Source organism: Phyllobates terribilis, unplaced genomic scaffold (assembly GCF_046119375.1).
Source record: "Phyllobates terribilis strain yellow unplaced genomic scaffold, ASM4611937v1 Scaffold_1__5_contigs__length_1240528914, whole genome shotgun sequence".
In the NCBI taxonomy this organism is placed as follows: domain Eukaryota; kingdom Metazoa; phylum Chordata; class Amphibia; order Anura; family Dendrobatidae; genus Phyllobates; species Phyllobates terribilis.
The window spans coordinates 1,071,580,130-1,072,733,562 of record NW_027362761.1 but is presented as its reverse complement, the minus strand read 5'-3'; the positions used below and the strand labels follow the sequence as shown (position 1 = coordinate 1,072,733,562).

The following is a 1,153,433-nucleotide window of genomic DNA, read 5'->3' as shown; positions in this document are numbered from 1 at the left end:
CAGTTTGTCCTGACAGCAGAGGTGGTGCTAGAGAGCAGGACTGAGAAAATTTTGGTGTTTGTAGACAGTGGAGCTGGAGTCAGCATGGTTGATGCTGAGTTTGTGAGAACTCATGGGCTTGCTTGCTGTACTTTAGCTAAGCCCATTCCTATTTATGCCATCGACTCAGCGCCACTTGCACAGAAACCTCTGACTCAGATTGTACATAATCTGAGACTGAGGGTAGGGTCTTTTCATTATAAGATAATTCTTTGTTATGTCCTGGAGGGTTTTCCCACTCCGATTGTATTGGGTCTACCCTGGTTGGTGAAACATAATCCGACAGTGGATTGGCAATCCAGAGAGATTGTTGAGTGGGGAGATTACTGCCATGAGAACTTCTTAAACATTTCCGTTTCTGCACTCTCTACAGAGACCTTACCTGTGTTTTTGTCTGGTTTTGAGGACGTATTTTCTGAGAAGGGGTGGCAGGATTTGCCTTCTCATCGTGCATATGGCTGTCCTATTAACCTGACCCCCAGAGCTAAACTACCAAAATCCAGACTATATAATCTTTCTGGCACTGAGAGACAAGCCATGAAGGATTTCATTGTGGAGAGTCTGGAGAAGGGACATATTAGACCCTCATCTTCGCCCATGGCGGCAGGGTTCTTCTTCGTGAAGAAGAAAGATGGCGGTGTCCGTCCCTGTTTAGATTTCCGGGAATTGAATCAAATTACCATCCGAGATCAATACCCTCTTCCTCTAATTCCAGATTTGCTCAGCCAGGTTGTGGGAGCTAAGGTCTTCTCCAAGTTGGATTTAAGGGGAGCCTACAATCTGGTTAGAATCAGAGAAGGGGATGAATAGAAAATGGCATTGAATACCCCTGAGAGGCATTCCGAGAGTCTGGTTATGCCTTTCGTTCTGACCAGTGCTCCCGTGCTGTTCCAGCATTTCATAAGTTATATTTTCCATCATTTGGTGTGCAGGTTTGTGGTGGTCTGTCTGGATGATATTTTGGTTTACTCACCTGGTTTTGAGACACATCGGGGGCATGTTAAACAGGTGTTTCAGATATTAAGGGATAACAAACGATATGCCAAACTTGAGAAATGTGTTTTCGCCGTTCAGGAGGTGCAGTTTTTGGGGTACCTGTTTTCATCTTCGGGTTTTCGGATGGATCCGGAGAAGGTTTGTGCTGTCTTTGATTGGGACCGTCCCAAGAACCTGAAGGCTTTACAGCGTTTTCTGGGCTTTACTAATTTTTACCCGAAATTCATCCAAAATTATTCGGTAATTGTGAAACTCCTCACTGACATGACAAGGAAGGGGTCTAATTTTTCAAAAGGGTCGAATTCCACTCAAGAGGCTTTTTCCTCCCTAAAGAGTTGTTTTCTCACAGCACCAATACTCAGTCAGCCCAATATTTCTCAATCTTTTATCGTTGAAGTTGATGGTCGGAGGTGGGGGTTGGGGCTGTGTTGTCTCAGGGTCCGTCCCCTGGTAAATGGCATCCATGCGCTTTATTTTCCAATAAATTATCTTCGATTGAGAGAAATTATGACGTGGGTAATAGGGAGCTTTTGGTGATTAAATTGGCATTCGAAAAAAGGCGACATTGGTTGGAGGGGCTGTCCATCCTATTACAGTTATCACAGACCATAAAAACCTGTCATATCTTCAATCTGCTAAATGTCTCAACCCTAGGCAAGCTAGATCGTCCCTTTTTTTGCTAGGTTCAATTTTGTTGTCACCTTCCGTCCAGGGGTCAAAAACATCAAAGCTGATGCTTTGTCCCGGAGCTTCCCTAGTGGTGATGACCATGAGAACCCCGCCCCGATTTTGCAGAAGGGGGTAGTCATTTTTGTTCGCCTCTTCCTCCTGCCCTTCGGGGAGGTTATTTGTACCATCTAATCTGCACCGTAAAATAATTAGGGAACATCAGAACTCAGTGCTTGCTGGACATCCAGGTGGTAAGGCAACTGCGGACCTCTTTTCTCGTCGTTTTTGGTGGCCGGGATTGCATCAGGATGTGCTTGAACATGTGTCTGCTTGTAGTATTTGTGCACGTTCTAAAGTATCGCATACCTGTCCATCTGGTCCTCTTCTTCCACTACCTATTTCTAGAAGGCCATGGACACACGTGTCCATGGATTTTATTACTGACCTACCTGTATCTGCAGGCGAGACTTTGGTCCTGGTGGTTGTAGATAGGTTCAGTAAAATGGTTCACTTCGTCGCATTACCGGCACTACCGAATGCAAGAACTATGGCTCAGGTATTTATAAATGAGAATGTGAAGCTTCACGGGGTTCCCTCCAATGTGGTGTTAGATCGGGAACCCAGTTTGTTTCTAAGTTCTGGAAAGCTTTCTGTACTGAACTGGGGTTGCAGCTGTCCTTTTCCTCTGCCTTCCATCCTCAGTCGAATGGACAGACCGAGCACATTAATTAGAATTTAGAGACTTACCTCAAGTGTTTTGTCTCCAAGAACCAGGAGGATTGGGTATCTTACCTACCGTTGGCCGAGTTTCCTATTAATAATCATCGCCAGGAGTCTATCGGCAGGTCACCGTTCTTTGGTGCATACGGTTTCCATCCACAGTTTGGTACTTTTAGTGGGGGAGGGACTTTGGGAGTTCTTGAGGAGGAACGTTTTGCTTTGTCGCTCTCCTCTGTGTGGTGGGGGGTTCAGAATAATTTGAAGATCATGGGAGACAGGTACAAATGTATGGCTGACAGGAAACGCTCGTCAGGTCCGGACCTAAGTGTGAATGGCTTTGTGTGGTTTCCTACCAGGAATATCAAGTTGAAGGTTCCTTCCTGGATCTGGGACCTAGATTTATTGGTCCCTATAAAATAATCGCCGTCAATAACTCAGCAGCATTTCGTCTTGAGCTACCTCAGGCTCTTCAGATCGACAATGTGTTTCACAGGTCTCTGCTCAAGAAGTATGTGGAACCTCTTGAGTACTCTCCCCTGCCGCAATCCCTAATCATGGTTGATGGTAATTTGGAGTTTCAAATTTCGAGGATTGTGGATTCTTGTCTCCAGCGTCGTTCCCTACAGTACTTGGTGCACTGGAGGGGTTATGGTCCAGAGGAAAGGATGTGGGTTTTGGAATCAGAGGTGAATGCCCCTAGGCTGGTTCATTTATTCCACACCTCTCATCCTGAGAAACCTGGTCCTGAGTGTCCGGAGTCCACTTGTAGAAGGGGGGGTACTGTCACGGGTGTATCAAGTGTTATAGACAGTCGCTCTGGATCCGGCTGTAGAAGGTCACTGCGCTTGGCATTGCAGACACCTTCTTGATCCTCTCATCTCTGTAGTGTAGTGATATCCTTCTTCCTTTAGGACCCAGCAGCGACCTCCACCTTCTGCTGCTAATTGACACACCCTTGTTTGGTAGTTAAAAATTCTCAGTGTCTCCAGAGAGTCATCGGTGAGAGTTCTATGTTCTTCTGTCCATGCTTGGAGTACTAGTAGTCGGCTAGATTCTTCTTGAACTTCCCTTGGAGGACAGTTTGCACTATCTCTTTGGTGTCTTCTCAAGCTAAGTGTATCCCCTTTGTTTGTTTACCTTGTTGTCTTTAGTTACAGTGGGGCCTGACTAGAGTTCACCCCATGCCCTCCCATGCCCTCCCTACCTAGGGCCAAGCTATAGTGACATTCAGGGATTAGGTTTTCATCTTGGCAATAGGGACGATAGGGTAGTCAGGGTGATATTAGATCTGCCTAGGGGTCTCCACTCCCTCTTTCCCTAGTTGTTGGGCTCCCTTCCCCCTCTTACCGTTGTTGTATACTTGTTCCTTCTCTCACCTTGCGTGATACCGCACCATTGATCTCTGCTCTTCACAATCACCCGTCCGGTCCTCATCGCATCTTCTAATTTTCGCTGCTTGCGCTGAAATCCTGGGCCTCTTACTCTGAGCCTAGACTTTCAGCTCTAATGAGGCCTTGGAGGGTATGGCACACACAAGGTCACAACATCATGACATGCACTGTCCTGCTCCTCATCAGAGCCTGAAGTCCCAACTGTTGAGAGGTCTAAGCATTTCAGGTCAAGCGGCAGGGATCAGAAGATGATATGACGACCAGACAGATGTTGGTGAGGAGCGGAGGGGCCAGAGAGGTGAACAGTAAAGTGAGCATAAACTTTTTTTTTAATCTTTTGATGGCTCTTTATGGCTCAGCAACAGGGCGGCCACTGGCACAGATGCGAATTAGAAAAAATTTTGCATTTTGGAATATGCAGATTTTTGTAAAATTCGAATAGAATTCAATTCCACTCACATTTATTCACTCATCTCCAGTAACAAGGCATGGCTATTGTGTGTGAGCGCAACATTAAACCTTTAAATCCATTACCTTTTTCACACAGCCAAGCTAGACAACTATTGTCTAATAAAATGCCTCCAATAAGGGAGGAGGAACATGGGGCTGTTAACTTCAATTCCCGGCAATCGGCTCACCTGTACCAATCATCCATTAAGATATCAACTGTACAAGCGACTACAACGTTTCAGATGTTTCCAGATTTCCAGATTTTATTTTAGTCACTTACCGTATATAGCACCATTATATTTCATACCACTTTACAGATATTATAATCACTGTCCCTATTGGGGCTCACAATCTACATTCCCTATCAGTATTTCTATGGAGTGTGGGAGGAAACCGGAGAACCCGGAGGAAACCCACGCAAACACGGGGAGAACATGCAAACTCCTTGCAGATGTTGTCCTTGGTGGAATACGAGCCCAGGACCCCAGTGCTGTAAAGTAACAGTGCTAACTACTCTACGGACACCATCAATGACGTCCAAATGAAGAATCATGTAATATGAAGAAAAATTGTATGGATATAAATGGATATAATAGGAAGAAAATATAAAGAAAAAGTTGACTGACGTGGTAGAAGATACATTTATATAAATGTGTTGCAGAATTTAGGGATTGGAATGATTAATTTAATATCCTATCATTAATATCAATAAATCCAGTTCTGTTTTTGACATTAGATCATGTTTGTTTTCCAAAAAGTTCCTTTATGTATTTATGCAATTTCTGGTTACAGTGAACAGAATGTCTCATAGCAATGTCATTGACTTCACCTCCGAGTATTTCGCTCTATGGTTTCCCATATGCCGTCACATAGTGGTTTAAATTAAACACGTCTGTTAAGAGAAAGTAGGGCACTAGAGAAGAATGTAAACTGGAGCGTAATGAGAACAACGTGTCCATACAAACATCAACGCAAAAATAAACACAATTACAGTACAGCAGGCCAATGCCAAGTCACCAATTAATCTGACAAGTTGTATACTATGTCCTGTCCCCTTGGAACGCATAGACCAGCGCTCACATCTTGTGACTCTCCAGATATTGTCAAAAATAAGGGCAAAGAGTGGACATAGGGAATGTAAAAAAACATTCATATGTGGTATTGTCGAGCTCAAAAAAGTCAGATCTATCAAAATATAAAAATAATTAACCCGATTGGTAAACACCGTAAACGTTAAAAATTCAAGAGTACCAAAATTACATTTTTTTGGTCGCTGCAAGACCACAAAAAATGCTGTAACAAGCATTCAAAATGTCACATCTATCCCAAAATAGTATCAATAAAAACGTCATTTCGCCCTACAAAAAAAGCCATCAGACAACTCAATCGACCAAAAAATGAAAACGTTATGAGTCTTGGAAAATGGTGACAAAGTACAAAATTATTATTTTTTTAAAAAACTTTCGCGATGTAATCATGTAACTGATGAACAGAATCATATTGTGAGGTCATTTTTACCGTAAAATGTACACTGTAAAAACAATTCTCAAAAAACAATGTCAGAATTGCTTTTTTCTTTCATACTTTCACCACACTTGCAATTTTTTTCCCTTTTTTCCAGTACACTATGTGGTAAATTGAATGGTCTCATTCAAAAGTACAACTAGTCTATATGGCATTTAAAATAATTTATGTATTCAATGGCTACATAAATCTTAGCGCACACAAAGTGCTGGTAGATAGATAGATAGATAGATAGATAGATAGATAGATAGATAGATAGATAGATACAGTAGATGATAGATAGATAGATCGATAGATTGTAGGTACATGAGCTGACAATGAACAGGTTATAGCACATCTACATGTGAACAATGAAGTGACTTTCAAGAAGCTGCTGGATCAGACTAGATAGTCTTCCCAGAGCTGCTGTAGTGTAAAATGTTTGTCTTAGTGGTCGTCTTAGCGGAAAACCTTCAAGTGGGGTGATGTACTCTCAGCTGGGTGAGACTGGATTGGCCTGACATGTTATTATTACATCGAGGGCTGGAAAATTTGAGGCCTGTGCTTAGTAGTGAATGCGAAGAATGCGGATGTGATGCTCAGAATATATATAAGAGGCTGAGATTGCCGGGCATCCACCATCTGGGAGCAATAATGCAGTGAATAGCACGGCTGAGTGATGTATACTGCTGTGTAACAAGCGGTCTCTATGGGCCAGGCGATTTTCACCTTACTGACCTGTATCATCACCATGACTATCAATATAAATGCACCAAATAAAGAGAAGCCCAGTGGCCACTAATTCAAACCATGACGGGGCGCAGCCAGAGGTTAAACTGATACATTTTATCCAGATCTGTGCTCCCTATGAAGCTTATTAAACCCGTAGACTGGTAGTGCTGAATACAATGATGCCGCCGTTCTCTTTTTAAGTGTAGTAAACCTTACTGACTTGCTTATTAAATGGAGACTTAGTGAAGACGTTATTCCAATGGCAAATGTAGATCAGTTACAAAGTTCTGTTTTTGTTCTATTCAATATATATCATTTCCAATTATAGATAATGTGCAGATAAATGGTATATATATTACACCTATGCATATAGTGTAAAAGGATCCAGGTGTTGAAAGCATATCAGTCTTAGAACTTGGACCATATTCTTGTTACATCCAAAAGATATCAGGAATTTTATCATTGTGTTTTCACTGAAATTGTTGCACAAATAGTAAGTTTTTATTGTCGTACATGCCTAAAGCAAGTTTATCAATGTTTTACACCAATTATAAAACAATAACATGGATTTTTAGTACATGGGCCACAAAGCAAAAATGCTGAGAAAAATGGACGCGGTTCACCTTTTGACATGAAGTATGAAATATTTATGATTGCATGCCTACATAAAAGTCTCAAAAAAATATCCGTTTATATTCTGGACAGTTCATAGCTGTCTTAAAAACGTCATGGGACAAATAAATTTATGTTGCCAACATTTTAACTTGCATAAAAGGGTTGAAACTTGCACAAAAATTCAAACCAAAGTGATTCTCCAAGAATATAATAAAATGGCCGATGTCACATAATTCAATCAGGAGGCAGGGTCGCTGCTTCAGGAGGCAAGCGCCGTCAGGAGCGGGGCGATGCTGCGGTGCTGCGGTGCCTGGGCTCTCAGAAGATGTCTGCGCTGGTGAGAGGAGTCCCCAGCTTTCGGTGCCGGGGAACAGCGCGACCAGTACCACTGATTCCCAGGTGTCGGTACTTGTGAGACTGACGTGGCACATGGGCGGCACACGATTGCCACACGTATGCCACACAGGTACACACAGATATCTCCAATACTGTTTTTTCCAGTACTGGAAATATCAGGACGTGTGAAAAAGGCCTAAAACACAGGTCTCAGGAGCAGTGTTTCTTCAGACTATAGCAGATCCTGACACGTGATTAGGATGGGCTACTGTTTGAACTATGTGATGGGGGCCGTTTTATTACATTCTTGGAGAGCCCTATTTAATATGCCACATTTGACACATTGGTCTCTTGCTCTTTTTTAATATTGGAAAATGTACCAACTAATATGAATGAAAAGTAACAATTTGCCTAAAATTTTGCATTAAATTGTAAAATTTTACTCAATGGCCTCAGGCTCTCATCTGCCTTCTCTAAAAAGTTACACTAATGTAATTTTCACCAAATATTTGGCTTTAGCCAACAATTTTAATATAGTAGCTTAAAAAAGTATTCACCCCGCTTGGCATTTTACATTTTTTGCTACTCACAATCTGGAATTTTACTGTATTTTTTAGGGTTTGCCTCAGGAACATGCCTACAACTGTGAAGATTTGGATTTCTTTTTGTTGTGAAGCAAACAACAAATAGAACAAAATGACTGAAAATTTCAGTGTGCATATTCACTCCCCTAAAGTCAGTACTTTGGAGAGCCTCCTTTTGTGGCAATTACAGCTGCCAGCTCATCAAGAGAATGCCAAGAGTGTGCAAAGCAGTCATCAAAGCAAAAGGTGGCTACTTTGAAGAACCTGGAATATAAGACATATTTTCAGTTGTTTCACACTTTTTTGTTAAGTATATAATTCCACATGTGTTATTCATAGTTTTGATGCCTTCAGTGTGAATGTACAATTTTCATAGTCATGAAAATACAGAAAAATCTTTAAATGAGAAGGTTTGTCCAAACTTTTGGTCTGTACTGTACATGTAATGAATTCAAACAGGTGCAATTATTACATGTAATGAGTGCAGAGTAGGAGGGCTTCTTAAAGAAAAACTAACAGGTCTGTGAGAGCCAGAATTCTTGCTAGCTGGTAGGTGATCAAATACTTATTTCATGCAATAAAATCCAGTTTAATTATTTAAAAATCATGCAATGTGATTTTCTGGGTTTCATTTTTAGATTCTGTCTCTCACAGTTGAAGTGTACCTATGGTAAAAATTACAGACCTCTACATTCTTTATAGGTGGGAAAACTTGCAAAATCAGCAGTGTATCAAATACTTATTTTCCCCACTGTACATATATATATATATATTCAATGCCTTGGAATCAGAGGTGTATATACCATATGCTCACTGTGAGTTCCCCAATTACCGGCCTAGTAATAGAAGAAGTCGCGGACTCGTCCATCACTCGTCAGTTGCGGAATTGTCCTGACGATTGGAGGTAGCGGAGGTGCATTCCCTAACAAAGTGGTGGCAGCGGAAGTATCTGTGCAATCCCCCAGTGTCCTGCATGACAAACTGGTGGCAGTGGTGGGATCTATGTGAACCCCCTGGTGTCCTCTGTGACATTAGCAATTTCACATCAATTTACATGTAGTGGTAAGTTACTTCAGCACATTCCTGACCCAAGAGGTGGCCATTACACAGAGAAAAGCCTAGGATTGGCCAAGATTCACTCCGTTTGTTTGAATCTCTTTTGTGCCAGGCAATAGCACAGTTTTGAGCTTTTCAACAAGGACATGTCTTTAAAGGGAATCTGTCAGCAGGTTTGTGCTATGTAATCAGAAGACAGCAGGAGATAGTGATTGATACACAGAATTCAGGGATGTGTCACTTGTCAAAGTGTGTGCTGCGGTTTACTAACTGTGAAGGATTTATCACTAAGAGATTAACATTGCCGGACTAGTCCGGCAACACCCCCCTCCTGTGATAAACACCTCACTGTGCATGGACTTTGTACATACAGAGCCTGGTGTGGGTGGGGTTAGCTTTCTCAGCTCTGCTTCATTCTAAATCTAAAAACTCTGATTGTGTCACAATTGCTGTAACCCATGAGACGGGGCATTATCATGCATGAAATGATCTCGATGGTCCAAATTGATGGAGTGGAGGATGGCTGGTTGATGGACACCCCATGCAAACATGGCTACGGTGCTAACAAAGAGGAGGTGGAGTAATGTTTTGGGCTGGAATCATAGGGAGAGAGATTGTCGGCCCTTTTAGGATCCCTGAAGGGGTAAAGATGAACTCCATAATGTATGTTGAGTTTCTCAAACAGCACTTCCTTCCATGGTTCAAGAAGAAGAACTGTGCATTCCACAGCAAGATCATTTTCATGCATGATAATGCCCCGTCTCATGCTGCACATAACACATCTGCATCTCTGGCTGCTATGGGCATAAAAGGGGACAAACTTATGGTGTGGCACCCATGCTCCCCTGACCTCAACCCCATTGAGAACCTCTGGAGCATCATCAAAAGGAGTGTCTATGATGGCGGGAGGCAGTTCACATCTAAGCAACAGCTCTGGGAGGGTATTCTGTCCTCATGCAAAACAATTGAAGCAGAAACCATCCATAACCTGACAAATTCAATGGACGAGAGAGTTCAGAAGCTCCTTTCGAACAAGGGGTCCTATGTGCAAATGTAACATCACCTAGAATAAAGTTTTGAGTTGAAAACTGTTTGATTTCAGTTTGTAATAACCTGCTAATGCTTATAATTTCAAAAATGACCATTTTTTGTTCTTTATTAAAATGAAAAGGTTGAAAACTCTGCTGTGCATAATAATTTATTTGGAACATGCATTTTGAGTGCAGTTTGAGTTTTTTATTTTTTTAAAAATATACTGTTATCATAGGCAGTTTGTACAAAAACCTTTCAATTGTACTCTAATAGTTATTTGACTGGAAAATTACAATGACTGCAATTCATATAGGTAATTTGGGAAAATCTGAAAAAATATTATTTGCATAATAATTTGGAACACAGTGTAGTCACATGACCGCCAATCATGAAATGCCGAAGGTCATACTGGTGGCTTATCGGCGCATGCGTCGGGAGTCCCGCCATACGAGCCCAATCCGTCACGCCATCAGCGCGTGTCCAGGAGTGCGTCCAATGACACGGCAGCCGGGAACATGCCGAGGGCAGGAAGACGGCCAGGCCCACGTACAAGGGAGCGGAAAATTACGGCGCATGCGCACAGCCTCCGGCAGGTGAGTATATCGGAAAACACAAAGACAGAAGCCACTCAGGATTGTTACAATAATATAAGGGACCTAGATAGTTAATAAGAACAGCTAAGAGATGATGCATATCTTCATTCCCAAAAAGGGGGGACTCAAAATACATGGGTGGACAGTATACAGATATAAAAATAGAACATTGACATCCCCGGAAACACTAGTCACGTTTCAATCAAAGTGTAGGAAATGAAGATGAGCGTATAGAGTTAAGTCCATCAAATCAGAACCAAATGCATCAGGCAGAGACTTATTCAAATCCTTTCTTGGTGACAATCAAGTCGTGACTTTCAAAATCCGGAGTAATCCTGGTCAGAGGTCGGGCAAAGAGAGGTTCACTGTTATTACAGGCACTAAATGGAAGGAATATAAAAGCAGTTAATAAAATAAGCACTAAACACTAAAAACAGGCGCAACCGGATCTAAAACCCGGAACAGGATCGGCAGGAGAGCATCTCGGATTATCCCCAAATCAAAGAAAGGATGAGAACCCCAAACTCTCGTTTAGGCCGCGCGGAGCCACGGTGTCCAAATTAACAATCCATCTGGCCTCTTTTACGGCCAGAAGTTATTTAGTATTCCCCCCCCCGGGAGCCCAAATGTGCCACATCAATGCCACACACGTTCAGGGTGTTCGGGTCACAATTGTGAAGTGGCATGGTAGGGTCTTGAGCTCGCGGGGGTCGGCCACCGCCCTAGCCGGGCCAATGTCTCACACATGCTCCCGCACTCTAATCCTCAGCATAAAACTTTGTGGAGACCATAAAAGGAGTATTGATCAGTGTGAAACATTATGGGGCTTCATTAGAGGCACTATTTTGTATAGTCGCCCAAAAAATGACTAGACGGTTTAAGTATGAGACTTGTCGGTCCCTTTTTTCCTGGCCTTCCAAGTTGGGAGGTATGGGTCCCATGAATGAGAAAAAATCCATATGATTGGTACATTGGAGATTTTAGAAAACTGTCTAAAAGAAAAACTGTCACTGTTGCCCATAACAACCAATCTCAGTGCAGCTTTCATTTTTTAAGAACATTATAGTAAATGTAAACTGTGCTGTGATTGGTTGTTATAAGCGACCAAGGCAGTTTTGCTTTTAGACAATTTTTAAACTTTTATGTCTGGCCATCATGAGCAACTCCCATTGTGTTGCTGACAGTAAAATAATAAAATTTGTGTAGTCTTTTCCTTTATGTGTAGAAATCCTACGGGGGCTTGTATTATGGTCGCTCATTTATTTTATGAGTGCACAGTAAACTGGGTCTGGAATCTACTTATACAGAAAGGACATTAAATCATCTGATACATGAAACCAAAAAAGTTACAAGTCAATGCACATAAAGCACTGAAATTAGCTTAATCAGTGCAGTCTCACTGAACTCAGACTTTACAAGTCAGCAGTGTAATCAAGTCAGCATTTTGTTTCTAGGATCAATTATTCAGGGGTTTAAGTAGTGTATAAAGAATTATGCTGATTATTGCAATAACCTTTTCCTACCCTTGGTAAACTTAAAGGAAATCTGTCACCAAGTTTTTGCTACCACATCTGAGTGCAGCATGATGTACGGGCATAGATCTTGATTCCAGCAATGTATATGTATCACTTACTAGGCTGCTTGCTTCAGTTTTGATCAAATCATTGTTTTATCTACTGCAGACCTAGCAGTTCTGTGAATGCTGAACTCTGCACACATGCACTGAGCATAGGCAGAAAACGGGGGGGGGGGGGAGTTTACTAGTCTTCTAGGGATAATTTCCTACTGATAAGTGATTTTTATCAAAACTACAGAAAGCAAATCAGTAAGTGACACATGACTTGAATCAGGCTCTCTGTCTTTACATTATGCTGCTCTAAGTAGCAAAAACTTGGCAACAGATTCCCTTTAAAGGAGTTGTTCAGTGAAAACAAGTTATCACCTGCGCACAGGAAAACTGATAACTTGTTGATCGGCGGGGGAACTGCTGTGAACAGGAAATTTTTATCCACATTAGAATGGAGCGGCAACGCACTGCTCCATTCATCCTCTATGGGGCTGCTGGGTGCTGTGCTAGTTTTTTTTTCTGGCAGACCCATAGCCAGTGGCATATTCGAAATTCGGTGCCTATAGCAACAATTTAAGTCAAGCCCATCGCCCCAGCCCCCTCCCCCAAAAAATAAAAATATTTGGTGGAGTAGGTGAGGTCATATCTTCCAGCTTTTATAAACAGGGAAGGACATGTATTGCGGCATGTGCACAGTAATTATGCCCCCATTGAAGCCCCAAAGTATTCTCACCCATGATACTCCTTCCTTGAGTTTAATGCTCCCAAAAATCCCCCACCCACACAGTGTATGATATCCCCACAGTGAATTCCTCCCCATTTTCCTCCACTGTCCCCTCACACATACAATATGATGTATCCACTGTGCCTCCAGCTCAGTATGATATCCCCACAGTGTCCCCAACACAATATAATACCCCCACAACATGATGCCTCTAAAATGCACGCCCCACTTTATGATGTATCCATAATTCCCCCACACACAGTATCATGGCCCCCACACAGTGTGATGACTTGTCAATATGTGCCCCACATACAATATCATAAACCCCACAGTCCCCATACAGTATGATGGCCCTTTTAGTATGATGCTCCCACATGCCGTACTCAGTATGATGGCCCCCATTTAGTATGATCCCCAAACAGCCCTCAATTAGTTTGATCAACCCCCCTCAGTATGATACCCCCACAGTCCACCACACAGTATCATGGCCCTCACAGCTCCCCACACAGTATGATTGCCCCTTAGTATGATGCTCAGACAGCCCCTTACTCAGTACAATGGCCCACATAGTCCTCTACTCTGTATGATGCCCTTCACAGACCCTCACTCAATATAATGCACCCCAAAGCCTTCTCATTATGATACACCCCACAGCCCCCACTCAGTATGGTGGCCCACACAGCCAACCACCCACTCAGTGTAATGTCCCCACAGCCCCCAACTTGGTATGATGGTCCCACAACTCCCAGTTAGTATGATGGAACCCACAGTCCCCCATTCAGTATGATACACCCACAGTTTCCACTCTGTGTGATGGCCCCCACAGCCCACCACCCACTTAGTAGGATGTCTCCACAGCCTACTTCTCAGTATGAGGGCCCCCATAGTCCCTACTCAGTATGATGGCCCCGCAACCCACACACTCAGAATAATGGTGACACAGTCCCCCATTCAGTATGATGGCTACCACAGCCCCACGCTTAGTTTGAGGGTTTCCACAGCTCCGCCACTCAGTATAACGATCCCCTCGGCCCCCACTCAATATGATATCCCGACTGCCCCCTCTGTCAGTGTGAGGGTCCCCACAGCTACTGACATTTAAAAAAAAAAAAGAACCACTAATCTACACTGGAAGTGAGATGGAGTGATGTTGTTGCACCTGCAGTGCATGGAGTTTCAGACTCACAGGCTCAGGATTAAAGGTGGATCACTCAACCTTTAGCGCCCTGATCTATCATTCTATACAATGGTATCGACATCCTGAGGATGTGGACTCAGCTGAAATTTTGATGACGGGTGGAAAGAAAGGCCCAGTTGCTGAGCGACACTGGCCCCCCTAGCTTATGGGCCCCATGGGATCCGCATGGTTTGCAGCTATGGGCTGTACGCTCCTTCTCATAGGGTATAAATGGAACTGCAGTCGAGGGACCTGCTCCATTTTGCAATGGGGCTTAAAGTTTCCTGATATACCGATCAGTGTGGGTCCCAGAGGCGGGACAATCACCGATCAGCAGATGCAGATAGATGATTACTTCTTTTCACTGGCAAACCCCTTTAAGGTTTTCAACCAAAGATCCCTGTATGCCTCTATTACATTGCCGCTTAACACAAGTAAATTCAAAGTACGCTGACAAGCAAGTCACAAATAATCCAATTGGTTCTGACCTTTTGTGACTTGCTTGTCTTTGTCGTACTGCATTGCTGGTCACAATGCAACCCCTTTAACTAGCATTATGCTGTGATATAGCAGTGGTAGATAGCAATCTTTAGCCATGTGACCTGTATCATGGGCAAAGTTGCCATGTCATCACATCCTAAATTTTCCTACTTTTGATTTCCGCGAATACAATTTTTGCAAATCACATTGTTGAAAAATGTCAAAGTGTTGCATAACACTCTGTCGTATCCTAGGTGTGTATTGAACCTGTTTTGAGCTGTATAATGCAGACATAGCCTTATTAATGTCCAAGTGACCTCAACCTAACACAGTATCAGATGTTAGGCTAATTTAATTGTAAAAACGGTCCAAAAATTATCTGTACCAGGGGATAGTGCAAATAGAAGAAGCTGTGGCTTTTTCACACAGGAAGTGCTAAATTATTCTTGTTTGGAGAGTATCAAGAGCTTTGCTTTTTGCCAAATTAAAAAGCAACAGCTTTTTCACAAGCCATCAAAAATTATCCCTTTCTTTAGGGAGACAAAACAGTTGCACTGCATTGAAAGAGGTTGTCCACTACTTTAACATTAATGTCCTAAGTAGTCCTATCTTTAGGATAGGGCGTCGATGTCTGGTCGGTGGGGGTGTGCCGGCAGCGGCCGGAAGTGCTCAATTATGGAGCTGCTCCGCGGCCGGGTACTGCACATCCACCGCTTATTGAGTTGAATCACCCTGTTGCGACAGTTGGTTGTCATGGATCATGTCATCATCATCATTCTCACTTTGACTGTCTGCCTCATCCCCTGTCTTTGTCAAGTCTATAGTCTATGTCCCCCTCCACATCCGCCTGCTGAAGCTTTTTTTGGCATTAAATTATACCAGGTGCGTGTTCTGTCCATAAGAATCACAGAACATTTACATGAATGGGACCCATGCTGAGTTCAGATGAGCATAATTTCTATCTGTGTGCACGATGTGCTGCACATGGACAGAACTTAGATCAATGTAATTCAATGGCACAAATCAGACAAATATTTTTCCACATGGACACCATGGCTGTGTGAAAACATCTACAGCAAATACAGGTCATCTTTAATTTCTGGAAAAGGCTGACCCAACTCCATGAGTGCATACACAAAAAAAAGGACCATGTAAAACACTGTCTGTGTGTCATTCTTTTTTTATGATTCCACTGCAGAAATGAAACAGCGAATTTTCATTTTTTTGTGCTGTTGTAAAAAAACAGATGTACTATAGATGTAAAAAATGGACCACATACGGATATGATATTAGCAGCACATACGGAGCACCATATGGACAAATAACCGTCTGTTCAGTATCCTGAAAACATGACAATTTTTCATACTCTTGTCTATTCTTAACACATACTATCCATCTTCTCTGCCCCCAGATCCTTCAGCTGATGCATTACCATAGCAACATTGTTAACAAAAACTTGAATGAAATAATATGAAATAATCTTTCTGCCATTTCAGCTTGTGCAGTAAAAATAAATTTGCAGGGATGTATTCCTTAACATTCATCATTAATACTGGATTTTTACACTGACAACGGAAAAAAAGAAAGAATGATTAAATATTTGCTCCTGTAAAAGAAAGATAATAGATCACAGTAATATAATAACCCAAACATCAGATAAAATGTAGCATTCAATGAGGCACAATACAGTAGTGTCGTCCTCTTAATGCTATGACAACATACAACACAATTATGAGTCGTCGGAGTTAGAATTATACATTCATCAGTAGTGTTGAGCGATACCTTCCGATATCAGGAAATATCGTATCGGATTGGATCGGACCGATACTCAAAAAGTATCGGATATCGCCGATTCCGATACCGGAAACCAATGCGAGTCAATGGGACACTAATATCGGAATGAAAATAAACCCTTTCTTTCCTTGTAGGTTAATTCTACATGAAGTAAAACAACTAAGAATAATGTAGAATGTATTATGCGAAAAGCCGGCAATTCATCAGCGCATACACCGGTACCCGACAATTTACAACAGAAAAAATAGAGCTTCACACATAGATTAGATAGATAGAAACATGTCAGTCACATATATATGAAGTACAGTGACAGTGTTGCTTACTGTACTTGTCATTTAGTGTAAAGGATTTATTAAAAAAAATAATAGCAGTGGGCAGCAACCAACAGAATGGTTTTTAACAGGGAAAAATGCAAAGTACTACATCTGGGCAATAAAAATGAAAAAAGCATATACAGAATGGGAGGAATAGAGCTAAGCAACAGTACATGTGAAAAAGACTTAGGTATACTAATAGATCATAGACTGAACATGAGTCAACAGTGTGATGCAGCAGCAAAAAAGGCAAATACAATTCTGGGATGTATTAACAGAAGCATACAGTCTAGATCACGTGAAGTCATTATCGGTCTTTACTCCTCTTTGGTCAGACCTCATCTGGAATACTGTGTACAGTTTTGGGCACCACATTTTAAAAAAGACATAGACAAACTGGAGCAAGTTCAGAGAAGAGCGACCAGAATGGTGACTGGTCTGCAAACCATGTCCTATGAGGAACGGTTGCAGGATTTGGGAATGTTTAGCTTGCAAAAAAGAAGACTGAGAGGAGACTTAATAGCTGTCTACAAATATGTCAAGGGCTGTCACATTGTAGAAGGATCATCTTTATTCTCATTTGCACAAGGAAAGACTAGAAGCAATGGGATGAAACTAAATGGAAGGAGACACAGATTAGATATTAGAAAAAACTTTTTGACAGTTAGGGTGATTAATGAGTGGAACAGGCTGCCACGAGAGGTGGTGAGTTCCCCTTCAATGGACGTCTTCAAACAGAGGCTGGACAGACATCTGTCTGAGATGATCTAGTGAATCCTGCTTTGAGCAGGGGATTGGACCAGATGACCCAGGAGGTCCCTTCCAACTCTACCATTCTATGATTCTATGATTCTATGTACTTGTCATTTAGTGTAAAGGATTTATTTAAAAAAATAATAGTGTTTTCATGCACCGTCTCTTTAAAAAAGCCGGCCGGCAATTCAGCATCTGTACCCGACAATTTAGAATAGAAGGAATAGAGAATCATACATAGATTAGATAGATAGAAACATGTCAGTCACATATATATGAAGTACAGTGACAGTGTTGGTTACTGTACTTGTCATTTAGTGTAAAGGATTTATTTAAAAAAATATTAGTGTTTTCATGCACTGTCTCTTTAAGAAAGCCGGCCGGCAATTCAGCATCTGTACCCGACAATTTAGAATAGAAGGAATAGAGAATCATACATAGATTAGATAGATAGAAACATGTCAGTCACATATATATGAAGTACAGTGACAGTGTTGATTACTGTACTTGTCATTTAGTGTTAAAATAAAGGATTTATTTAAAAAAAAATTGGCGTGGGGTTCCCCATAATTATAGTCTCTAGCGGAGGTTAAGCAGACGGCTGGGGCAGATGTTTGAAGCCTGGGAAGGGGGTAATACCCACGGAGCTTCCCAGGCTACTAATATCAGCCCCCAGCTGAATACATAGCCTTTACTAGCTATTAAAATGGGGGACCCCCCCAAAAAAATGACGTGGGGTCCCCCCTAATTTAATAGCTAGCAAAGGCTAGGCAGACAGCTGGGGGCTGATATTAATAGCCCAGGAAGGGTGCCATGAATATTGGCCCCCTCCCAGGCTAGAAACACCAGCCGTCAGCCGCCCCAGAAATGGCGCATCCATAGGATGCGCCAATTCTGGCACTTAGCCTCGCTCTTCCCACTGCCCTGTAGCGGTGGCAGTGGGGTAATAGGGCTGGGGTTGATGTCAGCTTATAATGCCAGCTGACATCAAGCCCAGGTTAGTAATGGAGAGGCGTCTATAAGACACCCCCATTACTAATCCCATAGTGAAAGTTACAAAAAAAAACACAAACACCCAGAATAAAGTCCTTTAATTGAAATAAACACACAATTCTTTATTGTTCTAAATTAAACCATACTTACCATCACGCCCATTCCAGCTGAAGCCAACGATCTGCAATAAAAGAAAAATAATAAAGCAACCTCATCCTTACCTTTCGATGGTTCCCAGGACAGCTCCAGCTCTGCTACATCGAGATGACAGGCTGGACCGCAGCAGAACGCTGCCATCCAGCCTGTCATCCCGCGGACACTGAGAAGCGCAGGCATGCTTGCGCTCCTCAGTGTCTCTCTGTGACGGCATCCAGATGAGCCGACAATGAACTCGGCTCACCTCATGCACGTCACTGACAGCGTGGGAGAATTCTCACGCTGAAGTGCTGAGTGCAGGAGAATTCTCCCACGCTGTCAGTGACGTGCATGAGGTGAGCCGAGTTCATTGGACATGACCTCACCTCATGCACGTCACTGACAGCGTGGGAAAATTCTCCTGCACTCAGCGCTTCAGCGTGAGAATTTTCTCACGCTGTCAGTGACGTGCATGAGGTGAGCCGAGTTCATTGGACATGACCTCGGCTCATCTGGATGCCGTCACAGAGAGACACTGAGGAGCGCAAGCATGCCTGCGCTTCTCAGTGTCTGCGGGATGACAGGCTGGATGGCAGCGTTCTGCTGCGGTCCAGCCTGTCATCTCGATGTAGCAGAGCTGAAGCTGTCGTGGGAACCATGGAAAGGTAAGGATGATGTTGGTTTATTATTTTTCTTTTATTGCAGGAGATCGTTGGCTTCAGCTGGAATGGGCGTGAAGGTAAGTATAGTTTAATTTAGAACAATAAAGAATTGTGTCTTTATTTCAATTAAAGGACTTTATTCTGGGTGTTGTGTTTTTTTAAAATACTTTACTAGAAATTCATGGTGGTCATGTCTAATATTGGCGTGACCCCATGAATTTCGGGCTTAGGGCCAGCTGATAATGCCAAGCTGGCCTTAACCCCTTTATTACCCAGTGAGCCACCGCACCAGGGCCCTGGATGAGTTGGGTACAGCGCCAAAAGATGGCGCTTCTATGAATGCGCCATTTTCCGGGGTGGCTGCAGACTGCAATTTGCAGCGGGGGTGGCCCAGAAAGCTTGGGTCTCCCTGCGCTGCAGATTCCAGCCCCCAGCTGCCTAGTTGTACCTGGCTGGACACAAAAATAGGGCGAAGCTCCACGTATTTTTTTTTTTAATTATTTCATGAAATTCATGAAATAATTAAGAAAAAAAGGGCTTCCCTATATTGTTGTGTCCGGCCAGGTACAAATAGGCAGCTGGTGGTTGGGGCAGCCCGTTCCTGCCTGCTGTACCTGGCTGGACCCAAATATAGTGCGAAGCTCCACGTCAATTTTTTTTTAATTATTTCATGAAATAATTTTTTAAAAAAAGGGCTTCCCTATATTGTTGTGTCCGGCCAGGTACAAATAGGCAGCTGGTGGTTGGGGGCAGTCCATTCCTGCCTGCTGTACCTGGCTGTACACAAATATAGGGCGAAGCCCCACATCAATTTTTTTTTAATTATTTCATGAATCTCATGAAATAATTTAAAAAAAAAGTACGTGGGGCTTCTCCCTATTTTTGTGTCCAGCCAGGTACAACTAGGCAGCTGGGGGATGGAATCTGCAGCGCAGAGAGGCCCAAGCTTTCTGGGCCCCCCCCGCTGCAAATTGCAGTCCGCAGCCACCCCGGAAAATGGCGCGTTCATAGAAGCTGGATGCTGTACCTGGCTGGCATACAAAAATATAGCAAAGCCCACGTCAAAATTTTTCGGAAAAATTAATTCAAAAATAAATAATAATTTAGGGACTGCATCTTTATTAACTCCTCAAATGTCATTTAGTGTTAAAATAAAGGATTTATTTAAAAAAAAAATTGGCGTGGGATCCCCCATAATTTTAGTCTCTAGCGGAGGTTAAGCAGACAGCTGGGGAAGATGTTTGAAGCCTGGGAAGGGGGTAATACCCACGGAGCTTCCCAGACTACTAATATCAGCCCCCAGCTGAATACCTAGCCTTTACTAGCTATTAAAATGGGGGATCCCCCCAAAAAAATGACGTGGGGTCCCCCCTATTTTAATAGCTAGCAAAGGCTAGGCAGACAGCTGGGGGCTGATATTAATAGCCCAGGAAGGGTGCCATGAATATTGGCCCCCTCCCAGGCTAGAAACACCAGCCGTCAGCCGCCCCAGAAATGGCGCATCCATAGAATGCGCCAACTCTGGCACTTAGCCTCGCTCTTCCACGCTGCCCTGGTGCGGTGGCAGGGGGTAATAGGGCTGGGGTTCATGTCAGCGCCAGCTGCCGTGAAGCCCAGGTTAGTAATGATGGGCGTCTATAAGACACCCCCATTACTAACCTACAAAGTGTTAAAAAGAAAAAACACACACTACACCCAGAAAAAAATAATTTACTTGAAATAAAACACACCATTTTATTTAATTCTTAGTTTACTAAAAAAAAAAAATAGTTACCTGTCCACGTTCCTGCGCTGATCTCCCATGCACAGCTGTCACATCTGGAGATGGTGACAGCTGTGCATGGCTGCTGTAAGCTCACGCTGCCGGGAACACGTCCGCTCCCGGCAGCGGGAGCCACAGACTGAGGTCACCGGAGTGCATTCAGGCAGCGCAGCTCCGGAGACCTCCTTTACGGCACTGCTGTACCGTGGGAATTTCTCACGGTACAGCAGGGCCGTAAAGGAGCTGACCGGAGCAGCGCTGCCTGAACTCCGGCGAACCCGCTTATGCAATGACGGGGCTGCTTTACGGCCCCATCATTCTAGCGGCGGCAGCGGTTCAGAGCGGTCACATTCTATGTGGCCGCTCTGAACTGGAGATCTTCGTGGGACACTCGTGGACTGCTACGGAGGGGTAAGGATAAGGTTGTGGTTTATTATTTTATATTTTATTACAGGAGATCGATGGCTTCGGGGAATTAGGTGTCTAGGTGAGTATAGGTGTAGTTTTTTATTTTTTACTTTACTTTAGGTGGCGATCGGCGGGGACAGGTAATGTATGAACTAATTTATTGTAGGTAACCACTGGCCACCAATGACATGTATTTAACATTTATTGGGGACACAGTAGGGCAATTTAAATAGCAGGATCAGGCTGATGGGAACTACTGCTCCCATCGAGCTGATCCTGCTGGCACGAGTGGACGGGGGACAGACATAGGCCGATGGGAGTAGTAGTGTCACATCGGCCTATGTCTGCCTGCACGCACACACCCGCACACATCGCACAGACACAGCGCACACCCGCACACACTCGCACACATCGCACAGACATCGCGCACACCCGCACACATCGCACAGACATCGCGCACACCCGCACACATCGCACAGACACCCACACACACCAATCATGACGGGCTGATGGTCTGGGAGGTGAGGCTGACCTGTGTGGCCGTGGGAAAGTTCATGTGAGTTCATGCAATGCAGTCAAGCATGAACTCACATAAACCCTCTGAGGGCACCGCGGCTACTTCAAATGAACAGCTGATCAGCATCACCTGATACCTCAGCTGTTCATTTGAAATACCCGGCGGGAAAGCGCAGCACAGAACGGGAAAGCCGGCGGTGAAGTCTTTTCACTGCCGGCTTCCCCGCCCGGGTCCTTCGCTCCCCGCTCCTTGGTGCTGTGCTCCCCGCCCGGTCCTAACTTACGATCGGGATAGGAGGTGGCGAGGGGAGCGGAGGATCGGGGTGGGAGGCTGCGGGGAAGCAGTATGGGGCCGTGTGATTGTTTAAAAGCCGGCGGCTTTTTACCGCCCGCCGGCTTTTAACACAATCAGGAGAATTCTCCCACGCTGGGATGGCATTCTGATGACATTCTGGATCTCAGCTGAGCGCTGCCATCCAGCTTGTCATCGTTCAGAGACACTGCAGAGCGCAGGCATTATGGGAACTTCCGATTCCGGTATTCGATATTGTAAAAGTATCGGAATTAAGTATCGGAATTCCGATACCGCGAATATCGGCCGATACCCGATATTTCAGTATCGGAATGCTCAACACTATTCATCAGCTATAACAAATCAGCCATATAACATCCTTACTTGCTGATTTTCTGCTCTCATTGTTTTCTTGCTATCTCTGAAGAATAATTGAGGGCTTTTATGAAAAATAGTGCAAATGGAAATGGTGAGGTGAACCAGCCTCAGGCAGTACTTCACATTGTCTCATATCAAGCACAATTGTGCACCTTTCCCATATACAAAAACTAAAGCTGGGGCACCATATTACTTTTTGTCTCAGGCAGCAGATACGCTATAGGATAAGCACCCATGATGAGCCTGACTCAAGACACATGGTCAGTGCTACATACATATCTAAGGCTTTCTTATAATATAAATCAGAACATTGAAATTGCAGCACAAAGAAGGAAAAGTTGTGGAATTATGGAAATCACAGGATGGATGGACATTTTAATGATATGCAAATGATGAGAAAATGGAAACAAATTTTTTCAGACATCTCAATTTCTTCAGTATCAAGCATGAGAGCTACAGTGCTGGCCAAAAGTATTGGCACCCCTGCAATTCAGTCAGATAATACTCAGTTTCTTCCTGAAAATGATTGCAATCACAAATTCTTTGGTATTATTCTCTTCATTTAATTTGTCTTCAAAGAAAAAAACACAAAAAGAATTGTCCTAAAGCCAAATTGGATATAATTCCACACCAAACCTAAAAAAGGGGTGGACAAAAGTATTGGCACTGTTTGAAAAATCATGTGATGCTTCTCTAATTCGTGTAATTAACAGCACCTGTAACTTACCTGTGGCACCTAACAGGTGTTGGCAATAACTAAATCACACTTGCAGCCAGTTAACATGGATTAAAGTTGACTCAACCTCTGTCCTGTGTCCTTGTGTGTACCACATTGAGCATGGAGAAAAGAAAGAAGACCAAAGAACTGTCTGAGGACTTGAGAAACCAAATTGTGAGGAAGCATGAGCAATCTCAAGGCTACAAGTCCATCTCCAAAGACCTGAATGTTCCTGTGTCTTCCGTGCACAGTGTCATCAAGAAGTTTGAAGCCCATGGCACTGTGGCTAACCTCCCTAGATGTGGACGGAAAGGAAAAATTGACGAGAGATTTCAATGCAAGATTGTGCGGAGGGTGGATAAAGAACCTCGACTAACATCCAAACAAGTTCAAGCTGCCCTGCAGGCCGAGGGTACAACAGTGTCAACCCGTACTATCCGTCGGCGTCTGAATGAAAAGGGACTGTATGGTAGGATACCCAGGAAGACCCCACTTCTTACCCCAAGACATAAAAAAGCCAGGCTGGACTTTGCCAAAACTTACCTGAGAAAGCCTAAAACGTTTTGGAAGAATGTTCTCTGGTCAGATGAGACAAAAGTAGAGCTTTTTGGGAAAAAGCATCAACATAGAGTGTACAGGAAAAAAAAAAGAGGCATTCAAAGAAAAGAACACGGTCCCTACAGTCAAACATGGCGGAGGTTCCCTGATGTTTTGGGGTTGCTTTGCTGCCTCTGGCACTGGACTACTTGACCGTGTGCATGGCATTATGAAGTCTGAAGACTACCAACAAATTTTGCAGCATAATGTAGGGCCCAGTGTGAGAAAGCTGGGTCTCCCTCAGAGGTCATGGGTCTTCCAGCAGGACAATGCCCCAAAACACACTTCCAAAAGCACTATAAAATGGTTTGAGAGAAAGCACTGGAGACTTCTAAGGTGGCCAGCAATGAGTCCAGACCTGAATCCCATAGAACACCTGTGGAGAGATCTCAAAATGGCAGTTTGGAGAAGGCACCCTTCAAATATCAGGGACCTGGAGCAGTTTGCCAAAGAAGAATGGTCTACAATTCCAGCAGAGCATTGTAAGAAACTCATTGATGGGTACGGGAAGCGGTTGTTCGCAGTTATTTTGGCTAAAGGTTGTGCAACCAAGTATTAGTCTGAGGGTGCCAATACTTTTGTCCGGCCCTTTTTTGGAGTTTTGTGTGAAATGATCAATGATTTGATTTTTGCTTCATTCTCTTTTGTGTTTTTTCCTTGCAAGCAAATTAAATGAAGAGAATAATACCAAAGAATTTGTGATTGCAATCATTTTCAGGAAGAAACTGAGTATTATCTGACAGAATTGCAGGGGTGCCAATACTTTTGGCCAGCACTGTACATGCACAAATTCCCACACTTACATATCTTGGCTGCCATCAATGAGGTTATTAATCATTGAGAAATGTTCAGCAACGCTGAATGCACATGGGTGCTTAAATCGTCAAAATCTGCTGCTGGCAGCTCCAAGCTGCCATGAAGAAGGATCATAATTTATCTGAAACTATGGGCGTGGCCATGCTCGTGTTCTGAGAGGACATGTTTATGTTGAGCTTCTGGAATCCTGAGAAGTTATCCTTCAAAAAATACTATATTTCTTCCTTTGCTTTGTTTCTCTATCTCTCCTGGACAGTGAGAGAAGCCTATGGTACAGTTTGGGTCTGTTGCGGTGCCTGTGGTCTCTCCAGAGAGAGTGCGAAGAACTCAGCCTGTCACATGCTGTATGAGGAAGGGGCAGCCATCTTGTGTGCTCTGGCAGTGAGTTGAGAGAGGAACAGAAAAGAGGCGGAGCGAGTATGTGGAAAACATACTTACCAGCAATGCTGCACATCCTCCTGCATCAGTCGTGTCGTGGTTGTTGGTCCTTTCACTGCGCTGACTGTTCTGGAGTCCCATGTAACAATAAGTGCCCCCCTTGTAACAATAGGCAGCCACTCGTCAGTGTCTGTAACCGGCGCCTCTGCAAATACAGAGGTGTAGGAGGTCCCCGGTGACATACGTGTCCAGATCCAGAGTGGTTGTGATACATGGACACGAGAAAAAGATGGGGAAAGAAGATGGAGGGACACAGGCAGGTGTCGAAGATGGCGCCGGCGCGTCCTGTGGAAGGAGACAGAAGGATGTCAATGGGGACATTGCTGCTCGATTAGAGCAATATGCTCACAGATCACCTGCTGATACCTTTGTGCCAAAGGTCATTGATAAATGCACAGGGTTCCCAGAATATGTCCCCTACAGGGTCTCCCCACTCGGCCCTCGCCGTGGAGGAACAGGAGCTCCTGAAATTAACTCTGTATTACAAGAGCCCTCTGAGAAGAGAGGGTCCCCCAAGGGAAAAGAATACCCCCCACCCCAGAGAAAAAACCTCAGGGAAATCTCCATCTTTGATTGATGTGTGGCGCCCCTGTGGGTTCAGTCGCCACAGAGGTACTGCATCTCACCCAGAGGTGTGGTGTCTCACTCTCAGGTAAGGATGGAGTATTGCCCGGCACTCAAACACCTGCATCCAACACTACACTACTCCAGATCAGCAGGAGGGGCAAGATGCATTGCTGCGCTGCTGAGCCCTGTCCCTGGCTGGAGTGGGGGGAACCAAGAGAGGGAGAACCATGTAGTGGGTGTGGGTGGAGGAAGGAGCTCAGGGGAGCACTTGAAAGGAGGATATAAAAAGAGAAGCCATCCTGTGAGTCCAGTCCAGTCTGAGGAGAACAGACAGTCAGTCAGTCAGAATAGTCTGAGTACTCAGTAGGAGGGCCTAGTGAGAGAGGCCCAGGACAGACTGAAGAGAGGAGAGGAGCAGGAAGAAAGGCTCCAGTAAGAACAGAAAGGATTCCAGGGCACGGGCAGCGCAGATGCCACCCGTGCACCCGAACCCACCAGGAGTGGAAGGATCAGGCCGCAGAGAGGGGACCGGCCCCTAAACTAGCAGAGTTCTTCAAGTCTCAACTAGATAACCGGAGGGTGCAACATTTCAGGTGCTGCAGCCAACAGCCACATCTAACTCACCAAAAAGGTGGCCATAGAGGACTCAGGGGACAGAGAAAATGTCGACCGACAAGGTCCACGGTCACTGGCTTGGGACACTGGGTGTGAGGTGCAGGGAGACGGCCAGAAGGAACTCACAGAACGGGGTCCCGCTAAGTACTCTGGAATTGCCTGAGGGTTTGCTGAACCCCTCCCTGAGTAAGCACAGGACGGTGTGGGAAGTTACCCTGGCCCTGTTAGCTTGGAGTCTAAAAATCGTGAGTAAAACCCTGAAGACTGCACCCCACTGTCTCTGCGAATTATTACTACGTCATCATCCCCTGCACAACCCTACACACCTACTTCATCTATAACATCCCTGCAATGCCCTGAAGCTAAGCTCTACCTGTGGAGAGCTAAACCAACTCTGCTGCACTAACATCAGCTCCAGAGAACCTGCTCCGCAGCAGCGGCTTTGCCGCATACCACAGGTGGCGTCACGAACATTAAATACAAAAACTATAAATTCCCCTTTTATTTACCGCCCTGGGTCACAGATCAGGTCACCGCCACTGTGACATCTCCCCTAGCAATGACCGGCCCAGCTATCGAGTACCCCACGGCTCAGGGAGTGCGTCAGATGTCTTTACTGCTGTTAATGTATGCAACTCCACACTTACTACACTGACATGCCATATTCAGGAAACAATATCTATAATCCGGCATGATGTCTAAAAAGTGTCGGAACGCACCACGGCTGGAGAGGGATGAGTTCGTGAGCTGTAAGATGCCTTTGCCCCTATTTGCAGTGATCCTCAAAGTCATACACAGGCTGTGGTGGTACTAGTACTCGCTAAGGTGGATGATCTGGAATATAGCCAAGGACGTAACAACATTATGCTGGTCTGAGTACCAAAGAAGGTGGAAGGGGGAGACCCAGACAGCTTCTTTGAGAAATGGCTCTTAGACTCCTTTGGTAAAGAATTTCTCAGTCCTTTGTTTGCAGTAGAGAAGGCACACAGAGTGCTTATGAGACCAGGGCCGATAAGCAGACCTCCCAGACCCATATTGATTAAAATCCTTCAATACAAGTTACAGAACATTATACTAAGGAAAGTCTGAGAGAAGAATGACATTAGCTTTGGTGGGTAAAATATGTCATTTTTTCTAGATTTCTCAGGGGATGTTCAACGCAAAAGGGCTATGTTCTTGGACATTAAAAGAAGAATGAGAGTGCTGGGATTACACATTCCTCCTCTCAATCATCAGGATGGTCAATGGCCAACTTCAAATGGGCTGGACATGTGCTGGTGTGAGCAAGGGGACCTTGCGTGCCCTGCAGGATCTTAATCCATGACAGCGTAGTGTGTTACTAACAGTAATGTTTGAGACTGTGGTCCCAGCTTTCTTCATGTCATTGGCCAGGTCCTCCCGTGTAGGTCTGGGCTGATTCCTGACCTTTCTCAGAATCATTCCCCCACAAGGGGAAATCTTGCATAGAGCCCCAGACCGAGGAAGATTGACAGTCATCTGGTGTTTCATCCATTTTCTAATAATTGTGCAAACAGTTGCCTTCTCACCAAGATGCTCGCCTATTGTCCTGTAACCCATCCCAGCCTTGTGCAGGTCTACAAATTTGTTCCTGGTGTCCTTAGACAGCTCTTTGGTCTTGGCCATGGTGGAGAGGATGGACTTTGATTGATTGAGTGTGTGGATGGTTTCTTTTATACAGGTAATGAGTTCAAATAGGTGCAATTAATACAGTTAATGAGTGCAGAGTAGGAGCGCTTCTTAAATAAAAATGTACAGGCCTGTGAGAGCCAGAATTATTGCTGGTTGGTAGGTGATCAACTACTTATTTCATGTAATAAAATGCAATTTAATTATTTAAAAATCATACAATGTGATTTTCTTGTTTTTAGTTTTTGATTCTGTCGCTCACAGGTGAAGTGTACCTGCGTTTAAACTTACAGACCTCTCCATTCTTTGTAGGTGAGAAAACTTGGAAAATCATCAGTGTGTCAAATACTCATTTTCCCCATTGTATCAGTGGGCTAGTCCCGGCTGTACTTAGCATGCATCAGTTGTTGATTCCGATGTATGCTTAATAGTATCAGTAAATTTGATCAGAAGTAACAAGTCGGCAAGAGAGCGCAATGTCAGTGGCGTGTAGGAAAAGCAAAGACCAACGCTGCCCCCCACAAATGACGTCAATTACGGGAGCTGAGCTGGTTTCTGCTTTTCCTGTACGCTGGGTTTTCTATTTACAATGCACTTTGACAGTGCACTCTCTTGCCGTCGTGTCTCTTCTTATCAGTACCAGAGAGCGAGTGAACTGTCACTGGACATACTGCACAGTGGCAAGATCCTACTGAGCATATGTTGAAATTGACAGCTGACACATGCTCAGTAGAGCAGGGACTAGCCTAGCCCCTGACACAGACGTCAGTGATGATGCTTCGACCCCTCATGACAGCTTGTTTGAGAATCCCAGCATGCACTGGGGGGTTCTCAAACAAATCGTCATCGAACAGGAAGTAAAAATAAATAAAGCAGTTGAAGAGAGTCTGGAGGGAATGATAGGCAATTTTTAATTAAAGTATATTAGAAAAGAGATTAGATTATTACATTAGACATTTAGGATTAAAGGTTAGGTTAATTTCAGACTACCCCCTTAATTTAGTGATATGAAAAATACATTTGAAATAAAGAACCAAATCAATAAATTTAGAGAAAAATGTTTCAAATAAAAACTTTTAATTAAACAATAAGTCATTTTCTCTATGAAACATTCTCTTTAAAATAGGCCAGTGTTGATCTGGTCCTTATCTGACTCAGATCTGAAGTTGTCCTATGTTTATATCCAAACAATTGCAAACGTCCACAAAAATACAAGAAAAAACATCTGTTTTTCAGGCTCAACCAGGTCCTAAACCATTAGGAGGCTGAGACAGTTTGTTTTGCCAGTAATTTTGTGTTGGAGTTATTTATTTTATTATTTGATTTCACTTCTATTCATAGAATCCTATAATGATGCTCAGATGTGTTGCTTGTTTTGTGACAATATGGGCTTGTTTTTGTGTTTTATTGTGTACTTTGGGCTAAGTCATTGCATATTGTTTTTTAGAAAGAAGCAATCAATCTTTTCATTACAATTCTTAGTAAAGGGGCACTTTGGTATCTCTCAACCTGTTTGTTCATAGGAGCCCATTTTGATCCTGCCTTTGGACACTTTCTCATAATCTACTCTTGTCACATTAAGCATAACCAGTAGAAATGGCAATATCACCCACATGCAGGTGCGCAAAAGTTGCTGACATTTCTCAGATTTAGAGATTATAGCAATCATGGGGGCACATATGTTTGTGGACTTTCAGTCCGTAATCCAATTGAAACTCCTTAACACAGCCCATAAAAAAACTAATTTCAGTATCGTTGATGGGAAAAGAAACACAAATGCTGATATAAATTAAATTAACAGAATTTCGTTTTTATTTAGTGGGTTTTTTTTTGGGCTATACTGAATCGAAAGTCGGTACTCACTTAAATATCACGTGATCTACCCATTTAGAAATGTTTAACCTATATTTATTGACTTGCCCACCAAAGAAGTAGCAAATGCTAAGGTGGGCATGTTACTTTGTCACCTCTACAGCAAGTGATTGGCTTCAGTTGGCTAGACTTGTTTGTCCACATGGAGCAAGAAGTGTGGGGACCAGAGAGGGACACGATTGGCATCGGAATGGTTGGCACTGTATTATTTAACTTTATTCAGATTGATTATAATGAATGGAACAGGGATTATAATGAGTGGAACAGTCTGCCATGGGAGGTGGTGAGTTCTTCTTCAACGGAAATCTTCAATCAGAGGCTGGACAGACATCTGTCTGAGATGGATTAGTGAATCCTGCATTGAGCAGGTGGTTGGACATGATGACCCTGGAGGTCCCTTCCACTTCTACATTGTATGATTCTATAATCAATAATAATAAATATTTTCACATTTTCATTGAACGTGCAACCCCTTAAGGCGGTGATAAGACTGCATGATTCCTCTAGTCCCCGTCTTGCCTGCCGCACTACAATGTAAAGCGTTTGTAGATGTCATACTGTCCAAAAAGATCTGCAAACTTTATGATTTTATATATACCAACTCCAGACCCATTGGTATGGTACCCGTTACTGTTAATAAGATTATAGGTCATCAGAAAACACTCGGTACCATACTGAGAAGAGTATATGACAAACAATGTGTAAGGTTGATTTCCCGCTACAGAGGATGTATGTTATCGGAAAGCTTCTGGAGCAGGAGAGATTTATACAGGAAACCACAGTGTGATTTTTCCCATTAATTTTATGATATCCATGATGAATCCATCCCTCTAACAGTAAACGCAATAAACTTTTAATTCGAGCAATAACCATGCTTGCATACATTGACAGCAGCCGTCCACATGGCGCTATTAATTTAATCACTGAGAGGACCCTATCCTACTGTAAATTATGGTCCATAGCAAGGGTTCAGACCCTAGAGATGAACATATTGCGGCAAGATGAAATTGTGTTCCAACTCAATGCGCACTGATGAGCACCATCCTCTTTACAGTAATCTGATGTTTGTACTGAACATTGTGTCTGCTTTTGATAATAGACATATCACCATGTAATCCATGTTTATTGAATTTCCTAACTTTAAGAGGCCAGAAGCATCATTGCATTGCTTCTTATTGGAAAATGATTTAGAGGCTTATTCCCAAGTGTGTTTTTGAGCTTGAATTAATTTGTGATGAGTCACAGAACATCCTCATTTCAGAACATGGGTAAACAGTGTAAACACGGTGTCACAATAAACTAGCGCATGGCTAATGCAACTTCCACATAATTGATTTTTTGTCCTTTCGGAATATTAGAATTTCATTTTTTTCTTAATCAAAGTTGAACTCCCAGAATCAAACTCAAAGTGGTACAAAAGCAAAATTGGTGCCATTGTGTGTACATGGTAAAGTGGTATTATATAGGCAATATGTGACTTATTTGTATGGGCAGCATCCGAAGCTGATATACCACTGGTGCAACCAGGGGCCCAAGAGGTAAAGGGGTACACAACCACCTCCAAAGCTGGAGAAATTGTGCTTTATGATGAGCTATTGGACTTCAAAGGGCCCACATATTGTTCTTGCACAGGGGTCCTCTTCTGCCTGTGTCTGCCCATGGGCAGTATATGACATGATTTTGTATAGACAAAAACTAGGAGGAAAAGGACAGCACAATAGGGTTTTATCTAAGGGAGATAAAGGTGTTTAACTAAAGGCCCCGTCACATTTAGCGACGCTGCAACGATCCCGACAATGATACGACCTGTCAGGGATCGTTGCTGCGTCGCTATGTGGTCGCTGGTGAGCTGTCAAACAGGCAGGCTCACCAACGATCAGGGGAGCAGCGACATCGTGGAAAGAATCTTTCCACGATGTCCTGCTCCTGGTTACGAGCCTGCTGAAGCAGGAGCAGGCTGGTAACTATGGTAAACATCGGGTTACTAGGGGCACACGCGCACCTAGTAACCCGTTGTTTATCATGGTTACCACTCTGCTACAGTGAGCGGGAGGTTACCGCTCACTTTAGCAGGCTCGTAACCATGATAAACAGCGGGTTACTAGGGGCACGTGTGCCCCTAGTAACCCGATGTTTACCATAGTTACCAGCCTGATCGCTGCTCCCGCTGGTCACACACAGCGATGTGTGCTGACCAGCGGGAGAGCAATGACCAAAAAATGGTCCAGGACACTTTGCAGCGATCAGCGACCTCACAGCAGGGGCCTGATCGTTGCAAAGTGTCACACATAGCGACATCGCTGGTGAGGTCGCTGTTGCGTCACCAAAACCGTGACACAGCAGCGATCTCGCTAGCGATCTCGCTATGTGAGACGGGGGCTTAAGGTTATACTAACCTAATTTAGTTGTTCATGCACAGCATTTCAATCACTTATAAATCCTGCTACTGCAGGTCCAACGGGTCATCAGACCGGGAAAACACAGATAAGAAGAATTTGTGGATAATCTGCGCTGCTGGTAACCCATATAATAAATCCAACTCCAGACTGAAAGTACATGCATTTTTTTCTTTATTTAGTCAACACGTTTTGAAGCACTACAGACTTCTTCATCAGGACAAGAAAAGCATCAAGTACTTCAAAACGCGTTGACTAAACAAAGAATAACCGCATGTACTTTCGGTCTGGAGTTGGATTTACTATATGGGATACCAACAGCGCAGATTATCCGCAAATTCTTCTTATGTATGATTTTGTGTCGGAGCATTATTTGGAAACTGTATGACTCTATAGCAGTATTGTGTGGACATTGTATTTCTATGTTATTTCATGTTTTGTTTTTAACTTCACCCCTCTTTGGAGATCCTCACCATGAGTAATCAATCTGTAATGCCACTCCATACCAATCAGAGTGCCCTGCTCGCAAGCTTACAATCTATGAGGAAATAAGGGAGACACGAAAGATGGATGGTAACAATTGCTTGTATTGTACGGTCAACCATCAATATAATAAATAGGGTAATCACCTAATGCTAAATGAACCAGTCACCAATCAGTATGTGAACAAGTACGGACACATAAGTCTATTTAGTACATGGGAGTGTGTGAACAGATGATACGAGGGACCTGGTTTGGAAGGAAATTTTTTATGGGGGGTAGAGGAGGGATAGTTAGGTAAGGGAGGTGGGGCAATAGGCCAGTCTGAAGAAATGTGTTTATAGGGCACTCTTAAAACTGTGGGTATTGGAGGTTAAGCGAAGAGTCCTTGGTAGTGTGTGCCAAAGAATTGACGCAGCACGTGAGAAGTTTTGGAGACGGGAGTGGGTGGTCCGGATTATTGAGGATGTTAGTCTTAGGTCATTAGCAGAACGGAGGGTACGGGTAGGGTGGTAGACTGAGACGAGAGAGGAGATGTAGGGCAGTGCTGAAGCATGGAGCGCTTTGTGGGTGAGGGTGATGAGTTTATATTGAACTCTGTAGCGGATGGGTAACTAGTGCAACGAGTGGCACAGGGTGGAGGCATCAGTGTCTAGTGGTTGGCGAGGAATATGATTTTGGCTGCTGCATTTAGGACGGATTGGAGAGGGGAGAGTTTAGTAAGAGGAAGGCTGATTAGTAGAGAGTTGCAGTAGTCCAGACAAGAATTAATCAAAGCGACAGTAAGAGTTATTGCAGAGTCAAAGGTAAGAAAAGGTCGAATTCTAGAAATGGTTTTGAGGTGTAGCTGACATGAGCGGGTGAGTGATTGAATCTGGGGAGAGAAGGAAAGATCTGAATCAAGTATAACCCCAAGACAGCGGGCTTGTTGCTGGGGAGTAATGGTGAAGCCACACACAGAGATGGCAATGTTGGGCATAGGTAGGTTAGTGGAGGGAGGAAACACAAGAAGTTCAGTTTTTGATGGATTCAGTTTCAGTTTTCACTGGTGTTTTGTAATAATTCAGGGGTGAGGTCAGGATGCTATGTGCATAATTGGGTGTCATCATCATAGAGAAAAACCAAATCTACTGATTGTTTGTCCAATAGGGGTGGTGTATAAGGAGAAGAGGAGGGGGCCTAGACCGATCCTTGAGGAGCCCCGACAGTAAGGGGAAAAGGGGAGGAAGAGGAGCCAGCAAAAGATACAGTGAAGGAGCGGTCAGATAGGAAGGGGTAGAACCAGTATAGAACAGTGTCCTTGAGGCCAATAGAGCGGAGGATAGTGAGTAGGAGCTGGTGATCCACAATGTCGAATGCAGCAGAGAGATCCAGGAGAATCAACAAGGAGTAGTGACCATTAGATTTAGCTGTTAGTAGATCATTAGAGACTTTAGTGAGGGCAGTTTCAGTGGCGTGTAAAGAGCGGAAGCCGGATTGTAGAGGGTCAAGAAGAGAGTTATCTGAAAGATAGCGGATGAGGCGGGAGTAGACCAAGCGTTCCAGGAGTTTACAGATGAAGGGAAGATTAGACACAGGTCTGTAGTTAGCAGCACAGTTTTGGTCGAGGGATGTTTTTTTAAATAATGGATGTATGCTGGAGGGTTTAAATGAGGAGGGAAAGATACCGGATGAGAGAGAGAGATTAAATATTTTAGTTAGGTGAGTGGTGACAGCCGGGGAAAGGGACTGAAGGAGATGTGAGGGAATAGGGTCACTGGTGCAGGTAGTAGGGCGAGAATATGCAAGGAGCCTGATCACTTCTTCTTCTGTAACTGGTTCAAAGACAGAGAGTGAGCTAGATGCAATGGGAGAGGGAAGACCATGCATGGTATTAGGGGATTGGGAGAAAATTTCCTGTCTGATATGGTCAATTTTTTCTTTTAAATAATTAGCCAGATTGTCAGCGCTGAGGTCGGTAGTCAGGGCTTTTACTCTTGGATGGAGGAGGGAATGAAAAGTGTCAAAGTGGCGTTTAGAATTTTTGGAAAGTGAGGTGATGAGGGTATTGATATAGGCTCATTTGGAGATGTGAAGGGCGGAGTTGTATGTTTTAAGCATAAACTTATAATGGATGAAATCTTCAGCCAGATTGGATTTTTGCCACAGACGTTCAGCGCACCTGGAGCACCGCTGGAGAAAACGTGTTTGTAGCGTGTGCCATGGTTGTAGCCGTCTGTGCCGAGTTGTTCTGTGTGTAGGAAGTGCAGCTTCATCCAGGGAACTCTGCAATGTATCATTATAATGTTTCAGTGCAGAGTCAGGACAAGAGAGGAAGGAGATCGGGGCTAATGATGACTGCAATTTCTTCAGAAGTTTCTGGGTGTTAATGGCACGTATATTTCTATAAGTGTGGTAAGTGGGGGTGTCCTAAGCAGAGCAACAGTTACTGACAGAGAATGACAGAAGGTTGTGGTTAGAGAGCGGGAGAGGGGAGTTAGTAAAATCATGCACTGAGCAGAGTCAGGAGAAGATCAGGTCCAGCATGTTTCCATCTTTGTGAGTAGGAGAGTTAGTAAGCTGTGAAAGGCCGAAGGAGGAGGTTAGAGATAAAAGGTGGGAGGCAGGTGGGGAGAGTGGATTACTGATGGGGATGTTGAAGTCCCCCATGATGAGGGTAGGGATGTCACAGGATAGAAAGTGAGGAAGCCAGCTGGCAAAGTGATCCAAGAACTGATGGGAGGGGCCCAGAGAGTGATATACAACCGCCACTCGCAGGGAGAATGGCTGGTAGAGTCTGACAGTGTGGTCCTCAAAAGAAGGGAAGACAAGTGAGGGTACTGGGGGGATAACCTGAAAAGTACATTGTGCTGATAAGAGCAGACCAACACCTCCACCTTGTCTGCTTTCAGAGCTGGAGGTATTTAAAGACTGTGGGCCACCATATGAGAGAGCAGCAGCGACGGTGGTGTCCGACTGCTGGATCCAGGTTTCAGTAAGTGCCAGAAGGTTAAGGGAATTTGAAAGGAAAAAGTCATGGATGTAGGAGAGTTTGTTACATACCAAGTTTGTTACATACTAAGACTCTCCCACATTCAAGTCCCCTAGACAATAAAATATTTCCTTGCAAATATTGGGGTTGTTCATTTTAGGACATATAGACATCTTAAAGTGGGCTTCCCTGCTTTATCTGAATATCCACTATGGAAACGTTAGGCTGGTCACAGCTTCCATCTACAAATTCAGCTGTTTGCCAACAATGTTGAAACTAGGACCTATGATGATCAACTGGATCACCCCTGGGATACATTCTGGTAAGTGTTTTCTCAAGATTATTATGCAACTGAGTCCTTATAGGGAATGTGTTATCAGAAAATGACATATTGTTTAAAGAGGTTGTCTAGTTTCAGGAAAGTAGATCCCAAACATTGTGAGATTCCTAAAATAACAAACACAGCAGGCACTCTCCTCTCTGGGTCCATTGCCAGTCGCCGTTGCTGCTCCATTATCAAAGTTTTGGTTGAAATGGTGATGTAAAGTCAACACTGTGCGTCACCACTGCAGCCTATCACTAAGCTCAGCGGTTCATGCTGTCTGTTTTGGCACGGTCACTGAGTTCAGTGATTAGCTACAGCATGTATGCTTGCTGAGGCCATGAAGTCAGAGAAACAGCCAAAACACTGAGGAAGACATATTGGACAGACCCGGCGCTGGTCCTGGAAAGGACCAGCTGTATTGCTATTTTAGGCATTCAACAGCATTTGGGGTCCACTTTCCTGATAGTGGAAAACCCCTTATTTTATTTTAGATTTGACTTTTTTTTTTTTTAATTATTTTTATTTTTAGCATCCCTACAATACTCTGTCAGGCTAGGTGCACACAACCGTTTTCTCTCCATCTGAGAAAAATGGTCCGATTATTCTGATCAGAGTTTGATCGGAGTGTGATAAGAGTGGCATCAGTTTTTGTCTGAGGTGGAGGGAAAAAAAAAAGTTTCTCCACCTTCCCTTGCATTGTCGATTTTGATCCAACACTCGGATCAAAATTGGACGTGTCTCCGATTTTCCTTCGGACCAAAATCGCCCTACAGAATAACATGGATATGAGAGCTATCCGTGAAAAACACGTATAGCACTTATCTGATATAATCAATCATGTGCATGAGCTGTTTTAGATGTTAATGCTGCTAAAAGAAACTCTGTGAAGATGGCCAACCCCATCATGGTACAAAGAAAATGAAATAAAAATTCACAAAACAGAAAAAAAGTATATTTGGTTTTAAATATTAAAAATATTAAAAATGCAATATGTGATATATTATCTTTCAATTGGAAAATGATTATATATAATTGTATAAAGATTGTGAAAATTTTCCTAGCCTCGCTGGTTTACCACTAGTACAAATCCTATGTTGTTAATTAGCTCAATATAATTGCATAAGGACAATATGTGTTTTCATATTTTTAGAAATCTGCTCCAGTGAAGGAAAGTTTAGGTCAGAAACTGAAATATAAAAATCCTGCCAAAACTTTGGGAAATTTTATCCAAAGTATAAGCAAACCATATTTACTGCACTCAACAGAAACGCTCAGTCCAACATTTTGTGCATATGAATTTTACATAGCGACATCCAGCCTGAACAATCCCATTATTCATTGCTGATGTGACCGCTCGCTCCAAACAATGCAGCTCTTTCTAGGCTAAACTTTCTATACAGCTGACATTGCGATGACTATAGAGAGCTCAGCCTTACATCTGTGCTAGTTCATACTAATGAATGATAATATAATTCATATTATACATATATTATTGCTATCTAGGCTGAAAGAATAGAGGTATTATTCCTGACCCTGTATGCCATTAACTGTTGATCATTTCATTTTCTGCCACAGATATTTAAAAAAGAAAAAGGAAGAAGAGAGGGGGTGTTAGACGATGGGTGGGGGCCAACAGGATACAATGCAACACAAGTACAAGGTTGTTGCCTGAAATGTGAACTAATCTAACCTTTCTATTTAGTATGTGAGAGAAGGTGAACCAGGTGGAATAATAATGGCTATGAGGCAGAGGCGTAGCTAGGGCTTCAGCTCATGTAGGGGGGAATATCTGATTGGGCCCCTAACCCCATATTACAAATATGGTGGCTCACCCTAATAGTGGGTATTGAGGAACCTCAGCAGATGACCCTGCTGTAACTGAAAAAAATCTCCCCAAATTCCAACACTGATATTACTGCCATACGGTGACCATATAGTGGTAGATACCAGTGCTACAGAACATATAAGAGATTACAGTAGAGTTACAGGTAATGACTTACAGTGGACGAACTTTCTGATGGAGTCGTTCACTTTTCCACCTTGACCCGACCGACATGACAACTTCTCCAGCCAGGACTGGTCTGCAGAGATTACAACAAAGACACATCTGACTTTCTCACATTTCCAGCTCCGTCCCCATCTATTCCCAACCAGCACAACCTCCTCATCCTGCTGATACCCCAATACTGAGCCACTGCTGCTGTATATGTCTCTATTACTGCTACTGCTGTGTGGTACAAAAGCAGGGTTCCTCTTACTGCCCCACGTACTAATGTCACGACTGTGCCCCTTACATAGCAAAATGTCTCCTTTGTGACATCCCAGTAGCCCCCACACTCTTTAATGGTCCCCACTGTAGCTTCCACACTGTATAAAGACCCCCACACTGTTTAAAAAGTCCCCATAGTTTATGACAGTTTCCCACAGTAGCTTCCACACTGTATAATGGTCCCCACAGGAGCCTTCAAACTATATAATGGCCCTCGCATTAGCTTCAACACTGTATAATGGCCCCTGCAATAGTTATCACACTTTATAATAGCCTCCCAATAGTTATCACACTGTATAATGGCCCCCCAATAGTTATCACACTGTATAATGGCCCCCCAAAAGTTATCACACTGTATAATGGCACCCCAATAGTTATCACACTGTATAATGGCCCCCGCATTAGGTCCCACGCTGTATACTGGCCCCTGCATTAGCTCCCACACTGTATAATGGCCCCCGCATTAGCTCCCATGGTGTATAATGTCCCCCACATTAGCTCCCATGCTGTATAATGGACCCCACATTAGCTCCCACACTGTATAATGGCCCCCGCATTAGGTCCCTCACTGTATAATAACCCCCGCATTAGCTCCCATGGTGTATAATGACCCCCACATTAGGTCCCACGCTGTATAATTGCCCTCACATTATGTACCACGCTGTATAATAGCCCCCACATTAGCTCCCACTGTGTATAATGAACCCCACATTAGATCCCACCCCACATTAGATCCCACACTGTATAATGACCACCACATTAGGTCCCATGCTGTATAATGACCCCCACATTAGCTCCCACGGTGTATAATGCCCCCCGCATTAGCTCCCATGTTGTATAATTACACTTCATTAGCTCCCACGCTGTATAATGGCCCCCACATTAGCTCCCACACTGTATAATGGCCCCCTGCATTAGGTCCCACACTTTTGATTCTGGTCTCTATCTGTCCCTATCTGTGGGTTGCAACTTTCACAGCCCTGATATATGACAAAGAGCTCAACAGAAGAAAACAGAAACAGCCAGTAGGTGCATATAGAGTCCAGCATATGGGTATAGCTCTCTGAATGTATCCAGAAAACTCTAAAAGGAATACTCTTATCTGGACAAAACCCAAAAGAGGGGAACAGAAAGAAAGAGGGAATCAGAAGAGGGGGAGGTAGAAATTTACACATGTAAAGAAGAAAGTGCGCCCCCCTGGTACGTCTTCTCCTCTCTTTTTCCCATTTGGGGGTCTTGTTATTCAGACTGAGTATATGTTCAGGGACCTGCACCTATATGTGATTATCTATATGCACCTACTGGCTGTTTCTATTTTCTTCTGTTTGGCTATTTATCATACATATTCATCCTCAATTTTATGGGGATTTTTTTTAATAAAAGGTTTGTCACCCTGAATTTACAATTTGAGATAATACAGACTCTGCACTGATAGGACCCTGGCCCCAGCTACAGGACTACTTCACATGGTATATACAGGTGCTTCTCACAAAATTAGAATATCATGAAAAAGTTAATTTATTTCAGTTCTTCAATGCAAAAAAGTGAAACTCATATATTATATAGAGTCATTACAAACAGAGTGATCTATTTCAAGTGTTTATTTCTGTTAATGTTCACAATACACAATATTGATGCAATTGGTGTCTTCACGGAAATGAATGCGACAGTGATTGTCTACGCCTCTTACACTGGGACTTTATGTGCCTCTGTATGGTCTCTGTGCTGGAACTCCATGTGCCTCTGTATGGTCTCTGTGTTGGGACTCCATGTGCCTCTGTATGGTCTCTGTGCTGGAACTCCATGTGCCTCTGTATGGTCTCTGTGCTTGAACTCCATGTGCCTCTGTATGGTCTCCATGCTGGAACTCCATGTGCCTCTGTATGGTCTCCATGCTGGGATTCCATGTGCCTCTGTTTGGTGTCTGTGTTGGGACTCCATGTGCCTCTGCATGGTCTCTGTGCTGGGACTCCATGTGCCCCTGTATAGTCTCTGTGCCAGGACTTCAAGTGCCTCTGTGTGATCTCTGTGTTGGGACTCCATGTGCCTCTGTATGGCCTCTGTGATGGGACTCCATGTATTTCTGTATGGTCTCTGTGCCGGGACTCCATGTGCCTCTGTATGGTCTCTGTGCTGGGACTCCATGTGCTTCTCTATGGTCTCTGTGCTGTGACTTTATATGGCTCTGTATGGTCTCTCTCCAAGGACACCATGTTCCTCTGTATGGTCTCTGTGCTGAGACTCCATGTCCCTCTGTATGGTCTCTGTGCTGGGACTCCATGTGCCTCTGTATGGTCTCTGTGCTGGGACTCCATGTGCCTCTGTATGGTCACTGTGCTGGGACTCCATGCGCCTCTGTATGGTCTCTGTGCCAGGAGTCCATGTGCCTCTATATGGTCCCTGTGTTGGGACTCCATGTGCCTCTGTATGGTCTCTGTGCTGGAACTCCATGTGCCTCTGTATGGTCTCGGTCCTGGAACTCCTTGTGCCTCAGTATGGTCTCTGTGTTGGGACTCCATGTGTACAGTGTCCATTTTAGGACATGATCAGATATCAAAATCAAACATCAGAATGATGTCAGTTTGAGGCTAAATACCCTGTCTGAGAACTGATTCTGACAAGTGATTCTGACAAGTGACTTTTACAACTGTAATAATAATAAAAAAAAAACCGCTGTTCGCTGATGGGACTTGAACTCAAAACTCTATGTATAGAAGCCATTGCACTAACCACTGAGCTATAAACTCAGGAGACCTATGAGTTCTATTTGGTTATACGATTTTCAATGCAAACCTTGTCTGAAACTGATTGAGACTTTCAGAAATACCTCCCTCAAGCCAAATTCAAATGATGTTTGATTTTGATGTGTGAGTCTGATGTGTGACTTCTTCAAACATCAGAATCAGAATCACAATGACTTTTAGTTACCCTGAGTATTTTCATGGTTGATCTTATAAGACAAGAAAAGCTGCCAGTTACTATCACTTGACTGGATAGCTGAATGGTAAGGCATCAGCCTCTGAAAATACAATGTCTGGGTTCAAATCCTGTTGGGAATGTTATTTTTTTTTGTAATTATGCCTATTTAGCACACAAACTACAGGGGTGTTTTACTTTTAAGTCCCATCAGCGAACAGTGAATTTTTTTTTATTATTATTACAGTTGTAAAAGTCACTTGTCAGAATCACTTATCAAAATCACTTGTCAGGATCACTTGTCAGAATCACTTGTCAGAATCACTCATCAAAATCACTTGTCAGAATCACTCATCAAAATCACTTGTCAGAATCACTTATCAAAATCACTTGTCAGAATCACTTGTCAGAATCACTCATCAAAATCACTTGTCAGAATCACTCATCAAAATCACTTGTCAGAATCACTTGTCAGGATCACTTGTCAGAATCACTTATCAAAATCAGTTCTCAGACAGGGCATTTAGCCTCAAACTGACATCATTCTGATGTTTGATTTTGATATCTGATCATGTCCTAAAATGGACACTGTACATTTGCCTCTGTATGGTCTCTGTGCCAGAACACCATGTGCCCATGTATAGTCTCTGTGCCGGGACTTCATGTACCTCTGTATGTGCCGGGACTGCATGTGTTCTGTATGGTCTCTGTGCTGGGACTCCACGTGCCTCTGTATGGTCTCTGTGTTGGGACTCCATGTGCCTCTGTATGGTCTCTGTGTTGGGACTCCATGTGCCTCTGTATGGTCTCTGTGTTGGTACTTCATGTGCCTCTGTATGGTCTCTGTGCCGGAACTCCATGTGCCTCTGTATGGTCTCTGTGCTGGAACTCCATGTACCTCTGTATAGTTTCTGAGCTGGGACTGCATGTTCCTCTGTATGGTCTCTGTCCAAGGACACCATGTGCCTCTGTAGGGTCTCTGTCCAAGGACACCATGTGCCTCTGTAGGGTCTCTGTGTCAGGACACCATGTGCCTCCGTATGTCCTAAATGTTTTAAAGGGCTTATTTTACTTATTTTATTTTTAAGATGAAAGGATTGGGTCTGGGTAATATAAAGTAAGTAAATGCACGGTTGATGGAAAAGAGTCCAATTACTTCTTCAGACACAAATTGTTAAAATCTGCCACTGGTTGCCTATAAATGAATCTTTTAAAGGTCATTGAACAGTACTATTTTGCTGGCAGACATTCAGTGCTTAGATATTCCACCTCACATTGTACAGGTTATAGCTTTGTGGATTTGGGAGTCTTTCATGTGAGTTGAATAAAATTCCCTGCTGTCAACTTTGCAGACAAAAAAATATACCTCTCCATAACCCTTCAGTTTTTCTTGGCAGCTAAACCTGTAGATATTGTAGCAGAAAAACCCACTTAGAGCGGAGAGAAGGAAAGTAATAATGGTAATGAATCGCAGGTTTCCTGTTACATTTGAAACAGAATTTAGAAATAATTATTGAAAATGGATTGCAGGTTGTAGACTGTATCCAGAAGAAGAAAGTGAGCTTTGAAAATATGGGAGGCCCGTTTGTTTTATTTTCCATGTGTGTACAAGACGCACCCTGATCACACACCTTTTTAAAATATGAGGTTTGAGAACCCGGTGTTCCTTTCTGTACTTATGAGAGTTATACCGCCGGTTTTGGGGACAGGGTCATGCTGCAATTCAATCAGTAAGAGTATCGAGAACCAGTGAAAAAGTTCTACTATAAGACATAAGTGAAGCATAACATTCCCTATGTGTCCTATGTTAAAATTTGGTCTCCTGTCCTGTGGTAGCTTGCCTGGCACATTTCACACACTTCATTCAGTATATATCTACAGCTCAGGTTGGAGCTTTTCTTGCTCTACTTTGATCCTATCTGCGTCCTGTGGTGGCGCACGTTAATAGTGAGTGCTTACTCACCCCCAATACTAGCTTCCTAATGGTGTTGTTGTTTCTCCAGCGCAACCTCCTGTCATGATCCCATCACTCACTGTGTCCTAGAGACGAAGTAAGTGACAGCTCAGCCGTCCTATGGATTGCAGGGGCATGCAGGGCTGTCAGCATTGTGATTGACAGCTCAGCTATTATATAGTATGCAGAAACCTGACGGGCTGTCAGTTTTGTGTATGGGATTTCCTTGCAGCACAATTAGACGAGGCCTGCTGGAAATCCTCCAGGTGTTGCCCTTGCAGGGTGATTCCTTGGCAATTTAACTGGCTGGCTATGCTGGGATTATTGCCAGTCATAGCTCTCAGATTAGTAGTGAGTTTGCTCTGTACTCTGATATTCTGATCTTTGTTGCCGGACCTTGGATTTGCCTTTTGACTACCAGTTTGTATTACCCCTTTTGCCTTGACACACTCTGACCTTGAATTCGGACACCAGACTGTGACCTGACTATACCATTATCTCTACTCTCTGTTTATGATGTACCCTCCTGGCTCTTGACCTCGGACTCCCTGACTTCCCCGACTCACTATAATCTTTGAATCTGTTCTCTGACAGGAAAGTCCCTCCTTTTATGCTCTTTTGGATGGCCCTCAGAGTAAAGTGTGGATGCATGCTTAATTGACTCTAAGCTAATTCATTACCCAGCCATTAACTCCACGTTTAACTTTAAAGAAGCAATCCGATCAAAATTTTTATCCTCTTAATGTATTGCAGTCATATTATATAGCACTGTATAATTACAATTGCTCATTTTGCCTTTCTAGCTAATTCTCCTCTTTTCCATTAGGTCTATGACATTACGTGATTAAAAACTGAGTAGCTGAATCCTTCTAAGCTCTATGTAGAAACAGGAAATCTCTTTTTCCTGCATGAGTCATCACTGCAAATGTCCCTGGCAGGGGGAGGAGCGGAGCTGGGTCAGGAATTGAAGAGGGGGATGACTCATGCAGGGAAAGAGAGGCTCTCTTTTTCTACATAGAGTAGAGAAAAGAGAAGAATTAACTGGGTAGAAGGGCAAAACGAGCAATTATAAGTACACAGCACTATATAATATGACTGCAATATATTAAGAATATAAAAACTTTGATGGGAGGAGTGCTTCTTTAAGGACCCAGTGCTCAGACTTTCCATCTTGCATGGGAGCTTCTTGACCTGGTTACATGTCTCCCCTAACTCCAACTATTACATATTTCTTCAATTGCATCACACATTTGTTGCAACTGAACAAAGTTACATTGGCTATGCATCAATATAGCTGTGCTGCAAAAGAAAGTTGTATTAGTTAGATGTAAGCTAGTGGCAGTATGTTGCTGGCGGTACAAAGCACAATATAGTGTGGAAATAACATTATCTGACACAGCATTATAATGACATTTTGATAGCATTGGGATAAGTTAAGTAACCCAGTAATATTTATACTGCTGAAGGGCCAACAATAACCCATAGATACCATTAAAGGATATAGCAGTCCTAAATATTATAGTGGTGGCAATTTATGTAATGTAGAACTCTTTTTGTAAGAAAGTCAAATAACTTCCTTCAACCCCCTTACAAGCTGTCTCATAGATTGTAAGTGTTTTTCAGTGCTGTTATATTGATGACCTTTTTTAAGGTATTGCCTGTTACTTTAATATTGATCCTATTCTTAGGTCAGGTCATCAATGTCAGATCCATAGGGATATGACATTCGGCATCCCCTCTGATCAGCTGTTCTTGGTGACGCTGGTACCCGGATGTGATCCGTCAATTACACAGTGGCCACGGAGGTTGTAGTGCACATACACCTCTATTCAAATGAATTGGGGTGGATCAGCAGAACCTCACTGTGGCCATATAGTAAATTGTCTTTCTCTAAAATTTTCACATGTCCACATTTTTGACTGTTGGGGATCCAAATACTGAGTCTGCACTTACTGGGTTTAAAATATATACAGGGTGGTCCAAAAGTAGGTGGACAGAAAGTGTAATAAGGTTATGAAGGGGGAGATTAATCAAACACTAAATTGCAGCCGCCTGTCTGGATCATCCTCAAATAAACCATGAATTAGACGTGGACGATAAGCTTTCCACCCAATAGATTTCAGGATTCGCATGATAGAAGCTCGTGACATTCCCAATTCCAAAGAGGCTCTTCTGGTGGACTGTTTTGGACTCTGAACAAATGTTTCAGCAACAAGTTGTTTATTATCTTCTGGACAGACTGTTTTGGGTCGACCAGTTTTTGGAGCATTAAGGATTGAGCCAGTGGCATTGAATTTGTCACGAATGCGGTAAATGGTTTGTCTCTTTGGGGCTTGAGTACCAAATGTTTCAACCCAATTTGCTCTAACGGTTTCAGCATTTTGAGATTTCCAATACTCTGTTAAAATCCATTTTCTTTGATCTGTATTTAAATTATTTGCCATTATGTGTTATCTGAATTATCTGAAAAGAAAACAGATTTGGGGGAGATCTATCTGTGAAAACTAGATCTGTGAAACTGGCTCAGTTGCCCTTAGCAACCAATCAGATTCCACCTTTCATTTTCCAAAGAGTCTGTGAGGAATGAAAAGTGGAATCTGATTGGTTGCTAAGGGCAACTGAGCCAGTTTCACTTTACACCATGTTTGATAAATCTCCCCCTTCATAACCTTATTACACTTTCTGTCCACTTACTTTTGGACCACCCTGCATATAGCTATAGACTTTCTATGGTTCCAGACATTGGACTGAGCTGATGGGCTACATTGCTCAGTGTCTTAGTTCGTTTTATGGGTTCCTCAGCATCCGATATCTAGCATGTCACAATGGTTTGGAAATATATTTTAGTCAGGGGCGGAACTACCGACTGTGCAGCCGGTTCATTGAACGGGGGCCCCGAGGGAGAGGGGGCCCCTCCAGCCTCCAGCAGGGCCGCCATCAGGGCATGACTGCCCTGACTCCAGTATGGGGCCCGGCCGGCAGGGGCCCCCTCGGAGCCCCCCCTCTTGTGCGTCTCTCTCCTCATGGGGCCCCCGGCCCCATGCTAAGCGCCGGGTCCGGGACATCTCAGCGCTGCGCTGCTCTGCTGCGGCAGCGCCTTTATGATTCCCCTGACTTCCGGTCATGTGACCGCGCCGTCACATGACCGGAAGTCAGGAGAACCTGGTGTCAGCGATTTGGACGAGCGCCAGGATTCTGCAGGGATCGCATGGGGGTAAGTATAACAAGTTTTATTTTTTTTTTTAAATACAATTAACTAGGAGTGGGGGGAAATGGGAGATGCACATGGGGGGGAAGGGGAATGGGAGATGCACATGGGGGGGAATGGGAGATGCACATGGGGGGGAATGGGAGATGCATATATGGGGGGGGGATAGGAGATGCACATGGGGGGGAAATGGGAGATGCACATGGGGGGGAAATGGGAGATGCACATGGGGGGGGAAATGGGAGATGCACATGGGGGGGAAATGGGAGATGCACATGGGGGGGATGGGAGATGCACATGGTGGGGGGAATGGGAGATGCACATGGGGGGGAATGGGAGATGCACATGGGGGGGAATGGGAGATGCACATGCGGGGGGGAATGGGAGATGCACATGCGGGGGGGAATGGGAGATGCACATGGGGGGGATGGGAGATGCACATGGGGGGTAGGGGGATAAGAGAGGTGTACATGGGGGGAATGGGAGATGCACATGGGGGGGAGGGGGATGAGAGAGGTGCACGTGGGGGAGGGGGATGAGAGAGGTGCACATGTGGGGGAGGGGGATGAGAGAGGTGCACATGGGGTGGTGGTGAGAGCTGCACATGTGGGGGGATAAGAGATGCACATGGGGTGGGATGAGAGAGGGGCACATGTGGGGGAGGAGGATGAGAGATGTGCACATGGGGGGATGAGAGCTGCACATGGGGGAATTGGGAGAAAATGAGCTGCACATGGGGGAATTGGGAGTAGGGGGATAATGAGCTGCACATAATGAATGTGGGGTGGGGGAGAGTAAATGATGATGGGGTGGGGTGAGCACGGACATGATATAATGAATTGGGGCAGGGGGTGCATGTAAATAATGAATGCGGGGAGCAGGAAGTATAGAGTAGGGGGCGTTGCGGATGCAGGAGTGTAACTGGTAACAAATTGGTGGAAAGAGTAGAGGTTCTAATTAAATTATATATTAAGTGCCTATTTACAGTTAATGGGGGCACTGTGATGGATTACAATTTATATTTGGAATGGTGGGTTGCATAATAACTATATATTAATGGTGGGTGCACGTCTGTATTCAGCTGCGTAATGTAGAAGTTGGGGAATGTGCTCTAGATAACTGTGTTATTTTATGCAGAGACGAGTCCTGGCTGGAAGACGTGATGGCGGTCTGTGCTGGATGAAGGAGAAAAGCGTAGCTGAAGGACTTCACCTAGAGACGTCACCAGTGAGTCAGTGTATTACATGTACACTTACACTATATACTATGTACCGGGCTCCTGTGTATAATGTCACTGGTGATCACTGTATTACCTGTACACTGACACTATATACAGAGCTCCTGTGTATAATGTCACTGGTGATCACTAGATTACCTGGACACTTAAATTATACATACCATGTATAGAGCTCCCGTGTATAATGACACTTATGGTAATATTAGTAATGTGGTGGTAATATTAGTAATGTGGTGGTAATATGTGGTCTGGTCATGGTGTGGCAGTTTTTCTTCCTTCTGTGTGGTATTATTCGGTCACTATGTTGTGGTAATATGTGGTCTGGTCATGGTGTGGCGGTATTCCCTGTATGTGGTATTATTGGTCATTTAAAAAAAAAATGTATATGACACATTCCCTTAAAGAAAACGAAATAAAAATATATCTAAAAAGAGTATTGGATATTTTAAGAAAATTTTAATAGGTTAGAGTAGGGCCCGGCCAGAAGAGTCTACCTTATCGTGGTGGCGGCTTTAAAAATCTTTTGGCCAAAACAAAAGCTGCTGGCTATGTATGTGGCGCCATCACATGGCCGAACGTCAGGAGAACCTGGTGGCAGCGACGTGGACGAGCGCCAGGATTCTGCAGGGATCGCATGGGGGTAAGTATAACAAGTTTTATTTTTTTTAAATACAATTAATTAACTAGGAGTGGGGGGAATCAGAGATGCACGGGGGGGATGAGATGCACGGGGGGGGATGAGATACATGGGGGGGGATGAGAGATGCACATGGGGGGGATGAGAGATACATATGGGGGGGGATGAGAGATGCACATGGGGGGGATGAGAGATGCACATGGGGGGATGAGAGATGCACATGGGGGGGATGAGAGATGCACATGGGGGGGATGAGAGATGCACATGGGGGGGATGAGAGATGCACATGGGGGGGTGAGATATGCACATGGGGGGGTTATGTTTACATAACTTTGTTGCCTTATGAAGGGCAGGGGGGGGGCCCCAAAAATTTCTTGCACAGGGGCCCACTACAGTCTGTGTCCGCCCCTGATTTTAGTCAGATATGTGCCTAAAGGAACCTCAATACAAATTATAGTCACATTGTTAGTATTTCCTGATGTATTTCATAAGTGTTAGGACAAAACAATATATTAATTCTCAAGAATAAACTAGATTTCCTAATTGATACAAAACTATTTACAGATGTTTTTGTATTTTAGTAAAAATAAATCAAACACTGAACTAAATATAAACACACAATGTGTCAGGAGTCAGGACCATGTATCATTTTCTTTTCAATTTAATTGTTTAAGATTATGTATCATTCTGAGCAGAATACAGAATCCTGTACCTCTTCGTTATCATCTCAGCTGAATGAGTCCACTAGAGTCATTACTTGACCTTTCCTACCCCCTTAGCTCTGGTGGAGAATAATGAACTCCAGTATCCCGCATTCATTTTTCTATGACTGGACTCTTTGTCCTTAAAGGGACTTGCAAAGTTACACTTAACAAGAGCTTTACTATACCATCCAATTCAAAGCCATTAACTTTTGATCTTTTTTTCCCTTTCACTTTTGATGCTTTCTGTATTATTAGCACAGACATTTGTTTCTAAGAAACCATCAATGAATTATACATAATATATGCATACATATACTGTATATATATATATATATATATATATATATATATATATATATATATATATATTAATACTTTTATCTCTTAGTAAAACTTAACCTATGTAGGTATATGTCTATTTAAAAAGCCATCACCTGCAATAGTGCAATGTATTGTTGTGGCATATTCAGTGGCATGTAAAAGTTTGGGCACCCCTGGTCAAAATTGCTGTTATTCTGAACAGTTAAGCAACTTGAAGATGAACTGATCTCCAAAAGGACTAAAGTTAAAGATGACACATTTCCTTTGTATTTTAGCAAATATATGTATACACTGCTCAAAAAAATAAAGGGAACACTTAAACAACAGAATATAACTCCAAGTGAATCAAACTTCTGTGAAATCAAACTGTCCACTTAGGAAGCAACACTGATTGACAATTAATTTCACATGCTGCTGTGCAAATGGAATAGACAATAGATGGAAATTATTGGCAATTATCAAGATACTCTCAATAAAGGAGTGGTTCTGCAGGTAGGGACCACAGACCACATCTCAGTACCAATGCTTTCTGGCTGAGGTTTTGGTCATTTTTGAATGTTGGTTGTGCTTTCACACTCATGGTAGCATAAGATGGACTCTACAACACACAGAAGTTGCTCAGGTAGTGCAGCTCATCCAGGATGGCACATCAATGCGAGCTGTGGCAAGAAGGTTTGCTGTGTCTGTCAGCGAAGTGTCCAGAGACTGGAGGCGCTACCAGGAGACAGGCCAGTACACCAGGAGACGTGGAGGGGGCCGTAGGAGGGCAACAACCCAGCAGCAAGGCCGCTACCTCCGCCTTTGTGCAAGGAGGAACAGGAGGAGCACTGCCAGAGCCCTGCAAAATGACCTCCAGCTGGCCACAAATGTGCATGTGTATGCACAAACGGTTAGAAACCGACTCCATGAGGGTGGTATGAGGGCCTGACGTCCACAAATGGGGTTTGTGCTCACAGCCCAACACCGTGCAGGACGCTTGGCATTTGCCACAGAACACCAGGATTGGCAAAGTCGCCACTGGCTCCCTGTGTTCTTCACAGATGAAAGCAGGTTCACACTGAACACATATGACAGACGTGACAGAGTCTGGAGACGCTGTGGAGAGCGATCTGCTGCCTGCAACATCCTTCAGCATGACCGGTTTGGCAGTGGGTCAGTAATGGTGTGGGGTGGCATTTCTTTGGAGGGCCGCACAGCCCTCCATGTGCTCGCCAGAGGTAGCCTGACTGCCATTAGGTACCGAGATGAGATCCTCAGACCCCTTGTGAGACCATATGCTGGTGCGGTTGGCCTTGGGTTCCTACTAATGCAGGACAATGCCAGACCTCATGTGGCTGGAGTGTGTCAGCAGTTCCTGCAAGATGAAGGCATTGAAGCTATGGACTGGCCCGCCCACTCCCCAGACCTTAACCCGATTGAGCACATCTGGGACATCATGTCTCGCTCCATCCACCAACGTCACGTTGCACCACAGACTGTCCAGGATTTGGTGGATGCTTTAGTCCAGGTCTGGGAGGAGATCCCACAGGAGACCATCCGCAACCTCATCAGGAGCATGCCCAGGTGTTGTAGGGAGGTCATACAGGCACGTGGAGGCCACACACAATACTGAGCCTCATTTTGACTTGTTTTAAGGACATTACATCAAAGTTGGATCAGCCTGCAGTGTGTTTTTCCACTTTAATTTTGGGGGTGACTCCAAATCCAGGCCTCCATTGGTTAATAAATTTGATTTACATTGATGATTTGTGTGTGATTTTGTTGTCAGCACATTCAACTTTGTACAGAACAAAGTATTCAATGAGAATACTTCATTCATTCAGATCTAGGATGTGTTATTTGAGTGTTCCCTTTATTTTTTTGAGCAGTGTATATATATACAGTACAGACCAAAAGTTTGGACACACCATCTCATTTAAAGATTTTTCTGTATTTTCATGACTATGAAAATTGTACATTCACACTGAAGGCATCAAAACTATGAATTAACACATGTGGAATTACATACTTAACAAAAAAGTGTGAAACAACTAAAAATATGTCTTATATTCTAGGTTCTTCAAAGTAGCCATCTTTTGCTTTGATGACTGCTTTGCACACTCTTGGCATTCTCTTGATGAGCTTCAAGAGGTAGTCACCGGAAATGGTTTTCACTTCACAGGTGTGCCCTGTCAGGTTTAATAAGTGGGATTTCTTGCCTTATAGATGGGGTTGGGATTATCAGTTGTGTTGTGCAGAAGTCAGGTGGATACACAGCTGATAGTCCTACTGAATAGACTGTTAGAATTTGTATTATGGCAAGAAAAAAGCAGCTAAGTAAAGAAAGACGAGTGGCCATCATTACTTTAAGAAATGAAGGTCAGTCAGTGCGAAAAATTGGGAAAACTTTGAAAGTGTCCCCAAGTGCAGTTGCAAAAACCATCAAGCGCTACAAAGAAACTGGCTCACATGAGGACCGCCCCAGGAAAGGAAGACCAAGAGTCACATCTGCTTCTGAGGATAAGTTTATCCGAGTCACCAGCCTCAGAAATCGCAGGTTAACAGCAGCTCAGATTAGAGACCAGGTCAATGCCACACACAGTTCTAGCAGCAGACACATCTCTTCAACAACTGTTAAGAGGAGACTTTGTGCAGCAGGCCTTCATGGTAAAATAGCTGCTAGGAAACCACTGCTAAGGACAGGCAACAAGCAGAAGAGACTTGTTTGGGCTAAAGAACACAAGGAATGGACATTAGACCAGTGGATATCTGTGCTTTGGTCTGATGAGTCCAAATTTGAGATCTTTGGTTCCAAGTGTGTCTTTGTGCGACGCAGAAAAGGTGAACGGATGGACTCTACATGCCTGGTTCCCACCGTGAAGCATGGAGGAGGAGGTGTGATGGTGTGGGGGTGCTTTGCTGGTGAAACTGTTGTGGATTTATTCAAAATTGAAGGCATACTGAACCAGCATGGCTACCACAGCATCTTGCAGCTGCATGCTATTTCATCCGGTTTGCGTTTAGTTGGACCATCATTTATTTTTCAACAGGATGACCCCAAACACACCTCCAGGCTGTGTAAGGGCTATTTGACCAAGAAGGAGAGTGATGGGATGCTACGCCAGAAGACCTGGCCTCCACAGTCACCAGACCTGAACCCAATCGAGATGGTTTGGGGTGAGCTGGACCACAGAGTGAAGGCAAAAGGGCCAACAAGTGCTAAGCATCTCTGGGAGCTCCTTCAAGATTGTTGGAAGACCAATTCCGGTGACTACCTCTTGAAACTCATCAAGAGAATGCCAAGAGTGTGCAAAGCAGTCATCAAAGCTAAAGGTGGCTACATTGAAGAACCTAGAATATAAGACATATTTTCAGTTGTTTCACACTTTTTTGTTAAGTATATAATTCCACATGTGTTAATTCATAGTTTTGATGCCTTCAGTGTGAATGTACAATTTTCATAGTCATGAAAATACAGAAAAATCTTTAAATGAGAAGGTGTGTCCAAACTTTTGGTCTGTACTATATATATATATATATATATATATATATATATATATATGTATATATATCTATCTATATAGTGTAAGGTAGCGCTAATGATCATGTTGAGGGGCACTCACTTCACATCACATCATAAACTGCTTATAACATAGTCCATCTCAGTGGCTAGCAGGAATGTTATAATATAAGAAATAAACTTCGGCCCTCCGGTATGTGTAATATGCAAAAAAGATTTTTTATTAATCACATGTGCCCCTTGTTTCACAAAATAGGGCATAAGCCCGTAATATAGACCAACGTTTCGACCTTTGGATCGGTCTTTTTCAAGGTCATCACTAAATACAAACAAACAAATAATTAATTACTGAAATTATACATAAATAAATCTAGTATTGTAACATGATATGTCATCAGGTAATAGGAAACAAGAAAGAGGTTAAGTAGTAACGTTAATATATTTATACAAGTAAAGGAGTGGTGTTAAGAGGATAACTGAATAGATAGAGGAGACCGTAAATTTAAAGCATGTTCACCATGAGAAGCCAGAAAATCTCCCAATATAAAATTAACAGGATTCATATTACCAGTTTGGAAATGCTGCTAAAAGCAGAATTGGAGTTAAGGGGAACTCGTTGATTCCAATATGATATTGGAAACGTTTCATTGATGATATTTTTTTCATTTGGACGGGCACTAACAGTGAATTACACTCTTTCTTTGGATACCTTAATACATGTATTCCTGATTTGACCTTCACAATGCATTACGATTTGCATTCAATTCATTTTTTAGACACCTTGATCACTGTAACCGAGACAGGCTCACTTGAGAGTGACCTCTATGTTAAACCTACTGACAAAAATAGTTTACTATTATACTCTAGCTGCCACCCACGGCACATTAAAAAGTCTCTCCCTAGGTCTCAACATCATAGAGTTGAACGCATAGCATCAAATAATAAACTTAGGGGCACTAGGCATATGGAAATGAATCGCAAATTCCAACAACGAGGTTACCCTGAGCATACTTTAAAACAAGACTATTCCCGTTTTCCTATACGTGAAAAGACCCAAAGGATAGCTTTTGTAAACAATGTACCATCCCTTTGGCAATGCTATTCAACAGTGTATACGACGACATTGGGCACTATTGGCGAAGTCATATCAGATAATACCTGAATTTGCTAATAAACCGTTGATATGTAATAAACGCCCACGCAATATACGCGACCACCTTGTCAAAGCGGACGTAGGCCCTATAAAAACAGGACCGGTACAGCGTACTCTAATAACACCACGTCGAGGCACTTTTCCATTCTTGGGGTGCCTCCAATGCTCCAATATCATGAAAGGCGACTCATTCACACATCCCCTTTCTGGCAAAAGATACCCAATTCTGGGATACTTTACATGCGAATCTACATATGTGATATATCTTATTAAGTGTCCATGCGGTCTCGGGTATGTTGGAGAAACCACCCAGCATATCCGCGACCGCATTTCCCAACACAAATCAGCCATCAGATGCAAACGTACTTTGCTGCCCATACCTGCTCATTTCATAGACAGATCCCACACCATTTCTCAATTGAGATACCAAGTGATAGATCACGTACCATTTGCCCGCAGAGGTGGCAATCGCATAAAAAGGCTGAAGGAACGTGAATCCTTTTGGATCCACACCCTTCAGACCTTACATCCCAAAGGTCTGAATAGGGAATACGAAATATTGTCTTGACTATTATGATTTACATATGTTTATAACCAATGTGTTTATACCATTGTTTGTTCCATTAGTACATTATCTATATTGGAGCTCTATTTGTGGATTTATTATATTCATTATATTTAATATGTTTATTTGATGCATCTCTCATCAGTTTCCTCTTATCTCTGTTCTCCCGTTTCAGGTCACCAACTAGCACTAGCATCATTCCGTCTCACTGCACCTCAGGATGCTTGATCACTAGCGGACTCTCACTTATCCATCAAAGGAGGACCACAGTATTATTGATCACTAGTGTATTATCCTAATCACAGTAGCCAGTTCCTGACTTTCCGGACCATACTATGCACACTTGCACATCTTTTTAATTACCCAGGAGATCTCCTCACTTATCCTTGTCACAGCGCAGGGTAACAGGGAAGTCACTGGTCATGTGACAGGAAGTTGCGGCACATGTGATCTGCAGGACCTGCAGGTCCTTCAGGCAATAGCATGGAGTACTCCACCAACATAGAGCACGCCTCCACTGGAATCACCAATAATACTGCGCGGCATGATATATAAGGGGGCAGCTGCACATGTCTTCCCACACCATGTGTAGCCCAGTTCATTTCCATCCCAGGCACAGGTATGAGATCTGGAGTGAGCTAATGGGACCACATGCTTGTATGTAATTGCACTGACTATATATGTTGTTTTGAAGTATAATCCTTATCCTTTATCATATAAGAAGCAACGAGTTCCCCTTAACTCCAATTCTGCTTTTAGCAGCATTTCCAAACTGGTAATATGAATCCTGTTAATTTTATATTGGGAGATTTTCTGACTTCTCATGGTGAACATGCTTTAAATTTACGGTCTCCTCTATCTATTCAGTTATCCTCTTTAATACCACTTCTTTACTTGTATAAATATATTAAAGTTTTGGTGCACCATTATATGGAGACACCACCAAACGTTACTACTTAACCTCTTTCTTGTTTCCTATTACCTGATGACATATCATGTTACAATACTAGATTTATTTATGTATAATTTCAGTAATTAATTATTTGTTTGTTTGTATTTAGTGATGACCTTGAAAAAGACCGATCCAAAGGTCGAAACGTTGGTCTATATTACGGGCTATGCCCTATTTTGTGAAACAAGGGGCACATGTGATTAATAAAAAATCTTTTTTGCATATTACACATACCGGAGTGTCGAAGTTTATTTCTTATAGTATATTTCGATTTCTTCTGAGCACCCATTATAACAGTGAGCGACCCCTCATTCTTTTGCTAGCAGGAATGTTACACATGTAATATCCTAGAGCCTTTTCAGTGGCAGCTATGCCCGCTTGGCTTCAGATACAGACTTCAGCAAGGTACAACATCAATATTCATTTAAAGCACCGATTTACCTTTGCTGGGTCTTAGCTGCTTCTATCAGCTCTGCTCTGCCACAGCTGTGGATTAAGGCTCCCGAGACGTTGACTCCAGGCCACGTGCCTTCCAGGGCCAACGGTGTCCCAGACACAGGGATCAGGCCTCTTGCCTTCCAAGTCTACTGGTGTCCCAGACACAGGGACTAGGCCTCTTGCCTCTCAAGGTTAATGGTGTCCCAGACACAGGGACCATGCCTCTTGCCTCTCCAGGCTAATGGTGTCCCAGACACAGGGACCAGGCTTCTCTCCTGTTTCAAAAAACCACCAGGATTTATATATCCTTCTGTGCGCACAGGACCTGTGATGATGTCACAGTCATGTGATCAGTCACCTGAAGGGGAGGTATGTGGTCAGCCAAAACACACCCCCTGGACATTTTAGTAATGCAGCAAGCCACTGCATTACATATCCCCCCCTCTGTTCAAACTAGTGGGGTTGAACACATGATATACACAATCACATTATAACCCACAGTTCACACAGAGACCATGTACTTGACATTTGCACTGCTCAGTCCCTGGAACATTAGTCATCAACATTAGCCCATTCCTTAGGTACCTACCATCCGTCATTGTTTCCAACTTCGTCAAGTCACATTTCCTAGCCGTAACCTTGTCAGACCTCCCCCGTTCCCAGCGGTCAATACAGCAGTGCGACTCACTTGCGCTTGTATCTAAGGTCCGGTCCGACTTCGAACTGTCTCGTACTCTATTGGGCTGTTTGAGTGGGCCTCTCAGACCTGAGTTACTGGAGGTCTCACTACCTCTAAACCCACGCCTATTCCCACCAGGACATCATGAAACTTCTCTAACTTCAGCTGTAGCTGTTCTATTATTTAGGGGGCCCTTTCTCTGTCTGGTCTCACAATTTATAGACGGCTGCCATCTTCTGCTGCTCAGGCGACGCTGTCTTTCTATTTTTCTATTCGCAGTCTGGCAAGATTCAACTGTTCTACCTCTCACAGGTAGGTCACTCGGTACTCTATCAGCATTCGTATATATGCAAGATTTTCTTCCGTGCCTAACACAGAGAATGACACCATGCCGTCTTCATCCAGTATCCAGTACTGATGATCACATGGACTGCTTATTTTTATCACACCAGACTTCTTTACCATCATTTGCATAGTTCGGCCATTTCTCCCAATGAGCTTTCTTACCAGAGCATGAGGCAACTGGATGACTTCTTCCCGCAGACTTTGAGCTTTTCTCATAAGCTCCAGTTGTCTAATGGCTTGTTCCGTCTTCAACCGGACAAACCGCTTCGTGCGAACACATCGCCAGTGCATGTCACTTAGGATAGCCACCCTCTTCACTGTTACTTCGGTTGTGGACAGGACCACCAGCTGTTTAGCTTCTGAGGTCGAGTACACCTTACAGGCTCCCACGGCCTTCTTAAACTCTTCATGCACTGACTCTCTGGTGCATTCTTCTCTCAAATCTTCGGGTACATCTATGAGGCACTTGTACCGAGACGTTTCTGTCTCACCAGTGGTTTCCAAACGATCATCTGGCTCAGGTTTCAGGGACAGCTGACTTTTAGCTTCTTCACCCTGTATGCTTCCCCTGAGCTGACTCACAGCTATGAACTCAAGAATTCTCATCTTGACAACTTCCATTCCATACTTATCTTCTTTTAACACTCTCTCAGCTCTCCTCAGGTCCACCTTCTCATGGTTTAAAGGATTAAGTGCAATTTGTTTGCCCTTCTCCTTCTCCAAGGAGGCCTCGTTCACTGATTGGTACTTTGCCAGGTGACCTTTGAGCTCGACAACTTCTTCCTCTAGCTCAGCTACTCGCCTCTCAGCAACCCATCTCTGAAGCTATTCCTGCTTCAACTGCTCCTTTATCAGCAGAATTCTCTCAGACCTCTCTGTCTCCAATGCGCCTACTCGGCTCTCGACAGCCAGTCTCTCAAGCTTCTCTTGCTTCAAATGGCTTGTAGCGCCTCCTTGAGCTCCTTAATCTCGGCTCTGACATCCACCAAATCATCCAAGCTCGAATTATTCGAGGAGGCATTTGCTTTATACCTCCTTTCTCCGATAGACTCCTCCATCTTTTTCCGCTCAGCTTTCACCCTGCCGATTCTATCCTTAAGGCACGTCTCTGCCCTCTGGAGATCATCACATAACATCTTCAGCTCCTTCACCTGAGCTTCCAGTCCTAGGATCTTTCTGCGGAGATCATCATTCTCATCACAGGTGTCCTGTAGAGTGGCCTTAATCACTTGGCACATGTGCTCTGCATCCGCCTTATCATCCTCTAGTTTTTCCTTAACCTTGAAGAGATCCTCATAGTCTCTCTTGGTTTGTTGCAGTTCCCTATTGAATTTTTCATGCATCTTTTCTGCCTCACGGGCGTGACCAGACACTTCATCTTTTAATGCCCCTTTCAGGGCGGAAAGCTCCCGGTCTCGCTGGTACAGAGCGTCCTCCAGCCACTCCTTCTCCTGCATTAGAGACTTTACTTGGTCTTGGAATTGCTGCAGCTCCTTCATGTGTTCATCATACTTGGTTTCTTGGTTTCACACAGCTCCCGGTTGAATTGTTTGCGCAGTTGTTCTAGGTCTTGATCACGTCCAGAAACTTCATCCTTCAGCGCCCCTTTTAAGGCAGATAGCTCCCTATCCCTCTGGTGTAGACCCTCATCCAGCCTTTGCTTCTCCTGCATCAGCTCTGACTGCACCAGGGAGAGACAATTTTTCATCTTGTACAGCTCATCTTCATACTCCACTTTCTCAAGCTTCAACTGAAAAACCTCCTCTTTGGTTTGCGGAGGTCCTCGTTATTTTTCTGGAACATTTCCTTCCATTTGTTGATTTCCTCGCTGCTTTCCTCCAGTTCTCGCTGCAAGTTCCTCACAACGTGGTTTATTTTCTGCCGTTCAGACTCCAGATTCAGCTGGTCCTGGGACACGTTCTCCATGTTTTTCCTTAGTTGCTGCACATCACTCTGATACTGCTGCCTGATAGGCTCCAGCTCTTGGTCATGATTGGCCACCTCCTCTTTCAGGGCTGTCGGTTCCTGATCCTTCTGTCTCAGTAGATCATCCTGCTTGTAACGAATCTGCAGAACTGCATCCAACTCTTCCACCTGATCTTCTTTGTTGTCTGATACTGTACCGGAGGTTGCTACTGACAACGTCACCTCCTCTTCCATCCTGATCTCCTCTGCTTCTAAAGGAGGATCCACACTCAGAATAAAGGCACACAGCATTGCATTTTCTTTATTTATCCTTTCAGCAAAGGCTACAGGAGCAACTTTTTTGTGGCCCTTGCGCCTTCGACGACGAGAGGGGGACTTTCTCACCTCGTTTAGCTCCTCCTGACTGAACTGTCTTTCTACTTTCGTAGTGTCACCGTGAATTGTGGGGTCTGTGTCACTCCCCATGGTGTTGTGGACAAACAAGTCACCCCCCACGTTGATGTCAACCCCTTCTACTGGAGCTACCCAGCTATCAACGGTTGAATTGTCATTTTTAGACGGTACCAACACACGATCAGTAACCAACTTTGGTATTCTATGCTCCACCCTCTTTTGAGACTCCGCCCCTTTTGGACAACCACACGTGTAGACGTTTTTTTAAAAAAAAAAACACGCGATAGTCTTAGGACCCAGTTCACAACATTTCTTACCACCTCCCCGGGCACTCTGGGACAGCATCGGTGCCGCCGGAGAACTCAAGGAGTGGTCCGCTGCCGCCCTTCTGTCCAACAGCTCCTGCCGTTCCTGCAGCAAGTCCTGATGTCGTTTCTCAAATGCCTGCTGCGAGTCATGTTGCTGTTTCTCAAATGCCTGCTGCTGCGCTTTTGACAGGCACTTTAATCGCTCAATAGCTACAGTCTCATTAGCTGCTCCTTTCACAGCCAGCTTTATCTGCTCCTGCATTTTTTTAGGACACTCCATTTTGCTGAAGAGCGAGTGCACCCAGTCATCCAACCACTTCTCCATTCCGTTTGGGGATACTGCTCCATTCATAGCCAATCACGGTATGCTGTTCACACTAGACACTACACACCGCTCTCCCCGGAAATTTTCGTGGCCCCACCAAGCCGCAGCAAACCAGGTTGGAGTGCGACGACAATTTTCGTAACCCCGCCGAGTTACAGCCAGATGCTTTAATCTTCATGGCCCCGCCGAGCCACAGCAAACCAGGTTTGAGTGTGATGACAATTTTCGTAACCCCGCCGAGTTACAGACAGATGCTTGCATCCACGTTCATCATCCTGTGCCGTTACCCCTTGCAACCAGGCTGCAGTTGCCCTCATTCTCCAACCAATTGTAAGGTAGCGCTAATGATCATGTTGAGGGGCATTCACTTCACCGGGTCAATTATAGCACACATGCAATGTTTTTCCGGTAATATGAAGTCCAGCAGTTTATTACATATCATAAACTGCTTATAACATAGTCCATCTCAGTGGCTAGCAGGAATGTTACACATGTTGTATCCTAGAGCCTTTCCAGTGACAGCTATGCCCGCTTGGCTTCAGATACAGACTTCAGCAAGGTACAACATCAATATTCATTTAAAGCACCGATTTACCTTTGCCGGGTCTTAGCTGCTTCTATCAGCTCTGTTCTGCCACAGTTGTGGATTAAGACTCCCTAGACGTGGCCTCCAGGCCATGTGCCTTCCAGGGCCAACGGTGTCCCAGACACAGGGATCAGGCCTCTTGCCTTCCTAGGCTACTGGTGTCCCAGACACAGGGACCAGGCCTCTTGGCTCTCCAGGCTAATGGTGTCCCAGACACAGGGACCAGGCTTCTCTCCTGTTTCAAAAAACCACCAGGATTTATATATCCTTCTGTGCGCACAGGACCTGTGATGATGTCACAGTCATGTGATCAGTCACCTGAAGGGGAGGTACGTGGTCAGCCAAAACACACCCCCTGGACATTTTAGTAATGCAGCAAGCCACTGCATTACAATAGTCATTTTTTACATTTTAAAAATTACAAAAAGGAAAATGGGCAGATGCAAAAGTTTGGGCACACTGCCTGGTTAGTAGCTAGTAGCACCCCCTTTTGCAAGTATCACAGCTAGTAAACACTTTTTGTAGCCAGCCAAGAGTCTTTCAATTCTTATTTGTGGGATTTTCATCCATTCTTCCTTGGAAAATTCTTCCAGTTCTTTGAGATTCCTGGGTCGTCTTGCATGCACTGCTATTTTGAGGTCTAGCCACAGATTTTTAATGATGTTCAGATCAGGGGATTGTGAGGACCATTGTAAAACCTTTAGCTTGCACCTTTTGAAGTAGTCTATTGTGGATTTTGAGGAATGTTTAGGATCATTATCCATTTGTACAAGCCATCCTCTTTTCAACTTCAGCTTTTTCAGCTGCACTCTACCATATCATGTGATAGCTGCAAGTCATTATGGGGAGACCGCGCTGATGTGCCTGAGTTTACGTAAACCCGTGGCTGATGCAATTTTTTGTAATATGTAAAATGGCGGTGGGCATTTTTTTTTAAACCATTCACGTACATCAAATATCAAATTATTCAAAGTAACCAAGACTTGCGAATTTCCTAAAATTCAGCACAAATTCAATTTGCACCAAATCGATTTGCGCATCTATAATCATTAGTACAATTATTATTCTTACGTTTTATCAAATGTAGGTTGCGTCCACATTGGATGTATCTGCTGTGCAATTTTCATTCCAGCAAACTGTATTAAATTAAATGTTGAGGTTGAGGGCTCTTGAAATTTTATCCACACAATACAGAAAAAATCTGAAGAGTGGATATGTCCAATGTGAATCTAATGGTTCAGTAATCCTGATAATCTGACATCCAACAAAATTGTTATCAATAAAGATTTAATGGTTCCAATATTTTAAAGGTCTTACATGCCTTGTATCATTCAGGTCTATCAATCAAATTTAACAAAGAGCAAATAGTGAATTGAATTCCAAAATTTGTGTAGGTTTCCTCAAGGTACTTCACTTCCTCTAAAAAAGGTGTGTGAATACCCGGGGTCTTCTGTGGGCATAATACTACTCAGACAACACAAGGTGATAGTAAAACAGTGTGGCAATATTTTATTGAACCACCAAACAGACAATAAACAGATAGAACAGTCCCAGCAAATACCCAAGATGGTGCAAAATTACACAGTCTCACCTTTCCGCTGGTCCGCCGAGAATAGAACAGCTGTGACTTTGGGACTTCCAGGGCCAACTACCTCAACCAGTGGTCCCCCGCTTTTGGCGGGCCCCCACAGAGACAAGGTAGCGGCAAGCTTAGGAAGCTGACAGTCCATCGAGCTACAAGGCCAGGAGACCCTAAGGTCCCACCCTGGCTTTTCCGAGAGTTTCCATGGGGCCAGATGACCAGCATCCCAATCTGGCATCTCCAAATGTCTCCATGGGTTCCAAGCGACCAGTGGGTCCCACCTGGCAACCCCAAACAACATACCCATGGGGCAAGGTGACTTCATTATCCAAACCTGGTTTCCCCAAATGTATCCATTAGTTCTCTGATGGTCAATGGAGCAGATCTGTATCCTTCCAGTCAGGGCCGGATACCCTTAGGCTGGAAACCTGTACCATCCAAATCTGTGTCTCTGGATGGAGCCATGCTATCCATCTGCTGTCCTGAAGAATGTGTCTCTGATTCTCCTTGATTCTCCTTGCAGCAGGATAGAAAACCCTTTTTATATTTACATATGTGGCTAAGGTCATTAATCACAGGTTGGGGAGAAAGGTGCAGAGCTCAGGTCTGATTGTTTTGAGCTAATGCTCTTGTAAATAAACTAGCTGGCTTAGTACAATATGCAATTAGCATAGTGACAAACATCATTGTTCCCAAACACTGAGTCACTGTCCTTCTTAACCAGCCAAAGAAACACATACATTCAAAAGTCAACAAATATAATAGTGTATTTCTCCTGGCTTAACAAATCTAAAAGTCTAGCTGATTAAGATTAGAAGCTGTGTCCTCACAAGGTGTGTTTGACATAGGGAATTACATTGTGACTTCTTTTTGGTATAGGGACGGATGTGAAACATGTCAATCTCTGTACTGTGCTGCTGTATATGCTGGTGCAATCTAAGCAACTGGAAATACATAAATGTAGCACCTTATTTAGCAGTTCTCATCTTCCAGCTCTTTGAAACATTGTGCATTTTTGAAGCTGTGCCAAGTAGGCATGTTTATAGAGAAGTCAAGGGTAATAGCTGTCAACCAAGTAACAGGGTACAATGTCTGTAGCTGCCTATAGTATCTGTCCAATAATCTGGCAAATTTTACATTCCGCAGATCAGGAAGATACATCTAGTCTGGCATGTCCTATTATTTATAAAATGTACTTGACATTTGTTTCCAGAAATGTAATAGATGGCTGTGAGACGAGGAAAGGCTCCGGCTAATTCTAGTTATTTCCCTCCTTAGAAAGTCTGTTCTAGACAAACTGGCTAATGTATCAGGGAGAAGCATGAAGCACAAAAGCCCAGTGTTTCAGCTGCACATATACAGCACTTTGTGCAGAGAGCTGATCTTCCAGACAGTCATAAACTCTTAGTGCCCCAAGTTTGGTTTTGTGTTAAGTTCACCACTTTACCCAAGGGAGCGATCACAGCGGAGAAAGCATTTCATGTAACAAGGCTTATGTAAAAGAGCGCTGTGATAGCAACATTTTACAGCCTTCCCTTACACAAACAACCATTTCTTTCCATAACCTTTTCTTATATTGTTCCTGGCTTTTTTATACACATATCGTTTGCGTATTATTCCCCCGTACCACCAACTAATAGACGTGTGAGATCCCTAAAGAAGGCTGGAGCTGGACATGTTAGTTGGGATTGGCAGGCAAACAAAGCATCTTAAGAAATCCAGAGGATGAACTTGACGTCTGTGGTACCTGTTAGTGGTCCTTGGAGGGTTCTCTATTAGTTTGAAGTTCAGCTATGTTATATACACCGAGGTGGGATGTGGGTAAATCGTAGATGGTCCTGAACTATCAATAGGCTGTTAATCATTACTGAGCCCCAACATCATGACGTACGTCTATATTAACATGTATTTTGTATGTTTCTCAAGATTATTTTATAATATTTAATGCCTATTTTTGCATTGGTATGATTTATTTCACATTATTATTTGGCATGAGTCTTGACATTTGTGTGAACAGGGCATTTGTGTTTGGAAAGGTTTACTTTAAAGGGGTATTTGTAAGTTTGGAAGTTATGACCCTATCCACAGGATAGGGGATAACTTCACGATCGCTGAGGGTATGACCACTAGGATTGACCACTGCTCCAGAGACATGGGGCTCTTCAGAACTCCTATTGTTGGAATTGATGGGTTCCCAGTGGTCAGACTCTGAATGATCAGGATTCCCCTATCACATAGATAGGGGATAACTTCCATACTTGAGAGTACCTTTAAAGGGATTGTTAAAGCACCACTCCAGCGTTTTTTTTTATTATATCACTGGATTGGCGCTACTAACATAAGCTCCCTGCACTTAGTATTATACTTACCTGTTTCCATCTACACCTTCTATCACCGCTAGTAACGAACTAGCACTAAAATGCTCAGGTACTCGTTGCTCAGGTCGAACAAATTGCAATGCTCAAGTGTTCGGTCCGAGCAACAAGCCCATTGTAAGTCTATGGGAAACTAGAGCATTTTTCCGGTGCCCCCCCCCCGGTGGTCTGCAGAGGGCCTAAAAATTGCCAAAATCGATGGGAACAGTGCTCAAATGACATGGGAACAGCATGAGGAAGACCCCTGGAAGTATTTCTGACTCTAAGGTCACTGCTGTCAACAATATTGTCAGAGGTATTATGCCACTTTTACGGACTCACAATAAAACATACAAAAACAAAACCAAAATGGATTTTCCTGGGAAATATGTTAAGAAACATCCTTTCCAGGGTAATGACTTGTATATAAGGCAAAATAAGTAACCAAAAACAAAAATGCTCCGCCACATCTTGGGCTATGTTCACACGTAGCGTTTTTGATGCGTTTTTGCACTTTTGCATTGCTTTCAACAGTGAAAAATGCATTCACCGGAAAATGTCATTTTAACATTTTACAACCTTATCTGGCCATGTGGTGTGTGACATGGGAACAGCATGGGGAAGGCCCCTGGAAGCATCTCTGACTCCCAGGGCACAGCCTAAAACTGTGGTCATCTCATTAGACATGATCCTATATTACTGCGGTAATAATACAGACATTTTTGTCAACATGACAATTCTTAAACTCCATTTAAAATGGGCAAGGTGTGTGTTAAGGGACGGGGAAGTGGACGTTATGTTGATGGTGATAGTGTACGCAGAGGCCGTGGGCAAGATCAAACTGTGCCTGCTGAGGGAGCACAACAAACACCCACGTCATGTCGGACTTCCTGTCCCAATTTCTAGGGGGCCACGGAACACCACTATTGAAGCCAGAGCAGTGTGAAAAGGTTGTTGGTTGGATAGCAGATAAAGTTTCTAGTCAGTTTGCCACCACCACCACCCTGTGTTCCAAATGGTCCAGTAGATGTGAGTCTGGACCACATTATTATTATTACTTTATCGCCATTTATTCCATGGCGCTTTATATGTGAAAAAGGGGTATACATCGCAAAATCAATTACAATAATCTTGAACAAAAATGTGACAGCGAATGGTACAGGAGAGGAGAGGATCCTGTCTGCGAGGGCTCACAGTCTACAAGGGATGGGTGAGGATACAGTGGGTGAGGATAGAGCTGGTCGTGCAGCGGTATGGTGGAGCGAGGATTACGGCAGATTGTACGTATGTCGCAACAGGTGGGTCTTCAGGTGCTTTTTGAAGGTTTCAACAGTATGCGAGACTCAGAAATGGTAGGGTAGAGTGTTCCAGAGAAAGGGGGATGCACGGGAGAAATCTTGTATGCGATTGTGGGAAGAGGAGATAAGAGGGGAGTAGGGAAGGAGATCTTGTGAGGATTGGAGGTTGCCTGCAGGTAAGTAAAAGGAGACTAGGTCACAGATATGTGGAGGAGACAGGTTGTGGATAGCTTTGAATGCCAAGGTTAGGCTTTTGAACTGGAGCCAGTGAAGGGATTGACAGAGAGGAGAGGCCAGGGAATAGCGAGGGGACAGGTGCATTAGTCAGGCAACAGAGTTTAGGATAGATTGGAGGAATGCGAGAGTGTTAGAAGGGATGCCACAGAGCAGGAGGTTGCAGTCGTCGAGAAGGGAGATGATGAGTGCATGCACTAGTGTTTTTGTAGATTCGTGGTTGAGGAATGTGCGGATTCGGGAGATTTTTTTTTACTTGGAGTCGGCATCTTCCTCACCCTGATCCTCCTTCCTCCCACCATTCCGAGTGTCCTGAGACAACTGATTCCACACTTGGGCACTCCGAAAAGCAGTTTTGTTCATCTTTCCATTTATAGATTCTGGCCTCTCACTTGATCTGCTCGGAAGTGGAAGAAGATTGGATATGTGGTTTGAAGGAGAGATTAGAGTCCAGAGTTACCCCAAGAGCTGTTCACTTTTCCATCGATAAATTTGGGTCTCTCGACAGGCCAGTTTCAAGCAGGGCAGCAAAAAAATCACATGTAGAGATTTGAGCAGCCATGGTCACCCGAAGGTGATGGTGGGAAAGTGCAATTACTGTCGCAAGAGGTGGATAATGATGAGACACAATGGACAGAAAGTCAGGAGGAGTACCAGGGTGCGGAAGTGGAAAACTGAGCGGTGGACGATGAAGTCACTAACTCAACCCGGCAAGGGGACATGTAGAGCGAGGACAGCAACACACAGGGGGAGGGAGGCGTAGCACCACAACAGGCAGGAACAAGCAGTGTGGTGGCCACAGACACAAGGCGGGCAACTGCTCCCCGGTACGCCAACACGACGGAAGTTGCTAGTACAACTGTTAGGTCTTCCCGAGTCTAGTTCTTTTTTAAAGACTGTTTAGATAACCCCAAAAAGGCCATTTGCAACATCTGCCAGGCCAGCATCAGCAAGAGCACCAAAACTACCAGCCAAACCACTACCAGCATGCTCAGGCACATGACAGCAAAGCACCTGACTAGCTGGGCTGAACACCAAGGTCCAGAAACAGTGTCTGTGGGTGACACCACTGCCTCTTCCACTGTTATGCGTGCACGCCAATCCCCTGTCCATGGCGCATGCGAAGATGCCTCCTGCCTTGCACCTGTCATTGCAGACTTGCAACCATCACCGTCCACGTCCTTGTCCCTTTGCAGCATTCAGTTGTCCATACCACAGTCCTTGGAATGCAAGTGCAAGTATGCAGCCAGACACCCACCGGCCGCAATACTAAACATCCACATTTCTGGACTGCTTGCACTTGAAATGTTGCCTTTTAAACTCGTGGAGGTGGAAGCTTTCCACAACCTCATGGCGGCGGATAGGTGTCCATACTAGGTCCCCAGCCGCCACTATTTCCCCATGTATCATTTCCGCCTTCCATAAGCGCAGGTCCCAGAACATTACCCGTGCACTCCCCAGTGCACATAAGTGGGAAGGACCACCTAACCACAAACACGTGGACAAGTTAAAGTGGCCAGGCATGGTTCACCTCACTGACGCATTCCACTGGGTTAATATTGTGGAAGCTGGGACCCAGTGATACCCTGGGACGGAACACATCCTCCCGATGCAGAAGATTGCGGACCCTGGGCCATTCAGGGTTACCCCTACATTCTACAGCTCCTGCACCAGCTCCTCCTTCTCTTCTTCAGCCTCCATCTCCATCACTTGATTCATTTTTTCAGGACATATTCCAGATTATTTACGCAAACTTCGTGTGTACCAATAACTATAAGCAGGACTGTATGCTTAGGTGACAAATCACACACCATTGCAGAGTTGTTGAAAGCTGTATCAGAGAACATGGTGGTGGCTCTGAAGCTAGGTAAGCTCACATATGTACCATGCCTGTACCATGCCTGGCCCATGTGCTCAACTTAGTGGTTCTGCAGTTTCTCAAAATCTACACGGATCTGCCAGAGCTGCTTGTGAAAGTACGCCGCATGTGTGCCCATTTCAGCAAGTCAGCTACAGCTTCCGCCGCCCTGGCAGGGCTTCAGCAGCATTTGCAGCTTCCAGCTCACCGACTGGTGTGCGATGTGACTACACGTTGGAAATCAACATTGCAGATGTATGGAATGAGTTTGAGCAGCATAGAGCAGTTGTTGAGTACCAGCTTCAACACGTCCGTCCGCATTCAGGGCAGCCTCTGCACATAAGAGCTGATGAGTGGGCATGGACATCTGACATCTGTGCCCTCCTCCAAAAATTTGAGGTCTCCACCAAGATGGTGAGTGGCGATGACGCCATAATTAGCGCCACTATCCCGCTTTTCTGTCTACTGAAACGCTCGCTGCTCACAATTAAAGAGGAGGCATTGCAGGCGGAGCAAGAAACTATACAGGGTGATGCTACCCAGTCCAGCCTCATCTCATCTCAACGCGGATTGGGTGATAATGAGAAGGAGGAAGAGAACATAGTCAGCCGAACTCTTGGTGAGAACAGGGAAGTCTTGGCAGTCTGGCACACAAGGCCAACTTTATGTTCCCTGGCCTTTACCGTGACCATCACGTTGTACGCATTTTGGACATTACAGAAAACTGGCACATCACAAGAGAATTCTTGGAGACGGAGTTGTGAGGTTCTGATTAAGGAGGATGTCTGTCTTAGATCATTTGCAGAACAGAGGGCACAGGAGGGGTGATACACAGAAATGAGGGAAGAGATATAGGCCGGTGCAGAACTGTGGACAGCTTGGTGGGTGAGAGAGATGAGTTTGTATTGTATTCTGTAGTCACTGTTTAACCTAACTGGTGCAATGACTGGCACAGAGTAGAGATGTCAGTGAAGTGGCTACGACCCTTGCTGCTGCATTCAGAAGGGATTGGAGAGAAAACAGTTTGTTTAGAGGGAGACCGCTTAGAAGAGAGTTGCACTAGTGAATAAGAGTGACAGTAAGAGTTTTTGCAGTATCAAAGGTGAGAAAAGGTCAACTTCTGGAGAAGTTTTTAAGGTGCAGGTGACATGAGCAAGTGAGTGATTTTCCACGTTGAATAAAAGGAAAGTTGTGTGCCAAATATGACTCAATGACAGCAGGCGTGCCGAGTGGGAGTTATGGTGGCACCACCTAAAGGAAATTGCAAAGTCAAGTATAGATAGGTTAGTGGAGGGAGGAAACTGAAGGAGTTCATTTTTGGAGATATTAACTTCTGGCTCTTGTTGAAGAATTATAACAAAAAAAAAATTCCCATCTTACAACGCTGGCGGCAGAGGTCACAGTCAGACAGTTCATTGGACAACCAAGGAGTACAAGCGAGGGAGACACAAACCAGATGCGGCAGAGGCAGGAGAACAGTGTCGAAGGTCTGGGACAGTTTTCTCAGACCCTCCCAGCACCCAGGCCCTGATACACGGAGTACTCTGACAAGTAGGGAAAAGTTTTGGAAGATGCAAGCTGGACACTTGGCATGAACTGTCTTTCTACACCTGGGAGGTCCTGGCCGCTAGCGTTTTGTCAGAGATGGTTTTTAGTGCCGCCGGGGGCATTATAACTTATAAAACTGATAGGCGTATCCGCCTGTCAACTGAAAATGCTGACAGGCAGACTCTTATAAAAATGAACAAGGGCTGAATTGGTCCAGACTTCTCAACACCACTAAATGATATCAGCAAACATAAACTCAAATCCAGTGGTTATTTTTTGGTAGCGACGCCGTCCACAATTTCCTTTTCTTCTGCCCAAATACATTAGTTTCTCAAAAAGGAGCTGAAGATACGGAGTGGCAGTAGGTGCAAGTTTCTCCAGCATGTTAGACATCAGACTGAGAACAGAGAGAGCAGTACAGTGGCTCAATGGTCACCACTGAAACCTTGCAGTGCTGGGGTCCTGGGTTTAAATCCCATCCCATCTGCAAGGATTTTGTATGTCTTCCCCGTGCTTGTGTGGGTTTCCTCCTCAGTAAAAAAGCAGCCATAGACTGTCCAGGAACCTTCCCAAACACTTTTCTTAGCCAGGGCTGCTTCTCGGCAGGGTTGGACGGGCCCACTGGAGAATCCTCAGGTAGGCCCTGGCCTCTCCATCAGGAGAGTTCATGATAGTGCAAACTTTGCAGCTGCTATGGGGCTCTTGAGCGGGGGAAAAAGGTGGGCCCTCAGAATCAAATCCTCTGGTGGGCCCAATGTTTTTCAGTCTGACACTGCTTCTCTGTGAGAGTTGTATTTCGCCACAGCAATATTCGTTAGCTTGGTGAAAGGACTGGCATAGAGGGAAACCGTATCTACTCCGGCTGTCATTTCTCCGCCACCAGGTTCCGCCCATTGTCACACACGACCATGCCTCGTTGTATGTTCAGCGGTGAGAGCCACAGATCAGGCTGCTGTGTTACAGCTTTCAACAACTCTGCAGCGGTGGGCGGTTTGTCACCTAAGCATTAAGCATATTATCTTCAGCACAGCCTGTTACCACTTGGCCAATGCAATGCTGCAGTGCTTCCAGCTTGTGACTGATGTGGTCATTTCGGAGATGGAGACCGAACTGAGGGAGGAGGTGCAGGAGCTGAACAATGTGATTACATTGAGGTTACATTGGCGAGTCTGGTTTTCATACTAAAAAAAGATCCTACTGTGTTTTTTTTTTTGTTTTTTTACATCTCTTCAAATATGTATTAGAGTGCGTCCTAATTTTTGGCAGCCCTTGAAATTGTTGCATATGCAATATCAGTATAGGAGACACACTCCTTAATAATGGGAAGGACAATTCAAATAGATTCTATATTCTAGAATATTAACTGTCTTATTTGAAATTCTTTTATGGGTGAGGTATCGCAGTATGGATAGCGTATTACACCAATCCAGCCAGGTATTATTGCCTTATACTGCGTGCTGTTGGTGCTGCCCAAAAATTTTTAAAATCTATTCTATTCCCTAGCGATAACGCTATTAGATGCATTTACAATAGGTACAGGTGCTGCTAGGTGTTATCATCACCAGCTACAGATGAGTGTTCATTCTGGTCACATAAATGTCTTCCACAGTCCATAACTTTATTTTTTTTATTTCTTTGACCTTATATACAAGTCATTACCCTGGAAAGAATGTTTCTTAACATTTATTCCATTTTAGCTTGTTTTTTGTATGTTTTTTTTTGTCAGTCTGCAAAAGTGGCGTAATACTCTGACAACATTGTTCACAGATATGCTATTTGTCAGCGGCCAACTGAGAATAGGTTTGAACCCACAACTGCAATACTTTAAATGGAGTGTAATATTTGACACACTCATAATAATTGCTGGATTATTAGGGCTGTCATATGGGATGACGTCTGAAGGCCATGGTTTCAGGCAGTTGCCTAATAGTATGGTATTTGTCAGTGACCAAGTGTCAATTGGTTCAACAAACCACAAGTGGCTGACTTTAAATGGAGTGGAATATTTGCCACGCTCCACAAAATTTCTGTATTATTATGGCAGTCATATGGATCACGTGCTCTAAGATGTGATCCTGTAGTAATCTATTTGTAGTATGCAGGATCAACTCTCCCCTTGAGAAAGCCCATCAGAGTGCGAAACGCGCGTCGGGGTGTATGCTGTGGTGATGGTCTGGGCATAACAGGATTATAAATGGGTAAGTCCTGATCGATAATGATCTCCCCCTTATGAACATGGGGTATTACTTTGGTGCGATGTTTCCCTTTTCTGCTAAAGAAAATTTTCCCATCCCTCAATAAGTGTGAGAAATGGGTGTCATTTATCCTTATGGCATTTTTCTTTCCCCTTTTTTGTGATCCTGCATACTACAAATAGATTACTACAGGATCACATCTTAGACCACTTTTTCCACAACTTCTTGAATCCCCTTTTTAACCTATTTGTAGAATTGCTATTTGTGTTTTTAAAAAAATCTTTTGAATAAAAATCTGTTTTATATTATTGAAAGTAGTTTTTGGATTTTTTCATCCAAGTATAGGTTGCCTACATGTAGATCCACTGCATTGTTTTGTCTATTTTCAAATAATGGGGAGATATGAACCTTTAAAAAATCTCCAGCCATGATGATTTATTTATGCTTTTGGAATATTTTTCTTCATATGGATCACGTGCGTCTGATCATTGAAAAAAGTTCCTCTGCTTCCACAATACAGTAATAGGAATAAAACTTAAAAAATCTGTCTGTATTCTGCGAACAAGCAAATGGAGCTGTAAAATAGTGTACATTGACACACTGCTACAATCTATAAATGGAAGACAATATTTTCCACGTTCACTACAAGTGGCTGGATTTGAACCGCAGTTATATGTGATACGTCTGACAGAGAACCACGTTTTTAAATAGCAGGCCTGTAGTTTACTAATACTATTCTTCAGAGACCTAGTGTGAATAGATTGACTGACACATTGCAGCGAAATCGAAGGCAGAAATGGTTGATTTTGGAACACTGTTATATGTGATATGTCTGACAGAGAACCATGGTTTAAATAGCAAGCCTGTAATTTACTAATATTATTCTACACAGAGACCTAGTGTGAATAGCTTGACCGACACACTGCAACGAAATGGAAGACAGAAATGGCTGATTTTGGAACACTCTTATAGGTGATATGTCTGACAGAGAACAATGGTTTTAAATAGCAGGCCTGTAATTTACTAATATTATTCTACACAGAGACCTAGTATAAATAGCTTGACCAACACACTGCAACAGAATGGAAAAGGAGGCCAATATTTTCCAGGTTCAGTTAAAATTTCTGGATTTTTATCGCTGAAATATGGAACAGATCTGGTTGTATTCTGCAGTGCTAACAAGGAAATGGAGCAGAAAAATGGTGTACGCTGGATTGCTTTTTTAGCAAATAACCAGGATTAAGATAAAAAAAAAATTGCCCTGGCCCTTGATGCATGGGGCTATGTCTACAGATATTTGTAACAGCAGGATCACTGAGAAGTTGAACATGCCATGGACCCTCTTGTGCTGTATCATGCACTGCAGTCTGTCATATACCCTGCTTGCCTTGGTTTTTAAGCAAATAACCAGGATTAAGATAAAAAAAAATTTCCCTGTCCCCTGATACCTGGGGCTATATCTACAAATATCTGTAAGAACAGCAGCAGCAGGAATGTGCTATGGACCCTCTTGCACTATATGCACTGCAGTCTGCCACATACACTGCCTGCCTGCCTAACTCCTGCTATCACCACTGAATATATGCAGCTGGATTAGTCCTCAGAAGGACTGTTAGTTCAGATGGATATATACAGTCATATGAAAAAGTTTGGGCACCCCTATTATTCTTAAGCTTAATGTTTTATAAAAATTGGTGTTTTTGCAACAGCTATTTCAGTTTGATATATGTAATAACTGTTGGACACAGTAATGTTTCTGCCTTGAAATGAGGTTTATTGTACTAACAGAAAATGTGCAATCTGCATTCAAACAAAATTTGACAGGTGCATAAGTATGGGCACCCTTATCATTTTCTTGTTTTAAATACTCCTACCTACTTTTTACTGACTTACTAAAGCACTTTTTTGGGTTTTGTAACCTCATTGAGCTTTGAACTTCATAGCCAGGTGTATGCAATCATGAGAAAAGCTACTTAAAGTGGCCACTTGCAAGTTGTTCTCCTGTTTGAAGCTCCACTGAAGAGTGCCATCATGGGCTCCTCAAAACAACTGTCAAATGATCTGAAAACAAAGATTATTCAACATAGTTGTTCAGGGGAAGGATACAAAAAGCTGTCTCAGAGATTTAACCTGTCAGTTTCCACTGTGAGGAACATAGTAAGGAAATGGAAGAACACAGGGACAGTTCTTGTTAAGGCCAGAAGTGGCAGGCCAAGAAAAACTTCAGAAAGGCAGAGAAGAAGAATGGTGAGATCAGTCAAGGACAATCCTCAGACCACCTCCAGAGAGCTGCAGCATCAACTTGCTGCAGATGGTGTCACTGTGCATCGGTCAACTATACAACGCACTTTGCACAAGGAGAAGCTGTATGGGAAAGTGATGCGAAAGAAGCCGTTTCTGCAAGCACGCCACAAACAGAGTCGGCTGAGGTATGCAAAAGCACATTTGGAGAAGCCAATTTCTTTTTGGAAGAAGGTCCTATGGACTGATGAAACCAAGATTGAGTTGTTTGGTCATACAAAAAGGCGTTATGCATAGTGGCAAAAAAACACAGCATTCCAAGAAAAACACTTGCTACCCACAGTAAAATTTGGTGGAGGTTCCATCATGCTTTGGGGCTGTGTGGCCAATGCCGGCACCGGGAATCTTGTTAAAGTTGAGGGACGCATGGATTCCACTCAGTATCAGCAGATTCTTGACAATAATTTTCAAGAATCAGTGATAAAGTTGAAGTTACGCAGGGGATGGATCTTTCAGCAAGACAATGATCCAAAACACCGCTCCAAATCTACTCAGGCATTCATGCAGAGGAACAACTACAATGTTCTGGAATGGCCATCCCAGTCCCCAGACCTGAATATCATTGAACATCTGTGGGATCATTTGAAGAGGGCTGTCCATGCTCGGCGACCATCAAACTTAACTGAACTGGAATTGTTTTGTAAAGAGGAATGGTCAAAAATACCTTCATCCAGGATCCAGGAACTCATTAAAAGCTACAGGAAGCGACTAGAGGCTGTTATTTTTGCAAAAGGAGGATCTACTAAATATTAATGTCACTTTTCTGGTGAGGTGCCCATATTTATGCACCTGTCAAATTTTGTTTGAATACAGATTGCACATTTTCTGTTAGTACAATAAACCTCATTTCAAGGCAGAAACATTACTGTGTCCAACAGTTATTACATATATCAAACTGAAATAGCTGTTGCAAAAACACCAATTTTTATAAAACATTAAGCTTAAGATTAATAGGGGTGCCCAAACTTTTTCATATGACTGTAGATATGCTGTAGAATACTTTTACTAACTATAAACAAGCAAATCTCTCCCTGACTCAGCTGCAGCTCTCCCTATTCTGCCTGATTCCGGGGTAAACTGTGACGAACATAGCGGCGCCAGGTCTTATATAGACCTGATGATGCTGTGTGGCCAGCCTATCACTGTAATGCCCACAACCAACATGGCTATGGCATTACAGTGTGTGGCAGACAATCCCTGCATGTTCATTGGCTCTTTAAAGAGCGCCAAACATGCAGGGTGAGGACCCAAGTTCCCGCCCAAGCAACCAGGAAATACTCGCCAAGCTTGTCAAGCACCGTGATGCTCGGGCGAGTATCGAGCAGTGGGGAGCACATTCGCTCATCACTAATCACTGCCTCTCTGGTCCATCTTCAGAAGTCTAAGATCTGCTGGATTGTTCCAATGTTTACTGGGTGAGTCAGAGGTCAGTTTTCAATGCAAATCTATGAGCGCATCCTTTGGGCTCTCATAGACTTACATTGAAGGTAATCAATGTACTGTTAATCAACGGTACAAAAATATAAAAAATAATACACATGTAGAATGTTACGTGTTTCAAATCCTAGTCCATGGGTTAATCATTACTCCCTTCAGATCAGTATTTTGGCAGATTGGTGGGGTATCAGCATAAGGACCCTCACGATCAGTAACACTATTCAGCACCAATAATATATCAAAAGTTTTACAAAATGAGTTACACTTTAAGTTATGTAAAATGTGATTTTCATGTTTCTTGTAATTTTTATTTTAAAAAAGCAACTAAAGTACCACATGTTAACATAGCTTTAATTGTAGTGCCACGGTTTAGAAGACATGAATATCATTTTCCACTTATAGCTTTGTGTGTGATTTCTTCTTACAGATCTGTAGCATATCAGCGCTTCCCCTAAGATTTGTGTTCTTGGCAACATGTAAAGTGTTCTTACAAAATCACATTTAACTGTGCAAAAATCAAGGTAGTGCTTTGACATTAAACTTGTCCTTGGCTGCAAGTTTTAATAAGTGCCTAATCCCAAACCAGCCAAGGCCAAGTGCTGTGTCTGGTCAAGGGCCTGTTAATTACGGTAAATCTGGCCAGCCACTTTCCTACATGTGTCTGCGAGGGAACGGCTGTATGCTTGATGCAGAGCAATCTGCTGAAGACATTTTGCTCCATCCAAGGAGAACTCAATGGTTTTGGTCAGTATACAAGAATAACTGATCTGCATATAAAGAGAGTAAGATTGATTAGACTAAAAGACAAGGAAAAAATCTCAGCAGATGAAAGATTCTGTGAACCATTTTACACACAATAGTACCTAAATAGTTGTCACTGCTGCAGCCATATCAACAATGACCAGGGGCAGTAGCAGAGGGCCACCGCTAGAACATCAGAGGGAACGTAACCATATTAGCCGGAAACATTACACCGACATTGTTTTCGTAGTAAAGCTAATTTTACTACAATGAAAAACAAAATTTTTGATAGTTTGGTGAGTGAGAAACAGAAGGAAAATGAGTTAGGAGAATACTCTATTATATGCATATGGTTTTAAAATACCTAAAAGATGTAATTTATTAAAGACGCCATTGAGCCAGAATCTCCGTCGCAAATTTATTGAAGTCCTGAAGACTGTCTTTGGAATCACACTGTGCACGCGCCGTCCAGTCCAATGACAGTGGTGGCAGCGTGGAATTTCAAAAAACAAACAAGTCACTGAATAATCAGTGACCTGTAAAAAATCTATTTAACTCCTTAGATATGGAGCCAATTATGTCCTTAATGACCAAGCCAAATTTTACAATTCTAACCACTGTCACTTTATGAGGTAATTACTCTGGAACGCTTCAATGGATCCCACTGATTCTGAGATCGTTTTTTCGTGACATATTGTACTTCATGATAGTGGTAAAATTTCTTCGATATGACTTGCGTTTATTTGTGAATAAAAAGGAAATTTAGCAAAAACGTAGAAAATTTTGCAAATTTTTAAACTTTGAATTTTTATGCCCTTAAATCAGAGAGATATGTCACACAATATAGTTAATAAATAACATTTCCCACATGTCTACTTTACATCAGCACAATTTCTGCAACAAAATTTTTTTTTGTAAGGAAGTTAGAGGGGTTAAAATTTGACCAGCGATTGCTCATTTTTGCAACAAAATTTACAAAACCATTTTTTTAAGGGACCACATCACATTTGAAGTGATTTTGAGGGGCCTTTATGACAGAAAATAACCAAAAGTGACACCATTCTAAAAACTGCATCCCTCAAGGTGATCAAAATCACATTCAAGAAGTTTATTAACCCTTCACGTGCTTCACAGGAACTGAACCAATGTGGAAGGAAAAAATGAACATTTAACTTTTTTCACAAAAATTTTACTTCATGCCCCAATTTTTTTATTTTCACAAGGGTAATAGGAGAAAGTGGACCATAAAATTTGTCGTTCAATTTCTCCTGAGTACACCGATACCCCATACAATTAAAAAAAAATAAAAATACACATATTTGATATTGCTGCATTCAGAAATGTCCGATCTATCAAAATATAAACTAAATTAATCAGTTCGGTAAACAGTGCAACGAGAAAAAATTGAAAAGCCAGAATTAAGTTTTTTTGGCCGCTGCAACATTGCAATAAAATGCAATAACAGGAGTTCAAAACATCTTATATACCCCAAAATGGTATTAATAAAAACTTCAGCTCGGGGAGCAAAAGATAAGCCATTACCCAGGCCCAGATCATGAAAAATGGGTCTCGGAAAATGGCAGCATAAGCTAATTTTTATTTTCTTACAAATTTCGGGAAAAAAACTGTCACCACTTAAATAAAAAAGAACCTATACATGTTTGATATCTACACACTCAAACTGACCTGGGGAATAATATTGCCAGGTCAGTAAACAGATAATTATTCAGATGTATTCATGTACTGACAATGGTTCTGGTGATGCATTCATGTACTGGTTCTGGCTCTGTGAGGAATTCATGTACTGATGGTGGTTCTGGTGCTGTATTCATATACTCATGGTTTTGATGTTTTATTTATGTGTTGATTATAGTTTTGGTGATATATTCATGTACTGATGGTGTTTCTGGCGCTGTATTCATGTACTGATGGTGGTTTTGGTGATGTTTTCATATACTGATGATGGTTCTGGTGATGTATTCACGAACCAATGATGGTTCTGGTACTGTATTTATGTGCTGATTATGGTTTTGATTATGTACATGAGTACACTGATGGTGGTTCAGATGATGAATTGATGTTGATTGTCCTAATACTATATTAATGTAGATACCGTTCTGTTCCTACTTTCTAATGGTACGTCACCCAAGCTACACCAGCTACCCCCCACTTTCATTTATGACCTTGTTTACTCAGTCCTTGAGTATCCAGCATCTGGTTCAATCTAATCAGCTGATCAAGATGAGCACAGACCACTCCCCTCTGGTTCACAGCTGAATGCATTCTGTTACAAATATATTGTGGGCCAGGAATCTGTTAGACTTTAGTCTGTGTCCATCACCTTAAGTGTCCATTAGCTGAAGTGTCTGAAATTTGAATTAATCCTGAATTGAACCTGAAGAGAACTGAAGGTAACTGGATACTTTGTCACAGTAAACAATGTTTGTGTTTGTTTTCACTCTCACCCCCTTAGTCCTTCACTTCTTACAACCACCCCTAATCCCTACACCTAGTAATGAACTCTTCATCTCTCCCTCCATTCTCCCCACCCGTCTCACCTCCTCCTCAGAGCTATTCCTCAAAATACAATCCTTTGCCTCCAAACACAGACAGCCACCTCATGCCCTCTCCTGCTCCCACCTACTAATGCTTTCTCTGCTCCTCCTTACTGCCGGCGACATCTCTCCACATCCCAGTCCTCCTCACCACATCCCTAACTCACTTCCACCTCCTACCCACGATCTATCCCAAACTCTCGTAACCCTTATAACCTTATACCCATCCGCCCAGTCCCCGCTTCCCCAGTCCCACTAATAGGAGCTCTATGGAACGCTCGCTCAGTCTGCAACAAACTTTCCTACATTCACGATCTCTTCATCACTAACAAGCTTTCCTTCCTCGGCATCACTGAAACCTGGCTCACCCCCTCCGACACAGCCTCTCCTGCTGCACTTTCGTATGGCGGATTCCACCTCTCCCATACCCCCCGCCCCACCGGCAAGCACGGTGGAGGAATAGGTTTCCTCCTCTCAGAAAACTGCTCCTTCACCCATATCCCACTGCCGCCCTCAATTACTCTCCCCTCTTTTGAAGTGCACTGCGTGCGCATCTACTCCCCATCCAACCTCCAACTGGCTGTCATCTACCACCCCCCAGGATCAACCACCACTTTCTTTGACCACTTCACCACTTGGCTACTTCATTTCCTCTCCGTTGACATCCCCACTATCCTCATGGGCGATTTTAACATCCCCATTGACACTTCCCTCTCAGCTGCCTCTAAGCTTCTATCCCTCACTTCCTCCTTTGGTCTTACTCAGTGTTCTTCCACACCCACCCACAAAGACGGCCACACACTGGACCTCATCTTCACCCGCCTCTGTTCCCTATCTAACCTCTCTAACTCACCTCTCCCTCTTTCTGACCACAACCTACTCACATTCTCTTCTCTCTCCTCCCCGGGGCAACAATCCCCACTCCACAAACTTGCATACCCTCGCAGAAATCTCAAACACCTTGACCTACACTCTATCTCTGAATCCCTCCTCCCTCTTACAGACATTAGTTCCTTACATGATGCAGATGTTGCTGCCACTTTATACAACACCACAACCGCTGCAGCTCTCGATTCGGTCGCTCCCCTCACACATACCAAGGCTCGCACAATCAACAGACAACCCTGGCACACCAGCCTAACTAAAGAACTGCGACGGGCCTCCAGGATTGCTGAGCGTAGATGGAAAAGGTCCCACTCCCATGAGCACTTCATCGCATTCAAACAGTCCCTCATTACCTTCAAGTCCACACTCACTGCAGCAAAACAAACATACTTCTCATCTCTCATATCCTCCCTGTCTCACAACCCCAAACAACTATTCAACACCTTCAATTCTCTCCTCCGTCCCCAGTGCCTCCTCCCTCTCCTCTTATTTCAGCCGAAGACTTTGCCTCATTCTTCTAGCAGAAGATTGACACCATCAGAAAAAGCTTTTGCCTAAAGCCCCCACAGCCCCTCCCCATACCTACTCAACCCTCTTCCTCCAAAACCACCTTCTCCACCATTTCTGAAGATCAACTTTCCTTCTTACTCTCCAAATCACACCTCACCACTTGTAAACTTGACCTAATCCCGTCCCACCTCATTCCAAACCTTACCACTATCTTCATCCCAGCTCTAGCCCACCTCTTCAACCTGTCACTAACAACTGGTGTCTTCCCCTCATGCTTCAATCATGTCTCAATCACACCCATCCTCTAAAAGCCCTCCCTTGACCGATCCTCTGTGTCTAGCTATCGCCCCATATCACTTCTTCCCTATGCCTCAAAACTACTGGAACAACACGTCCATTCTGAACTGTCCTCCCACCTCTCCTCCTGCTCCCTCTTTGACCGCCTACAATCTGGTTTCCGACAGCACCATTCTACTGAAACTGCACTGACTAAAGTCACCAACGACCTACTAACCGCCAAATCTAAGCGACACTACTCTGTCCTCCTCCTCCTAGACCTGTCATCTGCCTTTGACACAGTGGACCATTCCCTCTTACTACAGACTCTCTCATCTATCGGCATCACAGACTTGGCCCTATCCTTGATCTCCTCATACCTAACAGACCGGATATTCAGTGTCTCCCACTCACACACCACTTCCTCATCTCGCCCCCTATCTGTCGGTGTCCCCCAAGGTTCAGTTCTAGGACCGCTGCTCTTCTCCATCTACACCTTCGGCCTGGGACAGCTCATAGAGTCTCACGGCTTTTATTATCACCTCTATGCTGATGACACACAGATCTACCTCTCTGGACCCGATATCACCTCCTTACTAACCAAAATCCCACAATGTCTGTCTGCTATTTCATCCTTCTTCTCTGCCAGATTTCTAAAAGTTAACATGGACAAAACAGAATTCATCATCTTTCCGCCATCTCATTCAACCCCCCCCAACTGACCTATCTATCAACGTCAATGGCTGCCCACTCTCCCCAGTCCCTCAAGCTCGCTGCCTTGGGGTAACCCTGGACTCGGAACTCTCCTTCAAACCACATATCCAAGCCCTTTCCACTTCCTGCCGACTCCAACTCAAAAATATCTCCCGAATCCGCACATTCCTCAACCATTAATCTGCAAAAACACTAGTGCACGCCCTCATCATCTCCCGCCTTGACTACTGCAACCTCCTGCTCTGTGGCCTCCCCTCTAACACTCTCGCACCCCTCCAATCTATCCTAAACTCTGCTGCTTGACTAATCAACCTGTCCCCCCGCTATTCCCCGGTCTCTCCTCTCTGTCAATCTCTTCACTGGTTCCCCATTGCTCAGAGACTCCAGTTCAAAACCCTAACCATGACACACAAAGCCATTCACAACCTGTCTCCTCCATATATTTCTGACCTAGTCTCCCGTTACATACCCGCACGCAACCTCCGATCCTCACAAGATCTCCTTCTCTACTCCCCTCTTATCTCCTCCTCCCACAATCGCATACAAGACTTCTCCCGTGCTTCCCCCCTACTCTGTAACTCTCTACCCCAACGTATCAGACTCTCGCTTACCGTGGAAACCTTCAAAAGGAACCTGAAGACCCACCTCTTCCGACAAGCCTACAACCTGCTGTAACCACCGCTCCACCATACCGCTGCATGACCAGCTCTACCCTCACCTACTGTATTCTCACCCATCCCTTGTAGATTGTGAGCCCTCGCGGGCAGGGTCCTCGCTCCTCCTGTACCAGTCGTTGTCACATTGTGTTCAAGATTATTGTAATTGTTCTTGTATTATACCCCTTTTTCACATGTAAAGCACCATGGAGTAAATGGCGCTATAATAATAAATAATAATAATAATAATGTAGTCATCTTTCATTTATTAGATTTGATACTAAATAATTATAGGGTAAGTGTGCTGTCCATTGTATACATGGACAACACAATGACTTAAAACACCACTCTGAATGATACCATATATGTCAGCTGAACAAGTGTTTGACTAAAGCCCCCATGCGCTTTAGATAAAAGACTGAACATATGCACAGCAAGTCATTTTTACATTGCATTGCATATGTTCATTCTTTTTAAGCATTTATTTAGAGCTTTTTCTGGCGGGTTACGGAGTAAATCTACCTAAAAAAAACATAGTGTGCACACACCCTTAGCATGACCATTTAAAGTGCCTAGTGCAGCAAGAATGCAAAACACGGCCCTAGAGGTTGACACTAAATAAGTTCAATCTGTACAACGTTGCATTCACTAAACAAGGTCATTCTGTATTTAAAAAATATATATTTAGCATTAATTTAGCAAATTATCCAGCACATTCCAATACATCATGTGGAGTGCCAGCTCAGCAGAAAATTAAATGAGATAATGTATTCATGCAATAAAAAAAATAATCAGACTGAAAAATGGCATATGGCATGAGAGCCTCAGACTAACAAGGAACATTGTGTTCCTATGTATACACTTCATAGGAGCAGCGACACTTATTCATGGAAGTTAAAGAGAAATAGCTATAAAAAAAAAACCTCATAACATATTGTCTCTCATGCCAAAGTCTGCACAACAATATTCTGGATGACACAATGCAAAGTGTGTTATCAATTACAAAATCAGTGATATAGCTCAATTCCAAGGATATTTCATAGCTAAAACTATACTAACGATATCTTTGTCTAAACGCAACTAATTGTATATATTCGTGCAACTATTTTCTGGGATTAAATCTCAATTTCTTGATATAAATTTTTATTTGACCCCTTCCCCACTGGATGTTTTTTTGTTTTTGTGCTTTTGTTTTTTTTCCAACAGCCATAACATACCATGTAACTTACTGAAAAGCATGAAAAAAATCCAAGTGGGTTGAAATGGTGAGAAAAATATCATTTTACACTTGCTTTTTGGATTTTACCTTTTGCAGTGTTCATTGCATGCTAAAAATGACCTGGCAACATGATTCTTCACGAGTCAGTACAATTACGATGATACCAACCTTTTTTTTTATATTATTTTAATAGTTAAAAAAATTCTGAACTTTGCAAAAAAAAATTAAACAACTGTGGTTTGTGTTGGCATTTTCTGAAAGCAGAACCATAACTTTTATATTTTCTGTGAGTGGAGCAGTGTGAGACCTGATTTTTTTCGCGGCAAGCTGGTGTTTTCACTGGGGTGCATACAACATTTTGATAACTTTTTATTGCATTTTTAGGTGAAGTGCAATGACGGAAAAAATGTCAATTCGGGGGTTTTATTTATTATTTTTGCTTTAATGTGTTTAATATACTGGATAAATAAATTTTATTTTTTGAAATGTCTTTATTTTTAAATTGGGAAAAAAGGAGTGATTTAAGCTTCCCTATTTTTTTTACTTTTTAAAACTACTTTTGTTATTCTTTTAATTCTTCTACGGTACTTGAACATCGTTTGCAGCTTTTAGCTGAAGGTGCTAGCTCAGCTTCTGCGCTCACTCCACACACTCACACCTGACTTAGGACATACCAGTACTTCTTATGTCAAGAAGGACCGGTCATAAAAATACTTTTATTCCCCATAAAATATCAATTCCGAATCATCCTCTCTTCTCTTTATTTCCTCTTCTAGGCTTCATTCACATGTTCTTTTTTTGTATGAGAAGAAACAGACTGTTTTTCATCAGTGTGCTGGATCAGATTTTCATCCATTTCAATCCATGTGTCCATTTTTACCATGAGTGTGGCGTCCGTTTTTATCGTATGCTAAAAAATTAGAAAAATTACATGCTCCTCCTACCCATTGGACAGTAGAAAGCAGACAGCACTCGGATGACACAAGGGTGGCATCAGAGTGTTGTCCATTCTTTTGTCATATCTATTAACTTGAATAGGACAGTTTGATCCGCAAATTGGATCCAAAACAGACGTGTCTCCATTTTTTGGACAGACAATACGTCAATAAGCAAGCAAAACCTTAGACTATTTAGTAATGGTGATGTATTCTATCCACGAAAAACAGATTGAACAAACAAGTGAATCATGGACATCTGAACGAGGCCTTACTCCTCCAGGACATGTTTGTTTAAATTGACAACGGCGTACTAAGATCACACTTGTCTATGGAGTACATCTTCCCCCATGTTATATAGGTAGTCAATTCTGACTTTGTCAGTAGAGTTGACAGATACTTTTTAAAGTTAATTCCCATTAAAAAAATTAAATATGAAATTATGAATTAATAGATGAGGTCCTGGTGCAGAAAATAAACAGAAAATAGTTTTGAGACATTACAGGAATAGTTTTATTCATGGTACTGTTTATCTGATAATTTATTGGCACAAGTATAATTATTACATTATTCTTATGTACAGTAGTTATACTATAAATATATAAATATACTGTATATACTTATATGCTGTAAATTAAACTATATACAGTACAGAACAAAAGTTTGGACACACCTTCTCATTTAAAGATTTTTCTGTAATTTCATGACTTTGAAAATTTTACATTCACACTGAAGGCATCAATGAATGCCTATGAATTAACACATGTGGAATTATATACTTAACAAAAAAGTGTGAAACAACTGAGAATATGTCTTATATTCTAGGTTCTTCAAAGTAACCACCTTTTTCTTTGATGACTGCTTTGCACACTCTTGGCATTCTCTTGATGAGCTTCAAGAGGTAGTCACCGGAAATGGTCTTCCAACAAGCTTGAAGGAGTTCCCAGAGATGCTTAGCACTTGTTGGCCCTTTTGCCTTCACTCTGCGGTCCAGCTCACCCCAAACCATCTCGATTGGGTTCAGGTCTGGTGACTGTGGAGGCCAGGTCATCTGGCGTAGCACCCCATCACTCTCCTTCTTGGTCAAATAGCCCTTACACAGCCTGGAGGTGTGTTTGGGGTCATTGTCCTGTTGAAAAATAAATGATGGTCCAACTAAACGCAAACCGGATGGAATAGCATGCCGCTGCAAGATGCTGTGGTAGCCATGCTGGTTCAGTATGCTTTCAATTTTGAATAAATCCCCAACAGTGTCACCAGCAAAGCACCCCGACACCATCACACCTCCTCCTCCATGCTTCACAGTGGGAACCAGGCATGTAGAGTCCATCTGTTCACCTTTTCTGCGTTGCTCAAAGACACCGTGGTTGGAACCAAAGATCTCAAATTTGGACTCATCAGACCAAAGCACAGATTTCCACTGGTCTAATGTTCATTCCTTGTGTTCTTTAGCCCAAACAAGTCTCTTCTGCTTGTTGCCTGTCCTTAGCAGTGGTTTCCTAGCAGATATTTTACCATGAAGGCCTGCTGCACAAAGTCTCCTCTTAACAGTTGTTGTAGAGATGTGTCTTGCTGCTGGAACTCTGTGTGGCATTGACCTGGTCTCTAATCTGAGCTGCTGTTAACCTGCGATTTCTGAGGCTGGTGACTCGGATAAACTTATCCTCAGAAGCAGATGTGACTCTTGGTCTTCCTTTCCTGGGGCAGTCTTCATGTGAGCCAGTTTCTTTGTAGCGCTTGATGGTTTTTGCAACTGCACTTTCAAAGTTTACCCAATTTTTCGGACTGACTGACCTTCATTTCTTAAAGTAATGATGGCCACTTGTTTTTCTTTACTTAGCTACTTTATTCTTGCCATAATACAAATTCGAACAGTCTATTCAGTAGGACTATCAGCTGTGTATCCACCTGACTTCTGCACAACACAACTGATGGTCCCAACCCCATTTATAAGGCAAGAAATCCCACTTATTAAACCTGACAGGGCACACCTGTGAAGTGAAAACCATTTCCGGTGACTACCTCTTGAAGCTCATCAAGAGAATGCCAAGAGTGTGCAAAGCAGTCATCAAAGCAAAAGGTGGCTACTTTGAAGAACCTAGAATATAAGACATATTTTCAGTTGTTTCACACTTTTTTGATAAGTATATAATTCCACATGTGTTAATTCATAGTTTTGATGCCTTCAGTGTGAATGTACAATTTTCAAAGTCATGAAAATACAGAAAAATCTTTAAATGAGGTGTGTCCAAACTTTTGGTCTGTACTGTATATTTCATTAGATTTGTTACTTTTCATTAATCTTAATCATAAGTAAATTGTGTAACTTTTTTTGCTCTAATCTCATTAATGGGCTTTTGATGTAACACGGGGTCTCTAATGGTGACATAATCAGAGACAACTCTAGAAAGTTTTCTGAATATTGATGTGTACAAAACAGAAGCTTAATTAAAAGATGTTCTGTACTGTAAATTGTGCATTGTAGCTGTAAGTAGTGCATGAAAACAGTTACTTTCCCGTGGAGAATACCATTGTACGGTACTGCACGCCCTGCGATCCGCAGTAGGCATTCTATGCAGACTGTGCTCAACATTTCTATAGCTCTATATAATTTCTTTTACTTTTTTAAATTAGTTTTGTATTAGTTTTAACCTGATACAGATCTCTAGATACATCGATGGGTAGATAGATAAATATGTAATAGATCGATAGATTGATACTGTTGTTATAATAGAACTAGATAGAAGATAGATAAATATAGTAGATGATAGATAAATATGAGATAGATAGATAGATAGATAGATAGATAGATAGATAGATAGATAAACAGACAGATAGATAAAGGGATAGATTAGATACAAAATTGGCAGCACTCCATGTTGGATTCTTGTAAAAAACGGGTAGTTTAATGGCCCACATGAACAGGTGGGAACATTTTGGCTAAGATATAACAATTCTCTGTTGTATTAGAGCTGAGTCATTGCCACCTGCTTACATGGGCCATAAAATTACTTGTTTTTTGCATGGAATTTGGTGTGCAGTGCTGGCTATATTTTGGAGTTAGCATGTAATTTAAATTATCTGGTTAAACCCTGTGAGCTGGCACCAAACACTATCCATAAGCTTGTGTGCATACTTTTAGATAGGTAGATACAATATATACAATAGATATGAGATTAGATAGATAGATAGATAGATAGATAGATAGATAGATAGATAGATAGATAGATAGATAGATAGATAGATAGATAGGTAAAAATAAGAAAAAGCAGGCAGCAATCCAAAAAATAAATATGAAAAAAGTGGACTTTATTAGCCCATCTGGTGGGCTAAGAAAGGTTGTTCACAGCCGAAACATTGCCACACCAGATGGGCTATTAAAGTCCACTTTTTTCATATTTATTTTTTGGAGTGCTGCCTGCTTTTTCTTATTTTTACCTATGCTACAACAAGATAATTGTCTGGGAGACATGCTGTTCCTACATCTTTTTTTCTACATAGATAGATGATAGAGATGCACATCCATGTCTCATGGTTCCTACCCCTTGGTGTCTAATTCACATATTCTGAATCCCCTGGTCGGCATTTGCACCATAAACCCTGTGGATTTTACACAATATTATTTTTTTTATAGGGATTTAGCTTTGGGTGTCATATATACCTTTTGGAGATTATGGTTGTCAGCTGCATATCCTTATTTTGGGTGGCACCAGGTAGTATCGATATCAAGAAGATACTTTTTGTACTTATTTGTACTTATTTTAAATGTTTCACTACGGTCTATGGTTGTTTTCATATGTTAATAACATTTTTTTAACATGATTTATACATCTGCAGTTCTTTTGTGCTTGTTCACACTGCTGTTTCCTTTTGGTGTGCAGCAACAATGTGTTACAATTGTGCTGTTAGCGGTGACATCCTAGTTCTTGGTAAGTATATAAAAAGTCTTTCAAACTTTGCTTCAAATGCTTAAACAAACCTATGTAGAAGAAATAGGACGACCCTTTCAATCAGAGCAACAATTTAAAGAAGCAAAAGTACAGATAAACCACGATGAACTTGGCCATGAACTCTCTGATCTCCGACATGCACATACAATGATAGCTTCCAGAGTTTAGATTTTAAAAAGTCGATCTTCCTTGCAGTCCTATGTAAATATAGCAGTAATCTATATAGACAATGTGGTACTTCTTTAGAGTGAGCTACGTAAATGACAGAGAAGTAATTCAGAGCATTAGGTATGGGATTTAATACAAGCTAGTGGACCAGGAGCTCCTCACCGGTGGTCAGCTCTCCAGCCAGGTCTCTGTATTGTTCATGAATTTTCATCTCTAGAGCAGGAATGTTTAATATTTGACCCACAGCATGGGGTAGAAAATGTCCTCAGCTTCCAGCAGTAAAATTGCACATTATAAGAGATCTTCATGGTTGATACCAGCTTAAACTGGTTCAGTGCTGAAACTTTGTATACCTTAGCTTGAAATCCCAGTAGCACTGGGTAGATTTACATTCCTGGTGAAATATGATTTACATTCCTGGTGAAATATGATTGGTTTTGTCCCTGCAATCTCTGTGGAGATGCCCCTGCATTCCAACCTTTGTACCTTCATAGCCTGGAGTTTCTAACCTGGAGAATTTCACCCCCAGTATGTTCTATTTCTGGAAGTGTTCTTAATTTAGAGTTTTGTACTATTTGGGTACTTGGGAGATATGAGTCAGTAGGCGGCTTTTTTACATTCCAGCGCTGTGTTTATGTTTTTTACATGATTACATGTGATCAGGATCGGAGCCTCTTGTGCTGGACTCCTACAAAACGCTCAGTTTCCTCCTTCTTCCTAGTAATCTGCATTCATTTCGAGACATTCCTTGGTTGAGCCGTGGGATTGCAGTGTGTTCCTCATTATCTGGAATACTCCAGTCGTTCAGTGGAGAGGGGCCTACTTCTCATGTACTAGAATGTTATGCAAAATGCAAACAGATGGAACAAGGAAACATAATGATGGAATATCGGATATGTGAAGCGTTATCAATCTGTGCCGTTACATAAAAGAACATGGAGGATTATCCATAAACCATTTGGTGTTTACGCCTAGACGCCAGTCAAGAAACAAACAGAGCTTCTAGAATTAATGGCCTAGTTCTCTGCTGTGTCTTATATATGAAGCTGCAGGGTGAAAAGCAATAAAACTATTTATTTGCAAGGAGGAATTCCAGGAAAGACAACATTAAAACAATCATCTAGTCAAGCATGCCATTAGGCTCCATGATGGAAACGCAGCCGAGGTTCATAACATGGTATTAACAAGCTTATTTAGTCTTGACTTTCTGCACTCATCTACTTATCTCAGTTCTGATAATTCATACAGATGTAGCACAGGCATGTTTGTCTCTGGTAGAGATCAGGGTCTTGTGAATTTCCTCGGCTGCCACGCTAATGCTGGCATCCTGGAAGCCTCTAATAATAATTAATAATTTTATTTATATAGTGCCAACATATTCAATCAAGCAGGGATATGTACAGACAATGGAGACATCACAAAGTAACACATATGACGCGCCCCCTGGGGCCGTTGGGTACTCGGTAGCCGGGCCAGTCCTGTATTGGGGTAGTCACGGTGGCAGTGACCCGGTCCGTGGCCAAGAGCGGTCAAATAAAGAACAGTCGATTGGGGAAATAAAGATTTGGGGATAATGTTCGTGACGCCACCCGTGGTATGCGGCTATATGGGGCCGCCGCTGCGGTGCAGATCCACTGGGGCCGTTGGTGATGCAGCAAAGATAGTTTAGCTCTCCACGGGCAGAGCTAAGCTCCAGGGCAGTATATGGTGATTTGAAAAGGTAGATGTTGTCGGCAGGGACAGTGTAGTGCAGGGCTGAGGGCGCAGATAATGACCAGACAACACAAGAATGGCAGTTTCCTCTACCTTTACTTGAGGTTTGATTGTGCAGACCGGGGCACTGGTAATAGCTGGTGATGGAGATCCGGGTGGCCTAGAAGCAATTTGGGGATCCACCTTGCCAGGTGGAGTTGTAGGCCTTCCCTCTGTTCTATCCTCTTTTGCCCTGCTGCTTAAAGCTGTGCTGCGGCCCTCGTTCCTGAGCAATGGTTTATTCCTCGCCCGTATGGCATGCAGCTCGAGCCCTTTTCAGGTGTCACTCCTTTGTGGCTGTGCCGGGCCCTAGTATACTGCTGAGCCGCCGGGTGTTTGGTGGGGCCAAGAGACCTGCAGTCTCCTGCCCTCCGGATTTAGCTGTTGGAACTTTAGTACCCGAACAACCACGGACTCTGGTGTCCTGTTTCTTGCGCTTTTCTCTGGGGCGAGCTTAGTCACAGCTCTCTTCCCCAGGTTCTCCCTCATCACTCTCCTGTCTCCAACTGACTTTCTTTTTTTTAAACCCCACGTCCAGGCTTTAATATAAAGGGGAGGAGCTCCCCCTTCTGGTCTGGAGCTGAGAAAAGTGTTGGATGCTGGTGTTACAATTAAGGGGACCCCTCCTTGCTTCTAGGCATGGCATCACCCCCTGTGAGGGAGGCAATGCCAATGTGGCATCTGGACTCCTGGGGTGCCACACATAGTTCACCAGTTACAGGAGGAGTGAGGGTCCTGCTTGCAGGATTACAATCTATGAGGAAATAGGGGGGACACAATAGGTAAAAAGTGCTTGTCATGTATGGTCCATCCATCATTATAATAAATAGGGGTTATGATAAAAAGCTGCATGATCCGGTCATCAGTCAGTATCTGTCTAACTACAGTTACCAAGTGTTATTAGGTGCATGGAGTATGTGGAGACAGATGAGTAGGAGGGATTCTGAGGAAAATTTCTAAAATGGGATCAGGGTTGAGTTAGGTTACTGAGTTGAGGTGATAGGCCTGTCTAAAGAGATGGGTTTTTAAAGTGGGCTTAAAGACGGGAGTGCTAGATATTACTCAGGTCGTTTGGGGTTGTGCATTCCAGAAAACTGGCACAGCACGAGAGAAGTCTTGGAGATGGAATTGGGAGGTTCGGATTATGAAGGATGTTAGTTTTAGATCAGTTGCAAAACGGAGAGCATGGGTAGGGTGATAGAGATGAGGGAGGAGATGTAGCGTGGTGCAGAACTGTGGAGAACTTTGTGAATGAGAGAGATAAGTTTGCAATGACTGACACAGGGTGGAGGCATCAGTGAAGCAGCTGGACAGAAACATGACCCTGGCTGATGCATTGAGGATGGATTGGAGAGGAGAAAGTTGGGTTAGATGGAGACCGATCAGTAAAGAGTTGCTGTAGTCCAGACGAGAATGAAAAAGAGCGACAATAAGAGTTTTTGAAGTTTCAAAGGTGAGAAAAGGTCGGATTCTGGAGATGTTTATACGATGTAGGTAACATGAGTGAGCGATTGGATATAGGCAATAAAGGAAAGTTCTGTGTCAAGCGTGCTGCTTGGGAGTTATGGTTGAACCACTCAAGGCAATTGAAATATCGGGTATAAGCCTCTGAGCATTGGTGCAGCCTCCAAAGCAGAAAGCAGCTGCAGTCACAGACACATAAAGGGGGGCATTGTGATGAGCTATTGGACTGCAAGAGGGCTTATATACTGTTCTTGCACAGGAGCCATCTTCTGTCTGTGTCTGCCTCTTACTCTAACATTTACAAGTTCCCACGACATCATGATGTTGTGATGCGATGTTGATGCACTAGTCCTTGCGACATTGCAGGGGCCTTGTAAATGCCAGAGGTGCTTAGGATATCGGCATCCAAATGCTCGCCATAGAAGTTGGCAAACCCGATGGAGTACCAATGTGGATGCCAGACCATGATGCTGCAAATTTTTTTGCTCATCTCTACTGCTGAGTTAAATGCAAAATTATCTGGTAAATTATAAATTCAATATTGTTATTTCTACCTCTATAATGCAATAAAAATTGTCACTGGGGAATGTATTGACCTAGCAGTGGTATAAGTGTCAGGTATAGAATGAAAACAGTTTAAGGGTATGTGCCTACGTAGCGTTTTTCAAGCGTATATGCTGCGGAATTTCCGCAGCGTAAATGCTTGTGAAACGCTATGTAATCCGCCCCCCATGGCCCCCAAGGGGATTCCGCAAGTTCAATGCCCATGCTGCGTATTTTTCCGCAGCGTTTATGATTTCTGCTTCATTTCCGCAGCGTGGGCACATAGCCTTAGGCTGTGTTCACATGCTGTGTTCATATGTAATGGTTTGGGCTATTTTTTTGCTGTGAATAGCAGCAGACACCATCAAAGTTGGTTACATCACTTATTGCTGTACATTCAATACAAAACAAAGTATTTATGTCAACTATTCTATTAAAGCAATTTCTTTTAAAATATTATTTTGACATTTTAGTTGGGTAAAACTCAATTGCGCCATGTCTTTAGGATATTAAATGTACTTTGATTGGTTACTTTAGTGTTTCCAAGTAACAAATTATCCAGTGCTAGAAAAGTGCAGTCAGTAAAAGCAGATACATTGCAGAACATAATAAATATTAATCCATACATTTATTTAACTCACCTTGGTAAGATATTAGAAAGACAATTACTGTACAATATATCAGCGCTGAAGCTGGACAGCTATGCTTGTCTGCTCTTAGAATAATTTTTTCATTTAAGGAATGCACATTCCTCAACAAGTACAAGAGCACATCCTTGTCCCACTTATTGCCTGGGTGACATTGCAGACATCTTGCTGGAGCCTCAGTCATTTACCATGTGAGGTTTGCTTATATTGGAATGTCAACCCATTAATCTGAGAGGTCACCCCTGTCTGGCTGTATGACGTATGAAAGATATAACACCAACAATATGGGATCATGTTCTTATCATATATTTTGTTTGTCACTTACCAAATATGAAACTAATTGCTTAATGGAGTTGTACTATGATCTAAGTAGATTTTTATTAATAGATTTTGGAATAATAATACATTCCACAATTAAATGTATTAGAAAAATGTCCCTGTGCTGAGCTAATCTTATAAATGTGACTCTGCTATGTACTGTGTAATGGCTCTGTTGGAGCATGCAGAGATGCTCCAGTTCATGGTTGGCACATACCACAGCTCCTTATCATATATCATATTTTTTGGACCATAAGATGCACTTTTTTCCCCCCAAATTTGGGAGGAAAATGGGGGATGCGTCTTATGGTTCGAGGCGTTGCAGTGGTGGAGCGGGATCGCAGGAAGCAGGGCCCCTCCCTCAGGAATCCAGCAGCGGAAACAGTGAGATGCTGTGGGGGCGGTGTCGGCAGTGAGGCGGAGGGGCGTACACTGATTTTCTGGTGGACGCGGCCATCTTCCTGAAGCAGTGACCTACAGGGAAATTTCCCTGAGGCCCACAGCTTCAGGAAGATGGCCGCTGAGATCCCAGTCTGCTCATGCGCCTGCTCGGGCGGCCATTTCCCTGTAGATCATGGCTTCAGGAAATGGCCGCAGCCGCCAGAAAAGCAATGTACACTGCTCTGCCTGACTGCCAACACTGGCCCCCGAGGATCTCACCGTTTCTGCTGCTGCCAGCGGTTTCCTACGGGAGGGACCCTGCTTCCTGCGATTCGGCTCCACCACCACCACAACCCCCCACTGAACTAAGTACATTTTTATTAAAATATTTTGGAATAATAATACATTCCACAATTGGATGTGTTAGAAAAATGTTTGTGTGCTGCGCTAATCTTATAAATGTGCCTCTGCTATGCACTGTGTAATGGCTGTGTCCGACTATGAAGAGTTACTTCAGTACATGTTTTGCACATACCACAGTTCCTTATGATAAAGGGGTATGCAGACGAAACAGCAGCAGCTCACAGCTGCAGCTTTCTGAGGTAACAAATTTCACTCTCTGTTTTATCACAGGAGTGAGTGTTTCTGATACATCACTAGTCCTGTGAGCTCATCATATCATATCATGACATATCAGCAACTGCTAGAGTTCCTACTTCACTAACTTGATTTATAATGAGGACTTGATGTGCAGCAGAAACACTCACTTCTGTGTTACCTCAGGCAGGGAAATGTGAGCACCTGCTGTTTCATCTGTATACTCACTTATCAAAAGTAACTTGTGATTTCCTCCCCCCAGCCACAAGCTGCAGTATATTCCAACCCTGAACTGGAGCAACTCTGCATGGTCAGACACAGCCATCACACAGTACATATCAGGGTCCTCTTCAACTAGAACGCTATTCAGAAATATGCCAAGTTACTAATCAAAAATGTTTATGCGAAGATCAGAAGCCATCAACGTAATAGAAACATATTGTTCATGAGACCATCTTGTCATATTTATCCATGTGTGACACTAATAGGTTCAGTGGTGTGAGTAGTAGTGTTGAGGTTTGAACAATGAGTTCATAGTTAATAGTTTAGCTCAAATTGGGAATAGAAAGAAGAATAAGTAGAAAATCATTCGTTTTTCCATTACTTTTTACTTAAATATATTTATTAATTTTAGGTTTTTGACACGGTAATTTTTCTTTTAATGTTATTCATTCAGCACTTTTCTTGCATTTGTACAAAGTCTACAAAGGTTGAGTGAATATTTTAGACATATTCTTTACCCAGGATACATCTGCATTTAGTAAAGAGGTGAACACTAGCCTTTGTATGGGCACAGCTGTGTCACATATGACCCAAGAAGTGACCTTAACAAAGCATGGTCTGACCCTCCGACTCCTCTGAAAGGTTCCAGTGACCTTCATGAAAAGCAAGTGAAACAGTAAGAAGTTCAGTGTGATGAAACTTTGATGTGGATTACTGCCCAAAAAGTGATGCTTCTGACATTCCCTAAAGATGGAGAGCTGTGTCCCAAAAATGTAACATATTTTATATTTTCATTAGAGTCATTGCAGTCAGTGTTGTAAATATGTTGTAAATATGATGGAAAAGGTCCCACTCCAATGAGCACTTCATCGCATTCAAACAGACCCTCACTACCTTCAAGTCCACACTCACTGCAGCAAAACAAACATACTTCTCATCTCTCATTTCCTCCCTGTCTCACAACCCCAAACAACTATTCAACACCTTCAATTCTCTCCTCCGTCCCCCAGTGCCTCCTTCCTCTCCTCTTATTTCAGCCAAAGACTTTGCTTCATTCTTCAAACAGAAGATTGACACCATCAGACAAAGCTTTTGCCTAAAGTCCCCACAGCCCCTCCTCACACCTACTCAACCCTCTTACTCTAAAACCACCTTCTCCACCATTTCTGAAGATCAACTTTCCTCTTTATTCTCCAAATCACACCTCACCACCTGCAAACTTGACCCAATCCCGTCCCACCTCATCCCAAACCTTACCACTATCTTCATCCCAGCCCTAGCCCACCTCTTCAACCTGTCACTAACAACTGGGGTCTTCCCCTCATGCTTCAAACATGCCTCAATCACACCCATCCTCAAAAAGCCCTCCCTTGACCCATCCTCTCTGACTAGCTATCGCTCCATATCACTTCTCCCCTATGCCTCCAAACTACTGGAATAACATGTCCATTCTGAGCTGTCCTCCCACCTCTCCTCCTGCTCCCTCTTCGACCTCCTACAATCTGGTTTCCGACCGTACCATTCTACTGAAACTGCACTGACCAAAGTTACCAACGACCTACTAACCGCCAAATCTAAGCGACACTATTCTGTCCTCCTCCTTCTAGACCTGTCATCTGCCTTCGAGACAGTGGACCATTCCCTCTTACTGCAGACTCTCTCATCTCTCGGCATCACATTTTTGAAGTTGCCTTCCCTCTCTCCATGTGACTCTGATGTAGCTCTGATGTCAGTAACCCCTCCCTTCTTCTTCCTTACTCACAGTGTGTCAGCCATCTTAGTAGCTCATGTTTTTGCATCTCTGGTCCAGAAAAGTATTTTTTACCTGCTGTATATGTGCATAACTACAAGAATTCAGCTGGAAAATAAACCTTCATCTGGAATCTTCATACATGCCTCCTGCAGTCGAGTCAAGCTATCTGATGATGTTTCTACGTTTGAGTAACTGTTAGAACCCTCCTGTTTGTTTTTTCCATCTTGTGTTTTGCGGTCACGTGACCATCTGCCTTTATATTCCAGCTCCGTCCTTATGGCTGTGCTGGACTTCAGTGTTTGACTGTTTCTCTAGCCTGGTGCTTCGGTGCCTATCTCTGTCAGTTCGCTTGGTCCTCAGGGACCTCTAGTACATTTTTGTCAGTTTGTCTTTTTGTGTTCTGCAACAACTTCTCTGTTTAGGAGGTGTCCCATTTTTGTCCCAGTCCTTAGTTCTTTTAGGGACCCCTCCCTTAATTCTATAGGTCTTCGTTCAGACTTGCCGAGGACTAAGGCGGGTCTGTTCTCTAGGAACAGGCTGCCCGCTACATCGCAGGGATTCAGCTTAGTCTTACTGTAGGGACAGCTTTTCCCTATCTTTCCTTACTACATGTTGCAGATCATAACAGTAAGTCCAGCCGAAAAAACTAAAAGGAAAGAAATTCGGTATCAGTATGGTTTCCGTCCAGGATTTGTCTCAACGCCTGCAGGGATTGTCTCTGGAGGTGGCCGATCTACAGCAACACGTGAGTAGGTGTTCTGGAGCGCATTTTGTCGAACCCAAGGTAGGACTGCCTGATGTTTTTTATGGTAAACAGCAAGATTTTTTTTCCTTTAAAAATGCTTGTTTGTTATATTTTCGTTTGAGACCAAGGTCCTCTGGGAATGAATCACAGCACATTGGTTTTATTATGTCACTTTTGCACAATGAACCACAGGGGTGGGCCTTTTCTCTCCAGCCTAATGATCCGTGTTTAAGGTCTGTTGAAGATTTTTTTTCTGCTATGGGGCTATTATATGACGATCCTGATCGAATCTCATCTGCTGAATCAGACCTTAGACGTTTGAATCAGGGGTCAGATGATGTTGAAAATTATTGTACACACTTCAGGAGATGGGCTTCAGAAGTTAAGTGGAATGATCCTGCGCTGAGATGTTTATTTCTTGCTGGTCTGAGTGAAAGGGTTAAGGATTTGCTAATTGCATTCCCTGCACCTGAGACTCTGCAGGATGCTATGCAGTTAGCTGTTCGTATAGACAGGAGACTGAGGTGCAGGCTTAATGAGGTAAAGACTCCTGTAATGTCAGGTCCTAGTCCCCAGAAAATCTGCTCTGACGGCGGAGAACCGATGGAGGTTGGGGGGATGTCACTCCGCTCTCAGGAAAGAGACCGGAGGTTTACCGAGGGAATGTGTCTTTATTGTGGTAAAGCTGACCATTTGATTAAGTATTGTGAGCGTCGTTTAAGTAAAGAAAAAAAAAAGGTCAGTTACGCCCATATAGCTTGTTTACGCTCTGCAGGAGTGTTTCTTTCTGGGAGTACTACTTTGCAGGGAGATTTGATTGAATTTCAGGTATTTGTGGATTGTGGTTCACCGCTTAATGTGATTGATAAAGGGTTTTTGGAAAACCTTAAATTGAAATCCAAACCTTTGTCATCACCTATTTCTGTGATTGCAATTGATAACACTCCTTTGAAATGTATTACTCACAAGACTGCTGCATTTCCCCTCACTATCAATGGAGTTCACCAAGAAATTTTGGACTTGGTTGTTTTGGATAATTTGCCCTCTCCAGTTGTTCTAGGATTGCCTTGGTTAAAACTGCACAATCCTTTATTGGACTGGTCTACTAATGTGATTTAGGCTATGTGCACACGATACGTATTTCATGCGTATTTTGTGCGGAAAATTCCGCAGCGTAAACGCATGAATTACGCATGTTAGCCTTCTGCCATGGTCCCCTATGGCATTCCGCAATTGTAATGCCCACGATGCGGAATTTTCCGCAGCGTTTTGTTGTGCGGAAAATTCCGCAGCATGTCAATTCTTTGTGCGTTTACGCATGCGGAATTGCCATCTACAATGCAGTAGAAAACGCAAGGCAATTCCGCATGTGCAAAACGCGCGAATTACGCGCGAAAAACGCATGACAAATTCCGCATGCGTTTTCCAGGAAAAAGGACATGCGGAAATGAAGTGGAAATTTCCGCTTCAAATACGCATCGTGTGCACTTAGCCTTAGTCTTGGAGTCCGAAGTGCTATGATAAATGTTGTAATGGTCGCATTGCGGCTGTGGAAAAAGGGGAATTACCGGTACCTATTCAAGATTTTTGGAGGGTTTTTTCGGAGGAGTCGCAAGTTTTACCTCCTCATAGGGATTATGATTGCGCCATTGAGTTTGTTCCGGGTGCTACTCTTCCCAAAAGTCGCTTGTTTAATCTGACTATTCCTGAAAGAAAGGCCTTGGAGGAATACATAGAGACTAGCCTAGCGAGGGGTTTGAGATGGACCCTGTGAAGGTTCAGGCTGTGCAGGAATGGCCTAGGCCTATTGGTTTGAAATCTATACAGAGATTTTTGGGTTTTGCCAATTATTACAGGAAATTCATTAAGAATTTTTCTGTAATTGTTAAACCTCTAACCAATCTCACCAGGAAAGGTGCGAATACGGCCCAGTGGACTACTGAGGCCATTGAATTGTTTGAGTATCTCAAAGAGAGGTTCAGTTCTGCCCCTATCCTTATGCAGCCTGATGAGAACAAACATTTTTTGGTCGAGGTCGATGCTTCATCGGTGGGGGTCGGAGCAGTTTTGTCTCAGGAGAACAAGGGTGGAGTACATTCTTGTGCCTTCTTTTGAAAAAAATTTTGGAAACCGAACTGAATTATGATGTTGGAAATCGGGAGTTGCTGGCTATTAAACTTGCATTTGAACATTGGCATCATTTTTTGGAAGGTGCTAGATTTTCTATTCAGGTTTTCACAGATCATAAGAATTTGATCTGTCTGGATGCTGCCAAGCGCTTGAATGCCCGTCAAGCTAGGTGGGCACTTTTTTTTTCTTGGTTTCATTTTTCTGTTACCTATATCCCTGGTACTAAGAATGTTAAAGCCAATGCTTTATGACGCGCCCCCTGGGCCTGTGCTGTGCAGGGGGATACCCGGAGCCGGATCGCTGGAAGATGCTGGGGGTTGTAGTCTCCGTGTGGCGGCGAGCCGGTCCGTGCCCAGGGTGGTCAAACCAGTGGCAGTCTATTGGTATTGTAATTGTCCGACTACGCCACCCGTGGATTGCGGTCAGTGGGGACCGCCGCTGCGCTGCAGACCACTGAGCCTGATGTTGTTTGCGCAGCCGAGTATGGGATAACTCCCCACGGGAGAAGTATTGCCTAAGGGCAGCTTATGTGGATGATGGGAGTGATGGTGTGAGCGTCCCAGTACTGATGGTGCTGGTGCGGCGATGAAACACAGAGACTTGTAATTGCAGTTTCCAATGCTTTACTCACAGTTGTTATTCTGGTCACTTGTGCACATGAGGGACCGCCTGAGCCGTGCTGCGTTCACCAGGCAAGGGACTCGACCAACTCCCAGGCAATTCCAGAGCGTGGCACAGGGCTCCCTTCCTTTCCTTTCTCTGGCCGTCCCCACCAGTGACCCACCTTTGTCCAGCTCCCTCGGGCCTTCTCTTGGCGGAACCTATCTCCGGTTTCCCTGACCCTATGCGGTATGCTTTCCTGGTGGATGTAGTGAGGGGTCGCACCAAGATGTGGTAACAACCTCCGGTCTTTGGCTGAGGAATCTGTTGCCTCCACCAATTTGGGTTCCGGTACCCTGTTCTGCCAACCCTTCACCCTGTATCTCCTGGGCATATGGGGTTCCTTCTGTCCTCGTGCCTCTGGGCCTTTCTCTGTGTTCCTTGCTTCCTTTCTCCTCTGTTCCAGTTCCTTTCTTACTTTCCTTTCCGTTCCTTCTCCTCTCTCTTTCTGCTGTTTCTGGCCTCCACTCCAGGCCTGCCTCTGGAGCTGGGCCCAGACTGAGCCACAGCTCTCTGTCAGCCCTCTCTGGCTGAACTCCTCTCTGAACTGGCTCAACTCGCTCAACTTCTAAGATGGTGCCCACCTTATATACCTCCTTCTAACACCCGAGTCCAGGTGACTAGCAACCAATGGGCTCCTACCTATGCCCAGAAACCCACCCCAATCTGCTCCTACACCACTTGGTATTCCACCCCCCGCCCCACTCCAGCCAGGGACAGATGCTGTCGTGCCTGCACTTCTGTCTAGTGGGAGCACCGTTGACCTGTCCCTTGGAAATGGGGTGTGTGTGGTGCATGCAGCTAAACGAGTCCTGGTCCACACTCCATCCTTACCCGGGAGTGGAATATCACACCTCTGGTTTGAGGTACAATACCCCTGTAGCAGCCGAGCCCTCGGGGTGCTACATTTATCTCGCAGCTTCTCTCCTTCGGTCGGTGCCTAAGAGGAGGAGAGCATTTTACAGAAAAGAGGCGGCTTTGGACTCCGTTTTGGAGAATGGGATTCTGAAAGCTCAAGATGATGCTCCATCTAACACACCTCATGGGAGGTTGTTCGTGCCTAGAGCCTTTAGGAGAGATTTGTTTGTGGAGTGTCATGAGTCTCGGTTGGCAGGTCATCCAGGAATTTCGGAGACTAAGAGACTTATCAGTCGCAGTTTTTGGTGGCCTGGGTGGCAGAAGGAAGTCATCAAGTGGGTGCGTCAGTGTACTGTGTGTGCTAGGTCAAAGGCTTCACATACTCCAGCTGCAGGGTTGCTTTGCCCTCTGGAGGTTCCTAGTGCGCCTTGGACGCATCTCACAATGGATTGTATTACTGATCTTCCTGTGTCCGAGGGTTTTACTGTCATCTGGGTGGTCGTGGACCGTTTTAGTAAGATGTGTCATTTGGTTCCAATCATTAAGTTGCCCTGCGCCAAGACACCTGCTAAGGCGTTTGTTAAGGAGATTGTCAAGCTCCATGGCGTTCCCACGGATATTGTTTCTGATAGAGGACCTCAGTTTGTGGCTCGCTTTTGGCGTGCTTTTTGTGACAGGTTAGGAGTCCATTTGTCATTTTCATCTGGTTATCATCCTGAGTCTAATGGACAGACTGAAAGAAAGAACCAGGATGTTGAACAGTTTTTGCGTTGTTTTGTGGCGGACAATCAAGAGGTGTGGTCTGAGTTTCTGCCTCTCGCAGTATTTGCTCTTAACAATCATACATCCTCCTCTGCTGGGTGTTCTCCTTTTTTTTGTTGTACTGGGAGACATCCGTCTTTTGGTTCGTTCTCCAAATTGGGGTCGGCGGTGCCGGAGGAGGAGAATTTTTCCGGTGATTTGGAGAGAGTTTGGACTAATGTACGTTGCAACCTTCAAGAGGCTAACAAGAAGTCCAAAAAGTATTTTGACAGGAAACGTAAGAAGGTTTTGTTTACTGTGGGTGACATGGTTTGGTTGTCCTCGAAGAACCTGCGGTTGAGGATTCCCTCTAAAAAACTGGGTCCTAAGTTTGTGGGTCCATTTAAAGTGCTTCAGGTTGTTAACCCGTCTGCTGTTAGGTTGGATGTCCCTACTTCCTGGAAGATTAATCCTGTGTTTCATGTTTCCTTGTTGAAAAAGGCTGATGTGTCAGATAGGGACGTCACTGTCACAGTTCCTCCTGTGGTGGAAGACGGCGAATATGAAATTTCTCGTATCTTGAATTCTAGATGGCATAGAGGGAGATTACAGTATCTTGTCTCCTGGAAGGGTTTCGGTCACGAAGACAACTCCTAGGTAAGGACGGATGATGTCTCTGCTCCTAGGCTTCTTAAAGCTTTCCACAGGAGGTTTCCAGATAGGCCTGGGCCTGGAGGATCCGGAGGATCCTCATAAAAGAGGGGGTACTGTTAGAACCCTCCTGTTTGTTTTTTCCATCTTGTGTTTTGCGGTCACGTGACCATCTGCCTTTATATTCCAGCTCCGCCCTTATGGCTGTGCTGGACTTCAGTGTTTGACTGTTTCTCTAGCAAGGTGCTTCGGTGCCTATCTCTGTCAGTTCGCTTGGACCTCTGGGACCTCTAGTACATTTTTGTCAGTTTGTCTTTTTGTGTTCTGCAACAACTTCTCTGTTTAGCAGGTGTCCCATTTTTGTCCCAGTCCTTAGTTCTTTTAGGGACCCCTCCCTTAATTCTATAGGTCTTCGTTCAGACTAGCCGAGGACTAAGGCGGGTCTGTTCACTAGGAACAGGCTGCCCGCTACATCGCAGGGATTCAGCTTAGTCTTACTGTAGGGACAGCTTTCCCCTATCTTTCCTTAGTACATGTTGCAGATCATAACAGTAACGGTACATAGAGACACCCATAGAAACGCTGTCTCAAGCACCCTACACTTGCAGCCTAGTTATGGAGTCAGAATAGTTTCTCAAAGCACAAATAAGACATTAAGATCATATGAGCTGTGTGTACAAGGAAACAGCAACATCTACAATAGACTTGTTCTGTACAGCTGACGAGGAGCCCTCAGAATAATTTCCTTTTGTAGGTCCACACTAAACACTGGTTTTAAATGGACAATATTGTATATGTCCCAAGAAAACAAAGCTAATAGCAGTTTGTATTCACAATAGTAATAGAGTAATTTCAATAGAAGATTAATTCCCCCAAAACAAGTGTCTAGTAACGTCAGACTACAGTTGTAATTGGACCGATGTCTTCTTAATCTTACTATTATTATATACTGTTATAGGACACATTGTACACATACATCAGCCTCTGTGGGTTTCCAATATAATTTCTCGATCTTACACACATACATTCTGGGGCTGAGGTTTACAGTAAATCAAATATCAGGATGTTTTTGGACTTTTAAGGCTGTTTTCACACAGTGTGCGCACTGTGGGTTTTTTTTCTCTCTGTGTTTTTTTGTGCAGAAAATCTAATGCATTTACCAGTTCAGTCAAAGTGGATGTGTTTTTATGAAAACTCATGCTCTATACATCTAAAGACGCTGTTGATCTGTACTTTTTTAGTGCATTAGGCTTCTACAGGGAGTTTACAGAAATGCATGTAAAAAAATATCATTGTGTTTTTAAATGCAGAATCACAGGGTTTCTGCACTAAAAAAATGCATAAAGAAAAACACTGATAAATATGCATCAAAACACATTTAAAAGGAAAAATGCAGCAAAAACACAATAATCAGAGCATATTGCTCTTGCGTATTTTGGTGCATACACCTGCAAAAAAAACACAGCTGAAAAATGAAGAGTTTTCAAATGTGGGATCGTGACCTGATACTTTGCTGATTGGGTGAATTTCTGTCACCAGCTATTAAAAAATGGATCTGTCACTGGATTTTACAGTATAAACTACAGTATATACATTTTAAATAGATCTCTTAAACCTGATGGTACTGGTGTACTTTTTTGAAAATGCATATCAGAATGTCTGTATCCATGGATATTACTTTTGTAAAAGTTTCCCGGCCTAATATTATAATGAGCATTTTATGAATTCAGCTGGAGCTAGACTCAAAGTAAGTATACCAGGCCCATCAGGTCTATGATATCTATTTAGTAACATTTGCAGCTTGTGTTGTAATCTGGTTATAGATCCGTTTTAAAGTAGCAGACAGTAGCATAATCATTTAAAGAAAATACTAAAAAGCTTCCTAGTGTAGTCTCATTTGCTCCCAAGTCACATATGCCATCAGTAAAGTGAGTAAAAAATGTACAAAGTGATTGCTTAAATTAATCCAGAATATATTTTTCCAGTACTGTGCAGAACAATGAATACGCAGATGTGAATATACAGATTTATGTGTTCAATGAGTTATATGTACTACATAAGTAATTGTCTCCTATGATAGTTGCTTCTATCCGTGTACACATACTGAAACAGGGTCATTGATCAAATGAAGTTGTGTGGTCTGTATTTACTCCTAAAATTACCTGATGATTCTTATAGGTTGAAACTTAGCAGCTGTCTATAAAGAGATCAACTGTATTTGTAATATTGATATAGTCACAAAAAAAAAAATAAAAGATCATTACAGCCTAAATTTCAGGAGCAAATATGCAAAATAAAAATTGCAGACAGATGCATATAGATACCAGGGAGGAATAGAGCACCTAATTACCTCTATACAACTGTGAAATGGGGAGGACAAAGCAATTGAAAGGGATTCAGAGGCTACTAAGCTTTGATCTGAGGTCTGGGTTAATCACAAACAAAACCTATTGTCCCCACAGGCCATCAGATGTGCTCCCAGAATGATCACAAGACACATGGCTCTCATCAAGGAAACTTTCAAGTTTAATCCACATAAAGATTCTTTGGTGATCATAGATATTTTTACATTAAAGTACATGAGAATAAATGATGAGTATCAATCATGACTCATTGTTGCCTAAAATCATGAAATCAAATATTACATGTCACAGAGTTATTACATAGGATTCCAATGATGGATATGTAAACATTAAGAGAATATAAAATATTTAGCTGTGTCCCCTGCCATGTAGGAGACACAGCTAGCACGTGGAAAAAGGTAGCATAATAAATTTTTGGTCTAAATGCAAAATGCTGTGAGGTAGAAAACTAACACTGCACATCACCCTGAAAACACCATCCCCACTGTCAAACATGGTGGCGGTTGCATTCAGTGGGGATGCTTTTCTTCAACATTGACAGGGAAGCTGGTCAAAGTTGATGAGAAGATGGATGACGCTAAATACAGGGCAAACCTGGAGGAAAATCTGTTAGAGGCTGTAAAAAAACGTGAGCCTGGGATGTAGGTTCGCCTTCCAGCAGGACAACGACCCTAAACATACTGCCAGAGCCACAATGGATGGTTTAAATCAAAGCATATTCATGTGTGTGAATGGCCCAGTCACAGTCCAGACCTAAATCCTATTGAGAATCTGTGGCAAGTGAAATTTGATGTTCACAGACGTCTCCATCCAATCTCACTGAGCTAGAACTAGTATGCAAAGCAGAATGGGAAAAATGTCATCCTCTAGATATGCAAAGCTGATAGAGAGATTGCTCTCAAAAGAATAATCTTGTAGTTATGATACCTTTTAATGGCTAACAACAATAAAAAAATGATGTTACAAAGCAAGCTTTCGAGACTTCTTAGGTCTCAACAGCTGGTAGAGACATACCCCAAAAGACTTGCAGCAGTAATTGCTGCAAAAGGTGGTCCTTCAAACTACTGACTAAATGGGGGCTGAATACAAATGTACATCACAATTTTCAGATTTGTATTTTTTAAATAATTAGAAAGCCATGTATCATTTCCTTTACACTTCACAAATACTTGATGTTTAGTGTTGGTATATCACATACAATCCCGATAAAATGCATTTAAGTTTGTGGGTGTAACATGAAAAATTGTGGAGAAGTTCAGAGGGTGTGAATACTTTTTCAAGAAACCGTGCACACTATACGGATATATAATACGTATATATATATCTATATAGATATAGATATAGATAGATATATATATATATATATATATAGTAAGGCAGCGCTAGTCATCATGCTGGGGGACACTCGCTGCCCCGGGTCAATTAAAGCACACCAGCCACGTTTTCCAGTATTTCACAATCCAGCAGTTTATTACACTTCATAACTGCTTATCACACAGTCCATCTCAGTGGCTCACCGGCATGTTTACACACATAACATCCAGGAGCCTTTCAAGTGGCAGACAGGCCCACTTGGCTACAGTTACAGCCTTCAGCAAAGTCACTTATATCAATGTTCATATATCGCAGCGTTTTTACCTTTGCCGGGTCGTAGCTGCTTCAGTCAGCTTTGTTCTGCCACAGCTGTGGCTCTAAGGCTTACCAAACGTGGTCTCCAGCCCTTTTGCCCTCCAAGGCTACTGGCATCTCTCACACACAATGATCCAGCCTCTGCCTTTCAGGACTCTTGTCTTCCAAGCCTCTGGCCCTCCAAGGCTACTGGCATCTCTTACACACAAGTATCCAGCATCTGCCTTTCAGGCTTTACCAGGCTTCACCAGGCCTCTCTAGGCCTCACTAAGCCTCTCCAGGCTAACCGTGTCCCACACACGGGAACAGGCCTCACGCCTTTCACCCCCTGTCTCAAATCTACCAGGGTTTATATATCCTCCAGTGCACACACAGGACCTGTGCTGATGTCACAGTAATGTGATCAGACCTTCTGTGTGCACAGGACCTGTGCGATGTCACAGTCATGTGACCAGTCACCTGGGGGGGAGGTACATGGTCAGGCAAAACACACCCTGGGCCAATACAGTATTGCCGCAAGCCGCTGCATTACAATATATATATGCAGTCGTGTCCAAAAGTTTTGAGATGGACACACATTTTGCTTTCACAGTTTGCTGCTTCAGTGTTTTTAGATCTTTTAGTCTGATGTTTCTATGGTTACTGAAGTACAATTATAAGCATTTTAGCATTTTTTTAAACTTTTATTGGCAAATATATCACGTTTATGTAAAGAATTAATATTTACATTGTTGTCCCTCATTTTTCAAAACTTCTAGTAAACTAATTAATGGGTTGATGGCTAGGAAACTGCCCAGATCACAATCCCATTGAGAAAGTGTGGTCAATTCTTAAAAAGTATGAACAAGCAACAACACAGAAATTGTAAACTCCAAGCACTGATTAGACAAGAATGGGTTGTTATCAGTCAGGATTTGGCCCAGAAGCCGATATCCAGCTGCCAGGTTGAAGTGCATAAGTCTTGAAAAATAAGAGACAACACTGCAAATATTGAGTCTTTGTATAAACTTGATTATTTGTTAATAAAAGTGTAAAAACTTATGAAATGCTAATTGTACTACAGTAAACATAGACATGTCTGACTAAATGATCTAAAAACACTGAAGCAGAAAACTATATGAAAACCAAAATTTGTGTCAGTCTCAAAACTTTTGGCCAAGACTCTATATATACCATGCTGCAGCGTAAGAATGCTTTCAAATATAAGGCTTAATAGATTAAGAAGTGTGTGAACAAAAGATAAATTTAAATCAAATATTATAATAGTATATCACTATTTGGTGTGAACGCCCTTTGCCTTCAAAATAACATCAATTGTTCTAGCATACAGTTTTTGAAGGAGCTCAGTAGGGAGGTTGTACCAAACATCTTGGAGAACTAACCTTAGATCTTCTGTGGATGTAGACTTGACCAAATCCTTCTGTCTCTAAATGTAATTACAGACAGACTTGATGATGCTGTTAGCACCATTTCATCACTTCCAGGACTCCTTGATTTTCTTTACTCTGAAAATAGTTCTTAATAACATTGGCTGTATGTTTGGGGCCATTTTCCTGCTGCAGAATAAATTTGGTGCCAATCAGACACCTCCCAGATGGTATTGTATAATGAATAAGTATCTGCTGTATTTCTCAACATTGCACAGTACTGTAAAAGTGCTCTTTAAGTGAAGTTGGGTCTTCAAATCATCCCTTTCTCCCTAGTACTTATATAATACAGGATGTTTGAAGCACTGAAGATGTAATAGATATAATACAATCATACATCAATGTGAAAACTAATGTCACTCCATTCATATAACAGCTAATGTAGTTATTTTTGCTTCCAGTCTATTAAGTAACAGTCACATAAAATAACTGTCTCCAAAATTCACAATGGAAGTGATACAGCTTATGATATAATTACACACATTGCGTCATTCACACTGAATTAATTCACACGTGTAAAGAGACCCATAAATGTCAACAACCTCCTACAAATAGCACAGATATGCAAAATTTGGGTTTATGAAAACTGTTTCAAATCCAATGATGGATTCTTATGTTTTCTTATGCCCTGATTTAAAAAAAACACTTATTTTTAACCATCAAATATGGATTTGTATAAAACGTGTGTGAAATTACATTCAAGCGAGATGAACAAGAAAAATGTTTATTGTAGCCAAAAATGTACACAATATTAAGTATAAAAATTTATTGAACATTCATTCTGCAACTTTATTAGAAATAAATTCTTGCGCCTTTTCCTTTTCTCTTCAAAGCTTCTCCTAATACCTTTTCTCTTATAGAAGGCCTGCAGATCTTCTTTGTGTGTGTGTTGTAGTCCCACATCATGTTCACGTTCTATCTACCTTGGTATCGTCGCTCCATCTCCTTGATATCCTGATGAAATCTTTTTCCTTGCTCTTCACTAGAGATGAGCGTTGTTCTACTCGAACTGTTCGCCAATCTCAAATTCGAGCTGTTTTGGGCGGTGTTCGAGCCGTTCGGCGAACACGAACGATTTGAGAAAAATTCGGCTGTTCGAGGTTATGTTCGTGCACCAAAATCATAACTGGATTTTTTCTCAGTAATGATGAAAATTAATGTTAATACGCAGTTTGAGTGTACAGCGGGGTGGGGGGAGGGGCAGGGGATGGATCTCTGCAGGAATAATGAAGATCTCCATTTTTTTTTCTCTTTTCCACATTTACAGTGGGGAGGTGCAATCTGTCAGCCTATCAGCAGCGCACACACGGAGCGAAGTGCTTTTTTCACACAAGCAAGGGCATGTGTCATTGGCAGTGTATGTCACATGTCCTTGCCCTATAAGACCAAGCCATTTTCCCCGTCGCCACCATTTTCTCACTGCTGCAGCTGCGTGTTAGACGGCACCGCTGTTGCTGTGTGCGCTATACCTTGTTAATTTCAAGCCAATTTTCGCACAAATCTACAGATAGCTTGGGAGTAGGGAATAGTTGTGATTGCAGTCCTTTTAAGGACTAGGTTACAGCATTTCCTACGACTTTTATCAGGCAGGTCTGTGCTCTTAAATAGATAGATTGTGGGAGTAAAGACTAATTGTAATTGCAGTCCTTTTCAGGACTAGGTTACATCAGTTCCTATCAGTTTTTGCCAGGCAGGTCTGTGCCAGTGCTGTGCAAGTTTTTTTCACAGCATTTGGCTGAATCTAGCAAAGCTAATCCTTTTTGACCTATTGCAGAGTGTGTTAGTCAGTGGAGTAGCCTATCTGTGTTGCAAGATATACCACCTGTGTATAGAATACCATTTTTTTTACTGCACCTAGTGAAGTAAAATCTTTTGGGCATAGCATCATTCTATTAGTCCATCTATACTGACCTCCATCAGGTTGCAAATTGAATATAATTTTTTTCTGCATCTAGCTCTGAAAAAATATTTGGGCTTCTAGCAGTGTGTGGGACTTGTTCTATTAGTCCATCTATACTGACCTCCATCAGGTTGCAAACTGAATATATTTTTTTTCTGCATCTAGCTCTGAAAAAATATTTGGCCTTCTAGTGTGACACCCCAGGGGTCTGGTTGCCACAGTGATAGAGATATTACGTCTGAGAGCAGGTGGGAGGTCTCTTGGTCAGGAATCCTATGCATGCCACACCTCCTGCCCAGTCCTGGGAGGGGAAGAACTTCCCCTGTAAAAACCTAGGGCTGAGGCAGGGTGAGAGAGTTCAGAGGGAGAGTGCAGCCAGGAGGGCTGACAGGGAGCTGTGGCTCCGGCTGGGCCCAGCTCCTGGGCCATGCCAGAAGTAGAGAAGAGAAGCAGCATAGGAAGAAACAACAGGAGCTCTGTGGGAGCAGTGCTACAAGGAGTCAGGGGCTGGCAGCTGCAGAGCTCGCCCTGACTGAGAAGATTTCTTACCGGACCCGGAGTCCGAGGCTGTGGGGACTAACTCCTACCCAGCAGCAGAATCCGTCAGGCAGGGGATTTCAGGTCCTCTGGCCAAGAAACCCGAAGGCACGGTCACACGCATGGGACCAGCACCGCCGTCATGGAGCGGAAGCTACTAGAAGGCCCCGAGTCACCGGCCATACGGGTGAGCACCACACGGTACACTCAGGGACGTGGGCTACTTATACCCGCCTCTAGCAAGGTAGCCAGAAGAGTACAGTCAGTTTGGGAGGCCTACAACTCCGCCTGGCCAGGGGAGATCCCATCTGCTCAAGGACTGACCAGGCCCCGATCGCTAGCCAGTACTCCGGGAGGGTCTATCTTTGTCACCAGTAAAGACCCTGAATCACACTGCAGCGTCTCTGAGTGATTCCTGCTACCCCCATCATCCACGTCGGCTGCCCTGAGGCCATACCCCTCCCGTTGGGGGTTATACCATCTACGCTGCACTATCCTACCACCGGCCTCAGCGGTCTGCCCTGCAGCGGCAGCTCCATAGCTGCATTCAACGGGTGGCGTAGTCGTCCTACATCTACCGCTGATACAGCGCCACTTAGTCTGACTCCCTGGGCACGGACCGGGTCACCGCCACGAGACTACAACCCTCAACAGATCCGGCTCCGGGTAAGCTCCCGCCTGCGCAACGCAGCGCGACACAGGCCCAGGGGCGCGTCAACTTTTGGCGTAGTCGGCAGGATTTCGTGCCCGCAACCACCGGGTACTGCGTGCCTGAAAAAGACTGTTCAAACTTACCAGTGGTGAAGATTCCCGCCATCCGTGGAGGTTTCCCGCCATCCAGCGCCATCTTCTACCTTCTTCCCGCCATCCGCGAAGTTTTCCCGCCATCCGGCGCCATCTTCTGCCTTCTTCCCGCCATCCGTGGAGTTTTCCCGCCGTTGGACGCCATCTTGAAGACGCCGCGCGGGAAGAAGAGGGGCGTGGACTCCGAAAGCGCGCGAGAACTGAAGCCCCGCCTCACGTCCGGACGTTGCGTAAGGTCCTGGAAGGAGCCCAGCAGACGCCGACATCACAGGAGCGCGACGGAAGGTCCTCAACCCTGACGATCCACTGCGGAGCCGCGGCCTACGGAAGAGGATCATCGCAAGGTAGGCCACGGTCCACTAGGGGGGAGGAAGATGTCGGATACGGAGGAGAGCTTCACTGCCTCAACCCCCGCCAGCGCCACCGCTGCTGCAGTCATGCCTTTCACCATGCCCTATATCCCGGGAGCGGCCTGGCTACCCCAGTACTCAGGGGAGTCACATACTCTGCATGACTTTAGAGAAAAGCTGGATAGCCTCTTCCAGGTGTACCCCCTCACAGAGGAGCAAAAAGTGAGCATCCTGGTGGCCCAATTAACCGGGGCAGCCCAAAGGGAGGTAAAGTCCTGGCCACCTGGGAGGAGGACTGTCGCAGAGATACTAACCCAGCTAACCGAGGAGGAGCTGCAGTACTACCAATACGAGGAAAGCCAAGAGGACCCGGACGGGTCTGAGGACTACCCTCAGGAGGGAGCACAAAGAGGACATAGCTACTGAAGGGAAGTAGCGTGAATAAAGAGCTGTAAATAGTTACCCGTGAAGGTACAATAACTGTTGCCAGTAAGATATAGTCCCCGTTGGGACCAGTGAACTGTTCCAGCGTGTCCCATCTCCCCACAGGCTGAGGACTGTGAGCAGCCATTCCTTATCCCCACTGACCGAGGACTGAGAGCGGCCATATCCTGTAAATAATTATGTGTTTCTAGTAATTTATAGGAGTCTTTGGTGGATTTACCGGGAATCCTGTGTACATAGTTGAAGCGTAACCCAGGACGGACTAAAGACTGTTAAGGACTCGGGGCAGGACAGACCCCTACCTGGTTACGTCTCCCTGTTTTGGTGAAATGGACACCTTGCTTTTCTTCAAAACTGCACCCGGTTGCGGACACGCCGTAACCATCTTTATGTGTTTTTCTTATTGTATTATTATTGTTTATACCTTGTTATGTTTTTCTAAAAATATGTTTAGTCCCGGAGTACTAAATTTCACTAGGGGGGAATGTGACACCCCAGGGGTCTGGTTGCCACAGTGATAGAGATATTACGTCTGAGAGCAGGTGGGAGGTCTCTTGGTCAGGAATCCTATGCATGCCACACCTCCTGCCCAGTCCTGGGAGGGGAAGAACTTCCCCTGTAAAAACCTAGGGCTGAGGCAGGGTGAGAGAGTTCAGAGGGAGAGTGCAGCCAGGAGGGCTGACAGGGAGCTGTGGCTCCGGCTGGGCCCAGCTCCTGGGCCATGCCAGAAGTAGAGAAGAGAAGCAGCATAGGAAGAAACAACAGGAGCTCTGTGGGAGCAGTGCTACAAGGAGTCAGGGGCTGGCAGCTGCAGAGCTCGCCCTGACTGAGAAGATTTCTTACCGGACCCGGAGTCCGAGGCTGTGGGGACTAACTCCTACCCAGCAGCAGAATCCGTCAGGCAGGGGATTTCAGGTCCTCTGGCCAAGAAACCCGAAGGCACGGTCACACGCATGGGACCAGCACCGCCGTCATGGAGCGGAAGCTACTAGAAGGCCCCGAGTCACCGGCCATACGGGTGAGCACCACACGGTACACTCAGGGACGTGGGCTACTTATACCCGCCTCTAGCAAGGTAGCCAGAAGAGTACAGTCAGTTTGGGAGGCCTACAACTCCGCCTGGCCAGGGGAGATCCCATCTGCTCAAGGACTGACCAGGCCCCGATCGCTAGCCAGTACTCCGGGAGGGTCTATCTTTGTCACCAGTAAAGACCCTGAATCACACCGCAGCGTCTCTGAGTGATTCCTGCTACCCCCATCATCCACGTCGGCTGCCCTGAGGCCATACCCCTCCCGTTGGGGGTTATACCATCTACGCTGCACTATCCTACCACCGGCCTCAGCGGTCTGCTCTGCAGCGGCAGCTCCATAGCTGCATTCAACGGGTGGAGTAGTCGTCCTACATCTACCGCTGATACAGCGCCACTTAGTCTGACTCCCTGGGCACGGACCGGGTCACCGCCACGAGACTACAACCCTCAACAGATCCGGCTCCGGGTAAGCTCCCGCCTGCGCAACGCAGCGCGACACAGGCCCAGGGGCGCGTCACTAGCAGTGTGTGGGACTTTCTCTATTAGTCCATCTATACTGACCTCCATCAGGTTGCAAACTGAATATATTTTTTTTCTGCATCTACCTCTGAAAAAATATTGGGCTTCTAGCTGTGTGTGGGACTTGTTCTATTAATCCATCTATACAGACCTCCATCAGGTTGCAAACTGAATATAATTTTTTTCTGCATCTACCTCTGAAAAAATATTTGGGCTTCTAGCAGTGTGTGGGACTTGTTCTATTAGTCCATCTATACTGACCTCCATCAGGTTGCAAACTGAATATATTTTTTTTCTGCATCTACCTCTGAAAAAATATTGGGCTTCTAGCTGTGTGTGGGACTTGTTCTATTAATCCATCTATACAGACCTCCATCAGGTTGCAAACTGAATATAATTTTTTTCTGCATCTACCTCTGAAAAAATATTTGGGCTTCTAGCTGTGTGTGGGACTTGTTCTATTAGTCCATCTATACTGACCTCCATCAGGTTGCAAACTGAAAATAATTTTTTGTCTGCATCTAGCTCTGAAAAAAATATTTGGCCTTCTAGCAGTGTGTGGGACTTTCTCTATTAGTCCATCTATACTGACCTCCATCAGGTTGCAAATTAAAAATAATTTTTATCTGCATCTACCTCTGAAAAAATATTTGGGCTTCTAGCTGTGTGTGGGACTTGTTCTATTAGTCCATCTATACTGACCTCCATCAGGTTGCAAATTAAAATAATTTTTTGTCTGCATCTAGCTCTGAAAAAATATTTGGCCTTCTAGCAGTGTGTGGGACTTTCTCTATTAGTCCATCTATACTGACCTCCATCAGGTTGCAAACTGAATATATTTTTTTTCTGCATCTACCTCTGAAAAAATATTGGGCTTCTAGCTGTGTGTGGGACTTGTTCTATTAATCCATCTATACAGACCTCCATCAGGTTGCAAACTGAATATAATTTTTTTCTGCATCTACCTCTGAAAAAATATTTGGGCTTCTAGCTGTGTGTGGGACTTGTTCTATTAGTCCATCTATACTGACCTCCATCAGGTTGCAAACTGAAAATAATTTTTATCTGCATCTACCTCTGAAAAAATATTTGGGCTTCTAGCTGTGTGTGGGACTTGTCCTATTAGTCCATCTATACTGACCTCCATCAGGTTGCAAACTTAATATATAATTTTTTTCTGCATCTAGCTCTGAAAAAATATTTGGGCTTCTAGCTGTGTGTGGGACTTGTTCTATTAGTCCATCTATACTGACCTCCATCAGGTTGCAAATTAAAATAATTTTTTGTCTGCATCTAGCTCTGAAAAAATATTTGGCCTTCTAGCAGTGTGTGGGACTTTCTCTATTAGTCCATCTATACTGACCTCCATCAGGTTGCAAACTGAATATATTTTTTTTCTGCATCTACCTCTGAAAAAATATTGGGCTTCTAGCTGTGTGTGGGACTTGTTCTATTAATCCATCTATACAGACCTCCATCAGGTTGCAAACTGAATATAATTTTTTTCTGCATCTACCTCTGAAAAAATATTTGGGCTTCTAGCTGTGTGTGGGACTTGTTCTATTAGTCCATCTATACTGACCTCCATCAGGTTGCAAACTGAAAATAATTTTTATCTGCATCTACCTCTGAAAAAATATTTGGGCTTCTAGCTGTGTGTGGGACTTGTCCTATTAGTCCATCTATACTGACCTCCATCAGGTTGCAAACTTAATATATAATTTTTTTCTGCATCTAGCTCTGAAAAAATATTTGGCCTTCTAGCAGTGTGTGGGACTTTCTCTATTAGTCCATCTATACTGACCTCCATCAGGTTGCAAATTAAAAATAATTTTTATCTGCATCCAGCTCTGAAAAAATATTTGGCCTTCTAGCAGTGTGTGGGACTTTCTCTATTAGTCCATCTATACTGACCTCCATCAGGTTGCAAATTAAAAATAATTTTTATCTGCATCCAGCTCTGAAAAAATATTTGGCCTTCTAGCAGTGTGTGGGACTTTCTCTATTAGTCCATCTATACTGACCTCCATCAGGTTGCAAATTAAAAATATTTTTTTGTCTGCATCTAGCTCTGAAAAAATATTTGGCCTTCTAGCAGTGTGTGGGACTTTCTCTATTAGTCCATCTATACTGACCTCCATCAGGTTGCAAACTGAATATATTTTTTTTCTGCATCTACCTCTGAAAAAATATTTGGGCTTCTAGCTGTGTGTGGGACTTTCTCTATTAGTCCATCTATACTGACCTCCATCAGGTTGCAAATTGAATATAATTTTTTTCTGCATCTAACCCAGCCAATAGTTTTGGCCTAATACCACAGTTTGGCCACTCAGCTCTGCTCGGTTCCCATCCATTGTTTTTTTGTGCAAACAACTCCAGAGTTGTGAATTAGTTAACCACCAAAATGAGTGGAAAAAGGCCTGCTGCTGGTGGAAAGGGGAATAGGCGTGTTGGGAAGGGGAAAAAAGGTTGTGTCCGTGGGGTAGGTGTTAAAGCAACAGTAACATCTGCAGAAGAAAGACCATCTTCCAGCCAAACTAAAATGTCTACTTCTTTTAGCGGACAATGTGATATGATCCCTTTCTTATGGCCACGCCAATCGCTACAAATTCCAGATGAGGCACAAAAACAGCAGGTGCTTCAACGGATATCAAGTGCTCCTTTAAGTGGGCTCTCCTCCACATCAACTTCAACATCACAAATACTCCAGTCCTCAAAGGTGTCACCCCAATCGCACTTGCTTCCTCACAGCTCCCAAATCTCCAGCTGCCCGTCTGAGTATGAGGTAGAACAGATGGTTGAGTCTGCAGAGCTGTTTACTCATACTATAGCCTGGGAATCAGAGGTCGACTCCAGCGCTTCTGTGAATCCAGACGAGGAAATGATCTGCACTGATGCCCAGAATCTTTATGAATCGGATCCAGGACCAGACGCAGAAGGTTCTGACCATAATGTAGACCCTCATTCCCAAACTGTAACTCCTGTTGGTGGAGACAATGAGGAAGACGATGATGAGACTCAAATACCTGATTGGAGCGACAACTTTAGTTTTTTGTCAGGGCAGGAACAGGTTGGCTCTGAGGACGACGGGTGTGATAACGCACAGGGTGATGATGATGAGGTTGGAGATCCCACTTACTGTCAACCCACAGTCAGCCAAGAGATGAGGTCAGCAGAGGAGGTGGAGGAAGATGCTAGTGACGACAAGGTCAGGTTGCGCCTTCCTGGACAGATACATAGTACTGGAAGCACATCAACAACTGCATCCTCAAACACAACTCTGCCTCTCACCACAAGTCGTGGTGGCTCTTCAGGTCGCATGGGTGCTAAGCCTTGCATAGCCTGGGCATTTTTTCAGATCGATAAAGATGACCAACTCGTGTTATCTGTAACATTTGTCAGCAAAAGCTAAGTAGAGGCCAAAAAATACATAGTTTGAGTACTTCATGCATGAACCGGCACATGGACATGAAGCATAAGTTGCAGTGGGAAGCTCAGTGTGCTACAATGCGGCCTAGCCGGCCGGGCCAGCCACCGTCTGCCATATCTTGTGCATCCGCGGCCTCTTCATCCTCTGTGACTGGGGGGACAGCAGTCACACCTGTTTTGGGGCGCAGACCTGCCACCTCTTTACCCGCAACAGCCAGCGTGATTGGCAGGTCATCATTTTCTTTGGAGGTGGTAACACCAGCTGGTGTTGAGCGCTGTCCGACATCGATAGCACCACCTTTGGATCAAGGCAACCTAACATGTCCGCCTGCATCTTCCTCACAGACCGGCAGTTTGCCGGGGACACCCTTATCAACCCCGTCTAAGCACAATAGCCAGCCCTCGGTCCATCAGATGTGGACAAGTAAAAGACCATTTCCTCCTAGCCATGAGAAAGCTAAGAGGTTGAATTTCACCATCTGCAAGCTCTTGGCTACAGAAATGCTGCCTTTCCGCCTGGTGGACACAGAGGATTTTCGAGACCTTATGTCCGTCGCAGTGCCCCAGTACCAGATGCCCAGTCGGCACTACTTCTCAAAGAAAGGTGTGCCTGCGCTCCACCAGCATGTCGCACACAACATCACCGCTTCTTTGAGAAACTCTGTGTGTGACAGGGTGCATTTCACCACAGACACTTGGATGAGTAGGCATGGACAGGGGCGTTACATGTCGCTGACTGGGCACTGGGTAACTATGGTGACAGCAGGACAAGGGGCTGCTGTCCAAGTCTTGCCGTCCCCTCGAGTTGTGCGTCAATCCTCTTTATGTCAAAGTTCCTCCACTGCTTCTGCCTCCTCAACCTCCTCTCGGTCTTCCACCTGCACCCAAAGCCTGTCTGGTCATGCCACAAGCTTTCTAACTGCGCAGAAGGGATCCTGCACACCTCCTTACTATGCTGGCAGTAGGGCTCAACGTCATCAGGCGGTTTTTACTTTGAAATGTCTGGGAAATGTGAGTCACACAGCTGAGGAGTTGTGGTCAGCTCTGGAGAACCAATTTCATGAATGGTTGTCTCCACTGGACCTGAAACCAGGGAAGGCCGTGTGCGACAATGCTGCAAACCTGGGTGCGGCCCTTCGCCGGGGCAATGTCACACACGTGCCTTGTATGGCTCACGTGTTGAACCTGGTTGTCCAGCAATTTTTAGCCCACTATCCCAGACTAGATGGCCTTCTGCAGAGGGCACGGTCACTGTGTGCTCACTTCCGCCGTTCGCATCCCGCAGCTCAGCGACTTACATCTCTACATAAGTCGTTGGGCCTGCCACTTCACCGGCTAAAATGCGATGTGCCTACCCGGTGGAATTCAACTCTGCACATGTTGCAGCAACTGTGGCAGCACCGACAAGCCCTGGTGCAATACGTTCTGACGTATAGCCTGGGCCAACGAGGTCCGGAGGTGGGGCAAATCACGCTGGAGGAATGGTCTCAGATCAGGGACCTATGCACCCTTCTGCACAGTTTTGAAATGGCGACGAAGATGTTTAGTGCTGATGATGCCATTATCAGCATGACTATTCCGGTGATTTACATGCTGGAGCACATGTTAAACAGAATTCGGAGTCAGGTGGTGGCACAAGAGGAGGTGGAGGAAGTAGAGGAGGAGGAGTTGTATGCGGAAGGGCTAACATCTGCAAGGTCCAGACGGTCGGCAGCACCAAGGCGGCAGGCATGTGAGGGTGGGGGAGATGGTTTTACCAGGGTGCATGGTAGCAGCCAAACTAGTGAGGAAGGTGCAGGAGCCCAGGAAGAAGTGGAGGACGAACTGATGGAAGACTCATCAGATGAGGGAGACCTTGATCACATTTCTGTTGTGCAAGGTTGGGGGGAGAGGACAGAGGAAGGAAGCATGATTGTTACCTCGCCACCAACACAACAGGAACTTGGTGCTCCTGGATGCGCAACACACATGAGTGCCTTCTTGCTGCACTACCTGCAACATGACCCTCGAATTGTGAGAATTAGAAATAATGCTGACTACTGGGTTGCCACACTGTTAGATCCCCGGTACAAAAGTAAATTTGCAGAAATTATTCCTGCCATAGAAAGGGATGCACGCATGCAGGAGTATCAGCAGAGACTGTTGCAGAATCTTACATGTGCTTTTCCACAAAACACCAGTGGTGCACGCAGTGAATCTCACAGTTCCAACTTGCCAACCGTAGGACCGTCAAGTGTTCAGCACTCAAACCGTAACAGAACCACAGTATCTGCTGGTAACATCAATTTTGCGGAATCATTTCACCACTTTTTTAGCCCATCCTTTGCAAGGCCACAGGAGACAAGAAGTCTGACACATAGTCAACGCCTAGAGACGATGGTACAGGAGTATCTCCAAGTAAACATTGAAGCCATGACTGTGTCACTGGACCCTTGCTCTTTTTGGGCTTCCAATCTGGATAAATGGCCGGAGCTAGCCACTTACGCCTTGGAGATCTTGTCATGCCCCGCAGCCAGCGTTCTGTCTGAACGTGTGTTCAGCGCTGCTGGTGGTGTGCTGACAGATAAGCGCACGCGGCTCTCCACTGATAATGTAGACAGACTCACGTTCATAAAGATGAACAAATCATGGATCCGAAACGACTTTTCTACCCCTGTGTCATCCTGGGGAGAGTAAAAGCTTGATGATTGGTTAAAATCACCCTACCAACCATTTTAAGCTTTCAAATTACTAATCATGTTTATCTGTATCTTGACTGGAAAATAATTTGGGCTTTGTAGCAGTGTGCAGCACTGATCCTATTAGGCCATCTATACTAAGCTCCACCAGATTTAAAATTAATAATAATTTTTAGCTGCATCTAGCCCGGAAAATAATTTTGGGGCTCCGAGATGCGCAAGACACATAAGTGCCTTCTTGCTGCACTACCTGCAACATGACCCTCATATTGTCAGAATTCGAAGTAATCATGACTACTGGGTTGCCACACTCTTAGATCCCCCAAACTTTTCGATCAACCTTTTCATTTTAATAAAGACCAAAAAAATGGTCATTTTTGAAATTGTAAGCATTAGCAGGTTATTAGAAACTGAAATCAAACAGTTTTCAACTCAAAACTTTATTCTAGGTGATGTTACATTTTCACATAGGACCCCTTGTTCGAAAGGAGCTTCTGAACTCTCTCGTCCATTGAATTTGTCAGGTTTTGGATGGTTTCTGCTTCAATTGTTTTGCATGAGGACAGAATACCTTCCCAGAGCTGTTGCTTAGATGTGAACTGCCTCCCGCCATCATAGACACTCCTTTTGATGATGCTCCAGAGGTTCTGAATGGGGTAGAGGTCAGGGGAGCATGGGGGTCACACCATAAGTTTGTCCCCTTTTATGCCCATATCAGCCAGAGATGCAGATGTTTTATGTGCAGCATGAGATGGTGCATTATCATGCAAAAAAATGATCTTGCTGTGAAATACATGGTTCTTCTTCTTGAACCATGGCAGGAAGTGCTGTTTGAGAAAATCCACATACATTATGGAGCTCATCTTTAGCGCCTTCAGGGATCCTAAAGGGGCCTACAATCTCTCTCCCCATGATTCCAGACCAAAACATTACTCCACCTCCTCCTTGTTGGCGCTGTAGCCGTGTTTGCGTGGGGTGTCCATCAACCAGCCATCCTCCACTCCATCCATCTGGACCATCGAGCGCTGCACGGCACTCATCCGTGAACAAAACAGTTTTGAAATCAGTCTTCATGTAATGTTTGGCCCACTGGAGCCATTTCTGCTTGTGTGAAGTGGATAGAGGAGGTCGACAGGATGGCATATGCACAGCTGCAAACCTCTGAAGGACCCTGCATCTTGTTGTTCGGGGGACGTTGGAGGCACCAGCAGCTTCAAAAACTTGTCAGCTGCTATGACAAGGCTTTTTTCCGTTGCTCTTTTAACCTGACGTAATTGCCTGTAGGAAAGAGTCCTCAATTTGCCCTTATCAGCACGCACACGTGTGTACTGTGAATCAGCTACATACTTCTTGATTGCCAAGACACTTCATCCTGATCATCGCACAATGTTGATTGTAGTCATGCCTTGACCTAAACACTCCACAATTTGTTGCTTCTCAGCAGCCGACACATCCTTTTTCTTTCCCATTTTGGCAGAAAATGTAGGCTGCTTAATAATGTGAGACAGCCTTCTTAAGTAGTCTTGCCTTTCATTGGACACACCTGCCAAACTAATTAGCACAGGTGTCTGCAATTGCTTACAGTGATATAAAGAGCCCTGACACACATCACCATCAATGAGTTTAACTGACAAACAAACAAATTCTTCCCTTATCACTCCTAAACACTTTTTGTATAATAATTTGGAACACAGTGTACATGTGCTTTTCCACAAAACACCAGTGGTTCACGTAGTGAATCTTACAGTTCTAACTTGCCAACCGTGGTCTGTATGGAGTTGTTCAATAAAGGGCCCAAAATTAAGATAACATAGATGGGAGAGGTCTCTATGAATAGGAATTCCTAAGTATTTGATACCCTGTGAGGGCCAGGCAAAGGGAAAGTTGGACTGGATGGAATCCTATATGGATTTGGGGAGGGAGACATCGAGGGCCTCAGACTTCGCTGCATTGATTTTAAAATTTGACCATGTAACAAAGTGATCTATTTCAGCCATAACAGCATGGATGGATATATGTGATTGAGTGATATATACTAGTACATCATCAGCAAATAGAGAGCACTTGTACTCGGTGCCTCCCACCTCAATCCACCTAATATTGGGGTTATGGCGAATTGATGAGAGCAGGTGCTCCGTCACTAGGATGTATAAGAGAGGGGACAGAGGACATCCCTGCCTTGTCCCATTGGTGATTGTGAAAGGTGATGAAAATGTTCTGATGCACCCCCTGGGCCTTGGGACACCCGGAGCCGGACCCTTTTTGGTGGATGCTGGTGGTTGTAGTCTTCGTGGCGGCGACCCGGTTCCGTGGCTCAGGGTGGTCAAACCAGTGGCGGAACTATTTATGTGGTTTTGATGTTTAAATGTCCGACTACGCCACCCGTGGATTGCGGTCAGAGTGAACCGCCGCTGCAGGGCAGACCGCTGAGGCTGGTGTTGTGGGTGCAGCAGAGCGTAGTATAGCCTCAGGGCAGTGTATGCGGAGGATGGGGGTGATGGTGCAGGGCAGCAGCAGTAACGACACGGAGTCAGTGATGCAGTCCAGGGCCTTTACTCACAGTTCTTATTATCCAGACCACGTCTGCAGGTAACGGCTGCCCACGTCGTACTGTGCTCACCAGGTGAGGGGCTCAGACAACTCCCAGATAACTTTGGAGCGCTTCACAGGACCCCCTTTGTGTGTCCTTTGTCTGGCCTTTCTTACCAACCCTTCTGTCCGGCTGCCTCGGGCCTCCTCTTGGTAAACTTGGCGCCAGTTTCCCTGACCCTATGTGCTGCCCTCCTAGCGGGTGTAGCGAGGGGCTGCGCCACATAAAATGTCACAGCCTCCGGTTTCTAGCTGAGGGTCGTTTCCTGCCTCCACTAGTTTCGGGGACCGGTCTCCCCCTTTGGCCTGACCCCTCCATGCAGGTGGATTCGGGCGTGCGGTGGCGACTCGCCCGTCCGCACCCCTGGGATCCCTTCGTTCCTCGTTCCTGGAGCCTTCTCCGCTCCTCTTCCTTCCTTCTCCCTCTTCCAGGCCTGGGCCTCTGTTACTAGGCCCGCCTCCGGAGCAGAGCTCATGCAGAGCCCCTGCTCCCTGCCACTTCTGCTCAGACTTCTCTGCACTGAACTAAGATGGTGCCCACCTTTTATACTCCCTTCTCAATGCACCCAGGAACTGCTTCCTCCCTGCTCCTGCACTACAGGGTTCCCCTTCCTCAGTGTTCCCTCCCCCCACTCCAGCCAGGGACAGGGACTGTCGTGCCCATCTCAGGGGCATATTGGTCGCCCTGCCCCACGGCAATGTGGTGTAATGCATGCAGGTGTCGGGTCCTGATCCACACTCCATCCTTACCTGAGAGTGAGATATCACACCTCTGGGTGAGGTGCAATACCTCTGTAGCAACCGAGCCCTCAGGGTGCTACAGTTCCATTTATCTTCAGCCTAGGTGACGTATTGCGATACAGGGCCGTGATTTTGGCTATAAAAGGGTCCCCTAGACCCCTACCCCAAGCTTTTTAAGAGAATCATAAAAAGGAGACTCTATGGAATGCTTTCTCAGCATCCAACGAGAGTATCTAATTACAAATTTTTAACTGCATCTAGCCCAGGAAATACTTTGTGCCTAGTAGCAGTGTCTGCTAGTCAGCGGATTATCCCGGCTGTTAAGCAAGCTACACCACCTGTAGTTTGGACACTTAATTTTTTCAAAGGAAATGCTTCGGGACCACGGGATACTCAGTGAAGAGCATCAGGAGGCACCCCAAGGCATAGGGGCTGGGACTGGCAGTAGGATGCCTTGCGGTGGACAGCCGAGCTCGATCCTTATAAAAGCTTTTTAACTGCAGCAGCTTTAGTGGACGCTACTGGAGCTGGAATTACGCGGCTGCTGGCATGAGACTTGCCCTCCAACAGATCCTTGTAAATGGATTTAAAGTGTATTCATTCAAATTAGAGAGACAATTTAAATTAAAAAGCTTAGAGCTGCCTCCACCACAGGGGGGCTCGCTCGACCCACCAGCGGACAGGCACCAGTATTGGGAGAGGGGGGCTGGCCGTCAGGGTTCACCGCGGCTCTGGCACAAACCCGGCGACACGGAGGTGGCACGGTCAGGAGCGGACTGAACGTGTCGGCTTCTCACTTTTTGGATTTTAGAAGGGCATGACATGCCTATATCTGTGTCTCCCCCTCCTTTTACTCCTCCACCTCTTTTCTTTTCGCATGACTATATGTACTTGTCACTTTTCCATGTGTTAGTTGTGTCTTCTGAGCAGTTTGTCAGCTTTTGGACACCTTTGAAGGTGTTTTCTATGTGTTTCTATGTGTTTTTGTTTGCCTGCCATTGGTTTTAACGGTGTTCGAAGGTGTTCGACGAACAGTTCGACGAACAGTTCGGCGAACACACGGGTGTTCGACGAACCGAACCGAACTCGAACACTACGGGGGTGGCTCAACACTACTCTTCACTAACAGCACGAAGTTTTTCAGGAAAATAGTCCAAATAGGAATGTAAAAAATGTAACTTCAAATTCATCAGACAACCCAAGGCTTTGAAATGTTTCAGCATGTTCTCCACGATGGACTTACATTTTGGATCTTTGTTGTTACCTAGAAAGTTCTTCATGACTTATTTAAAAGAATCCCAAGCCCTTTTCGCAACAGCTTTCCTTTTTGTTTTGAACACATTGTCCTTCATGAGTTTATGTATATTCGAACCCACAAAAATTACTTCCTTCAGTTTTGCTTTCAGACAGTCCCTGAAACACAGGTACTTAAGTCTCTCCTTCTTTCGGTAGAGCTTTCACAAACTGCTTCATCAGTCCAAGCTTAATGTGGAGTGATGGCAGGAGAACTTTAGTGGGATCAACTAAACTTTCCGCAACTATGTTCTTGAGTCCAGGTTGCAAAGGTTTTCTCATTGGCCAACATTTTTGGCTCCAATGATGAGTCTTATCCCGCCTGTCCCATTCACACAAAAAGCATAAGTACTTTGTGTATTATCCCAGCTGCCCAAGGAGCAAAGACACAACTTTCAGATCACCACATATTGACCATCCTTGATCGTCTTAGTTAAGTTTCTTGAGAATAAAGTCTAAATTATCATAGCTTTCCTTCAAGTGCACAGAATGCCCTACAGGAACTGAAGCATACTTGCTGCCATTGTGCCGTACATAGGCGGATTATAATGAGGGCAATCTGGGCTACCGCCCGGGGCGCTGGGACTCCAGGGGGCCCGGGACTCCGGGGGATCCATGGCCAGATTGCCCTCATTATAATATGTGTGGCGCCGTGGCACATACCGGCAGTCAGAGGCGGGGGGGTCCCCGGACCGCTCCCCCAGCAGCGGCGCACTGCCGCTGCTTCTTCTTCGACCGGGCCAGCACTGCACCTGTTAACTTTCCTGTGTGCTGGCCCGGCCGCGTTACAGTTAGGAGACACGGCCCAGTGCGCGGCCGTGTCTGCTAGTGTTACGTCACGCAGTGCGTGCTGCACTGCTGCACCGTAGAGGAGCTGGAGGACTGGAGCCGAGCCGGGGGATGGTGAGTGTGTGTGTGTGAGTGTGTGTGAGTGTGTGTGTGAGAGTGTGTGTGAGTGTGTGTGAGTGATTGAGTGAGCGAGTGTGTGTGTGTGTGCAGGCAGATATCATTGTGTGATGTCTGTTTATATATATTCTTGTGTTTATGCGTGTATGTATATGTCTGTATATGTTTGTGTGTGTGCGTGACTGTGTGCGGCCTCCTGCTGTGCATAGATGGCGCCATGCGGCCTCCTGCTGCGTATAGATGGCTACGTGCGGCCTCCTGCTGTGTATAGATGGCACCGTTCGGCCTCCCGCTGTGTATAGATGGCTACGTGCGGCCTCCTGCTGTGTATAGATGGCGCCATGCGGCCCCCCGCTGTGTATAGAGGGCTATGTGCGGCCTCCTGCTGTGTATAGATGGCGCTGTGCGGCCTCCTGCTGTGTATAGATGGCTACGTGCGGCCTCCCGCTGTGTATAGATGGCTACGTGTGGCCTCCTGCTGTGTATAGATGGCTACGTGTGGACTCCAGCTGTGTATAAATGGCTACATGCGGCCTCCCGCTGTGTATAGATGGCTACGAGCGGCCTCCTGCTGTGTATAGATGGCTATGTGTGGCCTCCCGCTGTGTATAAATGGCTACGTGGGGCCTCCCGCTGTGTATAGATGGCTACGTGCAGCCTCCAGCTGTGTATAGATGGCTACGTGTGGCCTCCCGCTGTGTATAGATGGCTATGTGCGGCCTCCTGCTGTGTATAAATGGCTACGTGCGGCCTCCCGCTGTGTATAAATGGCTACGTGCGGCCTCCAGCTGTGTATAGATGGCTACGTGCGGCCTCCCGCTGTATATAAATGGCTACGTGCGGCCTCCCGCTGTGTATAGATGGCTACGTGTGGCCTCCCGCTGTGTATAGATGGCGTCGTGCGGCCTCCTGCTGTGTATAGATGGCTACGTGCGACCTCCTGCTGTGTATAGATGGCTGCTCAATATTAAGCCATACAATTAATGTAAGGCTATGTGCCAACGATGCAGAAATGCTCCGGATTTTTTTTAAGCGTTTCTGCATCTCCCTGGCAGAAAAAAACGCATGCGGATTGTACATGAGTTTTTCCTGCCAGGGACAAGGGGATGTGAAGCGTTCTTCACATGCATTTCCGCATGCGGGTTGTCAAGCGCTTTCCAAGCGATTTTAGCATCACTTGGAAAAGTGCTTGACAACTTGGTCACACTATATAAATCCATGCAACCGGCATGGATTTATATAGTGTGACCGTAAAAGAATGGTAAAAAATAAAAAATAAATATATACCTACCTTCTGATGGCCTGCCGATGTCAGCGGTCGCGTGACCCGTCACATGACTAAATGACGTCACCACAGGTCCTTTAGTCTACCGCGAGCTGCCGGCAAGCCAGGATGCATCGGATAAAGACACAGGGGGCCATCAGAAGGTAAGTATAATATTTATTTTTTATTTTATTCCTTTTTTTTACAGGTTCTATGGTACCCGGGTCCAGAGGAGAGTCTCCTCTTCTCCAGACCTGGGTACCATCGGCACATTGAAACGCATGGAATCCGCATGTACAGATGCAGTGATGTGGATTCCATGCGTTCCAATGCAAGTCAATGGCGGCGAAAACGCAGCACTTCCGCAAAATAATTGGTAGTGCTGCAGATTTTTCTGCAATGATAATCCGCAGCGGAAATTTCCGCAGCATGTGCACAGCACATGCGGATTATCATTAGGGAACATGGCAGACCTTCTACCAAGCGTTTTTTAAGCGTTTCTGCAGCGGAATTGCTGCTGCGGAAACGCTTAAAAAACGCATAGTGGGCACACAGCCTAAAAAAAATTATTATAATTAATATATTAATATTGTGCCAAATTAATTTCACGTGAACTATCACATGATCTATCACAGGGGATCATGTGACATGTGATACATCGTGTGTTTGTGTGGGGGGGAGCCTGCACCTTCTAAACTGCCCGGGGCCCTTTCTACTCTTAATCCACCCCTGGTGCCGTAACACAGCTTTCAGACTTTTTCCATGAGCCAAGGAACATCTAACAATACAATAGAGCACCCTCTTAAGAAAAGTTCCTGTTCTCTGCTTCTGTACCATGAAAAGCAGGTACTAGGAGCTAGCAGGTTCTTTTTCTTTAGTCTAGAACCTGAAAGTTCTGCAGAACATTGTCATGCTAAGTATGGGAAGGACTCAGCGTACGACAATGGGAAAAGGGGGGAAACCCAGCAGCGCAAATGAATGCACGCAAATACTGCAAGCAGACACATGTTCAACCACATCCAGATGCAACCCCGGCCATCAAAAACGACGAGAAAAGAGATCCGCAGTTACCTTTACCACCTGGATGACCAGCAAGCACCGAGTTGTGATGGCGCAAATTAGATGGTACAAATAACCTCCCCGAAGGCCATGTGGCAGGGACGTCCCCCTGAGCCTCCAACACCTCTCCTTCCAAGTCAGGGTACAAAGCCAAAATGACTACCCCCTTCTGCAAAATAGGGACAGAGTTCTCATGGTCACCACCACCAGGGAAGCTCCAGGACAAAGAATCAGCCTTGATGTTTTTAACACCTGGCGGAAAGTGACAACAAAATTTAACCTAGTAAAAAACAGGGACCATCTAGCCTGCTTAGGGTTGAGACGTTTAGCAGACTGAAGATATGACAGGTTCTTATGGTTTGTGATAACAGTAATAGGATGGACTGCCCCCTCCAACCAATGTTGCCATTCTTCGAACTCCAATTTAATCGCCAAAAGCTCCCTATTACCCACATCATAATTTCTCTCAGCCGAAGATAATTTCTTGGAAAAGAAAGCGCATGGGCACCATTTACCAGGGGATGGACCCTGAGACAGCACAGCGCCAACTCCCACCTCCGACGCATCAACTTTTACGATAAAAGATTGAGAAACATCGGGCTTACTGAGTATAGGTGCTGTGGCAAAACATCTTTTTACGGAGGAAAAAGCCTGCTGGGCGGCATTCGACCATTTAGAAAGATCAGACCCCTTTCTTGTCATGTCAGTGAGGGGTTTCACAATTACCAAATCATTTTGGATAAATTTACGGTAAAAATTTGTAAATCCCAGAAAGTTCTTACAAATTAAGTACAGCATGGATCTTCTCCAGATCCATCCGAAAACCCGATCATGGCAACAAGTACCCCAAAAACTGCACCTCCTGGATGGCAAAAACACATTTCTCTAGTTTGGCATAGTTTGTTATCCCTTAATATCTGTAGTACCTTTTTAACATGACCCTGATGCATCTCAAAATCAGGTGAGAAAACCAAAATATCATCCAGATAGACCACCACAAACCTGCCTACTAAATGATGGAAAACATTGTTTATGAAATGCTGAAACACCGCAGGTGCATTGGTCAGACCAAAAGGCATAACCAGACTCTCGAAATGCCCCTCAGGGATATAGAAAGCCATTTTCCATTCATCCCCCTCTCTGATTCTAACCAGATTGTAGGCTCCCCTTAAATCCAACCTGGTTGAATAAATCTGGAATCAGAGGAAGAGGATACAGATCTTGGACGGTAATTTGATTCAATTCCTGGAAATCTAAACAGGGACGGAGACCTACATCTTGCTTCTTAACGAAGAAGAACCCTGCCGCCACGGGCGAAGATGAGCGTCTAATATGTCCCTTCTCCAGACTCTTAGCAATGAAATCCTTCATGGCTTGTCTCTCAGGACCAGAAAGATTATACAGTCTGGACTTGAGTAGTTTAGCTCCAGGAGCCAGGTTAATAGGACAGTCGTATGCACGATGTGGAGGCAAATCCCGACACCCTCCCCCCTCAGAAAATATGTCCTCAAAACCAGACAAAAATGCAGGTAAGGTCTCTGTAGAGACTGCAGAAAGAGAAATGTTTAAACTGTTCTCATGGCAGTAATCTCCCAATTCAATGATCGCTCTGGATTGCCAATCCAGTATCTGACTATGTTTCACCAACCAGGGTAGACCCAGTACAATCGGAGTGGGAAGGCCCTCCAGGAATTACCTCATAATGAAAAGACCCCACCCTCAATCTTATATTATGTACAATCTGAGTCAGAGATCTCTGTGCAAGTGGCGCTGAGTCAATGGAATAAATAGGGATGGGCTTAGTTAACATACAGCAAGTAAGACCAGGAGTTCTGACAAACCCAGCATCAACCATGCTGACTCCAGCTCCATTGTCCACAGAAATTTTCTCTGTCTTGCTCTCTAGCACCACCTCTGCTGTCAGAACAAACTGAGAACTTCATGTTGAAGACACACCCCCTGATTATCCAGCTTCACACTACCAAAGGTTAATCGAGTTTCTTTTTGCTTAGGAATCGAGTGACAGGCCCCAATATAATGTCCCTTTTTACCACAAAAAAACACACCCCCTTTCTCTTGCGGATTTCAGGGGAAATATACGATGCAGAAGCACCCCTAACTGCATGGGTTTCTCCAACTCCATAAGTACAGATTCACCCTAAGACCAAAAGGGGTGGGAAAAGGGGTGTTGCCCTGAAAAGCTGGCTCAGGAGAAGGTGGCCTCACCCACCTATTCCGATGGCGTCTATCCACGCGTATAGCCAATGATATCGCAGCCTCCAAGGACCATGGAGTTTCGTAAACTGCCAAGGCATTCTTCAACTTTTCTGTAAGGCCATGACAAAATTGGCTTCTAAGAGCCATTCCTTTTGGTATCGGTTGCCCATCTACGGAATTCGGAAGGCGACGCAGCCTGGATTCAGCCAAGAAGATTCGGTCAGAATCGTCATAAATGAGGGCCAGAGCCCCAAAAAATCCTTCAACTGACTGGAGACAAACACAACCCTGTGGCAAAGATAAAGTTCAGGATTGAGGATATCCTTGCAACAGTGAGATCACAATCCCCACTCGCTGCTCCTCATCTCCAGAGGTGTAAGGTCAAAGTTTAAAATACAACTTACAAGCTTCTTTAAACACAAAAAACTTGTCTCTACCTCCTTAAAACCTGTCTGGGAGGGCAATTTTGGGTTCAAGCTAGAGCGGCCTACCCGCAGAGTTCCCAGCATTAGGAGTCTGCAGCCGCCGCCATTGCTGCTGAACCTCAAATCGAAGGTCAGTCACCTCCAGTGACAAACTCCGAAGCTGCTCTGCCAGCACTGAAACGGGATCCATAAATCCAGAAAAAGAAGGAGAAAAAAACACCCCCAAAAGTCAGTGGTTTTTTTTTGTTTTTTGTTGTTTTTTTTTACTTTTTAAATGGCCGGTGATAATGTCATGCTAGGTATGGGAAGGACCCTGCGTATGACGATGGGAAAAGGGGGGAGGCACAGCAACTAGGGAAAGGGAGAGTGGAGACCCCTAGGCAAATCTAACAACACCCTGACTCGCCTATCGTCCCTAAATAGGTTCCACACCTATCACTGATCAGATACCTTAGCCCCGACTGACGCTAGTGCTAGGCCCAAGGTAGGGAGGGGGGGGAGCCCTAGTCAGCCCCACTGCAACTAAAGACAAACAGGGGAAACAGACAATGGGAAACGCTTACCTTTGAGAAGACACCAGAGTGATCACGACTACAATCCTCAAAAGGAACTCCAAGATGAATCTAGCCAACTGCTAGCACACCAGAGCTGAACGGAGGAATTTATTCTATCACCAGCGACTCTCTGGAGACACTGAGGGTATTTAAAGATCAAGCCAGGGTGTGTTAATTAGCAGCAGAAGGTGAGATCACCGCTGGGTCCTAGAGAGGGAAGGATGATGAAAGGATCAAGAAGATGTCTGCAAGGCCGAGTGCAGCGACCTTCTACAGCTGGATCCAGAACGACTGTCTGTCAAACCTGATACACCCGTGACAAATGTTTAGAAAGGTCCAAGTCCCTGACTAAATCATTTAATTCGAGCTGTCAAAAAAGCTGTGGCTCATTGGGACTAGCATGAAAGTCTTCATCAGAATCCTGCTCTTCGTGTTTTGTATCTTCAAGTTTCTCCGGAGGTGAAGGGACAGGTATTCCTGGACCTTTAGGCGCAGGGCAAATCACTGACGGGAGGTTTGGGTATATAATTTCCTTCTTATTTTTAAGTTGAATCCCTCCACATTGCACATACAAAAGTAGCAATCATCACTATGATTTTGCGATTCCATCCAGATTGTAGGCACGCCAAAAGAAAAACTATCTTTCTTCCCTTTAGACCTCTGTCGTAGCTTTTCTATACAAACAGAACACACTACATGTGGAGCCCTCAATTTGTCCTAATCACCTAGTTTTACACCAAAGTACGCATAATACACTTTTCTAACAAAGTCTGTAATCTTCCTTCACTACAAAACAACAACAAATATAGCAAGAGTTGACGGGTGAATTACAACACCCCCTTGTAGCCATTTCGATCTCGTTGTTAGAAACAAGCTTAATCCACCACAACCACTAAATACTTAAAGGAATCGTGGTAAGCAGCGCACCACCACACTCTGATGAACTCTGTCTAAAAAAAAAAAAACGGCTTTACTACCCATAACAACCAATCATAAGCAGCTTTTATTTTTTATACTGCTGAAGAAAAATGAAAGCTGTGCTCTGATTGGATGCTATTGACACCACCAAACTCTTTAAAAGCTGAGTTAAGAAAATCTTCTCTCCACACAGCAGCTAATCGCAGCACAGCGTTCATTAAATTCTAACCAATCTAATGACACCAAAATCATCCATCAAAAGTCATGCAAAGGGGTCAAAGTATGGTGCAAGAAAAAGCTCACAAAGTCAGAGTTTGTGAAAAAATTGTACGTGATGGAATTTTTTCGATATTTTTACTGAGTTTAGCGATCTCACCTCTTACTTTTCAGTTTGACCCTTGCGGACTTGTGTAATTTATCAATGAACTACAATACTTCCTAATTGGACTGACCATCGATAGTAACTTCTCAGTGGCCCTCCACCCCTGAGATCTCTCCCTGCTAAGTACAAGCTGCAGCTGTCAGTCATGCTGGCTGGGCAGAGACTGAATACACTTTTGAGAGTCAGAGGAGGAGCCGTGTTCTCCTGAACAAAGAACATGAGAAAACCCCGTTAAAACTGGCCTTTTTCCTAAGCGTTTCTGCATCTCCCTGGCAGAAAAAACACATGCGGATTGTACATGCGGATTGTACATGCGTTTTTCCTGCCAGGGACATGCGGATGTGAAGCGTTCCTCACATGCATTTCCGCATGCGGGTTGTCAAGCGCTTTCCAAGCGATTTTAGCATCACTTGGAAAGTGCTTGACAACTTGGTCACACTATATAAATCCATGCAAACAGCATGGATTTATATAGTGTGACCTAAAGAATGGTAAAAAATAAATATTATACTTACCTTCTGATGGCCCCGGTGTCCTTGTCTCGGCTTTTTTTTTATAGGTACCATGGTACCCGGGTCTGGAGGAGAGTCTCCTCTTCTCCAAACCCGGGTACCATCCGCACATTGAAATGCATGGAATCTGCATGTACAGATCCAGTGATGCAGATGACATGCGTTCCAATGCAAGTCAATGGCGGCGAAAAAGCCGCGCTTCCGCAAAATAATTGGAAGTGCTGCGTATTTTTCCGCAACGATAATCCGCAGTAGAAATTTCCGCAGCATGTGCACAGCACATGCAGATTATCATTGGGGAACATGGCAGACCTTCTACCAAGCATTTTTTGAGCATTTCTGCAGCGGAATTGCCGCTGCGGAAACACTTAAAAAAACGCATAGTGGGCACACAGCCTTAGAGTAGTGGTTTTAGCCTGCTGTAACAACAGATTCAGACCACTTTCACATGTTTGTAGACTGTGTCCAATCTATGTGCAAAACAGAGAGCATTCTTGTTTTCCATTTAAGGTGGGAATATCTGAACATGCAATAAAACTTTTCCTTACAGTAAGGCCTCAGTCAGACTTCCATGATTTTTCACATATGCAAAATCGGCCCAAGTGTCATCAGTGTTTTTCATCTGAGTTCAATAAGTACGTTTTTTAGTGCACACACAGTCTGCAAACAAGCACAGACATGTGCATAGTTCCACAGACTTTAATGGGTATGTGTTCTATCTGCAATAAACACAGATAGAACACGTGCATGAAAACGGACTGACGCGCCCCCTGGGCCGTGGGGTACTCAGTAGCAGGGCCGGTCGAGGCTGGGGGATTTCACAGTGGCAGTGACCCGGTCCGTGACCCAGGGCGGTCAATAAAAGGGGATTTTATAGTTTTTATAGTTTAATGTTCGTGACACCACCTGTGGTATGCGGCTATATGGAACCGCCGCTGCGGTGCCGATCCCTTGGAGCTGATGGTGACACAGCAGAGTTGGTTCAGCTCTCCACAGGCAGAGCTAAGCTCCAGGGCAGTGCAGTGATGATTAATGAGGTAGATGTTGGTGTGCAGTGTAGTGCAGGGAATGGCGCAGATAATAATTCTAGGACACAGTGGGGTGCAGTCTTCAAGGTTTACTCACAATTGTTTAAGACTCCAGGTTACCAAGGCCAGTGTGTAACTTCCCACGTCGTCCTGCGTTCACCAAGGAAGGGGTTCAGTAATCCCTCAGGTAATTCAAGAGTTCTTAATGGGACCCCATTCTGTGTGCCTTCCTGCACTGGCTCTCACCCTCCTGCCCTGCGCCTCACAATCAGTGTCCCAAGCTGGTAGCCTCGGATCTTGTCGGGCGACCTGCAGTTCCCTGGACCCTCTGTGGCCACCTTTTCGGCAATGTAATTGCGGTGGTTGGCAGCTGCACCTTGCAAGTACAGCAGCCTCCAGTTTCTAGCTGAGCCTTGTAGTTCTCCACTAGTTAGGGGCCGGTCCCCTCTGCGGCCTGATCCCTCCACGTCCTGGTAGATTTGGGCACACGGGTGGCATCCGCACTTCCCGTGCCCCTGGGATACCCTCACTCCTGGAACCTTCCCTCTGCTCCCGTCCTCTTGCAGCCTTTCCTTCTGGGCCTCTCAACCAAGGCCCGCTCCTCTGAGTAGAGATCCTACAGAGCTCCTGCTCCCACTACTTCTCCTCAGACTGAACTGAACTCCTTCTAGATGGTTCCTTGCTTTCTTATACTCCTACTGAAGTGCTCCCCTAAACTATTTCCTCCACCCACACCCAATACATGGTTCCACCCTCCAGCTAGGGACCAGGGACTGTGCTCTCCCTCAGGAGCAATCTCGCCCTTCCCTCTGAAGTGGAGCATAATGGATGCAAGTGGGTGGATCCCGAGTAGTACTCCATCCTTACCTGAGAGTGGGGTACCACACCTCTGGGTGAGATGCAGTACCTCTGTGGCGACTGAACCCGCAGGGGCGCCACATCCCCCCCCTGGTAAAACACAGCACGTCCGTGGGCTGGAACAGAGTAAAAACAAGTTGTTTTAGACATGCACAATTTTAGAATGCATACACAACTTTTTCTTCCCTTTATGGGAGGCTCTTTTTCTTGAACGTTACATGTTACTATTTCAGCTTACAAAACATTATAAAACTTTTTCCAATAAAATTCTCTTCACATTAAAAAACATTTTTCACATTAAACAATTTTCAGCTCAATACAGTGAGATCCATATCCGGGTGTCCATCTCACTGAAGAAGGTGCAATTTGAGGGACCCGCCCGAAAACCCTCAACGTAGGCCCTGGACGTGGTTGCAGGGCATAGGTGATCCAGCTGTTGGACCACGTCTTCGGCCATGCCAAACGGGTTTTTGTTCTGCGGTCTGCATAGAACCAATAAAAAGCACTTTAAGAAGTGCAAACTATTTACAGTTTAAAAGTTTTTGGCTGCTCACAGTCCTCAGCCTGTCAGTTTTTATACCCTTACCGGGTAACTAAGTAAACACACACAAACTTTTCCAGTTCACTCAACAATGATGTACCCTTCCGGGTAACTATATACAGTTTAGTTTTTAAAGCAAACAGTTCAGTAGTGGGGTCCCCCCCGGGGGAACATTGGCCCGCCACTAGATGGCCCAGCAGGGTCATCTTCTTCAGGTGGCAAGGGTACACTCTCCTCCTCCACCACCCTGTGAAAATGGACAGGGATGCTGCTCCTACCTGCTCCCGCGGTCGCTCCGGCACTATCCGTCGCCTCCCGTTCCAGGAGGGGCTCTGCCAGGGCTGGGGCACTGCTGATGGAACTCAGCGCTGACTCCTGCCGGGTCACCAATCTCTCCAGCAACTTGCTTCTCCATATAGCGACGGCAGCTTGCTGGGCCTCCTACATCCGCCGGCCCAGCTCTTGTACCTCATCACGGAGGAATCCTGTATCCTCCAGGGACAGTTTAGCCACGACTCCCTCCAGGTTGAGGGATACTGCTCCAGGCGGCAGGCCACAGGCCGGAGTTTGAGGCTGGTCTCCGTCCATGTTGCCTGCCGGGTGTGGTCTGGCTGCTCTGCTGGAGACTCTGCCCTGTCTCCAAGGTTTCTTCTCTCCTCTCCCTTTTCTGGGGCGGTCCCATGGCTGCTTGCTGTCGGCCACACCTTGGGACGGCCTCCCCAGACTGATGGACAGGTCTAGGTATATGGCCACAGGCGCATGGGGTGGGCTGCACTTTTGGCGCCATTCTGGGACCCGGCCCACGATGGGAGGTTCCTTGTTGTCTTTTACCACGCACATAATGGCGCCCGTTCTTCTGGGGCGGGCGCCACATTCAGCATACAAAACAGTCTCTAGGCGCACAATACCCGGTTATAACAGGTTGATTCATATCCTGTTCGTGACTCCAAGATATGAAGCGCCCCCTGGGTTGTGGGGTACTCGGTAGCCGGGCCGATCGAGGCTGGGGGATGTCACAGTGGCAGTGACCCGGTCCGTGAGCCAGGGCGGTCAATAAAAGGGGATTTTATAGTTTTTATAGTTTAATGTTTGTGACGCCACCTGTGGTATGCGGCTATATGGAGCCGCCGCTGCAGTGCCGATCCCTCGGAGCTGATGGTGACACAGCAGAGTTGGTTCAGCTCTCCACAGGTGTGCAGTGTAGTGCAGGGGATGGCACAGATAATAATTCTAGGCACAATGGGGTGCAGTCTTCAAGGTTTACTCAGAGTGAAGAATAGCAGCATGTATCAGCTGACTGGTTCCCTTTAAATCTATTGACATTACACAATAGTGGTATTAATCCAAAGAAACAGTATATGATTTAACCTATGTTATGTAACCATAAGATAATAGTAATGCCTACAGCAATAATCCGATAAAATAATAACAAATTTTAATAAGTCATAAAACAAACAATAAAGATAAGGAATGAATAAACAGGTGGTAAAAAGAGGCAGGGGACAAATCGAGCTCAATCACATGATACAAATGTAATGCATAAACGTTAAATCTGGATTAAAGTGCATGTAGTGACGTAGTGGTATTACGTCCAACCAATTCATAGGTATAGAGGAAAACATAATAGTTTCCACATATAATAATTATCAAGAGTTAAGCTATATTAGCTAGTAAGGTACTAAAGTGACATGTATCAGTAACTCATAGATAATGTGTCAGTACCCACAAATAATAATTATCAAATCTAAAGATAAATTAGCTGACAGGGTAGTAAAGTGACAGTGCATGAGAGTAATAATACATCAGCAATAAAAGTACAAATACTAAGAAGGGGTTAAAGTTGCATACCGCGGTTCAGAGCTTTGGAAATGTCCATGCTACCTTCCCAAAGCGCGTTTCACCAACTGGGCTCTGACCCATCTATATTATAGGCAGGCTCGGACTGGCCTGGCGGGGTGCCGGGAAATTTCCCGGTGGGCCCCGGGCTCCCTGCAGAGAAGACAGAGGAGAATAAAAAATAAAAAAAAAATAAAAAAAGTGGTCGCGGGCCCTTTAAGGGCGCACGCACACACTCTCACCGCCGCGATGCCCAGGACAGTAGCGGGAGGGGCCTGAGAGCAGGAGAGCCGAAGAGCAGAGCAAGGGCTGCACTGCAGCATCACACTAAGCAGACAGGGCCGCACGTCTGCTGAAAGTGACGTCACAGCGCGCCCTGCACTGCAGTCTCCCGCCTTAGGAGCACTTCTGTACTGTACAGGTAGTGTAATACTTGTACGTGTTTGTATGAATTTGATGAATTTGTGTGTATATGCTGCCTGCATGTGTGTGTATATATGCCTGTGTGTGTGTATATATGTCTGTGTGTGTGTGTATATGCGTGTGTGTGTGTGTATGCTGCCTGCATATGTGTGTGTGTGTGTATATGCCTGTGTGTATATGCCTGCATGTGTTTGTGTGTATGTATTTGAGTGCCTGCATGTCTACGTGTGTATATGTGTCTTCACACGTGTGTGCTTGCTTCCCTGCGTGTCTGCATTTTTGTGTGTGATTGTCTGAGTGTGTCTGTGCATGACTGCGTGTGCATTTCTGTGTGTGCTTGCCTGTATGTGTACGTGTCCCCATTTCTGTGAGTATCTGTATCTGCGTGTGTATATTAGGGCTCTTTCACATGTCCTGATATTTACGGGACTGGAGATATCCGTGTCCACCTGTGTGTCATCCGTGTGACACGTACCGGCGCTTGGGAATCAGTGTACAGTTAGCGCTGTTCCCAAGAGCCGGGTGCTGAGCGCTGCCCACATCATAGATCCCAGCCGATGCTGCGATCAGCAGCAGCAGGGTCAATGATAAGAGTAGTAGTCTACTCCCGCCGTGTCCAACTGTAAAAATAGGAATAAAATAAAAAAATCCTTATACTCACCTTTCCTAAGTGTCGCCCGCTGTAATCCGTGCGAGTGCTCACGCCGAGGGGAATGACTCCTGCAGCGAGCGGGCCCCAGAGCTGCGCTCAGTGATTTGACAGGGCACCGCTTGTTGAGCGCAGCTCCGGGGTCCACTCGCTGCAGGAGTTATTCTCCTCGGCGTGAGCGCTCGCACGGATTACAGCGGGTGACACTTAGGAGAGGTGAGTATAAGGATTTTTTTATTTTATTCCTATTTTTACAGTTGGACACGGCGGGAGTAGACTACTACTCTCATCATTGACCCTGCTGCTGGTGATCGCAGCGCCGGCAGGGATCTATGATGTGGGCAGCGCTCAGCACCCGGTGCTTGGGAACAGCGCTAACTGTCATCAGTGTGCGGGACGTTTTGCGGGAGGTGCAGCAGGTAAAAAACAGACATGTCAGCGTGTTTTGCCCATGGACACCACATGGTCTGTCTATGGAAAGTGGGCACACACTGACATGTGCACATTCATTTGAATGGGTCTGCGTGTACCAATGTCTCTGGTACGTGTGGAAACTGTCACCGCACGTACTGACGTGTGAAAGAGCCCTTAGCATGTGTCCGTGCGCGCTTGTTTTCGTGTGTGTCAGCGCGCTTCTGCATGTCTGTGTGCTCTTCCGAAGATTTATTATATTTGGGGAGAGATGGGAGAGAAATTTTAGGAGACATAATGGGGAGATGTGTGAAGAAACAGTATGGTGAATTAGGGGAGGGGTGGGAATGGGTGCGGGAACAGAATGGGGATGTATGAGGAAACAGTACGGAGAGTAGGGGAATAGTGTGAAGAGACAGTATGGAGGGAGAAAAGTGTGAGGTGACACAGCACAGAGACTAGGTAGTGTGGGGGAAGGTACAGAGATGCGGCAGTATGGGGGGAACAGTGTGAGGGCACAGCAAGGAGGGAACAGTATGCTGAGGAGGGGGAGTGTGATGAAGGGGCACAGTATAGAGACTGGGCAGTATAGGGGGGACACAGTGTGAGAGGACAGTGTGAAGAGGGGGCCCAGTATGGTAAGGAGAGGACAGTGTGGAGAGCAGGTACCATAAGAGGGGTAGAGTGTATGTCATGTTTTGTGCAGGGAGCATTGTAAGAGTTAGGTTTATTCAGGGGCTCAGTGTAGATATTTTTATTCAGGAGCATTGTAATGACACTGCTATCTTTAAGGGTATCGTGTCAGGATGTGCTGCAGAAGACCGGAGAAGATGGAAGTCTGCAGAGACGAGCTGTGGATGACAAAAGTCATCATGGAGACTGGACAAAAGGAAGAACAGAAAGAGAACGACTCTAATCAGAGAAGCCGTCTCAGGTAAGATACCTGGATGTAAATGTTCATTTGTGATCCTGCCTGTGTCTCATCAGTACTGTGCTTCCTGTATGGTCCGCAGTCTGACGATGACTGATAACAACTCCCAGTATCTCTATTGTTAATTACATACTGGGAGTTGTAGGTTTATGCGATACAAAGATATATGGGGCTGACCTGACATTACAAATGGTGGTGGTTCAGATGATGTATTCATGTACTGATGTATTTGTGCGCTTCTGCGTGTTTGTGTACGTCTGCGTGTTTGTGCGCTTCTGCGTGTTTGTGCGCTTCTGCGTGTTTGTGCGCGTCAGCATGTTTGTGCGCGTCTGTGTGTTTGTGCACGTCTGCGTGTTTGCGCGCTTCTGCGTGTTTGTGCGCTTCTGCGTGTTTGTGCGCGTCTGCGTATCTGGAATAATATGTATTTTTGTAAGATGCGTGTATGTAACTGTGCATTGTGGTGTGTAATAACATTCATATGCTTGAGGCACCTTTACTAAATCTATTAGGTCTCTTTCACATGTGTTAGGGAATTCCATTTGTCTTTCCACATTTAGGAAAAGACAAGTGAAATTTGCTAACCTTGTCATAACTGTCACCATTGGGATGTGCTTGTATGAAGCGGGTTCAGGAGCTGAGCCTGCTCTATACCGGGCAGATGTCGGCTGTGTTACATAGCCGGCGTCTGCCTGTAACAGCAGTGATCAGAGCTCGCCTTGATTGCTGATGTTTTGAGTATTTAAGTGCCCTTGTCAATCACTGACAGCGGCATTTAGATAGCACAATGGCCGGTGCATGCAGTCACCTGTTCCCTTCTGCCCCCTGTGACACAGTTGCAGGTTGCTGATGGGTTGCCAGTAGTGCTGAGTGAGCGTGGTCGGATAAGAGACATTACAGTCACCGCGAACTACAAAGTGAGCGTGCTGCAATAACGTCCGGCACCTTGATTGTGACACGTCCATGAAGCCCAACCTCAGGCTGAGCTTCATTGAATGACTAACATGGCAGCAGCACCTGGCAACTAGTGCTGAGCGAGCGTGGTTGGATAAGGTGTGATCCCAGCATGCTCGGGTGTTATCTGAGTATCTTGTAGTGCTCTGCTAATATGCTCGAGTCCCCGGGGTAGCATGTTTTGCGGCGATAGACAGAAGCAACACATGCAGGGATTACCTAACAAACAGGCAAACAGGATTACCCCTATATCTGCAGATAAATAGCGTTTTTCAAGGTGACAAGTTACCATTAAAGGGACTCTGGCAGTATGGAATGACTGTTCGAACAAAGTCCTGCCGCTCAGTGCTTCACAGCGCGGCCAATCATGTAACTATAGTGCATTATAGAAAAGCATAACAAGTAATAAAACCGTTTATGGTGGGCTGTAGTGTGGGCCCCTAGAGTCAGTTCCCCTGGTGGGCCCTAGGCACCCCAGTCCGACCCTGATTATAGGTCCACCCTGCTTGTATTACAGCTGCATGAGTTACATCTAAACTTCTTCCTGTGGCTGCTCTTGTATGTACAGATGGGAGCTATAGCTGATAAAAGACTTCATACAGTATTCAATAAAATATCTACAGATCCTTAAAGGGAATCTGTAACCCCCTGGGACTTTTCAGACCTCTAACATGGGCATACTGGTGATAGAAATGTGAATCTATACATACATATGTCCCATATTAGAGGTTTGCTTGCTTTGAAATTGCTTATTAAATTAGTTTAGACATGCTTCCCGTCCGGGGGATGTGAAGAAATCTCTGTCTATTAACTTAATTTCCATATCTCCCCCGCTCCCTCACGTCACAAGGCCCTGTGATGTGTAGTTCCCATGGCCGGATCCCGCAGGAAGGCAGAGTTACTCACAGGCGCCTGCGCACAAATTTCCTGCTCCACAAGGCTACACAGATTACTGCGCCTTGCGTACAAGGTAAATTGCGCAGGCGCGGGATCCAGCCATGGGAACTGCACGTCACAGGGCACTGTGATGTGCAGGGGAGGGGGAAATACGGAAATTAAGTAAGTAGGCGGGGATTTCTTCGCGTCCCCTGGACAGGAAGCATGTCAAAACAAATTTAATAAAAAGTAATTTCAAAGCAATCAGATCTCTAATATGGGACATACAGGTATGTATAGATTTCTATTTCTATCACCTGTATGCCCATATTAGAGGTCTGAAAAGTCCCAGGCGGTGAAAGATTCCCTTTAAGATGGTATGTGCAGTTGCAGGGGAAGCAATTGTTACCAGGTCTTGTGCTGCAAAATCAGTACAGTTCCAAGCATGCTTGTGTATGGAGAGGATGAGAGAGCTTGAATGTTTGGCCAAGCACTATCTATGGAGTTTGAGCACTCTAAGAATTGCGCTACAATCTATCTCACCTAAAACTCATATCATATTGATGCGCTGCAGCAGCACATCAGGGTCTTGATTCTAGCTCTAGCATTACCATGGTGTCACGGGCGTGTCAGAGGTGACAGACAGTCGCCCTGCAGTGGGTTGCAGGAGATCTCTACGTTTGGCATTGCAGACAGCTTCTTAGATAAAAGGCTGTCTTTAGGACCGAGCGGCTACCTCTCTCTTGCTAATTAACCCTCTGGCCTCGGTGTACATATACCTGGTGTATCTGAGAGGGAGTCGCTGGCTATATCCATTTCTACTTGTGAAGCTTAGCAGGAGCAGTACTTCGTCCTCTCTGGAGCTTGATGCCGTGTGCTTATTTGGAGTTCATCTAAAGCTAAGCCATTTCCCCTGTTTTGTCCACACTTGTTGTCTATAGAGTTTAGTGGAGGCTGACTAGTGCTCATCTCCTTCCATCAATAGCCGTAGCCATACACCAGGGAGAGTAGGGCGAGGCACGAGTGCGGCGATTGCTGAGGAGGCAATATAGGGACGGTAGCTAAGACAGGGTGACGCTAGACTAGACTAGGAGGTCTCCACTTTCCCCCTTTCCCTAGTGTCTGGGCTCGCTTTCCCTTTTCCCTCTGTGTTTCACTGGGTCTTTCCCACACCTGGCATGACATTATAGCCGGCCGAGCACATTTTGAAAAGAAAAAAAAAGGAAACTGATATTTTGTGTTCTTTTTTCTTTGTGTGTTTTTGGGCGTGCACTTTTTTTCCCTTTCTCCCTTGGGTATGGGTTCAGTTGCAGAGCTTGGAGAACGGCTGCACAGGCTGTCTCTGGAGGTGAATGACCTTCGTGGTGAGGTACAGCAGCAGCAGCAGCGATTACAGGTCATCAATATGGGGGTCACTGCAGGTAGGCCTGTCCAGTCTGAACCCAAGGTTGCCCTTCCGGACAGGTTTTCAGGCAGTAGGGACAAGTTTTTTGTGTTTAAGGAGGCATGCAAATTGTATTTTAAACTTCATCCCTACTCCTCTGGTAATGAGGAACAACGGTTTGATATTGTGATCTCTCTATTGCAGGGCGATCCTCAGTCATGGGCGTTTTCGTTACCGCAGGACTTGGTTTGTCTCTAATCTGTGGAGGGGTTTTTCGGAGCTCTGACCCTCATCTATGATGACCCTGACTGAGTCGCCTTGGCAAAGTCTAGACTACGTCGCCTTCAGCAGGGGATTCAGTCAGTGGAAACATACAATTCGGAATTCTGTAGATGGGCAACGGATTCCAAATGGAATGACTCAGCCCTTAAAAGTCAATTTTGTGAGGGGCTTACTGAAAGGTTGAAAGATGCCTTGGCTGTATATGAAACTCCTCAGTCCTTGGACGATGCCATGTCTTTGGCCAAACGTCTTGATAGACGCCTTCGGGATAGACGGGTGCGACCACCTTCTCCGGGGCCTTCTTGCCGGGGTTGTGTACCTCTGCCTGGGGAGCGGTCTGGGGGTGAACCAGTACTGGGGGAGGTGGAGGAACCCATGCAGTTAGGGGGTGTCTCTATGATGCGCCCCCTGGGCCGTGGTGTACTCGGTAGCCGGGGCGGTCGATTCTGGGGGTGTCACGGTAGCAGTGACCCGGTCCGTGGCCCAGGGCGGTCAATTAAAGGGAAAGGTAGAAGGGGAATAAAGTTTTTATAGAGATAAGGTTCGTGACACCACCTGTGGTATGCGGCTATAGGGGGCCGCCGCTGCGGTGCAGATCCTCTGGAGGTGGTGGTGACGCAGCAGAGTTGGTTCAGCTCTCCACAGGTAGAGCTTAGCTCCAGGGCAGGATATAGTGATACTATAGGGTAGATGTTGTTGGTGCGGTGTAGTGCAGGTGATGGCGCAGATAATGACCAGTCCACAGCTTAATGGCGGTTTCCTCTCATCTTTACTTGTGGTTGTTAAGCAGTCCGGAGCACGGGTACTTGCTGGTAGTAGAGGTCCGGGCGGCCTGAGAGCAAGTTGGGGATCCACCTCGCCAGGTGAAGTTGTAGGCCTTCCTTCTGCGCTAATCTCTTTTGGCCCTGCTGCTTGTAGCTATGCTGCGGCCCTCGTCCCTGAGTAAAACGTCTGTTCCCGTATGGCAGGCTGCTCGGGTCTTCCTTATGTGTCACTCCCACGTGGCGGTTCTGGGCCCTAAGGTGCTGCTGTGTCGCCGGGCGTCTGATGGGGCCAGGAGACCTGCAGTCTCCTGCCCTCCGGTTTCTGGTGGGCCTTCAGTGCCCCACAACCTCGGACTCCGGTGTCCGGTTCTTCTGCGCTTCTCTCCTCTGGGGTGAGCTGGCTTACAGCTCCACTCCCCAGGTCCTTCCTCTTCGCTGTCCGGTCTTCAACTCCTCTCTCTATCTCTAACTAACCCCGCCTCCAGATTCCAGTTACTAAAGGGAGGCGCTCCCTTTCTGGTCTGGAGTCAGGAATGTGTTGTATGCTGGTAAACCTGATTAGGGGACCCCTCCTTGCTTCCAGGTATGGCATCACCCCTTGTAAGGGAGGCAATGCCACTGTGGCAACCGGACCCCTGGGGTGCCACATCTACATCATACATCTCCCTGGAGAGTCGCAAGAATAAAGGCATATTTTTTTTTGTGGCAAAAAGGGACACTTTGTTGGGACCTGTCCTTCAATTCGTAAACAAAAGGAGACTCGATTAACTCTCGGAAGTCTGGAGTTGGATAAACAAGGGGTGCATTTGTGGCCAAACTGCAGTTCCCGCTTTGTCATGACAGCAGAGTTGGTGCTAGAGAGCAAAACCGAAAAAAATTCTGTGTTTGCTGACAGTGGAGCTGGAGTCAGCATGGTTGATCCTGAGTTTGTGAAAACTCATGGTCTTGCTTGCTGTGCTTTAGGTGAAGCTATTCCCATCTTTGCCATTGACTCAGCGCCATTTGCACAGAAAGCATTTACACAGATTATACATAATGTGAATCTGAGGGTGGGGTCAGTTCATTGTGAAATCATCCCTTACTATGTTCTGGACAATCTTCCTACTCCGATTGTCTTGGGTATACCTTGGCTTGTTAAACATAATCCGTTGGTGGACTGGCAAGCCGGGGAGATTATTGAATGGGGAGATTACTGCCATGAGAACTGTCTAGATATTTCCATTGCTACTGTCTCTACGGAAATATTACCAGCTTTTCTGTCTGGTTTTGAGGACGTTTTTTCTGAGAAGGGGTGTAAGGATTTGCCTCCTCATCGTGCTTATGACTGTCCTATTAACCTGACCCCCGGAGCCAAACTACCGAAGTCCAGACTGTATAATCTTTCTGGTCCTGAGAGACAAGCCATGAAGGATTTCATTGTGGAAAGTCTGGAGAAGGGACATATCAGACCCTCATCTTCGCCCGTGGCGGCAGGTTTCTTCTTTGTGAAGAAAAAAGATGGCGGTCTACATCCCTGTTCCATACCCTCTTCCTCTGATTCCTGATTTGTTCAGCCAGATTGTGGGAGCTAAGGTATTCTCCAAGTTGGATTTAAGGGGAGCCTACAATCTGGTTAGAATCAGAGAAGGGGACGAATGGGAGACAGCATTCAGTACTCTGGAAGGACATTTCGAGAGTCTGGTTATGCCTTTTGGTTTGACCAATGCACCTGCCGTATTCCAGCATTTCATAAATGATATTTTCGATCATTTGGTGGGGAGGTTTGTGGTGGTCTATCTGGACGATAGTTTGTTTTAGTCACCTGATTTTAAGACTCATCGGGGGCATGTTAAGCAGGTGCTTCAGATATTAAGGGATAACAAACTTTATGCCAAACTAGAAAAATGTGTTTTCACTGTTCAGGAGGTGCAGTTTTTGGGGTACTTGTTGTCATCTTCAGGTTTTTGGATGGATTCGGAGAAGAGCCATGCAGTTCTTGACTGGGAATGTCCCGAGAACCTGAAGGCTCTACAACATTTTCTGGGCTTTACTAATTTTTACAGGAAATTCATCCAAAATTACTGTTATAATGAAACCCCTTTACTGACATGACTAAGGGGTCTGATTTTTCCAAATAGTCGGATGCTTCTGTAATAGCGGGGAAGGGCGTAGCCTTCCCTTGGTACTGAGATAGTTAAAGGAAGTGTTCCTGAAGTCAGACCTCTCTGAACTGTTGGTAGACCAAGCTAAGGGGTTAGCTTTAGTGGTCCAGTCAGTAGAGTAAAGGGGGAACTTAGTGCCCGGAACAAGCCTTGAGTGATATAGAGCTTGTTCCTGGCATAATTCATTGTGGGCTGCAGTACCTGTAAACAGCCACAAGATGCCACTGTCCTGGGTGCAGATGTCAGGTTGAGTCTGCTTGCAGGGTTACAGGCAGTGATGAGTTAATGCTGTGTGATGACAGCTCACCGAGGGTGGGCACTTTGGGAAAATTCCTGCTTAAGTTTCCAGAAAGCCGGAGGAGTCACTCAGTAAGAGATAGTACAGTGAATCGTTCGGGCAGCCTGAATATAGTGGCTGCTAGGGTAGACGGGAGCTCCATACCCTCTGACAGTGGGATCCCCAGTGTGCAAGTCTCCCTACACAAGAGCACGAGTCCTGTTAGACGGCCAGAGAAACTCATCAGAGGTAGTGAGGACCCGAAGCACTTCTAGTCTGCAGGAAGCAGAGGAAGAGGAATAGGACTCCAGGCTAAGACGTGGGGGAGAGATTGGATCCAGATTACTGTCAGTATTACAGAAGAGTCTCTTGAGCTGGAGATAGAGTCACAGAGATGCTTCATTTAAAGAGGGAACCAGGGCTGAAGATGTTGCCAGCGCCTGTGAGAGAGATGATAGCCTGTCGGGCCTTATCCATTATATCTGCCTGTAAATACTGTATATATTCCTCTTCCCCAAGTAAAGTTCAAGTTCTGGTTAAGAACCTCGTGTCCTCTGAATTTATTGCTACCCTGGTCCCAGAAGAGAAATGCCTGGAGACAGCCGCGATCGGATGGCTTGAAGTAAGTGAAGAGCACCACATACACAGCCACACTGCAGAGGGAGGACACGTATTGTCTGTAGGGTGCCATAGTGAGTGGGGACTACAGCTCGCCCACGACTACCTCGCTGGGGCACCTTACATTTGGCGTAGTCGGCAGGATGCGAGCTCCTCGCATGAAGAAAGCGGGGAAGAGCCGACGCAGAACACTGAGGAGAAAGTGTTGGAAGGCATGCGGCCCAAGATGGCGGCCCGAAGCATGGATTCCAAGATGGTGACAATGGCGGTAAAGTCTGGGAGAAGAACCGGCTATCGTGGGAGTGGACGGCGCCGGAGAGCGCAAAAAGATGTCCAGCCCCTACGAGTTCCGGCCCGAAGAAGGATGGGCCCAGCGGTGAAGATGCGTCCCAGGATGGGACGTCCAGTGAGGAAGAGGGCGCGGCGTAAAGTGAAGTCCGGCCCCGTGAGTATCAGCGCGCACAGAGAAGGGGCGCGGCTGAAGGCGGATCGGCCGAGAGTGACGAGTGACGCGGCGGTCGCGTCAGAAGGTCGGCCCAGGAAGAGGCGGAGCTGGACGCGCAGGATGAGCGTCACCGGTAAGCGACCGGCGCCATTTTCTGTCCGGCACGCAAGGAGAAGGAGGTACGGTAGCGGACGTCCTGAGAGGATGGCAGAAGCGGTGAGGAGGAACTCCTGGAGATCACCACCCCAGGGACAGCGGCTGGGAGCCATTCGCCGGCGGGCGCTGCCCGCGAACCGTTGCCCTTACCCCCAGTGGCTGTCCAGTGGGCCACTAGGCCTGATCCGGAGCTGGGCCTGCTAGTCCACGAGCTTTGCCTGTGGTGCTGGAGTCGGATGCCGGAGGAAACGACTGCAGAGGGGGGACACGTATTGTCTGTAGGGTGCCATAGTGAGTGGGGACTACAGCTCGCCCATGACTACCTCGCTGGGGCACCTTACACTTCCCTCCAGGCTTTTTCTTCCTTAAAGAATCATTTTGCCACTGCACCTATTCTCAGTCAACCCGATGTTTCTCAAAACTTTATTGTGTAGGTCGATGCTTCGGATGTCGGGGGTGGGGCTATGTTGTCTCAGGGTTCGTCCCCTGGTAAATGGCATCCATGCGCCTTCTTTTCTAAAAAATTGTCTTCGGCTGAGAGAGATGATGACGTGGGTAATAGGTAACTTTGGCGATCAAATTGGCGTTCGAGGAATGGCGACATTGGGTGGAGGGGGCTGTCCATCCTATTACTGTTACTGACCTTAAGAACCTGTCTTATCTACAGTCAGCTAAACGCCTCAAGTCTAGGCAAGCCAGATGGTCCCTGTTTTTTACTAGGTTCAATTTTGTTGTCATTTTTCCGCCCAAGGGTCAAAAATGTCAAGGCTGATGCTTTGTCCTGGAGCTTCCCTGGTGGTGGTGACCATGAGAACCCTGCCGTGATATTATAGAAAGGGGTAGTCATTTCGACTCTTTATCCTGAACTGGAGGGTGAGGTGTTGGAGGCTCAGGGGGACACCCCTGCCTCCTGCCCTTCAGGAAAGTTATTTGTACAATCTGATCTGCGCCGCAAAGTAATCAAGGAACATCATAACTCTGTGCTTGTTGGGAATCCAGGTGGTAAGGCAACCATGAACCTCCTCTCTCGTCGTTTTAGGTGGCCAGGGTTGCATCGGGATGTAATTGAACACGTAGCTGCTTTTAGTACTTGCGCGCGTTCTAAGGTTTCGCATACCCGTGCGCCTGGTACTCTTCTTCCGCTACCTATCCTTAGTAGGCCATGGACACACTTGTCCATGGATTATATTACTGACCAACCGGTTTCTGCAGGCAAAACGGTGGTTTTGGTGGTAGTAGATTCATTCATTCAGTTAAATGGTTCACTTCGTCGCATTACCTGCACTTCCTAATGCCAAGACACTTGCTCAGGTGCTCATAAATGAGATTGTGAAGCTTCACGGGGTTCCCTCCGATGTAGTGTCTGATTGGGGGACCCAGTTTGTTTCCAAGTTCTGGAGGGTATTCTGTTCTTGATTGGAGGTGCAGCTGTCCTTTTCCTCTTCCTTCCACCCTCAGTCGAATGGTCAGACCAAGCATGTCAATCAGAACTTGGAGACATACCTCAGGTGTTTTGTCTCCGAAAATCAGGAGGATTAGGCATCCTACTTACCGCTGGCAGAATTTGGCATTAATAATCATCATCAAGAATCCACTGGCAGGTTACCGTTCTTCGGTGCATACGGTTATCATCCACAGTTTGGTACCTTCAGTGGGTGAGGAGCTTCAGGAGTTCCTGAGGAGGAACAGTTTGCTTCGTCGCTCTTCTAGGTATGGCAGGGTGTTCTGTGTAATTTAAAGACCATGGGAGACAGGTATAAACGTACGGCTGACAGAAAACGCTTGTCAGGTCCGGATCTGAATGTGAATGACTTTGTGTGGTTGTCTAACAGGAATATAACATGGAAAGTTCCTTCTTGGAAGCTGGGACCTAGGTTTATTGGTCCTTATAAAATAACCGCCGTCATTAACCCAGGAGCGTTTCGTCTTGAATAGAGATGAGCGTTGTTCTACTCGAACTGTTCGCCAATCTCAAATTCGAGCTGTTTTGGGCGGTGTTCGAGCCGTTCGGCGAACACGAACAATTTGATAAAAATTCGGCTGTTCGAGGTTATGTTCGATAACTGTTCGTGCACCAAAATCATAACTGGATTTTTTCTCAGTAATGATGAAAATTAATGTTAATACGCAGTTTGAGTGTACAGCGGGGTGGGGGGAGGGGCAGGGGATGGATCTCTGCAGGAACAATGAAGATCTCCATTTTTTTTTCTCTTTCCCGCATTTGCAGTGGGGAGGTGCAATCTGTCAGCCTATCAGCAGCGCACACACGGAGCGAAGTGCTTTTTTTCACACAAGCAAGGGCATGTGTCATTGGCAGTGTATGTCACATGTCCTTGCCCTATAAGACCAAGCCATTTTCCCCGTCGCCACCATTTTCTCACTGCTGCAGCTGCGTGTTACACGGCACCGCTGTTGCTGTGTGCGCTATACCTTGTTAATTTCAAGCCAATTTTCGCACAAATATACAGATAGCTTGGGAGTAGGGAATAGTTGTGATTGCAGTCCTTTTAAGGACTAGGTTACAGCATTTCCTACGACTTTTATCAGGGAGGTCTGTGCTCTTAAATAGATAGGTTGTCGGAGTAAAGACTAATTGTAATTGGAGTCCTTTTCAGGACTAGGTTACATCAGTTCCTATCAGTTTTTGCCAGGCAGGTCTGTGCCAGTGCTGTGCAAGTTTTTTTCACAGCATTTGGCTGAATCTAGCAAAGCTAATCCTTTTTGGCCTATTGCAGAGTGTGTTAGTCAGTGGAGTAGCCTATCTGTGCTGCAAGATATACCACCTGTGTATAGAATACCAATTTTTTTACTGCACCTAGTGAAGTAAAATCTTTTGGGCATAGCATCATTCTATTAGTCCATCTATACTGACCTCCATCAGGTTGCAAATTAAAACTAATTTTTATCTGCATCTACAGTACCTCTGAAAAGATATTTGGGCTTCTAGCTGTGTGTGGGACTTGTTGTATTAGTCCATCTATACTGACCTCCATCAGGTTGCAAACTGAATATATTTTTTTCTGCATCTACCTCTGAAAAAATATTTGGGCTTCTAGCTGTGTGTGGGTCTTGTTCTATTAATCCATCTATACTGACCTCCATCAGGTTGCAAACTGAATATAATTTTTTTCTGCATCTAGCTCTGAAAAAATATTTGGCCTTCTAGCAGTGTGTCGGACTTTCTCTATTAGTCCATCTATACTGACCTCCATCAGGTTGCAAATTAAAAATAATTTTTATCTGCATCAACAGTACCTCTGAAAAAATATTTGGGCTTCTAGCTGTGTGTGGGACTTGTTGTATTAGTCCATCTATACTGACCTCCATCAGGTTGCAAACTGAATATATTTTTTTCTGCATCTACCTCTGAAAAAATATTTGGGCTTCTAGCTGTGTGTGGGACTTGTTGTATTAGTCCATCTATACTGACCTCCATCAGGTTGCAAATTAAAAATAATTTGTATCTGCATCTACAGTACCTCTGAAAAAATATTTGGGCTTCTAGCTGTGTGTGGGACTTGTTGTATTAGTCAATCTATACTGACCTCCATCAGGTTGCAAATTAAAAATAATTTTTATCTGCATCTACAGTACCTCTGAAAAAATATTTGGGCTTCTAGCTGTGTGTGGGACTTGTTGTATTAGTCCATCTATACTGACCTCCATCAGGTTGCAAACTGAATATATTTTTTTCTGCATCTACCTCTGAAAAAATATTGGGCTTCTAGCTGTGTGTGGGTCTTGTTCTATTAATCCATCTATACTGACCTCCATCAGGTTGCAAACTGAATATAATTTTTTTCTCCATCTAGCTCTGAAAAAATATTTGGCCTTCTAGCAGTGTGTCGGACTTTCTCTATTAGTCCATCTATACTGACCTCCATCAGGTTGCAAATTAAAAATAATTTTTATCTGCATCTACAGTACCTCTGAAAAAATATTTGGGCTTCTAGCTGTGTGTGGGACTTGTTGTATTAGTCCATCTATACTGACCTCCATCAGGTTGCAAATTAAAAATAATTTGTATCTGCATCTACAGTACCTCTGAAAAAATATTTGGGCTTCTAGCTGTGTGTGGGACTTGTTGTATTAGTCCATCTATACTGACCTCCATCAGGTTGCAAACTGAATATATTTTTTTCTGCATCTAACCCAGCCAATAGTTTTGGCCTAATACCACAGTTTGGCCACTCAGCTCTGCTCGCTTACCATCCATTGTTTTTTTGTGCAAACAACTCCAGAGTTGTGAATTAGTTAACCACCAAAATGAGTGGAAAAAGGCCTGCTGCTGGTGGAAAGGGGAATAGGCGTGTTGGGAAGGGGAAAAAAGGTTGTGTCCGTGGGGTAGGTGTTAAAGCAACAGTAACATCTGCAGAAGAAAGACCATCTTCCAGCCAAACTAAAATGTCTACTTCTTTTAGCGGACAATGTGATAAGATCCCTTTCTTACGGCCACGCCAATCGCTACAAATTCCAGATGAGGCACAAAAACAGCAGGTGCTTCAACGGATATCAAGTGCTCCTTTAAGTGGGCTCTCCTCCACATCAACTTCAACATCACAAATACTCCAGTCCTCAAAGGTGTCACCCAAATCGCACTTGCTTCCTCACAGCTCCCAAATCTCCAGCTGCCCGTCTGAGTATGAGGTAGAACAGATGGTTGAGTCTGCAGAGCTGTTTACTCATACTATAGCCTGGGAATCAGAGGTCGACTCCAGCGCTTCTGTGAATCCAGACGAGGAAATGATCTGCACTGATGCCCAGAATCTTTATGAGTCGGATCCAGGACCAGACGCAGAAGGTTCTGACCATAATGTAGACCCTCATTCCCAAACTGTAACTCCTGTTGGTGGAGACAATGAGGAAGACGATGATAAGACTCAAATACCTGATTGGAGCGACAACTTTAGTTTTTTGTCAGGGCAGGAACAGGTTGGCTCTGAGGACGACGGGTGTGATAACACACAGGGTGATGATGATGAGGTTGGAGATCCCACTTACTGTCAACCCACAGTCAGCCAAGAGATGAGGTCAGCAGAGGAGGTGGAGGAAGATGCTAGTGACGACGAGGTCAGGTTGCGCCTTCCTGGACAGAGACGTAGTACTGGAAGCACGTCAACAACTGCATCCTCAAACACAACTCTGCCTCTCACCACAAGTCGTGGTGGCTCTTCAGGTCGCATGGGTGCTAAGCCTTGCATAGCCTGGGCATTTTTTCAGATCGATAAAGATGACCCAACTCGTGTTATCTGTAACATTTGTCAGCAAAAGCTAAGTAGAGGCCAAAAAATACATAGTTTGAGTACTTCATGCATGAACCGGCACATGGACATGAAGCATAAGTTGCAGTGGGAAGCTCAGTGTGCTACAATGCGGCCTAGCCGGCCGGGCCAACCACCGTCTGCCATATCTTGTGCATCCGCGGCCTCTTCATCCTCTGTGACTGGGGGGACAGCAGTCACACCTGTTTTGGGGCGCAGACCTGCCACCTCTTTACCCGCAACAGCCAGCGTGATTGGCAGGTCATCATTTTCTTTGGAGGTGGTAACAGCAGCTGGTGTTGAGCGCTGTCCGACATCGATAGCACCACCTTTGGATCAAGGCAACCTAACATGTCCGCCTGCATCTTCCTCACAGACCGGCAGTTTGCCGGGGACACCCTTATCAACCCCGTCTAAGCACAATAGCCAGCCCTCGGTCCCTCAGATGTGGACAAGTAAAAGACCATTTCCTCCTAGCCATGAGAAAGCTAAGAGGTTGAATTTCACCATCTGCAAGCTCTTGGCTACAGAAATGCTGCCTTTCCGCCTGGTGGACACAGAGGATTTTCGAGACCTTATGTCCGTCGCAGTGCCCCAGTACCAGATGCCCAGTCGGCACTACTTCTCAAAGAAAGGTGTGCCTGCGCTCCACCAGCATGTCGCACACAACATCACCGCTTCTTTGAGAAACTCTGTGTGTGACAGGGTGCATTTCACCACAGACACTTGGACGAGTAGGCATGGACAGGGGCGTTACATGTCGCTGACTGGGCACTGGGTAACTATGGTGACAGCAGGACAAGGGGCTGCTGTCCAAGTCTTGCCGTCCCCACGAGTTGTGCGTCAATCCTCTTTATGTCAAAGTTCCTCCACTGCTTCTGCCTCCTCAACCTCCTCTCGGTCTTCCACCTGCACCCAAAGCCTGTCTGGTCATGCCACAAGCTTTCTAACTGCGCAGAAGGGATCCTGCACACCTCCTTACTATGCTGGCAGTAGGGCTCAACGTCATCAGGCGGTTTTTACACTGAAATGTCTGGGAAATGTGAGTCACACAGCTGAAGAGTTGTGGTCAGCTCTGGAGAACCAATTTCATGAATGGTTGTCTCCACTGGACCTGAAACCAGGGAAGGCCGTGTGCGACAATGCAGCAAACCTGGGTGCGGCCCTTCGCCGGGGCAATGTCACACACGTGCCTTGTATGGCTCACGTGTTGAACCTGGTTGTCCAGCAATTTTTAGCCCACTATCCCAGACTAGATGGCCTTCTGCAGAGGGCACGGTCGCTGTGTGCTCACTTCCGCCGTTCGCATCCCGCAGCTCAGCGACTTACATCTCTACAGAAGTCGTTGGGCCTGCCACTTCACCGGCTAAAATGCGATGTGCCTACCCGGTGGAATTCAACTCTGCACATGTTGCAGCGACTGTGGTAGCACCGACAAGCCCTGGTGCAATACGTTCTGACGTATAGCCTGGGCCAACGAGATTCAGAGGTGGGGCAAATCACGCTGGAGGAGTGGTCTCAGATCAGGGACCTATGCACCCTTCTGCACAGTTTTGAAATGGCGACGAAGATGTTTAGTGCTGACGATGCCATTATCAGCATGACTATTCCGGTGATTTACATGCTGGAGCACATGTTAAACAGAATTCGGAGTCAGGTGGTGGCACAAGAGGAGGTGGAGGAAGTAGAGGAGGAGGAGTTGTATGCGGAAGGGCTAACATCTGCAAGGTCCAGACGGTCGGCAGCACCAAGGCGGCAGGCATGTGAGGGTGGGGGAGATGGTTTTACCAGGGCGCATGGTAGCAGCCAAACTAGTGAGGAAGGTGCAGGAGCCCAGGAAGAAGTGGAGGACGAACTGATGGAAGACTCATCAGATGAGGGAGACCTTGATCACATTTCTGTTGTGCGAGGTTGGGGGGAGAGGACAGAGGAAGGAAGCATGATTGTTACCTCGCCACCAACACAACAGGGACTTGGTGCTCCTGGATGCGCAACACACATGAGTGCCTTCTTGCTGCACTACCTGCAACATGACCCTCGAATTGTGAGAATTAGAAATAATCCTGACTACTGGGTTGCCACACTGTTAGATCCCCGGTACAAAAGTAAATTTGCAGAAATTATTCCTGCCATAGAAAGGGATGCACGCATGCAGGAGTATCAGCAGAGACTGTTGCAGAATCTTACATGTGCTTTTCCACAAAATACCAGTGGTGCACGTAGTGAATCTCACAGTTCCAACTTGCCAACCGTGGGACCGTCAAGTGTTCAGCACTCAAACCGTAACAGAACCACAGTATCTGGTGGTAACATCAATTTTGCGGAATCATTTCACCACTTTTTTAGCCCATCCTTTGCAAGGCCACAGGAGACAAGAAGTCTGACACATAGTCAACGCCTAGAGACGATGGTACAGGAGTATCTCCAAGTAAACATTGAAGCCACGACTGTGTCACTGGACCCTTGCTCTTTTTGGGCTTCCAATCTGGATAAATGGCCGGAGCTAGCCACTTACGCCTTGGAGATCTTGTCATGCCCCGCAGCCAGCGTTCTGTCTGAACGTGTGTTCAGCGCTGCTGGTGGTGTGCTGACAGATAAGCGCACGCGGCTCTCCACTGATAATGTAGACAGACTCACGTTCATAAAGATGAACAAATCATGGATCCGAAACGACTTTTCTACCCCTGTGTCATCCTGGGGAGAGTAAAAGTTTGATGATTGTTTAAAATCACCCTACCAACCGTTTTAAGCTTTCAAATTACTAATCATGTTTATCTGTATCTTGACTGGAAAATAATTTGGGCTTTGTAGCAGTGTGCAAAACTGATCCTATTAGGCCATCTATAATAAGCTCCACCAGATTTAAAATTAAAAATAATTTTTAGCTGCATCTAGCCCGGAAAATAATTTTGGGGCTCCGAGATGCGCAAGACACATAAGTGCCTTCTTGCTGCACTACCTGCAGCATGACCCTCATATTGTCAGAATTCGAAGTAATCATGACTACTGGGTTGCCACACTCTTAGATCCCCCAAACTTTTCGATCAACCTTCTCATTTTAATAAAGACCAAAAAAATGGTCATTTTTGAAATTATAAGCATTAGCAGGTTGTTAGAAACTGAAATCAAACAGTTTTCAACTCAAAACTTTATTCTAGGTGATGTTACATTTTCACATAGGACCCCTTGTTCGAAAGGAGCTTCTGAACTCTCTCGTCCATTGAATTTGTCAGGTTTTGGATGGTTTCTGCTTCAATTGTTTTGCATGAGGACAGAATACCCTCCCAGAGCTGTTGCTTAGATGTGAACTGCCTCCCGCCATCATAGACACTCCTTTTAATGATGCTCCAAAGGTTCTGAATGGGGTAGAGGTCAGGGGAGCATGGGGGTCACACCATAAGTTTGTCCCCTTTTATGCCCATATCAGCCAGAGATGCAGATGTTTTATGTGCAGCATGAGATGGTGCATTATCATGCAGAAAAATGATCTTGCTGTGAAATACACGGTTCTTCTTCTTGAACCATGGCAGGAAGTGCTGTTTGAGAAAATCCACATACATTATGGAGTTCATCTTTAGCGCCTTCAGGGATCCTAAAGGGGCCAACAATCTCTCTCCCCATGATTCCAGCCCAAAACATTACTCCACCTCCTCCTTGTTGGCGCTGTAGCCGTGTTTGTGTGGGGTGTCCATCAACCAGCCATCCTCCACTCCATCCATCTGGACCATCGAGCGCTGCACGGCACTCATCCGTGAACAAAACAGTTTTGAAATCAGTCTTCATGTAATGTTTGGCCCACTGGAGCCGTTTCTGCTTGTGTGAAGTGGATAGAGGAGGTCGACAGGATGGCGTATGCACAGCTGCAAACCTCTGAAGGACCCTGCATCTTGTTGTTCGGGGGACGTTGGAGGCACAAGCAGCTTCAAAAACTTGTCTGCTGCTATGACAAGGCTTTTTTGCCGCTGCTCTTTCAACCTGATGTAATTGCCTGTAGGAAAGAGTCCTCAATTTGCCCTTATCAGCACGCACACGTGTGTACTGTGAATCAGCTACATACTTCTTGATTGCCAAGACACTTCATCCTGATCATCGCACAATGTTGATTGTAGTCATGCCTTGACCTAAACACTCCACAATTTGTTGCTTCTCAGCAGCCGACACATCCTTTTTCTTTCCCATTTTGGCAGAAAATGTAGGCTGCTGAATAATGTGAGAGAGCCTTCTTAAGTAGTCTTGCCTTTCATTGGACACACCTGACAAACTAATTAGCACTGGTGTCTGCAATTGCTTACAGTGATATAAAGAGCCCTGACACACATCACCATCAATGAGTTTAACTGACAAACAAACAAATTCTTCCCTTATCACTCCTAATCACTTTTTGCATAATAATTTGGAACACAGTGTACATGTGCTTTTCCACAAAACACCAGTGGTTCACGTAGTGAATCTTACAGTTCTAACTTGCCAACCGTGGTCTGTATGGAGTTGTTCAATAAAGGGCCCAAAATTAAGATAACATAGATGGGAGAGGTCTCTATGAATAGGAATTCCTAAGTATTTGATACCCTGTGAGGGCCAGGCAAAGGGAAAGTTGGACTGGATGGAATCCTATATTGATTTGGGGAGGGAGACATCGAGGGCCTCAGACTTCGCTGCATTGATTTTAAAATTTGACCATGTAACAAAGTGATCTATTTCAGCCATAACAGCATGGATGGATATATGTGATTGAGTGATATATACTAGGACATCATCAGCAAATAGAGAGCACTTGTACTCGGTGCCTCCCACCTCAATCCACCTAATATTGGGGTTATGGCGAATTGATGAGAGCAGGTGCTCCGTCACTAGGATGTATAAGAGAGGGGACAGAGAACATCCCTGCCTTGTCCCATTGGTGATTGTGAAAGGTGATGAAAATGTTCTGACGCGCCCCCTGGGCCTTGGGACACCCGGAGCCGGACCCTTTTTGGTGGATGCTGGTGGTTGTAGTCTCCGTGGCGGCAACCCGGTTCCGTGGCTCAGGGCGGTCAAACCAGTGGCGGAACTATTTATGTGGTTTTGATGTTTAAATGTCCGACTACGCCACCCGTGGATTGCGGTCAGAGTGAACCGCCGCTCCAGGGCAGACCGCTGAGGCTGGTGTTGTGGGTGCAGCAGAGCGTAGCATAACTCCCCACGGGAGGAGTATAGCCTCAGGGCAGTGTATGCGGAGGATGGGGGTGATGGTGCAGGGCAGCAGCAGTAATGACACGGAGTCAGTGATGCAGTCCAGGGCCTTTACTCACAGTTCTTATTATCCAGACCACGTCTGCAGGTAACGGCTGCCCACGTCGTACTGTGCTCACCAGGTGAGGGGCTCAGGCAACTCCCAGATAACTTTGGAGCGCTTCACAGGACCCCCTTTGTGTGTCCTTTGTCTGGCCTTTCTTACCAACCCTTCTGTCCGGCTGCCTCGGGCCTCCTCTTGGTAAACTTGGCGCCAGTTTCCCTGACCCTATGTGGTGCCTTCCTAGCGGGTGTAGCGAGGGGCTGCGCCACATAAAATGTCACAGCCTCCTGTTTCTAGCTGAGGGTCGTTTCCTGCCTCCACTAGTTTCGGGGACCGGTCTCCCCCTTTGGCCTGACCCCTCCACGCAGGTGGATTCTGGCGTGCGGTGGCGACTCGCCCGTCCGCACCCCTGAGATCCCTTCGTTCCTCGTTCCTGGAGCCTTCTCCGCTCCTCTTCCTTCCTTCTCCCTCTTCCAGGCCTGGGCCTCTGTTACTAGGCCCGCCTCCGGAGCAGAGCTCATGCAGAGCCCCTGCTCCCTGCCACTTCTGCTCAGACTTCTCTGCACTGAACTAAGATGGTGCCCACCTTTTATACTCCCTTCTCAATGCACCCAGGAACTGCTTCCTCCCTGCTCCTGCACTACAGGGTTCCCCTTCCTCAGTGTTCCCTCCCCCCACTCCAGCCAGGGACAGGGACTGTCGTGCCCATCTCAGGGGCATATTGGTCGCCCTGCCCCACGGCAATGTGGTGTAATGCATGCAGGTGTCGGGTCCTGATCCACACTACATCCTTACCTGAGAGTGAGATATCACACCTCTGGGTGAGGTGCAATACCTCTGTAGCAACCGAGCCCTCAGGGTGCTACAGTTCCATTTATCTTCAGCCTAGGTGACGTATTGCGATACAGGGCCGTGATTTTGGCTATAAAAGGGTCCCCTAGACCCCTACCCCAAGCTTTTTAAGAGAATCATATATGGCGTGCCAGGAGACTCTATGGAATGCTTTCTCAGCATCCAACGAGAGTATCTAATTACAAATTTTTAACTGCATCTAGCCCAGGAAATACTTTGTGCCTAGTAGCAGGGTCTGCTAGTCAGCGGATTATCCCGGCTGTTAAGCAAGCTACACCACCTGTAGTTTGGACACTTCATTTTTTCAAAGGAAATGCTTCGGGACCACGGGATACTCAGTGAAGAGCATCAGGAGGCACCCCAAGGCATAGGGGCTGGGACTGGCAGTAGGATGCCTTGCGGTGGACAGCCGAGCTCGATCCTTATAAAAGCTTTTTAACTGCAGCAGCTTTAGTGGACGCTACTGGAGCTGGAATTACGCGGCTGCTGGCATGAGACTTGCCCTCCAATAGATCCTTGTAAATGGATTTAAAGTGTATTCATTCAAATTAGAGAGACAATTTAAATTAAAAAGCTTAGAGCTGCCTCCACCACAGGGGGGCTCGCTCGACCCACCAGCGGACAGGCACCAGTATTGGGAGAGGGGGGCTGGCCATCAGGGTTCACCGCGGCTCTGGCACAAACCCGGCGACATGGAGGTGGCACGGGCAGGAGCGGACTGGCCGTGTCGGCTTCTCACTTTTTGGATTTTAGAAGGGCATGACATGCCTATATCTGTGTCTCCCCCTCCTTTTACTCCTCCACCTCTTTTATTTTCGCATGACTATATGTACTTGTCACTTTTCCATGTGTTAGTTATGTCTTCTGAGCAGTTTGTCAGCTTTTGGCCACCTTTGAAGGTGTTTTCTATGTGTTTCTATGTGTTTTTGTTTGCCTGCCATTGGTTTTAACGGTGTTCGAAGGTGTTCGACGAACAGTTCGACGAACAGTTCGGCGAACACACGGGTGTTCGACGAACCGAACCGAACTCGAACACTACGGGGGTGGCTCAACACTAGTCTTGAACTTCCTCAGGCCCTTAAGGTCCACAATGTGTTCCACAGGTACTTACTCAAAAGGTATGTGGAACCTCTTGAGCTCTCACCTCTACCACCGCCCCCAGTAATGGCTGATGGTAATCTGAAGTTCCAGATTTCGAGGATTGTAATTCTCGCCTCCAACATCATTCTCTACAATACTTGGTGCACTGGAAAGGCTATGTTCCAGAGGAGAGGATGTGGGTTTCAGCGTCACAGGTGAACGCTCCCAGATTGGTTCGCTCATTCCACACCTGTTTTCCTGAGAAACCCGGTCCTGAGTGTCCGGAGGCCACTCGTAGAGGAAGGGGTACTGTCACAGGTGTGTCAGAGGTGACAGACAGTCGCCCTGCAGTGGGTTGCAGGAGATCTCTAAGTTTGGCATTGCAGACAGCTTCTTAGATAAAAAGCTGTCTTTAGGACCGAGCGGCTACCTCTCTCTTGCTAATTAGCCCTCTGGCCTGGGTGTACATATATCTCGTGTATCTGAGAGGGAGTCACCGGCTATATCCATTTCTACTTGTGAAGTTTAGCAGGAGCAGTATTTTGTCCTCTCTGGAGCTTGATGCCATGTGCTTATTTGGAGTTCGTATAAAGCTAAGCCATTTCCCCTGTTTTGTCCACTCTTGTTGTCTATACAGTTTAGTGGAGGTTGACTAGTGCTCATCTTCTTCCATCCCCAGCAGTAGCCGTACGCCAGGGAGAGTAGGGCGCAGCATGCGTGCGGCGATTGCTGAGGAGGCAATATAGGGACGGTAGTTGAGACAGGGTGAGGCTAGACTAGACTAGGAGGTCTCCACTTTCCCCCTTTTCCTAGTGTCTGGGCTCCCTTTCCCTTTTCCCTCTGTGTTGCACTAGGTTTTTCCCACACCTGGCGTGACACATGGGTTGTGGATCATCAGATGATTAGATGTTGTTCCATGCTGGAGTGTAAAGAAGTGAAGGACCCCACTTGTTACTACTGAATTCCATTTATATCACCATATGGTTCAATGATAACAATTTGTTTCAGTTTAGGTTTGTTTTGTTGGAACCAAGCAAAGTCTGAAATGGATCTTGATAACACATTTTTACATCCTATATTGAGTGTGTTGTTGCAATGAATTAGAGTAATACTACAGTATTACTCTGATGGCGCAGGCAGAGGGGTTGTACCAGAAACTGGCAGCAATATACAACATGGCTCCTACCTGTTTCGTGGAGATTGCTCTTCTGTAGTTATGTTATAATCAGTAAAATGAGAGGTAACACCTATACGCAGAAAAACAGACACAGTTCACAATAGGTGATAGTTACAGTTCACCTCCTCTTCCTTCCTGCACAGTGACCTCTGCACATGCCACAGAAAATGCCTAAAAAGCCATTCTATAAAATTCATTGAACATCTCCATGCCAGTATCTGCTATGGCTCCTGAGGCTGCTGTAAAACTTTAAATGCTGTAAGCTGCTCAGGCAAGGCGCCCCTCTAAAATCTTGTACAAATAGTAGAATAAAAAAAAAAATCACAATTAGAAAGTAAAAGTATATTAGAAAAAAAGAACACATATCCGTGTCAGGGCTCTTCTCCTCACAGGAACCTTAATGCCAGAACCCATCAGAGAATCATGATATATAATCTTCCACAAGATATAAGAACAGGGCAAAGAAAGCAACAGGTCCCTTTGTTGATGTGAGAATGTCTCATTGTACACAAAAAAAGAGACATATCCTACTTTGATCTGTAATGAGGATAAACTCGCCCATGCAAGTCAATGGTCTTGTGAAAATAAAGGATAGCACACAAAATGGGGACTGTGCGCTGTCCGTATTTTACTGTTTAATTTGCACAAGATATTTTTTTTTTAATACGAGAAAAATTGATGCAACAATTGAATAGCTGACACAGATCAATAATGGATCCAGCACACTGAAAAAATAACACAAATGAGGAAAAACTGACATGCAAAACCAGTCTAATGCAGAAGCTTTTAAGAAACTGGCTCACATGAGGACCGCCCCAGGAAAGGAAGACCAAGAGTCACCTCTGCTTCTGAGGATAAGTTTATCCGAGTCACCAGCCTCAGAAATCGCAGGTTAACAGCAGCTCAGATTAGAGACCAGGTCAATGCCACACAGAGTTCTAGCAGCAGACACATCTCTACAACAACTGTTAAGAGGAGACTTTGTGCAGCAGGCCTTCATCGTAAAATAGCTGCTAGGAAACCACTGCTAAGGACAGGCAACAAGCAGAAGAGACAAATTTGGGCTAAAGAACACAAGGAATGGACATTAGACCAGTGGAAATCTGTGCTTTGGTCTTATGAGTTCAAATTTGAGATCTTTGGTTCCAACCACCGTGTCTTTGTGCGACGCAGAAAAGGTGAACGGATGGACTCTACATGCCTGGTTCCCACCGTGAAGCATGGAGGAGGAGGTGTGATGGTGTGGGGGTGCTTTGCTGGTGACACTGTTGGGGATTTATTCAAAATTGAAGGCATACTGAACCAGCATGGCTACTACAGCATCTTGCAGCGGCATGCTATTCCATCCGGTTTGCGTTTAGTTGGACCATCATTTATTTTTCAACAGGACAATGACCACAAACACACCTCCAGGCTGTGTAAGGGCTATTTGACCAAGAAGGAGAGTGATGGGGTGCTACGCCAGATGACCTGGCCTCCACAGTCAGCAGACCTGAACCCAATCGAGATGGTTTGGGGTAAGTTGGACCGCAGAGTAAAGGCAAAAGGGCCAACAAGTGCTAAGCATCTCTGGGAACTCCTTCAAGATTGTTGGAAGACCATTTCCGGTGACTACCACTTGAAGCTCATCAAGAGTATGCCAAGAGTGTGCAAAGCAGTCATCAAAGCAAAAGGTGGCTACTTTGAAGAACCTAGAATATAAGACATATTTTCAGTTGTTTCACACTTTTTTGTTAAGTATATAATTCCACATGTGTTAATTCATGGTTTTGATGCCTTCGGTGTGAATGTATAATTTTCAAAGTCATGAAAATACAGAAAAATCTTTAAATGAGAAGGTGTGTCCAAACTTTTGGTCTGTACTGTAGATCCAGCCCTAGCGAGCGTTTCCTGTCAGCCATACATTTGTACCTGTCTCCCATGATCTTCAAATTACTCTGAACCCCCCTGCCATACAGAGGAGAGCGACGAAGCAAAACCTTCCTCCTCAGGAACTCCCGAAGCCCCTCCCCCACTAATAGTACCAAACTGTGGATGAAAACCGTATGCACCAAAGAATGGTGACCTGCCGGTAGATTCTTGGTGATGATTATTAATAGCAAACTCGGCCAACGGTAAGTAAGATGTCCAATCCTCATGGTTCTCGGAGACAAAACACCTGAGATAAGTCTCTAAATTCTGATTAATGCGCTCGGTCTGTCCATTCGACTGAGGATGGAAGTGTTAGAACCCTCCTGTTTGTTTTTTCCATCTTGTGTTTTGCGGTCACGTGACCATCTGACTTTATATTCCAGTTCCGCCCTTCTGGCTGTGCTGGACTTCAGTGTTTTACTGTTTCTCTAGCCTGGTGCTTCGGTGCCTTTCTCTGTCAGTTCGCTTGGTCCTCTGGGACCTCTAGTACCTTTTGTCAGTTTGTCTTCTTGTGTTCTGCAACAACTTCTCTGTTTAGGAGGTGTCCCATTTTTGTCCCAGTCCTTAGTTCTTTTAGGGACCCCTCCCTTAATGCTATATGTCTTCATTCAGACTAGCCGAGGACTAAGGCGGGTCTGTTCGCTAGGAAAAGGCAGCCCGCTACATCGTAGGGATTCAGCTTAGTTTTACTGTAGGGACAGTTTTCCCTTATCTTTCCTTAGTACATGTTGCAGATCATAACAGTAAGTCCAGCCCAAAAAACTAAAAGGAAAGAAATTCGGGGATCAGTATGGTTTCCGCCAAGGATTTGGGTCAACGCCTGCAGGGATTGTCTCTGGAGGTGGCCGAGCTTCAGCAACACGTGAGTAGCTGTTCTGAAGCGCATTTTGTCGAACCCAAGGTAGGACTGCGTGATGTTTTCTATGGTAAACAGCAAGATTTTTTTTCCTTTAAAAATGCTTGTTTGTTATATTTTCGTTTGAGACCAAGGTCCTCTGGGAATGAATCACAGCATATTATTATGTCACTTTTGCGCAAAGAACCACAGGGGTGGGCCTTTTCTCTCCAACCTAATGATCCATGTTTAAGGTCTGTTGAAGAATTTTTTTCTGCTATGGGGCTATTATATGACGATCCTGATCGAATCTCATCTGCTGAGGCAGAACTCAAGCGTTTGAATCTGGGGTCAGGTGATGTTGAAAATTATAGCACACACTTCAGGAGATGGGCTTCAGAAGTTAAATGGAATGATCCTGCGCTGAAATGTTTATTTCTTACTGGTCTGAGTGAAAGGGTTAAGGATCTGCTAATTGCATTCCCTGCACCTGAGACTCTGCAGGATGCCATGCAATTAGCTGTTCGTGTGGACAGGAGGCTGGGGTGCAGGCTGAATGAGGTAAAGACTCCTGTAATGTAAGTTCCTAGTCCCCAGAAAACCTGCTAAGACGGCGGAGAACCGATGGAGGTTGGGGCGATGTCTCTCAGGAAAGAGACCGGAGGTTCGCGAAGGGATTGTGTCTTTATTGTGGCAAAGCTGACCATTTGATTAAGTATTGTGAGCGTCGTTTAAGTAAAGATAAAAAAAAGGTCAGTTACGCCCGTATAGCTTGTTTACGCTCTGCAGGAGTATTTCTTTCTGGGAGTACTACTTTGCAGGAAAATTTGATTGAATTTCAGGTATTTGTGGATTGTGGTTCAACACTTAAAGTGATTGATAAAGGGTTTTTGGAAAACCTTAAATTGAAATCCAAACCTTTGTCATCACCTATTTCTGTGATTGCAATTGATAACACTCCCTTACTTACTCACAAGGTTGCTGCATTTCCCCTCACTATCAATGGAGTTTGGACTTGGTTGTTTTAGATAATTTACCCTCTCCGGTTGTTCTACAATTGCCTTGGACAAAACTGCACAATCCTTTACTGGACTGGTCTACTAGTGTGATTAAGTCTTGGAGTCCGAAGTGCTATGATAAATGTTGTAATGGTCGCATTGCGGCTGTAGAAAAAGGGGAATTACTTGTACCTATTCAAGATTTTTGGAGGGTTTTTTCAGATTGCGCCATTGAGTTTGTTCCGGGAGCTACTCTTCCCAAGAGTCGCTTGTTTAATCTGACTATCCCTGAAAGAAAGGCTTTGGAGAAATACATACAGACTAGCCTGGCTGCTGGTCACATTAGACCTTCTAAGTCGCCAGTGGCAGTTGGATTTTTCTTGGTTAAAAAAAAGGACGGGGGTTTACGTCCATGTCTGGATTTTCATGAAATTAATAATATTACTGTACGCAATTCCTACCCATTGCCGTTAATTCCTGACTTGTTTAACCAGTTAGTGGAGGCCAAGTGGTTCTCTAAAATTGATCTCCGGGGGGCATACAATTTGTTACGAGTGAAGGAGGGTGATGAATGGAAAACTGCTTTTAACACTCCGGTAGGTCATTTTGAGAATCTGGTGATGCCTTTTGGTCTTACCAATGCACCTGCATTTTTTCAGAACCTTATTAATGACATCCTGAGACCTTTGATTGGTAAGAATGTGGTTGTGTATTTGGATGACATTTTGATTTACTCACCAGATCTAGAGTCCCATTGGCTGAGTGTACGTGAAGTTTTGCAGTTATTGAGTGATAATTCACTCTTTGCGAACCTGGAGAAATGTGAGTTCGCTGTGCAGAAAATTAGTTTTTTGGGCTACATTGTCTCCAGCGAGGGCTTTGAGATGGACCCTGTGAAGGTTCAGGCTGTGCAGGAATGGCCTAGGCGTATTGGTTTGAAATCTATACAGAGATTTTTGGGTTTTGCCAATTATTACAGGAAATTCATTAAGAATTTTTCTGTAATTGTTAAACCTCTAACCGATCTCACCATGAAAGGTGCGAATACGGCCCAGTGGACTACTGAGGCCATTGAAGTGTTTGGGTATCTCAAAGAGAGGTTCAGTTCTGCCCCTATCCTTATGCAGCCTGATGAGACCAAGCCTTTTTTGGTCGAGGTCGATGCTTCATCGGTGGGGGTCGGAGCAGTTTTGTCTCAGGAGAACAAGGGTGGAGTACATCCTTGTGCCTTCTTTTTGGAAAATTTTTCGGAAACCGAACTGAATTATGATGTTGGAAATCGGGAGTTGCTGGCTATTAAACTCGCGTTTGAACATTGGCGTCATTTTTTGGAAGGCGCTAGATTTCCTATTCAGGTTTTCACAGATCATAAGAATTTGATCTATCTGGATGCTGCCAAGTGCTTGAATGCCCGTCAAGCTAGGTGGGCACTTTTTTTTTCATTTTTATGTTACCTATATCCCTGGTACTAAGAATGTTAAAGTCGATGCTTTATCTCGCAGCTTCTCTCCTACGGTCGGTGCCGAGGAGGAGGAGAGCATTTTACAGAAAGAAGTTGTGGTGGCGGCATTGGACTCCGTTTTGGAGAATGGGATTCTGAAAGCTCAAGATGATGCTCATTCTGACACTCCCCATGGTAGGTTGTTCGTGCCTAGAGCCTTTAGGAGAGATTTGTTTGTGGAGTGTCATGAGTCTCGGTTGGCAGGTCATCCAGGAATTTCGGAGACTAAGAGACTTATCAGTCGCAGTTTTTGGTGGCCTGGATGGCATAAGGAAGTCATCAAGTGGGTGTGTAATGCAGGTGCTGGAATGCAACGCAAAGAGACACAAGGCGAGAACAGTCAGAGATGGATATAAACAGTTTATATATATATATATATATATATATATATATAACAGGTATTCTGAAGAAGGGATTGGCAAAAAGGGTAATGAAGAGTAATTTGAAATGTTAGCAAAATACGAAGTCTCTCAAAGTGATGTGTTGCCCTAAATCATGGGAGACACCACGTGAGTCCTTTTTTAACTCTGCATATGGCCCTAGCGGTTGTCACCGGTTATTCCTGTTAGTTCGAAAGTGTTTTCTGGACAAATTCAATTAGATCACGTTGAGCTTCCTTAGCCCCAACCGTTCCCCTCCCAACCTGAGTACCTAAACCCAATTGGCCCCAATACCGTGAGTGAACAGTAGAAGTGACGGCCCTGTTCACGTATGCAGCTCCTTTGCCTTCACTGGTGTGACTTTCCTGGGGCAGCCGTCTCTCAACTCCTCTCTGCTTGACTGTTGGAGGCAATCTCTCAAGCCTTGGGTAGGGGGGTCCAGACCTGGTCTGTCGGCAGGCGACGTCGGGTTCCGCGAACTCACTCAGCACCGCAAGCAGGTTCCGAGTCTCCGCAGCAGGCACAGCACTCGGTTCACATCTGTAAGGGATCCGGAGCTCTTCCACTGGCGCCCGGCTGTGGCACCTCACAGGCCTCTGGCTTAGGCCCGCCACGCGGGGCTTCTCAGCACGCAGAGAACACGTCTGATCCTCTCTGCTGCTTGGCGCCAAAAACTCCTCAGGTTTGGCGCGCTGGCCTCTTATCTCCAGGAACTCCTTCCTGGAAGTCACCTGACCGGGTCCAGCGTCTAAATCTACTCTCCCTTCAACTTCTCTTGTATATGTTGGCTCCGTTTGACTGTGTCTGGCCAGCAGATGGCAGTCTCTCTCCATCTTTGAAGCATCATGTAAGAGTTCTCTTAAAGGCTTTCTCGCCTCTACTACAGGTGCGTCAGTGTACTGTGTGTGCTAGGTCAAAGGCTTCAAATACTCCTGCTGCGGGGTTGCTTTTCCCTCAGGAGGTTCCTAGTGCGCCTTGGACCCATCTCACAATGGATTTTATTACTGATCTTACTGTGTCCGAGGGTTTTACTGTCATCTGGGTGGTCGTGGACCGTTTTAGTAAGATGTGTCATTTGGTTCCATTCATTAAGTTGCCCTGCGCCAAGACACTCGCTAAGGCGTTTGTTAAGGAGATTGTCAAGCTCCATGGCGTTACCATGGATATTGTTTCTGATAGAGGACCTCAGTTTGTGGCTCGCTTTTGGCGTGCTTTTTGTGACAGGTTGGGAGTCCATTTGTCATTTTCGTTTGGTTATCATCCTGAGTCTAATGGACAGACTGAAAGAAAAAAACAGGATGTTGAACAGTTTTTGCGTTGTTTTTTGGCGGACAATCAAGAGGTGTGGTCTGAGTTTCTGCCTCTCGCAGAATTTGCTCTTAACAATCATACATCCTCCTCTGCTGGGTGTTCTCCTTTTTGTTGTTGTATTGGGAGACATCTGTCTTTTGGTTCGTTCTCCAAATTGAGGTCGGCGGTGCCGGAGGAGGAGAATTTTTCTGGTGATTTGAGAGAGTTTGGACTAATGTACATAGCAACCTTCAAGAGGCTAACAAGAAGTCCAAGAAGTATTTTGACAGGAAACGTAAAGAGGTTTTGTTTACTGTGGGTGACATGGTTTGGTTGTCCTCGAAGAACCTGTGGTTGAGGATTCCCTCTAAAAAACTGGGTCCTAAGTTTGTGGGTCCATTTAAAGTGCTTCAGGTTGTTAACCCATCTGCTGTTAGGTTGGATGTCCCTACTTCCTGGAAGATTAATCCTGTGTTTCATGTTTCCTTGCTGAAAAAGGCTGATGTATCTGATAGGGACGCCACTGTCACAGTTCCTCCTGTGGTGGAAGACGGCGAAAATGAAATTTCTCGTATCTTGAATTCTAGATGGCATAGAGGGAGATTACAGTATCTCGTCTCCTGGAAGGGCTTCGGTCCCGAAGACAACTCCTGGGTAAGGACGGATGATGTCTCTGCTCCTAGGCTTGTTAAAGCTTTCCACAGGAGGTTTCCGGATAGGCCTGGGCCTGGAGGATCCGGAGGATCCTCATAAAAGAGGGGGTACTGTTAGAACCCTCCTGTTTGTTTTTTCCATCTTGTGTTTTGCGGTCACGTGACCATCTGCCTTTATATTCCAGCTCCGCCCTTCTGGCTGTGCTGAACTTCAGTGTTTTACTGTTTCTCTAGCCTGGTGATTCGGTGCCTTTCTCTGGCAGAGGAAAAGGACAGCTGCACCCCCAGTTGAGTACAGAAAGCTTTCCAGAACTTAGAAACAAACTGGGTTCCCAGATCTGACACCACATCGGAAGGAACCCAGTGAAGCTTCACGATCTCATTTATAAATACCTGAGCAAGAGTCTTGGCATTCGGAAGTGCCGGTAATGCAACGAAGTGAACCATTTTACTGAACCTATCTACAACCACCAGAACCACAGTCTTGCCTGTAGATACCGGTAGATCAGTAATAAAATCCATGGACAAGTGTGTCCATGGCCTGCTAGAAATAGGTAGCGGAAGAAGAGGACCAGACGGATGGGTATGCAATACTTTAGAACGTGCGCAAATACTACAAGCAGACACATGTTCAACCACATCCTTATACAACCCCGGCCACCAACAATGAGTAGGAAGGAGATCTGCTATCGCCTTACCCCCTGGATGACCAGCAAGCATCGATATATGATGTTCCCTAATTACTTTACGGTGCAGATTAGATGCTACAAACAACCTCCCCTAAGGGCAAGAAGCAGGGGTGTCCCGCTGAGGCTCAAACACCTCACCCTCCAGGTCAGGGTATAACGCTGAAAAGACTACCCCCTTCTGCAAAATAGGGGCAGGGTTCACACGGTCACCACCACTAGGGAAGCTCTGGGATAAAGCATCAGCCTTGATGTTTTTGACCCCTGGACGGAAAGTGACAACAAAATTGAACCTAGTAAAAAATAAGGACCATCTAGCTTGCCAAGGGTTGAGACGTTTAGCAGATTGAATATATGACAGGTTCTTATCGTCCGTGATAACAGTAATAGGATGGACAGCCCCCTCCAACTAATGTCTCCATTCTTCGAACGCCAGTTTAATCGCCAAAAGTTCTCTATTTCCCACGTCATAATTTATTTCAGCCGAAGATAATATTTTGGAAGAGAAAGAGCATGAACGACATTTACCAGGGGACGGAGACGGAGACAACACAGCCCCAACCCCCACCTCCGACACATCAACTTCAATGATAACAGATTGAGAAACATCGGGTTGACTGAGTATGGGTTCTGTGGCAAAACAACTCTTTAGAGAGGATAAAACCTGCTGGGTGGCATTCGACCATTTCGAAAAATCAGACCCCTTCCTTGTCATGTCAGTGAGGGGTTTTACAATTTCGGAATAATTTTTGATGAATTTTTGGTAAAAATTAGTAAAGCCCAGAAAACGCTGAAAAGCCTTCAGGTTCTTGGGACGGTCCCAATCAAGGACAGCACGGATCTTATCTGGATCCATCCGAAAACCCAAAGATGACAACAGGTTGACCAAAAACTGCACCTCTTAGATGGCAAAAAAACATTTCTCTAGTTTGGCATATAGTTTGTTATCCGTTAATATCTGGAGCACGTGTTTAACATGCCCCCAATGTGTCTCAAAATCAGGTGAGTAAACCAAAATATCATCCAGATAGACCACCACAAACTTGCCCACCAAATGATGGAAAATATAATTTATAAAATGCTGGAACACCGCAGGAGCATTGGTCAAACAGAAAGGCATAACCAGACTCTCAAAATGCCCCTCAGGGGTATTGAACTCCATTTTCCATTCATTCCCTTCTCTGATTCTAACCAGATTGTAGGCTCCCCTTAAATCCAACTTGGAGAACTCCTTAGCTCCCACAACCTGGCTGAACAAATCTGGAATCAGAGGAAGAGGGTATGGATCTCGGATGGTAATTTGATTCAATTCCTTGAAATTTAAACAGGGACGGAAACCGCCATCTTTCTTCGTCACGAAGAAGAACCCCGCCGCCACGGGCGAAGATGAGGGTCTGATATGTCCCTTCTCCAGACTCTCCACAATAAAATCCTTCATGGCTTGTCTCTCAGGGCCAGAAAGATTATACAGTCTGGACTTTGGTAGTTTGGCTCCTGGGGTCAGGTTAATAGGACAGTGATATGCACAATGAGGATTTAAATCATGACACCCATTCTCAGAAAAAACGTCCTCAATACCAGACAAGAACGCAGGTAAGGTCTCTGTAAAGACTGCAGAAAGGGAAATGTTTAGGCAGTTCTCATGGCAGTAATCTCCCCATTCAACAATCTCTCTGGATTGCATGGGCTCATCCAACTTCACAAGTACTGGTTCACCTCCAGACCGCCCCCTCGGCAAAGGGTCGTTACCCCAAAAGGACCCTTGGTCTCACCCACCTATTCCGAAGGCATCTATCAGCACGTATAGCCAATGACATGGCAGCCTCCAAGGACTCCGGGGTTTTATACACTGCCAAGGCATCTTTCAACCTTTCAGTAAGGCCCTGACAAAATTGGCTTCTAAGAGCCAGGTCATTCCATTTGGTATCGGTTGCCCATCTAGAGAATTCGGATCTATATGTCTCCACTGACCAATTCCCCTGCTGAAGGCGACGTAGCCTGGACTCAGCCAAAAAGATTCGGTCAGGATCATCATAGATGAGGGCTAGAGCCCAGAAAAACCCCTCTACTGACTGGAGAAAAACAGAACCCTGTGGCAAAGAAAAAGCCCAGGATTAAGGATCTCCTTGCAACAGTGAGATCACAATCCCCACTCGCTGCTCCTCATCTCCAGAGGAGTAAGGACGAAGTCTAAAATATAATTTGCAAGCTTCTTTGAGTACAAAAAAACTTGTCCCTACCTCCTGAAAACGTGTCCGGGAGGGTAATTTTGGGTTCAGGCTGGACCGGCCTACTCCAACATTAGGAGTCTGCAGACGCTGCAGTTGCTGCTGAATCTCAGAGTGAAGGTCAGTCACCTCCAGTGACAGCCTGGGCAGCTGCTCTGCCAGCATTGCAATGGGATCCATAAACCAAGGGAGAGAGAAAAAAAAAACACACAAAAAAAACCACGTGTCAGTTTTGGTTTTTTTTATGTACGGCCGGTGATAATGTCATGCAAGGTTAGGGAAGGAACAAGTATACAACGACGGGAAGAGGAGGAAAGGAGCCCAACAACAAGGGAACGGGGGATTGGAGACCCCTAGGCAGATCTAATATCACCCTGACTACTCTATCGTCCCTATATAGGTTCCGCACCTATCGCCGAGCAGGAAACCTAATCCCTGAATGTCCCTAGAGCTTTGGCCCTAGGTAATGAGGGGACGGGGTGAACACTAGTCAGGCCTCACTGTAACTAAAGACAATAAGGTAAACAAATAAAGGGGATACACTTAGCTTGAGAAGACACCAGAGAGATAACGCAAACTGTCCTCCAAGGGAAGTCCAAGAAGAAACTAGCTAGTACTCCATGCTTGGACAGAGGAAACATAGAACTATCACCGACGACTCTCTGGAGACACTGAGAGTTTAAACTACCAAGCAAGGGTGTGTCAATCAGCAGCAGCAGGTGGAGGTCGCTGCTGGGTCCTAAAGGAAGAAAGATATCACTACACTATGTAATGCACACGCCCGGGCTGAGTGGCGTGTGCGTGTGTATGTAGTGATTCCACTGTGCCATGAACCGGAGAGTGCCTGGAGGGGCGTAACTAAGTATCTGCCCGATCCGACCAAAGTCGCACGACGGCATACGACGCCAGTGCACCAGGGAGGAACCGAGCAGAGGGACCAGGGTTTACTCCAGGTCAGACTCCGGACACGGCTGTTGACCCACACCGGGGAATACAGGAACAGGCAGACTAGAGCACAGGCTGGGTGGGGTCCAGTACAGACTGGGAGACAAATTCGAAACCGCAGACGCGGTGGACAGGGCTGAGCAAAGCGGGAGGGGAGTAGAGACTCGGGGTTAACTACCGCTTTGAGGTACCCATTGTCAGGCTCACAGGACGGAGCAGACGAAGTATCGGATACCGGGTGTAGGGAAGTCTCTCTCCATTTGTTATCAGGTGGTATCCCGGAGGATTCAGGAGGCAACAGGGGGTCCTCCGCCAGGTAGTAGAGATGCACAGACTCGGAGGTAATCACTGCTTCAGAGTACCCTGGGACAGGCTCACCGGTTAAAGTGGGTGAAGCATCAGATACCGGGTGCAGGAAATCCTCCAGTGTGGATTCTGGGTAGGCAGTAGTCTCTTCGGGCAGGAGAACTGGTGCGCTACCCACGCACATTGCCCGTCGAGGCTGCTCCGGGATACTGGGAAATGAAGCTTCAGCAGGAACCTCAAGGTTGGAATCAGGAGGTCTTTGGGAGAACAGACCTTGGCGTGACGGCTTGCCTCTACGCCTAGCACGTCTGGACTGCCTCTTGAGGTCGTGAGAAGTATTCCGGAGAGCGTAGTCATCCTGTGTGGATTCTGGGTGGGCAGTAGTCTCTTCGGGCAGGAGGACTAGTGCGCTACCCACACACATTACCGGTCGGGGCTGCTCCGGGATATTGGGAAGTGAAGCTTCAGCAGTGGCATCAGGGTTAGGGTCCTCAAAGACCATACGAAAGGCCACCAGGAAGGCCTGCAGGTCAAGGATGACAGGATCCCATGCTTCCCATAGGGGGGTGACCCATTTCAAGGCATCACCCGCTAGGTAGTCAATCATAAAGGCCACTTTAGCCCAATCGGAAGGAAAATAGAGAGGGTAGGCCTTAAAATGTAGCATGCATTGCTCCACAAATGCACGACTCTGTCTTGGATCCCCATAGTACCGTGGCGGATCCGCAGGAACGAGTGCAGAAAGATCCATCTGGACGGGTGCGTAATTCGCCTGGAACTCAGCTAAAGAAAAGAAAAATAATAAAAAATAAAAAAATAATAATAAATATATATATTTTTTTATTTATTTTTAATGCACGTATTAGCTGGAAAACGTCTCAGAGAGCGAAGGCCATGGGACTCAACGGGAACCAAGGCCTGAGCATGCTGTAATGCACACGCCCGGGCTGAGTGGCGTGTGCGTGTGTATGTAGTGATTCCACTGTGCCATGAACCGGAGAGTGCCTGGAGGGGCGTAACTAAGTATCTGCCCGATCCGACCAAGGTCGCACGACGGCATACGACGCCAGTGCACCAGGGAGGAACCGAGCAGAGGGACCAGGGTCTACTCCAGGTCAGACTCCGGACACGGCTGTTAACCCACACCGGGGAATACAGGAACAGGCAGACTAGAGCGCCGACTGGGTAGGGTCCAGTACAGACTGGGAGGCAAATTCAAAACCGCAGACGCGGTGGACAGGGCAGAGCAAAGCGAAACCGCAGACGCGGTGGACAGGGCTGAGCAAAGCGAAAACCGCAAACGCGGTGGACAGGGCTGAGCAAAGCGAAATCCGCAGACGCGGTGGACAGGGCTGAGCAAAGTGAAAACCGCAGACGCAGTGGACAGAGCTGAGCAAAGCGAAACCGCAGACGCGGTGGACAGAGCTGAGAAAAGCGAAACCGCAGACGAGGTGGACAGGGCTGAGCAAAGCGAAACCGCAGACGCGGTGGACAAGGCTGAGCAAAGCGAAAACCGCAAACGCGGTGGACAGGGCTGAGCAAAGCGAAATCCGCAGACACGGTGGACAGGGCTGAGCAAAGCGAAAACCGCAGACGCAGTGGACAGAGCTGAGCAAAGCGAAACCGCAGACGCGGTGGACAGAGCTGAGAAAAGCGAAACCGCAGACGAGGTGGACAGGGCTGAGCAAAGCGAAACCGCAGACGCGGTGGACAGGGCTGAGCAAAGCGAAACCGCAGATGCGGTGGACAGGGCTGAGCAAAGCGAAACCGCAGATGCGGTGGACAGGGCTGAGCAAAGCGAAACCGCAGACGCGGTGGACAGGGCTGAGCAAAGCGAAACCGCAGACGAGGTGGACAGGGCTGAGCAAAGCGAAACCGCAGACGAGGTGGACAGGGCTGAGCAAAGCGAAACCGCAGACGCGGTGGACAGGGCTGAGCAAAGCGAAACCGCAGACGCGGTGGACAGGGCTGAGCAAAGCGAAACCGCAGACGCGGTGGACAGGGCTGAGCAAAGCGAAACCGCAGACGCGGTGGACAGGGCTGAGCAAAGCGAAACCGCAGACGCGGTGGACAGGGCAGAGCAAAGCGAAACCGCAGACGCGGTGGACAGAGCTGAGCAAAGCGAAACTGCAGACGCGGAGGGGACAGGGCTCTGTTCACACGGAACAGACTAGAAGGGAAATGCAGAACGAGATACCCACAGGGTACTTGCAGAGAAGTAGCGAGTGGACCACAAACTCACAAATGGAAGTACAGTGACAACGAGCAGGAGTTAGGTACGAGTTCAGACTCTGCATAAAAAGGGAAGGTACGGACATAGAGAAAAACAAAACAGGCTAGGAGAGTATTCAGACAAGAACAGACACAGCAGCAAGATACAGGAGCGGGTCTAAGTATGCTGTCCCTAGAAGGCGGAACGAACAGGCAGGAGCGAGTTCACACAGGCCTGGAAATACAGTCTCCAGGATAGGCAGAAGACAACAGGCTAGAAGATAATACTGACAGGACACAGTTCAGACACGGGAACTGATACCGAAGGCAGGAAACATAAACGGGACCTGGCATATCAGTGACCAAAGGCCAACTGACAGAACACAATGCTCAGGCAGGGATTCATTGGAGCAGCTGGGTTAAATACCAGATGACAGACAGCAATAGGCTGAGGACGCACAAGGGGTGTGCCTGCAGCAGGTACAAAAAGCAGGAAGTGATCGGGCGCCGCCCTTAAGCAGCAGACACAGAGGCAAACAGACAGCATGGAGGGAAGCCAGGCTAGCAGACTGGACTGGAGATCAAGTGCACGCTCTTGCACAGTGGGAGATGGACCACTATGCAAGGACGCCGCCAGGTATGTTACACACTACAGAGATGAGAGGATCAAGAATGCATCTGCAATGCCAAGTACAGTGGACTTCTACATCTGGATCCAGAGCGACTGTCTGTCACACTTAATACACCCGTGACACATACCTCACATCCTGCCTATATTACTGGGAGAGAAAATCCAAGAAGAGACAAATCTCAAACTTGGATCAGGCTGCAAACTGCATACTGGGGTCTGAAAATGACTAAAGGTAAAAACATTGCAGACTGAAACTTAGCACAATTTTATAATCAAAAAGTAACCACTAACATATGGAAACATATTTGTTTCCAAAGTCAATGTAGTTCATAGCCTTTTAAGCATAGAAACTTGATATGGAAAGACTGTACTGAGTATTGAATAAAGTTATATAAGCAACATAAACTAGCCAAACCGAACAATCTTACTGTGTGATTGGTTGCAGCGGTCTCATGGGACTAGGAGTCGTCACAAGAGGCTCACTGGAATCTGATAGGTAAGGAAGCCATGGAAATGTAACAACGCTTTATATTTGTTATGACTGTATATGAACATTCACCCAGGTAACGTACAAACCAGGAGAGACAAACACCTGAACCCAACAGATCCCTGTTCAGACGAGGAAAGTCCGTAATCTGACCCTGATTTGTCCCTGCCTGACCGCGAAGGCTGGCACCCTAAGTATACGTAATGGCGCCCCCACTCAACATCGACTTACCCTGAACAAACGGAATATGTGGAAAACTTCCCAGACCCCAAACATAAAAGAAAGGAAAGGGTACTGGGGAGGAAGAAACACAAACAAACCGTAGGAAAAGCAACAGAGATTAACCAGGTAAAATAATCCCTAGCTGAGGAGGTGGATCTCCAAACATCATCAGTCTTGAAATATAGCCAGCAAACACTGCATGTTCCAGGAGAGTATAAATAGCCTCTCCCAAGATGTGATAGGGCAAACCAAAGCGGAAGTGAAAACACCTGCACAAAAGCAAAACAGCAAAGCAAAAGGAAGACAAGAGCTTTATCAGCAGTTGGACAGAGACAACACAGGCTGTGGTCCAACAGAGAGGGAAACCAACCACACAGCCAGATGTCACCAGATTGAGCTCCGGAGTCGAGCCATGACAATATTGCTGTATTTTGGGGACTACATGGCCAGATTTCAAGGAACCACAATTGCATAACCTTGTTAAACAGCATGCTGACATATGACACATAATGGCCATGAGGCTATGAACATTTAGGCATAGATTTTGCACCAAGGCCAAAAGCTTCAAGCTGCTTCACTACATTTATGCCCTCTCATCTGTATCAGTTTCTTCTGCATCACTATTAGTAATATGAATTAGAAATCTTAGTTCTATCCTTTGTAGCGTCGGCATCTCTGCCTCCTGCCGGGCAGATTCCGTTCCGTTCCCCTCACCGTCGCGGTCCTGGTCTGGCGTCCTCCAGCTCCTCTGGTGCTGCTGTTGCGCGCACCACGCGCAGCTTCCCGGGCACTGTGCTTAGGGCGCGCACGCGCTCCCTCCCTCTTAAAGGGGCCGCTCGTGCCTTCCTAAAGAGTCCCAGGCCAATGGCCGGAGGACCACTCCTATATAAAGCACCTCCTCCAAAATGGAGGTGCCTTTGCAAGGTTGTTGTTTGTGTGCTAACACTCTCCTCAGCCCTCAGGTTCCAGTACCTGCCAGCCTGTCTGTTAGCCGTGCCCGCCAGCCAGTCTATCAGCCGTGCCCGCCAGCCTGTCTATCTGCCGTGCCTGCCAGCCTGTTTGTCAGCCGTGCCCGCCTGCCTGTCTACCCGGATCACCTGTCAGGCCACCTGCCGTGTCCATCTGCCTATCTACCTGGATCACCTGTCAGGCCACCTGCCGTGTTCGCCTGCTAGCCTACCTGGATCACCTCTCTGGCTACCCGGCGAGCCCGCCTGCCTGCCTACCCGGACCACCCGTCAAGCTACCTGCCGTGCTCATTCGCTGTACCGGTCAGCTTCAGCCATCTGACCCGTGGGAGTCGCCTGCTCTCACACAAGGTCGGTCCCAGAGTGGCACCTGGTCCCTCCCTGATTCACGGAGTCGATTAACCCGCCGTATGGCCAGAGTCGGTCCGAGTCGGCACTTAGTTATGCCCCTCTGATCCCTTCTTGCATCTCAGCACAGAGGTTCCACCACCCGGACCTGTAACAGTTTGCACAGGCCATGGAACCGGGTGGCTCCCAGGCTCCTTCGCTCTCTGCCCAGTAGGAGGCAAAGACCCCGACGCTACATCCTTCAAGGATGGTACATCTGTTACCCTATGTATTCAAGCTGTTCAGTTTTCTTTGATGCAATACACAGTCAAAAAGCTGCCTAGAGATAATAGGCATACACTTTAATCATAATGTTTAATCACTGAACGCAGTAAAGAGACTTTACTAATTTTGGTGGATTGATTGCTCTCAGATGTTAGCATATTACTACAGGAAAGTTCTATAATCTGGATAATTATCAATGTTCTTTTTGGAAGAGTACACTGATTAAATTGTTCAATGCCTCAATTATAGATCAAACAAGTCAATTCATGTTAACATTTTAAATGCTGGAATAAAGGCTGAACTGGTCCAAATTGTTCTGGGACAGGTGATGATGCCTCACATCTGTGCCTTATATCAAACCCCTCAGCACCAGTTGTTTATCTGCTTCCTTTAGAACGGGTAACAGCACCAGTCAGAGCTATCCATCCTATTTCCATAGTTGTTATGGAAGATCTAATAGTCTCCATTTGCAAAAGTGCTAAAATACAGGGCCTGCAAATCAATAACCTGCATTTCGAGCACTTGGATTTTAAGGATGACTTCCGTATTTATTTTGAACATCTGTGTACGTTCCTGCTGACTTCTATGTGAGCAGTTTGAGATTTTAGCAATTTCTTTTATTAGAAGGGAGTGTTGCTCTCAATATCTTCCTAGACCCACAAAGAGTTTAACTAATGCCCAGTAACTTTCCACTTACTTGGAAACCCATATCTGAGAGTACAAATACCCAACTGAAATACAGTGCTCAGCATAAATGAGTTACACCACTTTAAAAAGTAAGATTTTAATCAATATCTCACTGAACACATAAACAATTTCCAAAAATTTGACAAGACTGAGTTTCAAAGAGCATTTTTTCAACCCATAACATGAAAGTAAGGTTAGTAATATAAGTTTTATTACAAAATCTTCAGTTTTACTCAAATTATTTGATGCAAAAATGAAACACATCCCACATCAAAAAATACCAGATTTAGTATTTTGTATGACCTCCATGATTTTTAAAGATAGCACCAAGTCTTCTAGGCATGGAATGAACTAGTTGGCGACATATTGAAACATCTATCTTTTTCAATATAGAGCAGTACATCTGTGAATTCATGATGCCATCAATGAAATGTAGCTACAGACACCAACAGAACTCATGTAGCCCCACATAAGGACACTGCCACCACCATGTTTCACTGTAGGCACCATGCTTTTTTCTATGTACTCCTCACCTTTGCAATACCATACAGTTTTGAAGCCTATAGTTCCAAAAACATTTATCTTGGTGTCATCACTCCAGAGTAAAGAGTCTATATTTGTCAGCATGGGCCCTGGCAAATTGTAGGCCAGCTTTTTTGTGCATGGACATTAGTAAAGGCTTCCTTTGTGGATGACACCCATGCATGCCATTCCTGTGCAGGGTACGTTGCCTTGTGTCAAGGGAAAAACTCACCCCAGTTTGGCTTTCTACTTCTTCAGGTAACTGCACTAAACTTGCATGTCGATTTTCTTCAACCCTTCTCATCAGAAGATGCTCCTGTTTAAATGTTAACTTCTAACATAGAGATGTCAGTCTGGACATCTCTATGAGATGATTGTAGCTCCATCTTTGTAAAATGTTTATATCCTGGCTAATAAGTAAAGATTTGCTGATCTTCTATTAGATTTGACCTTTTCTTGTGGAAAGAAATTATTTTCTCTCTCAGGCCTTGGGACATCTTCTATGTGGTGCCATTGCTGACAGCATGAAATGGGAGGAGAAGTTTTCATTGTTAAGTAATGAACTTTTATAGTCAACTGTCTGCTGGACACCTGTTTAACCTCTTCATGACCTTAGATGTATCCATACGTCCAGCTTGGGAAGCACTTCCCGACCTTGGACGTATGGATACGTCCAGTCAATTTTGAGTGCACAGGAGCTGTGCGAGCGCGATCACTGCCGCGAGTTCAGCTGACCCCTGGCACTCACTGACAGGAGCGGTGCCCACACCGCTCCTGGGAGTTTAACCCTCTAAATGCTGCAATTAATATCGATCGCCGCATTTAGAAGGCAGGGAGAGTGAGGGTGCTCCCTCTGCCGTTTGATCAACGTCATCGCGAGGGGCTGATTGTTGCCATGGTGACCCGATGTCATGATGAAATTCGGCTCACCAGGGCTAGCAAGTTAGATAGATCATGCACAGTGCATGATCTAACTAACTTGTGTCAGTGCAGCACTGACAGCTATAAAACATAGCAATGCTCCTACAAAACGAAAACGTGCGTTGAGGCACGGAGGTCTCCACTCCACACAGTACATTTTGATTGTAAGTGGCCTTTTTCCTGTGACATTATGGAGTAAAAGTCATATTGCTATTAAGGTACACCTATAGGGCGGAATCTGATACGGTACCTGTCAACTTATGATGCATTGATCTATGAATTACCTCTACCCTGATCCTTATTTAAATGCACTTGTCACTTTACACATCTTTATTATGGACTTAGGATCATTGTTTATGTAGCGAGCAGTACATCAGACTATAGTACTTATATGCATTGACTTTTGTTCAAGCATGTTTTTCCCTGCTTGTTATGGCACTTGGCACTTTTTGGAAGTAACTAAATATGACTTATAACTACATATGATCAATTCGGCCTAATACCTGTCTATATAATATATGATTTATTACTACGCTTAATTTCTTTTAATGTAATAATTCAGCCATTTGGCATGTTGTGGAGTGGTTGTCCTCCCTTTTGTGGTACTGTGTTGTTTTTAATCTTTTTCACTTGTGTATAGTAAAGGATAATTTTTGTTCATCAATAACTCTGGTCTCCTGGACCCCTTTTTTGATTCATGGGCCCAACTGGTTGTGTTATCTATAAAACATAGCAATGCTCCTACAAAACGAGGTAAAAAATTATGCTTTTTCATCATACTGCCAAACAAAAAGTGGACTAAAATGTGATGTAAAAGATGAAGGTAAATAAAAATGGCATAGCTGAAAACGTCTTATTAAGAAAAGAAGCCACCATAAGCTCCATAAGCAGAAAAATAAAAAAGTTCTAACTCTTAGAATAAAGCGATGCAAAAATATTTATTTTTCTATAAAATAGTTTTTATTGCGTAAAGAGCCAAAGCATAAAAAACTATATAAATGTAGTATTGCTGTAATCGTACTGACCCGAAGAATAACTGTGCCTCATCAATTTCACCAAACGCGGAACAGCATAAAAAAAATCCCCAAAAAAACAATTCCTGAATTGTTGGTTTTTGTTCATTCTGCTTCCCAAAAATTGGAATAGAAAGTGATCAAAAAATGTCATGTGCCCGAAAATGGTACCAATAAAAATGTTAACTTGTCCCGCAAAAAACAAGCCGTCACATGACTCTGTATAAAAGGCCTCTGTAAAGGATGTAGCCTTTGTGTAACGGGTCTGGGAGGCGGAACCTCTGAGCAACTATACAAGGGGGCGGTCCTTGTAAGGAAGCGGGTGGCTCCCAGGGAAGACGGGCAGGTAGTCACGGCAAGTGACAGGGACAGTCTCTGGGTAGAAGGGCAGGTAGTCACGGCAAGTGACAGGGACAGTCTCTGGGTAGACTAGCAGGCAGGTAGCAGGTGGACGCTCCCAGGTGAGCGGGCAAGAGTCTCTGGACGGGCAGGTGGTCACAGCAAGTGACGGCAGAGCCTCCAGGTAGGCTAGCAGGCAGGTAGCAGGTGAGCGCTCCCAGGTGAGCGGGCAAGAGTCTCTGGACAGGCAGGTGGTCACGGCAAGTGAAGGCAGAGCCTCCAGGTAGGCTAGCAGGCAGGTAGCAGGTGAGCGCTATCAGGTGAGCGGGCAAGAGTCTCTGGACTGGCAGGTGGTCACGGCGAGTGACGGCAGAGCCTCCAGGTAGGCTAGCAGGCAGGTAGCAGGTGAGCGCTCCCAGGTGAGCGGGCAAGAGTCTCTGGACAGGCAGGTGGTCACGGCAAGTGACGGCAGAGCCTCCAGGTAGACTAGCAGGCTGGTCCATAGACAGACTGACAGGTGTCGGAAGGTAGACCGTCGGACCGCAGACTTGCAAGCAGGTAAGCGGATATCAGGCAGGTATCAAGCAGGAATCTGGCAGGTGACTGGCAGGTAACTGGTAATGGGACCTGAGGGCTGAAGCAGAGTGAAGGCATTTCAACAACATTGCTCGGGCACCTCCATTTTGGAGGAGGTGCCTTATATATGGTGAGGTCCTCCGGCCATTGGACTCCTTAGGACGGCGCGCGCGGCCCCTTTAAGAGAGGGGGAGCGCGCGCGCCCTAAGCACAGTGGCCGGGAAGCAGCGCGCGCTGCCAGCAGAGCGGGAGGAGGACGCCGGGCACGGAGCGGAGAGGTGAGGGGAACAGCGTCCCTGCCTAGCAGGAGGCAGGGACGCCGACGCTACAGTACCCCCCCCTTTAGGCCCCCCCTTTTTTAGGCCAGACAGAAATTTATCAAGGATGAGAGGGGTATGGATGTTCTCCCGGGGCTCCCACGTTCTCTCCTCAGGACCAAACCCCTTCCAATCTACCAGAAAAAAGGTTTTTCCTCTTACCCTTTTGGTGGCCAGAATGTTCTCTACCTCAAACTCGTTTTCAGCGGAAACCGGAGCAGGAGGCGTACCTGTAGACTTGGAAAAATAGTTAAGTACCACGGGTTTGAGGAGAGATACATGGAAGGAGTTAGGGATCCGCAAGTTGGCCGGGAGTTTCAATTTATAGGCCACTGGGTTGATTTGTTTGATAACGTCAAGTGGGCCGATGAACCGAGGCCCTAACTTGTAGGAAGGAATCTTGAGCCGGACATACTTGGACGAGAGCCAGACCTTATCTCCAGGACGGAATTGCGGAGGATCCAGGCGTCTTTTGTCAGCGTGTTTTTTCATCCGCTCGGACGACTGAAGGAGTGCGGATCGGGTACTCTCCCAAATGGAGGAAAATTTGCTAACGAGAGATTCCGCAGCCGGATTGTCCACCGAGGTGGAGACGGGAAAAGGGATCCGAGGATGCTGACCGAAGACTACAAAAAACGGGGATTTGGAGGAAGATTCGCTCTCGTGATTATTGTAAGAGAATTCGGCCCATGGCAGGAGATCCACCCAGTCTGAATGGTGGGCCTTAACGAAGTGCCGGAGGTAACTGGTCAGGATCTGATTGATCCGCTCCACTTGACCATTGGACTGTGGGTGGTATGCGGAGGAGAAGTCCAGGGTGACGTCTAGCAGCTTACATGTGGCTCTCCAGAAGTGTGAGGTGAACTGAACCCCACGATCCGACACGATGTGGAGGGGCAGGCCATGGAGATGGAAGATGTGGCAGATAAAGTCTTTAGCCAGCTCGGGTGCAGATGGGAGGCCAGGCAGGGGAATGAAATGAGCCATTTTGGAAAAGCGGTCAGCGACCACCCAAATGACCGTACAACCGGCAGAGACATGGAGATCTGTTATGAAGTCCATAGCTATATGCTGCCAGGGGGCAGCAGGTACTGGAAGAGGAAGGAGGCGACCGGCTGGCAGGTGTCTCGGAACCTTGTTGTGGGCGCAGGACTCACAGGCAGAAACAAAGTCTATTACGTCCTTGTGCAGGGTAGGCCACCAGTAGTGCCGGGTGATAAGCTGGAGGGTCTTTTTCTGACCGGCATGGCCAGCAAGCTTAGACGAGTGACCCCAGTGTAGGATCCTCTCCCGATCAGGTACCGTTACGAACGTCTTTCCGGGAGGGAGACGATTTAGACTCACGGGGGCCACCTGCATTACTCTGGCGGGATCGATGATGTGTTTAGGTTCCTCCTCAAGATCAGACACCAGGAAGGATCGGGACAAGGCGTCAGCTTTGATGTTTTTGTCAGCCGGGCGAAAATGAAGAACAAAATCAAAGCGAGCAAAAAACAAGGACCACCGGGCTTGGCGCGGGTTAAGTCTCTGGGCACTCTGGAGGTAAGCCAAGTTCTTGTGGTCCGTGTAAATTATTACCGGGTGAAGAGCCCCCTCGAGCAGGTAACGCCACTCCTCCAATGCCAGCTTGATGGCCAATAACTCTCGGTCTCCTATAGAATAGTTGCGCTCGGAAGAGGAGAAGAGTTTGGAGAAGAAGCCGCAAGTTACCATTCTCCCGGAAGACGATTTTTGGGTAAGTACCGCTCCGGCTCCAGAGGAGGAGGCGTCAACTTCCAGGAAGAATTGTTTGTTGCCGTCCGGGCGATGCAGCACCGGGGCGGAAGAGAAAGCCTGTTTTAAGGAAAGAGAGGCTTCCTCAGCTTCGGGCGGCCATTCTCTGGGATTAGTGCCCTTACGGGTGAGCGCAGAGATTGGGGCAGTCCGGGAAGAGAAGTGCGGTATGAAGAGGCGGTAGTAGTTGGCGAAGCCCAGGAACCGCTGAATAGCCTTCAACCCCTCTGGTCAAGGCCACTTCTCGATGGCAGACAGTTTCTCAGGATCCATTCGTAGGCCGGTCTGAGAAATTATGTAGCCCAAAAACGGAAGCGAGGTCTGCTCAAAGAGGCACTTCTCATATTTAGCGTAGAGGTGGTTCTGCCTGAGCCTGAGCAGAACCTGACGAACATCCCTCCGGTGTGTGGGGAGATCCGGAGAGAAGACCAAGATGTCGTCCAGGTACACCACTACGCAGGAGTAGAGAAGGTCCCGGAAGATGTCATTGACCAACTCTTGAAAGACGGCGGGAGCGTTACAGAGACCGAAGGGCATTACCAGGTATTCATCGTGGCCGTCCCGGGTGTTGAATGCCGTCTTCCATTCATCCCCCTGACAGATACGGACCAGGTTATACGCCCCACGGAGGTCCAGCTTGGTGAAGATTCTAGCCCCCCTCAGACGGTCAAATAATTCCGGAATGAGAGGAAGGGGGTATTTATTCTTCACCGTGATCTGGTTAAGGCCTCTATAGTCTATACAGGGACGGAGTGAGCCGTCCTTCTTTTTGACGAAGAAGAAACCTGCTCCCGCCGGGGAAGTAGATTTCCGGATGAATCCCCGGGCCAGATTCTCCTCAATATATTCTGACATGGATCGGGTCTCAGCAGCGGACAAAGGGTAAATGCGCCCACGGGGAGGAGTAGCGCCGGGCATCAGGTCGATTGGGCAGTCGTATGGTCTATGAGGGGGTAATGTCTCTGCCTCCTTTTTATTAAAGACGCCCGCATACGACCAATAAGGAGCCGGAAGACCAGGTAGATTGGCTGGAGTAGGAGAAGGATGGACAGGATGGACGGGAACTAAACAAGTCTTATGGCAGTCCTGTCCCCAGCGAAGGACTTCTCCGGTCTGCCAATCAAGCACGGGTGCATGTCTCTGAAGCCAAGGTAGGCCCAGTAAGAGGGCGTGAGAGAGTCCAGGCAGAACATGAAAGAAGATGCTCTCAGAGTGCAGCATTCCCACCTGCAGGGTTATGGATTCGGTGATGAGTTGGATGGGATGTGGTAAGAGGCCCCCATCCACGGCAGCGACAGATAAGGGTACAGCTAGAAGTTTGGTGGGAATGCGGTATTTCTCTACTAGAGACTGAGAAATGAGATTTTCGGCAGCTCCAGAGTCAAGTTGGGCTAGTTCAAAATAACGGTTCTCCCCGCAGATGATAGAGACCGACAGCAACAGAGATGGAGAGGGTTTACTCTTGTCTAGGACGACCTCTCTGAGCGATCCTAGACACAGGCGTTTCCCGACCTCTCCGGGCAGGAACAGATCCGGTGCTCCTTACTGCCACAGTAGAAGCAGCTCCCCTCGGCACGGCGTAACTCCTGACGAGTTTTGACCATCTTGGTCTGGTCGACCTGCATAGGCTCGGGTGAGAGCGCCTGGGGAGTAGCGGGAGAAGTGACAGGTTTCTGAAAGGTAGAGGCTAGACGTGGAAACCTCCTCTCACGGGTGACCTCTTTGGCGCGTTCCTGGAACCGGATGTCAATCCGGGTGGCAAGAGTTATTAAGTCGTCGAGAGTGGTAGGTACAGTATGTCCCGACCGGCGAGTTCATCTTTAATACGGCGGGACAGACCCTCCCAAAAGACAGACACCAGGGCGTCGTTATCCCAGGCCAGCTCCGAAGCAAGGGTACGGAACCGTATGGCATATTGGCCCACGGTGAGATTTCCTTGATGGAGGCGTAGCAGAGATGATGCGGATGAGGTCTTCCGTCCGGGTTCGTCGAAGACTTTCCGGAAAGCCGTGAGAAAGGCTGGCAGGTTGGACACCAGGGGGTCTCCTCTCTCCCATAGAGGATTTAGCCAAGCCAGTGCCTCCCCCGTGAGATGGAACATGATGAAGGCTACTTTGGCCTGGTCGGAGATAAACTGGTGGGACAGGAGTTCAAAGTGCAGGGTGCACTGGTTTATGAAGCCCCGAGCTTGAGCGGGGTCGCCTCCGAAGCGAGGAGGTGAAGAAAGCCGGGGTCCAGGGCAGGATGCCATGGTATTGGTGGGCAGCGGCGCTGCCGGGCTGCGAGTCATGACACTAGTGGTGGTTGCTGATGGAGCAGTCAGAGTGTCCAGGCGAGAGTTGACATTCCGCAGATGACTCAGGATGGACTCCTGTTGGGACCTCTGACGGGACAGTTCATGACATAGGTCCGAGAGCGAGGGAGCTTGGGTGCCACCGGGTTCCATGGCCCGAGCAAACTGTAACGGGTCTGGGAGGCGGAACCTCTGAGCAACTATACAAAGGGGCGGTCCTTGTAAGGAAGCGGGTGGCTCTCAGGGAAGACGGGCAGGTAGTCACGGCAAGTGACAGGGACAGTCTCTGGGTAGAAGGGCAGGTAGTCACGGCAAGTGACAGGGACAGTCTCTGGGTAGACTAGCAGACAGGTAGCAGGTGGACGCTCCCAGGTGAGCGGGCAAGAGTCTCTTGACGGGCAGGTGGTCACAGCAAGTGACGGCAGAGCCTCCAGGTATTCTAGCAGGCAGGTAGCAGGTGAGCGCTCCCAGGTGAGCGGGCAAGAGTCTCTGGACAGGCAGGTGGTCACGGCAAGTGACGGCAGAGCCTCCAGGTAGACTAGCAGGCAGGTAGCAGGTGAGCGCTCCCAGGTGAGCGGGCAAGAGTCTCTGGACTGGCAGGTGGTTACGGCGAGTGACGGCAGAGCCTCCAGGTAGGCTAGCAGGCAGGTAGCAGGTGAGCGCTCCCAGGTGAGCGGGCAAGAGTCTCTGGACTGGCAGGTGGTCACGGCAAGTGACGGCAGAGCCTCCAGGTAGGCTAGCAGGCAGGTAGCAGGTGAGCGCTCCCAGGTGAGCGGGCAAGAGTCTCTGGACTGGCAGGTGGTCACGGCAAGTGACCGCAGAGCCTCCAGGTAGGCTAGCAGGCAGGTAGCAGGTGAGCGCTCCCAGGTGAGCGGGCAAGAGTCTCTGGACTGGCAGGTGGTCACGGCAAGTGACGGCAGAGCCTCCAGGTAGACTAGCAGGCAGGTAGCAGGTGAGCGCTCCCAGGTGAGCGGGCAGGCTGGTCCATAGACAGACTGACAGGTGTCGGAAGGCAGACCGTCGGACCGCAGACTTGCAAGCAGGTAAGCGGATATCAGGCAGGTATCAAGCAGGAATCTGGCAGGTGACTGGCAGGTAACTGGTAACGGGACCTGAGGGCTGAAGCAGAGTGAGGGCTTTGCAACAACATTGCTCGGGCACCTCCATTTTGGAGGAGGTGCCTTATATATGGTGAGGTCCTCCGGCCATTGGCCGGGGACTCCTTAGGACGGCGCGCGCGGCCCCTTTAAGAGAGGGGGAGCGCGCGCCCTAAGCACAGTGGCCGGGAAGCAGCGCGCGCTGCCAGCAGAGCGGGAGGAGGACGCCGGGCACGGAGCGGAGAGGTGAGGGGAACAGCGTCCCTGCCTAGCAGGAGGCAGGGACGCCGACGCTACACTTTGCAATCATGAAGATCAAAAGACTGGTGGCTGCCCCAGCTCAGGATGTGTGGTGTTATAATAGATCAGGCTCTCTGGTGCTGTACTTGTTTGAAATTGATTAATTAGGAGTAGCACATGCATGAAGAATTTTAGTACTTGAATTATTAAAATTGAAGCAAGTTTAAAGTCCCTAGAAGCAAAGCATGTGCATATTTTAACAGAGCCCTAAAGGGGTTGTCGAAGACCATTTTATTTTTTTTACGATGGACCTAAAAACTAACAGGCAAGTAGTTCCTAACAAAGGCAACTACCTGCCTGTTCATCCCGAAGCCGGCTCAAAGCAGTCACCGACCACTCCTGTAGTTGATTCAGCTGCTCCACATCAACAGAGCAGCTCTTCTTCTTTCAAGTCGCTCTGTTGATGGGGCATGACTGCCGATGTCATGCTGAGTGACAGCTGGCTCTCCGCAGTTAGGCAATGGGGAGCTGGCTGTCAATCAGCATGACATCAGCAGTCATGCCCAGTCAACAAAGCAAGGTGGATGAAAAGCTGCTGCTCTTTCACTGTGACGTCAGCGGAAGTCGCTAAATTGCCGACAGGAACAGTCTACGACTGCTCTGTGCCGGCAGAGATCAGTGCCGGGCACAGCAGACAGGTAGTTAGACTACCTGCCTGTTAGTTCTTTGGCCCATAGTGAAATAAGTATTGAACACATCATAAATTTTCTAAAGATGCTGTTGGCATGAAATTCTCATAAGATGTTGGTAACAACCCATCCTATCCACACAGGCAAAGAATCAAACCATAGATGTCTATAAATTAAGTTATGTGTAGTAATGAGAAATTACATATGGAAAAAATATTGAACACATGAAGAAAGAGGTACTAAATACCATGGAAAGTCATGACACCAGCTGAAATCTATCAGTAATTAGAAAGCAATCCTGCCACTTAGTGAAAAAAAATATCAGCTGGTTCAACTGAAAAACCTTTAAAAAGGTGTCTTATTACCAAGGTGCCACACAAGAAACATCACATTATGGCTAAAACCAGTGAGCTGTTTCAAGACCTTCACAACCTTATTGTTGCAATACATACTGATCGCATTGGTTACAGAAGAATTTATATTCTTCTGAAGCTTCCAGTGAGTACTGTTGTTTCTTAATCTAGAAGTAGAAAGAACATCATTTCACCATAAACTGGCCATGACCAGGTGATTTCAGGCAGAGGAGTGAAAAGAATTATCAGAAGAGTTGTCCAAGAGCCAAGGACCACCCGTGGAGAGTTACAGAAAGATCTGGAATCAGCAGGTACAATTGTTTAAAAGAAAACTATAAGTAATGCACTTAAATTCCATGGCCTGCATGCACGATCACCACGCAAGACTCCATTGCTGAACAAAAAACATATTTAAGCACGTTTAAAGTTTGCTTAACAACATTTAGACAGGCCTGTGAGATACTGGGAGAATATAGTCTGGTCAAATGAGACCAAAATTGAACTCTTTGGATGCCATAATACACACCACGTTTGGAGGCCAAAAGGCACTGCATGTCACTCCAAAACACCATACCAACAGTGAAGTTTGGAGGTGAAAACATCATTGTGTGGGGCTGATTTTCAGCATACAGCACTGGCAAACTTCATATAATTAAAGGAAGGATGAATGGACAAATGTACTGAGACATTCTTGATAAAAATCAGCTGCCATCCACCAGGATGATGAATATGAAATGAGGATGGACATTTTAGCAAGACAATTGTGGCACCCCAGGGGTCTGGTTGCCACAGTAATAGAAATATTACGTCTGAGAGCAAGTGGGAGGTTTCCTGGTCAGGAGCCCTTAAACATGCAACACCTCCTGTCCCAGACCAGATAGGGGAGGAACCTGCCCTATATAAACTGGATCTGGGGCGGGGTTAAGTCAGTCAGAGCCTGGAGTGAAGTTCCAGACACAGGGAAAGCAACAGCTAGGAGCTCTGTAGGAGCAGGAGCTGAGTGCCAGAGACTGGAAATTGATATTGCTCGTCCCGGCTGAAGACACTACGACCGGACAACAGGAGTCCGAGGCTGTGGGGACTTATATATCCAACAGCAGAAACCAGCCGGCAGGGGATTTCAGGTCCTCTGGCCATAGGAAGCCCAGAGGCTCAGTCACACACAAGGGACCGGTACCGCCATCGAGGAGCGGAAGCTACCAGAGGGTCCAAGTCACCAGCCATACGGGTGAGCACCACACGGTATACTCAGGGACGTGGGCTACTTCCACTCGCTTACAGCAAGGTAGCCAGGAAGAGTGCAGATAGACGGGGAGGCCTACAACTCCACCTGGCCAGGGGAACTCCTGTTTGTTCACAGACTGACCAGGCCCCTTATGCTAGCCAATACTCCCGGGAGGGTCTGCCTTATCATCATCAGTAAAGACCCTGAACTGCACTGCAAAGACTCTGAGTCATTCCTGCTTCACCAGTGCACCATCACTCCCATCATCCACACTCGAGTGCCCCACGGCCCAGGGGGCGAGTCAGCTTTTTGGCGTAGTCGGCAGGATTGTGACCAACCCGCCGCCACAAACGGGTATTGCGTGCCTGGAAAAGACTTTGTACTTACCTGAGCGAAGTTTCCCGCCATCCTGAGGCGTTTCCCGCCATCTTCAGTCCTCTCCCGCCATCTTCAGTCGTTTCCCGCCGTCTTCAGCCGTTTTCCCGCCATCGGACGCCATCTTCAGGACGCCGCACGGGAAGAAGAGGGGCGTGGACGTCCAAACCGGGCGAGACCCGAAGCTCCGCCCCACGCACCGACGCTGCGCAAGGTCTTGGAAAGGAGAAAGAGCGACGCTGACGTCACCAGGACACAACGCAAGGTCCTCGTCCGGAGCAGCACCAGCGGAGCCGCGGCCTACAGAAGAGGATCGTCGGAAGGTAGGCCACGCTTAACTAGGGGGGAGGAAGATGACGGACGCGGACGGACCTTCTACCACCAGCGCCGCTGCAGCAGCGGTGATGCCATTTACAATGCCTTATATCCCTGGAGCGGCCTGGCTGCCCCAATACTCAGGGGAGTCGCATACCCTAAGCGACTTTAAAGAGAAACTGTACAGCCTATCTAAAGTGTACCCCCTGACGGAGGGACAAAAAGTGAGCATATTGGTAGGCCAGCTAACCGGCGCAGCCCAACGTGAAGTAAAGTCTTGGTCAGTCAGGGACAAGGAGACTGTGAAGGAGATCTTAGCCCGTCTGAAGGACACTTTTGATACCCATACCTCAGCAGAGATCAAAATGAGATTTTACGGGTGCAAGCAGCGGGCCCAAGACAGTATAAGAGACTATGCTTTGAATTTGCAGGAGGCCCTGGGAGCCATTAAACAGGCAGACCCTAACAGTGTGCGGAATGCAGATGAACTGTTAACTGAACAATTCATTGAGGGTCTGCTCAGTTCAATGACAGGGCCATCCGGGTGCTCCGAGAACCGGCACCGGGTAGCGCTGTAACCCACCGGTGCCCTGCTATTACCTTTCACCAGGAGGCGGCGCCCTTGTCTGCAGGGCCTGTGGGAGCTGGTGCGCAGGCTTTGGATAGAGACCCGGCTGCAGACCTGCACCATCAGGTCCAAGAACTGACCAAAAGTGTTGCCGCATTAACCAGGACTGTGCAGTCGCTACAGGTATCCTCCCCAGGAAGGATCAATCTGGCCACCAGTCCGGAGGACGTCCCGTGGCGTCGACAGAGGAGGATCCCATCGTCCAGAGGAAGACCCAGCGACAGATACAACGAAGACGGACAACCCATCTGCCGCCGCTGCAATCAACCCGGACATATGGCAAGGTACTGTCATTTAAACGGGCACAACCTGGGGCAGAGGGCCAATCCCCAGGCATAAGATCATCAGGCCCATCGAACTGGCATGATAAATACGTAGGGGGACGTCCAGTCTTGCCTGTGGTACTGGATGGCATTCCTATGAGTGCCCTACTAGACACCGGGTCACAGGTAACTACCATCCCTTATGTGCTCTTTAAGCGGTACTGGAATGACTCGGACATAACCCGCTACCCAGATGACGACCTGAGTATCATCGCCAGCAATGGTCAGCCCGTGCTGCAGGTGGGATTCAAAGAGGTGACCATTAAAATCGGTAAAGTTGAACTGGCGGCACAAGGACTGATTATTGTGGACATTGACCGTCGTGAGAGTCACCCTAAAATAACCTTGGGTACTAACGTGATTGAAAATGGTCTTGCAGAAATAATTGTTATATTACAGCAGGTTGCCATGAACGCCAGTTCCAGCCAGAAGCGTGTCCTACAAAAGGAGATCCGGGCACTGATGAAACGGCAACAGGTGGAACTCTCTGGTGGCGGGATTGGTAGCGTGAGAATGTGTGACCCGTTCCCTATTGCCATGCCCCCGAAAAGTGAGATGATGATATGGTGCCGGGCAGCTATTGGTCTAAGAGGTAGAGACTACCAAGCAATGATCGAACCAATCTACTCGGACAGTAGGCCCACCATTTTGACAGCACGGGGGGTGGTCGATGTATGCCATGGGAGGGTGCCCGTCCGCATCATAAATATCAGGGAGAGAAAAGTATACCTGCCCCGGTATGCCACGCTAGCCAAATTGTTCACCATAAGCCAAAATTCTGTAAAGGCCGTAGAACCCTTGCCTCCATCTCAACCAGAGGAAGGTAACGGCTCTAAGAAACAAATGGAGGACTGGTGTCAGCAGCTGCATTTGGGTACTGACTCCACTCCCTCACACCAAAAACAGGGAGTCTACCGGGTGGTTCAGGAGTACGAAAGAGTCTTTAGTAAACACCAGCTAGACTTCGGGCGAGTAAAAGGGGTAGAACATCACATCCCCACAGGAGACCATCCACCCATAAAGGAAAGATACCGACCTGTACCCCCTGCACACTATCAGCATGCAAAGGGGATGTTGCGAGACATGAAGGAGGCTGGGGTAATCAGGGACAGCTGTAGCCCCTGGGCAGCTCCACTAGTTCTAGTGAAAAAGAAAGACAACACCATGAGAATGTGTGTAGACTACAGAAAGGTCAACCGAATCACACACAAAGATGCGTACCCGTTACCTAGGATAGAAGAATCTTTAGCTGCATTAAAATCTGCTAACTTCTTCTCCACTTTGGATCTTACTAGCGGGTACTGGCAGGTTCCTGTTGCAGAGGCGGACAAGGAGAAGACTGCGTTCACCACCCCGATGGGTCTCAGCGAATTCAACTGTATGCCGTTCGGGCTCTGCAACGCACCAGGAACCTTCCAGCGGTTGATGGAATGCTGTCTGGGACACCGGAATTTCGAGACGGTCCTGTTATACCTGGACGATATCATCGTTTATTCCAAGACGTACGAGGACCATCTGAAACACCTGGCAGAAGTGTTTGACGCCCTGGCAAGCTACGGCCTAAAGGTGAAACCCTCCAAGTGTCATCTACTGAAACCAAAAGTACAGTACCTGGGACACGTGGTGAGTGCTGACGGAGTGGCTCCCGACCCCGATAAGATCACCGTGATTAAGGACTGGCCAAGACCCTCCAACATAAAGGAAGTGCAGCAGTTCCTCGGGTTGGTAGGCTACTACCGAAGATTCATTCCCTGTTTCACCAGAATGGCAGCTCCTATGCAGGACCTCCTGATAGGCCAGTCCAGGAAGTCCAAAAACCAGAAGCCACCCTTCAGGTGGGAAAAGCTGGAAGAGGAGTCCTTCCGCCAGCTGAAGATGGCCCTCACGGGGGATGAAATTCTGGCGTACCCTGACTACGGCCAGCCCTTTATCCTTCACACGGACGCAAGCAACATCGGGCTAGGAGCTGTACTGTCCCAGATCCAGCAGGGGAGAGAATGGGTAATCGCTTATGCCAGCCGAAAACTACGGCCCACAGAGAGAAACCCTGAGAATTATAGCTCATTCAAACTAGAGTTCCTGGCAGTGGTGTGGGCAGTGACGGAACGTTTCAAGCATTACCTTGCCTCCTCCAAGTTCACCGTGTACACGGACAACAACCCGTTGACACATCTGGACACTGCAAAACTTGGTGCCCTGGAGCAGAGATGGATGGCCCGCCTGTCCAACTATGAATTCACCATCAAATACCGGGCGGGACGCTCAAATGCCAACGCGGATGCCCTGTCCAGGATGCCGAACTTACCGGACGGAGGGGAAGATCCAGAGGAACTGGAAGAAATCGAACTCCCTGCGTTCCACCGTCATGGGATTACCCAGTATTCCCACCGTGTAAGGGACAGGCACTCTGCTACGTTCAATCCCTTACCCAACTGCAGCTGGGCAGAGACTCAAGACAGTGACCCCGCAGTCCATGTGGTGAAGGAAATGCTGACACAGGCTGATGCCCGCCTTGACCCAGAGGCCCTGGAGGAGACCAAACAGCTGTGGAAGGAGAAGAATAATCTGTTTCTCTACAAGGGGAAGCTGTGGCGGAGAACTGTCAACTCCCGGACACATGAGCTGACCTGGCAGGTAGTGGTCCCAAGACGGGACGCGGCTATGGTCCTGGAGGCATACCACGACGGAGCAGGGCACTTCGGATGGAAGAAGCTGGAGTTCCTGTTGCGTGACTGGTTCTTCTGGGTAAACATGAGAGGGGCCATTGAGAGATGGTGCAGAGACTGCGGCCCGTGCAACCTGAGGAGGAAGGACCGTGCCATCCAGAAGACCTCCCTGCAGCCCATCATCACGAAGCAACCACTAGAACTGGTAGCCCTGGACCATGTGAAGCTGGCTCCGAGTAGGTCCGGGTACGTCTACGCCCTCAACATCGTAGACCACTACTCCTGGTTCCTGGTGGTGGTCCCTGTCAAGGACTTAACGGCTCAAACAGCAGCTAGAGCCTTCCAGCAGCACTTCTGCCGTCCACACGGGTATCCGGTGCAAGTGTTGACTGACCAAGGTCCAGTCTTCGAAGCGGAGGTCTTCCAGGAGTTCTGCAACTTGTATGGCTGCAGGAAGATAAGGACAACGCCTTACCACCCCCAAACCAACGGGCTGTGTGAGAAAATGAACAATATCGTCATTGATCTCCTCAAGACATTGCCCCTGGAAGAACGCAGCCTGTGGCCGGAGAAGCTGCCAGACCTGATTGACTTGTACAACCATATCCTGGTGAATGCTACAAATTGCACCCCGGCTTACCTGATGCGTGCAAGACCAGGTAAGCTGCCAATTGACCTGGAGATGGGAGTCCTGACACCCGAGGACACCTCACCAGAAGCAGACTGGGACACGGAACGGCAGCAGCAGTACCGGAAAGTACAGGAGACTGTGGAGCGAAGTCTGTCTCAAGCAAGAGGATGGCAGGAGAGGACTTATAACCAACATGCTCCCGCTGCTCCCCTGGCACTTGGAGAGCAGGTCTTGAAGAGGAAGAGACGGCTCCACAAGTTGGATGACCAGTGGGAGAAGGACCCGTACACTGTACTGCCTTCACGCCATGAGAATCCAAAAGTCTGTATAATCAGTAAGGATGGAGGAGAGACCACAGCCACTGTCTCCAGAGACCACCTGAAGAAGTGTCCCGAGCAGCTACAAGGTGCTTAAGAAGACCAGGATATCCTTCAACCCGCAGAGGAAAAGGAAGAAATGATCAGTACCGTACTCGGAGACTTTCCCTGGTCCTGGACTCAAATCAACAACGCAGTCGTGGTACCCGTCCTCACCTTTCTCCAGCCAGCCCAGGAGGCAGAAGGATCCAGACAAGCAGCCCAGGAGAATCAACCCTCTGCTAGTAGTGAGCTTGTCGTGCCCCTAGTAAGCCAAAGAGTACTCAGAAAGCTGCCAGGCCTACCCGCAACACCTCCTACACCCTGTAGTGCAGAACCAGATAGTGGGTTACGTAGGTCCACCAGGAGCACTAGAGGACAGATGCCCGCTCGCTGGAGAATCTAGAATGTAATGTGAATTTGCCTGTAAATTGCCAATGCTGAAAATGGTTTATGTTTTTGTTGTCTGTTTATTGATTATGTTTCTCTAGTTACCCTGCAGGTTTATTTGGACTGACAGGTTATGGACGCTGAGTAACCAGAACTACATTGTAAATAGTTGCACTTAGTGCCTCTGGCGAAGACGGCCACGGAAGAAAAACCTGTCTGGCGTGGTCCCGTGTGGTCTAAAGTAGTTCGCTTCGCCTTGCAGCCACGCCCAGGGCCAACGCTTGGGGTTTGCTTTGGACAGGTCCCCTACTCTGTTCTAAAACTTCACCTTGGGTGATATGGACACCCGGTTACGGAAATGCCGTGACCATCAAGACAAGATGTACTTTCTCCTGTTATTGTTTATACCCTTGTATATGTGTTTTTCTTAAAAATGTGTTTAGTCCCGGAGTACTAAAATTCACTAGGGGGGAATGTGGCACCCTAGGGGTCTGGTTGCCACAGTAATAGAAATATTACGTCTGAGAGCAAGTGGGAGGTTTCCTGGTCAGGAGCCCTTAAACATGCAACACCTCCTGTCCCAGACCAGATAGGGGAGGAACCTGCCCTATATAAACTGGATCTGGGGTGGGGTTAAGTCAGTCAGAGCCTGGAGTGAAGTTCCAGACACAGGGAAAGCATCATCCACACTCACTGCCCTGAGGCTATACTCCTCCCGTGGGGAGTTGTCCCATCCTCTGCTGCGCACACCACACCAGCCTCAGTGGTCTGCCTCGCAGCGGCGGTACACCCTGACCGCAATCCACGGGTGGCGTAGTCGGATATTAAATCATAAAAACCCTATAAAAGACTGCCACTGGTCTGACCACCCTGAGCCACGGATCGGGTCGCCACTACTACTCCCAGCATTGCCCTGAAGCCCGGTCTCGAGTGCCCCACGGCCCAGGGGGCAAGTCACAATGATTTCAAACACACAGCCAAGGAAACTCTCAATTGGTTTCAGAGAAAGAAATTAAAGCTGCTAGAATAGCCCAGCCAATCATCTGACCTGAATCCAATAGAAAATTTATGTAAGGAGCTAAAGCTCAGAGTTCATAGAAGGAGCCCACGGGACCTTCAGGATTTGAAGAGTATTTGTGTGGAAGAATGGGCCAAAATCACACCTGAGCAATGTATGCAACTAGTTTCTCTATACAAGAGGCGTCTTGAAGTTGTTATCACCAACAAAGGCTTTTGTACGAAGTATTAAATGAATTTCAGTAAGCGTGTTCAATACTTTGTCCCTGTGTTATTTCTCATTATTAAATGATGCGCCCCCTGGGCCATATTCTTTAGGGGAATACCCGGAGCCGGATCAGATGGGGGTTGTAGTCTCCGAGTGGCTGTGACCCGGTCCGTGCCCAGGGTGTCAAGCTCAGAGTATGTGGCAGTCCTACAGATGTTACAAAGTTCGTTATGTCGACTACGCCACCCGTTGGATTGCGGTCACTACGGCCGCCGCTGCAGCAGGGTCCGCTGAGGCTGATGGTGTTGGTGCAGCTTTAGATAGTATAACCCCCAACGGGAGGGGTATAGCCTCAGGGGGTCAGGTGCAGAGGATGGGGGTTGTGGTGGTGCAGCGTAGATGATAATTAAAGACAGAGTCGGGTTGTGCAGTTCAGGGTGTTTACTTACTGCAGATATTCCGGTCACTCCGGCCTTGAGTGACCACCCGAGCCGTGCTGCGTCCACCAGGTCCTGGATTCAGCCAACCCCCAAGCAAGTCCGGAGCGTGTCCCTGAGCCCTCCTTCTTGTCCTTTCTTCTGGCCGTCCCCACCAGGGATCCACCTAGGTCCAGCTCCCTCGGGCCTTCTGTTGGGAGACCCTTGGCCTTGGGTTCCCTGACCCTACACGTGGTTTGCCTTCGGGGTGGATGTGGTGGGTGGCCGTGGCAGATCCTGCCCACGGCCTCCGGTCTCTGGCTGAGGTGTGCTTAAGCCCCCACCAGTTTGGGATCCGGTACCCTGCTGCCAACTCTTCACCCTTTGATTTAGTTTGGGTTCTCAGAGTTCCTTCTGTGTCCCCCTCTGGGTCTTTCTTTCTTCTCCTCTCTCACTCTGGGCCTTGGAGCTGCTCTTCTCCTCTGCTCTCTTCCTCTGCTCTGCTCTGACAAAAGGCTGACAGACTGACCCTGATCTTAGATGGTTCCCACCTTTTATACTCCCTCTATGTGTGAGCTCAGGTGACCAGCACCCAATGAGCTCCTAGCACTACCCAGACTGCTCCCCCTATCTGCCCCTACACTACTGGGATGGTCCACCCCCCTCCCACTCCAGCCAAGGACAGACTCGATCGTACCTGCACATTTCTAAGTGGGAGTACCGTTGGTCTGCCCTCCGGAAATGGGATGTGTGTAGTGCATGCAGCTAACTGAGCTCAGTTCCACACTCCATCCTTACCCGGGAGTGGAATATCACACCTCTGGGTTGAGGTGCAATACCCCTGTAGCAGCCGAATCCTCAGGGTGCTACATAAACATAACTTAATTTATGGACATCTATGGTTTGATTTCTTTGCCTGTTTGAATTTATTTCATCCACTTTATTAATATTGAATATTAACATTGTTGTGGTCGACTTCTCTTTGAGACAATCACAGCTTATTGTCTGGGGGGCAGAATTGGAATAATGTCTCAGTTAAGGCCCAGTAAACATCACCGTGACAGCGTTATGGATATTACTAATACATTTTCTATTTAGTTTAGGCCTCAATCTATGTAAATTACCCCCAGTAACCATGACCGTATTCATCCCCTCATGTCTCGAGTGACTTGACAACGAGCATTTACAATACATTCCTAGCAGTAGGCCTCCTTCAGCAGACGCTGGTTACACCTGTCTGAAAAGTGTTGTAAACCTCACACAAGGTCATAAATACTTGGTAACATGGGTCTGTCCGGGCTCACAAACACACGTGCAAGAGATGAGCAAGAAAAACGAACAGACAGATCCTATTCATTGTGTCAGACTTCTGGATCCAGTAAATCTGAACATGGCAACACATGGCGAGTGTCCAGATGGAAGGTCTCATGGAATCCTAACATACACAGTAAGGCAGCAAAGCCTGTGTGTATATTCAGCTGGCTAGCACAATGCCATACCTCAGGGACGCTCTTCTAGCCTTCTGTTAGGGGCACAAACACAAGTATGAGCAGGCGAAATCACAGGGTTACAATCACCAGGGTACGGCTTCAGCTACAGGTCAAGTGCTTGTGTGGTTTATATACACTATAAGGTCGGGCTCATGTGTTGCGCGACATTAAAATCACTGCGTCGTGTTGCAAGATTTAATTTTCTGATTTTCCTATGATGCTGAACTACAACCTATCTCAATACAAGAAACAGAAAACTGACCAAAGTATACAATTGGAGTTGGTGACTGCCTCCATATTTGGCTGAGCGTTCCTCGCATCAGCCTAAGGGCCACTGCAGAAGAGCATATGAGAAATCGCCCAAGTTTCATCCAGAAAAGTAGGACAATTTATTTTCTAGTTTTCATCTGATTTTCATCAGTGTGTCTGTTTTTTATCCCCTTATGCTGTTTATAATTCACGCTGGATCCTACCTGCCTTTTAAATTTGTAGGCTTTTAGCTCGGGAGAGGCATGTATGATAAATATTAGGTTTAGGGCTTCATCAAAGAAAGGTCACCTTGACATGGCTGGTGGGCTCACATGAATTGGCCAATTTGTGAGCTAAGTTCCTTCATTTTTATAACTATATTCTATATAGCAGTAATGTAGTTCAAACTTCATACATTTAATGTTTGCATATATCTTAGCGTTTACATAGTGCTGTTGTATCCTTTTGTTTCTCGACACAAGTATGTCATTCTCAATGTAATTTCACTAATAAAATGAACTATGGTGAGGTTTACAGAGCTGCTCATCCATTGCTTAGACATAGTAAAAGTTCAACCATTGTTCCATTATCCACACACAATCTTTACAAGAGTCATCTCGATATGTTGTGAGAAGCTAAAATTGGTTTACAACATGCTTAGTAAAACAACCCATTAGGTAATTCTGAATTAGTTATGGGGGTCTACTGTGGATGCCCCTCTCTTAGCAGCATCAGAAAAGAGCTACAAGAAGTGTCTTCCTCTCTCTCTGGAGGATCTGACATGGCCATGCGTTACACAGTCTGCCTGTTAGTTTCATTACAATGTGATATATTGAATTTGAGCTAAAGTTTACAGACGATCACTAGTAGACTCCATAATGGGTCAACCTGTTCAAAAGAAGACTACAGTAAAAAAAAATGCATTGTCGAAAGCAGATGACCCCCCTGCTCTCTAGTTGCAGTCACCTGAATACAAGAGCCAAAATGTTCTGCCATCTAGGTAGGACTACTGATAATCTGAAAATCTTGTGCTTGAGGTGCTAGCGTCTCTGCCAAGATGGATTGAGGATGTCCATGACACCCAGTGGGCTGTCATAAGAGCATCCAAGGTTAGACTAGTCTTGCAATTGCGATGCCCATCCGTACTAGTTCCTGCTCATTAGTATATGCCAAGCAGCACATTAAAACTTTAAAACTTCATTTTTAAAATACAGAAATGTTATTGTGCCATTTAATAGACCTTGTAAGAATACAGGTTGTGGCATATATATTGCTATTATAGCAGTGGTCTTGGAGTGTTGGACACTTAAGGGACCTGATAGGTTAGTTTTAGCTAAGGAATATAGCAGAATCCAATACGGCTGCCTCTCTATAGGTTAAAGAGTTGAATTGGGGGCAATGGTTGCCTGCACCATTAGAGTTGTTGGACCTGCTCATAGTAGGGACACTGTACACGCTGAACACTCATAAGGTTGGTTTTAAACAGGAATTTAGGTGGACATATTGGTTATCATCCAACACTAAGGAATATACCAATCAATCCCTTATTACTGTGCATTTATATCTGTTTTAGATGAAGTTGCTCTTTAAGAGAACAGTTGTTTATAGGCTTCAGCAGTGTAAATCCAGTGTTGGTGCCAGGACATGGCCTTAGTGTGACCGAAGATCATGCCAGGCTGTCCTGTCGGGGGCATAACTACAATAGGTGAGAGGGTTGAAATCTAATCTGAGCTCAGGAGTCTAAGGGACCTCAAAAGTCTCCTTGGTGTATATGAAAAGGCCAGTACTATTAAAGACTTTAAATAATTGGGGGCCTTGTTGGAGCTTTTGCATTTGGGCCCATGAGCTTAAAGTCGTGACTGAGCTGCTGTCCAGTTTTGCTCTGGCACTTTACAGTCAAGGGGTGTCCCAGTCCCAGTTCGCTGTAGGGTGTGGGGTGCATCACAGTCGCTTGTAGGCCGCAGGCCTCTGCTGCCTCCAGGCTTCCGTTCTCAGGAGCCGCTGAACACAATTCAGGGGACACCAGATTCTTTGTAACAGGCAAACATTTACTAAACAGTTCAAGTTCATCAGGTGGTGACTGGTGGGACAGGGTACAGAAATTCACATTTTCTTCCTCGTTAGCACAACTCCTCCTCAGTCCTGTCGCTAGCTCGTCCTGGACCACCCCCAAGCCCACTGATTCTGTCAGTCTCAGAGATTTCTGGTCCATCTCGGCAGAGCACCTGGGACCGGCCATCACCGTCCGTCTATGTGGGTCCCTGTCCATCTTCCACTGTACGCCGGGGGACACGTTGTGTCCGACAGCCCCTGTACCAGACCTAAGGCTTTGGACGTGACAGGAGCGACCGCTCGGGATCCCAGTAATGCCTCCCACTGCCTGGAACAAGTGACACATGCTGCCCCTAGCAGCCCACCGCACCTGAACTTAACCTTCACTGTGTATTTCACTAAATCTCTCCAAACCCCCACTACCAGGAAGTGCCCACCTTTTTAGTAATGCTAGTGCCCACCCACTGGGCTAGTTCTATCATTAACTATTTCCTTATCTCATATGCTATTGCTAAACCACTTACTGTATAAATTTGCTTATATTATCCAAGCAAATCCTGTACTATACTCTACCCACATTATGCCTTAACTCTTCACATGCTGTACATTACCATAATACATTACATAAGACGCACATCACTATTACGAATAAAACTGCACAACAGTATTCACACGGCGCATCTGTTGTCTTCAGAGGCAGGAACAGGGTAAGACAGTCCACCTCCCTAAATCTTATCCATAAAACCTTCAACTTGGCCCTGATAACAAGGTAACATCAGTAACTTACTAACATCAGGTAATATCAGTTACCGTACCTACTAACACACTTAACATTGACTGTGTGAGAGCGCAGGCGGCCGACATTCCTGGGACTAGCGTTTTAGCACCCTCTCTATGGACACAACTGTCCCTTCCACTAATAGTCGCCCTGTACATAGGTGAGGGGTTTAGCACCTTCCTACCAGGAGCAAGTTGTGAGGTGCGATTAGCAGTTAAATCCGGCTGACGTGCCATTAAATGCAGGTCTCTGCTGCGGAGCACACTTCAGAAATGGAGGCCACAGTATTTAGACAAGTTGAAATTTACGTTGTCATTAAAGTGTAACACCGCACAGGGCTTTATACCAGGGACTGGTCACGGGATCTACAAGCTCATGGCAGCTGTATGGGAACATTGTTCTGGAGTCAAACGGATGCAATAAATAAAAGGATATTAATCCCGTAGTAGGCAGTAAGTAAAAATAACACTGTAGGACAAATCCATTCACTGAATGAAGGCTTGTTACTAGAAAACCCAATGAATGTTCCAGTATACAGTAAAGTCCTTATTCTGCACAATAAAATACTATAGCGATGTGTGCAAAACCCACAGACTGTGGGTCACAGCTGATAGGGCATTTTTATATCTCCTCTTTCTATAATGGGCTTTATATAACAACTCCAGGTTATATCCAAGCAGAAAGAAAAGTACGCTGCATCTATATTTACTTACACAGACTTGTATATGGGCTCGTGGACACAAAGTTCTATAGTATTTAGTAGTATGGCGGTGATGACCAACATTAGTCTGGCAGATCAAATTCTAAAACAGGTCATACAAAAGATAGTTCTCAGATGAACTTTCATTCGGCAGACAGCTGTCGCTCCTCACCCATCATACACATGAGCGCTTGGCTGGGTGGACTGTTCATGAGTTTTCACCTGTAAAAGCGGAGAAAGCAGCTGCCACCATACCCATCAGATAATCAGCCAGTCTCACCAAAAGAGGGGGTTCGCCCAACTTAAATGTGTATGGGGGTCTTACGTTTGAGACTACTTTGCAGAGTTAAATGGGCTGATCAATATTAATATTCTCATCCTCTTCTCAGGCTGTGTCCATACTGCACTACTGTACTAGTACATTAGTCTACTTATAGGGATTAAATGATTTCTGAAAAAATAAATATTAAAAAGAACTAGAGATGTTCTAGAATGAAAAAACACCAGTCACCTCTGCAGTCCCCCGTCAGTCCAGCGCAGATGTCCCAGACAGTCATTGTTCACAGAATGCCAGCATGTAATCACTGTATAGTGTTCTGTGTCATCCTACCGGCATCAGCACTCAGCACTGATCCATGATGTCAGCCAGTGTGGCACGTGACCACTGCGGCCAATCACTGAACTGTTGTTGTCAGGGTCTCCCTATCACTGTTGGGTTCCCATTGAAATAATTGATCAGAATTTTTGATAAGTGCCTTCAAGTAAGTCCTCAGTCCGTTGTTCCGGTAAGATAGTGAAATGCAGAACTATGAAATTCTTTATATTAACTGTCAATCAGCATACCACTTTCTACTATGTTCTTCATTACCCTAAGGCCACGGACCCACTATCAGTATTCGGTCAGTATTTTTTCTCAGGAGTGGCAGCCAAAACCAGGAGTGGGTGATAAATGCAGAATTGGCGACTTGTTTCTATTATACCTTTTCTCTGATTGTTCCTCACTTTTGTCTCTCACTCCTGAGAAAAAATACTGACCAAATAATGATAGTGGGGTCGTGGCCTAATAATGTATTCAGGAAAGTGTATAATCGTTTACAGTGGCAACATTGTGAGCTCGGTGATTTTTTTTAGCTGCATATATGACTGACATAATATTATTATTTATGACTTGTAGATGCTAAAGAATAACAACAAAAATACCGAATTTATGATATAAGATAAAACTTCACATTCAATGTACCTTGCAGATGTGTAGATTGCAATAACTTTTGTTACAAAGTGATACCTGGCATGATGGACACATTTCATAGGAATATACTGGGTTGCACAATAACTGCTAAATCATTCTGCTAGGCATCAAGTGGCCCCAGCTCAAGTATTGGCAAGTTACCTGCAAAGCAGCTAATCACCAGTCACATCCCCTAAAATGAAAATTTACACTACAGTGATACTTATATATGACATTTCTATTGACTCCTAAAGGTAGGTTATAACTCCACTTACAGGAAAGTCATATCATGCATGTTGTGTAACGTTTTTAGTGCTAGTGGTTGAATAGCACAGGTCATGTCGGTTTCAATATTAGGCCACATTCACACTATCAGTATTTGGTCAGTATTTTACATCAGTATGTGTAAGCTAAAACCAGGAGTGGGTGATAAATACAGAAGTGGTGACGTGTTTCTATAATACTTTTCCTCTGATTTTTCCACTCCTGGTTGTGGTTTACAGATACTCATGTAAAATACTGACCAAATACTGAACGTGTGAACGTAGCCTTAGGCTCCCTGCACATATGCTGCATTGTTGTTTCCATCCAAATGGAAATGATGGAGGAATTGGACCCATTGTTTGCAATGAGATTGCTGTCACCTGTCAGCACATCAGTTGTTGCACCAGCCATGTGGCCGGATCACAACGCCTCATGTAATGTTGTTATCTAGCCCCAAACCATCTTCTCAGCATAAAATGGTGAGAAATCCTTCTGACAACTGACACATTTTCACATTAATTTTGCCATCAGTTCTGAGTTGCATCTGACTCAAAAACTGAGATTTATGCATTGGATATATTTGAAGCCAGCCTTAAACAGAATGAGCTTTACGGCAAGACTGTATAAATACAGTGCTGGAATTCTTAAGGAGACTCCTATGAGGGCTGAAGTCAGCCCGTAAGTGCCTGCTAGTAAACGCCTTGGGACAGGACTTATTGAGCAATCAATTACAGACAAGGACAAGCCTATATGTGGTGGGGGTAGTTGAGGCAACATGTGTAGTCATGATGGATGTAGTGAAGAGGGTCGGCGGGGACTGAACTCGTTTGGCTCTTACACCAATGACGCGGTGTTACTGCCAGTAATACATTATACAGTGGGTACGGAAACTATTCAGACCCCTTTAAATTTTTCACTCTTTGTTTCATTGCAGCCATTTGGTAAATTCTAAAAAGTTCATTTTTTTCACATTAAAGTACACTCTGCACCCCATCGTGACTGAAAAAAAAACAGAAATGTAGAAATTTGTGCAAATTTATTAAAAAAGAAAAACTGAAATATCACATGGTCATAAGTATTCAGACCCTTTGCTCAGGCACTCATATTTAAGTCACATGCTGTCCATTTCCTTGTGATCCTCCTTCAGATGGTTCTACTTCTTCATTGGAGTCCAGCTGTGTTTAATTAAACTGATAGGACTTGATTTGGAAAGACACACACCTGTCTATATAAGACCTCACAGCTCACAGTGCATGTCAGACCAAATGAGAATCATGAGCTCAAAGGAACTGCCCAAGGAGCTCAGAGACAGAATTGTGGCAAGACACAGATCTGGCCAAGGTTTCAAAAGAATTTCTGCAGTACTCAAGGTTCCTAAGAGCACAGTGGCCTCCATAATCCTTAAATGGAAGAAGTTTGGGACCACCAGAAGTCTTCCTAGACCTGGCCATATAGCCAAACTGAGCAATCGTGGGAGAAGAGCCTGGGTGAGAGAGGTAAAGAAGAACCCCAAGATCACTGTGGCTGAGCTCCAGAGATGCACTAGGGAGATGGGAGAAAGTTCCACAAAGTCAACTATCACGGCAGTACTCCACCAGTCAGGCCTTTATGGCAGAGTGGCCCGACGGAAGCCTCTCCTCAGTGCAAGACATATGAAAGCCCGCATAGAGTTTGCTCAAAAACACATGAAGGACTCCCAGACTATGAGAAATAAGATTCTCTGGTCTGATGAGATGAAGATAGAACTTTTTTGGTGATAATTCTAAGCGGTATGTGTGGAGAAAACCAGGCACTGCTCATCACCTGCCCAATACAATCCCAACAGTGAAACATGTTGGTGGTAGCATCATGCTATGGGGGTGTTTTTCAGCTGCAGGGACAGGACGACTGGTTGCAATTGAAGGAAACATGAATGCGGCCAAGTACAGAGATAACCTGGATGAAAACCTCTTCCAGAGTGCTCTGGACCTCAGACTTGGCCGAAGGTTCACCTTCCAACAACACAATGACCCTAAGGCTGTGTGCCCACTATGCGTTTTTAAAGCATTTTGATGCGGATTTTCCACAGCGTAAATGCTTGCAAAACGCTTTGTAATCCGTGCCCCATGATCCCCAATGAAAATCTGCATGTTCTGTGCCAATGCTGCGGAATTTTCCGCAGTGGATTTTCCTTGCAGAAAAATCCGCAGCATGTCCATTATTTGTGCGTTTCTGCATGCGGATTTGAGGTCCCAATGTACTTGAAAAACGCAAGTCAAACGTAATGTAAAAATGCTGCAAAAACGCGTGTAAAATCCATAAGCGTTTTTGACGGCCAAGAACATGCAGAAACGCTGCAGAAATTTTCTGCTTCATTTCTGCATCGTGGGCACATACCCTAATCACACAGCTAAAATAACAAATTAGTGGGTGGCTTCAGAAAAACTCTGTGACCATTCTTGACTGGCCCAGCCAGAGCCCTGACCTAAACCCAATTGGAGAGACCTGAAAATGGCTGTCCACCAACGTTCACCATCCAACCTGACAGAACTGGAGAGGATCTGCAAGGAATAATGGCAGAGGATCCCCAAATCCAGGTGTGAAAAACTTGTTGCATCATTCCCAAGAAGACTCATGGCTGTACTAGCTCAAAAGGGTGCTTCTACTCAATACTGAGCAAAGGGTCTGAATACTTATGACCATGTGATATTTCAGTTTTTCTTTTTTAATAAATTTGCAAAAATTTCTACATTTCTGTTTTTTTCAGTCAAGATGGGGTGCAGAGTGTACTTTAATGAGAAAAAAATGAACTTTTTAGAATTTACCTAATGGCTGCAATGAAACAAAGAGTGAATGAAAAAAATAATTGTCCTCTATCCTCAACATTAGCAATAGATGACACACTGTTTGGGTTCATGCTGACGACTGGTTTAATCGGACGTGTCCTATCCGTAGTTTTGACAGGTAGCACCTGTACCCATGTTATTTTATGGGGCCGTGCACGTATCAGATTTTTTTTCCTCAAAATGAATGTTCCAAGGAAAAAAATTGTAGGATGCACGATTTGCCTCCGAGAAACTGATGGGACTCGCCTATTCAACTCTACGGGTCAGTGAAAATCGGACTGCACTCATATCACACTCTGATTGGATGGAGAGAAAACGGTTGTCTGCACCTGTCTGAAATGTGAGACTAAACTTACAAAAATGACAAACTGCAAAGCAGGTTCACCAAATTTTGGCAAAAGTATGACAATATCTGACTCCCATTGTTTCAGTGTGAGTCCCTGGATCCAGAACCCAGGGCCGGCATCAGCACCCGGCATACCCGGGCAAGTGCCGGGGCCCTGGAAAATCAGAGGGGCCCACTCACTGTCGGGGTCCACCGCCCACTCACTGTCGGGGCCCACCGCCCACTCAATGTCGGGGCCCACCGCCCACTCACTGTTGGGGCCCACCGCCCACTCACTGTCGGGGCCCTGGCCACTTCCTCGGCACCTGTTCAGTGACGCAGGCGCTGCTTGATTGCCGGCACTCCCCCAGTCCCAGACATGGCCACGCGCTGTGCGGCTGTGTCTGCTAGTAATGACACGGAAGGGTCGACGGCACTGCACCTTTAATTGTGCTTGTGTCGCCCCTGCCGCTTCATTACTAGCAGACACAGCCGCACAGCGCGCGGCCATGTCTGGGAGAGTGCCGGCAATCAAGCACCGTCGGAGGTCCTGCACAGATGGGGGGGAGCGGCCCAGACCCGACCGCAAGTGGGCCCCTCTGATGGTCCAGGGCCATGATGTCTGTGACCCGCCGGGGGCCCTGCACTGCCCCATACCTGAGGAGCTGCTGGACAGGACACTGGACCGGGGACAGGTGAGTGAGGCTTCCCCAATCCCCACATTAAAAATATTTGTAATGGGTCTGTGTGAGTGCATGTATGTGAATGTCAGTGTGTATAACTGTGTATATATATTTGTCTGTTTTATATATGTTTTTAAGAATTTGTGTAAAAATGAGTGTATGTCTGTATGTGTACATATCTGTGTACCGTGTGTGCATGCATATGTGTGCGTACCGTGTGTGCATGCATATGTCTGCGTACCGTGTGTGCGTGCATATGTCTGCGTACCGTGTGTGCGTGCATGTCTGCATATGTGAAGGATGAGGTGGCAGGCTGGGCCCTGTGTACTATATATATATTTCTCTGCGGTATCTGTGCATCATGAATCGTGTATGTGTTAAAAGGGGCCCACTGAGACTCTTTCGTCCGGGGCCCAGAAAAACCTGGAGCCGGCCCTGCCAGAACCCCTCCAATCAAATCGTCTGACATGGTATTATAACATGCCAAAAGTTTATATAAAGTTTATATCTATGGGCATTCTACCTGTTCTTCATATGTCCATTACATTTGGGTTCTGTTGTGCCCCTGCCCTCCTATACTTCTTACGTATCATCATGTGTCAGCTGCTAAAAGCTCTGTATGTGGATTTTATTGTAATCCATTTTTGTAACTAGGAGCATTGGTGTGATTACATCTCCTGCAAAGTGGCAAGTCTAAAAATAAGTAGAAGGAGGGGGAGCGCGGCGGATGAAAAACTGTCAGCTTCAATTTATATGGAAAGAACAAAACTATTACCCTCAATTAATAGCACCAAATTAGAATTCCAGGGAAATGTACATGAAGTCGGGCAATTATGGTTCCTCTTAATGGATCCTAATAAATTATAATTAAAGGTCACAGGTAGCTAAACATTCCTCAAAGTACATTGATCTGTGGAAAACTGTATGTTGAGATCCATGGACTGGACAGGTGGAGAGGAGGCAGGTAGTGGGGTACAAGGTTAGGAGTTGAGAGGTCGCCCAGGAGCACAGAACATGCCTCTAATGATGACCGGGCAGTAAGTCACACATGTCAGTCCACACTACAACTCATAGGTAGCCCCAAGCTGACCACCAGGTAGGACTACGCTCCTCACTGGCAGCCGCAAAGGATTTATTGATTCGATGCAAATACTGCTGTACCTCTGTATAACAAAGGTTATGCTGCACTATAATTTACCTTTCACTATTTTTATTTTCCAGCTCTTGCTGGATTGTTCATATTCAGAAACTGAAGATCCTTCCTGACTGAGTGTTTCTCATGTAACTGTAAGTAAAAGTGATCGGCCTGGAGTCCAGATGTTAAGGTCACAGAGAATTGTCTTATCTGATACATAGTAACAAACTTTGTGAGGACTAGTCCTTTGATACACTATATGGACAAAAGTTTTGGGATGTCTTCATAATTTAATTCAACTTTTTCATTTAATACCATTATCACAGGTGTGCCCCTCGCCGTGCAGTCCGCCTTTACTAACATCTGTGAAAGAATGGGTCATTTTATAGAGCTCACTAATACTAGCGTGGTCCTGTAATAGGACGTCACCATAGTGCATAAAAATATGAAAATTAGTTCTTCTAGATGGATCACTCTTTTAGAAGAATCTTTCTTCCTTCTATAGGAAAACTAATTTGCATACATTTTTCCAATGAAGCATTGCCTCTGAAGAAGTTGTCATACACAACTGTGTCTGTTAAGTGAGAACCAGTAACTCCTTCCACCCTGGTATCCAATGCATCTCATCTAGTCAACCAGTTCCCCCTCTGCACTGATGATGGGCAAAAACAGTGAAACAGTTGTCTATAGATGGGCCTCCTCTCCTTTAGGGGGAGTGTCTAGTTTGACTGACAAATAGCATATCTTCATAGGAGATGTTACATTACAGGGAATTTGTCACCAGGTTTTCGCTGCCCCATCATAGAGTAGTCTGATGTAGGGGCAGATACTCTGATTCCAGTGATGTGTCACTTGCTGAGCTGCTTGCTGTAGTTTTGATTAAATCCCTGTTTTATCTACCAGTTTTCTGAATGCGCAGCTCTGTAAAACCCCGTCCATACCACTGATTGACAGCTTTCTGTGTACACCGTGTATAGGCAGACAGCTGCCAATCACTGGTGGTTGGACTACATTACAGCAGGTTTACCCGTCCTCTAGGCATAATCTCATACTGCTAAAATTGGGGTTTCTGCCCCTACATTATGCTGCGCTAAGATTAGGTGGCAAAAAGCTAGTAACAGATTCCCTTATCCATGTAGTATAGTATTAAGTAAAGCCAACTCAATAAAACTGAGGTTTTCGCTACAGATGGATAGGCAGAAGGTGATGACCTAAGAGTGCAGAGATCTGGAGTCAGTCTGATGTTGTGTATCATGGCGCAGGGTGGTAGCTGTGGGTGAGGCACTCATCTCTTGCGCATCGGCATGTCATATGAAGGTGCGGGTCCTGGCTGGGTGTGTGGACTTGTGCTGTGAGGGCGCTACACCTGTGCAGGCCGCATGTAACCAATGTTGTTGGTTTGCCAGGACCAGATGTTTCACAGTTCAATGAGGGAAACCACCATTCAAAAATAAACTCTTACTAAACGGCAACTTGGTAAGTGTTATATATTCCTTTGCAACATGAAGCATTTTCCACACAGTTTCCTTCCTTAGTAGCATACTTCAGGGATCTCTATGTCCGCTGTTTCTACCTACTTCGCCATTACCCAGCTTTACGGTTACAGTCCTGATCAACAAGTCTCCTTTACTTGTTCAGCGGTTCGGCTTCCTATTTCTTCCACTACTGGCGCCTTGGAACGTCCACTTGGCACCCTTCACTAGTCTCCGGTACTCAGTCCTGTTAGTGGGCTAGTCCCAAACATTAGCTCTAAACTTACCCTACACTCAACGATCTGCAAACACTACTCCATACATTACATTACTACACACCATACATTGCACAATATTTACACAAGATGCAAGACACAATTCACATAACACTTTACATAACATGATTGGTGTCTTCAGTCTTGTAGATTTGAACAATTACAGAGGCAGTAGCTGTAATAGTTGCAGTAGGTGTAAAAGGCTATTCTGAACCGGAGCTGCAAGACATGTGGCTTCTTAAGATGGCTGCGATACTCACAATGAGGAAAGAAAAGAAAGAGGGGTCACTGACATCAGAGCTAGAGAGGTGGACAGGGAAACCTTATTGCATAGCAACATAACAGCAACAATACTATTTGATTCCCAAGTCGTGGGACATGACAAGAAGAACAAAATGATCCTCCTTCTGTGGGAGAGCAGAGAAGCCCCCTCCTCTTTCAAAATTGAATCTGAAGGAAGCAATAGAAAAAAATGGAAAAAAAAGTGCTAGATAGGATGAGTACCTCAATTATAACACTAGTATAAGATAATGGAAAATATGGTGTGGATTCAAAATATAAGGGCAAAACCGAGGGAATCAAAAAAGCCAAAACGGAAGGTAGAACAGAGCAAATGAATCCATTGATAATTAATGTACAAAATTAATAAGTTAATTACAAATGTATATAAAGTGAAAATTTGTAAAATATGATAAAAATGGAGGATAAAATAAATGAATTGAAATAATAATTAGGACATTCAGGTGAATTTCTTTAATGGATATTTTTGCAGTCTGGGGATTAGATTAAGACCTCGTACAGACATCAGTGCTTTATGTGCGCCTTCTATCTCTATTATTGACTGATATAACATGCCTGTTATAGTTTATCGGGCAGCACACCTCTGTGGATTTTTTTGCAATTGAGTGTCCAAAAATAAGGGAGGAATGACTGATGTTTATTTTAGCCATAAATTAAAAATCTCACTTTCAAGTTTATGAGCCCATGAAAAACCTGGACAGTGCAGTGATGGCTTCCCGGTGCTGGCTGTTTCTCACTGATGGTTTGTTAGGAAAATCCTAAAATATTTCCATCAGGTTTTTTTTTTCTTGGATGCAAAAAAATAAATGATGAGACATTGATGGTAAAAACTGACACTGGCGAAACAGTGATGATCAAAAACACTGGTGAAAATCAGTCAGTTTTTTGTGTACTAGAAAAATCACTGACATCTGAATAAGCCCAAAGTGAGTTAAAACCCCCAGATATTGCACAAGTAAACAATCTGCTCTAATGTCTCAAGCATCTTTTGGGTAAGGTTTCTCTGACGATGACGTAGCACATTGCTGCCACTAGGTGGTACACTGAGCCTGGCACTATAGACCTGCAATCCTATCAGCAATGTGTGATCGATAATACAGGAGCTCTGCCCAGTGTCACATGTGAGTCCACGGGCAGCGGCAGGCACTCACTGTCCCTCTAGTGGTGCTGAAGAGAGTGGCATCTCCCATAGGAAGAGCTGGCCATGAATGGAATACCAGCGGGTCTATCTCTTCATTTATCAATTCTCATGAAGGGAATTGTGGATTCTTAATTGCAAAGTGCTACGGAATATGTTGGCGCTATATAAATAAAATTATTATTATTATAGGGGAATATGATCATGTTACAACTTGGCTTTAGAGCTGACACTCTAATTTTCTCTTTGTAGTTAATGTACACACCCGGTTCATGGTCGCACATGTCCATAATAAACAATGAACTCAGAGAAATGTTACACATATGAATTCTTTATATATAAATGTATACAGTGTAGCTATATATACATATAATATATATATATCCATATTTGTTATAGATACACGCGGTTTTTCTCTATAGTGTAAGCTCTTACTGGAGGAAAGGTTGTAGTTTCATAGTTTCCCTCTATGCCTCATGGATACTGCTGTGTGAACTGTTACTGATTTTATCTTTATTGAAATAAATCTTTTCCATGGATGAAGCGAGTGCTGGTCTCTTCCTGGATGTAAGCTCTTACACATTTCTATTATTGTTATTATAACCAGCAGTGACTATTTCATGGCTATTACCAGTCTCTTAGAATGGAGCCCGTTCCTTGTAGAACTACAGCTCCCAGCACAGCCTGGCCGGGACCAGCACTCACAGTCCGCGTGCACCAACATTACACAACAGAAGCCGACTAACACAGAACGGCGCCTTCTGATAGGGCGGAGGGTAGAAGGGGCGTGGCCGCATCTGTCAGTTTCCCTTGTTGATAGGCTGTGAGGATAGAAGGGGCGGTGACATATCGTGACCGCTCTGCAACAAAACAGCCGGCGCCGCGCTCTGCTCCTCACAATCTCCGGGAGTGTAACATACAGCGGAGCCGAATACTACACCAGGAGCTGCACATACACACACAGCTCTCCTCTGCAGCTGCACTAGTGTTCTCTTCATCTCCCCTCCAGTACCCGCAGCCATGCGCCTCATCCAGAACATGTGCACTATTAATGAGTGCCCCCCTGCCTCCAGCACTGAGAGTGCGGGCACTAGCAATGGTCCTGGGGGCAACAGCAGGGTCATCAAGATCGCTGTGGTGGGAGCCAGTGGAGTTGGCAAGACAGGTGAGTGATGTGGTTACTGTCTCTTTAAATCTTAGTATAGATTTTTTTTTTATAAAATAGTTCCTGTTATTTATGATTTATCTCTGAAAGATGTAAGTGGCAGGAAAGTTTACAGCTGTCATGTACTGTATGTAGCAGAGCTGAAATTGCAATTGGCACCTGATTAGATTAGAAATGGCCACATTCCTTCATGATACATTGAAGTTCTGGAAATCACTGTGTGATGGACTGGGAAGATCAGTTATCCCCTCTCTGATCACTACATCTGAACACTCCTCTACCTCCACCATAGCCGACACGGAGTATACCCCCTGTAACCAGTGCAGCCACTATCCTGTGTATATATTGCTTGTACCTGCGGTATACCCCCTGTAACCAGTGCAGCCACTATCCTGTGTATATATTGCTTGTACCTGCAGTATACCCCCTGTAACCAGTGCAGCCACTATCCTGTGTATATATTGCTTGTACCTGCGGTGTACCCCCTGTAACCAGTGCAGCCACTATCCTGTGTATATATTGCTTGTACCTGCGGCATACCCCCTGTAACCAGTGCAGCCACTATCCTGTGTATATATTGCTTGTACCTGCGGTATACCCCCTGTAACCAGTGCAGTCACTATCCCGTGTATATATTGCTTGTACCTGCTGTATACCCCCTGTATCAGTGCAGTCACTATCCCGTGTATATATTGCTTGTACCTGCTGTATACCCCCTGTATCAGTGCAGTCACTATCCCGTGTATATATTGCTTGTACCTGCTGTATACCCCCTGTATCAGTGCAGTCACTATCCCGTGTATATATTGCTTGTACCTGCTGTATACCCCCTGTATCAGTGCAGTCACTATCCCGTGTATATATTGCTTGTACCTGCTGTATACCCCCTGTATCAGTGCAGTCACTATCCCGTGTATATATTGCTTGTATCTGCTGTATCACTGTGCAGATTAGGGGGTCATTGTTGCAGGTTGGTTTCTACATAAGTGCATTGTAATGTAAATGCTCTGCACACTAGATGGCATCACTACCTGCTGCCACCCATGGTTCAGTGTGTATGCAGCTTTCTGATCATCTGTTCCCTTTCTCCCTGCAGCTCTGGTCGTCAGATTTCTCACCAAGCGTTTTATTGGAGACTATGAGAGGAATGCAGGTAAGAAAGTGTCATGTGCTGGAGACTCCGCGTCCCATGTCCTAGCAGCGCTCTGCACAGTGACTGTGCCGGCTCTATATGAATGAATTGTCTTATTGTTTCCCCAGGAAACCTGTACAGCAGACAGGTCCAGATCGATGGGATGACTTTGGCCATCCAGGTGCAGGACACGCCAGGTGTACAGGTGGGTGCATTCTCTGACGTGAACGCTGCTTCAGGCTAATGTTCTTGTAGATCATATTATAGTTTATAGTCAGGTCAGTGTTGTATTTTACCATTATTAATGGCATCATGGTGTATAATAAAGCTCCACGTGTTCTAGAGAACAGTCTTATACAGATGCAGCAGAGCTGTTTGTTATTGTGACATTACAATGTTGTTTTTTATAAAGGACTAGATTGCCCCAGAAGATGAACGACACGCTCACCTCTGCTACATCTGTAGGTCTCTGAACTATTGAACTACATCCAAGTGTTGTGGAGCCGGGGCTGGACACAGGCTCCTTCCCTCGCATTCAGTCTAGTACACATAAAGCTTCTAAGTGCTTGTCTGGTCCTCTTTGGGATTGGGCAGCTGTCCAGATGGAAATGCTTCCAGCTTCTATCTTCTTACTTTCCAGACTCTCTGTCTAGCCAGCTCATTTCCCTTTCTGCCCCACTACAAAGTCTTCCCTGCTCCTCGCTGTACATTCCACTGGAGAATTGAAGCCGCCACTGTATCTGATTCCAGATTCTGCAGCTGCATCAACATACATTAGGTTAGGGAGGTGAAGGAGCAGACAGATTGATCTAGCATACACTTAGGTTAAGTGTTCTCTAGAACTCGTGTCTTGGTGTGAGGCTGGAAAATCCATTTTCCTGTAAACCGTTTTAACATCACAACTGGAATTGCCTCGTCTTATATATTTATATTTTTTTTCCTTTGTCCCTTAGCTCCAAGAGCAGAGACTGGAGTGTAATGAGCAGCTTAACCGATCTATCAGATGGGCAGATGCAGTCGTCATCGTCTTCTCCATCACAGACTGTAAGAGCTATGAGCTTATCAATCACCTCCACCAACACGTGCGCCAGCTGCACCCCGATAACAGGGTTCCCATTGTCATCGTTGCCAACAAAGCGGACCTTCTGCACCTCAAGCAGGTGGAACCACAGCATGGACTTCAGCTGGCCAACGTACTGGGCTGTACCTTCTACGAAGTCAGCGTCAGCGAGAACTATATTGATGTGTACAACGCATTTCAAGTACTTTGTAAGGAGATCAGCAAACATCAAACCACCTGCATACCCGAGAAGAGGAAAAACTCCATCATCCCTCGACCAAAGTCTCCAAATATGCAGGACCTGAAGAGACGCTTTAAGCAGGTTCTGTCGGCAAAAGTGAGGACTGCCACCTCCGTCTGAAGAATCTACGCGGGGCGGTTGTTCTTTCTGTTCTTCCAAACAAGAGAGCTTGTGAGGTTGCAACCACGGGTTATGTTGGACATTGCTGGCTCAGAGGAGGCTCATGAGTGACATGAAGGCTTCTGAGGAACCGTTTTCTGCAGCACAGAGGAGTAAAGCTGACGGGATAAGTGGCCAATGGACACCAGACACATGATTGGTTGGAATTGCCTGGTCACTTGAAAAATGTGACTATTAATGGACACATTTGTGAACTCAAAATGTGGGATTCACACTAAATACTATGGGTGAAAGTTGGAGAATTTTTTTGAAGTAGTGGACATCCCCATTTTTGGTTTTCTTCTTACCACATTGTGCTTTTCATACACCATGACTTGCTATTGTTGGAGATCTCTATATGCACAGATCTTAGAGGAGATGATTCTGGTTCATAATACGCCGCTAAAAACTTCAGCTGTATCCGTATGACGTGGTCAGCTCGGTCTATCATAGAGCATTGTATAAATGGGCTTTGTAACGGCACTTTTCCTTACCATGGTAAACCTGAGTAATGTTTGGGGTGCTCTATCCTCCAGACATAAGGGGCGCTGGTTTCAGGTCTGAATTTAAAGAGACACACAGTTGATGATGGACTAAAATTTAAGTCTCTTCGAGCCTAAAAAATATCTGGCTAAGGCTGAATTGCACTTTAAAAGCCATTCGTGCTTTTTTACTTTGTAATTGTAAATTGTAACTTATTTATTTTTGTGTACAATAAATGCCTATGAGGCTGCCTTTTTAATCCACGTTTACTTGTCTTTTATTTGTTAAAATGTCTGTTTACTAAAATGAATGTAATTCCGCCCTTATAAATGCAACATTCAGGGTGAGGAGCTGCAACAGAAGTTTCATCACTGTAGATATCATGCGACACAAGGCAAACAATATTTAACACCCCTATGCTGAGCAATACTACTAAACGTCTTACTCTAGCATGCAAAATGGCTTTCTTCCAGAATGCAGGAAACGGATTCCTCAGTGCCACCTATAGGAGAACTGTGTTACAGCGCTTCCTGCTGGATTTACATTGCACATTTTGTGAAGTTATTTGTGCATTAGAAATAAACTTTGATACAATAGCAAATATTCATGGAGTTATCAAAGACCCAAAATGAAATATATTCGCACTATACATAGTATGGAAGCTGTGACCTACAAATGAGAGGACAGGCTTAAATGAGGCAAAGTCACTTTTAGAAATTGAGACAACAAAACTCTCAACAAAAGATGCTGGAAATTTACATAATTAAAAAAAACAAGTTCTACACTAAGTAAAAGGCCACGGCCCCACTATCAGTATTTGGTCAGTATTCGGTCAGTATTTTTCTCAGGAGTGGGAGACAAAACCAGGTGAGGAACAATCAGAGAAAAGGTATAATAGAAATAAGTCACCAATTCTGCATTTATCACCCACTCCTGTTTTTTTTTTTTTTTTTTTTTTTCCCCTCCCACTTGTGAGAAAAAATACTGATCAAATACTGATAGTGGGGCCATGGCCAAAGCGTTACTGTCCTGTTAGTCGTATTGGGCCATACAAGCAGTATATGACAATGCGTTCCTATGGGTTGTGCAAGTTTGTTCTTAGGCCATAATTCCCAATAGACTGGATCTTCAATAATCATAGACCTGGGAGAGACACTGGGGCACAGGTTATGGAATTAGTGTAAAGAACCAGTGACTCCATTACTTTTAGTACAACACAATGCCGATCATCAGATGGCGCTAAGAAGAAAGAACCCAAATTCTTTATGAAGTTTCTTGTAGAAAAATGTATCCATTATTGTAAAGTCTATGATATAAGGACTCCTCTTCCTGGGTGGATGTGAACATCAGCATCCTGCTGTATACACTACACACATTATACATGCATAAATACACACGCACACACATATATATATATATATATATACGCACATTCTTTTTCATATAGACACTATAAATTGCTAAGTCTGTGGCTAGTGAGACAGGACACAGGTTACTGTGAGTCTCCATCTTTGTGGTGGGGGGTGGAATGCAGACACATCATTTAACAATTATACAAAACATGATTAATGAGAACACCATCCATTAATCAATATTGGTCAAAATCCATTTTCGGGCTTTCATGGTAACATCTGTGCAGCAGGTGAATTTCTCCATGTGGCTGCACATTTCCTGCCTGCAGACATGTAGCAGAGTTCAGCGCTCGCCTTTGATGAAGTAACACTGAAATGATCAAGATGTTGCATCAAACAGTTACAGATCCACACATCACATGACTCGCCCCGATGTCTGAACCTTCACAGACTGTAAGAGAACAGCATATTCACACGCATATCCGAGAAATGGAAAGCAAATATGCATTTATGGACCCTTAATATGGTATAGAAAAGCTTTTCATCTGTCATTTATATATTCACCAGGGGCCAAATATTACATTTCTTGTAAAGTATATGGACTTTGTAACATGTTATGTAGAGGCAGCAGTGCCACCTAGGCCCTTCTGCTATACAGAAGACACCAGGATTATACATGGCACGAGTGGTAGGTGGCGGGCCCCATTACAGATTTTGCACTCAGGCCCAAGAGCTTCAATTTAGACCTTTGGAACTATGCACAGACATTTGGTCCCTTACAGACACAGAACATGTCCATATATGAGGAATTTTGCATTTATATGTCTGTATTTAAGAGGACCTGTAACGTTTAAAAAAAAATGGGTCTGTTGCCTTGTCCAAATTCCTGCTCTCCCCTGAACGTGCCGCTGTTTTCTGTTTGTCATTCCAGCCTTCTTTTGTGGAGATGTGTCCTTTTTCTTTTTTGGCGCCAAGCATGGTCCAAGACGGCATTTCATAAGAGTTTTCTCTCGCGGTGTGTAGTCCTCCCCTTTTATAATGCTGCCTAATCGACATTGGGCAGCATCTGAACCTGAATACGGCACAGGATCACACTGTTAATCCAGGTCCAGATACCGCTGAGCGGTGATTGGGCAGCATCATAGAGGAAGAGGAATACGGCACGAGATCACACTGTTCATCCAGGTCCAGATACCGCTGAGCGGTGATTGGGCAGCATCATAGAGGAAGAGGAATACGGCACGAGATCACACAGTTCATCCAGGTCCAGATACCGCTGAGCTGTGATTGGGCAGCATCATAGAGGAAGAGGAATACGGCACGAGATCACACTGTTCATCCAGGTCCAGATACCGCTGAGCGGTGATTGGGCAGCATCATAGAGGAAGAGGAATACGGCGCGAGATCACACTGTTCATCCAGGTCCAGATACCGCTGAGCTGTGATTGGGCAGCATCATAGAGGAAGAGGAATACCTCACGAGATCACACTGTTCATCCAGGTCCAGATACCGCTTAGCGGTGATTGGGCAGCATCATAGAGGAAGAGGAATACGGCGCGAGATCACACTGTTCATCCAGGTCCAGATACCGCTGAGCGGTGATTGGGCAGCATCATAGAGGAAGAGGAATACGGCACAAGATCACACTGTTCATACAGGTCCAGATACCGCTGAGCTGTGATTGGGCAGCATCATAGAGGAAGAGGAATACGGCGCGAGATCACACTGTTCATCCAGGTCCAGATACCGCTGAGCAGTGATTGGGCAGCATCATAGAGGAAGAGGAATACCTCACGAGATCACACTGTTCATCCAGGTCCAGATACCGCTGAGCAGTGATTGGGCAGCATCATAGAGGAAGGGGAATACGGCGCGAGATCACACTGTTCATCCAGGTCCAGATACCGCTGAGCGGTGATTGGGCAGCATCATAGAGGAAGAGGAATACCTCACGAGATCACACTGTTCATCCAGGTCCAGATACCGCTGAGCGGTGATTGGGCAGCATCATAGAGGAAGGGGAATACGGCGCAAGATCACACTGTTCATCCAGGTCCAGATACCACTGAGCAGTGATTGGGCGGCATTATACAGGAGAGAAAATTCTTGTGCAACAACTTCTTGGACCACAAGCATACTTAGCGCCAAAAGTAAATCGTGTACATCTCCATCCTGGAGGGGCGAAAATCACAAACAGAAAACATTAGCAGGTTCAGGGGAGCACAGGAATTTTTGCAAAGTAATAAAAATAATTTTTTTAGACACATGACAGGTCCTCCTTCGATGTGTATAGAAATGTGAGCAGATACTAGCAGAATCAAGCTGGATGGGGTATGTATATGTACAGTTTTTGTCAAACAATACAGCCATCTAAAATAGCCTGAAAATACAACCATGTGAATTGGCCCCACATTTTTGCTTGCTGTTAGTGACTGAAAGAGAAGTGGTTAATTACAAGCAAAGGAAGAACATCTTTGCTGCTATGAATCTGATATGATTGTATCTTGTGTAGGAAATTGACATATAGGCCCGATTCATCACTGATATTTTGTATACCAGTCTTGAAGAAGAGTGCACTGGAGTGAAATGCGCAAAATTCATTAACAACTTCAGTACATTTCCATTGTAATTTACTGAACTTTTGTGCTGTCAGATATGAATCTGTCGGCCACACGCATCTTGCTCTCTGCTAAGCTCTACCCACTAGACAAAAAATAGGCCGAGCTGGCCAGAATTGGCATAAAACGCCAAAAATTTTGCAATATTTCAGATAGTTTTATGCCAGAATTCTGTTTGATGAATCAGGCTTAATGAGTACATTATATGAATTTTTAACATAAAACCATTTTTGAAGGTTTAACAAGATCATGATAGGAATAATCTGGAGTCAAGGAGGTGGAGCCTCTGGAGGGAAGAGCCATGCTGTGCCTGCCCCAAACCCACCCATTCTGACTTTGTTCCTGAGAACAAAGGGCCTGATACATTAAGTCTTCACGATGGGGAGTGCAGACCACTTTGGTGGATCTGGTCAGGACATACGTGAAAACGTCAAATTTCGCAAAGTACTGTATGTGCACCATTTTGAAAAGTCGCAAAAGTTTTGCAACTTTTCAAAGTGTTTTACGCAAGAAATCTGGCAAAAACACTTGGATGAATCAGGGCCAATGTCTTATACAATCCAGTCCATACCCAGTTCTCTTCTAGTATAAGGAAACATGCAGTGAAGCTGGGTGTAGTGGTCACAGCGTCATAGAGGTACAGGGCAAATACACCCAGTGGCTCAGGCAAAGTAGCATAGGGATCAAAATACTGATAGTTCTTTGGCAAATAAGGTCACCTTTAGAAAGCACAGAAGGAAATCTAACACGTAATGGTTGGCAGATTGCAGAGGGAAGATCTTACAGATTTCCTTTAATTATAATCCTACTGGGCGCTACAATATTGCATAACTGCCCTGCATCCGGAACGTAAATGTCAGGCAGTGTTAAGATATTACATAATATTCAATAATACATTTATAAATGTTTTCAGAATTATAAATAACTACATCTTATTTTATCGTTATGCCGAGTGATTCTTATCAGCCTTTATGATTTGTTAATTCATCCTAGAGGAAAAAACAAACGTATTTGTGTGTAATGAAGTTTCATAGTCTTGCATCCAGTAGCATGCGGGCCACTAGGGGGAGCTGGGTTCAGTACAGGACACAGGTACATTTCCTCAGATGGCCTCATAGAGCCGAAATAGAAGTAATGACCATTCATTAGAGAATGTGTTCCTGCAAAAAGGTCACAAGCAGTTATGTGCAATCTGCAGAGCAATGTACTTACCTTCTCATTATTTTGTGGTTTAGACTTAGGATCCAGAAATCCAATGCAAGTAATATTTTTACAATACGCTTCAGGCCAATTATTGCATGGACTCCTTCCTTAATAGCCTCTGCTTAACGGTATGGATTCATTTTCTACAATCATCTGGAAATACAGTTTACATATAGAAGTAGTGGACTATGCATCTGCACTGCGGAGAAAGCAGGAGAACCTGGATTCCTCTCCTTGGCGTCAGTCATTAGGAGTAGCAATTGCCAGTGGCTTTCCACTGTGGCAAATACTTTTATTAGTTGGATCCCATGGAAAAGTTTTGCAGCCGTCTCCATGTGAATTTTAGGATGAAAGCACATGTACTGGCCAACTCCCAGCATGGCCTGACAATTGATCATCAGAGTACTGTGTCCCAAGGATACACCATGCCATACATCAGCCTCCAGAGACACTGCAGCCATATGTGTCTCCAGATATATACTGCAGGCATGGATGGCGAATGTTATCATGGTCACCATGTCATGTCGGCCAGAATGATGGGCGGCTGCCTAATTGAATAATGACTTTTCTAGTGATATGTGGGGCTTTGTCCTAACAACAGGTAAAGTAAAATAGAAATAGTTCATCACTTTCATTTTCCGAGCCGTTTAAGAGTGTAGGCTTGTCAGAAAGCAAATGCAATAACAATACATTATTCATAATGGCTGCTAATACTCTACAAGCTATACAACCTGATAGAGCATGGAGAGGCAGAGGCCTAGTGCAGCCAGCACAGGTACAGTACAGACTGAGGTCTAGTGCAGTCAGCACACATACAGTACAGAGGACAGGCAGAGGCCTAGCACAACTGTAAGAGGGTGTGCCACAAAGGATAATATTCCCCAGCGCTATGTGGCATTTGTGTCCGGAGACTGCCACCTGCTGCCCAATCGGAACCCTGTGGATCTAACAGGAAGAGGAACAGTTTTGGGGAGGAAGAGTCTAGACGGAGCACTGGGTCATGTGGCCTCGATGACGCAGTTCCCTGATATAAGGCAGAGGACAGGCAGAGGCCTAGTGCAGACAGTACAGGTACAGTACAGAGGACAGGCGGAGGCCTAGTGCAGACAGTACAGGTACAGTACAGAGGACAGGCGGAGGCCTAGTGCAGCCAGTACAGGTACAGTACAGAGGACAGGCGGAGGCCTAGTGCAGACAGTACAGGTACAGTACAGAGGACAGGCGGAGGCCTAGTGCAGACAGTACAGGTACAGCACAAAGGATAAGCAGAGGCCTAGTGCAGCCAGTACAGGTACAGTACAGAGGACAGGTGGAGGCCTAGTGCAGCCAGTACAGGTACAGTACAGAGGACAGGCAGAGGCCTAGTGCAGACAGTACAGGTACAGTACAGAGGACAGGCGGAGGCCTAGTGCAGCCAGTACAGGTACAGTACAGAGGACAGGCGGAGGCCTAGTGCAGACAGTACAGGTACAGTACAGAGGACAGGTGGAGGCCTAGTGGAGACAGTACAGGTACAGTACAGAGGACAGGCGGAGGCCTAGTGGAGACAGTACAGGTACAGTACAGAGGACAGGCGGAGGCCTAGTGCAGACAGTACAGGTACAGTACAGAGGACAGGCGGAGGCCTAGTGCAGCCAGTACAGGTACAGTACAGAGGACAGGTGGAGGCCTAGTGCAGCCAGTACAGGTACAGTACAGAGGACAGGTGGAGGCCTAGTGCAGCCAGTACAGGTACAGTACAGAGGACAGGTGGAGGCCTAGTGGAGACAGTACAGGTACAGTACAGAGGACAGGTGGAGGCCTAGTGGAGACAGTACAGGTACAGTACAGAGGACAGGCGGAGGCCTACTGCAGCCAGTACAGGTACAGTACAGAGGACAGGCGGAGGCCTAGTGCAGACAGTACAGGTACAGTACAGAGGACAGGTGGAGGCCTAGTGCAGCCAGTACAGGTACAGTACAGAGGACAGGTAGAGGCCTAGTGCAGACAGTACAGGTACAGCACAGAGGACAGGCAGAGGCCTAGTGCAGACAGTACAGGTACAGTACAGAGGACAGGCGGAGGCCTAGTGCAGCCAGTACAGGTACAGTACAGAGGACAGGCGGAGGCCTAGTGCAGACAGTACAGGTACAGTACAGAGGACAGGCGGAGGCCTAGTGCAGCCAGTACAGGTACAGTACAGAGGACAGGCGGAGGCCTAGTGCAGACAGTACAGGTACAGTACAGAGGACAGGTGGAGGCCTAGTGGAGACAGTACAGGTACAGTACAGAGGACAGGCGGAGGCCTAGTGGAGACAGTACAGGTACAGTACAGAGGACAGGCGGAGGCCTAGTGCAGACAGTACAGGTACAGTACAGAGGACAGGCGGAGGCCTAGTGCAGACAGTACAGGTACAGTACAGAGGACAGGTGGAGGCCTAGTGCAGCCAGTACAGGTACAGTACAGAGGACAGGTGGAGGCCTAGTGCAGCCAGTACAGGTACAGTACAGAGGACAGGTGGAGGCCTAGTGGAGACAGTACAGGTACAGTACAGAGGACAGGTGGAGGCCTAGTGGAGACAGTACAGGTACAGTACAGAGGACAGGCGGAGGCCTACTGCAGCCAGTACAGGTACAGTACAGAGGACAGGCGGAGGCCTAGTGCAGACAGTACAGGTACAGTACAGAGGACAGGTGGAGGCCTAGTGCAGCCAGTACAGGTACAGTACAGAGGACAGGTGGAGGCCTAGTGCAGACAGTACAGGTACAGCACAGAGGACAGGCAGAGGCCTAGTGCAGACAGTACAGGTACAGTACAGAGGACAGGCGGAGGCCTAGTGCAGCCAGTACAGGTACAGTACAGAGCACAGGTGGAGGCCTAATGCAGACAGTACAGGTACAGTACAGAGGACAGGCGGAGGCCTAGTGCAGCCAGTACAGGTACAGTACAGAGGACAGGTGGAGGCCTAGTGCAGACAGTACAGGTACAGTACAGAGGACAGGTGGAGGCCTAGTGCAGACAGTACAGGTACAGTACAGAGGATAGGCAGAGGCCTAGTGCAGCCAGTACAGGTACAGTACAGAGGACAGGTGGAGGCCTAGTGCAGACAGTACAGGTACAGTACAGAGGACAGGCAGAGGCCTAGTGCAGACAGTACAGGTACAGTACAGAGGACAGGCGGAGGCCTAGTGCAGCCAGTACAGGTACAGTACAGAGGACAGGTGGAGGCCTAGTGCAGACAGTACAGGTACAGTACAGAGGACAGGTGGAGGCCTAGTGCAGACAGTACAGGTACAGTACAGAGGACAGGCGGAGGCCTAGTGCAGCCAGTACAGGTACAGTACAGAGGACAGGTGGAGGCCTAGTGCAGACAGTACAGGTACAGTACAGAGGATAGGCAGAGGCCTAGTTCAGCCAGTACAGGTACAGTACAGAGGACAGGCAGAGGCCTAGTGCAGCCAGTACAGGTACAGTACAGAGGATAAGCAGAGGCCTAGTGCAGCCAGTACAGGTACAGTACAGAGGACAGGTGGAGGCCTAGTGCAGACAGTACAGGTACAGTACAGAGGATAGGCAGAGGCCTAGTGCAGACAGTACAGGTACAGTACAGAGGACAGGTGGAGGCCTAGTGCAGACAGTACAGGTACAGTACAGAGGATAGGCAGAGGCCTAGTGCAGCCAGTACAGGTACAGTACAGAGGACAGGTGGAGGCCTAGTGCAGACAGTACAGGTACAGTACAGAGGATAAGCAGAGGCCTAGTGCAGCCAGTACAGGTACAGTACAGAGGACAGGTGGAGGCCTAGTGCAGACAGTACAGGTACAGTACAGAGGATAGGCAGAGGCCTAGTGCAGCCAGTACAGGTACAGTACAGAGGACAGGTGGAGGCCTAGTGCAGCCAGTACAGGTACAGTACAGAGGACAGGCGGAGGCCTAGTGCAGACAGTACAGGTACAGTACAGAGGACAGGCGGAGGCCTAGTGCAGACAGTACAGGTACAGTACAGAGGACAGGTGGAGGCCTAGTGCAGCCAGTACAGGTACAGTACAGAGGACAGGTGGAGGCCTAGTGCAGCCAGTACAGGTACAGTACAGAGGACAGGTGGAGGCCTAGTGCAGACAGTACAGGTACAGTACAGAGGACAGGCGGAGGCCTAGTGCAGCCAGTACAGGTACAGTACAGAGGATAGGCAGAGGCCTAGTGCAGCCAGTACAGGTACAGTACAGAGGACAGGCAGAGGCCTAGTGCAGCCAGTACAGGTACAGTACAGAGGATAAGCAGAGGCCTAGTGCAGCCAGAACAGGTACAGTATGTAACGGGTCCGGGAGGCGGACTGTAACGGGTCCGGGAGGCGGAACCTCTGAGCTACTATACAAGGGGGCGGCCCTTGTAAGGGAGCGGGTGGCAGTCTCTGGGTGAACGGACAGGGAGTTACGGCAAGTGATCAGGGCAGTCTCTGGGTAAGGGGTAGGTACGACCTGTGATGGCAGAGCCTCCGGGTAGGCTAGCAGGCAGGTGGTAGATGTGTGCTCCCAGGTGAGCAAGCGAGAGTCTCTGGAATAGCTGATGGTCACCGCACGTGACAACGGGACCTCCGGGCTGGCAAGCAGGCAGGTAACGGAGATGCGCTCCCAGGTGAGCGGGCAAGAGTCTCTGGAATAGCTGATGGTCACCGCACGTGACAACGGGACCTCCGGGCTGGCAAGCAGGCAGGTAACGGAGATGCGCTCCCAGGTGAGCGGGCAAGAGTCTCTGAGATAGCTGGTGGTCACAGCACGTGACAACGGAGCCTCCGGGCTGGCAAGCAGGCAGATAACGGAGAAGCGCTCCCAGGTGAGCGGGCAAGCTGGTCCATAGACAGACTGACCGGAGTAGTAAGGCAGACCGTCGGACCTCAGGCAAGCAGGCAGGTAGCTGACATGCGCTCCCAGGTGAGCGGGCAGGCTGGTCCTTAGACAGACTGACAGGAGAAGTAAGGCAGACCGTCGGACCTCAGACTGGCAGACAGGTAACAAGTATTCAGGCAGGAATCAGGCAGGTAACTGGCAGGTACTGGCAGGTAACTAGCAGGAAACTGGCAGGTAACTGGCAACGGGACCTGAGGGCTGAAGCACAGGTGAGACACAGGTGCAAACAACATTGCTCGGGCACCTCCATTTTGGAGGAGGTGCCTTATATATGATGAAGTCCTCCGGCCATTGGCCGGGGACTCTTTAGGGCGGCGCGCGCGGCCCCTTTAAGAGGAGGGGAGCGCGCGCGCGCGCGCCCTAAGCACAGGGGCCGGGAAGGAGCGCGCGCTGAGAGCAGAGCAGGAGGAGGACGCCGGGACGGAGCGCGCGCTGACAGCAGAGCGGGGGAAGGAAGCCGGGCACGGAGCAGAGCGGTGAGAGGAGCAGCGTCCCTGCCTAGCAGAGGGCAGGGACGCCGGCACTACAGTACCCCCCCCTTTAGGCCCCCCCTTTTTTAGGCCAGACAGAAATTTAGCTAGGATGAGAGGGGCATGGATGTTCTCCCGGGGCTCCCACGTTCTCTCCTCAGGACCAAACCCCTTCCAATCTACCAGGAAAAAGGTCTTTCCTCTTACCCTTTTGGTGGCAAGAATGTTCTCTACCTCAAACTCGTCCACAGCAGAAACCGGAGCAGGAGGCGTACCTGTAGACTTGGAAAAAGAGTTAAGTACCACAGGTTTGAGGAGAGACACATGGAAGGAGTTAGGGATCCGTAAGTTGGCCGGGAGTTTCAATTTATAGGCCACCGGGTTGATCTGACTGATGACCTCCAGTGGGCCGATGAACCGAGGCCCTAACTTATAGGAAGGGATCTTGAGCCGGACATATTTGGACGAGAGCCAGACTTTATCCCCAGGGCGGAATTGAGGAGGGTCCAGACGTTTTTTGTCAGCGTGTCTTTTCATACGCTCGGATGACAGAAGAAGTGCGGACCGGGTACTCTCCCATATGGAGGAAAATTTGTTAACAAGAGATTCCGCAGCCGGATTGTCCGCCGAGGTGGAGACGGGAAACGGGATCCGAGGATGCTGACCGTAGACTACAAAAAACGGGGATTTGGAGGAAGACTCGCTCTCGTGATTGTTGTACGAGAATTCGGCCCATGGCAGGAGATCCACCCAGTCAGAATGGTGGGCATTAACGAAGTGCCGAAGGTAACTGGTCAGGTTCTGATTGATCCGCTCCACTTGACCATTAGACTGTGGGTGGTAAGCGGAGGAGAAGTCCAGGGTGACGTCCAGCAATTTACAAGTGGCTCTCCAGAAACGGGAAGTGAACTGTACCCCACGATCCGACACGATGTGACGGGGCAGGCCATGAAGACGGAAGATGTGGCGGATAAAGTCTTTAGCCAGCTCGGGTGCAGACGGAAGACCTGGCAGTGGAATGAAGTGAGCCATCTTGGAGAAGCGGTCAGCGACCACCCAAATGACCGTACAACCGGCAGAGACAGGCAGATCAGTAATGAAGTCCATCGCTATATGCTGCCAGGGGGCAGCAGGTACTGGCAGAGGTAGGAGGCGGCCGGCCGGCAGGTGTCTCGGAACTTTGTTGCGGGCGCAGGACACACAGGCAGAAACAAAGTCTATTACATCCTTGTGCAGGTTAGGCCACCAGTAGTGCCGGGTAATAAGCTGGAGGGTCTTTTTCTGACCGGCGTGGCCAGCTAATTTAGACGAATGACCCCAGTGTAGAATCTTCTCCCGATCAGGTACTGGTACGAACGTCTTACCAGGAGGAAGACGATTTAGACTCACGGGAGCCACCTGCATTACTCTGGCGGGATCGATGATATGTTTCGGATCCTCCTCGAGATCAGACACCAGAAAGGATCGAGACAAGGCATCCGCCTTGACGTTTTTGTCAGCCGGGCGAAAATGAAGGACAAAATCAAAACGAGCAAAAAACAAGGACCACCGGGCTTGGCGCGGGTTAAGTCTCTGGGCATGCTGGAGGTAAGCCAAGTTCTTGTGGTCAGTGTAAATTATTACCGGGTGAAGAGCCCCCTCGAGCAGGTAACGCCACTCCTCCAATGCCAGTTTGATGGCCAATAACTCTCGGTCTCCTATGGAATAGTTGCGCTCAGAGGAGGAGAAGAGTTTAGAGAAGAAGCCACAAGTTACCATCCTCCCGGAAGATGATTTTTGAGTAAGTACCGCTCCGGCTCCAGAGGAGGAGGCGTCAACTTCCAGGAAGAACTGCTTGTTGCCATCTGGGCGATGCAGCACCGGGGCGGAAGAGAAGGCCTGTTTAAGGGAAAGAAAGGCCTCCTCTGCTTCGGGTGGCCACTCTTTGGGATTAGTACCTTTACGGGTGAGCGCAGAAATTGGGGCCGTCCGGGAAGAGAAGTGTGGTATGAAGAGGCGGTAGTAGTTGGCGAAGCCCAGGAAACGCTGAATGGCCTTCAACCCCTCCGGTCGGGGCCATTTCTCGATGGCAGACAGTTTCTCAGGATCCATTTGAAGGCCGGTCTGAGAGATAATGTAGCCCAGAAACGGAAGCGAGGTCTGCTCAAAGAGGCACTTCTCAAATTTAGCGTAGAGATGGTTCTGCCTTAGCCTGAGCAGGACCTGACGAACGTCCCTCCGGTGAGTCTGGAGATCCGGAGAGAAGACCAAGATGTCGTCCAGGTACACCACTACGCAGGAGTAGAGAAGGTCCCGGAAGATGTCATTGACCAACTCTTGAAAGACGGCAGGAGCGTTACAGAGACCAAAGGGCATTACCAGGTATTCATAGTGGCCGTCCCGGGTGTTGAATGCCGTCTTCCATTCATCCCCCTGACGAATACGAACCAGGTTGTACGCCCCACGAAGGTCCAGTTTGGTGAAGATCCTAGCCCCCCTCAGACGATCAAATAATTCTGGAATGAGCGGAAGGGGGTACTTATTCTTCACCGTGATCAGGTTTAGGCCTCTATAGTCTATACAGGGACGGAGAGAGCCGTCCTTCTTTTTGACGAAAAAGAAGCCTGCTCCCGCCGGGGAGGTAGATTTCCGGATGAATCCTCTGGCCAGATTCTCCTCAATATATTCGGACATTGACCGGGTCTCAGCAGCGGATAAAGGATAGATACGCCCACGGGGAGGAGTAGTACCGGGTAGCAGATCGATGGGACAGTCGTATGGTCTATGTGGTGGTAATGTCTCTGCCTCCTTTTTATTAAAGACATCTGCATAAGACCAATAAGGAATCGGAAGTCCAGGTAGATTAGCTGGGGTAGGAGAGGGACGAACGGGATGGACGGGAACCAGGCAGGTCTTATGACAGTCTTGTCCCCAGCGAAGGACCTCTCCGGTTTGCCAGTCTAGCACGGGTGCATGTCTCTGGAGCCAGGGCAGACCTAGCAAGAGGGCGTGAGAGAGTCCAGGCAGAACATGAAAGGAGATACTTTCAGAATGCAGCATTCCCACCTGCAGGGTAATGGATTCGGTGATGAGTTGAATGGGGCGAGGTAAGAGGCCCCCATCCACGGCAGCGACAGACAAGGGTACAGCCAGAGGTTTGGTGGGGATGCGGTATTTCTCAACCAGGGACTGTGAAATAAGGTTCCCGGCTGCTCCAGAGTCAAGTTGGGCTAGTTCGAAATAACGGTTCTCCCCGTAGATGATCGAAACTGACAACAGCAGGGATGGAGAGGATTTATTCTTGTCTAGGTGGACCTCTCTGAGCGAACCTAGACACAGGCGTTTCCCGACCTCTCCGGGCAGGCACGGATCCGGTGCTCCTTACTGCCACAGTAGAAGCAGCTCCCCTCGGCACGGCGTGAGTCCTGACGGGTTTTGACCATCTTGGTCTGGTCGACCTGCATAGGCTCAGGAGAGTGTACCTGGGGAGAGATGGAGGGAATGACGGGTTTCTGGAAAGTAGGAGCTAAACGTGGAATCCTTCTCTCACGGGTGACCTCTTTGGCACGCTCCTGAAACCGTAGGTCAATTCGGGTGGCAAGAGTTATTAAGTCATCGAGAGTGGTAGGAATGTCCCGACCGGCAAGTTCATCTTTAATACGGCCGGACAGACCCTCCCAGAAGACGGAAACCAGAGCGTCGTTATCCCAGGCCAGCTCCGAGGCAAGGGTACGGAACCGTATGGCATATTGGCCCACGGTGAGACTCCCCTGACGGAGGCGTAGCAACGATGATGCAGATGAGGTCTTCCGTCCGGGTTCGTCGAAGACTTTCCGGAAAGCCGTGAGAAAAGCAGGCAAGTTGGACACCAGGGGGTCTCCTCTCTCCCATAGAGGATTCAGCCAGGCCAGGGCCTCCCCGGTGAGATGGGACATGATGAAGGCAATTTTGGCCCGGTCGGAGTTAAACTGGTAGGACAAAAGTTCAAAATGCAGGGTGCACTGATTCAAGAAGCCCCGAGCCTGGACGGGGTCGCCTCCGAAGCGAGGAGGTGCAGAAAGCCGGGGTCCGGGGTAGGATACCATAGTATTAGTGAGCAGCGGAGCCGCCGGATTGCAAGATATGGCACTAGCGGAGGTTGTTGGTGGATCAGACAGAGTGTTCAGGCGAGTATTAACATTCCGCAGGTGACCCAGGATGGCCTCCTGTTGGGACCTCTGACGGGACAGTTCAAGAGCGAGGTCCGAGAGCGAGGGAGCTTGGGTGCCACCGGGTTCCATGGCCCGAGCAAACTGTAACGGGTCCGGGAGGCGGACTGTAACGGGTCCGGGAGGCGGAACCTCTGAGCTACTATACAAGGGGGCGGCCCTTGTAAGGGAGCGGGTGGCAGTCTCTGGGTGAACGGACAGGGAGTTACGGCAAGTGATCAGGGCAGTCTCTGGGTAAGGGGTAGGTACGACCTGTGATGGCAGAGCCTCCGGGTAGGCTAGCAGGCAGGTGGTAGATGTGTGCTCCCAGGTGAGCAAGCGAGAGTCTCTGGAATAGCTGATGGTCACCGCACGTGACAACGGGACCTCCGGGCTGGCAAGCAGGCAGGTAACGGAGATGCGCTCCCAGGTGAGCGGGCAAGAGTCTCTGGAATAGCTGATGGTCACCGCACGTGACAACGGGACCTCCGGGCTGGCAAGCAGGCAGGTAACGGAGATGCGCTCCCAGGTGAGCGGGCAAGAGTCTCTGAGATAGCTGGTGGTCACAGCACGTGACAACGGAGCCTCCGGGCTGGCAAGCAGGCAGATAACGGAGAAGCGCTCCCAGGTGAGCGGGCAAGCTGGTCCATAGACAGACTGACCGGAGTAGTAAGGCAGACCGTCGGACCTCAGGCAAGCAGGCAGGTAGCTGACATGCGCTCCCAGGTGAGCGGGCAGGCTGGTCCTTAGACAGACTGACAGGAGAAGTAAGGCAGACCGTCGGACCTCAGACTGGCAGACAGGTAACAAGTATTCAGGCAGGAATCAGGCAGGTAACTGGCAGGTACTGGCAGGTAACTAGCAGGAAACTGGCAGGTAACTGGCAACGGGACCTGAGGGCTGAAGCACAGGTGAGACACAGGTGCAAACAACATTGCTCGGGCACCTCCATTTTGGAGGAGGTGCCTTATATATGATGAAGTCCTCCGGCCATTGGCCGGGGACTCTTTAGGGCGGCGCGCGCGGCCCCTTTAAGAGGAGGGGAGCGCGCGCGCGCGCGCCCTAAGCACAGGGGCCGGGAAGGAGCGCGCGCTGAGAGCAGAGCAGGAGGAGGACGCCGGGACGGAGCGCGCGCTGACAGCAGAGCGGGGGAAGGAAGCCGGGCACGGAGCAGAGCGGTGAGAGGAGCAGCGTCCCTGCCTAGCAGAGGGCAGGGACGCCGGCACTACACAGTACACAGGATAGGCAGAGGCCTAGTGCAGCCAGTACAGGTACAGCACAGAGGACAGGCAGAGGCCTAGTGCAGCCAGTACAGGTACAGCACAGAGGACAGGCAGAGGCCTAGTGCAGCCAGTACAGGTACAGTACAGAGGACAGGCAGAGGCCTAGTACTGCCAGTATAGGTACAGTACAGAGGATAAGCAGAGGCCTAGTGCAGCCAGTACAGGTACAGCACAGAGGACAGGCAGAGGCCTAGTGCTGCCAGTACAGGTACAGCACAGAGGACAGGCAGAGGCCTAGTGCAGCCAGTACAGGTACAGTACACAGGATAGGCAGAGGCCTAGTGCAGCCAGAACAGGTACAGCACAGAGGACAGGCAGAGGCCTAGTGCAGCCAGTACAGGTACAGCACAGAGGACAGGCAGAGGCCTAGTGCAGCCAGTACAGGTACAGCACAGAGGACAGTTGGAAGCCTAGTGCTGGCAGCACATGTACAGTACTGGGGACAGGCGGAGGCCTAGATCAGCCTGTACTAGTATAGTACAGAGGACAGGCAGAGGCCTAGTGCTGCCAGTACAGGTACAGTACAGAGGACAGGCAGAGGCCTAGTGCAGCCAGAACAGGTACAGCACAGAGGACAGGCAGAGGCCTAGTGCAACCAGTACAGGTACAGTACAGAGGATAAGCAGAGGCCTAGTGCAGCCAGTACAGGTACAGCACAAAGGATAAGCAGAAGCCTAGTGCAGCTAGAAAAGGTACAGCACAGAGGACAGTTGGAAGCCTAGTGCTGCCAGCACATATACAGTACTGGGGACAGGCGGAGGCCTAGATCAGCCTGTACTAGTATAGTACAGAGGACAGGCAGAGGCCTAGTACTGTCAGTACAGGTACAGTACAGAGGACAGGCAGAGGCCTAGGGCAGCCAGAACAGGTACAGCACAGAGGACAGGCAGAGGCCTAGTGCAATCAGTACAGGTACAGTACAGAGGATAAGCAGAGGCCTAGTGCAGCCAGTACAGGTACAGCACAAAGGATAAGCAGAGGCCTAGTGCAGCTAGTACAGGTACAGCACAGAGGACAGTTGGAAGCCTAGTGCTGCCAGCACATGTACAGTACTGGGGACAGGCGGAGGCCTAGATCAGCCTGTACTAGTATAGTACAGAGGACAGGCAGAGGCCTATTGCTGCCAGTACAGGTACAGTACAGAGGACAGGCAGAGACCTAGTGCAGCCACAACAGGTACAGCACAGAGGACAGGCAGAGGCCTAGTGCAACCAGTACAGGTACAGTACAGAGGATAAGCATAGGCCTAGTGCAGCCAGTACAGGTACAGTACAGAGGACAGGCAGAGGCCTAGTGCAGCCAGTACAGGTACAGCACAGAGGAGAGGCAGACGCCTAGTGCAGCCAGTACAGGTACAGCACAAAGGATAAGCAGAGGCCTAGTGCAGCCAGAACAGGTACAGCACAGAGGACAGGCAGAGGCCTAGTGCAACCAGTACAGGTACAGTACAGAGGACAGGCAGAGGCCTAGTGCAGCCAGTACAGGTACAGTACAGAGGATAGGCAGTGGCCTAGTGCAGCCAGAACAGGTACAGTACAAAGGATAGGCAGAGGCCCAGTGCAGCCAGTACAGGTACAGTACAGAGGATAGGCAGAGGCCTAGTGCAGCCAGTACAGGTACAGTACAGAGGACAGGCAGAGGCCTAGTGCAGCCAGTACAGGTACAGCACAGAGGATAAGCAGAGGCCTAGTGCAGCCAGTACAGGTACAGCACAGAGGATAGGCAGAGGCCTAGTGCTGCCAGTACAGGTACAGCACAGAGGACAGTTGGAAGCCTAGTGCTGCCAGCACATGTACAGTACTGGGGACAGGCGGAGGCCTAGATCAGCCTGTACTAGTATAGTACAGAGGACAGGCAGAGGCCTAGTGCTGCCAGTACAGGCACAGTACAGAGGACAGGCAGAGGCCTAGTGCAGCCAGAACAGGTACAGCACAGAGGACAAGCAGAGGCCTAGTGCAGCCAGTACAGGTACAGCACAAAGGATAAGCAGAGGCCTAGTGCAGCCAGAACAGGTACAGCACAGAGGACAGGCAGATGCCTAGTGCAGCCAGTACAGGTACAGTACAGAGGATAGGCAGTGGCCTAGTGCAGCCAGAACAGGTACAGTACAGAGGATAGGCAGAGGCCCAGTGCAGCCAGTACAGGTACAGTACAGAGGATAGGCAGAGGCCTAGTGCAGCCAGTACAGGTACAGTACAGAGGACAGGCAGAGGCCTAGTGGAGCCAGTACAGGTACAGCACAGAGGACAGGCAGAGGCCTAGTGCTGCCAGTACAGGTACAGCACAGAGGACAGTTGGAAGCCTAGTGCTGCCAGCACATGTACAGTACTGGGGACAGGCGGAGGCCTAGATCAGCCTGTACTAGTATAGTACAGAGGACAGGCAGAGGCCTAGTGCTGTCAGTACAGGTACAGTACAGAGGACAGGCAGAGGCCTAGTGCTGCCAGTACAGGTACAGTACAGAGGACTGGCAGAGGCCTAGTGCTGCCAGTACAGGTACAGTACAGAGGACAGGCAGAGGCCTAGTGCTGCCAGTACAGGTACAGTACAGAGGACAGGCAGAGGCCTAGTGCAGCCAGAACAGGTACAGCACAGAGGACAGGCAGAGGCCTAGTGCAACCAGTACAGGTACAGTACAGAGGATAAGCAGAGGCCTAGTGCAGCCAGTACAGGTACAGCACAAAGGATAAGCAGAGGCCTAGTGCAGCCAGAACAGGTACAGCACAGAGGACAGGCAGAGGCCTAGTGCAGCCAGTACAGGTACAGCACAGAGGATAAGCAGAGGCCTAGTGCAGCCAGTACAGGTACAGCACAGAGGATAGGCAGAGGCCTAGTGCTGCCAGTACAGGTACAGCACAGAGGACAGTTGGAAGCCTAGTGCTGCCAGCACATGTACAGTACTGGGGACAGGCGGAGGCCTAGATCAGCCTGTACTAGTATAGTACAGAGGACAGGCAGAGGCCTAGTGCTGCCAGTACAGGCACAGTACAGAGGACAGGCAGAGGCCTAGTGCAGCCAGAACAGGTACAGCACAGAGGACAAGCAGAGGCCTAGTGCAGCCAGTACAGGTACAGCACAAAGGATAAGCAGAGGCCTAGTGCAGCCAGAACAGGTACAGCACAGAGGACAGGCAGAGGCCTAGTGCAGCCAGTACAGGTACAGTACAGAGGATAGGCAGTGGCCTAGTGCAGCCAGAACAGGTACAGTACAGAGGATAGGCAGAGGCCCAGTGCAGCCAGTACAGGTACAGTACAGAGGATAGGCAGAGGCCTAGTGCAGCCAGTACAGGTACAGTACAGAGGACAGGCAGAGGCCTAGTGCAGCCAGTACAGGTACAGCACAGAGGACAGGCAGAGGCCTAGTGCTGCCAGTACAGGTACAGCACAGAGGACAGTTGGAAGCCTAGTGCTGCCAGCACATGTACAGTACTGGGGACAGGCGGAGGCCTAGATCAGCCTGTACTAGTATAGTACAGAGGACAGGCAGAGGCCTAGTGCTGTCAGTACAGGTACAGTACAGAGGACAGGCAGAGGCCTAGTGCTGCCAGTACAGGTACAGTACAGAGGACAGGCAGAGGCCTAGTGCAACCAGTACACGTACAGCACAGAGGACAGGCAGAGGCCTAGTGCAACCAGTACACGTACAGCACAGAGGACAGGCAGAGGCCTAGTGCAACCAGTACAGGTACAGTACAGAGGATAAGCAGAGGCCTAGTGCAGCCAGTACAGGTACAGCACAAAGGATAAGCAGAGGCCTAGTGCAGCCAGAACAGGTACAGCACAGAGGACAGGCAGAGGCCTAGTGCAGCCAGAACAGGTACAGCACAGAGGACAGGCAGAGGCCTACTGCTGCCAGCAGAGGTACAGCACAGAGGATAGTTGGAGGTTCTACTGCTGCCAGCAGAGGTACAGTACTGGGGACAGGCGGAGGGAGGCCTAAGACTGCCAGCACATGTACAGTACAAGCTACTTAAGAAGTTGGAGTACTGACAGATAGAAAATAGTAAACAAGTAGTAACCTGAGGGAAATAAACTGAAATGTACACAGGATTGCAACACTCTGCCAAGCTTCATTGATATAAACCTCCAATATAAATAGCTGGAGCTGAGCCCAAACAACTGGAGAATCAATTACTCAACAGCTATGAGATGAGAATACATGCCGATACAGGCCATTGGAGTAGTCATTTCCCATTCATATAGGTCGGGGTGCCAATATCTCTGCGTCAGAGACTACTTAGTCTTCAAAATTAAATAACATGAAAATCAGACACTTGTCATAGGGTTGCCAATTTAGGAAACCTATTCCATATACCCTATTATAGAAGTCAGAGGGAATAGAGGACAGAAGAGGTGCACAGTCTCTCACTCTGGAGGACCTGTCTGCCTCTACATTACACACACAGCCCATTGATTTGAATGGCCATTGTGTGACGCTTTATTTCCCCTGCGGTGGCGCTGCAGGGTACAGAGCACTTACTGACAAGTTTATAACGGATATCAGTTGATGATGCACTAACAGGGAAACACCGTGATCTGATTATTGTTAGCAGGTTATTCTAATGTTAATTGGAATAGCATATTAATACCAAGAGAATGGTGGACAATGAGAAATTAATCAAGTTTGAAATGTATTTACTACTTCTCCTGTTTTATCACTCCTTTTGTTTTTTAGCTTGTTGCCAAGGGGACCGTCCACCACTGTCTGCGAGTAGAACCTGAACATGCACACTTCATTTCTGGACAGCGTAGGCTATGTTCACATCACATTTTAGCCTACCGTCAGTGGGTCTGTCGGGGCTTACATCTGAAGCCCTGGAAAACAGGATTTGGATGTTTGCGCTGATGGGTCCATTGGCTTTAATAATGTAGATGGAGTCACATTGTGCTCTGTTGTACATCATGGCCAGCCTCAAATAGGCAGATCAAGCAGAAAATGATGTCCAACCGAGAACACAGTACCTCTGTCTCCATCATTAAAGTCAATGGCCCAGTCAGCGCAAACATCCGAATCCCCTTTACCAGGGTTTCAGATGTAAGACACTGATAGCAGGCTAAAATTCAATATGAACTTTACAATGAGACCGGCTGCGATCTTGATAGTATGCATTCTGGGCATGCGAGCCAGCTCCTGATGCAGCCAGATTTATTTATATAGACCTGGTTCTGAGGATCCACAGTAGCCCAGAAGCTACAGGACCGTCCTACCCACTCAAGTGAGTCAGGCCAATAGCACAATGACGCTGCTGGCCTCAACTGATCCCGAGGAGCAGCCGCCATCCGCAACCAGGAAAGCAGCAAGTTGAGGAGCAGGTTGTCCAAGTGGAGAATTCCATTCATGTAAAATAGATATAATTTATAAGTACATTGTAAGGTTTTGTATTTTTTTTATCCTTGCTCTATCTGTTTTGTTCTTGCTCACCAACATAGTGAAAAGGTGGTCAGACCCAGGTGCAAAATTCAGACCAGTAGCTCTTTCTGACATCTATTATCTACTGCGTCCCATATCAGAAGACCATAATCTGGAGCTTCTGTATGGAACAGCTATAACCACCACACAAAGGAATAATGCAATATGCATATCAAAGCCTATGGAAGTGCAGTGAGCTGGTGGTTGTCACCATCAATACCTTGTGCTGGAAAATTCCAATACAATCTGTTCATTTCAAGTTCTTCAAGGAACAGATGGACCAGGATCCCTGACCATGTATATTCATATGTTAGTGGATCCTGCTGAGCATGTATAGGGCACTAGCAGCATGAAATCTTCCTACAAGACCAACTGTATGACGAATAGGACAAAACATCATCAGTGATGTAAAAGAAAGTATCCAGTATGTTTTAGACTTTAGTGCATTATTGCCCATAAAGCACGGATCCTGCAGAGTTGTCATAATCTTGGCCTGTGAAACTTGTTCCTAATACTCAGCGTCTCAGAAGTCATTTATTGGTGGATAACATGTTAAGAGATTTCATTAAAGATTGGAGTCTAGGGACTGATCATTACTGGAAAGTTGGCTCTGAAGAACTTGTGCTGTGTTCTGTGTCACTATAATCTGAAGGGAGCACGCTGACTGTTCCATGAGACTAATGCAGCGCACTTACTTTATACACATTTTCTAACCTTGTCCTCTTCAGGACTCCTATTAATTACTGTTACAGAATAGACAGTCTTACTAAAATGGAGCCAAACACTAAAGCTGGAGCAGCGCTGTTCTGTGATGGATCAGACTGTATCCGCTACTGGTTTCCAGGATATCTGGCAGTACCAAGTATAGGACTTTTCTACTCTAGGGATTGTGTCTTACAGTACAGAGTACTTTAGGTTGTGTATACAAACCAAAAAAACAGGTATTCATTGGTTATGTGTTCACACCAAGATTTAACAGTTGGGTACCCAAATCCGTTTACCAATGTGTCCGTTACATTGATAGGGTACCTAATGAGCTTTTGCCAGGCTAAAAAAAAAGGTTTTGTACTTTCTTTAGGTTATGTGCACAGAGTGTCTTTTTCAGGCGGATTCAAGGTGGAATTCGCCTGCAAAAGAGCCCCATAAATGAACATAGTACACAGTCATGTCAAAACGACATTGCTGTGCACGTTCTGTCTTATGTCACTTCTTATAACTGCTTCAGGGTTTGAAAACCTTGAAGCGGTTAAAAGAAGTAACATGTTCATTCTTTTGGAGGCTTCAACTGAGAAACCGACCACAAGCTATACTTATAGTATAGAGTGAAAGCCGCAAGCGATGGAGCTGCCGTAACAACAAAGGCAAATCAACCGGCAAAGCTTCTTCAGGAAAAAGACCATTGGCGTTTTCCTGAAGCAGCTTTGCCTTGGAAAACTTGGCCACTGCCATTTTGGTCAGAAAATAACCTCAGTTATATGAAGGAGTCTAAAGTCACAAACCCTCTCATTATTTATATATATCACCCATAAGAAATGTAGTAATAAGCAATGCTGGTAAAAATATTGCTCGAGACTGGAAATCCACAAAAAAACAAGTGAAGTCTTTGGGAAAAGTGGTATCCCAAGTAAATGTGACAAAAAATGGTGATAAAGTACAGTCCAGTGGTTGCACTCCATAATCTTTAAAGAGATTTCCAGAATTTAAGACAAAAAAGTTTGTTTTTGCCCAACCAAATAGGGATGAGCAGCAATATCTGCTACAGATCATTGACAAGAGTGGCAATGTTTTTGAGAAAAAAAAGAGAACTTTTTTTTTCTGAACTGGGAGGCTTTTTTCTTTTTTTTTTTATCTGAAATACCTTTCTGTCCTTCTCCTCCATGGTCTTAGGACCCTCAACTCATCGTTGACAGGTGTACCACCCCAATCAAACTTCCCACCTTTCACTGTTTGTCAGCTTATCCCTGGATCCATGGCACACAAGGTGAATGAAGAGTTGCCTAGTTTTGCAAATGGCACCGGACAGTTGTAGTCTTCTAATCGGCTTGTTTTCCACTTTACATGGCCAGCACTAAAGCTCTATCCTGAGCTAACATCTGATATGAAATAACGAGACGTCCTTGGCAGGAGATGCACCAATCTTCCCTGGCTCATTGTGGTTGCAAACAATAAGTATTTTATTACAAAAATGGGTTTCTGGTCACTGGATGTAACAGTCATTAATGGTGCCATCTCATGTGATATCTCTACCAGAGGAAATAATATTTTCTGGGATGTGTAGAAAATCTGATTGCAAACTCCAAAAAATATTTTTAGCATTGAAAGCATGGATCCCTGACCGGCAGACCTTTTTTTTTAACATTGCTTTGTTCTGTTGTTTAGACATTTCCATTTCACTAATGGTGCCATTTAGACGTAATGAAACCTTACATATTAATGTAGAGCACTACAAGGCCATGGAAAAAATGCATATCTCTGATGACTTCACGCCTCCATTCACATTTAATAGCTGACTATTATTCGGCCGACAGCCATTGCCTCCAATTTCCCCATACATTGAAATGTTCAGCCAAGTGCTCCTATGTTCTCTGAGAACCGCTGCCAGACTTATCTTCTAGACAACAAAAAGAACCCCATTGGAAATCCAGCGTGCCAGATCCTTTTCTCTCCCAATATCATGTGTCGGGGGACAGTCGCAAAGCCCCCATAAACATTTGATTATTGACAGGTTTGGCCAAGTTTAGTCTTATTTGTATTATAGCCTTTACATTCATTGCGTAGTTCTAAGTTTTTGATATTTCAGATAGTAAAAATTTAAATGTGTCAGCTGTCAGTGTGTAAATGTTCCTGTGCTGGATCCACTCAGCAGCACAATAGATCAGTATGGCCGATGCGTGGTAAACCAACACCTCTGTCACATTTCTGACATTTCTTAAGGCGATGCATTAATTTGCCTGTCTGTACAACTACCCATGTTAACCTTTGCAAATAAATTAATAACTTTCAGGCAATTTTCCCCCCTGTAGAATCAAAGGTACAATGCAGTTACAGTTATATGAAAAAGTTTGGGCACCCTTATTAATCTTAAGCTTAATGTTTTATAAAAATTGGTGTTTTTGCAACAGCTATTTCAGTTTGATATATGTAATAACTGTTGGACACAGTAATGTTTCTGCCTTGAAATGAGGTTTATTGTACTAACAGAAAATGTGCAATCTGCATTCAAACAAAATTTGGCAGGTGCATAAGTATGGGCACCTCACCAGAAAAGTGACATTAATATTTAGTAGATCCTCCTTTTGCAAAAATAACAGCCTCTAGTCGCTTCCTGTAGCTTTTAATGATTTCCTGGATCCTGAATGAAGGTATTTTTGACCATTCCTCTTTGCAAAACAATTCCTGTTCAGTTAAGTTTGATGGTCGCCGAGCATGGACAGCCCTCTTCAAATGATCCCACAGACGTTCAATGATATTCAGGTCTGGGGACTGGGATGGCCATTCAAGAACATTGTAATTGTTCCACTGCATGAATGCCTGAGTAGATTTGGAGCGGTGTTTTGGATCATTGTCTTGCTGAAAGATCCATCCCCTGCGTAACTTCAACTTTGTCACTGATTCTTGAACATTATTGTCAAGAATCTGCTGATACTGAGTGGAATCCATGCGTCCCTCAACTTTAACAAGATTCCCGGTGCCGGCATTGGCCACACAGCCCCAAAGCATGATGGAACCTCCACCAAATTTTACTGTGGGTAGCAAGTGTTATTCTTGGAATGCTGTGTTTTTTTGCCGCCATGCATATCGCCTTTTTGTATGACCAAACAACTCAATCTTGGTTTCATCAGTCCACAGGACCTTCTTCCAAAAAGAAATTGGCTTCTCCAAGTGTGCTTTTGCATACCTCAGTCGACTCTGTTTGTGGCGTGCTTGCTGAAACGGCTTCTTTCGCATCACTCTCCCATACAGCTTCTCCTTGTGCAAAGTGCGTTGAATAGTTGACCGATGCACAGTGACACCATCTGCAGCAAGTTGATGCTGCAGCTCTCTGGAGGTGGTCTGAAGATTGTCCTTGACTGATCTCACCATTCTTCTTCTCTGCCTTTCTGATGTTTTCCTTGGCCTGCCACTTCTGGCTTTAACAAGAACTGTCCATGTGTTCTTCCATTTCCTTACTATGTTCCTCACAGTGGAAACTGACAGGTTAAATCTCTGAGACAGCATTTTGTATCCTTCCCCTGAACAACTATGTTGAATAATCTTTGTTTTCAGATCATTTGACAGTTGATTTGAGGAGCCCATGATGCCACTCTTCAGAGGAGATTCAAACAGGAGAACAACTTGCAAGTGGCCACTTTAAGTAGCTTTTCTCATGATTGCATACACCTGGCTATGAAGTTCAAAGCTCAATGAGGTTACAAAAACAAAAAAAGGGCTTTAGTAAGTCAGTAAAAAGTAGGTAGGAGTATTTAAAACAAGAAAATGATAAGGGTGCCCATACTTATGCACCTGTCAAATTTTGTTTTAATGCAGATTGCAAATTTTCTGTTAGTACAATAAACCTCATTTCAAGGCAGAAACATTACTGTGTCCAACAGTTATTACATATATCAAACTGAAATAGCTGATGCAAAAACACCAATTTTTATAAAACATTAAGCTTAAGATTAATAGGGGTGCCCAAACTTTTTCATATAACTGTATATTCTCCATCTCACCTCTGCAGTCAAAAAGGTCAAAAATCTGCAGTTTAAGCATAAACACATCAGATCAGATAAACCATGGAGAAGTCCTCTTGATGAGCATAGCGGCCAGTGTAACAGTAGATTGAGAAAACAGATGTAGCAGAGCTGAATTTTTAATGCTTCACGTGGCAAGAAAAAGTAATCTACTAATAAGCCTGGATGTCATACGAGCTTTTTGTTGCTTCTGAAAGGCTTATGGACCTCAGCAAGAAAGATGCTTGAAGAAAAGTTTTTCTACAGAAGGGAGAAAGTGGTGTTTCAAGTGCAAGAACCAACAATATTTTCACAGATCCACACAAGGATTAACGCCATTTAAAGTAACCACAGTGGCAATCAAAACTATTCAACCCCCATTGTAAATGTGATTTATTAGCAAAAAAGTACAAACTTTCTGCTGCTAGCAAGAAAATAATAAGAACAAATTAAATAGCTCAACACTACTTATGGATAACAAGTGGTTCTTCCAAATGCAACAAAAAATGTCACTTTTAATAACTAATGTAGTCATAGAATTATTCAAGCCCTTCATGACGAGCGTCTTCTTCACTTTTGTCTGTTAAGATCTGCGGCAAATGTGATGCATAACCAGAGTTTATCTTCTGGCATTGTTCCTGAGGAGTCTGCAGAAAGTTTGCAAACTTTCTTTCTAACCTTCAAAAGGTGTTAAATAATTTTGAATGAATCTGTATTCTGCATATGTCTATCATCCACAATTTCTGCGTTGAATCTGCTTCAATAAGTCACATGTCCCTTTTTGTTTCCTCAGCGCACATGTACAATATGAGTGAAATAAATGTTTGCTATTTTATTATTATTATTTATTATTATAGCGCCATTTATTCCATGGCGCTTTACATGTGAAAAAGGAGTATAATACAAGAACAATTACAATAATCTTGAACACAATGTGACAGCGACTGGTACAGGAGGAGCGAGGACCCTGCCCGCGAGGGCTCACAATCTACGAGGGATGGGTGAGGATACAGTAGGTGAGGGTAGAGCTGGTCGTGCAGCGGTATGGTGGAGCGGTGGTTACTGCAGGTTGTAGGCTTGTCGGAAGAGGTGGGTCTTCAGGTTCCTTTTGAAGGTTTCAACGGTAGGCGAGAGTATGATACGTTGGGGTAGAGAGTTCCAGAGTAGGGCGGAAGCACGGGAGAAATCTTGTATACGGTTGTGGGAGGAGGAGATGAGAGGGGAGTAGAGCAGGAGATCTTGTGAGGATCGGAGGTTGCGTGCAGGTATGTAACGGGAGACTAGGTCGGAGATATATGGAGGAGACAGGTTGTGAATGGCTTTGTATGTCATGGTTAGGGTTTTGAACTGGAGTCTCTGAGCAATGGGGAGCCAGTGAAGAGATTGACAGAGAGGAGAGGCCGGGGAATAGCGGGGGGACAGGTTGATTAGTCGAGCAGCAGAGTTTAGGATAGATTGGAGGGGTGCGAGAGTGTTAGAGGGGAGGCCACCGAGCAGGAGGTTGCAGTAGTCAAGGCGGGAGATGATGAGGGCGTGCACTAGTGTTTTTGCAGATTCATGGTTTAGGAATGTGTGGATCCGGGAGATATTTTTGAGTTGGAGTCGGCAGGAAGTGGAAAGGGCTTGGATATGTGGTTTGAAGGAGAGTTCCGAGTCCAGGGTTACCCCAAGGCAGCGAGATTGAGGGACTCAGGAGAGTGGGCAACCATTGACGTTGATAGATAGGTCAGTTGGGAGGGTTGAATGAGATGGCGGAGAGATGATGAACTCTGTTTTGTCCATGTTAAGTTTTAGAAATCTGGCAGAGAAGAAGGATGAAATAGCAGACAGACATTGTGGGATTTTGGTTAATAAGGAGGTGATATCGGGTCCAGAGAGGTAGATCTGTGTGTCATCAGCATAGAGGTGATAATGAAAGCCATGAGACTCTATGAGCTGTCCCAGGTCTAAGGAGTAGATGGAGAAGAGCAGGGGACCTAGAACTGAACCTTGGGGGACACCGACAGATAGGGGGCGAGATGAGGAGGTGGTGTGTGAGTGGGAGACTGACGGGGAGGCCTACAACTCCACCTGGCCAGGGGAACTCTTGCTTGCTCACAGACTGACCAGGCCTCTTATGCTAGCCAGTACTCCCGGGAGGGTCTACCTTATAATCATCAGTAAAGACCCTGAACTGCACTGCAAAGACTCTGAGTCATTCCTGCTGCGCTCGTGCACCATCACCCCCATCATCCACACTCACTGCCCTGAGGCTATACTCCTCCCGAGGGGAGTTATCCCATTTTATGCTGCGCACACAACACCAGCCTCAGCGGTCTGCCTCGCAGCGGTGGTACTCCCTGACCGCAATCCACGGGTGGCGCAGTCGGACAATTAACCTCAAAACCTAAGAAAGATTGCCACTGGTTTGACCAGCCTGAGCCACGGGACCGGGTCACCGCCACGGAGACTACAGACCCCAGAGACCCGGCACCGGGTATCCCACACACGTGTACACACGGCCCAGGGGGCGCGTCACATGCAGTACAGCATATTACAAACATAAGTCCCATTATTGGGGAGTGGGTGTCCCATAGTATTTGCTTATGCCTTGCAAGCAAAAGCTGCCAAAAATTAGGACGGAGCAACTTGCAATGCCCCTTACAAGAGCCATGCAGTACAGCATATTACAAACATAAGTCCCATTATTGGGGAGTGGGTCTCCCATAGTATTTGCTTATGCTTTCCCAGCAAAAGCTGCCAAAAATTAGGACGGAGCAACTTGCAATGCCCCTTACAAGAGCCATGCAGTACAGCATATTACAAACATAAGTCCCATTATTGGGGAGTGGGTCTCCCATAGTATTTGCTTATGCTTTCTCAGCAAAAGCTGCCAAAAATTAGGACGGAGCAACTTGCAATGCCCCTTACAAGAGCCATGCCCCTTACAAGAGCCATGCAGTACAGCATATTACAAACATAAGTCCCATTATTGGGGAGTGGGTCTCCCATAGTATTTGCTTATGCTTTCCCAGCAAAAGCTGCCAAAAATTAGGACGGAGCAACTTGCAATGCCCCTTACAAGAGCCATGCAGTACAGCATATTACAAACATAAGTCCCATTATTGGGGAGTGGGTGTCCCATGGTATTTGCTTATGCTTTCCAAGCAAAAGCTGCCAAAAATTAGGACGGAGGAACTTGCAATGCTGGCACCCTGGTGGTATAGTGGTGGTGGAGGCTGAGGATAAGGAGAAGAAGATTAAACAGCCGACACGAGGAAGCGTATACCCATGTGTGGGTGTGAAGCGGTGCATGTGAATACACCTCCCAAAATAACACAGTGGATTTGACTTTATGTTACTCTGCTGTCATTTGGTGGTGATGAGAAGTCTGGCCCAATCCAGCCCTTGTTCATTTTGATAAGGGTCAGCTTGTCAGCATTGTCAGTTGACAGGCGAGTGCGCTTATCAGTTATAATTCCCCCAGCGGCACTAAAAACACGCTCCGATAACACGCTAGCGGCAGGGCAGGCCAGGACCTCCAAGGCGTACAGAGCGAGTTCATTCCAAGTGTCCAGCTTGGATACCCAATAATTAAAAGGCACAGAGGAATCACGGAGGACGCTGGTACGATCGGCAAGGTACTCCCTCACCATCTTTTGAAACTTTCCACTCCTTGTGAGAGTACCCCGCGCCTCAGGGCCTGTAAGCTGGGCGGGTGTCAGAAAACTGTCCCAGAATGTTGACAGTGTTCCCCTGCCTCTGCTGGATTGGAGTTGCATCTCTCTCGCCTGTACGCCTTGGTTAGGCAACGAACTGTGACCTCTGCCGCTAGCGTGTTCAGATGGGAATTTTTTTAAGAGTTCTGCAGCAAGGGCCTTCTGGTATTGCCCCATTTTTGTAGACCTCTCCACCTCAGGAATAAGAGAGTGAAAGTTCTCCTTGTAGCGGGGGTCTACAAGTGTCACCAACCAGTAATGACTGTCACCCAACATTTTGACAACGCGAGGGTCACGGTTAAGGCAGCGTAACATAAAGTCAGCCATGCGTGCCAGACTGGTAATGGGCAAGATTTCCGCGTCCTCACCAAGATGACGACTGACCATGCTCTCCTCCTCCTCTTCCTCCTCCCCCCTGTCCTCAGGCCACCCACGCTGAACCAACGGTATGACACTTGTACAGGTACTACCGTCTACAACGCATGATAGCAGCTCCTGTTCTTCCTCCTCCTCCTCTCCCTCATTGTCCCCCAATGCACGTTGGGATGAGATGAGGCTGGGCTGTGTGTAATCGCCCACTACGGCTTCTTGATCCATCTCATCATACTCTGGCTGCAATGCCTCCTCTTTAATTCTCTGCAGAGAGCGTTGCAAAAGACAGACAAGTGGGATGCTGACACTAATGATGGCGTCATCGCCACTCACCATCTTGGTGGCCTCCTCAAAGTTTGTCAGGATGATACATATGTCAGACATCCAGGTCCACTCCTGAGGTCTTATGTGTGGAGTCTGACCTGAATATCGACGGCCTTGTTGCAGCTGGTACTCCACAACTGCTCTCTTCTGCTCACAAATCCTTTGCAACATGTGGAGGGTAGAGTTCCAACGTGTGGGGACATCACACACCAGTCGGTGTGCCGGAAGCTGCAAACGCTGCTGCAACACAGCAAGGGCGGCGGAAGCTGTAGCCGACTTGCGAAAATGAGCTGACAGGCGGCGTACTTTCACGAGCAGATCTGGCAACTCGGGGTACGATTTAAGAAACCGCTGAACCACGAGGTTAAGCACATGAGCCAGGCATGGTACGTGTGTGATCTCACCTCGCCTCAGAGCCGCCACCAGGTTACGGCTATTGTCACACACGACCATGCCGGGATGTAGGTTCAGCGGTCTCAGCCACAGATCTGCCTGCTCTTTCACAGCTGTCCACAACTCACAAGCAGTGTGAGGTTTATCACCTAAGCTTATGAGTTTCAGCACAGCCTGTTGCCGCTTGGCGGAGGCAGTACTGCAATGCTTCCAGCTTGTAACTGATGTGGTGATATCTGAGATGGAGGCTGAACATGAGGAGGAGGAGGAGGATGCGCAGGAGCTGTACACTGTGGGGGCAACGCTGACTGACATAGGGCCCGCAATCCTCGGTGTGGGGAGGATGTGTTCCGTCCCAAGGTCCGACTGGGTCCCGGCTTCCACTATGTTTACCCAGTGTGCCATCAGAGAAATTTACCGTCCCTGGCCACAAGCACTTGTCCACGTGTCCGTTGTCAGGTGGACTCTCCCAGTAACTGCGTTGTTGAGGGCACGGCAGATGCTTTGGGACACGTGCTTGTGTAGTGCGGGGATGGCACTCCGGGCAAAATAGTGTCAGCTGGGGACCGAGTACCGAGGGACGGCCACCGCCATAAGATTGCGGAAGGATTCCGTCTCCACCAGCCTAAAAGGCAGCATTTCCAATGCAAGCAGTCGTGAAATGTGCGAATTTAGGACTGTGGCCTGTGGGGCGTTAGCTACGAATTTCCGCTTTCGTTCAAAGGTCTGGGATATGGACAATTGAACGCTGCGATGGGACGTGGATGCTGTTTCTTGAGAAACTGCCATAAGTGAAGACTGAGAGGAGGGGGCATCTTTGCAGTATGGACAGGGGATTGCCACACAACAGGGGGTTCTATTGCACGCACAACAGTGGAAGAAGCAGTGGTGACACCCGCTGACACTGGTCGTGGGCCCTGGGTTTCGCCCCACAAAGTCGGGTGCTTTGCTGCCATGTGCCTGATCATGCTGGTGGTGGTCAGGCTGGTAGTTTTGTCACCCCTGCTGATGCTGGCATGGCAGGTGGAACATATGGCCATTTTGGGGCTATCAGCAGAGTCTTTAAAAAAATTCCAGACTCTGGAAGACCTACCGCTTGTACTGGCAACGTCCCTCGTGTTGGTGTTACGGGGAACGGTTGCCTGCCTTCTGTCTGCGGCCACCACACTGCTTCTTCCTGCCTGTTGGGGTACTCTGCCTCCCTCCCCCTGTGTGCTGCTGGCCTCACTCTGCATGTCCTCCTTCCACGTTGGGTCAGTTACTAGATCATCCACCACCTCCTCCTCTTCCACTTGCGCACCACAATCCTCCTCCTCACTTCCTGGCAATTGTGTCTCGTCATCGTCCACCTCTTGTGACAGATTGCCAACGTCGACTTCCTGTGGCCGTGGCTGTTCAAATATTTGGGCATCGCAACATGGGATCTCCTCTTCCACCACTTCAAGCGTATCAGGCGAGGGGCCCAAATATGGAAATGGACCAGTGAACAGCTCTTCAGAGTGTCCAAGTGTGGGATCACTTGCTGTCTGACGACACTTGGCATGGTGGGAGGAAGGAGCATCAGGGTGAGGAGGAGTATGCGGTCGAGACTCACGGCTACTAAGAGTTGACCGTGTGGAAGACAGACCGGAGGTGGTGGTGCCCAGGTAACTGGAAGTATTGTCTGCTATCCAATTAATAACCTGTTCACACTGATCAGTTCTCAATACTAGTGTTGTTCTGTGCTTCCCTAGTAATTCGGTCAAGAAGTGGGAGCGAGAAGATGTGGCTGTTGGTTGTGGCACATTTTCACCTTGGCCACCGCCCCGTCCTCTGCACGAACCATCGCCAGAACGTCCACTTCCACGTCCCTTGCCACGCGCCTTGCCCATTGTAAATGAAGTAAAATAGCTTACACTTGCACTATCAATGGAAAAAGGGTAATAAAGAGTAGATTAGAACCGTGGAAGAGGAAAACCACAGTTATTGTTTACTGGGGTATAACACACTTTTTTAAATAGAGATATTTGCGGCTGAACAGTGAGCGACACACTCAAACTGCTTTTTTTTTAGATACCAAAGGCCCAAAACTGGATAGTACAGCGATTTGACCCGTGGAACTGCGAAACCACACTGGGATGTCGGGCCTACACAAGACTATTTTCAACAGATATATTTTTGTGTCACAACAGTCAGGAGACACTACTGTTTTTCTTTACGGAAAAAACTACCAAAACCTGAATAATAGAGATTTTTTACCGTGGAACAGCAAAACCACAGTTATAATTTACTGGTGTATACCAGGCTTTTTAAAATATATATATATTTGCGGCTGAACAGTGAGCGACACACTCAAACTGTTTTTTTTAGATACAAATGGCCCAAAAGTGGATAATACAGAGGTTTGTACCGTGGAACTGCAAAACCACACTTGTATTTCTCGGGCCTACACCAGACTATTTTCAACAGATATATTTGTGTCTGAAAAATCAGGGAGACACTACTTTTTTTTTTTTTTTACAGCAAAAAATACAAAAAGCAGGATAATAGAGATTTTTTACCGTGGAACAGCAAAAGCACACTTCTGTCTCTCTGGCCTACACCAGACTATTTTCAACAGATATATTTGTGTCTGAAAAATCAGGGAGACACTATTATTATTTTTATACAGCAAAAAATGCCAAAAACAGGATAATAGAGATGTTTTACCGTGGAACATCAAAACCACAGTAATAATTTACTGGTGTATACCAGGCTTTTTAAAATATATATATATTTGCGGCTGAACAGTGAGCGACACACTCAAACTGTTTTTTTTTAGATACAAATGGCCCAAAAGTGGATAATACAGAGGTTTGTACAGTGGAACTGCAAAACCACACTTGTATTTCTCGGGCCTACACCAGACTATTTTCAACAGATATATTTGTGTCTGAAAAATCAGTGAGACACTATTTTTTTCTTTTTTTACAGCAAAAAATACAAAAAGCAGGATAATAGAGATTTTTTACCGTGGAACAGCAAAAGCACACTTCTGTCTCTCTGGCCTACACCAGTCTATTTTCAACAGATATATTTGTGTCTGAAAAATCAGGGAGACACTATTATTATTTTTATACAGCAAAAAATGCCAAAAACAGGATAATAGAGATGTTTTACCGTGGAACATCAAAACCACAGTAATAATTTACTGGTGTATACCAGGCTTTTTAAAATATATATATATTTGCGGCTGAACAGTGAGCGACACACTCAAACTGTTTTTTTTAGATACAAATGGCCCATAGAACTGCAAAACCACACTTCTATTCCTCTGGCCTACACCAGACTATTTTCAACAGATATATTTGTGTCTGAAAAATCAGGGAGACACTACTTTTTTTTTTTTTTTACAGCAAAAAATACAAAAAGCAGGATAATAGAGATTTTTTACCGTGGAACAGCAAAAGCACACTTCTGTCTCTCTGGCCTACACCAGACTATTTTCAACAGATATATTTGTGTCTGAAAAATCAGGGAGACACTATTATTATTTCTATACAGCAAAAAATGCCAAAAACAGGATAATAGTGATGTTTTACCGTGGAACATCAAAACCACAGTAATAATTTACTGGTGTATACCAGGCTTTTTAAAATATATATATATTTACGGCTGAACAGTGAGCGACACACTCAAACTGTTTTTTTTTAGATACAAATGGCCCATAGAACTGCAAAACCACACTTCTATTCCTCTGGCCTACACCAGACTATTTTCAACAGATATATTTGTGTCTGAAAAATCAGAGGCACACTTTTTTTTGGGGGGGGGGTAGGCACCAAAAGGTTAATAAGATGGGTATTTGTACATTGTGAAGGAGGAAAAAAAAAAAGAGGATTTAGATTAAAAAAAAGGATTTTTCCTGGCCCCCGGGTCCTGGAGCTAAGTCCAGCAATTTCAGCAACAGGAGCAGCACACAGGACTGTAATGCAGCGTTTGCTGGTATAACCACTGCGTCTCCTATACAGCCTGCCTGCCTGATATACCTGGGATGGATATTAGTCCTGAGGACTGTTTGTTTGATCTGGCAGCCTTTACAGACCCTACACTAACTATTTTGCAGGATATATCTCTCCCTAAATCAGCAGCGCTGTCCCTACACTGTCTGATCCGGAGCGACTGTGTCCAAGATGGCGGCGCCCGGTTTTAAATACTCGAGGTGACGCTGTGCGGCCAGCCAATCACTGTAATGCCCACAAACAACATGGCTGCGGCATTACAGTGACTGGCTGGCAATCCCTGCATGTTCATTGGCTCTGTAAAGAGCGCCAAACATGCAGGGCGGAGACCCGAGCTCCCGCCCGAGTAACCCGGAAATGCTCGGTGCTCGCCGAACATCCCGAGTAGCGTGATGCTCGGGCGAGTACCGAGCAGTGTCGAGCATGTTCGCTCAACACTAATGCCGAGGAAGGAAAGCTTGTTAGTGATGAAGAGATCGTGAATGTAGGAAAGTTTATTGCAGACAGAGCAAGCGTTCCATAGAGCTCCTGTTAGTGGAACTGGGGAAGCGGGGGCTGGGCGGATGGGTATAAGGTTAGAAGGGTTACGAGAGTTTGGGACAGATCGTGGGTAGGAGGTGGAAGTGATTGTAGGGATGTGGTGAGGAGGGCTGGGATTTGGAGAGATGTCGCCGGCAGTAAGGAGGAGCAGAGAAAGCGTTAGCAGGTGGGAGCAGGAGAGGGCATGAGGTGGCTGTCTGTGTTTGGAGACAAAGGATTGTATGTTGTGGAATAGCTCTGAGGAGGAGGTGAGATGGGTGGGGAGAATGGAGGGAGAGATGAAGAGTTCCTTACTAGGTGTAGGGATTAGGGGTGGTTGTAAGAAGTGAAGGATTAAGGGGGTGAGCGTTAAAACAAACACAAACATTGTTTACTGTGACTTGGTATCCAGTTACCTTCAGTTCACTTCAGATTCAATTCAGAATTAATTCACATTTCAGACACTTCAGCTAATGGACACTTAGGCTGCGTTCACACATTGCATATTTTCCTGCGTTTTTTTACGCTGCGTATTTTCCTGCTTTTTTTACCTGCGTTTTTTTACACAAGTAAAAAAAGCACCTCCATTCACACACTGCGTAAAAAAGCGCAGCAAAAAACGCAGTGTGAAATGAAGTGTGACATGTGTAATGTATGTGTCTGTGTGTCCTGTCTGTGTCTATGTGTCGTGTGTTTGAGTGTCCCCCTAGCAGTGAATGTACAGACAGCTTCTGGCTGCAGTACATACACTGCTTTAAAAGAAATAAACTATGGATACTCACCTATCCGATGGATGGGAGAGGCGTCCGCTCCGGTCCCGCGGCTTCCAGCATCTGCCGTGAAGCGATCAGCTGACTGTCACGTGACCGGCTTGTAAATCAGCTGACCGGAAGCCGGTTACAAGCCGGTTAGCTAACAGCTGATCGCTTCACCGGCAGATGCTGGAAGCGCGGGACCGGACCGGACGCTTCTCCCATCCATCGGATAGGTGAGTATCCATAGTTTCTCCTGCGCCTCCATAAAAAAGCGCTGGAATTACGCAGTGTGTGAACACCGCTGCGTAATTCCATCGCTTATAATGGGCACAATAGGAGAAAGCGCAGGACGCAGCTGCGTAAAGAATTGACTTGTCAATTCTTTACGCAGCTGCGCTTTCGTGCTGCATAAAATCACACAGTGTCTGAACGGCAAAGTGAATTTCCCATTCACTTTGCTGGCAGACACAAGGCACATTGCGTATTTTGAAAAAGCGCGTGCAAAAAAGCGCGCGAAAATACGCAATGTGTGAACGCAGCCTTAAGCTGAGGGACACAGACTGAAGTCTGACACAGACTCCTAGTTCTCAATATATGGGCTACAGAATGCATTCAGCTGTGAAGCAGATGAGAGTGGTCTGTGCTCATCTTGATCAGCTGATTAGATTGAACCAGATGCTGGATGCTCAAGACAGAGTAAACAAGGCAATAAATGAAAGTGGAGGGTGGCTGGGTCACATACCAGTAGGACATAGGGGTAGAGAAATATAGAGAAATCGGCATGGGAGTCAAGACGGAAAAGTTGGGTGACGTACCATTAGAGAATTGGAACAGAATGGTATAGGGAAGACAGCATGGAATTCAGCATGGGAAAAGTTGGGTGACGTACCTGTAAGAGGAATGGATAAACAGATGCTGATTGAATAACTACACAAAGTTACTATTGAAATCAATGGTAGGTGGTTTGTGGGTGGATTTCCCTCTATTTGTTCCTTTTACTACCTTGAAGAATGACTACAAAATACTGTAAGTACCTACCAAGAGCCATTTTCATAGAGCACATGCTTCGTTTGGGCCTCTGTGTACTCATTTTTAGAGCAGCTCAGTGAGTACTAGTGATGAGCGGGTATGTTCGGTTGACCCTTTCGGCGAGTATGCTCGGGCGAGGACCGAGTATCTTCAGTGTATTCACTGATATGTTTGAATCACTCCTGTGTGCATGATTTGCGACTGTTTGACAGCTTTAATACATTTGAGGAATGCTTAAGAAACAAGGATTCCTCACATATATTAAAGCTGTCTAACAGTCGCAAATCATGCACACGGGAGTGACTCAAACATAACACCGAGTACGCTGAAGATACTCGGTACTTGGCCGAGCATACTCGCCGAAAGGGTTAAAAGAACATACTCGCTCATCACTAGTGAGTACCATTTAAGAGCTTAGCATGGAAGGGTGTGAGCTTGTGAAGCATTTGCCCAAGGTGCCATAGGGAGTACACTGCAATAACCATAATATTCACATACAGAGAAAAGTCAGAAAAGTAAATCTTTGCCCTGGAGAGAGAAAACCTGTTATAAATGCATCTACTATATTATTTCTCTTTTAAAGAAGTTTGCCCTAGGGTATGTGCACACAACGTCTTTTTCAGGTGGCTCTACTGAGAAAACCACCTGAAAAAGCGCTAGCTAAAATTCCAAAAGAATGAACCTATGCATTTTTAAGTAAAAACGACCGGCTTTTAATATGTTCACTCTTCTGAACGTCTTTTAACAGCTTCAGGCTTCTAAAGATTCCAAGCCGTTAAAAGTAATGAGCTGACCATTCTTCAGGGGATTTATGCTGTGAAAACACTCTATGCGTTATAGATGCTTCAAATATAGAAGAAGTGGCACTCACCATCCATAAAAATTTCCTTTATTTGGGCATCGTTAATAACAGTTAAGGGAGGAAGCGGAATGCCCTGTGGATGAAGGCCGTTTCACATGTAATAACACTACTACGGGTCACAAAGAAAGAACCCATTGAAGTGCTGTTATATAGGAAATTGTTGTCATCCAGAGCACATCAAGGCCCCACGCTAAAATATGTTTTTAAAGATGCCCAAATAAAAGTAATTTTTATGGATGGTGAGTGCCACTTTTTCTATCTTTGGAAGATTCTATGTTCACACTATCAGTATTTGGTGAGTATTTCACATCAGTATTTAGAAACCAAAACCAGGAGTGAATGAAAAATACATAAGTGGTGACGTGTTTCTGTTATACTTTTCCTCTTCCATCAAGTTGAGCACCACAAGATCCATTTTGCCATATGGTATGTCCTACAAGTCGTATTTGAGGGGCTCTGATTGTGCCGCATCGTCTGTTTGGATGCTCTATATATTATAGTAGAAGTCAATGGGAAGATTCGAAAGATGCCCGGAGACGCCCATGCATCTTTTTGAGTGTTTTGCCAGTGTCTTTGCTTGAAGGACTAATACAGTCATAGCCAAAAGTTTTGAGAATGACACCAAAATTATATTTTCACATGATCTACTGGCCTCTGGTTTTTATTAGTGTTTGTCTGATGTTTATATCACATACAGAAATATAATTGCAATCATATTATGAGTACCAATAAGTTATATTGACAGTTAGAATGAGTTAATGCAGCAAGTCAATATTTGCAGTGTTGCCCCTTCTTCTTCAAGACCTCTGTAATTCTCCCTGGCATGCTCTCAATCAACTTTTGGACCAAATCCTGACTGATAGCAGTCCATTCTTGCATAATCAATGCTTGCATTTTGCCAGAATTTGTTGGTTTTTGTTTGTCCACCCGTCTCTTGATGATTGACCACAAGTTCTCAATGGGATTAAGATCTGGAGAGTTTCCAGGCCATGGACCCAAAATCTCTATGTTTTGTTCCATGAGCCATTTAGTTATCACCTTTGCTTTATGGCAAGGTGCTCCATCATGCTGGAAAAGGCATTGTTGGGCGCCAAACTGCTCTTGGACGGTTGGGAGAAGTTGCTCTTGGAGGACATTCTGGTACCATTCTTTATTCATGGATGTGTTTTTAGGCTAGACTGTGAGTGAGCCGATTCCCTTGGCTGAGAAGCAACCCCACACATGAATGGTTTCAGGATGCTTTACAGTTGGCATGAGACAAGACTGGTGGTAGCGCTCACCTCTTCTTCTCCGAATAAGCAGTTTTCCAGATGTTCCAAACAATCGAAAAGGGGATTCATCAGAGAAAATGACTTTGCCCCAGTCCTCAGCAGTCCACTCCCTGTACCTTTTGCAGAATATCAGTCGGTCTCTGATGTTTTTTCTGGAGAGAAGTGGCTTCTTTGCTGCCCTCCTTGAAACCAGCCCTTGCTCAAAGAGTCTCCGCCTCACAGTGCGTGCAGAAGCACTCACACCAGCCTGCTGCCATTCCTGAGCAAGCTCGGCACTGCTGGTAGTCCGATCCCGCAGCTGAAACAGAGCGGAGTGTATTACATAAGACGCTACACGCCCTTCATGTTGTCATACACTGTTGCTATTGACTCACCCATAAGCTTGTAAATAATACAAGAAAAATCCCAAGAATTCCAAAAGAAACAAATATAAATGTTTCTGACTTCTCTTTATCTGCTTAGGAAAGTCTAACAGAATTCATCAGTGTAAGAAATATGGAATGCAAATATATGCAGATAGAGGATGACAGCTAGAAAATGAGTTCAACGCCATTAACATTGCCACCATCCAGGAATTAAGACTGAGTGGTGTGTAAAGAGCGGTTCTTACTCTAGGAAAGCGGTACTGGGTATAAATAGTTACCCCATCATAACTCAATGGGTCAGTATTTTTTAAAACATCTGTAAGCAGCAAGGTGGGCACAGCAGAGGACGTCTAGTTTAGGCTGGGTTCAGACGTCTGTGTTTTATGGTCTGTATATGGACACCAATGCTTGCATTGATTGCAGAGCTTCTACCCTAAATTTCCAGCCTCATAGGCATGTATGGTGCAGAAAGTGGGGTCAAGAGACTCGCGGTCAGTCCAGGCGTCCAATCTACTCTGAAGAGAATGCAGCTGGCTTTTAATATCAGGATGACCTTGTGGACCAGTGGTGGTCCAGGTGTCATTTAACGTAACGTTTAGCAATATCTAGGAGTTTCTTAACTCTATAAATGCTATTTGCTGTTGTTCTTTTCATGTAAAAAGAACTAATAGTAAATCTCAGACTAAAATGTTCTTGGTGCCTTAGGCCTCATTCAGACAGTTTTTCTTGTATGAGTGCTATCTGTATTTTTTTTTTTTACAGATGGTGCTCGTACCTATGTATGACAGTCTGTGCAGCTGTTCACTTGGCCAATTTTCTCCTCAAATTAAGTGGTCCATGCAATATTGGGGGACGTGTCCAATACTGATCCAAGTGTTGGATCAAAATCAACAATGCAAATCCATGGATCCGTGAAAATATTGGACAGTACTCAGATCACATCCTTGTGCTGTCCATTTTTTCACTGACTGATAAGATATTAGAAGGTGGCAAAACTTTTAGATTTTTTCTCATCAGTCAAAAAAACTGATGAAACTCTGACCAAAATCACAAAAGAAATTTGGTCCGTTTTTCTTGTATGTGAAAAAAACGGACGTAAAAAAATGATGCGTTTTCTTGTGGAGATTTCCTTTCCTGAAGCAATTTTGAAGAGTTTTAGATATGTTTTGGATGAGTTTTTTTCCTGAAAGCATTTTTTACAGCCTTTTGACTGGGTAGTGTCTAGTTTTGAGCATTTTTCATCAAAAGCTGCATCAGGTAAGTGACATGAACATTTTATTCCCCGACCAAGAGCTTTTCAACACCTGAAGTCGAAAAACCCTCAACAGACTGAACATATGGCCAGCAAAAATGAATAGGAAAAGTCATTCAGGTGAATTTCGGGTGCTTTTATTGTACCGGATCCACTCAAAATACCTGCTAAAAAAAGTCTCTGTGTGCACACAGCATTACATAACCTTCTGATTACTTGTGAAGAGGCGTACGCCAGCTGTATGGAATAGGTCTAATGCAAGCGCCGATACCCGATTATATAAGGAGATTAATGGAGTACACCCAGAAGATGTTCCTCTCCTGTGGCCAGCCGTGCATTGTTGAATTCACCTTCCAGATAAAGCCAATCCCATGAATGTCCCTGCCCGGGAGCGCAGACTAGAACATTGCTCACTGTTATGTAACGTCATTAATCTCCCTACAGACAGGTGTTTATCGCCCCATTAATGCAATCAACGTATATTAGTCAAGTTTTATTATTGTCAGAACTTGCCAGCACCACAACAGCGCAAATAATGAGCAACGAGAGCAGATGAGGGAGGAAATGCAGAGACGAGAGCGGCAGAACCCCTACAAGGCACAAGGATAAAGCTTCTCCCGACAATTATCTGCTCAGAGACATATTTTAATGAATACAAAAACAAACAAACTCGTTAGAAATCTTCAGGCTCTTCAGCCTCGAATACACATTAGACGAGCGTAGCCCATCTTGTTGTGATTTTAACCCTGGATCGTCACTCATCTGGTGGAGAAACCAGTCAGATGCCGATGTCTGGGTGCAGACGGTCTGTTGCAAACAGCAAATCGGGAATGTCGAGCGGTTTCAGAAGTCTTGTGGACAGAACAACCACCTAAAATTAGAACAAAGACAAACTATAAAACACAAATACTATGTTGCAGGCTGTGGAGGCCACTACTCAGGGAAGCAAAGACAATGTATAATATAGCGAATGGCCTAGGACACCATGTTCTATTTTTATTTCATTTTTTTTTATACCCTTAGGCACGTTAAAACATTCAGTATTTGGTCAGTATTTTACATCAGTAAAGCCCAAACCAGGTGAGGAACAATCAGAGGAAAAGTATAATAGGAACACGTCACCATTTCTGCATTTATCATCCACTCCTGGTTTTGGCTTACACATACTGGTGTAAAAAACTCACTAAATACTGAACGTGTGAATGTGGCCTAAGGCTGTGAGCCCTCGAAGAGTTTTTATGTTATGTATTTTCGCTGAGTCAAAAACGGAGCATCTTACAATTCCAGCAAAATGGATGGGATTTATGGAAATCTCATAACAACTGTGAAAAACTCACACGGGGTGCGTGTGTCAAATACGCAACATGTCAATTTCTCTTGTGGGTATGTGCAGATTTTCTCCATAAACTTGTATTAGACGTGGAAAATCCGCAGGTAAAAAGCGTACATAGTGTGTTTCCTCGCCAGAAACGCATCAAGAATTGTACAAATCCTGTATGATGTATTTCTACGATTTTCCCATAATTTAACAATGCTCAGATGATCTTTGTTTTGTTCTCCCACTTCCTATCTTTTACTTACCCTTCCTTCTCCACTATTCCCTTATTATCCTTCCCCCCCTAACATTCTCCGATTCCTTCTCCTACTTACTATTCTATGCAGAATATTTTATTTTTTAATCAGTCTATATCCTCTACCTTCCCATTTTTCCTATAATTTCCCGTTATATTTTCATCATTATCTACCCCCTTCCCTTATATTGCAAAAATCCCCTTAATAAAAAGAATTTTGAAAGAAAAAAACGCATGTAATCCACACATGACTATCAATAAAGTTTTGTCAAGCAAAATACCAATTATAAACAACAAAACAGCTTTATTTAAAGCATGACACACCAAAAAGAGACAAAAAATGCAATGAAAATACTCAAGTAACCTAATTTACATAATAGGTGCAAAAATTGGGCTGAAAATCTGCAACAACAAAAACTCACCAAAAGCCATTCATGGGAAATTAGCCTAAGGGTACGTGCACATGACATATTTTAGATGCCGGCATATGCACATTGTTTTTGAAGCAGAAGACGCTTCGGGGAAATGCCGGCGGTGTTTTCCCTAAAGCTTCTTTTCCGACAGCTCTTTGGATAGTGGCTTCTTTTTCTAATTCCATATATAATAACTGAAGAATGAACCTACGGATAGTTCATCAATATCACACTGAGGCGGCACTTTCCCTGATCAGCTGATAGCGGCTCTGGGGGCAGCCGGATGTAAAGGATGTACGGAGCCAGAACTGATAAGGTGCAGTACCCAAGAGTGGCCACTAAACAATGTACGCAACTGCGCTGTTCTGGCTGCGTACATTGATGACACCCACAGAGCAGATATCAGCGGATTGGTGATTAGTGTAGGACCCCCGCCAATCTGATACTGATGACCTATCCCTTTAAAAGATCATCCAGAGCTTAGTCCTGGAAACCCCATAAAGCCCAGTGTTGGCAATGTCCTACAAACAGTAACACAGTCGCCATGAATAAGTAATATGCCAATTCAATGTGCAGGGCAACTTGACAGCGACTATTGGTGAAGTGTAACGCTGTCATTGTGTCTCAATGTCTGATACGTAGACGATGATACAGAGAAAGAAGCACTTATGGCACTATTCCTGAGATCGACTGGAACGAGCCGCCGCCGGCTGCTGCTGACCTGTGAAGTGTTCGTCTCAGGAAGCAGGAAACTGAAATAAATTGCTAACATTTACACCATTATAGTCAGGCGTGAGATTTGGAAGCGTGATGCAAATCTAACAGCCTGGCAGAAGCATAAAAGACACTGCACGTGTTATTACATGAGGACCAACCATTAACTCTATCCTTTATTATGTATCACTTTACCCCGCATTACAGATGCATCACTATATATACATGTATGTATTGTAGATGAAGACAGGGTCTGAAGGTATGTCATTCACATGGATATATATATATTTTTTTTTTTTTTTTAGATATAAAACTGTATCAGACTTGGAATAAAGTATTTATCCTACCATGATTAGGATTATTATTTTAGTGCCACATCGTCATATTGTCAATCATGATGGCATCATGGCCCAATGCTGCACCGGCTCCTGGGTTCCCATTCAAAGACAATAGTATCTAAAGCCCCCATACACATTAGATAGCTGTTGGCCAAATGATCATTGGGTTGACAGACATCTCTTCCGACTTCCCCATACACAGGGACGCTAGGCTTGGCCGAGCGCTCATGAGTTGGCTCAGAAAACCATTGCTGGACTCCTCTGGTGGCGGCTTATCTCCTCTCCAAACATAAGGTTGCAATTCAACAAGCCGGATGCTTGTCCTCCACAATATCTTCTGTCAGAGGCAAGTTCGGAGACTCTCAAACATTGGACTGTCTGCCGATCCAGCCAGTATGGGCAGCATCAGCCAACCTTAGACCAGTGTGTATAGGGGTCTTTAATATGCATGTACACGATGCTGTTATGCACACGTCCGGGCCGACGGGCGTGTGCGTGATTTAGTGATTCCACTGTGCCATGAACCAGAGAGTGCCTGGAGGGGCGTAACTAAGTATCAACCCGATTCGACCAAGGTCGCACGACGGCTAACGACGCTGTGCACCAGGGAGGAACCGAGCAGAGGGACCAGGTGCTACTCCAGGCCAGACCCCAGACACGGCTGTTGACCCACACCGGGGAATACAGGAACAGGCAGGATAGGCTGGCACACAGACAGGTGGGTATTGGCAGGCACGGCTGGCATGCAGACAGGTGGGCACTGGCAGGCACGGCTGGAGTGCAGACAGGAGAATACTGGCAGGCACGGCAGGTATGCAGACAGGGGGGTACTGACAAGTACGGCTGGCGTGCAGACGGGGAGGTACTAGCAGGTTGGAGCACAGGCTGGATAGTGTCCAGTACAGACTGGGATTCAGGAACAGAACCGCAGATGCGGTAGACAAGCAGAGCAGAGAGGTACCGCGCAAGCGGTGAGCAAGCAGAGCAGGGAGAAACCGTCGGAGCGGTGAGCAAGGCAGAGCAGGCTGGAACCGCTGGAGCGGTGAGCAAGGCAGAGCAGGCAGGAACCGCCGGAGCGGTGAGCAAGGCAGAGCAGGCAGGAACCGCCGGAGCGGTGAGCAAGGCAGAGCAGGCAGGAACCGCCGGAGCGGTGAGCAAGGCAGAGCAGGCAGGAACCGTCGGAGCGGTGAGAAAGGCAGAGCAGGAAGGAACCGCCGGAGCGGTGAGCAAGGCAGAGCAGGCAGGAACCGCCGGAGTGGTGAACAAGGCAAAGCAGAGAGGACAGGGCTCTGTTTACACTGAACAGACTGGAAGGGAAAAGCAGAACCAGATACACACAAGGTATTTGCAATGAAGTAGCGAGTGGACTCTAAACTCACAACAGAATTACAGAGACATCCAGTAGGAGTTAGGTGCAGGTTCAGAGACTGCAGGAAAAGGGAAGGTACAGACACAGAGACAAACAGGCTAGGAGAGTGTTAAGACAGGAACTGACACTGAAACAAGATACAGGAGCGAGTCTGGGTATACAGCCCCCAGAGAGGCGGACAAACAGGATAGGAGAGTGTTCAGACAGGAACTGACACTGAAACAAGATACAGGAGAGAGTCTGGGTATACAGCCCCCAGAGAGGCGGACAAACAGGATAGGAGAGTGTTCAGACAGGAACGGACACTGCAACAAGATACAGGAGCGTGTCTGGGTATACGGCCCCCAGAGAGGCGGACAAACGGGCTAAGAGATAGTTCAGACAGGCCTGGGAATACAGCCCCCAGGTTGGCGGACAGGCAAGAACAGGACGGGACACGACGGGACGCGACAGGACCTGGCACATCAGAGGCAAGAAGCCCTCTGAAGGTAAGAGTTGCTAAGGCACCAGCTTCAGGGTGGAGCTGGTTTAAATATCCAGTGACAGACAGCAATAGGCTGGAGACGTATTAGGGGTGTGCCCACAGCAGCTACAAGAAACAAGAAGTAACCGGGCCGCCGCCCTAAGCAGTCAGGACAGGGACAAGCAGACAGCAAGAACAGAAGCCAGGCTGGCAGACTGGACTGAAGATTAAGTTTGCGATCTTGCATAGTGGGAGATGGTGCACTATGCAAGTACGCCGCCAGGTATGTTACAGATGCATATTCATACTCTAATACAGAATAGTATGTGAAAAAATATGTGTATATAGTCACTGTAATACTAAATAGCACTGATAGAATATATGGTAATAACTGCAAACTGAAATAAAAAATAATAGAATAATAACCTAGAGAGAGATGAAGTTCAATAGCACACATGGGGCCCATGCCCATTTCCCACCATAAAAAGGGAGACGGCCATAGGACCAAAAGAAATGACAAGGAAGGTCATGTTATCAAAAAATACAGACCACTTTATTAATTATATATATATATACAAGGTTAATGGAAAGAGTGGTACCCTTGAGAAAGGCTTACACTGACACGCGCGTCGGGGGACGTGCGCAGCGCGGTTGTCCTAGTCATTATATTTCTGACAGGTGTGTGAATTGTTTGTTTATACCCACCTCTAAAGTTGATATCTTAGGAGCGTAGTATATTTACATTTATTATTGGTGAAATCTTCTGACTGGGCTTCCACTGCAATGTGCATTCATTTTGCTTTTAATGTGTATAATAGCCGAATGTATCCTCTTTCCATTAACCTTGTATATGTATAATTAATGAAGTGGTCTCTATATTTTGAAAATATGACCTTCCTTGTCGTTTCTTTTAGCCCTATGGCCATCTCCCTTTTTCAGAATTATATGACGACTGGTCTTATACTGGTTTGGGTATAGGCAGTAATATGGACATTTATGTGATATATTCTGTTATGATATTGCTGCTGTGTTCTTTAAGTCAATCATTATCCATTTCCCACCATGTTTATATCCCAAATCCTGCCCCTCCCACAAAAAATGCAATTGGTGATCCTGGTGCAGTTGGGCCTTATCTCAAGTTCTGCTATGAGGTCCTATGGTTACTGGCTGTGTCCCTGCCCCTTTGTTGAAAGGTAACTTGTCACCAGGTTTTTACCATATGAGATAAGACCACCACCTTTCAGCCCTGATATACACCATTCTATAATGCTGTATATATGCCCCCAACCTGGACTGCAACTAAAGAAAAACACCATTTATTATACTCACCTGTGGGGCGGTCCATTCCGGGGAGGGGCTCACTCGTGCCTCCCTTCTTCTTGCGATACTGTCCTCCTTCTTGCTTCGTGTGAATGACGCATCCTGTACATCATCCACACAGTCTCCCCGGCATCGCGCTCCTGCGCAGGCGTACTTCTCTGCCCTGACGAGGGCAGAGCACAGTACTGCAGTGCGCATGTGCCAGGAAAGGTCAAATAGCCCTAGCACATGCACACTGCAGTGCTTTACTCTGCCCTAGTCAGGACAGAGAAGTACGCCTGCGCAGGAGCGCGATGCCGGGGAGACAGTGTGGATTGTTTCACTAAGGTTTTCATTTTTTTATATTTTCATGTTTACATATAATTACCTTTATTTGAAATACCACCCCCCCTGAAATCTTGCAATTATCACTAAGCCAAATATTAAACCTATATATTTTACATAAACATAAGCAATGGACTGTCACAGGCCCAACTGACAAGAATAGAAGTTTTTCTGGACATGTTCTGATCTGGGCAAAAGACACTTAAGGGAGTGTTGATCCGTTATTATCTTCTGTATATATAGGTGTTACCTTTCATTGTAATCATGTCTATAATGATGAGACTGTAAAAAAGTCTTGTGTAACGAAAAGGAAGTGTGAGTCTAGTATAGGGTCCAATGGCCAGTGTGAAAATTACAAGATTTTTTAGCATAGACATTAATAGGGAAAATTGAAAAAAAAATTCTAAAAAAATAATTTAAAGGGGCATTCCCAAAGTATTAAGATATCTTTAATCTATAGTATAGAGGATAACTTAATGAACGCCGGTGGTCCAAACGCTGCACAAGCCTTTTTACGGGTTGAGCATGCCCCATTTAATAGGGTCTCGAGAGAGCCCAGTTCCTGGATTTCCAGTGGATAGAGGAAAACTTAAGCTCTGATTCGTCAGGATAGACGGCTTTCACACCGGTCTTGATGAAGGGGCATACTGGAGTTAGACGCTCCTGATTCATTAGAAATTGGTTTGAAAAGTAGTATGCATCTCGCCATACTCGGTGACTTGAGTAAGATTTGTGGGCCAGCAAACGCCGCTAAGTGGGGTGAGAACGCCCCTGTCCTGCCCCAGCTCCACCCACTGTCAGAGCTAGGCGTGAGAATGCAAAAAGTAGCAACATTTTAGCATAGCCTCTCATTGTGCCTAAACTTTGCGTCTTTTCAAAGCTTTTTACGCCACAAATCTGGCATAAAAGCTTTGAGGAATCGGGTCATTAATATTTTGGAAATAACCATTTAACATAAAAGCCTGATTTCAACAAATCATCATTTTCTGATGGCACATTCCCTGTAAGACACTCTGTACAGTGTTTAGGTATATGTGAGAGCATTATCACTAATGACTAATATCATTATACAGTATTCACACTGTTTTACCTATATTCTGGTTGCGCATGTCTGTGCTTAACAATGCATGAAATGTACCAAACAACAGAGTATGGTGACATGAGCCTTCTCTTCGCTGTGAAATCCTATTTGCTTTTGTATTTGAGCAAGGCGTCGTTTTATCTTTGCTATGTTGCTTTGGAGTTTAGGCTAATTAGTGTTTCTAATACGCAATATGTGCATTTTTATTGAATACAAAGACGAGTGTGACCTGTAACCCAAGTCAAGCTGATGCCCATCATACGCCAGCTGTGGTGTCACTGCTGTCAATGTGCCCTAGACAACGCGCCAACATTCCCGCAGCATACTTTTGAAACGTCTTTCTTATTAATGATGTGCTGATCGCTTGGGTCTTCATTACGGCCTCACCGAGGCGTCCGCACGAGCCTGTCTATCAGTACGGAACAATTGAATCACCGCTGAAGCTGGAGAAAGTATTTCTGCTGCTCTATTGGAAAGCGATGAATGAGAAGTGAAATGGGGAGAAGAATTTGTTTGGAATCGGGAGCACCAGAAAGACGTCTTTCACTTAACAGAACCATTGACGGGGCACAATGCTTAACTGAGCGCTAAATTGAGCAGAAAAAGTCGGCCTTAACACTTTCATTGCTAAATGTAAAAGCCTCTTAACCAGGCCAGAAAAACTCCCGGGAATTCACAATTGCCATCAATACTCGTGTTGGACAGAAAACCATTTTTTTTATCATTTATGGCTATTAAATATTTCCATCACTCTCTAGTTTTTTTTGGCACAGTCAACAGCAGAGAGGATCTTTGTCCACCTGTAAACCCAGTGTCAGACTGAAGAACATTGGCCCACCAGAGGATTTGATTCTGAGGGCCCACCTTTCTCCCACACTCAAGAGCCCCATAGCAGCTGCAAGGTTTGCACTATGAAATCTCCTGAAGGAGAAGCCAGGGCCCACCTGAGGATTCTCCGGTTCTCTAGTGCAGAGGTCCCCAACCGCCGGTCCGCGGACCAGGACCGGGCCGTTGGGGTTTTTCAGCCGGTCCGCGGGGAGAGGGGGCCCCTCCAGCCTCCAGCAGGGCCGCCATCAGGGCATGACTGCCCTGACTCCAGTATGGGGCCCGGCCGGTAGGAGCCCCCTCGGAGCCCCCCTCTTGTGCGTCTCTCTCCTCATGGGGCCCCCGGCCGCATGCTAAGCGCCGGGTCCGGGACATCTTAGCGCTGCGCTGCTGCGGCAGCACCTTCATGATTCCCCTGACTTACGGTCATGTGACGGCGCCGTCACATGGCCGGAAGTCAGGAGAACCTGGTGTCAGCGATTTGGACGAGCGCCAGGATTCTGCAGGGATCGCATGGGGGTAAGTATAACAAGTTTTATTTTTTTTTAAATACAATTAACTAGGAGTGGGGGGAATGGGAGATGCACATGGGGGGAGGGGAGAGATGAGAGATGCACATGGGGGAGGGGAGAGATGAGAGATGCACATGGGGGGGAGGGGAGAGATGAGAGATGCACATGGGGGAGGGGAGAGATGAGAGATCCACATGGGGGGGAGGGGAGAGATGAGAGATGCACATGGGGGAGGGGAGAGATGAGAGATCCACATGGGGGGGAGGGGAGAGATGAGAGATGCACATGGGGGAGGGGAGAGATGAGAGATCCACATGGGGGGGAGGGGAGAGATGAGAGATGCACATGGGAGGGAGGGGAGAGATGAGAGATGCACATGGGGGGAGGGGAGAGATGAGAGATGCACATGGGAGGGAGGGGAGAGATGAGAGATGCACGGGGGGGTGAGAGATGCACGGGGGGGTGAGAGATGCACGGGGGGGGTGAGAGATGCACGGGGGGGTGAGAGATGCACGGGGGGGTGAGAGATGCACGGGGGGGTGAGAGATGCACGGGGGGGATGAGAGATGCACGGGGGGGATGAGAGATGCACGGAGGGGATGAGAGATGCACGGAGGGGATGAGAGATGCACGGGGGGTGGATGAGAGATGCACGGAGGGGGATGAGAGATGCACGGAGGGGGATGAGAGATGCACGGGGGTGAGCTGCACATGGGGGGGTGAGAGATGCACATGGGGGGGTTATGTTTACATAACTTTGTTGCCTTATGAAGGGTGGGGGGGGCCCCCAAAAATTTCTTGCACAGGGGCCCACTACAGTCTGTGTCCGCCCCTGGGATGAAGTAAATGCAGCTGAGCAGCAGCTGTCAGGACAGCTGCCCTGTCCTGCTGCAGGGCGTGATGGGGCCTCAGTGATGCGGCTCCTGGCACAGCACATTATGTGGGGCTCCTGGCATAGCTCCTGGCGGGGACCTGGTCTACACTATATGATAAGTATGCACTAAACTCCAAATCCCTCCATTACCCCGCCCCCATATGACCAAAGCCCCGCCCACCCCACCCCCTCCTTGCTGGGCCATGGAAAAATGATCTTGCTTCAAGCCGGTCCCTGGTGCAAAAAAGGTTGGGGACCACTGCTCTAGTGGGCCAGTCCAGCCCTGTGTACACCAACTTTTACTACCTTCGTGGCACTAGATCTAACTCCATACACAGGGGACAATATCAGCGATTTTGGCCAAATTTACCACTGAATGTTACTTGCACACTCTGAAAGTTACATCCTCCATTAACCTCCAACCGTTCTGCTGCTACTGAACATTCAGATGGAAATTGCTTTTACAGTCAGCAGCTTCCCACATTGCCACCAGCAGTTTCACAGCTTCGTATGGGATCATTTCGACTCAATTTGATTTTCAATCTTGAAGACGCTTCACTGCTCATCCAGGTATCTTCCTCAATTTAACAAAACGCTAAGGAAATTTGACAGCGTACACCCTATGTGGTTAATTCATTCACCATCTGTGAGTCTCACTGCCATAATAGCTTGTCAGGGGTCTTAGACAAAGCCACAGGTGGAAGTGTTTGCTATAGAACTATTGAGGGAGAAAATGAGAAAACCATGTTAGCACAGGACATTACTCCGCGACTAATCCAGAAAAATATTCATCACTTTGGGATTTTGCACTAAGCCCATAATAGGGAAAAATAAATCCTTAATCACTGCAAAATAGTCATAGTAAAAACATACTCTGTGGTGCTCTCACAGACCAACATAGAAAAGGTACCCAGAAACATTACTAGAGAAGATCTGTCCAGCCCCAGGATAGTAAGTTCATATTTAGGAAAATAGAGATCTTTATATGAGGGAACAGAGGAATTATATTGGCACAACCATCCTGAGACAAAAGAAATACTTTATTGAAAAAATGTTTAAAAATTAGGAGGATCCATCAAGGATAGACATCTTAAGAAAAAAATTCAATAAATTATTTATTTTATCACCGGATGGTATGCCGATATAATTCCTCCTTTCCCTCATCGTATGCTGTGCTCAGCATCGGAACCGGCACCCAGCGGACACAGAGATCTTTATATGTTACCATACGAGTGTATGACTTGTAGGGGCAGCCCAGTGTTTTTCCAGCATGGATGAAGAAAGAAATAAATGACAAAGCTTCTCCTATACTTTACAATGTTAAACACAGACAGCACAGGATTACACACTGATGCCATCCGTGTGCTGTATGTGTTTTTCAGGAACCCAGAAACTGGTATTGACAATCGTCATCCGTGCTGCTGCTCAAAAGCAGACATGTCTCCTTGCGGTTTGCATGGACTCACGGTCTGTGTAAAACCAAAGACATTTGAGCAGCCCCATAGGTTATAATGGATTCATGTGGGATTTGTGAAAAAAAAAAAAAAAAGGATACCACAAGTACTAGAAACAAGGACGTGTGAAGGAGGCCCAACGGAGATCCGAGGCAGAATTGTTCCCTGCAGACCTAGCTGCTTTGAAGAACTTTTATTCCTGAGTGCTCTGTCCATCTACAATACTTGAGGGCAGTAGAAGACTACAATCCAATAGTCATAGAAGGCAGCAATGTGTGTACATAAATGCTTTATCAACACCAATTTGCAGAAATGTATTATTTTTTTTTTATCTCGATTCTTAGGATGGATATAGAGCTCAGAAGAAAACGTACATCAGAGAGGAACTTAGAATCATAGAAAGTTAGAGTTGGAAGGGACCTCCAGGGTCATCTGGTCCAACCCCCTGCTCAGTGCAGCATTCACTATACTATCTCATACAGATGTCTGTCCAACCTCTGTTTGAAGGAGAACTCACCAGCCTGTTCCACTCATTGATCGCTCTCACTGTCAACAAGTTTTTTCTAATATCTAATCTGTATCTTCTCCCTTTCAGTTTCATCCTATTGCTTCTTGTGTTTCCATGTGCAGATGAGAATAAAGGTGATCCCTCTACACTGTGACAGCCCTTCAGATATTTGTAGACAGCTATTTTTTTGGAAGGTAAACATTCCCAGGTCCTTTAACCGTTCCTTGTAGTACATACTTTGTAGTTCGCTCACCATCCTGGTAGCTCTTTGAACTTGCTCCAATTTTTCAATGTCTTTTTTAAAATGTAGTGCCCAGAACTGGACACAGTATTTCTGATGAGGTCTGACCAAGGAGGAGTAGAGGAGGATAATTACTTCACGTGATCTAGACTCTGTGCTTCTCTTAATACATCCCAAAACTGTTCGCCTTTGTTTGCTGCTGTATCACACTGTTGAGTCATGTGCAGTCTGTAACCTATTAGTATACCCAAGTCTTTGTCACACATGCTGTTGCTTAGTTCTATTCCTCCCATTCTGTAGATGTCATTTTCATTTTTCTTGCCCAGATGTAGAATCTTGCATTTCTCCGTTAAATACCATTCTATTAGTTGCTGCCCAGTGTTCAAGCTTATCTAGATCCTTCTGAATCCTTTCTCTGTCTTCTCTAGTGTTAGCTATCCCTCCTAGCTTTGCATCATCTGCAAATTTGATTGGTTTACCTTCAGTTCCCTTATCTAGATCATTTATAAAACATGTTGAACAACACAGGGGCCTTGCGGTACCCATCTTGAAATTTAAAGATTCTTCCAATTGGATATTTAACCATTTATTACCATTATTTGAGCACGATCACTGAGCCAGTTATAAATTCACCTAACCATAGTCTTGTCAATCCCATACTTGGTCATTTTTTTCAATAAGGGTAGTATGAGATACTTTTTATCAAATGCTTTGCTGATGTCGAGATATAAAATATCTACCGCATTTCCATGATCCACCCAAGTCAGTGATTCCATCATAGAAGGAAATTAGATTAGTCTGACATGACTTGTTTGTTACAAACCCATGATAGCTCTGGTTAATTTCTGTATTTGATCCAAGTACTTACATACATGCTGTTTAATAATTTGTTCAAAGACCTTTCTTCGTATAGAAGTAAGGCTCACTGGCCTGTAATTTCCTGTCTCCATCTTCATTTGCCCTTCTTAAATCTTCTGGGACTTCGCCTGTTCTTCAAGAATTTTCAAAAATTCTGGCTACTGGTACTGCAATTTCCTCAACTATCTCTTTCAGTACCCTAGGATGTAATGCATCTGGACCAGGCGATTTAAATTCATTTAAATTAGCTAAGTCTTTCCTCACCATCTCTGTTTATAGATAGTGTGGATTCTGTTATTCCTTCGATAGCACAGTGAAGATCAGTTGATGTTACATTTGCTTTCTTAGACAACGCAGATGCAAAATAGGAATTTAAAAGTTCAGCCTTGTCAACATCATTTTTGACCACTTCACCCTTTTCATCCTGTAAAAATCTTAGAGCATCTTTGACTTTTCTTTTGCTTTTGACATAACCCCCAAATCCTTTTTTATTGCATTTGGTCTCCCTTGCAAGCCTCATTTCATTACTGGCTTTAGCTCTTCTAACACTAGCCCTGCATTCCCTGCAGACCGCATTATATTCTTCTTTAGATATGCCCCCCCTCTTTCCATTTGATAAACATTTCTTTTTTCCTTTTTAGCAAGTGTTGCTTGCTAAAAAGTGAAATGCTTCCAATTCTTCCTTCTTTTCGGGATTGTTACGGATTGTGCAGCGAGAATATCATTTAGCAAAATCTCCCATCCTTCTTGGACATTTGTGTCCTTTAGAACATGCAACCATTGGACCTTTCTTACCCTCTTTCTGAGTCCATTAAAATCTGCCTTTCTGAAGTCTAACCTTAAAGTGTAACTTTTCACAACTATTAGTGGAGTCAAGATAAGACTGGTCTTCTGTTCATAACTGCCTTGTGTTCACATAGATGTGTACATTTCTGTATGTGTGGCCATACATTTTAGATAGATAGCTGCAGAATGAACACTTGTTTGGCTGGCCTCCATATGCATACACTGTTTCGCCGGGCATGCATGTGTTTTCACTGGGGTGAAGGCGATAACCTGCTGCCAGACACCTCAGGCAGTGACTTATTTTTTTTGACAAAAGAATTTGGCATGTTGAAATCCCATAAACCAGATTCTATCTTTCCCTGATACCTACTTTTAGGGAGAAAGTCTGTATACCTCCATACACATTAGTCTGTAGTGTAATGAGTATGGCCATCTTAAGCTCGGTGAATAGCCATGAAATCCCACAGCAGAACTTCAAAAACAATTCATAGATGGTTAAATACCAGATTTAATATGACACAGCTTTAATGTACAATTGTTGGGTAAAACTGTGTAATCTGCCTCGAGGGCATGTGAATTACCAGATTATATCATGTGTACATTACATGCATTCTTCCTACGGAAATATAACCCTGCATGACCTAGTGATGTACAGGCTTTGCTCTTCAAAGCAGAAAGTACAGTAGGTCAGTAATAATAAGGCTAAACCACAGTATATTTCTGGTCAACGTTCAACATATGGGGGATCTGCATATGTTCACATCTAACTCATTCATATAAGAGCCAAACGTCTGCCAGAATACTGCTCCATCGGGAGTCAAGAGCCTTGGAAAACTCATCAGCTCTCAAGGCTGCATTATAAACGGACACAATGACACTAGTCTGAACAGGACATAGCCGGATCGAAAATCAATGAACGCCAAGAAGCTCAACTGCACACAAGGATACAAATGACAGAAGTCTGTAGTGCGAGAAGTTTCTTAGGGTGGGTGATATACTTGGGTGTTTTTATTTTTTGGATCATGGTGGATTCTATTAATTTCTGCCAAAGTAAATCAGTTCAACAATGATCTTTTTTTAATTTTTAGTAAAAGGAAATGTGTTGTATATAAAAAGGTAATTCAAAAAAGCACAAGTGACTCAGCCTTTATCCAGCTATATATGTAGCGCCCCGAGGGTTCGGTTGCTACAGGGGTATTAAACCTCAACCAGAGGTGCGATATTCCACTCCCAGGTAAGGATGGAGTGTGGACCAGGGTTCAGTTAGCTGCATACATACACACACACTCACCCCATTTCCGGGGGAAAGCTCGACGGTGCTCCCATTTATGCAGGCACAACTGACCATGTCCCTGGCTGGAGTGGGGAGGGGGGAGAGAACCCAGAGATGTAGGAGCAGAGGGGACAGTTTCTGGAGCACAGGGAGGAGCTCATTGGGTGCAGGTCACCTGAGCTCAGACACAGAGAAGCAGATAAAAAGGTAGGGGCCATCTTAGGAGGGAGTTCTGTGAGAGGAGAAGGCAGGGAGCAGAGCTGCTGCATGGGCTCTGCTCCCTGGGCAGGCCTAGCACAAACGCCGGAGCCTGAAGGGAGAAGAGGAGAAGGAGAAGGAAGGAAAGAGGACAGACAGAGGAGTAGAAAGGCTCCAGAAACAAGAAGGCAGAAGGGACCCTAAGAGAGCAGAACTGACAGCAACTGTTGCAAGCCCGCGTTATATCGGGTGAAGGGTCAGGCTGTGGAAGGGTACCGGATTCCCAACTTGGTAGAGGTAAATCATCCCTCAGCCAAGAACCGGAGGTCGTGATCATTTATTGGTGCGACCCCTTGCTACACCCGCTAGGAAGGCACCACATAGGGTCAGGGAAACTGGCGCCAAGATTTATCAGAGAAGGCCCGAGGAAGCTGGACAGAAGCGTGGTCACTGGTGGGGCACGAGAGGCCAGAGAAAGAATAGAAGGGGGTCCTGTGCCATACTCCTGAACTGCCTGGGGGTTGACCGAGCTCCTCACCTGGTGGACGCAGCACGGCTTGGGCAGTCATTGCTGACAGAAGTGGCTTGGATTTCAACTGTGAGTAAAAGGCCTGAACTGCACCATTGGACTCTGTGTGATCTATGCTGCGCCTGCACCATCACCCCCAGCATCCTCCTACATTGCCCTGAGGCTACACTCTTCCCGTGGGGAGTTATCCTATCCCTGTGCTGCACACTAACACCAGCCTCAGCGGTCTGCCTTGCAGCGGTGGTCATCCTTGACCGCAATCCACGGGTGGCGTAGTCGGACATTCATAGCTCTACAAATAGACTGCCACAGCATTTGGTCTGACCACCCTGAGCCACGGGATCAGGTTGCCACTACTAACCCCAACATCGCATAGAACCCCTGTCTCGAGTGCCCCGCGGCCCAGGGGGCGAGTCATATACATTATACAATTTGTCCAAATTCATACATTTCAGTTGGATAAGATAATGAACTAGGTGTAACTGGGGAGTTTCTGACTGTACCCCAATGGTAGATGTTGGGGGCAGGAGGGATCAGGTACAGTATGCTGGATTTTCAATATGGCTGGCGTGTGTATTGGATAGTGCCCAGCACAGCACCTTCTATTACCTTCCCGTATACAGAATTAACCATACCATATATTGCCAAATAATGTAAGGAATAGTTCCATACATTGCCTAAAGCTGGCCATTAACTTTTAATAGCTGTTAACCAATGTGTTACTCAGTTTGATCAAGTGCTGAGTGATGACAATGGGGAGAGGGGAGTAAGCCCCCATAAGACAACTCTTAAAACAAATAATACAGCAAGTATGGGGCATATTACAATTCAACATGCCCAATTATTTTTTCCATTAGACATAGGCAGTGAACATCAGCCAAGCACCTCATGCACATAAGATGGTCAGCTGGTCCTGCTTAAATCAGGGGGCTTGGCTAATCTAAAATCTAATGAATATGGCAATGTGAAGTGCCAGACAGATAATACACCCTTCATGGAAATATGTGAGCAGTTTTTTTCTATGTGATTTGAGAGCACCATAATGTAGGAGCAGAAACCCTGATTACAGTGATGTGTCACTTACTGGGCTCTGATTTGTAGTTTCAATACAATCAGTGTTTTATCAGCAGGTGATTATCACAACAGGCATCATGCCTCTTCGTCCAACCACGCCCCCAGCACTGATCATCCGCTCTTTGTCACTATACAATGTACACAGAAAGCTGTGGTGTGGGCGGGTTATACACAGCTCGACAACTTGGCTCTGCTAGATCTGTCACAGAGAAAACTGTGACTATCATAACTGCTGCACCCAGTAAGCCAAGTGATACTTCGCTGGAATAAGGGTCTCTGTCCTTACCTCATGGTGCTATGTAATCTGAGAACAGCATAATTTATGGGCTGAAACCCTGATTTCAGTGATGTGTCACTCACTGCTCTGCATGCTGTCATCTTGATACAATCACTGTTTTCTCTACTGCAGATCTTGCAGAGCTCAGAATACTGAGCTGTGTATAACCCCGCCCACACCCTTGATTGGCAGGTTACTCTGCAGAATGTATATTTACGGAAAGCTGTTAATCAGTGCTGGCGGCAAGGCTGGATCAGGGTGCACGTGACATCTAGTCCTGTAGTGATAATCTCCTGCTTATAAAACACAGATTTTATTGAAACAACAGAACACAGCCTAGTAAGTGATAGATCACTGGAATCAGCTTCTCAGCACCTACATCTTACTACTCTCAGATTACATAGCAAAAGCCTGCTGACAGATTCCCTTTAAGGCTATCTTTCATTTCAAATGGCCTATTGTACAATCCCACAAGAAGAGAGACGTTATTTACCATTTCTCATTGAAATAACTCTGCCCCATCAGTCATTCTATATTGTTATTACATGAACACTTCATAGTAGAGTTGGGAAAAACAGCCACAGTCTGAACGGAAAGTAATCAGATCCCTTAAAATTTTTCACTCTTTGTTTCATTGCAGCCATTTGGTAAATTCTAAAAAGTTAATTTTTTTTCTCATTAAAGTACACTCTGCACCCCATCTTGACTGATAAAAAAAACAGAAATGTAGAAATTTTTGTAAATTTATTAAAAAAGAAAAACTGAAATATCACATGGTCATAAGTATTCAGACCTTTTGCTCAGTATTGAGTAGAAGCACCCTTTAAGCTAGTACAGCCATGAGTCTTCTTGGGAATGATGCAACAAGTTTTTCACACCTGGATTTGGGGATCCTCTGCCATTCTTGCAGATACTCTCCAGTCCCGTCAGGTTGGATGGTGAACGTTGGTGGACAGCAATTTTCTGGTCTCTCCAGAGATGCTCAATGGGGTTTAGGTCAGGGCTCTGGCTGGGCCAGTCAAGAATGGTCACAGAGTTGTTCTGAAGCCACGCCTTTGTTATTTTAGCTGAGTGCTTAGGGTCATTGCCTTGTTAGAAGGTGAACCTTCGGCCAAGTCTGAGGTCAGAGCACTCTGGAAGAGGTTTTCATCCAGGATATCTCTGTACTTGGCCGCATTCATGTATCCTTCAATTGCAACCAGTCGTCCTGTCCCTGCAGCTGAAAAACACCCCCAAAGCATGATGCTGCCACCACCATGTTTCACTGTTGGAATTGTATTGGGCAGGTGATGAGCAGTGCCTGGTTTTCTCCACACATACCGCTTAGAATTATCACCAAAACATTCTATCTTCGTCTCATCAGACCAGAGAATCTTATTTCTCATAGTCTGGGAGTCCTTCATGTGTTTTTGAGCAAACTCTATGCGAGCTTTCATAAGTCTTGCACTGAGGAGAGTCTTCCGTCGGGCCGCTCTGCCATAAAGGCCCGACTGGTGGAGGGCTGCAGTGATAGTTGACTTTGTGGAACTTTCTCCCATCTCCCTACTGCATCTATGGAGCTCAGCCACAGTGATCTTGGGGTTATTCTTTACCTATCTCACCTAGGCTCTTCTCCCACGATTACTCAGTTTGGCTGGACGGCCAGGTCTAGGAAGACTTCTGGTGGTCCCAAACTTTTTCCATTTAAGGATTATGGAGGCCACTGTGCTCTTAGGAACCTTGAGTAATGCAGAAATTCTTTTGTAACCTTGGCCAGATCTGTGCCTTGCCACAATTCTGTCTCTGAGCTCCTTTGGCAGTTGCTTTGAGCTCATGATTCTCATTTGGTCTGACATTCACTGTGAGCTCTTATATAGACAGGTGTGTGCCTTTCCAAATCAAGTCTTATCAGTTAAATTAAACACAGCTGGACTCCAATGAAGAAGTAGAACCATCTCAAGGAGGATCACAAGGAAATGGACAGCATGTGACTTAAATATGAGAGTCTGAGCAAAGGGTCTGAATACTTATGACCATGTGATATTTCAGTTTTTCTTTTTTATTAAATTTGCACAAATTTCTACATTTCTGTTTTTTTTTCAGTCAAGATGGGAGTGCAGAGTGTAGTTTAACCCCTTTCTGGCCCAGGGCGTACTAATACAGTACAGACCAAAAGTTTGGACACACCTTCTCATTTAAAGATTTTTCTGTATTTTCATGACTATGAAAAGTGTACATTCACACTGAAGGCATCAAAACTATGAATTAACACATTTGAAATTATATACTTAACCAAAAAGTGTGAAACAACTGAAAATATGTCTTATATTCTAGGTTCTTCAAAGTAGCCACCTTTTGCTTTGATGACTGCTTTGCACACTCTTGGCATTCTCTTGATGAGCTTCAAGAGGTAGTCACCGGAAAATCGTTTTCACTTCACAGGTGTGCCCTGTCAGGTTTAATAAGTGTGATTTCTTGCCTTATAAATGGGATTGGGACCATCAGTTGTGTTGTGCAGAAGTCTAGTGGATACACAGTTGATAGTCCTACTGAATAGACTGTTAGAATTTGTATTATGGCAAGAAAAAAGCAGCTAAGTAAAGAAAAACGAGTGGCTATTACTTTAAGAAATGAAGGTCAGTCAGTGCGAAAAATTGGGAAAACTTTGAAAGTGTCCCCAAGTGCAGTTGCAAAAACCATCAAGCGTTACAAAGAAACTGGCTCACATGAGGACCGCCCCAGGAAAGGAAGACCAAGAGTCACCTCTGCTTCTGAGGATAAGTTTATCCGAGTCACCAGCCTCAGAAATTGCAGGTTAACAGCAGCTCAGATTAGAGACCAGGTCAATGCCACACAGAGTTCTAGCAGCAGACACATCTCTACAACAACTGTTAAGAGGAGACTTTGCGCAGCAGGCCTTCATGGTAAAATAGCTGCTAGGAAACCACTGCTAAGGACAGGCAACAAGCAGAAGAGACTTGCTTGGGCTAAAGAACACAAGGAATGGACATTAGACCAGTGGAAATCTGTGCTTTGGTCTGATGAGTCCAAATTAGAGATATTTGGTTCCAACCACTGTGTCTTTGTGCGACGCAGAAAAGGTGAACGGATGGACTCTAGATGCCTGGTTCCCACCGTGAAGCATGGAGGAGGTGTGATGGTGTGGGGGTGCTTTGCTGGTGACACTGTTGGGGATTTATTCAAAATTGAAGGCATACTGAACCAGCATGGCTACCACAACATCTTGCAGCGGCATGCTATTCCTTCCGGTTTGCGTTTAGTTGGACCATGATTTATTTTTCAACATGACAATGACCCCAAACACACCTCCAGGCTGTGTAAGGGCTATTTGACCAAGAAGGAGAGTGATGGGGTGCTACGCCAGATGACCTGGCCTCCACAGTCACCAGACCTGAACCCAATCGAGATGGTTTGGGGTGAGCTGGACCGCAGAGTGAAGGCAAAAGGGCCAACAAGTGCTAAGCATCTCTGGGAACTCCTTCAAGATTGTTGGAAGACCATTTCCGGTGACTACCTCTTGAAGCTCATCAAGAGAATGCCAAGAGTGTGCAAAGCAGTCATCAAAGCAAAAGGTGGCTACTTTGAAGAACCTAGAATATAAGACATTTTCAGTTGTTTCACACTTTTTGGTTAAGTATATAATTCCACATGTGTTAATTCATAGTTTTGATGCCTTCAGTGTGAATGTACAATATTCATAGTCATGAAAATACAGAAAAATCTTTAAATGAAAAAGTGTGTCCAAACTTTTGGTCTGTACTGTACGCATCTGTGCCCTGGGCCTTATATGTATTAGTACACCTTGGCGATTTCGCCCGCACACAAGCGGTGCGGGCGAGATCGCCGCTGGGTGTCAGCTGATTGTTACAGCTGACACCCGATGCTATGTGCCAGGAGCGGTCCCGCAACGCTCCCGGCACTTTAACCCCGAAATCGATCGCAGCATTTCGGCGGCAAGAGGAAGTAAGCGCGATACTTACCTTCTCTGCCGGCGTCCCGCAACGTCTCAGTCCGGTCCCGGATGTTGCCTTGGTGACCCGATGTCATCATGACAACATCCGGGTCACCAGGAGGCAGGAAGTTGCTTTGGTCATGCGCAATGCGCGACCAAAGTAACTTCTCCCTGTGCAGCGCTGACAGGCTGCATAGCACAGGGATGGTTCTGCATTCCTGTGCTATACAGCCGATCAAGATGCAAAAAGTGAAAGTCCCATAGTGGGACAAAGTGTAAAAGTAAGAAAAATGTCAGAAAGTGGAAAAAAAAAATTTAAAAAAATTGTAAAAATATAAACAAAAAATGAAAAAAGTAATCCCCAAAAAATAAAAATATATTGCACCCATAAATAAATAATCTTATGAAAAAAAAAAAATAAACCACTAAAAGTACACATATTTGGTATCGCCGCGTCCGGAACGACCTGACCTATAAAACTGTCCTGCTAGTTAACCCCTTTAGTGAACACGATAAAAAATAAAAATAAAAAACGAAACATAAAACGATGTTTTATCATCATACTGCTAAACAAAAAATGGAATAAAACCCGATCAAAAAGAAGAATGTAAATAAAAATGGTACCGCTGAAAACGTCATCTTGTCCCGCAAAAAACAAGCCAAATACAGCTCCAACGGCCAAAAAATAAAAAAGTTATAGCTCTCAGAATAAAGCGATGCAAAAACAATTCTCTTTTTCTATAAAATAGTTTTTACTGTGTAAAAGCGCCAAATTATAAAAAAATATATAAATGCGGTACCACTGTAAACGTACTGACCCGAAGAATAAAGCTGCCTTATCAATTTTACCACACGCAGAACGGCATTAAAAAAAAAACAAAAAAACAATTGTTGTTTTTTGCTTATTCTGCCTTCTAAACATCAGAATAGAAAGCGATCAAAAAATGTCACGTGCCGGAAAATGGTACCAATAAAAACGTCAACTTGTCCCGCAAAAAACATGCCATCGCATGACTTTGTCAGCCGAAATATGGAAAAATTATAGCTCTCAAAATATGGCGATGCAAAAACTAGTCTTTGCAAAAAAAATGTTTTGTAAGGATATGTGCCCACGTAGCGTTTTACAAGCGTATTTGATGCGGAATTTCCGCAGCAGAAACGCTTGTAAAACGCTTGGTAATCCGCACCCCATAGTCCCCAATGAGAATCCGCAAGTTCTATGCACATGCTGCGGATTTTTCCGCAGCGTTTTTGATGCGCGCAAAAATCCGCAGCATGTTCAATTAATTTTGCGTTTCCGCATGCGGAATTGCCTTTCCAATGCAATAAAAAACGCAAGGCAATGCCGCATGTCGAAAACGCGCGAAAAACGCGCGATAAACACTTGTGAAATTCCGCATGCGTTTTTCCGGGAAAGGACATGCGGAAATGAAGCAGAAATTTTCTGCTTCATTTCCGCAACGTGGGCACATAGCCTAAGTGTATGCAGCTGTCAATCATAAAAACCCAATATGAATCTGGCATCGCTGTAATTGCACCGACCCGAAGAATAAAGATGTCTAATCACTTATACCACACGAGGAACGGCGTAAAAAATAAACTTTAGGGTTAGGGTTGTGCTAGGGTTAGGGCTGTGCTAGGGTTAGGGTTGGGCTAGGATTAGACAAGGGTTAGGCTAAGGTTAGGGTTGTGCTAGGGTTAGGGTTGAGCTTACGTTAGGGTTGGGGTTGGGATTTTTTCAGAACTGAAGAAGAAAAAATGATGACGATATGATGACTAATGTTGAGCGCAAGTGCTCGCTACTTGAGTTTGCTTCGGGTGCTCGGGTATGCACTGTGTATCGTGGGTGCTCAAGTGACATGCTCGAGTCTCCACCCCAAATATTTTGCAGCTGTTATACAGCCAAAAAAACCTCGCAGGGATTGCCTGCCAAACACGAGCGATCCACGCATGTTTTTTTTGGGTGTCTAATAACCGTGAAACATGCGGGGCAGGGACTCGAGCATGTCACTTGAGCACCCGCAATACTTGGTGCATACCTGAATACCCGATGCAAACTCAAATAGCGAGAACTTGCACCCAAGACTAATGACAACTTATTCAATATGATGACCTAATGTTATCAAATTCTGTGTCGTACCTCTGGGTTAAAAATATTCACTATACCCCTTGATAAAATCATGGAGGGGTGTAGTTTCCAAAATGGAGTCACCGTTTCCACTATTTAGGCACATCAGGGACTCCCCAAACGCAACATGGCGTCCTCTAATTATTATATAAATATTATATTATATAAATTTTACATTCAAAAAGTCAAATGGCGCGCCTTCCCTTCCAAACCCTGCCGTGCCCCCAAACAGTGGTTTTCCCCCACATATGGGGTATCGACTTATTTAGGAGAAATTGCACAACAAACTGCACGGTGCAATTTCTCCTGTTACCCTTATGAAAATGCAAAATTGGGGGCTGAAAAACATTTTTGTTGGAAAAATGTGAAAATTTTATTATTTTTATGGTTCAATGTTATAAACTTCTGTGAAGCACCTGGGGGTTTAGGGTGCTCACCACAAACCTAGATAAGTTCCCTGAGGGTCTAGTTTCCAAAATGGTGTCATCTGTGGGGGGTTTCCACTGTTTAGGCACATCAGAGGCTCCCCAAACGCAACATGGTGTCCGCTAATTATTCAAGCAAATTTTACATTCAAAAAGTCAAATGGCACTCCTTCCCTTCCAAACCCTGCCGTGCGCCCAAACAGTGTTTTTTCGTCACATATGGGGTATCTGCGTGCTCAGGGGAAATTGCACAACAAATTTTGGGGTACATTTTTTCCTGTTACCCCTGCGAAAATAAAAACTTTGGGTCTAAAGTAACATTTTTTTGAAAAAAGTTAAATGTTCATTTTTTTCTTCCACATTCTAAAAATTCCTGTGAAGCACCTGAAGGGTTAATAAACTTTTTGAATGCGGTTTTGAGCACGTTAAGGGGTGCAGTTTTTAGAATGGTGTCACTTTTGGGTATTTTCTGTCATAAAGGCCCATCAAAGTCACGTCAAATGTGATGTGGTCCCTAAAAAAATGGTTTTGTAAATTTTGTTGGAAAAATGAGAAATCGCTGGTCAACTTTTAACCCTTATAGCTCCCTACTAAAAAAAAATTTTGGTTCCAAAATTGTGCTAATGTAAAGTAGACATGTGGGAAATGTTATTAACTATTTTGTGTGACATATCTCTCTGATTTAAGGGCATGAAAATTCAAATTTTGAAAACTGCGATATTTTCAAAATTTGCGCCAAATTTCCGATTTTTCCACAAATAAACGCAAGTGATATTGAAGGAATTTTACAAATATCATGAAGTACAATATGTCACGAAAAAACAATCTCAGAATCAGGGGGATCCGTTGAAGCGTTCCAGAGTAATTACCTGATAAAGTGACAGTGGTCAGAATTGTAAAAATTGGCCTGGTCATTAAAGTGCAAACCACCCTCGGGGGTAAAGGGGTTAATGAAAAAAAAAATGAACTTTTTAGAATTTACCAAATGGCTGCAATGAAACAAAGAGTGAAAAATTTAAAGAGGTCTGAATACTTTCCATACCCACTGTATATCTGGTGTATGGCTAACTTTCATGATTCTAAACACATGGAAGTGTATGACTCGTTAATTCATTTGTGGCCTGAAACCTTACCAGGGTTAGAATTAGACTGGAATAAAAGGGATAATTTCCTCCTGGATATTAAAACAAGAACAGGCAAGTATTACATGTATTAGGCAGATCTGAGATAAGAAGAGCAAAGTGAATGCAAGAAAACCTGCACAAAGCGTTAATCATTAGGCTGCCGCGTCATATCTTGTCTGGGCCAAATCTGCGGCAGCGACAGATGTCAGTCCCACGTAATTTACAGAGAAAATATGGACCTGTAAGATAATCAGTATAAAGTAAACCACCTTCCATATAATGACAGGCTTATCAAGATTTCCCCCTGCGTCTTACATGGAGAGAAGCGGCGGCATTCTTGACAATACTAATGGGTTTTCATATCTTGACAAGGAATAAGAGCATTAATACATATCTAGGTAATGCCATTAAACCATCAGGGGAATTACGGCCTAAGCCCATAGACAGGAATAAGGACTAACATAAGCCGCACTCTTCCATCACAGACTGAGACGACCATTTCTTGACACCACGGGCAGACGTGTGAGGGTCACAGGCGGAGACGTCAGATAAAGCAACATCTTAGTATTCGAGAATTTCTATTTTTGGTCCATGGCATTATGGCAATCCTTAAATTAGTAGCTTCCATACACACATACATTTGTCACAAATGTCTTCTATGGAATTCATGAAACAAAAAAAAATGTTTCCAGCGTCTAATCCCATCAGAGATGTGAGGAGAAACCCTCCCCCCGAGCACAGGTCCAACTTAGCGATTAACATAGTGAAGGGGATTACGCACTACTTTTCTAGGGAACGTGACTGTTAAACATGGTGAACGTGTACAGAACAGACACCAAGTCAGAAGGTCCAAACTAAACCCATGAGTGGGATCAGATCCCCCACAAATGTGTGATGGACTGTAGCCATCCCTTCCCTGGAGAACATACAGCTCCGGGCAGCAGCCATTGTTTTTATTCTAATCAGGGACCTGAACAGATTAAGCTGGGGTTGTCCACTAGTAGACAACCAAATTACAATAAGCATTGTTGACAGCACATCTCTCCATTAATTTAGAGTAACTAATCTTTTTTTTTTTTTAATAATTTTGTCCAGCACAGAAAGTTAAGAAACTTTGCAAATCACTTTATATGGGGGTTTGTCTTCATTCCTGTAAATAAATGCATGTAAGTGGCTTCCATACCCCGGCTTTTCCCCCAATCGATTTGACTGCCATCAGCTGCACTGATATCAAAGCGTACTCATTTAGAGTACAGATGATGGCAGTGATGGGTCAGCTCAGCGCCGTTACATCATAAAGGTTAAGTGCAAACGGCCGTGTATTCGAGAGAATCGGGTTTAATATGCAAATGACACTCTGATCATAATGTGAGCCGATTTTGTCGGATGAGGAGAACATGTTGAAAAAAATGTCTCCATGTTCTCCATTCTGTCAGGCCGCAGAAATCAGACTGCACTCAGATGTCATCCGAGTGCAGTCCAATGTTTTTCAATGACTCACATGCCCTAACTCTGGAGATAAGCTGCTGCAGAAGATTGTTCGGATGAGCACAACATTCAGAGGAGGAGACAGTTGCTGACCATCACTGCCATTATTTGTACTCCAACATTCTGAACATGCAGCTGAAGGCAGACAAACAGACAAGCAGGGTTTTGAAAGTCACTTACTGAAATGAAGACAAACTTCCTAATAAAGTGAAAAGTTTCATAACTTTCCATGCTGGACAAAATGGTTAAAAAATATGTTTACTTACACATTAAAGATCATTCACTCTCCATCCAGTTGGCATCGGTCAATGTAGAGGGTCTCACTACAAGCAGAAATCTGTCCATAAGGGCTCGTTAGAATAAAACAACAAAGCTCACTAGATAATATGATACTATAATTCTGGTGGTTAAAGTGGTAACCTCATGCAGACAACCCCTTTTTTTGTTAAAGAAACAGCTGCAGCTTTTCTGGCCCCATGATCAGCTGTTATTGATGAAGGAAGTTGCATCTGCAGTGACCATGGCCGGGAAAATGTAACTTTACATGCCTCCCATCCACATACAGTACAGACCAAAAGTTTGTACACACCTTCTTATTTTAAGATTTTTCTGTATTTTCATGACTATGAAAATTGTACATTCACACTGAAGGCATCAAAACTATGAATTAACACATGTGGAATTATATACTTAACAAAAAAGTGTGAAACAACTGAAAATATGTCTTATATTCTAGGTTCTTCAAAGTAGCCACCTTTTGCTTTGATGACTGCTTTGGCTTTGCACACTCTTGGCATTCTCTTGATGAGCTTCAAGAGGTAGTCACCGGAAATGGTTTTCACTTCACAGGTGTGCCCTGTCAGGTTTAATAAGTGGGATTTCTTGCCTTATAAATGGGGTTGGGACCATCAGTTGTGTTGTGCAGAAGTCAGGTGGATACGCAGCTGATAGTCCTACTGAATAGACTGTTAGAATTTGTATTATGGCAAGAAAAAAAGCAGCTAAGTAAAGAAAAACGAGTGGCCATCATTACTTTAAGAAATGAAGGTCAGTCAGTCCGAAAAATTGGGCAAACTTTGAATGTGTCCCCAAGTGCAGTTGTAAAAACAATCAAGCGCTACAAAGAAACTGGCTCACATGAGGACCGCCCCAGGAAAGGAAGACCAAGAGTCACCTCTGCTTCTGAGGATAAGTTTATCCGAGTCACCAGCCTCAGAAATCGCAGGTTAACAGCAGCTCAGATTAGAGACCAGGTCAATGCCACACAGAGTTCTAGCACCAGACACATCTCTACAACAACTGTTAAGAGGAGACTTTGTGCAGCAGGCCTTCATGGTAAAATAGCTGCTAGGAAACCACTGCTAAGGACAGGCAACAAGCAGAAGAGACTTGTTTGGGCTAAAGAACACAAGGAATGGACATTAGACCAATGGAAATCTGTGCTTTGGTCTGATGAGTCCATATTTGAGATCTTTGGTTCCAACCACCGTGTCTTTGTGCGACGCAGAAAAGGTGAACGGATGGACTCTACATGCCTGGTTCCCACCGTGAAGCATGGAGGAGGAGGTGTGATGGTGTGGGGGTGCTTTGCTGGTGACTCTGTTGGGGTTTTATTCAAAATTGAAGGCATACTGAACCAGCATGGCTACCACAGCATCTTGCAGCGGCATGTTATTCCATCCGGTTTGCGTTTAGTTGGACCATCATTTATTTTTCAACAGGACAATGACCCCAAACACACCTCCAGGCTGTGTAAGGGCTATTTGACCAAGAGGGAGAGTGATGGGGTGCTATGCCAGATGACCTGGCCTCCACAGTCACCAGACCTGAACCCAATCGAGATGGTTTGGGGTGAGCTGGACTGCAGAGTGAAGGCAAAAGGGCCAACAAGTGCTAAGCATCTCTGGGAACTCCTTCAAGATTGTTGGAAGACCATTTCCGGTGACTACCTCTTGAAGCTCATCAAGAGAATGCCAAGAGTGTGCAAAGCAGTCATCAAAGCAAAAGGTGGCTACTTTGAAGAACCTAGAATATAACACACATTTTCAGTTGTTTCACACTTTTTTGTTAAGTATATAATTCCACATGTGTTAATTCATAGTTTTGATGCCTTGAGTGTGAATGTACAATTTTCATAGTTATGAAAATACAGAAAAATCTTTAAATGAGAAAGTGTGTCCAAACATTTGGTCTGTACTGTATGTACGTATGGATGTGCTGGGACCACCAGAGTGAGAGCTTCTCCGTCTTCTAGGACATAAAGGGGGTTCTGCGAAATGGACGCCCAGATAGTGGATATGAACAGGTTTTTTTTCTTGTGAGGCAAACAGATCTGCCAGCAGATTTCACTGTACATAGAGCAGATTTCATTACGTCAAATCTGATGAGACTGGTGCATGTGCCTTGAAAATCCATATAAGATGACTGTATAATCCCAAAGAAAGTTCCCCTGACTAAAATTAATATGAATATTTTGTCGTTCTGTCTCTATCTGAACTCATAAAATGGCCATTTTAATATTTAAGGGGAAAAATCTTTCAAAGGACGGTACAGCCAATGTGACATGGATTTAGTAAGTAAGAGATCTATTTACTCATGTATCACCCTAGCTTCATCAGGAAACGCCCCCTCCCCCCCCCCCGACACAGCTAAGGTGAAACGCGCGTTGGGGCACCATCCTATATCTTCATCACAAGGTGAAAGTGTTGCCTTCAGTATGAATTGCATATTGTTTTTGCATTGTCAACAGGGACATATTCTATATATACACTGGCTCATATACTATATAATTTACAACCTTCATTACTTTTACTACATATTGCATTGTGTGGTCCTCCATTGGGTTACTCTGCCCTTTAATTATTGGCAATTATTCATTTATTTTATTTACTTTAATAAAAGATGTAGTATTTTGAGACTTCAGTGCACTATTTTCTTTGGTTGGTATTATTTATCTTGTATATTTGATCAGCATTTTCATCAAATGTATGTTCTGGTTTGACAATGCACATTAGTTCTGAATTTTTGACAACAGAGACTTAGATGTGATGACATGTTAGTACCTGAACGCCAGGTTTGAGAGTTGATACAAGGTCTTTAACCATTCGCACTTCTGAAACAGTGACTCCACCGATCACAAACAAGATCAAGAGGGAAGAGTCTCCAGGATGCGGACGGCTCACCTGGATATGGAACAGAAAGAACAAGGTTACCTGCAGACACGCACCAGCACAACAGCTCTTAACAGTACTTATGTTACCAAAAAAAATATCCGTTAGTATGTGAACCCATTGCCAAGCCAACCACGACTAATTTAATTCGGTCTCTCATAATGGACATTTATCACCTCTCCATAGAATAGGTTATACATGCCTATTTTCAGAGGATCTCCCCGCTGGACCCTCACGATCTTTATTTAGGTGGAGGAGATTAACCACATACCCTACTGCTCTATTCAATGTCCATAGGGCTGAAGAAAGCTGCAAAGTGCTGTGTGTTCCTCAGTCCTATAGTCATTAAATGGAGTTGCTGAACACCTCCTTGCCCACTGCGGCCTTTAATCTCCTCCTTGCTGTGGTTGTACAGTGAAGAGGAATAGAGGGGTTGCGGTGGGACCCCCAGTGATCAGTCATTTACTAGCTATCCTGTGGACATGGAAGAAATAACCATTGTGGGAAAACCTCTTTAAGAAACCATTTAAAGACATTTAGAGATTGGTTCTCTTTACAGCATATGCCAAACGGAAAACTATAAGGGTGTGTGCACACATTGAGTATTTGCAGCAGAAATTTCTTGGCAGGAAAACCGCAGAGTAAAATACGCATGATGCATTTTTTACTCATTCATTTGTATGGGTGAAAACAGCTGGAAATATATTAAAAAAGTGACATGATGCAGATGTGAAACTGCTTCAAATCTGCAAGGAAAAAATAAGCAGAGTGCACGAGACTTCAGAAATCTCATTCATTTTGCTGGTGCTATAAAATGCAGTACTTTTAGTGCAGAAATTTCTGCTGCAAATACGTAACGTGTGCACATTCCCTAATTCTGCTAACGTAGTTCTCATCCACTCCCTCACCGAGGCGTAAAGTGACCAGCGCCACAGGTTTGACATCAGCAGCTCGTCACTTAATGCTGAGGACATTCATTTCAGGTTTAACATTTTGCAGAGCAAAGGATGAAGTCTGCGGTATATTCCCAACATTTGCGCAGTGGAAAATTTTTTCACAATTTAGTGTGGGAAATTTCAGCTTGAGGAGATTCCACAGCAAATACACTCCACCAATTATTGGCCATGTTGTACAATCGGTGGTGTCCCCTACCGACCAGCTAAATGAACGGTGCTGGGGTATTGCGGCACCTTCATTCCATGTTTAGGTACACTGTCAATTTTCATAGGTGTGCCTTTAATCAATTGATCCCATTGATTTAAAGGGGTTTTCCCACAAACAAAAGTTAATTTTATTCACTAGATCTTGGAATAAAAATAAGTTCCACAATTGGATGTGATTGAAACAAATGTTCCTGTGCTGAGATAATCTTATACATGTGCCCCTGCTGTGTACTGTGTAATGGCTGTGTCTGACCGTACAGGAACATGGTCTGATCATACCACAGCTCCTGGGCAGGGGAGGACGCAAAAGAATATACAGACATTACAGTATGGGATCGCAGCTGATTCTTTCTGTTAGGTAAAACATTGCTTAAAAACAGCAGAGATATGTTTTAACTCACAAAAAGAATCAGCTGTGATCTCGTGCTGTAATCTCTGTATACTCTTTTTCTACCTCCCCTACCCAGGAGATGTGGTATGATCAGACCATGTTCCTGTACGGTCAGACACAGCCATTACACAGTACACAGCAGGGGAACATTTATAAGATTATCTCAGCACAGGAACATTTTATTTAATCACTTCCTATTGTGAAACTTATTATTATTCCAAGATCTAGTGAATAAAATTAACTTTTGTTTGTGGGAAAACCCCTTTAAGTCAATGGTCAGCACAAGAAAATCATTGCATAATATCAGTGGCATCACTATTGACACTGAGTAGAGCTGGGCGCCGGTGATGGAACCCAGAGCTTTATCATGAGTATTTCCATATAATTATCAGCTTATTATTCTGCTCCGATCATCACATACCAATAAATTAGGAAATCACACAAGAAATACTTGGGTATCCTAATCCTCAGGCCGTGCAGACCCTCAGTAATAGGAGCAGGTGATATCTTTATTCTTCTGCTGCCAGCCTGGTATTGGTTCCTACTGGCAGGGAGCGTGCCTATTATGTCCTCGCACATTGTGGATACTTACAGAGACACTTTCCACTCAACTTATACAAAAGAAGGTCCATTGATTTCTTACAGGCAGCTGCTCCTGGCCAAGTTTCGATTATTTCATAGGAAACCAGGACGTAAAAGCAGGCGAGGATTGCATTTAGATCCTATCAGCAGATTTAACCCACAGATGGGAAAAAACGTGACTGCTCTACTAAAGATATATTAGATGCAGTTACATTGGTTTTGTCATGTTGATTGGTGACGTAGTCCAGTTTGAGCAAACTTTTGTCACTGTAGGGATTAACCATACCATCCGGCGCATTGCTATACACAGGAAGGACAATGCTCTCATCTCAGGCTAATAGTGGGGGATCCTGAACAATGGATCCATTCATGTGCTGTTATGACACATATCAAATGGGCTGCCCAAAGGAGAAATATATAAAGCTTCCAAAGGAATCAAACATGAGTTAAAGTGTATAAATGCATGGAGCTCACACATTGCAATCAAAAGAGAAGCATGGGACTAACATATTGATGGCCCATCCATAACAGCGCCACTGATCAGCTGTTGTCTGCTCTGTCAGTTGAGGCGGGCTCTATGCAATGTACGGATTTGGATGCCACAGCTCCATATGTTGTTCAGTGGTCGCACCTCAGTACTGCACCTCTTCTCCTAGTCAAGTGAATGGAAGATAGTGTACAGAATACGGAAGCAGCCACTAAGGAATATACAGAGCCGTCCTATTCCTTATATTATTTCCATGCAGCCACCGCCAGATTTGATGACAGCTGGTCATTGGGGTGCCAAGTGTCAGACCCCCACTGATCTGATACTGATGACCTATTGTATGGATTCTTTATATATGAATTTGTTAGGAAAAAAACATGATATGTTTTATAGTGGAGGTATTCCCATAAGAGAACATTTCCTCTAGCAATAGACAGGGGGCTTACAGATCCGTAATACAGAATTGTAAGTGAGCTGCTGCTCTGGCTCCATGCACACATGTTGCGAACTGATACTGAGATCTCGATGACTACAGCTATATGGAGGTGATACTAGATTGCATCTCCATGTCCACAGGACAGTACTCATATATACTAATATACGCCTCAACGTAGAAACTTCAACACCAAGAAGGAAAAGTCGTGGAATTATGGAAGTGACAGGATGGATAGACATGTTAATGATGTGAAAATAGCTTTTTGCAGGATGATTGGATCTTCTCCTGATGAACCACCACTAACGGGGAAACGCGTCGAGAAGTACTGGGGTAACCCAATACCTTTGCAAAGATAAGTGCATTTTTTTTAATTCCCTACATATTATGCTATTATTAGGTTATGACGGATGTGGCAGTGATATCCACCTGCTACTTGAAATACACTGTGATTCTACAAGTATAGGGAACCACAGGGCTAATGCATTCGAAGTAGGATGTATGAATAGTGTCTGAACTTATCTTGTGGGCTACACCCCTGTCATGTTGTTCTGTATCTTTGGTTTGGGGGAAAAGACTAGTAGGATTTATTAGTATCGGATATGTATCCCCCAACGGTATTTTTTCCTGCTGTTTTTAAATAAGTGATTTATGCATTTAGGGTTTAGACCTCACACTAAGATATTGTACACCCAGTGGCAAAAAATCTTATTTATCGCCTCTGGTGGAAGTGTGGGGGTGGGGATCACTTAGGGCCAATTTCCATATAACTACCTGCACTAAGTCACTTTTTTATGGGCACCTTTTTCATGTTGTATGTGTCTGGTTAGATTATTAAAGATTATCTTTTATGAACAAGGGTTATTTTGCGTTAATTGATGTGAAAATAATGAAAAAATGTAAACAAAACTTCAAAAACATCTCGATTTATTCAGTATCAAGTATGAGCACCACGCGCAGAAAAAAAACACACTTACTCGCCTTGGCTGCTATTAATAAAGTTATTAATGGTTGTCTGAGGAGTATTTTGTCACGCTGAATGCATTTGGGCACACAAATCATCAAGATCCCCTGCTGGCAGCTCTCTCTTTTACAATTGACGACCAATTATGTCCCAGATGGGAGACAATTCTGGAGACGCTGCAGACCATGGTACTACATTTAGGACACACAGACTGCTCAATGTAGCACGAGCAACATGTGCCCTGGTGTTATAGAGTTGAAAAACAGCTTTGGGGACACTTTGGAAAAATGACTGAGCTGTTATTGTACCAGGAATAAAAACTACGGGATATGGCTACCATACATTATGCCACCCATTACCATAATCCCGGGAATAGGAACAATGTGATCTTCTCCTGATGAACCACCACTAACGGGGAAACGCGTCGAGAAGTACTGGGGGTAACCCAATACCTTTGCAAAGATAAGTGCATTTTTTTAATTCCCTACATATTATGCTATTATTAGGTTATGACGGATGTGGCAGTGATATCCACCTGCTACTTGAAATACACTGTGATTCTACAAGTATAGGGAACCACAGGGCTAATGCATTCGAAGTAGGATGTATGAATAGTGTCTGAACTTATCTTGTGGTCTACACCCCTGTCATGTTGTTCTGTATCTTTGGTTTGGGGATTACCTGGTGAAGGCCTCTTCATGGTGTTGCTTACATACTTCAACTATAAATGCGTACAAGACAAAAGTGGGACTCATTTCTGAAGAGGATAGAACTCCATTCCAGACTCCATTTCTCCATTCAATTTTCCAGACAAGGGCAACACCATGAGGAGATTTTCACAAGGGGCCTTCACGAGGGAACGTCAAATTGGTCCTTCTCCCAGGATTATAGTGTGAGGTGAATAATGAACACTAGCTTGACCCCTCTAGACTTCATTCCATGTACACTAACAGCTCAAATTAGATTGATTTGGTTAACGAACCAGTGGTACGACCATTTCTCCAAAGTGTCCCAGGAACTGTGTTTCAACCAGATTTCATGTCGCTAATGCTACTACAGTGGGTGCGGAAAGTATTCAGACCCCTTTAAATTTTTCACTCTTTGTTTCATTGCAGCCATTTGGTAAATTCTAAAAAGTTCATTTTTTTCTCATTAAAGTACACTCTGCACCCCATCTTGACTGAAAAAAAACAGAAATGTAGAAATGTTTGCAAATTTATTAAAAAAGAAAAACTGAAATATCACATGGTCATAAGTATTCAGACCCTTTGCTCAGACACTCATATTTAAGTCACACGCTGTCCATTTCCTTGTGATCCTCCTTCAGATGGTCCTACTCCTTCATTGGAGTCCAGCTGTGTTTAATTAAACTGATAGGACTTGATTTGGAAAGGCACACACCTGTCTATATAAGACCTCACAGCTCACAGTGCATGTCAGACTAAATGAAAATCATGAGCTCAAAGGAACTGCCCAAGGAGCTCAGAGACAGAATTGTGGCAAGGCACAGATCTGGCCAAGGTTACAAAATAATTTCTGCATTACTCAAGGTATTTAAGAGCACAGTGGCCTCCATAATGCTTAAATGGAAGACGTTTGGGACCACCAAAAGTCTTCCTAGATCTGGCCGTCCAGCCAAACTGAGCAACCGTGGGAGAAGAGCCTTGGTGAGAGAGATAAAGAAGAACCCCAATATCACTGTGGCTGAGCTCCAGAGATGCAGTAGGGAGATGGGAGAAAGTTCCACAAAGTCAACTATCACTGCAGCCCTCCACCAGTCGGGCCTTTATGGCAGAGTGGCCCGACGGAAGCCTCTCCTCAGTGCAAGACATATGCAAGCTGTAGCGTCGGCGTCCCTGCCTCCTGCTAGGCAGGGACGCTGTTCCCCTCACCTCTCCGCTCTGTGCCCGGCGTCTTCCTCCCGCTCTGCTGGCAGCGCGCGCTGCTTCCCGGCCACGGTGCTTAGGGCGGGAAGCAAAGGGGCCGCGCGCGCCGTCCTAAGGAGTCCCCGGCCAATGGCCGGAGGACTTCACCATATATAAGGCACCTCCTCCAAAATGGAGGTGCCCGAGCAATGTTGTTGCAAAGCCTTCACTCTGCTTCAGCCCTCAGGTCCCGTTTCCAGTTACCTGCCAGTCACCTGCCAGATTCCTGCCTGTTACCTGCCAGTCACCTGCCAGATTCCTGCCTGTTACCTGCCAGTCACCTGCCAGATTCCTGCCTGTTACCTGCCAGTCACCTGCCAGATTCCTGCTTGATACCTGCCAGATATCCGTTTACCTGCTTGCAAGCCTGCGGTCCGACGGTCTGCCTTCCGACACCTGTCAGTCTGTCTATGGACCAGCCTGCCCGCTCACCTGGGAGCGCTCATCTGCTACCTGCCTGCTAGCCTACCTGGAGGCGACGCCGTCACTTGCCGTGACCACCTGCCTGTCCAGAGACTCTTGTCTGCTCACCTGGGAGCGCTCATCTGCTACCTGCCTGCTAGCCTACCTGGAGGCTCCGCCGTCACTTGCCGTGACCACCTGCCTGTCCAGAGACTGTCCCTGTCACTTGCCGTGAGTACCCGTCCTTCTACCCAGAGACTGTCCCTGTCACTTGCCGTGACTACCTGCCCTTCTACCCAGAGACTGTCCCTGTCACTTGCCGTGATTACCTGCCCGTCTTCCCTGGGAGCCACCCGCTTTCTTACAAGGACCGCCCCCTTGTATAGTTGCTCAGAGGTTCCGCCTCCCAGACCCGTTACACAAGCCCGCATAGAGTTTGCTCAAAAACACATGAAGGACTCCCAGACTATAAGAAATACGATTCTCTGGTCTGATGAAACGAAGATAGAACGTTTTGATGATAATTCTAAGCGGTATGTGTGGAGAACACCATCACTGCCCAATACAATCCCAACAGTGAAACATGGTGGTGGCAGCATCATGCTATGGGGGTGTTTTTCAGCTGCAAGAACAGGACGACTTGTTGCAATTAAAGGAAACATGAATGCGGCCAAGTACAGAGATATCCTGGATGAAAACCTCTTCCAGAGTGCTCTGGACCTCAGACTTGGCCGAAGGTTCACCTTCCAACAAGACAATGACCCTAATCACACAGCTAAAATAACAAATTAGTGGGTGGCTTCAGAAAAACTCTGTGACCATTCTTGACTGGCCCAGCCAGAGCCCTGACCTAAACCCAATTGAGCATCTCTGGAAAGACCTGAAAATGGCTGTCCACCAACAATCACCATCCAACCTGACGGAACTGGAGAGGATCTGGAAGGAAGAATAGCAGAGGATCCCCAAATACAGGTGTGAAAAACTTTTTGCTTCATTCCCAAGAAGACTCATGACTGTACTAGCTCAAAAGGGTGCTTCTACTCAATACTGAGCAAAGGGTCTGAATACTTATGACCATGTGATATTTCAGTTTTTCTTTTTAATAAATTTGCAAAAATTTCTACATGTCTGTTTTTTTTCAGTCAAGATGGGGTGCAGAGTGTACTTTAATGAGAAAAAAAATGAACTTTTTAGAATTTACCAAATGGCTGCAATGAAACAAAGAGTGAAAAATTTAAAGGGGTCTGAATACTTTCCATACCCTTAGTATGAGCAGCCTGTGTGACCTAAACGTGCCATCATGGTCTAGATGGTCTCCAGAATTGTCTCCCATCAAGCACATCTGGGATGTTATTGGTCAGCATGGAGGAGTGTATATACTGTATGTGTAGTTCCACTTAAATTAATACCCAGGAAATATTAAAGGGGTTGTCCAGTACTTTAGATTACCCCCCAATGTATCCCCACAGGGCCCCTAAGGATTTTTATAATTACCTTACGTTGCAGATACTGCCTGTGAGTGGCGCTATCGGTGGCCGCTCACAAGCATCACGTGACCCCCGGCTGCAGCCGGCGCTGGCATCCGCTAACGTCATGACAAGTTGCGACTGCAGCCGGGGGTCCCTCTTCCGCGTTCCACCGGTGGCTGCTGGGTTGTGGGCGGGGTTATTCCCCTGCCCTGCGTCAGACCCGGCATCCACCGGGCGCTCTCCCTGTCTTCATTCACTGTGAAAGTGCCGGGTGTGACACAGGGGAATAACGGCGCCCACAACCCAGCAGCCACCGCGGGGACCCCAGCGCTGAGTCACACCTCACTTGTTGTGACGTCAGGGCGGGGTCACGTGATGCCTGTGAGCGGCCAAGGATAGCGCCGCTCACAGGCAGTATCTGCAACGTAAGCTAATTACAAAAATCCTTAGGGGCCCCGGGGGATACATTAGGGGGGCAATCTAAAGTACTGGACAACTTCTTTAAGAAACAGACAAGGAAGCATTTGCACAGCTGGCAATGTACTCTCTTTTCTAAATTCTAGCACTTCTTCCTAAGAACAACTGGGATTAGAGGAACATCAACCAGGGCTGTAAAATAATATAGGCTGGGTGTCAATGTTCTGTCTGTGACTGTTCTTTACTGATTTTTGGCTTTTTAGCAGATGTAAGTACATGACTCACCCACACATAACTCACATTGCTAAATCAATGTTTGTTACATAATGAACACAGACTGTTCCTTGTCCAACCTCAGCTTGTGGGCAATGGTATATAGCTACGAGTAATGAAAGTCTCTGTGCTTCTCCAGGAAAGAAATGATGGCTTTTACTTTTAATACAGTTGTTTTTCCTTCTGGGGACAAACACAGTGAAAGATGTACAGTTGATGCAAAAAGTCTCTCCATTTCTATTAAAATGCCAAGTTTTTGTCATGTAAAAAAAATCATACCAAGAAGAATAATTTCAGAACTTTTTCCACCTTTAGGCGGCGTGCCCACGTAGCGTTTTTCAAGCGTTTATGCTGCGGAATTTCCGCAGCGTAAACGCTTGTTAAACCCTAGGTAATCCGCTCCCCATGGTCCCCAAGGGGATTCCGCATGTTCTATGCCCACGCTACGGATTTTTCTGCAGCGTTTATGCTGCGTTCAAAAATCCACAGCATGTTCATTAATTTTGCGTTTCCGCAAGTGGAATTGCCTTTTTCAATGCATTAAAAAACGCAAGGCAATTCCGCATGTGGAAATCGCGCGATAAACGCGTGCGGAATTCCGCATGTGTTTTTACTTGCAGAAATGAAGCAGAAATTTTCTGCTTCATTTCTGCATCGTGGGCACATAGCCTGAGGCTATGTGCCCACGATGCAGAAATGAAACAGAAAATTTCTGCAGCATTTTTGCATCTCCCTGGCAGAAAAAAACGCATGCGGATTGTACATGCGTTTTTCCTGCGTAATACATGCGGATTCACATGCGTTTCCGCATGCAGATTGACAAGCGCTTTCAAAGTGATTTTAGCATCACCTGGAAAGTGCTTGACAACTAGGTCACACTATATAAATCCATGCAAACGGCATGGATTTATATAGTGTGACCTTTAAATGGTTAAAAATAAAAAAATAAACCCGATACTTACCTTCCGATGGCCCGGGGTGTGCTGCTGCGCTCGTTCCTGGCTGCCGGGATATCGCGATGCCGTGTACTGAAGGACCTACCGTCACATGACTGTGATGTCACCGCAGGTCCTACAGTCCAACGCGATGTGCCAGCAAAGGAGAAGGAGCGCAGCGCGGGCCATCAGAAGGTAAGTATAATCTTTATTTTTTATTTTATTCTTTATTTTACAGTTTCTATGGTACCTGGGTGTGGAGGAGAGTCTTCTCTCCTCTACACCCGGGTACCATCCGCACATTAGAACGCGCCAATTACGCAAGTACAGATGCAGTCTTGCATTATTGGCTCGTTCTAATGCAAGTCAATGGCGGCGAAAACGCTGCGCTTCCGCAAAATTAATGGACATGCTGCGGATTTTTGAGCGCAGCATAAACGCTGCGGAAAAATCCGCAGCATGGGCATTGAAAGTGCGGAATTGCATAGCGGACCATGGCAGAAGGCTTACCATGCGTTTACGATGCGGAAATTTCCGCACCAAAAACGCATGAAATACGCATCGTTGGCACACAGCCTTAATGTCACCCATTCAGTTGAAAAATAAACTGGCATCTTTTCTGGTGGAAAAAGAAAAATAAAGAACTAAAACAATGTGGTTGCATAAATATGCACAGCTTTAAACTCATACTTTGTTGAAGCACTCTTTAAATTTATGACAGCATTCAGTCTTTTTGGTAGGGTTCATCAGCATGGAACATATGTACCTTAACTTGCAATTTTTGCTCACTATTCCTTGCAGTAGCACTCCAAACCTGTCAGATTGCAAGGGCATCTCCTGTGTACAGGTCAACTCACATATTTTCAATTGGATTCAGGTCTGGGATCTGGCTGGGCCATACCAAAACTTTGATCCTCTGCCGGAGAAGCCATTCTTTTGTTTACTTGGAGGTATGCTACGGGTCATTGCCGTGCTGAAAGGTAAAATTCATCTTTATCTTCAGATTTGTAGCAGAAGCCTGAAGGTTTTCTTGCAAAATTGACTGATATTTGAAACTGATCATAATTCCCTACACCTTTACTAATCCTTAGTTCCAGCTGCTGGACAACAACCCCAAAGCATAATGCTGTCTCTACCATGCTTCACTGTGGGTATGGAGTGTTTTGATAATGCGCAGTATTAGCTTTGCGACAAACATACCTTTTGGAAAAATGGTCAAATAGCACAACTTTGGTCTCCTCATAACATAACAAGTTTTCCCACACACTTTTGCCAGATTTTATGTAGGTTTTGGCAAAATATAGCTGGGCTTGGATGTTTTTCTTTGTAAGAAAAGGCTTCCATCTTGCCACCCTACACCACAGACAAGACATATGAAAAATATGGTAGATTGTCATCACATGCAGTACACAACCAGTACTTGCCAGAAATTCCTGCAGCTCTTTTAATGTTGCTGAAGGCATCTAGGCAACCCCCCAGACCAATTTTCTTCTTATATTTTAATCAATGTTTGAGGGAAGTCAAATTCTAGGCAATATCACTGTTGTACCAAATTTAAGCCACTTCTTTATGACCATCTTTACAGTGTTCCATGGTTTATCTTAGGCTTTGGAATTTTTTTATACCCTCATCCTGACTGATAACTTTAAATAATGAGGTCCCTTTGCAACCACAATATTTTAGTTTTGTTATTTTTATTACCCCCCCCCCCCCCCTCCAAAATTATTTCAGTTTGTTTCTCAATGGATTTGTACAGATTATAGGTGACATGAAATGTGGAAAAAGTTCTGGAGGATTCTTCTTTGTATGATTTTTTTTACATGACATAAACCTGGCATTCTGTAGACTTTTTATATCCACTGAAATCCTCATTTACACTGTTGTATAACGTGGATATGTTATATAATTGTATTTATTAAATATTTAATGTGTGTGCCTCGCTGAGGTCCTTGTTACATCACCGATGAAGGACATCTACCTTGTAAATTCACTGTGGCTTTCTATGACATTGGCCCTGTTATGTGTGAATTTGTATCTAAGATAGATAATGTTTGTAACAATCTGTCTAAATAAGTAATGATGATTTTCATAACCTGTCAATAGATATTCCTATCATTTTCAGTATGACAGTGACAAACAACCAGTTGAAGTGGGATCAGTATTTCTGGTACGTTCTGTACTGACACAATGTGTGAACGCTGACACTGATGGTTCCAGTTCTTTGTATCGAAATTACAAATCTCGTAGCAGAACAGAACACGTAAACAAAACTTCTGGAGAAGACTGAATTAATGAATGAATAAGTTTTGTTCTTATTTCTTGAAGTGCGGTAAGAGAAGGTGTAAACAGCCATAAAAAAGCAAAGCATGCAACGCAATTCATAATCTCCTAGAGAACACAGTGTATGTGCCATAAGGCTAGGTTCACACGAATACAGTGCTCTATACTGAGCACTACATCGGGGTCTATGAAATCCCTGAAAAACAGGATTCCGATAGGAACCCAGATGAAGTCATTCATAGACCAAGTTTTTTTACGTATCTTAAAAAGACAAACACTGCCTAGATGAAGGCCAGACATTGTACACAGTGATCTTGTCGGTTTCTTTGAAATGAATGGCTCAGTTGGGGCTCTGTTAGGGTTCCCATCGAAAATCTTGTTTTTCGTGGATTCTACCATAAATCCCGACTTATTGCTCAGCAGAAAGCACTATATTAGTGTGAACCAAACCTCAGATGGAGAAATATGGCAGCCCAAAACCAGAAAGTTTATAATTACTGGACTTCAGGAGATAGAATTGGTACCATGTTGGGACCTGTGCTTATAATATGGCCTAGCCAAAAAAAAATTACATTTTACAAGTAAAATAGCATGGGTTGCCAGCACCTAGAGCAAGGCAAGTATTTTACGCCACCCAATCATTGGGCTGTTAGCACTCCATGAGTCCCTTTTGCCAGTCCAGTGCTGGCTGAACCCTTTATTCCCCAATTCAAATACATTTTTGGTAGTCAAATATGTATCAGAGGGCTGAGATTTGTCTAATTAATCAACAGAATGAAGGACAATGTCACTTATACATAATGCTGTAGCTATGGATAGAACAGCTGCACCAAGCTGAAGTACCAGGCACAGTTACCTGTACGTATATGCCAGTGGAAAATGGCAAAAATATTTGACTCCCAAAATAATAAAATATTTAAGCTTTGGTAAACTATGGTCATTATCTCACTCATGGGCAAGACAACCTTAGTGACAGCAGCTGTCAAAGAGCCATCTCCATTCAAAGGTGAAATTTAAGATAATAAAGGGATAAAAGGAAGGGGGTAATGAGAAACTAAATCCAGATCCATGGAAAATAGAAAAAGACACATTTGATAGCGCTGATCACAATACTCATCATAAGTTTTCATGATTTAGTCAAAAAACTGGCTACTTTTGACCTGGTGACGTTTTCACTGTTTACCTGATTAATCCATCTTTTGTTCTTTTTGAATCCACTGTACAGTACTAGAGATATGTACCTTTTCTGTAGTGTGTCCAATATCCAAATTTTATGGTCTTTACCAATGGGGCATTACTCAAAGGGTAATTATGCAGACAGAGAAACATAAAGACACCCCCCTAGATATTCCTGAAACACCCCTTTGGAAAAGACTATAAAAATCAGCCAAATGAAATAAAAAGACCCATCTTGTCATGAGGGTGTCATGTCCCCCTGGGAGACCTGGAGTTAGAAGGTCACATCGGGTAATGAATCGTAGGTCCTCTTTAGAGACGCTGTGATTCGTGTCCTATTTTAAATGGATTTCCTTTCCATCAGTGCTGAAAGGGTTAAGGACTCTTTCCATGCTGGCTGGGACCCATACAGCGTGGTTGTTCTCAGCTGCAACTCTTTTATCCTTTTCTCCCTATATACAGTTGTGCTCAAAAGTTTACATACCCAGGCAGAATTTTTCCTTTCTTGGCCTTGTTTCAGAGAATATGAATGATAACAAAAAAAAACATTTTCTCCGCTCATGGTTATTGGTTGGGTGAAGCCATTTATTGTCAAACTACTGGGTTTTCTCTTTTTAAATCTTAATGACAACCAAAAACATCCAAATGACCCTGATCAAAAGTTCACATACCCTGGTAATTTTGGCCCGATAACATGCACAGAATTTGACACAAATAGATTTTAATGGCTACTAAAGGCAACAGCCTCATCTGTGACCTGTTTGCTTGTAATCAGTTTGCGTACATAAAAGCTGAGTGAGCTTCTGGGATCCAGACAGACTCTTGCATCTTTCATCCAGCCACTGACGTTTCTGGATTGTGAGTCATGGGGAAAGCAAGAGAATTGTCAATGGATCTACGGGAAAAGGATAGTTGAACTGTATAACACATGAAAGGGATACAAAAAAATATCCAAGGAATTGATAATGCCAGTCAGCAGCGTTCAAACTGTGATTAACAAATGGAAAATCAGGCGCTCTGGAAAAACCAAACCACGGTCAGGTAGACCAAAACAAATTTCGGCCACAACTGCCAGGAAAATTTAACGGGATGCAAAGAAAAACCCACAAATAACATCGTCTGAAATTCAGGACTCTCTGAAAACTAGCGGTGTGGCTGTTTCAAGATGCACAATAAGGAGGCACTTGGCTGCATGGTCGAGTCACCAGAAGAAAGCCATTACTTCGCAAATGCCACAAAGTATCTCGCCCACAATACGCCAAACAGCACAGAGACAAGCCTCAAAACTTCTGGAACAAGGTAATTTGGAGTGATGAGACCAAAATTGAACTTTTTGGCCACAACCATAAACGTTACATTTGGAGAGAGGTCAACAAGGCCTATGATGAAAGGAACACCTTTCCTACAGTAAAGCACGAAGGTGGATCGCTGATGTTTTGGGGATGTGTGAGCTACAAATGCACAGGAAACTTTGTAGAAGTTGAAGGAAAGATTAATGCAGCACGTTATTAGCAAACACTGGAGGCAAATTTGCACTGATCAGCCCGGAAGCTGCGTATGGGACGTACTTGGACGTTCCAACATGACAACGATCCAAAACACAAGGCCAGGTCGACCTGTCATTGGCTAGAGCAGAACAAAGTGAAGTTTCTGGAGTGGCCATCTCAGTCTCCTGACCTCAACATCATTGAGCCACTCTGGGGAGATCTCAATCGCGCAGTTCATGCTAGATAGCCCAGGAATTTACAGGAACTGGAGGCTTTTTACCAAGAAGAATAGGCAGCTTTACCATCTGAGAAATTAAAGAACCTCATTCACAAGTACCACAAAAGATTTCAAGCTGTCATTCATGTTAGAGGGGGCAATACACGGTATTAAGAACTGGGGTATGTGAACTTTTGATCAGGGTCATTTGGATGTTTTTGGTTGTCATTAAGATTTAAATAGAGAAAACACAGTAGTTTGACAATAAATGACTTCACCCAACCAATAACAATGAGTGGAGAAAACGTTTTATTGCCATCATTCATATTCTCTGAAACAAGGCCAAGAAAGGAAAAATTCTGCCGGGGTATGTAAATTTTTGAGCACAACTGTAAACTAGATCTGGGTGTTTCTTCCTGGCCAGTGAAAGAACCTTCTCCCTGGAAAGAGTTCAGATGTGTAATTTGGAGTAGTAGTTGTAGTGATCTGTGTGCAGTAGCAGTGTGAGTGTTTATCTCCTAGTCCTTATTCCTACTTCGTTTGTTGTCCCTCCCTTTCCCTAACCGCCTCCCTATTTTTGTTGAGTGTTTTTGTGTGATGGTGGTTTTCAGCTTTCCCTGTCTGTCTTTGTGTCTTGTTTCCCTTACATTTCTGTCCCATGCCTCATGGGGTGGGTGAGGGGACAGATTAAGGTTTAACAGGAGCATAGTAAGGTATGAGACCCAGGCCTCTCTACCATTAAGAGTACCCCTGGGACAGGGATGGTTAGGGTCCTAGTTTCAGGGACAGTTGTAGACCCCTCTCCCTTACTTCAAGTTGTCACATCGTGACCCATAACTTTGGAACCATATAATAGATTAAAAAAAATGCTTTACTTACATCAGCAGCAGAAATATTATAAGATCAAAATATGGCCTCTTTTGACCTGGTGACAGGTCCTAGTTAAACTCTTTTACTGCTGCAGGGTGTCTTAGTGGAGAGGACCCTACTTTGTTTTCAATGAGGCCTCATGATTATCTGCGCTTGCAGTTATGATGTTTCTAAATAACTAACAAAAGTTAGAGAATGTGATGGAGCTTAAAGGGAATCTGTCATCTGAAAAAGTGCTATTAACCTGTAGATATGAAGGTTAATCTGCAGTTAATAGCATTTTGAACCTGCCCGGCGCCCCTACATTTGGACCCCTGCTGCTGGGAGGAAATTAACTATATTCCCCCGGGCAGCATTCCAGTTTCAGTCACAGGGGCGCCACCGGTACCGGTTCAGTCACCACTCTATGTACAAAGAGTGGCAGCTGTAATCGCACCCCTTCCACCACTGACCGCTGACCCTAATGCTGATCCGCTGTCAATCAGAGCCGGGGTTGCGGTTATAGCCACAGCGCTCTATATGCTATTAACCCGATATCTGCAAGTTAATAGCATTTTTTCAGGTGACAGGTTCTCTAAGTAAATGACATCTTAGGTGTTTTTTATAAATTAGCATAAAAAAATCACACTGTTATCACATTTCTGACTTGTATGCCTTTTGCTTTTACGTGTAATTTCAAACGACCATCAAAAGAAAAGTGTCGGATGCGTGACATTAGCTATCTACAATCTGTGTATGCAGAAGATGTAGAATGAATTGCTCATCTCGATATACTACCTGTTCCTGTAGAAAAATGCGAAGATGTCAAGCAAATGTCACTAGCACAATTTTCAGTTATGATAAAACAAGTGTGTGGGCGACTGTCTTGACATGTGTACACAGTGAAGGCAAAAACAACCTTAGCAATAAAATATGAAATTAATAATATGTTTTCCTTCCCAACTAAATGTATTTTATTGTATTAAATATTATTAAAGGGGTTCCTACCATATTCCCCAGTGTAAAATATAAATAACAGATACTCACCTCCCGCACCGGCACCGCTCAAGCAATGTTGGCGACGGGTGTCTAGGGACATTCTTATGCCATGTGAGCACTGCAGCCAATCAACGGTTGCCGATGGGCTGCAACTAAAGTTCATCTGAAGGAAGTGGGAACTGTGCACTTCTACTATGTTGCAAAGGCCGAGCAGCATCAGAGAAGCGCAGCAGCAGAGGAGCGCAGCAGCAGAGGAGCGCAGCAGCAGTGAAGCTGGTTGGGATCTGAAACTAACAGTGAACTCCAGCGATCCCAGCCAACTTCAGAGCAGCACTTACAAGCTCTATTGGAAAAAGCTTGTGAACACTGCACATGTTCGGACGCCTCTGATAGACTGCAGCGGAGGCTGGCGACATTGGCAATTTGCCATGAACAATACAATGAAAAATCTCACTGATCTATAATAACAAGTAAATTGGAAAAGTTGCTTCTTCTTACATGCACTTTGCAATTTCCCCTTTGTAGAACCTGGGACTAATCTTTCAATTAATTATTTAGATTTTTAAAGATGTAGAGAAGTAGGAATTATAATTCATGCAATAACCAATGTTTCTGAATTTATATCAGCTTAATATATGCAAATTAATGAGAAATATGCAAATGATCCTACAGGTCTAAGTACAAGGTGTACAGCAGACCAAGCAAATCGAGATATCCAGCCGTTTGGAAATATAACTTCACCAATTTGTTAGTACTGGTTTAGGTTACAGGTACATTAAAAATATTGCATCACGGCAAAAACTGACGCGTTTTGGACATAAACCTGTCCCTTAGTCATGGTACAGTAGACCAGCCTGAAAACAGTACAGTCACAAAGTGAAGTGTGCAATCAGCAATATGGTAGGAGTCCAGTAATAATGAACACTATTGTAAAAGTGTCCTATGTACGAGCCCTCGTACAACCATTGCTACAGATAGATGCAAACCAGAGTAACAATGTATACAAGCCGATTCCATCTTACATATGCCCACATAAAAAATGGTTTAACAGCTGCTTCAAATTCAGCAGATGACCATCCACATCTGACTCATATTTCATGCCCCCAGTAGAAGCAAAGAGCGAAACGCGCGTCGGGATGAAGGGCTTGTTGATGCCATCCTAGGTAAAAACTAAAAGTTTTCCAACTTTTCCTTATGTTTAATGACTACACCTGACATCCATTTGAGCACCAAGATCATGAACTGCATTTAATTACCTTACTTTATATTTATACAGTACACTGGTACTATAAAGGTTAAAATTATGCTTGTTTCATAACAATTCCTATTCATTTATTGCATTATTCTACTTCCCTCTTTGGCACGAGGCACCTCATTTTATATATTTTCTCTGTTTCTAATATGATTAATCAATAAATATATTTTTTATTATCGTCTTTGTTTGCACACTTCTCACCTGAGATTTTCCTATCATTATTTTCCTAAGTGTTACCTTCCCATTGGTTAGGTATTTTTTTTTTTAGACAGTTATGTTTACACATACATTATAACATGTCAGCAATTTAGAAGAAAAGTTGTGTTCACACCTATGTAGGTTACATCCAGAAAATAAAGTTCAGCAATCCTGTAGTGTTTTTCTTCACAAGTACCAGAAGTAGAAGCCCTAATTTTCCCTTCAGTCAAAACAAGTCTGCGTGAAAAAAAGGAATCTGCAAGACGCTCCTTTATCGGATACAGGTCAAATTCCAAACCACAAATTACAATACCACTCATTCACAATGTCTCTTCTTATGTGGATGTATATTAAATGAAATTACAGTTTCAATGGAAATGTTCTGGAGACATGCGATCTGGTAATAGATGAAGAGTTTGGAAAAACTTGTTCTAAGGATCCGGCCGTGTAAGAGACCTTGGAGCCCCCGCCAAGGACCTTATTATATTTGGAATTTCCATTAATGTTTTTGCTGCCTAAAACTTTCCTTGAAATAAACTTAATGAGAAAAATACAGTGTACCCTGGCCAAGACTGTAGGGAAACACCCTACATTTACTGTTTTAAGGTGTGCCTTTATGAGGGGTGCAGCGGAGCACATTTTCTATGTAAGGAGCCAGATATAACTAAAAAGTAAACACAATACCAACATAATGAGACACCTACACTATATAGATAAAAGTATTGTGCTCCTTCCACATTACAACTACAGGAGCTTTCATGACCTGTAATTCTACAACCAGAGACATTAATATGGAGTTGGTCCTTTGTGGTTATAACAGCTCCCACTCTCCTGGGAACTTTTGCTCATTCGTCCAAAAGACCATTTGTGAGGTCAGACACTGATGTTGGACGAGAAGGTTGGGCTCACAATCTCCGATCTAGTTCATTCTAAAGGTATTCGACATGGTTGAGGTCAGGGCTCTGTGTAGGCCAGTGACCAACACCAAACTAAACAAACCATGCATTTTGCTTTGTACACTGAGGTACACTCATGCTGGAAAGAGAAAAAGGCCTTCCAGAAACATTTCCCACAAAGTTAGAAGCATAGAGTTGTCCAAAATGTGTTGGTATACTAAAGGAATAGTTCACTGGAACTAAGGCGCCCAAGGCCAACTCCTGAAAAATATGAAAAGTATCCCTGTAGTGTTCTTACTAGTGTTGAGCGAGTATGTTCTATTAACCCTTTCGCCGAGTATGCTCGGGCTGAGCTCCGAGTATTTACAGCTGCTCGGTGATATGGTTGAATCGCTCCCGTGTGCATGATTTACGACTTTTTGACAGTTTTATTACATGTGAGGAATGTCTATTTCTTACACATTCCTCACATGTAATAAAGCTGTCAAACAGTTGCAAATCATGCACACGGGAGCGATTCAACCATATCACCGAGCAGCTGTAAATACTCGGAGCTCGGCCCGAGCATACTCGGACAGAACATACTCGCTCAACCCTAGTTCTTACCACTCATCCATCCAACTTTACAGTTGACACAATGTAGTCAGGTAGGTAACATTCTTTTGGCCTCGCAAAATCCAAATTTGGCCATCAGATGCCAGATAGAGAAGCATGATTCGTCACTTGCATGCAGCTGTTCACCTATGGAAACCCATGCCATGAAGGTCCCTGGCACAGTTTTGTGCCGATGGTAATGCTAGAGAAGGTTTGGACTCTGCAGTTACTGAGTCAGCAGAGATTGGGAAACTTTTATGCACTATTTGCCTCAGTCCTCGGCGACCCCACAACTTTGCATGGTCTCCACTTTGTGGCTAGGTTGCTGTGGTTCCTAAACGCTTCCACCTTTCAATAATACCATCCAGAGTTAATTGTGGAATAATTAGGAGGGAAGAAATGTGGCTCCTTATTAGGAACTTGGATAAAACCCATGCCATATTCTATTTCAAGCAGCAATCTTGAAATCTTAGAAATAATAACTAATTGTACAAAAATTCAATTTTTAATTGGTTGTCTAATATGGAATCCTATTAGAGCCTGTTACATCTTCCCTATTGAAGCACATCAATGACACAAATCCAGTTCCTGGCTTGACCTGCTGCAAAGAGCAGTCCACAAGGCTCATCCAGCGATCACAGTTGTTTGCCAGCCAGGCTTTAATGTAAGATTGTCGTAATACAATAGCTCCTTTAAATTCTTGCAATTTTTATGAATAATTGTTATACGGACGGTTCACCATGCTCGGTTCGCTCATGCTCTATAGACCATATAGGTCACTTTGCCCCATAAAAACAGCAGACTATGCCTGTGACGTAGATAAATACATTTTTGCAAACTATCTTCATTGTGCTATCCGCCCACATTGTATCGACAGAATGTTAATTGAGATATCAACAATAGATTACATTTTTCAAGTCTAATTCAATTAAAATAAAGACTATTAAATTCTATCAAGCTCTTCTCCAATTTCAATTTAGGAGAATGAAACGTACACAGAGGAGGTACTCATTTCTGTGACAATGGGAGTCTTGCCTTGTGCCCTGCAGACTCACGTGGCCCAGTGTGAGACAGACACAAAAAACCCTTCACGTGTAGAAAAGCAAGACTATTATTATTTAGATGGAGTCGGAATGAACAAATACTCTCCTCCTACGTCGATAAGTCATGATAACGGCTACGTCCACTAAGCACATCCCCTGCACTTCCTCAGCTGCGGCGCCTGTCACAACACCGTGCCTTCTCCAACTCGGGGAATGTGATTTAAGAATGGCTATTCAGAGCGGCCTCTGTGGGGGAACACATGCAGAGACATGTGCCAGAGAGCCAGCCACTCACACCGGTGACTCAGAGGCTGGCTAGAGCCGGATAACACAATTACAGGAGAAAATATACTGGAGGACTAGAAATATGTTATTGAACACTGAAATCTCATCTTAAATAACCCGTGTTAACCCTTTAAGACCAGGCATTATTTTTTTATTCTACTTTTTAGTTTTTGCCCCTCCGCATTTCACTTGTATGGGCGAATGAGATCTTGCGTTATCTGTATTATTTTTTAGCACTGTTTAGGGGTATATGACACCAAAAATGATATTGTTAGATTGAATAGCCTCCTCTTCATGGCTCTGCCCAAGCATCACAGAAGTTGACATTATAGCTAATCAGTCTGTAAATTAATCTTTACTCAAATCTGCATGAAAAACAATTCACCCATAATTGGACAGATAAATAGTATCCATATTCTCAATACTGAGTGGGTTTGTAGAAATTCAGTTACAAAACGGGCAAATGTGTGTGTCCTCATGATCTGATAGGAGAACACTAGACATCAAATGACATTCATTTCCAAAAAACAGTATTTGTCAGCCTAGGACACTGTCACGGAGGTAACTCACATGCCTCCTCAGCGCCCCCTCTACTCACTGTGCAGTTTCTCCCTGCGCCAGGCCCTTCTGCTACTCTGTCTCATGCTGCTCTGCTGCATCTGCTTGCGCCATTCAGTTAGCCTTAGGGGAGCGTGGCCAGTCTCTGCAGGAATTTAACCCTGCTAGGTCCTGCAGAGATCAGGTTCCCCGGCCTATCCCGTGCTAGCTGTGTCTTTATTAGCCAGCTCCGCCTACCACTCCCCGCCCAAACGTTGGTTCCTACCTTGTAGCACAAGTTTATGCTTTCTCCTGTATTCCGCTTCCTGTTAACGACCCGGCCTGTTCATCCAGGATGACCTTTCTACTCCTGACTTCGGCTTCATTAACTGACCCTGTGCTTCCAGCCCTGACCTCGGACCGTCTGACTACGCCTCTGTCTTGCCCCTCTGATCTTCTGGTCAGCTGCTGCAGCCTCGGGGACTGCCTTGGAGTGGTATCTGGTGACTACTGGCGGCAAAGCCTATCCTCACCATCAGAGGCTCTAGTGAACACCCGATAGTAACTTAGTTATGCCCCTCTAAGGTGGCACAGTGGGTCCACACCCACCAGCGTTACAGACACGAAGTAATCACTTGCGGGGACTAAAGCCGTAATAACAACCTTAGGCATAATCATCCGTATGGTCCATCAGAAAATCAACAAAGGCTTGCATGAGCGGTATAGAGGGATATTGGGTCTGTCTTACCGCTTCTGTTATACCATTACCATGTAGGGTTCCAGTGTGCATCAAAGGTGGTCTTGTGTTAAAAGGATCAGCTCCTATCTCTTTTATAGCACTATTAAATTGTCCTTTCTTAAATTAACCCTTATTGCATAATATGCTATCCCAACATGACATGTTTCTGTCTGTGTAAAAGACTCATCAGGGAAATTAAAGGGAACCTGTCAGGTTTCTTGAGCCCCACAAACCGCCACCGTTACACTACATCACCCTATTCCTCCATTTTAATAAAGCCCTTCATGTCTCAAACAAATGTGAATTTCTGTGATAAAACAATGTTTAATGCACCGATCATTTTATGTTAATTAGATAGGACTAGTCCAGGTGGGCATCACTTCACCAAGACTAGTCCACTTCAGATGCTGTAATCATGCCCCCTAAACATCCTCCCCACCGGCCGCACCATCCCAGGAACGCCATCACTATGCGCTTCTGAGTTAGAGCAGTGCACTTATGAAGCCTTAGAGAGTATACCCGACTTCACTGCTCTTGCTCAGGAAGGCATAGTCATGGCGTTCATGAGATGGCACAGACGGTGGAGACGATGTTTAGGGGGCATGATTGCAGCATCTGAAGTGGACTAGTCTGGGTGAAGTGATGCCTAGTTGGACTAGTCCTTCATAATTAGCATAAAATGATTGGGCAATGTGAGCTGTTATTTTTCATGGACCCATAGACTAGTATAAGAAAAAATAAAGAAGCCAACATTTGAATGTGGCAAAAATCTATAGGTGCTTATTAAAGATATTATTAAAAATACATGATTCAAGACAGGAGTGAACCTTGCAGTGCATTCTGGAAATACAAGGTGAGCTGACAATTTATTTTTTCTACATAGATTTGTATAGGTAAGTCTGATCCATGATCAAAAACGGACATGTTTCCGAGTCTTTTTGCGAATCACAAACATGTGTACAGCTCCAAAGACTATAATAGGTGTGGGTCCGTGTTCTATCCATGAAATACAGATAGATTACATATGTGACTCAAGGATTTCTGAATGAGGCATAAAAAGGTACAAAAAAATAAAAAGTAAAAGTCACAAAGTCCCCCAGCGAAAAAAAAAAGAAAGACAAGACATAAAAATGACTTCACACCATAGATGAATTGGGGTTATTGTGATTGTGATTTTTTTTCAGTATCTACAGCAAAAAAGACATTTAAGCTTCTACACCAACCTTCATAAACATGCTGAATCCCGTCTTGAGGAGATCAGTGAGACCAGACGACATATGCTCGATATCTGCAGGTTCTGTATGATCAGGATGAAAAATTTCCTCCACAACCTGCTTCAGTAAAGGTTTGTACGAGGCCTGTGAAGAATAGGTTAAAATACTTAATAAAAAAAGATACTGTTTGATAATGATTAAATGATTGAGGCTGTGTGCCCACGATGCGTTTTTTAAGTGTTTCCACAGCAGCAAAAAGGCTGCAGAAACGCTTAAAAAACGCATGGTATAAGGTCTGCCATGTTCCCCAATGATAATCCACATGTGCTGTGCACATGCTGCGGAAATTTCCGCTGCGGGTTATCATTGCGGAAAAAAACGCAGCACTACCAATTATTTTGCGGAAGCGCTGCCATTGACTTGCATTGAAACGCATGGATTACGCATCACTGCATATGTAGATGCACATTCCATGCGTTTCAATGTGCGGATGGTACCCGGGTCTAGAGGACAGGAGACTCTCCTCCGGACCCGGGTACCATAGTATCTGTAAAAAAAAGAATAAAATAAAAAATAAATATTATACAGTGGTGGCCAAAAGTATTGGCACCCCTGCAATTCTGTCAGATAATACTCAGTTTCTTCCTGAAAATGATTGCAATCACAAATTCTTTGGTCTTATTATCTTCATTTAATTTGCTTGCAAGGAAAAAACACAAAAGAGAATGAAGCAAAAATCAAATCATTGATCATTTCACACAAAACTCCAAAAATGGGCCAGACAAAAGTATTGGCACCCTCAGCCTAATACTTGGTTGCACAACCTTTAGCCAAAATAACTGCGAACAACCGCTTCCGGTAACCATCAATGAGTTTCTTACAATGCTCTGCTGGAATTGTAGACCATTCTTCTTTGGCAAACTGCTCCAGGTCCCTGATATTTGAAGGGTGCCTTCTCCAAACTGCCATTTTGATATCTCTCCACAGGTGTTCTATGAGATTCAGGTCTGGACTCATTGCTGGCCACCTTAGAAGTCTCCAGTGCTTTCTCTCAAACCATTTTATAGTGCTTTTGGAAGTGTGTTTTGGGTCATTGTCCTGCTGGAAGACCCATGACCTCTGAGGGAGACCCAGCTTTCTCACACTGGGCCCTACATTATGCTGCAAAATTTGTTGGTAGTCTTCAGACTTCATAATGCCATGCACACGGTCAAGCAGTCCAGTGCCAGAGGCAGCAAAGCAACCCCAAAACATCAGGGAACCTCCGCCATGTTTGACTGTAGGGACCGTGTTCTTTTCTTTGAATGCCTCTTTTTTTTCCTGTACACTCTATGTTGATGCTTTTTCCCAAAAAGCTCTACCTTTGTCTCATCTGAACAGAGAACATTCTTCCAAAACGTTTTAGGCTTTCTCAGGTAAGTTTTGGCAAACTCCAGCCGGGCTTTTTTATGTCTCGGGGTAAGAAGTGGGATCTTCCTGGGTATCCTACCATACAGTCCCTTTTCATTCAGACGCTGACAGATAGTACGGGTTGACACTGTTGTACCCTCGGACTGCAGGGCAGCTTGAACTTGTTTGGATGTTAGTCGAGGTTCTTTATCCACCATCCGCACAATCTTGTGTTGAAATCTCTCGTCAATTTTTCTTTTCCGTCCACATCTAGGGAGGTTAGCCACAGTGCCATTGGCTTTAAACTTCTTGATGACACTGCGCACGGAAGACACAGGAACATTCAGGTCTTTGGAGATGGACTTGTAGCCTTGAGATTGCTCATGCTTCCTCACAATTTGGTTTCTCAAGTCCTCAGACAGTTCTTTGGTCTTCTTTCTTTTCTCCATGCTCAATGTGGTACACACAAGGACACAGGACAGAGGTTGAATCAACTTTAATCCATGTTAACTGGCTCCAAGTGTGATTTCGTTATTGCCAACACCTGTTAGGCGCCACAGGTACGTTACAGGTGCTGTTAATTACACAAATTAGAGAAGCATCACATGATTTTTCAAACAGTGCCCATACTTTTGTCCACCCCCTTTTTTAGGTTTGGTGTGGAATTATATCCAATTTGGCTTTAGGACAATTCTTTTTGTGTTTTTTCATTGAAGACAAATTAAATGAAGATAATAATACCAAAGAATTTGTGATTGCAATCATTTTCAGGAAGAAACTGAGTTTTATCTGACAGAATTGCAGGGGTGCCAATACTTTTGGCCACCACTGTATTTACCTTCTGATGGCCCCTGCTGCGCTTGTCCTCCCTTGCCGGCAACTCGCGATGGACTGAAGGACCTGCGCTGAAGTCATAGTCATGTGACGGCAGGTCCTTCAGTGGAGTATACCGCGAGCTGCCGGCAAGCCAGGACGGAGCGAAGCAAGACTCCGGGGGCCATCGGAAGGTAAGTATAGATTTATTTTTTTATTTTTAAACATTCTTTCGGTCACACTATATAAATCCATGCCGTTTGCATGGATTTATATAGTGTGACCAAGTTGACAAGCACTTTCCAAGTGATGCTAAAATCGCTTGGAAAGCGCATGTCAACCCGCATGCGGAAATGCATGTGAAGAACGCTTCACATCCGCATGTCCCTGGCAGGAAAAACGCATGTACAATCTGCATGCGTTTTTTCTGCCAGGGAGATGCAGAAATGCTCAGGAAAAAATCCTGAGCATTTCTGCATCGTGAGCACATAGCCTAATATCGATCCCTCTTCTACTTTAGCAAAGTGCAGACTTTGGTGGAGTTAATGTGACTATTAATGATCAATTCATTGCACAGCTGGAGCCCACCAGTAAACTAAAAACATGAGGAGCAGCGGAGAGGTGGTGCTGGAATTTTCAAGGATCACCGGACTGTTGACCAATTTATCCTGAAAGGCAATAAACCCTTTAGCAGAGGATAGTGGACAAAATGAAAAGAAAAATTTCTAGTGAATACCAGTTCGCTGGACAAAGATGACAGAGAAACCTTAGATCCAACACGTCTTGTTTCAATAGTTGCCGTTGGTGGTCGATAAAAAAGGTGGGAATGTTTTTTGACCTACATTATCCACCAAAAAATAAATGACACAATTATTTGAGCACTGTTTATCACTATGTACTTACTGTATTGGCAAAATCTAACCAATTACTTCAGAATACTACAATCCATTGCACTTCAACAAGAGCACAAAGCACGAGAACCACGCCAGGATTTGGACCAAGTGAAATATGTTAATATATAAACTTTGACCAATAAGTCTAGGTCTAGGGCCGGAATCACACATCTGGGCCCTCCATGGGTCTCCGGCCCATAAGGTTGCTGAGTTAAGGTCGGGAGATCCATGACCAGCCTGTGAATCACAGACAGTGACACATGGATGTGTAAATCATGGCCAAGATAAGGTATGTTCACCAGAACTCTTTGACATGAATTTTGAAGCTGATCTATTTCAAAATCCATATCAAAGCGTGTTTGAAGAGTTTTTGGGCTGGGTTTTAGAGTTAATCTGCTTCAAAATCCACATCAAAAACTCTATGTAAACCTACTCTATTGTTTCCAGTATCTTGTTGAATCCAGGCAAAAAATCTAAGCTCCTCAGATGCCAAAGTATTACAACTTACTACAAAAAGAAACCTAACAAAATAGTCTCATGACAGGAGGCACTACGCACAAAGCAAAAACTTTTTTCTTAATCTCAGACAGTAGCAGAAGCTTGGAAGCAGCAAACTTCTGAATCTTCTGACGTCAAGCGGCAAATAAATTACTAGATAATTATTGAGATATTGACGTCTGTCGTTATGGACTTTTAACCCCCACCAATACCCGTTAAAGCACCACTCTAGCAGGTTTTTTTTCACCGATGGAGTGGTGGTTTAAACTAAGGTTGGCTGAACCCGCCTATATCTATGGGTTCGGACTGTCAATCCTTTTGTACTTCCGGAGATAAGCCAGCTAGACATGTCTGGTAGCGGCTCTCTCATAGAGAACAAAGGAGCACTTGGCAGAATTAGTGCTTCTGTGTATGGGAGATCCGGACGAGATCGCTGCTGGCTGGACGATCGCTAAAATTATCATTCAGCCGACAGCCATCTAATGTGTATGGGGGGCTTTAAAGGGTTGTTGATGGCTCTATAGACGATGACTCCCTCTACATTTTGTTTTTGTCTTAGGTTTTGTCAATATAATTAGATAATTATAGAACATAAGACTAAACCTTCGACAATACTACGTTGCACAACATGATAACAGATTCTACATTTATCATGTGATTTTGTGGTTGAACCGTATAAAATAATCATTTAAATTTTTGTTACTCTGTTAGACTTGTTACGTGAGAATGTACATCCTGTCTTGAAGTGAACCAGTACTTTGACAATGCGTGACAGACATAAGATTTCTATACACCTACAACCATAGTACAATTTAAGAAAATATTTTCTTGCTACTTAATATGAATCACATATTTGTAGAAATGATAACCTGTACAGATGTACAAGGAAGTCACATTCCATCCATCCCATCAGTCTAGCACATGACACCTACGTTGGGAGGAAGTCTAAATATGGTTAGAATGGCTTCTGGGTGTTTGCTTTAGAGACAATTTTACTAAAAAAAAAAACCACAGTTTACAACTCTGATACACGATAATACATGCTACAACAACTGCTAGATTTACGGTGTATTTCTTATCACTGTCTATCACCTAGGAGTGTGCACGTACTGAGGCCTATTACTCCACAGACTAGATACATAGCAAAGATGCCTACTCATGTCCGATCAGAATATGGATAATTTACCATGAACGCTATCATATATGATAAGTATCTCATGTCACAGCAGTAGACTGCATGTGTTCTTATGTTCTCATAGCGCTTCACACATTTTCTTCTGATTCTTCAGCTTTTAGATTTTTTATTGACTCCTGAATACTTTTCTGCACTTTTGTCCATACCTCTAAGGCCTCATCCATAAGTCCATGTGTAAACACGTACATGAAAAAATAGTACCGGTATCATCAGCATTTTAGATCAGGGTACAGTCCGTGTGTCTGTTTTTACTATCAGTGTGTCATTAGTGTTTTCCACAGATGGATAAATAAATGATAAAGCTTCTCCTATTCATTACAATGCTAAATATGGACAGCAAGCGGATGGTACACTTATGCCAGACAGGTTTAGATAGGGAGTGTGGCGCCCACACTACTTTCGTCAGGTATTCACCGAAACATGCGTTGGGGTGGGTGGACCTCTCAAGATATTCTTTTCAATAATGATTCACATTAGAACCTTTGCTACCATTCACCTGTGATACACCCATTATACAGCTTTTGTTGCTATTAAAAGTGCACACCCTCTATACATCATTCAAGAGAAAGGAATATTTTGTCTGATATTACATTGTGCATATATATATATATACTCTCAATGTGATAGACATTTGCCAATTATTAGCATGTGCAATCACATACTTGGCATATATCTACTGTGACAAAGTCACTGGCAAAGTACTAGAGGGGAGATATGTAGCACTGAGATTGATAGCTGCAGTAATTGTACATAGGAAAAAGGTTTCAGCACACGAGTGCGTTAAACAGCCATCTTTGGTGCTGGGATGATGGAACACCTGTAGAGAGGGAGGAACTCAGAGGATAAATTCACAGCCTTTCAGAGCATTTGGTGTGGGGAGGTCCTGGAGGTGAAAGCTCTGAGCTGTTTTGTCATAAGAAGGAAAGACAAACCTGGGATTGCTTGTTCCTGAAGCGGGTGGTTATTCGTAGCAACAAGGACTGTGCCATAAGTTATAGTTATGTTTTGTTTTTCCTGTTAGGCCAGGAAGGCCGAGTTTGTTTCTGCTAATATTGCTGTAGTTTATGCAGTGCTCTTAATAAACTCAGCAGAAGATTTAAAGAGACAGTGTTCCTATGTACCTCTATGGGCAACCAAGTGAGCCGATCTACCACACTATTCATACATCATGTGCCACATACCTTCATATATAATTTGTTTTTCACTCTTGTCACATTGTGAAAGATAGAGAAATACTCATATCATTGGATTAATTGCATATCTAGTGTTTTTAATGAATTGACTACTTTTTCAATTACATTGTCCTCATTAGTGTACCCTCAACGTATAATTCTATATATATTCTGTAATTGTTGGTCCAGTCATACATGTAATTTTTATTATGTCTTTTTCACATGTTTTTAATATGGTATGTGCAACCATCTCCTACATGGCTACCACATAACCACTTGTATTCTCAATAAAGGTTTTTCTACATTCTTTAAGTCCTTTGATTTTTTTGACCAATTTGTTTGTTTTATCTTTATTGGTTTATGTTATTTCCCGAATGGTCTAGTGTATATTTCCAACAGATATAAGTATGGGTTTCTTTATACGTCTTATTATTTATACTTGTTTTACTTATACATATGAATATACTATTTGCGTAGTCTGTATCTTTTTGTTTTAATGGATACATGTTGTATCCGTGAAAAATTTGTATAGAACACATAAGGGAAGAAAAGACGTCTAAATGAAGCCTTAACTTGTCTCTTGATTCAAAACGTTGCACCCAGACGTTTGGTCTATAGAACATCTTCACCCAACAAAAGATCTTTTCATATAATATTCCGCAGCGCTGGAGAGACTGACCACAAATAGAGCACTTGACCATAGTCCTATTTCCAATTGTGTTCATAAAATAAACATGGCATCTAACTCGCATACAACGACACATGTCATAGGAAGGCAGTGAATCTAAAATGTGGTTTTGGCGTGAAAGATTGAACTGAAATACCCAAAGGAAAATAAACACAAGGGGCACATACAAACGCATGGTCTTATATGAACCTAGGACTCTAAGCTGCTAAAGCAACAATACTAACCAGTGAGCCACTATATATAAAAATACTAGATTGATTTTTACATCAAGAAGATAGCAAATTAAGACAAAGACCTTATTCTTGCCAAACATTAGACAGCTGTTTTCTAAACAACTTGGTGGTCCATGAAGGTAGTTGTTGCGGATGACAACTCTATATGTTAAAAGGGTTGTCCGATAAAAACAAGTTATCGTCTATCAAAGTGATAACTTGTCAATCGGTGGGGGTCCGACCACATTGATAGGCAGAAAGGGGAACTTTTATCCTTGTTAGAGTGGAGAGGCAGAGAACATACTCAACTGCTGCTCCATTTATTCCCTGTGGGGCTGCCGAGAGCTGAGCTTGACTTTTTTTTGGGAGCCCCATGGAGAATGAATGAATTGGAGATCAGGCATGCAAGCCGCCACTCCATTTTGTAAAGGGGATAAAAGCTCACCATTCTGCCAATCAATGCGGGGGCAGCAGTTGGACACTCTCCAAACATCAAGTTCACCTATCCTACAAATAGATGATAACTTGTTTTCACTGGACAGCCCCTTTAAATGAGAATCGGAAAACAATCTAGGGATTAAAATACTGATAGGCCTTTTATACTGGATCAGTGTGGGTCCTACTAACAGATATGCCCAGAATCAGATTCCCAATAATCTAATACCTATAGCCTATGCTAAGGATGGGCCATCAATATTCTAAACACAAAAAGACCCTTTAAGAGTAAACAATCTTGGCTTAGTTCAGCAACACGCAGAAAGTGACGAGACTGTGGTGCTGCGGTAGAGAGTGAAGAACAACACTAACATTATAAACCTAAAAATTATCCACTATACAATTAAATTTCTTTGTTGCAATGACAAACAACAGAGAAAAGGTTGAAAGCGGCGTCCCACATCTTGACAAATATTTACAGCAATCTTTTCTTTTCTGCTAGTGACGTCAAAAATACATGCAATATTCAAATCTCATGCTCAAGTAAAGAGGCCATAAAGGAAAAGCAAATATAATCGTCCTTTTGTATATAGTGTCTGAATGTCTCATGAATAAAAGAATATGCCGAGAAGTAGGATGGGAAATGAGATTCATCAATGTAAGAAGGGCTATAATTGTATTCAGTACTGCAGAGACTTTATCCAGGTGCCTATGGCATAATAACATGTTAACAATGGGATCCAAGAATTTTCATACACGCATTTTATATGAATCACTATTGTTTTTGCACCAGCTTTCTCCTTCCATTAAGGATCTAGCTACATATGAACACTGGCTATACATTCACCCTTTGCTCCTGACAAGTAGAATGTTACGCTGTGAGGAGCGTCAAACATAAGATGCCTACGTTGGAGGAATGATTATTTCTAGGACTATACTAGAAACAATAATTGTTGAATCTGTTGCCAAGAATAGCAAAGCCTACAAAGGAGACAGAAGCGGTTTCAGAAGACTGAAAGTAAGAATCAACCATTTCACACCAGAGCACCAGATCACTTCAATAGAGAAAGGGGCTGAATTATCAAAGTGTTTAAGTTTTCTTTTGTTTTTTTTACAATTTTTACAAAATTTTTACAACTTACACAGTTTTCACACCAGTCCCAGACAGCTCTGCCAAAGGGGCGGATCATGGATCGAGTAGAATGCCACGGTGCCCGTCAAATTCATAAAGCGTTATACCACTCCGATGAACATACATCATTAAATATCATGTGGCTCTTAATTAATTTGGTGCATATTACCCCACCACGCCCCTTCATTAAGACCAATAGGGTTACATGATAACATTTTGGCTGTAGGCAGTTACCACAAGATACTTCCTACTGTTTTATTATTGACTTCAGTTTATAAACAGTCTTAAACCTATAACTTCTTACTTTTCTGTCCAAGGAACTGAGTGAGGATTTGTTATTTTTCATGGCAAGCTGTAGTTTTTATTGGTGAAGACAGACATATATTGTTTTGAACACTTTTCATTCTTTTTTGGGGGGGATCGGTGAGGTAACTGAAAAATGCCAATTCTGGTGTTTTGATTTTGATTTGCTTTAGAGCCTTTACCACACTGGTTAAAACATTTCATATTTTGATAGACTGCACTATATTTTGAATGTGGTGATAGCAAATGTGTTTTTTTTTCAAATCTTTATAGTTTCTTTATTTTTAAATGAGGAAAAGAGGCAGGATTTGAATTTTTATGTGTTGGGGTTTTTTATTTGTCACTTTTCACTCTATTTTTTTAAGTTTTTATAGGAGACTTGAACCCGAGATTGTTTGATCACTTGTTCTATGTGTTGCTGTGCACAGTGAAAGCAATGGTCTCCTATGATGATGGCACACACAAACTCACAATCGTGCCTGACAGCATTTGAGCTGTTAGAGACTGACAACAGCATTTAAGTATTTAACAGCAGCTATCAGAGATAGATCCAATCACTGCTGTAAAGAGGCTTGTGCCAGCTGTATAATACAGCCAGTGAAGGGGGCTACTTATACCTGTACCCAACATATGACATAATAGTACATGCTATGTCAAAACAGTACATCTTATGTTGTCAAGGGGTTTAAATCCCCAATATGCTCCTTACCAGTTATTGTATACTCCACCTCCTGGTTTGTTTCTTACGTGGCTAGTTTCTGAGAACTCTATTGGATTTATCCCTGCACAGCCTGATCGCTCTCTCTGCCTATAGTTACTGCTTGCAAAAAAAAGAAGAAAAGAGAGGAGCCCCTGTGTATACCCGGTGATCTTTGAGGGGAGGAAAACGGGAAATAGAAATTTACTAACCTTGTGTGGTTGCACACCCCTGCACAACCACGGATTAAGCCAACCGCTTACCCAAAAGGGAATCAAGAATACAAAGTTGGTGCGGTTTTCAATGGGGTGCAAGGTAACAGTAGGCGAGTTGTTAGTCCATAATTTTCTTTATTAATCAAATGGTTTCACAACATGTTTCGGCTACTACCGCCTTCATCAGGACTATAGTTACTGCTTGATCTCCTGGACTTCTCTGAACTATGCTTTGGGTACCAATTTTGATCTTAACCCTGTCACTTTGGTATTGACCTGGTACATATGTTTTTCTCTTAATTCGCTACTCTGTGGACACAATCTGGGTCCCCCCTGTAATGTATACCATACCATAACCAAGGTGCTTCTGTGCTAGGAAGATTGGTTAGTGCAAAGTCTGTCTTGGGTAGAATCCTTGAGTGATGAGCCCTGAGAAATGCTATAGTGGTATACTACTGTATAGTATACAGAATATGTCATCTAAGATACAGCTAAATGGATTATATTAAAACACAATAGAAGAGGACAAATGAGTGATAATATCCCTATAGACCAGGTAACACATCAGACAGCTATCTTTCCCAACCACCCCATGCATCGAATGCATGGCCTGACCATTGTATATGTTTTCTCTATGTGGAAATTGCAGTAAGAATCATCCGGTCTCAGTTTATAAGCCTGGAGAACAAAAGAAATTGGTGAGTAAATTCAAATTGCCCGATTATGGGTGATTTTCCCTGATTATGGATGTCGGAAGAACCCATATAAATGAGATGATCGGCCGATCCCAACAAAATTGGCAGACTTTTATCTATTGTGCATGGGCGCCTTAAAGGGATTGTCCGGTCACAACATACTGAGGATACACTGGATACGTCATCAAGATCATATTGGTGGATGTCTGACACCCATCACCTCTGCAGATTAGCACCATTTAAAATAATAGGAGCTGTTCTGCAATACCCAGCAGCGACTACTACACATTCAATGGGGCTTGTAACAGCTGAAGACACCCAGAGCCCCCTTCAAGCAAGATGATGCAGCCCATAGATAAGACATCAATATGTTGTGACCAGACAACCCCCTTAAACCAAGAGACCTTTCTTTGAAATGTGATCTTTTGCTCTTCTAGCAGCCGCCATCTTCATCTACAGAGTATGTTATGTTCTATTCTTAGACGAAAAAAATAACAAATCTGTTTCTAGATGCGTGACAGATATCTAGCTGTTTGCTTAACAGGCTTAGGATAAAAGCCACCCATTGACATAACAATACAATATTTAATGCCGCTCCCTGAATACATTCTGTTCTCCCCAGATTTCCATGTGAATAACAAGTCCCCCCGACTTAATGATATAATTGGCGCACGTATACTGGTACAGTATGGGACAGCTGACAGCATGCAATCATATATAAAATCAATGCCTCCAGCCATAGAGACTACTGTGTATAAACATACGTTGTCCACAGCGGTGAGACGAGGCCGTTTTGTGCATAGTGTTTATTAGCACAATGCAAAAAGACTGCGTGGAAGATGAATGGCTTTCTAGGGTTATTTAGTCTAAAGAAGATATGTGCTATTGCAAAGTCCGATTCTTGCAAGCGCAACATCTGCTTCAGCATCCTAAGCCAAACAGGACTCAGGAATTTATATCCATTTATATAGATTATACACATCTATAAAGCAAGGAAAAATTTGTTCAGAGACAGTGGCCATAAATATGGAATATAGGTGTTGTAATGTGCTGTATGTGTGACACAATGGCACTGTAGCATCCATTGCCTGAGCTGTGAGCACTTCTGCAATTACATCCGCGGAGCCTATAGGAGAGGCAGTCCCATGGCTATGTCACCTATCCGCCGAGATAAAAGGATGCAGACCGGATTCCGCAGCAACTATGTCATCAAGAATTTAATCACTTCACCCTTATCAGGGGATATAACGATTTGTAGCGAACATCAGACACATTTATAATGTATTATAAATAATGGGGTTATTGCCTTTCTGTTGGGTCTTGCTTAAAACATCACATAGTAAGGCCTCATTCACACCTCTTTTTTTTTCCTCTGACCAATTTTCATCAGTTTTTGGTCAGTGTTTCTTGGTGTTTTTTTCTTTCAGTGTTTCATCAGTTTTGTTCTAATGCCAAAAAAAAAAAAAAGTTTCCGAAGATACTTCTACCCATTAGACTATGTTCAGACGAACATTTTTTCAACTTGTGCTCTGTCTCTTTGGAAAACAGGCTGTACGCGGGCCGGCGTTAATCAATATGGCTCACGTGAATGCTTTGCTTCATGTATCAACATTCACTTGAATGGGCAAGTTACTGTACATCAGAAAATCGGATCAAAAAGAGCCTCTATTGTTTGTTTTGTTGTGGCCTATCTTGATATGTGAACATCCACGTAGACTATAACTGGGTGCAAGTTCTATCCAAGAAAAAAAATGAGAAAACACAAATGTGATAATGGATGTCTGCATGAGGCCCAACACAGCCTGTAATGTTGTTAAAGGGAATCTGTCAGCAAATTTTTGCTATGTAATCTAACAGCACCATAATATAGGGCACAAGACCCTGATTCTAGGTATGTGTCACTTTTTCTTACTAGACTGTGTGTTGTAGTTTCAATACAATCAGTGTTTTATCAGAAGGAGATTATCACTAGAGGGCTTGGTCTAATGTGCAGACCAGTCCAGCTAATATGTGTAAGTCTGCCCCACCAATGATTAGCAGCTTACTGACAATTCACAGTGTACATAGGAAGCTGCCATTCAGTGATATGGACAGAGTTATACAGGGCTCAGCATTCAGAGAACTGCTAGATCTACAGCAGAGAACACTGGAACTCCATCAAATTGCAGCAATTAGTCCAGTACAGTATATGACACATCACTGTAATAAGGGTATCTGCCTCTACATCAGGCTGCTCTCAGATTACATAGCAAAAATCTGCTGACAGATTCCCTTTAATGCAGAATAAAACAAAAAATAAACCTCCGCTATGGATCTCACTGTTCTTACGTAAGGAAAAAAAATCCCCCCAACTTCAGATATAGCAGAATGAATATATACAATATGTGCGTACTGTATTTATTGTGTGTGACTGATTCCAGTTAATACGCTGTTTTCATTGGCGCTGCAGTAGGAACACAATGCCTGAAGCTTAACACACTGGAGCTTATGGAAATCCAGCGACTCTCTTGCTTGGACAGTGCTGTGTTTTCCTAGATAGGATCAGTGCAGGAATCAATTTGTACTTCATTTCTGAAGGGAAACATTTGCTGCTTCGGGACTTGCTTTTGATTAGGAGCGGACAGGCTGGTTTCGCTCCACATTGCTGTTTTGATTGTTAGTTTTTTACAGATGCGTCGGGGTCAGGGGACAGGGGCAGAGCAGATGAGCGCTGTGTTATGGATGTTCTCTCCTGAAACCGCAGTAATACGGATGATACAGTGTGGGTTACAGATCATTAAATGGCACAGTCATTTATCTGTTGCTCACAGTAAAATGTGTCTGTACTAATATGCTTTCTTCTCTGAACGGGTGAATTAGTAAGCCATTGTGCTGTCATTATAAATCTGGAACCGAGTGCCATACAAAATGCATGCATGTCATAACACGGCATAAGTGAGATGGGTGAAGGGGGCTAAGATCACTTGGGTATGTATTTAGTTTAATATTTTACAATAAACTGTCTATTAAGGAGGACCCACCTGCTCTCCTGACTTGTCTACATCAGTAAATACTTATATTCCTTATAAAAATCAGAACTCTAGAGCAGCTTTATTGACCACTGGGTGTCACCAGTCATGGTTGTGTCCCTGCACAGCCTGACATTGTCCAATAAGGGATGATAGTACTAGATTGTAAGGCGCCTTTGACAGTGGGAGTGGTAACAGCCAATTGTCCATTTATTCATACATTTTTTAGGAGGGATAACAGGGGAACGGAACAATGCAGCGTCATAAGAAAAGATGCTCCAGAAATGTTATGTCACTCCCTTACGGGATCTTCAAAATGCCAGATGAAGAGAGATATTCTACGCGTTTCAGAGGTAGCATTCTCCATCCTCAGGGAATCCATTGTGGATCTTTCACTATTCCTTCCCTCCCAGGAGCGGTCTCAGACTAATAGACATTTTAATAACATTCTATCCATGCAGAGTTTTTTCTGTTTTATCATAGGTGTGTGCAAAATTAGCGCAATTTCATATTTCATTTTTTTTTATAAAGTGAAATAATTTGTACAGTAACTTATGGACAATGCTAATTTCTCATTAAACATTCAAATTACTTTGCTTATGAAAAAATAGGTAAACCTTGATGCCAAATTAAAGATACAGATAGCTGACAAAGGCCAACAGAGGGTCTGCACTCTTGTAAAGATCCAGTAAAATGATAGCTGAAACTGGGGAACTGAAGACAAAAAGACATACTGGTACTTCTAATTTAATAGTGTTCTATGCAGTAGTGGCGTAACATAAAGCTCCTGGCCCTAATACAAAATCTGATAGAGGACCCCACCTACCAAATATTATACTGGGATCTTCTTAAGCGGGAGAGGGGTGTTTGAGTCCCTTTAAGAACTAGGAACTGGATAAAATTGCTACTGCTTTATCAATAGCTACGCACCTACATACTTTTACGCTTACTCTTTAAAGGGTTTATTCAGGACTATTTTTTTTTTACCCTGGGCCAAATAACTAACAGCTGCCTGTTCTACCCGATGCTGGCACAGAGTGGTCATTGATGGTTCCTGCTGGCGATTCAGCTGCTCAACGTCAAGCAGCTCTTTCTCTCTGGGCTGCTCTGTCGATGAGGTGTGACTGCCGACATCATACTGATTGACAGCCAGCTCCCTGCAGTTAGGCAGCGGGAGTCAGTCAGCATGACGTCAGCAGCCATGCCCCATCAATAGAGCAAAGCAGAAGAGAAGCTGCTGCTCTGTCGACGCGACGTCAGTGACAGCAGCTGAATCAGTGACAGGAACCATCTGTGACTGCTCTGTGCCCGCAGAGATTGGCGCCGGGCACAACAGGGAGATAGGTAGCAATTACCTGTCTGTTAGCTCTTTGGTCCGGATAACCCCTTTAAGGTCACTACAATCATGATCGTGACTTCTTAGGATCGCCCTCGCTGCTCTATATCGTGACGTCTGAGTTTTATTTTCTAGAGATTTCCTTTACAAATCTGAATCCATTGTTCTCGGCTTTTGTCGTCCATTAACAACATTAATGTTTTACTTTTTAATTTAATAGCGCTATGTTTCTTTATCCTGAATATCAAATATCCTTGAATAACAACCTTAAAAATCAATGCTTCTGTTTGGAAAAACAATCTCTCACTTGTATAAGCCAGCAAATAATAAGCAAAGATAACCCTAAAATGATTTAATGGAGACACAGATGGGACTTTCCAATGAACAAATAAGAACAAGGAGATTTACCACTGTTTCTTATTGATCACCGGATAGCAGATGCTCCTCCAATCTAACTGGTAATGAGCGACATTGTTCCTGACATCATTATTCAAGTCTTGCATACAGAGCTGGGATTTCCAGTAATCTGCTACAAGGTGCTGTTCCAAAATAGTTTAGGGCTAATGGGGCACTACAAACCTGTATGCACTGTGCCCTACTGCGTAGTACTGTATTCTCCTGTACAAGCATTACATATGACATGCAATGGGGCATGCTGCTATTTTTTTCCCAAAAGCAGAACACCATGCACACATCAGGTTTAAGAGTTTTTCTTCCAAGAGATTATATGGGTTGTCCACTACTTTTAATATTTAACCATTCTATTTTTATGTTGAAAATAAGTATCTTTGCAATTACCTTGCTTTGCAGTTAGTGCCTGTGAGCGTCGCTATCGCTGGCTGCTCACAGGCATCACGTGACCCCCCGCTGATGTCATGTCAAGCGAGGCGTGACATCAGTAACGCGGTCCCCGGAATGGATGCTGGGTGTGACGCGTGGGGTAACCCCGCCCACATCCCAGCATCCACCGTGGAACGCAGAAGTAAGAGTCAGAGTCGGCTGTAGCCGGGATCACGTGATGCCTGTGAGCGGCCAAGGATAGCGCCACTCACAGGCAGTAACTGCAAAGCAAGGTATTTACAAAGATACTTCTTTTCAACATAAAAATAGAATGGCCAATTATTAATAGTAGTGGACAACCCCTTTAAGTTTAAAGGGAACCTCACATCAGATCCATAAGTGCCCGAACAACCATGAATCAGAGACTGGCTGTGGCTTCTCCCCGTTCTGCTCCCCATAGGTGACTGGTCTATATCTTTACACACACATAGGCACTGAAGAGGAACAGAGCGGGGAAAGGCCACTGGGAACCTGCCTTTTAGGCTAGTCATCTGAGAGATGGACAGATTTTAAAAGTATGTTGTCTCTGAAATACTGCATTGTATCAAAGTACAATATATACAGGTGCATCTCACTAAATTAGAATATCATCAAAAAGTTAATTTATTTCAGTTCTTCAAAACAAAAAGTGACACTCATATTATATAGAGTCATTACACACAGAGTGATCTATTTCAAGTGTTTATTTCTGTTAATGTTGATGATTATGGCTTACAGCCAATGAAAACACAAAAGTCATTATCTCAGTAAATTAGAATAATTAAAGGGAATCTGTCTCCCCCTGGGCGATATCAGACCACTACTATGGCCATACAGGTGATAGAAAAGTAAATCTATACTTACCTGTATGGCCAATAGCAGTGGTCTGATTCCAGAGAAATCTTCTTTTATAAAGTTTCTTCTCCAGAGGCTTGGAGTCCGGGGGACGCCAAACAAACCCCTCCTATCTGCTTATTATGTAGCTAAATCCCGCCTCTGGGCTAAATTATCATCCCCCCTCCCTGGCACATCACAGGGCTCTGTGACTGCCCTGTGACGTGCCCTACTGTCTTCCCTGCCGCACATGCGCAAAGCGCCGCTCCCAATACAAGGGCTGCGGCGCAGTGTGGGCTGGGGAGAAACAAAGCGTGCTCCATGGGAGCGGCGCTTTGCACATGTGCGGCAGGGGAGACAGTAGGGCACGTCACAGAGCCCTGTGATGTGCCGGGGAGGGGGGGGGGGTGATAATTTAGCCCAGAGGTGGGGATTTAGCTGCATAATAAGCAGATAGGAGGGGTTTGCTAGGCGTCCCTCGGACGCCAAGCCTCTGGAGAATAAACTTTATAAAAGAAGATTTTTCTGGAATCAGACCACTGCTATTGGCCATACGGGTAAGTATAGATTTACTTTTCTATCATCTGTATACCCATAGTAGTGGTCTGATATTGCCCAGGCGGGTGACAGATTCCCTTTAACAAAAAACACCTGCAAAGGCTTCCTAAGTGCTTAAAAAGCTCCCTTAATCTGTTTCAGTAGGCTCCACAATGATGAGGAAGACTGCTGACTTGACAGATGTTCAGAAGGCAGTCATTGCCACTAAGTAAATGCAAAGTAAATTTTGCATTTCATTTGGAAATCAAGGTCCCAGAGTCTGGAGGAAGAGTGGAGAGGCCACAATCCAAGCTGCTTGAGGTCTAGTGTGAAGTTTCCACAATCAGTGATGGTTTGGGGAGCCATGTCATCTGCTGGTGTAGGTCCACTGTGTTTTATCAAGACTAAAGTCAGCGCAGCCGTCTACCAGGAAATTTTAGAGCACTTCATGCTTCCCTCTGCCAACAAGCTTTTTGGAGATGGAAATTTCATTCTCCAGCAGGACATGGCACCTGTCCGCACTGCCAAAAGTACCGATACCTGGTTTACACACAACAGTATCACTGTGCTTGAATGGCCAGCAAACTCGCCTGACCTTAATCCCATAGAGAATCTATGGGGTATTGTCAAGAGAAAGATGAGAGACACCAAACCCAACAATGCAGATGAGCTGAAGGCTGCTATCAAAGGAACCTGGTCTTCCATAACCCCTCAGAAGTGCCATAGGCTGATCGCCTCTATGCCACGCCGCATTGATGCAGTAATTGATGCAAAAGGAGTCCCGACCAAGTACTGAATGCATTTACTGAACATACATTTCAGTAGGCCAACATTTCGAATTTTAAAAACATTTTTTAAGCTGTTGTTATAAAGTATTGTAATTTATTGAGATAATGACTTTTGTGTTTTCATTGGCTGTAAGCCATAATCATCAACATTAACAGAAATAAACACTTGAAATAGATCACTCTGTTCTTTTTGGATTGAAGAACTGAAATAAATTAATTTTTTGATGATATTCTAATTTAGTGAGATGCACCTGTATGACTCCAATAATTAAGTCATTCCCTGATTCATGCTGTCAGTGGTGTGGGCAGAATGTATCTGCTGTCAGGTTCCCTTTAAAGAGGACCTTTCACTAGTTTAAGCATGATAAACTAGTCACAACATGGCATAGTAGCTGAAGAGCTGAGTAAAACTTAGTTTTAATTTCTGTTCTCCGCTGGAGACATTAGATTGTAAAGGTTATAGTTTATGTTATGGTTCAATTGAGCATTACTTGAAATTTCTCTCTAGGGGCGTGTACTTCTTCCACTGCATGAGGTTGACCAATCATAAGCAGGCAGTATCATGAAGGGGAGAAAAGAACACGCCCTCCTCTCCTCACTGATCTCTGCAGCTACTGTGTAGAGATCCAGCAGACCTAAGTAATATATCAGTACAAACCTCTCCAGATCACAGGGAGCTTATTTATTTATGTAAATTGTGTGTTACTGTGTAATTATGTTTTATAGGTCTCCACCCACCTTGCAGAATAGGATGTAATGAGGATTGGGTGGAGCTGAAAACAGCCTGGATGAAGCGCTTGGGAGCGTGAAACGTCTGTATCCTACACCCAGTATATAATAAAGGAATATATTTTTAGCCACGGGGTGAGTGCCACAGTTTTTCTCTATTCCTATAACAGATGCCGCTATGTGAGTCAGGTATGATTGAGTCACCTCTGCATGTAAACAAGAATGTCCCTATTCACTTACATAAAACAATGCTCTTGGTAAGAAAAGAAGACAAAGTATATTAGAAGATAGATTAATTTTTCATTACATAATAAATAAACCTTATTTACGTAAAATAATACATTAATTATGCAGTAAAGACTGAATAGAAATGTTCTGGCTGGCCTGCTTTATCTGTGTATATATACAGTAAATGGACACAGAATAAAGTGAACCCCAATAAAAAAAAAAAAGGTATTGGAAAATCATGGACAAATGGTCCGATAGGGGTTAATAAGTATAACAAAACAAAGAGGTCTTTGAAAAAAATGCAAACTCTACCAGAAATATAAACCGGCAGAGGAAAACCTTATTTTTGTGTACATTTGTGCCATTCTTTGAAGTTGATTGAAGGTCGTTCTCGCACATGTGCTTAGCATCCCGCGAACACAAGGCGACTGGCTGGGAGTTTGTGTAATGGAGCATTCCTCGGCCGCTCTCATATCCAGTCACGCAATATTTAACAGCCTGAACCTTGCTTTCCTAGCCTCAAATTTAGAATTCAAGCACCATCTGGTTAATATCCCCACCCTGCCAGGGATTAGTATAAATACGGCCGGGAAGTAGCGAGTATATAGGGTATATGACCCAATTATAAAATATGAAGGAGTTGATAATATAGACATGTACTTGTGTGACAGTGACTGTAGACGTCCAGCGCCAGCATAAAGCGGCATACTTCTATGCTTCAGCTCACCCACACAATACCTGTGTACTCTTCAGGACGGGAAGAGAAATAAATGGAATAATGGATACAGGAAACATCAGAATGTGTTTGCCTTCCATTGGGCTGCAGGTGTTTCATACAGTACTCAGCTACTGATCGCGGGGAGCAATGACACATTTCACAATCAAGAAGCCCAAATCTTTCAACACAATATCCATCCCCACCTTACCGTAGAGGAGACCGGGGCTCTTGTACAAAAGGACAGAGGCGGAGGCTAGAAATGCTTCTGTCTGGACCATACTGTGCACAATGAAGTGTTTAACGGTCGACACTGCAGAGATGAAACGTTTGGAACTACTATGGAATGTCTTTGTTTTTGTAGGACAAAGCATTATTAATCAGCCTTTATTCCCCATATCACTACTTATTCTCTTTTTATACCTGTTTGACTAAAATCTGCTATCTCCACTTTATTTCTGAAGGTAATTTGAAAGTCAGGACGTCTCTATTTGGTGGGTTTCGAGTCTCGACAACTTTTATCTTCTGAGAAAACAAATCATCAGTGTGCTGGATCCTATTTTCAGCCATTTTTGGTCCCTGTGTCCGTTTTTACCATTAGTGTAGAATCTGTTTTACCCATAGGCAAAAAAAAAAAAATCCAAGCTTCTCCTACCTATCAAACAGTAGAAATTGGACAACGCTTGGATGACACACAATCTGTGATGTTCCCGATGAGGAGTTTGATTTGTGACTCAGATTAAAAAACTGACTTGTCTCTGTTATATTTTGTGTAGCCACTCGGTCCACAAACCAACACGGACATATGCTCAGTCCCATAGACTGTAATGTGTTCGATCGGTGAAAAACATGGACAGAACACGTACTGTATGTGAAATATGGACGTCTACATGAGGCCTTAGATGTAGGCTTCAAATTAAGTTTGACTCATAATTAATATATTAGAAATGAACAGATTTTAAAATCAAGCAAAGGACTTTTTAGAGGAAAAACTCCTATTTTAACACATACCCGTTTTCAGCTGGGATCAACTTACCAGTCTCACCTAAACACGTTGCAAATGGCCAGTTTAGCCAATCACTAATAGCGAATTACTGGCTGACGGGGCATTTCTTGCCATTTTCAGTGTATTGAGACAGTACCAGAAAAAAGAAACCAAAAATAAAATTGTGTTGGACCATTAAGATAACTTTCTAGTTATTCTTACCCAGTGTACACATTTTTTAAAACAATTTTTAACCATTAGGCATCAACTTTAACTTTCTGTAGATTAGTGGGACAGCTCATCTTGGGATTAATATTATCACACCCGAGACTCAAAAACAACTAAAAGGAGTTGTCTGGGATTTGAAAAACATGGCAGCTTTCTTCAAGAACAGCATCATATCTGTCCATAAAGATATGAAAAAAGAAAATATCTAGCACTCAGAAACAAAGTAAAAGTAGAGTACCATAAAAACTGGATAAATTCAAGGCTGACTTCCTCCATTGTAGGGGGAGTACATACACTTTGCCTACCCCCTTACATCCACACCTGTCAATGGGCTGTATCTGGTATTGCAGCTCTGACCCATTGAAGAGAAAAAGGCTGGGCTGCAACACCACAGACAACCCATGGACAATTGTCATACCTTGATTCCTCAGTTGCGGGTTAAACAACTCCAAATGGTGAGCAATTCCTATACCTCTCACCTAGACCAATTTCTCCACCAGATAAGAACCTATTGCGCTTGGTGTCTCCCCCTTTCTGTCTTTGGTAGAACAAAGGCACATAAATGCCCGGCCAAGCGCCATGCCCGTCTGCTGTTGTCTGCATTTACTACCTTTGATAACAGCTTGTGTCTGCAGACAATACCCTGCTATATAGTAAAGCTTACAATGAGCTAGTAAATTTGGAAGACATGGCGATAAGTGAGTAATAAACATAATAAAACAGGACAGAACAAGAACATTACGAGCACCATGTTAGTGCAATGACTTTAGGCAGATGTTAATATAATAACTTCTCTGGGAGTTCCCGGACAATCTTCACAATCCTATCTCTGCCCTGTATCTAAATATTATTTCTCTTCCGCACCTGTGTCCCTTTCTTACTCTACACTTTTCTTTTGATTCTTTTCTATCTCTGATCTTCTGTTAGGTAACCTTATGGTGGTTCCTGTGAAGGCAGAGAAGATTACAGTAACATCATCCATGGAAAAGGGGATATTCTTCATTTTGCATATTTTGTAAGCCTTGGAATAAAAGGTAATACTAATCATCTATCCTACTTTGTCCCATGATCTTGTTTTCATATAAAAAGGGCACACGGAATTATTAAAGCACTTTTTTTATTGCAGCGCTGGAGTCGTGCTACTAATCTAAGGTCCCTGCACTTAGTCTTATACTCACCCCTGCCACTCCGGTCAGTCTCCAACAGTTTGTGGCCTGCCAGATCGTTCCAGTGTTCGGAAGTCACTTTTCAATGCAAGCCTATGAGTGCCTGGTTCTGGCTCTCATACTGTAGACTTTCATTGAGAGCTTGTGATCGTTACTTCTGATTTCCGGTCAGTCAGAAGTTGCGGTTACAAGATGGCGCCGCAGGTCCGGATGCGGTGCTGATAAAAGATGAAGACGGTGTCTGGTAAAGTATAAGATTAGGGGGTCATGGACCTTAGATTAGTAGCACCACTCCAGAGCTGGTAAAAAAAAAACCAACAGAACGCTGGAGTGGTGCTTAAACACCTCCCCAACTGAGCATTTTCCCATTTTTGCCTTTTTTTGTGTGTGTTTTCCTACCCTCCTGCCAAGAGACATAACTTTTTTTTATTTCTCCATGGTCGTATAAGGCCTTCATTTTTTTGCGGGACGAGTTATAGTCTTGAATGACACCATCCAATTCTGGACTGCCCATATGATGATGTCATGTGTTTGGAATCTTCTGATAATTTTTTTGCCAACATCTGAGTTAATTAGAGACACATCTGTGGATGTATTTTAATGCACACCAGAAACACACTGCTTCTTTGTGTAGCATCATGGGAAAGTCTAAAGAAATCAGCCAAGAAATCAGGAAGAGAATTGTGGACTTGTACAAGTCTGGCTCATCCTTGGGTACAATTTCAAGATACCTGAAGGTGCCTCCTTCATCTGTACAAACAAGTATATGCAAGTATAAACAAGATGGGAATGTCCAGCCATCATACCGCTCAGGAAGGAGACGGGTTCTGTGTCCCAGAGATGAATGTGTTTTGGTCCGACATGTGCATATCAACCCAAGGGCAAAAGCAAAAGACCTTGTGAAGATAATGGCGGAAGCTGGTAAGATTGTGTCAATAATCACAGTGAAACGAGTACTGTATCAACATGGGCGGAAAGGCCACTCTGCCAGGAAGAAGCCATTACTCCAAAAGGAACATAAAAAAGCCAGATTAATATTTGCAAATGCACACAGGAACAAAGACCTTAACTTTTGGAGACATGTCCTGTGGTCTGATGAAACTAAAATTGAACTTTTTGGGCACAGTGACCATTGTTACGTTTGGAGGAAAAACGGGAGAAGCTTGGAAGCCTAAGAACACCATCCCAACAGTGAAACACGGGGGTGGCAGCATCATGTTGTGGGGTTGTTTTGCCGCAAGCGGGACTGGTGCACTTCACAAAATAGATGGCATCATGAGAAAAGAAGATTATGTGGCAATTCTGAAACAACATCTCAAGACATCAGCCAGAAAGTAAAAGCTTGGTCAGAAATGGGTCTTCCAAATGGACAATGATCCAAAGCATACTGCCAAAATGGTAAAGTGGCTTAAGGATAATAAAGTCAATGTTTTGGAGTGGCCATCACAAAGCCCTGATCTCAATCCTATTGAAAATTTAGGGGCAAAGACGAAAAGGCAGGTGCGAGCAAGGCGACCTACAAATCTGGATCAATTACACCAGTTTTGTCAGGAGGAATGGGCTCAAATTCCGACCAACTATTGTGAGAAGCTTGTGGAAGGATATCCCTAACGTTTCACCCAAGTCATTCAGTTTAAGGGCAATGTTACCAAATACTAATGAAATGTATGTAAACTTTTGACATTGCAATAAGTAATAAAAATGCCTTAAAATGTTCTCTCTCTGTCTCTCATTATTTTGGCATTTGGCAAATATTAAAAATGATGGTAATCCTAACTGACCTAAAACGGGAAAGGTTTATTCTGATTTCATGTCAGATATTGAGAAAAACATTCATATGCGTCTTTTTATATAGTGTATGTAAACTTCTGGTTTCAATTGCACGAGCGTATTTCAGGACCACACAGTGATACTGTAACCCAACTGTCCAGTGTTCGCAGGCGTACCATATGGCCATCAGTATCAAGAAAAGATTTTGCTGTTTGTAAAAAAAAAATATGGTCTATAAAATGTAACCAGTAGAAAGATAGAAAGACAAAAGGATCAAACATTGTCAAAATAATGACTAGAAAGCTAGTCATCCCACTGCTTACATTGCAACTTGTTACTTACTGTAAAATATGAGACCCCAAAACTTGCATCATTCTATCACAGAAACGTTTTATACTGAAAATACAAATATTACAATTTTGTGTTTATTTAATCACACATGAAGAAGGCTCCGATTCCACATATAAGATCCATTTATTTACAGAGGATATTATGGCTGCAAAGTTAGCAGGAAATTTCTGGCTGAATATGTGGGTGAAAATAATAATAAAAAGAAAGACTTTCCTATTAGCATGTACCGGGCAGAAAAATAACATTACTGTATGGTCAGTGGTGAGTGCCAATTTACTTTTTGATACATAACTCCTTTATTTAGCTTTTATTTACTGGGGAAGATGGGCTACTATTGATTTATAATGTAGAAAAATAATAAGACTAAACATCTTTTGGTTATGGTTTATTAACTGGCTGACGCACGAGTAAATACAAATAAGTAGCAATCAGAAAAGTCAATATCGACCCTTTAACGAGCTTTGTTACCACAGAAATCCACTAAAACATATGTGAGTTTTTTACCTGTGGATTTTCTGCATCTAATGTAAGTCTTTGGGGAAAATCCGCACAGAAAACTCAGCGTATCCACAAGAGAAATTGACATGTTATGGATTTGAAACACGCCATGCAGGTCAGATTACACTAAGTAAAAAGAAGCGCAGTGGGCAGGAGATTTCTATTAATCCCATCCACTTTGCTGGAACTGTAAGACACTGTGTTTCTGACGCAGCAAAGATGAACAGTATCAAAAATTCATTGTGGGCACGCAGCCTCAGGCTCCAATTCATCAAAGCAATTAAGCCAGAATTCTGGCATAAATCGCTCTGAAAAGTAGCAAAAATGTTTGTGCAACAAGGATTTACACAAGAATTTTGTAACTTTTGATCATTTCGCCCAGCTTCGACAAAATAGGCAGAGCTGGGGCGTGACATGGCGTGATGCCACTGATCTTCTAATTCATGACGAGCTGTGGTGTTCATGATGAATCGGGACATTGAGTATATGCACACAGGTCATATTCCCCACAAAATCCTTAAAAACAAAAATCACTTGGACTACGGGGCAGAAATGAGGTGGATTAGCTGCACATTTTATCCTTTGCGTTCCAAATGGAGGAATCCATAGAGACAATCACAGTATACATAGACAGAATGCACATTTTTATTTTTTAAATTCTCATTTAGAACACTGCAAATGTTTTGTGTAGGGCATTTACACCCACACACCCATAGTGCAGCACTCACCTGCTGAATATTGCTGCCGGGTACATGAATGGAACTGAACAACTTCAAGTGGAAACGAATCCTGCTAAGATCCCTCAAAGTGGCAAACACTTTATCTACCACTGCTGTAGACTCCTCCAAGGTCAGCTCAGATGAACATTCACATCCTGTAAGAAAACAAAATTCTGTTATTCCCAGTTCCGTCCCATCACTGGTTGGCGCTTTTTAGAAATATATACGTCGGGTCATATTGATTACATTGAATTGGCTAAACATAGGAAAAGTATAGTCTGTCCCCGATCTCACTGAGAATCTGGCTCCAGAGCTAATTTTGAATGAAAGAGATAGTTACAATTGTGAGACATATAATGACTGACAGTCTGCTCTCCTGATCTACATGTCTCACACTGGTAATGCCTCCTTTCATTTAAAATTAGCTCATAGATTCTCAAGGAGAGCTATGTCCGGCCCATAGATCATAACAGCTCAATTACATATAAGAAAAAAGAGGATTTCTCTGGAGTAAACCATCAGATCACACATATCCAGGTATCATTCTATTCAATTTTCTATGATCTGCATTCCCATATAGACGGCTTAGGAGGGTTGATCCTACTGACAGATTCTCATTAAAGGGAACCTGTCATGTTGTACATACAGTCCTATCTGTGGACATTAAGATAGAGAGAAGGAGAAGCTGAGCAGAAAGATATAAAGGTTGGTGAGAAAAGATTAAGTATAACTTGCATTTTTTTCATTGAAATCCCTGATGCTTGTATACATATGAGTCCAGTGGGTGTTACAACTTGTGATTGACAGCTGTCTCTGCATGCACAATCATACAGTGAATACTGTCAATCTCTGATAGGACCACCCACTGGAATCAGATTTATAAAAATACCAATTAATAAAATGCCATATTTAATGAAACTTTTCCCACAAAAATATAAATTCAACTGATCAACTCCTCCTGCTCTATAACATCCTGCCTGCGGATTAGGTACCAAGACAGGTCCCCTTTAACAATAGAGAATATACATGAATATGTCAGCTTATACAGGGTTGTCTAGGTTCAACAAAAACTTAGCTGAAGTCAGTAAATACCATAAAATAACAAAATTACCATAACTTACATGAGGAATCCTATTTCTCGCGCATCACCACTCTTGTACTCTCTGTCAGTCTCTTTGAACTTCTCTGCAGTGATCTTGTGCCACCTACCAGTGTGACTTGTCCATCTGATCACTGCCTCAGTGGTAAAGCTGATGTAGACAGAACAATACCCTGATTGGCTGCAGTGGTCACATGGGAAAAAGGCATACGCTGTAGAGAGGTAAACAGAGACCGTCTGGGAGTACCTGAGTGACAGCACTGGAGCAACAATGGATTCATTAAGTCATTCATGGTTGTATTGGTATTTCATAACATTTACAGGCACAGGGCTGTCCAAAGCACCCCATTTTCGGGTGCCCATCCTTTCTGTCCTGTAGTTGTGGCCGGTCATAGCTGTCATTTTATGGCACGGCTATGGTGGCAGTGTGGCGGTCAATGTTTTAGTGCTGCTGTGGATGACACCTAGAGTAACACTCCGGTCCATTTTCTATTTCATGTGGTACTGTATATAGAGCTATATTCCCTGATGCCTTCTATTGTGGTTTTCTTGCCGATCATGTGGCCATTATCGCTAGCGAGTGCTGTGTCGGTAGACGTACAGAGGCTTGTGTATGTTAGTATCTTCTGTTCCTTCTGCCAAGGATCTACGTAACAAGCTCCAGAAACAGTAGACAGCACTTTCTTCATTCACATGTTGGTGGTAATTAATTATCGCCATGCAAAGAATTTCTATGAGTGCTGCCCTAGTTCCTGAGGCTGTCAGCACAGCAGCTTAGCGTAAACGGACACTAAGACTGTCTTGTGAAATCACCAGGGACGGCAGTGAGAATCTGCTATTTTTGTTTTACATTTGGACATGGGGAATTTGGGAAGTTGTTCTGGGTTCAAATTCCACCAAGGACAACATCAACAAGTTGTATGTTCTCCCGTGTTTGCGTGGGTTTCCTGTGGTTCCTACCCACAGTCCAAAGACATATTGATAGGGAATTTAGATTGTGAGCCCCAAAGGTGACAGTGATGATGTCTGTAAAGTGCTGTGGAATTTAATGGCGCTATATAAAAGCAAGAAAATAAATAAATGGTAGACAACCCCTTTAAAACAGAAGCATTTATGTGGGGATTTTGACCCTCGCAATGCATAGGGTGATATCTGTGAGTAATCTACATGTAACTCGTGGATTTTGTAGATGAGATTCATGTGGAATTGCTGTGAATGCACATACGATCACATGTATTGTATTTTATGAAAATACTAATGTAATTAGTTTGCCCTTTGACCCTCCAGTTACTTTCTTTGTTTTCTTTTTCTTGCCGAAATCCTATAAAAAGTCAAAAATGAAAAGTAGAGATGATTGAATCGATTCAACGTGAGTCGAAATGAGCTCATCGGCTTTTGCACTCTGCGTAGGCAGCGACAAATGACAAAGTGGAGCTTTTGTCATCTTGTGGCTACCTAAGGAGCAGGGCTGTGGAGTTGGAGTCGGAGCCCATTTTGGTGGAGTCGGAGTCGGTATAAAATGGACCGACTCCTAAAATCTAATATATAAAGCTGAATGTGTGTGTGTATGTATGTATGTGTGTAAGTCCGGGATTGGCATCTCCACCGTCGCAGCTACAGACACAAAATTTTGCACAGTCACACGTCTGGACCCCGAGAGCGTCATAGGCTATGTTGTGAGGCGAAATTTTAACCCAGCGCGTTCCAATTCACCAAACAATTTTGCCCCTATCTACGGGCGGCACGGTGGCACAGTGGTTAGCACCACTGCGCTGGGGTCCAGGGTTCAAATCCCACCAAGGACAACATCTGCAAGGAGTTTGTATGTTCTCCCCGTGTTTGCGTGGGTTTCCTCCGGGTTCTACGGTTTCCTCCCACACTCCAAAGACATACTGATAGGGAATCTAGATTGTGAGCCCTGATGGGGACAGCGACGATAATGTATGTAAAGCGCTGCGGAATATGTTAGTGCTATATAAAAATAAAGATTATTATTATAATGGGGAAAAAGTGAAAGTAAAAGTGTTGGAGGCAAATTGACAGCTGCCACATGTGAACAAGGGAGAATTAAAGAATGAGAGCGATGGCGCCAAAGAGTATATACCGTACAGTTGCTAAGGTGGAGCCCCGACATGGGATACTCATACTCACCACACACTGGGATATGAACACACACATAAAATGCGCCACACACTACCACGTGCTTGAACACATATACCACCCTCAGCACACACAAAACTCATCTCACAAAGATTTATCAAGCTGCCAATAGCAACCAATCACAGCTCAGCTTCTATTTATGTATGTAAGTACCTGGATAAGAATGAAGTGATTAACCAGAGTCAGCACGGGTTTGTAACTAACAAGTCATGTCAGACTAACTTAATTTCCTTCTATGACAGAATCACTGACTGGGTGGATCAGGGAAATGCTGTAGATATAGTATATCTTGACTTCAGCAAAGCATTTGACAAAGTATCTCACACCATCCTTACTGAAAAAATTACCAAGTACGGAATGGACAAGGCAACTGTTAGGTGGATTCATAACTGGCTTAGTGATCGGACTCAAAGAGTGGTCGTAAATGGCTTCACATCCAGTTGGATGAATGTCTCAAGTGGGGTACCACAGGGCTCTGTCCTGAGACCTGTATTGTTCAACATCTTTATCAATGATTTAGATGAAGGAATTGAGGGTAAACTGATTAAATTTGCTGATGACACAAAGCTAGGAGGGATAGCTAATACTAGAGAAGAGAGAGAGACGATTCAAAAAGACCTAAATAAACTGGAGCACTGGGCAGTAACTAACAGAATGGTTTTTAACAGGGAAAAATGCAAAGTACTACATCTGGGCAATAAAAATGAAAAAAGCATATACAAAATGGGAGGAATAGAGCTAAGCAACAGTACATGTGAAAAAGACTTAGGTATACTAATAGATCATAGACTGAACATGAGTCAACAGTGTGATGCAGCAGCAAAAAAGGCAAATAGAATTCTGGGAAGTATTAACAGAAGCATACAGTTTAGGTCATGTGAAGTCATTATCGGACTTTACTCCTCTTTGGTCAGACCTCATCTGGAATACTGCGTCCAGTTTTGGGCACCACATTTTAAAAAAAGACATCAACAAACTGGAGCAAGTTCAGAGAAGAGCGACCAGAATGGTGACCGGTCTGCAAACCATGTCCTATGAGGAACGGTTACAGGATTTGGGAATGTTTAGCTTGCAAAAAAGAAGACTGAGAGGAGACTTAATAGCTGTCTACAAATATCTCAAGGGCTGTCACATTGTAGAAGGATCATCTTTATTCTCATTTGCACAAGGAAAGACTAGAAGCAATGGGATGAAACTGAATGGGAGGAGACACAGATTAGATATTAGAAAAAACTTTTTGACAGTTAGAGTGATCAATGAGTGGAACAGGCTGCCACGAGAGGTGGCGAGTTCCCCTTCAATGGACGTCTTCAAACAGAGGCTGGACAGATATCTGTCTGAGATGATTTAGTGAATCCTGCTTTGAGCAGGAGGTTGGACCAGATGACCCAGGAGGTCCCCTCCAACTCTACCATTCTATCATTCTATGATTTTGCTACAGTTAATTAATCTGAGCTGTGATTGGTTAATATAGACAACAAAGGACATTCTCAGTATAACAAAGCTTGTGTAAGGTAATAATATGTCAGTTAGGGTGTGTTGGTGGAAAGGCTGATGTCAGTCACATTACTTCTATGTAAGAGGATATAGAAACTGCCAGTTACAGACTATTTTTACCACAATAATGCCTCATTAGAAAAGGAATTTCATGGCACGAATGTCAGTTGATCTGAAAAGAAAAGCTGCATTACGGGCCAATGAAAAATGTGAAGACGGAGAAACAAGGCTGACACACATGACAACAGCAGCTGCTTCCTCAAGAGCCAATGAACTTTCTGAGCAGAAGGAAGCGAGGCATAAGAACAAGACCTGCTTCCTTAAGGGCCAATGAACTTTCTGAGGAGAGGGAAGCGAGGCTTGCAGACATGAAAACAAGAGCTGCTTCCTCAAGGGCCAATGAACTTTCTGAGAAGAGGGAAGCGAGGCTTGCAGACAAGAGAACAAGAACTGCTTCCTCAAGAGCCAATGAACTTTCTATCTAATTGTTTTGTGTTTTTTGTGTGGAGAATAAATTTTTGTTAACACATTCTATTTTGCTAACAGCAGTTATTAACCCGGGCGAAGCCGGGTAGTACAGCTAGTATATAATAAATTGGGTACAGTAGTTCAATGCAGTTTGTGGGGAATATTTTTTCAGAAGAATTTGGGAAAGTTATGAAATGTCCTATAAATGTCTGTCCTACACCTGATCTACTTATTTTTAAATTATTTTTGGTACTTCATGTTTTACTGGGTAATCATAATATATCCTGGTAAAAAATTTTGTGTGGTAATACCTGATCTAAGAGTCTAGACTTTTAGCTGAGAAAAATGTGTCCTACCGTAAATTCATCACTTAAACATGGGCCATGTATGAGGGAGTCAGAGTCGGTGTCATGGAAATTGACGAGTCGGAGTCGAAGGTTTGGCTTACCGACTCCACAGCCCTGCTAAGGAGAGTGCATCAGTCATGATGAGTTTGTCATTAGCTGAAACACTCTGTATAAACAGCGACTGAGATGACATAACTCAGTTTATGATACTGTAAGTTTACCTCAGTTATTGCCTATGCAGAGATGACAAACTCTTCTTGACCGCTGTGCTATGCAAAGGAGCCTGCGGTGCAGAGACACTGACTTAGATTTCAATCTACTCATTTAGCTCGCTGACCGCTGGGCCAGGACTTAATGCCCCCTGTGCTGCTGCAAAAGTAGCGGTGCAGGGACACAGTAAGTGCACCTCCAGAGAATTTGACAGCTAGGTCACCGGTCCTGTGGCCCACTCTCCCCCATGCTCCTGCCACCTGACTACTCATGTCTTGGTCAGTATAGCTACAGTAAATCTGTTTATAGCATATTCTGCTTAATCACTGGCCGTTACAGATGCTGGAATGGAAATAAAGAACAATTAGAAACACAACGGGACATTTCACGTGGCCGTCTTCTCTTGTAAATCCTGTCCAGTGTGAGAATGGTCTGGACTGTACATCTGCCGGCACACGGGCACATGAAAGCAAAGTACAGAATGTACAGTCTGGACGTTGCACGGGTGAAGAATCCAAATTAAACCCATACTGTGGCTGTTAATGTAACAAGGCAGGAAGATACGTCTGTAGGAAACTTGTCTAGTGCCCTGAGATGTAATAAAGCGTGAGAGGGAAAACCAATACTGAAATTATTATTTTGAAGTCTGATTTGTTGCAAAATCGGCTCCTGGCCCAGACCTGGCTCATGAAATCCCAAAACAAATCCTCAGCTGAATTTCAGCTTCTAAAGAAATCAAAAGCCTCAACTTAAAAGCCACAAGGTGATGAAAGACCGCCACACCCTGTTATAAATGTCTCTTTCCAGACTATCTGGCACGGGAAGCAAGAAAAACTGAAAATGTGTTACCGTAAGCCAGTAATAGGTCTTATAGGATTCATACTGAAACACTGAATTCCCAAGACTGGAGGAGGGTCGCGTGAGACAGTCTTGGTTTGATTGAATCCTTGCCAAAACACACACGGTTCTAGCCGGGCCTGGTAGCGTGACCTACAGAGGCATACTATGATTTGATTACGCTGCAGCCTATGCATGTTGAGCCAGGTGTGGGCCTTACACAATGAAACGACTGCTCAAAAATGCTCCGAGCCCCCATTAAGACACGCTGATTTAATGCACAATGTCAATACACTTTGATAAAACACTACTCGAGCACTCTATGAAGACTTTCCTCTTCACCCAATGCATTTGAAAAGTAAAAGCCTTCATCCGCATCAGAATTACACATTCGTGTTGTGTTAAGTGGTAGCCTTCTACCAAATATAAATGACATGAGGAGGTTTCTAGGAGCACACGGGCAGCACAATAATCTCCATCATTTTTAATAGAAATCAGGAGACGGAGTTGTTTAGACAGATGCAGAGTTGTTTGGGTGCATTATATTTCCGTATATATATTACGAGCTACAGAAATAAACTGAATGTGCTAGTAGCGGAAATTTCAGGACATATTTTAATGGGAAAGCACGTGCTGGATGACTGTAAAATAATCAGCTGGTGACATTTAAAAGAATTGGTCACTTACTATAAGCTGTTCAAGTGGGGATATAAGTAATAAATCGCAATCACTATCTATCACAGGCCACAGGAAAACCTGGCTCAACTTAAACCTTCTCATCTGCACACCATCCTATCCACTGCAGGACAGTAGGCTGGCATGACCCTCCGGCAGCAATCATCGAATACTTTGTTAATGCTGCCGTTGTTGGAGAGAGAGGCATCTTTTCTTACATGATGCAGTATATTTTACTTTTCCTCCCTTTAAGGACTTATTCACACATCTGTTTCCATGTTTCATCCTTGAAAGAACAGGCCGATTTTATTTTTAATCTGTGTCATGGTCTGTTTTTGCTATCCCCGTTTCATCCATTTTTCTCATAGCATCCACATAAAGGTCATACATGTAATGTCCATTTTTTTCATAGACCCACTGACTTGAATAGGCAAGTTTTGTATTCAGAACACATTAAAGTGGGACATGTATCTGTCAGGGAAGGCTGACTGACAACCGGCCCTGACAGCTGCTGTCTGTCAGTGCGGGGGCGTGGTTGCCGCTACTGCTCACTGTTGCAACATGGCCAGCACCCCAGCATGGTGTCCCCTTCCTCCTCCATGCAGGGACACCAGCTTACTCACCGCCCTGGCCCTTCGGCGTGATCCCGGCATGCGTCCTGTCTTCTCCGGTACACGCCGCACTGCATCCTGGCAACGCGCACATGCTCCCCTGCTCTTAAAGGGGCAGCACACGTACATGGTAAATTCCCCCAACTAACAGCTGGGAAGCATTTAGTTAAAGTCTTCACCTGCAAGTTGTCTGCCAGCCAATAGCTGGGAGGCATCTTGTATAAAAGGCACCCAGCCTAATTCTAAGTCCACAGTATCCGCACCCCGTTGCCATATTGGTGGTACCTGAACTTGTCCCAGTGGCTGCCCTGTCTGCACAGTCTGATCCTATCCTTGTGGCCGCCCTGCCCTGTCTAGGAATCTGAATTAATGTCTCTTACCCTGGCATCTGCTACCGCCATATGCCACCCTAGAGTGGCAGCTATTTGTCGCACAAGCTTGACCTCACCACTAGAGGCCCAAGTGAACACCAAGGAAGCTGCTTAGTTATGCCCCTCCACGGTAAGTCCAGTTCGTGGTACAGTGGGTCCGTGAGCCACGTGAGCCACCTTTGGGTGTGACAGTTTGCTCAGGCCATGGATCCCGCTGATCTCAAGATTTCCCAGGCCTCGGACCTGTATTAAGAAATCTCCCGTCAGCGTGATCAGCAAGAAAATTTTTTGTCATATTTAAGGACTGTAAATATCCGGTTGGATGCTTTGACCACGGATGCTTCCTCCACTCCAGCTCAAGTTGCCAGTTACGGGCGAGTCTACTCTGCCTGCGACCTATGCTCCAAGAGTTAATCTTCGCTTAACGGCTCCACCACAGTTCAGCAGAGACCCTAAGCAATGCCGTGGATTCTTGAAACAGTGCACCCTACACTATGAACTTTTGGCCCATCAGTTCCCGACTGATTTGGTTAAGGTGGGATTCCTGATGTCCCACCTAGCAGAAGAAGCCTACAGGCCTTCCTGGTGGTCTTCAGAAAGATCTTTGACAAACCTGGTCATGCTTCCTCTACTGCATCATCCCTGCTCAGACTGCATCAGGGAGAATTGTCAGTCAGCCAGTATGCCGTCCGGTACCGCACCTTGTCTTCTGAACGTGGATGGAATGACTAAGCTTTGGTAGACGCCTTCTGGGATTGGTTATCCGGAAGGATCAAAAACGAGTTGGCTGGACATGACATTCCGGCCTCTATAGGCAAATTAATCTCAGGTGTCAAGAGCGTACCAAAGAGGTGAAGCGTGAAAGGAGACTGGCACATCTGGCTCCATCTTTCCAAAGACTGCTCTTTCCTCAACCTCCAGAAACAGTCGTCCTGGCTAAACCCATGCAGGTCGATCTTGTTAGGCTGGCAGTATGGCATTCAGAAAATGGTGGTACCAAAGGAGTGCGCTTTGGCTGCGGTAGTGAGGAACACTTTTTTCGTGACAGTCTGAAGAGGTCTAAACTCCTAAATTTAGGGCCTGTGGGTGAAGCTTCCCTAGGTAAGAGAGCAGATTCTTCATCACTGATTTTGAACGTTTCTGTGTCCTGTGGAGGAATCCGGTTCAATGAAACAGCCTTTCTTGACTATGGTTTGGGGGTAAATTTCTTACAGCAAGCTGTGGTGGATCGGTATCATATTCCCATCTGACACCTCCAGAATCCGCTGAGAGCGTCATCCATTGAAGGGAAGAATCTACTCAAAGTTGTCACTGAACATGTACAGCTCCAGATTAGAGCACTCCATTTGGAGAAGATTGCTTTCTACATGCTGGCTGATATTTTTCACCCCCTTCTGTTAGGTCTTCCATGGCTGAGAAATCATGAGCCTGTTCTAGATTGGAAGTTCGGTGAGGTGCTTCAATGGGATAGGTCATGTCACAAGGGGTGTCTGGTTCCTGTACTACCAGTTGGGCAGTCAGTGTTGCCATCTTCTCAGCCAGACGATTGTTCCAACGATCTGTTCCCTGAAAACACCCCTCCTCAAGGACATATCCTGGGTGAGACCTATGTGAAGATTGACCCTGAGAAGGTATCTTCTAGTTCCAGGATGACAACGTCAAGGAGGAAGTATGTTCCGAGTCTCTACTGTCCACCGGGCAGGAGGAGGAATCCCAGTCCATCTTCGTTTCTTCCAAAGGAGCAGTTATTCCTGCCGGACTAAGTGACACTCAGTAAATTAAGATCCCTGTTTCCAAATCTGCTACATTCTGCTCATAGGATGTCCACCAGGTGAGAGGCATTCTGGCCAAGAAGAAGGTGGAAGGTGTAACCTTTCTTCCAGTGGCTTGGAGAGAACGTGGTCCTGTTGAGAGGTCGTGGGAGTTCAGGAAAAAGAATCTGGCTGCATCTTCTCTGAAAGGAGTCAGCGGGAGCTTGAAGAAGAGAGGATGTAAAGGGGGCGGGTACTGTTGCACCATGGTCGGCACCCATTCATGGTGTCCCCTTTCCCCTCTATGCAGGGACGCCGGCTTACTCACTGCTCCAGTGCCCTGGTTTGGTCCCGGCGTGCTTCCTAACTTCTCCTGTTTCCTGGTGGAGTGCCTAGTGTGCACGCTCCGCTGCTCTTAAAGGGGAAGCATGCGCACATGGTAAATGCCCCCAGCTAACAGCTGGGAGACATTTAGTTAAAGTCTTCACCTGCAGGTTGTCTCCTAGTCAATAGCTATGAGGAATCTTGTATAAAAGGCACCCTCCCCAATTGGGAAGTGCCTGAGCAACCCCTATAGTTTAGTGTTAGGTGTTGGTGTGTGCATCTGTATGTTGCCAGGTCCCCCATCCCTAGTCTATTAGTAATTTTCCGTATCCTGTGTTCTCATTGTATATTTTAGAGATTCCCTATGCTGTACTGTCCCTGTAATCTTGTCTAGCTTACGTTACCCTGAAACCGGGTCCGCAGTATCCGTACCCTGTGACCGCATCAGCGGAACCTGAACCTGTCCCAGTGGCAGTCCAGTCTGCACAGTCTGAACCTGTCCAAGTGGCTGTCCTGTCTGCACAGGCTGTTCCTGTCCCAAGTGGCCGTCCTGCCCTGTCTAGCAATCTGAATTACATTTCTGACCTTTAGCGTCAGTTGTTACTGCCTGGGGAGGCACCTGGCAGCTACTTGACGCACAAGCCTTACCTCACCACTAGAGGCTCCAGTGAACACCAAGGTAGCTGCTTAGTTACGCCCCTCCAGTCCATTCTGTGGCACAGTGGGTCCACGAACCACGTACGCCACATGCGGGAGTGACACTCACTATACACAGAGTGGTTACTGAAACCGAAACTCTGCTGGGGAGAAAAAAAAAATTATTTTCTCTCGGCAGCGTGGGTCTAAGTGTTGGCGTCGGGAAGGTGTAGAATGCTATTCACCTGCAAATTAACCCCATATGTGCAGATTAATAGCGCTTTTCAGGTGACAGGTTCCCTCTGACATCATTCTCAGGTTAAGGTTTTATCTATTAATGGCTGCAATGTGAATGTGCCCCTACATATTGCATTTATACTAACAGGAAGGCTAGCCAATGGTTTCTGTTTAGCTTTAGTTTTTTGTATTCACTACATTTGGGGTGTGGCCGCCTCCCTTGGCTGTGCACCTATTTAGCTTTCTATAGGCAGGTGCAAATGTAAGGAAGTGGTGTCCACCATCCCCCTTGAAGATATGTGTTATGATATAATGGATAGCACAGTTTAAGGCTATGTGCTCACGATGCAGAAATGCTGCATGACAGGTCACATGACTCAATGACGTCAAGGCAGGTCCTTCACAACACCGCGACCCATACAGCAGACCAGACAGAGGGGAGAAAACACCGGGAGGACATCGGAAGGTGAGTATAATCTTTATTTTTTATTATTATTATTTATTTTTTTTACAGTTTCTATGGTACCCAGGTCTGGATGAGAGTCTCCTCTCCTCCAGACCTGGGTACCATCCGCACATTGAACCATGTGATATAAGCTTGTGCAGATGCAGTGATGCGCATGTCACGCGGTCCTATGCAAGTCAATGGCGGCGATTACGCTGCGTGTCCGCAAAATTAATGGACATACTGTATTTTTCCGCAATGATAATCCACAGCGGAAATTTCCACAGCATGTGCACAGCACATGCGGATTATCATTGGAGACCATGGGGCACGTATTACCAAGCGTTTTCGCTGTGGAAATTCCGAGGCAAAAACGCTTGAAAAACGCATAGTGGGCACGCAGCCTAAATGTGATTTTAGCTGTTTGACAGTTTGCATGCACTTAGTTGGAGAATAGATAGAATTAATAGTTGGGACTAGCCCAGAATGAGAGGGGCTATGTGGGAAGACAGAAGATGACTTCCTGATAGTGAGATAGATCGAGCCTAGTGTTCAGTAGAGATAGACCTAAGGTCTGGCAGTTAGCAGACTGACATGTTTCAGTGTGTTGTGTGCGAAGAGGGAGAACCACATCAGATAAAACGTCTTAAGGACCAAATGAACGAAAAAAGACATTTGCCAGATTGGAACGCAGGCCAGGGATGCCACCTAAATAGTACGGAACTGAACCCAAGGGGAAGTAGAAGGCCCACATAAAGGGGATTGATAACCGGGAAGGAATTATATTAGAAAGGGCTCTTAGTGAACAGTTATGTACGATGAAAGGAAGCTCAAGTGTGTATATTGGAAGGAAGCAATGGTCCCCATATTGGGACTTAAATTCTTCTACGGAGGGCAGTGAACTTTCGAGATTCAAGTGAGGAGTCGTACTGACGTATCTCAAGCAGTGGGGTCCTCATTAGTCAGTTGGGAAAGGAGAGTAACTGCTAGCGGCCATAGTGTTACTCCTTGACCTGTGCAGCCCTCACAAGGGAAGATGAAGTCTCCCATAATCGTTTGCTGCTTTGTATTAAGGCGCAAGAGTATGAAGTGCAAGGAAAATGACGTGTCATTAAATGTAACCGGGAAGTACCCATGTCTTCTTAATGCAAGAGAAACATTTGTGAAGAATTGTGCCTGATGTACATAGTTCTTATCAAGTTCATGTTCAGCAAAAAGCAGTTTATCGTTGGACTGGTCTCCCTCACTCATGCTTGCAATAGCTGGTCCTGGTCTGCCCGGTACAGCGGTGCCATGCCGTCTGCAGAGGCGTATCGCCCAGCTAACACGAGTACACATACCTAGCCAGGATCCGCATTTTCATGTTGCGTGCTGGGGCGTGAAACACTATCTATAGGGGGAGCAGGCGGGGCATGTGCCCCGGGCGCAGCCGGCAGGGGGGCGCTGTTGGGCCGCCTAATGCAGCAGTCCGAGGTGTCGCCCCCCCCCCCCGGTGGCTGCATTCTGCTGCCCCCCGGATCAGGATTCGGCCATTCTCTGAACCGACGCCAAACTGACAGCCCGCTCAGAGAAGCTGCAGCATGCTAGCTCCCAGTGTTCAATTGTACTTGTGTCTGAAGCTTTCACTGTCGGCTTAGAGTGACGCCAGCAGCATAACACCCTGGGTGGTAAGTGCTCCTGTGACTATGGAGCTGAAGACACCGAAGATTCAGCCGGGGGGGGCACATTTATTAACTGTGCAGGGGGCTATTAAGTCTATTAATTGTGCACAGGGGTTATTAATTGTGCAGGGGGCTATTTATTAATTGTGCAGGGGGCTATTAATTGTGCAGAGGGGTTATTAATTGTGCAGGGGGCTATTTATTAATTGTGCAGGTGGCTATTAATTGTGCAGAGGGGCTATTTATTAATTGTGCAGGGGGCTATTAATTGTGCAGAGGGGCTATTTATTAATTGTGCAGTGGGGCTATCAATTGTGCAGGGGCTATTAATTGTGCAGGAGGCTATTAGTTGTGCAGGGGGCTATTAATTGTGTAGGGGGCTATTTATTAATTGCGAGGGTGGCATATTTATTAATTGTGCAGGGGCATATTTATTCAGTGTGGAGGGGGGAGATTTTTCAGTGTGGAAGGGGGATTTATTCTGTGCGAAGGGGGAGATTTAATCTGTGGGGAGCGAGTGGGGGGTGGGTGCAGACACATTATTGGTAGCGAGGGTGATGGGATGCATGCGGACACAGTATGGGGAGTTGGGGGGATATGTGAGGATTAAATATGAGGTGGTAGGGGAAACGTGTTAGGAGACTTTTGAGGGGAATAGTGCGAGGAGACAGTATGGAGGAATAAAAGTGTGAGTGGGCACAGAATAGAGACTGAGTAGTGGGTGGGGGTGGCATGGGGGGGACAGTGTAAGGTCATAGCCAGGAGGGAACAGTATGCTAAAGAGGGGGAGTGTGATGAGGGGGCACAGTACAGAGACTGGGCCCTATAGGGGGGGACACAGTGTGAGAGGACAGTGTGAAGAGGGGGCAGTGTGAAGGGCATTTACCATAAGAGGGACAGTGTGGGGGTGATATTTTGTGCAGAGAATATAGTGAGGGGCAATTATTTATTCAGGGGCTCAGCGTAGGTCAGATATTTTTTTTCAGGAACATTATAATGACACTGCTATATTTAAGGGCATCGTGTGGGGATGTGCTGCACAAGACCGGAGAAGATGGAAGTCTGCAGAGACGAGCTGTGGATGAGAAAAGTCATCATAGTGTCTGGACAAGATGAAGAAAAGAAAGAACGACTCCAATGGCAGACAACATCATCTATAAAGCACCTGGATGTAAATGTTTTTCATGATGCTGACATTTTTATGTTTTTATTTATGTTAGGAGCATTAAAGATGTTGTTCACGTTAATGATGAGTCTGCAGTCATTCTATGTGACTGCAGACTTCTGAATTCTCACAGTGCGCACTGCACACTGTCAGGATTCTCTTGCGTGGGTGATTTGTATATATGCTGTCATGTGCTGACTAGACATGTGTGGCCTCACTCAATGAAAATGAATTGAGTGAGGTCGAACACGTCTAGTCGGAATGTGGCCAGAAGTATACAAATCCCATACTTGTGGTGACATGACCATCCACTCTTCCCACAGCAAGGGAGAATCCTAAAAGTGTGCAGTGCATGCGCTATAAGAATTCAGAAGCCTAAAGACACATAGAGTGACTGCAGACTTTCATCTCAAACCTGGACGAGCCCGTTAATTATAAAATAAAGCCCTGTAGTCAATCATAACAGCGTGTAATATCCTCACTATCGCATATGGGCTGGGGAAGTAGCGGGGAAAGAGGGGAGGGGGAGCCAAACTAATTTCTTGCCCCAGATGGTAGAGGACCTAGATACACCTCTGGCTACTGCTTTGTGCCATGTTACAGAAAACACAGTCAGGTCCAAGTTTTGCGCTGCCCTCATCTATTTTGAGGCCTGTTGGGGTATAGCAAGTTGAGTTACTAGCAATAGGGACCATTTTGATAGGATACATCTTGTCACGGTGGGATGCTTTTACTCTCTGTTGATCAAAATAGTGTTAACTAAGTACCCTATGAATTTTACATGCATTACTACTACTTATTTACTTGCTGCTTGGTATCTATTCATTGTTTTTATTCCAGGTTTTGTAAGTTGAAAAATGTTCTGAACTTGCACACAAGTCATGTCGGCAATTTGTGAGCATGACTGGCTCATTGTGCACCATGTGCTTGTCTGCATAGCGAACGAGTGCAGGGACTACCACTAGTGACAAGCAATAGCCTGGTCCACGAAATGGAGCAGACTACTGTGCATGCTGCCATTATTCTGACATGGTCCATCAGTCCATATGAAAAATTGTTTGTGTGCCCTGTGCCACAAGTTATGATTGGATCAGAGTGCTATTTGCAAAATGTTCAGAGAAAATTCCCAGTGCCCATGTTAACTGTGTCCATAGGCTCCCCAATCACCAAAAGGAGACCAAAACAGTGTCCTCTAGACAGGTAATATACAGCTCTGGCAAAAATTAAGAGACCACTGCAAAATGTTCATTTTCTCTGATTTTTCTCTTTATAGGTATATTTTTGAGGAAAAATGTACATTGTTGCTTTATTCTATAAACTACTGACAACATGTCTCCGAAATTCAAAGCTAAAAATGTTGTATTTATTTGCAGCAATTGAGAAATTGTCAAAATAATAAAAAAGAAATAGAGGACCTCAAATAATGAAAAGAAAACAAGTTCTTATTCATTTAGAAACAACAATACTCATGTTTTAACTCTGGAAGAGTTCAGAAATCAATATTTGGTGGAATAACCATGATATTTAATCACATCGTCTTGGCTTGCTTTCCACCAGTCTTTCACGCTGCTTTTGGGTGACCTTATGCCACTCCTGACACACAAATTAAAGCAGTTCTTCTTTGATGGCTTGTGACTATCCATCTTCCTCTTGATTACATTCCAGAGGTTTTCAATGGGGTTCAGGTCTGGAGATTGGGCTGGCCATGACAGGGTCTTGATGTGGTGCTCCTTCATCCACACATTAATTTGACCTAGCTGTGTGGCATGGAGCATTGTCCTGCTGGAAAAACAGTCCTCAGAGTTGGGGAACATTGCCTGAGCAGAAGGGAGCAAGTGTTTTTCAAGGATAACCTTGTATGCGGCTTGATTCATACGTCCTTCGCAAAGATTAACCTGCCCAATTCCAGCCTTGCTGAAGCATCCCCAGATAATCACCGATCCTCCACCAAATTTCACAGTGGGTGCAAGACACTGTGGCTTGTATGCCTCTCCAGGTCTCCATCTAGCCATTAGATGACCAGGTGTTGGGCAAAGCTGAAAATTAGGCTCATCAGAGAAGATTACCTTACTCCAGTCCTCTATGGTCCAATCCTTGTGGTCTTTGGCAAACTTCAGCCTGGCTCTCCTTTGCTTCTCATTGATGAAAGGCTTTTTTCTAGCTTTACATGACTTGAGGCCTCTAGCAGCCTGTTACGAACTGTTATTGCCGTGCACTTCACCCCAGTTGCCATTTGCCATTCCTTTTGTAGGTCACTTGATGTCATCCTGCGGTTGCTGAGTGACATTCGAATAAGATGACGGTCATCCAGGACAGTGGACAGCCACTTTCGCCCTCTGCCGGTCTGTAGCTTTGTTGTCCCCAATGTCTGCTGCGTGACCTTGTTGTAATGGACTGCCGTCTTCAAAATTTTAAGGATGGAGGCAACATGACGCTCACTGTATCCCTCTGCTAGTAAAGCCAGAATTGAGCCCTTCTTTTCCTCACTCAAGACTTTTCTTTTCAACTCCTTTGGCATGGTTAAAAGTTATTTTTTCATTCAAATTACTTTTGGGCTCTTCCTAGCACTTGTTTTGCCATCCAGCTTGTCCTACTGCAAGAGGATTGTGAAGACCACAGCAGTGTTTTTTATCCTTTCCCTCGTTACATAAGATTTGGTTCAGGTGATCACCTAATCAGAAGCACATTAAGTAGAATGAGGTGGACTGTGGTTGGAATGGCTGTCAGACATGTAGAGATTTTTAGAAAACTGTGCAGTGGTCTCTTCATTTTTGCCAGAGCTGTATACGGTGGTATATTGCAAGTCAGTTGCTGTAAAATGGTGGCCAGGTTTGTCTTTTGCAGTAATTGTAAAGTGGCCAATGACTTTGTTTTTGCATCATGGTGATGGGGCTTTTCACAACAATATTAATAATAATCTTTTCATATAGCGGTTACATATTCCGCAGCGCTTTACAATTCAGACAATGTACAGACATTATCGGTAATGTCCCCATTGGGGCTCACAATCTACATTCCCTATCAGTATGTCTTTGGAGTGTGGGAGGAAACCGGAGTACCCAGGGGAAACCCACGCAAACACAGGGAGAACAAGAACTCCTTGCAGATGTCGTCCTTAATGGGATTTGAACCCAGGACCCCAGCGATGCAAGGCTGCAGTGCTAACTTCTGAGCCACCGTGCTGCCAATGATTTAGAAACAGATGTTGCCATATAGTCTCATTTAGTGTTGAGCCACCCCCGTAGTGTTCGAGTTCGGTTCGGTTCGTCGAACACCCGTGTGTTCGCCGAACTGTTCGTCGAACTGTTCGTCGAACACCTTCGAACACCGTTAAAACCAATGGCAGGCAAACAAAAACACATAGAAACACATAGAAAACACCTTCAAAGGTGTCCAAAAGCTGACAAACTGCTCAGAAGACACAACTAACACATGGAAAAGTGACAAGTACATATAGTCATGCGAAAATAAAAGAGGTGGAGGAGTAAAAGGAGGGGGAGACACAGATATAGGCATGTCATGCCCTTCTAAGATCCAAAAAGTGAGAAGCCGACACGGCCAGTCCGCTCCTGCCCGTGCCACCTCCGTGTCGCCGGGTTTGTGCCAGAGCCGCGGTGAACCCTGACGGCCAGCCCCCCTCTCCCAATACTGGTGCCTGTCCGCTGGTGGGTCGAGCGAGCCCCCCTGTGGTGGAGGCAGCTCTAAGCTTTTTAATTTAAATTGTCTCTCTAATTTGAATGAATACACTTTAAATCCATTTACAAGGATCTATTGGAGGGCAAGTCTCATGCCAGCAGCCGCGGTAATTCCAGCTCCAGTAGCGTCCACTAAAGCTGCTGCAGTTAAAAAGCTTTTATAAGGATCAGCTCGGCTGTCCACCGCAAGGCATCCTACTGCCAGTCCCAGCCCCTATGCCTTGGGGTGCCTCCTGATGCTCTTCACTAAGTATCCCATGGTCCCGAAGCATTTCCTTTGAAAAAATTAAGTGTCTAAACTACAGGTGGTGCAGCTTGCTTAACAGCCGGGATAATCCGCTTACTAGCAGACACTGCTACTAGGCACAAAGTATTTCCTGGGCTAGATGCAGTTAAAAATTTGTAATTAGATACTCTCGTTGGATGCTGAGAAAGCATTCCATAGAGTCTCCTGGCACGCCATATATGATTCTCTTAAAAAGCTTGGGGTAGGGGTCTAGGGGACCCTTTTATAGCCAAAATCACGGCCCTGTATCGCAATACGTCACCTAGGCTGAAGATAAATGGAACTGTAGCACCCTGAGGGCTCGGTTGCTAAAGACGTATTGCACCTCACCCAGAGGTGTGATATCTCACTCTCAGGTAAGGATGGAGTGTGGATCAGGACCCGACACCTGCATGCATTACACCACATTGCCGTGGGGCAGGGCGACCAATATGCCCCTGAGATGGGCACGACAGTCCCTGTCCCTGGCTGGAGTGGGGGGAGGGAACACTGAGGAAGGGGAACCCTGTAGTGCAGGAGCAGGGAGGAAGCAGTTCCTGGGTGCATTGAGAAGGGAGTATAAAAGGTGGGCACCATCTTAGTTCAGTGCAGAGAAGTCTGAGCAGAAGTGGCAGGTAGCAGGGGCTCTGCATGAGCTCTGCTCCGGAGGCGGGCCTAGTAACAGAGGCCCAGGCCTGGAAGAGGGAGAAGGAAGGAAGAGGAGCGGAGAAGGCTCCAGGAACAAGGAATGAAGGGATCCCAGGGGTGCGGACGGGCGAGTCGCCACCGCACGCCCGAATCCACCTGCGTGGAGGGGTCAGGCCAAAGGGGGAGACCGGTCCCCGAACTAGTGGAGGCAGGAAACGACCCTCAGCTAGAAACCGGAGGCTCTGACATTTTATGTGGCGCAGCCCCTCGCTACACCCGCTAGGAAGGCACCACATAGGGTCAGGGAAACTGGCGCCAAGTTTACCAAGAGGAGGCCCGAGGCAGCCGGACAGAAGTGTTGGTAAGAAAGGCCAGACAAAGGACACACAAAGGGGGTCCTGTGAAGTGCTCCAAAGTTATCTGGGAGTTGTCTGAGCCCCTCACCTGGTGAGCACAGTACGACGTGGGCATCCGTTACCTGCAGACGTGGTCTGGATAATAAGAACTGTGAGTAAAGGCCCTGAACTGCATCACTGACTCCGTGTCGTTACTGCTGCTGCCCTGCACCATCACCCCCATCCTCCGCATACACTGCCCTGAGGCTATACTCCTCCCGTGGGGAGTTATGCTACGCTCTGCTGCACCCACAACACCAGCCTCAGTGGTCTGCCCTGTAGCGGCGGTTCACTCTGACCGCAATCCACGGGTGGCGTAGTCGGACATTTAAACATGAAAACCACATAAATAGTTCCGCCACTGGTTTGACCGCCCTGAGCCACGGAACTGGATCGCCGCCACGAAGACTACAACCACCAGCATCCACCAAAAAGGGTCCGGCTCCGGGTGTCCCAAGGCCCAGGGGGTGCGTCAGAACATTTTCATCACCTTTCACAATCACCAATGGGACAAGGCAGTGATGTCCTCTGTCCCCTCTCTTATACATCCTAGTGACGGAGCACCTGCTCTCATCAATTCGCCATAACCCCAATATTAGGTGGATTGAGGTGGGAGGCACCGAGTACAAGTGCTCTCTATTTGCTGATGATGTCCTAGTATATATCACTCAATCACATATATCCATCCATGCTGTTATGGCTGAAATAGATCACTTTGTTACATGGTAAAATTTTAAAATCAATGCAGCGAAGTCTGAGGCCCTCGATGTCTCCCTCCCCAAATCCATATAGGATTCCATCCAGTCCAACTTTCCCTTTGCCTGGCCCTCACAGGGTATCAAATACTTAGGAATTCCTATTCATAGAGACCTCTCCCATCTATGTTATCTTAATTTTGGGCCCTTTATTGAACAACTCCATACAGACCACGGTTGGCAAGTTAGAACTGTAAGATTCACTACGTGAACCACTGGTGTTTTGTGGAAAAGCACATGTACACTGCGTTCCAAATTATTATACAAAAAGTGTTTAGGAGTGATAAGGGAAGAATTTGTTTGTTTGTCAGTTAAACTCATTGATGGTGATGTGTGTCAGGGCTCTTTATATCACTGTAAGCAATTGCAGACACCTGTGCTAATTAGTTTGGCAGGTGTGTCCAATGAAAGGCAAGACTACTTAAGAAGGCTCTCTCACATTATTAAGCAGCCTACATTTTCTGCCAAAATGGGAAAGAAAAAGGATGTGTCGGCTGCTGAGAAGCAACAAATTGTGGAGTGTTTAGGTCAAGGCATGACTACAATCAACATTGTGCGATGATCAGGATGAAGTGTCTTGGCAATCAAGAAGTATGTAGCTGATTCACAGTACACACGTGTGCGTGCTGATAAGGGCAAATTGAGGACTCTTTCCTACAGGCAATTACGTCAGGTTGAAAGAGCAGCGGCAAAAAAGCCTTGTCATAGCAGCAGACAAGTTTTTGAAGCTGCTTGTGCCTCCAACGTCCCCCGAACAACAAGATGCAGGGTCCTTCAGAGGTTTGCAGCTGTGCATGCGCCATCCTGTCGACCTCCTCTATCCACTTCACACAAGCAGAAACGGCACCAGTGGGCCAAACATTACATGAAGACTGATTTCAAAACTGTTTTGTTCACGGATGAGTGCCGTGCAGCACTCGATGGTCCAGATGGATGGAGTGGAGGATGGCTGGTTGATGGACACCCCACGCAAACACGGCTACAGCGCCAACAAGGAGGAGGTGGAGTAATGTTTTGGGCTGGAATCATGGGGAGAGAGATTGTCGGCCCCTTTAGGATCCCTGAAGGCGCTAAAGATGAACTCCATAATGTATGTGGATTTTCTCAAACAGCACTTCCTGCCATGGTTCAAGAAGAAGAACCGTGTATTTCACAGCAAGATCATTTTTCTGCATGATAATGCACCATCTCATGCTGCACATAAAACATCTGCATCTCTGGCTGATATGGGCATAAAAGGGGACAAACTTATGGTGTGACCCCCATGCTCCCCTGACCTCTACCCCATTCAGAACCTTTGGAGCATCATTAAAAGGAGTGTCTATGATGGCGGGAGGCAGTTCACATCTAAGCAACAGCTCTGGGAGGGTATTCTGTCCTCATGCAAAACAATTGAAGCAGAAACCATCCAAAACCTGACAAATTCAATGGACGAGAGAGGTCAGAAGCTCCTTTCGAACAAGGGGTCCTATGTGAAAATGTAGCATCACCTAGAATAAAGTTTTGAGTTGAAAACTGTTTGATTTCAGTTTCTAACAACCTGCTAATGCTTATAATTTCAAAAATGACCATTTTTTTGGTCTTTATTAAAATGAAAAGGTTGATCGAAAAGTTTGGGGGATCTAAGAGTGTGGCAACCCAGTAGTCATGATTACTTCGAATTCTGACAATATGAGGGTCATGCTGCAGGTAGTGCAGCAAGAAGGCACTTATGTGCCTTGCGCATCTCGGAGCCCCAAAATTATTTTCCGGGCTAGATGCAGCTAAAAATTATTTTTAATTTTAAATCTGGTGAAGCTTTAGTATAGATGGCCTAATAGGATCAGTGCTGCACACTGCTACAAAGCCCAAATTATTTTCCAGTCAAGATACAGATAAACATGATTAGTAATTTGAAAGCTTAAAACGGTTGGTAGGGTGATTTTAACCAATCATCAAGCTTTTACTCTCCCCAGGATGACACAGGGGTAGAAAAGTCGTTTCGGATCCATGATTTGTTCATCTTTATGAATGTGAGTCTGTCTACATTATCAGTGGAGAGCCGCGTGCGCTTATCTGTCAGCACACCACCAGCAGCGCTGAACACACGTTCAGACAGAACGCTGGCTGCGGGGCATGACAAGATCTCCAAGGCGTAAGTGGCTAGCTCCGGCCATTTATCCAGATTGGAAGCCCAAAAAGAGCAAGGGTCCAGTGACACAGTCGTGGCTTCAATGTTTACTTGGAGATACTCCTGTACCATCGTCTCTAGGCGTTGACTATGTGTCAGACTTCTTGTCTCCTGTGGCCTTGCAAAGGATGGGCTAAAAAAGTGGTGAAATGATTCCGCAAAATTGATGTTACCAGCAGATACTGTGGTTCTGTCACGGTTTGAGTGCTGAACACTTGACGGTCCCACGGTTGGCAAGTTGGAACTGTGAGATTCACTACGTGCACCACTGGTATTTTGTGGAAAAGCACATGTAAGATTCTGCAACAGTCTCTGCTGATACTCCTGCATGCGTGCATCCCTTTCTATGGCAGGAATAATTTCTGCAAATTTACTTTTGTACCGGGGATCTAACAGTGTGGCAACCCAGTAGTCAGGATTATTTCTAATTCTCACAATTCGAGGGTCATGTTGCAGGTAGTGCAGCAAGAAGGCACTCATGTGTGTTGCGCATCCAGGAGCACCAAGTCCCTGTTGTGTTGGTGGCGAGGTAACAATCATGCTTCCTTCCTCTGTCCTCTCCCCCCAACCTCGCACAACAGAAATGTGATCAAGGTCTCCCTCATCTGATGAGTCTTCCATCAGTTCGTCCTCCACTTCTTCCTGGGCTCCTGCACCTTCCTCACTAGTTTGGCTGCTACCATGCGCCCTGGTAAAACCATCTCCCCCACCCTCACATGCCTGCCGCCTTGGTGCTGCCGACCGTCTGGACCTTGCAGATGTTAGCCCTTCCGCATACAACTCCTCCTCCTCTACTTCCTCCACCTCCTCTTGTGCCACCACCTGACTCCGAATTCTGTTTAACATGTGCTCCAGCATGTAAATCACCGGAATAGTCATGCTGATAATGGCATCGTCAGCACTAAACATCTTCGTCGCCATTTCAAAACTGTGCAGAAGGGTGCATAGGTCCCTGATCTGAGACCACTCCTCCAGTGTGATTTGCCCCACCTCTGAATCTCGTTGGCCCAGGCTATACGTCAGAACGTATTGCACCAGGGCTTGTCGGTGCTGCCACAGTCGCTGCAACATGTGCAGAGTTGAATTCCACCGGGTAGGCACATCGCATTTTAGCCAGTGAAGTGGCAGGCCCAACGACTTCTGTAGAGATGTAAGTCGCTGAGCTGCGGGATGCGAACGGCGGAAGTGAGCACACAGCGACCGTGCCCTCTGCAGAAGGCCATCTAGTCTGGGATAGTGGGCTAAAAATTGCTGGACAACCAGGTTCAACACGTGAGCCATACAAGGCACGTGTGTGACATTGCCCCGGCGAAGGGCCGCACCCAGGTTTGCAGCATTGTCGCACACGGCCTTCCCTGGTTTCAGGTCCAGTGGAGACAACCATTCATGAAATTGGTTCTCCAGAGCTGACCACAACTCCTCAGCTGTGTGACTCACATTTCCCAGACATTTCAATGTAAAAACCGCCTGATGACGTTGAGCCCTACTGCCAGCATAGTAAGGAGGTGTGCAGGATCCCTTCTGCGCAGTTAGAAAGCTTGTGGCATGACCAGACAGGCTTTGGGTGCAGGTGGAAGACCGAGAGGAGGTTGAGGAGGCAGAAGCAGTGGAGGAACTTTGACATAAAGAGGATTGACGCACAACTCGTGGGGACGGCAAGACTTGGACAGCAGCCCCTTGTCCTGCTGTCACCATAGTTACCCAGTGCCCAGTCAGCGACATGTAACGCCCCTGTCCATGCCTACTCGTCCAAGTGTCTGTGGTGAAATGCACCCTGTCACACACAGAGTTTCTCAAAGAAGCGGTGATGTTGTGTGCGACATGCTGGTGGAGCGCAGGCACACCTTTCTTTGAGAAGTAGTGCCGACTGGGCATCTGGTACTGGGGCACTGCGACGGACATAAGGTCTCGAAAATCCTCTGTGTCCACCAGGCGGAAAGGCAGCATTTCTGTAGCCAAGAGCTTGCAGATGGTGAAATTCAACCTCTTAGCTTTCTCATGGCTAGGAGGAAATGGTCTTTTACTTGTCCACATCTGAGGGACCGAGGGCTGGCTATTGTGCTTAGACGGGGTTGATAAGGGTGTCCCCGGCAAACTGCCGGTCTGTGAGGAAGATGCAGGCGGACATGTTAGGTTGCCTTGATCCAAAGGTGGTGCTATCGATGTCGGACAGCGCTCAACACCAGCTGGTGTTACCACCTCCAAAGAAAATGATGACCTGCCAATCACGCTGGCTGTTGCGGGTAAAGAGGTGGCAGGTCTGCGCCCCAAAACAGGTGTGACTGCTGTCCCCCCAGTCACAGAGGATGAAGAGGCCGCGGATGCACAAGATATGGCAGACGGTGATTGGCCCGGCCGGCTAGGCCGCATTGTAGCACACTGAGCTTCCCACTGCAACTTATGCTTCATGTCCATGTGCCGGTTCATGCATGAAGTACTCAAACTATGTATTTTTTGGCCTCTACTTAGCTTTTGCTGACAAATGTTACAGATAACACGAGTTGGGTCATCTTTATCGATCTGAAAAAATGCCCAGGCTATGCAAGGCTTAGCACCCATGCGACCTGAAGAGCCACCACGACTTGTGGTGAGAGGCAGAGTTGTGTTTGAGGATGCAGTTGTTGACGTGCTTCCAGTACTACGTCTCTGTCCAGGAAGGCGCAACCTGACCTCGTCGTCACTAGCATCTTCCTCCACCTCCTCTGCTGACCTCATCTCTTGGCTGACTGTGGGTTGACAGTAAGTGGGATCTCCGACCTCATCATCATCACCCTGTGCGTTATCACACCCGTCGTCCTCAGAGCCAACCTGTTCCTGCCCTGACAAAAAACTAAAGTTGTCGCTCCAATCAGGTATTTGAGTCTTATCATCGTCTTCCTCATTGTCTCCACCAACAGGAGTTACAGTTTGGGAATGAGGGTCTACATTATGGTCAGAACCTTCTGCGTCTGGTCCTGGATCCGACTCATAAAGATTCTGGGCATCAGTGCAGATCATTTCCTCGTCTGGATTCACAGAAGCGCTGGAGTCGACCTCTGATTCCCAGGCTATAGTATGAGTAAACAGCTCTGCAGACTCAACCATCTGTTCTACCTCATACTCAGACGGGCAGCTGGAGATTTGGGAGCTGTGAGGAAGCAAGTGCGATTTGGGTGACACCTTTGAGGACTGGAGTATTTGTGATGTTGAAGTTGATGTGGAGGAGAGACCACTTAAAGGAGCACTTGATATCCGTTGAAGCACCTGCTGTTTTTGTGCCTCATCTGGAATTTGTAGCGATTGGCGTGGCCGTAAGAAAGGGATCTTATCACATTGTCCGCTAAAAGAAGTAGACATTTTAGTTTGGCTGGAAGATGGTCTTTCTTCTGCAGATGTTACTGTTGCTTTAACACCTACCCCACGGACACAACCTTTTTTCCCCTTCCCAACACGCCTATTCCCCTTTCCACCAGCAGCAGGCCTTTTTCCACTCATTTTGGTGGTTAACTAATTCACAACTCTGGAGTTGTTTGCACAAAAAAACAATGGATGGTAACCGAGCAGAGCTGAGTGGCCAAACTGTGGTATTAGGCCAAAACTATTGGCTGGGTTAGATGCAGAAAAAAATTATTTTGAATTTGCAACCTGATGGAGGTCAGTATAGATGGACTAACACAAATAGTCCCACACACTGCTAGAAGCCCAAATATTTTTTCAGAGGTACTGTAGATGCAGATAAAAATTATTTTTAATTTGCAACCTGATGGAGGTCAGTATAGATGGACTAATAGACCAAGTCCCACAAACTGCTAGAAGCCCAAATATTTTTTCAGAGCTAGATGCAGAAAAAAATTATTTTTAATTTGCAACCTGATGGAGGTCAGTATAGATGGACTAATAGACCAAGTCCCACACACCGCTAGAAGCCCAACTATTTTTTCAGAGCTAGATGCAGAAAAAAATTATATTCAATTTGCAACCTGCTGGAGGTCAGTATAGAAGGACTAATAGAACAAGTCCCACACACTGCTAGAAGCCCAAATATTTTTTCAGAGCTAAATGAAGAAAAAAATTATTTTTAATTTGCAACCTGATGGAGGTCAGTATAGATGGACTAATAGACCAAGTCCCACACACTGCTAGAAGCCCAAATATTTTTTCAGAGCTAGATGCAGAAAAAAATTATTTTTAATTTGCAACCTGATGGAGGTCAGTATGGATGGACTAATAGACCAAGTCCCACACACCGCTAGAAGCCCAAATATTTTTTCAGAGCTAGATGCAGAAAAAAATTATTTTTAATTTGCAACCTGATGGAGGTCAGTATAGATGGACTAATAGACCAAGTCCCACACACCGCTAGAAGCCCAAATATTTTTTCAGAGCTAGATGCAGAAAAAAATTATTTTTAATTTGCAACCTGATGGAGGTCAGTATAGATGGACTAATAGACCAAGTCCCACACACCGCTAGAAGCCCAAATATTTTTTCAGAGCTAGATGCAGAAAAAAATTATTTTTAATTTGCAACCTGATGTAGGTCAGTATAGATGGACTAATAGACCAAGTCCCACACACTGCTAGAAGCCCAAATATTTTTTCAGAGCTAGATGCAGGAAAAAATTATTTTTAATTTGCAACCTGATGGAGGTCAGTATAGATGGACTAATAGTCCAAGTCCCACACACTGCTAGAAGCCCAAATATTTTTTCAGAGCTAGATGAAGAAAAAAATTATTTTTAATTTGCAACCTGATGGAGGTCAGTATAGATGGACTAATAGACCAAGTCCCACACACTGCTAGAAGCCCAAATATTTTTTCAGAGCTAGATGCAGGAAAAAATTATTTTTAATTTGCAACCTGATGGAGGTCAGTATAGATGGACTAATAGTCCAAGTCCCACACACTGCTAGAAGCCCAAATATTTTTTCAGAGCTAGATGCAGAAAAAAATTATTTTTAATTTGCAACCTGATGGAGGTCAGTATAGATGGACTAATAGACCAAGTCCCACACACCGCTAGAAGCCCAAATATTTTTTCAGAGCTAGATGCAGAAAAAAATTATTTTTAATTTGCAACCTGATGGAGGTCAGTATAGATGGACTAATAGACCAAGTCCCACACACTGCTAGAAGCCCAAATATTTTTTCAGAGCTAGATGCAGAAAAAAAATATTTTTAATTTGCAACCTGATGGAGGTCAGTATAGATGGACTAATAGACCAAGTCCCACACACTGCTAGAAGCCCAAATATTTTTTCAGAGCTAGATGCAGAAAAAAATTATTTTTAATTTGCAACCTGATGGAGGTCAGTATAGATGGACTAATAGACCAAGTCCCACACACCGCTAGAAGCCCAAATATTTTTTCAGAGCTAGATGCAGAAAAAAATTATATTCAATTTGCAACCTGATGGAGGTCAGTATAGATGGACTAATAGAATGATGCTATGCCCAAAAGATTTTACTTCACTAGGTGCAGTAAAAAAATTGGTATTCTATACACAGGTGTTATATCTTGCAACACAGATAGGCTACTCCACTGACTAACACACTCTGCAATAGGCCAAAAAGGATTAGCTTTGCTAGATTCAGCCAAATGCTGTGAAAAAAACTTGCACAGCACTGGCACAGACCTGCCTGGCAAAAACTGATAGGAACTCATGTAACCTAGTCCTGAAAAGGACTCCAATTACAATTAGTCTTTACTCCCACAACCTATCTATTTAAGAGCACAGACCTCCCTGATAAAAGTCGTAGGAAATGCTGTAACCTAGTCCTTAAAAGGACTGCAATCACAACTATTCCCTACTCCCAAGCTATCTGTATATTTGTGCGAAAATTGGCTTGAAATTAACAAGGTATAGCACACACAGCAACAGCGGTGCCGTCTAACACGCAGCTGCAGCAGTGAGAAAATGGTGGCGACGGGGAAAATGGCTTGGTCTTATAGGGCAAGGACATGTGACATACACTGCCAATCACACATGCCCTTGCTTGTGTGAAAAAAAGCACTTCGCTCCGTGTGTGCGCTGCTGATAGGCTGACAGATTGCACCTCCCCACTGCAAATGCGGGAAAGAGAAAAAAAAATGGAGATCTTCATTATTCCTGCAGAGATCCATCCCCTGCCCCTCCCCCCGCCCCGCTGTACACTCAAACTGCGTATTAACATTAATTTTCATCATTACTGAGAAAAAATCCAGTTATGATTTTGGTGCACGAACAGTTATCGAACATAACCTCGAACAGCCGAATTTTTCTCAAATTGTTCGTGTTCGCCGACCGGCTCGAACACCGCCCAAAACAGCTCGAATTTGAGATTGGCGAACAGTTCGAGTAGAACAACGCTCATCTCTAGTCTCATTATTCTATAGATAGCAACACTGGAATAGTGAAACAGAAAAAGAGTGTAATTCAGCACCAATCTTTTCATGCAATGTTATCTTAATTAAAATGAATCTTTTGTGACAAGATATTAACATGAAGTGTTATGAGTCATAATAACCTTTTGCAACACCAGTACAAACGTGGCCAAAAGTTTTGAGACTGGCACAAACATTTCAGTTTTCATAGAGTTTGCTGCTTTAGTGTTTTAGATTTTTCAGTTAAATGTTTCTACGGTTACAAAAGTACAGTTATAGGTATTTCTTAAGTTTTTAAACTTTTAGGCTATGATGAGCTTTTGGTAATTTTTTGATGTTGCAGGATTTGGCCCAGGAGCTGATATCCAGCAGCCAGAGCAAAGGGCAGAAGTCTTGAAAAATAAGGGTCAACACTAACTTTTGAGTTTTTACATAAACTTGATGTATTTATCAATAAAAGTTTAAGAAAGTTATGAAATACTCACAATTGTATTGTAGTAACCATAGAAACATCTGACTAAGGGTATGTACACTTGTTGCTGTTTTGTCACCTTTTTTTCTGCACAGATTTGTCACAAAACCTGGAGGATTTCCTAGTATCAGCAAAATGAAGAAGATTCCTGAAGTCTCATGCACACCTTGCTTATTTTTCCTTTGCAAATTTGCAGCAGATTTAAATCTGCAGCATATCAATTCTTTCAGCGTTATTGTTGCAGTTTTCACCCATGCTAATAAATGGGAAAAACCCATCAAAAATGCATGTATTTTATGCTGCGTTTATCCTGCCAACACATCAGTATTTGCAGCAGATTTGTGGGGTTCATGAATTTTGCACAAACTAAAAAATGGTGCAACGTTTTTTTTTGTTGCCTTAAACCATTTTTCTAACTTTTTAGAGCAAAAGTCTCATGTTTCGCAAAATGGTGCAAAGCACCAAAGTAGATGGCGAACATATAATCACATTTACAACAAATTTTGGCGACTTTTCGATTGAAAAGTCACAAATAATGAGTCATGTAAAAACATCTGGAAACCCTAAATGGTGAACATTTATAAAAAAAACAACAAAACCAGGTGGACACATATAAAATAGACTTTAAAATATGTGTAAATTAAAAGAATAAGGTGCAAATGAACAACAGGCGAAAAACACAAAAAAATAAACAAAATAACGCACATGTAATAATGAAATCGGGCCATATATATTTAATGGATAAGAGCAGAGCTTGTCTAACATTCCAGAAAGTCATTACCATTTCGGAATATACGATCAAGGAACATTACATATTAAATAACAGATAATAGCTGCTCAACTCTGTCCAGAAATTTCATGCTAGAGATTGTCCCTGGAAATTAACTTCAAATGACATGATTAAGCTGTGTACTCACATGCAACATCGCCCCATAATCATAATTTACTGTACTTTACAAAAGTGTTTCCTATAACCCTACAAGATATGGAATAACAACCAGAAACTGAGACATCCACTACGACACATACTGACATTGTGCAGCAGCGCTCAATCTGCTCCGCCATAAAGGAGGCTTTGTCTGGATTATGTCCGCCTCATTTTGCGACTGACTTTTCCTTATTTCTTTTAAACTATTAAGAGCTGGCTTGGAAAACAAGAACGCTCATTAGAGACTGAGTTTGCTTAGCTCATAAACTAAAATATAACATAAATGGCAAACTATCATGCAAACAATGTAATCCTCACTATCAGCTAAAAAGAAAAAAAAAACTAATTTATTTAATGCACACGAGTTCTTGATACAAAGAAAACGATCATTGAAATGTAATGTAGGCAGTGACCAGTGGAAGGAGTAAGAAATAAAAGTGTGAGAAATTAGGAAGCATAACTAAATGCAAAAATGGACTCACAATTTTTTCTTTGGGCTACTGAATGCCATTTTGTTAACTATTGCTGGAGCCATGAAAGATTTTGTTTCAATTAAGTTGCTTATAAAAATGTTGCAAAGTATTGTCAATATCAAGTTCTATAGAGTGGATATTTACTTCGGTATACATGCTTTATTTTGTTATAGCCAGATATATGCGCAGCTATAGTGGACTTCATGTATGCTGTTGCATATTTGTATATACCGTGCAAAAGTTTTAGGCAGGTGTGGAAAAATAATAAGAATGCTTTTAACAATAGAAGTGTTGATAAAAAATAAACTATCAATTAACAAAATGCAAAGTGATTGAGCAAAAGAGAAATCTAACACAAATCAATATCAAGATAATTTAACCACCCTTTGCCTTCAAAACAGCATTAAAATATCAGTCCTTCTAGGTACACTTGCACATAGTTTTTGAAATAACTCAGCATGGAGGTTGTTCCAAACATCTTGGAAAACTAAACATAGATGTTCTGGCGACGTAGGCTTGTGCTAGTTCTTCTGTCTCTTCATGTAATCCCAAAAGGACTCAATGATGTTGAGATCAGGGCTCTGTGGAGGCCATATCATCATTTTCAGGACTCCTTGTTCTTCTTTATGCTGAAGATAATTCTTTATGACATTGGCTGTATGGTTGTGGTCATGGTCCTGCTGCAGAATGAATTTGGAGCCAATCAGACGCCTCCTTGATGCATGATGGCTAAGTATGTGCCTATATTTCTCAGCCTTGAGGACACCATTAATACTGACCAAAGTCCCAATTAATTTACTGAAATGCTGCCCCAACCTTGCAAGGACCCTCCACCATGCTTCACTATTGCCTGGGCCGATGCCAGAGCTGTTCCAGCAGTGCTGGCATTGGCTATGCCGGGGTTCACATGACATTGTTACATTCCCTGTGGCCAATCAGCCCTGACTTGATTCTCCTCTCCTTCTGACAAATCAAGACATCTGGAGGAAATGAGCAAGCAAGCCAAAGATCTCACCTCCTCCAAATATCAATTACCTCCAGAGGAGAGGAGAGTAAAGTCAGCATTGATTGGCCACCGGGATTGCGTGACATTACCACATGCGAGCATTGGGAGAGCCAGTGCTGACATTGCTGGAACGAGGATGGAGGTGAGCATAAATGTTAATATTTTATTGGGGGAAAACATACGGATTCAAAAGGAGTTGTTCGAGTAGTGGACAACCACTTTAACACTCCCATTTTTGTAAGCATTCTTACTCTGCAGCATTCTTTCCTAAAAAAAATTCACAGTGCTATATGATTGTACTGAAACAAAAGCGTATATTCACCCGAGGATTTATTTTATACTACAAGAAGGGCTGGCGGATTTCTACATTTTTTGCATTGTGCAATTGGAGGGAGACCTTCAATCCATTTTCAATAGAACAACATACTGTATTGCTGCACCCTATTAGTCCATGGAGAGGTAAGTCAGTAGAGGAAGGTCCCATTTGAGAAGAGCTCACTTTACAAGGGCTTCTCACTAAATTAGAATATCATCAAAAAGTAAATTTATTTCAGTTCTTCAATACAAAAAGTGAAACTCATATTATATAGAGTCATTACAAACAGAGTGATCTATTTCAAGTGTTTATTTCTATTAATGTTGATGATTATGGCTTACAGCCAATGAAGACACAAAAGTCATTATCTCAGTAAATTAGAATAATTAACAAAAAACTCAATCAAATAATTAAAAATCACCACCCACTTGTGCTATACAATTGCTAGAAAAAATGCAGCTGCTGGTAGCAGAGCAGGTTTCATGTGATCACCTGCCTGTGGGAATAAATGTAGTGAATGAAGTATATACTACTGCGCTCGCAAACGTCAAAAATAAGTGTCTGAAAGAATCTAGAACACCAGTAATGACTCTATATAATATATGAGTTTCACTTTTTGCATTGAAGAATGGAAATAAATTAACTTTTTGATGATATTCTAATTTAGTGAGAAGCACTTGTATCTATGGAAAATAGGCTAATACAATATTTATTAAAACTGTAAACTAAATACCTGAAGTTTTGATGTGTGTAGCTATAGTTGAGTTCACTTATTTACTCGTGGAGTGCAGTTTCTTAGTGTTTCGTATATCAGCCACAGCGTACGTGCATCTGTATATTCATTTATTACTATAGGATGTGCTGGGCAATGTCTACATTTTCTGCATTTCCTTATACATGTCGTCATTAGAAAGATCAATATTAATACTGTAGTACACATCTCATCTTGGTACTGATGGATTGTATGGTTATACACAATGTGCCAACTCTGACCCTGCCCCCTTCTTGACATCCAGACTAATGTATACAAAATACTTGTTATTAGTGCCTCTATTATTGTTATTAGTGTATGCCTGGAGTCATTTGTTTCTGACACAGGAGCACAGTTTTTCTGTTCCAATAAGGGTATGTTCACATTGTACTAAAAAAAGAACTCTTGAAAAAATGCAAACTCTCCAGAAACCATGAGAAGTTCAAAAGTTTTGATTGGGGAGTTGGAGAGTTTCTGCTCCAAAAAATCTTGAAAAAAAACCTCAGTTTGAACAAAATCAAACAAAACAGTAAAACAGTGTGATCCTATAGTCTTAGAGCAGAAAATGTAGTAGAAAAAATAAAACAAGCAATACTCACGTAGTCGGTCCCCATTGCCCCACCAATCTTGCAGTGATGACATCCAGTCAAGCATACACATGACCACTGCAGCCAATCACTGGCTTCAGAAGTGAGGTTAGATGAAGTTGTCACGTTAGTAAAGTGACATCACGGTCGTGGGTTTGGTGGCACTGGGCAAGTGGCAAATGAATATGTGAGAATAGCTTATTTTTATATTATAACACATTTATTGGTTTCAGTTTATCTGCTTTTTTATTTCAATCTTTGAAGACAGATAACAAAAATTAAAAAAATAAAGGCAGCATTCAGGGGATATTCAAGTGAAAAATGGTGACTTTATTCACCTTGATGAACCATTTTTCACTGGAATATCCTGGTGTGATGCCTCTATTTTTTTTATTTTTGTTGGACTGAAGGAATCTCTCTGGCCATTTTTCTTAGAGGATTTTTGCATCAGAAGTGGCATAACTTTTCATGAATTAGACAGGTGAGTGTAGCCCATCCTGGCCCACCTTAATGAAGCAGGCCCTTTATCAGCTCAGTTACTGAACCTACCCTAAACAGAGTCCTAAATGTGTCTTTACGACATCCCCCCAGGCCGGCATACTTTAGTAAATTAACTATATTATTGTCCACCACTGTATGCAAATTTTCATGAAAAGTTCCAGTGGGATTTCCAGGACCATTGTTGGTGCCTCAAGCGGCAGAATACGACCCCCTTTTGCTTCTGGCTGATGTCAGTGGTGTCATTTTAGGAGACATCTTTACATGTCCTTTGCTTTGTATTGTGCAATATTTGCTTCCTTATCTTTGTAGTGGAGTTTCCCAGGGGAAAGGTTATCAGTGGGGAAAGTTTCAATGTGTCACTGCACTTATCTCATTATTAGCTCTGACTTACTTATAATTAGAGGTACTGTATGAGGCTATGTTATCATGGGTAGAAAGTAAGATAAAAATAAATACACAACCCGACATACAGAACTCCCAAACTCTTCATTTTGTTCTATCATTAGTATTATTAGTTACGTTTTCCATTTTATTTACTGGAAAGAATTTCTTTTTTTTTTCTGATGTGTTTTCCCAGTTTTCTGCATGGACTAAACATAAAAAGCTTGAAACTATTGTTGTGTATGAAGGAAATCTAGACATCAGAAATTACGGAGAGAACATAGACAAACCCTGTCCCTGGACCTATTATTATGTGACATATGTGGCATTACAGGTTGGGAATGGCAGTAATCAACAGGAGCACACCGATGGAGGAAGGGGGTGTCAAATGGGTCTGAAAATGTAAATAAGAGAAAGATGATAGAGTCAAAATTGATTTAAAGAAAATCTGTCACCAGGTTTTGCTACTTAATCTGAGAGCAGCATAATGTAGAGACAGAGACCCTGATTCCAGCGATGTGTCTCTTATTGGACTGCTAAGTGTAGATTTCATAAAATCACTGTTTTATCAGAAAGAGATTATCACTAGGACTAGTAAACCTGCTGCCATGTTGTCTTCCATACTCATGACCTCTGTATAAGCCCATCCCCCCCACCACTGAATGGTAGTTTTCTGTGTACACTGTGCATAAGCAGAAAGCTGCCAATCAGTGGTGGGGGCGGGGTTATTAGAGCTCAGCATTCAGAGAACTGCTAGATCTGCAGTAGAGAAAACAGGGATTGTACCAAAATGACAGCAAGCAGCCCAGTAAGTGATATATCATTGGAATCAGGGTCTCTGGCCCTATATTATGCTCCTCTTAGATAGAGTAGCAAAAAACTGGTTATAATTGCCCTTTGAAAAGTTATTCCCAATATCTGTGGTATAGGGATTAACTTACTGATACCTGGGGTCCGACCACTGGGTCTTCCAGTGATTTTGAGAACAGGGCCCTGGAAAGCGTCTATGCCAAGCCCATCCTGAATAGAGTGTAGGTGTGTAAGCTAAGCCATTCATTGTCTATGGGACTGCTAGAGAAAGAAAAGTACATCGCTCAGCTATTTCCAGCAGTCTCATTGGCAATGAATAGAACGGAGGTCAAGAATGCAAACCTCTTTTCTCTGCAGAGCCTGGTTCCTGGGTTAAATTCTGGGTGGACCCTGGCAATGGGGCCTTATTGTGGCCTGTAGCGGGCTGTGTAGGAGACTAGCACAGACAGAACCCGAAGCAGCAAGCTTAAGATACCATCAGAGTCCTTAATGAAGTAACACGATTTGCCGTCCCTTAGTGACTGGTGGATCAGTTGGCCCAACCTCAGCAAAAAAGTAGCCAGCCTGCTAGAAACATTCAATCCAAACGTATGAAAGCCATGAAACTGTCGGGCCATGTTGAAAACAACAACGCCAGACAATAAAGGTAAAGTCTACATCGTCAGATTACACAGTATAAGCCATTTAACCTCCCAGCAGAAATCTTTCCTTCAGACTTCCAACTCTACATTTAGTGTGCATGTATTTACAGAGACAATGCCACCATTGAATATTTAATATCCCGCCCCTGGGTTAAGTATCGGGCTAGCTTATATAAAGCATGACTTTATATCACTTCAGCATTCCTACTTAACTGAATGGGTTTGGACCTAACAAGTAAAATAAATAGGAATCCAGCAGTGTCCGTGTTCTAAGCCAAGAAAGGAAGTCGGGTGTTTCATTTCTTGGTGTGTTTGTGTTACGGCGAGTTACTGTAGATCAGCTGCTGTGTATGTCTTACAATATGGGCTCTCCATGCTGTGCGCCTGCTGCTTGCTGTTTGGATTAGAAAATACACTTATATATTCCAAGCATATTACGGAAGTATATACCACAGCGGAAGAAACATGGTTTTGGAGGGTTTCTCTCGATTCATCGCCAACTCCGCTGCTTCCTTTCCTTGCAGACGTAGTAAAAGCAAAAAAAAAAATAATGGAAAGCTAAACCGTTTATCCATTAATAAAACTTGCTTGCAGGATTTCAGTTAAAGAATACTTACTTTATATGTATTTTTTAAATTATTATACATGGCATCATCCCATAACGAGTCACCGGGCCAGTTTCTAGTGAAGAGCCTCTTGAACGCGCTAAAATAACGGAAAACTAAGTAAAGGGATAACTTAAATTACCGCCGCCTGCAGGACCCTGCGTCCCAGGGCCGCATCGGCTGAAGCACTTACGTCCACCTTATAAAACTTAGTAAAAGTGTGAACGGAGCGCCAGGTGGCCGCCCGGCAGAGCTGCGCTGCCGAGGCCCCCTGACAAAAAGCCCAAGATGAGCCAATGAGCTTTAACTTTAACCGGACAAGGCTCGCCCTTGAGCCGGTACGCTTCCAGGATAGCTGAACGGATCCACCGAGCTATCGTGTCTTTGGAAGCACGTTGACCATGCCGACGACCTGCCGGAATTATAAAAAGAGAGTCCGACTTCCGAAAACCTTGGGTGATCGTAAGATAGAACTTCAATGCCCGCACTAAGTCCAACGAGTGCAAGGCCCGCTCCCTTGGATTCTTAGGTCCTGGACAAAGAGAAGGCAACACAATGTCCTGATTAATGTGGAATTGTGACACTACCTTAGGCAAAAAATCTTCACAAGTACGAAGCACCACGCGATCCGGAAAAAATTCCAGAAAAGGAGGTGAGCAAGAAAGTGCTGCCAATTCCGATACCCTTCTCAAAGAGGTGACTGCCACCAAGAAGGCCACCTTCCAAGAAAGTAGTGAAAGTTTAGCAGAATCCATAGGCTCAAAAGGCCTATGCTGAAGGGCTTCCAGGACTAGATTAAGCCGCCATGGAGCCACAACTGCCCTCCGTGGCGGAAACTGACGTGCGACTCCGCGAAAAAAAGAGCGCACATCCCTACGAGAGGCAATAGCCTTCCTAAAAAGTGCGGAAAGAGCAGATACCTGTCCCCGCACCGTACTAACTGCCAAACCCCTGGCCAGACTAGATTGCAGAAAGGCCAAGAAGTTGGGGATGGAAAAAAACCCTTGGGTTTCTTGAGGATCCAGAACACCATGAATAGAAAGACTCCCAAGTTCTGTGATAAATCCTGGACGTAGCTGGACTCCGGGCCGCCCGCAAGGTAGCAATGACCTCGGGCGAAAAACCGCGACGGGTCAAGATCTCGGTCTCAAGAGCAACGCCGTCAAACGAAGGGACCTCAGGTCCGGATGACGAATGGGCCCCTGAGTGAGCAAGTCTGGGCGAAGGGGCAGCGGAAACGGAGGTGCCGGCTGAAGAGACACCAGCGTCGAATACCATGTCCTCCGCGGCCAGTCTGGTGCTATCAGAATTATTGATACCCTTTTCGAGTTTGATCCGTCGGATCACCAGAGGTAGTAAGGATATCGGCGGAAACGCATAGATCAGCTTGAACTGACCCCACGGGGCCACTAGAGCATCCACCGCCACCGCCTCCGGGTCCCTGTACCTGGACATGAACGTCGGAACCCTGGCGTTCAGCCTGGATGCCATCAAGTCCACCTGAGGAGTCCCCCAACGGGAACACAGCAGAGAAAACACTTCTGGATGGAGACTCCATTCCCCAGGGTCCACTTGCTCGCGACTGAGGAAGTCCGCCGAGATATTCAACACCCCTGGAATGTGAATTGCAGAGATTGCTGGAACTTTGGACTCGGCCCAGACCAGGATCCGAGAGACCTCCGACATGAGACTGGAACTCCTCGTCCCGCCTTGGTGGTTGATGTACGCGACAGCCGTAGCGTTGTCCGACTGGATCCGGACCGGTAGACCGCTCAATAAGACCGCCCAATGTTGGAGGCAGAGAAATATTGCTCTCAACTCCAAAATGTTGATCGGGAGAGACGACTCCTTTGGCGACCAGACTCCCTGAATCCAGAGGTTGTTCCAAACTCCCCCCCAGCCTGTCCGGCTGGCATCGGTTGTCACCACCGACCATCTCGGAGGAAGGAAGGATTTCCCCACGGATAGAGTCTGCGGACGTAACCACCATCCAAGAGATTCTCGCACCCTGCGGGAGATAATGACCGAGCGATCCAGAGAAGTTAGCGATCGATCCCAATGGGTCAGAATAAGGCTCTGGAGATCCCGGGAATGAAATTGTGCAAATGGTACTGCTTCCATAGTTGCCACCATTTGACCCAGAAGACGCATGCATTCCCGAAGGGACATTGACAGCGCCGACCTCATAGCCTGGACCAGAAGACGAAGGTTCGTCTGTTTGACAGGAGGCAGGGACACAACTGCCCGAACAGTATCGAACTGCATCCCCAGGAAAAGAATGGACTGTGCTGGCTCCAATGACGATTTCTTCCAATTGATCAGCCACCCGAAGTCCATCAGGTACTGAAGGGAGAGATCGCGAGCCGCTATTGCCTCCTCCGCTGTGGGTGACACTATGAACAGGTCGTCCAGGTAGGGGAGGATCGTAACCCCCTGTCTTCGAAGAAGCGCCATGAGAGGAGCCAGAATTTTTGTAAAAACCCTGGGAGCTGAGGCCAACCCGAAAGGCAGGGCCACAAACTGGTAATGGGTTTGACCTATAGCGAAACGCAAGAAACGCTGGTGAGCCCTGCCGATAGGGATATGCAAATAGGCGTCGCGGATGTCTATGGACACCAAGAAATTGTGCTGCGACAGGGTCGCTATCACCGATCGGAGAGACTCCATGCGGAACTTCCGCGTCCGGACGTAAATATTCAAATCCCTGAGATCCAGCACTGGACGAAACCTGTCCTCCTTTTTGGGGACCACAAAAAGGTTGGAATAAAAACCCTTTCCCTGGTCTTCCGGAGGAACCTGAACCACCACACCCTGCTGTAGGAAAGAGTCGACCTCCTGAAACAGTGCGGCAGCCAGTCTTGGCACGGACGGAACGCCCGTCAGACGAAACCTGTCTGGAGGCAGCGAATGAAACTCTATGAAATAGCCTGCCGACATAACCCGTGTCACCCAGGCGTCTGCTATGTGGGATGCCCAGATCGACCCGAATTGTAGCAGACGACCTCCCACCCGAGAGCCCTCGGGGGGATCCCTGGCGTCAGTCAGCCTTAGCGGACTTTTTATCAACCTCCCGTCTGTCCTGACGGGACCGTTGCTTCCAAGGAGTACAAGATTTCTGGGCGGATCTTACCCGGCTGAACGCCACAGGGATCCTCAGGGATGTGTGGTGCCATGGCCCTTTGCTCCCCCCTATGGCGGAGCACGCAGGGACCCTCTCAGATGTGTGGTGTGCGCCTCCGCCAGGGAGCACCCTGCATCCCCCGGGGCCGGCAGGCATAAGTGGGAACCTCCTCAAGGGGTACACAGAGCTGCCAGGGGAGGGTCAGGGGTCTCAGCAGCGCCGAGACCCCCAGAGACCTCTAGACCACGGGGGGTCCAGGACTCGCTGGATATAAAATAACAACTCTTCTGAGGAGCTGCCGAAGCAGCGACTATCCTCTGAGACCTCAGATAAAAAGACTGATGAACATGGGAGTAGGCGGAGCCTATATACTGGAGGGGCCGGTCATCTTTTTCCAATCTGAGGTGACTATCCTATGGGGCTCCGCCTACCCACGAAGTAGAGAATCTGTGTCTCCCTTCCTTCCCTTCTGCTGCTGAAAGAAATATGAGTCACACTATATGATTTGCAATGTCCGATCATTTTATTCTTTCTGTAGATAAGCTGCTTCATAGGTGTCTGGAAACGTCTTACTCCGCTTCCCCACAATCACTGAAAATACATGAACCCCAAGCATTAAATTTTGACTAAAGCGATGTTACTGTGGGTCAAACACTAGAGATTCACCTCTATGCTTCACAGTGGCCAGGTGTGTTTTACTCTGAAACGCTGTAGCTTTGTGTACACAGGGATAGACCTGTCAATCAACAAGAATGAAGTGGGGAGGAGCCGGATGGGGACTTTTCTCTGCCCCTATCAATTTGATTGACAGGTTTCTCTTTATGTATGCATTTTAGAATAAATCTTACCTGGCTGCAATCGTGCAGTAAGGCTCTACCCGTGGTTTAGACAACATGAATCTAATGACAGATTCCCTTTAACTGGCAACTTGATGCCCGTCTATTACTGATTTGGATGCCCATAGCCTCATTTACACCAGCCAAAGGGGACTCATTAATGAGAGCAGATTATTTCCTAATACCACTAAACTGGTAGTCCAAAAACCACAAAGGATTATCTTCTAAATCAGCTACATTTATGATCTGCTCTAATGTTGTGATTTTTCATTAAAAGTTCAATGAGAAAAATTGAAGAATTGGGAAAAAAAAAAAAAAAAACACCTGCTTAATAATGTGCAGGCATGCTGAGGCACAGACTCCACAAAACCTCTGTGTATTTAGTGGCATTAAGCATTAAAGGGTTATTCTCATCATTTTATTTCAGAGCACGCCTGCTTACTGGATTGTGCACATAGCTGCCTCTGCAGCATCGGAGGAGCACAGATGACTGAAGCTGGCCGGGATCATGAACCAAGAGTGTGCGTCAGCATGCCTGGCCAGGTTCAGAACAGTGTTTACAATCTCTATTGCAAAGAGCGTGTAAGCACTGCTCATGTTTGGCTATTGTTAAACTACTGCAGTGGTCGGCAACCTAGGCAAACGTGATTCATCAGACCAGACCACATTTTTCCATTGCTCCATGGTCCAATTCTCAGGCCTATTGAAGTCAATTTGGTGGTGGACCAGGGTCAAAAGGGCAAAATGACTGGTTTGCATTTAATCAGGCAAGCTGTGATGTACAACGTGTTCTAACATCATAGTCCACATTAACTTTTTGAACCATTTATGCAATAGTATTTTGGGACACGCTGGCCTTCCCCCTCTACGTGCATCAATGATCCTTGGGCACCTGATCAGGTCTTCATTTCACCAGGTGTCCTACATTCCTTATTAATACTAGCCACTGTCTAGAAGGAAAACCCACAAGACCTTCTGTACTGGAGATGCTCTGGCCCAGACATCTGGCTACCACAATTTGGCACTTCTCACGGTAGCTCAGATCTTTACACTTGCCAATTTTTCCTATTTCTAACAATCAACTTCTAAAAATTATTGTTCACTTTTCGGTCTAATAAATTCCACCTCTCGAAAGGTGTCATTATCATCAGATGATCAATGTCATTCACTTCACCTGTTCTTGGTTTAATTATTATCATTATTATTATGGCTGATCAGTTTATGCGCAGTATTTTTTGAGATTTTTGTTTACGAACTTAATACTTTTTAAGCATAGGGGTCAGATAACTATGTTATCTTCTAATTGTAAATCCATGATTACAATGATCATGAGTTTCCAGCTGTAATTTCAAGGTTTATTTTTCATCACGTTTCGGTCTAGCTGTGAACTGGGTTAATCCTGGTTCACAAGAGCTTGTAAATCCAAAATAAGAGAATCTCATGGCATGCTGAACGGCTGGCTTCATGCCATGCGGCTCTTCAACAAATAGCAAAGTATGCTGTCAGGGGTAGCTCAGCTGGTGGAACATTACGAACTTCCCCGCATATCATCAAACCATTAATGGGATCTGTTCTGCAGTTCTTCATACTTATCAGAGTACTTATGTCTCTACTACCCAGCTCATACAGAAGAGAAATGTTGATTGGGACCAGTTGATGTAATACCAAACTTCACTATTCGCATCTGCAAAGTCCTACAAGTGTGAATAAGAGTTGAGGCAAGGTATTAAACAGATTGAAGAAAGACATAATTTATAGAAATACTGATTGGCTGAGGATTTTATTACTCAAATGTTTAGCTGTGTACAAGAGATTGCTGTATAGACTTGAGTACAATATTGGGTAAAACACCAGATCACCGGCTAAAAACCACAGTATTTATATTTAACCAGTTTTATTAAACATCAATTAAACATTAATTATTAATCATTTTACAAATCAAGAAAAATATATTGAATTCAATTTTGAAAAAAATATAACAAAATAGAATTATAGAATTATCGAAAAATGTCCAAAGTTCAAATGCGGTCACTTTTTTCAAATAATTCAAATGGTAGTATATTGAACAATATAATATTTGTAAGGTAACCACCTATAAGAGAATCATATATGTTGAGGACAATTCTATATTATAACTAAAAAGCCCATATAAGAAGAAAAAAGAATGGAGAAAAGAGAGAAGAAAAGAAAAGGGTCAAGGGGGAGGTCCTTATGAGTGTGTGACTAATTCTGAACACAATCACATGTATCTGTTGAAACTATTAGAACAGGGTATGAAAATCAGGTGAGTCCTGGAACAGAATCCATCTGCTCCGAACCTTCTAAATTTATCATTGGTTCCATTACATTCTGCAGAAAACTCTTCTATTCTACATAGATTCACCATTTCCTTGTACCAATCTAATATGTTAGGGGTTTTTTTAAGTTTCCAAAACTGTGGAATTACCGTCCATGCCGCTGTTAAGCAAAATCGAAGTAAATCCTTCTTTTTTAAACCTATTGAGGAAGGGAGGATTGACAGAAGGGCTATTTGAGGAGACCCCAATACTCTGTTTCCTGTGATACGTTGGTAATTGTCAAATACCTTCTCCCAAAATGGTTTAATTTTAGAACACTGCCACCATATATGAATCATAGAACCCACTTCACTTTCACATCTCCAACATGTTTCCGAAACTGTAGGGAACATTGCATGTAGTTTAGATGGGTAGTGATACCATCGTGAAAGTATTTTATAGTTCTTTTCTTGTGCAGCCCCTGCATTAGTGAGCTTATGTGTGAAGAGGAACCCTTCTGCCCACTCAAGAGGGGATAAACTAACCCCCAAATCCCTCACCCATGCTCGCTGTATTGCCAGTTTCTTTGTTCCCTCCTCTCTGCCCAATCCCTCATATATCACAGAGATAGCATGAGTCGGGCCACTTTCCTGAAGGAACATGCTTTCAAAGAATGTGTAATTTGAGAATGAATTTAAGTTAGGATTGTGTGATACTAAAAAGGATCGCATTAGCAAATATTCAAACCACTTGATTTTAACATTTGGGTATTTTGTTTGTAAAGACACAAAAGTAGGTATCATGCCATTTTCCAAAACCTGAAACAATCGGGAGTCCCCCACTGCCCTCTGACCGAGGAAAGATCCAAGCAAATATCCGGGTAGAAAGGAAGGGTTATAGAATATTGATGTGAGTGTGCTAAAAGTTCTACCCGGAAACATATTTTTCCACAGAGAGTGCCATGTTTTAAGTGTTTCCCTAGTTAGATTGCATTTGGCCAAGGTTACTGAGTCTTCTTGGCACCATGGTAGATGTCGTAAAGGGACTTCTGAGTCCTCCTGTTCCACCCCTACCCACTGTTTAGGGCCCGCATGAAAGTGCAAATTTAAAATCCTCATCAAGGCAAAAGTCTGAAAGTACCTATAGAAATTCGGAAAGCCCGCTCGTCCTAATGATTTGTGACAAGAGAGAACCCATATGTTTATGTGGGGTTTAATCTTACCCCAAATTAATTTGATTAAAGCTGATCTTAGTTTACGAAAGAAGCTATGAGGTGGAGAGATTGGAACTGTTTGAAAGAAACCACACTATTTATGCCATTCTCTAACATGCCTTCTTTCTGTCTCGAAGACTTGTTTATATGAAGGTGACTCATATAGTGGGAATACATAAGGTTTATACTCATCTCTGGCCCCATCCGTTGTGTATACTTTTGCTGTGCACCAGGCAGCATGCCAAGAAATGGCAGACACATCTATAGGTGCAAAATGTTTTTACTGAGACGCTGTAGAAATAAATACAGAAAACAGCCTAAACGACGATGTAAGGCTCAATTATAAGTTCTTCTTCTGTAAACCTCCTACGCCCAAGAAAAAGAAAGCCTACCACTCTCCTATCAAGACAGACTCATAATAAGACCTTGTAAAATACCTATCTTATTACAGTGGTGTTAGAAAGTTTGTGAACCATTCAGAATTTTCCATATACCCCTCGTTTAATGAAAGAAAAACCCACAATGGTCACAGAAATAACTTTAATCTGACAAAAGTAATAATAAATAAAAAATCTATGAAAATGAACAAATGAAAGTCAGTGCTTTTCAACCCCGCTTCCACAGAATAAAAAAAAAAATTAAACTCATGAAATCGGCCTGGACAGAAATGATGGTACCCTTAACTTAATATTTTGTTGAGCAACCTTTTGAGGTAATTGCTGCAATCAAACGATTCCAGTAACTGTCAATGAGACTTCTGCACCTCTCGAAAATAATGTGACAAAAGGGACACGTTAAATCAAGTTGTGTCCACTAATTAGCATTACAGGTGTCTACAATCTTGTAATCAGTCAGTGGGCCTGTATATAGGGCTACAGATACCCACTGTGCTGTTTGGTGACATGGTGTGTACCACAGTCAACATGGACCAGAGGAAGCAAAGGAAAGAGTTGTCTCAGGAGATTAGAAAGAAAAGTGGACTTCATGGGAGATGACCAAGGAGAACACCATTGTTGAAAAAAAATCATAAAAAAGCCAGACTGGAGTTTGCCAAACTACATGTTGACAAGCCACAAAGCTTCAGGGAGAATGTCCTATGGACAGATGAGACAAAAATGGAAGTTTTTGGCAAGGCACATCAGCTCTATGTTCACAGATGTAAAAATTAAAAAGAAAAGAACACTGTCCCTACTGTGAAACATGGAGGAGGCTCTGTTATGTCCTGGGGTTGCTTTGCTGCATCTGGCACAGGGTGTCTTGAATCTGTGCAGGGTACAATAAAATCTCAAGACTATCAAGGGATTCTAGAGAGAAATGTGCTGCCCAGTGTCAGCTTGGTCTCAGTCGCAGGTCATGGGTCTTGCAACAGGATAATGACCCAAAACACACAGCTAAAAACACCCAAGAATGGCTAAGAGGAAAACACTGGACTATTCTGAAGTGGCCTCCTATTGAGCATCTATGGAAAGAGCTGAAACATACTGTCTGGCTGGAAACGGCAACCTTCAAACACGAGACAACTGGAGCAGTTTGCTCATGAGGAGTGGGCCAAAATACCTGTCGAGAGGTGCAGAAGTCTCATTGACAGTTACAGGAATCATTTGATTGCAGTGATTGCCTCAAAAGGTTGTTCAACAAAATATTAAGTTAAGGGTACCATCATTTCGGTCCAGGCCTATTTCATGAGTTTAATTTTTTTTTTTAAATTCTGTGGAAACAGGGTTGAAAAGCAATGTCTGACTTTCATTTGTTCATTTTCATAGATTTTTAATTTATTATTACTTTTGTCAGATTCAAGTTATTTCTGTGACCATTGTGGGTTTTTCTATCATTAAACGAGGGGTACTAACAATTTTGACCACGTGTGTATCTGCATAAATTTGACCTAAAACTACAAAAGATATTCACACAAGTCCTTAAAAGGGTGTCCGGCATTAGGCTACACGTCCGCAGTCACTTCATGTGACTGGAGACTTTCGAATCTTCACAGCATGCGCATCGGAAGCAGCGGGCGAGTGACTGCAAGTATATGATTTGCATACAAGTGTATTGAGCGAGGTCGGACATGTCTAGTCAGAATGTGGCCGCAAGTATGCAAACCACATGTATATGGTCACGTGAGATGAGAGCGGAGAATCCTCACAGTGCACCGTGCACGTGCTGTGAGGATTCACAGGTCTGTAGTCACAAAGTGACTGCACACTTGTAGCCTAAGGCCGGACAACCTCTTTAAAGTAGATAAAGAGAACCAAGTCAAGAAAAAGAGAACCAAGTCAAACAATGGAGTAAAAAAATATTAGACTTTCGCGATCCAATATCACATGTCTGTTATTGGCAAAAATATGTGAACCTTTGTTTTCAGTATCTGATGTGACACCCCTATGCAGAACAATTTGTATGCTTTGGGTTGTTGTCTTGTTGCAAGACCTGAATTCTCTCGAGATTCATCTCATAGACAGATGTCCTGATGTTTTCCTTTAGAATTTGCTAAAAAAAAAAATCAGAATCCATGTCTCCATCAATGATGGTAAGTTATTCTAGCCCATGTGCAGCAAAGTAGGCCTAAACAATGATATCTCCTCCACCGTGTGTCACACAATGGTATGAGGTTTTTATGCTGTAATGCAAGGTTTTTCTTTCTCCAAACATACGCTTCTCATTTAAACATAAGGCTAAGAGCCCATGATGCAGAAATGCTGCTGATTTTTTCTGCATCACCCTGGCAGGAAAAACGCATGTGGATTTTACATGCGTTTTTCCTGCCAGGTAGAAGCGTTTTTGCATGCATTTCTGTATGCGGATTGTCAAGCGCTTTTCCAAACGATTTTAGCATCACTTAGAAAAGTGCTTGACAGCTTGGTCACACTATATAAATCCATGCAACCGGCATGGATTTATATAGTGTGACCAAGTTAATAGTTAAAAAAAGAATAAAAATGGTAAAAAAAAACATTATTCTCACCTTCTGATGGCCCGTGGTCTTCTCTCCGGTGCGTCCGGTCTCTTGTACGGCTCGCGATGGTGTAAAAGGACCTTCCATGACGTCATTTAGTTATGTGACAGATCACGCGACCGCCGACGTCCGCGGTCGCGTGACATTCACATGACCAAATGACATCATGGAAGGTCCTTTTACACCGTCACAAGCCTGCCGGGGAGCCAGGACGCACCGTACCAGGAGACCGGGGGCCATCGGAAGGCGAGTAAAATGTATATTTTTTATTTTAAATTCTTTTTTAACAGGTACTATGGTACCCAGGTCTGGAAGAGAGTCTCCTCTTCTCCAGACCTGGGTACCATTAGCACATTGAATCGCTTAATATCTGCATGTGCACATGTAAGCGATTCAACGCAAGTCAATGGCGGCAATTATGCCGCATGTCCGCAAAAATAATGGACATGCTGCGGATTTTTCCGCAATGATAATCCGCAGCGGAAATTTCCGCAGCACGTGCACAGCACATGCGGATTATCATTGGGGACCATGGGGCACGTATTACTAAGCGTTTTCGCTGTGGAAATTCCGCGGCAAAAACGCTTGAAAAATGCATAGTGGGCACGCAGCCTTAAAGCTCTCTTTTGGTCTCATCTGTCCACAAATCACTGTTCCAGTAGCCTTCCGTCTTGTCCAGGAGATCTTTAGCAAGATACAGAAGGGAAGTAATGTTCTTTTTGGAGATCAGTGGCCATGCACACCATTGCTGTTCAGTGTCCTCCTGATAGTAGACTCAAAAACATGGGCTCATGAACATTAGCTAATGTGAAAGAGGCCCTTAGTTGCATAGAGGTTACCTTGGGTTCTTTTGTGACTTCATGGACTATTATTCGCCTTGCTCTAGAAGTGATCTTTGATGGTCCACTTCTTTTGAGGAGGATAATAATGGTCTTGAATTTCCCCCAATTGTAAACAATCTATCTGACTGTGGATTGGTGGAGTCCAAACTCTTTAGAGATGGTTTAGTAACATTTTCTAACCCAAAGTGTATCAAAAACATTTCTTCTGAGGTCCTCAGAAATCTCCTTTGTTCCGGTCATGATACACTTCCATGGACATATGTTGTGAAGATCAGACTTTGAGAATTCCCTGTTATTTAAATAAAAAAGGTCTCCCACTCACACCAGATTGTCATCCCACTGATTGTAAACATCAGACTTGAAGTTCACCTTCAAATTATCTCCTAATCCTAAAAGTTCACATACTTTTGCCACTCACAAACGTGATATTGGATCATTTTCCTCATTTAAAAAAATTACAATGTCTAATACTTTTGAATAATTTCTTTTATTTGGTTTTCTTAATCTATTTTTAAGATTTATGTGAAAATCTGATGTGGTTTTATGTTAAATGTATGCATTATTATAGAAAATTCTGAAATGTTTACAAACTTTCAAGCACAAATGTGCTTGAAATTATTTATGACAGCCCTATTCACATCAAAGTTTTGCATCTTTTTTGCCAACAGAAGAACAATTCATTAAGACATGATGCAATCATTCAATCAAATTAGTATTCCTAGAGATAACTGAAAACAACTGATTTAGTATTTTGGCTTTATTCTCTGCCGTCCCTCACTGCCCTTTTTCTACGCAGCCTTACCTTCTCTAAATGTGCGTAGAACCATAATTGTGTTGCATGTACAGTGCCTTGAAAAAGTATTCATACCCTGTGAACATTTCCACATTTTTTCACATTCCACCTACAAACTCAAATGTATTTCATTGTGATTTTATGTGATATATCAACACTATGTAACAAGGGTTTGTGAAGTGTAAAATAAATAATACATGGTTCTCTAATTATTTTGAAAATATATATATGAAAATTGTAATGTGCATTTGTATTCAGCCATCCTGAGTCAATACCTTTTGCTGTAATTACTGCTGAAGTCTTTTTGGGGTATGTTTCTACCAGCTATAGCTCAGTGCGACTGGATGGAGGCATCTGTGAAAAAAACTTTTCAACTCTTGCCACATATTCTCAATGGGGTTTAGGTCTGGACTGTGACTGTGGGCAATTCAAACACATGAATATGCTTTTATCGAGACCATTCCATTGTAGCTCTGGCAGTATGTTTAGGGTTGCTGTCCTGCTTTAAGATGAACCTATGCCCCAGTCTCAAGTCTTTTGCAGCATCTAACAGGTTTTCCTTCAGGATTGCCATGTATTTAGGTCCACCAATCTTTACATCAACTTTGACAAGCTTCCCTGTCCCTGCTGAAGAAAAGCATCACAACAGCATGATGCTGCTAGTGCTACCACCATGTTTGACAGAGGGGATGGTGTTTTCAGGATGATGCGCAGTATTAGTTTTCTGTCACACTTAGCATTTTGCAATTAGCCCAAAAAATTCTACTTTGGTCTCATATGACCAGAGCACCTTCTTCCACAAGCTAGCTGTGTCCCCTACATATCTTTTTGCAAACTGCAATTGTGACTTCTTATGGCATGCTTTAAAAAATGGCTTTCTTCTTGCCAAGCTTCTATAAAGACCAAATTTGTGAATTATATGACTAATAGTTGTCCTGCAGACAGATTCTCCCATTCGAGCTGTGGATCTCTGCAGCTCTTCCAGACTGACCATAGACCTCTTGGCTGCCTCTAATTAGTGCTCTCCTTGCTTGGGATGGCAGTTTAGGTGGACGGCCATGACTTGGTAGATTTGCAGTTGTGCCATACGCCTTCCATTTTTGGACGATGGATTCAACAATGCTCCGTAAGATGTTCCGAGCTTGGACTATTTTCTTTATAACCTAAACCTGCTTTACTCTTCTACACAGTTTTATCCCTGACCTGTCTGGTGTGTTCATTGGCTTTCACGATGCTGTTTGATCCCTAATGTTCTAAAACAAACCTCTGAGGCCTTCATAGAACAGCTGTAGTTATACTGAGAATAAATTATACACAGGTGGACTCAATTTGCTAATTATGTGACTTCTGGAGGCAATTGGTCACGTAAAGTTTTATTTAGGGGTATTAGACTACAGTGGGCTGAATACAAGTGCACATCACAATTTTCAGATTTATATTTTAAAAATATGTAGAAAACCATGTATCATTGCCTTTACAAATACTTGCAACTTTGTGTAGGTATATCACATAATATCCAAATAAAATACATTTAAGTTTTTCGGTGTAACATGAAAAAATGTGGAAAAGTTCACCGGGCCTGAATACTTTTTCAACTCACTGTAATTGACTACTTCTGGACGATCTTTTAAGGTGGTGAACCCACCATTCTTCTTCCACCTGTCTTAGGTTTGTACTTTCTAACCAGACGGGTCCAGATTTGAGTGTCATAAATTAAAGTTTGTATTTTAATCATATTTTATTGTAAAAATCCAAATTTTCCTTTAGGCCAACTTTACATTTTGCAGTTGCATACGTTTTTCCTGTATTTTTCTTCTATTGTTTTAAAAAAAAGCAGGTGTTAAACCTAAAAGGACATTGAAAGGTGATTGAGTCATCTCTTTTTGGATCCATTTGTTACTTTGACTACAGGAAATACTTTGAACAGGGATTAGACAACACTAAAAGTGGAGTCATTTTATGTGTGGAGCAACTTACCTGCAGACATTTCAACAACCATCTAACATACAGTACAATGCAAAGTAAGAATGCTTTCAAAAATGGTAGTTAATTGATAAGAATAAACAATTAATACTAAGTGCAAATTGATCAAAAGATAAATCAATAGTTGGTGTGAACACCTTTTGTCTTCAAAACAGTCCAATTCTTCTAGGTACACTTGTACACAGATTTTGAAGGAACTCAGCAGGGAGGTTATTACAAACATCTTAGAGAACTGATCATAGATCTTATGTGGATGGAGGCTTGCACAAATCTATCTGCCTTTTCAAGCATTCTCAGATAGACTCAATGATGTTGAGATCAGGGCTCTGTGGGGGCCATATCATCACTTTCTGGATTCCTTGTTCTTCTTTCATGTCACAGGTCATACAGCATGGCGAGGCTGAAAACAGCGACAAGACACCAGGTAGTTTTACTGCAATAGGAAAGTCCCTCCCATGGCCAAGATTTCACAGCAGACCGCTGTGCAAGGTCTTTTCAAAAAGCACCAAGAAATGGACGGGAACTTAGTGCAGCAGATAAGACACACAGTATGGACCAAAAGTTTGGACACACCTTCTCATTTAAAGATTTTTCTGTATTTTCATGACTATGAAAATTGTACATTCACACTGAAGGCATCAAAACTATGAATTAACACATGTGGAATTAAACACTTAACAAAAAAGTGTGAAACAACTGAAAACATGTCTTATATTCTAGGTTCTTCAAAGTAGCCACCTTTTGCTTTGATGACTGCTTTGCACACTCTTGGCATTCTCTTGATGAGCTTCAAAAGGTAGTCACCGGAAATAGTCTTCCAACAATCTTGAAGGAGTTCCCAGAGATGCTTAGCACTTGTTGGCCCTTTTGCCTTCACTCTGCGGTCCAGCTCACCCCAAACCATCTCGATTGGGTTCAGGTCTGGTGACTGTGGAGGCCTGGTCATCTGGCGTAGCACCCCATCACTCTCCTTCTTGGTCAAAAAGCCCTTACACAGCCCGGGGGTGTGTTTGGGGTCATTGTCCTGTTGAAAAATAAATGATGGTCCAACTAAACGCAAACCGGATGGAATAGCATGCCGCTGCAAGATGCTGTGGTAGCCATGCTGGTTCAGTATGCCTTCAATTTTTAATAAATCCCCAACAATGTCGCCAGCAAAGCACCCCCACACCATCACACCTCCTCCTCCATGCTTCACGGTGGGAACCAGGCATGTAGAGTCCATCCGTTCACCTTTTCTGCGTCGCACAAAGACACTGTGGTTGGAACCAAAGATCTCAAATTTGGACTCATCAGACCCAAGCACAGATTTCCACTGGTCTAATGTCCATTCCTTGTGTTCTTTAGCCCAAACAAGTCTCTTCTGCTTGTTGCCTGTCCTTAGCAGTGGTTTCCTAGCAGCTATTTTACCATGAAGGCCTGCTGCACAAAGTCTCCTCTTAACAGTTGTTGTAGAGATGTGTCTGCTGCTAGAACTCTGTGTGACATTGACCTGGTCTCTAATCTGAGCTGCTGTTAACCTGAGATTTCTGAGGCTGGTGACTCGGATAAACTTATCCTCAGAAGCAGAGGTGACTCTTGGTCTTCCTTTCCTGGGCGGTCCTCATGTGAGCCAGTTTCTTTGTAGCGCTTGATGGTTTTTGCAACTGCACTTGGGGACACTTTCAAAGTTTGTCCAATTTTTCGCACTGACTGACCTTCATTTCTTAAAGTAATGATGGCCACTCGTTTTTCTTTACTTAGCTGCTTTTTTCTTGCCATAATACAAATTCTAACAGTCTATTCAGTAGGACTATCAGCTGTGTATCTACCCGACTACTGCACAGCACACAACTGATGGTCCCAACCCCATTTATAAGGCAAGAAATCCCACTTATTAAACCTGACAGGGCACACCTGTGAAGTGAAAACCATTTCCGGTGACTACCTCTTGAAGCTCATCAAGAGAATGCCAAGAGTGTGTGTCAGGCAAAAGGTATTTTTGCCCGAGTTTTAAAAATGAGAGATGTTTTAAAAAGGAAAACCCCCACCCCCTATCCGTTTGTAAGAGAAGACATAGAACTCACTTTTGCTTTTCCCCAAACCAGGAATCTTTATGACCCGCCATAAAACCTCAGTCCAGGGCAAGCACTGGTACAAACCGGAAAATCCCTCCAAAAAATCCCATTGTTTAATTGTACAAACGTTTTATGCCAATTTTAATCACGCACAGGTCTGACAGAAACATCGAAACCACTTTTTTTGAATGCTTACCTTTTTCCCATTACAATAGTATAACTTGCATAACTGAGGAATGACCGGGAACTGAGATAATGGATTCTGAGCTTCTGAGCGTCATAGAGGTTTCATATTTAATATCTATCTTCATGAATATTGGTGACGGTCAAGATGATGTCTCCCTCTTGGATGTGGGACCCCCCCACACCAACATATGGAATCTGAAGGATTTTTTAGGTCTTCTGCAGCTGGGTGGGCTCGCAAAGCCGAGCCCCCTTGTAAGGTAAATAAGGGGTGTCTCCCAGAGTTTTGGCTGCTTGCTAAAAACCAGATCGGCCATTTTTCAAGCCATTCTTCTCAGGGACGTCGAACGCACGCACATCACGCGGCGTAAGAAGAATCACCTCTAATTTCCGGGGAGCCGTCCCCCCCCCACAGAATCTGAGACCATCACCTTGTGAAACAGGTTTTGCTATTACTTATCCCTTTTATTTTAATAACTGTTTATGCATACATGTAAATTGTCTCCTTTATAATATCTTGTATATATTTTGTGAACACTGCCCCCCTTTTGGGAGTAAATCATTAATTATTTACCAGTTTCGTCCTTCTTGTCCTATGTCGAGCAAACACGTTCCTCACCCGCTAATTCACGTTACCTACCAGGTACCCGATCCACCTGTTAAGCGATCGGTGGTGGCAGTATACCAGTATTTATGTGATATTGTGGTTTGAGGGTGGCTGGTCGGAGGTATATATACGTTCCTGGAAGGAACTGGTGGTATATATACGTCCTGTCACATCACGTGCCGCAATAGTCGACATAAATTAGAGCAGCTGCACCCGTGCTTATCCTCGGTCAATACCGTGTTTGACCAGCAGGATAAGGGGACGCCAGAGAGCTGCGAGGTCTGACCCAAGTGGGTGTTGTTTCCCTGACAGTGTGCAAAGCAGTCATCAAAGCAAAAGGTGGCTACTTTGAAGAACCTAGAATATAAGACATATTTTCAGTGGTTTCACACTTTTTTGTTAAGTGTATAATTCCACATGTGTTAATTCATAGTTTTGATGCCTTCAGTGTGAATGTACAATTTTCATAGTCATGAAAATACAGAAAAATCTTTAAATGAGAAGGTGTGTCCAAACTTTTGGTCTGTACTGTATATCATGCTGACTTCCTTTTGAAATTGGAAAATGTCAAGCAGTGCCAACAGCTCAGAATTGACAGAAACCAGTGGGACCCGGCTACACCCATCTACTGTTAGTAGAAGTCTGGCAAGAAGTGGTCTTCATGTTAGAATTGCAGCCAAAAATCCACACCTTCAAACTGGAAACAAGGCCAAATGACTCAACTGTGCATGAAAACATAGTGACTGAGGTGCAGAAAATTGGCAGCAGGTTCTCTGGACTAATGAATCAAATTTTGAAATACTTGTTTGAAACAGAAGGCAGTTTGTTTGCCGAAGGGTTGGAGAGCGGTACAATAATGAGTGTCTGCAGGCCACATGATGCATGGTGGGGGGGCTTTTCAAGTTTGGGGCTGCACTTTAAAAAAAAAAAAAAGAGTTGGGGATTTGGTCAGGATTATTGGTGTCCTTAATGATGAGAAATATAGGCAAAGACTTATCCATAATGCAACACTATCAGCGAGGCATCTGATTGGCTCCAAATTCATTGAGCAGCATGACAATGATCCAAAACTTACCACCTATGTCATTAAGAACTAGTGTATCTCCGAAGAAAAGGACACTGATGTTGGATTTGTGTGCGTGTTTTGCTATCTTTTTCCTCATTCATCCATCAGGTGTTTGATGGGGTTGAGGTTAGGGCTCTCTAATGACCAGTCAAGCTCTTCCAAACTCACCCAAACATGACTTCAAAGACCTTGCTTTGTGCACTCGGTCACAGTCATGTTGGAACAGAAGAGGGCCTTCCTTAAATCCTTAAACTGTACACACAAAATGTCTTGGTATGTTTAAGCATTAAAATTTCCCTTTACTCGAACCAAGGGTCCTAAGCCAACCCCTGAAAAATACAGTTGCACAAATGGAGGCTTGTTCACCAGACTGGCATATGAAGAAGCAGGGTTCATCACTTTACAGAACACAACGTTTCCATTGTTCCAGACTCCAGTGGCAACATGATTTACACTACTTCACCCGACGCTTTGGGAATGTGCTTGGTAATGTAAGACTTGCATGCAACTGCTTGACCATGGAAACTCATCAATGTCCTTGAGCTCAGTTTTCCTGCTGATGTTAATGTCAAAGGAGGTTTGGACTCTGCAGAGTGTTGGTGAAGCTTATGCACTATACGCCTATATAACATGGTTAGTACTTAAAGCAGGTTTACGGGAGCAGATTTCTGCCCATGTAGAGTGCTAATAAACAATATATCATGTAATTTAATACATGTTTTAATGCACTTTTAGATGAAAACTGTATGGGAACAAACCATCAAAGATTCTCATGAACACCCCAGTCAATTCCTGGTCTGTGTAAAAGGACTTTTGGACTTATTCTTGTAAGTTGTGGATTCTGCTATGGATATTTTTTTGCTAGAATAATAACTAAAGGAAAGTTACCTCTAGAATGACCGCGTCTTAACTATCGCTAAGATAAAAGCGAATACTGGTAGAAGGCAATGAATGCCAACCTGAGCACAAAGCAGAAGATCGCATTCACTCTCACAGGCCTGGCAGATGGATCAGAAAGCTGCTTTTCATCACTGTACAACCTGAAGTCATTCGTTCCGCTGCTCCATGCAACTATTTCAATTTCATTGTGTTAACAGCTGCATTGTGTGGAAGGGATCCCAAACTGTCATAAAGAATATGGTGGTGAAAAGCATTTATCTCCGGGTTGTGGCTGGGCATTTTTAATTAAGCAAAAAGCCCATTTTTTTCTTTCTTTTGGCATTACTTTCCAGGATGCCTAAGCATTTATGCCTGGAATATGGTAAATGCCACCTGCTAGACCTCATGCTGCAGAACAAGTAAAGGAAATCCAAGAGGATTCTGGCATTGACACAATAGAGCATTGCAATCTTATATTCACATGGTAAGAAAATCTCAAATGCAAAAGGTAAATGATTTTATTGCAATTAAAGGGCTAAAATACTTCATCTATATATACTATTGTTGAGGGGAAAAAATCAAACAATTGGATTTTAACCAGTCCAATCCATTATTTTTTTTGTAGGGGACTGAAATAAGAGCTTTGATGAGCTGAACATGAATGTTTATGGGTAAATTGGGGCAAATACCTGTTGGCCATGGGATCATTCAGCCAACCTATAGTATATATCAAGCGGACATACTTGGGTATTCTCTGTTCACAACAACTGGGGCAACCCCAATCAACAAGTGTGCCATAAATAAGACAATATCGCATTCCTCTGCCAGGTTCACAAGACTTTTACAAGCCTGAAGTTCCTCTTCTAGGCCCTCATAACATTTCTTGTCCTTTCTATTCTCTAGCTTTATTGGGTCTGCACCAATGTACACATCTTACTATATGCAGCAATCGAGCTTGTCATCTCTGTCCATCCACTACACCAATGTCTCCAACCTGTGCTACTCGCCGCATCCATACAGAGAACAATATAAACTCATCCCTCTCATCCAGAAAGCTCTCCACCGTGCTGCATCACCCTCCATCTACTGCCTCATTTCTGTATATCACCCTCATCTCCTGCCTCATCGCTGTATACCACCCTCCATCTCCTACCTCATCTCTGTATATCATCCTCATCTCTGTATACCACCCTCATCTCCTGCCTCATCTCTGTATACCACCCTCCATCTCCTACCTCATCTCTGTATACCACCCTCATCTCCTGCCTCACCTCTGTATACCACCCTCATCTCCTGCTTCATCTCTGTATACCACCCTCCATCTCCCACCTCATCGCTGTATACCACCCTCCATCTCCTGCCTCATCTCTGTATATCATCCTCATCTCCTACCTCATCTCTGTATACCACCCTCATCTCCTGCTTCATCTCTGTATACCACCCTCCATCTCCTACCTCATCGCTGTATACCACCCTCCATCTCCTGCCTCATCTCTGTATACCACCCTCCATCTCCTACCTCATCTCTGTATACCACCCTCATCTCCTGCCTCACCTCTGTATACTACCCTCATCTCCTGCTTCATCTCTGTATACCACCCTCCATCTCCCACCTCATCGCTGTATACCACCCTCCATCTCCTGCCTCATCTCTGTATATCATCCTCATCTCCTACCTCATCTCTGTATACCACCCTCATCTCCTGCTTCATCTCTGTATACCACCCTCCATCTCCTACCTCATCTCTGTATACCACCCTCCATCTCCTACCTCATCACTGTATACCACCCTCATCTCCTGCCTCATCTCTGTATACCACCCTCCATCTCCTGCCTCACCTCTGTATACCACCCTCATCTCCTGCCTCACCTCTGTATACCACCCTCATCTCCTGCTTCATCTCTGTATACCACCCTTCATCTCCTACCTCATCGCTGTATACCACCCTCCATCTCCTGCCTCATCTCTGTATATCATCCTCATCTCCTACCTCATCTCTGTATACCACCCTCTATCCCCTACCTCATCACTGTATACCACCCTCATCTCCTGCTTCATCTCTGTATACCACCCTCCATCTCCTACCTCATCTCAGTATACCACCCTCATCTCCTGCCTCACCTCTGTATACCACCCTCATCTCCTGCTTCATCTCTGTATACCACCCTCCATCTCCTACCTCATCTCTGTATACCACCCTCATCTCCTGCCTCACCTCTGTATACCACCCTCATCTCCTGCTTCATCTCTGTATACCACCCTCCATCCCCTACCTCATCACTGTATACCACCCTCATCTCCTGCTTCATCTCTGTATACCACCCTCCATCTCCTACCTCATCTCTGTATACCACCCTCATCTCCTGCCTCACCTCTGTATACCACCCTCATCTCCTGCTTCATCTCTGTATACCACCCTCCATCTCCTACCTCATCGCTGTATACCACCCTCCATCTCCTGCCTCATCTCTGTATATCATCCTCATCTCCTACCTCATCTCTGAATACCACCCTCCATCCCCTACCTCATCACTGTATACCACCCTCATCTCCTGCCTCATCTCTGTATATCACCCTCATCTCCTGCCTCATCTCTGTATACCACCCTCATCTCCTGCCTCATCTCTGTATACCACCCTCATCTCCTGCTTCATCTCTGTATACCACCCTCCATCTCCTGCCTCATCGCTGTATACCACCCTCCATCTCCTGCCTCATCTCTGTATATCATCCTCATCTCCTACCTCATCTCTGTATACCACCCTCATATCCTGCTTCATCTCTGTATACCACCCTCCATCTCCTACCTCATTTCTGTATACCAACCTCCATCTCCTGCCTCATCTCTGTATACCACCCTCCATCTCCTACCTCATCTCTGTATACCACCCTCAATCTCCTGCCTCACCTCTGTATACCACCCTCATCTCCTGCTTCATCTCTGTATACCACCCTTCATCTCCTACCTCATCGCTGTATACCACCCTCCATCTCCTGCCTCATCTCTGTATATCATCCTCATCTCCTACCTCATCTCTGTATACCACCCTCTATCCCCTACCTCATCACTGTATACCACCCTCATCTCCTGCTTCATCTCTGTATACCACCCTCCATCTCCTACCTCATCTCAGTATACCACCCTCATCTCCTGCCTCACCTCTGTATACCACCCTCATCTCCTGCTTCATCTCTGTATACCACCCTCCATCTCCTACCTCATCTCTGTATACCACCCTCATCTCCTGCCTCACCTCTGTATACCACCCTCATCTCCTGCTTCATCTCTGTATACCACCCTCCATCCCCTACCTCATCACTGTATACCACCCTCATCTCCTGCCTCACCTCTGTATACCACCCTCCATCTCCTGCCTCATCTCTGTATACCACCCTCATCTCCTGCCTCACCTCTGTATACCACCCTCATCTCCTGCCTCACCTCTGTATACCACCCTCATCTCCTGCCTCATCTCTATATACCACCCTCCATCTCCTGCCTCATCTCTGTATACCACCCTCCACCTCCTGCCTCATCTCTATATACCACCCTCCATCTCCTGCCTCATCTCTATATACCACCCTCCATCTCCTGCCTCATCTCTGGCTACCACCCTCATCTCCTGCCTCACCTCTGTATACCACCCTCATCTCCTGCCTCATCTCTGTATACCACCCTCCATCTCCTGCCTCACCTCTGTATACCACCCTCATCTCCTGCCTCATCTCTGTATACCACCCTCCACCTCCTGCCTCATCTCTATATACCACCCTCCATCTCCTGCCTCATCTCTGTATACCACCCTCCACCTCCTGCCTCATCTCTATATACCACCCTCCATCTCCTGCCTCATCTCTATATACCACCCTCCATCTCCTGCCTCATCTCTGGCTACCACCCTCATCTCCTGCCTCACCTCTGTATACCACCCTCATCTCCTGCCTCATCTCTGTATACCACCCTCCATCTCCTGCCTCACCTCTGTATACCACCCTCATCTCCTGCCTCATCTCTGTATACCACCCTCCACCTCCTGCCTCATCTCTATATACCACCCTCCATCTCCTGCCTCATCTCTGGCTACCACAGAGGTTTATTCTGATTTCATGTCAGATATTAAGAAAAACATATATACGTGTCTTTTTATATAGTGTATGTAAACTTCTGGTTTCAGCTGTATCGGGCGTAATTTACACATTTGTTGTGTGAATTTTGATGAATTTGGCAGGCGGGTTTAGCCATACCCTTCCCCAACTCAGTCCACTTTGGTATAAACATTGCAAAAATTCAGGTGAAAATTCATGGATGAATAGGGTCTAAATTAATAAATTGGGCTTAAGCCTATTTGCTTAGCTAACCAAACCAACTGTACAACCCACATTGAAAAAGAGGCGAGAGCAGTGTAAAAAAATGCAAAAAATTACCGCAAACTTTTTACATAAAAATGTAGTGTGTCAAAATTTGCCCCTTTTTAACACTAGAAAACTGGCACAAAGGTCTTCATAAATCCCCACCAGTGTTTGTTGACACTGTAATGTTTGAGTTAACAAGTGTTTTTACATATACAATAACATTTACATTGGATCTGTCACCAGATTTCACATTACAAAATGCATACATCATTAAACAGGTCTCTCAGACCTGAAGAGGGTGGTGTACTTACTTTGCTAATCCTTGCCAGAATGATTGTATAATCCTAAAATTGGACTCATAAAATATGTCAAGAGAGTAAACTTTCAAAAAGGATTACAAAGTGATTCTGATATTGATTTTCCAAGTAAGTACAACACCCTCATCAGGTCCAAGAGGCTTAAGTAATGTATGCAGTTTCTATTGTTAAATGTGGTGACAGGTCTGCTTTAATTACAATCCTTAGCCTGATGAAAATAGGTTGGTGAAACAAACTATAGTAAATTGTGATTATAGTCTTAGGGTGTCCGCTGCACGGTTTCTGATAAGGATCTAGGTGACCAACCCAAAGGGTAAAACAGATCTAATGTAAGTTCCAGTTAGTGTAAACTATCCATTCACTGTGTTGTGGGTCTTTAGGCTGTATGGCTTGACCTTGGTTCCTTACACAGGTACTGTAGGTATGTAAATCATGGTTTCCCTGAGAACAATGACCGTAGACTGAAACTGAATTCCAGGCTCATCATACCTCAGGGAAACACATTAGAATAACACTGCACATTTGTTCACCTTCCCATTTACAAGCTCTGAAATGTGAGGAATGTGACTATTATCAGTTTATCTCCATTGGCTGCTGTTTCCTCTGATAATATTCTGCTGGATTATTTGCAGCTGATAGCAGCATACCAGTAGCGTGGCTGGATATGTATGGTTCTGGTGAAACGCCAAGACATGGGGCTTTACAGGTATTTTCCCAACATAAAGTATAAAGAAACAAGGAAATAATAAAGAAAATGTTTAATTCTAATCAAAACCTCCCCGGTGGTCTAAGGAAGTGGAGTGAAGGTAGTCGCTAGCTCTGGTGGTCTAGGCTAGGAAAGGAGGTTCATATTTTATTCCCTGGTGGTCTAGGGTAGAAGATGAATTAATAGTTAATTCTTTAGTGTTCTAGGGTAAATGTGAGGCTTCATACCTGATATTCTGGGGAATATAAACTATTGTTCTCTTGTGGTCAAGTGTGAAATGTAGGTTTATCTCTGGTGGTTTCTTTAACTCTTTCGCGTCTAACCATGTTTTCGTTAGTTTTGGATAGGGAGATATTCATGTTTTGATATGAAAGCCAATTTTGCAAAAATGATAGGTCGTGTTGGTGACGCGCCCCCTGGGCCTGTGCTGTGCAGGGGATACCCGGAGCCGGGCCTCTGGTGGGATGTAGTCTCCGTGGCGTTGACCCGGTCCGTGCCCAGGGCGGTCAAACCGGTGGCAGTCTGAGTGTGATAACAAATGTCCGACTACGCCACCCGTGGATTGCGGTCAGTGGGGACCACTGCTGCGCTGCAGACCGCTGAGGCAAGTATGGGATAACTCCCCACGGGAGAAGTATAGCCTCAGGGCAGCTAGTGTGGATGATGGGAGTGATGGTGTGAGCGTCCCAGTACTGATGGTGCTGGTGCGGCGATGAAACACAGACGTGTGGTTGCAGTTTCCAATGCTTTACTCACAGTTGTTATTCGTGTCAATCCAGCAGGCGATGACTGCCCAAGCCATGCTGCGTCCACCAGGCAAGGGGCTCGACCAACTCCTAGGCAATTCCAGAGCGTGGCACAGGGCTCCCCTCTCTTCCTTTCTCTGGCCGTCCTCACCAGTGACCCACCCCTGTCCAGCTTCCTCGGGCCTTCTATTGGCGAAACCTATCTCCGGTTTCCTTGACCCTACGTGGTATGCTTTCCTGGTGGATGTAGTGAGGGGTCGCACCAAGATGTGGTCACAACCTCCGGTCTTTGGCTGAGGAATTTGTTGCCTCCACCAATTTGGGTTCCGGTACCCTGCTCTGCCAACCCGTCACCCGCAATCTCCTGGGTTCTTAGGGTTCCCTCTGTCCTCGTGTCTCTGGGCCTTTCTTGATATTCTTGTTCCTTTCTTACTTTCCTTTCTGTTCCTTCTTCTCTCTCTCTTTTGTTCCGGCCTCCTGACAAGGCCTGCCCGTGGAGCAGAGCCCCTGGAGCAGCTCTGCTCCCTGTCACTTCTCCTCAGACTGAACACTGTTCTAAGATGGTGCCCACCTTTTATACCTCCCTCTAGCACCCGAGCCCAGGTGACTAGCAACCAATGGGCTCCTACCTATGCCCAGAGACCCACCCCTATCTGCTCCTACACCACTGGGTTTTCCTCCCCCTCCCCACTCCAGCCAGGGACAGATGCTGTCGTGCCTGCACTTCTGTGGGAGCACCGTTGAGCTGTCCCTCGGAAATGGGGTGTGTGTGGTGCATGCAGCTAAACGAGTCCTGGTCCACACTCCATCCTTACCCGGGAGTGGAATATCACACCTCTGGTTTGAGGTGCAATACCCCTGTAGCAGCCGAGCCCTCGGGGTGCTACATTGGTTGCTATACTTTATCTAGGTTCCTGAAAAATGGTGGCAAAACAGTCATTTTGTCCATAACTTGGGTGGAAATTCAGTTTAAAAGATGCAAAAATCAGACACTGGCTGGCATGATGTCAGCTATTTATGTTTGACTCTGAAATGCTGAAGCGTTTCAGATATGAACATACTTTAAAAAAAAACCCAGGGGACTGTGCCGCACAGGAGACTAGTCAGACAGGTGGGGGTCCTCGCTCCTCCTTACCAGCTCCTCTGGAGTGACAGTTCTCTCCCTATACATGCATGAAAAAAGAGAACTGTCACTGCAGGGGATGCGGGTGGGGAGAAACCGCCTTAGACCCGTCTCTGCGACTAGTCTCATGCTGCTTGGTCCATTCGCAGCTTTTAAAGTATGTTTTCCTCTAAAACACTGCAGTGTTTCAGTGTCAAACATACATGGATGAGATCATACAGCCAGTGTCCGATGCATGCTGTCCGTGGATCGGGCAGCAAGTGTCCGGTTCCCTTTAATTGATTAGACATAAACATTTACCTAAGTACATTATATGTGTGGATTATGCCACAATATGTGGTCCAAAATTTCCACAAGAAAAGGTAAAAACCACTCAAAAGAAGCATAAAAAGAAAGGAGGAAAACTTGGGAATTTGAATGTTTAAAAAAGCATATTTTATTTCTACAAAACTGGTAATAGAATAATTAATTACATAGTACAAAAAAGACAGACAGGTAACAATTGTTGGTAAAAAATAGACGTATATGAGGTAGTTAGCATAGTGTACAAACTGGACAAGCGTGGAAGCTCCTAAAAGGATGACACACAATGGTCAAAAATACCCTCAATATTAGCAACACAATTAGTATTTATAATTCAAGGAGAGACCACCTTAACCATTAGTTGGATCAGCCTGACTTATTACCAAGAAAAAAATTAGGGTTTCCAACATGAGTTTCACTTGTTACATGACCTGCTTTTTCAAGAGAAGAAAGTTTTCCTCCTGTCTTATAATGTCCTTTAAATTATGTGTTGGCTATTTATGTGGTTTAGTGAAGCACAAGTAGATAGCAGAGTTACTTCATTAAAATGCAACTTTTACAAAGTTATTTTCTTCCAAATCACATCTCTATACAGTACAGACCAAAAGTTTGGACACACCTTCTCATTTAAAGATTTTTCTGTATTTTCATGACTTTGAAAATTGTACATTCACACTGAAGGCATCAAAACTATGAATTAACACATGTGGAATTATATACTTAACAAAAAAGTGTGAAACAACTGAAAATGTGTGTTATATTCTAGGTTCTTCAAAGTAGCCACCTTTTGCTTTGATGACTGCTTTGCACACTCTTGGCTTTTTCTCTTGATGAGCTTCAAGAGGTAGTCACCGGAAATGGTCTTCCAACAATCTTGAAGGAGTTCCCAGAGATGCTTAGCACTTGTTGGCCCTTTTGCCTTCACTCTGCGGTCCAGCTCACCCCAATCCATCTCAATTGGGTTCAAGTCTGGTGACTGTGGAGGCCAGGTCATCTGGCGTAGCACCCCATCACTCTCCTTCTTGGTCAAATAGCCCTTACACAGCCTGGAGGTGTGTTTGGGGTCATTGTCCTGTTTAAAAATAAATGATGGTCCAACTAATCACAAACCGGATGGAATAGCATGCCGCTGCAAGATGCTGTGGTAGCCATGCTGGTTCAGTATGCCTTCAATTTTGAATAAATCCCCAAACAGTGTCACCAGCAAAGCACCCCCACACCATCACACCTCCTCCTCCATGCTTCATGGTGGGAACCAGGCATGTAGAGTCCATCCGTTCACCTTTTCTGCGTCGCACAAAGACACGGTGGTTGGAACCAAAGATCTCAAATTTGGACTCATCAGACCAAAGAACAGATTTAAACTGGTCTAATGTCCATTCCTTGTGTTCTTTAGGCCAAACAAGTCTCTTCTGCATGCTGCCTGTCCTTAGCAGTGGTTTCCTAGCAGCTATTTTACCATGAAGGCCTGCTGCACAAAGTCTCCTCTTAACAGTTGTTGAAGAGATGTGTCTGCTGCTAGAACTCTGTGTGGCATTGACCTGGTGTCTAATCTGAGCTGCTGTTAACCTGCGATTTCTGAGGCTGGTGACTCGAATAAACTTATCCTCAGAAGCAGAGGTGACTCTTGGTCTTCCTTTCCTTGGGCGGCCCTCATGTGAGCCAGTTTCTTTTTTAGCGCTTGATGGTTTTTGCAACTGCACTTGGGGACACTTTCAAAGTTTGCCTAATTTTTCGGACTGACTGACCTTCATTTCTTAAAGTAATGATGGCCACTCGTTTTTCTTTACTTAGCTGCTTTTTTCTTGCCATAATACAAATTCTAACAGTCTATTCAGTAGGACTATCAGCTGTGTATCCACCAGACTTCTGTACAACACAACTGATGGCCCTAACCCCATTTATAAGGCAAGAAATCCCACTTATTAAACCTAACAGGGCACACCTGTGAAGTGAAAAACATTTCGGGTGACTACCTCTTGAAGCTCATCAAGAGAATGCCAAGAGTGTGCAAAGCAGTCATCAAAGCAAAAGGTGGCTACTTTGCAGAACCTAGAATATAAGACATATTTTCAGTTGTTTCATACTTTTTTGTTAAGTATATAATTCAACATGTGTTAATTCATAGTTTTGATGCCTTCAGTGTGAATGTACAATTTTAATAGTCATGAAAATACAGAAAAATCTTTAAATGAGAAGGTGTGTCCAAACTTTTGGTCTGTACTGTATGTATACAAACTATTAACAAAACAATCCAACTAGATAGATGTTCATATGCTGAATTCATACTAGACCATTATAATGACACCTACATCACAAGAACTAAAGTGAAGGCCATAGAGGGCCAAAATGAAAAATTTGGAGTTGCGAGCCAACCAGTATACAGTATAATGGGCCCCACATAGTCCTCCATACAGAATAATGGGCCCCACATAGCCCTCCATACAGTATAATGGGCCCCACATAGTCATTCATACAATATAATGGGCCTCACATAGTCCTCCATACAGTATAATGGACCCCACATAGCCCTTCATACAGTATAATGGGCCCCACATAGTCCACCATACAGTATAATGGGCCCCACATAGTCCTCCATACAAAATAATGGGCCCCACATAGTCCTCCATACAGTATAATGGGCCCCACATAGTCTTCCATACAGTATAAAGGGCCCCACATAGTCTTCCATACAGAATAATGGGCCTCACATAGTCCTTCATGTAGAATAATGGCCCCACATAGTCCTCCATACGGTATAATGGGCCTCACATAGTCCTCCATACAGTATAATGGGCCCCACATAGTCCTCCATATAGAGTAATGGACCCCACATAGTCCTCCATACAGTATAATGGGCCCCACATAATCCTCCATATACAGTAATGGACCCCACATAGTCCTCCATACAGTATAATGGGCCCCACATAGTCTTCCATACAGTATAAAGGGCCCCACATAGTCTTCCATACAGAATAATGGGCCTCACATAGTCCTTCATGTAGAATAATGGCCCCACATAGTCCTCCATACGGTATAATGGGCCTCACATAGTCCTCCATACAGTATAATGGGCCCCACATAGTCCTCCATATAGAGTAATGGACCCCACATAGTCCTCCATACAGTATAATGGGCCCCACATAGTCCTCCATATAGAGTAATGGACCCCACATAGTCCTCCATACAGTATAATGGGCCCCACATAGTCCTCCATACAGAATAATGGCCCCACATGGGGGTGGTGGTTCTGGTCTTGGGGGCCAAATATAACCACCGTGCGGGACAGATTTGATCCACTGGCTGGAGTTTGACACGTATGCTTTACAGCAATTCCATCATTTGTATCTTTTAGTGAAACAACAAACTATATTTAGGGTAAAGCATGGCTATGTTGCAATTTCTTCATCTTACAGGCAAACGTCTGTTTCACCTGCAAAACCGAGAGGTTGAGTAAAACAGCTGCTTTTCCTGTAAAATGAAGTGAGTTTAACAAGCAATTGAAAAAACGCAGTGGCGAGCATTGCAGCAGCATCGAGGACTCTCTATCTGGCACGTGTGAACATACGGCTAATAGCGCAGGTGGCCGCAAACTTAGAATGTCCACCGTGACCTTGATAATAACTGCATTTAAAGAAGCAACACTCCCCTGCAGATGGGTAAGTCAGTGATAACCCAAAGTTATATTCCAAGGGCTTAAAAGTAGAGATTAGAGAATTGATTTGATGCAAATAGAAATCATGACAAATTTGTACAAATAACAAAAAAAAAATGCCTGCAATCTTTTCACACATACTAAAAAATTGTATCAGCCACAGAAGGCTCACATGAGCTCAGGCTTGGTCACACGGGCTTCTCCATAATGCTTTGCAGCTAACATATCACATGGTGTAGTGCAGCCACTCAAGTGGAATTATCACAGCCTGTATAAAAGCCTAGGCTGGGAAGGTAGCAACCATTTTAGGGTGATTTAGGATGACAAAGCTCACGGCTCAGCAAGAAAGGAAGAGAAAGCCCTAAAACAATGAACAAACACTCCAGACAATAATGTGGCATACAACTTCTAATTGATAGGGTGAGAGATAGATAGTAGAGGTGCCAGTAGCAGTACAAGACTCAGTATGTTTGATCAAAGATATGCCATTGCTGTATGGTGTAGCTGGCATTTTTCCTGCTGCATTTGAGTTGCAATTACAGTTTTTTTTCAACATTCTTAATGCACCAAAAAGCAGCAGCAAGGCAACAGTTTTAACAAACATGAAAAGTCTACTACAGGGTACTACCTGTTTCTATGGTGAGGTCACTTTGGCATTACAAAAGGCTATGTTTGTGTTAAAGAGCTTGAAAGAGGTTGGATACAGTCCTTGGAGACTTCAGAGAGTTACACACGTCTTTTCAGGGCAATACAGTCTTGGAATTTGCGGAACATCAATATATTGTGAATCAGATTTTTAGCAAAAGGTCGTTGCATTGGTGAATTCAGATTTCAAAAGAAGTTCAGTGCACCTTCCCATCTACTTGTTTTCTATCTCTGCCCTCCTATATCTAGATTGACCGCTCTGGCATTACAGGAGCCAGAGGAACGTGGAGACAGATGGAAAACGAGTAGGTGAGAAGGTGCATTGAACTGTTTGGTGACACTGAAATTGCTAACAGTTCAATGAAATGATATACCTTTACTAAACTCTTTGAGTGAGACCACTGATCTCCTACATCTTCTACTAGCAGCATATCTTTGTCTAACCTTCACCCTGATCATCTACAGTTCTTCACCTATAGACCATTTGAATACCGGCAAAAGCTTGTAAGCAGCAGCTCCATGTATTTGTAAGGGGGAAGACCGGGGTGTAAGTGCTTTCAGAGCAAGGGATCTGGAACTGCCGGGGCCGTACCTCCTGTTGCAGGGGGGAGACAGACTGCGAGCACAGGAGTCATGTGACTGGGAAGTTGGCGGTGCGTCCAGAGACAGAGCTGGGAAGTCAGATGACCGGGGGACTACTGGTGTGACTAGAGAGAGGAAGAGACGAGTACGTTTTGTGTGGGAAAGTGGAGCTGGATCCGGCTCAGCAGAGCAGCATGAGAGGGTCCAGGCTCCTGGCTCCAGGACTGGGAGCAAGAGCCGAGTGCAGTGGACCGGAGGAGTCAGGCTGACTAGAGAAGAGACGCAGGATCGGTGGAGCCGGGCACGTGAGGTGCCGTGTTATGGACTAGGGGCTCAGCGGGTTAAACCAGAGACCCCCGCTGCCGCCAGAAGACAGAGCATTGTTTGGGCGGGGACGCCTGAAAAATCAACACCGGCATCAGCGTGCATCTGCCTTGTGAGGAGCGAGAGTCAGCTAAGTGAAAAAATAAATTTTGATTATAACCGGTTTGACTCTGCTACACCCAGTTAAACTGTGAACTGTCAGTGATAGACTTTTACCTGCTTTTCCCTTGTTTTTCCCCCATATTTTCCCCTGATACTCCCTGTGTGGAGATTTACCCTGTTATTATAAACTTCCCCTGTTTATTAACCCCGTATTGGCTGCTCTGTGTTTCTGTGTCACTGCATCTAAAGTACCCGTGTTACATATTTACCCAAGAGGCTGCTATGGGAGTTGTGTACTATACACAATACGATCAGGTGAGCAGGGACACACGGGGGGAGGGGGAAGGGGTCCGCAATACGTGAGTACATTTTCTGCACCCCTAGCTACCCTACTTGTTTCCCCATGAAGCACTCTTATTATTTCTCTAGGTTTTACATCTCCATCTTCTTCCTTTGTCCAGTCATTTTGTGCGATAGTCTACCTTTAAAAAGAAGCCAAGTTATCTACAGCTGTAGATAACACAGGACGTTCATTCATCTAATGAAATGTAAAAACTATTAAAAGGGAAAACTATTACTATTATTCCTTTCAATGGATAATTATATATTCTTCTTAAAATAATATAAAGGGTTGTCTTACGTTGATAACCAAACTTCACATATTTTATTAGAGCATTTAGATGTCAGATCAACACAAAGTCTCTTGCTCTGGTGGACTTCAACCTTTTATGTATCACTTATAATACTTCAGTTAGTGTCATCCCCATTGCGTGTTCTTAAATGCCTAGATACAGTTATATGAAAAAGTTTGGGCACCCCTATTAATCTTAAGCTTAATGTTTTATCAAAATTGGTGTTTTTGCAACAGCTATTTCAGTTTGATATATGGAATAACTGTTGGACACAGTAATGTTTCTGCCTTGAAATGAGGTTTATTGTACTAACAGAAAATGTGCAATCTGCATTCAAACAAAATTTGACAGGTGCATAAGTATGAGCACCCTTATCATTTTCTTGTTTTAAATACTCCTACCTACTTTTTACTGACTTACTAAAGCACTTTTTTTTGTTTTGTAACCTCATTGAGCTTTGAACTTCATAGCCAGGTGTATGCAATCATGAGAAAAGCTACTTAAAGTGGCCACTTGCAAGTTGTTCTCCTGTTTGAATCTCCTCTGAAGAGTGGCATCATGGGCTCCTCAAAACAACTGTCAAATGATCTGAAAACAAAGATTATTCAACATAGTTGTTCAGGGGAAGGATACAAAAAGCTGTCTCAGAGATTTAACCTGTCAGTTTCCACTGTGAGGAACATAGTAAGGAAATGGAAGAACACAGGGACAGTTCTTGTTAAGGCCAGAAGTGGCAGGACAAGAAAAACATCAGAAAGGCAGAGAAGAAGAATATTGAGATCAGTCAAGGACAATCCTCAGACCACCTCCAGAGAGCTGCAGCATCAACTTGCTGCAGATGGTGTCACTGTGCATCGGTCAACTATACAATGCACTTTGCACAAGGAGAAGCTGTATGGGAGAGTGATGCGAAAGAAGCCGTTTCTGCAAGCACGCCACAAACCGAGTCGGCTGAGGTATGCAAAAGCACATTTGGAGAAGCCAATTTCCTTTTGGAAGAAGGTCCTGTGGACTGATGAAACCAAGTTTGAGTTGTTTGGTCATACAAAAAGGCGTTATGCATGGCGGCAAAAAAACACAGCATTCCAAGAAAAACACTTGCTACCCACAGTAAAATTTGGTGGAGGTTCCATCATGCTTTGGGGCTGTGTGGCCAATGCCGGCACCGGGAATCTTGTTAAAGTTGAGGGACGCATGGATTCAGCTCAGTATCAGCAGATTCTTGACAATAATGTTCAAGAATCAGTGACAAAGTTGAAGTTACGCAGGGGATGGATCTTTCAGCAAGACAATGATCCAAAACACCGCTCCAAATCTACTCAGGCATTCATGCAGAGGAACAATTACAATGTTCTGGAATGGTCATCCCAGTCCCCAGACCTGAATATCATTGAACATCTGTGGGATCATTTGAAGAGGGCTGTCCATGCTCGGCGACCATCAAACTTGTTTTGTAAAGAGGAATGGTCAAAAATACCTTCATCCAGGATCCAGGAACTCATTAAAAGCTACAGGAAGCGACTAGAGGCTGTTATTTTTGCAAAAGGAGGATCTACTAAATATTAATGTCACTTTTCTGGTGAGGTGCCCATACTTATGCACCTGTCAAATTTTGTTTGAATGCAGATTGCACATTTTCTGTTAGTACAATAAACCTCATTTCAAGGCAGAAACATTACTGTGTCCAACAGTTATTACATATATCAAACTGAAATAGCTGTTGCAAAAACACCAATTTTTATAAAACATTAAGCTTAAGATTAATGGGGGTGCCCAAACTTTTTCATATGACTGTATATGGAGAATTTACAACATGAAAATGTTACGGCTCTTTAAGAATTAAAGCATCCTGCAGTGTATTAGTATTGTCACCTGGTGTTGGTAAGTAAGGCTGCCTTTTTTGTGATGCTTTTTATTTTATGTCATTTTCAGGGAGTTGCTATTAAATTTAGTGCAAGGACTTGCAAGACAATGAGGACCCTTGACGTGGGTTGCGAGATGGTGTAATTTGGATAAAATATCAACCAACACCTCAAGCAGTTTCTATATCTTTATCATCTTTTTTCTGTTGCAGATTTTTTCATCTTTTGAAAGGTGCAGCCAGGTCCTTAAGTGTTGGCTGGGTGAAGTGAAGTTTAGGTGCCTTTCCCGGTGGGGTGCACTTATATAGTACTGGGCAGCCCACCTGATCTCATAGTTTGAGTGGGACCAACAGGCTGTAAGTCAGGCACTGGGCATCACACGTACCTGTGTGACTGACGCCCTCTACAAGCCTTATCACTGTGCATTTATAGTATAAGGCACCAATCCCTCCATGAATGGTCGTTGAGTGAGTGGTTGTTCATCAGTATTTTGCACCTGTCCTGCCTCTGTCTTTATTATGGAGGCCTGATGCATCCTGCAGTGCTTTAGTATTGTGACTTAGTGTTTTTCTGTGATGTCCTTTAAGAAATAAAACAATAAAAAAACGAACTAATTTTACGTCACCAGTGCAACTAAACAGTTATCCTATATGTAGCACTTTTGTCAAAACTATGACATCCACTTGGCCATGAAGCAATATCAATACCAGTGCACCTCCATACCCCAATGATTGTTTTTTTCTTACAACCTAAAATGCATCGTGCTAGGGTTAGTGGTCACCAGTGGTAGAGACATGAGAAAGTGAAAGAGGTCGCTAATAATAACGGCAACCCACCGGCCTGGCATATGTCTCCTAACTCCAGGCGTGTATATGGAGGCTACTACTCTATGTACTGTAGACTGAGAAAATCCATTCATTTCCACATGTGTAAAGAGATATAAACTATGTATGAGATGTCATAATGTATTAAGTAAGAGCTTTCAGAACCCCGTCGTATAATAATGCCTCCTGTGATGACAGTTAACACCATTGTTCTTCTTTCCTGCTTTCTTGAGCCGCAAAGACTAATTACATATGCAATGTCTGATACGCGGATAGCAGCTCTTCTTCCCCGCAGCTGTAAACCCAATGCCCAGACACATGTATCCGCATATTATCTAAGGTCGGCAACACTATTTTTTTAATAGAATAATGTCAACTACTTAAACTGGTGATACAGAATCCATGAAAGTTTCAGCCCTTTTATTCCTTCAGGTAAGAAAGAAAGCGGCAGCGATTCTGATATGATTGTTCACGCTGTTATATTTCTCCTCTGATATTTTTCCATTTCCGTCGCTTCCCAGTTCCTGCTATTTATAATTCCATTTGAAGAATATCTTCTGTGCAAGTCAGACATGTGCAGAGCAAACCTGCCGCTATAACCCTCAACACGGCCGCCTTTCAGCTCAGCTCTGTGTGCCATGTAGAATGAAGAGTTTTCTATTCACGGATGCAAGGACAGCGCGCTGATTCTACATTCTCATGAACTTGCAGTCATGGCCTTCTTTGCTAAAGCGTAAACTTACAAAACGATACTGTGTCTGATAGCTGCCTTATACTGCGGTAACAATAAAACATAACGGAATATTAAAACTACGGGAAAACGTTCACGGGTCATACTGGGATATACTTACACAGAAGGATGTGAAAGAAGAGTTAGAAAGTTACAGAAAAACAAAAGGGAAAAACAACAAAATTTGTGACAAATTTAAAGTGTTCTTGAGGTTTCATGTATCTTTTCAGAAAAGCGGTCACGGGTTTACATGAGGAATAACATTATTTCTGGCCTTTATATCAGTTGTACCCTGCATATTTCACCCGATTCCCACTCTGAAGGCTCCCTCTCTGATTTTCAGTTGTCCCTGTGCTAGTGGATGGAAACAAGTTGCTATGATTGGCCTGAGGATGACAACATTTCAATATTAAAAGGCTTTGATCCTTTTATGTATCTTTTTTTTACTTATTTAGTTCAATACATTTTCTCTTCTTGAATATTACTTTTGTGCTTCTTTTAATCAGTAACACCATTTTTAACTGATTGACATTACATTGATCTACATGATCAACCGTAGAGAGTAAGTAGAAGTTGAAAATCAGACACATACTGCAAAAGAGTTGTGCCTAGTACTTGCACAGGTTTACAAGGAGAGTGCTTGACATGGTAACTTTCTCTTATCCCCTCAATTTACAGCGTGCAAAGAATCTGCTGCACTATGGAGCACTCTTTTCGTCTTTTAGTTATTACCAAATAGGATGCTTTCCATATATAGTACAGAAGTACTGAGAGAGGGATTCTTGCTCATTTTTCTCTGTTGCACTCAGATGCAAGCAGCAGCATGGAAAACAGTACACAGAAGTCCTAAGCAGTGTAGCTGTGAATCCAACACTAATGTGGAAAACATTTGCTAGAAGCTGCAGCATGATCTGCCTTGACTGACTGGTCTCTCACTCTGTAGACCAAAATGGATTGTAAGTTCAGGAGGCAGTGAGTAGTTGAAGAAGCGGTTTCATATATGCAGAAAGAAGCAGATATATCTGATAAGATTTATCACAAAGCTTTTTACATTCACGTGGACTATTGATTTATACAAAGTTTGTTCAAATGACAGTGAATGGGCTGTCTCTCCCAAAGAATAAGTTGTGAATATTATATAATGAACACTAAAAAATGTTTGCATTCCCCCAAATAAAAGGCAAAGGGGTCCTAATGAATGAACTTTCATTTTTCTAAGGTCATTGTCAAATTCTTGGAAGTAGTTTGAGATAGTGTTTCATGTTTTGGTGAGATATCTGTCACGCAAGATGTGGGAAAGACTAAGTGCAACACAAAGGGAAGAGGGGAAGGGAGCCCAGACCCTAGGGAAAGGGGGGAGTGGAGACCTCCTAGGCTGATCTCATATCACCCTGTCTCCCCTACCGTCCCTATATTAGTTCTTCACCAATCGCTGCACAGGAACCTATCTCTGCATTTCCCTAGTGCTTGGCCCTGGATAAGGAAGAGGGGATGAGCACTAGTTGAACCCCGCTAAGAACTAAAGACAACAAGGTAGACAGACACGGGGGAAAGATAACTTAGCTTGAGCCGACTTCACAGAGATAATACATATGTCCTCTTAGCACCAGAGAGGAAGTAAACAGACTGCACTAGCTCCAAGCTTTCACAAGGAAACATGTGAATATCACCGGCACCGCCCTGTAGCAAAGTGAAACTATTTAAACACCCAGGCAAGGGTGTCAATTAGAGCAGGAGGGAGGTAGCTGCTGGGTCCTAGAGTGAAACAGCTAAGAAGGTGTCTGTAATTCCAAACAAAGATCTTCTGCAACCAACTGCAGGGCGACTGTCTGTCACATCTGACACACCCGTGACAATATCATTACAGAAAGCAAGTGTTGGAATATTAGTAGACTTTGGCCATAAAGGTATAAACATGATACTGATAGTCTGCAGCATTTAGGTAATGTTCAGTTAGTATTAAAGGGGTTATGCCATTGAGGTAAATTATCTACAGTATTTATTAGGGTTCATGGACATTATAATAGGTAGTCACCAACTAAGAACCTCCAGTATAGATGGACACTAGAAAGAATGACTCCCACTCAGGTTTCCAAACTATTTCAATTCTGCCCTGTACAAATCTACATTTCTACACAGAAACTATTGGAGCAGAGAGCTTCCCCTGGAGATCAGCTGTCATTGATACTTTAATGGGCAATAACAGCTGATAATCAGGGCTTGATCATTGTGGTGGTGCCCATTTCTAATATGAGGTCTAATATGTGCCAAAAAACATCTACTGCACCACTACAGTACCATCATGAAGTTTACTCCATCCTTACTATTTGCACGATGCAGGAAAAGTTTTCAGACCAGACTATATTTATCCTGATCTTTAACATTTTGGCGAGTCTTTGACCAGTGTAGTCTCCGTTTCCTGTCCTTAGCTGGCTCGAATATTCTGGTAGCCTATCCATTGTTGGCTTGATGTGTTGCATGTTCTTCGGAAATACTCTTGTTCTAAGAATTCATCAGTAAGCTCGTCCTGATTTGGTATTTGTATCTCTTTTATCTGTCTTTTACGGAGCTCATCTTAGCTGATTTATGGCCACAAACCAGATCACAGGAGAGCTGAATTATCATGTAGTATCATGTAAACTATCATAAACTATCTTGTAGTATCATAAACCAACTGGGAGAAACTCATTAAAAAAAAACAACCAGATAAAACAGCTACAAACTCTCTGCCAGATGGAGCTTACTGACAAATTCTCAGTTAACTTATTCTGCAGCGAGTAATAGACGATGCAAAACACAAAGGCTACAGAAGGCAAACGGTGCAAAATTATTAATGAAACTCAAATGCAAAAATTATTTTTATCCCAAAATACATGAATTTAAGTAAAAAAAATACAATAAAAAATTTCCCTGATGGTGTCCACACCCTAAGGCTAAGTGCCCACGTTGTGTATTACAAGCGTATATGCTGCGGAATTTCCGCAGCGTAAACGCTTGTAAAACGCATGTATATCCGCACCCCATGGTCCCCAATGGCATTCCACAATGTCAATGCCCATGCTGCGGATTTTTCCGCAGCGTATATGCTGCGGTCAAAAATCCGCAGCATGTTCATTAATTTTGCGTTTCCGCATGCGCAATCAATGTGCGGATGGTACCCAAGTCTGGAGGAGAGGAGACTCTCATCCAGACCTGGGTACCAAAGAACCTGTAAAAAAAAGAAAAAATAAAGTTTATACTTATCTTCTGATGTTTTCCCTCCGTCGCGCTGTTGTCTGAAGGACCTGCCACGTCATTGAGTCATGTGACCCATCACATGACTCAATGACTTCACCGCAGGTCCTGCACACAACAGCGTGAGCCGCTCAAGACCCCGGACGGGGCAGAGAATGCATCAGAAGGTGAGTATAAACTTTATTTTTTTATTTTTTACCATTCTGATTCTTTTTTTTTAACTATTACTTGGTCACACTATATAAATCCATGCCGGTTGCATGGATTTATATAGAGTGAACAAGTTGTCAAGCACTTTTCCAAGTGATGCTTAAATCACTTGGAGAAGTGCTTGATAACCCGCATGCGGAAATGCATGCAAAGACGCTGCAAAGACGCTTCACAAACGCTTCTACCTGGCGGGAAAACCGCATGTAAAATCCACATGCGATTTTCCCGCCAGGGAGAAGCGTAAAAAATATGCTTCAGTTCCACAACGTGGGCACTTAGCCTTAAGATTAGCTTTCTGTGACTTTCCAAATTAACCTAAAGGCTAGTTCACATTTATCCTATGCTCTATGCCTGCATTCCTCAATTTAAGTCCTCAAAAGCAACTATCAGATGGTGGAATTATCACCTGAGCGGAGAGCGATACTAAGGAAATCCTGAAAATATGACCTGTTAGTGGCTCTTGAGGACTGGAGTTGGGGAACACTGTTCTACGCTGTGTACTTAAACCTGAATTTCCATCTAAAGCCCCCCAAAAACGGGATTGAGATGGAACACCCTTATGGAGCCATTGGGCCATTGGCATAATGGGACAAAGTCAACTTGGACTTCTTGACTTCTGTTTTGACGACGTCCGTTTATTTTAGTCGAAAAAAAAGTACTGAATGAATCTGTTGGGGGTTCAGTCTGAATCCCATTTTTGGGGATTTTGACAGCAATCCTGATCCAATGCCACTTTATAAATGGGAATCTAGCCTAACTGGCACCAGGACACACTCCATGGTCAAAGTCACTCATAACATTTCTTCCCTAGTTCATTGGCGTTATCCACATGCAAACCTCTTGACAATCTCTGGATGCTTCTATTCATTAAAGAGGTAGTCTGAAATGCAAATTAATTTTTATCCTAAATCTATGTCTATTTAATACCATAATCTAAACTATTTTCTAATATACTTTAAATAAAAAAATTACATAGTCTTCCTTGACTACACTATCTAACTGCTTTTCTTTTTTCATTCCTACTTCCTTTGTGATGACGCTTTGTTTGAGAATCCCTGTGAATGCTGGGCTACTCAAACGAATCATCATCCAAGGGCAGAAGCTGCAGTCCCTGCCCTCTCCTCGAAATGAAGCGTCATCATTGACGTCACTTGGGAGGCGGCGCTGGTCTCTGCACGCTGGGTATTCTGACAATGCGGATTCACTGACTGAGGACCAACAACTCAAAATATATTATAACCACCAAAAATACACAAAACTCACTGACTGAGGTGGAATAGCAATAATTAAAAAATGATACTTTATTATAAATATTTAAAATACTATGAACAAAACCACAGTACTGAATGCAGTCTATCCTGTATGTCCCCTATTTTATCACACGGGTCATACTCAGGATATTAATATTCACTAAAACCAATCAACCAATGTGTAATAACTAATGTCTAGACCAGACTTGGGCAAAGTGCGGCCCGCGGGCCACATTCGGCCCTCTGGCTGTTCCAGTCCGGCCCGTGGACCAAGACTGCCAAGGGGCTGATAACAGTGGCCCACGGGCCGCACTATGCCCTTCCCAGCTCATACACATGCCGTCACTGCCCGCCAACACGCCGTCACCGCTGTCTCAATCCGCGGTCTCAATCCGCTGTGAATGCATTGGTGGAGGAGGGGCCGCTACCTCGCTCTTCCATCAATCAGCATTAGAAACAGCTGACGCCTGTGCACTGCGGAGAGTCAGTGCTTCTCAGACAGGAGCGCCAGGGGAACAGGGAGTGAGGTAAGTATATGCTGGACATAGGGGGGGCTTTAATGATGGACACAGGGGGGGCACTCTCATGCTGGACGAAGGGGGGGCTTTAATGCTGGACACAGGGGGGGTACTCTCAGGCTGAACACAGGGGGGCTCTCATGCTGGACACAGGGAGGCTCTCATGCTGGACACAGGGGGGGGGCTCTCATGCTGGACACAGGGGGGGGGCTCTCATGCTGGACACAGGGGGGCTCTCATGCTGGACACAGAGGAGCTCTCATGCTGGACACAGAGGAGCTCTCATGCTGGACACAGAGGGGCTCTCATGCTGGACACAGGGGGGGCTGTCAGGCTGGACACAGGGGGGGCTGTCAGGCTGGACACAGGGGGGGCTGTCAGGCTGGACACAGGGGGGGCTGTCAGGCTGGACACAGGGGGGGCTGTCAGGCTGGACACAGGGGGGGCTGTCAGGCTGGACACAGGGGGGGCTGTCAGGCTGGACACAGGGGGGGCTGTCAGGCTGGACACAGGGGGGGCTGTCAGGCTGGAAACTGGGGAGGGCTGTCATGCTGGAGAAACTGGGGAGGGCTGTCATGCTGGACAATAAGGAGGGCTGTCATGCTGGACAATAAGGAGGGCTGTCATGCTGGACACAGGGGTGCTCTCATACTGGAAACTGGGGGGCTTTAATGCTGGGCACTGGGAGGCTTTAATGCTGGACACTAAGGAGGGCTGTCATACTGGAAACTAGGGAGAGCTGTCATGCTGGACACTGGGGAGGGCTGTCATGCTGGACACTGGGGAGGGCTGTCATGCTGGACACTGGGGAGGGCTGTCATGCTGGACACTGGGGAGGCTCTTGGGCTCTCATACTGGACATGAGGGGGCTGTGTGAGGCTCATGCTGGACATGAGGGGGCTGTGTGGGGCTCATGCTGGCCACGGGGGGGCTGTGTGGGGCTCATGCTGAACATAGGGGGGCTGTGTGGGGCTCATGCTGGCCTTGTGGGGCTGTGTGGGACTCATAATGGACATGGGGGGCTGTGTAGGGCTCATGCTGTATATAGAGAGGCTGTGTGGGGGCTCAAGCTGTATATAGGGGGATGTCAGCACACTTAATTCTGCTCAATATTAAGTTACACAATTCATATTTATGTAATCATTAATAATAATAATTAGAATTAATATGTTAATATTAATATTGAGCAGAATTAATTTCAGCCTATTGGTTCGGCCCTCCCCAACAGTCACAGTCTCTCATGTGGCCCCTCGGGAAAATTAATTGCCCACCCCTGGTCTAGACTATTCTGACAATGCGCACTGACAGTGCGCTCTGTTGCCGGCTCATTACTGCTGATCTGAGTCGTTGAGAGAGAACTGTCATTGTGCACATCGCATAGTGCACAGGGACTAGCCCAGCCCCTGAAACAAAGGTTACTGATAGCAGTCACTGCCACAGCCTCTGCTCCCTGATGACTCTTCGTTTTACTATACCAGCTTGCACTGGGATTCTCAAACGAAGCGCCATCAAAAAGGTAGTAGGAAAGAAAAAGCAGTCAGATAGTGTAATTAGGGAAGGATAGGGAAATTGTAATTAAGGTATATTAGAAAATAGATGAGATTATGGAATTAAACAGAGGGATTTAGGATGAAAATGAATTTAGATTTCGGACCACCCCTTCTAAGCTGCAGCAAAGTGATTGTCTGATTATAGATTGGCATTAATCAGATGCTATAAATGTTCATGTGAGTTATTTGTTAGTCTAGTCTAGTTCGCATAGTGGAAACGGTCATTACCAATATCTTGACTATGAAAGTTAATCTCCCTTCACTTCCTGTCAATTTGCCTGCAGACACATAAGTGGGAAGTCATACATTACATGAGCAAACAAGAGATCCGCTGGCAGGTCTCTACTACCTCGGGGCAACCACATGTCTCAATCCCGGGAACATCATTGACGAATGTATGTTCTGCTTAGCTACATCTAAAGTTACGGAGATATTAATTATGACACGGGTGAAATTAAATTCAGCAGGATGGGGTCTATGTAAGAAATATTTGTATATGTTTTCGGAAGTAGAGGTGTAAAAACAGAGGCAGCATAGTGTTTACTTCACTTCTCATGCTAAAGTAGGTATTATAATATACTTTATATAATGTTTACATCTGCCAATGACAAGACGCCCAACTAAATCATTGGCTACGACAAAAAACAACAACCAAGGGTTCTGAAACATCAATCCCACTAAATCTTTCAAGTTGTACCTGCCCCTCTTTTCCAGAAGACTTAGAGGAACATTACTTATGTATGTTTGCAGTAATCCGGTTAAGAACAGCTTACACCGGCTACAGCACAGTCTGGGTTCATAACATTTTCTTTTGACGAATGGCAAAAATAAGTGACGCGCCCCCTGGGCCTGTGTTGTGCAGGGGAACCCGGAACCGGACCTGTTGTAGAATGCTGGGGGTTGTAGTCTCCGTGTGGCGGTGACCCGGTCCGTGCCCAGGGTGGTCAAACCAGTGGCAGTCTTAATGTATAGCAAATGTCCGACTACGCCACCCGTGGATTGCGGTCAGTGGGGACCGCCGCTGCGCTGCAGACCGCTGAGGCTGATGTTGTAAGCACAGCCAAGTATGGGATAACTCCCCACGGGAGAAGTATTGCCTCAGGGCAGCTAATGTGGGAGATGATGGGAGTGATGGTGTGAGCGTCCCAGTGCTAATGGTGCTGGTGCGGCGAGGAACCACAGAGACATGCGGTTGCAGTTTTCAATGCTTTACTCACAGTTGTTGTTCATGTCAATGCTGCAGGCGATGACTGCCCGAGCCGTGCTGTGTCCACCAGGCAAGGGACTCTGTCAACTCCCAGGTAATTCCAGAGTGTGGTTCAGAGCTCCCCTCTCTACCTTTCTCTGGCCGTCCCCACCAGTGACCCACCTTTGTCCAGCTTCCTCAGGCCTTCTGTTGGCGAAACCTCTCCCGGTTTCCCTGACCCTATACGGTATGCCTTTCTGGTGAATGTAGTGAGGGGTCGCACCAAGATGTGGTAACAACCTCCGGTCTTTGGCTGAGGAATCTGTTGCCTCCACCAATTTGGGTTCCGGTACCCTGTTCTGCCAACCCTTCACCCTGTATCTCCTCTGGGCATATGGGGTTCCTTCTGTCCTCGTGTCTCTGGGCCTTTCTCTGTGTTCCTTGCTTCCTTTCTCCTCTGTTCCAGTTCCTTTCTTACTTTCCTTTCCGCTCCTTCTCCTCTCTCTTTCTGCTGTTTCTGGCCTCCACTCCAGGCCTGCCTCTGGAGCTGGGCCCAGACTGAGCCACAGCTCCCTGTCAGCCCTCTCTGGCTGAACTCCTGACTGAACTGAACCCTGTCCTAAGATGGTGCCCACCTTTTATACCTCCTTCTGACACCCGAGCCCAGGTGACTTGCAACCAATGGGCTCCTGCCTATGCCCAGAGACCCACCCCTATCTGCTCCTACACCACTGGGTGTACTTTCCCCTCCCCACTCCAGCCAGGGACAGATGCTGTCATGCCTGCACTTCTATCTTGTGGGAGCACCGTTGAGCTGTCCCTCGGAAATGGGGTGTGTGTGGTGCATGCAGCCTACCGAGTCCTGGTCCACACTCCATCCTTACCCGGGAGTGGAATATCACACCTCTGGTTTGAGGTGCAATACCCCTGTAGCAGCCGAGCCCTCGGGGTGCTACATTAGCACGAGGCAGCACAAGTCTTAGAAAAGTCCGGAAAAAATAATAATCCACTATATTTGTTCATCTGCCTCGAGGAAAGAGAATGTCATATTTTTTTATGCTCATGTCACTAAATATTAAACTTATATCAAGTTCTAAAATGATTGAACGGGCAACAGTGATATTCAATAGTATGACAAATGCATCCAAAAATGCTGTAAAAGTCATGAGAAATCAATAAACAGGTTGTCATCTGCCGATCTGTGACAAATTCTACAAGATCATTGATATGTATTTGTAGGGGAGAATCAATATGACCTCTCAGGCAGCTCTGAAACTCCGGACATGCTGAGTTTTCACTGTAGACATCTTGCCGGTGTTTAAGACTTAGGTTATGTTCACACATCATGGTTTTTTAGGGTTTATTTTCTGCAGCAAAACCTGATCTCTTGCCAGGAGGTTGTTCAGGAGTTTTGTTGCCGTTTTCTTTTTTTGCTTTTTTTTGGTGCTTGTTTTCAGCGTTTTTTTTTTTAACTGTCCTTTTGTCTCTGTTATGCATGTACATAGAGTTCAGTGAAACAAAAAATCTCATTCTGGTTTAGGCACAAAAAACGCTGAAAACTTGACACCTGCGTTGGGTGAAAAAACGCTGAAAGAGGTGACATGTTCTATTTTGCAAAAAAACATGCAAAGCACAAAATCCTGAAAAAAAAAAAAAAACATGATGTGCATGAGATTTCTGGAATCTAATAGACTTTGCTGGTACTGCAAAACGCAGCTGAAAATATGCACAAAAAAACGCATCAAAAAACGCTACAAAAAACCATGATGTGTGAACACAGCCTTACAGGCAAGGTACCAGGAGAAAAAAGGAAGAAAATTAGCTTTTCAAAATAATGAAAACTATTTAAAAGTGTTCTTCCTTCTGGAAGTGAGCTAGTTTGTACATCAGCTAATTCATGCAGTTGCATATCCCCCCTACCCCACTCCTGTATTACTCTAATATTAGAAAGACTATCTACCCTTATACAATGTTTAAATGAGAGAATTGCTTTAAATAATCAGATCAGTAATATGCATCTCCTGCTAGAGCAGCGCCGCTAACAAAATGGTGACATTCCCCACCCACCCAAAAAAAAGCAAAATACACTTTTGACTCCGGCATATCCCTGTGTAAAGAAAGCAAAAAATGCAGGTCATGTTTCTGAAAACAGCTGATCAGTGAGTGTCAGACCCCCAACTTATCTGCTAGTGATGACTATCCTGAATATAGGACATCAATATGATAAGGCAGGACAATGCCTTAAAGGGAATCTGTCAACAAGTTTTTCCTACTCAGTCTGAGAACAGCATAATGTAGAGACAGAGAATCTGATTCCAAAAATGTATAATTTACTGAGCATTTTGATAAAATCCCTGTTTTCTCTGCAGCAGATCTAGCAGGTCTCTGAATGCAGAGCCATTTATAACTCCGCCCACACCTTTGATTGGCAGCTATCTGACCATATACAGTGTACACAGAAAGCTGTCAATCAGTGGTACAGATGTGGGTGGTCTACCTAGTAGCAGGTTTACTAGCCATCTAATAATACTCTCCTGCTGATAAAACAATCAATTTATCAAAACTACACTAAGCAGCCCACTAAGTGACACATCACTAGAATCAGGGTCTCTGTCTCTACATTATGTTGCTTTCAGATTAGGTGTAAAAAACCAAGTGACAGATCCTACCAAACCTGCATTATTTGCTTTTGCTACACTTGGTTTGGAGGACAAACACACTGTCGTCTCAGTTAGAAGGCTGTGCCGCGGTGAACTCTTTGGCCCGAATTCATCAAGACCAGCGATTTTCATGCCAGTCTTGATGGGGAGGGGGAGAGTTGGAGTCAAACACTCATGACTCATTCAGAGGTGCACGCATCCTACTGAATCAGTAGCGTCTGACAAGTGGCGTGCTCCTCCGTTTGCGTCAACACAAACCTTACTCCAGTCACTGACTGAAGTAAGCTTTTTATGTTAGTTTTCCAATGTAAAAGCTTTGATGAATCAGCACCTTTGTTCTCACACATTTAGGCTGTGTGCCCACTATGCGTTTTTCAAGTGTTTTTGCCGCAGAATTTCCGCAACGAAAACGCTTAAAAAATGCTTGGTAATACGTGCCCCATGGTCCCCAATGATAATCCGCATGTGCTGTGCACATGCTGTGGAAATTTCCGCTGCAGATTATCATTGCGGAAAAATCCGCAGCATGTCCATTAATTTTGCGGACAAGCAGCGTAATTGCCGCCATTGACTTGCATTGAATCACTTAATATCCGCATGAGTACATGTGCACATGCCGATATTAAGCGATTCAATGTGCGGATGGTACCTGGGTCTGGAGAAGAGGAGACTCTCCTGCAGACCCAGGTACCGTAGTACATGTAAAAAAAAGAATTTAAAATAAAAAATAAACATTATACTCACCTTCTGATGGCCCACGGTCTTCTCTCCAGTGCGTCCTGGCTCCACGGTAGCTCGCGATGGTGTAAAAGGACCTTCCATGACGTAATTTAGTCATGTGACAGGTCACGCGACCGCTGACGTCGGCGGTTGCGTGACCTGTCACATGAATAAATGACGTCATGGAAGGTCCTTTTACACCACCGCGAACCGCCCAAGACACCGGACACACCGGAGAAGTAGACTGGGGGCCATCAGAAGGTGAGAATAATGTTTGTTTTTTTTTTACCATTTTTATTCTTTTTTTTAACTATTACTTGGTCACACTACTATAAATCAATGCCGGTTGCATGGATTTATATAGTGTGAACAAGTTGTCAAGCACTTTCCAAGTGATGTTAAAATCGCCTGGAAAAGCGCTTGATAACCCGCATGCAGAAATGCAAGTGAAGAACGCTTCACAAACGCTTCTACCTGGCAGGAAAAACTCATGTAAAATTCGCATGCGTTTTTCCTGCCAGGGAGAAGCGGAAAAAATCAAGAGCATTTCTGCATCGTGGGCACATAGCCTAACAGGTGATTATTTTGGAGCAAAAATATTCTGTTTATAAGGGTCCTATATATGGATCCAAGTTGGTTAACATCCAGTTTCCGCTGAAAAAAATAAAATTTCTACTCTATATTCCAAGAGGGTAAACAGCCTGCTTACATAACAGCCAAGGACGCTCAAGGTCATACATGAATTATCGATTCATAATTTTACAGAAAAATGCATTTTAATTTGGTTCCAATACAATTTCAAATATTTGTAATCATATAAAAAATGCAAAAACATTTTGCTGTTATCTTCAAGGCTCACAATTATTTGTTTTCTTCCCCACAATGCTTATTCCTCTGCAGCTTACAGGCATCATAGCAAGGTACCGTATTTGCTACCCAGACGCTCGCGCTCTACCAAAGCTAATGAACTGTTTTATGGAAACGACCTTCGCATTGACATCCACAGTGCGTCATGTGTAGAAATTCTTTGTTACCTACTCTGTTCAAGTAGAATGAAAATATGCTGGGGATGAATGCGGAGGGAATAAAACGTATATATTTAGTAACAAACATCGGCCGTGTTTAACAACAATGAACTGAATGCAGCTCCGAGTCGAAGTTACTAAATGATAATAACTTACCAGCTCCAAATTTATGAAAAGATCTACCGTACATAAGTGCTATACTTCTGTATGAAGCAGTCACAGAATGGCGGCTTTATAGAGTCACATGCCACATACAGCTTAATTTCCTAATATATCTATAACCCTAATCCTAAATGGTCTCATCAATATCTGATTAAATAGCTTGTTCACAACCATTACAACTGGTCAGATGCCACCATACATCATGCTTGAAGAGAAACTAAACTTTTATTTATTTTTTTCTTTATTAGATTTGTCTCCATTTCTGTAAAAGAAATTATACGTAAATGGCTTCCAAACCTCTGCTTTTTCCCAGTCTATTTGCCTGCCTCATTTGGAGTACAGATGATGGCAGTGAAAAGGTCAGCTCAGCATTTGTGTCAGCTACTCTGGGGATAAGCTGCTGCAGGAGAGTGTCCAGATGAGCACAACACTAAGAGGAGGACACAGGTGCTGACCATCACTGCCATCATCTGTACTCCAAATGAGTACGTTCTGATATCAATGTAGCTGAAGGCAGGCAAATAGACTGGGGAAAAACAGGGGTTTTGGAAGCAATTTATTTTTACAGGAATGAAGACAAATTCCCTAATAAAGTGATTTGCAAAGATTCAGAACTTTCCATGCTGGACAAAGATATAAAAAAAAATTAAGATTAGTTGCTCTCTAATATAATTCTGCCACTTTCAAACTAAACTGGCCCAGTTTAAACCACAGCTTGTGGGGAAAATAAAGTTAATTTTCTACCAGCTGCATTCAGCTGCGTGCAGGCGCCGGGCAACATAATAACACTATTAACCTGCAGATTAACCACATATCTGGAGGTTAATAGCGTTATTTCTGGTGATAGTTTCCCTTTAAAGGGGTTCTCCAGGAATAAAAAAAAAATAACTAAAGGAAAAGACACTATAAATAAATTCCTAAATACATTTAGGCCATGTTCCCATATAATGAGCTTTTTGTGAGTTTTTGATGCTGCGTATTTTTGCTGCTTCAAAAATGCAGCATCCTCCAGTTTCAGCAAAGTGGATGGGATTTATAGAAATCTCCTGCCCACTGCGCTTGTTTTTAATATCCCCTGCGGTGCGTGTTTCAAATACGCAACATGTGAATTTCTCTTATGGTTATGCAGAGTTTTCTGTGCAGATTTTCCCCACAGACTTACATTAGGTGCGGAAATTCTGCAGGTAAAAAACACACATACATTTTTAGTGCGTTTCCATGGCAGAAACACATAAAAAATGCATGTAATCTGCACCTAAATATAGCAATAAAATCAAATACCAGGAAGTATTAAAAAACAAAGCAGCTTTATCTAAAGCATGAAACACCAACAAGAGACAACACATGTTAAAAAAAAAAAGCATGTAACCTAATTTAAATAATAGATGCAGAAATGCTGCAACATCAAAAACTCAACAAAAGCTCATCGTGGGAACGTAGCCTTAATTAGCAAATCACTAATATTTTGTCTAAGGAAGTAATCATTATGGAATTAAATGACTGAGAGAACCTGTCAGATTAATGCAGTAAAATTGGTCAGAGAGCTCAGGCTGCAATCAGTCAATGCCTTATAACCTATCCCATTGAATGATCATGAAACACTATAATGGGATACTTAGACAACTACTACTACTACAACCACTATTTAGAAAACCCCTTCTGAATCCCTATGTATCCCTCTAGCCAGATAATAACACTTATACGCACCTCTGGTGCCAGCGCAGCTCCAGTGTTGTCGGCATTGATTCTTCTGGGGACTTGCATTACATTGTTATGTCACGCAATCACTGAGGCCAATCAACGCTAGCTTCACTCTCCCCTCCTTCAAACAAATTAAGACATTCGGAGGAAGTGAGAGCTGTGGCTGCTGTCTCACATCCTCCAGATGTCAATTACATCCGTAGGAGAGGAGAGTGAAGCCAGCGCTGATTGGCCACAGGGATCGCTTAACATAACTGAATGGCATTGGAGGTGAGCATAAGTGTTATTATTTCACTGTGGGCAAACATAGGGATTCAGAAGGGGTTGTCCGAGCAGTAGACAACCTCTTTAACCTCTATACTTACTACTATTTCTGCCATTGATGTCTCAATTTTAAAAGACAATCTTGATATATTGCTTCAACATCCCGAATGCAAATTCTTCTGACTACAGTAAAATTTAACTAAGAATGCTTTCACACTGCGTTCCGGCATCCGTTCAGTGGCCCCATCGAGGCTTACATCCGAATCCTCCGCAAAATGGGATTCGGATGTATGCGTCGACAGGGCCATAGACTGTAATGGTGCTAAAAGAGCGAAGGTGCACTCTGTTGTGCATCATTTTCGGGCACGTACGCCTACTGGAAGCGGACACTTAGACACAGTCTACTACGTCTGGGTATCTGCCTCCAGTAGGCATACACACCCAAAAACAATACACGGCAGAGCACACGTTAACTCTGCTGGCATCATTATAGTCTATGGCTCAGTCAGCACATACTCCCGAATCCCGTTTTGCAGGGGGTTCGGACGTAAGCCTCGACGGGGCCACTGAACGGGTGATGGAATGCAATGTGAAAGCACCCTTACGCCTTACGCTTTTACATGGTTCTATGGAGCTCCGTCCAGCATAAATCGCCATCAGAAAGTGACGCACTACATTGGTAGTGTAGGGGGCTTGTATTCTTTGTGTTTCCTATGAATGTTAATATCCATGTTACATTCTTAAAGTAGCACAACAGTGATCATGTTGATGGCTGCCACATAGTTCTACTATATGCAAAATATACTTTCTGCGTGAATTTCCTTACCCAGCAGGATCCCAGGCACGGCTTATGATTAGCCAGTCAAGTAAGACGTCACCTGTGCGCCACATGCCGCACAGAGGACATCACACCAGCCTGGTGAATCAAACGCCAAGCCGGGAAAACTGGAAGCGCAGCAAATTTGCGTAGCTCCAGTCAACGGCCAGAGAACATGACCTGGACCTGGACCAAGGACTGGAGTTGATCTGCTCATCTCTAGTGTATTGCCAACTGAGATATTTATGACTTATAGAAAGTATATGACACTAATGTCTGATACGTGGGAGTCTTGGCAGGGCCACCGGCACCTAACAGGAGACTGGAGGTCCCTTTCTTTCTCTTTGTACACGAGAAGGGAAGAGACCATAAATCTTTTACTACTCCTATATTTTACAATGAAAAAAGCCATATGCATGTACGGCAACTTCACCACTGCTCCTTTCTTAAGTGCCACAATGGGGTCAGTAGACCACCATTCTATTAATACAGTTCTGCTCTTACCACACATTGCACCATTAGTACTTATTAGTTCATTCACCTGCCTATATGGCACGCCACTTCCCTCTGAGATGGAAAATATCCAGATACAGACCTGCATGTCCATGACCAGATGGTTGGGGGCCGCACTGAATGGCATGGTGGGCTCCATATGGCCCTGGTTGTGTATCTCTGCTCTGCAGCTTTATGTACTCAGTGAACATTCTTGTCTTTATAATGCTAAGGATATGATCAAGAAAGAAGATGGCTGCAAGGGTTATACCTATAAATAATAAATTACCTGCAGAACGTATAGTAATTAATGTCACTATGGCAGAACTTTAACAACCTCTTTGGCTCCCTGACATGATAAATCTACTCTTTGTAAACAGCAGATAAAGCGATGCCACTTCTGAGGAGCAGTGAGCAATCTCTATTCTGACAGATATGTCCGTTTATATATCTAAGGTATGTCTTCCTCGATTTCTAAGTGCCCTTTAAATGATCCCTATTCAGAGATTTCAGAAAAAAAGCTCTATTTTTTTAAACGTAATAAATGCCTCTCTCGTAGGAGCAATGCCAACTATTTGTTAATTAATTTCTTTTTCCAGGTTGTATATTTCCCCTGAGTAGCCTGAGGCTCATTCCAAAGAAACATTACCTAATCAGCGTAAAAACCCCACAAAACCAAGTGGTATTTTATATCTACATTTCCATGCAAATGTGAGGACCATTCATTCTTTACAAAGCACAGAATGGCGAAAGAGAAGAAAAAGTTCAAGTGCGGGAAATTGAGAATTCCAGAAGTGGTTGGAGTAAAAGCCGCAGGTATGGCGATGTATGAAATGTTATGATACACGCCATCACGTGGTGAGTGATTAGCAGTAACGACCCCGGTCAACCCAAACTGGAAAGAATATAATAATTAGAGGTAATTTTAAGAAACTTGATATGTACAATGTGCTTTGGGCCTATAATTCCTGCATAATAGTAACAGTGTCTAGCCGGCTAGTTATGGCAGTGCTGGATGATGGCGGTGATGATAATCTGGGGCTATGTTCTATGAATAACTATATGTTAATTGCTTTCACATATCTCACACCGGAGCTAAAGCCACTTGTACTTTGTGATCTGCACAGAATTCATTCCATCCGAATCACACCATTGTACCTACTGCATTTCTTTTGGCAGAAATCACACATATGTGAAAATTGGGAATAGATCTTACATGTGACAAGTCTCACTTTCCAGCAGCTTGTACTTATCTTTTTCCTTTACATGTTCAAAATGCTACAGTAATACTGTAAGGCTGTAAGGCTATGTTCACAAGTTGCGTTTTTTTCTGCAGGCAAAACCTGCTCTCTTGGCAGTAAAGAAGTTGCTTAGAAAAAGCAGGTTTTGCTGCGTTTTTTGCTACGTTTTTCAGGATCTCAAAGTTCAGCTTTGCTTCCACCACAGAAGCATGAACACAGGTCACCAATGCAAGACATATGTGAAACCATAAAACCATTTTTTGGGAAAAAGAGAAATTTGATACAATTAGTGTATAGATTTTTAAGTCTGATAGTGACTTCTGTACAAAAAACTTCATGTGTTCATAAAAAAATACACAATTACAAATGTAACAACGGGGGGGGAGGTGAATTGGTGGAGAATAGTTTACCTAACACATTGTAAGAGCATTGAGTTTGTAGAACACAGTTTACTTTCACACTTTGGTCAGCCCTAGAGTTGATCAGGCATTGTTCAATTTCACACCTTGGTCAGCCAATGTTTACTTTGCACTCATCATTAAGTTAATTAAACTGTACTAATCTTAACAGCCATTCTCAGATGAAGACACCAAGACATTATGTCATGGGTTTACAGAGAGGAGCCAGAAGACCGCTGCATCTGATTCCTCCTACTCCTGCACTCATTAGAAGCCTTTCACCTTCATATTAAATGGTGCATGTTTATTTTAGAAAGTGCAGGGGTTAATCTGATTAGCTATGAGCTCCTGGAAGCTTACCAGCCTTAACGCTCGCAGCTGTTCACTGTTAGCCACTCCCCTCTCCTATATATTCTGGGCTCTGGCAAGCAGTCACTGCCAGAGTTAGCTTCATGGTGAATGGTTAGGATTTCGGTGGTTTGTTGTTGTTTGATTAGGCGTATGTTGGATTTAGCTAAGACTGTTGCATAGTTTTGGTTGTGTTTAGCCTCTCCTCCTACTTTGGTTTTCCCCCATCCTTCAATCCTGGTGTTATCCTCTGTTGTTTGTGTGCATATATTTGTATGATTGGTATTTTCTTTTATCCCTGCTTGTGTTACCTTGTTAGTCTGGTAGGAGTACTGCCATACCTTACTACTCCCATCTTTCCTGGGTGTGTGGGGGGGGGGACAGACTGAGGGAGGATTCAGGAGCTCAAACAAAGTATGTAGCCCTGGCGTCTTCACCTTCACAAGTAATCCGGGGAACAGGGCTAGGTAGGGCGCCCCTAGCGTTAGGAACAGGGAAGGAGCCCCTGGTCCCGAGATACCCGACAACAGAGTCGTGCCACTTTATCATTAGACTTGGGAAAATAACAAAAATAAATGGGTTTCACACACTGCTGTACATGCTTGTTTTTTTCACTAAAAATGCAGGGAAACCTGTTACCTGTGTTTTTTGCTGCGTTTTTGTACTAACAGATTCCTTTCTATGGGTGAAAAAACGCTGCAAAAACGCTGAAAGAAGTGACATGCTGTAGTTTTCAAAAACACAGCAGTTTTCCAATTCAGGAAAAAAAACAATGGGTATGCATGAGGTTTCTGAAATCTCATAGCTTTTGCTGGTACTGTAAAACTCAGCTTTTAATTTGCATAAATAACGCAGCAAAAACGCAACGTGTAAACATAGCATAAGGGTATGTTCACACTGCATCTTTTTCTGATGTTTTTTAATAGATTTGCTCAGAAAAAAGAGTGGAGAAAGCGCTAACCAAAACGGACAAAAGAATGGCCCTATTACTGCATTTTACTGTATGGAAGATGCTCAATATTTTATAAAACAAGTCAATGGGAATGTTAAAAAGATGCAAGGGAATTTTTTTAACGCTTTGTCAGGGAGTTGTTTAAAAAAAACAGTAATTTTCTTAATTGTTTAATGAATTTAACATATGTCCAGGAAATGCTAGTAAATGGACATCCAACACCCCCCCACACCCAAAAAAAAAAGAATGCTAAAAAAAATACCAATGGAAATAAAATATTGAAAAATTGCTCACAAAATTCTAAAAAAGGTTTACAAAACTCTAGAGAAATTGTGCAATTTCTGAAGCATCCTCTGATTGAAAAACAAACATTATTGACCACAGGAAAAAGGTGCAGTGTGAACATACCCTAATAGTGTGCAGAAAGGAGGGGTGTGAAGCTACAGCTGGCTCCTCTCTTCCCCAGTGTGTGTATGTTTTCAGGAGACTAAGGCCCCATCATCAAGACTGGCGATATTCTCGCTGATCTTGATGAGGAAGCGTGGTAGAGTCAAACGCTCCTAATTGATGAAGAGTTGCCCGCCTGTTCATGACTGAGGAGCGTCTGAAGAGAAGTATACACCTTTGTCTGCCTTGTAACAAAAATAGCAAAGGGGTTTATAATAATAGATAACCACTAGATAAAAGTACGTCAAAGCAAAAAAAGTGGTAAAAAGAGGTTAAAAAATAACCTTTAATAGATATATAGGTAAAAATAGATACACAAACAGTCACTAGGACCTAAAATCAAGTAAGTGAAATGTAACCACCCAATGCAAATATATACTCGTTCCAAACAGGGATTGTATGGCATAATACTTGGATATAGCCCACCTGTACCCCGAACGAGATAATGGCAGATAATAGCCTACATGATCTATGTCAGACAATCAGTGATTTAATGTGAGAGTTCACACTTAACAAATAATACTGGAACAACCTCACCGTACACAGTGTCAGTTCACGTTTCTTGCTTAAGACAGATCACTGTAGTGGCGCATCAACACCCCTTCAGCCACCAATCACATATGGACCACCATTCCCAACGCATTTCATCACCTCAGTAGCTCATCAGGGGAGACAAGGGTGTCATCTCACTCAGTGTGATCCTCGGTGTCTGTCGCCAAGCCTAACACAGGCGCAACTTACAGATGAACTCCTCATCTTATTTGTATCTGCCCGCGCTCCCTATTAACGTGGATGCGTCACTTCCGATTCCGGCCACCTCACATCCGGTATGTGGAACGCAAGTGCCGGCAGTGACACGCAGGCGTCACATCCGGTGCGCGTGTCATGAGACGTACACAGGCCAGATGATGCAGCATGGGAGTGATCACATCATGTGGGGTAGTACTGCCCACACGACGATATGGGTGGGACCAAGCAGACATATCATACGGTACCCGCCCTCACTCTAGCCAGGAAGATGTCCGTACAAAAAACACCACGGAACATGGCTCCGGCTACATACCAAAATGCGGTGAAGTATAATTCAACAACGCTACATATTCCCCAAGTGGTCAATGGCTAAAGAAATCGCCAGTTCAGTAGAGTCAACAGTTACGAGGCACTAGTAGAATAAGCACACATCCTACCCAAAAAGAAGTAACACTAGGGGGAACGGGACCTAAGAGGCGAGTAAAGAGACAAAGGCAGGGACCACAACTGTAATGGAAAAGAGAGGTATAGATATAGAGAGCAGGGTCTGTCCGTCCCTAGTAAGGTGCTAACAAATTAGTCCCTACCTACCAGTGGAGGTTGGCACCCTAAAACCTGCGCAGTTGGTGCACCCACTCCGCGACGGCTTTCCCCACACTCCTCACCCTGTTAATCCCTACACTTATAGGAAAGACCTAAAGGACAATTGTTCATTCAGACCGTATGGAGCCATTGTCTGTAGCCTATAGATCCACTTTGTCTCTCTTTGGAGGATCAGCTTGTCCCAATTACCCACCCCTAGGTGGGGCAATTACTTTATCAATCCTGATGAACCGCACCACATCAAGACAATCTGGATGTACAGTGTTCACATGTCTTGCTAAGGGGGTATCCCTTTTCAGGACAATATCTCATTGGTGTTCACCCACCCTTCTCCTCAGTTCTCTTTTTGTTTTCCCCACATATTCAATACCGCACACACACGTGACCTTGTAAACTATCCCCTTGGACCTGCAATTTATGAAATGTTTTATGGCAAAGGTCTCACCAGTGACATTGCTTGTGAAATTCTTACTTTGCATCATTGCTTTACACGATACGCATCCACTACATCTGAAGCTACCCCTGGTGGGACTTTGTATCCAACTGCCTCCCTGTCTGCCTTGTCAGAAATCTTACTTCAGTCAATGGCTGGAGTGAGGTTTCTGGGTAAGGAACTATTTAGATGAGCTGTGGCATCATGACCCCATCCCATCCCAGCTCCACCCATTCCAGCAGAGCTGAGAGAAACTGGCGTGTAAACGCCAAAAGTCCCAACATTTTTGGACTTTTCAAAGCTTTTATGCCACTTTTTCGGGGCCTTAGACAAACATTCCCATGGTAAGTATTTGGAGAGTTATTGATATTGCAGATTTTCTGCACCCATTAGGTAGATTAGGCTTCCTTTTTTTTTTTTTTACTACGTTTTTATCTAGTTTTTGATGCTGCAGTTTTTGTTTCTTTGTCGTCTGTAGTCTTTTAAATAAAGCTGCTTTTTTTTTTATACTTTCTGGTATTTAGCTTTGACAAAACTTTATTGACACAGTCATGTGTGTTTTAGTATGTTTTCACGACATGTGTGTTTTTTACATGCGGATTTTCATTTGGGGAAATCTGCACATAAATCTCAGAATACCAAAAAGAGAAATTGTCACATTGTGGACTTCAAGAACGCATCAGTTTACGCAGTCTAAAAAAAAAAAAAAGCACAGGGTGCATGAGATTTCTCTGAGGGGTGTAGGGATTTGTACTCACTGAGCCGCGTTGGAGGTAGGCACAGGTTCACACAGTGATGCAGTCCGCGGTTTCAAACAAACTGCTGGTTTATTTAGTGTCCATACACCAGTGAGGAAACAAAAGTAACAGCCTTTTCCTGGCACAAAAAGGAATAACAGAACAAAGCTCAAAATAACAAGTCCATACAGCACGGCCTTAGCCGTTTAAACAAGGTGCTTTTCTCTGCCTCCTGCAGAGACTAAGCAGCACATGCAAAGTCTGCTCACCTTGCCCAACACACACAGACAGACTGAAACAGGCGCAGCTGTCTTAAATCAGCCTTCCAAAACCTGGGCTGGAGGTAAGTGAGCAGCTGCCCCCCCCCAGCTCTTTCAACTGCTCATAAAAACCCGGTCCTGTAATCCAGGCCTATTAAATTCCTCTCAGCACTATGTGTGCTGGAGCCTGCTTCTCCGGGTCCTACATCACCGAAGCTTGGCACTTCGGGGACACATACCTCCCGTCCACGACCTGTCCGGCAGCCACCTTACAGGAGGTATTCAGTCTACAGAAGCAGAGCTCACCGATTGGCTGCAATGCTGCTCACGTGCAATCAATGCCAGACACAGGGAGCAGGGACAGAGACTCGTCGGTGGACCTGGGGATGATGAGTACTGCACAGTTTGTCAAACATCATCTGAACGGGGACAAACCCTTTAAGTTCATTTCATAATACTGTTTTTAAGAATGTGTCCGTCCATCAAGCACTCTGCAGAATGAAATAAAGCCTTAAACTGCTCATAATTTATCAAAAGCCACAAATGATGAAGCCAATTCTTCTGGCATTATGTAATGTTGATGCTGTCTGTTAACACTCTAACACCTCCTGATGATTGTATAGTGATGGACAATAATGGCTGGTTTCCTGGCTTTAGGGCACCGGCATTCAGAACGTCACAGCTGGACAAATCAATGGCTTCTCTGTAATGGGAACAAAAAGAATACACAAAAGTAATCGCCAAGGAAAAGTCACTTTTCCTTCCATGTTTATACTATTATATAACTGCACTACAGAAAGGCATTTTTCCATTACAAGGTTGTTTCTATTGTTTAGCTACATTTTATTGTGGTGAAAAATATCTTTGTGAAAAACAAAAATATATATATATTTTTGACTATAATCCTTAATGTGTGAAACACTAGGGGGCCAAATAATCAAACCCATTTCACCAGAGACTTTTGCTGTTTTTACGCCGGCTCCCCCAACTGTTTAAATAGCGGACAGAGCTTAGAAGAAGGGGCTCAGCTATACTTCACTATAATGTAATGGCAATAATTAATAAGGAAAGCAGATTATTTCATCAGCAGATAAAGAAAAATACACACAAATTACAAGGCTGTGTGCCCACTATGCGTTTAAGAGTTTTCGCAGCGTAATTTCCGCTGCGGAAACGCTTAAAAAACGCTTGTTGGTGATAGGTCTGTAATGGTCCCCAATGATAATCCGCATGTGCTGTGAACATGCTGCGGAAATTTCCACTGCGGAAAAATACGCAGCATGTCCATTAACTTTGCGGAATCGCTGCGCTTTAGCCGCCACTGACTTGCATTGGACCGCATAACTACATGTGCACATGCGGATATTATGCGATTCAATGCGCGGATTGTACCCGGGTCTGAAGAAGGGGAGACTCTCCTCCAGACCCAGGTACCATAGTACCTGTAGTTAAAAAAGAATTAAAATAAAAAATAAACATATACTTACCTTCTGATGGCCCCGTGTCTGCTCCCGGCGGTGCTGCTGGCTCTTCGGCTGCTCGCGGTGGTAAAAGGACCTTCCATGACACCATTTAGTCATGTGACAGGTCACACGACCGCTGACGTCGGCGGTCGCATGACCTGTCACATGACTAAATGACCTCATGGAAGGTCCTTTTACACCACCGTGAGCCACCGAAGACACCAGACGCACCCGAGATGGAGACTGGGGGCCATCGGAAGGTGTTTTTTTTATTTTTCACCATTTTTTTTTTTTACTATTGATGCTGGATTTGCAGCATCGTAACTTGGTCACACTATATAAATCCAAGCCGGTTGCATGGATTTATATAGTGTGACCAAGTTGTCAAGCACTTTCCAAGTGATGCTAAAATCACTTGGAAAAGCGCTTGACAACCCGCATGCGAAATCACATGTTCAAAACGCTTCACAAACACTTATACCTGGCAAAAAAAACGCGTGTAAAATCCGCATGCGTTTTTTCTGCCAGGGGAGATGCAGAAACGCTCAGGAAAAATCCGGAGCATTTCTGCATCGTGGGCACATAGCCTAAGGGTGAGAAAGGCCATGTCCCCCCCACACAGAGACAGGACTCTGTCAGGCTATAAAGAAGGAAATTATATGTAATAGAATGATGGATCAGTGAAGTCCAAATAGAGAAACATGAACACAAATATGTATATTTTTTAAATTAAGTCTAAGGCCTCATTCAGATGTCCGTGTTGTATCTGTTTTTTTCAAGGATACAACATATAGTGCTGGCCAAAACTATTGGCATCCCTGCAATTCTGTCAGATAATATTCAGTTTCTTCCTGAAAATGATTGCAATCACAAATTCTTTGGTATTATTCTCTTCATTTAATTTGTCTTCAATGAAAAAAACACAAAAAGAATTGTCCTAAAGCCAAATTGGATATAATTCCACACCAAACCTAAAAAAGGGGGGTGGACGAAAGTATTGGCACCCTTTGAAAAATCATGTGATGCTTCTCTAATTCGTGTAATTAACAGCACCTGTAACTTACCTGTGGCACCTAACAGGTGTTGGCAATAACTAAATCACACTTGCAGCCAGTTAACATGGATTAAAGTTGACTCAACCTCTGTCCTGTGTCCTTGTGTGTACCACATTGAGCATGGAGAAAAGAAAGAAGACCAAAGAACTGTCTGAGGACTTGAGAAACCAAATTGTGAGGAAGCATGAGCAATCTCAAGGCTACAAGTCCATCTCCAAAGACCTGAATGTTCCTGTGTCTTCCGTGCGCAGTGTCATCAAGAAGTTTAAAGCCCATGGCACTGTGGCTAACCTCCCTAGATGTGGACGGAAAAGAAAAATTGACGAGAGATTACAACGCAAGATTGTGCGGATGGTGGATAAAGAACCTCGACTAACATCCAAACGAGTTCAAGCTGCCCCGCAGTCCGAGGGTACAACAGTGTCAACCCATACTATCAGTCGATGTCTGAATGAAAAGGGACTGTATGGTAGGATACCCAGGAAGACCCCACTTCTTACCCCGAGACATAAAAAAGCCAGGCTGAAGTTTGCCAAAACTTACCTGATAAAGCCTAAAACGTTTTGGAAGAATGTTCTCTGGTCAGATGAGACAAAAGTAGAGCTTTTTGGGAAAAAGCATCAACATAGAGTGTACAGGAAAAAAAAAAGAGGCATTCAAAGAAAAGAACACGGTCCCTACAGTCAAACATGGCGGAGGTTCCCTGATGTTTTGGAGTTGTTTTGCTGCCTCTGGCACTGGACTGCTTGACTGTGTGCATGGCATTATGAAGTCTGAAGACTACCAACAAATTTTGCAGCATAATGTAGGGCCCAGTGTGAGAAAGCTGGGTCTCCCTCAGAGGTCATGGGTCTTCCAGCAGGACAATGACCCAAAACACACTTCCAAAAGCACTATAAAATGGTTTGAGAGAAAGCACTGGAGACTTCTAAGGTGGCCAGCAATGAGTCCAGACCTAAATCCCATAGAACACCTGTGGAGAGATCTCAAAATGGCAGTTTGGAGAAGGCACCCTTCAAATATCAGGGACCTGGAGCAGTTTGCCAAAGAAGAATGGTCTACAATTCCACCAGAGCATTGTAAGAAACTCATTGATGGTTACCGGAAGCGGTTGTTCGCAGTTATTTTGGCTAAAGGTTGTGCAACCAAGTATTAGGCTGAGGGTGCCAATACTTTTGTCCGGGCCTTTTTTGGAGTTTTGGGTGAAATGATCAATGATTTGATTTTTGCTTCATTCTCTTTTGTGTTTTTTCCTTGCAAGCAAATTAAATGAAGATAATAATACCAAAGAATTTGTGATTGCAATCATTTTCAGGAAGAAACTGAGTATTATCTGACAGAATTGCAAGGGTGCTAATACTTTTGACCAGCACTGTATGCCCATTATAATCTATGCTGCTGTTCACATGTCCACACTCGGAGACGTGTCTGTTTTTCTCCGGCAGCACAGATGGAAAGGGCCAATACAAGTTTATGGGTCTGTGAAAAATATGTTCAGCACACGGATGGCATCCGTGTGTAATCCTGTGCTGTCCATGTCTAACACTGCTTAAGTGTAGGAGAAGCTTTGTCATTTATCTTTCCATTCGTGAAAAACATGGCCACACGGATGACACCAATAGTAAAAATGGACACACTGATGACACACTAATGGGAAAAACAGACATACAGACCAAACACTGATGGTAACAATGGACACACTGATGCACAATACTAATGACACTGGTACAATAACACGGACATGTGAATGAGGGCTTAGGTTATCTGCACACATTCAGTATTTGCAGCAGAAAACGCTGCTGAAAATCTGCTGCAAATACTGATGTATTGGCAAGAAAAACGCAGCATAAAATACATACCGTTTTGTTGCGTTTTTAATGCATTTACCCCATTATTTAGTGCGAATGAAATCTGCAGCAAAAACGCTGAAAGAATCCTGCAGATTTAAACCTGCACCAAATCTGCAAGGAAAAAATAAGCAACGTGTGCATGAGACTTCAAGAATCTCATTCTCTTTGCTGGGACTAAGAAATCCTCCATGTTTTGTGCCAAAGCGGCGCAGTAAAAAACGTGACAAAATCACAACGCGTGCAAAGACCTTTAAATGGGTAGCCTTATGTCTGGAATTTATCCCTTATCTATGGGATAGGATACAACTTCCTGATGACTGGGGACCCCACCAATCTCGAGAACCTGGACTCTTCATGTGTGAATGGAGCGGTGGTCAATTATGCGCACTGCCGCTCCATTCATTCTTTTGGGATTGCTGAAGATCAGCCAAGCGCAGCGCTCACCTATCTCTAGCAGGCCCATTATCGACCATTGCTCTATTAACAGAGATCTCTTTGAGTCCTGGTACTTGGGATTGGTGGGGGTACCGGAGGTCAGAATCCCAGTGATTGGGAAGTTATCCTCTATTCCATGGATGGGGGATAACTTCCTAATTTTAGAATACCCCTTTAAACACAGTCCATGTACCCAACAAATCTGCTAAATCATGACGAGGCCTCCTTAGATGGCTAAAATGATGATAACCCTCATTCAAGAACAGAATTTTTCACTTTGAATTAATAAGAAGTATTTACAAAGTTAGGCCGGTATCACAAATCAGTTTTTTGGTCCACGTGCTCCACTTATTTTTGTGGATAGATCACAGACCTATTACAATGAATGTTCCTTTTCACAGGTCCATTAATTTTTCACCAAAATAAAAACTTGAGACACATCCTACTTTGATCCGTGTTGTGGATCAAACTTGCCAATGCAGATCATTGTGTCTGTGAAAAAAAACAGATGTCAGCTGAGTGCTGTCCCTATTTTACTTTTTAATGGATTGGAGAAGCTAAGAATTTATTTTTCATAACAAGAAAAACGGATGCAACGAAGACTGTAGAAACAGACACATGGGCAAAAATGGATTCAGCACTGTTAAAAAGTTTTTCACATATAAAAAAAAAGATATGTAAAACTGGCCTTACATTATATGTTGTGTTTAAAGAGGAACACCGACCTTTAATAGCATTTCTGTTTTGGGACTTACCGTAATTTAATTCCCCATGATATATAAATTCTGAAGCACTTTTTGGGAACTCCCTGCTTTACTGTTCCTCAGTTAATCCTCCTAAAAAAATATGACTACAATAACCACTGGGCATTACTATTCCATATGAAAAAAAAATTGTTTCCCTCTGCAATCTAACACTCATTAGTAGTCCATACCTCCCAACCGTCCCGTTTTCCACAGGACTGCCCGCTTTGAGGGCTCAGAGGATTGCGGAGCAGCAGCAGGAGCTGCAGCCATGCTGACAGTGTGCGCTATGAAGGAGAATGACTATTCACTCCTCTCCACGCCCATAGTCCCGGCTTGGAGTGGAGTGAATATCCCCGCAGCTCACATCAGGGTCTGAGGGAGTATGGCAGTGACGTCATGCGCTGCTCAGATGCTGAGGTGAGCTGCGGCTGGCAGAACAGGAGCAGCACTGGAGCAGAGGGGAGGAAGGAAGGTGAGTATAAGTGTTTATTTTTTTCATGTGTGCAGTGATGGGGGGCCATGCATAGCAGGATTGGGGATGAGGGGGCCATGCATACCAGGATTGGGGATGAGGGGGGCATGCATACAAGGATTGGGGATGAGGGGGCCATGCATACCAGGATTGGGGATGAGGGGGCCATGCATACCAGGATTGGAGATGAGGGGGCCATGCACACCAGGATTGGGGATGAGGGGGCCATGCACACCAGGATTGGGGATGAGGGGGCCATGCACACCAGGATTGGGGATGAGGGGGCCATTCATACCAGGATTGCGGATGAGGGGGCCATGCACACGAGGATTGGGGATGAGCGGGCCATGCATATCAGGATTGGAGATGAGGGGGCCCATGCATACCAGGATGGGAATGAGGGGACCATGCATACCGGGATTGGGACATGTGAACACGGCCTTACACACACAAAAAAGCAAGATGTTGTACAGTGAAGTGTAAAGATCTGAGGTTGTGGGTTGTAAGTAAACACCTAGGCAGGTTAACGATATAACAATATTTTATTGATCACAGCCTTGGTAATAAAGCAATTCCAGGTAAATAGCCAAAATACAGTTCTCTCAGTCCTCAAGTTCCCAATCTGGGTTCAGTAGTTTCACTGGCTTTGTATCAGGCCATACTCACTGTCTCCCAACTTTTGGTTGGCCCACAGATTTCGTATCTCCAGCCAGTATAGTCTGTAGCCACAGTCCACGATCCTCCAGACGACAGATGAAATGATGAAAGCACAGGTATCCAGTAGCAGCAGTCCTTTTAAGAAAGTTTAAATCCAAACGACATAATCCATAATGGTAACCTGTTTATCCATTCATCCTTCCAAGTTCACGGTCTCCATCCTCTTCCTTCAATCTTTCCACACAACTCTCTAAAACATGTCTCCACTTTATTTCCACTAGGATCAGTCCCCTCCCAGGTCAGAAGTGATCACACCCTCCCCTTAAACATTCACTGTTCACTAAAACAATGAAGAATATTCTAGAAGCCTTCATCTGAGACTGCATGTAAGACCCCCTGTGGTGACGGCTCAACTGTGTCTACAATCTACACACACATAATGAGATTATTGGCTATTGGAACAATGGTTAGATACTCCTGAGATACAGATATCCTGAGATACAGATTAGTGGAATGCTGGATATTTTATAAGTGAATCTAGTGTACACACTGACAAGTTAGCAGAACTATGTAAAACACAACAAGTAAATCACTAATAAAACACAATAATAATATTAACAAAAATGGTGGTCCGTTGCTGAAAAAGTATCATAGTCTTTAGACAGTGGGCAGCTCCTCACATGAAGCTACATAAAGATGAGAAAGTTCTGGCGCCTCCGACTGTGAATGAAGGAACAAAAAATAATCCACAGGTTCCAACTAGAGATGAGCAGGATGCACAGATGTCGTCGTGCTGCCCTGGGTGATCAAAAGCCTCCGGAACATTAGAGATTCACAGCCTCTTGTCCAGCCGCCAGGTAACATTGACCGGGACGCTGGACCAGAGACCCGGCAATCCATCCGCTCATCTCTAGTCCCAGCTGTCCCGGATACAGTGGACAGTCCTGGATTTCAGTCTGCACCCTGCAGTCTCGAGCGTCTGCTGAATGCCCCTCATTACCAGTGCCCCTCTGACAACTCCTCCTGCCATGGGAGAAAGAAATGATAAATGGGGGTGGATTGGGGTGTGAGCAAAATTTGCCGCGACGTGCTATGCGCGCTGCATGATCTGTCCCTCTTTCTCTTCGTCAAAAGTTGGGAGGTATGCTCATTACTGATGAGACAGTAGAGTGATCCGTAACCCACAGTTGTCTACTGATACATATTTTGAAGGAATAGCAGAGAAACTATACAACGGAGATAAAATAAACATGATCGGGAATTGTTATACTATGGGGGCTAAAAAAATTTTTAACAGAAAGGAGTCAGCAGTGGTGACAAGCGCGTTTTAACTCTGATCTATGTGTTTAAAAAGAGAGTTTGTGGAATAATCTTCGCACTTTCTTCTATGTGCCTGAGTATAGAGCCACAGTTATAACATCGAGTATAGTACACAGCGAGCACATACTAGATAATATTTTTAAAGGGGTTGTACAGGACTGTAGCACTGATGGCCTATCCTTACGATACATCATCAATGTCTTATCGGTGGGGATGCGACACACAGCACCCCTGCCGATCAGTCGTTCCTGTTCTTGGTGCTGGTGGAGGCCAGAACTGCACAGCTCTATCAACGGAATAGTGGTAGCGGCCACAGTACTGCACATCCGCCCTTTATAGATTCAAAAAGAAGGCGGATTGCAGTACCCAGCTGCGGCCACTACACTGTTGAGGGAGCTGTGCAGGTCTGTAACTGAGCAGTTCTGGCCGCCGCCATAAAAGGGAACAGCTGATCGGCGGGGGTGTCGGGTGTCGAAGCGCCACGAAACAGACATTGATGACCTACCCTAAGGATAGACCATCAATGATAAAGTCCCGGACAACCCCTCTAGGGTAAATGTACACTTTCCTTTTATGGCAGCATAATGTTTGTCTTTGTGAATTGCAGGAAGCGACATTTCCCAGCATGTATTGTGACATTTGTGGCTACTGTCTGACTGAAGAGCCTCACAGCCAGACTGCTGGATTAACTGTGCCCTATGAAGCTGGTCAATTACAAGCTGCCTGTAGGACAAGCAGTGTGTGAGCTACGCAGATCTAGTAACTGGAGGAACCCAACACATTCCAGGAATCTCGCACTATAACCACGGATAAACATGACGTACAATGTGAACATCTCAATTCATGAAGACGGCTTTTCAGTAACAGGCAACCTGCTGGTAAATCCAATATGAGGTCTTTAAAATAGTTTAATGCTGATGGTCTATTCTCAATATAAACTTGGTTGGGGTCCAACTACTCGCACCTCTACCAATTATCCGATAAAAGTGACCATGATGCTCCAAAATGCACTACCGATTTATTGTTAAAGGGAATCGGTCACCAGGTTTTTCCTATGTAATCTGACAGCAGCATAATGTGGGGACAGAGACCCTGATTCCAGTGATGTACCACTTAGATTACTGGGTGAAGCAGTTGTGATAGAATCACATTTTTTTCTGCTGCAGATCCAGCAGAGCTCAGTTGCTGTATAACCCCAGCCACAGATTGGCCGCTTCCTGTGTACAATGTATGTTGACAGAAAGCTGCTAATCACTGCTGGTGGTGTGGTTGGACAACCAGGCACGAGGGCAGTGTGTCCTGTAATAATAATCTCCTGCTGATAAAACACTGATTGTATTAAAACCGCAGAACACAGCCTTGTATGTGACACATTGCAGCAATGAGGCTCTCTTCTCCTACATCATGCTGCTCTCAGATTACAGAGCAAAAGCCAGCTGACAGATTCCCTTTAATCAGGCACAGTGCTATGTATTTGGAAATGGCTGTACCTGGTATTGCAGCTCAGCTCCATTCACTTGGAAGGGACTGAGCTATAGAGGACAAAATACTATGTGCAACCAAGGCCAAGTGTACGGCGCAGTGCCTGCAAAACTATAATGAGGCTGAAGAGTGACTGAAGTTGCGCATCTACGACTGAAAGCTGGAGGCTATCAGAATCACCTATCCCTACGGAAGCTCCATAGGAGCATTCAAAAATCCTACACGTTTTGGAAAATCTCACTTTTCTTCAACAGAGACTTTTGGTTTATGGTGCAATTTTTATCCCACGTGTACAGTTTGTGTAGTGTGCGTGTAGCGCCTCGAGGGTTCGGTTGCTACAGGGGTATTGCACCTCAACCAGAGGTGTGATATTCCACTCCCAGGTAAGGATGGAGTGTGGACCAGGGCTCAGTTAGCTGCATACACACATTTACACTCACCCCATTTCTGGGGGACAGCTCGACGGTGTTCCCATATAATTGCAGGCACAACTGACCATGTCCCTGGCTGGAGTGGGGAGGGGGGAGAGAACCCAGTGATGTAGGAGCAGTAGGGGACGGTTTCTGGAGCATAGGAAGGAGCTCATTGGGTGCAGGTCACCTTAAGAGGAAGTTCAGTTCAGTTAAGAGAAGTAGTTCAGCCAGAGAGAGCTGACAGGGAGCTGTGGCTCAGCCTGAGCTCAGCTCCACAAGGCAGGCCTGGGGAGAAGGCCGGGACCAGAGAGGAGAAGGAGAAGGAAGGAAAGAGGACAGACAGAGGAGTAGAAAGGCTCCAGAAACAAGAAGGCAGAAGGGACCCTAAGGGAGCAGAACGGACAGCAACCGTTGCAAACCCGCGTTATATTGGGTGAAGGGTCAGGTCGTGGAAGGGTACCGGATTCCCAAGTTGGTGGAGGTAAATCATCCCTCAGCCAAAAACTGGAGGTCGTGATCATTTATTGGTGCGACCCCTTGCTACACCCGCTAGGAAGGCACCACATAGGGTCAGGGAAACTGGCGCCAAGTTTCACCAGAGAAGGCCCGAGGCAGCTGGACAGAAGCGTGGTCACTGGTGGGGCACGAGAGGCCAGAGAAAGGATAGAAGGGGGTCCTGTGCCATACTCCTGAACTGCCTGGGGGTTGACCGAGCCCCTCACCTGGTGGACGCAGCATGGCTTGGGCAGTCATTGCTGACAGAAGTGACTTGGATTTCAACTGTGAGTAAAAGGCCTGAACTGTACCATTGGACTCTGTGTGATTTATGCTGCACCTGCACCATCACCCCCAGCATCCTCTTACACTGCCCTGAGGCTACACTCTTCCCGTGGGGAGTTATCCTATCCCTGTGCTGCACACTAACACCAGCCCCAGCGGACTGCCTTGCAGCGGCGGTCATCCTTGACCGCAATCCACGGGTGGCGTAGTCGGACATTAATAGCTCTACAAATAGACTGCCACAGCATTTGGTCTGACCACCCTGAGCCACGGTATCGGGTTGCCACTACTACTCCCAGCATCGCACTGAAGCCCGGTTCCGGGTGCCCCACGGCCAGGGGGTGAGTCACGTGTATGTTTATAGCCCTGGTTCTTGGCCGCAATAGGTTCAAATAAGCGCAGGAGTGTAGTAATATGCATCTATTGGCTTTATTTTACAAAATGTAATTGAAAGAGAGATATACAAGTAGCCTCACCTATTAGGAAACTTTCCAGGAATATTAACAGTCTTCCAAGAAAATATGTCCCGATACTATTTAGCAATGCTTAATGTTTGTGAAATTAATTATTCATGTAACTTATGAATACATCTATACCATAAAGCTGTCCGTGTAGGGTATGAGAGGGTGTTGTAAAGAAGTCCGTGCCAATGTCAGGCTGTACTGCTCTAACAGGTGGTAATGAGTTGGGAATACTGATCCTCTGACCACTGTGATCCAACACGGAGACATGTAACGCATTCTTTGTACCGCTAGTTCTGCCAAGAATCCGCCTTCATGTTTTCTGGTCTGGCACAATAGCTCTGTATTTATCTTGTGCAGAACCAAAAGAGGCACAGTACATGGAAAAGCCATACAAACACGGCCTGGATCACCCAGATAAGAATAAGAAGTTTCATTTTACAAAAAGCACACAAAATCTATTAGCGATTACTGCAAACAATAGCAGAACAAACACTGGAGGTAATAGGAAGGTGATACAGAACAATGATGTAATATAATCAGAGATGTATCCACACTTACCTTTTGTTTAACTTGAATGAAGGGGTTCTCCATAAGTTTTATACTGATGACCCATCCTTAACAAATATCAGATAGGTGGGGGTGCAATACCCAGCACTGCCAATGATCAGTTGTTATCACCTCTGGTAGCAGCTGGATGTCAACACTGTATGGACCAGAACACCACAACTTCATATTCTGTGTAGCAGTCACCCCCAAGGTACTGCAGATCAGCTCACTTCAATAAGAGCTTATCTGCAGTACCCAGCAGTGGCCACTAAACAGTGTATGGAGCTGTGCTTTTCTACTCCATATAGTGTTCATATCCAGATGCCACTGGAGGTGATTGTTATGTTCTGCTACCAGAGCTAAGGAAAGAGAGGAGATCTGTCCCTACGATAGAACTCAGCTTAATCCCTACGATGTAACAGGGAACCTGATCCTGCGATCAGACCTGCTAAAGTCCTAAGCTAGTCTGTACGGAGACCTATAGATGTGGGGAAGGAATCCCTACAAGTACTAAGGACTGGGAGGAATATGGGACACCTCCTAACAGAAATAGTAGCAGACAGACGAACAAACAAAATATATAGAACATAGCGGTCAGTAGACCAAGCAAACTAACAGAGCAAGACACAGAGCACAGGCTAGCTAGAAAGTAGATATACAATGAAGTCCAACAAAGCCAGAAGGGCGGAGCAGGATTAAATAGGCCAACAAGGTCATGTGACCAGCAAAGGAAAAAAAACCTAAGAGCAAGGTTCTAACAGTACCCCCCCTTCTAAGAGGATCCTCCGGATCCCCTAGGACCAGGCTTATCAGGAAATCTCCTGTGAAACGCTCTGATAAATCTGGACGCGGAAACATCATCCGACCTCACCCAAGAGTTATCCTCGGGACCGAAACCTTTCCAGGCCACAAGATACTGCAAACTACCTCTATACCGTCTAGAGTTAAGGATGCGAGAAATTTCATATTCCCCGTCCTCCACCACCGGAGGAACAAAGGCAGAGGCGTCACAATCCGATACAACAGCTTTTTTCAACAGAGAGACATGAAATACCGGATTAATTCTCCAGGAGGTAGGAACCTCCAACCTAACAGCAGATTGGTTGACAACCTGAAGCACCTTAAAGGGCCCTACAAACTTGGGACCCAATTTCTTTGAAGGAATCCTCAACCGCAGATTCCTAGAGGACAACCAAACCATGTCACCAACAGCGAACAAAACCTCCTGTCGTTTCCTATCAAAGTAGTCTTTAGATTTTCTGTTGGCCTCCTGAAGATTACCACGCACATCCGTCCAAACTCTCTCCAAATCACCGGAAAAATTCTCCTCCTCAGGCACGGCAGATCCCAACTTGGAGAACGACCCAAACGATGGATGTCTCCCAGAGCAACAAAAAAAAGGCGAACAACCAGCAGAAGAAGATGTATGATTGTTCAGAGCAAATTCAGCAAGTGGCAGAAACTCAGACCACCCCTCTTGATTGTCTGCCACAAAACAACGCAAGAACTGCTCAACATCCTGGTTTTTCCTTTCTGTCTGGCCATTAGATTCAGGATGATATCCGGACGAGAACGACAAATGAACTCCCAACCTATCACAAAAGGCACGCCAAAAACGAGCCACGAACTGAGGACCCCTATCAGAAACAATGTCAGTAGGAACGACATGAAGTCTGACAATTTCCTTGACAAAGGCCATAGCGAGAGTTTTAGCGCAGGGCAGTTTGACGAAAGGAACCAAGTGACACATCTTGCTAAAACGGTCCACGACCACCCAGATGACAGTGAAACCCTCAGAGGGGGGAAGGTCAGTTATAAAGTCCATAGCCAAATGTGTCCAAGGAGCACTGGGAACCTCCAAAGGACAAAGCAACCCCGCAGCAGGAGTATGTGAGGACTTAGATCTAGCACATATAGTACATTGACGCACCCACTTAATGACTTCCTTCTGCCATCCAGGCCACCAAAAACTGCGACCCACCAGTCTCTTGGTCTCAGAGATTCCGGGATGACCTGCCAACCGAGATTCGTGACACTCCACAAACAAATCTCTCCTAAAGGTCCCAGGCACAAACAACCTCCCATGAGGAGTGTTGGAAGGGGCATTCTCCTGTGCTTTAAGAATCTCATTTTCCAAAACGGAGTCCAAAGCAGCTATCACAACACCTTCTTGTAAAATGTTCTCCTCTTTCTCAGCACCGACTATGGGAGAAAAACTGCGAGACAAGGCATCCGCCTTAACATTCTTAGTACCAGGGATGTAAGTAACGGAGAAATTAAACCGCGAGAAAAACAGTGCCCACCTAGCCTGACGGGCATTCAGGCGCTTGGCAGCATCAAGATATATCAGATTTTTATGATCCGTAAGAACCTGAACGGGAAATTCCGCACCTTCCAAGAAGTGGCGCCAGTGTTCAAATGCGAGTTTAATAGCCAATAATTCCCGATTACCAATATCGTAATTCAGTTCAGTCTCCGAAAATTTTTTTGAAAAAAAGGCACAGGGATGTAATCCATCCCCGTTATCCTGAGACAATACTGCGCCAACCCCCACAGAGGAAGCATCAACCTCAACCAAAAACGGCCTAGTAACATCAGGCTGCATAAGGATGGGAGCAGAGGTGAACCTCTCCTTGAGATACACAAAAGCTTCAATGGCCTCAGAAGACCACTGAACCGCATCAGCACCTTTCCTGGTGAGATCAGTCAGAGGTTTGACAATACTAGAAAATTTTTTTATGAATTTTCTATAGTAATTGGCGAAACCCAAAAACCTCTGTATCGATTTCAAACCAATAGGCCTAGGCCATTCCTGCACAGCCTGAACCTTAACCGGATCCATCTCAAAACCTTTGCTGGAGATAATGTAGCCCAAAAAACTAATTCTCTGTACAGCGAACTCACATTTCTCCAGCTTAGCAAAAAGCGAATTGTCCATTAATAACTGTAATACCTCACGCACGCTCCGCCAATGAGACTCCAGATCCGGCGAATAAATCAAAATGTCATCCAAATACACAACCACATTTTTACCGATCAAAGGTCTAAGGATGTCATTAATCAGATTCTGAAAAAATGCAGGAGCATTAGTAAGACCAAAAGGCATAACCAGATTCTCAAAATGACCCACAGGAGTGTTAAAAGCAGTCTTCCATTCGTCACCCTCCTTCATGCGCAACAGATTGTATGCCCCCTTAAGGTCAATTTTAGAGAACCACTTGGCCCCCATTAACTGGTTAAACAGATCAGGAATCAATGGCAGTGGGTAAGGATTGCGTACAGTAATTTTGTTAATCTCACGAAAATCCAGACAAGGACGTAAACCGCCGTCCTTTTTTTTACAAAAAAAAATCCAACCGCCACAGGAGACTTAGAGGGCCTAATGTGACCGGCGGCCAAACTTGTCTGTATGTATTCCTCCAAAGCCTTCCTCTCAGGAATAGTAAGGTTAAATAAACGACTTTTAGGAAGAGTCGCTCCAGGGACAAATTCAATAGAACAATCATAGTCTCTATGGGGAGGCAAAACCTGCGATTCCTTCTCAGAAAAAACTCTCCAAAAATCCTGAATAGGAACAGGCAATTCTCCCCTATCCAAAGCTGCAATACGCCCGTTACAACACTTGTCATAACATTTATGGCTCCAGGATTTAATTTCACTGGTAGACCAATCCAGTACAGGATTGTGAAATTTTAACCAGGGCAATCCCAATATTACTGGAGAAGGCAAGTTATTCAACACTACCAAATCCAATTTCTCATGGTGAACACCATTAATAGTGAGAGGAAATTCACAGACCTTGAGAGTAATATTCTTCAAAGGGGAACCATCCACAGAAACCACAGCAATGGGGGATGATAAAGGTTCAGGTTTTAAATTGAGTCTTTCCACGAATCCCCCATCAATAACATTCAGAGTAGACCCACAATCGACAAACACCCGAAATTCCATTAATTTTTTCTGAGCAATCGTGGAAGCAGCTAAAAATATACCCTTAGAATTTAAACAGGCAATACGGGCATGACTGACCATTTTTTTTTCTTTCTTCATACGAAGCTCACAGCCTTTAATCAAATGACCAGATTTTCCGCAATAGAAACACAAGCCTTCAAAAAAATCGACGGTCTTTTTCTTGAGAGCGAGGTGCCACCGATCCAATCTCCATCGGTTCACCACTGTTAGTACACACATTCTCATAACCAGAAACTGACATAGCAGAGGATTTGCTCTCATTAACCCTTGCACGCAGTCTTCTATCCACCCGTATAGCTAATTGCATAGCCTGTTGCAAATCTTCAGGTGTAGGATAAGCAATTAGCAGGTCTTTAACCCTTTCACTGAGCCTAGCAAGAAATAGACTTTTCAGAGCAGAATCGTTCCACCCTGTTTGAGTAGACCAACGACGGAAATGAGTACAATATTTTTCCACATTACCTGATCCTTGTTTTAAATGACTCAACTCAGTCTCAGCTGATGCGACACGGTCAGGATCATCATATAATAGTCCCAAAGCAGAAAAAAAACTATCCACTGATCTGAAGCATGTATCACTAGGTTGCAAAGAAAAGGCCCACTCCTGAGGCTCTTTGCGCAAAAGTGACATTATGAACCCTACGCGCTGGGATTCATCCCCAGAGGACTTAGGTCTCAAACGAAAATACAATAAGCAAGCATTTTTTGAATGAAAAAAATTCTCGGTGTTCACCAAAAAATAAATCCGGCAAACATACCTTAGGCTCCAAGAAATGTGCTCCAGGACAGTTACTCACGTGCTGACGGAGCTCGGCCACCTCCAGAGAGAGTCCCTGCAGGCGATGAACCAAATCCTGAACCGACACCATGATGGAACAGAAAAATCTTTCCTTAGAGAATTTGCTGGCTGGACTTACTGTTATGTTCTGCTACCAGAGCTAAGGAAAGAGAGGAGATCTGTCCCTACAATAGAACTCAGCTTAATCCCTACGATGTCACAGGGAACCTGATCCTGCGATCAGACCTGCTAAAGTCCTAAGCTAGTCTGTACGGAGACCTATAGATGTGGGGAAGGAATCCCTACAAGTACTAAGGACTGGGAGGAATATGGGACACCTCCTAACAGAAATAGTAGCAGACAGACGAACAAACAAAATATATAGAACATAGCGGTCAGTAGACCAAGCAAACTAACAGAGCAAGACACAGAGCACAGGCTAGCTAGAAAGTAGATATACAATGAAGTCCAGCAAAGCCAGAAGGGCGGAGCAGGATTAAATAGGCCAACAAGGTCATGTGACCAGCAAAGGAAAAAAAACCTAAGAGCAAGGTTCTAACAGTGATAACAGCTGATCGGTGGGCTTACCGGGAGTCGGACCCCCACCAATCTGATACTTATGACCTACCCTATGAATAGATCAATATAAAAGTAGTGGACAAGTCACTAAAGGACTCCAATCTCACAAAACTAATTCTATGCAATATTGTGATATGCTAGAAAAAACTTGATAAACTCTTATTGCAACTAATGAGTTAAATGACCAAGTACAGCATTGACAAGACTACAGATAGGTGCATTCATAACTGGCTCAGTGCACATCCAATAGTAAGAGTGTTTCAAGTGGGGTCACACAAGGCTCTTTCCTGGCCCCAGTGTTGTTCAAGATTTTTATAAATGATCTAGATAAGGGAACTGAAGGTAAACTAATCAAATTTGCAGAGGATGCAAAGCTAGGAGGGATAGCTAACACTAGAGAAGACAGAGAAAGGATTCAGAAGGATCTAGATAAGCTTGAACAATGGGCAGCGACTAATAGAATTTAACAGACAGAAATGCAAGATTCTACATCTGGGCAAGAAAAACTAACTAAGACCTAAGCAACAGCATGTGTGAAAAGGACTTGTGTATACTAATAGATCACAGAATGAACATGAGTCAACAGTGTGATGCAGCAGCAAAAAATGGCAAACACAGTTCTGGGATGTATTAAAAGAAGCATAGAGTCTAAATCATGTCAAGTAATTATCCCCCTCTACTCCTCCTTGGTCAGACCTCATCAGGAATACTGTGTCCAGTTCTGGGCACCACATTTTAAAAAAGACATCGAAAAACTGAAGCAAGTTCAGAGAAGAGCTACCAGGATGGTGAGTGGACTGCAAACTATGTCCTATGAACGGTTAAACAATCTGGGAATGTTTAGCTTGCAAAAAATAAGGCTAAGAGGAGACTTAATAGCTGTCTACAAATATCTGAAGGGCTGTCACAGTGTAGAGGGATCATCCTTATTCTCATTTGCACATGAAAAAACATGAGAAGAAATAGAATGAAACTGAAAGGGAGAAGATACAGATTACCATAGATATTAGAAAACTATTTAACAGTGAAGGGTGATGAATGAGTGTAACAGGCTGAAACAAAAGGTGGTGAGTTCCGCTTCAATGGGAGTCTTCAATCAGAGGCTAGACTGACATCTGTCTGAGATGGTTTAGTGAATCCTGCATTGAGCTGGGGGTTGGACACAATGACCCTGGAGGTCTCTTCCAACTCTAACATTCTATGATTCTAAACACTTAAGACTCATATAGCATGGATATCTCTTGACATGGTATCACAAAAATCATATTTAAAAAAAAAAAAAAAACCTGGTTATTTCTCACCACACATTTTGGGATATGTTGAGCCAAAAGCAGAGGCGTAGCTAGGGGTCCAGCCCTGGGGGTGGGGGGCGTGAAACATTTGAGTGGGTCCCTAACCGGGTGACCCTGATTACAACTATGGTGGCACACGCTATTTGTGGGTATAGGAGAAGCTCAGCAGATGACCACGCAGTTACTGAAAAAATATCTCTACTCAAAGAGCAACACTGTTATTACTGCCATATGGTTACCATATAGTAGTAGATACTAGTCCTGCAGAACATATAAAAATTACAATACATTTATAGATAGTGACTTACAGCTGACGTTCTTTCTGATGGAGTCATTCACTTTTCGCGCCTTTTCCATCTTGCTCAGACCGACACAATAACTTCTCCAGCTACAACTCATCTGCACCGATTGCAACAAAGACACATTTTACTTCTCACATTTCCTGCATCGTCGCCAACTATTCCCAACCTGAACAAACTCCTAATCCTGCTATCACCCCAATGCTGAGCCGCTGCTGCCGTATCTGTCTCTATTAATGCATCTGCTGTGTGGTACAAAAACAGTGGTCCTCTTACAGTAGTAATGCCACCACTGTGCCCCTTACATAGTAAAATGTCTCCTTTGTGCCCTCTAGATGATAAAATTGCTCCCTAGAAAATATTAATGCCCTGTGCAAGTGCCCTAGAAAACAGTGTCCACATTTTGCCCCTAGAAAGTAATATTGCCCCATATGTGCACCTTTGACGGTCACTATACTCTGAGTGCCCCTATAACAATAATAGTTCTTAAGGGTCCACTTAACATTTAATAATGTCCCTGAGTCCCCCATACACAGTATGATGGGCCCACAGCTCCCCAATACACAGTATCATGGGCCCACAGCCTCTCTAGTCACAGTATTAAGAACCCACAGCTCCCCTACTCACAGAATGATGGGCCCACAGCTCCCCCAAAACACAGCATAATGGTCCACCCACTGTATCATGTACCACACATTGTATAATGGCACCCACACTGCTTAATGGTCCCCACAGTAGCCAACATACTGTACAACGCAGCCACACTTTGAGGGCCCCCACAGTAGCCCCCAAACTGTATAATGGCCCTCACATTAGCTCCCACACTGTATGCTGGTCCCCAAAGTAGTCCCCACAGTTTATGACAGCCCCCACAGTAGCTCCTACAATGTATAAAGGTCCCCATACTGTATAAAGGTCCTCACAGTAGCTCCCACACTATATATAAGCCCCCACGCTGATTGATGGCTCCCACAGTAGCCTTCAAACGGTATAATGGCCCCTACTTTAGCTCCCATGCTGTTTAATGGCCCCCACATTAGTTCACTCTCTGTATAATGGCTCCCACATTAGTTACCAAGCTGTATAATGGCCCCTGCATTAGCTCCCACGCTGTATAATGACATCCGCATTAGCTCCCACACTGTATAACGGCCTCCACATTAAATGGAATCTGTCACCCCCTGGGAGATATCAGACCTCTAATATGGGCATACAGGTTCTAGAAAAGTAAATCTATACATACCTGTTTGGCCCATTGTAGAGGTTTGATTGCAGAGAAAAGTGGTTTTATAAACTCCGTTTCGCATAGACTTGGTGTCCGGAGGACGACAAGAAATCCCAGCCTATCTGTTTATTATTCCCCTAAATCCCAGCTTATATGCTTAGTTACCACATTCCCCCCCTCCCCTGCATGTCACAGGGCCCTGTGACGTGCACTGTGCTCCCTGACTTCCTGGGCATGTGCAAAGCGCCGCTCACAAAGAGCATGCTTTGCTTCATCCAGGACCCGTCACTCCATGTACTGCGCCGCAGGGTTCTATTGCACAGGCGCCGGGGAGTCACTGTCACTTCCCGGCGTGCTGTCATTGCACGCACAGGACTTCTGATGTCCTGTGTGCTTACATCGGAGCATCACCTGCTGTCCTGTAGACCGCTGGCTTAAAGTGACCTGTGGGCAACAGAACGGAGAGCAGTAGTGAAGGGAGAACATGTCTTTCTGCACTACTGCACAGTTAAATTATATTAGCAAAAGCGCTACCCCCCCCCCCCCCTCCTCCCGGAAGCACTTTCAGATCATGCAGGATCATTTCACGATTATTGATTGGCTAAATGGGCCTTAAACTGAATCGGTCAGCAGGTTTTTGCTATGTAATTTGAGGACAGTATGAGGTAGGGGTTAAAACACAGAATTCACCGATGTGTCACATGTCAATTTTTACATGGTGCTTTACATGTAAAAAGGTTATACATAATAACAGCAATTACAATAATCTCGAACAATACAAAAGAGGGCTCACAGTCTACAAGGGATGGGTGAGGATACAGTAGGTGAGGGTAGAGCTGGTTTTGTAGCGGTATAATGGAACAGGGGTTACTGCAGGTTTTAGGCTTGTCGGAAGAGGTAGGTCTTCAGGTTCCTTTTGAAGGTTTCCATGATAGGTGAGAGGCTAATATGTTGGGGTAGAGAGTTCCAGAGTAGGGGGGACGAGCGGGAAAAATCTTGTATGTGATTGTGGGAAGAGGAGACAACAGGGGAGTAGGGAAGGAGATCTTGTGAGAGTCGGAGGTTGCATGCAGGTAAGTACCAGGAGACTAGGTCACATCAGTATGGAGGAGACAGGTTGTAGCTGGCTTTGCATGCCAGGGTTAGGGTTTTGAATTGGAGTCTCTGGGCAATGGGGAGCTAGTGAAGTCATTGACAGAGGAGAGGCTGGAGAATAGCAGGGGGGACAGGTGGATTAGTCTGGTAGCAGAGTTTAGGATAGATTGGAGGGGTGCGAGAATGTTAGAGGGGAGGCCACAGAGCAGGAGGTTGCAGTAGTCAAGGCGGGAGATGATGAGGGCATGCACTAGTGTTTTTGCAGATTCTTGATTAAGGAATGTACAGATCCCCGTCTTATACTTTATACATAATAGAATTGCCAACCACATGCTACAACAGAAGGGTGAACCACCACACCAAATGGTTATCGTGAATCACCCAAAGCAGTACCAACTCCATAAGATACAAATGAATAATACACATTGGCCCAGTATCCGAAAATCCCAAATGGGTATTGGGCAAAAGATAAAAAGAGTAATTCAGGAAAAGTTCATAGGGCAGCTTCTTACCAATGGTGTGCAGACCAGGTTAGAAAGATGTGGGTGGAGAACAATAGCCCAGAGCCCGACGCGCATTTCGCGTGGATTTGTTTGGCTTTCTCAAGGGCCAGGCCCTACTAGGGTGGTCTTCTACCTATCTTATTAGCACATGCTATTTACTATGATGAAGTTGGGTATTTATGTACCATGGTTAGGCCTTCCTCTGTCTGTTTTGTCATACCATGTTTTCCTATAATTATGTCTAATAAATATTTGTATTTGAAATCACCATTTACTTGGTTTTCCTCCTATTATTCACCAGTCTTATACTTACCCGCAGCCGTCTTCACCTTCTATTGGTGCCCCTCTGGTCACGTGGCGACATCTTGTGACCGCAGCTTCTGACTGTCCGGAAGTCGGAAGCTGTATCACAAGCTCTTAATGCAAGTCTATGAGAGCCAGAACGAGACTCTCATAGACTTATATTGAGTTGTGACCTCAGGCTCGCTCCATGAAAAAGTGGAGCGATCTGAGAGGTCACAAATTGTTGGAAACCGATGGGAGTGGCGGTGATAGACGGGGAAGTTGAGTATCAGACTAGGTGCAGGGCTTTAAACAAAATCTCTACTGGCCGGCATTGAAAAGAAATGTCCATGTCTATAGGATGAAAACAATCAACAAATAAAACATTAAGTCACTAAAGTTGCAGTATTCTGACAGTTAATTCTACTGATTCACCTATTAACATTTTACTGGGGAAAATGGATTAAGATACTGGAACCTCTGTTGATTGCTATTTCCCACTTCAATAAAGGATCAGACATGTTGAAATCCAATATTTCTGATCCATCTTTACCCCAGCATCTGCCATCTGGGTAGAATGGGAACACTCCCATACACATTAGATGGTCCTCTGATCCTGCCGTAATTGGGTCCACCCGAGTTTGGTCTAATGTGTATTGTGCCCTGTCCCATGATATGAATCATAGGACAAGTGAAACAAAGTGAGATATAGAGTAAAGCTCAGCTGCTCAATTAGTTCCAATGTATTTAACAGAGATTATGTATGCCATACAGTTATTCGTAAATTTCTAATGGTAGCCTTTTGTGTTATCTTCTGATGCTGAAAATCCCAAACTTTTCAATTGTTCGTTTAATGCATGCATGCATGCATGCATGAAACGTTATATAGTACAGACCAAAAGTTTGGACACACCTTCTCATTTAAAGATTTTTCTGTATTTTCATCACTATGAAAATTGTACATTCACACTGAAGGCATCAAAACTATGGATTAACACATGTGGAATTATATACTTAAAAAAAAAGTGTGAAACAACTGAAAATATGTCTTATATTCTAGGTTCTTCAAAGTAGCCACCTTTTGCTTTGATGACTGCTTTGCACACTCTTGGCATTCTCTTGATGAGCTTCAAGAGGTAGTCACCGGAAATGGTTTTCACTTCACAGGTGTGCCCTGTCAGGTGTAATAAGTGGGATTTCTTGCCTTATAAATGGGGTTGGGACCATCAGTTGTGTTGTGCAGAAGTCAGGTGGATACACAGCTGATAGTCCTACTGAATAGACTGTTAGAATTTGTATTATGGCAAGAAAAAAGCAGCTAAGTAAAGAAAAACGAGTGGCCATCATTACTTTAAGAAATGAAGGTCAGTCAGTCCGAAAACTTGGGAAAACTTTGAAAGTGTCCCAAAGTGCAGTTGCAAAAACCATCAAGCACTACAAAGAAACTGGCTCACATGAGGACCACCCCAGGAAAGGAAGACCAAGAGTCACCTCTGCCTCAGAAATCGCAGTTTAACAGCACCTCAGATTAGAGACCAGGTCAATGCCACACAGAGTTCTAGCAGTAGACACATCTCTACAACAACTGTTAAGAGGAGACTTTGTGCAGCAGGCCTTCATGGTAAAATAGCTGCTAGGAAACCACTGCTAAGGACAGGCAACAAGCAGAAGAGACTTGTTTGGGCTAAAGTACACAAAGAATGGACATTAGACCAGTGTAAATCTGTGCTTTGATCTGATGAGTCCAAATTTGAGATCTTTGGTTCCAACCTTTGTGCGACGCAGAAAAGGTGAACGGATGGACTCTACATGCCTGGTTCCCACCGTGAAGCATGGAGGAGGAGGTGTGATGGTGTGGGGGTGCTTTGCTGGTGACACTGTTGGGGATTTATTCAAAATTGAAGGCATACTGAACCAGCATGGCTACCACAGCATCTTGCAGCAGCATGCTATTCCATCCGGTTTGCGTTTAGTTGGACCATCATTTATTTTTCAACAGGACAATGACCCCAAACACACCTCCAGGCTGTGTAAGGGCTATTTGACCAAGAAGGAGAGTGATGGGGTGCAACGCCAGATGACCTGGCCTCCACAGTCACCAGACCTGAACCTAATCGAGATGGTTTGGGGTGAGCTGGACGGCAGAGTGAAGGCAAAAGTGCCAACAAATGCTAAGCATCTCTGGGAACTCCTTCAAGATTGTTGGAAGACCATTTCCGGTGACTACCTCTTGAAGCTCATCAAGAGAATGCCAAGAGTGTGCAAAGCAGTCATCAAAGCAAAAGGTGGCTACTTTGAAGAACCTAGAATATAAGACATATTTTCAGTTGTTTCACACTTTTTTGTTAAGTATATAATTCCACATGTGTTAATTCATGGTTTTGATGCCTTCAGTGTGAATGTACAATTTTCATAGTCATGAAAATACAGAAAAATCTTTAAATGAGAAGGTGTGTCCAAACTTTTGGTCTGTACTGTATTTTACACGAGAAGTGTTCTTAATGGAAAGATTCAGACATAATCTATTAAATCATCCTAATCAAGTCCAGACAGTCCAGAAATTATACCACGGAGATAGAAGTCCTTGACCTTAAATTCTAACATATATTCCTTACTAGTAATGATTGTAACCTCAGCAGTTAGGAGACAACTGTCATGAAAAGATAGAAACCAGGAGATAAAGAGCCGGAAATCGGTAATGAAAGGAGAACAAGTAAACCTTTTTTAAATTAAATTTCCTAGAATAATAACTCATGGCTGAGGTCAGTGGATGGTGTATACCATGAGAGAGCAATCAATGTGGTACTCATATTGGGATAGTACTAATATGACCATCTGGGTAAGAGGAAGACATCTGGTCTTCTATCTATAGACAGTGTAACAATGGACCACAAAAGCCAGATATCCATAAGGAAATAATCAGGGATAAATGCAAATTTCATTTACTAAGTGCTTATAAGTATCGAATATCAGCCAGATGAACTTTTTGGAAAGATGTCATAAAGGATATTAAAAGGACAAATAACAACAAAGATACAAAATAGATGTAGTAAAGTGAGGTGTCATCATGTCACGATTTAATTTATATGCAGAAGCTATTTTCAGGAAGGCTGGACTTGCCGAAAAAGAAGAAGGAATCAAAATTGCTGGAAGAATAATCAACAATCTTATTTATGCAGATGAAGCAACATTGATAGCAATAAGCATAGATGGAACGAAGGACTTATTACAGAGTGTCAAGATGGAAAGCTCGAACATGGGACTGCATGGGACTGCTTCTCAACACAAAGAAGGCAAAGATATTGACTACTGTCAGGTACGACCGGGACACATTTAAGATGGACGGCAGTGAACTGGAAGATATAAAGAAAGGACTTCAACCTGCTCTGATCGGATCACTCAAGATGCAGAGATGACACTGGACGTCAATAGCAGAATAGCTTTGGGCAAATCAACAATGAAGTCACTGGACAAGGTCTTCAAATCAAGGAACATTTCACTGGCGACAAAAACAGTTTGTACATAGTTTGGTCTTTTCTGTGGTAACATATGGTTGCGAAAGCTGGACGATAATGAAACAAGATAGACAAAGAATTGACTTCTATTCCCCCAGACTATTCCTGGCCTTGGGTGCTATAATAACGACCACTAGGTGTGATTGACATCTTCTTCATTCTGCCCAGTCATAGAATAACGTCCTGTACTGAAGCTGTGACTTGACACAGTGAAGAAGTGAGCATGATTACAGCAACAGGGCCATGACTAGTTTTATGTAAAATACATCATTAGGGCTCTTTATGATACTGTGGCTCTTTAGGATACTGGTGGCTCTTTATGATACTGGTGGTAGTTTGGGGGCATTGGGGAATCGGACAGGTTCCCTTTAAATATGCACCACTGATGGTCTAGACACCTGGAGTATTGTTCGGGGACCTAAACACCATATTAGAGCATTTGGGCCTGGTATGGATATTTATAGAACAAATAATTGTATTATTTAGACACTACGTGGGTGAGGGTCAATAAAAAGTACTACACAGGGCACCATCACACCTAAGACCAGCAATGGTCATTTATATCCTACGGAGTGAGATATAATGGTATTCACCTAACTAAACCATTCATTATGATATGTTGTCTCAAACATTATAGCAAAGGGGCTGCCATGATGTACTGACTGCCTTTATCATAGCCCATGTCCTATTTTTCCATCAATGATGGTGCTAAAGGGAGTGAGTCACAAATAATTTTCTTATGGCTTCGTCACTAGAATAAACCATCAATTAGTTAATTGGAATTTATTATGAAAAGTTTGTATACACTACTTTAATAAAAGGCTGTCAGACAGGCAAATAACTATCAAAGTTTTGCAATCATTATATAACTTCAACGTCAAACTTTTATTGTCATTACCAATCAAAATATGATCCAAACCCAAGTTGCTTGGCACAAAATGTTAAGATTGACTCAATTCCAGCCATGAGTTATATACCGGAGTCCATGAAAGAATACAAACAATACAACAACCCCACTGTTCTCTGTGGCATTGAAAGGGTGCAATATATTGTTATAGTTCTAGGAATTCATTTGAGTTGGCAGTGGGATTAATGTTGGCACCTGAATCTTCCATGAATAGCTTAAAGGCCTGTTGATTAACCACGTTCGCACCTTTTGCAAGAAACCAAGAGACGTGACGCAAAGAATGATGAGTTTAATACCGCCGTACCTGTGCCTATACAACCTCCTTTGTTAACGAGTTTCTGGCTTGCTTTCTCCTATCCTTAGTTAATTGGATAAAGAAAATTGTTACAAGAATAAGGAAAAGGAAAAATCTATGTGTAGGTGCACAATGATGTCATATATTTTATCTAGCAATTTATTACACTATACAGGTTGATTGATTCTTTTATTTTTCTTGTATTTTACCCAACAATTTAGCTCAATTTCTACAAAAATGTAGGACCATTGTGGTACACAAGGGCAAGACAGTATATTCGAGGGTTAAGGTTCATATACATGAACCGACAGGCGGCACCAAACGATCACAGATTAATAAATATTTTCTGATTGGCGGTTGTTTCATAGATTGTTTACACAGGCAGACGGCTCTAAATGATGCACAATCAATGACCATTATTCTCAGCAGCGCGAGTCCTGTTTACACAGGACAATGTGCTGCTGAGAATGATGAACAAAAGATCATATCACCCAACAAATGAGAGTTTTGGTTGTTCTTCTGGTGATCAGCAGGGTGAGGTGTGTGGGGGCGGGAGGGGAGTGGGGCAAACTGAATTTTTGCCCTGCGTGTAGAAAAGTTTAGCCATGACACTGTAAAAGACTACAACCAAAATGAACATCAAAGAGATGTGAAAATTAAACTGATACATTACACAGGAAAATGTTGTGCCTCCAATCAAAACTACTTTTCGTCACAATTATAAGAATTCAGAGTCTAAAAACATTTAAATATTGTTGTCCGGTGCCATGTCCTATGTAATCTAACCCGTCTTTCTCATATTTTCCATTCATGGCCATTTTGGTACTGAGCTGAGACTAGAGAATGGGATAAGGAGACATTGCAACACTAAAAACCTTAAAATTCGCTCATTCCTAAGACCAAATCATATAAGGTTTGTGGAAGTGTCCTGCTTTTTGGGTGTTTTTTTTTTATTAATAATGAAAGTCAATGGTACTATTATGTGTGAAATGTATATTTTATCTTTAACAAACCCCCAAAAAAACAGAGCGCTCAACAGGAATGACAGAATGTAATTTAAATAAAAGATGCCAGGACCAGACAAGTGTGTGAAGAATCGTCTGATCTCATCCAGAAAGACTATTTTCATCCGTATTGTCATCCGCATAACATCTGTGTGTCCATGTGACCTCCATTTTTATACATCAACATTTTAAAAAGTACAAGAACAAATACAGTTTCCTATGATAATATTGGCAATGTATTTGTAAAAATCAGATGCTATATGGATCATCCTAGGGGATCCGATTTTTGCGCACCCATAGACTAGATTAGGCGAGCCTCATCTGAGATACAGAAGAGAATAGTCTATATAATACGCTCATCTGAACGAACCCTAAGTATATATGAGTACACAGGGCTTTTTTGGAACGGATTTGCTTAAAAAATAACGCTTGAAAAATCACTTGAAAGACTATTCATTTCTTTTGTAAAACCACTTTTCTGTTCATCTTTTCAGAGCTTTGAGTGTTTTGTTCTATTTTAGGTTTTCAAAAACACCTGGTGTAAAAAAAAGAAAACGCAAGTCACTTCTCTGAAGCAACTCTTGATGGATTTGATCCAAACTAGGCATCGTTCAATCAAAAGGTTGTAAAAAAACACGTCTGGAAAAAAAACTCTTTAAAACTTCTTTGAGAAAAAAAAAACTCTTTGAAAAACTCCGAAACGAAGGAGCGTTTCCTGAAGCGGTATCAATAGAAAACTTTGAATTTCTGACTGCCTCAACAAACTCTATGTGCACATACCCTCACAATAGGTCTGCTCACTCCAGCAGCATCTATTGTAGCTCCACAAGTTCCTTTCTTCACCTACCTTCAGCCAGGTTCAGACGTTTACAACGCCACTCTCTATGCTAGACCAGTGACTGACTCCACGCTGGCGCCGCCCCGTGACTGAAACCAGAACGCTACCGGGGGGACTAAACTTCATTTCCTCTCGGCGGTGTGGGTCTAAGTGACGGCACTGGGCAACGTCCCTGGAAATTAACCACATATTAACCCCATATCTGCAGGTTTTTTCAGGTGACAGGTTCCCTTTAAGCTTCTGAACCACCAGCTAAATAATATCTACACTTAAAATCCTAAGTATTCTGCCTCAAAACTGTAAAAAAAAATTCTTCCGCATTTAGCTAAAGAATTTTATTACATGCTCAAATAAAAATATATAATAAAGGTAGAATGAGGTCATGCACATTTTTGTCATTGTTTTTCACCAATAAAATTAATGTTTCAAAGTCCACATATGGATAATGGCAAGATGCTGTACATTCCTAAGACAACTACTGTTTCATGACCAGGTATTTTGAAGACAAGAAGAATAAACTACAGCAGATGGCTGTCTCCCAAACCACAGACACTTGGCCTGTGTGACTGTATCATTAGCGGAAACTTTTTTTTTGGGGGGGGGGGGGGTGACGTGTGAGTATGTGGAGGATATGCCCACACAGGACTTATCCGCAGTGGCTTTTCTTCAGTGGGAAATAATAAGAGAAATCCACAGTTCAAAATCTGCTACAAACTTTGTGAATTTTGTTGCTGATTTCATTGAAAAATTCTGAAGATTTGCCACATTATTTGATGTGGATTTTAGGGCAGATCTTCTTTAAAATCCTTGTAAAAAAACTCAAGTTAATATATCCTAATACTAGGAGAAACTGGAGAAACCTTCATCAGGTTTTGTGTTTTAAGACAAAAAAAAATCTAACATATGGATATTAAAAAGGGACAAATGTATAAAAAAATGTTAAAAAGCTTAACCAACACAGATTAAAATTGATCTGTTTTTTTTCTTTTACATCTGAATGAGGCTTAAGACGTTCATTACCTATGAAGATCAATATAAACATTTAAGGTTAACTATACCTTTCAAAGATGCTTTTTAGAAAACTGTCAGTTATTCCTCAACTTGGTCATAAGACTAGAAAAATGTAAGCCATTATCTGGAATCTGTTAACAGGGTTTTGCCACCTAGCCAGAGAGCAGCATAATGTAGAGATAGAGGCCCTGACTACAGTGATGTGGCACTTACTGGGCTGCTTGCTGCAGTTTTGATAAGATCACTGTTGTATCAGCAGGAAATTATGACTAAAAGAGTAGCAAACCTGCAGCCATGTAGTCTTCTATATTCATGAGCGCTGTATAACCCTGCCCCCACCACGGATTGGTAGCTTTCTGCCTATGCACAGTGTACACAAAGTTGCCAAAAATAATTGGTGGTTGTGGGGTTATACAGTGCTCAGCATACAGTGGACTGGTAGATCTACAGCAGATAAAACAGATTTGACCAAAACTACAGCAAGCAGCCTAGTAAGTGACACATAATGGCATCGGGGTGTCTGTACCTAAATTACGCTGCTCTCAGATGGGTTAGTAAAAACCTGTTGACGGATTTCCCTTAAAGCAGATACCTCTGCATGATGTCTGTCATCATAGCCTGGCAGGCTAAAAGATCCCTGTATAGTTATCTTCGGCAAGAGATTTAGTGAAGATACACTTTTAGGGTTCGCTCACACTGGCGTATAATACGGAGGAGTGCATTGCGAGAAAACCTCATCATCGTCGCTGGCTCCCGCTGCGCTCAATGTGACCTGGTGGCTCTGATGAGCGTTGTTGTCACTACCCAGCCCCTGTGAATAGCGGTCACTTTACTGCTATTCACAGTCGCCAGATTCGAGGAACGTGGACTGCCGCGGGAACATTTTGGGTAATAAATTGGTGAATTAGGGACTGTCTATTGTTTTATTTCTGTCTTATGTTATTCATGTATCCTTTTCTGGACTACTTCAGATTAGGTGGATTACTGCAGACCTGCATGAGATTTTTTTGAACGAGGGAAAGTGTGGGGAAGTCTATATTCAATAAAATGTTTTTTTCTGTGTTTTTTTCTTTTTGATTGCTGGGTTAGTAATGGGCATATCTCATAGACACCTCTCCATTAATAACCCAAGGGGTTGATGGCAGCTGTGATTTTTGACAAATCACAGCTGACACCAACCCCATAAACCATTACCCCGATTGCCACCGCACCAGGGTAATCGGGAAAAGCTGAACAACGCTCCAGAATTGGCGCATCTCATGTGATGCGCCAGTTCTGGGGCAGCTACGGGCTTGTACTTTTAGGCTGGGAAGGGCCCAATAACCAGGGACCTTCCCAGCCTGATTATATAAGCCTGCAGCTGTCTGCTTTACCTTTGCTGGTTATCAAAAACAGGGGAGACCCCATGCCATTTTTTTAAATTATTTATTTAATAGATTAAATAAGGCTAAACACCCTTTAATGGCAAATGAAAGGCACTACAGAGTGCTAGTTTATTATGTATAGGGGGCTTGTGACATTATATATCTAAAATATATCTATCTATACTATCTATTTATCTATCTATTAAATATCTAATATCTTTCTAGCATCTATCTATCTATATCGGTATATAACATTGCTTTATTAGTTTTATAAACTAGCTTTAAATTACATAGAGAATTACTGTATGTAAAAGATGATGTTAAAAACGCATTGTATACGCATGTCATACGGATGCTAGGTAAGAAAAATAGCATTGTATTCGCATGACACTCGTCCTATGGTTTTTTATGCGCTAGGGTGACCCCAGCCTAAAGGGAATATCTACTGATGAATATTATATCTGGGGTAGATAGTCTTTGGGGTAGTTCACATGTCCGTATTTTTTGGGGGGAGACTATGTCAACGAAAAAAAAAAATATGGAGACATGTCTGATTTTGGTCAAAGTCACAAATTCACATTCAGGTCTATGGTTCGGCTAAAAAGGTGAACACCACATGGCTATGGATGTCACATACGTGCATCCATGTGCTGTAAGGTTTTTTTTCCTGTTTATTGGGAGAAGCTTAGAATTTTTTTTTTTGCATATAAGAAAAGCAGCTGACTAACTGATAATGAAAATGGATACACAGAACAAAAATGCATGAAAAAAAAACACCAAAATTTATCAATTTTTCTTGTAAGTAAAAAAAAAAAGGACAAAAGTATATGAATGAGGCCTTATAATCAACTCAACAACAAATGTTATCATTTTACAGTATTTGTAATATCTATGCAGGTGAATTGGAGATCTGTATAAGGAACAGGAAACTATAACTCATATAGAAATTGAACGGCTTTAAAGGGAACCTGTCACAGGTTTGTCCCATATGAGATAAGATCACCACCTTTCAGCCCTTACAGTTATATGAAAAAGTTTGGGCACCCCTATTAATCTTAAGCTTAATGTTTTATAAAAATTGGTGTTTTTGCAACAGCTATTTCAGTTTGATATATGGAATAACTGTTGGACACAGTAATGTTTCTGCCTTGAAATGAGGTTTATTGTACTAACAGAAAATGTGCAATCTGCATTCAAACAAAATTTGACAGGTGCATAAGTATGGGCACCTCACCAGAAAAGTGACATTAATATTTAGTAGATTCTCCTTTTGCAAAAATAACAGCCTCTAGTCGCTTCCTGTAGCTTTTAATGATTTCCTGGATCCTGGATGAAGGTATTTTTGACCTTTCCTCTTTACCAAAAAATTCCTGTTCAGTTATGATTGATGGTCGCCGAGCATGGACAGCCCTCTTAAAATGATCCCACAGATGTTCAATGATATTCAGGTCTGGGGACTGGGATGGCCATTCCAGAACCTTGTAATTGTTCCTCTGCATGAATGCCTGAGTAGATTTGGAGTGGTGTTTTGGATCATTGTCTTGCTGAAAGATCCATCCCCTGCGTAACTTCAACTTTGTCACTGATTCTTGAACATTATTGTCAAGAATCTGCTGATACTGAGTGGAATCCATGCGTCCCTCAACTTTAACAAGATTCCCGGTGCCGGCATTGGCCACACAGCCCCAAAGCATGATGGAACCTCCACCAAATTTTACTGTGGGTAGCAATGTTTTTCTTGGAATGCTATATTTTTTTGCCGCCATGCATAACGCCTTTTTGTATGACCAAACAACTCAATCTTGGTTTCAGCAGTCCACAGGACCTTCTTCCAAAAAGAAATTGGCTTCTCCAAATGTGCTTTTGCATACCTCAGCCAACTCTGTTTGTGGCGTGCTTGCAGAAATGGCTTCTTTCGCATCACTCTCCCATACAGCTTCTCCTTGTGCAAAGTGCGTTGTATAGTTGACCGATGCACAGTGACACCATCTGCAGCAAGTTGATGCTGCAGCTCTCTGTAGGTGGTCTGAGGATTGTCCTTGACTGATCTCACCATTCTTCTTCTCTGCCTTTCTGATGTTTTTCTTGGCCTGCCACTTCTGGCCTTAACAAGAACTGTCCCTGTGTTCTTCCATTTCCTTACTATGTTCCTCACAGTGGAAACTGACAGGTTAAATCTCTAAGACAGCTTTTTGTATCCTTCCCCTGAACAACTATGTTGAATAATCTTTGTTTTCAGTTCATTTGACAGTTGTTTTGAGGAGCCCATGATGCCACTCTTCAGAGGAGATTCAAACAGGAGAACAACTTGCAAGTGGCCACTTTAAGTAGCTTTTCTCATGATTGCATACACCTGGCTATGAAGTTCAAAGCTCAATGAGGCTACAAAACCAAAAAAAGTGCTTTAGTAAGTCAGTAAAAAGTAGGTAGGAGTATTTAAAACAAGAAAATGATAAGGGTGCCCATACTTATGCACCTGTCAAATTTTGTTTGAATGCAGATTGCACATTTTCTGTTAGTACAATAAACCTCATTTCAAGGCAGAAACATTACTGTGTCCAACAGTTATTACATATATCAAACTGAAATAGCTGTTGCAAAAACACCAATTTTTATAAAACATTAAGCTCAAGATTAATAGGGGTGCCCAAACTTTTTCATATAACTGTATATATAGCATTATAATAAGCTGTATATAAGCCCCCAACCCGACCTGAAACAAAAGAAAAACAACTTCTATTATACTCACCTGTGGGGCGGTCGGTTCTGATGGGTGTCGCTGGTCTTGGTCCAGAGCCTCCCTTCTTTTTTCGATGCTGTCTTCCTTCTGTGCTTCGAGTGAATTACGCGTCCTACATCATCCACACAGTCACCCCGGCATTGCGCTCCTGCACAGGCGTACTCCTCTGCCTGACTAGGACAGAGCAAAGAACTACAGTGCGCATGTGCCGGGAAAGGTCAAAGAGTCCTGGCACATGAGCACTGCAGTACTTTGATCTGTCCTAGTCAGGCAGAGAAGTACGCCTGCGCAGGAGCGCACTGCCGGGGACACTGTGTGGATGATGTAAGAAGCGTCATTCACACAAAGCAGAAACGTAGGACAGCATCAAAAGAAGATGGGAGGTGCCGGACCAAGACCAGCAATGACCATCGGACCAGACTGCCAATTAGGCAGGGTCGGTCTGGGCTGGCGGGATACCGGGAATTTTCCCGGTGGGCCCCGCCCCCTGCTGCAGAGGAGAGGGGGGAGAAGAGAGCAAAAAAAAATCCTGCGGTTTTAAGGGGCACGGGCCCTTTAAAAGCGCAGGCACAGTGTATGCAGGGACGCGCGCATGCGGCGTTCATTACCTGAACCACCGTGGCGCACGTCCCAGTGAAGCAGCTGAAGTTGCACGTCTCCCTTCGCCGGCCGGCGTATGACGTCATCGTCATGCACCGGCTGTGAAGGAGGCGCGCAACTCAGGAGAAGGAGGACAGCGCACGGCAGCGCAGGAAGGTAAGAGGTGTGTGTGTGTGTGTGTGTGTGTTTTTGTGTGTGTGTGTACTGGTCTGGGCCCTTGGCTGGACACACAAGGGGTTAGCCGACTGGACACAAAAGGGGGGGTCCTGGCTGGACACACAGGGGGAACCCTGGCTAGACACACAAGGGGGGCCCAGCTGGACACAAAAGGGGGGTCCTGTATGGACACACAAGGGGGAACCCCGGATGGACATAGAGGGGGAAACCTGGCTGGACAGGACACATGAGGGGGGGCCAAGCTGGACACACGAGGGGGGGCCAAGCTGGACACACGAGGGGGGGCCAAGCTGGACACACGAGGGTGGAGCCCTGGCTGGATACACGAGGCGGGAGCCCTGGCTGGATACACAAGGGGGGCCCTGGCTGGACACGCAAGGGGAAACCCTGGCTGGACACACAAGGGGGGGCCCGGATGGACACACAAGGGGGGGCCTTGGCTGGACACACAAGGGGAGGCCCTGGCTGGACACACAAGGGGAAGCCCTGGCTGGACACACAAGGGGGGGCCCTGGATGGACACACAAGGGGGGACCCTGGCTGGACCCAGGCAAAGGGGGGTGGGCAGGATGGGTATATGGGGGGGCAGGCTGGACACATGGAGGCCAGGATGGATATATGGGGGGGCAGGCTGGACACATGGAGGCCAGGATGGATATATGAGGGGGGCATGCTGGACACATGGAGACCAGGACGGATATATGTGGGGGCAGGCTGGACACATGGAGGCCAGGAAGGATATATGGGGGGGCAGGCTGGACTCATGGAGGCGAGGATGGATATATGGGGGGGGCAGGCTGGACTCATGGAGGCCAGGATGGATATATGGGGGGCAGGATGGACATATGGAGGACATGATGGATATATGGGGGGGCAGGCTGGATACATGGAGGCCAGGATGGATATATGGGGGGGCAGGCTGGATACATGGAGGCCAGGATGGATATATAGGGGGGCAGGCTGGACACATGGAGGCCAGGATGGATACATGGAGGTCAGGATGGATATATGGGGGGGCAGGCTGGACTCATGGAGGCCAGGATGGATATATTGGGGGGCAGGCTGGACTCATTGTGGCCAGGATGGATATATGGGGGGGCAGGCTGGACTCATGGAGGCCAGGATGGATATATGGGAGGGGGCAGGCTGGACACATGGAGGCCAGGATGGATCTATGGGGGGCAGGATGGACACATGGAGGCCAGGATGGATCTATGGGGGGGCAGGCTGAACACATGGAGGCCAGGATGGATATATGGGGGGGGGCAGGCTGGACACATGGGGGGCTAGGATGGATATGTGGAGGGGCAGGCTCGATACACGTGGGCTAACAAATATATGGAGGGGCAAGCTGGATATATGGGGGGTGTCAGGATGGATATATGCAGGGGGTAAGGGCAGGATGGATATATGAGGAGGCAGGCTGGACACATAGAGGCCAGGATGGATATGTAGGGGGAGCAGGCTGGACACATGGAGGCCAGGATGGATATATGGGGGAGTAGGCTGGACACATGGAGGCCAGGATGGAAATATGGGGGGGGGGGGCAGGCTGGACACATGGAGGCCAGGATGGATATGTAGGGGGAGCAGGCTGGACACATGGAGGCCAGGATGGATATATGGGTGGGGCAGGCTGGATATATGGGGGGGCAGGATGGATATATGCAGGGGGGGAAGGGCAGGATGGATATATGGGGGGTAGGCTGGACACATGAAGTCCAGGATGGATATATGGGGGGCAGGCTGGAAACATGGAGGCAAGGATGGATATGTGGGGGGGGGCAGGCTGGCTACATGGGGGGCTAGGATGGGTAAATGGGAGGGGGCAGGCTCGATACACGTGAGCTAGGATAAATATATGGAGGGGTCACACTGGACAAATGGGGGCCAGAAGGGATATATGCAGGGGGGTGTCAGGATGGATACATGGAGTCCAGGATGGATATATGGGGGGTGCAGGCTGCAAACATGGAGGCAAGGATGGATATGTGTGGGGGGGCAGGCTGGCCACATGGGGGCTAGGATGGATATATGGGGGGGTAGGCTCGATACATGTAGGCTAGGATAAATATATGGAGAGGCCACCCTGGACATATGGGGGCCAGAAGGGACATATGGGGGTGCCTGGCTGGACAAGGGACTTAATTACTGTTTGGGGGCCAGATTGAGGAACATACTTTATTAGTTTATGGTGGCCAGTGGGGAACGTTATTACTTTAGATTCCAATTATTATTATTACATTATTACTTCTGTAATATAATTTACTTTTTAGGAAACTGCTTTCCATGGGATGGGACAAAAGAGGAGTCCTGTTACTGTGCAGGATGGCACTATGTTGCTTTTTTTCTTCAACTGGTATAGTGTAGAAGTAGGGGGGGGGGAGTGGGAATATTCTCTAGAAGAGATCAGTTATTGGCAACTGTGTGTTATTTTCTGCAGAGACGATTGCTGGCTGGAAGAAGTGATGGCCGTCTGTACCTGATGAAGAAGAAAAGCGAAGATGAAGGACTTCACCTAGAGACGTCACTGGTGAGTCAGTGTATTACATGTACACTACACACGTGGTCAAAATTGTTAGCACCCCTTGTTTCATGAAAGAAAAACCCACAATGGTCACACAAATAACTTGAATCTGATAAATTACAAATTTTTGAAAATGAACAAATGAAAGTCAGACATTGCTTTTCTGCTTCCACAGAATTTAAAAAAAATTAACCTCATGAAATAGGCCTGGACAGAAATGATGGTACTCGTCTTAACTTAATATTTTGTTGAACAACCTTTTGAGGCAATCACTGCAATCAAACGATTCCTGTAACTGTCAATGAGACTTCTGCACCTCTCAACAGGTATTTTGGCCCACTCCTCATGAGCAAACTGCTCCAGTTGTCTCGTGTTTGAAGGTTGCCTTTTCCAGACGTCATGTTTCAGCTCTTTCCAAAGATGCTCAATAGGATTTAGGTCAGGGCTCATAGAAGGCCACTTCAGAATAGTCCAATGTTTTCCTCTTAGCCATTATTGGGTCATTATCCTGTTGCAAGACCCATGACCTGTGACTGAGACCAAGCTTTCTGACTCTGGGCAGCACATTTCTCACTAGAATCCCTTGATAGTCTTGAGATTTCATTGTACCCTGCACAGATTCAAGACACCTTGTGCCAGATGCAGCAGAGCAGCCCCAGAACATAACAGCCTCCCCCATGTTTCACAGTAGGGACAGTGTTCTTTTCTTGATATGCTTCATTTTTCCGTCTGTGAACATAGAGCTGATGTGCCTTGCCAAAAACTTCCATTTTTGTCTCATCTGTCCATAGTACATTCTCCCAGAAGCTTTGTGGCTTGTCAACATGTAGTTTGGCAAATTCCAGTCTGGCTTTTTTATTATTTTTTTTTTCAACAATGGTGTTCTCCTTGGTCGTCTCCCATGAAGTCCACTTTGGATCAAACAATGATGGATAGTACAATCTGACACTGATGTTCCTTGAGCTTGAAGTTCACCTTTAATCTCTTTAGAAGTTTTCCTGGACTCTTCTGTTACCATTCATATTATCCGTCTCTTTGATTTGTCATCAATTTTCCTCTTGCGGCCAAGTCCAGGGAGGTTGGCTACAGTCCCATGGATCTTAAGTTTCTGAATAATATGTGACACTGTAGTCAAAGGAACATAAAGCTGCTTGGAGATGGTCTTATAACCTTTACCTTTAACATGCTTTTCTATCATTTTCTTTCTAATCTCCTGAGACAACTCTTTCCTTTGCTTCCTCTGGTCCATGTTGAGTGTGGTACACACCATGTCACCAAACATCACAGTGAGTATCTGTACATCCCAGTTAGTGTCGCACAGTAGATGTGCAGGAGCCGCCAGTCAATGCTCCACTATAACAGGGATAGCGGATAACAGATATTTGCATATGGCTGTAGGTGGGCCCCAGACACCCCAGTCCGACCCTGCAAGTAGGTGAGTATAATAAAAGGCGTTTTTCTTTAGTTGCAAGCCGGATTGGGGGCTTATATACAGCATATTAGAAATGCTGTATATGAGGGCTGTAAGGTGGTGGTCTTACCTCATATGGGACAAACTTTGAGATAGGTTCCCTTTAATGTTGAACATTAGCTTTATGGGGTTCATTTAAAAACTCTGCATGGGCAGAAATACTGCAAGCCAAGAACTTCATACACCAGAATGAAAGATAACCCCAAATATTAGCATCTGCCAATTAAAAATCTTTGACATTTAGAAACATGAAGATGTTTTGCAGTCGTACAAACAAACTGCATGCTCACCGAGAGACAACTGCTCCTTGGTAAAGAAGAATATGGAAGATGATTAAATCTTCACATGTGAACTATGCTCATTGGAACAAAGACAGGGACAGAGGATTCACTGACATTTAAATAACCAAGGAAAACATTGTAGGAACAGGTAAGTGAAAGTGTATTATTCTCTGACCAGTGAGGAAACATTGGGAAACATGTACCTATAATTTGCTGCTAATGTCCTCTCAATTCAATAACAATGCAGCTGTCGGGTGTTTCTTGTAGTGCCAAAGTGACTCATTCCATAACCGAGCCTCGAGTAGACCTTTATAAAGACTCCAACTGCTTTATTATCGTAAAAAATAAAGCTGAGACCTGTCACCAGGATATGCCATGTCTTCCAGAAACATGGGACACCATGTGCTACTCACATACAGCGGATGAAATAAGTATTGAACACATCACCAATTTTTAAGTAAATATATTTCTAAAGGTGCTATTGGCATGAAATTATCACCAGATTTCGGTAACAACCCATCCGATCAGCACAAGAAAAGAAATCACACTATAAATGTCCATAAATTAAGTTATGTGTAATGAGAAATGACACAGGGAAAAAGTATTGAACACGCTTACTGAAATGTATTTAATACTTTGTACAAAAGCCTTTATTGGTGATGACCGTTTCAAGACGCCTCCTGTATAGAGAAATTAGTCGCATACATTGCTCAGGTGTGATTTTGGCCAATTCTTCCATACAAACACTCTTTAAATCCTGAAGGTCCCATGGGTTCCTTCTATGAACTATGAGCTTTAGTTCCTTCCATACATTTTCTATAGGATTAAGGCTGAGGTGATTGGCTGGGCCATTCCAGCAGCTTTATTTTCTTTCTCTGAAACCAACTGAGAGCTTCCTTGGCTGTTGTGTTTGGGATGGTTGTCTTGTTAAAATGTCCCCCCTCATTTCATCTTCATCATCCTGGTAGATGGCAGCAGATTTTTATCAAGAATTTCTCAGTACATTTGTCCATTCATCCTTCCTTCAATTACATGAAGTTTGCCATTGCCCTATACTGAAAAATAGCCCCACACCATGATGTTCCCACCTCCAAACTTCACTGTTGGTATGGTATTTTTGGAGTAATATGCAGTGCCTTTTGGCCTCCAAACATGGTGTATATTATGGCAAAGAGTTTTATTTTGATCTCATCTGACCGGACTATATTCTCCCAGTATTTAACAAGCTCGTCTGAATGTTGTGGAGCAAACTTTAACCCCTTCACCCCAAAGCCTATTTTTTCAATTCTGACCAGTGTGACTTTAGGACGTAATAAATCTGGAATGCTTTCACATATCCCAGTGATTCAGAGATTTTTTTTTTCCGTGACATATTGTGGTAAATTTTGGTTGATATTTTTTGCATTTAATTGTAAAAATATCTGAATTCGGCAAAAATGTAGAAAATGTTCCAATTTTCAAACTTGTAATTTTTATGCCCTTAAAGGGGTTGTTCAGTACTTTAGCTTACCCTCCCCCAATGTATCCCACCGGGGCGCCTAAGGATTTTTGTAATTACCTTACGTTGCATATACCTCCTGTGAGCGCCGCTATCACTGGCAGCTCACAGGCATCACGTGACCCCCGGCTGCAACCGGCTCTTACATCCGCTGACGTCACGACAAGTGCTGGCAGCAGCCAGGGCTCTCTGTCTTCCGCGTTCCATGGTGGATGCCAGGCTGTGGGCGGGTTATCCCCGCGTCACACCTGGCATCCACAGCGCGCTCTGCCTCTCCCCATTCATTGGGAAAGCGCGCGGTGGATGCTGGGTGTGACGCAGGGGGTAACCCCGCCCACAACCCAGCAGCCACAGCGGGGACCCCAGCGCTGAGTCACGCCTCACTTGTTGTGACGTCAGCGTGGGGTCATGTGAGACCTGTGAGCAGCCAAGCATAGCGCCGCTCACAGGCAGTATCTGCGACGTAAGCTAATTACAAAAATCCTTAGGGGCCCCGGGGGGGGGGGGGGTATAATCTAAAGTAATGGACAACTTCTTTAAGCCAAATAGTTATATCACACAGAATAGTTAATGAATAACATTTACCATATGTCTACTTTACAACTGCATCATTTTTGAAACAGAATTTTTTTTTGTTAGAAAGTTAAGAAGGGTTAAAAGTTTATCAGCAATTTCTGATTTATCCATTAAAATTTACAAAATCATTTTTTTAGGGACCACAGTGGTACAATTTTAAAAACTATACTTCTCAAACTGATAAAAAATATTCAAGAAGTTTGACCCTTTAGGTGTTTCACAGGATTAAAGCAGTGTGGAAGAAAAAAAAATAACATTTTAATTTTTCCCACAAATTTTCCTTTAGCCCCAAATTTTTAATTTTCACTAGCATAACAGGAGAAAATGGACCACACAATTTGTTGCGCAATTTCTCCTGAGTATGCCGATAACTTATATGTGGCAAAAAAACTGTTTTGGCGCATGGCAGGGCTCAGAAAGGAAGGAGCGCCATTAAACTTTTGGAGCACAAAACTGTCTGGAATCGATAGCGGACACCATGTTGCAGAGTCCCTGATGTGCAATAAACAGTGGAAACCCCTACAAGTGACCCAATTTTGGGACTACAATCCTCAAGGAATTTATCTAGAGGTGTGGTGAGCACTTTGAGCCTGCAGATGCTTCAATTTTTTTTATAACATTTGTGACATGAAAAAAATGAATTTTTTTCTCACAAAACAATTGTTTTAGCCCCAAATTTAAAATTTTCTCAAAGGTAACAGGAGAAAACAGATCGTAAAATTTGTTGTGCAATTTCTCCTGAGTACACTGATACCCCATATGTGATGGGAAACTACTATTTCTGTGCACAGCAGAGATCTGAAAGGAAGGAGCAACATTTGATTCTTGGGAGTACAAAATTGGCTGGAATAGATAGAGGACGCCATGTCATGTTTGCACAGCCCCTTATGTGCCTAAAGTGACCCCATTTTGGAAACTACACCCCTCAAAGAACTTATCTAGAGGTGTGGTGAGCACCTTGAACCAACAGGTGCTTCACGATATTTCATGACGTTGAGCCATGAGAATGAAAAAATAGATTTTTCCTGCAAAAATCTTGCTTTAGACCCAAATTTTTAATTTTCACAAGGATCACAGGAGAAAGAGTACAATTTGTTGTGCAATTTCTCCTGAGTACACGGATACCCCATATGTGGTGGAAAACTCCTGTTTGGGTGCAAGGCAGGGCTCAGAAGGGAAGAAGCACCAATTCAATTATGAAGCGCAATTTTGGCTGGAACAGTTTGCGGATGCCATGTCACATTTGAAGAGCCCCTGACATGCCAAAACAGCAGAAACCCCTACAAGTGACCCCATATTGGAAACTACAGCTCTTAAGAAATTCATCTATGGGTGTAGTGAGCAGTTTTAACCCTCAGGAGATTCACAGAGTTATAAAAAACTGAGTCAATGGAAAATTACCATTTGTTTCCACTAAAATGTTGCTTTGGCCCCAAGTTTAAAATTTTCAAAAGGGTTAATAGTAGAAAATGAATGATACAATTTGTTACGCAATTTCTGCAGAGTACACCAATACCCCCCCCACATGTGCTCAAAAATTACTTTTTAGGCACAGTGCAAAGCTCAGAAGGGAAAAAGCGCTATATTGTAGTTCAGATTTTGCTGGAATGGTTTGAGAGTGTCATGTCACATTGGCAGTGCTCCTGAGGTGCCAGAAAAGCAGAAACCACCATAAGTGAGGTCATTTTACAGATGACACCTCTCAATGAATTAATTTAAGGGTGCAGTGATTATATTGACACTACAGATGTGTCACGGAGTTTTTTAACATTGAGAAATGAAGAAAAAATAATTACATTTTTGTCACAAAAATTTTGTTTTAGCCCCAGATTTACATTTTCAGGTGGAAAATGGGTAAAAATGGCAACAAAATTTGTCCCACAATTTCTGCTGAATGTAGAAGTACCCATATGTACAGTACTGCTTAGCCACACGGGACTTGGGAGGGACGGAGCGCCATTTGACTCTTGGAGAACAAATTATCATTGAACAATTTGCGGACTCCATATACAGAGCCCCTAATTGCCAGAAGAGCAGAATCACCCCTCAAGTGACCCCATTTTGGAAATTACACCCCTCTGGGAATTTATCTACAGCTGTAGTGGTAATTTTGACTCCATGGGTGTTTTCCAGCAGCAGTGCATGTTGCTGAGTGAAAATTGCAAATCTGCCAGTGTAGCGCTCATACATTATGTCCAGCTCTTGTTTCTGGAGACACGCGCCACGCAAATTAAGTGAGCTCGTTACAGAAATGCCAAACACGTGGACGCTAAATGTGGTTTAGGAACATTGGGAGGCTCAGAAGGGAGAAGGGCAGTTTGATTTGGGAGCGCAGAATTTGATGGATTTCTTTTGGGGGCCGAGGAGCCACCAGTAATGTGGAAGCCCCCTAAATTTCCACTGACAGATGATGAACCTGAGTGGGGACTTGCTTTTTTTTGGGAACATTTTGGATCACATTTATACTGCGCTCTACGCTGAGCCCTTATATCGGAGTTTCCATCTAAATCTCCGAATGACGTGATTCAGATGAAACCCCCGAGGGATCCATTCAATATAATGAGGCAGCAGAGTTACTCTGGACACCATCTGGCCTCTGCTTATCGATGTCCTTCTTTTCAGAAGTGCACAAAACTGTGGCCGACGGCACTTTTATGTAGGCCTAAAAAGATGGACACTGCTGGATCATAGGCCAGACGGTGCCCACAGTGCCTCCATCTGCCTCATTATAAGGAATCTTCCACCGGGGGTTCCGTGTGAATCACGTATTTCAGAGATTTACATGGAAATCCCGGTGTAAGCGTTCAGCATAGGATAAATGTGAGCCGAGCCTTAGTACAATCTTTAGGAGGCAGAATAAACAAATCAACAGCAGGTGAAGAATTGGTTTTATTTATTTTTTACGCTGGTCCTCATGCGGTATAAGTGATTAGACGACACTATTTTTCAGGGCAGTGCGATTATAGTGATACCAGATTTATATCGTTTTTTTTATGTTTAGCTGCTGTCAAACACTGAAAGACACTTTCTTTTTCCTTAATAGAGTTTTTGCATCACCATATTTTGAAAGCAATAATTTTTCCATATTTCAGCTGACATTGTCATGTGAGGGCTTGTTTTTGCGGGACAAGTTGATGTTTTCATTGGTACCATTTTCGGGCACATAACATTTTTTGATCGCTTTCTATCCTGATTTTTAGGAGGCAGAAAGAGTAAAAAAACAGCAATTCAGGAATTGTATTTTGTTTTTGTTTTTTTATGCTGTTCTGCATGTGATAAAATTGATAAGGCAGCTTTATTCTGTGGGTCAGTACGAATACAGCGGTACCGCATTTATATATTTTTTTTCATGTCTTGCTGCTTTTACACAATAAAATCAATTTTATAAAGAAAATAATTGTTTTTGTATCGCTGTCTTCCGAGAGCTGCAGCTTCTCCACTGACGGAGCTGTACTGTGGCTCGTTTTTTACGGGACAAGATGACGTTTTCAGTGATGTCATTTTTATTTACATTTGACTTTTTGATTGCGTTTTATTCCACTTATTTTTCCACGGTAGAATGAAAAAGCACAGGTTTTTTTACGGTGTTCACTGAAGGGGTTAACTAGTGTGATAGCTTTATGGGTCTGGCCGTTCCGGACACAGTAATACCAAATATATGAACTTTATTTATTTTTGTTTTTACATAAATATATGTATTTATTGGTATATTATTTTTTTCATTTTTTTTCTTTTGCTCTTTATTTTTCGATTTTTTTTTATTGTGGTCGTATGGACAGATACTCCAGTCTCTGCTTGGGAACTCTTTAGCTCCTTTAGGGCTACCTTTGGTCTCTGTGCTGCCTCTCTGACTAATGCCCTCCTTGCCCGGGCTGAGAGTTTTGGTGGGTGGCCCTCTCTCGGCAGTTTTGTTGTGGTACCATGTTCTTTCCATTTGATGGTTCTCTGAGGGATCATCAGAGATTGGGATATTTTTTTATAACCCAACCCTGACTTGTACTTTTCAACAACTTTGTCCCTGACTTGTTTGGAGATCTCCTTGGTCTCCATAGGGTTGTTTGGTTAGTGGTGCCGCCTCTGTGGCCTTTCAGAAATGGTGTGTATATACTGACAGACCATGTGACACTTAGATTGCACACAGGTGGACTTCATTTCACTGAGCATGTGGCTTAGAAAGTTAATTGCTTTCACTAGACATTTTTAGGGGCTTCAAAGCAAAAGGGGTGAATACATATGCACATGCCAATTTTCAGTTATTTAATCCCATAAATTAAATTTATGCCTGTATTTTTCTCACTTCACTAACTTAGACTATTTAGTGCTGATAGATCACACACAAATCGGATTACAAAGCCAAGCGAGGAAAATACTTTCGCAAGCCACCGTATATGAAGATGAGTGCCTCAGAACTGATTTCCCTTAAAACCTAAGTGAGGAGACATAGGATATAATAAGTTTATCCTTGAAGGAACAAAATAAGCTCAGTGCATAATTTTGTCATTTTTTCATTAGATTAACAGTCGAACTTCCTTATGAAATAGTGGTGCAGCGGTGGTGCCATCTATCTATGGGCACATGAACTCCGAAGGTACCAGGCAGCTTTTATTTAAAAGACATTTCAGTGTTTATTCTACTCTATGACATTAAGTAGCGAGCTGCGCTGTGTGGGGTAAAGTCCTGTCCTCCAGATTTGTTCCAGAAGCATGGTTATACATTATGAGAATCAATCGAGAACCACTGGACAGTGCTGCAAAGGTGACACATTTATCACGAAGCTGACATTTTAAAGCCATACATCTCCTGCAAGAATTCACTTATCTTTCATGCGCTATCAACATGAGCCCCCGGCTTTCTATGATCCAAGAAAGATGTGCTGATGTTAAAGATTGAGAAAACACTTTCTGTGATTAAATATTACATTAGGCCGCGGGGCGACCTCTCAGTGAGAGGCCATAAGTTTACGCACAGGCGTTCTAACACTCACCATTATCAGGCATCCGGAGCTATGTGGACACTTGCTTGTATGCTTTAGCAGTCAGGGACTGTATAAATGGCTTGCTATTTCCTCAGAAATGACTAATGGTACATTGATTAAATGCATATTTTATTGTAAATGAGAAATGATTTACTTGCGGTCATTTATCGCACGTTGATTTTTTATAAATTACATCTTGAAGAACGACACCTCCTGCCATGGTATTATTTCATCTTGCAGAACAGTGATGATAGATAAGTGCAGTAATCTAGCAGCTTGCACATATCAGCTTGTGGACAGCTTCACTAATGCAAAAGATGAAAAAACTAAAAAGAACAGGACAAAGTGTGGTATGGACATAGCAGACCGCAAGAAAAAAAACACGTGTATTTCATCAGAGTATTCCACTGTACCAACCTATTTGTAGTGGAGCGCTGGGCAAACACTGAATCAGCACCAAACACTAGATAACATCTACAAGAGGTAGCAAATCTAATAAACATATTAAAACAGTAAAACTTGAAAAACCTGATATCCCATCAGTCATCCTTGGAGACCTGGAGCAAAAAGTTTATAGACCAAAGGAGCCATATTACAAAATGGGGATCTCTCCTTGCTGGTTCATGCACATCACAATTTAGACTATGTGCACACAAGATTTTCTGCTGCGGACTTTCATGCAGAAAATCTTTTACACACACGGTAGAAGAAAAAAATCTGGACAGTAAATTGTTGGGCACTGAGGATTTAAAGGGGTTTTCCCACGAGCAAAAGTTAATTTTAATCAATAGATCTTATAATAATAATAATTTCCACAATTGGATGTTATTAAATAAAATGTTCCTGTTCTGAGATAATCTTATAAATGTGCCCCTGCTGTGTACTGTGTAATGGCTGTGTCTGACCATACAGGAACATGGTCTGATCATACCACAGCTCCTGGGCAGGGGAGGACGCAAAAGAGTATACAGACATTACAGCAGGGGATTGCAGCTGATTCTTTCTTTAAAGTAAAACATTGTTTAAAAACAGGCAGGGAATGTTTTACCTCACAGGAAGAATCAGCTGTGATCCTCTGCTGTAATGTCTGTATACTCTTTTGCTTCCTCCCCAGCCCAGGAGATGTGGTATGATCAGACCATGTTCCTGTACGGTCAGACACAGCCATTACACAGTACACAGCAGGGGCACATTTATAAGATTATCTCAGCACAGGAACATTTATTTTTTAACACATCCAATTGTGGAAATTATTATTATTATTATAAGATCTATTGATTAAAATGAACTTTTGCTCATGGGAAAACCCCTTTAACATTTTCTTTGATGCAGATTTCAGTCTCATTGTAGCCTCGCTCAATTTTTGCTGCAATTTCACAGCATTGCTAAGACAATATCTATATTGTTCATCGCCATTGTGGATTTCGTGCAGCAGATCAGTCCCTTGTGGATGAGTACAGAGGTTGAAAAGGAAAAACTCTATTCTTATAAGGCACACTGGTTGCATTTGTTTTGAGGCCGTTTGCCCCCATTAAATGTTTTGCAAATGTGTCGTTGTCATGTTGACAATCTATCTGTTGGGAGGATAAACTCTTGAAAGCACTTATTAATTAACTGATATCAGTATACACGTGCATTAGTAATGTTTGGAGAACATTCACAATTATTGGGAAGTGTGTATGAACGGCACTTGGCTGCGTGGCTCTGGGAAGTATTCCTGCGTAAGTTTATAGGGGAATTATCCTAACTAGTACCCATGGGAATTGTAGTACACGTTGCCTGTATGTTGTCAGTCAGAAACCAACTGATCGGTGCTGAGTGTGCGATGTGCGAGAGATGGGCAAAGCTGTGTCTATGAGAAAATGTTAAAGCTCACCAAGCATGTCAGAGGATATGAAGGTCTCTGTTTCCCACCACTCTGGGTCAGTTGCAGTGCCATGCAACCCTGGATGGTCCAGATGGATGGAGTAGTGGATGGTTGTTGGATGGCCACCATGTCCCAACAGGGCTGCAACCTCAACAAGTAGGTGGCAGAGTCATGTTTTGGGCCGGAATCATGGGGAGAGAGCTTTTAGTCCCCTTTAGGGTCCCTGAAGGTGTGAAAATGACCTCGGCTAAGTACACTGTGTTCCAAATTATTATGCAAATAATATTTTCTCAGATTTTCCCAAATTACCAATATGAATTGCAGTCATTGTAATTTTCCAGTCAAATAACTATTAGAGTACAATTGAAAGGTTTTTGTACAAACTGCCTATGATAACAGTATATTTTTTAAAAAATAAAAAACTCAAACTGCACTCAAAATGCATGTTCCAAATTATTATGCAAAGCAGAGTTTTCAACCTTTTCATTTTAATAAAGAACAAAAAAATGGTCATTTTTGAAATTATAAGCATTAGCAGGTTATTACAAACTGAAATCAAACAGTTTTCAACTCAAAACTTTATTCTAGGTGATGTTACATTTGCACATAGGACCGCTTGTTCGAAAGGAGCTTCTGAACTCTCTCGTCCATTGAATTTGTCAGGTTTTGGATGGTTTCTGCTTCAATTGTTTTGCATGAGGACAGAATACCCTACCAGAGCTGTTGCTTAGATGTGAACTGCCTCCCGCCATCATAGACACTCCTTTTGATGATGCTCCAGAGGTTCTCAATGGGGTTGAGGTCAGGGGAGCATGGGTGCCACACCATAAGTTTGTCCCCTTTTATGCCCATAGCAGCCAGAGATGCAGATGTGTTATGTGCAGCATGAGACGGGGCATTATCATGCATGAAAATGATCTTGCTGTGGAATACACGGTTCTTCCTCTTGAACCATGGCAGGAAGTGCTGTTTGAGAAACTCCACATACATTATGGAGTTCATCTTTACCCCTTCAGGGATCCTAAAAGGGCCGACAATCTCTCTGACCATGATTCCAGCCCAAAACATTACTCCACCTCCTCCTTGTTAGCGACGTAGCCGTGTTTGCATGGGGTGTCCATCAACCAGCCATCCTCCACTCCATCCATCTGGACCATCGAGATCATTTCATGCATGATAATGCCCCGTCTCATGCTGCACATAACACATCTGCATCTCTGGCTGCTATGGGCATAAAAGGGGACAAACTTATGGTGTGGCCCCCATGCTCCCCTGACCTCAACCCCATTGAGAACCTCTGGAGCATCATCAAAAGGAGTGTCTATGATGGCGGGAGGCAGTTCACATCTAAGCAACAGCTCTGGGAGGGTATTCTGTCCTAATGCAAAACAATTGAAGCAGAAACCATCCAAAACCTGACAAATTCAATGGACGAGAGAGTTCAGAAGCTCCTTTCGAACAAGGGGTCCTATGTGCAAATGTAACATCACCTAGAATAAAGTTTTGAGGTGAAAACTGTTTGATTTCAGTTTGTAATAACCTGCTAATGCTTATAATTTCAAATATGACCATTTTTTTGTTCTTTATTAAAATGAAAAGGTTGAAAACTCTGCTGTGCATAATAATTTGGAACATGCATTTTGAGTGCAGTCTGAGTTTTTTATTTTTTAAAAAATATACTGTTATCATAGGCAGTTTGTACAAAAACCTTTCAATTGTACTCTAATAGTTATTTGACTGGAAAATTACAATGACTGCAATTCATATAGGTAATTTGGGAAAATCTGAGAAAATATTATTTGCATAATAATTTGGAACACAGTGTATATAGAGTTCCTAACTGACCACTTTCTTCCATGGGACAAAAAGTAAAACTGTTTTAGGCTATGTGCCCACGATGCAGAAATGTTCAGGATTTTTTCCTGAGCGTTTCTGCATTTCCCTGGCAGAAAAAAACGCATGCGGATTGTACATGCGTTTTCCTGCAAGGGACATGCGGATGTGAAGCGTTCTTCACAGGCATTTTCGCATGCGGCTGACAAGCGCTTTCCAAGCGATTTTAGCATCACTTGGAAAGTGCTTGACAACTAGGTCACACTATATAAATCCATGCAACCGGCATGGATTTATATAGTGTGATCTAAAGAATGGTTAAAAATAAAAAATAAATATATACTTACTGTCGGATGGCCCCCGCAATCTTGATTCCCTCCGTCCCGACTGCCGGCGGCGGTAGACTGAAGGACCTGCCAACATCAGAGTCGCGTGACCTGTCACATGACTATGACATCAGCGCAGGTCCTTCAGTCCATCGCGAACTGCCGGCAAGAAAGGAGGGGAGCATCGGGGGCCGCCAGAAGTAAGTATATATTTATTTTTTATTTTATTCTTTTTTTTACAGTTTCTATGGTGCCCAGGTCCGGAGGAGAGTCTCCTCTTCCCTAGACCTGGGTACCACCCGCACATTAGAACGCATGAAATGTGCATCTACATATACAGTGATGCGTAATCCATGCGATGTAATGCAAGTCAATGGTGGCGAAAACGCAGCGCTTCCGCAAAATAATTGGTAGTGTTGCGTTTTTTTCCGCAATGATAATCCGCAGCGGAAATTTCCGCAGCATGTGCACAGCACATGCGGATTATCATTGGGGAACATAGCAGGCCTTCTACCAAGCATTTTTTAAGCATTTCCGCAGCGTTTTTGCCGCTGCGGAAACGCTTAAAGAACGCATCGTGGGCACACAGCCTAAAATAGCAAAATTATTTTCATGCTGACAATGCACCTTCTCATGCTGCAAAGAATAACTCTGAATCACTGGCTGCTATGGACACAAAAGGAGAAAATCTCATGGGGTGACCACCATCCTCCCCTGACCTCAACCCTATTGAGAACATTTGGAGCATCCTCAACAAGAAGATCTATGAGGGTGGGAGGCAGTTCACATCAAAACAGCAGCTCTGGGAGGTTATTCTGACATCCTGAAAAGAATTTCAAGCAGAAACTATCCAAAAACTCACAAGTTCAATGGACGCAAGAATTATGAAGGTGATATCAAAGAAGGTGTCCTAAGTTAGCATGATACTTGGCCTGTTAAGATGTTCTTGATCGAAAAAGCTTTTGGATTTCCGTAAATATGACCTCTTTATGCTGCAAATTCAACAAATGATCATTTTCAGTTCTTTACAATCTATAATATGTTTGGAAACTCTTTTGTGCATAATAATTTGGAACAGTGCATTTTGAGGGTTTTTTTTAGTTTTGAAAAAATCCTGTTATCATTCGGAGGTCCAATAAAATGTGATTTGTCCTCTAATGGTTGATGAGTTGAACATTATATGGACTCATTTGCATCGGCCATTTAGGAAAATCAGAAAAAAATAGCATTTGCATAACAATTTGGAATGTGGTGTATATTCATAAGAATATAAGAGGAACAAAAGTAGTCTAAGCTGGCTCCACTTGCAATGTTTTTCACAGTGGCTGACTCTACGAAATGCATGCCCTTGAGTATCACAGAAAAACAGGCAATCAGGAAATTGGGAAATGAAAATGAACCCAAACAGTAGGTCCCCAACTAAAATGAGCGTCGATGTAGATTAGTTCGCAACCCACCGAGAGGTCGTTGACATCAACATCCCTGTAAGCCGACATGGCTGATCCTCACCCATGGATTCAAGTTTTGTCAATCCAGTGCAGTACTTTTTACAAGTATACCACAGTTAATAGACATGGGCCAGCAGGGTGACTAGTCAGGCATTTTAATGGCTAAGATAAAGAAAAGAAATAGAACTTCCTAGTTTATTCAATAAGACAATACTTTACAAGTCATTATACACTTTCCCGAAAAATAAGTACAAAAATAACTTATTAGAGTCTTAAAATAATCCAAAAATAATCCAATGCATTCCTGGATTCCTGGAGACAGAAAGTAGGTCATGTATTAAAAGAGACACTTCACGCTGAAGACTGCACAGAAAGATAAAAATGGAAAAATGATTACGGTAGTTGCCAACACAACACAACACAATACTTTTTATAGGTTCTATTTTTAGAGTATTTTCTTTGCTTAAAAGGAAAGATCTCCAAAAATCTATATGCACTATAAGAAAATAGTATGTAAAAACAGCCAGGATTGTCCAACGTGGACCCAATGGGGCTTGGGTGTCAAAGGTGGAACAGCGGTATTACCAGATCATTTCCAAAATAGATGAGCACATGGCAGTGACTGGCAACCATTGATCTGGATAATTGCCGAGGACCACTCGGCCCAGATTTCCATTGGCGCAATCACCCTTTCAAGTACTGCTAACGTGTGTACTGCATCTATTGAGCTGTGCCTGCTCCATATAACATGGGTGCTGGCAGTGCTATGCAGCCAAGTCTAACAGATACAAATACAGCTAGCTCAAATTGTAGCAGTTTCACCCTTTAGATGCTTATTTTAAATGAAAAGGGTGTTACCAGTGTGAGACATGTAATGACTGACAGTCTGCTCTCCTGATCTACATGTCTCATACTGGTAACGCCTCCTTTAATTTACAATAAACTCCGGAGGCAGATTTTCGGAGAGATCTATATCCGGCCCATAGATGTTAACTAAGGATGAGCGAACCCGAACTGAAGAGTTCTGGGTTCGTACAGGATACTAGGTGATAAACTCTGAACACATAAGTTTTCCTGGAAGAAGAGAGAAGAGAGAGAAAGAGAGAGAGGGGAGAGGAGAGCGAGAGAGGAGAGCGAGAGAGGAGAGAGAAGAGTGAGAGAGGAGAGAGAGAGGAGAGAGAGAGAGGAGAGGAGAGAGAGGAGAGGAGAGAGAGAGGAGAGAGAGAGAGGAGAGCGAGAGAGGAGAGCGAGAGAGGAGAGCGAGAGAGGAGAGCGAGAGAGGAGAGCGAGAGAGGAGAGCGAGAGAGGAGAGCGAGAGAGGAGAGCGAGAAAAGAGAGGTCCGCTCATCCCTAATCTTAACAGCTCATTTACATATAAGAAAAACAGGGATATCTCAGGATCCCAGATATCAAGGTATCACTTTATTCAGTTTCCTAAAACCTACATGACTATACAGACGACTTTGGAGGGTTGATTCTACTGACAGATTCCCTTTAAGGTGTTCAGACTCTTTAGCAGCAGGCTAAATATTTTTGTGGCAGATAGCCATTTCTCACCCCCCCATACTCATGCATGCTCAGCTTGCCCAAGCAGATATAAGATTTAAATATGAAGATTGGCATGAGCCGCTGACAGTCTCCTCTAGCAATGGTTTGTCACTGTGAAAACAAATGGATTGGGTGTTATAATTCAACAAGTCCAATCCTTCTCTCACCAGACATCACCTGCCAGTAAATACATTGGGTATGGAAAGTATTCAGACCCCTTTAAAGTTTTCACTCTTTGTTTCATTGCAGCCATTTGATAAATTCTAAAAAGTTCATTTTTAAAAAGTTCATTTTTTTTCTCATTAGAGTACACTCTGCACCCCATCTTGACTGAAAAGAAACAGAAATGTAGAAATTTTTGCAAAATAATTAAAAAAGAAAAACTGAAATATCACATGGTCATAAGTATTCAGACCCTTTGCTCAGACACTCATATTTAAGTCACATGCTGTCCATTTCCTTGTGATCCTCCTTGAAATGTTTCTACTCCTTCATTGGGGTCCAGCTGTGTTTAATTAAACTGATAGGACTTGATTTGGAAAGGCACACACCTGTCTATATAAGACCTCACAGCTCACAGTGCATGTCAGACCAAATGAGAATCATGAGCTCAAAGGAACTGACCAAGGAACTCAGAGAATTGTGGCAAGGCACAGATCTGGCCAAGGTTACAAAAGAATTTCTGCATTACTCAAGATTCCTAAGAGCACAGTGGCCTCCATAATTCTTAAATGGAAGAAGTTTGGGATCACCAGAAGTCTTCCTAGAGCTGGCCGTCAAGCCAAACTGAGCAATCATGGGAGTAGAGCCTTGGTGAGAGAGGTAAAGAAGAACCCCAAGATCACTGTGGCTGAGCTCCAGAGATGTAGTAGGGAGATGGGAAAAAGTTCCACAAAGTCAACTATCACTGCAGCCCTCCACCAGTCGGGCCTTTATGGCAGAGTGGCCCGACGGAAGCCTCTCCTCAGTGCAAGACATATGAAAGGCCGCATAGAGTTTGCTCAAAAACACATGAAGGACTCCCAGACTATGAGAAATAAGATTCTCTGGTCTGATGAGACGAAGATAGAACTTTTTGGTGATAATTATAAGCGGTATGTGTGGACCTAAACCCAACTGACATCTCTGGAGAGACCTGAAAATGGCTGTCCACCAACGTTCACCATCCAACCTGATGGAACTGGAGAGGATCTGCAAGGAAGAATGGCAGAGTATCCCCAAATCCAGGTGTGAAAAACTTGTTGCATCATTCCCAAGAAGACTCATGGCTGTACTAGCTCAAAAGGGGGCTTCTACTCAATACTGAGCAAAGGGTCTGAATACTCATGACCATGTGATATTTCAGTTTTTCTTTTTTAACAAATTAGCAAAAATTTCTACATTTCTGTTTTTTTTTTCAGTCAAGATGGGGTGCAGAGTGTACTTTAATGAGAAAAAAAATGAACTTTTTAGAATTTACCAAATGGCTGCAATGAAACAAAGAGTGAAAAATTTAAAGGGGTCTGAATACTTTCCGTACCCACTGTATCTACCTATACATCCTGGATGGTTTGCCGATTTTGTTCTGTTCTGTAGGGTGGTCTTATCAGTAAGGATCAGTGATCAGTTCCCTGTATACATAGAAGATATAGGAACGGCAGCAGTTAAACATATATTTATTATAAAAGAGGTAAACACACCTAACGAATAGTCATTATTTTCCTCCCGCAATGCGGACGCGCTATATAGATCCCAACAGTAAGCTGAGGATGGGGTTTTCAGAAGCTGAAATTTCATGTAAATTAGATGTCAAATTGCTGCTACAAAGTGCGGCTGCTTGGTTACATAACCTTGAGAGACGTTCGCAGGAATAAATCATTATATAACTTCTACCTTTATCATCTAGACTCTAATGGAGTAAATTATAGAAACCTTCACCCGCGGCCATCTCATCCTTCTCCCTGACAAATGCTTTCTCATGCTCTAATCTATTGTCTCATCACACATTTACTTTAGTAAGTAGATAAAGGCTGAGTTCACACGATGCGTATTTCATGCGTTTCCGCGGCGTTTTTGCAGTTGCGTAAACGCCGCGGAAACGCATGAAAAACGCATGGTAGAAGGGAAGCAATGTTCCCCAATTGAAATCCGCATGTGCTGTGCCCATGATGCGGACTTGCATTAGAACGCGCCAATTCCGCAAGACTGTGTGAGGGTCGTGATGACATTCCACTCGTCCTCCAGTCACTCCAAATTAAGGCTATGAGCATGGGTCAACCATTCAAAGAATGAGTCAGACAACAAGCTGGTTCAAACTCAGAGCACGCTCAAAAGACTACTACAGACAACGTTCTCAGCAATGTTCTGTGTTTATTCCTACATACACAAACCTAAATACACTACATAATGGGGAGGGGAAAGGGGTTGTCCGGGGCGGGGTAAGCCATGAAAGTCCAGTGTCTGGCCACTCCTGATTGGTCCACATCTCCTTATCTCAGTCTCTGGGCAGATATTGCAGCCGTCAGCTTATAATCTTGTTTCGTTTCTCTGAAATAAGTCTTGGCAACACTGGAACTGTCTTAGTTTAAGTTTCGATTTGAGTAATACGTAGCAAGGAAAGTTTATTGTTATAAGACACAAAATGGTGGTTAGTACATTAGCAAAAAAGCGTATAAAAGTTACAAAAATATATATTCTCTTTTACCCCGACATTCCCCCCTAAACACTAAGCTTTCCCTTGCTTCGGGGCCTTTGAGACTGTCCATGTGTGGGGAGAGGGGAGGTGGATTTCTTCACCCAATCATCTTAAAAGCTGCCCCCTTATGGGACGCCCCCAGACAATCGAGCCCTATCCTGGGTGACACATGGAGTTCTCCCAACTGTCCCTAAACTAAATATCTCAATTGGACTTTGTCATGGGGGGGCTGGTCAGGCTTGTTCAAAGTAATGTATTTCTCCATATCTTCTCTTGATTCAGAAAGGTCCCGGAGGTTGGGACAGCATTGGCTATAGCTTTCCTGTATAAGGGGACTATGCAGCACAGGACCACCAGGCCCAATACTAGTAGACCTCCCATTACTAGACAAACTTGTTGGAGGAATCCCTTGAGCCCTCCCAACCAACCTGAGAAGAAGGAGGTATCTACCCCTGTGTGGTAGCTGTCCACCCTGGGACAGACAGTAAGCATATGGAAAGGATATAGAAGAAGGTAGTCATCTTTTATAGACTCGTTCTGTCTCTCTTGCAGTGGGAGGCGTGAATCCAGGTGCTCTTGCCCTCAAGCTTCAGAGCCGTCGGGGTGGTGAGAAGCACAGTGTACGGTCCCTCGAACCGCAGCTGGAGGCAGTCTTTCCGGACAAACTTCTTCACATACACTAGATCGCCTGGAATGAAATCATGTACTGCATCACCTGTAGATTCTGGGAGAGAAGCAGATACTGGAGAGCGGGTGTTAGTCAATTCTCTAGACAAGGCAATCACAAATTTTACCACTCTATCATGTGTTTCAGACAACTCTTGGGGCCTAATCTCTCCTATCTTGGGTGGGGTCCCAAACAAAATTTTATAGGGAGTCAGCCCATGTTTGGCCTGAGGAGTGTGTGTGATATGATACAATACTATGGGGAGTAGGTCGGGCCAGGGGAGGGGATGATCTTAGGTCATTTTCAAGAGCTGGGTCTTGAGTGTGGAATTCATTCTCTCCACTTTGCCTGAACTGGCAGGATGGTATGGAGTGTGGAGGCCCAAATCTGTTCCCAACATGTTCCAGAGTTCTTCGTAGATATTTGCTGTGAAAGCTGGTCCTTGATCCGATTCTATGACTTGGGGAACTCCAAATCTGCAGGCAATTTCGGTGATCAGTTTCTTGGCTGTGACTTTAGCAGTCATGTTGACAACCGGGTAGGCCTCGGGCCAGGCTGAGAACATATCCACGGCTACCAAAACGTACTCCTATTTTCCTGCTTTAGGCATTTGGATATGGTCGACTTGTATTCTCTGCCAAGGGTAGTCTGGTTTAGCCAGGTGTTGGAGAGGGACCCGTGCCGTACACGTTGGGTTGCAGGTAGCGCAGACAGAGCAGGATTTTGAGTACGCAGTCACAGTGGAAGAGATTCCGGGTGCAAAGTACAGTTTCTTGATACATGCCAAGGCTTGATTCTTTCCTCTGTGTGTAGGCCCGTGAGCCCATGCTGCCACAGCTGAGTACATGCGTCTAGGCAAGCAAGGCTTCCCATCCACTTGGTAAAGAGTCGAGTTGACCTTTGAATCTTTGCGACCTGCCAGCACAGCTCCTGCCGCTTTCCATTGCTTGACTTCTTCAGTGGGGGGTCTTCCTTTGTTCCTCACACAATTTTTCTTCAGGCATCCTGACCCCCCTGGATTCCACTCGTGTCTCCGCTGGACTTGTATGGTCTTCCGCCGGCTGTTCTTTGGCTCTTGCTCTAGTGAGCGCCACAGCTACGGTTTGCAGGGTCTCCCCCATCTCTTCTTCCTTTTCCTGCCACTTTGATGACACATTCTCCACTGCTGCAGTCTTGGCTGCTTGGTCAGCTAGGTGGTTGCCCCTGGCTTCTCTGGATTCTAGTCTTCCATGAGCCTTGACCTTGATAACAGCAACCTGAATGGGTAGTTCCAGGGCCTTCATTAGGGCCTTAATCCATGAGACATGTTTCACTGGTGTACCTGCAGCTGTGATGAATCCTCTAGACTTCCACAAGAGTCCAGTATCATTGCAAATTCCATGTCCATACCTGGAATCGGTATATATATATTCGCCTTTGTTCCTGCTGCCAGGTGGCAGGCCTCTGTGAGAGCCACAAGTTCAGCTTCTTGTGCAGACATGTATGGTGGTAGAGCTTCAGCCTTGAGGACTGTTAGGTCCGTTGTGACAGCATATCCCGTGTGGAACTTCCCTTGAGGGTCTGCGAAACGGGATCCATCAGTCCATAGGTGCAAGGCAGGGTCTGCGAGCGGATGTGCCACCATATTCTCTGGAGCAGAAGTCTCTTCCTGCAAAATTTTTATACAATCATGAGGTTCCACCAATGGACCTTCACCCTCTTCACCTTCCCCCCTAGAAGGTGGAAGCAAAGTGGCAGGATTGATAGTCAGACATCTGGTAAATGTTATATTGGAGGGCAACAATAGGGAACACTGCAGCCGCAGGTGTCTTTGGTTGGTTAGATGTTTCGGAGATGTTTGTTGCAGAACAGCTGAGAGATCATGGCCGGCCTGTATAACTAGATCATGTCCAAGGACGATATCAGCTGACTTGTCAAGGAGGATGTGAGCAGCGTGGACCGCCTTAAGGCACGTGGGGGCAGTTCGGGAGACAGGGTCCAGGCGGGCTGAGTAGTAGCCCAAAGGCCGATACTTATGATCATAGCGTTGTGCTAGAACTCCAGAGGCATGACCTTCCGATTCCGAGACAAAAAGGTGAAATGGCTGAGTATAGTCTGGTAAGCCCAAGGCCGGGGCAGAGACAACAGCCTGTTTAAGGCGGTCAAAACATAGTCTGTGTTGATGAGAAACACGTGGATCTTCAGCATGAAGCCAAACTGAGCCTTCATCCTTGAGACAGTCGTACAGAGGTTGCATGAGCTTTGAGGCATCAGGGATCCATTGCCTGCAGTAAGTGATGAGGCCAAGGAAAGTCTGCATAGCGGAGTAGGTGGTTGGGAAGGTGATATCCATGATGGCTTGTTTTCTTTCTTCAGTCAGATGTCTAGCACCTTGTGATATACAATGTCCGAGGAAAATGACCTTGGGCAGACACCATTGGACTTCGCCTTTCGAGACTTTACAGTTAGCTGAGTGAAGAAACCAGAATAGGGATGCTGACATCTCTGGCAAATTTTCTTCAGTGCCACAGAGTAAAAGATCATCCACATACTGTAGAAGGGTGACCTGAGGGTTCTCTTGAACCCATGGCTCCAGAATAGACTTCATAGAATGAGTGAATTGGTTAGGAGAGTTCTGGGCTCTTTGCGGAGTCCTGGTCCATGTAAGCTGTGCTCCTTGAAAGGTGAAGGCAGAAAGAAACCACGAATCTTCATGTAAGGGTATACTGAAGAAGGCGTTGGCCAGATCTAACACCGTAAACAAGGTGGCCGTTGGAGGCAGCTGAGACAAGAGGGTGTTTGGGTTAGGTACCACTGGAGTTTCTAAAATGGTAGCTGCATTGACGGCTCTGAGATCCTGAACCAACTGGTATCTTGGAGACTCTCCCGGAACGGTTTTCTTTTTTACAGGAAAGAGGGGTGTATTGTATGGAGATACACATCTGATAAGGACTCCTGATTCCAGGAGGGAAGCGATTTGGGTACCCAAGCTTTGTTCTTGTGCAGCCTTGAGGGGGTATTGTGGCAACCGTGGGTACCTGTGTCCAGGCTTGAGGTGTACTCGGACCGGGGGAACCTGCAGGAGGCCGACGTCCTCTGGCCCACTGGACCACAGAGAGTGAGGGAACTGTGAGATATCAAGAAGAGTGTGAGGTTGTATGGTCATCATCATGAGAGGGAAGGCTTTAAGAACACAGCGGTCTTCAGTCCCTTGTTCGGAATGAGGGTCCCGCAAAAGAAGCTCCATACCATGGTTTCCGAAGGTAATTGTTGCCTTCATCCGCTCTAAGAGATCGGCTCCCAACAGATTGACAGGGCAAGTTTCAGAGACCAAGAATCTTGTGAGTACTCCGGTGAACGGTCCTGCAGACACAGGGACTGTGAGTGGAGAGGAAATATGTTGGCCTTCCACCCCAACACAGGTGAGGGTATCCGGTGATAGGGATACAGAAGGAGGGAGCTGTGCAGAGGAAATGACAGATGTGGCCGCCCCAGTGTCCACCAGGAACTCCAGTGGTTGATGGTCCACCTGTAAAGTGACAGTCCCACAGGCGGCCGTGAGATGCGTAGCCGGGAAAGTGGACACTGGTTGACCGAGCCGTCATTGGCGTGGATGAGATGGTTCATGGGAAGGTCCATGGTTGTGTGGACCGTCACGGAACGACCGGTCATGGTACTGTCTGCGGGTTGGACAGTCTCTGAGGATGTGGTCAAGGCTACCACACTCCCAACACAACATTCGTCCTCCAGAATCACGAGATTGTCTTCTGTTTCTAGATGGTCCCTTGTCATCTCTTCTGTCTTGTTTTCTATATGTGGGAGGAGTATCATCACCTGTGCCTTTAACCATTACCCACTTGATTCCATGTTGGTTGCCAGGGGGTGGGTAGCTTTCTTGAGCTTGATATACCATGGCAGGAGCGGTTTTCTTCTTTGGCTTAGTATCCTTTTCCATTTTTAGCATTGATTTTTGGAAAGCTTTAACGATGTCCACCGCGTCGTTGAAAGAAGAAGAACGAATCTCGGGCCGTACCCTCAGAACCTCATCTCTGAGAGCGTCTTGTAGGCCATCTACTAGGGCCTGAACCAACAGGGCGGCCTGCGTCTTGACGTGAGGACTGTATCCGAGATCCTCAAAATGCATGCTGAGTCTTGCAGCATATCTTTCCACAGATTCATCAGGGTCTTGTTGAACATCTTGTACAGACCCAGCTTGATCTGACAAGCGATCCTGAGCCCAGGCCTTTAACTGTTTCATGTATTCTAGGCCGGATTCATACGTACTAAGAGATCCTGCTTTTGTGGAATCCATGGCCTTTTCGATAGTAGGCAAGAAATATTCCTTGGCCTTCACAGATGTGATACCTGCCAAATCAGCCCAGGTTGCACCATAAATGGCTCTGGTTGTGTCCAAGCGTCTAGCATACTGCATGGGAGATTTATCGGGATCAGGAAGCTTTGAGACCAGAGTGTCTACTTGTATTGGGGTAAAGGGTTGATATTTAATCATCCCTAAAGGTCCAGGAACTTGTTGAGGACCGGGCAGCGTCGCTTGTTCCTTGGTGGTGTTTGGGGTGGCCGCTAGGGAGGATTCTTCAGGCAACAGAACCGCATTGGGAATCGGTGTCGGGGAGGAGGTTGCCACTAGTAGCTCAAGGGCCAAAGGCATAGCAACATGAACTGCTGGACTACGGACACAGACAATGCGTATCGAGTCCAATCCATGAGGGAGGGTCTCTATGCCTTCCTTGAGGGCCAGTACGTGTTCCTCCATGCACGGCCCGAGTGGGTAGCCGAAAATTCCAGAAGATATGAGTGGTATCGCTAAAGTGCGTCTGGGCATATCCTGATGACTCAATTTTCCTGCATGAAGGAGTACTGAACGGATGGTAGATGCGAGAGTGGAACGTGACTCTTCAGGGTTCCGGGAGTCATAAATAGGACCCACTGCATGTATGATGACATCAGCGGGCAGTCTACCCGCACGGGTGACTAAGGTCTGGCCTTTTGAAAGCTCTCCGTTTTCGGCTAAGTGAGCCTGGCATTCTGCAGCCAGAGTAGAACCAGCAGCAAGGGAAATTTTGCGAGCCAATCCTCCAACATGGCTCATACAGGTGTTTGCAGGGTTGACTATGGCCCCCACCCGATGTGTAAGGATGTCACCATAGCCTATTGACAGAGTGACAGGGCGTCCTGATGGGTCTACTAGATTACGGGAGCGGCAGGGGTCTCAAACTTCTGAGAGGCTGGGGGGGGGTGTTCTTTCAGCAGTTGCTTGGAGCAAGGGCCGGAGTACGGGTAATGGATGTGGGGTGGAGGATGCCATAGGAGACGTATGGGGTAAAGGAGGGGGGGCTGGAGTATCTTGAGCCCATCCCTCATCTGGCTCCGTATCGTCTTGAGTAACAGTATGTTGGCGGAGGGAGAGCAGTCTGGCCTGAAATTCTGGGGAGTTGAGGAGGATATCCCCAGGGTTGTGGGTGACTCCCATAGGAAACAGGGGAAGCGTCTCAGCATCGTGGACTGGAGCAGAGAGTGTCACATTAGTTTCAGATGGGTGCTCTGGGACTGCGGGCTTTTCCACCTGTGCTGGTGGCTGGTAATATGCACCGGACGGATCTAGTAGTGGATATAGGCCGGATTGGGGCTTTCCGGGCCTCCCACAACAAGTAAGAGGTGTAGCAAGATGGCCGTGGGAGGGAGGAGTTAGAGTGGAAGTGGGATTGTTCTTGGAGGCAGGAAAAGGTGTAGTAAGATGGCCGTTGGAGGGAGGAGGTGGAGTGGAAGTGGGATTGTTCTTGGAGGCAGGAAAAGGTGTAGTAAGATGGCTGTTGGAGGGAGGAGGTGGAGTGGGATTGTTCTTGGAGGCAGGCTGGGCATCGTGCCATGGGCGGCCCGCCCCAGAGACACAGCAGAACTCCGCCCAGGGTGGGTTTTGCTCTCCACACACCCGACACGTCCACCCCTCCGGTGATTTGTTGTTGGCACCATTATAGGGCGGTGGCTGAGGGCTCGGTGTAGTGACAGGCATCAAAGGTGCAACGGCCATTTTGGGGGCACATAACAAATCACAGTCTGCAGCTTTCATGTATCCGAACAAAGGCTCGGCATTCTCTGTCCCCCCCACACCATCTACTTCTTTCCAGCCTTCAGACTTCAAATCACTCGCTACTCTAAGATGTGCTTGAGCCTGGTGCAGAAGTCCTCACCCAGCTTTCCCAATTTCTGTGTAACACATTCTTTCTACACTGAAGGCTAAAGCCTGCCTGTACTGGATAAGCTTATCATGTTATACAAATTCCTAACATTCTTCTTGCCTTCTTGCCTTCCCGTAACTCCACTAATTGGCTTAACTCCCACAGCAGCATTCCGCAACTTACGAGATCTTTCAAATTTTAATATACGCAACATTTTCTTATAGAATGCAATGATCTGTCGCGACTCAGATCACTGGTGCAGTCCACAGGTCGCCACCCGTCAGTGTAGAGTACTCCTCAATACACTGATAAGACAGAGAGACCCCTCATCTATCCCTTTTTCCTAACCTTGAATGGCGACTTTACAGTACGACTCACCACGGCACCCTGACTGACAGCAGAACCCCTCCTTATGAGGTTTCTCTGTATAAGACGAAGAGTACACCTCAATAATTCATGGACCCTGACAGCAGACCACCTCCTTATGAGGTTTCTCTGTATAAGACGAAGAGTACACCTCAATTCGTTACAGATTCTGACAGCACAACACCTCCTTATGAGGTTTCTCTGTATAAGACAAAGAGTACACCTCAATTCGTCACAGATTCTGACAGCACAACACCTCCTTATGATGTTTCTCTGTATAAGACGAAGAGTACACCTCAATTCGTCACAGATTCTTTCTCCCTTACACTACAATTCAGGAATGCTTTGAAACCTCGACTATCAGTTACGGGAGGCAGCTATCTAAAGAGAGTTCAGTGACCGGAGGAGGAGGAGATGGTGTTCACACGAGCACGCGCAGGCATGCGACGTCACTCGTTTTAACACTTGCTCGTTCAGGACGTGGTGCGGGACGCCTGAGGTCTCACCACTCGACCGATCACCCACCCAGATCCAACCTGACAACCCAACAGGAACCGCTGCGGCTGACACACAGGCAAGTGAGACATATAAAATACATCTCAACTTACCGTGTTCGATGGAGGTTGATCAGGCCTCAAATTCAGCCACCGCGGTCACCACCAGGGAAATCAGCGATATGGGTCCTGGAGGGCGGCGTACCGCTAGCCACGCCCCACGTTGGGCACCATTTGTGAGGGTCGTGATGACATTCTACTCGTCCTCCAGTCACTCCAAATTAAGGCTATGAGCATGGGTCAACCATTCAAAGAATGAGTCAGACAACAAGCTGGTTCAAACTCACAGCACGCTCAAAAGACTACTACAGACAACGTTCTCAGCAATGTTCTGTGTTTATTCCTACATACACAAACCTAAATACACTACATAATGGGGAGGGGAAAGGGGTTGTCCGGGGCGAGGTAAGCCATGAAAGTCCAGTGTCTGGCCACTCCTGATTGGTCCACATCTCCTTATCTCAGTCTCTGGGCAGATATTGCAGCCGTCAGCTTATAATCTTGTTTCGTTTCTCTGAAATAAGTCTTGGCAACACTGGAACTGTCTTAGTTTAAGTTTCGATTTGAGTAATACGTAGCAAGGAAAGCTTATTGTTATAAGACACAAAATGGTGGTTAGTACATTAGCAAAAAAGCGTATAAAAGTTACAAAAGTATAAAAGTTACAAAAATATATATTCTCTTTTACCCCGACAACTGCATCTGTACTTGCGTAATTGGTGCGTTCTAATGTGCGGATGGTACCCGGGTGTGGAGGAGAGGAGAGTCTCATCCACATCCAGGTACCATTAAAAAAGCTGTAAAAACAAGAATAAAATAAAAAATATATATATACTTACCATCTGTCGGCCCGCGCACCGCTCCTGCTTGCTTCCCGGCACTTGCAGTGAGTTGTAGGACCTGCGGTGACGTCAGAGTCATGTGACGGGTCACGTGACGCTGACGTCGGCAGGTCTTTCAATTCAAAGTTGCCAGCAGCCGGGAGAACGGAGTGAGCAGGACAGAGCGGGCCATCGGAGGTAAGTATATACACTCTCTCGGGTCACACTATATAAATCCATGCTGTTTGCATGGATTTATACAGTGTGACCTAGTTGTCAAGCACTTTCCAAGTGATGCTAAAATCGCCTGGAAAGTGCTTGTCAATCTGCATGCAGAAACGCATGTGAATCCGCATGTGGATCCGCATGTATTCTGCAGGAAAACCGCATGTACAATCTGCATGCACAATCTGCATGCGTTTTTTCTGCCAGGGAGATGCAGAAATTATGCAGAAATTTTCTGCTTCATTTCTGCATCGTGTGCACATAGCCAAATGCAATTTCTATAAATGTAATTTATATTCCATGAAAACCAGAGTTAAGGCTCATTAGTAAATGGCGATCTTAGGGAAACAAGAGAAAGAACCGAAAGGGGTTTTTAACACAGTATGTGCCCCAACGTGACAGCACTAGTATATACGGTGGGCAGAATTATTAGGTTATAATGAGTATTTTGACCATACCATCATTTTTTATGCAGATTTTCCACCTCCGAGCTGTATAAACATGAATGCTGATTGGATGAAGCAGATCAGGTGATGTGTAATGAGGAGGGTGAGGCCAAAGGATACAACACAAGTTATCAAGGTGTGCAGAATTATTAGGCAGCTTGTTTTCCTCAGATAAAAATGGGCCAAAAAAGAGATTAAACTGTCTCTGAAAAGTCAAAAATTGTTAAGTCTTAGAAGACGGTGATACAGCACTCTTGAAATTGTTAAGATATTGGGACGTGATCACAGAACCATCAAAAGTTTTGTTGCAAATAGTCAACACAGTCACAAAAGATGTGTTGAGAATAAAAGACGCACATTAGCTGCCAAAGATTTGAGAAGAATCAAATTTGAAGCGACCAGGAGCCATTATCCTCCCTAGAGGCCCAGAAGTACAAGGTGTTCAATGCTCAGAGACACAGCTGAGGAAAGAAAGGCTGAGCCTGTGTGACATGCAGAAGTAGTGCTGTTGCAGAGTGTGACATGCAGAAGTAGTGCTGTTGCAGAGTGTGACACGCAGAAGTAGTGCTGTTGCAGAGTGTGACACGCAGAAGTAGTGCTGTTGCTGTTAAAGTATTCAGCAACTATTAGAAGTAACACAAGCACATGAGACAGGAAGTGTTGTGCTCCAGAAGCATCCAGCAACTAGAGGGGTTAACACAGTCACAGGAGAAGGGGAGTGTTTTAGCAGAGCCCCAGGTGGATTGTGGGGAGTTGTTTACTGTCTGGCCAGAGCTGAAGAGAAAGGTGGCTTATGATCTGTATCTCACAGAAGTAAAGGGAACAGAATTCAGGTCAGGAGGGAAGCTAAACAAAGGTCAGTTACACTCCCTGAGCTAATAGTGTGGAGTATTATCAGCCAGGAAGATAAGGACTGGAAGGAAGCCTGTCATAGAGATCATCTCCCTCATAAGACCCTTCCCCCCTCCATCTCCATGCAGAATAAAGAATGCCGTGTACTATTGAGTCCTTGTGAAGGAAAAGCCTGTGGTTGTGTATGCATTAAAACTGTGCTGTACTGTGCTACCGGATAATAGACTGTGTACTGCTGTGCTGTAAATGAAACTGTACTGTTATTACTGGAGCCTGTTGCTCAAAAAGACATTTGCATTGCACTGGCCGTGCCTCATTAAATGTTACTGTTCTACCATTTATGAAGACTCTTGTCAGATGTATCTGGTCAGCAACTGAATCTAACATGTGCCTGAGAGAAGCTGCAGCCTATGGTCGCCCTGAGTAACGGTTCCCCCAGGATTCCAACAAATTCAAGTAACCGGTCTCGCCCCTATCTGAACTTAGGCGGCGTGCGTGTAACACCTGACCTCCAATGAACAAGTCACAGAAGGGGAACCATCAAGACTGGGCCAAGAAATATCTGATTCACAGATTGTTCAAAGGATTTATTGACTGATGAATCATAGAATCATAGAATGGTAGAGTTGGAAGGGACCTCCTGGGTCATCTGGTCCAACCCCCTGCTCAAAGCAGGATTCACTAGATCATCTCAGACAGATGTCTGTCCAGCCTCTGTTTGAAGACGTCCATTGAAGGGGAACTCACCACCTCTCGTGGCAGCCTGTTCCACTCATTAATCACCCTAACTGTCAAAAAGTTTTTTCTAATATCTAATCTGTGTCTCCTCCCATTTAGTTTCATCCCATTGCTTCTAGTCTTTCCTTGTGCAAATGAGAATAAAGATGATCCTTCTACAATGTGACAGCCCTTGACATATTTGTAGACAGCTATTAAGTCTCCTCTCAGTCTTCTTTTTTGCAAGCTAAACATTCCCAAATCCTGCAACCGTTCCTCATAGGACATGGTTTGCAGACCAGTCACCATTCTGGTCGCTCTTCTCTGAAATTGCTCCAGTTGAGATGAGAATGTCTCTTGACAGAGCAGATGGATGGGCCCTGGGCTGGATCCATATCGGGCACAGAGCCCCACTTTGATCAAGGTGGAGGTGGGGCACTGCTATAGGCTGGTATTATTAATGATGAGACAGTTGGACTTCATCAGGTTGAAGATGGACTCAAAGTCAACTCATTTTGTTTTCATATTAGATTTTGTCTGTTTACTGGCCAGTATGAACATGCGCCTACATGCTGCATGCACACCAACTTATATTCCAGTTCATCTCTTTAGACAGAAATTGGCCACGTCGTGAAGAAGTTCGCCATTTTGATAGCACTACAGTTGTTCAATAATAAAATTAATCATCAATTTTACAAATAGCCTAATAATCGTGCACACAGTGTACACCATTCAATGTCACACTGGAGGGAACAGGGACTCGCATATATCGCTATATCCAGTAGAAATACCATAGATTACACTTTTATAGGGCCCCATACACAATAGATAAGTCACTCGGACCCATCAATTTCAGTGATATCAGCCGACTCATCTAATCTCATCTAAGGTGACTGGGGGCTTCCTAGCTGTACCCTGACAGATTATAGGGGGACTGAGCACTTGAGTTCCAATTTGCTGATCCTTTTGTGAGGCAGGAAGATAAGCCGCTGCTATAGAAAGCACAGGAAACCTCGGCCGAGCACAGCGATCTTACATCTGGAGGTGTTGGGAGAGATAGTTGTTGGTCGAACGATCTTCCAGACGCAATCTAATGTGTATGGCCGGTGACCACTAGTGATCAGATGCAAACTCCAGTAATTGTTTAATTCCACTGTAGCGCCACCACAGGAGAAACTAAATACTACACTGTTCACTTTAAAATCACTAACGATGTAATGAGCGCCTTCACCAACATGAGAAATATATTGTGCAGCCATTCTTGAATCTAATAGATGAGGGTCCCAAGGAGAGAACATCCTTTCATTTCTAGAGAACTTCCTGAAAATGTATGTAGAAAGGGGTTTCCTAAATAAATATAGTCAGTGGCGGACACGGACAGAAAAGGGCCCCTGTGCAAGGACAGCTTACGGGCCCCTGTTTGTGACAGGATCTGCTTGCTGATTTGCAGGTGCTAGTGGCCCCCTTACCTTTTGGGCCCCTATGCAGCTGCACACGTTGCACCAGTGATATGTCCGCCCCTTAATACAGTACCCATTTATAGGGACTCCTGGTTGATGGTTTACCTACTAAAATAAGCTGCTATTTCATCACATCGAACTTTCCACCATCTGCAAATATAGCCCCGAGTATACGCGATCATTAACCCTCAATTCCCAAAAACAAATGAGTGCAACAAAACTAAGTACATCTCCATTTCTATTACAATAAAACCAGCTAGAGTCAATGCAAGGCTATATTTTAGTGGAAACGTTTGTTATCACATCTAGACACTACTGAGATGTTATGTGCAGGTAGCGCCTCTTAGTGGCCATGTAGAGAATTGCAAAGGATAGTTGCGTGTTGTAATGCTGCCCTCTGCTGGAAGCTGACACTAAATGTAATAAGCAGCTTTATCTACACAGGGGTTTCGTTTGAACATCCACATATTTTACTCATTAATATGAAAGACACATTAGACAAGTATCATCTATTGTGAAGGTGATGACGTACGTGAGGCTCGCTGAATGAAGTGAACAATAAGCTCATTCCTTAACTGTTTAACTAATTGTCTTAATGCCGTTTTCCTACACAGGGGAAGAGCGACCTCTGCTGTATAATTTTGGAAAGACAATAAGGACTATAAACATTGTGACCTTTTCACTTACATGATTATTGGCCCAGTGTCGCACATGCAATATTGGTGTAGAGCAGCTTTAACTGTGAATCCATATAATCTTGCCATCTGAATGAATACTAAGTACACTCAAAAAAATAAAGGGAACACTTAAACAGAATATAACTCCAAGTAAATCAAGCTTCTGTGAAATCAAACTGTCCACTTAGGAAGCAACACTGATTGACAATCAATTTCACATGCTGTTGTGCAAATGGAATAGACAATAGATGGAAATTATTGGCAATTATCAAGACACCCTCAATAAAGGAGTGGTTCTGCAGGTGGGGACCACAGACCACATCTCACTACCAATGCTTTCTGGCTGATGTTTTGGTCACTTTTGAATGTTGGTTGTGCTTTCACACTTGTGGTAGCATGAGACGGACTTTACAACCCACAGAAGTTGCTCAGGTAGTGCAGCTCATCCAGGATGGCACATCAATGCGAGCTGTGGCAAGAAGGTTTGCTGTGTCTGTCAGCATAGTGTCCAGAGGCTGGAGGCGCTACCAGGAGACAGGCCAGTACATCAAGAGACGTGGAGAGGGTCGGAGAAGGGCAACAACTCAGCAGCAGGACCGCTACCTCCGCCTTTGTGCAAGGAGGAACAGGAGGAGCACAGCCAGAGCCCTGCAAAATGATCTCCAGCAGGCCACAAATATGCATGTGTCTGCACAAATGGTTGGAAACCGACTCCATGAGGGTGGTATGAGGGCCCGACGTCCACACATGGGGGGTTGTTCTCCCAGCCCAACACTGTGCAGGACGCTTGGCATTTGCCACAGAACACCAGGATTGGCAAAGTCACCACTGGCACCCTGTGCTCTTCACAGATGAAAGAAGGTTCACACTGAGCACATGTGACAGACTCTGGAGACGCCGTGGAGAGCGATCTGCTGCCTGCAACATCCTTCAGCATGACCGGTTTGGCAGTGGGTCAGTAATGGTGTGGGGTGGCATTTCTTTGGAGGGCCGCACAGCCCTCCATGTGCTCGCCAGAGGTAGCCTGACTGCCATTATGTACCGAGGTGAGATCCTCAGACCCCTTGTGAGACCTTATGCTGGTGCGGTTGGCCCTGGGTTCCTCCTAATGCAGGGCAATGCCAGACCTCATGTGGCTGGAGTGTGTCGCAGTTCCTGCAAGATGAAGGCATTGAAGCTATGGACTGGCCCCCCAGTTTCCCAGACCTGGATCCGATTGAGCACATCACGTTGCACCACAAGACTGTCCAGGAGTTGGCGGATGCTTTAGTCCAGGTCTGGGAGGAGATCCCCCAGGAGACCATCCGCAACCTCATCGGGAGCACGCCCAGGCATAGTAGGGAGGTCATACAGGCACATGGAGGCCACACACAATACTGAGCCTCATTTTGACTTGTTTTAAGGACATTACATCAAAGTTGGATCAGCCTGTAGTGTGTTTTTCCACTTTAATTTTGGGGGTGACTCCAAATCCAGGCCTCCATTGGTTAATAATTTGATTTCCATTGATGATTTTTGTGTGATTTTGTTGTCAGCACATTCAACTTTGTACAGAACAAAGTATTCAGTGAGAATATTTCATTCATTCAGATCTAGGATGTGTTATTTGAGTGTTCCCTTTATATTTTTGAGCAGTGTATAATATCACTACTTGATGGTTTTGGTAGATGTTTTACAATAAATATCAAAAGCAGCGCCCCCTATGCATCGTCCAGGAAAATAGCCAAGCCTGAATAGCCACATCATATGACTGTAGGACTATTATTAGAGGGAAAAAATACAAGAAAAACACACAAAAAAGCAAAGAACATTAAAAAAAACACACAAAAAAATTATTAGAGGAAATGGGCAGCCGGCAAGTATACAATAGCCGGCTAGGAGTTAAAGCTGATTTATGGGTCCCAAGAAAAACAGACATATTGAAATAACAATTTAAGTTAATGAGCCTGTGTTCTTACTGTTAAAAAAAATGGACAGAAAACATAGAATTAAAACTGATGTATGAAGGAGGCTTTATGATACTGCACGTGAAACTATGATAAAGATTTTGAGATGCCACAGAGTAAGGCCCCATTCACATGTCCGATTTTCATATTCTATTGGTATTTTTGGGATTAAATATGCATTCATTGTAGTCTATAGATCCTTTACACGTCAGAAGCAATAAGTGAATTTAACCCGCCCATTTAGATGAATAAGAAGACAAAAAAAAAGACAGTTCTCAGACGGCATCCGAGATGCATCAGGTCATTGCCCGATTGTATTGACTAATGGTAAGACAAGATTGGGAGACCTCAAACAGTTTTTTCCTAAAACAAAATAATCTGACGTCACCAGGACTGTGATAACTGACAGACCGGCCAAAGATGGATGGAAATCAGGTCAGAGACACTGATGAAAATCAGCCTTTTATATATATAAGAAGAAATATTGCACAAGTGAATGAGGCATAAGAGTACTCCTTCACCCCTTCCCTCTCCATGACATACTATTATGCCATGGAGACGGTGCAGGTGTATGGCGTAGGCTCAGGAGCCAGCTTTGTTATACTGCTGGTGTTATGATCTGCAACAAGTACTAAGGAAAGATAGGAGAAAGCTGTCCCTACAGTACGACTAAGCTGAGTCCCTACGATGAAGCGGGCTGACTGTTCCTAGCGAACAGACCCGCCTTAGTCCTCGGCTAGTCTGAAAGAAGACCTATAGCATAAGGGGAGGGGTCCCTAAAAGAACTAAAGACTGTGACAAAAATGGGACACCTCCTAAACAGAGAAGTTGTTGCAGAACACAAAAAGACAAACAGACAAAAAGGTACTAGAGGTCCCAGAAGGACCAAGCGAACTGACAGAGAAAGGCACCGAAGCACCTGGCTAGAGAAAGAGTCAAACACTGAAGTCCAGCACAGCCAAAAGGGCGGAGCTGAAATATAAAGGCAGATGGTCACGTGACCGCAAAACACAAGATGGAAAAAACAAACAGGAGGGTTCTATCAGTACCCCCTCTTTTATGAGGATCCTCCAGGCCCAGGCCTATCCGGAAACCTCTTGTGGAAAGCTTTAACAAGCCTAGGACCAGAGACATCATCCGTCCTTACCCAGGAGTTGTCTTCGGGACCGAAACCCTTCCAGGAGACAAGATACTGTAATCTCCCTCGCCATCTAGAATTCAAGATACGTGAAATTTCATATTCGCCATCTTCCACCACAGGAGGAACTGTGACAGTGGCGTCCCTATCTGATACATCAGATTTTTCAACAAGGAAACATGAAACACAAGATTAATCTTCCAGGAAGTAGGGACATCCAACCTAACCGCAGACGGGTTAACAACCTGAAGCACTTTAAATGGACCCGCAAACTTAGGACCCAGTTTTTTAGAGGGAATCCTCAACCGCAGGTTCTTTGAGGACAACCAAACCATGTCACCCATAGTAAACAAAACCTCCTTACGTTTCCTGTCAAAATACTTCTTGGACTTCTTGTTAGCCTCTTGAAGGTTGCAACGTACATTAGTCCAAACTCTCTCCAAATCACCAGAAAAATTCTCCTCCTCCAGCACTGCCGACCCCAATTTGGAGAACGAACCAAAAGATGGATGTCTCCCAGTGCAACAAAAAAAAGGAGAACACCCAGCAGAGGAGGATGTATGATTGTTAAGAGCAAATTCTGCGAGAGGCAGAAACTCAGACCACACCTCTTGATTGTCTGCCACAAAACAACACAAAAACTGTTCAACATCCTGGTTCTTTCTTTCAGTCTGTCAATTAGACTCAGGATGATAACCAGACGAAAATGACAAATGGACTCCCAACCTGTCACAAAAAGCATGCCAAAAGCGAGCCACAAACTGAGGTCCTCTATCAGAAACAATATATGCATGGGAACTCCATGGAGTTTGACAATCTCCTTAACAAAGACCTTAGCGAGTGTCTTGGCGCAGGGCAACTTAATGAATGGAACCAAATGACACATCTTACTAAAACGGTCCACGACCACCCAGATGACAGTAAAACCCTCGGACACAGGAAGATCAGTAATAAAATCCATTGTGAGATGCATCCAAGGCGCACTAGGAACCTCCAGAGGGCAAAGCAACCCCGCAGCAGGAGTATGTGAAGCCTTTGACCTAGCACACACAGTACACTGACGCACCCACTTGATGACTTCCTTCTGCCATTCAGGCCACCAAAAACTGCGACTGATAAGTTTCTTAGTCTCCGAAATTCCTGGATGACCTGCCAACTGAGACTCATGACACTCACAAACAAATCTCTCCTAAAGGCTCTAGGCACGAACAACCTCCCATGGGGAGTGCTAGATGGAGCATCATCTTGAGCTTTCAGAATCCCATTCTCCAAAACGGAGTCCAAAGCCGCCACCACAACTCCTTTCTGTAAAATGCTCTCCTCCTCTCTTTGGCACCGACCGTAGGAGAGAAGCTGCGAGATAAAGCATCGGCTTTAACATTCTTAGTACCAGGGATATAGGTAACAGAAAAATGAAACCGAGAAAAAAAAAGTGCCCACCTAGCTTGAGGGGCATTCAAGCGCTTGGCAGCATCCAGATAGATCAAATTCTTATGATCTGTGAAAACCTGAATAGGAAATCTAGCGCCTTCCAAAAAATGACGTCAATGTTCAAACGCGAGTCTAATAGCCAGCAACTCCCGATTGCCAACATCATAATTCAGTTCGGTTTCCGAAATTTTTTTCGAAAAGAAGGCACAAGGATGTACTCCATCCTTGTTCTCATGAGACAAAACTGCTCTGACCCCCACGGATGAAGCATCGACCTCGACCAAAAAAGGCTTGGTCTCATCAGGCTACATAAGGATAGGGGCAGAACTGAACCTCTCTTTGAGATACTCAAACGCTTCAATGGCCTCAATAATCCACTGGACCGTATTCACACCTTTCCTGGTGAGATCGGTTAGAGGTTTAACAATTATAGAAAAATTCTTAATGAATTTCCTGTAATAATTGGCAAAACCCAAAAATCTCTGTATAGATTTCAAACCAATAGGCCTAGGCCATTCCTGCACAGCCTGAACCTTCACAGGGTCCATCTCAAAGCCCTCGCTGGAGACAATGTAGCCCAAAAAAAAAATTTTCTGCACAGCGAACTCACATTTCTCCAGCTTAGCAAAGAGTGAATTATCACTCAATAACTGCAAAACTTCACGTACACTCTGCCAATGGGACTCCAGATCTGGTGAATAAATCAAAATGTCATCCAAATACACAACCACATTCTTACCAATCAAAGGTCTCAGGATGTCACTAATAAGGTTCTGAAAAAATGCAGGTGCATTGGTAAGACCAAAAGGCATCACCAGATTCTCAAAATTACCTACCGGAGTGTTAAAAGCAGTTTTCCACTCATCACCCTCCTTCACTCGTAACAAATTGTATGCCCCCCGGAGATCAATTTTAGAGAACCACTTGGCCCCCACCAACTGGTTAAACAAGTCAGGAATTAACGGCAATGGGTAGGAATTGCGTACTGTAATCTTATTAATTTCACGAAAATCCAGACATGGACGTAAACCCCCGTCCTTTTTTTAAACAAAGAAAAATCCAACTGCCACAGGCGACTTAGAAGGTCTAATGTGACCAGCAGCCAGGCTAGTCTGTATGTACTCCTCCAAGGCCTTTCTTTCAGGGGTAGTCAGATTAAACAAGCGACTCTTGGGAAGAGTAGCTCCAGGAACAAACTCAATGGCGCAATCATAATCCCTATGAGGAGGTAAAACTTGCGGCGACTCCTCTGAAAAAACCTCCAAAAATCTTGAATAGGTACAGGTAATTCCCTTTTTTCCACAGCCGCAATGCGACCATTACAACATTTATCATAGCACTTCGGACTCCAAGACTTAATCACATTAGTAGACCAGTCCAGTAAAGGATTGTGCAGTTTTAACCAAGGCAAACCTAAAACGACCGGAGAGGGTAAATTATCTAATACAACCAAGTCCAAAATTTCTTGGTGAACTCCATTGATAGTGGGGGGAAATGCAGCAACCTTGTTAGTAATACATTTCAAGGGAGTGTTATCAATTGAAATCACAGAAATAGGTGATGACAAAGGTTTGGATTTCAATTTAAGGCTTTCCAAAAACCCTTTATCAATCACATTAAGTGTTGAACCACAATCCACAAATACCTGAAATTAAATCAAATTTTCCTGCAAAGTAGTACACCCAGAAAGGAACACTCCTGCAGAGCGTAAACAAGCTATACGGGTGTAACTGACTTTTTTTTTTCTTTACTTAAACGAAGCTCACAATACTTAATCAAAATGTTCAGCTTTACCATAATAAAGACACAATCCCTCGGTGAACCTCCGGTCTCTTTCCTGAGAGTGGAGTGACATCACCCCAACCTCCATCGGTTCTCCGCCATCAGAGCAGATTTTCTGGGGACTAGGACCTGACATTACAGGAGTTTTTACCTCATTCACCCTGGACCTCAGTCTCCTGTCCACACGAACAGCTAACTGCATGGCATCCTGCAGAGTCTCAGGTGCGGGGAATGCAATTAGCAGATCCTTAACCCTTTCACTCAGACCAGCAAAAAATAAACATTTCAGCGCAGGATCATTCCATTTGACTTCTGAAGCCCTTGTCCTGAAGTGTGTGTAATAATTTTCAACATCACCTGAACGCCTGAGTTCTGCCTCAGCAGATAAGATTCTATCAGGATCGTCATATAATAGCCCCATAGCAGAAAAAAATTCTTCTACAGACCTTAAACATGGATCATTAGGTTGGAGAGAAAGGGCCCACCCCTGTGGTTCATTGCGCAAAAGTGACATAATAAAACCAATGTGCTGTGATTCATTCCCAGAGGACCTTTTTCTCAAATGAAAATATAACAAACAAGCATTTTTAAATGAAAAAAAATCTTGCTGTTTACCATAAAAAACATCAGGCAGTCCTACCTTGGGTTCCACAAAATGCGCTCCAGAACAGCTACTCACGTGTCGCTGTAGCTCGGCCACCTCCAGAGACAATACCTGCAAGCGTTGAGCCAAATCCTGGACGGAAACCTTACTGATCCCCGAATTTCTTTCCTTTTAGTTTTTTGGGCTGGACTTACTGTTATGATCTGCAACAAGTACTAAGGAAAGATAGGGGAAAGCTGTCCCTACAGTAAGACTAAGCTGAATCCCTACGATGTAGCGGGCTGACTGTTCCTAGCGAACAGACCCGCCTTAGTCCTCGGCTAGTCTGAACGAAGACCTATAGCATAAGGGGAGGGGTCCCTAAAAAACTAAGGACTGGGACAAAAATGGGACACCTCCTAAACAGAGAAGTTGTTGCAGAACACAAAAAGACAAACTGACAAAAAGGTACTAGAGGTCCCAGAAGGACCAAGCGAACTGACAGAGATAGGCACCGAAGCACCAGGCTAGAGAAACAGTTAAACACTGAAGTCCAGCACAGCCAAAAGGGCGGAGCTGGAATATAAAGGCAGATGGTCACGTGACTGCAAAACACAAGATGGAAAAAACAAAGTTAGCTTCTATCACTGCTGTGTATTCACATGTCTACCGCTTTTAATCTCGAACAGCGATATTTAATTGGAGGGATTCTGGCGGGATGTCTGTTCATTCACCCATTGCATCCGCCCACTTTTCAGTGACATGACCGCAGTTTGCCAATGGGTTGCAATGGAGCCGGTGCCCTATTGAAAGCTATGGTCGCTACCATCTTGGTGCTCTGTGTATTCTTTCGGCATGGAAAAAAAGCAATGTGTAAATTATTCTGGCATTCCTATCTGAAAAAAGCTTCAAATTTGGCAGATGCAGCCTCATCAACAAACATGTTTTTTATGTGTACATTTGATGTAGAATTTGAGTATAAAAAAAACATAAAAACCTTTGTGCAAACATTACTCTTATACAGAAAATTGTGTTGAATACTTCCAGAATTTAGAGGACCATTTGGTGATTTCCTCAATATAAGGTGGCAAATTGGTGATGTAACACCTCTGCTTGTGAATTGCAATAAAGGGTTAAAAGAGGACCACTCACCACAATGAGGATTTCTCACTGCTGCACTTTTTATGGTCACTTTTGCAAAAATAGTAATAAGTGAGAGAAATAAAAATTCCAAACAGCCAACCCAATTCAGCATGTCACTTCTTTCAGCGTTTTTTCAGCATTTTTCACCCATAGAAAGCAATGCGTAAGTGCAAAAATGCAGCAAAACCTGATACCTGCATTTTTGCTGTGTTTTTGTACTACCCATTGCTTTCTATGGGTGAAAATCGCTGAAAGAAGTGACATGCTGAATTTTGTAAAAACGCAACACTTTGTCAAATCAGTCAAAAACCTGAGGAAGTTGAATCATGTTTTTTTTTTATGCACTAAATTTTATCAACATGCACAAGAGACAAATGCACCCTGACGAAAACGCAGCAAAACCTCAGCCAAATCTGCTTTGTTGATGCTGCTTTTTTACTGCCAAGAGAGCAGGCTTCGCCTGCAGAACGAAAACGCAGGAAAAACGCAAAGTGTGAACATAGTCTTAGATTTTTGGATGATGACACTTTTAAGACGAAACATTAGTTACAGAATTAATTTTCTAAGAGAGGACTATACATGTAATTTATAGGACCGCTATAATAACGCATTTACAGTATATTACACAGGTGGATTGCACTGGGCTTTGCAGTAATAAATCTAATGTCATGTCTCGCTCTTAGGCCACGGCCCCACTGTCAGTATTTGGTCAGTATTTTTTCTCAGGAGAGGGATCCAAAACCAGGAGTGGGTGATAAATGCAGAATTGGTGACTTGTTTCTGTTATACCTTTTCTCTGATTGTTCCTCACCTGGTTTTGGCTTCCACTCCTGAGAAAAAATACTGACCAAATACTGACCAAATACTGATAGTGGGGAAGTGGCCTTAGCGGGAGACTCTTTCCTACTATGTGATTTACTGTAGCATCCATCATAATAACAGCAGGTTTATGTACATGATACACATGCAATGCAAAGTTAGGAAAGTGTTTGAATCTTTGCTGAAACCTTTACAGATCAAAGTATTTTATGGTCCTTCTGTATCATAAAACATATACCGTAATTAATGTGTGGCTACCAAACCTTCTTAGCCCAGCCTGCAAATAGAAGCCATAACCAATAATAGACAATGACGGTATAGTAGCGAAGGACTGTGGTTACCGTAGACCCCTAAGCTGTCATATGACCATATAAAACACACATGAAGATATGCTATAAGAGACTCCTGTGCATTTTACACGACAAGCATGCAATACACAGGTATGATCCGGCATCACAACTAACCGTCTTTTCTGATGTTTATCTGGATGATGTTTTTTTCACCTTATATAACATAGTAGTGGATTCCAACCCAAAGTCACTAGAAGAATGGACACGTCACTTCTTTTAGCCATTTCACAGCTTTCCAAACTTGAAGTGGCTAAAAGAAGTTACTAACAATGGAACATATGCACCGCAAGTTGATTTGTTGGTGCATTTTCAGCACTTTTTCAGGTGGGTACCCAGATGGAATCCATCTGAAAAAGACGTTATGTGAACATACCCTTAAAAACAACGTATAAAAATGACTGTACATTAAAGAGGTCAAAAATGACTTCACTGTGAATAAGGGCTGAACAGGACCGGGGCCCAACTGTGGATACCCATCAATGGGAATATACAGGTGCATCTCACTAAATTAGAATATCATCAAAAAGTTAATTTATTTCAGCTCTTCAATACAAAAAGTGAAACTCATATATTATATAGAGACATTACAAACAGAGTGATCTATTTCAAGTGTTTATTTCTGTTAATGTTGATGATTATGGCTTACAGCCAATGAAAACACAAGAAGTTATAAGGGTTAAAAGCTGACCAGCAATTTCTCAATATTGCAACAAAATTTACAAAACCATTTTTTTAGGGACCACATCCCATTTGAAGTGACTTTGAGGGGTCTATATGACAGAAAATACGCAAAAGTTACACCATTCTAAAAACTGTACCCCTCAAGGTTCTCAAAACCACATTCAAGAAGTTTATTAACCCTTCACGTGCTTCACAGGAACTGAAACAAAGTGGAAGGAAAAAATGAACATTTAACTTTTTTCACAAAAATTTTACTTCATTCCCCATTTTTTTATTTTCACAAAGGTAACAAGAGAAAATGGACTACAAATTTTGTTCTGAAAATTTTACTGAGTATGCGGATATCCCATGTGTGGTGGAAAACTACTGTTTGGGCGCACGGCAGGGCTTGGAAGGGAAGGAGCACCGTTTGACTTTTTCAACGCAAAATTGGCTTGAATCTAGAGCAGACGCCATGTTGCGTTTGGAGAGCCCTTGAAATGCCTAAACAGTGGAAACCCCCCACAAGTGAAACCATTTTAGAAACCAGACCCCTCAAGGAACTTATCTAGATGTGTGGTGAGCACTTTGAACCCCCAGGTTCACAGAAGTTGATAACGTAGAGCTGTGAAAATAAAAAAATCAACTTTTTCTACAAAAATTATCTTTTAGCCCAATTTTTTTTATTTTCACAAGAGTAAGAGGAGAAAATGGACCCCAAAAATTGTTGTGCAATTTCTCTTGAATGCGCTGATACCTCATATGTGGGGAAAAAACACTGTTTGGGCACACGGCAGTGCAGGAGCACCGTGCAACTTTTTGAACGCAAAATTGTCTGGAAGCGAGAGCGGACGCCATGTCGCGTTTGGAGAACCCCTGATGTGCCTAAACAGTGGAAACCCCTCACAAGTGACCAAATTTTGGAAAATACACCCCTCAAGGATTTTATGGTATGACAATGAATTTGATAACATTGGGTCGTCATATTGAATATTGTTGTCATTAGTCTTGAGCGCAAGTGCTCGCTACATGAGTTTGCATCGGGTGCTCGGGTATTCACAGAGTATTGCGAGTGCACGAGTGACAAGCTCGAGTCCCCGCCCCGCATGTTTCGCGGCTGTTAGACACCCATAAAAAACACTTAGGGATTGCCTGTGTATGTCAAGCAATCCATGCATGTTTTTTTTTGGCTATATAACAGCCGCGAAACATGTGGGGCAGGGACTCGGAACTTCTCACTCGAGCACCCGCAATACTCGGTGAATACCCGAGCATCCGATGCAAACTCAAGTAGCGAGCACTTGAGCTCAACACTAGTCGTCATATTGTCATCATTTTTTTTCTTTACTTATGAAAAAATCCTAACCTCAACAGAACCCTGGCTCCAACCCGAACATAACCCTAATCCAACCACAACACAACCCTAACCCTAAACCCTAACTGCAAAGAATGGAAAAAAATATACATTTTTTATTTTACAATTTTTATCTAACTAAGGGGGTAACAAAGGGGTTTGATTTATTATTTTTTTCGTTTGATCACTGTGATAGGGTCCATCACTGTGCATGCCCCCGCCATTTTTTCCCCAGGAAGATGACGGGAGGGCCGGGGGATGGATCAGGACATCCGGGGGGCTGCAGAGGTACCAGGAGGGACTCGGGGGGCATCATTTATTTATTTATATAAATCATTCTAAGGCTATGTGCCCACGTAGCAAATTTGATGCAGAGCGTTTTTGCCTCTTCTGCCAGAGAGAATTTCGCATGCATTTTTCCAAGCGATTTTGAGCATCACTTGGAAAAGTGCTTGACAAGTTGGTCACACAATATAAATCCATGCAACCGGCATGGATTTATAATGTGTGAACAACTGATGCTTTAAATGCAGCATCTATAGTAAAAAAAAAAAAAGAGAGAATTAAAACGTTAAAAATAAAAAAAAAACTGTATACTCACCTCTCCGGTCTCCTCCAGTCTGCTCCCGGCGGCGATCCTCTCTCCTCGCGTCCTGCGGTGTACTGTCAGGGCCTGGGGTGACGTCATTTAGTCACCTGATGGTCACGCGACCATCACCTGACCGCCAACGTCAGCGGTCGCATGACCATCAGGTGACTAAATGACGTCACCGCAGGCCCTGACAGTACACCGCGGGACGCCAAGCAGAGAGGATGTGGCCGGGAGCAGGTGGGGGCCGCCGGAGAGGTGAATATACAGGTTTTGTTTATTTTTAACTTTTTTATTTATTTTTTTCCCCGCGTGGTAGCTGAGATGAGGAGGAGTTGTAGTCTCCTCTTCATCCTGGGTACCACACGCACCGCGATTACGCTGCAAATTCGCGGCCATTGAATTTAATTGAAACGCAGCAAATCCACATATACCTGCAGGTTTGCTGCGTTTCAATGTTCCTCAATGGGCGCGAATTTGCAGCGTAATCGCGGTAGAAATGGTCATGCTGCGGGGGGGGTGGGGGGGGACCAGCCCTGATCATGTTCTCCAGGGTCTCAGTTACCCCCCCGGTAGCTGAGACCCCGGAGAATTTCCAACGGCAATGAGGGAAAAAGGCCCCTTAACGACCACCGTTTTAATGCGTATTGACGGTCGTTAAGGGATTAAGAAGATGAGACCATTGCTTTAATTGACATAACAAAACCACCAGAAAAGCAGCGAAATCTGAGGTCGAAAAAAACTTGAAGAATTGAATAGATTAATTGTAAAGTGATGCAGAATATGCTGGCGCTATATAAATAAAAATTATTATCATTATCATAAATTACAATTTTCTGCACCCTACGTTTCATGTCTGAAGAAATTGCAGAACAGAGCAAGTGGATGAGATTATACAAAACTCAATAATATGCTACAGACATTTCCTATGTGGAAAAAAGATCGCACTATAGATGTCCAAATAGTGCACGTTTCTTTCATAATGTCATTACTATCAGGCCGAGTTCACAGGTTCAGTATTTGGTCAGTATTTTACATCAGTACTTACAAATACAGATGTAAAATACTGACGAAATACTGATAGTGTGAACGTGGCCTTGGGGTAACTTTCCACAAAACCGTTCCACTATAGAATTTCCACTGTGGGAATAAAAAAACAAAACTATGAAATCTGCAGCAAAAATGCCACTGTAGATTTTGTCCTGGAAAAGGATTAGATTTGCACACAATTCACCCTTTGCATTATCCAATGCCCCAAACAAAGTAAAATGCTCTGCCAGATTTACAGGACTAAAGTAATCTCTATATGACACAATCCTACTGTACCCTAATAATAAATGAGAAATAATAGTCCCATGCAGGACCCCCATAAAATGGTCTACTATAGAGGTCTCAAACACGCGGCCCCTCCAGCTGCTTCTTGCGGCCCATAGGCACATAGACCCCGTAATGATCGCGGCTCTCTCCAACAGCCGCGGACATCAGCGCAGAGACCGGCTCTCTGCACAGCAATACCAGTGCCAGCTGCCGGCCTATCAGAGGCCTCTGATAGGCCGGCGGCTGGCACTGGTATTGCTGTGCAGACAGCCGGTCTCTGCGCGGCAATACACTGCACTACTGCTATGATGTCGGTGGCTGCTGGAGAGAGCTGCGATCGTTATGGGGTCTGTGCCTGCGGGCCACAGGTGCAGAAAGGACGCCGAGGGAACAGAGGACAGGTGAGAATAATCTTTTTTTTTTCTCTGTCATTTCTCTGTCATGTCTATGTGAAATACAGCACAGGGGACCTGTGCTCAGTAGGGGAGGGGGGCACTGTGCGCAGTATGAGGGGACGAGGACCCTGAGCGCAGTATGGGGGGATGAGGACCCTGTGCGCAGTATGGGAAGGACGGGGTCCCTGTGCGCAGTATGGGGGGGGGGACCCCTGTCCGCAGTATGGGGGGGCTCTGTGTGCAGTATGGGGGGGGCGGGGACCCCTGTGCGCAGTATGGGGGGGGCGGGGACCCTGTGCGCAGTATGGGGGGGACGGGGACCCTGTGCGCAGTATGGGGGGGACAGACCCTGTGCGCAGTATGGGGGGGCGGGGACCCTGTGCGTAGTATGGGGGGGCGGGGACCCTGTGTGCAGTATGGGGGGGGCGGGGACCCTATGCAAAGTATGGGTGGGTGGGGACCCTGTGCGCAGTATGGGAGGGGGACCTGGATGGGAGACCATGTCTGCAATATGGGGTACCATGTCTGCAATATGGGGGACCTGGATGGGGGACCATGTCTGCAATATGAGGGACCTGGATGGGAGACCATGTCTGCAATATGGGGGACCTGGATGGGAGACCATGTCTGCAATATGGGGGACCTGGATGGGAGACCATGTCTGCAATATGGGGGACCTGGATTGGAGACCATGTCTGCAATATAGGGAACCTGGATTGGAGACCATGTCTGCAATATGGGGGACCTGGATGGGGGACATGTCTGCAAGATGAGGACCAGTTCAAAAGCTGTATAGAAAATAAAATGGTATCACTAAAAATGTCACTTTGTCATGCAAATAATGCGGCCCCCCAAATTAAATGTTTTTCCGTGTGCGGCCCATATACCCAGCTGAGTATAATGGGTCTACATACAGTATAATGGCCCCCACACAAACCTTCACACTCCACACAGTATAATGCACTCGCCATGGTCCTCCACACAGTATAATGCACTCACTATGGTCCTCCACACAGTAATGTGCACTCACCATGGTCCTCCAGACAGTATAAGACACTCGCCATGGTCCTCCACACAGTATAAGATATTCACCTTGGTCCTCCACCCAGTATAATGCACTCCCCATGGTCCTCCACTCAATATAATGCGCTCCTCATGGTTCTACACACAGTATAATACACTTCCTATGATCCCCAACACAGTATAATGCACTCCCCATGGTCTTCCACGCAGTATAATGCACTCCCCATGGTCCTTGGTCCTGTACGCAGTATAATGCACTCCCCATGTTCCTGCACATAATATAATGCAGTCCCCATGGTCCTCCACGCAGTATAATGCAGCCCTCACCATAGGGTAAAAATGCAGCCCCCACCATAGGGTAAAAATGCATTCCCCACCTAGGGTAAAAATGCAGCCCCCCACCTAGGGTAAAAATGCAGCACCCACCATAGGGTAATTGTACCCTCACCATAGTGTAAAATGCAGCCTCCCCATAGAGTAAAAATGCGGCCCCCACCATAGGGTAATTGCAGCCCCACCATAGAGTAAAATGCAGTCCCCCATAAGGTAAAAAGCAGCCCCCTGCATAGGGTAAAATGCAGCCCCTAGTCCTCCAGTATTATCAGTACTCACTGATTTAAAAAATAAATAAATACATACTTACCGCTCCTCATTCCCCGCTGCTTCAGTCTCTGCAGTGCGTCTCCTCTTATCACTTCAGCAGCTGCCAGCACCACTGTCTGACACAGTGTGGAGCGTCATCACGCCGCTGCGTCAGACGCAGAGGAGGATTGATGGTCACATGACGCTGCTTCCGCCATCATTGCTTTTAACTGTATCGGCATCTGCCTATACGATAGAGTTGAGTGCGGAGCGGGGAGTGCGGAGCTGACTGGCCAGAGAAACGGGGGCCCGATGCAGGAGGGTCCAAGCCTTATGGTATATACTTTTTATGGCATTGTATAACCTTTCAGTGATTTTGGTATTATTTCGGAAATATTTTACTTGACTTATATAAACCTAAAAATATTAAAGTTTGACCATGTGGCTCGCACCGTCTCCATCTGTGTCTGGTTCTCCAAGAGTGGCAGAAGCTACCAAAAAGGAAGACGCCAGGCTCATTGTAGATCCTGGAGACGACCTACAGCAAGACATAAACTAACAAACCCCTCGCTTTCCTATCTGTATCTCCATCCACCTACTTTTTACACTTTGACCAAATCCATATTGCCCCACCCAACTAAATTATGCCCCCAGCACCTTTTTACCTTACTCACTCATAATCCCCTCCAGCCACTACATGGAGGGGGTTAGCACAGGCCCTTTATGGCTCCTTGACGTTGACCCAAATCCCTGGTTCTTATTGTTCTTTGCGACTGTTTTGTTGTAAAGTTCAATCACTGCCCAACGTGAAAGTGAGAGAGTGGATTACCTCTTGAAAGAGGTCCTATCCCCTCCTGGAAAAACCCATGAAGTAATTATAAACATTTCTAAAATATATATAATTTGCTAAATAAAAATATTCCTGTCCTAAATTAATTATAAAGCCCTGACCCTTTAACCCATTCTGGTCATGGACAATTTTAATTTTGGATAGTTTGCTTTTTCCTCCCCATACTCTTCCTAGAGCCATTACTTTTTTTTATTTTTTTCATCGACGTATCAGGGTTTGATTTTTTGCTAGATGACTTGTACTTTTGATTGACAGCATTCACTTTACCATACACTGTATTGAAAAATGGGAAAAAAATCCAAGTGTGGTGAAACTGTGAAAAAAACTTCCACTTCTGCCACAATTTTTTTTGGTTTCTGCATTTGCAGCATTCATTTTGTTATAAAAATGATATTGGCAACATGATTCTTTAGGTTTGTATTATTTTAGCAATGCTATAGCAATTTTTTTTTTAAATTTAAATGGTGAAAAAATGCAAAAAAAAAAATGTCAAAAAAAATAAATGGCTTGTGTCTCCAATTTTGAGATCCATACCTTTTTTTAATTTTTCTGTCAGCTTGTTTTTTGCATGGTGAGCTGACATTTTTATTTGTACCATTTTGGGGCACACAACTTTTTGATCCCTTTTTTTTATTTTTGCAATTTTTTGTGGCACAACAGAAAAATTATAAATTTGGCATTTAAATTTTTTTTTTTCTTTCTGGCGTTTACCGTACAGGTTAAATAGTTTTAGAACTTGATAGAACAAACTTTTGACAGTTGACTACACAATAGGGTGAATAATCAAAGACAAAGATAAAATTATATTAAAAAGGTATACATTTTATTGGAACACACAATTTAAAATATGAAAAATTGTGGGGTGAAATACACAGAAGGAATATAAAAAAGTTCACGACAAACATATGCATTAAATGTATAAGCCCTGAGAAAAGTCTCTTACCTGACGGCATCCCGTTTGCTCTTTTGATTAGCTGGTCTAGTGCGATGCTATTGTTGCGGGGTGATACACATGTGACACCAGGCCAAAAGAAGAGCCGAGGATGCCATCAAGTGAAAAGTCCTTCTCAGGTCTCCCCGTCCAACAACCACAAATTACTGACATGCCCGATGGACTGGGTCCTGTGAATCGATTCACATCAACTCTATTTATAACAAAGTCCAACAGGGTAAAAAAAAATGCAAATTGTGAATGTTTTAGGAAAATAAAAACATTCAGACTGGGTCTTGTAACTGAATGCTTTAAGTTCCCCAAAAAATGGACATGTCCACGGAGCCTGGCAGTGACGCATCCCATGCTGTGGGGTTAGCGTGACAGTCATGCAACTATACTGGGACTGTTACACTAAATTAACTATGTGTCAAGCTCCTAGATTCGATCCCTTCAGTTTCTTTTCTGTGGTTGGCTTCTCTTTCTGCCGAGCCACAAATTTTCTCTGGGTGTTTGGGTTCTGCTATTCTGGCTGCATTCTGCTTAGTTTAACACAGGAGTTTTCATTTGTGCGCCTATCCCCTTTTTGGGTGCAGCTTTATATTCTGTCCCCCTGCTGGCGTTTCTTGCAGGTTATAGATTCATTTGGATGTTCTCACATTCTATTGATGCTTGGAGCCAGTGTGTGAGATTCTAGCTAAGGGTTTTCGCTGTTCTGTGTTTCGCTGTTCGCACCTATCTTCTGTTTATCTTTAGTATGTAGGCCGTATATTTGTTAACAGTACTTGCTTTATTCTTTTTTGGTATTTCAGTATTTACTATACTCACTTTGAGATCTTTCCTTTGTTCAGCACACTTTTCTTCTTGTAGGTAATTCACACTCTGCTCTGCCATCCGTTTCTTTAGGAGGAATGTGAAGCAACTTGCTGGCCTTTTAGGTAGTTAGGTCCGAGTTGCCATCTCCTAGTCTGTGGTTAGGTCTATTTCTGCACCCGCAGGTACCATTGGGGACTGCGGAGTCAGGATATCTAGTCTATACAGGAACTGATAGGGTCAATTGCAGTTTTTAGTGTATAACCTATTTTTCTCGAGTGAGTTGCTACACAGGCATCGCTATACTAGGAGCTGTTAGAAGCATTCAGAATGAACCGCCATCGAGTTCAGGCGCCATTGCATTATCTTAGGGTGCCATCCTCCACGGTTAGGTAGGGACAGACCAGGACAAGAGTAGGGCTTTTACCAGTCTGATCAGGGATCTGTCAGGTTCAGGTATTTGTTCCTCTGGTTTGTATGCTACCCATGTGCATGTGCTTGTGTAGTCATAACAGTAAGTCAAAAATATTAAATACAGAAGTAAATCTCAAGATAACAATAGAAGCAGCATAAAGGAAAGTTTAGGATATTCCACATGGGGAACCATATGTCCCTTTCCTTTATAAAAATCTTTACGACATGAACTTCATCTAAGGTCACACAATTATCCGAAACATAAATAGCGGTGAAATTTATTCTCACTGTATAGCTTCTATACGGGCAAGGCTTGATGTAATGTAATACTCTCGTCACTTAGTAGTCTTTCCCTGCTTCAAGACCATTATTTCATATTATTTCCTTTGACAATTGGTATAATTAGATTTCTTTTCATAGAGCAGTATTGTTGTGGGTCATACTGGCAATAAAACCGTCACGGCACATCTATGTACACCTGATGAATTATACAATTGCCTTTCTACAAAAATACAAGCAAATGGTTCCAACTTTCCACAGCTGTGGAGCTGCACTCTGCCGAGGGATTTCTTCAGTGCGATTCTCGTATCCAATCCAAACAGTGATATAATAGGCAAGAGATGCAGATTTATATGATCAGCCATGAAAAAGGAACAGAAACGTATCCCACAAAAAGTTGTAACAATACTGAAATGGAAATAGTACCGCAATAGTCGCTGGGTGACGCAGCCAGCCTACACATGGACAGATGCCAACGCGATTCACATTAAACATAGAGTTTTTGGGCAACGCTTCAGACCAGTCACTCATAAAATATACTATAAAGATTTATGGGGTTCTATAAAGTCTTGCTTAGGGAAGTGGGAGGGGGTCATCTGAAATAATTAATATCCCACTTAATCCTTTAATAAAGAACCATATACAACAAAGGAGATCGAAAAAAATCATTGTGTCAGCTATCTGTTGTTTTTAGTGGGTTTGGAAGTCCTGGCCATACTGTACGTAGGTTCTTAATGACATAAATGGAAGTGATATCAGGTCTTTTAAGAGTAATTCCAGGACTCATAAATATGATTACAGTCAGCTGGAATTATGGATGCATCAATAACTGAATATCAGGAACAAAACGTTTTACTATTTACTAGAAACAGCCCCAATTTAATCCATGTGATACACGCACGCCGGCTAATTTCAGATAGGGGCGAGACTGGTTACATGAATTCGTTGTAATCCTGGGGGAACCGTTACTCAGGACGACCATAGGCTGCAGCTGCTCTCAGGCACATGTTAGATTCAGTTGCTGACCAGACACATCTGACAAGAGTCTTCATAAACGGTAGAACAGTAACATTTAATGAGGCATGGCCAGTGCAATGCAAATGTCTTTTTGAGCAACAGGCTCCAGTAATAACAATAGTGTCTCCTTTGCAGCACAGCAGTACACAGTCTATCCAGTAGCACAGTTTTAATGCATACACAACTACAGGCTTTTCCTTCACAAGGACTCAAAAGTACACAGCATTCTTTATCCTGCATGGAGATGGAGGGGGGGTGTCATGAGGGAGATAATCTCTATGACAGGCTTCCTTCCAGTCCTTCTCTTCCTGGCCTATAATACTCCACACTGTTAGCTCAGGGAGTGTAACTGACCTTTGTTTAGCTTCCCTCCTGACCTGAATTTTGTTCTCTTGACTTCTGTGAGATACAGATCATAAGCCACCTTTCTCTTTGGCTCCGGCCAGACAGTAAACAACTTCCCCACAATCCCCCTGGGGCTCTGCTAAAACACTCCCCTTCTCCTGTGACTGTGTGAACCCTCTAGTTGCTGGATGCTTCTGGAGCACAGCGCTTCCTGTCTCCTGTGCTTGTGTTACTTCTAATAGTTGCTGAATGCTTTTAAAGAAACAGCACTACTTCTGCGTGTCACACTCTGCAACAGCACTACTTCTGTATGTCGCACATGGGCTATGTCCGGCACTGAAGATACTGCTTATTTATATTAATAGGGCTTGAGCTGAAATACCAGACAAAGCCCATGGACAAGGGAGATGTTGTTTCTGGAAAGCTAAAAAAAAGTTGAACGATTGAAACCCTGGTTCATGAATGTAATGCCCAGTCTGAACAATTTGTGTAAGTGTGCACACAACGGAAATGGAGCAATTGTTTTTCTGTAGATTCGTGCAGGACAGTCTGCAGTAGATTACAATACCATGTACATAATGGATGAGAATTGAACAAATCTCCACATGTTGGAAAGTTTTTCTGCACTGAAACTGATCAGATTTTTTATTATTTGTGTTGCTGATTTTCACTGGGGATTTCATACCTTTCAAAGTAGGGGGTGTTATCTGCATTACTCATAGATTTTCCTGCAAATCTGCAGCAAAATAGGCTGGTGGATTTGGATTTTTCAAACACAATAATGGTTGATTTGAGAATGAGCCATAATTCTCATAATATATAATATAACACACATCAGCAATTAACTGTCGAATGAGCAAATTCCATTTGTGCAGACATTAAAATTATCTTTATTGGTAGCACATCATCCTGTGTAAACAGCACATGTGCTGCCGATACCGATAATATTCTATGGCCACAGAACGATGGCATTAATGATCATTCTGTATGCACAGAATTCTGTTCCACCTTTGTAAATAACCCATTAGACGACCACCTACTGGCTTGTATGTAGCCGATCGGCGGTCATTCAATGGTTGTGGTCAGCCTGTCTAAATGGGCCCTTATTCTTATAACATTGGTGCTTTTAACTCATTGTCTTTAGAAATATGGTGCTGTTAGAAGCAGAGTTCCACTTTCAGTCTTGGTCTGCCTTGTTAGGTAGAATATTTAGTCCACGTATTTGCAGTCACCTCCTTGTAGGTAGTAATGGAGAATTAAACGTGCACTTGTTTTCTTCGGAAAACAAGAACGCATGTGAAGCCGCATGTACCACATATACTGTCCGCAGTGCTGTGCTTTTCCTCAGCACTTCATGGCTCTCTGGAGACATAGTTGTGGCGAGCCTCCTCCGCGTTCACTTACATCCAGCGCTGGTCAGACACACGTTCAGAGACTTCTTGGGAGACAAAGTTCAAAACTGAAATATATTCATAGAGTTAACGGTTGGCTTAATAATGTGACTGTGACAGATTCTGGGAGAAAAATGTAATGAGAACCATGTTTATCTACTCAGAGGCACAGAGGAAATGCATTACTCCGAGGAATTGTCCACTCCACAAGTGAAATGGAGGTAATCTTATTTATGGCAGGAAGAGGACTGAATACTGTAACACAATCACACTGATATTTCATGAAACATCGACAAACAACTTTGAGAGAAAACATCCCAAGATGTATTACCATTCCCTGCGACAAGTGAGGGAAAAAGAGGCAAAGGTGTTGGTTTTATGAAGTAGTGAAGTACATACACGCATACATCCAACTTTATACAAGAATTCTTACATGTAACTTCCTCTATAGTGTCCTCCTAATAATAACCTAAAACCTCTCAGAGTAGTGCCAGGCACAGTGATCTAGAGTGGTGCCAGGCACAGTCCTCTAGAGTGGTGCCAGGCACAGTGATCTAGAGTGGTGCCAGGCACAGTCCTCTAGAGTGGTGCCAGGTACAGTGATCTAGACTGGTGCCAGGCACAGTCCTCTAGAGTGGTGCCAGGTACAGTGATCTAGACTGGTGCCAGGTACAGTCCTCTAGAGTGGTGCCAGGTACAGTCCTCTAGAGTGGTGCCAGGCACAGTGATCTAGAGTGGTGCCAGGCACAGTCCTCTAGAGTGGTGCCAGGTACAGTGATCTAGACTGGTGCCAGGTACAGTCCTCTAGAGTGGTGCCAGGCACAGTGATCTAGAGTGGTGCCAGGTACAGTCCTCTAGAGTGGTGCCAGGCACAGTCCTCTAGAGTGGTGCCAGGCACAGTGATCTAGAGTGGTGCCAGGTACAGTCCTCTAGAGTGGTGCCAGGCACAGTCCTCTAGAGTGGTGCCAGGCACAGTGATCTAGACTGGTGCCAGGTACAGTCCTCTAGAGTGGTGCCAGGTACAGTCCTCTAGAGTGGTGCCAGGCACAGTGATCTAGACTGGGGCCAGGTACAGTCCTCTAGAGTGGTGCCAGGCACAGTCCTCTAGAGTGGTGCCAGGTACAGTCCTCTAGAGTGGTGCCAGGTACAGTCCTCTAGAGTGGTGCCAGGCACAGTGATCTAGACTGGTGCCAGGTACAGTTCTCTAGAGTGGTGCCAGGCACAGTGATCTAGAGTGGTGCCAGGTACAGTCCTCTAGAGTGGTGCCAGGCACAGTCCTCTAGAGTGGTGCCAGGCACAGTGATCTAGACTGGTGCCAGGTACAGTCCTCTAGAGTGGTGCCAGGCACAGTGATCTAGAGTGGTGCCAGGTACAGTCCTCTAGAGTGGTGCCAGGCACAGTCCTCTAGAGTGGTGCCAGGCACAGTGATCTAGACTGGTGCCAGGTACAGTCCTCTAGAGTGGTGCCAGGCACAGTGATCTAGAGTGGTGCCAGGTACAGTCCTCTAGAGTGGTGCCAGGCACAGTCCTCTAGAGTGGTGCCAGGCACAGTGATCTAGACTGGTGCCAGGTACAGTCCTCTAGAGTGGTGCCAGGTACAGTCCTCTAGAGTGGTGCCAGGCACAGTGATCTAGACTGGGGCCAGGTACAGTCCTCTAGAGTGGTGCCAGGCACAGTCCTCTAGAGTGGTGCCAGGTACAGTCCTCTAGAGTGGTGCCAGGTACAGTCCTCTAGAGTGGTGCCAGGCACAGTGATCTAGACTGGTGCCAGGTACAGTTCTCTAGAGTGGTGCCAGGCACAGTCCTCTAGAGTGGTGCCAGGCACAGTCCTCTAGAGTGGTGCCAGGCACAGTCCTCTAGAGTGGTGCCAGGTACAGTCCTCTAGAGTGGTGCCAGGTACAGTTCTCTAGAGTGGTGCCAGGTACAGTCCTCTAGAGTGGTGCCAGATACAGTCCTCTAGAGTGGTGCCAGGTACAGTTCTCTAGAGTGGTGCCAGGTACAGTCCTCTAGAGTGGTGACAGGCACAGTCCCTTCAGACTATTGATAGGCACAGTCCTTTTAGAGTGGTGTCAGGCATAGTCCCTCTAGAGTGCTGCCAGGCACAGTCCTAGAGTGGTACCAGGTACAGTCCTTCTAGAGTGGTAACATACACTGTCACTCTAAAGTGGTGACAGGCACAGTACTTCTGGAATGGTGCCAGGCACAGTCCTTCTAGAGTGGTACTAGACACAGAGCCTCTAGAGTCGTGACAGGCACAGTGATTCTAGAGTGGTACCAGACACAGTGCTTCTAGAGTGCTGCAAGGCAGAGTCTTTCTAGAGGGTTAAAGTCACAGTCCCACTAGAGTGGTGACAGGCACAGTACCTCTAGAGTAGTGTCAGGCACAGTCCTTCTAGAGTGGTGTCAAACATAATCCCTCTAGAGTGGTGCCAAGCATAGTCCCTCTAGAGCAAAGATGTCACACTCAAGTACACAGAGGGCCAAAATTAAAGCTTGGACAAAGTTGTGAGCCAACCTTGATATTTATTAAAAATTGTATGCAATTGAGGACGTTTTTCCTTATCGAATATAACAATTAACTTTTTCATATGGAAACAAACTTAAAGGGGTTATCCCATTAACAAAGTACTTTTTAAATAATAGATCTTAGTATAAAATATTGGAATAATATGTTATTTAAGGTCAGTAAAAAGCATATAGCCCAATGGCCTAATTTAAATATGTAATAATAAAGGATAAAAAACCTTGAATAGAACAAATATGATGCAAACAAAAGTGCCCCCAAACACAGTGTGATACCCCAACAGTGAAATCCTCCACAGTACCCACCACACGCACGGTATGTTGACCCTACTATACCCTCCGACAAAGAATGGTGACCCCATCACAGTATGGTCCAACAGTAATCCCCACACAGCCCTCCATACAGTGTAATGGCCATAGAAAGTCCTCCATACAGTATAACGGGCCCCACTTAGTGCTTCATATAGTATTATGGGCCAACATAGTCCTCTATACAGTGTAATGGGCCCCACATAGTCCTCCATACAGTATAACGGACCCCACATAGTGCTCCATACAGTATAATGGGCCCACATAGTCCTTCATACAGTATAATGGGCCTCACATAGCCCTCCATACAGTATAATGGGCCCTACATAGTCCTCCGTACAGTATAATGGGCCCCACATAGTGCTCCATACAGTATAATGGGCCCCACATAGTGCTCCATACAGCATATTGGCCTCACATAGTGCTCCATACAGTATAATGGGCCCCACATAGTGCTCCATACAGTATAATGGGCCCCACATAGTGCTCCATACAGTATAATGGGCCCCACATAGCCCTCCATACAGTATAATGGGTCCACATAGTCCTTCATACAGTATAATTGGCCCCACATAGTGCTCCATACAGTATAATGGGCCCCACATAGTCCTCCATACAGGATATTGGGCCCCTACAGTACTGCCATGCACATTTAACGAAATATTGAGTGGTATCAACGTTAGTCCCCATACAATAGTGTCAGTCAAAGTTCCACTAGAATAGTGCCAGACTAATCTACCTAGAATAGTGCCAGTCACAGTCTACATAGTTACATAGTTACATAGTTAGTAAAAGCCGAATAAAGACTTGCGTCCATCAAGTTCGACCTGTTAGTTCTGTAATTGCTAAAGTTGATCCAGAGGAGGGCAAAAACCCCAAATGATTTGGCCAATCTTCACCTGAGGAAAAATTCCCTCCCGACTCTGAAACCAGCAGTCAGAATAAATCCCTGTATCAACCTACTATTTTATTTTATTTTTAAGTATATGTTGAAATCTGCCTGGTATCTAGAAATGCATCCAGTCCCCGCTTGAACTGGTTTAGTGAATCCGACATTACCGTCTCCTCACTCAGTGAATTCCATATTCTCACTGCTCTTACCGTAAAGAACCCCTTCCTATGCTGGTGCTGAAACCTTTTCTCTTCCAGTCTTAGTGAATGCCCTCTTGTTACCGTAATATCCCTCCTTTTGAACAAATCCCGGGCAAGGTCTCTATACTGTCCCCTAACATATTTGTACACATTTATTATGTCCCCCCTCAACCTTCTCTTTTCCAGGCTGAATAGTCCTAGTTTTGCCAACCTCTCTGGGTATTGCAGTCCCTCCATTCCCCTTATTAATTTTGTTGCCCTCCTTTGTACCTTTTCAAGCTCATTTATATCCTTTCTATATATTGGGGCCCATAACTGAGCACAGTATTCCAAGTGTGGTCTGACCAGTGCTTTGTACAGTGGAAGAACAATGTTCTCCTCCTTTGCAGCTATACCTCTTCTGATACATCCCATTACCCTGTTTGCCCTTACAGCAGCCGCCTGACTTTGGGCACTCCAATTTAGTTTGCTATCAATCAAGATGCCCAAGTCCTTCTCCATCTCTGAATTCCCCAATGATTTCCCATTCAGTGAGTACTGGTGACTTCCATTTTTCCTTCCCATATGTATGACCTTACATTTCTCCTCGTTAAACCTCATTTGCCATTTAATGCTCCACCTACCCAGCTTATCCAAATCCCTCTGTAGGTCTGCACTGTCCTCTTTTGTATTAATTGTTGTTATGCACACGCCCGGGCTGAGCGGCGTGTGCGTGTGATTGTAGTGATTCCACTGGACCATGAACCGGAGAGTGCCTGGAGGGGCGTGACTAAGTATCTGGCCGATCCGACCAAGATGGCACGACGGCATACGACGCCAGTGCACCAGGGAGAAACCGGGCAGGGGACCAGCTACTCCAGGTCAAACTCCGGACACGGGGGTTGACCCACACAGGGATTACTGGATCAGGCTGGTTAGGCTGGCGCACAGACTGGAGGGTATAGGCAGGCACGACTGGTATGCAGGCAGGCGGGTAAAGGCAAGCGCAGCTAGAGTGCAGACAGGGAGGCACTAGCAGGTAGGAACACAGGCGGGATAGGACCCAGTACACACTGGGACTCAGGAACAATACAGGTAGAGGGGTACAGGCAAGCACAGCTAGAGTGCAGACAGGGAGGCACTAGCAGGTAGGAACACAGGCGGGATAGGACCCAGTACACACTGGGACTCAGGAACAGGCAGGTTAGGCTGGCACAGACTGGTGGATATAAGCAAACACGGCAGGTATGCAGATGGGTGGATACAGGCGAGTATGCAGGCAGGGAGGTACTGGCCGAAAGGACGGGCTGGAGCACAGAAAGGTTAAGACCCAGTACAGACTGGGTCACAGAACCGCAGATGCGGTAGACAACCACAGCAGAGAGGGAACGCCCGAAGCGGTGGGCAAGAACAGAGCAGGACGGGGCTGCAGGAGCAGCGAGCACAAGCAGGGCAGGACAGGACTGCCGGAGCAGCGGGCAGAAGCAGGGCAGGACAGGACTGCCGGAGCAGCGGGCAGAAGCAGGGCAGGACAGGACTGCCGGAGCAGCGGGCAGAAGCAGGGCAGGACAGGACTGCCGGAGCAGCGGGCAGAAGCAGGGCAGGACAGGACTGCCGGAGCAGCGGGCAGAAGAAGGGCAGGACAGGACTGCCGGAGCAGCGGGCAGAAGCAGGGCAGGACAGGACTGCCGGAGCAGCGGGCAGAAGCAGGGCAGGACAGGACTGCCGGAGCAGCGGGCAGAAGCAGGGCAGGACAGGACTGCCGGAGCAGCGGGCAGAAGCAGGGCAGGACAGGACTGCCGGAGCAGCGGGCAGAAGCAGGGCAGGCAAGAACCGCCGGAGCGGGAAGCAAAGGAGTCAGAGCAGACTAGAACCGCCGGAGCGGTGAGCAAAGGAGTCAGAGCAGGCTAGAACCACCGGAGCGGTGAGCAAAGGAGTCAGAGCAGGCTAGGCTGAGTAGGGGGGACAGGGCTCTGTTCACACGGAACAGACAGGAAGGGAAAGGCAGAGCCAGACACCCACAGGGTACTAGCAGAGAAGTAGCGAGTGGACCACAAACTCACAAACGGGAGTACAGAGACAACAAGCAGGAGTTAGGTACGAGTTCAGACTCTGCAGAAAAAAGAAGGGAACGGACATAGAGGCAAAACAGGTAAAGGATAGGAGAGAGTTCAGACTGGAACTGAGTGTACGGAGGAGACCGACACTGCAGCGGAATACAGGAGCGGGTCTGGGAATACGGCCCCCAGAGAGGCAGGACGAACAGGCAAGGTGCGTGTTCAGACAGGACAGACAAGATACAGGAGCAGGTCTAGGTAATCGGCCCCTAGAAGGCAGGAGGAACAGGCTAGGAGCGTGTTCAGACAGGTCAGACAAGATACAGGAACGGGTCTAGGTAATCGGCCCCTAGAAGGCAGGAGGAACAGGCTAGGAGCGTGTTCAGACAGGCCTGGAAATACAGCCTCCAGGATAGGCAGACAAGAGAACACAGAACGGGACCTGGCACCTTCAGAGTGCAAGCACACACTGAATGAAACACTATGCTCAGGCAGGGATAGATGGGAGCAGCTGAGCTATATACCAGGTGACAGACAGCAATAGGCTGAGGACGCACAAGGGGTGTGACCCACAGCAGGTACAAAAAGCAGGAAGTGATCGGGCGCCGCCCTTAAGCAGCAGAAACAGACACAAACAGACAGCATGGAGGGAAGCCAGAGAGACATTCTGGACAGGAGATCAAGTGCGCGCTCTTGCACAGTGGGAGATGGACCACTATGCAAGGACGCCGCCAGGTATGTTACAGTACCCCCCCCCCTTACGCCCCCTCTTCTTCAGGCCTGCCAGAATCTTCCGCAGGGAATTCGAGGGCCAATTCTTCACTTCGAAGAGATCACTTCCCCTGTCCACCGGAAAAACTGGTCTCCTCTGGGTAGCTAGGATGCTACCTCCCATCCAGCCACCCTTAGCAACAGACGAAACGAGTGGAGTACCAGGAACAGCACACAAGGAAGTCTCTCTCCACATATTTTCAGGTGGCACCCCAGAGGGTACAGGAGACAACTGGAAGTCCTCCACCGGGTTGGAGGGGGACAGAGACTTGGGGGTAATCTCTGCTTCGAGGTACATCTTGTCAAGCTCACAGGAAGAAATAGACGGGTTATCAGGTACATAATGAGGAAAAGTCACTGTCTCTTTGTTTTCTGGTGGTACCCCGGAGGATTCAGGAAACAACTGGAGGTCCTCCGCCAGGTCAGAAGAGTGCAGAGGCTCAGAGAAAACATCTGCTTCAGAGTACACTAGGTCGGACTCACTGGACGAAGCAGGCGAGGTATCGGGTACCGAGTATAGGAAAGTCTCTGTCCATTCTCCACCAGGTGGCACCCCGAAGGGTTCTGGAGACAACTGGCGGTCCTCCGCCTGGTCAGAGGGGTGTAGAGACTCACGGGTAACCTCTGCTTCAGAGTACACTAGGTCGGACTCACTGGACGAAGCAAGCGAGGTATCAGATCCAGGATATAGGAAAGTCTCTGTCCATTTACCACCAGGTGGCACCCCGAAGGGTTCTGGAGACAACTGGAGGTCCTCCGCCTGGTCAGAGGAGTGTAGAGACTCGGGAGTAACCACTGCTTCAGAGTACACTAGGTTGGACTCACTGGACGAAGCGAGCGAGGTATCAGGTACAGAGTATAGGAGAGTCTCTGTCCTTTCGCTACCAGGTAGCACCCCGAAGGGTTCAGGAGACAACTGGAGGTCCTCCGCCTGGTCGGAGGGGTGTAGAGACTCGGGAGTAACCTCTGCTTCGGAGTACACTAGGTTGGACTCACTGGACGAAGCGAGCGAGGTATCAGGTACAGAGTATAGGAGAGTCTCTGTCCTTTCGCTACCAGGTAGCACCCCGAAGGGTTCAGGAGACAACTGGAGGTCCTCCGCCTGGTCGGAGGGGTGTAGAGACTCGGGGGTAACTACCACTTTGGGGTACCCATTGTCAGGCTCACAGGACGAAGCGGACAAAGTATCGAGTACCGGGTGTAGAGAATTCTCTCTCCATTTGTCATCGAGTGGTATCCCGGAGGATTCAGGAGGCAACAGGGGGTCCTCCGCCAGGTAGTAGAGGTGCACAGACTCTGAGGTAACCACAGCTTTGGAGCATCCTTGGACATGCACACCGGTTAAAGTGGGTGAAGCATCTGATGCCGGGTGCAGGAAGTTCTCCTGTGTGGAGTCTGGATGGGCAGAAGTCTCTTCGGGCAGGAGAACTGGTGCACTACCCACGCACATTACCCGTTGGGGCTTCTCCGGGATACAGGGAGATGAAGCTTCAGTAGGGACTTCAAGGTTGGGGTCAGGAGGTCTCAGGGAGGACAGACCCTGGCGTGACGGCTTGCCTCTACGTCTAGCACGTCTGGACTGCCTCTTGAGGTTGGGAGAAGTATTCCGGAAAGCGTAGTCACCCTGTGAGGATTCTGGGTGGGCAGTAGTCTCATTGGGCTGGAGGACTATTGCGCTACCCACACACATTACCCATTGGGGCTGCTCCGGGATATTGGGAAGTGAAGCTTCAGCAGGAGCCTCCGGGTTAGGATCATCGAAGACCATTAGAAAGGCCACCAGGAAGGCCATTAGGTCCAGGAGGATCGGATCCTGTGTTTCATATAGGGGGTTGATCCATTCCAAGGCATCACCCGCCAGGTAAGACATAATGAATGCCACCTTAACCCGATCGGTGGGAAAACATAGAGGGTAGAACTTGAAGTGTAGCATGCATTGCTCCACAAATGCACGACTTTGTCTAGGATCCCCATAATAACGTAGCGGATCCGCGGGAACGAGAGCAGATAGATCCATCTGGACGGGTGCGTAATTCGCCTGGAACTCAGCTAAAGGAAAAAAAAAAATATTTATTTATTTATTTTAATGCATGTATTCGCTGGAAAACTTCTCAGAGAGCGAAGGCCGTGGGGCTCAACGGGAACCATGGCCTGAGCATGCTGTTATGCACACGCCCGGGCTGAGCGGCGTGTGCGTGTGATTGTAGTGATTCCACTGGACCATGAACCGGAGAGTGCCTGGAGGGGCGTGACTAAGTATCTGGCCGATCCGACCAAGATGGCACGACGGCATACGACGCCAGTGCACCAGGGAGAAACCGGGCAGAGGGACCAGGTGCTACTCCAGGTCAAACTCCGGACACGGGGGTTGACCCACACAGGGATTACTGGATCAGGCTGGTTAGGCTGGCGCACAGACTGGAGGGTATAGGCAGGCACGACTGGTATGCAGGCAGGCGGGTAAAGGCAAGCGCAGCTAGAGTGCAGACAGGGAGGCACTAGCAGGTAGGAACACAGGCGGGATAGGACCCAGTACACACTGGGACTCAGGAACAATACAGGTAGAGGGGTACAGGCAAGCACAGCTAGAGTGCAGACAGGGAGGCACTAGCAGGTAGGAACACAGGCGGGATAGGACCCAGTACACACTGGGACTCAGGAACAGGCAGGTTAGGCTGGCACAGACTGGTGGATATAAGCAAACACGGCAGGTATGCAGATGGGTGGATACAGGCGAGTATGCAGGCAGGGAGGTACTGGCCGAAAGGACGGGCTGGAGCACAGAAAGGTTAAGACCCAGTACAGACTGGGTCACAGAACCGCAGATGCGGTAGACAACCACAGCAGAGAGGGAACGCCCGAAGCGGTGGGCAAGAACAGAGCAGGACGGGGCTGCAGGAGCAGCGAGCACAAGCAGGGCAGGACAGGACTGCCGGAGCAGCGGGCAGAAGCAGGGCAGGACAGGACTGCCGGAGCAGCGGGCAGAAGCAGGGCAGGACAGGACTGCCGGAGCAGCGGGCAGGAGCAGGGCAGGACAGGACTGCCGGAGCAGCGGGCAGAAGCAGGGCAGGACAGGACTGCCGGAGCAGCGGGCAGAAGAAGGGCAGGACAGGACTGCCGGAGCAGCGGGCAGAAGCAGGGCAGGACAGGACTGCCGGAGCAGCGGGCAGAAGCAGGGCAGGACAGGACTGCCGGAGCAGCGGGCAGAAGCAGGGCAGGACAGGACTGCCGGAGCAGCGGGCAGAAGCAGGGCAGGACAGGACTGCCGGAGCAGCGGGCAGAAGCAGGGCAGGCAAGAACCGCCGGAGCGGTAAGCAAAGGAGTCAGAGCAGACTAGAACCGCCGGAGCGGTGAGCAAAGGAGTCAGAGCAGGCTAGAACCACCGGAGCGGTGAGCAAAGGAGTCAGAGCAGGCTAGGCTGAGTAGGGGGGACAGGGCTCTGTTCACACGGAACAGACAGGAAGGGAAAGGCAGAGCCAGACACCCACAGGGTACTAGCAGAGAAGTAGCGAGTGGACCACAAACTCACAAACGGGAGTACAGAGACAACAAGCAGGAGTTAGGTACGAGTTCAGACTCTGCAGAAAAAAGAAGGGAACGGACATAGAGGCAAAACAGGTAAAGGATAGGAGAGAGTTCAGACTGGAACTGAGTGTACGGAGGAGACCGACACTGCAGCGGAATACAGGAGCGGGTCTGGGAATACGGCCCCCAGAGAGGCAGGACGAACAGGCAAGGTGCGTGTTCAGACAGGACAGACAAGATACAGGAGCAGGTCTAGGTAATCGGCCCCTAGAAGGCAGGAGGAACAGGCTAGGAGCGTGTTCAGACAGGTCAGACAAGATACAGGAACGGGTCTAGGTAATCGGCCCCTAGAAGGCAGGAGGAACAGGCTAGGAGCGTGTTCAGACAGGCCTGGAAATACAGCCTCCAGGATAGGCAGACAAGAGAACACAGAACGGGACCTGGCACCTTCAGAGTGCAAGCACACACTGAATGAAACACTATGCTCAGGCAGGGATAGATGGGAGCAGCTGAGCTATATACCAGGTGACAGACAGCAATAGGCTGAGGACGCACAAGGGGTGTGACCCACAGCAGGTACAAAAAGCAGGAAGTGATCGGGCGCCGCCCTTAAGCAGCAGAAACAGACACAAACAGACAGCATGGAGGTAAGCCAGAGAGACATTCTGGACTGGAGATCAAGTGCGCGCTCTTGCACAGTGGGAGATGGACCACTATGCAAGGACGCCGCCAGGTATGTTACAATTGTTTTACATAACTTTGTGTCATCTGCAAATATTGATATTTTACTATTTATCCCGTTGACTATGTCGTTAATAAAGATATTAAATAACATTGGGCCTAGTACAGACCCCTGTGGTACCCCACTAGTGACGCTTACCCAATCTGAGTATATTCCATTTATAACCACCCTCTGCCTTCTATCCTGTAGCCAGTTAGCTACCCACTTGCAGACATTTTCCCCCAGCCCCATCATTCTCATTTTGTATACCAACCTATTATGTGGCACGCTATCGAACGCTTTTGAGAAGTCGAGATACACGACATCCACTGGTTCCCCCTGATCTACTCGAGAGCTAACCTCCTCGTAGAAGTCAATCAGGTTTGTTTGGCAGGAGCGATTCCTCATGAATCCATGTTGGTTCGGGGTTAATAGATTATTAGCATCAAGATGCTCCGTAATTGCCTCTTTAATGAAGCTTTCAAAAATTTTGCCCACAACGGACGTCAGACTCACCGGCCGATAGTTTCCGGCGTCACTTTTCGCTCCCTTTTTGAATATTGGCACTACATTCGCCTGTCGCCAATCAAGTGGTACAGACCCAGTCTCAACAGAGTCCTTAAATATAAGATATAACGGTCTGTCTATCACATTACTTAGTTCCCTTAGTACCCGTGGGTGTATGCCATCAGGTCCTGGTGATTTGTTTATTTTAATGTTACTGAGGCGTTTCTGTACCCCAGCTTGGGTTAGATTTGTCATACTTAGTGGAGGATTAAGCTTGTCACTTCTCATTTCGCCTGTTAGTTCTTTTTCCTTTGTGAAAGTTGACGAAAAAAATGTATTTAATAGATTAGCTTTATCCTCATCTTTCTCTATGATTTTGCCTTCATCACTTTTTATCGGTCCAATATTATCCGATTTAATCCTTTTACTATTTATATACGTAAAGAACAGTTTGGGATTTGATCTACTTTCCCTAGCAATACGTCTCTCTGTTTCCTCCTTCGCTATTTTTATTTGTTTTTTACAGGTTCTCGTTTTTACCTTGTAACACATTAGTGCCTCCTTACTGTTTTCCTGTTTTAATCTCTTGAATGCCTCTTTTTTGCTATTTAACGCCCCTTTTACGTTCTTGTTCAACCATATTGGTTTCCTCTTATTTCGGGCCCTTTTATTCCCATACGGTATATACCTCTCGCACTGAGTATTCAGAATTCTTTTGAAGGTTTCCCATTTACTATTCGTATTCCATTGATTAAGTACTTTGTCCCAGTCTATAAGTTGAAGATTTTCTTTCAGCTGATCAAACTTCGCCCTCCTAAAGTTTAATGTTTTAGTTGTTCCCTTATTGATAACCCTACTGAAGGGCATTTTGAAATTGATAATATTATGGTCGCTATTACCTAGGTGCCCCCCTATCTGTACCTCAGTTATTCTATCAGGCCTATTAGTCAATATTAAGTCCAACACGGCCTTCCCTCTCGTTGGTTCCTGCACTAGTTGGGAGAGATAATTATCCTTGATATTTGTCAAGAACCTTTTTCCTTTCTGAGATCTACAGGTTTCTGTTTCCCAGTCAATATTTGGGTAGTTGAAATCCCCCATAACAATCACTTCATTATGTTTTGCTACTTTATCTATTTGTCCTAATAGCAGTTTCTCATTCTCCTCTGTTATATTTGGTGGCTTATAGCAGACCCCCAGTAATATTTTATTATTATTTTTTGCCCCCTCTATCTCTACCCACATGGACTCGACCCCCTCTTCTCCCTCTCCTATATCTTCCCTTAGTCTGGGTTTTAGACATGACTTTACATATAAGCAGACTCCTCCGCCTTTCCCCTGTTTCCGGTCCCTTCTAAATAAACTATAATCTGTTAAATTTACCGCCCAGTCGTAGCTATCGTCTAGCCAAGTCTCTGTTATACCTACGATGTCATACCTCTCCTCCGATATAAGCGCCTGCAGCTCATCCGCCTTATTGGTCAGGCTTCTTGCGTTGGTCAGCATGCAAGATAAAACTTTGAGGTTATTTAGCATCCTATTCTTCTCTAACGATCTAACTGTACTATCCCCACCCCCCTCTCCACCCTCATTATATTCACTTCTCCCCTTCCCCCTTGCTTGCCTCACATCCCACCTATTTCCTTGGTTCCCCCCCCCCATCTCTAGTTTAAAAACTCCTCCAACCTATTAGCCATCTTCTTCCCCAGCACCGCTGCACCCTCCCCATTGAGGTGCAGCCCGTCCCTACGGTAGAGCCTGTAGCCGACAGCGAAGTCGGCCCAGTTCTCCATGAACCCAAACCCTTCTGCCTTGCACCAACTCTTTAGCCACTTATTCACCTCCCTAACCTCCCGTTGGCGCTCCTGTGTGGCTCGCGGGATTGGTAGTATTTCTGAGAAAACTACCTTGGAGGTCCTTGCCCTAAGCTTCCTACCTAGATCCCTGAAATCATTTTTAAGGACCCTCCATCTACCACTCACTTTGTCATTGGTGCCAATGTGGACCATGACCGCGAGTAGTTCTAAATAAAGTCTAGCTAGAATTGTGCCAGCCAAAGTGCACCTTTAGTAGTGCTAGGCGAGTTCCCACTAGAGTTGTGGCAGGCACGGTTCCTCTGGGCTGCTCTTATAAGGGTCTTAGTTGACATGGCTACAGTGATGACATCACTATTATGGAAGATGACCGTTGCAGCCAATCACAGGGCTCAGTGGAATTGTGCTTCTTACCTCTGGATTACTGCTGAGCTCAGTGATTGGCTGAAGTGGTCATGTGCTGTAACCGCTGCAGTCATGCCAATAACAACAGCTAGGTGCAGTAGAGAGGCAGTGTTGGAACATGATTTGATTTTTTTAAATAGCCCTTTAAGCAGATACAATTGTAGTATAAAATTAGCACATGTTGTCAGTCTCTGGATTTTAATTTGAACATTCTGTTTAATAAAAGCAAGTATATATTTTCAAGATAAATCCAAAAGTATACAAACTTAAATTCATTAGTTTTGATCCATATATCATGAATATTTATTATATAGAAGTATGTCTACTGTATATAAAACATATTTAATGGTTCTGTCAGTTTTTCCTCAGGTAGTGGGTAGAGACCTTCTGCTATGATGACTGCTATACACTGCACACATAAAGAAGAGGAGATCCTGATTCCTATCTGTCTGTAGCATACCCTCAGAAGCAGCAGCATGGAGGATATTTTTACAGCACTACTGGGCAGTGTAGCTGTAAATCCAGCACTGGGGTGAGATAAAACACTTATAAGTCAGCAGCATGTGTGTGTTTCTGCCTTATTTCAGTTGCTCCCTCCTTCATAGAGACCAGCTACAACAGCTGATGCAGCAGCTTTATCTCAGTGTAAAGGGTTGTGGAGTCGGAGTCGGTGTCCATTTTGGTGGAGTTGGAGTCGGTGTCGGTATAAAATGGACCGACTCCAACTCCTAAAATATATAATAAATTGGGAATTTGGGAAAGATATGAAGTGTCCTATAAATGTCTGTCCTATTCCTGATCTAAGGGTCTAGACTTTTAGCTGAGATGAATCTGTGCTACAGTAAATTTATCACTTATACATGAGCCATGTATGAGGGAGTCGGAGTCATGGAAATTGAGAAGTCGGAGTAGGAGGTTTGGTTTACCGACTCCACAGCCCTGTCAGTGAAGGTGATCACCTAAGGTCCTGCAATGCCTGCTTATGAGGACAGTGACATAGCTAATCAGAAAAACTATGCTACATTTCTAATTGGAGGTATTTGCTAATATTATTATTATTACACCTACTATATATTGAGATATGATCTTGGATATGGGAATACCCCTTTAAGAGTGTTTTACAACAATTTTTTTTTTGACCCCATAAACATCAACTGTTTACAGTCTACCACCCTACCCGTGCCCTCCGTTCTGCTAATGACCTAAGACTAACATCCTCTACAGTATAATCCGAACTTCCCACTCCCATCTTCAAGACTTCTGACGTGCTGCGCCAATTATTTCGAATGCACTACCCGGGACAATTCGATTAATTCCCAATATCCACAGTTTTAAGTGTGCCCTAAAAAGTATTTCTTTAGACTGGTCTATCGCCTCACCTCACTTCTCTAACTATCCCAGTTTTGCCCATACCAAACTTTCTTAAAAACCAGGACCCTTGTAGCATCTGTTCACACTCCACTCACTTATTAGCCTTCAGCATCTGTACTGTACACATACTGGCTAGTGACCAGTTCATACAGTATTATGTGAATCCCCCTATTTATTTTATTGATGGTTGGACCGTACAACACAAGCACTTTTTACCATTCACCTTTTGTGTCTCCCCCATTTCCTCATATATTGTAAGCTTGTGAGCAGGGCCCTCACTCCTTTTGGTATCTGAGTTATGGTTATTCTATAATGTCTTAATTGTCTGTGCTGTACACATAATGGCTGATGACCAGTTCATACAGTATTATGTGAATCCCCCTATTTATTTTATTGATGGCTGGACCGTACAACACAAGCACTTTTTACCATTCACCTTTGCTTCTCCCCCATTTCCTCATAAATTGTAAGCTTGTGAGCAGGGCCCTCACTCCTTTTGGTATCTGAGTTATGTTTATTCTGTAATGTCTTAATTGTCTGTACAAGTGCTGCGGAACATGTTGGCGCTATAAAAATAAAAATTCTTCTAATTATTTTTATTATTGTTTTTCTTATTAACTGTTAAGTCGATCTCATTGCATTAATGAGTATCAATCAATAATATGCAAGTCGATTAGCGCTTGTTTACTGGCCTGTTTATAAAGGCTGATGAAAACTGTTGGCAACAGAATGGTCATTAATACGAACGTTCTACCCCCATACAGCATCACATCGTCAGCAGCACATTCCCTGATTACACTGAGCAATGTGCTGGTGAGAACGATGAATTTTATGCCGGCATAAACGATATGATCACCCGACACTGACCTGTGAACAAGTGTTCTTACAATCATTCGTCATCGATTTGTTTAAATGAATCATGACTTAACTTCCCTTGCTCCAGCGCCGATCCTCCGCTGCTGTGTTTATTGACAGGCTGCAGCTGTGACTACAGCACACGTCACTGCTGCAGTCAATCACTGAGCTCAGCAGCTTCATCCTGAATACCTCAGCATCACCGCTCAGCCCAAGGATTCATTGTATTGGTCACAGATCATCAGGGATGGAGGCAGCGCTGCAGTGGGGGAAGATAAGTGAATGACTGTTTATTTTTAAACAATTGAAGATTATAAAAGTCAAACATTTAATTCTTGGAAAACCCCTTTAAAGACTCCCTACCCTTTAATGGATAAAATAACAACCACAAAAATGTTACAGTCTACAGTGGTTGTACTGATAAAAAAAAGTTGCATTTCAAGACTTTTTGTTTAATGATTTGGTCAAAGATTTGTAGAGTAGTCGCCAATACAGTAGGTGGCACTAGAGAGACAGTTTTCTGAATTAAAACTAGGGATAACAACAGTAACAAACTTCTACCACCAGGTGGCAGTCCATACCTGTAGAACCAAATGACTGTTATGCACTGAAAGGTCTCATTATATTGGCATTGTACACAGTGTACTTTTCCAAAACTAAATGGGCCAGCTGCTTTTGGTGGGATGCAGATGTTTGTCTGAGAGGCAGGTTGACCACTGCAGAGATATGACAAGCTCACAGCATAAGACTCCGCCATATCGGACATCCTGGCGGTATACCTTCACTTGTATTAGGGTCGGAGCCGGACAAAAAAACATCCTGTATCAGATATAATTAGAAACATTTGAAAGACTTCAATTACATTCTGAGCGCCCACAAAACTGCTAATTATATCCATGTATTGTTTCTGCGTGCGCGCAGGACCATACAATATACTCCATCCTAAATTTCATATACAGCACATCCTAAATCTTACACATACGCTTTTCGTTACGGAGCAAGAATGAGGATTTTATCTTCACGAGAGAAGAAAAAAAAACACACAAAATGTAGTGTATGTATATATATATATATATATATATATATATATATATATATATATATATATATATATATATAGGACACTACAATGGGAGTCAGGAGGCGCTGCGTCTGCTTTGTCCTTTTTAAAGGGTGGGCAATCATTGGGTAGGAAATGCCGACATCCCGGAGGTCACTGACCTGTATGGAGAGCAGATGAGGGCTGAGCAGTGAATGACCTCTTGGATGCTAGCAATTGCTGGATGATGGTTTTCTGCTCCTGCCCCTATTACCAGTAACACAGTATATACTGAATAATGGGCATGTTCTGCTATTCACTCTCACTCTTTTCCAGGAGTATGAAATATAAGCCTTTTCTTGCAGAGTGTATACGTAAATCTAGCTCTCACCTCTGCTGCACATTGATCACGATGTTGTCATGATGACAGATCGGTGTGTTTGGTTCGGGCTCTTTCAGCCACATCTGGAATCCTGTTCTTTTTACACTTGGAGTTTTGGCCAATAGAAAGTGACAGGAGCCTTGACTACGCCAGTCATCTCCATACACTTCTCAGAATTGTGCTATAAGATTGCATAAGGTTCTCTGCAATGATCTCAATGTTGGCTCTTATCTGTGCGTTTCTACGTCTTTGGAGCTCATGACATAACGCTCAGCGCGGTTTGAATCCAATTAAAGGGAACCTGTCAGCAGGTTTTTACACCCCAAGCTAATGTCATCTATGTTGTGTTAATGAGATACTTACCTTTGCTCTTGAAATCCTCGTTTCCGTTTTTGAGAAATTCATCAGCAATTTTTTTATGTAAATGAGCCACAAATGCAGCAGGGTCAGTACTGCACTTGGGGCATGTGCACACATTAAATATTTGCAGCACATTTTTCTGCGGGAAAAAAACCTGAGTAAAATACATACGTTTCTGATGCATTTTCACTTGCATTTCTTTCCACCATTCATTTGAATTGGTGAAAAAACACTGAAAGAATTGACAAAAACACTTTGATGGTTAAAATCTGCATGTAAAAATAAGCAGCGTGTGCATGAGATTTCACAATTTTTATTCACTGTAAAACACTGCATTTTTTCAGTCGAAAAAAAAAAATAAGGCAAAAATGCTTTGTGTGAACATAAAATTTAGAAATGAAACCCTTACAATCTGCGGATGTTAACAGCAGAAAGTTGAATTTTTGGTAAATTAAACAGAGATGAGCAAAAAGATTGGAATCACCGTAGTCCGACCTCTAATTCAATCCTCCATGGCAGCCAGGCTGGGGAAGTGTTCACTGTTGTGCAGGCAATCCTCTGCCGGCGCCTCTTTATCCTCAGCTGTAACCATACAGCACCTTCCTTTATAGACTTTATAGGTATAGAAGATCACCCCCATAGTTGTATTTTGCAGGGATGTAGCAGGGGTTAAATAAACCGGGATATGAAGCTTTTGTTCATATATGCTTTAAGTGCTAGAGAGTTTAATTAAGCAAGTGGAGCATGCCCCCGAGCTGGTTTGTGGGTTTTAACTTGTGTCGCTGCCTAAGAAAACGCCTCTGACCGAATCAGCCATGTCCACATCCTTGTAAGAGTAATTAGTAAAGACCTCTCTGAAGTATACAGCACTACTGACATGCATTACAGGTATACCAGTGGTCACGCAAATGTAAAAGCAATTACTTTAATATGTGGAGTAGATACCACTACAGGCAATGGTCGTATGAGGTTTTCAATGAGTGCAATCAAGCTGCATGGATCCAACAACATCAATGAGACATCCTTAAAGCAGCACTCCTCTTCCTCCTCCTCCTCCTCCCACCAAAGTTTTTATCCTCTTAATATATTGCAGTAATCGTATTATATAGCACTGTGTACTTACAATTGCTCATTTTGCCTGTATACCTAGTAAATTCTTCTCTTTCCATTAGGTCTATGAAATCACATGACTAGAAACTAACTAGCTGAATCCTTCTCAGCTCTTTGTATACACAGGAGGTCAATTTTCCCTGTATGGCTCATAAGTCACTGCAAAAGACCCTGACAAGGGGAGGACGGAGCAGCTGGGTCAGGAGTTGAAGAGGGTATTGATAAATGCAGGGAGAAGAGACTTCCTGTTTCTACCTAGAGAAAAGAAAAGAATCAGTTGGGTAGAAAGGCAAAATGAGCAATTGTAAGTACACAGTGCTATATAATATGATGATTGCAATATATTAAGAAGATAAAAAAGTTGATGGTGGGAGGAGGAGTGCTTCTTTATAGAGCCACCATCCTTTTATTTACTTTTTTATGTTACATAAAGCAATAGTACACATGAAAATAAGAAACTATGTAATATCTTATCAGAGAGATCTGCTTCCTTCTTCTCTTGGACTGATTATTCATTCTCAAAGTTCTCAATTCACAGGTAAAATTTTTCTGCAGTGAAGGCAGATTTTCTAATTACTGAGATAGGAGATGACAGTTGGTGCTCATAAAGTTTCATGGAGAACTGCAACCGTCATTTCAGGAGAACATTCAGCAGAATGTCTGTGTCTGCCTCTAGCTCCTCCCTCCTCCATAGAATATTATGAGCAATAACTGCCATTTCATATCTCAGTTATGGGAATATCTTCAATGAATACAGATTTTACCCACAAATTGAGAGTAAAAGATCAATCCAGGAGGAGAAAGAAGCTAATTTCTCTGATAAGATATATTACAAAGTTGCTTGTTTTCATGTGTCCTATCGATTTATGAAATAAAATGTAAAAAGACGGTAACTCTTTAAAGTTGTAGTAGATCCACTCATACTAAGCAAGTGGGATATTGTCATCCTACATCCATTGTATGACAGATTAAAATTGTGACAGACGGATATTGACTTTTTATGGGGTGTGTCTGGTTCAATCGAAGAATCCGACATTCTGATAGTAAGATCAGTACAGAATGCGGGGCTATTCTTTCTGTAAGCCGAGGGCTTTACTGCAACTCTGAACAACATCACATCTAATGAATGTCAATGTGGTTCAGATGAGGCAGATGACATAATGTGACCATGTCAATGAAAATCCTAACCCGCTGAATTTTTGGTTGCAAGTTGCATGCGACTTTCATAGACAAGTTACATGTGATCTGAGTAATTTGCTTGTGACCTGTCTTATTTAATTCTTTTACAGCCAATTCACAACTCTAAGGCTATGTGCACACTGTGCGTATTCGCAGCAACTAGGTAATCCATGTGCCAGCTAATGTAACGATAATCTTGAAGTGCTGTGCACATGATCAGGAATTTTCCTGTCAGGACTGTTTCGCGTTTAAATCTGCAGCATGACAATTCTTTGTGCGTTTTTGCAGCGTTTTTCACCCATTGACTTGAATTAAGTCAGTCAAATCCGCAGCAAAAACGCAGGTATAAAAATATTTGTGGATTTGCTGCGGATTTTTGCTGTGGATTTGACTGACTCAATTCAAGTCAATGAGTCCAAAACACATAAAGAATTGCCCGCGGGAGACTACTCCTCCCATCAGCCTATGGCGGCTCCCGCTGAAAACAGTGGGAGCAGGCGCCGCTGAGGGGAGAAGTAGGTTCCTCAGCCGGAGCCTGTGCTCCGTGTAAAAAAAAAAAAAAAGTTAAAATAAATTGCTAATAAAATAAAAAACACTTCATACTCACCTACCGCCATTATCACGAGTATCCTACGGCGATCCGATCACCAGGCAGCAGGCTATACACTGAAAGGAGCACTTTCGCTCCCGGCAGTGTATAGCGCTGAGCTGCCGGGACGGAAGTCACTGGAGTTCAATCAGCTGATGATCAGCTGAGAGCTCCAGTGACCTCACTTACGGCACCGCTGCTGCATGAGAATTTTCACTAGACCATGCAGATTTACTGAATTCAATACATTCTAGTGGTAAAATTTCTGTTGTGGAGAGTAGCGACTCCGCAAGGGAAAATGACATGCTGCGGTCCTGAAAGACGCACCGAATGTCAGTGTCTGCAGGTGATCCGCAGCCTCAGATACACTATGCTGTAACATCTGGCCGCTGTGAGTTTGACGCTGCAAAAATACGCATCAAATCCGCAGCACTTCCTGATCATGGGCACGTACCCAGACTCACCCGCTGCATGTCAATTTCTGTAGATTTTGACTGATTGAAATTTCATTACATGCAGTGGATCCACATGTACTGACATGTACTGAGTAATAGGATTAGGTTTAATGGGATTAGGTGTTGCTGACACCTAACCCTAGGCTTTAATAATGAAGAGGTGTCAGCCAGACACAGAGAATAAAAAACATTATTTAAAAACAAACAAACCCAGATACATTCATTAATCATTTAAATGAACCAATATACTCACTCCAGGTCTGATGGTAATCCAAGGGTTAAAGCAATGTCCCACATTTCTTTTTTGAAATATCTTTATTAAGCTACAATAAGCATCCATTGCTGTACAAAAACGCATAAAAAAAACATAAAAAATTCATCAAAATTGAGGCAAAATGCACGTTTTTTCCACAGCGTTTTTGCTGCCAAGACATGCAGAAACCTTGCAGAAATGTCTGCAATCAAATACTGAACGTGCGTACATAGCCTAATAGTCACACATCAGCAGGTGCAAACAGGTCACAAAGATTTGTTTGAAAATTGATGTCATGCGAACAATATTTCCATCTAACTCTTCTCTAAAAAGTGATGGAAACATAAGCAGAACCCCGAAACAGAGACTCAGGGCTCAAGTCCGAACAGACTAAAATCAGAATCCTCCTAGGTTGTCCGGTCTTGAGCAATCAAAGACTCCATATTATGCTCCTTAGGACTGATCATGATGATGTGGGGTGAATGCAAGTCTTTTCCTATTTCTGAGATTTGGAAATTCTCAAATACTGGATTACTGCGCCAAAATTTACTTTCTCCTTTGAATATACAGCACTGCGCAAAACTTTTAGGCTGGTGTGGAAACAGAAGTGTTACTATTTTTTTGATAAATAGTATTTTTATCAATTAACAAAATGCAAAATTAATGAATTAAAGAGAATTTCCCAGAGGAGCATTGCAAGACGAATAAGCCTCCTTACCTTGACATGCCAGAGTCGGTGTGTCACTCTCCACAAGGAGAAACATTACCCCTTAGACCTCAGTCCAGAGCCTCTCATGTAGCCAAATCAGTTCTCATACTTAGCACTGACGAGGGCCAACAGCCTGGAACATAGTTTCTGTAAATTGAGATTCTGATTTGGCTTGATGGTGACTTGTAGGATTGCTGCTTCCAATAGGTGGCGCTATAGAGTTCAAGTCCTCTTTTTCTCTGAAGAGGCAATTTGCAGAGAAATAGCCTCACTTCTTCTAGGTACACTTGTTCTTGTACACAGCAAATCGACAGGGATGTTGTTCCAAACATCTTGGAGAACTTGCAGCATGGTGGCTCAGTGGTTAGCACTGCAGCCTTGCAGCGCTGGGGTTCTGGGTTCAAATCCCACTAAGGACTGCAAGGAGTTTGTATGCTCTCCCTATGTTTGCATGGGTTTTCTCCGGTTTCCTCCCTCACTCCAAACACATACTGATAGGGAATGTAGATTGTGAGCCCCAATGGGGACAGTGATGATAATGTCTGTAAAGCGCTACAGAATATGATGGCGCTATATAAGTGAGTAAAATAAATAAATAAACAAACCATGCATCACTGTTGCCTGCAGACACTCATTATGTTACCACTCTCCAGCCCCTTGGCGACAAACTGTCGTCTGTTACATCCAAATACTTTAAATTTTGACTCATCAATCCAGAGCGCCTGCTGCCATTTTTCCGCATCCCAGTTCCTCTGTTTTTGTGCATGGTTGAGTCGCTCGGCCTTGTTCCATGTGGAAGGTATGGCTTTTTGGCTGCAATTCTTCCATGAAGACCACTTTTGGCCAGACTTTTTCCAACAGTAAATAGGTGTAGCTGGGTCCAACTTAATGCTGACAGTTCTGAGATGACACTGCTGAACATCTTTTGATTTCAATGGGAAGTAAGCATGATGTGTTCTTCATCTGCTGCACTAAGTTTTCTTGTCCAACCACTACATCTAAGGTATCCAAAGGAAGGGAAAAGTTCCAGCTCCGAAAATAGTCAAAGCTTTGACAAAGAAAGAAAAACTATGGCATTCGAAACGCATTGCTCCTGACCTGTATGTGCATTATGATTGGAATCTGATTTTATGGAATAAAGATTGATTTTTGGACTATTTTCGGAGCTGGAACTTTTCTCCTCCTTTGGATTATTTGTGCGAGTGATACCTCATGTTCCGCGTTCCGGGGCGCCCGGGTCCAGGTGAGCTGGTGCTTTCTATTATTACTCCATCTAAGGTCCTCAATATTGCCATTTTTTGTGTCCTCTATCCTGAGAAAAACTAGCACATACTTAATTATCATATAGTATTGTCAGGGAGCAGTCTGATTGGATCCAGATTTATTTTTCCGCAAGATATCGACAATAAACATTCAGCATAAAACAAGGACAAGGAGTCCTAATAGTGGTGATATGGCCCCCACAGAGCCCTGATCTCAGCATCATCGTCTGACTAGGATTACATGTAGAGACAGAAGGATTTGCAGAAGCCTACATCAACAGAAGATCTGTGGTTAGTTCTCCAAGATGTTTGGAACAACTTTTCAGCAGAGTTCCCTCAAAAACTGCATGCACAAGTGCACCTAGAAGAACTGATTCTTTGATGCTGTTTTTAAGGCAATGGGCGGTAACACCAAATATTGATTTGTTTTCGACTTCTTTTTTGTTCATTCACTTTGCATTATGTTAATTGATTAAAATAAACTATTAACATTTCTATTTTTAAAAGCACTTTGCAGCATTTTTTTCACAACTGCCTAAAACTTTTGTGCAGCACTGGATGTGATGCCGATGAGTGTTGAAATTTCTAGTGACATTAGGAGCTTTACCTATAACATTTGGCCAGACTGCAGTATTGGTCACATCTGAATGTATTTAGTTCTGTTTAAAAGAGTGCTCCAGATTATGAAACAGCTTTGCTTTTGGAAATGTCATTTGAGACGGAGCGCCTTGCCGTGCCTGACGTTTTTCATGAAGTTTCTGTAACTCAAGGAGGCCCGAATCATAATTTTAAATCTCTCCATCTAATTTATGAAGCAGCAGTTCTTAGGCGGTTTTTCAATCTTCAGCCAACTACAGCAGGCGGGGTATCAGTTACCACTGCGGAGCAGGGCAGCCATTTATCATCTGGTTAACATTTAGCTAAATGGATTCAACCGAAATTTCTCTATAATAAAGAAATCTGATTGATGTCAACTAGCTCGGCCGTTTCAAGTGTCAAAAACATTTGCATGGAGGAGCGACCTACACGTCTAGCTTTACAGTGATTGCGCCAAGCATGTGGGCAAGTGCCACAGGGCAAACACTTCCAGAAAGCTGAATATTTCTAGGAGATCACTAGACCCTTTTGCATTGAACCGTCATTAGCCTCAGTGCCGTATTGCCAGACCTTTATGACTAAAGCTGGGAATTATTAAAATGTCAAAGATCCCAGGGCACATTGTATAAATAACCATGATGTTAGGGAGGGGAATGCTGTATAACACACGAGAAACATACTGGAAAATGCCTCAACTTATGTGCAGATTCCCATAATTATATTGAGGTTGCTGAGAGCCATGCCAATCTATAGGGAGTGTCTCAGAAGAAATTAATTAAAGAGACGGGTGATATGTGTTAGATCTTAACAGCTCATTTAATATGAGAAAAACATGAAATAAGACATCAAATCTCAGATATCAAGGTATCATTTTATTCAGCTTCCTATGATCTCTATTTTTGTAAAGACGACTTAGGGGGGGTTGATCCCACTGACAGATTGCCTTTAAGTCAGATATGGTTCGGACTTACAACAATACTCTCCATGTCTCCGCAGCAGCGATATTGTACTGTATATGAAGAGAAAGGGGCACCAATTTAAAATACAGAAGGAGCATTAGAAATAATAAGAAATCTATAGCCATGTTTAATATGTTGTATAAAAGGTTCTTACAAGTGAAAAATAAAAATATATATAATTAACTTGTCGGTATCTTCAAGGAATGAATGATTCAATTTAGAAACTTTGGTCCTAAATCTCAACTGGCCTTACATATCTTGTATCAACTAAATTAAATGTATCATAAACTATGTCCGTATGGATCAGCAGGGGTAACATTACAATTTTACCCCACTACTTCCTACCAATAACAACTCGAGACAGCAAGAAGATCTAATCCATCCTATGTCAATAATATTTCTATTCCTGCTATTCCCTGAACTGCTCTGCAGCCATTTCCTGTGAATATCTGTAAAATCTGTTCTCTAGATCATAAATAAACCTCACAAGGAATGTACAGGAAATCGAGGCATAATACGGAGCACGCTGACATGACACCACTGCACAGAAACATGAAATGGGACCGGACTCATGCACATTTGTAGGTGCAAGGAATGAAGGTTTTCTTCTTCATTCTTATTAGAAAGTATGGGCATAAATAAGAAGATAGCAGACAGAGCAGATGTGTGGGCCCCAGCAATTAAAGAGCCCACTGCATGCTGATCCGGATACTGCCCCACTCTGAAACGAAGCGTCATCAGTGACGTCCGTTTCAGAGGCTGGGCTACTCCCTGCTCTACAGAACATGCGTTGGTTGTCAATTTCGACGAATGCTCAGTAGGATCTGTGCATATTGCACAGTGACAATGCGCTCTTTAACCCGTAAACTGAAACTTTAACCCGACCTGTAACTAGTCGGCAAGAGAAAGCACTGTCAGTGCGCATTATGAGACAACGAGCGAGCAGAAACTAGCGCCGTCCCCACAAGAGAGGTCACTTGAGGGGCAGGGCTGGTCTCTGCGCCTTTGTTCTCTTTTTATAATGCGCACTGACCATGCGCTCTCTTGCCGGCTCCTCACTTCTCATCAGAGTCGGCATGGGAGCGCATTGTCACTGTGCACTAAGAAGAATAGTGCACAGTGGCAAGATCCTACAGGGCATGTGTCGGTTGTCAATTCTGACAGCTGCTCAGTATGAGCTTGTCACTAGCTCAGCCCCTGAAATGGACGTAACTGACGTCAGCCTCTGCCCCAAGTTGACGACCGTTTGAGTATCCCAGCATGCACTGGGATTCTCAAATGAAGCGTTATTACACAGGAAGTAGTAAAAAAAAAAAGCAGATAATGTAGTTAGGGAATGATAGGGACTTTAATTAAAGTATATAGGAAAAGAGACACCTAGTGCATACTAGCCCCCTCTGGTGGAGAAATGTGGTGTTGGATGCAAAGGTTGGGTCCCGACCATCACGCTGTTCTTACCTCAGAGGAGGAACACTACACTCCATTAAAGAAGTGCAGCATCCATGTGGCGGTCGAACCCTCAGGGGCGCCATACACACAGGCTCACACAGTAACGGGTGGCTGCTACACACAGGGGGGGGGGGGAGAAGGGACACAATGTGAGAGTCTGTTCTCACCTCCCTCTCCCATCAGCATCGGCCACTCACTTCTTTGTAATCCTGTGTGCAGCAAGCGGCCAGTAAACACAGGAGAGGGATGAGAACATGTACACACTGACACTGTGTTTTTCTCATCTCCCTCCTGCCTGCTGCTTTGTGATCCTGTGTGCAATAAGAGGCTGATGCAGATAGAAGAGGGAGATGAGAACGCACCTGCACAGACACTGTGTGAGCCCCTGCAGTGTAAGTACAGGGCTGGGGATTTAGACCAGGCAGCACTCCAAAGCGAGCGCTATCAATCATCATAAGGAGAGGGCCATAGGAAGGTAATTGAGGTTACGAAATAAGAACCGAGCCCCTGGCCTCGCCAAGGGTGCACTACAGACCCCTCATTTACATATCTAATAATCCAGGTTAGCGCATTCTAGAGAACTGGTGCAGCACAAGAAAAGTTTTGGAGTTGGGAATGTGAAATCAGTCTATCCCTATAACTAGCTACTATGCTAAAATGTACATATGCATTTCACAGGTTTATTAGTCTAGCCACAGCATGCCATCTGATTAGAAAAATGCGTCTTCTGTAGAAACTATATACAATAATATGGATTCTCCAAAGTGTATCCCCTGGTTCCAGTTCTGTTTGCACTCAGCAGTTTTGTAAAAGCACATACCAGATTTATTCACACAGATAACACCTCTGTGGCTAAATGGGCCCTAGAACAACAGCAGTTTTGCTGTGGTGTTTATGGAGGACATATGGAAGTGTTGACTGGTGCTCCTTGGAACATGTAATTAGTCTTCAGTGTACACGTCGAGGTTTCGCTCCAAGCAGCTGCATGCTCATTTAGGGGATATATCTGCTTGTGGTTTATTAACATCTGCCTCGGACATTAAGAGACTAAGAACGTGCTGCCGTGGCCTCTGAACAGAAAGTTCTGTATAGGCTCGTAAATATTACTCATGCTGATGGGGTTTCAAAACCCTAGTATGTTTTCCATGGTAATTCTAAAAATCATTAGGATCACTTTCACCAATCTGTTTCCGTACTGTAGACCAGTTTCTTGAATCTCTAAGCCACAGGTTGCAATAAACTATGTAGAATACAAGTGTAATATATTTATAAACTGTAATAGATACATTTACTTCTGGGAATTATGTAATAATAAATTATTTCTATGTAATAACCTATGTGAAGAGAACATTGGGCATCAGGAACTAACCACTAGTCTTACCGGATCTAACACCAATTAATGGATCAAGTGTGGATGAGCAGAATAGATCAGGTGTCCAATGTGTCAACTTGAACACGACTCGTGTCCTCATGAGAATCTCCTCATTGTGACACCAAAAACGGATGCACTTCCAGCTGGGTCACTTAGAGCTAAACACTATGTAACTGGATTCATGAACGTATCGAGATGGACGATGTCTTCACTCGCTAGCTTATTCGAGCACCTAAAGTGAGCCCTTGCCACTGTACATGCAGTTCTGCAGGCAGCACGACATAGAGCGAGAAGCTGAGCAGAATGATATATCGTTTAGTGGGAAAAGTTTCTGTATAACTTTTGCTTTATTCATTCACATCCCGGCTCAATTTGGGCTTTTCAGTCAAGTGGGCGGTCCTTGAACAGGGATTTCAATGAATAAAAGAAACACAGGTTACACTAACTATTTTCCACCAAATACAGTTAAAGGGGTTTTCCACCTTCAGAAAAGCAGACCCCGAAGCCATGTAATATAGCAAAACCAGATAGTGCTTACCTTCCTTATCCACCTAACCCCCAGCCCACTCCTCTCCCAGCCGTGTCCGGCGCCAGCTCTCCGCCACTGCTTTGGTCTTAGTGTTGTCGCTGTAGCAGTGATTTCACATGGACAGCTCACATCAACGCTTCAGCCAATCACTGAGATGAGTTGATCGGCTGCAGCAGTGATGCAAATTGTCAATGTTTCCAGCCAAAACACTGAGACCGGAGCAGAGGCAGAGTGCCGGTGCTGGACCTTGGAATGGTACTATTCAATCTAGTTATTTTACATGACAAGAAACATTCGGGGTCCACTTTAAAAGTGGAGAACCCCTTTAAATTAAGGCACAGTTTTGGACACACAAGTTGTCCTTCATCAGTCATTAATTGTATAAAAAAGGGAGGTAGGTGGTGCAAGGCAAATCAGTCCAGATGGTCCAGCTACTGCCTAGGGAAATGTAGAGCTTTGGAATACTATGACTCTAGGTTGAGAGTGATCACACAACGTTACTGGAGGACGGCCTTCCATAAGATTAAAGGAACAGTAAACCTAGAAATTTATATGAAAAGTAAGGGGCAAACCTCCTCCAAACCTCATGCCCCCCTGAAACGTGTCTGCAAATGGAGTTTCTCCTTTGACTTTTTATCCTATGTGACAAGACCCTTTAAAGAATGGCTACTTAGGTGGCACTAAAGTTCAAGGCCTCTTCCTCTTAAGAGGCAATTTATATTCCCAAAGTAGCAATGGTGCTTTCCACAAGGCTAAACGTAAGCTATTAGACGCTGGTCAGAAGCCTCTCACCCAGCCAAATCATCAAATCAGACCTCTTGCTTTGCACGGCTGAGGGGTAAATACCCCCCCAAAAAAAGTGTCGGCTACGGAGTTTCTGGTTTGGCTTTCTCTACTAAATCATGTAGCAAGGCCCTTCAAAGGATCAATATTGACTTGAAGGATTGCTACATCCAATACATGACACTGGAGTTCCAGTCTTCATTTACTCTCTAAAGAGGCTATTTGCATAATTGTATATGGGATAATGTATTACAAAGGATTTTTTTTTATTCTTGTGTATGTTCTACATTCGTTGTACCTTTTACCTTTTATACACGTGGCATTCTGTATAGACTGGACCACTGGGGGTGGTTATGGTTACCAGTGTGTTATTAGTATCTGGTAGAGTTGAGCAAAAAGATTTTCAGCTCCCTGGTCCAGCGGCCACCTTGGTAGTCTGTGGCTGCTGCACCAGAGTCCTGGAAGCTCCTGCTCCTACCTGCCAGCATCTTGCCACCATATCGTAACGATGACAACACGGAGGGCTTACTAATCATAAGAGAAGATGGGGATGCAAGCAAATAGGAGGAGATTTGCAGGGTTCCGGACTACAAAAGTGGCCGCTGAATTCAAGTCCTGTAAACTAGAAACTAGTCAATATAGGACTCAATAAAATACTTCCTTGGATCCAAACGTACAAAGCACTTTTAGTATATGCAGAAAATCACCCATTGTGCAAAAAAACAAACAGTGTGAGTGGGCTTTACTAGTAAAAAATAAACACTAACAACATGTGGAAGACATATCCCAGCTTTTTTTCTCCTAGTTATGGCAAAAGCAATTGATATAGAAATCAAAAGCCTCCTGAACCAGTGCAGAATTAAGTCAACATGTGGAAAACATCATGAGGACAATTTTGCCTAAACAAATGGACGCCAGGACTGTAAGGCGAGAACATGGGAAGATTAAGGTTAAACCATGATGGGATAAGCAAGCAATCATCAACCAGTTACATTGGCATAGGTATCTATACATGAACGTTTCACCCACAGACAAAAGTTTATACACTTTGCTACACGTATCATATCCTAAATATAGGCAGTTACCCTTCCCTGCAATACTTCACAATTATATTTATATTTCAAAATTGCTCAGAACTAACTGCTGCTTGTTTATATACCGTATAAACCTAAGCATGGAAATCACATAGAAACATTGTGGCTTCCATTAAAAACGTATAAGGCTGCGTGCCCACGATGCGTTTTTCATGCGTTTCCGGTGCGGATCAAAAACGCTTGGTAATCCGCACCACATGGTCCTCAATGGCATTCCGCAATGTCAATGCACATGCTGCGGCGCTCAAAAATCCGCAGCATGTTCATTAATTTTGCGGACACGCAGCGGAAGCGCCGCCATTGACTTGCATTGAGACGCATATAATCCGTGTCTGTACATTTGTACACGCGGATTATATGCGATTCAATGTGCGGATGGTACCCAGGTCTGGAGGAGAGAAGACTCTCATCCAGACCTGGGTACCATTGTACCTGTGAAAAAAAGAATAAAATAACAAATAAAGTTTATATTCACCTGTCCGACGGCTTCTCTCTGCTTGCCGGCAGCGCTGAAGGACCTTCAGTGACGTCACAGTCATGTGACCGCAGGCCATTCACCGATGTGTCTCGCGATATGCCGACAGCCGGGAACCAGACAGGAACGAGCGCTGCAGCACACGCCGGGGCATCGGGCGTGAGTACAGCTTTATTTTAAGCATTGTTTTACGGTCACACTATATAAATCCATGCCGTTTGCATGGATTTATACAGTGTGACCTAGTTGTCAAGCACTTTCCAAGTGATGCTAATCGCCTGGAAAGCGCTTGTCAATCTGCATGCGGAAACGCATGTGAATCTGCATGTATTCCGCATGTATTCTGCAGGAAAACCTCATGCACAATCTGCAAGCGTTTTTTCTGCCAGGAAGATGCAGAAATGCTGCAGAAATTTTCTGCTTCATTTCTGCATCATGGGCACATAGCCTAAGAGTTCAGATTATTCATTTACAGCAGCACAATTCTCTCCATCCCCCGCCTGCACTCATCTGTACGATAAGGGCAAGAGGATCGAAACGGGACGTGCCTGACAATATTGGGGTTCCAATTCATCACCACCTTTGCTCCTGTTTTTTCACTACTTTTGTCCCTTTTTTTTTGTTTGCATCCAATTCATTATTTTATTTGTGTGTTTTTTCTAAGTCTATTTTATATGTGTTCACTCATTTTCTTTGGTTTTCTGAGCAGAATTTAGCGATTCCAGACTTTTTTTTGCCTAATTCATGAATTGCAACTTTTTAAAAAGTCACAAAATTAGGCACAACTCCATGCCAGTCCCGACCCCCCTTGATGTATTTTTGAGTACACCAGTATTTTGGTGCAATTTTTGTGCAACATCCAACATTTTATGCTAAATAGGTGCAAAAACACAGAAAAAAAGACAATTTTTGACAAATTCATTAATCGCTTGCACCATTTTGAAGAATTTGGCACCAAAAAAAGGCAACTAATGCCACAAGACAAAGAATAAAAGTAACTTAAAAACCCCCACAAATGATGAATCGGAGCCTCAGTCTCACAACAGACCTGTACTAGAGAGGAGAAGCATCAGCCGGACATCGGGATCAAAACAATGGTGGTTCTTTAAAATTTTCTAAGTGGCAGAAAACAGAAAACTTTTCTAGAGTTTTCAACCTATTTTTGTGATGCAACATAGGGTTTTATTGACGGCTATTTTCCTAACCCACGCCACAATTTTTCCCGTGATGCCTGCTCATCTTCCCTTCTTTCTATTGTCCTGGACTGTGTTCGTTTTCCTCTTTCTTCGCCCTGACTTTAACAGAGTGCGGAGCAGGCAGGAAATGGTGAAAATGTTGAGCTAGTATAAGAAAACATGGGCCCCAAAAAATCAAATGTGTTAACTGCTATAATGAAAAAGGCCTGTTGTGTCGTTTTTATTCATCCCTGTCACTAGCAACTCTCATCCAGCATCGAACAGCAGTAATTTTTTTTTTTTTAACACGAAGGCTAAAACTACTGACAATGACAATTTAAGAAAAGCAGACTGGTTATATAAGACTAGAAGGTAAGATATTGGAGAACACTACCCGGCCAGAAGAGGACCATCCAGTGACGTGTAGTTACTTAGTGGGATATACTTTTTCATTGATTTGCACTTTCTTGAGGTTGTCTTGTCTTATATCTGACACGTTATGAAATCAGGTCTTTTTTCACTTAGAGATAATGATGCATATGTCATTATGTCCAACTCATGCTGAACATCTGGCCTTCATCTCCAAACTGTGTAGGAAGGTTGGTGTAGAGCGATGTACAAGGCCAGAGCCTATAATGAGTCTAATGATGCAAGAAAGTAGCGTCCATATGAAACTAGGTGGGATACATGTCCCACACATGCAGTAATTGCCTCCAGTTGGGTAACACTTCTGCCTCACAGGGCTGGATACATGGATTAGACACTGTTCTGGGCAAAAAGCCTTAGTTACTTACCGGTAACGGGATTTTTCGGAGCCCATGACAGCACCACGTGAGAGAGAGGATCCGCCCATCAAGGACAGGAAACCTACAGGTTAAAAAGGGCGGCCCTCTCTTTCCGCCTCAGTTTAGTTAACAGAGCATGAGAGTACCGCCAAGGTTAGATATAACAAAACATAATCACATTAAGTACATTACTTTTCATCAATTTCCCACAAGGGTGCACAAAAAGAAATCAAATCTACAGGAGTGCACAACACCAGTGAAGGGAGGGAATATACGGGTGCTGTCATGGGCTCCGAAAAATCCCGTTACCGGTAAGTAACTAAGGCTTTATTCGGTCGTCCATGACAGCACCACGTGAGAGAATTACAGAGACGGAGGAAATTAGGGAGGGACCACAGCTTGAAGCACCCTTCTCCCGAAAGTGAGATCTGCAGAGTCATCCAGATCCAATCTATAGTGCCTATAGAAAGTAGAGGGAGAAGACCAAGTGGCAGCCTTACAAATCTCCTCAATGGAAAGACCTGTCTTCTCCGCCCAGGAGGTTGACACCGCTCTGGTAGAATGCGCCCTCAATCCCTCCGGTATCTCTTTATCCCCTGAGGAGTATGCAAGGGAAATGGCCTCCTTGATCCATCTAGCGATTGTAGCCTTTGAGGCCTTACAACCCTTCCTAGCCCCCTGATAGCAAATAAATAGGGACTTATCCTTTCTAAAGCCATGTGATACTTCTAAGTACCTTAGTACGCACCTCCTAACGTCTAAAGTGTGAAGTCTCTCCTCTTTTTGATTTTTGGGCGGAAAGCAAAAAGTTGGGAGAACTATTTCCTGGGTTCTATGGAATCGAGTGGCCACTTTAGGAAGAAAGGCTGGATCAGGTTTTAATATAATCCTATCGTCCAGAATTTGCGTGAATGGAGGGCATATTGAAAGGGCCTGTAGGTCACTGACTCTCCTGGCTGAAGTTAGGGCTACTAACAGGACCGCCTTTAGGAAAATAATTTTGGGGGAGACTAAATCTAGTGGCTCAAAAGGAGGACTGGTCAAGGCATCTAAGACATAATTCAAATCCCAGGGAGACATCTTTGCTTTGGTAATGGGTCTACACCTAAAGGAAGCTTTTATAAAACGGCCTATCCAATAGTTATCTGCAATATTGGAAGAAAATAAAGCTCCCAACGCCGACACCTGTACTTTCAAGGTACTGGTAGTGAGACCTAATTCTAAGCCTCGCTGCAGAAATTCCAGAATTTTCCCAATAGGGGGCCCCTCCTCCACCTTAACTTCTGCAAAGGACAGAAACTTCCTCCAGGTCCTGGCATAAATACGGGTGGTAACAGGTTTTCTGCTAGCCAGGAGAGTATTCACTACATTTGCGGGGAATCCTTTGTTGGTCAATAACACCCTCTCAAATTCCACGCCGTCAAATGTAGACTCGGGGTTGGAGGATGGGAAAGTGGCCCTTGAGTGAGGAGGTCCGGAATCTCCGGAAGAACCCAGGGATCTGATATGGACATCTTCCGGAGACAAGGGAACCACGGTCTTTTGGGCCAAAAGGGACATACGAGTATCACTCTGGCCCAGTCTGCCCTGATCTTTTTTATCACCGCTGGGAGCAGGATCATGGGAGGGAAGGCATATGCCAGAGGAAACCTCCAGGGAACCATAAAGGCGTCCACTGCCAGGGGTCCTTCTCTGGGGTCTAAGGAACAAAAATTTTCCACTTTCCGATTGGCTCTTGTTGCGAATAAGTCCACAGACGGAAGGCCCCACATTTCTATGATTCTCGAGAATATTTGTGTATTTAGGGACCACTCTCCCTCTTTTACAGAAGTAAAGCTGAGGAAATCCGCTGTGATGTTTTCCTTGCCTTTTAGATGAGTAGCCGAAAGAGAGAGACAGTGATCTTCGGCTTTCAGCAGAAGTGTGTTCGCTACCCTCATCAAGTTTCTTGAGCGGGTTCCCCCTTGGTGGTTTATGTAAGCTACCGTGACTTGATTGTCCGAGAGTACACGGACATGCTGGTCCTGAAAATATATAAGGAACTCGTTGAACGCATGCTGCACCGCCAGAAGCTCCTTAACATTTGATGACAACTGTTGCTCACGGCTTGACCAGGTTCCCTGCGCTAATTTCCCTTCAAAGTGAGCTCCCCAACCTGTAGCACTTGCATCAGTGGACAAGACTGCAGTTGGACTACATTCCCAGGGAACCCCTTTAGCAAGATTGTCTTGTCGTAACTACCAACGAAGGGACCATATGGCACGAGGACCTAGCGTAAACTTACGGTCTAGATGCCCCTCTAAAGCTGCGTTATTGTACAACACATCCCACTGAAAGGCTCTTGAATGCAATTGTGACCAACGAACCGCAGGAAAAGTGGAGGTGAAGGTTCCCAATAGTGACATGGCCTTACGGAGTGACATAGAAGGTTTACGTATACATTGTTCTACCAACTCCCGGATTCTATCAATTTTCTCTTCTGGAAGACAACATAGCTGTTTCCTGGAATCTAATATGACCCCCAGATATTGTTGTACCTTGAGTGGAGATAGTCTAGATTTTTCTAAATTTAGAAACCACCCCAAACTCTTTAAGACCGACATGGTCTCCTGCAGGTGGGTCTCGCATTGAACCAACGAATTCCCCACTATCAGGAGATCATCCAGGTAAGGGATAATTAGAATGTCCCTTTCTCTTATATGGGCCATAACTTCCGCCATTACTTTAGTAAAAACCCGTGGGGCTATAGCTAAACCGAAGGGGAGTGCAGTGTATTGGAAGTGTTTAACCACCCCGTCTATTTCAATGGCCAGCCTCAAGTATTTCTGGTAATCACTATGAATTGGGATATGGTAATACGCATCTTTGAGATCGAGCACTACCATATAGCAGTGGGGAAAAAGTAACTTTATTACGGATTTTAAAGACTCCATTTTAAAGGTGTGTATTTTAAGGAAATTATTCAGGGATTTCAAATTTATAATTGTCCTGAAACTTCCATCCGGTTTCGGAATCAAGAAGAGCGGGGAGTAGAAACCAAGACCCTTTTCAGCTTCCGGAACCTCAATCAGGACGTGCTTTCTTATTAGGGTATGTACTTCCGAAACGAGGGCAGCCTGGCGTTCTGGGGAAGAACTGGAGGGAACAACCATGAACCTTTTGTGAGGCAATGCTTTAAATTGAAACTTAAGACCATACTTAATCAGGCTCAAAATCCAATTACTATGAGAAATCTGTTCCCAAGCTGGGACAAAAAATGACAATCTCCCTCCCACCTGGGCTGATTGTGTATCCCCTGTCTTCTGCTCATTTTTTGGAGACGGACCAAAGAGTAGACCTCTACCTTTCCGACCTCTTTCATCAGACTTGTCTTGCTCCCTAAAATATCTCTTCCGGAAAAATTTCCTCTTCCGGAACGATCTCTTAAAGGAGGGTAGAGGAACTGATGGAAACCCCTTCTTAGGGTCCCCTGCTTTCTCCAATAAGTCGTCCATGGTCTGACCAAAGAGGTATTCCCCTTCACACGGGATTGTACACAGTCTGGACTTAGTCTGTAAATCCCCTGGCCAGCTTTTAATCCACAAGGCTCGCCGAGCCGCATTTGACAGTGCAGCTGACTTTGCTGCCAACCTCACCGAGTCCACAGATGCATCAGCAAGAAAAGCTGCCGCCCCTTGAACCAGTGGAAGGGAAGAAATAATGTCTTTCCTAGAAGTCCCATCCTTCAACTGACTGTCTAGCTGTTCAAGCCACACCATCAGGGCTCTGGACGTACAGGTAGCTGCTACTGTTGGTCTCAGTGCTCCCGCAGCTGTCTCCCATGCCCCTTTCAGGAAAGTATCAGCCCGTCTGTCTAGGGGGTCTCTCAATGCACCCATATCATCGAACGGGAGGGAAGTTCTTTTCGCTGCTTTAGTAACAGCAACATCCAGCTTGGGTGCTTTTAAACAGGAGGAACACATAGCATCCTCAAACGGATATTTCCTTTTAAAGGATGGAGGAACACTACCCTTCTTGTCAGGCTTTCTCCACTCCTTATCAATGAGGTCTTTCACCCTTGAATTTACTGGAAAGACCCTTCTCTTCTTTAGCCCCAGACCACCAAACACAACATCCTCAGCTGACTTCTCTACCCTCGAGTCCACTATCCCCATTGTAGATCGGACGGCTTTTACTAGGGCATCGACCTCCTTCAGGGGGAAGCACTGTCTGTCTGGCTCACTATCAGAGGAAGAGAAGGCGGAGGAGAAAGCGACCGATAGCTCAGAGTCTGAACCCGGCTGGGTTTCTTGAGGAATATGCCCAGACTCTGAACCTTGCAATGCTTTGCCTATTTCTTCCCTTATTAAAGTTCTTAGGCCTAGGGAAAAATCTGGGGTCTCCTCCGATATCATTTTGCTGATACAAAGCTGACACAACCTTTTGCTATAAGAATCAGGGAGTGGACAGCTGCATAAGGCACACTCTCTGTGCTTGGACTTCGAGGAACATTTCTTGCTCTAAAAGAAAGTCATAGATAGAAAAAAGGAGGAAACATTAGTAGAACTTTCACGAAGATTCCACTCACCCCACAGAACCTTCGGTACCGTAGAAGCAGAAGAATCCAGCATTCATGGCGAGGAATCACGCCGCACCGGACCGTCCTTCCTGCTCTTAGTGGTAGCTCTTCTAGTTGCATGACCAGACCCTAGCCGGGAATGACGCTGCGCCACTAGTTGTGAGGGCTCCCCAGAGGGCTGCTCCTGCAGCAGATGTTGTTGCCTAGGTGACAGCTCCTGTGAATCTTCCATAGCTTACAATGTAAGAATGGGCTGGGAAGCACCTCTGTATGTTACCAGACCCTTTATATACTGGCCATACCGGTACCATGTGTAGGTGTGTTTTTCCTTTTTTTCTTTTTTTTTTACCCAGGAGGGCGTTACCTGCTCCTTGGTCTTCCTCCCCAGGTCCAGGTGGGATCCGGGTGGGCTACTCGCCGCCAGGTCCTCAATTCCCCGGGGTTCAGCTGCTCGCGCCAAAAAATTCAAACGAGCCCCGCCCCTTCCGGTGACATCACAGGGCTTCCTGCCCGGCGCACCGGAAGTCGCGTCAGAAGGTCGCGCCCGTCACGTGCGCCGCCGGCGCGACCTGGATCTCCTGCAAGCGGTAGCGAGGGGGGGGAAGGAAGCCCGCTAGCGGCCCCACACCTGGCGGACATCTACCTCCCGTGAGGCGATGTCGCGCCTGCCGCAACGCTCACGGAGGCACCCCCATGAGCCCTGCCGTGGCGTCTCCAGAGGACCGGGACGGACCGGCTCCAACCACCTGCTGTGGCCCTCTCTGGGACAGGAGTCCATCTTCTGCAGGTAAGCCTGCAAGGTCCCCCATCATGGACAGGAAACCTAAACTGAGGCGGAAAGAGTGGGCCGCCCTTTTTAACCTGTAGGTTTCCTGTCCTTGATGGGCGAATCCTCTCTCTCACGTGGTGCTGTCATGGACGACCGAATAATCTGCCAGGTCTTGTATATTCTCAGTAAATTGGAGGTTACAGTGAATGTTCACGCTTAGTACTGTAAAAGTGAGTATATTTCATTATAATAGAGACGGCATATACAACATTAAGGGGCGGTCAACGGGGGGCAACAGCTGCTCCTGCTTAAGGAGAATGCCAAAGATAGCCTAGCAGCCACATCTTATGGCCACCATGAATCTTATTGTGCATAGTGTAGCAGTATTATAATATAATAGTATAGCGGTATTATTTATACACCGCACAGCACTATTATTATATTACGTAATGTATGGAGCTGTTATAGGCCATAGGTCATATACTTACATACATGATTATCTCTATACTAGATGGTGGCCCGATTCTAACGCATCGGGTATTCTAGAATATGTATGTAGTTTATGTGGCACGGTGACTGACAGAACTTGTTCAGTAAACGTGAGTGAACTACGTGGCACTGTGACTGACAGAACTTGTTCAGTAAACGTGAGTGAACTACGTGGCACTGTGACTGACAGAACTTGTTCAGTAAACGTGAGTGAACTACGTCGCGCTGTGACTGGTGGTTAAATTCCGCGCCAATATCTCTGACTGGTCGCACCAGCAGCCAATCAGCGACAGGCGCAGTCCAGCGGTGACCAATCAGCGACGCGGGATTTCCATTACAGACAAACAGACAGAATTAGACGATTATATATAGTACAGACCAAAAGTTTGGACACACCTTCTCATTTAAAGATTTTTCTGTATTTTCATGACTATGAAAATTGTACATTCACACTGAAGGCATCAAAACTATGAATTAACACATGTGGAATTATATACTTAACAAAAAAGTGTTAAACAACTGAAAATATGTCTTATATTCTAGGTTCTTCAAAGTAGCCACCTTTTGCTTTGATGACTGCTTTGCACACTCTTGGCATTCTCTTGATGAGCTTCAAGAGGTAGTCACCGGAAAAGGTCTTCCAACAATCTTGAAGGAGTTCCCAGAGATGCTTAGCACTTGTTGGCCCTTTTGCCTTCACTCTGCGGTCCAGCTCACCCCAAACCATCTCGATTGGGTTCAGGTCTGGTGACTGTGGAGGCCAGGTCATCTGGCATAGCACCCCATCACTCTCCTCCTTGGTTAAATAGCCCTTACACAGCCTGGAGGTGTGTTTGGGGTCATTGTCCTGTTGAAAAATAAATGATGGTCCAACTAAACGCAAACCGGATGGAATAGCATGCCGCTGCAAGATGCTGTGGTAGCCATGCTGGTTCAGTATGCCTTCAATATTTTAATAAATCCCCAACAGTGTCACCAGCAAAGCACCACCACACCATCACACCTCCTCCTCCATGCTTCACGGTGGGAACCAGGTATGTAGAGTCCATCCGTTCACCTTTTCTGCGTCGCACAAAGACACGGTGGTTGGAACCAAAGATCTCAAATTTGGACTCATCAGACCAAAGCACAGATTTCCACTGGTCTAATGTCCATTCCTTGTGTTGTTTAGCCCAAACAAGTCTCTTCTGCTTGTTGCCTGTCCTTAGCAGTGGTTTCCTAGCAGCTATTTTACCATGAAGGCCTGCTGCACAAAGTCTCCTCTTAACAGTTGTTGTAGAGATGTGTCTGCTGCTAGAACTCTGTGTGGCATTGACCTGGTCTCTAATCTGAGCTGCTGTTAACCTGTGATTTCTGAGGCTGGTGACTCGGATAAACTTATCCTCAGAAGGAGAGGTGACTCTTGGTCTTCCTTTCCTGGGGCGGTCCTCATGTGAGCCAGTTTCTTTGTAGCGCTTGATGGTTTTTGCAACTGCACTTGGGACACTTTCAAAGATTTCCCAATTTTTCGGACTGACTGACCTTCATTTCTTAAAGTAATGATGGACACTCGTTTTTCTTTACTTAGCTGCTTTTTTCTTGCCATAATACAAATTCTAACAGTCTATTCAGTAGGACTATCAGCTGTGTATCCACCAGACTTCTGCACAACACAACTGATGGTCCCAACCCCATTTATAAGGTAAGAAATCCCACTTATTAAACCTGACAGGGCACACCTGTGAAGTGAAAACCATTTCCGGTGACTACCTCTTGAAGCTCATCAAGAGAATGCCAAGAGTGTGCAAAGTAGTCATCAAACAAAAGGTGGCTACTTTGAAGAACCTAGAATATAAGACATATTTTCAGTTGTTTCACACTTTTTTGTTAAGTATATAATTCCACATGTGTTAATTCATAGTTTTGATGCCTTCAGTGTGAATGTACAATTTTCATAGTCATGAAAATACAGAAAAATCTTTAAATGAGAAGGTGTGTCCAAACTTTTGGTCTGTACTGTATATAGATGGAGGGTTCCGTATAATATACTCAGACGCCAGCGGCATAACGCCAATGGTGGCAGGCCAAGCGACTGCTATGGGGCCCGTGAGTTGGCGGGTCCGGTGTCAGCGCCTGCATCAGGCTTCCCCCTTCAGACAGCCAGCGCCACCCCCCCAACCCGCATCGCAGGTGCCGATACAGTTGAAAGCAATGATGAAGGAGGGAGCGTCATGTGATGCTCCCTCTCCCATCATCCCCCCTCTGCGTCTGACGCAGCGGGCGTGATGACGTCACTTCATCGCGCCATGCTGGATCAGGTAGTGGAGCTAAGGAGATGTGCTGCAGAGACCGAAGCAGTGGGGGAACGAGAAGCGGTGAGTATTGTATTTTTTTATTTTTTAAATCAGTGAGTACGTGGTGCCCATATTACAGGAGGACTGTGGCTGCATTTTACCCTATGGGGGCCGCACTATGCCCTATGGGAGCTGCACTATGCCCTATGGAGGACCATGGGGGGTGCATTATATTGTATGGAGGACCATGGGGGGTGCATTATATTGTATGGAGGACCATAGGGGTGCATTATATTATATGGAGGACCATGGGGGGTGCATCATATTGTATGAAGGACCCTTCGGGGTGCATTATATTGTATGGAAGACAATGGGGGTGCATTATATTGTATGGAGGACCATGGGGGGAGCATTATATTGTATGGAGGACCATGGGGGTTGCATTATACTATATGGAAGGCTATATGGGGCCATTATAATATTTGGAGGTTTTTTGGAGCCATTATACTGTATGCAAGCAATTATACAGTGTGAAGGTTTGTGTGGGGTCCATCTTACTGTTTGGAGGGCTAGTGCTGGCCATTATACTGTATGTAGGCCCATTATACTGCATAGAGGGCTGTGTGGGGGTCACAGTTGGAGGATCATACAGTATTGGGGTCACCATACTTTGCCTCGGGAGTTGAGGTGGGGTACAGTACGGTCATTATACTGTGCATGTGGAGGAATTCACCATGGGGTTATCATACTGTGTTTAGGGGGGGCACTTTTGTTGGCATCATACTTTAAGGGGGTAATGAAAGACGAATCTGGGACTTCAGCAGGAAGAAAATTACTATGTAAAGGCTGGAAAGTTGTGAGATCTGCTCTTCTGTGATCCCGACAAATTATTATTATTTTTTTTTTTTTTGGGGGGGGGGAGGGGGGCAATTAGAGCTTCTGCTATGGGGCACCATGATTTCTATGTACACCCCTGGCAGACACCTAAGTCCCCACTAAGATTTACAACAATTGAGCATTAATATAAAGACATAATATTATTAACATCATCACAAGAAGGAACAGGCGTGACACAAATGCGGGTATTTAACAACTATTCAGCTCTTCTAGGTTTAGGGAATATTTAATGAATAAAAAGGTAGTTTTTTCTGTATACATCAATTCTTCTAATTAACAGGAGTGACTGTGACACACAAATAACCTGTAAAATATCGAACATCCCAAAGTGCTCTTAAAACATTATCCTGCCTCTTTTTATTGGTGCGCACATTTCTTTTGTTTAGAAATACTTTATTTGGGACGTCAGGCAGAGCTGTAAATACTTTTCATTAAGTTCTAATGGAAACAAAGAGCAGACGATACAATGTAATTCAATGCCTTGTGCACAAGCTAATGTTAAAAAGGAAGTTACATTATTTTCAACTGGGTTAGTCGACAAAAGTCATTATAATCCCAATAAGATAAAACTCAAACGCATAAACCCCCAAAAAAACATTGCGCTAAATATGAGACATTAGAAAAACAGCTGTATAAGATATGCAACAAGTGTGTAAATGGATTTTCTGCTGTGTATTTGCTTCCGGCCAATCTACTACTGTAAAGCACACCTTGCGAAGTGGATCTACTAAGCCTGTTGTCCGGGGAACATTGGTGCAGCTTCCCAGAGGACATGTGAAATCGAGGACTTGGTCTATCTGGAATCTCAGGATCAGTCAGACAGATGGAGTGGAACTCAGCAGGAATTGAAGCAAGTTGAAAACACAGCAAGTACAGAAGATGGAGCAAACCAAAAATGGAACACTAGTCTCAATCCCAAGACACAAGTATGTGTGTCAACAGGCCTTAAATGGGTCAAGGGAGATGATGTCATTAACCCATTCTGAGAAACCTGCAAAAAACAGTGTGGAGCACAGCAGAGGGCAGAGGACCCAGGAGAAGGGAGTGGAGTCTGACATATCCAAGACAAGTGAGTAACAATTACGTTATACAGTGCTAACGTAGTGCAGGAGATTTTAAGAAATCTCATGCACATTCTGCAAAATAATAGCTAGAGCATAAATTGATAAGAGCTGTGGGTTTGAGATTCACAGCAGGTCAATTTGTGCTGCAGATAGAGGTGCAAGCTTCACCTTTGCCAAGCAAAGGGTGAAATATGTCGCTTTCCCATACCTTTTTCGCAATGATAACAGCTAAAGATATCACTGCGGGACACCTGCTGCAGGAGGATGCATAGTCTAAAGGACCCAACTCTCCGCAGGAGTCAATGGCTAAGATAAATGCTTTACTAGTGTTGAGGACAGCAGTCTTTTAGTCAGAGCCTCAAGATCTCCTGATAACTGGCGAGGACATCTGACCACGAAGTACAAACATTTTTTATACATTATTTAAAGGACTCAGATTTTGAAAAATATTGTTTTTTATTTTAGAAGGCTACGGTAACCATTTTTCAAAAAAAAAAAAAAAACAGCAATTTTTGGGGATAGGTCCAACTTTAACTAACCAAACTGTGGCATTACTCAGCTACAAAGTTAGGTACATGTGCCAAAATTATTGTGTTTTAGACATATTTTATGCATCTCGAATGCTATGAATTATGTGTATAAAATGTTTCAAGGTTAAAATTAGCCAAAAAATTATTAATAAATAATTCATCTGTTGGTTCAAATTGGTTTGAAAATATACTCCAGCCATGAGGTATTGTAAGAAAAAGAAAAGTGAGTGTTTAGCAAGTGTATCCTGCCAAACCTAGTACATGTGTGCATCTTCCAGCACAACTTTCCCCAATATTGGACAATGTGCGGCCAGCCATGACATCATTACACATATAATCACAAGTTACGCCTGTCTGAGGAAACAGATTTTTGGCAATGGGATAATTTCAATTCCAAAGACAGCAATTATGTTAAATAGAAAATGATCTTCTCAGGTAATCTATGCAATCATTAAACATCATCGGCCTGAATTGGTCGTCCCAGGCCATATGATTGTACAACAATTAGGAGCATATTCTTGACATTCAAGCTCAATTAAACTTGGTAGCTCAGGACAAAAAAAACACCTAAATTCCTTTTTGGGCAGCAAAGCATAAAATGAACTGGCTTCAACTTTGCTAAAAGAACATTTAGCGTCTTTAAGGAAAATACAATTAAAAAATTATTATTTTATTCACGTTTTTAATATACAAGTGTTTCTCACTAAATTAGAATATCATCAAAAAGTTTTATTTCAGTTCTTCGATATAAGAAAGTGAAACTCATACATTATATAGAGTCATTACAAACAGAGTGATCTATTTCAAGTGTTTATTTCTGTTAATGTTGATATTATGGCTAACAGCCAATGAAAACACAAAAGTCATTATCTCAGTAAATTAGAATAATTAACAAAAAACACCTGCAAAGGCTTTCGAAGCGTTTAAAAAGGTCCCTTAGTCTGTTTTAGTAGGCTCCACAATCATGGGGAAGACTGCTGACTTGACAGATTCCCACAAGGCAGTCATTGACACACTCCGCAAGATCCCAGAGTTCCAATTTTTATTTGGAAATCAGGTCCCAGAGTCTGTAGGAAGAGTGGAGAGTATGAGTTTCACTTTTTGTATTGAAGAACTGAAATAAATTTACTTTTTGATATTCTTATTTAGTGAGATGCACCTGTAGACTATCTCACATTGTATAAAAAAGTAGTCCAGCTGTCGCTCTGCCATGTTAATTGTTGACACACTCCACAAGGAGGGTAAGCCACAAAAGGTCATTGATAAAGAAGCTGGCTGTTCACAGAGTGTTGTATCCAACCATATTAATGGAAAGTTGAGTGAAAGGAAAAATTGTGGTAGAAAAAGGTGCCCAAGCAACCGGGATAACCGCAGCCTTGAAAGGATTGTTAAGAAAAGGCCATTCAAAAATTTGGGGGAGATTCACAAGGAGTGGACTGCTGCTGGAGTCATTGCTTCAAGAGCCACCAAACACAGACATATCCAGGACATGGGCTACAAGTGTCGCATTCCTTGTGTCAAGCCACTCATGACCTATAGACAACGCCAGAAGTGTCTTACCTGGGCCAAGGAGAAAAAGAACAGGACTGATGCTCAGTGGTCCATGGTGAGGTTTTCAGATGAAAGTAAATTTTGCATTTCATTTGGAAATGAAGGTCCCAGAGTCTGAAGGAAGAGTGGAGAGGCCACAATCCAAGCTGCTTGAGGTCTAGTGTGAAGCTTCCACAATCAGTGATGGTTTGGGGAGCCATGTCACCTCCTGGTGTAGGTCCACTGTGTTTTATCAAGACCAAAGTCAGCGCAGCCATCGACCAGGAAATTTTAGAGCACTTCATGCTTCCCTCTGCCAGCAAGCTTTATGGAGATGGAAATTTCATTCTCCAGCAGGACTTGGCACCTGTCCACACTGCCAAAAGCACCAATACCTGGTTTACACACAACATTATCACTGTGCTTGATTGGCCAGCAAACTCGCCTGACCTTAACCCCATAGAGAATCTATGGGGTATTGTCAAGAGGAAGATGAGAGACACCAGACCCAACAATGCAGATGAGCTGAAGGCTGCTATCAAAGCAACCTGGGCTTCCATAACACCTCAGCCGTGCCACAGGCTGATCGCCTCCATGCCACGCCGCATTGATGCAGTAATTGATGCAAAAGGAGCCCCGACCAAGTATTGAGTGCATTTACTGAACATACATTTCAGTAGGCCAACATTTCGCATTTTAAAAACCTTTTTCAAGCTGTTGTTGTAAAGTATTCTAATTTACTGAGATAATGACTGTTGTGTTTTCATTGGCTGTAAGCCATAATCATCATCATTAACAGAAATAAACACTTGAAATAGATCACTCTGTTTGTAATGACTCTATATAATACATGAGTTTCACTTTTTGTATTGAAGAACTGAAATCAATTAACTTTTTGATGATATTCTAATTTAGGGAGAAGCACTTGTATCTGGCCACACTGTTAACTTGACGCTGACATTTCTGTAGCAGGGGAAGGTGGACAAATTACAGCTCTACTCTTCCTGTATTGGGCCATATGTACACATGACTCTTACAAATATTAGGCTCCAGCAGTCACTTTTAGTATGGGAAGACGAGAACTGGACCAATCTTTCTGCAGACTGTATAAGTCTACAGGCACTTTTCTGCCCACTGACCCTTACTCAATGAAGCAGAAAGTCATGGGTTTAACGACCATGACTGCAGAAGTGACTGGGCCTGTGCAGGTGGGGGCCCTCTGACGCCAGCACAAACCTCAACTGAAGTGTATTGCAGTGCAGAGATGGTAGTGACATCATGCGCTCCCGTCGCTTACACGCTGAAGTCAGCTGTCGGTTTCAGAAGACCACGCCGTGCGGTGGGGGAAGCGGAGGAAAAGTGAGTATAATTGTTTATTTTTTTTCTATACATTAAAGAAAAGCAGCCGAACGGGGCACATATACTAGGATGGGGGATATATATACCAGAATGGGGCCCAGGATGCAGGATATATACAGTATAGACCAAAAGTTTGGACACACCTTCTCATTTAAAGATTTTTCTGTATTTTCATGACTATGACAATTGTACATTCACACTGAAGGCATCAAAACTATGAATTAACACATGTGGAATTATATACTTAACAAAAAAGTGTGAAACAACTGAAAATATGTCTTATATTCTAGGTTCTTCAAAGTAGCCACTTGTCAGGTTTAATAAGTGGGATTTCTTGCCTTATAAATGGGATTGGGACCATCAGTTGTGTTGTGCAGAAGTCTGGTGGATACACAACTGATAGTCCTACTGAATAGACTGTTAGAATTTGTACTATGGCAAGAAAAAAGCAGCTAAGTAAAGAAAAACGAGTGGCCATCATTACTTTAAGAAATGAAGGTCAGTCAGTGCGAAAAATTGGGAAAACTTTGAAAGTGTCCCCAAGTGCAGTTGCAAAAACCATCAAGCGCTACAAAGAAACTGGCTCACATGAGGATCGCCCCAGGAAAGGAAGACCAAGAGTCACCTCTCCTTCTGAGGATAAGTTTATCTGAGTCACCAGCCTCAGAAATTGCAGGTTAACAGCAGCTCAGATTAGAGACCAGGTCAATGCCACACAGAGTTCTAACAGCAGACACATCTCTACAACAACTGTTAAGAGGAGACTTTGTGCAGCAGGCCTTGATGATAAAATAGCTGCTAGGAAACCACTGCTAAGGACAGGCAACAAGCAGAAGAGACTTGTTTGGGCTAAACAACACAAGGAATGAACATTAGACCAGTGGAAATCTGTGCTTTGGTCTGATGTGTCCAAATTTGAGATCTTTGGTTCCAACCACCGTGTCTTTGTGCGACGCAGAAAAGGTGAACGGATGGACTCTACATGCCTGGTTCCCACCGTGAAGCATGGAGGAGGAGGTGTGATGGTGTGGGGGTGCTTTGCTCGTGACACTGTTGTTTTTTTTTTTCAAAATTGAAGGCATACTGAACCAGCATGGCTACCACAGCATCTTGCAGCGGCATGTTATTCCATCCGGTTTGCGTTTAGTTGGACCATCATTTATTTTTCAACAGGACAATGACCCCAAACACACCTCCAGGCTGTGTAAGGGCTATTTGACCAAGAAGGAGAGTGATGGGGTGCTACGCCAGATGACCTGGCCTCCACAGTCACCAGACCTGAACCCAATCGAGATGGTTTGCGGTGAGCTGGACCCCAGAGTGAAGGCAAAAGGGCCAACAAGTGCTAAGCATCTCTGGGAACTCCTTCAAGATTGTTGGAAGACCATTTCCGGTGACTACCTCTTGAAGCTCATCAAGAGAATGCCAAGAGTGTGCAAAGCAGTCATCAAAGCAAAAGGTGGCTACTTTGAAGAACCTAGAATATAAGACATATTTTCAGTTGTTTCACACTTTTTTGTTAAGTATATAATTCCACATGTGTTAATTCATAGTTCTGATGCCTTCAGTGTGAATGTACAATTTTCATATTCATGAAAATACTGAGCACAGATGCTTGCACTGTGTATATGTACAGTAAGTAGATGTGTAACCGTGTGCCTCCATTGACAAACAGAAGAATTCTCTTTTTCAGATCCACAATTAAATAACGAAACTAAAATTATTCTTGAGATGCATTGCCTTTAATCAGGGAGCATTTTTATTATTATGCATTTTGATTGCTTCTTTGATGATATTAATACATAAAGAGACAGCCCAACGTTTAATAGACACCCTGATGTTCCACCCTGTTAACAGTCTCCACTTGATACAAATATGCATTTTAACTCTTAGTTGTCCCACCTCTCGCTTTCTTCAGAGCCTTGAAGGATAACTGTCATATTTATTGAAACTGTCGGATAGTGCTTGTAAAAACAAACACTTTTGCAATTTACTACTTATTAAAATTTGCATCTATGGGTTTTACTGTGTTGTAGGGGATTTAGCCTCTATAACAAACCTGTCTGTTACTGGTACAGTGCTTGAGAAAATAACCTTTAATTTGCATGCAAATGAGGGGGCTACAGTGCACGCCTCCTCATTTGCATATTAGCGAGCCAGCCACTGTCTGGATGCTGCTGGCATGTGAGAGCATGCGTGCTGACATTGCCTGTCCCAGGCCGCGCACACAATGGCCGGGCACTTTCTCCTCCCTGTTTTCTTTCTGCTGATGCTGCTCATCCAGTAGAATATTGGGACTTTTATCATTGTTGTAATAGGTAGTTATAGTAATTAGGTATGTGACATTAAAGGGGTATTTTAGTTCACAAACATTATTACCTAGAATATCTGCCGCCAGGAGAGAACTAGGGGAGAATAGAGGACATAAGCTCTCTGTTTGGGCGGTCAGTGAGGGTCTCAGTGTAGGATCCTTACTCAACTAACAATTATCATCTATCCCATGAATAGGAAATACTTTTTGTAGACCAGAATATCTGTTTGAAAGGTTATTCCCAAAATCACAAATTATGCCTTATCCACAGTGCTGATCACTTGTGGTCTGACTGCTTTAACCTCCCAGCAATCCAGAGATTGCCCATCTTAAATGGTGTAAAATGGCCGCTGGACATGTCCTTGAGGGGAGATATGTATCGCTGAGGTTGGTAGCTTCAGTGATGTAAAACTGGGAAAGTATGCTCCAGCACACATAGTGCTGAGAGGGTTAATAGGGCATATCAGGGTCGGTTTTTACGAGCAGGCATAAGAGACGGGAGCGATTGGCTGCTCGCATATCCCCACCCCAGGGCGTGTGTATAAAATGGAGACCAGTGTCTCATTCAGTGTCTATGGCTGGAGGTGTGGAGACATCCAGCTTGTCTGTGCTAAAAGACACTGACTGTGTGCAGGAGAACCCGCAGTACTATATGGACTGTTTATTTTCCTGTTTTGTTACTTTGTGCCGCACCAGGCTGTGTTTTGGTTTACCTTAAAGTGCGTTTTATGAAGCCGGAAGAAACCTGTCTTGGACTTTTTAAAGAGACAGTATCCTGTGCCCACCTGTAACTCGGCTGAGTGAGTAAAAAGCCCTACAATGGATATGCGATATGCATGCTTGGCAGTCAGCCTATTCACTATCAATGGGACTGCTAAAATTAGCTGAGCACGGCACTTGTTTTTCTCCACCAGTCCCACAGACAATGAATAGAGAGAGTTGAGCATTCAATCAGCTGCGCCATTGAAAATGGGGCTTCGTAAAGCCTTGTTCTTAAGGTTATAGAGCCCTGACCTTGTGATTGCTGTGGGTCCCAGTGGTCAGACCCCCAGTAATCAGCAGGTTGTCCTCTATCTTGTAGATAGGGAATAATTTGTAATTTGGGGGATAATCCATTAAGATAGTTGCTGTTAATGGGAATAGCCCAATAATTTAATTTTCTTTATAAAAAAAAATATAGAAACCGAGTCACACATTTAAGTTAAAAGCCAATATAGATAAAGATATGCTTCTATGCCTCAGTGGCTATTTAATAGCTACCAGCCTTTTCTAGCAAACTACTAATTCCACTATCAAAGGAAGATTAACATCTCCACGTAAAGGCTGTGTACCAGAGGAGATCATTCCTTGAGACAAATGATGTCTACGCACCATCTCCAGTCTGAACTTCGCCAGCTGCACCACAGACTAGGTTAAATTAACTATTTTTAAATGCTAAGATTTTCCCAGAAAAGGTACAGATAACTTCCAGATGTCCAGCTACAAAATCTAAATTGGATTTCCTAGAATAAGAGAGAGAAAAAAAACCCTTCTGAACTGAGTCATGTTCACTGTATGAAAAATAGTGATATCTGAGCAAAATCAGCTCCAAACACTGATTGAGAAACATGAGGAAGTTTTACATGTGGTATTGGACATCGAGCGTTTACCAGCACTGCGTAGCATGAGCCATGAAGAGCCGACGTCCAGCGCTGCGAGCAGCGATAACACTTATAAATATGCAAAACGCGTTACATAGCAATGAATCAAACATTATACAGAGCCCAGATGTGGTTTCACAAGGCTAAGAATACAGATGTGTTTAATATCGGTATATGTTCAGCTTTGGGTCATGAACTACTACTCCTAACAGAGAAAATGAAATCTAGAATAATCCTTTCTTAATAATAATAATATTTATCCTAATTTTCATTTTCATTGGGTTTAGGACATGTCCACAAGACTCACTATACTCATGACAAGTTTCCTTTAAAGGGAGTCTGTCACCCCTAAAATGCTAACTTACCACTTATACAGGTGTGTAGGGGAGTTAAAGGGGATATCCAAGACTTTAAAAAAATGTGCTTAAGCACTAACATGCATGTAGTTGCTTACAGAGGAAATATCTGCCTGTTGTACCCGGCGTCGGTCATTGACCGCTCCTGCCAGAGATTCAGCTGCTCTCTGTCAACACAGCAGGGGTTTCACTTCCTGTTGACAAGGCGGGACTATTGCCATCATGATGATTGACAGCCGGCTTCCCCCAGTTAGGCAGTGGAGAGCCGGCTGTCAACCAGCATGACATCAGTAGTCCCGTCCTGTCAACAGGAAAAGAAACCACTCCTCTGTTGGCGTGACGTCAGTGGAAATCTGTGACCGCTCTGATGGAGAAAAGTGCTGGGCACAACAGGTAGGTAGGTAGCAACATCCTGCCTGTTAGTGTTAAGGCACATTTTTTTCCCGGATATACCTTTTAAAATAAAATACTTTCTATTTCTGATGCAAATGTGGGGGCTTTGGTGCACCATTGGAGTGGCCAAGAGATTGGTTCACCAATACCCACCTCTTCAATTTGCGTACTGAGCACTGAGTTCTGCAGTCGTGCCCAGACAGTGTTACCACCAGCTCTCATCATTGGCTTCAGTCTGCAGTACAGTAGTAAGTGCGGCCGCAGACAGGAGCCAGCAATAAGAGCCAGCAATGACACTGTGTGAGCGTGGCTGCTGTGTCAGTGCAGAGATGCTGATTGCCTTAATTGACAGCCCTGAAGTCAATCAGCAGTTCTGTACCGCTGCGTGGACAGAGTAGCCACGTTTTAGAAAATCCCTATAACTGTGACTTTTCCATTCACAAGCATAAAAGACTGCCCTACTCCTGATACAGGACCAGAGGCTAAAACCAATGCAAGCAATTATGTCACATATAAATGTGACGTCCCAGCACCCAATATATTTACATTTATGGACTTTAAAGGAAAAGGATTGGGGCTAAGTTAATACTAAATTGAAAGGCTATGGACAAAAACTCTTAGCAAAAAAATTTTCAAAAATAAAAAAAAAATTCTCACTTGTGAATTCACCTGCCGTTTCAGCACCGGTGGTCCGCAATGTCTATGTTTATTTTTCTAGATGATTCATGTGATCTAGATCCATGTTACAGCCAATTGTTGGCCTTAGTGGTCACATGCCTTACATACTAGCTTCAACATTGAGGCCAGATAATGCCAGTAGTGGTTATTTAAGGCCACATTCACTCGTTGATTATTCAGTCAGTATTTTCCATCAGTATTTGGACACCAAAACAATGATTGGGTGAAAAATGCATAAGTGGTGAGGTGTTTCTATTATAATTTTCCTCGGATTGTTCTACTTCTGGTTTTGGCTTACAAATACTGATGTAAAATACTGAATGTGTGAACATGGCAAAAGGCCCATTATCAAACCAGGAGAATTTGATAATGTGTTGCTCACTCATTTATGAAACTAAGGGGCTGTCCATCGCCACCATGCTTAGCACCTCTCTGACACTCTGGTTAAGACATACCAGGAGAGCCCATAGAGTCAATTAGTGCCTAATACTGCTGAAAAGAGAAAACACGTCTTCCAAGCGTCTTAGTCTCTTGGTCTTTGTATCCAGTGACCAGATCTCCATCAATCACGTCAAGTCCATGCACTAAAACTCTTAAAATCTATTTCTGAACTATTCCAAGACAATGGATTTTCGGTGATGTTCTTGGATTTATACAAAGAAGTGAGGGAAATTATTAAAGATCCTCGATGTGTTACTGAATGCAATGAGAGGGTACAGGAGTACAGAAACTTAACTGATGAGATGAACAATGGATAGAAATTCCTTAATTATTTACTGGTAGAGACATCTAGTGATATATCTCACCGGTACAACATGCACATGTGACATTAGTAATCTCAACTCAATTATCACTATATCTGAAAGCAAACCAGTTTCACAGCAGACAGCCCAAGATCCTGTACCTGGAGCATTTTGGGGAATTTCTGCTTTTCATTAAGTTTGTTTATTCCCATAGTTATACAACCTTGACGTTTCTTAGCATAATATATTTATTCAGTTAGGATGAAACAACCGAGCACATAAAAGAATGATATTGATGATTCAGAATGCACTCACAAAGCAGGACAAAAAATAAAGACAGTCATTAAAAAAGGGACAAAGTAGATGATAGGTGATTAAGATACAGGAAAGAATGCAAAGAAGAGTGATAAACAAAAGAGAAGAGAGGAAATAGAGCAAAGAGAGGGAAGAAAGGAAAGAAGGAGAAAGAAAGAAAAGAAGGAAAGAATGAAAGAAGTAAAGAAGAAAAGGCAGACAGACAGAAAGAGAAAAAAAAGACAAAAGAAAGACAGAAAGAAAGTGTGTCGAGTTCACATTTTAAAAAAAGACATAAAAAACTGCAGCAAGTTCAGAGAAGAGCGACCAGGATGGTGAGTGGACTGCAAACTATGTCCTATGAACGGTTAAAGGATCTGGGAATGTTTAGCTTGCAAAAAAGAAGCCTAAGAGGAGACTTAATAGCTGTCTACAAATATCTGAAGGGCTGTCACAGTGTAGAGGGATCATCCTTAGTCCCCTTTGCACATGGCAACACGAGAAGCAATGGGATGAAACTGAAAGGGAGAAGATACAGATTTGATATTGGAAAAAACTTTTAGACAGTGAAAGTGATCAATGAGTGGAACAATTTCTGAAAGGAAGAACGGCACTCCTGATATGTGAGGTGCACGGATAGGGTCCCAATCTTTATAATACAACAACTTTATGGAATCCAGCACTCATTTAAAGATTTTTATTTGAATTTAAAGAATAATGTATAGACCATTTTTGACGTTTCGGTCTCTGTGACCTACTTCAGAATAAACAGCTAGAGAAATAAATCAATTCATATATGAACATATATAACTAGACAAGATTACAGCTTATCAGAATTCAAAAGAACAGCCCTATATTCCTGGGATTAGGGGTAATGATATTAGCCCTCACATTTAACCCATACCTGGGACTATAGGGGTTACATACTTGCAACACTTGCCGCCATTGTGCAACCACACAAAAACATTACCCCTGAGCCCAGGAATAAAGCGGGTGTTCTTTTGAATTCTGATGAGCCGGAATCTTGTCTCATTTTAGTTGTTCAATGAGTGGAAGAGGCTGCTGCGAGAGGTGGTGAGTTCTCCTTCAATGGAAGTCTTCACACAGAGGCTGGACAGACATCTGTCTGAGATGGTTTAGTGAATCCTGCATTGAGCAGGGGGGTTGGACACGATGACCCTGGAGGTCCCCTCCAACTCTAACATTCTAGGATTCCATGAAAGAAAGAAAGAAATTATCTATGACAAAGCCATATTTGCCACACAAGTTTGAACGAAATGATGGCCCTGGTATGTTAGCCCCTTTCCTGCCCCTTGACGTGTTATTATGTTGTAGAACAGGTGTGGATGCATGTAGCGAGCACTATCCTCACAAGGCAAATGCAAGCTGTGTAAAGCTAAGGATCCGGCATGTCCGATGTTGTACTGTCAATCATTTTGTTCTCCCTAAAATAAGCCGCCGCAAGATATATCTGGCATCTGCTTCCTCTTTGAGAACACGAGTGCTCACCTGAACGAGTGCTCCTGTGTATGGAAGAGATGGCTGAAATAGTTGCTGGCTGACCACTCATTTGGCCCAGAGTATTCACAAGTGTATAGGGGCTTTACACAGCCAGCATCTGCCTATAACTGCAGTAATGGAGGCGAGTTCTGATCGCTGCTGTCAACCCATTAAATATCGCTGTCAATCACCAACAGCAGCATTTAATCCTGTCGAGCAGGGTCATGATCATAAAGTGCAGATGGGTTGCAATGGCAGATGGGGTTTGCTGAAGAACCCACGTGCCTGCCATGAATTGTACTCCTGTGAAGACCAGCCTGTGGTTGGGCTTCAGAGAAGACCATGATTTTAATTTTTATCCTTAGCTAAATCTGTGCAAAGTTTTGTTTAATATAGATTACGTGTGTTACTATACTTTTTGATCAGTGCCTTTCTCGGTTTACAGTGCACATTCTGATGCTCCATAGACTTCCATTGTAAAAACAACTTCCAGCTCACACATAGACCCCAGTGCCCAGCGTGTCGGAACAGAAGTCATGTGAGAGAAGAGGACCAGAGAGACGCTGGAACTTGGGAAAGTCGCTGATAGGGAAGAATATTAATACACTTACACTACATTATACACAAATTTACACAGGTTTAGCTAATAAAAAATCAATGGGAGTGCTTCAAGTAATAATAAAAAGTGACACGGTAAAAAAAACTATTTTTTTAACATAATAGTACTTCTCACAAAATTAGAATATATTCCAAAAGTTAATTTACTTCAGTTCTTCAATACAAAAAGTGAAACTCATATTATATAGAGTCATTACAAACAGAATGATCTATTTCAAGTGTTTATTTCTGTTAATGTTGATGATTATGGATTACAGCCAATGAAAACAAAAAAGTCATTATCTCAGTAAATTAGAATACTTTATAACAACAGCTTGAAAAATGTTTTTAAAATCTGAAATGTTGTCCTACTGAAATGTATGTTCAGTAAATGCACTCAATACTTGGTCGGGGCTCCTTTTGCATCAATTACTGCATCAATGCGGCGTGGCATGGAGGCGATCAGCCTGTGGCGCTGCTGAGGTGTTATGGAAGCCCAGGTTGCTTTGATGGCAGCCTTCAGCTCGTCTGCATTGTTGGGTCTGGTGTCTCTCATCTTCCGCTTGACAATACCCCATAGATTCTCTATGGGGTTAAGGTCAGACGAGTTTGCTGGCCAATCAAGCACAGTGATACTGTTGTTTGTAAACCAGGTATTGGTACTTTTGGCAGTGTAGACAGGTGCCAAGTCCTGCTGGAGGATGAAATTTCCATCTCCAAAAAGCTTGTCGGCAGAGAGAATCATGAAGTGCTCTAAAATTTCCTGGTAGACGGCTGGGCTGACTTTGGTCTTGATAAAACACAGTGGACCTACACCAGCAGATGACATGGCTCCCCAAACCATCACTGATTGTGGAAACTTCACACTAGACCTCAAGCAGCTTGGATTGTGGCCTCTCCACTCTTCCTCCAGACTCTGGGACCTTGATTTCCAAATAAAATGCAAAATTTACTTTCACCCGAAAACAACACCTTGGACCACTGAGCAACAGTCCAGGTCTTTTTCTCCTTGGCCCAGGTAAGACGCTTCTGGCGTTGTTTATTCGTCATGAGTGGCTTGACACAAGGAATGTGACACTTGTAGCCCATGTCCTGGATACGTCTGTGTTTGGTGGCTCTTGAAGCAATGACTCCAGCAGCAGTCCACTCCTTGTGAATCTCTCCCAAATTTTTGAATGGCCTTTTCTTAACAATCCTTTCAAGGCTGCGGTTATCCCAGTTGCTTGTGCTCCTTTTTCTACCACACTTTTTCCTTCCACTCAACTTTCCATTAATACACTTGGATACAGCACTCTGTGAACAGCCAGCTTCTTTAGCAATGACATTTTGTGTCTTACCCTCCTTGTGGAGTGTGTTAATGACTGCCTTCTGGACATCTGTCAAGTTAGCAGTCTTCCCCATGATTGTGGAGCCTACTGAAACAGACTAAGGGACCTTTTTAAATGCTTAGGAAGCCTTTGCAGGTGTCTTTTGTTAATTATTCTAATTTACTGAGATAATGACTTTTGTGTTTTCATTGGCTGTAAGCCATAATCATCAACATTAACAGAAATAAACACTTGAAATAGATCACTCTGTTTGTAATGACTCTATATAATATATGAGTTTCACATTTTGTATTGAAGAACTGAAGTAAATTAACTTTTTGATGATATTCTAATTTTGTGAGAAGCACCTGTATATTACAAAAAAAATGAAACATCCCCCTTTAAGTGAAAAATAAAGAAATTGTACAAATTAAAAAATAAGCATCAAAATATAAAATTGTCTAACGAATACAGTAAAAGGTGTAAAGAAAAAAAAATCATAATGCCAAAATTGCCTTTTTGGTCACTGCATCTCCAGAGAAAAATGCAATAAAAAGATATCAAAACATACAGTTAGGTCCATATATATTTGGACAGAGTGAACATTTTTCTAATTTTGGTTCTAGACATTACCACAATGAATTTTAAACAAAACAATTCAGATGCAGTTGAAGTTCAGACTTTCAGCTTTCATTTGAGGGTATCCACATTAAAATTGGATGAAGGGTTTAGGAGTTTCAGCTCCTTAACATGTGCCACCCTGTTTTTAAAGGGACCAAAAGTAATTGGACAATTGACTCCAAGGCTATTTCATGGACAGGTGTGGGCAATCCCTTCGTTATGTCATTCTCAATTAAGCAGATAAAAGGCCTGGAGTTGATTTGAGGTGTGGTGCTTGCATTTGGAAGGTTTTGCTGTGAAGTAAACATGCGGTCAAAGGAGCTCTCCATGCAGGTGAAACAAGCCATCCTTAAGCTGCAAAAACAGAAAAAACCCATCCGAGAAATTGCTACAATATTAGGAGTGGCAAAATCTACAGTTTGTTACATCCTGAGAAAGAAAGAAAGCACTGGTGAACTCATCAATGCAAAAAGACCTGCGCGCCCACGGAAGACAACAGTGGTGGATGATCGCTGAATAATCTCCATGGTGAAGAGAAACCCCTTCACAACAGCCAACCAAGTGAACAACACTCTCCAGGAGGTAGGCGTATCAATATCCAAATCTACCATAAAGAGAAGACTGCATGAAAGTAAATCCAGAGGGTTCACTGCACGGTGCAAGCCACTCATAAGCATCAAGACGAAAAAGGCTAGACTGGACTTTGCTAAAAAACATCTAAAAAAGCCAGCACAGTTCTGGAAGAACATTCTTTGGACAGATGAAACCAAGATCAACCTCTACCAGAATGATGGAAAGAGAAAAGTATGGTGAAGGCGTGGTACAGCTCATGATCCAAAGCATACCACATCATCTGTAAAACACGGCGGGGGCAGTGTGATGGCTTGTGCATGCATGGCGGCCAGTGGCACTGGGTCACTAGTGTTTATTGATGATGTGACACAGGACAGAAGCAGCCGAATGAATTCTGATGTCTTCAGAGCCATACTGTGTGCTCAGATCCAGCCAAATGCAGCCAAACTGATTGGTCGTCGTTTCATATTACAGATGGACAATGACCCAAAACATAAAGCCAAAGCAACCCAGGAGTTTATTAAAGCAAAGAAGTGGAATATTCTTGAATGGCCAAGTCACTCACCTGATCTCGACCCAATTGAGTATGAATTTCACTTGTTAAAGACAAAACTTCAGACAAAAGGGTCCACAAACAAACAGCAACTGAAAACCACCACAGTGGAGGCCTGGCAGAGCATCAAAAAGGAGGAAACACAACGTCTGGTGATGTCCATGAGTTCAAGACTTCAGGCCGTCATTGCCAACAAAGGGTTTTCAACCAAGTACCAGAAATGAACATTTTATTTACAATTATTTAATCTGTCCAACTACTTTTGGTCCCTTTAAAAACAGGGTGGCACATGTTACGGAGCTGAAACTCCTCAACCCTTCATCCAATTTTAATGTGGATACCCTCAAATGAAAGCTGAAAGTCTGAACTTCAACTGCATCTGAATTGTTTTGTTTAAAATTCATTGTGGCAATGTCTAGAACCAAAATTATAAAAATGTTGTCTCTGTCCAAATATATATGGACCTAACTGTATATGTATCCTAAAATGTTACCAACAGAATCTACTGATCAGTAGATTTAAATGGTAACGAGCCCTAATATGGCTATGTGGATGGATATATGAAAAAAAGATATGGCTCTTTGAATAAGGGGAAGAAAAAGTGAAAGCGCAAAAATAATAAGAGGTTAAATAACCCTAAAAGTTGGGTTTATGTTCTTCCACATAAAACCTTTAGAAAAGTTTGGTCTTGCACTCAGGAATAATCCTGATTTTATGCTTGGTAAATTGCCATCCATTCCTTTTGAGTGGAGATTTCTCTTTATCAGCATTCTGCCAGCACTATGAGTACTTTCAGGACAGAGAGACAAAGACCGGCCTCACTTTCTGTAATCTGTCTTGGTGTCTCTGCTGTTGGAAAAGGATTATGCTTGACAACAGGCAGAGGAAGTAAGCTAGACAGAATAGAAAGCATTAAATGCCGGTCAGATAAATTGTTATTCCTACTGGCCACTAGATGTATGTATGTGCAGATATTTAAAAAAAATTAAGCTATTAATGAGAATTTGTAAGCAGATTTTTGATAAGTAATCTGACAGCAGCATGACGTAGGGGCAAAGACCCTGATTCCAGTGATGTATCACTTAGTTTACTTAGTGTAGTGGATGTGATAGAATCACAGTTTTCTCTGCTGCACATACAGCAGAGCTCAGAATGCGGAGCGGTGTATAACCCCGCCCCCACCACTGATGGCAGATTTTGTGCACACTGTTTACTGAAAGGAAGCTGCTAATCAGTACAGTGGTGTGGTAGGACTAGGAGTCATGAGGCCAGTTGTCCTGTAGTGATAATCTCCTGCTGATAAAACACTGATAGTATTAAAACAGCAAAACACAGCCTAGTAAGTGACAGATCCCTGTAATCAGGCCCCACTACATCATCATGCTCTTAGTTTATATAGCAAAAACCTGATGACAGATTCCCTTTAAGTGTCCACATGCATATCCATGTTCATTAGCAGACTGCCCACCAGAGCACACAAGAAATAACAGTGAACTGACGTGATAACAGACAGGATGTACAATAAAGCAATGATCAGCAGCAATAGTCAGCCTTTTATACATGGTTGAAAAATGACAGCATAATAAATAGTTCAAGTAGACTAATGTTCTTACTTCATTTTAAGAACAAATTGTAAATCAGACACCCTAAAGTTTGACCTCTGCCCCTTGCACATATTTACATGCAGCCGTCTTGTTCCCAGCTCCAGTATTTGTCAAGTTAAAGACAATGAAGAGACATATTCCAGCTGCACGGTTACCAAGAGGGACCCTCCAAGTCCTTGTACTTTGAGCATTACAATGAGCTTACATTATGTGCATAATTCACTGCCATTTTTACTTATTTCTAGCCTAAAATGCAATCTATGGTATTCTGCTTTATGACATAGATTTAATTTTTCATACAGAGATCCTCAATGAATGCATGCCCCAAATACAACTAACGCGCTTCAGTTTTCTTACAATAAATGTTATGCACATGTGGCACCCCAGGGGTCTGGTTTCCACAGTAACAGCAATGTTATGTCTGAGAGCAGGTGGGAGGTCTCTTGGTCAGGAATCCTGTGCATGCCACACCTCCTGCCCAGTCCTGGGAGGGGAAGAACTTCCCCTATATAAACCTAGGGCTGAGGCAGGGTTAGTGAGTAGAGAAGAAGTAGAGACAGAGAAGAGAAGCAGATATAGGAAAAGAACATCAGGAGCTCTGTGGGAGCAGTGCTATAAGGAGTCAGGGGCTGGCAGCTGCAGAGCTCGCCCTGACTGAGAAGCTATCACCGGACCCGGAGTTCGAGGCTGTGGGGACTAATCTTTACCCAGCAGCAGAAACCGCCAGGCAGGGGATTTCAGGTCCTCTGGCCAAGAAACCCGAAGGCACGGTCACACGCGTGGGACCAGCACCGCCGTCGTGGAGCGGACGCCACTAGAAGGCCCCGAGTCACCGGCCATACGGGTGAGCACCACACGGTACACTCAGGGACGTGGGCTACTTATACCCGCCTCTAGCAAGGTAGCCAGAAGAGTACAGTCAGTTTGGGAGGCCTACAACTCCGCCTGGCCAGGGGAGATCCCATCTGCTCAAGGACTGACCAGGCCCCGATCGCTAGCCAGTACTCCGGGAGGGTCTATCTTTATCACCAGTAAAGACCCTGAATTACACCGCATCGTCTCTGAGTGATTCCTGCTACCCCATCATCCACGTCGGCTGCCCTGAGGCCATACCCCTCCCGTTGGGGGTGATACTATCACGCTGCACAATCCTACCACCGGCCTCAGCGGTCTGCCCTGCAGCGGCAGCTCCTTCGCTGCATTCAACGGGTGGCGTAGTCGTCCAACATCTACCGCTAATACAGCGCCACTTAGTCTGACTCCCTGGGCACGGACCGGGTCACCGCCACGAGACTACAACCCTCAACAGATCCGGCTCCGGGTAAGCTCCCGCGTGCGCAACGCTGCGCGACACAGGCCCAGGGGTGCGTCACACAAATGAGTTCTACAAATCCTAAAATGCAAGAGACTATAGAGGGGTGGAAATGTTGCAGGCAGTCGGATGATCGCCTTGGCAATACTAAAAACGGCTTCCAGCACTTGGAGGGAGGGGTTTGTTCCTGTTGCATGGTTGGCAGTGCCCAATGGCCACATCGATGCTATAGAGTTAATAATGCTTCCACTCAGGTCTCCTTGCATTATCCAAACACTATTAAATGCCTCCTTTAAAAAACACCATGCTTCATGTTTTTCAATGGATTTCTCTAGTCTGCTGCCCCTCCATCAATAGCCACGTTTAGGACCAGAGCGCTGTGCCGTCTGTGAAGAAGACTGAAGAAGGCAGCAGCTTTGTATGATGGAGAATAACAGTGCTGATATTCTAATAACAATATCAGTGGCTAATACTGATGTGTACAGCACATTTGTGAAAATCATTATAAATCCCTTCAAAGAGAACCTGCCATTGACAAGATAAGTGACTCGCCCCCTGGGCCGTGGGGCACTCGGAGCCGGGCGATAGGGAAACGATGGGGGTAGTGGTGGCAACCCGGTTCCGTGGCTCAGGGTGGTCAGACCAATGGTAGTCTGCTATGTGCTGTTGATAATGTCCGACTACACCACCCGTGGATTGCGGTTATTATGAACCGCCGCTGCAAGGTAATCCCCTGAGGCTGATGGTGTGTGCAGCTGAGATTGGATAACTCCCCACGGGAAGAGTGTAGCCCCAGGGCAGTGCAATGGATGGTGGGGGGGATGGTGCAGGGAGTCCCAGTACCGGTAGTGCTGGAGGAGCGAGAAAGTACACAGACAACGTACTGCAGTCCAATGTCTTTTACTCACAGTTCATGTGCTCCGGCTCACTTCGGCACCAGTAGTGACCGCCCGAGCCGTGCTGCGTCCACCAGGTGTAGGGCTCGGTCAACTCCCAGGCAATTCAGAAGTCTGGCTCAGGACCCCCTTTTATCCTTTCTCTGGCCTGCCTCACCAGTGACCCACTTTTGTCCAGCTGCAGCGGATCTGTGCGGGTAAACGTGGGCCCCGTTCCACGCTGTCCTATATGGTGACTTCCTAGCGGGTTTGATGAGGTGTCGCACCAATAAATGATCACGACCTCCGGTCTTTGGCTGAGTGTTGTTTCTCCTCCACCAACTTGGGATCCGGTACCCTTAATCTGCCTGACCCTTCACCCTGTATTCTCATGGGTTCTTAGGGTCCCTTCCACCTTCTTGTTTCTGAGCCTTTCCACACTTTGGATACTTCTCTTTCTGTTTCTGTTCCTTGCTGTTACTTTCTTCTACTCCGGCCTTCACTCTAGGCCTGTCTCATGGAGCTGGGCCGAGGCTGAGCCACAGCTCCCTGTCACATCTCCACTCTGCTTCTTCTCTGACTGAACTGACTTCTTCTACTCCTGGAACTAAGATGGTGCCCACCTTATATACCCTTCCCTAGTGTGTGAGCTCAGGTGACCAGCAACCAATGGGCTCCTTCCTATGCTCAGGAACCAACCCCTATCTGCTCCTACGTCACTGGGTTTTCCTCCCCTCTCCCCACTCCAGCCAGGGACATGGTCTGTCGTACCTGCATTTCTGTCTAATGGGAGCACCGTTGAACTGTCCCTCGGAAATGGGGTGAGTGTGCTGTATGCAGCTAACTGAGTCCCGGTCCACACTCCATCCTTACCTGGGAGTGGAATATCACACCTCTGGCAGAGGTGCAATACCCCTGTAGCAACCGAACCCTCGGGGCGCTACATAAGCACAATGCACATGTGCCTAATGCTCCGGACCTGGAGTCCTGGAATCCTCTCCAGTAATTTATACCGAATGTTCCTACCTGGTGCCGAAAAGATCTGTCTCTTGTAGACTAAAGGGGTATTCTCAAGTTTGTAAATTACACCCTATCCAGAGGATAGGCAATAGCTTCCCAATCACTGTTCCCCCAATTATTCCGACATATCGGCCTCTGAAGAGCCCAGCGTGAATAGAGCAGTGGGTCGATCATGCACACTGCTGCTCCATTCATTATTGCTGAGAACACCAAGCACTGTGGCTCATCTTCCGCATTCACATAAGAATTAATGGAACGTTAAGGCATATGAATGATTGACCAATGCTCCATTCACCTGGGGCTCTTCTAAGTCTGAGTTCTCAGGAACATGGGGGGTCCCAGTGCTGAGGTCAAAAGTGTCGTAGAGAAAAATGAAAATCCATACAGACCAATCCAGGGTGAGGACATGTCCCCCTCACATTGAACATATGGGAAGAGAGAAAGAACTAACACTTCAACTTCCATTGACATTGAAATCGACATTGAACATATGTGATTAATTCTAGCTGGGTAGAGAAAAACTAATTATAACTAGAAAAGAGAAAGAGAGCTGACACATCCATCTCCATTGAAGTAGGGGCTTCCTGCAGTGACCAGATAATTACAGCAGGGAGATTTACTGGAAAGAAGACAACAAGACTGAGATCTGTTTACGCAGAAGTGGGGAAGTACCTTTCCCAGGGACAGGGCTTCCTCTGGTCATAGAATCTTCTTAGACGTTTTGTAGCCAGTGGTCAGTGAAGAATATTGGGTTTTGCAGAGTATTTTTTAGTGTGCAGTAGTAACCCAAGCATGTGCAGTAATAAAACAATAGGATGTAGGATGGTGAGGGGTTACACCAAGCTACGCTGTATAAAAAAGGAGCTAACTAAAACTCCCAGCATGTCCAGTCCGCTATGGGATGTCAGAGAAAATTACAGGCACGTAATATCAGAACAACAAGTCACAGAATGCCCAGTCTGTTGTTAAGTGAGATTAGTGAAAATTACAGCCTGAAAATTACATTACAGGGAGGGAGGAGGTATAAGGAGAACTACAATTCCCAGCATGTCCAGGCTGTGTGACAGTGATATTACAGGGAGGGTGTATACACTAGAACTACAATTGTCTCTTAGCATTCCCCAGGTTCAGACAGAGAGCACTAACCACATGAGGAGATGGTCTGTTTCACTTTCTTTCCCAGTCTCTGCACACAAGCTCCGCCCCCCTCAGGTCACGTGAAGGTGACATCATCCCAGGTCCTTCTCCACTTATCTCCACTCCACTGACCAATGTAACCATCTCCCGTGCCAGGATGGAGTTTATAAGCTGCACAGGTGCTCGGCCATGCAGCTAGAAAGGCAGCTCTGATCTGTGAGTACTAGAAGCACACTAGGGGTGTACTTACTTTTTAGAGGAGATTCTAGCTAGAGTACAGTATGTGTGGTATGGCAGCCATAAGGATTTGTGTGCAGTAATAAAAATTGCTTAAAAAAAACTGGGGTTTTGCACCTATCCAATATTTAGGGGAGATATATTTTCGGCGGCGTGGTGAAGGGATGTACATAACGCATTCAAATACATCACCGTGAGGTGAGCAGAACCCCTTCAACTTAATATCGATCCAATGAATGGTGATATCTATGTCATTATTAATTTCTATAGACAGGTAAAATTGCGATAAGAACCATAAAGACAATATCTACCGCCTAGGACCTCCAGGGGCAAAGATAGCCTGTAAGTTGGAGATCTCATAAAATTCTAAATGGCTTAGCACATCCCACAACCAGCCCCAAATGAGCTAATCAAGGGGAGGTACGTGGGCTTAACTTTGATCTAATTAAGATCAGAATGTGGGTGTCTGTCTTTGCTCATTCTGGAAGACATAGTTCTGTGAGAGAGTTCCATCTTCCCAATCGGAGTGCTTCCCTCCATAAAGTTACCAGCCATTCCTGCAACATCAGGTTTAGTAATTCTCCTTCGTTATTCCTTCTATATTTTTTTTTATAAACACTGCCTACCTTTCTGGATTAAATATATAAATAAATTATATATAAATATATAAATTGTAATAGTTCTTGCTATTCCTCTTGCTCTGTAAGCCGCACCTCTTAAGCCATATGCTACCTGTAATGAGTGTCAAATCGGCCTGTGTAAACGACTGGGGGTGATAGCTAGTAGTGGTTCCTTTATTGTTAAGGTGGAGCTGGCAGTGACTGTACCAGGGTATGTATATATGACTCTACCAGGGTAGTGAAAGCAGCATTGGCCTCGCCCGTCACTCGTTGGTCAATTGCGTAATTACCCTGACGATTGGAGACAGCGGAGTTGTGTTCCCTTGACACACAGCAATACCTATGGGGAAGGTATAGTGGTTGGGCAATCCACAGATCGAGGATAATTTACAATCTTGAGAATACCCATTTAAGATATTACACAGAATATACCTGTGACATTGCATAAAAATTATTTAGGAATGTATTGAGTGACAACTCAGGCGAGCCCGATGTATTCACAGAATCTCCTTGAGGCTGTTTCAAGTTTCTTGTAGATGAGGTAAGCCTCTTACCAACCAGTCATTTTCCCCCTTCCTATAGCCGTCCAGAGTTTACACCCTGCTTGTATGCTGTAGCATAGGGCACAGCCTGCAGAATTTCATGTGCCTTTTGAGAGCCTATGGTCTGGCCACAGCTCCCTATGTGATAACCTGAGCAAGACATCATTTTACACGTAGTTATAAAAGTGACTGTGTGCAAACTGAAATTTCAGCAACTAATATGGCAGAGCGACAGCTGCACTACTCTTTTCTACAATGTGAGATAGTCTATAGGTGCATCTCACTAAATTAGAATATCATCAAAAAGTTAATTTATTTCAGTTCTTCAAAACAAAAAGTGAAACTCATACTCTCCACTCTTCCTCCAGACTTTGGGACCTGATTTCCAAATAAAAATTGGAACTCTGGGACCTTGTGGACTGTGTCAATGACTGCCGTCTGGACACCTGTCAAGTAAGTAGTCTTCCCCATGATTTTGGAGCCTACTGAAACAGACTAAGGGAACTTTTTAAACACTTAGGAAGCCTTTGCAGTTTTTTGTTAATTATTCTAATTTACTGAGATAATGACTTTTGTGTTTTCATTGGCTGTAAGCCATAATCATCAACATTAACAGAAATAAACACTTGAAATATATCACTCTGTTTGTAATGACTCTATATAATATATGAGTTTCACTTTTTGTATTGAAGAACAGAAATAAATTAACTTTTTGATGATATTCTAATTTAGTGAGCTGCACCTGTATTTAGGTACAAAGAAAAACGCTGCTATAAAATGGGCCAAAGAGCGGCTGAAATTATTTCATTTGCCTACTGCAGCGGTCCTCAACCTGTGGCTCGCGGTCCCATGATGTGTGGCTCACGGCTGTCTGTCAGCTCAGTGCATTAGGGTAGGTCTATCAAACAGCTATGATGAGCAGGTCTCCAGATGGTGACTTTTCTGTGTAACCTCGCACAGAAGAGCAGATCTGGATGCACATATACTGGCCATGGGTGTGGAGAGAGAAATATAGCAAGATGGAAATAGGATGATACTGCAAAGTATAGGGGGGTGCTTTAAGCTACGGTAGTATGGCGGGAGTGCTTGATGCAAGAATACCGAATGGGGGTAAGGCGGGAACTCCTGGTTGAAAGTATACTGCTATATGGCAGGGCGTCACAGGGTCTCAGTGTGATTTCTGTGTGGGAAGCTTTGGCTGTCATTATACTGATAATGGGAGGCTCTGGGTGTCGCTACTCAGAGGTCTCGATGTGGCTCGAGGGCATCTGTCAGAGCTGAATGAGGCTCTTAGATTAAAGAAGCACTTATCCCATAAAATTTTTTATCCTCTTAACATATTACAGTCAACATATTACATAGAACTGTGTACTTACAATTGCTCATTTTGCCTTTCTACCCAGTTAATTCTCTTTTCCATTAGATCTATGACATCACATGATTAAAAACTGACTAGCTGAATCCTTCTAAGCTCTATGTAGAAACAGGAGGTCAATTTTCCCTGCATGAGTCATAAGCCACTGCAAAAGTCCATAGCAGGGTGGAGGAGGGAGCAGCTGGGTCAGGAGTTGAAGAGAAAAATTATTTCTGCAGGGATAAGAGACTTCCTGTATCTACATAGAGCAGAGAAGAGAAGAATTAGCTGGGTAGAAAGGCAAAATGAGCAACTGTAAGTACACAGTGCTATGTATGTATAATGGCTGCAATATATTAAGAGGGTAAAAACTTTGATGGGAGGATTGCTTCTTTAAGAAAGGTTGGGGACCATTGGTCTACTGGAGTTTATTTTCAAGTGAGAAAGTCTTTAATATTTGCTATAATACTGCAGAAAAGCCCCTTATTTTGTACACAGCTCCTTAGCATAATTTACAATTAATACTTATGTCTAAAAGTTCTGTTCCTTTTTTTTTTCTTTTATAAAATTTCAGCAGGAATAGAACACAGATTAAAATGAAGAAAAGGATGCATTTCCAAGAACTAATATAACTTAAATGAAAGAATCATGTTTCCACAGTTAGCAGCCGAAAGTTGTCCTCCTACAGTCTCCTAATCTAACCCTAACAAGGGGGAATTTAGCGGCCCCCACAGCTCAGGCATTAACAACTTTCTATAAAACAGAACCATGTGGAAGTATCTGATGCCCCAACGTGACCTCTTCCTGCAATGCATCTAATAATGCCTGGGGAATTCTAAATATCAGGTGGCCGGCCATTCACAAGGCCAGCCGTGACCCAACAGTCTATCACCAGGACCAGGAAATGGAGAAGACGAAGGCTACACACATAATTCTTAGACCCTATGCCTCAATGGATGCAAAGCTATACACCAGGTGGGTGCTGCAGAGCTGGGCAGACTCATTTTAACGGATCTGTTTAATAATGAGCGGACATTAATGGGTTCTCAAATAAATGGATTATTCACAGTTATAGTAGACAAAGACGCACTGATTCACGGCTCCAGTTCCTGACTAGCTGACCCGACAGACGGCAGCGGGCACATGCAAATGAATATTCTAATTAACGAGAACGACTCAGAAACAGATCTTTTCTGTAATTTGTTGTGGAAAACATGGTCCTTCTCAAAGTGCAAATTCATCCCAAGCAAAAGGATTATTTTCACAGCAACTGAAAACCGTTCCGATTTCACAAGGATCTTTGTATATAAGGAGCAGAAATTGCCTTCAACGAGTCAAAATGTGGATTCCATAGACGCCACAAATGTAATGTGATAACATTCAGATATTTTACTGTACTCATAAGCCAATATATGGCAGATCTATTGCTGGTTCTCGCTGTCAAGAACATTGTGTTAGATCAACAGAAAAAGCAATGTAGACACAACAGATTACAATTTTGGCCAAGAAAGCGTATGATTTTCAGATATTTTTTTTCTTCGGTATAAGGGCTCATTCACACACCAGGGATTTCATTTATTTATTTTTATCAGGGTGTAATCAGAGTTTTGATATTGTAACAGTTTTTACCATCAGGTCAACGTTTCATCAGCATTTTTCCTCCGAAAAAAAACTTTCTCCATATTTTACTATATAGAGGTCCATGAGAAACAGGGTGCGCACAGAAGGCATCAGAGTGCTGTCTGAATTTTTCACAAACCCAAAGACTTGCATTGCCGATTTTGATCCCACACGCGAATCAATATCACACGTCTCCTTGATATTGCGCGGACCACTCAGTCTGCACAAAATCATGGCCATGTTAACAGTCCCAGACGTGAAAAACATGGACAAAACTCATACGAGAAAAACTGATGTATGAATGTGTCTTTAGGCTAGGTTCACACATATACAGCGCTTTCCATTGAGCCCTTCGTCAGGATTCCGTTAGAATCCAGATTTTCGGGGATTCAGACTGAAACCCCAATGCAGTGTTCAGCGGAGAATGCTGTACATGTGAACCTGGCTTAAATGTACAAGATTTTTCTAATTGTTAAACAGGTTATCCATATCGTTAAGGGATGAAAAAGCAATCCTGTGTAACGCTTCTTGGGTCTGGAGGAGCTCTTTGCCATCTTCTTTGGTAGCTATTTCCTTCTGCATGCTGCATTTTTATATGGAGTTATTTCTTCTGTTTGTGCACTTATTACTTATACTCACTGCATCCTTATACAAATAAATAGCTTTTTTTTACCATTGGCCTGTGTATTGCATACAGCAATTTCATCCAATCATGGTATAGTTTACTTATGAAATCATGATTTGTTTACTTATTGCATTTATGCATCCAACTAGTTTTATATATATATTGTCCTCTTTGTCACTTGCATAGTTAATTCTTGATAAATTGTTGTGGCTTGTAAGGGGATTACATCGTAATTTGTCCTTGGTATTTTAGGTATTTGTGCAAAATAGAGGTTTATATGCATTTTTTACAAGTTACCAATGTAGCTACTTTTGTATATGTTGGAGACATTCAGCTCCTTTAAAAGGAATCTTATCAGCAGGATTTAATCTTCCAAACTGTTTATATGTGCATGTACTGTAAGGCTATGTTCACACACATTGTGTTTTGCTGCGTATTTTACAGCAGATTTTTATGCAAATTTTCAGCTGCGTTTTGCAGTGCAGCAAAGTGTATGAGAAACCAGAATTCTCTGTTCACACATGTTGCTTTCTGTTTGCAGCGTATTTTCTGCCTTGCTTGCGTTTTTGGAAAATAGACAATGTCACTTCTTTCAGCGTTTTTTCACCCGTAGGAAGTAATGGGTGGTGAAAAAAACACGGCAAAAAATGCACCTGTGTTTTTTCAGCGTTTTTGATGGCAAAATAGAATGGGATTCTTTTTTTTTTTCACAGAACTTTATTTACATGCCTAAATAGAGACAGAAGGGCAGGGGAAAAACGCTGTAAAAACGCATCAAAACACGCAGGAAAACCTGTTTCCTGTCAGAGAAAAGTTGTCAGCAGATTTAGCTGCAGAAAAAAACACGTGTGTGAACATAGCCTAAATATCAATCATTAGTGTAAAGCAAAACTTATGAATAAGGAAACAATGATTACAGATTAGAACTGTATCCTTACCTTTCAAGATACATATTCCATACAAAACAGCAATATGATAGCAAAAACCTTCACAATCTGCAACTCACATTACAACTCATACCCTCATCTACTGTATACTCGCCAATCCCATGAAGAATTTAAGCCATCGCGAGCTGGGTTCTCTTCCCTCTGTACCAGTCTATCATTGCTAGTTCGTTTACTGTAAGTGATATCTGTATTTGGCATGGAACCCTTTACTATGTACAGTATCATGGAATCAATGGCGCTATATAAATAAATAATAATAATAGACATACTGGATAGACATCTCCAGACAGAGTATCATGAAATCATGTTTTGTTTTGTTTTAAAGTCGGTGATCTCTTTCCACAAGTCTTAGTATATGTTGAGCAAGTGGAAATGTAATGAATGACACATCTGTATGTTGATATGTCCTGGGGTACACCTGAATGCATGTGTTAGAGATCTGAGTATAAGATGGAGGATGAGCTCCCTATATAACACTTTATGTACCAGATCATTGTCTGAAAATGTATTTTCCACTATTTATACTTATTAGCAATGAGTATATTCCTAGTACAGTATACATGTATGTATAGGATACATACAATTATACATATGGTTTCTATGTCTGAAATAATGTAAAATATTTAATGTAAAATAGCACTTTTCTAATAGGAGGCTCTTACAACAAAATTTACAATTTCATCAAAAATTACAGGCCTCTGTCAGGCCCAATGCGTTTGACAGTCTCCGTTTTAGATTTCATCAGATTTACCAGGGATTTTGTAAAAAATAATATTGTACGTTTTTCTATTTTACGATTTATTTTGTGAATACTAATGCGAAGTCAAAAGTAAGACACAAAATGGATGGGAGATTTCTCTAATATCCTGTTGGGAAAACTATTGCATCAGTTCAAAATAATCTCTATAGTAAGTTCCTCGTGCCAACAGGATGGTTACTGAGTGGAAACTTTGGCCTCACTAGTTACTTCATCATCCTAGACTTGACGATGATACATTTCTATAGGAATGTTTGATATAAACTATATAAATTATTCTTCAGTTACAAAGTATACCACAAGTAACATTTACTTTATTTCTACTGGCATCATCATACATGTGAAAAAAACCTTGATAATAAACTTTATTTTCTGGTTTTGACAATATGTGTTATGATTTAGATGAAAAGAAGATTTGGGTTACAGGTTATTCTGTGATGGATTCAGTGTTAAAAAGTATAACCATCAATTAAATTTTTATTTTATAAATCAATAATACACATGAAACGATGCAACTTTGTAATATACAGTACAGACCAAAAGTTTGGACACACCTTCTCATTTAAAGATTTTTCTGTATTTTCATGACTATGAAAATTGTACATTCACACTGAAGGCATCAAAACTATGAATTAACACATGTGGAATTATATACTTAACAAAAAAGTGTGAAACAACTGAAAATATGTCTTATATTCTAGGTTCTTCAAAGTAGCCACCTTTTGCTTTGCTGACTGCTTTGCACACTCTTGGCATTCTCTTGATGAGCTTCAAGAGGTAGTCACCGGAAATGGTCTTCACTTCACAGGTGTTCCCTGTCAGGTTTAATAAGTGGGATTTCTTGCCTTATAAATGGGGTTGGGACCATCAGTTGTGTTGTGCAGAAGTCAGGTAGATACACAGCTGATAGTCCTACTGAATAGATGGTTAGAATTTGTATTATGGCAAGAAAAAAGCAGCTAAGTAAAGAAAAACGAGTGGCCATCATTACTTTAAAAAATGAAGGTCAGTCAGTCCGAAGAATTGGGCAAACTTTGAAAGTGTCCCAAGTGCAGCAGCAAAAACCATCAAGCGCTACAAAGAAACTGGCTCACATGAGGACCGCCCCAGGAAAGGAAGACCAAGAGTCACCTCTGCTTCTGAGGATAAGTTTATCCGAGTCACCAGCCTCAGAAATCGCAGGTTAACAGCAGCTCAGATTAGAGACCAGGTCAATGCCACACAGAGTTCTAGCAGCAGAGAATGCCAAGAGTGTGCAAAGCAGTCATCAAAGCAAAAGGTGGCTACTTTGAAAAACCTAGAACATAAGACATATTTTCAGTTGTTTCACACTTTTTTGTTAAGTATATAATTCCACATGTGTTAATTCATAGTTTTGATGCCTTCAGTGTGAATGTACAATTTTCATAGTCATGAAAATACAGAAAAATCTTTAAATGAGAAGGTGTGTCCAAACTTTTGGTCCGTACTGTATCTTATCAGAGAAATCTGCTTCTTTCTCCTCCTGGACTGATCTTTTACTCTCAATTCATAGATAAAATTTGTGCTCAGTTAACCCCTTTCTGGCCCAGGGCGTACTAATACGTATCTGTGCCCTGGGTCTTATGGGCCTGATACGTATTAGTACGCCCTAGCGATTTTGCCCGCACACAAGCGGTGCAGGGCGAGATCGCCACCGGGTGTCAGCTGATTGTTACAGCTGACACCCGGTGCTATGCGCCAGGAGCAGTCCCACACCACTCCCGGCACATTAACCCCCGAAGTGCTGTGATCGAAATCGATCGCAGCATTCCGGTGGCAAGAGGAGGTAAGTGCGATACTTACCTTCTTAGCCGGCATCCCGCGGCATCTGAGTCTGGTCCCGGATGTTGCCATGGTGACCCGATGTCATCATGACAACATCCGGTTACCAGAAGGCAGGAAGTTGCTTAGCTCATGCGCAATGCGCGACCAAAGTAACTTCTCCCTGTGCAGCGCTGACAGGTTGAATAGCACAGGGATGGTTCTGCATTCCTGTGCTATACAGCCGATCAGGCTGCAAAAAGTGAAAGTCCCATAGTGGGACAAAGTGTAAAAGTAATAAAAATGTCAGAAAGAGAAAAAAAAATTGTAAAAATATATATAAAAAAAACCCTAAATAAATAAAAAATAATAATAATGAAAAAATATTGTACCCATAAATAAATAATCTTATGAAAAAAATAAACCAATAAAAGTACACATATTTGGTATCGCTGCATCCGGAACGGCCTGACCTATAAAATTGTTCCACTAGTTAACGCCTTTAGTGAACACGGTAAAAAATAAAAATAAAAAACTAAACATAAAACGATGTTTTATTATCATACTGCCAAACAAAAAATGGAATAAAACGTGATCAAAAAGACGAATGCAAATAAAAATGGTACCACTGAAAACGTCATCTTGTCCCGCAAAAAACAAGCCGCCATACAGCTCCAACGGCCGAAAAATAAAAAAGTTATAGCTCTCAAAATAAAGCAATGCAAAAACAATTCTTTTTTCTATGAAATAGTATTTATTGTGTAAAAGCGCCAAAATCTAAAAAAATTATATAAATGCGGTACCGCTGTAAACGTACTGACCCGAAGAATAAAGCTACGTTATCAATTTTACCACATGCAGAACGGCATAAGAAAAAAAAAAAAAACAATTCCTGAATTGTTGTTTTTTGTTTATTCTGCCTTCTAAAAATCAGAATAGAAAGCGATCAAAAAATGTCATGTGCCCGAAAATGGCACCAATAAAAACGTCAACTTGTCCCGCAAGAAACAAGCCGTCACATGACTCTGTCAGCCGAAATATGGAAAAATTATAGCTCTCAAAATACGGCGATGCAAAAAAAATGTTTTTTTTAGTGTGTGACAGCTGTCAGTCATAAAAACCCCATATGAATCTAGTATCGCTGTAATTGCACCGACCCAAAGAATAAAGATGTCTAATCACTTATACCGCACAAGGAACGGCATAAAAAATAAACTTTAGGTTTATGGTTGTGCTAGGGTTAGGGTTGGGCTAGGGTTAGGCTAAGGTTAGGGTTGGGCAAGGGTTGGGCTAGGGTTAGGCTTGGGATTTTTTCAGAAGTAAAGAGAAAAAAATGATGACGATATGGCGACTAATGTTTTGCGCAAGTGCTCGCTACTTGAGTTTGCATCGGGTGCGCGGGTATGCACCGAGTATAGCGGGTGCTCGGGTATGCACCGAGTATAGCGGGTGCTCCAGTGACATGCTCGAGTCCCTGCCCCAAATGTTTTGCAGCTGTTATACAGCAAAAAAAAAACTTGCGGGGATTGCCTGCCATGCACGAGCGATCCCCGCATGTTTTTTTTGGGTGTCTAATAACCGTGAAACATGCGGGGCGCGGACTCGAGCATGTCACTTGAGCACCCGCGATACTTGGTGCATACCCGAGTACCCGATGCAAACTCAAATAGCGAGCACTTGCACTCAAGACTAATGACAATTTATTCAATATGATGACCTAATGTTATCAAATTCTGTGTCATACCTCTGGGTTCAAAATGTTCAATATACCCCTTGATGAAATTCTGGAGGGGTCTAGTTTCCAAAATAAGGTCACTGGGGGGGGTTGGTTTCCACTGTTTAGGCACATCAGGGGCTCTCCAAACATAACATGGCGTCCGCTAATTATTCAAGCAAATTTTACATTCAAAAAGTCAAATGGCGCTCCTTCCCTTCCAAACCCTGCCGTGCGCCCAAACAGTGGTTTTACCCCACATATGGGGTATCGGCTTACTCAGGAGAAATTGCACAACAAATGGTATGGTGCAATTTCTCCTGTTACCCTTGTGAAAATGCAAAATTGGGGGCTGAATAACATTTTTTGGGAAAAAATGTGAAAATTCTATTTTTACGGCTCAATGTTATAAACTTCTGTGAAGCATGTGGGGGTTCAGAGTACTCACCACACATCTAGATAAGTTCCCTGGGAGGTCTAGTTTCCAAAATAGTGACACTTTTGGGGGGTTTCCACTGTTTAGGCACATCAGGGGCTCCCCAAATGCAACATGGTGTCCGCTAATTATTCAAGCAAATTTTATATTCAAAAAGTCAAACGGCGCTCCTTCCTTTCCGAACCCTGCCGTGCGCCCAAACAGTGGTTTTCCCCCACATAAGGGGTATCGGCTTACTCAGGAGAAATTGCACAACAAATGGTATGGTGCAATTTCTCCTCTTACCCTTGTGAAAATGCAAAATTGGGGGCTGAAAAACATTTTTTGGGGAAAAATGTGAAAATGTTATTTTTACGGCTCAATGTTATAAACTTCTGTGAAGCACCTGGGGGTTCAGAGTGCTCACCACACATCTAGATAAGTTCCCTGGGGGCTCTAGTTTCCAAAATAGTGACACTTGTGGGGGGTTTCCACTGTTTAGGCACATCAGGGGCTCCCCAAACGCAACATGGTGTCCGCTAATTATTCAAGCAAATTTTATATTCAAAAAGTCAAATGGCACTCCTTCCCTTCCGAGCCCTGCCGTGCGTCCAAACAGTGTTTTTTCCTCACATATGGGGTATCTGCGTGCTCAGGGGAAATTGCACAACAAATTTTGGGGTCCATTTTTTCCTATTACCCCTGCGAAAATAAAAAAAAATTGGGTCTAAAGTAACATTTTTGTGAAAAAAGTTAAATGTTCATTTTTTTCTTCCACATTCAAAAAATTCCTGTGAAGCACCTGAAGGGTTAATAAACTTTTTGAATATGGTTTTGAGCTCCTTGAGGGGTGCAGTTTTTAGAATGGTGTCACTTTTGGGTATTTTCTGTCATAAAGGCCCCTCAAATGTGATGTGGTCTCTAAAAAAAATGGTTTTGTACATTTTGCTGTAAAAATGAGAAATCGCTGGTCAACTTTTAACCCTTATAGCTCCCTAATAAAAAAAATTTTGGTTCCAAAATTGTGCTGATGTAAAGTAGACATGTGGGAAATGTTATTTATTAACTATTTTGTGTGACATACAGTACAGACCAAAAGTTTGGACACACCTTCTCATTTAAAGATTTTTCTGTATTTTCATGTCTATGAAAATTGTACATTCACACTGAAGGCATCAAAACTATGAATTAACACATGTGGAATTATATACTTAACAAAAAAGTGTGAAACAACTGAAAATATGTCTTATATTCTAGGTTCTTCAATGTAGCCACCTTTTGCTTTGATGACTGCTTTGCACACTCTTGGCATTCTCTTGATGAGCTTCAAGAGGTAGTCACCGGAAATGGTCTTCCAACAATCTTGAAGGAGTTCCCAGAGATGCTTAGCACTTGTTGGCCCTTTTGCCTTCACTCTGCGGTCCAGCTCACCCCAAACCATCTCGATTGGGTTCAGGTCTGGTGACTGTGGAGGCCAGGTCATCTGGCGCAGCACCCCATTACTCTCCTTCTTGGTCAAATAGCCCTTACACAGCCTGGAGGTGTGTTTGGGGTCATTGTCCTGTTGAAAAATAAATGATGGTCCAACTAAACGCAAACCGGATGGAATAGCATGCCGCTGCAAGATGCTGTGGTAGCCATGCTGGTTCAGTATGCCTTCAATTTTGAATAAATCCCCAACAGTGTCACCAGCAAAGCACCCCCACACCTCCTCCTCCATGCTTCACGGTGGGAACCAGGCATGTAGAGTCCATCCGTTCACCTTTTCTGCGTCGCACAAAGACACGGTGGTTGGAACCAAAGATCTCTAATTTGGACTCATCAGACCAAAGCACAGATTTCCACTGGTCTAATGTCCATTCCTTGTGTTCTTTAGCCCAAACAAGTCCCTTCTGCTTGTTGCCTGTCCTTAGCAGTGGTTTCCTAGCAGCTATTTTACCATGAAGGCCTGCTGCACAAAGTCTCCTCTTAACAGTTGTTGAAGAGATGTGTCTGCTGCTAGAACTGTGTGTGGCATTGACCTGGTCTCTAATCTGAGCTGCTGTTAACCTGCGATTTCTGAGGCTGGTGACTCGGATAAACTTATCCTCAGAAGCAGAGGTGACTCTTGGTCTTCCTTTCCTGGGGCGGTCCTCATGTGAGCCAGTTTCTTTGTAGCGCTTGATGGTTTTTGCAGCTGCACTTGGGGACACTTTCAAAGTTTGCCCAATTTTTCGGACTGACTGACCTTCATTTCTTAAAGTAATGATGGCCACTCATTTTTCTTTACTTAGCTGCTTTTTTCTTGCCATAATACAAATTCTAACAGTCTATTCAGTAGGACTATCAGCTGTGTATCTACCTGACTTCTGCACAACACAACTGATGGTCCCAACCCCATTTATAAGGCAAGAAATCCCACTTATTAAACCTAACAGGGCACACCAGTGAAGTGAAAACCATTTTCGGTGACTACCTCTTGAAGCTCATCAAGAGAATGCCAAGAGTGTGCAAAGCAGTCATCAAAGCAAAAGGTGACTACTTTGAAGAACCTAGAATATAAGACATATTTTCAGTTGTTTCACACTTTTTTTGTTAAGTATATAATTCCACATGTGTTAATTCATAGTTTTGATGCCTTCAGTGTGAATGTACAATTGTCATAGTCATGAAAATACAGAAAAATCTTTAAATGAGAAGGTGTGTCCAAACTTTTGGTCTGTACTGTTTCTCTCTGATTTAAGGGCATAAAAATTTACATTTTGAAAATTGCAAAATTTTCAGAATTTTCGCCAAATTTCCGATTTTTTCACAAGTAAACGCAAATGATATCGAAGAAATTTAGCCACTATCATGAAGTACAATATGTCACGAAAAACAATCTCAGAATCAGGGGGATCCGTTGAAGCGTTCCAGAGTAATTACCTCATAAATTGACAGTGGTCAGAATTGTAAAAATTGGCCTGGTCATTAACGTGCAAACCACACTCGGGGGAAAAGAGGTTAATACATTACTAAGATAGATGACAGTTTGTGCTTCTAAAATTTTATGGAAAGAGGAGGGAGGAGGGAGGAAGAAACAGACATTCTGCTGTACGTTCTCCTGAAACGACAGTTATTGTTCTCCATAGAACTTTATGAGCACCAACTACCATCTCTTTTCTCAGTAATGGAAAATCTGTATTCACTGAAGACACATTTTACACATCAATTGAGAATTTTGGGCGTGAATGCTCAGTCCAGGAGGAGGAAAAGGTGAATTTCTCTAATAAGATAACGTATATTCGAAAGTTTTTTTTTTTCATCTATACTACTGTGAAAAAAAAATAAATAAAAAAAAATAAGATGGCGGATATTCCTTAAGTAAAAAAAAATTCCTTAGGAGGTGACTGAATGTCAAGTGTGGCATATTTAATGGATCTCAATCACTGTAGAAAGGACTTATACTGTGTATGTTTCACCAGTTACAGTGAAGTTTTAGTCCTACAAGAGCTAGAGCTCAGATGTTAAGAAACTCAAAGAAGGAATTCATCAGTTTGAAAAGTGAATTGAGGCAGAGGAGCCCTGACGTGCAGCAGCGTGATGAGGTCAGCATGCTTCTGACCTCCTCACACTGCTGCTCTCGCCGGTGATGCAGAGGCAGTTTGCACCGGTAAGCACTCCATGTAGGAGCTGAAGATTAAATATGGTATTATTTTAGATGAGGGGGCTGTGGGAGGGTTGTATTACTGCAAGGCCCCATAATGGGGGACAATATGGGGCAATTAGGTGAGATTGTGAAAGGGAGCATGGTATATTGAGTGGGATAGGGGGAACTTTATACAGAGAGGCAATGTGGGGAGGAAATTTTGTGCAGGAAACACAGTAAGGGGCAATTATTTATTCAGAAGCGTAGTATGGGAGATATTTTTATTTACGGGGAATTTTTTTTTTATTTTTAAGGGCAACATGTTGGGATGTGCTGCTGAAGATGGAGAAGAGGGAAGTCTGAAGAGAGGAGCTGTGGGAGTGAAATCTCATTATGGTGTTTGTGTTACATGGAGACAAAAGGGATGGGAATGTCTCCAATCAGAGATGTCATCACCTATATGGTCCACAGTTTGATGATAGCTGGTAACAACTCCCAGTATCTCCTTACAATTGTTAAGGACATACTGTGAGTTGTAGGTTCATGCGATACAAATGTATATAATGCTGACCTGACATTACAATTCATCGCTGTACGGATGGTGGTTCTGCCGCTGCATTCATGTACTCACAGTGTTTCTGGCGCTGCATTCATGTACTGACGGTGTTTCTGCCGCTGCATTCATATACTCACGGTGTTTCTGGCACTGCATTTATATACTGGCAGTATTTCTGACACTTCATTCATGTATGGACATTAGTTCTGGTGCTGAATTCATGTACTGACAACTGCTCTGGCACTGCATTTACAGTGGTGAAAAAAAGTATTTAGTCAGCCACCAATTGTGCAAGTTCTCCCACTTAAAAAGATGAGAGAGGTCTGTAATTGACATCATGGGTAGCCCTCAACTATGAGAGATAAAATGAGAAAACAAATCCTGAAAATCACATTGTCTGATTTGGAAAGAAATTTTTTCCAAATTTTGGTGGAAAATAAGTATTTGGTCAATTACAAACAAGCAAGATTTCTGGCTCTCACAGACCTGTAACTTCTTCTTTAAGAAGCTCCTCTGTCCTCCACTCATTACCTGTAGTACTGGCACCTGTTTGAACTTGTTATCAGTATAAAAGACACCGGTCCACAACCTCAAGCAGTCACACTCCAAACTCCACTATGGTGAAGACAAAAGAGCTGTCGAAGGACACCAGAAACAAAATTGTAGCCCTGCAAAAGGCTGGGAAGACTGAATCTGCAATAGGCAAGTATCTTGATGTGAAGAAATCAACCGTGGGAGCAATAATTAGACAATGGAAGACATACAAGACCACTGATAATTTCCCTCAATCTGGGGCTCCACACAAGATCTCACCCCGTGGGGTCAAAATGATCTCAAGAATGGTGAGCAAAAATCCCAGAACCGCACGGGAGGACCTAGTGAATGACCTGCAGAGAACTAGGACCAACGTTACACAGGCTACCATCAGTAACACACTACGCCGCCAGGGACTCCGATTCTGCAGTGCCAGATGTGTCCCCCTGCTTATGCCATTACATGTCTGGGCCTGTCTGAAGTTTGCTAGAGAGCATTTGGATGATCCAGAAGAGTATTGGGAGAATGTCATATGGTCAGATGAAACCAAAGCAGAACTGTTTAGTAGAAACACAACTCGTCATGTTTGGAGGAGAAAGAATGCTGAGTTGCATCCAAAGAACACCATACCTACTGTGCAGCATGGGGGTGGCAACATCATGCTTTGGGCTGTTTCTCTACTAAGAGACCAGGACATGTACATGAAAGAATGAATGGGGCCATGTTTCATGAGATTTTGAGTGCAAACCTCCTTCCATAAGCAAGGACATTGAAGATGAAACGTGGCTGGGTCCTTCAGCATGACAATGATCCCAAGCACACCACCAGGGCAATGAAGGAGTGGCTTCGTAAGAAGCATTTAAAGGTCCTGGAGTGGCCTAGCCAGTCTCCAGATTTAAACCCTATAGAAAACTTTTAGAGAGAGTTGAAAGTCCGTGTTGCCAAGAACAGCCCCAAAATATCACTGCTCTACAGGAGATCTGCATGGAGGAAAGGGCCAACATACCAGCAACAGTGTGTGCCAACCTTGTGAAGACTTACAGAAAAGTTTGACCTCTGTCATTGCCAACAAAGGATATATAACAAAGTATTAAGATGAACTTTTGTAATTGACCAAATACTTATTTTCCACCAAAATTTGAAAAAAAATTCATTTTGTCTCTCATAGTTGAGGTCTACCTATGATGTCAATTACAGGCCTCTCTCATCTTTTTAAGTGGGAGAACTTGCGCAATTGGTGGCTGACTAAATACTTTTTTCCCCACTGTATATAAGATGGTGGTTCTGATGCTGCATTTATATACTAAGAGAGGTTCTGGTAATGTATTCATGTACTGATGGTGGTTCTAGTGCTGCATTGATGTACTAATGGTGTTTTTGATGCTTCATTCATGTACTCATAGGTACTTTACTCATGTAGCAATCCATAACGTGCTTCATTGCTAAGGAGTTGTGCGGTCAAAACCGATAAGTCTGCAGTCACTCTGTGTGACTGCAGACTTATGAATCCCCCCAGCGCATGCACTGTGTGCTGTGGGAATTCGCTGGTTTCAGGCAATGGGGCCTTTGGACCAAAAAATGTTGTGCACCCCTGTTATAGACCAACTTTACAAGTCTTCTAAAGTGACGGAAGCCACCAGAAGTGGACTACAAAATATGTTTTCAAATCTTGACACAATAAAGTCTAAAATCTCCAATAGGTATATTGATACAACGGGGATTCACCAGTTTCAGACCCAGGAACGGAAGGTATGTATGAGTTATACAAACCCAAGGCCAGTGGGCGCGGCCTCACTCCATACACTTGTATGGAGCCAAGGCCGCGTCCTGTCTAGTGACGCGGATATCTAGTGGGCAATTTCCGACTAGAGGGTGCAGCCTAGCTCAATACAAGTGTATGGAGAGTGAGGCCGCGCCCACTGGCCGGGGTTATGTATAACTCATACATACCCTCCGTTCCCGGGTTTGAAACCGGCGAATCCTTGCAGCGCACAGTGCCATGGCTTGGTACTGCCCACATCACTTGTACATCCCTGTACAGCACTTTGATGTTGGCAATGAATGCAGCAGGTGCAGCCATTCACAGGTTCATGAAACAGCAGAGCCAAACGTGCAAATTATTGTAGTAGGAACTGCTCTCCACTACATTGCTGAGTGCAGGGCACAGTGAAGTGAGCCTGGATAAGCCTGCGTCTGGGGGTGAGGCTTGATGCCGAAACGCGTGTCGGGGTGGGCGCCATTGCAGAGCAGTTGTCCCATCTCCAGGCTGTGAGTATCATCTATTATTTATCACGTTGTTAATCTGGACAGCCTGGTATTTCATATGGGACAATCACTTTATCCTATAAGTAGTGTTCTGGCTGTAGCTGCCTTGCCAGTCCACTGAAGTATCCAAGACTTTGCCACATTTTATGTATGTCCACGCAGCAGAACTAATGATGTGATTATACCGATGTACACTAATACTGTACCATACATAGTTCTTTCCATGGTTTTGGATATATACCTTATGGTTTTGCTTTTCACTTAATAAGGCACGTTAAAAACTATCCTACCACGCTGATTAGTGCCCATGTTCAACACAGTAGAATCAATTAAGGGAAATACATTTGGGCATTCTAGTACCAGCTATCCATCACCACTTTTTGCAAATTGTTTTTTTGTCTTTTGGTTCTGTACGTACATTTTACATACATATTTTTGTCTCGATACGTCAGATCAGTGGGTTACTTTAATTCATTGATCACACTATTTTCTTAATATCTGCTGTGGCGCTCTCTTTTTTGTATGTTGGTTTTTACCCCTCGCTCATTCACCACATTGTCGTCCGCGATCACTTTATCTTCTGAACAAATAAAATTGTTTCATGCATATTGGACCTTGTTTCGAATTTTTTCTTTGGTTTAGTGTTGCTTGGCCAAATATGCAAAGTGACCCCAAATATCTCTTCTTATATTGCTTTAATAACCGTTAAGAAATAAAATGATGTTCAAACATATTTTAAGATGGGAGGTAAATAAAAAACTTATAGAAATGGCATGGGGTTGGGACACTGAAATGAAAAATACTGTATAAAATAAAATCCTCATTGGAAACATCAGAGCGCTCTCTTTTTAATGATTCTCTAGGACCAAATGAGTTAAATGTCTGAAGGCTGACTTGCAGCCATATGATGTGTCAGATGAAAATGTATATTACCGAAATGATTCCGGATGCAGAGGGCCCACGCCTGATCCATGACCATGAAATCACTGTTTGCTTACCCATAGGGGCTCATCAGGGGGATCATGGTTACTGCCGAAGGGTCACTTGGGGGCCATTTACTTATCCAGCTCCTTTTGTTAGCAGCACATATTTCTATTACTTTTTATGCATCATTTATTAACTGCAGTTTGGAAAATCTCTAAAATTTCACAAATATAAAACTAATGAAAAAATGTGTACAAAGCATATACCGAGACTCCTTACGCAGAATCACAGCAGATTTTCACATATGCATCAAGTTATATTATTTACTACTGTCCGAATACTTTGTAGATTATGGAGGGATGATAGGAAGGTCAATTTGTTCTTTTGTGTTTGTGTAGATGTCGCTTTCTGGTTGCACGAAAATGAACATCAGTAGAAATGACATCCACTTATTAACTGCCAAGATATCAGCTAAAAATACAAAAAAATGGTTGATGTATTTATCAGGTCTTCCTAATTCCTGAGCTAATGTACTTCCTGACATGTGGTCCAACTCCTGACACACATAGCGAGGAATGGAAATAATCTGATCTATATTGCCTTTGACTATCATACAGTATTTTCTATTATTATCCAAAAGTTGTTCAACTTCAGATCGTATTGGTATAAAGTGTACTAGCTGGACAAACACTTTAAGGGTTAAAGTGGATCTACCATAAAACAATGCTATGGACGTGTTCAGTATTTGGTCAGTATTTTACATCAGTATTTGTAAGCCAAAACCAGGAGTGGGTGATAAATACAGAAGTGGTGACTTGTTTCTATTATACTTTTCTCTGATTGTTCCACTCCTGGTTTTGACTTACAAATACTGATGTAAAATACTGACCAAATACTGAGAGTGTGAAAGTGACCTAAGAGCAACTAAGCATGGAGATAGTCCTAGTCTCCAACTAAGCCGAGAGTTGGGCTAATATGGAAAAATGTAGTCCATCCTATAGTGTAGTGCACCAGGATGAAGAACAGGGAAACATCATCAATATGTTTTACTTTTGTCAGGCTACGGTTACACAACTGTTGTCCTCTCATCTGAGAAAATTGGTCCAATTATGTTAATCAACTCTGATCAGAGGATGATCAAAATGCGAGACGATTTTCTTGTAGATGGAGGAAAAAAAAAAGAGTTTCTTCACCTTCTCCATTCAGTCTGTCCATGAAAATCAGATCGCAATTGGATGTCATCCGAGTGTTGTCCAATGTTTTCAATGGACCCATAGACTTGAATGGCCGAGTGTGATCCGAATACCGGGAGGTATATCGTGCATGCTATGATTTTTTTCCTTGGACCACTTGGTCCAAAGAAAACAATCGGACATGTGCACGGCCTCACTGAATAACATGGGGACAGGTGCTATTTGTCAAAACGAAAAGGTGGCACTTGACCGATTTATACGGCTGTCTGACTGCGCCTTTATCCAAATCAATTGAGACTGGATTTTAGGGTACACACCCTTTCCTCAGACAATCTGAAGTCTATATTTAAACTATCAGAGTAGGGAATTGCCCTGCGTACTTGGGAAGAGCAGAGCGCCTCTAACAGGGAAAGTCCTGTACTTTGCAGTAGATGGATCTTGCTGAGCAGCAAGGAGCATGGACTGGACACTGAGACAGCACTGCAGCATCGTGTTTGGGAGAGAAAAAAACTAAATACAGTAATGAAGTATATTGCGAACATTCCTAACGTTGAAATGGCTGGAGGATAACTAACCAACTCATGTCCAGACCACGTTTCCCTGTCCCTAACCAAGCACATTTCAGGATATAGCATACATGCGCTTTTAACGGCTATAAAAAAAAAATTCTCTTTCAGATATGAAAATAATATGTGCCTCTTTTTTTCCTGTGATTAAAGGCTCTCAATGTTTGTTATTTTTATATTGCTGACATCAAGGGAAAATGTAAAGAAAAAAACAAAATATGTCTCTGTTTTTCACATTAATTCATTACAAAAACAAAAAAACACTAAAAAGATTTTAAATGTGTTCCCCTTTCCGAAGAAATTATTTTTTAATATTGGATGTTTTGTTTTGTTTTTTTAAATTGGGGTGGGGCTGGAAACAGCATTTTTTAGCATACTTTTTTATATATTTTTTTATTATCATGCTTTTTTATTTATTCTTTCATGGATTTTATACACTGAGTCACCCATAAGATCTTAGAAGACCTTTGGGGGGCATTTGAAAACATTAATCCATTTGTTTTATTGCAGATTTTTACTGTAACTGTGGCTGGCATATTCGCCCCAGTTACAGGAGAAAATCAGTCTGTGCACAGCAGTGCTGACTGGGCTTCCAAGGACCAGCAGCTCCTTTTCTCGCCCCTACACCCAGAGATCAGACTATCTCTGGGTGCAGAGGAGGAAGCACACTAAGTGAGTCCTAATCTCTTCCTAATATGTATAACACAGAGCTTATTCAACGATGACGAAGGCAGACCTGATAATAAGCCGTGTCTGCCTACTTTGCAGGAATGTGGCTGTATATGACAGCCGGCTCCCTGCCGCCACAGCTACAGCTTTTCTAAAATTCTGTGACGTTTTAGAACATCACTGCAGAACAGAATGAGGACCACCCAGATATTAAAAATCTATGGGCGGTACTGAAGTAGTTAAATAAAAATAATTAAAAGAAGCTCAGTTACTCTTTAAATCATAGTATACAACCCCTTTAAGATGGGTATACCCCTTAAAAAAGTGTCTACATAAGGAGGCATGGGGAAAAATGTTTAACATTTATGTTCACTATAGCAGTCATGCCATGATATCAGTAAAAGAGCATTGTGAACAGCAGCAAATTTAGCATATACATGAGCCATCTGGAAAAAATGGACACAAGTAGCATTATGTTAACAATAGTGTATACGAATACATTCTATGACACAAAATATATCTCTGATATTTCATTGAAAAGCCTTCCTATTCACCAAATAGGTTAGGACCATCCCGACTGCAGTACACCTTGATGCTGGTGGGATGGCTTTTACTTATTTACTTAAAGTATGGTATATGTTCATTTTGTTTCTGACTGGGTAATGGCCAGGGTGAACATGCTCCTATTTTGCATGCATACCAACTTATACTCCATCTCATTTTTTTCGGTTAAGTCACCAAATAGAATAAGGCTGACTAAAACAAAACATCCAATCTCAGAAAACTGATTACAACTAGATGTTCAGGATAGAATTAGATTATTTGGCAAGTGAAAAGATACAACAGTAAGACAATGAGACATGGATGAGTTATATTTTATTATAGTCTGAACAGCACGAAAGGAGCAATTTCTGTAAACTCAAATATCATTAAAACGTGAGTCTTGATTTCTTGAGCCATCTTGATGTAATTACCAAAGCTGAACTGGAAAGGCTCTCCTTACTTTGTTGGATAACAGCTAGAAGCCCACTTACAGGAAGCTTACGTATCTGTACTTCAAGGTCACTCATAGCATTCTGCTATTTATAGAGGAGGCGCCCGCCATGTCCATCTCATTTAGAAGAGATGTAATACTGTAATCAGTAAAAAAAAAATAGTTTTGGATAACCGTTCTAATATACTAGTTTTGTATCGCCTTTGGTTGAATTTATTGTGTGAGGGTAAGGTCCTACATAGCAAATTAAAGGAGTTGTCACACAAACAAAGTTTATTTTAATCAATAGATTTTGGAATAATAATAAATTCCACAATTGGATAAGTTAAAAAAAGGTTCCTGTGCTGAGATAATCTTAAAAATGTGTCCCTGCTGTGTACTGTGTAATAGCTGTGTCTGACCATGCAGAGCTGCTCTAGTTCACAGTCGGCACATACCACAACTTCTGGCCAGGAGGGGAAGCATAAGTCACTTATGTTAAGTGAGCATGTGGGTGAAATAGCAGGGGCTCATAGCTGCTACTTCTCAGGTAACACTATTCCCTGCCTGTTTTGTCACAGAGGCGAGTGTTTCTGCCACATCTCCAGCCCTCTGAGCTCATCATAAATCAAGTCAGTGACATATCAGCTAAGCCGCAGCTGGAGCTTCTACATCACTGACTTGATTTATGATGAGATCAGAGGGCTGAAGATGTGGCAGAAACACTCGCCCCTGTGATAAAACAGGCAGGGAAATGTGATACCTGAGAAAGTAGCAGCTGTGAGCCCCTGCTGTGTAATCTGTATGCGAACTTATTATAAGCGACATATGCTTCGCCTCCTTGACAGGAGCTGTTGTATTTCCCAACCATGAACTGGAGCAGCTCTATATGGTCAGACACAGCCATTACACAGTACATAGCAGGGGCACATTTATAAGATTATCTCAGCACAGGAACTTTTTTTTAACACATCCAATTGTGGAAGATATTATTATTATTCCAAGATCTATTGATTAAATTGTACTTTGTTTATGGTACAAACTAATTAAGTCTAAATTGACTGCAAGTTTTAATAGCCCCATGGTTGTGCAAAAATACAATAAACTGCAACTTTATTGACAAAACTATGTGAGACAAGACATTCTAAAACAGTGCTATTACTTCTGCAAAGGTACAAAAGACTTTAAAGGGTAACCTTACTCTCAAGTATCTTTTCAGAATAAACGGTCATGTATATGTACATGAGAAAAAACTTTTGGGCATTATATGACTTGTGTGATGACACAGCTTTTCTTCTTAATTATGCCAGACATACATTGCATAGGCCAGGTGCAATATACCTTTATTTTTATGCTGACTTTTGAACTTGAGTTCTTCTTTGTTTGGTCAACACAGACTATTGTTTGAATAATCCTGAATGCTCATCACTTGAGTTGATATTTGGTAACTGATGAATGGCTGTTATCTACAACATATTGTCTGCCAGTTTTGCAATACAGTGATTCAGGGTTGTTGAACAGTGGATGTTTGCTAAATAAATTAAATACCATTGTAGGGTGTTTGTCAATCAACATTAGGGGATGAGCTGTGGCTACTCAAACATTGTGAATTAATATCATGATCCCTGACCCTTGACCTGTGAATGATGGCTTGAAAGGACAAATGTCAACTATAAAAAGGGGGTCTCTGCATCTGTTCAGAGAGACACTACAGGATGACAGCCTAATGTACCACAGCCCTGACTGGAAAAATACAGAATTGCTCCATTGACCATTGCTAAAGTCTCAGACGATTTGAAGAATCCAGGTTGGGACAATCAGGTCGCTTGGCCACATATCTCACTGCCCTAAACCTGGCGGGCCAGCGGAAGGGTGAGATTCTGTAATTTGCACCATCTTATGTTTTGCTGGGACTGTCCTATATGTGATTGATTGCTGGTGGTTCAATAAAATATTGCCACATTATTAACCATCACCCTGTGTTGTCTGAGTAGTGTTCTGCCCACGGTAAAAGAGTGCGGGCGCTCAGTGGTATGAGCCCTGGTCCATGCGGTCGTTCTAAAGATAACCGGACCAGCGGGCAAGAGCATCCACCTACCCCCATGTCTTCACAACTTGTATCCAGCATTTTCACCAGTTTTCTCCTATGCAGGCTCTATCTCTAATTGCAGTTGACTCTGAGATGGTGGTAGGAGACTAGCCGCTGAGATGTCTTCTATAAACAGCCCAGCACACAGTGAGGGATTCCTCAATCTTTCTGTGTTTACCTCTGACTGTTTCCTCACTTTGATTCTTTATCCTCACCCCTCCCTTCTCCATAGAGTATAATGGGCTAATACCACAATAACTAAACCGAAAAAGATGAACTGGTATAGTTGTTATGCATGCAAAATAGAAGTATGTTCACACTGGCCATTAAACAGACAAAACAGAGACAAAATGAACATATACCCTGCTGTAAGTAAATAAGTAAAAGCAAAAGTGCATTTAAATAACATTGGGTACCTTGAAAACACTGTTTTTTTTATTAAAAAAAAAAACGTAAAAGCCATCCCGCCAACATCAAGGTGTACCTAAATCGGGATAGTCCAAACCTCTAGTATAAATACATTACTATGCGTCATAGTGACATCAGTGTGAATAAGGGCCAAGCAGGATCGGGTTCCAAACATGGACACACAGCAAATGGGAAGATATATAAATGTAATGTCCTGCTCAAAGGAAGGGAGGCAACACCCTTACCTGCAGTAAATGCAGGAACCTGAAACTAAACCGAAAAAAATTATACTAGAGGTTAGGACCATCCCGATTTGGGTACACCTTGACGCTGGTAGGATGGCTAATACACTTTTTTAATAGCACAATAAGCCTGCAGTCCCTATTGTCTGACTAAGATGGATTTGAGCTAATTTATTATCATAGTGCGTGGTAAGTTCAGGAGGCGGGGTGGGGGAAGACATGGATGTCTTATGAGTGGAGAAGGAAGCAGATTTCTCTGCTAATATATCTTACAAAGCTTCTTATATTCGCTTTTACTATTGATTTATGCAAAGTTTGTTGAAAGTACAGTTCCCATTTAAGTGGTTGGCTACTTTATGTTTATCGTAACAGATGTATTGGAGTCATGATTGTCTGGCCATTACTAATATACAAGTATTACAGATTCTTCTCCTGCACTTGTTAGTACAGTCCTCCTCAAAAACTGTAGCAACACTCCTTTCAGTAAATTGGCGGCTGATGGAGGAACAAATGACCAGACCTGTCCATCAGAATCCTTGAAGTAAAAAACAGTTCACATGGGGAAGTTAGTTTTTTAGGCTATGTGCCCACGATGCAGAAATGCTGCAGATTTTTTCCGCTTCTCCCTGCCAGGAAAAACGCATGCGGATTTTACATGCGTTTTTCCTGCCAGGTGGAAGCGTTTGTGAAGCGTTCTTCACTTGCATTTCTGCATGCGGATTATCAAGCGCTTTTCCAAACGATTTTAGCATCACTTGGAAAAGTGCTTGACAACTTGGTCACACTATATAAATCCATGCAACCGGCATGGATTTATATAGTGTGACCAAGTAATAGTTAAAAAAAAAAGAATAAGAATGGTAAAAAATAAAAAATAAAGATTATACTTACCTTCTGATGACCCCCGGTCTCCATAGCGATGCGTCCGGTGTGTTGTATCGGTCGCGGTGGTGTGAAAGACCAGCGATGACGTCATTGAGTCATGAGACAGGTCACGCGACCGCCGACGTCAGCGGTCGCGTGACCTGTCGCATGACTAAATGACGTCATGGCAGGTCCTCACACATCGCAAGCCGTACAAGAGACCGAAGGCATCGCTGAGGAGGCCGGGGGCCATCGGAAGGTAAGTATAATCTTTATTTTTTATTTTCAATTCTTTATTTTACAGGTTCTATGGTACCCGAGTCTGGAGGAGAGTCTCTTCTTTTCCAAACCCGGGTACCATCCGCACATAGAAACGCTTAATATCCGTGAGACAAATGTGCTGACACGGATATTAAGTGTTTCAATGCAAGTCAATGGCGGCCATTACGCTGCGTGTCCGCAAAATTAATGGACATGCTGCATATTTTTCCGCAATGATAATCTGCAGAGGAAATTTCCACAGCATGTGTACAGCACATGCGGATCATCATTGGGGACTATGGGGCACGTATTACCAAGCGTTTTCGCTGCGGAAATTCCGCGGCAAAAACGCTTGAAAAACGCATAGTGGGCACTCAGCCTCATTGAAGGAAACAGAAAAACAGCTTTCCCATGTTGTCTATTCCTATGTGGTGAACGGAAATCCTAGTAGGTATCTTGACTTGGATATTTATCAGTTTCAGACTCTGCTTACATTATTCAAGGTCCTGTTATTCCCCTGTAAAAAGTTAATAGAAAAGGATTGTAATACAATCAATATTAGGTGCACAAACACTAAGACATGCAATACTCGTCACAGAATAATAGATAATATACTCAGATAGCTATAGATCAAAATGTCATAAGCTACATGTGTAAATACACATCAGTCAATATTTTAATGCACAATCACTGAAAATAAACCCCTTAGAAATGTACAATGTCTTATAGATATGCAGGTATCTCATAATGAGAACATTTGGAGGCTGTCAGCAATGCCAAAGGGTGTGCAACCAAATATTATTTAGGGGTGCCTTTATTGCTGCACATGCTGTTTATTCTGTTTCTTCTTTGAAACTGCAACATGGAAGTTGAAAAACAATGTTTTATTGTTGTATTACTTTGGACCACTAATTAAAAAATCCTGAGGATATAACTTTGGGAAAAACAATGTTTTATTGTTGTATTACTTTGGACCACTAATTAAAAAATCCCGAGGATATAACTTTGGGAAAAACAATGTTTTATTGTTGTATTACTTTGGACCACTAATTAAAAAATCCTGAGGATATAACTTTGGGAAAAACAATGTTTTATTGATGTACTACAAAAAAAAAGGAGCGTGGACAGCACCTCCAAAAAATCATACATTTGATCTAATGCCTCTTGGCAAAAATATATATAACCGAACATGAGGTTCTTAGTTTAACATTCTGATCAGACTGTATGAAACCCACTGCCACGTCACGGCAAACCTCTTAGTGGGTCTTAACGTTTCCTGCCTAAAAAGAGCGGCGCCGTGCGCCAACCAACTCCCAATGCAGCAGCAGGGCGGGCGGCCTGGTGCCTCATAGCACCCCATGCAACAAGACTGAGTCCCCATGACTCCAGACCGCACCGCCCCACAATCACAAAACCACAGCAACAATGGCCGACGCACAGCACCAACACCACATGAAAGGAACATTTCAACTCGCCTTCCTCAAACTCTCAAGTGAGAGCAAAAATATGTTGGACCCTCTTTGCAGTCTCCTGCTAATTAAAATCGGCTGTGCCAAATGGGAAGAGTGCTGGTCCAAGAAAGGGGAAAGAATATGCAATGGAAACAAAAGGAGCATGAACCGCACCTCAAAAAAATCATACATTTGATATAATGCCTTTGATCATGAGATCACACATTTGATCTAATGATCGAATGCTTCTCAGCAAAAATAAATATAACTGATCATGAGGTTCTTAGTTTATTGTTGTATTACTTTGGACCACTAATTAAAAAATCCTGAGGATATAACTTTGGTACATTTCTATTTAAAGGATAGATTTTTATTGTTTTGTATTTAACCCACATGTTGTAGTATTTTTGTATGTGAAAATACACGAATAAAGGGATCAACTGCTGAATTATTGTGACTGGGAACAGGGACTGATGTAAAAGGTGCCATGGAAAAGGCAGTGCTATATAGGCATCTAGAATAATTATATTAGTCAAAATCCTCCCTGAACCTCCCTGAACCTCCCTAAAACCTTCACTCATTAGACTAAGATATGTGTAGTCAACCTGATTAGATCTATGCCTACACAATTAAAATTTTCAGAAAAAAATAATATTCAATAGAGGTTACTTAAAAGCAGATGTTTAACTGAGAATGCCCAAAACAATAAATGATACAGTATTACTGATTATAATTAAAGCGGGTCAGACTATCTATAACATTTCCAATAAGCGTGCACAGCCATCCTTGAAGCACAGAGTGAAGGTGCTGTCTGACCATCATGGTGGTAAGGGCAGAGGAGTAAGACTGTATAAAGAATCAGACAATTTTCCAAGTGTCTTAGAAAGATTTTTGCCTTGGATTGTAACAAGTAGCCATACAGCAGTTTAGTGTGTTTGCTTTCATTGGGGATTAAGAAAATGTGAATTTAGACATTTGTAAAGAGAAGGGAAACATGGCCGAGCACTGGTACTACAAAGAATGGCAGTCATATCCTCAATAATTACAGCTCTGTGCTAACGCCAGAAAAGAGAACGGGAAGGAAACTAGTCATACACTGCTCAAAATGTTCCTTGTGGCCTAGAAAACAGATTCCTGTCACTCAAGTAAAATACTTGTAAGAACATCATGTTTGTGGTAATCTCTTAATCACTGCTGAACAAATTAACTATTACCCTGTTTGGGTAGCTCGGGGACACGTTCTCCAAATGAATCAATGAACAGAAAGTGTCAGGAGAGGGGAGAAATAAACAGTAGCTACATCCACAGTAAAAGTGTATCACTTGTATGGGTACACTGGTTTGTTTGTCAGAGTTTTGGGGGATTTTATGTGAGATACTAAACACCAAGGCCTTCAGACTACCATGTTGAAATACATTTAATTGCCCTAGGGACTATTCTTCTAAAGGTCTCTGTTCCTGAGCAATGTTGGTGGTGAGGTTTGGAGCCCAATTAGCAGAAGGAATAATAAAAGACTTTTTTCCTTGCATGTACATATATAATAACTTGTACAGACTAGTGGTAAAATATGCACTTGAGTGACTTGTGGCATATCCAGCAATTCAGTGGTTCTTCAAGTGGTACCGAGCCTGGCATTGAAGAGGGGCTCAGAACAACAAGAATGAAGATAGCTTTATATTCCACACACTTAGCCTCAAAATGATTGTTGGAAGCTTTGATCCCCACAGTAATTACAATTCTGCTACTTATTAGGACCACCAGACAGATATTCAACAACCCCATGAGTAAAAAAAAGCCAAGAATGGAAGCATGTATCAGGGACCATCCTGTCCTTGGTGCCCCGACAGCCTCATTTAGATAAAGATTCAAGGATGATCCATTTGTGTCCATGAAGGTAATGCTGGAGCTTGTTTTCCGCTACTCTACACAATAATGTTGTTAGTTTGCTGACCCTAAAGGTCCTATACAGATAGGATAAAAGTTTTTCAAACCTGCAGATTTCAGTGGAATCAGTTGTCCATCTAACGTGAATGGCGGTCTCCCAATTCTCCCCGACAAATAGATCTAATTTAATCACCTGATCCTTCTGTTCTGCAGGCTGATAACCCACTGCTAGAGGAGTCAGGTAAAGGTGCAATCCATTCGCTCCCATAGAGAACATATAAACGCTCAATTGAACCAATGGATTGAAGAGTCAGGAGAAGCAGCTGTTCGCCAAACCAACATTTGGCCGGCAGTTATCTGGGGTATATGGAGACAGATTCCCTTTAATGAGCTGCTACAAAGAGAAGGTCCCAGCCTGCAAGGTTTGATTCGTTATACAGTACAGACCAAAAGTTTGGACACACCTTCTCATTTAAAGATTTTTCTGTATTTTCATGACTATGAAAATTGTACATTCACAATGAAGGCATCATAACTATGAATTAACACATGTGGAATTATATACTTAACAAAAAAGTGTGAAACAACTGAAAATATGTCTTATATTCTAGGTTCTTCAAAGTAGCCACCTTTTGCTTTGATGACTGCTTTGCACACTCTTGGCATTCTCTTGATGAGCTTCAAGAGGTAGTCACCGGAAATGGTTTTCACTTCACAGGTGTGCCCTGTCAGGTTTAATAAGTGGGATTTCTTGCCTTATAAATGGGGTTGGGACCATCAGTTGTGTTGTGCAGAAGTCTGGTGGATACACAGCTGATAGTCCTACTGAATAGACTGTTAGAATTTGTATAATGGCAAGAAAAAAGCAGCTAAGTAAAGAAAAACGAGTGGCCATCATTACTTTAAGAAATGAAGGTCAGTCAGTCCGAAAAATTGGGAAAACTTTGAAAGTGTCCCCAAGTGCAGTTGCAAAAACAATCAAGCGCTACAAAGAAACTGGCTCAAATGAGGACCGCCCCAGGAAAGGAAGACCAGGAGTCACCTCTGCTTCCGAGGATAAGTTTATCCGAGTCACCAGCCTCAGAAATCACAGGTTAACAGCAGCTCAGAATAGAGACCAGGTCAATGCCACACAGAGTTCTAGCAGCAGATACATCTCTTCAACAACTGTTAAGAGGAGACTTTGTGCAGCAGGCCTTCATGGTAAAATAGCTGCTAGGAAACCACTGCTAAGGATTGGCAACAAGCAGAAGAGATTTGTGAGAGGATGATAGGAGTTATACTTCACCCAAGACTACGATGTAAGACACAGATGAAGTTATTCTTCCCTTATCTGGACATTTGGACTGACGCCCAGAAACTAGATTGTAACTTGTTTTTAGCTGTCTCAGCAACCTTCTACTGCTATGAATTATCACTTTTCTGCTTATGAAACTTTCTTATCAACATTCCACTGTTATGAATCATCACTTCACTGCTTGTGAAACAAAGGCATTTTACTGCGCATGTGTGACAAAAAAAACTATGATTACTAGTATAAATAAAGGGACAGCACCTATAGACGCAGACGCGCTCAGGGGCTTCCCAGTACTTGATTATACACTACGTGTCTGTGTATTTCTTGTTACGGGGATACCCCGACTCCAACAAGGACCCTCCATGGCTGAATGATCCTAACAATTCCTGGCGCCCGAACAGGGACCCGAGGTCTGCGTATTCCTTCAAGTTCATCGACCGGCACGAGTAACCGCTGAGATTGGGACATCGGAACAGCAGATGACAAACCTGGCCAGGTAAGAGACACTGTTAGTTCTCTTACATCTGCTCTGCGATAGTCCGTAAATTTCATGCATATCTTGTGTTGGGATTGAGGAACTAGTAGAGAAGGATACCTATAGCTCGGGTCATTCATGTATATACTGTAGGATCTGCCGAAGGAGAGGTCAGAGAAGGTTATGAAACGGATGGTATGAAAGAGATGTGGATGTCGGGAATAGCCTCATAAGCCGCACTAAGGTAGATGACATAAGTATTACGGAGATTGCCTAACTGAGTCATAAGGTTGTGTCCTTTCGGGGAAACCTTCGCTCACGCTTAACTCCCGAACCTTTGTCCTCCTTTTTGACGGATAAGAGATTGACAGAATGAGCCCATGGAAGTAATGATAATACTCCAGGGACACGATATATAATGGAGACTGTATGGTTCATTTTATGTATTGTTGGTCTTGCCCTTGTTGCCATATATATATGTGTTAGAATTACTCTACACTTCAGACAAAACGGTCCAGAGAAACCGTTTCAGATACTGGCTCCTTAGGACAGAATAGGTAACGAGGAAAGGTAAAATATAGAATATATTTTATCTAACCCAAAAAGCCTCCTAAGGTAGGAATAGTCAGGAAAAATGGGCAACAAACAGACTAAGACCACAAATGATGAACAAGATGTCTGTACGATCGTGAAAGAAAGGTGTGGTGTAGAAGCAACTAAGAATTTAGGGAAAGTTTGCAAAACTTTTCAGGTAGCAAGGCATGACAGGTTTAACAGGAAACTATGGGAGGACATTCGGGTTAGAAAAGCAGGAGTGATAAGAGACAAAGGATGGCAGGAACAAGTAGAGGCCATGGTCGAACTATCAAAAATAGCAGAGACAGACCATTGGACTTTTAATAAAGACAATGGATTATGGAGAACTCCAGTCAGACAGGGTCCCATTGTACAAACAGAAAACAGTAAACAAATGAACCCATTGGCACCACCATATCAGCCCAGGTCAGAACCCACACTGTATCCTGATTTTCGGGGTCCGGGTGGATGGACATGTACAAACTGTGGACTCCAGAATCCAGACTGGAGAGACACATGTGCAGGATGTGGAGCACCACGACCACATGATATGTTGGCACCAGTGCGTATCCTCAGTCGACCATACAGAGAAGAAGATGGTGGCAATCCACCGCGTAGAGTAACTAGATACCATCAGACTAGACAATATTTTCCATGGACCCCCGCTGAGGGAATGTCCCTACTTCAGAATGCACCAGATCCAATACAATGCCCACTAAGATTTGCTACGTACATACAGCAGATAATACACACCCATAATGGAACATGGTCAGATGGGACAGAATTATGTAGAATGAAAATGACACCAGGGTTGTATCAGGAATTGATGACAGTTATAGAACCTCATAGACCTCAACCAGTAGATGGTGAGGATCCAAATACCGCACTGTCAGGACAGAATTTTATGATCAGACTTATGGAGTTTATGAGAACTAAACAACGAATGAGAGGGACTTCAGGAACTGTCTCCCAGAAGTCAGGACAGCCTGTAGATGAATACTACTTAGCGGTAGAAAACAGTTACAGAGACGAGGGAATGGACCTTACCAATGAAGGAGTCATTCGACTGATGACAAAAACTTTTATAGAGAATCTTAACCCAAAACTTAGGGAAAAGTTCAAGGCTGCAACTCCTGATTGGAGAACCCTAGATGATCCCCAGATAGTCAGACAAAAACTATTAGGGATAGAAATGGATATGCGTGAGGCAGCATCCAAACCCATCAGAGTAGCAGCAAATAATAGTCTGGTCAATAAAAACAACAGATCAAATCAGACCTATGACAAAGGGAACTTGGATAAGAAAACTAATCCATGTCACTACTGTAAGAAACCAGGACATTGGATTAGAGAATGCAGGAAAAAAGCCAGGGATATAGAAGATGGTACCTATGTCCCAAGAGAATCACAAGAAAAGACAGTACAGGCTTCTGCTCCTGCAGCAAGCGAGTGACTAGACGTGATGCAAACCACTTTGACTGGAAGGCGCCCAATAATTCAGGTAAAAGTAGCAGGAAAACAATGCCCTTTTCTAATAGATACCGGAGCAACTTCCTCCGTCCTCAATGAAGACGCCTTACCAAATGCTGATTGTTTATCAGATGATGTAACCTATACCGAAGGGTATGATGGAGGAATCAGGCCACTCCCATATAGTATTCCCCTTGAAACAAAGATAGGATCTAAAATATTTTTATCTAAATTTCTTTTTGTCAAAGGGGCACCTACTTGTCTTCTAGGTACAGACCTATTAAAGCAGACAGAAATGAATATCCAATTTTTGGAGGATGGTAGAGTCCAAATTTTGGTGCCTGATGACCAAGAGTCTCTAGAAAACATTGTAAAAGTCCAAGCCTTAGAGGATGAGAAAGATCCTGCCCCTACCCAAATTATTTTAGATCTTTCTGAGGTACCAGAAAAATTTGGGCACAACATGACACCGATGTAGGACTAATGCCAATAGCTCCAGTAAAAGTCACTCCTGTTCCAGGTGTGACACTACCCCAATTGAGACAGTATCCTATTAGTGCCCAACAAGAACACGCCATAGGAGAACAGATAAAAGATTATCTAAAAACTGGAGTACTGATAGAAGTAAAGTCACCAGCCAATACACCGTTGTACCCCGTAAAAAAGAAATCTACTGAGGGGTCAGCTGCTAGATACCGGATGGTACATGATTTAAGAGAGATAAATAAAATTTTGGAACCTATTACTCCTGTTGTACCAAATCCACACACGTTGCTATCACAGATCCCAGCAACAGCACGAGTATTTTCTGTCATAGACTTATCAAATGCATTTTTTTCAGTACCATTACACCCAGACTGTTACAAACTGTTTGCATTTACATTTAAGAATAGACAATTAGCATGGACAAGATTACCACAGGGTATGATACATTCACCTACCTTGTACTCAGAAGCTATGAGATCAGTTCTTCAAAATTTCAAACCTACGGATGAGGTTGTAATTCTTCAATATGTTGATGACCTATTGTTATGTGCCCCTGCTCAAGAGTCCGCAAACAGCAACACAATAAGGTTGTTAATATTTCTAGCAGACATGGGCTGTAAAGTTAACAAGAAAAAAGTACAACTTTGTATGACTACGGTAGTATTTCTAGGACACTGCATTTCACAAGGTATTCGGCACCTCACCGCCGACAGACTAAAAATCATTAGAGATCTTGTTCCTCCCAAGAACTACAAAACATTAAGAGCATTTTTGGGAATAGTATCACACTGCAGACAATGGGTTATACATGCTAGTCAGCTTATGCAACCTCTATATGATTGTTTAAAAATCGAGCCTTTTCAGTCAACTGAATCAGCGCTCATAGCCTTTCAAGACCTCAAGAAAGGTCTCATGTCAGCCCCGGCCTTGGGAATCCCAGACTACGCCAAACCATTCCAATTAATGGCTGCGGAAATGTCTAATCATGCTACAGGAGTACTAACACAGAAACATGAAAATAAACAAAGACCTGTCGCATACTATTCTGCTCAATTAGATAATGTTACCAAAGCTGCACCATCATGTGTCAGAGTAGTAGCAGCTGTCTCTCTTTTGGTAGAAAAAGCCTCAGAAATAGTACTAGACCATGCCCTAATAGTACAAACTACACATGATGTACATGGCATACTGAATCAGGTATTGCCAAAACACATTTCAATGGCTAGACATCTTAGATTACAATGCTCCTTACTAATGCCACCAAACCTCACTTTTCGCCGCATATTGTCTCTAAATTTAGCCACTCTGTTACCACTAGAGACAAAGGGGGGAGTGGAAGGAGGTCAGGAAGACGAAGATGAAAATTTTTTACAATACCACGAACAAGACAATATAATACATGATTGCTTACAGTGTATAGAACAAGAAACACAAGGGCTACCTAATGTACAGGACACCCCTCTTGACAATCCAGACCTACATATGTATATAGATGGTAGTAGGTATGCAGATGAAACTGGTAACTTTCACACAGGTTATGCCATTGTATCAGATCATGATGTTATTGAAGCTGAGCCAATGCAGGCCAGCTGTTCAGCCCAGGAAGCTGAACTATTAGCTCTAATACGAGCATTACAGTTAGCAAAAGAAAAAACCGCTAATATTTTTACTGATTCTAGATATGCATATGGTATTGTACATGATTTTGGATGTATATGGAGAGCTAGAGGTTACATGACAGCTTCAGGTCAACCAGTAAAACATGGACAAATGATTAGACAAATCCTAGAATCAGCTGCCTCAACCAAACAAGTAGCAGTAATAAAAGTACCTGCACATGTAAGACTCGACACCGAGATAGCTAGGGGTAATGACCGAGACGACAAGGCTGCTAAGCGAGCTGCAGTAAAACCTCTGACAACTGACCACACTATTAGTGCAGTATCAGAATTTGACTTAATTACACGGCTCAAAGAAGCCCACCAGCAGGTGAGTAGAGAAGAAAAAGAAGAGTGGCAGAAACAGGGGGCAGAAGAAAAAGAAGGACTATGGAGAAAAGGAGATGAGCTTTGTCTCCCCCGAGCGTGGTACCCTGTTGTGGTCAGTGAAGCCCACGGACCTACACATGTGTCTGCAAACGGTATGATACAGAGGGTCAGACAGAAGTGGTTAGCCCCAGGGTTCGGCCAGGTAGCTCGAGCAAAATGTGGTTCTTGTGAAATCTGTTTAGCCCACAATCCAGGACAGACTGTTAAGACCCCCCAGAAGCACCATGTAAGACCACTATATCCGTTCCAGAGACTTCAGATCGATTACATCCAGATGCCTAAGCATGGACACTATGAGTATGTACTGGTATGTGTGGACATGTTTTCGGGGTGGCCAGAGGCTTATCCAGTTCATACAGCCACGGCTAAAGTCACTGCAGTAAAAATAGCACATGAACTGGTACCCCGTTATGGTATCCCAGAAGTGATCGAGTCAGATAGAGGTACACATTTTACTGGAGAGATCTTTCAGAATGTAATGAAAATGTTGTGTATAAAAAGTGAACTACACACCCCTTACCACCCACAGAGTTCTGGTAAGGTTGAGAGAATGAATGGAACACTTAAGTTAAAAATACAGAAAGCCATGGCAGAAACACAGAAACCATGGACTGAGTGTCTCCCAATAGCATTGTATTCAGTCAGAAACACCCCCCAGGGAAAGAGCAAACTCACCCCCCATGAAATATTGTTTGGTAGAGTTGCCAATACAGGATTGTATTTCATACAGACTTTAATGTTAGAAACTGAAAGCTTAACTGCTTATGTACAAAATTTATGTAAGCATGTGTCTAAAATACACTCTTTAGTGTTCTCTTCCATTCCAGATCCAGATTCCATCGAGGGAACGCACAAGCTGCAACCAGGAGACGAAGTTTACGTAAAAAGACATAACAGAAGAACGCTAGAACCCAGATTTGAGGGTCCATATCAGGTGTTATTGACAACTCCAACTGCAGTAAAATTGGAAGGAAAATCAGCATGGGTACATGCAAGCCATTGCAAAAAGAAATAGTGGTGATTGTACTTGTGTTAGCTATAACGATAGATCAGGGAGACCTGTGGGATAAACTAAGTTCCCCAAAACCTGCAGATAATAAATTTATAAAACATCATGAGACATTGGTAAACGGGCTGCTCGATGGCGGACAGAAAATAGCAGACTGTTGGATTTGTACGCATTCTCCAATATCAGCCACGAGCATACCCTTCCTGGCCGTACCCATGACCCCTGAGGAAGTGTTTACATGGACTAATTGCTCAGACAAATTAGCAAATAACCAAACCGTTAATTCTAGATTATGGAACACCACTGTTGCCATCCCAGTTGTGGGGTGGGTGGGATTTCCCTGGTGGCAAGGTAATATGACCGGAAAAATAAACAACTTACAATATTTAGCGTTTAAAGGAGGTGTATGGGTTCCTAGAAATAAGACGGGACTAACAGACTTAGGGTTAATTCCTACAGAAAATATACAACTCAGTTTTAGTAGCACAGTATCTTCTTCTCAACCTTTTAAACCTGATATAGTAGAAAAATACATACACAATAATGGTTGGAAATATTCACAATTATTCCCCGATGGAAACAATGATACATGTTCAAAAATACCAGGTAATATATTATGTAATGAGTCAAGTGCATATGACCCAGGTACACCGACTTGTGAAAATCCAGATGCAGGATACTGTAGTCCATTAGGTCAAAAACCCCCTTGGTGTATACTTCAGAATGTATCTAAATTTTTAGATTTGGTACATAGGTTGGTGCTCCAACACTCTGCAATATGGGATCTGCCTGAAGGAACCTTCTGGATTTGTGGAAATGGAGCATACAAATGGCTCCCAGTAGGAATAAAAGGTGCATGTACTCTAGGACGCTTAACACCGGCCACATTTATAGTTCAGAATCAGCAGGTAGATATGCAAGCAGTACCTAAACACACACTATACAAAAGAGCAGCCGACAACACGCCTAGACCTTCAGGTAGGCCACATGTGGTCCAAATGGGAATTCCTAATAAAATATTCAGCACTTTCTTTGTGTATCCAATGTTGATGCAGATGTGGGATAAATTAGTTCAGGCCACCGACTATCTAGATGATCAGATATGGGATATTATGGATATACTTAATACTAGTATAGCTGTCCAAAATCAACTTATAATTGTTACTAATCAACATACTGTAGTGTTAGACTACCTAACTGCGGCCCAGGGAGGAATGTGTCAAATTATTGGTCCAACCTGTTGTCATTACATAGATCCAAACAGTACAATGAGTATGAGGTTCAAGCTGGCAGATATACAACGATTACGGGATGAATATGACAGACACAATGACCAAAATAAAGATAGCTGGTGGTCAGACACCTTCTCCTTTCTCAACCCAAAGAACTGGTTTAAGGGTATTGGAGGTTGGGTGGCTGGAATTCTGCAAGGTATATTACAGATTGTGCTAATTATAGTAGTCATATATGTAGTGTTTAAAATAGGATTAAAAATTATTTTAATATGCATAAATAAGCTTTGTAACACGGACTCAAGAATATGAAAGAAAAGAACTCCCGGACCAGGTCTTCTACCAAAAGTCCATAAGGAAGAATCAAAGGGGGGACTGAGAGGATGATAGGAGTTATACTTCACCCAAGACTACGATGTAAGACACAGATGAAGTTATTCTTCCCTTATCTGGACATTTGGACTGACGCCCAGAAACTAGATTGTAACTTGTTTTTAGCTGTCTCAGCAACCTTCTACTGCTATGAATTATCACTTTTCTGCTTATGAAACTTTCTTATCAACATTCCACTGTTATGAATCATCACTTCACTGCTTGTGAAACAAAGGCATTTTACTGCGCATGTGTGACAAAAAAAACTATGATTATTAGTATAAATAAAGGGACAGCACCTATAGACGCAGACGCGCTCAGGGGCTTCCCAGTACTTGATTATACACTACGTGTCTGTGTATTTCTTGTTACGGGGATACCCCGACTCCAACAAGGACCCTCCATGGCTGAATGATCCTAACACTTGTTTGGGCTAAAGAACACAAGGAATGGACATTAGACCAGTGGAAATCTGCGCTTTGGTCTGATGAGTCCAAATTTGAGATCTTTCGTTCCAACCACCGTGTCTTTGTGCAACGCAGAAAAGGTGAACGGATGGACTCTACATGCCTGGTTCCCACCGTGAAGCATGGAGTAGGAGGTGTGATGGTGGTTTGCTGGTGACACTGTTGGGGATTTATTCTAAATTGAAGGCATACTGAACCAGCATGGCTACCACAGCATCTTGCAGTGGCATGCTATTCCATCTGGTTTGCGTTTAGTTGGACCATCCTTTATTTTTCAACAGGACAATGTGCACAAACACACCTCCAGACTGTTTAAGGGCTATTTGACCAAGAAGGAGAGTGATGGGGTGCTACGCCAGATGACCTGGCCTCCACAGTCACCAGACCTGAACCCAATCGAGATGGTTTGGGGTGAGCTGGACCGCAGAGTGAAGGCAAAAGGGCCAACAAGTGCTAAGCATCTCTGGGAACTCCTTCGAGATTGTTGGAAGACCATTTCCGGTGACTACCTCTTGAAGCTCATCAAGAGAATGCCAAGAGTGTGCAAAGCAGTCATCAAAGCAAAAGGTGGCTACTTTGAAGAACCTAGAATATAAGACATATTTTCAGTTGTTTCACACTTTTTTGTTAAGTATATAATTCCACATGTGTTAATTCATAGTTATGATGCCTTCATTGTGAATGTACAATTTTCATAGTCATGAAAATACCGAAAAATCTTTAAATGAGAAGGTGTGTCCAAACTTTAGGTCTGTACTGTATATTATTACATGGTCAGCCATTCATTTAGATCAGTGCTAAGTATTACTACATTTTCCCTCCAGTGGCAGAAAGGGAAATGTGTGACCAAATGCAGCATCGCTCAGCAGCCGATCTTCAGGGATCTTTTTTCTGAAAAGGAATTGTTCAACTTGGACAACCCCTCTAACTGCAATGTCTGAATGTTAAAAAAAACATTAGGAAATTATTAAGGGCCAATTATCGCACACTTATCATACATACCTATGGCTTTCATCTCAGTGAAGAAAGTTACCAACAACCATAAAGTCAAATGCATTATTTTCATCAATGGAGAATAAACAGATGTTAAAGAAACCAGACAAAATGATTCAACCCACCAAACTGTTTATATGGTTATGTTGTTCTCTGAAAGATAATATCATCCACATCTTTACCTATGCAATCTGGTTCTCTCTGACTGAAAAATAGATGTCTTATTGAAATGAGTGCTCTGGGTGTATTAAAAGCACTTCTCAAGCCTCTGCCTCAGGGCCGGCTCCAGGTTTTTCTGGGCCCCGGGCGAAAGAGTCTCAGTGGGCCCTTTTAACACATACACGATTCATGATGCACAGATACGGCGGAGAAATATATATATATATATATATTTATTACACATGGCCCAGCCTGCCCCCTCATCCTTCACATACGCAGACATATGCGCGCGCACACACGGTACGCAGACATATGCGTGCGCACACAGGGTACGCAGACATACGCGCTCGCACACACGGTACGCAGACATATGCGTGCGCACACACGGTACGCAGACACGCGCACGCACACACGGTACGCAGACATATGCGTGCGCACACACGGTACGCAGACACGCGCACGCACACACGGTACGCAGACATATGCGCGCGCACACACGGTACGCAGACATATGTACACATACAGACATACACTTGGATAAAACAGACAAATATATATACACAGTTATACACACTGACATTCACATACATGCACTCACACAGACCCATTACTAATATTTTTAATATGGGGATTGGGGAAGCCTCACTCACCTGTCCCCGGTCCAGTGTCCTGTCCAGCAGCTCCTCAGGTATGGGGTAGTGCAGGGCCCCCGGCGTGTCACAGACTTCATGGTCCTGGAACATCAGAGGGGCCCACTTGCGGTCGGGTCCGGGCCCCTCCCGCCCATCTGTGCAGGACCTCCGCTCCGACGGTGTTTGATTGCCGGCACTCCCCCAGACATGGCCGCGCGCTGTGCGGTTGTGTCTCCTAGTAATGACGCGGCAGGAGCGACACACAAGCACAATTAAAGGTGCAGTGCCGTCGACCCTGCCGTGTCATTACTAGCAGACACAGCCGGACAGCGCGCGGCCATGTCTGGGGGAGTGCCGGCAATCAAGCAGCGCCTGCGTCCCTGAACAGGTGCCGAGGAAGCGGCCAGGGCCCCGACAGTGAGTAAGTGGGTGTGTGGGCCCGGCCCCGACAGTGAGTGGGCGGGTGGGTGTGTGGGCCCGGCCCCGACAGTGAGTGGGCGGGTGGGTGTGTGGGCCCGGGCCCCGACAGTGAGTGTGTGGGCTGGGCCCCTCTGATTTTCCAGGGCCCCGGCACTTGCCCGGGTACGCCGGGTGCTGACGCCGGCCCTGCTCTGCCTCTAGCGCTATTTTTTCCTAGCCCCACTTTCCTCTGACTGACAGCTCACTGCTTTGACTACACAGCCAGCGAGATATCAGTCAAGCAGAGGAAGGTGGGGGTTGGTAGGGAACAGAGTCCGGGGTTGGGGAAATGTTCTGATCACTTGCACTTAAATGAGCACTTAAGGCTCATTTACATATTATTACATATTTACATATTATTTAAAACAGTGAATTTCAGTTAGGAAGCAACATGATATTATCCTTTAAAGAATAACATGACCATATAAACTGTAGGATCATTCTGACAGATTCCCTTTAACATCCAGCCTGTTATGTGACATACAGTGGGGAAAATAAGTATTTGATACACTGCCGATTTTGCAAGTTTTCCCGCCTACAAAGAATGGAGAGGTCTGTAATTTTTATCGTAGGTACACTTTACCTGTGAGAGAGAGAATCTAAAAAGAAAAAAAAGAAAATCACATTGTATGATTTTACATAATTAATTTGCATTTCATTGCAAGAAATAAGTATTTGATACAATAGAAAAACAGAACTTAATATTTGGTACAGAAACCTTTGTTTGCAATTACAGTGGTCAGACGTTTCCTGTGGTTCTTGACCAAGTTTGCACACACTGCAGATGGGATTTTGGCCTATTCCTCCATACAGATCTGCTCCAGATATTTCAGGATTCGGGATTGTTGCTAGGCAACACTGACCTTCAGCTCCCTCCCAATATTTTCTATTGGGTTCAGGTCTGGAGACTGGCAAGGCCACTCCTTAGTGTTACGGATCCGGGTGGTGGAACCTCTGTGCTGCGGTGCAAGGAGGGGCCAGAGGGGCGTGACTAAGTATCTACTCGGCCCGACCAAGGTCGCACGGCGGCTCAGTCGACTCGGTGAAGCAGGGAGGGACCGAGCAGAGGGACCAGGTGCCACTCTGGGACCGAGCCTGGTATGAGAGCAGGTGACTCCCACGGGTCAGAAGGCAGGAACTAACCGGTACAGCGGATGAGCTTCGGCAGGCAGGCTGACGGGTGGTCCGGGTAAAGAAGCAGGATGACTAGGCAGATAGTCAGGCGAGTGTTCCGGGTAGGCAAGCTGGCGGGCACAACAGATAGCTGGCAGTTGCTTCCAGGTAAGCAGGCAGGCGGGCACAATAGATAGCTGGCAGGTGCCTCCAGGTAAGCAGGCTGGTGGGCACGGCAGGTAACAGGCAGGTGCTTCCAGGTAATGTAGGCTGGCGGGCAAAGCAGGTGCTTCCAGGTAATGCAGGCTGGCGGGCACGGCAGGTAACAGGCGGGTGCTTCCAGGTAAGCAGGCAGAGCCCATAGACAGACTGGCAGACTGGACTGTAGACAGACTGTCGGGCTGGAGAGTAGTCAGGCTGGCGGACTGGACTGAAGATCAGACTGGCGGACAGGACTGACTTGCAGAGGACCTGAGGGCTAAAGCAAAGTAAGTATCACAAAGCAACAACCTTGCACGGGCACCTCCATATTGGAGGAGGTGCCTTTTATAGGGAAAGCCCTCCGGCAATTGGCCGGGGACTTTTTAGGACAGCGCGCGGCCCCTTTAAGAGGGAGGGAGCGCGCGCGCCCTAAGCACAGAGCCAGGGAAGCTGCATGCACCAGCAGCAGCTGCTGGGAGGCCGTAAGACGCTGGAGCAGGACAGTGGCGGTAAGGGGGACGGCGTCTCTGCCTTGCAGGGGGCAGAGACACCGATGCTACACTTAGTTGTCCTGGCTGTGTGTTTCGGGTCACTGTCATGCTGGAAGACCCAGCCATGACCCATTTTCAATGCTCTTACTGAGGGAAGGAGGTTTTTTGGCCAAAAATACATCCTCCCTTCAATACAGTGCAGTACATTTTATCCCTGGTGTCCTTAGATAGCTCTTTGGTCTTGGCCATGGTGGAGAGGTTGGAGTGTGATTGATTGTGTGGACAGGAGTCTTTTACACAAAGAGTTCAATCAGGTGCAATTAATACAAGTAATGAGTGCAGAGTAGGAGGGCTTCTTAAAAGAAACTAAAAGGTCTGTGAGAGCCAGAATTCTTGCTGGTTGGTAGATGAGTAAATACTTATTTCATGCAATAAAATACAATTTAAGGGTATGTGCACACGATGCAGAAATGCTCAGGATTTTTTCCTGAGCGTTTCTGCATCTCTCTGGCAGGAAAAAACACATGCGGATTGTACATGCGGTTTCCTGCCAGGGACATGCGGAAATGAAGCGTTCTTCACTTTCATTTCCGCATGCGGGTTGACAAGCGCTTCCCAAGCGATTTTAGCATCACTTGGAAAGTGCTTGTCAACTTCACACTATATAAATCCATGCAACCGGCATGGATTTATATAGTGTGTGATGTCAAAAAATAAAAAATAAATCTATACGTTACCCTCTGATGGCCCCCGGTGTCCTGCTTCATCGGTCCCGGCTGCCGGCAGTGAAGACTGTAGGACCTTCCGACGTCAGCGTCATGTGACCCGTCACATGACTCTGACGTCAGCGAAGGTCCTTCATTCAACCGCGAAGTGCGCGGGAAGCCGGCAGGACGCAGCGCGGGCCGTCAGAAGGTGAGAATATATATATTTTTTATTTTATTCTTTTTTTTTTAATGGTACCTGGGTCTGGATGAGAGTCCTCTCATCCACACCCGGGTACCATCCGCACATTAGACCGCATGAAAAGCGCATCAACATATACAGTGATGCGGATTCCATGCGGTCTAATGCAAGTCAATGGCGGCAAAAGAGCAGCGTTTCCGCAAAATTAATTGACATGCTGCGGATCTTTGACCGCAGCGTTTACGCTGCGGAAAAATCCGCATCATGGGCACAGCACATGCGGATTTCCATTGGGGAACATTGCTGCCCTTCTACCATGCGTTTTTCATGCGTTTCCGCGGCGTTTACGCAACTGCAAAAACGCCGCGGAAACGCATGAAAAACGCATCGTGTGAACTCAGCCTAATTATGTAAAAATCATACAATGTGATTTTTTGTTTTTTATTTTTAGATTCTGTATCTCACAGGTGAAGTGTACATACGATAAAAATTACAGACCTCTCCATTCTTTCTAGGTGGGAAAACATGCAAAATCGGCAGAGTATCAAATACTTATTTTCCCCACTGTACAATGTACACTGTCCCCCAAATAAATATTAGCTGTAACAAACCCCTCTTATTATCTAAAAAGCTTGATTTAACCCTTTCCGACGTGGTAAGTAATATTACGCACCATATTGGCACCCCCTGTTCAACGCGGGCTCCGGCGCTGAGCCCGCACTGAACCGGGCACATGTCAGCTGATTTATACAGCTGACATGTGCCCGCAACAGCCGCGGATGGAATTGCGATCCACCCGTGGCTGTTAACTAGTTAAATGCCGCTGTCAATCTCTGACAGAGGCATTTAACAGCGCCGCGCCGGAAGCGAGTCACTTACCCCACCCATCGGTGACCCTGTCACGTGATCGCGGGTCACCGATGTGTGGGCATGACAACCCGGGGTCTACAGCAGACCCCAGTGGTTGTCATGAAAAGATTGCTATGAGCGCCACCTAGTGGTCAGCGCTCATAGCACAGGAGAATTTCAGCTACATAGAGGTGATCTGCTCATCGCCTCTATGTAGCAGACGCGATCAGACAAGTGCTGCTTTTAGTCTCCTATGGAGACTATACAAGCATGCAAAAAGTGCAAAAAAATGTTTTTAAAAATATTAAAAAAATATAAAAAGTTTAAATCACCCCTTTTGCCCCATTCAAAATAAAATAATAAAAAATAAACCCCTCACACACATATTTGGTATCGACCGAGTTCAGAATCGCCCGATCTATCAATATATAAAAAGAATTAATCTGATCGGTAAACGGCGTAACGAAAAAAAGATTCCAAACGCCATAATTACTTTTTTTTGGTTGCCGCAACATCGCAATAAAATGCAGTAACGGGCGATCAAAACAGCGGATCTACCCCAAAATGGTATCAATAAAAACATCAGCCCGGCGTGCAAAAAATAAGCCCTCACACGGCCCCAGATCCCGAAAAATGGAGACGCTACAGGTCTCTGAAAATGGCGCCATTTTTATTTTTAGCAAACTTTGGAATTTTTTTTCACCACTTTTTCTACGAACTCGTAATGACCTGGAGAATAACAATGGTAGGTTAGCTTTAGCATTCAGTGAACGTGGGAAAAAACAACAACTGTGGAATTGCATTTTTTTTGCAATTTCACCTCACTTGGAATTTTTTCCCCGTTCTCCAGTACATGATATGGTAAAACCAGTGATGGCGTTTAAAAGTACAACTTGTCCTGCAAAAAATAAGCCCTCACATGGCCATATTGACAGAAAAATAAAAAGGCTATGGCTCTGGGAAGAAGGGGAGCAAAAAACGAAAACTCAAAAACCGAAAATGCTCCGGTCATGAAGGGGTTAAAGAGGTTATCCACTACCTTATCATTTTTTATCTATCTTTAGGTCAATCAGTACCGTTATCCATACAGACCACTGGTAATGACTTTGCTTGTCTCTAAATACACTATTGTGGACACTGCACTTTGTCTTTTTTCCAGTATCTGTTGGTCGGTTTTATAATGTGGGATTTTTTGCATGGTTTTGCAGCTGCAAATGTATTTTATATAACATTTATTAAAAGTTATGTTTAAATAAAACTCAAAATTTGCTGACATACAATTATATTTGGTGACTAAACCAGGAATTTAGTAGGACGAGGCGTTGGTATTATCACATTTCCCTTTACATTATGCTTTTGACATATGCACTGCTCAAAAAAATAAAGGGAACACTTAAGAATATAACTTCAAGTAAGGATGTGTGCCCACGATGCGTTATTAATGCGTTTCCGCAGCGTGTTTGCAGCTGCGGAAACGCATTAAAAAAGCATGGTAGAAGGGCAGCAATGTGCTGTGCACATGCTGCGGAAATTTCCTCTGCGGATTATCATTGCGGAAAAAAACCGCAGCACTACCAATTATTTTGCGGAAGCACTGCGTTTTCGCCGCCATTGACTTGCATTAGAACGCGCCAATTCCGCAAGACTGCATCTGTACTTGCGTAATTGGCGCGTTCTAATGTGCGGATGGTACCCGGGTGTGGAGAAGAGAAGACTCTCCTCCATACCCAGGTACCATAGAAAACTGTAAAAACAAGAATAAAATAAAAAATAAAGATTATATTCACCTTCCGACGGCCCCCGGTCTCCTTCCCTGTGCTTGCGGGCAGGACTGAAGGACCTGCGGTGACGTCACAGTCATGTGACGGCAGGTCTTTCAGTGCAGCGTCCCACGATCAGCAGGCAGCCAGGGAGGAGCGCAGCAACACACGCCGGGCCATCAGAAGGTAAGTATAAGTTTATTTTTTTATTTTTAACCATTCTCTCGGGTCACACTATATAAATCCATGCTGTTTGCATGGATTTATATAGTGTGACCTAGTTGACAAGCACTTTCCAAGTGATGCTAAAATCGCTTGGAAAGCGCTTGTTAATCCGCATGCGGAAACGCATGTGAATCCGCATGTATTTCGCAGGAAAAAGGCATGTACAATCCGCATGCGTTTTTTCTGCCAGGGAGATGCAGAAATGCTGCAGAAATTTTCTGCATCATGGGCACATAGCCTAAATCAAACTGTCCACTTAGGAAGCAACACTGATTGACAATCAATTTCACATGCTATTGTGCAAATGGAATAGACAATAGATGGAAATTATTGGCAATTATCAAGAAACCCTCAATAAAGGAGAGGTTCTGCAGGTGGGGACCACAGACCACATCTCAGTACCAATGCTTTCTGGCTGATGTTTTGGTCACTTTTGAATGCTGGTAGTGCTTTCACACTCATGGTAGCATGAGACGGACTCTACAACCCACAGAAGTTGCTCAGGTAGTGCAGCTCATCCAGGATGGCACATCAATGCGAGCTGTGGCAAGAAGGTTTGCTGTGTCTGTCAGCGTAGTGTCCAGAGGCTGGAGGCGCTACCAGGAGACAGGCCAGTAAACCAGGAGACGTGGAGGGGGCAGTAGGAGGGCAACAACCCAGCAGGACCGCTACCTCCGCCTTTGTGCAAGGAGGAACAGGAGGATCACTGCCAGAGCCCAGCAAAAATGACCTCCAGCAGGCCACCAATGTGCATGTGTCTGCAAAAATGGTTAGAAACAGACTCCATGAGGGTGGTATGAGAGCCCGACGTCCACAGATGGGGGTTGTGCTCACAGCCCAACACCGTGCAGGACGCTTGGCATTTGCCACAGAACACCAGGATTGGCAAAGTCACCACTGGCACCCTGTGCTCTTCACCGATGAAAGCAGGTTCACACTGAGCACATGTGACAGATGTGACAGAGTCTGGAGACGCCGTGGAGAGCGATCTGCTGCCTGCAACATCCTTCAGCATGACCGGTTTGGCAGTGGGTCAGTAATGGTGTGGGGTGGCATTTCTTTGGAGGGCCGCACAGCCCTCCATGTGCTCACCAGAGGTAGCCTGACTGCCATTAGGTACCGAGAGGAGATCCTCAGACCCCTTGTGAGACCATATGCTGGTGCAGTTGACCCTGGGTTCCTCTTAATGCAGAACAATGCCAGACCTCATGTGGTTGGACTGTGTCAGCAGTTCCTACAAGATGAAGGCATTGAAGCTATGGACTGGCCCACCCGTTCCCCAGACCTGAATCCGATTGAGCACATCTGGGACATCATGTCTCGCTCCATCCACCAACGTCACGTTGCACCACAGAATGTCCAGGAGTTGGCGGATGCTTTAGTCCAGGTCTGGGAGGAGATCCCACAGGAGATCATCCGCAACCTCATCAGAGGCATGCCCAGGCGTTGTAGGGAGGTCATACAGGCACGTGGAGGCCACACACAATACTGAGCCTCATTTTGGCTTGTTTTAAGGACATTACATCAAAGTTGGATCAGCCTGTAGTGTGTTTTTCCACTTTAATTTTGGGGGGGACTCCAAATCCAGGCCTGCATTGGTTAATAAATTTGATTTCCATTGATGATTTTTGTTTGATTTTGTTGTCAGAACATTCAACTTTGTACAGAACAAAGTATTCAATGAGAATATTTCATTCATTCAGATCTAGGATGTGTTATTTGAGTGTTCCCTTTATTTTTTTGAGCAGTGTATATTGTGTCTACTCCAGTTATATAATTCCTTGAACACTGCTCAGAAGAAGCCTTAAAGGACTAACTAGAGGCTTTTTGCCCCTTCACAGAATTTTTCTGCACAGTGACCAAATGCTGGGAACTGCAACACAGCCCCATCCAAGTGCTTTCAGACATTGCAGAGGCTGAGGGTGAAACTTCTTTACAAAATTTCCATATACACAAGTTGTATTTTAGAGGATTATTTTTATTATTGATCAACAACTATGTTCTCAATCAACCCAAAAGACTCATAAATATCCAAGCTTAATATTTTTGGAAGTTGGAGTGCTTTTTTTTTAGATTTGGCTATCTTAGGAGGATATCTGTTTGTGCAGGTAACTATTACTGTGCAGAATTATTAGGCAACTTAATAAAAAACAAATATAATCCCATCTCACTTGTTATTTTCACCAGGTAAACCAATATCAGTGCACAAAATTTAGAAATAAACATTTCTGACATGTAAAAACAAAAAAAAATAGTGATGAATATAGCCACCTTTCTTTACGATGACACTCAACAGCCTTCCATCCATAGATTCTGTCAGTTGCTTGATCTGTTTTCAATCAACATAGCGTGCAGCAGCCACCACAGACCCACAGACACTGTTCCGAGAGGTGTACTGTTTTCCCTCCCTGTAGATCTCACATTTTATGATGGACCACAGGTTCTCTATGGGGTTCAGATCAGGTGAACAAGGGGGCCATGTCATTATTTTTTCTTCTTTTAGACCTTTACTGGCCAGCCACGCTGTGGAGTAGTTGGATGCATGTGATGGAGCATTGTCCTGCATGAAAATCATGTTTTTCTTGAACGATACCGACTTCTTCCTGTACCACTGCTTGAAGAAGTTGTCTTCCAGAAGCTGGCAGTAGGTCTGGGAGTTGAGCTTCACTCCATCCTCAACCCGAAAAGGTCCCACAAGTTCATCTTTAATGATACCAGCCCATACCAGTACCCCACCTCCACCTTGCTGGCGTCTGAGTCGGAGTGGAGCTCTCTGCTCTTTATTGGTCCAGCCTCTGGCCCATCCATCTGGCCCATCAAGAGTCACTCTCATTTCATCAGTCCATAAAACCTTTGAAAAATCAGTCTTAAGATATTTCTTGGCCCATTCTTGACGTTTTATCTTATGTTTCTTATTCAACGGTGGTCGTTTTTCAGCCTTCCTTACCTTGGCCATGTCCCTGAGTATCGCACACCTTGTGCTTTTTGATACTCCAGTAACGTTGCAGCTCTGAAATATGGCAAAACTGGTGGCGAATGGCATCTTGGCAGCTTCATGCTTGATTTTCCTCAATTCATGGGCAGTTATTTTGCGCCTTTTTTGGCCAACGTGCTTCTTACGACCATGTTGGCTCTTTGCCATGAAACGCTTGATTGTTCGGTGATCACGCTTCAAAAGTTTGGAAATTTCAAGACTGCTGCATCCCTCTGCAAGACATCTCACAATTTTGGACTTTTCAGAGCCCATCAAATCTCTCTTCTGACCCATTTTGCCAAAAGAAAGGAAGTTGCCTAATAATTAAGCCCACCTTATATAGGGTGTTGATGTCATTAGTCAACACCCCTCCTCATTACAGAGATGCACATCACCAGATTTACTTAATTGGTAGTTGGCTCTCAAGCCTATGCAGCTTGGAGTAGGACAACATGTATAAAAAGTATCATGTGATCAAAATACTCTTTTGCCTAATAATTCTGCACGCGGTGTAGTGGACAAAGACCTTTACAAAATTGAGAAAGTAAGAGGAAAATAAGAATTTTGTTTCATGTGAAAACTGCATAATAAAACAGCCTTCCCAAGAGCATATTAATAATGATTTAAATAACAAAACTTGTACTGTATATCGAATGACAAAAAATCAAATCAAATGAAAGAATACTGACCAAGCTATTTACATTTGTATTTTTAAGCAAATTTCTTAAAAGGGAATCAGTCAGCAGGTTTTTTCTATGTAATTTGAAGGCAGCATCATGTAAGGGCTGGGGGACTGATTCTAGTGATGTGTCACTTATTGGGCTGGGTGTAGCTGTTTAAATAAATGTTTTATCAGCAGGAGATTATCACTACAGGACTTATGCATGTCATATGCATCCTAGTCCAACCACACCCCTAGCACTGATCAGCAGCTTTCTGTCAAAGTACAGTGCACACAGAAAGCTGCCAATCAGTGGTGTGGGCAAGGTTATACACAGCTCAGCATTCATCTGCAGCAGAGAAAACAGGGATTTATTTATTTATTTTACTCACTTATATAGTGCCATTAATTCCACAGCGCTTTACAGACATTATCATCACTGTCCCCATTGGGGTCATAATCTAGATTCACTATCACTATGTCTTTGCAGTGTGGGAGGAAACCAGAGAACCCGGAGGAAACCCACACAAACACAGGGAGAACATACAAACTCCATAAAGATGTTGTCCTTGGTGGGATTTGAACCCAGAACCCCAGTGCTGTAAGGCTGCAGTGCTAACCACTGAGCCATCGTGTATTCAGACCAGCAAGAGACACATCGCTGGAATCACTGCCCCTACATTATGCTGCTCTCAGATAACATAGCAAAAAAATAAGTAATAGATTCCCTTTAACGTTGCATATGACCCCCAGTGTAGTAAAAGAAAGACTGCCAGTCTCCTCTTCGAACGTGGTCAGCATGCGACTGCTGTTGCCAATCAGTGGCCGCAGTGTTTGGCTGCAGCTGTCAAGCAGATAAGAAGGAAATGAGATAGATGGGGGGGATGGGTGCATCGAGCGGGATGGGGAGAGCAGGGGAACAGAACATTGGTATGTGTGATTTCTATTCTATCCACACAGTACCATATTTATAGTTACAGAAAGGGGGGAAAAACCTTTACAGAGACAATTATTTAAATTAAATAATGAAATGTTTTCTTTTGTCTTTGTGAACTGCTCAGCCAAGAGAATCTAACTCTTTAAGAACATGAAGTAAAAAAAAAAAGTGGCACATAATATCAGTTCTTCACCCCAGGAGTGGAAACAATGTACCTGTGTATAACATTTTCCAGATTATTTTTCCATAGATCAAACATTATCTGATTAATTCTTAAGGACCAACTGTGTCCAATTCTATGTACGGTAATTTACAGACCAGAAGGACCAGCTTTTCTGCACATTCATTTATCTTAGTGCAATATAATATGACTAATATTAAGCATACAAGTGTTGCCATATGACATCAACTATATGCACAGAGCAACACATTAAGTCACTTAGCATGAATGAAGTGCATGAGTGGCTCCTTGAGGAAGCCAAGGGCGAAACATATGTCGGAGTCCTGGGGTCCTTACTTACGCGTTGTTCTCCCCTTTATGGAATGTTTCTCTTTTGATATATGCAGTGTATTTATCAAATAAAATTATATATACACTCCTTTCCTCTATGTGTAGAATATTATATACTTAAAGAGTATATCCGGGACATGTGCCTAAGCACTAACAGGCAGGTAATGGCAATTTACCTGCCTGTTGTACATGGCACTGTTCTTCCCTGGGACAGAGCAGTCACAGACCGCTCCTGCGGGGATACAGCTGCCTCTGCTGACGCGACGGGGCGTGACTTCCGACGTCATTCTGATTGACAGCCGGCTCCCCCAGTTAGGCAGTGGGGAGTCCAGCTGTCGATCAGAATGACGTCAGAAGTCTCACCCTATCAATAGAGCGGAGTGGAAAAGAAGCCTCCGCTCTGTAGACGTGACGTCAGCAGAAGCAGCTGAATCCCCAGCAGGAGCGGTCTGTGACTGCTCTGTGCCGGAGAAGAATGCCGCCGTGTACAACAGGCAGGTAAGTAGCAATTACCCGCCTGTTAGTGCTTAGGCACATTTTTGTTTTTTTATAAAGTCCCAGATACCCCCTTTAATGTGAATACCTACCTCAATTTATGACATTAATTATATCATGATGTATTTCTAGACATTTTAAAGTTGTAAAACCTATTAAAAAAAAGTGTATTTTTTACGTTGATTTTTGCACAAAATTGATGAAACATGTGAGCCGTTTTGATGAATCTGGTGCCAAAAAAAAAAAAAAAGTCAGTGAATACAAGACAAAAAAAAAGAAAAGTGATTTGGAAAAAAGAAAACAAAAATGAGGAATCGGACCAAAAGTATTTAAGGAGAATCTGTCACCAGATTTTACAATACAAACTGCATACCGTATATTAAACAAATCTCTTAGACTTGTTTGCACTGGTGTACTTCCTTTGAAAATCCACACCTAAATAAATGTATGAACCTTTAAAATGCTTATTTTAATATTAGGCAGTGAAACTTTCAAGCAAAGATTAGTGAGAGATTGATTTTCATCAGGTATGGGATATCTACTTAATAATATAATGAATACTGTATTGCAAAATCTGGTGACAGGTCCACTACATAAAAGAATATAATAAAATAATAGATGTCAACAGCAGCTCGTTGATGGATTTCAGGCCCGGGTTTCTTTCTGTTCTACATCATAACTTAGTTAAAAATAATAATAGAAATAAAATAAAAAACTGTATAAAAAGGTGCAGTTATAGATCATAGATAATACAAAGATGAAACCTTGCCCATACAGTTGTCAAGATTTCAGCGCTATCTGGATCTAGGAGGCTTCACTTCTGCATATGTTTCGACACAGCAGGGCGGCCCCTGCCCCATCCCTATATGTCGTGTATTGTTACAGATGTCTTAGGGTTACATGATTGTAGATGACAATAAAACAAAAAAGAAATCTGCAAGTTACATAGATCCAAACTGATATGGAAAATCCCGACCATATTTTTGGGTTACATATTTTAATCCCTTAATTTCATTACGTGTATAGGACGGCTGCATACTGATCGGCCATTCATTTACATTTGCTTTCTAGATACTTTAAACAGAGATGTTGCACTGATTGCTGCATGTGTCGGGCAGATGTCAGTGGTGGGAATTCCGCTGGGATATTTTCTAGTGCCGGTTTGGACGCTTGTCAACACTTCGCTTGCTAGATGATCATCTTGAAGATCTACAGGGATCATTCAAATTTAAATCTACAGATAATCCATTGTCATCTCTACTGAGAATCACACGAACACTATTTATTTGTGTGAATAGAAGTAAAGATGATTTATATCATCATCCAGTCAACAGAACTATACAACAAAGCCTATCATTCAAAGATGTTCTTGTGGCAATAACGGCAGATGTGCTCGACATATTTAACACATTAAAAGAAATGATTGATTAAAAATAAAGTCAAGCTTATAAATATATTTTTGGTTTCAACGCAAGCAAATGATAAAAAAAATGCACATATTTTTCAATGCAAACATCAGTTTAAGGGCTGCTTCAGACATCAATGCAAACAGACCAAGATCTGACCACCAAGAGCCCACCAGTAACCAACTCCAACTTTTTCAACTACTTGCAAATGTGACATTATCCTCAATCACAAATTTATATACGAATGAAGTGGGTACATTGTTAAATGAATAAGATGCTGCCTTTGCCTGTACATAGTGATTCAAGTATATAGTGCTGAGTACTGCTCAGATAAGAGGGTGGTAGCCCACCGGAGAATTCTCCTGTTCTCCTGTGGGCCAGTCCAAGCCTGCGTGCAAATCAGTCTGAGCACAGACCAGCAGCGGCTCTCCCAACCCAAGTGCCACAGCCTCATAGACATGAATGAAGCTGTCACACTCTGGTCAGGAGACCTGTGACCAGTCTCTGCATTGCGGTCTGTGCTTGGACCGATTTGCATGGACACCTGAAACAGCCCTTAGGCTCAAGCGAAACATGAAAATTGGTTGCATCTAACGATTGTCAATAAAGGCTGAATTGCGACCCACAACCTAAAGCAACTGTGACGTCACCGCTGTAAATAAATCCAAAGCAGTGAATTTTTTCGGCACAGGTTACAAGTTGTTGGAGACTTTGCTTTTGCCACATATGATGGAGACCAGCTGTAGCCTTATTCTTTAAGACCCGACACAGACAACGGCAGCCCTGGCACACGCTGCAAACACGTTTTCTTCAGCGTTGCTCAAGGTGTGCTGAGCGTCTGTGGAGAAAATCTCTTCATCCACTACAAGTTCATGCTCAAAACCTATAACTCTGCCCTTCATCTGGCCAAACAATCCTACTTCACCGCCCTCATCACTTCACTATCCAACAAGCCAAAACGACTTTTTGAAACCCTAATGAACCCTAAAGCATGGGCCCCCATCACCAACCTCAGCGGTGACGATCTGGCCTCTTATTTCCTAGAAAAAATCAACTACATTCATCAGGACATCTCAGCCCAATCTCCAATCCCAATGCCTGGATCGCCTTCCCTGCCGCATTTCAAGCTCATTTGTCTTCTTTGAGCCTGTTACAGAATAATAATAATAATCTTTATTTTTATATAGCGCCAACATATTCGCAGTGCTTTACAGACATTATCATCACTGTCCCCATTAGGGCTCACAATCTACATTCCCTATCAGTATGTCTTTGGATGTCTTTGGAGTGTGGGAGGAAACCAGAGAACCCAGAGAAAACCCAAGTAAACACGGGGAGAACATACAAACTCCTTGCAGAAGTTGTCCTTGGTGGGATTTGAACTCAGTACCCCAGGGCTGCAGTGCTAACCACTTAGCCACCGTGCTGCCCATGAAGAAGAAGTTACCCAGCTTCTCGCTTCTTCTTGGCCTACAACCTGCAACAGTGACCACATTCCCTTACATCTCCTGCAGTCGCTCTCACCAGTGGTCACCACTCACATGACTAAAATATTTAAAGGGGTTGTACACTACCACTTAAAATATGCCAAAGCATTTTTATGATGAAAAGCAACTTCTTTATAGTTACCTCCCTCTGCCTTTTCTGCCTGTGAGCGGCACTATCGCTGGTCGCTCACAGGCAGCACGTGACCCTGTGCTGACGTCCCGTCTATTGAGGCGTGATTCAGCGCTGGGGTCCCCGCGGTGGCTGCTGGGTTTGTGGGTGGGGTTACCCCACTGCGTCACACTCTGCATCCACCGCGCGCTTTCCCAATGAATGGGGAGAAGGAGAGCGCGTGGATGCTGGGTATGACGCGTGGGGATAACCCGCCCACAACCCAGCAGCCACCATGGAACGCGGAAGAGAGACCCCCGGCTGCAGCCTGGACTTGTAGTGACGTTAGCGAATGTAAGAGCCGCCTGCAGCAGGGGGTCACGTGATGCCTGTGAGCAGCCAGTGATAGCGCCGCTCACAGGCAGAAACAGCAGAGGGAGGTAATTACAAAGAAGCTGCTTTTCATCATAAAAACGCTTTGGCATATTTTAAATAGTAGTGTACAACCCCTTTCACTTCTCTCTTTCTTCAGGTATCTTTCCCTCCTCATTTAAACATGCCATCATAACCCCTTTTCTTAAAAAGCCATCCCTGGACCAGAACTGCACTGCTAACTACAGACCTGTCTCTAACCTTCCTTTCATCTCTAAACTTCTGGAATGCTTGGTCCACTCCCGTCTAATCCGCTATCTCTCAGATAATTCTCTTCTCGACTCTCTACAATTTGGTTTACGCTCCTTACACTTCACTGAAACTGTCCTTACTAAAGTGCCTAATGATCTACTAACAGCTAAATCCAAAGGTCACTGCTCCCTGCTGATTCTCCTGGATCTCTCTGCAGCATTTGACACTGCAGATCACCAGCTCCTCCTCACTATGCTCTGCTCTATAGGCCTCAATGACACTGTTCTCTCCTGGTTCTCCTCCTATCTCTCTGACCGCTCCTTTACTGTATCTTTTGCCAGCTCTTCTTCCTCTCCTCATCCCCTTACTATCGGAGTTTGGCAGGGCTCAGTCCTAGGCCCCCTCCTCTTCTCTCTATACACTGCCCCTATTGGACAAACAATCAGTAGATTTGGGTTCCGGTATCATCTCTATGTTGACGACACCCAATTATAAACTTCTTCATCTGACATCACCCCTACCCCAATACAAAATAACAAGGATTGTCTGTCCGCTGTCTCTAACATCATGTCCTCCCTCTATCTTAAACTGAATCTCTCCAAAACTGAACTTCTTGTGTTTCTCCTCCACTAACCCAACTCTACCTAACATCGAAATTACAAAATTACATTGGAGGGTTCAACCATAACTGCCAAGCAGCACGCCCGCTGCCTTGGGGTCATATTCAACACTAAACTTTCCTTTATTCCCGATATCCGATCACTCACCCATTCTTGTCACCTGCATCTTAAAAACATCTCCAGAATCCGACCTTTGAAACTGCTAAAACTCTTACTGTCGCTCTTACTCACTCTCGTCTGGACTACTGCAACTCTCTTCTGACCGGTCACCCTCTTACCAAACTTTCTCCTCTCCAATCCGTCCTGAATGTGGCAGCCAGGGTCGTATTTCTGTCCAGCCGCTTCACCAATGCCTCCATCTTGTGACAGTCATTACACTGGTTACCCATTCGCTACAGGATCCAATATAAACTCATCACTCTCACCCACAAAGCTCTCCACAGTTCTGCACCGCCTTATATCTCCTCTCTCATCTCTGCCTATTGCCCTACACGTGCCCTCCATTTTACAAATGACCTAAGACTAACATCCCCCATAATCCGGACCTTGCACCTCGGTCTCCAAGACTTCTCTTGTGCTGCGTCTCCATTTTTTAGGATCTGGGGCTGGGTGAGGGCTTATTTTTTTGTGCGCCGAGCCGATGTTTTTATTGATACCACTTTGGGGTAGATAAGATGTTTTGATCATCTGTTATTGTACTTTATTGCAATGTAATTTAAAAACATTTAAATTATTTCATGAATTTCATGAAATAATTTAAAAAAAAAAATACGTGGGGCTTCGCCCTATTTTTGTGTCCAGCCAGGTACAACTAGGCAGCTGGGAGCTGGAATCCGCAGCGCAGGGAGGCCCAAGCTTTCTGGGCCCCCCCCCGCTGCAAATTGCAGTCCGCAGCCACCCCAGAAAATGGCGCGTTCATAGAAGCGCCATCTTCTGGCGCTGTACCCATCTCATCCAGGGCCCTGGTGCGGTAGCTCACTGGGTAATAAAGGGGTTAGGGCCAGCTTGGCATTATCAGCTGTCCCTAATCCCGAAATTCATGGGGTCACGCCAATATTAGACATGACCGCCATGAATTTCTAGTAAAGTATTTAAAAAAACACAACACCCAGAATAAAGTCCTTTAACTGAAATAAACACACAATTTTTTAATGTTCTAAATTAAACCATACTTATCATCACGCCCATTCCAGCTGAAGCCAATGTCTTCTGCAATAAAAGCAAAATAATAATAAAAACATCATCCTTACCTTTCCATGGTTCCCAGGACGGCTCCAGCTCTGCTACATTCACATGACAGGCTGGATCGCAGCCGAAAGCTGCCATCCAGCTTGCCATGCCGCAGAGACTGAGAAGCGCAGGCATGCTTGCGCTCCTCAGTGTCTGGCTGTGACGGCATCCAGATGAGCCGAGGTCATGTCCACGTCACTGACGGCGTGGGAAAATTCTCCTGCGCTTGCCGTGAGAGCAGGAGAATTCTCTCACGCTGGGATGGCATTCTGATGACAGGCTGGATCGCAGCTGAGCGCTGCCATCCAGCTTGTCATCCTTCAGAGACACTGCAGAGCGCAGGCATTATGGGAACTTCCGATTCCGGTATTCGATATTCTAAAAGTATGGGAACTCAGTATCGGAACTCCGATACCGCGAATATTGGTCGATACCCGATATTTCAGTATCGGAATGCTCAACACTATTTACAACGCTTGTCTTGGTCCATCGGGGCCACAATGTTGACTCTTGGGAGAAGGGGCTATTTTTTTCCTTTGCATACAAGGCATAATATAAATTAAACAGAGGTTACAGGTTCATTTGACCAAGAAGGAGAGTGATGGGGTGATACGCCAGATGACCTGGCCTCCACAGTCACCAGACCTGAACCCAATCGAGATGGTTTGGGGTGAGCTGGACCGCAGAGTGAAGGCAAAAGGGCCAACAAGTGCTAAGCATCTCTGGGAGCTCCTTCAAGATTGTTGGAAGACCAATTCCGGTGACTACCTCTTGAAGCTCATCAAGAGAATGCCAAGAGTGTGCAAAGCAGTCATCAAAGCAAAAGGTGGCTACATTGAAGAACCTAGAATATAAGACATATTTTCAGTTGTTTCACACTTTTTTGTTAAGTATATAATTCCACATGTGTTAATTCATAGTTTTGATGCCTTCAGTGTGAATGTACAATTTTCATAGTCATGAAAATACAGAAAAATCTTTAAATGAGAAGGTGTGTGCAAACTTTTGGTCTGTTCTGTGTATATATATATATATATATATATATATATATATATATATATATATATATCAAAATAAAACCATAGTGGAGAAAAAAAATGTTTCTACAGGAGTGAAAAGCGTTAAAAGGAAACTATTAAAAGATAACATTTAAAAGCTTTATACACAGACGCTGCTATTCTTACTTTTGAGGCCCACACGTCCTCGCCGATATGATAAAGTACATGAGTGCACTCCTCTGAAGCCCATTAGTGTGGTGCGGGTGTCGTGTTGTCTCCGGCACTGGGCAGCGCCTCCAGATCACGGAGTAGACAGAATAACATTAGTGCAGTGTTATCTCCACTAACAAGAAGGCTGTTGTGGCCGGAGCTGCAGCTGGGCTTGTTCCTTTCACTGGGGCGGATCAATGCTGGACATTGTATGTGCCATTTGTATGTGGGAGATGGGTCTTCCTGAGGAAACAGATGCTTTGTGAACATCCATTATGGAATCTACTAATTAATAAGGTTGGAATAAAACTTGTCTTTTGGCCTGAATTAATGGACGAGGTACAGGAGATGCTAATGTGTGGGAAGTGATAAGGTGATCCAAAGAGATAGACAAGAAAGAGGCGACTGAGGTCCACGTGCAGGGTCCATACAGCCAGTCAGGGACCACAGCTGTGCAGGGCTTGGCCAGCCCCATAAGCTACATGCACAATAAGGACAATTCATGAAGGTAGCCCTAAATACACCCTCTGTAGTGCTGCAGACCCCCATTATAACACATCGATTTCTCTAGGAAAGGTTTTCAATTACGAAGGATCCAACATGAATTCCTAATAAGTGTTTGTAAGTTAAGGCTCTCGCAAATAACATTTCGAGTAAAACTTCCTCCATTAGGGACCAATAACCTCAGATTTTATCTTAGTCGTCTAGTAACACATAAACATATATATGTAGCAGGGAAAATTAAGAATAGTGATTTTACAAGACTATTTTATCATATGTGAAATACAAAAATGGCCGAACTGCAACGTGAGACACAACCACAGAGAAGAATGGAGCCTAGAAAAGAAAATCTAATCTCATACAATGGGGTTTTCTGGGGTAGTTAACCCATTTTTAACATTTGTACTACAGAGGAAAAGAGGTCCTTTCTTTCAAAGCCTTAGCGAGAATCTGTCAGCAGGTTTTTACTATGCAATACAAGAGTAGCATAATGTAGGCATAGAGACCCTGATTCCAGTGGTGTGTCACTTTCTAGGCTGTGTTTTGCGGTTTCAATATAATCAGTGTTTTACTATGCAATACAAGAGTAGCATAATGTAGGCGTAGAGACCCTGATTCCAGTGATGTGTCACTTTCTAGGCTGTGTTTTGCAGTTTCAATATAATCAGTGTTTTACTATGCAGTACAAGAGTAGCATAATGTAGGTGTAGAGACCCTGATTCCAGTGATGTGTCACTTTCTAGGCTGTGTTTTGCAGTTTCAATATAATCAGTGTTTTACTATGCAGTACAAGAGTAGCATAATGTAGGCGTAGAGACCCTGATTCCAGTGATGTGTCACTTTCTAGGCTGTGTTTTGCAGTTTCAATATAATCAGTGTTTTACTATGCAGTAAAAGAGTAGCATAATGTAGGCGTAGAGACCCTGATTCCAGTGATGTGTCACTTTCTAGGCTGTGTTTTGCAGTTTCAATATAATCAGTGTTTTACTATGCAGTAGAAGAGTAGCATAATGTAGGCGTAGAGACCCTGATTCCAGTGATGTGTCACTTTCTAGGCTGTGTTTTGCAGTTTCAATATAATCAGTGTTTTACTATGCAGTACAAGAGCAGCATAATGTAGGCGTAGAGACCCTGATTCCAATGATGTGTCACTTTCTAGGCTGTGTTTTGCGGTTTCAATATAATCAGTGTTTTATCAAGAAAATTATCACTAGAGGACTAGGTGTCTCGTGCCATGTAGTCCTCCTTTTCTGTGCACCCCGCCCCCGACACTGATTGGCAGCTTTCTGTCAATATATAGTGTACACAGAACACTACCAATCAATGGTCTGGGTCGGGTTATACAGAGCTCAGCATTTTGACCACCGCTAGATCTACAGCATAGAGAACAGTGATTGTTTCAAAATGACAGCATGCATACCAGCAAGTGACACATTGCTGGAATCAGGGTCTCAGCCTTTACATCATGCTACTCTCAGATTACATGGCAAACACCTGGTGATAGATTACCTTTAACCAATAGAGGAGCTGAAGAAAAATATAACACTTACTTCCAAATTCTTCTGCATGTTAAGATCTCCAAGTGTTAAGGCAATGTACTGATGCACAGCAGCGTGGATCATTAGATCATATATGCAGTATGTCTATATTAAAGGGACTGTCTGGGCAAACTAAAACTTTGCCCAGGGGATAAGAATCCAGCGCAAGTCGCTCTCTGGCCTGTGCAGAGACAGGAAGTCGTGATCTCATCACAAAACCACGGAACGGCCTGAGCTGGGTCCAAGTGAGTATAACTTAGTTTGTTATTTTTTACTGGTTCAAGCCACTTGTCAAGTTTAATATATAAAAGAAAATTATATGTGATAGTTATCCAGGCACAAATCTATTGGAAGAGCATGGCGGCTCTCCCAACCTGTGGTTGTATAATGAAGGTAATCCATGTTTGAGTAGAGGGACATCATCTCAGTAATAAGGAAATGCTGGTGATGAAGTGTTTCCTGTAGTGACTGGGACTCTTGCTTCTGGCATTAAAAAAAAGAAGAACATTTTTTTTTTTAAAAAATATTTGTATAACATCCTCTACTAAGCAAAGGAAATACCTGAAGTAGTAATCATATATGGAAGGGGCTGAATGTTTTTTTCAATAGCTGAATACATACAGCTGCATGGCCAAAAAAAATCATTATATGTCGATGCAGAATCGCAGCCCAACACATGTGAATGGTGTCGACAGGGTAATTTTTTCAAATTAAAAGAAACATTTTTTAACTTTCACTTAATATGTGATCTATGTTCTGATGTGAATAAAATATGGCTATAAAAGATTCCCAAATCATTGTATTCTTGTTTTCTTTACATTTTACATCAAACTTTTTGGAATTGAGACTGTATTAAAGGGGTTAACCCCTTCTTGATCTAAATGTTTGGCCCCGATAAAATAAAAAAGCTTATACTCCCCTCCCATGCTGGCGCTGTTCCAGCGCTGTCAACACTCGAGGCTCCTGTGAAGTGTTATGACATGTGACACCGGTGCCCAATCAGTGCTGGCGTCACTGTCTCCGCCTTTGTACGATGAGTTACCAGTGTGAGGCATGTAATGACTGACAGTCTGCTCTCCTGATCTACATGTCTCACACTGGTAATGTCCTCTTTCATTTAAAATAAGCTTTGGATGCATATGAAAGATTAAAGCTTCTTTTTCAAGAACATCTACATAGATCATATTAAACTAATCCCCAGTTCACCTATCCAGCCTTGTCAGCAATTTTGTAGGGTCCAGACTGATCTAGTGAAAATCAAACAATCTTGTGAAAAGTTATGACTTTTACTTCCTCAGTATGAAAACTTCCAGAGTTCAAAGTGTAACGCCGGTGGGTGTGGACCCACTGTGCCACAGGCTGGGCTTACCCTGGAGTGGTGTGACTGAGTGTCTGCTGGGTATATACTACAGCCTCTGATGGTGAGGATAGGCTGGCCCGAAGGTAGACACCAGGTACTACTCCAGGGGAGTCGCTGAGACTGCAGCAGCTGACCGGAGGATCAGAGGTGAGGGTACAAGGCACAGGAGGGCTCTTCAAAAGTGTAGTCAGAGGGTCCGAGGTCGGGGCAGGCAGCACGGGTTCACAGAACAAAGTCGGAGTTAGGAATGGAGAAGTCAAGCAGAGCGGGTAAACAGGCCGGGTTGATAATGGGAGACAAAATATGAAGATATGCTTAAACATGGTGCTCGCAGGCTAGGAACCCACATTCTGGCGAAGAATGGAGGGTGAAGTCACCTGATATATCACCTTCTGGCAGGTGATAGGCTGGGGAAGCAGGTCTCTGCAGGACAGAGTGAATACAAATTCCTGCAGAGATCGGCACCCCCCCCCCTATAATCTTTATTTTTTTATATAGCGCCAACATATTCCGCAGCGCTTTACATACATTAACATGGCTGTCCCCATTGGGGCTGACAATGTAAATTCCCTATCAGTATGTCTTTGGAGTGTGGGAAGAAAACGGAGAACACGGAGGAAACCCACACAAACATGGGGAGAGCATACAAGAAGATGTTGTCCTTAGTTGGATTTTTACCCAGGATCCCAGCGCTGCAAGGCTACAGTGCTAACCAATGAGCCACCATGCTGCCCTATGATTCACAACCACTATGAAGCACAACGCAACTCAGAGCGATGGTCAGGCACTAGGTGGAGCAGAGCGAAACACAAGGTGAGTAGGGCAGCGATTACAAGGCATGCATGTGGCCGGTGTAACACAAAGTGTACGATAATGTGGAGGGTCATCTACTGAGCTGAGTTGTGGTGGACAGGCATGCTCAGTCACTCTTCCGACTTTTTACTGTAGAGGAGCCAATATTTATAATTTTCTGCCCTGCTTGTCGGGAAAGACACATTAGATGAGAAAAATCCTTCTGATGGGTAAGTGAGAAAGTACTATAAAGTCATCTGCCAGAGGGTGAAGGAGACTGATTCTGCTTAGCGTCCACCCCAATAGTACAGATTAGCAGCATCAAAAGGAACACATGAAAGCAAAAATGCTGAAAATCATTCATTCGATAATCCTATTAATCTTTAGGTTGTTAATGTGTGGATTTTGTGGACAATGAAAGAGTCTTTAAATTATCTATGATGCATAAAATTTCACCTAAATCATTACACATAACTAAGGCTTAAAAACAATTACAAATGTAGAACTTGCGTTTTGCAACAGAAATGCATGCACTCTGGATGTCTGGAGAGATTGTCAAGAAACAGACTGTCTGACATGTAGCCAATGTCAATAAATATGGGTTTACGTGACCTCTTTTGTCCGACAATACCATAAGCTGTCGTCTGAGGCAAGACTCTTTAGGGAGTGAAGTGTTAGAGGCTCGTAAGAGAACTACAAGATCATTAAGGCAGACAACTATAATTTCTTAAAATCATATATGCCGTGAAGTATTAAGCTCCTGGTAAAAAAAAAAATCCTTGAGTTATTTGCATGTTCGAGAAAAGAAAGAAAATAATAACATTTGACTAATGAATGTAGCAGTATATTGATTTCCTGCTCTACTTGGCCGACTTGTGAAATTGGCAAAAGTACAGGGGGCCTGCACAGCTCCAGGCATATGTCTCATGTTAAGAAAGACTGCATGTTATAAACACTTCAATGAAAATTACCATTCAGTATGAGGCCAATTCAGACCAGGTGCTGAATGAAGAATAAATAGGTAACATATGAACTCAGAAAGAAAGGAGGAAAACGAGAGAGGAGATTATATAGATATTATTCCTGATGCTGAATCAAGAACTCATTTAGAAAGATGCATTATGTCGTCCAAATCCAGCAAACCAAGCCTGGACAGCGTCCAAGGAACCAAAGCAAAAAGCAGAATGAATCCATCACCCTATTAAACACACATGAGTCTGCAACTTGTTCCTCCGCAGTTTCAAAATGAGTGTAAAGAAATACTCAAAAATGGGTATTAATTACCAAAATCCACTAGAAAACCAATTATTGCAAAGAACTCTGCCCTCTCATGGCAATGTCACTTCATGTTATCCCCAAGGGACTCTAAAGCTATAGGTTATTCTAAATCTTACTAATGACAAATGGGAGAATTGGCTCCAGCAAAGGGTAATGATCCCATGAGCTATTAGTACGTTTAATAGGAGAGCAGATGTCGGCACAAGGCCAAGAAAGTCAGAGAGGGATTTAAAGAAACGTCTCCCATCTTTAATTAAAAGGAGATTTACAAGGTCGCAATGCACTAAGTTATGCTTGTTTTAAAAGAAGGCTATGTGAAAAAAAAAGTTTCCCAAAACCGCAAACTGCAGGAGTCATATATATTCACTACATAAGCAGGTAAAGACGGGGAAATAAGAATACAGCAATCTGCTAGGAAACTTGCCAAGGGTTTCTCCTTTTCTGGGGCCTCAAAGGCTAAAACTGGAGTGGACAATGAATGTACGAGATAGCTGACTGAGACGAAAAGAAGCGAGGTATTACTGTTTCACATAAAAATGTGGTTTCGTGCCGTTAACATGTATTCTGATTTGTCCTTAAAATCCACTCTACGTATTTACTTTGGAATGAAAATATGGCATATAGCAGAACACAGAGAGACAAAGCCTTGACTTATGGAAGAAGGAAAAAATAAGGAAAGGAACTCTTTCAGTGTCAAAAAAGTTTACCTCTTACGGGCACGCAGAGGTGCCAATTTCCTGGGCCGAAACATATGACATTCAGTACATAGTAATATTATGGTATGAGGAAAGTTAGGACTATACACAGAATGCTCAAACCTCAGTGCTCAAGGTGCAACTTTGAGAGAAGAAGAAAATGGACAGAAATTGCACACACGGTGTTATCCAGATACAGACGATTTTTAGGTGCAGTATTTGCTCCCCTGATTTAAGTTGTGAGAAGCTCAACTCTAATAAAAGCTTAAAGGGTTTGTCCAGCTATGGGGTACAAGTTTGCAGTCACTTTACATGACTGCAGACTTGTGAATCCTTATAGTTCGAACACTGCGAGCTGTGCGGATTCTCCAGTTTCGGCACAGGGAGGGGAGCAGTCATGTGACCGCAAGTATACGATTTGCATACTTCCAGCTACATTCCAACTAGACTTGTCCAGCCTTGTTCAATACACTTGCATTCAGCGAGGCCGTGCACGTCTAGTCGGCACGTGACCTGTATGCAAATCAAATACTTGGGGTTACAAGTCCGCCGCTCCCTGTGTTGGCACCAGAGAATCCTCACAGTGCGTAGTGACATATAGAGTGAACCACAGGTTCTCCTGAGGAAGAAGTTGGCACAACTTTGAAACGTGTTGAGAATAAACCACATAGCATCTGAACACCAATGATCTCAAATTTTTTTATTTCCACCAGCAGCGCAGCATCATCCAAGGTGCAACTTAGGCCCGGAAAAGCAGATCAGCGCTTGTTCCCACTTGCTTTCCATCCATCTCTGCCCTTCTCTTCCTTGACTGACAGCTGTAGCTTTACAGGCGCGAGAGATGGGAGAAGGTAGATGGAAAAGAAGAGAAGGTGCCCTGAACCAACCCGATGTTGCACTGAGTGCCTGCACTTGATTTAAACTTTGCGGTAACAGACTCCATTTCATACATTTAAAATATTTTCGTTTTTGCGATGGGTTCGCTGTTCTGGTGAAACGGACTTATCCATGTACTATATGGACAGCCATTCATCTGAAAGGCTGCCATGTAACATTACATTTGTCCTGCAAAGGAAATGTCTGACCACACACAGCTTGCTCTGGAGATATCAGTTTATTGCAGTAAGTTATTGAAACTGGACCTTAGCATTTAGCTGGTTACAAAATCGCTTTGAGTGCAGAATGGGTTGTCTTTACAAAACAGCTACTTTTAATAATGTATATAGGAAATGCATCATTGCCTTTTACCAGTCTTCTGGCAGAAAAAAAAGTTACAAATCTTTTTCTCATATCACAACTTCCGCCAGTCTCAGTACTTCACTATTATTTACACCAGTGGTCCCCAACCATTCTTACCTCGAACGCCACATTCAGCTCCAAGAAAGGGTAGTGACTCAAGTCATATCAAGAGCCCCCCTAGAATAGTGACATCCAGCTCCTGCCTCCCCCACAGTAGTGACACCCAGAGCACCCAGGATCGGTAAAATGACAGTCAGAGCCTCCCCACAGATATCATACCAAGGCAATATACTTACATCTAGGGGTTCCCACCTTACCCTCATTTGGTATTTTTGCATCAAGTCCTCCCACCACGCTATCGCATCCAGCTTCAAGCACCCCCTCTATATAGCATTGTTATCCTATGTCCAGCTTAGCACTTACTAAAATCATCTCTCCAACCTCAAGGTCAGTATATTGTCATCCAGATCTGCTCTTCTATGGGGGGCTACTCACAAAAGTCACCATCTGAAGACCTGCAAGTCATAGCTCTGCACTGCACTGTACTGTAACTGCACTGTAAATCAGGGATCCCAAGCGACAAATTGGGGATCGCTGATTTACATTGGGTACGGAAAGTATTCAGACCCCTTTAAATTTTTCACTCTTTGTTTCATTGCAGCCATTTGCTAAATTCTAAAAAGTCAATTTTTTTCTCATTAAAGTACACTCTGCACCCCATCTTGACTGAAAAAAAACAGAAATGTGGAAGATTTTGCATATTTATTAAAAAAGAAAAACTGAAATATCACATGGTCATAAGTATTCAGACCCTTTGCTCAGTATTGAGTAGAAGCCCCCTTTTGAGCTAGTACAGTCATGAGTCTTCTTGGGAATGATGCAACAAGTTTTTCACACCTGGATTTGGGGACCCTCTGCCATTCTTCCTTGCAGATCCTCTCCAGTTCCGTCAGGTTGGATGGTGAACGTTGGTGGACAGCCATTTTCAGGTCTCTCCAGAGACGCTCAATTGGGTTTAGGTCAGGGCTCTGGCTGGGCCAGTCAAGAATGGTCACAGAGTTGTTCTGAAGCCACTCCTTTGTTATTTTAGCTGTGTGCTTAGGGTCATTGTCTTGTTGGAAGGTGAACCTTCGGCCAAGTCTGAGGTCCAGAGCACTGTGGAAGAGGTTTTCATCCAGGTTATCTCTGTACTTGGCCGCATTCATGTTTCCTTCAATTGCAACCAGTTGTCCTGTCCCTGCAGCTGAAAAACATCCCCATAGCATGATGCTGCCACCACCATGTTTCACTGTTGGGATTGTATTGGGCAGGTGATGAGCAGTGCATGGTTTTGTCCACAAATACCACTTAGAATTATCACAAAAAAGTTCTATCTTCGTCTCATCAGACCAGAGAATCTTATTTCTCATAGTCTGGGAGTCCTTCATGTGTTTTTGAGCAAACTCTATGCGGGCTTTCATATGGCTTGCACTGAGGAGAGGCTTCCGTCGAGCCACTCTGCCATAAAGGCCTGACTGGTGGAGGGTTGCAGTGATAGTTAACTTTGTGGAACTTTCTCCCATCTCCCTACTGCATCTCTGGAGCTCAGCCACAGTGATCTTGGGGTTCTTCTTTACCTCTCTCACCAAGACTCTTCTCCCACGACTCCTCAGTTTGGCTGGACGGTCAGGTCTAGGAAGACTTCTGGTGGTCCCAAACTTCTTCCATTTAAGGATTATGGAGGCCACAGTGCTCTTAGGAACCTTGAGTAATGCGGAAATTATTATGTAACCTTGGCCAGATCTGTGCCTTGCCACAATTCTGTCTCTGAGCTCCTTGGGCAGTTCCTTTGAGCTCATGATTCTCATTTGGTCTGACACGCACTGTGAGCTGTGAGGTCTTATATAGACAGGTGTGTGCCTTTCCAAATCAAGTCCTATCAGTTTAATTAAACACAACTGGACTCAAATGAAGGAGTAGAAACATTTCAAGGAGGATCACAAGGAAATGGACAGCATGTGACTTAAATGTGAGTGTCTGAGCAAAGGGTCTGAATACTTATGACCATATGATATTTCAGTTTTTCTTTTTTAATAGATTTGCAAAAATTTCTACATTTCTGGGTTGTTTTTTTCAGTTAAGATGGGGTGCAGAGTGTACTTTAATGAAAAAAAAAATGAACTTTTTAGAATTTACCAAATGGATGCAATGAAACAAAGAGTGAAAAATTTAAAGGGGTCTGAACACTTTCGGTATCCACTATACACCAAAAATTGGCATAAATGATAGCAGAAATCTACACCATGTCCTACACCACAAATTGATTGAGTTGTGCATGCTAATAGGCATGCTAACTTTAGCACGGAAAATGATGTAAAGAGGCTGTGATGAGCTAAATTTTATTTATAGCCATATTAGGCATAAAAGTCATTAAGTGGGTTGTCCATCCTTGGGGTGCAAGTCAGCAGTCACTCTACGAACACTTAGGCTATGTGCCCACGATGCAGAAATGCTCAGGATTTTTTCCTGAGTGTTTCTGCATCTCCCTGGCAGAAAAAACGCATGCGGATTGTACATGCGGATTGTACATGCGGATTGTACATGCGTTTTCCTGCCAGGGACATGCGGATGTGAAGCGTTCTTCACTTGCATTTCCGCATGCGGGTTGTCAAGCGGTTTCCAAGCGATTTTAGCATCACTTGGAAAGTGCTTGACAACTTGGTCACACTATATAAATCCATGCAACCGGCATGGATTTATACAGTGTGACCTTAAAGAATGGTAAAAAATACAAAATAAATCTATACTTACCTTCCGATGGCCCCCGGAGTCTTGTTTCGCTCCGTCCTGGCTGCCGGCAGCTCGCGGTACACTACACTGAAGGACCTGCCGTCACATGACCATGACGTCAGCGCAGGTCCTTCAGTCCACCGCGATCAGCCGGCAAGCGAAGACAAGGACACCGGGGGCCATCAGAAGGTAAATATAATATTTGTTTTTTATTTTATTCTTTTTTTTACAGGTACTATGGTACCCGGGTCTGGATGAGAGTCTCCTCTTCTCCAAACCCGGGTACCATCCGCACATTGAAACGCTTGGATTCCGCATGTACAGATACAGTGATGCCTAATCCAAGCGTTCTAATGCAAGTCAATGGCAGCAATTACGCTGCGTGTCCGCAAAATAATTGGTAGTGCTGCGTATTTTTCCGCAATGATAATCCAAAGCGGAAATTTCCGCAGCATGTGCACAGCACATGTGGATTATCATTGGGGAACATGGCAGGCCTTCTACCATGCGTTTTTTAAGCGTTTCTGCAGCGTTTTTGCCGCTGAGGAAAAGCTTAAAAACGCATCATGGGCACACAGTCTTATGCTATGAAGATTCTCCAGTGATGGCGTCGGACGGTCATGTGACAGCAATTATGCGATTTGCATACTTCAGGCCACATTCCAACTAGACTGTATCGGACCTCGCTCAAAACACTTGCATTAAGGGAGGACGGATACAGACTAGTTGTCATGTATGTGTAGCACCCTGAGGATTCGGCTGCTACAGGGGTATTGCACCTCAGCCAGAGGTGTGATATTCCACTCCCGGGTAAGGATGGAGTGTGGAACTGAGCTCAGTAGGCTGCATGCACTACATACATCCCATTTCCGGGGGACAGACCGATGGTACTCCCACTAGAGAAATGTGCAGGTACGACAGTGTCTGTCCCTGGCTGGAGTGGGAGGGGGGGTGGAACATCCCAGTAGTGTAGGGGCAGATAGGGGGAGCAGTCTGGGTAATGCTAGGAGCTCATTGGGTGCTGGTCACCTGAGCTCACACATAGAGGGAGTATATAAGGTGGGCACCATCTTAGATCAGGGTCAGTCTGTGAGACGTCAGTCAGTTGTCAGTCAGCCAGTCAAACAGTCTGTCTGAGAGCCTGAGAAGCAGAGCAGAGGAGAAGGAAGAGGGACCCAGAGGCGCAGGAAGAGGGGACCCCAAGAGCCCATAAGAGAGCTAATAGGGTGAAGGGTCGGCAACAGGGTACCGGATCCCAAGCTGGTGGAGGCTACAGCACTAATCCTCAGCCAGAGACCGGAGGTCGTGGGCAGGATCTGCCACGACCACCCACTAAATCCACCCGGAAGGCAGACCAAGAATAGGGTCAGGGAACCCAGAGACAAGGGTTTACCAACAAGAGGCCCGAGGGAGCCGGACTTAGGTGGATCCCTGGTGGGAACGGCCAGAAGAAGGGAGAGTCAGAAAGGAGCTCAGGACCACACTCCGGAGTTGCCTGGGAGTTGACCGAGTCCAGGACCTGGTGGACGCAGCACGGCTCGGGTGGTCACTGCTGTACACAGTGACCCGAGCAACACCAGTAAGTAAAACCCTGGAACTGCATTTTATGCCTCTGAGTCTCTTTGCTGCACCTTCACAACCACCATCCTCCACGGCTGACCCCCTGAGGCTATACCCCTCCCGTTGGGGGTTATACTACCCAAAGCTGCAGACACACCACCAGCCTCAGCGGACCCTGCTGCAGCGGCGGCCGTAGTGACCGCAAATCAACGGGTGGCGTAGTCGACATAAAAGAACATCTAGTAACATCTATAAGGACTGCCACACACTGAGTTTGACACCCTGGGCACGGACCGGGTCACAGCCACTCGGAGACTACAACCCCCATCTGATCCGGCTCCGGGTATCCCTAACAGCACTGGCCCAGGGGGCGCGTCAACTTTGGCGTAGTCGGCAGGATAACGTGCCCGCAACAACCGGGTACTGCGTGCCTGAAGAAAAGTTCATCGTTACCTTAAAAAGAAGTCTCCCGCCGGTTCCGGAGGGTCCCCGCCAACGGACCCCATCACAGGTCGTTTCCCGCCGGTTGTCCGCCATTTGCAGCTTTTTCCCGCCATCCATGGAGTTTCCCGCCACTGGGAGACGATTCCCGCCATTTCCAAGGATTTCCCTCCTTGGGGGAGCGGACGCCATTATGGGCGTGCCAGAGGGTGGCAAGAGGCCACCTCCCATCGTGGGCCAGGTCGAAGAATGGCGCCAAAAGCGGAAACCGCGCCCACCAACAGAGACTGTGATGCTGGAAGTGTCCATCAGCGTAAGAGAACTGCCCCTGGAACTGACAATCACAAAGTTGCCCCGGGACCACCATCAATGTGGGCGGAGACAGAACAAGAGAACAAAGATGGGTGTCGCCTGGAGCAGTCTGGAGAGAGCGCACCCGGAGACAAGAAGTCTGGAGGAGAGTCCAGAGAGAACACACCCGGAGATGGAGGGAGAGGCAGGCAGCACCGACCCAGTGGTCAGGAGCCTGTTGCAGGTCGCCACTCCAGAAGGCCTGCTGGAGATCCTGGCGCAGCTCCCCGGAGATCGGGAGCGTGCACAGACCGCGCTGGAGGGCCTAGCACGGAGGATGGCCCGGGTGCAGCAGGAAACACTGGCGGAGTGGACTCGAGAGATGGCCCAGCAAGCCGGAGCCCGCCAGCGAAGCATGCCACCCGCAGCGGGGAGCAAGTCCACCTCTGAGGACGGCGAAGGAGGGACGACGGCCGGAGACGGCGCCGCGGAGGGAGCCGAAGAGATGAAGGCAGGTAATGGGGACGACAGCATCCCGTGCCCAGAAGCCGTAAACCTGCCCCAGCTCCCCGTCACAGAGCCCGAAGCCCCACTCACCGTTCCCGTAGCCGCTGCGTCATCGCTCCAAGCTAGGCCTCAAGCGGCCGGAGCCGCGGCCACGCCCCCTGCTATGTCACGTGCCTCAATCCAGAGCGCGGCCAAGCAGGAGAAGCCACCGGCCTGGTCGCAAGGCCGAGTGCCCCCGGGCGCCGCAGTACCAACAGCGCCCTCCACCTCTGCCGAGCCGCCGGCCTGGTCGAAAGGCCAGGAACACCCGGGCGCCGCCGTCTTCACGGTGCCCTTCACATTCAGGGTGCCCCAAGCCTGGTCGCAAGGCCTGGTAAACCTGGGCGCCGCTACCACCACAGCGCCCTCAACCTCTAGAGCGCCGCACCTGGGTGAAGACCTGTTCGCCCAGCATACGTGCCCGGATGGGCAGCCCTTTGTGTGGCCTCCGGAGTTCGTCAATCCCCGACTCCGGAGGGAACGGCCTCTGGATGAGCCCCTGATACCGCCTCCGGCGCCTGTCAAGATGACCCCGCTCCCGCTGGAAGAAGCGCAGTTCGAGTGGGACCCCACCGGAGGAGACCTCATGGGGTTCACTCAGGAAACAAGGGCAGCCGCAGCTGAGCGTGCGGAGTGCTGCCGCCAGCAGTTGGAAGTCTTTGACAGGGAAAGGAGAGAGAGGCGGGTCCGTGAGCAGCGGCTGCAAATACAGAGCGCTGAACAGAAGAGCCGGACCCGGAGGAACCCCCGTGCAGCTCATGGTCCCCGCACCATCGGGACTGTGATTAAGTTCAACCTGCAGCATGGGTGGGGCTTCATTAGAGACCATCATACCCCCGGCGACGTCTTTGTGACCCGCAGAGACGTAGAAAGCCATCTGCCGGAGGGACACAGAGGTCGTGACCTGTATCTAGGGGACGAGGTCACCTTCACCCGGCACAAGTGTGCCAAAGGACCCTATGCCCTCCATGTGCATCGCCTGACGGAGGAGGAGCTGCGGTGTGAGGAGGAGCAAGAGGACCCGGACGGGTCTGAAACAGAAACTGAATCCAAAGAAAGAGGAGGACGCCGTCGTTGAGTACGGTAGAGAAGAGACTGTATATAGTTGCCCGTAGGGGTACCAAAAAACTGTTGCTGCTTAAAATATGTTCCCCGTTGGGACAAAAGAGTGAACTGTACCCGTGTGTCCCCATCCCTTAACAGGCTGAGGACTGTGAACAGCCGTCCTTAATCCCACTGGTCGAGGACTGAGAGCGGCCATATCCCATTTGTATATAGTTGCGCTTCCTAAAGCGCCCTCTACCGGTTTAATAGGAAACTGTTTTCTTCCAAGAGAGACTGTCGCACTTTACCCGGTCACAAGTTGCACAGTGACCGGAGGAACCAGAAGCAAGAATGTTATTTATGAAAAGTTTTATATGAAAAGTTTATTACTGATGATAATATATATGATGTTTTATATGTTGATGTTTATGAAAAAAAAATTGTATGTTTTGGATGTTTTTTATATCTTACAGCCCGAGGACGTGCTGTGATTTACCAGGGGGGAATGTAGCACCCTGAGGATTCGGCTGCTACAGGGGTATTGCACCTCAGCCAGAGGTGTGATATTCCACTCCCGGGTAAGGATGGAGTGTGGAACTGAGCTCAGTAGGCTGCATGCACTACATACATCCCATTTCCGGGGGACAGACCGATGGTACTCCCACTAGAGAAATGTGCAGGTACGACAGTGTCTGTCCCTGGCTGGAGTGGGAGGGGGGGTGGAACATCCCAGTAGTGTAGGGGCAGATAGGGGGAGCAGTCTGGGTAATGCTAGGAGCTCATTGGGTGCTGGTCACCTGAGCTCACACATAGAGGGAGTATATAAGGTGGGCACCATCTTAGATCAGGGTCAGTCTGTGAGACGTCAGTCAGTTGTCAGTCAGCCAGTCAAACAGTCTGTCTGAGAGCCTGAGAAGCAGAGCAGAGGAGAAGGAAGAGGGACCCAGAGGCGCAGGAAGAGGGGACCCCAAGAGCCCATAAGAGAGCTAATAGGGTGAAGGGTCGGCAACAGGGTACCGGATCCCAAGCTGGTGGAGGCTACAGCACTAATCCTCAGCCAGAGACCGGAGGTCGTGGGCAGGATCTGCCACGACCACCCACTAAATCCACCCGGAAGGCAGACCAAGAATAGGATCAGGGAACCCAGAGACAAGGGTTTACCAACAAGAGGCCCGAGGGAGCCGGACTTAGGTGGATCCCTGGTGGGAACGGCCAGAAGAAGGGAGAGTCAGAAAGGAGCTCAGGACCACACTCCGGAGTTGCCTGGGAGTTGACCGAGTCCAGGACCTGGTGGACGCAGCACGGCTCGGGTGGTCACTGCTGTACACAGTGACCCGAGCAACACCAGTAAGTAAAACCCTGGAACTGCATTTTATGCCTCTGAGTCTCTTTGCTGCACCTTCACAACCACCATCCTCCACGGCTGACCCCCTGAGGCTATACCCCTCCCGTTGGGGGTTATACTACCCAAAGCTGCACACACACCACCAGCCTCAGCGGACCCTGCTGCAGCGGCGGCCGTAGTGACCGCAAATCAACGGGTGGCGTAGTCGACATAAAAGAACATCTAGTAACATCTATAAGGACTGCCACACACTGAGTTTGACACCCTGGGCACGGACCGGGTCACAGCCACTCGGAGACTACAACCCCCATCTGATCCGGCTCCGGGTATCCCTAACAGCACTGGCCCAGGGGGCGCGTCATATGCAACTCACATACTTACAGTCATTTGCCTGCCACTTCCGGAGAATCCTCACAGTGCGCATGGAGTGACCGCAGACTTATACCCTAAAACCGGACAATCCCTTTAATTACAAGGAAATTCCTATCCAACCAAGAACAATCATGTAACATGACATACACAGAGAATACAAGTAGCAAATTAGGTATGACCATAGACTTCCCTTTAGTGAAAGTCCTTTAGCTTTGCTGGGATACATTATATGTTCGCTTTTGAAAACTGCAAGTGGAACTGAAGGGTGAAAATATTTCTAGAATATTCCAATTATAAAATTAGGAATGTATGACATTCTTGTAAGAGTCATCAAAAGATTAACTTTTTGATTAAAAGCAAGTTTACAACCAGGAGTAAAAAATAAAAATCAATCAAGAAATATGAGAATATATCTAAATATTATACATGTGCGATGTATATCATTGGTGCAACCAGGGGCCCGCTGTCATCTTAAAAGCAGTTTCCTGCAGTGATTAGGACACAGTAACACAATGATATATTTATTGATCACACTGACAAGTAATTGTGGAAACATACTTATCAATCATACAATCTAGCAATTAAAGTCTGCTATTACGGAAGTGGTAGGTGCACAGCGATGTGACAGCTTGTGACATCTACAACCCGAAGCGTGCAGATTTCAGGAAGCACAGTGCTCATATATTGCTGATTTGTGTAGTTAATGACCTCTTAAGGGCATGTGACAGAGGTGATTGCTCAATATAAATACCCCCTGACCTACCTGCAACATTTTATACAAGGTCATGGAGTTTAATCGAGCAACTGAAAAACTACTACAGCCATGGTGGTCATTTGGTGTAAATCTTCATCCAGATGGGGTCACATGGAGAACTCTTCAGCTACTATACTAATAGACTCATTATACTTCCTAACACCCCAGCATGAAAGTAAAACCAAAGTCTGTAACTATTCTGTACTTATATTCCTGACCGGAATATTGCATAGAAAACTTATCACGATCTTCAATTTGCTCTTTTGGGCATCAAGAAGGAGGTTTTCTTGATTTTCTGATGTTTGCAGCACAGTTGATCCTGAGTAACTTCAATAGCAGATCCTTATATCAAAAATAATCTCTGTAGTTTACAGTCCTTTCAAATTGCGTTTTTTTTCCTATGCAGAGTGGCTCCGCCGGCGCTTTTGTTTAAACGCCCCCACCCTTCCCCGCAAAATTCCGGAGTATGCGCCGACGGGGCCATTGACTATAATGATGCAGACGGAGTCACTGTGTACTCTGCCGTGTATCATTTTCAGCCGTATACATCTCTTATTGGTTCGTCTTGCTGTTCACCTCCTATAGGCATATATGGCCGAAAATGATGCAATACAGAGCACTCAGACTCCATCTGCTCCATTATAGTCAATGGCCCTGTCAGCGCATAGTCCAGAATCCCATTTTGCACGGGGGCTCAGAAGTAAACATGGACGGGGCCACTGAACATAGGAAAAAAACGCAGTTGAAAATGGCCTTTACAACTTCCTTCCCATTCTAAATTTGCTGACAACAAGAATAATAAACCAGTAAGTTATCACATGTTCCCAAAGTAAAAATTTAATTACCTATCCCTAAAAAGCTTTTCATCTAAGATTAAAAGGGGTAACAAATAAAGCAAAAAATAAAATATATACAGCCAATATCTTCAGTGTAAAGAACATGGAAGTGATATGACCCCCAAAGAGCTCTGATCTCAAAATCATCAAGTCTGTCTGGAATTATATTTAGAGACAGAAGGATTTGCACAAGTCTACAGCCACAGAAGATCTGTGGTTAGTTCTCCAAGATGTTTGGAACAACCTCCCTACTGAGTTTCTTCAAGAAAATGTGGGCAAGTTTACCTAGAAGAAGTGATTCACATCAAATGTTCCTTTGATTTAGAGTTCTCTTTTGTTCACTTACTTTGCATTATGCTACTGATAGAAAAAAGTTATCACTATCTCTATTTTTTAAAGCATTTTTTTCTGTGCAGCATTTTCTCCACATCTGTCAAAAACTTTTGCACAGTACTGTGCATGCTTGGCTGAATGCACTTGGGCATGTTTTGCAATTGCCAGGCAATGAAGTCCCAGAAGTGCTTGAAGGGAGACAAGTCTGGAGACGCTGCAGGCCACGGTAGCACATTCATGCCACGCAGGTTGCTCAGTGGAGCAAGAACAACATGCGGCCTGCCCATGTTGTGTTGAAAAATGGCCCCTTGGAAACTACGGACAAATTGCCATACCCCTGGTTACAAGATTGATTCATCCTGTACTGCAAGTGAAATCGGATGTCACATACCAAGCATGCAGCATCAAAAAGTGTCTAAACAAGCCAAAACATTAGCACGACATTGAGCTACAAGCCAGATGTACAGGTTTTCTATTGACCTCACACCACCGTTCTCAAAGGCGTTCATGGGGCAGAGCAAGATGGCAATAGAGGCTGGAATGATGGTCTATCCTCTTCAGTGAGAAGTCCGGCATTTGTCTTGGAGGCAATGATAGCTGGAGATTGGTCTGGTGATCACAAGGGCAACACCGTGAAGAGGTCTTCACAAGGGAACATCACACGGTTTTACTCCCGGGATTATGATGTGGGGTGGTATAATATAAAAGAGATGGACCCCCCCCAGGCTTCACTCCAGGTGCACTAACAGCTCAGCGCTGCATTGGTTTGGTTGTGGAACCAGTGGTATGGCCATTTCCTCAAAGTGTTCCAGGAGCACCTTTTCAACACAACAAGGCCAAGTTGCATGATGTTTGTGCTACTGTGAGCAACCTGCATGGCATAAACGTGCTACCACGGCCTGCAGCATCTCCTGTATCGAGCATATCTGGGACGTCGCTGGTCGGCAATTGCAAGGAGAGCTGCCAGTAGTGGATCTTGATGATTTGCCCAAGTGCATTCAGTGTGGCAGAACATTCCTCAGACAACCATTAATAACCTCATTGATAATAGCCAAATGCCAGTGCATGTATTTCTGCATGTGGCACTCATACTGAATACTGAATGTCAAGATGTTTTGAAACTTCTGTTTCCATTTTTTCATCTCCCGCATATCAGTAACATGTCTATCCATGCGCGATTTTCATAACTATACAACTTTCAGTCCTTGGAGCTGCAATTTCATCATTAAGGAATATATTATATAAGTGTGTGTACAATATACTGTATGTATATATATATATATATATACACACACATACATATACACGCACGCACACAAGTTACAGTACATTTAAAAAAGAACAATTGCTTTTTGGGACAAAAACCTTAGCTTTGAGTTAAAGTCTACCCTAGAGAACTATAAGGCAAGAATAATAGTATTAATCATGAGAAAGTTTAAGTAGAATTCCAGATGCATCGGAACATATGTATCAACTTATACAAAACTTGTCAGGTATAAAATCCATCACATTGTTCCCAATGGGATTTACGTAATGCATCCAACTATTTGTAAGAAATAACAATATCACAACACACAAAAACAGATTTGCATAGTATAACTCGGAGGCATTGTCATGACTTGGATATCTCATACAAAAAAAATAATAATGAGGATGATGTACAATACAATCACTGACATGTAATAAATGAGGTGTCATAAAATGATACTTCCATATTCCCATGTGAGATAGCAGGGACATCCTATGGGATGTTACAATACAATGACTGATGCAGTATTACCATAAGTTTTCTGGAATGAAGGAAATTTTAACATTTTAAACAATGTTTGCATTTTTCTTATTAGAAGTGATTATTACACTACATGGGCCCCAATCACTCTTTTGACATCAGAGTTACATTAACTATCATCTTTAGCATTTTTATTATTCTCATTAAAAAATGACAGCTAAGAAGTTTAATGTAAAATATCTCCCAATCAAGCTATTAAAGAAACAAAGCTCTTTCGGTGCCAAATCTGTTAAACTATTACAAGACAGTCCCATATCTCCCCAGCTATCTGCAAAGGCCGGACCATTGGCAACAACAAAAACTGGACTGGAGTCTATGGTAAAGCAGCCTATGGCATGTGCCACTGTCACATGGTGCATCTCACTTCTGTTCACTGATATTAAAGGGTTATTCCCAAGACATTTAGTCATCCTTTACCCAAGGGAAGTTGTGCACTGCAACGCTACACTATTTCCAGCAATCCCATAGACCATGAATAGAGAGGAGCACTGGCGGACACAGACAGAATGCAAGAATAACATATGGGTCCTTTCAAGCCCAAGAGCTCCTTAAAATGCAAAATTGCGCCTGCTTTGGAGGTAGAAATGGGCCCCCTTACCTCTTGGGACCTGTGTAACCACACAGGTTGCCCCTGGAGAGGATGTACGAAGCGCACACATCAGCTCCATTCATTATAAGCTATGCAGATCCCGAGCCCTCATCTTGGGATCACTAAGGGTGATTGGACCCCAAGCAATCAGTAAGTTATCCCTTATCTTATGGGTAGTTTGGGGGAGAACCTATATTGGAAATAACTCTTTAGTACCCATCGCCTGATATCCATAGTCAGCAGAAATAGGGATAAGACAAGCAGGAGCACAATTCATCCTAACCGATTGTTTCCCAGAGATAAGGTCTTTTTTGAGGTTTTACCTGGCTCCCACCAAAGACAACCTACATGAACTGGCATCATCATGGCACAGTGAGGGGAGACAGGGTCCGGAGCCATCACTGGCAGCTCACAGGCATCACGTGACCCCCGGCTGCAGCCGGCTCTGACATCCGCTGCCGGGGGTCTTTGTCTTCCACGTTCCACCAGTGGCTGCTGTGTTGTGGGCGGGGTTACCCCCCACGTCACAACCGACATCCACTGCGCACTCTGCCTCTCCCCATTCATTGGGAAAGCGCGCGGTGGATGATGGGTGTGACGCGGGGAGGTAACCCCGCCCACAACCCAGCAGCCACCGCGGTGACCCCAGCGCTGAGTCACGCCTCACTTGTTGTGACGTCAGCGGGGGGTCACGTGATGCCTGTGAGCGGCCACCGATAGCGCCGCTCACAGGCAGTATCAGCAACATAAGGTATTTACAAGAAGTCTTAGGGGCCCTGGGGGGATACATTGGGGAGGTAATATAAAGTAGTGCACAACTTCTTTAACGGCTGAAACCGATCCACAAAATGGATCACATATTAGGGGGTGCTCTACGTCTCACGAATGTAAGTATGGATCGATGAAACATTCTAGGTACCTGTGCTGTCCATTTAAAAATAGCATATGGATGTGCTCATCATTAGTGTGAATGCAGCCTAAATTGAGACACTGATTTTATAAAGCTGAGTTGGTCACTCTCTAATTAATACAATATCGAGGTTCACATCTAACCGGGCTTGATGCAGATGAGCCACGCTTTGTCGAAGTCAAATTTAATTTTTTTTCTTCACATGGGTCATAGGTACTGTACTGTATATCAAATACATCTCTTCCTTGCCGTAAATATATTAGAAATTCTGGCAAAATTCAGTATAATAACAGCAAATAATTGCATTTCTTTTATGTATCACAGTAAAGGAACAAGTATACTAACCTGTTATCTTCTGTAGAAGAGGACTCAGCTCCGGCTCATCACACAGGCATTGTATGAGAACTTTTCCTACTTGGCCTTCAGCGACTTCTAGTTCTTTATTGATCACGACTTCTCCAGTCACAGAGTACATGTAAACCAATAACACAAGCATGTCTTCAATATTGTAGTCATCCTCCCGTCTTTCATTATGTGACTTAATCCTGGGGTACAGCTGATTGAGGACTGCAGGCAGCTCTGATCTCCCAGTGTTCTACAAGGGGAAATACAAAGACATCAGAAACTTTCATACAATGTTAGAAAAAAGTAGGGCTCCTCAGGGATCTAGGGCAAAGGGCTAAAACTCTGGTTCCCCAGATATCTGGGGGTCCGCTTGGGGATGGGAGCCCTTTGCAAGTGTAGCACCCCGAGGGCTCGGCTGCTACAGGGGTATTGCACCTCAGACCAGAGGTGTGGTATTCCACTCCCGGGTAAGGATGGAGTGTGGACCAGGACTCGGTAGGCTGCATGCACCACACACACCCCATTTCCGAGGGACAGGTCAACGGTGCTCCCACAGAAGTGCAGGCACGACAGCTTCTGTCCCTGGCTGGAGTGGGGCGGGGAAAGGAAAACCCAGTGGTGTAGGAGCAGATAGGGGTGGGTCTTTGGGCATAGGTAGGAGCCCATTGGTTGCAAGTCACCTGGGCTCGGGTGCTAGAGGGAGGTATAAATGGTGGGCACCATCTTAGATCAGTGTTCAGTTCAGTGGAGACAGTCTGAGGAGAAGACAGGAAGCAGGCCTTGTCAGGAGGCTGGAGCCTGAGAGAGAGAGAGAGAGAAGAAGGAACAGAAAGGACAGTAAGAAAGGAACAGGAACACAGAGAAAGGCCCAGAGACACGAAGGCAGAAAGAACCCTAAGGACCCAGGAGATTGCGGGTGACGGGTTGGCAGAACAGGGTACCGGAACCCAATTTGGTGGAGGCAACAGATTCCTCAGTCAAAGACCGGAGGTTGTTACCACATCTTGGTGCGACCCCTCACTACATCCACCAGAAAGGCATACCGTATAGGGTCAGGGAAACCGGGAGAGGTTTCGCCAACAGAAGGCTCGAGGAAGCTGGACAAAGGTGGGTCACTGGTGGGGACGGCCAGAGAAAGGAAAGGAAGGGAGCCCTGTGCCACGCTCTGGAATTGCCTGGGAGTTGGTCGAGTCCCTTGCCTGGTGGACGCAGCATGACTCGGGCGGTCCTAACTGCGCATAAGTGACCTGATAAAGAACTGTGAGTAAAGCATTGAAAACTGCAACTGCACGTCTCTGTGATTCCTCGCCGCACCAGCACCATTAGTACTGGGACGCTCACACCATCACCACCATCATCCACATTAGCTGCCCTGAGGCAATACTTCTCCCGTGGGGAGTTATCCCATACTCGGCTGCGCAAACAACATCAGCCTCAGCGGTCGGCAGCGCAGCGGCGGTCCCCACTGACCGCAATCCACGGGTGGCGTAGTCGGACATTGTTATTACCTAAGACTGCCACTGGTTTGACCGCCCTGGGCACGGACCGGGTCACCGCCACGGAGAACTACAACCCCCAGCATCCTACAGCGATCCGGCTCCGGGTATCCCCTGCACAGTACAGGCCCAGGGGGCGCATCACAAGCGCCTGGCTGAACCCCTCCTCCACACATAGCATCAGCACTACTTGCAACAAAAGCTATAACAGTATGCAAAACCCATGCATGTAATACTCCTCTCAAGACAGTTTTAGTTTCTTGTAATTTGCACATACAGGGGCGTGGTTCCCCCTTTTTAGGCTATCCATCATGTCTATACAGCTCCAGGGGCAGGTGCAAAACAATCAGGTCTGAGTCCTGCTTTGCCCCCATCTATTTTGAGGCCTGCTGGGACATAGAGACGTGAACTACAAGAGTTAGGGACCATCCCGATTGAGATTGAGTACACCTTGTCGCATGGGCTGACTTTTACAATCTTTTGATCAAAATAGTGTTAACTAAGCGCCCCATGTTATTTATATGTACTATTACTATTTATTTGCTTACTGCAGGGTATTTGCTCATTTTGTTTTTATCTTTGGTAATATAAGCAAAACACACCGCAAAATATTCAAAATATAACAATCCTCTCAAATCAGCATTGGAACATTTGTTCATGAGAAAATATGAGAACATTTTGAACATTGTATGTTGGGATAAAGTTGCAGTTTAGACAGGAGACCAGAATTCTGCGCACATCTGTTTACACGTGACGATGTGCTTCCGAGAATGATTATTTTTTAAGCTTGCTTAAAAATCATATAACCTGACAAACGAGTATTTTATTTATTCATCAGGATATTATTGATCTATTTATGCTGGCAAATACAGTGGCTTGCAACAGTATTCACCCCCTTGGCTTTTAACCTATTTTGTTACATTATAACCTGTGTTTAAATATTTTTGTAATCCGATTCGTGTTTGATGCATCAGCACTAAATAGTCTAAGGTGGTGAAGTGAAGTGAGAAAAATATAGGCATAAATTAAATTTATGGGATCATCTAAAAATTGGCATGTGCATATGTATTCACCCATTTTGTGATGAAGCCCCTAAAAATTTCTGATGCAAGCAATTACCTTCATAAGTCACATGCTCAGTGACAGGACGTCCACCTGTGTGCAATCTAAGTGTCACATGGTCTGTCGGTATACACACACCTTTTCTGAAAGACCACAAAGGCTGCAACACCATTAAGCAAAAGGCACCACTAACCAAACAACACCATGAAGACCAAGGAGATTTCCAAACAAGTCAGAGACAAAGTTGTTGAGAAGTACAAGTCAGGGTTGGGTTATAAAAATATTCCAATCTCTAATAATCCTTTGGAGCACCATCAAACCCATTATCATCAAATGGGAAGAACATGGTAACACAACAAACCTGTCAAGAGAGGGCAGCCCACCAAAACTCTCAGCCCGGGCAAGGAGGGCATTAAATCAGAGAGGCAGAACAGAGACCAAAGGTAGCCCTGAAGGAGCTGCAGTTACCAAGCAGAGACTGGAATATCTGTCGATATGACCACAATAAGCCATACACTCCATAGAGGTTGCCTTTATGGAAGAGTGGGCAGAAAAAAAACTTTACTTACACACAAAAATTGTAAGGCTCGTTTTAAGTTTGCCAAAAGACATGTGGGAGACTCTACAAATGTATGGAAGAAGGTGCTGTGGTCAGATGAGACCAAAATTTAACTTTTTGGCCTATGTCTGGCACCAAACCAACACAGCTCATCACCCCAAGAACACCATTCCCACAGTGAAACATGGTGGTGGCAGCATCATGCTGAGGGGGTGTTTTTTGACAGGGAAAATGATCACAATCGAGAGGAACATGGATGGTGCAAAATACAGGGATGTTTCAGTCTGTCAGTGATTTGAGACTCCGCTGGAGGTTCACCTTTCACTAAGACCACTGGCATACTGCAATGGTGGCAAGCCATGCCACTGCTATGGGGCCCTCACCACAGTGGGCCTTCACCTCACCGGGTCCTCCCTGCACCGGGCCCTGCCTCCACCCTTGCCCGTTAGCACTCGGCCGCCCGCACAGAATGATGGGGGTGGAAGCTCCTGCTCCCACTCCCTCCCCCATCATCATTGCTCACGCGAGCATCTACATCTACTGCTAAAGCAACACTCGAGTGGTTTAAAAGAAAACGTGTAAATTATTATTATTAAATGTTTTGGAGTGGCCTAGTCAAAACTAAGACCTTAATCCAAATGAGAATCTGTGGTCAGACTTGAAGATTGCTGTTCACCAGAGGAAACCATCTAACTTGAAGGAGCTGAAGCAGATTTGCCTCGAGGAATGGGCAAAAATCCCAGTGGCAAGCTCATAGAGACTTACCCAAAGCGACTTGCAGCAGTAATGGTCGCAAAAGGAGGCTCTACAAAGTACTGACTTTAGGGGGGGTGAATAGTTATATGTGGCACCCCAGAGGGTCTGGTTGCCACAGTGGTAGTAATACCATGTCTGGGAGCAAAACAGGAGTTTCCTGGTCAGGAACACATTACAGCAACACCTCCTGCCCCAGACCAGAAAGGGGAGGATCCTGCCCTTTATAACTGGATCTGGAGGCGGGGTGAGGGGGAGTCTAGAGTACAGTGTGTGGAGTCAAGTAGGACACGAAGGAGTAAAGAGCCAGGGACTGGAGCTGCAGTTAGCTCGTCCTGGATAGTATCCACAGAGGACCGGACGCCGGAGTCCGAGGCTGTGGGGATTGCATACCCAGCAGCAGATACCACAGGGCAGGAGATTGCAGGTCTCCTGGCCCAACAGAAGCCCGGAGGCTCAGCCACACGAAAGGACCCGTACCGCCACAGAGGAGCGAGGAATACACAAGGTCCGAGTCGCCAGCCATACGGGTGAGCGCAGCACGTTACACTCAGGGACGTGGGCTACAACACCACTATAAGAGGGATAGCCAAAGAGTATATTCAGAACGGCAGGCCTACAACTTCACCTGGCCAGGAGGACTCTAGGATTGTACCCTGACTGATCAGGCCCTCATCACTAGCCGGTACTCCCGTTGGGGTCCATATAATTGCCAACAGTAAAGACCCTGGGACTGCACTGCAAAGACTCCGTGTTGTCATTACTGATACGTTGCACTACCACCACCATCATCTATACACGCAGCCCTGAAGCTACACTCTTCCTGTGGGGAGTTACATCACCTTGCTGCACATACCACCAGCTTCAGCGGACTGCTCCGCAGCGGCGGTTCCTAATAACCGCATTCCACAGGTGGCGTAGTCGGACTATACATAACAGATATACATAAACTACCCTTAGATTGACCACCTGGGTCACGGACCGAGTCACCGCCACGGTGACTACAACCCCCAGCATCTACAGGCCTGGCTCCAGGTACCCCACGGCCCAGGGGGCGCGTCATATACACACTGACATTTTCAGTTATTTTGTCCTATTTGTTTATTTCTTCACAATAAAAAGAAAACCAAATGTTCACAGTTGTAGGCATGTTCTTTACATGAACTGATCCAAACCCTAAAAAAACTTAGCGAAATTCCAGGTTGTGAGGTAGCAAAACAAGAAAAATGCCAAGGGGAATAAATACTTTCGCAAGCCACTGTAATTGTAAAATTATTCCCAATTATTGGCCTGTCTAAATGGGCCTTTGGTTTTCAGGATTTAAATCTAATTTTGCGTTTTATGTCATAAACCACATCTTCCGTCACAATTTTGCATGTTTTGAACAAGTCTGATATAGTATCTGACTGCATTCTCTGCAGGTTCACCGCACAGTTCATAAACAGAGTTCATCATAAAAAAAGATAAAAAAAAAACAAAACAGAAACACAATCACTGAAACGTCAACCCTATTATTAAACATAAAACATTTCTAAACGAGGACCGTTACATCTGTCAATTTTTGATTTCATCTACTTATTCAAATTTCTCTAAAAATATAGAATGGTCTGCCGATTTTAAGCTACTTTTATAATGGCTTAGCCTATTACCAGCGCTAGTGGGCGATAAAATAAAATCAATAAAACTTTAGTCCTTAGAAAACACTTTTTTTTTTTTTTAGAAACTATATCTCCTGATTGTCAAGTTTTAATTTATAATATTGGGGTCCAGAATATAAACAGTAATCAGTGCACCCCTCATGTTGGCACAGCCTACGCTTTGCCTGGTGCACACATGCTGCAATGATTTTCTAATAGCTAAAGGAAGTTCAGCAAACAGGATGGGAGATGACAGGCAGCTGAAAAGTCCCAAATGCAGCAACACATGTATTATTGATAGCATTGTGTGGAAACCCACATCATAAATAATAAGCCCTTTTGTTAGAGGAGCTGCTTTTTATCTCCAACCAGCACTGCTGGGAATAATAATGCCAAAATATCACCAGCAAATTCATGAATTGATGTCCTGCCATCTCCTGGGGGTTATTCTTAAAAGAGAAGCAAAGAGTAATTACTTGATTTACACTCATTTGTCTTATATATACTTAGTATTTACTTCTTAGATTATCGAGAAAAAATATTTACATGACCAGGGACATTCTACATCTACTTGGAAAATAACAGATATTATGTCAACTTTGAACCAGGAACCAATAACTTATAAAATTTACTATAGCTGGACTTATACATAGCACATCAGAAGCCAGACAAAAGGGATTATATACCTATATATTGACAGCATAACACAGCGGAAAAGCCAGACATCAGGGTGTGATCATACCAACACCTACATATTTACCATCTAAACACTAAGTGAATATGGTTTGGCAATTATTGACAGAACCTTATAACTTCCTCCGTGCCTGTCAAAACCAATAACTATTATATTTTCTGTCAACATATCCGTTTGAGTAATGGCATAAATAGAGTCCTGTGGGCCCCGGAGCAAAATATTTAGATGGTACATGGGCCCCACCAGCATGTTGGTCAGATGTTCAGGTCCCTGTAACTATGTCCACCTTGACCCATATCCTATAATAATGTCCCACATCCTGACTCCTTTCTGTAATCATGTTCCCCATCCTGGGCCCTATCCTGTAATAATGTGAAATTTCCTGACCCCTTTATTTAATAACATCTCCCATCCTGGCCCTCATATTGTAATAATGTCCCGATCTTTTAACAGTGCCCCTCGTCCTGTAATAATGTTCTTCATCCTAGCCCTCATACTGTAATAATGTCTCCCATCCTGTAATAATGTCCTTCATCTTGGACCCATCCTCTAATAATGCCCCCCCGTCCCACCCCATTGCTGTAATAATGCCCCCCCCGTCCCACCCCATTGCTGTAATAATGCCCCCCCGTCCCACCCCATTGCTGTAATAATGCCCCCCATTCCATAATAATGTTCTCCATCTTGGACCCATCCTGAAATAATGCCCCCAATCTTCCCCGATATTCCTGTAATAATGTCTCCCATTCTGGACCCATTCTGTAATAATGCCCCCTCCCCTTCTTGCCCCATTCCTGTAATAATGTCCCACGTCTTGGAGCTATTCTAATAAAATTTAAAAAATATATATATATATTTTTACCTTTCCCCACTCACACGGTGAGCAGCGTCCTCTTCCTCCTCCATAGACGGCTTGCAGGCGAAAGGGTGTGGGTGGAACATGGCAGTTGCTTCATGCGCCGCCCATGGTGGGCACCCTGACCTCAGCTGTCGGCCTCCGATTGGATTGCATTGTATTGGAAAGCGATTGCAGTGTGCCGCAAAAAATGTAATCTGAATATGCATCCAAGGACGCACATTCAGCTGAAAACAGAGCTGGCATCGGCGTACCCCTTGACTCCACAGACCTGGCAGCATCCTATGCGATTGAAATCGTTACACCCCATGCATATGAGGGCAGTTTTTTTCTGAGGGATGAATAGTAGTTTTTATTGATATTCATTAATGTTAACATATAATGTACTAAAAAGCTGATGGAGACTAGAATTGGAAAAAAAACCCACAAATTTTGCCATAATTTTTGTGATTTGTACATAAGACATTCTCTTTGTTGTAAAAATCAACTATTACCGGTAACTCTGTCCTGCAGGTCAGTATCATACTGGTGATACAGGATGGGCTTTCATTTTTTTATTGGCACCATTTTGGGGTCCATATAACTTTTTGATCTTTATTTATTCTATTTTTTGGTGAGGCAATGTGATAAAAAACAGCGATTATGCCATTTAATTTACTTTTATGCGGTCACTGTATTGGATAAATATTTTGATATTTTATTAGTTAAAGGCAATTAAGCTTGTGGTGAATAATACTTTTTGTACTTTTTACATTACACTATTTACTTTTGGGGGAAAAAATTGTGATATAGACTTTTGCATTTTTTTTTACATTTTTAATTAGTTCCCAGAGAATACTTGAACTTGTGATTACTTAATTGCTTTCACAGTGGTACTGCAGTGTATTGTAAGATTAACAATCTTTTACGAGTCCCAGTTACAGGCAACGAGAAGGGCATCATAGGAATACTAACATGGCAGACAGGGGCCCCTGGCTGCTACGGCAAACTATCGGCACCCCACAACTGTGTTGCACGAAAGGCGGAGACTCTAAGGCTGCGTGCCCACTATGCGTTTTTCAAACGTTTTTGTCGCAGAATTTCCGTTGCGAAAAAGCTTTGCACATGCGGAAATTTCCGCTGCGGATTATCATTGCGGAAAAATACGCAGCATGTCCATTAATTTTGCGGACACGCAGCGTAATGGCCGCCATTGACTTGCGTTGGACCGCGTGACATCCGCATCACTGCGTCTGCAGAAGCCGATATCACGCGGTTCAATGTGCGGATGGTACCCGGGTCTGGAGGAGAGGAGACTCTCATTCAGACCTGGGTACCATAGAAACTGTAAAAAAAATAATTTCAAATAAAAAATAAAGTTTATACTTACCTTCCGATGTCCTCCCGGTGTTTTCTCCGCTCCGTCTGGTCTGCTGTATGGGTCGCGGTGTTGTGAAGGCCCTGCCATGACGTCATTGAGTCATGTGACCTGACACATGACTCAATGACGTCACCACAGGTCCTTCACACCACCACGAGCTGCCCAAGACATCGGACACAGCAGAGAAAACACCGGGAGGACATCGGAAGGTAAGTATAATCTTATCTTTTTTATTTTTTACCATTCTTATTCTTTTTTTTTTTTTTTAACTAACTTGGTCACACTACTATAAATCCATGCCGGTTGCATGGCTTTATATAGTGTGAACAAGTTGTCAAGCACTTTTCCAAGTGATGCTAAAATCGCTTGGAAAAGCGCTTGATAACCCGCATGCAGAAATGCATGCAAAAACGCTTGACAAACGCTTCTACCTGGTGGGAAAAACGCACGTAAAAACCGCATGCGTTTTTCCTGCCAGGGAGAAGCGGAAAGAATATGCAGCATTTCTGCATCATGGGCACATAGAAGTAAAAGTACTTTTAAAGTTTTGTTTTATTATTTTCCATGTAAATATATTTAAAGGGAACCTGACAGCTGATACATGCTGCCCTGTCCATGGAGGTATGATTTCAAAGATGAATGTTTGACTTTCACTTGATGTTTGAAACGCTGTGGCTTCTCCCCGGCCGCTCCCCAGGGAGAAGCTGTAGTGGAGCTGCTTTTCCAACCTATCTTTTGTGCAGCTTGGTTGCGGCCAGCAGCCATGCGGACTTCTGTAAAAGAGCCTTCCAGGCATGCTCTGATCTGGGAAAAGGTCATTGTGAATGGAGAGAGAAGAGGTGAGCTGTGACCATGACCTATTGTGGGCTGTACCGTGTTCTGTACAAAACAAGAAGTGTGAGTCTAGTATTTGACTTAGTGGCCAGTGTAAAAATTGTAAGATTTGGTTTATTTGTTCATTTTTTAAAGAGCTTTATGATTGTTTTTTTTTTAAAAAGTTAAGGATAAGGAAATGTAAAAAAAAAAGCAGATAAAAGAAAAAAGAAGGCATGCCTACCCAGGGAACCTGGCCACCTTCCAATGCTGTTCCACTAACCGACTCAATTTAAAAACTTGGTTTTAACCATAGGTCATTTTCTGGTGACACATTCCCTTTAAGATGCAAAGATGACTTCTACAAATGTCCTACATCTGTCTGGAAATTACCTTTAACTGTTTCATTTTTGGTCTCATTTGATATGATATGTATATAAGTAAAAATAATTTAATCTTTGGATTTCTGAAGCTGAGAGAACAAGTGAACCATAGATTATAGCGTCACTTTATTACACCCCATCTCATGATACCTACGGATCTTCATCACTGACTACACTGTGTTCCAAATTATTATGCAAATAATATTTTCTCAGATTTTCCCAAATTACCTATATGAATTGCAGTCATTGTAATTTTCCAGTCATATAACTATTAGAGTACAATTGAAAGGTTTTTGTACAAACTGCCTATGATAACAGCATATTTTTAAAAAAATAAAAAACTCAAACTGCACTCAAAATGCATGTTCCAAATTATTATGCACAGCAGAGTTTTCAACCTTTTCATTTTAATAAAGAACAAAAAAATGGTCATTTTTGAAATTATAAGCATTAGCAGGTTATTACAAACTGAAATCAAACAGTTTTCAACTCAAAACTTTATTCTAGGTGATGTTACATTTGCACATAGGACCGCTTGTTCGAAAGGAGCTTCTGAACTCTCTCGTCCATTGAATTTGTCAGGTTTTGGATGGTTTCTGCTTTAATTGTTTTGCATGAGGACAGAATACCCTCCCAGAGCTGTTGCTTAGATGTGAACTGCCTCCCGCCATCATAGACACTCCTTTTGATGATGCTCCAGAGGTTCTCAATGGGGTTGAGGTCAGGGGAGCATGGGTGCCACACCATAAGTTTGTCCCCTTTTATGCCCATAGCAGCCAGAGATGCAGATGTGTTATGTGCAGCATGAGACGGGGCATTATCATGCATGAAATGATCTTGATGGTCCAGATGGATGGAGTGGAGGATGGCTGGTTGATGGACACCCCATGCAAACACGGCTACGGCGCTAACAAGGAGGAGGTGGAGTAATGTTTTGGGCTGGAATCAAGGGGAGAGAGATTGTCAGCCCTTTTAGGATCCCTGAAGGGGTAAAGATGAACTCCATAATGTATGTTGAGTTTCTCAAACAGCACTTCCTTCCATGGTTCAAGAAGAAGAACCGTGCATTCCGCAGCAAGATCATTTTCATGCATGATAATGCCCCGTCTCATGCTGCACATAACACATCTGCATCTCTGGCTGCTATGGGCATAAAAGGGGACAAACTTATGGTGTGGCACCCATGCTCCCCTGACCTCAACCCCATTGAGAACCTCTGGAGCATCATCAAACGAGTGTCTATGATGGCGGGAGGCAGTTCACATCTAAGCAACAGCTCTGGGAGGGTATTCTGTCCTCATGCAAAACAATTGAAGCAGAAACCATCCAAAACCTGACAAATTCAATGGACGAGAGAGTTCAGAAGCTCCTTTCGAACAAGGGGTCCTATGTGCAAATGTAACATCACCTAGAATAAAGTTTTGAGTTGAAAACTGTTTGATTTCAGTTTGCAATAACCTGCTAATGCTTATAATTTCAAATATGACCATTTTTTGGTTCTTTATTAAAATGAAAAGGTTGAAAACTCTGCTGTGCATAATAATTTGGAACATGCATTTTGAGTGCAGTTTGAGTGTTTTATTTTTTAAAAAAAATATACTGTTATCATAGGCAGTTTGTACAAAAACCTTTCAATTGTACTCTAATAGTTATTTGACTGGAAAATTACAATGACTGCAATTCATATAGGTAATTTGGGAAAATCTGAGAAAATATTATTTGCATAATAATTTGGAACACAGTGTATATGCAGAATTTGCAGGTATGCATATACCATCCCTTAAGTACAGATTATTTCTGTTGAACGAATTCCGACTACAGTGGCAATGTAAGGGTTGATTTGGTTCACTGCTTTTAACAAGAGGCTGGAATAGTACAAGTGTGAGCAAGTCCTCTGATTCCAGATGTATCTTAGCACCTTTGAAATACATTAACCATATGGGATGTCTATAGGCAGCCCCATAAATTAGGCAAGGTTATTGCTATTCCCAGAATAGAATAGAGAAAACCTTGTGTTGTTCAAGTTATTTTCAAAGCCTTTTTTCCACCTCTAACAATGTTCACAAATGTTAACTTAGAATAAAACACACATAGAAAAAGCAACAATGCAGCAAAACTAATAGTTATTTAGTATAAGGAATAAAACTTTTCCTAAAAAAAATATGTTTTTAATATCCAGACTGTCCAGTATTTGTATAGGATAGTATTAACCCATACATGAATGATAGGATGGAATCTAATATATATAATTGTCTTATCCCGTCTGTCTGTCTGTCCTTCTGTCCAGGAAATCCCATGTGGCTGATTGGTCCGGCAGCGGCCAATCAGCGACGCGGGATTTCAGAACAAGATGGCGGCCGTTAGCGGCTCATCTGCCGCACGGAGGTCAGCGGCGATGCATCGCGACCAATCAGCGATATTGGCGCCAAATTTACACTCTCGCCCTCACACGCTCACCCTCACCCACTCACCCTCACCCACTCACACGCACCCCCTCACACGCACCCCCGCACCCGCTCACCCTCACACACACACCCTCACGCGCTCCTACGCTCACTCTCACACGCTCACCCGCACACGCTCACCCTCACACGCTCCCACGCTCACCCTCACACGCACACACCCTCACCCTCAGATGCTCACCCTCAACCGCACACGCTAACCCTCAAACACTCAACCGCTCACCCTCACCCGCTCACACTCTCACCCTCCCACACTCCCCCTTACACGCTCACGCTCACCCTCACCCTCACATGCTCACCCTCACATGCTCACCCTCACACACGCTCACCCTCACACACTCACCCTCACACACTCACCCTCACACTCACCCTCACACTCACCCTCACCCTCACACACGCTCACCCTCACACGGTCACCCTCAGACGCACACCCTCAACCGCACACGCTAACCCTCAGACACTCACCCGCTCTCCCTCACACGCTCACATGCTCACCCGCTCACACTCACCCGCTCACACTCACCCGCTCACACTCTGACCCGCTCCCCCTCCCACATTCCCCTTCCCACCCTCACACGCTCACCCTCACACGCTCACCCTCACACTCTGACCCTCACACCCTCACCTGCTCACCCTCACCCGCTCACCCTCACACACACACCCTCACACGCACACCCTCACACACACACCCTCACACACACACCCTCACACGCACACCCTCACACGCACACCCTCACACGCTCCCATGCTCACCCTCACCCCCTCACATGCACACCTGCACACGCTCACCCTCACACGCTCACCCTCAACCACACACCGTCAACCGCACACCCTCAACCGCACACCCTCAGACACACACCCTCAGACACACACCCTCAACCGCACACCCTCAGACACACACCCTCAGACACACACCCTCAGACACACCCCCTCAGACACACCCCCTCAGACGCACACCCCCTCAGACGCACACCCTCAACCTCAGACGCTCACCCGCTCACTCTCACCCGCTCATCCTCACACGCTCATCCTCACACGCTCACCCTCACCCGCTCACCCTCACACCTCCACACTCTCACCCAAACAAGCACACCCTCACACGCTCACCCTGTGCTAGCCGGTCATCTCCCTCACACGCTCACCCTGTACTAGCCGGTAATCTAACGGCTGCTCGCAGCAGAAGTACCCCGACCGGCGGCCTCGCTCCCCGGTCCTCCAAAATTCATTAGGGGCCCCGGGGGGATACATTGGGGGGGTTAATTTAAAGTAGTGCACAACCCATTTAAATATTGCTTCGCTGATTAGTCGCGCCCGGTCAGCCGCATACATATTCTAGAATACCCGATGCGTTAGAATCGGGCCACCATCTAGTCACATTATAATGATTATAGTATTACTTGCTATTTTGCATTATTAGATGTTGGTTGGAGTAGTTGTAATATTCTGTACCATATGATATAGGATGCATGCACTTACAGAGGACCTTTCCCTGGATTTTATCATTTAAACTGACTACCTCCTCCAATTGCTGCTGTTTTATAGATCCTGGAATATTTTTTTTTCTGTGCCCCTCTGTTTCAAAGGTAATAAAAATTTAAGTATTGCCTTCAACCAACTGGGCATATATCACAGAATTCTCTGTGTGCGTTTGCTTTTTTTCCTGCATTATCAGGGTCAGTGTTATGTGTGGGGGGTTCAAACTGGGCACCTGCCCAGGGCCCCCATCTTCATAAAAAATCCCAGCATTTAGGAGCAGAAACTGCACTGATAGCAGCAGTCCGGCATTGTGCATGTGTGTGCTCTGTGTGTATTTACATTTGTGCCCGTATGTTTTATGTGTTTATACATATGTGTGTGCTATGTGAATATACAAATGTGTGTATGTGCTATGTATACAGCAGCTGAAATAAGTATTGAACATGTCACCAATTTTCTAAGTAAATATATTTTAAGGGTATGTGCCCACGTAGCGTTTTACAAGCGTATTTGATGCGGAATTTCCACAGCGGAAAAGCTTTTAAAACGCTTGGTATTCCGCACCCCATGGTCCCCAATGAGAATCCGCAAGTTCTATGCCCATGCTGCGGATTTTTCCGCAGCGTTTTTGATGCGCACAAAAATCTGCAGCATGTCAATTAATTTTGCGTTTACGCATGCGGAATTGCCTTTTCAATGTAATAAAAAACGCAAGGCAATTCCGCATGTCGAAAAAGCGCGAAAAACGCTTGCGAAATTCTGCATGCGTTTTTCTGGGAAAGGACATGCGGAAATGAAGCGCAAATTTTCCGCTTCATTTCCGCAACGTGGGCACATAGCCTAAAAGGTGCTAACAACCCATCCAATCCACACAGGCAAAGAAACCAAACCATAGATCTACATAAATTACGTTATGTGTAGAAATGAGAAATGACACAAGGAAAAAGTATTGAACACGTAAAGAAAGAGAGGCAAAAAGCCATCTAAAGTCGTGACACCATCTAAAATCTGTAAGTAAGTAGAAAGCAATCCTGCCACTTAGTGAAAAATAATATCAGCTGGTTCAACTGATGGCCTATAAAAAGGTGTCTTATTACCAAGGTGTCACACAAGAAACATCTTATGATGGGTAAACCCAGTCAGCCTTCTCAAGACATTTGCATCCTTATTGTTGCAAAACATAATGATGCCATTGGTTACAGAAGAATTTCTAAACTACTGAAGGCTCCAGTGAGCACTATTGGGGCCACAATCCGGAAGTAGAAAGAACATCATTTCACCATAAACCAGTGACAATCAGGAGCTCCCCGCAGGATTTCAGAAAGAGGAGTAAAAAAAATTATCAAAAGAGTTGTCCAAGAGCTAAGGACCAAATGTGGAGAGCTACAGAAAAACCTGAAATCAGCAGGTACAATTGCTGTGTGTATATGCATGTGTGTGCTATGTGTATATACTGTACATGTGTGTGGTATCCACATTTGTAAATACTGGCATCACAGATGTGAGTTTGTACTTGTTAACATGTTGGCAAAGCTGCTCATTCTTCAGGTGATTGGATTGCTTATGGCAGAACGAAAATCATTATTCTGACCAGCACATGGCCTGGTGTAAACTGCAGATCTGCTGCTGATAACATGATACTGTAGGGGACAGACTGATCTATTAGTGATCGTTCGGTGCCCGTCATTCTTCGTCAGCCTGTGAGGATGAAAGATTTGAATAACCATCGTTTAACCATCTGAAATCAGCTTGGGTAAATGTACCATAAATGATGCTGCGTGATGGTACAATATGTTATCATTTGGGGCCCCACTGTTAACTTTTGCCCAGGGCCCCACTTTGTCTAAAACCAGTCTCCAGGATAGAAGTTTTGTGGTACATGCCCAGCTCATTGAAGGGAAAATTTGCATCTTTATTACTAGAGGCATAAGGCTATGTCCCCACGATGCAGAAATGAAGCAGAAAATTTCTGCAGCATTTCTGCATCTCCCTGGCAGAAAAAACGCATGCAGATTGTACATGCATTTTTCCTGCAGAATACATGCGGATTCACATGCGTATGTTTCCGCATGCGGACTGACAAGCACTTTCCAGGTGATAGTGACTCGCCCCATGGGCCGTGGGGCACCCGGAACCGGGCTTCGGTGCAATGTTGGGGGTAGTAGTGGCAACCCGATCCCGTGGCTCAGGGTGGTCAGACCAAATGCTGTGGCAGTCTATTTATAGGGTTTTGAATGTCCGACTATGCCACCCGTGGATTGCGGTCAGGGATGACCGCCGATGCAAGGCAGACCACTGAGGCTGGTGTTAGTGTGCAGCACAGGGATAGGATAACTCCCCACGGGAAGAGTGTAGCCTCAGGGCAGTGTAATAGGATGCTGGGGGTGATGGTGCAGGCGCAGCATAAATAACACAGAGTCCAATGATGCAGTCCAGGCCTTTACTCACAGTTGTTATCCATGTCATTTCTGTCAGCAATGACTGCCCAAGCCGTGCTGCGTCCACCAGGTGAGGGGCTCAGTCAACCCCCAGGCAATTCAGGAGTATGGCACAGGACCCCCTTCTGTCCTTTTTCTGGCCTCTCGTGCCCTACCAGTGACCAAACTTCTGTCCAGCTGCCGCGGATCTATGCGGGCAAACGTGGGCCCCGTTTCCCGCTATCCTATATGGTGCCTTCCTAGCAGGTTTGGCGGGGGGTCGCACCAATAGATGATCACGACCTCCGGTTTTTGGCTGAGGGATAATTTACCTCCACCAACTTGGGAATCCGGTACCCTTATTCTGCCTGACCCTTCACCCGATATCTCGTGGGTTCTTAGGGTCCCTTCTGCCTTCTTGTTTCTGGAGCCTTTCTACTTCTCTGTCTCTTCTCCTTCTCTCCTGTTCCTTCTTCTCCTTCTCTTCTCCTCTCTGGCTCTGGCCTTCACCCTAGGCCTGCCTTCTGAGCAGAGCTCCTACAGAGCCTCTGCTCCCTGTCACCTCTCCACTGTACTCACTTTCTCTTTCTGCCTGAACTAAGAAGGCTCCCACCTTTTATCTGCTTCTCTGTGTCTGAGCTCAGGTGACCTGCACCCAATGAGCTCCTTTCTATGCTCCAGAAACCGTCCCCTTCTGCTCCTACATCACTGGGTTCTCTCCCCCCTCCCCACTCCAGCCAGGGACATGGTCAGTTGTGCCTGCATATATATATAAATGGGAGCACCGTCGAGCTGTCCCCCGGAAATGGGGTGAGTGTGTGTATGCAGCTAACTGAGCCCTGGTCCACACTCCATCCTTACCTGGGAGTGGAATATCACACCTCTGGTTGAGGCGCAATATCCCTGTAGCAACCGAACCCTCGGGGCGCTACAATAGCATCACTTGGAAAGTGCTTGACAACTAGGTCACACTGTATAAATCCATGCAAACAGCATGGATTTATATAGTGTGACCGTAAAAAATAAAAAAATAAAACTATACTTACCTCCGATGCCGCCGCGTGTGCTGTCGCGCTCGTCCTGGCTTCTTCCTGGTTGCCAGGCTCTCGCGAGACAGCCTGCGGTCACATGACCGCGACGTCATCTCAGGTCCTGGAAGGAGAAGCGCTGCAGGGGCCGCCGGACAGGTGAATATAAACTTTATTTATTATTCTTTTTTTACAGGTACAATGGTACCCAGGTCTGGATGAGAGTCTTCTCTCCTCCAGAACTGGGTACCATCCGCACATTGAAACGCATATAATCCGCGTGTACAAATGCACAGACACGGATTATATGCGTCTCAATGCAAGTCAATGGCGGCAATTCCGCTGCGCTTCCGCAAAATTAATGAACATGCTGAGGATTTATGAGCGCTGCAGAAACGCTGCGGACATTGCGGAATGCCATTGGGGACCATGGGGTGCGGATCACCAAGCGTTTTCGATGCATTTCCGCTGCGGAAATTCTGCAGCGGAAACGCATGAAAAACGCATCAGCCTTACATTGAAACAGAAAAAAGAAGAAAAACTGAGCCAGAGGAAATGGAACAGAAGCAATTGAAGGAGGCTCCCAGCTAAAAAAAAAGAAAAATCCAGTGAAGGGTCCTTGAAGTCCATCCTTAGGAAAATTAGATAATTTTTTATATTCTAGGTAAGCAAAAATAGCCAGGAAGACAAATGAACTATCATCATCTTTTTAAACTGCGAATAGAAACCAGTGCACCTACACACCGCATTCCCAAATTATTATGCAAAGTGGATTTTAGTGTAATTGACGCGCCCCCTGGGCCAGTGTTGTTTGGGGGATACCCGGAGCCGGATCAGATGGGGGTTGTAGTCTCCGAGTGGCAGTGACCCGGTCCGTGCCCAGGGTGTCAAGCTCAGTGTGTGGCAGTCCTACAGATGTTACTGGATGTTCTTTAGTGTCGACTACGCCACCCGTTGATTTGCGGTCACTACGGCCGCCGCTGCAGCAGGGTCCGCTGAGGCTGGTGGTGTGTGTGCAGCTCAGGTAGCATAACCCCCAACGGGAGGGGTATAGCCTCAGGGGGTCAGTTGCAGAGGATGGTGGTTGTGGAGGTGCAGTGAGGATGGTAATGAAACTCAGAGTCGGGCTGTGCAGTTCAGGGTTTTTACTTACTGCTGTTGTTCTGGTCACTCCGGCCTTGAGTGACCACCCGAGCCGTGCTGCGTCCACCAGGTCCTGGACTCGGCCAACCCCCAGGTGATTCTGGAGCGTGGTCCTGAGCTCCCTTTCTGACTTGTCCTTCTCTCTGGCCTTCCCCACCAGGGATCCACCTAAGTCCGGCTCCCTCGGGCCTCTTGTTGGCAAACCCTTGTCTCTGGGTTCCCTGACCCTATTCTTGGTTTGCCTTCCGGGTGGATTTAGTGGGTGGTCGTGGCAGATCCTGCCCACGACCTCCGGTCTCTGGCTGAGGATTAGTGCCCTCCACCAGCTTGGGATCCGGTACCCTTGTGCCAACTCTTCACTTTGGGTTCTTGGAGTTCCCTCTTCTCCCCCTCTGGGTCCTTCTTTCTCCTCTCTCTCTCTCTCTTGGCCTTGGAGCTGCTCTTCTCCTCTGCTCTCTTCCTCTGACTCTGCAAAAAGACTGACAGACTGACCAGCCCTCTACAAAATACTTCTCTACAAAAGACCCTGTTCTAAGATGGTTCCCACCTTATATACTCCCTCTATGTGTGAGCTCAGGTGACCAGCACCCAATGAGCTCCTAGCTTTACCCAGACTGCTCCCCCTATCTGCCCCTACACTACTGGGATGTTCCACCCCCCTCCCACTCCAGCCAGGGACAGACACTGTCGTACCTGCACATTTCTCTAGTGGGAGTACCATTGGTCTGTCCCCCGGAAATGGGATGTGTGTAGTGCATGCAGCCTACTGAGCTCAGTTCCACACTCCATCCTTACCCGGGAGTGGAATACCACACCTCTGGATTGAGGTGTAATACCCCTGTAGCAGCCGAATCCTCAGGGTGCTGCATAATAAAGATGTATTTTTTGTTTTTCAAATAAACTCATGGATGGTATTGTGTCTCAGGGCTCTCTGGATCGCTAAAATCAATCTCAAACACTTGTGATAATTAGTTTGCCAGGTTAGCCCAATTAAAGGAAAACTACTTAAGAAGGATGTTCCACATTATTAACCACTTCCTGTCCGCCCGCTGTAGATGAACGTCACCGCTTGCTGGGCTTTGTGCAGCGAAACCGCTTATCAATGATCAGCGATCTCGCAGCGCTCAAGACCCCCAGGGTCCTGCAAGCATAGCGCTTCCAGTGCAGAGCGATAGCTCTGACAGGTTACATCATCGAGACCTGATTGGATCAGGTCCTCATGATGTTAACCCTTTGCTTTCTTCTAGATGCCGCAATCAATAGCGATCGTGACTTTTAGAAGATAGTGAGAGCACTCCTTTTCTTACCTCTCCGGCGCCCCGTGATGTGATCACAGGGGAGCCGAGGGTTGTCATGTCATTGTCACATGATAATGACACTTTGGGTCGGCCAGGTACGGTGGCCAGTTAGACTCAGCCAGAAGCAGAGTGTAACAGGCGATCTGCCAGTAAAACTGACAGTTCTCATGCATTGCAATACACCTGTACTGACCTGAAGAATAAAGTTGTCCTATCATTTTTACCACTCGGTGAACAGCATTAAAAAACCCTCAAAAAAAATCCTGAATTGTTGGTTTTTGTTCATTCTGCCTTCCAAAAATCTTAATAGAAAGCGGTCAAAAAATGTTATGTGCCAAAAAATGGCACCAATAAAAACATCAACTCGTCCAGCAAAAAACAAGCCCTCACATGACACTGTTGACAGAAATATAGAAAATGATAGCTCTTAAAATATGGAGATGCAAAACTTTTTTTGTGTGTGTAAAAAACTATTTTTAATGTGTAAAAAACATTTTTTAGTGTGTGACGGTAGCCAAACATAAAAAAAAACAATATAAATCTGGTATCACTGCAATCGCACCGACGTGAAGAATAAAGTAGTCTAATCACTTATATCGCACGAGGAACAGCGTACTAAATAAATAAAACCAATTCTTCACCTGCTGCTGATTTGTTCATTTTGTCTCCGAAAGATCGCAGTATGGCTCGGCTCACATTTATCCTGCGCTCTACACTGAGCGCCTAAACCGAGATTTCTCTGTAAATCTCTGAAATACGTCATTCAGACAGAACCCTAGGCAGAAGATTTCCTATAATGAGGCAGATGAGGGCACTGTGTACACCATCTGGCCTATGATCTGTCACGCTGGGTATGGGGAGATCCCAGAGTATAACAGCAGGAAAAAGGAAGGGTGTCTTACAAGTAGGGAAAGAGGGAGTGGAGACCCCAAAACAGCTCAAACGACAAACCCTGTCTCCCCTATGGAACCTATATAGGTTCTGTACATATCGCTGAGCAGGAAACCTGGCCCTAGCTAACCCTAGAGATAGGCCCTAGGTAGGGAGTGGTAGGGGTGAGCACTAGTCAGCCCCACTGTAAACTAAAGTACACACAAGGGAAACGAACAAGGGAATACACTTAGCTTCAAGATGACACCTGAGAGCACACAACAACAATCCACGAAGAACTCCAAGAAAATTCTAGCCGACTACTAGAATTCCAGGCCTGAATAGATAAGAATCACTCTATCACCAGCAACTCTCTGGAGAAACTGAGTGTATTTAAGGATACAGCAAGGGCGTGCTAATTAGCAGCAGAAGGTGAGGAACACCGCTGGGTCCTAAAGGTAGAATCCCCAAGCAAGGCGAGGATCAAAGCTTGGTCTTAAAGGGAAAGAGATCATGAAGATGTTTGCAAGACCAAACGTAGCGACCTTCTGCAGTCGGACCCCGTATAATTATCTGTCAAATAGGACACACCCATGACATGATCCGGTGGTGTCGGTCATTTAAAGCGTGTGTCAGGGAAATATTGAGAAATACTGAAAATATTCTTTCTCCCCTTGTCATAGATATTAAGAAGTCTTTCTCCCAAGCCCCTCTTCACCCTTATCCACCATTTTAATTTACAGTGAGATGAGGAAAATGTACCCCCGAGCTTCAAAAGGAAATCTATAGTCAGGCCGACACCGATACGGAATATGGAATATTGTAAGTTCCATAATTCAGATAATAATGGGACCTATATTTTTAGTGGCAGGGTCAGCCAAGGAGCAATATGCTTATTTTTCCATAGCCATAAGCCCCTCCAGGGGGCCGTGGCGCAAAAGTAACAAAATAGCAGGTCGCAACTACGCCATGAGTGGTCTATAAATGAAGGTAAAATCATAATAGAAAATATGGTATCACTTTTGGGCTTCTGTGAGCCAGGGATAAGTTATCGCGGAAGTTAGTTATTTTAATAAAAACATGAAGGGTGGCGTCCGAGCCCACATGATGTCACCACTCAGGGGCATGTAGGCAGATCTCCCCTTAGGCATAAAAGAGCCAACTGAAGAGTGATCCATGTTCTTTGCCACGGGGGTATAGATACTATAAGCAACTGATCGCGTTCGATAACGCTCAAATCGGGGAGCCCCTCCTCCACCTATGCTGATTCGTCCCTGTGAACTGTATAGAGTAAGTTTCTCCTTTGATCCATATTATTTTGTGTAATTGTCTATGTATTGTATTGTCCTCTTTTGTAAAATCTTGTATATTTTTCATAACACTGCCTCCTTTTTCGATTAAATATAAAATTTAATAGTTCTGTTTCTTTTGTCTTGTAATCGTTCCCTCCCCCGAAGCCATACAAGCTACCAGAACGCAGGCGTCCGCCCAGGACTGTATTAGATTTTAAATCTGGACGGTGGTGGCAGAGAATAATAATAATTGTGCTATCGTGAAGCTGACAGTGACCGTATGGGGGGGCGTATACACATACTCCATGCGTTGAAATCCGGAGGTGTGATGCCATATGCTCACTGGTCGCTTGCCGATTACTACATAGTGAGTAGTCGGGATTGTGTGCTCGCGTTTCCCTGACGAAATTCGTGACATAGTGACGGCACGGTGAGATATTGCGTGATCTCCCTGGTGTTGTCACTGTGGAATACCTCACAGCGTGCATGCATAAAAGCGCGGCTAGCGACAGTTTGGTGCAGAGTAACTCTGCTGCTTCATTATAGTGAATGGATCCCTCAGGGGTTTGATCTGAATCAAGTCATTTGGAGATGTAGGTGGAAACCCTGATGAAAGTGTTCAGTGTAGAGCACTGGATAAATGTGATCCAAAATGTTACATAAAATGTTCCCAATAAAAGCTTCAACTCCCACAAAAACACAAGTCCCCACTCAGGTCCATCATCTGTTAATGGAAATATGGGGGTCTTACACGTTACAGGTAGCACAAAGGCTCTGGAAAAACGCTATGGCTCCTCGCCCCCCAAAAGAAATCCAACAAATTCTGCGCTCCCAAATCCAAATCCTTTCTGAGTCCCAGTGTGCATAAACCACATTTAGCGTCCACATGTTTGGCATTTCTATAGTGATGAGAGCCAGCCTAATTTACGGGGTGCATGTCTTTAGAAGCACGAGATGGGCACTATGATAAAATTACACCGCCGTGTGGCTAAGCAGTACTGGACATACACAAATGGTTTATTGACAAGCTGAGCAGAAATTGTGTGACACATATTTGTGCCATTTTTACCCATTTCTCCTTGTGAAAATGTAAAATTTGGAGCCAAAACCTTTTTTTTGTGGTAAAAATTTTAGTATTTTTCTTCACTGTCCAATGGTAGAAAATTCTGTGACACACATGTTCTGTCAATATGGTCACTGCATCCCAAGGTGAATTGAGAGGTATAGTTTGAAAAATGCGGTCACTTAAAGGGGGTTCTACTTTTCTTGCACCTTAGGGGCTTCTCCGAGTGGATCATAGCCCCCCAAGCCATAACCGCAAAATCTGCACTGTAATATGACGCTCCTTCCCTTCTGAGCTTTGCACTGTGCCTCAAAACTAGTTTTTGACCACCTATGGTGTATTGGTCCACTCAAGACAAATTGCGTAATAAATTGTGCTGTTCGTTTCCTCCTATTACCCCTTCTGAAAATTACAAACTTAGGGTCAAAACAACATTTTAGTGGAAAAAATGGTAATATTTCATTTACTCAGCCCAATGTTATACAAGTGTGTGAATCGCCTGAGGGCTAAAAATACTCCCGAAGATGAATTCCTCGAGAGGTGTAGTTTCCAAAATGAGGTCACTTGCATGGGATTCTGCTGTTTTGGTGTGTCAGAGGCTCTTCAAATATAAAATGTTGTCTGCAACCTATTCCAGCCAAACTAGCGCTCCTTCCCTTGTGAGCCCCGCCATGCACCCAAATAGTAGTTTTCCACCACATATTGGGTATCAGCGTACTCATAAGAAATTGTATAACAAATTGCATGGTCCATTTTCTCTTGTTACCCTTGTGAAAATGAAAAATTTGGGGCTAAAATAACATTTTTGTGTGAAAAATGTGATTTTTTATTTTCACAGCTCTACGTTATAAAATTCTTTGAAGCCCCGGGTGGTTTAAGGTGCTCAACATACATCTAGGTAAGTTCCATGAGGGATCTAGATTACAAAATGGGGTCACTTGTGGGGTGTTTCCACTGTTTAGGCACCTCAGGGACTCTCTAAACACGACATGACGTCCGCTACTGATTCCAACCAATTTTGCATTCCAAAAGTCAAATGGTGCTCCTTCACTTCCGAGCCCTGCCGTGTGGCCAAACAGTAGTTTTCCACCACATATGGGGTATCGGTGTACTCAGGAGAAATTGCACAACACATTTTGGGGTCCTTTTTTTGCTACCCTTGTGAAAATAAAAAATTTAGTGCTAAAGTAACATTTTTGTGGGAAAAAGTAAAACTTTCATTTTTTTTCTTCCACATTGTTTGCGTTCCTGTGAAGCACCTGAATGGTTAATAAACTTCTTGGGTGTGATTTTGAGCAGTTTAAGGGGTAAAGCTTTTAGAATGGTGTCACTTTTGCGTATTTTCTGTCATATAGGCCTCTAAATGTCACTTCAAATGTAATGTGGTCCTTAAAAAAAATGGTTTTGAAAATTTTGTTGGAAAAATTAGAAATTGCTGATCAACTTTTAATCCTTCTAACTTCCTAACAAAAAAAAAAATATTTTTCAAAAATTGTGCTTATGTAAAATCCACTTGTGGTAAATGTTATTTATTAACTACTTTGTGTGACATAACCCTCTGGTTTGAGGGCATAACAATCAAAAGTTCTAAAATTGCAAAATTTTCTAAATTTTCAACAAATTTCTGATATTTTCACAAATAAATGTAAGTAATGTCGAACAATTTTTACCACTATCATGAAGTACAATATGGGATACGTTGAAGTGTTCCAAAGTTATTACCTTATAAAGTCACACTGATCATAATTGTAAAAATTGGCCTGGTCACGAAGGTGAAAACAGGCTCGGGCACAAGAGGGTTACGCATGCCATGGGTTTCAAGCAATATGGGAAAGAAAAAGTATCTCACTGCTGCTGAAAGCCTTCAAATAGTGAAATGCATTGGACAAGGTTTGAAAACATTACATATTTCACGAAAACGTAAGCGTTATCATTGTACTGTGAAGAGATTTGTGGCTGATACAGTGCACAGATGAGCAGATAAAGGCATAATGAGGAAGGTTGCTGCCAGACAAATTCATTGGATTATGAGAGCAGCCGCTACAATACCGTTACAAAGCAGAAAACAGGTATTTGAAGCTGCTGACGCTTCTGGAGGTTTAAGATCCTCCAGAAGGTTGCAGTTATGCAAAACGTACTATTTGGCCACCCCTGAACAGTGCACATAAGTATAAGTAGTTGCAGTGGACCCAGACAAACATGAAGACTAATTTTAAATGTCTTCTTTACTGATGAGTGGTGTGCAACCCTGGGTCATCTAAATAGATAGAGAGGTGGAAGGTTGGTGGATGGCCACCATGTCCCAACAAGGCTGCGACATCAGAAAGGAGGTGACTGAGTCAATATAATTATCTTCCCTTTGCAGAACATTCTAGTTTGCCTTTACATGCTAAGTCATGTGGCAAGTTTCTTTAAAGGTTCAATATTGACTTTGAGGATTGCTAACTCCAATAGGTAATAGTTATCTTCCTCTCTGGAGAAGCTATGTGCATAACTTTCTCACAAGGAGCATTGTCTGGCCTATAAATCTCTCTACACCATCTTGGCTTTTTACTTAAGGAGAGAAACTTTATCCCTCCAACCATGAATCTGTGTGCCATGTCTGTGTAACAGGCATAACAAAATACATAGCTTTACTTAAAGTGTTACCTCTATAAGGTATAGAGGGTTATTACATATTCTGCGGCTCCTTAGGATACTATTTTGAGTTCTCAGTATTCTGAAAAAGTCTAATACTTTAATACTGAGTTCCAGAATGGCCACAAAATAGGATTATTTTGTTCCTAGGTTGGAAGGTAGAATAATGGGAGAATCACAAGAAGGATCAGCTAGCTTCACTATGGGTGGCTTGTCATCATTTAATCATCACTAATGGTTTACAAAACTCTCTAGGCCACAATATTATCAAACTGTACGTCTGTTTCGTGTCCTGCCTTTACAACTAGTTCAGCTTACCACACGCTTCCAGTTGCGTGTGACATCTGCTGGATAGAATATTGTTTATCTATTGTCAAAAACGTCTAATAAAAGAAAAATGAACTGGAAGAGACTAAAAGGCTTGGAACAAATTTCTACTCTATGGAAACCTGTGCCAGGGAAAAACTTTGCTACCCAGATGTTCTCCGTTTTCACAGTGTTGTGTTTAGACATTGTCTTACGTTGAGTTGTGACAGAACAATTAGACATTTCTTAGGGGAAGAATAAAACGCAGCAACAAGCTGCACTTCTGGAAGTGAACACAATGAGCATTTACGGCCTCATGTACAAGGATTCCTGCATGTTCAGTTGGGAGGTTTGGACAGAAAAAAACATGCTAAATTGCCGTCAATGGAAAGACGTACACAACACGATAATCGGTCAAGAAAGACAACAACTGTCCATCTGGACAATTAGGCCGGATATGTGTTATACAAGGGAGTGTCCAACTTCACCAATAAGAACCAAAAAATACATCTTTCTGGTGGACCTTTATGTTCATTTCAATAGCTAACATACTGTAGGAATGATGGTTAGAGGTTGTTTCCATTACTAGGGTTCCCTAGAATGTAATCCTCGTTAAGTCAAAACTTTGGGTTAGCAAGACCTCTCTCACAGTAGACATGGCAAACTGATTTCAGCCTACTCAAAGACGGGTTTCAAAATCAGTCAATACATCTTAACTAGTGATGAGTGAGCATGCTCCTTACTCGAGATTTACGAGCATGCTCGGGTGTTTTCCGAGTATCTTAGGTTTGCTCAGGTGTTATGTTTGAGTCACTCCGTGTGCATGATTTGTGACTGTGTGACAGCATTAAAATAAGAAAGAGACAATGTAATATGGAAATGCACACCTATGAGTCAATAGTGTTAAATCAAAAAATTCCAAAATTTTATTAATGTACACTGACACAAACTTGCTAAAACCAATTAAAAACAGAAACCATACAAAAAGACCATGTCCACAAGTAATCAATAACCTGAAAGTACAGATAATGACATAGATCAGGACCTGCCCTGATGAAGCCATATTGACGGCGATACGCGTGGGCTTTGCTCACTACTATGGTCCATCTCCCATTTTCCCTGCTACATCCACATACATTCCTCTTCATCCCACCACATGGGGATCTATATGAGTAACACTGCCTTTGACAGGTTGGAGTGGCTACACTAGTCAGCATTTCAGGTTCTTTGCCCGCACACTGGATTTGTATAGTTATATATGTGTTATATGAGCCATTATATAGGTGCTATACTGAGGTTAAATATTCTCTCCAGGGACGCCTGGTCTTGAGTTCTTTATCTTTATTATACTATATACCTACATGTTTCTGCCTATAGGATCCTCTATACCTGCCATTTTGTTTAACCAAGTTGCAGTATTTGATATATGGCGGTTATTTGTAACATGTTCTTATGGGAGAGTGTACCAAGCAATTGATCTATGTCATTATCTGTACTTTCAGGTTATTGATTACTTGTGGACATGGTCTTTTTGTACGGTTTCTGTTTTTAATTGGTTTTAGTATGTTTGTGTCAGTGTACACTAATAAATTTTGGAATTTTTTGATTTAACACTATTGACTCATAGGTGTGCATTTCCATATTACATTGTCTCTTTCTTCTTTTTTTGCTTCAGATTATCTTGTCAATGTAGGTATTTTGCACTCGGTCATTTTTTGCTCTATGACTGGCATTGGTGCACCCCCATTTACATATATTTATCATTGTTTGACAGCATTAACACATGAGAGGAATGTGTGTTTGTTAGGCATTCCTCACATGTATTAAAGCTGTCAAACAGTCGCAAATCATGCACACGGGAGTGACTCAAACATAACACCCGAGCACTCCGCAAATACTCGCGAGCATCCGAGCATGCTCGCCAAAAGGGTTAACAGAACATGCTCACTCATCACTAATCTTAACCACAACATAATGTTAGAGAAGAGTTAGAGAAATTTGTATTTGCCATTACACCAACTTAATATAAGGTAAGAATGGGAACAGGGGGTCTCCAAAAGTTTTTAAAATTTGTTGCGTCTTCCCTTAAGGTAATATGGATGTGAATCATTTGTTTTGGGGTACACAACAATAGGCCCTGTCCCCAACTAAAACATTTTGAAGGTTTTGTAGTTAATATATAATTCCAATATTAGTTAGAAAGAATAATTAGTTTTGATGTGTATAATATGTAGTGTGTAACAATCTTACATGTCCCTGCTCCTCTGTTGGCTGCCTCTGTTCCGGATTTATTCCATTGCAGCCCAGGCATGAAAATGAACTCTTTAAAAGGGTTTTTTTTCAGCTAGAAATTATTGATGATCTATCTTTGGGATAGGTCATCAATTTGAAATCAGTGAGGGGTCAGAAACAAGGCGCCCACAACGATCAGCAGAAAATAGATCCACACCAGATATAAGCAAATATAACAGACCTTCTCAGCACAACTCCACTTAATATGTAGTGGCAGCTGTCAGGTACTGCAGTGCAGCTCCTACTCGAAGGAATAGAAGCAGCGCTGCAGTAGTCGACGGCACCTGCTCTACTTTGAATGAAGCTGCGTTGAGCAGCTCCTGTGAAGGTGTTCAGTTACATCTTGCAACTGCCGGAGCTGTGTTCAGCTGATCGGGAAAGAAAGGGAGCCGCGTACCCTCATCAAATACTGATGACCTATCTACACATAGCTCACCAAAAATTTCTGCCAAGATAACCCTTTTAAGAACCCGAACATTTTTTAATTTTGCACTTTCATGTTTTCCCTCCCCTTGTTCCAAGAGCCATAACGGTTTTGGTTTTTTTTGCGGGACAAGTTGCAGTTTTTAATGGCACCATTCATCTTATCATATAATATGTGGGAAAAAATTCCAAATTGGGTGAAATGGTGAACAAAATGCAATTCCGTCATTTTTTTTTTGTGGTGTTCAATGTGTGGTAAAAAGGCATTGTGATTCTCCAGGTTAGTACAACTAAGACAATACCAAACTTACAAGGTTTTTTATATTTTAGTAGTAATAAAAACTCAGAACCTTGTAAAAGAAAAAAAAATTAAGTCACCATTTTCTAAGACCTGAAACTTTTTAATTAGTCCATCAATTGAGCTGAGTGAGGGCTTGCTTTTTGCATGCTGTTGAGCTGCTCTTTTTATTATTATTGAGGTACTTACAACATTTTGATCATGTTTTATTGTATTGTTTAGGAAAGTGAAGCAACTAAAAATCTGCCATTGCGGTGTTTCAGTTTTTTTTTTCTTTTTGGTGTTTAATGTACAGTTTAAATAATATTATATTTGACAGAATGGAGATTTTTTTTAGACATGATACAAAATAAAGTTTTTTTTAATTTCTTTATTCTTGAACTGGGTGAACTTCAACTTTTACATATTTTTGTTTATATTTTTTGAACATTTTTCTTTATTTTTACTTTAATTTTTAGTCCAACTGCATTGCTTTATTGTAATACTATATAATGCAATACTACTTTTTTTTGCAGTATATGTATAGTGTAATTGCTTCGCTTCAGAGGAGAACCAATATGGCAATTACAGGGGGTGTTCAACAAGACTCCAGCTTACAGGTGATCCATCAGTCCCCCACGACTACATGACAGGAGGATAGATGGGAGCCGATGTGAGTGCACTGGCAATCACACCATTTCAGTTCCGTTGTCAGTGATTGACAGCTGCATCTCAATGGTTAATAGTAGTGATAAAAGCAAGCTCCATCCACTGCTGTTCAGGTAGATGCTGGCTATGTAAGACAGCCGGTGTCTGCGACATATGAAGCATGCTCGGCTACTGAGCCCGCTCCAAACACCCCATACTTACCAGTGCCAAAAATGTCCTTCATAGGTCATTAAGGGGCTGATGGCAGCACGTAAATAAAGGACCTGCTGGCTGGCTCACTGCTGGTGCTGGTCAGAAGATCAATGAGATCACAGGATTGTCATCAATGCCCTATTTAAATCACTACGATTTTCCCCAGCACATGTCAGTTACTGTCTTGTATACAGCCTTGATGTTCTTTTATCAGACTGACCTTTTGTATTCCGACCCAGCTTTATTTCTTGTTTAATCTCCTGTTCAATCCTTAGATGTCCTCCTGGATTTCACCCCTGGACTGTCTGACAGACGTTTCTGTAGACTTCCCTGCCAACAATTTCTATTCTGATTTTGTTATTGTTCGGGTATAGATGCCAGCAGGTGTAGTGCTATAGGAACTTTAAAACTTAACATTTATTACCATTAGATAAAATATGTGCAAAATGCAAGGACCTAAAAACACACAGTTAGACTGTCTGTGATATACAATAGCCAAAAGAACTTCCATATATTGTTACTTCCAGAGATATAAATATATGTCATATAAGCATACTGTATCTCTAACACAGACCAAGGAAGAAATGGCAATAGGAAAATAATGGAGCCCACAGTACACTATCAACTTATTGTGCCCCAATATATGGGAACATGAAAACACTCGCCCTGAGATATGGAAACATGAAAACAACTCACCCTACCAATGATGACCATTTGACTTAGTTATATATGGAAATGGAACATCCTCACCAATTTTGATGACTGTCCATGCTCTCAGATTTCAGAGGGGGCTCCATGTGGTGGAGGTGAACCGAAATATCATGAGGTCACCAACCAAATACCGCTCCCCAGATGCCGCTCCCGACGCGTTTCTTAGCCTTAGCTATTCATCAGGGGAAAAGGGAAGAGGACATGCGGTATGCATGCTGCCCAAAGTCGCGCAGCTCATTCACCAGACAGCGCTACTTCACACTCTAGTAGATCCTCTTTTGAATCCTGATCGCGCTCTGTTCGTGATCGTGTCATTTCCGGTTCCGGTCACCTGACATCCGGTATGTGGAACGCAGATGCCGGCCGTGACACGCAAGCGTCACTTCCGGTGTGCGCGTCATAGACAAAGGAAAATCGCACATAACGGAGCGACGACTATGGGGCACGCAGGGTCGCCAGTTGACATCCTGCTTTGGATGGCACCATAGAGAAGTCTCATCCATGAATACCCCAAGCCAGGGTGAGTGTCCAGAACATGTGATAGCTGGCACTCATCCTGGCAACATACCATATGTACCGCGGTATATATAACACGCGTCCATTCTACCCCAGTGGTTATAAAGCTGGAGATGCTTCATAGGTCCAGAATCGCACAGTGAAGCTATGGCCCAGCCCCAAAAAACGCACTTTAGACCCAAAATAGAAAATTGTGCTAATACAAATATAAAGGAAAATGGATAAGTGACAAAAACAAGAACAGAAATATAAAAAGGGGGGAGAGGGGTGTTGAAGGGATGCGAAGGAGCATGAGGGGAGAATGGAGAGGGACCGCACCTCACCAAAACAAAAAAGGGGGGGGGGGAAGAGAGAGAGATGCATGTGGGGGGGCCAGGGGACCTATAAATAGCCCTATTCAGCACCTAGAGTAATATCCCTACCTGGCAGTGGAGGTTGGCACCCTATGAACCTGCGCAAATGGCGCCCCCACTCCTCGACGGCTGTCCCTACACTCCTCTCCCTAATTCACCCTACATTTATAGGAACGACCTGTAGGACAGCTGCTCATTAAGGCCGTAGGGAGCCATTGTCCGCATTCTAAAGATCCACTTCGTCTCTCTTTGCAGGATCAGTTTGTCCCAGTCGCCCCCTCTTGGTGGGGCCGTAACTTTGTCAATTCCCATGTAACGTATTATGTCCCTACTGTTTGGGTGTGCGTTATTCACGTGTTTTGCCAGGGGGGTATCTCTTTTCAGGGCAATATCTCTTTGGTGCTCTCCTACTCTTCTTCTCAATTCTCTCCTTGTCTTCCCCACATATTCCATTCCGCAGACACATTTAGCCATATAGATAATTCCTTTAGATCTGCAGTTAATAAAATGTTTGACAACAAATGTTTTTCCGGTGACGTTACTTATAAAGTCTTTACCTTGCGTGATGACTTTACATGATACGCATCCACTGCATCTAAAACAGCCAGTTATGGAACTTTTCAGCCTTTTGTTCCCCATATGGCCCATATAGTGGCTGTGGACCAATCTGTCCCTAAGGGATCTGCCCTTTTTATATGTAATCATAGGTCTTGAGTCGACCATATTACCAATATCCTCGTCCATTAGTAAAATCGGCCAATGTTTTTGTAGTATCCTACGGACTGTATGTGACTGATTAGTGAAAGTAGTGATGAGTCTGCAGAAAGTGTTGTCCTTATCCGAAATTGGGGATGGGTGTAAAAAGGAGGAGCGGTCCCTGGCCAAAACCCCACCATAAGCCTCAGCTATCACCTTCTTGGGATAGCCCCTCTCATGAAATCTTTGACAAAGATCGGTGGCCTGGGCTCTAAAAATGGCATCGTCCGAACAGTTCCTCCGGATCCTCATGAATTGCCCCTTCGGTATGCCCCTCTTAAGGGGGGCTGGATGGTTGCTTTCCCACCTAAGGAGAGAATTCGAGGCAGTTGTTTTCCTGTATGTACTAGTCTCTATCTCCCCATCCTTTCCTATCCGTATCAAAATGTCAAGGAAGGGCAACTCATGGGGGCCGAACTCAAAAGTGAAATGTAAGTTAAGGTTATTATGATTAAGCCTTTCTACGAGGTTTCCAAAGGATGTTTTGCCCCCTTTCCACAGAACTAGGACGTCATCGATATATCGAACCCATAGCAAAATGTTTTCACCACCTTCAATGGGGATGTCTCCAAACACCACGGTTTCCTCCCACCAACCCAGGTATAAATTGGCATACGATGGGGCACAAGGGCTCCCCATCGCGGTACCCCTGAGCTGGTGAAAGTACTTCCCACCGAAGAGAAATACATTTTTTGTCAAGCAAAACTGAAGGGCCTTCATCACAAAGTGATTATGTCGCTCAAATTGTTTGCCTCTCCCCATGAGAAAAAAACGTATCGCCTCCAGACCCCTATCATGGGGAATTGAGGAATATAGTGACTCGACATCAATGCTAGCTAGAGTCACATCTTTGTCAACTGTCATACCTTCTAGTTTGCGAAGCAGGTCATTGGTGTCACCGACAAATGAGTTCAAGCTTAAAACGAAGGGTTTAAGTACCTTCTCCAAATATATTCCTAAATTTTGGGTTAGATTGTTGATTCCTGATATTATGGGTCGTCCTTTCAGTGGATTCAGGCCCTTATGTACCTTTGGGAGACTATAGAAGGTGGACATAACTGGATAGGTTGGACAGATAAAGTCTCTCTCCTGTTTATTTAGGGTACCATCCCTCATAGCCTCATTTGCCAGTTCCTCCAAATCTTGAGAGAATCTCTTCGTGGGATCCGCCTTTAATGTGCTATAACACTCCTTAACATTTAGTATAACACTGCACATCAAATAGTACTGACTGGTATCCATGATCACCACGTTACCCCCTTTATCTGAAGGTTTTATGGTGATATGCTCATCATTTTCTAGTGACCTCAATGCCTGCATCTCACAACGAGTGAAATTGTGTCTGAAGCGTCTGGAATCATTTTCCAGGTCCCTTAAGTCTTTAGTCACCATGTTCAAAAATACATCAATAGGGCTCAAATCACTCTGTGGGGGTGGCATTTTAGTACTCTTCAGTTTCAAATTGGTGAATGGACCATTACCCTCAAGGTTAGGATCCACATCACCGAGGTGAAAAAGGGTTCTAATATCAGGTAGGAGTTCTTCACGGACCCCCAGATCCGCGCATGCCTGTTTATCAATCTTAATATAGTGCTTGCGCCACTTCAACTTGCGCACAAACAAATTTACGTCCTTTATGATCTCAAAAGAATTGTAGTCTGTTGTCGGTACAAAAGTCAGACCCTTGTTCAAGACCTCCAGTTCTACGGAAGTGAGGCTTCTCGATGATAGGTTTATAATTTGGGGATTCATAATGTCGGTGTGGGGGTGCTTAGATTGAGGCGATTGCGTAATGGATAGCCCTCCTCTAAAAAAGACCCAGAGGGGGATCTCCTATTACTAATGTTTCTGCCACGAATCCTACCGCCACCTCTTCCCCTCTGTCTACCACGATGTGATTTGGATCTGACCTCTGACTCTGAAAAATCAGTGTCAGTGGACGAAATATCTGTGTCCGGGTATCTTGGGCTCCTACTAGAGAGGAAATTATAAGCCTTATTTTCCTTGAACTCTTGTAAATCTTTAATGAAGAATTTATGCTTCCGTTCCTTCAGATGATATTGAAATCTTTCTATTGTATTCTGAAGTAACGTTTCCTTAGCATTAAATTCAGGTTCCAAGGAAAATTTTTTTGTTAATTCCACTTGTATTCTCAATGATTCATTCAGAGCGGCTAATGTAATCCTCTCCTCATCTAGGAGCAATTTCATAAACCATAGGGAACTCGCGGTCGCCTCCTTTTGTTATTGTTCCCACCTTTCTGGTTCAGAGCAATCTTGCTGACATCTCTTCCCTAAACTCGCACCACCAGTCAGAGGCTCCTCTATGGACGTAACCCAGGAGTCCCTACAGGAAAGCTCAGATTTCTTTGCAATCAGTGGCAGCATTTTTTATTTAACATAGTGAAGAAGACCTTAAAGAGAAACTGTCGTTTTAATTTTTATTTCAAAAGTCAATAATACACATGAAAATAAGAAACTTTGCAATATATCTTATCAGAGAAATCTCTCCTTCTGGACTGTGTTTTCATTTCCAGAATTCTCAATTCACAAGAAAAATTTATATGTAGTAAGGACAGATTATTAAGAGCTACTACCAATAAGATTCTATGCAGACATGAAGGGGGAGAAGGAGAGAGCTCCTCCCTTTCCCCCTCTACATAGAGTCTTATCAGTACTAACTGTCATCTCTTACCTCAGTAATGGTAAAGTCTGTCTTCACTGAATACAGATTTTACTCATCAATTGAGAATATTCAGAATGAAAGATCAGTCCAGAAGACGAAAGAAGAAGATTTCTCTGATAAAGGAAATTTAAAAAGTTGCTTATGTTCAGGTGTACTATTGATTTATGAAAAAAAATAAAATGACAGCTACTCTACAAACATTGCAAAATACAAAGCTGCAGTTCCTATACCCAGGTTCAAAGACAGCCAACAAAAATGGTGGTAGGTCTTACATGGATTGTCTGGTCTGTATTGATAACATCTCTAAGGATAAGTTATTTGTTATCAGAAGAGTAGAGGTCGGACACCTGGCAGCCCCACTAAAAACTTTTATTGGCTCTGGTGGTAGCAGAATGTAACCATTGAATGGAGTGGAACTTTTCAACTCTGTTCAATGTGTGGTTGTTGCTGGCAAACACTTCACAACAGGTCCTATTCAAAAGAGCAGTTGATAGAGGAGGCAGTATTGGATGTTAGGCTATCAATGATCTGATACTGATAATATCTGAAGGAAAAGTCATCATTTCACCAGAGAACCCCTTTAAGCGAGAAACATATCGCCCCTGGTAAATATGTATCTATAAACCCTAAAAACTTTTGCACTTTGCTTTATTCTAAAATTCTGTGCTATTCTCCCTATACAGTTAATCCCAGTATCTGTCATATTTTTATTTACTTCCTGTGATGTTTAGTTTGAGAGCAGTTTCAAGTCATTATGGGGGCAGCACTGCGGTCACTTATCACAACTTTTGTAACCGCCATCTCCTGATGACATCCGGTTTTGGGGGCAGGAAAAAGATATATCTTTGTACAGTGTTAACCAGTAGATAGAAAAATATTAAGATTTGAGAGTCCTCAGTGGTTGATACCATTTAATGGCTAACTGAAAAGATGGTAACAAGTTGCAAGCTTTCCAGACTACTCAGGTTTCTTCATCAGGTCTAGAATAACACAAAATCTGAAGAATCACATATTTATACACAAAGGGGCACAAGAATAATGCAATAGATGAGACAAGTGACGTGAAGCAGAACGATGAGTATGGGAGGTTGTGGGGAAAGAGTTGTGGCCATAAATATTGGAGCAGTTCATAGATAGGGAGTGTGAAACTTTTATTGTCCTGTGATAGAGGTCTGGTCCAGGGTACTGATGCCCCTCAATCACAGGACAATAAAACTCCCACCTCCCATACTCATAGTTCTGCTTCATGTCACTTGTCTCATCTATTGCATTATTCTTGTTCCCTGTTGTGTATAAATATGTGATTTTTCAGATTTTGTGTTATTCTATGCCTGATGAAGAGGCCTGAGTAGTCTTGAAAACTTGCAATTTGTTATCATCTTTTCAGTTAGCCATTAAAACGTATCAACCACTGAGGACTCTCAAATCTTAATCTGTTTCAGGGATAAATGATGGAAAAGTAGCCGCAGCTACAGTGGCCATTGCCACACTTCTGTCCCCGCCGTTTGCATATTGAATGGCTGCCGCCGCAGTCCTTACTTCACTGAAATGAGTCGTTATCAGTGGTGGTGATAGAAGCAGCTTGAGTGACACCAGTAAATTGTATAGACAACAAAAAAAAGCAGGACATAAGCAAAACCTTTAAATATCTTGTAAAGGTTTAAATATAGTTCGGGGGTGTTCTTTACTAAGGAACTAAACACAAAAGTAAGAGGGCACAATCTGAAATTGGTTGGGAAAAATCTCAAAATAAATGTCAGAAAAAAATATCAGAAGCAGATGTTTGGAACAACCTTTCAGCAGATGTGGAGAGAAAACCAACAGTAAGTGAATGTAAACCTGCCTGGGATAAACAGAAGAAGGAGATATTATGAGGACAGATTGGATAGACCATGTGCTCCTTTTCTGTAGCAAATATTCTATGAGGACGCTTCTTCAAAGCTTTTATGCCACAAAAGTGGTGTAAAAGCTTTGAAAGGTCTCAAAAATTTTGTGCAATGCAGAGTTGAACAAAAACTTTGTGACTTTTGGCATTTTCAAGCCATTTGGATCAGCTCTGCCAAAACTGGCAGAGCTGGAGAGAAGCCGGGATGGGAAATGGCTATGTTCTCAGTCAAATTAACCAAATCTGCCAGCGTTTTCTACACCAGAAATCCTATTCCACTGCCTAACTGGAGTAGCACTTCTGGCGTCATCTTAGCGTTATGCTAGTCTTGATAAATCAGTCTCAAAGTCTCTAAAATAATCTTTTTACATTATTTTATATTATATTATTATTTAGCTTAAATGAGCAGGACACTATCATATTGCAATAGTTTTCATGCATATTTTATATCATATTTTACAACACTACAAAATGCTAAACATTTACAGCTAACGCCCGATATCAAACAAGGAAAGCGACATAGTGGAACACAAAAAAGCTAAACACAATGTAAAAGTTAAACATTAGGAAGGAAATGGAGTAATTGAAGTTGGATTGATGGTGAACTGCATAACATAAGTCTGTTAGATTTAGTATTAATGTTTAAAGAAGACACACATTCATTGAGTTCAACCTATACCCCTCAATATGCTGATCCAGAAAAAGGCAAAAAACCCATGAAGCAGATGTTAATTGCACTATTTTAGGTTTAAAATTTCTTCTCAGAACTCCACATAAGGCAATCAGACTAGTTCCCTGGATCAACGTCCCACTACAGCTAGGCCCTTAAACTCGTTTAATGAAACGACCATTACAACATTATATAGCAAAGAGTTCCATAATTTCACTACAGTAAAGAATCTTCTTCTGTGATTATGATTAAATCTTCTTTCCGCTAAACTTAGAGGATGCCCCCTTATCATTGCAGGCATAGGTATAAAAAGATCATTAGAAAGATCTCTGTACTGTCCCCTCATATTTGTACATTGTTATAAGATCGCGCTAAGCTTTCATTTTTCCAAACTGAATAATCCCAAGTTTGATAACCTGTCATGATATTGCAGCTCACACATTCTCTAAATATACTTAGTCGCTCTTCTCTGCACCCGTTCTAGATCAGTCACTTCCTTATTATACAGTACATTGGAGCCTAAAACTGTGCACATTGTTCTAAGTGTGGCCAGACTAGTGACCTGTAGAGAGGCAAAACTATGTTCTTATCATGAACATCTATGCCCATTTTAAAGGGGTGCTTTCAAGTTCTTAAATTGCTTTAATTAGTTAGCTTGAAAATAAGCAAGTTTGCAATTTACTTGCTTTTTCCACCTGCTGTCATTCCCCTGCAATGAGAGATTTTACCTTCTATTGTGCAAATTAGTTTCAGTGGAGCCCTGCCTACATTCCAGGAGAGAGATTAACTCTTAACATACATGCCACCTCTCCCCAGCCTATTGATTTCTATACAGCAGTTTCTGCGTACCTCCCTGCTCTCCTCTTGCAACATCACCAGACCACAGCTTTCAGAGTAGGTCTAATCATGGATCTCTGCACTTGTTGTCCAGAGATGTGTACTTGTTCAAATACCTTGTTATCTGTATGTGTAAACATAGAGATAGCAGTGTAGATTTAGAACAAATCATTGATAGCACAACTTTTGTTGCAATACATTCAGCTGAGCTTTCTAGTTATATTAATACCATAGTTTTACTCTTCATATCTTTCACTTGAGGAGAGCCCGCTCTGCCAGAAACCAAGAAGTAAGGAAACTGTAAGAAAACAAAAAATCTACTATTTAGTACATAACTGTACATTTTGTTTCCTATGCCTAAGTGCATGATCTTACATTTATTTTAAACATCAATAGCGTTTTCTCATCCCCAAGCTCCATCTTCCTTAAATCCATCCGTAGTATCAAATTATCCACCTCTAAGTTGATTGCCTCGCAGAGTTTAGCATCAACTGGAAATATTGAAATTCTACTCTGCATGCCCTCTAAAAGGTAATTAATAAATAAATTAGAAAAAGAGGGCCCAATACTGACCCTTGTGGTACCTTACTTTTAAATTTTACCTGATCAATATCTTTAATATTGAAGAATTCCATTATGTTGGCAATATGAACTTCTGTGGCACCTCTTGTGATGCACTTTCAGATAGCAGCCTTTTTGAGTTCCATGAACTGATAGTGTTGGAATGCAGAGTGATGGTGACATACTTATGGCTCAATGCCATCTCATCTTAGCCAAACAGGCACAGGAGGAGGGGTTGGCATGATATCACTGCCTACATGTAACGGGTCTGGGAGGTGGAACCTCTGAGCAACTATACAAGGGGGCAGTCCTTGTAAGGAAGCGGGTGGCTCCCAGGGAAGACGGGCAGGTAGTCACGGCAAGTGACAGGGACAGTCTCTGGGTAGAGTGGCAGGTAGTCACGGCAAGTGACAGGGACAGTCTCTGGGTAGAAGGGCAGCGGGCTGGTGGCTGGTGAGCGCTCCCAGGTGAGCGGGCGAGAGTCTCTGGACAGGCAGGTGGTCACGGCAAGTGACGGCAGAACCTCCAGGTAGACTAGCAGACAGGTAGCGGATGGACGCTCCCAAGTGAGCGGGCAAGAGTCTCTGGACAGGCAGGTGGTCACGGCAAGTGACGGCAGAGCCTCCAGGTAGGCTAGCAGGCAGGTGACAGGTGAGCGCTCCCAGGTGAGCGGGCAAGAGTCTCTGGACAGGCAGGTGGTCACGGCAAGTGACGGCAGAGCCTCCAGGTAGGCTAGCAGGCAGGTAACAGGTGAGCGCTCCCAGGTGAGCGGGCAGGCTGGTCCATAGACAGACTGACAGGAGTCGGAGGGCAGACCGTCGGACCGCAGGCTTGCAAGCGGGTAGCGGATATCAGGCAGGTATCAAGCAGGAATCTGGCAGGTGACTGGCAGGTAACAGGCAGGAATCTGGCAGGTGACTGGCAGGTAACAAGCAGGAATCTGGCAGGTGACTGGCAGGTAACTGGTAACGGGACCTGAGGGCTGAAGCAGAGTGAAGGCTTTGCAACAACATTGCTCGGGCACCTCCATTTTGGAGGAGGTGCCTTATATATGGGAGGTCCTCCGGCAATTGGCCGGGGACTGCTTAGGACGGCGCACGCGGTCCCTTTAAGAGAGGGGGAGCGCGCGCGCGCGTGCCCTAAGCACACTGCCGGTGAAGGAGCGCGTGCCGGAAGCAGCGGGGAGAGAAGCGCTGGAGGACACCGCGCCAGGAGCGGGGAGGTGAGAGGGACGGCGTCTCTGCCTAGTACGGGGCAGAGACGCCGATGCTACACTACATATGCGCTTATAAACAGACACTTTAGGGTGTGCACATACTTTTTTCCTCACGTCGCTGTATATCTTCTTATGGGCATCCACTACCTCCTAGCTTCCCGATGAACCCAATATTACATGGGGGAAACACGTTGAGGTAGTAAAATTGATTCGAAGTAGTCAGGCATCTCTTTCCTTCTATGAGGACGTAATAAGTATCAATAACTTTTTACTTAATTCCAAATCTAATAACTGAATGGTTTAAAAGTTTCCATAAGCTATGGGACATAAGAAAGTATATTTTCTTATTGATACTTCTGTTTATGCTGGTCGGTCAGAAATGATGGCTGCAATCGGTAAGAAACTTGGAGACAAACTACAAGTGAAAGTTCATGATTTATAGGATTATAAGTTATGATACTTGGTTAACTGTGATTTTTGCACTTCACATTCCAAGTAGTGTTAACTTACGGTCATATAAGTGAAATAAACATTTATGAAGAATGACAGCATGGAACACTCTGCAGCTGAATTCTAACAGGATTTTTAAAGGAGTGGTTGGAGGAAAGAGACCTGATCTGGATAGGATTCACTCCAGTCAATGAAATCTGATGCATATGTGGCACAAAGCCTGCTAAAATCCTATGTATCCAAATGTTATATGAATATATTAATGTAAACCTAGGAAGTAAACCCACATCTTGTGTAGAGGCTCCTATAAGAATACAAGAGAGTAAATATGGCCAGGCTTGAGCTATATTAATATTTTTTAGGTGAAATGTGTCCTTTTGAAAAAGGATAAACTTGTGTAGGGAATGAATCTGCATATTTAATAATCACATATATACTTTCTGTGCTATTTTGAAATTCAGAATTTGTTAAACTAGGATTACTTAGAAATTACTGAATAGATCAAAACATGTAATAGGTGAGCACAAATATATGACAAATAGGCTCTCAACTCTCTTTTGCTAAAGTATATTGCCTCAGTATATACTGTACAGTACTGTGCAAAAGGTTTAGGCAGGTGTGGAGAAAATTCTGTAATATAAGAATGTTTTAACAAATAGAAGTGTTAGTAGTCTATTTTTATCGATTATCAAAATGCAAAGTGATTGATCAAAAAAAGAAATCTAAAACAAATCAATATTTGGTGTGACCACTCTTTGCAAAATAGCATCAAAGCATGAATTCTCCAAGGTATACTTGCACACATATTTGTAGGAACTCGGGGACAGGGAAGTTGCTTTAAACATCTTGGAGAACTAACCACAGATCTTCTCTGGATGTAGGTTTGTGCAAAATCTTCTGTTTTTTTTTTTTTCATGTAATCCCAGACAGACTAGAGATCAGAATCCATGGGGGGCATATTATCACTTCCATGACTTCTTGTTCTTCTTCATGCTGTAGATAGTTCTTAATGACATTAGTTGTATGTTTGGGGTTGCGGTTCTCCTGCAGAACAAATATGGAGTCAATCAAACGCTTCTCTGATGGTATAGCAACATGGAAAAGTATCTTCCTGTATTTCTCAGCATTGAGGACACCATTAATCCTGACCAAATCTCAAACTCCAGTGGCTGAAATGGAGCCCCTAAACTGACAAGGACCTTCCCACATGCTTCACTGTTGCCAACAGACACTCATTATTGAACCGCAATCCAGCACTTCGCAAACAAATTACCTTCTGTTAAAGTCAAATATTTCAATTTTTGACTCATCAGTCCAAAGCATATGCTACCTTTTCTCTACAACCCAGTTCCTGTGTTTTTGTGCATAGCTGAGTTACTTGGCCTTTTTCCAATTTGAATGTATGGCTTTTTGGGAGGAATTCTTCCACGGAGATCACTTCTGGATAGACTTCTTCGAACGGTAGAGATGATGGCACTAGTGGACATCTTCCGATTTCGAAGAGAAGTAAGCAAGCTGTGTCTTTCATCTGCTGCACTAAGTTTCCTTGGCCAACAAATGTGTCTAGTGTCCTTTATATTGACAATGTTTTGATGTCCACAATGCTGTGAAAAACAGGTAGATATTTATCCATCATGAAATACTATCAAGGAGTCTTCTGATTGGCTCCAAATTTATTCTGCGGCAGGACAACGACCCCAAAAGCCAATGTCTTTAAGAACTATCTTCAGTGTAAACAAAGCATCCTGGAAGTGATGATATGGCCCCACAGAGCCCTGATCTCAACATCAAGTCTGTCTATAATTATATGAAGAGAAGGATTTATGCACGCCTACATCCATAGAAAACCAGTGGTTAGTTCTCCAAAATGTTTGGAACAACCCCCTTGCTGAGTTCCTTCAAAAACTATGTGCAAGTGCACCTAGAAGAATTGATACTTTCATGATGTTTTAAAGGCAAAGGGTGGTCGTACCAAATATTAGTTAACATTTGCCTTTTGTTCATTTTCTTTGCATTTTGGGTAACATGACGCGCCCCCTGGGCCATATTCTTTAGGGGAATATCCGGAGCCGGATCAGATGGGAGTTGTAGTCTTCCGAGTGGCTGTGACCCGGTCCGTGCCCAGGGTGTCAAGCTCAGAGTATGTGGCAGTCCTACAGATGTTATAAAGTTCTTTATGTCGACTACGCCACCCGTTGTATTGCGGTCACTACGGCCGCCGCTGCAGCAGGGTCCGCTGAGGCTGATGGTGTTGGTGCAGCTTTTGATAGTATAACCCCCAATGGGTGGGGTATAGCCTCAGGGGGTCAGGTGCAGAGGATGGGGGTTGTGGTGGTGCAGCATAGATGGTGATTAAAGACAGAGTCGGGTTGTGCAGTTTAGGGTATTTACTTACTGCTGATGTTCCGGTCACTCCAGCTTCAAGTGACCACCCGAGCCGTGCTGCGTCCACCAGGTCCTGGATTCAGCCAACCCCCAAGCAAGTCCGGAGCGTGACCCTGAGCCCTCCTTCCTGTCCTGTCTTCTGGCCGTCCCCACCAGGGATCCACCTAGGTCCAGCTCCCTCGGGCCTTCTGTTGGGAAACCCTTGGCCTTGGGTTCCCTGACCCTACTCGTGGTTTGCCTTCAGGGTGGATGTGGTGGGTGGCCGTGGCAGATCCTGCCCACGGCCTCCGGTCTCTGGCTGAGGTGTGCTTGAGCCCCCACCAGTTTGGGATCCGGTACCCTTTTGCCAACTCTTCACCCTAGGTTCGTATATGGGTTCTCAGAGTTCCTGCTTGTTTTCTCTGGGTCCTTCTGACTCTCCTCTCTCACTCTCTCTGGGCCTGGGTCTGCTCTGCTCCTCTGCTCTGCTCTTCTCTGCAAAGGCTGACTGACTGACTCCTCTGCAAAGGCTGACTGACTGACTGACCCTGATCTTAGATGGTGCCCACCTTAAATACTCCCTCTATGTGTGAGCTCAGGTGACCAGCACCCAATGAGCTCCTATCTTTACCCAGGCTGCTCCCCCTATCTGCCCCTACACTACTGGGATGTACCACCCCCCCCTCCCACTCCAGCCAGGAACAGACTCGGTCGTACCTGCACATTTCTAAGTGGGAGTACCGTTGGTCTGTTCCTCGGAAATGGGATGTGTGTAGTGCATGCAGCTTTCTGGGCTCAGTCCCACACTCCATCCTTACCCGGGAGTGGAATATCACACCTCTGGGTTGAGGTGCAATACCCCTGTAGCAGCCGAATCCTCAGGGTGCTACATTCCCCCCTGGTAAATCACAGCACGTCCTCGGGCTGTAAGATATAAAACATCCAAAACATACAATTTTTGCATAAACATCATAATAAAACATCATATAAAACATTATATATATATATATATATATCAATAAAACTTTTTCATATAAAACATTCTTGTAGACTTTTCCTCGCTTCTGTTCCTCCTCCGGTCACTGTGCAACTGGTGACCGGGCAAAGCGCGACAGTCTCTTTTCTTGGAAGTGGTTTTCCTGTAAAACCAGTAGGGGGCGCTTTAGGAAGCGCAACTATATACAAAAGGGAAGGTGGCCGCTCTCAGTCCTCGGCCAGGTATTAGGGAGGAATGACCGTTCTCAGTCCTCGGTCAGTGGGATTTAAGGGATAAACGGGTAAACAGTTCACACTTGCTGGTCCCAACGGGGACTATGATAGCAGCAGTAACAGTTCACTGTGCCCCGACGGGCAACTATATACAGCCTCTACTCCGCTGTACTTAACGACGACGTCCTCCTGCTCTTTCTTTGTGGTTACCTTTAACTTCAGACCCGTCCGGGTCCTCTTGTTCTTCCTCCTCACACCGCAGCTCTTCCTCCGTCAGGCGATGCACATGGAGGGCGTAGGGTCCTTTGGCACACTTGTGCCGGGTGAAGGTGACCTCGTCCCCGATGTAAAGGTCACGACCTCTGTGTCCCTCCGGTAGGTGGGACTCAACATCTCTCCTGGTCACGAAGACGTCGCCTGGGGTGCGGTGGTCTCGGATGAAGCCCCACCCGTGCTGCATATTGAACTTGATCACAGTCCCGGTGGAAGGGGGACCATGAGCTGCACGGGGATTCCTCCTTGCCCGGCTCTTCTGCTCCGCGCTCCTTATCTGGGCTTGTTGTTCTCGGACCCGCCTCTCTCTCCGCTCCCTCTCAAAGACCTCGAGCTGCTGGCGGCAGCACTCTGCACGCTCCGCTGCGGCTGCCCGAGTCTCCTGAGTGAACCCCATGAGGTCTTCTCCGGTGGGGTCCCACTCAAACTGCGCTTCTGCTAGCGGGGGCGAGATCCTCTTTACGGGCTTTGGAGCCGGGATCAGGGGTTCATCTAGGGGTCTCTCTTTCCGGAGTCGGGGATGGTGAAACTCCGGTGGCCAAATAAAGGGCTGCCCATCCGGGCACGTATGTTGGGCGAACAGGTCCTCACCCAGGTGCGGCACTCTTGATCTTATGGGCGCGGTGGAAGTGGCGCCCGGGTTGCCCAAGCCTTGCGGCCAGGCCTGGGGCACCTGGAAAGTGAAGGGCACCGTAAGGACGGCGGCGCCCTGGGCTACTTGGCCCTGCGACCAGGCCGGGGGCTCCGCGGAGGTAGGGGGCGCTGTTGGTATTGCGGCGCCCGGGGGTACTAGGCCTTGCGACCAGGCTGGTGGTACTTCCTGCTTGGTCACGCTCGGGGTCGAGGCGTGTGACGTCACAGGGGTCGCGGCTGCGGCTTCCGGTTGAGGCCTAGTCTGTGGCGGTGACGTTGCGGTTACGGGCACGGCAGGGGGTACTTCGGGCTCTGCGACGGGGAGCTGGGGCAGGTACACGGTTTCCCGGTTTGGGGTAGAGACGTCCCCTTTACCTGCCTCCACTCGTTCGGCTCCCTTCTCGGCGCCGTCTCCGGCCTTCAGTCCTCCTGCGCCATCCTCAGAGGCGGTCTGTCTCCTCGTCTTGGGTGGCGTGCTCCGCTGACGGGTCTCGGTCTGCTGGGCCATCTCACGGCTCCACTCCGCCAACGTCTCTCGCTGCACCCGGGCCATCCTCCTTGCGAGGCCCTCCAGAGCGGTCTGCGCACACTCCCGGTCTCGGAGGAGCTGTGCCAGGACCTCCACTAAGCCTAGTGGGGTCGTTGCTTCTAGCAGGCTCCTGACCAACGGGTCGGTGCTGCTCTGCTCTCCTTCTGTTGTCTCCAGCAGGCTCCTGGCCAGCGGGCCGGTGCTGCTCTGCTCTTCTCCCATCTCCGGGTAAGCTTCTTCTCGACTCAGCTCTAGGCTTCTCGTCTCCGGGTGCGCTCTCTCCAGACTGCTCCAGGCGACACCCATCTTTGCTCTCTTCTTCTCAGTCCTCCCACTTCGAAGGCGGTCCCGGGGCCACTTGGTGATTGTCAGCTCCAGGGGCACTTCTTTCACGCTGACAGACACCTCTAGCATCACAGTCTCTGTTGGTGGGGGCGGTTTCCACTTTTGGCGCCATTTTCGGTCCTGGCCCACGATGGGAGGCGGCCTCTCACCACCCTCTGGCACGCCCATAATGGCGTCCGCTCTTCCAAGGCGGGAAACCTTTGGAAATGGCGGGAATCGCTTCCCAGTGGCGGGAAACTCTGCAAATGGCGGGAAAAAGCTGTTAATGGCGGACAACCGGCGGGAATCGATCTGTGATGGAGTCCGATGGCGGGGACCCTCCGGAACCGGCAGGAGACTTCTTTTTGAGGTAAACTTGTTCTTTTCTTCAGGCACGCAGTACCCGGGTGTTGCGGGCACGGTATCCTGCCGACTACGCCAAAGTTGACGCGCCCCCTGGGCCATATTCTTTAGGGGAATATCCGGAGCCGGATCAGATGGGAGTTGTAGTCTTCCGAGTGGCTGTGACCCGGTCCGTGCCCAGGGTGTCAAGCTCAGAGTATGTGGCAGTCCTACAGATGTTATAAAGTTCTTTATGTCGACTACGCCACCCGTTGTATTGCGGTCACTACGGCCGCCGCTGCAGCAGGGTCCGCTGAGGCTGATGGTGTTGGTGCAGCTTTTGATAGTATAACCCCCAACGGGTGGGGTATAGCCTCAGGGGGTCAGGTGCAGAGGATGGGGGTTGTGGTGGTGCAGCATAGATGGTGATTAAAGACAGAGTCGGGTTGTGCAGTTTAGGGTATTTACTTACTGCTGATGTTCCGGTCACTCCAGCTTCAAGTGACCACCCGAGCCGTGCTGCGTCCACCAGGTCCTGGATTCAGCCAACCCCCAAGCAAGTCCGGAGCGTGACCCTGAGCCCTCCTTCCTGTCCTGTCTTCTGGCCGTCCCCACCAGGGATCCACCTAGGTCCAGCTCCCTCGGGCCTTCTGTTGGGAAACCCTTGGCCTTGGGTTCCCTGACCCTACTCGTGGTTTGCCTTCAGGGTGGATGTGGTGGGTGGCCGTGGCAGATCCTGCCCACGGCCTCCGGTCTCTGGCTGAGGTGTGCTTGAGCCCCCACCAGTTTGGGATCCGGTACCCTTTTGCCAACTCTTCACCCTAGGTTCGTATATGGGTTCTCAGAGTTCCTGCTTGTTTTCTCTGGGTCCTTCTGACTCTCCTCTCTCACTCTCTCTGGGCCTGGGTCTGCTCTGCTCCTCTGCTCTGCTCTGCAAAGGCTGACTGACTGACTCCTCTGCAAAGGCTGACTGACTGACTGACTGACCCTGATCTTAGATGGTGCCCACCTTAAATACTCCCTCTATGTGTGAGCTCAGGTGACCAGCACCCAATGAGCTCCTATCTTTACCCAGGCTGCTCCCCCTATCTGCCCCTACACTACTGGGATGTACCACCCCCCCCCTCCCACTCCAGCCAGGAACAGACTCGGTCGTACCTGCACATTTCTAAGTGGGAGTACCGTTGGTCTGTTCCTCGGAAATGGGATGTGTGTAGTGCATGCAGCTTTCTGGGCTCAGTCCCACACTCCATCCTTACCCGGGAGTGGAATATCACACCTCTGGGTTGAGGTGCAATACCCCTGTAGCAGCCGAATCCTCAGGGTGCTACATAACACACCCTTCTATTTAAAACAAGCTCTGGAGGCACAATCTCAAGCAGATAAGTGCTCGGCCCATAGCCTGGAACAACTCATTTACTGGATTTCCCTGGAATAATACATCAGATCGCAGATATCAAGGTATGATTTTATTCAGCTTCCTATGTATGACCTACATTCCCATATAGACTGTTTAGGAGAGTTGAACCTACTGACAGATACCTTGTAAACAAACTATTAACGCTTTTATTTTTGAAAACATTCTTACTTTGCAGCATTTTTTCCACACCTGAAACATTTGCACAGTTCTGTATGTGGCAGTTACTTTATGTTCATTGTTAGCTAAATGTTAGCTTAGTAATCTTTATAACAATTCTGCTTTTGTTATGATAGGAAACAACTCTTCATGCACAGCAGCCAATCAGGGGGACCAAAAGACAGCAGCAGAGATCTGTGACTATTTCTTAGCTCCTCTGCTACAGGTTGTCTGAGCTGGTCAGAGACACATCTCCTGCCTCATTGGTTCTGACTGCTGCTCTCTATCTGCCCCCCGCAGCCCGGTCTGACACCCTCATTCCAGTGATGTGTCACTTATTGTCTAGTGTGTTGTCGTTTCAATAAAATCATTGTTTTATCAGCATAAGATTACCACTGGGGGAGTAGGTGTCTCATGCCTCCTAGTCGACTGCTCTGTGTAATCCTGCCCCCACCACTGATTAGCAGCTTTCTGTCAATGTACACAGAAAGCTGCCAATAAAGGATGTGGCTGGCGTTATACAGGCATCAGCATTCTGACCACTGCTAGATCTGCAGCAGAGAAAACAGAGTTGTATCAAAAAGACAGCAGACTAGTAAGTGACACATGGCTGGAATCAAGGTCTCTACCTCTTCATCATGCTGCTGTCAGATTACATAGCAAAAACCTGCTGATGGATTCATTATAACACTTGGGGAGCCAGTATCATCAGATCAAAGATCAGCCCTAATGGAGCTCAGCTAAGTAGCAACCAAAGAGTAAGCAGAGCAAAACAACCAGCAAGTAATCACTATCAATAGGTATTCGGTCATGTTCAGGGGTCGTTCCAGACCTTAATTTCGGCCCGTTATCAGCAGTGAGGTGGGATGATTAGTAGAATGAAGTGGGATACTTAGTATAGAGGCTGGCAGCACATGCCTCTCCACTGAGCATCACCCACACTATTCCTAATGGGCCATGATCAAGATCTGGGAAGATCAAAACGTTGGCCATCTTGTAAAGTGTGGTACCCCTGAATAAAACATGTGAACAGATCAATAAATAGTAATTTCTTCACTGCAGCTAATATACAGCTATAACCATCCTACCACTAAGCTCCACCATCTACCCTGAGTGCCGACCATAACCCTTCTACATGATAAAGCAGTGACTTAAAGGAAACCTCCTTTTTACCGGAACCAATTCACTAGCATGAAGTTTCCTGGGCCCGTGCGCAGTTATGTGTTGTGCTCTGCCCGCAGTAGGACAGAGGAAAGTGCACCTGCACAAGCCAACAATGCTAATGAGCAGACGCGGGATCTCTTTCGGCTATGGGGATGGCGCTGGACGCGTCACCCACATCAAAACCGGAGGACGGCTTTTGGGGGCAAGGGGGTGGCACAGATGCCGAGGAAATGACACCCATCAGACGGGACCAAAAGCATTTACATACAGCAAGGGGAAAATAAAAAGGTACTTTTGGTGGTATACAGGGGGAGTTAGGGGATTATGGACACATTTCTGTAATGCAGTACGCTCAGAAAGATGGTGGCATTGGTTCACACACTAAAAAACTCTTGACAGGCTCCCTTTAAATTTCATTTTGAAATTATGACTGGACATTTACAACCTAGGAAATTTCAAGTCATTATTTTAACCATTTCTCGACATGCGCCGTACATGTACAATGCATGGCGTGTCTTCCCCTTTAAGGGCACATGACAGCTGATCTGTACAGCAGTCATGTGTCCCTAACAGCCATGAGTGGAATCGCGATCCACCTACGGCTGTTAACATGTTAAATGCCGCTCTGAAACTCTGACAGTGGCATTTAACATGATCACGCCGGAAGAGCGTCATTAGCTCCACCCATCCGTGACCCTGTCACATAATCGCGGGTCGCCGATGGTTTGGCATGACAACCCAGGGTCTGTAGGAGACCCCTGCAGTTGTCATTGCCAGATTGCTATGAGCGTAACCCAGCGGTTGGCGCTCATAGCAACTCAGCATTTCTGCTACACACAGGCGATCTCATCATCGCCTGTATGTAGCACAGGAGATCAGACAAGTGCTGCTTCTATTCTCCTATAGAGACTATTGAAGCAGGTAAAAAGTAAAAAAAAAATGTTTTGAAATATATATGAAAAATTAAGGTTTAAATCACCCACCTTTCGCCCCATTCAAAATAAGAAAATAAAAAATTACACATATACACATATTTGGTATCGCCAAGTTCAGAATCACCCGATATATCAATATAAAAAAATAATTAATCTGATCGGTAAACGGGGTAACGAGAAAACAAATCAAAACGTCAGAATTACTTTTTTTTGTTTGCCGCAACATTGCAATAAAATGCAATAACGTCAGCTTAGTGCGCAAAAAATAAGCCCTCACCCGCCTCCGGAAGCCAAAAAATGCAGACGCTAAGGGTTTCGGAAAATGGAAACTTTTTTTTAACAAACTTTTGATTTTTTTTTCACCACTTAAATAAAAAAGAACCAATACAGGTTTGGTATCTATGAACTCATAATGACCTGGAGAATCATATTACCAGGTCAGTTTTAGCATTTAGTGAAGAGTGGTAAAAAAACAAAAAACAACTGTGGAACTGCACGGTGGAATAGTGTGATCCGAGATTTAACATTGAATCAAGAGAGTAATGGGACTACAACACTAGTTTCAAGTGAATGGATGATAATACTGTATATGTCATTATATTCTGTGATGGGAAAACTTTAGGACCCTCTTTTTGAATAGACTATGGATATTTACAATTGCATATACCTAAAACAGAATAAAATGGAACATGTGTAAAAACAAAACTAAAGCATTGAAAGCAAAAATTCCCAACATGCAAGGAAATTATACAAGGTATCATGTTTTGCAATTAAAGGAGTTTCCCAGGATAATCCAAAAATTGTGTTCGGTCACAGGGTTGTGGCCATGCATTGTCCCTCCTGGGTCACTATAGAAACATTTTTTATATATCTCTCCATTTTGCAATCTGAGGATGATTATGACATCGCATATACTGGAGGTTATCTTGGAAGAAGTTAGCACAAAAGTTCAAACGCGCTTAGTGCACTTTGTCACCTACTTGTTTTCCAACAATCTCCACTCTTCTATGGCTCTTGTAAAGCCAGATCTGTCCATTAAGGTAGAGGGGGCAGAGATAGATGGAAAACAAGTGTATTAGAAGGTGCACTGAACTGCTAGGTCAGTCAAAGATTGCACCGAGTGCCTGAGCTTGGTTTGAACAGTCATTTTGCTTTGATAGTCTCCTTTTAATATTTTGTGAATTTTCTCTGTTTAGTGTAAAGAATCCTTCAGATGTCAGTGAAACGGACCACAAGGCACGGACTGGCCACGGTTCCCTGACCTGAATTTAACAGCCTCATATAAGTAAGAGTTTGAAGCTGTCAAGTTCTGATAAGGAGAGAAAAGCGGCCAGTCATCGCATCATGGTCCGTACTCGGACTGTGCTTCACGGACATCTGAATTAGGCTTTACTTAAGTTATTTTAGCTACATCCATGTTACCAGTTTCACAGAACAAAAAGCCCACAAGCTACCATGATTGCACAGTTAACTGTAATTTTGTGGACTTGGTATAACAATTGGACAGAAAGTCTCATTCAAGTCTGTGTAAATTACATTTCGCATTTATTATAAATTCCCTGAGTGTACAACACTTATTAACCACTTTCCGATGTGGTCAGTAATAGTACGCACCACGTCGGAAAGGCCAGCTCAGCGGGGGCTATGGCGCTGAGCCCGCACTGAACCGGCACATGTCAGCTGATTTATACAGCTGACGTGCCCGCAACAGCCGCGAGTGGAATCGCGATCCACCCGCGGCTGTTAACTAGTTAAATACCGCTGTCAATCTCTGACAGCGGCATTTCACAGCGCCGCGCCGGAACTGCGTCACTCACCCCACCCATCGGTAACCCCGTCACATGATCGCGGGTCACTGATGGGTGGGCATGACAACTCGGGGTCTGCAGCAGACCCCAGTGGTTGTCATGTAAAGATTGCTATGATCGCCACCTAGTGGTCGGGGCTCATAGCACAGGAGCATTTCTACTACATAGAGGTGATCTACTCATCACCTCTATGTAGCAGAGGCGATCAGACAAGTGCTGCTTCTAGTCTCCTATTGAGACTATTGAAGCATGCAAAAAGTGTAAAAAAAAATGCTTTTAAAAATATTAAAAAAAATAAAAAATCTATAAAAGTTTAAATCACCCCCCTTTTGCCCTATTCAAAATAAAATAATAAAAAATAAATCCCACATACACATATTTGGTATCGCCGCGTTCAGAATCGCTCAATCTATCAATCTAAAAAAAAATTAATCCGATCGGTTAACAGCGTAACGAGTAAAAAATTCCAAATGCCAGAATTACGTCTTTTTGGTCGCCGCAACATATCAATAAAATGCAATAACGGGCGATCAAAAAATCGGAGCTACCCCACAATGGTATCAATAAAAACGTCAGCCCGGCGCGCAAAAAATAAGCTCTCACCCGGCCCCAGAGCCCGAAAAATGGAGACGCTACGGTTCTTGGAAAATGGCGCCATTTTTTTTTTTTTGCAAACTTTGGAATTTTTTTTCACTACCTAAATAAAAAAGAACCTATACATGTTTGATGTCTACGAACTTGTAAAGACCTGGAGAATAATAATGGCAGGTCAGTTTTAGCATTCAGTGAATGTGGAAAGAAAAAAAAACAACTGTGGAATTGCATTTGTTTTGCAATTTCACCGCACCGCGTTTTCCAGTACACGATATGGTAAAACCAGTGATGGCGTTTAAAAGTACAACTTGTCCCGCAAAAAATAAGCCCTCACACGGCCATATTGACAGAAAAATAAAAAGGCTATGGCTCTGGGAAGAAGGGGAGCAAAAAAGGAAAACTCAAAAACGGAAAATGCTCCGGTCATGAAGGGGTTAAAATGTTGCCGAAAACAAAAAAGAGCAGCAATTATTAGCAATTCTTCTTACTAGTAAATTATTTGGGAATGTGATCAATGTGCAGACAAGAGGATTACACTGTATGTGACCTGATAATTGATTCCAGAGCAGACGTTTTGTTAGAGAGGACACGTTCCTCACATAATACATGCTGCTGGCATGATGGATACATAAAATAAAGGAATTGTCTATTCTGTATGAGGACGATCTGTTTATAAAATATTACAGCTAGCATGCTCCATAATCACGCCTGCCGTGAGACTAGCAAGTGTAAGATGAATTATGGTAATGGCTGCAGGATGGTCATTACTGATGTGTAGGAAAATATCTTTAATTTGAAAACCAAAACTTGCAAGGAAAATATGATATTTTATAGATGGCTTTAACATTTCCAGCACTGGCTAGACTACATTTCCCATGATCCTATGCCTAAAGACTTATAGGGATTAAGGCAATTAAAGTGAGTGAAAACTCAAAGTCTACATGTATAATTCTGTGTAGCCCTGGGGACTGCGGCAGAAAGTTTGAGGACTACTTGTACCTACCATACTTCTTGGAATATACTGACAAGGAAGCATATCCTCGTAAGCAACACCTTAAAACAGTGTTCTCAAATTCTTAAATTGCTTTAGTTAGACAGCATGAACATAAGCAAGTTTGCAATAGACTTGCTTTTTTTCTGTCTGCTGTCACTCTCTTGCAATGAGAGATTTTATCTTTATAGTGTGAAGCTGGTTTCCATGGAGCCCGACCTCTAGTGCTGGTCTAGTATGCAGTTGTTACATTTCAGAAGGTTAACTCTTAACATCCCAGTAAGCTCTCCCAGTCCACTGATTTCTATACAGCAGATAGCTGCTCACCTCCCTCTCATCTGCTGAAGAGATAAAGTTATAAATCAGCAGCCTGGCATGTTTCTGAGGGAGATCTATGTCCAGCCCATAGATCTTAACAGATCATTTACATATTAAGGACCCCTTCACACATCCGTATAATACCGGTACCAGAAAAAAAGATACCGGTGTCATCAGCATGCCATCTGTTTTTCCGGTATGGCTTAAGAAAAATCAGCTCCAAAGCTTCTCCTCTACTTTGCAATGTTAAACACATACAGCACACAGATGGCACATGGATACCCATCCGTGTGCTGAACCTGTTTTTGATGGACTCAGACTTGGCCCTTGTCATCGGTGCTGCTGGTAAAAAAAACGGATGTGATGCTAACTCGGATATTTTTGGTACTCTCTTAAAAGCCAATGGAGAGGACATGTGTGGCAACCACTCCAGTCACAGCGGCTCGAGGCGTTGGCCCCATTCTCGATACAGCTGCAGGTCTCAGAGCAGGGACCCGAGTCTATTAGACAATAATGGCATTTCCAGTGAATATGGCAACACACCTTACAGCTTTAAGTGAATAGGTTTCTTTATAGTTTCCCTACAAATGTGCAGAGTCACTTTAGGACAAAAGGTGGCAAAAATAAAAATAGCAGGGAGAGCAGTATACTCCACAAAATCTGCATCCAATAAAGACAAGTGAAACCAGACACGGCATGGAAAAAGCAAGCATATGGATCGACAGCAGAGAAAAACAAGAGACAATATTAAACAGATTTTCTTTACTAAACAAAAGTTTGAATACATCATAGAAAATCTTAGAATGGGTATAATGGAAAAAGAGAAGAACCCACTACAAAGAGTTGTTAGTTGTAACCTAGTATAACCTAGAGCTACTATTCTGCGTATTTCAGACTTTCATCATTCTGCACAATTATCTGAAAATGTTGTTAAATATTTACTAAAAACTGAGATTCCTAGCCATAATTCAGGATACTCACCTGAACAGGTCTTACAAAAGTTACAGCATTCCTGATTACTATAAGCACTAAAAAAGGATGAAGAACTGTACAGGGTATTGATAGTGACAGAGGAGAAAATGCTTGCATATAGGACCATACAAATATCTATCACTACATAATTCAGCATTTGGTCATTAGTTTCCTAATGTATCTGTTCATTAAAAGAGCAGTTTAGAGGAAATGTGTCACCTATGTTTGTCAGCTGATAAGTGCTGCACAAACCAAATAAAAAATCCTAGTAAATTTTCAGTAATACATATTACTAGCATACATGATGTCTGAAAGGTGCCCCAATCTCCAGCAACAAGCTTCAAAACCCTGGTCTTGGCGGGTATTCTTCTGGGTTTTGTCAGTTATAGGACACCTTTCCTGTGTTGGCACATTAATGGAACTATTTCTATGAGGGTCTGGTTGCCATCTCGTTTCAATAGCAGTGCCAGTCTCTTTCTATGTCTACAAATTGGCTGTAACAAAGAAGGTGGTGGCTTAGCTATTGAAAAAAGCAGTCAACCACCACATCCCCTATTAGGAAACAATTCCAGTCACAAGCAGACACAACAATACACTTTTTCCAACATAAACAAGAAGAGGACTTTTCAAACTCTGACTGTAGGAAGTCCAGGAGCATTGGGATGTTCGGACATGAGACATCAGACATAGACCCTCCGTAGTGTGCAAAAAAGATCTTCCAGATTTTGGTATACATCACCGAGGTCACAGGTTTCCTACTTTTCTGGATTGTAGATATGACTGAGTCAGAAAGACCTCGAGATCTCAGGATCTGCCTTCTAGGATCCAGGCTGAGGGCCGCAGAAACTCAACATCATGATGGTATATTGGACCCTGAAACAGAAGATTGTGTCTTAATGGTAAGAGGATGGGACTCACAAGAGCTAGTTGTCCCAGCAGGGAGAACCAACTTCTTCATGATCAAAATGGAACTCTTAGGTTTACTTTGACCTGGTCTTCCTGAATCTTCCTCAGTACACCCTAAATTAGGGGAAATGGTGGGAAGGTGTACACAAGGTCCATGTTCCACATCTGGGATAAGGGCATCTACTCCAGTGGGGTTGTCACTTGCATTTATTGGAAAAAAACCTCTGTAGTTTTGCATTTCTACTTGAGGCGAATAGATCCACCTAAGCAGTACCCCAGCGCTGTGTCAACTGATGAAAAACTTCCATGTTCAATGCCCATTTCTATACCTGCACGTTTTCTCTGCTGAGAAAGTCAGCAACTTGATTCTGTGACCCCTTCAAATGTACTGCAGAGATGGAGAGAACTATCTTCTCTGCCCAAAGGAAGATTTTCGAGGCTAAGGATTTAAGGTGACATTTTTCGGACCCACTTGGTGATGGAGAAAGGACACTGTTGTGACAATGTCCGATAAAACCCTGACATGTTCGTTCTTTAGATAGACCTGACATCTTTGTAATGTCTCCCACACAGCTCGGAGTTAACTGTATTTGAAGATCTGCGATGAACTTAAGCTGGCCAAGTGCCCTGAAGGTACCAATCTTGTAAATGAGCTCCCCATCCACTCGGTTTGCGTCAGTAGTGACTGTCATGAGTGGGGATAGACTCCATGGATGTCCTCCCTGAAAATTAACCAAGGAGGCCCATCACTCTAGAAACTCCTTTATTCTTGTTGATAATTTTATCTTCTTGTCCAAACTGCCTGGCTGTTTTAAATCCCATGTATGCAACTGACTCCACTGGATGCACGGTATACAAGATGTCATCAGGCCTAGGATTCTCATTGCCTCTATGATGGACATTCGTGTTTTCCTCTGAAAGGCCAGAACTTTGGCCCTGATCTCTTCCTGCTTCCGTTCTGGGACAAAAGTAGACTGGTGCTCCGAGTTCAATAGAACCCCTAGAAAAACTTTCTGTTTTTCTGGTTTGAGATCTGATTTCTTCAAGTTTAATCCATCCTAGATTTTTAGCAACGAGATGGTAGAAACTAGATGGCCACATAGCTCTGGTGGTGACTCTGCCAATAGGAAGAAGTCATTCAGATATTGGATTATGGGTATATCTTTTTATCTTAGAAACAACATAACCTCTGCATTAAGTTTTGTAAAGATGCAGGGAGCGGAAGAAAGTCCAAAGGGAAGATACTGGAACTGGAAATGTTGAATCACATCCCATTGTTTAACTGTGAACATCAGGTACTTCTAAAGGTGAAGAGAGCGACAACAGCATCCACAGTAGTAAAATGCACCTTCTTCTATATTAGTACATCACATAATACAGGGAGACATCAACGTATAGAACTAACAAAATGGATAGGTCTTTATCAAGCCATAGAAAACAGATTACACACCTTATAGAGTCATGATGTATATGTGAATTCATAACTAAGTGTATTTTGCATTTTTTAAATCTGCGTTTTTATTCCAATCATTTAAATTGGCTGATTATATTAAGTTTTTTTAATTGGTGAGGGGTAAAACAAATATGTGAGTGTGTATTTTGTTTTCTATGGCTTGATAAAAAACCTATCTTGTAAGGTTGAAATGTTGCTGTCTCCCTGTATTATGTGATATACTAATAAAGAAGATACTTTTTGCTACTGTGGATGCTGATTCACCTTTGGATCTTATGGAGCATTGGGATCATCCTCTTTTTGGCATACTTGCAACCCCTACCTATATATCAATTTATTTGTGGTGAGGTGCTGCCCTACACTTGTATTTTTTTCCTCAGGTAGTTCTGATAGTAAGGATGAATAGTTACGTGGTAGTAGGCATCCTTTACATCCAGAGTACATATCAGCATATTTTTGCCTATTAATGCTACTGTTGATCTTATTGACTCCATTTTGAAGCTTTTTAGACAGCCATAGATTCAAGGGTTTCAGATTTATAATAGTCTGAAAGTCGCCTGCGGTCTTCTTTATAGAGAACAAACCTGAATAGAGGTCCTGATACTATTCTGATTTTAATATGGGCATCACTGCTTAACTTAAACTTTTCACGTCTCCCAGAAGCCTTTGATAGACTCTGGGGTTTCGGCAGTTGTGAGCTGGAATCTTTCAGAGGGGTAATGAGTTAATTCTATCCTGTAGCTCTTTGAGACTGTCTGAAGCCCCATTGATTTTTGAGAGACTTCCCTTCATCCTTTAAGGAAAAAACAAAGCCTCCCCCCACATTTCTGACTTCACTGTCTTCCTGTGCCAGAACCTGAATTGAGCCTTTACCTCCTTGGGTTAGCTCCATCTACCAGTCTTCCCTTTCCCTCTATGTTCCTGTCTCTGATGAGAACAGGTTTTATGAAAGGAAGACACTCTTTTTGGCTTCTCTTCTAGAAATTATTTTTTGCTATCAGAGGCCTTTTCCAGAATATCATTCAGTACCAGGCCTAATACTTGAAAACCAGAAAAGGGAGTAGAATATAGCTTATTTTTTGAATGGCTATACCCTGACCATGTCTTAAGCCATATAGCATGGCAAACAGCATTGGAAAGTGCATCATTTATTGCCACAAACCATACAGACTCTGTTGACGCGTCTGCCATGGAGCCTGTTGCCATTTTGCCAAGGACAATGAGACTAATGTATCTTCCTTTGGAGTTTTCTTCCTTAGGTGTCCCTCCAATTCATCTATCCATAAGTGCATAGATCTAGCCACCAAGGTGGCAGCTATATTTGTTCTAATAATTGCTGAAGAGGTCTCCCAGGTTATTTTGAGTAAACCATCTGATTTCCTATCCATAGAATTTCTTAAACTTGAAGAATCCTCAAACGGAATCTACGTCTTCTTTGCTTCTCTGGCCACTGGTATATCAATTTTGGTTGTCTCCTCCCACATTTTAATGTCTTCAAGTTCAAATGGAAGATGGGCCTTAAAATCTCTAGGAATAACCAGTCTCTTTTCTGCACCTTCCCATAGGATCATTGCTTTAATGTGCTTATTAACTGGGAAAACCCTGTCCCTTCGGTATCTTAGACCCCCAAGCATTTTGTCTTGAATTAACGGGCATTCATGGGTCTCCTCAATTTTCATAGTGCTTCTAACCACTTGTCGTAGCGTATCCGTATTACCTGATTAAAAATAGTATTTCTTTTTCTCTTCCGATAATATTGGGGCAACACTTTCATACTTATTCTGTACAGGGTGGGAGTAGTATAATATCTCCCCCTCCTCTGAGCTTGAATCCATTTCTCATCTAGGCCTTTTATTACGAGGTGTAGACTGGGGGGTTTTGGACTTCATCCCTGATCATAGCTCTCATGTCGGTCATGAGGAAGGAATGTTCCTGCTTGACTATCCTAGAAAAGCATTCTGAACATAGCTACTTCCTGTATGCCTCTGGTAGTTTAAAGCTACATGTGACACATTTCTTAACTCTAGTCTTAGAAGTAGTAGCTTTTCCTTGTCCTAGGAAAAAACAATGGATACAATATAGTTATCTGAGGGAATAAGGAAGGGTGACCTCTACCCCCAGACTCCACTCAATTGACTAAGGGATGGCTCTGTAGGAACATCAGAACGGCTAAGACTCTGCCCCTCCATTGCAAACAGACAGGTGCACTGGCCAGGTCTGCTCCAGGAAGTTAACTAAATAGTTACTTCTCACCTGGCTTCCACCTCTGATTAATCAGGAGCAGATCTGGTCATCTGCTGCTCGTTGTCACATAATTAGAGCAGCCCCCAACTCATAAAGGATCCGGCTCCCATTGCAGACCATGCCAGGAGAGCTTTTTCTGGCACTAGTCCCTCAGAACCGGAAATACGTTCCTCCTTGGAACACACGCCAGGAAATAGAGTACCTCTGGCGCCACTCTGCATAACCGGAAATGCATTCCACACTGGAAAGCATGCCAGGCTCATAGTCAGAGTCAAAGCTCTTTCCCCATGCGTGCTGCAGGAATTAGGCTGAAACCAGGGGCTACCCAGCACAACTGGAAAAGCTGAGGAACCTCTACCTAGAGTGGTGTTGGCACCAGACCATACAGCAGAAGGAATGAAAGAGATGAACCCCCCCGATGCTTCTGACTCTGCCAAGATTCAGTAAGTCTTCTGTGCACCGAGCGCACCTCTCATGCGTCTGTCCCTGATAGGAACAGGAAAAATACTGGTGGGTGGATGAGGGAGGGGCTATTTAAACTCTCCTATGTTCCTGTCCCTATCAAGGATAAGGAGGACTACCTCCTGGTGGTGCTGTCAGAAGGGACTTCCTGTGTTTCATTACCAAGGTGCCACAAAAGAAACATCTCATAAAGGATAAAACCAGTGAGCTGTCTAGAGACCTTCGCAATCTTATTTTTGCAAAACATACTGATGGCATTGGTTACAGAAGAATTTCTAAACTAAAGGTTCCAGTGAGCACTGTTAGGGCCATAGTCCGGAAGAGGTAAGTCTGATCTTACTAATATTCCACACTTCTTCAGATCATGTACTAAAGCTCTGTAGTATAATGCTGCTGGTTTTGCGATTATCTATGTGGTTGGCTGAGAACTTTTACTTTGAAGCACAACATGGTGACAAAAGGTTGAGGTCGTGTGGTAGAGAAGACTAGGAGACACACTGCTTGTTATTTCATGACTATAACAGACATCACTCATGCTTGAGGGAGAAAAACAATGTTAACATTTCCATCATCTTGCACTAAACACAAGCCAAAATATGCCTAAGCCAAACCTCACGATCCCCAGGGAGGGAAATATCTTCATATCTGTGGCTTCCTGGATTTCTATGCGTTGGTCAATACACAACTCAATATCACACTCCACGTACAATCGGGATTTACTCATGAATTGAATGATGACAATTAAATACCTTTCTATGAATTTGGGTCATTTTATTTTATCTGTTAAAATTAGTAATACAGGAAAAATAAGTTGTCACACAGAGTGACTGCAGACTATTAATTTTAGACAGGACAACCCCTTTAAGAAACCTCTTCCTGGAAAAGGCCCTTGATAAAAGTCTGATCACAAGCTGTAGTGACAGTAAGTGCTCAATGTCCTAGCAGCACCACCACAGGTAAAATGAAGTATGAAGGTGTTGGTAGTATAGTTGGTGTTGCTGGTATAGCAAGGCGTTGGTGGTATAGTGGTCAGCATAGCTGCCTTTCAAGCAGTTGGCCTGGGTTCGATTTCCAGCCAACGCATGACTTCTTTACGTGGTTGGACACGATGACCCTGGAGGTCCCTTCCAACTCTAACATTCTATGATTCTAAGTATTACACAGCATCAATTCAAATTAAAGGTATGTCTGTGTAATTCAGGAAGCTACAAGTCCTCCTGCACCCTTTTGAGAGATATAGGTTTTTTTTATTTCCCCATCCTGGACCCATAGATAAGACATTTAAAGTAGGTGAAAAAAAACCTTTAAGGCTCTCTGTAAAATCAGACAACAGCTCAATTTTTTCCTTAGATTAAATTTATGTGATCAATTAACTAAAAATTGGCAAGTGCATATGTATTCACCCCTTTTGCGATGAAGCCCCTAAAATTTCTGGTGCAAGCCATTACCTTCATAAGTCACATTCTTTGAGAAAGGAAGTCCACCTGTGTGCAATCTAAGTGTCACATGGTCTGTCAGTTTATACACAGCTTTTCTGAAAGGCCACAAATGCTGCACCACCACTAAGCAAAAAGCACCACTAACCAAACAACTCCATGAAGACCAAGCAGATCTCCAAACAAGTCAGGAACAAAGTTGTTGAGAAGTACAAGTAAGGGTTGGGTTATAAAAAATATTCCAATCTCTGACGATACCCCGGAGCACCATCAAATCCATTATCATCAAATGGAAAGAACATGGAACAACAACAAACCCACCAAAACTCTCAGCCAGGGCAAGGAGGGCATTAATAAGAGAGGCAGCCCAGCGACCAAAGGTAACCCTGAAGGAGCTGCAGAGTTCCCAAGCAGAGACTGGAGTACCTGTCCATACATACACAATAAGCCACAAACTCCATAGAGGTGGCATTTATGGAAGAATTGACAGAAAAAGCTTTTACTTACACACAAAAATTGTAAGGCTCATTTTGAGTTTGCTAAAGGTCATGTAGAAGATTCCCCAAATGTATGGAGGAAGGTGCTGTGGTCAGATTAGACCAAAATTGAAATTTTTGGCCACTAACGTAAAAGCTATGTCTGGCGTCAAACCAAAGCCATTTTTCGGCAACAGGGACAGGGAAAATGGTCTTGCTCGAGGGGAAGATGGATGGTGCGAAATACAGGGATATTCTTGAGCAAAACCTTTTCAGTCTATCAGTGATTTTTAGACTGGGACGGAGGTTCACCTTCCAACAAAACAATGACACAAAGCATACTGCTAAAGCAACACTTGAGTGGTTTAAGGGAAAACATGTAAATGTTTTGGAGTGGCCTAGTCAAAGCTAAAACCTTAATCCAATTGAGAATCTGTGGTTAGACTTGAAGATTGCTGTTCACCAGAGCTTAGTATCTAACTTGAAGGAGCTGGAGCAGTTTGCCTTGAGGAATGGGCAAAAATCCCAGTGGTAAGATGTGGAAAGCTCATAGAGACTATCCAAAGTGACATGCAAATTTCCGCCAAAGGAAGCTCTAAAAAGTACTGACGTTAGGGGGGTGAATAGTTATGCACACTGATGTTTTCAGTTATTTTGTCCTATTTGTTGTTTGCTTCACAAAAAAAAAGAAAACAAAATGTTCACAGTTTTAGGCATGTTCTTTACATGAACTGGTGCAAACACTCAAAATAACAGGGAAATTCCAGGTTGTGAGGTAGCAAAACACAAAAAACGCCATGGGAGGGAGGGGGTGAATACTTTTGCAAGCCACTGTATTTGAACAAGCACATGGCTCAGTGAGAGCCAAGATTAGAATACCAGCTCTGGGAGAAACTGATCATGCAGGCTGAAGATTTTGTAAGATTTACAGCCGCAGCTTGTCAGGAGCTGACAGGGAGGCGGACGGAGGGGAGCAACTACTGTTACATAGAAATCAATGGGCTGAAGAGAGGTGGTTGGTATTTTAGTACTTAACTCCTTTCCTTGAAAGGAACTACTGTGCACACTTGGCCAGGGTCTGGGCAGGCACTAATGCCTGAGCTATATGGAAACCAGCATATATAGATATGAAAGAAAAAAAGCTCTTATGGCAGAAGGACAATAGATAGAAAAAGCAAGTCAACTTCAAAACTTGCTTATTTTTATTCTAACTAAAGCAATTTAATAACTTAAAGGTGTTGTCTGGGCTTGGCACAAAAGTCTGCAGTCACTCTATGTGACTACAGACTAGTGAAGCCTAACAGCGTGCGCTGTCAGGAATCTCCGGTACCGTCAGTAGGCTATCATATGACCGCATGAGGTATGCACACATATTCCAACTAGATGTGCAGTCTCGCTCAGTGCAAGTGAACTGAACAAGACAGAGAACATTTAGTTGGAATGTGCCAAGAAGTAAGCATATCGAATGCTTGCAGCCACATGACTGCCCGGTCTTGCCACCGGCACCTGAAAATCCTGACACCGCAGGTTGTGCACGCTGTGAGGATTCATAAGTCTGCAGTCACATAGATAACTTGTATGAATGAAAGAAATATTCTTGGTGTTTCATTCATAGGTTTAATTTGCATTGAAAAAAATAATTTTCTTTTAATAAGAAAATCATTACCAAAAATAATAAAATTCAACAGACCGCACCCTGATGGCCGAGGGAGCTGACAGGAAGCTGGGAACTACTGACCAGACATAAATGTTCAAGACTTCCAAGGTCCCAGCCAACAGCACTCCACCCTGAAGTCATGCACAGAGTGTAACATAGGGGACTTGTAAGGATTTGCTAGTGATATAGTAGCACTGACAGATATTTTGGAGCAGAAATATTTATTTTAAAATTCAGAGAACATAAAAGAAAATATTGAGAGGTGAAAAGGTAAAAATAAAGGGCAATTGAGAATGAATGGTGCAAAATTATAGCCTTGGTATTTATAACCAAGGGGACTGAACACAAATTTCTTAACATGAAAAGACCCACTATCTCTCAAAGTTTTATCTTTACATTACAAATGTGATTTCCATTGGTGATATGACAGATATCTAGTCCAGCTCTGTCCAGATCCTGCGAGCATATCCTTAGATATGGATTCCACTGTTTCAGTGATGCATTGACTCAGGTTGAATCACCAATGTTGCGCTGGCTTGTATGATCGCCAGATTTAATACCCCGCGACTTCTTTTTGTGAGGCTACATCAAGGACTCCGTGTGTTTGGCCTTGAAGCCACAGAATCTGAACAACCTGAAACAACGCATCTCTGAAACAGTGGAGTCCATATCTGAGGATATGCTGGAAGCATGAGGACAGAACTGAACTAAAGCCTAGATATCTGACTAGTCACCAAAGGAAATCACTTTGATCATTGGTACTGTATAGATAAAAAATGGATATAGTTGGTATTTTCATGTTAATAAATTTGTGTTATGCTCTCTTGGTTATGAATGCCAAAGATATAATAGAACTGAAATAGAATAGAAAATATATCACACAAGTAAACACATGGAATTTTAGGCAAAAGGAAACTGCCAAAACACACAACACTGATTTAAAATTTTGCAAGCAATGCTGCTGAAAAGGAACTGATCCTAAAGGATTTTTGGCACCCTACTGTACATTTACAAAGTCCGCGTTTAATGGATCTCTATAGACTTTAACAGCCAACTTTGATCCACAACACAGATGAGAATAGGACCTGATCCGAGTCTCATGGAGCAGTCACATACAGCGGGGAAGGAAACACAAGCTCCTTGCCTATTGTCCTGTAGCCCATCCCAGCCTTGTGAAGATCTACAATTTTATCCCTGGTGTCCTTAGACAGCTCTTTGGTCTTGGCCATGGTGGAGAGATTGGAGGGTGATTAACTGAGTGTGTACAGTTGTCTTTTATACAGGTAACGGGTTCAAACAGGTGCAATTAATACAGGTAATAATTGCAGAGTAGGAAGGCTTCTTAAAGAAAAACTAACAGGTCTGTGAGAGCCAGAATTCTTGCTGGCTGGTAGATGAGCAAATACTTATTTCATGCAATAAAATGCAAATGTATTATGTAAAAATCATACAATGTGATTTTCTGTTTTTTATTTTTAGATTCTGTCTCTCGCAGTTGAAGTCTACCTACGATAGAAATTATAGACCTATCCATTCTTTGTAGGTGGGAGAACTTGCAAAATCGGCAGTGTATCAAATACTTATTTTCCTCACTGTACATCTGTTTTTTAAAAAGGATTTGTGTTTGGATTAATGAAACAATATGGGTTCGTGTGCTGCCAGTTTAAAAAAATGGACAACACAATGACGTGTACAACGGATGTGTAAATGTAGTCTAAATAAAATGCTAGGTTAGGCTTGGTTCACAAAAGCATTCTGAGACCCATTTTTCTGTTCCATTGGGGTTCATGCAGACGTCTCTGTAAATCAGTCCGAGCACGGACTGCAATGCATGGATAGGCAGCAGCTCTTCTGACCCCAGCAGGATAGCTTTATAGAAACATATGAAGCTGTCATGCTAGGGACGGAAGAGCCACCAGTCCATGCATTACCATCCAAGATCTGACTGAGATCCAGGAACGTCTGCAGGAGCCCTTGTAAGAACAGAAAAACAGAAGTCATGCTGGAAACAAATCTTTCACCTGATGGACACATATAGAGCCCTAAGGAGCCATGAACCATTCTGGAGTCCAATTGATTGTGTAGTGCCGGCGTCCCTGCCCTCTGCTAGGCAGGGACGCTGTTCCCCTCACCGCTCTGCTCCGTGCCCGGCGTCCCTCTCCCGCTCTGCTGGCAGCGCGCGCTCCTTCCCGGCCACTGTGCTTAGGGCGCGCGCGCGCGCCCTCCCTTCCTCTTAAAGGGGCCGCGCGCGCCGTCCTAAGGAGTCCCCGGCCAATGGCCGGAGGACTTTACCATATATAAGGCACCTCCTCCAAAATGGAGGTGCCCGAGCAATGTTGTTGCACCGTTCTACTCTGCTTCAGCCCTCAGGTCCCGTTGCCAGTTACCTGCCAGTTACCTGCCAGATTCCTGCCAGCTTGCTGTCCTAATCCTGCCTGATTTCCTGTTACCTGCCTGCCTGCCTGAGGTCCGACGGTCTGCCTTACAACTCCGGTCAGTCTGTCTAAGGACCAACTTGCCCGCTCACCTGGGAGCGCACATCAGCTACCTGCCTGCTTGCCTGAGGTCCGACGGTCTGCCTTACAACTCCGGTCAGTCTGTCTATGGACCAGCTTGCCCGCTCACCTGGGAGCGCTTCTCCGCTACCTGCCTGCTTGCCTGCCCGGAGGCTCCGCTGTCACGTGCTGTGACCACCAGCTATTCCAGAGACTCTTGCCCGCTCACCTGGGAGTGCTTCTCCGCTACCTGCCTGCTTGCCTACCTGGAGGCTCCGCCGTCACGTGCTGTGACCACCTGCTATTCCAGAGACTCTCGCTTGCTCACCTGGGAGCACACATCCTCCATCTGCCTTGCTAGCCTACCTGGAGGTTCAGCCATCACAGGTCGTACCTACCCTTTACCTAGAGACTGCCCCGGTCACTTGCCGTGACCTCCAGCCCGTTCTTCCAGAGACTGCCCCGGTCACTTGCCGTGACCTCCAGCCCGTTCTTCCAGAGACTGCCCTGATCACTTGCCGTGACCTCCTGCCCGTACACCCAGAGACTGTCCCGGTCACCTGCTGTGACTGCCTGCCTGGTCGCCACCCGCTCCCTTACAAGGACCGCTCCCTTGTATAGTAGCCCAGAGGTTCCGCCTCCCAGACCCGTTACAGATTGTTTGCCATTTAAAAAAAAAGTGCAACTTTTACGCTTTTTCTTTTAGTTGAAATGAGGGAACCTGTGATGGTTCGCGCAGGTCTGAATGCAGCCTTATGTGGACAGAAGATTTATACTGCAAAAAATTCACCACCAAAACGCAGCAATGTGAGCACACGAGCAAAAAATACGCTAGGTCTCAAAAGTCAAATTTAGCCTTGTCCCTATTGGGTTTCAGCATTACAACCAAACACAGCTAAGTAACTTTAGATGATACTTCCATGCTGAAAGACAAATTCTCTGGTAAGCCAAGAGGTGGGTCCAATATTACAGAGGCTTGCAAAAGTATTTCCCCCCTTGGCTTTTTTCCTATTTTGTTACATTACAACCTGTGTTTTAATAATTTTGTAATCCGATTCGTGTATGATGCATCAGCACTAAATAGCCTAAGTTGGTGAAGTGAAGTGAGAAAAATATAGGCTTAAATTAAATTTATGGGATCAAATAACTAAAAATTGGCATGTGCATTCAACTTCTTAGGTTGACCATGGCGAAGCCTTGGGGGACGTTAGTACAGAATTAGGGGACATTACTGCCACAACAGTGTCAGCAGCAACAAAAAAAGGCAGCAAAAATGCAGCAAAACCTGGATTGTGAATGCTTTGGCTGCAGAAAAAAAAATGCTGCAAAAACGCTACGTGTGAATATAGCCCAAGTAATGGATGGAGAGAAAAAAAATATGAACACAAATTATCACAAAAAACAACTTACAGTAATAAAAAAATAATAATACTCTATTTACCTACAAAATAAAATTATGCAAAACCTGACCTCTCTATAGTCACAAGGCACCAGCACAGAACTGAAGTGCGATTTTGCTTTTGAGATTATTGCTCAACCTTGCTTTGGGGACAGTGTAAATTAGCAGCTGTATTTTATCTGTTTTAATAGGTTGAAGAGACCCCAATAGCAACAGGATGTTTAAAAATAAAGAGAACACAGTCTGGATTCTAATACGTAGAAAAAGAAACAAATGCACTCTCTAAAACTCTGCATGACTATAGGAAGGGAATCACCTGTTACAAATAGTTGATTCAGGTTTAAAAGCCATTTTGGTTGTCTCAAAGCTTGAAGTTTACAGGTTGTTGGCGGTTATGAACCTTGAGCTCTAAATGTTAACTCATGTAATCAGAAAAGTAATACAATCCTCCACAGTCAGTCCATGCATTAAATGAAGTCTTAGGCACGTAAAGCCAGTTGTCTAAAGAAACATTTTTCCTTTTGCTGACATTTTGGTTTTGCAATGGTTGTCTGATGCCAAGATGTAAAAAACACAGTGTGGGCGCATGGTGGACTTGAGAGGTTCTCTTATTTTTAAACTTAGTGCAAAGGAGAACTTTCTATGATTTATCTTTTTTTTCCATCTATGCAGATATAATTGAATGGTGCAGTTATACATAATATCAAGTGGTGTAAAATTAAACCAGTTATCACATCCTATCTTGTCATATACATGTCATATAATCAGTGATGTGACTAATTCCAGTCTGCTGCTCCACGAAGGTCCCATTCCACTCCTGGCGATTGAACTGTGGCTGAGAATACGGCTGTCTAGTAAACCATTCTTCCCATCAATGGGATTCAGACCCACACCAATCACACAGAATTCATCAATATGGCAAACATCAGCAATAGAGTAATTCTGTGTAGCATCCTGAAAACAAAAGGCATAACAAGGTGTGGTGTTTAAGGTTAGTGCATTGCGAAAGGCCGGTGGAAGCCTTGCTGTGACTACTGGGAGGATGGTGAGCTAGAAAGAATCCTGCTGTGACTGCTAAGAAAGAATAAAGGGAGGCTGCGGGGAACTGCTGTCACTACTGGGGAAGAGAGTGGATGTCTACTGGGGAAAACAGGGTCTTCTCTGGTGACTAGAGAGAGGAGGTGACATACTTTTTATGATAAGCTGTCACTACACTATTTCTGGTCATTTTATGACTTGGATACTGTATTTGCTCCAGTTTTCCCCTTTACAGTCTTTACCTCTAATGCGCAATTGACTTACAAGTATGGTGGAAACTAACTGCTATGATATCTCCCATAAACAAACAGAAAGAGGTGATCCTGCTCTTTTTTCCCTTTCACAACATATAAACAGAAGCTGCAGAGGCATGCCAATTTTTTTCCAACAGTACTGAACAGAGTAGCTGTGAATCCAGCAGCAGGGTAAGATAAAGAATTTATTAGAAGCTTCAGCACCTTATCATTATGTCTCTCTGCCCTTGTCTCCAGCATCTCCCACTTCCCTTGACCCCACTTCACAGTTATCTATGGACAATATGTAACCTGATCCCTCTTAGAGCTGATAATTTGTCTTGTTTGTCAAATATTACAGTTGTATTTCGAAGGAAATGTTAGAGTTTAACTGTAAAAAGCATTCTTATTTCATAAAAAAGTACTGGGAAAAGGTAGCTAGAATCTACAGATCGGATTCTATGCTTCTCACATTGCTTTGCTCCTCTCTATAGACTTCATGCTATATGCTGTGTAACCTGATAGCTCACTGTATCGGCAGCCCATCTTGTCTGCACTAGATGGATTTAAGTTGTTCTTTTTTTCAGAGTGGATAATGAGTTCAGGAGGCAGAGGAGAGAGGAGCAGTGGCTCACAAGTGGAGAAAGAAGCAGATTTTTCTGAAAATGTATTTTATAAAGTTTCTTTTAATTGCTTGTACTATTGTTTATGCTAAATTTGTTAAAAGCACAATTCCAATTTAATGGGGTTTTCTGGGACTATTTTATTTTTATTTTTTTACTATGTTGCTAACTACCTGCCTATTCTACCAGGTGCCGGCTCAGAGTGGCCAAGGACCGCCCCAGCCGGCAATTCTGCTACCCAAGTCAACAAAGCAGCTCTTCCTCTTCCCGGCTGCTCTATCAACAGGGCGTGACTGCCAGCATTATACTGATTGACAGCCGGCTTCCCGCAGTTAGGCCGTAGGGAGCCGGATGTCAATCTGCATGACATCAGAAGTCACACCCTGTTAACAGAGCAGAAGAGAAGCAGCTGCTCTGCAGGTGTGATATCAGCAGATGACGCAGAATCGTCAGTAGAAGCGGTCTTTGACCGCTCTCAGCTGAGATTGATGGCAAGCAGAACAGGAAGGTAGTTGGCAACTACCTGCCTGTTAATTCTTAGGCCCAATGTAAAAAAAATAGTCCTGGATAACCCCTTTAAGTACTAAAAATAGGTATAACATGGCTGAAATTACTAACGACAGCATCATTCTAATAAAGGAAGGGGCAAAACATCAAATGATGTGTTCAGATCTGATACAAGATATTTTGCCAGTAAAAAGAAGTCAGATAAATGTCCAACAGCATGCCACAGGGAAGGACTTGTCAGCACTTGGCAGTGGATGTGCGCTGTGCTACCCTAATAAGATGTTTCATCTAAACAGGAACTCTGACATAGTCATGCTGTAAAACAAAAGAAAACGATTTTAACTAATTTAGAAGTTTATTACAAAATATTAAAGGAAGTATCAGATTCCAAAAAGTTACATGAGTAAGAAGTTGTATATTCTATTTTGAGTGATCTACACAACATTACTATGTACTGGGTGGGACAATCATGATAATTAGACAAAGCATTACTTTATAGTCATGTATTATGAGCCATGTGGCCAAAACATTTTTTCACCAATATAGAGTACAGAGCAGACCTGCCCACGAGTCCATGGTAAAGAGGAGCTAAAGGATGAGTTGAAAACAGTTATTTTATTTTTAAAGAATGTGTGCATTTCTCTTTACATCACAATTCATGATGTGTAAATCTACATACTCTAGTAGGAAAGCAAAAAAAAAAAGTAAAAAGCATACGGTAGTACACAGTAAAAAGGCGTGCGTTTATTAAATAATTACTGCGGCCTCTCTATTTTTTTTTAATGTCGTTGCAGTTTTTTCCAACTATGTTAATGGCACGAAACCATAAATGAACAGTAATAGTAAACTTGTCATAAAGGACATACTGAAAATGTTAAAACCTGGAAAAACATATAGTGTATAAATGCAATGTTAAAATGAATAAATGCAATTGAATCAAGTATTTTTGCCTTGTGTTTTTCAAGTCATTTAACTGCAATCAAAATTTATTCAAAAAGCTACATGTGAACACATCATTATTTAAAAAAATGTGCATTTCACCCAATATTTTCATGAAAAAATGGCTTTTTAAACCATCTTAAATCCATAGTCCCAAACAGATTTGTCTAGGGTCCAGTTGACCGCTGCTCCACTTATAAACAAATCCGAGCAGGCTGACCCCGCACCATCCATCATAAACAGGAAATGTGTCTCACATTATTTTTGGAAGATATTCACAGCTACTGGGCTGACTGCACATGCATTATAATGACAAATCTCAGCTTGTACTGAAGACATAATAACGAATTAAAGGTAGACATGGTGCTCAGCAGAAAGGAAACTTTACCTCCAGTGACCGCTAAATCACTGGAATAAAAAAAAAAATACCACGAATTCCTTCTGAAAAACATAAGAACACAGGCATTGATTCATCAAGACTGGTATTGTACACGCCATTTTTGATGAGGCGATGTGCTGAAGATTGGACACGTGATTCATCAACACCTTCCCGCAAAACCTTTTTCCACCTTCACTGTGGAACGCTTTAACATATCCCAGTGATTCGGAGACTATTTTTTATGAGATATTGTACTTCATGATAGTAGTAAATTTAGGGAGATGTGATTTGCGTTTACTTACGAAAATATTGAAAATTTTACAAAAATTTTAACATTTTTGAACTTTGAATTTTTATGTCCTCAAAACCGCACAAAATAATTAATAAACAACACTTAACACATGTTTACTTTAGGTCAGCGTCATTTGTGAAGCATTTTTTATGTTAGGAAGTTAGAAAAGTTTAAAGTTAACCAGAAATGTATTATTTTTTCAACAAAATTTATAAATACCTATTTTTTAAGGGACCACTTCACTTTTGAAGTGTCTTTGAGGGGCTTATGTGTCAGAAAATCCCCAAACAATATAGCCTCCATAAGTGACCCTATTTTGAAAACTATACCCCTCAAGGAATTTATCTAAGGGTGATGAGTAATTTGAACTCACAGGTCTTGATAGAATTTTAAAACATTGGACCGTGAAAATTAAAAATTACATTTTTTCCACAAAATGTTGCTTTAGCCCCTAATTTTTCATTTTCACAAGGGTAACAGGAGAAAATTGACTCCAAAATAAGTTGTGCAATTTCTTCTGAGTACACGGATACCCCGTGTGTGGTGGAAACGACTGTTCGGGCACACAGTAGAGCTCTAAAAGAAAGGAGCACCATATTGTAACACAGACTTTGGTCGTTTAGTTTGCAGGCACCATGCCGCATTTAAAGAGCCCTTGTAGTGCTAGAAGAGCAGTAACCCCCAACAAGTGACCACATTTTGGAACTGATCTAGGGTTATATTGAGGTAGGGTTTTACTGGTATTGGAATTCATAATGTGGTGGCATATATATGTTGTGCACAGTACATAAGGGTGTAATAGGATGGTGTAATACCAGGGTAAATCAAAAACAAAAATTAATAATCCATGGATGGGTGGTACACTTTGAAACATTCCTTTATGCACAGGCCAGGTTTGTCGGGGCAGGTGTTACACTGAAAAATGGTGTCCTTTCTTATCCCCCCTTCTGTAACACACTTTGCATCTTTTTTACGACCTTCCTTTCTTTACAGATTGAGGGACCTCATTGGGGAAATGTGGCCCTGGTACTATACGGGTACTTTCAGTTCTAAAGCTACTGGTGCCCTCTCCTTACTGATTTACAAATATTAGGGACTTGATCACTGCCTCCTGAAACTGAAGGAAGCTCCTGGTCTGGCCTGTACATCGTGATAGCACATAAGAGTTATACATTGCCATCTGTACGATGTGCACGGCCAGCTTTTCGTACCACACTTTTGTTTTCTTCATGGCACTGTAGGGCTTAAGGACTTGATCAGAAAGATCATCTTCCTCCATGTTCTTATTGTATCCTAGGACACATTCTGATTTGGGGACCTGTTTAGTGGTACCTTATACAGCAGTGGGGATACTGCAATTTCCATGCATTGTGGTCAAGATAAGGACATCCCCTCTTGACCTTATACTTGACCACCAGCAGGTTGTCGGTACATTGGGCTCTGCTCTTGCATTACTGAGCAGCTGCCCAATTAGCAACCTAGAAAGGCTTCGCTGAATCTTGCATGTTGCCGAAGGCAACAGCACGTCTGGCAAAGAGGGACTTAAAGAGTGGGATGCTGGTGTAGAAGTTATCTACGTAGAGGAGATAACCCTCATCCAGTAGTGGGTGCAACAATTCCCACACAATATTTCCACTCACTCCCCGGACAGGGGGGAATTCAGGTGGTTTAATCCTGGTGTCCCTCCCTTCATAAACGTTAAATCTGTGGGTGTACCATGAGGTACTCTCGCACAGTTTGTACATTTTGATTCAATACTTTGCCCTCTTACTGGGTAGGTATTGTTGGCATTTAATACTCCCATTGAAGTGGATTAGGGACTCATCTATGCAGATGTCGCTTTGTGGGATGTACACCTCAGCAAATTTGTTATTGAAGTGATCAATGACTGGACTAATTTTTAAAAGTCGGTCAAAGTTTAGCTCATCTTGGTGGTGGACACTGTGCATTATCATTGTAATGCAAAAACTTGAGAATGGCCTTAATGCGTGTCCGGCTCATCGCCATGTGGAAAACTGTATTGTGTTAGATTAACTATCAGCACTCCAATATTGCCGAACTTCTGGCTTCTTCACTAAAAGATCTAGAAGACCTGTTATATTGCATTGGGGCCACTGCAGCATGAAACTTAGATTCTATGTAGTTTGTTTAATCAGTCAATTCCTAAATAATTTTTATCTTGGAATTTTCCCAAATGCGAGAAACATCCACAACATCCGCTCTTTAAGCTTGTGGCTTATTCTTAACTTTGCGCAGCGATTTTATCACTAGAAGTATCTCTACTACGCAGGGTTGTTTATTACTCAAAGTACACAGTTCCGGTGAGAGGTCTGGTATAAACATGAAACCTCTAATGTTTTGTTACATTACATCCTATGCAGATGGACCAGGGACAACACCATATCCACTTTTAAAAAGCTTATCATGGGAAGTGATTTACTAGGTTTTATTTAATCTGTGAATAAAATATTTTGGTGATGTATAATGGCTGCAGATTCTAAAAAAAGCCATTTACCTTTTCATTTTTTATCGTATTTCAGTATTTTTGTCATACTGAACGGTTATTAATTTTACCCTCAGGAAACCAGACTAAGTATATATAGATCACCTACGATAAATATGACTATTCCCTTAACCCTTTTTCTGCCAACGTATCTCATATTTCCTTGTAGGATGGCAATACACTTGTCAGGAAAATTTGATATATGTCCTGACTACTGATTGCCATATCTCAGACTGGAGAGCAGCAATAACAAGTAAATAAATTCTATTTATTATTATTTGATGTCCTTCAGCTCAATCTTAAGCCATGAATGATCTGTAGGAAGATCGATTTTGTACAAGTCTAAATAGGTCCACCAGGGAATATGGTGACAAAAAACTATCCCAGTAGTATTTGACCTGCAAATGGCGCTCCTCCCTGTGCCATGCGCCCACATAATGAGTATTTCCATACTCGTAAGAAAATGCATAAAAATTTGCCAGGTGTTTCTTCTACTATTGCTATATATAAAGATATAAAATGTTAACCTAGGCCTAAGGACACATTAAACTTTTATTTTAAAGAGTTGTGGTGTATCTAATTTTCTGTTTGGGTCACACTTTTAGCCTCTAATATAAATTTTTCTGCATTTTTTACTTTGACACAAATTTCATTTAGTTGCATGCGTGTATTACAGGGTTTATCGGGCCTTTTTTCTCCCTTATGGAGCTAAGAACTTACTGGCAGGTAGTTATTAACTACCTGCCTATTCTACCCTGTGAAGACCTCACCCGGCTCAGGAGGCGATTCTGCTGCTTCCTTTGACCTCACATCAACAGAGCAGCTCTTTCAATTGCACTCTGCTGTTGATGAGGCATCATTGCCGAAGTCATGCCGATTGTTGATTAATCAGCAATCGCTTTAACAGGTGGAAACCTCTAGGGCAGGCATGTCCAAAGTCCGGCCCGCGGGCCATTTGCGGCCCGCGGTCCGGACTAATAAGGCCCCCAGGTATCCAGCAGCATGTACCTTGCGGCCGCTGCCGCTCTCGTCGCCACCGCCGCTCAGTACTCCGGCGCAGGGAGAAGAGCCGAAATCTCGGACATCGCGAGATTTCGGCTTTCCTTCTCCCTGCGCCGGAGTACTGAGCGGCGGCAACCGGCCAGCCAAGATCTCGCGACGTGCGAGATCTCCAGCCCCCAGGGGTTGTAAGACGTTCAGAGGTCAGATAGGCTGAAGACCTCAGCTTAGTTGTGTAAAATTATATAAATAATATATATATTAAGTTATATATAAGTCCCTGCGCCACCTTACACCTCCAGAAAGGTTAGGCCAGCAGGGCTCTCACACAAGCTTGTGGTAGCAAGCTGTCATACCCTTCATTAACCCCTGACTGCCTGTCACTGTGCTATAATTCCATTATCTGATGTGCGACTGTTGCACAGCTTGCTATTCTCTGCCTGTGTTATAAAGCATATAGCAGTATCTTATTTTTGCTGTTCCACCCTCTGCGCCTTTTAATCTCTCCCCTTCTGGCCAATTTTTATAATGGCAACTACAAATAAGAAACGAAAAGTTGACAGTGAGGGCCGCCGCTTCCAGGACAAGTGGAAAGTAGAATATTTTTTCACTGAAATAAAGAATCACTGTGTTTGTCTGATATGCCAAGAGACCGTTGCTGTTTATAAAGAATTTAATGTCAAGCGACACTATCAGACGAGACATAGCACATACGACAAGCTAACAGGGCACGACCGAAGTGAAAAGTATAAGCAACTTGAAGCTGTTTTATTGTCACAACAGCGATTTTTTACAAGAGCCCGTGAGTCAAATGAAAATGCCACAAAGGCGAGCTATGAGGTGGCAGCGTTAATTGCTAAAAATTGCAAATCTTTTGCAGAGGGTGACTTTATCAAAGAATGTGTTATGAAAATGGTAGAGAATGTCTGTCCCGAGAAGAAGCAAGAGTTTTCCAACATTTGCCTGGCTCGTAACACTGTAGCACGGAGAATTGAAGAAATTTCATCGGATATTAAGAGACAGTTAATGTCAAAAGGAGCTGATTTTGACTTCTTTTCAATAGCCTGTGATGAAAGCACGGACCTATCTGACACGGCTCAGTTGCTGATTTTTTTAAGAGGGGTGGACGATGAAATGAATGTGACTGAAGAGCTACTTGACCTCCAGAGCCTCAAGGATCAAACAAGAGGGAAAGATTTATTTGATTCTGTTAGTTCTGCCATAGATGACATGAAACTGCCTTGGAACAAAGTTACTGGGATTATTACTGATGGGGCACCTGCCATGACTGGTGAACGAAGTGGATTATCAACCCTAATCTGTAACAAGGTGAGCGAAGAAGGAGGCAAAGCTATTAAACTTCATTGCATCATTCATCAACAAGTTCTCTGTGCTAAACATCTCCAATATGATCATGTTATGAAACCGGTACTAAAGACCATTAATTTTATCCGCTCTAAAGCCCTGTGCCACCGCCAGTTTAAACAGTTTCTACTGGATATCCAGGCTGAATATGAAGATGTTTCATATCATAACGATGTAAGATGGCTCAGTCGGGGGTCTGCACTGCAACGTTTCTACTCTCTCAGAAAGGAAATAGGAGAATTCTTGGAAACAAAGGGACAAACGATGCGAGAACTATCTGATCCAATTTGGCTGGCTGATTTGGGGTTTCTAGTCGACCTAACAAAGCATCTGAATGTACTGAACATGAATCTTCAGGGCAAAGATGCAGCGGTGAACCAACTTTATTCACACCTCAAAGCCTTTGGAACAAAGCTGCAACTTTTCCTAAGGCAGTTGTCACAAACACCGCCCAATACCATCCATTTTTCAGCGCTACAGGAAATAATTAACAGTTTTCCACAGGATGATATCCATGCGCAAATAAGCAGGTATGCAGCAGACATCACATCTCTGGCTGGGGAGTTTCAACGGCGCTTTCAAGATTTTGCAGCTATTGAAAAGGAGATCAGCATTTTCTCCTCTCCATTCTCTGTTGACCCCGACAATGCTCCTGATCAGTTGCAGCTCGAGCTCATTGAGCTACATTGTGACAGCGAGTTACGCAGTCGTCATCAACAGCTCTCTCTTGTTAACTTTTACCGCCAACTGGATAAGAGCCGGTTTCAAGAGATTCGAACATTGGCTAAGAAAACCCTGAGCTTGTTTGGCTCAACATATTTGTGTGAGAAGACATTCTCTGTTATGAACTTTAACAAGAACCGCGTGAGGACAAGACTAAGTGACTCTCACCTGCGTGACATTTTGCGCATCAAAACCACGGCCATTGAACCAGACCTAGTCTATGTGCTGCAGTCCAGATCCCAGTTTCACCCTTCACATTAGTGCAGGCTAGTTTCTTTTTTTTAATTGAGATTAATATGTTGTAAAATCTCAATTAATGTCAGTTGGATAGACAGTTATATATTTGAACACATGTATACTTGCTGTTATGTTCCTGTTCACATTTTTTGAACTTATAAGTTGACAGACAACCTTACATTACTTTGTGTAATGTACTTTAAAATGTTCCTGAGATATCTCAGTTTCCTGTTTTTATTATATTAAAGGGGTTGTCCAAGTTCAGAACCCAGACATACCCCCTTTTTCACCCAGGCAGCCCCCCTGCCATGGGCATCAAAGCATCTCATGCTCCGATGTGCTCCCTTGCCCTGTGCTATTTACAATGACACACTGCCGGTAGGAGGCTTCACCAGCTTTAGCGCTGCTCTAGCTGGTTTACTGGTGATAAAGCCCGCCCATCAGTGCCGGTGACGTCACTGGGCTTTCTGCCAGCCCCGTGGAGAGCCGGGTATGTCACTAGAACTCCAGAAAATGCCTTTCCTCTGCGCAATTTAGTGCAGGGCAAAAGTAGGACATTGGAGCATAAACTGCTTCGATGCTCAAGTCGGGGAGGGGCTTCCTGGGTGAGAATGGGGGTATGTCTGGGTTAACCCCTTTAAGGCAGATTGATTAAACACCTGTTTAGATTTGTCATCCAAGTCACAAAATAAAAAGTATGCCGTTTTCAATAAACTTTGCAAAAAAAGTTTATTTGCATTCATTTTAATGGTCCAAAGAATGTCAAGCAAAATGATCGGCCCTCGCACATGTTCACTTCATCAAATTTGGCACTCTTAGAAAAAAGTTTGGACACCCCTGCTCTAGGGGGATTGCAGGCTTATTATTTTGTGTGTGTGTGTGTGTGTAGGGGGAGTTTCTGGGTCAGGGCTAGTGTTGAGCATTCCGATACTGAAATATCGGGTATCGGCCGATATTCGCGGTATCGGAATTCCGATACTTAATTCCGATACTTTTACAATATCGAATACCGGAATCGGAAGTTCCCATAATGCCTGCGCTCTGCAGTGTCTCTGAAGGATGACAAGCTGGATGGCAGCGCTCAGCTGAGATCCAGCCTGTCATCAGAATGCCATCCCAGCGTGGGAGAATTCTCCTGATTATTCAAAAGCCGGCGGGCGGTAAAAAGCCGCCGGCTTTTAAACAATCACACAGCCCCATACTGCTTCCCCGCAGCCTCCCACCTCGATCCTCCGCTCTCCTCGCCACCTCCCATCCCGATCGTAAGTTAGGACCGGGCGGGGAGCACAGCACCAAGGAGCGGGGAGCGAAGGACCCGGGCGGGGAAGCCTTCACCGCCGGCTTTCCCGTTCTGTGCTGTGCTTTCCCGACGGTTATTTCAAATGAACAGCTGAGGTATCAGGTGATGCCGATCAGCTGTTCATTTGAAGTCGCCGCGGTGCCCTCAGAGGGTTCATGTGAGTTCATGCTTGACTGCATTGCATGAACTCACATGAACTTTCCCACGGTCGCACAGGTCAGTCTCACCTCCCAGACCCGTCATGATTGGTGTGTGTGGGTGTCTGTGCGATGTGTGCGGGTGTGCGTGGTGTCTGTGCGATGTCTGCGGGTGTGCGTGGTGTCTGTGCGATGTGTGCGGGTGTGCGCGGTGTCTGTGCGTGCAGGCAGACATAGGCCGATGTGACACTACTACTCCCATCGGCCTATGTCTGTCCCCCGTCCACTCCTGCCAGCAGGATCAGCTCGATGGGAGCAGTAGTTCCCATCAGCCTGATCCTGCTATTTAAATTGCCCTACTGTGTCCCCAATAAATTTTAAATACATGTCATTGGTGGCCAGTGGTTACCTACAATAAATTAGTTCATACATTACCTGTCCCCGCCGATCGCCACCTAAAATAAAGTAAAAAATAAAAAACTACACCTATACTCACCTAGACACCTAATTCCCCGAAGCCATCGATCTCCTGTAATAAAATATAAAATAATAAACCACAACCTTATCCTTACCCCTCCGTAGTGGTCCACGAGTGTCCCACGAAGATCTCCAGTTCAGAGCAGCCACATAGAATGTGACCGCTCTGAACCGCCGCTAGAATGATGGGGCCGTAAAGCAGCCCCGTCATTGCATAAGCGGGTTCACCGGAGTTCAGGCAGCGCTGCTCCGGTTAGCTGCTTTACGGCCCTGCTGTATCGTGAGAAATTCCCACGGTACAGCACTGCCGTAAAGGAGGTCTCCGGAGCTGCGCTGCCTGAATGCACTCCGGTGACCTCAGTCAGGGGCTCCCGCTGCCGGGAGCGGACGTGTTCCCGGCAGCGTGAGCTTACAGCAGCCATGCACAGCTGTCACCATCTCCAGATGTGACAGCTGTGCATGGGAGATCAGCGCAGGAACGTGGACAGGTAACTATTTTTTTTTAGTAAACTAAGAATTAAATAAAATGGTGTGTTTTATTTCAAATAAATCCTATGGATGCGCCATTTCTGGGGCGGCTGACGGCTGGTGTTTCTAGCCTGGGAGGGGGCCAATATTCATGGCTCCCTTCCTGGGCTATTAATATCAGCCCCCAGCTGTCTGCCTAGCCTTTGCTAGCTATTAAATTAGGGGGGACCCCACGTCATTTTTTTTGGGGGGTCCCCCATTTTAATAGCTAGTAAGGGCTAGGTATTCAGCTGGGGGCTGATATTAGTAGCCTGGGAAGCACCGTGGGTATTACCCCCTTCCCAGGCTTCAAACATCTGCCCCAGCTGTCTGCTTAACCTCCGCTAGAGACTAAAATTAAGGGGAACCCCACGCCAATTTTTTTTTAAATAAATCCTTTATTTTAACACTAAATGACAAGTACAGTAATCAACACTATCACTGTACTTCATATATATGTGACTGACATGTTTCTATCTATCTAATCTATGTATGATTCTCTATTCCTTCTATTCTAAATTGTCGGGTACAGATGCTGAATTGCCGGCCGGCTTTCTTAAAGAGACGGTGCATGAAAACACTATTATTTTTTTAAATAAATCCTTTACACTAAATGACAAGTACAGTAACCAACACTGTCACTGTACTTCATATATATGTGACTGACATGTTTCTATCTATCTAATCTATGTGTGAAGCTCTATTCTTTCTGTTGTAAATTGTCGGGTACCAGTGTATGCGCTGATGAATTGCTGGCTTTTCGCATAATACATTCTACATTATTCTTAGTTGTTTTACTTCATGTAGAACTAACCTACAAGGAAAGAAAGGGTTTATTTTCATTCCGATATTAGTGTCCCATTGACTTGCATTGGTTTCCGGTATCGGAATCGGCGATATCCGATACTTTTTGAGTATCGGTCCGATCCAATCCGATACGATATTTCCTGATATTGGAAGGTATCGCTCAACACTAGTCAGGGCACTTATCTGTGCAGCCCCAGGGTTTTCATTGGAACAAAAATCTCCCTCAGAACCCTAAGAGTCCACACATATCGTACACAAAGTGTTACGTTTACATTGGGAGTAGCTTTCTCAATGTAAGCTTATGAGAACCTCACTGTGTGTCTCATTCTTACAATGGGAAAAGCAACTTACCGGTCCATACATTACACGCTGTACGTTGAACAATGCTGCTTGTTAATATTTTGATTACACATTATACCAGCCAATGCAGTTTGTTGACTTGTGTATTTTTTGGTTGGTTATAGTTTACCCTTCAATGTTTGCAAGTCAACATTGGGGGATGAACTGTGGATACTCAGACAATGCAAGTTAATATCTTCATCCCTTATTCTTGACTTGTGGATGTTGGCTTGAAGGACAGTTGTGAACTATATAAAGGGGTCTCTGCCTCTGTTCCAAATTACTCTACAGGATATCAACTTAGAGGACCACAGCCCCAACTGGAAGAACACAGATCTGCTCCATTGACCATTGCTGAACCCTCAGAAACGTTTTGAAGAATCCAGGTTGGGACAATGAGGTTACTTGGCCTAGTACCTCCATGGACTGTGAGCTTCCTAAGCTTACTGCTACCTTCTCTTTGTGGGTGCCTGCCCAAAGCGGGGGCCACTGATTGGGGTAGTTGGCCCTGGAAGCCTCAAAGTCGCAGCTGCTCTAAACCCGGCGGGTCAGCGAAAGGATAAGATTCTGTAATTTGCACCATCTTGTGTATTTGCTAGGACTGTTCTATGTTATTGTCTGTTTGGTCGTGCAATAAAGTATTGCCACCCAGTCTTACCCTCACCCTGTGTTGTCTGAGTAGTATTGTGCCAACAGGAGCCCCGTGTCTTCACAGTAAGTATTTAAACAAATGCATATTACACAAAATACATGTTGCTAAGGAGTTAGGGAATAAAATATTTTCTAGGAGTTCTCCCATCAAAGTTTTTATCCTCTTAATATACAGGGTGGGCCTAAAGTAGGTGGACAGAAAGTGTAATAGAATGTTCCTGTTCTGAGATAATCTTATAAATGTGCCCCTGCTGTGTGCTGTGTAATGGCTGTGTCTGACCGTACAGGAACATGGTCTGATCATACCACAGCTCCTGGGCGGGGTGGGGGGCGAGCAAAAGAGTATACAGACATTACAGCAGGGGATCACAGCTGATTATTTTTGTGACGTAAAACATTTCCCTACCTGTTTTTAAACAATCTTTTTCTTCAAAGAAAGAATCAGCTGCGATCCCCTGCTGTAATGTCTGTATTGTCTTTTGCTTCCTCCCCTGCCCAGGAGATGTGGTATGATCAGACCATGTTCCTGTACGGTCAGACACAGCCATTACACAGCACACAGCAGGGGCACATTTATAAGATTATCTCAGCACAGGAACATTTTATTACACTTTCAGTCCAACTACTTTTGGACCACCCTGTAATGCAATCATATTACATAGAACTGTGTACTTTCAATTGCTCATTTTGCCTTTTAACCTAGTTAATGCTTCTCTTTTCCATGAGATCTATGACACCATGTGGTTAAAAACTGACTAGCTGAATTCAGCTCCATGTAGAAACAGGAGGTAAATTTTCCCTGTATGAGTCATAAGTCACTGCAAAAGTCTATGGAAGGTGGAGCGGAGCAGCTGGGTCAGGAGTTGAAGAGCGAAATGATAAATGCAGGAAGAAGAGTCTTCCTGTTTTTACATAGAGCAAAGAAAAGAGAAGAATCAGTTGGGTAGAAAGGCAAAATGAGTAATTGTAAGTACACAGTGCTATATAATATCATGACTGCAATATATTAAGAGGATAAAACTCTGATGGGAGGAGGAGGAGTACTTCTTTAATGAACATTACCAATGGGAAAAACATTGTTCTGAAGTGGACCTATTATAACCACAGACTATGCAAGTTAGAGCATCCAGGAGACACGCATGATTAGCATCCAGCATGTGCTGCCATTAAGAGCTTTGAACAGCAGTAGCGCCAATTAACATGTTTTAGTTTGACTATCACGATTTCCCCATAGAAACCAAATACTGCAGGAAATAAAGCTCCTAAAAAAAGGGTGCAAATACAGCTCAATATTACTGCAGCAAAGCAGAATCACAAGGATATGTTTAACGTCAGGTATCCTGAAGTTGATCATCAAAAATGTGTGTATTCAATCAAATCAATTTCACACTATCTCTGTGCTGTATGAAATTGTGAACATGAGGGTGAAGGTGAACATCATGCGATGCGGAGGCCGGCCTCAAACTCAGAGATGAGCTGCAGAACAAGCACAGACAGGAGTATGCATCAGAAATACAAAAACCTTAAATTGTACCTGTCACTTGTGGTGACTTTCCAGAATAAGCTGGTCTGTGTGTACACAAAGAATACCACTATTTCAGGCCATTATATGACTTGTATCTTGCATTGTTCCCACTGCAAGCAGTATCTTTAATTCTCACTTATCCATAAGCCTTTGAAGACTAGTTGTTATGATGTCTTCCATACACTGCACGCATAGAGAAGAGCAGCTCCTGTTCACCCCTCTCTCTGTGCACAGAATCAGCAGCAGCATGGAGCACATAGCTATATTGAGCAGTGTTGCTGTGAATCAAGCACTGGAGTAAAAAAATCACTTATTAGAAACTTCAGCATGTTCTCATTGTCTCTCCTTCTCATTCCAGCAGCTCCCGCTTACATATACAGTCATAGCCCACAGTGTTGGCAACCTTGAAATTGTTCCATAAAATGAAGTATTTCTTCCAGAAAATTAGTGCAATTACACATGTTGTACACATGTTTATTTCCTTTGTGTGTATTGGAACAACACAAAAAAAATGAGAAAAAAAGGCAAATTGGACATCATTTCACACTAAACCCCAAAATTGGACTGGAAAAAATTGTTGGCACCTTTCCAAAATTGTGGGTAAACAACTTTGTTTCAAGCATGTGATGCTCGTTCAAAATCACCTGTGGCAAGTAACAGGTGTGGGCAATATGAAAATCACAAGCACTCTGCTCCACAAGTGACGGAGTTGCATTACCTAATTGCGCTGCCTTGTTCTCTCACCCACATCTCGTAGTCGGCCCCTGAATCCTCTTCAGCACGCTATCTGAAGGATGCCATACAATTTACCCTGAACAGGATATCTCAGGATCATCAGTGTGTATGTTTGAAAAAGGTCTATGTAAGACAGAAATGGCACGTATTGTACACACAGTTTGGACCACATAACATTTTCATCTGATTTCAACACAACCCCTATTCGAGTGTCAGATTCTTTCTATTGATCAATATGACTAAGTATTTGGCCAGCATGTAACCTGATCCTTCAGTGAGCTGATAATCTGTTTTGTTTCTCAAGTATTACATAGCAGTTTTTCAGAGGGAATGATCATTTCAGCTTTAAAATGCATTTTTCTTTAATGAGACTTTCTGCAAAATTGGTTTAATTTGCTTGTACAATTCATTGATGCAGAGTTACTGAAATTGACAGTGATAATTTAATTAAAGGAACATAAACGGCTTTACTCATATGGGGGGTGACGAATGACACAGTTGAGCGGTGACCGCACCTCTATGACTAAAAGCCTGAGACAGCCAGGAGGAATTTAAAGTTCCTTTCGTCTAGGCAGCCAGGCTTTCAGTGTGGCATCGGGGCCACTCTGGAACGCTATTTACCTTTAGATTAACCCCATATCTGCAGGTCAATAGCATTTTTTTATGTGACCAGTAGTGTTGAGCATTCCGATACTGAAATATCAGGTATCGGCCGATATTCGCGGTATCGGAATTCCGATACTTAATTCCGATACTTTTACAATATTGAATACCGGAATCGGAAGTTCCCATAATGCCTGCGCTCTGCAGTGTCTCTGAAGTATGTCTCTGTCATCAGAATGCCATCCCAGTGTGGGAGAATTCTCCTGATCGTTTAAAAGCCGGCGGGCGGTAAAAAGCCGCCGGCTTTTAAACAATCACACAGCCCCATACTGCTTCCCCGCAGCCTCCCACCCCGATCCTCCGCTCCCCTCGCCACCTCCCATCCCGATCGTAAGTTAGGACCGGGCGGGGAGCGCAGCACCAAGGAGCGGGGAGCGAAGGACCCAGGCGGGGAAGCCGGCAGTGAAAAGACTTCACCGCCGGCTTTCCCGTTCTGTGCTGCGCTTTCCCGCCGGTTATTTCAAATGAACAGCTGAAGTAACAGGTGATGCCGATCAGCTGTTCATTTGAAGTAGCCGCGGTGCCCTCGGAGGGTTCACGTGAGTTCATGCTTGACTGCATTGCATGAACTCACATGAACTTTCCCACGGCCGCACAGGTCAGCCTCACCTCCCAGACCATCAAACCGGTCATGATTGGTGTGTGTGGGTGTCTGTGCGTGTGTCTGCGAGTGTGTGCGGTGACTGTGCGTGTGTCTGCGAGTGTGTGTGGGGTGTCTGTGCGTGTGTCTGCGAGTGTGTGCGGGGTGTCTGTGCGGGGTGTCTGTGCGTGTGTTTGCGGGTGTGTGCGATGTCTGCGGGTGTGTGCGGTGTCTGTGCGATGTCTGCGAGTGTGTGCGGTGTCTGCGGGTGTGTGCGTGCAGGCAGACATAGGCCGATGTGACACTACTACTCCCATCGGCCTATGTCTGTCCCCCGTCCACTCGTGCCAGCAGGATCAGCTCGATGGGAGCAGTAGTTCCCATCAGCCTGATCCTGCTATTTAAATTGCCCTACTGTGTCCCCAATAAATTTTAAATACATGTCATTGGTGGCCAGTGGTTGCCTACAATAAATTAGTTCATACATTACCTGTCCCCGCCGATCGCCACCTAAAATAAAGTAAAAAATAAAAAACTACACCTATACTCACCTAGACACCTAATTCCCCAAAGCCATCGATCTCCTGTAATAAAATATAAAATAATAAACCACAACCTTATCCTTACCCCTCCGTAGTAGTCCACGAGTGTCCCACGATGATCTCCAGTTTAGAGCAGCCACATAGAATGTGACCGCTCTGAACCGCCGCTAGAATGATGGGGCCGTAAAGCAGCCCCGTCATTGCATAAGCGGGTTCGCCGGAGTTCAGGCAGCGCTGCTCCGGTTAGCTCCTTTACGGCCCTGCTGTATCGTGAGAAATTCCCACGGTACAGCAGTGCCGTAAAGGAGGTCTCCGGAGCTGCGCTGCCTGAATGCACTCCGGTGACCTCAGTCAGTGGCTCCCGCTGCCGGGAGCGGACGTGTTCCCGGCAGCGTGAGCTTACAGCAGTCATGCACAGCTGTCACCATCTCCAGATGTGACAGCTGTGCATGGGAGATCAGCGCAGGAACGTGGACAGGTAACTATTTTTTTTTAGTAAACTAAGAATTAAATAAAATTGTGTGTTTTATTTCAAATAAATTATTTTTTTCTGGGTGTTTGTGTTTTTTCTTTTTAACACTTTGTAGGTTAGTAATGCCCATCATTACTAACCTGGGCTTCATGGCAGCTGGCGCTGACATGAACCCCAACCCTATTACCCCCTGCCACCGCACCAGGGCAGCGTGGAAGAGCGAGGCTAAGTGCCAGAGTTGGCGCATCCTATGGATGCGCCATTTCTGGGGCGGCTGACGGCTGGTGTTTCTAGCCTGGGAGGGGGCCAATATTCATGGCACCCTTCCTGGGCTATTAATATCAGCCCCCAGCTGTCTGCCTAGCCTTTGCTAGCTATTAAATAGGGGGGACCCCACGTCATTTTTTTTGGGGGGGTCCCCATTTTAATAGCTAGTAAAGGCTAGGTATTCAGCTGGGGGCTGATATTAGTAGTCTGGGAAGCTCCGTGGGTATTACCCACTTCCCAGGCTTCAAACATCTGCCCCAGCCGTCTGCTTAACCTCCACTAGAGCCTAAAATTATGGGGGATCCCACGCCAATTTTTTTTTAAATAAATCCTTTATTTTAACACTAAATGACATTTGAGGAGTTAATAAAGATGCCGTCCCCAAATTATTATTTATCTTTTAATTAATTTTTCCCAAAAATTTTGACGTGGGCTTTGCCATATTTTTGTATGCCAGCCAGGTACAGCATCCAGCTTCTATGAACACGCCATTTTCCGGGGTGGCTGCGGACAGCAATTTGCACTGGGGGAGGGGGGGGGCAGAAAGTTTGGGCCTCCCTGCGCTGCAGATTCTATCCCCCAGCTGCCTAGTTGTACCTGGCTGGACACACAAATAGAGAGAAGCCCCACGTATTTTTTTTTTTAATCATTTCAGGAGTTTCATGAAATAATTTAAAAAAAATTGACGTGGGGCTTCACACTATATTTGTGTCCAGCCAGGTACAGCAGGCAGGAACGGGCTGCCCCCAACCACCAGCTGCCTATTTGTACCTGGCCGGACACAACAATATAGGGAAGCCCTTTTTTTCTTAATTATTTCATGAATTTCATGAACTAATTAAAAAAAAAAATACGTGGGGCTTCGCCCTATTTTTGTGTCCAGCCAGGTACAACTAGGCAGCTGGGGGCTGGAATCCGCAGCGCAGGGAGGCCCAAGCTTTCTGGGCCCCACCCGCTGCAAATTGCAGTCCGCAGCCACCCCGGAAAATGGCGCGTTCATAGAAGCGCCATCTTCTGGCGCTGTACCCAACTCATCCAGGGCCCTGGTGCGGTGGCTCACTGGGTAATAAAGGGGTTAAGGCCAGCTTGGCATTATCAGCTGGCCCTAAGCCCGAAATTCATGGGGTCACGCCAATATTAGACATGACCACCATGAATTTCTAGTAAAGTATTTAAAAAAAACACAACACCCAGAAAAAAGTCGCTTAATTGAAATAAACACACAATTCTTTATTGTTCTAAATTAAACTATACTTACCATCACGCCCATTCCAGCTGAAGCCAACGATCTCCTGCAATAAAAGAAAAATAATAAGGCAACCTCATCCTTACCTTTCCATGGTTCCCACGACAGCTTCAGCTCTGCTACATCGAGATGACAGGCTGGACCGCAGCAGAACGCTGCCATCCAGCCTGTCATCCCGCAGACACTGAGAAGCGCAGGCATGCTTGCGCTCCTCAGTGTCTCTCTGTGACGGCATCCAGATGAGCCGAGTTCATGTCCAATGAACTCAGCTCACCTCATGCACGTCACTGACAGCGTGGGAAAATTCTCCTGCACTCAGCGCTTCAGCGTGAGAATTTTCCCACGCTGTCAGTGACGTGAATGAGGTGAGGTCATGTCCAATGAACTCAGCTCACCTCATGCAACTTTGACTATGGGGTTAGTAATGGGGGTGTCTTATAGACGCCTCTCCATTACTAACCTGGGCTTGATGTCAGCTGGCATTATAAGCTGACATCAACCCCAACCCTATTACCCCACTGCCACCGCTACATGGCAGTGGCAAGAGCGAGGCTAAGTGCCAGAATTGGCGCATCCTATGGATGCGCCATTTCTGGGGCGGCTGATGGCTGGTGTTTCTAGCCTGGGAGGGGGCCAATATTCATGGCACCCTTCCTGGGCTATTAATATCAGCCCCCAGCTGTCTGCCTAGCCTTTGCTAGCTATTAAATTAGGGGGGACCCCACGTCATTTATTTGAGGGGGTCCCCCATTTTAATAGCTAGTAAAGGCTAGGTATTCAGCTGGGGGCTGATATTAGTAGTCTGGGAAGCTCCGTGGGTATTACCCACTTCCCAGGCTTCAAACATTTGCCCCAGCTGTCTGCTTAACCTCCACTAGAACCTAAAATTATGGGGGATCCCACGCCAATTTTTTTTTAAATAAATCCTTTATTTTAACTCTAAATGACAAGTACAGTAATCAACACTATCACTGTACTTCATATATATGTGACTGACATGTTTCTATCTATCTAATCTATGTATGATTCTCTATTCCTTCTATTCTAAATTGTCGGGTACAGATGCTGAATTGCCGGCCGGCTTTCTTAAAGAGACGGTGCATGAAAACACTATTATATTTTTAAATAAATCCTTTACACTAAATGACAAGTACAGTAACCAACACTGTCACTGTACTTCATATATATGTGACTGACATGTTTCTATCTATCTAATCTATGTGTGAAGCTCTATTCTGTCTGTTATAAATTGTCGGGTACCGCTGCTGAATTGCCGGCCGGCTTTTTTAAAGAGACGGTGCATGAAAACACAATTATTTTTTTAAATAAATCCTTTACACTAAATGACAAGTACAGTAAGCAACACTGTCACTGTACTTCATATATATGTGACTGACATGTTTCTATCTATCTAATCTATGTGTGAAGCTCTATTCTTTCTGTTGTAAATTGTCGGGTACCGGTGTATGCCGCTGATGAATTGCCGGCTTTTCGCGTAATACATTCTACATTATTCTTAGTTGTTTTACTTCATGTAGAATTAACCTACAAGGAAATAAAGGGTTTATTTTCATTCCAATATTTGTGTCCCATTGACTTGCATTGGTTTCCGGTATCGGAATCGGCGATATCCGATACTTTTTGGGTATCGGTCCGATCCAATCCGATACGATATTTCCTGATATCGGAAGGTATCGCTCAACACTAGTGACCAGTTCCCTTTAAGGCATTATCTCAGCTAAGGTTACATTTACACTAGCAGTTTATTAGGAGTTTTCCCGATAACAGTGCAGTGTAAACAGGTTGCCAGTCACCCGACAAACAAGCATAACGCTCGTTCATCAAGGGAACTGATGATATAAATCATCTTGTATAAACAGGCGATGTGAACAATGACATATATTAACCATCGCTCTGTGGACTTGAAAGTGAGGTCTAAAGATGGCTATTAAATGATCACCAATGGGCTGACATGTATTTGATCATCGGTTGTTTAATGGCCACGATAGTGTAGTGTAAATGCACCGTTAATCTTAAATAAACTCATTAGACCGTCCCGAAAAAGGACCGTCTGCCTGGAGTAGGAGTCTTCTTCCTATCTCCAGCAAAATTCATCCCAAATATCACTTTTTGTATTTTTTTTACATGAATATGCCATTTCAGCTGTTTTTTTTCTGAAAGTCGACAGATTCCAACATATCAAAATTAAAGCAAGTTTAGAATTTCACGTACACATTTTTTTACCACGACCCCCTCCCCTCCCCCACAGTGTCTCCTTCTGTCTACTACTACAAGCAGGGCTGGAACTAATTTTGAACCTGGGTCTGATGCCCTGTCCTCTCCCTGCATTTATGAGCACATTTAATGGTTAGGATTACTACTGACAAGTAAGGACCAGTAACCCCCAGTCCACCTTGTCCAACCAGCTCGGCATTGCAAGCAGACCTGTCCGACCAGGTCAGCACATGCGCTGTACAAAGCAGGATCACATAGGAATATAATTTATTCTCCAGCTTTTCAGGCAGAGCTTGGAGATGGATCAACAGTTATGTCTTTTGTCTGTAATGCTACTTGCAGTAAGAATTTGGCTAATATTTTCCTTCTCGATTCTATGATTCTGCAATTGTATTCTGAAAGCCAGGAAATGGCCAATTACAGGACAGTGATTCACGTTTAGAGGTTAATTGTTATTTTACCCCCTATTTAATCTGCTTTTATTCTGGAATTAATGGCAGTATGTATTATTGCTGAATGACAGGGACGCAGGCTTTGAATTGCTGGGGAGAATAGCAGAAGTGGTAGTCACTAAGCTCTAATTAGCTACATCCTGTAAGCCATAATTAAGAGACATGGCTCAATTGCTAGTCATAAAAGCTGAAATAATACCCCATAATGCTTCACCGGGGAATGAACGGCTCTCTGAAATGTTTATTTGTGAGTCCTCCGAAAACTGAGCGGAGACAAAAAGTCAGTTCTGGAATAAAATATGAAGAACTCAACAGGAAAATGCAATACAAAGGGCAGCAGCTGAGACGAGATGTGGGACAATATTCTAGTGACTAAAGTAAATTTTAGTGATAAAAAGTAAACCGCTATAAAATAGTATTTTTGGGGTGGGTGACATTCATGTTGTGGAAAAAACGGATAGCTTCGTAAATCTTAAAAAATGGGTGAAAGGGAACCTGTCACCAGGTTTGGCCAAAATGAGATACGGCCACCACCTTTTAGTCCTCATATACAGCATTCTATTATGCTATACATACGCCCTCAATCCAACCTGCTAGACAAGAAAAAGAGCTATTATTATACTTGACTGTGGGGCGGGGCGGTCCGGTCCTATAGGTGTTGCTGGTCTTGGTCCAGCGCCTCCCTTCTTCTTGCGATGCTGTCCTCCTTCTGTGCTTCGTGTGGATGACGCGTCCCTACATCATCCACACAGTCTCCCCGGCATTGCGCTCCTGCGCAGCGTACTTCTCCCTGACTAGAGCAGAACAAAGTACGGCAGAACTTAACTCTGCCCTCACCATGGTTGGGAAGAGGAGTACACCTGCGCAGGAGTGGGATGCCGGGGACACTGTGTGGATGATGTAGGGACGCGTCATCCACACGAAGCAAGAAGGAGGACAGCATCGCAAGAAGACTACCTCTTGAAGCTCATCAAGAGAATGCCAAGAGTGTGCAAAGCAGTCATCAAAGCAAAAGGTGGTTACTTTGAAGAACCTAGAATATAAGACATATTTTCAGTTGTTTCACACTTTTTTGTTAAGTATATAATTCCACATGTGTTAATTCATAGTTTTGACGCCTTCAGTGTGAATGTACAATTTTCATAGTCATGAAAATGCAGAAAAATCTTTAAATGAGAAGGTGTGTCCAAACTTTTGGTCTGTACTGTATATCAGGGCTGAAAGGTGGTGGCTGTATCTCAAGACGGGCAAACCTGGAGCAGGTTCGCTTTAATTGTTCCCCATTTTTCCACTTTTGAATTGACATTTAAAAAAATACGTAGAGCCAACGCTTTTTTTCTATTTATTCCACCCTCCGACGATGTACTGAAACTCCAAAGGGAAATTAATGCAAGAATTGACCCCATATATTTTTATGTGATCGTTCCCATTCACCCGATGCATCAGTTATTGCACCGAATTAGTTTTAGAGCCAAATTAAAAAACACTAAATGCTACATTTTCTGATCCAGCAATGGACGGTGAACCAGCGCACAATGTTTATAACTGTATCAGATGTGTGTGCCTCAAGCATAGAAAAAAAAATGATTGGTGCAAGCCTAACACGATTGCACAGCAGTAGGATTAGATTCACGTACCATACATACATACATGAGTTTAAGGAGTTGTCCACTACTTTCACATTGATGACCTTTCTATCTATAGGACAGGGCATCGATGTATGATCGGCCGGAGTCCTGCACGCGTCACCCCCGCCGATCAGCTGTTATCAGTGCCAGCTGCGGTGGCCGCCAGTCCTAACCTGCGGTGCTTGGCCATCCATCTGTAGTGGCCGCCGTGGGGTGCTGCACATTAGCCTCTCATTCAATTGAATAGGAGGCGGATGTGCAGTAACAAGCGCCAGCCACTAGAACTTGACGGCCAAGCACCGCAGGTAAGGATATCCGGCTGACAGCCGCCGGAAAAAATGGCGCAAATACGCCAAAAGTAGCATAAATTTAGTGCATCCGCCAGTTGCACCAAAATTATGCAACTTTTCATTGATTTTTACACCAGAATTCTGGCATAAAACTTTGATGAATCGGGTCCAAAACTTGTACCTACATTTTTTCACTTTTCTTTTTCATTCATGTCTTATAAAGAGCCATAACTTTTACATTTTTCCATCACTATTGTTTCAGGAGGCCCCCCACTGCCATAAAGATCAGGGAAAGGGCAATGGGGTAAGAGATGGGTCTTTCTCTCTCATTTGAACAATTCGATGCTGCAGTTACTGTGGCAAATAAGGAGTTAAACTGTCACGGGTGACGCAACCTCTAACCATAGTATTTAGAGGCTGAAGTCTGCTGTATAATACAGCTGGCACCTGCCAGTTATGGAGTGTACTCAGATCCTGAACTCGGTCCATAAGTGGACACCTGACGTCTGCCATACATATACAGAGATCTCCGGAACAAATGAAAAAAAGTCAGGGAATATACAAGGTCATAAGGTCATTATTTCTGCTGCTAAATTATTCTCAATCCAATTACATTCAAAACTAGGCTGACGGTGATATTTGAGAAAAACAAAACATTTTAGTGAAAATAAATAAATAAATAAATATGTAATGACAGTATTCCCAGAACATTTTTGTATAGGCTTCACATATCCCACAGAGCTGTACACAGACTCTTATCACCTACATCAGACCCTGTCATTTGCATAGGAAGCCAATTATCCAATCAGGTGGTTTCTAGAGCGTGGAAGAAAGCAGGAGAGCGCACAAGCATCTGGATTACATACAAGCAATAAGCAGATGCTGCCACTGCATGGGGTTGAACTTAGGACCCCCGAGCTGCGAGGCCACCGTGAACCCCCCAGCTTCCTACACTGTACAAACTTCCATGTGCACAAGAGTATTAGTGAAGCAAATATATGACACTTACAATAATAAACCATATTGAGGTTGTATAGGTGTAACATAGATTCAGAACTTCAGAGGCTACGGCCAGGTTCACACTTACATTTCAGCTTCGTTCTTGGGGTCTATTGAAAGTTCCTTTATGTTTACCAGAAAAAAAGCACAAAATTCTACACTACTTTTTCTAGTTAGAATGATGGACATCCTAACAGAAAGAAAATGGACCCAATGTAATCAGTCTGGCACCTGTGTGTCCATCCATCATGTGAAGGATCGGTCTCCTTCATTAGTTCTGTTTTCCTGTTCCTATAAAGTTGCTGAGATGATGGTACTGAGAAGATGGGAGTATTTGGTCTGCGCTCAGCCCATGGCAACACTCTTCTGGTGCAGCAGGATTTTTACTCCGATGCAAAACAACGCATTTCGGAGATAAACTGTCTTCTTCAAAGGAGAACACCAATTACCTGATGAAGAAGACCGTTCATCTCCTAAACGTGTTATATTGCACCTGAATAAAATTACTGCAGCACCAGAAGAAGGTAGTTGTTTGTTAAGCGCCAACCAACAACTACCATTTTCTCAGTACTGTTACCTCTCGGCCATTCTGTCTTATCACCGAACCCAAATACCTGATCTTGGTGGAGAGAGGTCTAGCTGCCACCATATGCCTTGTATTCCCTCGTGGATGTTTTGCTCCTAGCATAACTATGCCCGGTGAGAGCTTTTAAAGGGGTTGTTCACTACTAGGACAACCACTTCTCACTCGGAATGTTTGCCCCCCATTAAAATAAAGTATATACTCACCTCCCGTTCCCGGGGCTCACATGGGGTCGTTATGACACGTGAGCCCAGCTCCCACATGCTCTTGATTACTTATACGTCCGAAGGAGAAGAGCGTAACATCAGCGCTGATTGAGCGCAGGGATCAAATGACATAATCTCACGTGAGCTACTGGAACGGCGCCAGCACGGAAGGTGGGTATAAGCTTTATGTTAAAGGGTCCAAACATTCAGAGTGAGAGAGGGTTGTCCTAGTTGTGAACAACCCCTTTAAGTTTGTTTCCTTTCAACTTTAATTTGACAGTGGTGCCCTATGAAGCGCGTTCTCTTTTTCTTCTTTAGTTATATTTATCTGTTCCTATAAAGCATACATGTCAAACTCTGGCCCGCAGGGTAGTTTTATTTGCCCGGCGACACCAAAACCACCACCACTATGTGGGACCATTATACTGTATTGGGGACTATGTGGGGCCATTATTCTGTATGTAGGACTATGTGGGGCCATTATTCTGTATGTAGGACTATGTGGGGCCCATTAGTCTGTATGGAGGACTATGTGGGGCCATTATTCTGTATGGAGGACTATGTGGGGCCCATTATACTGTATGGAGGACTATGTGGGGCCCATTTTACTGTATGGAGGACTATGTGGGGCCCATTATACTGTATGGTGGACTATGTGGGGCCCATTATTCTTTATGGAGGACTATGTGGAGCCCATTATACTGTATGGAGGACTATGTGTGGTCCATTATTCTGTTTGGAGGATTATGTGAGGCCCATAATACTATATGGAAGATTATGTGGGGTCCATTCTTCTACATGCAGGACTATGTGGGGTCCATTATTCTACATGCAGGACTATGTGGGGTCCATTATTCAGTATGGAGGACTATGTGTGGCCCATTATTCTGTATGGAGGACTACGTGAGGTCCATAATTCTGTATGGAGGACTATGTGAGGCCCATTACTCTGTATAGAGGACTATGTGGGGCCCATTATACTGTATATTGTTTGGCCAGCGACTTTGTCCAAGTTTTTCATTTTGGCCCTCTGTGTGTTTGAATTTGACATCCCTGCTATAAAGGAACAACTAAATAACACTCTGTACACTAGTGTGAGCCTAGCCTAACCTATTTCCATTCTATTATGATAAGTACAATCAGGAGCACTGAGAATACCATGAATTACAAAGTGCATTGTGTGTGTTTTTTGGCCTGAATAAGGTCTAAAAGTCAACAAAATAAGCATTTATTGGCTTAGTCTGGCCGCTGCTGCAGTTGCCTTTGTTCGCTCTCTGTACTGTTGCCTTCTCAACCCCAGGACGAGGTAAAATGATTCAGCTTAGTCTTGTGGCCCAGCTTTTGCCAAGGTCAACAACACACGCAAAGAAGAAGTTTCTCGGAATCTGGCTGGAAGTGAAGAGCTGTACGGCTTCATCAACACAAAAGCACTTTCTGTTCAATTCCTACAAGTTTCCAAGCAAAGAAACATATATGTTTGGGGCCGAATGCTGTAGGCTTCCAGTATGTCTCTGAAAATCCTTCACTTGTCACTGAATAACCAATTAACTGCATCTTTCTGCCCACTGGAGCATTCATGCCGCACTAGTTAACTGGGCTACTTGAGGACAGATGACTCCGCTTCATCCCTGGAGCACAGAAAACATCGGTGTCTCTATCTGCTCTTACGTCCTGGAATAATGTACCCTTTAGTTTTACAAATCCAATTTTTATACAATAAGTCCCAAAATTACACAAAGTACTTTCTATTAGTTTATAAAATAATACTACAATAAACAATAATAATACAAAATCTAACCCTTTAGCACCAAAGTAAAAAAAAAAAAATGCTTTGCCTCTAGGATGATCTTGATACAAAATGTATCTTTTCTTAACCTAAGTAGCAAAGGAGAGGGGGTGCACTAATCACTGATCCAATTTTTTTTCTTTTTTACGTAGTTCTTTCTTCATTGTGGACAACACGCTACCATTAAACTGTCCAATAGATGGCAGTGTTGTACTAGTTTGAGTAAATGAATAACAATAAACTCAAAAATATATATATATCCCTCCCCGAAAGATTTCAGTGCTTTTTTATGCACAGAAGAAACGTGGCATGATTTTTTGGAAGTTACAATGTAAGCAATTAAGATAACTTAGAAGTCATTCACAGGGGAAGCTACATGATGCTCCGGATGTCAAATCATAGGACAAGATGCAGAAGCACTTTATCTCACCATTATAATGAGTCTGCAATTAAGGCTAAGGAGGTAAAACAAAAACATCTTTCTCACTTGCATATTATTCAGATGTCATTTTGAAACACTTATTTTTAAAAAGCATGGAAAAATCAAGTTAGGTCAGGGATAAACACTTATTTACAAGAAAAAGAAAGATTTTTGATGGAACAATCAATTAAAAAGACACGATGCATGGGAAAAGACCTTTATTTTTATGCTCCGAGTGATCTAATTAATATATTTGGCACTATGTGATATTTAGACTTTGCTCACATTACAGTTAAAGGGGGTTTCTAAAGCAAAATTCAAAAAAAGGGCTCTAAAAGAATAAAAATAATTCATAATTACCTTACGCCCTAATAATAACTTAGAATTTCGAGCTAGTGATAAGTCATCAAGGACTCGACTTTCCGACAAGTTACCATGTGTCTCGGTTCCTGGTGGCTTTTAATGTATGTTTTTCTCTGAAAAGCCGCAGTGTCTCAGAGTCACACATACATGGCTGAGATCATACAGCGGGTGACAAATACATGCTGCCCGTGGATCGAGCACAATGTATCCACTGCCAGGTTCCCTTTAAGAGATAAACTTTAAAAAGTTTTGAATACAACTATTTTAGGGAAAAGTAACCAGATACTTATTCTGAAAAGTAGCTAAAAAAAAAGTTCCAGCTCACCAGTCTTAATGTGTCTGAATGATTTACTATGTTTTCTAAGTTTAAGCAGTGGAATAATATTTTTGACGTGACACAAGGGTTGGAAGAGTTCCGGTTCCACTATGTACATTTTAAGTGGCGAGAAGTTTTCCTAAAGAGTACTAATATGATCTGCTTGTGTCTAGCCAGGTCATAGTCTTGAAGTTTGTCCGCAAGTGACAACTTAGACAAACTGTGGAGAAAAGTAGCAAATAACATTTTCATATTGCTACATATTTGCCATTTTCTTAACAGTTTAGAGGAAATCTGTCAATAGGATCAACCCTCCTGAGGTCATTGGAAGCTGAATTGAGTGATACCTTGATATTTGGAATCCGATTTTCTTATTTCAGAGAAATTCATGCTTTTTAGTATGTAAATAAACTGTTAAGATCTATGGGCCGGACACAGATCTCCACGAGAATCTGCCTCCAGAGCTTATGTTACCAGTGTGAGACATGTAATGACTGACAGTCTGCTTTCCTGATCTACATGTCTCACACTGATAACCCCTCCTTTCATGTAAAATAATCTCTGGAGGCAGATTCTCATGCAGAAAAGTGTCTGGCCCATAGTCCTGAACAGCTCATTTACATATTAAGAAAAAAGAGGATTTCTCTGGAATAAGATGTATAAAGCTATAGATAGCTTAGGAGGATTGATCCGACTTAAAGATTCCTTTTAAAGGGATTGTCCACTACTATGATATGACAGAGGGAACACTCGGAAAATGCCATTTACCTGCAAATATAGGGTTAATCTGCAGATAAATAGCATAATAATGCTGCCTGACCACCCTACTGAAACTGTGGCTACCATGAGAAAAGAAACTTATGTCCCCTGGGAGCTGCCAGCTTCAGTCATGGGGGCACGCACAGACCAGCTATAGTCACCGCTCACCATACTGAGAGCGGCGGAAGCAGGTTTACCCGACACTTTGATTGACAGCTCGCTCTGCAGCACATCTGTGCAGAGCCAGCTGTCAATCAAATATATATATATATATATATATATATATATATATATATATATATATATATATAGTGTGGCTGGAAAGATACATATTTCCAGCAAGTTCAACCAAAAGACAGAAGGGGATATAATTAAGGGGTATACTGTCGGTACGAGCAGATTTTTCCCTCCTGATCCCAAGTGTCGATTGACTGGATCAACACTATGTAACTCTGAAGCTGTACAGTTATGCTTTTTGGGAACTTTACAATATTGAAAATATGATGAAGATTATTAGTAAGAGGGTGATTGGTTTTACGTTTTCAGTAAAGTCTGGAAATATTACTCTAGAACAGAAATGCGCCAAAGCTCCAAGATTCTGAATAGTCTAGTGGTAGTTTACACAGACAGCGGATTTTACCACAGTGTGAGAACAAACACACAGCCTGAACGTAAAACGCCCCTGCAATCAAACGATTCCTGTTACTGTCAATGAGACTTCTGCACCTCTCGACAGGTATTTTGGCCCACTCCTCATGAGCAAACTGCTCCAGTTGTCTCGTGTTTGAAGGTTGCCTTTTCCAGACGTCATGTTTCAGCTCTTTCCAAAGATGCTCAATAGGATTTAGGTCAGGGCTCATAGAAGGCCACTTCAGAATAGTCCAATGTTTTCCTCTTAGCCATTCTTGGGTGTTTTTAGCTGTGTGTTTTGGGTCATTATCCTGATGCAAGACCCATGACCTGCGACTGAGACCAAACTAACACTGGGCAGCACATTTCTCACTAGAATCCCTTGATAGTCTTGGGATTTCATTGTACCCTGCACAGATTTAAGACATCAGATGCATCAAAGCAGCCCCAGAACATAACAGAGTCTCCTCCATGTTTCACAGTAACGACAGTGTTCTTTTCTTGATATACTTAATTTTTCCGTCTGTGAACATAGAGCTGATGTGCCTTGCCAAAAACTTCCATTTTATCTCATCTGTCCATAGGACATTCACCCAGAAGCTTTGTGGCTTGTCAACATGTAGTTTGGCAAATTCCAGTCTGTTTTTTTATGATTTTTTTTCAACAATTATGTTCTCCATGGTCATCTCCTATCAAGTCCACTTTGGATCAAACAAATGACGGATGGTGCAATCTGACACTGATGTTCCTTGAGCTTGAAGTTCACCTTTAATCTCTTTAGAAGTTATCCTAGGCTCTTTTGTTACCATTCGTATTATCTGTCTCTTTGATTTGTCATCAATTTTCCTCCTGCGGCCACGTCCAGGGAGGTTGGCTACAGTCCCATGGATCTTAAATTTCTGAATAATATGTGCAACTGTAGTCACAGGAACATCAAGCTGCTTTAACATGCTTGTCTATAATTTTCTTTCTAAACTCCTGAGACAACTCTTTCCTTTGCTTCATCTGGTCCATGTTGAGTGTGGTACACACCATGTCACCAAACAGCACAGTGAGTATCTGTAGCCCTATATACAGGCCCACTGACTGATTAAAAGATTGTAGACACCTGTGATGCTAATTAGTGGATGCAACTTGATTTAACATGTCCCTTTTGTCACATTATTTTCAGGGGTACCATCATTTCTGTCCAGGCCTATTTCATGAGTTACATTTTTTTTTAAATTTTGTGGAAGCAGGGATGAAAAGCAATGACTGACGTTCATTTTCATAGATTTTTAATTTATTATTACTTTTGTGAGATTCAAGTTATTTCTGTGACCATTGTGGGTTTTTATTTCATTAAACGAGGGGTACCAACAATTCTGACCAAGTGTGTATGCTATGGAACTGCAGTTAAATTAATGCTGCATCTGATGTAGCACTCTGCAAGAGGCAACTGTTTGTAAATATAATGGTAATTCAACAGAACTATACTAGTTGAGTAATTTGCTTCATCCCATCTTAGATTACCTGTAATTATAAAATTCCCCTGACTGTCTATAAGTGCTGTGTGCAAAATCTTCTGGGTATTTCTATGAGATATAGCATCACATTGTCTCTCTAGGGGCTCGCTCACACTGGTGTATAACAATGTTTTATCGGACAGCACTCAGCCCAATGTAATATAATGAGGCAGTGCAGAACTCCGATTATTTTCTCATGCTGATTCGGCAAGAGAAAATAATGGCAGCATTACTGCGAGTGCATTCGATAATCACCCATACAAGTCTATGGGAGCGAGTGAAACATAAGACTGCACTCGACTGTCATCCGAGTGCAGTCTGATATATTCACACAGAGTCAAAGGAGAAGATGTGAGAGATTATGTTCTTTGTCTTCTACGCACCTGTGATGCAATTCTCTCAATTCAATCAAACTCGGATCGAATGTCATTAGCATAATTGGCCACGATTCTCTCGCAAGAGAGAATATATGTCAGTGTGAGCAAACCTTAACACCAACTTAGAAGAGCTGACAGACAACAATCCATCACAAGCAGGAGGCAGGAATACAGACTGGAACTGCATCACATCACTGATCACTTGCTGCTGTTAGACAAGACTCAAAGTAATTGCAATGTGATAAAACTCAGCCCTTCTCAGAAAACAAAAGTGAAATTTAGCCTCAATTAGTGAAAACATGTCAGAGATGAAGAAGGAATCAAGATGGCTGACAATCCATAAATGATACATCAATATACAAATAAGAATACACAACAGCCTCTACATTAGACAATGGCAACTCGGACCTATGCTGCCTGAAAGGCCATCAAGCACTTCACGCTCCTCCTAAAGAACTGCAGGGCAGAGCAGAGTGTAAATTACATACAAAAGAGAAAGTGTGCTGAAAAAGGAAAAGATTCTAGAGTGAGTAAAATAAACCACAAAATACAAAATAAAGTAGAAAGTACATGACGCGCCCCCTGGGCCGAGGGGTACTCGGTAGCCGGGCCGGTCGGTGCTGGGGGATGTCACAGTGGCAGTGACCCGGTCCGTGACCCAGGGCGGTCAATAAAAAGGGGTTATTGAAAGGGGATTATAGTTTTTATATCTAATGTTCGTGACGCCACCTGTGGTATGCAGCTATATGGAGCCGCCACTGCGGTGCAGATCCTCTGGATCTGATGGTGACACAGCAGAGTTGGTTCAGCTCTCCACAGGCAGAGCTTAGCTCCAGGACAGGAAGTGGTGATGTAATAGATGTTGCTGTGCGGTGTAGTGCAGGGGATGGGGCAGTTAATAATCAGTCCACAACTTAATGGCGGTTTCCTCTTATCTTTACTAGCGGTGGTTAGGCAGACCGGGGCACGGGTACTAGCTGGTAGTAGAGGTCCGGGCGGCCTGGAAGCAAGTTGGGAATCCACCTCGCCAGGTGAAGTTGGAGGCCTTCCCTTTGCGCTAATCTCTTGGGCCCGGCTGCTTATAGCTGTGCTATGGCACTCATCCCTGAATAAAACGTCTTTGTGATCACCACGTGGCGGTGCTGGGCCCTATGTGCTGCTGAGCCTCCGGGCGTCTGATGGGGCCAGGAGACTTGCAGTCTCCTGCCCTCCGGTTTCTGCTGCTGGGCCTTCAGTGCCCCACAACCTCGGACTACGGTGTCCGGTTCTTCTACGCTCCTCTCTGGGGTGAACTGCCGTGCAGCTCCACTCCCCAGGTCTTTCCTCCTCTCTGTCCTGTATTCAACTCCTCTCACCAAGTCTAACTAACCCCGCCTCCAGATTCCAGTTGCTAAGGAGAGGAGCTCCCATTGCTGGTCTGGAGCCAGGAAAGTGTTGCATGCTAGTATACCTGACTAGGGGACCCCTGCTTGCTTCCAGGCATGGTATCACCTCTTGTGAGGGATGCAATGCCACTGTGGCAACCGGACCCCTGGGGTGCCACATACATACTGTTCGATAATATGCCTCCTATTTCCAAAAAGGAAATAAAAGATAGGTGCAGGGTAAAGAAGAGAAATAGCAAAAAGAGAAAAACCCTAGCTGGTCTTTTACTGACTGGCTTTAAACTACCGCAGAATGGCTGGACATTTAAATGAGACACTATCACCAGCAAGAAATGCCAGCAGGGGGAAGGTATATAAAGCCGCAACCGAACGGTAATAGGGCAGACAAATGAGTAAATGAAAACAACTGTTACCCCAAACAGACTGTGCAGCAAGGATAACAGATACTCAACACCCAGAGAAAAAGGTGTATCTGCTGGGGCTCAGCGGACAGAGAAGCCGACCGCAAAATATAGGCTCAAGGGTTCGAACCCAGAAGCATGACACTTTGTACAGCATTACACTGAAATGTTCTCCTCTTACTCTTAGTATTGACATAATAGACATGTTACAACATACAGAACATTCCACTAATTTACACTTGAAATACTAAGAGAAATTTAAATTATTTTGGGGGAAAACATGATTTTAGCCACAGTAATATAAATTAAAAATTCAATAATTTTATCTTCACTAATAAGGGGGAGAAAAAAACAATAACTTGCCATGAAAATGCCTTAGCCATATCCGATATATCACTTGTTATTGATAAGGGAGGTGTATGTTGCATGCCGAGAGCTTGGCTGAGGGTATATTATACACAGAGGATGCAGGAAATGATCCAGAGAAAAAAACACTATCAAATATGTGTCAAGGAGAATGGGAAGAGGGATATCATCCTGGATTTATTTCTGGCTACAGAGAACAGACACAGGGTGCGGACAACTGCACATTCCACCAAATCCTCACGATGTTCTTCACATGATCATTTTGATAAGTGACCAGGAGCACACCTTGTCGGTTTTCAGCATAATGTGAACAAGCTAATAGGACAACATTATGAACAGTTTAAATGGAATCTGTCAGCAGGATTTCACATTCTATCAGCATGTAGCTCTTCCAAAAACAAGTCCAGCAACACTTTTACATGGCCAGTCCGTTTCTCTGTTAATGAGAAATTAGTATTTGAATTATTATGTAAATGAGACTGAACAGCTATTGAAGATCTGAAACCTCTGTCACTCCAGCTCTATTCCCTGGTAAGGGCAGTCTCCTCCAGCTTTACTGATGACTCATTTACCTGAAGTCACTTAGCACAGAGGCCGTCAGTCAAGCAGGAGGCGGTGGCACTGGGCAGTAAATAGAGCTGGAGTGACTGAGGCTTCAGATCTAACATAGCTCTTCAGTCTCATTTGCATATCAATTCAAACAATGATTTCTCAGTAACGGAGGACCGGACTACCCATGTAAAGGTATTGCTGGACTTGTACATATAATTAATTTGGGGGTGAAATCCTGCTGACAGATTCAGTATAACAATACTATGTTGCAGTAAATATAGGCACCATAATGACAAATACAGATTGTAGGTATATGCCAACACCACTGATGTCAGTAATGGGATCTTGTGTTTTATGTCATCCAAGAAAAAGATTCCATTAGAAGGGACATTGCTCTTAAATTAAATTTTCTTAATATTCATGGTCCAACCACAAGTTTTTCTAGCAGAGATCTCAAAATACCAATACACAATTATTGTCGCTAATTAAAAATAAGAAGAGGGAACACAGTGCACCAACTTTCACCTGACTCACTGAAAAAGCCAATAACAAAACTTACTAAACTTTTTCATATAGAGATTTTAATTATTCCTAGGGGCTGGTCTTTGAAAGACTCTTTTATATGTCTTTCATAAACTATTAAAGGGGTTATCCAAAGTTATGAAATTTCCAAGGGAAACTTGTTGTCCAGGAATACACACTCCTTAGTCCCTTTTGAGTCCTTTGCTATAATTTTCTAAGTCCGGGTCCTTACCAATCTTTGGTAATAACTTTTGTTTTCCTGTAAACCACCGCTATACGGATTCTCTAAAGAAATGATAGATAGATGAATACGCTGCTCAGCTTTCTCCAGCAGTGCCAGAGAATGAATGGAGCGCTGGAGCACAGGATCCATTCCGACTGGGCATTTCAGAGATCAGGTTTCAACTGATCAGAAAGTGATCACCTAACCTACAGATAGGTGATAACTTTTAATATTGGGTATAACCATTTAAAGGCAATCTGGCAGCAGTTTTTTTGCTATGTAATCTGAAGACAGCAGGAGATAGAGGCTGAATACAGAATTCAGGGATGTGTCACTTGTCAAAATGCGTGCAGTTGTTTACTAACTGTGAAGGACTTATCACTAAAAGATTAACATTGCCGGACTAGTCCGACAATTAAGCAGTTCACTGTCTATGGACATTTTATATACAGAGCCTGGTGTGGGCGGGGTTAGCTTCCTCAGCTCTGCTTCATTGTACTTCTAAAAGCTCTGATTGTGTGAGAATGGCTGCACCCAGAAATCCAAGTGATACATCATTGGATTCAGCTTCTCTTTCCCTACATCATGCTGCTCTTATATGAGGTAGCAAAAACCTGCTGACAGATTCCTTTTAAGCACTAACTTCACATCAAGTTTACTCTATCTGGACCGTATAAAAGAACGGGATAGAAAGTAGACCAAGGATCAAGTATTAAATGGAAATGCTGGAATTAAAGAATCTACTATCAAACTACTTTACAAACAAGCAGAAGCCATGTTATTTTATTTCATTTCTGATTTTTTATTCTCCTCTGGCAGAGTTACGAACACTGTAACTTCTAGACAAATGTACTATTTCATGTTTATTTTAGCTCGCCTCTTATCGGTGACTCCCTCTTCCTTACAATATCTTTTCTGAATGATTATTTCCAAGTCAAGCAAATTGAAGTCAGCAATATAACTTAAGTACTTCTACATGAAAGATAGAGGCTCCCTGGCATGTACATGGAGGTGAGCTGTCAGGCAACAGTAATGTAAAACAGCTAAAAAAGGTTTAAAGTGAGCAAATAAATTCATTCTTATAACGTATATGTTTCAATGATCTGTCTTACAAGAAACATGAATATTCATGTGCAAATAAGGAAAAAACATTTCTATACAATTAAAACCCATACGAACCTTTTAAGGTTGGTGGACACATTCAGTATTTGCAGCAGAAAAGCTGCTGCCAATACTGGAGTATACTGGAGAAGACGTGCGTTTTTGGTGCGTTCTTTTTACATGCAGTTAAATGGGTACTACTTTTCTGTTCTCATCTCTCCGTTCCTGACCCCGGCTTTATTAGTAAGCCAGTGCTGCCAGCCCGACTCTGTACCCTCTGACTACTATTCTGTCTTGCCCCTCTGTACCTCGCATATCTGCTCTGTCCCGTGGGTCAGATGCGAAGGTCCGGACACTGCCTATCCCAAGCCTATCCTTGCCATCATATGCGCTAGTGAAAACCAGGCAGACACTTAGTCAGGCCCCTCCAGGGTAAGCCCAGCCAGCGGCTCAGCGGGTCGACTCCCACCAGTGTTACAAGAATTATAGCGGACACATGTCAGCTGGAGGTGCCTACAGTCCCTGCCCACAGTCTATAAAACGGTGTGTGCTGCATAATACATTTGGCAAATAATTTTCTTACGTTAATATCACCAGGATTTGTTTTTATTATAGAAAGTGATGTGGAAAATTAACCCCTTCATGACCGGAGCATTTTCCGTTTTTGCTCCCCTTCTTCCCAGAGCCGTAACTTTTTTATTTTTCGGTCAATATGGCCATGTGAGGGCTTATTTTTTGCAGGACAAGTTGTACTTTTGAACGACATCACTGGTTTTACCATATTGTGAACTGGAAAACAGGAAAAAAATTCCAAGTGTGGTGAAATTGCAAAAAAAATGCAATTCCACAATTCGCTTTTTTTTTTTTTTTTTAACCACATTCACTGAATGCTAAAACTGACCTGCCATTATGATTCTCCAGGTCATTACAAGTTCATAGATATCAAACATGTATAGGTTCTTTATTATTCAAGGGGTGAAAAAAAATCCAAATCTGTTAAAAAAAAAAAAATGGCGCCACTTTCCAAGACCTGTACAGTCTCCATTTTTCGGGATCTGGGGCCGGGTGAGGGCTTATTTTTTGAGCGCCGAGCTGACATATTCATTGATACCATTTTGGGGTAGATACAATGTTTTGACCGCCGTTATTGCATTTTATTGCAATGTTGCGGCGACCAAAAAAAATTAATTCTGGCGTTTAGAATTTTTTAGCTTGTTACGCCATTTACCTAGAGGATCTATTCTTTTTTTATATTGATAGATCGGGCGATTCTGAACACGGCAATACCAGATATGTTTATGTGTTGGTTTTTACGGTTTTATTTTGAATGGAGCAAAACGAGGGTGATTTAAACTTTTAAAACATTTTTTTTTACACTTTTGCATGCGTCAATAGTCTCTATGGGATACTAGAGGCTGCAGTTGTCTGATCCCCTCTGCTACACACAGGCGATGATCACTTGCTCATAGCAATCTGGCAATGACAACCACAGGGGTCTCCTGCAGACCCCGGGTTGTCATGCCAACCCATCGGCGACCCGCAATCATGTGAAGGGGTCGCCGATGGGCGGGGCCAATGATGCGCTTCCCGGAAGCGCGAGTTAAATGCCGCTGTCAGAGATTGACAGCAGCATTTAACTAGTTAACAGCCGCGGGTGGATGGCGATTCCACCCGCAGCTGCTGCGGGCACATGTCAGCTGTATAGATCAGCTGACATATGCCCGGAAAGGTGTGGGCTCAGCACCGGAGCCCGCACCAAACAGGGAGATCTGACGTGGGGCGTACTATTACGTTCCACATCAGAAAGGGGTTAAAAAAAGACCAAATTTAAAAAAAAGTTAAACTTAAACGACAAGTGTCATTAGAAAAAATGACCTATTGTTGAATAAATAAATGGTAATTTATAGAAAGCAGCAGACTAGTGAACACTAAAATGGCCCTGCAATTATCATGGGTGAGTGTTACCTTATAATCCAATTAAACATTTCCATTAAGTTATGTTAGATTTGGGAATAGTAATGTTACCAAATGGAGATTTAAATGGAATCTGCCACCAGGTTTTTGCCACCTAATCTGAGAGTACCATAATGTAAAGACAGAGACCCTGATTCCAGAAATATGTCAAGTACTGCGCTGCTTGCTGTAGTTTTGATAAACTCACCGTTATATCAGCAGGAGATTATCACTATAGGACTAGTAAGCCTGCTGCCATGTAGTTTTCCATATTCATGAGCTCTGTATAATCCCGCCCCCACCACTGATTGGCAGCTTTCAGCCTATACACAGTGTATACTGAAAGTAGCCAATCAGTGGTGTGGGCGGGGTAGTACAGAATTCAGCATTCAGAGAACTGTTAGATTTCATCAAACCTGCAGCAATTAGCCCAGTAAGTGACACATCACTAGAATCAGGGTCTCTGCCCCTACATAATGCTGCTCTCAGAAGAGGTAGCAAAAACTGATGACAGATTCCCTGTAAATAGAGTAATGAGAATTGGAAAAGTTTGTGAGGGCCCAAAAGCTTAAGATCATTAGTGTCCTTTAGAAATGAGTGGAATTGAATTCTACTCAAAATGTGGATTATTTGTAATTTGTTTCTGTGCGGACTGAGCAAAATGGTGGTTGCTCGCATCTTCTGATTCTCCACAGCCGGGGATCAGAAAATGCAGTGAGGATCGGACTGCTGGCGGTGAGTATCAGAAGGGCTGGAGTGGCGGGCGGTAAGGTAAGCATAAGGATTATTATATTTTTTACATATTATGTTTATTATTTTCTGGAACGACTCATAGCAAAATGAGGGACATTAAATTTTCAAAAAAATAACTTCTCTGCGCATCAAATTTTCTAAGAAAATACAGGGGAATTAGAATTTTTCCTGATCGGCTCATCACTAGTGTCCTTAATTGTACTGGTTCTCCTAGCACAGCATCCAGAACTGAGTACTGTGCCTTGTTAGATGCCTACATAGCCATGTATATAAGGAAGCTGTGGAAGTTTAGGTGATTTGGTTCTTTAGTTCTATGCATGGGACATGTAAGCTGTCACACTGGTGGGTTGTGGACCCACTGCACCACAGACAGGGCTTATCCTGGAGGTGAGTAACCAAGAGTCTACCTGGTCTCCACTAGAGCCTTTCATGTTGAAGATAGACGCCATGTACCACTCCAGGGCAGTCGCCGGTACTGCAGCAGCTCACCCCAGACGTCGGGGACGCAGTTACGGACTCGGAGAGTCAGGAAGGACAGGATCAGGGTTACTGTCAGTAAGGATACTAGTACTGGTTCAGACAGAGCGGGTACAAGTTCAGACAGGACGGGTTCAGATACTGGATTAGGTTAAGGTAGAGTGGGTTCAGGATCACAGGACAGACTCTGTTACTGGGTAGCACAACAGGTTCAGGAACAAGGACCTGACAACGAACTAGTGTGTACAAGACTAACTAGTGTGAGGCAGTGACTGGGATCGTATACGAGGGACGTTACATATCCCCCAGAATGTGTACAGAGACCTATTAAACCCGTTGAAGTGCATTGCAGTCACAGACACACCTGCGGCTGCAATGCAGAAATGAAGGTGAGCATTGACCTGGTCAGGCTATCTGGCTAAGGCAGATTAAGTAAAACCCGGCAGGGTCTTCATTTCTTGGAGGAAGTTACAGGAAGGCAGTGGGGCGGCCTCCTCCCTCCAACCCGGGTTTTCCAGTGGCTCATGGCCACAGGTCCTTTAAAAACCCTGCACTAAGGATTAGTGTTGTTCTGTGTTGGAACCTGCTAGAAGCATAGCAGGAAAGCTCAGCGGGACTCTGTGTAGCTGAACCTACGCCTGGGAAGGCTCTGCACCTGTCAGGCTCTGAGCGGCCCGGCGCGACCGTTGCCCACGGCAACCGTTGTTTATGGACTCATGTTAACACGGCTGCGAACAGGAGGACTTTCTGTTTACCTGTGAGTTGCTGAATAAAATCTGTTTATGTTGGACTTGCTTGGGTCACTGCCTCAGTTACTGCACGGTGTGAACACCGCCGCCTTACATTAGGTACTGAAGTTGCTCAGGCACCTCTCTACAGGGGAGGATGTCTTAAATACCTAAAGCCTCCCAGTTATAGGCTGGAGGCTTTCTGGAGTGCGAGCGCCTTGCCAGGAGACCTGCGTGACCTGGGCACGCCCTGGAACCTGGGACAGGAGACGACACTCAGCGGCTGTGGCGGTGAGCATGTCGGCGTTCCTGCTGGGAGGAGGGAGAGGTACCGTGCAGGGATGCTGGCGTTACATATGCACTTAAATAACAATATATATCGGTTAAATATCTTTGCCGTATATTAGCAAACACAACTCACTACATTGTTTAAAGGTATAGTTAAGCTAATTGCAAAATGTAACCAAATTAATATCTGCCATCCCATAAAAACAACAATCGTCACAATAACTGTTATATAGACTCCAGCTTTAGCTCATTTGCTTATTAGTATTTTTCTTAAGTCTCAACCAGAGCAAGCAGGAAATTGGAACTGTGTGTATTAAGTGCCTATATTTTAATGGACAATATTCCTTTGGGCTAAATTATTTGCCAGAACTTGACATTGGGAATCAGGCGTTCCAAAAACGTCTATATAATAAAGACCACATGCTCAGTAGAGTAGATTACAAAGTATTCATTTGCTCTTTTTATCATTTACATCTAGAAGTTATTTTAGAGGAGTTTAATGATTTAACGGAAAACAAATTTCAACCTGCTTCGGAAAAAAATTGAAAAATAACATTCGAGAATTTACAAGTTGTCATATCTGATGAAGGAATGTATTTTTCTGTAGAGGAGAAAAATTAAACATTTTAATTTGTTAAATTTGGAAACAGAAACAGGTAGCACGTTTGTTAAAACCAAAAAATCATACAGTACAGACCAAAAGTTTGGACACACCTTCTCATTTAAAGATTTTTCTGTATTTTCATGACTTTGAAAATTGTACATTCACACTGAAGTCATCAAAACTATGAATTAACACATGTGGAATTATATACTTAACAAAAAAGTGTGAAACAACTGAAAATATGTCTTATATTCTAGGTTCTTCAAAGTAGCCACCTTCTGCTTTGATGACTGCTTTGCACACACTTGGCATTCTCTTCATGAGCTTCAAGAGGTAGTCACCGGAAATGGTTTTCACTTCACAGGTGTGCCCTGTCAGGTTTAATAAGTGGGATTTCTTGCCTTATAAATGGGGTTGGGACCATCAGTTGTGTTGTGCAGAAGTCAGGTGGATACACAGCTGATAGTCCTACTGAATAGACTGCTAGAATTTGTATTATGGCAAGAAAAAAGCAGCTAAGTAAAGAAAAACAAGTGGCCATCATTACTTTAAGAAATGATGGTCAGTCAGTCCGAAAAATTGGGAAAACTTTGAAAGTGTCCCCAAGTGCAGTTGCAAAAACCATCAAGCGCTACAAAGAAACTAGCTCACATGAGGACCGCCCCAGGAAAGGAAGACCAAGAGTCACCTCTGCTTCTGAGGATAAGTTTACCCGAGTCACCAGCCTCAGAAATCGCAGGTTAACAGCAGCTCAGATTAGAGACCAGGTCAATGCCACACAGAGTTCTAGCACCAGACACATCTCTACAACAACTGTTAAGAGGAGACTTTGTGCAGCAGGCCTTCATGGTAAAATAGCTGCTAGGAAACCACTGCTAAGGACAGGCAACAAGCAGAAGAGACTTGTTTGGGCTAAAGAACACAAGGAATGGACATTAGACCAGTGGAAATCTGTGTTTTGGTCTGATGAGTCCAAATTTGAGATCTTCCAACCACCGTGTCTTTGTGCGACGCAGAAAAGGTGAACGGATGGACTCTACATGCCTGGTTCCCACCATGAAGCATGGAGGAGGAGGTGTGATGTGTGGGGGTGCTTTGCTGGTGATGCTGTTGGGAATTTATTCAAAATTGAAGGCATACTGAACCAGCATGGCTACCACAGCATCTTGCAGCGGCATGCTATTCCATCCGGTTTGCATTTAGTTGGACCATCATTTATTTTTCAACAGGACAATGACCCCAAACACACCTCCAGGCTGTGTAAGGGCTATTTGACCAAGAAGGAGAGTGATGGGGTGCTATGCCAGATGACCTGGCCTCCACAGTCACCAGACCTGAACCCAATCGAGATGGTTTGGAGTGAGCTGGACCGCAGAGTGAAGGCAAAAGGGCCAACAGGTGCTAAGCATCTCTGGGAACTCCTTCAAGATTGTTGGAAGACCATTTCCGGTGACTACCTCTTGAAGCTCATCAAGAGAATGCCAAGAGTGTGCAAAGCAGTCATCCAAGCAAAAGGTGGCTACTTTGAAGAACCTGGAATATAAGACATATTTTCAGTTGTTTCACACTTTTTTGTTAAGTATATAATTCCACATGTGTTAATTCATAGTTTTGATGCCTTCAGTGTGAATGTACAATTTTCATAGTCATGAAAATACAGAAAAATCTTTAAATGAGAAGGTGTGTCCTGTATATATACACATGCATACACAGTTGAAACCAGAAGTTTATATACACTATATAAAAGACACATATGCATGTTTTTCTCAATATCTGAAATGAAATCAGAATAAACCTTTCCATTTCTAGGTCAATTAGGATTACCATAATTTTTAATATTTGCCAAATGCCAGAATAATGAGAGAGAGGAGGCATTCTTATTACTTACTGCAAAGTCAAAAGTTTACATGCACTAAGATTGCTATGCCTTTAAAAATTGTTGGACTGCCCATATGATGATGTCATGTGGTTGGAAGCTTCTGATAGGTTTTTTGGCAACATCTGAGTTAATTAGAGACACACCTGTGGATGTATTTTAATGCACAACTGAAACACACTGCTTCTTTGTGTAGCATCATGGGAAAGTCTAAAGAAATCAGCCAAGATATCAGGAAGAGAATTGTGGACTTGCACAAGTCTGGCTCATCCTTGGGTACAATTTCAAGATACCTGAAGGTGCCTCATTCATCTGTACAAACAATTTTAAGCAAGTACAAACAAGATGGGAATGTCCAGCCATCATACCGCTCAGGAAGGAGATGGGTTCTGGGTTCCAGAGATGAACGTGCTTTGGTCCGACATGTGTATTTCAACCCAAGGACAAAATCAAAAGACCTTATGAAGATGATGGCGGAAGCTGGTAAGATTGGGTCAATATCCACAGTGAAATGAGTACTATATCAACATGGGCTGAAAAGCCACTCTGCCAGGAAGAAGCCATTACTCCAGCCAGATTAATGTTTGCAAATGCACACAAGAACAAAGACCTTAATTTTTGGAGACATGTCCTGTGGTCTGATGAGACTAAAATTGAATTTTTTGGGCATAAGGACAATCCTTATGTTTGAAGGAAAAAGAGAGAAGCTTGGGAACCTAAGAACACCATCCCAACTGTGAAACATGGGGGTGGCAGCATCATGTTGTGGGGTTGTTTTGCTGCAGGAGGGACTGGTGCACTTCACAAAATAGATGGCTTTTGAGAAAAGAAGATTATGTGCCAATACTGAAACAACATCTCAAGACATCAGCCAGGAAGTTAAAGCTTGGCCAGAAAGGAGTCTTCCAAATGGATAATGACCCGAAGCATACTGCAAACATGGTAACAAAATGGATTAAGGATAACAAAGTCAATGTTTTGGAGTGGCCATCGCAAAGCCCTGATCTCAATCCTATTGAAAATTTATGGGCAAAGCTGAAAAGGCAGGTGAGAGCAAGACGACCTACAAACCTGGATCAGTTACAACAGTTCTGTCAGGAGGAATGGGTCCAAATTCTGACCAACTATTGTGAGAAGCTTGTGGAAGGATATCCTAAACGTTTGACCCAAGTCATTCAGTTTAAGGGCAATGATATCAAATATTAATGAAATGTACGTAAACTTTTGACTTTGCAGTAAGTAATAAAATGCCTTAAAACATTCTCTCTCTCTCATTATTCTGGCATTTGGCAAGTATTAAAAATTATGGTAATACTAATTGACCTAAAACGTAAAGATTTATTCTGATTTCATGTCAGATACTGAGAAAAACATGCATATGTGTCTTCTTATATATCGTATGTAACCTTCTGGTTTCAACTGTATATACACAGTGGGGAACCTAAGTATTTGATACACTGTCGATTTTGCAAGTTTTCCCACCAGCAAAGAATGGAGAGGTCTGTAATTTTTATCATAGGTACACTTCACCTGAGAAAGACAGAATCTAAAAATAAATACAGAAAATCACATTGTATGATTTTCACATAATTAATTTACATTTTATTGCATTAAATAAGTATTTCATACAATAGAAAAACAGAACTTAATATTTGGTACAGAAACCTTTGTTTGTAATTACAGAGGTCAGACGTTTCCTGTAGTTCCTGACCAAGTTTGTACACACTGCAGCAGGGATTTTGGCCCACTCCTCCATACAGATCTTCTCCAGATCTTTCAGGTTTGTCGCTGGGCAACATTGAGTTTCAGCTCCCTCAAAATATTTTCTATTGGGTTCAGGTCTGGAGACTGGCTAGGCCACTCCAGGACCTTTAAATGCTTCTTACGGAGCCACTCCTTAGTTGCCCTGGCTGTGTGTTTTGGGTCATTATCATACTGGAAGACCCAGCCACAACCCATCTTCAATGCTCTTACTGAGGGAAGGAGGTTGTTGGCCAAAATCTTGCGATACATGACCCAATCCATCCTCAATTCAATTCGGTGTAGTCATACTGTCTCCTTTGCAGAAAAGCATCCCCAGTATGATGTTTCCTCCACTATGCTTCACGTTTGGGACGGCGTTCTGGGGTTGTACTCATCCTTCTTCTTCCTCCAAACACGGCGAGTCGAGTTGATACCAAAAAGTTCTATTTTGGTCTCATCTGACCACATGACCTTTTCCCATGCCTCCTCTGGATCATCCAGATGGTAATTTGCAAACTTCAAACAGGCATGGATATGTGCTTGCGTGAGCAGGGGGACCTTGTGTGCCCTGCAGGATTTTAATCCAAGACAGCATAATGTGTTACTAACGGTAATGTTTGAGACAGTGGTCCCAGCTCTCTTGAGGTCATTGAACAGTTCCTTCCATGTAGTTCTGGCCTTTTTCCTGACCTTTCCAGAATCACCCTTACCGCACGAGGCGAGATCTTGCATGGAGCCCCAGACCCGAGGAAGATTGACAGTCATCTGGTGTTTCTTCCATTTTCTAATAATTGTGCAAACAGTTTTTGCCTTCTCGCCAAACTGCTTGCCTATTGTCCTATAGTCCATTCCAGCCTTGTGCAGGTCTAGAATTTTGTCCCTGGTGTCCTTAGACAGCTCTTTGGTCTTGGCCATGGTGGAAAGTTTGGATTGTGATTGATTGAGTGTGTGGACAGGTGTCTTTTATACAGGTTACGAGTTCAAACAGGTGCAATTAGTACAGGTAATGAGTGCAGAGTAGGAGGGCTTCTTAAAAAAAAAACTAACAGGTCTGTGAGAGCCAGAATTCTTGCTGGTTGGTAGGTGATCAAATACTTATTTCATGCAATAAAATGCAATTTACTTATTCAAAAATCATACAATGTGATTTTCTGGTTTATATTTTTAGATTCTGTCTCTCACAGGTGAAGTGTACCTACGATAAAAATTACAGACCCCTCAATTCTTTGTAAATGGAAAAACTTGCAAGATTGGCAAGGTCGAACTTGATGGACGCAAGTCTTTATTCGGCTTTACAAACTATGTATGTATCAAATACTTTTTTCCCCCACTGTCCTGGGACAAGAGCTCTGCCCTTAAGTGGATGGATTTTCTATGACAGTCCACATCCTGGGACAGGTTATCTACTTTATGAAATGCTGATCTATAGCTTCACTATCAACTCCATTTGTGACAAAGATGAAAGCACAGGATTACAGTGGGGGTCCTATGCACCTGATGTCCATTTCATTCTATATTTCCACACGTGTTCTAACCTCTTTCAGCAAAAGCAAAACATATGTGTCCCAGTTATGCAATGTGGCTTATTTTTCTGAAGGAATGAACCCCCTGCAAAATGACACCTGAATATGGACTCAATCTCGGAATATACCTGGTGGAAGAATATATCCCAGATGTAATACACAGACTCACATATACCCTTTTTCTTCTGTATTGTAATTTGGTTTTGTGGTTTCTTTTTGAAACAACTATTTGGTGTGAATGATGAGCCCAAAAATGACAAAAAGGACATAGTGGGTGGTGAGAGAGGGTTCACAAACTTCAGGTCCGGCGTCTTTGTACAGTGTCCCCCTAATTGCTCTTGGTAACTTTAATGTAGACTTCTCTGATGTTATTTAACCCTATGAAGAAATGAGTGACTAGACTTTCTTCCCCATTACATCAAAACACATTATATTATATACCATCTCATGCACAGCCAAAAGCAGTGAAAAAGAGTTTAATTTCTTCTCTCTAGTATGAACAAACACACAATTATATTAATTTACAGGTAACACCCTTCAGGGTCTGGACATTGGCCTCATCCATGTATTTGATCTTAAATGCACTTGTACAATTGTAGCCTTCTTATCTTCGCAGTCTCATCGCTGCAGCCTGTCCACAAGGACTGGGGCAGCGGCAGAGTCAGTGCTGGAGCAGCAGCGGGTTAATATACCAGAGTTTGTTACTTCTAAGCTTTACAAACCTATGCACTAAAAAAGTAATTATTGGAGAATCTCGATTATATAGATTGTAATTTGCTATTGGCAGGCACCACCTTCCTTTTGCCTGATTGTTTTTTCATTTTCTTTTATTACTTGTCATTTTACTTTAATGTACTTATAGGGGTATTCCAATCTCGAAGATCCTATCCCAATATGTAGTAATACTAATAATAATAATAGAAAATACCTCCAATTAGAAATGTACTACAGTTCTTTTGATTAGCTGTGTTGCTTACCCCATGTGCAGGGCATTGAAGTAGTTCAGGTATCCATGGTTATGACCACTCATGTAGTGACAGGTATTTAGTTGTTAGTGGTCATAACCATGGATACCTAAGCTACTGCAATGCCCTGCACATGGGGTAAGTGACATAACGAAACAGAAGAACTATACTACATTTCTAATTGAAGGTATTTGATATTATTATTATTACACCTACTACATATTGAGATAGGATCTTGGAATACTCCTTTAACTCTCACTTCCTTAATTGTAAAGTGTGGCAGGAACGGTGTTAAAATTATTATTCATGCTCCTGGTTTATTTATTTATTTTTTAAATATATAATGGTGGCTATATTAAATATTAAAAATAGTGGGTTGTCTGTGTAATTTAGGACAGAGGAAGTCCTCCAGAGAAATAAACGTTTTGGTACAGCTCTCCACTTTGGCCAAGATATAAGGATTCTGATAAGATCAACTATCACCTATGAAAAGGTGTTTTCAGTGCATTGCAGTAAACTTGTGGGGGGAGTGTACCATCGAGAACCCTAAAATGGTGCACTATGCACACAGTTAGGATTCTGTTCTGTTGACAATTCAAGTGGTTTACACTTGTCAGTTTACATGCTATCTGCATACATGCAGTTATGAGCAGACCACCTTCTCTTCCTGCAACTCTCAATGCTCCATTCAGATTTGCAGGAAGAGAAGATAATCGGCACCTGACCACAAGTATGCAAGTGGCATATGAGTGATGACCACATGAACTGTCAAGAGAGCAGAGTCCGAACTGTGTGTATATTAGGATTACCAATGGTAGACTTCCTGCAAGTTTTCTGCATTGCTTGGAAAACCTCTTTAAAGAGAGTCTGTCAGTACAAAATGACTGTTCAAACCAAGCACAGGAGCTTGGCGCAGTTTTGGTGTGGCCAAACGGTTCAGTGGAGCTTCCCCCTACTTGTTCCCATCAGTCTATATTCTTCTCTGCCTACTGTAAAGTCAGGGTTGTCGCTCAAGTAAGAGGGGGCAGAGATAGATGGAAAACAAGTAAGAGGGAAGGTGCACTGGACTGTTGGACAACGCCAAGCGTGCACCAAGAGCCTGGACTTGGTTTTAACAGTAGTTTTGTGATGACGACTCCATTTAATCTCGAAATTACCTGACAGGGTATATGGAAATAGGTTTTCTAAAATGAACAAACCTTTTAAAAGAAACAGTAATCATTTTCTTACTATAAATCATCAGCGATCTTGCAAACTTGTTAGATCACAATATGTAATCAATCAACGTTCTGTCTTTGATATAACACTATCTGTGGGGAACAATTACTGACATGTGTAGACTCCTTGTGAGGTCATAAACTTGTTTGCGGTAGTTTCAAGATGATAAAACATATTGAGCATGTGTTAAGCAGATGAGCCTTAGATTCTACTGACGGACTGTGCACCAAACTAGAGCAGGACAATGTTAAGCCGTACACAAAAGCATCAAACGTGATGTCTCAGAGTTATCTTCTGATAGTCTGACAAACTGGGAAAAAAAACATAGGTCTATCAGTTTCCTAAGATACGTGCATGCATGGGTGTTTAACCCCTTTACGACACAGGGCGTATTAGTACGTATCTGTGCCCTGGGACTTATGGACCAGATACGTATTTATACACCCTGGCGATTTCGCCCGCACACAGGCTGTGCGGGCGCGATCGCTGCCGAGTGTCAGCTGATTGTCACAGCTGACACCCGCTGCTATGTGCAGGGAGTGGTCCATCACCGCTCCCGGCACATTAACCCCCGCAATGCTGCGATCGAAGTCGATCGCAGACGATCGCAGCATTGCGGTGGCAAGGGGAGGTGATCGCCGATGCTCACCTCCTCTTCCGGCCTCCAGCGCTGTCTGCCGTGGCTTCCAGGATGTTGCCATAACGACCCGATGTCGTCATGACAACATCCGGGTCACCAGACAGCAGGAAGATTTTTTGGACATGCGCAGTGCATCTCCAAACTATCTTCTCCCTGTCCAGCGCTGACAGCCTGCATGGCACAGGGATGGTGCTGCATTCCTGTGACATGCAGGTGATCAGAGAAAAAAAAAGTGAAAGTCCCATAGTGGGACAAAGTGTAAAAAGTGTCATAAATTGAAAAAAAAAAAAAATTGTAAAAATATAAAAAAAAAAATAATCCACCAAAAATAAAAATATAATGTACCCATCAATAAATATTATCAAAAAAAACAATAAAAGTACACATATTTGGTATCGCCGCGTCAGGAACGACCTGACCTATAAAACTGTCCCACTAGTTAACCCCTTCAGTGAACACGGTAAAAAATAAAAAACAAAGCAAAAAACAATGCTTTCTCACCATACCGCCAAACAAAAAATGGAATAACACGCGATCAAAAAGACAAATATAAATAAAAATGTTACCGCTGAAAACGTCATCTCGTCCCGCAAAAAACAAGCCACCATACAGCTCCATCAGCCGAAAAATAAAAAAGTTATAGCTCTCAGAATAAAGCGATGCTAAAAAATTATTTTTTCTATAAAATTGCTTTTATTATGTAAAAGTGCAAAACATAGAAAAACGATATAAATGTGGTACCGCTGTAAACGTACTGACCCAAAGAATAAAGCTGCCTTATCACTTTTACCACACGCGGAACAGAATAAAAAAAAACAAAAAAACAACTCCTGAATTGTTGGTTTTTGTTTATTCTGCCTCCCAAAAATCGGAATAGAAAGTGATCAAAAAATGTCACGTGCCTGAAAATGGCACCAATAAAAACGTCAACTAATCCCGCAAAAAACAAGCCATCATATGACTCGGCCAAAATCTGGAAAAATTATAGCTCTCAAAATATGGCGATGCAAAAACTAAATTTTACAAAAAATGCGTCTTTTAGTGTGTGACAGCTGTCAATCATAAAAACCACATATGATTCTGGTATCTCTGTAATCACACCGACCCGAAGAATAAGGTCGTCTAATCACTTATACCGCACGAGGAATGGCGTAAAAATACTCTCGGGTTAGGGTTGTGCTAGGGTTAGGGTTGGGCTAGGGTTAGGGCTGGGTTTGGGGTTAGGGTTGTGATGGGGTTGGGATTTTTTTCAAAAGTAAGAAAAAAAGATGACGATATGGCGACTAGTGTTGAGCGCAAGTGCTCGCTACTTGAGTTTGAATCTGGTGCTCTGGTATGCATTGAGTATCGTGGGTATTTGAGTGACATGCTCGAGTCTCCGCCCCATATGCTTCGCGGCCAAAAAAACTTTGTGGGGATTGCCTGCCATGCACGAGCGATCCCCGCATGTTTTTTTTGGGGTGTCTAATAACCGTGAAACATGCGGGGCAGGGACTCGAGCATGTCACTCGAGCACACGCAGTACATGGTGCATACTTGAGTACCAGATGCAAACTCAAGTAGCGAGGACTTGCGCTCAAGTCTAATGACAACTTATTCAATATGATGACCTAATGTTATCAAATTCTGTGTCGTACCTCTGGGTTCAAAATGTTCACTATACCCCTTAATAAAATCCTTGAGGGGTATAGTTTCCAAAATGGGGTCACTTGTGGGGGAGCTCCACTGTTTAGGCACATCAGGGGCTCTCCAAACGCGACATGGTGTCCACTAACAAATTGAATGAAAAATCGGCTCAAATTGTTAGCGGACGCCAAGTTGCATTTGGAGAGCCCCTGTGTGCCTAAACATTGGAGCTCCCCCACAAGTGACCCCATTTTGGAAACTAGACCACCCAAGGCACCTATCTAGATGCATAGTGAGCACTTGGAACCCCCAGGTGCTTCACAAATTGATTCGTAAAAATGAAAAAGTGGAAAAAAAAATACTTTTTCATTTTTATGAATCAAGTGTACCTCAAACTTTGCCCACCAAAAACCCTCCTGACGCATTTCTTTCTCCCGTAGGAGAATTCATCAGGGGAGTGTATTTGGTATTTGGGAGGCACAGATGTTATACAGGAGAAAAGTGACTCCGTGCTCATAAAGTGAAAAAAGTGCTCGAAGAACGCCAAAATCATCCAATAAACCTCACAGGGTGAGCGTTTATTCATGGTGGTACATGGATCTCCCCATAGATCCTGTGCTGGAACGAGTTGCTATGTAATCTGAGAGAGGCATGATGTAGGGTCTGAGAAACTGATTCCAGGGATGTGTCACTTAGTGATCTGCTTGCTGTAGTTTCAATAACAATCAGTGTTTTATCATCAGGAGATCTAAGAGGTAACTTTCTCCTTATGGAGAGCGACAATCCAGGCCTGGCATGTTAGAGTGAGGAGACTTGTATAGGCCATGCATGCTCCTCTGGTAAATATGCAAACTGCCTCTTCAGAGAGGAAGAGGACTAGAACTCTATTGATACTTCCAATAGGTGGCACTAGAGTTCTAGTCCTCTGACTCTCTGAAGGGGCAATTTGCATATCAGCAAATTATCCTCACTAGAGGACTAGGTGTCTTGTGCCATCTAGTCCTCCTGCTTTGTGTAATTCCGCCCCCAACTAACTGGTAGTTATGCACAGTTTACATAGAGGGCTGCCAATCAGTAGAGTGGGCGGGGTTATACAGAAATCAGCATTCAGAGAAAACAGTGACTTTATCAAAATGACAGCATGTAGCCCAGTAAGTGACACATCACTGGAATCAGGGTCTCTGCCCGTACATCATTACATAGAAAAACCTACTGACATATTCCCTTCAAGCACATCAGAATAATGGTGTTTGGGGGGAATTCACGCGGTAGGAAAATAAAAAGAATTACCTTAATCCAGTGGAAAAAGTACATTGTAGTTCATGATTGACAGCATTAATTATAATGTTTATATTCGTGTGTCGGAGAGCTGCCACAGTTCTGTGAATACTTAATCCCCCTGACTTTGCCTTTACTCACAATCATTTACGCCGAGGTTTGCAGCAGTATTGAGGAATACAGGGCGCATTATTTATTTACTTAACCCGTGGCAGGCCGATCATTATTAGCTTGAATTTCACATTGAATTTCACTAATTACTATTGTCTCAAACAATTTGCAATCCGCCACATTTGACACACTTCAGAATATGTCAATTCCTGATGAGCTGGATTAGGGAATCTTCAAGAATTAGGTATTTTCATTTTGAACATACAAATTGCTTACTGATGCTAAAGTGCCACAAATATTGAAAAATTATTTTCTAAAACTTGCATTTTATGTGCATAAAAAAAATAAATATGTTTTATGGTGTATTACAAAAATGACTGTTCGTACACTGAAGCCAGTGACTAACAATGGCTGTCTGGTCTGTAAGACTATGATAAGACCCATCTTCTATACATCGCTCTTTCTTACTGTTGGGTTATGCTGCTTCTAGATGGGACGACAATTGGAGAATGACTGTTCCTAAAAATGCTTGTTCCCAACTGTCAGGCCATCTAAACCGGACAGCAATCAGTCAAATACAAATACTTGTTTGTAGGTTGCCATGATTTTTTAGTTGGCTTAACCCCTTCGTGACTGAGCCAATTTTAACCTTAAAGGGTTAGTCCAAAACCAAAAAGTAAATTTCAATTAATAAATCTTTAAAAACTAATAACTTTTGTAATTGAAGTCATGGTAAAATTCCCCACCATTCACTCTATACTGCAACTTAGGGTTCTGTTTATATTACCCACTTCCTATGACAATTTGTTTGAGAATCCTCAGTGCATGATGGGATACTCAAACAAATCGTCATCTGCAATTAGAAACTGCTGTCACCTCCCCTTTCTGCCCTGAAACAAAGCACCATCAAAGGGGAGAGGGCTGGGACATCCCTACAATCCCCTTGCTTCGTTTGCAACCCTGAAAGGAAGTGTCATTGGGAAGGAGGGGAAATTGGGACATCCTGACACTCTCCGCAGATGACTATTCATTTGAGTATCCCATCATGCACTGGGATTCTCAAAAGAATCGTCATAAGAAGTGGGTAATATAAACAGAACCCTAAGTTGCAGTATAGAGTGAATGGTAGGGAATTTTACTATGACTTAAGTTACAAAACTTATTAGTTTTTAAAGATTTATTAATTGAAATTTACTTTTGAGTTTCGGACTAACCCCCTAATGATGAGGCCAAATTTTTGAAATCTGACCAGTGTCATTTTATCTGGCAATAACTCTGGAATGCTACAATGCATCATGGGTTTTTTTGTGACACATTGTACTTAATGTTACTGGTAAAATTAGATCAATATGTTTTGCGTTTATTTGTGAAAATGTAGGAATTTTGGTGAAAATTTTGAAAAAAATAGCAATTTTCAAACTTTCAATCTTGATATCCTTAAAACAGTTAGTCATGTCGTGCAAAATAAGCAATAAATAACGTTTCCCACATATCTACTTTACATCTGCATCATTTTTCAAACGTCATTTTATTTTGTCAGGATGACAGAAGGGCAATTTCTCATTTTTTCAAGAAATTTACAAAACCTGTTTCTTTAGGGACTTATTCAGATTTAAATGGACTTTGTGGGGCCTATATATTGGAAACTCCCCAAAAGTAATAGCATTTTAAAAATCAAACCCGTCAAATTCTTCAAAATTGCTGTCAGTAAATGTTTTAAGGTGCTAAACAGGAATTAATGCAAAAAAAAAATTTATGTTTACTCTAAAATGTTATTGTAGCCCCAATGTTTTCACTTTTACAAGGAACAGCACAAGAAAATGGACCCAATTTGTTACCTACTTTCATATGAGCGCGCAAATACCCCGCATGTGGTCAGAAACTTCTGTTTGGACAAACCGCAGGGCTCAGAAGTGAAGGAGCACCATTTGAATTTTGGAACACAAATTTGGCTGAAACAGATTGCAGGCGCCATGTCGCATTTGAGGGCCTCTAAGGTGCCTAAATCTCGGAAACCCCCACAAATGACCCCAATTTGGAAAGTACAACCTTCAAGGATTTTATTCAGAGGTATACTGAGCATTTTGAACACGCAGGTCCTACACAGAATTTGGTAAAATTAGGTCATCATAATAAAAATGTTCATGTTTTTCACAGGTATCCAAGGGGTAACCTTTCTCCTTGTGGAGAGTGACATGTTAAGCATGTGAAGGTGAGGAGACTTTTAAGCCACAATGCTCCTCTGGGAAATATGCAAATTGTCTCTTCAGAGACGAAGAGAAATAGAACTCTAGTGCCACCTATAGGAAGTAGCAATCCTAAAAGTCAATATCGACCCTTTAACCAGCCTTGCTATATGACTTAGGATAAAAGCCAGAACCAGAACCTCAATTTGCAGACACTGTGTTTCGGGGTACTGCCCCTCGTCAGTGCAAACTGTGAGTTCTGGTTTGGCGGGTGAGAGGCTTCAGATCGGTATCTAAGGGGTAACGTTTCTCCTTGCGGAGAGTGAGACGTTAAGCATGTCAAGGTGAGGAGACTTTTAAGCCGCAATTCTCCTCTGGGAAATATGCAAATTGTCAAGGCCCCTGTATGTGTTCAGAGCTGCTCACTGCCATATCCCCTGTATGTGTTCAGAGCTGTTCACCGCCATGTCCCCTGTATGTGTTCAGAGCTGTTCTCCGCCATGTCCCCTGTATGTGTTCAGAGCTTCCCACCGCCATGTCCCCTGTATGCGTTCAGAGCTGCTCACCGCCATGTTCCCCGTATGTGTTCAGAGCTTCCCACCGCCATGTCCCCTGTATGTGTTCAGAGTTGCTCACTGCCATGTTCCCCGTATGTGTTCAGAGCTTCCCACCGCCATGTCCCCTGTATGTGTTCAGAGTTGCTCACCGCCATGTTCCCCGTATGTGTTCAGAGCTTCCCACCGCCATGTCCCCTGTATGTGTTCAGAGTTGCTCACCGCCATGTTCCCCGTATGTGTTCAGAGCTTCCCACCGCCATGTCCCCTGTATGTGTTCAGAGCTGTTCACCACCATGTCCCCTGTATGTGTTCAGAGCTGCTTACCGCCATGTCCCCTGTATGTGTTCAGAGCTACCCACCGCCATGTCCCCTGTATGTGTTCAGAGTTGCTCACCGCCATGTCCCCTGAATGTGTGCAAGGCAGTGCCAGATTATATTCTACTTTACATTATGTTTTATCCAAAATGTCATATTATTTCTCAGTAAAACATACACTTCTGCTATAACAGCGAGTGTATGGTTCGTGCTGCCCATGAGTCTGACAGCATGAATTCAAATTCCCTTTAAAAAATAACAACACAAATCATTTACATTTTCATGTACTCCATACTCCACTATACTTCACTGCTTTACCTTTGATTATATTTTGTCTACTATTATAATGAAAACTGAGGGTTATATAAAGAAATCTGTAAATCTACTCCTTCAAGCTGTCAAGTCGGCAGCTACTGCAGAAGTCTTTATTAAGTCTGCAGCAGGACAAAAAGCCTCGTCCCCCTCAGCCGTTACCCATGCGAAAATGGAGCACTTAGCAGAGCACAGGATTTCTACAAGAATATCTATAATAGGAACTTCCAGAAAATCTTGCAAACCGGGGGGTAAACTAACTCATTTTACTTGTATTATCCGTGTCTAGGTTTTTGGTTCCTTTAAAATTCCCAGATTTTCCAGTAATGGTGACTGGCTTAGTTACTGTCTTGCTTGGGATCAGCATATTTTCCGATGCGTCTCAGGAAGCTTTTTATGTCTGTACTTATAACCACACTGGCCACACAGTGTCATTTTCCGTGATCTAAATTTTAGACTTCAAAACTTAAAAATGTTGAAAATACCTAATGTCTAAGGTACCCATAGCAAGAACTAAAGTATCATGACAGGGTAAGTTAGTAAAACATTTCTTGTGTGCTCTACTTTTGAAAATTCAATGTATTTTTCGCGACAATTTTCATTTCTTTTATAAACCCTGGCAGAGATAAATTGCTTGCATCCATTTCAGTGTCTGTAAGGGATTGAGCTGTGCTTGTTTTTACTTTATATGTAGGAACCACACCCTGATGTTTCCAGTCTCTCCCAAATGAAGTCATTATCTGCTGTTTTGTTTCATTGACAAGCTGGAAAATGAAAGAATGCAAAAAGAAAATGTACAATACCAAACAAGGTTCAAAAGGGCATACGAGAAATCTCTCACCTACATCAACACACAGAAGATGCCTGAGGTCACCATTTTAAATATTTTTGCATATTTATTGTATTAACTAAAAATTGTCTGCCAATTTGTACCTACAGATTCTGCAACATAATCATATGTTTCCATGATTACAGACAAAAAAAAATTGGTGAGAGTTGCTTAGAGATGAACAGATCTGACGAGATTTAATTCTGCTAAATCGTATGGATTTTAACAGGAAATCGGATTTGCAGCAACAAATTTTTCCATGTGTAAGGGTGGTGAGAATGGCGTTCCACTCCTCTGAGAACTCCTGTCTTTTAAATATATTTTACATGTATTGTATTGTACTGAATTCTATTGTTATCCTCCTGTGGCTGCAGTTCCTGTTTGGTTGGGTATCACAGGGTTAACTGTAGGGCCGGCCCATAGTGAGGAGGAGGATTGGGAATCTCTGGGTTAGCTTTAGGAAGAGCAAGTTAGAGAAGTGTTAGCAAGAAAAGAGGTAGGACACCCTCTGGTCAAAGTGATCTTCGGCTGGGTGAGTGTGGAAGAAGACAGCAGAAAAGAAGTCTGAAAGAAAGGGAACATAAGAAAAAAACTCCATTGGTGGCTGCGGAATACTCTTAGCAGGCGAGTTGGGAGACGGGACGAACATCCAGCAACTTTGTTAGTTTGAGTCCCTAAGGGTCTCTGGGGAATGTTAAAGTGTCAGCCAGGTCTTGGAAGCCGCGGGTATGAGAAGAGACGAAACAGCTAGGCTCTGGGCACACTCAGTAAGGTTCAGCCACAGGCGCTTCGTTTACATGGTCCCTGAAAAGTGGGCTGGAAGATAGTGATGACCGAAAAGCCCAGCTCAAGTGTTGCTATAGCTAGGAAGGTTGGAAGTCCTTAACTTGTTCTGCAAACGTCACCAATTATGCCGCTGAAGATGTTTGTTGATGTCACTGCACCGTAACTTAAAGAAAGACATCTGCATCTTCTGCTGCCTTTTGTGTACAAGTTAAACTGTTAGTAAGATGAGCTTGTTTTTATGGACTGGTGTGGTCTCCCGTTCATGGCGAATTGGAGCCGTGCAATGCGTGGCGGACCAGAAGAGCTGGGAAGTGTCCATCAACCAGTACACACACGTGCACACACACGTGCACTCACACACACAAACACTGAAAATGGACCCCATTTTTCTGTAGTGGGCTAGGGCGTGGAAGACGAGTCCCTCGCCCATGACTACCGCCCTCTGCCACGTTACAAATGACTTGAATGTTCTTTATTGTGCTCGGGGGTCTGGAGAGACCCAAGGGAAAAAGACAGGCAAGATGTAGGGGAAAAAAAAACATGCAACTAATACTCATCTCACAGTTGCACATATGGTTCCAGACGCCTCTTATCAACACCAACGTGCACTGCAATCACAGCCATCTTCAAGCTAGGCCAGGACTTTTGGCAGCGAATAATGGCAGCCTAGTGTAAAGCGCACGTTGGCAGTAAGAAGAGAGGCTGAGGATCATATGACGTAGGCGAACAGGGGAGGCAGCCAGAGATGTAAGCAGTGAGGTATTCGTTTTTTGCTTCTAACCTTTTACCAACCCTCTACAACTCAGCAAATTGGCGGCCAGCTGCAAAGAATTACAAAAAATCTGCACTCTGCTGAATACAGATTTTTGTAAAATTCAAGTAGAATAAAATTCACCCAACTCTACTGTTGCCTGACCCAACACTAGTGTTAGTTCCATTTACCCCCCCCCCCCCTTCTTCTATCTGTAGGTTAGCTAGAACATGAACCAGTAATATGTGACTCTTAGAACACTATGGAATGAAGATCCTTATCAATAGGCTGAGACTACAGGCAACATGTCACATGGCAGCAATTCTCCGACAAGTCACGCGACCAAAAACTATACAACTTGTCTACTACTTGCTGCCATGAGAATATTTTAGAGCTGGAATTTTCCTGTAAATTAAACAGTCAAATCGCAGACAAGCTGCAGTCACATGCGACTTGCAGAGCCGTCTAATGCAAGTGTGTCGTGTGCGACTAGCGACAAAAAATCCAACACATTTGGAAACACTTACGACTCTGTTGCAGTAATTCGCAGGTCGAAATTCTGACACTACTGGAAATAATTGAATACAATGTGACACTGCGATCTCAATGTCACACAACACGTCATTGAGTAGCACTAGTCTTTGCAAGGCAAAATTGGGACAGTTAAGCTCAACCTCCAAACAGGCAATTTTTTGGCATAGTTTTGTTGAACCGCTCCCCTTTACGATCCAGTTTGCAGTATTGTCCAGGCAAACTTTGTCTCATGGCGGCAACTCGCATGCCTCCCCAGTCACCCTGCGGTTTCTCCTCGTGGCAGGCTGTTCCGCAGAGTTTGTTTCCTCCTGTACTCCTCAGCATTGCTGCACCTGCATGTGCTATCCATCTAGCCTTAGTGGAGTGTGGCCGGTCTCTGCAAGAATTTAACCCTACTGTGTCCTGCAGAGATCAGGTTTCCCGGCCTATCCTGTGCCAGAAGGGGTTTTATTAGGCAGCTCCTTCCTCCACTCCTCGCTCGAACGTTGATTTTTACCCCTTTTAGTCCACAATTATGCTGGTCTCACTATCCTGCTTCCTGTTACCAACCCGGGTAGTTTTTCCAACCTGCCTGACCTCTCCGCTCCTGACTTTGCAAGTGTTTACTGAGCCTGTGCTGCCTGCCCCAACTTCGGACTGCCTGACCTTGCCTCCGTTTCACCTCTCTGTACCTCATACTGTGCCTCAGCTGCTGCAGACCGGGGGACTGCCTTGCAGTGGTACCTGGTGACTACCGGCGGCCAAGCCTATCTTCACCATCAGAGGCTCTTTTTTTGTAAATGTATGACCGACAGGATAAAGATATCATGTAAAAACAAAGTCTTCAAAAGTCATTGCTCTTGGAAAGTTGAATGCAAAAATAAAAGAAAAAAAATAAACATGGCTTAGGCACGAAGAGGTTCAATGCTAAACAGCTAGAAAAACCACACGTATGCAGACTTATGTGTACAAGACGGGCAATATATGACCAGAACCTAATCACAATCAAGTTAGAAAAACATGTGCGGCAACTGATAATTTCAATGTATGTATTACACAAACTACTGCCAGAAAAGTGGCTTCCCCATGTTCCTGTGATCAGCGGTAGGTGATCTGATTTTTTGAGCTCATCAAAGAGTGTCTACGATTACCTTAAACATTATTCTTTCAACGGTTCAAAGATCGGGAGATGATAAATGATTTTTAGGCGCAAAAGATCAACTTATCCGGCTGCACTAAAGGGCCCGCAGCACAATAAAGTATGGTATAACGAGCTTCAATTAGTCTTAGTATAATTATGTTACTCACCTGAATAGCTGATTCTTCTGGGCAATGTACAGTCATATGAAAAAGTTTGGGCACCCCTATTAATCTTAAGCTTAATGTTCTATAAAAATTGGTGTTTTTGCAACAGCTATTTCAGTTTGATATATGTAATAACTGTTGGATACAGTAATGTTTCTGCCTTGAAATGAGGTTCATTGTACTAACAGAAAATGTGCAATCTGCATTCAAACAAAATTTGACAGGTGCATAAGTATGGGCACCTCACCAGAAGAGTGACATTAATAGTTAGTAGATCATCCTTTTGCAAAAATAACAGCCTCTAGTCGCTTCCTGTAGCTTTTAATGAGTTCCTGGATCCTGGATGAAGGTATTTTTGACCATTCCTCTTTACAAAACAATTCCAGTTCAGTTAAGTTTGATGGTCGCCGAGCATGGACAGCCCTCTTCAAATGATCCCACAGATGTTCAATGATATTCAGGTCTGGGGACTGGGATGGCCATTCCAGAACATTGCAGTTGTTCCTCTGCATGAATGCCTGAGTAGATTTGGAGCGGTGTTTTGGATCATTGTCTTGCTGAAAGATCCATCCACTTTGTAACTTCATATTTATCACTGATTCTTGAACACTATTGTCAAGAATCTGCTGATACTGAGTGGAATCCATGCGTCCCTCAACTTTAACAAGATTCCCAGTGCCAGCATTGACCACACAGCCCCAAAGCATGATGGAACCTCCACCAAATTTTACTGTGGGTAGCAAGTGTTTTTCTTGGAATGCTGTGTTTTTTTGCCACCATGCATAACGCCTTTTTGTATGACCAAATAACTCAATCTTGATTTCATCAGTCCACAGGACCTTCTTCCAAAAAGAAATTGGCTTCTCCAAATGTGCTTTTGCATACCTCAGCCAACTCTGTTTGTGGCGTGCTTGCAGAAACGGCTTCTTTCGCATCACTCTCCCATACAGCTTCTCCTTGTGCAAAGTGCCTTGTATAGTTGACCGATGCACAGTGACACCATCTGCAGCAAGTTTATGCTGCAGCTCTCTGGAGGTGGTCTGAGGATTGTCCTTGACTGATCTCACCATTCTTCTTCTCTGCCTTTCTGATGTTTTTCTTGGCCTGCCACTTCTGGCCTTAACAAGAACTGTCCCTGTGTTCTTCCATTTCCTTACTATGTTCCTCACAGTGGAAACTGACAGGTTAAATCTCTGAGACAGCTTTTTGTATGCTTCCCCTGAACAACTATGTTGAATAATCTTTGTTTTCAGATCATTTGACAGTTGTTTTGAGGAGCACATGATGCCACTCTTCAGAGGAGATTCAAACAGGAGAACAACTTGCAAGTGGCCACTTTAAGTAGCTTTTCTCATGATTGCATACACCTGGCTATAAAGTTCAAAGCTCCATGAGGTTACAAAACCAAAAAAAGTGCTTTAGTAAGTCAGTAAATAGTAGGTAGGAGTATTTAAAACAAGAAAATGATAAGGGTGCCCATACTTATGCACCTTTCAAATTTTGTTTGAATGCAGATTGCACATTTTCTGTTAGTACAATAAACCTCATTTCAAGGCAGAAACATTACTGTGTCCAACAGTTATTACATATATCAAACTGAAATAGCTGTTGCAAAAACACCAATTTTTATAAAACATTAAGCTTAAGATTAATAGGGGTGCCCAAACTTTTTCATATGACTGTATATATACAGCTGTGCTACACAAAGGTGCCTGATCCCAATCAGCTGTACAGGATTTGTAAGACATGGCTGCTTTCTACTAGAAACAGCTCCCAACCTGGCCATGTATTATATCTGGTATTGCAGTAAACAGAGTAAAGCTGTAATACCACACACAACCTGTAGACAGGTGTGGCGCTGATGTTTTCTAAACCTGTACAACCCCTTGGAAAATAGTATTTGGCTTGTAAACAGTGAAAGACTTTATAATATATATCTTCCTATATTTTATATCTGTTTTTAGACTGTCAGGTATACAATTACACAGACCATGTCTGAGAATTACCCATATCAGTATTCCTCTATCCCTAATGTATTGCTGTTTGTCAGTGCCTCTTTCCAAACATTTCTGTTGTGCTACGTATTCACATCTGCTTTCCTGTGCTTCTTCCGCTTTCTACATGTCCAGTTTAATCAGTTTGTGCATCCAGAGTTCTCCATCAAATATCTACTATGATATACAGTACAGACCAAAAGTTTGGACACACCTTCTCATTTAAAGATTTTTCTGTATTTTCATGACTTTGAAAATTGTACATTCACACTGAAGGCATCAAATCTATGAATGAACACATGTGGAATTATATACTTAACAAAAAAGTGTGAAACAACTGAAAATATGTCTTATATTCTAGGTTCTTCAAAGTAGCCACCTTTTGCTTTGATGACTGCTTTGCACACTCTTGGCATTCTCTTGATGAGCTTCAAGAGGTAGTCACCGGAAATAGTTTTCACTTCACAGGTGTGCCCTGTCAGGTTTAATAAGTGGGATTTCTTGCCTTATAAATGGGGTTGGGACCATCAGTTGTGTTGTGCAGAAGTCTGGTGGATACACAGCTGATAGTACTACTGAATAGACTGTTATAATTTGTATTATGGCAAGAAAAAAGCAGCTAAGTAAAGAAAAACGAGTGGCCATCATTACTTTAAGAAATGAAGGTCAGTCAGTGCGAAAAATTGGGAAAACTTTGAAAGTGTCCCCAAGTGCAGTTGCAAAAACCATCAAGCGCTACAAAGAAACTGGCTCACATGAGGACCGCCCCAGGAAAGGAAGCCCAAGAGTCACCTCTGCTTCTGAGGATAAGTTTATCCGAGTCACTAGCCTCAGAAATCGCAGGTTAACAGCAGCTCAGATTAGAGACCAGGTCAATGCCACACAGAGTTCCAGCAGCAGACACATCTCTTCAACAACTGTTAAGAGGAGACTTTGTGCAGCAGGCCTTCATGGTAAAATAGCTGCTAGGAAACCACTGCTAAGGACAGGCAACAAGCAGAAGAGACTGGTTTGGGCTAAAGAACACAAGCAATGGACATTAGACCAGTGGAAATCTGCGCTTTGGTCTAATGAGTCCAAATTTGAGATCTTTGGTTCCAACAACCGTGTCTTTGTGCGACGCAGAAAAGGTGAACGGATGGACTCTACATGCCTGGTTCCCACCGTGAAGCATGGAGGAGGAGGTGTGATGGTGTGGGGGGTGCTTTGCTGGTGACACTGTTGGGGATTTATTCAAAATTGAAGGCATACTGAACCAGCATGGCTACCACAGCATCTTGCAGCGGCATGCTATTCCATCCAGTTTGCGTTTAGTTGGACCATCATTTATTTTTCAACAGGACAATGAACCTAAACACACCTCCAGGCTGTGTAAGGGCTATTTGACCAAGAAGGGGAGTGATGGGGTGCTACGCCAGATGACCTGGCCTCCACAGTCACCAGACCTGAGCTGGACCGCACAGTGAAGGCAAAAGGGCCAACAAGTGCTAAGCATCTCTGGGAATGCCAAGAGTGTGCAAAGCAGTCATCAAAGCAAAAGGTGGCCACTTTGAAGAATCTAGAATATAAGACATATTTTCAGTTGTTTCACACTTTTTTGTTAAGTATATAATACCACATGTGTTAATTCATAGTTTTGATGCCTTCAGTGTGAATGTACAATTTTCAAAGTCATGAAAATACAGAAAAATCTTTAAATGAGAAGTTGTGTCCAAACTTTTGGTCTATACAGTAGTTATAGGGCTAGTTCATAAAGTACAGTAAATCCCTGCCCTCATGTTCCATAAGGCAATACAAACCCTACATGGGATGCTCCGGTGAACTCAGTGAACTTATGCATTTCATCTGTAGTGGTCGCAATGAGGAAAATGTATAGCAGGACGTGGCTGGAGTTGCAAGGGGTCAGAAATAGTGAAAACTGGTTTTATTTAAAAAAAAAGTTTAAGAATATATGTTACCTATAGCTAAGATGAGACCATATAATCAAGGCAAAAAGTTTTGAGTTAACACAAATTTTGGTTTTCACAGTTTGCTGCCTTGGTTTTTATAGTGGCAATTTGTGTTAATTCTAGAATGCTATGAAGAGCGATCAGATGAATTTCAAAGTCATGCATTCACATGAAAATTAATTTAATAAAAAAACATTCAAAGAGAGAGGTTCAATTGGTGTGAATAAGGCTTCAGGGCATCGAAAAAAGTCCAGGAAGTGCCAGGACGTCTCCTAAAGAGGATTCAGCGACAAGATTGGTTTAACACCAGTGCAAAACTTGCTCCGGAATGGCAGCAGGTAGCACTGCAAGCACAGTGAAGCAAAAGCTTTTGGAGGCTAGTCGGGTTTCAAGAAGGTCAATAAAGAAGCCACAAGGCAAAATTGAGTGGCTCAGTGAACAAAATGTTGAAATTTTGGGCCATGGTCAGTAAAGTCCCCACATCTCAAAGCGGGTGGACAAACAAAAATACAGAAACTGTGGAAAACTCCAAGCTCTTATCAGACAAGAAGGAGTTGCCATCAGCCAGGATTTGGCCCAGAAGCTGATATCCAGCTGCCAGGGCGAAGGGCAGACATCTTGAAAAATAAGGGTCAGCACTGTAAATATTGAGTCTCTGCTTAGATTACAAGGGCGGATGAGGGCAATGGAAGCATAAAACGGTGCAGTTTTTTGTTTCACGCTTTAAAGGTCATTGTCAGAGATTGCTCAGCTCCACCTTTACCAGATGCAGATGATGGCGGAATAACACAGCCATCTTCTGCTGGGAATAGGAAGGACTCAGCTCCTGAGCCCACTTCATACACCCCATTCCCCTTTGTGCCATATATGTAAGGTGCTCATCGCCAAAGTATTAAAGGTAAGTGAAGGTCAAAACCAGGAGTGGAACAGTAAGAGGGAAAGTATAATAGAAACACGTCACCACTTCTGCATTTATCACCCACTCCTGGTTTGGGCTTACAAATAAGATGTAAAATAGTGTGAAAGTGGCCTAAGCAATGAAATAGGGGCTGTACAGCTTATCACAAAGCTTTTAGTGACAAAACTAAGAAAAATCTCAAAAGATTGAATTTGACCGACAACTGGGTCACATTTATCAATACCGTGAAAACTGACCATGTAGCCAAGAGCAGCCAATCACAGCGCTTAGATCAAAGAAAAAGATCTGGCTGGTTGCTATGAGCAACAAGACCAGGTTTCCTGGCCCCATGATGCTTATTGCTCTTTTTTTTTTAAATTAAAATGAGAAATGTGAACTAACCCTAGAAATCCATCTTGCAGGCCTGCCCCATCCGAGTGAGATCACCTATACTAAAGCAGATTACCTCAGTGCTTACTAGAAAAACCGCACGGTTCACAGCCCCGACTGTCCTGAACCTTTGCATCTTACACATCTAGTACAAAGAAACTAATGATAAAAGGAATTAATGAAACGCTCTTAATGGTTATTTCTGGGAAGCGGTCCAGCTCATGGAACACATCTGCCTGATAAATCCCTGTATTCTTTGTCATTATTATATAAAATAATCCTTAAGAGATGATATGTCCCACACTGCACCGTGGGCAGAGCGCTCGCCTCCACAATAACAACATTCAGGGAAAGACATAAAGGTAAAAAAAAATAATACAGGAAATGAAACGTCATACGTGAGCAATGCCCCGGGAGTTAGATAAACACCATTTATTTTACTTTACAGAAAAAGTCTTTACGGCTTGTTTTATTAGTCTTATGCTTTCAATCCGATTCAGACATCTGATACAATCGGGAGGAGATGGAACAGTCCACATTTTTGGTGTAACTTGCCACCATACTATTTTACAGCAAAGAATCGGAAGGGTGTTATGCTTTTTTTTTTTATTATTCTTATAACAGCCAATACATTTAAATGGTTATTGTGGTTTCGATAAAGTTAAAAGGGTGGTCTAGTGAAAAAAAGTTATCACCCATCTGCGGGGCAGGTGATAATTTTGTGACTGGTCGGTGTCTCTTCATTGGGACCTGCACTGATTAGCAGATCGGGCAACTCTCGCTCCATTCTCTATGGGGCTGCTGGAAAAGGCCTTGCTTAGAGATTTGCAGCCTCATAATGAATGATTGGAGTGCAAGTCAAGCATCTGTCCAAACTATAGCCGGCACTCACTGTCACGGGTGTGTCAGGTGTGACAGACAGTCGTTCTGGATCCAGCTGTAGAAGGTCATTGCTCTTGGCTCTGCAGGCACCTTCTTGATCTTTTCATCTCTGTAGTGTAGTGATATCCTTCTCCCTCTAGGATCTAGCAATGAACTCCACCTTCTGCTGCTAATCGACACACCCTTGCTGGATGTTTAAATACCTTCAGTCTCTCCAGAGAGTCGCCGGTGATAGCTCTATATTCCTCTGTCCACGCTTGAAACACTAGTAGTCGGCTAGTCTCTTCTTGGAGTTCCCTTTGAGGATAGTTGGCATAATCTCTCTGGTGTCTTCTCAAGCTAAGTGTATTCCCTTGTCTGTTTACCTGTTTGTCTTTAGTAGCAGTGGGGCTGACTAGTGCTCACCCCGTCCCCTCCCTATCTAGGGCCTATCACTAGGGGCAGTCAGGGATTAGGTTTCCTGCTCGGGGATAGGTGCAGAACCTATTTAGGAACGTTAGAGTTGTTAGGGTGTTGTCAGTTCAGCCTAGGGATCTCCACTCCCCCTTTCCCTAGTGTTTGGGCTTCCTCCCCCTCTTCCCGTTGTTGTGCACTTAGTCTTTCCCTCACCTTGCGTGATATTCACATCTTTATTGCTTTATTGATCCAGTAGTATAAAAGGTACAAAAAATGGTGGAACACAACAGCACAAAAATGAAAAAGGCAGAAAATAAATATCCGCTGTGCTCCCTGGCAACATGTTTCAGACCTGCACGGTCCTTTCTCAAGCATGTGGACTGCAGCTCCATTTTAACAGGGTTCAAGTGCCTTTTTCTGTCAATCGGTTGGACAACATCCGATCAACAAGTTATCAATTATCCTATAGATAGTTGCTAACTTTTTTTCATCAGAAAACCCTTTTCGGCTTTTCTGATGGCCAAAACAATGAACAAACTAGCTAAGCAATTTTTTTTTAAATAAAAAATTGAGATTCAGACCAAGAAAATCACACTAAAGTGCTTCCTTCTTTCTAACCTGCTGCCCACTGCCTGCTATAAATTGTAATCCGTCTCTAGCAGCAGAGATGTCGAGACGGATTACAGGAAGATTGAGAGGTTTTGTCTCTACTCTCATGTCTGTCAAACTGAATAAAGGCATAAGAAGGCGGCATGAGTTCAGAGCAGGCATAATGGGTAATGAAGGAAAGAAAGTTCCAGCTTTTATAGTACTGGCAGAAAACTGACAAAGAGGAACTGACAACTGAAAAATAGTGAATACCAAATTATAGAGCATGAACACAAGGGCAGTTTTAACTTGTCAGGAATGACAGCAGGACTAGTTTTTGGATGAAATGATAGTTAAGTGTTAACTACTCCAAGATGAAACCGATCTTGTAGGATGAATAGGATAATATCTATCTTGCACATAATGTTTAGTGAGTAGAAAATTAACTTTTATTGCATTTTCAGACAGTCCCATTATGTATTCATCCAGTAACATGCCAGCGGTGTGTGCTCCTTACGCAGTTGACCGGCAACCACAGGACGCCCAGTGACCTAGGCACTTTGGAATTAAATATCCCTCGGTTCTTGAGAATGGAGAGGATTTATAATAATAGGTCAATGAGGTTTATATTATGCAATAAGGCTCTGGAAACATGATAATTAGAGATGCACAAATCTCCCAAAATGTTCTCATATTAGGTCAGGGAATTCAATTTGCAATTCTAATTTATTTGATGTAAATCAAAAGTGTCCTGATTGCCATTTAAATAAATTTATTATTCTCTGAAGTTTTCTCCTGACTTCAAAGCATAATAAATAGTGGGATGAGAATGGGTTATAAAATAATAGCCCATGATTCTTACCTTCTCCCTCACCTGTTCCTGCAGCTCCCTGACTGGTGCCCACATGAGCAGGATGCGACGTGCATCATACAGACATTAATGATGTGCACGTGGCTTAATAAGCGCGGGATGTGCCAAAGGCCTAGGAGTCCACTCCAGTAGACCCCGAAGGAGGTACGGCAGCAGGACATAATAAGAGTGAGGAGAGTATGGGATTTTATTGTTTTTTTAACCCCTTTCAGAACATTGTACTTTTTTATACCGCTCTGTGCCAGTCATTGCACTGGCTGCCCATACATTGTAGGATCCAATTTAAAATTCTTTGTTCTCAGCCATAAAGCTCTCCACAGTGTGGCTCCCCCTACATCTCCTCCTCATTTCTGTTTAATCGGCCTACCCGTTCTCTACGCTCCTCAAGCAATCTTTGACTAACATCCGCACTAATCCTCTCACTCCCGGCTGCAAAACTTCTACCGAGCTGCCCCTATTCTTTGGAATGCTCTACCCCAAGAAATTAGAATGAACCACAACTTACACAGTTTTAGGCCCTCCGTAAAAACAGTTCTGTTTAGGGGACCTATCATGTTCCCTAATCGAAGTCCTTTTATCTATATAAATAAAAATGTAAATGTTCGTTTGTTCAAAATTTTAAATCTCCGAAAGTTCTTCACCGATTGCTTTGAAATTTTGAAACAAAGTCGCATTCGAATACAAGCATGTTTTTATATACCTACTATGTTTTTATATACCAGCTGTTGGATGTAAAAGCAACAGCGAGAGGGGGGTGTTAAGAGCTCAGTCCCAGGCTGACTCTCCCTGGCCACCCGGCATTCTCCCCCCACCTTAGTGACATCTCATTCATAAACCCTTCTCCCTTTCCTTCATTCGCCCCAGCCACTGCCTGTGCTCTGCTCCTTTCGTGTCCCCTGTGAGTGTTGGGGGGGAAGGGGAATAACGAGATCGTCTCTTCGAGGCCGAAAGATGCTGCAGATCATCACCACCACCGCCAGAGGAGGCTGACTCTGCTCTCCGGCACCGCTGCTGCTGCGGTGGCTTCTTCTTCTCCGGCAGGTGAGTCTTATTTCCGACTGCGCAACAACAAGCAGGGAAGGGAGGGAAGGAGAGAGGGAGTCTGCACGGAGAGGCGCAGGCCACGGCCTCCGCTCTAAGCGCTGAGCTGGGCCCGAGCCTCATAGCAGTGGGTGGATAGCGAGCGAGTGCAAATCCCACTGTGCCACCAGCGGGAGCAGCGCTGTGATCTGGCCGGTACAGGCCCGGGACATGTCAAGCGGATCACCCCCTCCTCCTCTGCCGCCTGCCTTCATCTCTGCGCCCCCCCCCCTCCAATCACATTCCCTATGTACTAGAGAATTGCATAACTAGCAATCCCTGACATGACCGGCTCCATTGTCACACCGGACTGTGTCAAAATAATTTCAAAGGAATCGGTAAAGAACTTTCGGAGATTTAACACTGAGCCACAGCAACACGTGGCCGGGTACAGCCAGAAAATTTATATTAAAAAAAAATATATATATATATATTGCGGTAAAGTGACTTGCCACTTATTCTGTGAACACCGCATGGACTTGCTGGGAGGTTATTTGTTAAGTACCGTAATTACTTTAGCCAGTCCCAGGGTTAATTAATCTGCAGATGACTGTGATGGAGACTGTGCCGTACGTGGAATGAAGAGGTGATGAAAGCAGATTTCACTAATAAAATGCAACCTGTAATGTATAATATATACTGGCACTGGCAGCTATGCACCAGGTGTGCCGATACCATCAGTGTGAAAGTGCCAGACGTACAACAAGCCTTTATATTACAGAGGAATATTAGTGATATCATGGTAAAATGAATCGCCATCTAGTTCTACAGACTCGGAAAACAACCAGTGTGCATTATGCAACTCACCCAACCATACACTGAAGAAGTGAGGACGGTCACGGGGGAAAATGTGAGGTTTTGTTTATAAAGTGTCTTCATTGTGGTTTACAAGAGTTACAAAACAACATTGCGATATATTATTATTTTACTTGAGTCTGGAATAACATTATTATTACCAATGGACTATCAAAAGTAACGGACACTATTACTATCACAGACCCTCCATTATCATCAAACAGAGGTCGCTACCCTAGGCAGCTTTGTCCTTAGATTCATGCAGCCTGAACCAAACACCACACGAATCAGAGACCGGCTGCACAACTGTAGTCAGGTATGTGTTACTCTTATACTGCAGCGTTTCAGAGAAAAATGCACTGTGTGCACAATTATTAGGAAATCTGTACTTTTGATGATTAATTTTCTTATACAAAAGGTTAATAAATCTGAAAATGTAAGAAAGTAAAAGTGCTATGTCTTTATTAAGAGAATATCTATGGGTACAGAATTAGGCAACTAAATGAGAAACGTAATTTTTTTTCATCTCAATTGTATGTTTTCATCTGTTAAAGGGAACCTGTCACCAGGTATTTCTCATATAAAGTAGGGCCAGGACCTGTAAAGCCCTATGTGACAGCATTCTAGAATGCTGTATATACAGGTGCTTCTCACTAAATTAGAATATCATCAAAAAGTTAATTTATTTCCGTTTCAATAAAAAAAATGAAACTCATATTATATAGAGTCATTGCAAACATTGTGATCTATTTCAAGTGTTTATTTCTGTTAATGTTGATGATTATGGCTTACAGCCAATGAAAACACAAACGTCATTATCTCAGTAAATTACAATAACTAATAAAAAACACCTACAAAGGCTTCTGAAGCATTTAAAAAGGTCCCTTAGTCTGTTTCAGTAGGCTCCACAATCATGAGGAAGACTGCTGACTTGACAGATCTCCAGAAGGCAGTTATTGACACTCCACAAGGAGAGCAAGCCACAAAAGGTCATTGTTAAAAAAGCTGGCTGTTCAAGCATCCAAGCATATTAATGGAAAGTTGAGTGGAAGGAAAAAGTGTGGTAGAAAAAGGAGCACAAGCAACTGGGTTAACCGTAGCCTTGAAAGGATTGTTAAGAAAAGATCATTCAAAAATTTGCGGGAGATTCACAAGGAATGGACTGCTGCTGGAGTCATTGCTTCAAGAGCCACCACACACAGACGTATCCAGGACATGGGCTACAAGTGTCACATTCCTTGTGTTACGCCACTCATGACCAATAGACAACGCCAGAAGCGTCTTACCTGGGCCAAGGAGAAAAAGAACAGGACTGATGCTCAGTGGTCCAAGGTGTTGTTTTCAGATGAAAGTAAATTTTGCATTTCATTTGGAAATCAAGGTCCCAGAGTCTGGAGGAAGAGTGGAGAGGCCACAATCCAAGCTGCTTGAGGTCTAGTGTGAAGTTTCCACAATCAGTGATGGTTTGGGAGCCATGTCATCTGCTGGAGTAGGCCCACTGATTTTTATCAAGGCCAAAGTCAGCGCAGCCGTCTACCTGGAAATTTTAGAGCACTTCATGCTTCCCTCTACTGACAAGCTTTGTGGAGATGGAAATGTCATTCTCCAGCAGGACTTGGCACCTGTCCACACTGCCAAAAGTACCAATACCTGGTTTAAAAACTAAAGTATCACTGTGCTTGATTGGCCAGCAAACTCGTCTGACCTTAACCCCATAGAGAATCTATGGGGTATTGTCAAGAGGAAGATGAGAGACACCAGACCCAACAATGCAGACGAGCTGAAGGCTGCTATCAAAGCAACCTGGGCTTCCATAACACCTCAGCAGTGCCACAGGATGATCTCCTCCATGCCACGCCGCATTGATGCAGTAATTGATGCAAAAGGAGCCCCGACCAAGTATTGAGGGCATTTACTGAACATACATTTCAGTAGGCCAACATTTTTCAAGCTGTTGTTATAAAGTATTCTAATTTACTGAGATAATGACTTTTGTGTTTTCATTGGCTGTAAGCCATAATCATCAACATTAACAGAAATAAACACTTGAAATAGATCACTCTGCTTGTAATGACTCTATATAATACATGAGTTTCACTTTTTGTATTGAAGAACTGAAATCAATTAACTTTTTTATGATATTCTAATTTCGTGAGAAGCACCTGTATGTCCCCAATGCGCTCGACATAAAACAAAAAATAAATTTTATTATACTAACCTACAGAAAGGTCCGGTCCAATGGGCTTCGCTGGTCTTGATCCGGTGCCTCCTCTCTTCTTGCGAAGCCGTCCTCCTTCCCTGTTTCATGTGGATGACGCGTCCTACGTCATCCATACAGCTCCTCCATCGCACTCCTTTGCAAGCGCACATCTCTCTGCGAAGTATTGTACTGCGCACATGCTGGCGCTCTTTCCCTTTTCCCACGCATTCGCACTACAGTACTTTGCTCTGCACTCGGCAGGGCAGAGTGAAGTGCGCCTGCGAAGGAGCGCAATGGAGGACACATACCATAGATCTCCCATTTAGGAAGGGCCCACGGGTTCTCAATACGGTTTAGGTCAGGTGAGGAAGGAGCCAGGCCTTTATTCTTTCATCTTTAAGGCTTTTACTGGCAGCCAAGCCATGAAGGAATTTAATGCATGCGATTAGGGATTGTCCTGGATAAAAATCTTTTTTTCTTGAAAGATGCAGACTTTTTAATGTGCCACTGCTTGAATAAAAAGTCTTCTAAGAACTGACAGTAGGTTTGGGAGTTGATTTTAAGTCCATGTTCAACTTGAAAAGGTCAAACTAGCTTTTGAATAATAATACTAGCCCATAGCAGTACCCCACCTCCACCCTGCTGGCGTCTGAGTTGAAGAGGAGGTCTGTACTGGTTACTGATCCAGCCATGGGCCCATCCATCTGGTCCGTCAACAGTCACTCTCATGTCATCAGTCCATAAAACCTTTGAAAAATCTCCTCAGATATTTCTTGGCTTAGTCTTGATTTTTCCCCTTCTGTGTCTTGCTCAGTGGTGTTTGGGCTCAGCCTTCCTTACAGGCATCAGCCATGTCTCCGAGCACTGAACACCTTATACTTCTGGGCCTCCAGGGAGGTTGCAGTTCTGGAATATGACAGCACTGGAGGATAATGGCTTCCTGGTCGCTTCTCATTTGATTCTTCTCAAATCTTTGTCAATTAATGTGCGTCTTTTTTTCTCAACATTTGTTTTGCGACCCTGTTGACTATTTTCAAAAAAAACTTTTGATGGTTCTGTGATCACGCTCCAATATCTTAGCGATTTCTAGAGTGCTGCCGCCCTCTGTAAGACTTGTAACAATTTTTGACTTTTCAGAGTCAGTTAAATCTATTTTTTGACCCATTTTGCTTGAAGAAAACAAGTTGCCTAATAATTCTACACACCTTGATAAAGGGCATTGTATCCTTAGGCCTCATCCTCCTCATTACACAAATACACATCACCTGATCTGCTTCATCCAATCAGCATTCAAGTTTATAAAGCTTTTAGGTAGAAAATATACATAAAAATAATGATATGGTTAAAATACTTACTTGACTTAAATTATCCACATGGGCCTGATTCCTTGAAGTGTTTATGCCAGAATTCTGAGGTAAAACCCCACAAAAAGTCACAACATTTTAAAGCAATTGAAAAATTGAGCAAAAATTTTGCAATTTTTGGCATTTTCTCTCCAGTCCCAGCCAGCTTTCTGAAAATGGGCAAAGTACGGGAGGGATGGTGCTTGACTACGCCCACTCATCTAACTTTTAAAAAGTTATGCCATTTAAGTAAACCATTCCCTATTTCTAGCACCGCTGAGGTAGAGACATTAAACTGAACAAGTTAGTCAGTCCCCTTTTAATACGGTTCCCACACAGGCAGGGGGAAGACGCTCACTCCTGAGGTCAGGGCCACCATCAGGGCATTACTGGTGTATGGGGCACTGAAATTCCTGGTGGCAGCCCTGCCTGTGGTGTGTACAAGTTACAGCTAAATACACTTTTCACAGCCAAAACAAATAGCAATATATTAAAGCCATCTTTATGCACTGTGTAATTTGTACGGACACAGGGCTCTTTCACACTTAATTTACCTTTTAGACATTCATCTTCCGCCCACCCTTCTAAAGTGATGCCAGCCTGGACTTGTATTACTTGAGCTCGTCTAATCGGTAACATGATTGTGTGTCCTTCTATCACATACAAGACTCGATATAATCACTACTTGTATAATCACTACTTGCAGTAGTTTCTGCTGCCTTGGAAACTTTTTTGAGACACTAATAGTGTGATGAGGATAGATTGCTCCCGTTTTACGTTTCCATACTTTTAGAATCTCATCCTCAATCCTCCCACATACAGACAATAATAGCAATTGGCAGTAAGTGATTTTAGGAAATGGCAGCAACAGGAATTATATGCAGGCACTGGCACACAGTAATGCAAAGTTGGCAGATAGTAACAGCTAGCATTAAGTATTTTAGGTTCTGGTAGTTAGTAACAGAAATTGGCATTAAAGGGAACCTGTAGCCAGTTACACCCTTCCCTAAACGTGGGCAGCATAAAATCCAGACCAGGTCCCTCTGTACAATAAACTAGATATTACTCTGAAACGCTGTAATGAATACAATCTTGTCCGCTAGGTGGTTCCCCTCCATCTTCTTTCCACCCGGCATGGCTTAATTGACAAGTTTCTCTCCACACAAAAATGTGGATAAGTCGAGAAAGCATATAGTAGCCAGAGGGGAGCTACCCAGCAGATACTTACAGTGGTGGCCCTACAAACAAACTAAATTTTCATCAATAGATCTTGGAATAAAAATAAGTTCCACAAATGGATGTGTTAAAGCACCACTCCAGTGTTTTTTCCAAAGCTGGAATGGTGCTTCTAATGTAAGCCCCCAGCTCCCGGTCTTTTAATCACTCTCTGGCGTCTTCTCCGTTCTCCAGAGCCATTCCAGTACCACGGCCACATCTTGTGTTCGCAACTTCTGACTGGCTGGAAGTCAGAAATTAAGTCACAAGCTCTCAGTGCAAGTCTATGAGAGGAAGAATGAGACTAGAACAAGGCTGACATAGACTTTCATTGAAAGGTGACCTCCGGCTCACTCCATGAAACACTGGAGAGATCCAGCAGGTCACAAACTGCCGGAGACAGACGGGAGCAGTGGTGTTAGAGGGGAAAGAAGGCGGCAGGTAAATATGAGACTAGGTTAGGGACCATAGATTAGAAGAACCACTGATTCTTTAAGAAAATTTTCCTGTTTTGAGATAATCTTGTAAATGTGCCCCTGCTATGTACTGTTTGTTGTGTCCAACCATGCGGAACTGCTCGAGCTGCTGCTTTCTGAGGTAACACATTTCTCTGTCTGTTTTACCACAGGAGTGAGTGTTTTTGATGAGTTTCCAGCTCTTTGAGCTAATCATAAATCAAGTCAGTGACATAGAAGCTCTAGCATCTGCTGAACTTATACAGTGTGTTACTGACTTGATTTATCATGAGCTCACGTAACTGCTGATATGGCAAAAACACTCAATCCTGTGATAAAACAGGCAAGGAAATTCTTTACCTTAGAAAGCAGCAGCTGCGAGCCCCTGCTGTTTCGCCTGTATACTCACTTATCTTAAGTGACTTATGCTTACCCTGGAGATGTGGTCGGTGCTGACCATGAATTGGAGCAGCTCTGTACGGTCGGACAATGCCATTACACCGTTCATGGCCACACATGAACTTTGTTTGTAGAACAATTCCTTTACTTCCTTGTTGATATGAAATTTTTACTCTGCATGTATTTTTATTTGCAGTTTTATTGTGGCTGAAAAATTGTGATATATATGGAATTTACCTGCAAAACAAGCCTTTCAAATGCAAGTAAGGTGTCCCACTTGGAGCATTCAGGATGTTTTAATGCCTGGACTGCAGCTAATGCCAGCTGAAGCAGACCACAGTGGTTTTCTAGAGCTTGCTTGCTTTGCTTGAAGAGCAGGGCGTGGGATTTGAGTTGCTCAGGAGTCACTCTACCTGTAAATAACAAATGAACCAACATTAGAACAGATAATATGTAGATGTAGAATTTCAACAAACAAAAAAGCGAAGTAAACTAATAAAAAAACATTGCTGCATACATTTTTTTTAAGCCAATTAGAATCCAACTCTTATGCCTAGAACACGTGACTCCTGAAGGACGTGCACTTCTACATCCCAGCTCCAGAAAAGACAAAAAGGAGCGCCAGCCGACACTACTTCTGAGCATATGGATCACAAAAGGTACAATGTCATTTCACTTACTTCACAGGGGAAGGGAGTGGATCCACCTTTGCCCCAGCCAATCCAATTAATTCTTCTCTATTCCATTTATGAGGTCATGTGATTATAAACAGACTAGCAGAATCCTTCTAAGCTCTATGTAGAAACAGGGAGTCTTTTTTTTCCCTGCATGAGTCAGCATTAGAACTACATTTCTACATAACTGTTAAGTCCCTGGCAGGCCAGCTCCGCCTCCTCTTCAACTCCTGACCCAGCTGCTTCGTTCCTCCCCCATGCCAGGGACTTTGCAGTGATGTAGAATTGTAGTTCTAATGATGACTCAAGCAGGGAAAAGAGACTTCCTGTTTCTACATAGAGCTTAGAAGGATTCAGCTAGTCTGTTTATAATCACATGATGTCATAGACTTAACGGAAAAGAGAATAATTAACTGGGTCGAAAGGCAAGATGAGCAATTGTACATAATGATATATAATATGATAACCGCAATATATTAAGAGGATAAAAATTTTGATGAAAGTGCTTCTTTAACAATTATCTTCAGTGCAAAGAAGAACAAGGAGTCCTCTAAGTGATATGGCCCCCACAGAGCCCTGATCTCAACATCTTCCAGTATGTATGGGATTACATGAAGATACAGAAGGATTTGCAGATAAGATCTGTGGTTAGTTCTCCAACCTCCCTTCCGAGTGCCTTTAAAATCGTGTACAAGTGTACTTAGAAGAATTGATGCTGTTTTGAAGGAAAAGGTGTTCACACCAAATATTGCTATGATTTACATTTCTCTTTTGTCCATTCACTTTGGATTTCTTTAACTGATCAAAAATAAACTATTAACATTTCTATTTTTTAGTCCTTTGCAGCATTTTTCTGCACACCTGCCTAAAATGTTTGCATAGTGCTGTAGTTTATTTTTGTAGGTCTAGAAAGGGTGTTAAGTAATGCAATTATTACTTTTTCTGTTTTAGAAAAAAAGTCTACACCTGGATATTTTGCCTCAATAACCTGCTCTATGTCTTGAAAATCTAAATTATATAACAATTCTGTGCTGGACTAACATAATTTTTTAAATAGAACATTAAACACAAGAATAATCAATAAAGGAAAAAACTAAATCTGCTCACAATGTTTCTCAGCTTCTGCAAGTTTGAGAATCAAGGAGTAAATACTGCAGGAAACACAGGGGTTACTTTCCTCCAAATCAGTTTCTCACTCTATGGTGAATGACTGAAAGCTTAAAGGGGAAGGGGCTTAACCTTCAATGTATCCTACTGTAGACAGGGAAGAGGGGAGAGGCTTCTGCTGCAGACAGTTATCTTACAGCCAGACACAAAGAAGTGAGGAAGAAAAAGGGAGAAATTGATGATTGACTGGGAAACCCAAAAAAGATTTTAGATTATATTATATTATATATATTGCAATTTTAACCAGGGCTGTGGAGGTGGAGTTGGAGTTGATATAAAATGGACCAACTCCGAGTCCTAAAATATATAATAAATTGGGTACAGTAGTTCAGTGCAGTTTGTGGGGAATATTTTTTTCATAAGAATTTGGGAAAGTTATGAAATGTCCTATAAATGTCTGTCCTATTCCTGATCTAAGGGTCTAGACCAGTGTTTCCCAAACCCCATCCTCACGGCCCCCCACATGTCATGTTTTCAGGATCTCCTTAGTATTACACAGGTGATTGAAGGCATCAAGGCATCAGGAATTCTCTCACCTGTGCAATACTAAGGAGATCCTGAAAACATGACGGGTGGGGGGCCGTGAGGATGGGGTTTGGGAAACACTGGTCTAGACTTTTAGCTGAGATGAATCTGTGCTACAGTAAATTTATCACTTAAACATGAGCCATGTATGAGGGAGGTGGACTCGGAGTTGGGTCGGTGTCATGGAAATTGGGGAGTCGGAGTCGAAGGTTTGGCTTACCGACTCCACAGCCCTGATTTTAACGGCACATAAGACAAAACACAATCAAATAAAAGATGCAGATTAAGGGAGTATTTTCTTTGTTTAGTTCTCCTCTAACAGAATTTGATCCTGGTTTATATTTGTGGCTTGGAACAATATTCACTGTTGCAAAATAGGTATTTGTAACTAACCATGAAAAAATCTTACATTTATGTACCACAAAGGATTGTGACATTTCATTTTTCTTTTTTTCTAAGCATTTTAGTTTAAAGAAAATAAAAGTGCAAGATAAAAGCAAAGCAGATTGTGGTCTGTCCAACAGCTTTCTTCAAAAGTGCTTAACATTAATCTGTCAAACTGCAGTGTACAAAAGAAGAAAAAAAAAAGCTGTATTTCTTTAAACTAAACATGAGTCAACACCTGAAATAACATGTTGCATGCAACATCAGTACGACCCGAGTCTGAGGCTTCCGCCAGCCAAAACACAGAGACCTCAGCAAAACTGGGACCTTGGAGCAGGAGGGTTAACAAAGCAAAGGGCACGGATTGAATCATTGCGAGCCATGTTTCTATAAGATGGGCTTCACATTTTATGCAACCCCCCAAAAATCACCCTGGGAAATAGACAGTGTGGTTCTTCCAGTGGAGCTTACCAGGATCATTTGCAGAGCTAAATAATAGCCGACTTATAATTATGACAAAAACTTCATGTATAAACAAGCTATTAAACAATTAGTTAAAAAAAAAGAAGGGAAATTCTACAACATTAGCAGCCTTTACCAGGCTGAAAAAACTGAATGAAATCCTTGGGCAGTTCAGCATATGGTTTTCATTTCCATCCTGAAATATAAACAAACCTGACATTTGTAATATATACTCATCGTGCTGCAGAGGGACTCTAGAGGGCGCTGTTTACCAAGACAAAGCTAAAACCAGACATGGTGTTTATTTCATGAAGTCCGTGCCGCGTGAGCCAGAAGAGTCTTTGTCACTTAAAGGCTTGTGTTAGAAGTGCTTAATATAAATCTTCATTTTAAAAAGTCTACTTTCATAAGACTACAGAAAAACTGAACTTTTGCATTTTGTTCAAATGCAAATAGAATGTTTTGGTTATTTCCGCTTATGGTCACTTTTGTCATAAGGCGAGACGAGCATCTTACCTTTGGCGATGGGCTGAGTCATCTCCCGGGGGCCGCATTTTGCTGCCACCCTGAAGTAGGACTCACCAGGTTCTCCAAACCGGCTGTTAAATGGTAAACCAATTTTGAGCATAGGCAGAAGGCCAGTTCCTTGTTATCTACATTTAAAGGGAATAAATCAGCAGGTTTTTCTACCTCATCTGGGAGCAGTCTGATATAGGCAAAGAGAAGCTGAATCCAATGATTTATCACTTAGATTACTGGGTACAGCCGTTCTGATATAATCAGAGTTTTTAGATTTAGTATAAAGCAGAGCTGAGAAAGCTAACCCCGCCCACACCGTGCTCTCTATGTACAAAGTCCATAGACAGTGAGCTGCTCATCACAGGAGGGGGCGGAGTTGGACCAGGGCTCACACATCAAGCTAGTCACAGCAATGATAAGATCCTGGTCCTAAAACAATCATTGTAAGAAAACAAAAGCACGTTTGATAAGGGAGGCATGGCTGAAATCTGTGTTGTAGCCCCTACCTCATGCTGTCTTCTGATTACATAGCAAACACCGGCTGACAGATTCCCTTGAATTGTATTTGCATCTTTTGGACACAAATACAATTAAAGAAATGAGCATTGGCACTCGGGCAGAGGAGTGCTCATCTCCCCAACTCGACATGCAGTGGAGTGATGAAGTAATGTCATCACGCTGCTGACATCACTGCTGCGCTAAGGAGGCGAAGATGGCTGGGCGGGCGTGAACGACTTCCGCTCCTTTCAACCAGGACTCTTCAAAGCCATGCTTCTTGGGATCAGTGGAGGACATGGCGCTTAAACCCCCAGAAATCGGAAAATTATCCTCCATCCCGAAACTATGGGATAACTTTTAGGGTACGTGCCCACGATCAGGAATAGCAGTGTTTTGAACGCAGCTCATCTGCGCTGGGTCCAAACCGCTGCATTCTACGATACAAGCACAGTGGATGGGATTTATAGAAACCCATGGCCACTGTGCTTCTATTTGACGCTGCATAACCTCACCGACGACGTAGCTTTAGTAGCCGCTGCATGCCAATTTCTGTTGCAGAGAAGCTAGAAATTTCCACAATAGAATGTATTGGATGCATTAAATCTGCATAGTTAACTGAACACATGCGGGTGTACCTGCATGATTAGAGCGCAGCGTTTTGGAAGCAACAAAAATACTCTGCGTCCAAAGCGCTGCAATTTCTGATCGTGGGCACATACCCTTAAACTTGAAAACACCCCTTTAAGGAAGTCTGTGTCTGAGCCTGCCATATTGTCAACCTTCAGTTTCATTGTAGTAATATTTTTTTTTCCAATATGTCTTTCCTAATTCCAGCAGTGGGCTAGAGAGGGAAAGCTATGACAGAGGAAAGCACAAAGCCTGAGATACCTTCTGTAGATTTATCCAGTGTCACACTCTGCATCAGTCCTAGCTGCAACCTGTGGTTTTGATGTGTAATGTAGCTGAAATTACCCACAAGAGTTCAACAGTCTCACTGCTCTTACAGTAAAGAATCAATAAAGAATCGCTGTATGTGCTTATGATTGAACCTTCTTTTCTCTAGGTCATACATGTCAAACTCTGGCCCGTGGGCCAAATCTGGCCCACAGGGTGATTATATTTGGCCCGCGACACCAGAACCACCACCTCTATGTGGGGTCATTATTCTCTATGGAGGACTTTTTGGGGCCCATTATACTGTATAGAAGTCAAAGTGGGGCCCATTATACTGTATGGAGGACTATGTGGGGCCCATTATACTGTATGGAGGACTATGTGGGGCCCATTATTCTGTATGGAGGACTATGTGGGGCTCATTATACTGCATGGAGGACTATGTGGAGTTCATTATACTGTATGGAGGACTATGTGGAGTTCATTATACTGTATGGAGGACTATGTGGGGCCATTATACTGTATGGAGGACTATGTGGGGCCCATTATACTGTATGGAGGACTATGCAGGGCCATTATACGGTATGGAGGACTATGTGGGGCCATTATACTGTACGGAGGACTATGTGGGGCCCATTACACTGCATGGAGGACTATGTGGGACCATTATACTGTATGGAGGACTATGTGGGGCCATTATACTGTATGGAGGACTATGTGGGGCCCATTATACTGTATACTTGTTGGCCCGCGACTTTGTCCAAGTGTTTCATTTTGGCCCTCTGTGTGTTTGAGTTTGACATTCCTGATCTAGATATAGTGGATGCCCCCTTGTCATCATTGCAGGCCTAAGTGTAAATGACGCGCCCCCTGGGCCGTGTGTGTAGGGGAATACCCGGAGCCGGGCCTCTGTGAGATGCTGGGGGTTGCAGTCTCCGTGGCGGCGACCCAGTCCGTGCCCAGGGTGGTCAAACCAGAGGGGATAGCCTATTCGTTCTGAATGTCCGACTACGCCACTCGTGGATTGCGGTCAGAGTGAACCGCTGCTGCAGTGCAGACCGCTGAGGCTGGTGTTGTGGGCGCAGCAGAGTGTAGTATAACTCCCCACGGGCGGAGTATAGCCTCAGGGCAGCAAGTGGGGATGTTGGGAGTGATGGTGCGCGGGACTAATGACTCAGAGTCTCTGTAATGCAGTTCAGGATCTTTACTCACAGTTCTTTATCCAAGTAACTTCAGCTGGTCATAACGTCCCGCGTCGCACTGTGCTCACCAGGTAAGGGGCTCGGCCAACTCCCAGATAACTTTGGAGCGCTTCACAGGACCCCCTTTGTGTGTCCTTCCTCTGGCCTGTCATACATCACCAGTGACCACGCTTCTGTCCGGCTGCCTCGGGCCTTGGCAGGTAAACGTTGGCCTCCGTTTCCCTGACCCTATGTGGTGCCTTCCTAACGGGTATGGCAAGGGGCTGCGCCACATAAAATGTCACAGCCCCCGGTTTCTAGCTGAGGGTAGTTCCCCGCCTCCACTAGTTTCGGGGTCTCCCCCTTTGGCCTGACCCCTCCACGCAGGTAGATTCGGGCGTGTGGTGGCTACCAGCCGGTCCACACCCCTGGGGTCCCTTCGTTCCTTGTTCCTGGAGCCTTCTCCGCTCCTCTTCCTTTCTCTTCCTCTCCAGGCTTGGGACTCAGTAACTAGGCCCGACTCTGGAGCAGAGCTCATGCAGAGCCTCTGCTCCTGGTCACTTCTCCTCAGACTCAACACTGATCTAAGATGGTGCCCACCTTTTATACCTCCCTCTAGGTGCACCCAGGAACTACTTCCTCCCTGCTCCTGCACCACAGGGTTCCCCCTTCCTCGGTGTTCCCTCCCCCCACTCCAGCCAGGGACAGGGACTGTCGTGCTCTACCTGGAGCATATCGGTCGCCCTGCCCCCCGGAAATGTGGTGTAATTCATGCAGGTGTCGGGGTCCTGATCCACACTCCATCCTTACCTAAGAGTGAGATATCGCACACCTGGATGAGATGCAGTACCTCTGTAGCAACCGAGTCCTCGGGGTGCCACATAAAAAGATCATTAGAAAAATCTCTCTACTGTCCCTTCATACATTTGTACTTAAAATCCATGTAAAAGCAGTTTCATAGTTGAAGGGGTTGTATACCATTAGTAACATTTTTTTAATCGCATGTATTTTGGGCAAAAAAATCATTTCCGTCAGTGACCTCATTGTGATAGTCTGCCGAAAAAGTTTCTCATACTTTTATCTTTTTCTGAGGCTGATTTACTACAATAGATCACATCAAATGTGAATGCGCAGGGAGATACAGAGCCTAGCAGTGCAAAACGTTAAGCAAGCCGAATTGCAATTTAGCCCAAAATACATGCATTTATATAATTGAAAAAAAAAATATGCCTGTAAGAGACACATCCCCTTTAATGGCCAAAAGGTGAGTATGTTCACATGATTCTCTGAAAAATGGCAACACAAACTCATCTTGTAAATATATTCTGATGCAGTGAAACAGCAATTTACATGGCAAGGCACAGTAAATGGTCAATATTCACTTTTCAGATTGCTACTTCCAATAGGTGGCGCTAGAGTTCATGTCCTCTTCCTCTCTGAAGATACAATTTGCATATATAAAACTTTTCAATACATTTTGGTGTGATTAATATAACAAGTCGTGTAAAAATCATGTCATGTCTCAGGAGGTGTAGACAAATAAATCCCGTTTTCTATAAAACATACTTTTATTGTCTAAAATTATTATAACACTAGCTGTACCCGGCCACGCGTTGCTGTGGCTCAGTCTGGTTAAATGGAGAAGAAAGAAAAGAGAAAGAGCACGTTTCACCGCGTGCCGTTGCAAAGCTTTGGCTTGGTGACATTTCGCAACATGATAATTGGCACGCCGATTTTCATTTGCAGTACATGCGGTGGCATCCCTGGCAGATTGAGCGACTGCAAAAATTCTGTAGGATAATTAACCGCTTCATCTGCTTCCATAACAGTGTCGAAGGACTTGTATGTGACTGCCTCGCTTTGAATGTTAGACTGAATAATATTGTTACGTTCGTAGACGTCTTTGTTATTGGCCACAAGAATAGCTCGTTCACTCAGCCAATCGGGATTCTTATAATTGGTTTTAATATTGGGAAATAATTTTTCAACCAATTGTTCTTTTAACGTCACTAAATTGCAGAAGTTATGAGACAATGAAATTCTCCCTGACGTCAGATCAACAGACACCTTTGCGTTTCCAATTTCCAGCAATTGATGTGAGAATTTTTCAGCTGATCGATCGTTTTGCAGCTGTATATTTGTAGTTAATTTTAACGTCTTTACGTGTCGCCACAAAGCAGAGTATTTCAGGCAAGCATTTATTTAGTCCGCTGGTGTTGATCGAGGAATTACAGGTAATGTTTGCTTGAAATCTCCTGCAAGCAATATTAATGCGTTCCCTAATGGTCTGATGTTTCTACGTAAATCTTGCAATGATCAATCAAGAGCCTCCAGCAAATTTTTGTGCGCCATTGTGCATTCATCCCGAACAATAAGTTTGCATTTCTGTAATACTTTTCCCATGCCGGATTGTTTGGAAATGTTGCACGTGCGAGTTTCAATGAATTGCATGTTCAATGGCAATTTCAAAGCGGAATGAGCAGTTCTTCCACCTGGTAGCAATGTCGTAGCTATTCCGGACGACGCAAGAGCTAAGGTTTTGTCATTTTGGGATCGAATTGCTGCCAGAATCAATTTAATTAGGAACGTTTTACTAGTTCCTACTGGCGCATTTAAGAAGAAGATTTCTCCAACTCCGTTATTGATAGTCTGCATTATTTGACCATAAATGCCTTTTTTCTGAAGCGTTAGCTTAGGAATTTTTGATTGTACATACGACAAAAGATCATCCGTGTTGTAATTTTGTTCACGACGCAATTCAACATCGAACAAAGCAGCAGCAGATCGATCCGGTGATGGCATTCCCAATTGATTGAGAACTTTGTTTGCGATTTCTAAGCACAAATCTTCAATCATTATCAACGCTTCGTTGTAGATTTCTGCTGTAAAATCCATGTTCAGATTTGAATTTTCCTTGCGTATATCTTCAGTCATGTGCGATTTATATTTCTACTATAAGGCTAAGTGCCAACGATGCAGAAATGCTGCAGATTTTTTCCGCATCTCCCTGGCAGGAAAAGCGCATGCGGATTTTACATGCGCTTTTACATGAGTTTTTCCTGCCAGGTAGAGGCGTTTTTGCATGCATTTCTGCATGTGGGTTATCAAGTGCTCTTCCAAGCGATTTTAGCAACACTTGGAAAGTGCTTGACAACTTGGTCACAGTATATAAATCCATGCAACAGGCATGGATTTATATAGTGTGACCAAGTAATAGTTAAAAAAAAGATTAAAAATGGTAAAAAATAAAAATTATACTTACCTTCCGATGGCCCCCGGTGTTTTCTCCAGTGCATCCGGTCTTTTGTACGGCTTTGCGGTGATCTAAAAGGACCTGCGGTGACGTCATTTAGTCATGTGACAGGTCACGCGACCGCCGACGTCAGGGGTTGCATGACCCGTCAAATGACTAAATGAAGTCACTGCAGGTTCTTTTAGACCATCGCGAGCCGTACAAAAGACCGGACGCACCGGAAAAAACACCGGGGGCCATCGTAAGGTGAGTATATGTTTATTTTTTATTTTAAATTCTCTTTTTTACAGGTACTATGGTACCCGGCTCTGGAGGAGAGTCTCCTCTTCTCCAGACCCGGGTACCATCCGCACATTGAATCGCTTAATATCCGCATGTGCACATGTACTCATGAGGATATTTAGAGATTCAATGCAAGTCAATGGCGGCCATTACGCTGGGTGTCCGCAAAATTAATGGACATGCTGCGTATTTCTCCGCCATGATAATCCGCAGCGGAAATTTCCGCACCATGTGCACAGCACATGCGGATTATCATTGGGGACCATGGGGCACGTATTACCAAGCGTTTTTTAAGCATTTTCGCTACGGAAATTCCGAGGCAAAAACGCTTGAAAAACGCACAGTGGGCACTCAGCCTCACTCTGTTGGAGATGAAGGAGAGCAGGAAGTCAATATGGTTGCAAACAATGCACGAATTTGATTTATTACTTTTACGTCCAACAGCTGGTATATAAAAACAGGCGTGTATTCGAACGCAACGTTGTTTCAAAATTTCAAAGCAATCAGTGAAGAACTTTCGGAGATTTAAGATTTTGAACAAACGAACATTTACATTTTTTATGTATATATACAGTACAGACCAAAAGTTTGGACACACCTTCTCATTTAAAGATTTTTCTGTATTTTCATGACTATGAAAATTGTACATTCACACTGAAGGCATCAAAACTATGAATTAACACATATGGAATTATATACTTAACAAAAAAGTGTGAAACAAACTGAAAATATGTCTTATATTCTAGGTTCTTCAAAGTAGCCACCTTTTGCTTTGATGACTGCTTTGCACACTCTTGGCATTCTCTTGATGAGCTTCAAGAGGTAGTCACCGGAAATGGTCTTCCAACAATCTTGAAGGAGTTCCCAGAGATGCTTAGCACTTGTTGGCCCTTTTGCCTTCACTTTGCGGTCCAGCTCACCCCAAACCATCTCGATTGGGTTCAGGTCTGGTGACTGTGGAGGCCAGGTCATCTGGCATAGCACCCCATCATTCTCCCTCTTGGTCAAATAGTCCTTACACAGCCTGGAGGTGTGTTTGGGGTCATTGTCCTGTTGAAAAATAAATGATGATCCAACTAAGCACAAACCGGATGGAATAGCATGCCGCTGCAAGATGCTGTGGTAGCCATGCTGGTTCAGTATGCCTTCAATTTTGAATAAATCCCCAACAGTGTCACCAGCAAAGCACCCCCACACCATCACACCTCCTCCTCCATGGGAACCAGGCATGTAGAGTCCATCCGTTCACCTTTTCTGCGTCGCACAAAGACACGGTGGTTGGAACCAAAGATCTCAAATTTGGACTCATCAGACCAAAGCACAGATTTCCACTGGCCTAATGTCCATTCCTTGTGTTCTTTAGCCCAAACAAGTCTCTTCTGCTTGTTGCCTGTCCTTAGCAGTGGTTTCCTAGCAGCTATTTTACCATGAAGGCCTGCTGCACAAAGTCTCCTCTTAACAGTTGTTGTAGAGATGTGTCTGCTGCTAGAACTCTGTGGCATTGATCTGGTCTCTAATCTGAGCTGCTGTTAACCTGCAATTTCTGAGGCTGGTGACTCGGAAAAACTTATCCTCAGAAGCAGAAGTGACTCTTGGTCTTCCTTTCCTGGGGCGGTCCTCATGTGAGCCAGTTTCTTTGTAGAGCTTGATGGTTTTTGCAACTGCACTTGGGGACACTTTCAAAGTTTTCCCAATTTTTCGCACTGACTGACCTTCATTTCTTAAAGTAATGATGGCCACTCATTTTTCTTTACTTAGCTGTTTTTTTCTTGCCATAATACAAATTCTAACAGTCTATTCAGTAGTACTATCAGCTGTGTATCCACCAGACTTCTGCACAACACAACTCATGGTCCCAACCCCATTTATAAGGCAAGAAATCCCACTTATTAAACCTGACAGGGCACACCTGTGAAGTGAAAACCATTTCCGGTGACTACCTCTTGAAGCTCATCAAGAGAATGCCAAGAGTGTGCAAAGCAGTCATCAAAGCAAAAGGTGGCTACTTTGAAGAACCTAGAATATAAGACATATTTTCAGTTGTTTCACACTTTTTTGTTAAGTATATAATTCCACATGTGTTAATTCATAGTTTTGATGCCTTCAGTGTGAATGTACAATTTTCAAAGTCATGAAAATACAGAAAATCTTTAAATGAGGTGTGTCCAAACTTTTGGTCTGTACTGTATATATATATATATATATATACACATATATATATTTAACATATTTGTCATATTTGTACTGACCCATAACATAAGGTTTCAGTGATATTGGTATTGCACGGTAAACTGCAGAAAAAAATAATAGAACACAAATCAGTGATGGTACTTGTTTTTTTACGTCCCCTTAGAAAAATAAAATATGTACATATCCAATATATATATATATATATATATATATATATATATATATATATATATATATATATATATACACATATACGCACACATACGGTATATACAGTTGAAACCAGATATAAAAAGACACATATGCATGTTTTCCTCAATATCTGACATGAAATCAGAATAAACTTTTCCCTCTTTAGGTCAATTAGGATTATCATAATTTTTAATATTTGCCAAATGCCAGAATAATGAGAGACAGAGAATGTTTTAAGGCATTTTATAACTTTATTACCCAAAAAATAATAATATTTGGTGGGGTCACAGAAGAGCATATGTCACAACTCTGCAGCCCTTACAACGTAATTTTTCCCCTACTGACGCCCTAGATTCCCCTTCATTGCATCAATAAAGTATGATGCCAACAAAAGTGCCACAAAAACACTGCACGATACCATCACAGTCAAATCCTCCATAGTACCCTCCACAAGCACTGTATGATGACTCTATTGTGCCCCCATCAACTCCTCCGGTAAAATATGGTGACCCCAACACAGCCCTCCAAGGGGTATAAGAGGCCTACATACAGTATAATGGTCCCCACACCTCTCCACACTGTATAATGACCCTCACTTGCCCTCCAAACAGTATAATTATCTCCACACAGTATGATGGACCCTGCACAAACCTTCACACGGTATAATTGCTTGCATCCAGTATAACAGCCCCAACATAGCTTGACATAATGTATAAAGGCTCCCACATAACCCCCAAAATATTGTAATGACCCCCACATAGCCCTCCAAATATTATAATGGCCCCTACATAGCCTTCCATATAGTATAATGAGCCCCACATTGCCTTCCAGTTAGTATAATGTACCCTTATACTCCTCCATATAGTATAATGCACTCCCCATAGTACTCCATATAGCATAATGCACTTTACATAGTCCTCCATATAGCGTAATACACAAAGGTTAATTGGATGGCGCTTCACAATACAGATGGACAATGACCCAAAGTGGCATATTCTGCCATAGCCCAATCAATCACTAGATCTCAGCCCCATCGAGCATGCATTTCACATGCTTAAAGGGGTTGTCCACTACTGGGACAACCCCTTCTTGATCTGAACGTTTTCCCCTGTGAAAATAAAAACACTTATACTCACTTCACGTGCTGGTGCCGTTCGAGCGGTGTCGGCACTAGTGTCATGACATCGACCTTTCCTTGCATGACTTAAACCCAATTGAGAACTTGTGGGCCCTTTGTAAATGGGAGATTTATGATGAAGGAGAACAGTCACTTTTATTTATTAAAGAATAAATAAAAAAGTATGGTTTTTGACTGCATTATAAGAGATGACCTGCAAAAATATATTGCAGAAAGTCGGATTTTGGTAAGAACTTACCTGTAAAATCCTTTTCAGCGAAGGAAGGAAGGGAGACACAGATCCATTACTTAGTGGGTAGGCGGAGCCCCATAGGATAGTTCACCTCAGATTAGAAAAAGTGGCGACCGGCCCCTCCAGTATAAAGGCTCCTCCTACTCCCATGTTCTCCAGTCCGTACACAAGCTAAGGAAGAGCAGACAACACCAGCAGAACAACACATCCCCTTCTGAAAGTTCAGAAATGAGAGAAAACAGGTTATGTAATAGAAACACACAGTCCTAGGCATACCTCACTGGACCTGACAACTGTCTAGAGCTGGCGATACTGGAAGGAGAGCCGTAGAGCGCTAAACCCAGTCCAGATGATCGTCATCAAGAAGGAGACGCGCTGCATCTAGAAACACAAAAAAAACACTTCTGCCATGGGAGTGTGCTGTGTCTCCCTTCCTTCCTTCGCTGAAAAGGATTTTACAGGTAAGTTCTTACCAAAATCCGACTTTCAGCAGCAGAAGGGAAGGAAGGGAGACACAAATCCATTACTTAGTGGGACGTCCTAAAGCAGTACCTCACTTAAGGGTGGGAAATAGTGTCAGAATCTCCAACACCCCAACAACTTAGGCAAGAGCGCAAACCGCGCTGAATAAAGAAAAAATAAACAATAAAGAGATAACTTAAACTCCTGCCGCCTGCAGGACCCTGCATCCCAAGGCCGCATCAGCGGAAGCACTCACGTCCACTTTATAAAACTTAGTAAAGGAGTGAACGGAGCACCAGGTGGCCGCCCGGCCGAGCTGCGCTGCCGAGGCCCCCTGACGAAAAGTCCACGATGAGCCAATGGCTCTCGTGGAATGAGCTTGAACTTTAACCGGACAAGGCTCGCCCTTGAGCCGGTACGCTTCCAGGATAGCCGAACGGATCCACCGAGCTATCGTGTCCTTGGAAGCACGTTGACCACGCCGACGACCAGCCGGAATCACAAAAAGAGAGTCCGACTTCCAAAAACCTTGTGTGATTGTAAGATAGAACTTCAATGCCCGCACGAAGTCCAACGAGTGCAAGGCCCGCTCCCTTGGATTCTTAGGTTTTGGACAAAGGGAAGGCAACACAATGTCCTGATTAATGTGGAATTGTGACACTACCTTAGGTAAAAAATCTTCACGGGTACGAAGCACCACGCGATCCGGAAGGAATTCCAGAAAAGGAGGCGAGCAAGATAGTGCCGCTAACTCCGACACCCTTCTCAAAGAGGTGACTGCCACCAAGAAGGCCACCTTCCAAGAAAGTAACGAAAGTTTAGCAGAATCCATAGGTTCAAAAGGCCTATGCTGAAGGGCTTCCAGGACTAGATTAAGCCGCCACGGAGCCACAACTGCCCTCCGCGGCGGAAACTGACGTGCGACTCCGCGAAAAAAAGAACGCACATCCCTGCGTGAGGCAATAGCCCTTCTAAAAAGTGCGCAAAGTGCAGATACCTGACCCCGCACAGTACTAACTGCTAGACCCCTGGCCAAACTATATTGCAAAAAAGCCAAGAAGTTGGGGATGGAAAAAACCCTCAGGTTTCTTGAAGATCCAGAACTCCATGAATAGAAAGATTCCCAAGTTCTGTGATAAATCCTAGTCGTAGCTGGACCCCTGGCTGCCCGCAAGGTAGCAATGACCTCGGGCGAAAACCCGCGACAGGTCAGGATCTCGGTCTCAAGAGCCACGCCGTCAAACGAAGTGACCTCAGGTCCGGATGACGAATGGGCCCCTGGCTTAACAAGTCCGAGCGAAAGGGTAGTGGAAACGGAAGCGCCGCTCGAAGAGATACCAGCGTCGAATACCACGCTCTTCGTGGCCAATCCGGTGCTACCAAGATTACTGATACCCGTTCGAGTTTGATCCGTCGGATTACCAGAGGAAGTAAGGAAATCGGCGGAAATACATAGACCAGCTCGGACTGGTCCCACGGGGCTACTAGAGCATCTACCGCCACAGCCTCCGGATCCCTGTACCTGGACATGAACGTCGGAACCCTGGCATTCAGCCTGGACGCCATCAAGTCCACCTGAGGAGTCCCCCAACGGGAACACAGCAGAGAAAAAACATCTGGATGGAGACTCCATTCCCCAGGATCCACCTGCTCGCGACTGAGGAAGTCCGCCGAGATATTCAGCACACCTGGGATGTGGATCGCAGAGATTGCTGGAATCCTGGACTCGGCCCAAACCAAGATCCGAGAGACCTCCATCATGAGTCTGGAACTTCTCGTCCCGCCCTGATGGTTGATATACGCGACCGCCGTCGCATTGTCCGACTGAATCCGGATCGGTAGACCGTTCAAAAGGACCGTCCAATGTTGGAGGCAGAGAAATCGCTCTCAACTCCAAAATGTTGATCGGGAGAGACGACTCCTCTGACGACCAGACCCCCTGAACCCAGAGGTCGTTCCAAACTCCCCCCAACCCGTCAGGCTGGCGTCGGTGGTAATCACCGACCACCTCGGGAAAAGGAAGGATTTCCCCAGGGATACAGTCTCTGGACGTAACCACCATCCAAGAGACTCTCGCACCCTGCGGGAGATAACGACCGAGCGATCCAGAGAAGTCAGAGATCGATCCCAATGTGTCAGAATAAGATTTTGGAGATCCCGGGAATGAAATTGTGCAAATGGTACTGCTTCCATAGCTGCCACCATTTGACCCAGAAGGCGCATGCATTCCCGAAGGTACATTGACAACGCCGACCTCATAGCCTGGACCAGAAGCCGAAGGTTCGCCTGTTTGACAGGAGGCAGAGACACAACTGCCCGAACTGTATCGAAATGCATCCCCAGGAACAGAATGGACTGCGCTGGTTCCAATGACTACTTCTTCCAATTGATCAGCCACCCGAAGTCCATCAGGTACTGAAGGGAGAGGTCGCGAGCTGTTATCGCCTCCTCCGCTGTGGGCGACACTATGAACAGGTCGTCCAGGTAGGGGAGGATCGTAACCCCTTGTCTTCGAAGAAGCGCCATGAGAGGAGCCAGAACCTTTGTAAAAACCTTGGGTGCCGATGCCAACCCGAATGGTAGAGCCACAAACTGGTAATGGGTTTGACCTATGGCGAAACGCAAAAAACGCTGGTGAGCCCTGCCGATAGGGATATGCAAATAGGCGTCGCGGATGTCGATAGACACCAAGAAATCGTACTGCGACAGGGTCGCTATCACCGAACGGAGAGACTCCATGCGGAACTTCCGTGTTCGGACGTAAATGTTCAAATCTCTGAGATCCAGTACCGGGCGAAACTTGTCCTCCTTTATGGGGACCACAAAAAGGTTGGAGTAAAAACCCCTTCCCTGGTCTTCCGGAGGAACCTGAACCACCACACCCTGCCGCAGGAGAGAGTCGACCTCCTGTAACAGTGCAGCAGCCAGCCTTGGCACGGATGGAATGCACGTCTGACGAAACCTGTCTGGAGGTGGAGAATGAAACTCTATGAAATAGCCTGCCGACATAACCCGCGTCACCCAGGCATCCGATATGTGGGATGCCCAAATTGACCCGAATTGTAGCAGACGACCTCCCACCCGAGAACCCTCGGGGGGATCCCTGGCGTCAATTAGCCTTAGCGGATCTTTTGTCAACCTCCCGTCTGTCCTGACGGGACTGTTGCTTCCAAGGAGTACGAGATTTCTGGGAGGATCTGCCAGAGGACGAAGGACGACCTGATCTCCAAGAAGGCTGACCGAATCGTCCCCTGGTCCGAAAGGACCGATGACCTCTACCGGGCCCTGACCTGCCAGATGTGGATGCCGCTGCCTTCTTTAGAGGCAGGGAAACATCCTTGTCCTTGGCCTTGGCAATCAGCTCCGAAAGGTCCGAACCAAAAAGCTGACCGCCCCTATATGCAAGACTAAGCAAACCTTGCTTGGATACTGTATCTCCGGTCCACTGCTTAAGCCACAGTGCTCTTCTAACTGTGACGGCCGAAGCTTGAGCCTTGGACAAAATTGAAGTAGTGTCCAGTACTGCATCCCTGCCATAACACATGGCTTCTTCCATCAACTGAAAAAGCCTTTCCACTTCTGAACGCGGAGTCCCATCTTGCCATGCCGTTCGCAGCTGATCCAACCACCGCAGGGAAGCCTCACCGGCCCACATGGCCCCTAAGGCCGCTCGGAAACCATGACCTGCGGCTTCATAGTTGGATTTCGCCGCTGACTCCGATCTCCTGTCCAGAGGATCCTGAAGATTGGCTTTCCCTTTAACCGGAAGCAAGGAGGACTTGCTCAACTGAGACAGGGATATATCCACCTCGGGAGAAGGAACCCAATCAGTGACCATCTCCTTAGCGCAGGGATACAGAGCATCAAAAAAACGCATCCCCTGGAAGCGTTTATCCGGACACCGGCGCTCCTTCTCCACTGCCTCGTTAAGTTCCTCATGCGCAGGCAACGTTGGACGAGCACGGCGCAATTCCTGATATAGCCGGGCAGACTTAGACGGTCTTGCCGGCTCTTCAGACAGCTGTAACACTTCCCGCATGTCCTTAATAAGCACATCTACGCGGCCTGAAAGTGAAATAGAGCGACCTCGTCGATCCTCTTCCTCGGAATCAAATATTTCCTCAACCGAACTCGTTGGTGAAACTGAAACCTCTGATGCGCTGTGCGAGGGAGATAGTGCCACAGTCCTGCGGCGCTTTTTTCCTCGTGGCGACGGATGCGATCTGGCTGACACCCACTGACCCAGGAGGCTAGAAAGACTATCAATGGAGCGAGTGAGCGCTTCCACCTTAACATCACTAAGGGTCGAACTTGACGTCGTGGAAGGCCTGGGTGTATCAGAAGCGTGCGACCGAACTTGGAACGGATCAGGAGAGCGGTCCGCACTCCCAGGCCCCTGATCCGACATACCACCCACACCAGATGCCAGGATGTTACAATAAGGATGGCAAATAAAAGTGTGAAAGTTGCACAGCCTGTTTTCAAAACTCTTCTTTTTTTTTTCTTTTTTTTTGTATGCCTCAAGCTCTGAAGGGTTAAAGCTCACCCTTAGAGAGAGCTACCCCAGAGCTGCAGAGCAAATAATTTTACTTAATCAACTGGGAGAAGCGCCCTCAAACACAAGGTGTTTCCCCAGGAAAGAAAAAACAACCCTAAAGAACCATCCTGTTCAGAAGGGGTTAATATCACTGCAATTAAAATACTACACTGCCTACTAAGGTCAGCGAAGTAAATAGTTTCAAAAGAGAAGCGGTAGCGCTCACTATGTCTCCCTAGCAGGTTAGCCAAAGTGAAAAACGCTGTCAGGGAACCTCTGCCAAAGGCAGAGTGAACTCACCGATACCGCGGCGACCGCTCCTCCTGAGTGTGTTGCGGTGGACGGGGAGCAGAGAGCAGGAGGTGCCCGATGGAACACGGAAGCCGGAGGAGAAGCAGGGATTGACACAGCGCGCGCCCAAACCAAGAGCTTCCTGCCTGAGATATGACGGCAGGAAGCCAGGAGACGCTAAGCCACGCCCCCGACAGAGCCCGCGCTATTCAGAGAGCTTCCTGCCTCTATGAAGGCAGGAAGCAAGAAAAGAAAAAGCGTGCGCTAATACAAAAAGCTTCCTGCCTGATACACGGCAGGAAGCTAAGCAATGTGGGGCCACATATAAACATTACTGGCCTCCGTCTCTGCTCCCCAGTAAAGGCAGCGTCTGCAATAGACAAAAACACACAGGCAGTCACACTTATAGAAACGGCGGCTGCTGCAGCAGCCGTTAAGGCACTCTTATACAAAAGAGCACTTACCCGGCTGAACACCACAGAGATCCTCAGGGATGTGTGGTGCCGTGGCCCTTTGCTCCCCCCTACGGTGGAACACGCAGGGACCCCCAGATGTGGTGTGCGCCTCCGCCAGGGAGCGCCCTGTATCCCCCGGGGCCGGCAGGCTTCTGTGGGGACCTCCTCAAGGGGTACACAGAGCCGCCAGGGGAGGGTCAGGGGTCTCAGTAGTGCCGAGACCCCCTGAGACCTCTAGACCACAGGGGGTCCAGGTCTCGCTGGATATATAAAAAAAAACTCTTCTGAGGAGCTGCCGAGGCAGCGACTATCCTCTGAGACCTCAGATAAAAGACTGGAGAACATGGGAGTAGGAGGAGCCTTTATACTGGAGGGGCCGGTCGTCACTTTTTCTAATCTGAGGTGAACTATCCTATGGGGCTCCGCCTACCCCCACTAAGTAATGGATTTGTGTCTCCCTTCCTTCCCTTCTGCTGCTGAAAAATAATACAATAACTGACAACCAGCACGGATTCAAGATAGATAAGTCGTGTCTGACCAACATGTTGGGTATCTATGAGGAGGTAAGAGCAAATCTGAATGTTGGTAATGCGGCTAATGTGATATGTTGACTTTGCAAAGGCATTTGATACTGTACCACACATGACACAACAGCTTTACACTGTGCTCCAAATTATTATGCAAATAATATTTTCTCAGATTTTGCCAAATTACCTATATGAATTGCAGTCATTGTAATTTTCCAGTCAAATAACTATTAGAGTACAATTGAAAGCTTTTTGTACAAACTGCCTATGATAACAGTATATTTTTAAAAAAATAAAAAACTCAAACTGCACTCAAAATGCATGTTCCAAATTATTATGCACAGCAGAGTTTTCAACCTTTTCATTTTAATAAAGAACAAAAAAATGGTCATTTTTGAAATTATAAGCATTAGCAGGTTATTACAAACTGAAATCAAACAGTTTTCAACTCAAAACTTTATTCTAGGTGATGTTACATTTGCACATAGGACCCCTTGTTCGAAAGGAGCTTCTGAACTCTCTCGTCCATTGAATTTGTCAGGTTTTGAATGGTTTCTGCTTTAATTGTTTTGCATGAGGACAGAATACCCTCCCAGAGCTGTTGCTTAGATGTGAACTGCCTCCCGCCATCATAGACACTCCTTTTGATGATGCTCCAGAGGTTCTCAATGGGGTTGAGGTCAGGGGAGCATGGGTGCCACACCATAAGTTTGTCCCCTCTTATGCCCATAGCAGCCAGAGATGCAGATGTGTTATGTGCAGCATGAGACGGGGCATTATCATGCATGAAATGATCTCGATGGTCCAGATGGATGGAGTGGAGGATGGCTGGTTGATGGATACCCCATGCAAACACGGCTACGGCGCTAACAAGGAGGAGGTGGAGTAATGTTTTGGGCTGGAATCATGGGGAGAGAGATTGTCGGCCCTTTTAGGATCCCTGAAGGGGTAAAGATGAACTCCATAATGTATGTTGAGTTTCTCAAACAGCACTTCCTTCCATGGTTCAAGAAGAAGAACCGTGCATTCCACAGAATGAGGTGAAGAAAAGTATTTATCTTGTTCCTATGAGGCTATAAGCCCACACTCCGTAATGGCAGCCTTTTTTACACCGCTCACGTGTGCTGCATCCAAAGCGCTGTGTTCTACATTAGAAGCACAGTGGATAAATTTATAGAAATCCCACGCGTAAAATCGCCAGCGGCACGAATTTACAAGCTGCAGCACATCAGTTTCTGTTGCGGAGACGATGGTCTCCACCATGAAATTTCCACAATAGAATCATATTGGATGAGGTAACTCAACATGGCTCAGTGAACACATGCGGATTTACCGGCATGATTAGAACGCAGCACTTTGGACGCAGCGAGAATACGCTGCGTCCAAAGCACTGCTGTTCCCGATCGTGGTAATGTAGCCTAAAAGTATTAAATATAATAATAATCAATTAAAAAATGTATTTATTTTTAGTGTCAACTCAGGTCTTGAACTCACAACCTTCAAGTTACAGAGAGATTATGGCCTTAGTGTGTTGAGCCACAAGCTCCAGTGGTGTGATGGGGAGGATTTCATGTACTTGATCTGTACTGCAGACCATGACTAGGCTGATAGTACAGCTAGGAATACACTGCTGTGTACAATGTATGGATTTTTATTCTACTGGGAGAATCCGGGTATGTGCCCACGATAAGTACCAACCTGTGGTCCAGACACTGGAATAGCTGCCGGCGGCTTCCGCTCAATATGTAAATGAGCGGCGCCATTTTTATTTTCACATGTGGTCTTTCGTCATAGATGTTAGGTCTATGGAGAAAGCCCGTTTGCGGATCCGCAAGAGACATTGATTTGCTGCGGTCTGGAAGGACGCGCCACATGTCAATTTCCGCAGGTGTACGGAGACGCATAGTGGATGTGGGATTTCTAGAAACCCATCCACTACGCTGTAACATCTGGACGCTGCATAAACACGCAGCATCAAACCCACAGCGGCTCCTGATCGGGTGCACACACCCTAAGAGATTTTTCATCTTATAAAATTACTAAAAAAATAATAATGAAATTAACTTATTTTTCGTTATCAAGTGTTTTTTAATGCTTTTATTTTTAAATAATAAACATCACAAATCAGCAAATAGCACGGACATATTTGGTGTCTCTGTAATTGTAACGACCTGCACAACACAGTGATCAGATTATTGATAGGATCGGTAAAGGATGTAAAAAAAAATGGTGTAATTTATGTTTTTCTTTTTTAAATCCATAAAAATGTAATAAAACGGTAATGCTGAGGTCGTGTTCACACGTAGAGTAAACGCTGCGTTCTTTCTGCTGCTTTTTTTCTGCAGGTGTCCGCACCAAACAACACAGTAACAATCTTCTCTGATTATGGCGTCTTTCCTGCGTTTCTTTTATACGTTTTCCCGCTTATTTGATGCTATTTTGGGGCAGATATGAAGCAGAGTTTTTAACGCTTTTTAACAGTACAGAAAAACTTTGATTCTTATTGTGGAGTTTGGTGCGGATCCTGCAGAAAACAAAAAAACACAGTATTTCTGCACTGTGTGAACACGGCCTTACAGACACAAAAAGCTGGTTGTCATATAGTGACGCTACATAAAGATGAGAAAGTTCTAGCGGCTCCGGCTGTGAATGAGAGAACAAAAGATAATCCACAACTAGAGATGAGCAAGACGCACAGATGATGTCGCTCCGGCCCTGGGTGATCAAAAGCCGCCGGGGACGCCGGATGGTTAGAGATTCATGGTCTCCTATCCATCCGCCAAGTACCAATGACCTGGACGCTGGACCAGAGACCCGGGAATCCATCCGCTCATCTCTAGTCCCAGCTGTCCCGGATACAGCGGACAGTCCCGGATTTGGGTCTACGCCCTGCAGTCTCGGGGGTCTGCTGACTGCCCCTCATTACCAGTGCTCCTCTGACATCTCATTCTGCCAGGGGAGAAAGAAATGGTAAATGGGCGTGGATTGGGGTGTAGCCAGGGGCGTGGCCAAAATTTGCCGCTACGCGTTGTATTTATGAAAAGCACAGATAGAACATGTACGTGCAACACAGACGTCTGAATGAGGTCTAAAGGACACGAGACAGAGTAGTTATAAATGATACATTCTTAAATGAGATAAAGTCAGCAGAGGGGGCCACAAGGATGTGTACTGGGAGCAATGGGGACCAAAAAGATCTGTGTTAGGACGAATTCTTTTTAATCTCTATTAATGACCTTGTGGATGAGATTGAGAGTCAAGTGTCAGTCTTTGCTGATGACATAAAACTATGTAAGATAATAAAAACTGAGCTTGACAATATAATATTACAAAAGGACATATATCTGCATGGGCAAACACTTGGCAGATGAAGTTTAATGTTGATAAATGTAGAGTAATGCCCCGCGGCCAGAAAAATCGTATTGCTGCATACACATTAAACGGAAATATATTAGAGATTACAGAACAGGAGAAGGACTTGGGTATTCTGGTTATTAGTAAGCTGAGCAGCAGTACTCAATGTCAGGCAGCAGCGGCAAAAGCAAACAACATTTTAGGGTGTATAAAAAGAGAGATAGAATCCTGTGATCCCAACGTATTGTTACCCCTTTATAAATCACTGGTGAGGCCACAACTAGAATATGGGATCCAGTTTTGGGCTCCACATTTTAAAAAGGATTTTGAGAAGTTAGAGTCAGTTCAAAAGCGGCAACTAGATTATTACAAGGAATGGAGGCCTCTCATATGAGGTCAGAAAAGTTGGGCTTGTTTAGCTTAGATAAAGACACCTCAGAGGAGATCTCATTTATATGTATAAATATATGTGTGGTCAGTACAAAGGACCGGCACATGACTTACTCCTTCCTAAGACCATACTAAGGACCAGGGGGCACTCATTACAGGTGGAAGAAAGGTGATTCCGGCAGCTAAATAGGAAGGGGTCTTTACAGTCAGAGCAGTCAGACTGTGGAATGACGACCACAAGAGGTAGTGATGGCCGACACTATAACAGCTTTATACAACGGCTGGATGATTATCTCACAACAAACACATTGTGGGTTATAAATGATCAAGCAATAGAGGATGTATAACTGTTAACCCTCCGTCACATACAATAGGCCTGACAGGCACATCTCTTTTACTTTTATTTCTCCTTCCTCACCACATTGTGAGGAAATCCCCTCCCTCCAGGTAGTCTCCTGTCTCTAGCAGCTCTGTGGAACCTCATACCACAGTTGGATTGCAGAGCTTCAGGAGGACAGATATAACTGCGCTAATCTCTCAGGCTCATTGTATGTGAACACGTCACACTCAATAAGGTTGGTATTTTATGTTTTTATTCATCACAATTGTTTATTTAGCTTGTTTTATGAATGTATAGCACAAAGTGTGAGGATATTTCATAGAAATAAGGCAGATTAAAAAGAAAGTGTGCTGCTCAGGCATATACAGTAGTTCCCTAACACATATTCCTTCTCTTGCTTCAGATTATCTGCTGAAATGGAGAGGAAAATGTACAATTTATCAAAAAACCTTGATGTTGAGGAAGTAACAAACATGCTGTTAGATGATGCAGACCCCACACTGAATGAGGATTTAGGAGAGGAAAGTGAGATTGATTCTCATGATGAGGTGGAAGTATGTGAAGTGGATTCTGAAACAGAGCAAGATGGTGACAGTGATGAGGATGAAGATGTAGAATCTTATTATATGGGAAAAGATAAAAAAAAAAACCAATGGAACAAGAAGCCACTCCAGAAAAAACGTAGGGAACCTCAAAACATTATTACTCACCTTCCTGCAGTTATAGGAACTGCAAGTAATGCAAAAACTGCAGTTGAATGCTGGAATAGTTTATTCACAGATGACATTCTGGACTCTATTGTCACATATACCAACCAATATATAGACATTATAAAGGACAAGTTCATCTGCAACACAACCATCAAGGCCACAGATGAAATAGAACTGCGTGCTTTTTTTGGATTATTATACCTTGCAGGAGCTTATAGGGCAAATAGACAAAGTTTGGAGGAACTCTGGAGTAAAGATGGGGATGGAGTTGAAAAATGTGGCCTTGTTATGTCCATAAACAGATTCAAGCTTCTAATTCGTTGCCTTCGGTTTGACGACAGAACTACATGAACCGAACGTAAAACACATGACCGACTTGCTCCAATTCGTGATATATTCCAAAAATTTGTTGAAAACTGTAAAAAAAGCTATTGCCCTGGGGAGAATCTCACTATTGACGAAATGCTCCCTGGTTTTCGTGGTAAATGTGCTTTTCGTCAATATATTCCATCAAAGCCTAACAAATATGGAATAAAAATGTATGCCCTTGTTGATGCCAGAAAGACCTACACTTACAACCTGGAAGTTTATGCAGGAAAACAACCAGAAGGTCCTTACTGTGTCAGCAACAAACCCAGTGGTGTTGTAAAAAGACTGGCTGAGTCCTTATTTGGATCGGGTCGCAATATAACAGTTGACAATTGTTTTTCAAATTTTGATCTGATTGATTATCTGAAAATGCAGAAGCTTTCATATCTCGGAACTGTAAGAAAAAATAAAAAAGAATTGCCTACACAGTTTGTAAGTGTGAAAGGGAGACAACAGTACAGCAGTATGTTTGCATTCCATAATGGAAAGGTTTTGGTTTCCTATGTACCACAAGCAAAAAAAAATTGTACTTCTTCTATCAACACTTCATGATGATGATGCCATCGATCCTGGGACTGAGGCACAAAAAAACCCGGAGATAATTACATTTTATAATGCAACCAAAGAGGGTGTTGATACAGCTGATCAGATGTGGTCAACTTTCAACGTCAGCAGAAACACCAAACGCTGGCCAATGGTCATATTTTTTGCTAGGTTGAATTTGGGTGGTATAAATTCACAAGTCATTTACCTTGAAAACAAGCTTGAACCACTCCGTAGACGATTCTATCTGAAAAAATTGGCCCATGAACTAGTGCTTGGAGAGCTACGCAGGAGAAGTATGAAAACAATCGGTATCCCCTCTCGCCTTCAAGTTCAGCTCAAAAGATTCCGCCCAGAAGATGATAGTGAAAATGCACCACCTGCACCACCTCCCAAAAGAAGGAGATGCACCACCTGCACCACGGAAAGCGGAATCAGAAGGTTTTCTAATTATGAATGTCACAAATGTCATAATGCAATCTGCCTGACACATGCAAAAATGATGTGTAATTCTTGCTCTTTGCTCTGCAAGTGTATTTTTTCTGGGGAAACTTCAGGATCTAATTCTGATTGAATATGTGTTTAATAGTACTTAAGGTACCTTAAAATTAAGTTTGTTTCCATAAATTTTCTTTGAAGAGTTTTTTGACAGAGTCGAACTGGGGACTATTTGGCGGGAGTTTTGAAATGTTTGTATTTAAGAGTTATTAGTTTTATGTTAAGTAAATGGGGTTTTTTTGCACCTATTTATGTGTAGTCTCTTTTATTACATCCGTATGAAGGTCACTGATCACTTTTAGAGCACTGAAATTGCAAACATTAGATATTATAGGTATTTTTCTAGCCTGCGCCTGACAGTCACATTGTATGTGAACTTGTTAGAACCGATATTGTATGTGACGGAGGGTTAACCCCTTACTGACATCTGACGTACTAATACGCGTCTGTGCCCTGGGACTTAATACCCAGACCCGTATTAGTACGTCATGGCGATCGCGCGCGCACACAGGCTGTGCGGGCGCGATCGCCGCCGGGTGTCAGCTGATTGTCACAGCTGACACCCGGTACTATGTGCAGGGAGCGGTCCTGCACCGCTCCCAGCACATTAACCCCCGCGATGCTGCGATCGAAGTCGATCGAAGTCGATCGCGGCATTGCGGGGGCAAGGGGAGGTGATCGGCGATACTCACCTCCTCTTCCGGCTTCCAGCGCAGTCTGCAAAGGCTTCCCGGGTGTTGCCATGACGACCCGATGTCGTCATGACAACATCCGGGTCACCAGAGAGCAGGAAGATTGCTTGGACATGCGCAGTGCATCTCCAAGCAATCTTCACACTGTGCACTTCTGACAGCCTTCATGGCATAGGGATGGTGCTCCATTCCTGTGCCATGCAGGCGATCAGAAAAAAAAAAGTGAAAGTCCCAGAGTGGGACAAAGTAATAAAGTGTATAAACTGTGTGAAAGTGAAAAAAAAAAAAAAAAATGTGCAAAAATATTATAAAAAAATAATACACCAAAAATAAAAATATAATGTACCCATCAATAAATATTATTATAAAAAAAATTAAAAAAAAACAATAAAAGTACACATATTTGGTATCGCCGCGTCCGGAACAACCTGACCTATAAAACTGTCCCACTAGTTAACCCCTTCAGTGAACACGGTAAAAAAAAAAAAAAAAAAACTAAGCAAAAAACAATGCTTTATCACCATACCGCCAAACAAAAAGTGGAATAACACGCGATCAAAATGACGCATATAAATAAAAATGATACCGCTGAAAACGTCATCTCGTCCCGCAAAAAACAAGCCACCATACAGCTCCATCAGCCAAAAAATAAAAAAGTTATAGCTCTCAGAATAAAGCGATACTAAAAAATATTTTTTTCCATAAAATAGCTTTTATTGTGTATAAGCGCCAAAACATAGAAAAATGATATAAATGTGGTACCGCTGTAAACGTACTGACCCGAAGAATAAAGCTACCTCATCAATTTTACCACACGCGGAACAGAATAAAAAAAAAAAAAAAAAACAATTCCTGAATTGTTGGTTTTTGTTTATTCTGCCTCCCAAAAATCGGAATAGAAAGCGATCAAAAAATGTCACGTGCCTGAAAATGGCACCAATAACAACGTCAAGTCATCCCGCAAAAAACGAGCCGTCACATGACTGTCTGCCAAAATCTTGAAAAATTATAGCTCTCAAAATATGGCGATGCAAAAATTAGATTTTACAAAAAATGCGTCTTTTAGTGTGTGACAGCTGTCAGTCATAAAAACCCCATATGATTCTGGCATTGCTGTAATCACACCGACCCGAAGAATAAAGTCGTCTAATCACTTATACCGCACAAGGAACGGCGTCAAAAATAAACTCTTGGGTTAGGATTGGGCTAGGGTTAGGGCTGGGTTTGGGGCTAGGGTTGTGCTGGGGCTAGGGTTGTGCTGGGGCTAGGGTTGTGCTGGGGCTAGGGTTAGGGCTGGGGTTGGGATTTTTTTCAAAAGTAAGAAAAAAAGATGACGATATGGCGACTAGTGTTGAGAGCAAGTGCTCGCTACTTGAGTTTGCATCGGGTGCTCTGGTATGCATTGAGTATCGTGGGTATTTGAGTGACATGCTCGAGTCTCTGCCCCATATGCTTCGCGGCCAAAAAACTTTACGGGGATTGCCTGCCATGCACGAGCGATCCCCGCATGTTTTTTTTTGGGTGTCTAATAACCGTGAAACATGCGGAGCAGGAACTCGAGCATGTCACTCGAGCACACGCTGTACATGGTGCATACCTGAGTACCCGATGCAAACTCAAGTAGCGAGCACTTGCGCTCAAGAATAATGACAACTTATTCAATATGATGACCTAATGTAAACAAATAATGTGCCGTACCTCTGGGTTCAAAATGTTCACTATACACCTTAATAAAATCCTTGAGGGGTATAGTTTCCAAAATGAGGACACCTGTGGGGGAGCTCCACTGTTTAGGCACATCACGGGCTCTCCAAACGCGACATGGTGTCCGCTAACAAATTGAATGGAAAATCGGCTCAAATTGTTAACGGACGCCATGTTGCGTTTGGAGAGCCCCTGTGTGCCCAAACATTGGAGCTCCCCCACAAGTGACCCCATTTTGGAAACTAGACCCCCCAAGGCACCTATCTAGATGCATAGTGAGCACTTGGAACCCCCAGGTGCTTCACAAATTGATTCATAAAAATGAAAAAGTGTTTTTTTTTTTCACTTTTTCATTGTTACGAATCAATTTGTGAAGCACCTGGGGGTTCCAAGTGCTCACTATGCATCTAGAAAGGTGCCTTGGGGGGTCTAGTTTCCAAAATGGGGTCACTTGTGGGGGAGCTCCAAAGTTTGGGCACAGAGGGGCTCTCCAAACGCAATGTGGCGTCCGCTAACAATTTGAGCCGATTTTCCATTCAATTTGTTAGCGGATACCATGTTGCATTTAGAGAGTCCCTGTGTGCCCAAACATTGGAGCTCCCCCACAAGTGACCCCATTTTGGAAACTAGACCCCCCAAGGCACCTATCTAGATGCATAGTGAGCACTTGGAACCCCTAGGTGCTTCACAAATTGATTCGTAAAAATGAAAAAGTGTTTTTTTTTTTCACTTTTTCATTATTACGAATCAATTTGTGAAGCACCTGGGGGTTCCAAGTGCTCACTATGCATCCAGAAAGGTGCCTTGGGGGGTCTAGTTTCCAAAATGGGGTCACTTGTGGGGGAGCTCCAAAGTTTGGGCACAGAGGGGCTCTCCAAATGCAATGTGGTGTCCGCTAACAATTTGAGCCGATTTTCCATTCAATTTGTTAGCGGATACCATGTTGCATTTAGAGAGTCCCTGTGTGCCCAAACATTGGAGCTCCCCCACAAGTGACCCCATTTTGGAAACTAGACCCCCCAAGGCACCTATCTAGATGCATAGTGAGCAGTTGGAACCCCCAGGTGCTTCACAAATTGATTCATAAAAATGAAAAAGTGTTTTTTTTTTCACTTTTTCATTGTTACGAATCAATTTGTGAAGCACCTGGGGGTTCCAAGTGCTCACGATGCATCTAGATAGGTGGCTTGGGGGGTCTAGTTTCCAAAATGGGGTCACTTGTGGGGGAGCTCCAATGTTTGGGCACACAGCGGCTCTCCAAACGCAACATGGTGTCGCTAACAATTTGAGCCAATTTTGCGTTAAATTTGTTAGCGGACACTATGTTGCATTTAGAGAGCCGCTGTGTGCCCAAATATTGGAGCTCCCCCACAAGTGAACCCATTTTGGAAACTAGACCACCCAAGGCACCTATCTAGATGCATAGTGAGCACTTGGAACCCTCAGGTGCTTCACAAATTGATTCATAAAAATGAAAAAGTGTTTTTTTTTTCACTTTTTCATTGTTACGAATCAATTTGTGAAGCACCTGGGGGTTCCAAGTGCTCACTATGCATCTAGATAGGTGCCTTGGGGGGTCTAGTTTCCAAAATGGGGTCACTTGTGGGGGAGCTCCAATGTTTGGGCACACAGGGACTCTCTAAATGCAACATGGTGTCCTCTAACAAATTTAACGGAAAATCGGCTCAAATTGTTAGTGACACCATGTTGCGTTTGGAGAGCCGCTGTGTGCCCAAACATTGGAGCTCCCCCACAAGTGACCCCATTTTGGAAACTAGACTAGAGATGAGCAGTGTTCGACTAGAACTGTTCGCCAATCTCAAATTCGAGCTGTTTTGGGCGGTGTTCGAGTTGTTCGACGAACCCGAATGATTTGCAAAAAATTCGGCTGTTCGAGGTTATGTTCGATAACTGTTCGTGCACCAAAAGCGTGTCCTGCATGTCTGGTGCTATTTAGAGCACCAATCATGCAGGGATTGTCTGCCACTCACTGTAATGCCACAGCCATGGTGGTTGTGGCATTACAGTGATTGCCCAAATCGATGGGAACAGTGCCAACAGTGAAACATGAAAAGCCGGCAATTCAACAGCGGCATACACCGGTACCCGACAATTTAGAACCGAAAGAATAGAGCTTCACACATAGATTAGATAGATATAAACATGTCAGCCACATATATACGAAGTACAGTGAAAGTGCTGCTTACTGTACTTGTCATTTAGCGTAAAGGATTTATCAAAAAAAATAATAGTGTTTTCATGCACCGTCTCTTTAAAAAAGCCGGCCGGCAATTCAACAGCGGTACCCGACAATTTAGAATAGAAGGAATAGAGAATCACACATAGATTAGATAGATAGAAACATGTCAGTCACATATATATGAAGTACAGTGACAGTGTTGATTACTGTACTTGTCATTTAGTGTAAAGGATTTATCAAAAAAAATAATAGTGTTTTCATGCACAGTCTCTTTAAGAAAGCCGGCCGGCAATTCAGCATCTGTACCCAACAATTTAGAATAGAAGGAATAGAGAATCACACATAGATTAGATAGATAGAAACATGTCAGTCACATATATATGAAGTACAGTGACAGTGTTGCTTACTGTACTTGTCATTTAGTGTAAAGGATTTATTAAAAAAAATAATAGTGTTTTCATGCACCGTCTCTTTAAGAAAGCCGGCCGGCAATTCAGCATCTGTACCCGACAATTTATAACAGACAGAATAGAGCTTCACACATAGATTAGATAGATAGAAACATGTCAGTCACATATATATGAAGTACAGTGATAGTGTTGGTTACTGTACTTGTCATTTAGTATTAAAATAAAGGATTTATTATTAAAAAAATTGGCGTGGGGTTCCCCTTAATTTTAGGCTCTAGCGGAGGTTAAGCAGACAGCTGGGGCAGATGTTTGAAGCCTGGGAAGGGGGTAATACGCACGGAGCTTCCCAGGCTACTAATATCAGCCCCCAGCTGAATACATAGCCTTTACTAGCTATTAAAATGGGGGACCCCCCCAAAAAAATGACGTGGGGTCCCCCCTAATTTAATAGCTAGCAAAGGCTAGGCAGACAGCTGGGGGCTGATATTAATAGCCCAGGAAGGGAGCCATGAATATTGGCCCCCTCCCAGGCTAGAAACACCAGCCGCCAGCTGCCCCAGAAATGGCGCATTCATAGGATGTGCCAATTCTGGCACTTAGCCTCGCTCTTCCACGCTGCCCTGGTGCGGTGGCAGGGGGTAATAGGGCTGGGGTTGATGTCAGCTTATAATGCCAGCTGACATCAAGCCCAGGTTAGTAATGGAGAGGCGTCTATAAGACACCCCCATTACTAACCCCATAGTCAAAGTTAAAAAAAACACAAACACCCAGAATAAAGTCCTTTAATTGAAATAAAGACACAATTCTTTATTGTTCTAAATTAAACCATACTTACCGTCACGCCCATTCCAGCTGAAGCCAACGATCTCCTGTAATAAAAATAAAATAATAAAGCAACCTCATCCTTACCTTTCCATGGTTCCCACGACAGCTTCAGCTCTACTACATCGAGATGACAGGCTGGACCGCAGCAGAACGCCGCCATCCAGCCTGTCATCCCGCAGACACTGAGAAGAGCAGGCATGCTTGCGCTCCACATTGTCTCTCTGTGACGGCATAAAGATGAGCCGAGGTCATGTCCAATGAACTCAGCTCACCTCATGCACGTCACTGACAGCGTGGGAAAATTCTCACGCTGAAGCGCTGAGTGCAGGAGAATTTTCCCACGCTGTCAGTGACGTGCATGAGGTGAGCTGAGTTCATTGGACATGAGCTCACCTCATGCACGTCACTGACAGCGTGGGAGAATTCTCCTGCACTCAGCACTTCAGCGTGAGAATTTTCCCACGCTGTCAGTGACGTGCATGAGGTGAGCCGAGTTCATTGGACATGACCTCGGCTCATCTGGATGCCGTCACAGCGAGACAATGAGGAGCGCAAGCATGCCTGCTCTTCTCAGTGTCTGCGGCATGACAGGCTGGATGGCAGCGTTCTGCTGCGGTCCAGCCTGTCATCTCGATGTAGCAGAGCTGAAGCTGTCGTGGGAACCATGGAAAGGTAAGGATGAGGTTGGTTTATTATTTTTCTTTTATTGCAGGAGATCGTTGGCTTCAGCTGGAATGGGCGTGATGGTAAGTATAGTTTAATTTAGAACAATAAAGAATTGTGTGTTTATTTTAATTAAAGGACTTTATTCTGGGTGTTGTGTTTTTTTTAAATACTTTACTAGAAATTCATGGCGGTCATGTCTAATACTGGCGTGACCCCATGAATTTTGGGCTTGGGGCCAGCTGATAATACCAAGCTGGCCCTAACCCCTTTATTACCCAGTGAGCCACCGCACCAGGGCCCTGGATGAGTTGGGTACAGCGCCAGAAGATGGCGCCTCTATGAACGCGCCATTTTCCGGGGTGGCTGCGGACTGCAATTTGCAGCGGGGGGGGCCCAGAAAGCTTGGGCCTCCCTGCGCTGCAGATTCCAGCCCCCAGCTGCCTAGTTGTACCTGGCTGGACACAAAAATAGGGCGAAGCCCCACGTATTTTTTTTTTAATTATTTCATGAAATTCATGAAATAATTAAGAAAAAAAGGCCTTCCCTATATTGTTGTGTCCGGCCAGGTACAAATAGTCAGCTGGTGGTTGGGGGCAGCCCGTTCCTGCCTGCTGTACCTGACTGGACACAAATATAGTGCGAAGCCCCACGTCAATTTTTTTTAATTATTTCATGAAATTCATGAAATAATTAAGAAAAAAAGGCCTTCCCTATATTGTTGTGTCCGGCCAGGTACAAATAGGCAGCTGGTGGTTGGGGGCAGCCCATTCCTGCCTGCTGTACCTGGCTGGACACAAATATAGTGCGAAGCCCCACTTCAATTTTTTTAAATTATTTCAGGAAATTCATGAAATAATTAAAAAAAATTGACGTGGGGCTTCGCACTATATTTGTGTCCAGTCAGGTGCAGCAGGCAGGAACGGGCTGCCCCCATCCACCAGCTGCCTATTTGTACCTGGCCGGACACAACAATATAGGGAAGGCCTTTTTTTCTTAATTATTTCATGAAATAATTTAAAGAAAATTGACGTGGGGCTTCGCCCTGTTTTTGTGTCCAGCCAGGTACAACTAGGCAGCTGGGGGCTGGAATCTGCAGCGCAGGGAGGCCCAAGCTTTCTGGTCCACCCCCGCTGCAAATTGCAGTCCGCAGCCACCCCGGAAAATGGCGCGTTCATAGAAGCGCCATCTTCTGGCGCTGTACCCAACTCATCCAGGGCCCTGATGCGGTGGCTCACTGGGTAATAAAGGGGTTAGGGCCAGCTTGGCATTATCAGCTGGCCCTAAGCCCAAAATTCATGGGGTCACGCCAATATTAGACATGACCACCATGAATTTCTAGTAAAGTATTTAAAAAAAACACAACACCCAGAAAAAAGTCCTTTAATTGAAATAAACACACAATTCTTTATTGTTCTAAATTAAACCATACTTACCATCACGCCCATTCCAGCTGAAGCCAACGATCTCCTGAAATAAAAGAAAAATAATAAAGCAACATCAGCCTTACCTTTCCATGGTTCCCATGACAGCTTCAGCTCTGCTACATCGAGATGACAGGCTGGACGGCAGCAGAACGCTGCCATCCAGCCTGTCATCCCGCAGACACTGAGAAGCGCAGGCTTGCTTGCGCTCCACAGTGTCTCTCTGTGAGGGCATCCAGATGAGCCGAGTTAATGTCCAATGAACTCGGCTCACCTCATGCACGTCACTGACAGCGTGGGAAAATTCTCCTGCACTCAGCGCTTCAGCGTGGAAGAGCGAGGCTAAGTGCCAGAATTGGCGCATCCTATGAATGCGCCATTTCTGGGGCGGCTGACGGCTGGTGTTTCTAGCCTGGGAGGGGGCCAATATTCATGGCTCCCTTCCTGGGCTATTAATATCAGCCCCCAGCTGTCTGCCTAGCCTTTGCTAGCTATTAAATTAGGGGGGACCCCACGTCATTTTTTTGGGGGGTCCCCCATTTTAATAGCTAGTAAAGGCTATGTATTCAGCTGGGGGCTCATATTAGTAGCCTGGGAAGCTCCGTGGGTATTACCCCCTTCCCAGGCTTCAAACATCTGCCCCAGCTGTCTGCTTAACCTCCGCTAGAGACTAAAATTAAGGGGAACCCCACGCCAATTTTTTTTAATAATAAATCCTTTATTTTAATACTAAATGACAAGTATAGTAACCAACACTATCACTGTACTTCATATATATGTGACTGACATGTTTCTATCTATCTAATCTATGTGTGAAGCTCTATTCTTTCTGTTATAAATTGTAGGGTACAGATGCTGAATTGCCGGCCGGCTTTCTTAAAGAGACAGTGCATGAAAACACTATTATTTTTTTTAATAAATCCTTTACACTAAATGACAAGTACAGTAAGCAACACTGTCACTGTACTTCATATATATGTGACTGACATGTTTCTATCTATCTAATCTATGTGTGAGGCTCTATTCCTTCTTGTCTAAATTGTCGGGTACCGGTGTATGCCGCTGCTGAATTGCCGGCCGGCTTTTTTAAAGAAAGCGTCTTCTGAGCAGTTTGTCAGCTTTTGGACACCTTTGAAGGTGTTTTCTATGTGTTTCTATGTGTTTTTGTTTGCCTGCCATTGGTTTTAACGGTGTTCGACGAACAGTTCCTCGAACATCCCGGTGTTCGACGAACCGAACCGAACACTACGGGGGTGGCTCAACACTAAACTAGACCCCCCAAGGCACCTATCTAGATGCATTGTGAGCACTTGGAACCCTCAGGTGCTTCACAAATTGTTTCATAAAAATGAAAAAGTGTTTTTTTTTTTCACTTTTTCATTGTTACGAATCAATTTGTGAAGCACCTGGGGGTTCCAAGTGCTCACTATGCATCTAGAAAGGTGCCTTGGGGGGTCTAGTTTCCAAAATGGGGTCACTTGTGGGGGAGCTCCAAAGTTTGGGCACACATGGGCTCTCCAAACACAACATGGCGTCCGCTAATTATTCAAGCAAATTTTACAATCAAAAAGTCAAATGGCGCTCCTTCCCTTCCGAGCCCTGCCGTGCGCCTAAACAGTGTTTTTTCCCCAAATATTGGGTATCTGCGTGCCCAGGGGAAATTGCACAACAAATTTTGGGGTCCATTTTTTCTTGTTACCCCTGTGAAAATAAAAAAAATTGGGTCTAAAGTAACATTTTTGTGAAAAAAGTTAAATGTTCATTTTTTTCTTCCACATTCAAAAAATTCCTGTGAAGCACCTGAAGGGTTAATAAAGTTCTTGAATGTGGTTTTGAGCACCTTGAGGGGTGCAGTTTTTAGAATGGTGTCACTTTTGGGTATTTTCTGTCATACAGACCTCTCAAAGTGACTTCAAATGTGATGTGGTCCCTAAAAAAATGGTTTTGTAAATTTTGTTGGAAAAATGAGAAATCGCTGGTCAACTTTTAACCCTTATAGCTCCCTAACAAAAAAAAATTTTGGTTCCAAAATTGTGCTGATGTAAAGTAGACATGTGGGAAATGTTATTTATTAACTCTTTTGTGTGATATATCGCTCTGATTTCAGGGCTTAAAAATTAAAATTCTGAAAATTGCAAAATTTTCAAAATTTTCGCCAAATTTCCGTTTTTTTTCACAAATAAACGCAAGTGATATCGAAGAAATTTTTCCACAATCATGAAATACAATATGTCACGAAAAAACAATCTCAGAATCAGGGGGATCCGTTGAAGCGTTCCAGAGTAATTACCTCATAAAGTGACAGTGGTCAGAATTGTAAAAATTGGCCCGGTCATTAACGTGCAAACCACCCGTGGGGCTTAAGGGGTTAAAGAAAGATTGAACCTAATGGACCTATATTTCTTTTCAACCAATATTACTATGTAAATATGAAGGAAATGAGAAAAAAAAAAACATGCTCCGTATTTAAGGCCAAAACCAGTTCTGTTCATGTTGGTGTAACAGACCATTCCAAAATATAGGGAAAAAAACATTTTAATAAACAGTTTCTAATAGTATAATTACTCCCTTTCCATGTTCCTTTTATGCATTACTGTAGTAGATAGAAGTGATATTTATGTTTTGTTTACTTTGTAAAACTGAATAAAGACAATTAAAAAAAAAAAAAAAGCCCATTCCATGTATAGTGCATTGGTTGTAGATGACTGCCGGTTATGAGGTCATGGAACATTGTGACATCACGGTGACATATAAGCAACTGCCGAACGGAACTCCTCTGAGGGTTACAGTTAGCAGTGGAGTGTGAGTATCCTTATATTAGCTCCTGATTTATGTTTAACCCCTTTATGACATTGGACGTATGAGTACGTTCAAGGTCACATCCCTGCACCCCATGAGATGAGCCCGCATGTTTTGGGGCACATGACAGCTAATCTGATCAGCCATCATGTGCCCCTAATAGCCGCTGGTGGAATCAAGATCCACTCGTGGCTGTTAACATGTTAAATGCCGCTGTCAATCTCCCTAGTTCCGCCCATCGGCGCTTGTGTCACATGACCGTGGGTCGTCGATGGGTTGGCACGACAACCCGGGGACTGCAAAAGACCCCTGCGGTTGTCATTGCCTAGACGCCCAGCGGTCTGCGCTCATAGCAAGTGAGCACTTTAGATACACACACCAGGGCTAAAGCCCTGCTATGTGTAGCACAAGCAATCGGATGATCGCAGCTTCTAGACTCCCATGGAGACTGTTGAAGCATATGAAAAGTAAAAAAAATAATGTTTTTAAAAATATTTAAAAAATTAATAAAATATATAAAAGATCAAATATACACATATTTAGTATCGCCGCGTTCAGAATCACCTGATCAATATAAAAAAAATAATTAATCAGATCAGTAGACGGCGTAACGAGAAAAGAGGAGTAAAAACGCCAAAGTTACAATTTTTTGGGCGCCACAAAATTGCAATAAAATGCAATAACAGACGATCAAAAGATCTTATCTACCCCAAAATGGTATCAATAAAAACATAAGTTCGGCACCCAAAAAGTAAGCCCTCACCCGGCCCCAGATCCTGAAAAATGGAGACGTTACGGGTCTCAAAATATGGCTACTTTTTGTTTTGTTTTTTTTGTTTTTTTTACAAAATTTGGATTTTTTTTCATCACTTAAATGAAAAAGACCCTATACATGTGTGGTCTCTACAAACTCCTAATGACCTGGAGAATCATAATTGTAGGTCAGTTTTAGCATATAGTGAACATGATAAAAAAAAATGCAAAAAACAATTGTGGAATTGCACTTTTTTTGCAATTTCAACGCAATTTGATTTTTTTTCCCGTTTCCCAGTACACAATATGGTAAAACCAATGGTGTTGTTTAAAAGTAAAACTAGTCCCACAAGAAACAAGCCCTCACATGGTCATAATGACAGAACAATAAAAAAGCTAAGAGTCTGGGAAGAAGGGGAGCAAAAAAATGAAAACGGAAAAACCAAAAGTCGCGAAAAGGTTAATCTGCTTTTATTAAAGATTTTCAAAATATATAGATAACATTGATACAGGGTATAATACAGAACACATCGTGAAACAAACCATATACATTCTTATGGAAACAAACAACATAACTGAGTTTAGAATTTATAGGGCTGATATTACATCTAGCAGCATACTATTATTTATATGGTTTAATTAAAAATCTGAGCCCTGAATATAAGAAGAAAGGGTGGAAGTATGTGATCAGTATTTTAAGATATCAGGAAAGCAGGGGAGATAGTATTGTGGTAAGAAGATACGGTCTGCATGAGCCCTAGAGGGGAGCTAGAGACGGCTGGTAGAGTACCAACAACCATCTAGAGTAGGGATGTCAAACTCGAATACACAGAGAGCCAAAATGAAAAACATGGACAAAGTTGCGGGCCAATCTGTATACAGTATAATGGGCCCGACATAGTCCTCCATACAGAATAATGGGCCCCTCATAGACCTCCATACAGTATAATGGGCCCAACATAGTCCTCCATACAGAATAATGGGCCCCACATAGTAGTCCTTACAGTATAATGGGTCCCACATAGTCCTCCATACAGTATAATGGCCTCACATAGTCCTCCATACAATATAATGGCCTCACATAGTCCTCCATACAGTATAATGAGCCCCACATAGTCCTCCATACAGTATTATGGGCTCCGCATAGTCCTGCATACAGTATAAGGGGCTCCGCATAGTGCTCCATACAGTATAATGGGCCCCACACAGTCCTCCATACAGTATAATGGGCCCCACATAGTCCTCCATATAGTATAATGGGCCCCACAAAGTCCTCCATACAGAATAATGGGCCCCACATAGTCCTCCATACAGAATAATGGGCCCCACATAGTCCTCCATACAGAATAATGAGCCCCACATAGTCCTCCATATAGAATAATGGGCCCCACAAAGTCCTCCATACAGAATAATGGCCCCACATAGTCCTCCATACAGAATAATGGCCCCACATAGGGGTGGTGGTTCTGGTGTCACTGGCCAAATATAATCACCTGGCGGGCCAGATTTGGCCCATAGGCCAGAGTTTGACATGTATTCTCTAGATACTGGGATAGGACACCAAATGTAATCTAGTCCTCCATACAGAATAATGGGCCCCACATAGTCCTCCATACAGTATAATGGGTCCCACAGTCGTCCATACAGTGTAATGGGCCCCACATTGCCTTCTATTCAGTATAATGGGCCCCACATAGTCCTCCATACAGAATAATGGGCACCACATAGTCCTCCATACAGAATAATGGCCCCACATAGTCCTCCATAGAGAATAATGGCGCCACATAGTCCTCCATAGAGAATAATGGCGCCACATAGTCCTCCATACAGTATAATGGGCCCCACATAGTACTCCATACAGAATAATGACCCCACATAGGGGTGGTGGAGTCACTGGTCACTGGCCAAATATAATCACCCTGCGGGCCAGATTTGGCACACAGGCCAGAGTTTGACATGTATGCTCTAGAGCAGTGGTCCCCAACCTTTTTTGCACCAGGGACCGGCTTGAAGCAAGATCATTTTTCCATGGCCCAGCAAGGAGGGGGTGGGGTGGGCGGGGCTTTGGTCATATGGGGGCGGGGTAATGGAGGGATTTGGAGTTTAGTGCATACTTATCATATAGTGTAGACCAGGTCCCCGCCAGGAGCTATGCCAGGAGCCCCACATAATGTGCTGTGCCAGGAGCCGCATCACTGAGGTCCCATCACGCCCTGCAGCAGGACAGGGCAGCTGTCCTGACAGCTGCTGTTCAGCTGCATTTACTTCATCCCAGGGGCGGACACAGACTGTAGTGGGCCCCTGTGCAAGAAATTTTTGGGGGCCCCCCCGCCCTTCATAAGGCAACAAAGTTATGTAAACATAACCCCCCCATGTGCATCTCTCACCCCCCCATGTGCAGCTCACCCCCGTGCATCTCTCATCCCCCTCCGTGCATCTCTCATCCACCCCCCGTGCATCTCTCATCCACCCCCCGTGCATCTCTCATCCCCTCCGTGCATCTCTCATCCCCCCCGTGCATCTCTCATCCACCCCCCGTGCATCTCTCACCCCCCCGTGCATCTCTCATCCACCCCCCGTGCATCTCTCACCCCCCCGTGCATCTCTCATCCACCCCCCGTGCATCTCTCACCCCCCCGTGCATCTCTCACCCCCCCGTGCATCTCTCATCCACCCCGTGCATCTCTCACCCCCCCGTGCATCTCTCATCCACCCCCCGTGCATCTCTCACCCCCCCCGTGCATCTCTCATCCACCCCCCGTGCATCTCTCATCCACCCCCCGTGCATCTCTCATCTACCCCCCGTGCATCTCTCATCCACCCCCCGTGCATCTCTCATCCACCCCCCGTGCATCTCTCATCCACCCTCCGTGCATCTCTCACCCCCCCGTGCATCTCTCACCCCCCCGTGCATCTCTCATCCACCCCCCGTGCATCTCTCACCCCCCCCGTGCATCTCTCACCCCCCCCGTGCATCTCTCATCCACCCCCCGTGCATCTCTCATCCACCCCCCGTGCATCTCTCATCCACCCCCCGTGCATCTCTCATCTACCCCCCGTGCATCTCTCATCCACCCCCCGTGCATCTCTCATCCACCCCCCGTGCATCTCTCATCCACCCCCCGTGCATCTCTCACCCCCCCGTGCATCTCTCACCCCCCCGTGCATCTCTCATCCACCCCCCGTGCATCTCTCACCCCCCCCGTGCATCTCTCATCCACCCCCCGTGCATCTCTCATCCACCCCCCGTGCATCTCTCATCCACCCCCCGTGCATCTCTCATCCACCCCCCGTGCATCTCTCATCCCCCCCGTGCATCTCTCACCCCCCCGTGCATCTCTCACCCCCCCGTGCATCTCTCATCTCTCCCCTCCCTCCCATGTGCATCTCTCATCTCTCCCCTCCCCCCATGTGCATCTCTCATCTCTCCCCTCCCTCCCATGTGCATCTCTCATCTCTCCCCTATGTGGATCTCTCATCTCTCCCCTCCCCCATGTGCATCTCTCATCTCTCCCCTCCCCCCCATGTGGATCTCTCATCTCTCCCCTCCCCCATGTGCATCTCTCATCTCTCCCCTCCCCCCCATGTGGATCTCTCATCTCTCCCCTCCCCCATGTGCATCTCTCATCTCTCCCCACTCCTAGTTAATTGTATTTAAAAAAAAATAAAACTTGTTATACTTACCCCCATGCGATCCCTGCAGAATCCTGGCGCTCGTCCAAATCGCTGACACCAGGTTCTCCTGACTTCCGGCCATGTGACGGCGCCGTCACATGACCGGAAGTCAGGGGAATCATGAAGGTGCTGCCGCAGCAGCGCAGCGCTAAGATGTCCCGGACCCGGCGCTTAGCATGCGGCTGGGGGCCCCATGAGGAGAGAGACGCACAAGAGGGGGGCTCCGAGGGGGCTCCTACCGGCCGGGCCCCATACTGGAGTCAGGGCAGTCATGCCCTGATGGCGGCCCTGCTGGAGGCTGGAGGGGCCCCCTCTCCCCGCGGACCGGCTGAAAAACCCCAACGGCCCGGTCCTGGTCCGCGGACCGGCGGTTGGGGACCTCTGCTCTAGAGAGTGGGTTAGGACACCAAATGTAATCTTTACTCTGGGGGGGACATTATCTATAAATCTATCCATTTTTCATTGTATCCATACATGGATGAGTACAATACAATGTAATGTATGAATTGGGTATAATTAGGAATATGGAAATAAATGCCATAAATCTTTACCTACCATAATTTTAAGTATAACTAAACTATATATTAGTCTCTTCTAAATCCTTTATTATGTTCTGTTAGTTTCTCCTCTATCTGTAACCGACCTTTACCCCCTTCAATTCATCAGAAATATCAAAGCAGGAATTTTATTTCCCGAACTAGAAATACAATGTCTGCTGTAATTCTTCTTCTTTTACCATTTTAGGCTTTTAGTTTTTTGAGCGAGTTGATAGTGAGAAAAATAAGGTAAATTCATCCTTATCCTAAATCTACAATTTCTCTGATAGACTGGGGTAACTTGATGGCAGAGTCACCTTCCATGTCACCCATAATCTCCTGTAACTTATCTTCCCATAGAGAAACATTGGAGCACCATGTGAGTGAGGAGTATGGCAGGTGACTGCGTGTTACCATCGAGCACTAGCCTAAGGCCAAATTCAGATGTGGCAGATTTATAGTAACACAGCAAATTCAGCCAAAGGATTACAGCACAAAATTACTGCTATATCTGAACACGGCATAGAGCTCCGAGCCCGGTTTCGATATAAACATTGTGTTGTGTGTTCTGTTTCCAGTGTTAGGCTACATTGACACAAGTACGGACCTCGATGCACACAATATCTGGGGGTCTCCTGCCCCGAGCATAGCAGCCTTATATACACATATTCACACTGATGTGTGACTGTAGCCTCATTCAATTTGGATTAGAACTTTATCCATAGGGGAAAATTCATCTCACACTTTCCCAGTTTTCTGTCATATAAAAATGTGCATTTTTATTTAACACAAAGTTCCTAATACAGTTTTGCAACCTTTGGCTTTTTACGCCAGTCATGACACTTTTTAAAAACATGGGTACGGCAGAGCTGAGATGGGGGCCATGTGAGATCCAACAGAATAGTTATAATTTGCAACAAAAGAGGCAAACTCCACCATAAGTGAGTGTTTGGGGTTATGTTTGGAGGACGTGCCATGCCGGTTTGTGGAGACATTACTGGATTAAATGCCCCAATTTTGGCTACTATAATATTGATAAGTATGTTATAAGTTGGGGTCTCTATTCTATAACTACTTTTTAGATCTGATTATAAAAACTGTCTAGTGACCATTGATGACCTTCTGTTATCAGCTATGGAGCAGATGCAATCAATTCTCATTGTCTTCCTTACTCTTTAGTAGGATGAAGATAGCAAAGGAGGAGGAGGAATATCCGAATGAGAAGTAAGTATCCAATATAACTGGGATTATTGATTCTCCCATATTCTCCCTGTAATAATACACAGAGATCCCGGTGCTGGTTATATGAAGGCCAATAGTATAATTTATCTTGCTACGATTTTGGTAAATGTGTATGTGTAATATTATTCATTGTTTTTTTCTTTAATAGATGGATGAAGAGAGTAAAGAGAGCGAAGCAAATATTCCAGTATGTATCTTATTACATCTTCCTACCACATTCATACAGCAGTAGTATGTGCACCAATAAGGGGAGGACTCCATAATGATGGGATCGTGGCATTACCGCTCTCACTCATCGACTGTTTCCATATGAAGGATAAGATTGCTTACATTAATACAGAATGCAGACCTCGTTGAATTCTGAAATACTGTTGCTTATCCCTTTCCTTCATAGGATAACAATGAGGTCATGAGTGAATTACGGTAATGCCAAAAAAGTATCCGAACTCCCGACCAAATATTGTCCTGGAGCCCTAGATTAAAGGATAATCATACTGTGCAGTATAATGTATGAGAACGTAGATCTATATAGATTCTGGAGGTGATGTCCATGCTGTTATCTGACAGATATATAGATAATATTTCTATAGGCTTCATATTAGCCGAGGTGTTAGTGATTCTAATCAGAGCTGTATGTTCTATTACAGGCGCAATAAATTTGGAGAAGTTTCCCGCTTCCCTTTTCTGGAGAAAATTGAGTAAGTAGGTGTAATAAGCAGGGTAATATAAGAGTAGGAAATTCATGAGGAATTCACATCCCCACAACGTCACTGTGCCACCATCAGCAGACACAGGGGCACGCATGTATAAAAACTCTTCTAAGGCAAAGTATCAGTGTGACCCATCACAGCCAATCACAATCCAGATTTCACACTCTCAGTTTCCTTTAAAATGAGAGAGATGATCAGATTGGTTGCGCAATGATCAATATTTGGTCAGTATTTTACATCAGTATTTGTAAGCCAAAATCAGGAGTGGAACAATCAGAGGAAAAGTATAATAGGAACTCGTCACCACTTCTGTATTTATCACCCACTTCTGGTTTTGGCTTACAAATACTGATGTCAAATACTGAACATGTGAACGTGGCATTAGAGCAGTTTTCATGGATCATGCCTGGGAGTTTTATGAAACCATTTGTATCCTCCATACACAGTCCACAATAAATGCATCCTTCATTCTGCTAATGGTTGGCAACTGGAGGAGAACAGTGATGATGGAGAGAAATTCAGAATTTTTCAGAAAAATTTCTCATACAAAATGAGTGATTATAACAATGGTAGTTTATGAGAGTTTATGTTATATATCCAATAGTGAGGAAGATGAGGAAGAAGAAGATGATATGGAATTGATAGACATAAGATCAGAAGAGCGCAATAAGTACATCAGATTGTAAGTAGAGAGATAGTGAGATTATAACGTATTCGCCCCCACACCCAGAACATCCGAGTCTCCTGGAAAAAGTTATCAAAGATACATCCATAGCAGTTGTATATAGTCAGATAACTTTATCCTTGGCTTCCTAAGCATCAATTCTTCTAACCAAAGCTGTATTTTTTTTTTATTCAGGCGCAGTGGGCATGATGTATTGATCGCATGGTCCAGTGAAGAGTCACTGCCGTAAGTAACTGGGTTAATTATGGGGCACGACTTTCAGTGTTGAAGTCCTCAATTATTTTTCACTATGAGACATAGATGCAATCAGAGGTGTAACTTGAACATCTTGTGTCCCAATCAGTGTCGGACTGGGGAGGTAAGGGCCCAACGGCAACCAACTCCAGGCCCCACTTTTCAGCTTCATGCAAATGTGACATTATCCTTAATCACAACTTTATATAACAATGAACTGGATAGATTGTAAAGTGCTGTGGAAAATGTTGGCGCCATATAAATAAAAATTATTAATATTATTATTATTAAATGAGTAAGATGCCGCCTTTGTCTGTAGATAATGAATACAGTATATTGTGCCAATACTGCTGTGATAAGAAGGTGGTGGCCCACCGGAGGATTGTCCTGTTCTCCTGTCGGCCAGTCCAAGACTGGTCGCAATACAAAATATGTAACAGGGCCCCTCAACTATCATAAACCATTTGTAATAGTCATGAAAATATATGTGGCAGATGAGGACGTCCCAATGGGACTATTACCTCTACCTACATGTAAATGTTCATCTCACTCCAGCCTCCGTGGACTTGTACAAATCCTACTTAAACAAGTAATAAAAAAATTATGGCATCACAAACCGTAAAACTATTTTTTTTCCCCTAATTACTCCATAAACTGTAGTTATGCCCCTGAATGCTACCATTTGTCATTGCATTTATTAACGAGGCACATCATATAGATTATATTTTCTGTAGGTTTCTTAAGTATCACTGTTTGTAACAAAAGCTACAATTTTTTATAGGCTGATGAGACACATAAAAACAGCCTGGGCGAGCGTAGAGTCGATCAAGTAAGTTATTAGAACTTTCATTGCTACATTTGCAATAATGGAACACATAGAAATCCTGGAAAATATATATATATATATGTCTTTAACCTGTGTGAGAAGCTAAGTTTAAAAGAATTTCTAACACTTTTTCTGTTCAGAAAAGAGGCAGAGAAGTATCAAGTTTTAAGGGTTAATCAATTGCTTATTTAATGCCCTTCAGTGTCGTAACAAATTGGGGCCATGTACTCAATTACTGCCCCACACCCTGTACCCTGTCATTGAAGGGTACTAAAAGGGTCACTATATGTCAGTTGGTCAGAAAAAAGGTAATGAGGAGAAGGACATAAAAGAGACAATAAATGGAAACTAGCTACTGAATTCAATGTCTCCCGAGTGCCCATCTGCCCTTTAGTATCTTTATGTTCAGTGCCTACTGGATGCCAATTTCCAATTTATTGCTTCTATAGCACCCAAATGGCACAGAAGAGCAATAAAAAATCAACAATGACAGGCAAGTGGGCACTAAGGAGGCACTGAACTATGTACCATTTTGCCATTTATTGCATCTTTAAATATGCCATTTATTTCTAAACATTGCCCAAGTGCCCCCATTTAAAGGGTGTATCCGGGCCTTTTTTTCATATGGTCCTAAAAACTAACAGGCAAGTAGATGCTATCTACCTACCAGTTGTGCCCGGCCCCAATCTCCGCCGGCAAAGAGCGGTCACAGAGCGTCGACAGAACAGCAGCTTCTTTTCCGTTCTGCTATGTTGACAGGGGTTGACTGCCCACGTCATGCTGATTGACAGCCGGTTCCCTAATTGCGGGAAGATGGCTGTCAATCAGCAGGACGCCGGCAGTCACACCCCGTGAACAGTGCAGCCCAGAAGAGAAAGAGCTGCTATGTTGACATGAAGCTGCTGAATCACTGGCAGGCGTGGACACTGACCGCTCTGTGCCATTGCTGGGTTAACCCTTTAATCACCAGGCTCACAATGACTGACGTAGGCTTGGTATTTGTGCAGCCTCTCTGTCTGGGAAGGAGAAGGCTATTGCAGTGATCTGTCTTATGGCCTGACTTCTGACTCCTGATACAGATCGGCATAATGTCATCATTGACAATATTAATGCCTAGAAAATCCCTAGAAAATATTAAAGCCCTGTGCAAATACCTTAGAAAAGTGTCAAAATTTTGCCCCTAGAAAGTAATAATGCCCCTATGTGCACCTTTAACGGTCACAATACAGAGTGCCCCTACAACAATAATGCTTAAGTCCACACTTAACAGTTAATAATGTCCGCTGAGCCTCCTCATGTACAGCTCCCCTATACACAGTATGATGGTCCCATAGCATCCCTATACACCGTATGATGGCTCCACAGCTCCCCTCTGCACAGTATGGTGGGACCACAGCTCCCCTATACACAGTATAATGGCACCACAGCTCCCCTATACACAGTGTGATGGGCCCACAGCTCCCCTATACATAGCATGATGTCCTCACTACTCCCCCAATACACAGAATAATGACCCTCACTGTAGCCCCCAAACTTTATAATGGCCCTCATATTAGCTCCCACACTGTATAGTGGCCCCCACACTGTATGATGGCCACCTCAGTAGTACCTGTACTTTATGAGGGCCCCCACAGTAGTCCCCAAACTTTATAATGGGCCTCACATTAGCTCCCAGACTATATAACGACAACTACAGTAGCCACACACTGTATGATGGAACCCTCAGTAGTCCCTAGACATGAAGGTACCCTATACTGTATGATGGCCCTCACAGTAGTCCCCAAACTGTATAATGGCCCTCACATTAGCTTACATGCTGTATAATGGCCCCACAGAGTATGATAGCCCATTCAGTAGTCCCCACACTGTATGAGGCAGGGCTGTGGAGTCGGTAATTGGAGTCAATTTCCATGACACCAACTCCACCTATGGCTCCACGACTCCGACTCTCTCATACATGGCTCATGTTTAAGTGATAAATTTACTGTAGCACAGATTCATCTCAGCTAAAAGTCTAGACCCTTAGATCAGGAATAGGACAGACATTTATAGGACATTTCATAACTTTCCCAAATTCTTATGAAAAAATATTCCCCACAAACTGCATTGAACTACTGTACCCAATTTATTATATATTTTAGGAGTCTGAGTTGGTCCATTTTATACCGACTCCACCAAAATGGGCTTCGACTCCACAGCCCTGGTATGAGGTCCCCTCACAGTAGTCTCCAAACTATATAATGGCCCTCACATTAGCTCCCACACGTATCATGGCCCCCACACTTTATCACGGCCTTCTCAGTAGTCCACACACTTTGAGGGTTGACATACTGTATGAGGGACCCCACATTAGCTCCCACTCTGTATGAAGGCCCTCCACAGTAGTCCCCACACTGTATGATGACCCCCATACTGTAGGATGTCCCCCACATAGGCCCCATACTGTAGGATGGCCACATTAGCCACCATACTGTATGATGGCTGCAGCATCATCCTGCCGTTCTGTAGAACGCAGGCTTAAAGAGACATGAAATATCAGGTTTCCCTGCTCTACCACAGAGCTTAACTGGATAAGTTCGCTGCGCATGCTGATACAGTGAAGAGTAGCAGTAGCTTCGGGTGGGCGCCTCTGATTGTGGGGCTGGGGAAACCGCCCCCTCTGCCCCACCGGTAGCTACGCTACGTACTGAGGAAGAGAAAGGAAAAGCAAACACCGATAATAAAGTGATAGAGATAAGAGAGGAAAACGGCAATGAGGAGAACATCGGACTGTAAATAGAGATAGTGAGAAATACAGATAATATTGGCTGTATATGAACGTAGATGTTTAATAGTAACTGATGAGTGTCTTGCTATGGGTACAGACTGAAGAAGAATCAGGCTGGGCTTCGTATCACACATGGCAGACAGGGAGGCCTCTAGTAGACCCCTAGCTGCAATGGCAATCAATCAGCAATCCACAATTGCGTTGCGTGGGGAGCCGATGGCCATATAAACTGACAGCTGCATGTTAAAGCCCCTTTTTCTGTTGCTGTCATTCTAAACAGCAGCATTTGAAGGGTTAAATGGATGCGATTGGGGCTAGCCCAAATTGCATCAGTTACTGTTGGATGCCAGCTATGTAACAGAGCCATCACCAGCACTGAGGGGAGTAGACTCAACTTTTGAGTTTGTTCCATACAGAGATGGTGCGCCCTCATTGAGGGGTTAACAAGGACCCTTCATTCAGCATATCCTACCCCAGTCTTCATATAACCCTTCTGTCCTCTGGATGTCAAAGTAGATTATATATGATTTATATGACTTACTTTATGTGTCCCAATAGTGTGGAAGCCTGGAGTGAGGATCAACAAGAAATAGCTGTGGAGTGTGATAACGGTAGTGTGAGTAGGTAAGTGGAAAGTGTGAGGCCACACATATAATGGGTGATTATATACATACCATATAGATGGTACATCAGTATATACTTATAGTTTTGCCACTTTGAATCACTTGGTATAAAATATGGCTACATATACATAATAACTGATGGAGGAGCCAAAAACCAAAGACCACTGACGTCCGATCCTTTACTCATGAGTAGTTCAGTATTGTCTATAAAGTTGTTATTCGTTTCTATCCCTCCACTCTATCAAATTTCTAACAGTCATGTGACATTGGGGAAGGGCCTAGAGCTAATTGGACCTTTGCAGGTCCCCTTCAGCTTCCTGCACTGATCAGTGTGCTTAATAGAAAGACTTGTGCAGCTTTCTCCTGACAGCTTCTCTCTTTCCCTGCCCCCTCTCAGGCCAACTCCTATGGCTGACATGGCTCTGGTTCTGCCCCTGTAAAAAACTCAATGAATGTCAATTGGTGAGAAAGGGGATAATGAACAGAAGGTCACAAAAGGGGATGCAGTGTTTTGGGGATGGGTGGGTTTCCTCCGGCTTCTCTAGTTTCCTCCCACACTCCAAACACATGCTGATAGGGAATGTATAATGTGAGCTCCAATGGGGACAGTGATGATGATGTCTGTAAAGTGTTGTGGAATTATTGCCGCTATATAAGCAAATAATATAAATACATTTGTATCAGCAGACAAGTATCTACAACTTTTAGTAAATCCTTGAGCATCTCATAAAACACTAATTCCGTATCCGAGTATCTTTTCATCGAACTCTACCTTCTACCGCTAGAGATGTTTGTTCGGCGAAGCATCAAGTTCGAGTCGAATTTCCTAAAATTCCCAGTTCCACTTTTGGACGCTTTGCGATTTGATTAGAAAGCATCACAAAAATAAAATTCCTGCCCAATTTTAGAGAACCGTTAAGGGCCAGCAAAAGGTAAAGAAAAACAACAAAAAAAACCTAAATATTCCCCTCACGGCTCACCTATCCGGCCACCTCACCGCCTGCCACCCGGTTCTCAGGGCTTCTTTTTTCATCCATCGCATGCCTCATCTGCCTGTTCTTCACTGTAGGCCAAGAGTTACCAGTTAACCCTTTAAAGACTGCGCCCCTAAAAGTATGCTGTTCAGCAGGGGTCTCAAAATCAGCTGGGTGTATGAGCCACACATAGAAAAAAATTTGTACCCAAATGGGACGGAAGAGCAATAAAAATAAGCAAGAGTGAATGGCAAGTGGGCAATAAAAAGGCAATGATTTTTCTCCCAGTCTGGTATTTATAGCCCTTTTATGCCATTTATTTCTATTCTGTGGCTGATTGTCCCCATTTAATCACCTGAAGCTCACGATGACGGACTTGGGCTTTGTTCTTGTGCCGTCCTCTTTGGCCAGAAGAGAAGGATCCTGTAGAGCTTTGTCTTACGCCCTAACTCCCTGCGGACACAGACCGGCGTGACGTCATCATTGCGCTAACCTGTATCACTATTTACTACACAACATACAGTGCTCTTAGGCTTAAAAGCGCCCCCAGCTGGAGCTGTGCAGTACTGTGCGCTGTCCTGTAACATTCTGAATTTGTCAGAAAAAACTTACACCTATTAATGAATGGTGTATTTATCCTCACTATGGTGGGTTCATACTATACGATCACAATGCGATTTTTTGTCAAATTTTTCCAAAATAAAGCAGTTTTGCATTAATTTTGGGGAAAAAAAACACTATAGAAAACCCATCATGATTGTATTTTATGGAGCCACTCTAAAACTCCCTATAAAAGAGTGGTTCCAAGAATGGTAAATTATGAGAGAGTTACTGCATATGGTCTGTTATGTGTTCAGTAGTGAAGAAGAGAATGAAGAAGAGGTTAGAGATGACAAAATGCCACAGATAAGAGAGGAAGAGAACGGAGCAGAGAACATCAGACTGTAAGTAGAGAGATAGTGACACATACAGATATTATAGGCTCTATATGTTTGTAGATATTTATTAATAATGACTAGTTATCACTGGGTAGAGACTGAGGAGGATAAAAAATATAGATATACTTGGCCATCAGAGACTTATTGGGGGTTTATTGACTTGGGGGTACCCTACACCTGGGTTATAAGAAACACCTGGTGTTGTCTTACCAGTGCTACTGCTAGTGTTGCTGCTCCAATGTGGCCATGGGGCACTGAGAAGAGAGGGCATTGCCACTGGGAGACATGTAATGATTGACAGTCTGCTCTCCTGATCTACATGTCTCACACCGGTAACTCCCCCTTTCAGATTCTCTGGGAGATCTATGTCCGGCCCGTAGATCCAAACAGCTCATTTACAATTAAGAAAAATGTGGATTCCTCCGGAATAAGGCTTTGGATCGCAGATTAAGGAATAATTTTATTCAGCTTTCTATGACCTACATGCCCATATTGATGGCCTAGGAGGGTTGATAAGTTCGATAAATAAAAGCAATGACTTAAATTGAATCTAAGAGACACACTATATAGATGATATTTTCTAAGTATCTCTGTTTTTAATGAAAACGTAATTTTTATTATAGGCCAAAAATGTATAAAGCAGCATGGGCCAAGACAGAGCCAATACAGTAAGTAATAAAAGCAATCATGGCTGCATTTACTCTAACGAGACCGTGGACTTTTGAAAGTTGACATGATAGTGTGACATAAGCACCGGACATTACCCAGGACAATATCGCTCTGTAGACCGATCATAGACTGATCAGAATGATATTGGGAACTTTCATCTCAATTTGCTTGTTTGGATTTTTTTTTAGACACAAAAGAAAATGGTTTATACCGAAATGGTTCACAAAAACAACCAGGAGCAAAGTCAAAAACATGTAGGTACCGGTACTTTAACCCCTTCCCACAAATGGACGTGTCCTAATTGCTGTCATCTGGATGCAAAAATAAATAATGGTCGGTCCTGATAGTTACACAGGCAGGAGATCAGTTCCCATGTAAATGCACGTGGAAGTGATATTTATACAATGAGCTATTAATTATTGATCTATATCATGTGCTGAATGAAGTATATGAGACGTGTGATACACTATGATCATTGTCTGCGTCTGTATGGGACTAGGATTTGTTCCTGATTATTGTTTTACATGGTATTTATTTGTCATTATTTCTTCTATTTCTCCAGCAGCAGAAATGTCAGCGAAGAAAGAGTGCGCAGACCACCAAAGTAAGGAAACGCTTCCCCCATTGTTGTATGTGACATGTTGTTACACTGAGGCTCATAATATCAGGGGTAGATATACTCTGTGTCTTCCCTTTATATATTTATACTATATTGAATATTTTTAATGGAAGAAACCAATATTTAAATGTGTATAAGTCCCATAGTGAGAGAAAAGCATTTCACATATTGGTTCCCAACTTCTAAACTCACTAACCTTCCCGTCCCCTCTTCTCCATTCTAAACACTAGTTACCAAATTTTTAACTTCCTCTTAGGCTCCTCAGACCATTTTTATGCTGCTTCAACAGCACAACAGCAGAGTAAAGGAAAAAACGTAAGTATTATTTTTTTACTACAAGATTTTTAAGATTTACAAAATCCAATCATTATCATCTTAAGTGTTGATTGAATTATCAGTTAAACAGTCGGGTGGTGACAAATCAGTTTTATTCTCCTGAAAAAACCTGCTATTATACGCTGATGAAGGCGGGTAGGGGGAGTATAGGATGGAAGGTAGGAAGACCACGGCACAGTCAAGTTGTGATATTCAGTTTCTGGTATGATCTAACTTCATTGCTTGAGCTCCACATCTAGGAATCCGGCCAGCAGCTGTAATAATATTACTCCTGATTCATCATACCATCTTAGTTTTACCTTCTGGCCAATACAGCTCCACACTACCGGTGGTGCGCATGTGCGGGGCAGGAGGACAGGGTGCATCCCCGGCTGTATCTAGAGCAGCGGCTGTTGTGGTCATGTGATCAGACTCCTTTCCGTGTAGCACGTCACTTGGATTGGGACTCAGTCACATGTTCTGAACTCAAACATTGCATGACTTGTTCAGAGAGATGTGCCCGATCTGAAACTCTAACCATAGCATGCGCCAATCAAGTCGGCCTTTTTATCTAAACAGGTATTCTTCCTGCTCTTTCTATTCCGCAGAGAGTATTGTTAAATTTATTGACATGTATGGCTTGATTTCTTTACCTGTGTGGATTGGATGGGTTGTTATTGACATCTAGTGAGAATATTATGTCATTATCACCTTTAGAATTATATTTACTTAGAAAATTGTTGACGTGTTCAAACTTAAAAGTCAAAAATTGTTACAATTCTTACAAAGAATACAGCTCTGACGCAATCAGAGAACCATCAAAATTTTGTTGCAAATAGTCAACAGGATGGCAAAAAAATGTGTGGAGAATAAAAGACGCACATTAAGAGACAAAGATTTGGGAAGAATAAAACGTGAACAGACCAGAAAACTATTAGGATGTCGGCACCTGACGCAAGCAGGGATTTAATCTGACTGCCAGATTGGTGTCGGGAAGTGAATTTTTCCTCAATGATGTAAATTGGCCTATACCGCATGGTTTTTTGTTGCCTTCCCCTGGATCAACGCTGCGGAATAGCTGCAGTGCACAAGAAATATGCTGAACTGGATGGACGCTTGTCTTTTTTCGGCCTTATAAACTATGTAAACTATGTAAAGCAACTACACGTTGTATGGAGCTGGCATGTGTCAGACTACCACCTAAGTCCTGGACAATCCCCTTAGCTTTTTGGCGACATCGATCGTCAAGTACAACGGATGTGTGTACTAACTGTATGGAGTGGACTCAGGAGCTGATCCTGCTCCATGCAGTGTAGGTGCTGGCTGTGTTATACAACTGGCACCAGAGTGTAATAGCTGCAGCTCTGATTGCAACAGTTTTACCTCTTAGATACCACCGTCAATTGTGACAGCAGGATTTAGGCGGTTAGAAACTAAAAGTTCGCAGGTTGCCAATGGTGGTTATGGTTCTCAATATTGAAGTCTACTGAAGCCTGTGCCTCGACTTCATAGAAAACTGGTAATTATACAATATTAATATATAAGCTTATTGTATAAGTGATCAGACGAGACTGAAGGTTCAAGTTTCTTGTGATCAATAAAAAAAAAATTAAAAAATAACAAACAAAAAAGAAATGTAAAAGTTTAAATTGTCCCGCTCCTCTTTTCCACTTGTGCAAGTAGCAAAATCTAAAAAATAAAATAAATTATGATATTTGGTATCGCCACCGTAACAGTCCAAAATAATAAAATAAAAATATTTATCCCAGACAGCAAACACCAAAAAAGGGAAAAAAATCAAAATGGCAGAATGGCTGTAATGATTTTTTATTGTTGTGTCAACTCCCAAAAATATGGAATAAACTGAAATCAAAAAGTCATATGAAGCCTAAAACCGTAACGATAAAAATGGCAGCTTGTATCAGAAAAAAAATTACTTCACACAACTATGTTGACTGAAAAATGTAACAAAAAAAATTATGGCTCTGAATATGGCATCTGAAGCCAATTTTTTTGTCTCTCTCTCAAATGCTCCAATGTTTTCGGAGGCATAAGTTTAGAGAATAAAATGATATGACGTCTGAAATCGGACATGCTGAATCCTTAACTCCCTAGTCATCAATCGGGGCCCCCCATACACATTAGACTGTCTGCCAAACAATCGATACCAATACCAAAAATCACAAAAAAAATTATCAATGCATTCCTAAATACCTTTAGTTAGTGAACCACAAAGGTTTTATCTAGGGCGGTAATCACTATAGAAAGTGATTATGTTTATTGTGCCTAATGGGCCGGATGTAATACCATATTTCCACTGTAGTGGCCGCTGCTTGGAAAACAGGAAACTGGGAGCAATTTTCGCCAAGAAAATCAGTTGATTGCTGGAGATTTTCGGGAGCGGATCTGAGATTTTTATGCGATCGCTCAGATTATTGTCTGTGTGATGGGACGACCCTGTTAGGATGTAGATGGATTATCGCTGCTAGAAGCTGAACGTCTGCTAAAAATCTAAGGTTACTTCTTATGGCGAATTATCTGTATGGAGTATACAAGTGTATTGAAGCGAGGCCGCGCCCACTGACCGGGAGTATGTATAACTCATACGTACCCTCCAGTCCCGGGTCAGAAACCAGTGAATCCCCACAGTGCGAACGCTGGGGGGATTCACAAGTCTGAAGTTACACAGAGTGACTGCAGACTTATCGATTTGGACCGGACAATCCCTTTAAGTATTGACAAAAAGTTTGATGCTTGCAAGTTGCATGCTGTTATTTGGGCAGAGTGATCAATTTTGGTCAGAAAATGCATCGGTCCCAATGTCTTGGAAATGAGCTGGGCATTTACAGACGTGCAGACCAATATTGGTTACTTTGCCTACACAAGACCAAACTCTTTGCTACTTGTCAATCAATGGACCAGCAGCAGGAAGAATGGCTGTCAGTCAAACTGGAGTGTGGCCGAGAGTTATAAAAGCTGTAAAAGCACCAAAATTGGGTTAATAGTTGAAATTGAAATGCTTGTGCTATTTTTTATGCTTTTACAATCTGATTTGTGTGTTATATTCACTGTATCAGTAACAATATAATGTTTCTCTCCCCCTCAGGTTATACAGGACAAAGCTGGTGAAGGCCGCACATGTATTATAGTCCACCATTCACAACGCAGATAAAATCGCCGTGATCCAGAATAGACAAGTAGTAGAACAGGGGACACATCCGCAGCTCCTGAAGATGAAGGGGATGTATCACTGGTCACAGCTCGGACCCACATGAGAAGGACACGCGAGCGGACATTGCAGATTCAGATGGTGTCACTGTGAATCCAAACACCATTAATGGGCCAGCACTGGGGACATTACACCGGGGACGGATGTTTCGTTCTTTGTTCTTCTGATGACAACCAAATGTAAAATAACAACAATTAATGTTATGATGTGTAAGAGTTGGTTACGTCAAGTTATTTCCAGTATAAGTCGGGAGGAAGACCTGGATGATGCGAGCTCTACTTGTGATGTTGGTGCAGTTCTCTGTATGCAGAAGGTTTAGCCCTTTAACAACCGCCGATTGGCATTACACGGCGGCCGTTAAGGTGCTTTATTCCCTCATTGCCATTTTAAAACTGAAATCGTGAATAAGAAAAAAGGCAAAATTCCTGCGAGTGACAGCTGTACATGACATCTGACACCCTGCGGTATCGGCCCTGGCTGGTTTTGGAATCGATTGGGGCCAAATCACCCCTTAAATGTCGCAACAGTGGTATCTAAATTGCTATAAGCAGAGTCTAACAGGCTGAGTCAGTGACAGGTCTCCGGCACAGCAGTACACGAGTGCTGCAATGCATGAGACCACAGATCAAAGTAAAAAAAATATACATGTCCCACAGTGGGACTAAGTGAAAAAGTAAAAAAACAAGTTACATAAAATATATATTAAAACAAAACAAAAAAAACAGGACAGAACAATCACGAAAAGCCGATCTGACTCTAAAAATTCAGCCTTTGTGATAAAACAAAAAGAAACAAAAACAAAGCACACAAAGCTGGTATCACCGCGTCCAGAACGACTGGATATATTAAACTGGTACGTTATTTATTCTGTACAGCAAACACGTAAAAAAGAAGCCTAAAATATGGTGATGCAAGAGTAGATTAATATTTTATAAAATATTATTTTTAGTCTGTAAAAGTAGAAAAGCATAAAAAACCTATATAAATCTGGCATCGCCGTTATCGTACTGACCCGATGAACTGCATGGTGAATGGCGCAAAAATTAAAAATAATAATTGAATTGCTGGGTTTTGTTCATTCTGTGCCTGGAAAATCTGAATAAAAAGTGACCAAAAAACGTTTTGTAACCCAAAATGGTACCAAAAAAATCTCCAACTTGTCGCGCTAAAAATAAGCCCTCATACAGTTTTGATCGCAAAAAGTAAAAAAATTACAGCACTCAGAATATGGCGACAAAATTATTAGAATTATTTTTTTTATAAAAAAAACAGTTTTACTATGTGATAGCAGCAAAACATAAAAAAAATTATACAAATCTGGTATCGCACTGACCAGAAGAATAAAGTCGCCTCATCATTAATACAGTGAACCGTGTAAATAGAAAAATAAGCACTACTTTGGTACTGCTGTCTATATGTTCATTCTGCCTCCCAAAAATCTAAACAATTGGCTCACATTTATCCTGCGCTCCCTGCTGAGCGCTTATGTCAAGGTTTCCGTGTAAATCCCAAAACCTGTGATTCAGATAAAACCCCCTGACAGAACCACTCATTTATGAGGCAGATATAGTCACTTTGGACTGGTCTCTGTTCTGCGCTGTCACTTTATTTTGGGCGTCTTTTTAGCGCACGAATGTGGGCGATCACAGATCTGTGCACGGCTAAAAAGATGGAGACCACCGGAGCAGATGCCAAACGGAGCCCAAATTGTTTCCATCTGCCTCATTACATTGAGTGGTTCTGTTGGAGTTTTGTCTGAATCACATTTTTATGAGATTTCCACAGAAACCCCGACATAAGTGCTCAGCGTAGAACACAAGAATGTGATACCGTCTTATACTGAAAGCGATCGAAAAATAATATGTAGCTCAAAATGTTACCAATAAAAACCCTAATTTATCCCGCACAAAACCAGCCCCCACTCAGGTCTGTTATCTGTCAGTGGAAATATAGGGGGTCCCACGTTACTGGCAGAACAAAGACTCTGGAAAAGCGAGAGCTCACGTCCCGTCAAATAAATCCAGTGAATTCTGTGCTCCCAAATCCAAATGCCCCACTGCTTCTGAGCCCCACTGTGCCTAAATCACAGTAAGTGGCCACACGTTTGGCATTATTGCATCATGGAGAGCCCAATTAACAATTTATGGGGTGCGTGTCTCCAGAAGCACAAGTTGGGCACAATGTATGGGGGCGCTACAATATACGGGGGATTTACACTGTATGGGGGCACAGTGTATGGGCACTAAACTGGCAGATTTGCAATACTCCAGAATAAAGTCTGGCGTGGATGTTACATAATAGTTATTGAAGCCGTAGATGAATTCATTGAGAGGTGCAATTTCTAAAATGGGAGGTTTTCTGCTGTTCTGGCACCTTAGAGGCTTTGCAAACATCGCCCGCAAACTAGTCTAGGGTTCCAAGAGCCAAATAGCTCTCCTGACATCTCAACCCTGGCGTGTGGCCTAACAGTAGTTTCTGATGACATATGGGGCATCATCGCATTTAGGAGAAATTGCACAATAAACTGTGGGATCCAGTTTCACCTATTAACCCTTATGTAACTGACAAATTTGCAACAAATAAAAAAATAAATTTTTAGTTTTACCACTAAAAGGTTATAAAATTCTGTGAGGCACCTGTGTGTTCCAAATACTCAGTACACCCCTAGTTGAATTCCTTAGGAAGTGAATTTTCCAATATGGGGTCACCTATGGGGGGTTTCTGCTGATCTGGCACCTCAGGTGCTCGACTAATGGAGCCCACAATCTATTTAAACGGAATCTGCGACCCCTGCTGTGTGCTCAAACAGTACTGTACAACCACATATGGGGTACTGCTATGTTAAGTAAAAATTGCATAACAAATTATGGGGCTCATTTTCTCCTATTACCCTTAGTACAAATTATAAATTAGGTGTTAAAATAGTATTCTAGTGGAAAAAATATTTTTTTTTGTTTTCACATCTAAATGTCGGTTACAAATGCTCAGTACACCTCTAGATTAATTCCTTGAGGTCATCATGTGTGAGAAAGAAACAAGTGACACTCATCGTCCCTTAAAATCTCCTTTTATTAGAAAAAGGTGAAAACATAGTGGCAGACATAGAAGGGGACTATAAGTGGACGACGGCCGTTTCGCGCTGCACTGCACTTCAGCAAGTCTTGAATGAAGGGAAGTAAAAGGCTCTACCTCAAATTAAAGTGCTTCCCTGATGTAAACGTCATATTAACTATTTGGATTGTCAGCCACCCAAAAAAGGCCATTAACATGCATCAAACAATGGTACAACATAGAATTCCTAAAAACACCGACATGTCAAATTTCTGGTAGGATCCAAACGGACCTTGCGCCCGTGTACGCATTATCCATCTGGCTTCTCTCCTCAATAGGAGCTTATGATGATTGCCCCCCCTGAACTGGTAGGTTAATCTTCTCTGAACCGGCAAATCGCAGTACGGTAGGCAGGGGCGTACATAGGAATCATTGAGCCCCATAGCATAAGTTCTAATTGGGCCCACCCTCTCCCCCCCCAAAAAAAAATTAAATAATTGTCGGATCACAAAAGAGCAGATCTCACAACTTTCCAGTCTTTACATAGTAATTTTCCTCCTGCTGAAGTCCTAGATCCCTCTTTCATTACCCCCATAAAGTATTATGCAAACAATAGTGTCCCCCAAACACAGTATGATATCCTCATGGTGAATTCCTCCACATTCGCAGTATAATGACCCTACTGTACCCCACCTCAACTCCCAGGGTAAAGTATGCTGACCCCAACACACAGTATGCTCCCTGAACTGTAACCCCATAGAGCTAGAGAAGATGGTAGGTAATAAGGGAGGGTGTTATACATAATAAAAGATGAAAGTATATAACTAAGGACGGCGCTATCTATATATATAATCGTCTTATCCCGTCTGTCTGTCTGTCCAGGAAATCCCGCGTCGCTCATTGGTACGGCAGCGGCCAATCAGCGCCGGGGGATTTCTAAAAAAAGATCGCGGCCGTTAGCGGCTCATCTGCGGGACGGAGCTGAGCGGCGATGCAGCCGGGCGATGACCGGCGCGAGGCGCTCATCTCCCGGCCGGCAACAGCAAAAGGAACCCGACCGCCGGACCCATCTGCGGGACGGAAATGCAGCTGGGAGATGAGCAGCGCGAGGCGCTCATCTCCCGACCGTTAGCAGCGGAAGGACCGCCGGCGCCGCTGACCTCCATGCGGAACAGAGGACCGGGGAGCGGCGCTGCGGGTCGGGATACTTCTGCTGCGAGCGCCCGCTATGTCCCGGGTTCTTGCAGCGGAAGTAGCCGCACAGGCAGCGCAGCTCCCCGGTCCTCACCAAGACGATTCGATGATTGGTCGCGGTCTTCGGACCCGACCAATCACTGATCTTAGCGCAAAACTTAAATACTATTGTGCTGATTGGTCGCCGACGCTGCCCGCGACCAATCACCGATTTGGGCGCCAAATTTAAATATCGGCCGCGACCAATCACCACAGCGGTGTTTAAATGTGGAGCCAAGATCGGTGATTGGTCGCGGCCGATATTTAAATTTGGCGCCCAAATCGGTGATTGGTCGCGGCCGATATTTAAATTTGGCGCCCAAATTGGTGATTGGTCGCGGGCAGCGTCCGCGACCAATCAGCTCAATAGTGTTTAACTTTGGCGCCAAGATCAGTCATGGTCGCGGGCCAAGACAGCGACCAATCACCGATTTGTGCAGCAATTTTAAATAGCGTCCGCGATCAATTGGATGTCAGCGCCGCTCCTCGGTCCTCCCTTCACACCCTAGCCGCATGGATGTCAGCAGCGCTGCCTGTGCGGATAGTTCCGCTGCAAGAACCTGGGACATGAGCGGGCGCTCGCAGCAGAAGTATCCCGACCCGCAGCGCCGCTCCCCGGTCCTCCCTTCACACCCTAGCCGCTGATGTCCCCACAGTATCCGCATGGTGTTACAAAGGTCCGGAAATTTGTGTTAAAAATCGCTGATTGGTCGCAGGCGCTGCCCGCGACCAATCACCTATTTGGGCGCCAAATTTAAATATCGGCCACGACCAATCAGCACAGCGGTGTTTAAATGTGGAGACAAGATCGGTGATTGGTCGAGGCCGATACTTAAATTTGGCGCCCAAATCGGTGATTGGACGCGGGCCAAGTCCGCGACCAATCAACGATTTGTGCGGCACATTTAAATAGCGGCCGCGACCAATTGGAGGTCAGCGCCGCTCCCCGGTCCTCCCTTCACGCCCTAGCCGCATGGATGTCAGCGGCGCTGCCTGTGCGGATACTTCCGCTCCGAGAACCCGGGACATGAGCGGGCGCTCGGAGCAGAAGTATCCGGACCCGCAGCGCCGCTCCCCGGTCCTCCCGTCACTCCCTAGCCGCTGATGTCCCCACAGTATCTGCATGGTGTTACAAAGGTCCGGACATTTGTGTTAAAAAACGCTGATTGGTCGCTGGCGCTGCCCGCGACCAATCACCGATTTCGGCGCCAAATTTAAATATCGGCCGCGACCAATCACAGATCTTGGCTCCACATTTAAACACCGCTGTACTGATTGGTCGCGGACGCTATTTAAATGTGCCGCCCAAATCGGTGATTGGTAGCGCACAGCGTCGGCGACCAATCAACACAGCGCTGTTTAACTTTAGCGCCAAGATCACTGATTGGTCGCGTGCGGAGAGCGCGACCAATCAGCGAATCGTATTGGTGAGCGGGGAGCGGAATCGTATTAGTGAGGACCGGGGAGCGCCGCTGCCTGTGCGGATACTTCCACTCCGAGAAGCCGGGAGATGAGCGACTGCTCGCAGCAGAAGTATCAGGACTCGCAGCGCCGCTCCCCGGTCCACCCTTCACACCCTAGCCGCTGATGTCCCCACAGTATCCGCATGGTGTTACAAAGGTCCGGACATTTGTGTTAAAAATCGCTGATTGGTCGCTGGCGCTGCCCGCAACCAATCACCGATTTGGGCGCCAAATTCAAATATCGGCCGCGACCAATCAGCACAGCGGTGTTTAAATGTGGAGCCAAGATCGGTGATTGGTCGCGGCCGATATTTAAATTTCGCGCCCAAATCGGTGATTGGTCGCGGCAGCGCCAGCGACCAATCAGCGATTTTTCACACAAATGTCCGGACCTTTGTAACACTATGCGGATACTGTGGAGACATCAGCGGCTAGGGTGTGAAGGGAGGATCGGGGAGCGGCGCTGCAGGTCGGGATACTTCTGCTGCGAGCAGTCGCTCATGTCCCGGGTTCTCGCAGCGGAAGTACCCGCACAGGCAGCGGCGCTCCCCGTTCCTCACTAATACGATTCCGCTCCCCGCTCCTCACCAATACGATTCGCTGATTGGTCGCGCTCACCGCACGAGACCAATCAGTGATCTTGGCGCTAAAGTTAAACACCGCTCTGCTGATTGGTCGCGGCCGCTGCCCGCGACCAATCACCGATTTGGGCGCCACATTTAAATAGCTGCCGCGACCAATCACAGATCTTAGCGCCACATTTAAACACTGCTGTGCTGATTGGTCACGGACGCTGACCGTGACCAATCACCGATTTGGGCGCCACATTTAAATAGCGGCCGCGAACAATCACCGATCTTACCGCGACATTTAAACACTGCTGTGCTAATTTGTCGTGGACGCCAGCCGCGACCAATCACCGAGCTTGGCGCCAAATTTAAACAACGCTCTGCTCATTGGTCGCGGACGCCTGACGCGTCCAATCAGCGAGATTGGCGCCAAATTTAAACAACGCTCTGCTGATTGATCGCGGTCGCTGGCTGAGATCAATCAGCAGTATTGGCGCAAAATTTAAACCCCACTCTGCTGATTGGTCGCGGTCGCCGGCCGCGACCAATCAGCAGTATTGGAGCCAAATTTAAACCTCACTCTGCTGATTGGTCGCGGCCGTTAGCCGCGAACAATCAGCGAGATTGGCGCCAAATTTAAACAACGCTCTGCTGATTGGTCGCCGGCCGCGACTAATCAGCGATTTTGGTGCCAAATTTAAACACGCTCTCCATTCCTCACTAACACGGTTCGCTGATTGATCGCGGCCGCCGCCCGTGACCAATCAGCCAGATTGGCGCCAAATTTAAACAACGCTCTGCTGATTGGTCGAGGCCGGCGACTGCGACCAATCAGCAGAGCGATGCAGAGCGGGGTTTAAATTTGGCCCCAAAGTCGCTGATTAGTCGCGGCTGACGGCCGCGACCAATCAGCAGAGCGTTGTTTAAATTTTGCGCCAAAATCGCTGAATGGTCGCGACCGGCAGCCTCGACCAATCAGCAGTATTGGCGCCAAATTTAAACACCGCTCTGCTGATTGGTCGTGACTAATCAGCGATTTTGGTGCCAAATTTAAACACGCTCTCCAGTCCTCACTAACACGGTTCGCTGATTGGTCGCGGCCGCCGCCCGCGACCAATCACCAATATTGCCGCCAAATTTAAATACCGCTTTGCTGATTGGTCGCGGTTGCCGAACGCGACCAATCAGCGATTTTGGCGCAAAATTTAAACACCGCTCTGCTAATTGCGCCCAGTCGGCCGCATACCTATTCTAGAATACCCGATGCATTAGAATCGGGCCACCATCAAGTACATAATAAGTGAGTACACTATATACTAAGGGACTGTGCTATACATAATACGGCTACATTCCTGTATCTGTGTGCAGGGTCGGTGTGCTGCCCGCTTTTACAGATGCATTGAGCATGTCCTATTCTAATCCTCAAAATCAGATGAGAATAGGACATTCTCTGACCCTCACAGATCTCATTCTGAGAACCATGATTTTCATGGATGTGTGAATGGATCTATAAAACTCTAAGAGTCCGTGGACCATCCGATAAAAAAATCTGGCAGCACACGAACATTTCACACAAATGTGAGAATGCAGCCTAAGGGATTTTACAGATAACATTATCACTCCAAGTCTTATAGTGCAGATACAGAATAATATTTAAGTCCAGTAATTTACCACTGACGTCTCATCTGATCAGAGATGGTTTCTGCTGTTTCTTCTCCATCTGGTCAGACCTTCATGACGACATCTCCCAGTCACGACTCACCTTGTCACGATGATCAGTGCAGCCCTAAAAATAACAAGGTCACATATATTGTATATAACAAGTGTCTTCCCCACGCTGTGCTCCTGGCTACAGATATGTACCCCACCATTAATATACTATTAGCCACTTAGTAATCAAAATATAAAGTGATAAGCAGCACTGTGCCCCCCATTAACTATAATCTCCATCGGCCAATAATATAAATTATTCAGTCTCTGTGACTCTCCCCAATTAACTGTAAGGCTATGTGCACACAGAAAATATACAAGGCTTTACAGTGCAAGCAAAGTGAAACCCCCATAATTGCTCTCTCCCAGCACCTCCATCATTGCTCTCTCACAGCAATCCATAATTGCTCTCTTCCACCATCCCCATCATTGCCCTCCCCAGCTTCATCATTGCTTTCCCCAGCCTCATTATTGCTTTCCATAGCCTCATCATTGCTCTCCCCAGCCCCACTATTCCCATCATTGCTCTACCCAGCCCCATCATTGCTCTACCGAGCACCATCATTGCTCACGCCAACCCCATCAGCCCCATCACTGCTCTCTCTAGCCCCACCATCATCATCATTGCTCTCCCCAGCCCCATCATTGCTCTTCCCATCGCCACCATCCCCATCATTGCTCTTCCCATCTCCACCATCCCATCTTGGCTCTCCTCATCGCCACCATCTCCATCATTGCTCTCCCCAGCACCATCATTGCTCTCCCCAGCCCCATCATTGCTCTCCCCAGCCCCACCATCTCCATCATTGCTCTCCTCATTGCCACCATCCCCATAATTTCTGTCCTCAGCTCAACCATTGCTCTCCCCAGCCCCATAAGTTCCATCATTTCTCTCCAAATCGCCACCATCCCCATGATTGCGGTCGCCATTGCCACCATCCCCATCAATGATTTCATTGGCCCCACCATCACTATCATTGCTCTGCCCACAGCCCCATCATTGCTCTCCCCAGCCACATCATTGTTTTCACCATTGCCACCATCCCCATCACTGCTGTCCCCATCATCACCATCCCCATCATTGCGCTCCCCCACCTCCCCTCATTCACCTGTCCCTGTCCCCAGCGTTTCAGTAAAAAAAAAAAATACGACTTACCTCTCAGCTCGCTCCCCTGCAGCATCTTCATTCCCAGCAACTTTCTACCTGACCCAGGCCAGCGCTTCATGATGACATCATCAAGCTGCATGCATCTGTGTCAGGGATGAAAAGCCGGGCAGGAAGCAGAAGACGGATCCCTCAGCTCCGCTGTCATTTTCTCCTGTCGGCAGCAGAGCTGCAAGGATCACTCCCTGCCCGCCACGTGTGATGACAGCAATCTGGCAATGGGTCCCCCGGAGCTTCGGGCTCCGAGAAGCAGGCCAGATTGCACTCAATATTAGCCGCCCGGCAAATGACCCCCTAACCCTCCAGGCTCCGGGGCAGCTGCACCGGCGGCATGTCCGCCCCGGGACTGCTATGGGGTCTCCCCGGCTCATGGGCCCCATAGCAGTCGCGTGGCCGTCCGCCATTGGCGGTAAGCCACTGACGGTAGGGTCTTATAACTTTGATTTGCAAAAAATCTGCACCCAGTTTTACTCTGCAGTTTTTGGGGAGGTGGTAGACTTCCACCTTCCTTCCCATTCTAAACAGGCGCACCAATTAGAGAGCCCTGGCAGACTTAGTGCCAGGGCAGCCTAAAGTGTAGTTACAGCTACGAGTACTGGATAAAAAAAAACAAAACTGGAATTGCATCATTCATAATGAGGACTATGTGGGGCCCATTATACTGTATTGAGGACTATGTGGGGCCTATTATTCTGCATTGAGGACTATGTGGGGCCCATTATTCTATATGGAGGACTATGTGGGGCCCATTATACTGCATGGAGGACTATGTGGGGCCCATTATACTGCATGGAGGACTGTGTGGGGCCCATTATTCTGTACGGAGGACTATGTGGTGTCCATTATACTGTATGGAGGACTATGTGGTGCCCATTATACTGTATGGAGGACTATGTGGAGCCCATTATTCTGTATGGAGGACTATGTGGGGTCCATTATTCTGTATGGAGGACTACGTGGGGCCCATTATTCTGTATGGAGGACTATGTGGGGCCCATTGTACTGCATGGAGGACTGTGTGGGGCCCATTGTACTGCATGGAGGACCATGTGGGGCCCATTATACTGCATGGAGGACCATGTGGGGCCCATTATACTGCATGGAGGACCATGTGGGGCCCATTAGACTGTATAGAAGGCAATGTGGGTCCCAATATATTGTATGGAGGACTATGTGGGGCCCATTATTCTGTATGGAGCACTATGTGGGGCCCATTATTCTGTATGGAGGACTATGTGGGGCCCATTATTCTGTATGGAGGACTATGTGGGGCCCATTATACTGTATGGAGGACTATGTGGGCCCATTATACTGTATGGAGGACTATGTAGGGCCCATTATTCTCTATGGAGAACTATATGGGGGCCATTATACTGTATGGAGGACTATGTGGGGTCATTATACTGTTTGGAGGACTATGTGGGGCCTATTATACTGTATACTTGTCTAAGTGTTTCATTTTGGTCCTCTATTTGGCATCCCTGATCTAGACATAGTGGATGCCCCCTTTGCAGGCCTAAGTGTAAAAACATCATTAGGAAGAAAAACTGTACTGTCCCTTCATACATTTGTACTATTGCAATTTTAAAATGAATGTAGAAAAAGTTTCATAGTTGAAGGGGTTGTATACCATTGGTAAAAAAATTTTAATTGAATGTAATTTGGGCAAAAATCATTTCCGTCAGTGACCTCATTGTGATAGTCTGCCGAAAAAGTTTCTCATACTTTTGTCTTTTTCTGAGGCTGATTTACTACAATAGATCACATCAAATGTGAATGCGCAGGGAGATACAGAGCCTAGCAGTGCAAAATGTTAAGCAAGCCGAATTGCAATTTAGTCCAAAATACATGCATTTAAATTAGAGAAAGAAAAAATATGCCTGTAAGAGACACAACCCCTTTAATGGCCAAAAGGTGAGTATGTTCACATGATTCTCTGAAAAATGGCAACATAAACTCATTGTGTAAACATATCCTGATGCACTGAAACAGCAATTTACATGGCAAGGCACAGTAAATGGTCAATATTCACTTGTCGGATTGCTACTTCCAATAGGTGGCGCTAGAGTTCATGTCCTCTTCCTCTCTGAAGATACAATTTGCATAAATAAAACTTTTCAATACATTTTGGTGTGATTAATATAACAAGTCGTGTAAAAATCATGTCATGTCTCAGGAGGTGTAGACAAATAAATCACGTTTTCTATAAAACATACTTTTGTCTAAAATTATTATAACACTAGCTGTACCCGGCCACGCGTTGCTGTGGCTCAGTCTGGTTAAATGGAAAAGAAAGCAAAGAGAAAGCGCACGTTTCACCGCGTGCCGTTGCAAAGCTTTGGCTTGGTGACATTTCGCAACATAATAATTGGCACGCCGATTTTCATTTGCAGTACATGCGGTGGCATCCCTGGCAGATTGAGCGACTGGAAAAATTCTGTAGGATAATTAACCGCTTCATCTGCTTCCATAACAGTGTCGAAGGACTTGTATGTGACTGCCTCGCTTTGAATGTTAGACTGAATAATATTGTTACGTTCGTAGACGTCTTTATTTTTGGCCACAAGAATAGCTCGTTCACTCAGCCAATCGGGATTCTTATAATTGGTTTTAATATTGGGAAATATTTTTTAAACCAATTGTTGTTTTGACGTCACTAAATTGCAGAAGTTATGAGACAATGAAATTCTCCCTGACGTCAGATCAACAGACACCTTTGCGTTTCCAATTTCCAGCAATTGATGTGAGAATTTTTCAGCTGATCGATCGTTTTTTCTGCAGACGTTAAGATTAACGCATATTTCTAGTTAATTTTAACGTCTTTACGTGTCGCCACAAAGCAGAGTATTTCAGGCAAGCATTTATTTCGTCCACTGGTGTGAATAGAGGAATTACAGGTAATGTTTGCTTGAAATCTCCTGCAAGCAATATTAATGCGTTCCGAAATGGTCTGATGTTTTCTACGTAAATCTTGCAATGATCGATGAAGAGCCTCCAGCAAATTTTTGTGCGCCATTGTGCATTCATCCCGAACAATAAGTTTGCTTTTCTGTAATACTTTTCCCATGCCGGATTGTTTGGAAATGTTGCACGTACGAGTTTCAATGAATTGCATGTTCAATGGCAATTTCAAAGCGGAATGAGCAGTTCTTCCACCTGGTAGCAATGTCGTAGCTATTCCGGACGACGCAAGAGCTAAGGTTTTGTCATTTTGGGATCGAATTGCTGCCAGAATCAATCTAATTAGGAACGTTTTACTAGTTCCTAGTGGCGCATTTAAGAAGAAGATTTCTCCAACTCCGTTATTGATAGTCTGCATTATTTGATCATAAATGCCTTTTTGTTGAAGCGTTAGCTTAGGAATATATGATTGTACATACGACAAAAGATCATCCGTGTTGTAATTTTGTTCACGACGCAATTCAACATCGAACAAACCAGCAGCAGATCGATCCGGTGATGGCATTCCCAATTGATTGAGAACTTTGTTCGCAATTTCTAAGCACAAATCTTCAATCATTATCAACGCTTCGTTGTAGATTTCTGCTGTAAAATCCATGTTCAGATTTGAATTTTCCTTGTGTATATCTTCAGTCATGTGCGATTTATAGTTCTACTATAACTCTGTTGGAGATGAAGGAGAGCAGGCGGTCAATATGGTTGCAAACAATAATAATAATATTTGGTGGGGTCACAGAAGAGCATATGTTACATCTTTGCAGCCCTTACAACATAATTTTTCCCCTACTGACGCCCTAGATTCCCCTTTCATTGCATCAATAAAGTATGGTGCCAACAAAAGTGCCACATAAACACTGCATGATACCATCACAGTCAAATCCTCCACAGTACCCTCCACAAGCACTGTATAATGACTCTATTGTGCCCCCGGCAAAGTATAATGACCCCAACACAGCCCTCCAAGAGGTACACTACCGTTCAAAAGTTTGGGGTCACCCAGACAATTTTGTGTTTTCCAAGAAAACACATACTTTTATTTATCAATTGAGTTGAAAAATGAATAGAAAATATAGTCCAAACATTGACAAGGTTAGAAACAATGATTTTTATTTGAAAAAATTATTTTCTCCTTCAATCTTTGCTTTCGTCACTGAATGCTCCCTTCGCAGCAGTTACAGCATCGCATACCTTTGGCATTCTAGCTGTTACTTTGCTGAGGTAATCTTGAGAAATTTCCCCCCATGCTTCCTGAAGGCCCTCCCACAAGATGGATTGGCTTGATGGGCACTTTTTGCGTACCATACGGTCAATCTGCTCCCACAACAGCTCAATGGGGTTGAGATCTGGTGACTGCGCTGGCCACTCCATTACAGATAGAATACCAGCTGCCTGCTTCTTCCCTAAATAGTTCATGCATAATTTGGAGGTGTGCTTTAGGTCATTTTCCTGTTGTAGGATGAAATTGGCTCCAATCAAGCGCTGTCCACAGGGTATGGCATGGCGTTGTAAAATGAAGTGATGGCCTTCTTTATTCAAAATCCCATTCACCTTGTACAAATCTCCCACTTTACCAGCACCAAAGCAACCCCAGACCATCACATTACCTCCACCATGCTTCACAGATGGCGTCAGACACTCTTCCAGCATCTTTTCAGTTGTTCTGCGTCTCACAAATATTCCTCTCTGTGATCCAAACACCTCAAACTTTGATTCGTCAGTCCATAAAACTTTTTTCCAATCTTCCTATGTCCAATGTCTGTGTTCTTTTGCCCATATTAATCTTTTCCTTTTATTAGCTGGTCTCAGATATGGCTTTTTCTTTGCCACTTTGCCCTGAAGGCCAGCATCCCGGAGTTGCTTCTTCACTGTAGACGTTGACACTGGCATTTTGCCTGTACTATTTAATGAAGTGGAAAGTAGAGGAGATGTGAGGCGTCGATTTCTCAAACTAGAGACTTTAGGATTCTCAGCTAGCTCAAAGGAAGGTCAATTTTAAAGCTTCTCAAATCAGCCAAACCATTTTCAGCTGGGCTAACATACTTGTGCAAGGGTTTTCTAGGGTTTTCTAAACATCCATTAGCCTTCTTACACAGTTAGCAAACACAATGTACCATTAAAACACTGGAGTGGTGGTTGTTGGAAATGGGCTTCTATACACCTATGTAGATATAGCAAGAAAAATAAGACGTTTGCAGCTAGAATAGTCATTTACCACATTAACAATGTATAGAGTGTATTTTTGATTAATTTATTGTTAGCATCATTGAAAAAAAATGTGCTTTTCTTTCAAAAATAATGAAATTTCTAAATGACCCCAAACTTTTGAACGGTAGTGTATAAGAGGCCTACATACAGTATAGTGGTCCCCACACCGCTCCACACTGTATAATGACCCCCCACTTGCCCTCCAAACAGTATAATTATCTCCACACAGTATGACGGACCCAGCACAAACCTACACACTGTATAATTGTTTGCATCCAGTATAATTGACCCCACATAGCTCGACATAATGTATAAAGGCTTCCACATAACCCTGCAAATATTATAATGCCCCCCACATAGCCCTCCAAATATTATAATGGCCTTGATATAGCCCACCAAATAGTATAATTGTCCCCACACAGCCCTATGAATATTATAATAGCCCCCACATAGCCTTCCACATAGTATAATGCACTCCTAATAGTCCTCCATATAGTATAATGAACCCTACATTGCCTTCCATTTAGTATAATGTACCCCCATAGTCCTCCATATAGTATAATGCATCCTCATACTCCTCCATATAGTATAATGAGCCCACATTGCCTTCCATTTAGTATAATGCACTCCCATAGTCCTCCATATTGTATAATGCACTCCCCATAATCCAACATATACTATAATGTACCCAATTGTCTTCCATATAGTATAATGCAGCCCCATAGTCCTCCATATAGTACAATGACCCCTTCATAATCCTTCATATAGTATAATGCACCACCCATAGTCCTCCATATAGTTTAATGCACCATCCATACAGAATGCACTCAATGATTTAAAAAAATGCTCAACTCTGCTTCTCGTTCCCCCGCTGCTCCGGTCTCTTCAGCGTTTCGTCGCAGTGTAGTGGGCGCCATGGAGTGACATCATCGCACCAGCTGGGCTGAGAAGTTAGACTTCAAACGCCGATGGAGAATGATGGAAAAGGGACGGCTCATTCTTCATAATTTCTTTCAATTGTTTTGGCATCCAGGATGCCGATACAGTTGAACGAGCTATGACAGGCGGGGGGACCCAGTACAAGCACTTACACCAGGCCCTCCAGACTCACGAGCCCATAGCGTGCATGTGGCCTGCTGCCATTGGCGATACGTCACTGGCAGAATCCTTTCCATGATGAAGAATAACCCCTTCACAACATCCATCCAAGTGAAGAACACTCTGCAGGAAGCAGATGTTTCAGTATCTAAGTCTACCATAAAGAGAAGACTTCATAAAATACAGAGGATTCACCACAAGGTGCAAACCATTAATCAGCCTTAAAAATTGAAGGACGAGATTATACTTTGCCAAAAAAATCTGAAGTCATCCCAGTTCTAGAAAAACAATCTTTGGACAGATGAAACTAAGATCAACCTGTACCAGATTGATGGGAAGAAGAAAAGTATGGAGAAGGCTTGGAACGGCTCATTATCCAATACACACAACATCCTCTGTAAAACATGGTGGAGGCAGTATGCTGGTATAAGCATGCATGGCTTCCAATGGCACTGGGTCACTGATGATGTGTCTGAAGACAGAAGTAGCCGGATGAATTCTGAAGTGTACAGGGCGATATGTTCTGCTCAGATTTAGCCAAATGCACAAAGGTTAATTGGATGGCGCTTCACAATACAGATGAACAATGACCCAAAATATACTGCGAAAGCAAAGAAGTGGCATATTCTGCCATAGCCGAATCAATCACTAGAGCTCAGCCACATCGAGCATGCATTTGACATGCTTAAAGAAGTTGTGCAATACTGGGACAACCCCTTCTTGATCTGAACGTTTTCCCCTGTGAAAATAAAAACACTTATACTCACTTCACGTGCTGGTGCCGTTCGAGCGGTGTCGGCACTAGTGTCATGACATGGACCTTTCCTCGCATGACTTAAACCCAATTGAGAACTTGTGGGCCCTTCGTAAATGGGAAATTGATGATGAAGGAGAACAGTCACTTTCCAAAAAAGATTATATTAAAGAATATACAAAAAAAAGTATGGCTTTTGACTGCATTAGAAGAGATGACCTGCAAAAATATATTGCAGAAAAATAATATAATAACTGACTACCAGCACGGATTCAAGAAAGATAAGTCGTGTCTGACCAACATGTTGGGTATCTATGAGGAGGTAAGAGCAAATCTGAATGTTGGTAATGCGGCTAATGTGATATGTTGACTTTGCAAAGGCATTTGATACTGTACCACACATGACACAACAGCTTTATACTGAAGTTCAAAAGCCGAAACTACGCGAGATTATATTCACATGATTAAAAAACTGGTTAAGGCCTCAGTCACACGTCTGTGCTCAAACACACAAGTGAAAAAATGGTACCGGTGTCATCAGTGTTTTGGATCAGTGTGTCATCAGTGTATGGTCCGTGTGTCATCAGTGTATGGTCCGTGTGTCATCAGTGTATGGTCCGTGTGTCATCAGTGTATGGTCCGTGTGTCATCAGTGTATGGTACGTGTGTCATCAGTGTATGGTCCATGTGCCATCAGTGTATGGTCTGTGTGTCATCAGTGTATGGTCCGTGTGTCATCAGTGTATGGTACGTGTGTCATCAGTGTATGGTCCGTGTGTCTGTTTTTCCCATTAGTTATCAGTGTTTTTCATGGATGGATAAATAAACAGGTAAATGTCTAAGCTTCTCCTATCCTTTGCAAAGTTAAATACAGACAGCACATGGCTGGCACATGGATGCCATCCGAGTGTTTAATGTGTTTTTCACACACCCATGGACTTGTATTGGCATAGCTCCTAACCGTCCCGGTTTCCGAAGGACTGTCCCGCTTTGAGGGCTCAGTCCCGCGTCCCGTCACGGCTCATCTGTTTTCCCGGCATCTATACTAACCTCACCTCTCCCCGACGTTCTTATCGCTATGTAGCTCCTCCTCGGGGGTGGGGCCGATTATCTTAGTGCATAAATTAAATTATACATTCACAACCTCTCACTCCTGATATCTGTCTCACCTGTTACCATGCTTCCCACTGCTCACAGGATGTGTGCTCTAACCACTGAGCTACAGCCCATAATGAGAAAGATAGGAGATTTTGGTTATCTTGACTCTACATTGCAATGAATCTAGTAGCAGAGTATACAGCTCCATAGAAATACATTGTATGTAATAATAATAATAACAATTTTTATAGCGCCAACATATTCCGCAGCACTTTACAATTTTATGGGGGACTTATACAGACAAAATAGAATAAGCATATCTCATATCGAAGGACTGAGGGCCCTGCTCGCAAGCTTACAGTCTATGAGGAAATAGGGGAGACACGAAAGGTAAAATGTACATATATTGTATACTGCAGCCTTGATATACTAAATAGGATAAATAATACATGGACTGGTCGCCAGCCAATATGTGTACAGTCCTGACCGAGGCTATTAAGTACATGGATGGTATGAACCTGAAATTGAAGAAGATTTTAATATGGGCCAAAACTGGGACAGTTAGATAGTGTGTTGAGGTGATAGGCCAGTCTATAGAAATGGGTTTTTAGGGTCCGCTTGAAACTGTGGGTATTGGGAATTAATCGAACTGTCCTGGGTAGTGCATTCCAAAGAATTGGCGCAGCATGCGAGAAATCTTGGAGACGTGAGTGGGAAGTTCGGATTATGGAGGATTTTAGTTTTAAGTCATTGGCAGAACGGAGGGTACTGGTAGGATGGTAGACTGAGACAAGGGAGGAGATGTAGGGGGGTGCTGAAGCATGGAGTGCTTTGTAGGTAAGCGTGATAAGTTTATATTGAACTCTATATTGGATGGGCAACCAATGCAATGACTGGCACAGGGAAGAGGCATCGGTGTAGCGGTTGGCGAGGAATATGATCCTGGCTGCTGCGTTAAGGAAAGATTGGAGAGGGGAGAGTTTAGAAAGAGGGAGACTGATAAGTAAAGAGTTGCAATAGTCGAGACGAGAATGGATAAGAGCTACAGTAAGAGCTTTTGCCGAGTCAAAGGTAAGAAAAGTCACAATTCTTGAGGTGATTTTGAGGTGTAGATGACATGAGCGAGTGAGTGATTTGATGTGAGGAGTGAAGGAAAGATCTGAATCAAAAATGACCCCAAGACAGTGGGTTTGTTGCTGGGGAGTAATGGTTGAGCCACAAACGGAAATGGCAATATCAGGCATAGGAAGGTTAGTGGAGGGAGGAAATACGAGTAGTTTTTGACAGATTCAGTTTTTGATAGAGTGAGAACAAAATGTTAGAGGCAGCAGAAAGACATTCACTGGTCTTTTTTAGTAATGCAGGGGTGATGTCCGGAGCAGAAGTGTATAATTGGGTGTCATCAGCATAGAGATGGTACTGAAAACCGAATCTGCTGATTGTTTGTCCAATGGGAGCAGTGTATAAGGAGAAAAGAAGGGGGCCTAGGCCTGATCCTTGAAGAACCCCGATGGTAAGGGGAAGGAGAGAGGAGGAGGAGCCGGCAAAAGACACAGAGAAGGAGCAGTCAGAGAGATAGGAGGAGAACCAAGAGAGAACAGTGCCCTTGATGACAATAGAGCGGAGCATAGTGAGGAGGAGCTGGTGATCCACAGTGTCGAATGCTGCATAGAGATCCAGGAGAATCAGCAGGGAATAGTGACCATTAGATTTATCTGTTAGTAGACCATTAGAGACTTTAGTGAGGGCAGTTTCAGTAGAATGTAAAGAGAGGAAACCAGATTGTAAAGGGTCAAGAAGAGAGTTATCTGAGAGACAGCGGATTAGACAGGAATGGCCAGGCGTTCCATGAGTTTAGAGATAAAAAGAAGATTAGAAACAGGTCTGTAGTTGGGTAGCAGTTCTGGTCAAGGGATGTTTTTTTAAGTAATGGATGGTTTGCTGGCGTGTTTAAAATAAAAGGGAAAGATACCAGATGAGAGGGAGAGGTTGAAAATTTTAGTTAGGCGAGTGGTGACAGCTGGAGAAAGGGACTGAAGGAGATGTGAGGGAATAGGGTCACTGGTGCAGGTGGTAGGGCGGGAAGATGCAAGAAGTCTGATCACTTCATCTGGTTCGAAGTCAGAAACTGAGCAAGATACAATGTGGGGGAGGGGAGCATGCATAACATTTGGGGATTGGGAGAAAATTTCCTGTAGGATATGGTCAATTTTTTCTTTGAAATAATTGGCCAGATCGTCAGCGCTGGGGTCGGTGGTCGAGGCCTGTGCTGTTTGATTGAGGAGAGAGTAAAACGTGTCAAAGAGGCGTTTAGGGTTATTGGAAAGTGAGATGATGAGGTTGTTAAAGTAGGTTTGTTTGGAAAGGTGAAGGGCAGAATTATATGTTTTCAGCATAAATTTATAAAGGAGGAAATATATATAGCAATGTGTTTTATGGTGGCTGTATACTGAGGTGAAGAAAAGTATTTATCTTGTTCCTATAAGGCTATAAGCCCATGCTCCGTAATGGCAGCATTTTGGACGCCGCTCACCTGCGCTGCATCCAAAATGTTGCGTTGCACATTAGAAGCACAGTGGATGGATTTATATAAATCCCACACCCACTGTGCATCTGTTTGACGCTGCATAAACTCGCCAGCGGCACGGATTTACAAGCCGCAGCACGTCAATTCCTGTTGCGGAGACGTTGGTCTCCACTATGAAATTTCCACAACAGAGTCATATTGGATGTAACTCCACATGGTTCAGTGAACACATGCGGATTTACCTGCGTGATTAGAAAGCAGCAAGAATACATAGTAATGTAGCCTAAAAGCATTAAATATAATAAAAAGAAAATAAAAAAAAATTATTTATTATTAATGTCAACTCAGGTCTTGAATTCAGGTCTTGAACTCACAACCTTCACATTACAGATAGATGCAAGACTTAGTGTGTTGAGCCACAAGCTCCAGTGGTGTGATGGGGAGGATTTCATGTACTTGATCTGTACTGCAGACCATGACTAGGCTGATAGTACAGCTAGGAATACACTGCTGTGTACAATGTATGGATTTTTATTCTACTGGGAGAATCCGGGTATGTGCCCACGATAAGTACCAACCTGGGGTCCAGACACTGGAATAGCTGCCGGCGGCTTCCGCTGAATATGTAAATGAGCGACGCCATTTTTATTTTCACATGTGGACTTTCGTCATAGATGTTAGGTCTATGGAGAAAGCTCGTTTGCGGATCCACAAGAGACATTGATTTGCTGCGGTCTGGAAGGACGCGCCACATGTCTATTTCTGCAGGTGTACGGAGACGCATAGTGGACGTGGGATTTCTAGAAACCCATCCACTACGCTGTAACATCTGGACGCTGCATAAACACGCAGCATCAAACCCACAGCGGCTCCTGATCGGGTGCACACACCCTAAGAGATTTCTTCATCTTATAAAATTACTAAAAAAATAATAATGAAATACACTTGATAATGGAAAAAAAAGTTATTTTTAATGCTTTTATTTTTAAATAATAAATATCACAAATCAGCAAATAACACGGACATATTTGGTGTCTCTGTAATTGTAACGACCTGCACAACACAGTGATCAGATTATTGATAGGATTGGTAAAGGATGTAAAAAAAATGGCGGAATTTATGTTTTTCTTTATTAAATCCATAAAAATTTAATGAAACGGTAATGCTGAGGTCGTGTTCACACGTAGAGTAAACGCTGCGTTCTTTCTGCTGCTTTTTTTTCTTTCCCAACGTATTGTTACCCCTTTATAAATCACTGGTGAGGCCACAAATAGAATATGGGATCCAGTTTTGGGCTCCGCATTTTAAAAGGGATTTTGAGAAGTTAGAGTCAGTTCAAAGGCGGCAACTAGATTATTACAAGGGATGGAGGCCTCTCATATGAGGTCGGAAAAGTTGGGCTTGTTTAGCTTAAAGACACCTCAGAGGAGATCTCATTTATATGTATAAATATATGTGTGGTCAGTACAAAGGACCGGCACATGACTTACTCCTTCCTAAGACCATACTAAGGACCAGGGGGCACTCATTACTGGTGGAAGAAAGGCGATTCAGGCAGCTAAATAGGAAGGGGTCTTTACAGTCAGAGCAGTCAGACTGTGGAATGCCGACCACAAGAGGTAGTGATGGCCGACTCTATAACAGCTTTCAAAAAAGGGCTGGATGATTATCTCACAACAAACGCATTGTGGGTTACAAATGATCCAGCAATAGAGGATGTATAAGTGTTAAAGAAAGATTGAACCTGACGGACCTAGATCTCTTTTCAACCAATATTACTATGTAACTATGAAGGAAATGAGAAAAAAAAAAAAACATGCTCCGTATTTAAGGCCAAAACCAGTTCTGTTCATGTTGGTGTAACAGACCATTCCAAAATATAGGGAAAAAAACATTTTAAATAACAGTTTCTAGTAGTATAATTACTCCCTTTCCATGTTCCTTTTATGCATTACTGTAGTAGATAGAAGTGATATTTATGTTTTGTTTACTTTGAAAAACTGAATAAAGACAATTAAAAAAAAAAAAAAAAAGCCCATTCCATGTATAGTGCATTGGTTGTAGATGACTGCCGGTTATGAGGTCATGGAACATTGTGACATCACGGTGACATATAAGCAACTGCCGAACGGAACTCCTCTGAGGGTTACAGTTAGCAGTGGAGTGTGAGTATCCTTATATTAGCTCCTGATTTATGTTTAACCCTTTTATGAACTTGGACATATGAGTACGTTCAAGGTCACATCCCTGCACCCCATGCGATGAGCCCGCATGTTTTTGGGCACATGACAGCTAATCTGATCAGCCATCATGTGCCCCTAATAGCCGCTGGTGGAATCAAGATCCACTCGTGGCTGTTAACATGTTAAAAGCTGCTGTCAATCTCCGAAGCGGCATTTAACATGTCAACGCCCTTCTGACCGCGGGTCGCCGATGGGTTGGCACGACAACCCGGGAGACCCCTGCGGTTGTCATTGCCGAGACGCCCAGCGGTCGGCGCTCATAGCAAGTGAGCACTTTAGCTACAATCACCAGGGTTAAAGCCCTGCTATGTGTAGCACAAGCAATCGGATGATCGCAGCTTCTAGACTCCCATGGAGACTATTGAAGCATGTGAAAAGTAAAAAAATAATGTTTTTAAAAATATTTAAAAAATGTATAAAATATATAAAAGTTCAAATCACCCCCCTTTCGCCCCATTCAAAATAAAACAATAAAAAAAAATCAAATATACACGTATTTGGGTATCGCCGCGTTCAGAATCGCCTGATCTATCAATATAAAAAAATAATTAATCAGATCAGTAAACGGCGTAACGAGAAAAAAGAGAGTAAAAACGCAAGTTCCATTTTATTGGTCGCCACAACATTGCAATAAAATGCAATAACAGGCGATCAAAAGATCTTATCTACCCCAAAATGGTATCAATAAAAACACAAGTTCGGCGCCAAAAAATAAGCCCTCACCCGGCCCCAGATCCTGAAAAATTAAGACGCTACGGGTCTCAAAATATGGCTACTTTTTGGGGGTTTTTTTTATTTTTTTTTACAAAATTTGGATTTTTTTTTTCACCACTTCAATGAAAAAGACCCTATACATGTTTGGTCTCTACAAACTCGTAATGATCTGGAGAATCATAATTGTAGGTCAGTTTTAGCATATAGTGAACATGGTAAAACAAATGCAAAAAAACAATTGTGGAATTGCACTTTTTTTTTGCAATTTCAACGCACTTTGATTTTTTTTCCTGTTTTCCAGTACACAATATGGTAAAACCAATGTTATTGTTTAATAGTACAACTAGTCCCACAAGAAACAAGCCCTCACATGGCCATATTGACTGAAAAACAAAAAAGTTAAGAGTCTGGGAAGAAGGGGAGCAAAAAAATGAAAACGGAAAAACCCAAAGTAGCAAAAAGGTTAATCTGCTTTTATTAAAGATTTTCAAAATATATAGATAACATTGATACAGGGTATAATACAGAACACATCGTGAAACAAACCATATACATTCTTATGGAAACAAACAACATAACTGAGCTTAGAATTTATAGGGCTGATATTACATCTGGCAGCATACTACACTGCTCAAAAAAATAAAGGGAACACTCAAATAACACATCCTAGATCTGAATGAATGAAATATTCTCATTGAATACTTTGTTCTGTACAAAGTTGAATGTGCTGACAACAAAATCACACAAAAATCATCAATGGAAATCAAATTTATTAACCAATGGAGGCCTGGATTTGGAGTCACCCCCAAAATTAAAGTGGAAAAACACACTACAGGCTGATCCAACTTTGATGTAATGTCCTTAAAACAAGTCAAAATGAGGCTCAGTATTGTGTGTGGCCTCCACGTGCCTGTATGACCTCTCTACAACGCCTGGGCATGCTCCTGATGAGGTTGCGGATGGTCTCCTGGGGGATCTCCTCCCAGACCTGGACTAAAGCATCCGCCAACTCCTGGACAGTCTGTGGTGCAACGTGACGTTGGTGGATGGAGCGAGACATGATGTCCCAGATGTGCTCAATCAAATTCAGGTCTGGGGAACAGACGGGCCAGTCCATAGCTTCAATGCCTTCATCTTGCAGGAACTGCTGACACACTCCAGCCACATGAGGTCTGGCATTGTCCTGCATTAGGAGGAACCCAGGGCCAACCGCACCAGCATATGGTCTCAGTAGGGGTCTGAGGATCTCATCTCGGTACCTAATGGCAGTCAGGCTACCTCTGGCGAGCACATGGAGGGCTGTGCGGCCCTCCAAGGAAATGTCACCCCACACCATTAGTGACCCACTGCCAAATCGGCCATGCTGAAGGATGTTGCAGGCAGCAGATCGCTCTCCACGGGGTCTCCAGATTCTGTCACGTCTGTCACATGTGCTCAGTGTGAACCTGCTTTCATCTGTGAAGAGCACAGGGTCCAGTGGCGACTTTGCCAATTCTGGTGTTCTGTGGCAAATTCCAAGCGTCCTGCACGGTGTTGGGCTGTGAGCACAACCCACATCTGTGGACGTTGGGCTCTCATACCACCCTCATGGAGTCGGTTTCTAACTGTTTGAGCAGACACATGCACGTTTGTGGCCTGCTGGAGGTCTTTTTGCAGGGCTCTGGCAGTGCTCCTACTGTTCGTCCTTGCACAAAGGCGGAGGTAGCGGTCCTACTACTGGGTTGTTGCCCTCCTATGGCCCCCTCCACGTCTCCTGGTGTACTAGCCTGTCCCCTGGCAGCGCCTCCAGCCTCTGGACACTACGCTGACAGACACAGGCAACCTTCTTGCCACAGCTCTCATTGATGTGCCATCCTGGATGAGCTGCACTACCTGAGCAACTTCTGTGGGTTGTAAAGTCCGTCTCATGCTACCACGAGTGTGAAAGCACAACCAACATTCAAAAGTGACCAAAATATCAGCCAGAAAGCATTGGTACTGAGATGTGGTCTGTGGACCCCACCTGCAAAACCACTCGTTTATTGAGGGTGTATTGATAATTGCCAATAATTTCCATCTACTGTCTATTCCAACAGCATGTGAAATTGATTGTCAATCAGTGTTGCTTCCTAAGTGGACAGTTTGATTTCACAGAAATTTGATTCACTTGGAGTTATATTCTGATGTTTAAGTGTTCCCTTTATTTTTTTGAGCAGTGTATTATTTCTGATATGGTTTAATTAAAGATCTGTGCCCCAAAGATAAGAAGAACGGGTGGAAGTATGTGATCTGCATTTTAAGATATCAGGAAAGCAGGGGAGATAGTATTGTGGTAAGAAGATAAGGTCGTCTGCATGAGCCCTAGAGGGGAGCTAGAGACGGCTGGTAGAGTACCAACAACCCTCTAGAGCAGGGATGTCAAACTTAAAAACACAGAGAGTCAAAATGATGGACGAAGTCGCGGATCAACCAGCATACAGTATAATGGGCCTGACATAGTCCTCCATATAGAATAATGGGCCCCACATAGTACTCCATACAGTATAATGGGCCACACATTGCCTTATATTCAGTATAATGGGCTGCACATAGTCCTCCAAACAGATTAATGGGCCCCACATAGTACTCCATACAGTATAATGGCCCCATATAGTCCTCCATACAGTATAATGGGCCACACACAATCCTCCATACAGAATAATGAGCCCAACATAGTTCTCCATACATTATAATGGGCCCAGATAGTCCTCCATAGAGTGTAATGGGCCCAACATAGTCCTCCATACTGTGTAATGGGCCCAACATAGTCCTCCATACAGAATAATGGCCCCACATAGTCCTCCATACAGTATAATGGGCCCCACATAGTCCTCCATAGAGTGTAATGGGCCCCACATAGTCCCCCCATACAGTGTAATGGGCCCCACATAGTCCTCCATACAGTATAATGGGCCCCACATAGTCCCCCATACAGTATAATGGGCCTCACTTATTCCTCCAAACAGTATAATGGGCCCCACATAGTCCTCCATACAGAATAATGGGCCCACATAGTCATCCATACAGTATAATGGGCCCCACATAGTCCTCCATTCAGTGTAATGGGCCCTACATAGTCCCCCATACTGTGTAATGGGCCCCACATTGTCCCCCATACTGTATAATGGGCCCCACATTGTCCCCCATACAGTGTAAAGGGCCCCACATAGTCCTCCATACAGTATAATGGGTCCCACATAGTGCTCCATACAGAACAATAACCCCACATAGGGGTGGTGGTTGTGGTGTCATGGGCCAAATATAATCACCCTGCGGGCCAGATTTGGCACACAGGCCAGAATATGACATGTATGCTCTAGAGAGTGGGTTAGGACACCAAATGTAATCTTTACTATGGGGGGACATTATCTATAAATCTATCCATTTTTCATTGTATCCATCCATGGATGAGTACAATACAATGTAATGTATGAATTGGGTATAATTAGGAATATGGAAATAAGTGCCATAAATCTTTACCTATCATCATTTTAAGTATAACTAAACTATATATTAGTCTCTTCTAAATCCTTTATTATGTTCTGTTAGTTTCTCCTCTATCTGTAACCGACCTTTACCCCCTTCAATTCATCAGAAATATCAAAGCAGGAATTTTATTTCCCGAACTAGAAATACAATGTCTGCTGTAATTCTTCTTCTTTTACCATTTTAGGCTTTTAGTTTTTCGAGCGAGTTGATAGTGAGAAAAATAAGGTAAATTCATCCTTATCCTAAATCTACAATTTCTCTGATAGACTGGGGTCACTTGATGGCAGAGTCACCTTCCATGTCACCCATAATCTCCTGCAACTTCTCTTCCCATAGAGAAACATTGGAGCTCCATGTGAGTGAGGAGTATGGCAGGTGACTGCGTGTTACCATCGAGCACTAGCCTAAGGCCAAATTCAGATGTGGCAGATTTAGGCTAAGTGCCCACGATGCAGAAATGCTCTGGATTTTTCCTGAGCGTTTCTGCATCTCCCTGGCAGATAAAATGCATGCGGATTGTACATGCGGATTGTACATGCGTTTTCCTGCCAGGGACATGCGGATGTGAAGCGTTCTTCACAGGCATTTCCGCATGCGGGTTATCAAGCGCTTTGCAAGCGATTTTAGCATAATTTGGAAAGTGCTTGACAACTTGGTCACACTATATAAATCCATGCAACCGGCATGGATTTTATATAGTGTGATCAAGTTAGTTAAAAAAAAAAAGAATAAAAATGGTAAAATATATATATATATATATATATATATATATATATATATATATATATATATATATATATATATATATATATATATATATATATATATATATATATATATATATATATACTCACCTTCCAATGGCCCTCGGTCTCCTTATCCGATGTGTCCGATCTTCCCGGTGTCTCGCAATTGACCAAATGACCTGCCATGACGTCATTTAGTGATGTGACGGGTCATGCGACCGCCAACGTCAGCGGTCGCGTGACCTGTCACAAGACTAAATGACGACATGGCAGGTCCTTTTACACAACCGCGAGCTTTCGGGAAGCCAGGACGCATCGCTATGGAGACCGGAGGCCATCAGAAGGAAAGTATAATGTACTGTATATTTTTTATTTTAATTATTTTTTTAACTACAGGTACTATGGTACCCGGGTCTGGTGGAGAGTCTCCTCTTCTCCAGACGCAGGTACCATCCGGACATTGAGTTGCTTAATATCGGCATGCGCACATATAGTCATGCGGACATTAAGCGATTCAATGCAAGTCAATGGCGGCGAAAATGCCGCAATTCCGCAAAATAATTGGTAGTGCTGCAGATTTTTGCGCAATGATAATCCATAGCGGAAATTTCGGCAGCATGTGCACAGCACATGAGGATTATCATTGGGGAACATGGCAGACCTTCTACAATGCGTTTTTTAAGCATTTCTGCAGCGGAATTGACGCTGCGGCAACACTTAAAAAACACATAGTGGGCACACAGCCTTATAGTAATACAGCAAATTCAGCCACAGAATTTCAGCACACAATTACTGCTATATCTGAACACGGCATAGAGCTCCGAGCCCGGTTTCGATATAAACATTGTGTTGTGTGTTCTGTTTCCAGTGTTAGGCTACATTGACACAAGTACGGACCTCGATGCACACAATATCTGGGGATCTCCTGCCCCGAGCATAGCAGCCTCATATACACATATTCACACTGATGTGTGACTGTAGCCTCATTCAAATTGGATTAGAAATTTATCCATAGGGGAAAATTCATCTCACACTTTCCCAGTTTTCTGTCATATAAAAATGTGCATTTTTATTTAACACAAAGTTCCTAATACAGTTTTGCAACTTTTGGCTTTTTACGCCAGCCATGACACTTTTTAAAAACATGGGTACGGCAGAGCTGAGATGGGGGCCATGTGAGATCCAACAGAATAGTTATAATTTGCAACAAAAGAGGCAAACTCCACCATAAGTGAGTGTTTGGGGTTATGTTTGGAGGACGTGCCATGCAGGTTTGTGGAGACATTACTGGATTAAATGCCCCAATTTTGGCTACTATAATATTGATAAGTATGTTATAAGTTGGGGTCTCTATTCTATAACTACTTTTTAGATCTGATTATAAAAACTGTCTAGTGACCATTGATGACCTTCTGTTATCAGCTATGGAGCAGATGCAATCAATTCTCATTGTCTTCCTTACTCTTTAGTAGGATGAAGTTAGCAAAGGAGGAGGAGGAGGAATATCCGAATGAGAAGTAAGTATCCAATATAACTGGGATTATTGATTCTCCCATATTCTCCCTGTAATAATACACAGAGATCCCGGTGCTGGTTATATGAAGGCCAATAGTATAATTTATCTTCCTACGATTTTGGTAAATGTGTATGTGTAATATTATTCCATGTTTTTTTCTTTAATAGATGGATGAAGAGAGTAAAGAGAGCGAAGCAAATATTCCAGTATGTATCTTATTACATCTTCCTACCACATTCATACAGCAGTAGTATGTGCACCAATAAGGGGAGGACTCCATAATGATGGGATCGTGGCATTACCGCTCTCACTCATCGACTGTTTCCATATGAAGGATAAGATTGCTTACATTAATACAGAATGCAGACCTCGTCGAATTCTGAAATACTGTTGCTTATCCCTTTCCTTCATAGGATAACAATGAGGTCATGAGTGAATTACGGTAATGCCAAAAAAGTATCCGAACTCCCGACCAAATATTGTCTTGGAGCCCTAGATTAAAGGATAATCATACTGTGCAGTACAATGTATGAGAACGTAGATCTATATAGATTCTGGAGGTGATGTCCATGCTGTTATCTGACAGATACATAGATAATATTTCTATAGGCTTCATATTAGCCGAGGTGTTAGTGATTCTAATCAGAGCTGTATGTTCTATTACAGGCGCAATAAATTTGGAGAAGTTTCCCGCTTCCCTTTTCTGGAGAAAATTGAGTAAGTAGGTGTAATAAGCAGGGTAATATAAGAGTAGGAAATTCATGAGGAATTCACATCCCCACAACGTCACTGTGCCACCATCAGCAGACACAGGGGCACGCATGTATAAAAACTCTTCTAAGGCAAAGTATCAGTGTGACCCATCACAGCCAATCACAATCCAGATTTCACACTCTCAGTTTCATTTAAAATGAGAGAGATGATCAGATTGGTTGCTCAATGATCAATATTTGGTCAGTATTTTACATCAGTATTTGTAAGCCAAAATCAGGAGTGGAACAATCAGAGGAAAAGTATAATAGAAACTCGTCACCACTTCTGTATTCATCACCCACTACTGGTTTTGGCTTACAAATACTGATGTCAAATACCGAACATGTGAACGTGGCCTTAGAGAAGTTTTCATGGATCATGCCTGGGAGTTTTATGAAACCATTTGTATCCTCCATACACAGTCCACCATAAATGCATCCTTCATTCTGCTAATGGTTGGCAACTGGAGAAGAAGAGTGATGATGGAAAGAAATTCAGAATTTTTCAGAAAAATTTCTCATACAAAATGAGTGATTATAACTAAGGTAGTTTATGAGAATCGCTACATAGAGTTTATGTTATATATCCAATAGTGAGGAAGATGAGGAAGAAGAAGATGATATGGAATTGATAGACATAAGATCAGAAGAGCGCAATAAGTACATCAGATTGTAAGTAGAGAGATAGTGAGATTATAACGTATTCGCCCCCACACCCAGAACATCCGAGTCTCCTGGAAAACGTTATCAAAGATACATCCATAGCAGTTGTATATAGTCCGATAACTTTATCCTTGGCTTCCTAAGCATCAATTCTTCTAACTAAAGCTGTATTTTTTGTTATTCAGGCGCAGTGGGCATGATGTATTGATCGCATGGCCCAGTGAAGAGTCACTGCCGTAAGTAACTGGGTTAATTATGGGGCACGACTTTCAGTGTTGAAGTCCTCAATTATTTTTCACTATGAGACATACAGTAGATGCAATCAGAGGTGTAACTTGAACATCTTGCGTCCCAATCACTGTCGGACTGGGGAGGTAAGGGCCCAACGGCAACCAACTCCAGGCCCCACTTTTCAGCTTCATGCAAATGTGACATTATCCTTAATCACAACTTTATATAACAATGAACTGGATAGATTGTAAAGTGCTGCGGAAAATGTTGGCGCCATATAAATAAAAATTATTATTATTATTAAATGAGTAAGATGCCGCCTTTGTCTGTAGATAATGAATCCAGTATATTGTGCCAATACTGCTGTGATAAGAAGGTGGTGGCCCACCGGAGGATTGTCCTATTCTCCTGTTGGCCAGTCCAAGACTGGTCCCAATAGAAATTATGTAACAGGGCCCCTCAACTATCATAAACCATTTGTAATCATCATGAAAATACATGTGGCAGATGAGGACGTCCCAATGGGACTATTACCTCTACCTACATGTAAATGTTCATCTCACCCCAGCCTCCATGGACTTGTCCAAATCCTACTTAAACAAGTAATAAAAAAAAATCATGGCATTAGAAACCATAAAACTATTTTTTTTCCCCTAATTACTCCATATACCGTAGTTATGCCCCTGAATGCTATCATTTGTCATTGCATTTATTAACGAGGCACACAATATAGATTATATTTTAAGAAGGTTTCTTAAGTATCACTGTTTGTAACAAAAGCTACAATTTTTTATAGGCTGATGAGACACATAAAAACAGCCTGGCCGAGCGTAGAGTCGATCAAGTAAGTTATTAGAACTTTCATTGCTACATTTGCAATAATGGAACACATAGACCAGGACTGGAGAAATCCTGGAAATATATATATATATATATATATATATATATATATATATACATATATATATATATGTATATATATATATATATATTTCTTTAACCTGTGTGAGAAGCTAAGTTTAAAAGAATTTCTAACACTTTTTCTGTTCAGAAAAGAGGCAGAGAAGTATAAAGTTTTAAGGGTTAATCAATTGCTTATTTAATGCCCTTCAGTGTCGTAACACATTGGGGCCCTGTACACAATTATTGCCCCACACCCTGTACCCTGTCATTGAAGGGTACTAAAGGGATCAGTATATGTCAGTTGATCAGAAAAAAGGTAATGAGGAGAAGGACATAAAAGGGACAATAAATGGAAACTGGCTACTGAATTCAATGTCTCCCGAGTGACCATCTGCCCTTTAGTATCTTTATGTTCAGTGCCTACTGGATGCCAATTTCCAATTTATTGCTTCTATAGCACCCAAATGGCACAGAAGAGCAATAAAAAAGCAACAATGACAGGCAAGTGGGCACTAAGGAGGCACTGAACTATGTACCATTTTGCCATTTATTGCATCTTTAAATATGCCATTTATTTCTAAACATTGCCCAAGTGCCCCCATTTAAAGGGTGTATCCGGGCCTTTTTTTCATATGGTCCTAAAAACTAACAGGCAAGTAGATGCTATCTACCTACCAGTTGGGCCTGGCCCCAATCTCCGCCAGCAAAGAGCGGTCACAGAGCGTCGACACAACAGCAGCTTGTTTTCCGTTCTGCTATGTTGACAGGGGTTGACTGCCCACGTCATGCTCACTGACAGCCGGTTCCCTAATCGCGGGAAGATGGCTGTCAATCAGCAGGATGCCGGAAGTCACACCCCGTGAACAGTGCAGCCCAGAAGAGAAAGAGCTGCTATGTTGACATGAAGCTGCTGAATCTCTGGCAGGCGCGGACACTGACCTCTCTGTGCCAGTGCTGGGTAGAACAGGCAGGTAGTTATCAACTACCTCCCTGATGGTAAGCACAAAGTAAAGAAAAAAATAGAATTTCCTGGATTAACCCTTTAATCACTAGTCTCACAATGACTGACTTAGGCTTGGTATTTGTGCAGCCTCTCTGTCTAGGAAGGAGAAGGCTATTGCAGTGATCTTTCTTATGGCCTGACTCCTGACTGCTGATACAGATCAGCATAATCTCATCATTGACAATATTAATGCCTAGAAAATATTAAAGCCCTGTGCAAATACCTTAGAAAAGTGTCAAAATTTTGCCCCTAGAAAGTAATAATGCCCCTATGTGCACCTTTAACGGTCACAATACAGAGTGCCCCTATAACAATAATGCTTAAGTCCCCACTTAACAGTTAATAATGTCCGCTGAGCCTCCTCATGTACAGCTCCCCTATACACAGTATGATAGGCTCCCAGCTACCCTATACACAATATAATGGGCCAACAGCTCACCTATATACAGTATGATGGTCCCATAGCATCCCTATACACCGTATGATGGGTCCACAGCTCCCCTCTGCACAGTATGATGGGCCCACAGCTCCCCTATACACAGGATAATGGCACTACAGCTCCCCTATGCACAGTATGATGGGCCCACAGCTCCCGTATACATATCATGATGTCCTCACTATTCCCCCAATACACAGAATAATGACCCTCACTGTAGCCCCCAAACTTTATAATGGCCCTCATATTAGCTCCCACACATATCATGGCCCCCACACTTTATCACGGCCTTCTCAGTAGTCCACACACTTTGAGGGTAAGCAAAAGTAAATCCACAATTGCGTTGCGTGGGGAGCCGATGGCCATATAAACTGACAGCTGCATGTTAAAGCCCCTTTTTCTGTTGCTGTCATTCTTCACAGCAGCATTTGAAGGGTTAAATGGATGCGATTGGGGCTAGCCCAAATTGCATCAGTTACTGTTGGATGCCAGCTATGTAACAGAGCCATCACCAGCACTGAGGGGAGTAGACTCAACTTTTGAGTTTGTTCCATACAGAGATGGTGCACCCTCATTGAGGGGTTAACAAGGACCCTTCATTCAGCATATCCTACCCCAGTCTTCATATAACCCTTCTGTCCTCTGGATGTCAAAGTAGATTATATAGGATTTATATGACGTACTTTATGTGTCCCAATAGTGTGGAAGCCTGGAGTGAGGATCAACAAGAAATAGCTGTGGAGTGTGATAACGGTAGTGTGAGTAGGTAAGTGGAAAGTGTGAGGCCACAGATATAATGGGTGATTATATACATACCATATAGATGGTACATCAGTATAGAGTTACCAGTTAACCCTTTAAAGACTGCGCCCCTAAAAGTATGCTGTTCAGCAGGGGTCTCAAAATCAGCTGGGTGTATGAGCCACACATAGAAAAAAATTTGTACCCAAATGGGACGGAAGAGCAATAAAAATAAGCAAGAGTGAATGGCAAGTGGGCAATAAAAAGGCAATGATTTTTCTGCCAGTCTGGCATTTATAGCCCCTTTATGCCATTTATTTCTATTCTGTGGCTGATTGTCCCCATTTAATCACCTGAAGCTCACGATGACGGACTTGGGCTTTGTTCTTGTGCCGTCCTCTTTGGCCAGAAGAGAAGGATCCTGTAGAGCTTTGTCTTACGCCCTAACTCCCTGCGGACACAGACCGGCGTGACGTCATCATTGCGCTAACCTGTATCACTATTTACTACACAACATACAGTGCTCTTAGACTTAAAAGCGCCCCCAGCTGGAGCTGTGCAGTACTGTGCGCTGTCCTGTAACATTCTGAATTTGTCAGAAAAAACTTACACCTATTAATGAATGGTGTATTTATCCTCACTATGGTGGGTTCATACTATACGATCACAATGCGATTTTTTGTCAAATTTTTCAAAAATAAAGCAGTTTTGCATTAATTGTGGGGAAAAAAACCACTATAGAAAACCCATCATGATTGTATTTTATGAAGCCACTCTAAAACTCCCTATAAAAGAGTGGTTCCAAGAATGGTAAATTATGAGAGAGTTACTGCATATGGTCTGTTATGTGTTCAGTAGTGAAGAAGAGAATGAAGAAGAGGTTAGAGATGACAAAATGCCACAGATAAGAGAGGAAGAGAACGGAGCAGAGAACATCAGACTGTAAGTAGAGAGATAGTGACACATACAGATATTATAGGCTCTATATGTTTGTAGATATTTATTAATAATGACTAGTTATCACTGGGTAGAGACTGAGGAGGATAAAAAATATAGATATACTTGGCCATCAGAGACTTATTGGGGGTTTATTTACTTGGAGGTACCCTACACCTGGCTTATAAGAAAAACCTGGTGTAGTCTTAACAGTGCTACTGCTAGTGCTGCTGCTCCAATGTGGCCATGGGGCACTGAGAAGAGAGGGCATTGCCACTGGGAGACATGTAATGATTGACAGTCTGCTCTCCTGATCTACATGTCTCACACCGGTAACTCCCCCTTTCAGATTCTCTGGGAGATCTTTGTCCGGCCCGTAGATCCAAACAGCTCATTTACAATTAAGAAAAATGTGGGTTCCTCCGGAATAAGGCTTTGGATCGCAGATTAAGGAATAATTTTATTCAGCTTTCTATGACCTACATGCCCATATTGATGGCCTAGGAGGGTTGATAAGTTCGATAAATAAAAGCAATGACTTAAATTGAATCTAAGAGACACACTATATAGATGATATTTTCTAAGTATATCTGTTTTTAATGAAAACTTAATTTTTATTATAGGCCAAAAATGTATAAAGTAGCATGGGCCAAGACAGAGCCAATACAGTAAGTAATAAAAGCAATCATGGCTGCATTTACTCTAACGAGACCGTGGACTTTTGAAAGTTGACATGATAGTGTGACATAAGCACCGGACATTACCCAGGACAATATTGCTCTGTAGACCGATCATAGACTGATCAGAATGATATTGGGAACTTTCATCTCAATTTGCTTGTTTGGATTTTTTTTTAGACACAAAAGAAAATGGTTTATATCGAAATGGTTCACAAAAACAACCAGGAGCAAAGTCAAAAACATGTAGGTACCGGTACTTTAACCCCTTCCCACAAATGGACGTGTCCTAATTGCTGTCATCTAGATGCAAAAATAAATAATGGTCCGTCCTGATAGTTACACAGGCAGGAGATCAGTTCCCATGTAAATGCACGTGGAAGTGATATTTATACAATGAGCTATTAATTATGGATCTATATCATGTGCTGAATGAAGTATATGAGACGTGTGATACACTATGATCATTGTCTGCGTCTGTATGGGACTAGGATTTGTTCCTGATTATTGTTTTACATGGTATTTATTTGTCATTATTTCTTCTATTTCTCCAGCAGCAGAAATGTCAGCGAAGAAAAAGTGCGCAGACCACCAAAGTAAGGAAACGCTTCCCCCATTGTTGTATGTGACATGTTGTTACACTGAGGCTCATAATATCAGGGGTAGATATACTCTGTGTCTTCCCTTTATATATTTATACTATATTGAATATTTTTAATGGAAGAAACCAATATTTAAATGTGTATAAGTCCCATAGTGAGAGAAAAGCATTTCACATATTGGTTCCCAACTTCTAAACTCACTAACCTTCCCGTCCCCTCTTCTCCATTCTAAACACTAGTTACCAAATTTTTGGCTTCCTCTTAGGCTCCTCAGACCATTTTTATGCTGCTTCAACAGCACAACAGCAGAGTAAAGGAAAAAACGTAAGTATTATTTTTTTACTACAAGATTTTTAAGATTTACAAAATCCAATCATTATCATCTTAAGTGTTGATTGAATTATCAGTTAAACAGTCGGGTGGTGACAAATCAGTTTTATTCTCATGAAAAAACCTGCTATTATACGCTGATGAAGGCGGGTAGGGGGAGTATAGGATGGAAGGTAGGAAGACCACGGCACAGTCAAGTTGTGATATTCAGTTTCTGGTATGATCTAACTTCATTGCTTGAGCTCCACATCTAGGAATCCGGCCAGCAGCTGTAATAATATTACTCCTGATTCATCATACCATCTTAGTTTTACCTTCTGGCCAATACAGCTCCACACTACCGGTGGTGCGCATGTGTGGGGCAGGAGGACAGGGTGCATCCCCGACTGTATCTAGAGCAGCGGCTGTTGTGGTCATGTGATCAGACTCCTTTCCGTGTAGCACGTCACTTGGTTTGGGACTCAGTCACATGTTCTGAACTCAAACATTGCATGACTTGTTCAGAGAGATGTGCCCGATCTGAAACTCTAACCATAGCATGCGCCAATCAAGTCGGCCTTTTTATCTAAACAGGTATTCTTCCTGCTCTTTCTATTCCGCAGAGTATTGTTAAATTTATTTATTGGAGAATAAAAGACGCACATTAAGAGACAAAGATTTGGGAAGAATAAAACGTGAACAGACCAGAAAACTATTAGGATGTCGGCACCTGACGCAGGCAACTACACGTTGTATGGAGCTGGCATGTGTCAGACTACCACCTAAGTCCTGGACAATCCCCTTAGATTTTTGGCGACATCGATCGTCAAGTACAACGGATGTGTGTACTAACTGTATGGAGTGGACTCAGGAGCTGATCCTGCTCCATGCAGTGTAGGTGCTGGCTGTGTTATACAACTGGCACCAGAGTGTAATAGCTGCAGCTCTGATTGCAACAGTTTTACCTCTTAGATACCACCGTCAATTGTGACAGCAGGATTTAGGCGGTTAGAAACTAAAAGTTCGCAGGTTGCCAATGGTGGTTATGGTTCTCAATATTGAAGTCTACTGAAGCCTGTGCCTCGACTTCATAGAAAACTGGTAATTATACAATATTAATATATAAGCTTATTGTATAAGCGATCAGACGAGACTGAAGGTTCAAGTTTCTTGTGATCAATAAAAAAAAATGTTAAAAATAACAAACAAAAAAGAAATGTAAAAGTTTAAATTGTCCCGCTCCTCTTTTCCACTTCTGCAAGTAGCAAAATCTAAAAAATAAAATAAATTATGATATTTGGTATCGCCACCGTAACAGTCCAAAATAATAAAATAAAAATATTTATCTCAGACAGTAAACACCAAAAAAGGGAAAAAAATCAAAATGGCAGAATTGCTGTTTTGTTTTTTTATTGTTGTGTCACCTCCCAAAAATATGGAATAAACTGAAATCAAAAAGTCATATGAAGCCTAAAACGGTAACGATAAAAATGGCAGCTTGTATCAGAAAAAAAATTACTTCACACAACTATGTTGACTGAAAAATGCAACAAAAAAAATTATGGCTCTGAATATGGCATCTGAAGCCAATTTTTTTGTCTCTCTCTCAAAAGCTCCAATGTTTTCGGAGGCATAAGTTTAGAGAATAAAATGATATGACGTCTGAAATCGGACATGCTGAATCCTTAACTGCCTAATCATCAATCGGGGCCCCCCATACACATTAGACTGTCTGCCAAACAATCGATACCAATACCAAAAATCACAAAAAAAATTATCAATGCATTCCTAAATACCTTTAGTTAGTGAACCACAAAGGTTTTATCTAGGGCAGTAATCACTATAGAAAGTGATTATACTTATTGTGCCTAGTGGGCCGGATGTAATACCATATTTCCCCTGTAGTGGCCGCTGCTTGGAAAACAAGAAACTGGGAGCAATTTTCGCCAAGAAAATCAGTTGATTGCTGGAGATTTTCGGGAGCGGATCTGAGATTTTTATGCGATCGCTCAGATTATTGTCTGTGTGATGGGACGACCCTGTTAGGATGTAGATGGATTATCGCTGCTAGAAGCTGAAAGTCTGCTAAAAATCTAAGGTTACGTCTTATGGCGAATTATCTGTATGGAGTATACAAGTGTATGGAAGCGAGGCCGCGCCCACTGACCGGGAGTATGTATAACTCATACGTACCCTCCAGTCCCGGTTCAGAAACCAGTGAATCCCCGCAGTGCGAACGCTGGGGGGATTCACAAGTCTGAAGTTACACAGAGTGACTGCAGACTTATCGATTTGGACCGGACAATCCCTTTAAGTGTTGACAAAAAGTTTGATGCTTGCAAGTTGCATGCTGTTATTTGGGCAGAGTGATCAATTTTGGTCAGAAAATGCATCGGTCCCAATGTCTTGGAAGTGAGCTGGGCATTTACAGACGTGCAGACCAATATTGGTTACTTTGCCTACACAAGACCAAACTCTTTGCTACTTGTCAATCAATGGACCAGCAGCAGGAAGAATGGCTGTCAGTCAAACTAGAGTGCGGCCGAGAGTTATAAAAGCTGTAAAAGCACCAAAATTGGGTTAATAGTTGAAATTGAAATGCTTGTGCTATTTTTTATGCTTTTACAATCTGATTTGTGTGTTATATTCACTGTATCAGTAACAATATAATGTTTCTCTCCCCCTCAGGTTATACAGGACAAAGCTGGTGAAGGCCGCACATGTATTATAGTCCACCATTCACAACGCAGATAAAATCGCCGTGATCCAGAATAGACAAGTAGTAGAACAGGGGACACATCAGCAGCTCCTGAAGATGAAGGGGATGTATCACTGGTCACAGCTCGGACCCACATGAGAAGGACACGCGAGCGGACATTGCAGATTCAGATGGTGTCACTGTGAATCCAAACACCATTAATGGGCCAGCACTGGGGACATTACACCAGGGACGGATCTTTCGCTCTTTGTTCTTCTGATGACAACCAAATGTAAAATAACAACAATTAATGTTATGATGTGTAAGAGTTGGTTACGTCAAGTTATTTCCAGTATAAGTCGGGAGGAAGACCTGGATGATGCGAGCTCTACTTGTGATGTTGGTGCAGTTCTCTGTATGCAGAAGGTTTAGCCCTTTAACAACCGCCGATTGGCATTAACACGGCGGCCGTTAAGGTGCCTTATTCCCTCATTGCCATTTTAAAACTGAAATCATGAATAAGTAAATAGGCAAAATTCCTGCGAGTGACAGCTGTACATGACATCTGACACCCTGCGGTATCGGCCCTGGCTGGTTTTGGAATCGATCGGGGCTAATTCACCCCTTAAATGTCGCAACAGTGGTATCTAAATTGCTATAAGCAGAGTCTAACAGGCTGAGTCAGTGACAGGTCTCCGGCACAGCAGTACACGAGTGCTGCAATGCATGAGACCACAGATCAAAATAAAAAAAAAATACATGTCCCACAGTGGGACTAAGTGAAAAAGTAAAAAAACAAGTTACATAAAATATATAAAAAAATAAAAATAAAAAAAAAAACAGGGCAGAGAAATCACGAAAAGCCGATCTGACTCTAAAAAGAGATTAGTTACTTACCGGTAACGGGATTTCTCGGAGACCATGACAGCACCACGAGAGAGGGAATCCGCCCACCAAGGACAGGAAACCTACAGGCTTAAAAGGGGGCGGCCCTCCCTCTCGCCTCAGTTTGGACTACAGAGCATTGAGAGGACCGCCCGGTTAGTAGACATAGCAACATAATCATGAAACAAACAGTATATACATTTCCTTACAACACCAATGTGTGAGAATAAAGAATGAAAACAGATAAGAAGTGCTCCCAAAAAGGGGTGAAGGGAGGGAATATAAGGGTGCTGTCATGGTCTCCGAGAAATCCCGTTACCGGTAAGTAACTAATCTCTTTATCGGTCGACCATGACAGCACCACGAGAGAATTGCAGAGATGAAGATTCTAGGGAGGGACCACCGCTTGGAGCACCCTTCTCCCAAATGTGAGGTCAGACGAAGCACCCAGATCTAGTCTATAGTGCTTATAGACGGTAGATGGAGAAGACCAGGTAGCTGCCTTACATATGTCCTCCATCGAGACGCCAGACCTCTCTGCCCATGAGGTTGCCACCGCCCGGGTAGAGTGAGCTTTCAGGCCACACGGTGCTTCCTCTCCGCTGGATACATAGGCTAGCGTAACGGCCTCCCTAATCCATCTAGCTATGGTGGATCTAGAGACCTTAAGCCCCTTCCTAACCCCCTGATAGGAGATAAACAAGGAACTCTCTCTCCTAAAGGGCTGAGTGACAGCAAGCTACCTAACCACACACCTTCTCACATCTAAAGCATGGAAATCTGCTTCTCTCTGATTACTAAGGTTCGGGCAAAAAGAGGGTAATATTACTTCCTGAAGTCTATGAAACCGGGAAGCTACCTTAGGCAAGTATGCTGGATCTGCTCTAAGAATTATTCTGTCGTCCAGGACCTGGGTGAAGGGAGGGCCAGAGGACAGAGCCTGAATATCACCAATCCTCCTAGCAGATGTTAGGGCTACAAGAAGCGCTGTTTTGAGGGTAATAGATCTCAGGGATAAAGAATCTATCGGCTCAAAGGGTGACCCAGCTAACGCTTTCAGAACCAGGTTTGGTCCCATGGAACGACATTAGTTTTGGTAACCGGCCTGGACCTTCCTACTGCTTTTATAAAGCGGGAAATCCAATAGTTTTCTGCGAGGACACAGTTATAAAGAGCACCTAGTGCCGACACTTGGACCTTCAAGGTGCTCGTTGCTAACCCCAGCTCGAAGCCCCTTTGTAGGAACTCTAAAATCTTCCCAATTGGCGCTCCCTTATCCACTGAAGATTTAGAAAAGGACAAAAACTTGTTCCAAATTTTTGCATAAATTTTGGTAGTGACAGGCTTTCTACTACGTGATAAAGTGGATACTAGACTCTGGGAAAAGCCTTTTAGTTCTAGCAGGGACCTCTCAAATTCCACGCCGTCAAGTGGAGGCCCGGAGCTCGCGGATGGAGCACTGGACCCTGGCTGAGGAGATCCGGAACTTCGGGCAGGACCCAAGGGGTCCGAGATGGACATGTTCCTCAGGCATGAGAACCAGGGCCTTTTGGGCCAAAAGGGGGCGATCAAGAGGACCCTTGCCTTGTCCTCTCTGATCTTTCTTCGCACCATATGCAGAAGGTTTAACGGTGGGAAGGCATAGGCCAGACTGAAGTTCCAAGGGATTTGGAGAGAGTCTACTGTCAGGGGCCTTTCTATCGGATCTAGGGAGCAAAAAACCTTTGTCTTCCGGTTTTGCTTTGTGGCGAAGAGATCCACCACCGGAAGACCCCATTTCCGGACTAATAGGGAAGAAATGTCCTGTTTTAGTTCCCATTCGCCTTGCCTTAAAAAATGACGGTTAAGAAGTCTGCCTTTGAATTTTCTTTTCCTTTGATGTGGAGGGCTGTCAAAGAGAGGAGATGGCGTTCCGAGATTTGAAAGAGATGATCCGCCACTCTCATTAGCGATCTAGCATGAGTACCCCCCTGATGGTTAATATAAGCTACTGCTATATTATTATCGGACAGGATCCTAATGTTCTTATTGTGAAGGAATGGTAAGAAATGATTAACAGCCCTATCAACTGCCAGTAGTTCCCTGGTATTAGAGGAAAGAGCTCTCTCAGCGTCCGACCAGAACCCCTGGGCAATCATATCCCCCAAGTGAGCTCCCCATTCATGTAGACTTGCGTCAGTTGTAATTATTTCAGATATTCTGACCACCCAGGGAACTCCTTGAGATAAGTTTTCTAAATTCACCCACCACTGTAGAGAGTCAATAGACCGAGGAGATAAGAACATCCGTCTCTCCAAGTGCCCACGTAACGAGACCTCATTCTGTAGGACGTCCCACTGTAAAACTCTGGAGTGGTATTGTGCCCACATTACCCCCGGCAGACAAGATATTAGGGTACCAATTAAGGACATTGCAGCCCTAAGGGACATGACGGGGTTTGCAAGAGCTCCTTCCACCAGCCTTTTGACCCTCTGTTTTTTGGCTTCTGGAAGGAAACACATCTGGAGGCCTGAGTCTACCATGATACCTAGGAACTGCTGTACTCTCGAAGAGACTACCCTGGATTTCTCCAGATTTAGAATCCAGCCCAGGTCTTCCAAAATAGAGGAGACCAATTTAAGATGGGAGACACATTGAAAGGCTGAGTCCCCAATGATCAAAAAATCATCTAAGTAAGGGATAATTAACACATTATGTTCCCGTACATGAGCCATCACCTCCGCTATCACCTTCGTAAATACTCTAGGGGCTATAGCGAGACGGAATGGCAAGGCCGCAAATTGGAAATGTTTGATTTCATCCCCTATGACCAAGGCCACTCTAAGGTATTTTTGGAAGCTTCTGTGTATAGGTATATGGTAATATGCGTCCTTTAGATCCAAAACTACCATGTGACAGTCTGAAAACAATAGTTTTATAGTAGACTTAATGGACTCCATTTTAAAGGTGGGAATTAACAAAAATTTATTCAGGGCCTTAAAGTTAATAATACACCTAAAGGATCCGTCAGGTTTAGTGACCAAAAATAACGGTGAGTAGAACCCCAGTCCCTTTTCTGCTATCGGGACCTTCACTAGGACGGCCTTATGGACCAGGTTCAGGACCGGCCGCGACCAATCAGCAGAGCGTTGTTTAAATTTTGCGCCAAAATCGCTGATTGGTCGCGGCCGGCGGCCTCGACCAATCAGCAGTATTGGCGCCAAATTTAAACACCGCTCTGCTGATTGGTCGTGACTAATCAGCGATTTTGGTGCCAAATTTAAACACGCTCTCCAGTCCTCACTAACACGGTTCACTGATTGGTCGCGGCCGCCGCCCGCGACCAATCACCAATATTGCCGCCAAATTTAAACACCGCTTTGCTGATTGGTCGCGGTTGCCGAACGCGACCAATCAGCGATTTTGGCGCAAAATTTAAACACTGCTCTGCTAATTGCGCCCAGTCGGCCGCATACCTATTCTAGAATACCCGATGCATTAGAATCGGGCCACCATCTAGTACATAATAAGTGAGTACACTATATACTAAGGGACTGTGCTATACATAATACAGCTACATTCCTGTATCTGTGTGCAGGGTCGGTGTGCTGCCCGCTTTTACAGATGCATTGAGCATGTCCTATTCTGATCCTCAAAATCAGATCAGAATAGGACATTCTCTGACCCTCACAGATCTCATTCTGAGATCCATGATTTTCATGGATGTGTGAATGGATCTATAAAACTCTACGAGTACGTGGACCATCTGATAAAAAAAATCTGGCAGCACACGGACATTTCACACAAATGTGAGAATGCAGCCTAAGGGATTTTACAGATAACATTATCACTCCAAGTCTTATAGTGCAGATACAGAATAATATTTACGTCCAGTAATTTACCACTGACGTCTCATCTGATCAGAGATGGTTTCTGCTGTTTCTTCTCCATATGGTCAGACCTTCATGACGACATCTCCCAGTCATGACTCACCTTGTCACGATGATCAGTGCAGCCCTAACAATAACAAGGTCACATATATTGTATATAACAAGTGTCTCCCCCACACTGTGCTCCTGGCTACAGATATGTACCCCACCATTAATATACTATTAGCCACTTAGTAATCAAAATATAAAGTGATAAGCAGCACTGTGCCCCCCATTAACTATAATCTCCATCGGCCAATAATATAAATTATTCAGTCTCTGTGACTCTCCCCAATTAACTGTAAGGCTATGTGCACACAGAAAATATACAAGGCTTTACAGTGCAAGCAAAGTGAAACCCCCATAATTGCTCTCTCCCAGCACTCCAATAACTGCTCTCTCCCAGCACCTCCATCATTGCTCTCTCACAGCAATCCATAATTGCTCTCTTCCACATCCCCATCATTGCCCTCCCCAGCTTCATCATTGCTTTCCCCAGCCTCATTATTGCTTTCCCCAGCCTCATCATTGCTTTCCCCAGCCTCATCATTGCTCTCCCCAGCCCCACTATTCCCATCATTGCTCTACCCAGCCCCATCATTGCTCTACCGAGCACCATCATTGCTCACGCCAACCCCATCAGCCCCATCACTGCTCTCCCCAGCCCCACCATCATCATCATTGCTCTCCCCAGCCCCATCATTGCTCTTCCCATCGCCACCATACCCATCACTGCTCTTCCCATCTCCACCATCCCATCTTGGCTCTCCTCATCGCCACCATCTCCACCATTGCTCTCCCCAGCCCCACCATTCCCATCATTGCTCTCCCCAGCCCCATCATTGCTCTCCCCAGCCCCACCATCTCCATCATTGCTCTCCCCATTGCCACCATCCCCATAATTGCTGTCCTCAGCTCAACCATTGCTCTCCCCAGCCCCATAAGTTCCATCATTTCTCTCCAAATCGCCACCATCCCCATGATTGCGGTCGCCATTGCCACCATCCCCATCAATGATTTCATTGGCCCCACCATCACTATCATTGCTCTGCCCACAGCCCCATTATTGCTCTCCCCAGCCACATCATTGTTCTCACCATTGCCACCATCCCCATCACTGCTGTCCCCATCACCACCATCCCCATCATTGCGCTCCCCCACCTCCCCTCATTCACCTGTCCCTGTCCCCAGCGTTTCAGTAAAAAAAAAAAATACGACTTACCTCTCAGCTCGCTCCCCTGCAGCATCTTCATTCCCAGCAACTTTCTACCTGACCCAGGCCAGCGCTTCATGATGACATCATCAAGCTGCATGCATCTGTGTCAGGGATGAAAAGCCGGGCAGGAAGCAGAAGACTGATCCCTCAGCTCCGCTGCCATTTTCTCCTGTCGGCAGCAGAGCTGCAAGGATCACTCCCTGCCCGCCACGTGTGATGACGGCAATCTGGCAATGGGTCCCCCGGAGCTTCGGGCTCCGAGAAGCAGGCCAGATTACACTCAATATTAGCCGCCCGGCAAATGACCCCCTAACCCTTCAGGCTCCGGGGCAGCTGCACCGGCGGCATGTCCGCCCCGGGACTGCTATGGGGTCTCCCCGGCTCATGGGCCCCATAGCAGTCGCGTGGCCGTCCGCCATTGGCGGTAAGCCACTGACGGTAGGGTCTTATAACTTTGATTTGCAAAAAATCTGCACCCAGTTTTACTCTGCAGTTTTTGGGGAGGTGGTACACTTCCACCTTGCTTCCCATTCTAAACAGGCGCACCAATTAGAGAGCCCTGGCAGACTTAGTGCCAGGGCAGCCTAAAGTGTAGCTACAGCTACGAGTACTGGATAAAAAAAACAAAACTGGAATTGCATCATTCATAAAAACCTTATACTATAAAGTATTTAAGTTCTATATCAAGGTATATCATTCATGTATGCTCTAAAGCATGCATGTCAAACTCTGACCTGTGGGCCAAACCAGGCCACCAGGGTGGTTTTATTTGGCCAGTTACACCTGAACCACCATCCCTATGTGAGGCCATTATTCTGTGTGGAGGACTATGTGGGGCCCATTATACTGTATGGAGGACTATGTGGGGCCCATTATACTGTATGTAGGACTATGTGGGGCCCATTATACTGTATTGAGGACTATGTGGGGAGTATTATTCAGCATGGAGGACTATGTGGGGCCCATTATTCTATATGGAGGACTATGTGGGGCCCATTGTTCTGTATGGAGGAATATGTGGGGCTCATTATACTGTACGGAGGACTATGTGGGGCCCATTATAATGTATGGAGGACTATGTGGGGCCCATTATACTGTATGGAGGACTATGTGGAGCCTATTATACTGTATTGAGAAATATGTGGGGCCTATTATTCTGCATGGAGGACTATGTGGGGCCCATTATTCTATATGGAGGACTATGTGGGGCCCATTATACTGCATGGAGGACTATGTGGGGCCCATTATACTGCATGGAGGACTATGTGGGGCCCATTATACTGCATGGAGGACTATGTGGGGCCCATTATTCTGTATGGAGGACTATGTGGGGCCCATTATTCTGTATGGAGGACTATGTGGGGCCATTATTCTGTATGGAGGACTATGTGAGGCCCATTATACTGTATTGAGGACTATGTGGGGCCCATTATACTGTATTGAGGACTATGTGGGGCCTATTATTCAGCATGGAGGACTATGTGGGGCCCATTATTCTATATGGAGGACTATGTGGGGCCCATTATACTGTATGGAGGAATATGTGGGGCCCATTATACTGTATGGAGGACTATGTGGGGCCCATTATACTGTATGGAGGACTATGTGGGGCCCATTATACTGTATGGAGGACTATGTGGGGCCCATTATACTGTATTGAGGACTATGTGGGGCCCATTATACTGTATTGAGGACTATGTGGGGCCTATTATTCTGCATTGAGGACTATGTGGGGCCCATTATACTGTATGGAGGACTATGTGGGGCCCATTATTCTCTATGGAGAACTATATGGGGGCCATTATACTGTATGGAGGACTATGTGGGGCCATTATACTGTTTGGAGGACTATGTGGGGTCATTATACTGTTTGGAGGACTAAGTGGGGCCCATTATACTGTATGGAGCACTATGTGGGGCCCATTATTCTGCATGGAGCACTATGTGGGGCCCATTATTCTGTATGGAGGACTATGTGGGGCCCATTATTCTGTATGGAGGACTATGTGGGGCCCATTATACTGTATGGATAACTATATGGGGGCCCATTATACTGTATGGAGGACTATGTGGGGTCATTATACTGTTTGGAGGACTATGTGGGGCCCATTATACTGTATACTTGTCTAAGTGTTTCATTTTGGTCCTCTCTTTGGCATCCCTGATCTAGACATAGTGGATGCCCCCTTTGCAGGCCTAAGTGTAAAAACATCATTAGGAAGAAAAACTGTACTGTCCGTTCATACATTTGTACTACTGCAATTTTAAAATGAATGTAGAAAAAGTTTCATAGTTGAAGGGGTTGTATACCATTGGTAAAAAAATTTTAATTGAATGTATTTTGGGCAAAAATCATTTCCGTCAGTGACCTCATTGTGATAGTCTGCCGAAAAAGTTTCTCATACTTTTGTCTTTTTCTGAGGCTGATTTACTACAATAGATCACATCAAATGTGAATGCGCAGGGAGATACAGAGCCTAGCAGTGCAAAATGTTAAGCAAGCCGAATTGCAATTTAGCCCAAAGTACATGCATTTAAATTATAGAAAAAAAAAATATGCCCGTAAGAGACACAACCCCTTTAATGGCCAAAAGTTGAGTATGTTCACATGATTCTCTGAAAAATGGCAACATAAACTCATTGTGTAAACATATCCTGATGCACTGAAACAGCAATTTACATGGCAAGGCACAGTAAATGGTCAATATTCACTTGTTGGATTGCTACTTCCAATAGGTGGCGCTAGAGTTCATGTCCTCTTCCTCTCTGAAGATACAATTTGCATAAATAAAATGTAACGGGTCTGGGAGGCGGAACCTCAGAGCTACTATACAAGGGGGCGGTCCTTGTAAGGGAGCGGGTGGCGACCAGGGAAGACGGGCAGGCAGTCACAGCAGGTGACCGGGACAGTCTCTGGGTGAACGGGCAGGAGGTCACGGCAAATGACCGGGGCAGTCTCTGGATGAACGGGCTGGAGGTCACGGCAAGTGACCGGGGCAGTCTCTGGAAGAACGGGCTGGAGGTCACGGCAAGTGACCGGGGCAGTCTCTGGATGAACGGGCTGGAGGTCACGGCAAGTGACCGGGGCAGTCTCTGGGTAAAGGGTAGGTACGACCTGTGATGGCTGAACCTCCAGGTAGGCTAGCAGGCAGATGGAAGATGTATGCTCCCAGGTGAGCAAGCGAGAGTCTCTGGATGAACGGGTGGTCACAGCATGTGACGGCGGATCTTCCAGGTAGGCAAACAGGCAGGTAGCGGAGGAGCGCTCCCAGGTGAGCGGGCAAGAGTCTCTGGAATAGCAGGTGGTCACAGCACGTGACGGCGGAGCCTCCAGGTAGGCAAGCAGGCAGGTAGCGGAGGAGCGCTCCCAGGTGAGCGGGCAGGAGTCTCTGGAATAGCAGGTGGTCACAGCACGTGACGGCGGAGCCTCCAGGTAGGCTAGCAGGCAGGTAGCAGATGTGCGCTCCCAGGTGAGCGGCCAAGCTGGTCCATAGACAGACTGACAGGAGTAGGAAGGCAGACCGTCGGACCTCAGGCTAGCAAGCAGGTAGCAGGAATATCAGGCAGGAAACAGACAGCAAACTGGCAGGACTCTGGCAGGAATCAGGCAGGTAACTGACAGGTAACTGGCAACGGGACCTGAGGGCTGAAGCAGAGTAGTGAACAGTGCAACAACATTGCTCGGGCACCTCCATTTTGGAGGAGGTGCCTTATATATGGTGAAGTACTCCGGCCATTGGCCGGGGACTCCTTAGGACGGCGCGCGCGGCCCCTTTAAGAGGGAGGGAGCGCGCGCGCCCTAAGCACAGTGGCCGGGAAGGAGCGCGCGCTGCCAGCAGAGCGGGAGGAGGACACCGGGCTCGGAGCAGAGAGGTGAGGGGAACAGCGTCCCTGCCTAGCAGAGGGCAGGGACGCCGACGCTACATAAAACTTTTCAATACATTTTGGTGTGATTAATATAACAAGTCGTGTAAAAATCATGTCATGTCTCAGGAGGTGAAGACAAATAAATCACGTTTTCTATACAACATACTTTTGTCTAAAATTATTATAACACTAGCTGTACCCGGCCACGCGTTGCTGTGGCTCAGTCTGGTTAAATGGAAAAGAAAGCAAAGAGAAAGCGCACGTTTCACCGCGTGCCGTTGCAAAGCTTTGGCTTGGTGACATTTCGCAACATGATAATTGGCACGCCGATTTTCATTTGCAGTACATGCGGTGGCATCCCTGGCAGATTGAGCGACTGCAAAAATTCTGTAGGATAATTAACCGCTTCATCTGCTTCCATAACAGTGTCGAAGGACTTGTATGTGACTGCCTCGCTTTGAATGTTAGACTGAATAATAGTGTTACGCTCGTAGACGCCTTTATTTTTGGCCACAAGAATAGCTCGTTCACTCAGCCAATCGGGATTCTTATAATTGGTTTTAATATTGTGAAATATTTTTTAAACCAATTGTTCTTTTGACGTCACTAAATTGCAGAAGTTATGAGACAATGAAATTCTCCCTGACGTCAGATCAACAGACACCTTTGCGTTTCCAATTTCCAGCAATTGATGTGAGAATTTTTCAGCTGATCGATCGTTTTTTCTGCAGACGTTAAGATTAACGCATATTTGTAGTTAGTTTTAACGTCTTTACGTGTCGCCACAAAGCAGAGTATTTCAGGCAAGCATTTATTTCGTCCACTGGTGTGAATAGAGGAATTACAGGTAATGTTTGCTTGAAATCTCCTGCAAGCAATATTAATGCGTTCCGAAATGGTCTGATGCTTTCTACGTAAATCTTGCAATGATCGATGAAGAGCCTCCAGCAAATTTTTGTGCGCCATTGTGCATTCATCCCGAACAATAAGTTTGCTTTTCTGTAATACTTTTCCCATGCCGGATTGTTTGGAAATGTTGCACGTACGAGTTTCAATGAATTGCATGTTCAATGGCAATTTCAAAGCGGAATGAGCAGTTCTTCCACCTGGTAGCAATGTCGTAGCTATTCCGGACGACGCAAGAGCTAAGGTTTTGTCATTTTGGGATCGAATTGCTGCCAGAATCAATTTAATTAGGAACGTTTTACTAGTTCCTACTGGCGCATTTAAGAAGAAGATTTCTCCAACTCCGTTATTGATAGTCTGCATTATTTGATCATAAATGCCTTTTTGTTGAAGCGTTAGCTTAGGAATTTTTGATTGTACATACGACAAAAGATCATCCGTGTTGTAATTTTGTTCACGACGCAATTCAACATCGAACAAAGCAGCAGCAGATCGATCCGGTGATGGCATTCCCAATTGATTGAGAACTTTGTTCGCAATTTCTAAGCACAAATCTTCAATCATTATCAACGCTTCGTTGTAGATTTCTGCTGTAAAATCCATGTTCATATTTGAATTTTCCTTGTGTATATCTTCAGTCATGTGCGATTTATAGTTCTACTATAACTCTGTTGGAGATGAAGGAGTGCAGGCGGTAAATATGGTTGCAAACAATAATAATAATATTTGGTGGGGTCACAGAAGAGCATATGTTACATCTTTGCAGCCCTTACAACATAATTTTTCCCCTATTGACGCCCTAGATTCCCCTTTCATTGCATCAATAAAGTATGATGCCAACAAAAGGGCCACATAAACACTGCATGATGCCTTCACAGTCAAACCCTCCACAGTACCCTCCACAAGCACTGTATGATGACTCTACTGTGCCCCCGGCAAAGTATAATGACCCCAACACAGCCCTCCAAGAGGTACACTACCGTTCAAAAGTTTGGGGTCACCCAGACAATTTTGTGTTTTCCAAGAAAACTCATACTTTTATTTATCAATTGAGTTGAAAAATGAATAGAAAATATAGTCCAAACATTGACTAGGTTAGAAACAATGATTTTTATTTGAAAAAATAAATTTCTCCTTCAATCTTTGCTTTCGTCAAAGAATGCTCCCTTTGCAGCAATTACAGCATTGCAGACCTTTGGCATTCTAGCTGTTAATTTGCTGAGGTAATCTTGAGAAATTTCACCCCATGCTTCCTGAAGCCCCCCCCACAAGTTGGATTGGCTTGATGGGCACTTTTTGCGTACCATACGGTCAAGCTGCTCCCACAACAGCTCAATGGGGTTGAGATCTGGTGACTGCGCTGGCCACTCCATTACAGATAGAATACCAGCTGCCTGCTTCTTCCCTAAATAGTTCATGCATAATTTGGAGGTGTGCTTTAGGTCATTGTCCTGTTGTAGAATGAAATTGGCTCCAATCAAGCGCTGTCCACAGGGTATGGCATGGCGTTGTAAAATGAAGTGATGGCCTTCTTTATTCAAAATCCCATTCACCTTGTACAAATCTCCCACTTTACCAGCACCAAAGCAACCCCAGACCATCACATTACCTCCACCATGCTTCACAGATGGCGTCAGACACTCTTCCAGCATCTTTTTAGTTGTTCTGCGTCTCACAAATATTCCTCTCTGTGATCCAAACACCTCAAACTTTGATTCGTCTGTCCATAAAACTTTTTTCCAATCTTCCTCTGTCCAATGTCTGTGTTCTTTTGCCCATATTAATCTTTTCCTTTTATTAGCTGGTCTCAGATATGGCTTTTTCTTTGCCACTTTGCCCTGAAGGCCAGCATCCCGGAGTTGCTTCTTCACTGTAGACGTTGACACTGGCATTTTGCCTGTACTATTTAATGAAGTGGAAAGTAGAGGAGATGTGAGGCGTCGATTTCTCAAACTAGAGACTTTAGGATTCTCAGCTAGCTCAAAGGAAGGTCAATTTTATAGCTTCTCAAATCAGCCAAACCATTTTCAGCTGGGCTAACATACTTGTGCAAGGGTTTTCTAAACATCCATTAGCCTTCTTACACAGTTAGCAAACACAATGTACCATTAAAACACTGGAGTGGTGGTTGTTGGAAATGGGCTTCTATACACCTATGTAGATATAGCAAGAAAAATAAGACGTTTGCAGCTAGAATAGTCATTTACCACATTAACAATGTATAGAGTGTATTTTTGATTAATTTATTGTTAGCATCATTGAAAAAAAATGTGCTTTTCTTTCAAAAATAATGAAATTTCTAAATGACCCCAAACTTTTGAACGGTAGTGTATAAGAGGCCTACATACAGTATAGTGGTCCCCACACCGCTCCACACTGTATAATGACCCCCCACTTGCCCTCCAAACAGTATAATTATCTCCACACAGTATGACGGACCCAGCACAAACCTACACACTGTATAATTGTTTGCATCCAGTATAATTGACCCCACATAGCTCGACATAATGTATAAAGGCTTCCACATAACCCTGCAAATATTATAATGCCCCCCACATAGCCCTCCAAATATTATAATGGCCCTGATATAGCCCACCAAATAGTATAATTGTCCCCACACAGCCCTATGAATATTATAATAGCCCCCACATAGCCTTCCACATAGTATAATGCACTCCTAATAGTCCTCCATATAGTATAATGAACCCTACATTGCCTTCCATTTAGTATAATGTACCCCCATAGTCCTCCATATAGTATAATGCATCCTCATACTCCTCCATATAGTATAATGAGCCCACATTGCCTTCCATTTAGTATAATGCACTCCCATAGTCCTCCATATTGTATAATGCACTCCCCATAATCCAACATATACTATAAGGTACCCAATAGTCTTCCATATTGTATAATGCAGCCCCAGAGTCCTCCATATAGTACAATGACCCCTTCATAATCCTTCATATAGTATAATGCACCACCCATAGTCCTCCATATAGTATAATGCACCATCCATACAGAATGCACTCAATGATTTAAAAAAATGCTCAACTCTGCTTCTCGTTCCCCCGCTGCTCCGGTCTCTTCAGCGTTTCGTCGCAGTGTAGTGGGCGCCATGGAGTGACATCATCGCACCAGCTGGGCTGAGAAGCTAGACTTCAAACGCCGATGGAGAATGATGGAAAAGGGACGGCTCATTCTTCATAATTTCTTTCAATTGTTTTGGCATCCAGGATGCCGATACAGTTGAACGAGCTATGACAGGCGGGGGGACCCAGTACAAGCACTTACACCAGGCCCTCCAGATTAACGAGCCCATAGCGTGCACGTGGCCTGCTGCCATTGGCGATACGTCACTGGCAGAATCCTTTCCATGATGAAGAATAACCCCTTCACAACATCCATCCAAGTGAAGAACACTCTGCAGGAAGCAGATGTTTCAGTATCTAAGTCTACCATAAAGAGAAGACTTCATAAAATACAGAGGATTCACCACAAGGTGCAACCATTAATCAGCCTTAAAAATTGAAGGACGAGATTATACTTTGCCAAAAAAATCTGAAGTCATCCCAGTTCTAGAAAAACAATCTTTGGACAGATGAAACTAAGATCAACCTGTACCAGATTGATGGGAAGAAGAAAAGTATGGAGAAGGCTTGGAACGGCTCATTATCCAATACACACAACATCCTCTGTAAAACATGGTGGAGGCAGTATGATGGTATGGGCATGCATGGCTTCCAATGGCACTGGGTCACTGATGATGTGTCTGAAGACAGAAGTAGCCGGATGAATTCTGAAGTGTACAGGGCGATATGTTCTGCTCAGATTTAGCCAAATGCACAAAGGTTAATTGGATGGCGCTTCACAATACAGATGAACAATGACCCAAAACATACTGCGAAAGCAAAGAAGTGGCATATTCTGCCATAGCCGAATCAATCACTAGAGCTCAGCCACATCGAGCATGCATTTCACATGCTTAAAGAAGTTGTGCAATACTGGGACAACCCCTTCTTGATCTGAACGTTTTCCCCTGTGAAAATAAAAACACTTATACTCACTTCACGTGCTGGTGCCGTTCGAGCGGTGTCGGCACTAGGGTCATGTAATGGACCTTTCCTCGCATGACTTAAACCCAATTGAGAACTTGTGGGCCCTTCGTAAATGGGAAATTGATGATGAAGGAGAACAGTCACTTTCCAAAAAAGATTATATTAAAGAATATACAAAAAAAAGTATGGTTTTTGACTGCATTATAAGAGATGACCTGCAAAAATATGTTGCAGAAAAATAATATAATAACTGACTACCAGCACGGATTCAAGAAAGATAAGTCGTGTCTGACCAACATGTTGGGTATCTATGACGAGGTAAGAGCAAATCTGAATGTTGGTAATGCGGCTAATGTGATATGTTGACTTTGCAAAGGCATTTGATACTGTACCACACAAGATACAACAGCTTTATACTGAAGTTCAAAAGCCGAAACTACGCGAGATTATATTCACATGATTAAAAAACTGGTTAAGGCCTCAGTCACACGTCTGTGCTCAAACACACAAGTGAAAAAATGGTACCGGTGTCATCAGTGTTTTGGATCAGTGTGTCATCAGTGTATGGTCTGTGTGTCATCAGTGTATGGTCCGTGTGTCATCAGTGTATGGTCCGTGTGTCATCAGTGTATGGTCCGTGTGTCATCAGTGTATGGTCCGTGTGTCATCAGTGTATGGTCCGTGTGTCATCAGTGTATGGTCCGTGTGTCATCAGTGTATGGTCCGTGTGTCATCAGTGTATGGTCCGTGTGTCATCAGTGTATGGTCCGTGTGTCATCAGTGTATGGTCCGTGTGTCATCAGTGTATGGTCCGTGTGTCTGTTTTTCCCATTAGTTATCAGTGTTTTTCATGGATGGATAAATAAACAGGTAAATGTCTAAGCTTCTCCTATCCTTTGCAAAGTTAAATACAGACAGCACATGGCTGGCACATGGATGCCATCCGAGTGTTTAATGTGTTTTTCACACACCCATGGACTTGTATTGGCATAGCTCCTAACCGTCCCGGTTTCCGAAGGACTGTCCCGCTTTGAGGACTCAGTCCCGCGTCCCGTCACGGCTCATCTGTTTTCCCGGCATCTATACTAACCTCACCTCTCCCCGACGTTCTTATCGCTATGTAGCTCCTCCTCGGGGGCGGGGCCGATTATATTAGTACATAAATTAAATTATACATTCACAACCTCTCACTCCTGATATCTGTCTCACCTGTCACCATGCTTCCCACTGCTCACAGGATGTGTGCTCTAACCACTGAGCTACAGCCCATAATGAGAAAGATAGGAGATTTTGGTTATCTTGACTCTACATTGCAATGAATCTAGTAGCAGAGTATACAGCTCCATAGAAATACATTGTATGTAATAATAATAATAACAATTTTTATAGCGCCAACATATTCCGCAGCACTTTACAATTTTAGGGGGGACTTATACAGACAATATAGAAAAAGCATATCTCATATCGAAGGAGTGAGGGTCCTGCTCGCAAGCTTACAGTCTATGAGGAAATAGGGGAGACACGAAAGGTAAAATGTACATATATTGTATACTGCAGCCTTGATATACTAAATAGGATAAATAATACATGGACTGGTCGCCTGCCAGTATGTGTGCAGTCCTGACCGAGTCTATTATGTGCATGGTTGGTATGAACCTGAAATTGAAGATTTTAATATGGGCCAAAACTGGGACAGTTAGATAGTGTGTTGAGGTGATAGGCCAGTCTATAGAAATGGGTTTTTAGGGTCCGCTTGAAACTGTGGGTATAGGGAATTAATCGAACTGTCCTGGGTAGTGCATTCCAAAGAATTGGCGCAGCATGCGAGAAATCTTGGAGACGTGAGTGGGAAGTTCGGATTATGGAGGATTTTAGTTTTAAGTCATTGGCAGAACAGAGGGTACTGGTAGGATGGTAGACTGAGACAAGGGAGGAGATGTAGGGGGGTGCTGAAGCATGGAGTGCTTTGTAGGTAAGCGTGATAAGTTTATATTGAACTCTATATTGGATGGGTAACCAATGCAATGACTGGCACAGGGAAGAGGCATCGGTGTAGCGGTTGGCGAGGAATATGATCCTGGCTGCTGCGTTAAGGAAAGATTGGAGAGGGGAGAGTTTAGAAAGAGGGAGACTGATAAGTAAAGAGTTGCAATAGTCGAGACGAGAATGGATAAGAGCTACAGTAAGAGCTTTTGCCGAGTCAAAGGTAAGAAAAGTCACAATTCTTGAGGTGATTTTGAGGTGTAGATGACATGAGCGAGTGAGTGATTTGATGTGAGGAGTGAAGGAAAGATCTGAATCAAAAATGACCCCAAGACAGCGGGCTTGTTGCTGGGGAGTAATGGTTGAGCCACAAACAGAAATGGCAATATCAGGCATAGGAAGGTTAGTGGAGGGAGGAAATACGAGTAGTTTTTGACAGATTCAGTTTTTGATAGAGTGAGAACAAAATGTTAGAGGCAGCAGAAAGACATTCACTGGTCTTTTTTAGTAATGCAGGGGTGATGTCCGGAGCAGAAGTGTATAATTGGGTGTCATCAGCATAGAGATGGTACTGAAAACCGAATCTGCTGATTGTTTGTCCAATGGGAGCAGTGTATAAGGAGAAAAGAAGGGGGCTTAGGCCTGTTCCTTGAAGAACCCCGATGGTAAGGGGAAGGAGAGAGGAGGAGGAGCCGGCAAAAGACACAGAGAAGGAGCGGTCAGAGAGGTAGGAGGAGAACCAAGAGAGAACAGTGCCCTTGATGACAATAGAGCGGAGCATAGTGAGGAGGAGCTGGTGATCCACAGTGTCGAATGCTGCATAGAGATCCAGGAGAATCAGCAGGGAATAGTGACCATTAGATTTATCTGTTAGTAGACCATTAGAGACTTTAGTGAGGGCAGTTTCAGTAGAATGTAAAGAGCGGAAACCAGATTGTAAAGGGTCAAGAAGAGAGTTATCTGAGAGACAGCGGATAAGACAGGAATGGCCAGGCGTTCCATGAGTTTAGAGATAAAAAGAAGATTGGAAACAGGTCTGTAGTTGGGTAGCAGTTCTGGTCAAGGGATGTTTTTTTAAGTAATGGATGGTTTGCTGGCGTGTTTAAAATAAAAGGGAAAGATACCAGATGAGAGGGAGAGGTTGAAAATTTTAGTTAGGCGAGTGGTGACAGCTGGAGAAAGGGACTGAAGGAGATGTGAGGGAATAGGGTCACTGGTGCAGGTGGTAGGGCGGGAAGATGCAAGAAGTCTGATCACTTCATCTGGTTCGAAGTCAGAAACTGAGCAAGATACAATGTGGGGGAGGGGAGCATGCATAACATTTTGGGATTGGGAGAAAATTTCCTGTAGGATATGGTAAATTTTTTCTTTGAAATAATTGGCCAGATCGTCAGCGCTGGGGTCGGTGGTCGAGGCCTGTGCTGTTTGATTGAGGAGAGAGTAAAACGTGTCAAAGAGGCGTTTAGGGTTATTGGAAAGTGAGATGATGAGGTTGTTAAAGTAGGTTTGTTTGGAAAGGTGAAGGGCAGAATTATATGATTTCAGCATAAATTTATAAAGGAGGAAATATATATAGCAATGTGTTTTTATGGTGGCTGTATACTGAGGTGAAGAAAAGTATTTATCTTGTTCCTATAAGGCTATAAGCCCATGCTCCGTAATGGCAGCATTTTGGACGCCGCTCACCTGCGCTACATCCAAAATGCTGCGTTGCACATTAGAAGCACAGTGGATGGATTTATATAAATCCCACACCCACTGTGCATCTGTTTGACGCTGCATAAACTCGCCAGCGGCACGGATTTACAAGCCGCAGCACGTCAATTCCTGTTGCGGAGACGTTGGTCTCCACTATGAAATTTCCACAACAGAGTCATATTGGATGTAACTCCACATGGTTCAGTGAACACATGCGGATTTACCTGCGTGATTAGAAAGCAGCAAGAATACATAGTAATGTAGCCTAAAAGCATTAAATATAATAAAAAGAAAATAAAAAAATGTATTTATTATTAGTGTCAACTCAGGTCTTGAACTCACAACCTTCACATTACAGATAGATGCAAGACTTAGTGTGTTGAGCCACAAGCTCCAGTGGTGTGATGGGGAGGATTTCATGTACTTGATCTGTACTGCAGACCATGACTAGGCTGATAGAACTGATCGGAATACACTGCTGTGTACAATGTATGGATTTTTATTCTACAGGGAGAATCCGGGTATGTGCCCACGATAAGTACCAACCTGGGGTCCAGACACTGGAATAGCTGCCGGCGGCTTCCGCTGAATATGTAAATGAGCGGCGCCATTTTTATTTTCACATGTGGACTTTCGTCATAGATGTTAGGTCTATGGAGAAAGCTCGTTTGCGGATCCGCAAGAGACATTGATTTGCTGCGGTCTGGAAGGACGCGCCACATGTCTATTTCTGCAGGTGTACGGAGACGCATAGTGGACGTGGGATGTCTAGAAACCCATCCACTACGCTGTAACATCTGGACGCTGCATAAACACGCAGCGTCAAACCCACAGCGGCTCCTGATCGGGTGCACACACCCTAAGAGATTTCTTCATCTTATAAAATTACTAAAAAAATAATAATGAAATACACTTGATAATGAAAAAAAAAGTTATTTTTAATGCTTTTATTTTTAAATAATAAACATCACAAATCAGCAAATAACACGGACATATTTGGTGTCTCTGTAATCGTAACGACCTGCACAACACAGTGATCAGATTATTGATAGGATTGGTAAAGGATGTAAAAAAAATGGCGGAATTTATGTTTTTCTTTATTAAATCCATAAAAATTTAATGAAACGGTAATGCTGAGGTCGTGTTCACACGTAGAGTAAACGCTGCGTTCTTTCTGCTGCTTTTTTTTCTTTCCCAACGTATTGTTACCCCTTTATAAATCACTGGTGAGGCCACAAATAGAATATGGGATCCAGTTTTGGGCTCCGCATTTTAAAAGGGATTTTGAGAAGTTAGAGTCAGTTCAAAGGCGGCAACTAGATTATTACAAGGGATGGAGGCCTCTCATATGAGGTCGGAAAAGTTGGGCTTGTTTAGCTTAAAGACACCTCAGAGGAGATCTCATTTATATGTATAAATATATGTGTGGTCAGTACAAAGGACCGGCACATGACTTACTCCTTCCTAAGACCATACTAAGGACCAGGGGGCACTCATTACTGGTGGAAGAAAGGCGATTCAGGCAGCTAAATAGGAAGGGGTCTTTACAGTCAGAGCAGTCAGACTGTGGAATGCCGACCACAAGAGGTAGTGATGGCCGACTCTATAACAGCTTTCAAAAAAGGGCTGGATGATTATCTCACAACAAACGCATTGTGGGTTATAAATGATCCAGCAATAGAGGATGTATAAGTGTTAAAGAAAGGTTGAACCTGACGGACCTAGATCTCTTTTCAACCAATATTACTATGTAACTATGAAGGAAATGAGAAAAAAAAAAACATGCTCCGTATTTAAGGCCAAAACCAGTTCTGTTCATGTTGGTGTAACAGACCATTCCAAAATATAGGGAAAAAAACATTTTAAATAACAGTTTCTAATAGTATAATTACTCCCTTTCCATGTTCCTTTTATGCATTACTGTAGTAGATAGAAGTGATATTTATGTTTTGTTTACTTTGAAAAACTGAATAAAGACAATTAAAAAAAAAAAAAAAAGCCCATTCCATGTATAGTGCATTGGTTGTAGATGACTGCCGGTTATGAGGTCATGGAACATTGTGACATCACGGTGACATATAAGCAACTGCCGAACGGAACTCCTCTGAGGGTTACAGTTAGCAGTGGAGTGTGAGTATCCTTATATTAGCTCCTGATTTATATTTAACCCCTTTATGAACTTGGACATATGAGTACGTTCAAGGTCACATCCCTGCACCCCATGCGATGAGCCCGCATGTTTTTGGGCACATGACAGCTAATCTGATCAGCCATCATGTGCCCCTAATAGCCGCTGGTGGAATCAAGATCCACTCGTGGCTGTTAACATGTTAAAAGCTGCTGTCAATCTCCGAAGTGGCATTTAACATGTCAACGCCCTTCTGACCGCGGGTCACCGATGGGTTGGCACGACAACCCGGGAGACCCCTGAGGTTGTCATTGCCGAGACGCCCAGCGGTCGGCGCTCATAGCAAGTGAGCACTTTAGCTACAATCACCAGGGTTAAAGCCCTGCTATGTGTAGCACAAGCAATCGGATGATCGCAGCTTCTAGACTCCCATGGAGACTATTGAAGCATGTGAAAAGTAAAAAAATAATGTTTTTAAAAATATTTCAAAAATGTATAAAATATATAAAAGTTCAAATCACCCCCCTTTCGCCCCATTCAAAATAAAACAATAAAAAAAAAATCAAATATACACGTATTTGGGTATCAAAGCGTTCAGAATCGCCTGATCTATCAATATAAAAAAATAATTAATCAGATCAGTAAACGGCGTAACGAGAAAATAGAGAGTAAAATCGCAAGTTCCATTTTATTGGTCGCCACAACATTGCAATAAAATGCAATAACAGGCGATCAAAAGATCTTATCTACCCCAAAATGGTATCAATATAAACACAAGTTCGGCGCCAAAAAATAAGCCCTCACCCGGCCCCAGATCCTGAAAAATTAAGACGCTACGGGTCTCAAAATATGGCTACTTTTTGGGTTGTTTTTTTTTATTTTTTTTACAAAATTTGGATTTTTTTTTTCACCACTTCAATGAAAAAGACCCTATACATGTTTGGTCTCTACAAACTCGTAATGATCTGGAGAATCATAATTGTAGGTCAGTTTTAGCATATAGTGAACATGGTAAAACAAATGCAAAAAAACAATTGTGGAATTGCACTTTTTTTTTGCAATTTCAACGCACTTTGATTTTTTTTCCTGTTTTCCAGTACACAATATGGTAAAACCAATGTTATTGTTTAATAGTACAACTAGTCCCACAAGAAACAAGCCCTCACATGGCCATATTGACTGAAAAACAAAAAAGTTAAGAGTCTGGGAAGAAGGGGAGCAAAAAAATGAAAACGGAAAAAGCCAAAGTAGCAGAAAGGTTAATCTGCTTTTATTAAAGATTTTCAAAATATATAGATAACATTGATACAGGGTATAATACAGAACACATCGTGAAACAAACCATATACATTCTTATGGAAACAAACAACATAACTGAGCTTAGAAGTTATAGGGCTGATATTACATCTGGCAGCATACTACACTGCTCAAAAAAATAAAGGGAACACTCAAATAACACATCCTAGATCTGAATGAATGAAATATTCTCATTGAATACTTTGCTCTGTACAAAGTTGAATGTGCTGACAACAAAATCACACAAAAATCATCAATGGAAATCAAATTTATTAACCAATGGAGGCCTGGATTTGGAGTCACCCCCAAAATTAAAGTGGAAAAACACAATACAGGCTGATCCAACTTTGATATAATGTCCTTAAAACAAGTCAAAATGAGGCTCAGTATTGTGTGTGGCCTCCAAGTGCCTGTATGACCTCCCTACAACGCCTGGGCATGCTCCTGATGAGGTTGCGGATGGTCTCCTGGGGGATCTCCTCCCAGACCTGGACTAAAGCATCCGCCAACTCCTGGACAGTCTGTGGTGCAACGTGACGTTGGTGGATGGAGCGAGACATGATGTCCCAGATGTGCTCAATCAAATTCAGGTCTGGGGAACAGACGGGCCAGTCCATAGCTTCAATGCCTTCATCTTGCAGGAACTGCTGACACACTCCAGCCACATGAGGTCTGGCATTGTCCTGCATTAGGAGGAACCCAGGGCCAACCGCACCAGCATATGGTCTCAGTAGGGGTCTGAGGATCTCATCTCGGTATCTAATGGCAGTCAGGCTACCTCTGGCGAGCACATGGAGGGCTGTGGGGCCCTCCAAGGAAATGTCACACCACACCATTAGTGACCCACTGCCAAATGGGCCATGCTGAAGGATGTTGCAGGCAGCAGATCGCTCTCCACGGGGTCTCCAGATTCTGTCACGTCTGTCACATGTGCTCAGTGTGAACCTGCTTTCATCTGTGAAGAGCACAGGGTCCAGTGGCGACTTTGCCAATTCTGGTGTTCTGTGGCAAATTCCAAGCGTCCTGCACGGTGTTGGGCTGTGAGCACAACCCCCATCTGTGGACGTTGGGCTCTCATGCCACCCTCATGGAGTCGGTTTCTAACTGTTTGAGCAGACACATGCACGTTTGTGGCCTGCTGGAGGTCTTTTTGCAGGGCTCTGGCAGTGCTCCTACTGTTCGTCCTTGCACAAAGGTGGAGGTAGCGGTCCTACTGCTGGGTTGTTGCCCTCCTATGGCCCCCTCCACGTCTCCTGGTGTACTAGCCTGTCCCCTGGCAGCGCCTCCAGCCTCTGGACACTACGCTGACAGACACAGGCAACCTTCTTGCCACAGCTCTCATTGATGTGCCATCCTGGATGAGCTGCACTACCTGAGCAACTTCTGTGGGTTGTAAAGTCCGTCTCATGCTACCACGAGTGTGAAAGCACAACCAACATTCAAAAGTGACCAAAATATCAGCCAGAAAGCATTGGTACTGAGATGTGGTCTGTGGTCCCCACCTGCAAAACCACTCGTTTATTGAGGGTGTATTGATAATTGCCAATAATTTCCATCTATTGTCTATTCCAACAGCATGTGAAATTGATTGTCAATCAGTGTTGCTTCCTAAGTGGACAGTTTGATTTCACAGAAGCTTGATTCACTTGGAGTTATATTCTGATGTTTAAGTGTTCCCTTTATTTTTTTGAGCAGTGTATTATTTCTGATATGGTTTAATTAAAGATCTGTGCCCCAAAGATAAGAAGAAAGGGTGGAAGTATGTGATCTGCATTTTAAGATATCAGGAAAGCAGGGGAGATAGTATTGTGGTAAGAAGATAAGGTCGTCTGCATGAGCCCTAGAGGGGAGCTAGAGACGGCTGGTAGAGTACCAACAACCCTCTAGAGCAGGGATGTCAAACTTAAAAACACAGAGAGTCAAAATGATGGACGAAGTCGCGGATCAACCAGCATACAGTATAATGGGCCTGACATAGTCCTCCATATAGAATAATGGGCCCCACATAGTACTCCATACAATATAATGGCCCCACATAGTCCTCCATGCAGTATAATGGGCCACACATTGCCTTATATTCAGTATAATGGGCTGCACATAGTCCTCCAAACAGATTAATGGGCCCCACATAGTACTCCATACAGTATAATGGCCCCACATAGTCCTCCATACAGTATAATGGGCCACACATTGCCTTATATTCAGTATAATGGGCTGCACATAGTTCTCCATACAGTATAATGGGCCCCATAAAGTCCTCCATACAGTATAATGGGCCCCACATAGTCCTCCATACAGTATAATGGGCCCCACACAATCCTCCATACAGAATAATGAGCCCAACATAGTTCTCCATACATTATAATGGGCCCAGATAGTCCTCCATAGAGTGTAATGGGCCCAACATAGTCCTCCATACAGTGTAATGGGCCCAACATAGTCCTCCATACAGAATAATGGCCCCACATAGTCCTCCATACAGTATAATGGGCCCCACATAGTCCTCCATAGAGTGTAATGGGCCCCACATAGTCCCCCCATACAGTGTAATGGGCCCCACATAGTCCTCCATACAGTATAATGGGCCCCACATAGTCCTCCATACAGTATAATGGGCCTCACTTATTCCTCCAAACAGTATAATGGGCCCCACATAGTCCTCCATACAGAATAATGGGCCCACATAGTCATCCATACAGTATAATGGGCCCCACATAGTCCTCCATTCAGTGTAATGGGCCCTACATAGTCCCCCATACTGTGTAATGGGCCCCACATTGTCCCCCATACTGTATAATGGGCCCCACATTGTCCCCCATACAGTGTAAAGGGCCCCACATAGTCCTCCATACAGTATAATGGGTCCCACATAGTGCTCCATACAGAACAATAACCCCACATAGGGGTGGTGGTTGTGGGGTCACGGGCCAAATATAATCACCCTGCGGGCCAGATTTGGCACACAGGCCAGAGTTTGACATGTATGCTCTAGAGAGTGGGTTAGGACACCAAATGTAATCTTTACTATGGGGGGACATTATCTATAAATCTATCCATTTTTCATTGTATCCATCCATGGATGAGTACAATACAATGTAATGTATGAATTGGGTATAATTAGGAATATGGAAATAAGTGCCATAAATCTTTACCTATCATCATTTTAAGTATAACTAAACTATATATTAGTCTCTTCTAAATCCTTTATTATGTTCTGTTAGTTTCTCCTCTATCTGTAACCGACCTTTACCCCCTTCAATTCATCAGAAATATCAAAGCAGGAATTTTATTTCCCGAACTAGAAATACAATGTCTGCTGTAATTCTTCTTCTTTTACCATTTTAGGCTTTTAGTTTTTCGAGCGAGTTGATAGTGAGAAAAATAAGGTAAATTCATCCTTATCCTAAATCTACAATTTCTCTGATAGACTGGGGTCACTTGATGGCAGAGTCACCTTCCATGTCACCCATAATCTCCTGCAACTTCTCTTCCCATAGAGAAACATTGGAGCTCCATGTGAGTGAGGAGTATGGCAGGTGACTGCGTGTTACCATCGAGCACTAGCCTAAGGCCAAATTCAGATGTGGCAGATTTAGGCTAAGTGCCCACGATGCAGAAATGCTCTGGATTTTTCCTGAGCGTTTCTGCATCTCCCTGGCAGATAAAATGCATGCGGATTGTACATGCGGATTGTACATGCGGATTGTACATGCGTTTTCCTGCCAGGGACATGCGGATGTGAAGCGTTCTTCACAGGCATTTCCGCATGCGGGTTATCAAGCGCTTTGCAAGCGATTTTAGCATAATTTGGAAAGTGCTTGACAACTTGGTCACACTATATAAATCCATGCAACCGGCATGGATTTTATATAGTGTGATCAAGTTAGTTAAAAAAAAAAGAATAAAAATGGTAAAAAATATATATATATATATATATATATATATATATATATATATATACTCACCTTCCAATGGCCCTCGGTCTCCTTATCCGATGTGTCCGATCTTCCCGGTGTCTCGCAATTGACCAAATGACCTGCCATGACGTCATTTAGTGATGTGACGGGTCATGCGACCGCCAACGTCAGCGGTCGCGTGACCTGTCACAAGACGAAATGACGACATGGCAGGTCCTTTTACACAACCGCGAGCTTCCGGGAAGCCAGGACGCATCGCTATGGAGACCGGAGGCCATAAGAAGGAAAGTATAATGTACTGTATATTTTTTATTTTAATTCTTTTTTTAACTACAGGTACTATGGTACCCGGGTCTGGTGGAGAGTCTCCTCTTCTCCAGACGCAGGTACCATCCGGACATTGAGTTGCTTAATATCGGCATGCGCACATATAGTCATGCGGACATTAAGCGATTCAATGCAAGTCAATGGCGGCGAAAACGCCGCAATTACGCAAAATAATTGGTAGTGCTGCAGATTTTTGCGCAATGATAATCCAAAGCGGAAATTTCGGCAGCATGTGCACAGCACATGAGGATTATCATTGGGGAACATGGCAGACCTTCTACAATGCGTTTTTTAAGCATTTCTGCAGCGGAATTGACGCTGCGGCAACACTTAAAAAACACATAGTGGGCACACAGCCTTATAGTAATACAGCAAATTCAGCCACAGAATTTCAGCACACAATTACTGCTATATCTGAACACGGCATAGAGCTCCGAGCCCGGTTTCGATATAAACATTGTGTTGTGTGTTCTGTTTCCAGTGTTAGGCTACATTGACACAAGTACGGACCTCGATGCACACAATATCTGGGGGTCTCCTGCCCCGAGCATAGCAGCCTCATATACACATATTCACACTGATGTGTGACTGTAGCCTCATTCAAATTGGATTAGAAATTTATCCATAGGGGAAAATTCATCTCACACTTTCCCATTTTTCTGTCATATAAAAATGTGCATTTTTATTTAACACAAAGTTCCTAATACAGTTTTGCAACTTTTGGCTTTTTACGCCAGCCATGACACTTTTTAAAAACATGGGTACGGCAGAGCTGAGATGGGGGCCATGTGAGATCCAACAGAATAGTTATAATTTGCAACAAAAGAGGCAAACTCCACCATAAGTGAGTGTTTAGGGTTATGTTTGGAGGACGTGCCATGCAGGTTTGTGGAGACATTACTGGATTAAATGCCCCAATTTTGGCTACTATAATATTGATAAGTATGTTATAAGTTGGGGTCTCTATTCTATAACTACTTTTTAGATCTGATTATAAAAACTGTCTAGTGACCATTGATGACCTTCTGTTATCAGCTATGGAGCAGATGCAATCAATTCTCATTGTCTTCCTTACTCTTTAGTAGGATGAAGTTAGCAAAGGAGGAGGAGGAGGAATATCCGAATGAGAAGTAAGTATCCAATATAACTGGGATTATTGATTCTCCCATATTCTCCCTGTAATAATACACAGAGATCCCGGTGCTGGTTATATGAAGGCCAATAGTATAATTTATCTTCCTACGATTTTGGTAAATGTGTATGTGTAATATTATTCATTGTTTTTTTCTTTAATAGATGGATGAAGAGAGTAAAGAGAGCGAAGCAAATATTCCAGTATGTATCTTATTACATCTTCCTACCACATTCATACAGCAGTAGTATGTGCACCAATAAGGGGAGGACTCCATAATGATGGGATCGTGGCATTACCGCTCTCACTCATCGACTGTTTCCATATGAAGGATAAGATTGCTTACATTAATACAGAATGCAGACCTCGTTGAATTCTGAAATACTGTTGCTTATCCCTTTCCTTCATAGGATAACAATGAGGTCATGAGTGAATTACGGTAATGCCAAAAAAGTATCCGAACTCCCGACCGACCAAATATTGTCTTGGAGCCCTAGATTAAAGGATAATCATACTGTGCAGTATAATGTATGAGAACGTAGATCTATATAGATTCTGGAGGTGATGTCCATGCTGTTATCTGACAGATACATAGATAATATTTCTATAGGCTTCATATTAGCCGAGGTGTTAGTGATTCTAATCAGAGCTGTATGTTCTATTACAGGCGCAATAAATTTGGAGAAGTTTCCCGCTTCCCTTTTCTGGAGAAAATTGAGTAAGTAGGTGTAATAAGCAGGGTAATATAAGAGTAGGAAATTCATGAGGAATTCACATCCCCACAACGTCACTGTGCCACCATCAGCAGACACAGGGGCACGCATGTATAAAAACTCTTCTAAGGCAAAGTATCAGTGTGACCCATCACAGCCAATCACAATCCAGATTTCACACTCTCAGTTTCATTTAAAATGAGAGAGATGATCAGATTGGTTGCTCAATGATCAATATTTGGTCAGTATTTTACATCATTATTTGTAAGCCAAAATCAGGAGTGGAACAATCAGAGGAAAAGTATAATAGGAACTCGTCACCACTTCTGTATTCATCACCCACTACTGGTTTTGGCTTACAAATACTGATGTCAAATACCGAACATGTGAACGTGGCCTTAGAGAAGTTTTCATGGATCATGCCTGGGAGTTTTATGAAACCATTTGTATCCTCCATACACAGTCCACAATAAATGCATCCTTCATTCTGCTAATGGTTGGCAACTGGAGAAGAAGAGTGATGATGGAGAGAAATTCAGAATTTTTCTTAAAAATTTCTCATACAAAATGAGTGATTATAACTAAGGTAGTTTATGAGAATCGCTACATAGAGTTTATGTTATATATCCAATAGTGAGGAAGATGAGGAAGAAGAAGATGATATGGAATTGATAGACATAAGATCAGAAGAGCGCAATAAGTACATCAGATTGTAAGTAGAGAGATAGTGAGATTATAACGTATTCGCCCCCACACCCAGAACATCCGAGTTCCCTGGAAAACGTTATCAAAGATACATCCATAGCAGTTGTATATAGTCCGATAACTTTATCCTTGGCTTCCTAAGCATCAATTCTTCTAACTAAAGCTGTATTTTTTGTTATTCAGGCGCAGTGGGCATGATGTATTGATCGCATGGCCCAGTGAAGAGTCACTGCCGTAAGTAACTGGGTTAATTATGGGGCACGACTTTCAGTGTTGAAGTCCTCAATTATTTTTCACTATGAGACATACAGTAGATGCAATCAGAGGTGTAACTTGAACATCTTGTGTTCCAATCACTGTCGGACTGGGGAGGTAAGGGCCCAACGGCAACCAACTCCAGGCCCCACTTTTCAGCTTCATGCACATGTGACATTATCCTTAATCACAACTTTATATAACAATGAACTGGATAGATTGTAAAGTGCTGCGGAAAATGTTGGCGCCATATAAATAAAAATTATTATTATTATTAAATGAGTAAGATGCCGCCTTTGTCTGTAGATAATGAATCCAGTATATTGTGCCAATACTGCTGTGATAAGAAGGTGGTGGCCCACCGGAGGATTGTCCTATTCTCCTGTTGGCCAGTCCAAGACTGGTCCCAATAGAAATTATGTAACAGGGCCCCTCAACTATCATAAACCATTTGTAATCATCATGAAAATACATGTGGCAGATGAGGACGTCCCAATGGGACTATTACCTCTACCTACATGTAAATGTTCATCTCACCCCAGCCTCCATGGACTTGTCCAAATCCTACTTAAACAAGTAATGAAAAAAAATCATGGCATCAGAAACCATAAAACTATTTTTTTTTCCCCTAATTACTCCATATACCGTAGTTATGCCCCTGAATGCTATCATTTGTCATTGCATTTATTAACGAGGCACACAATATAGATTATATTTTAAGAAGGTTTCTTAAGTATCACTGTTTGTAACAAAAGCTACAATTTTTTATAGGCTGATGAGACACATAAAAACAGCCTGGGCGAGCGTAGAGTCGATCAAGTAAGTTATTAGAACTTTCATTGCTACATTTGCAATAATGGAACACATAGACCAGGACTGGAGAAATCCTGGAATATATTATATATATATATATTTCTTTAACCTGTGTGAGAAGCTAAGTTTAAAAGAATTTCTAACACTTTTTCTGTTCAGAAAAGAGGCAGAGAAGTATCAAGTTTCAAGGGTTAATCAATTGCTTATTTAATGCCCTTCAGTGTCGTAACACATTGGGGCCCTGTACACAATTATTGCCCCACACCCTGTACCCTGTCATTGAAGGGTACTAAAGGGATCACTATATGTCAGTTGATCAAAAAAAGGTAATGAGGAGAAGGACATAAAAGAGACAATAAATGGAAACTGGCTACTGAATTCAATGTCTCCTAAGTGCCCATCTGCCCTTTAGTATCTTTATGTTCAGTGCCTACTGGATGCCAATTTCCAATTTATTGCTTCTATAGCACCCAAATGGCACAGAAGAGCAATAAAAAAGCAACAATGACAGGCAAGTGGGCACTAAGGAGGCACTGAACTATGTACCATTTTGCCATTTATTGCATCTTTAAATATGCCATTTATTTCTAAACATTGCCCAAGTGCCCCCATTTAAAGGGTGTATCCGGGCCTTTTTTTCATATGGTCCTAAAAACTAACAGGCAAGTAGATGCTATCTACCTACCAGTTGGGCCTGGCCCCAATCTCCGCCAGCAAAGAGCGGTCACAGAGCGTCGACACAACAGCAGCTTGTTTTCCGTTCTGCTATGTTGACAGGGGTTGACTGCCCACGTCATGCTCACTGACAGCCGGTTCCCTAATCGCGGGAAGATGGCTGTCAATCAGCAGGATGCCGGAAGTCACACCCCGTGAACAGTGCAGCCCAGAAGAGAAAGAGCTGCTATGTTGACATGAAGCTGCTGAATCACTGGCAGGCGCGGACACTGACCTCTCTGTGCCAGTGCTGGGTAGAACAGGCAGGTAGTTATCAACTACCTCCCTGATGGTAAGCACAAAGTAAAGAAAAAAATAGAATTTCCTGGATTAACCCTTTAATCACTAGTCTCACAATGACTGACTTAGGCTTGGTATTTGTGCAGCCTCTCTGTCTAGGAAGGAGAAGGCTATTGCAGTGATCTTTCTTATGGCCTGACTCCTGACTGCTGATACAGATCAGCATAATGTCATCATTGACAATATTAATGCCTAGAAAATTCCTAGAAAATATTAAAGCCCTGTGCAAATACCTTAGAAAAGTGTCAAAATTTTGCCCCTAGAAAGTAATAATGCCCCTATGTGCACCTTTAACGGTCACAATACAGAGTGCCCCTATAACAATAATGCTTAAGTCCCCACTTAACAGTTAATAATGTCCGCTGAGCCTCCTCATGTACAGCTCCCCTATACACAGTATGATAGGCTCCCAGCTTCCCTATACACAATATAATGGGCCAACAGCTCCCCTATATACAGTATGATGGTCCCATAGCATCCCTATACACCGTATGATGGGTCCACAGCTCCCCTCTGCACAGTATGATGGGCCCACAGCTCCCCTATACACAGGATAATGGCACTACAGCTCCCCTATGCACAGTATGATGGGCCCACAGCTCCCATATACATATCATGATGTCCTCACTATTCCCCCAATACACAGAATAATGACCCTCACTGTAGCCCCCAAACTTTATAATGGCCCTCATATTAGCTCCCACACATATCATGGCCCCCACACTTTATCAAGGCCTTCTCAGTAGTCCACACACTTTGAGGGTAAGCAAAAGTAAATCCACAATTGCGTTGCGTGGGGAGCCGATGGCCATATAAACTGACAGCTGCATGTTAAAGCCCCTTTTTCTGTTGCTGTCATTCTTCACAGCAGCATTTGAAGGGTTAAATGGATGCGATTGGGGCTAGCCCAAATTGCATCAGTTACTGTTGGATGCCAGCTATGTAACAGAGCCATCACCAGCACTGAGGGGAGTAGACTCAACTTTTGAGTTTGTTCCATACAGAGATGGTGCGCCCTCATTGAGGGGTTAACAAGGACCCTTCATTCAGCATATCCTACCCCAGTCTTCATATAACCCTTCTGTCCTCTGGATGTCAAAGTAGATTATATAGGATTTATATGACGTACTTTATGTGTCCCAATAGTGTGGAAGCCTGGAGTGAGGATCAACAAGAAATAGCTGTGGAGTGTGATAACTGTAGTGTGAGTAGGTAAGTGGAAAGTGTGAGGCCACAGATATAATGGGTGATTATATACATACCATATAGATGGTACATCAGTATAGAGTTACCAGTTAACCCTTTAAAGACTGCGCCCCTAAAAGTATGCTGTTCAGCAGAGGTCTCAAAATCAGCTGGGTGTATGAGCCACACATAGAAAAAAATTTGTACCCAAATGGGACGGAAGAGTAATAAAAATAAGCAAGAGTGAATGGCAAGTGGGCAATAAAAAGGCAATGATTTTTCTGCCAGTCTGGCATTTATAGCCCCTTTATGCCATTTATTTCTATTCTGTGGCTGATTGTCCCCATTTAATCACCTGAAGCTCACGATGACGGACTTGGGCTTTGTTCTTGTGCCGTCCTCTTTGGCCAGAAGAGAAGGATCCTGTAGAGCTTTGTCTTACGCCCTAACTCCCTGCGGACACAGACCGGCGTGACGTCATCATTGCGCTAACCTGTATCACTATTTACTACACAACATACAGTGCTCTTAGGCTTAAAAGCGCCCCCAGCTGGAGCTGTGCAGTACTGTGCGCTGTCCTGTAACATTCTGAATTTGTCAGAAAAAACTTACACCTATTAATGAATGGTGTATTTATCCTCACTATGGTGGGTTCATACTATACGATCACAATGCGATTTTTTGTCAAATTTTTCAAAAATAAAGCAGTTTTGCATTAATTGTGGGGAAAAAAACCACTATAGAAAACCCATCATGATTGTATTTTATGAAGCCACTCTAAAACTCCCTATAAAAGAGTGGTTCCAAGAATGGTAAATTATGAGAGAGTTACTGCATATGGTCTGTTATGTGTTCAGTAGTGAAGAAGAGAATGAAGAAGAGGTTAGAGATGACAAAATGCCACAGATAAGAGAGGAAGAGAACGGAGCAGAGAACATCAGACTGTAAGTAGAGAGATAGTGACACATACAGATATTATAGGCTCTATATGTTTGTAGATATTTATTAATAATGACTAGTTATCACTGGGTAGAGACTGAGGAGGATAAAAAATATAGATATACTTGGCCATCAGAGACTTATTGGGGGTTTATTGACTTGGGGGTACCCTACACCTGGGTTATAAGAAACACCTGGTGTTGTCTTACCAGTGCTACTGCTAGTGCTGCTGCTCCAATGTGGCCATGGGGCACTGAGAAGAGAGGGCATTGCCACTGGGAGACATGTAATGATTGACAGTCTGCTCTCCTGATCTACATGTCTCACACCGGTAACTTCCCCTTTCAGATTCTCCGGGAGATCTTTGTCCGGCCCGTAGATCCAAACAGCTCATTTACAATTAAGAAAAATGTGGATTCCTCCGGAATAAGGCTTTGGATCGCAGATTAAGGAATAATTTTATTCAGCTTTCTATGACCTACATGCCCATATTGATGGCCTAGGAGGGTTGATAAGTTCGATAAATAAAAGCAATGACTTAAATTGAATCTAAGAGACACACTATATAGATGATATTTTCTAAGTATCTCTGTTTTTAATGAAAACTTAATTTTTATTATAGGCCAAAAATGTATAAAGTAGCATGGGCCAAGACAGAGCCAATACAGTAAGTAATAAAAGCAATCATGGCTGCATTTACTCTAACGAGACCGTGGACTTTTGAAAGTTGACATGATAGTGTGACATAAGCACCGGACATTACCCAGGACAATATTGCTCTGTAGACCGATCATAGACTGATCAGAATGATATTGGGAACTTTCATCTCAATTTGCTTGTTTGGATTTTTTTTTAGACACAAAAGAAAATGGTTTATACCGAAATGGTTCACAAAAACAACCAGGAGCAAAGTCAAAAACATGTAGGTACCGGTACTTTAACCCCTTCCCACAAATGGACGTGTCCTAATTGCTGTCATCTGGATGCAAAAATAAATAATGGTCGGTCCTGATAGTTACACAGGCAGGAGATCAGTCCCCATGTAAATGCACGTGGAAGTGATATTTATACAATGAGCTATTAATTATGGATCTATATCATGTGCTGAATGAAGTATATGAGACGTGTGATACACTATGATCATTGTCTGCGTCTGTATGGGACTAGGATTTGTTCCTGATTATTGTTTTACATGGTATTTATTTGTCATTATTTCTTCTATTTCTCCAGCAGCAGAAATGTCAGCGAAGAAAGAGTGCGCAGACCACCAAAGTAAGGAAACGCTTCCCCCATTGTTGTATGTGACATGTTGTTACACTGAGGCTCATAATATCAGGGGTAGATATACTCTGTGTCTTCCCTTTATATATTTATACTATATTGAATATTTTTAATGGAAGAAACCAATATTTAAATGTGTATAAGTCCCATAGTGAGAGAAAAGCATTTCACATATTGGTTCCCAACTTCTAAACTCACTAACCTTCCCGTCCCCTCTTCTCCATTCTAAACACTAGTTACCAAATTTTTAACTTCCTCTTAGGCTCCTCAGACCATTTTTATGCTGCTTCAACAGCACAACAGCAGAGTAAAGGAAAAAACGTAAGTATTATTTTTTTACTACAAGATTTTTAAGATTTACAAAATCCAATCATTATCATCTTAAGTGTTGATTGAATTATCAGTTAAACAGTCGGGTGGTGACAAATCAGTTTTATTCTCATGAAAAAACCTGCTATTATACGCTGATGAAGGCGGGTAGGGGGAGTATAGGATGGAAGGTAGGAAGACCACGGCACAGTCAAGTTGTGATATTCAGTTTCTGGTATGATCTAACTTCATTGCTTGAGCTCCACATTTAGGAATCCGGCCAGCAGCTGTAATAATATTACTCCTGATTCATCATACCATCTTAGTTTTACCTTCTGGCCAATACAGCTCCACACTACCGGTGGTGCGCATGTGTGGGGCAGGAGGACAGGGTGCATCCCCGACTGTATCTAGAGCAGCGGCTGTTGTGGTCATGTGATCAGACTCCTTTCCGTGTAGCACGTCACTTGGTTTGGGACTCAGTCACATGTTCTGAACTCAAACATTGCATGACTTGTTCAGAGAGATGTGCCCGATCTGAAACTCTAACCATAGCATGAGCCAATCAAGTCGGCCTTTTTATCTAAACAGGTATTCTTCCTGCTGTTTCTACTCTGCAGAGAGTATTGTTAAATTTATTGACATGTATGGCTTGATTTTTTTACCTGTGTGGATTGGATGGGTTGTTATTGACATCTAGTGAGAATATCATGTCATTATCACCTTTAGAATTATATTTACTTAGAAAATTGTTGACGTGTTCAAAACTTAAAAGTCAAAAATTGTTACAATTCTTACAAAGAATACAGCTCTGACGCAATCAGAGAACCATCAAAATTTTGTTGCAAATAGTCAACAGGATGGCAAAAAAATGTGTGGAGAATAAAAGACGCACATTAAGAGACAAAGATTTGGGAAGAATAAAACGTGAACAGACCAGAAAACTATTAGGATGTCGGCACCTGACGCAGGCAACTACACGTTGTATGGAGCTGGCATGTGTCAGACTACCACCTAAGTCCTGGACAATCCCCTTAGATTTTTGGCGACATCGATCGTCAAGTACAACGGATGTGTGTACTAACTGTATGGAGTGGACTCAGGAGCTGATCCTGCTCCATGCAGTGTAGGTGCTGGCTGTGTTATACAACTGGCACCAGAGTGTAATAGCTGCAGCTCTGATTGCAACAGTTTTACCTCTTAGATACCACCGTCAATTGTGACAGCAGGATTTAGGCGGTTAGAAACTAAAACTTCGCAGGTTGCCAATGGTGGTTATGGTTCTCAATATTGAAGTCTATTGCAGCCTGTGCCTCGACTTCAAAGAAAACTGGTAATAATACAATATTAATATATAAGCTTATTGTATAAGTGATCAGACGAGACTGAAGGTTCAAGTTTCTTGTGATCAATAAAAAAAAATGTTAAAAGTAACAAACAAAAAAGAAATGTAAAAGTTTAAATTGTCCCGCTCCTCTTTTCCACTTCTGCAAGTAGCAAAATCTAAAAAATAAAATAAATTATGATATTTGGTATCGCCACCGTAACAGTCCAAAATAATAAAATAAAAATATTTATCTCAGACAGTAAACACCAAAAAAGGGAAAAAAATCAAAATGGCAGAATGGCTGTTTTGTTTTTTTATTGTTGTGTCACCTCCCAAAAATATGGAATAAACTGAAATCAAAAAGTCATATGAAGCCTAAAATGGTAACGATAAAAATGGCAGCTTGTATCAGAAAAAAAATTACTTCACACAACTATGTTGACTGAAAAATGCAACAAAAAAAATTATGGCTCTGAATATGGCATCTGAAGCCAATTTTTTTGTCTCTCTCTCAAATGCTCCAATGTTTTCGGAGGCATAAGTTTAGAGAATAAAATGATATGACGTCTGAAATCGGACATGCTGAATCCTTAACTGCCTAATCATCAATCGGGGCCCCCCATACACATTAGACTGTCTGCCAAACAATCGATACCAATACCAAAAATCACAAAAAAAATTATCAATGCATTCCTAAATACCTTTAGTTAGTGAACCACAAAGGTTTTATCTAGGGCAGTAATCACTATAGAAAGTGATTATACTTATTGTGCCTAGTGGGCCGGATGTAATACCATATTTCCCCTGTAGTGGCCGCTGCTTGGAAAACAAGAAACTGGGAGCAATTTTCGCCAAGAAAATCAGTTGATTGCTGGAGATTTTCGGGAGCGGATCTGAGATTTTTATGCGATCGCTCAGATTATTGTCTGTGTGATGGGACGACCCTGTTAGGATGTAGATGGATTATCGCTGCTAGAAGCTGAAAGTCTGCTAAAAATCTAAGGTTACGTCTTATGGCGAATTATCTGTATGGAGTATACAAGTGTATGGAAGCGAGGCCGCGCCCACTGACCGGGAGTATGTATAACTCATACGTACCCTCCAGTCCCGGTTCAGAAACCAGTGAATCCCCGCAGTGCGAACGCTGGGGGGATTCACAAGTCTGAAGTTACACAGAGTGACTGCAGACTTATCGATTTGGACCGGACAATCCCTTTAAGTGTTGACAAAAAGTTTGATGCTTGCAAGTTGCATGCTGTTATTTGGGCAGAGTGATCAATTTTGGTCAGAAAATGCATCGGTCCCAATGTCTTGGAAGTGAGCTGGGCATTTACAGACGTGCAGACCAATATTGGTTACTTTGCCTACACAAGACCAAACTCTTTGCTACTTGTCAATCAATGGACCAGCAGCAGGAAGAATGGCTGTCAGTCAAACTAGAGTGCGGCCGAGAGTTATAAAAGCTGTAAAAGCACCAAAATTGGGTTAATAGTTGAAATTGAAATGCTTGTGCTATTTTTTATGCTTTTACAATCTGATTTGTGTGTTATATTCACTGTATCAGTAACAATATAATGTTTCTCTCCCCCTCAGGTTATACAGGACAAAGCTGGTGAAGGCCGCACATGTATTATAGTCCACCATTCACAACGCAGATAAAATCGCCGTGATCCAGAATAGACAAGTAGTAGAACAGGGGACACATCCGCAGCTCCTGAAGATGAAGGGGATGTATCACTGGTCACAGCTCGGACCCACATGAGAAGGACACGCGAGCGGACATTGCAGATTCAGATGGTGTCACTGTGAATCCAAACACCATTAATGGGCCAGCACTGGGGACATTACACCAGGGACGGATCTTTCGCTCTTTGTTCTTCTGATGACAACCAAATGTAAAATAACAACAATTAATGTTATGATGTGTAAGAGTTGGTTACGTCAAGTTATTTCCAGTATAAGTCGGGAGGAAGACCTGGATGATGCGAGCTCTACTTGTGATGTTGGTGCAGTTCTCTGTATGCAGAAGGTTTAGCCCTTTAACAACCGCCGATTGGCATTAACACGGCGGCCGTTAAGGTGCCTTATTCCCTCATTGCCATTTTAAAACTGAAATCGTGAATAAGTAAATAGGCAAAATTCCTGCGAGTGACAGCTGTACATGACATCTGACACCCTGCGGTATCGGCCCTGGCTGGTTTTGGAATCGATCGGGGCTAATTCACCCCTTAAATGTCGCAACAGTGGTATCTAAATTGCTATAAGCAGAGTCTAACAGGCTGAGTCAGTGACAGGTCTCCGGCACAGCAGTACACGAGTGCTGCAATGCATGAGACCACAGATCAAAATAAAAAAAAAATACATGTCCCACAGTGGGACTAAGTGAAAAAGTAAAAAAACAAGTTACATAAAATATATAAAAAAATAAAAATAAAAAAAAAAACAGGGCAGAGAAATCACGAAAAGCCGATCTGACTCTAAAAAGAGATTAGTTACTTACCGGTAACGGGATTTCTCGGAGACCATGACAGCACCACGAGAGAGGGAATCCGCCCACCATGGACAGGAAACCTACAGGCTTAAAAGGGGGCGGCCCTCCCTCTCGCCTCAGTTTGGACTACAGAGCATTGAGAGGACCGCCCGGTTAGTAGACATAGCAACATAATCATGAAACAAACAGTATATACATTTCCTTACAACACCAATGTGTGAGAATAAAGAATGAAAACAGATAAGAAGTGCTCCCAAAAAGGGGTGAAGGGAGGGAATATAAGGGTGCTGTCATGGTCTCCGAGAAATCCCGTTACCGGTAAGTAACTAATCTCTTTATCGGTCGACCATGACAGCACCACGAGAGAATTGCAGAGATGAAGATTCTAGGGAGGGACCACCGCTTGGAGCACCCTTCTCCCAAATGTGAGGTCAGACGAAGCACCCAGATCTAGTCTATAGTGCTTATAGACGGTAGATGGAGAAGACCAGGTAGCTGCCTTACATATGTCCTCCATCGAGACGCCAGACCTCTCTGCCCATGAGGTTGCCACCGCCCGGGTAGAGTGAGCTTTCAGGCCACACGGTGCTTCCTCTCCGCTGCATACATAGGCTAGCGTAACGGCCTCCCTAATCCATCTAGCTATGGTGGATCTAGAGACCTTAAGCCCCTTCCTAACCCCCTGATAGGAGATAAACAAGGAACTCTCTCTCCTAAAGGGCTGAGTGACAGCAAGGTACCTAACCACACACCTTCTCACATCTAAAGCATGGAAATCTGCTTCTCTCTGATTACTAAGGTTCGGGCAAAAAGAGGGTAATATTACTTCCTGAAGTCTATGAAACCGGGAAGCTACCTTAGGCAAGTATGCTGGATCTGCTCTAAGAATTATTCTGTCGTCCAGGACCTGGGTGAAGGGAGGGCCAGAGGACAGAGCCTGAATATCACCAATCCTCATAGCAGATGTTAGGGCTACAAGAAGCGCTGTTTTGAGGGTAATAGATCTCAGGGATAAAGAATCTATCGGCTCAAAGGGTGACCCAGCTAACGCTTTCAGAACCAGGTTTGGTCCCATGGAACGACATTAGTTTTGGTAACCGGCCTGGACCTTCCTACTGCTTTTATAAAGCGGGAAATCCAATAGTTTTCTGCGAGGACACAGTTATAAAGAGCACCTAGTGCCGACACTTGGACCTTCAAGGTGCTCGTTGCTAACCCCAGCTCGAAGCCCCTTTGTAGGAACTCTAAAATCTTCCCAATTGGCGCTCCCTTATCCACTGAAGATTTAGAAAAGGACAAAAACTTGTTCCAAATTTTTGCATAAATTTTGGTAGTGACAGGCTTTCTACTACGTGATAAAGTGGATACTAGACTCTGGGAAAACCCTTTTAGTTCTAGCAGGGACCTCTCAAATTCCACGCCGTCAAGTGGAGGCCCGGAGCTCGCGGATGGAGCACTGGACCCTGGCTGAGGAGATCCGGAACTTCGGGCAGGACCCAAGGGTCCGAGATGGACATGTTCCTCAGGCATGAGAACCAGGGCCTTTTGGGCCAAAAGGGGGCGATCAAGAGGACCCTTGCCTTGTCCTCTCTGATCTTTCTTCGCACCATATGCAGAAGGTTTAACGGTGGGAAGGCATAGGCCAGACTGAAGTTCCAAGGGATTTGGAGGGAGTCTACTGTCAGGGGCCTTTCTATCGGATCTAGGGAGCAAAAAACCTTTGTCTTCCGGTTTTGCTTTGTGGCGAAGAGATCCACCACCGGAAGACCCCATTTCCGGACTAATAGGGAAGAAATGTCCTGTTTTAGTTCCCATTCGCCTTGCCTTAAAAAATGACGGTTAAGAAGTCTGCCTTTGAATTTTCTTTTCCTTTGATGTGGAGGGCTGTCAAAGAGAGGAGATGGCGTTCCGAGATTTGAAAGAGATGATCCGCCACTCTCATTAGCGATCTAGCACGAGTACCCCCCTGATGGTTAATATAAGCTACTGCTATATTATTATCGGACAGGATCCTAATGTTCTTATTGTGAAGGAATGGTAAGAAATGATTAACAGCCCTATCAACTGCCAGTAGTTCCCTGGTATTAGAGGAAAGAGCTCTCTCAGCGTCCGACCAGAACCCCTGGGCAATCATATCCCCCAAGTGAGCTCCCCATTCATGTAGACTTGCGTCAGTTGTAATTATTTCAGATATTCTGACCACCCAGGGAACTCCTTGAGATAAGTTTTCTAAATTCACCCACCACTGTAGAGAGTCAATAGACCGAGGAGATAAGAACATCCGTCTCTCCAAGTGCCCACGTAACGAGACCTCATTCTGTAGGACGTCCCACTGTAAAACTCTGGAGTGGTATTGTGCCCACATTACCCCCGGCAGACAAGATATTAGGGTACCAATTAAGGACATTGCAGCCCTAAGGGACATGACGGGGTTTGCAAGAGCTCCTTCCACCAGCCTTTTGACCCTCTGTTTTTTGGCTTCTGGAAGGAAACACATCTGGAGGCCTGAGTCTACCATGATACCTAGGAACTGCTGTACTCTCGAAGAGACTACCCTGGATTTCTCCAGATTTAGAATCCAGCCCAGGTCTTCCAAAATAGAGGAGACCAATTTAAGATGGGAGACACATTGAGAGGCTGAGTCCCCAATGATCAAAAAATCATCTAAGTAAGGGATAATTAACACATTATGTTCCTGTACATGAGCCATCACCTCCGCTATCACCTTCGTAAATACTCTAGGGGCTATAGCGAGACGGAATGGCAAGGCCGCAAATTGGAAATGTTTGATTTCATCCCCTATGACCAAGGCCACTCTAAGGTATTTTTGGAAGCTTCTGTGTATAGGTATATGGTAATATGCGTCCTTTAGATCCAAAACTACCATGTGACAGTCTGAAAACAATAGTTTTATAGTAGACTTAATGGACTCCATTTTAAAGGTGGGAATTAACAAAAATTTATTCAGGGCCTTAAAGTTAATAATACACCTAAAGGATCCGTCAGGTTTAGTGACCAAAAATAACGGTGAGTAGAACCCCAGTCCCTTTTCTGCTATCGGGACCTTCACTAGGACGGCCTTATGGACCAGGTTCAGGACCTCCACTTGTAGGGCCATCTGCTCCCGTGTTGAGGACCGGTTTGGGGTCAGGACGAACCTCCCACGAGGGACTCGCTGAAAGTCGAGTCTCAGGCCGGAACCTACCAGAACAAGGATCCAATTATTAGAAGAAATATTTGTCCAGGCAGATAAAAAGCCCAATAACCTCCCCACTACCTGGGCTGCGAGTCATTGGCTTGGTTTTCGGGGCCTTGGCTAGCAGAGGAGGATCCGAACAGGAGCCCTTTACCTTTCGGTCTACGGTCTTCCCATTTATCCTGACCCTTCTGGCGCTTATTACGTAGAAACCTTCTTTTCTGAAAAGGACGTTTGTACGTGGGGGCAGATAGGTTAGAAAAGCCCCTTTTTGTGTCACTTGCTCTATCCAGTAGCTCATCCAGAACCGACCCAAAAAGATGTCTCCCTTCACAAGGGATAGCACAGAGTCTTGTCCTCGCATGAATGTCCCCCGGCCAACATTTTAGCCACAAGGCTCTCCGGGCCGAGTTAGACATGGCAGCCGACCTTGCTGCTAATCTGACAGAATCTGCCGATGCGTCCGCTAGAAAGGCTGCCGCCCCCTGAAGAAGAGACATGTCCGCCAAGATTTCCTTTCTGGGGGTATTGTTTTTAAGATGGGCTTCAAGCTGGTCCAGCCAGATCATTAGGGACCTGGCGGTAGAAGTAGCTGCCACCGCGGGTTTTAGGGCTCCCGCCGAAGTCTCCCAGGTCCCTCTAAGGAAAGAATCAGCCTTTCTATCCAGGGGGTCTTTAAGAGCTCCCATATCATCAAACGGAAGGGAGGAACTCTTAGAGGCTTTGGAAATGGCCACATCTATCTTGGGGGCTTTTTCCCAGGAGGAAGAGGCCGATTCCTCAAAGGGGTACTTCCTTTTGAAGAATGGAGGTAGAGTGCCCTTCCTTTCCATTTTTTTCCATTCACTAAGGATTAAGCCCTGAATCTTTTCATTCAATGGAAAACTCCTTCTCTTCCTTTGACCCAGCCCCCCGAACATAACGTCTTGGACTGACTTCTCCTGCCTGGCCTCTGTGATGCCCATAGTGGACCGAACCATTTTAATCAATGCGTCCACTTCACCAAAGGGGAAGCAATTTTGTCCCACACCACTATCAGAGGAGGAAGCTGAGGAAAAGGCTGCACTATCGGAATCCGACTCATAGGGAGAGGATAGGGGGTCATCCAAAACTAAGGGGATCTCACAGTCCGAGTTCACTTTCTCTTTAACTCTCTTGGAGAGGACCTTGTGAATCTCTGTTTTAACTAAGGTTTTTAAACCAGAAGTTAGAGCAGGACCCTCTTCTGCCAGTGTCTGGTTTATGCATAACTGACATAGCTTTTTAGGGTATCCGTCAGGAAGAAGAGACTTGCATAGCGCACACTGTATATGACTTGCCTTGGCGGTACATTTCTTCCCCTGTTAAAATTTAGAAGGGGAGAAGGGATACCATATTACTAACTTACTCGAAGATCACTTACCCAGGCCGCTCAGGAAGAAAAAACAGCTGGTACCGGATTGGAGGAAGGACCCTTCTCAGCCGGGGGACCCTCCCTAGAGGCTGCAGATTCGTCCGTTCTATCGGAGGTATGGTGACCAGACCTAGACCCCGAGCTCCGTTTTCCTGAGGACCGGCTACCAGAACCACGCGTGCGACGCATTTTTTGGGGCTCCCCAGACAGCCGCCGAGATGGTGAAGATGGCGGCTGTTCCACCTGCTGCTGCTGCTGCGACTGGACACCTTCAGACTCCATAATGAAAGAATGAAGCTTTGGGAAGCACTGAGCCATGTTACCTGATAGTTTAAATAGGTATTGACTCCTCCCCTCTAGCAGCGCATCAGCACACATTTTCCATTTTTAATTTTTTTTTTAATTTCGCGCTCTTTTGACACCGGCACATGATCGCCGAGTCGCGGTGACGTCATCGGGCCGCGACTTACCAAAACCCGGTAGTACGCGCCGCACGAGATTCGCGCAAGGACGCATGCTGTCAGCGCTCCCTCAGGTAAGCCGCGCTTTAGTGATGCCCCGCGCTGCGTTCACACAGGGCAGGGCGAGGGGACACAATCGCCTTGGCCCACGCCCCCCTCCCCATACTTACGGAGGGTGATGGTGGGCTGTCACCCCCACTCGGGATGCAGACCCCACCGCACTTTTGGGGCTCAGCCAGGGACTACACTCCCACGGGAGGCGCACCTGGCTTGAGGCAGAAAAGGGGATGCCACCCCAGACAGGGGCGCAGCCCCACTGCAAAAGAAACCCCCAGTGCTCAGGATGCTGTGCCTCTCCCATATAGGGTCGCAAGAGCATAAGCGAACGCTGGAGCTGCCGTACCCCAGACAGGGGCGCAGGATCGACAGCCGTCGCCATCCACGTTCTTTCGCCTGCGACCGGCTTCCTCCATCAAGGACAGGAAACCAAACTGAGGCGAGAGGGAGGGCCTCCCTCTTTTAAGCCTGTAAATTCCTGTTCTTGGTGGGCGGATTCCCTCTCTCGTGGTGCTGTCATGGTCGACCGATAAATTCAGCCTTTATGATAAAACAAAAATAAACAAAAATAAAGCACACAAAGCTGGTATCACCGCGTTCAGAACGACTGGATATATTAAACTGGTACGTTATTTATTCTGTACAGCAAACAGGTAAAGAATAATAAAAAAAACTCCAAAAATTAAGTTTTTTCATTATACTGACACACAAAAAATGTAATAAAAAGTGAATAAAAAGTTATATGTAAAAAAAAAAAGGCATACATGAAAACCCAAATTACCCCGCAAAAAAAAAAGCCTAAAATATGGTGATGCAAGAGTAGATTAATTTTTTATAAAATATTATTTTTAGTCTGTAAAGGTAGAAAAGCATAAAAAACCTATACAAATCTGGCATTGCCGTTATCGTACTGACCCGATGAACTAATCGGTCTTATCACTTTTACCGCATGGTGAATGGCACAAAAAATAAAAATAATAATTGAATTGCTGGGTTTTGTTCATTCTGCGCCTGGAAAATCTGAATAAAAAGTGATCAAAAAACGTTTTGTAACCCAAAATGATACCAAAAAAATCTCCAACTCGTCGCGCTAAAAATAAGCCCTCATACAGTTTTGATCGCAAAAAGTAAAAAAATTACAGCACTCAGAATATGGCGACAAAATTATTATTATAATTATTTTTTTTATAAAAAAAACAGTTTTACTGTGTGATAGCAGCAAAACATAAAAAAAATTATACAAATCTGGTATCGCACTGACCAGAAGAATAAAGTCGCCTCATCATTAATACAGTGAACCGTGTAAATAGAAAAATAAGCACTATTTTGGCCCTGCTGTCTATATGTTCATTCTGCCTCCCAAAAATCGGAACAATTGGCTCACATTTATCCTGCGCTCCCTGCTGAGCGCTTATGTCAAGGTTTCCGTATAAATCCCAAAACCTGTGATTCAGATAAAACCCCCCGACAGAACCACTCGTTTATGAGGCAGATATAGTCACTTTGGACAGGTCTCTGTTCTGCGTTGTCACTTTATTTTGGGCGCCTTTTTAGCGCACGAATGTGGGCGATCACAGATCTGTGCACGGCTAAAAAGATGGAGACCACCGGAGCAGATGCCAAAAGGAGCCCAAATTGTTTCCATCTGCCTCATTACATTGAGTGGTTCTGTTGGAGTTTTGTCTGAATCACATTTTTATGAGATTTCCACAGAAACCCCGACATAAGTGCTCAGCGTAGAACACAAGAATGTGATACCGTCTTATACTGAAAGCGATCGAAAAATAATATGTACTTCAAAATGTTACCAATAAAAACCCTAATTTATCCCGCACAAAACCAGCCCCCACTCAGGTCTGTTATCTGTCAGTGGAAATATAGGGGGTCCCACGTTACTGGCAGAACAAAGACTCTGGAAAAGCGAGAGCTCACGTCCCGTCAAATAAAATCCAGTGAATTCTGCGCTCCCAAATCCAAATAGCCCACTGCTTCTGAGCCCTACTGTGCCTAAATCACAGTAAGTGGCCACACGTTTGGCATTATTGCATCATGGAGAGCCCAATTAACAATTTATGGGGTGCGCGTCACCAGAAGCACAAGCTGGGCACAATGCATGGGGGCGCTACAATATACGGAGGATTTACACTGTATGGGGGCACAGTGTATGGGCACTAAACTGGCAGATTTGCAATACTCCAGAATAAAGTCTGGCGTGGATGTTACATAATAGTTATTGAAGCCATAGATGAATTCATTGAGAGGTGCAATTTCTAAAATGGGAGGTTTTCTGCTGTTCTGGCACCTTAGAGGCTTTGCAAACATCGCCCGCAAACTAGTCTAGGGCTCCAAAAGCCAAATAGGTCTCCTGACTTCTCAACCCTGACGTGTGGCCTAACCGTAGTTTCTGGTGACATATGGGGCATCATCGCATTTAGGAGAAATTGCGCAATAAACTGTGGGATCCAGTTTCACCTATTAACGATTATGTAACTGACAAATTTGCAACAAATAAAAAAATACATTTTTAGTTTTACCACTAAAATGTTATAAAATTCTGTGAGGCACCTGTGCGTTCCAAATACTCAGTACACCCCTAGTTGAATTCCTTAGGAAGTGAAGTTTCCAATATGGGGTCACCTATGGGGGGTTTCTGCTGATCTGGCACCTCAGGTGCTCGACTAATGGAGCCGACAATCTATTTAAACGTAATCTGTGACCCCTGCTGTGTGCTCAAACAGTACTGTACAACCACATATGGGGTACTGCTACGTTCGGTAAAAATTGCATAACAAATTATGGGGCTCATTTTCTCCTATTACCCTTAGTACAAATTATAAATTAGGTGTTAAAATAGTATTCTAGTGGAAAAAATATTTTTTTTTGTTTTCACATCTAAATGCTATAAAGTTTTGTGAATCACCTGTCGGTTAAAAATGCTCAGCGCACCTCTAGATTAATTCCTTGAGGTCATCATGTGTGAGAAAGAAACAAGTGACACTCATCATCCCTTAAAATCTCCTTTTATTAGAAAAAGGTGAAAACATAGTGGCAGACATAGAAGGGGACTATAAGTGGACGACGGCCGTTTCGCGCTGCACTGCACGTCAGCGAGTCTTGAATGAAGGGAAGTAAAAGGCTCTACCTCAAATTAAAGTGCTTCCCTGATGTAAACGTCATATTAACTATTTGGATTGTCAGCCACCAAAAAAAGGCCATTAACATGCATCAAACAATGGTACAACATATAATTCCTAAAAACACCGACATGTCAAATTTCTGGTAGGATCCAAACGGACCTTGCGCCCGTGTACGCATTATCCATCTGGCTTCTCTCCTCAATAGGAGCTTATGATGATTGCCCCCCCTGAACTGGTAGGTTAATCTTCTCCGAACCGGAAAATCGCAGTACGGTAGGCAGGGGCGTACATAGGAATCATGGGGCCCAAGAGCATAAGTTCTAATTGGGCCCACCCCCTCCCCCCCAAAAAAAATTAAATAATTGTCGGATCACAAAAGAGCAGATCTCACAACTTTCCAGCCTTTACATAGTAATTTTCCTCCTGCTGAAGTCCTAGATCCCTCTTTCATTACCCCCATAAAGTATTATGCAAACAATAGTGTCCCCCAAACACAGTATGATATCCTCATGGTGAATTCCTCCACATGCGCAGTTTAGTGACCCTACTGTACCCCACCTCAACTCCCAGGGCAAAGTATGCTGACCCCAACACAGTATGCTCCCCGAACTGTGACCCCATAGAGCTAGAGAAGATGGTAGGTAATAAGGGAGGGTGTTATACATAATAAAAGATGAAACTATACAACTAAGGACAGCGCTATACATAATAAGCAAGTACACTATATACTAAGGGACTGTGCTATACATAATACGGCTACATTCCTGTATCTGTCTGCAGGGTCGGTGTGCTGCCCGCTTTTACAGATGCATTGAGCATGTCCTATTCTGATCCTCAAAATCAGATCAGAATAGGACATTCTCTGACCCTCACAGATCTCATTCTGAGATCCATGATTTTCATGGATGTGTGAATGGATCTATAAAACTGTACGAGTCCGTGGACCATCCGATAAAAAAATCTGGCAGCACACGGACATTTTACACAAATGTGAGAATGCAGCCTAAGGGATTTTACAGATAACATTATCACTCCAAGTCTTATAGTGCAGATACAGAATATTATTTACGTCCAGTAGTTTACCACTGAAGTCTCATCTGATCAGAGATGGTTTCTGCTGTTTCTTCTCTATCTGGTCAGACCTTCATGACGACATCTCCCAGTCACGACTCGCCTTGTCACGATGATCAGTGCAGCCCTAAAAATAACAAGGTCACATATATTGTATATATACAAGTGTCTCCCCCACACTGTGCTCCTGGCTACAGATATGTACCCCACCATTAATATACTATTAGCCACTTAGTAATCAAAATATAAAGTGATAAGCAGCACTGTGCCCCCCATTAACTATAATCTCCATTGGCCAATAATATAAATTATTCAGGCTCTGTGACTCTCCCCAATTAACTGTAAGGCTATGTGCACACAGAAAATATACAAGGCTTTACAGTGCAAGCAAAGTGAAACCCCCATAATTGCTCTCTCCCAGCACTCCAATAACTGCTCTCTCCCAGCACCTCCATCATTGCTCTCTCACAACAATCCATAATTGCTCTCTTCCACCATCCCCATCATTGCCCTCCCCAGCTTCATCATTGCTTTCCCCAGCCTCATCATTGCTCTACCCAGCCCCATCATTGCTCTACCAAGCACCATCATTGCTCACGCCAACCCCATCACTGCTCTCCCCAGCCCCACCATCATCATCATTGCTCTCCCCAGCCCCATCATTGCTCTTCCCATCGCCACCATCCCCATCATTGCTCTTCCCATCTCCACCATCCCATCTTGGCTCTCCTCATCGCCACCATCTCCATCATTGCTCTCCCCAGCCCCACCATTCCCATCATTGCTCTCTCCAGCACCATCATTGCTCTCCCCAGCCCCATCATTGCTCTCCCCAGCCCCACCATCTCCATCATTGCTCTCCCCATTGCCACCATCCCCATAATTGCTGTCCTCAGCTCCACCATTGCTCTCCCCAGCCCCATAAGTTCCATCATTTCTCTCCAAATCGCCACCATCCCCATGATTGCGGTCGCCATTGCCACCATCCCCATCAATGATTTCATTGGCCCCACCATCACTATCATTGCTCTGCCCACAGCCCCATCATTGCTCTCCTCAGCCACATCATTGTTCTCACCATTGCCACCATCCCCATCACTGCTGTCCCCATCACCACCATCCCCATCATTGCTCTCCACCACCTCCCCTCATTCACCTGTCCCTGTCCCCAGCGTTTCAGTAAAAAAAAAAATACGACTTACCTCTCAGCTCGCTCCCCTGCAGCATCTTCATTCCCAGAAACTTTCTACCTGACCCAGGCCAGCGCTTCATGATGACATCATCAAGCTGCATGCATCTGTGTCAGGGATGAAGCGCCGGGCAGGAAGCAGAAGACGGATCCCTCAGCTCCACTGCCATTTTCTCCTGTCGGCAGCGGAGCTGCAAGGATCACTCCCTGCCCGCCACATGTGATGACGGCAATCTGGCAATGGGTCCCCCGAAGCTTCGGGCTCCGAGAAGCAGGCCAGATTGCACTCAATATTAGCCGCCCGGCAAATGCCCCCCTAACCCTCCAGGCTCCGGGGCAGCTGCACCGCCGGCATCTCCGCCCCGGGACTGCTATGGGGTCTCCCCGGCTCATGGGCCCCATAGCAGTTGTGTGGCCTTAAGCCATTGGCGGTAAGCCACTGACGGTAGGGTCTTATAACTTTGATTTGCAAAAAATCTGCACCCAGTTTTACTCTGCAGTTTATGGGGAGGTGGTACACTTCCACCTTGCTTCCCATTCTAAACAGGCGCACCAATTAGAGAGCCCTGGCAGACTTAGTGCCAGGGCAGCCTAAAGTGGAGCTACAGCTACGAGTACTGGATAAAAAAAACAAAACTGGAATTGCATCATTCATAAAAACCTTATACTATAAAGTTTTTAAGTTCTATATCAAGGTATATCATTCATGTATGCTCTAAAGCATGCATGTCAAACTCTGACCTGTGGGCCAAACCAGGCCACCAGGGTGGTTTTATTTGGCCCGTTACATCTGAACCACCATCCCTATGTGAGGCCATTATTCTGTGTGGAGGACTATGTGGGGCCCATTATACTGTATGGAGGACTATGTGGGGCCCATTCTACTGTATGGAGGACTATGTGGGGCCCATTATACTGTATTGAGGACTATGTGGGGCTTATTATTCAGCATGGAGGACTATGTGGGGCCCATTATTCTATATGGAGGACTATGTGGGGCCCATTGTTCTGTATGGAGGAATATGTGAGGCTATTATTCTGTATGGAGGAATATGTGGGGCCCATTATACTGTACGGAGGACTATGTGGTGCCCATTATACTGTACGGAGGACTATGTGGTGCCCATTATACTGTATGGAGGACTATGTGGGGCCCATTATAATGTATGGAGAACTATGTGGGGCCCATTATACTGTATGGAGGACTATGTGGGGCCCATTATACTGTATTGAGAAATATGTGGGGCCTATTATTCTGCATGGAGGACTAGGTGGGGCCCATTATTCTATATGGAGGACTATGTGGGGCCCATTATACAGCATGGAGGACTATGTGGGGCCCATTATACTGCATGGAGGACTATGTGGGGCCCATTATTCTGTATGGAGGACTATGTGGGGCCCATTATTCTGTATGGAGGAATATGTGGGGCCATTATTCTGTATGGAGGACTATGTGAGGCCCATTATACTGTATTGAGGACTATGTGGGGCCCATTATACTGTATTGAGGACTTTGTGGGGCCCATTATTCTGTATGGAGGACTATGTGGGGCCCATTATTCTGTATGGAGGACTATGTGGGCCCATTATTCTGTATGGAGGACTATGTGGGGGCCATTATTCTGTATGGAGGACTATGTGGAGCCCATTATTCCGTATGAAGGACTATGTGGGGCACATTATTCTGTATGGAGGACTATGTGGGGACCATTATACTGTATGGAGGACTATGTGGGGCCCATTATACTGTATGGAGGACTATGTGGGGCCCATTATTCCATATGGAGATCTATATGGGGGCCATTATACTGTATGGAGTACTATGTGGGGACCATTATACTGTATACTTGTTGGCCGGTGACTTTGTCTAAGTGTTTCATTTTGGCCCTGTGTTTGGCATCCCTGATCTAGACATAGTGGATGCCCTCTTTGCAGGCCTATTATTCTGTATGGAGGACTATGTGGGGCCCATTATTCTATATGGAGTACTATGTGGGGCCCATTATTCTGTATAGAGGACTATGTGGGGCCCATTATTCTGTATGGAGGACTATGTGGGGCCCATTATTCTGCATGGAGGACTATGTGGGGCCCATTATTCTGCATGGAGGACTATGTGCGGCCCATTGTACTGCATGGAGTACTGTGTGGGGCCCATTGTACTGCATGGAGGACCATGTGGGGCCCATTGTACTGCATGGAGGACCATGTGGGGCCCATTGTACTGCATGGAGGACCATGTGGGGCCCATTATACTGCATGGAGGACTTTGTGGGGCCCATTATACTGTATAGAAGGCAATGTGGGTCCCAATATATTGTATGGAGGACTATGTGGGGCCCATTATTCTGTATGGAGCACTATGTGGGGCCCATTATTCTGTATAGAGGACTATGTGGGGCCCATTATAATGTATGGAGGACTATGTGGGGCCCATTATACTGTATGGAGGACTATGTGGGCCCATTATACTGTATGGAGGACTATGTAGGGCCCATTATTCTCTATGGAGAACTATATGGGGGCCATTATACTGTATGGAGGACTATGTGGGGCCATTATACTGTTTGGAGGACTATGTGGGGCCATTATACTGTTTGGAGGTCTATGTGGGGCCCATTATACTGTATACTTGTCTAAGTGTTTCATTTTGGTCCTCTATTTGGCATCCCTGATCTAGACATAGTGGATGCCCCCTTTGCAGGCCTAAGTGTAAAAACATCATTAGGAAGAAAAACTGTACTGTCCCTTCATACATTTGTACTATTGCAATTTTAAAATGAATGTAGAAAAAGTTTCATAGTTGAAGGGGTTGTATACCATTGGTAAAAAATTTTTAATTGAATGTATTTTGGGCAAAAATCATTTCCGTCAGTGACCTCATTGTGATAGTCTGCCGAAAAAGTTTCTCATACTTTTGTCTTTTTCTGAGTCTGATTTACTACAATAGATCACATCAAATGTGAATGCGCAGGGAGATACAGAGCCTAGCAGTGCAAAATGTTAAGCAAGCCGAATTGCAATTTAGCCCAAAATACATGCATTTAAATTATAGAAAAAAAAAATATGCCCGTAAGAGACACAACCCCTTTAATGGCCAAAAGTTGAGTATGTTCACATGATTCTCTGAAAAATGGCAACACAAACTCATTGTGTAAACATATCCTGATGCAATGAAATAGCAATTTACATGGCAAGGCACAGTAAATGGTCAATATTCACTTGTCGGATTGCTACTTCCAATAGGTGGCGCTAGAGTTCATGTCCTCTTCCTCTATGAAGATACAATTTGCATAAATAAAACTTTTCAATACATTTTGGTGTGATTAATATAACAAGTCGTGTAAAAATCATGTCATGTCTCAGGAGGTGTAGACAAATAAATCACGTTTTCTATAAAACATACTTTTGTCTAAAATTATTATAACACTAGCTGTACCCGGCCACGCGTTGCTGTGGCTCAGTCTGGTTAAATGGAGAAGAAAGAAAAGAGAAAGCGCACGTTTCACCGCGTGCCGTTGCAAAGCTTTGGCTTGGTGACATTTCGCAACATAATAATTGGCACGCCGATTTTCATTAGCAGTACATGCGGTGGCATCCCTGGCAGATTGAGCGACTGCAAAAATTCTGTAGGATAATTAACCGCTTCATCTGCTTCCATAACAGTGTCGAAGGACTTGTATGTGACTGCCTCGCTTTGAATGTTAGACTGAATAATATTGTTACGTTCGTAGACGTCTTTATTTTTGGCCACAAGAATAGCTCGTTCACTCAGCCAATCGTGATTCTTATAATTGGTTTTAATATTGGGAAATATTTTTTAAACCAATTGTTCTTTTGACGTCACTAAATTGCAGAAGTTATGAGACAATGAAATTCTCCCTGACGTCAGATCAACAGACACCTTTGCGTTTCCAATTTCCAGCAATTGATGTGAGAATTTTTCAGCTGATCGATCGTTTTTTCTGCAGACGTTAAGAGTAACGCATATTTATAGTTAATTTTAACGTCTTTACGTGTCGCCACAAAGCAGAGTATTTCAGGCAAGTATTTATTTCGTCCACTGGTGTGAATAGAGGAATTACAGGTAATGTTTGCTTGAAATCTCCTGCAAGCAATATTAATGCGTTCCCAAATGGTCTGATGTTTTCTACGTAAATCTTGCAATGATCGATGAAGAGCCTCCAGCAAATTTTTGTGCGCCATTGTGCATTCATCCCGAACAATAAGTTTGCTTTTCTGTAATACTTTTCCCATGCCGGATTGTTTGGAAATGTTGCACGTGCGAGTTTCAATGAATTGCATGTTCAATGGCAATTTCAAAGTGGAATGAGCAGTTCTTCCACCTGGTAGCAATGTCGTAGCTATTCCGGACGACGCAAGAGCTAAGGTTTTGTCATTTTGGGATCGAATTGCTGCCAGAATCAATCTAATTAGGAACGTTTTACTAGTTCCTAGTGGCGCATTTAAGAAGAAGATTTCTCCAACTAGATTATTGATAATCTGCATTATTTGATCATAAATGCCTTTTTGTTGAAGCGTTAGCTTAGGAATATATGATTGTACATACGACAAAAGATCATCCGTGTTGTAATTTTGTTCATGACGCAATTCAACATCGAACAAAGCAGCAGCAGATCGATCGGGTGATGGCATTCCCAATTGATTGAGAACTTTGTTCGCAATTTCTAAGCACAAATCTTCAATCATTATCAACGCTTCGTTGTAGATTTCTGCTGTAAAATCCATGTTCAGATTTGAATTTTCCTTGTGTATATCTTCAGTCATGTGCGATTTATATTTCTACTATAACTCTGTTGGAGATGAAGGAGAGCAGGCGGTCAAAATGGCTGCAAACAATAATAATAATATTTGGTGGGGTCACAGAAGAGCATATGTTACATCTTTGCAGCCCTTACAACATAATTTTTCCCCTACTGACGCCCTAGATTCCCCTTTCATTGCATCAATAAAGTATGGTGCCAACAAAAGTGCCACATAAACACTGCATGATACCATCACAGTCAAATCCTCCACAGTACCCTCCACAAGCACTGTATAATGACTCTATTGTGCCCCCGGCAAAGTATAATGACCCCAACACAGCCCTCCAAGAGGTACACTACCATTCAAAAGTTTGGGGTCACCCAGACAATTTTGTGTTTTCCAAGAAAACACATACTTTTATTTATCAATTGAGTTGAAAAATGAATAGAAAATATAGTCCAAACATTGACAAGGTTAGAAACAATGATTTTTATTTGAAAAAATAAATTTCTCCTTCAATCTTTGCTTTCGTCAAAGAATGCTCCCTTCGCAGCAGTTACAGCATTGCATACCTTTGGCATTCTAGCTGTTAATTTGCTGAGGTAATCTTGAGAAATTTCCCCCCATGCTTCCTGAAGCCCCCCCCCACAAGTTGGATTGGCTTGATGGGCACTTTTTGCGTACCATACGGTCAAGCTGCTCCCACAACAGCTCAATGGGGTTGAGATCTGGTGACTGCGCTGGCCACTCCATTACAGATAGAATACCAGCTGCCTGCTTCTTCCCTAAATAGTTCATGAATAATTTGGAGGTGTGCTTTAGGTCATTGTCCTGTTGTAGGATGAAATTGGCTCCAATCAAGCGCTGTCCACAGGGTATGGCATGGCGTTGTAAAATGAAGTGATGGCCTTCTTTATTCAAAATCCCATTAACCTTGTACAAATCTCCCACTTTACCAGCACCAAAGCAACCCCAGACCATCACATTACCTCCACCATGCTTGACATATGGCGTCAGGCACTCTTCCAGCATCTTTTCAGTTGTTCTGCGTCTCACAAATGTTGTTCTCTGTGATCCAAACACCTCAAACTTTGATTCGTCTGTCCATAAAACTTTTTTCCAATCTTCCTCTGTCCAATGTCTGTGTTCTTTTGCCCATATTAATCTTTTCCTTTTATTAGCTGGTCTCAGATATGGCTTTTTCTTTGCCACTTTGCCCTGAAGGCCAGCATCCCGGAGTTGCTTCTTCACTGTAGACGTTGACACTGGCATTTTGCCTGTACTATTTAATGAAGCTGAAAGTAGAGGAGATGTGAGGCGTCGATTTCTCAAACTAGAGACTTTAGGATTCTCAGCTAGCTCAAAGGAAGGTCAATTTTATAGCTTCTCAAATCAGCCAAACCATTTTCAGCTGGGCTAACATACTTGTGCAAGGGTTTTCTAGGGTTTTCTAAACATCCATTAGCCTTCTTACACAGTTAGCAAACACAATGTACCATTAAAACACTGGAGTGGTGGTTGTTGGAAATGGGCTTCTATACACCTATGTAGATATAGCAAGAAAAATAAGACGTTTGCAGCTAGAATAGTCATTTACCACATTAACAATGTATAGAGTGTATTTTTGATTAATTTATTGTTAGCATCATTGAAAAAAAATGTGCTTTTCTTTCAAAAATAATGAAATTTCTAAATGACCCCAAACTTTTGAACGGTAGTGTATAAGAGGCCTACATACAGTATAGTGGTCCCCACACCGCTCCACACTGTATAATGACCCCCCACTTGCCCTCCAAACAGTATAATTATCTCCACACAGTATGACGGACCCAGCACAAACCTACACACTGTATAATTGTTTGCATCCAGTATAATTGACCCCACATAGCTCGACATAATGTATAAAGGCTTCCACATAACCCTGCAAATATTATAATGCCCCCCACATAGCCCTCCAAATATTATAATGGCCCTGATATAGCCCACCAAATAGTATAATTGTCCCCACACAGCCCTATGAATATTATAATAGCCCCCACATAGCCTTCCACATAGTATAATGCACTCCTAATAGTCCTCCATATAGTATAATGAACCCTACATTGCCTTCCATTTAGTATAATGTACCCCCATAGTCCTCCATATAGTATAATGCATCCTCATACTCCTCCATATAGTATGAGCCCACATTGCCTTCCATTTAGTATAATGCACTCCAATAGTCCTCCATATTGTATAATGCACTCCCCATAATCCAACATATACTATAATGTACCCAATAGTCTTCCATATAGTATAATGCAGCCCCATAGTCCTCCATATAGTACAATGACCCCTTCATAATCCTTCATATAGTATAATGCACCACCCATAGTCCTCCATATAGTATAATGCACCATCCATACAGAATGCACTCAATGATTTAAAAAAATGCTCAACTCTGCTTCTCGTTCCCCCGCTGCTCCGGTCTCTTCAGCGTTTCGTCGCAGTGTAGTGGGCGCCATGGAGTGACATCATCGCACCAGCTGGGCTGAGAAGTTAGACTTCAAACGCCGATGGAGAATGATGGAAAAGGGACGGCTCATTCTTCATAATTTCTTTCAATTGTTTTGGCATCCAGGATGCCGATACAGTTGAACGAGCTATGACAGGCGGGGGGACCCAGTACAAGCACTTACACCAGGCCCTCCAGACTCACGAGCCCATAGCGTGCACGTGGCCTGCTGCCATTGGCGATACGTCACTGGCAGAATCCTTTCCATGATGAAGAATAACCCCTTCACAACATCCATCCAAGTGAAGAACACTCTGCAGGAAGCAGATGTTTCAGTATCTAAGTCTACCATAAAGAGAAGACTTCATAAAATACAGAGGAGTCACCACAAGGTGCAAACCATTAATAAGCCTTAAAAATTGAAGGACGAGATTATACTTTGCCAAAAAAATCTGAAGTCATCCCAGTTCTAGAAAAACAATCTTTGGACAGATGAAACTAAGATCAACCTGTACCAGATTGATGGGAAGAAGAAAAGTATGGAGAAGGCTTGGAACGGCTCATTATCCAATACACACAACATCCTCTGTAAAACATGGTGGAGGCAGTATGATGGTATGGGCATGCATGGCTTCCAATGGCACTGGGTCACTGATGATGTGTCTGAAGACAGAAGTAGCCGGATGAATTCTGAAGTGTACAGGGTGATATGTTCTGCTCAGATTTAGCCAAATGCACAAAGGTTAATTGGATGGCGCTTCACAATACAGATGAACAATGACCCAAAACATACTGCGAAAGCAAAGAAGTGGCATATTCTGCCATAGCCGAATCAATCACTAGAGCTCAGCCACATCGAGCATGCATTTCACATGCTTAAAGAAGTTGTGCAATACTGGGACAACCCCTTCTTGATCTGAACGTTTTCCCCTGTGAAAATAAAAACACTTATACTCACTTCACGTGCTGGTGCCGTTCGAGCGGTGTCGGCACTAGGGTCATGACATGGACCTTTCCTCGCATGACTTAAACCCAATTGAGAACTTGTGGGCCCTTCGTAAATGGGAAATTGATGATGAAGGAGAACAGTCACTTTCCAAAAAAGATTATATTAAAGAATATACAAAAAAAAGTATGGCTTTTGACTGCATTAGAAGAGATGACCTGCAAAAATATATTGCAGAAAAATAATATAATAACTGACTACCAGCACGGATTCAAGAAAGATAAGTCGTGTCTGACCAACATGTTGGGTATCTATGAGGAGGTAAGAGCAAATCTGAATGTTGGTAATGCGGCTAATGTGATATGTTGACTTTGCAAAGGCATTTGATACTGTACCACACATGACACAACAGCTTTATACTGAAGTTCAAAAGCCGAAACTACGGGCCATTATATTCACATGATTAAAAAACTGGTTAAGGCCTCAGTCACACGTCTGTGCTCAAACACACAAGTGAAAAAATGGTACCGGTGTCATCAGTGTTTTGGATCAGTGTGTCATCAGTGTATGGTCCGTGTGTCATCAGTGTATGGTCCGTGTGTCATCAGTGTATGGTCCGTGTGTCATCAGTGTATGGTCCGTGTGTCATCAGTGTATGGTACGTGTGTCATCAGTGTATGGTCCGTGTGTCATCAGTGTATGGTCCGTGTGTCATCAGTGTATGGTCCGTGTGTCATCAGTGTATGGTACGTGTGTCATCAGTGTATGGTCCGTGTGTCATCAGTGTATGGTACGTGTGTCATCAGTGTATGGTACGTGTGTCATCAGTGTATGGTCCGTGTGTCTGTTTTTCCCATTAGTTATCAGTGTTTTTCATGGATGGATAAATAAACAGGTAAATGTCTAAGCTTCTCCTATCCTTTGCAAAGTTAAATACAGACAGCACATGGCTGGCACATGGATGCCATCCGAGTGTTTAATGTGTTTTTCACACACCCATGGACTTGTATTGGCATAGCTCCTAACCGTCCCGGTTTCCGAAGGACTGTCCCGCTTTGAGGGCTCAGTCCCGCGTCCCGTCACGGCTCATCTGTTTTCCCGGCATCTATACTAACCTCACCTCTCCCCGACGTTCTTATCGCTATGTAGCTCCTCCTCGGGGGCGGGCCGATTATCTTAGTGCATAAATTAAATTATACATTCACAACCTCTCACTCCTGATATCGGTCTCCCCTGTTACCATGCTTCCCACTGCTCACAGGCTGTGTGCTCTAACCACTGAGCTACAGCCCATAATGAGAAAGATAGGAGATTTTGGTTATCTTGACTCTACATTGCAATGAATCTAGTAGCAGAGTATACAGCTCCATAGAAATACATTGTATGTAATAATAATAATAACAATTTTTATAGCGCCAACATATTCCGCAGCACTTTACAATTTTAGGGCGGACTTATACAGACAATATAGAATAAGCATATCTCATATCGAAGGAGTGAGGGCCCTGCTCGCAAGCTTACAGTCTATGAGGAAATAGGGGAGACACGAAAGGTAAAATGTACATATATTGTATACTGCAGCCTTGATATACTAAATAGGATAAATAATACATGGACTGGTCGCCAGCCAGTATGTGTGCAGTCCTGACCGAGTCTATTATGTGCATGGTTGGTATGAACCTGAAATTGAAGATTTTAATATGGGCCAAAACTGGGACAGTTAGATAGTGTGTTGAGGTGATAGGCCAGTCTATAGAAATGGGTTTTTAGGGTCCGCTTGAAACTGTGGGTATTGGGAATTAATCGAACTGTCCTGGGTAGTGCATTCCAAAGAATTGGCGCAGCATGCGAGAAATCTTGGAGACGTGAGTGGGAAGTTCGGATTATGGAGGATTTTAGTTTTAAGTCATTGGCAGAACGGAGGGAACTGGTAGGATGGTAGACTGAGACAAGGGAGGAGATGTAGGGGGGTGCTGAAGCATGGAGTGCTTTGTAGGTAAGCGTGATAAGTTTATATTGAACTCTATATTGGATGGGCAACCAATGCAATGACTGGCACAGGGAAGAGGCATCGGTGTAGCGGTTGGCGAGGAATATGATCCTGGCTGCTGCGTTAAGGAAAGATTGGAGAGGGGAGAGTTTAGAAAGAGGGAGACTGATAAGTAAAGAGTTGCAATAGTCGAGACGAGAATGAATAAGAGCTACAGTAAGAGCTTTTGCCGAGTCAAAGGTAAGAAAAGTCCCGATTCTTGAGATGTTTTTGAGGTGTAGATGACATGAGCGAGTGAGTGATTTGATGTGAGGAGTGAAGGAAAGATCTGAATCAAAAATGACCCCAAGACAGCGGGCTTGTTGCTGGGGAGTAATGGTTGAGCCACAAACGGAAATGGCAATATCGGGCACAGGAAGGTTAGTGGAGGGAGGAAATACGAGTAGTTTTTGACAGATTCAGTTTTTGATAGAGTGAGAACAAAATGTTAGAGGCAGCAGAAAGACAATCACTGGTCTTTTTTAGTAATGCAGGGGTGATGTCCGGAGCAGAAGTGTATAATTGGGTGTCATCAGCATAGAGATGGTACTGAAAACCGAATCTGCTGATTGTTTGTCCAATGGGAGCAGTGTATAAGGAGAAAAGAAGGGGGCCTAGGCCTGATCCTTGAAGAACCCCGATGGTAAGGGGAAGGAGAGAGGAGGAGGAGCCGGCAAAAGACACAGAGAAGGAGCGGTCAGAGAGGTAGGAGGAGAACCAAGAGAGAACAGTGTCCTTGAGGACAATAGAGCGGAGCATAGTGAGGAGGAGCTGGTGATCCACAGTGTCGAATGCTGCATAGAGATCCAGGAGAATCAGCAGGGAATAGTGACCATTAGATTTATCTGTTAGTAGACCATTAGAGACTTTAGTGAGGGCAGTTTCAGTAGAATGTAAAGAGCGGAAACCAGATTGTAAAGGGTCAAGAAGAGAGTTATCTGAGAGACAGCGGATTAGACAGGAATGGCCAGGCGTTCCATGAGTTTAGAGATAAAAAGAAGATTGGAAACAGGTCTGTAGTTGGGTAGCAGTTCTGGTCAAGGGATGTTTTTTTTAGTAATGGATGGTTTGCTGGCGTGTTTAAAATAAAAGGGAAAGATACCAGATGAGAGGGAGAGGTTGAAAATTTTAGTTAGGCGAGTGGTGACAGCGGGAGAAAGGGAGTGAAGGAGCTGTGAGGGAATAGGGTCACTGGTGCAGGTGGTAGGGCGGGAAGATGCAAGGAGTCTGATCACTTCATCTGGTTCGAAGTCAGAAACTGAGCAAGATACAATGTGGGGGAGGGGAGCATGCATAACATTTGGGGATTGGGAGAAAATTTTCTGTAGGATATGGTCAATTTTTTCTTTGAAATAATTGGCCAGATCGACAGCGCTGGGGTCGGTGGTCGAGGCCTGTGCTGTTTGATTGAGGAGAGAGTAAAACGTGTCAAAGAGGCGTTTAGGGTTATTGGAAAGTGAGATGATGAGGTTGTTAAAGTAGGTTTGTTTGGAAAGGTGAAGGGCAGAATTATATGATTTCAGCATAAATTTATAAAGGAGGAAATATATATAGCAATGTGTTTTTATGGTGGCTGTATACTGAGGTGAAGAAAAGTATTTATCTTGTTCCTATAAGGCTATAAGCCCATGCTCCGTAATGGCAGCATTTTGGACGCCGCTCACCTGCGCTGCATCCAAAATGCTGCGTTGCACATTAGACGCCCCCTGAAGAAGGCAAACGCCGAAACGTGCGTTGGGGTGGGCGAGCGGTCCACGCGGGGGAGCCCCGACATTACAGCTTGTAGCCCAGGTAACCTTTTTGATATTATGCAGTATTTGCCTTTATTCAACTCTACACCTACCTATTTTCATACTGTGCATCTGATATGATGAAAAGCACAGTCTAGTAGTCCACATATGGCATTCAGATAGTACTGATTATGAGTCCCTCCTGAGGAAATCTTCAAGTACTCTAATGCTGCTTGTGACATGCATTACTATATGGATATTATTATTGGTATTTCTCTGTGGCTATCCGATAGTCCTCCTTATTGACATTACAGATGAAGGACTAGATATATATATGTTTTTGCTGTGGTGCTGAGGCCCCCCCTTCGTTATTTGTGGACCACATCGTCCCTTCAGTGAGACGGTTTTTTCTACATGTTATAGGTCTTTTCATATTTCTATACTGTGCCCTATATTGACTATGTAGTAACTTTTTATACTATTTATGAATAAAAGTTAATTTTTATTACAACTTTGGGTTGATATGGTCGTATTCTTTCTCTTCAAGTATTTAACATTAGAAGCACAGTGGATGGATTTATATAAATCCCACACCCACTGTGCATCTGTTTGACGCTGCATAAACTCGCCAGCGGCACGGATTTACAAGCCGCAGCACGTCAATTCCTGTTGCGGAGACGTTGGTCTCCACTATGAAATTTCCACAACAGAGTCATATTGGATGTAACTCCACATGGTTCAGTGAACACATGCGGATTTACCTGCGTGATTAGAAAGCAGCAAGAATACATAGCAATGTAGCCTAAAAGCATTAAATATAATAAAAAGAAAATAAAAAAAATTTATTTATTATTAATGTCAACTCAGGTCTTGAATTCAGGTCTTGAACTCACAACCTTCACATTACAGATAGATGCAAGACTTAGTGTGTTGAGCCACAAGCTCCAGTGGTGTGATGGGGAGGATTTCATGTACTTGATCTGTACTGCAGACCATGACTAGGCTGATAGAACTGATCGGAATACACTGCTGTGTACAATGTATGGATTTTTATTCTACTGGGAGAATCCGGGTATGTGCCCACGATAAGTACCAACCTGTGGTCCAGACACTGGAATAGCTGCCGGCGGCTTCCGCTGAATATGTAAATGAGCGGCGCCATTTTTATTTTCACATGTGGACTTTCGTCATAGATGTTAGGTCTATGGAGAAAGCCCGTTTAAGGATCCACAAGAGACATTGATTTGCTGCGGTCTGGAAGGACGCGCCACATGTCTATTTCTGCAGGTGTACGGAGACGCATAGTGGACGTGGGATGTCTAGAAACCCATCCACTACGCTGTAACATCTGGACGCTGCATAAACACGCAGCATCAAACCCACAGCGGCTCCTGATCGGGTGCACACACCCTAAGAGATTTCTTCATCTTATAAAATTACTAAAAAAATAATAATGAAATACACTTGATAATGAAAAAAAAGTTATTTTTAATGCTTTTATTTTTAAATAATAAACATCACAAATCAGCAAATAACACGGACATATTTGGTGTCTCTGTAATCGTAACGACCTGCACAACACAGTGATCAGATTATTGATAGGATTGGTAAAGGAAGTAAAAAAAATGGCGGAATTTATGTTTTTCTTTATTAAATCCATAAAAATTTAATGAAACGGTAATGCTGAGGTCGTGTTCACACGTAGAGTAAACGCTGCGTTCTTTCTGCTGCTTTTTTTTCTTTCCCAACGTATTGTTACCCCTTTATAAATCACTGGTGAGGCCACAAATAGAATATGGGATCCAGTTTTGGGCTCCGCATTTTAAAAGGGATTTTGAGAAGTTAGAGTCAGTTCAAAGGCGGCAACTAGATTATTACAAGGGATGGAGGCCTCTCATATGAGGTCGGAAAAGTTGGGCTTGTTTAGCTTAAAGACACCTCAGAGGAGATCTCATTTATATGTATAAATATATGTGTGGTCAGTACAAAGGACCGGCACATGACTTACTCCTTCCTAAGACCATACTAAGGACCAGGGGGCACTCATTACTGGTGGAAGAAAGGCGATTCAGGCAGCTAAATAGGAAGGGGTCTTTACAGTCAGAGCAGTCAGACTGTGGAATGCCGACCACAAGAGGTAGTGATGGCCGACTCTATAACAGCTTTCAAAAAAGGGCTGGATGATTATCTCACAACAAACGCATTGTGGGTTATAAATGATCCAGCAATAGAGGATGTATAAGTGTTAAAGAAAGGTTGAACCTGACGGACCTAGATCTCTTTTCAACCAATATTACTATGTAACTATGAAGGAAATGAGAAAAAAAAAAAACATGCTCCGTATTTAAGGCCAAAACCAGTTCTGTTCATGTTGGTGTAACAGACCATTCCAAAATATAGGGAAAAAAACATTTTAAATAACAGTTTCTAATAGTATAATTACTCCCTTTCCATGTTCCTTTTATGCATTACTGTAGTAGATAGAAGTGATATTTATGTTTTGTTTACTTTGAAAAACTGAATAAAGACAATTAAAAAAAAAAAAAAAAGCCCATTCCATGTATAGTGCATTGGTTGTAGATGACTGCCGGTTATGAGGTCATGGAACATTGTGACATCACGGTGACATATAAGCAACTGCCGAACGGAACTCCTCTGAGGGTTACAGTTAGCAGTGGAGTGTGAGTATCCTTATATTAGCTCCTGATTTATGTTTAACCCTTTTATGAACTTGGACATATGAGTACGTTCAAGGTCACATCCCTGCACCCCATGCGATGAGCCCGCATGTTTTTGGGCACATGACAGCTAATCTGATCAGCCATCATGTGCCCCTAATAGCCGCTGGTGGAATCAAGATCCACTCGTGGCTGTTAACATGTTAAAAGCTGCTGTCAATCTCCGAAGCGGCATTTAACATGTCAACGCCCTTCTGACCGCGGGTCGCCGATGGGTTGGCACGACAACCCGGGAGACCCCTGCGGTTGTCATTGCCGAGACGCCCAGCGGTCGGCGCTCATAGCAAGTGAGCACTTTAGCTACAATCACCAGGGTTAAAGCCCTGCTATGTGTAGCACAAGCAATCGGATGATCGCAGCTTCTAGACTCCCATGGAGACTATTGAAGCATGTGAAAAGTAAAAAAATAATGTTTTTAAAAATATTTCAAAAATGTATAAAATATATAAAAGTTCAAATCACCCCCCTTTCGCCCCATTCAAAATAAAACAATAAAAAAAAATCAAATATACACGTATTTGGGTATCGTCGCGTTCAGAATCGCCTGATCTATCAATATAAAAAAATAATTAATCAGATCAGTAAACGGCGTAACGAGAAAAAAGAGAGTAAAAACGCAAGTTCCATTTTATTGGTCGCCACAACATTGCAATAAAATGCAATAACAGGCGATCAAAAGATCTTATCTACCCCAAAATGGTATCAATAAAAACACAAGTTCGGCGCCAAAAAATAAGCCCTCACCCGGCCCCAGATCCTGAAAAATTAAGACGCTACGGGTCTCAAAATATGGCTACTTTTTGGGGTTTTTTTTTATTTTTTTTTTACAAAAATTGGATTTTTTTTTTCACCACTTCAATGAAAAAGACCCTATACATGTTTGGTCTCTACAAACTCGTAATGATCTGGAGAATCATAATTGTAGGTCAGTTTTAGCATATAGTGAACATGGTAAAACAAATGCAAAAAAACAATTGTGGAATTGCACTTTTTTTTTGCAATTTCAACGCACTTTGATTTTTTTTCCTGTTTTCCAGTACACAATATGGTAAAACCAATGTTATTGTTTAATAGTACAACTAGTCCCACAAGAAACAAGCCCTCACATGGCCATATTGACTGAAAAACAAAAAAGTTAAGAGTCTGGGAAGAAGGGGAGCAAAAAAATGAAAACGGAAAAACCCAAAGTAGCAAAAAGGTTAATCTGCTTTTATTAAAGATTTTCAAAATATATAGATAACATTGATACAGGGTATAATACAGAACACATCGTGAAACAAACCATATACATTCTTATGGAAACAAACAACATAACTGAGTTTAGAATTTATAGGGCTGATATTACATCTGGCAGCATACTACACTGCTCAAAAAAATAAAGGGAACACTCAAATAACACATCCTAGATCTGAATGAATGAAATATTCTCATTGAATACTTTGTTCTGTACAAAGTTGAATGTGCTGACAACAAAATCACACAAAAATCATCAATGGAAATCAAATTTATTAACCAATGGAGGCCTGGATTTGGAGTCACCCCCAAAATTAAAGTGGAAAAACACAATACAGGCTGATCCAACTTTGATGTAATGTCCTTAAAACAAGTCAAAATGAGGCTCAGTATTGTGTGTGGCCTCCACGTGCCTGTATGACCTCCCTACAACGCCTGGGCATGCTCCTGATGAGGTTGCGGATGGTCTCCTGGGGGATCTCCTCCCAGACCTGGACTAAAGCATCCGCCAACTCCTGGACAGTCTGTGGTGCAACGTGACGTTGGTGGATGGAGCGAGACATGATGTCCCAGATGTGCTCAATCAAATTCAGGTCTGGGGAACAGACGGGCCAGTCCATAGCTTCAATGCCTTCATCTTGCAGGAACTGCTGACACACTCCAGCCACATGAGGTCTGGCATTGTCCTGCATTAGGAGGAACCCAGGGCCAACCGCACCAGCATATGGTCTCAGTAGGGGTCTGAGGATCTCATCTCGGTACCTAATGGCAGTCAGGCTACCTCTGGCGAGCACATGGAGGGCTGTGCGGCCCTCCAAGGAAATGTCACCCCACACCATTAGTGACCCACTGCCAAATCGGCCATGCTGAAGGATGTTGCAGGCAACAGATCGCTCTCCACGGGGTCTCCAGATTCTGTCACGTCTGTCACATGTGCTCAGTGTGAACCTGCTTTCATCTGTGAAGAGCACAGGGTCCAGTGGCGACTTTGCCAATTCTGGTGTTCTGTGGCAAATTCCAAGCGTCCTGCACGGTGTTGGGCTGTGAGCACAACCCACATCTGTGGACGTTGGGCTCTCATACCACCCTCATGGAGTCGGTTTCTAACTGTTTGAGCAGACACATGCACGTTTGTGGCCTGCTGGAGGTCTTTTTGCAGGGCTCTGGCAGTGCTCCTATTGTTCGTCCTTTCACAAAGGCGGAGGTAGCGGTCCTACTACTGGGTTGTTGCCCTCCTATGGCCCCCTCCACGTCTCCTGGTGTACTAGCCTGTCCCCTGGCAGCGCCTCCAGCCTCTGGACACTACGCTGACAGACACAGCAAACCTTCTTGCCACAGCTCTCATTGATGTGCCATCCTGGATGAGCTGCACTACCTGAGCAACTTCTGTGGGTTGTAAAGTCCGTCTCATGCTACCACGAGTGTGAAAGCACAACCAACATTCAAAAGTGACCAAAATATCAGCCAGAAAGCATTGGTACTGAGATGTGGTCTGTGGTCCCCACCTGCAAAACCACTCGTTTATTGAGGGTGTATTGATAATTGCCAATAATTTCCATCTATTGTCTATTCCAACAGCATGTGAAATTGATTGTCAATCAGTGTTGCTTCCTAAGTGGACAGTTTGATTTCACAGAAATTTGATTCACTTGGAGTTATATTCTGATGTTTAAGTGTTCCCTTTATTTTTTTGAGCAGTGTATTATTTCTGATATGGTTTAATTAAAGATCTGTGCCCCAAAGATAAGAAGAAAGGGTGGAAGTATGTGATCTGCATTTTAAGATATCAGGAAAGCAGGGGAGATAGTATTGTGGTAAGAAGATAAGGTCGTCTGCATGAGCCCTAGAGGGGAGCTAGAGACGGCTGGTAGAGTACCAACAACCCTCTAGAGCAGGGATGTCAAACTTAAAAACACAGAGAGTCAAAATGATGGACGAAGTCGCGGATCAACCAGCATACAGTATAATGGGCCTGACATAGTCCTCCATATAGAATAATGGGCCCCACATAGTACTCCATACAGTATAATGGGCCACACATTGCCTTATATTCAGTATAATGGGCTGCACATAGTCCTCCAAACAGATTAATGGGCCCCACATAGTACTCCATACAGTATAATGGCCCCACATAGTCCTCCATACAGTATAATGGGCCACACACAATCCTCCATACAGAATAATGAGCCCAACAGAGTTCTCCATACATTATAATGGGCCCAGATAGTCCTCCATAGAGTGTAATGGGCCCAACATAGTCCTCCATACAGTGTAATGGGCCCAACATAGTCCTCCATACAGAATAATGGCCCCACATAGTCCTCCATACAGTATAATGGGCCCCACATAGTCCTCCATAGAGTGTAATGGGCCCCACATAGTCCCCCCATACAGTGTAATGGGCCCCACATAGTCCTCCATACAGTATAATGGGCCCCACATAGTCCTCCATACAGTATAATGGGCCTCACTTATTCCTCCAAACAGTATAATGGGCCCCACATAGTCCTCCATACAGAATAATGGGCCCACATAGTCATCCATACAGTATAATGGGCCCCACATAGTCCTCCATTCAGTGTAATGGGCCCTACATAGTCCCCCATACTGTGTAATGGGCCCCACATTGTCCCCCATACTGTATAATGGGCCCCACATTGTCCCCCATACAGTGTAAAGGGCCCCACATAGTCCTCCATACAGTATAATGGGTCCCACATAGTGCTCCATACAGAACAATAACCCCACATAGGGGTGGTGGTTGTGGTGTCATGGGCCAAATATAATCACCCTGCGCGCCAGATTTGGCACACAGGCCAGAATATGACATGTATGCTCTAGAGAGTGGGTTAGGACACCAAATGTAATCTTTACTATGGGGGGACATTATCTATAAATCTATCCATTTTTCATTGTATCCATCCATGGATGAGTACAATACAATGTAATGTATGAATTGGGTATAATTAGGAATATGGAAATAAGTGCCATAAATCTTTACCTATCATCATTTTAAGTATAACTAAACTATATATTAGTCTCTTCTAAATCCTTTATTATGTTCTGTTAGTTTCTCCTCTATCTGTAACCGACCTTTACCCCCTTCAATTCTTCAGAAATATCAAAGCAGGAATTTTATTTCCCGAACTAGAAATACAATGTCTGCTGTAATTCTTCTTCTTTTACCATTTTAGGCTTTTAGTTTTTCGAGCGAGTTGATAGTGAGAAAAATAAGGTAAATTCATCCTTATCCTAAATCTACAATTTCTCTGATAGACTGGGGTCACTTGATGGCAGAGTCACCTTCCATGTCACCCATAATCTCCTGCAACTTCTCTTCCCATAGAGAAACATTGGAGCACCATGTGAGTGAGGAGTATGGCAGGTGACTGCGTGTTACCATCGAGCACTAGCCTAAGGCCAAATTCAGATGTGGCAGATTTAGGCTAAGTGCCCACGATGCAGAAATGGTCTGGATTTTTCCTGAGCGTTTCTGCATCTCCCTGGCAGATAAAATGCATGCGGATTGTACATGCGGATTGTACATGCGGATTGTACATGCGGATTGTACATGCGTTTTCCTGCCAGGGACATGCGGATGTGAAGCGTTCTTCACAGGCATTTCCGCATGCGGGTTATCAAGCGCTTTGCAAGCGATTTTAGCATAATTTGGAAAGTGCTTGACAACTTGGTCACACTATATAAATCCATGCAACCGGCATGGATTTTATATAGTGTGATCAAGTTAGTTAAAAAAAAAAAGAATAAAAATGGTAAAATATATATATATATATACTCACCTTCCAATGGCCCTCGGTCTCCTTATCCGATGTGTCCGATCTTCCCGGTGTCTCGCAATTGACCAAATGACCTGCCATGACATCATTTAGTGATGTGACGGGTCATGCGACCGCCAACGTCAGCGGTCGCGTGACCTGTCACAAGACTAAATGATGACATGGCAGGTCCTTTTACACAACCGCGAGCTTTCGGGAAGCCAGGACGCATCGCTATGGAGACCGGAGGCCATCAGAAGAAAAGTATAATGTACTGTATATTTTTTATTTTAATTATTTTTTTAACTACAGGTACTATGGTACCCGGGTCTGGTGGAGAGTCTCCTCTTCTCCAGACGCAGGTACCATCCGGACATTGAGTTGCTTAATATCGGCATGCGCACATATAGTCATGCGGACATTAAGCGATTCAATGCAAGTCAATGGCGGCGAAAATGCCGCAATTCCGCAAAATAATTGGTAGTGCTGCAGATTTTTGCGCAATGATAATCCATAGCGGAAATTTCGGCAGCATGTGCACAGCACATGAGGATTATCATTGGGGAACATGGCAGACCTTCTACAATGCGTTTTTTAAGCATTTCTGCAGCGGAATTGACGCTGCGGCAACACTTAAAAAACACATAGTGGGCACACAGCCTTATAGTAATACAGCAAATTCAGCCACAGAATTTCAGCACACAATTACTGCTATATCTGAACACGGCATAGAGCTCCGAGCCCGGTTTCGATATAAACATTGTGTTGTGTGTTCTGTTTCCAGTGTTAGGCTACATTGACACAAGTACGGACCTCGATGCACACAATATCTGGGGGTCTCCTGCCCCGAGCATAGCAGCCTCATATACACATATTCACACTGATGTGTGACTGTAGACTCATTCAAATTGGATTAGAAATTTATCCATAGGGGAAAATTCATCTCACACTTTCCCAGTTTTCTGTCATATAAAAATGTGCATTTTTATTTAACACAAAGTTCCAAATACAGTTTTGCAACTTTTGGCTTTTTACGACAGCCATGACACTTTTTAAAAACATGGGTACGGCAGAGCTGAGATGGGGGCCATGTGAGATCCAACAGAATAGTTATAATTTGCAACAAAAGAGGCAAACTCCACCATAAGTGAGTGTTTGGGGTTATGTTTGGAGGACGTGCCATGCAGGTTTGTGGAGACATTACTGGATTAAATGCCCCAATTTTGGCTACTATAATATTGATAAGTATGTTATAAGTTGGGGTCTCTATTCTATAACTACTTTTTAGATCTGATTATAAAAACTGTCTAGTGACCATTGATGACCTTCTGTTATCAGCTATGGAGCAGATGCAATCAATTCTCATTGTCTTCCTTACTCTTTAGTAGGATGAAGTTAGCAAAGGAGGAGGAGGAGGAATATCCGAATGAGAAGTAAGTATCCAATATAACTGGGATTATTGATTCTCCCATATTCTCCCTGTAATAATACACAGAGATCCCGGTGCTGGTTATATGAAGGCCAATAGTATAATTTATCTTCCTACGATTTTGGTAAATGTGTATGTGTAATATTATTCCATGTTTTTTTCTTTAATAGATGGATGAAGAGAGTAAAGAGAGCGAAGCAAATATTCCAGTATGTATCTTATTACATCTTCCTACCACATTCATACAGCAGTAGTATGTGCACCAATAAGGGGAGGACTCCATAATGATGGGATCGTGGCATTACCGCTCTCACTCATCGACTGTTTCCATATGAAGGATAAGATTGCTTACATTAATACAGAATGCAGACCTCGTTGAATTCTGAAATACTGTTGCTTATCCCTTTCCTTCATAGGATAACAATGAGGTCATGAGTGAATTACGGTAATGCCAAAAAAGTATCCGAACTCCCGACCAAATATTGTCCTGGAGCCCTAGATTAAAGGATAATCATACTGTGCAGTATAATGTATGAGAACGTAGATCTATATAGATTCTGGAGGTGATGTCCATGCTGTTATCTGACAGATACATAGATAATATTTCTATAGGCTTCATATTAGCCGAGGTGTTAGTGATTCTAATCAGAGCTGTATGTTCTATTACAGGCGCAATAAATTTGGAGAAGTTTCCCGCTTCCCTTTTCTGGAGAAAATTGAGTAAGTAGGTGTAATAAGCAGGGTAATATAAGAGTAGGAAATTCATGAGGAATTCACATCCCCACAACGTCACTGTGCCACCATCAGCAGACACAGGGGCACGCATGTATAAAAACTCTTCTAAGGCAAAGTATCAGTGTGACCCATCACAGCCAATCACAATCCAGATTTCACACTCTCAGTTTCCTTTAAAATGAGAGAGATGATCAGATTGGTTGCTCAATGATCAATATTTGGTCAGTATTTTACATCAGTATTTGTAAGCCAAAATCAGGAGTGGAACAATCAGAGGAAAAGTATAATAGGAACTCGTCACCACTTCTGTATTCATCACCCACTACTGGTTTTGGCTTACAAATACTGATGTCAAATACCGAACATGTGAACGTGGCCTTAGAGAAGTTTTCATGGATCATGCCTGGGAGTTTTATGAAACCATTTGTATCCTCCATACACAGTCCACCATAAATGCATCCTTCATTCTGCTAATGGTTGGCAACTGGAGGAGAAGAGTGATGATGGAGAGAAATTCAGAATTTTTCAGAAAAATTTCTCATACAAAATGAGTGATTATAACTAAGGTAGTTTATGAGAATCGCTACATAGAGTTTATGTTATATATCCAATAGTGAGGAAGATGAGGAAGAAGAAGATGATATGGAATTGATAGACATAAGATCAGAAGAGCGCAATAAGTACATCAGATTGTAAGTAGAGAGATAGTGAGATTATAACGTATTCGCCCCCACACCCAGAACATCCGAGTTTCCTGGAAAACGTTATCAAAGATACATCCATAGCAGTTGTATATAGTCCGATAACTTTATCCTTGGCTTCCTAAGCATCAATTCTTCTAACTAAAGCTGTATTTTTTGTTATTCAGGCGCAGTGGGCATGATGTATTGATCGCATGGCCCAGTGAAGAGTCACTGCCGTAAGTAACTGGGTTAATTATGGGGCACGACTTTCAGTGTTGAAGTCCTCAATTATTTTTCACTATGAGACATACAGTAGATGCAATCAGAGGTGTAACTTGAACATCTTGCGTCCCAATCACTGTCGGACTGGGGAGGTAAGGGCCCAACGGCAACCAACTCCAGGCCCCACTTTTCAGCTTCATGCAAATGTGACATTATCCTTAATCACAACTTTATATAACAATGAACTGGATAGATTGTAAAGTGCTGCGGAAAATGTTGGCGCCATATAAATAAAAATTATTATTATTATTAAATGAGTAAGATGCCGCCTTTGTCTGTAGATAATGAATCCAGTATATTGTGCCAATACTGCTGTGATAAGAAGGTGGTGGCCCACCGGAGGATTGTCCTATTCTCCTGTTGGCCAGTCCAAGACTGGTCCCAATAGAAATTATGTAACAGGGCCCCTCAACTATCATAAACCATTTGTAATCATCATGAAAATACATGTGGCAGATGAGGACGTCCCAATGGGACTATTACCTCTACCTACATGTAAATGTTCATCTCACCCCAGCCTCCATGGACTTGTCCAAATCCTACTTAAACAAGTAATAAAAAAAAATCATGGCATTAGAAACCATAAAACTATTTTTTTTCCCCTAATTACTCCATATACCGTAGTTATGCCCCTGAATGCTATCATTTGTCATTGCATTTATTAACGAGGCACACAATATAGATTATATTTTAAGAAGGTTTCTTAAGTATCACTGTTTGTAACAAAAGCTACAATTTTTTATAGGCTGATGAGACACATAAAAACAGCCTGGCCGAGCGTAGAGTCGATCAAGTAAGTTATTAGAACTTTCATTGCTACATTTGCAATAATGGAACACATAGACCAGGACTGGAGAAATCCTGGAAATATATATATATATATATATATATATATATATATGTATATGTATATATATATATATATATATATATATATATATTTCTTTAACCTGTGTGAGAAGCTAAGTTTAAAAGAATTTCTAACACTTTTTCTGTTCAGAAAAGAGGCAGAGAAGTATAAAGTTTTAAGGGTTAATCAATTGCTTATTTAATGCCCTTCAGTGTCGTAACACATTGGGGCCCTGTACACAATTATTGCCCCACACCCTGTACCCTGTCATTGAAGGGTACTAAAGGGATCAGTATATGTCAGTTGATCAGAAAAAAGGTAATGAGGAGAAGGACATAAAAGAGACAATAAATGGAAACTGGCTACTGAATTCAATGTCTCCCGAGTGACCATCTGCCCTTTAGTATCTTTATGTTCAGTGCCTACTGGATGCCAATTTCCAATTTATTGCTTCTATAGCACCCAAATGGCACAGAAGAGCAATAAAAAAGCAACAATGACAGGCAAGTGGGCACTAAGGAGGCACTGAACTATGTACCATTTTGCCATTTATTGCATCTTTAAATATGCCATTTATTTCTAAACATTGCCCAAGTGCCCCCATTTAAAGGGTGTATCCGGGCCTTTTTTTCATATGGTCCTAAAAACTAACAGGCAAGTAGATGCTATCTACCTACCAGTTGGGCCTGGCCCCAATCTCCGCCAGCAAAGAGCGGTCACAGAGCGTCGACACAACAGCAGCTTGTTTTCCGTTCTGCTATGTTGACAGGGGTTGACTGCCCACGTCATGCTCACTGACAGCCGGTTCCCTAATCGCGGGAAGATGGCTGTCAATCAGCAGGATGCCGGAAGTCACACCCCGTGAACAGTGCAGCCCAGAAGAGAAAGAGCTGCTATGTTGACATGAAGCTGCTGAATCTCTGGCAGGCGCGGACACTGACCTCTCTGTGCCAGTGCTGGGTAGAACAGGCAGGTAGTTATCAACTACCTCCCTGATGGTAAGCACAAAGTAAAGAAAAAAATAGAATTTCCTGGATTAACCCTTTAATCACTAGTCTCACAATGACTGACTTAGGCTTGGTATTTGTGCAGCCTCTCTGTCTAGGAAGGAGAAGGCTATTGCAGTGATCTTTCTTATGGCCTGACTCCTGACTGCTGATACAGATCAGCATAATGTCATCATTGACAATATTAATGCCTAGAAAATCCCTAGAAAATATTAAAGCCCTGTGCAAATACCTTAGAAAAGTGTCAAAATTTTGCCCCTAGAAAGTAATAATGCCCCTATGTGCACCTTTAACGGTCACAATACAGAGTGCCCCTATAACAATAATGCTTAAGTCCCCACTTAACAGTTAATAATGTCCGCTGAGCCTCCTCATGTACAGCTCCCCTATACACAGTATGATAGGCTCCCAGCTTCCCTATACACAATATAATGGGCCAACAGCTCCCCTATATACAGTATGATGGTCCCATAGCATCCCTATACACCGTATGATGGCTCCACAGCTCCCCTCTGCACAGTATGATGGGCCCACAGCTCCCCTATACACAGGATAATGGCACTACAGCTCCCCTATGCACAGTATGATGGGCCCACAGCTCCCGTATACATATCATGATGTCCTCACTATTCCCCCAATACACAGAATAATGACCCTCACTGTAGCCCCCAAACTTTATAATGGCCCTCATATTAGCTCCCACACATATCATGGCCCCCACACTTTATCACGGCCTTCTCAGTAGTCCACACACTTTGAGGGTAAGCAAAAGTAAATCCACAATTGCGTTGCGTGGGGAGCCGATGGCCATATAAACTGACAGCTGCATGTTAAAGCCCCTTTTTCTGTTGCTGTCATTCTTCACAGCAGCATTTGAAGGGTTAAATGGATGCGATTGGGGCTAGCCCAAATTGCATCAGTTACTGTTGGATGCCAGCTATGTAACAGAGCCATCACCAGCACTGAGGGGAGTAGACTCAACTTTTGAGTTTGTTCCATACAGAGATGGTGCACCCTCATTGAGGGGTTAACAAGGACCCTTCATTCAGCATATCCTACCCCAGTCTTCATATAACCCTTCTGTCCTCTGGATGTCAAAGTAGATTATATAGGATTTATATGACGTACTTTATGTGTCCCAATAGTGTGGAAGCCTGGAGTGAGGATCAACAAGAAATAGCTGTGGAGTGTGATAACGGTAGTGTGAGTAGGTAAGTGGAAAGTGTGAGGCCACAGATATAATGGGTGATTATATACATACCATATAGATGGTACATCAGTATAGAGTTACCAGTTAACCCTTTAAAGACTGCGCCCCTAAAAGTATGCTGTTCAGCAGAGGTCTCAAAATCAGCTGGGTGTATGAGCCACACATAGAAAAAAATTTGTACCCAAATGGGACGGAAGAGCAATAAAAATAAGCAAGAGTGAATGGCAAGTGGGCAATAAAAAGGCAATGATTTTTCTGCCAGTCTGGCATTTATAGCCCCTTTATGCCATTTATTTCTATTCTGTGGCTGATTGTCCCCATTTAATCACCTGAAGCTCACGATGACGGACTTGGGCTTTGTTCTTGTGCCGTCCTCTTTGGCCAGAAGAGAAGGATCCTGTAGAGCTTTGTCTTACGCCCTAACTCCCTGCGGACACAGACCGGCGTGACGTCATCATTGCGCTAACCTGTATCACTATTTACTACACAACATACAGTGCTCTTAGGCTTAAAAGCGCCCCCAGCTGGAGCTGTGCAGTACTGTGCGCTGTCCTGTAACATTCTGAATTTGTCAGAAAAAACTTACACCTATTAATGAATGGTGTATTTATCCTCACTATGGTGGGTTCATACTATACGATCACAATGCGATTTTTTGTCAAATTTTTCAAAAATAAAGCAGTTTTGCATTAATTGTGGGGAAAAAAAACACTATAGAAAACCCATCATGATTGTATTTTATGAAGCCACTCTAAAACTCCCTATAAAAGAGTGGTTCCAAGAATGGTAAATTATGAGAGAGTTACTGCATATGGTCTGTTATGTGTTCAGTAGTGAAGAAGAGAATGAAGAAGAGGTTAGAGATGACAAAATGCCACAGATAAGAGAGGAAGAGAACGGAGCAGAGAACATCAGACTGTAAGTAGAGAGATAGTGACACATACAGATATTATAGGCTCTATATGTTTGTAGATATTTATTAATAATGACTAGTTATCACTGGGTAGAGACTGAGGAGGATAAAAAATATAGATATACTTGGCCATCAGAGACTTATTGGGGGTTTATTGACTTGGAGGTACCCTACACCTGGCTTATAAGAAACACCTGGTGTAGTCTTACCAGTGCTACTGCTAGTGCTGCTGCTCCAATGTGGCCATGGGGCACTGAGAAGAGAGGGCATTGCCACTGGGAGACATGTAATGATTGACAGTCTGCTCTCCTGATCTACATGTCTCACACCGGTAACTCCCCCTTTCAGATTCTCCGGGAGATCTTTGTCCGGCCCGTAGATCCAAACAGCTCATTTACAATTAAGAAAAATGTGGATTCCTCCGGAATAAGGCTTTGGATCGCAGATTAAGGAATAATTTTATTCAGCTTTCTATGACCTACATGCCCATATTGATGGCCTAGGAGGGTTGATAAGTTCGATAAATAAAAGCAATGACTTAAATTGAATCTAAGAGACACACTATATAGATGATATTTTCTAAGTATATCTGTTTTTAATGAAAACTTAATTTTTATTATAGGCCAAAAATGTATAAAGTAGCATGGGCCAAGACAGAGCCAATACAGTAAGTAATAAAAGCAATCATGGCTGCATTTACTCTAACGAGACCGTGGACTTTTGAAAGTTGACATGATAGTGTGACATAAGCACCGGACATTACCCAGGACAATATTGCTCTGTAGACCGATCATAGACTGATCAGAATGATATTGGGAACTTTCATCTCAATTTGCTTGTTTGGATTTTTTTTTAGACACAAAAGAAAATGGTTTATACCGAAATGGTTCACAAAAACAACCAGGAGCAAAGTCAAAAACATGTAGGTACCGGTACTTTAACCCCTTCCCACAAATGGACGTGTCCTAATTGCTGTCATCTAGATGCAAAAATAAATAATGGTCGGTCCTGATAGTTACACAGGCAGGAGATCAGTCCCCATGTAAATGCACGTGGAAGTGATATTTATACAATGAGCTATTAATTATGGATCTATATCATGTGCTGAATGAAGTATATGAGACGTGTGATACACTATGATCATTGTCTGCGTCTGTATGGGACTAGGATTTGTTCCTGATTATTGTTTTACATGGTATTTATTTGTCATTATTTCTTCTATTTCTCCAGCAGCAGAAATGTCAGTGAAGAAAGAGTGCGCAGACCACCAAAGTAAGGAAACGCTTCCCCCATTGTTGTATGTGACATGTTGTTACACTGAGGCTCATAATATCAGGGGTAGATATACTCTGTGTCTTCCCTTTATATATTTATACTATATTGAATATTTTTAATGGAAGAAACCAATATTTAAATGTGTATAAGTCCCATAGTGAGAGAAAAGCATTTCACATATTGGTTCCCAACTTCTAAACTCACTAACCTTCCCGTCCCCTCTTCTCCATTCTAAACACTAGTTACCAAATTTTTAACTTCCTCTTAGGCTCCTCAGACCATTTTTATGCTGCTTCAACAGCACAACAGCAGAGTAAAGGAAAAAACGTAAGTATTATTTTTTTACTACAAGATTTTTAAGATTTACAAAATCCAATCATTATCATCTTAAGTGTTGATTGAATTATCAGTTAAACAGTCGGCTGGTGACAAATCAGTTTTATTCTCATGAAAAAACCTGCTATTATACGCTGATGAAGGCGGGTAGGGGGAGTATAGGATGGAAGGTAGGAAGACCACGGCACAGTCAAGTTGTGATATTCAGTTTCTGGTTTCTGCTTGAGCTCCACATCTAGGAATCCGGCCAGCAGCTGTAATAATATTACTCCTGATTCATCATACCATCTTAGTTTTACCTTCTGGCCAATACAGCTCCACACTACCGGTGGTGCGCATGTGTGGGGCAGGAGGACAGGGTGCATCCCCGACTGTATCTAGAGCAGCGGCTGTTGTGGTCATGTGATCAGACTCCTTTCCGTCTAGCACGTCACTTGGTTTGGGACTCAGTCACATGTTCTGAACTCAAACATTGCATGACTTGTTCAGAGAGATGTGCCCGATCTGAAACTCTAACCATAGCATGCGCCAATCAAGTCGGCCTTTTTATCTAAACAGGTATTCTTCCTGCTCTTTCTATTCCGCAGAGAGTATTGTTAAATTTATTGACATGTATGGCTTGATTTTTTTACCTGTGTGGATTGCATGGGTTGTTATTGACATCTAGTGAGAATATCATGTCATTATCACCTTTAGAATTATATTTACTTAGAAAATTGTTGACGTGTTCAAAACTTAAAAGTCAAAAATTGTTACAATTCTTACAAAGAATACAGCTCTGACGCAATCAGAGAACCATCAAAATTTTGTTGCAAATAGTCAACAGGATGGCAAAAAAATGTGTGGAGAATAAAAGACGCACATTAAGAGACAAAGATTTGGGAAGAATAAAACGTGAACAGACCAGAAAACTATTAGGATGTCGGCACCTGACGCAGGCAACTACACGTTGTATGGAGCTGGCATGTGTCAGACTACCACCTAAGTCCTGGACAATCCCCTTAGATTTTTGGCGACATCGATCGTCAAGTACAACGGATGTGTGTACTAACTGTATGGAGTGGACTCAGGAGCTGATCCTGCTCCATGCAGTGTAGGTGCTGGCTGTGTTATACAACTGGCACCAGAGTGTAATAGCTGCAGCTCTGATTGCAACAGTTTTACCTCTTAGATACCACCGTCAATTGTGACAGCAGGATTTAGGCGGTTAGAAACTAAAAGTTCGCAGGTTGCCAATGGTGGTTATGGTTCTCAATATTGAAGTCTACTGAAGCCTGTGCCTCGACTTCATAGAAAACTGGTAATTATACAATATTAATATATAAGCTTATTGTATAAGTGATCAGACGAGACTGAAGGTTCAAGTTTCTTGTGATCAATAAAAAAAAAATTAAAAAATAACAAACAAAAAAGAAATGTAAAAGTTTAAATTGTCCCGCTCCTCTTTTCCACTTGTGCAAGTAGCAAAATCTAAAAAATAAAATAAATTATGATATTTGGTATCGCCACCGTAACAGTCCAAAACAATAAAATAAAAATATTTATCCCAGACAGCAAACACCAAAAAAGGGAAAAAAATCAAAATGGCAGAATGGCTGTAATGATTTTTTATTGTTGTGTCACCTCCCAAAAATATGGAATAAACTGAAATCAAAAAGTCATATGAAGCCTAAAACCGTAACGATAAAAATGGCAGCTTGTATCAGAAAAAAAATTACTTCACACAACTATGTTGACTGAAAAATGTAACAAAAAAAATTATGGCTCTGAATATGGCATCTGAAGCCAATTTTTTTGTCTCTCTCTCAAATGCTCCAATGTTTTCGGAGGCATAAGTTTAGAGAATAAAATGATATGACGTCTGAAATCGGACATGCTGAATCCTTAACTCCCTAGTCATCAATCGGGGCCCCACATACACATTAGACTGTCTGCCAAACAATCGATACCAATACCAAAAATCACAAAAAAAATTATCAATGCATTCCTAAATACCTTTAGTTAGTGAACCACAAAGGTTTTATCTAGGGCAGTAATCACTATAGAAAGTGATTATGTTTATTGTGCCTAATGGGCCGGATGTAATACCATATTTCCCCTGTAGTGGCCGCTGCTTGGAAAACAGGAAACTGGGAGCAATTTTCGCCAAGAAAATCAGTTGACTGCTGGAGATTTTCGGGAGCGGATCTGAGATTTTTATGCGATCGCTCAGATTATTGTCTGTGTGATGGGACGACCCTGTTAGGATGTAGATGGATTATCATTGCTAGAAGCTGTACGTCTGCTAAAAATCTAAGGTTACTTCTTATGGCGAATTATCTGTATGGAGTATACAAGTGTATGGAAGCGAGGCCGCGCCCACTGACCGGGAGTATGTATAACTCATACGTACCCTCCAGTCCCGGTTCAGAAACCAGTGAATCCCCGCAGTGCGAACGCTGGGGGGATTCACAAGTCTGAAGTTACACAGAGTGACTGCAGACTTATCGATTTGGACCGGACAATCCCTTTAAGTATTGACAAAAAGTTTGATGCTTGCAAGTTGCATGCTGTTATTTGGGCAGAGTGATCAATTTTGGTCAGAAAATGCATCGGTCCCAATGTCTTGGAAATGAGCTGGGCATTTACAGACGTGCAGACCAATATTGGTTACTTTGCCTACACAAGACCAAACTCTTTGCTACTTGTCAATCAATGGACCAGCAGCAGGAAGAATGGCTGTCAGTCAAACTGGAGTGTGGCCGAGAGTTAAAAAAGCTGTAAAAGCACCAAAATTGGGTTAATAGTTGAAATTGAAATGCTTGTGCTATTTTTTATGCTTTTACAATCTGATTTGTGTGTTATATTCACTGTATCAGTAACAATATAATGTTTCTCTCCCCCTCAGGTTATACAGGACAAAGCTGGTGAAGGCCGCACATGTATTATAGTCCACCATTCACAACGCAGATAAAATCACCGTGATCCACAACAGACAAGTAGTAGAACAGGGGACACATCAGCAGCTCCTGAAGATGAAGGGGATGTATCACTGGTCAAAGCTCGGACCCACATGAGAAGGACACGCGAGCGGACATTGCAGATTCAGATGGTGTCACGGTGAATCCAAACACCATTAATGGGCCAGCATTGGGGACATTACACCAGGGACGGATCTTTTGCTCTTTGTTCTTCTGATGACAACCAAATGTAAAATAACAACAATTAATGTTATGATGTGTAAGAGTTGGTTACGTCAAGTTATTTCCAGTATAAGTCGGGAGGAAGACCTGGATGATGCGAGCTCTACTTGTGATGTTGGTGCAGTTCTCTGTATGCAGAAGGTTTAGCCCTTTAACAACCGCCGATTGGCATTAACACGGCGGCCGTTAAGGTGCTTTATTCCCTCATTGCCATTTTAAAACTGAAATCATGAATAAGAAAAAAGGCAAAATTCCTGCGAGTGACAGCTGTACATGACATCTGACACCCTGCGGTATCGGCCCTGGCTGGTTTTGGAATCGATTGGGGCCAAATCACCCATTAAATGTCGCAACACTGGTATCTAAATTGCTATAAGCAGAGTCTAACAGGCTGAGTCAGTGACAGGTCTCCGGCACAGCAGTACACGAGTGCTGCAATGCATGAGACCACAGATCAAAGTAAAAAAAATATACATGTCCCACAGTGGGACTAAGTGAAAAAGTAAAAAAACAAGTTACATAAAATATATATTAAAACAAAACAAAAAAAACAGGGCAGAAAAATCACGAAAAGCCGATCTGACTCTAAAAATTCAGCCTTTGTGATAAAACAAAAAGAAACAAAAACAAAGCACACAAAGCTGGTATCACCGCGTCCAGAACGACTGGATATATTAAACTGGTACGTTATTTATTCTGTACAGCAAACACGTAAAAAAGAAGCCTAAAATATGGTGATGCAAGAGTAGATTAATATTTTATAAAATATTATTTTTAGTCTGTAAAAGTAGAAAAGCATAAAAAACCTATATAAATCTGGCATCGCCGTTATCGTACTGACCCGATGAACTGCATGGTGAATGGCGCAAAAATTAAAAATAATAATTGAATTGCTGGGTTTTGTTCATTCTGTGCCTGGAAAATCTGAATAAAAAGTGACCAAAAAACGTTTTGTAACCCAAAATGGTACCAAAAAAATCTCCAACTTGTCGCGCTAAAAATAAGTCCTCATACAGTTTTGATCGCAAAAAGTAAAAAAATTACAGCACTCAGAATATGGCGACAAAATTATTAGAATTATTTTTTTTATAAAAAAAACAGTTTTACTATGTGATAGCAGCAAAACATAAAAAAAATTATACAAATCTGGTATCGCACTGACCAGAAGAATAAAGTCGCCTCATCATTAATACAGTGAACCGTGTAAATAGAAAAATAAGCACTATATTGGTACTGCTGTCTATATGTTCATTCTGCCACCCAAAAATCGGAACAATTGGCTCACATTTATCCTGCGCTCCCTGCTGAGCGCTTATGTCAAGGTTTCCGTGTAAATCCCAAAACCTGTGATTCAGATAAAACCCCCTGACAGAACCACTCATTTATGAGGCAGATATAGTCACTTTGGACTGGACTCTGTTCTGCGCTGTCACTTTATTTCGTGCGCTATCACAGATCTGTGCACGGCTAAAAAGATGGAGACCACCGGAGCAGATGCCAAACGGAGCCCAAATTGTCTCAATCTGCCTCATTACATTGAGTGGTTCTGTTGGAGTTTTGTCTGAATCACATTTTTATGAGATTTCCACAGAAACCCCGACATAAGTGCTCAGCGTAGAACACAAGAATGTGATACCGTCTTATACTGAAAGCGATCGAAAAATAATATGTAGCTCAAAATGTTACCAATAAAAACCCTAATTTATCCCGCACAAAACCAGCCCCCACTCAGGTCTGTTATCTGTCAGTGGAAATATAGGGGGTCCCACGTTACTGGCAGAACAAAGACTCTGGAAAAGCGAGAGCTCACGTCCCGTCAAATAAATCCAGTGAATTCTGTGCTCCCAAATCCAAATGCCCCACTGCTTCTGAGCCCCACTGTGCCTAAATCACAGTAAGTGGCCACACGTTTGGCATTATTGCATCATGGAGAGCCCAATTAACAATTTATGGGGTGCGTGTCTCCAGAAGCACAAGTTGGGCACAATGTATGGGGGCGCTACAATATACGGGGGATTTACACTGTATGGGGGCACAGTGTATGGGCACTAAACTGGCAGATTTGCAATACTCCAGAATAAAGTCTGGCGTGGATGTTACATAATAGTTATTGAAGCCGTAGATGAATTCATTGAGAGGTGCAATTTCTAAAATGGGAGGTTTTCTGCTGTTCTGGCACCTTAGAGGCTTTGCAAACATCGCCCGCAAACTAGTCTAGGGTTCCAAGAGCCAAATAGCTCTCCTGACATCTCAACCCTGGCGTGTGGCCTAACAGTAGTTTCTGATGACATATGGGGCATCATCGCATTTAGGAGAAATTGCACAATAAACTGTGGGATCCAGTTTCACCTATTAACCCTTATGTAACTGACAAATTTGCAACAAATAAAAAAATAAATTTTTAGTTTTACCACTAAAATGTTATAAAATTCTGTGAGGCACCTGTGCGTTCCAAATACTCAGTACACCCCTAGTTGAATTGCTTAGGAAGTGAATTTTCCAATATGGGGTCACCTATGGGGGGGTTCTGCTGATCTGGCACCTCAGGTGCTCGACTAATGGAGCCCACAATCTATTTAAACGGAATCTGCGACCCCTGCTGTGTGCTCAAACAGTACTGTACAACCACATATGGGGTACTGCTATGTTAAGTAAAAATTGCATAACAAATTATGGGGCTCATTTTCTCCTATTACCCTTAGTACAAATTATAAATTAGGTGTTAAAATAGTATTCTAGTGGAAAACATATTTTTTTTTGTTTTCACATCTAAATGTCGGTTACAAATGCTCAGTACACCTCTAGATTAATTCCTTGAGGTCATCATGTGTGAGAAAGAAACAAGTGACACTCATCGTCCCTTAAAATCTCCTTTTATTAGAAAAAGGTGAAAACATAGTGGCAGACATAGAAGGGGACTATAAGTGGACGACGGCCGTTTCGCGCTGCACTGCACTTCAGCGAGTCTTGAATGAAGGGAAGTAAAAGGCTCTACCTCAAATTAAAGTGCTTCCCTGATGTAAACGTCATATTAACTATTTGGATTGTCAGCCACCAAAAAAAGGCCATTAACATGCATCAAACAATGGTACAACATAGAATTCCTAAAAACACCGACATGTCAAATTTCTGGTAGGATCCAAACGGACCTTGCACCCGTGTACGCATTATCCATCTGGCTTCTCTCCTCAATAGGAGCTTATTATGATTGCCCCCCCGAACTGGTAGGTTAATCTTCTCTGAACCGGCAAATCGCAGTACGGTAGGCAGGGGCGTACATAGGAATCATTGAGCCCCATAGCATAAGTTCTAATTGGGCCCACCCTCTCCCCCCCCAAAAAAAAATTAAATAATTGTCGGATCACAAAAGAGCAGATCTCACAACTTTCCAGCCTTTACATAGTAATTTTCCTCCTGCTGAAGTCCTAGATCCCTCTTTCATTACCCCCATAAAGTATTATGCAAACAATAGTGTCCCCCAAACACAGTATGATATCCTCATGGTGAATTCCTCCACATTCGCAGTATAATGACCCTACTGTACCCCACCTCAACTCCCAGGGTAAAGTATGCTGACCCCAACACACAGTATGCTCCCTGAACTGTAACCCCATAGAGCTAGAGAAGATGGTAGGTAATAAGGGAGGGTGTTATACATAATAAAAGATGAAAGTATATAACTAAGGACGGTGCTATCTATATATTTAATCGTCTTATCCCGTCTGTCTGTCTGTCCAGGAAATCCCGCGTCGCTCATTGGTCCGGCAGCGGCCAATCAGCGCCGGGGGATTTCTAAAAAAAGATCGCGGCCGTTAGCGGCTCATCTGCGGGACGGAGCTGAGCGGCGATGCAGCCGGGCGATGACCGGCGCGAGGCGCTCATCTCCCGGCCGGCAACAGCAGAAGGAACCCGACCGCCGGACCCATCTGCGGGACGGAAATGCAGCTGGGAGATGAGCGGCGCGAGGCGCTCATCTCCCGGCCGTTAGCAGCGGAAAGACCGCCGGCGCCGCTGACCTCCATGCGGAACAGAGGACCGGGGAGCGGCGCTGCGGGTCGGGATACTTCTGCTGCGAGCGCCCGCTATGTCCCGGGTTCTCGCAGCGGAAGTAGCCGCACAGGCAGCGCAGCTCCCCGGTCCTCACCAAGACGATTCGATGATTGGTCGCGGTCTTCGGACCCGACCAATCACTGATCTTAGCGCAAAACTTAAATACTATTGTGCTGATTGGTCGCCGACGCTGCCCGCGACCAATCACCGATTTGGGCGCCAAATTTAAATATCGGCCACGACCAATCACCACAGCGGTGTTTAAATGTGGAGCCAAGATCGGTGATTGGTCGCGGCCGATATTTAAATTTGGCGCCCAAATCGGTGATTGGTCGCGGCCGATATTTAAATATGGCGCCCAAATTGGTGATTGGTCGCGGGCAGCGTCCGCGACCAATCAGCTCAATAGTGTTTAACTTTGGCGCCAAGATCAGTCATGGTCGCGGGCCAAGACAGCGACCAATCACCGATTTGTGCAGCAATTTTAAATAGCGTCCGCGATCAATTGGATGTCAGCGCCGCTCCCCGGTCCTCCCTTCACACCCTAGCCGCATGGATGTCAGCAGCGCTGCCTGTGCGGATAGTTCCGCTGCAAGAACCTGGGACATGAGCGGGCGCTCGCAGCAGAAGTATCCCGACCCGCAGCGCCGCTCCCCGGTCCTCCCTTCACACCCTAGCCGCTGATGTCCCCACAGTATCCGCATGGTGTTACAAAGGTCCGGAAATTTGTGTTAAAAATCGCTGATTGGTCGCAGGCGCTGCCCGCGACCAATCACCTATTTGGGCGCCAAATTTAAATATCGGCCACGACCAATCAGCACAGCGGTGTTTAAATGTGGAGACAAGATCGGTGATTGGTCGAGGCCGATACTTAAATTTGGCGCCCAAATCGGTGATTGGACGCGGGCCAAGTCCGCGACCAATCAACGATTTGTGCGGCACATTTAAATAGCGGCCGCGACCAATTGGAGGTCAGCGCCGCTCCCCGGTCCTCCCTTCACGCCCTAGCCGCATGGATGTCAGCGGCGCTGCCTGTGCGGATACTTCCGCTCCGAGAACCCGGGACATGAGCGGGCGCTCGGAGCAGAAGTATCCGGACCCGCAGCGCCGCTCCCCGGTCCTCCCGTCACTCCCTAGCCGCTGATGTCCCCACAGTATCTGCATGGTGTTACAAAGGTCCGGACATTTGTGTTAAAAAACGCTGATTGGTCGCTGGCGCTGCCCGCGACCAATCACCGATTTCGGCGCCAAATTTAAATATCGGCCGCGACCAATCACAGATCTTGGCTCCACATTTAAACACCGCTGTACTGATTGGTCGCGGACGCTATTTAAATGTGCCGCCCAAATCGGTGATTGGTAGCGCACAGCGTCGGCGACCAATCAACACAGCGGTGTTTAACTTTAGCGCCAAGATCACTGATTGGTCGCGTGCGGAGAGCGCGACCAATCAGCGAATCGTATTGGTGAGCGGGGAGCGGAATCGTATTAGTGAGGACCGGGGAGCGTCGCTGCCTGTGCGGATACTTCCACTCCGAGAAGCCGGGAGATGAGCGACTGCTCGCAGCAGAAGTATCCGGACTCGCAGCGCCGCTCCCCGGTCCACCCTTCACACCCTAGCCGCTGATGTCCCCACAGTATCCGCATGGTGTTACAAAGGTCCGGACATTTGTGTTAAAAATCGCTGATTGGTCGCTGGCGCTGCCCGCAACCAATCACCGATTTGGGCGCCAAATTCAAATATCGGCCGCGACCAATCAGCACAGCGGTGTTTAAATGTGGAGCCAAGATCAGTGATTGGTCGCGGCCGATATTTAAATTTGGCGCCCAAATCGGTGATTGGTCGCGGGCAGCGCCAGCGACCAATCAGCGATTTTTCACACAAATGTCCGGACCTTTGTAACACTATGCGGATACTGTGGAGACATCAGCGGCTAGGGTGTGAAGGGAGGATCGGGGAGCGGCGCTGCAGGTCGGGATACTTCTGCTGCGAGCAGTCGCTCATGTCCCGGGTTCTCGCAGCGGAAGTACCCGCACAGGCAGCGGCGCTCCCCGTTCCTCACTAATACGATTCCGCTCCCCGCTCCTCACCAATACGATTCGCTGACTGGTCTCGTGCGGTGAGCGCGACCAATCAGTGATCTTGGCGCTAAAGTTAAACACCGCTCTGCTGATTGGTCGCGGCCGCTGCCCGCGACCAATCACCGATTTGGGCGCCACATTTAAATAGCGGCCGCGACCAATCACAGATCTTAGCGCCACATTTAAACACTGCTTTGCTGATTGGTCACGGACGCTGACCGTGACCAATCACCGATTTGGGCGCCACATTTAAATAGCGGCCGCAAACAATCACCGATCTTGCCGCGACATTTAAACACTGCTGTGCTAATTTGTCGTGGACGCCAGCCGCGACCAATCAGCGAGCTTGGCGCCAAATTTAAACACCGCTTTGCTGATTGGTCGCGGTTGCCGAACGCGACCAATCAGCGATTTTGGCGCAAAATTTAAACACTGCTCTGCTAATTGCGCCCAGTCGGCCGCATACCTATTCTAGAATACCCGATGCATTAGAATCAGGCCACCATCTAGTACATAATAAGTGAGTACACTATATACTAAGGGACTGTGCTATACATAATACAGCTACATTCCTGTATCTGTGTATCTGCCCGCTTTTACAGATGCATTGAGCATGTCCTATTCTGATCCTCAAAATCAGATCAGAATAGGACATTCTCTGACCCTCACAGATCTCATTCTGAGATCCATGATTTTCATGGATATGTGAATGGATCTATAAAACTCTACGAGTACGTGGACCATCTGATAAAAAAATCTGGCAGCACACGGACATTTCACACAAATGTGAGAATGCAGCCTAAGGGATTTTACAGATAACATTATCACTCCAAGTCTTATAGTGCAGATACAGAATAATATTTACGTCCAGTAATTTACCACTGACGTCTCATCTGATCAGAGATGGTTTCTGCTGTTTCTTCTCCATATGGTCAGACCTTCATGACGACATCTCCCAGTCACGACTCACCTTGTCACGATGATCAGTGCAGCCCTAACAATAACAAGGTCACATATATTGTATATAACAAGTGTCTCCCCCACACTGTGCTCCTGGCTACAGATATGTACCCCACCATTAATATACTATTAGCCACTTAGTAATCAAAATATAAAGTGATAAGCAGCACTGTGCCCCCCATTAACTATAATCTCCATCGGCCAATAATATAAATTATTCAGTCTCTGTGACTCTCCCCAATTAACTGTAAGGCTATGTGCACACAGAAAATATACAAGGCTTTACAGTGCAAGCAAAGTGAAACCCCCATAATTGCTCTCTCCCAGCACCTCCATCATTGCTCTCTCACAGCAATCCATAATTGCTCTCTTCCACCATCCCCATCATTGCCCTCCCCAGCTTCATCATTGCTTTCCCCAGCCTCATCATTGCTCTCCCCAGCCCCATCATTGCTCTACCGAGCACCATCATTGCTCACGCCAACCCCATCAGCCCAATCACTGCTCTCCCTAGCCCCACCATCATCATCATTGCTCTCCCCAGCCCCATCATTGCTCTTCCCATCGCCACCATCCCCATCATTGCTCTTCCCATCTCCACCATCCCATCTTGGCTCTCCTCATCGCCACCATCTCCATCATTGCTCTCCCCAGCACCATCATTGCTCTCCCCAGCCCCATCATTGCTCTCCCCAGCCCCACCATCTCCATCATTGCTCTCCTCATTGCCACCATCCCCATAATTGCTGTCCTCAGCTCAACCATTGCTCTCCCCAGCCCCATAAGTTCCATCATTTCTCTCCAAATCGCCACCATCCCCATGATTGCGGTCGCCATTGCCACCATCCCCATCAATGATTTCATTGGCCCCACCATCACTATCATTGCTCTGCCCACAGCCCCATCATTGCTCTCCCCAGCCACATCATTGTTTTCACCATTGCCACCATCCCCATCACTGCTGTCCCCATCATCACCATCCCCATCATTGCGCTCCCCCACCTCCCCTCATTCACCTGTCCCTGTCCCCAGCGTTTCAGTAAAAAAAAAAAAAAAAATACGACTTACCTCTCAGCTCGCTCCCCTGCAGCATCTTCATTCCCAGCAACTTTCTACCTGACCCAGGCCAGCGCTTCATGATGACATCATCAAGCTGCATGCATCTGTGTCAGGGATGAAAAGCCGGGCAGGAAGCAGAAGACGGATCCCTCAGCTCCGCTGTCATTTTCTCCTGTCGGCAGCAGAGCTGCAAGGATCACTCCCTGCCCGCCACGTGTGATGACGGCAATCTGGCAATGGGTCCCCCGGAACTTCGGGCTCCGAGAAGCAGGCCAGATTGCACTCAATATTAGCCGCCCGGCAAATGACCCCCTAACCCTCCAGGCTCCGGGGCAGCTGCACCGGCGGCATGTCCGCCCCGGGACTGCTATGGGGTCTCCCCGGCTCATGGGCCCCATAGCAGTCGCGTGGCCGTCCGCCATTGGCGGTAAGCCACTGACGGTAGGGTCTTATAACTTTGATTTGCAAAAAATCTGCACCCAGTTTTACTCTGCAGTTTTTGGGGAGGTGGTAGACTTCCACCTTCCTTCCCATTCTAAACAGGCGCACCAATTAGAGAGCCCTGGCAGACTTAGTACCAGGGCAGCCTAAAGTGTAGTTACAGCTACGAGTACTGGATAAAAAAAACAAAACTGGAATTGCATCATTCATAATGAGGACTATGTGGGGCCCATTATACTGTATTGAGGACTATGTGGGGCCTATTATTCTGCATTGAGGACTATGTGGGGCCCATTATTCTATATGGAGGACTATGTGGGGCCCATTATACTGCATGGAGGACTATGTGGGGCCCATTATACTGCATGGAGGACTGTGTGGGGCCCATTATTCTGTACGGAGGACTATGTGGTGTCTATTATTCTGTATGGATGACTATGTGGTGCCCATTATACTGTATGGAGGACTATGTGGAGCCCATTATTCTGTATGGAGGACTATGTGGGGTCCATTATTCTGTATGGAGGACTATGTGGGGCCCATTATTCTGTATGGAGGACTATGTGGGGCCCATTGTACTGCATGGAGGACTGTGTGGGGCCCATTGTACTGCATGGAGGACCATGTGGGGCCCATTATACTGCATGGAGGACCATGTGGGGCCCATTAGACTGTATAGAAGGCAATGTGGGTCCCAATATATTGTATGGAGGACTATGTGGGGCCCATTATTCTGCATGGAGCACTATGTGGGGCCCATTATTCTGTATGGAGGACTATGTGGGGCCCATTATTCTGTATGGAGGACTATGTGGGGCCCATTATACTGTATGGAGGACTATGTGGGCCCATTATACTGTATGGAGGACTATGTAGGGCCCATTATTCTCTATGGAGAACTATATGGGGGCCATTATACTGTATGGAGGACTATGTGGGGTCATTATACTGTTTGGAGGACTATGTGGGGCCTATTATACTGTATACTTGTCTAAGTGTTTCATTTTGGTCCTCTATTTGGCATCCCTGATCTAGACATAGTGGATGCCCCCTTTGCAGGCCTAAGTGTAAAAACATCATTAGGAAGAAAAACTGTACTGTCCCTTCACACATTTGTACTATTGCAATTTTAAAATGAATGTAGAAAAAGTTTGATAGTTGAAGGGGTTGTATACCATTGGTAAAAAAATTTTAATTGAATGTAATTTGGGCAAAAATCATTTCCGTCAGTGACCTCATTGTGATAGTCTGCCGAAAAAGTTTCTCATACTTTTGTCTTTTTCTGAGGCTGATTTACTACAATAGATCACATCAAATGTGAATGCGCAGGGAGATACAGAGCCTAGCAGTGCAAAATGTTAAGCAAGCCGAATTGCAATTTAGTCCAAAATATCTGCATTTAAATTAGAGAAAGAAAAAATATGCCTGTAAGAGACACAACCCCTTTAATGGCCAAAAGGTGAGTATGTTCACATGATTCTCTGAAAAATGGCAACACAAACTCATTGTGTAAACATATCCTGATGCACTGAAACAGCAATTTACATGGCAAGGCACAGTAAATGGTCAATATTTACTTGTCGGATTGCTACTTCCAATAGGTGGCGCTAGAGTTCATGTCCTCTTCCTCTCTGAAGATACAATTTGCATAAATAAAACTTTTCAATACATTTTGGTGTGATTAATATAACAAGTCGCGTAAAAATCATGTCATGTCTCAGGAGACAAATAAATCACGTTTTCTATAAAACATACTTTTGTCTAAAATTATTATAACACTAGCTGTACCCGGCCACGCGTTGCTGTGGCTCAGTCTGGTTAAATGGAAAAGAAAGCAAAGAGAAAGCGCACGTTTCACCGCGTGCCGTTGCAAAGCTTTGGCTTGGTGACATTTCGCAACATGATAATTGGCACGCCGATTTTCATTAGCAGTACATGCGGTGGCATCCCTGGCAGATTGAGCGACTGCAAAAATTCTGTAGGATAATTAACCGCTTCATCTGCTTCCATAACAGTGTCGAAGGACTTGTATGTGACTGCCTCGCTTTGAATGTTAGACTGAATAATATTGTTACGTTCGTAGACGTCTTTATTTTTGGCCACAAGAATAGCTCGTTCACTCAGCCAATCGGGACTCTTATAATTGGTTTTAATATTGGGAAATATTTTTAAACCAATTGTTGTTTTGACGTCACTAAATTGCAGAAGTTATGAGACAATGAAATTCTCCCTGACGTCAGATCAACAGACACCTTTGCGTTTCCAATTTCCAGCAATTGATGTGAGAATTTTTCAGCTGAACGATCGTTTTTTCTGCAGACGTTAAGATTAACGCATATTTGTAGTTAGTTTTAACGTCTTTACGTGTCGCCACAAAGCAGAGTATTTCAGGCAAGCATTTATTTCGTCCACTGGTGTGAATAGAGGAATTACAGGTAATGTTTGCTTGAAATCTCCTGCAAGCAATATTAATGCGTTCCCAAATGGTCTGATGTTTTCTACGTAAATCTTGCAATGATCGATGAAGAGCCTCCAGCAAATTTTTGTGCGCCATTGTGCATTCATCCCGAACAATAAGTTTGCATTTCTGTAATACTTTTCCCATGCCGGATTGTTTGGAAATGTTGCACGTGCGAGTTTCAATGAATTGCATGTTCAATGGCAATTTCAAAGTGGAATGAGCAGTTCTTCCACCTGGTAGCAATGTCGTAGCTATTCCGGACGACGCAAGAGCTAAGGTTTTGTCATTTTGGGATCGAATTGCTGCCAGAATCAATTTAATTAGGAACGTTTTACTAGTTCCTAGTGGCGCATTTAAGAAGAAGATTTCTCCAACTCCGTTATTGATAGTCTGCATTATTTGATCATAAATGCCTTTTTGTTGAAGCGTTAGCTTAGGAATATATGATTGTACATACGACAAAAGATCATCCGTGTTGTAATTTTGTTCACGACGCAATTCAACATCGAACAAACCAGCAGCAGATCGATCCGGTGATGGCATTCCCAATTGATTGAGAACTTTGTTCGCAATTTCTAAGCACAAATCTTCAATCATTATCAACGCTTCGTTGTAGATTTCTGCTGTAAAACCCATGTTCAGATTTGAATTTTCCTTGTGTATATCTTCAGTCATGTGCGATTTATATTTCTACTATAACTCTGTTGGAGATGAAGGAGAGCAGGAGGTCAATATGGTTGCAAACAATAATAATAATATTTGGTGGGGTCACAGAAGAGCATATGTTACATCTTTGCAGCCCTTACAACATAATTTTTCCCCTACTGACGCCCTAGATTCCCCTTTCATTGCATCAATAAAGTATGATGCCAACAAAAGTGCCACATAAACACTGAATGATGCCCTCACAGTCAAATCCTCCACAGTACCCTCCACAAGCACTGTATGATGACTCTATTGTGCCCCCGGCAAAGTATAATGACCCCAACACAGCCCTCTAAGAGGTACACTACCGTTCAAAAGTTTGGGGTCACCCAGACAATTTTGTGTTTTCCAAGAAAACACATACTTTTATTTATCAATTGAGTTGAAAAATGAATAGAAAATATAGTCCAAACATTGACAAGGTTAGAAACAATGATTTTTATTTGAAAAAATAAATTTCTCCTTCAATCTTTGCTTTCATCAAAGAATGCTCCCTTCGCAGCAATTCCAGCATTGCAGACCTTTGGCATTCTAGCTGTTACTTTGCTGAGGTAATCTTGAGAAATTTCCCCCCATGCTTCCTGAAGGCCCTCCCACAAGATGGATTGGCTTGATGGGCACTTTTTGCGTACCATACGGTCAAGCTGCTCCCACAACAGCTCAATGGGGTTGAGATCTGGTGACTGCGCTGGCCACTCCATTACAGATAGAATACCAGCTGCCTGCTTCTTCCCTAAATAGTTCATGCATAATTTGGAGGTGTGCTTTAGGTCATTGTCCTGTTGTAGGATGAAATTGGCTCCAATCAAGCGCTGTCCACAGGGTATGGCATGGCGTTGTAAAATGAAGTGATGGCCTTCTTTATTCAAAATCCCATTCACCTTGTACAAATCTCCCACTTTACCAGCACCAAAGCAACCCCAGACCATCACATTACCTCCACCATGCTTTACATATGGCGTCAGGCACTCTTCCAGCATCTTTTCAGTTGTTCTGCGTCTCACAAATGTTGTTCTCTGTGATCCAAACACCTCAAACTTTGATTCGTCAGTCCATAAAACTTTTTTCCAATCTTCCTCTGTCCAATGTCTGTGTTCTTTTGCCCATATTAATCTTTTCCTTTTATTAGCTGGTCTCAGATATGGCTTTTTCTTTGCCACTTTGCCCTGAAGGCCAGCATCCCGGAGTTGCTTCTTCACTGTAGACGTTGACACTGGCATTTTGCATGTACTATTTAATGAAGCTGAAAGTAGAGGAGATGTGAGGCGTCGATTTCTCAAACTAGAGACTTTAGGATTCTCAGCTAGCTCAAAGGAAGGTCAATTTTATAGCTTCTCAAATCAGCCAAAACCATTTTCAGCTGGGCTAACATACTTGTGCAAGGGTTTTCTAGGGTTTTCTAAACATCCATTAGCCTTCTTACACAGTTAGCAAACACAATGTACCATTAAAACACTGGAGTGGTGGTTGTTGGAAATGGGCTTCTATACACCTATGTAGATATAGCAAGAAAAATAAGACGTTTGCAGCTAGAATAGTCATTTACCACATTAACAATGTATAGAGTGTATTTCTGATTAATTTATTGTTAGCATCATTGAAAAAAAATGTGCTTTTCTTTCAAAAATAATGAAATTTTTAAATGACCCCAAACTTTTGAACGGTAGTGTATAAGAGGCCTACATACAGTATAGTGGTCCCCACACCACTCCACACTGTATAATGACCCCCCACTTGCCCTCCAAACAGTATAATTATCTCCACACAGTATGACGGACCCAGCACAAACCTACACACTGTATAATTGTTTGCATCCAGTATAATTGACCCCACATAGCTCGACATAATGTATAAAGGCTTCCACATAACCCTGCAAATATTATAATGCCCCCCACATAGCCCTCCAAATATTATAATGGCCCTGATATAGCCCACCAAATAGTATAATTGTCCCCACACAGCCCTATGAATATTATAATAGCCCCCACATAGCCTTCCACATAGTATAATGCACTCCTAATAGTCCTCCATATAGTATAATGAACCCTACATTGCCTTCCATTTAGTATAATGTACCCCCATAGTCCTCCATATAGTATAATGCATCCTCATACTCCTCCATATAGTATGAGCCCACATTGCCTTCCATTTAGTATAATGCACTCCCATAGTCCTCCATATTGTATAATGCACTCCCCATAATCCAACATATACTATAATGTACCCAATAGTCTTCCATATAGTATAATGCAGCCCCATAGTCCTCCATATAGTACAATGACCCCTTCATAATCCTTCATATAGTATAATGCACCACCCATAGTCCTCCATATAGTATAATGCACCATCCATACAGAATGCACTCAATGATTTAAAAAAATGCTCAACTCTGCTTCTCGTTCCCCCGCTGCTCCGGTCTCTTCAGCGTTTCGTCGCAGTGTAGTGGGCGCCATGGAGTGACATCATCGCACCAGTTGGGCTGAGAAGTTAGACTTCAAACGCCGATGGAGAATGATGGAAAAGGGACGGCTCATTCTTCATAATTTCTTTCAATTGTTTTGGCATCCAGGATGCCGATACAGTTGAACGAGCTATGACAGGCGGGGGGACCCAGTACAAGCACTTACACCAGGCCCTCCAGACTCACGAGCCCATAGCGTGCACGTGGCTTGCTGCCATTGGCCATACGTCACTGGCAGAATCCTTTCCATGATGAAGAATAACCCCTTCACAACATCCATCCAAGTGAAGAACACTCTGCAGGAAGCAGATGTTTCAGTATCTAAGTCTAACATAAAGAGAAGACTTCATAAAATACAGAGGATTCACCACAAGGTGCAAACCATTAATCAGCCTTAAAAATTGAAGGACGAGATTATACTTTGCCAAAAAAATCTGAAGTCATCCCAGTTCTAGAAAAACATTCTTTGGACAGATGAAACTAAGATCAACCTGTACCAGATTGATGGGAAGAAGAAAAGTATGGAGAAGGCTTGGAACGGCTCATTATCCAATACACACAACATCCTCTGTAAAACATGGTGGAGGCAGTATGCTGGTATGGGCATGCATGGCTTCCAATGGCACTGGGTCACTGATGATGTGTCTGAAGACAGAAGTAGCCGGATGAATTCTGAAGTGTACAGGGCGATATGTTCTGCTCAGATTTAGCCAAATGCACAAAGGTTAATTGGATGGCGCTTCACAATACAGATGAACAATGACCCAAAACATACTGCGAAAGCAAAGAAGTGGCATATTCTGCCATAGCCGAATCAATCACTAGAGCTCAGCCACATCGAGCATGCATTTCACATGCTTAAAGAAGTTGTGCAATACTGGGACAACCCCTTCTTGATCTGAACGTTTTCCCCTGTGAAAATAAAAACACTTATACTCACTTCACGTGCTGGTGCCGTTCGAGCGGTGTCGGCACTAGGGTCATGACATGGACCTTTCTTCGCATGACTTAAACCCAATTGAGAACTTGTGGGCCCTTCGTAAATGGGAAATTGATGATGAAGGAGAACAGTCACTTTCCAAAAAAGATTATATTAAAGAATATACAAAAAAAAGTATGGTTTTTGACTGCATTATAAGAGATGACCTGCAAAAATATGTTGCAGAAAAATAATATAATAACTGACTACCAGCACGGATTCAAGAAAGATAAGTCGTGTCTGACCAACATGTTGGGTATCTATGAGGAGGTAAGAGCAAATCTGAATGTTGGTAATGCGGCTAATGTGATATGTTGACTTTGCAAAGGCATTTGATACTGTACCACACAAGATACAACAGCTTTATACTGAAGTTCAAAAGACGAAACTACGGGCCATTATATTCACATGATTAAAAAACTGGTTAAGGCCTCAGTCACACGTCTGTGCTCAAACACACAAGTGAAAAAATGGTAACGGTGTCATCAGTGTTTTGGATCAGTGTGTCATCAGTGTATGGTCCGTGTGTCATCAGTGTATGGTCCGTGTGTCATCAGAGTATGGTCCGTGTGTCATCAGTGTATGGTCCGTGTGTCATCAGAGTATGGTCCGTGTGTCATCAGAGTATGGTCCGTGTGTCATCAGTGTATGGTCCGTGTGTCATCAGAGTATGGTCCGTGTGTCATCAGTGTATGGTCCGTGTGTCATCAGTGTATGGTCCGTGTGTCATCAGTGTATGGTCCGTGTGTCATCAGTGTATGGTCCGTGTGTCATCAGTGTATGGTCCGTGTGTCATCAGTGTATGGTCCGTGTGTCATCAGTGTATGGTCCGTGTGTCATCAGTGTATGGTCCGTGTGTCTGTTTTTCCCATTAGTTATCAGTGTTTTTCATGGATGGATAAATAAACAGGTAAATGTCTAAGCTTCTCCTATCCTTTGCAAAGTTAAATACAGACAGCACATGGCTGGCACATGGATGCCATCCGAGTGTTTAATGTGTTTTTCACACACCCATGGACTTGTATTGCCATAGCTCCTAACCGTCCCGGTTTCCGAAGGACTGTCCCGCTTTGAGGACTCAGTCCCGCGTCCCGTCACGGCTCATCTGTTTTCCCGGCATCTATACTAACCTCACCTCTCCCCGACGTTCTTATCGCTATGTAGCTCCTCCTCGGGGGTGGGGCCGATTATCTTAGTGCATAAATTAAATTATACATTCACAACCTCTCACTCCTGATATCTGTCTCACCTGTCACCATGCTTCCCACTGCTCACAGGATGTGTGCTCTAACCACTGAGCTACAGCCCATAATGAGAAAGATAGGAGATTTTGGTTATCTTGACTCTACATTGCAATGAATCTAGTAGCAGAGTATACAGCTCCATAGAAATACATTGTATGTAATAATAATAATAACAATTTTTATAGCGCCAACATATTCCGCAGCACTTTACAATTTTATGGGGGACTTATACAGACAATATAGAATAAGCATATCTCATATCGAAGGAGTGAGGGCCCTGCTCGCAAGCTTACAGTCTATGAGGAAATAGGGGAGACACGAAAGGTAAAATGTACATATATTGTATACTGCAGCCTTGATATACTAAATAGGATAAATAATACATGGACTGGTCGCCAGCCAGTATGTGTACAGTCCTGACCGAGGCTATTAAGTGCATGGATGGTATGAACCTGAAATTGAAGATTTTAATATGGGCCAAAACTGGAACGGACAGAGTGTGTTTAGGCGATTGGCCAGTATAAAGAAATGGGTTTTTAGGGTCCGCTTGAAACTGTGGGTATCGGGAATTAATCGAACTGTCCTGGTTAGTGCATTCCAAAGAATTGGCGCAGCATGCGAGAAATCTTGGAGACGGGAGTGGGAAGTTCGGATTATGGAGGATTTTAGTTTTAAGTCATTGGCAGAACGGAGGGTACTGGTAGGATGGTAGACTGAGACAAGGGAGGAGATGTAGGGGGGTGCTGAAGCATGGAGTGCTTTGTAGGTAAGCGTGATAAGTTTATATTGAACTCTATATTGGATGGGTAACCAATGCAATGACTGGAACAGGGAAGAGGCATCGGTGTAGCGGTTGGCGAGGAATATGATCCTGGCTGCTGCGTTAAGGAAAGATTGGAGAGGGGAGAGTTTAGAAAGAGGGAGACTGATAAGTAAAGAGTTGCAATAGTCGAGACGAGAATGAACAAGAGCTACAGTAAGAGCTTTTGCCGAGTCAAAGGTAAGAAAAGTCCCGATTCTTGAGATGTTTTTGAGGTGTAGATGACATGAGCGAGTGAGTGATTTGATGTGAGGAGTGAAGGAAAGATCTGAATCAAAAATGACCCCAAGACAGCGGGCTTGTTGCTGGGGAGTAATGGTTGAGCCACAAACGGAAATGGCAATATCGGGCACAGGAAGGTTAGTGGAGGGAGGAAATACGAGTAGTTTTTGACAGATTCAGTTTTTGATAGAGTGAGAACAAAATGTTAGAGGCAGCAGAAAGACAATCACTGGTCTTTTTTAGTAATGCAGGGGTGATGTCCGGACCAGAGGTGTATAATTGGGTGTCATCAGCATAGAGATGGTACTGAAAACCGAATCTGCTGATTGTTTGTCCAATGGGAGCAGTGTATAAGGAGAAAAGAAGGGGGCCTAGGCCTGATCCTTGAAGAACCCCGATGGTAAGGGGAAGGAGAGAGGAGGAGGAGCCGGCAAAAGACACAGAGAAGGAGAGGTCAGAGAGGTAGGAGGAGAACCAAGAGAGAACAGTGTCCTTGAGGACAATAGAGCGGAGCATAGTGAGGAGGAGCTGGTGATCCACAGTGTCGAATGCTGCATAGAGATCCAGGAGAATCAGCAGGGAATAGTGGCCATTAGATTTATCTGTTAGTAGACCATTAGAGACTTTAGTGAGGGCAGTTTCAGTAGAATGTAAAGAGCGGAAACCAGATTGTAAAGGGTCAAGAAGAGAGTTATCGGAGAGACAGCGGATTAGACAGGAAAGGACCAGGCGTTCCATGAGTTTAGAGATAAAAAGAAGATTGGAAACAGGTCTGTAGTTGGGTAGCAGTTCTGGTCAAGGGATGTTTTTTTTAGTAATGGATGGTTTGCTGGCGTGTTTAAAATAAAAGGGAAAGATACCAGATGAGAGGGAGAGGTTGAAAATTTTAGTTAGGCGAGTGGTGACAGCGGGAGAAAGGGAGTGAAGGAGCTGTGAGGGAATAGGGTCACTGGTGCAGGTGGTAGGGCGGGAAGATGCAAGGAGTCTGATCACTTCATCTGGTTCGAAGTCAGAAACTGAGCAAGATACAATGTGGGGGAGGGGAGCATGCATAACATTTGGGGATTGAGAGAAAATTTCCTGAAGGATATGGTCAATTTTTTCTTTGAAATAACTGGCCAGATTGTCAGCGCTGGGGTCGGTGGTCGAGGCCTGTGCTGTTTGATTGAGGAGAGAGTAAAACGTGTCAAAGAGGCGTTTAGGGTTATTGGAAAGTGAGATGATGAGGTTGTTAAAGTAGGTTTGTTTGGAGAGGTGAAGGGCAGAATTATATGTTTTCAGCATAAATTTATAAAGGAGGAAATATATATAGCAATGTGTTTTATGGTGGCTGTATACTGAGGTGAAGAAAAGTATTTATCTTGTTCCTATAAGGCTATAAGCCCATGCTCCGTAATGGCAGCATTTTGGACGCCGCTCACCTGCGCTGCATCCAAAATGTTGCGTTGCACATTAGAAGCACAGTGGATGGATTTATATAAATCCCACACCCACTGTGCATCTGTTTGACGCTGCATAAACTCGCCAGCGGCACGGATTTACAAGCCGCAGCACGTCAATTCCTGTTGCGGAGACGTTGGTCTCCACTATGAAATTTCCACAACAGAGTCATATTGGATGTAACTCCACATGGCTCAGTGAACACATGCGGATTTACCTGCGTGATTAGAAAGCAGCAAGAATACATAGCAATGTAGCCTAAAAGCATTAAATATAATAAAAAGAAAATAAAAAAAATTTATTTATTATTAATGTCAACTCAGGTCTTGAATTCAGGTCTTGAACTCACAACCTTCACATTACAGATAGATGCAAGACTTAGTGTGTTGAGCCACAAGCTCCAGTGGTGTGATGGGGAGGATTTCATGTACTTGATCTGTACTGCAGACCATGACTAGGCTGATAGTACAGCTAGGAATACACTGCTGTGTACAATGTATGGATTTTTATTCTACTGGGAGAATCCGGGTATGTGCCCACGATAAGTACCAACCTGTGGTCCAGACACTGGAATAGTTGCCGGCGGCTTCCGCTGAATATGTAAATAAGCGACGCCATTTTTACTTTCACATGTGGACTTTCGTCATAGATGTTAGGTCTATGGAGAAAGCTCGTTTGCGGATCCACAAGAGACATTGATTTGCTGCGGTCTGGAAGGACGCGCCACATGTCTATTTCTGCAGGTGTACGGAGACGCATAGTGGACGTGGGATTTCTAGAAACCCATCCACTACGCTGTAACATCTGGACGCTGCATAAACACGCAGCATCAAACCCACAGCGGCTCCTGATCGGGTGCACACACCCTAAGAGATTTCTTCATCTTATAAAATTACTAAAAAAATAATAATGAAATACACTTGATAATGAAAAAAAAGTTATTTTTAATGCTTTTATTTTTAAATAATAAACATCACAAATCAGCAAATAACACGGACATATTTGGTGTCTCTGTAATCGTAACGACCTCCACAACACAGTGATCAGATTATTGATAGGATTGGTAAAGGATGTAAAAAAAAATGGCGGAATTTATGTTTTTCTTTATTAAAACCATAATAAAACGGTAATGCTGAGGTCGTGTTCACACGTAGAGTAAACGCTGCGTTCTTTCTGCTGCTTTTTTTTCTTTCCCAACGTATTGTTACCCCTTTATAAATCACTGGTGAGGCCACAAATAGAATATGGGATCCAGTTTTGGGCTCCGCATTTTAAAAGGGATTTTGAGAAGTTAGAGTCAGTTCAAAGGCGGCAACTAGATTATTACAAGGGATGGAGGCCTCTCATATGAGGTCGGAAAAGTTGGGCTTGTTTAGCTTAAAGACACCTCAGAGGAGATCTCATTTATATGTATAAATATATGTGTGGTCAGTACAAAGGACCGGCACATGACTTACTCCTTCCTAAGACCATACTAAGGACCAGGGGGCACTCATTACTGGTGGAAGAAAGGCGATTCAGGCAGCTAAATAGGAAGGGGTCTTTACAGTCAGAGCAGTCAGACTGTGGAATGCCGACCACAAGAGGTAGTGATGGCCGACTCTATAACAGCTTTCAAAAAAGGGCTGGATGATTATCTCACAACAAACGCATTGTGGGTTATAAATGATCCAGCAATAGAGGATGTATAAGTGTTAAAGAAAGGTTGAACCTGACGGACCTAGATCTCTTTTCAACCAATATTACTATGTAACTATGAAGGAAATGAGAAAAAAAAAAAACATGCTCCGTATTTAAGGCCAAAACCAGTTCTGTTCATGTTGGTGTAACAGACCATTCCAAAATATAGGGAAAAAAACATTTTAAATAACAGTTTCTAATAGTATAATTACTCCCTTTCCATGTTCCTTTTATGCATTACTGTAGTAGATAGAAGTGATATTTATGTTTTGTTTACTTTGAAAAACTGAATAAAGACAATTAAAAAAAAAAAAAAAAAGCCCATTCCATGTATAGTGCATTGGTTGTAGATGACTGCCGGTTATGAGGTCATGGAACATTGTGACATCACGGTGACATATAAGCAACTGCCGAACGGAACTCCTCTGAGGGTTACAGTTAGCAGTGGAGTGTGAGTATCCTTATATTAGCTCCTGATTTATGTTTAACCCTTTTATGAACTTGGACGTATGAGTACGTTCAAGATCACATCCCTGCACCCCATGAGATGAGCCCGCATGTTTTTGGGCACATGACAGCTAATCTGATCAGCCATCATGTGCCCCTAATAGCCGCTGGTGGAATCAAGATCCACTCGTGGCTGTTAACATGTTAAAAGCTGCTGTCAATCTCCGAAGCGGCATTTAACATGTCAACGCCCTTCTGACCGCGGGTCGCCGATGGGTTGGCACGACAACCCGGGAGACCCCTGCGGTTGTCATTGCAGAGACGCCCAGCGGTCGGCGCTCATAGCAAGTGAGCACTTTAGCTACAATCACCAGGGTTAAAGCCCTGCTATGTGTAGCACAAGCAATCGGATGATCGCAGCTTCTAGACTCCCATGGAGACTATTGAAGCATGTGAAAAGTAAAAAAATAATGTTTTTAAAAATATTTCAAAAATGTATAAAATATATAAAAGTTCAAATCACCCCCCTTTCGCCCCATTCAAAATAAAACAATAAAAAAAAATCAAATATACACGTATTTGGGTATCAAAGCGTTCAGAATCGCCTGATCTATCAATATAAAAAATTAATTAATCAGATCAGTAAACGGCGTAACGAGAAAAAAGAGTAAAAACACAAGTTCCATTTTATTGGTCGCCACAACATGGCAATAAAATGCAATAACAGGCGATCAAAAGATCTTCTTATCTACCCCAAAATGGTATCAATAAAAACACAAGTTCGGCGCCAAAAAATAAGCCCTCACCCGGCCCTAGATCCTGAAAAATTAAGACGCTACGGGTTTCAAAATATGGCTACTTTTTTGTTTGTTTGTTGTTTTTTTTTTTTTTTTACAAAATTTGGATTTTTTTTTTCACCACTTCAATGAAAAAGACCCTATACATGTTTGGTCTCTACAAACTCGTAATGATCTGGAAAATCATAATTGTAGGTCAGTTTTAGCATATAGTGAACATGGTAAAAAAATGCAAAAAAAAAATTGTGGAATTGCACTTTTTTTTTCAATTTCACCGCACTTTTCATTTTTTTTCCTGTTTTCCAGTACACAATATGGGAAAACCAATGTTATTGTTTAATAGTACAACTAGTCCCACAAGAAACAAGCCCTCACATGGCCATATTGACTGAAAAACAAAAAAGTTAAGAGTCTGGGAAGAAGGGGAGCAAAAAAATGAAAACGGAAAAACCCGTGAAAAGGTTAATCTGCTTTTATTAAAGAATTTCAAAATATATAGATAACATTGATACAGGGTATAATACAGAACACATCGTGAAACAAACCATATACATTCTTATGGAAACAAACAACATAACTGAGCTTAGAATTTATAGGGCTGATATTACATCTGGCAGCATACTACACTGCTCAAAAAAATAAAGGGAACACTCAAATAACACATCCTAGATCTGAATGAATGAAATATTCTCATTGAATACTTTGTTCTGTACAAAGTTGAATGTGCTGACAACAAAATCACACAAAAATCATCAATGGAAATCAAATTTATTAACCAATGGAAGCCTGGATTTGGAGTCACCCCCAAAACTAAAGTGGAAAAACACACTACAGGCTGATCCAACTTTGATGTAATGTCCTTAAAACAAGTCAAAATGAGGCTCAGTATTGTGTGTGGCCTCCACGTGCCTGTATGGCCTCCCTACAACGCCTGGGCATGCTCCTGATGAGGTTGTGGATGGTCTCCTGGGGGATCTCCTCCCAGACCTGGACTAAAGAATTGGCCAACTCTTGGACAGTCTGTTGTGCAACGTGACATTGGTGGATGGAGCGAGACATGATGTCCTAGATGTGTTCAATCGGATTCAGGTCTGGGGAACGGGCGGGCCAGTCCATAGCTTCAATGCCTTCATCTTGCAGGAACTGCTGACACACTCCAGCCACATGAGGTCTGGCATTGTCCTGCATTAGAAGGAACCCAGGGCCAACCGCACCAGCATATGGTCTCACAAAGGGTCTGAGGATCTCATCTCGGTACCTAATGGCAGTCAGGCTACCTCTGGCGAGCACATGGAGGGCTGTGCGGCCCTCCAAGGAAATGCCACCCCACACCATTAGTGACCCACTGCCAAACCAGTCATGCTGAAGGATGTTGCAGGCAGCAGATCTCTCTCCACGGCGTCTCCAGACTCTGTCATGTCTGTCACATGTGCTCAGTGTGAACCTGCTTTCATCTGTGAAGAGCACAGGGTGCCAGTGGCGACTTTGCCAATCCTGGTGTTCTGTGGCAAATTCCAAGCGTCCTGCATGGTGTTGGGCTGTGAGCACAACCCCCATCTGTGGACGTCAGGCCCTCATGCCACCTTCATGGAGTCGGTTTCTAACTGTTTGTGCAGACACATGCACATTTGTGGCCTGCTGGAGGTCATTTTGCAGGGCTCTGGCAGTGCTCCTACTGTTCCTCCCTGCACAAAGGCAGAGGTAGCAGTCCTAATACTGGGTTGTTTCCCTCTTACGGCCCACTCCAAGTCTCCTGGTGTACTGGCCTGTCTCCTGGTAGAGCCTCCAGCCTCTGGACACTACGCTGACAGACACAGCAAACCTTCTTGCCACAGCTCGCATTGATGTGCCATGCTGGATGAGCTGCACTACCTGAGCAACTTCTGTGGGTTGTAAAGTCCGTCTCATGCTACCATGAGTGTGAAAGCACAACCAACATTCAAAAGTGACCAAAACATCAGCCAGAAAGCATTGGTACTGAGATGTGGTCTGTGGTCCCCACCTACAAAGCCACTCGTTTATTGAGGGTGTCTTGATAATTGCCAATAATTTCCATCTATTGTCTATTCCAACAGCATGTGAAATTGATTGTCAATCAGTGTTGCTTCCTAAGTGGACAGTTTGATTTCACAGAAGTTTAATTCACTTGGAGTTATATTCTGATATTTAAGTGTTCCGTTTATTTTTTTTGAGCAGTGTATTATTTCTGATACGGTTTAATTAAAGATCTGTGCACCAAAAATAAGAAGAAAGGGTGGAAGTATGTGATCTGCATTTTAAGATATCAGGAAAGCAGGGGAGATAGTATTGTGGTAAGAAGATAAGGTCGTCTGCATGAGCCCTAGAGGGGAGCTAGAGACGGCTGGTAGAGTACCAACAACCCTCTAGATCAGCGATGTCAAACTCAAACACACAGAGAGCCAAAATGAAAAACATGCACAAAGTTGTGGATCAAGCAGCATACAGTATAATGGGCCCCACATAGTCCTCCAAACAATATAATGGGCCCCACATAGTTCTCCATACAGAATAATGGCCCCACATAGTCCTCCATATAGTATAATGGGCCCCACATAGTCCTCCATACAGTATATTGGGCCCCACATAGTCTTCCATACAGTGTAATGGGCCCCACATAGTCCCCCATACAATGTAATGAGCCCCACATAGTCCCCCATACAGAATAATGGGCCCCACATAGTCCTCCATACAGAATAATGGGCCCCACATAGTCCTCCATACAGAATAATGGGCCCCACATAGTCCTCCATACAGTATAATGACCGGATATAGTCCACCAAACAGTATAATGGGCCCCACATAGTCCTCCAAACAATATAATGGGCCCCACATAGTGCTCCATACAGTATAATGGGCCCCACACAGTCCTCCATACAGAATAAAGGGCACACATAGTTCTCCATACAGAATAATGGCCCCACATAGTCCTCCATACAGTATAATGGGCCCCACATAGTCCTCCATACAGTATAATGGGCCTCACATAGTCTTCCATACAGTGTAATGGTCCCCACATAGTCCCCCATACAATGTAATGAGCCCCACATAGTCCCCCATACAGAATAATGGGCCCCACATAGTCCTCCATACAGAATAATGGGCCCCATATAGTCCTCCATACAAAATAATGGGCCCCACATAGTCCTCCATACAGAATAATGGGCCCCACATAGTCCTCCATACAGAATAATGGGCCCCACATAGTCCTCCATACAGAATAATGGGCCCCACATAGTCCTCCATACAGAATAATGGGCCCCACATAGTCCTCCATACAGAATAATGGCCCCACATAGTCCTCCATACAGTATAATCGGCCCCACATAGTTTTCCATACAGAATAATGACCCCACATAGGGGTGGTGGTTCTGGGGTCACGGGCCAAATATAATCACCCTGCGCGCCAGATTTGGCACACAGGCCAGAATATGACATGTATGCTCTAGAGAGTGGGTTAGGACACCAAATGTAATCTTTACTATGGGGGGACATTATCTATAAATCTATCCATTTTTCATTGTATCCATCCATGGATGAGTACAATACAATGTAATGTATGAATTGGGTATAATTAGGAATATGGAAATAAGTGCCATAAATCTTTACCTATCATCATTTTAAGTATAACTAAACTATATATTAGTCTCTTCTAAATCCTTTATTATGTTCTGTTAGTTTCTCCTCTATCTGTAACCGACCTTTACCCCCTTCAATTCATCAGAAATATCAAAGCAGGAATTTTATTTCCCGAACTAGAAATACAATGTCTGCTGTAATTCTTCTTCTTTTATCATTTTAGGCTTTTAGTTTTTTGAGCGAGTTGATAGTGAGAAAAATAAGGTAAATTCATCCTTATCCTAAATCTACAATTTCTCTGATAGACTGGGGTCACTTGATGGCAGAGTCACCTTCCATGTCACCCATAATCTCCTGCAACTTCTCTTCCCATAGAGAAACATTGGAGCTCCATGTGAGTGAGGAGTATGGCAGTTGACTCCGTGTTACCATCGAGCACTAGCCTAAGGCCAAATTCAGATGTGGCAGATTTAGGCTATGTGCCCACGATGCAGAAATGCTCTGGATTTTTTCCTGAACGTTTCTGCATCTCCCTGGAAGAAAAAACGCATGCGGATTGTACATGCGTTTTCCTGCCAGGGACATGCGGATGTGAAGCGTTCTTCACAGGCATTTCCGCATGCGGGTTGTCAAGCGATTTAGCATCACTTGGAAAGTGCTTGACAACTTGGTCACACTATATAAATTCATGCAACTGGTATGGATTTTATATAGTGTGACCAAGTTAGTTAAAAAAAAAAGAAAAGAAATGGTAAAAAAACAAACAAACAAAAAAAAACCATATACTCACCTTCGGATGGCCCCCAGTCTCCTTATCCGATGTGTCTGGTCTTCCCGATATCTCGCAATTGAGCAAAAGGACCTGCCATGACGTCATTTAGTGATGTGACGGATCATACGACCGCCAACGTCAGAGGTCGCGTGACCCGTCACAAGACTAAATGACGTCTTGGTAGGTCCTTTTACACAACCAAGAGCTTCCGGGAAGCCAGGACGCATCGCTATGGAGACCGGAGGCCATCAGAAGGCAAGTATAATGTACAGTACAGACCAAAAGTTTGGACACACCTTCTCATTTAAAGGTTTTTCTGTATTTTCATAACTATGAAAATTGTACATTCACACTGAAGGCATCAAAACTATGAATTAACACATGTGGAATTATATACTTAACAAAAAAGTGTGAAACAACTAAAAATATGTCTTATATTCTAGGTTCTTCAAAGTAGCCACCTTTTGCTTTGATGACTGCTTTGCACACTCTTGGCATTCTCTTGATGAGCTTCAAGAGGTAGTCACCGGAAATGGTCTTCCAACAATCTTGAAGGAGTTCCCAGAGACGCTTACCACTTGTTGTCTATTTTGCCTTCACTCTGTGGTCCAGCTCACCCCAAACCATCTCGATTGGGTTCAGGTCTGGTGACTGTGGAGGCCAGGTCATCTGGCGTAGCACCCCATCACTCTCCTTCTTGGGTCAAATAGCCCTTACACAGCCTGGAGGTGTGTTTGGGGTCATTGTCCTGTTGAAAAATAAATGATGGTCCAACTAAACGCAAACCAGATGGAATAGCATGCCGCTGCAAGATGCTGTGGTAGCCATGCTGCTTCAATATGTCTTCACTTTTGAATAAACCCCCAACAATGTCACCAGCAAAGAACCCCCACACCATCACACCTCCTCCTCGATGCTTCACGGTGGGAACCAGGCATGTAGAGTACATCCGTTCACCTTTTCTGAGTCGCACAGACACGGTGGTTGGAACCAACGTTCTCAAATTTGGACTCATTAGACCAAAGCAAAGATTTCCACTGGTCTAATGTCCATTCAATGTGTTCTTTAGCCCAAACAAGTCTCTTCTGCTTGTTGCCTGTCCTTAGCAGTGGTTTCCTAACAGCTATTTTACCATGAAGGCCTGCTGCACAAAGTCTCCTCTTAACAGTTGTTGAAGAGATGTGGCTGCTGCTAGAACTCTGTGTGGCATTGACCTGGTCTGAGCTGCTGTTAACCTGCGATTTCTGAGGCTGGTGACTCAGATAAACTTATCCTCAGAAGTAGAGGTGACTCTTGGTCTTCCTTTCCTGGCGCGGTCCTCATGTGAGCCAGTTTCTTTGCAGCGCTTGATGGTTTTTTGCAACTGCACTTGGGGACACTTTCAAAGTTTTCCCAATTTTTGGGACTGACTGACCTTCATTTCTTAAAGTAATGATGGCCACTCGATTTTCTTTACTTAGAATTTGTATTTTGGCAAGAAAAAAGCAGCTAACAGTCTATTCAGTAGGACTATCAGCTGTGTATCCACCAGTATTCTGCACAACACAACTGATGGTCCCATCCCCATTTATAAGGTAAGAAATCCCACTTATTAAACCTGACAGGGCACACCTGTGAAGTGTAAACCATTTCCAGTGACTACCACTTGAAGCTCATCAAGAGAAACCCAAGAGTGTGCAAAGCTGTCATCAAAGCAAAAGGTGGCTACTTTGAAGAACCTAGAATATAAGACATATTTTCAGTTGTTTCACAATTTTTTGTTAAGTATATAATTCCACATGTGTTAATTCATAGTTTTGATGCCTTCAGTGTGAATGTACAATTTTCAAAGTCATGAAAATATAGAAAAATCTTTAAATGAGAAGGTGTGTCCAAACTTTTGGTCTGTACTGTATATTTTTTATTTTAATATATATATTTTTTTACAGATACTATGGTACCCGGGTCTGGAGGAGAGTCTCCTCTTCTCCAGACGCAGGTACCATCCGGACATTGAATTGCTTAATATCGGCATGCGCACATATAGTCATGCGGATATTAAGCGATTCAATGCAAGTCAATGGCGGCGAAAACGCCGCGATTACGCAAAATAATTGGTAGTGCTGCACATTTTTCCGCAATGATAATCCGCAGCGGAAATTTCGGCAGCATGTGCACAGCACATGAGGATTATCATTGGGGAACATAGCAGGCCTTCTACCAAGCGTTTTTTAAGCGTTTCTGCAGCGGAATTGTCGCTGCGGAAACACTTAAAAAACACATAGTGGGCACACTGCCTTATAGTAATACAGCAAATTCAGCGACAGAATTTCAGCACACAATTACTGCTATATCTGAACACAGCACAGAGCTCCAAGCCCGGTTTCGATAAAAACATTGTGTTGTGTGTTCTGTTTCCAGCGTTAGGCTACATTGACACAAGTACGGACCTCGATGCACACAACATCTGGGGGTCTCCTGCCCCGAGCATAGCAGCCTTATATACACATATTCACACTGATGTGTGACTGTAGACTCATCCAAATTGGATTAGAAATTTATCCATAGGGGAAAATTCATCTCACACTTTCCCAGTTTTCTGTCATATAAAAATGTGCATTTTTATTTAAGGCAAAGTTCCTAAAACAGTTTTGAAACTTTTGGCTTTTTACGCCAGCCATGACACTTTTTAAAAACATGGGTACGGCAGAGCTGAGATGGGGGCCATGTGAGATCCAACAGAATAGTTATAATTTGCAACAAAAGAGGCAAACTCCACCATAAGTGAGTGTTTAGGGTTATGTTTGGAGGACGTGCCATGCAGGTTTGTGGAGACATTACTGGATTAAATGCCCCAATTTTGGCTACTATAATATTGATAAGTATGTTATAAGTTGGGGTCTCTATTCTATAACTACTTTTTAGATCTGAGTATAAAAACTGTCTAGTGACCATTGATGACCTTCTGTTATCAGCTATGGAGCAGATGCAATCAATTCTCATTGTCTTCCTTACTCTTTAGTAGGATGAAGACAGCAAAGGAGGAGGAGGAGGAATATCCGAATGAGAAGTAAGTATCCAATATAACTGGGATTATTGATTCTCCCATATTCTCCCTGTAATAATACACAGAGATCTCGGTGCTGGTTATATGAAGGCCAATAGTATAATTTATCTTGCTACGATTTTGGTAAATGTGTATGTGTAATATTATTCATTGTTTTTTTCTTTAATAGATGGATGAAGAGAGTAAAGAGAGTGAAGCAAATATTCCAGTATGTATCTTATTACATCTTCCTACCACATTCATACAGCAGTAGTATGTGCACCAATAAGGGGAGGACTCCATAATGATGGGATCGTGGCATTACCGCTCTCACTCATCGACTGTTTCCATATGAAGGATAAGATTGCTTACATTAATACAGAATGCAGACCTCGTTGAATTCTGAAATACTGTTGCTTATCCCTTTCCTTCATAGGATAACAATGAGGTCATGAGTGAATTACGGTAATGCCAAAAAAGTATCCGAACTCCCGACCGACCAAATATTGTCTTGGAGCCCTAGATTAAAGGATAATCATACTGTGCAGTACAATGTATGAGAACGTAGATCTATATAGATTCTGGAGGTGATGTCCATGCTGTTATCTGACAGATATATAGATAATATTTCTATAGGCTTCATATTAGCCGAGGTGTTAGTGATTCTAATCAGAGCTGTATGTTCTATTACAGGCGCAATAAATTTGGAGAAGTTTCCCGCTTCCCTTTTCTGGAGAAAATTGAGTAAGTAGGTGTAATAAGCAGGGTAATATAAGAGTAGGAAATTCATGAGGAATTCACATCCCCACAACGTCACTGTGCCACCATCAGCAGACACAGGGGCACGCATGTATAAAAACTCTTCTAAGGCAAAGTATCAGTGTGACCCATCACAGCCAATCACAATCCAGATTTCACACTCTCAGTTTCATTTAAAATGAGAGAGATGATCAGATTGGTTGCTCAATGATCAGTATTTGGTCAGTATTTTACATCAGTATTTGTAAGCCAAAATCAGGAGTGGAACAATCAGAGGAAAAGTATAATAGGAACTCGTCACCACTTCTGTATTCATCACTCACTTCTGGTTTTGGCTTACAAATACTGATGTCAAATACCGAACATGTGAACGTGGCCTTAGAGCAGTTTTCATGGATCATGCCTGGGAGTTTTATGAAACCATTTGTATCCTCCATACACAGTCCACAATAAATGCATCCTTCATTCTGCTAATGGTTGGCAACTGGAGAAGAAGAGTGATGATGGAGAGAAATTCAGAATTTTTCAGAAAAATTTCTCATACAAAATGAGTGATTATAACTAAGGTAGTTTATGAGAATTGCTACATAGAGTTTATGTTATATATCCAATAGTGAGGAAGATGAGGAAGAAGAAGATGATATGGAATTGATAGACATAAGATCAGAAGAGCGCAATAAGTACATCAGATTGTAAGTAGAGAGATAGTGAGATTATAACGTATTCGCCCCCACACCCAGAACATCCGAGTCTCCTGGAAAACGTTATCAAAGATACATCCATAGCAGTTGTATATAGTCAGATAACTTTATCCTTGGCTTCCTAAGCATCAATTCTTCTAACTAAAGCTGTATTTTTTTTGTTATTCAGGCGCAGTGGGCATGATGTATTGATCGCATGGCCCAGTTTAGAGTCACTGCCGTAAGTAACTGGGTTAATTATGGGGCACGACTTTCAGTGTTGAAGTCCTCAATTATTTTTCACTATGAGACATACAGTAGATGCAATCAGAGGTGTAACTTGAACATCTTATGTCCCAATCACTGTCGGACTGGGGAGGTAAGGGCCCAACGGCAACCAACTCCAGGCCCCACTTTTCAGCTTCATGCAAATGTGACATTATCCTTAATCACAACTTTATATAACAATGAACTGGATAGATTGTAAAGTGCTGTGGAGAATGTTGGCGCCATATAAATAAAAATTATTATTATTATTAAATGAATAAGATGCCGCCTTTGTCTGTACATAGTGAATCCAGTATATTGTGCCAATACTGCTGTGATAAGAAGGTGGTGGCCCACCAGATGATTGTCCTATTCTCCTGTTGGCCAGTCCAAGACTGGTCCCAAAAGAAAATATGTAACAGGGCCCCTCAACTATCATAAACCATTTGTAATCATCATGAAAATACATGTGGCAGATGAGGACGTCCCAATGGGACTATTACCTCTACCTACATGTAAATGTTCATCTCACCCCAGCCTCCGTGGACTTAAACAAGTAATAAAAAAAAATCATGGCATCAGAAACCATAAAACTATTTTTTTTCCCTAATTACTCCATATACCATAGTTATGCCCCTGAATGCTACCATTTGTCATTGCATTTATTAACGAGGCACACAAAATAGATTATATTTTCTGTAGGTTTCTTAAGTATCACTGTTTGTAACAAAAGCTACAATTTTTTATAGGCTGATGAGACACATAAAAACAGCCTGGGCGAGCGTAGAGTCGATCAAGTAAGTTATTAGAACTTTCATTGCTACATTTGCAATAATGGAACACATAGACCAGGACTGGAGAAATCCTGGAAAATATATATATATATATATGTCTTTAACCTGTGTGAGAAGCTAAGTTTAAAAGAATTTCTAACACTTTTTCTGTTCAGAAAAGAGGCAGAGAAGTATCAAGTTTTAAGGGTTAATCAATAGATTATTTAATGCCCTTCAGTGTCGTAACACATTGGGGCCCTGTACACAATTATTGCCCCACACCCTGTACCCCGTCATTGAAGGGTACTAAAGGGATCAGTATATGTCAGTTGGTCAGAAAAAAGGTAATGAGGAGAAGGACATAAAAGAGACAATAAATGGAAACTGGCTACTGAATTCAATGTCTCCCGAGTGCCCATCTGCCCTTTAGTATCTTTATGTTCAGTGCCTACTGGATGCCAATTTCCAATTTATTGCTTCTATAGCACCCAAATGGCACAGAAGAGCAATAAAAAATCAACAATGACAGGCAAGTGGGCACTAAGGAGGCACTGAACTATGTACCATTTTGCCATTTATTGCATCTTTAAATATGCCATTTATTTCTAAACATTGCCCAAGTGCCCCCATTTAAAGGGTGTATCCGGGCCTTTTTTTCATATGGTCCTAAAAACTAACAGGCAAGTAGATGCTATCTACCTACCGGTTGTGCCCGGCCCCAATCTCCGCCGGCAAAGAGCGGTCACAGAGCGTCGACAGAACAGCAGCTTGTTTTCCGTTCTGCTATGTTGACAGGGGTTGACTGCCCACGTCATGCTCACTGACAGCCGGTTCCCTAATTGCGGGAAGATGGCTGTCAATCAGCAGGACGCCGGAAGTCACACCCCGTGAACAGTGCAGCCCAGAAGAGAAAGAGCTGCTATGTTGACATGAAGCTGCTGAATCTCTGGCAGGCGCGGACACTGACCGCTCTGTGCCAGTGCTGGGTAGAACAGGCAGGTAGTTATCAACTACCTCCCTGATGGTAAGCACAAAGTAAAGAAAAAAATAGAATTTCCTGGATTAACCCTTTAATCACTAGGCTCACAATGACTGACTTAGGCTTGGTATTTGTGCAGCCTCTCTGTCTAGGAAGGAGAAGGCTATTGCAGTGATCTTTCTTATGGCCTGACTCCTGACTGCTGATACAGATCAGAATAATCTCATCATTGACAATATTAATGCCTAGAAAATCCCTACAAAATATTAAAGCCCTGTGCAAATACCTTAGAAAAGTGTCAAAATTTTGCCCCTAGAAAGTAATAATGCCCCTATGTGCACCTTTAACGGTCACAATACAGAGTGCCCCTACAACAATAATGCTTAAGTCCCCACTTAACAGTTAATAATGTCCGCTGAGCCTCCTCATGTACAGTTCCCCTATACACAGTATGATAGGCTCCCAGCTTCCCTATACACAATATAATGAGCCAACAGCTCCCCTATATACAGTATGATGGTCCAATAGCATGCCTATACACCGTATGATGGGTCCACAGCTCCCCTATACACAGGATAATGGCACTACAGCTCCCCTATGCACAGTATGATGGGCCCACAGCGCCCCTATACATAGCATGATGTCCTCACTACTGCCCCAATACAAAGAATAATGACCCTCACTGTAGCCCCCAAACTTTATAATGGCCCTCATATTAGCTCCCACACTGTATAGTGGCCCCACACTGTATGATGGCCACCTCAGTAGTCCACACACTTTGAGGGTCCGCACACTGTATGAGGGTCCCCACATTAGCTCCCACTCTGTATGAAGGCCCTCCACAGTAGTCCCCACACTGTATGATGACCCCCATACTGTAGGATGTCCCCCACATAGGCCCCATACTGTAGGATGGCCACATTAGCCACCATACTGTATGATGGCTGCAGCATCATCCTGCCGTTCTGTAGAACGCAGGCTTAAAGAGACATGAAATATCAGGTTTCCCTGCTCTACCACAGAGCTTAACTGGATAAGTTTGCTGCGCATGCTGATACAGTGAAGAGTAGCAGTAGCTTCGGGTGGGCGCCTCTGATTGTGGGGCTGGGGAAACCGCCCTCTCTGCCCCACCGGTAGCTACGCTACGTACTGAGGAAGAGAAAGGAAAAGCAAACACCGATAATAAAGTGATAGAGATAAGAGAGGAAAACGGCAATGAGGAGAACATCGGACTGTAAATAGAGATAGTGAGAAATACAGATAATATTGGCTGTATATGAACGTAGATGTTTAATAGTAACTGATGAGTGTCTTGCTATGGGTACAGACTGAAGAAGAATCAGGCTGGGCTTCGTATCACACATGGCAGACAGGGAGGCCTCTAGTAGACCCCTAGCTGCAATGGCAATCAATCAGCAATCCACAATTGCGTTGCGTGGGGAGCCGATGGCCATATAAACTGACAGCTGCATGTTAAAGCCCCTTTTTCTGTTGCTGTCATTCTTCACAGCAGCATTTGAAGGGTTAAATGGATGCGATTGGGGCTAGCCCAAATTGCATCAGTTACTGTTGGATGCCAGCTATGTAACAGAGCCATCACCAGCACTGAGGGGAGTAGACTCAACTTTTGAGTTTGTTCCATACAGAGATGGTGCGCCCTCATTGAGGGGTTAACAAGGACCCTTCATTCAGCATATCCTACCCCAGTCTTCATATAACCCTTCTGTCCTCTGGATGTCAAAGTAGATTATATATGATTTATATGACTTACTTTATGTGTCCCAATAGTGTGGAAGCCTGGAGTGAGGATCAACAAGAAATAGCTGTGGAGTGTGATAACGGTAGTGTGAGTAGGTAAGTGGAAAGTGTGAGGCCACAGATATAATGGGTGATTATATACATACCATATAGATGGTACATCAGTATATACTTATAGTTTTGCCACTTTGAATCACTTGGTATAAAATATGGCTACATATACATAATAACTGATGGAGGAGCCAAAAACCAAAGACCACTGACGTCCGATCCTTTACTCATGAGTAGTTCAGTATTGTCTATAAAGTTGTTATTCGTTTCTATCCCTCCACTCTATCGAATGGCTAACAGTCATGTGACATTGGGGAAGGGCCTAGAGCTAATTGGACCTTTGCAGGTCCCCTTCAGCTTCCTGCACTGATCAGTGTGCTTAATAGAAAGACTTGTGCAGCTTTCTCCTGACAGCTTCTCTCTTTCCCTGCCCCCTCTCAGGCCAACTCCTATGGCTGACATGGCTCTGGTTCTGCCCCTGTAAAAAACTCAATGAATGTCAATTGGTGAGAAAGGGGATAATGAACAGAAGGTCACAAAAGGGGATGCAGTGTTTTGGGCATAGGTGGGTTTCCTCCGGCTTCTCTAATTTCCTCCCACACTCCAAACACATACTGATAGGGAATGTATAATGTGAGCTCCAATGGGGACAGTGATGATGATGTCTGTAAAGTGTTGTGGAATTATTGGCGCTATATAAGCAAATAATATAAATACATTTGTATCAGCAGACAAGTATCTACAACTTTTAGTAAATCCTTGAGCATCTCATAAAACACTAATTCCGTATCCGAGTATCTTTTCATCGAACTCTACCTTCTACCGCTAGAGATGTTTGTTCGGCGAAGCATCAAGTTCGAGTCGAATTTCCTAAAATTCCCAGTTCCACTTTGGAACACTTTGCAATTTGATTAGCAAGCATCACAAAAATAAAATTCCTGCCCAATTTTAGAGAACCGTTAAGGGCCAGCAAAAGGTAAAGAAAAACAACAAAAAAAACCTAAATATTCCCCTCACGGCTCACCTATCCGGCCACCTCACCGCCTGCCACCCGGTTCTCAGGGCTTCTTTTTTCATCCATCGCATGCCTCATCTGCCTGTTCTTCACTGTAGGCCAAGAGTTACCAGTTAACCCTTTAAAGACTGCGCCCCTAAAAGTATGCTGTTCAGCAGGGGTCTCAAAATCAGCTGGGTGTATGAGCCACACATAGAAAAAAATTTGTACCCAAATGGGACGGAAGAGCAATAAAAATAAGCAAGAGTGAATGGCAAGTGGGCAATAAAAAGGCAATGATTTTTCTGCCAGTCTGGCATTTATAGCCCCTTTATGCCATTTATTTCTATTCTGTGGCTGATTGTCCCCATTTAATCACCTGAAGCTCACGATGACGGACTTGGGCTTTGTTCTTGTGCCGTCCTCTTTGGCCAGAAGAGAAGGATCCTGTAGAGCTTTGTCTTACGCCCTAACTCCCTGCGGACACAGACCGGCGTGACGTCATCATTGCGCTAACCTGTATCACTATTTACTACACAACATACAGTGCTCTTAGGCTTAAAAGCGCCCCCAGCTGGAGCTGTGCAGTACTGTGCGCTGTCCTGTAACATTCTGAATTTGTCAGAAAAAACTTACACCTATTAATGAATGGTGTATTTATCCTCACTATGGTGGGTTCATACTATACGATCACAATGCGATTTTTTGTCAAATTTTTCAAAAATAAAGCAGTTTTGCATTAATTTTGGGGAAAAAAACACTATAGAAAACCCATCATGATTGTATTTTATGGAGCCACTCTAAAACTCCCTATAAAAGAGTGGTTCCAAGAATGGTAAATTATGAGAGAGTTACTGCATATGGTCTGTTATGTGTTCAGTAGTGAAGAAGAGAATGAAGAAGAGGTTAGAGATGACAAAATGCCACAGATAAGAGAGGAAGAGAACGGAGCAGAGAACATCAGACTGTAAGTAGAGAGATAGTGACACATACAGATATTATAGGCTCTATATGTTTGTAGATATTTATTAATAATGACTAGTTATCACTGGGTAGAGACTGAGGAGGATAAAAAATATAGATATACTTGGCCATCAGAGACTTATTGGGGGTTTATTGACTTGGAGGTACCCTACACCTGGGTTATAAGAAACACCTGGTGTTGTCTTACCAGTGCTACTGCTAGTGCTGCTGCTCCAATGTGGCCATGGGGCACTGAGAAGAGAGGGCATTGCCACTGGGAGACATGTAATGATTGACAGTCTGCTCTCCTGATCTACATGTCTCACACCGGTAACTCCCCCTTTCAGATTCTCTGGGAGATCTATGTCCGGCCCGTAGATCCAAACAGCTCATTTACAATTAAGAAAAATGTGGATTCCTCCGGAATAAGGCTTTGGATCGCAGATTAAGGAATAATTTTATTCAGCTTTCTATGACCTACATGCCCATATTGATGGCCTAGGAGGGTTGATAAGTTCGATAAATAAAAGCAATGACTTAAATTGAATCTAAGAGACACACTATATAGATGATATTTTCTAAGTATATCTGTTTTTAATGAAAACTTAATTTTTATTATAGGCCAAAAATGTATAAAGCAGCATGGGCCAAGACAGAGCCTATACAGTAAGTAATAAAAGCAATCATGGCTGCATTTACTCTAACGAGACCGTGGACTTTTGAAAGTTGACATGATAGTGTGACATAAGCACCGGACATTACCCAGGACAATATCGCTCTGGAGACCGATCATAGACTGATCAGAATGATATTGGGAACTTTCATCTCAATTTGCTTGTTTGGATTTTTTTTTAGACACAAAAGAAAATGGTTTATATCGAAATGGTTCACAAAAACAACCAGGAGCAAAGTCAAAAACATGTAGGTACCGGTACTTTAACCCCTTCCCACAAATGGACGTGTCCTAATTGCTGTCATCTGGATGCAAAAATAAATAATGGTCCGTCCTGATAGTTACACAGGCAGGAGATCAGTCCCCATGTAAATGCACGTGGAAGTGATATTTATACAATGAGCTATTAATTATGGATCTATATCATGTGCTGAATGAAGTATATGAGACGTGTGATACACTATGATCATTGTCTGCGTCTGTATGGGACTAGGATTTGTTCCTGATTATTGTTTTACATGGTATTTATTTGTCATTATTTCTTCTATTTCTCCAGCAGCAGAAATGTCAGCGAAGAAAGAGTGCGCAGACCACCAAAGTAAGGAAACGCTTCCCCCATTGTTGTATGTGACATGTTGTTACACTGAGGCTCATAATATCAGGGGTAGATATACTCTGTGTCTTCCCTTTATATATTTATACTATATTGAATATTTTTAATGGAAGAAACCAATATTTAAATGTGTATAAGTCCCATAGTGAGAGAAAAGCATTTCACATATTGGTTCCCAACTTCTAAACTCACTAACCTTCCCGTCCCCTCTTCTCCATTCTAATCACTAGTTACCACTAGTTTTTGGCTTCCTCTTAGGCTCCTCAGACCATTTTTATGCTGCTTCAACAGCACAACAGCAGAGTAAAGGAAAAAACGTAAGTATTATTTTTTTACTACAAGATTTTTAAGATTTACAAAATCCAATCATTATCATCTTAAGTGTTGATTGAATTATCAGTTAAACAGTCGGGTGGTGACAAATCAGTTTTATTCTCATGAAAAAACCTGCTATTATACGCTGATGAAGGCGGGTAGGGGGAGTATAGGATGGAAGGTAGGAAGACCACGGCACAGTCAAGTTGTGATATTCAGTTTCTGGTATGATCTAACTTCATTGCTTGAGCTCCACATCTAGGAATCCGGCCAGCAGCTGTAATTATATTACTCCTGATTCATCATACCATCTTAGTTTTACCTTCTGGCCAATACAGCTCCACACTACCGGTGGTGCGCATGTGTGGGGCAGGAGGACAGGGTGCATCCCCGACTGTATCTAGAGCAGCGGCTGTTGTGGTCATGTGATCAGACTCCTTTCCGTGTAGCACGTCACTTGGTTTGGGACTCAGTCACATGTTCTGAACTCAAACATTGCATGACTTGTTCAGAGAGATGTGCCCGATCTGAAACTCTAACCATAGCATGCGCCAATCAAGTCGGCCTTTTTATCTAAACAGGTATTCTTCCTGCTCTTTCTATTCCGCAGAGTATTGTTAAATTTATTTATTGGAGAATAAAAGACGCACATTAAGAGACAAAGATTTGGGAAGAATAAAACGTGAACAGACCAGAAAACTATTAGGATGTCGGCACCTGACGCAGGCAACTACACGTTGTATGGAGCTGGCATGTGTCAGACTACCACCTAAGTCCTGGACAATCCCCTTAGATTTTTGGCGACATCGATCGTCAAGTACAACGGATGTGTGTACTAACTGTATGGAGTGGACTCAGGAGCTGATCCTGCTCCATGCAGTGTAGGTGCTGGCTGTGTTATACAACTGGCACCAGAGTGTAATAGCTGCAGCTCTGATTGCAACAGTTTTACCTCTTAGATACCACCGTCAATTGTGACAGCAGGATTTAGGCGGTTAGAAACTAAAACTTCGCAGGTTGCCAATGGTGGTTATGGTTCTCAATATTGAAGTCTATTGCAGCCTGTGCCTCGACTTCAAAGAAAACTGGTAATAATACAATATTAATATATAAGCTTATTGTATAAGTGATCAGACGAGACTGAAGGTTCAAGTTTCTTGTGATCAATAAAAAAAAAAAATTAAAAATAACAAACAAAAAAGAAATGTAAAAGTTTAAATTGTCCCGCTCCTCTTTTCCACTTGTGCAAGTAGCAAAATCTAAAAAATAAAATAAATTATGATATTTGGTATTGCCACCGTAACAGTCCAAAATAATAAAATAAAAATATTTATCCCAGACAGCAAACACCAAAAAAGGGAAAAAAATCAAAATGGCAGAATGGCTGTAATGATTTTTTATTGTTGTGTCACCTCCCAAAAATATGGAATAAACTGAAATCAAAAAGTCATATGAAGCCTAAAACGGTAACGATAAAAATGGCAGCTTGTATCAGAAAAAAAATTACTTCACACAACTATGTTGACTGAAAAACGTAAAAAAAAAAAATTATGGCTCTGAATATGGCATCTGAAGCCAATTTTTTTGTCTCTCTCTCAAATGCTCCAATGTTTTCGGAGGCATAAGTTTAGAGAATAAAATGATATGACGTCTGAAATCGGACATGCTGGATCCTTAACTCCCTAGTCATCAATCGGGGCCCCCCATACACATTAGACTGTCTGCCAAACAATCGATACCAATACCAAAAATCTCCAAAAAAAATTATCAATGCATTCCTAAATACCTTTAGTTAGTGAACCACAAAGGTTTTATCTAGGGCAGTAATCACTATAGAAAGTGATTATGTTTATTGTGCCTAATGGGCCGGATGTAATACCATATTTCCCCTGTAGTGGCCGCTGCTTGGAAAACAGGAAACTGGGAGCAATTTTCGCCAAGAAAATCAGTTGATTGCTGGAGATTTTCGGGAGCGGATCTGAGATTTTTATGCGATCGCTCAGATTATTGTCTGTGTGATGGGACGACCCTGTTAGGATGTAGATGGATTATCGCTGCTAGAAGCTGAACGTCTGCTAAAAATCTAAGGTTACTTCTTATGGCGAATTATCTGTATGGAGTATACAAGTGTATGGAAGCGAGGCCGCGCCCACTGACCGGGAGTATGTATAACTCATACGTACCCTCCAGTCCCGGGTCAGAAACCAGTGAATCCCCACAGTGCGAACGCTGGGGGGATTCACAAGTCTGAAGTTACACAGAGTGACTGCAGACTTATCGATTTGGACCGGACAATCCCTTTAAGTATTGACAAAAAGTTTGATGCTTGCAAGTTGCATGCTGTTATTTGGGCAGAGTGATCAATTTTGGTCAGAAAATGCATCGGTCCCAATGTCTTGGAAATGAGCTGGGCATTTACAGACGTGCAGACCAATATTGGTTACTTTGCCTACACAAGACCAAACTCTTTGCTACTTGTCAATCAATGGACCAGCAGCAGGAAGAATGGCTGTCAGTCAAACTGGAGTGTGGCCGAGAGTTAAAAAAGCTGTAAAAGCACCAAAATTGGGTTAATAGTTGAAATTGAAATGCTTGAGCTATTTTTTATGCTTTTACAATCTGATTTGTGTGTTATATTCACTGTATCAGTAACAATATAATGTTTCTCTCCCCCTCAGGTTATACAGGACAAAGCTGGTGAAGGCCGCACATGTATTATAGTCCACCATTCACAACGCAGATAAAATCGCCGTGATCCACAACAGACAAGTAGTAGAACAGGGGACACATCAGCAGCCCCTGAAGATGAAGGGGATGTATCACTGGTCAAAGCTCGGACCCACATGAGAAGGACACGCTAGCGGACATACACCATTAATGGGCCAGCACTGGGGACATTACACCAGGGACGGATCTTTCGCTCTTTGTTCTTCTGATGACAACCAAATGTAAAATAACAACAATTAATGTTATGATGTGTAAGAGTTGGTTACGTCAAGTTATTTCCAGTATAAGTCGGGAGGAAGACCTGGATGATGCGAGCTCTACTTGTGATGTTGGTGCAGTTCTCTGTATGCAGAAGGTTTAGCCCTTTAACAACCGCCGATTGGCATTAACACGGCGGCCGTTAAGGTGCTTTATTCCCTCATTGCCATTTTAAAACTGAAATCGTGAATAAGTAAATAGGCAAAATTCCTGCGAGTGACAGCTGTACATGACATCTGACACCCTGCGGTATCGGCCCTGGCTGGTTTTGGAATCGATCGGGGCTAATTCACCCCTTAAATGTCGCAACAGTGGTATCTAAATTGCTATAAGCAGAGTCTAACAGGCTGAGTCAGTGGCAGGTCCCCGGCACAGCAGTACACGAGTGCTGCAATGCATGAGACCACAGATCAAAATAAAAAATATATACATGTCCCACAGTGGGACTAAGTGAAAAAGTAAAAAAACAAGTTACATAAAATAAAAAAAAAACAGGGCAGAAAAATCACGAAAAGCCGATCTGACTCTAAAAATTCAGCCTTTGTGATAAAACAAAAATAAACAAAAAAAAAAGCTCACAAAGCTGGTATCACCGCGTCCAGAACGACTGGATATATTAAACTGGTACGTTATTTATTCCGTACAGCAAACACGTATAGAATAATAGAAAAAACTCCAAAAATTAAGTTTTTTCATTATACTGACACACAAAAGATTTAATATTAAGTGATCAAAAAGTCATATGTAAGAAAAAAAGGTATACATGAAAACGCCAAATTGCCCCGCAAAAAAAAAGCCTAAAATATGGTGATGCAAGAGTAGATTAATTTTTTATAAAATATTATTTTTAGTCTGTAAAAGTAGGAAAGTATAAAAAACCTATATAAATCTGGCATCGCCGTTATCGTACTGACCCGATGAACTAATCGGTCTTATCACTTTTACCGCATGGTGAATGGCGCAAAAAATAAAAATAATAACTGAATTGCTGGGTTTTGTTCATTCTGTGCCTGGAAAATCTGAATAAAAAGTGATCAAAAAACGTTTTGTAACCCAAAATGGTACCAAAAAAACCTCCAACTCGTCGCGCAAAAAATAAGCCCTCATACAGTTTTGTCCGCAAAAAGTAAAAAAGTTACAGCACTCAGAATATGGCGACAAAATTATTATTATTTTTTTTTATAAAAAAAACAGTTTTACTGTGTGATAGCAGCAAAACATAAAAAAATTATACAAATCTGGTATCGCACTGACCAGAAGAATAAAGTCGCCTTATCATTTATACAGTGAACCATATAAAAAGAAAAATAAGCACTGTATTGGTACTGCTGTCTATATGTTCATTCTGCCTCCCAAAAATCTGAACAATTGGCTCACATTTATCCTGCGCTCCCTGCTGAGCGCTTATGTCAAGGTTTAAGTGTAAATCCCAAAAACTGCGATTCAGATAAAAACCCCTGACAGAACCACTCATTTATGAGGCAGATATAGTCACTTTGGACTGGTCTCTGTTCTGTGTTGTCACGTTATTTTAGGCGTCTTTTTAGCGCACGAATGTGGGCGATCACAGATCTGTGCACGGCTAAAAAGATGGAGACCACCGGAGCAGAAGCCAAACGGAGCCCAAATTGTCTCCATCTGCCTCATTACATTGAGTGGTTCTGTCGGGGTTTTGTCTGAATCACATTTTTATGAGATTTCCACAGAAACCCCGACATAAGTGCTCAGCGTAGAACACAAGAATGTGATACCGTCTTATACTGAAAGCGATCGAAAAATAATATGTACCTCAAAATGTTACCAATAAAAACCCTAATTTATCCTGCACAAAACCATCCCCCACTTAGGTCTATTATCTGTCAGTGGAAATATAGGGGGTCCCACGTTACTGGCAGAACAAAGACTCTGGAAAAGCGACAGCTCCCGTCCCCTCAAATAAAATCCAGTGAATTCTGCGCTCCCAAATCCAAATGCCCCACTGTTTCTGAGCCCCACTGTGCCTAAATCACAGTAAGTGGCCACACGTTTGGCATTATTACATCATGGAGAGCCCATTTAATAATTTATGGGGTGTGTGCCTCCAGAAGCACAAGCTGGGCACAATGTATGGGGGTGTAACAATATACGGGGGATTTACACTGTATAGGGGGCACAGTGTATGGGCACTAAACTGGCAGATTTGCAATACTCCAGAATAAAGTCTGGCGTGGATGTTACATAATAGTTATTGAAGCCGTAGATGAATTAATTGAGAGGTGCAATTTCTAAAATGGGAGGTTTTCTGCTGTTCTGGCACCTTAGAGGCTTTGCAAACATCGCCCGCAAACTAGTCTAGGGTTCCAAGAGCCAAATAGCTCTCCTGACATCTCAACCCTGGCGTGTGGCCTAACAGTAGTTTCTGATGACATATGGGGCATCATCGCATTTAGGAGAAATTGCGCAATAAACTGTGGGATCCAGTTTCACCTATTAACCCTTATGTAACTGACAAATTTGCAACAAATAAAAAAATACATTTTTAGTTTTACCACCAAAATGTTATATTTCTATGTACCAATGTTATAAAATTCTGTGAGGCACCTGTGCATTCAAAATACTCATTACACCCCTAGTTGAAGTCCTTAGGAAGTGAAGTTTCCAATATGGGGTCACCTAGGGGGGGTTCTGCTGATCTGGCACCTCAGGCGCTCGACTAATGGAGCCCACGATCTATTTAAACGTAATCTGTGACCCCTGCTGTGTGCTCAAACAGTACTGTACAACCACATATGGGGTACTGCTACGTTCGGTAAAAATTGCATAACAAATTATGGGGCTCATTTTCTCCTATTACCCTTAGTACAAATTATAAATTAGTTGTTAAAATAGTATTCTAGTGGAAAAAAATATTTTCTTTTGTTTTCACATCTAAATGCTATAAAGTTTTGCGAATCACCTGTCGGTTAAAAATGCTCAGTACACCTCTAGATTAATTCCTTGAGGTCATCATGTGTGAGAAAGAAACAAGTGACACTCATCGTCCCTTAAAATCTCCTTTTATTAGAAAAAGGTTAAAACATAGTGGCAGGCACAGAAGGGGACTATAAGTGGACGACGGCCGTTTCGCGCTGCACTGCACGTCAGCGAGTCTGGAATGAAGGGAAGTAAAAGGCTCTACCTCAAATTAAAGTGCTTCCCTGATGTAAACGTCATATTAACTATTTGGATTGTCAGCCACCAAAAAAAGGCCATTAACTTGCATCAAACAATGGTACAACATATAATTCCTAAAAACACCGACATGTCAAATTTCTGGTAGGATCCAAACGGACCTTGCGCCCGTGTACGCATTATCCATCTGGCTTCTCTCCTCAATAGGAGCTTATGATGATTGCCCCCCCTGAACTGGTAGGTTAATCTTCTCCGAACAGGCAAATCGCAGTACGGTAGGCAGGGGCGTACATAGGAATCATGGGGTCCCATAGCAGAAGTTCCAATTGGGGCCACCCCCTCCCCCTCCCCCCAAAATAAATGTAAATAATTGTTGTGTCACAAAAGAGCAGATCTCACAACTTTCCAGCCTTTACATAGTAATTTCCTCCTGCTGAAGTCCTAGATCCCTCTTTCATTGCCCCCAGAAAGTATTATGCAAAGAAAAGTGTCGCCACCATCCCCATTATTGCTCTCCCCATCGCCACCATTCCCACCATTGCTCTCCCCAGCCCCACCATTGCTCTCCCCATCGCCGCCATCCCCATCATTGCTGTCCCCAGCCCCACCATTGCCCTCCCCATCGCCACCATCCCCATCATTGATCTCAGTGGCTCCACCATCCCCATCATTGCTCTGCCCACAGCCCCATCATTGCTCTCCCCAGCCACAGCATTGCTCTCACCATTGCCACCATCCCCATCACTGCTGTCCCCATCACCACCATCCCCATCATTGCTCTCCCCCACCTCCCCTCATTCACCAGTTCCTGTCCCCAGCATTTCAGTAAAAAAAGAAAATACGACTTACCTTTCAGACCGCTCCCCTGCAGCATCTTCGTTCCCAGCAACTTTCTCCCTGACCCAGGCGCGCACTGCATGAGGACATCATCAAGGTGCGTGCATCTGTGTCAGGGATGAAGTGCCTGGCAGGAAGCAGAAGACGGATCCCTCAGCTCCGCTGCCATTCTCTCCTGTCGGCAGCGGAGCTGCAGGGATCTCTCCCTGCTCACCACGTGAGATGAGATTGCCCTCAATATTTGCCGCCTGGCAAGGGCCCCCCTGACCCTCCAGGCCCCGGTGCAGCTGCACCGGCGGCATTCCCGCCTCTGGACTGCTATGGGGTCTCCACGGCTCATGGGCCCCATTGCAGTCGCGTGGCCTGCCGCCATTGGCGGTAAGCCACTGACGGTAGGGTCTTATAACTTTGATTTGCAAAAAATCTGCACCCAGTTTTACTGTGCAGTTTTTGGGGAGGTGGTACACTTCCACCTTGCATCCCATTATAAACAGGCGCACCAACTGGAGAGCCCTGGCAGACTTGGTGCCAGGGCAGCTTAAGTAGCTACGGCTCCGAGTACTGGATAAAAAAAACAAAATTGGAATTGCATCATTCATAACAACCTTATACTATAAAGTTTTTATGTTCTATATCAAGGTATATCATTCATGTATGCTCAGTCTAAAGCATGCATGTGAAACTCTGGCCATTGGGCCTAACCAGGCCAGCAGGGTGGTTTTATTGGGCCCTTGACACCTAAACCACCACCCCTATGTGAGGCCATTATTCTGTGTGGAGGACTATGTGGGGCCCATTATACTCTATGGAGGACTATGTGGGGCCCATTATTCTGTATGGAGGACTATGTGGGGCTCACTAATCTGTATGGAGGACTATGTGGGGCCCACTAATCGGTATGGAGGACTATGTGGGGCCCACTAATCGGTATGGAGGACTATGTGGAGCCCATTACTCTGTATGGAGGACTATGTGAGGCCATTATTCTGTATGGAGGACTATGTGGGGCCCATTATACTGTATGGAGGACAATGTGGGGCCCATTATTCTGTATGGAGGACTATGTGGGGCCCATTATACTGTATGGAGCACTATGTGGGGCCCATTATACTGTATGGAGGACTATGTGGGGCCCATTATACTGTATGGAGGACTATGTGGGGCCAATTATACTGTATGGAGCACTATGTGAGGCCTATTATTCTGTATGGAGGACCATGTGGGGCCTATTATTCTGTATGGAGGACTACAGGTGAATCTAACTAAATTAGAATATCATCAAAAAATTAATTTATTTCAGTTCTTCAATTCAAAAAGTGAAACTCATATTATATAGAATCATTACAAAGAGAATGATCTATTTCAAGTGTTTATTTCTGTTAATGTTGATGATTATAGCTTACAGCCAATGAAAACACAAAAAGTCATTATCCCACTAGATTAGAATAATTAACAAAAAACACCTGCAAAGGCTTCCTAAGCGTTTAAAAAAGGCTCCTTAGTCTGTTTCAGTAGGCTCCAAAATCATGGGGAAGACTGCTGACTTGACAGATGTCCAGAAGGCAGTCATTGACACACTCCACAAGGTCCCAGAATTCCAATTTTCATTTGGAAATCAAGGTCCCAGAGTCTGGAGGAAGAGTGGAGAGGCCACAATCCAAGCTGCTTGAGGTCTAGTGTGAAGTTTCCACAATCAGGTCCACTGTGTTTTATCAAGACTAAAGTCAGCGCAGCCGTCTACCAGGACATTTTAGAGCACTTCATGCTTCCCTCTGCCGACAAGCTTTTTGGTGATGGAAATTTCATTCTCCAGCAGGACTTGGCACCGGTCCACACTGCCAAAAGTACCAATACCTGGTTTAAAAACAACAGTATCACTGTGCTTGATTGGCCAGCAAACTCGCCTGACCTTAACCCCATAGAGAATCTATGGGGTATTGTCAAGCGGAAGATGAGAGACACCAGACCCAACAATGCAGACGAGCTGAAGGCTGATATTAAAGCAACCTGGGCTTCCATAACACCTCAGCAGTGCCACAGGCTGATCGCCTCCATGCCACGCCGCATTGATGCAGTAAATGATGCAAAAGGAGCCCCGACCAAGTATTGGGTGCATTTACTGAACATACATTTCAGTAGGCCAACATTTCGGATTTTAAAAACATGTTTCAAGCTGTTATAAAGTATTCTAATTTACTGAGATAATGACTTTTGTTTTTTCATAGGCTGTAAGCCATAATCATCGACATTAACAGAAACACTTGAAATAGATCACTCTGTTTGTAATGACTCTATATAATATAGGAGTTTCACTTTTTGCATTGAGGAACTGAAATAAATTAACTTTTTAATGATATTCTAATTTAGTGAGATGCACCGGTATGTGGGACCATTATTCTGTATGGAGGACTATGTGGTGCTTATTATACTGCATGAAGGACTATGTGGTGCTTATTATACTGTATGGAGGACTATGTGGGGCCATTATTCTGTATGGAGGACTATGTGGGGCCATTATTCTGTATGGAGGACTATGTGGGTCCCATTATTCTGTATGGAGGACTATGTGGGTCCCATTATTCTGTATGGAGGACTATGTGGGTCCCATTATTCTGTATGGAGGACTATGTGGGTCCCATTATTCTGTATGGAGGACTATGTGGGTCCCATTATTCTGTATGGAGAACTATGTGGGTTCCATTATTCTGTATGGAGGACTATGTGGGGCCATTATACTGTATGGAGGACTATGTGGTGCTCATTATTCTGTATGGAGGACTATGTGGGGCCCATTATACTGTACGGAGGACTATGTGGGGCCCATTATACTGTACGGAGGACTATGTGGGGCCCATTATACTGTACGGAGGACTATGTGGGGCCCATTATTCTGTATGGAAGACTATGTGGGATCCATTATTCTACAAGGAGGACTATGTGGGGCCCATTATTCTGTATGGAGGACTATGTGGGGCCCATTATTCGGTATGGAGGACTATGTGGGGCCTATTATTCTGTATACTGGCTGTCCAAGTTTTTAATTTTGGCCCTCTATGCGTTTCAGTTAGACATCCCTGCTCTAAAGTAATATGAAAACACCACCACCACAAAAGTGATCATTAAATATGTGTGTATCACTCAAAACTCCACCATCAGTAGCATAAAAAAAGTTATGGCTTTCAGAATAAGGTGGCGACACAGAAAACAATTGCTTTGCGCAAAAAGTGTCAATTTATTGTTCAACAGTAGTAAAATAAAGGGAAAGGAAACAATATAAATTAGGCCGGTTTCATGCGTTGGTGAAACATGCTCCATGCTCAGATCAGAACATCCGGTCAGACCGCCGGGCCTCCCAAGTCTGACCGGGCTAACTCAAGACTGAGGCAGTTAGCCAGTATGAAACTAGTCTTAGGCATCTACTATACTGACCCTGTAGGAAAGATAAAAATGATTCCAGAATTGCTGATTTCGCTTTCTCCTGTCTTTTTATGCAAATATAAATATAAAAGAATCTAAAAATTTTTGTTTCGAAATGATAGGCCAAAAGATTAATGGCCAAACCCTTTAATTTTTCACCAACACTTTTAAGCCCCAAACCATCTGTGTCCTTAGGGGTAAAAGTTGAACTTTATTTTTAGTCAGGTATAGAAGTAGTATCACTAACAAGAAAATAACCTGAGTGGGAAAATATTATACAATATATTATATCATTTGGATACTTGCACTGAATGGAAGAAAATCAAAGAATAGCATCACTTTTAACCCACACCCAGATACTAAAATAAAAATGAAAACAGCTGCACTAAAAACGTGTTACATTCAGCATGTAGGCAAGAGTCTCTCCAACTCCTCAAGAAATATAAGGTGACATGAAAAAGCAAAGTTCTACATTTCTGCTGAGGTGCAATGTAAAATCCCACATCTGAGCTCTTACTCTTGTGTAACACGAGAGCTGTGTTGTCCCAAAACTCAACATTTTCTATTCTTGTGTGGCCATCATGCATAAGGAAAAACAAAAAATGATGTATTTTAAGAAGGTTTGTTACCCTGAGCCGGTGTCAGGCGTGCCACACATCAAATGAAATTCTAGAAGGGGTGCCTATGGAATACTGACAGGCTTCACTTCACAGCTTGAGGGGAGAGTAATGAAAGGCTTCATAGTTACCGATGAGAAATGCATTTATATGTGTGATGCTGAGGATATGGGAAACAGATCCCTTTACTATACAAAGTAACAGTCGGCAGCTTACCTTATGTAGGGAAAGAAAAGGACCACTTTGTGCAAAGCTACCTTAGTGAGCCCCTAAGTAATGAGATCATATCTTGAACTGACATTGCAGAAGATCATGCTAGGACAGTAAAAAAAAGGTCAATTAAAGGAATATATCACCTATATTTTTTACGAATACCTTACACCAGGTGTGGGTAATTCTTTTTCCTGAGGGCCACATAGGAAACTCTGACTGTTGTGGAAGGCTGAACCAATAGGCTGAAATTAATTCTGCTCAATATTAACATATTCATTATAATTTTATGTTAATTGTATCACTTGATATTGTGCAAAATTAAGTATGCTGACACTCCCTATATACAGTATGAGACCACACACATCCCTTATATACAGTATGATCCCACAAACAGCCCTCCTATATACAACATGAGCCCCCCCCCACAGCACACCCTATATAAAGTTTGAAACCCCACACAGCCTCCTATGTACAGTATGAGCCCTCACATATTCCCCCTATATACACTGAGCCCCACATATTCCCCCTATACACAGTCTGAACCCACATATTCCCCCTATACACTATGAGCCCCACATATTCCCCTTATACACAGTCTGAACCCCACATATTCCCCCTATACACTATGAGCCCCACATATTCCCCCTATACACAGTCTGAACCCCATATTCCCCCTATACACTATGAGCCCCACATATTCCCCTTATACACAGTCTGAACCCCACATATTCCCCCTATACACTATGAGCCCCACATATTCCCCCTATACACTGAGCCCCACATATTCCCCCTATACACAGTCTGAACCCCATATTCCCCCTATACACTATGAGCCCCACATATCCCCCTATACACTATGAACCCCACATATTCCCCCTATACACAGTCTGAACTCCACATATTCCCCCTATACACTATGAGCCCCACATATACCCCATATATACACTATGAGCCCCACATATTCCCCCTACACACAGTCTGAACCCCATATTCTCCCTATACACTATGAGCCCCACATATTCCCCCTATACACTATGAGTCACACATATTCCCCCTATACACTATGAACCCCACATATTCCCCCTATACACTATGAACCCCACATATTCCCCCTATACACAGTCTGAACTCCACATATTCTCCCTACACACAGTCTGAACCCCGCATATTCCCCCTATACACTATGAGTCACACATATTCCCCCTATACACTATGAACCCCACATATTCCCCCTATACACTATGAACCCCACATTTTCCCTCTATAGACTATGAGCCCCACATTTTCCCCCTATACACTGAGCCCCACATTTTCCCCCTATACACTGAGCCCCACATTTTCCCCTATACACTAAGAGCCCCACATTTTCCCTCTATACACTATGAGCCCCACATTTTCCCCCTATAGACTATGAGCCCCACATTTTCCCCCTATACACTGAGCCCCACATTTTCCCCTATACACTAAGAGCCCCACATTTTCCCTCTATACACTATGAGCCCCACATTTTCCCTCTATACACAGTCTGAACCCCACATATTCCCCCTATACACTATGAGTCACATATATTCCCCCTAATCACTATGAGTCACACATATTCCCCCTATACACTATGAGTCATACATATTCCCCCTATACACTATGAACCCCACATATTCCCCCTATACACTATGAGTCACATATATTCCCCCTATACACTATGAGTCATACATATTCCCCCTATACACTATGAGTCATACATATTCCCCCTATACACTATGAACCCCACATATTCCCCCTATACACAGTCTGAACTCCACATATTCTCCCTATACACAGTCTGAACCCCGCATATTCCCCCTATACACTATGAGTCACACATATTCCCCCTATACACTATGAACCCCACATATTCCCCCTATACACTATGAACCCCACATTTTCCCTCTATAGACTATGAGCCCCACATTTTCCCCTATACACTAAGAGCCCCACATTTTCCCTCTATACACTATGAGCCCCACATTTTCCCTCTATACACAGTCTGAACCCCACATATTCCCCCTATACACTATGAGTCACACATATTCCCCCTATACACTATGAACCCCACATATTCCCCCTATACACTATGAGTCACATATATTCCCCCTAATCACTATGAGTCACACATATTCCCCCTATACACTATGAACCCCACATATTCCCCCTATACACTATGAACCCCACATATTCCCCCTATACACTATGAGTCACATATATTCCCCCTATACACTATGAGTCATACATATTCCCCCTATACACTATGAGTCATACATATTCCCCCTATACACTATGAACCCCACATATTCATCCTATACACTATAAGCCCCACATTTTCCCCCTAAACACAGTCTGAACCCCACATATTCCCCCTATACACTATGAGTCACACATATTCCCCCTATACACTATGAACCCCACATATTCCCCCTTTACACAGTATGAGCCCCCACATATTACCCCTATATAACGTATTAGCCCCCACAAAGCCTCAGTCACACACACTGAATGGTGGAAGAAGGAGCTGTTGGCTCCCTCCTCCACCATTATATTCAGCACTATTTGCATTCAGAGGATGCAGATACTGGTGACATTAGGATGACGGGTGGGTGAGGGTAGCATGATACAAGCCGTGGGCAGGTGACTTCAGCCCTTTGGCTGTCTTGGTCTGTGGGCCGGACAGGAACAGCAGGATGTGGACCATGAGTCGCACTTTCCAGGTATGTCTTACACTGATAAATATTCCTTTTTTTAATCTGTTTTTAATGTTTTATTTTCTGTACATGATTATGGGGTGGCCATCCTGCCTAAATGGCTATTAAAGGGTTATTACCAAAGTCACATATTATCCCCTATGCATTGTAGGGATTCACGCTCTCTGGTAGGAATTAGTACTCAGGTAGCGTTCACACTGGCAATGCAGTTTTGGTACAAACACGTGCAATTTTTATTGCTTTCCAGAGGTTGCACAGCACAAAAACAAACCCATGAACATGTAGCGCACTTTTCTGCCACCAGATAAGCCACCTGTTTAGTTAGCGCCTGGGTAAGGTGGCTTACCTGGTGCCAGAAACGTGCGCTACAATTTTGGTGCAATTTCTGTTGCTCGATGCAGAATGTTAGACTCCTCCCCTCTAATGCAAGCCACACCCCTTCTCAGGTAAGCCACGCCTCTCAACAGACAAGGCACAGAAAGTGTTTGAAACACGAGGAACAAGTCATGAAATACAGTTTCTGCTGCACATAACTACAGAATTCTGTCCCATTTAGCTGATAAATCTCTCCCAGTGACATCTGATTATAATTTAGATTTGTATGGAACACAAAACCGCAATCTTAGGACCAGTACATACATTACCAGCCTATTTTATAGACGATCAATTACCAAAACAAGTTATTTTACCCCCAAAATATCTCCGCAGCTCCCCCATATAACTGTATAAAAATATGAGGAAATATATAAGAGTGTGCGCTCATATTATCTGTACAGGTCCATATATCAGCCACTATTATGTAAATTATGTAATAACATACACTATAGTACAATATTATTGTCCTGTCCCTTTAAATCTGAGGATACTCCTGTCACCATGGTAACTGCATTCATAAGCAGCCAATAGGATTCCTCGGTTTGAATTTGAAAAAAAAAAAAAAAAAAAAGTCGGTTGACCTCAGTTTGTTCCATCTCATCAGAGTGTGAAGACAGACACCTGCGATCAGCGAGAGATTATAGGTATAAGACGTGATATAATATAATGGACGGAGCCACATCCCATCACACGCACTCAGCGACCACAACTGACAGGAATCAGCACATTTATCAGAGGATAAGTCATTATTCCCCCAACACATGATACGCTGAGACACCAGAGGGGGGCGCCGCACTCATTACATCTCCCATCTGGATGGATCCAGGGACAAGATCCGGATATTTACCCCCAGCTCCACTCCTCCATGGGGAATGGCCCCAGAGTACGCAGAACGGCCCGAAGTTTAGTACTGCTAGAACTCTGCAAGATATCCCGTCCTCCATATATCACATAACACAGGGCTGCTACTACTGGGACAGGTCCTCACCTATCTGCAGGATACAATCAGCGTACAACCACTGAGAACCGCACCAATCACCAGAACAGGGCACTGTTATCAAGAAGCGGCAGTACCCTCCCCGACCACAGCTCCATACATCCTCTATGGGGCTGTAGGAGAAAGCCGAGTACAGCGCTCCTGCAGTCCCCATGGAGAATGAATGGAGCGGCGGTCAACCGTGTGCACCTCGCTCACTTCTAATGGGGAGTAAATATCCTACACATTTCCCAGTTTTTGTCTTTCCCCAGCAGAGCCCCCAAATTTATAGCCAATGTTTCTAAGACCAAAGAAATATCAACAAAATATCAAACCCTCTGCTGACGGCTCCTGATGTTTTATAGATTTTGGATACGTTTCGACAAGAGAAGATATCAGAGGACACCATGGGGATCGAGTATTCTGCCAGCGTTGGACCAGATAGTATCCATCAGTCACTGACCCTTCTCCATACTGTTGTTATATGGGTTTCTGGGGCTTTAATTTAAACAAACAAACTAACCATCTTTGGGGACATTTTTTTATTTCTTTTTTCTTCAATGCATATATTTGGTGGTAAAAATTATTTTTGTAACAGAGTTTCATTGAAAATTTTGCATGGTTTGCCTTCTATAGCCTGTGTGCTGTACTGTCTATTGCTGGCTGCAGAACTAGTTAACTGAGAATCCATCAGTCTTAACATACATAAAACAATTAAACTACTGCAGCTTTAATGGGATCTATCAAGTTTCCAGTAATTTTCTAACTAAAGTATCAAAAAGCTTAAATGCTCTGTGGAAGCCAATAGCACCAGTGAGAACATGGCCTAAGCGTAATCTATAGGGAGAGGGAGGACATTATTCACTCCAGTTTCCTGTGGTCCCTCCGGAGTATAGATTGCTGCACAGCAGTCTGCGTTCTACACTACATGTAAATGGAAGGAAAAACACACATGTACTTGTACTTAGCGATAAGGGGGTCAGTGTGGCGGTCAGTAGTGGCGCTCTGCCACGTTCTTTCTGTACGGTTAGGATTGCTCCTTATATCTAGTTGTGTTTTCTGCAGATTACATCAGTCCTGAGGAACAGCTGAGAAGACTGGCGTATTGTATGAAGTTTCTCCCTTCTCCCCTATACAAGAAGGAAGTCAGTGAGACAACTCAGGGCAACGCTACGGCCTCTTCTATAAGGTAGTTGTGTATTCAGATCTTCCTAGTATCCTCCTAACTTCATCTCTTCTCTTCCAGCGCCTGATGCCGACCAACCCCATTGCTCAAAGAAGATTCATCGAAGAGTATAAAGCCAGGGAGGAAAGGAAAAGGGAAGAAAGGCACAAGGGAATAAAAGAAAGGTGCAAGTACCTGGATGAAGAGCAAGACGAGGAAGAAGAGGAGAAAGCAGCAAAGAAGATAAAGCTGGACATCATGGAAAGGGAAGAAAAACACAAGACACTAAAAGAACTGTGCGCTTACCTGGATGAAGAGGAAGACGAGAAGCCGGCAAAGAAGATCAAACTAAACTTAAGTATCCATACATGAAGAAGCAGGACCAGCCAGGATAGTAGTAATATAGTGGTAGTATATCAGTGTTAGTGTAATAAGAGTAATAATATTAGTGATAATAGTAAGAAAGTAAGAAAGTAGTAATAAAATAACAGTAGTAATTAGTAGTAGGTAGAATAGTATTGTGATCCAGGGTCCTAGGACTGATCGCCTTTTCTCGGGGTCAAGAAGGAATTTTTCCCATGTGACACAAATTGGCTGAAGGTGTCCTGGGGTTTTTGCCTTCTTCTGGATCAGTTTTAGGCATAGGGAATTGAGTAATAAAAAATTATAAAACTAATCTATAACAGGAACATTTTTAATTGTAATAGTGCAGCAATAATAAAATGGTAGTAGTAATAATAATACATTTGTGACGCCTAGTCCCAGTTAGTTAGTAAGCTAGTGTAGTGTTAGTGTAGGGACCCATCTGAAGAGGTCGCCTTGACGTTGGCAGATGGGCTCGCACAATTTGCTTAAAATGTGCTCTAAGAACCTCCTATTTCTATGTACAGGAGATCTAGTGGTAATACCATTCAGGAGATAGATATCTGTGTACACACATTTTGTTATATACTTTTGTGCAGCACCACAGGGCAGGTATACAGGTGATCGTGTTACAGTGATAATATAACTCGTCCTTAAGGGTAAAATGCTGATAACTATAGATCCTGGAAATAAATAGGAAACTAGAACCTGTAAGTAACTGGCTCCCAGCTAGTGATGAAAATGTACAGTGCAGTCCAGTACCAGGACCCACTCTATAGGACTCTTTATCATCAGGCAGGGGCTGTTAGGCCACCTACAAGATCTGCGGCAGTCATGTGGCGGTATAACACAGTCCCGCTCCTGCCTCAGCCACCGGCAGTGGAGCCAACCCTGATCCTGGCAACTTAACCACTTATGTGACACAGTCAGTGGCTTCCACAACATGTAGGCCCTTTAGTTAGGAGAGGGAGGAGCGATCATGGTGCTGATGAGCTTCTATGGCAGCCGAGATCTAACAATGGACCCGATCTTACTGCTCCTATTAGACCCCAGCTGAGGAGAGGTCTATGAGGACACCAATCAGAGTTATGATGCCTGTTCTGCAGCCATCAGAAATATCTAGGGCTGATTAGTTTGCTATTTGTAAATCGGACCCAGCCCTGCCCTCCAGCAGCGCTGGGCTACTACTGGTGTGATCAGGGCTATTGGGCTCCTAGATTGGTCAGAGGAGCTCAGTTTTCAGCAGGAGCTGGCCAAGGAGAGCGGAGCGACTTGCATAGGGCTGCTGCACAAGAAGCAGCTCACAAGATGGAGATTTATCCGGAGACGCGGTGCCCGGGCTGTGATCTGCTGTGCAGGCTGCATAGTCGCTGCCTCCTAGGACCCGAACTTCACCCCTAACAGGCACAGCAGAGCTTGGACAGCTGCAAGTGACCGGAGAGCAGCTGATTAGTAACTGCTGCGTCTCCTGCAGCTCAGATAAGAGCCGTACAGAGCGGGGGCTCAGTAATGATGAATACGGGAAGTGTCTGCCCCTCACATGCCCTATATGTGGCCCCCCGAGGTAAAGTCTCCCCTGTAACAAGCGCCTCCTCCAGCCTTCACTGCTGGTGTGCTCCATTGCTTAATGGGGATGTCTGATGAAAACAAGTTATTACTTGTCCACAGGCTCGGTGATTACTTACTGATCGTGGGGTCCGACCGCTGCGAACCATCGTCTGATAGGAAAGTCAGGTGCCAACAGCAGCTCCATTCATTCTCTATGGGGCTCCGGAAAAAGCCGCGCTCAGCGCTTGGACGCCACATAGGGAATGAATGGAGTGGATCCTGGAGTAATAACATGTCCTCCACTCCTCGGCTTTCTGTCTGTGTAAGTGTCTCAGCCCTTGTCTCCCCTTCTGCACCGGCTTCTGTGCTGGTCCCTGTGGACTTTCTCCTATGAGGAAGACGAAACCCCTCTGCCCTTCTGCTCTCAGTCCTCTGCGGCTTTTCCCCATCACTCAGTGCAGCCATTATATGTAATAAGGATCATTCTTCTCCCCTTGTCCAGCTTTCATCCCCCCAGTCTGACCAATGGACAAGATAATAAAGATGTGGGGTGGAAGGTTCACAAGTATTAGATGTGTTGAGAAAAGTCTCCACAGCAAATCCAGAGAAAACAGCAGGGTGACCACTTGTGAAAGCTGTGCCAAGTCCAGCAGATTTTGGGGTGGATTCTTTTCCATATTTCCTAGTCTCCCCTGGCAGTTTCTGGTCAGTGCTTACCTGCCCCGCCGGTCTCTGTATCCTGCACTCAGCCATTACGTGTGTAGACAACTTCCACAAATAAAAAGTAGCAGAACATCATTCATCCAATAATTCATGATATTCAGGGGGGAACACAAAAATGTGATGTTCTTACACAGACGCCTCTTCCTGACCTGATGAAAATGTCGGTAGCAGCACATCACAGTTTTGTGTTCTCTGCCTGAATATCGCACATTTCCCTGTGACGTCCCGCGGATTCTCATCATCCATGTTGGGCGGTAGGACGATGTGTGGACGCTCGGCTTGTTGGATTCTTGTGTTATCACCAGCACTGCCTTAATATTGTGACTTCAGTGCCAATTTCCATTTCTATTGGCAGTGTGTTATACAAGAATGTGACAACTGCCACAATCATGTGACGGCTGCAACAATTACGTGACAACAGGTCATTGCTGGAGGCCATGATACAGAGACCGCCATGGACCAAGAAGCAGATGGCACAGAAGCACCGAGGGAGGGGGGTGCAGGGGTTTCATTTCACTTTTACACTTATCTAGACTGTGTTTAGCAACAAGACAGGAACATTGAGGGAAAAAAATTAAGATTTTATTATTTGGCAAAATCGCCCATCCCCATCTATAGCACTCTTGCCCGCCAGCTCCGCCACTGCTGCTGTGTACAATGTCATGGAGTCCAGCACTGTACAACGTATTATCACTCCCAGATATTCCTGATAAGTGGAGAGACTCACAGGCCTTGTGGTGGAAGATGATGCGATAACTAATGCTCTGGCATCTCCAACGTTTTGGGGTTAATTGACCCTGGTGACAACTATTCTAAAAAAAATACTAAATGCGGACCAGCCATTCACTGAACTCAGACCAAAAGCTGCAGAAGTGCGGCGTCATTCACACCACGCACGTAAAGAGAGTAGTTTGTCCTTGAAAATTAAGGTTTATTACATAAAGGTCATAAAACAGCATAAACCACTGAGCTTGTAGTTACTGGGCTTGGCTATGAAAATGACTTGTGTTATCATAGTACACCAATCACTAATTACTATATGTTCAGTGGCGACCAAAAGTTGTGCATTTTTTTAAAAAGTGTGATTACTTACTATAAGGAAAACAATTGTGTTTTATCCCTTTATGGTGTCAGTTTTCAACATTTGCTAGGCCAAATCTTTTGCATATTTTGTCATGGGCAGTCGAATGTTGCCTAATAATTTGTTTATGTGTGTGTTTTTAGGTTAAAACATGGCAAAGACAAAGCCAAATTTATCACCAGATGTCAGGAAGCTTATTATTCTAAGAGTGAAGTCAGGGAAAAGCCAAAAAGAGGTAGCAATGGAATTCACCTGTTCTCAGAGTCAAGGGTCATGTATATTAACCCCTTTACCCCCGAGGGTGGTTTGCACGTTAATGACCAGGCCAATTTTTACAATTCTGACCACTGCCACTTTATGAGGTAATTACTCTGAAATGCTTCAACGGATCCCCCTGATTCTGAGATTGTTTTTTCGTGACATATTGCACTTCATGATAGTGGTAAAATTTCTTAAAGTGTTTATTTGTTAAAAAAAAAAAGGAAATTTGGCAAAAATGTTGAAAATTTCGCAATTTTCAAACTTTGAATTTCCATGCCCTTAAATCAGAGAGATATGTCACACAAAATAAAATAGTTAATAAATAACATTTCCCACACATCTACTTTACATAAGCACAATTTTGGAACCAAATTTTTTTTTTTGTTAGAGAGCTACAAGGGTTTAAAATTGACCAGTGATTTCTCATTTTTACAACAAAATTTACAAAACCAATTTTTGAGGGACCACATCACATTTGAAGCGACTTTGAGGGGCCTTTATGACAGAAAATACCCAAAAGTGACACCATTATAAAAACTGCATCCCTCAAGGTGCTCAAAACCTCATTCAAGAAGTTTATTAACCCTTCAGGTGTTTCACAGGAATTTTTGGAATGTGGAAGAAAAAAATTTACATTTTTTTTCCACAAAAATGTTACTTTAGACCCCAATTTTTTTATTTTCACAAACGCAATATTAAAAAATTAACCGCAAAATTTGTTGTGCAATTCCTCCTGAGCACGCTAACACCCCATATGTGGGGGAAAACCACTGTTTGGGCGCACGGCAGGGTTCGGAAGGGAAGGAGCGCCTTTTGACTTTTTGAATGTAAAATTTGCTTGAATAATTAGAGGATGCCATGTTGCGTTTGAGGAGCCCCTGATGTGCCTTAACAGTGGAAACCCCCCACAAGTGACCCCATTTTGGAAACTAGACCCCCCAGAAAACTTATCTAGATGTGTGTTGAGCACCCTGAACCCCCAGGTGCTTAGCAGATGTTTATAACAGAGACGTAATAATAAAATTTTCACATTTTTCCAACAAAAATGTTTTTCAGTCCCCAATTTTGCATTTTCATGAGGGTAACAGGAGAAATTGCACCATACCATTTGTTGTGCAATTTCTCCGGAGCACGCCGATACCACATATGTAGGGGAAAACCACTGTTTGGGCGCACGGCAGGGTTCGGAAGGGAAGGAGCGCCATTTGACTTTTTGAATGTAAAATTTGCTTGAATAATTAGCGGACACCATGTTGCGTTTGGGGAGTCCCTCATGTGCCTAAATAGTGGAAACCACCCCCTCTCACCCCAGTGACTCCTACTACACCCCTCCAGGATTTCATCAAGGGGTATAGTGAACATTTTTACCCAGAGGTACGACACAGAATTTGATAACATTAGGTCATCATATTGAATAAGTTGTCATTAGTCTTGAGTGCAAGTGCTCACTACTTCAGTTTGCATCGGGTACTCTGGTATGCACCAAGTATCGCGGGTGCTCAAGTTACATGCTCGAGTCCCCGCCCACATGTTTCACAGTTATTAGACACCTAAAAAAAATATGCGGGGATCGCTCATGCATGGCAGGCAATCCCCGAGAGGGTTTTTTGGCTGTATAACAGCTGCAAAACATTTAGGGCGGAGACTCGAGCACCCGCTATACTCGGAGCATACCCGAGCACCCGATGCAAACTCAAGTAGCAAGCACTTGCGCTCAACATTGGTTGCCATATCGTCATCATTTTTTTTTCTTTACTTCTGAAAAAATCCCAACCCCAACACAAACCCAACCCCAACACAAACCCAACCCCAACCCTAGCTCAACCCTAACCTTAGCCCAACCCTAACCCTAGCCCAACCCTAACCCTAGCCCAACCCTAACCCTAGCCCAACCCTAACCCTAGCCCAACCCTAACCCTAGCCCAACCCTAACCCTAGTCCAACCCTAACCCTAGTCCAACCCTAACCCTAGTCCAACCCTAACCCTAGCCAAACCATAACACTAGCCAAACCCTAACACTAGCCCAACCCTAACACTAGCCCAACCCTAACACTAGCCCAACCCTAACCCTAGCTCAACCCTAACCCTAGCCCAACCCTACACACGTGGTCAAAATTGTTGGTACTCCTCGTTTACTGAAAGAAAAACCCACAATGGTCACAGAAATAACTTGAATCTAACAAAAGTAATAATAAATTAAAAATCTTAGAAAATTAACAAATGAAAGTCAGACATTGCTTTTCAACCCTGCTTCCACAGAATTTTTTAAAAAAATGAAACTCATGAAATAGGCCTGGACAGTAATGATGGTACCCTTGACTTAATATTTTGTTGAACAACCTTTTGAGGCAATCACTGCAATAAAAAGATTCTTGGAACTGTCAATGAGACTTCTGCACCTCTCGACAGGTATTTTGGCCCACTCCTCATGAGCAAACTGCTCCAGTTGTCTCGTGTTTGAAGGTTGCCTTTTCCAGGCGGTATGTTTCAGAGCTTTCCAAAGATGCTCAATAGGATTTAGGTTAGGCCTCGTAGAAGGTCACTTCATAATAGTCCAATGTTTTCCTCTTAGCCATTCTTGGGTGTTTTTAGCTGTGTGTTTTGGGTCATTGTTGCAAGACCTGCGACTGAGACCAAGCTTTCTGACACTGGGCAGCACATTTCTCTCTCTAGAATACCTTGATAGTCTTGAGATTTTATTGTACCGTGCACAGATTCAAGACACCCTGTGCCAGAAGCAGCAAAGCAGCCCCAGAACATAACAGAGCCTCCTCCATGTTTCACAGTAGGGACAGTGTTCTTTTCTTGATATGCTTCATTTTTCCATCTGTGAACATAAAGCAGATGTGCCTTGCCAAAAACTTCCATTTGTGTCTCAGCTGTTCATAGAACATTCTCCGGGAAGCTTTGTGGCTTGTCAACAGGTAGTTTGGCAAATTCCAGTTTGACTTTTTTATGATTTTTTTTCAACAATGATGTTCTCCTTGGTCGTCTCTCATGAAGTCCACTTTGGATCAAACAACGACGGATTGTGCGATCTGACACTGATGTTCCTTGAGCTTGAAGTTCACATTTAATCACTTTAGAAGTTATCCTGGGCTCTTGTTACCATTCGTAGTATCCGTCTCCTTGATTTGTCATCAATTTTCCTCCTGCGGCCACGTCCAGGGAGGTTGGCTACAGTCCCATGGATCTTAAATTTCTGAATAATATGTGCAACTGTAGTCACAGGAACATCAAGCTGCTTGGAGATGGTCTTATAACCTTTACTTTTAACATGCTTGTCTATAATTTTCTTTCTAATCTCCTGAGACAACTCTTTCCTTTGCTTCCTCTGGTCCATGTTGAGTGTGGGACACAACATGTCACCAAACAACACAGTGAGTATCTGTAGCCCTATATACAGGCCCACTGACTGATTACACGATTGTAGAAAGCTGTGATGCTAATTAGCAGACACAACTTGATTTAACATGTCCCTTTTGTCACATTATTTTCAAGGGTACCATCATTTCTGTCCAGGCCTATTTCATGAGTTTAATGTTTTTTTTAAATTCTGTGGAAGCAGGGTTGAAAAGTAATGTCTGACTTTAATTTGTTCATTTTCATAGATTTTTAATTTATTATTACTTTTGTCAGATTCAAGTTATTTCTGTGACCATTGTGGGTTTTTCTTTCATTAAACGAGGGGTACCAACAATTTTGACCACATGTGTAACACTAGCCAACCCTAACCCTAACCCTAACCCAACCCTAACCCTAGAGATTATTTTTTACAACGTTCCTTGTGCGGTATAAGTGATTAGACGACTTTATTCTTCGGGTCGGTGCAATTACAGCGATTCATATCGGGTTTTTATGATTGACAGCATTCACACACAAAATACCACTTTTTTTTGCCAAGACTAGCTTTTGCATAGTCATATTTTGAGAGCTATCATTTTTCCATATTTCGGCCGACAGAGTCATGTGACAGCTTGTTTTTTGCGGGACAAGTTGACGTTTTTATTGGTACCATTTTCGGGCACGTGACATTTTTTGATCACTTCGTATTCCGATTTTTGGGAGGGGAATAAACACAAACAATTCAGAAATTGTTTTTTTTTTTTTTTTTTTTTATACCGTTCTGCATGTGGTAAAATTGATAAGGCAGCTTTATTCTTCGGGTCAGTACGTTTACAGCGGTACCACATTTATATTGATATTTTTATGTTTTGGCACTTTTACACAATAAAAACTATTTTATAGAAAAAAATTGTTTTTGCATCGCTTTATTCTGAGAGCTATGACTTTTTTATTTTTCGGCCGTTGGAGCTGTATGGCGGCTTGTTTTTTGCGGGACAAGATGACGTTTTCAGCGGTACCATTTTTATTTACATTCATCTTTTTGATCGCGTGTTATTCCATTTTTTGTTTGGCGGTATGATGATAAAGAATCGTTTTAACTTTCGTTTTTTTTTTACCGTGTTCACTAAAGGGGTTAACTAGTGGGACAGTTTTATAGATCAGGTCGTTCCGGACACGGCAATACCAAATATGTGTACTTCAATTGGTTTATTTTTTTTTCCATAAGATTATTTATTTATGGGTACAATATATATATATTTTTTTTATTATTATTTTCATATATATATATATATATATATATATATATATATATATATATATATATTTTTTTTTTTAAATATTAATTTTTTTTCCCTTTCTGACATTTTTATTACTTTTGCACATTGTCCCACTATGGGACTTTCACTTTTTGCCGCTTGATCGGCTGTATAGCATAGAGAGCAGCAGCTCCCTATGCTATGCAGCCTGTCAGCGCTGCACAGGGAGAAGTTACTTTGGTCGCGCACTGCGCATGACCAAAGTAACTTCCTGCCTCCTGGTGACCCGGATGTTGCCATGATGACATAGGGTTATCATGACAACATCTGGGACCAGACTCAGACGTCGCGGGACGCCGGCAAAGAAGCTAAGTATCGTGCTTACCTCCTCTTGCCACCGGAAGGCTGCGATCGATTTCGATCGCAGCATTTCGGGGGTTAATGAGCAGGGAGAGGTGCGGGACCGCTCCCTGCACATAGCACCGGGTGTCAGCTGTGACAATCAGCTGACACCCGGGGGCGATCTCGCCCGCACTGCTTGTGTGCGGGCGAAATCGCCAAGGCGTACTAATACGTATGTGGCCCATAAGTCCCAGGGCACAGATACATATTAGTACGCCTTGGGCCGGAAAGTGGTTAAAGAAATAAAAAGAAGGTTATGGAATAGCTGACAAACCTACAAGTGGATTACCACGGAAAACTTCCTCCAGAGTTGATCGCATTATTAAGAAAAAGTCAGTATCTGATGTCCATAAAAGCTCTGTACAGATTCCGCACGAAATGATCTTAGAATATGGGGTCAAAGTGAGTTGCCAAACTGTCGTGTGATGACTAAGAGCAGTAGGGTTGAATGCACGGGTTCCAGTCAAGAAGCCTTTCATCTCTGCAAAGAACCGGAAGGTCCGACTGGAGTTTGCCAAAGAACACAGCCAATGGAAACAGGCAGGTGTTGGTCTCGGATGAATCCAAGTTCAATCTGTTTGGTAGTGATGGCAAACACTATATACCGCCCAATTGGAAAACATAATTATGAAAGGTACTAAACACCTACAGTGAAACATGGTGGTGGCAAAGTTGTGGTTTGGAGCTGCTTTTCTGCATCTGCCATTGTCCCTCTGCATAGAATTGATGGAAATATGAACGCTACCATGTACAAGGATGTACTGGAGAATGAAATGCTGCCACATGGTAAAACTAGAGTAGGCAGGGAATGGAAATTCCAGCACGACAATGATCCTAAACACACATCCAATATAGTAAAAAATTGGTTAGCAAAGAAAAATGTTCTGTTGCAATGGCCAAGCCAATCACCTGATTTACTCTCTAGAGAGCACCTTTGGGATGAGTTAGGGCGACGAGTTAGGGCGACGACTTGGGGCCCGTACCCATAGCAATAAAGATAAATTGCAGATTTGCAAATGGAATGGAGTAAGATCCCTCTAGTTGTCTTTAATACACTAGTGGCTTCAATGCCCTGTTGGTGAGGTGCAGTAATTAAAGCAAGAGGTTATGCTACAAAATACTAAGCTATGGCATTGTAAACAATGAATTACTCTCTATGTTGTGATCAAGAAATAGTATATGCAAAACTTTTGGCAGTCAGTTCTCTTTAATTAAAGGACCATACCTACTGAATATTCAAAAGCATTTTGGTTAAAATTAAGGTCTTGCATGATAACAACTTCATTCACTTTCAAGTCTTCACTAGGAAAATGACATCACAACAACCAGACAGAAGTAACCACACTTTTAGAAAAAAAATGCAAAAAACTTTTTGTCGCCACGGTATATAAAGAATATCACTGCCTGGCACAAGTCATTTTCGCACCCAAGTTCTGTAACTACTGATCGGTGTACTATGGTAACACTGCCTGAGATTTGAGAACATCTGCCTCACTGCGCTTGCACTGGGCCCGCACGGGAGCGCAAATAACGCTCTCCTGTACCCTCTCCAGTAATAGGACCATGGCGGCTTAAAAACATAGGGAGGCGGCAGTGAGCACGAACAGAGAAAACCAAGATACTAGGGCAGGAAGAGCGGAGACGGCTAACACAGTGGTGAGACTTGCTGGCTTTGCCAGAACCCCCATTAAACAGGCCACCGCCTCCTGATGGGCACAGGAGCCTCAAGGAGAAGATATCATTTTGTCTCCTGAATTAGATGATCTCCCTGAGATGTATCCATGGCTGTGACACACTGCAGCTCAGCCATGTCGTCGCTCACTGTACACATGGGTCTACTAAAAGATGATATTTCTTTCATGCAGCAAGGATTGCAAAAAGTTACTGATCGCACTGAGGAACAGAGGGCAGAATTAGCGACCTTGAGGATAATTACAACTGAACCGCGACTCCAGCAGACAAGACCAACAAATCCTAGCCCTATAGTCCAAAACAGACGACCTGGAAAACAGGCTGAGGAGGAACAATGTGCGGGTGGTCGGTATTACGGAAAGAACAGAGGGCAACAACCCTGCACGTTATTCGCTGACGCCCTGTCATCTCTCTATACTGTGGAGAGAGCACACAGAGTCCTTACTAGACAGCTACCACCAGGTGCTCCTCCACGCCCAGTCCTAATCAGGTTACTCCGCTATAGGGACAGAGATGCCAACCTTCAGGCCGCCCGTAACGAATGGGAGATCTCTCTAAATGGACACGAAATCTTTCTTCCCCGATTATTCCATTAAAGTCTAAATAAGGAGAGCACAATTCCTGGATGTGTCTGCACAACCTACAAATCCCCTACTCTACGCCTAATCCAACTAATCTCAGAGATGAAGCTCTGGGGGAGACTTTCTTTTTTGAACATCCTAAAGAGGCTCTATACTAGATGGATCTAACTGAGCAAAGGATTCGTCCAAGTCCACAACATTGATTGCTCATAATTTAACCCCTTCATCCCCGGGCCATTATCCATTTTTGCGCCCCTTCTTCTCAGAGCCATAACTTTTTATTTTTCCATCAATATGGCCGTGTGAGGGCTTGTTTTATGCGGGATGAGTTGCATTTTTGAAGGACACAATTGATTTTAACCATATGATGTACTGGAAAACGGGAAAAAATTCCAAGTGCGGTGAAATTGCAAAAAAAGTGCAATTCCACAATTGTTTTTTGGGTTTTTTATTTACCATGTTCACTATATGCTAAAACTGACCTGCCATTATTATTCTCCAAGTCATTACGAGTTTGCAGATACCAAACATGTATAGGTTCTTTTTATTTAAGTGTTAAAAAAAAATGCCAAAGTTTGCAAAAAAAAAAAATGCCGCTATTTTTCGAGACCTGTAGTGTCTCTATTTTTCGGGATCTGGGGCCGGGTGAGGGCTTAATTTTTGCGCACCGGGCTCAGGGTTTTATTGATACCATTTTAGGGTAGATACGATGTTTTGATCACCCGTTATTACATTTTAATCCAATCTTATGGAGACCAAAAAAACATAATTCTGGTGTTTTGATTTATTTTCTCGTTACGCCGTTTACCGATCGTATTAATTCTTTTTATATTTTGATAGATCAGGAACTTCTGAAAGTGGCGATACCAAACGTGTATTTTTTTATTTTTTTTTTTATTGTTTTATTTTGAATGGGGCAAAAGGGACACTTATTGACAAAACTCCTGGTGTTCCTGTGCCGATTGTGGGGAATTTCAACAACATTATTAATCCGTACTGGGGCAGGTTTCAGACAGATTTTGCTAAGAAATCTTGTATCTCTAAAGTTGGTGAGGCACTGTCGGAACAGTCACTATCAGACCTCTGGCGAATTAAACCTCAAAACGGTTAGTCAATTTTCTTGCTATTCCAAATCTCATGAAACACTATCGCATATAGATTTAGTGATAGGTGCACAACATATCTTGTGTATAATGGGTGAAATATCTACCTAGAGCCTTAGGAGATCTTTCACCTTTGTTGATGACCCTATGTATCCTCCGTAGAACAAAATCGTCACTAACCCTATAGTCAATGAATCCCTTCTGGCTCCAAATGATGTATGTTACACTGGTTACATCTGCTCTTCAACACTATTTCAATGAAAACAACAATTCTGTCCCACAAAACATAATATGGGATGCCATGTAGTTAAATCTACAGAAGATAAACTTGTCTCAAAAGGCACAATGGGGGACTTGTTGGTCTGGAAAGAGGCTCAAGGAGTACAGATACCCTTTTCTTTGAACAGATCTTCTGCACTTGGGGGTACTACATTTAGGTATAGGATGTAGTGGTGCTTGGGTCACAGCTCAGTCCATGGGGCTGTGAGCCACCAGTGTACTCTGCAACCAGTTCAGCTGAGATATATCTGCGGTGAGTTGGCGAGTCCCATAGTTATGGACGGTATGCCCTGTCAGGTACCTGGTATTTTTGGCAGGGTACTTGGTGTCTTACTCTGTACTCAGAAGTCTCACTCTGCTGGCTCCTCTATGGAGCCTGGTTCTCTACCCGATCATCTCATCTCCTGCAGTGGACCTCTCAGGAGCTCTTCTGCCGACCCACAACACAGCACATTCTTCCCCCTGACATTTCCATAGGCTTCCAATACTTTGGTCATATACTCCACTAACCTCTCAACAAATATAGGAGAGAGAACTGTTGAACTTTTGGTCCTCTCCTTAAATTGGCCCAAAAAATATTAATTCCATTGAGATTTTTAATACAAGTAAATTACAATTTTTCTTTTTTTTACCATGTCCTAAAATATTATTATTATTTTTTTTAGGCTCAGGAAAACCTTTTAAAGTGGCCTTGAGCATGAGTTTCCTAACACCAAAGACTAGAATTTTCTTCAACAAGCAAATACTTCATCAAACCATTGATGGGATCAGATCGATCTGTATATTGTAGTCCAAGTCTATTCAACTGTTCTGTTCTCAAATTTCAATTGATTGTTGATTATTTTGCTTAAGTGACTGATCATTTATTATAACTCGCATCTAACATTTAAGAGGTCAAGTAAACAACAGAAAAGAAGAATAGAGTACACCATCAGCAGGCAAAGGCAGGGTCAGGGGGTAGCAAGGGTCAAAGTTCACTAGCGACCATGCAATCTAGCAAGCTAAGGCCAAGGGTCAGCACAATGAAAAATAGCAGAAAAAAATACTACAACACTGGAGTAATGTAAAGCTATAATTAATGCCAGCGCTAAAGGTTTGTATATTCAAAAACTTAGGACAGACTGACAAACTATATATGAGACAAAACATAAGACAGAAACAAAATGAACATACACCCTGCTGTAAGAAAATAAGTAAAAGCAATAATGCCTATATGTAATGTAGGGTACTTCGTAAATAGGCTAACAGTAAACAGGCTGGTGGGATGGCTTGTACTTATTTGCTTACAGCAGGGTGTATGTTTGTATGTTTATTTTGTTTCTGTCTTTTGTGTTGTCTGTTTAATGGCTAGTGTGAACAAGCTCCTATTTTGCATACATACCAACTTATACTCCAGTTCATTTTTTTTGGTTACACTATGTATGAGGCGCAAGTCAATAAGCAATTCTGGAGCTTTTAGAATAATGGTCATACACGAAGAAATCGTTCATCTCCACCATTTACTACCTTACAGGCAGTAATCTTTATTTATAGACAGCTAGTAAAAGCAGGAAAATTAAAAGGGTTATCCAGGACTACTTTTTTTTTTTTTTACGCGTGCCTAAGAACTAACAGGCAGGTAGTTGCTAACTACTTGCCTGCTGTGCCGCCGCTGATCTGTTCCGGCAGAGCGATCACATCCTGCTACTGCCGGTGATTCAGCAGCTTCCGCTGACATCACATTGACAGGGCTTCTTTTCTGCACCGTTGATGGGAGTGATTGCCGATATATTGCTGATTCACAGTCAGCTCCCCATTGCCTAACTGCGGGGAGCTGGCTGTCAATGGACATGACGTCGGTAGTCACGCCCCATCGACAGAGCAGCCAGGAAGAAGTAGAGCAGCTCTGTTGATTTAGAGCAGCTGAATGGCCAGTAGGAGCGGTTGGTGATGGCGTCGGGTACAACAGGCTGGTAGTTGCCTCTGTTAGCATCTACCTGCCTGTTTGTTTGTTTTTACTATGGGCCTAAAAACAAACTAATTGTCCCAGACAACTCCTTCAAGACTGCCAGAATGCTGGGAGAAAAAATATATACCTGTGTTGCACTAGTAATCTTTTTGCATTGTCTGATACTTTACCTCTAATCTTTTATGTATATAACAGAAATAAGTTCTGCAGTGAAACAGCATATACTTGAGAGGGTAAATGCCCAAACAAAATCAGATATCACAAGTATACACAATACAGGTAAGGTTAAGGGCCTCAAAATGCAGATTACAAAATCCTAGCACATGTTTATACACTAAGTCATTATGATGACAATATAAGGATAGAGAAGAGATCACAAATGCAATGCTTAAAGGGGTTGGCCCCCTTTGGGGACATCATATCTTTTTTTACGTAAATGTATTTTTGGCTAAATTCCATTTTTGCAATTGAGTTTCATTACAAATTTTGCACCATTTGTCTTTTACACGTTCTTTATTTTACAGCACATTCAACTTTAATGTAGTCTGTGACCATATATAAACTGAGAGGAGCTGAGCAAAAGACAGATTAAGAAGAGTAACAAACTCCCCTGTCGGAACGAGCTCACTGACGGATTCTCAGTAAGGCTATGTGCCCACGATGCAGAAATGCTGAATATTTTTTCCACTTCTCCCTGGCAGGAAAAACGCATGCGGTTTTTACATGTGTTTTTCCCGTCAGGTAGAAGCTTTTGTCAAGCGTTTTTGCATGCATTTCTGCATGCGGGTTATCAAGCAATTTTAGCACTTGGAAAGTGCTTGACAACTTGTTCACACTATATACTGTAAATCCATGCAACCGGCATGGATTTACATAGTGTGACCAAGTTAGTTAAAAAAAATAAAATAAAATAAAGATTATACTTACCTTCCGATGTCCTCCCGATGTTTTCTCTGCTGGGTCCGGTGTCTTGGGCGGCTCGCGGTGGTATGAAGAACCTGTGGTGACGTCACTGAGTCATGTGACAGGTCACAAGACTCAATGATATCATGGCAGGTCCTTCACAACACTACGACCCATACAGCAGACCAGGCGGAGCACAGAAAACACCGGGAGGACATCGGAAGGTAAGTATAATCTTTATTTTTTATTTTAAATTCTTTTTTTTGCAGTTTCTATGGTACCCAGGTCTGGATGAGAGTCTCCTCTCCTCCAGACCTGGGTACCATCCACACATTGAACCGTGTGATATCCGCTTGTGCAGATGCAGTGATGCGGATGTCACGCGGTTCAATGCAAGTCAATGGCGGCGATTACGCTGCGTGTCCGCAAAATTAATGGACATGCTGCGTATTTTTCCGCAATGATAATCCGCAGCGGAAATTTTGGCAGCATGTGCACAGCACATGCGGATTATCATTGGGGACCATGGGGGACGTATTACCAAGCGTTTTTTAAGCGTTTTCGCTGCGGAAATTCCACGGCTAAAACGATTGAAAAACGCATAGTGAGCAAGCAGCCTTAGAGCTCAGCCTCTTTCTCTTGTTAGTGCAGCTTCTGTCCATACAATGGCCGCTGGTGAAGGAGCAGAGACCAGACCTGTCCATCAGTCTCCTCCAATTGTAAAACACCTCACGTGGTAAAGCTGCTTTCCAATTGGAGTAGACTGACGGACAGGTCTGGTCACTGCTCCTTCACCAGCGGCCATTGTAGGACAGTAGTGCTGCTCAGTGTATGAGGAAAGCTGCATTTACACGAGAAAGTGGCCAAAAAAATGGAGATCCATCAGTGAGCACACTGACAGTCTAATAGGAAAGTTTATATCTCTTATCTGTCTTTTTCTGAACTTCTCTCAATTTATTTATGACCACAGTCCTCATTAAAACAGAATGTGCCTGTAATACCCAAAAGGTACAAAATTAGTAATGAAACCCAACTGCAAAAATTTGCTTTTTTAAGCCAAAAATACATGCATTTAAAGGGAACCTGTCACATATAATAATGTTATTAACCTGCAGATATGGGGTTAATCTGCAGGTTAATAGTGTTCCGAACCTGCCTGGTGCCCAAACTTAGAGCCACACTGCCAGGAGGAAATAAACTTAATTTCTCCTGGTAATGTTCGGGTTTCAGTCACGGGGGGTGGCGCTGGTGTAGTCTCAGCCCTTGCTTTGTATATAGAGAGAGGCAGCTGTAATCGCATCCTCAGTACTGACTGACAGCCGGCCCTAATGCTGAGCTGCTGTCAGTCAGTGCCGAGGGTGCGGTTACAGCTGCCTCTCTCTATCTACAGAGCTATGACTGAACCCACGCTGGTCAGGTTCAGAACGTTATTAACCTGCAGCTTAACCCCATATCTGCAGGTTAATAGCGTTTTTTTCATGAGACCGGTTTCCTTTAAGTAAAAAAAAAAATATCCTCAAAAATGGCCAACCCCTTTAATCTCACATGGGTTGGGGATATTTCCAACTGAGGTGTTTAACTTGACATTTCCAGTAATACACCTTTAACAAAAATGTTTTATATACAGATTATAGACTGCTCAGAATAAAATAAGGCCAATAAAATAAAAGAAGAATAAATACCTTTAAAATAAAAATATATACCAACTGGCTTTATGAAAGGTACAAAAGTTTTACGCATAACTGATTAGGCAAGACTTCTTTAAACAGACACAAAAGGGGACTGCCAGGGAGATTGATGTCAAGAAAATGTTCTTCCATATTTCCCTGACATGGATATTGACCATTTCTCCCTTTTGTCAGTACCAAGCTGTCTCCATAAAAATCTCAGCACAAAGCCCCAATTAACACAGCCATGAGTAAGAGCTTACACAAACAAATGGCAGCCAAGAGGTGCCACCAAGCTACTTAGAATGTGAGCATCTTGTCCCTGAAAGACTCAGGGGGTAATTAGTGGCAGGATTGCAATAATTTGTCTGTAACGGAGAAGGTTTGCTTTCCTGAGCTTAAAAAAGATCTCGAGCCACGTCAACTCCAATATGAAATAAGGAATAACTGATGTTCCGTAATTCTGACAATAACAGGACCCATATTTTTGGTGGCAGGGACAGCTAAGAAACAAGATGCTCAGTTTTTCATAGTTGTAGGCCCCTCTGAGGAGCTATAGCGCAAAAACCCCAGAATAGCAGACTGCAACTATGTGATGTGTGGTCTCTACATGAAGGTAAAATCATAATAGAAAATATGATGTCACTTTTGGGCTTCTGGGATCAACGCGCAATTAGTTATCCCAAAAAACAGGTTTTTAATACAAATCTGAAAGATGGAGCCCAGCCCCTGTGATGTCATCACAGGGGGAGTCTCTCCCTTCAGCATTAAATAGATTGTTGAGGCTGAACATTATTGTCAAGAATCTGCTGATACTGAGTGGAATCCATGCGTCCCTCAACTTTAACAAGATTCCCAGTGCCGGCATTAGCCACACAGCCCCAAAGCATGATGGAACCTCCACCAAATTTTACTGTGGGTAGCAAGTGTTTTTCTTGGAATGCTGTGTTTTTTTGCCGCCATGCATAACGCCTTTTTGCATGACCAAACAACTCAATCTTGGTTTCATCAGTCCACAGGACCTTCTTCCAAAAAGAAATTGGCTTCTCCAAATGTGCTTTTGCATACCTCAGCCGACTCTGTTTGTGGCGTGCTTGCAGAAACGGCTTCTTTCGCATCACTCTCCCATACAGCTTCCCCTTGTGCAAAGTGCGTTGTATAGTTGACCGATGCACAGTGACATCATCTGCAGCAAGTTGATGCTGCAGCTCTCTGGAGGGGGTCTGAGGATTGTCCTTGACTGATCTCACCATTCTTCTTCTCTGCCTTTCTGATGTTTTTCTTGGCCTGCCACTTCTGGCCTTAACAAGAACTGTCCCTGTGTTCTTCCATTTCCTTACTATGTTCCTCACAGTGGAAACTGACAGGTTAAATCTCTGAGACAGCTTTTTGTATCCTTCCCCTGAACAACTATGTTGAATAATCTTTGTTTTCAGATCATTTGACAGTTGTTTTGAGGAGCCCATGATGCCACTCTTCAGAGGAGATTCAAACAGGAGAACAACTTGCAAGTAGCCACTTTAAGTAGCTTTTCTCATGATTGCATACACCTGGCTATGAAGTTCAAAGCTCAATGAGGTTACAAAACCAACAAAAGTGCTTTAGTAAGTCAGTAAAAAGTAGGTAGGAGTATTTAAAACAAGAAAATGATAAGGGTGCCCATACTTATGCACCTGTCAAATTTTGTTTGAATGCAGATTGCACATTTTCTGTTAGTACAATAAACCTCATTTCAAGGCAGAAACATTACAGTGTCCAACAGTTATTACATATATCAAACTGAAATAGCTGTTGCAAAAACACCAATTTTTATAAAACAATAAGCTTAAGATTAATAGGGGTGCCCAAACTTTTTCATATGACTGTACCTATAGAACAAAGGAAATTAAAGTACACGCTTCCATTTGTTCCATTTTGACATGTTACAGTTTGTTTTTGTTTTTTCTTAACAGTTATATTTTGTTTCTGAGCATGTGCAGTTGAGTTGAACAGATAGGTAAGACAATAAATGATGTATAAAAAGTCAGAAATGTTAAGTCTACTGCTTTGTTACAAATTGTTTAAAGGGAGCCTGACAGCTGATAAATGCTGCCGAACCATCCACACACATAGGGAGAGACCTGCCACTCAAGAAGAGAGGGTCAGGGATAAAAACTACATCACATCTTTTTCTGTAACAAAAAAAAAAGATGAAAACCTGATGGATCAAAGGCAAACAAAAAAACAACGGAGACTGAAAAATGCACATTCACATAAATGGATCCTTTAACTTCTTCCCACCAAGACAAATTTTTGTTTTCGCACTTTTATTTTTTGCTCGACTTCTTCCAAGAGTCATAACTTTTTTATTTTTCATAGGTGTATAATAGCTTTATTTTTGCAGGATGAGTTCTAGTGTTGAATTACATACTTCACTCATTCATTCAAAATGTACTGAAAAACAGTAAAAAGTTCCAACTGGAAAGAAATGGAGGGAAAAAAAAATTAAAACTTTTTTTTTTATTGGTGAGCAAGATTTTATTGTTATTATTCAGAACTACATGCTTTTTATAACATTTTGAGGGGGTGGTGGGAGGAGTATTGTGATCAAAAACACAATTCTAGTGTTTTGATGTTTTTACTGTTCAGGTTAATTCATCTGATATTTTCATCTATCGGACTTTTATGGAAGCACCAATAATCAAATATAAGTTTTTTTAATTTCTTTATTATAATGGTAGAAACGGGGGGTGATTCAAACTATTTAGAAGGTTTTGTTTTTAAATATTTGTAAAAACTTTTCTTATTTTATTTTTAGCCCCCCTAGGGAGCTTGAATCTGATGCACTTCACTGAAGTATATACAGGTTTCATATGAAGAACAGACACTGGCTGGGCGTCACATGAGGACAAAGGTGGTAGCCATTAGGGCAAACTTCCAGCCACATAAGCACCCAGGATCAATGTCATTTAAATGTCAATGGCAGTAATTGATAGCAGAATATAAATGCCTAAATGATGTTTAACTCTGGTCTCTGCTGTTACAGTAAAATGCCTTCTGTGTAACACAGCCAGCAACTGCAGAGACCTGACATAGGACGTCCTATATAATACCATGTCTGAAAGTGGGTAACGGAAGCGTTAGCTATCATTTTTCCGTTCCTCTGAACAAAAAAATGGAAAACACACTGCAAAAGTGAACCCCACCTTAATGTTTTGCTAACCACCATTCACATTCAAGTATCGATTTCATTTCCTTGCAGTACTTTGGAAGTCTTTGCCCGATTTGGTCCTTTATGCCCCCAGCAGTCTCACATTTATTCAGTTTTGTCTCTGTATGGATTTCATTGATCATAATTGGATGCATAACCTGGTAATATATCATAGCTATTATTTATTATTCGATTTCAAAAGTTGTGTCTTTGGCCGCACATCTTTCATCCACACCATTATGTACCTGCTGGTTCTGTCGAAAAGCAAACAAGCAAAACTGCTCACGGCCTGTGCCTAAAACAGCAAACCTTCACCAAAATGCTAATGCACAAATGCTGAAAATTTCCAGACAAGTTCGGTGAACAAAGCAGTCTTTGTTGCACACTGGTTTTCTGCAGACAAGTATGGAAATATTTGAAAGGAGATTAAAAGAAAGAGGTTTCCACATGAAACGTTTTCCACGCTGGGCTCGGAAAGCATCGGCCTTCTTGAGGAGAACGTGGCCTGCTGCTGACAATCAGATGCTGGTGCAGGGAGCTACGGAAAATGGCTATCCGGAGTATTTCAGGGGCGCATACTGTATGTCTGAAAAAAAGAGTCACACTAGACATAAAGTCTGTAGGAAATAATAGCCAGTGATTGCAATATATAACAATCAGGACACTAAACTAACAGGGATTGCCAGATAACCAGGGATAATGGAGCCACTGTACCATGTGGATCAGGATCTACGACACCGAGCACCCTGGAATTGTAGCCATTTATGTCATTGTACAGCCTGATATTTTTCCTTCATATGTGTAGATTATATCTTTTGTATACTATAAAATTATGTTGAGCGATTAACCAATTATTCCATCTTCATAAACACGTAGGTGTCTTGTTAGCACTTCCAAATAATTTTCAATTCAAAAATATTTATTTTAACAAATAAATCATATTAAAAACAGGACAAGGGAAAATGCCCACAGGTGGAATAAAAAAAACAAGTGCCTAGTGCTAAATATTTAGAAATCTTCTTAGATAATATATTAGATCTGATCTGTCCTTCTAAATAAAGTGTCAAATGCTAAATAAATATTACACATCATAAACTATCATATATAAATATAGAAAGGCATATCATATACATAGATTAATTTAACAACAATATAGAGATCAAGTGCAGTAGAAATTATAAAGTACAAATGCTGAATAAGAATGCTGACCTGTCTATATTGGCCCACAACCCCACACTGCGGATCCCAATGCGCGTTTCGCCTGGGCTTTGACGAGGGAATATTCTTCCAAATATTCTAAGACTTCATATATACTTCTGATTAATGTAGGAAATGCTAAATGATCTCTAATCAAATCCCTATAACGTCCAGACAAATGCAGGAGTAAAGGTTTACAACACTGTAAAGTAACAATTCTCAGCAGACTGTGCGGTTAGCGTGGTGGGCACAGTCCATTGTATAACCAATGGCGAACAGGTGATTGGCCAAAAAGGACACTTGACAACCAGGTTATGGCATCAACTGGGATTGCCAAATCCACTATACAACCAGGGACTGGAAAAAACTACTGGACCAAAACCCATCAGGATCCTGAAAAATGTACATGAGCAACATTGCATTTTAGCTATTTATGGCATTGAAATAACCATTAAACTGATCCCACTGCCACCTCAACACCACTAGGGCTGACGCTACCTTCTACCCTACTGTCTCCTTCCCCATTATCCTGTAGACTATAAGCCCGCAGGGCAAGGTCCTCTTCCCTCTGTACCAGTAGTCTTTGTTAGTTTGTTCCCAATATTTTATATTTGTATTTTGTATGTAACCCCTTCTCATGTACAGCACCATGGAATCAATGGTGCTCTAAAAATAATAAAATTCCTATTTATGTAGATTATATCCATCACATACTATAAACTGATGGTCGTGGGTCAACCTATCCTAAAACATTTCTTAGCCATTTAAGTTAAATTCTCTGTCCTGAAACATTTCCTGTTGGAGGGCTGACATTATATAATATCACAACGAGCATGAAATATCAATGTACAATAAGAAAAAAAAAACACAGCCCTCCCCCCACATGTAGAAAGTAAAATAGCCCCATCAATAACATAAAAAAAACAGATTGACTTAAAAGCATGTATTTTCCTCTAGAATCAGGGAGGTCAAACTCAAATACACAGAGGGCCAAAATTAAAAACTTGGATAAAGTCGCTGGCCAACCTTGACATTTATTAAAAAAAAAGTCTACAATTGAGTCTTTCCTTATCATCAAATATAATGATGAACCTTTTCATATGGAAACAAACTTAAAGGGGTTGTCCGACGAACAAAGTACATTTTATTTAATAGATCTTAGAATAAAGTAAATACCTCACAAATAATGCACCCCCCTCGGCAAAGTATGGTGACCCCCAACACAGTATGATTCCCCAACTTTGATGTCCACACAACCTCCACATAGTATAATGGGCCTCACAGCGTGCTCCATACAAGATAACGTGTCCCACATAGTCCTCCATACAGTATAATGGCCCCACATAGTGCTCCATACAGTATAATGGGCACCACATAGTCCTCCATACAGTATAATGGCCCCACATAGTCCTCCATACAGTATAATGGCCCCACATAGTCCTCCATACAGTATAATAGGCCCCACATAGTCCTCCATACAGTATAATAGGCCCCACATAGTCCTCCATACAGTATAATAGGCCCCACATAGTCCTCCATACAGAGTAATGGCCCCACATAGTCATCCATACAGAATAATGGCCCCACATATTCATCCATACAGAATAATGGCCCCACATAGTCATCCATACAGAATAATGGCCCCACATAGTCATCCATACAGAATAATGGCCCCACATAGTCCTCCATACAGTATAATGGGCCCCACATAGTCCTCCATACAGTATAATGGGCCCACATAGTCCTCCATACAGTATAATGGCCCCACATAGTCCTCCATACAGTATAATGGGGCCCACGTAGTCCTCCATACAGTATTATGGGCCCACATAGTCCTCCATACAGTATTATGGGCCCACATAGTCCTCTATACAGTATAAATGGCCCATCATTGCCTTTTATACATTATAATGGGCCCTATATAGCTTTCCATACAGTTATAATGGGCCCTGCATTTAAAAAAAAATACCTCTCCTATCAAGGGCCAAATACAGTCACCCTGAGGACCATACCACATAGTGCTCCATACAGTATAATAGGCCCCACATAGTCCTCCATACAGAATAATGGACTCCACATAGTGCTCCATACAGTATAATAGGCCCCACATAGTGCTCCACACAGTATAATGGCCCCACATAGTGCTCCATACAGTATAATGGGCCCCACATAGTGCTGCATACAGGATAATGGCCCCACATAATCCTTCATACAGTATAATGGGCCCCACATAGTCCTCCATACAGTATAATGGGCCCCACATAGTGCTCCATACAGGATAATGGCCCCACATAATCCTCCATACAGGATAATGGCCCCACATAGTCCTCCATACAGTATAATGGGCCCCACATAGTGCTCCATACAGTATAATGGCCCCACATAGCGCTCCATACAGTATAATGGCCCCACATAGCGCTCCATACAGTATAATGGGCCCCACATAGTGCTCCATACAGGATAATGGCCCCACATAATCCTTCATACAGTATAATGGGCCCCACATAGTCCTCCATACAGTATAATGGGCCCCACATAGTGCTCCATACAGGATAATGGCCCCACATAATCCTCCATACAGGATAATGGCCCCACATAATCCTCCATACAGGATAATGGCCCCACATAATCCTCCATACAGGATAATGGCCCCACATAATCCTCCATACAGGATAATGGCCCCACATAGTCCTCCATACAGTATAATGGGCCCCACATAGTGCTCCATACAGGATAATGGCCCCACATAATCCTCCATACAGGATAATGGCCCCACATAGTGCTCCATACAGAATATTGGGCCCCACGTCGTCCTCCATACAGTATAATGGCACCACATAGTCCTCCATACAGTATAATGGGCCCCACATAGTCCTCCATACAGAATAAAGGCCCCACATAGTCCTCCATACAGTATAATGGCCCCACATAGTCCTCCATACAGTATAATGGGCCCAAATAGTCCTCCATACAGAATAATGGCCCCACATAGTCCTCCATAAAGAATAATGGCCTCACATAGTCCTTCAGACAGAATAAAGGGCCCACATAGTCCTTCATACAGTATAATGGGCCCCACATAGTGCTCCATACAGGATAATGGCCCCACATAATCCTCCATACAGGATAATGGCCCCACAGATTGCAGCATACAGTATACTGGGCCCCACATAGTCCTCCATACAGAATAATGGCCCCACATAGTCCTCCATACAGAATAATGGGCCCCACATAGTCCTCCATACAGAATAAAGGCCCCACATAGTCCTCCATACAGTATAATGGCCCCACATAGTCCTCCATACAGTATAATGGGCCCAAATAGTCCTCCATACAGAATAATGGCCCCACATAGTCCTCCATAAAGAATAATGGCCTCACATAGTCCTTCAGACAGAATAAAGGGCCCACATAGTCCTTCATACAGTATAATGGGGGCACCACATAGTCCTCCATACAGAATAATGGGCCCACATAGTCCTTCATACAGTATAATGGGCACCACTTATGGACAGATGGCGGGGGACCCGCCCAGAGTTGCGAGACAAATATACTTGGGGGACCCGCCCGAAGTAGCGGGCAAAATGTACTCACCATGGGGGGCAGTTTAGGCCAGTGGGCCAGAGTTTGACATATGTGGTTTAGATCAAAGCATATCTGTGTGTGTGAATAGCCCAGTCACAATCCAGGCCTAAATCCCATTGAGAATCGGAGGCAAAACTTGAAAAATGCTGTTCACAGACGCCTCCATCCAATCTCATTTAGCTAGAGATAGTTTGCAAATTAGTATGGGCAAAAATTCCAGCCTCTAGATGTGCAAAGCTGGTAGAGACATACCCCAAAAGACTTGCAGCAGTAATTGCAACAAAAGGTGGTCCTACAAAATATTGACTAAGGGGGGGCTGAATAAGAATGCACGTCTTAATTTTCAGATTTATATGTTTTAAATAATTACAAACCTATGTACCATTTACACTTCACAAATACTTGGCACTTTGTATGCATATCACGCATATTAAATTGCATTAAATCCCAATAAAATACACATTAGTTTGTGGTAGTACTGTGAAAAACGTGGAAAATTTACAGGGTATGAATAATATTTCAAGGCGCTGTATATATCTATCAAAGAGAAGCAATAAAAACACAAAATGCACAAAGGAAGTTGACAAAAATGAACAGTACTATGAATTATACAACAGTACGGAAAACACATATGTTACATATGTAACAGAGTAATGTTTGTGCTATAAACCTTTGATCTTTGAGAATCGGCTTTCCATATCCCTCACTTTCTTCAAAGGAATGTAGAAAGCACTTTAATCCAGGTGGCACAATAAAAAAATGCATATTTCTGTCCGGAGAATAGGGAAAGCTGCTTGCTGAGACAAGGAAAGATCATAAGAAAAGGGAAAAAGAGCGAGGTGTTCCCCAGAGCCACTTGTGCCCAGAGGATTCTTAGGTTTCTGCCACTTCCTGCGCAATCTGCTGACTCCTCACAGAGCACACCGAGCCCAGAAGAATGGACAAAGATTTAAGAAAACACATTAAATGCAGAAATTTATACTGTTTTCACAATGTGTACTCTACATCAAAGGAGCAAAACATTTCTTCCTGACTCAAGGAAAGTTGTTATCCAACTTTAAAAGTTTAAAAAAAAAAAAAAAGTTCTGACCCTGAGACTGTTCCAATTAGTGGCCACAGTAGTCACATGCACTAATATTAGCATCACCACTAATATGTCATATCACCACTGATTGGCTGCAGGGGTCACATGTTGACTGAATATAAACTAAGACTGAGAGCACTCTGCAGTTGATTGCCAGGGTAAGATATAGGTAAGTAATGATGATTTTTATTTATTTTTTAATAAAAATGTGTTGGATAACCCCTTTAATACTTCTCGTGGTGGCACATTACAAAGTTTAACTTCTTTTACAGTAACTTTTTTCCATTGATCAGAGAGACTATCCACCATGTGCCACTGATGTTGCCTGGTCTGATGCACATTTCGTTGATGTGACAATTCTTTCTATTAACCTTGAAGAAATCCAGGTAAGAAAACTAGACCAACATCTGTAGACGCCTCTGGACAAAAAAAATTGTGGGATCCCCCTATCCTGACTTTTTGAAAAATGAAATTAGAACAGCTCAAGATACTAGGCTATGGACACAAGATTAAAACTCAACAAATAAATACCACACAAACCAATACCATGGAGTACCTGGCTAAAAAAGTAATTTAACATTGCTGATGTATCATAGACATCTCCATAATATATTGTAGCGGTGATCAGCTGTGTGCCTTTAGGCAAAATATTGTTTCAAATTAGACCACTTAAATGAATAGCTGTCCATTTAAAGGGACTATGTAGCTGAGTTTATGGCAACTAATTTGAGAGCAGTAACATGTAGAGGCAGAGGCAGAGACCCCGATTCCAGTGATATGTCACTTACTGGGCTGCTTGCTGTAGTTTTGCTAAAATCCCTGTTCTATTAGCAGGGGATAAGTAAACTTGCTGCTATGTTGTCCTCCACATTCTTTAGCTAGGTATAAACCCACCACCATCACTGATTGGCAGTTTTCTGCCTATGCATAGTGTACACAGAAAGCTGCCGATCAGTGCAGTGGGCGGGTTATACAGAGCTCAGCATTCTTTGCACGGCTAAATCTGCTGCAGATAAAACACTGATTTAATCAAAACTACAGTAAACAGCCCAGTAATTGAAACATCACTGGAATAAAGGTGGGTGCCCCTACATCATGCTGCTCTCAGACAGGGTAGCAAAAACCTGGTGACAGATTCCCTTTTAGATTCGTAGGCTTCAGGTGCAACAAAGTGAAAAGCTTCAGGTGCAACAAAGTGAAAAGCACCATTGCTTCTTAGCAGTGCTCTACTTTGGTTTGCAGATTGGGTACCAAGTCCATAACACCTGTACAGTTGTTGAGATGAGACAACCCTTTTAAGAAGAGTAGCTGCTAGCTGTCTAAGAATGGCTGACAGTGAGGCAGAGCATGTCTCGCTCCTTATAGCAATACAACGAATCATTAATGCATGTATCTCAGAAGCAGATTATGCTCTCATAGTAAGAGTAGTGATTTTGTAATTCAGAAGACCAACACTAGGTCCAGCCATGACACAGATCAGTGTAACCAACAGAAGGTATAGGAGAGTGAGCAGAGAACCTACGTGTTGATTTTATCCACTGGGAAAACAATATCATCCATTGGATAAGTGATAAATGCCAGATCAGTGAGGGCTGACTTCATTGACCCTCACTAATCAGCACCCCAGTTCTCCTATTTTCCACACCTACAAGACTGCAACTAGGAGGAACGTAGAATGGAGCATAGGGCGACATTATGCTCTACTCTGTTGCTTCTTTTAAGGCAGTGTTCCCCAACTCCAGTCCTCAAGAGTAGGGATGGGTGGACCGGTGGAAGTTTGGATTCTGGTACCTGACCCGTACTTTTGAGAAAGGTCACAGTACCTGAACTACCACCAGAACCCCAACTATATTGAAAATAATGGATATTTGAACTGCCAAGAAAAAGAAAACAATTCTCTCTCATCTCTATTTCCCACCACAGACTTACTCCGAACATTGCACCGGACTTCAGCAGCAAGGCCCGAACACTGACTGTCTGGTACGAACGCCGAACATTTCTGTACCGGTTGGCCCATCTCTACTCAAGAGCCACCAACAGGTAATATTTTCAGGATTTCCTTAGTATTGCACAGGAGATGGATTGACTACCTGTGCAGGTGAGGAAATGTCACCTGGCCAATACTAAGGAAATCCTGAAAACATGACCTGTTGGTGGCTCAGGTTGGGGAACACTGATTTCAGGTTTATGGCACCAAAGACATGCATCAAGACTGCTGGACATAATTGTACCAAGCTTCCAGCTGACAAATTCTATATCACATATTGGACCAAATGCCTTATAGGCAAGTTCTGTTACATGAGGTCATGCGAATATCATAATCTATATTAATGACATGTTTTGTGTCCACAGTCCGACATCCAGAATAATCTGGTAATCTTCTGCTCCTTGACAACACTTTCCTAAGGTCCCAGATATGTCATGCACAGCCCCTGAATGAGGAGTTATATAGACAAAAACAATTGCAAAACTGATAATAAAACCATCCAGGAGAAGACAACTGGCCGTACCGCCTGCAGCAACGAGTCACGGAGCGGCTTTCATTGTTCCAGTAGTTTAAAGGGAATGTGTCACGTTAAGTCTTTATACAATAATTAATTGTACTTTCAAAAAAAAGAACAAAATGAACAGCACTTTAATGTGAGATGAGTGGGAATTTTGTGATAAATAATTTCTTATTCACTGGTGAGCTTTGATTTGTAATAGAGAGGTGGGGCAAATACTTCAGCCATATCAGCTGTGAACCTCGCACACAGGTTGTGGTTGCAGTGGATTTTTTAATCAGGATTTTCAGGAAGGAAATCTCATCCACAAGCTGCGTCTGCAACATGGCAATTTATGCTCCAGATTAGGGAAGATTTTACCCTTTGCATTGCAGCGTTTCCATAGTCGAATCCACAGAGAAATCTGCAGGATCTGGCACAGGATTTTACGCTGCAGAGAATACACAGCTAATAAGTCCTGTGTGGACATACCCTTAATGGGGAGTTTATTAAAAGGGTATTACCATCTCCAAGATCCTATCTCAATATATAGTGGGTGTAATAATAATATTATTAGCAAATACCTTCAATTAGAAATGTAGCATAGTTCTTCAGATAAGCTATGTCGCTTACCTCATGTGCAGGGCATTGCAGAAGCTTAGGTATCCATGGTTATGGCCACTAACAACTAACTAACTGTCACTATATGAGTGGTCGTAACCATGGATACCTAAGTTACTGTAATGCCCTGCACATGGGGTAAGTGACATAATCAGAAAAACTATACTACATTTCTAATTTGAGGTATTTGCTAATATTATTATTACTACACCTACTACATATTGGGATAGGATCTTGGAGATGGGAATATCTCTTTAAGGGCTTTGCTTCAGGTTCCCAGTAAAGAAAAGTCAGAAATTGGTGTAAAATATAGCGCAAATAGTTTGAATTTATGGTACAAGGACAAAACCAAAATGCACCGGATTTAGTAAGGTTGAATTATGCAATTCACACTATGTTTAAAGCTTAGTAATTTTCAATAATTACCCATGCTCATCTTAATGGGCAGTTTCTCCCTGCTCGCCGCGTCTACTAGGTGTCTTCTTACTTCCATCACTGCTTCCTTCTGTTTCATGGTCAGCATGGACTCCCACAGAGACTTGGCAGCAATGTCACTAGAAACAAAGAAAGAAAGAAAAAAGTAAAAAACAAACAAAACAAAAAACAACCCACACTGTACTCAACCAACATTCTACTTCAGTATTAATCTCACTCGTATGCTGAAAATAATAACTGGATTTTATGTTACACAATCATCTGGCCTACAGCTGGGGAACAAACCATAAAATTAATCAAGCCACTATAAATAAATAAATTACCCTGAAACCACACAGTCAAAAAAGCGCGAGACAGTATATATGATATTTTGGCAAACAAAAAATGAATACAAAAAATAAATAAATAAAACAAGGCAACAAAAGCTTGTAAAAACAATACAATGGTGGGAAGTTCTGCAGATGACACTCGATTATTTTTGCCACTTCTAATGGGGTTCAATGAAATACCACATTAAACATCAATAACACATTTCTATAGCGCAGCTGGCCATCTGTTGTGCTCAGGAGTTCAGTAAATGCACATGTGCCTATAACATAGTTAATATTTCTTGTAATATCCAAGCGAGTGCTTTCCTTTCATAACAAGGCGGCTATTGTAATACATTATTGCAAATGAAAATACTTAAAAGAATACTATATTAGATTGTGTCATATTGTTATTATTGAGCTTGTGAATATAGTGCCAATATAGTCCGCCGCGCTTTACAGACATTGCCCCCGCTGTCCCAATAAGGGCTCACAAGCTAAATTCCCTATCAAATATATTATGAATCAAATAGATAAACAATGTATAAATAGCATCAATTTAAAAAAAGTTGTGACGTTGTGTAAAATGTAAAGAAAACAAGAATACAATGATTTGGAAATCTCTTATTTCCAGATTTTATTCACAACAGAACATAAGACACAGATCAGAAGGTGAACGTTGGACATTTTTCCATTTCAAAAATGAACTCAGTTTAGAAATTGATGGCAGGAACAGATCTCAAAACAGAAGGGACAGGGTCATGGTCATTGTGTAACATGCAAACTTCTTTTTCAAAACTCTGTAAACAGCCCCATTCTTGTCTGATGTAGGATTCTGGCTGCTGCACAAGACTGGATCTTCTTCGCCATATTTTATAAAGCGCCAAATGGTTGTGAAAGGTCTGGACTGCAGCGACCGGGTCATCACCAGAACTCTTCTCTGTGAAGCCATACTGCCATGTTAGATGCAGTATGTGGTTTATCATTGCTGAAATACACAAGGCCTTTCCTGAAACAGACATTGCATGGATTGGAGCATATGCGGTTCTAAAACCAATATATAAGGCAATGTGCACACATCATGTTTTTTTTTCCGTCAGTTTTCTGCAGCAAAACCTGATCTTCAAGGGCATTTTGTTCAGGATTTTTCTTGCAGTTTTGATGCGTTTTTTTCAGCATTTTTTAACACTGTCCTTCTGTCTCTATTTATGCATGTACATAAAGTTTTGTGAAAAAAAAAGAACCCCATTCTATTTTGGCATCAAAAACGCTGATACAAATTTTGATGCGTTTTTTTCACCACCCATTACTTCCTATGGGTGTAAAAACACTGAAAAAATGCTGAAAGAAGTGACATGATCTATTTTCCAAAAAAACATGCAAGGCACAAAATAAGGAAAAACAAACAAACGTGTGAACAGAGAATTCAGGTTTCTCATAGACTTTGCTGGGACTGCAAAAAGCAGTTGAAAATTTGCACAAGAAAACTGCATCAAAAAACGCTGAAAAAAACCATGATGTGTGAACATAGCCTTATGCACAGCACTGATAGTGCCTTCAAGATGTGTAAGCTGCCCATAATATAGACACTAATGCAACTCCATATAATCAGAGATGCAGGGAGATGCGCTGATAACAAGCTGGATGGTCCCTCTCCGCTTTAGTCTGCCTGACACTGAATCCGTGGTTTCCATAAAGACTTCCAATTTCATCTGACCACAGAACAGTTTTCAGTTTTCTATTCAGCCTCAGTCCATTTTAAATGAGCTTTGGCTCAGACAGGTCGGCAGCATATCTGGATTTGTGTCACTTGCGATAATGATTTCTGGAAATATTCCTGAGCCGCTGCAGTGATTTGCATGAAAAAAATTAAGCCTGATGTTACTGCAGCCTGAGGGCCCATAGATCACGAGCATCTAATATTGGCCATCGACTATGTCCCTTGGGCACATGGATTTCTCCAGAATCTCTGAATGTTTTGATATTATGTACTGTAGATGTGGGATATTCAATGTCTTTGCAATTTTACTTTGAAGAACATTTTTCAAAAATGGTTTCACAATTTTTAGATGCTGCTGTTCACAGTTTGGGGAACTCCTGACCATGTTTGCTTCTAAGAGACTCTGCCTCTCTAATATGCACTTTATATATACAGTCTTGTGACTTAGTTGAAAATTGACCCTCCAGCTGTTTTTTTTTTTTTTTTTTTTTTAGTACCATTTAAATTCTAAATAAACTTGAAAATTGTCTTACTTTCACTTTCTAAATGTGATCCATGTTCCTCTGTGGATAAAATATGGCTATAAAAGATGTCCAATGGGTTTAACATCTGTCCCTTGCTCTTGCTCAAATTGGAATCAATGAAAGCCAGTGGCGAAACACGCGTTGGATCCGGTCAGTAATACCTATTATTATTATACATTTCTTTTCCACCCTTCTATTTGCTACTATGACTTTTGGCATATAATTCGGTCTGATTATTAGTGACATCATTGTTGGTATCCACAATACCATATTTTCCCAGTATTCATCATATTAAGGATAGTGGAGAGTGGGATATTATGCACTAAGCACTTTATATTTACATTTACTCTTTACACACCTTATTATTTGTCAACCCAGTTATGAAATGATATTTATTGGGTATTGTTATATCTTAATACATAGTATCTGTCAGCGGTCAATATGTGAGTGGTATTTCTGGAATGTATAGTTATGCCTATATGTTCACATTATCTAGTCTGACCCTCTTTTTTATGTGGTTCTCTTCGCTTTGGAGACATTTTATGTGATTTTTACTTGATTCGATTAATAAATGCTATGTTTTATAATAAAATAGTTTTTATGTCATATTTATAGGAGTATAATCAAATTGGACTCAGACTAATTTCCCTCACATGCCATAATTTCCAACTTTTATCATACAGATGTGCTGTATACCTGTTTCTCCATCACATAAGAAATATTTTTTTTTGGGCTTAAACATATTCTTGTTTTACCAACCCTTTGCGAAGGCGAAGCGCCAGACTTGGAGCATCTCATGTGATGTGCCACCTCTGGGGTGGCTGCGGGCTGGTCTTTAAGACTGGGAAGGACCCAATAACCAGGACCTTCCCAGCCTCATAATATCAGCTCACAGCTGTCTGCTTTACCTTTGCTGGTTTTACAACATAGGAGTGGCCCCACGTTGATATTTTTAACTATTTATTTATTAGGTTTAACAAGCCTAAAAAGCTGTAGACTAAACTCCACATGAAAGGCACTAAAGGGTGCAAATTTATAAAATGTAAGGGGGTTGTGAAATTATCTATCTGCTGGATATTTATCTATTATATATCTAATATCTTTCTATCTATCTATCTTTCAATATCTTTCTAGATTTTTTTTCGTGGTTGCCAGGAGGGTTCTGGCTTTGAAGTTCGTGTGCTTGGCTGATGCAATTTCCTGGTTCCTTTGATATGTGTGCATAAAAATCGGACGCCATACGGCTGGCCATCCATTTTTTTCTCTCACACCCATAGACTTGTTGCAATTTTTTTCCTCACGCCGAATACAAGTGAGAAAAAATAGCAGATCTGCACTGCCTCATTAAATAACATTGGTCCGAGTGCAATTTGATTTTTTATCGGATTACACTAGTCGGATTAATACGCAAGTGTAAGTGAACCCTAATACTGATAACCGCCGCAGAGTCTCCAACTATGCAGCAACATACTTATTTGAAAGCTTAAGAGGATGTCCACTACTTTAGCATTGATAACCCATCCTTAGGGTAGGTTATCAATGTCTGATCTGTTGGGGTCTGACACCTGTCTCCCCCGCCGATCAGCTATCGGAGGAGGCGGCCGCCTGTCGGAACTAGCGGCCACTGCTGAAAGAACTAATACTCATATCAGTGATCCTGACAGGTCCTGTCACTGGGTCCCCAATGCTCGGACATGACTACTTAGCCAATCGGCTAAGCGGAAATTTCCTGTGCATTGATCATTAAGGGTCAGAATTCTTTTTAGTTTAGATTTTTTTTGCCGGCTGAGGCAATTCAATGCTAATTTAGATTCCCTTTAGCAGACAGGACATCAGAAAGCTTTTATTTTGAATCCAGATGCCTACAAAACCTGTCCAACATTCAGCCATTACCAGGCCTGCTTTGTGAGTGTATACACCCGCTTCAAGGCTACAAATCACTTTCATACAAGAGACGACTACATAAACTGCACTTGTGAAAGTTTAATTTATGAAGCGACTAACTACAAATAACCCGTTTGTCCAAATTCCCATACACGAGATGTTTGTTGCTGTTGGCCAACAGGAAATGCTAACTGCATAAATGTGTTTGGAAAGTGCAGAGCTTGTAGAATATTAGGCAAGTCCTGAATGAATGAGCCAGGCTCAGGACAGGACACATTTCTAACACTTTGTTTATAGGTTGGAAAACTTTCAACCACTGGAGCAATCGACAAAGGTAAAAAAAAATCCTGAATTTCATAATGAGTTCGAACCATTAAAGGGTAAATACATTTGATCGTCTTACACCCAACAGATGGAAAACATCAATGTGGAATCAATGGAGATTTCTCTGGAATAAGAAACAGTAACCAGTGAACACTAAAAAATAACAAAACTGTTGCCGGATGGATAATAGTCTAACAGCTTTAGATAAAGCGCATCAAGAATCATCAATGCTCCAACTAACCAGGACAAGAAAAATATTTGCTGCAAAAGTAAAAATTATGAGCAATAACCAGCAACCGTCATGTGACGTTTACATTATTGATTACCCTTTTTTCCACCCCGTGACGCACCATTCCAGCGAGTTTTTTATGTTTTACTTCAGAGCTGGAGTGGTGCCACTAATGTAAGGTCATGGACCCTAGTCTTTTGCTTCCCAGCCGCCAACTTCAGCTCTTTCCAAATCCGCTCCGGTCCCGCGTCGCCATCTCGCAACCACAACTTCTGAATGACTGGAAGTCAGAAGTAACGGTCACACGCTCTCAATGCAAGTATATGAGACCCTCCTTCTGGCCTCGTTCATAGGCTTACATTGAGTAGTGATGTCCAGCTCGCCCAGCAAACATTGGAGTGATCCAGCAGGGCACAAACTCCGGGAGACCGACGGGAGCGGGGACGATAACAGATGAAGATGGCGGATGGCAAGTTTAAAACTGGGGCACAGAACTTAGATTAGAGTCACAATTCCAGCGGTAAAACTTAAAAAAACAAACAAACGCTGGAGTGGTGATTTAAAGTGACCCTCCTATATTTTGCATTTATTGTGAAAGTTTTATTGTGAGCCAGTTTTACTTCACGACTATGAACACCTTTGCATTGATCCCGTTATTGGTCATTTTTCTTTCTAAATGTAAAATTAAAGTGTAATTAAACTATTACAATTGATCAGTTATTGTCTGGGTCCTGAGACCCCAGCACCAATCGCTTAAATCACTGAGTGTATGGAGCAATATGAGGTTATACAGAAGGCAGAAGTCTTAACTTTGCTACAACTACATCAGGCAAAACAAGAATTCTATTATTAATGCAACAATTAGCCCAATAAGTGACACATACCTGAAATCAGGGTCTCTGCTCCTACATCATGCTGCTATCAGATTCCATAGCAAAAACCTGCTAACTGATTCTCTTTAAAGGGACTTTGTCAGCACATAATGACTGTTCAAACCAAGCACAGGCGCTCAGTGCATCACGGCGGAGCCAAGCATTTATATACACCTTCTTATCTGCTTTGTTTCCATCTACAGGTGCATCTCAATAAATTAGAATATCATCAAAAAGTTAATTTATTTCAGTTCTTCAATACAATAAGTGAAACTCACTATATAGAGTCATTACAAACAGAGTGATCTATTTCAAGTGTTTATTTCTGTTAATGTTGATGATTATGGCTTACAGCCAATGAAAACACAAAAGTCATTATCTCAGTAAATTAGAATAACTAACAAAAAAACACCTGCAAAGGCTTCCTAAGTGTTTAAAAAGGCCCCTTAGTCTGTTTCAGTAGGCTCCACAATCATGGGGAAGACTGCGGACTTGGCAGATGTCCAGAAAACAGTCATTGACACACTCCACAAGGTCCCAGAGTCTGGAGGAAGAGTGGAGAGGCCACAATCCAAGCTGCTGGAGGTCTAGTGTGAAGTTTCCACAATCAGTGATGGTTTGGGGAACCATGTCATCTGCTGGTGTAGATCCACTGTGTTTTATCAAGACCAAAGTCAGCGCAGACGTCTACCAGGACATTTTAGAGCACTTCATGCTTCCCTCTGACGACAAGCTTTTTGGAGATGGAAATGTCATTCTCCAGCAGGACTTGGCACCTGTCCACACTGCCAAAAGTACCAATACCTGGTTTACAAACAACAGTATCACTGTGCTTGATTGGCCAGCAAACTCGCCTGACCTTAGCCCCATAGAGAATCTATGGAGCATTGTCAAGAGGAAGAGACACCAGACCCAACAATGCAGACGAGCTGAAGGCAGCTATCAAAGCAACCTGGGCTTCCATAACACCTCAGCAGTGCCACAGACTGATCGCCTCCATGCCATGCCGCATTGATGCAGTAAATGATACAAAAGGAGCCCCGACCAAGTTCTGAGAGCATTTACTGAACATATATTTCAGTAAGACAACAATTCGGATTTTAAAAACATTTTTCAAGCTGTCGTTATAAAGTATTCTAATTTACTGAGATAATGACTTTAGGGTTTTCATTGGCTGTAAGCCATAATCATCAACATTAGCAGAAATAAACACTTGAAATAGATCACTCTGTGTGTAATGACTCTATATAATATACGAGTTTCACTTTTTGTATTGAAGAATTTAAATAAATTAACTTTTTGATGATATTCTAATTTAGTGAGGTGCACCTGTATCTCCACCCTTCTCTGGCTCTATGAAGCCAGAGCTGTCAATTGAAGAAGAGGGAGTGAAGACTGAGGGAAAACAAGCATGTGGGAAGGTGTATACAAATGATTGGCCCCCAGTGAAGCACAGAGTGCCTGTGGTTGGTTTGAACAGTCATTATTAAATTTCAGGTTCATACCAAGCCTCGGTCAGGACTGCACACATACTGGCAGGCGACCAGTCCATGTATTATTTATCCTATTTAGTATATCAAGGCTGCATTATACAATATATGTACATTCTACCTTTTGTGTCTCCCCATTTCCTCATAGACTGTAAGCTTGCGAGCAGGGCCCTCACTCCTTCGATATGAGATATGCTTATTCTATAATAAGTCCCCCACAAAATTGTAAAGTGCTGCGGAGTATGTTGGCGCTATAAAAATAAAAATTATTATTATATGATTATTATTATGGGCTGACAGTCCCTTTAAGCCCCGAATTCTGGCTCTATAGAAGAAAGGAAACAGTTTCCTAAGTTTTACATTAACCACATATTAGTTAGGAAATAGAAAGCTATTCTGCAGGCTGCTCACTGTGTAAACTGTTTGAGTAAGTATTAGAAAAAAAAAGATGTTTGGCATCAACAAATGTCTGCAATCCATAAAGATAACCTCATCCCAAACATGAAGTGCAGACGTGGGAGTACAGCTACATGGATGAGGGAGCCAAACCCCTGCTATCCTCAGACAAACGCCGCAGGATAATAGCAGTATAATGGTGTTGTGTTTGGGTCATGCAACAAAAAAATACAAATGTACAACTGAGGACGTGAAGCTATTATGCTTCTTGACAATTTACCTCCCTAGATTCATTCATGGGATTCTGAATGAAAAAATGCTTGAAAACCAGGTCTGCCTCATAGCGCTGCTATCACCCCCTACGTTCCCCTTGCTTCTCCTGCTACATACAATCCATGTGCAAATACAGCAACAGATTTTGTTTCACTGAATTCAGAAAAAAAACAACAGATCCTCTACCCATGTGCTCCGAGCTTTTCCCTTTCCTCTGGGAACTTGCACTCGTTTTCATGTTTGCCCTGATCTCTATACAGTACAGGAGTGTCTGCCTCACAATATTCTGCTTCTTTTCCCTGACAATTCACCAAGTCTCCAGCACAGTGATATTCTACTGACTGCTGATAATGGGGATGGCAGGTTAACAAAGAAAGCTACCATACTTCCCTTCCACACAACATGATGTTTTACAATCTTGTAGCACAACTAAACCTTGCCCCATATACTCATAGGCTTTAGAGATGCATCCTCGTGCTGGCAGCAGCATATCTCCAGCTGTTCTCTATCACCGCATCCACTCAGGTCACCGTTCATAAAAAGACTAAGCCTATCCGAGATGATTGGACGGGAAAAAAAATTACATATATACAGTGGGTACGGAAAGTATTCAGACCCCTTTAAATTTTTCACTCTTTGTTTCATTGCAGCAATTTGGTAAATTCTAAAAAGTTCATGTTTTCCTCATTAAAGTACACTCTGCACTCCCATCGTGACTGAAAAAACAGAAATGTAGAAATTTTTGCAGATTTATTAAAAAAGAAAAACTGAAATATCACATGGTCATAAGTATTCAGACCCTTTGCTCAGACATTCATATTTAAGTCACATGCTGTCCATTTCCTTGTGATCCTCCTTGAGATGGTTCTACTCCTTCATTTGAGTCCAGTTGTGTTTAATTAAACTGATAGGACTTGATTTGGAAAGGCACACACCTGTCTATATAAGACCTCACAGCTCACAGTGCTTGTCAGACCAAATGAGAATCATGAGCTCAAAGGAGCTGCCCAAGGAGCTCAGAGACAGAATTGTGGCAAGGAACAGATCTGGCCAAGGTTACAAAAGAATTTCTGCAGTACTCAAGGTTCCTAAGAGCACAGTGGCCTCCATAATCCTCAAATGGAAGAAGTTTGGGACCACCAGAAGTCTTCCTAGACCTGGCCGTCCAGCCAAACTGAGCAATCGTGGGAGAAAAGCCTGGGTGAGAGAGGTAAGGAAGAACCCCCAAGTTCACTGTGGCTGAGCTCCAGAGATGCAGTAGGGAGATGGGAGAAAGTTCCACAATGTCAACTATCACTGCAGCCCTCCACCAGTCGGGCCTTTATGGCAGAGTGGCCCGACGGAAGCCTCTCCTCAGTGCAAGACATATGAAAGCCCACATAGAGTTTGCTCAAAAACACATGAAGGACTCCCAGACTATGAGAAATAAGATTCTCTGGTCTGATGAGATAAAGAGAACTTTTTGGTGATAATTCTAAGTGGTATTTGTGGGTATTTGTGGACAAAACCATGCACTGCTCATCACCTGCCCAATACAATCCCAACAGTGAAACATGGTGGTGGCAGCATCATGCTATGGGGGTGTTTTTCAGCTGCAGGGAGAGGACGACTGGTTGCAGTTGAAGGAAACATGACTGTGCTCTGGACCTCAGACTTGGCTAAAGGTTCACCTTCCAACAAGACAATGACCCTAAGCACACAGCTAAAACAAAGGAGAGGCTTCAGAACAACTCTGTGACCATTCTTGACTGGCCCAGCCAGAGCCCTGACCTGAACCCAATTGAGCATTTCTGGAGAGACCTGAAAATGGAGGTACACCAACGTTCACCATCCAACCTGACGGAACTGGAGAGGATCTGCAAGAATGGCAGAGGATCCCCAAATCCAGGTGTGAAAAACTTGTTGCATCATTCCCAAGAAGACTCATGGCTGTAGTAGCTCAAAAGGGGGCTTCTACTCAATACTGAGCAAAGGGTCTGAATATTTATGACCATGTGATATTTCAGTTTTTCTTTTTTAATAAATCTGCAAAAATTTCTACATTTCTGGGTTTTTTTTCAGTCAAGATGGGGTGCAGAGTGTACATTAATGAGAAAAAAAATGAACTTTTTAAAATTTACCAAATGGCTGCAATGAAACAAAGAGTGAAAAATTTAAAGGGGTCTGAATACTTTCCGTACCCACTGTAGATATACACACATACATACTGGCATAAATACAAGGAAAATAGTACCCAAACCAGTAAAATCTCATTACATGGTTAGCTGGGAAAAAAACACCCCATAGCATGATGCTGCCACCACGTTTCACTGTTGGGATTATATTGGGCAGGTGATGAGCAGTGCCTGATTTTCTCCACATATATCGCTTAGAATTATCACCAAAAAGTTCTATATTTGTCTCATCAGACCAGAGAATCTTATTTCTCATAGTCTGGGAGTCCTTCATGTGTTTTCGAGCAAACTCTACGCGGGTTTTCATATGTCTTGCACTAAGGGGAGGCATCCGTCGGGCCACTCTGCCATAAAGGCCCGACTGGTGGAGGGCTGCAGTGATCGTTGACTTTGTGGAACTTTCTCCCATCTCCCTACTGCATCTCTGGAGCTCAGCCACAGTGATCTTGGGGTTCTTCTTTACCTCTCTCACCAAGGCTCTTCTTCCAAGATTGCTCAGTTTGGCTGGACAGCCAGGTCTAGGAAGACTTTTGGTGGTCCCAAACGTCTTCCATTTAAGCATTATGGAGGCCACTGTGCTCTTAAAAACCTTGAGTAATGCAGAAATTCTTTTATAACCTTGGCCACATCTGTGCCTTGCACAATTCTGTCTCTGAGCTCCTTGGGCAGCTCCTTTGAGCTCATGATTCTCATTTGGTCTGACATGCACTGTGAGCTGTGAGGTCTTATATAGACAGGTGTGTGCCTTTCCAAATCAAGTCCTATCAGTTTAATTAAACACAGCTGGACTCCAATGAAGGAGTAGAACCATCTCAAGGAGGATCACAAGGAAATGGACAGCATGTGACTTAAATATGAGTGTCTGAGCAAAGGGTCTCAATACTTATGACCATGTGATATTTCAGTTTTCCTTTTTTAATAAATTTGCAAACATTTCTACATTTGTTTTTTTCCAGTCAAGATGGGGTGCAGAGTGTACTTTAATGAGGAAAAAATGAACTTTTTAGAATTTACCAAATGGCTGCAATGAAACAAAGAGTGAAAAATTTAAAGGGGTCTGAATACTTTCCGTACCCACTGTACATATGCAAACAGGTATAAATACATGGAAAATGTTACCCAAACCAGTTACATTTCATTAGATGCTTGTTTGCTTGCTTACTTTGGCTGTGACAAGCTTCCTGGTGCTATTATACCCTCATTTTCACCATCAATCCGCAAGTCTGTGAGTTCCTCCATGTCGATCATTACATCATTGTTCTGGCCAGGAATAGAAGGAAGAACAGAGAGAATCTTCTCTACAAGACAGTCTCCATGATGTCCAATGGCTCCTGGAACAATAAGGAGTGAAAAGGTGGATCAATAGGTCTTGCAGGAAATAAAGCCCATAAAGATTGGTTTATATATTTTTCACTATTCATAGCAGATTTCACATGACACATTTTTACTGCATGCATTTCATTAATGTTCAGTGAACACCATACTATGCTGAACGTTGAATTTCGGGTGGACTTTTATTATAGGAATACCATCCTTTTACCTAAACTGATGATTTCAGCTGTTTTTTTGTAAGGATTTTGGAGCAGATTCTGCTAAAAAATGCACTTTTAACAATGCCTCAAATACTCTGTGAAAAAAACTTTCTATGGGAAAACTTCCCATTACAAACAATATTCAAAGCATATTTCAATGTTTTTGATGTGGATTCAGGAGCAGAATCCGCTTTAAAATCATTGTAAAAAAAAAAACTTATTGTGAACCTTCCTCAAGTGTCTAACGTGATCTCAATTTCCTTCATTGTGTTTTTTTTTACATTTTTCAAAACAGCAGAGATCAGGACTACATGTAATACTTAAAGGGGTATTCCCATCTTCAAGATCCTATGCCAATAAGTAGTAGTTGTAGAAATAATATTAGCAAATACCTACAATTAAAAATGTGATGTAGTTCTTCTGATTTGCTATGTTGCTTACCCTATGTGCAGGGCATTGCAGTAGCTTAGGTATCCATGGTTATGACCACTCATATAGTGACAGTTAGTTAGACATCTTTTAGTGGACGTAACCATGGATACCTAAGCTACTGAGTTGTCCTATATGAGGTAAGCGACATAGCGAATCTGAAGAACTATACTACATTTCTAATTTGAGATATTTTCTAATATTATTATTATTATTACACCTACTACATATTGTGAAAGGATCTTGGAGATGGGAATACCCCTTTAAGTTCAGCAGTGATCCTTCTATGGGCTGCACATCACATTCAGTCCGGTCAGTAACTATTTTACTCTGCTGTATTTCCGCAGAAAGACTCATTTTTTCTATATTTTCTTTGGCTAAAAGCAGGTAGAACCAGTAAAAACAAACTTAAATTCTGCTCTTGGGAAAATAGATTCCTTCTATTGCAGGATACAATATATCCATTTTATCAGTGTACTGTATGTGGCGAGAACCTCCTCTTTGGGATTCGGTTCTACCAGGGCAGTGATGTTAGAAGTGGTCTTTTTCTGTCGAGTAGTATCTGATAGTGAAGAGGAGACCCCCCATTGGAATGATTTACCCCACCAGTGGTGGACATATCATTAGTGCATCCTGGGGCCCAAGAGGTAAGGGAGCCCATTTCTACCTCCACAGCAGGTGCAATTTTACATTTTTTAGGAGCTTTTCGGCCGTAAATGCCCCACATATTGTTCTTACACAGGGGCTCCTCTCTGTCCGCCAGTGGACCCCCCTATACAACACTGGCTTGCAGCTCTGCTACATGTGCAGCCTTTAGTGGAGTTCTGTCCATCATACACACTATGCAATAAGTTGCACTCGTCATCAGATGTTTCTGTTATACCAAAACCTGTCCTGCCCGCTCCACTAAGAGATCTCCTCCATCTTTTTCCCTTGGTTCCTCGCTGATTACACAGCATCGATTCCAATACATGCCAAAAATATCACCTTGCCGTTGACCACATACATACAGAGGGAATACATCAGAAGAATATAAAAAAATACATGTACATAAAATGCATGCACTGACACGCACACATCAAATTTTGGAAATAGGAAAGCTACGCTAGTGCCCAAAACACAGGAGAAAACAGAAAAGCTCTTCTGTCCTTTATGGTTCCTCTTTTGATTAGCCGGCCAGGGGTGATCTCATCGTTGCAGTGAGGTGCATAGGTGACATCACGCCAGGCCGGCTAATCAGAAGACAAGACATGGATGCCTTCAGGTAAGAGGTGGTCTTCAGGGCTCCCATACAGCGGCCACAGACTACTGCCGATCTCGTGTGTGCATCTTCCTACATTGTCAAGCTACAATAAGTGACTTATCTACCAGTAAGAATAAAACAGTACAGGAGAGCCAGACCGAATTAGCTGGGGTCACAAAGAATTCTGACCATGAGAACTTTACAGGTGCGTTCACATAACATTTGAACACTATTACACATGGTAAACCAAAAGGCATACACAAAGGCATAAAGTAAAAAAACATGTATAAAGTGCAATTTTTTCACAAGGAGGACCTAAGAGAAACCTTGCTGTGTGGACAAAAGTATTGGGTCACACGTCTTAATCATTGAATTCAAATTCTTCATTCAGTCCCATTGCTCCCGGTGTACAACATCGGCCCCTCACACTGCAGTCTGCCACTACTGACATCTGTAATCGTTCTATTGAGGCTTTTTCTAAAGAGATCACAGATACCAGCGCAGTCCAGAAATAAGACGTCACCTGTGTAACAGGTCAGTTTCCAAAATTTCTTCCCTCCTATCCTGTGAGTGGTATTATTGAAAAACGAAAACTTCCAGGAACCACATCAATTCAGCCGCGAAGTGCAGGGTCACTGAGAGCATAGTAGTCAAAAACATTCTTCTGACTCGATAACTGAACAGCTCCAATCCAATGGACAATTATATGCTTCCACCTTTGTGGGAACAGTTTGGGGACAGTTCTTCTCTGTTTCAGGATGACCATGTCCCAGTGCAGAAAGCAAGGTATGTAAAGAAATGGATGGGTGAAATTGATGTGGAAGAACATGACTGACCGCACCGAGAGCCCTGATCACAAACCTATCCAACACCTTTGAAAAACTAGAATGAGAGCCCGGCCCTAACATCCAACATCAATCTGACCTCAGAAATGTTCTTCTGGACAAGCAGGAAAAAATTCCCACACAGATCACCAAAATCTGGTAGAAAGTCTTCCATGAAGAGTGGGAACTGTTATAGCTGTAAAGAGACCAACTCTATATTAATGCTGATGGATTTACAATGAGCTGTCATAAAAGCTCCTGCAGGTGTCCCAATACTTCTCTTCTCAAACGAAGATGAAGGTGTTTCCAGCTCCAGTAAAAACAGTTCATTTATAAATTACTATTTTTACTGGAGCTGGAAACACCTTCATCTTTCTTTGATTGCTCTACGTCTGGTAATGACAAATTTCTGCGCTCCTGCATATTGAACCGCAACAGGTGAGCTGGCATTCCTCTTAAACATTACTTCCAATACTTATGTCCAGATAGTGTATATGACTGTATAGCTATATACAGAAACATACATTTGGGCTTTAAGTAACAAATGTAAGTTGGAAAATACACCTTATGTATACCTCCAAGGACAGGCTGATATTCCCCGACAGACAGAAGGAGGTGAATGCAGCAGTGTGCAGTGTTGTGCCGGTTCAGGTTTTATATCTTCCTACAGTGACAGAGTATGAAACGCAAGTCTACAACCAATCTTCACCATGGCTAGAAGGACATCGACATTGGGTATGCTGACAAACTGAACTCTCTAATCAAACAAGTCTGCAAAGTTAGTCCTCATTCAGATATATGTAATGAAGTTGCATTTTATCCATGGCTTCAAGTCCCGTGCCTGACCCCAAGTTTAATGACCTGAACTAACAGGATTATAGAGCTCTATGATGCGGTTAGTTCAGGCCGTTAGACTTACTCTCCTAATCATCAGTCACTTCTTCTCTCTGTGCACTGATCACTCTCTCTTAAAAATGTCTCAAATATGACTAAAGTTATGTTTTCAATTAAGAATCAGGTTACACCTGCTACCTATAAAAAAGAGTGAAGAAATACAAGGGAAGTACACACAGAATAACTACCTTAGCTTCTAGTGAGCAAAGCACGTAGATAGAAAGAACATGCAGGATGCAAGTCATATGAAGGTCAGACAAAGTGTTATTCCTCATGTATGCACAAACAAATGATAAACTTTAAAGCATTTATTCCACAGCATATAGTCTATATTAAAAATAATTGAGAATTATAAAATGATCTCCATCAAAATAAACTAAAACTTATACCAGACACAGCCCCTGGACCAGAAGAACTTAAAAGGGAACTTGTCACATTGCACAAGTAGTCTGATCTGTGGACAGCACTATATAGAGAAGAAGCGGAGCAGAGTGATAAATTGTTTTGTGGGAAAAGATTAAGAATAACTTGCAATTTATTCATTGAATTTCCTGGTGACTGTATACATAAGAGTCTATTGGGCAGTCCTACTAGTGATTAACAGCTGTCACTGCAATGCATAGGCATTCAAGGAACACTGTCAATCCCTGAATAGGATCGCCCACCGGACTCAAATGCAAACAAACACACAGGATTTCAAAGAAACTTTTCCCACAAATATGACTTTGAATCTGATGAGCTCCTTCAGCTTTATAAGGCCACAGTCCCAATATCAGTATTTTTTCTCAGGAGTGGGAGCCAAAACCAGGTGAGGAACAATCAGAGAAAAGGTATAATAGAAACAAGTCACCAATTCTGCATTTATCACCCACTACTGGTTTTGGCTCCCACTCCTGAGAAAAAATACTGACCAAATACTGATAGTGGGAACCGGGCCTAACATCCTATCTGGAGTTATCTGCACATTTCCACATTGATTGATTCAAGCCTTGACAAAAGTAAAGTCCAGGGACGGATGAAACCTCTGCAGTTTATGGCAGTGAATTCTTGCCTCATGCTGCTCTTCCAATAAAAGCACATTTAGTCTGCATCATTCTGAGTGCTGTGCGTTGATATTCTATTACTATGGATTCCCTTGGATCCTTCCACTGAGCATCTACCAGTGTTCTTTAGTGACAACCATATTTTCTTATTGGATACTCCGCACACCAATCTCAGCAGCTTCATGGTTCCCTGCTGGTATCAATGTCCTGCTGCAGCAAAGAAACCTGACACAGGAACATGTAACTGCTGCAGCCAATCAATAGCTGAACCAACCAATGATTGGCCTTGCAATCTCTTAGGCCATGTTCACAGATGTTGTGTTTTTCACCATTTTTTGCTGCAGATTTTTATGCAAATTTTCAGCTGCGTTTTGCAGTATCAGCAAAGTCTATGAGAAACCAGAATTCTCTGTTGACACACGTTTTGTTTTTTTTTTGTTACGCATTTTGTGCCTTGGTTGGGTTTTTGGAAAATAGAGCATGTCACTTCTTTAAGCGTTTTTTCACCCATAGGAAGTAACGGGTGGTGAAAAAAACGCTGAAAAAAAGCACCAAAATTTGCATCAGCGTTTTTTCAGCATTTTCGATGTCAAAATAGAATGGAGCTCTTTTTTTCACAGAACTTTATGGACATGCATAGAGAGAGAAAGACAGTGGAAGAAAACGCTGAAAAAAAACCACAGCAAAACCTGTGCTTTTAACGCAGCCGATTTCCTGCTAGATATCAGTTTTAATGCAGATTTGTTGTGTAAAAAAAACCAACATGTGTGAACATAGCCTTACTGTGTGGCAAAAGGGACCAGGAAGTAGAGAACAGTGGGTAAGTATTAGAACAGAAGGGGAGGTGAAGTGTGACTTTTTTTTTTGCCAGCCTTTTTTCATGACGTGAACAACTCATTTAATTTGTAACCATTGAAGACTGATGGTCATACTGGTGTTTTACTGTTTTGTGATGTTGGATTAATAAAATTCTTTATTTTTCTTATTATATTTTCTATATTTTTTTTTTTCTTTTTTACAATTGTGCCCAATACTTTTGAACTTTATTTTAGTTAAATTAGTGGACTGTGAAATGACATTAAAGGTGTTGTCAGGTCCAAATCGATAAGTCTACAAACACTTTGTGTGACTGCAGACTTATGAATCCCCCCAGTGCACATACTGAACACTGCAGGGATTCGCCGGTTTCTAAACCGTTACCGTAGGGTATGTATGAGTTATACATACTCCCGGCCAGAGCCCGGTTGGTGGGCACAGCCTCGCCCTCTGGACGGCTGCGTCACTAGTCGGGGTGCGGCCTCATTCAATACAAGTGTATGGGTATTGAGCGAGGCTGCGCCCACTGGACAAGCTCTGGCCAAGAGTCTCTATAAGTCATACGTACCCTCCGGTCCCAGCTCAGAAACTGATGAATCTCTGCAGTGCACAGTGCATGCTCTGGGGGGATTCATAAGTCTGCAGTCACACAGAGTGTCTGCAGATTTATCGATTTGGATTGAACAACCCCTTTAATGCCCTTCTATAGTCCTACAGAAGCTCCTTATATCTCAGAGATCCTGTGGGAAAACGTTGGCAGGCATCATTGCACATTGTGACATTAGTAGATCCTCCCCTTGAAGCATTGTTTCTAAGGGAAGATATGGTAGCTGATGAAGAGACCATATAACACAGAGACTTGAATGCTGCCAGGAGATCCTTCTGCCACCATTCTTGATGCAGTTATACACCAGGGAATTAACTGTTTGCTCCCTGAATGCTCCGTTGGCGCCTTCAGCATAGTAGTATCAGAGAACAGTAGGCAGAGCTCTCACTACACATTCTCCAGTTGCATATAAGCCAAATGCAGCGTGATGTCACCACATATCAGAACATGATGTCACCTGTGGCCTAGGTCTGAAAACTTCAATCTACGTCTCTGGTGAATTATGTGGTAAGAATGTCCTCATACCAGTAACGTCCAGTGTCCTGTCTATGAAGACCAGTGACGCCTTGCTCTGGGCTGCCTTCCTGCGATTTTTCGCCTGCGGGTGGTTGGCCAGTTCTCCTGCAATAATCCTGCTGAGACACCCCACAGAGAAGCACTCCTCCCGCACGCCGATGCCTTCCATTATGTTATTGAGTCCGGACACCAGGTTCTTGATGGAAGTCTGCAGCTCCTGAGGAAGCGATGGGAAGTCCACATCCCCCAGACCTGGGAACCTCTTCTTGTCTGGGCGGCTGCGGTTCAGGGTCTGGAGGTCTTGTCCTGGCAGGAGGGGGAAGAGGGAATGGAAGGCTGGAGCCAAAAGCAGCCATGGGCTGAGGGGGGCCAGCATGATGGGGGCCCATAAGACCTCTGCAGTGTAGCCCATGTTCCCCATCCACTCACACAGCCTCTCCTCCAGCTGCTGGTACACGATCCTGCCCTCGGCCTCCCCGGGGCTCACGGCGGTCACCACTATGCAGTACTGGAAGGAGCTCTGGCTCACCACGTCCCTGATCACGTCCAGCGCCCGGCCCCGCACTGGGCTGCTCACCACGAACACCGCCTTGGGCTGGCCGGGGCTCCCGGACTCGAAGCTGGAGAACTCCTTGACATTTAGAGCTCCGGCAGCCAGGAACAGCTCAACCCCGCCGCACCAGTGCAGGACCTCCGCGCAGGGCTCGTCCATAAACACAACAGCCCGCCGGGACTTGGCCAACACCGGCTCCCAAACTTTCTGAGAGAATGCAGTCAGCCCAGCTCCGCTCGCCATAGTGACAGCACGCCGGATCCACTCTGACAGCTGCCTGCTGATGACGTGTCACAACAACACCGAGGGCGCACACAATACACGTCATCACCAGCACTGTCACGTGACATGCTAGTACCGTCATGAAGTGATGGCGAGGTTACTCCTAGCAACCAATCAGAATGCTGCTTTCTAAACAGTTGGCTGAAAACTGAAATGTGATTGGTTGTTATGAGCAAATACTCTGTTAATTACTTATTTTAAAAAACAGCTTTATTTACACAATTATTTTTTACAATTTTAGGTTTATTTGAAAAAAACGTATATTAAACTATATTAAAAAAAAGAATGTAAACAAATGACTGTACACATCGCTGCAATAACACCGGGTTTATAGTGACACTGACAAGAATTGAGCTCAGCATGAAGGCATAGATGGTTGCAACTTTTAGGCTGGTTTCAGATGAGAATATTTCACGGTCCATAAAAAACCCCAGACCACAATGCCCATATTGGAACTTACAGCCTAATATATGTGTCTATGAAGTTGTAAGTTCAGGTCCGGGCACTATTGCCGGTGTATGGACTGTGAATATTCCCGTCAGAACCTGGCCTTACTTGGGCAAAGTGCACAAGGCCGTAATGTCAATATATTGTAGCCCAGTTTCTCCAGGTTGTGGCATCGACCCTGCAAGTGGCGATATCACAGTACAGCAGTAAAAAACAGTGTAGCGCAATGCACAAAGTGGTCTAAAATAGAAGATCAATGGAGATTTCTCAGTGCACAAATAATAAACTGTTAAAGGGAATCTGCCAGCAGGTTTTTGCTATTTAATCTCAGAGGTGCAGAATATAGGGGCAGAGACACTGATTTCAGCAATGTGTCACTTATTAGGCTCTGTAATGTGTCAATACAATGAGTGCTTTATCAGCAGGAGATTAAAGAGGTTGTCCACTACTATACATACTTCGATTCAAAGAGTGGAAAGGAGTGTTTTTGTAATTACCTTGTGTGGTCTTTATTGCCTGTGAGCGGTGCTATCGCTGGCCGCTCACCAGGCATCATGTGACCCCGGCTGCAGCCTCGGCTGACATCCGCTGATGTCACGTCAAGTTCCGGCTGCAGCCGAGGGGGACCCAGTGACGCGCTCCCCCTGATTGATGGGCTGTGGGTGCATTCGTTGGGAAAGCGCGCAGTGGATGCTGGGTTGTGACGTGCGGCAAAACCCCGCCCACAGCCCATCAATCAGGGGGGAGCGTCACTGGGTCACGCCTGGCTGCATCCGGAACTTGACGTGACATCAGCGGATGTCAGCCGAGCCTGCAGACGGGGTCACATGATGCAAAGTGAGAGGTCAGCAATAGCGCTGCTCACAGGCAAGAATGACAACACAAGGTAATTACAAAAACACTTCTTTCCACTTTATAAATCGACAGGGGCAGTATGTATAGTAGTGGACAACCTCTTTAATAATACAGCAGTACAGCTCCTGTGCATCCTGGTCGAACTCCGCCCCCAGCACTGATTAGGAGCTTACTGTCAATATACTGCATTATTTGGGACAATGAAAAACCGCGAAAATGAGTATAAATGGCATAAAAACGTTAAAGTTTATTAGTCACTTAAAAATGTACAAAAGTAATAATACAAAAAGTGTGGACACATGTAACTGTAAAGACAATAGGTGAGTGTTGGATCGCAAAAAAGAAAAAGAAAAAAAGCCCTCATGACATCTTCAGAATCTCCCATAGAGATATGTTACAAAATGCATTGTGTGCAAATAAAATCCACACGGGGAGGAATCAAGAGGGAAAGAAGAGACAAGGGGATAGGGTAAAGAAAGAAAATATAAGAACGGTGGGATCAAAGGGAGAGCATACAGACACAATCAGGTAAATGGAAAAGGATACCCCTTACATATAGTTCCGAAATACCGGAGTGAAAAGTAAATCGGGGCACTCACCAAATTGATTGGTAGCTCACGCAGATATATAGGGTACGTGCCTCTTGATAAAGCCCAACGCGAAACGCGCGTCGAGGCCCCTGGTGGATGTCTACTGTTTGCCCCTCTGTGCCCTATATATCTGCGTGAGCTACCAATCACAATGCATTTTGTAACATATCTCTATGGGAGATTCTGAAGATGTCATGGGGGCTTTTTTTCTTTTTCTTTTTTGCGATCCAACACTCACCTATTGTCTTTACAGTTACATGTGTCCACACATTTTGTATTATTTCTTTTGTACATTTTTAAGTGACTAATAAACTTTAACGTTTTTATGCCATTTATACTCATTTTTGCGGTTTTTCATTCTATTCCTTGAGCAGGCAATGCTTTACTCACGATTATGAGTGGTGAACTGGTTTGTGTTGTCACCACTGACTCGTGAGTTCCTTGATATGTTGGCCAAAGTGTTTTCTATTATTTGGGACATATGTGATTGTCAATGTACAATGTACACAGAAGCTGTGGTGTGGGCGGGTTTAGCTTTCTGAGCTCTGCTACATCTAAGAACTCTGATTGTGTCACAGCTGCTGCACCCAGTAAACTACATGACACATCGATTGAATCAAGGGTCTCTTTTCCTACTTTACACTGCTCTCAGATTTGGTAGCAAAAACCTAGTGACAGATTCCCTTTAAGTCATAGTAAAATGTGACTACATATTTTATAGGAATAATACAGAACAGGGATAATGCAACAGTATAGGGTTGTCTATACCCAGCTGCTATTTATCCCAATTTTTTTCACACCTGGAAAATTATTATTAGAATAGGCCTCTTTGGGCCTGTTCATGTACTATCAAAAGTTGTAAAGTAGATTCAGCAAAGTTGCAGAGTTTTTGTTAGGAGTTTCAGTGCAGATCTGTGACAGCAGTATAACAGACTTTATCCAGGGGTGCAACAGAACAGTGTTAGAAACATAGACAAATATTAACAGCCCAGGGACAGATATAGCAGCACTAACTCAGGGAAGCAGAGCTAAGTTTGGAATTAAGTCCTACATAGTGCACTGTCGCCAGTAGCAGCAATAAGCCACCTGTCTGAATACTCAGGTGGTGTGCTGCTGCCTGAACTAGGCTATATGGTCCAAGAGGACAGTACCCTTTCTGAGACTGCTATATAAGGGAGCATTGCTGAAAGTTCATGGGTATGGGGGAGACGGGAGAGAGAGCCGCCGACTAAACGATGGTATGGCTAACAGGTATCCAATTCTGGTTTTGGCTGAAAAGTTGCACTAAAATGTACATAAGATGTGGTAAGTCATGATGCCAATAGTATGATGTGACTACTGCATGTAAACAAAGAACGGCGGCAGTCCCGGAGGCTTAGCAATGAATCACTGGGGGAATGACTAAGTGATTATTGTGTCTATTATTACATTGGCCGCTGTTTTTTTTTAATATATGTTGGATAACTTTTTTTTAAAGCACCACTCCAGTGTTCATTTTTAAGTACTGCTGGAGTGGGGCCACTCATCTAAGTTCCCTGCCCCAGGTATTATTCTTACCAGCCTCTGTCTTCTTGTGTTTTTGGCGCCGCTCCGTTCGTCTTCTGCAGGTTGTGAGCTGCCAGATCGCTTCAGTGTTTGCTGGGAGATTCGAAGGTCACTACTCAATGTTAGTCTGTGAGAGCCAGAGCGAGGCCAGAATGATGCTCTCATAGACTTACACTGAGAGTTTATGACTGATACCTCTGACTTCCGATCAGTTAGAAGTTGTGGTCACAAAATGGCGGATCAGGACCAGAGTGGTGCCAGGAAGAGCTGAAGACAGTGGCTGGTAAGTATAATACTAAGGGCAGGGAACTTATGTTTGTAGCACCACTATAGGGCTGAAATAAAAAATTGCTGGAGTGGTGCTTTAAATTATTATTCTGAACTTCAACTCCTTCATCGGGAGCCCCAGTTTCCTGACTGCTGGTGGCGATGCATTCCTGCTTGATTGACAGTTCGAAATAGCAGCATTGCCGTACTGCCGGTCTAACCTTTCCGCTCTCTGATGTTGCTCTATGAGGCAGCTTTACATCAGCAATATCAGAGGAACGCAGCTGCAGTGATAATGGCTGGGATCAGGATGAGCCAGTGCACAGTGCAGTGCCCGCAAGCTCAGTAGAAAAGACCTTGTAATCACTGTACATGGTCGGCCATTGCTGATAGACTGCACCCCTGGTCAGTCTCCTAGGCAACGTACAGTAAACAAAACAATTAAAAATTCTTCTGTTATCAAGAACAGAGAGAATTTTTAATAACAAGTAAATTGCACTGTCACTTGTTCCTAAAAGCACTTTCCAATTTTTACCATATAAAAAAATGGGAATAGCTCTCTATATCAATTCTCCCACCTTTGCGAGGATTGCTTCCGAAAAATCGGGACAGTCCTGGAAAACTCAGATCTGTCAGCCGCAAGATGCTTGTGATGTATCACAAAATCACCTGATATGTCCATGAACATTATAAGACCACGACCCCACTATCAGTATTTGGTCAGTATTTTTTCTCAGGAGTGGGAGCCAAAACCAGGAGTGGGTGATAAATGCAGAATTGGTGACTGGTTTCTATTCTACCTTTTCTCTGATTGTTCCTCACCTGGTTTTGGCTCCCACTCCTGAGAAAAAATACTGACCGAATACTGATAGTGGGGCCGTGGCCTAAGGATGGAAATCGTGGCATCTGCGATAACTTCAAAAATCCAATTCAATGGTTTTCTTTCCTTTACTCTGCAGCACTTTTGGGCAATGATTGACAAACTATAATACAAATATTTGTAAAACCACATTAATATGTTAAATCAGTCATTAAATGGACAAGATCTGAATGAATGAATCAATCTAATAAAACGTATCACATTCCTGCCCTTATAGCTCATTGGTTGCTTAGCTCAGGCTATAGGATAAGCAGGAATGCTCGGCTTTACTACTGGCAAACTAAGCCCGAATCAAATATGGCCGCAGAATTTCGTCACGTGACCTGAATAGCTGCTATCCATTGGTTGTGAATGGTTCCGGGGATTGCTCGTGACAGGAGGCCGCATGTTCTCGCGATAGCTGCTTTTCCCTCTCTCCACAGGAAAGATGTCCGCCGGCGGAGAGGTGCTGGAGCGGATGGTGGTTACTCCGGAGATTAGCGGCTCCGGTTCTCCTGATGCTCCTACGGCATCCTCCTCCCCGACAGCAGCAAGAACAGCCACACCTACCACCGTGACTGCGGGCGGAGGAGGCGGGGATGAGGAGGAAGAGTGGCTGTATGGGGGTACGCTGCGTGCTGTGTGGCCTGCGCCGCGGAGCACCGTGTGTCACGTCTGCTGCGGGTGGCGGGCACATAGCTGGGGCCCCATGACTGTGCTGCCTGGCACGTCATCGTCCCTGAGCTGCTGCTCCTCACCTGCAGGAGGGGACCCTCCTTGTATAATTCAGCCTATTGTTCTCTGTTATCAACCATTTCTGACTGCGAGAAGCTCAGGGCAGTTTATAAAGGTGGCTGCCTCCTTGGTCTCTCCATGTGTGCAGCTAGGGGATGGGTTGCTGAAAAGAGAAAATCTCTTTAAAGGTTCACAACACCTAATGTGAGAGCAGTGTAATGTAGGGGCAGATACCTTGATTCCAGTGATGTCACTTACTTGCCGCTTTTGTTTCAATAAACTGAGTTTTATCAGCAGGAGATTATCACTAGAGGACTAGTAACCTTGCTGCCATGTAGTCCTCGTTATTCATGAGCTCTATAAATCCTCACCACTGATTTGCTGCTTTCTGCCTATGCACAGAGTACACAGCTGCCAATCAGTGTTGTGGTTGGGGCCATACAGGGCTCTGAGAACTGCTAGATCTGCAGCAGATGTAACAGGGATTTCATCAAAACTGTAGCAAGCAGCAGAGTAAGTGACATCGCTGGAATCAGGGTCTCTGCCCTACATCATGTTGCACTCTGATGGGATAGCAAAGACCCGCTGACAGATTAGTTTTAAAGTTGTTTACCCACAATGTGTTCTCCATGTATGGTCTATAGGATGTATACAAGTGAGCGCTGCACCTGAGTGTCCGGCCCGTTGTACAGATCAGACATTTGTCACTTATTTTGGGACACATGATTAATGTCCATTGTGTGAAAAACTCCCTTTAAAGCCGGGCTCATACATCTGTATTTCTTTATCTGCAGACAGACTGCAATGCCCGGACTGATCACGGATATCCTGACCCAAATGTACAGCCGGATAGCCATGTATGAGGCTTTACGTTCTTGTCACAAGCCCCATGGTCACTCCGGGCATGGCAGTCTGTATATGGACTGCAAAATCCAGAAGTCTGTATGTTCTCAAGTGGTTGTATCAAAGCTGCTGGGACCACCACTCACAAGATCGGGGTTCTGAAGTTCCTGCACGCACATCCTGCTGCATCTCTTGGTTATGCAAGGTGATAAGTACAGCGCTGCATCCTCAGTGCTCCTACTGGCGGTATAACAGCAGTGCAGGGCCAGACTTTACCTTCATTTAGAGCCTCATTCTTGCAAAAAGTGGTTCCAGCAGTTGGCGAGTTATCACCTATTGTTTTTAGTCTGTCCTTGTGAATTACAGGAGATTGTCTTCAAGACAACTCTAACAAGGTGAGTGTCTGGGACTGCACGTGGGGAGCCCAGCTGCTATTGCTCACCTGATACAGCACTGCCAAACTCTTGGAGTTGGTCATACAGCCAGACGTACCCAATATGCTAGCCATGTACTGCAGCAGAGACATGTCAGTGTGTGTGAGGCTGGATTTACAGACTTTTATCATTTCTAACCAGTCAGAAATTGGTTTGTACATGGCATGTGTCACAAAACAGATCATTGGCGATCACGAGAGAGATGGTGCGGATCGATTCTCCGGACCTGGCACATCAGTAGTCCGTGGTCACTGGACTGGACTCACTGGTGCTGCCTCCTCCCTTCCGGCATCTAACGCTCCTCTTTTGATAGGCCGGCCTGTCATGGCGTCCTAGTTGCTGCGTGCTGCACATGACTTCGCTCCAGGCTTTCTAATCAAAAGAAGAGTCGCAGGAGGCTGCTGGCCACAGATCACTGATGTGGCTAATGGACTGTGACCTGTAAATCCATTCACACTAAGGATATGTGCCCACGATGCTGAAATGAAGCAGAAAATTTCTGCAGCGTTAATGCATGTTCTTGGCTGTCAAAAACGCTTGCGGATTTTATACTCGTTTTTGATGTGTTTTTGTAGCGTTTTTACATGCGGATTTGACTTGCTTTTTTCAAGTGCATTGGGACCTCAAATCCGCATGCAGAAACGCTCAAATAATGGACATGCTGCTTATTTTTCCGCAAGGAAAATCCGCTGCAGAAAATTCCGCAGCATGGGCACAGAACATGCAGATTTTCATTGGGGATCATGGGGCACAGATTATCAAGCGTTTACGCTGCGGGAAATCCACATCAAAAACGCATAGTGGGCACACAACCTTAGTCTAATTACAGTTGTGTGTGTGATGAGACCTCACTACAGTGCAAGTGCCTGTCTGTAAATGGCTAACTCTTATCCCCTATCCATAGCTTTTCTGTTTCCAGACCTTTTAGATTTTGGGAAAACCTCTTTACAGATTACTAATTACTGTGGTGCACTGGGACCCCTCTCACGTCTAGCCATCTGGAGGATGAAAAATCTCTCATAGGAACCTCTGTTCAATTCGTTGTTTATAGGACTGCACGTAAATTGCCAACCTCTATTAGATCAGGTGTCTGCTCAGGTTGATGGGAAAGGTCCTAGGAATAGGACCCTCTAATGCACAATTGTTCTGTTGCACATGGTGGGCAGCCCCTTCCATGGCCCTGAGCTGGTCACTGCTGCTTTTGCTCCTGAGACCACCAGCAAACATTTGATTTTATCACGGCCAGAACTTCATGTCGACCACACACGGATACATGGACAGGCTGAGTCTGCTACAGAGGAGCTTCTACTTGGTCTATGGAGCTGTGGTTCCAGCAGGATCCCTCCTCAGTTGTCATTTTCCTAATGAGAAAGACCCTTTAAGGATTAAACTGGTCAAATGTTTCTCACAAGCTGTGATGATGTCTGTCAAAAGACATTCACTGCGATATGTTACATGTCCTTTGTGTCTTCCCGCAGAGGAAAATGAAGCTGCTGGGCCAGATGACGATGAAGAGGACATAACGAGGTGGGCTTATTACTTTTTTGGCAGTGAATTTGTCTTTATTGCAGTTGGGTTTTTATGTTTAAACCTGGATTCTTACTTTTATTTTTTTGCAGAAGTTTCTAATGCTAAATTTTAGTTCCATGTATCTGAATAAAAGCTGTTTCTGAATCGCCTAGGTTAAGAGTCAGGGCAAAATAACATTAAGTATTTACAGCTACATGTTGGGTTTCTTCGCTGGAAAGCGGCCTATCTTTCTTTCTCGCCTCATTGGGGGACATAGGTAACCATGGATGTATGCTGCTGTCGCTAGGAGGCTGACACTATGCTAGAAAAAAGAACTAGCTCCTCTTCAGCAGTCTACACCCACCGAATGGCACTAAATTCGTCAGTTTAAGCTTAGTGTCAGTAGGAGGCAGTCCTGGATCTGATCCCAGATCCGTCTTTTACTTTTCAGGTACCCTGTTGTGTTTTTTTTTTTTTTTTTTAATCTTTTACCTTTTTCAGATTTTTCCTTTCCAGGGTAACAGGGTGTAATGTTTCACCTTGTTTTCCCGCACAGGTGCGACCGAGAGAGCAATGTGGTGTCACCCACATCGCCCACTCTCGGTCTGCGAGGCAGGACCCCTTCCTTGTCAACTTTTGGTGTTCAGGAGGACCGGAGCGGATCGGTCCTGCCTCTGATCCCAGCCCCTTCCTTGGAGCGGGCCGGGAGGAAGAAGGGGTCATTAGTGGTGACCTTCACAGGGGTTGATCCCGTCTTCTGCACCATGCGGGACGCTACGGGATGGTCGCCCCCCTGTGACCCCCCTCAACTCTGGGGGCTCCTGATGCCATCTGAAGATGTGGAGAAGAGGACCGGACACACAGAAGACATCAGGTGCCATGTCTCACCTCTCCACCAACGCAGCGGCAGTGTCACCGACCTGCCTCCCCTCCTGGCGGCGGGGGCGCATCGGGATATCTCTTTCCCGATGCCCCCCAGAGCTCCTCATTCCCGGCGGTACTTCTAGGCCCATGCGACTGTAAATCCAGTCCCTGGCTTTGGCCTACTCCTGGACACGCCCCTCACATGTCGCTAGGCCTATTCGTACTCTCTCCCTGTTTCCAGCGCTATACGGCCCGCCACGCTATGCCCTCTCTTGCGTTGCCGGCAAGAGGGCAGTAACCACGCCCCCTCCATTGTGTTTGTGTTTTTTTTTCTTTTAAAGCGCTTCAGCGCTGGTTCTGTTCCCGCGCTTGCTCCGTACCACCATTGGGGGGGGGGTTACCTTGTCTTTCCCTCACTGTGTACAGCAACTCCCTATTGTGCGCTCGTTTTTCACTGACTGCCCTTCTTCTTCCTTCTGGAGTGCCATATCAGTTTCCTGACGCTATATCTCCTCTACCGAACACAGCTGCGTCTTCTGGGGGGACACCATTTTGGTCTACGGACCCCATAACCTTCCTTCTGGCTGCAGTTACTTCTGTTCGGAGACCTCACATCGGATAGGACCCTTCATCTAACCAGGTAGGCTCTGTCCAGGCTATCCCCTTGTCAGTGTTAGCTCTCCTCAGCAGTATTCCAAACACACTGCAGTATCACAGGCACTCAAACACATATATATGCACAGGCTCTGGGAGCCTCTCTCCCGTCCCTCTGCCAATATAATTTACTACGCCTCCACTCTCAGTAATAAAAAGTTGCCCACAGGGCAGGCCTCGGCTTTCTGCCTAACTGCAGCCCTTCCAACATGTCTTCCTCACAGAAGCCACCTGGGACGAGAGCACAGCCACTCCTCCGAAGTGGGCTGTTGCCCTTTATCATTCCGTATCAGACCTCACAATCCTTGGTCCAGGTCATTGAGCATTTACCCGTTGTAATAGCTGCTTCCATCGCTCCTAGCGTTCCTCAGCAGGATTGGCAGGCGCCCAGCTGCCATGGTCACAGGGACAAAACAGGGGCTAGACCCAAGAAGCGAACGTGCTCTCCTTCCTCTTCCATATCACCCTCCTTGTCTTCCAAGTTGCCTTCGGCCCTGTCTTCCCCGGAGATGTCACTCAGATCATTTTCTGATTCTGACTCTGAGTCATAGTCCGAAAATTCCAAGCTGCAGGACATGGTTGACAGCCTCATCATGGCTGTCAACCAGACCCTCAACAACAAGGAAGACGAGTGCTCCCCTCTGGACCACGCCGTCTCCTTCAAAAAGACCAAGCGCCCCCCTCAAACGTTTTCCAGCCATAAGGAATTTAAAGGAATCCTCTCTAAACACTGGGAGCATCCTGACAAGATTTTCTCTGGGAGGAGGCAGCTAGACTTCCTTTATCACTTCAGTTCGGAGCTAGTCAAGGTCAAGCGGTGGTCGAAGTCTCTTATCTGTTGACCCACCTGTATCCCGTCTTTCCTCCAAGACTATTTTATCACTGCTCGATGGTTCTTCCCTTAAGGACACCACGAACACACAGGTGGAATCCCTTCCCAAGTCAGCATTCAAGGCTTCGGGCGCTTGCTTCCGCATGGGTGGCAAAGTCTATTTCCGCTTGGGCTAAACTCCTCCTTCAGGGTCTTACAACTTCAGCCTCTCCAGAGGAGATGGCTGATCTGACAGACCAGATTGCCTACGCGGGGAAATATCTTTTAGCTGCCTCCCTAGACGCTGCCAATTGTTCAGCTCAGGCCAGCAGCAATATCATAGCCATACGTAGCATTCTCTGGCTTAAGGCGTGGAACGCTGACCCACCTTCTAAAAAGTCCCTTGCCAATCTTCCCTTTCAGAGTTCTTGACTCTTTGGGGCTTAGCTAGATTAGCTAATTTTGGATGCCACTGGGTGCAAGAGCACTTCTCTTCCCCAGCCTAAGCCCAAATGTCTGTTCATCCCCATACGGACTCCTCAGTTTCGCCCCTTTCATCATTCCTTGTCTACCACGGTCCCACCTCAGCGGGACTTATCTCCGGCCCAAAGGGAAATAAGGAAGCCTTCATGCAAGCCTTCTCCATCCTGACACAGAAAGGGATGCCCCAACAAGACCTCAGGATCCCGTTCTAGCAGATTCTCTTCTGCATGACGGGTCATCCCCTCCTGGGAATGTTCTCTTTGTGGGTGGCTGTCTCCTTCTTTTCCGGGACCCATGGCTAGCGACGATCGATGATGCCTGGGTCAGAGAAATAGTCTCCACAGGCTACAAAATAGAATTGTCCTCCATACCTCACAATCGTTTTTTCTTGTCCCGTTCTCCAAGGGACCTGGCTCATGTTTCAGGTTTCTTCCGAGCCATCGATTCTCTTCTGTTATCAGGAGTCATCATTCCCGTTCCTTCAGCAGAGCACTTCACTGGGTTTTATTCCAACCTTTTCGTGGTCCCAAAGAAGGACTGATCTCTCCGTCCGATCTTGGACCTCAAGCTCCTGAACAGGCTGGTGTGGCTCCATCACTTCAGGAAAGAGTCCCTCCGCTTGGTTATCTTTCATGGAACTCGAGGAGTTCCTCTCCTTGGTGGACATTCAGGATGCTTGTCTACATATTCCGATTTGCGAGTCTCATTAAAGGTTCCTCCAATATGTGACTCAGAATAATCATTACCAGTTTACGGATCTTCCGTTCGGCTTAGCCTTGGCTCCCAGAGTGTTCATCATCATCATTCCCTATTTGGACAACCTGTTGATCAAGAGGCCGTCCTACCAGGACTGCTATCAGAGCCTGCAGATCACCTTGAACACGCTCTCTGGTCTCGACTGGATAGTGAACAGGACCAAGTCTGACCTTCCTGGACATGATATTCAACACCTCCGGGCCAGGGTTCTTCTTCCAGAGGACAAGATCACGGCCCTAAATCCGGGGGATCTGTGTTCTAAGACTTTCTTCTCCCCTCCCTCTGCGACTTTGCATGCGAGTTCTGGGGAAAATGATCGTGGCCATGCAGGCCGTTCCCGTTCCCCAATTCCATACCCGCACGCTCCAATTGGCTCTCCTGTCAACGTGGGACAAAAGGACCTCCTCCTTGGATCGCCCCATTCTCTTACCTCCTCTAGTCAGACAATCCTTGACTTGGTGGACCTTATCCTCCTCCATTCGCCTTGAGAGATCCTTTCTCCCTCTCAGATGACTAGTGGTCACGACGGACGCCAGCCTTCTCGGATGGGGAGCTGTTTTCCTTCACCACACTGTTCAGGTCCACTGGGATGCCCAAGAGACATCTCTTCCCATCAACCAGCTGGAAATCAGAGCTATCTTCCTCTTTCCTTCATTGGCTGGACCTTCTTGCGGGCCAGCCAGTCTGGATCCAGTCCGACAATGCTACGGCTGTGGCTTACATAAATCATCAGGGCGGCACTCGAAACATGTCCATTCTCTCGGAAGTCTCACGGATTCTACTCTGGGCCGAACGCCATGTACCAGCGATATCAACAGTTCACTTACCAGGTGTGGAAAACTGGGCTGCAGACTTCCTAAGTCGTCAGGGCCTGTCCTCAGTCGAGTGGTCTCTTCACCCAGATGTGGTCGCTCAGATTTGTCATAAATGGGGTACTTCCGACGTCGATCTAATGGCGTCACGAGTAAATCGGAATGTCCCTCGCTGATTAGCCAGGTCTTGCTACCCTCTGGCAATCGCTTACGATGCTCAATCATCCCATGGTCTCAATTTAACTTTCCTTATCTCCTTCCGTTGATCCCCGGAGTCATCAAGAATATCAAGCTGGAGGGAGTTCTGGTTCAACTGGTGGCCTAGAAGGGCCTTGTATCCAAAACTAGTCAATCTGTTTGCAGACATACCTTGGAGACTTCCAGAGCACGCAGATCTGCTCTCTCAGGGCCTACTCTTCCACCCGAATTCTCAGTATCTCAGTTTTAACGGTATGGCTGTTGAAGCCGCGATGCTGAAGAAGGCGGGTTTCTCCTCCAAGGTCATACAGACCATGATCAGCGGAAGAAAACCTGCTTTTTTTCGTATATATTACCGTACCTGGAAGGCCTTTTTTTGAAGGTTCAAAGAGAACCATTCCGCTCAGATGTCTTTTCCTTTGCCTTCCATCTTGGCCTTTCTTCAGGCGTGCCTTGCTGCTGGTTTATCCCTCAATAATCTCAAGGGTCAGGTTTCCGCTTTTTCCATCCTGTTTCAGCGTAATCTGGCCTTTCAGGTGAAGACTTTCCTTCAGGTTGTTGCTCACTTAGCTCCACCGCATTGTCAACCAGTAGATCCTTGGGATCTGAATCTGGTGTTAAGGGTTCTTCAGGCTCTCCTTTCAAACCAATTCAGGAAATTTCCTTCTCCCTTTGCTGGAAGGTCGCATTCCTGATAGCCATCACATCCATTAGAAGAGTCTCTGAATTGGCAGCTCTTTTCTGTCGCTTTCCTTTCCTCGTCCTTCATCAGGATAAGGTAGTTCTTGGACCAGTACCTTCCTTTTTGCCCAAGGTGGTCTCTGCCTTTCACCCAAATGAGGACATTGTCTTGCCTTCCTTTTGCCCTTCTCCTGCGCATCCACTTGAAAGTCTCTGCATAACCTGGATTTGGTTAGAGCTTTGCGTTGCTGCCTCTCAAGGTCTGCTTCTTTCAGGCACTCTGACTCCCTGTTTGTCGTCTGAGGGTCGTCATAAGGGTCTCCCGGCTTCTAAATGCACCATCGCTCGCTGGATTCTATCGACGATCTTGGAAGCTTATCGAAGAAGGGACAAACCGCCCCCTCCGGGTGTAAAGGTTCATTCTACCCAGGCGGTGGGGGCATCCTGGGCCGTTCTCCACCAGGCTTCGACCACGCAGGTCTGCAAGGCTGCTACCTGGTCGTCTCTGCATACCTTTACAAAATTTTACAAGGTTCATACTTACTCCTCGGACTAAGTTGGAAAGTGCTGCAGGCAGCGATTGCCGGTCGTCCGACTTGATTTGCGCTGGTCGCCCCCCCCCCCCCTTGGAACTGCTTTTGGACGTCCCATTGTTACCTGTGTCCCCCAATGAGGCGATAAAGAAAGAGGGATTTTTGGTACTCACCTTAAAATCTTTCTTGGAGCCTTCATTGGGGGACACAGCACCCTCCCTATTATTGTGCCTATGTCTGTTTTTTTTTTTTTTTTAGTGCCTTAGGTTTGGCCTATGTTTGGCTTGTTGCCGTGTTATACATGTATTATTATGCTTCTGCTTTTCATTAACTGATGAGTTTAGTGCCAGTCGGTGAGTATATACTGCTGCGGAGGAGCGGTTTCTTTTTTCTAGCCTAGTGTCAGCCTCCTAGCGACAGCAGCATACACCCATAGTTACCTGTGTCCTCCCAATGAAGGCTCCAAGAAAGATTTTACGGTAAGTACCAAAAATCCGTCTTTTGTTCCAAAATTCAGGGTCTACTTTTGAGGAAAACGTCTTTCCAATTTGTTGCTTTGTCCAGCACATCAGAGGTCCGGAGAGCCTCTCCACGATCAGACTGGTTTTTGTCTTTTCCAGTGCTGACGTTTCTTAGCCTGCGATGTGTTGGCTACGAGCCTGCTCAGATCTTCGCACAGAACAGTATCTCTCCTGGAGTTGTCAGTTTCCTGGTTCTCCACATGTTCTGTTTGACGCTTTGCAGTGCTGTCAACTATAGAGGCGGAGGGCAGAGCTGGACATCCTGAAGGAGCTCAGGACTCTGTGGTCCTGTCCACATATCACCTAATTAGCATAATAAATTTAAAGGGGTATTCCATCTTCAAGATCCTCTCCCAATGTAGTAGGTGTAATAATATCAACAAATGCTTCCAATTAGAAATGTAGTATTGTTCTGATAAGCTATGTTGCTTACTATGGGCATGGCACTGCAGTAGCTCAGGTATCCATGGTTACGACCACTTTTATAGTGACAGCTAGTTGCTAGTGGTCGTAACCAGGGCTGTGGAGTCAGTATAAACTGGACTGTCTCCGACTCCTAAAATATATAATAAATTGGGTACAGTAGTTCAATGCAGTTTGTGGGGAATATTTTTTTCATAAGAATTTGGGAAAGTTATGAAATGTCCTGTAAATGTCTGTCCTATTCCTGATATAAGGGTCTAGACTTTTAGCTGAGATGAATCTGTGCTGCAGTAAATTTATCACTTAAACATGAGCCATGTATGAGGGAGTCGGGAGTCGGTGGCATGGAAATTGAGGAGTCTGGGGTTTGGCTTACCGACTCCACAGCCCTGTTCGTAACCTTGGACTCCTAACCTGCTGCAGTGCCCTACACACGAGTGAAGCAACATAGCTAATCAGGAGAACTATACTACATTTCTAATTGGAGGTATTTGCTAATATCATTATTAAAAGCACCTACTACATATTGGGATAGGATCTCTTGGAGATAAGAATACCCCTCTAAATAATGTTTTCCTTTAATGGATTCTGGAACAAAAGGTGTGATTCTTAGAGTGGCTGTCCTACATGGAGCTCTGCAAACATTTTTCCCTGACAGATTTTCTTTGAAGTCAAATTCGCACATCAGCACACTGACCTATATTCTTCGGGGAAATTCACGGCAGTTTTCCTTTTTTTTTTTTTTTTTTTTTTTTTTAGTGCTGACCGATGGTCACATAGAGATAAATATATATTTATCCTACTTTGTTCTGATTTGTTGCCCAAACTTGCCCAGTTTAGTGAATAGATCAGTGAGAAAAAGCACCCTAATGTAATAATGTATAATACTCGCCTTCCCGGTCCCTGCTTCTTGAACTCACACTTATCTCTGAGTTGCTTGGTACTGATGGCCGTGGGACCGCAGCAGTCAGTAACTTTACAGTATTCTGGCTTGTGTGTGGTGTTTTTTAAAAAAAAATAAATAAATAAATAAATTTGGAGGCATGTTCTTATGAACCAATGTATCCTATTTGCTTCTGTTTTTAAATCTGTAGCATTGCCATTCAATGCCTTTTATTCTCTCATACGTTTTATTCCACAGCTCGCATCCTTTACCTGTTGTTGAAGCAGAGACTACAGAGAACGGTGTCTCCAAAAAGGTAACTTTTACAAAACGCAAATAATGTAAGAAGTATGATCACTTACAGTCAGTCTTGTCTGTAATGGCTCTTGTCTAATTAACACTCGTCAGGTAGTGGAATGGTAAAATCAGGCTGAATGGTGAACATTGTTAGACTGCACAAATACTCGTGTCTAACCTGGACCACAAGTCTTCAAAAATGTAATAAAAAGCTGTTATTGCCACAAAAGAGCCATGTAACATGGCTTGTGTATGCGTTGTCTGTTATAATCTGTAAATTCTGATATATTGCTATTACTATGTTTTGTAAATGGGGTTTGTGTGTATGAACATACTTAACCTATTGCATTTAAAAAAAAAATTTTCCTCTAAGATTTCAGTAGCTGAAGATGACAGTGATAGCGACAGTGATGATGATGACGATGATGTCCATGTCACTATAGGGGATATTAAAACCGGCGCTCCTCAGTATGGGTATGTAGCTGCTGCATTTAATGGGAACCTGTCACCCCTAGAAATAAAATTTACCTACAGATAAATAGCATTTAAATGCTAACCAGTCAGCTTACTGGAGCAAGGACTACTGGGAGAAAATTAAGTTTTGTTTTCCCTGTCGCTGCTGTCTTCCAGTCCTCTGGGACAGGCAACAATAAGTTAGACACCGCTGACTACCCAGTGAGACCCCCCCCCCCCCTTACACACCACCCACACACCCACACACCCACACACCCACACACCCACACACCCACACACCCACACACCCACACACCCACACACCCACACACCCACACACCCACACACCCACACACACACACACACACACACCCACACACACACACACACACACACACACACACACACACCCTTTAGTAAGCTGAGTACTCAGGCTCCTATTTGCATGCTGATTGCCTCCTCTACAGAAAAGCTATTTACCTTTATGAGACAGGATCCATGTATACTCAATTCATTTTATTAACATGGAGATATTTAATATTCTAGGAGCTACGGCACCACCCCTGTTAACCTGAACATTAAAACTGGAGGGAGAATCTATGGACCTGCTGGTAAGCCATGACTACTTCATCTCGCCGTGACAATACAGTAGCGCGATCTGCAGTTGTAATGCTTGTATTTAGCGCTCCACAACATGTGCTGTCACTTTGCAGATCAAATACAGTAATCTTTAGAAAAAATACAGCAGTACTATATTATCTATTCACAAATCTCCTTCTACTCAATTTAAAAAAAATAATCAAAACTGTTTTAAAAAATAAATAAATAAATCCTGTTGGTTAATTGCCCATGTCATAGTCAGGTTGATTCTTCATTAGGACCTCTGAAAAACTGAGGCGATGGGTCGCTGAAGGCAACGGTTTACAGATTTTTGTAAATCTCTTCCGGAATTGTTGATTGAATGTGTGCACAAAGATTTTGGCTTGAGGATTGCATTTCACATATACTTTGAAAATGATAAAATATATATTAAATAAAAAAAAATGGTTTGACACCTTTAGATGATCATTGTGAGATGATCTGTGCATTTTATGTGTAAACTACTGCTCATTGAATTAAAAGGAAATAAAATCCAGACTTCTTAAATAATTCACAATCTTGCTATTATAGGAGGAAAGGTTAAAGGGGTGGATTTGGATGCCCCTGGCAGTATTAATGGAGTTCCTCTGGTGGAGGTGGACTTGGATTCATTTGAAGACAAGCCTTGGAGAAAGCCAGGTAATTTTCTGGATTATGTTACTGTCTATCTACAACTGCAGTAAAAGTGTGCTGTGTAAATGGGGTTTCTTGGGCTCCAAATGACTTTACCAATGTTTAGTTCCAATTCTAGCACTTATACTTTTGCCAACTATGAAAATGATTGTGTTTTATGAGCACTTTTTTTTGCATCATCTTTTAAACCTGAAGGTGCTGATCTCTCGGACTATTTCAATTATGGATTCAATGAAGATACCTGGAAAGCATACTGTGAAAAACAGAAGAGACTTCGGATGGGCTTGGAAGCACTTCCCGTCTCATCAACACATAAAATTACGGTACGTTGAAAAAGTTTTACACAGTTGTATAAATGATTAAAAGGGCATTCCAGCAACAAACCTTTATGGCATCTATCCGTATTATTGGTGCCCGCACCAATAAACAGTATCAGGGAACCATGTCCTCATTTGCTTTTGTTTCCCTGAAATTGGACCAAATTTAAAAACAATGTCTACACTTCCACTTTACTTACAGATATATGGAGCAAATGTCTTTACAGCTTGCCAGCTATGCTATTTACATAGTGTGACGTTCTAATAGCAAGTGCATAGGGACGACATGTTAGCACACTATTGGGATGAAAGTCAGTGACAGTAGCTTGGGAAGTGCTTCCATGCAACAAAAGCACTTGATCCTCATTTGCTTATTGATTTAAATGCAGATTTCTCGGTAGTGGAGCAATGGACTGTCTGTCTAAAGGTATGGCTGGACTTGTCTTTGCAAGAGCTGCATGTGCATATAAATATTTTGGGACAGATTCCCTTTGAGCCAAATATATACTCAGCATAAAATTAATGAAGGCCATCTATTTGCTGTATTGATGCTTTGACAATGCAGTTCTTATGGACATTGTATTGGTTGTAGATCAGTACTGTTTCTCCATGTTTACTGCCTTGCACAGTTTTGCCTAATGTGGATATAGTAGGTCTTGAGCTGTAGGAAATGAGCTTAGTTACCAAGGCAAGGAATCTTTGTGTATATTGCTCCAGTAACATTTGTTACATTTGTTTTACATATTGTTTTATCAAAAGGTACAGCAGGGCAGAACTGGCAATCCTGAAAAAGATTCTGTTTTACAGACAACCAAACCAGAGTTCACGTCACCAACATCTTTATTTAAGTCGGGCGCTCCACCTCCAAGGTAAGATATTTATCGAGGAGCGAAGACCATTCCCACCTAAAACTTCAAGATAGAAATAGATTTTTATTTTTTTATTTGACTATATTTTTTTAACCGGTTCCCGACCGCCCACTGTAGATAAACGTCGGCGCTTGCCGGGCTCTGTGCAGTGCCGACGTTTAAAAACGGTGGGTGGTCTCGCAGTGCTCAGGACCCCCAGGGTCCTGCAAGCACTGCGATTCCGGTGCAGAGCGTTAGCTCTGACAGGGTACATCATCGGGACCTGATTAGATCAGGTCCCAGTGAGGTTAACCCTTTGCTGTCTTCTATATGCTGTGATCTATAGTGATCGCGGCATATAGGAGACAGCAGGAAGAGAGGGGGTCGTCTTACTTACCTCCGAAGACCTCCGTTTCGTTTGAGGACCTGGGGTTGCTATGGCAGCTGGAGGTCACATGACCGCCTCCAGCTCTGCCATATATGGTGTCCTTCCTGTCTGACTTCAGCCTGTATGTAGCTGAAGTCAGACAGGAGACTCTGACTGAAACAGTCAGTGAAGATCTCATATAATGTAATATATGTGTATTACATTACATGAGATCAGTGATCAGAAAAATAAAAATTAATGTCCCATACAGGGACTAAGTAAAAATGTAAAAAAAAAGTTTTTAAACTATTAAAAAAAAAAATCACAAAATAAATAAAAATAAATAAATAAAATATTAAACCAATAAATCCGTAAATTATTACAAAACCAAAAAAAGTACACATTTGGTATCGCCGCGTCCGAAACAACCCGAGCTATAAAACTGTCACACTAATTAACTCCTTCTGTGCACACCGTAATAAAAATAAATAAAAAACGGAGCAAAAAAATATGCTTTTTCATCATATTGCCAAACAAAAAGTGGAAAAAAATGCGATCAAAAAGCAGAATAGAAATAAAAATGGTACCACTGAAAACGTCATCTTGTTCCGCAAAAAAAAGCCGCCATACAGCTCCATCAGCCAAAAAATAAAAAAGTTATAGCGCTCAGAATAAAGCAATGCAAAAAAAATATTTTTTTTTCTATAAAATTGTTTTATTGTGTAAAAGCGCCAAAACATAAAAAAAATACAGTAAGTGTAGTATCGCTGTAAACGTACTGACCCGAAGAATAACGCTGCCTGATCACTTTTACCACACGCAGAACAGCATAAAAAAAAACTCAAAAAACAATTCCTGAAGTGTTTGTTTTTGTTAACTTTACCTCCCAAAAAACGGAATAGAAAGCGATCAAAAAATGTCACGTGCCCAAAAATGGTTCCAATAAAAATTTCAACTCATCCCGCAAAAAACAAGCCGTCACATGACTCTATCGGCCGAAATATGGAAAAATTATAGCTCTCAAAATATGGTGATGCAAAAACTAGATTTTGCAAAAAAAGCGTATTTTAGTGTGTGACAGCTGTCAGTCATAAAAACCCGATATAAATCTGGTATCTCTGTAATCGCACCGACCCGAAGAATAAAGTAATCTAATCAGTTATATCACACTAGGAACGGCATAAAAAATAAATAAAACAAATATTATTCACCTGCTACTGATTTGTTTATTATGTCTCCCAAAGATCCCAGTAAGGCTCTGCTCACATTTATCCTGTGCTCTGCGCTGAGCACTTACACCAGAGTTTCCGTGTAAATCTCTGAAATACGTGATTCAGCCAGAACCCATGATGGAAGATTCCCTGTAATGAGGCAGATATAGGCCACTGTGGATGCCGTCTAGCCTGGGATCCCACGGTGTCATTTGTTTTAGGCGTGCATAAAAGTGCGGTTGGCCACAGTTTTGTGCACTTCTGAAAAAAAGGACACCACTAAACAGAGGCCAGACGGAGTCCAGAGTAACTCTGCTGCCTCATTACAGTGAATGGATCCTGCAGGGGTTTCATCTGAATTACATCACTTGGAAAATTAGATGGAAACCCCGATGTAAGTGCTCAGCCTAGAGCGCCGGATAAATGTTACGTAAAATGTTCCCAATAAAAGCTTCAACTCAGTCCTCAAAAAAAGCTAGTCCCCACTCAGGTCCATCATCTGTTAAAAATATAAGGGACTTCCAAGTTACTGGTAGCAGAAAGGCTCTGGAAAAGCAAAATGGTCCTTGCCCCCCAAAAGAAATTCAGAAAATTTTGTGCTCCCAAATCCAAATGCCTATTCTACAATAATTTGTTCTCCAATTGTCAAATAGCGCTCCTTCCCCCTCAAATCTCACCGTATGGCTAAGTGGTACGATACAGCCACATATGGGGTATTGACACTTTTAGAAGAAATTGTGTGACACATTTCGGCACCATTTTTACCCATTGCCCTGTGTGAAAATGTAAAATCTGAGGGTAAAACATTTTTTTGTGGTAAAAATATAATTATGCTTTTTTCACTGCCCAATGGTATAAATTTAAAAATTAAAAAATGCTCACTACTTCCCTAGATGAATTCCTTGAGAGGTGTAGTTTACAAAATGGGGTCACTTGTGGGGGTTTCTGCTGTTTTGGCATGTCAGCGACTCTTCAAATGTGACATGGTGTCTGCTGCCTATCCCAGCCAACATAGCGCTTCTTTCTCTTCCGAACCCTGCCGTACACCAAAGCAGTGGTTTTCCCCCACATATGGGGTATCGGCGTACTCAGGAGAAATTGTACAACAAATTTCATGGTGCAATTTATCCTGTTACCCTTATGATAATGCAAAATTAGGGAATGAAAAACATTTTTTATGGGAAAAATGTGAAAATTTTATTTTTACGGCTCAATATTATAAACTTCTGTGAAGCAGCTGGGGGTGCAAGGTGCTCACCACACATCTAGATAAGTTCCCTAAGGGGTCTAGTTTCCAAAATGGTGGCACTTGTGGGGGGTTTCCACTGTTTAGGCACATTAGGGGCTCCCCAAATGTGACATGGCGTCCGCTAATTATTCAAACAAATTTTACATTCAAAAAGTCAAATGGCGCTCCTTCCCTTTCAAACCCTGCCATGTGCCCAAACAGTAATTTGCCTCCACATATGGGGTATCGGCATGTTCAGGAGAAATTGTACAACAAATTTCATGGTGCAATTTATCCTATTACCCTTATGATAATGCAAAATTAAGGGATGAAAAACGGTTTTGTGGGAAAAATGTGAAAATTTTATTTTTACGGCTCAATATTATAAACTTCTGTGAAGCAGCTGGGGGTGCAAGGTGCTCACCACACATCTAGATAAGTTCCCTAAGGGGTCTAGTTTCCAAAATGGCGGCACTTGTGGGGGGTTTCCACTGTTTAGGCACATTAGGGGCTCTCCAAGCGCAACATGGCGTCCGCTAATTATTCAGACAAATTTTACATTCAAAAAGTCTAATGGCGCTCCTTCCCTTCCGAACCCTGCCGTGCGCCCAAACAGTGGTTTTCCCTCACATATGGGGTATCAGCACGCTCAAGAGAAATTGCACAAAAAAATTTGGGGTCCATTTTTTCATGTTACCCCTGTGAAAATAAAAAAATTGGGTCTAAAGTAACATTTTTGTGAAAAAAGTTAAAATGTTAATTTTTTTCTTCCACATTCCAAAAATTCCTGTGAAGCACCTGAAGGGTTAATAAAGTTCTTGAATGTGGTTTTGAGCACCTTGAGGGGTGCAGTTTTTAGAATGGTGTCACTTTTGGGTATTTTCTGTCATAAAGACCCCTCAAAGTGACTTCAAATATGATGTGGTCCCTAAAAAAATGTTTTTGTAAATTTTGTTGGAAAAAGAGAAATCGCTGGTCAACTTTTAACCCTTATAGCTCCCTAACAAAAAAAAATTTGGGTTCCAAAATTGTGCTGATGTAAAGTAGACATGTGGGAAATGTTATTTATTAACTATTTTGTGTGACATATCTCTCTGATTTAAGGGCATGAAAATTCAAAGTTTGAAAATTGCAAAATTATCAAAATTTTCACCAAATTTCCGATTTTTTCACAAATAAACGCAAGTGATATCGAAGAAATTTTACCACTATCATGAAGTACAATATGTCACGAAAAAACAATCTCAGAATCAGGGGAATACGTTGAAGCGTTCCAGGGTAATTACTTCATAAACTGGCAGTGGTCAGAATTGAAAAAATTGGCCTGGTCACGAAGGCAAAAACAGGCTCTGGCGCGAAGTGGTTAAAGAATCCTTTACCCTACCATTTAACTCATGTGGTTTTCCCTTTAATTATATTTCAGACTACCTTGCTTGCCAAAACCATAATAGTTAAAGGGAACCTGTCACTAGAAAAAACGCATTATTAAGTTGCAGATATGGGGTTTATCTGCAGGTTAATAGCGTTACTAAGCCGCCTTACGCTGCACATAGCCAAACCATCCGGGGAGAAAATTTAACTTTATTACACACGATAACGTTAGGGGATCAGTCATCGCTCTGAGAATAGAGTGGCCGTTGTAACTATGGCCCCAGCCCTGACTGACAATCGCTCTGCATTGGGGCCGGCTGTCAGTCAGGGTTGGTGGCGCTGTTAAAGCCGCTGCTCTGGATTCTCAGAGCGGTGACTGAATCTGCTCCGGCACTGCCCCTGTGACGGCACTGCCCCTGTGATGGAAACGCCCCTGTGACGGAAACCTGAACGCTGCTGGAGGGAATAAACTTAATTTTCTCCCCGCAGCCTTCTGCTACGTGTGGACGCCGGGCAGGTTAGTAACGTGTTTAACCCCATATCTGCAGGTTAATAGCGGTTTTTATGGTGACAGATTCCCTTTAAGACTTGTGAAATTCTTGCCTTTAGGTTGACTAAAAATCCAATATTGAACTTTGATTTCCAATAAAATCCAAAACCATAAATTGGCTCAAACCCTTTTAGCATCTCACAGTGGCTGCTATCACGGAGACCTCACATATTAGACACATGTTGTGTTAGATGCACAAATCCTTGGCTTGAAGGCGGCCTGCCAAAGGCACTTCTCTCCGGAGATCGGCAGTAGTTCAGGCTCACAGACTACACCAGTTGAATTTTCTGTAGCCTGAAAGAAAAAATGTTTAAATTGGATTTCTTGATAAATTTGTAAAATAAACTATATTACTGGTATTCTGGTGAAAGGGGGAATTAATTTGGTAACGATTCTAATACTGGACCTTTTAGCCAGGTACTTTCTTATATTTGGGATAGTATTATATAATGGATACTTTTCTAAAACCCAATTATTATTTTAATTTTTACAGTAGGAAGCTCTCAGGCACCATTGATGTCATCGGACAAACCACCACCATCACTCGTGTGGAAGGCCGGCGACGAGGCGCTAATGAAAGTAATATTCAGGTATACTGTAGTCTATCACACTTACTTACAGCATTTCCATGGCCATGAATTTATAAATCCTTTACAATCAATAATCCTGATATATAATCCTGCAAGTAAAAATGTTTTCAAGCAAAGTATTGCCCTTTTTTATAATTATTTTTGAGGTTTTCACACAGATATTCCTCTATTATCCATGGGATAAGTGATGATTGTCTAATGATTGGGACGCACATAATCAGACTAGGGGATGAGATTTATGGGAGCAAGTGACCCTGCTGTTTCATTTTAGACTGACACCGAGAACAACGTTGCGCTAAAAAAGATAAAAAACTGATTCTTACAGGCTATTGATCTTTGCATTCAATGTGATTCCTTACAGGGAACTCGGCAAACTCCAAAACTTCCCACTGCTTGAGAATTTCCATTTTATAGATGTGGTACAGTTAATACCTTAGAGAGGGGAAAAAAAAAAACTGCTAGCATTTGTGAATTTTGATACCACAGAAGTGTTTCTTCTGGCAGGTTTCCAGCTTTTGCGCATAAGTTTCAAGTGAACTGACCTCTTTTCTTTGTAGATTTGCACCACATTTGCTGTTACAAGTACAAGGGCCGTTGTGTGCTTTGTGCTGGCGCCTAATGACAAAGCAAATTCCACTGGCACAGTGGCCAATAGTATTCAGATCAGAAGTCAACATGTGAACATTTTGTGTGTGTTTTTAGATTAATGAATAGAACTACAAAATAAAAAGGGAATTCACTATTATTCGTACAATATTTATTTGCCCTTCCTTGGTAAATAAAAAGCGAAAACGTTCATTACACAGAAGTAGGTAAGTTTTTTCTTTTAGTATACAGTCAAGGAATTAAAGGAGTTGTCCTGTCCTCTGATAAGTCTGCAGACTTGTGAATCCTGTGTGCATGCCCTCAGGATTCTCCAGTGTTGAGAGTGGGTGGTCACTTGACTACAAGTAGGCAATTAGCATATTTTTGGCCACATATCAACTAGACTTGTGCAGTCTCGTTCAACACAGGTGAATTGAGGCCAAGCATGACTAGTCGGAAGTTTTGGAATTGCATACTTGCTCTCACATGACCGTCCACTCTCACCGGCAACACTGGAGAATCTTGACCGCATGCTGTAAGGATTCAGAAGTCTGCAGACTTTTATCAGAGGACCAGACAACCCCTTGGAATGTAAGAGACCAACATGTCAAAGTCTGGGTGTATACTTTCCTGTTAGGCACTGAGTGATCAACTATTTCTAGACCAATCAAGTGCATTTTAAATGACCAGACTCGAAGAGCTAAAATTGTCATTCATCAGAATTTTATTTTAAAGCTTTTTGTATCTTCACTTTATATTTTAGGTAGTCACTGAACAGTCTCCTTCAGAGGTGGATAATAATTTTATCAAGCCGCCACCACCATTTTTTCCTCCTGGTGCACCCCCACCACACCTCCCACCACCTCCGTTATTTCCCCCACCTCCAAATGTCAGCACTGCTCCTCCTCTTATACCCCCACCAGGTAAGCCTGGAAGGCATTCTTTGTTTTTTGTTCGGCTTGCTCTTTTTGTGCTGTATATTAGAAAATTGAATATAGTGCAAGTCCCTAAAGAAGTTTGATATTGGCCATAGGCCAGTTTCTGACATTTTGTGTTTCATGGTGTGTTCTTGCACCGTGATGTACGGACTGGCTGTGGGTCTCCTGACCAAAACTTGACAGCCTTGCATATACTTATGAGGCTTTCTAGTTCAGGTGAGGAGACAAGTGTCCAGGTCATGCATTGAGAAATATGTATGTTTGAATCCAGCTTTAAAAAAAGTTCAAGATTTGTGAATCTTAAATCCCTACTGAAGCTTGTTCCGTTGTAATATTCTTTTCTTTAAACTTGTCCTTCTTGCTATAATACTGGTTTCCGGTCTTTGTGGTGTTGTGGCTGAAACTACATTCCTCTTTCCTCTTGAACATGGGTTATTACCATGTTTACCTTCTCCAGTACTGTATATACTGTATATACAGTGCTGATCAGCGCTTGTACATACCAGTTATAAAGCCCTGACAGGGCTTCCTCCTCCATACGCAGTGGTCATATAAACGCTGGGTGTTGGGGTGGGAGCTGAAGCTGCCGGGCCCTAGGAATCTGTCAGTTCTGCTATGCAGCGTGGAAGCTGAAATTTACCAGCCCCAGTTACAGGGGAAGTCGGCAATAAATAAAATGCATTGATATGTTAAAATGCCCCTCCGCCCCAAGGGTCTTTTAAGACCTTAATGTAGGTACAGTGTGTGAAATAAATGAAAAGTAAAAAGCAAGAAAAAATAAAACTAAAAAAAGATAGTAACCACCAATCCAATTAACTCTGAACCTGTCCGGAAAAAAAATATGTCCAATCTAAAACAAAAAATTTTAAGAAAAGCAAAAAACAATTTAACACTTTTTTAGCGGTCGGTCCTTTTTGGGCGGAGTATAAAAATGACGTAAAAGTTAAGGCCCTACTGAGGCGAAAAGAGCCTTAAATTATTTGAATACCTTTTAATGAGAAAATTTTTAAAAGCCGTACAAAGCGCACATATGATAAAACCCAAATATGTGCCTGGTAAGGAACGGTGGAAAGAAAATGACCTGGTTTTGAACTAGTTAATGTAGTATTTCCCTTTTTTGAATTTATTTCCAACTAGAACATCTCTATAGGAAGGGCCTAGATAAGTCAGAACTATAGTTGATGCAAATTGAAATGCAGGACCCGGGTTCAGTGTCCAGATGTCTAATCTGTGACGTCGGATCAGAGCCCTGAGATCAGTCTTCTTCCTCCCGGCATTCGTGGCTCTTGTTTTGATTAGCTGACCTGATGCATGTTTGTCACACAACATCAATGATATTGTGATAGGCCGGCTAATTATAAGAGCCTTGGATGACGGAGGCATGAGTCAGTTTTTGGGGCTTTTGTCCAGCTGCCACAGATTACTGACCTGGCTGCTGGGCCCTGTCCTGCAAATTGTTTCACACTAAGTATAGTTCTGACTTATCGGACTCTTCCTTATAGACAGACATGTGAATAGCTGTCCATGTAATGCATGGATTGCCCAGGTCTGCCAGAGAGGAATCTTCCTACAGAGCAGCGCTCATGGAAAGGTCGGGATCCCTTGTGAAAAAAAACCCGGAGAAATTGCATTGTCATCCAATCTTCATATACACCTATTTCACCTGTTACTGATGTCCGTGCTTTCACTTTTCAAGGCTAATTCTGCTGTCATACTCTGTTTTTTGTCTGTTCCCTAGTTCTTGCTGAGTGGATGTTAGTGAGGGTATGTTGGTACGTCGCATGTTTGCAGAAATCTCCAATTGAATTCTCATTTATTTGTGGTTGTTTCTGCACCACGTGCATGTATTTCTGCAACCGCATTAAGATAAATGAGACATTCTCAGAAATTTCTGCAAATCTGCTGCGTTTGAGCAAACCCCATAAGTGGTAGATGACCAGAAGTTGTAGACTTTAGTGTTTGTTAGCATGGCGTGGCCCAGGAGCTGTATGCACAAAGTGATGGATGCTTTTGGATGCAGACTATTAGTGTTTTTTATTTTAGAGGCTTTGGAGCAAGATGACAAAATACAGGTGCTTCTTACAAAATTAGAATATCCTCCAAAATTTTTTTTTTTTTTTCAGTAATTCAATTCAAAAAGTGAAACTCATGTATTATATAGAGTCATTACAAACAGAGTGATCTATTTCAAGTGTTTATTTCTGTTAATGTTGATGATTATGGCTTACAGCCAATGAAAACACAAAAGTCATCTCAGTAAACTAGAATAATTAACAAAAAACACCTGCAAAGGCTTCCTACACGTTTAAAAAAAAGTCCCTTAGTCTGTTTCAGTAGGCTCCAAAATCATGGGGAAGACTACTGACTTGACAGATGTCCAGAAGGCAGTCATTAACACACTCCACGGAGGGTAAGCCACAAAAGGTTATTACTAAAGAAGCTGGCTGTTCAGAGTGCTGTATCCAAGTGTATTAATGGAAAGTTGAGTGGAAGGAAAACATGTGGTAGAAAAAGGGGCACAAGCAACCGGGATAACCGCAGCCTTGAAAAAATTAAGAAAAGGCCATTCAAAAATTTGGGGGAGATTCACAAGGAGTGGACTGCTGCTGGAGTCATTGCTTCAAGAGCCACCACACACAGACGTATCCAGGACATGGGCTACAAGTGTCACATTCCTTGTGTCGAGCCACTCATGACCAATAGACAACGCCAGAAGCGTCTTACCTGGGCCAAGGAGAAAAAGACCTGGACTGCTGCTCAGTGATCCAAGGTGTTGTTTTCAGATGAAAGTAAATTTTGCATTTCATTTGGAAATCAAGGTCCCAGAGTCTGGAGGAAGAGTGGAGAGGCCACAATCCAAGCTGCTTGAGGTCTAGTGTGAAGTTTCCACAATCAGTGATGGTTTGGGAGCCATGTCATCTGCTGGTGTAGGTTCACTGTGTTTTATCAAGACCAAAGTCAGCGCAGCCATCGACCAGGAAATTTTAGAGCACTTCATGCTTCCCTCTGACGACAAGCTTTTTGGAGATGGAAATGTCATTCTCCAGCAGGACTTGGCACCTGTCCACACTGCCAAAAGTACCAATACCTGGTTTACAAACAACAGTATCACTGTGCTTGATTGGCCAGCAAACTCGCCTGACCTTAACCCCATAGAGAATCTATGGGGTATTGTCAAGAGGAAGATGAGAGACACCAGACCCAACAATGCAGACGAGCTGAAGGCTGCTATCAAAGCAACCTGGGCTTCCATAACACCTCAGCAGTGCCACAGGCTGATCGCCTCCATGCCACGCCACATTGATGCAGTAATTGATGCAAAAGGAGCCCCGACCAAGTATTGAGTGCATTTACTGAACATACATTTCAGTAGGACAACAATTTTGGATTTTAAAAACATTTTTCAAGCTGTTGTTATAAAGTATTCTAATTTACTGAGATAATGACTTTTGTGATTTCATTGGCTGTAAGCCATAATCATCAACATTAACAGAAATAAACACTTGAAATAGATCACTCTGTAATGACTCTATTTAATGAGTTTCACTTTTTGTATTGAAGAACTGAAAAAAAAATAAAATTTTTGAGTATATTCTAATTTAGTGAGAAGCACTTGTAGTGTGCAAGGACTTTTGGGTGGAATAATCACATGGGCTCTGTTGCTGGTTGAAAAGCACTTTTTCTGCCTTCTATTAGACAGAAGCCACTTCTGCTGCGCCAGATCCTGCCTGTGTGATTGCAGGAGTAACAGTGAAGCTTTCCAGCGATCTACAAAGCTCGAGCTCATATAATATCTGCTCCATTAGCAAGTTTCTGATATATTTTTTCTTAACCATGTAAATCAATACTTGCTGTACATCTGCAGCAAACCATGCAGGCCTGTGGCTTTGGCTCCCAATAGGCCCCTCTGTTATTTGTGCTGTATCCAGCGCTTTATCTTCAAAGCTGTTACAAAAATAGCCTTTTGCCATACCTCCCTGGTTCAAATGGGAAGGGGAAAAAAGGACCCAGTTGTTACCTCACATTCAGTAGGAGATTTGGCCAAAATATTAAGAATTGCAAATATGAAACATCCTGTGGAAGGTCTTCGGAGAGCAGAAGCCACTTTGATGTCGGCTCCGTACACTGTATTCTCTTTATTGTGAGGTTCATAGGAAGAATAGCAGGGCTTGATTTACTCGGAGTAGGTGACCTGACTTCTCTTTAACGCCTTCACTGCTGGGTATACAGCTGTAAATGACGGGGTGAATGTCTAGTCAGAGCAGATGTAGGATCTCAAGTCTAGGCTAGTAACGTGTGGCTGTGTCCAGCATTGCCCAGATGAAGGTTCCCAGGCTGCGTTGTCTTCTCTAATTGTTTTAAAATGGTTCCAGATGTGGCATCTGTTCAGAAACATAATAGCTGCTTAATAACTTGGTCGTCATTTTCTTCTCATCATGCCATGTCCTCTGTCGCAGGATGCCATTCCCGCATGGGCACATCCAGTATGCATCGATTTCAGTCTTCCAATACTCATAACTCTGTTATCTTGCCGACAATTATTGCAAAATGACCGCTTCTGTGTAAATCATACCATTATTTCCCCTTCTTCTAGGATCTGGATTGCAGTTATCTTTCTCCATGCAAAAACCATCTAGATATGGTATAGTGGCTTTCCTACTACTCATGATTTCTAGGTTGTTTTGCTTTGAGACAGGCACAGCTATGGATGCTGATGATCTATTTGTAAGGAGTACTGGTATCTTTTTTTTTTTTTTTTTTTTTTTTTTTTTTTGTGAGTTTGTGTGTCGTGGATGTTTCTGCCAATCAAGATTCCAAGTATCATTAGTTTACCTTAACCTGAGTTTTTACTTTTACCCCCTAAAAAAACACCTACATTGGCATGTCATGCTCTAAATGGTGGATATATATATATATATATATATATATATATATATATATATATATATATAATATATATATATATATATATATATATAATATATATATAATATATATATAGAAAAATGTGATGTGCATTTCTTTTTGGCTCCTCTGATACCCTTAAATAAAAACCTGAGTGACCCATTACCTCCACAAGTCACGTAATTAGTAAATTGAGTCCAACTGTTTTTAGTTTATTCTCAGTATAACTACAGCTGTTCTGTGGTCTCAGAGGTTTGTTTGAGAATATAACGGATCAAACAGCGTCATAAAAACCAAGGAGCACACCAGACATGTCAGGGATAAAGTTCTGGAGAAGAGTAAAGCAGAGTTAGGTTATAAAGAAAATGGCCCAAGTTCTGAACATCTTGTGGAGCACTGTTCAATCCACAATCCAAAAATGTAAGGAGTATAGCGCAACTGCAAACCCACCAAGACATGGCCGTCCACCTAAACTAACATCCCAAACAAGGAAAGTATTAAAAAGAGAAGCAGCCAAGAGGCCCATCGTCACTCTGGAGAATCTGCAGAGATTCACAGCTCAGGTGAAAGAATCTGTCCACAGGATAACTATTAGGCCACGGCCCCACTATCATTATTAGGTCAGTATTTCTTCTCAGGAGTGGGAGCCAAAACTCAGGAGTGGGTGATAAATGCAGAATTGGTGACTTGTTTCTATTATACCTTTTCTCTGATTGTTCCTCACCTGGTTTTCGCTGCCACTCCTGAGAAAAAATACTGACCGAATACTGATAGTGGGGTCGTGGCCTTAGTGGCAGGAAGAATGCCATTTTTGAAAGCAAGTCTTAAGAATTCCCATTTGCAGTTTGCAAACAGCCATTTAGGGGACACAGTGAGCGTGTGGAAGAAGGTGCTCTGGTCCGATGAGACCAAAGTAGAACAACTTGGACTAAATGCAAAACACTTTGTGGGGGAAGACTAACACTTCACATCACACTGACAACACCATCCCCACTGTCATACATGGTGGTGGCAGCATAAATTCTGTGGGGATGCTTTACTTCATCAGGGACTGGAAAGCGGGTCAGTCAGAGTTGATGGGACGATGTATGGAGCTAAATACAGGGCAATCCAGGAGGAAAAGCTTTTAGAGGCTGCATAAGACTTGAGACTGGGGCATAGGTTTGCCTTCCAGCAGGATAACGACCCTACACATACTGCCAGAGCTACAATGGATGGTTCAGATCAAAGCATATTCATGTGTGTGTTTGGCCCAAAGTCCAGACCTGAATCCCATTGGGAATCTGTGCAAGACTTGAATATTGCTGTTCACAGACGTTCTCCATCAAATCTCACTGAGCTAGAGGTGATCCTGCAAAATATGGACTCAGGTTGAATATAAATGCGTGTCACAATTTTCAGATTTATATTTTTTTAAATATTAAGAAAAACATGTATCATTCCCTTTACACTTCATAAATACATGCTACTTTTTGTTGGTATATCACATAAATTCCCAATAAAAAAACATTTAAGTTTGTATGTGTAACATGAGAAGATGTGAAAACGTTCACTGGGTATAATTACTTTTTTAAGGCACTGTATATTGACATCGGAACGCCTGTTTTTTTTCGCTTTTGTTTTTTGACCCTTGTGCACTCTATCGATTGTCTTCAGTAAGTGATGGTGAGACCTGTGACCATCTAATGTGTATAGGGGTCTTCCCGCTCTACTGACAGCAATCTAAGATGTCCATTAGGGTTTCATTCTTATGCAGGCACGATTGCAGCTTGTCCTCATTAGCATCACCCACCAAATCAGCAATGTAGAATGGAGCTGACTCCTTTTCAAGATGACATTAAAGAGGTTGTTCGGTCTAGAATGAAAAGTCTGCAGTCAGTGTGTGTGACTGCAGACTTGTGAATCTTCCCAGTGCACACACTGCGCTGCGAGGATTCGCCGGTGTCTACACCTGGAATGGCGGTCCAATATGCGATGTACATACCCCCAAGCAGAACCCATCTAGTTGGCGCGACTTCGCTCAATACAAGTGGAGCAGACACCCTCGGATTCACAAGTCTGCAGACTTTTCATTCTAGACAACGCATTTAAGGGACGTTATTCCATACAGACTCCTGAACCATGGAAATCGCTCCAGTGTATCCCTTACACACATTGGACCAAAGGTAGCTAAATCTGCCAATATCATCAGTGGGATCGTGCAATGAGCTAATCTGTATGGGGACAGCTGATGCCTAGGGAGAGCGAGAAGGATCCGGCCTGTTGGATTTCCAACGCCCGATCCTTTTGTGTTCCGTATGTTTATTGCTGCCGGGTATCTGGCCGAGACTGATAGAGCACACAGGAGCACTCGGCTGAGCATTGCTTTGTATGGGTATGTTGAAGGAGATAGCCGTCTGCCGAACAGTTGTTCATTTGCTTGCTTCTACGTTAAAAAATTTCTACCATTTTTCAGCTGTACAGTGTCTGTAAGTCCTTTTATCTAGCGGAGTGATCTGTAAAAAATGTTGCAAATCAGTCAGAGCTTTAGATTTTATAGCTCTATCTTCCCCTCTTTTCTGTGTTAGGGCTCTTGAAACTCCAAGCATGGAACACAATGCATTGTCTGTCCGCGGGTCTCCTGACCTGAACTCGAGAGCCTTATATACATACATCAACTTATCACATTTGGTTTGGTAGACCAGTGGTCGGTCCATGCATTGTGGTCCGTGCTCATGGATGTCTGCATGAGCCCTTAGAGGTAGCAGCAGGGAAGGGCATTGTGAGCAGATAAGGCAGAGAGAGGAGAAAGTATCTACAGTCTCAGGGAAGTCTGGGAAAACCAAATACAAATAAGGAACAAACACACAAAAAGGAAAAGTGCAGGATAGCAGTTGTGCTGACATGTGAGCAATGCAGACAGCAGCAGCCCGAATACACACAGACCTTTCATCCAGCCTGTATTACTGGGAGACCCACTCTCACAACACTTGGATCAGTCTGCAACTTGCATATTAGGGGTTTGAAAATAAATAAAGATTGTAGACTGAAACTTGATGCAGTTTTAGCAACTAAAGCTGACCACTAACATGTAAGAATAGTTTTTCCATGTCTAAGGTGTCTTTAGCCTTTTAAGTTTTCTCAAAACTAAAAGTGAGTTGTGTTTTTTTGAGTAAGGAATGCACTATTCAGTGCGGTAGAGTGTTTTTTTTTTTTCATTTTGCGCCTTTATTTCCTTTTTATGTTATAAAAGTGGCCAAACTTGTGATAATGTTGTTGCTTTGAGCGGTCTGGAAGGATTTTTCCTGACACTGTATGGAGACAGCCTGACTGTCCCTTCTGCAGGCCACAAACAGTCTGACATCTTTCCTATTAAAAAGGTGTTCCTATCTTAGACATTTATGGCTCCTCTTGGCTTTTTTCATAGAAGTTGATGTAGAGATTCACAGGTAGAGAGGTGAAGACATTGTCTATTCAGCGAACATCGAAAGATTTCTTGATCAGACTCAGAAAACCTACAGAAGATCAATATATAAAGTTCATGTAATGACGTCATGCTTTGTAATACTTTGCAACGTTTCAGGGGAATCCAAAGGGGTTGTCTCCTTTTAGAGAACTGTCATAGGTTTTGTTGGCTATACATTAAACTGAGTATTACATACCCTCCTCACGTCCAGTGCTGAGCCTCCACCACTGCCCCGATCTCTGTTGTTTTCCTGCAGCACTGATGTCACTTTGACAGCGCTGCAGCCAATCAGTGAGCTCAGCTGCTGTGACGGTGTAGACGCCACGAGCAGCTCAGAGCTGTTGAGCTCACTGGCTGCAGCTTGGTGGACATGAAATCGGCACTGCAGAAAAGCAACGCACATAAATCCAGGACTTTTTTTTTTATCAAGAACTAACAAATCTGTAAGTGCTGAAGACCTAAAACTGTGGTAAACTCATGTTGCTTGGAAACAGATTTTAATTTTAAATGTTTTTTACCTACTGAAACAAGAATGATTATACATTGATTCTGGATAATTTTCAGTATGTGGCATGTGCATGGCCTGTAAACTCAAAGCAATAGGAAAATGGAGACTGAAAATCTATCAAGTATATAGTTGGTACTTCTTGTAAAGCTTATGTTGTATCTCCACGATTGGAGTTCCTTATACATTTCTTTTCCTTTGCTGGTCAGGTCAACGCAGACTCAATATTGAGCATTCCTGTTTCCCAGAGCATCATAGGAAATGGTGTAGAGGACCTGTCACCAGGTCAAACGTGGCCACTGTTCCACTGAGCAAGTTACTAATAATAATTACTATTCTTACCATGTTTTTCAGAAATTAAGACAAGGCTTTAATTTTTATTTGCTACAAAAGATGGGTTAGGGCTTTTTTTTTTTTTTTTCCGTGAGCAACAATCCACATTTATTCAAATATAATCATGTCATCACACACACTGCACATACATACATATGTATGCACACACACTGCACATACATACGTATGTATGCGCACACACACTGCACATACATACGTATGTATGCACACACACTGCACATACATACGTATGTATGCGCACACACACTGCACATACATACGTATGTATGCACACACACTGCACATACATACGTATGTATGCACACACACTGCACATACATACGTATGTATGCACACACACTGCACATACATACGTATGTATGCACACACACTGCACATACATACGTATGTATGCACACACACTGCACATACATACGTATGTATGCACACACACTGCACATACATACGTATGTATGCACACACACTGCACACATACATACGTATGTATGCACACACACTGCACACATACATACGTATGTATGCACACACACTGCACACATACATACGTATGTATGCACACACACTGCACACATACATACGTATGTATGCACACACACTGCACACATACATACGTATGTATGCACACACACTGCACACATACATACGTATGTATGCACACACACTGCACACATACATACGTATGTATGCACACACACTGCACACATACATACGTATGTATGCACACACACTGCACACATACATACGTATGTATGCACACACACTGCACACATACATACGTATGTATGCACACACACTGCACACATACATACGTATGTATGCACACACACTGCACACATACATACGTATGTATGCACACACACTGCACACATACATACGTATGTATGCACACACACTGCACACATACATACGTATGTATGCACACACACTGCACACATACATACGTATGTATGCACACACACTGCACACATACATACGTATGTATGCACACACACTGCACACATACATGCGTATGTATGCACACACACTGCACACATACATGCGTATGTATGCACACACACTGCACACATACATGCGTATGTATGCACACACACTGCACACATACATGCGTATGTATGCACACACACTGCACACATACATGCGTATGTATGCACACACACTGCACACATACATACGTATGTATGCACACACACTGCACACATACGGTACATACCAGCCTGTGTCCTCTTCAGTTCCTCTAGACTCCTGCAGTGAAAGGACTTTTGGTGACATCATGGTCACAAAGGTCCTTAAGCAGTTTGAACCTCTGAATAAAAGTGGCGGGGGCCCCTAAGAGTACTGGTTTTTGGCAATTGATAAGTTTACTCCACACTCCCCATCCCACCCTCCCCACACACCTGTCCGACTGAGGCTGAGTGCTCACTATGCTTTTTTCAAGGGTTTTTGCCGCGGAATTTCAGCAGCGAAAACGCCTAAACGGTTGGTAATACGTGCCCCATGGTCCCCAATGATAATCCGCATGTGCTGTGCACATGCTGTGGAAATTTCCGCTGCGGATTATCATTGTGGAAAAATACGCAGCATGTCCACTAATTTTGCGGACACGCAACATAATTGCCGCCATTAACTTGCATTGAAATGCTTGATATCCGCATCACTACATGTGCACACGCGGATATGAAGCGATTCAATGTGCGGATGGTACCCAGGTTTGGAGAAGAGGAGACTCTCCTTCAGACCCGGGTACCATGGTACCTGTAAAATAAAAAATAACTATTATACGTACCTTCTGATGGCCCCCGGCCTCCTCAGCGATGCGTCCGTTGTGTTGGGCGGCTCGCGGTGGTGTGAAAAGACCTTCCATAACGTCATTTAGTCATGTGACAGGTCACGCGACCGCTGACGTCGGTGGTCGCGTGACCTGTCACATGACTAAATGATGTCATAGCAGGTCCTTTTACACAACTGCGAGACACCAGGGAGACCGGACACATCGGAGAAGGAGACCGGGGGCCATCAGAAGGTAAGAATAATCTTTATCTATTTTTTTACCAGTCTTATTCTTTTTATTTTTAATTATTACTTGGTCACACTATATAAATCCATGTCGGTTGCATGGATTTATATAGTGTGACCAAGTTGTCAAGCACTTTCCAAGTGATGCTAAAATCGCTTGGAAAAGCGCTTGATAACCCGCATGCGGAAATGCATGTGAAGAACGCTTCTACCTGGCAGGAAAAACGCTTGTAAAGTCCGCATGTGTTTTTCCTGCCAGGGAGATGCGGAAAAAATATGCAGCATTTCTGCATCGTGGGCACCTAGCCTGAGTAGGGCTTATATTTCAAGTATACTCCAAAAATCCTGTAAAATCATGAAGGGCTTATTTTTGGGGAAGCACGATATTATTTCAGTCTGCCATGTCATTCCAGAGGTACATGCCTTTTTATTTACTTCTAATTTTTATAGTCTTTGCCAAGGGGGCATGGCACATAGATTCTCGGGGGAGTATCTTTAAGATGCTTAGCTTAATCACCCTGTGATCTACGCTCCGTGGTAAAGACAAGAAAAACTGGCACCAAATAAACATCTCTGGAACTATTTGGTGAGTGTGAAATAAAAACAATAAATACGTAATGCTCGTGGAAGCAGCAGGAATGAAATAAAGAGCAAAAACTCTGCTTTTTTTCTTCTTTCCTGGTGACAGGACCTCATTTAAAGCAGTTTTTTGAGCCAAAGGCTAAAATGGATCAGAAAGGGAGGAATATGACTGACAGCCAGATACATTAACTCTTTTGTATCCACTAATGTGTTTGGCTTGAGAAAGCGCATCAAAGCCTAAAGGATGGAATTGTAAAAGATAATGAACTGATTGTACTGGAGCAGAATTAATGATTGTGTATGCTCTCTTCGTAGGAATACCCATCACCGTGCCACCACCAGGTAAGCCTGCTCCTGTGGATGGATGTTCTGTGAACCCGGCCTGTTTCCTCCTGTGTTGCTCAGTGAACAGCTGTGTCGCGGTGTTCACACATTTGGGTTATGAGGTTGAGGTAAAAGTTGTGTTAAACTGACAAATGTGGGATTTAAGGTCACATTTTTCCTTGATTAACGAGGGCTTCCATAACAATGTTCCAGGTAAGCTGACAACTCACTTTGCAAGAACTTTTTACAGTGCAATTTTGTGCTCTCCTAGGGCTGGGGTCATGGATAACCCTGATCCCGGCCATTAACCCCTTCAGATACTGCTGTCAGCTGCTGACTTTAACATGTAAGTGGTTAGACAGAGAGAATGGTCACCTTCATCTCATCTTCCACCATGCGATCTCTGGGTGCTCATAGGTCGCTATGATCTTAACACTGGTAGGGCGTTATCCTGGACTGTTACTTTTACTCTAACTTTCTAGGTGTAGTAACTTGGTGTGTTATCATTTCAGGTTTCCCCCCTCCACATGGCGGACCACCACCTTCCCTTATACCTACAATAGAAAGGTATGTTATTTGCTTTACTGCCTCAGACATTAGACTTTTACTGGTCACTATCAGCATTTCTCTGTTTGGGTTGCTAGACTCCTGCCCATTAGCCACAGACTGAATAGTATAGATGTTCTCTTTTTCATCTCACCCTTCTGGAAATGTGCGGTACTGAAAATGGCTCCGATGCTCGCACAAGAGTTATTTTTGCTATTGAGGAAATTTAGACAAAGTCTGGCAAGCAATTATATTTGGTGTATAGGACACCTTAGTTTAAGAGATGCCACCATGACTTGATATGCATAGTCTGGGTTTTTTGGCTTTGTCCTTAGTGATATGTTGTTTCTCATGGTGATCTTTTCAGGGTAACTATGTAGCCAATGGTATATGACTTTCCCCAATACTTTGCTTCTCATTAACCACTTCTTGAAAGTGGACATAAAGGTACTTACAACATGGGGTTCCCCTCCCCCACCGCAGTGCAATAATGGGGCTGTTAAAAGCTCAGTGTGCTGCAATGATGGTCCTCTTGTGAGGCCCTACCTGTGACCTGGGGAGCCTGTAGTGGATCTGGGTTTATACAGAGCAGCCAATTAAAAAGAGGGAGAGATCCCAACCTGAACCAATGATGCGATCGGGGGCGTGTCTAAGACTACATCAGATTCCCTGTAGACAAAGCCGCTATATTGTAGTCACAATTGACAGCTCTGCCCTTATAGAGATCTGAGGAGAATAAGTAGCAGGTAATCATCAGCTGTAGATGCTGACTTAAAGCATAACCGTAGTTTTAATTTTTATTTCATAAATCAATAGTACACATAAGATATTCTATAAAGTTGCTTATTTTTTATCAGAAAAATCTTCTTTTTTTCTCAGCCAGAATTGATCAGTCATCAAAATTCTGTATTCAGTGAAGACTTTCCCATTACTGAGATAAGAGATGGCAGCTGCTACTGATGAGATTCTATGTAGATAAGAGATGGCAGAAAGGAGATAGGAGGCAGGGAGGAGCTCTTTCTCCAGCTATCTCAGTAATGGGAGAGTCTTCACTGAATACACATTTTACCTCGGAATTGAGAATTTTGATAATGACCGATCAATTCTGGCAGAGAAAGAAGGAGATTTAGTTAAGATATATTACAAAGTTGCTTATTTTCACTTGTAGTATTGATTTATGAAGTAAAACAGTGGTTACTCTTTAAGCTACATTTGTATCTTCTGACTGGATTGTCACTTAAAGGGAGCCTATCATGAAATATGCGCTGCTCGAACCACAGTCAGCATAAACCGGAGCCTGGCTGCACCATTGCAGAAAGTGCGCAGTTTGAGAATCCGGCTGGGGAATATAAGGAGATGCCTGACCAGTCCGATGACGTCTGCTTCTACCCGCCCAGTTCCTGTTGGTTGATGGGTGTCTCCCATGTGTACACAGGTAGAGAACGGTCAGCTGTAGCATTGCTGGAAGAAGTAGGCCTGTGAACTAGAGGGAAAGATCTGTTGATGTCCCAGGCCGACTTTTCCCGGCAGCGCTACAGTTGCCAGTTCTCTGCCTTTGCACACACAAGACACCTGTCAATCAACTGGAGCCGGGCTGATAGAAGCCGATCGGGGACATCGTACCTAGTCAGGTATTTCCCTATGGTCAGATTTTACAACTATTTACTTTGAAAAGCCCCAGGATTTCACAGAAAACATTCATGGCTGCCGTTGCCCAGCCAGGCTGGGATACATGGTCCTGCGGATTGGGCAGCATGACTCTAATGATGGCTTCCCAGAAAGTAAGGGCTGCACCGAGATTTGTACCGGTAGAGAATGGAAACGATCATAGCGTTAGTGGAAGGAGCGTTATCACTATGATGCAATGCATTCTGGAAATGAGGAATTTGTGGCTCTTTGTGATGGTGACGTGCTATGCGCTCGAGTGTTTGATGACAGCACTGGAGTTCTTGCAGATTTTATGTACATGAAACACCTGGAGAAAAGACGACGTTTTATTAGTCTGTTGCGATTTAATATCTTGAGTTATACTCAGCAGCAGCTTCTGTAAGCGATGTGGCAGGGTATACTCCCTCCTATACACCATGATACTTTTGTTTAACAGGTTTTCTAGGCACTGTTAAGTAAAAGTTCTGCTTTAGGCTGTGTGCCCACGATGCAGATTTAATGTTTTTCCGCGGCATTTCCATCGCGGAAACGCATTAAAATCACTTGTTAAGATGTCTGCCATGTTCCCCAATGATAATCCGCATGTGCTGTGCACATGCTGCGGAAGTTTCAGCTGCAGATTATCATTGCAGAAAAATCCACAGCACAATCATTTCTTGTGCGATTTTGCAGCAAAATCGCCGCCATTGACTTGCATTGAACCGCATAACATCCACATGTATACATTCAGATATTATGCGGTTCAATGCGCAGATGGCACCCGGGTCTGGAGAAGAGGAGACTCTCATCTGACTCAGGTACCATTGTACCTGCATGTTAAGAAAGAATTAGAATTATAAAGTGTAAAAAAAAAAAAAATATTCATACACACCTCTCCGGAGGCCCCGGTCTCCTCCCGGCGACTATCCTCTCTCCACGGCAGAACACCGCGGGCCACCAGGACCTGCGGTGACATCATCTAGTCAGCTGATGGTCACGCAACCGCTGATGTCAGCGGTCAGGTGATGGTCGTGTGACCATCAGCTGACTAAATTACGTCACCGTAGGTCCTGCCAGAACACCGCGGGCCGCCGAGGAGAGAGGATGGCCGCCGGAGAGGTGTGTAAGAATATTTATTTTTATTTTACTTTATAATTCTTTTTTTTTTTTTTTAACTAAATAGGTGCAGTATTTTAACCAGAAACCTCGGTCACACAATATAAATCCATGCCGGTTGCATGGATTTATATTGTGTGACCAACTTGTCAAGCCCTTTTCCAAATGATGCTCAAAATTGTTTGGAAAAGCGCTTGAAAAAACGCATGCGAAAACGCTTAAACGCTTCTCCCTGGCAGAAAAACGCGCATAAAATCTGCATGCGTTTTTTCTGCCAGGGAGAGGACAAAACGCTCAGGAAATTTCTGCTTAAAATCTGCATCGTGGGCACATAGCCTTACCGAAATCAGACAACTTACCGGCATAAATGTAAAATATCACCGCCATATGCTCAGTAATAGGTCATAGTAAGGCGTCATCCATAGCGCCAGTGATTGCATGGAGCCGCTTTATACTTGGAGGATGAAGCTTCATTACAGCCATATTGTATTCATAGCGCAGCAGTTTTCCCAGGGTGGGGGCAGGGCAGCATATATATAACCACACATACATTGGGCTAATGTAACTATACACAGCCGTTTAATTTAATTATAAGCGTGAGCTTTGTGTATTTATGGGACGTGATTCCCAGAGAAGCCTTGTAATGTTAGAGTAAATGATGTAGTATATAGTCACTTATACTCTCTGCTTGCAGTGGCCATTCTTCTGCATATGACGGACGCTCCACGCCAGCATTCCCATATGGTAGTGGTAAGTGGACAACTTTTATTTAATAATAATAAAAATGTTTTAATTCCTTTATACTCTTGTCAACTCAAAAGCCTATTTTACCTAAATTCATATTTGCTTGATGTGTGTATGAAGCAATAGGGTGGTCTTTCACCAGCACATTTTTGGGGTAAATGTACAGCTGGTGAAAATGCTGTGAGCTTTAGCTGCTGATTTCTGTAGGTAAAAACTTCAGAGCATCAAAGTACTGGGAAAGTGGGTAGTTTACGCTTGGAAAGTCAGATCTCACTTGAACATCCACACCAGATCTATCTTAGGAGTCATGCCCCTATGCCAGCTGGATGTGACCATGAAAGGTTTTTATCCTCTGGAAATAAAGGTCTCGTGTAGAAACTACAAGCGGGTCACTTTAATCCCTTTACGACATTTGACGTACTTATGTCATGGTCGGATAGAGGTTCCAGACTGATCACGTATAGGTACATCATGGCAATAGTGTGTGGCACATGAGCGACTTGGACAGTAACTATGTGCTGACGAATCTTAACAGTGTGTTGCATACCTACTGTCAGGATCAGGCAGATAGTAATTGATGGCAAGCATGCAAATCACTAACTGCTTTCTCTTAGCTTTGAGAGAAGCAGAAATAGACGCTAATCAAGACATGGCAAGAATTATGGAAATTGTAAATGAGCGGTCATGTGATGACCATTCGAGCTGACAATCGGAGCAGAATCCTAACTGTGTGTCTATCAGTCGTTACCGAACCTGCTGCATGTCCCTGAAAACCCCTATAAGCAGCTTTTTCTTATTAATATTTATCACCAATTGATGGAAATATAGGTCCTTAGTAAACTAACAATTAACTTCTTCTCAACCTATAACTTCCATTTTTGTCATAGGTTGATAAGGAATGTATGAAGTGGTCTCAAAAGCTAATCCTGCTTCATACCAGACAGATTGTGTTAGTGCTATATAAGCAATGCATAGTAATATATTCCGGATTGCTTTATCTGCATGTAACAGCATTTGTTGTAGTTTACCCACTCCTGTCACTCTGACAGTGGCATTTAAATGGTGTCAGGGCCAGTGTGGGATCGGTTATTATGGCAGTCAGGGGTGAAACGAAAGCCTCTTTATTGCCATATTGGTCCTCCTGGGAAGCTTGGCCACATATGCGCTCCATAGGAGAACCAGAAGAAAAAGACAATGCAAGTAACGATGTGCACACAGAAGATATGTATGTATGTATATTCTAAAAGTGACAAACCATATGATAAAAACCAATTATAAATATACTCCATCCCTGACATGATGCTTATAAACTAGGAAATTCTCCAAAATAACCACACAGACAGCAAGGTGTATAACAGCAAAACAAAAAGTATATACCCATAATAAAAAAAAAATTTATATATCCAATAACTAAATGTTATATATGCATATACAATTACAAAGCGAAGTTACAATGTGTACAAATCGATAGACGAATGTATAAATCTCAAATGCCTTCAATTATATATAAGGTGATGGAATAAATGATGACAGATAAGGCGAGCTATGAAAGTATAAGGTATACTGAACCCATGATATGAAATTCAAGCAGCTGGAGGAAAAATCATTATATAAACAGTCCCTGTATACTGCAGTATTATGGTATGTATAGAATAAGCGATAAAGCACTTATTTTTTAGTTCCTAATGGGACTAAAAAAGTTTAAAAAAAAAAAAATATATATATATATATATATATATATATATAATATGAATCGCTTTTTTTTTTTTCCATTAAAAAAAAAAAAAATACATTTGGTGTAGTCATGTCCTTGCCCTCGCACGGCTATTTCAACAGAGAAATAAAGGTTATGGCTCGTGGAAGGGGAGAGAAAAATCGAAACTTTCCTGGGTCATTAAGAGGTTAACCCACCAACAAGAAAATGTAAGATTCTGGTAATTGTTGCAAATCAGCCGAACTTACACTTGTGAGTTTTGCATACATGTCCATATGGTTGTGTACCCCCCGATGCTCCGGGACGTGTCCTGGTTTGGGGTGATGTCGGGACCAGTGTCACATATGTGAATGAATGGGCCCATGGTGTGATTGGGCAGCACACGAGTGATCTCTATGTGCTGTCTGTAAAAAAAAAAAAAAAAATACACTGCTCAACAAAAATAAAGAGAACACTTAAACACAATGTAATTTCAAGCCAATAACACTTCAGTGAAATCTACCTGTCCAGTTATAAAGCCACACTGATTGTTAATCAATTTCTCCTGCTGTTGTGCAAATGGAACAGACAACTGGTAGAAATGATAGGCAATTAGCAAGATACCCCCCCGTATAAAAGGAGTGGTTCTGCATGTGGTGACCAGACTTCTCTGTTCTCATCCTTTTTGGCTGTTGTTTTGGTCACTTTTTCATTTTGCCATTGCTCTCACCCCTAGAGGTACAGTAGCATGAGGCGGTGTCTACAGTACAACCCACAGAAGTTGCTCAGGTAGTGCAGTTCATCCAGGATGGCACATCAATGCGAGCTGTAGCAAGAAGGGTAGCTGTGTCTGTCAGCACAGTGTCCAGAGCATGGAGCTGATACCAGGAGATGTGGAGGGGGCCATAGGAGGGCAACAACCCAGCAGCAGGACCGTTACCTCTGCCTTTGTGCAAGGAGGAACAGTAGGAGCACTGCCAGAGCCCTGCAAAATGACCTCCAGCAGGCCACAAATGTGCATGTGTCTGCACAAACTGTTAGAAACCGACTCCATGAGGGTGGTATGAGGGCCCGACGTCCACAGATGGGGGTTGTGCTCACAGCCCCACACAGTGTGGGACGCTTGGCATTTGCCACAGAACACCAGGATTGGCAAAGTCGCCATTGGCGCCCTTTACTCTTCACAGATAAAAGCAGGTTCACACTGAGCACGTGTGACAGATGTGACCGAGTCTGGAGACGCCGTGGAGAGCGATCTGCTGCCTGCAACATCCTTCATCATGACCAGTTTGGCAGTGGGTCAGTAATGGTGTGGGGTGGCATTTCTTTGGAGGGCCGCACAGCCCTCCATGTGCTCGCCAGAGGTAGCCTGACTGCCATTAGGTACAGAAGTGAGATCCTCAGACCCCTTGTGAGACCATATGCTGGAGCTGTTGGCCCTGGGTTCCTCCTGTGGCTGGAGTGTGTCAGCAGTTCCTGCAAGATGAAGGCATTGAAGCTATGGACTGGCCCGCCCGTTCCCCAGACCTGAATCCGATTGAGCACATCTGGGACATCATGTCTTGCTCCATCCACCAACGTCACCACAGACTGTCCAGGAGTTGGCGGATGCTTTAGTCCAGGTCTGGGAGGAGATCCCCCAGGAGACCATCTGCAACCTCATCAGGAGCATGCCCAGGCATTGTAGGGAGGTCATACAGGCACGTGGAGGCCACACACAATACTGAGCCTCATTTTGACTTGTTTTAAGGACATTACATCAATGTTGGATCAGCCTGTAGTGTGTTTTTCCACTTTCATTTTGGGGGTGACTCCAAATCCAGGCCTCCATTGGTTAATAAATTTGATTTCCATTGATGATTTTTGTGTGATTTAGTTGTCAGCACATTCAGCTTTGTACAGAACAAAGTATTCAATGAGAATATTTCATTCATTCAGATCTAGGATGTGTTATTTGTGTTCCCTTTATTTTTTTGAGCAGTGTATATAAAATATGGAAGTGTGAATTTGGCTGTAGTCTTAGTGACCGAAAGTCTGGACAGTCTTTTTGTCACTGCACGGATATCCGCAGGATTGGCCCTGGGGTTTAGCGTTTTACATTCTTTGTGTTGCCGGTAGTTTTCACTTTTCTACACAAATCTAATTTTTAGAAGGCGTCCTCTTCCTATTTCCTTTGATATACCGTATTTTTTGGACTATAAGACGCACCGGACCATAAGACGCACCTAGGTTTTAGAGGAGGAAAATAGAAGCAAAAAATGTGGTCACGATGCACTGTTAAGGGGGAGCGGGTCTGCTGCTGACACAGGAATAGGGATAATGTCCCCCAATCCTGATAATATCCCCCATCCTGGTAGATATGCCCCCCCTTCCTATTATACGTGGCTTCCATCCCCATCCTGATGTGCATGGCACCCCCTCATCCCTATCCTGGTTTGCATGGCACCCCTCATCCCCTATCCTGGTATGCATGGCAACCCTCATCCCTATCCTGGTATGCATGGCACCAGGGCCGGCTCCAGGTTTTTCTGGGCCCTGGGCGAAAGAGTCTTAGTGGGCCCCTTTAATACATACCACGATTCATGATGCAGAGATACGGCGGAGAAATATATATATAGTACAATGCAAATATTTCACTTCTTACATTACATGAGCGATATCTATTGTAAGCTCCACACAGAATACTGGCCCTCATATAACGCCCCATACGGAATACTGGCCCCCATATAACGCTCCATACAGAATACTGGCCCCCATATAACGCTCCATACAGAATACTGGCCCCCATATAACGCCCCATACGGAATACTGGCCCCCCATATAAGGCTCCATACGGAATACTGGCCCCCATATAACGCTCCACACAGAATACTGGCCCCCATATAACGCCCCATACGGAATACTGGCCCCCATATAACGCTCCATACGGAATACTGGCCCCCATATAACGCTCCATACAGAATACTGGCCCCCATATAACGCCCCATACGGAATACTGGCCCCCCATATAAGGCTCCATACGGAATACTGGCCCCCATATAACGCTCCACACAGAATACTGGCCCCCATATAACGCCCCATACGGAATACTGGCCCCCATATAAGGCTCCACACGGAATACTGGCCCCCATATAAGGCTCCATACGGAATACTGGCCCCCATATAAGGCTCCATACGGAATACTGGCCCCCATATAAGGCTCCATACGGAATACTGGCCCCCATATAAGGCTCCATACGGAATACTGGCCCCCATATAAGGCTCCATACGGAATACTGGCCCCCATATAAGGCTCCATACGGAATACTGGCCCCCATATAAGGCTCCATACGGAATACTGGCCCCCATATAAGGCTCCATACGGAATACTGGCCCCCATATAAGGCTCCATACGGAATACTGGCCCCCATATAAGGCTCCACACGGAATACTGGCCCCCATATAAGGCTCCACACGGAATACTGGCCCCCATATAAGGCTCCACACGGGATACTGGCCCCCATATAAGGCTCCACACGGGATACTGGCCCCCATATAAGGCTCCACACGGGATACTGGCCCCCATATAAGGCTCCACACGGGATACTGGCCCCCATATAAGGCTCCACACGGGATACTGGCCCCCATATAAGGCTCCACACGGGATACTGGCCCCCATATAAGGCTCCACACGGGATACTGGCCCCCATATAAGGCTCCACACGGGATACTGGCCCCCATATAAGGCTCCACACGGGATACTGGCCCCCATATAAGGCTCCACACGGGATACTGGCCCCCATATAAGGCTCCACACGGGATACTGGCCCCCATATAAGGCTCCACACGGGATACTGGCCCCCATATAAGGCTCCACACGGGATACTGGCCCCCATATAAGGCTCCACACTGGATACTGGCCCCCATATAAGGCTCCACACTGGATACTGGCCCCCATATAAGGCTCCACACTGGATACTGGCCCCCATATAAGGCTCCACACTGGATACTGGCCCCCATATAAGGCTCCACACTGGATACTGGCGCCCATATAAGGCTCCACACTGGATACTGGCCCCCATATAAGGCTCCACACTGGATACTGGCCCCCATATAAGGCTCCACACTGGATACTGGCCCCCATATAAGGCTCCATACGGAATACTGGCCCCCCATATAAGGCTCCACACGGAATACTGGTCCCCTTATAACGCTCCATGCAGGCTGTTACCCCCCACACATTGCCCCATACAGGCTTCCCCCCCCCCTTATAATGCTCCATGCAGGCTGTTACCCCCCACATAATGCCCCATACAGGCTGTCCTCCCCCCCCCCCACCCCCCTTATAATGCTCCATGAAGGCTGTTCCCTCCCGCATAAAGCACTATGCAGGCTGTCTCCCCCCCCCCCCCCTTATAATGCCCCATGCAGGCTGTCGTCCCCCCCCCCCCCTTATAATGCCCCATGCAGGCTGTCGTTCCCCCCCCCCCCCTTATAATGCCTCATGCAGGCTGTCGTCGTCCCCCCTTATAATGCCCCATGCAGGCTGTCCCCCCCCCCCCCCTCCTCTTTATAATGCCCCATGCAGGCTGTCACCCCCCCTCTTTATAATGCCTCATGCAGGATGTCACCCCCCTCTCTTTATAATGCCCCATGCAGGATGTCACCCCCCTCTCTTTATAATGCCCCATGCAGGATGTCACCCCCCTCTCTTTATAATGCCCCATGCAGGATGTCACCCCCCTCTCTTTATAATGCCCCATGCAGGATGTCACCCCCCTCTCTTTATAATGCCCCATGCAGGATGTCACCCCCCCCCCTCTCTTTATATTGCCCCATACAGGATGTCACCCCCCCCCCTCGCTCTATAATGCCCCATGCAGGCTGTCACCCCCTCGCTCTATAATGCCCCATGCTGGATGTCACCCCCTCGCTCTATAATGCTCCATGCAGGATGTCACCTCCTCTCTCTACAATGCCCCATGCAGGATGTCACCCCCCCCTCTCTTTATAATGCCCCATGCAGGCTGTCACCCCCCCCCCTCTCTCTATAATGCCCCATGCAGGATGTCACCCCCTCTCTCTATAATGCCCCATGCAGGATGTCACCGCCCCCCTCTCTTTATAATACCCCATGCAGGATGTCACCCCCCCCTCCCCCCATATTATGCCCCATGTCTCCATACATTAAAAAAAAATCAAATACTCACCTCACTCCTTCTCACCTGCTGCAGCTGCTTGGGTCCGGACTCCAGCGTCCCCGGTATCTTCCCGCTCTGCGCTCCCTGTGACGGCTCAGGGGAGCGCGTGGTGGAAAGACGTCACCGCACCCTCTGACCTGAGACGGCACAGGGAGCGCAGAGCGGAAGACAGCGGATCTGCGGAGGCACGGGGAGAGGTAAGTATCCGGCTGCCAGGGCCCTGAGCAAGCGGGAGAGAAGGGCGGGCACTGACACCGCTCTCCTCCGCCCATAGCCCGGCGGGGTGCGTGACCGCCAGTGGGCCCCTCTGCCTGCTCAGGGCCCCAGCACTTGCCCGGGTGCTGACGCCGGCCCTGCATGGCACCCCTCATCCCTATCCTGGTATGCATGGCACCCCTCATCCCTATCCTGGTATGCATGGCACCCCTCATCCCTATCCTGGTATGCATGGCACCCCTCATCCCCTATCCTGGTATGCATGGCACCCCTCATCCCCTATCCTGGTATGCATGGCACCCCTCATCCCCTATCCTGGTATGCATGGCACCCCTCATCCCCTATCCTGGTATGCATGGCACCCCTAATGGCTCACAAGGAGAGATCAGCTGCCGGAAGTCACTGCTCCCCACGCTGGGACTGTGTGCGCGGAGAGCTGTGACTTCATGCTCCTTCATAGCCGGCACACAGCGTAGCCTCAACGCGGCTCCTGCTGCTGCCGGGCGATTGCATGTGCCCGCTGTTAAAGGGCATGAATATTCACCCCACTCCCATGGGAGTAGAGAGGGGGTGAATATAAATGCCCTTTAATAGTGGGCACACTCGATTGCCCGGCAGCAGCAGGAGCCTCGCTGCTGATACACTGTGTGCCACTATTAAGGAGCACGAATATTCAGTGCTTGCCACGCCTATGGGTGTGGGGAGCAGTGAATATTCATTTTCTTTAGCAGAGGGGACAGTGTAGGCTGCAGCAGGCGGCTCCTGCCTCCTGTGCCCCACTCCTCCGCCGCAACCGCTCCCCCCAGCACAGTATGTATGTATGTATGTACATTTGGACTATAAGACTCTCCCCCCATTTTCCTCCAAAAATTTTTTTTGGGGGGAATTGCGTCTTATAGTCCGAAAAATACGGTAGTTTGTCCTAATACCTATATTTTACTAATTACCGGTACATGCCAAAAATAAGTGCAGTTCCTCTGCTGACTAGATCCTATTTGCGATGCCTATATTAGGGCACCAATAATATATGCTGGGTAGAGGGGTTCATAGCACCCATTCTTTCATATATAAGCAGGCTCCTAAATTGATACAAATCTATACAATTGCATTTTACTTGTAAATCCCCAAAAGACGCCACACATCTTGTTGACATCATGACAAGTCAAGGAAATTAGTGAGCCAGCAAATCCAGCTGCTGCTTGCTATTCCTGGCTGCTTTCCCTGTTTGGGGAATTTGCCTATTGGCAGATGTACACATATAGGATATTAAACTTCTCCCCATTAACTCTATAGTCACCGTTTCGCTTGTACCGCATTTTCTGCATTTGCTAAGGTATCGGCTATTCTAGTTGGCTTTTACCAAATATTAGGATGACCCAGACGAAGGAAATACTGGAAAACGCCAGCCCCTTCCCCATCCTCAGAGAATGGGATTATGAGGAGAAACATAAAATCTGACGCTGCTTTTCGCGCTCTGGAAACGTTCAGTATGGGAGCCCGGACTGCCAAATGCTCAGATTTGCTCGCAGCGTGTGATGAATTAGCAAATCTACTAAGTTCTGCTATATGGAAGCTGCTTTGGAAATTAGAAGGACTTCACAGTTACTCATGACCGGTTCAGGTCTTTATGGGCGCTGGGCTAAGTGTCACAGTGGGCCCCTTGTCTGCCTTCCTTGGCTTGTCAAGAGTTTAGTGTTTGTGACCCTCTGACACTAGTATGCGTCTAGGTTTGCCTGCTCTGATGCCAGCCCTATTTTTCTACTCATTTGCAGCACAGTCCCTACAGTCATCTGATCCTTGGGGGGGGGGGGGGTACCAGAGGTCAGACCCCACTGATACAATTGCTTTTTTCTAAGGATACACTATCAATATTGTCTTCCCTTTTAATGTCAAACTGGAAATGTTAAACATTAAAGGACAATTTCTGGCATAGAAATGCAATTCCTATTTTGGCTGCAGAGCACTCTTGTTTTACCCTCCATTGGTTAAAGTACTTGTTGAAGGCATATTTTTTCTTTTTTAGCCACCCCCCCCAAAAAAAGTTTGCTTTTGAGTCTAATTAAAAATTTTACACCTTTTGCCTTCCACAACCTCTGTGTGGCACTGTCTATTGCTGGCTCAGAATGGGTTAACTGAGGATCCATCAGTGAGCTTGTTCTGACTGGAGAATTTATAACTTTTAACTGTTGTTTTCTGAGCTCTTAGCTGATTTATGGCCAACAGATCACAAGAAAGTTGAATGTGCAGGGAAACTGATTGTAAAAGCCAAACAAGGCAACATTTCTAATGGAACACGATTACAAAAATTCAATTTAACATAAAAAATTAATACAAGCATTAAAAAAATGGTCCCTTTTAAGGGAAAGAACTCTGCTTGCTGGACCCGTGATAATGCTGGTAAGGCACTAATGTGACCTGACGTTCAGCACGTCCTACATAGTGTATGAAATCTAATCCTTCAACTAGTGCTGGGTAGATGAGTTATTGCGTGTACGTCTATGGACACGATAGGGGAGGATACACACAAGTGATGGAGGATGATTCACGGAAGCGATGGGGGGGATACACGGAAGCTATGGGGGAGAATACACGGAGCTTCTGCCAATCTCTGCTGATGAATATAAAGTGTAAGATCTGGCGTTCAGCTTTGTGGCTCTGTTCTCTTCACACTTCATATTACTCTGGATCCTTCCTGTCACGTCGAATCATCTGGTAGTTCTAAGTCTGAGTGAATACAATAGATATCATCTAATGGTGGGGTCGTATAAGGCATTAATATCCCTGGATGACACAACGCATAGTGTAGATCTGATACATTAGACGCTACATGGTAAGGGCACGTCTGGATCCCGGCCCCCGCTTGGCATCATTTGCCTTGAGTGAACACCAGCTCAGAATCACATACACCTGTGATGGCGCATGTGGTAGTGATGGCTGTTTTTTGACTTGTTAACACATATTTAAATAGAACCTGTCCACATGAAATTGCATGTTAGAGTAAAGGCATAATGGCACTATTAAATCGATACCTGTAGGGAAGAAATCCGCTTTGTGAAGTTTTAAGGTAGTTAGCTGGAGGTGCACATGGGCTTGACTGTGGGTGGGGTTTTCGGCATCGGCCCCTCCGCCTGCCTCTGGTGTCTGTATGACAGGGCACTCGTTTGTGATTGACCTTCCTCTTGTTTGACAGTTCACACAGGCGGCGATATCGCCATAGGTGGCACTTGCGCAGATTGACCTGCCCAGTCTTCAGTAAAATGGCACTGGTGGCTGCACATGCGCAGATTGACCTCTTGGCTGTTTTCAGCAAAATGGCGCTGGTAGTGGCTCATGTGCAGATTGAGAGCTTGGTTCCATGACTTTCTTTAGAAATTTAATTGCGCCAAAATCTCAGTCTGCGCATGTGCCGACAATGGTGCCATTTTACTGAAGACCGCTGTGATATCAATTTACGCAAGCACCACCCGCAGCGAGGACGGTCTCTGCGTGACCTTTCAAATAGATGGCGGGTCACTGCCAAAGCAGTGACCTGTCATGCTGACACCAGAGGCCGGTGGAGGGGCCGGGGCAGGAGCCGAAGACCCTACAGTCATGGCCTTATTAAACTAAATCTTATTACACCAAAACTTCAAATGTGGATTAAAGACCTCCCACCATGCGGACTTCTGCACTAAGGGTATCTATCTAATCTGTCAGAGATAGATGCTGGGAAGGGAAGTTCTTTTTGCGCTCTGGAGTCACGACAAAACATTAGTATGGATAAAAATGTAGGTTTATTGTCTACTCGTTTCGGAGTCCACAGACTCCTTCCTCGGGACAACCATACATAACAGATCCTGTTACATTTTTATCCATACTAATGCTAAGAACCTATTGCGCGCTTGCATTTTTTCATAGCTCTTTAATCTGTATCACAGCGCCATTTTGCCATACCTTTACTTTAACATTAAAATGGTGCTGACAGGCTCCTTAGTAATGTGGGAATTGCCTCTTCAGAGAAAGAGGACTTGAACTCTATAGCGCCACCTTTTGGAAGCAGCTGATGTGGGAGAACTCTTCCAATACAAAGCCACAAAAGCTGTTTCTTGTTTTACCCCATGCAAATCTTTATCAATATATATTCCATTAAAGGGGCTGTCCAGGATTCATTTTTATTTCAGCATTGTCTTACAAATATATAAGATTGATCACTAGGTCCAGCACTGCGAAGCTGCCCCTCATCTATTTTGACAAGCCGCAGCAGTGACATTACAACTACAGGGCATGGTACTGCTGCAACCAATCACTGCCCTCAACAGCTAGTTCTGTCTATTTCAGCATCACCACTGAGTCATTAAGATTGAGACAGAAACGGACCCATTTTAATGTGTAGAGAGGATATTCAGCATCAGAACGTTTTGTATTTGTGGAATAATTCACAATCGGTTGTCTTTTCTGTGACACCAATGAGAAGGTAAAGCTAATCTTCTGCTTTTTGTGTTTTGCCGCAGTATCGTTTCCACATATGCCTGGATCTGGAGGCCCATGGACCACTCTGGTAGAGACTTCCAAACCATGGGACTACTATCCTCGAAGAGAGAAGGACAGAGAGCGTGAAAGGGACAGGGACCGTGAGCGAGAGCGGGACAGGGACAGAGAACGTGATCGTCCAAGAGAGCGAGAGCGAGAAAGAGACAGAGAGCGTGATCACAGTCCCAGCGTGGGAGCTTACAACAGGTGAGAAAAGCTTGTATTCCATGATGGTAAATGTAGATTTGTTTTTCTTAGACTGTGTGCCCACTATGCGTTTTTTAAGCGTTTCCGCAGTGGCAATTCCGCTGCAGAAATGCTTAAAAAACGCTTGGTAGAAGGCCTGCCATGTTCCCCAATGATAATCCGCATGTGCTATGCACATGCTGCGGAAATTTCCTCTGCGGATTATCATTGCGGAAAAATACGCAGCACTACCAATTATTTTGCGGAAGCATGGCGTTTTCGCCGCCATTGACTTGCAATGGAACACATGGAATCCGCATCACTGGATCTGTACATGTGGATTCCATGCTTTTTAATGTGGATGGTACCCAGGTTTGGAGAAGAAGAGACTCTCCTCCGGACCCTGGTGCCATAGTACCTGTAAAAAAAAAAAAAGAATAAAATAAAAAATATACATTATACTTACCTTCTAATGGTGTCCTTGTCTCGGCTTGCCGGCAGCTCGTGGTGGACTCGAGGACCTGCCATGACATCATTTAGTCATGTGATTGGTCATTCAACTGCTGACGTCGGCAGGTCCTTTAGTCTACCGCGAGCTGCCAGCAAGCCAGGACGGATCGCTATGGAGACCGGGGGCCATCAGAAGGTAAGAATAATATTTATTTTTTATTTTTTACTATTCTTTGGGGTCACACTATATAAAAACATGCCTTTTGCATGGATTTATATAGTGTGACCAAGTTGTCAAACACTTTCCAAGTGATGCTAAAATCGCTTGGAAAGCGCTTGTCAACCCGCATGCAGAAATGCAAGTGAAGAACGCTTCACATCCGCATGTCCCTGGCAGTTTTTTCTGCCTGGGAGATGCAGAAACGCTCAGGAAAAAATCTGGAGCATTTCTGCATCGTGGGCACATAGCCTTATACCTTAAAAGAAGTCTGTCAGACCACACTGACAGCATCACTAAGCACGTAGCCTTGTAGGGGATACAGCCCTTATTAAAATCTCACCGTTTAGTGTTTTAACCACTGCCTCTGTTCTGCAGAGACTGAAGTTTAAGGAAATATGCTGTTTGGAGTGCTTGGCGTACCCTGGGTGTGGCCAAGAGGCTCAGTGTACTGTTTCACCCACTGGTTTTGCCTGTCCCCGCCTCCCTCACTCGTGAGTGACAGTGCTGGCTTACCGGAGCTTCCTCTGCAGACATTGCTAGCTCTAGGCAAGCCACTGAGTGCTGTCCGTAACCAGTGAGGGAGACCAGTGCATGCGAATCCAGTATGTGAAATGGTTCACTGAGCCTCATGACCCCACCAAGAATGCCCCGAGTGCCTAAAGAAGCCTACCCATGAAGATTATTTGTGTTCTAAATCTGTATATATGTTTTACAGTGTAGTGTGTTAATATACTCCCCTACCGTAGTCTCCTCCGGGATCCAGCGCCTTTCTGCTCCTCTTCTCATTGACGTCACCGCTCTGCAGAATCTCTGGATCACTCTATGCGTGAGTCAGAAGTCTCTTACAGTGTAAACCTATGGAGCCCTGTTCTAAGCCTGGTTCTGACTCTCCATAGACTTACATTGTAAAAGACACTTCTGGGTTTCACAGAGCACAGTGTGACCCGGAGAGTCTGCAGGAGGGGGGCGTCACTGAGAAGAGGATCGGAGCGGCGCTGGATCCTGGAGAAGATGGCGGTAAGTGAGTATATTAATACAAAAATTCTTCATGGGAGGGCTTTTTTAATTAAAGTGCTTTCACATTGTGTTAAGGCGCCGTCAGGGTTTATGTCCGAATCCCCTCACAAAGCGGGATTCAGGAGTATGTGCCGACTGGGCCACAGACTGTAATGGTGCCGGCAGAACAAACTTTCGCTCCAGTGTGGGAGTGTAGGATTACTGGAGACGGACACCCAGATGCAGTCTCCCCCTTTCACACACCTCTCAGGGGCTATGTGCTTATTTAGACCAGTGTTTCCCAAACCCCATCACGGACCCCCACAGGTCATGTTTTCAGGATCTCCTTAGTATTACACAGGTGATTGAAGTATCATCAAGGCATCAGGAATTCTCTCACCTGTGCAATACTAAGGAGATCCTGAAAACATGACCTGTGGGGTCCGTGAGGATGGGGTTTGGGAAACACTGGTTTAGACTGACAGACTCCTGTGATAAAGACCTTTGCCAAGTTGAAATGTTGCATTTTGTATGTGGCACAATAAATGTATTTTTCAGCTTGTACACCCGCCTTGGACGCTGTTGATTTGTCTGTTGATCCCTTATAAAGTGTTTATCCAATTATACAGTAATAATGACCATAGTGCAGAGGTGTGCATATTGTGTGGAGTTTTGTTGTTTCTATTACTTTCATTGCCGGTTTGCTCTGGATTGCAGCACAGCCCATCGTTATTGTTGCTGCCTCCTTGGTTTTCATCTCCATCAGAGGAAGCAGCACTGTGCAGTCACTTCACATGTTGTCTCTGGAGACAGGATGGACCATCGTCCCTCCATGCTGATACGCAGCAATTATTGCAAGCTGAAGTCCCTCGGACTCTCTTAATGAAGGGAACGATCTCCATTATCATACAGCACATAAAGTGTTTTACCTTAGGTGGACTGGTATAAGTTACTGCTTTTTTTTACTTGTTTGGGGTCTCTTTTAGCCCCTTATTGCAAAATGACATATAAGTACGCGTTAGACACGAGGAGAGCGCATCCCCGCAAGAGGCTGAAGATGGCTCCGATCACTGCTGTTATCCATTTAAATGCCATTGTAACTAGTATTTGCGCCCACCAGCTTCCATTGGGATTCTCCAGGAACTCAATTGAGGGGCACCCATGGGTTACCATGGCAGTCAGGGGACCTTCTGAAGGCCCCCATCACTGCCATCTTGTATCCTTTGTGGAGATCAAACAACTCCTGTGAAGATCAGACTGTGGAGATTAAGCGTCCACTACTATCCACTACTTTTACATTGATGCCCCATCTGTCGGATAGGGCATCAATGTCTGATCGGTCGGGGTCCGTCCGACACCGAGCACCCCCGTTGATTAGAAGTTATTGGTGGTATTCCACTTGACGGAAATGCTTACTTGCAGAGCTTGGCAGTCTAGCTGTAGTGGCCACTACAGCTAGATGGCCAGCTCTGCAAATAAGTACTTCCGGCCAGTGGAAGACCACCGATAACATCTAATCGGCGGGGGTGCCGGGTGCGGGACCCCGGCCGATCAGACATTGATGCCCCATCCGTAAGATAGGGCATCAATGTAAAAGTAGTGGACAACTTCTTTAAGGTGCAGTCTATTAACATACAAAAGAATGAATCGGCCCATACAACAAACAGGTATAGAGCAAAAGAAAAATCAATACCCCAGAATTGCTTCTGTTTGGTCACCACATCTCCCTAAAAAAGTGCAATAAAAAGTGATCAAAATGTCCTATGTACACAAAATTTGAAACAATAAAACAAACAATTCGCCATACAAAAAAAACCATGCCCTCATATGGCTCCATCAACAGAAAAAATGTCAACATTACAGATGTTGGAAAACAACACAAACACTTTTTTTTTTTGTTTACAAACTTCTGAATCTTGTTAACCACTTGAAAAGAAAAATCAATGCCAGTTTGGTATTACTTTAATCGTACAGACCTGGAGAATCATGCTTTCAGGTAATTTTTTGCTATACAATGAGCGCCATTAAAAAAATAGCAGAATTTCATTACTTTTTTTACCTTTTTATCCCACTTGATAATTTTTTTCCCCATTACATTGTAGTGTAAGATTGATGTCATTCAAAAGTACAACTCACTTGGCTAAAAACAAGTCCTTGTATTAACGGGAAAAGATAACGTTTTGGTGTTGGAATAAGAAAAATGCAAACTTGAAAACAAAAATTGCTGTGGAGACAAGGGGTTAAAGGGGAGAGCACATTGATCTACTCCACAAACGCAGATTTTTACTTTTAAGGGATTTTTTCATAATGGACAAGTTTTAAGGGTTATTCAAAACTCATGTCATAAATCCCAGTGATGGTACCTGCAACTATCCGACATAGATGGCATGGCATACCCCCATTAAAGAGACTCTCAACAGGTTTTTGCTTGTCTGCTGTCCTTTTGATGTACTCCGTTGTCTCTGCTGCAGATCTAGCAGTGCTCTGAATGCTGAGCCCTGTATAACCTCGCACACACCACTAGTAGCTTTCTTTGTATAAAGTGCATTGACAGCTGCTAATCAATGGTGGGGGCAGGGTTACACAGCAGGAGGACTACATGGCTCCAGGCACCTAGTCTTGTAGTGATGATCTCCGGATGATAAAGCACAGTTTAACCAGGATCTCTGCCCCTACATCATGCTGCCCTCAGATTACATAGAAAAAACTGCTGACAGATTCACTTTAAGCATATATATAAAAAAATATATATCCATTGTGTCGCTACAGCTGGTACATGATACTCAGAATGCTTTTTATGTCTCTTAACACGCCACATTGTATACATGGTGCCTACTGTGTGAAGGGTTAATGGAGCAATGGTGGCATTGGTGCTGAGAGGCTCACATAGTTGGTATCTAGAGGTGAGTAAACCCAAACTTAAATTTTCGGCGTCCGTAGCAGACAATTAGTGTCTGGTGGTAAATGCCGAACATGGACTTCTCCCAGAATGTTTTGAGTTTCGGGGGAAGCCTGGGAGGAGAGAGAGAGAATATTTTCCAGCTCAAAAGTTTGGCTCCCCATTGTTTTCAATGGCATTTCGGGTTCTGGTCCAAGTTCGGGTACAGTTCAGATAACCGAACCGAATTTTAAACTAAAGTTTGTGTAGAGTACCAAAACCCGAACTCTCATCCCTATTGGTAACCCCTTTGGGGGTTGTCGTGGTGCACATTACATGTACTTTGTGTGGCCAGCTTTAAGTTGGTTATGCAACTTTTTTTTTTTTTTCCCCTGTACTAGTAAAAAAAAAAAAACCTGAGTTTCCCTCACTTTATACAAAATTGTATGTAATTTTTGTAATGTTCAGTTTACATAAAGATATTGCAGAACACAGCAGCAGAGTAAGGAGTTTGGTAAGGAATAGATCCAAGGCCCACCTCTCATCCTCTCCCCTTTTTTTTCTTGTTTTGGCTGTTGGAGGCATTCACATGGCAGTCATTACCCTGACCCTGCCACACATTGCACTGGGAGTCAGTGTTGCTTTTGATAGACGTTGGGTTGTTTGCAGTGTTTATTTCGGCTGAGTATATCCCTCCCCCTGCCTGCGCTGACCCCATAGTTTGCGGTGTCAGGTAAATACGGAGGATGGATGTGCAGATTAGGTCCCGGCGATTAGAACGTTCTTGTTTTTCTCTGCAGTCGCTGTGTTCTGGTCCTGTAAATGGCGTGTGTCTTGTGTTACAAATTACAGGGGGAATGTTTTAGAGTTTCGGAGTCTTGTCCACATATGTTGAACAGACACCTTGATTCTGTTCCAAAACATAAAGGAGCATTTCTACTTAACCCATTCAGGGTGTTCTCTTCTGCTCCATACCCCTAGATCTCAGGGAGTTAACCCTAACAGACTTAATAGTTTCCAGACACAGCCGAGTGTCTCTGCTCCTGCCAGCTATGAAAACACTGAGGCTGCTAACGGGAGGCCTCCGCTTCTTTTCTTTTTTTCCCCCCTTTTCACTGTGTTTTAAATGGTTCCCTCTCCCTACCACCGCCATATGGTTCTTCCTGAGTGAACCAGCCCTTGCCATGATTAAAGACAGCCATGTGGGCAGGAGAACTTCATCTTGGTCTTACTCACTGTTAGGCTGCATGCTAGTTTCTTATAATGCATACATGGACTTTCCACATCAATGGCTTTATTTCCAGTGCAGAATTAAGGTTCTGTAATAAAGGTCAGCTGCCGCACGGTATTTTTAGTGTTGGGCGTATAGATGTGCTGGTTATACCGCTTTCATTTGCAGTAGCTTTTGGGTTGAAGTCAAGAAATCCAACATATACCTCTAACAGATGCCACGGTAAAGGCACTTATGGCATTTATCACCCATAGACTGTTTATAAATATTTTTTTAATATAGAATGTACATACATATACACAGACCCGTTAAAGAGCCTTCGAACGCGATCCTAGATATAACACCAAACCATGGTGGTCTCTAGAAGGAAAGGCCTTTATTTTCATTCAGCTGTTTCAGGATTCTTCGCCCTTGTCCATGCAATGTAGGGGACTAGTTGGCTGGGTGAGAGGCTTTATAACTTGAAGCTGTCACTTGATCCATGCTGCCCGCGCCACGATCCATGCTGCCCCCGCCACCGGAGAGTCAGGCTGCATGATTGCAGCCAGGTATATTTTTCTCTGAAATTCCACAGTGATCTGGGGTTATAGAGAAAGACCTTCCCAGCCAGATTCTCCCCATCCCTCTCCAGTTGATTGACAGGTCTCTTACGTGTATAGGTAGGGAGAGATCTGTCATCACCTGGAGTTGGGGCGGGAATAGTGAAGTGGTATGGGTGCAGGACTAGTCTAGTCTCTGCCCATGGTTCCTGACTGCCTTTCCAAACTACGTTTATTTTGAAATGCCGCAGCATGTCAGAGTAAAGCATCTTTGGCTGCTATCGTGCTGTCTGTAGAATCGAGTGACAGGTTACCTTGAAGAAGGCAGTCAAGAGGCCGTTTACCTACCCATTTACCAGAGATCATGGCATGGTTTATAAGTCTGCCTGGCGAACTTCTCATCTGATTGCTGAATGTGGAGTCGGGAAGGAATTTTGCCTCCTAATATGAAGCGATCAGTGTCTGACCCCCTGGCGTTTTGCCTCCCTCTGGATCAACATGTTGTGTTGAACTCGATGGACTTAAGTCTACCTTCAACCATATGAAACTTTACCCCTTTGACCCTCTGTACGGATTCACACAGCAAATGGCTGTTCTTCATACATGACTAAAAAGGTCCAATGACGTATACCAGCCCAGTAGAGATTAAAAGGATAATTTTATTCTTTTGACTCCATCATGCTAATCACTGTCTGTGATACAGTTGACATATGCACTAACGTTCTTGGTACATACAACAACTGTACACTGCAAATGTGACGCTACTAGTGATGAGCGAGTATGTTCGGTTAATCCTTTCGCCGAGTATACTCGGCCGAGCACCGAGTATTTATAGAATGCTCGGGCTTTAAGTTTTCGTTGCTCCGTGAACATGATTTGCGACTGTTTGACAGATTTAATACATGTGAGGAATGCCTGTTTTTCCAGCATTCCTCACATGTATTAAATCTGTCAAACAGTCGCAAATCATGTTCACGGAGCAACGAAAACTTAAAGCCCGAGCATTCTATAAATACTTGGAGCTCGGCCGAGTATACTCGGCGAAAGGGTTAACCGAACATACTCGCTCATCACTAGACGCTACCCTTAGGGTATGTTCACAAGTAGCTTTTTTTTTTAATCTTTTTTTTCTGCATTAAAAAGGCTGGCTTTTAACAAAAAAAACGCGTTGAAAATTATGCACATTTGATGTTTTTTTGGTTTTATACCCTGTTGATCTAAGCGGATAAAAACTATAGTAAAATGCTGAGACAATTTGACACGCTGTAATTAAAAAAAAAAAAAAAAAAAATAGAAAAAAAAGCTCCATAAATCAAAAAACGCATGGGGGAATTAAAAAAAAAAAAAAAAACACATCGTGGGTATGAGAAATCTCAGTAATTTTGTTGGTCCTGGGAAAAAAAAGTATAAAAGAACCTCTACTGGTCTAGGTGCACATCCCTTCTATAAATGGCGGGTCTATTACTTTGCATTTACATGGTGTTTAGTATGCTTTTTTTTATGTGAACCCTCAATTAGCTGGGTTTAAGGGACACCTATTGCACAGGTGTCAGTCCCGAAAGTGGGGAATGATAATAGATGCCTATACCTTCTAAAAAATGTGAATTGGGTGAGCGTTTCATGATGACTTGATGTGTTCAGCATAACTTTTCTGTGGCAGATGCACAGCGCTTGTTAAACACCATGTTGTGGGGCTGTGCGCTCCACAGTCGTGGCTAACCCGTACATGTGGCCTGTGCCAGAGCCTTCTGCTGCAGCCAGACAGAATTACATAGTGCATGGAGTCCTATCGAGAGCCAGATCTGCGTGAACTGCAGGAGTCACTACACAGCAAGAATTTCACTCTCCATCTCTCTTTACGGCTGTGAAATGTATCTTCCCTGTAGGCAGTAATGCAGTTTCCAGGATGTGACAGCTTAGGAGGGCTCGGCACACAATGTTCGTCATTGGCTGTGTGGTTCGTATGGACAAAGAAAGCCCGGAGATTTCATGTCTAATTACCCTCGTCGTAGCAGATGAGGAGGCGTCCAATCATTTTATCATTATTCCAGCACTACACTTCTCTTCCATAATTTAAAGTTGTCTGAAAAACCTCAAGTCTTATTTTCACAGATAGTGTAAGAACTTATCTTGGCTAAGTTGAAGTTTTGCCTGGAGTTTAGGTGCTGTACCCCCTCCCTTATACTTTATCACAGGCAGCTGCTAGGATGCACCCCATCCTTGTGTACTACTTTTCTGAAGCACGCTCTATCAAATGGTGGTCTTCATAGACTGTTCCAGGACAACCCATGATGACTGTGTGTGGAGAAGCCTCGCCTATAGCATCCAGCGGCTCACTTGCCAGCTCACATCCTCTACCAATCCGTCCACAGGCAGCATGTGCATGGTGTTTGTATCTTCTAGTGTTTGTGTCCATTTTCTTCCTCTTCTCCAGTGCTCCAAGATTGGGAATGTAGATTCTGAGCCCCAATGTTGGTGTGTTTTTCCCCTAGCAGCCATATTTGTTAAAAGTAACTACAGTAAATGCAGTTGTGGTGATTTCTGTCCTTTACATACATAGTCTTCCTTCAACCTTAAAAACTATGTTACTAAGTCCATCTAGTTCAACCCATAGCCTAACTTGTTGATCCAGAGGAAGGCAAAAAAAAACCATGTGGCAAACACTAAGCTCCACATTGGGGAAAAAAATTCCTTCCCGACTCCATACGACAATCAGACTAGTTACCTGGATCAACGCCCTATCAAGGAATCTAGTATATATAACCTGTAATATCATACTTTTCAAGAAAGGCTTCCATGCCCTTCTTAAATTTTAATAGTGAATCACTCATTACAACATCATGCGGCAGAGAGTTCCATAGTCTCACTGCTCTTACAGTAAAGAATCCGCGTCTGTGATTATGATTAAACCTTCTTTCCTCCAGACGTAGAAGATGCCCCCTTGTCCCCATCTCAGGCCTCAGAGTAAAAAGATCAGTAGAAAGGTCTTTGTACTGTCCCCTCATATACTTATACATTGTAATAAGATCACCCCTAAGCCATCTTTTTTCCACAGTAAATAACAGTAAATTAGCTGATCAGAAACTGATAATCAGTCATTTTGTCAGCATGTTCAAGCTATTGAAAATTCAAGTGTTACTTTTTGTGCCACTAATTCAAAGGTGACAACCAATATGGCTGCACTTCCTACTATTGTAAATGGGACTAGACGGGCATAGATGGTGGATCATTGCACAACACACTGACATATCTGACCATGTAAGGCAGGATTTTTGTGAGTTTCTGATGATTTATTAATATGTATTTTTCCAGTAAGATGGAGAGCAGCTATCTCTTCCTGAACTCATTTGGCACAATTTAAGACTCTTTATCTTTAATGGTAGGAAAGTCAGTACATCAAGGGATAGCTTCTGGGGAAGCAAGATACCCTCGCAGATCACATCTGCTCCTTATCTCGTGTGATACCATCTTGCTGTATGTCTCATTAGTCAATGTGATACATATTAAAACCATTCAGTCCTATGTATGCAAGGGAACAAAACATTAAAGGGGGTGTCCCTTTTTGGAAAATGTTCTAATAGGCTGCAGTTTGTATAAAAAAAGGGAAAAAACACTTACTTGCCCTCCCCTTGTCCAGTCCAAACTCTCCTCCGCTGACCAGTCTCTGCAGACAATCAGTGAGTTCAGCAACTGGTGTGGTCTACACTGGCCGAGTCTCTGACCTCACTGATTGGCTGCAGCAATGTTGACATTTTGCTGATAAACAGCAGGGACACAGCACTGGAATGGGGGAGAATAACTAATTAGTTTCATCAAGGTTCAGGAAAATGGTGCCAAAAAAAGCTCTCATACACGACAGATAGTGGTCGGCTGAATGATTGTTCTGCCTCTGATACAGAGGAACATGTTACTGTTTTCTGCTCGAGAGCCGCTAGCACCAGGGCTGTGGAGTCAGTAAGCCTACACTGCCGCTAAGCATGCAGAGATACACGGGCATTCTCCGCATGTTTAGCGGCAGTGTATCAGCCACGATGCATGCTTCCACGACTACCCAAGCTCGCCAGCTCATCTATCCCAACCTGAGCACACTCTGATAACTCCATATCAGAGCATTCTCGCTCATCCCTAGTCCTTAACCAATTTCTTCTGGACCTTCAAGTTGTGCATAATTTTCATCAAGTCTAAACAAAGCTTGGAATCTTTTTGGTTTTGAGTAACTTTCTGTCATTTTTCTTTTTTTTTTTACAGTGAAGAAGAGCGATACAGGTACAAAGAGTATAACGAGAGAACAGAGAGGAACTATGAGCGCCACAGGGAGAGAATTAGCAGGGAGAAGGAGGAGCGACATAGAGAGAGGAGGCATCGGGAAAAGGAAGAGTCCTCACGGCATAAATCATCAAGAAGGTAATATCAATTTAATATTCTAGAACTACAAAACGCTTAGCAAGGACAAGATTAATTATTTTCTCACCCAAGGGTAGTTTTGTATGATATAATGTAATGCAACGTGGTAGAGTTTCTATACTCTCTAGAACAGTCTGAGTGGATGACGTTGAGGCAGGATTTTTTTTTTGGGAAAAAAACAAGACTCAAGTTATTTATTGGCCGTAAAGCGGTTGTGTCCGGTGCTGCTCAATTCCATATCATTAGAATAGGACACGTGCAAGTGTCCCGGCAGGTATGTGCGTATGATATGTTAACAGTGTCGCTGACCTCCTGATAGCCCCCTTTAAAAGCTAAACTCTGCATCACAAAGTTCTTAAAGGGAATCAGTCAGTTGGATAAACCCTCCTAAGCCGTCTATATGAGCATGCAGGTCATAGGAAGCTGAATAAAACACCTTGCTATCAAATATCCCATGTCTTTCCAGAGAGACACTTTTCCTATATGTAAATGAGCTGCTAAGATCTATAGGCCGGACATAGATCTCCATGAGAATCTGCCTCCAGCTTATTTTTAATGATGGGGGATGGTACCAGCATGGTGATTGCCACTTTGCTCTCCTGATCTCATTGCACAGCTGTGATTATAGCTAACACAGTACAATAGAACTGAACTATTTCTCATGACAAACACATTTTTCTTCAGTTGTCCTCTCATAGTACTTCAGCGTCCATCTCACACAGCCAGTGTTGGAGGGAAGGGCAGCACTGTGAGAAGAGCTGCTAGAAGTGTTTGTAATCAGACAAGGTTCAACTCTGTTGTACTTCTAGTTATAATCAGACCGAGCTCTGCAGCAAAGCTGCAGGCTACTGCTGCAAATGTGTTTGTAATGAGACAAAGTTCAGCTCTGCTATACTGTTAGTTATAATCTCACACAGCCCTGCTGTGAGATCAGAGGTGCAGACTGTGAATCAGGACATCTCACACTGGTAATGGCCCCTTTCATTTTAAATAATCTCTGGAGGTAGATTGTCATACAGATCTGTGTTTGGTCCATAGTTCTGACAGCTCATTTACATATTAGGAAAAACATGGATTTCTCTAGAATAAGATATCAGATTGCAGATAACAAGGTATCATTTTATTCTACTTTCTATGCCCAAATAAACAGCTTAGAACTCTACTGATAGATTCCCTTTAAACCATTTTTTTTTTTTTAGTTTTGTTTTACGCCATTTTTATTTTATTTTTCTATCTTAATTATGTGACTAATTTTCAGCACTGAAAATGCACTCACATTCATCGAAATAGGCCTCCACATAAATTGTCCTGGATGAATGTTGGCTGTACTAGTTTGATTTCAGCAGACCCTGGTATCGTATCCATTATGTGTTGAGGCAAGTTTCCCGTCACTGATTTGTTATCACGTCAAGCAATTAGAATTGTTTGACTCTGCAAATGAGAAGAGCATTTCAATTTACCTTAATTTATGTGCGACCCTGTGTGCACAGAATATTCAGTAATATCTCATCAGGCGGTTATGTCTTATACAGTAACTTTATTCCACCTGGTGTTTACGTGTAATTCTGTAGGATGTAAGAATGGTTTCAGTATGTTCCCAGTCAGCTTTTGATTAATGGCTTGGGTTCTTTCTAAAAGTTCTTGCTGGTATAATAAACATTAAAAATTGTACATTTATAAAATTCTGCATGATTTGTTCCTTACTGAATGGGATTTTCTTTGTTGTTTTTCTGTGTGGTTACTTGATATAGTGTTTTAAAATCAGTAAATTTGTTCTTATTTTTTATTTATTTTATACTGGTTTTCTTTGTCATTTTTGTTTTTTCGTACATTCTTGATAAAAACATATAAAGCACAAGACTTAATTGTCAAACCTTTACATTTTTAGTTAGCTAAGTAGATGTGATTTTTCACAAAGTCCACACTTTGTATGCTACTAATTGTATATTCGTAAGAAGCAGATTTTTCCAAAAATTTCTGCTACTTTACTTCTCATGAGTGGAGCTTTCCAATATCCATGAACATGTACGTAGTGGATTTGTTAGTTGCACAAATCTGTCGAATGTGAATATACGCTAAATGTGGCAGAACATCTTCTCACTTGGCGCAGAGATGAGTTGCACCCAACCTTTAAGGGAACCTGTCACCTTGTACAAGCAGTCCGGTATGTGGGACAGCATGGCATAGAGAAGAAGAAGCCGAGCGGAATGATATATGGATTTGTTGGAAAAATTTAATATAATGGCTCATTTTAACGCTGTTGACTTTTCTTGTACACAAAAATGGCCCATATTTCACCAGTGTTTTTGATCACTTTGGTCATTGTCAGTTTTACCATCAGTTTCATCAAGTTTTCTTGGATGAAAAAAAAATGGAGGTTTCTAAAGCTTCTCTTGGATACATGGATGACAGATAGTGCTCGTACAAGAAAAACTGGCGTCTGACTGAGCCCTAATATTTATTCATTGACATCCCTAGTGTTTGCTTGCAGGTAAGTCCAGTGGGGGGTCCTAATTGGTGATTGACAGCTATCTGCATTCAGTTATATAATGAAGACTCAATCACTGAATAGGACCGCCTTATGGATTCATATAAATACAAAAACAAGGGATTTAAATGAATAAAATGCAAATTTCAGTAAAACTTTTCCAAAAAATGTGTATCAATCTGATCAGCTCATTTTGCTATATAACATCATGCACGCAGATCAGATACCATTTTCAACATGAGAGATAGCCTGGGCAGCTAAACAGATCTGTGCTACAAGCTTCTAGCAAGCAATTTTCTCACTTCAGTTCTGGATTCACTGCTGCACTGCTCAGTACTGCTGAATAATGCCCTCAATGCTCCTTCTTCTAAAAATGTGTTATGCAGATGTGAGAATGAATCCCTCACGTCTGTGTTGTATATGGAAGACATCATGGCAGCTAATCTCTACCCACTAGATTAGAAACAGTGGAATATTAGAGAGGTAAAAAGTAGGATACCAATCATATGATTACCAGTATGGTGCTCCTCCTCTTGCAGCCTATTGTGAAAAGTTACCTAATATGACAAGTGCACTTTCAGATTGTTGTGCAGCTAACTACTGAGCCATGAAGCTTATAACCACCGTGTACCCGTGTGCTTCTTTCCCTAGCAGCAGCAGGCGCCGCCATGACAGTGAAGAAGGTGACAGTCATAGAAGACACAAACACAAAAAATCCAAACGGAGCAAAGAAGGTAAAGACACAGGGAGTGAACCTGCCCCAGAGCCAGAGACCGTTGTGACCTCTGCCGACTAAACCTGCGAAACTCACAACCAGTGCAGAAACTACTATTCATTTTACCAGATTCACGGGACAGGATGCCGTTGTTAGAAATACAAGTATTTTCTACAGGGTATTAAAAATCTTAACATTTGTTTGTTGGCATGATGTTTATTCACAATTTTTTTTTTTGTATTTTTCTGGTTTCTGGGGAAAATAAATAGATTTTTTTTTTTCATGTTTTCTTGATTATTTGTGTGTGCATGCGTGTGTGTGCGCGCTTGTGTGCGTGTGCACGCACTGATCAGCCGCAACATCAAAACCATCAACGGAGAAGTGAACAGTATTGATTATCTTGTGACGATCTCCCCTGCTATACACTGGGATGTATCAGGCCGCTAGTGATCGATCCGTTCTCAAAATTGATGTATTTCACAGCAGCGAGATAGGAGCGACCATGACATACGACTGGGTCACCATATCTCCTGGTGTCACCGGTACCAAAAGTGCTCCAGAGAATGACAACTGGTAATCCTGCAATAGTGTCATGAATGCCCTAAGGCATTTGTCATCTATATTATTGATGACGAAATGATAACATACTTGGCACTCCGAAATGTGCAGTGGAGATTTTTTTTTTTTTAATTTATAGTTTTAGCCAATCCAAACAATAAATCTGTAATGTTTCGGCCCCCCAGACAAGGGCCTTCATCAAACACTGGTTACTATAGTAATGTCCTAAGATATGTGAGAGTGCTGTGGAGATGGCGAACCTAATCGCATAGTGATGAGTGTATGCATTTGGGGAAAAAGATCCCCTCCCGTTGGCTAAGGTGAAGAGCGGCAGGTGTTGAGTTAGTCAAAGATGTAACCGATCAGCAGGAGATATAAAGAGTTGTCTTCGATTAGAAAAACATGGCTTGTTTTATTCCAACAACAATGCCACACTTGTCCATTTGTTAGGCATGGTGTTGCTACTGGGCCATGTTCACTTGGTATTTTGGGAATTATTCTTTTCGTTATCCCCTATCTAGCGGAGCTCAGCGATCGGCTATTTCTAGCAGACTCGTAGACAATGAATGGTGGTTGTGCATGCACACTTTTGCTCCATTTAAAACTGAGCTCTGTAGAGGTTGGGTTTCCAAGAACCAAGATCTTGAGGTGGTGATGGGTCCAAGTGGTCCGACCCCTAGAGAGGAAGAAGTTATCCCATATCTGTTGGATAAATTAATATTTTGAGAATAAACCATTAAACTGTACTGTGCTGCAATGTCACACAACCAATTGATCAATGTGGGATTGTTGTTTTGAAGAAAGCAGCAAAGATGTTCTTCTACTGCACAATCCCTTTAACCCCTATGTTTTATTTAAAAAAAAAAAATCAAGACTTTTAGGATCAGACAGAAAACACTACAAACTAACAACCCAAGAAGACAACTATATGTCTTGTTCAATTTAAAACATTAATTTCTGAGATTATTTTGCATATAAGGACATGTCTGAAATTGAATTTGTGCAATGTAACACCAAACTTTAGAGTACTTTTTTTTTCTTCCTTTTTTAAACTTTTATTATAAACAACAATTATATTCCATCTTTACTTAATGGTGGTGTTCCATTTGTTGCATACTGACAGGAAATGTCATAAACCTCCCTGAAGAGAATAACCTTTTAGTTCAGTATAAATTATTTTCTTAAAAGGGAATGTCCGTACAAAATGACTGTTCAAACCAAGCACTCGGTGCACCTTCCCACCTACTTGTTTTACATCTTTCTGCCCTTTTTTTGGCTCTTGTAAAGTTAGATCTGGGAAATCGAGGCGTTTGATGGATTAAAGACCTGTAGGTAAGATGGTAATCTGAACTGATTGACCGTGCTAAGGATGCATCGAGTTCTTGTGCTTAGTTTGAATAGTCATTTGTTCTGACAGCCTTCCTTTAAAGAGAACCTATCACTTCGGAAAATGCTATATGCATTCAAATATGGGGTTAATCTGGAGGTACATACAGGTGTATCTCACTAAATTAGAATATCATCAAAAAGTTAATTTATTTCAGTTTTTCAATACAGCAAGTAAAACTCATATATAGAGTCATTACAAACAGAGTGCTCTCTTTCAAGTGTTTATTTCTGTTAATGTTGATGATTATGGCTTACAGGCAATGAAAACACAAAAGTCATTACCTCAGTAAATTGCAATAATTAACAAAAACACCTGCACAGGCTTCCTAAGCATTTAAAAAGGTCCCTTAGTCTGTTTCAGTAGGCTCCACAATCATGGGGAAGACTGCTGACTTGACAGCTATCCAGAAGGCAGTCACTGACACGAAGTAAATACAAAGTAAATTTTGCTTTTCATTAGGAAATCAAGGTCCCAGAGTCTGGAGGAAGAGTGGAGAGGCCACAATCCAAGCTGCTTGAGGTCTAGTGTGAAGCTTCCACAATCAGTGATGGTTTGGGGAGCCATGTCATCTGCTGGAGTAGGTCCACTGTGTTTTTATCAAGACTAGTGTTGAGCGAGTATGTTTTATTAACCCTTTCGGCGAGTATGCTCTGACCGAGCTCCGAGTATTTATAGCTGCTCGGTGATATGGTTGAATCACTCCCTTGTGCATGATTTGCGACTGTTTGACAGCTTTATTACATGTGAGGAATGTCTATTTCTTACACATTCCTCACATGTAATAAAACTGTCAAACAGTTGCAAATCATGCACACGGGAGCGATTCAAACATATCACCGAGCAGCTATAAATACTCGGAGCTCGGCCCGAGCATACTCGGACAGAACATACTCGCTCAACACTAATCAAGACCAAAGTCAGTGCAGCCGTCTACCAGGAAATTTTAGAGCACTTCATGCTTCCCTCTGCCGACAAGCTTTTTGGAGATGGAAATTTCTTTCTCCAGCAGGACTTGGCCCCTGTCCACACTGACAAAAGTACCAATACCTGGTTTACACACAACAGTATCACTGTGCTTGATTGGCCAGCAAACTCGCCTGACTTTTACCCCATAGAGAATCTATGGGGTATTGTCAAGAGGAAGATGAGAGACACCAGACCCAACAATGCAGACGAGCTGAAGGCTGCCATCAAAGCAACCTGGGCTTCCATAACACCTCAGCAGCGCCACAGGCTGATCGCCTCCATGCCACGCCGCATTGATGCAGTAATTGATGCAAAAGGAGCCCCGACCAAGTATTGAGGGCATTTACTGAACATACATTTCAGTAGGACAACATTTCAGATTTTAAAATCATTTTTCAAGCTGTTATAAAGTATTCTAATTTACGGAGTGACTTTTGTGTCTTCATTGGCTGTAAGCCATAATCATCAACATTAACAGGAATAAACACTTGAAATAGATCACTCTGTAATAACTGTATATAATATATGAGCTTCACTTTTTGGATTGAAGAACTTAAATAAATTAACTTTTTGATAATATTTTAATTTAGTGAGATGCACCTGTAGAAGTACAATGAAAGTGCAGCTACGAGGAGAAAATTTATGTATTTCCTCCTGGGAGTCGCTGGCTTGGTCATAGAGACGTGCATGGATCGGTTACATTTATCGCTCATTATACACCTTGGCACTTTGATTGACAGCTGGCTCTGCAGCACATCTGTGCCGAGTGAGCTGTTAAATCAAAGCGCTGCAGCGTGCTCACAGCCACAGTATAGTGAGCGGTGACTTTAGCCGCTCCCGGGGGGAAATAAAGCTTTATATCTCCCAGTACTCACACTTTCAGTAAGGCACCCGGGCTGCTTTGTAATGTCATTTATGTGCAGAGTAACCCTGTATCAGTAAATACAGTTTCCCAAGGTGATGGGTTCCCTTTAGGAGCACCAGTGTCCATCTTTTGAGTCTCCTAGTGTTGCTTACCGGTCAGGAAATTGTAGTTTTCCAGTAGCTGCTGATTCCTGGGTTGAACATCACTGTTAGAGAAGGACCCGACGACCAAAAAATGGAATCAAAGGTTGTAGAATATAAATGAAGTTGACTTTTATTGACATCAAATATAATCTGTATTCACTTTGACACATTTTAAGAAACAATACTTTTACAAAAAATTCATTGACACATGAGAAAAAAATATTCAACAGTTACATTTGTAGAAACCCATTATCTAGATTAGAAAAATAGTTTACATGGTTTATGACATGCAAATACCAGTCAAAAAAGATCACATTTTTTTTTTATTTTTTAATTTACACTTCACAAATACAAAACAGTTCATCTGTAAATAGCAATGTAACAGACTGACCCTTAGAAATACGACAGCAAAGACAGAAGTGTTAGAAAGAAGACGGGGAGGAGTTTCCTTTTTAGATCTGTATTGAAAATACTATTGTCAGGCACATCTTGTGATACAGGGACTTGTCAGAGTGACTCTTACAGTAGTAGTCCTATGTGGACCGTGGCCATAAGCCACGATGGGTGGCGTCATGATGTCTGGCTCATCCGCTATCGCAGCTAATGTTATTGTTTAGCGTGAAAGGTGGAAGTCAGCAAAGCATAAGAACTAGCCCTGCGGTCCAGATAGATACCTTTGTAACAACAATAGTGTAACAAGGTGTATACTAGGGCTGTGTTCACACTGGGGATTCTAGTGTTTTGAGGGTTGTTTTTTTTTTTTGTGAAAGGCAACTTCTAAATTGGCAACCTTTTTTTTTTTTTTTTTTAATTAATCTAATGTATTAGTATCACATGGTTGTTTTCCATCTATTTCCACCTTTCTCTGACTCTAATAGAATTTATTGTTTTATGGTGATCCCAATGCATTTGAATACTTCTTTCCTGCTTTGTTTGCTTACTATTAAGTTTTTGGCTTATCCCAACTTTAGTGATTCCCCCAGTTTCTAATTTGTTTCATTCACTTTGATGCAATACATCCATAAATTACCGTCAACAGCATGATAGATCCCTATGATGCTCCGAGTTAAGCAGCAGTTGATTTTAAATACAATATGTGCATTGCTCACCATCCCTGGGTCCATCACGGAGTCTGAGCTGATACTTCTGGTGTCTGATATTGTCTGCAGTGCTGACGTCACGTTGACAGCACTGCAGCCAATTACTTAGCTGAATGGCTTGTGCCATCTACTCGGGCAGACCCTCTGAGCTCACTGATGTGCCGCTGCAGACAGTAACCAATACCTGGAGCATCTGCAGAGACTCAATGCTGTACCTGGGGAGGGTGATAAAAGCAAAGTTCATTTTTTTTTTTACATAAAGCAAACCGCCTAAGGACAGGGGTTTTCTGAAACTGGAGAGCCCCTTTAAAGAGAATCTGTCAGCAGGTTTTTGCTATGTAATCTGAAG

At 43.8% G+C, this 1,153,433-nt stretch overlaps 3 protein-coding genes, 1 long non-coding RNA gene and 1 other non-coding gene across 9 annotated transcripts; 4 read left to right on the top strand and 1 right to left on the bottom strand.

The window, feature by feature from the left end:
- The first annotated feature begins 211,614 nt into the window (after nt 1-211,614).
- Nucleotides 211,615-215,240, top strand: RASL11B (RAS like family 11 member B). The gene is made up of 4 exons (XM_073656885.1): nt 211,615-211,906; nt 213,003-213,059; nt 213,167-213,243; nt 213,992-215,240. Exons 1-4 carry the CDS (start codon nt 211,762-211,764, stop codon nt 214,457-214,459), a joined length of 747 nt encoding a protein of 248 aa, XP_073512986.1. The 5' UTR covers nt 211,615-211,761; the 3' UTR covers nt 214,460-215,240.
- Nucleotides 215,241-256,023: 40,783 nt separating this feature from the next.
- SCFD2 (sec1 family domain containing 2) lies at nt 256,024-1,080,503 on the bottom strand. Its single transcript, XM_073645498.1, has 9 exons — nt 1,079,621-1,080,503; nt 1,072,870-1,073,038; nt 1,061,505-1,061,632; nt 802,901-803,076; nt 660,028-660,277; nt 333,459-333,604; nt 308,411-308,545; nt 285,084-285,203; nt 256,024-256,773 (listed from the first exon to the last, which is right to left on the bottom strand). Exons 1-9 carry the CDS (start codon nt 1,080,405-1,080,407, stop codon nt 256,681-256,683), a joined length of 2,004 nt encoding a protein of 667 aa, XP_073501599.1. The 5' UTR covers nt 1,080,408-1,080,503; the 3' UTR covers nt 256,024-256,680.
- Nucleotides 720,234-720,305, top strand: TRNAE-UUC (transfer RNA glutamic acid (anticodon UUC)). The gene has a single exon. It is a non-coding gene; the product is annotated as a tRNA-Glu (tRNA).
- On the top strand, nt 755,234-785,452 carry LOC141172548 (uncharacterized). Of its 2 annotated transcripts, XR_012252485.1 has the most exons (5): nt 755,234-755,413; nt 781,460-781,724; nt 781,812-781,866; nt 783,719-783,893; nt 784,000-785,452. It is a non-coding gene; the product is annotated as an uncharacterized lncRNA (long non-coding RNA). The 2 variants fall into 2 exon arrangements; XR_012252486.1 differs by lacking the exons at nt 781,460-781,724; nt 781,812-781,866; nt 784,000-785,452.
- Nucleotides 1,080,504-1,085,404: 4,901 nt separating the features above from the next.
- Nucleotides 1,085,405-1,148,261, top strand: FIP1L1 (factor interacting with PAPOLA and CPSF1). 4 transcript variants are annotated; one of them, XM_073645496.1, is made up of 17 exons: nt 1,085,405-1,085,635; nt 1,088,500-1,088,548; nt 1,096,408-1,096,465; nt 1,096,820-1,096,920; nt 1,097,446-1,097,510; nt 1,098,070-1,098,177; nt 1,098,367-1,098,494; nt 1,099,296-1,099,357; nt 1,104,557-1,104,653; nt 1,106,002-1,106,161; nt 1,110,771-1,110,818; nt 1,118,296-1,118,322; nt 1,118,817-1,118,871; nt 1,122,308-1,122,363; nt 1,133,937-1,134,162; nt 1,144,704-1,144,859; nt 1,147,999-1,148,261. In XM_073645496.1, exons 1-17 carry the CDS (start codon nt 1,085,458-1,085,460, stop codon nt 1,148,141-1,148,143), a joined length of 1,719 nt encoding a protein of 572 aa, XP_073501597.1. In that variant the 5' UTR covers nt 1,085,405-1,085,457; the 3' UTR covers nt 1,148,144-1,148,261. The 4 variants fall into 4 exon arrangements, with proteins under 4 accessions (XP_073501597.1, XP_073501596.1, XP_073501594.1 ...); XM_073645495.1 differs by having other exon boundaries at nt 1,099,248-1,099,357; nt 1,148,002-1,148,261; XM_073645493.1 differs by having other exon boundaries at nt 1,099,248-1,099,357.
- Nucleotides 1,148,262-1,153,433: the final 5,172 nt, after the last annotated feature.

Excerpts from the sequence above, each read along its gene's own strand:
- RASL11B (XM_073656885.1), top strand. The coding sequence starts at position 211,762 with ATGCGCCTCATCCAGAACATGTGCACTATTAATGAGTGCCCCCCTGCC. Across the intron at positions 213,060-213,166 it reads AGACTATGAGAGGAATGCAG|GAAACCTGTACAGCAGACAG; the intron begins GTAAGAAAGTGT and ends TTGTTTCCCCAG. Across the intron at positions 213,244-213,991 it reads AGGACACGCCAGGTGTACAG|CTCCAAGAGCAGAGACTGGA; the intron begins GTGGGTGCATTC and ends TTTGTCCCTTAG.
- SCFD2 (XM_073645498.1), bottom strand. The coding sequence starts at position 1,080,407 with ATGGCGAGCGGAGCTGGGCTGACTGCATTCTCTCAGAAAGTTTGGGAG. Across the intron at positions 660,278-802,900 it reads TTGAAAGGCTTGTTTTGCAG|AACACTGGGAGATCAGAGCT; the intron begins GTAAATTCCATA and ends TTCCCCTTGTAG. Across the intron at positions 333,605-660,027 it reads TCTTCTACAGAAGATAACAG|GATGTGAATGTTCATCTGAG; the intron begins GTTAGTATACTT and ends GTTTTCTTACAG.
- FIP1L1 (XM_073645493.1), top strand. The coding sequence starts at position 1,085,458 with ATGTCCGCCGGCGGAGAGGTGCTGGAGCGGATGGTGGTTACTCCGGAG. Across the intron at positions 1,085,636-1,088,499 it reads GGAAGAGTGGCTGTATGGGG|AGGAAAATGAAGCTGCTGGG; the intron begins GTACGCTGCGTG and ends GTCTTCCCGCAG. Across the intron at positions 1,110,819-1,118,295 it reads GCAAAAACCATCTAGATATG|GAATACCCATCACCGTGCCA; the intron begins GTATAGTGGCTT and ends CTCTCTTCGTAG.